Source organism: Globicephala melas, chromosome 3, assembly GCF_963455315.2.
Source record: "Globicephala melas chromosome 3, mGloMel1.2, whole genome shotgun sequence".
NCBI classification, from domain to species: Eukaryota; Metazoa; Chordata; class Mammalia; order Artiodactyla; family Delphinidae; genus Globicephala; species Globicephala melas.
Window position 1 is genome coordinate 143,320,934 of NC_083316.1, and position 1,153,433 is coordinate 144,474,366.

The 1,153,433-nt window shown below is 45.1% G+C and overlaps 5 protein-coding genes, 1 long non-coding RNA gene and 3 pseudogenes across 15 annotated transcripts; 5 read left to right on the forward strand and 4 right to left on the reverse strand.

Annotated features, from left to right (window-relative positions):
* Nucleotides 1-1,422: 1,422 nt before the first annotated feature.
* Nucleotides 1,423-153,676, forward strand: WWC1 (WW and C2 domain containing 1). Of its 2 annotated transcripts, none has more exons than XM_030829984.3 (23): nucleotides 1,423-2,100; nucleotides 79,377-79,486; nucleotides 89,337-89,540; nucleotides 100,215-100,291; nucleotides 101,796-101,875; nucleotides 107,516-107,645; nucleotides 109,023-109,169; nucleotides 110,384-110,457; nucleotides 114,072-114,314; nucleotides 120,035-120,124; nucleotides 120,935-121,470; nucleotides 125,190-125,298; nucleotides 125,698-125,778; nucleotides 126,446-126,532; nucleotides 127,744-127,936; nucleotides 133,445-133,597; nucleotides 134,239-134,330; nucleotides 140,905-141,028; nucleotides 142,323-142,487; nucleotides 146,480-146,572; nucleotides 149,078-149,311; nucleotides 151,487-151,608; nucleotides 152,886-153,676. In XM_030829984.3, the coding sequence occupies exons 1-23, from the start codon at nucleotides 1,982-1,984 to the stop codon at nucleotides 152,950-152,952; spliced, it is 3,330 nt and encodes a 1,109-aa protein (XP_030685844.2). In that variant the 5' UTR covers nucleotides 1,423-1,981; the 3' UTR covers nucleotides 152,953-153,676. The 2 variants fall into 2 exon arrangements, with proteins under 2 accessions (XP_030685844.2, XP_060152563.1); XM_060296580.2 differs by lacking the exon at nucleotides 1,423-2,100 and adding an exon at nucleotides 79,021-79,039.
* Nucleotides 11,637-12,431, reverse strand: LOC115838790 (ubiquitin-conjugating enzyme E2 variant 3 pseudogene; annotated as a pseudogene).
* Nucleotides 30,708-31,856, forward strand: LOC115838791 (mitochondrial import receptor subunit TOM7 homolog; annotated as a pseudogene).
* Nucleotides 153,677-171,272: 17,596 nt separating the features above from the next.
* RARS1 (arginyl-tRNA synthetase 1) lies at nucleotides 171,273-207,755 on the forward strand. Of its 5 annotated transcripts, none has more exons than XM_060296582.1 (18): nucleotides 171,273-171,380; nucleotides 172,703-172,837; nucleotides 176,184-176,372; nucleotides 177,285-177,393; nucleotides 178,083-178,183; nucleotides 178,616-178,737; nucleotides 179,688-179,808; nucleotides 181,470-181,599; nucleotides 182,817-182,921; nucleotides 185,928-186,106; nucleotides 186,471-186,580; nucleotides 189,064-189,169; nucleotides 193,068-193,240; nucleotides 193,382-193,629; nucleotides 194,469-195,918; nucleotides 200,090-200,241; nucleotides 205,280-205,390; nucleotides 206,835-207,755. In XM_060296582.1, the coding sequence occupies exons 1-15, from the start codon at nucleotides 171,336-171,338 to the stop codon at nucleotides 194,576-194,578; spliced, it is 1,983 nt and encodes a 660-aa protein (XP_060152565.1). In that variant the 5' UTR covers nucleotides 171,273-171,335; the 3' UTR covers nucleotides 194,579-195,918; nucleotides 200,090-200,241; nucleotides 205,280-205,390; nucleotides 206,835-207,755. The 5 variants fall into 5 exon arrangements, with proteins under 5 accessions (XP_060152565.1, XP_060152566.1, XP_060152564.1 ...); XM_060296583.1 differs by having other exon boundaries at nucleotides 205,280-205,379; nucleotides 206,804-207,755; XM_060296581.1 differs by having other exon boundaries at nucleotides 205,280-205,379.
* Nucleotides 207,756-217,153: 9,398 nt separating this feature from the next.
* On the forward strand, nucleotides 217,154-227,386 carry FBLL1 (fibrillarin like 1). 2 transcript variants are annotated; one of them, XM_060296588.1, is made up of 3 exons: nucleotides 217,154-220,446; nucleotides 221,658-221,721; nucleotides 226,291-227,386. In XM_060296588.1, exon 1 carries the CDS (start codon nucleotides 217,161-217,163, stop codon nucleotides 218,169-218,171), a length of 1,011 nt encoding a protein of 336 aa, XP_060152571.1. In that variant the 5' UTR covers nucleotides 217,154-217,160; the 3' UTR covers nucleotides 218,172-220,446; nucleotides 221,658-221,721; nucleotides 226,291-227,386. The 2 variants fall into 2 exon arrangements, with proteins under 2 accessions (XP_060152571.1, XP_060152570.1); XM_060296587.1 differs by having other exon boundaries at nucleotides 221,658-221,717.
* A 2,272-nt stretch (nucleotides 227,387-229,658) lies between these two features.
* Nucleotides 229,659-251,409, reverse strand: PANK3 (pantothenate kinase 3). 3 transcript variants are annotated; one of them, XM_030829979.2, is made up of 7 exons: nucleotides 251,112-251,409; nucleotides 245,354-245,706; nucleotides 242,472-242,725; nucleotides 240,798-240,974; nucleotides 239,447-239,570; nucleotides 237,178-237,303; nucleotides 229,659-235,738 (listed from the first exon to the last, which is right to left on the reverse strand). In XM_030829979.2, exons 1-7 carry the CDS (start codon nucleotides 251,137-251,139, stop codon nucleotides 235,688-235,690), a joined length of 1,113 nt encoding a protein of 370 aa, XP_030685839.1. In that variant the 5' UTR covers nucleotides 251,140-251,409; the 3' UTR covers nucleotides 229,659-235,687. The 3 variants fall into 3 exon arrangements, with proteins under 3 accessions (XP_030685839.1, XP_060152569.1, XP_060152568.1); XM_060296586.1 differs by lacking the exon at nucleotides 251,112-251,409 and adding an exon at nucleotides 248,580-248,885; XM_060296585.1 differs by lacking the exon at nucleotides 251,112-251,409 and adding an exon at nucleotides 246,867-248,473.
* A 2,003-nt stretch (nucleotides 251,410-253,412) lies between these two features.
* LOC115838784 (uncharacterized) lies at nucleotides 253,413-273,055 on the forward strand. 2 transcript variants are annotated; one of them, XR_004033772.2, is made up of 5 exons: nucleotides 253,413-253,571; nucleotides 254,510-254,719; nucleotides 261,140-261,236; nucleotides 265,492-265,674; nucleotides 271,754-273,055. It is a non-coding gene; the product is annotated as an uncharacterized lncRNA (long non-coding RNA). The 2 variants fall into 2 exon arrangements; XR_009563320.1 differs by lacking the exon at nucleotides 265,492-265,674.
* A 65,646-nt stretch (nucleotides 273,056-338,701) lies between these two features.
* On the reverse strand, nucleotides 338,702-949,477 carry SLIT3 (slit guidance ligand 3). The gene is made up of 36 exons (XM_030829978.3): nucleotides 949,046-949,477; nucleotides 904,761-904,832; nucleotides 898,582-898,653; nucleotides 846,803-846,874; nucleotides 554,355-554,426; nucleotides 514,535-514,606; nucleotides 489,962-490,033; nucleotides 483,812-483,975; nucleotides 474,225-474,366; nucleotides 463,738-463,809; nucleotides 458,737-458,808; nucleotides 454,724-454,795; nucleotides 441,112-441,255; nucleotides 439,472-439,635; nucleotides 429,402-429,552; nucleotides 428,137-428,211; nucleotides 421,713-421,856; nucleotides 420,806-420,949; nucleotides 417,963-418,126; nucleotides 416,748-416,880; nucleotides 407,960-408,028; nucleotides 405,594-405,665; nucleotides 404,914-404,985; nucleotides 396,595-396,666; nucleotides 394,769-394,932; nucleotides 392,435-392,559; nucleotides 388,519-388,616; nucleotides 384,535-384,674; nucleotides 382,788-382,881; nucleotides 378,156-378,293; nucleotides 370,991-371,231; nucleotides 368,902-369,032; nucleotides 345,382-345,536; nucleotides 344,447-344,732; nucleotides 343,096-343,304; nucleotides 338,702-340,794 (listed from the first exon to the last, which is right to left on the reverse strand). Exons 1-36 carry the CDS (start codon nucleotides 949,240-949,242, stop codon nucleotides 340,559-340,561), a joined length of 4,572 nt encoding a protein of 1,523 aa, XP_030685838.1. The 5' UTR covers nucleotides 949,243-949,477; the 3' UTR covers nucleotides 338,702-340,558.
* A 151,146-nt stretch (nucleotides 949,478-1,100,623) lies between these two features.
* Nucleotides 1,100,624-1,101,233, reverse strand: LOC115838738 (COMM domain-containing protein 2 pseudogene; annotated as a pseudogene).
* Nucleotides 1,101,234-1,153,433: the final 52,200 nt, after the last annotated feature.

Below are 1,153,433 nucleotides of genomic sequence, written 5' to 3' on the forward strand. Positions count from 1 at the left end.
ATAGCATCTTGGAGCCTCAGTTTTCTCATCAGTGAAATGGGTATAAGAAGTTGTATTCCTTATTCCAGAGTGGTGTTGTGACACTTACATGAGATCCTGCGTGTGAGGCACCTAGCACCACGTTGACTTTAATTTTGAGCTATTGCCCTCATCACTAATGTGAGGATTTTATACATAGTGAAGTTGAGGCCCAAGCAGAGGCAGTGCAGAGGGCTATGGGAATCTCCCCATAAAAGGAGTGGGAATTCCTACTTCTAGGTGTTGTGAGGCCAGTCTGAGGCCCACATTTCTGGACTTCTGTGCATGGCATCTATGGAATGAGGGAGGGAGGGTAAGGCCAAATACTGAGCCCATGAGTCTGGCCTTAAGAAGTAACTGGCTTTGCAGAAGGCATTTGGAGGTGAGGAGCTGCCATGGTGGGGCTTCTCTAACAAAAGAAGATGAGACCACAAACATGGGATTCTCCCCTTTGCTCAGCACACCCTGGCCCATACAACACAGAATACTGGCTCCTCTGGGAGACTGTGGGGCTCAGACAAAAGGTTACACCACACTGGGCTTCATTCCTCCAGTTCACCTCCCCGCTATATATCCAGGGCAAAAAATGGTTAAAGACACAGTCAGAAGACATAGACAGCCAGTTGATCCTTAACTTTAATTAAGTAATTACAAATTTTTAATTTCTCAAGCAATATTGATTTTTAAATTTTCTTCTCATTTTTTTCAACATGGAATTTTACTTTGCTTGCTTTCTTCTTTTTCGTAACCCCCTTCCCCCAAAGCTATAACATATCAAATAGTATCGCAGAGGAGAACACAGGGGAAGCTGCCTGGGACAGGTTAAGTATTCAATTTAATGAACAACAACAATGTCATTACTATTACTTTTACAGAGTGCTTCCCTGACACCGCCTGGAAGTCCTCCGGGGTCGAGGGGGGTGGGGTAGATTGATAGCATTCCTAATTTTACGGTCCCGGGGAAAAGCCAGCTACATTTGCAAATACGAGGGGTGGGGGGATGGGTGAAACAACGTGGGGAGAAGAATAGAATAAGAGGGAGACAGATGGTGTGTGTGTTGGGGGAAGGGATCAGAGATCCTGGAAAACTTATGTTCCCCGATTTGCAAGAACCATTTAACCACTTCTTGCCTGACTCCTGATTCTACATGAGAGAAGCGGGGAGTTGTAAGATTTGGTGCCACCTGTGCAAGAGCCTGGACCCTCGGAGTGGAGAGAGCCAGGAGCGTTGGGAAGCAGAGGGAGAGCGGGTCTTGCTCTAGCCTCCTGGGGCGCCAGTCTGGGTCAGGGACCCAGGTAAGGGGCGGGCTCCCATTCCTCCGGCAGGAGCAGCCGGCGGTTGGGACTATCCCACGAGGGGGCGCGTCTCGAGCCCTAGGACCCGCCCTCGCTGCGCTGGGCGCGGGGAGGGGACGCGGGAACCCTGGCGCCCGGTGCTCCGCCTCCCGTTTCCGGGGCAGCGCGGTTACCTGCACCGCCCGAGCCGCACCTGGCGGAGGCAGAAGTCGCAAGCCGAGCGTTCGCTGAACGGCGGAGCTGAGAGGAGGGATAGCACCCAGCTGGGGGGAGGAAGAGGCGGCGGCGGGCGGCGGGCGGCGGCGTGGAGGCTGAAGGGCGCCGCGCGCCGCGAAGGAGGGCAGGCGGCAGCTGCGCTCGACTCGCTCTGCCACGCCGGCGGGGCGCGCACCCGGGTCCGCACCGCGCCGCTGCGGACGCACATGGCAGCGTGAGAGGGCCGGCGGCGGGAGGAGCGGGCGGCGCCGGGCCGGGGCCGCAGGGCCGCATGGACAGCGCCGCCACCCCGGCCGGCCCTCACTAGGGCCCCCAGTCCGCGGGCGCCACTCCCCAGATCATGGTGCCTCGGCGGCCGCCCGAGCCGAAAAGAGCCGGCCGGAGCCGTTGAGCCGGGGGCCCCCGCGGCGGCCGGGAGCTGCATGGGGGAGCGCGGGCCGCGCTCGGGAAGATGCCCCGGCCGGAGCTGCCCCTGCCGGACGGCTGGGAGGAGGCGCACGACTTCGACGGCAAGGTCTACTACATAGACCACACGAGCCGCACTACCAGCTGGATCGACCCGCGGGACAGGTAGGACCCCGAGAGGCCCCCTCCTGCCCCACGGGCCACCAGCCGGTATTGTGCAGGGGATGCCGAGGAGCTCGGCGAGCGTCTTCGGTTTCCCGCACCCCACACGCTCCACCTTCATCCCCTTCTGGACCGCCCGGGTGGGCTGCCGGGAGGAGGGGACGGCCAAGTGAGTTGGCCCAGGCTGCCGCCACCGCCTTCCTCTGATGAGGACTCAGGCCCCAGGCGGCACCTGCCCGGAGTTTTGACCTTAAGCTCTAGCCCCGCCCCCCGCCCCCCGCTTCCCCTTAGTTGGGTCGGGCGGGGGCTGGGGGAGCAACCTAGCCGAGCGATGCTGGGGCTTCCCGGGAAGGCTTTCCCCAGCACGGGGTGGGGGAAGAGGGGGGGATGGGGAAGCATCTGGTTTGGAGCGGGTGGCAGGGACCCAGGACTCAGTGGGAGACCGCTGGAGGAAGGACACTGCGTGCGTGCAGGGGAAGGCAGCCTGGAGTGTGGTTTTTGACAGGTGTCTCCGCGGCTCTGAGAGGAGCAGGGGAGCAGTCTGGGGGCCTGGAGGCCGAGAGAGGGAAGGAAAGGAAGGAGCGGGGGAGGTCTGATCGGGGAGACCGGTTCTCCAGGAATCTCACGGCAACTTGGAAGCTGTTAGGATGTAGATGGAGGTGAGAGGCCTCCGCAAAGCCCTGCCCATCCCTCTTTCTCCTCCCTCCCTTTCTCTGGGGACCGCGGCTTCTCAGCCCTGCACCAGCGCGTCCTGACCTTGGTGGGCACCAGGCCCGCTGGAGCACCGGATTTGTTTTTGCTGAGGCAGGTGGAGTGTGTGGCTCTTAGCTTCCAGACTTTCTCCTGGTTTGGACCGCTTGGCATTTCTTTGCACACACGCACCCCCCTCCCCATGAATATCCTGTGGGGAGGGGAGGACCACCCTCTGGGACCGCAGTCACCTCTGTGGTCAAAGTGCCTCAGGAATGCGGAATTTTCACCTGGTCGCTGTGACCTTGGGTGTCAGGTGCCTGTAAAGCAATGGAGGTGAATTGTTTGGACCCTTCATCCTGTGGGGTTGGGATGGAGGTTCCAGAAGTCCAGGATGGGGTGTGTAGCGAGGTGAAGGTTGAGAAAAAGCAGAAAGAAAATGTGAGCTGAGATTCCTCGTGGTTTCTGTGAGCACTTTGGTTCATTCATTCAGCATTTACTGGGTACCTCCTCTGCGTTCAGTACGACGCTGAATGTCTCATCAATTTAATCCGGAAGAGAAATTTTTAACGCTGGAGAGCGTCCCGTGGGCAAGCTGCTTTTACCTCTGAGCCTCAGTTTCCCTATTTGTCAGGCAAATGATTTACTTGGAAGGGAAGGAGTAATAGTGGAACTCTTTTTTTAAAAAATTTATTTATTTTACTTTTGGCTGCGTTGGATATTTGTTGCTGTGTGCGGGCTTTCTCTAGTTGGCGCGAGCGGGGGCTACCCTTCGTTGTGGTGCGCGGGCTTCTCATCGCAGTGGCTTCTCTTGTTGCGGAGCACGGGCTCTAGGCACGCGGGCTTCAGTAGTTGTGGTGCGTGGGCTCAGTACTTGTGGCTCGTGGGCTCTAGAGCGCAGGCTCAGTAGTTGTGGCGCACAGGCTTCGTTGCTCCGTGGCATGTAGGATCTTCTCCGACCACGGCTGGAACCCGTGTCCCCTGTATTGGTAGGCGGATTCTTAACCACTGCGCCACCAGAGAAGCCCAACAGTGGAACTCTTCAAAGTTGGAAGGGACATAGAAGATCAAGGCCCAACTCCCACTTTCAAACGTGAGACAAACTTTGAGGCCCGGAGGTGCGATTTGCTTGTATTTTGATCTTTCCACCCCTCTGCCTTATTTATGCCGAGTTCTTTACCGGCTCTGAAGTTCTAACCTCCACACTTGTGGTCCTACTCACTTTCCTTCCCCATGCCCCCCTCAGGGTCAGTTGCCCCAGGGACTCTGTTGCTGTGTTGGTGAACTGGACAGTCTCTTGTCCTCTCCTAATACAGGCACAAGTTCAAGTTTCTGTGTCCTCCCATATTTTAGGTCCCAGCAGCTACTGAGTCCAGTGTGCTGTTAGCAGTTGAATGTCGAGGACACTGCTAACTCGGCCCAGGTCATGCATCTAGGAACTTCTCTGGGCTGCTGAGAGGATAACACAGCTGTAGAAGGCTTCTTAAACGACGGTCATTTTTTACCCTTGGAAGAGGGCAAGCAGTATAGCTTCTGTGGGATACTGACTTGACTAGAGCATAATTTCCCAAATTTTAGTATTATGTGGACCACGTTTTTTGCTATATCCACCTGTGTTATTGCTTACTTAATATTTGACTTTAAATCAACCCAATTTGAAGTTTTTTTAGCCACTTTCATAAAGGGGAAACTAGTAATATCTATTGCCCCCAGTACTAGGGAACCTTTAAAAATACAGTGTTGGGGGGGAACCACAGTGCCATTATATTTGAGTTCACTCCTGGGGCCTGTCCACGGCTCCAGCAACAGGGCTGTGTAGCCTGTGTTTTTAGGCAGATTGGCAGGCATTAAAAACACATTGGCACTTCCTGGAGCTGCTGACTCTCTCCGCGTTGTAGGCCACTGGTTTGAATGCTGCATCTTTGTATTGATATCTGCTGGTCATCCCACCTGCACCAGCCCGGGGTAGGGCCCCTGAGCTTGGGGCGCTGAGGGGTTCTGAGCTCACTGTTGTGGTGAGCCAACTTTGAAAGTTTGGGGAAAGAGCTGAGCAGAGGGTATCCACTTCTGACTCCCTGGAATTCCCTCCTGCACACCCCAGAAGGGAGTTTTGCCTTCTCGTCCTACCTGTGTGGCCTCAGGCAAATCGCTTGACCTCTCTGAGGTGCAAGTGCTCCTTCGGTGAGAGAAGAAGGTTGATGAGATGTCTCTAAGCCCCCTGCCAGTTCTCAGATAGGATTTCGCTGATTCGGGCTTGATCTCGCCTTCTCCCTCCTGACTCCATGGCAGAATTGGGAGGGGGGACGGCAGGCAGGAGGGTGAGGGGACTGAGAGGAGGAGAACGTTTAACAAGGCTGAAAAGCGCCAGGCTTCTTTGGGGTGGTGAGTTAGGGGAGAGAAATTCTGCCAAGGCAGTTACATCTCTGCAGCTGGTTAATGCTATGAAACAAAATATCACATAAAAAATTAAAAAAAAAAAAGATTCTGCTCCTTGAGTGTGTGTGTGTGTGTGTGTGTGCACGCGCGCCCATTTGTCTTGGTTTTTTTCCTTATCTGAATCAAGGAGATACACCTGTCCATTCCCCTGAATTTAAAAGCAGTAAGTCAAATGGTCCTTCAGTCAGAAAAGTGATTTCTTAGCCGCAGAGAACAGAATAGCGTTTCGGGTTACCAACCCTGAAGAATGTCCTGGCACGTTCCTCTCTCTGGGCCTGAGCTGTTTTGTGTGCTGTCCGGCTTGGAGGCTGCTGGGGGTAGGGAATCCAGTTTTCAGCTTCCCCTTTCACTGGGGGGTTGCCAGCTCTCTCCCCTTCTCACCCAGGGGAAGACAGGGAGGCCGAAATTCCTGAGGATGGTTGTCCCAACAACCGGAGAGGGGCCATTGGGCAGCTCGGGCCCTGCCTACTGGGCCAAAGGCTCCAACAGCACCACGGGCTCCTCCCGAGGCAAGGCTGGTCTGAGAAGGTGACAGGTCTGTGGGGAATCAGGTGCTGCATATCGGGCTGTGGAGCAGCGTGCCTTTAGCAGAGTAACCCTGGGTGCTTCTGGGAGCTTCCAGCAAAGAGCCAGCATTCCGGGTATATTTAACTTGGAGGTATGCAACAACAAACACACTGATTGTTCTCCGAGGAAGAATGGATTGTTGGAACTGGCCCTGCTGGGGAGGGTTCCTGAAGCCTAATTCCTGCTCATTGGGGGGTTTGTCTTCTGACCTTCTTCTAGGAACCACCTGGGAGCTCTGTGGGCACAGTTTCTGGGGCTGTGTGATCAGTGCTAGAGGCCCACGTGTCTGGGAGGCCATGTTGAGAGAACCCAGCAACTTCTCTCATGATTTGAGGAGGAATTTTTGCCAACGCTGTTATTTCAGGAATGATTCATAGTGTAAGACGTTGGGTCTCCAGCAGGCAAAAGATCTTAATCTCCTTCTGGTTACAGACCCTTATAAGAATCTGACAAAGGTTAAGGATGTTTCCTGAAGAAAAGCACGAACATGGCTTTTGGCACATAATTTCAGGGCGTTTGTAGACCCCGGGTTCATAACCCCTGCCAGAGATTAACTTAAAAACTGCTCGTCGCTCCCTGGATGCCCTCCTGTTTAGCTAGGTGGGACATAATGATTGAGCATGTACTATATTCAGGTAGTCTGCTGGGAGCTTTCCACGGATAACTTCTTTGAATTCCCCTAACAACCCTGGGAATAGGTTATCTGCCTGAGAAACCCGAGCCTCAGGGGGGCTAAGTTTGGGGAAAGCCACTCAGCTTCTGAGGAGCTGAGATGGGAATGCCAGGCATGCCGACTCCAGAACCCAAATTTCTAACCACTCAGCTGCCTGGACTCCGTTGCTGAATTAAGACCTCTGCTCCACCGCCTAAGGAATTTGGCCTTGGGGCATGGGGCCAGCACAGGCATGATTTCAGTTACCTGCTGCCATTCCGGTGTCGCCAGGCCATGGCTATCCAGCGAGTGGTGTAGAAAATGGAAAGAGGTTGAGTCTTTGAATCCTGGCATCTTGGATCGGCTGGTTGCTGCCTGAGTGACCTTGGCAGGTTACATATTCTCTCTGAGCCTTGATTTTGTCTTCTCTAGGATGGGGTGATGCGCATAAACTGTCAAGGGCCATTATGAGCATAAAATAAGTTCAATCACGTAGGGCAGCTAGCACAGAACCTACCATACAGGAGACACTTGGGAACGCCAAACCTTTTGGCTTTTACTAGGAAGTACTTAGGAAATACTTAAGTCAAATGGAGACTGAGTCTCCATCCAGCTCTGTAGCAGTTTGCAGCTGGGATGGACCTTTCTGGTCATGTAATCCAGCCCTCTCATTTCACTGATGAAACAGACTCAGAGACTGGTGACTTGCCCAAGGTCACACAGCAAATGTCAACCTTGAGTCTAGTAGAGGTCTCCTTTCTTCTTTCTTTTATGTAAACTTTTCCCTAAAAATCAGACCCAGTTTCTTCTCATCCACGGTAATAATTTGAGAATATGTTATGCGTGTGGTTTATTCTTTGTAATCCTTTTTGACTATGCAGACCAGCAAGTTTCTTTCATAGCATTGCAATCATTTCTGACTCGTGTCGTAGGAATGTGTTATATGTCGACCAGTTAAAGCACCAGCAATTGCAAGTGCATTACTGTTTTTATAATCAATTTAAATAGATTTAAGGTTATTGTCGGACTAATGTCACTTTCCACCAATTTACATTCTGACAAGCTTTCTTAAGTGGGAATTATAACCAGCCTGCCAGGGAATTTACCCAAAGCCTCTATTCTCCATGCTTCTGCCTTTTTTTTTTTTTTTTTTTTTTTTTTGCGGTACGCAGGCCTCTCACTGTTGTGGCCTCTCCCATTGCGGAGCACAGGCTCCGGACGCGCAGGCTCAGCGGCCACGGCTCACGGGTCCAACCGCTCCGCGGCATGTGGGATCTTCCCGGACCGGGGCACGAACCCGCGTCCCCTGCATCGGCAGGCGGACTCTCAACCACTGCGCCACCAGGGAAGCCCTGTGCTTCTGCTTTTAATGATCCACTAATACCTTTAGCTTGGGCCTTTACAATTATTAGAGGACTTCTCTTCTCCTTCCAAGGCTTGAATTTATGATCTACACATTTCAGGGGAGTCTGCAATGCACGGGAATATCTTACATCATTCATTAAGAAAGAAATAAGGTTAAAAAGCACTAGTCTAGCTAACAGGAAGAAATAAGAGGCATTGGAACCCACAGATGAATAAAATAATAATAAATGCTAAGTCTCCTAATATGTAGTCTGTGCTGCGCACCAAGTGTTTTATATTATGATCTCATTTAATCCTTTTGCCAACCATATAAGGTAAGTACTGTTATTTTCTCCATCCTCAGATAAGGAAACAGCGATTTAGAAAGGTTAAGCATTTATATTTGCTCAAGGTCACCACCAGTAGGTGATGTACCCAGGATTGGGGCCCAGCTGGTTGAACTCCTGAATCCACACTCGAATTAGCTATTGCCATTTCAGGGCTCCAGATGCCCTGTTGACAGGCTGGGCTGGAAAGTTACCATTTACTCCTAAATTGAGGCGAGCCTGCTGTGGATCTCCGGGAAAGGTGTTTTGCCAAGGAGGCTTAATCAGAGAAGCCAATGAGATCCACATGGCAGCTTAGGAGACGATCGGGCACAAAGTCTACCTTCTGGGAGCAGCCAGCTAACCAGAGCTCTGGGAGGGAGGGAGGGAAGGAACAGAGAAGGAGACAGAGAAACTCTGAAGGATGCGGTGTGTGGAGAGAGAGAGTTCAGAGTCGTTCCCGAGTCTCTCGGGTAAATGCTCCCAAAGGCCAGGGACTTAGTAGCCAAGGCAGCGCCTCCCTGTCACCACCCCTCCCGCTTTTGGCCTCGCCAAACTGACCTGATTCCCCACTCCCCTGGGATCCCTGGGAGCTGTGCAACACTGCCCTTTTGAAGAGAAGCGAATCAGGTTGCCTTGGTTACTGGGAAGGTCGGAACGCCCAGCTCAGGTGCACATAAGGAGAGACGAGGCTAGAATAAGTGGGAGTTGGCACGTGGCCGGCATGCTGCTGCAGAACTCTCTGGATGCAGGAAGCCTCAGTCGGGTTTTGGCTGCATTTGCAGGGGGTGCCAACTTCACTGCAGTCAGCTGTCTGTGCCGAGTGTCTCCAGCCACGTCTGCCTCCAGGCTATGGGGATCTGCCCCTGGCTCAGCGAGGGGCCCTGGATAAGAGAAACCCACTCCTCTTGGAGAAATGGCCTGGGTAGCATCTCCTAGTACTTCCACTTGGACAGGGCTGAGGGCTGGATGGGGGCTGAGTCTGGGTGAAAAATGCATGCCGTGCCTCTCCCAGCACGGAGGGGCCCGTGGGCCACACACCTTTAGGTGGAACAGGTAGAGGCTCTAGTTACTGCTACTGACAAGCTTCTCGGCTGCCCTGAATCCCTGTTTCAGAGTGAGATAAAAGAAGAGAACACTCAGAAACTGGATACAGTGGCGTTTTGTTATTTAACCTTCACCAGCGGGCCATTAAGCCTCCAGCTCCTGGGCAGACAAGCTCCTGCCAAAATAAAGGGGGGGCGTTCACTGTTGTTGTGTGGGGGGAACGCAGAACATTCTGTAAAGATGCTAGACAGGGGAGAGGGAGTGGAGAAGAGAGAGCAGGGAGGAGGGAAGAAAAGGACAAGTGCAGTGGGTTACCTCCACCCCCATTGCCTCTTCAATGCTTCTACCCATGACATCTCACCATTGGAGAGAAATGGGATCTTTCAGTTTCAAATGTCTGGCAAAGAAAAAGGACCCAGGCTTAGGTTCTCGTTCAATGGTCGGCCAGAAAAAAAAAAAAAAAAAATGAAGCCGCATCAAGATTAGGGACACCTTTGTTGGCTTTTTTCTTCCCCTGCTCCATTCATCACTCCCTGGCAGCCAGGACACCAGGCCAACGGCAGCTGCTGACTTTCCCCAGCCGGCTGCCTGCTGTTGCCGGGCCTGGTTTGGTGGCAGCCAGACTGTCCCCACGCTGGCTTCCTCCCCGCCCAGTGGCGGTTACTTGTTTGATTTGTCTCTGGGATGCCCTTAGGATCCACTGACTGATACCTGACTTGGAAGGATGAAGTATCAAGATCCAGGCATCAGGTGTCTGCTAGGATGAGATGAGCCTGGGACAGCCTTCCAATCCTGCATCTGTCGTGGCTTTTCTTGGATAGTTAGGGCTCTCTGAGCATGGCGTTGTGTAGTCCAGGAATTTCTAAAGTTTTAAAAGTTTTTATGTTAAGTGAAAAAAGAAGCAAACCCAAAAACTGTTCCATGAAAAATATAAATACATGTGGACGAATTAAGGGGTTTTAAAAAATGTTTCACTGGAATGGAAGGGCTATACATGAATCATTTTCTAAAACAAAACTGTGGCACATTATTAGTATATTCACAATATACAGAAAATTGCAGAGAAACGTCTGCTAAATGGAACACGGCATTTACAGACCTTGGAAAGATAAATAAAAAGGGCAAGGTAGGTATAAGAAAAGACAAAAGACACAAAGGAGTCTGGAATTTCATTATGAGTATTACTGCCATTATATATCACACACATAATCACGTTTTATCTTTCCTCTGAGTTTGGACCTATAAGAGCCATGAGAAAACAATGTTTGGAGAGAGGGAGAAAGCTTCACTGTGTTCAAATTTGCTTCTGACACAGTCATTAGGATTTTCAGTTAAATTTAGATGGACTGAATTGTTTCATTTTTTTGTTCATTTACTGCCCAACTCTCCACACTTCCTAAATGTATATTTATCCTAGTTTAAGAATCCCTTTCAAATCATGCATCTAATCAATCCTAATCTTTCTGGTTCTACTCCTTAAAAGCAGTAATCCCCTGACCCCAAAAATTTTAATAAAAAATGACCATGTGATCTCTCTTTTCCATTACATATAACACCTATCCTTTAGGTAAGATTGATGCCCAAAGCAGATGACCTAACACTCTGTTTTGAGGTCCAGCCCTTGGGTTTCTAAAACACCATTCGAAGGAGTTATCTGCGGTTTACATATGATTTCAATATCACAGCTAGAAATAGCAGCTCCAAAGCACATGTTCTACTGACTAATTTGGTGGGGCATAGTATGAATGACCTTTGGATACAACGAGGTGGTATCAGGATCATTCATTAATTTCAAAATATATTTACTGAGGCCTTTTAAGCTTAAGGAGTTTACAGTCTGTCGAGGTGAAGAGACAAGTAAATATGCAATTGTAACACAGTGTGATAGTGGTTATAATAGAGGCATGAACTTACTTAACCTGGAGAATTAGGGAAGGCTTCCTGGGAGAGGTGGCAGTCAAGCCCAGTCTTTTTTTTTTTTTTTTGATAAATTTATTTATTTATTTTTATTTGTTTATTTTTGGCTGCACTGGGTCTCCGTTGTTATGCGCGGGCTTTCTCTAGTTGCGGCGAGCAGGGGCTACTCTTTGTTGCAGTACACCGGCTTCTCACTGCGGTGTCTTTTCTTGTTGCGGAGCACGGGCTCTAGGCACACGGGCTTCAGTAGTTGGGGCACGCGGGCTCAGCAGCTGTGGCTCACGGGCTCTAGAGTGCAGGCTCAGTAGTTGTGGTGCACGGACTTAACTGCTCCGTGGCATGCGGGATCTTCCAGGACCAGGGCTCGAACCCGTGTCCCCTGCACTGGCAGGCAGATTCTTAACCACTGTGCCACCAGGGAAGCCCTCAAGCCCAGTCTTGAAGGGTAAGCAGGACTCCGCCAAATTAATGAATGTTCTGGGAAAGGAAGCATCAGGTGCAAAGGCAAGGCGGCATGAGAGTGCATGAACCCTTCGGGAAGCTGCAAGTTGATCATCTGACTAGCATAAAATGCTTGTCAGAATGGCAGAAGATGAGGCTTTGTCTTCTGCCTGCTCACCAATAACCCATACTTCTCTTGCTGAAGTCTGTGCCTTCAAAACATTGTAATAATATATTGTAATCTCTGTGAATCCAGATTGCAACCAATTCCAATCACTCGATTTGCAGGAAATGCACTCAGTTTCCACGTCACATAGGTCATGATTTCCGCTGGTTGAGATGCAACGAGCAGGATGCCATGTGGACGATAATGTCCCAGAGCTGCAACAAAGGCTCTGAACATATCCACATTTCTCTGTACCACGTCGAGGTAGGACTGAGAACTACCCAGAGAGTTGACTGTGAAGATCACCACCTTTGCTGAAATTGCTAATGTGCAGGCAATTTCCAGTTCTCCACTGCCAACCGCGGTAATTTTATTGACTGTTTTATTCTCATGATTTGCCCAGTTCTTTGAATTTATATCTGAGACACCTTCAGTGATTTGCAATATAGGCTAGCAAGTCTGCCTGCTGTGCCGCATCAGATGATGATAGAGAATACAGGGGAAGTTCTTCTTGAAACTTGGCAATCATTTCTTTAATTCATCCAACAATGACAGATTTAGGCCTGATACATCACAGGAATAGTGCCAGTGAAATTCAGCAGGTTTTTCTGGGAACTATCTTTGAAAACATAGGTATCCATGGAATATCTGCAATGTGGGAAAAACATATTTACAGTCTTCAGTTCTTCCATAGTTAGATCCCTGAACTTGTAAGCAGTCGCCTCACACCCTCACTGTTGAGCTCCATCTCCAGCCAGGACCACAAGTCGGGTTCTAGTCCAGGAATTTCTTACACGTGCATTTGTATCACTAACAGTGACAACCATAACTGGCCTCTGGTGATCACGATGCTAATAGTTATATTTAGTCATCTTTATCCAGTAGCTCGTGTGGGCCAAACACAGTTTGTTGCTCATGGTATTTTTGTGGCAATTTGCAGATGAGGAAACTGACGTTAAGAACAGCCAAGTGACAAACTCAAGGTCATAGAGGTAGAAAGGGGCCGAGTTGGAATCTGAATCTAGGTCCGTCTGATTTCAAAGCCTTACTCTTTGCACCACTGCAGTCTTTTTCAGTGAATTTGGAGAGAGGAAGGGAAGAGGGGAAGGGAGCAAAGGAAAAGGGACCTTTGTAACTACAGAGAAATAACACATCTATGAGCATATATACCTTGCTCACTGTGGAGGAAAATGTTTGTGTGGTTCCAGCCGAACTTTGGTTTGACATACCACACTGTTCCCTGCAGTAGATAAGGCCTTCCTGACGATCTCCAGAGGACACCAAGTCCCGTCTCTGTCATTTACATATAGTAAGTCACCTTGAACAAGTCCCTTCTCTACTGTGTAAAACACAGGTAAGCGTAGGACCTACCTACCCCAGAGGGTTGTGGGGAGATGAAAGGACCTCAGACATGGTGGGTCTTACCCAGTGCCTGGTACACACCAGGCTCTCAGATGGGAGCTGTGACTAGTTAGGCTAGTTTATCCTTCTTTGCCTTGGTAGAGAAACGAGAACCATTGTCCCTTCCTTGCCAACTCAAGTTTTTTCCTGCTGAAGCAGGGCTCACCTGAGCCGCCTTGACATCAGGGTTTGCAAACCACCTTGGGGCACTCATTGTGTAAATAAACCAATAAATTCTTTTCCCCCTAGTCTTATCAGAGGCAAGCCCTCGTTTGGAATTTCTGAAGTAAAGTGACTCTTGCCAGGGAGCTGGCACCAGGGCAGTGTGTGAAGCAGGGATAATGAGTTGCAGTGGTCATGGCTGAGTGAAAACGGCTGCTGTGGGAACTGGAGGTCTCTGGAATCCATTGGTGACTGCTCTGGTATCCTGGCCCTTCACTCGTGCTTCCCTGTGCCCTGTTGGAGAGCTGTTTGAGAACCTGCTGATTTTAGCATGGAGGTGGTGCAGAAGGGCATTGGTGTTTATCGTGTCCCACCCAGCCAGGGGTTGGCCATTCATTCAGCAGGTATTTATTGAGTGCCTACTGGGCTTCAGGCTCCGTTGAGAGCAAAGTCCCTGCTACAATGGGGTGTACCTTCGGGCCAGGGAGATGGGCAAACAGATAAATTACATTCTGACTGGGGGCTTGGTATTTGCTAGAATTCTTTGACCCATCTTAGGAAGCTGGAGGGATGGCCCTGTCTAGGACACCTGTTGGTAGTTGCTGTGTGAACTTGGGCTTTGGATCTGAGAGACCTTTGCGCCTTCCCTACGGTGTTACCCAGAGCCTGTTAGGATGAGCTGGGCACCGGGCTAAGTGCTGGGAATGCAAGGGTGACATAAGACAGTCTCCAACTCATATCATTTACTACAAATTAGTGAGAGACAGTCATCAAACTGTGCAAATAGAAATGCCAGGCTCTCTGAACCTTGGTTTATTTCCTCTCCTGTTTCATCTGGACTCAACTTAGAAATATTTATTGACTGCCTGTAAACGAATAGAGTGTCTGTAATATGCCAGACATTGTTCCAGCACTGGGGATTTGGCAGTGATTAAGCCGTCAAAAATCCTGTCCTCACGGAGCTTACATTCTAGAGCAGTGATTCTCAAGCTTGGGGAAGCATCAGAATCACCTGGAGGATTTGTGAAGCCGGGTCCCACTCCCTCACTCCCACCCACACACCCAGTCTGTGTCAGTAGGGCTGCCGTGGGGCTTGGAAGTTGGTGTTTCCAGCGTATGACGCTGCTGCTTTGTGCCCTGTTGCTTTGCAGACCGCTAACAGTTGATTTATTGAATCCTCGCAATAACCTGGGAGGATTGGGGGTTAGGGTGGGGTAGGGGAGTTGGGGGGAGCCCTCTCCTTGCTGTTTTACAGACAGGGAACTGAAGAAGGCAGGTGAGGCAACTTGGCCCTCCCTCTTACGCTAAGCAAGCTACAGGGAATGACTTTAGAAGCAAGCGCTGTTTAACTGCCTCGCCGTGATCGCTATGAGCAATTTTGTTCTGGTTCTTTTGCTGACCCAGAGCCTGACTGGTGGCAACATCCAGTTGGGTTTGCCCCCGCGTTGTAAAATAAAGGATGGGGAAGCAGGAGGTCTGAGCAGATCCCAGAAGCCAGAAGGAACTTCTCTTTACATTAGAATGTGTGGAGTTATGTATCCATGGTTGCCGAGAGGAGCAGAGGGCACGGGTCTTCCCTGTTTCTCCCTGATGCTGAGCCAGGAGACCTGTGCCGAGTCCGCTCTTCAGAGGAAGGGGTGCTGGGCTCCTTCCCCCCAACCCAGTCTTACTTCGAGTCTAGGAAGTGCAGATGAGGTGTGGCGAAGAGGCAAGGCTCTCCTCTCAGAATCCTCACAACAGCCCTCTAGGGAGGCCTTGTTCCCCTTGACCATGACTTGGATTGTACATCCTCAGCCTTGCCACTGGCTGGTTCTCTGACCTTGTTTAAGCTACTTAAAGCCTTCTGAGCCTCAGTTTCTTCACTGGCAAAATGGGAATAAATTAGAAGCTACCTTGTAAGCCACAATGAAATTCGAGGTCTCATTATATTTAAGTTCCACTGTCTGGACAGAGATTAAGGCCTCCTTGATAGCTTCATCTATAGTTCTGTAGTTTCTGCTCAGTTCATATATTTTGAGCACCACAATTTTTTTGGACATAAACCTCTTTCTTCTCATTTCTCTGGAAAAATGGATCATACTTAAGCAGATACACATCTTCCCAGACAACAAAGACCTTTGCTAGACGGGACTACTAAGCGGTATCTTAATAGCTCAAAAAATTTCAAACCAGCCTGAGTGGTTTATTTCCACTGCTGATATAAAACAAATATTTGCTGGCCGCAGGTGGAGGACCCTGGGTGTTTCTTCAGCCTCCTGACTGGTCACCAGGCCTGAGTGGTTCTCAAAATGTGGTCCCAAACCAGGACATCAGCTTCACCTGGGAAGTTGTCAGACCTGCAGACTCTCCTGTCCCACCTCAGACCTACTAATCAGACACTCTGGGGGGTGGAGCCTTGAGAGCTGTCTTTTAAGGAGCATCCCAGGTGACTCTGCTGCCCCCTCAAGTCTGGGAACTACTGGCCAAATGTTTGCAGCTAGAATGACGTGAGGGATTCTGTGAGTGGTCGCAGGCAAAAACTGGCCAGGTTTGAAGAGCCTTCCAAGCACAGGTCGATGCAGCTCGTTGAAATGGTCTTCACTGGCTTGAGAACATTTTATGATCAATCCCCAGACCCGTATTGTCCAAGCGGGACCTCCGCACTTCTTTCACCAGGCCTCACCATCACTTAACATCTTTGCATCAAGATTCAGCTCACAAATGAAGTATAAAAAGGCCTTCCCCTTCTCCCTCGCCTGGGCTCCATGACACCTTATGCTGTAGTAGGACAGCGTGACTACCCACATCCTCTCCGTTCTTGTTAATAGGCAGCTCAGTGGCTGGCACACAGTAGGACTGCACCAAGCCAGGAAATGGCTGCTCCCCAGTTGGGAGTTTTGGATTCTGTTTGTGGCCCTTCCTCATAGCAGCAAGTCCCTTGGCCTTCCTGAGCCCTAGTCTTCGTTGCTCTGTGACGGGGGGAATAATGACCCTTGGTCTCCTTTCCACAATGGAGTATAGGAGTCTGTGTCTGGATCTCCGGGACAATAGGATCAGTCAGTGATTCTCAAGTTCAGTTGCACATCGGACTCAGCAGAGGGGGAGTGCTAAAAACACCTATGCCCGCCCCACTCCCAGAGAATCTGGTTTCATTGGTCTGGGGTCTGGCCTGGGCATGGGATTTCTAGAATCTCCCCAGTTGACTCTGGAATACAGCCACATTGGAGAACACGACTGTAGGTAAATACATCCCTTCCTCAAAATGCTTGTAGAGTTTGAATGAGATTATGCTAAAGTACCTTGTAAAGCGCTTTAAAATTTAAGAGTTCCACAGTTCCACATGGAAAACTGAAGATGATTCAGGAAGTATTAAAAAATAGCTATGGGGGGGAGAAGGAGATATTTCAGGGATGTCAGGCACCTTGCAGTTTGGTAATTTCCCCTCTTCTAGATCTGTCTTGCTATTTCTTTCCTGATGTGTTAAGTATCAAATTGATTTGGGCTTGTCTTTGCCTTAATGTGAAAATCTTTCAACTCGCATTGCAGGAGTAAATGCCTTTAAATAAATCGGTCTAAGCTACTTCGGAGTTGTAGGTCTGGGGGGTGGGCAGCTGCTGCCTGTCCCCAGCAGATCTTGGTCTGGATTTCATGCACACGTCTGAGTCCTCGAGACTCCAAGGGAGTGGGGAATGCAGATGTTGTCACCATGTAGATCGTGGCCGGTGGATAAGAACTCATCATAGCCAACACTTGCTGAGACTCTAGATAGTGCAAAGATCTGAGCCGAGCGCTTTGAGTGCATTTTCCAATTTAATTCTCCTAGCAACCGTGCGAGGTGAGAACAGTTACCACCTCCATTCTGCTGCTGGGGAAACTGAGGCTCAGGCAGTTGAGAACTTGCCAGTGATGGCACAGCTAATAAGTGGCAGAACTGGGATGCCACTTTCTCTGCCGCCACATTGCACCCTGAAGGCCAGGCCAGGCTAGGCTGTCAAGAAGAGCAATACTGAATTTGTTCTGGTAATTCAGACCATAGCTCCTTTCACTACTGTGATTCCTTGAGTAGCAACTTCGCTCAGTTGCTCAGGGTCTGTCTGGATAGCTAGACCTTTCTGTTTGCTCTGCTCCTATTTTCGGAGATGTCCCTCTCTCAGCGAGCACGGTGAGCGAGCTCTTTTTCTGAGTACAGTCAGTTTTTCAAAATTCCTCCAAGGATCACTTTCCTAGACCACATTCCCCTGTCCTGGTGGTGATGAGCATCTTTGTTTCACCCTCCTTATAGACTCTTGTGCTCAAGGTAGCCCCATCTCTTGTTACTTTGGTATGAAAGACTCAGCAGGAATCAAATTCCCTTCGGACGCTTTGGTGTCTGAATGGCATGTGGGCTTGGACGGCAGCATTCTTGCTTGCCCGGTAGCACATCCTTCAGGACGTTTGTTTGGGTTCACTAGAAGTCAATTGGGTCATCTCAGATCTGAAGTGGCTCTAGCCGTGCACAAATTACCTTCCATTTCTGTTGCGTGTTGGGTAGAATCGAAAACAAAGAATGCCATTACCTTTGTGTGTTTGGTTCCTGGTGGGAACTGTGCTAAGAAGAGGGTTCAGCAGTGACCAAAGACAGACATCATTCCTCATAGAGCTTACGGACACATAATAAGAACATGAACAAAAGACTTACGGATTAGGAAGATAAAGAGGATGCTGTATTAGAAAATAATAGGTCTTGTAAATGACACCAAAGATCCAGCTATGGAATTTAAAAGTTCTGTAGTCAGAAACGCTGTTTGCTTTTACCTTTAAGTAGGATCCGTCTATAGTGATCACTGCTCTACCTCTTCAACCAGGTTTTCTTAATTCAAGTCAGGAGATCCTGGCACTCACTGTAGTGGCAACAAGTGTATTTTCTTTTTTTTCGCTTTTTTTTTTGAATGAAAGATTCTTTAACTTCTGTAGTGCTTCACAATTTTCAAAAGTTTCACACACGTGATTTCATATAATCTCATAATAACCCCCCCCTTTTTTTTATCCCCTACCCCTGTATTGTGCCTTTCCCCTTCCCTCTCCCCACTGGTAACCTGTAGTTTGTTCTCTATGTCTGTTGAGTCTGTTTCTTTCTGTTTTATTCCCTGGTTTGATGTATTTTTTTGATTCCACATATAAGTGATATCATACAGCATTTGTCTTTCTCTGACATACTTCACTTAGCCTAATGTCCTCCAAGTCCAGCCATGTTGCTGCAAATGGCAAAATGTCATTCTTTTTTTATGGCCAAGTAGTATTCCATTGTACATGTAGACCATATTCTCTTTATCCATTCCTCTGTTGATGGATACTTAGGTTGCCATACCTTGGCAATTGTAAATAGCGCTGCTGTGAACACTGGGAAGCAGTGCTTTTTCTTTCTTTTTTTAAAAAATAAATTTATTTATTTATTTTTGGCTGCATTGGGTCTTCGTTGCTGCGCACCCGGGCTTTCTCTAGTTGCGGCGAGCGGGGCCTACTCTTCGTTGTGGTGCGCGGGCTTCTCATTGCGGTGGCTTCTCTTGTTGCAGAGCACAGGCTGTAGGCGCGCAGGCTCAGTAGTTGTGGCACGCGAGCTTAGTTCCTCCGCAGCATGTGGGATCTTCCCGGACCAGGGCTCAAACCCGTGTTTCCTGCATTGGTAGGCGGATTCTTAACCGCTGTGCCAACAGGGAAGTCCCAGCAGTGTTTTTTTCTTAACTTTGGCCAAGGAGCTCTGTTCTTCCCCCAAGGCAGCATGATTGGTCAACCACATGCATCTGAATTTCCTAAGAGAGTTACTCAAATGCAGATTCCAAGGCCTGGCTCTGGTCAACATAATCAGAATTTCTGGATTATGTGAAACCCAGGCTCCTTTGTAAAAAGAACCACTGAGTGATTTTGCTACCGTCCTAGGTTTGAGAAGTACTGATCAAGGAATAGACTTGTTTCCAAGTGCAAATCATTCTAGAGACTCGACCAGGACTAGAATCCCTTCAGCCTCTTCCACAACCTGGCCTGCTTATTTATTGGTCCTCACCTCAGAAACATCTCTTCCTTTCTTCAGGCATCCATGGGTTTCTAGAGTGTGCTCAGGTGCTCTCTCCCCAAGAGTAAGCCTTCAGTCCTCCCCCATGCTTCTTTCTCTGAGGGACACAGAGGGGTTCCATACCCACCACCCCACCCCACCCCCATTCCCGCCATACCCTCCATTCTCCTCCTCCCACCCCCATTCTCTGAGCAAAGTTCCAGGAGTGTCACCAGGAGACCTGTGGCGGCATCTTCCTTGACCTCCCTGTAGTGTCTAACCGTATTGCCAGCTCTCCTCCTTTCCTGGCAGTCATTCTTATCCAGGAGAGTAAGGCGTTGTGCAGTCTCCTCCCTAGTGGCGGTCTGTGTCGCCAGGCCTTCGACCACCTGCTCTGCACTGAAACCTCAGGTGCTTATTTCCAGTTTCCGGCTGGACATCACTTCTCTGTCCAGGCGAGCACTGCAAACTACCACAAATCTAAAACTGAATCCAGTCCGGGTCTCAAACCAACATCTTTGCCCATCTGTGTACGTTGAAGCCCCGCCTCCCTCACTGGCCACGTTGGGTACCACTTGCTCCACGAGGCCTTCCCTCATCTGTCATCTCCTGTGCCACTCTGGCTAGAGGGTATCTACTTTAAGCCAGGCCTGTTCTGGTCAAAAGCAACAGAGGCCCACGTGACATGGCTCTAGGAAAGAGAGGCTGCTGTGAGGTCAGAGATTTCACAGGAATCTAAGGATGGGCATAGCGGCCCCCACTACCGGGATGGCAGGAGCTGCAGCTGGAGGCCGTGAAGAACAGCGGTCTCCACGTACGTCCCTCTGTTCCCTCCTGTCGGCCCGCTCATGTCATGGTTTCTGCTACCTCTGAAACCTACAGACAGACTACAACAAATCTGAAATTTGTTCATACGTTCGTAAACCACGTTATGAATTAGTTCTGCCTTGAACTTGCTGTGTGACCCTGGACAAGCTACTTAATCTCTGTGAGCCTCAGTTTCCTCACTCTATACAAATAAGACGAAGAAGAATAATAGCCAAGATTTTATTGGGTGCCAAGCCCTGCTCTGTGTTTTATATTAGCTCAATTAACTGTCACACTAACTTTCTGAGGGAGGTACTGTTACTATCCTCATTTATAGATGAGGAAGTGGAGGCACAGAGAGGCTAAGTAATTTGCCCAACGTCACACAGCTAGAAAGTGGCAAAGCCAAGATTCAAACTCAGGCTCTCTGGCTCCAGAGCTCACGCTGTTAGACCGCCATTCACTTTGAGGGGTTATTGTGAGAATTATAGCGTGGATTCTCTTATTTAGGACACGTAGCCGAGAGCAGTACTCAGAATAAATACCTAAGAATGCTAACAGCCATGACATCATCACAGCATTAGTTTGCAGGTGACCCATATGACCTTCACAACCCCAGCTGACCCGTAACTCTTCGCCTCAGCAGCCACAGCTAACCCGGTGTCCCCGGTTCAAATTCTTGTGAGAGATGCTGATTTGGAAAGATGACAGAGCTGGCCTTGAACTGGATTCACCTGGTGCAAGAAATCACAACAGGGCTCAGAGGTCATGTACCAACCACGGCAGCTCTCCTCTCAGGAGAGGCCGTGGGCAGCTGGCATCCCTAGGTCGTTCTTTCTCAGAACTTCCAGAGTCAACTGTTCTGAATGTCTGGCAGTTAGGAGACCTGGTGGTTACTCTCGCTGAGCACATGCTCGATTCTGAGCCCTGCTTTTGGCCTCATCCCCTGTGGCAAGCTCCCATTCATTTCCGTGACCCTGACTCTCACTGCTGGAAGTGGGGCCTGTGGACCAGCACATCAGCATCGCCGGGGAACTTGTTAGAAATGCAGAATCTCAGGCTCCACCTCAGACCCACTGAGTCAGAAATCGCATTTTAACAAGATCCCCAGTGGTCCTTGCAGGTTAATGTTTGAGTAGCCTTGGCCAGTCAACACTACTTATGTCTGCGTAGCACTGTTTTGTTTTTTTGTTCTGTAGCTGACTGTGCCTCTAACTAGCTCCGATATAGATATCAGATAATATCAGGAAGCAGTGGATTCTTACAACCAGGTATAAACACTGCCGAGGGGTAGAAGCTTCTCAGCCTGTTCCCACAGCCCCACATGGAATAAGGGATTGAAGCCAGATCGGGGATGGGAGTGGGGGAGGGCTCAGTTGAAAGGGGGGGGTCACACCTGCTGAGAAAAGACAGGGTCCTGAGCCTGCAGCATGCCCACCAGTGGGGTCAGATGCCAGAGGTCAGAGTGGAGGCAGGCTGTGTAGAAGTCCACCACGGTGGCAGGACGTGGTCTCCGGGGTGCACGGGGCAGTCAGAAGGTGGGAACCCTTGGTGGCAGGGGCAGTGTCTCTCAACTGCAACACAGAATGAGGAGGTGGCCCGCAGGCACCTGGCAGAGATCACAGAGGCAGAATTCCAGCCCTTAGAGAACAGTGGCAAGAGCAAGACAAGGAGGTCTGGGGGCCCCAGTAAGCTTCCCAGGCAGAGGCTTGAGCCAGCAAAATAAATGGCAGGCTCCCTGGAACTAGCTTAGAACAGGGCAGAAGTACCGCCATGAGGGGGCTAGCAGAAACAGTGCCCATGGCCAAGGCTGGGACCGGCTGAGCCAGGACCCCCATGCGCAACCCTGGACCCAGCCAGGGGCAGCCTGAGTGGGGCGGCACTGGGGCAGGAGAGGGCAGGCTCCTGGTGGGGGACCGGGGGCCGGAGGGGCAGGCAGCCAGCTGCAGGCCGGAGGGAAAGTCTGTATGAGGCCCTGTGGACCGCCTTGCCTTCCTGGCATGAGGGCGGTGGGGAGGTGTGGCTGGATGCCAGAGGGCTTTCCCATCAGTGCTCCCTGGCCCCGGTTCACCGTAACCGCATAAGCGTGGACCTTGCCAGGACACATTCCCGAGATAACACCCACCGTCATCCCGGGAACAGGGTGACAGCCCGACTGTGAGCAAGGCTCCCGACACCCTCCCTGCGTTCATTTCCAGTTTGCTGGATGTTGTATGTGTGTCTATGTAAAATGACAGAAGAACGAGTCATTAGTGAGCCGTCCAAAGTCCCTTTGGGAACATTCCAGGAAAATCAATATCCCATCAAAGCCACAAATGGCTTTTTTCTTTCCCCCACTCCTTCAAGGCAGGGTTTCTCAGAGTGTGATCGGCCAACCTCCCGCCTTACTCCCCCGTGGAGCTTGTAAAACACAGATTCCTGGGGCCCTACCTGAAAACGACTGAATCAGAATCTCAGCGGGGCTTCCCAGAATCTGCATTTTTAACCTGCCACCCAGCCGATTCTAATACCCCTTAATAAAACTGAAAAACCTCTCCTCCCCCTACCCACAAGGCACTGTCTTTCCTTTGCACAAACCGGATCCTTGCCCTGCCTGCTGGTGCTCCCCCCCTGTGCTGCTACACCCACTTAAAGGGCCACCTCTTCCCAGGAGCCTGCCTAGCTGTCTTCGTCCCAGCTCAGGTAGGGGGCCCTCTGTGCACCCTTCTAACACGGCTCTGCCACATCGTCATTTCTCTCTCCTGCCTGTGTTCTCCGCTGAATGGTAACGCATCCTGCCGAGCCTCCCCAGGCCCAGCATAAAGTTTTGTGCCTAATTAGAACTAATAAATGAATATGAGCGAAGGCAGCTGAGAGGTAACGGTGAAGCCGCAGAGTAGATGCTTCCCGGTAGGAAGCCGCCACCTTCCAGTCCTTCTCTCGGTCATCCTGAACTCCTAGGTCAAGTTTTGGAGCCAGAGGGCAAGTATCGGACCCAAGGAGAGCCCAGGGCTCTGGCTGGCCTGGGGCACAGCCCACCTGTTTGGGGCTGAGGCGTCCCCAGTGGAAACCTAGCTCTCTATCTACATTTTGGAAAAACTCCAGCAGAAAAAAAGGCTCAAGGATGGTTTGCCAGCCCCAAGCCTGACGCCAAACTCAGGGCCTCTAGAATGTTCAACACCCCCCTCCCCTTGTCAAGGCAGGAGGAGTCAAAGAATAGAGCTATCGGACCATGAAACTCCCAAGAGTCCTTTCCCCCAGCGTTTCTCAGAGACCGCTGCCATTGTTTTCTGTGGGAGGCTCCGAATTGCCATTTGCCAAACTGGTAAACGTTGACCCAGCAGAAATCAGGCAAAAATAGGAGAAGCCCCGGACAGGCTGCCTTAATCGTGTTGGTGAAGGGAGAGCCAGGTGCCTGTGAGCTGAAGAATGCTGCCCATCACCTTGCTCTGAAAAACAAAACGTATTTCCTTAATCTTAACAGCTTGAGCACCCCGAAACCTGCTTTACCAGTCCAGGGTGCCTCCTCTGATCTTGCTTGCTTATCTGTGTATACGTGGGGTCGTGGGACAAGGTGACTTTGGGAAGGCCTGGCCTGCTTGAAACTCTAGGGTCAGCCCAGACTGCTGTGACCACAGGGGACCTTAGCCCCGGAGACAGGCTGACCTCTTAACGCATGAAGTCAGAGTGAGGGCACCTGCTCTCAGTCTGAAGTAGGGTTGGAACCTTCCTGGGTTCTTGGAAGAGAAAGAGAATTGGCTGAATTATAGGTGGCAGGGCAGAGCCGCTGAGGGCTCCGTGCACAGTAGGCCCTCAGCAAATAAATGCTTCTCGCATTGAGCTGGTGAGAAGGGAGCAGCCAGTGTTAAATGTGGGATCTGTCAGAATCCTTCAGACGTTTGCTGAAATTCCATGAGGGCGTCAGGGATTATAAGGTTTTAAGGTCATTACTGAGTTTCTTTCGTGATTTTTTTCATAAGGATGTCATTTCTGAATCCACTCTCTTTCTCTTCCCATCTCCCCACATTACCCTTCCTCCTTCCCTTCCAGGAGGAAGACAGTACAGTGCTATCCTTTGGTCAAAATTTCACATTCAGAAAATGGTAACGTTCAAAAATCTTGTTCAGTGCTGCAGCACCCCCTCCCCCAAGCTGGAGGTTGTGACAGCTGTCACTTACTGAGGAATTTTATATGCATTTACCATTTCGCTTGTGCCTTCGAGAGGAGGCAGCTGAGGCCCAGAGAGGCTAGAGAATTTATCAAGGTCACACAGCAAGTTGGTGAGCGGCTTGGATTTTACTGCGGGCTCTGTGACTCCACGGCCCCGGGTGCTTGTCAGTCAGTGCTGCGTCGTTGTCTCCTAGAGGTCACTGGTGCTTGTTGATATAACATCGCTAACCATTTCTCCACCGTTTCTCAGAGCGTTTTGTCCACGTGTCCTGATTAGAGAATTAGTTAAGCTCTCGAGCTCTCCAGGGAGCCGTGGCTGGAATCCTGCCTCCTTCCTAGAGTCTGCAGGCAGCCAGATCCCACAGACCCTGCTCTGTCGGGCGGTGAGGACGAGAGATGTGGCCCCGTGGTTGGGGGGCCGGCAGGCAGGTTGTGATGACCCACGGAGCACGTGTTCCCTGTCAGTTCCCAGGCACTGAACCCAGGCACCCCCCCGCTCCCCGCCTGGGACCTCCTCTCCTATTTCCCTCTTTGCCTCCTGCCCTCCTAGGATCGACAGCTATTTGGAAAGGTGAGCACAGAGGCCTTTTCAGAAAGAGTCCTATTCTCCCGTCTTCCTGGTACCCTCGCTCACTGGAGAGAGAGAAGCAGGATTGTGTGGGGAGGGAGAGGCGAGTGTACGGGAACAGTTTAGATCTAATTGTTCATGATCCAGAATGTCCTCGTTTGCATTCAGGGATGCTGCCCGCCTTTGTGAGGGGCCACACCAAGTTGAATGATGTGTTATCAGTGCAATGCAATAGCCCGATGACGTCATGAAAATGCAGGCTTTGGGAGAACATGTTCACAGGCAAGAATGCAGCGATGAAAAGATGGAAGGGCCTGGTTACGCTGCATAATCCAGCTTTTACTGTATAACCCCTGGGCTTATTGGCCCCTTGTTCCTGTTCTCTTTGACAAAGAATGATTTTTTTCTTTTTAACTTTCTGATTAGCAATCAGTAGTTTAAGCCTGCTAATCACCTCTTTAGCTTGGCATGTGGACCAAGGAAAGGCCACAGCACTTAATGTGTTCTCTCAGATCCAGAAGTTCAGAAATGTAGTCAGCCCCAATTTTTTTTTTTTTTTTTTTTTTGCGGTACGCGGGGCTCTCACTGCTGTGGCCTCTCCCGTTGCGGAGCACAGGCTCAGGACGCGCAGGCTCAGCGGCCATGGCTCACGGGCCCAGCCGCTCCATGGCATGTGGGATCCTCCCGGACTGGGGCACGAACTCGTGTCCCCTGCATCAGCAGGCGGACTCTCAACCACTGTGCCACCAGGGAAGCCCTCATTTTAACCATTTTTAAGTGTACAGTTCAGAGGCATTAAGTACATTCCCATTGCTGTGCAGCCATCCCCACCATCCGTCTCCAGAACTCTTTTCATCTTGCAAAACGTAGACTCTATCCGGGTTAAACACTCACTGCCCATTTCCCCTCCCCCAGCTCCCGGCAACCACCACTCTACTTTCTTCCTGTACGAATTTCACTGTTCTAGGTACCTCACGTGAGTGGAGTCATACAGGATTTGTCCTTTTGTGACCGGCTTGTTTCACTCAGCATAATGTCCTCCAGGTCCATCTACTCTGCAGCATGTGTCAGGATTTCCTTCCTTTTTCAGGCTGAGTACTATTCTATTGTATGTTTACACCATGTTTTGTTTATCCATTCATTTATTCACGGACACACTTTCACCTTTTGGTTATCGTGAATAATGCCACTGTAAACATGGGTGTAAAACTATCTGTTCGTGCCCCTGCCTGTACATCCTTTGTGTACGCACCCAGAAGTGGAATTGCTGGATCATATGGTAGTTCTATTTTTAATTTTTTGAGGGACTGCTATGCTGTTTTCCACAATGGCTGCACCATTTGCCATTCCCACCAGCAGCGCACAAGGGTTCCAGTGTCTCTGCACCTTCACCAACACACTTAGTATTGTCTGTTTTTGGTTTTTTTTCATAGTAGCCATCCTAATGGGTGTGACATAGTATCTCGTGGTTTTTTATTTTCACTTCCCTGATGATTAGTGATGTTGAGCATCTACACAGATACTTTTAAAAAAACGAACTTCTCCTGTCATTTCGAAGCTAAAGGCAGTAAAATGTAAGGTTCAAGGTGCTGAATCTGAGAAGCCGTGCTGCCTGGGTTTAGTGCTGGCTCCACTCCTTGCTGACTGTAGCTGTGGGTCAGTTGCAAGATCTCTCTGTGCTTCGACTTCTCACCTGTAAAATGGGGTAATAAGTAAACTGCCTCATAGGGCTACTGGGAGGATTCAATGATCTAATACAGATAAATCTCATGGAAAGTGTGAGACTTGTTATATGTGTTTGATGAGTGCTGGACTTCATTACTCTCAGAGTAGAATCTGCTGCCTTCCATCCTCCAGGGATGGTTTTCCTCTCTGCCTAGTCTTTTTCAAGTGGGGTAACAGCCTGGGGAATTTGAGGTGAGATGGTGGCTTGAACCCAGTAGGTTTTCACACTCCCAGGTTGGGCACGTCAGGAGGAAAAAGAGCAGTGGCACAACTACTGAAGCTCGCGCGCCTAGAGCCCGTGCTCCGCAACAAGAGAAGCCACCACGATGAGAAGCCCGCGCACCGCAACGAAGAGTATCCCCCGCTCGCCGCAACTAGAGAAAACCCGCACGCAGCAATGAAGACCCAACACAGCCACAAATAAATAAATAAACAAATTTATTAGAAAAGAAAGAAAACATGAGCAGTGGCAGCCTCTGAAATCCATCCTGAAACTCGGCAGCATCTGGTTTCGAGAGTGAGTTTGTGTAGAGCTGGCAGCCAGGAAATGGGACTGGGAATCTAGTGCAGAGGTAGTTTCTCTGGTTCCTTCAACCAATAACTATTAGAGCAAATAACCATCTGGATGAGAAATGGCTCCTAATGGCCTTGGAGTAAGGCAGTTAGCTAAGGGTTTGTGTTGCTGCATGTGTCACTATGGGACCCTGCATCCTGACGGCCTGGAGAACTGTCCTCAGGCCTATAACCTCTGCATCTCAGCATTTGGGCCTCCCTATTGTGCCCCATCTGTAGGTATTAGCCTCCTGGGAGAGAGATTAGGGTTCCCCTGTCCCTAATTCCAGGGGAAATTCCAGGAGTGTCAGAAGGACCCTGGGTCCTTCCCAGTGCAAATCTCTGACTTGGTCACTCTGCCCAAGGGAAGGAGTCATGGGAAAGTTAATCCTCATCTCTGATCCTTCTCTAAAGCCTAACCCAGTTTCCTTAGCAAACATACTGAAGGAAGCGGTGGCGGGGCGGGGAAGGAGTCTTCCCCCTCACCTGCCTTTACCTGGTTAACTCCTTCTCAGGGCCCAGCTTTTTTTTTTTTTTTTTTTTTGCGGCACGCGGGCCTCTCACTGTTGTGGCCTCCCCCGTTGCGGAGCACAGGCTCCAGACGTGCAGGCTCAGCGGCCATGACTCACGGGCCCAGCCGCTCCGCGGCACGTGGGATCTTCCTGGACCGGGGCACGAACCCGGGTCCCCTGCATCGGCAGGCGGACTCTCAACCACTGCGCCACCAGGGAAGCCCCGAGGGCCCAGCTTTTAACATCAGTTCCTCAAGGGATCATCGCCCTGCTCCTGGAATGGGGCCAGGTGCAGTGTTTGTATTCCCTCACAGAGCAATATTCTTTCTCTTTAAATCAGTTGTTCAATGGTTATTAGTTAAGACCTCATGTTTTCTTCTGTTTAATGTCAGCCCAGGACTCTTCTAGACTAGCCATTCTCAAAGTGTGTTCCCTGGAGGCCCCTGAGATTCTCTCAGAAGGTCTGCAAGCTCAAACTTCATAATAATACTAAGAAATTATCTGCCTTTTTAACTTTCTACCTATCATGAGAGGACTGTGGAGTTTCCCAGAGGCTACGTGACATGCAGTTTTGCAACAGACTGATGCAAAAGCAGCTCTTAGGACTCAGCGGTCTTCTTTTAAGCCATTCATTAAAGAGATTTGCAAAAATGTAAAATACTGCCACTCTTCTCACTGATTTGTGGGGGAGGGCTTGGAAAATATAATTAATTATAAGGATGTGATTTATGTTAACATGTGATTGGTTTATTATTTTTATTTTCAAAGGAATTAATATTTTTAAATTTTCTGTTTTCATTTCTAATATGATAAATGTTGATCAACAAAACCCACATGTGGACTTTCCTGGTGGCGCAGTGGTTAAGAATCCGCCTGCCAATGCAGGGGACACGGGTTCGATCCCTGGTCTGGGAAGATCCCACATGCCGTGGAGCAACAAAGCCCGTAAGCCACAATTACTGAAGCATGCGCACTCTAGGGCCCACGTGCCACAACTAGAGAAAGCCCACGTGCATCAATGAAGACTCAGTGCAACCAAAAAAAAAAAACAAAAACCACCCACGTGAACAACAACTCTTGGGGTCCTCAGGTTTTAAGAGTGTGAAGGTGTCCCAAGACCAAAAATTTGAGTGAGGATTGCTGCCCTAAACAGGGATCAGGAACTTTTTTCTGTAAAGGACTAGTGGACCATACCCTCTCTGTCTTACCTATTTAACTCTATAGCACGAAAGCAGCCATAGATAATATGTATACCAATAGGCATGGCTTTGTCCCAATGAAACAAGCAGTGAGAGAGTTCAGCCTATGGACCATAATTCGCCATCTCCTGCTCGAGGTTCCAAGCTGTAAAATGCCAGGAACCACATCTAACCGATAAATTGCTTTATCCCCAACACCTAGCACAGGGCCTGCTACTTAGTAGATGCTCAGGAATTATAACAGAAATAGTGTTTAGCGGCTGGTTGTCCAAGTCAAAAATAACAGTGGCTTAACTTCAAGGTAAAACTTCTTTAGCACATTAAAAAAAAAAAAAAAAAAAAATCAAGAGTCAGGCCAGTTAGGGCCAGGGTGATGGCTCAAGGGACCCAGGTTCCTTGTGCTTTTCTGGTCCACCATTCTTAGCATGTGCCTTCCATCATTAAACTCACCTCATGGCTCAACCAACCTTAAAGAGCCTCGGGAGAATTAAGCTGATCTGCCAATAATGAACTGCCCATCAGGACAAAACTTAACATTCTTTAAAGAAGGAACATAAAATCCAGATTCTTGACAGCTTAGTGTTCAGAGTATCTAGCATACGATAGAAAAGGTACTCGACTTAGGAAGAAATACAGTAGAAGCAGACCCAAGGATGGCAGAGATGTTGGAATTAGCAGAAAATGAACTAATGTTTATTATAGATATGTTTAAGGAGTTTTAAGGACAAGAAATCAGTAGGGAAATGGAACCAAATAAAAGTTCTAGATGAAAACTACAGTATCTGAAACGAAAACTTCCCTAGATGGATCTAACAGTAGTTCAGATGCTGCAGGAAGAAAGATCATTGAACGTGAAGTCAGAGCAGTAGAAACTATCCAGACTGAAGCACAGAAAGAAAAAAAAAAAGTTGGAAAAAAATGGTCAGAAGCTCAGTGATCTGTGGGATGTTGTTAATCAATGTAACAAATGTATATTTGGATTCCCAAAAGGAAAGGAGAGAGAGAGAGAATGAGAAAATATATTAGAAGAGGTAATGGCTGAAAAGTTCCAAAGTTGGTGAAAAATATTGACCCACAGATCCAAGAAGCTCAACAAACCCTAAGCACGATAATCATGTGGAAAATCACACGTAAATACATCATAGTCACCTTGCTAAAAACCAAAGAGAAAGAGGAAAATCTTAAAATCTCCCAGAGGATAAAGACATGCTGCATGTAGAACAATAAGAACCATTGCTAACTTATCAGAAACGATGCAAGCCAAAAAATAATTGAATAATATCTCTAAGGTGCTGAAAGGCAGAAAAAACAGTCTGCAATTCTATATCAACAAAAGTATCCTTAAAAAAATGAGGGTAAAATCAAAAGCTTTATTTTCAGTTATAAAGGCCGAGAGAAATGCTCACCAGCAGACTTACACAATAAGAAATGTCAAAAGAAATTCTTTGGGGGGAAAGAAAATGCTATCAGATGGAAATGTGGATCTGCATGAGAAATTAAGAGCACCAGAAATATAAAAGACTTAAAATTTTTATCTTAATTTCTTTAAAAGATAATTGACTGTTTAAAGCAAACATGATGATAGTGTTATTTTTATTGAAATTTTTTGAAAGGAGGAAAAGAGAATCAAAAACAGATGAGACAAACAGAAAACAACTAGTAAATTAGTAGACTTCAATCTAGCTACATTAATAATTCATTAAAAGTAAACAGACTAGGGTTTCCCTGGTGGTGCAGTGGTTGAGAGCCCGCCTGCCGATGCAGGGGACACGGGTTTGTGCCCCAGTCTGGGAGGATCCCACGTGCCACGGAGCGACTAGGCCCGTGAGCCATGGCCGCTAAGTCTGCGCGTCCGGAGCCTGTGCTCCGCGACGGGAGAGGCCGCAACAGTGAGAGGCCCGCGAACCGCAAAAAAAAAAAAAACAAAAAAAAAAACAGACTAAACACGCCAATTAAAAGGCAGATATTGTCAGGTTGGGGGAAAAAACAAAACTCCAGTGTACAGGTTGCCTACAGTAGATTCACTTTGATGTAAATACGCAGGTAGGTTAAAGGTAAAAGGAGGGGGCTCTTAAGTGTGTCGCCTGGGCCATCACCATGGTAAAGCTGAGCAAAGAGGCCAAGCGGAGGCTGCAGCAGCTTTTCAAGGGAGGCCAGTTTGCCATCGCTGGGGCTTTATTCCTCTCGTGACTTACCTGGGATTGAAGAGTGTTGCAGATCCTGGAATGACTGACCCAACTGTTTTGACCTTACTTTGGGGATAAAGGACTATTTGCTCATCTGGTTTTGGAAGCAGTCAATGCAGAGGAACAACATGGAAGGTGTGCACTCTGGCTGGGATAAGAGATGGGACATCGTTTAGATGTTCACCAGTTGGATGACACAGGCTCTTCTCAGATGTGTCTGTGGCAGAGTGGAACCTCTACTGACTTATTTACGGTAGGCCGTACTAAAATAAATGTTTTTAACAGTATTAAAAAAAAAAAGTCAAAGGATGGGAAAGGTATAGCATACAGATACTAATCAAAAGAAAACTGGAATGGCTGTAATGACCACACATAGAGTATACCAGAAATAGGAGAATTAGCAGATACAGAGAGTGTTTATAATAATTGGCCAATTCATCAAAAAACCCATAATAACCCTAAACGTGTACACACGTAATAGTTGAGTTCAAAATACATGAATAAGTCAGTGACTGGATCCACTCTTCGCAAGGGGAAGGGCTGATGGAGACATCTCCTCATTCCTGGCCCGTCTCCCCTGAGTCAGTGAGGAGGACAGCAGTAGGGGCAGAAGCAAGCTGACTCCGTAGCCTCGTTCTGTGTTCCGCATTTGTGTCCTTCCTGTGCCTCTGAGAAGGCAGGCCCTGGGCTCTCCCACAGGGGCCCTTGCAGAGAGTTCCCACAGGCTGCTCCACCTCCTCTTGCCCTAAAGGGTTTTCTGGAACCTGCCAACCTCATGTGGGATGCCAGCCAGGACTAGGGCCCGTGCACCTGAGGTTGGAGAGGACTGGGGTCCTAGAGTGATGGATGGGGTCAGGGTTGATCCTGGGGAACTCCACGTGTCCCAGGACACAGGATAAGGTGGCAGCGTCAACTACCTTCAGGCTGGCTCCTGCCGTTCAGATACTGAAAGGGACTGAGTCAGCCCCAGGTGGGGCAGGGGAAGGGGTTAGGGGAATTTTTAAGCAGTAATGAAATGTTGCCTGGAAGGGGAAAAGGAGGTGGTTTCCAGATAAGGGTGTGCCTGGATGACAAAGAATTGCATTATTTTCAGTCCCATTTGCTGACAGTCCAGCAATGATTTCTTTCCCCTTCCCTTCCCTTCCCTTCCATCTCCTTTCCCTCTCCTTTCTTTTCCTTTCTTTCTCCCTTTCAAACTGTTAAAAAAATTGTGGCAAAATACACATAACATAAAATTTACAATCTTAAGCATTTTTCAGTGTCCAGTTCAGTGGCATTAAATACCTTCACGTTGTCATGCAACCATCATCACCTTACCATCCATCTCCAGAATTCTCTCCATCTTGCAAAACTGACTCTACTCATTGAAGAACTAGCTCCTTATTCTAGCCCCTGGCAACCACCGTTCGACTTTCTGTCTGTATGAATTTGACTACGCTGTGTATTCCATGTAAGTGGAATCATGTGTTATTTGTGTTTTGGGGACTGGCTGATTCACTCAGCATAATGTCCTCCAGGTCCATCCACGCTATAGCATGTGTCAGAATTTCCTTTTTTAAGGCTGAGTAATATTCCACTGTATGTACACACCACATGTTTCTTTCTTTCTTTTTTTTTTTGGTCTGTGTTCAGTCTTCGTTGCTGCGCATGGACTTTCTCTAGTTGCGGCAAGTGGGGGCTACTCTACGTTGCAGTGCGTGGGCTTCTCATTGTGGTGGCTTCTCTTGTTGCAGGGCACGGGCTCTAGGTGCACGGGCTTCAGTAGTTGTGGCACGCAGGCTCAGTAGTTGTGGCTTGTGGGCTCTAGAGCACACGCTCAGTAGTTGTGGCGCATGGGCTTAGTTGCTCCGCGGCATGTACGTGGGATCTTCCCGGACCAGAGCTCGAACCCGTGTCCCCTGCATTGGCAGGCGGATTCTTAACCACTGCGCCACCAGGGAAGCCCACCACATGTTTCTTATCCATTCATCTGTTGATGAACGCTGGGGTTGCTTCCACCTTTTGGCTCTTGTGAATAATGCTGCTCTGACCACGAGCGGACAGCAGTGATTTTTTTGTTATTTAATTTTGCTTTGTGTTAAGGTAATGAGGTAAAGGCAGGGATAGAAGTTAGTGGTTCAGGACACGGGCAGCCTTATTTCACACAGGAGACCTAGAAAATAAGCACCTGGGAGAGTTTATCCCTGCAGATCTGCGTATTTGATGGGACAGAGCTGTCGAAACCTTTCGGTAGTTGGGGGCTTTAAAGTCCATCCCAGTCCTTTGCCCTTCGTGGCCCCCGTCGTCACAGTTAAGATGTCATTTCTTGCTTCGGCTATTGTAACAGGGTGGCCAGACTCCAAGATCATTTTCCAGCAACTCATGTTGCAACTACTTCTGGAATTTTCTTCCACAGGGCCTTCCAGAGCAAATTGCTCCCCTTCTCAGAAACTTCTCATGGTTCTCCAAGGCCCATAGAAAACCCCGAAACTTCTTAGCATGACTCAGGGCCCCACTGGCCTTCTAGGCCCCTTCCCTTTCCTTCCCTCCATTTCCCTCCTTTATTGATTGGCCCATTTGTTCACCCTGGGGCCTGCATTTTTGTATTTGTTTCTGACGTGCATGTCTGCTACTGACTCATTGAAATAGTGTGTGAAAGGGCCCAGCACATAAGAAGTGCTGTAATGTTTATGATGAAAAGACTTTTACCTGGGGTCTCATTAGCTCTTCAGTGATAACCTCGTGAGGTCAATCATTTCATCCCCCGTTGACAAGCTGAGAAATTGAGCTTCAGAACTGCTGAGAAATGAGTTTGTAATTTTGGCCCTCGGATCAAATTCAGAACCAAGATTCAGAACCAGGCTGTTCCTCTGAACAAGACTGTGGCTTTATGAGACCCTGGAAAGCCGGAGGCAGCAAGAATAAATGCTCAGGGGCTCTGGATGTGCTCTCTCGCCAAGGGAAGATGAGGTTTTGTGGGGACTGAGTTTTTTGGGTTTTTTTTGGGTTTTTTTGCCGTACGCGGGCCTCTCACTGTTGTGGCCTCTCCCGTTGCGGAGCACAGGCTCCGGACGCGCAGGCTCAGCGGCCATGGCTCACGGGCCCAGCCGCTCCGCTGCATGTGGGATCTTCCCGGACCGGGGCACGAACCTGTGTCCCCTGCATCGGCAGGCGGACTCTCAACCACTGCGCCACCAGGGAAGCCCTGTGGGGACTGAGTTTGACTGAAGAACCATGGAAGGCCAGTGCTTGTAGATGTCCACTTAGTGAAAGGCTGAGTGTAAAGTAGCAGAGTGGAGCATTAAGTTGGCTGCTTTTCCAACTCTAGAAGGATACATACAGGGAATATAAGCTCACGATGGAAGGAACACGCTTCTCCCTTTATAGGGGACCCAGGAACGAGGAAAAAGCCCTACCAAAATCGGTTGCATTCATGCTGGTACAATTCTGAATGCTCAGCTGGATGGATGAGGAAGTTGGAGCAACTGGGTGGATGCAGACTCCTTCCTCCAATGTGCAGCTTGCTGAAGTGCGGCAGCCGAGGACAGAGGAGAAATCAGAAATGCCCATGGGGTGGTGAGGGACTTGCCCAAGGTCACCCAGCTGAAAAAAGCTGAGCTGGGCCTCCCACAATTTAAGAGTCCAGGTCCAGTGGTTCCGGCGTATCGTGCAGGCTGCTTTTAATACACGTCTTCCAGTTGGAGCCCCGTAGCACAGTGCAAAGAGCATGGGCTTTTGAGCATCATTTGCAGCCTTGGCCAGGTTGGCCGGCCTCAGCGCTTTCATCTCTCTGCAAGGCGTGGATAAGAACCCTTTCCTCACGGGGCAGTGTTGAGGACTCAGTGAGCAGTCAGGCAAAGCTGCCAGCAGGTGCCTAGGACAGAGTCGGGTTACTAATGCGGCCGTTTCCTGGTGAGTTCTTGCTTTATCAGCTCCTCCTTTGCTTGGCCGGTGTGTACCACCATCGCCTGGGACTTGCCCCACGTGGTCAAGATTCTTGGTTGACGGCACCTTAGGTGCTCTCACCAAAGGAATAGGAGGTTCTGACTGAATACAAAGGTCAAACAAGTACAGCCTCCTTACTCTTCTTGTCAGAGCGTTTCCACTGGCCTACACCAGCAATCGTGGGGTGGGTAACGGGGAATTTCCTCACTTCCTTTTCCCCCAGAGTATCTGCGTGACCTCAGTTTCTGGTGACTCTTTGCCGTGGCGTTTGGTACTTATCCCACCGGCTCAGCCAGCATCCACCCTGGGCTGGCTGTGCCCTCACCCCTCTCCCACCTCCAGTAAACTAGACGTGCCTCACTGGGAACCTCAGCTTTGTCTGGAGAGAGCATGTGGACCTCAGGCTCTTTCCCGCCTGCGAAGTTGGCCTTGCCTTTTGGCTCCCCCTTTGTGGGGTGCCCTTTTCTTCCTTCCCCCTTGGTAATATCTCAGGAAGAATGTTCTACCCTAGAGTTTCCAGGAAGCCACTTGATTGCATTACTGATTGATAACTCCATTTACCCTGGAGTGGACAGAGCCATAGTTCTGAGTTCTGCTTAGGACTTATCGTGTGCTGACGTCAAGGCCCAAGTGAAAAACTGAGAAGGCCTGGTTATGCTGAGTGCCTGTCGGACACCACCGGGGAGGCTTTGAGGTCTCTTATTTTATATGTTTCAAAAAAGGGCTCCTTCTTCTTTTGAGACAGAACTTCAAACGAAGCATTCCAGGCCACACTTCCTTTTGGTAAATCTTAACCAGTGTAAATGTTTGCTTTTGTGTTGTAAATCTTAGGAGGTTGGGCTGGGGGGGGAGGGGGAGGGGAGGGAGGGAGGAATTTCAGAAGCAGGTGTCCTGCCAGCAAAAGTTAAAACTTAATCTGCTGTTTGGGGTGTTTGGGGGAGACGGGTAGCTGGGAGGGGAGCATTTATAATTAACGAGCCATGCTAATGAACTGGAATTTGGAGACAGCTTTTTTGCCAGGTTGTGCGAATTCCTGGACCTCGTGCCCGCGGCCCCCTGGAAAGAAAGGGAGTTTAGGAAAATTCCGACTTGCGGGCAGAAACCCCTGTTGGGGAAGTCAGTGAATGAACATGGGAGGAACAGGGCAAAACAGTAATTAAAAGGGTAGAAAGGTAAAGGGGAAAGTGAAACGATACAAAGCAGTATTCATTAATAACTGTGGGTTTGTTTAAAATGTAAATTCTTCAAACAGTTATTAAAAGACGCGTCCATTTCCCTGCTTCCCGGGCTGGGTCCCCCTCACCACACCCAGGGGCATAATGCACTGAATCGGAGGGTCTGGGGAATTGGCCTGGGACCCACACTCTCCAGGAAAAAGACTTCAATTTGCTGCTTAAGGTACACCCCCTAGGAAGAGACCCTTGAAAAACTGGGACATCGCGTGGAGGGAGGCCACGTGTGCCTGGCGTAACTTGGGCAAAGGCGTTCACCTTCTCCTGGGCTCAGTTTTCCTGTCGGTGAAATGGAGAGCAGTCGGCACTTCCAGAATGGTGAGGATCTCTTGTGATTGTGGATGCTTGCCCCTGCATTCAGTCATCATTATCGTTAGCCCCACCCCTGCAGAGCCCCTGCTGCGTGTATGGAATGTTCTGGAGGGGGATGGCTTAGTGGGAGGGGATCCTGGGGTTAGTGAAGCTGAGACCTCCCTCCACCTCTACATGTACTCGCTCCCTGAGGCCCCTTTTGCCTTTCTCTTTCCTCTGTTCCTCTAGAAGGAGTTGGGGCTGGTAGTGGAGGGAAAGGGGGACAGAGCTCGGGGAGGAGGATGCAGTGAGGATTTGGCAGGCAGCGGCTGGGTTTGGGGACCACAGCGCTCTGCAGTTCAGTAAGAGGGAGATGGAGAAAGGGTTGGGCCCTCGTCCCGTCCTCTGCCCTAAAGCTACTGACTCTTTTTACTATAAGAAGCAGCGGTTGCCTCTAGAATCCTGTACCTCCAATCCCCCCCCCCGCCCCGCCTCCCCAGAGCCTCAAACTGACCTCAGGGCAGAACTGCCAAGAAGTGAGCTGGGTGACTCACAGCCATTCCCCAGTTTGGGGCCATCAGAACCCCCTACCCATACTGGCGGGTCATGCTTCAAACGGCAGCTCTGCCACTTCCTCACTTAGCCTTGAGTGTGAGAGCAACAAAACCGGGAAGCAGCCTAAACGTCTCACGCTGGGAGCTGCACACGTTAAGTTGGGGGGCATCCACACAAGGGAGTGCCATGCAAGTAACACAATGAGGTAGAGCTACACGTGCGGATATGGAAAGAATTCCAAGAAGTGTGATTAAGCAGACAGCAAGATTCAGAATAGTATGTTTTGTGTTTATAAAATGGGTTTAAAAATACACATCCATACATGATAGAGGCTTATAGAGGGGCTCCAAAGCATCAGGTATTCCACAGAAACACTGGGCCCACAAAGGACAAAAATAGCTGCTGGTCCAGCATCACCCTTTGAGCCTCACGACTTTGGAACTACATTGTGTTTCTACAGCCTCGCCTTTCTCACTTCACTGAATTACCTGCCTGACTCATGTTGTGATTTAAACTTGCAACTCCCAGTCAACGGAGAGTGAGTGGAGGGAGACTGTGTATGCACCATAGTGTAATTTTTTTAATATAAATTTATTTATCTTACTTATTTGTTTTTGGCTGCATTAGGTCTTCGTTGCTGCGCGTGGGCTTTAGTTGCGGCGAGCAGGGGCTGCTCTTCCTTGCGGTGCGTGGGCTTCTCATTGCTGTGGCTTCTCTTGTTGCGGAGCACAGGCTCTAGGCGCGTGGGCTTCAGTAGTTGTGGTGCACGGGCTTCAGTAGTTGTGGTATGCGGGCTCAGTAGTTGTGGCACACGGGCTCTAGAGTGCAGGCTCAGTAGTTGTGGCGCACGGGCTTAGTTGCTCCGCGCACGTGGGATCTTCCTGGACCAGGGATCGAACCCATGTCCCCTGCATTGGCAGGTGGATTCTTAACCACTGCACCACCAGGGAAGTCCCACCGTAGTGTAATTCATCAGTTTTGTTTTGTTTTTCAATTTTATTTACTTTTGGCTCTGTTGGGTCTTCATTGCTGCACGTGGGCTTTCTCTAGTTGTGGTGAGCGCGGGCTACTGTTCGTTGCCGTGCGCAGGCTTCTCATTGCAGTGGCTTCTCTCGTTGTGGAGCATGGGCTCTAGGTTCACGGGCTTCAGTAGTTGTGGCACACGGACCCAGTAGTTGCGGTGTGCGGGCTCTAGGGCACGCAGGCTCAGTAGTTGTGGCTCGTGGGCTCTAGAGCACAGGCTCAGTAGTTGTGGCGCACGGGCTTAGTTGCTCCGCGGCATGTGGGATCTTCCCGGACCAGGGCTCGAACCCGTGTCGCCTGCATTGGCAGATGGATTCTTAACCACTGCACTACCAGGGAAGTCCCTCATCAGTTTTGAGATGGACTTTTTTTGTTTGCTTTACAAAAACAAAATGTTAACACCTTCAAACGTTAACCTGCTGACACCTTCATACTAGGGATAAGTCGCAGAAATGCCGCTGGCATGGTAATTGCCGACACACGCACACACTCTGCTGCTTCTGCTAGTGTAGCTGGTACCATGGCTCCTCTGTGTTTCAGTCCCAAACAATTTAAGAACTACTGTGGACGGCGGACCTTTGTTCTTATCAAAAAACCCATCTTCGACATCTTCTGGTAAAATCAAGGAAGCATCAGAATCCAAACTCCAAGTGATTTTCAGCAGCTTGGAAGACAATCAGAGGCATTATCGGAGGTCTCTTTCAAGAAACGCCACCCCAGCACTCCGTGGCACAATGAATGGCACTGTGAGGAGCCCGCAGGTGCAGGTGACTCATAGCTGAGGAGGGTGCAATCTTATCGATACCTGAGCTCATGTCGTTTGCTTCTGTTTTTCCTTTTTGCATATATGGAAAAGAGAGCCACGTAATTAAGTCCATATCTGAATAAGCCTAAATAAGCTTTTTCAATACATATAAATATTCTGAGATAAAGAAAGCGTGGGACATAGTTTATTGGCCGTGTTGTTCTTTCTCTGTTGTATATATAATAAAACTTCTGTAAGTGACGCTCGTTCTCTTAGGTTTGATGAAGTCTAGTGGATGTGTGTGTGTGCTGGGCACGTCACATGCTGGTATGTCCATGAAAATATTTCTGGAAGGACACACGGGAAATCTTTTTTTTTTAATTGAGGGTAATTGACATATAACATTATATTGGTTTTAGGTGTATAACATAGTGGTTCAGTATTTGTATGTATCGTGAAATGATCACCGCAATAAGTCTAGTTAACATCTGTTCCCATACGTAGTTACAAGTTGTTTTTTTTTTTTGCTTGTGATGAGGGCTTTTAAATTCTACTCTCACAAGCTACTATATATAAAATAGATAAAAACAAGAACTTACTGTATAGTACAGGGAACTGTATTTAGTGTCTTGTAATAACCTATAATGGAAAAGAATATGAAAAACTATGTATTTATATGTGTACAACTGAATCACTTGCTGTACACCAGCAGGTAACACGTTGTAAATTGACTATACTTCAATACGAAAAATTAAGATCTGCTTTCTTAGCAACGGTTTTTTTTTTTTAATTAATTAATTTATTTTTGGCTGTGTTGGGTCTTCATGGGCTTTCTCTAGTTGCGGCGAGCGGGCGCCACTTTTCATCGCGGTGCGCGGGCCTCTCACTATCGCGGCCTCTCTTGTTGCGGAGCACAGGCTCCAGACGCGCAGGCTCAGTAGTTGTGGCTTACGGGCCCAGTTGCTCCGCGGCGTGTGAGATCTTCCCAGACCAGGGCTCGAACCCTGTCCCCTGCATTAGCTGGCAGATTCTCAACCCCTGTGCCACCAGGGAAGCCCTGAGCAACTTTTAAATATGCAATATAGTATGGTTAACTGTAGTCACCATGCTGAACATTATACCCCTATGACTGCCTTATTTTATAACTGGAAGCTTGTACCTTTTGGCTCCCTTTACCCGATCCACCAACCCCCCGACCCCATCCCAGGCAGCTACCAATCTGTTCTTTACATCTATAAGCTTTTTTTTTTTCCTTTGTAGATTTCACATATAACTGAGAAGGAAATCTTAACTTTCCTGTTATTTTAGGGGCTTGCATCCATGGGTGAAGAGGGGAAAGGTTCTTGTTGCCTGTATTTGCAGATAGTGTTTTTGTTCGTTTTGGGTTTTTTTAAAAATACTTTTCATTATATTTTCTCTGATTTTTTTGTTTTTTACTTTTGTTAAAAAAAAAATTATTGGCAGTACCTTTGGAGTCTCAAGCCACATCTCAGACCTCCTGACCTCCTAATCTCCGGGAGTGGGACCCCAGGGCCCAGGCAGCCAGGTTCGGTTATCTATCTAGCCAGACTGAAAGCCAGCCAGCATCTCCGCATTTGTGAGACCAAGAATTCCCTGAGGCTCATCAGGGTTTCAAAGAAATTACTAACTAACTAACTAATTCACTGTCTTGTTGCCTTCCCCTCTTTTCTCTCCCCATTCCTTCCTCAGATGTTTTTTGAGCACCTCTCCTGTGTATATAGCATCAAACTTCTGCAGACCCTCCCCTCCCTTCTGGAGTTGTCGGGGGTGTCCATTTTGCACTAGAGGGACCTGAGAAATGTGTATGTCATTACAATCCTTGATCATCTCTTTAGAGCCTTTAAGTCTGAGAATGTGCCCTCAATGCTATGAACCCACCCCCCACCCCCCAGGGGAAAAGGCTTCTCCTCCCTGGAGTGATCTTGATGCAAGGCCAGGTGTAGGTTTATCAGATTCCTAACGATGGGCAGCACCTCTGTGACCTTTGCAACCCAGAGAGGCTGCTCTGAAGTGATGTCAGTCTACAAAGGCCGAGCTCAGTGCTGGTGTGGCCGCCAGGGCCTTCCAGAAGGAGAGGGACATGTGGGAAGAGGACAGCTCCCCCCATCTCCCCATCAGCCCAGACCCATCATTTTGGGGACTTTGACATGGCTACTCAAGTTCCCTAACTGATATACCTGCTTTTTCTCTTCCCTTCTCACTCCACTCTTAAAGATCATCTGAATACAAGGTTCTTACAGAAATTCAGTCTGATCATGCCATCCCTTGCGTTAAAAACACTTTGGGGCTTCCCTGGTGGCGCAGTGGTTGAGAGTCCACCTGCCGATGCAGGCGACACGGGTTCGTGCCCCGGTCCGGGAGGATCCCACATGCCGCGGAGCAGCTGGGCCCGTGAGTCATGGCCACTGAACCTGCACGTCCGGAGCCTGTGCTCCGCAACGGGAGAGGCCACAACAGTGAGAGGCCTGCGTACCGCAAAGGAGAAAAACAAAACAAAACAAAACACTTTGATGCCCTAACATGGCACATAGGACATAAGTCTGACCCTGACTTTGCCTGTCCTGCCCCGTCCTGCCCCCGCCTCCTCCGTCCCCCACTGTACTCTGACCACAGGTCTGCAAAGGCCTGGCAACCCTGTGCATCACAGAGTCTTTGCAAACGCTAGTCCCTCTACCTGGAATCTTCTTCCCTCCTTGCTTCACCTTTTAACACCTACTTACCCTTCAGCCCTGTGCTTAATCATCACTTACTCAAGGGAGCCTCCTCTAACATTGCTGAGTAGTTCAGGCCCCCCACAGACAGTCTCATGCCACTGTGTGCAGCTGCTTCGTAGACCTGCTCACATTAGTTGTGTGACTCCCTCTCTCCTCCACCTCAAGCTCCCCGAGAGCAGGGGCTCGGGCTGTTTTTCTGTAAGACTCTATCCCCGGTGCCTGGCTGCAGGAAGCTCTGAACTTTTATGTTGGACAAATGAACGGCTGATCATCTGCTAAGCAGTGATGCTTCTCCCAAGAGGCAGTGGAAGGCCCCGCCCCCAGCAGGATGTGACCAAGGAGGCTGATTGGTGGGATGGAACGCAACAGGTCCCTCTGGTATCCTGGATACCAGAGAGGGTGGGAATGTAAACTGGGCCCAGAGGCTGCATTCTTGAAATTTCACTTCAGCCCAGGAGGAGTCTGCAGGGAAGTGAACCTGACCTTGAAGTTCTTGCCTTTATATTTTTCTCCCCGTCTCTCCTAAAAAAGCGAGATTAAAGGGGTAATCCCGCAACACATTCTTGCTGAGGGAGCTGCTAGGTAGGAGCTTCTGAGTCATGCTCCACTCATCACCCAGACCTGCTTCTCGCTGGTACAGGTGCGCCTTCCAAGACTCCTTGGCGTCGCATGGCCTGGAGGAGGTGAGGTTGCAGGGGGCGTGCTCCCTGGGCACTCGCAGAACATCTCAGCAGTGGTTTCCCAAATGAGGTACCACAGAAGGCAAAAGGTGGGCTGACGATAATAACAGGTGTTTACTGAGCATGTGTTATGGCCGCAGGAAATGTGCCAAGCACTTCACTTGCTTTATATGATCTGGTCCTCCCAGCACACCTGTAAGTGAGGAATTACTATGCCAGTTAGACAGATGAGGAATGAGGACTCAAAGAATTGAAAGATCTGCCTATATCCATCCATACAGCCGGGGGTGGAAGTGCCAGGATGTGAACACAGATCCATCTAGGAGCTCCCACACCTCTGTTCTAACCACGCTGCCCTCTACAACTTGCCCTGACTGCCAGCCCCTGACCACTTACAGTCTCCCTAGCACATCACATCTGTTCATTTAATTCTTTACAAATTGGACGAGGAAGATACGATTACTCTCATTTCTCCAATTACTAAACTGAGGCTTAGAGAACTTAATTAAGCGACAGAACCAGGATTCAAACACAGTTTTGTCCACCTGCAGAGTCCTTGATTTCCTCCCCACTAGGAGACCAGGGAAGTCTGTGTTGCTTATAGCGCATCACTTTTCCTCTCTGGTCCTCATCTATAAACCAAGGACGGTTTCCTCATCTCTAAACCAAGGACACTGGACTCTTATCAGGGGTTTTCAAACGTGTTTTAGCCATGGAGCCATTTCTTCAAGTGGAATCTTGCATTGAACCCTGGTGTATGCACCCCTACCTTTGCTGCCCCCTCCTGCTGTAGCCAGCCTGCCTGGATACGTGCATCCCTTATACCCCATATATTCTCAAACAGATCCCAGTTTGAGACCTCAGCAGTAGGCGACTTCCAAAGGCCTTTCCACTGTGGTCAGCCATCTCTGCTTCTGTAATTTGGGGTCCAGTAGAAGAGCCAGGGCACATTCTTATTCTTAAAAACAACACTTCGTGTTCTCCCACCCGCTCAGGACTCCAGTTCAAAAGGTGCTGAGCCTCTGCCCCAGAACACCCTTCCTGCATGTTTAGACACTGACTCAGCTGTAGGGAATGAAGATGAAACTCATCGTTGTGATTGTGCAGTTAGTGTTCTGACTTGCTGGGAAATTCATATAGATTAGTAGTTATTGCAAGACAGCTGGAGGTAAACCAAGTGGGTTCAAATCCCTGCACCTTCACTTCACACCTTGAGCCTGGAGGGCAAGATACCAAATCGATCTGCGCTTTCGTTTCTCCTGTGCGTTGAGAAGGCGATGGTGCCCACCACAGGTCCTAGTATTAAACAACATGGTGTACGTGCTCAGCAGATATTCGCCATTATTCATCATCATGTTTGACAGCACATGCTACTTCTCATGTACCATGACCACAGTTAGAAATTGTCACCCAGATAGGTAACCTTGAGTTATGCAGAGTTTGGGGTGGCATCCTAAGAAAAAGGAGCATCACCCTACAGTCCCCTTATCAGCATCCCAACCACCTACACCAGTGGATGGTGGTGAAATCGTTGGGGTCCTGCAAAGCCCCAGCCTTGTAACTTTCCTCTCCCCCTCCACTCTTACACGTGGCGGTGAACAGCCCTGCTGAGTATCCATACACCCCACTTTCAAACCATATGGCGCTTGAGATGAATTAGTTTTTCTTTACTTTTGAAAAAGTAACCATCTGTTGATGTTTCAGCAGATACGTCAGTGGTTCGTAACTGGGGAACATTTTGACAACTCCTTTCCCACCCGCCCCAGGGCACATTTGGCAACGTCTGGAGACTTTTTTGGTTGTCACACCTGGCAGGGTGCATCGATGGTTAGAAACCAGGGGTGCTGCTAAACATCCTACAATGCATAGCACAATTCTTCCCCTACAATGAAGAATTATCTGGCCCCAAATGTCAGCAACGGCTCATGGTGAAGGCCAAGGTCAAAAAACCGTGAAATCCATGTTAAGCACCTATGGTGCAGGTCTGGTCCTTGCTCACATGGATCTTGTAGTCTAGTGTGCATCATGGGGGGATTAGGGGGACAGAAATTAAATGACTAAACAAAGAAACAAACATATAATTGCCCATTGTCGTAAGTACCCTGAAGGAAATAAAATGGTGCCCTGGTGGAGAATAAACATCGCATTAAGATGGCTCAGTCAGATAAGACCTCTCTGGGAAGGGCACAGTTAAACTGGGATCTGGAAACCCAGGAAGCCAGCCATGCGGATAGAGGAGGAGCGAGTCCTGGCGTGAGTCAGAATGTGCAGGATGGCTGGAGGAGGGGAGCCTTGAAAAAAGTGCTAGGAGCTAGAGGAGGTAGGGGGGCCAGACGTGAGGGGTCTTCAGGCCTGGGCAAGAGTATGACTTTTGTTCTAAACACAATGAAAAGCCACTGAAAAGCCTGTGACAGGGACGTGGCAGGATCTTGTTTAATTTTTTTTTTTTTTAAGATTTAAAAAGTATGAATTGGAAGGGATTTTTCCTGTATTAAAAATGTTGAGAGGTGCTAAGAAACCAGTCCTGGCCGTCGTAGGGACGAAGGGATCCAGGGAAGCCTTGACTCTCTGCAGGTGTGAGGACACTTGGAGTTACATGAACGAAGACACTTTGAGAGGGGAGAAGCAGAGCATGTCAGCTGGTCTCCTGGTTAAAACCAGATTCCCCCCAGAATAGAGGGTTGGGGCTGGGGTGGAGTGTCCTGGGACCTGGGGAGGGAGGGAGCTACCCCATAGCTAGCTGCCTAGGGGGAGAGGATGCAAACGAATAGGGGGGTGCTCTCATTTGATGCAAGGGAGAATGTTTGTTTTTGCCAAGTGGTTCCCACTTCAAATCCAGGGAACCCCAGGGTTTGGGGCACGTTGTTCTGTCTGTATGGGATGGTTCAGCACACGGGTTTTGCCTGCTTCTGCCACTTACCAGCCATGTCACCTTAGGCGAGTTACTTAATCTCTGTGAGCCTCAGTTTCCTCATCTGTAAAGTGGGTGAGTACTTCCCTCCGTGGGCTATGAGGCTGAAATAGTGTACTATTTGTGAAGTGCTCAGTGTGCAGTCGAAGTTCAATGAGTATTAGTTATTACGTAGTTAGTTTAGATAACACTTTCACAAATAATACATTTAATTTAGTCCTTATAACAGTACTATGAGATAGGTGCTATGATTTTTCAAACAGCTTTATTGAGATGTAATCAAATGCCGTACAACCCACCTGTTTAAAATATGCAATGACACGACTTTTAGTGTATCCACAGAGTTTTGCCACCATCATCCCCACAGTCACTTTTAGAACATTTTTATCACCCCCAAAAGAAACCCAGCTCCCCTTAGCCATCACCCCCTCAATTTCTTCCCACCCTTATTCCCAGCCCTAGGAAGCCGCTAATTTACTTTCTGTCTCTATGGCTTTATCTGTTTTGGACATTTCATATAAATGGAACCACGTGTGGCTTTTTGTGTTTGGCTTCTTTCACTTAAAGTTTTCAAGGTTCATCCATGTTGTTAAGTACTATGTCAGCACTTAATTCCTTTTTATTGCCAAATAATATTCCACTGTATGGATTTACCACATTTTGTTTATCCATTCATCAGTTGATGGATAGTTGGCTTATTTCTACTTTTTTAAAAAAATATTTATTTATATTTTTATCTTTGGCTGTGTTGGGTCTTCGTTTCTGTGCGAGGGCTTTCTCCAGTTGCGGCAAGCGGGGCCACTCTTCATCGCGGTGCGCGGGCCTCTCACTGTCGCGGCCTCTCACTGTCGCGGCCTCTCGTTGCAGAGCACAGGCTCCAGACGCGCAGGCTCAGTAGTTGTGGCTCACGGGCGCAGTTGCTCCGCGGCATGTGGGATCCTCCCAGACCAGGGCTCGAACCCATGTCCCCTGCATTGGCAGGCAGACTCTCAACCACTGCGCCACCAGGGAAGCCCCTACTTTTTGTCTATTATGAATAATGCTGCTATGAACATTCATTTACAAGCTTTTGCGTATATATAAGTTTAAATTTCTCTTGGGTACCTAGTAGGTACTACTCGTACCCTCATTTTATAAGTAAGGAAACTCAGGCATGGAAAGGTTAAGTTACTTGCCTAGGTCCCACAGCTAGTGTGTGACAGCGCTGTAATCAGACCTCAGGCAGTCTAGCCCCAGAGTCTGTGCTCTCTTGAGAGCTTCCTCCATAACTGCTATGATGGAAGGAGCCAGAGAGACCAGGCGAGAAAAGCAGACACATCCCTGCCCTTACGAAGCTCACCGGGAGACCACAGTGCAATCATCAAAGACGCACAAAACAACTAATGTAGCAGCTGTAACAGTAGAGAGTTACAGGTTCTGGTGGGTGGGCTGGCGGGCCCTGGGATGTGTCCTCATCAGGGGTGCCTGGGCTAAGAGCTGCAGGATGCAGAGGTGCTGACCAGGCAGAGATGGAGGGAAGGGAAGTGGCAGCCTTGCACGGGTGCAAGCCCTCCGGGGTAGGGCCAGTAGAGCACGCATCCTTCAGAGGCCCGGCATTTACTTAGCTTTTATTTAGCCCTCTTAGTCGGCACAGGGCTCCACGATGATGGATCCTAGGACAGTGCTGACAGAGAAATCCCTCCAGCTCAGCGCCAGGCGTGAACACATCCTGCTGTCGGCTATTACTGATGTCTCAGTCAGGGAGACCCAGATTTCAATCCCCACCTCTCATCTTAACCATCAAAGGCTGGGATGCTTCAGATCTAAACCTGGGGTGGTGGTTTTCATCTCCTTCCCTCCAGGTAGCTGACCTTTCAATGGCGGAGAAGATCCATTCCTCTTCAAAGGGGTGCAGGTGTCTTGTGCTGATGAAAACTGGGTTGGGGAAAAAGGAAGGCGTCATCATCAGATACACCCCTGCCAGGGGTCTGGCCAGCCAGCTCCTCCCCTGACCCCTTCTTAAGGGAGCCATGAAGAGGACCCGGTGACTCACCCCACAGGCAGCAGAAGAAAGCCCTTGTCATCTCTTGCTGGCAGCAACAGAGCCCACCCCTTTTTTCCAGGTGGGCGCGGAGTAGGTGTTCTTAGTTAACTATGACCACCTCATAGTTCACGGCCATGCTGCTCCCTGCTGGGGCCAGACACCAACCTGTGTAATGTCCCGTTATACGGGAAGCAGCTCCCTGTCCCCAGGGCCCTGGGTCCAAGTGCTTCATGAGACCGTGGAATGGCCCCCTCCACATGAGTCGCGGTGAGTGACTTTCAGACGTGGGGGAGATCAGACACAGCTCCAGTCCAGCTGGCCTGGTTTTCTTCTGAATTGTATGGGACAGAAGGAGGGAGAGGGAAAACGTGCAGATCGGGGTAATAGGTCTGGGGCTGATGGAGCTCACCTAGGACAGGGACTATGGAGGGAAGAGTTCCTAAGCAAGAATCAGGGCATCCGCAGCTAGGCAGGCGCTTGGCCAGGCGCTTGGCCGGGTCCGCGTCACAACGTTAGGTGCTGTGGGTGAGTCACAGAGGCAGGTGGCGCATCCCCTTGCTTCCCAGACACTTACAGGTCAGCCAGTGATGCATGTAGTGAAATGAGACTTGCGGTTCCACTGGTGCTGACAGGTTCAAGCAGAGGGAGATTCCCGGGGACTTGGTGGAGGCACTGAAGCTTTTGTAGGTTCTAGAAAGGCCGAAACTGATGTGGTCGCCGGTGGCCCGAGGGGTCGTGGAAGGCTTTCAAAGGTCAAGGCACTGAGGCAGGAAGGGACACAGTGACTAGTTTCTGTTGCATGGAGAAGGGGACTCGTGGAAGGGGAGAGAACTCAAAGGGGCTTCCCTGGTGGCGCAGTGGTTGAGAGTCTGCCTGCCAATGCAGGGGACACGGGTTCGAGCCCTGGTCTGGGAACACCCCACATGCCGCAGAGCATCTGGGCCCGTGAGCCACAACTACTGAGCCTGCGCGTCTGGAGCCTGTGCTCCGCAACAAGAGAGGCCGCGATAGTGAGAGGCCCGTGCGCTGTGATGAAGAGTGGCCCCCGCTCGCCACAACTAGAGAAAGCCCTCGCACAGAAACGAAGACCGAACACAGCAAAAATAAATAAATTAATAAACTCCTACCCCCAACATCTTTAAAAAAAAAAAAAGGTAAATGAAGAAGAGCCTTGGAGACTCAGCTAAGGAAACCTGTAAGTGGTGGGAAGCCCTCGGAAATTCCTGAGCAGAGAACGAGAGGATGCAAACGTGGCCGAGAGCAGACTGTGTTGCATGTGGATTGAGGGCGCTATTGTGGAGCTCCTGAGCACTGTCATCCCCCAGGCAATGGAGCTTATTCAAGGGCCCACTGCCAAGTACCTGTGTCAGGGCCCAGGCAGGGAGCAAAGGGAGTTTTCAATTCCATTGCTAAGTGATTCCTTCTGTTTACGCCCTCCAAGGAATGACCGCCTCCCGGAAGCTTGGCATTCTTGTCCTATAACAACTTCCCCAGCCCTAAGCTCCCCACCCTGCCCCAGGGCTCTACACGAACTTCCCACTGTACAGATGAGGCTTCCAGCCCATACTTGACCAACTTTAATCCCCTCTTCTGTTTGGACAAACCCTTCATGGTATTGAAGGTATTGCTAGGGGACACAGAAGTACCTTCCTGATGGAGAGACCTAACATTTACTGAGTGCTATCATGTGCCCGGCACTTGACTCTGGGCATGACAGTCTCTGTTTTGAGTGTTTACTACGAAGCAGGCACTGTGCTTACTGTGTATCTCACATTATCTCACGTGCTTTTCACAACAGGTGTGAGTGTTGATCCCCATTTTATAGATGAGGAAAACTGAGCCTCAAAGGGGGAGGTAACTTGCCCAAGGTCACGGAGCCATGCTGCTTGTCGACAGCGGCACACAGCTGGTTGCAAAGATGTGGGTCACCAGGTGTGTTTCCTCCTTGTGCTCAGAGGTTCAGACCTCAGAGGTCCTCCCAGCACCCCAGTAGGAGACTCAGTCTTCCACTGATGGCATTTCTTAATAATTCATGTGCTTCTCCCTTGGCTCAGTTAGGAATTCGAGAACACTGCTACCTCTGCCTGTAACGGACAAGAAGCTATCATGCAGCGGGTCGCAGCAGTGGTTTGCAAGACCCCTGCATCCTAAGCTTTTGAATTAAGAGTTCCTCTGGTACTTATTCTCCAGCTAGAACAGTCATGATAAAGCAGTGGAAGTGTATTCATTATCACTGTTCTGCTTGAAGACTTTGGGCTATTTATGTGAAAGGCAAGGAGATACGTCTGGGTGTTTTAAATCAGATAGTTTCTCAAAAGACTTCATTGGCCTGAAAAACTGTTCACTAGCCAGCAGAATTTTCATTTGTTCTTCTAAGCTTGAGAGAGGCAGATATCCCATGGGAAAGAATAAGCGGTTTAAAGCTGGGTTCCAGTCCTAAAGCTGCCACCGGGGAGTTACGGGGCCTCTGGCATGTTCTTTAGATCTGAACCGCAGTTTCTCCTCTGTAATATGGGGGTGTTACTTTTGCCTGGCAGAATTTTCCTGTCAGTCAAGGTGAGATCATAGAAGTGATCAGAGTTTCATAAACTACAAAGTGGATATACATGTGTGGAGTAACAGTATACAGTTTCCTTCATTCCTGGAGTTCTTGAAGGCATCTGGTGAAACAGTAGACGGGAGCGTTCTTTGAAGAGTGAGCAGCTCCCTGCATCTCTGAGGCAACGGCATTATCGCTCAGCCCTTCGCAATGGGTCTCCTCCAGCAGGAAGCAGGGAGGGCTTGACAGAAAGCGTCGCAGGGGTTCCTATTCCAAGGAGAGATTGCACTTAGAAGAGAAACTACTTAAAATGGAGATCAAATTTGTAGTAGATATTGGGGAAAAAAGATTTTATTTTGAGAAACAGAACAGAGAGTTTGGATGATAAGCAGACTTTATGTTGTGTTTAACAAAATTTAAGTTGTAGTTGCAGCTATGCCCCAATTCTCAGTACAAATAAAGCGTTGATCTATTTTTTGTGTAATTATTTTAACACAATTCACATTAGCAATAGGGACCGCTTTCTCTTCTCACTTGACTTTCCCAGCAGATGCATAAGGAAGGTCATTTTTGCCAGATATTGGAGAGAGCTTTGCCAGGTTCCCAAGGGCCTCATCTGATCCCTCTTGTCACTGAAGTTCTCCTGTTGTGAAGAACCTGTTGTCTCTTCTTCAGCCTGCTGGATCTTCTCCTCACTTGTTAGCCGGGGGACTCCACCACTCCTCGGGTGTGACTTGAGTAGTAATCTTCAGCATCCCTTTCACCGACTTCCTGAAATCCTGCATCGTTTAGAATATTAGTTATTTCCCCTTTAGATGACGTGTGTCGTACTTGCATCGCTTTGTCAACTGCGAAGACATCCAACCAACCCAGGTGGTTGTCGACTTGAAATGTTATGGGCTGGGCCGGATGTTAAATGGAGAGCGGTATCTGAGTAGGCACTGATTTTATAAGTGCTCAGTTCATGGGTTAAATTTTCAGATCGTGATGACTCTTGCTTCCCAAAGTGGTCTTCTGTGTACAGGGATCAAGATAATAAATATCCAGTTACTGAGTTTCCCGTGATTAAGAGTGCAGGCTATGGAGTCAGAGCACTTGGGTTTTGTTTGTTTCTTGTGGTTTTTTTGGCCACACCACAAGGCATGTGGGATCTTAGTACCCCAACCAGGGATCGAACCCGTGTCCCCTGCAGTGGAAGCACGGAGTCTTAACCCCTGGACCGCCAGGGAAGTCCGCAGCACTTGGGTTTAAATCTCAGTACCTACTTGTACAATCTGTGTGACCCTTGACAAGATAATTAAATTATCAGAGTCTCAATTTTTCCTGCCTGTGTAAAAGGGACAGTGTTACAACCCCTAACTCATAGGGTTGTTAATGAAGATGAAATGAGATAGTTAAGGTAAAGAGCTTGGTTCATTTCCTGAAACTCACTGTAGGTGTTGTTATTATTACCAAATGTTGTTGTTCATGATTTTCACCAGAAGTTTTCCCTCATCTGTGGCCCAGATTTTCCGTGGAGCTGCAGTTCACAACATGAGTGACACTCTACATCCAGTCTAGGGTCTAGCATAAACAAGGCTTCAGCAGGAAGGAGAACCGCCTCAAGGTTGGGGACAGGAGGACTGCCAGCATTCGGGACTCTGTGTGGGGTGGGAGGCTCTACCCAACACCACCTTGGCAGGGAGAAATGACTGACCCGTCTCTTAATAGAACCTGATGGTCAAGGGAGGCACACACCTTCCAGAGTATTGGACCCGGATGCCACCGCCCCAGCTCTTCAGCTGCCTGGAGCTCGCTGCTCCCTGATATTAATCAGGTGCCTCGTGTCCTATGTAAGAAGCAGAGAGGAAAAGGGCACGGGAAAGGCAAGTTCTTGCAGACCGATACCAGCAGGGCTGGAGTTAGGCTAGGACTCTGTATTTCAGAGGTACAGAAACACTGTAAAGAGACAGCACACACCTTGCACGTAGTAGGCATGCCTGAAATCCTTGCTGAAAGAATAAATGCACGCAGAATACACTAGAGTTCCTCCTGTTTTCGTCAAAGGAATTCAGCTGAGCCATTGTTGAGAAACCTGTGTGACTAGTTAGAATTAGTTAAAAAGTAAAAGCTGGGGGACCTCCCAGGGCCTAAGTTTGCTGTGCTTTTTGAGTGATTGTTCCATAAATGGGCAGTGGTTTAGAAATGATTGCCAAGTGTGACGGTGGATGTGTGGGTCCCTGTGAAAGGATTTTCGTAAGAGCCATGTGGTTAAGTCAGGCACTGTGTCTCCCCCTGTCCCCAGATGCTTTCCCTCTGATGTGGGGACACTGGGCACACATTCTGAGGGTCTCTTGGGAATCTCAGGGTGGTTGAGGGGGGGCATATGGGAGGAGCTGTGCAGCGCAGGAACAGGCGTTGTTTTCCTAGTGTAGATTTCTGAATCTGTGACACTGGGCTCGTACTCAGGGTCCTCCTTCCATTCCTGATGGGGTCCTCAGAAATCACCCCCAGGCATTGGCAATAACCCCCAATCCACTGGACCAGCCTCCAAGCAACAAGGGTCCTCCCCAGGGGCCAAGGCCATGGTCTCCCCAGGTCAGGCAACAAGTTTGGAGCACTGGGGTGGGCGCTGTTTCCTGGGACCTGGGATGTGGGCAATTCTTGATTTAGCAGGTTTGGGCCACACGCCCTCCAGGGCAGACCCCAGGGGAGAAGCAGTTCGACGGGGACTGCTTATTCAGCCCACCATGTTGGGGGTCCCTTCCCAGCTGCCCATTTGCCTCCCCCAGTGCCCATCCTTGCCTTGCCTGGAGACGGTGCTTGGAACTGGGGGCCCCAGGTCCCAGCAGCCGCTCCAGCGTCTCCTTGCACCTTTTGTTGAGATGCTGCCGCTGAATAAAAGGTCCTGTGAAGTCCTTGCTCACTCTGTTGGGACCTGTCCGTGGGTCCCCTGCTAAAGTGGAACTAAAACCCCCACAGGCTGATCTGAACGTAGGCTTTATTTTCTCACGTACGCCCTCCACTCAAGCGTCAGGGCAAGGGAGCTGAAGGAAGGGCAGAGGAATCCACATGGGGATCCATTTTATTTATTAGCCTGGGTGAAATCTAATGGCGATTTTTAAGTAAAGTTGCCAAAGTCAGTCCAAAAAAACCAAATCCCTATATATTCAGAGTCATCATACACGCCAGCATCATTCTGTGCACTGTCCACTGGGATACTGCAGTGATGTGAACAGGCCTGGTGCCTGACCTTGGGAAGGTCACTGTCTCCAGGGGAAGATTGTAAGTCATTTGAAGCAAGGCTGGCATCTAACCTGGTCTGGAGGGTCAGAGGAGTGGTGTTCGGGCGATGGTGACTTAAGCATTCAACATACCTATCATGAGAAAGAGTATTGAACACCTGATGTATCCAAGCACCGTGCAGACACATGGCAAGCCTGAGCTCCTTTACTGCCATGAGCTAGGTCTTCCTGTCCGCCACATTTGAAAGGTGGTCGGTGCAGCAATGAAGTGACGTGTTCAGGGCACACAGCTGCCCAGTGGCAGGGCTGGTCCTGAGCAGAAGGGACGCGACAGCTCTTTCAGGGCAGGGGGTTGGGTGGGGGGAGGGTGCAGCTCAGGGAGACCGGAGCCATCACCTTCACCCTCTCTCCTGTCTTCCTGCCAAGGAGAGGCACGTCCCCAGGATGTTTGCAGGCTTTATTCCGCCTGGGCACTTACCCAGGCTCCTTTAATCCACAGCCGGATGGGAAGAGCTGCTGGCATTGCTGGCGGAGGGAAGGGCCACACAGCTTTGTCCCTCTCCTGGAGCACACCTCTCAGCAAGTTCCTGGGTGGGGTGGGAGCTTGGCCGGGAGCACAGGCCTGCCTTTATCCCACCTCGACGTCGGATGGCCAGAGAAGAGCCTTGCTGACTTGCCAGCTGGAGGTGATGGCCATCACAAACAAGGGCTTCTCCAAGGAGGAAACGCAAAGGCTGCCTCTGGAGAGCTGGGGACGGGGAGGATGGAGGAGTAGTTGTCTGGTTAGGGTCCACTTGGGAAACACAAAGGAAGATAGAAACGATCCACCTGGGAAAGAACCTTACGAGGGCCCTTCCTGAAGGTGGCCTATAAGGGATTTGGTCAGGGTGGGGCTAGGGGTGACCAGACCCTAAACTACACTTTGGGTTCTTCGCTTAGGGACGTGGGAAGAAAAGAGTTTCTCTTCTGGTGGACAGGTCATTGAGTAGTCCGAAAATTCTAATAGCTAACGTGCCTCAACTGCTTTCCATATGCCAAACACAGTGCCCAGTAGTGTACACACATTGTCCTTGGGGACTACTCTTATCCCTATTTTACAGAGAAGAAAACTGAGTCATGGCAAGGTTAATGGACATGCCCAAGGTTCTAGAACTGGTAAATGGAGGAGTGAGCTGTGTTCTCTTCCCAGTTCTACCATCGAGTGACCAAGGCCACGTCACTCTCACTCCCTCAGCCTCACTTTCCCCACCTCCACAGTGAGATGACTGGACATGATGATTTCTACAAGTCCGTTCGCTACCAGGGCCCCATAATTGTGTCACAGGGACCTGCAAGGTCATTCAGTCACAGAGGGGCAGGTCCTCTTGGGCACCTAGGTTTCTGACACCCCTGCCCAGTTCTCCCCATGCACACCTTTTTCTGAGCCAGCCTCCTGAAATCTCCTTCTGTCTACCGTATCTCCTACCTTACAAACTTAGGGAGGCTTTTATTTTTGTTATGTTTTCTTTCATGTTAAATGTTTTCCAGCGTGAAGCTCAAGGACCCCCTTTATTCCCTGTGAAAGCTTTCTGCTTCCTGTCCCGCTCTGCGGGGCCTGGTCGTGGCCATTCAGCCTTGCCTTCGGCACAGCCCTGCAGGCAGGCGTTACCAGCCCTCTAAGAGTTACTGAGCGCCTGGCACAGGACTTGCCCAAGGTCACATAGTCCGTGAGTGGCTGCTACCTCCTGGTCTGCTGTTAGGCACGGGATAGGTGCTCAAGGAGTGCAGCTTTCTTTCACCTCGTTACACTGGCTCTTCCTTCCTTTGCTTTTGTTTGCAGACGGAAGTCAGAGCAGGGCTGGGAGCGGGGTTGACAACCTCTGACCCACTGGGCCAGGGTCTCCCAAACCCTCCTGCTTTTGGAAGAGTTGGTCTGGACCAGCAGCTCCACCAGCCCCAAGTCAATAACCGACAGCAGCCTCCTTAGTGCCTTTGTTTCCTCAAAGCAGTACTCAACATTTCACCAGCAGAAAGGGTGGTAATCCATGTGGGTCCCGTCTTCCAGGGCTCCCCCCCAACATCAGCTCTCCACCTGTGCTGCTCGAAACACCTGCTTCACTGTCCATCTCTAGGAGGTCATTGCCCTCAGCCACATTGGGCATTAAATTCTATAGGGATAGACTGGGCACATACTGGGAAGATACAAGAGAAGTGACTGTCAGCTCCAGAGCTCTGATGATGGCCTCAGGACTTGGGTTCTCTCCATCTCCTGACTCCCCCTGCTGCCCTATCGAATTCATTCTCATTTTCCACATGAGTGGCTTCTAGGATTCAAGACAAGTGCAGAAAGGGGTCTCTTTCCTTCATGGATCAGACAGAAGTCCTGGGGTCGACTCTCACTGGTCCATACTGGGTCACTTGCCTGCCTCTGAACCAGAAGCAGGGTTCAGGGGTTTAGAATGGGGTTTGGTCAGGCCCACATCAAATGCCCATCTCTAGAGCTGGGCTGAATTCAACTTGCCACCAAAGCACACGGACTGAGAATCCTAGAGAGGTGATTTCCCCAGGAAATTTGCAATACGCTAACCACAAAGGGCAGAGATGGGTGCCTGGTGGCAAAACCCAAACAACTGTCCTCCGTACTGTCCCCTGCTGGTCCCCAGGGCCCAGTCCATGCGGGGGCTGCCCACGTGGGCCAGATGGGCACCCGAACAGAGGTTGAGAGCTCCTCCTCTGGACTGACTTTCCCACGTCTCCTTGGGTCCCTACTTTCCAGCAAATGCTCTATTCTCTCCACTCAAAGATGAAGGGTATCTGGCCAAGGGCAGGACAGGGGAGCAAGGGAGTGGAAGAGAGTCTGTCATTATCATGATCATTCACTCATCCATTCATTCATTCCTCTGCTCATTGGATTACTCAGCTATAGGCTCAACACATGTTTATTCATGTCTAACATTGCAGGCAACAGGTTAAATCAGAGTTTCTCAAACTTCAGTCATTGGTGTACCCTCTTCCCAATTTCCCACTTCCCAGTTTTTGGTAAGAGCCAATAGAATAGGTCTGAACCTGGAGTCTGATCTCTTTTTATTAAAAGGGGAGCTTGGGGCTTCCCTGGTGGCACAGTGGTTAAGAGTCCGCCTGCCGTTGCAGGGGACCCGGGCTTGTGTCCCGGTCCGGGAGGATCCCACATGCCACGGAGCGGCTGGGCCCGTGAGCCATGGCCGCTGAGCCTGTGCGTCCAGAGCCTGTGCTCCGCAATGGGAGAGGCCACAGCAGTGAGAGGCCTGCGTACCGCAAAAAAAAAAAAAAAAAAAGGGAGCTTGGCAGACGCTGGAGGTTGAAGACGCTGTATCACCAGCCTGCGACTCTGTTCTTGATCAACCCTGAAAAGCTGAAGGGGGATTGAAAAGGGAATCACTTTCTCACTGAAAGAGCCAACGCCTAGTCCTGCCTTGTATGTATGCCACATAACGCTGTCCTGTGTGCCACTGAAAAGCATCGTCTACACATGGGAAAAGTAAAATACTGGAGGGATTCAGAAAGGAATCCAGCGTAGACTTTGCCTTGAAGCAACTTCCACTCTAGTAGGAGAGAGAGCGGGACACAAATGATAGTGCTACGAGGCAGGACATGACGGAAGGAGGGGTCCAGAGGAAGTGCTGTGGGAGATGAGAAGAGGGTGCTCCCCTAGGGGGGATTCTGACCTCCAGAGAAGGGGGTAGGGCATCTCAGGCAGAGGGGAGGTATGGGAAAGGCAGGGAGGCTGGGGGTTTGGAGAGCAGCACAGAGGCCCGCCCATGGGTATGCTGTTCCTGTGCTGAGTGCCACCTGCCCACTCAGGTGCCCTGTTTACACTCGGATCCTAATGGTGGTGTTTAGTCAACTCTCCACTCAGAGCTGAGAGTGGGATGTCTTATCCCCCACACGCTCTCCACCCGGGACACCCTGGTTTGCTCCACGTTCTCTAGCCAGTCATCCTGGAGGGGCCGCTGGTGTAGTCGAAGGAGCCCATGTGGATTCAGAGCCCAGAGCTGCTCCTTTCTAGTGGTGGGCTCCTGTCTCCTGGGTATTGGCGGTCATCCAAGTACCTTCCTCAGAGGGTAGGTGGGAGTGTAAAGTGAGACAAGGCACACAGAGCGCTGAGCACACAACCTGGCACAGGCAAGAGCTCAATAAACATTAACGGACACGGTTTGAAAAATATTATTCCGGACGCGCTTACCGTGTGTTTTACAACAGAGACACAGTGGGTCTCCCATCCCCATTGCTTCCCGACTCTGGGACCCTAAGAAAGTTAACGTCCCTGAGCCTCGGGTGCTGAAATAACATTTACGAAGAAAGACACAGTATACCCTTGGCAGGTGTTTCTTTCGCCTGGGCAGCTTCAGTTGGGCTTTGGGTTTATCTGGTAATTATTCAGGTATCATTCATTGAGCTCCAGCTTGGTTCCAGAGCCTCCCAGACTTTTTTTTTTTTTTCCTTCTGATTGTCAAAATAACTCTGCAGGGTATTCTTATTTTTATTCCCTTATTTATTCATTGGCAGTTAAGAGCACAGGACCTGCTGGCCTGGGTTAAATTCCCAGCTCTGCGGCTTGGCTTTCCTGCTGTAGGGGCTTGGGCAACTGGCTCAACCTCTTCATGCCTCAGTTTCCATCTAAAATGCTACAAAATAGTATCTTGGGCTTCCCTGGTGGCGCAGTGGTTGAGAGTCCGCCTGCCGATGCAGGGGACACGGGTTTGTGCCCCAGTCTGGGAAGATCCCACGTGCCGCGGAGCGGCTGAGCCTGCGCGTCCGGAGCCTGTGCTCCGCAACGGGAGAGGCCACAACAGTGAGAGGCCCGCGTACAGCAAAAAAAAAAAAAAAAAAAAAAAAAAAAAATAGTATCTTCTCAGGGGATTGCTAGGAGAATTAAACTGAGTTCATACTTGTAACTCTTAGGTCAGTGCCTGCCAAATAGTAATGCTCTATATTGAGAGCTCTTGTTGTTATTAGTATTAATGAGATGAAGTTACTTACCAAGTGAGCAGTGCGTGAACCCAAACTTGAACCCAGACCTGTGTGCTCTAACACCCATGTCCCTTCCACTCCACCAGCAGCCTCGCTCCCACATGGAAACCTTTCTGTGTATTTTGGGCCCTTCTAGGGTGCCCGGGACAGCCCCTCCCAGCTGCCTGTCATCCCTGGGGCACCCCAGGCTTACCTCTGCAGATCTGCTCACTTCCCTCTCCTGCCTTCCCTAAGAAGAGGCCACCACTGACCTTCCCCGCTCCTTCCCGGGCTTCCCTGGAGCAGCCCCAAGACCAGCCTGCCTCTTCCTTCCAGAATTTTCTTCCAGACCCTGAGGTAGCTCTTGCCCTTTGCATGAGAAGTTCTTAAGCAAAGAGACAAGATGCTGTTGATGTGCAAACATGCGACAGCCTTGTTCCTGGCATCGGCCTGCTCTGACCTTGCTGAGTCTTTCCGCCCCAAAGAATTAGGGTCGCTGTTCCTCCCCTATCTAAGCCCCCAGGGATCCCAGCCCCCTTGGCCTGGACTGTGGTCTTGAGGGCTGTTCTTCCTCAGCTGTGTGCCATCACAGCCCCTCTCGAGACCTTCGTTTCCTCTGCTGCACACGCCTGGTTGTGGAGGTTGAAGGACATACCATGTTATTTACTTGTGCTGACTGCAGGCTACTTCCTGCTTCCTTTCGGGAGCCTCCTGGGAGCAGCCAGCCTGCAGGGCTCTCCTTTCTTTGAATCCTGTGGCCCGTTTCACGCAAGTTTCATTTTAAACAATGTCCTCATTGTTTTCATGCCTTCATATATGTTATCGTGCGTGAATGAATATGTTTGTGTGTTTATTTCCAGCTGGGTGTAAGCTCATGAAAGGTATTCAGTGCTGGGCACCTAATAACTCTGTAAAAGATATTTGTTCATTAGCTTAGGCTCCTTCAAAAATTGATGTTTTTTTATCTTTTGTTTTTCAATATTGATGCCTTCGAGCAGACATAAACCAGGGTTCATTATTGAATCTTCTTGCACTGGTTTGCTTGTTCTCTAAGGAAAAGCAGCATTTCAACTATTTGGATAAATTTCTTTTTTTTTAGTTGTTTTAAAATTCTGGGGTTTTTTTTTCTTTTTTTTTGTATTCTTTTTTTTTTTTTGGATAAATTTCTGAAACGTATTTTAGCTTACTTTAAAAAAAATCATTCTTTCCTCCATCCTATGGGAGCCTGGGATGTGGCCAGCACAAGCCCTGTCCTAGGTACAAAAATAACTTCTTATTCCTGAAGTTAACAGGACCCTTGGGTGTTCACTGTGGACCGAGTTCCAGGGTCTGGCTTCTGCCAGTCCACAGAGAGACGTTTCTGGAGGCCCATGTCATCCCCTCCATCAGCGAGTTTCTTCTTCATGGACCTGTTCTGGCCCTATCAGTTCAAAGCCTTCCCAAGGAGGGTTCTCAGGGCCTGTTCTTTGGTAGTTTCCAGTTTGCTGTGGACCGTGTGGAGGCCACTGAGGTTCAAGCGTGAGCCTGTAACAGACCCTGGAATGCTTCGTGCCCCTGGAACTCTGTAGGAGTCTGGTGCTGGCTTTGTAAGTGTTAGGCTCAGGGACTGTGCTTCAGGAGGGAGGGAAAGGAAAACAAAGACAAAAAAAGAAACTCAAAAACCTTTCCCCAGGGACTTCCCTGGCGGTCCAGTGGTTAGGATTTCGCCTTCCAGCACCGGGGGTATGGTGAGCGTTCGATCCCTGGTCAGGGAGCTAAGATCCCATATGCCTAGTGGCCAAAAAAACCAAAAACACATAAAACAGAAGCAATATTGTAACAAATTCAATAAAGTCTTTGAAATGGTCCATATCAAAACAATCTTAAAAAAAAAAAATTTCCCCTTGGAGAGGAAGGGATACTCACAAGTCCTCTGTTTCATTCATTCAGCAGAGAGTAGAGGCATCAGCTAAGGCTGTGGTCTGCCGTAGGGAGACAGTGGTGAGGTCGGCAGGCTGGCTCCGTTTGAGTGGGACCGACAGACAGACAGACAGACAACATGTCAACAAATACAGTGATAGAAAGTGATGGGAGGGCCCACTCAGGCAGGGCTGCCTGGGAAGGCCTCTTAGAGATGGCCTTGCGGCTGAGAGCTGACAGAAGGGATCAGCCATGCAAACTGTGGACAGACGTGTGGGTGGGGACAGGTAGCGGCATCCCGGGCAGAAGGCACTGTGTGAGCCAAGGTTGTGAGGTGGGCGTGAGGTTGTTGAGTTCTGAGAATTGAATAAGGCTGGAGAGGTAGGCAGGGGGCCGGGCCACAGCAAAAAGTTCGGATTTCCTCCTGGTTTGGGTGGCAAGGCTTTGAAGGGATTGAAGCAGGGGAGTGACAAGATTGGATTTATTTGGAGTTTTTTATGGGGTGGGGTGGGTGAGCAGGAAGGGAGAGGGTAGGAGAACCAAGAAAGCCAACAGCTGGAGGAGTGAGAAAAGGGGGCTGCAAAGTGGGGAGGGGGAGAGGCGGGGAGGGTGGCTGGGAGCCAGAGGAAAGAGAGAGAGAGAGCAAGATGGCAGTGGTTCCCTTGGGGACCCTGATGAGAGCAAATGGGAGAGAGCTGGGGGCTTTTGGAAATCTAGCTGGTGAAGGTCCAGGCCATGGACTGTGAAAGCGCGAGGCTCAAGGCTCAGTTTCCCCATCCACGTAGGACATGGGGAGCGAGCCAGAAGGGAAGGATCCTGGTTCGTCCACTGGCACTTGACCGAAATGTGTTCCTTTTCCACCATGAAATCTGGCCACGTGATTTCTACTGATCAAACTTGTGAAGGAGCTAAAAAAGCATATTTCTTGCAAGGCTTCACTCAGGAGAGGAAGTCGAGGGAAGCGAAGGAACCCACACTTCGTGAGCCCCGTTCCGTGCTGGGGGAGCCGGCTGCACATGGCCCACAGAGGTGAAGAGTCTGGCGCGAGCTGTCACAGCTGGGGACCCAGGTCTCCGTGGTCCCCAAACCCTTGCCCGCTCCCCTGACCTGGTTAAGGCTCTGGGCCCCTCTGTGTTGGTGTCTGTGGAAAAGTAGCCGAAGTACATGAGTGCCAAGCCGGCTTCTAAGTCAGCTGGCTGGGAGTGTTCCCGGCCCTGCCCCTGCTCTGATCTGGGGAGAGCGTGTGGTGATGGAGCCAGCAGGGGCTCCCGAGTAACTGACGCCTATAGACAATCCACAAGGGTCGTGTCCACCCTCGGGTGTCGCCTCCTTCTCCCAGGACTTCTGAGCAGAGCTCTCCAAGGCCTGTGAAATGCATGTGCCAGGGAAAATTTCGCTTCTGCGTGATGATGATTATACTAATGAAAGTGACACAGGAGTAGGAGACAGAGACCTCCCTTGGCTCCCCAGGGGGTAATCCATTCCCCGGGGAAGGAGAACTGGCCATTTCCACACTCTTCTCCAGTTACCAGCTGGGAATGACAGGGGAGAGCCATTGAGACAGTTCAGGAGGGGACCGAGCAGTGGGCCAGGGCTCCCGTGGCCCATGTCCAGTCCTGGCACAAACAGGGACCCGGGAGCCCTGTGGGTTTAGGAGAGTCTCTGAGTATTGGTTTGCTCATTTGTAAAATGGGGGGGATTCCCAAGATCTTGATTACTAGTCAAGATAATAACGATACCGCTGTTGTGATGGGTATTTGAGACTCAAATATGGTCAGGAATGCAAAGGCACTTTGAAGACCCGATCACAAATTTCTTTGTTTGGTCAAGCAACACTTGGAACGTAGAGGACCTAGCTCTGAACCCTGCTGGGAATTCCCATGAACCATTTCTTTCTTCGTTTGCTCTTTCGTGAGTACATTTATTCATTCAACCAACATTCAGTCGGTGTCTGCTCATATAAGATGTTGAGGTTACAGCGATGAATAAGATGCTGCTCAAGTCCTTGTGAAACTCATGGAAGTGACAGACATATAAACAAATAAAAATATATATATTGTTTTTAAAAAAGGGAAGGAAGGGAGGAATGTTCTGGGCAGAAGGAACAGTGAAGGCAAAGGTAGGGGCATGGGAAATAGCCTGCAGTGTGCATTGGGTGATCTAGGTGTTGTGTCCTTACCAGGAACATCAGGAAGCTGCTGCCATTTTTCCTCAGCCAGAACATTCTCAGGGCAGAGAGACTGGGGTGAGAGTCGTTTTAACAGCTCCTGCTGCTGAGTATTCTAACCATGGTCTTATAACGGTGTGTGTTCTGATCTCTATCAACTTTCTATTTGACACACAAAATATTTCAAGCTGCCCCTTATTTTTTACCCTCCACTAGCACTCCTCCAGCAATACCTAATTTGGGGTGATTGTTAATCGTTTGGTTTTTTTCCTATGTTCTTCATACCCTGATGTCGGTACGGAGATTATCTAGAACAGTAAGTCCCTTACATGAGAACGACTTCCATTCCAAGAGCGTGTTCGTAAGTCCAGTTTATTGATTGATTGATTGATTGGCTGCGTTGGGTCTTTGTTGGCTGCGCGCGGGCTTTCTCTAGTTGCGGCGAGTGGGGGCTACTCTTCGTTGTGGTGCGCGGGCTTCTCATTGCGGTGGCTTCTCTTGTTGCGGAGCACGGGCTCTAGGCGCTCGGGCTTCAGTAGTTGTGGTATGCGGGCTCAGTAGTTGTTGCTCACGGGCTCTAGAGCGCAGGCTCAGTAGTTGTGGCGCGTGGGCTTAGTTGCTCTGCGGCATGTGGGATCTTCCCAGACCAGGGTTTGAACCTGTGTCCCCTGCATTGGCAGGCGGATTCTTAACCACTGCGCCACCAGGGAAGCCCCTGTAAGTCCAGTTTGTTTGTAAGTCCAACAAAGTTAGGCTAGGTACCCAACTAACACAATCGGCTATATAATACTGTACTGTAATAGGTTTATAATAGTTTTCACACAAATAATACATAAAAAACAAAAAAACAAAAAAAAATTAAAGTTTTCATCTTACAGTACCTTGAAACGTACAGTAGTACAGTACAACAGCTGGCATGCCAGGGGCGGGCATCGAGTGAACAGGCAAGGAGAGTTACTGACTGGAGGAGGGAGAGGAGGTGGGAGATGGTGGAGCTGAAGGATCGTCCGCAACAGGAGACGGAGGGCAAGCTGCAATTTCACTCACGCCTGACGCGGATGGCACAGGTTCTGGGCTTGAAATAAAGATACTGTACCACTGTACTCTCTACAGTATTGTAAAGTACACAAAAGCACAACCACTCGTAGAGGATGCACGCACGTGACAACGTACGCCAGACACGTGACCTAACTTACGTGATTGGACATGTGAACACACATTTGCATCTTTGAAAGTTCACAACTTGAAGGTTCGTATGTAGGGCACTTACTGTAATGATTTTCACATCTCCTCAGGGCCTTTCACATCAATCTCTAGACAAACTCGCAAGCTTGTCTCTTCTGGGGTCTCAGACTTTAGGGAGGAGACCCAGGAGGGCTGCCTCTGTTCCTCTCCCGGCAGCTGGACCAGGGCCATGCTGGGGGTCTCATTGGCCTCCACACTGCTTCGTGGCCCCAATTCTATGCAGGAATCATGTAACTACTGTTTATGCTTGTTTTCTTTCAATATTTTAATGCTTTTCTAGACTCTGGCTTTTTCTATAAGAGGAAAATGAGGATTCATTTTCGAATGACTTTTTTATGAAGGGGGAGTAAGAGGTTCTGGATAGAAGGACTGAAAAATGTACTTGGTATTTTTAGGGGTTTTTGTCTTATTTCTGGTTATGAGAGCAGCAACAACGAACAAACAAACCTGAACCTCATCCCCAGCAGTGAAACAGCAAACACTGTCAACATTTTGGCATTTTTCCTTATGGTCATTTTCCCTTCTACTTGCAGGCAGGTAAGATTATGCTGCATGCACAGTTTTGTAACCTGCTTTTTAAATTTCTTTTCAATCCTGTAATAGAAACCTTCTCCCTTCTGTCATTCAAAATGCTTCCTGAACATCCATTTCAAACCGTTGCATCAAGTGATTATAACCATAATTTACCAACTATTCATTCCCTACAGATACTGAGGCTGTACCCATTTTTTTCTTCCCACAGTAAATAATGTTGCCTTGAACATCTTTGTGTATAAATCTTCCCACCTGCGTAGGGTCAGAACAGCAGCAACTCGCGGATGCGTTTGTCTTCAAGGAAGTGGATTAAGTTCTTGAGGCCCCTTCTCTTATAGGAACCAGGTGCTTCTCTGACTGCTCCTGTCCTTTGTCAGCTGTGACTTCTGCTCCTGGGTTGGGCGCCGAGAGCGAACATCTCTTTCAATTTGTCTAAAACACACCTTCTTCTTCTCTTTATCTTCCCCAGCTCTCACAGCCCCACCCACAGCGTTCCTAATAAACATTCCTAATGTTCATCCCTAATATTTGTAGCCAGAGCAAAAATAGCCCCCTAGTTTTCCCTTCTTACCAGACTTTATAGTTTAAAACCACAGGGGATGGTTTTCAATTCCACGGTATTTAAAAACGTACCTCTTCCGGCCTCCCAATTATGTAGATTCACCATCTCCGTTCACTTTCCAAGGAATAGTCAAGACCTGAATTCAGATCCTCAGTCTACCTCTTAATAGCCGAGCGACCTTGGTCAACTTAACATCTCTCTCTAAGGCTCCGTTTACTCTTGGGTACCATGGGATCGTAATGGGAACCACTTAACTGGATTGCTATGAGAATTTAATGACAGTTCACTTAAAGTGCTGTGTGTTAGTGTTGTTATTCACTGAAGGTTTTGACTCTGGGTCAAAACAGGAGCATGCACGTCACCTCCAAGATGCTAGATTTTCACGACAAAATGGTACCATGTAATGCCAGACCTGGAAGGATGGCGTTGAGATCGAGTCCATCCCCCTGGTTTCATTGATGGGGAAACTGAGGCCCACAGAGGGGAAGGGACTTGTCCAGGGTCACCTGGATGGGTATAAGATATGACATCACAATGCTGCTCCTATGATCAGGCAGCAGGAGGGGCTGGCTCATGGCTTCAGAGCACAGATAAGAGCCCTTCCATCAAGCCCGGGGAGGGGGTGGGGGGGTGGCTCATCCTTTATGTCTAGGCCTTGGGTGGGCTCAGTGTGGGATTCAGCTAATTGTCCAGATCCCACCCATTGCCTGTTAAGCCCCCCAGATCAATCCCAGAGCAGCTAGGAAGCTTGTGGAGTATTAGAAACACTATATATGTTCTCCCTTGCACCACACAGGTGATTTCCTGTGACCCACCCCCATACCGTCCGCGCTTGTGTGACCACACACACCACACGTACACACACACACATACCTCTTGGGCCCATTGGAAATTCATATATTCTCCCCTGGCACGGGAGCGGAAGGCGTCTGCCAACCTGTGGGTTTCTTTTCCGTGTGGCTCACCATCTGGAGTGGCCACCTGGCCTCCTTGTGGAGTGTGTGTGTGTGTGTTCGTGTGTTTGTGCACACTCGCTCAGGCACCCATGTCCCAGGGCCAGCGTATTGTGTCCCCTCTCTGTGCCTGAACGGCTGAATGAACAAGAGCAAGAGAACAGAGGCACAGAGGACAATGCCCAGAAGTCATGCTGGCAGCGTGAATGAATAATTCACATTGTATCTGCTGCTTTCCAGGGCTTCCCCAAATAGCTGTTTTAATTGCTTATTTGTTTCGCTGCTGACTTTAATTCAGCCGCCTTCAGCTCAGAACACTTTGGTGTTTAACGTTGACTCTGCAGGTAGGGCTTCCCTTTGGGGAACAACGGTCTGTTTTCTTCTTTAAAAAGAAATAATGGGAGGGAGAATAAACCCTTAAAGGTGTACTTTTCAGAGGTAAAAACCATTTTTCTTTTCACCTCCTGTGCAGAGCTCCTTTGTAATCAGTCACTGTAGGCCTCTGTGGTCTTGGAGAATAAAGAAATAGCGGTCACGTGGACAGGCAAGGCGAGCTTCTGGGCTAGATCAGTCGGCCCACCATGATGCAGTGGGCAAACCCTTGGGCATCTACAGATTTTGAGATTCTCAGACATGGCCAGGCCATGCTGCCTTGTGCTTTCCTACACATGCCAGCCAGAGCATCTAGGAAAGGTTATCAGGAAGGCCGTACCTGCCTGGGCAGGCAGCCTGGGGGCTGCCCTGCCAATGTAGCCTGTAGAATAGTAGGGGTCTAATGCCATGTCCCCCCGGAGCTCTGGCAGGATGCCTGTAGTGTGAAGTGCGTGGCTCAGCTTTGAAAGGGCTTCTGCTGGGGGTCCTGGTGGAGTGACCTGGAGAAGGGGGCTGGTTGGAAGCCAGGCGTTCGGAGCCCCTTATATATAAATATAAGGGCAGCCAGAGGTAGCAGGCTGTAGAGTGTGGAGGGCCTGGGCCAATAGAAGCCGTGTGGGTTACAGCAGGAGGTGACGGGTGTGAATCTGAAGACACAAAGGGCACCCAGGACACCCTTGGTGGTTGCAGAGATGGGACCAGTGGGCTTTGTGGTCTAGTCCCACACCTGCAGAACAGGGGCACCTGTAGAGCCGGTAGGCCAGGGTGCAGTTACTCCCCCTCCCCCCCCAAGCTCTGCTTGGCCTTCTGTCTGCAAATGGATGCAGAGGGTAGAGGGCTGGTTTAATGCAGGAGGACAGAAAGTGATGCTCAGAGGATCTACTAAGTGCAGAGGAGCAGAGGGGTTGAGAACCTACGTTCCGGAATCAGGTCCGTGTGCTCACTGGCTGTGTAACCTCAGGCAAGACATTGTGTGGGACAGGAACTCAGCAAACACTAGGAAAGGGCTGATACAGCTGCTTGCAGGACTGTGCTCAGAGAGAGGCTGGGCGGCCATGGCCAGGCCCTGAGAGTGGGATGGGAGGCAGAAAGCTTTGATAAAGAAGGAGAAGGAGAGGGATTTCTCGAACACAAGGTTCGATACCGCTTTTAAAGTTCCTGCAGTTATTAAATAGGGGATGTTATACACCAGTCGTCCTGAGTACGGTGCTGAGTACGGGACCAGAAGCATTGGCATCACCTGGGAGTTTGTGGGAAATGTAAATTCTCAGTGCAGCCCAGAATCAGAAACTCTGGGAGTGGGTCACAGCTCTCTGTGAGCTCACAAGCCCTCCAGGGGATTCTGATGCAGCTCAGGACTGAGGACCACTGCTGTATACAATAAGGGGAAGTCAGAAGGGGTGTTCACAGAACGAGTGCGTATGGACCAGGGAGACTAGGGAGTGTTAGGAAACCTGAGTGCCAGGAGGATCCATTCCTCTGTGGCTGTGTGATCTTGGACAATTCCTTAGGGCACAGTCTTAGAAACCCAGTACTGAAAGGTCCTTTAGCGATCACTGTGTCATCTTCTTATGGTGGGAACGGGGAAGCAGTGGTCCAGGGTGAGGAAGGGACTTGGCTATAGTTACTCAGCGGCAGAGCTGAAAATTGAAGCCAGTTGGATTTGCCTCCTGACAGACTAAGTGTCCCAGGATGTATCAGCTCGCCTCTCTATGTCTCAGTTTCCACATCCGTAAAATGGAACTAATAGTAGTACTTAGATTATTTTAAATAAGTTAATATCATATAGTATTGAATATGGGGTTTTCCTTTATTTTTTCCTTACAACTGTATTGAGGAATTACTGAAGCACACTAACTTGTATGTATTTACAGAGTGCAATTTGATGAATTTTGACATACACATATACATCTATGAACCTGTCTTCATAATCAATATAACAAACATTCCCATCACCCCTGAAACTTTCTTTGTGCCCTTTGATAATCCCCCTCTCCCTCTACTCATCCCCAGGCAACTACTCATCTGCTTTCTGTCCTTAAGGTTGGTTTGTATTTTCTAGAATTTTACATACATGGAATCGTACAGTACAGTCTCTTTCTATCCTGGTTTCTTTTACCCCAGTATGCTTCTGAGATTCATCTGTATCGTTGTGTGTGTTAATAGTTCGTTCCTTTTTATTACTGAGTAGTATTCCAGCGTGGATGTACATTTGTCTATCCATTCCCCTATTGTTGGACATTTGGATTGTTTCTAGCTTAAGGTTATTACAAATCAACATAGCATTAATTTTAAGAAGCACCATTATTTTATGTGCCACTAAGAAAAGTGCTACCAATTAAATTATGACCCAATGTTTTTAAATTAACTAGAATGTTTATTTCATACTCATCAAAATAAATCTTTCAAACTTAGGGGTTTTTTTGTTACACACATATCGTTTTTTTACATCCAAAAAAAAAAAAAAGGAATACCTAAACAAAAATAAAGCTCCGGTGTTCCTAATACATCTTCTCATTCCGAATCCAATTCTTTGGAGTCAATGTTTAGCTCAGAATTACTGATGTCTGTGCTTTTAATATCGTCGTCCTCGGTTCCCTCCAGAGTGTTGGTGATGCAGCCTTGTTATAGGGCCCACAGAGAAGCTCAAAGGCCCTGGTGCTGGGCTCTGCAGCCAGCATGGCAATTATGCAGTGGTAGCCTCCCTTGCACTCCTGCTTTGGGAATGTTGCTAAACGTGTCTGTTCATTGCCTTCTCCACCCTTCCCCACAATCATTTGGTTCCTAGGGGTTAAAAGTGCTCCACTATTGTCTCTGAGATTTTATCCCAAGCCCATGACACCTTTGATGTCTGTGCACACACGGGCGGTGACAGCTCCATCAGGACCGCAGCCTGGCTGACAGTGTCGTAAGATGTCAGCAGTGCTAACACACATCCCAGTTTCGGAGATGCTAAAATGTATTTTTAAAATGTGCAGCTCAGAATCATTGAAACAGAGTCTATGTGTACTCTGGAAATACTCAGTGAAATTCAGCTTTTATTATTATTATTGCATTCCTGTGAAGCATCAGTTTCCTGTTGGTCCAATGAGGGTGGCTGTATCTGCCTCACAGAAATGTTGTGAAGGTAAAGGACATGATGTATTTCACATAGAGCCTATGGTCCAGTGCCTAGTACTTAATTGACCTTCAGCAAAAGATGTATTGTTTCATTGCAGCCTCACGATGCCCTTGACTTTGGGGACCGGCAAGATAGAAGACTTGTGAATGCTGAAGCTGCAAAGGGGGCCTTAGAAATGTGACATCTCAGCTCCCTCATTTTACAGATGGGAAGCCCAGAGAGAGTGGGTGCCTTCCCCCAGGGCCTGGTTCATCTTGTGGCAACGTCAGGATTCAAACCCAGATCTCGTCACTCCCCTTCCAGTGCTCTGCCTAGACTGTGTTGTCATGGAAGGAGCCACAGGTCAGGATCCCAGAGAAGCCTTCATGGCCAGTTCCATTTCCAGAAGGATCAGCTCCTCAGGCTGCATGGCTGGGGTGAGGGTCAGAGCTCAAGGAACAGGAATGGCCAGATTCCAGGGAAGGGTGGCTTTGGCCTCTGTCCGTCAAGCTGGAAGCTCCTGGACAGCCCAGCACCTGGGAGGACCCCTCGGAAACCCAGCTCTTGGGACTGGAAAGGAGCAAAGCTGGGGGTTGAGTGCCCTCAGGGTCATAAATACAAAAAAGAGGAGCTCTGCATGTCTGCCCAGCACCACACGCCAAGGGCTCTATTGAGCTGTTCCCGTGTACTAATTTGTTCAATGCTACCAGAGCCCTGTGAGGCAGGTTTTCATGACTGCTTTATACCTATGGGGAAACTGAGGCTTAGAGCTGGGGAAGGGATGCCTAAGATTACACAGCTAAGAAAGATGGAACTGGGAGTCCCGTTTGGTTCTGTTGGCCCTTTCTATAGGGCACAGAACCTCCTTAGCCTAACTCCCAGTTCGGGAATGAGAATGGAGCTGGGTGACGGGCAAACATGTATACCCAGTGCTGTGTTCTGCTGTGGTACTGGGCTTTAAGAGAATTACCCTCCAACAAGGGAACAAGCAAAACAAAGGGCCCATCTCCCAACCTTGTCTATCCATGAATGGGAACTTCATAGTTTCATACGGGTTCTGGCACAGTGATAATTCTCCTTCCAGTATAACAGGGTTAGTTAGCCCAGAACAATACTATCAATAACTGTTTCTTGAAGGCTGTTCACATGATTGCTGTATCTCAGATGGAGCTGAACTCAGCACCAGTCTGACTTGATCTCTTGGTGTCATGAGTGTGATGCAGGCCTGGGGTTGGTCCCCAGGTTTTAGTCTCAGCCTTGCCACTGGGTCCTTGGGTGGCTCTGGGCAAGTCTTTCTCTCTGTGCTTCAGTTTTCTCACCAATAAAACAAGGAGTTGATTAGTCAGATCCCAGATATCACACTCAGTTTTAACATTCCTTAATACCCCTGCATCAGGTGCCTCATTTGGACAGCAATGAAAATAATAATGAGTCGCTCACATTTATTGAGCGCGCACTATATACCAAAGTGATATTTCATCCATTATCTCATCTAATCCTCAAAGAACACTGTAAGGTGGGTTTGAATGGTACTTACCTGAAAGCGTTGTTTCTGAAAGAGGTCCAAGTGAGTTAACATATGTAAAGTGCTTGGAACAGTTCCTGGCACAGAATCCATGCTCAGTCAATGTATTATTATTTCTCCTGTTCTGCAAGTATGAAAACTGAGCCTCATAGAGTTTAAGTATCTTGCCCAAGGTCACAGAGCTAGAAACTGGCAGAGCCGAGATTTAAACTCAAGGAGTCTGGCTCCAAAGCCCTGTGCTCCTAATTTCTACTCTGTGCTGCCTCTTCATAGGACAAGATGCAGGAGAAAGATGTTAGAGAGCAGTGGGGACTATGTGCAGCTAGAGAGTGCCTGCCTTCTAGGCACGCTAGCTCCATTCTTAAAATACAGCACTGTAGTAGACAAACTTATCTATAAGCTGAATTTGGCCACCCCGTAGTCAGTTGGCCATGCCTAGGCTAATCCATGATCTGGTTCTCAGAATCTTAATCTTTTTTTTTTTTTTTTAACATCTTTATTGGAGTATAATTGCTTTACAATGGTATGTTAGTTTCAGCTTCACAACAAAATGAATCAGTTATATATATACATATATTCCCATATCTCTTCCCGCTTGCGTCTCCCTCCCTCCCACCCTCCCTATTCCACCCCTCCAGGCGGTCACAAAGCACCGAGCTGATCTCCCTGTGCTATGCGGCTGCTTCCCACTAGCTATCTACCTTACGTTTGGTAGTGTATATATGTCCATGCCTCTTTATCGCTTTGTCACCATTTACCCTTCCCCCTCCCCATAGCCTCAAGTCCATTCTCTAGTAAGTCGGTGTCTTTATTCCTGTTTCACCCCTAGGTTTTTCATGACATTTTTTTTTCTTAAATTCCATATATATGTGTTAGCATACGATATTTGTCTCTCTCTTTCTGACTTACTTCACTCTGTATGACAGACTCTAGGTCTATCCACCTCATTACAAATAGCTCAATTTCGTCTCTTTTTATGGCTGAGTAATATTCCATTGTCCATCATCAAAAAATCTAGAAACAATAAATGCTGGAGAGGGTGTGGAGAAAAGGGAACCCTCTTACACTGTTGGTGGGAATGTAAATTGATACAGCCACTGTGGAGAACAGTATGGAGGTTCCTTAAAAAGCTACAAATAGAACTACCATATGACCCAGCAATCCCACTACTGGGCATATACCCTGAGAAAACCATAATTCAAAAAGAGTCATGTACCAAAATGTTCATTGCAGCTCTATTTACAATAGCCCAGAGATGGAAACAACCTAAGTGTCCATCATCAGATGAATGGATAAAGAAGATGTGGCACATATATACAGAATCTTAATCTTAAATCCCAGCAAGTGAGATGCAGAGAAATAGCAGAAACACCACTGTGTCAGTGAGCTGGAGGGCATCCAGGGATGAGTAGGCATAAAGACATGGGGATGGAGGCGAAGGAAGGGAACAGGCCCAAGGCTCGGGTGTGTGATCCCAAGAGCTCAGTTCGGGGGCGGGGGGGCCAGAGTGAAGGCAAGATTTAGCAGGAGGAGGTTAGCCACTGGTGTGTGGAAGCCTGGGTTAAAGACTAGAAGGGGGTAGGGGGAACAGTCTGGAACTTTCCCTCCCCATAGGAGAATGCCAGGAGTGAGAGGGAGTGACTAGTCTAAGCCTAGTAGACTAGTCTACTTTGGTAGACTAGTCTAGTCTACCAAAGTAGGGAAGCAAGGAAGTCTGGGGGTCGAGTAACCAGAATGTCTAGACAGGTGTTTTGAGAGGAGAGGGACGGAAGTGTGTGAGGGAAAGAAAACTTGGAAATTCCTGGTTGTAAATGCCTCCTTCAGAGAACAAATTTTGAGAGCCAAAGCCAATCCCGCTGTCACCTCTTAACTTTCTCTGGTTTAATTTCGCAAAAAAAAGCAGAGAGCTTAAGCAGTCCCAAGTCGTCCAGGAAAGGAGACGGTGGAATACGGCGCAAGGCGTATTGGCTATTAGCATGAACAAGTATTTTGCCTCATCATGGAAAGGGATATAAACCCTAACTGATAAGAACAGGTAATGTTGGTTGAGCCCTGTGTGCCGTGGGCTCGAGCATAGCTCATTTTAACAGGTAGTCACTCTGAGCATCCCCGCTTTACTGATGGAGAAGCAGGTTCAGGCAAGTTAGGGTTCACGCCCAAGTGGACAGAGTGAGTAAGTGATGGCGCCTGCATTGCAACCCCTCTAGAGCTTATGATTTTTCTTTTACCACCACTCGTATCTCTCGAGTTGAAAAATGGGGACAGTGATGATGATGATGATGATATGATAGTAGCTAACATATCCGACCAGCTTAAGATGAGAGATGGCACAATTCTCACAGTGCACAGAGCACAGAAGTCTCTCAGCTGTTAACAGCCCACATTTACTGAGGGCTTATTACATGGCAGGCCCTGCGCTAAGCACTTTACATGGATTATCTCATTTAATCCCTGCAACACCCTATGAGATTGGAATTTCTAAGTTTCACAGAGAAGGAAACTCCTAACAAGGTTAAGTAACACACCTGTGGTTGTAGACGAAGCAGAAAGTGGGTTTCAGCCCAGCATCAATTCCGCAGCCTTTGTGGGTAGCAACTACCCTGCCTCCCCATTAGCCGTGAAGCCCACCACCGTCTTCCCTGGATTACTTCCTTCTCCAGCCTCCCCGGCCTACACCCCGTCGTCTCAGTCTCTCCCTTCTCCCACCCCCTTGGTCTTTCACATCTGTACAGCTGACCTAGCATCTTATTAACTATCCCTGCATCCTCTCATTGCCTGGGGTTCACAGTCTAAGGTAGCAGAACCGCCATACATACTGTCACAGGGATGGGCCACTCCCTGCTGTCAGTGTAAGCCTCGTCTGCCTGGCCAGACCCTCTGCTCTCGAAGGCAGAAACAAGGCTTATTCAAGTGTCTTAGCCCTCGTCGTGTCTGGCGTGGGACCAGTCTGTTTACTGTCCATGCAGTAAATTCTTCCTTTTTTTTTAAAGCCTGATTGAGTTTATTTTTTAATTTTTATTTATAAATTTATTTATTTATTTATTTATTTTGGCTGCGTTGGGTCTTCATTGCGGTGCGCGGGCTTCTCATTGTCGTGGCTTCTCTTGTTACACAGAGCACGGGCTCTAGGCGCGCGGGCTTCAGTAGTTGTGACGCACGGGCTTAGTTGCTCCGCGGCAAGTGGGATCTTCCCAGACCAGGGCTTGAACCCGTGTCCCCTGCATTGGCAGGCAGATTCTTAACCATCGCGCCACCAGGGAAGCCCACGCAATAAATTCTGTTGCTTGGAGGACTGATTGAAAGGAGGGAGAAAGGAGTTGAGGAGAGGGTGAGTCAGAGAGCCTCTCTGGGTCACCTTCTGCAGCTCGGCACTGGGGTGGCGCTCAAAGTCTTAACGGGGACCCCAGAGCCCCAAAAGCCCAGCCTCTGCCCACTCTACCTCCAGTCCATCACTCATAACGTGAAGATATGCGGCTTTCTTTTCTGTTCCTCACACCATCATCCCTACCCAAAGCCTTTGTACTGGCTGTTCCTGTTGCTTCCCACCATCTGGTCTCCCCTCCAAGATCACCTCCTCCGAGAAGCTTCCCTTGCTTCCCTTGACTGCCCTGCCCCACCCCACCCTTACACGTAATCCCACTACCCTGTTGTACTTTTCTGAATACCATGAGTCTCTGAAACGATCCTGTGGATGCATTTTTCTGGTTGGGGTGTCTCCCTGACGGGAGCGTAGGGCAAGGTCCTGTCTGTCTCGTCCACTTCTGTAGCTGGGTGTTTGCTCCGATTCAGCTGTGGTTCATGTGCTCAGCCGTCCTCACCAACTATGAGATGGTGATTTTTTTTTCATCCCCAGATTCGTTTAAGGAATGAATGAAGGTGTTTGCACCAGACCGAATTAAAGGGAGGAAGGAGAATTGCAAAGATGGCACTTTCTTCCGGCCACCCCAGCCTTGCAGGTGTGGGCTGCTTAGCGCTGGGGCTCTGCCGAGGTCCGGTGGCGGCGTGTCCTCAGGAGTTGTGTAATCCTGAGCTATGGGAACTATGCGTGTGAAACACCCCGGGGCGGGAAGAACCGGCCTGGCCATTGTGCCTGGGCTGGGAGGAGAGGTTCGGCTGAAAGTTTGGACAGTTCTTGGCATGCAGTCTGCAGGGCCCTTTAGAAAGCCATCCCGCCCAGTTGGCCCTCGGAGAGAGCACGGTCTGGGGGGGCCAGCATCCCGCTGGACGGCGATAAAGAGGTTACTGTGGGAAGCGTTCAGATTGCTCGGGAAGCACTAGGAACATGAAAGATATGTTATGCGTTCTTCAGTCCCAAGAGAATCACCACCCAGTGTTAGACTTGGCAAAAGGCTTTCTGCTCCTTCTCTGAGCTGCCTCCTTAGAAAAGACGCGCTGTCTGAATACTGAATGCCAGCCGTGGCGATGTGGAGCTGGAAAGAGGACGAGGGGCCTGCGTTCCTGGACAGGTGATCCCACAGAACCCTACCTGTCTCCAAGGCAACACATCCGGGCCCCTTTTTTTCCAAGAGAGCCTGTTGTGAAACATTCAGGAATGTTTGTGTTCCTTCAGAGATTTGTAATTAAGAAGAGGCAGAGCTAGTTCTCTTTTGGCGCTCTTCCCTCCTTCCCTCTCACCCCTCCGGCATTTGGGTCATTTGATTTCGCGATCTGGGTTTTCAGCAGCCCAGGACTTGGAGGCTGGAGGAAGGGACTGTACCGGGCTGGACTGGGGTGAATCGCTTCAACAGGGGCTGGGGGCTGGGAGTTGCAGGCAGGCCCCCAAGTCCTGGCCACATCTGAAAGCAGACATCTCTTCCCAGCTCACATTCTTGGCACTTGCCCAAGGGGAAGCACTGCAGGCCAGAGAAGCACCCACAGTTTCCCAGGGGAGACTGGTTTAAACGGACAGTTCCTCTCTCTGGGAAGAGGAGTGTGTGCACATGTATATATATGTGTGTGTGTGTGTGTGTTTAAATCCTTGTGCAGCTAAAAACGCTTCTCTTCATCCTTATTCTCTGAATGACACGTCTCTGCACACTGAATAATTCATCTCCCTCTTGGCATTTGTTCCAGAGAGAATCTCGCTGTCCAGATTTCTTGTAAGTTGCATAGTCTTCCAATAGTAGCTTTTCTCTTTCCCATGGAAGAGCTCTGGGAGTCTGGATATCAGCCCTCTGGGTTTTTTTTCCATGATCGCTTTGAAGGGAAGCCTGAATATCAAACCCAAAGCCTTCCTTTCTCCTCTTGCCCCCCTCTGTCTCACATTGGGTCCTCTGGATTCCCTCTTCTTTATCCCTGTGGGGCACGATGTCTGTGTTCACTGCAGGCAGGAATCAGCATCACAGCCCCGGTAGGATATCCAGTGTCGGGTACATTACTGATACTTGTATCTAACATTTACTTCAGGTCTGGCTTCTTGATGTCCAAGGCTGGAACAATCAGTGGAGTTAATGGTTTTCTGGAAAAGTGATGCATTTTGGGTGTTTTAGACCTGCCGCTTCTCCCTCAGTCCCCATCCTCACACACAGAGCTCAGTGAATCCCTTGTCGTGGTAACTGTGAAACAGCTGTCTTTTCATGAAGCAGTCGTGCATTATCCCAGCGTATTGAGTAGCTTTGCACCAAGATATAGAAAGAATACTGAAGTTGCAAACAGGACGCAGCTTGGGTACCTTCTGCCTGCTTCAGATTTCCCCCCTGCCCAGCTTCATCATCTGTATCTTGGGTATAGCTTCCTTTGTGTTCCAGATTGTTCTGAGACTCCCTTGGTCTTGTCAGTTTTTATTAGCAAAGCTCAGGTTCTGTAGTCAGGCAATGGGGCTTCAGGTTATACCTCTGGTGTTTGCCAGCTCTGTGGCGTTGGGTGTGTTTTCTCACTGGTAAAATAGAGGAAGAGTGCCTGTGGCCCAGAGAAGGAACATGATATGTACGTAACTTGTTTTCTAGGCCTAGATTTAGCCATTATTAAATATTTTTAATTCCAGCTGATACAGGAATATTACAGAGAAACTAGTTAAAAAAATGATTAGAAAGGAAAAAGTTAAATTATGTTAAAATCCCTATACCAAGATAGCATTTTAATGCATATCTTTCCAGTTCCTCTTCTATAAACATATACATATTTTAGGCAAAATGTCATATACTGTAACAGTATCCTGTAGCTTTTTTTCCTTAATAGATCTTTATTGGAGTATAATTGCTTCACAATAACTGTGTTAGTTTCTGTTGCACAACAAAGTGAATCAGCCATACGCATACACATGTCCCCATATCCCCTCCCTCTTGAGCCTCCCTCCCACCCTCCCTATCCCACCCCTCTAGGTGGTCACAGAGCACCAAGCTGATCTCCCTGTGCTATGCGGCTGATTCCCACCAGCTATCTATTTTACATTCGGTAGTGTATGTATGTCGATGCTACTCTCACTTAGCCCTGGCTTCACCCTCCCACCACATGTCCTCAAGTCCATTCTCTATGTCTACCTCTTTATTCCTGCCCTGCAACTAGGTTCATCAGTACCTTTTTTTTTTCTTTTTTTAGATTCCATATATATGCGTTAGCATATGGTATTTGTTTTTCTTTTTCTGACTTAACTTCACTCTGTATGATAGACTCTAGGTCCATCCACCTCACTACAAATAACTCAATTTCATTTCTTTTTACAGCTGAGTGATATTCCATTGTATATATCTTGTTCAACAATGTTGCTTTTCCTCATAGTGTGTTAAGAGCATCCTTCCATGTTGGCAAAATATAGAACACACCATTATTTTTTGTTCTTAGGTATTCATTATTGTATTCACCCATTCCACAAATATTTATTGAGCACCGATCATGGGGCTTCTGTTGCTTAGATGCACCATTGATGAAATCATTTAATTCATCCCCAGGGAAGAATTTTGAAAGGTAATGATCCACACAGGGATTCAGGGAGCTGTGGAGAGGAGATGAATCTTTATCTTCTTGATTCTCTGGGTTGCAAAGTGTAACTAACAATATTCCCATCTCCCCAGCCAGGCTGGCAGGTGGGGCTTCTCAGGGCTGAGCCCAGGGAGAGGAATGAGTCAGTAACAAAGGTCTGACTGTGGTTGGCTCAGGCATTCCTGTTCCCTCCCAGATTTATCTGTCCTCAGTAATAGAGGCACTTGCCCTGGAGGAGTATGCCTCTGTATGGAGTTTTCCTTCAGAGGCATTTTCAAAGCTGTGTTAGATGAAATGATGTTGGATGAGATTTGGCCATTGGTCACTGGTCTTCATTTCTCCATAAGGAAGTGGGAACAAATCATTTACAGTAGTTTGAGGAAGAGGAGGAGTTACTGAGGGACATGGTCTTTTGTTTCTGAAGTCTGGGTGGGGCTTGGGGTGGAGCGGTGGAGTGGACTGAAGACAGCTTTGCAGAAACTTTATCCAGGTTGGCAAAGGTGCTCCTGAATGAAGTGCCTTCTGACCCGAGGAAACCACCTGTGTCTTCCCCACCTCTTCCTTCTTTTACTCCAAGACGGTGCCTCGTAATTTTGCGAGGGGCTCAGGAGATGCATTGAAGATGTCAACTTTCAAGAGAACCTTTCGGCTCACAGCAGGGGCTCTGAGGACAGAGTGCCTTGCTTGAAATCCCAGCTTTGTCATTGTTGTGGACATCGAGAATGTTATTTAATCTTTCTTAGTCTCAGTTTCCCCTTCTGGGAAGCAGAGAAGAATGTTCTTTGAGCGTTCATTTGCACCAGCCTCTGCACTAAATGTTTTTACAAACATGACTTTATTTGACTTGACAACCTGGAGAGTTATTATTATCCCCACATTTCAGATAAAAGTACTGAGGCTCAGAGAGCGACTGTGCGATACTCGCACAGCTGGTAAGTGATACTTCTTGAATCCTTACTGGATAGGGCTTAGTCTGTTGCATATCATATACGCCTCTGCCCTCATCCTTTGTCTCCCACAATACAGCAGTAAATTACTGACCAACAGAAGCTTTGGGGCTATCCATTCCTTCAGTCAATAGATACTTTTATTAGCCTACCAGACCCTGGATATATAGTGGTCCATGAACACACCAGGTCTACCCACCAGGGGCTCTTTCAGTGTTTCTTTTTCCCCCACATACTTTGCTTTAAGCTTGATTTGGAGTGGGTTTAAGAGGGAAGGGGATTGCACAAGATGGGAGAGTCATTTCGTACGGCTTGGAGGGAAGTTCTTGATCAGGAATCCTAGACCCCGTCTCACTCATCTTTCCTCCTGTCCCATTGTACGTCAGTTTGCCAATCTGTCTAAGGAGTGTTGAAGCAGAGCCTTCCGGGCTTCCAGAACTGGGAGGGGATTGGGAGCAGACAGGAGAGGGGGAGTATTAGAATATGTATTTTAGGCAGATACAGCTATGGGGAAAACCCAAAGGGGCCGTCTGGGGGCGCCGTTCAGGCGGACTTTTGTGTACCTAGATTCCCGCCTCCCTGCACGCTGGCTAAAGTGCTTGACCAAGGGTTTATGGTGTTTTCCAGCCTTGAAAAACCTGTGTGTGTTTAGCTGGGTGATTTGTCTGTCTGTCCATCTGACTTAGCCACCGAGACTGGGTGATTACCACCACCTCACTCCCCACAATATGGTGACTTAGAGGGTGGTTATCGCTAAAAGATCAGTTTGGCCTGGATTTTGCAGGGAAGGACAGCAGTGGGTACAGGCATTTGGGAATCGGCCCAGGAAGCAAAGAAATACGGCCAAACTCACAAGGAGGGAACATCTGCTATTCTAGATGCTGCAGTTAGCTAGCTTTCCAGAGGGGAAGTAGGTAGGACAGGCATGGGCTAGAGCCGGGGGGATGGCTGGGGCTGTGGTGGACAAGTGAACTGCAGGAGGAGCAGCCAGAGAGGGCTGGAGTTCGAGTCCGGAAGTAAGACTTGACCCTCGAGCCCTTTCCTGTGACCCCCCCTCACTTAGAGGTGCAGGAACAGAGGCCCAGAGAAAGCAGGTGACTTGCTCAAATCACTGCCCAGTTTGTGGCAAAGTTGGGAGCCGAGCACATTCCCCGCCTCCCTCCCAGGTGCTCCCATCCCGCTGCTCCAGTTATGCGTTCATCTTCCCAGGGGACAGCAGAGCTGGTGTCACAGTGCAAAGCTTCTAGATCTGGTGGGCCAGCGCAGAGGAGCAGGGAGGTTGAGAGCACCTACGTGTTGCGGGATCTTGGGGACCGTAGGCTGATGGAGTCTGTTTCTCCTCTCCCTTGCCAGGTACACCAAACCGCTCACCTTTGCTGACTGCATTAGTGATGAGTTGCCGCTGGGATGGGAAGAGGCGTACGACCCACAGGTTGGAGATTACTTCATAGACCACAACACCAGTAAGTTCCTGGCCGTCCTCCCTTCCCATCCCCTCTGCCCATCCCTCTGCCTCCTGCCCAGCCCCCCAAGTCTGGAAGAGCTACCAGCAGGGACTCATGAAGCCAGATTGTGTTTTGTTTCACGTAGAGTTAGACAGAGATGTCAATGTAGATATAGATAGATAATGTATGCTCATATATAAATAACAGTTCAGAAGGATTTTAAATAGAATCGAAAACTCCACCTCTCACAACCCATCTCCCCGCTTTTACAGAGGCAACCACTGCTATCAATTTCTCGTGTATCACTCCAGAAATTTCCCAGTCATGCGTGTTTATGTGTATATGTACATAGATTCTTTTTTTTCTTTTTTACCTATATTGATTTCCATGCATACAGATTTTTTTCATATAAGGTAGATGTGTCCTTGCCATTGCCAGACCATTTTGGAGCAGTCACTGCCCCCAAAGCAGGTCCCCAGCAGCCAGCATGCACACGTATGTGTCTGTCATGGAGTGGGCTGAGTGTATGTGCCTCTAGCCCATCACACCGTTCAGCCCACCCTCACATCGTATCTGTGCTCCAGGTATCCTGACCCAGAGTGAAGATTCTTAGTGTCTTTGTCTCTCTGACTATGAGGGAGGCATAGGTTGATACAGGCAGAAGCATGTTGTCTGACAGGTGGAAGAACCCAGGTCGAGGTACCCCAGCTGGGGAGAGTTGATGTGTATTGGGGCCTCATCCGTCACGCACCTTCTCGGCCAAGACTATTCCTGTCCTCGGAAGTTCGCTGCCCCATTTGTTCATGTGTACAGAGGAAAGAGGATGTTTCTGTCTCGCTCTCCACCTTCTGAACTGTGGGATTCCTTTTTGTCCTTTCAGGCAAGAGGAAAATGGGATGCAAAGGCATGTTTCTGAAGGTTGAGATTAGGGCACCAGATCCCAGTGGTCCCTGTTTCCTGAGCGTGTACTCTGCGCTGTGTGCTGGGAGAGGAACTGGAGAGACACCACTCATTCGATCATCCCAGCTTCCCTGTGGCATGCTAGGGTGATTATCCCCACCTTATAAATGGGACTCAGAGGTAGAAATCGACTGCTCAATGCTCAGAGTCAAAACATGGCAGAGCTGGGATTTGAACTGGTGCTGGGAGTGGAGTCGGGCTTCTCCATCCACCTCCTCCTCTGGGTTTCAGTAGCACCTGGTCATACCTCTGCTGTGCCCCTCATCGCTCTGTAGTATAACCATTCACCTACTGAGACTAGCTCTTCTAGAGCAGGACAGTGTCTAATTCATCTGTCTAGTCCCAGGCCTTTGCCTGGTAAGGCACTTAGTAGGTGTGCACTTGACCTTTGCTACATAGAAAAGGGCATACGTGCATGAACGCACGACCAAGTGGGTGAATGAGCAGACTGTTGTTGGCACCAAAGCATAGGAGAGTTTCTGAGAGACAGCTAATGGCATTAATTGCATTGTTGGTGGTAGCCGAGGTTTTTATTAGCATTCATGATTGCATACGGGATAATGAGAAGTAAATATGCCTAATTGAGTATGTATGGGGAATGAGGTTAATGCTTGGAGGGCTGCACGGTATGCTGGGTTAAACACTGATGTACAGGACCCCTAATCAGTCCTTTCCTGTTTGTAATTGCTGAGTGCATCCCCCTCATTAAAATCTGATGGTGGGAGTGAGATTTTCAGGTGCTTCTGGGAGTTGTTGGAGAGATAGAAGGACGGAGTATCACGCAGTGGCAGAGTTTATTCTGGAGGGGATGATGGCAGAAATGGGGGTATGTGTCGGGAGGTGAGTAAATGAGAATCACAGTAGGAAGAATTCTCTCTGCTAGTTTTACCAGCTATCGGGCTACTGGTTTTCTTTTGGCTGGAAGGTGCTCTCATTGGACGGAGGGTACCACCTCCGCAGACGGAGCCAGTGATACAGATGCGGTATGTGTGTGACCATCGAGGCCCAAGCCCTCAGAGCTGTGGGCTCAGACCCATCCTCTGTGTGTCCACTGACTGAAATTACTCTCTTAAGAGTTCTAGACACAATAGAATTGAGCAACAAATTAAATCCACCATCCAGCGTTCATTCATTCAGCAAATATTTATTGACCTCCTACAGTGTTCTAGGCACTGTTCTGGGAGCGTGGGGTACGTGAGAGTTCAAAATGGCAATGATCCTTATCCTTACAGAGCTTTCATCTTGGCAGGAGAAACAGAAAATAAACGGAATAAGTAAGCAGATTATGTAGTATATTAGACAATGATCAGTGTTACGGGAAAAGGGGAAGCAGAGCATGGGGCTGAGGTGTGCTGGGGTGCCTTTGTGGGTGGCGGGCAAGGAGAGTGGTAAAGGTCTTCAGGAAGAAGACCTTGTCGAGAAAATGAGATTTGAGCTAAGACTTGAAGGAGGTGGGGAGAGCGTTTCAAGTAGAGAGAGCTGATCGAACGAAAACTCCACCGCGTGATCACATTTAGCTTGCTTGAGGGATGGCAAGGACGCAGGTGTGCATATAGCAGAATTTGTGAGGAAGCGGAGAGAAGGGTATCAGGCCAGCAGGGTGTGGGCAGTGGTCCACCTGAAGGGTTCAGGCTTTTATTCAACACGATGGGAGCCATTGGAAAATTTTAAGCAGATGAGTGGTGTGACCTGTTTTATGTCTTAAAAGGGTCACTCTGGCTGCTTTGCTGAGAATAGACCTTAGTGGAACAGGGGCAGAAGCAGGGAGACTTGTAAGAGATGATTGCAATAGTCCAGGTGACAAAGGACCGTGCCCCAGACCAAGGCCGTAGTGGTAGAGGTGGTGAAAAGTGGCCTGAAGCTGGAGGTATTTTCAAGACAGAGCCAACAAGCCTTCCTGATAGATTGCACATGGGGTGTGAAAGAACGGGGTAAATGAGCCTCTCTGGGCCTGAGCAGCTGGCAGGATGGAGTTGCCATTTATTGGATGGAGAAAACTGCAGGAGGAGTGGGTTTAGGAAGGAGGACCAAGGGTTCATTGGGATGTGTCGCATCTTCCATACCTGTTATACACCTGAGAGAAGATGTCGCTGGTCAGTTTGATGTAGGAATATGGTGTTTGGAAAAGAGATCTGGGCTGAAGATGTGTATATGGGAGTTGTTGGCATATAGAGAGTATTAAAGACATGAAGCTGGATGGGATCACCAAAGGAATAAGTCAAGACAGAGAGAAGACAATCAAAGAATGAGCCATGGGGTCCTCAGACAGGAGAAGGTACAGAGAAGAGGAAAACCAGTCATGATTCTGGGGAGTGATCGGAAAGGTGGGAAGGAAAGCGAGAGTGTCTTGGCAGCCATGTGAAGGAGGCATACCGAGGAGAGAGGTGTCAACCCCGTCAAATGCTTCTGACAGATCAAGTACGAAGAGGACTGAGAATTGACCGATAGATTTAGCAAACCCCTGTGACGCTGGTGACCCTGACTTGGAGGGCAGCTTTGGACAAGGACTGGGGGCAAAAGCCTGACTAGAGTCAGTCTAAAAAACAACGGAGGGGAGGCATTGGAAACAGCAAATATGGACAACTCTTTCCAAGGTATAACCTTCTTTCATTATTTCATTTATCCGTATTCAGTTTTCCCACTGCCGTGTACATCCAGCATGATTAGATGGTTTTAATCAGTGATCAAGTTGTGTGTTCAGCTGTTTTCTCTTCATACTATGTCATGAATATTTGAGAGATGCTGCCTAGTCTTCATATTTGTCATTTTTAATGTATCAAATAGGTGTATTGATACATTTTAACACATAATGAGTGTACCATAATACCCCCCTATTGCTGACCTTGTGGGTCCTTTCCATTTGTTTGTTATAAATAAATAACACTAGGGAAGAATCTTTACGCATATTGCTTTTTTCTTCTATGATACTTTCCTGGAGTTGTATTTCCAAATGTAGGATCGCTAAGTGAAAGATTATGAACACTTGTGAGACTTGTGGTACCTCTTCCTAGTTTGATAAGTATTTCTAAAAGATCGTATCAATCTGTATTGCCACAGCAATAAGGGTACTATTTTTCTCATACCTTCATCAGTCAGTATGGGGCTAGTTACTTTTCGATAAATTCATCACAGGTTTAAACTGTTACTTCATTGTTTTTCGTTTGCATTCATTTCCATACTAACAAGGATGGACGTTCTCCCGATGTTCAGCTGTTTTTAAGACAATTGTTGTTCAAGCCGTTAGAGAATTCAATAGTGTTAGTCACGTGGGTGCGCGTGTGGTGCGCGTAGAAAGCAGGCGTGTGATGGGTAGAGGCGGGGAGGTGAGGGATGTGTGAAGTGCGGTGAACGTGTGAGCTGTATGGAGCGTGAGTGTGGAGTGTGTTTGTAGGTAGAGGTTTGGAGCCTGGGGGAGGCTGAAGAACTGGGTCTCAATGATGGCTGCGCCCAGTCGGCTAAATGTTTACTGGAAGTAGCTGCATTTTGGGGAGAGGGGGCATGAGGGGGAAGGGGATAGAGGGATGATGTTGTATGTAGCTGAGTTCGTGACATGCTGAATGATTAAACTCTGTCCATGTTTAGCTTTAATAAAAACAAGAACTCAAAAATAGTTGGCCAAGGACATCTCTAAGAACCTGCCCAGGTGTAAAGTTATCTATTCTGGTGAGGTGGACTTAAGGAAGTGGAGCATCAGCAGAAGCGGCTGGTCTTGGGAGGATCCCTCAGAGTGTGACCAGTTCAGGATGAACAGCAGTTAGCACAGCTCCTTACAGCCACCTAGGGAGCTGTCCCCAAAGGACAGTCTTTTCAAGAGTTGTTAGTACAACTGGTATCCATGTGGAAAAAAATACATTTCCACTTCTACCCCTGCCTCACACCATATGTAAAAATAAATTCAGAATGGACCACAGACCTCAACATAAAAGCTAAGACTATGGGCTTCCCTGGTGGCGTAGTGGTTGAGAGTCTGCCTGCCGATGCATGGGACACGGGTTCGTGCCCCGGTCCGGGAAGGTCCCACATGCAGCGGAGCGGCTGGGCCCGTGAGCCATGGCCGCTGAGCCTGCACGTCCGGAGCCTGTGCTCCACAACAGGAGAGGCCACAAGAGTGAGAGGCCCGCGTTCCGCAAAAAAAAAAAAAAAAAAAAGCTAAGACTAGAACACTTCGAGAAGGAGACTAAGGAGAAAATCTGCAAGATTTTAGGGTAGGCAAAGGTTTTTTAGACAAGGCACAGAAAGCACTAAGCATACAAGAAAAAAGTAATAATTGGACTTCATTGAATTAAAACTTCTGCTCTTCAAAAGACCATTAAGAAACTGAAAAAGCAAGCTACATATAAGGAGAAAATATTTGCAATACATATATCTGACAGCAGATCCGTATCAAGAATATAAAAAGAACCCTTACACCTTAATAGTAAGAAGCCCAACAACGCAATAAAAAGTATGAGCAAAAGATTTAAATAGACACTTCACTAAAGAAGACATACAAGTGGCCAAGAAACACATAAAAATATGCTTTACATAATCAGCCATTAGGGAAATAGGAATTAAATCTACAATGAGGTACGACTATACACCCACTGTAATGACTAAAATGAAAAGGATTGACAGTACCAGTGGTTGGTGAGGAGGTGGAGGAACTGGAACTCTAATTCACTACTAGTGAGGATGTAAATCAGAACAACCATTTTGGAAAACAGTTTTTCAGTTTCTTATAAAATTCAACATATAATTAACACACAAGCCAACAGTTCCACCCCTAGATAGTTTTACCTAAGCAAAATGCAGACATTGCAAAGACTTGTGCATGCATGTTCATTACAGCCTTATTCATAATAATCTCAAACAGCAACCCAAAAGTTTATCAAAAAGTGAATTATGCTGTGTTCATGCAATAGACTGTTATTCCACAATAACAAAAAATGGACGACTGATACAACCTAAATGAGTCTCAAAAGCCTTATGCCAAGTGAAGGAGGTGAGATCCAAAGAGCACATACTGCTTGATTCCATTGTCATGAAGTTCTAAGACAGAACCGGAGGGAGGAAGTGGGTGGGAGTGACTGGCACAGGACTGCAGGGTAAAGGAACCATTTACACATTGATAACAAGTGGTAGTTTGTGGTGTCTGCGTTTGTCAAAACATATCCAAGTCTACACTTTAGACGATTGCGCTTCATTGTATTTAAATTACGCCTTAATAAAGGTGATTTAAACAGTGTATTGATGCCCACTTAATACTGCAGACCAATTAAATGGAAATCTCTGGGGTAATTTCCAACAGGCAACCAGGTTGAAACCAGTGTTCTGGTGTGGGGTTGTGGGTTGTGTTTGTCTGCCTGTGCATCCATCTATCCGTGTTGGTTTGTGCTACAGAAGAAAGCCTGGGTCATCAAAAATGGTAGCCAAGCCAGCCTTCAATTAAGCCTCTCACGTGCTTTTATGCTCCAAGGAGCGCGGCCTCCAAAGGGAGGGCGCCACTCTCAGATTAAACCCAGAGCACCATGGGGAGGATCCATCCAGGGGTGCCCCAGGGCAGTTGTCAGGGACCCAGCATTTCACCTAGCCCTCTGGCAGGTGATTCTATCTGGAGCCCAGCATCGCACCTGCCAGCCTTGCCTGCCACCTTCAGTGACTGCTCAGCCCACCCGTGTTGTCACCTCTTAGCAGGTGATATGTTGAAATTGTTTGGGGAGCTTTGCGGGTCACCATTGCCTCCTTCCCACCCCCAGAGATCCTGATTTAATTGGTCCAGGGGTGGGGTCTGAGCATCGGGATCTAAAAAATTTCCCCCAGTGATTTTACTATGCAAACAGGCGTTCTTGGACATGGGCTGCACAGCAGTTACCTGGCGAAGCTTAAAACTGCCAATGCCTGGGCCCTACTCTTGGAAACTCTGAGGTTAAGTGTTCTGGGGGCAGAATTCAGGCTTTTGTTTTTATTTTTGTTTTTTGAAGCTCCATAGCTAATTATAATATGCTGAGTGGACCCAGTGTACTGGATGAAGTACCAACCTTTTTTTTTTTTTTTTTTAAAGCAATTTTGCTGAGAGTCTCGGGGAAAAGGCAGTCTCATAAGGCTGTCTGTGAGGATAAAAATTGGTACAACCTTTGGGATGATAATTTGGTAGTGTCTGTTAAAATTTAAGATGTGTATACCCACTGACCCAGTAGTTCCTCTTTTAAGGAATTCCTCTTTTTACACTACAGAATTAATAATAGCACACGTTCATAGAAGTATGTTTTTAAGAATCCTCACTACAGCATTGGTTGTGGTAGCAAAAGAACTGAAAACAATCCGGATGTTTCCTGGTAGTGGTCTGGGAGACCACTAAAGCCCTATCATAAATAAATCTTAGCACCATACCATGGAATACTATGCAACCATTTAAATGATTGAGGTAAGTAAAAAATAAAAATGAATAAGTAAAAACAGTGGTACAAATGAAAAAAAAGGATAAATTAAAAATTGAGGTAAATCTTTATGTACCTACAAGGGAAAATGAACACGATGTATCATTTGGAGATGAAAGCAAATTGCAGACCAATATACATGACATGGGCCACTTTACATTAAAAATAAATGTGTGTGTGTAGATATGTATGTATAAACAGGTTTGTATATAATCATAGGGCAATATCTGTTAGTGTGTGAGACTCCTAACGGCAGTTACCTCTAGGATGTAGGATTGGAGAGATTTAAACTCTCATTTCTTACTTTACGAATTTGCAATGGTGGAATTGTGAGATTTTTCTTTTTTTTTGTATTTTTCAATATTTTTCCCCAAAATGTAAATTTTTAAACATATGACAAACTTTAAAAAACATCTTCACCCTGGCCATGTTTCTTTTCTTTTCTGTGGCCCGTGTCAGCCAGAAGTGCGGGACCCCTGAGGGGAACCCAGGAGTCCCTAACCCTGAGGGAAGCCACATCTGCTGATGGGAAATGGGACCCCACAGTCTTTCAGCCCAGCTTTGTAAATTCTCTCCTCCCGCTTTTTTTCTTCTCTTGCAAGTGTTCCTCCATCTTACTTGGTTGAAGAGTTGCGAAGCTTTCTTTGTGGGAAGCAATTTTTGGCCCCTGCCGGCCATCTTCACACCTTGTTTTCTTTCCCAGAAAAAGGGAGGAGGAGAGCTTGAAGAATTGAATAGTTTTGGCTTTACTCTCACCATCATTTGTTTACTTTACCTGGGTGTAAGTACACTACAGCTTCCTGGGAAGCAGTGAGGCAGGGCCCATTATCCTCTTTTATAATTAGAAAAGTAGACTCAGAGAGGTCAAGCAGCCTGCCCATTGTAACACAGTGATTATTGGCAGGCATGAGAACGTGGCCCTGCTATCTCTTGGATTATTCTTCCCGTCTCTTCTTTCTTTCATTGGAAATACTCATGGGGGCCTATTCAGGAGGATTGAGAGCTAAAGGGACTGCAGAAGGAGGTACAAACTCAAAGCCCTCAGGAGCCACACACATGACATAAATGAATGAAGCAGATAAATTGTGGACCCACAGTGGCCAGATCTTCTGAATGATCAAGAAAAACCAGACATCGGGATTTTAATGTATAAATCTCCTTGTTTTTACATACCAGTAATCAGTTCAAAATTAATAAAGTTCTTTGGGCTAAGCAAAACCTATCTACAGGCTGGATTCACCATATGGCTGTGATTATACAATTTCCGGTGTGTTAGTTGCCCCTTACCCCACCCACCAACTGGGAAATGACTGAGGAGTTGACAGTCAATGGGCATTGATACTTGGACATGGTTTTGACCTCTTTGACATATGCTCAGCCGCCAGCTACCCTTTTTAAAAAATTTTTTTGTCTTCTGACTTTTTCCCAAGTTATCACTATACATATTTATTGTACACATAATTTTAAAAAATAAAAAAAGAATGAAGAAAAGGCATCCTACCATCAAGACATATCTGCTGTTGATAATTTGTTAAGTTTCCTCCTAATCTTTTTGAGAATGTATATATGTATTTTGATAAATACAAAATTATTTATGCAGTTTTGCACCCAGTACTTCTACTCACTTTTATATCATAAGCACCTTTCTGGTTTTTTTTAAATTTTTTTCGAAGACATTATTTTTAATGGCTGTTTTAGTGTATTATGTAAATATAGCATACTTATTTGAGCAGTTATTTCCTGTGTGACCTTGAGCAAGTCACTTAACCTCTTTATGTCTCAGTTTTCTCTTTTGTTTAATGGGGGTAATAAAAGAATCTTCCCTGTAGGGTTAATGTAATGATTGGAGGAGTAAATAGATATAAAGTAATTAGAATAGTGCTTGGCATAGAGTAAACATTAAATAAGTGCTTGATGATTATTATGGTTTTGTACAAATGCATTTTTGCCTGAATTTATTGCTTTTTATAATAAATTACTACAGGAGAAATTATTGGACAAAGGATGTTAACGTTTTAAGGCTCTTGATTTTCATGGTCAGATAACCTTCTAGTAAGGCTGTTCTAATTTACATTTCCAGCACAGTATTTCTTCATATCCTCTGAAATATCAGTTATTTTACTTTCCTTTACTCTTTGCCAAAGCGAATGACCTTAATAAGCGTCTATAATGTTGTTGAGCCTCTCTGTCTAGATTAGAACTCATATCTGGCCCTTCCTCTGGCTGTTCTCAGAGAGACTGACTTCAGGTTTGTAAACTGATCCTGGTTTGTGTGTGTGTGTGTGTGTGTGTGTGTGTGTGTGTGTGTGTGTGTTTGTTTGCTTAATCCAAAGGAAGAGTCTCTGTTGTTTAATAGGTAAGTTTAACCCATTCACATTTATTGTGATTTTCTACTTATTATGCTTTTTCTTTTCTGGTAGTAGATTCTACAGGCCACCAACTCAACAGACATTTGTGAGGTGCTAACCTAGGGTCTCTGGGGTCTGTTCTAGAAACCACTCAGATTGAGGATCCCCGGGTACAATGGCGGCGGGAGCAGGAGCACATGCTGAAGGATTACCTGGTGGTGGCCCAGGAGGCCCTGAGTGCACAAAAGGAGATCTACCAGGTGAAGCAGCAGCGCTTGGAGCTCGCGCAGCAGGAGTATCAACAGCTTCACGCCGTCTGGGAGCACAAGCTGGGCTCCCAGGTCAGCTGTGAGTACCTCCCCCGCCCCAGGACACCCACAAACACAACTACAGGGAAGAGGGAGTGGCCACACTGAGTCTTGCCTCTGTTGCCTCTCAGCGTTTCTCAGATCTACCTATTTTCGTTCATCTCCACTCCTTGTCCAAACCACCACCCTCTCTACTGTTTTCCGGCTCCTACTTGTGCTTTGCAATGATTCATCTACCATTTTCATTCCATTTCCGTTCATTCATTTGTCATCTCAAAATGCCAGACTTATTACCTGTCTTCTTATTGAAAGCCCTTCAGTGGCTGGGGGCAGTGGGGAGTTCTTGGTTAATGGATACTTTCAGTTTGGGAAGATGAAAAAGTTCTGGAGTTGGATGGTGGTGATGGCTGCACAACAGTACGAATGTCTTTAATGCCCCTGAGCTGTATATTTTAAAATGGTTAAAGTGGTAAGTTTTATGTTATGTGTATTTTGTCCCATTGCTCTTTCCATAGCCCACACAGTCACACGTGATCAGGCCCCTGCTGGCCACGCCCACCTCATTGCAGGCTCTCATTCACTAGGCTCCAGATGCGCTGAGTACGTACATCGTGCTCCTCTCGCCTGCCCTGCACCTTTCCACCTTGGGGCTTTTGAATTGCTGCTCCCCTGCCTAGGAAGCTTTTCTATTGGTCTGTTTGCACAGCTGGCTCCTTCTCACCCTTCCAGTCTCTTCCTTCAGGTCATGTCCTCTGAGAGGTTTGCTTCTGACATCCCCATCCACAGACTCCCTTCCCCAGCATTAGCCTCTGTAATGGCTCTCTGTTTATTTTGTTCATAACACGTATCACAGTACATCTGCTTATACGCTGCTGTCGGTATTTCTGAGTGGAGGAGATTTCCTGTCTCCCTGGTTTCTGCAGGAGGAGAAGAGGCGTGCCAGGGTCCCCAGTCCTCATTCCCAACATAGGGAGATGCCAGATCAGTAGCTTTCAAGGAGCCCGTTGACCTTTTCTGATGTGTTGAGGGTGTGTTTTTTTTTTTGGTAATTTACCACTTTTTTTTTTAACTTTTTAGAAATTTTAAATTTTTTTAATAATATTTATTTTCTCTTATTTTTTATTTTTTTGGCTGCGTCAGCACGTGGGATCTTTGTTGAGGCATGCGGAATCTTTCATCGTGGTGCACGGGCTTCTCTCTAGCAGTGGTGTGCGGGTTTTCTCTCTCTAGTTGTGGCGTGCGGGCTCCAGAACGCAAGGGCTCTGTAGTTTGCGGCACGCAGGCTCTCTAGTTGAGGCGTGTGAGCTCAGTAGTTGTGGTGCATGGGCTTAGTTGCCCTGCGGCATGTGGGATCTTTGTTCCCCAACGAGGGATTGAACCCACGTCCCCTGCATTGGAAGGCAGGTTCTTTACCACTGGACCACCAGGGAAGTCCCTACCACTGTTTTTTTTTTTTTTTTTTTTTTTTTTTTTGCGGTACGCGGGCCTCTCACTGTTGTGGCTTCTCCCATTGCGGAGCACAGGCTCCGGACGCGCAGGCTCCGCGGCCATGGCTCACGGGCCCAGCCGCTCCGCGGCATGTGGGATCTTCCCGGACCGGGGCACGAACCCGCGTCCCCTGCATCGACAGGCGGACTCTCAACCACTGCGCCACCAGGGAAGCCCCCTACCACTCTTTTTAATAACTAATACTTTCCTATGTTTAATGAGTGCTTACTACATGCTAGCCTGCAGTCTGAATATGTTATTTCAGTTAATTCTCATAACAGTTCTATGGGCAAGCACAGTTAATATCCTCCTGTAACAGATAAGGAATCTGCAGCCTAGAGAAGACCAATAACATGCCCAGGGTCTTACAGCTGGCAAGAGGTGATAAGTTGCAAACATATAAGTTCCGTCTGTCCCAACAACACCTGCACTGTGGGCCAAAGGGCCAGCATTAGGCCACAGTGTCAGGGTGTCCGTGGCTTGGCTGGGTCCTTAAACACTACCCCTGTCTTTGAGAAGTTTGGTCTGGGAGGAGGACTGTGAGTGGTTTATTCACTGTCCCAGCCCCGCCCCGTTCCTTGGCAATTCAAGAAAAAAAAAACAATCTCAGATTATAGAAAAGAACTGGATTACACTCATTAGCTATTTCTAGGTCAAATAATGTCCTAGAGATCATCATGAGGGTTTTAGCACTTAATCTATCTTAGTCAGCTGGGGGCTGCCATAACAAAATACCACAGAGTGGGTGGCTTCAACACAGACATTTATTTTCCCAAAGTTCTGGAGGCTGGAAGTCTGAGGTCAGGATGTCAGTATGGATGGGTTCTGGTGAGACCCCTCTTCCTGACTTCTCACTGTGTCTTCACGGGGCACAGAGAGAGAAAGAGAAACAGCAAGCTGCTGGTGTTTCTTCTTATAAGGTCACTAATCCCATCATGAGGGCCCCACCTTCATGACCTCATCTAACCCTAATTACCTCCCAAAGGCCCCTTCTCCAAATACCATCACATTAGGCATTAGGGCTTCAACATATGAATTTGGGTGGAACACAATTCAGTGTATAGCATTATTCTTACCAGAGCCCTGGAGGGAGATATTAATATTGCTCGTGAAACTCAGATTCAAAGAGGTAGAGGAGGGCTTCCCTGGTGGCGCAGTGGTTGAGAGTCCGCCTGCCGATGCAGGGGACACGGGTTCGTGCCCCGGTCCGGGAAGATCCCACATGCCGCGGAGCGGCTGGGCCCGTGAGCCATGGCCGCGGAGCCTGCGCGTCCGGAGCCTGTGCTCCGCAATGGGAGAGGCCACAACAGTGAGAGGCCCGCGTACCGCAAAAAAAAAAAAAAAAAAAAAAAGAGGGGAAACTGTTCTAGACTTAAAAAAAAAAAAGCCTATGGCAGCATAAACCCAGTGAAGTGTTTGTACCTTGACTAGACCCTGGGTGGAGGGGAAAGCTGCCATAAAAGATATTCTCAGGCAATTGGAGAATTTTCTTAGTTATCATAATGATGTTGTAGCTATGTAGGAGAATGTTCTGTTATTTATTTATTTATTTAATTTATTTTCTGTATTTTTTTCTTGGCCACGTCAGGTCTTCATTGCGGTGCGTGGGCTTCTCTCTAGTTGTGGCACACAGGTTTTTTCTCTCTCTAGTTGTGGTGCGTGGGCTTCAGGGTGTGTGGGCTCTGTAGTTTGTGGCACGCAGGCTCTCTAGTTGAGGCCCGTGAGCTCAGTAGTTGTGGCATGCAGGCTTAGTTGCCCTGCGGCATGTGGGATCTTAGTTCCCTGACCAGGGATCAAACCCGCATCCCCTGCATTGGAAGGCGGATCCTTTACCACTGGACCATCAGGGAAGTCCCGAGAGTGTCCTGTTTTTAAGACACATGTGTGGCATCATGTCTGCAGCTTAATTCCAAAAAAGTCCGGGGGGGGGAAAAATGAAAAAATTATGGTGTCAGTCTTAAATGAGCAGATCGATGATACATTGTTGGTTTTGAATATGGGATAGGTTTTCGTCTTTTGCCACCATTTTCCAGTAATCATTCTTTGAGGGCTTGCTATGAACCAGGCATCCTACTGAGAGAAAGAACTGGAGTGGAGGGAGGGATAGACAGAACATATGTGGGGAAATGTTCAACGTTGGTGGATCTAGGTGAAGGATCCATCAGTATTCATTACATTATGCTTTCAAATTTCCTGTAGACAGAAAGTTTCCAAAGTATAAAAGTAAGGTGGGGAAGAAAGAGTCAAGTGACAGGAATGAAGCATTCCTAGTGCGGGCTATCCTGAGTGTTGTGGGATGTTTAACAGCATTCCTGGTCTCTCTACCCGCTAGATGCCTGTAACATTCTCCACCCAGAGTTGTGATCACCAGAAACGTCTCCAGACACTGCCCTAGGGGGGCAAAATTGCCCCCGGCCGAAAACCACTGGTCTAGATAAACCACTTAGCGCAATTTCCTTAGAACATATTAATGGCTCAATAGATATTCTCTTGACAGGAAATACATTTTGAGAATGTCGACTCTGGAGCTGGACTGCTGGGGTTCAAATCCAGGATATGTAACTTCCTAGCTATCCATGTAACTTTGCACAAGTGATGCAGCTTCTCTCTGCCTCAAATTCTTCATCTGTAAAATTGACATAATAATAGTATCACATTGAGGTGTTATGGGGCTTAATTTAGTTAAATACAAAGTATTTGGAATAGTAGTTGTCACATTCTTAAGCTCGCAATAAATAATAACAATATTTATTTGATATTATTAATTCATTGGCATTTGAAACGACAAAGATTTTTAACTGATCCCTGGAACCAATAATAATAAATACATGATTCGTGGTAGGAATTGATACAGTCCTATCATATGACTTCGGACGCTACTAAATGCTCCATCAGGTTCAAAAACACCATCATTTTGGTTTTTCTTTTTCTTTTTTTTTTTTCTTTTTGGCCTCGCCACGCGGCATGTGGGATCTTAGTTCCCCGACCAGGGATCGAACCTGTGCCTCCTACATTGGAAGCTCGGGGTCTTAACCACTGGACCGCCAGGGAAGTCCCAAGACACCATCATTCTGAATGTTAAAGAAGGAGTCATCTCGGATCACTAGTCCTAAGATGCAAACCAGTGAGGGATGGCCCAGTCCAAGCATCCCAGGGAAATAGGCATGACCCAAGGCTCCTCATGACTTTCTTTGGATTTTATAAGCCAGGTTTGCCTTCCAAGTCAAGCTCTCCAGCATGTTGATAGACCGGTGAGGTAACATGCCTCCCTCTAACTCAGATGATCTGCTGGGGCTTGTGAGAGTTTTGCCACCTTGCCTTGGCTGCTGTAGGGCTGTGGCTGCAGGTGGGGCCCTGCCCTGGGGATGGAGGCTTTGTTGTCATCTCTGGCGCAATCTCTAGCTCCGTGGGGAAGGAAAAGAGAACTCACATTTAATGTACACCTATTAAATTTCTGGAGGGCAATATGCCGGCGCTCTACTTATGTTTAAAGTAACCTTGCTACACACACACACACACACACACATGCACACACGCACACACAATCTTGCGAGGTATTGTTGTTCCCATTTTACAAATAAAACTGAGGCCCAGAGAGGGAAAGTATCTTGCCCAAGGTCACACTGGTAAAAAGTGGCAGGAATAGCTTTTATACCCAGGAGTATCTGACCTCAAAACCAGTTCTCTTCATTTAATCCAAGTCAGCCAGTCAAATTCTAAGGTTTGGGGGCTCTACTGGGGTCCCTCCATCCTCTGAAAGAAGAGAACTTGGGAGAGCTGGGTTCTTTGGGACCTCACCATGCTCCTTCCTCCTCCGGGCCTTGGTTTCCCATTTGAAAAATCCATCACTGGGAGCCTTGCAGCTAAAAATGCCAGTTGAACCACCTACGTGCTTTCACTCATTCCTGAAACTAAGAAAATATCAGATAAGAGATTTTTATGGCATACATGTACAAGGACAGGGAGACTTGGAGAGAAGAGAACAGCGGTAAAATACGGAGGCTGGAAAGCAGAAGGTCAGGTGGCAGCCTGTCTGATAGAGTGGAGAAAAGAGAAAATGGGCTGATAGTGAGGGAAAAAACAGGCCTCTAGTCTACCTGGAGCACGCGCAAAAGCCTCAGGAATTGGAGGGAGTGGCTGTCTCAGCGTGGAAGTGACGTGAGGAGGGCCTGAAAGAAGATTGGAGGAAAGTTGTTCCTGAGACACAGACCACCAGATCTCCTTCCCAGATCAGTGGCACCAGGCCACTGCTCATCCCCAACGTGGGGAAAAATCGGAGGTTTCTTTTTTTGAGGTGCATCATACTGAAAACATGGTGATTAAGTGAACATGGACTTGAGGATTGAGACCCCAGCCCGCCTGTACCACTTGACTCCCAGAAGGGTGCCAGGCTATTACCCTGCGGGCTAGACAGTAGAAGAGTGTGGGGAATCGGAGTCTCTTCTCTTCAGAGAAAAGAGATGTGAAGAGAAAAGATGTAAAGACACTGACAGTGAGGATTCCTAGATGAAACAATCCAGCCAAATCACATCCCAAATAACCCACAGTCAATCATGTAACCCCTCATCAACAAGCTCCACTCCAGCCAGCTTTTTGGGCCCCCAGTCTTAAGGGTGAGCAGACAGCTGAGATTCCAGACATCCATGGAAAAGCCTCTAACATGAACAATAGAGCTTAAAACAAACACATGGTGATAGGGAGCCCTTGTAGGAAACAGGGAATATGCGTGGAGAAGAAAACATCGAGAGAAGCTACACAACCATGAAACTAAAACAGGATGCTACATTTTATTAAGAAAAAAAAAAAAGGAGTCTTCAGAGAACACAGAAGAGCCTTAGGAAATTAAACTATGAGAGTAGAAATGAAAAATCCACAGGAAGCCTGGAAGGTAAAACAAAGTTTTCTAAAAAGCAGAACAAAAATAAAATGAGACGGAAAAAAAGACCATCAGGCCAAGAACTCTATCTGAGCAATAAAAGCTCCAGATAGAGCAGAAGAAACAGAGGGGAAGAAGCATCAGTGACATAATGCAGAAAAATTTCCCAGAACTGATAGAGGAGAGTTTTTAGATTGAAAGAGCTCAGTGAGCACCCAACACAATGGATAAAAGTTAACTCACACCAAAGACATATCATTGTGCAACTTCAAACACTGGGAACGATTCAAGATCCTAAAAGCTTTCAGAGAGGAAAACCAGGTCACACAAAAATGATCAGGACTCAGAATAGCTCCAGGCTTCTCAACAGTAACACTAGAAACCTAAAAGACAATGGAGCGATGCATTCACACTTTTAAGGAAATTCATTTCCGACTGAGAAGTCTATATCCAGCAAGACTACCTTTAATCGAGGGCCGGCTAGAATAACGATCTTTTTAGACATGCAAGTTTTCCAAAAGTTTATTTCCTTCAGGGGTCCTTTCTCAGGAAGCTCCTGGAAGTGATATTCTGCCAAAATGAGGGGGTAGTCACAGAGGGGGAAACATGGTATTTAGGGAGGAGGAGAGAAGGAGGCAAGGAGGGGGGTCTCAGGATGCCAGCTGTGCAGAGAGAGTGCACTGGCACATGCCTTGCGAGACAGAGCCCAAGAGAGGAACTCTGTGAGAGGAGATTTAGATAACTGGCCAAGTGTGAAGCTGAATCAGTGTTAAATTTGTGGAAAGTAGGCACGCATAAAAATGATCATTATTAACTCTAGGAAAAACAACCCAAAAACTGTGCTGGAAAGAAAAAGTAGGCAAAGTTGGCTATATGCCTCGGCCCTGAATAGTGTTTGCAGTGTAAAAGTAATGCAAACACTGAAGGTTGCTCTCGCCAGAGTTATCTGATGAGAAGCTGGGAGGGGTGTCCTGTGTGGGGTTGGGGCCGAGAAAGGGAGTGAAGCTAACACTCCATCCTCCAGAGAGAGAAGTGAATAAATCATGCCTAAGACTGAAAAAAATCAAGAAACAGCAAAACATGCATATTAACAGACTCACACGGGTGGGCACCCAAGAAACTGGCTGAACCTGTTGAAACAGTTTCTTTTTCATGAGTGAGATAAGCGGATTGGGGAATGCTCTTTTTTTAATAGCAAATCTTGGGTGTATAAAATATATAGTATTTTATATATACTGTTAAACTGTTCATATATAACTTGAATAAAAACTAAAAATTAAACCTATAAAAAGGTGTCACCTTGAAGGCACACCTGTTTGAATTTAAAATTATTTTGTTGTGGGTTAGTGAGGGGACATGGACACAGAAAGGAAGCTGATGACCTGTTTCCTGATTGGGGTGCTGGTCACTTGAGTGTGTTTCTTTTGTGAAAATTTATCAAGCTGCACACATGATTTGTGTACTTTTCCATTCTCGCATGTATTTTTCACTTCAACAAAAAGTTTATTTAAAAAATAACAGGCCATGGGCTTCCCTGGTGGCGCAGTGGTTGAGAGTCCGCCTGCCAATGCAGGGGACACAGGTTCATGCCCCGGTCCGGGAAGATCCCACATGCCGCGGAGCGGCTGGGCCCGTGAGCCATGGCCGCTGAGCCTGCGCGTCCGGAGCCTGTGCTCCGCAACGGGAGAGGCCACAACAGTGAGAGGCCCGCGTACCGCAAAAAAAATAAAATAACAGGCCACATCCCACTTCAGCAGCTTTGGGTATAAACAGTGCATTTCACAGTGATTCTCCAGAGGGTAATAATTCTAGCCCCTGGTGGCCCAGTTGGCAGAGTCTGTTCTTTTTTGGGTTCCCTTCCCTGGAAGGTTTCTAAATGTGCCCATGGAACACATTCACTTTCCACAATCAGCCCTGGCAGCGCTGATCCCCACGGCGACCCTCTCCTTCTTGGGGTCAGGACTTGCCATGCTTCACAGGCTCTCCCAGTCTGCTAACAACTCCCCTCAGCACTTCCCCCTAGTGTAGACCCCCCATCCAGCAGCACCGATGAGCAGGGTGTTTAGCAGGACGGGGTGCTCACGGAACGGGCACCCCCCATTTTAGCTGTATCCCCATCTTATTTCCTCACTGATGACTCCTCTTGTCTTTTTACCATGTTTGCGCTGCCAATAGGTGGGTAACGATTGTTAATTACCTTAAAATTTTTCCAAAAGTGCCTATCTGGGGAATTTGCTTAAGTCAGTGCCTCCAGCTGTGGATCCAGCTAGGTCCCTCCCCTGAGATCCCCAAGTCCAGCAAAGACCAGAGTGCAGAAAATGAAAGCTTCAAATTGGAAACAAAACATGTGTCTGGAGTCCCTGTTCCATGCTCACGACGAGGTCTCCGAGGTCCTCCCTGTTCAGGTGTTCCGGCCACTCATCTCTTCTGGTAAAGCCTGGCTTCCATCCTCATCCTCATTCTCTTCATCACCACCATCATTGCAAACTCAGCAGAGACGTAATGCTACCCATGGTGCAGAATGACTTGTCAGTTACTCTGCAGGGCAGTTTTGTTTCCCAAACTTCCCAGTGTTCCATTTTAACTTTAACTTTCCTTATGCATAATCAAAAGGTCCACTCAGGTATTTTAACCAAATCCAAAGAGCAGAGCAGCGTCTCCTTCATGACTGTCCCTTCTACCTCCAGACACTGAAAATTGCTAGCAATCTCCAAATAAGCCTCTCTAGCCTCAGAAAAATACAGGTCGCAGCAGGTGATGTTAAGTGGAAAGGGGAGGTGATGAAATTGCTCAGACTATGGGATTAAGGACTTGGGAGAAACGCTTCTCTGGCCTGTCTCCCAAGAATGACTGTCCCTTTCCTGAACAGTGGGGCTGTGTTTACCTTAAAGACACAGTGACTCTTACATGGGGCCGATTTTCCTCTTCACATCAGCAGGTAGAAAGCTCAGAGCCAGGTCTGTGGCCGCGGGTCAGGAAGTGGGACCTCATGGTATGCAGTGAGCTCTAATCTCATGCCACTGGCTTCCTCACTTTCATTGTCCCTTGTCTCATTTTCCTTACTTTTTTTTTTTTTTTTTTTTTTTGCGGTACACGGGCCTCTCACTGCTGTGGCCTCTCCCGTTGCGGAGCACAGGCTCCGGACGCGCAGGCTCAGCGGCCATGGCTCACGGGCCCAGCCGCTCCGCGGCATGCGGGATCTTCCCGGACCGGGGCACAAACCCGTGTCCCCTGCATCGGCAGGCGGACTCTCAACCACTGCGCCACCAGGGAAGCCCTCATTTTCCTTACTTTAAATGGATCACTCTGTTGTGTCCATTTTTGTAAGCCTTAAAATCCTTTATCAAGACACAAAGAAATACTGCTTTTAAAACGCAGTAAGATTACAGCTAAAGGCATACCTCATTGACACTTCACAGATTGTGATTTTTACAAACTGAAGGTTTGTGGCAACCTGGCGTTGTCAGATGATGGTTAGCATTCTTTAGCAATAAAGTATTTTTTAATTAAGATATGTACTTTTTTTAGGCATAATGCTATTGCACACTTAATAGACTGCAGTATAGTGTAAACATAGATCTTTTAGGCACTGGAAAACAAAAAAATTCGTGTGACTCGCTTCATTGCAATAATCACTTTATTGCGATAACCGCTTTATTACGGTGGTCTGGAACCAAACCCATAGTATCTCTGAGGTATGACTGTACATGATAGAACTGTAGATAAACGTTGGATGGTAACTTGGAGAGAAGGTAATTGTATTAGGGTGATAGTGTTACAGGTAATTTATTTTCCTTTTCAAATGTACATTAATATTGTAGAGTGCAATAAATATTTTTAGTAATTCCTTCGGATTAAAAATTGTATGTTTGTGTTAGAAAATGTAGCAAAGACAAAAATACAAAGACGAAAATGAATGTTATTCATCATTCAAATCTCTCTAGATAGCAGTATTATGTTTTTGCTATATTTCTCTCTGGTCTTTTTCCAGATGTGTGTGTGTGTGTGTGTGTGTGTGTGTGTGTGTGTATTTGTTAACTGTGTATATTTTACAAATTTAACTTATTCCTTCTTTGTGGTTTTTTGTAAATTATTGTTTTTATGTAACAGTAAGTTTTGGACATTTCCCAAATGTTCAGTATCCTTCGGCACCATCGTTTTAAATCACTTAAGTTGTATAGTCCCCGTTTTATATGTGTACCGTATTTATTTGACAAATTCCCCTTTGTTGGACATTCAGGTTGCTCACTAATCGTCATTCCTTTCTGGGTTTACCTAGATGGCCAAATAAGCCAACTTGACCAAAATGTGTTTCTTCTATAGAAGATTTTTTTTCCTTTTTCCTTGCAGTGGTCTCCGGTTCGTCATCCAGCTCTAAGTATGACCCTGAGATCCTGAAGGCTGAAATTGCCACAGCAAAATCCCGGGTAGGTCCTCTTTGCTTATACTGTTGATGGGGGTCACTGAGCAGCCTTAGGCTACTAGCCCACCCACAAGAGCAGAGGAGATGCTTCAACCAGGCAGCGGCAGCCAGTGCTGACTAACAAGATTCTAAATAATGACAATAGTAGCAGTAGTAGCCGTCGTTTCTGTAATAGTAATGGTGATAGCAGCCACCCTTTCTCAAGCACTCACTCTATGCCAGGAGTAGCCCTAAATGCTTCACGAGTTCTACGTCATGCCCTTGAGACAGCCCCACGAAGTAGCCACTGTCAATATCTGCATTTTGAAGATGAGCCGACAGTGGCTTAGGGGGGGACTAAGTGACTTGCCCAAGGTCACAGGGACTCAAGGCTTACTTTGAAGTTTTTAGTGTAAGGAGCTATTTTGCTGGGACTTCCCTGGCAGCCCAGTGGTTACGACTTCGCCTTCCGATGCAGGTGGCCGGGGTTTGATCCCTAGGCGGGGAGCTAAGATCCCACATGCCTAGCGACTGAGAAACCGAAAACATAAAACAGAAGCAATAATGTAACACATTCAATGAAGACTTTAAAAAGGGTCCACATCAAAAAGATCTTAAAAAAAAAAAAAAAAGATGCTGTCTTGCTAATCACTGCTTATTCTGCAGTACTGTATTTGATTACTTCCTGATTACCTTAGGGGGAGAGATATTTTTATTCCCCCTTGACTGATGTGGAAACGGAGGATCAGCAGTCAGATGACTTGCTCAAGGTGAAGTCAGTGTTGTGAACACTGGTTTAGTGCACCTTCACATAGGTGCACTAAAATTCAGATGCCTGCAAGAACACATGAAAGGGGGGCGGGGGCTGGCAGTGAGGCAGTAGGGAGTAGTGGGGACTGTGTAGCCTAGGGGGTGGGCCCTGTCTAAAGGGGTAGTGGAATTTCAGCCCTACGCTCTTATGGCCATGCTGGAATGTAGGCTCCGCATTGGCAGATCTTCCAGTATTTTTAGAAAAGAACTGTATATCTAGGCCAAGTATATGAAACATCTCAATATTTAATCATTAGCAACTAATTTTTAAAAATTTAATAGCACTGCAAGCCAAACAAAGCAATCCTGCAGGCTGAAGCTGGCTCCCTGGCCGTGTCTTGCCTGTAAAGTTACCACGTTGCCTCTTACCTCCATGCACTAGCATATCCAGTGCCTGCTTTAAGTAATGCACGACCCAGGAAATTGCTATTCTCCTCATCTGTCAGAATAGGAAGGGGAGGCTCACAGAGGTGAGGTGGCATGAAAGAGGTTAGCCAGCTCCTGTCCGCTGCCTGTTTCTCTGGCGCAAGGGCAGCTAGGAATGACCTGCAGGACAGCTGGACTGGGACGCCAACCGAATGCACAGCTGCTGAGACCCAGGCGACATCAGTGAGGGGGGCCCGAGGGATGTTGACCTGATCATTATGCAGGGGCAGTGGGGGACTCTGGATTGATACCAACCTCTGACCCAGCCCCGTGTGTGGTCTTCTGCCATCCAGGTTAACAAGCTGAAGAGAGAGATGGCTCATCTCCAACAGGAGCTACAGTTCAAAGAGCGTGGCTTTCAGACACTGAAGAAGTAAGTCCACCCTGCAGTGTGGGGCATGGGGATTGCCCCCAAGCCGTGCTCCCCTCCTGTCCTCTCTGTCCCCCTCCCCTTCAGTCTCTCTCCATCCTCCTCGAAATGGGGCTCTCTAATCATTCGATTCCAGTTCTATTCCACTGGCATTTACTGTCACCCAACATTGAGGTTTGGAAAGAGAAAAGGGGAATCATTTCAGACCACCTGGTTCTCATCGTCCTCTGAATTCCCGAAGCCGTTAAAGTCTGTTCCATTCAGTTGAGTTTTGCCAGCCGGTCATAGAAACAAGCGTCGTTGGGCATTTCTGTGCAGCAGTCTCATCCCCTCCAGTAGATCCGGGAGAGTCTGATACGCACACAGACAAAACCGCCTCTTTCCATGGCCCCTAAAAGTGAGCAACGACTTCAGCTAGTGAGCTCCCCAGAAGGAACAAGGGTCTCTTCCACAACAAACGAATTATGAGGAGAGTGGGCACCATGCCGTGCATGCTGTGCTTATGGGTGACTGCAGGGGTTTCCAGAACTTGGACCAAATGTAATTTTCACTTTTAGAAGCTGACTTGCAGCCAAGCAAGATACAGCTCTGTTGTTTCCTTAGAGAAGATGTCTTCATTGTCACTCTCATGATCGTACTAGCTAAGACTTGTTGAGCAGATACTCTGTGCCAGGGAGGACTTTCAGTATTTCTGCACGGGTGACCTCATCACAACTCTGTAAGCAGTGCTCTTTTAGCTGACCCCGTTGTATAGATGGGCACATAGTCAGTGCCCCTAAGAGTTAGCTTATTGTCATTGTTAACCAGGGGGATCATCGAGACTTGTGCATTGAGTCATGTTCAGTACATCTGATGGGCTTACGGGATGGTCATTACAGAGGTGCCTGGTAGCCCTCGTGGGAGCTCCAAGGAGTACAGCCAGTTTTTTTTTTTTTTTTTTTTTGCTGTACGCGGGCCTCTCACTGTTGTGGCCTCTCCCGTTGCGGAGCACAGGCTCCGGACGCGCAGGCTCAGCGGCCATGGCTCACGGGCCCAGCCGCTCCGCGGCATGTGGAATCTTCCCAGACCGGGGCACGAACTCGTGTCCCCTGCATCGGCAGGCGGACTCTCAACCACTGCGCCACCAGGGAAGCCCTGACTGTACCTTTACCTCATTCCCTGGACCTCAGTCCACTCTTCACCACTCTGTGGCCACAGCCCCGAGCCTTTGGGTGTCCGTCTCCAAGTCCAATTAATCGAGCAAACTGTGACCACCAGTCGAGGGGCCGGTTGGTTCTTATTCACATCTCCCCACTCCCCAGACCCCGCCCCCCCCCCCCGCCCATTCCAGAACACAGGGTAGAAGGAAGTATGGCTTTGGATTATAGATTGTGTAGAGTACCTTTTTGTGTTCTGTATTATGGCTTTGTGTTTATATATTTGTGTTTCTATAGATATATGTTATTTCGGTAGGTATATATACATATGCCAATCCCGTCTCTCAAACCGGGTCCTAGTCTCATTAGGACAAGGGGCCGTGCTTTACGCTTCTTCGTAATCACCAGTGGTGCCAAGGACAGTTGAGGGCAGTACTGTGACTTCCGAAAATTCCTTAGTGGAGCAGCTTCTGAGCACATAGTTTAAGGGCTACTCACTCTCAGCGCAGGTGCCCTTCCCTTTCCTCTCCCGCCTCCCCACTCCCCACTCTGGGATCCTCTGGAGCTTCGGGTTAAAACACTTCCCATTATCCTCCGAGCCACCACAAACCTGTTTTACCACTTTGTCACCCTGCAGCAGCATTGAAAATTCTTGTTGCTTGGTAAGCTGACGCTGAAACCCCGAAGACAAACCTCCTTTCTTTCCCCTTCCCTCTCCCGCCCGTTTGATATGGGGCCCAGATAAGACTGCATCGCGGCTCTGGCTACCCACACTCCTGGCCGGAAGCCGGCCCCGTGTTCACTGTGGAAGAAGTGAAACCATTCTGCTTTAATGGGCACCTTGGCAGAGAGGGTTAGGGATGTTGCCGCAAGGGACAGATGGCCTAGGTTCAAATCTCAGTTCCCTGGGAACGTGGAAAAGTGGCTTAACCCCCTTGAGCTCCTGTTTCTTTATCTGAAAAATAAGTTATTGTAAACATTGAATTGGAAAATCCACGTGGAGCGCGTGACTCTGCCTGGCACATAGGGAGAGCCCAGTGAGCGGAAGAGGGTGGTGACCTCTAGCTACTTGCCTGCCTGCGCTTGGGAAGGAACTCAGATGAACTCTGTGTCCTCCCTGGGCTCGAGGCCGCGCTGGGTATGTGCTTGTGTACCCGTCTCCTCGTCTCTACTCCCTTTAAGAGCAGTTTTTATTCGGCCTCACTGATGGGGCTGAAAATAGACCTGCGAGACCCCCTAGCTTGTGAGCGTCAGAGCTTGGTTTGGAACCCGGGACTCTTGGATTTTGAAGCTCGTGTGTTAATACCTCCCTTCCTGGTATCATCCCAGATGACCCCCTCCCCAGACCCAGAAAACATCAGGCCCCTTACCCTCTCGCTTGGGACCCTTTTCAAAGTGTCTAGTGGGGGATGACCCAGTCACTTCGTGGCCTCCTCTCTTTTCAGAACCTGGGGGAAGCTGAAACTCATCCCTTTGTTCACTTCATGGTCAGCAAACCCAGTTTTAAAAAGCAAAAAGGTGGCTGAGGATTGAAGCATACCTCGTAGAGGAGCCCGAAAAGAAAAATCAAGCCCAAAGCTTGGGATTTGGCCCTGTCAGCTGCCCTGAGCCCTCATCAACGGGAAGTCTAGGCCCACCAGCCCCGTGGGAGGAGGAGGGCAGGACAGCATCTTTCTGCATGTCCCCAGGGCCACCCTGCCCAGGTGAGGGTTGTCTGGACAAGTCCAAGAGGAGTCGGCCGCCGTCAGAGCCTTTGCCTTGCGTCTCTGTGGCTGCCCTGTGGCTGCCGGGTGTGTGAGTCTCTCAAGTGCTGCGAGAAAGGACAGCTGTGTAATTTGGAAATCCTAAAACACACCCTCTCCTTCCCACCAACCACGCAACTTTTCTTTCCCTTAAAAAAAAAAGATTCATTCACTGGGTGCATAATGGTAACCCTTTGTTCGCCTCCCCCGCTCCCCAGTCCTAAGAGTGTTCCTTCTCCCGGCTACTCTCTGGAGCCGGATTCCAGAGGCTGGGTTGCTAAGGCCGCCGGGAGCCATCAGGTAGAAGGCGCCTGAGGAGGCCGAGGCCTGGCAGACAGACCATGTCTGTCCCTTCCTGAGGATTCAAAGCCACCCTCCCCCAGCTGGCAGAGGACAGCCGGGCACAGACCCTTCCCCAGAGCCCCCAGCCCTGTTCAAGCAAACCGCGTCTCCCCTGCACCCCTTTCCCATTTGGGGCAGGGCCACCTCCGGTCCCAGACACTCGGCTCTGCTGGGGAAAAGCTCCCATAGACTAATTTTTCAAACTAAATCTGAGACCAGTCTTAGCCGACCGGGCAAGCTTGCCCAGGCCCAAGTCCTCGAAAGGAACAGACAGGCTATTTTTAGTGGGAAGACATAACTGGGGCTTTGTCTTCCCCACACGGAGGAGGCTGAAATAACGGAAGGGGGAGGGCCGAGCTGAGACCGCATCTTCCCCCCACCCCCTACCAACCCACTCCCCTGCTCACAGGCCCCGACAATGAGGCCAGGATGGCAACCTGTGATTCCCCAGTCAGGTTATTTTTAGCCCAGGACACTTTGGCCTCTAGCAGGAAACCAGAAAGGAATGCCTACGAGTGGTTTCTCATCCTGAAATAATGGGATTGTGGTGTTCCCGTAGCCTGTAAAACTTCCTTTTCTTCCCCGGGAACTGAAACCTCGGCCCTAGCCTTTGATGAAAGTGTGAAGCAGTTAAATTTTCTCTCTGCCCTTCAGAACCTTTTCCACGCACAGCCTTCCTTCCCCAGAGGGCTGGGCTCCCCACCACCTCTGATTTGTCTGACCTTCAGAAAACGACACCGTTCCCCTTGGCTTTTTTACTCCCATCGTCCCCCATCAGAACGAACCTGTGTGTAGGGCCTGGATCAGCTAGGAAGCTCCCAAGGATGGAAGTATTCTAACTCCTCACATTTGCCTGGTACTCCCTAGTTCCCCACCTGATGTTCCATCCTTTTCCCATTTGACATTTCCTCACAGCTCTGTGAACATGGGCCGGGCAAGATGACATTATCCAGGTTTTCTCAGAGGAGGAAACTGAGGCTCCATGTGCGTGAGGGCCATGCCCAAGGTCACACTACTAAGTGGTAGGGCTGGGAGTTCTGCATCCTTCTAACCTTTCCTTCCCTGTGGCCATTAACGAGAGGAGCAAAGTCATCCCTGTGGTTCTCACCAGGGATGACTTTGCTCCTCTCCCCCAAGAGACATGAGGTAAAGGATGGAGACACTTTTGGTTGTCACAACTCAAGGTCAGGATGCTGCTAGCATCTAGTGGGCAGACACCGGGGGTGCTACCAAACAGCCTACAATGCACAGGACAGCCCGACAACAAAGAAGAGCCTAGCCCCAAGAATCCTGAGGTTGAGAGAGCCAGATTAAAGGACACGAAAAGATGTTCAACGTTGCAGATCATCGGGAAATGCAAATCAAAGACCACAATGAGCTATTACTTCACACCTGTCAGAATGGCTATCGTCAAAAAGAACACAAATAACAAATGTTGGTGAGGATGTGGAGAAAAGGGAACCCCTCCTACACTGTTGGTAGGAATGTAAATTGGTGCAGCCGCTGTAGAAAACAGTATGGAGATTTCTCAGAAAACTAAAAACAGAACTACCATATGACTCAGCAATTCCACTCCTGGGTATATATCCAAAAAACACTAATTCAAAAAGATACATGTACCCCAACGTTCATAGCAGCATTACTTACAATTGTTGAGGTGTGGAAGCAACCTAAGTGTCTGTCAACAGATGAATGGATAAAGAACATGTGGTATATATACTGTATACAGTGGAATACTACTCAGCCATGAAAAAGAATGGAATTTTGCCATTTGCAGCAACACCCTAAGTGAAATAAGTCAGACAGAGAAAGACAAATACTGTATGATAACACTTATATGTGGAATCTAAAAAATACAACAAACTAGTGAATAAAACAAAAAGAAGCAGACTCACAGGTATAGAGAACAAACTAGTGGTTACCAGTGGGGAGAGGGGAGGAGGAAGGGGCAGTATAGAGGTAGGGAGATAAAAGGGTTATTATGGGATTATATGAAATCATGTGGGTGAAACTTTGAAAATTGTCAGGTACTATAGAATTTAAAGAATCTTTCATTCAATAAATAAAGTAAAATAAAACAAAATAACGTTAAGGGGGAAGAAAAGGACTGTTCCATGCCAGATACTAAAACTACACAAACATATTCAAGCCTGGCTCAAGGATGTAATCAGGGAAGGCTTCCTGTAAGAGTTGACTTCAAGAATGGTGTTGCTTCTGCAGCCCCACACTATGGGACATTTGCAGTCTGACAGGGACCTTCTGTGCCTTATCCAATAGGCAGGACCTGGGGAAGAAGGGTATGCAGGGAAGAGAGGAGACTTCTTCCAGGACTGAAGCACTATGGTCTATGCTTTTCTTCTGGGGAAACCCCATCCCTCGGCCTGTCTCTCTCTGTCTGACCTTTCCTGTTGACTGTCTCCTAGAATCGATAAGAAAATGTCTGATGCTCAGGGCAGCTACAAACTGGACGAAGCGCAGGCTGTCCTGAGAGAAACAAAAGCCATCAAAAAGGCCATCACCTGTGGAGAAAAGGAAAAGCAAGATCTCATTAAGGTACGAGAGTTCCCAGTGATGTGGGCCCCATCCCAGTTTCTCCTGAGCACCTTCCTACGCCAGGACTCATGTGGGCTATTTCCACATGCTGCAAGATCTGTGAGTTCTCCTCACTAGTTCTCTTGGGCTTTTAGTCTCATTTTTATAGGGGAGGAAATGGAGGTTCAGAAGCATGAAGTGACTTGCCTAAGGTCACACAGCCAGTGTCAATGGCAGAGCTGGAACAGGAGCTCTCTGGTCTAGTCTAAAGGCCACCTCCTTGCCACTAGCTTTAGCCATCTGGCTTATTTTGCACAGAACCAAATGGAGGGAGGTGGTTTCAACATCACCTCGACATCAAAATGTAGCATCTTTGTAAGCATTTCATTTCATGTTCCAACTCTGTGCTGGGAAGTGACAAAGGATGACAGATACGACTTAATATCTCTCAGGCAGTAGTGCCAAGCACTTTGCAAGCACTGTTCCTCACGTATCCCTTACATCAGTGCTAGGTTATCTCCGTCATACAGCAAAAGACTGCACAGATCGGAGAGTAAGTGGTAGAGCCAAGATTCAAACCCATGGACAACTGACTCAGAAGCCCATTCTCTTAACCCCTGTACATCCCACCTACCCTCAAAGGAACTGCCTCCTTGACCTCTGAGATATTCTGTTTTCATTCCCATCGGCAGATGAGCAGTCAAGCTCAGAGACACTGTAAATGAGTTGGTGAAGGAAGCTTTGCACTCTGTGAGAAACAGAATAATTTCATAGCTCCTGCCCAGGACTGCAGCCCAGTGACAAGACATTAGCAGACAGTGAGGCATGTTCCGATCGTGTTTAGCAGTTAAGAGTACCAAGTCGGATAGACCAAAACCAAATCCTGGTTCTGTCAGTTGCCAGCTTCTCCCTGTAACAACTCCCTCGTGGATAAAATGGGGGATAATCATAGGTTACTCCTCGCAGGACCGTGATTAGGATTAAATCAGATCATGGTAGAGCTGACAGTTATTGAGTATTGACTGAACTAGTGCTTTACACCGGTCATCTCGTTTCATCAATATGATAGCCCTGTGAGATAGGACCCGTGATTATTCCCATTTTGCAGGAGAGGAAACTGAGGCACAGAGAGCTTCATCAACAAGCTCAGACCACACAGCTAGGAAGTAGCAGAGCAGGGGTTCCAGCTCAGTCCGTGTGTCTCCAGGGCCGGTGTCCACACTGGTTGACCCCATGTAAAGGGCCTGGCCCAGTGCTTGGCACCTGCTCACTAGTAGCTCTTTACAGGCTACGTGGGATGTCTAGGGGGAGCTTGGGTTCCTAGTAGATTCACAGAGAGTGACAGGCCCAGAGCTCCCTCCCAGGAGGGTGCGTCGCCAACCCTGCCCTCCGTTCCAGAGCCTCGCCATGCTGAAGGACGGCTTCCACACCGACAGAGGGTCTCACTCTGACCTGTGGTCCAGCAGCAGCTCTCTGGAGAGTTCAGGTTTCCCGCTGCCGAAACAGTACCTGGATGTGAGCTCCCAGACGGACATCTCAGGAAGTGTGAGTAGACAGCGTGTGCTGCTGCTGCGGGCCCCCAAGGGACAGAGTACCCTTCTTGTGACTCACCTGAGGAGCTGGCTGGTGAATGTCTATGGGCCTGGCTGCTAACTCAGCCTTCTGGAGCTCCGTTCTCTTGCAGACCTCCTGGCCCCCGGATGACATGAGATGATGATGTGGAGAAAAAGCCAGCACTGACTCCCTGGCCACGTGAATGCATCTCTAGATGCTGCACAGAAAGTATGTCTGAAGGACCAGGCGTCTTTCTCTGGTTTCCTTCGTGCTAATTTGCAGCGCCATTCTGTTGTTCTTTCACCAGCTGGGAAACAGGATATTTCCCTCCTGTTCATCCCAAAACAATGCATACAGCTTTCAGACAGCTGCTTGCCTCCCAGTTCAAAAGCTCAGCCCGGTCAGAGTAATGAATAGTGCAAGTGCTGTCCCAGACATCGCTCCTGAAACTCTTAGAGCAGGACTGACCCACGGCAATCCATAACTTTGAAGAGCTTTTGTTTTCCTAGAGCAGGTGACATTGAATGAACCAGCCTCCATGGCTAAATGCTATTCTGTCTGGTCTCTATAGTCGTGTTCCCACTTGTGAGGGGAAGCTGTGTTCACGTCTGATGGGGTGAGCCTTGTAGCTTCTTGCCACTCCCGACAGAGCGTGGCGTGGCAAACGGGGCCGCGCTCTCCTTCCCCACACCACCCATGTGTCCAGCTACAAGCCACCCGTGGGCCGAAGTATTTGTGAAGGAACTGTGTGCCTTCTTCCAAGTTCTGGGACCTTCCTCTCACTCACTCAGTGTTGCACTCCTGACTGCAGGCTCCCTGAGTGTCTGGTGGGCCCCCTCCGCAGCACGCCCAGAACGGCTGTCTTGTGTATTTGCTGTCCGTGTTTCCTCCTGACCAGCTGTCCGCCATGCTTCTGGTGCTTGAATGGCCTCCAAGCCATTTGGGGCTGCAAGACGATATTCTGGGCCCTCGGCTTCTCTTCTAGAAGTGTTAAATGTCTGAGTTTGGGGCTCTTCCCATGCCTTAAGGAAAGAAAGTGTTTTTCCCCTAACTAGCTTCCCTGCAATTCACACAGCCAGCTCAGTAATTGGGGACTATTTTTAGCTACTTCCCACACAAGCTGTCAAGTCTCTCATGAGCTCCTGAAACCCAGCTCAGCACTGGCCACAATAGCCATATAATTCCCGACTCGTTCTTTCCTCCAGTTCGGCACCAGCAGCAACAATCAGTTGGCGGAGAAGGTGAGATTGCGCCTTCGATATGAAGAGGCTAAGAGAAGGTAACTAGAGGCTGGGGTCTGGGGGTAGGATGGCCCCAACAATGATAACTGCCATTGTAGAGTGTCTGCTCTGTGCCTGCTTTTTACACATCTCATCATGTTTAATCCTCACAAAGATTGTGAAGGTATTATCATCTTCATACCTTAATCCTCTCTGAAACTCAGGAAATGACTCAACCAGGGACACTTAGCTAGATGAAGAATGGAACTATGTTTTGAACCATACTTTAAACCTCAAAGCCTCATAATCTTTCCACTTGCCTGCCTGAAACTCAACCTCTAAAATCAAGGTTTACCAACAATCGTACAAGTAGTTTGGTGTGAAGGAGCACAGCTGGGGTTTTAGCAACAGGCTAAAAAGACTACGAATACTACCCACTTCAGTGTCTCCTGCCCAACTGGGAACAAGCTGTGTTTTTAAACTGTGTAGACACCAGGGACTTCAGATGTTCTGTGGCTTCACAGAATCCTAAGCAGCTGGGTTCCACTGCCACAAATAAAATTAAAATAGTAATCAAAGCTGACATTTTTAGAGCATCTGTAACGGTCCACGCCATATGGACAGGAATCTGATAGAAACTATTCAATAGAAGATGCAAAAAAGGAAATTTTTTGGTTATTGAACTCCAAAGTGCTGCAGTAACCAGCTTCAGGCACAGCTGGATCCAGGGATTCAAATGATGTCACATAGACTCAAACACTCTCCTTTTCTTAGCCCTGCTTGCCTTTGTGTTGACAGACTTTCCTGTCAAAGCAGAAAGATGACCCCCAGCAGTTCTAGGCTTACATACTACCAGGTTAGAAACCCCAGAGGACCTACCTTTCACAACTGTTTTAACAAACTTTGGGTTTGAAACTCACTGGATTTTCTGGGAGAACCAATCACTATTGCAGGGTGGGAGGAATAAGAATTCTGTGAAGGTCCAAGCATGGGTCACATGCACGACTCTGGGAAGGGGACTGAGGTCAGCTTTGTGGGAACCAAGTGACTTGAAAGTACGGGAGGACTGATTTCCCAAAGGAAATTTGGAATATTGTTAACAAAAGAAGGAGAAATTGGATACAGTTCAGGTGGGAAGAAACACATCCTGTGCACTATTTCAGCTCCCCCTAGAGGTCCAGCAAAACAGCGCGATTTCTACGTTTGGACAACCACTTCTTGTCCCCTCTGAAGGCGACCACTCTGAACCCTGGATCTGTTCCAGTTTGCTGGAATGCCTATCTTAGATGATCTGTTATGGAGAAATGAAAGGACTGAAATCTTCCCTTTGGGGTTGAGCCATTAAACTTCTCATCACAGAGCTTCCTGGCTCGTCCTTTATCCAGCTTTGTGCCTCCCCCTTCACCCAAAGGTAGTTGAGCACATGATTGACCGTGGGATTTTTGCAGAAACTAATGCCTATGGCCGTAATACATCTCCGGTCAAAAATGTGTCAAGTGTAAAGAATAGAGCAGCCTGCTGAATGGGAAAGCAGAGGCTGCAGGTCTTGAAGCAGGGAGGGCAAGTGGCTATATAACGCAAGGTCTGATCATCGTATGCCAAGTTTTGTCACATGTGTGTTTCTTGGCAGAGAGTCTAGCACATTTCATCAGATTCTCCTAAGGATGTATGGCTAAAAGTTTAGGGATCACTGGCATAAGGAAAACGCCACCAGAAAGTACATCCAAGAAAGCATCAATTACCCCTTCAATGTCCCATGTGTAGTGGAGCCCCTGCCAGACCTGGCCATACCACTCTATCCTTGAAGCAGCTGGTTGGATAACAGCAGCTACAGAGTTATCCCAAAGCCAGTTTTGATGGATTGCTTTATATGTGAATATGGAATTTAAATTAATTAACTCTGAGAATCCCTGCTGAGACACTTGGCTGGGGAATGAGCACATGTAGATGTGTTTCTCTGTATGGAATTTTCACTACACAGCATGGAGATCTTGTCCCGAACAGTGTTTTGAGTTTGGTCACATTGTTTGCAGATAAGATTGAACTGTGACGTCCCTGGTGGTGCAGTGGTTGGGAGTCCGCCTGCCAGTGCAGGGGACACGGGTTCGATCCCTGGTCCAGGAGGATCCCACATGCCGCAGCACAGCTAAGCCCATGCGTCACAATTACTGAACCTGTGCTCTAGAGCCCGCGCGCCACAACTACTGAGCCCGCGTGCCTAGAGCCTGTGCTCCGCAACAAGAGAATCCACCGCAATGAGAAGCCTGCGCACCGCACCGAAGAGTAGCCCCCGCTGCCCGCAACTAGAGAGAGCCTGCGCACAGCAACAAAGACCCAACGCAGCAAATTATTTATTTAATTAATTATTTATTTAATTAAAAAAAAGATTTAACTGAGGGTCCAGAGGTCTGGGACCTCAGCAGATATTGACCACGTTTATGACCTGCAGTCTTAGGTGAGCCATATCCTCTCTGGCCATCTGTCCAACAGGGTTACCACCAGGTCCTATCCGCCCTTTAGGGATGGGGTGAGGCTAGGACAGTGATAGCTAAAAGCACTTTGCAAAGACTAAATCCTAAAGGATCACATGATTGCTTTTAAATATTTGAAGCAATACTCTTAGCAATACTGTGAATCTTAATTTGATTCAACAATAATCATACCTAATGTCTATGTAGCACTTGGCATTATATAAAGAGCTCTTAATGGTACGTTTTCACTTGGTCCTCATAACCCACCTTGCAGGTACCATCACTATTCCCATCTTACAGATGAGGATACTGTGTCTCAAAGCAGTGAAGGGCTCCCAACTCCTTCCTGTAACACTTACTAAGGGCCTGCAGTGTACCAGGCACTGTGCTAGAAGCTTGTGTTACCTAAATGATTCCTTAAGAAGGTCAGAGCCAAGACTCCAACCCAAAGCCTCTGCCCTCAAATCCTCAGCTGTTCGCAGGGTGTTGCCGCCACTTTCTAGTTGAGAACACAAGGTTAGCAATGGCAGTATTTGCTGTGGTCGTAGTGGGCCCATGACTGCCACTGGTTCAGCACTTATGTGCCAGACGCACTGAACACAGAAGTGCTCATTTTCACACCAATTCTGAAGGAGGAGTAACTGTTTTCTTATATACAAGGCTCAGGGAGTGTGCCCAACATTACACACCTAAGAAGCAGCGAAACAGGGAATAGGCAAGTGGCAGCAGAAACATTCACTGTGTGCTTGTTTAGCATGAAATGCTGTGCTCGGACATTTTACGAATTATGTCATAAAACCTTCAGCCGTTACCCTACAAGGAAGGAAGTTTTGTTATTCCCTTCAGAGAGACGAACAGACTTGCCCAAGGTTACCTAGCTAGTGGTAGGAGGCTATTGCCTGGTGACGAATCCACCTCTACTGGATCGGGCTTCATGTCCCTGCAGGCAAGGACACTGCCTCTACCCTATCCCTGCAGAGCCTACTCACGGTTGGCACATGGTAGGCACCGCATACGTTTGTTAGATGAAAATCTGTTCCGTGAGACCACACACTGATTCAAAGGAAGTCAGTCACTGTCAAAGAGGATGCTCTGAGAACAGCATGGCCTCCTTGGACCATGTAACCTTGGAAACACAGTCTGTCACGCTGCTCCCGCATTGCCCTGGGCGCACCAGTCACGCTCACCCTCTTGGCCCGCAGGATCGCCAACCTGAAGATCCAGCTGGCCAAGCTCGACAGCGAGGCCTGGCCGGGAGTGCTCGACTCCGAGAGGGACCGGCTGATCCTCATCAACGAGAAGGAGGAGCTGCTGAAGGAGATGCGCTTCATCAGCCCCCGGAAGTGGACCCAGGGGGAGGTGGAGCAGCTGGAGATGGCCCGGAAGCGGCTGGAGAAGGACCTGCAGGCGGCCCGGGACACCCAGAGCAAGGCGCTGACCGAGAGGTGGGGCTGGGCCGGGGGCCGGGGGGCCGGGGCCCTACCCTCGCTGCCGGTCCGTCCTCCGGCCCCCAGCGGGGTGGGGAGAGGTGACGGGGACAACCAGGGGTTCCTGGGCTCCAGCCCGAGGACACTCGGTTTAAAGATCTCACCGCTTTCCGAAGTAGCGAATCTGGGGAAGTGACTCAGCATCCAGCTACCCCAGAACTTTACACAGGGAATCGCATTACCAAAAAATCTGCTTACCTGCAGGTTTTCAAAAATTATCTCCTAAGATAAACTCTATGTAATTTAGAGCAGTCGTTCTGCAACTTTGTGACAGTGATTCACATTGTAGTATTATCTCATAGACAACAGTTTCACAAAGCAGTGCATACTCTTTCTCTGTGTGACAGCCCTGTGATATTTTCTTTTATGTTGCATTTCTTTTCATGCTGGTCATGACCCACTAAATTGATTTCGCCACATGCTAACAAATTGCAATTTGCAGTTTGAAATACACTGGTTGAGATGGGGGTCGCGAACTGAGATGTTTATAGGAGTCAAGCAGGTGATGTAAATGCCAGAGGCCCACCTGGCCGTGGGCCATGTGCGACCGGAAGGTACAGACCCCACTTGTCTAAAGCAGGCGCCGTCTGCAGCCAGTGGAGGTGCAGGCCCCAGGCTGCCAGAGGCCCCCATATTTCAAGAAAAAAGTTGTTTGGATTTTGTTTTTTAAATATTGGCAACTAATCCAAAAATTTTTTTAAATACCATGAGGGCTAAATCAGCTTCATCTGTGGGCTTGACTTAACCTGAAAGCCACTGGTTTCCATTCTCCAGTTGAAGCCTTATAACAGACTTCACTTCCTTCAGTGTCTCACCAGCCTCCACACCCACATTGCACAGAGCACAACTCCGTGTTCACAGTGGGTCCTACAATCCCCAGTTTCTCATTCATTCATTCAGTCAGTCAGTCCATCAGCCCGTTGTTTATTCATTCATTCGTGTAAGAAACGTCTTGTTGCACATATTTTGTGTGCAAGGCAATTTGGAGGATTCAGAAATGAACAAGTCACGATCCCTGCCCTGATACCCTTAAAATCTATCCAGTTATTTTCACTTGTTTTTTGGCAGCAGACTTTATTGAACAAGGCCCCTGCCCTTAAGGAGCTGGAGTTGAAGATGGTGATTTTCAAACTTTGTTGGGGGAGGGGGAGGTGGGGGAGAGGGATGAGCAAGGGAATTCCTCTTTCCAGTGAAATCAGAGGCAGAAGCCCAGTTTATAAAGCAGATAAACTTGTCTGGGCCCAGTGGCAGCAGGCCAGGCATCCTAGGTGCCTGGCTGGGCTCCTTGCATCACCCCATCATGGGTCCTAAGATGCCTTCAGGGAGCCTCCCGAGTGCTGAGGAACGCTGCTTGCAATCCCACCCTAGTAACTGAGTAAGCTCTATTTGCACATGGTGGGGTGCCAGACGGGGCACGTTGACCAGCCTCTTACTGGCCTCTTGTAACCACATCACACAGTCCATTGACTGGTCCATGGTGGGGAATCTCTCCCCACCAAGCCCCTTGTCAGAACTCCTACCAGGGATATGTCACTTTCCTCTCCTTTATCTTCCCCTGGGAAGATAAGCACTGACCTCCCACCAGGCAGGTGGGAGAGGGAGGAGGAGAGGGCTTCAGTATTTGGTGCTTTGTAACCCTAGGAAGCACCTTCTAGAATTCTCTCTCAGTGCCAACACTTTGTCCTGCTTTCCCCAAGGCTGTCTGTGCACCTTGGGGACAAGGCCTGTGTCTAGACACCTTTGTGCCTTTAGTGTTAGTTGAATGCATAAATGGTTCGCCAGCCCGGGCAGACCCTTACAGGCCTCTGTATGCATCTCCTGATCTGTCTACCAGTCCTCTGGGCCCCTGACCCTACAGCCATCACTGGAAAGCCCTTAGCTTTTCATGATGCTCACAGCCGGCAGCTGAAGAGAACAGATCCCTGGCAACCTTACTCCTTGTTGGGTCAATAGAGAGACCCTTCCCACCACCTACCTTGTGCAAGTCATTGACCAATATGGACTTCAATGGCCTAATAGGAAAAAAAAAAAAACAGGATAATTACATTGAATACTTATATATTCTGAAGGCAGGTGGTTGGACCAGATTGTGAATTGAGGCTCTTCTCTGCTATCAGAATTTTGGTTTCTCGAAACTAGGATTGGATATTCTCTTAGAGACCCCTATACTACATGCAAAATGTACCATTAAGTACCAGACTCTGTAAGCTATATCATCTCATTTAAACCTCCCAGCAACCCTGAGGTTAATCTCCATTTCATAGTTGTGGAAACTGAGGCTCACCCAACATCACCAAATGGCAGAGCTGGGATCACAGCCCAGGCTTGCTGGCTCTGGAGCTCATGCTTGCCTTAGTCTCCTGCCCACTTAGAAGGTCTTTTATTATTGCCTTCAGCCCCGTCTTTCAAAGGTCTGATTGCTCCCCTGGAACAGTGAGTTCGCACGGCCCGTCCAGGGAAGCCAGAACCTCCACGCCGTGGCAGCTGCTGAGCAGGTGTCTCGAGGTCCCCTGGGGGACATGCAGAGAGAAGCCAGGGGGCACGTGGGCAGGAAGAGGCGAGAACCTTGGGAAGGACAGGGACAGGGCTGACGGCTGTGAGCCTCCTGCACGAAAGAGAGGAGAAAGCCCACCCAGCCGTCTTCGTCCGTGTTCAGCTGTCTGCCTCTGGCCCCCTGTTTGTCTGTGTTCATCCCTCTGACTCTCTTGTTCTCTCTCTAGGTTTCTTTCTCTTTTTGCTTCTCATGCTCCTCTCTCTCTTCTCTCTCTCTGTCTCTCAGCATGGGAGTATTAGACTCGTCACCTCACACAACAGCCTCTCTGTTCAAGGTGCCTTTGAGAAGGCCAGGAAGAGCACACCACAGGGCCTACCAAACCCCAGTGTCGAATCAATCAGAAGCACAGACGTCCCCCCAGGACTCCCCGTCCTGCACGCTGCTTCCTCCTCCCTCCCCAGGGGCCCTCCCCAGCACTCCTGAGAGCTGCAGCGCCTGTTAGAGTGCGGACTCCCTGCCCCCAGCCCAGGGACCAATTCCTCAGGCCTGAGATGGAGCCCAGGCTCTTGCATCTTTAACCAGTACCCCAGGCGCTGAGCCGCAGCTTGTGGGGGTTCCAGCCCCACCTCCTGGGTCCTCTGCCTGCTTCCGCGCTTGATGTGTTCTTGGCCTCCCGGCACGTGCCAGGCATCACATGCAAACACCGTATGGCCAGCGAAGCCCAATACCTGTAGGAGGCCGCCTCGGCGTCTGTGTGTGGCTGCTGGTAGCTACACCCCTGTGCTCGGGAGGTCAAGGCCATCTGGCTCCCGGTCCCCTCAGCCTCCTGTTGGGGCTCTACTGGGGACCTGCACTTACTGCCAGAGCACACCTCTGTGATCTCCTCCCAGGGGAGAGGAAAACAAAGGTGGAAATGGTGGCCCAGGCTGCGCCTTGACCCCAGATCTCACACCCTTTCAAGGTCTTGCTCTCATGAAGGGTCAGATTCCATAGTCGTGTCCATTGCGCTGAAAACTGGGATTTTGTTCCATAGTCGTGTCCATTATGGGCTCCATCTGCCAGCCCCCCTAGTCCCGGGCAGGACTCTGGAAAAACAGGGCTGGGGACAGAGCTGGCCAAGAACCATGCCGAGGCCGCGGCTCCCGTGGTCTTTTCTGAAATTTCACAAGATCAGTTCCCCAGTGACTGGTCCTGCCCCTCCCTTATCACTTTGCAGTTGTGTCTCAAGCAAACTCTGGTCTTCACGGCAGGGCCTGTGTTGGAGGCCTTGGGCGTGTCAGTGGAGGGATGGCGTGTTTAGGTTTTTCCATGGAAATGAACTCTTCCTCCCAGGCCCCAGGCTGGGTTGGCTGTGCTCTGGGAGCAATGAGTCAGTCATTCCTCCTGCAGCAGGATGGCATAAGGGGATAAGATGCCAACGGTGGGACATATCTGTCCAGGGGAGATTTAACATCCAGGTCTCTCAGCAGAGCAAATGAGCTTTCCCTCCCATCAACTGGGGAAAAGTCTTCCATTCAGCAGTAACTTTCCAAGCACATCCATGTGGTGGGCGCCACGCTAGGGGCTGAGAGAGTGAGGCGCAGTTCCTGCCTTACAGTCCCCAGCCAGTGCAGCAGCTCGGAAATCTTACTGTGCCTAAAAGTCACCTGGAATAGGGAATAAAGATGCAGATTCCAGGGAATTCCCTGGTGGTCCAGTGGTTAGGACCTGGCACTTTCACTGCCGGGGCCGGGTTCAATCCCTGGTTGGGGAACTCAGATCCTGGAAGCTGCACTGCGTGGCCAAAAAAAAAGACGCGGATTCCTGAGCGCTGCCCCTAGCCTTTCTGATTCAGTAGATCTAAGTAGAATCCAGGGATGTGCATTTAATAAGCACACCTCCCCTTCTGCGGGGGGAGCTCTGTGGGCCACGGACAGAGAGCCACTAATCTAGTGGATGCAGGAGAGCAGCCCAAGTCATGAGTGGGTGATGGAGCTCCTTCCCTGTCAGATCCAAGGAGCAGCACCCTCTCTGGAGCCCACCCAAGCTGCCCCCGTGGGGAATTTCAGGAGAAACTGGGGGCTGAGCAGAGCCTATATCCAGCCATCCCTTCTAAACTCAAGGGTTTTGCCTTCAGGAAGGGAGCTGCTGAATTGGGCTCTGGTGTGGGCATGCCTGGGTGCAGGCCTTAGCTCCCGGGTTCTGACTCTGTCACGCTCACCTGGATCCTCCCCAGGCTCTCTGGAACTGCTCTTTTCAGCTCCTTGGCTGACTATTGCCCATCCATTCAGCCTTGGGATGACAGACTCAGAGCTCAGTCCTGGACCCTCCTTTTTTTTCCTTCTATATTTTACCCTAAGATGGTGCATTCGTTTGTTAGGGCTGCCAAACCAAAGTTCCACAAACTGGATGACTTAAACAATGGTAACTTATTTCCTCACAGTCCTGGAAGCCACAAGTCCAAGGACAAGGTGTTGGCAGGGTTGTTTCTCCTGAGATCTCTCTCCTTGGTCTGTGGATGGCCATCTACACATGGTCATCTACTGTGTCTTCACTTGGTCTTCTCTCTCTGCATGTCTGTACACAGCGTAGGGAGGGATGGTTGGGTGGATTCCTAATTCTGCCAGTAACTCTCTAGCTTTAAGTAAACTATTTAACTCTAAGAGCCTCAGTTTTCTCGTATATAAAGTGGTTAATGGTTAAAAAAAAAAATTCTTGGGCTTCCCTGGTGGCGCAGTGGTTGAGAGTCCGCCTGCCGATGCAGGAGACACGGGTTCGTGCTCCGGTCCGGGAAGGTCCCACATGCCACGGAGCGGCTGGGCCCGTGAGCCGTGGCCGCTGGGCCTGCACGTCCGGAGCCTGTGCTCTGCAATGAGAGAGGCCACGACAGTGAGAGGCCCGCGTACCGCAAAAAAAAAAAATTCTTACTATGCAGGGTTATTGTGCAAATGATTTAAGGCAATGTTATACGTTTCCTAGTCAGCCCCTGGTATATAGCAGGTGATGCATATAGCAGTTACTATAGGATTATACGTAGAGGCCATACCTCTCCAAACATCATAATATAATGCCTCCAGGAAGTTCTTGTGTGTGCGTCTGTGGGTCTGTGCGTACATCTCCGTGAGCCCATGCCTGTGATTCCTCTTATGGGCAGATGGAGGCGGGTTCCCTCCGAGCTCCCCACTCATGCCTTCTCTCCCTTCAGGTTGAAGTTAAACAGTAAGAGGAACCAGCTGGTGAGAGAGCTTGAGGAAGCCACCCGGCAGGTAGCAGCTCTGCACTGCCAGCTGAAAAGGTGAGTAGTAGGCAGTGGGGTGAGCGCTCCCCTGGGCACGGCCATATGCAGGCGTTTCGAGGCAGCCCAGCCCAGCTTCTGCCCTTCATGTGTCCTCCATGGCCTGAGCGTGCCCGTTTAGAAGCAGAGCAGGCAGACGGATGATCTGGGGGACTCGTTCTGGGCCTGGTGTGGCTGGGGGCAGGGCCCTTCACCTCCCCAGACCACAGCCTCCTTGGTCCTCTGACAACACAACAGAAGGCCCCAGTTGGGTGCTAGTGTGTCTTGTTCACGTCTCTCCAGCCCACTTGCACAACACAGAGAGGGTAGGCCTCAGGCTGGGGCCTCGGTAGGCAACGTGGCTGGAATTTTATCACAACATTCTGTTCTCATCAAATATTTTTAACAGTTGACAATGCTTTTCAAATTACACTTAGGATATAACGTTTCCTTTTTCAGAAAACTATATTAACGTGTAAAAAGTGAGTTGAGTTAAAGGAAAATATTAAGCGGCATTATTGGGGGTTGCATTCAGATATGGAGAAATATGCAAATGGAATGCCGCTGGTGGAGGTTTGAGAAACAGAGATATTGAGGAGAAAGTGGACTTTTAAGGCAGCTGGCTTGGGTTCGAATCCCAGCTCTGCCAGCTCGTAATTATGTGGCCTTCTCGGGATATCCTCTTTAGTGAAATGGGGATGCGTGGTCCACCCTGGAGACTGTCAAGAGGGTCTGATGAGATGTTGCATTCTCAGTGCACGTGGTGCTTTTCGGGGGAAGTTCGGGGCGGCCCACCCACTCTGTGTCCTCGCCTTCCCTCCCCTGCCCCAGCCTCTCTGGCAGCATGCAGAGCCTGTCCTCGGGCAGCAGCCCCGGATCCCTCACGTCCAGCCGGGGCTCCCTGGCCGCCTCTAGCCTGGACTCCTCCACCTCAGCCAGCTTCACCGACCTCTACTATGACCCCTTCGAACAGCTGGACTCGGAACTACAGAGCAAGGTGGAATTCCTGCTCCTGGAGGGGGCCACGGGCTTCCGGCCCTCGGGCTGCATCACCACCATCCACGAGGACGAGGTGGCCAAGACCCAGAAGGCAGAGGGGGGCGGCCGCCTGCAGGCCCTGCGCTCCTTGTCCGGCACTCCAAAGTCCATGAGCTCCCTGTCCCCCCGTTCCTCGCTCTCCTCCCCATCCCCGCCCTGCTCCCCTCTCATCGCTGACCCCCTCCTGGCTGGAGACGCCTTCCTGAGCAACCTGGAGTTTGAAGACCCCGAGCTGAGTGCCACTCTTTGCGAACTGAGCCTTGGCAACAGCACCCGGGAGAGGTACCGGCTGGAGGAACCCGGAACAGAGGGCAAGCCTCTGGGCCAAGGTACAGGGCACCACATCCGGAGGGCGGGAGCCTCCAGGAGGGAGGAGGGTGGGAATTGTGCTCGGGTCCGAGTTCCAGACCCCAGTGATAATTATGGGCAACGTGGTTTTGGGTTTTTTTAAATTAATTAATTTTATTTTTGGCTGCGTTGAGTCTACGTTGCTGCGCGCGGGCTTTCTCTAATTGCGGTGAGCGGGGGCTACTCTTTGTTGTGGTGCCCGGGCTTCTCATTGCAGTGGCTTCTCTTGTGGCGGAGCACGGGCTCTAGGTGTGTGGGCTTCAGTAGTTGTGGCATGCGGCCTCAGTAGTTGTGGCTCGCGGGCTCTAGAGCGCAGGCCCAGTAGTTGTGGCACACGGGCTTAGTTGCTCCGCGGCATGTGGGATATTCCCCGACCAGGGCTCAAACCCGCGTCCACTGCATTGGCAGGCGGATTCTTAACCACTGCGCCACCAGGGAAGCCCCATGGGCAACATTTACTGACTGCTTTCTATGTGCCAGATCTTTACATGGTATATTGATTGATTTATTCATTCAGTAGGTATTTATTATGTGTTTACTATGGTCTAGGTCTTGAGCGAAGGGTTTTCCATGGTGGGTTCATTCATGCAACAGATATTAAGTACCTCCTGAAACTAAATGCCAGGTCCTGTGCTAATGGGTGAACATGGATTCATTCATTCTTTCATTCAACTGATATGCCATGTGGGTTAGTCACAAGGATGCAGCGTGGAGGACAGACAAGGTCCTGGTTCCCGTGAAGCCTACATGCAAATGAAGGCACAGACAATAACTGTACAAGCAGACCAATAAAAGTGCTAGGAAGAAAATAAAACAGGGCAGGGCTTCCCTGGTGGCGCAGTGGTTGAGAGTCCGCCTGCCCATGCAGGGGATGCGGGTTCGTACCCCGGTCCAGGAAGATCCCACATGCCGCGGAGCGGCTGGGCCCGTGAGCCATGGCCGCTGAGCCTGCGCGTCCGGAGCCTGTGCTCCGCAACGGGAGAGGCCACAACAGTGAGAGGCCCGCGTACCGCAAAAAAAATAAATAAATAAAACAGGGCATGTGATGGAGGCTTTCAGGTTGGGTGAGGGCTGCCAGTTCAGATTGGGTGGTGAAGGAAGGCGACACTTGAACGGAGCCTTGAGCAGTGAGAGGGAGCCAGCCTTGGGAGAAGCAAGAGCAAAGTCTCTGAGGCTGGAGCAAGGGGCTGCAAGAGGGGCCAGAGGGAGGAGATCACCAACAAGGCAGAGAATTGGGCAGAGTACGGGTTGTGTAACGTAAGGAGTTTACGTTTTACCCTCATTGCAGCAAGGATCCGTGTGACTGTTTGAAGCCAGGGAATGATATGACTCCCATTCTGCACGGGGTCAGAAAAGAGCATTATGGTGTGGACTGAGATTCAGGTCGGAAGCTGATGATGACAGCTAAGATTTATTACAAGAAAAATCTTTATCTTTAGCAACAACCACATAATAAATTATAATAGTTAAAATTCATTGGGGTGCATTATGTGGTGAGCAATGTGCTTTATATGATGAAATAGGTTACTTCCATTATACCCATTTCACAGATGAGGAAACAGAGGTTCAGAGAGGTGCTTCCCCAGCAGGTGGGGAAGCAGGGATTGGAATCTGGGTGTTTCTGACCCCAGAGCCCAATCTCTTTATCATCGTGCTCCCCTTAGGACATGAGGCAGCTCTGTGTATTCATTCCTAAGACACTCCTGGTGCTTGCTGATGCCATCATGCCTATGGTATGAAGGTCAGGACTGAGCAGGGTGATTTATCAAGTTCAGGTGTGCAAGATAACAGGCACCGTTAGGCGTACTTACTCACATAAGCCTCACAACACCACTATGAGGTGGGGGCTATTATTATCTTCCTCTTACAGACTGAAAGGAATGAGACTCAGCAAGGTTAAGTGACTTGTCCAAGGTCATTGTCACTGCTGTGAAGCGGTAGAGTCAGGACTGGCTCTAGGACCACCTGCCCAGAACCCACAATGAGCCACGTGCCAGCTCTGTCGGCAAAGGGCTCCTGGTCCTGGCTCCCGTGAGGCCAGCTAGAAGCTCAACCCACTTCAGCCGTCACCTCCAGGAATGTGTGGGAGGGCTGCCGCTGCACCCGGAGCTATCAGTTCCTTCGTGTGCAAGGGCCAGTGGGAGCAAGGGGGAAACGATGAGGTTTCCCAGTTAATTAAAGGCTCTGCTGGGTGCATGCCAGCCGCTTCCTTAGAAGAGGAGCTGAGAGATCCCTGGGGCTCCCTCACCGGGAAGGGAGTCTTGCTGAGTGCCCTCAAACAAAAATAAAAACAGGCTTCCTACTGCAGCCGGTGGCAAGCTGCAGAAAATTGTTCCCTGGAGAGGAGGGGTGTGCAGGTTGTACCCCTAACAGGGCTCAAGAAGCGTTCCCGGCGCTCCCTGTCTAAAGGCTGCGATAAGCTGGCTCGGGGATGCTGGGACCCCAACCGAGTGCAGGGAGCGACCCCCATCCCCCTGCCTCCCGCCACGACGTTCGTGCAGCTTGGGGGCCAGAGCCCGCTCGCGTCTCAGGTCGGCGTTTCTTCATGCCACCTCCAGAAGCGTTCCCCGCTGCCAGATGATGCCGGGCTGAGCCCAGACACTAAGCAGGTTATGCGATTAGTGCCACTGTTCAGTCAGCAGACAAATTAATCTCCTTAAGTGGTTTAGTGGAGGGTGGAGAGGGGTGGATCCGAAGGCAGGAGGTCTCCAGGGCTGCAGCAGCAGACGTGGGACACAGGCTGGGAAAGCCACGCCCACATGGCCCCTTGGCTTCTCCCAGGCTCACTGTCACCATCCCCATCCCCATCCCCAGCCCCTTCTCCAGTCTGCCCACCCCCCGCCCATGTGCCTGGCACACAGGGAAGTGCTGGCCGTGAGGTTGAAGCCCCTGAATCTGTCCTTCCCCTGCTGCGCGGAGGTCAGGAGCTGTCCTATTCACCTTAGTAGCTCTGAACTTTGCAGTGGACCTGGCACACCGTCAGCGCCCATTACTTGGGGCAGGAAGGAATGTGCAGTGTGTGCTGAATGCTTGGGCCTGAGCCCCGGGTAGAGACTTCTGAGGGCCTCTGTCAAGGGCAGGGGAGATGGGCTGAGTTAGGAATGGAATGGGATAGGCGAGTAGGACAGCCAGTACTTACGTTCTTCCCTTCCTCCTCCTCTTGCCCCTCCCAAGGGGGTCCGGGGGCTGTTATTTTGCCCCAGGTGTGTAGGGATCGATCTAGAAGACATCGCTGTAGTGATGGGAGTGATAGTCGTAGTAGCTAAGGATGATGGTACTGACTTTTCTAGAGCACTTCCCCTGCACCAGTCTCTGTACTAAGGACTTCCCTTTATCATCACATCCAGTCTTCCCAACAGCCCTGCAAGGCAGGTATTATTATCCCCATTTTACAGATGAGGAATGCAGGGCTGAGAGGGAGTAAATCAGTGTCCCATTGTCATGAAGCAGTGTGTGGCAGAACTGTGATTTGAACCCAGGTGTTCTGGCTCTAGAGTCTGAGACGTTAAACACAGAATCACATGCTACCCTTTCCTTCACCGCAAAAAAAGGCAGAACCTTGCTGTCAGGTTCAGAGGTGGCTGGATTTTGGCGGGACCATGTTAGGACAGTGAGGGGATCAAAAGATGTATTGTGACGACAGTATCCTGATGTCTAAACCCCGCCTTGCCATCCTTCCTTTTTTCCTCTCTTCTCCCAGCTGCGAATAAGGCTCAGGGGTGCGACCTGAAAGTGGCCTGTGTCTCAGCTGCGGTGTCGGATGAATCCGTGGCCGGGGACAGTGGTGTGTATGAGGCTTCCGTGCAGAGGTGGGTCCCTGAGTCTTGGGAACTCTGAGTATGCAAGGCCCGGGCCTCCTCAGGTGTGTGGGAGGGACCCCCGGGAGGGTGGTGCTGAAGAAGCAGACTGCTTCTCCTCCCGGGGCTGGAGAGACTTCACGTTTGGGAGACTGCTAGTTCCGCAATTGCCATTAAGGGTGTATGGCTAGAGGAGCAAGTATTAGAGAAAGCGCAGCTGCTGCTTCAAGAGAGGGATCCGGAGTAGTTGTGGGCAGGCAGGGTCCACAGGGAGGCTGAGCAGACCCAAACCTTCCTCCTTGAGGACCCAGCTTCTCCCTCCCAGAGAGAACCCTGTCTCTGGAAAATGACTTTGGCCCCTGGTCACTACAGGGAAGCCTGACTCTCTTTCTTTCCTGTGTTGCTTTCCAGACTGGGTGCCTCAGAAGCCGCTGCTTTTGACAGTGACGAGTCAGAAGTAGTGGGTGCAACCCGGGTTCAGATCGCCCTGAAGTAAGTGGCAGGGAGGGCGGGGCAGAGGGGCGTGGTCTGTGCGGGGTCTCTTCCTGGCCTGCAGCGTCTGCAGCATTTACCCTCACAGCTGCCCAGCGAGGCAGGCAGAACCAGCGGGGCCTGCTGGCAGCTGTGGGCTCCTAACTAAAGGGGGTGGAGTGGGGGGGGTCTCTTTCCATGCCTCCCAGTTCCCCATTTCACAAAAGAGAAAAAACAAGGTTTGAAGACCTTGTAACTTGCCCGGATTCACTGAGCTGGCCGGTGGCAGAGCCAGGCAGGGACCGAGACCTCCTGCCTTTTGGTCTGTTTGGTCGTTGTTGCCACGGCTTTGGTCTTATCATCTCACCTGGACCGAAGTCAACCCCTGGGGGCTGCAGCCCAGCTCTATTGTTTTCTCTTGATGCAGGTTGGCCCCAATATTTTTTAAACTAGGAATTAACTGCCGGTGTTTAAATGTCAGGACGTTTTCTACAACCTCTGGCTTCTCTTTAAAAATTCAGACCAACAGCTCTGGACCTGCATCCCTGCATGGCAGCAAACACTGGGCCTGTGCTTCCCAGCTCACCGCAGTCCCCAGAGCAGCCAGCAGCCACGTCTGTGATTATTAAGGGAGAGGCAGAGAAATGCGTTGCTAACAGGTGCTCCGTGTGCCCCCTTTTCATTTCAGGTACGATGAGAAGAATAAGCAGTTTGCAATATTAATCATCCAGCTGAGCAACCTCTCTGCTCTGTCGCCGCAGCAAGACCGGAAAGTGTGAGTGTGTAGCTGACGGGCTGTATGTTATCCTCTCCCGCTCTGCGCCCATCCCAGGGGACGCTCTCCTGCTCTGTTCTGCTCCAACAACAGGCCCCGTAAACCTCTGTGGGTATTTAGTGCCCACGACCGTGATGCACGGTGTCAGTGCCGTGAACGTGGCTGCAGGCAGGGCAGCAAACACGCTCACTCCAAAGAGGAGCGCCCCAGACAGCTTCAGACCTTCCGCATACGCGTCCCGAGCCCCCACCAGGTGCCAGCACTAGGGAGGGGGTGGCGAGCAAACCTCCGCCCTTGTAAACTTGAAGCCTGATGAAGAGGCAAGTCGCGGCCTCTTTCATCTGCTCTAAGCTCGAGTATTCCACGCAGAAGGAGCCGGGCCCGCCTTTCTGAAGAGCCGGCTCCCATCACTGTGCTTCTCTTGGCAGGTAGTGATGGGTGTTACCTTACAGTTGATGATACAGCAAAGACCTGCGCTGTCTGCCTCCCAGCTCGGTCCTGTGCAGACCGGGTTTATGATTCATTGAGCCCGTCTGCCTACATGTTCCTCCTTTGCTAGACCATAGGCCTTGAGGGCAGCAGCAGGAGCTTATATTTCTGTGGCCTGCACCCAGCCAGCGTCTGGGGTGTGACACGTGGGAAGGAGGAAAGCGGGCCGGAAAACAGGCAAAACAGAAGGAAGACAAGATTGACTGGACGCTGGACTTGTGTGCAGTCTTCGCTGTTACAAACAGGGCCGGGATGAATAACCTTCTGTGTAACTCACTGGTACTTGTGCAGCAGTATCTGTGCCTAGAAGCCAGCTGTCTGGGTCAAAGGGTGAATGCATATGTACTTTTGTTAGGATGGTCACCTTCCCTGCCGCCCGAGTTGTGGCATTTTGCCCTCCTACCAGCGGTTGTGTGAGTATTCCTCAGTGTTAACAAGCAGCCGCTCAGATCCTTCTGTTCACAACAGTTTGCACACCGTTGGCCTCAGGCTCCACAAGCTTTGAGGGTCTCATGATTGGGGGATTCAGTAGAAGGAAAAGCAGCACATTGTCCTTGGGGCCCCTATGCATCCCTCATGAATAACTGCATAACTACTGGAGAAATTACACACTCTTGTCCGCTGTTGTTTCCATGGGGATTTGCAGCAGCCGTTTAGCCTAACACCTGAGCCCCAGAGCCGGGCTGACCTGACCCAGGCTCTCCTGTGTTCTGTCCCTCTAGGAACATTCGCGTGGCTATCCTTCCCTGCTCCGAGAGTACCACCTGCCTGTTCCGGACCCGGCCTCTGGACGCCTCGGACACCCTGGTGTTCAACGAGGTGTTCTGGGTGTCCATGTCCTACCCAGCCCTTCACCAGAAGACCTTAAGAGTCGATGTCTGCGCCACCGACAGGAGCCATCTGGAGGCGTGCCTGGTGAGGACTGTGTCTGTCTATCTGTGCAGCCTTCTGTCCTTCTGGGAATTGGTCCATCTTGCACTTCAGGAAGAAGGCTTGGAGAAACACAGCTTGTGCTATCAGCCCAACCTTTCTTGGGTTGTAGGCAGGGGCTCTTCCACAGATGAACGGCGTTGTTCCCAGACTTATTGAGAGCAGGGGAAGGGGGAGCGGGGAGCTCCTTTTTCTGCCGTGGGATTGCAGCGCCACATCCCTTGTGCCTGAGGCTGAGTCACCAGCCTTCCCCACTGTGTGGCCTAAGACTCTTTAATTCTGTCTGCTTCCTTATCTGTAAAACCAGCTCACACTGGCTACCTCACAGGTGGTTCTCTGAGGGTTAAATGAAGCACTAAAGCAGTGCCTCTCGAACTTTCATGTGCACGCAGGTTACCTGCGGCTCTGGTTAAAATGCAGATTCTGATTCAGCAAGTCTGGGTGGGCAGGCAGCAAGATTCTGCATTTCTGTCAAGCTCCCCGGTGATGCCAGTACTGCTGGTCCCCGGAGCAAGGATGTAAAGCAAAGTGTCTGCACACGCTAGGTCTCACGGGAAATCAGTTCCCATCCCTTTCCTGCTTGGCTAGGGTTCATAACAGCGTCATTGCCGTGTATGTTGTTGTTACTGCTCACAGTGATGCAATAGCTTGTGTCAACTGGATGCAATTTATATGCTGGGCTCTGAGCTAAGCTCCTTACGTGTATTATCTCTGTTGATCCTCACTACCATCTTGTAAAATAGGTAACTGTTACACCAGTGAGGAAACCGAGGCACAAAGAATTTTCCCAAGGTCACACAGTCAGGAAGTGGCAGGAACAGAGTTAGAACCCAGGCAGGTCCACCCATGTCAGACCCTGGATGTTTTCTGTGTGCCAGCACAGTGCTCCCTGGAGCCCCCAGGTGGGATGGTGACTGCAGGGTTTGGCAGGCAGGGTGGGTGCTGCTGAAGGATGAAGCGGAAAGCTTTTCCAGATCCAGGCTCCAGGGAGTTCCCTGGTGGCCAGTGGTTAGGATTCCAGACTTTCACTGCGTGGCCTGGGTTCAATCCCTGGTTGGGGAACTGAGAAAACCCACAAGCTGCACAGTGCAGCCAAAAAAAAAGCGCATATATATATATGTGTGTGTGTATATATATATATATATATATATACACCTAGATAGATAGATAGATACAGACACACATACATGTGTGTGTATATATATATATATCTACCTAGATAGATAGATACAGACACACACACACGTGTGTATATATATAAAAGGATAGGGCTTCCCTGGTGGCGCAGTGGTTGAGAGTCCGCCTGCCGATGCAGGGGACACGGGTTCGTGCCCCGGTCCGGGAAGATCCCACATGTCGCGGAGCGGCTGGGCCTGTGAGCCATGGCCGCTGAGCCTGCGTGTCTGGAGCCTGTGCTCTGCAACGGGAGAGGCCACAACAGTGAGAGGCCCGCGTACCGCAAAAAAAAAAGGATAGAATTTTTATTTATTTATTATTTATTTATTTATTTTTGGCTGAGTTGGGTCTTTGTTGCTGCACGCGGGCTTTCTCCAGTTGCAGTGAGCGGGGGCTACGCTTCGTTGTGTTGCACGGGCTTCTCATTGCGGTGGCTTCTCTTTTTGCAGAGCACGGGCTCTGGGCGCGCGGGCTTCAGTAGTTGTGGCGCGCAGGCTCAGTAGTTGTGGCTCGCGGGCTCTAGAGCGCAGGCTCAGTAGTGGTGCTGCACGGGCTTAGTTGCTCCGCAGCATGTGGGATCTTCCCGGACCAGGGCTCAAACCCATGCCCCCTGCACTGGCAGGCAGATTCTTAACCTCTGTGCCACTAGGGAAGCCCCAAGGATAGAATTTTTAAAATAAAAATGAATAAACAATCCAGGCTCCTCCAGTGAAGCGTTTCCTTAGCCCCGAGCATTCCTAAATGAGAAGAGACTCAATCCTTTTTCTTCTCCTAATTGGATGCCTTTTATTCCTCCTTCCTAATTGATGTCTGGCCATTGCTGGTTGCCATGGCAGCAGCCAAAGCGCTCATCCCGCCGTGGCTTGTCTCCGTCCACGGCCAACGGGAAGCCTCTGTTCCCGTGTCCCGTGGGGACGTGAGTGTTAGGCTGTTGTGTATTGGTGGCTGGAGGAGGACAGGAAGTGAGACAAGAGGAGGAAGGGCCATAGGCTCCCAAGCACAGTCTCCCCGCACTGCTGGGTTTGTGGAATCCCTGGTCTGTTTTGAGCCATTTAACCAGCCGGGCAAGGACAATAGTACCCATCCTGAGTAGTGTCTGCGTGTCTAGTACTGGGCTAAGAACTTTGTGTGCAGTATCTCATTTAATCCTCACGACAGCCCTGGGAAGCAATATTAGGATTATCTCCATCTGACAAATAAGGGATCAAGGCCCAGAAAGGCTAATTAACCGGCTCAGATCATCCAGCGAGTAGGTAGAGAAGTCTGGATTTGAACAAGGATTCCAGCATCTTGACGTGTCATCATCACACTATCCTACTGGATTATGGGTTTGGATGAATACTGCCTTCCCCAATATCGTGGGCAACAGTTCCACCAAATGCTTTAGGGTGGCATCGCAGGAGTCACAGGCTTTCCAGCCGGATCCTGGTTACTCAGGCCCTGACTGTGCACGTTCTGTAAAGACAGCCCTCTGCCCAGGCCCCACTCATATCCCATGTCTCATCACAACCGCCCCCTTGCCCCTTTCTCACTTTGCCATCCCCACTTGGCAAAAACCCAGCCCCATCAAAGTGAACCCTCCCCTCCTCTCCACCTGTGCAATTGGAGCAAAACGCACACACCACCGCCCTGCAGTACCATTTTAAAATCGTGGTCACGAACCTCCCGTGAGCCCTCTTGCTGCCCAGCGTTTATACTGTGTCTACCTGGACCACTTACTGTCTTGCTTGTCTCAGTGACAAATTCTTATCCTCTCCTCTCTCCTTGCCCTTACTCTCCCTCCACTGAGGCCCTCCCTTCACACCCAGTTCTGGAAGAGTAGAAGGAACCCCACAGCTGCCACGCCGCATCTACCTGTCCTCGTGGGCTCTGCTGTTCTTCCCGGAGCTGAGGATGCGCCCTCCCCACTCCCATCTAGGGCCATCCTCTCTCAAGGGCGTCACGCCAACCGTTACTCTTTTGCTCTCTCCTGTGTCTCCAGTTTTCCCTCCTCACTGGATCTGGCCTGTGAGTATGCCAACATACTGTTATTTCTCCCCTGCTTTAAAAAAAATTTTTTTAACCCCATTTCTTCCTCCCGTTACTACATTATTTTTTTCCTTTGCTCTCTAGCAACGCGTAAAAGAGGTGTATGTGTTCTCTCTGTATCTCAGTCCACGTGGGCTTTTGCCCTCATCGTTCCACCAGAAATGTGCTCATCAGGGACCTCCTTGTGGCTAAATCCGGTGGCCGGCTCTCCATCCTTGTCCCTCTTGGCCTGCCTACAGCCTTTGGCACAATTGCTCACTCCATCTTCCTCAGCATCCTTTGCCCTGACTTGGCTTCCCAGACCGCTCGCTCTCCTGGCCTTCTTCCCCCATCACTGGCCTTCTCTGTCTGTCTCCTTTGCAGATTCTTATTCATTTCCCTGACCTCTCTCTGTTTGAAGGCCGCAGAGCTCAGGCCTTGCTCCTCTCCCCTTTTCTACTTGGCGTGCACTGCTTCAGTGATCTTGTCCTATCCCCTGGCTTCGAACACCATCCCATGTGATGGCGCCCTCCTGGGCCTTTCCACTCTTCTCGGCGTTGTATGTCCGCTGCCGGAATCCACATCTCCTCTTGCATGTCCAGTAGCCATCACCAGTGCTGTGTCCACAAGCACGCCCCTGATCTTTCCTCCCGTGTCTTCACTGTCTCAGCTGAAGGCAACCCCATTCTTCCACTGCCCAAGCCAGACATCAGGGTCATCCTGGACCCCATTCTTCTTCTCATACCCCACCCTCAATCCTTCAGGACCTCCTGGAAGGTCTGCCTTCAGGAGATCCCCAGATTCCAACCACTTCTCTCCGTGCTCCTGACCTACTACCACCTCTCGCCCAATGGTTGCAGAATACCCCACTGGATCCCCCTGTTTCTATTCTTGCTGCCCTTCGTCTCCTTTCAACACGGTAGCCAGGGGCATCCTGTTAAATTGCAGATGACCGCATGCCACTCCTCTACTTGAAGCCTTAGGATGGTGTCTGTCTCCACCCAGAGTCAACACCTGGGCCTTTGCCTGGCCCCCCAGGCCCTCCAGGGTCTGCTCCTTGTCATCTCTTGGATTTTATCCCCAAGACTCTTCTTGCAGCCTCCTTTTACCCCTTGAATACACCCGCACGCCCCCTTCCCCAGAGCTTCGCACTGCTTTCCTCTAACCAGAATTCCCTTCTCCCGGGTATTGATGGGCAAATCTCACTCCCTCCCCTCATTCTGATCTTAACCCGAAGGTCACCTTCTATGTGACGACTTCCTTCCACCCTATTTAAAATCACATTGCCCCCTCCACTCTCTTACCCCCTCCTCTCCACTTTCCCTGTATTATTTTCTCTGCGGCACTTTACATCACCTCATATTCCTCTATATCGTAGGTATTAGGGTACATGTCATTTTCACATTTTATCACCTGTGAAATCAAGATGCAGTGTATACTAGATGGCAGGTCATAGTCTAATTGGCAACTGGTTTTCTCTCTTAGTGGTACATGAAATAATAATACACTTCATAATCGATGGCATCTTAGACTCTATGAGACACAATATAGAAGTTACTTATTGATTATCTGATTCCCCCAGACTGGAATAGAAGCTCATGAGGGCAGGGATTTTTCTCTGCCTTAAATCCTTCCATATCCACAACACCCAGAACAGTGCCTGGCACACAGAGGCTCCTTGGAAAATGGGTGTGTGTTGAATAAACGAATGAACAAATGCATAAATGCCATCAGAGTGCGTCCAGTTTACTGAGGTAGACCATTCATGCCTATGAGCCGGCCTAAAATTGACTGTTATCTTGTTGGAATTAATGTAGCCTGGAGAACTCTCTACATCACTACCTAGGGATCTTCCTTATTTTTTTGTACATAGCTGTGTAATATTCCACCCTCTAGATATATTACAGTTTATGCCTCCAGTCCCCTGTTTCTGGAGCTTTGAGTTGTTTTCCTTGACATCAGTCCTGGTCATGATGTCTTCTGACTCTGACACCAAAAGCAAAAATCAACAAGTGGAACTACCTCAAACAAAAGCTTCTGCACAGCAAAGGACATCATCAACAAAATGAAAAGGCAACCTACTGAATGGGAGAAAATATTTGCAAATCATGTATCTGATAAATATTTAAAGAACCCATACAACTCAATGAAAGAATAAGTTAGTGAACAAGTGAGTTATTGGAAAATGATCAGCACCTAGCCATTTCTTCCTCCCAGGAAGCTTCTGTCTCACCTGGAGTGGTGTTTTGCATACTGCCCCCAGAGTACCTTGTCACCCCCTGGTTGTGATTTTTTTCCCATTCTCCACAGGGAGGCGCCCAGATCAGCCTGGCTGAGGTCTGCCGGTCCGGGGAGAGGTCGACTCGCTGGTACAACCTCCTGAGCTACAAATACTTGAAGAAACAGAGCAGGGAGCCCAAACCAGTGGGAGCCATGGCCCCCATGCCAGGACCTGAAAGCACGGTGAGCTGGGCCACAGCTTTGCACCCTTCTCCTGCACATGTGGCACCTGGCTAGATGGAAGGAAAAGCCTCTCCCTGAATTGGAGATGGCTGGACATCAGAGGTGGAGTAATTATTAGAAGAAACTGAGTCTCAGAGACATTAAATAATTTCCTCAAGTCACACAGGCTTCCTCACCATAGACATACTTCATTCAGTATGAAGACTCTTCCTCTAGGAAGCCTTCCCTGAATACAGCCCCCAAGCTAGCTTTGCCACCATGCCTCTGTTCTCAAACATCCAGTACTTATCTCTCTCATAGTCCTTCCCAGATTGTTTTGTTATTGATGGTTTATGGGATGGTCTCCCTGACTACACCATGCTCTCCTTACAGCCGGAGACCTATAATTCCGTCTCATGCAAACACTAAACTTGGCTGTCTTCCAAACTGTCTGTACATGCAGAGGTTATTCTCCAGAGAACTGCCAGTTAGAAGAACTGAGGACTGTATTTCCAATTTGTGTGACTCTACAGCAAGACGCTTACCCACTCTGGTCTTCAGTTTTACCCTCCGTTCACTGGGAGGGTGACACACTCTGATTCCTGCCGGGTGGGGCTATGCCCATGGTGTACAGATGGACCCATCAGCCTTTGTCTCTGCAGGATGCCGTGTCTGCTTTGCTGGAACAGACAGCCGTGGAGCTGGAGAAGAGGCAGGAGGGAAGGAGCAGTGCACAGACCCTGGAAGACAGCTGGTAAGTGAGGGTGTCCCTGGGAACTGACCTGGCTTGGACCTGGGCCCAAGGATGAGATCCCCAAATACCAGGGCAACCAACAGAAGTGTTCCTCTGTGGAAACGGAGAACCTCTCTCCCCGTGGGTTCTCTATAGGCAAAAAGGCAGTATATAGTCTGATACAGTAGTTCCCAAAATCCCTTCCCAGTTTGTCATTTTGTGTTCCAGGAATTACTCATGCTAGTTCACATCTAATATTAGAGTTTGTCTTGATGAACTTACATTTATTTTTGTTAAAAAAAAAAATTCTTAGGAAGCTTTATATTACTAGAAGTGGAAATAAGTATAATTTGTCATAAATTGAAGATTCCTCAGTAAGGAATTGCAGTTGACTGCTAGAAACAGAGAGCAGAAATAATGGGCTTAAACAAGACAGAAGTTTACTTCTTTGTTACTTAAAAAGAAGACTGGGAAAAGGCATTCCAGGGTGCATCTGTCAGCCCCATGATGTTACTGGGAACCCAGGCTCTTTCTCTCATTCTGCTTTGCTGGCCTTATGTGTGACCTCCATCATCAAGGCTGCTAAGCACAGAATGGCTGCGGAGTCACCAGCCATCAGGCAGGCATCAGGAAAGAGGAAAGACAACAGAGTCTTCCTGCGTGCCTTGTAACCAAGGAGCATTCCTGAAAGTCCCACCCAGCAAGTTCTACGTGCTTCTCATTGGCCAAGCTTAGCTACTTGGCCTACCTAACTGCAAGGGAGACTGGGAAATGAGGTCTCTTAGTTGGCACAAAATTCAGGATTCTGTTACTAAGGAAGAAAGTAGGAACGGATATTGAGTAGGCCATGAGCCAAGTCTGCCTCAGAAGGTAACTGTGGAAGATTAAGCGTAATGAAAATACAACAAGAGTATTCAAGTCTAGCTGGGTATATTGCTTGCCAAGGTTCTAAGACTAAGGTCTCCTCTCCCGTTGTTAAAAAGGAAGGTCAGTCAGTGTTTCAGCAATGTAAAAGACATGCTACTGCCCAAGAGAGACTTTCTCCTTGATGTAAACGGGTCTGAAGGAGAAGTGAACAGGACACAGCTTTCTCACTGTGTGATCAGTGTTCTTTAGTCCCTTGTTTACCCACAGAAGGGTCTTATGACACACTTTAGGAAACAGTGATGTAGACTAGGGTTCAAATCCTAGCTTCATCATTTTTTGTGTAACCTTAGGCAAAGCATTGTTTTTGTTTGTTTGTTTGTTTTGTGGTACGCGGGCCTCTCACTGTTGTGGCCTCTCCTGTTGCGGAGCAACAGGCTCCGGACGCGCAGGCTCAGCGGCCATGGCTCACGGGCCCAGCCGCTCTGCGGCATGTGGGATCTTCCCAGACCGGGGCACGAACCCGTGTCCCCTGCATCGGCAGGCGGACTCTCAACCACTGCACCACCAGGGAAGCCCCGGCAAAGCGTTTTTAATCTTTGTATTGCAACATAATGTACATACAGAAAGGTTGACTTAAGTGTACAGCTCAGTGAATTCTCGGAAACAAAGCTACCCGTGAATCCAGTGCCCAAATCGAGAAGCAGAGGGTCACTGGCTCTCCGGAAGCCCACACATGCTTAGTCCCTGCCCTCCCCCTCAAGAGCACCCGCTCTTAGGCAAGCCCTTCTGACCTTGTCTGATCCTCAGCTGAAAAGTGGGAACATCACACCGACTGTGTGGAGTTATCAGAAGGGACTGAAGGAAAAGCCACTGATGAAGTGAAAGCGCAAAGCTCGTAGCAGACACGCAAGAAACAGCAGAGATTCTTAGCAGTAACTCGAGGAGCAACACGGATAACTACCAGCTGGAAATGAGCACAGCCTAGGAACCTTGCCATCTGGAGGAAGTGTGTGTAGTTGTACTTAAGTGCATGTGCTCTGAATGCAGACAGATGTGAATTTGGAGTCTCACTCAGCCAACTCCCTGTGGTAGATTCTAGGGCTGGGTGAGGCCTGAGCATCAGTAAGTTTAGAAACTTCCTGGGTAATTCTAAGGTGAAGCCTGGGCTGAGAACCAGGCTCTAACCCTGGTTTCCCTATCTGTGAAATATAGATTTAAGAAATAGCCACTACACATGGGGAATTTTGTAGCCTCAAAAAATTACGCATGCTGAGCACTTAACACAGACCCTTACTCACAGGAAGCACTCAGTGACTCTTCTGTTACAGCCCTAGATTATATGTTTGGTCTCACACGAAGCCTTTCCTTAGTATCTTTTACTCCAGGGGTGAGCAGGTGTTTTCTGGAAAGGGCCAGATAGAAAATGTCTGCTTCGTGGGCCATACGGACTCTGTTATATCCATTCAACTCTGCCGTCATAGTGTGAAAGCAGCCATAGATGGTACCTACACCAGCCACCGTGATTCTGTCACTGAAGCTTCATTTACAGACACTGAAATTTGAATTTCACATCATTTGCACACACCATGAAATTTCACTCTCTTTTCAATTTTTTTTTTTCAGCCATTTAAAAATATAAAAACCATTCACAGCTTGGACCTTGCACTGTCCAAAAACAGGCAGTGGGGGCTGGATTTGGCCCACAGGCTGGGCTTCTCTTCCTCCATGTGATAAAGAATAGGACAAGGTTCCTGAATTTTTGTACGTTCGTACGTTTTAGGATTCTCTCTAAATGGTCTCAGTTTCTCTCTTTCCTTCTTTGTCCCACTCCATCTGTGTCTCCCCGCTTCCTTTCCTTTCCCTCCCCCCCCCACCTCCTTCTCTCTCTCCTCTCTTCCTCCCACCACCCCACCCCACCCCACCCCACCCCCCGCTTTCTCTTTCTCCTGTCTTTTTCCCTCCCTCTTCCCTCTCTCTCCTTCTCTCTGGCACACTGCAAAGGTCTGATGCCGGAAATAGGCCCAGGACCTGTCTTCCAAAACCCTGGCACAAGATCAGTGGTTTCCGCCAAATTCCAAGCTTATGTTGAGACTTTTCACGCCATCTCCTAGCAACCACCTTCTGTTCTCTCTCCCTTTGTGGCCCCCTCTCTCCCCACCCCTTGCCATTCAAACTTCCCCAGACACTGACTTACAAAGAGGGCTGGGAATCCCAGAGCTGCTCTACTGGGGTAAATCCATCTGCAGCCCCCTCCCCCCAGACTGGAGGCTTCTTTTGGTCCTGGAATGTTAACTAGCTCTGCTGTGCCGGCTCAGCTCTGGAGTGGAGGGCTCCAGAGACTGGCCCTCAGTTCTCATCTCCTCTCCTTCCCCCTCGGCACCCAAGGCCCAAAGGAGGGGTGCCGTTGTTACTCCCTCCTTTTATTTGTTTAGGTTTCTTTAGTGCATATGATCAGAAGACTCGATCTTTTTTTAAGATCCACAAGCAAAACAAAACTCTTAGAGGATTAGAAAATATAGAAGAATATAATCACAAACAATGCTAGAGCGAAAACCCTTGTATTTACCTCCTCGGGGACTTGTGTGTGTTTGTCTAGGACAGAGGTTGAGAAGTGGCCTAGCTGAGTCCCAGGGCATGTGTGTTTTATATTTCACCAGGCACTGCAGAATCATTCTCAAGTAAGATTGTCCTAGCAAATGCTCCACCAGCAGTGACCGAGAGTACCCCTCAAGCTACATCCTCTCTGATACAATATGATTGACGAGTATTTAATCAAGAATATGTACGTTCTGTTTTAGCAGATGCTGCTAAATTGACTTCAGAGTATAAATTGGCTGCTCTAATGAACACTCCCCACAGGGATATGCCTTTTTCCCAAACCCTCACTTCATATTATCAGATACATATTTTTAAATTTTTATTGATTTTTGGCCACTTTTCCAAAGGGTGCAAAGATGTGACTAATTGTTTTTCTCTTTACAATTGAGGTGTTTTTTTTTTTCCCCTTCCTGGAAAATACTTAAATCAGCTTCTTAGTCACAAAGAAGAGACTTCCCTAGTGGTTGAGCGCTTCGTGGAACTGAACAAACTTGCATTGGAAACCTGGCTGCACCCCTGGACAAGGCCTACCCACTCTCTGATCCTCCGCTTTTGAATCTGTAAAACAGAGACAAGAGTGTCTTTCAGTGTGGTTGTGAGACCTCCGCGAAGCACCTGCAGTTCATTAAGCCCACAGTCAATGCTGGTTAATGATGTGGCATCTACGCGATCCTCACCAAGGTGCTCCCTGTGAGCACTCATGTTTAATGGCTCTTTTATGAGTAGATCCAGGTGGCTGGGGGGGACTTCCCTGGTGGCGCAGTGGATGAGACTCCGTGCTCCCAATGCATGGGGCCCGGGTTCGATCCCTGTTCAGGGAACTAGATCCCACTCGCGTGCCACAACTAAGGAGCCCGCATGCTGCAACGAAGGACCCGGCGAGCCACAACTCAGGAGCCCTGGAGCCGCAGTTAAGGAGCCCACGTGCTGCAACAAAGGAGCCTTGAGCTGCAACTAAGGAGCCCACCTGCCACAACAGCCGGTGCAACCAAATTAAAAAAAAAAAAAAAGGCCAGTGGGGAGAAGCCCCTCCATAGCGATAGTCCCCATCTAAGTGCCAGGGAGGTTTTCATCGCAGGGCTGGGGATGGAGAGCCAAGATCTGTTCTCCCTGTTGGGAAAATCCTAAGGGAGATTTTATGTTTATCCACAGTCTCACTGAGCCAGCTAACTAGGTGTCAGATTCTCTGCTTTTGGCTGGAATTCCTCCAGCTCAGTATGGTAATACTGTCTCATGCTGATCAGAAGCCTGGCGGTTATGTATGTCTTTGCAAAGTAAAGATGGGAATGGAGATAAATTACTAATTAACAAATTCCGTCCATTTGTCACACCAACTCCTTCCAACCCTGGAGCCCAAGGAGAAAGGATAATTATGAAGAGTATCACCAAAAATAAAGTCTCTTCAGCAAATGGTACAGCCACCCCATTGGCTATCCATATAGAAAAAAATAAATTTTGAGTACCATGGACAAAAATTAATCTGCAATGGATCATAGAGCTAAACATAAAAGCTGAAACTATAAAACTTTTAAAAGAAACTACCAGAGAAACTCTTTGCAAAGATTTCTTAGGTACAGCATAAAAAGCACAAACCATTAAAGAGAAAAACTGATAACCTGGACTTTATCACAATCAAAGGCTTCTGTTCTTTGGAAGACACCATTTAGAAGAAGAAAAGGCAAGCCAGAGACTTGGAGAAAATATTTGCAAAGGATTCCTATCTAGAATATATAATGAACTCTTACAACTCTGTAATAAAAAGACAGCCCAATTTTTAAATGGGCTGAAAATTCTAACAGACACCTCGCAAAAGAAAATATGTATGGTCAATAAATGCAGGAAAATATTCTCAACAGGAAAGTGAAAAGTTAAACCAGAACGAGATAGGAGTACTCACTCAGTTGAATGACTAAATTTAAAGATTAATAATACCAAGTATAGGTGAGGAGCCAGAATTCTCATAATATTACTGTGGGAACATAAAATGATATAACCACATGGGAAAAACATTTAATCACTTATACTTACTGTCTGATCCAGCAATTCTACTCCTAGGTATATATATATATATATATATATATATATATATATATATATCTGTAATAGTCTGAATTGTGTCTCCCCAAAATTCAGATATTCAAGCTCTGACCCCAGTACCAGAGAACGACTGTTTTTGAGGACAGGGTCTTTAAAGAGCTGATTCAGTTAACACAAGGCTGTTAAAGTTAGGGTGGGCCCTAATCCACTGTGACTGTTCTTATAAGAAGAGGAAATTTGGACACACAGAGAGATACCAGGGACACACATACAGAAGGAAGACCACATGAGGACACAGCATGAAGGTGGCCATCTACAAGTCACAGAAGGAGCCCTCAGAGGAAACTAAACCTGCCCACACCATGATCTTGGACTTTAAGCCTCCAGAACTGTGGGAAATAAATTTCTGTTGTTAAAGCCACCCAGTCTGTGGTATTGTGTTATGGCAGCCCTAGCAAACTAATACAACGTCCAAGAGGAGTGAAATCCTATTTCTACACAGACTTGTAGGTGAATGTCTATAGAAGCTTTATTCATAATTTCTAAGCAATGGAAACAATCCAAATGTTTATCACCTGATGAACAAAGTATAGTCTATCCATCCAATGGAAGATTACTCAACAATAAGAAGGAGTGAACTACTGATACTGTGCACCAATATGGATGAATCTCAGAAACATGATGCTGAGAGAATGAAGCCAGAGACAAAAGAGCATATGCTGTCTGATTCCATTTCTACGAAACACAAGAAAAATCAGATTGAATCTTTAGTGACAGAAAGCTGATCAGAGGTGGGCTGGGGCTGGGGAGAGTTTAACTGGGAAAGGGTACAAGGGAACCTTTCAAGGTAATGGAACATTCTTTATCTTGAGTGTGGTAGTGGTTACACAGGGGAATACATTGGTCAAAACTCATCAAACTATACACGAAATGCATTTTGTTATATGTAAAATATACCTCACTAAAATTGATTTTTTTAAAAAGTGTCCTCAATCCTGAAAATGCTTGGAAGCCCTGCCCTGGATGCACTTAAATGGCAGGTGAACAGATGAAAGTGGGTGCTGTGGGTAACCAAAGTGCCTTGTCATCACAGGAGGTGCGAGGAGGGAACCAGCGAGAACGAGGCAGCAGCTGAGGAGGAGGAAGAGGGGGAAGAGGAAGAGGATGTTTTCGCTGAGAAAGCCTCACACGATATGGTTGAGTGCCCAGCGCTAAAGGTAGGGAGGGCTGGGGACATGGGAAGGGCTGTCTTGGGGAAATAGCCCTCAGTCCTTGAACCTGGGCAATCAGAAGAGGCTCGGGGCTAAGTCTCATGCTCCAGCATCAGGGGACAGGCCTTCAGAGTGGGATGACCTGCAGAAGGTTGTGTAGGAGTGTCCCTGCCTGGAATTGGGGTCATTTCGGTGACAGTAAGCCAGGAGAGGTTGACTCATCCCCTCGTCTCTCCTGCCCTCTGCAGTTCCCAGTTTTCTGGGCAGACCTCAGTCTTTGCAGGCAGGTGGGTCTGGGTTCAAAGGCCAGCTCTGCTCCTTCCTAGCTGTGTAGCCTTAGGCAGATGACTTCATCCCTCTCCAGCCTTGGTTTTCTCATCTCTAAAATGGACACAGTAATACCAACCTGGCAGGTGGGTTCTAAGATTTTGAGTGAAAGGATTTCTCCATTTGGGTCTGCCCAAAGTGCAGTAGGAAAGAGGTTCTAGTCAAGTTCCCTTCGCCTCCTGCTTCCCTGCTGCACTAGGGTTACATGATATAACAGGCTTCACGCTCCAGAGAGATCTCCATGTTCTTTGACCTGCAGGACTCCTGGAAGTAGAGCGCCCCATTGTGTCTGAGCCGGGCACGTGGGGCTGGAGGGGCTGGAGGTTGTGCACTGCACAAAGGTGCCTGACCCCTGGGGGCGGTGTGCAGCGGGGGTGTGAGAGGAGAACTTGGGCCTGCCTTCTGACTGCCCCGCACCGAGGGGAAGTCTTTCCATAGTTTCTCCAGCCAAAGGGGGTGCCTTTTCCAAAATCACATGAAGGCCCTGTTTTGGTGAATCAAGGCCCTTCATTTGGGTGTTTTTCTTTACCTCTGCTGGTAACTACTGTGAAAGGACAATAGAAAACCTGATCTCCTAGTTTAAATAACGAGATCTGCTAGTTGCCTCCATAACTCCATGAAAACATCTTCGGTTCTTGGCCAGGGCCGTGGAGGCCTTGGCTATGGCTTTGATAAAATACGGTTGGTCTTGAGGGTGTGAAGTCCGGGACTTCGGTGGGTGAGGTACCTCTACTGCTTACGTGAGCTTGTTAGGGGACTGAACATCTCCCACTGGCCCCAGCCCACAGGTGTCAGGGAGGACTGGGGGCCGGTACTCGGGGCCTTGGGCGCTGTCCCGGCTGGGCTGGGGCCGCGGAAGCCTCTGGCTGTGACTGAGGACCAGAGGCAAGGTGACAGAGGTGGGGAGCAGCTGCGGAGGGTGCCCGAGACTCTGCGGATACCGGTGGCCTCACAGTTGTGACCTCTCCCTCAGGTGGACAAAGAGACCAACACGGAGACCCCAGCCCCATCTCCCACGGTGGTGCGGCCCAAGGACCGCCGGGTGGGTGCGCCATCTCCAGGGCCATTTCTTCGAGGGAGCACCATCATCCGCTCCAAGACCTTCTCCCCGGGCCCCCAGAGCCAGTACGTGTGCCGGGTAAGCAACCATGTGGCACTCTCCTCCCCGAGAGCACCTGCTTCTCTCCCAGTAGCCGAGAGCCCCGGTTCTCACACAGCTCTGGGTGCAAGTTCCCATCGCGCTCACCTTGCATCCTCATCGGAGCCTGTTTCCTCATAATGTGAACAGACCGACCCTATGGGGTTGCTTTAAGGATTTGAATTAGCTAAAGCCTGGGAAAGGCTCCATCACCAATACAGGGCCAGTGGTTTTATAATTCCAGCCAACTCCCCCCTCCTCCTTGTTTATACCCTGCCCTGCCACACCCCTTGCTGAGATCAGACTGACCCTCACCATCCCTGATGGGCGGGCAGTTCCTCCCCCTCCAGGGCAATTGCAGCCTGCAGCCTGAGGTTACAAAATAGCAACAGGCCTGTTATTACTTAGTCATGGGCTTAGGGGGTTTTTTAATTGAACTTTTTGCTAACAATGAAAACTTAGGAAATTCCATTTAAAATTTTAAAAAATGAAGAGGTTTCAAATAAAATTCCAGTTTCTCTTGGGAAAAAAAGGGACTGTCTGGCCCCGTGGGCTACACATTCTGTCACAGACACAACTGGCTGGAGCTGAGCAGTGAGGGCCACTGCCCTTGGAGGGGTGGAGGGGCAGGACTTTCAAGTTCACTGTGGCCTCCACCTGGCCCTGTTTAACCTATTTCGCTTGCTGACCTGCTCTTTCAGGCCCCGCTGGATTTAGAAGCCGTGCAGGAGGCTTGGCCCCTTGCTATCTAATTAGTCTACCCCGTCTGAGGGGTCATGCTGCTTGCTGGGGCTACAGAACCAAGACCCTGTTCCTGACGCCCAAATGACATATCGACATCCTTCCTTACCTCCTACCTTCCTTACCTCCTACCATGAAGAACCAACGAGCAATAACCAGAAGCATACACAGAACCTTCCTGCCCTAGTGTGCCAATAAGTTGTCACAGGAAAGGCCCATGGAACCTGCCCCACCTCGTCAACCTGCCACCCACCTGCCTATTGTTATTGGGGAGGGGGAGGGGATATGGGGGGTTCAATATCTGATATTCGGTATCCAAGGCCTCCAATTATAAGCTTGAGTAGGAAAGGTAATTTTTTCATAACATGACAACTTCACTAATTTACTGGCTACTTTTCAAATTAGTCCCCCCAAAACATTCCCTGTAATACCTCCCAGAAATAACGTAAACCTCTTCCATCTAGGTCAAGTGTCTAGCTAATATTTGAGCTTGTAAGCATCTGAAAAGACATGTGAGCACCTGCAATTTAGCTGCATATCTTGCAAAAGGTACAGGGTTTCCTGCAGTCACTGAATGTGACTACTGTGGCCTCTCCCGTTGCGGAGCACAGGCTCTGGACGCGCAGGCTCAGCGGCCATCGCTCACGGGCCCAGCCGCTCCGCGGCATGTGGGATCTTCCAGGACCGGGGCACGAACCCGTGTCCCCTGCATCGGCAGGCGGACTCTCAACCACTGCGCCACCAGGGAAGCCCTGAATGTGATTATAAGTTGAGGGAATTCGTGAATCACAAGTGAAGAATCCTGCAATTAAGCCAGCACACAGCTGAAGAAGAGGAAAATCCAATCCATGTTTCAAATGTGCATAACTTGAAGGACTTAGAAAAGCCCTTAGGATAATGGATAATCTGTTTCTGGCAAAATTACTGACTTTATGAACGTGCAGTGGAAATCAAACACAAAGTGAAGAATGTCACTTGTTGGAAACATCACACCAGAAGAAATGAGTGTTTGATTCATCCTTTGTCATCAGGATTTAGAATGCAGTTGTAATTTTGTCAAATGGAAGATATGAAATGTAACTTCTGAAAAGTGTTTCTGCTTTCCAGCTAAAAACTCAAACTTTTTTCCCCCAATATTTACAATAAAACTCTGGTCTCCTGTGTAAATGGATTCGCCTTAGGTGGCCTTTTTCAGGATTGGCATCCTTGAATAACAAAGAGCTCCGGTCCCATTTATTACGCATCTTCAGCGTGCCTAGCACTGTGCTGAGCCCTTCCCGTATTTTATTATCTGGACCAGTTTCCAACCCTGCAGGGCTGCAGATTTAAAAATTCCTAGTCTGCATGGATCACCTGCCACAGGCAGAAACAACCTTTCTGGGACTTCCCCGGCAGTCCAGTGGTTAAGACCCTGCCTTCCAATGCAGGAGGCGTGGGTTCAATCCCTGGTCAGGGAACTAAGATCCCACATGCCATGGGGTGTGGCCAAAAAAAGAAAAAAAAAAAACAAAGAAAAGAAAGGGTCTTTCTTAGCAAAGCCATACATTTTTGCTTCTTTGTTTTCTGACTACACTTGAGCCCAAGCTTATCGGTTTCTTGTAGATTCTTACTTAAGGCTACAAGAAGTAGCCAATGGTACAACATCCTGAATTTTTTCGCTATCATTTCCCTTAAAACTCTATAGGCGTGCAGTCTGTCTCTCGAGATACAACAGGTAACCAGTGTATCCCTCTGGTTTGCACCCACAGAATGAGCATTCTCAAATTCCCAACAGGGAATATTGGTGTCTGTCCTGTGCCCCATCCTACCTCCAGTACACAGCCAACTCCCTGTCTTCCAGTCTGTGGTTTATAGCACCCAAGTCCTGTACTGGTGAGTGTCACCTATGGATTGAAACAATGTAGGATAAATCCCCCTTCTGATATGATATCCAGCCCGTCGGTTTGTATGAATCCACCCCAGTCAAGATGGTCCACCCCTCTGTCTGTATATTTGTTTCATCTCCGAGTCCTACATGCATCCTGGGGGCCGGAAGAGGACATGACCTTGGAGTCAAACAGACAGGACCTTGAACGCTTGTTCGGATGCTTGCCAGAACATTTCACTGAACATGAATGAAATGCTCACTGCATGACTTATAAAAGTGTGTTAATGTCTCCAGGCCTCCGTTCCCTCAGGATTGTTTGAAGATTAAATGAAACTGTCAGTAAAGCCCATGGCACATAGTAGGGGCTCCGTCCATGTGGCTGTTATGGTTACTGTTGCCTATTTCTCATTCTGGTTGAGCCTCTGCCTAGTGTAGTAGCTATTTCATCAACGTAGCAGGACTATTAATATCATTATCACTGATAATTATTAATAACCGCAAAAATGCCGATGTGGACAGCTTCTCAGAAGAGACCTGCAGCAGTGAGCTGACAGCTGCCTGAATTAACGGACTGTAGCATCAGCCTGTGGCGATCCCAGTGACTTGAAAATACGACTCCGGAGAGGAGCCCCCGCCTCACACATCCTGGGATGTGCTGCCATCCTCACCTCCCTCTCCGGTCCTCCCACTGGGGACACACACTGTCAGTGGAAAAGCATCTGCCTTGAAAATACGACTCCGGAGAGAAGCCCCCGCCTCACACAACCTGGGATGTGCTGCCATCCTCACCTCCCTCTCGGGTCCTCCCACTGGGGACACACACTGTCAGTGGAAAAGCATCTGCCTCGACCATAGCCCTGATCTCTGGCTATGGGTGACGAACATTAGCCCCCTGGGGAGAGTCCATATCACTAAGTGACTGAAGGGTTCTGAGGAGGGGAGAGCTGTGTTCAGCACAGCCCTCACAGAGCGTGTCTGGCCCGTCTTCTCCGGGGATGTGGTCCCCGAGGCTTTGCCTGTGGGCTGCTTTTTTTATGTGTATGTCAGTCTTGACAGGGGCTCCATTTCAGCCATGAAAGCGGCTCTCGGGGCAACAGGGAAGAGTTGATACAAATAGGCCTGAGCGTAGGAGGTCAAGTGGTCAGTAGATCCTGGAGTCACACTGTCGGGTGTCAACCCCGCCATGCTGCTGCTACCAGCTCTCCAACCTTGAGCAAATTCGGTAACCCCTCACCCTCCGTCTCCTCCCCCATGGGTTGTTGGAAGGGTTACATGAGATATCGCATGGCTGACACGTAGGGGTGTGCATCACGGAGTACACACTCAGTGTGCTTTCCGCATGCACTTCGACCTTCATGAGCTTCCCACGCCTTTTCTCTGGCAGCTGAACCGAAGTGACAGTGACAGCTCCACCCTGTCCAAGAAGCCACCTTTTGTTCGAAATTCCCTGGAGCGGCGCAGCGTCAGGATGAAGCGGGTAAGATGATCACCTCGGAGCTGTGTGTCCACCTGCCCCTCCCTCGTTTCCCCGAGCCATGTGTCCGGCACACACATCCCCTGACGTCTGACCGTTTCTCCTCAGCCACTGGTTGGAAGAAAGTCGCTCTCGCAAGCATGGGGATACTTGCAAATGGAAGCTGATGAACTGTCAGGCCTGGGTAGGCACTGGGGAAAGTGCCAGAGGGTCACTGTAACATCGTTATTATGACCAATAGGGTTAGATCAGGAGTGTGCATACTGGGCTTTGTTTTCTTGGGTAGAAATCAGAGTCACTAAGAACTAATCAACCCAAGACATCACAGCCACCCATGGGAGCCTGCCTGAGGCAGGATTCTGTTCGGTGTGTGTCGTCTAGCTGACTGGGCAGTGGCAGGTCCTGACGGCCTCCCTGCTGGCGGAGAAGCCGGGCGCCCCCCCCCCCGCCCCCCGTGGGCTTCTCTCAGTCCAGCTGGAAACGTGCAGGGAAGAGGCCACAAGCTGTGCCCGCAGAGCAATCTGGCCTTTCCTTAACGGAGACTTGGCTGAGGGGTCAGGATGGGGCCGTCTTAGACAGTGGCCCAACTCCCAACAGGGACTTTCACCAACCAGTCAGGGCTGCAGGAGGTGCAGTGTGGCTCTCCCCACTTTGACCTTTCAACGCAGGCTCGACAGCAGTTCTGGCGAGCTTGCAGAACTAGAAGAAACCCAGGAGCCAGAATGTCAGAAAGAGAAGCAGAGGGAGCAAAGCGAAAGAGAAAGTGCAGAGAAAGGAGAGCGTGCTGACAGCCCCACGCAGGGGTGGCTGCTCCGCATATCCTGTGGGCCTGCTGCTGACAGCCCTCCGCCCCCCCCCCCCAGGTCTCCAGAAAGAACTAGAGAGAGCAGGAGAAAGAAGGCAGTGCAGAAGAGGCGCACCCGGAAAAGAGAGAGCGCTGGCTGCCGGAGAACGTGGACATGGCCTTAAGTGACAGGCGTGTCCCACCCCAGCCCCACCCCATCTGCTGTGGCTGGCTGGTGCTGCAGTCCCTGGAACACCACGTCTCCTTGGGAGCTGGTTGATGATGATGCAGATTCTGAGGCCACACTCCCAGACTGTCTCATCCAGGCAGCTGGGGTGGGGCCCTGGAAACCGTATTTTAATAAGCTCCTCGGAGGATTCTGGAGCAGGTGTTCCGGGATCCACTCCAGGAGAAATGATGCTGCAGCTGCAGAAGCTCCCGCCTGCTCCCCCTGCAGTTACCTAATCATAGGAGTGATAGCCCATCATATTCACAGGTCCCACCCACGCTGAAGAGGAGGGGATTACACAGGGCTTGTATGTCAGGAGGGAGGAATCTTGGGAGCCATCTTAGAACTCCATCTCCCACAGTCATTTATACTTTTTTAATGATTAGTGTTTTCTGATAGGAGGAGAGTTAATGATTATAGTTAATCAAGATCTTTTACATACAGATAACTGAAGAACTCAACACCAAATATAGCTTGAAAGTGAAAAAGGGAATGTATTGGCTCATTTAATGGAAAACTCTAGGATGTTGGACTGACTTCAGGCATGGATTGATCCAGGAGCTGAGCCAATGTCATCAAGCTTCAGTCCCCCTCTCATGGCACTGCTCTCTCCAGATGGCTTAATTCTTAAACAGGTCTACCCCATCTGCTGGTGAAGACGACCATGATCATTTCTAGGTTTATATCTTGCTGGCTCAGTGGCCTCTGTGTAAAGACATTGCCTTCTTTCCCAGTAGCTCAGCAAAAGTGCCAGAATTGAGTGGTACTGCCTGGGCTTGGATAATATGCTCCCCCCTGAGGCAATCACTGAGATTCTGATTGGCCAGGTTCAGGTCACGTTCCTATCCCTGAAGCACCCCCATGTGAAACAGATGGATTGACTACGGCAGATGTGGATTCCCAAGGGAAGATGAGAATGCTATTACTGTAAGACTAGAGAAGTGGAAGCTGGACAGGCAGAAACAGTAGATGTCCATTACAGGACCACAAAGTCGATGCATGGGGAACAGACCTGCATCGAGGAAACGGCTTTAGAGCAGGAGAGGGACAAGAATCCAGTGAAGGAGGGGGTAAATGTTGAGGGCACTGTGAGTAGGGAAAGCAGCACCGTGTAGGGAGCGAGCGGGTAGGTTCTGGAGCCAGCTCCTGGGGTGGAATCTCGGCTTTACTGCTTATAATCTGTGTGATCGAACCTCGGGGAGCCTCCTCATCTGTGCAGATGGTAACGGTCAAGACCTCACAGGGTTGTGAAAATGAACTGAGGTAACAGAAGTAAAGTGCCTAGCACCGTGCCTGGGACATAAAAATGCTCAATGTTACGAGCAGTAGACATGGAAAACATCAAGACGGGCTCCAGGGCGAGGGCGAGCCCCATTTTTTAAGCCCGCAGGTGAACGAAGGAGGGAGGGTGTCTGAGGTTCAGACCAGGGGGTCGTGTGGGCTCACTGGACCCGGCCCTGTAATAACGGCTCAAAAACCATCCCCACCCCCGTAGCCTTCGTCTGTCAAATCCCTGCGTGCCGAGCGCCTACCACGCACCTCGCTGGACCTCGAGTTGGACCTGCAGGCGACCAGGACCTGGCACAGCCAGCTGACTCAGGAGATCTCGGTGCTAAAGGAGCTCAAGGAGCAGCTGGAACAGGCCAAGAGCCACGGGGAGAAAGAGCTTCCACCGTGGTTGCGGGAGGACGAGCGCTTCCGCCTGCTGCTGAGGATGTTGGAGAAGCAGGTGAGTGGCGCTCCGCCCGTGCAGAGGGTGCGCTGCTGCAAGGGAGGCCGGCCGGACCTTCAAACGGGTCCTGCAGCCCTGTGGTGTACTTGGAGTGTTCCCAGGTCCCCTCATACCCATCAGCAAAGAGATCCAGGAATCCCTCTGCCCGGCAAGCGTTATTAGCTCTTTACCTGGCTGCCAGGTCCTTTTGCTGCATTCCCGTGTTTATGTGTGCAAGACCTTATTGTTTACACGTTTATTCCTCCAGGTGGTCCTTCATCAAACACGTTGGGTACCTAATCTACGCTGGGGCACACGCTTGAACAGAGTAAATACAGAACGCTGACCTGCCCCAGTGGCTGCCCATGCGGTCCCGCAGAGCGGGTGTTTCCAAATGGGAAAGGAGCGGCTCCTGGCAGGACTTTGTCCTGAGGGAGATGCCTGGGAATACAAGCCTGCTCGCGTCCCTGCCCTAGTGTAGTGCGTTTGAGGGATTTCAGCAGTTGCTCAAGGAAGAAGATATAACCACAGAATGGCCGGAGCACACAATGAGTTTAATTTGAGTGGTTGCTGCTTTCACAACTTTGCATCTGGGGGAAGTCCCTCACTGCATGACAGTGCCCACCGCCCCCTCCAAAGCGGTTCTGGGACCACTACCTAGAGAGGAGGAGGGCAGGGGAAAGGGGGTTGGAAAGGGGGCCTAGGCATCTAGATGATGTCATTCAGAGCACCATGAGAGTCTCTGGGTTGGAGAACACCAAAGCAGCAGCAGTTTGGGATCTCTTATAGCCCTGGGGTTTATCTTACCTATGACTAGCAGATGTTGGGTACAGCTTTAGGGGGTATGCAAAACAAGCAGGTTCTAAACAGCTAAAAAATCTTATTTGAGCTTCATTTTAAACAGTTGGATGGGTAAAAATTTGACTTTGGCACCAGTGGGCTCTTGAGATCCCGGAACTATGGTGAAGAAATAAATACCACAGGACCAACACACAGAGGCCACCTTCGACTCAATTTCTATAATACCTGCCAGGATTGCGGTCCATGGCAGACATGATAGACTTTTGCTAGTTTTCTCTGTACACAGCCAAGCAGTGCAAGAGCACCGTACAGAGGGTGCCTGCCTGGATTGTTGGGAGGGCCATTAGCTAAAATTCCAGCTCTCAATGCAGGTGATGATAACTTAGAGCAGGAAGGTGGTACTGGGCTTCTTAGGTCTGGACTAATGTGGGAGCTTCAAATTGACTCTGGTAATTCAGAAGTTCCAGAAATGTTTATCTCTTTCTTATTTATTACTTATACCCTAATGTACTTATAATAGAGTTATAATAATAGCATTAAGAGAAAATAGAAAATTAGAGCAAGTTTTAAGGAAGGGAAGGCAATAAATATATCCCTAATCTAATGGTAGTTGTCTATTACATTTATCTTGGAGCTTCCTAGTAGCCAAGGCAAAAAGAGGTAAGAAAACAAGTGCATATGTGCCGTACCTTAAGAAAGCACCAACTAAGAAAACCTGACCTTTTAAATAGGGGGAAAAAAAAAAAGTACATCTGTGACTGTCTGATGATGAGCTTCTACTAAAAAACCATTTAAATGGTAGCTTCATTGACCAAAATTCTGGCTTTATGCAATGTTTTCAAGTATATGGAGCATAGATATTTTAGGGCTCTCTGGTTTGTTCTCAAAAGTGCTTCCATAGGTTTGTATCAGGAGGGAAGAGTGTAACGTTCCTAAAGCCCTTTAGCACAACTGCATGACTTGGAATTGGGTTTCCACCGTTTCTCACTGGCTTGACGTTAAAGAAATTTCTTCACATGCCTGAGCCTTAGTTTCCTCATCTGTAATACAGAGGTAATTAAAAAATTTACCTTCTTAGGTGGCCCTGAGAATTAGAGAGGCAGCACACATTTTACCTGGTAGCCCCTGTCTCCTTACTTCTGACAGGTCCCCACAGGTATTCAGTTCCTGGCCCCAAAAACCTGTCCTGTCTGACAGATGATGGGATCACTTCCCCTCATTGTTCGGGATAAAGAGGTTCCTATGGTGGAACAGGAAGCGTCAGGGTGCCTATTCTGTGACCCTCAAACCTTTTAACTGCAGCAGACTCCTTCTTTGTGCTAGAAAGTTCCCCGTGGCTGACCCATTTCTAGAGACCCTAAGGACTCTCTACTACCTCACTTTGCCCTCCAGATGGACCGAGCAGAGCACAAGGGCGAGCTTCAGACAGACAAGATGATGAGGTCGGCCGCCAAGGACGTGCACAGGCTTCGAGGCCAGAGCTGTAAGGAGCCCCCAGAAGTGCAGTCTTTCAGGTCAGCAAGTGGGCGCCCGGCCAGCCGGCTTTCCCTTTCCCACCCTGCCCGCCCAGCCTCGGTCTTTGCTCTGCCTCGCTGCTCCCCATCCCACGCTCCCTTCCATAGCGGAGCCCCAGCTCTCTCTGTAGCAGATGTTCACCCTCTGCCGAGCCGTCCCCGTCAGTCTGTGAGCCCTGCGGTGCTTTCCCTCAGCTGTCTTGCTCCGTCCCCACACAACTCGAGCTAATGTGTTAGATCCTCTTGTTTAATGAATGAGCCACCTGCTCCACCCTTTCCTCTTAGCGTTTCCATCCCCAGTAATTGCAGAGGATTGGCTGAATGATAAATAAGCCTGGGAGTGATGGATGCTTGCCAGGCCTCCCTAGCTATGCCTGCTGCCTGCCGGGATCCCAGGGAGACGCCTTCTTGCCGCCCTGGACCCAGGCGTGTCACGGGAGGACGCCACCCACCATTCGGCCTGGGCCTCCCGTTCACAGAGGGCTTTGCATTTAGACTCGTGTTCTCCTCTCAGAAAAGATACTCATGTTTGTGTATGTGCTAAAACGCATTCCTTTGTGGAACATAAACGTGTAAAATATACTGTCATTTGTCTAACCGCATTTGGACATCCCTTAATTTCTAACCAATTGGAAATCTAAAACAAACCAACAGTGGAAGTGGCCCGAGGGCCCTTTTAGACTCTGGAGGCCTCTGATTGGAACGGAAGGTGGCTGGGCCTGCTAATGTCCCCTATAGCAGTGGTTCTCAATCAGGGATGATTTGGGCCCCTAGGGGACGTTTGGCAGTGTCTAGGGACTTTTTTTTTTTTTTTGGCTGTGTGGGGTCTTTGTTGCTGTGCGCGGGCTTTTCTCTAGTTGTGGCGAGCGGCGACTGCTCTTGGTTGCAGTGTGTGGGCTTCTCATTGCGGTGGCTTCTCTTGGAGCACGGGCCCTAGAGCGTGCGGGCTTCAGTAGTTGTGGCATGTGAGCTCAGTAGTTGTGGCACACGGGCTTAGTTGCTCCGCAGCACGTGGGATCTTCCCGGACCAGGGATCGAACCCATGTCCCCTGCATTGGCAGGCGGATTCTTAACCACTGCGCCACCAGGGAAGTCCCTAGGGACATTTTTGATTGTCAGAACTGGAAGGAGGGGTGGGAGAGCTTGCAGCTGGCATCTAGTGGGTGGAGGCCACTTACATGCACAGGACAGCCTCACCACAAAAAAATTATCCTGCCCATTATACCTATAAAGTGAGGTTGAAAAACCCTGCTTTAAAGGGATGGCCTCTTTTACAGGGAGAAGATGGCATTTTTCACCCGGCCTCGGTTGAATATCCCGACCCTCTCTGCGGATGACGTCTAATCGCCAGAAAAGTATTTCCTTTGTTCCACTGACCAGGCTGTGAACCTAGACTGTGGCTAAATTTATTTATGTGGTGTTATATGAAGGTACTGAGTCACGAGTCCTCTAGCACTCTTGTCGGTTTGAAGACAAACAGATTTTTTTAGTTTGGGTTCTATTATTAAAAAAACAAAAACAAAAAAAACCACAAAAAAACCAGCATTACAATGACAAGATTGTATAGTTTGTATATTTAGGAATGTATTTTTGAGAAAGAAAATTTAAATGAACTAAAGCAGTATTAAGTTGCTGCTCTTCTTAAAATAAAATTGTTTAGTTTTTTTTTTTTTTTTTTTTGTACAGCTCTACCTTCTAGAGGTTTCATTGCAATAAGAAGTAATGTTTGGGGGACGGTAATCCTCAAAGGACGTCCTGCAGATGTCACAGCACAGCTGACCTTTCCTACTTAACATATTTTGTACAATAGTAAAAAAAAAAAGTGCACGGGAACTGTTTGGGGGATTCTGAGGTGCACCCACGAATCTTCACGAGCTGTGATGTGTTTTTATGTGGCCGCCTGACGTGGAGCAGGCAGCGTGGGGCCGGCTGAGCTGCCCATCCTGTGCCAGTGACAGGCCTGCCCACGCTGGCCTCAGATGCCCAGTGAAGCCACTGAAACGAGTGAGGGAGGGCTGTGGAGAACTCCTTTCAGTTTTATCTCCATCAATAAAGTGGCCTTTCTGAACGAACGTCCTCGCTCTCTTTTTCTCCTCCACCCACTCACTTCATCTGTGTTTCCCTGATTTTGACTCTCTGCTTCCCAATCGTTCCCTCCCTACCCATCCCCAGCGCAGGGGATGATTTTTTTCTTTCCTCTGCTCATTTGCTCATTAAGTGAAAATCACTGCTCAGCTGGGGCTGTTGCAGACATCCGAAGTCAGCCGTTACCAAACAAGTAGCAGATTCTCTTCCTTCTTCCTTCCTCTGAAGTTAACCCGTGCAGTTGTCCTCCAAGTGTTGGGTTGGCCCAAAAGCTCGTTCGGGTTTCTCCGTAAGATGTTACAGAAAAACCTGAACGAACTTTTGGGCCAAGCGTCTAGAATATGTTGCGCTGCCAGCCACGTCGGAATCACTTGGGGCAGCTTGTTAAAAATACAGACTCCTGGACCCTTCCCCAGACCAGGATGGCTCAGAGACCAGCTTTTATCCGCAGTTCCCGCTGTAAGTCTTACGCATACTGCAGTTTGAGGGACCAGCTGGTTTCATATGAGTGAAGACCAGGCAGAGGCAAAGTGGTATCGCCCCACATCCTACCGGAGAGTCAGGCGGGGGACACTAATAGACATGACCCTCTCCAGGCCACTGGGGACCATTGGGGGAGGGGTAAGGAGGGAGTAGAGCCCCCTTCTAGGCTTCGGGGGCTTTCCCCAACTCCTCACTACATTCCTTACATGGCTGTTCCTCGTGTATTATTCCTTACGTAGAAGGAACCTGGAGTGGTGTAGAATCCACCGTTATTCCCCACGTGGCTTCCAGGTCTTTGGACAGCCAGGCCTCCCTCTAACTATCCAGTCCATTTCCTCACCAACCCGGGGCTTCACCTCTCTGAACACACGAGTGTCGGATGCACTCTCTCACCTTCCGTGGAAATCCATCGCACGTGCTGAGGGCTGGCTTGGACGTTTCTTTAAATGAGTATCAACGTTGTCCCTGACTCAATTGTAATGGGTCCAAGAGCACAAGGGTTGCGTCTTGTGCTGTTCCTGTGGCCCTTAATGCCTGCACAGCTTAGAGCATTGAGACAGCTGCTGACCCTGCCCTTCAGTTCAGGGCTCTGGCCGCAGCAATGGGGTAGATGACCTATCCCACTGGCCACCGCGATTAGACTAAGGCTAGGCCTGGGGCCCCAGCTGGGCCAATCAGAACTTTTCCCCTGCATTTTCCACCTGAAGGTTGGAGACTATAGATTTTCTCTTCCCAAAGCTATCGTGACCGTGGTTTCAGCTTCTGGGACCCAACCCTAAGGAGAAGAGCAGATAAAAGAAGTGGAGAAAGAAGGTGTGTTTTGGGGTCTGAATCCACCAGGACCAGAGGTCAGCTGCATCCTCGCTCTATTCGTAGTCTGTTGGTGAACCAAGTGAAGAGAACTCAGTAAGAACTTGAAGGTCCTGCAATGGGACATTTTTCGCTCAGTCACACCTTCATCCGTGTTCAGCTTTCCCGACAAGGGTCAGCCCCTCCCACCCCCAGAGCAGCAGGTGCTAAGAAGCAGAGCTCTAAATGCCCTCCTTGAGTGTGGGAAAGGCTGCAGCCGGAGAAGTGTGTCTCGGTGTTGCTTCAGCCGATGGAGCATTTGGGAGAAGAAGCAGGCCACCTCTGGGGAAGGCAGAAGGCCCTCTGTCAGCCGTGGCAGTGAATTCTCTCTAAAAGCAGTTCACTGGCCAAACACCAATACATCCTGTTGCTTTTGCCTGGCAAGAAATCGAGGAATACATAAGGGATCTTCCATTTGTAATTGTGCTTGTGTCTTCTCCAGAATCTTCAGGAAACAAAAGCTCAGAAATGTGAGATGACTCGCTCAACATCACTCGGATCATAAATGGCCAGAGCTAGGATGCAGACCCTATCTTTGGACTTCAAATTTTCTATTGTCTTTCAGCTCCACTCTCTGTTTCCTGGGGTTACCACGTCACATGAGGTCCTACTCGAAGGGACTTGGCACATTTGGTTTTGAAGAATGAAGTCATGGAATCCTGTGGTTTCTTTGTATGGGGGTATGGAGAACGGAGGGGTGATTAGGAGACTGGTCGGGGAAAAGACACTCAGTAAACCTCAGTGGGTCTGACTGTCCTGTTCATAAAGCCGGTAGTTGGCCTTTTGACTATAAATATTTTGCAGTATGCACACTGGCAGCCTTTGTGCCTCCTGCCTCCCAAGAAAGCTAACCAGCAAGATCTGTCCAGTGAACTGTCCCTCTGCTGATCAGATTCCAGCCACGCTGACCTTTCTTCTCTCCATCCCCACCACAGGACCTTTGCACCTCTGGTTCCTTCTGCCTGGTACACTCTTCCACCGTGTCTTCATCCCCCCACTATACGGCCCTCTCTTCATCCCTATTCAGATCTCAGTTCAATCCTCACCCCCTTGGAGAGCCTCTCCACCCTGACCCTGGGCCACCCCATCCACTTACCCTCCCACACGTCATTCTGTGACACAGTGACCTGCTTTGTTTGCTTCAGAGCACTGTTCCTCTCTGCAGTGATCTTGTTACATCCCCCCTGCCTGTCTCTTCCCTCTAGGACATAAGATCTTAAAAGCAGGGACCTTGCTTGCCTTGCTTTCTGTTGGATCTGATGCAGAGTGGGTCCTTAATAAATACCTGCGGAATGAATGAATGAGATGAAAAGTCTGCCCCAGAGCTGTGTTTAATCTCATCTCCTTTGTCATTCCAAGGAAGTAAGGTAGGTTCTGGGTGGGACAGGAGTACTGAAGACTGCTATGGGGGGTGTCAGGATGCAGGTGTCTTTCCAATCAGGCTCGGCACACCCCTAAACACACCCACACGTCACCCTACAACATAAAGAAGCAGAAGTGATGGGGATTCCTACTGCACATGTGCATGCACACAGAGATATAAACACACTCTAACACAGTTAGAGTCCTCTCTTCTAGCAATTGGTTTTATTATTTTAATGGCTAATACTTACCTACTGCACAAAGTCCAAAGGGCACTCAAGAGCCATGGTAGCAAATTCTTCCACTACTATAGGCCTCGGCACTGTTCTAAAGCTTTACTTATTGTTAACTCATTTATCCTCACAACAGCCCTATGAGGTAGATAGTATCATGATCATTCCTATTTTACAGTTGAGGAAAGTGACCCAGGGAAGAGTGGGATTAAACCCAGAGTGTGCTCTTAAGACATCTCACTACAGTGACAAGTCTTCTTCACACTTTTGTCCCTACCAGCAGCTACTTACCTTGCTAAAGACATCCTGTATTACCAGTTTCTCCCATGTCTTTCCAGAGATAGGCAATGCATAAACAATCTTATATGCGTATCCTTTTTTTTTTCCACCTGAAAGTGCATGCTAGACAGACTGTCCTGCACCTTCCCTTTTCTCAATAAGATATCTGTAAGCTATTTCATTCTTTATTTTTTAACAACCGTGTAGTATTCCACTGCGTGGATATACCACAAATTAATGGAGGGACATTTGTATTGTTGCCAGTTTCTTGCTTTTACAGCGTCTAATTGCTGTCTTTTCCATCCATCCTTTCACATGTATATGAGAGTATCTGTAGGTAAATTACTGCCTGCGTTTTAAAAATGCATTTTCAAAGCTCCCCGTGAAGCTGTAAAAGTGCCTCTCAGTCATTTCTTCTCAGCATGTTTGCTGGCTTCTTTAAGTGGCGTGAAGACTCCGGGAGATATACATTACAGGCACTGAAAAGAATTAAGTTGTTAATGAAAGGTAAGGAAGTTGCTATATTCTAGTAGAAAGTATATTCTTGTTATATTCTCGATGCTCCTGGGAATAACTAAACGTAGACGTTTGTCCTGCACCACTAATAAGGCTTCTCCCAGGGCATTTGGGACTGAGTACATTTATTTAGGAGAACATGGTAAGTCATATATTTACAACCAACCATAAATATACATGAAGCTAATCAGAAGTAACAAAATGACCTAAGCTTAATTTTATAGAAGTTTTTACCACTTGCATTTTCGTATTTGATATTTTGGTTTTGGATCTCTGATCATGAGGATATTGGACACACAGAGGCAGGCATCATGCATGTCTTGTGCACCATTTTGGCCCCAGGGCCAAAGCAGTCCCTGAGAGATAGCAGACCCTCAAACAATTGTTCAGTGAATGAATTAGTGTAAGTCCAAAGTTCTGATTCCAGTCCTGCTAAGTAAAAACACAAACCCGGGTAATTTCCAGTGGTTTTCCTTTTTTGTTTGCGGGGGTTTTGGGGAGGGGGTTTTCCAGTGGTTTTCCATCCTTTTGCCAGGCTTTCTTGATAACCAATGATTTCATGCAGTGTTTCCCAAAGTGAAATGTAGGAGAAGATGCTAGAGGGTACCTAGGTGAACTTTGTATAATTATAATCATATGTTTATTTTAACTTGGCCTTTAAACCCATGAATTCACAGCTACTACTTCTTAGGGTGAGGATTAGCAAATACTTAAGTTAAAAAAGTGAATCAATTTAAAGAAAAAGATCGGGAATTCCCTGGCTGTCCAGTGGTTAGGACTCTGTGCTTTCACTGCCGAGGGCCCGGGTTCCATCCCTGGTTGGGGAACTAAGATCCTACAAGCCCCATGGGGTGGGGGGGAAAAAAAATCACATAATCAACATAGTGGCACAAAGAAATGGCGAAAGTAGTGATGATAGAAGCACATTTAGAAATAATTGAGTTAATATATCTAGAATGGTTCTAGGTATCTGTAAGCTATTTCATTCTTTTTTTTTTCAGTTTTTTTTAAAACTTTATTTTGTGTTGGAGTATAGTTGATTAACAATGTTGTGATAGTTTCAGTTTACAGCAAAGTGATTCAATTATACATTTACATGTATCTATTCTTTTTCAAACTCTTTTCCCATTCAGGTTGTTACATAATAGTGCTATACAGTAGGTCCTTGTTGATTATCCATTTTAAATATAGCAGTGTGTACATGTCAATCACAAACTCCCTAACTATCCCTTCCCCTGACACGTCCCCCCTGGTAACCATAATTTCATTCTCTAAGTCTGTGAGTCTGTTTCTGTTTTGTAAATGAGTTCATTTGTATCATTTCTTTTAAAATTTATTTATTTATATATTTTTTTGGCTGTGTTGGGTCTTCGTTGCTGTGCGCGGGCTTTTCTCTAGTTGTGGCAAGCGGGGGCTACTCTTCGTTGCGGTGCGTGGGATTCTTACTGCGGTGGCTTCTCTTGCTGTGGAGCACGGGCTCTAGGCGCCCAGGCTTCAGCAGTTGTGGCACGTGGGCTCAGTAGTTGTGGCTCGCGTGCTCTAGAACGCAGGGTAAGTAGTTGTGGTGCACAGGCTTAGTTGCTCCGCAGCATGTGAGATCTTCCCAGGCCAGGGATGGAACCTGTGTCCCCTGCATTGACAGGCGGATTCTTAACCACTGCGCCACCAGGGAAGTCCCATATCATTTCTTTTTAGATTCCACATATAAGTGATATCATACGATATTTCTCTTTCTCTGTCTGACTTACTTCACTCAGTATGACAATCTCTAGGTCCATCCATGTCGCTGTAAATGGCATTATTTCATTCTTTTTAATGGCTGAGTAATATTCCATTGTATATATATATGTACCACATCTTCTTTATCCATTCCTGTGTCAATGGACACTTAGGTTGCTTCCATGTCTTGGCTATTGTAAACAGTGCTGCAGTGAACGTTGGGGTACATGTGTCCTTTTGAATTATGGTTTTCTCAGGGTATATGCCCAGTAGTGGGATTGCTGGGTCATATAGTAGTTCTATTTTTAGTTTTTAAAGGAACCTCCATACTGCTCTCCATAGTGGTATACCAATTTACATTACCACCAAAAGTGTGGGAGGGTACCCTTCTCTCCACAGCCTCACCAGCATTTATTGTTTTTGGATTTTTTTGATGATAGCCATTTTGATTAGTGTGAGGTGATATCTCATTGTAGTTTTGATTTGCGTTTCTCTAATAATTAGCAATGCTTAACATCTTTTCTTGTGCTTTTGGCCATTTGTATGTCTTCTTTAGAGAAATGTCTATTTAGATCTTCTACCCATTTTTTCATTGGATTGTTTGTTTTCATGATATTAAGCCACATATGCTGTTTGTAAATTTTGGAGACTAATCCCTTGTCAGTCACATCATTTGCAAATATTTTCTCCCAGTCTGTGGGTTGTCTTTCATTTTGCTTATGGTTTCCTTTGTTGTGCAAAAGCTTTTGAGTTTAATTAGGTCCCATTTGTTTATTTTTGTTTTTATTTCCATTACTCTGGGAGATAGATTGAAAAAGATATTGCTGCAATATATGTCAGTATTTTGCCTATGTTTTCCTCTAAGAGTTTTACATTGTCCAGTCTCACATTTAGGTCTTTAATCCATTTTGAGCTTATTTTTGTGTATGGTGTTAAAGAATGTTCTAATTTCATTTTTTTACATGTAGCCGTCCAGTTTTCCCAGCACCATTTATTGAAGGGGCTGTCTTTCCCTCATTTTATAGTCTTGCCTCCTTTGTTGTAGATTAATTTTTTTTAATTTCAATTTAATTTTATTTATTTTTATTTTTTGGCTGCATTGGGTCTTTGTAGCTGTGGGCAGGCTTTCTCTAGTTATGGCGAGCGGGGACCACTCTTCGTTGCAGTGCACAGGCTTCTCACTGCGGTGGCTTCTCTTTATTGTGGAGCACAGGCTTTAGTCACGCAGGCTTCAGTACTTGTGGCACTCGGGCTCCATAGCTGTGGCTTGCAGGCTCTAGAGCGCAGGCTCAGTAGTTGTGGCACACAGGCTTAGTTGCTCCGCAGCATGTGGGATCCTCCCGTACCAGGGCTCGAACCCATGTCCCCTGCATTGGCAGGCGGATTCTTAATGACTGTACCACCAGGGAAGTCCCTGTTGTAGATTAATTGACCATGGGTGCATGAGTTTATTTCTGGGCTTTCTATCCTGTTCCATTGATGTATATTTCTATTTTTGACCAGTACCATACTGTTCTGATGACTATAGCTTTGTAGTATAGTCTAAAGTCAGGGAGCCTGATTCCTCCAGCTCTGTTTTTCTTTCTCAAGATTGCTTTGGCTCTTTGGGGTCTTTCATGTCTCCATACAAAGTCTAAGATTTTTTTGTTCCAGTTCTGTGAAAAATGCCATTGGTAATTTGATAGGGATTGCATTGAATCTGTAGATCGCCTTGGGTAGTATAGTCATTTTGACAATATTAATTCTTCTAATCCAAGAACATGGTATGTCTTTCCATCTGTTTTGTTGTCTTAGATTTCTTTCATCAGCGTCTTATAGTTTTCAGAGTACAGGTCTTTTGTCTCCTTATGTAGGTTTATTCCTAGGTATTTTATTCTTTTGGATGCAGTGGTAAATGGGATTGTTTCTTGAATTTCTCTTTCTGATCTTTCATTGTTAGTGTATAGAAATGCAACAGATTTCTGTGTATTAATTTTGTAACCTGCAACTTTACCGAATTCATTGATGAGCTCTAGTAGTTTTCTGGTAGCATCTTTAGGATTTTCTATATATAGTATCATGTCATCTGCAAACAATGACAATTTAACTTCTTCTTTTCCATTTTGGGTTCCCTTTTTTTTTTTTTTTTTTTTTGGCGATACGTGGGCCTCTCACTGTTGTGGCCTCTCCCGTTGCAGAGCATAGGCTCTGGACACGCAGGCTCAGCAGCCATGGCTCACGGGCCTAGCCACTCCACGGCATGTGGGATCCTCCCGGACCGGGGCACGAACCCATGTCCCCTGCATCAGCACGCGGACTCTTAACCACTGTGCCACCAGGGAAGCCCTGGGTTCCTTTTATTTCTTTTTCTTCTCTGATTGCCATAGCTAGGACTTCCAAAACTATGTTGAATGAAAGTGGCAAGGGTGGACATCCTTGTCTTATTCCTGATCTTAGAGGAAATGCTTTCAGCTTTTCACCATTGAGTATGATGTTAGCTGTAGGTTTGTTGTATATGGCCTTTATTATGTTGAGGTATGTTCCCTCTATTCCCTCTTTCTGGAGAGTTTTTAACATAAATAGGTGCTGAATTTTGTCAAAGGCTTTTTCTGCATCTATTGAGATGATAATATGATTTTTAGTCTTCAATTTGTTGATGTGGTGTATCACACTGATTGATTTGCAGATATTGAAAAATCCTTGCATCCCTGGGATAAATCCCACTTGATCATGGTGTATGATCCTTTTAATGTATTGTTGGATTCAGATAGCTAGCATTTAGTTGAGGGTTTTTGCGTCTGTGTTCATCAGTGATATTGGCCTGTAATTTTCTTCTTTTGTGGTATCTTTGTCTGATTTTGGTATCAGAGAGATGGTGGCCTCACAGGATGAGTTTGGGAGCTTTCCTTCCTCTGCAATTTTTTGGAACAGTTTCAGAAGTATAGGTGTTAGCTCCTCTCTAAATGTTTGATAGAATTCGCCTGTGAAGCCATCTGGTTTTGGATTTCTGTTTGTTGGGAGTTTTTTAATCACAGTTTCAGTTTCAGTGCTTGTGATTGGTCTGTTCATGTTTTCTATTTCTTCCTGGTTCAGTCTTGGGAGATTGTACCTTTCTAAGAATTTGTCTGTTTCTTCCAAGTTGTCCATTTTACTGGCATACAGTCACTTGTAGTAGTGTCTTATGATCCTTTGTATTTCTGTGGTGTCAGTTGTAACCTCTTCTTTTTCATTTCTAATTTTATTGATTTGAGTGCTCTCCCTTTTTTTCTTGATGAGTCTGGCTAAAGGTTTATCAATTTCATTTGTCTTTGCAAAGAACCAGTTTTATTTTCATTGATCTTTGCTATCATTTTCTTAGTCTCTATTTCATTTATTTCTGCTCTGATCTTTATGATTTCTTTCCTTCTACTAACTTCAGGATATGTTTGTTCTTATTTCTCTAGTTGCCTTAGGTGTAAGGTTAGGTTGTTTGAGATTTTTCGTATTTCCTGAGGTAAGCTTGTATTGCTATTAACTTCCCTCTTAGAACTGCTTTTGCTGCATCCCATAGGTTTTGGATCATTGTGCTTTCATTTTCATTTGTCCCTTGGTATTTTTTAATTTCCTCTTTGATTTCTTCAGTGATCCATTGGTTGTTTAGTAGCGTAGTGTTTAGTCTCCACGTGTTTGTGTTTTTTGCAGTTTTTTTCTTGTAGTTGATTTCTAATCTCATAGTGTTGTGGTTGGAAAAGACGCTTGATATGATTTCAGTTTTCTTAAATTTACCAAGGCTTGCTTTGTGGCCCAGCATGTGGTCAGTCCTGGAGAATATTCCATGCACACTTGAGAAGAATGTGTATTCTGCTGCTTTTGGATGGAATGCTTTATAAATATCAGTTAAGTCCATCTGGTCTAATATGTCATCTAAGACCTGTGTTTCCTTATTGATTTTCTCTCTGGATGATCCGTCCATTGATGAAAGTGGGGTGTTAAAGTACCCCACTATTATTGTGTTACTGTCAATTTCTCCCTTTGTGGCTGTTAGTATTTGCCTTATATATTGAGATGCTCCTCTGTTGGGTAAATATATATTTGCAATTGTTATATCTTCTTCTTGGATTGATCCCTTGATCATTATGTAGTGTCCTTCTTTGTCTCTTATAACAGTCTTTATTTTAAAGTCTGTTTTGTCTGATATGAGTATTGCTACTCCAGCTTTCTTTTGATTTCCATTTGCATGGAATACCTTCTTCCATCCCCTGAATTTCAGTCTGTATGTGTCCCTAGATCCTAAGGGGGTCTCTTGTAGACAGCATATATATGGGTCTTGTTTTTGTATCCATTCAGCCAGTCTAGTCTTTTGGTTGGAGCATTTAATCCATTTACATTTAAGATAATTATTGATATGTATGTTCCTATTGCCATTTTCTTAATTGTTTTGGGTTGACTTTGTAAGTCTTTTTTCTTCCCTTCCTCTTTTGTTCTCTTCTTTTGTTTTTTGATCACTCTAGTATTGTGTTTGGGTTACTTTTTCTTTTTTGTTTGTGTATCTATTGTAGTTTTTGTGTTTGCTGTTCCCGTGAGGTCTTGATATAGCAGACTATATATGTACCAGGTCATTTTAAGTTGCTGGTCTCTTTCCTGCCTAGAGGAGTTCCTTTAGCATTTGTTGCAAAGCTGGTCTGGTGGTGCAGAATTCTCTTAGCTTTTGCTTATCTGTAAAGCTTTTGATTTCTTCATCAAATCTGAATGAGAGCCTTGCTGGGTAGAGTATTCTTGGTTATGCTCTTCCCTTTCATCACTTTAAATGTATCATGCCACTCCCTTCTGGTCTGCAGAGTTTCTGCTGAGAAATCAGCTGATAACCTTATGGGAGTTCCCTTGTATGTTATTTGTCATTTTTCCCATGTTGCTTTTAATATTTTTTCTTTGTCTTTCATTTTTGTCAATTTGATTACTATGTGTCTCGGCATGTTCCTCCTTGGGTTTATCCTGCCTGGGACTCTCTACATTTCCTGTTCTTGGATGACTGTTTCCTTTCCCATGTTAGGGACCTTTTCAGCTTTTCTCTCTCTCTTCTCCTTTTGGGATCCCTATAATGTGAACGTTGGTGCATTTAATGCTGTCCCAGAGGTCTCTTAGACTGTCTTTGTTTCTTTTCATTCTTTTTTCTTTATTCTGTTCTACAGAAGTGATTTGCACCATTCCACCTTCTAGCTCACTTATCCATTCTTCTGCCTCATTTATTCTGATATTGATTCCTTCTAGTGCATTTTTCATTTCAGTTATTGTATTGTTCATCTCTGTTTATTTGTTCTTTAGTTCTTCTAGGTCTTGGTTAAACATTTTTTGCATCTTATAGATCCTTGCCTCCATTCTTTTTCTGAGATCCTGGATCATCTTTACTATCATTATTCTGAATTCTTTTTCTGAAAGATTGCCTAGTTCCACTTCACTTAGTTGTTTTTCTGGGATTTTATCCTGTTCCTTCATCTGGAGGATGCAACATAATCCTCTACTCTTTCATTTCATCGAACTTGCTGTGATTGTGGTTTTCGGTCCGCAGGCTGTAGGATTATAGTTCTTCTTGCTTCTGCTGTCTGCCCTCTAGTGGATGAGGCTATCTAAGAGACTTTGCAAGCTTCCTGATGGTAGGGATTGGTGGTGGGTAGAGTCTTTTCCCTCTGATGGACAGGGCTGTGCTCAGTAAAACTTTAATCCACTTGTCTACTGATGGGTGGGGCTGTGTTCCCTCACTCTTGGTTGTTTGGTCTGAGGCAACCCAGCACTGGAGCCTAGAGGTTGTTTGGTGGGGCTAATAGCTTCTGGGAGGGCTCAGGCCAATGAGTACTTCCAAGAACTGCTGCTGCCGCCAGTGTCTTTGTCCCCACAGTGAGCCACAGCCACCCCCTGCCTCTGCAGGAGACCCTCCAATACTAGCAGTTATGCCTGGTCCAGCCTCTTATGGGGTCACTGCTTTTTTCCCCTGGGTCCTGGTGGACACAAGACTTTGTGTGTGCCCTCCAAGAGTGGAGTTTCTATTTCCCCAGGTCCTGTGGAATTCCTGCAATCAAATTCCACTGCTTTTCAAAGCCAGCTTCACTGAGGACTCCTCCTCCCATTGCCAGACCTCCAGGCTGGGAAGCCTGACATGGGGCTCAGAACTTTTTCTCCCGTGGGAGAGTTTCTGTGGTATAATTGTTTTCCAGTTTGTGGTTTGGCCACCCGGCGGGTATGGGATTTGATTTTATTGTAGTTGCACCCCTCCTACCATCTTGTTGTGGCTTCTCCTTTGTCTTTGGATGTAGGGTATCTTTTTTGGTGGTTCCAGCGTTTTTCTGTCAATGGTTGTTCAGCAGTTAGTTGTGATCCCAGTGTTCTCGTAAGAAGGGCTGAGCACACGTCTTCCTACTGCACCATCTTGAGCTATTCTATTTCATTCTTTTTAATAACCATATAGATTCCACTAAATGAAGGTACCATGAATTAACTGATGGATATTTATGTTGTTGCCAATCTCTTGCATTTACAAACAGTAAAATGCCTTCATATAAAGACTAAGGCTGGTGTGACACTGGAACCAGGTGCTGGACAAGTGGGAATGATGAGGGCCAGGGACCCTAGGACCCTGGGTGGCCTCCCCACCATCTCTCTGACAGCAGGGAGGGGACAAGGAGAGGTTTTCAGCTTGGGGAGGACCCTTCTCCTGTTAGGTCAGGACTTTGTGTTGGTCCCATCCCCCTCTGCCCAGAAGTCACTCTGTGCTTGAGGCAGTTCTCATTGTGAGCAGGAGGATAAGAAAGGGGGCCTGGGCTTCCCTGGTGGCGCAGTGGTTGAGAGTCCGCCTGTCGATGCAGGGGACACGGGTTCGTGCCCCGGTCCGGGAAGATCCCACATGCCGCGGAGCGGCTGGGCCCGTGAGCCATGGCCGCTGAGCCTGCGCGTCCGGCACCTGTGCTCCGCAGTGGGAGAGGCCACAACAGTGAGAGGCCCGCGTACCGCAAAAAAAAAGAAAGGGGGCCTGCCCTCACCTAGAGCCTCAGTATGGGAGCTTGGTGCGCAATTTTTTTCACTTTCGAATTTGTTTTCAGTTACTATGTAATTAATACACATGGTTAAAAAAAACGCCTCAAATGCTACAGAAAGACGTAAGATATAAAATAAGACACACCCCCATGCTCTGGAATCTACAGTTAATAATTGTTAATCTGGTGGTTTTCAGTTAAATAATTGACCTTTTTTCCTTGTTCATTGTCTGCAGGCAAGATCTGTCCCCTCCCTGCCATAAAGATGAGGAGATTGTGCCACATGCTTTCCCTTTCTCCTCAGCAACACCTCCTAATTTTTGTTAGTTACATCATTATTTTTTATGTAGTTTGAAACAGAGTATCACATTTACATTCTCCTCTGTAATGATCATCAAGCTTCCTGTTATGAGTTGATTTGAAAAATTAAGAACTATTAACAGCATTTACAATACGATGGTTGAAGTAAACATTATTTCCTATGGAAACAGGAAGTATGTTTGGTCCTGGGTCATTAAACTTTTGTTACTGGAAGCAAAATTCAAAGATCCAGTCATCTTTTCCTTCCCCATAACCTTCTTCACTTCTTTCTGGCCAGACTTAGCTCATTATTTCTCATACCCTGTATCTTCATTTTTGGATTCCTAGTCCAAGAGCAAGTTCTGTCAGTTCTACCTCCAAAATACGTCATGAATCTGTCCATTTTTTTTTTCCTGTTACCACTTTGGTTCATTATCCCTCACCTGGACCACTTCCAAAGCCTCCCGTATTAGTTTGCTAGTAATGCCGTAACAATCTGCCAAACCAGGGCCGGGTTGTGGGTGAGGCTTAGCCAACAGAAATTTATTTTCTCAGAGTCCTGGAGGCTAGAAGTCTGAAATCAAAGTGTTGGCAGGCAAGGTTGGTTATTTCTGCAGCCTTTCACCTTGGTTTGTAGACGGCAGTTTTCTCACCATGTCTTCACATGGTCTTCCGTGTGTGTGTGTGTGTGTGTGTGTGTGTGTCCTATCTCTTAAGGACACCAAACATATTGGATTAGGCCTCACTCTCATGACATCATTTTAAATTAATTCCATCTTTAAATACCCTACCTCCAAATACAGCCACATTCTGAGGTACTAGGGGTTAGAACTTTGACATATGCATTGAGGGAGAATACAATTTGGCCCGTAACACCTTCCTTTTGAAAAACAAGAATTAGACTTCTCTGCTACGCCATCCAATGGTTCGTACTGTGCTTAGAATAAAATTAAACCCCCCTGCCTTCACTTACAAATTCTTATATGCTTTGCTTTTGCCAATCTTTCCATCTCAGCTCACACCCGATTCCCCTCCTTTCTGCTTTCAAGTAAACTTAGCTCCTGTCTCAGACCACTTGCATTTGCTATCCTCTCTGCCTAGAACCCTGTTGACTGAAGAAAAAAAAAAAAGCACAACCTAAAACTAAAAGCTGAGAATTATGGGGTTTTTTGGCAGACAAAACTGAGGACTTTCAGAAGGAGAAAAACAAATTTTGTACATTAACGCATATATATGGAATCTAGAAAAATGGTACAGATTAACCAGTTTGCGAGGCAGAAATAGAGACACAGACGTAGAGAACAAACGTATGGACACCAAGGAGGGAAAGCAGGGAGGGGGCTGATGAATTGGGAGATTGGGATTGACATGTATACACTAATATGTATAAAATAGATAACTAATAACAACCTGCTTATAAAAAAATTAAAAAAATTTTTTAAATGCTTTGCTAATTGTAGCTTATTTAAAGCCTCTACTCCTATAATTCTTTGAATTATTTGAAACTGAAACAGGAGGAAAAAATTAAAAAGGAAAAAAAACCACCAAAAACCCTGAGGACTTACACCTGGGATACAGCCTCTCAGTTAGCTCTGAGGGACTGCTCCCAAGAGGTAAGGGGGGAGCCAGGGTATATAGGAGTTTTTGTAACAAAAACCAGGTAGTCAGAACATCAAAAGATCACTGTTACAGAAAACTAGGTATCTCAAGTTAATGAAGTTAGTACTTTTCTATATATGGGAAGATGCAAGAGTCTGGGCTCATTGAAATCATTCCTTTGATATGCACCTTAACGATCTAGGGCAAGTATCCTGCTTTTTTTCCATCCTGAATCCCCTCAGGGTGCACAGCTGGGGGTTGCTGCAGCGGTTTAGGGCTTGGCAGTGGGCAGCCCGTTTGTCTCCATCCTAAGTTCCCCTGGGGTTCACCGGCTGGGGGGCTGTAATGTGATGGCTTGATGGCTGCAACATGCTTTGTTTGCTGATACAGCAGGCAACATTTTTCACTCACAACCCTCCTATTCGTTACATTAAGAAACAGCTTTTTACCAATGTCCTGTAACAAACTGGGTGATATGCACCTCAGGGTGTAGGAAGACATTCTAAGGGGGCTTAGGGCCTGGATACAAGAGAAGAATCCATTTACAGATTGTGAATTTTTGTATACTCTTTCCTAAAATTTCTTTGCGCGCAAATTCAGTTATCCAGTTCTCTTTTTATATCTCGCTTTCCACAGAGAAAGGCATAACAGCCCTCCCACTGCCCTGGGTGTAAACTAACAGGAACTGAACAAGGCATACTTTGTCAGGGAGGAAGAGATTTTCCCCTACCCTCTAGGTTTTTCAGGCTGCCTGGTCTAAGAATTAAATTGACATGAGACAGGTTAGCATGAGAAATCACAGAAAATTTTAGTAATATGTATACATGGGAAAAACTCAGGAGAAATGAGGAACTCCCAAAATGGCCCAAGCCACCACCTTAAATACCATCTTCATCTAAAGACAAAAGAGGGCATTGGGGGTAGTGGTTTGGGACTTCCAAGGGGAGGAAGGCAATACACTTAGAGATGGAAAAGCAAGTGTTGGGTAAATAAACGGAGATAAGAGTGGACTCTGATCTCTAGACCCTGCCAAGTTTCCCCCCAGTACACCTAGCCCACATTCTTTGCAGATATCGCTGGTGATGGCTCTATTCCAGGAACAGGCCCTTTATCTAAATTCTTTAGGTCACTAAGGGCGAGGTAAAAAGAAAGACTTCCTGAGTCTTCTGTTTCATAAAAATAATCAGCCTAAAATAATCCTCACACCAAAGAGACACATTTTGAGGTGGCAGATTTTGCTTCTCTGCAACTTCAAGAATTTCCCGAGGGTAACCCCTTTAGCACCAAGCAAAGGAAACTTACTAAAAAGATGACCCATTTTCCTGCTTTGTTTCAAAGGCCCAAAGGTGGACATCTATCTGTCCATTGATTTGTCCATTCACCAACTCATCCTTCCCTCCATCCATCTTTCTCTCTTAGAGAAGTAAAAACGTGTCACAGGGACATATATTAACACTTGTGTTTGGCTTAAAAATAAAAGCAAACTTCAAAAATAAAAAAAATAGGTAAAAATGATATGAAGTATTTGACTTGACAAAGAGAACTGCTTTGCCAATTAATCAATATGGTAAACATTTTCCATAAATTAGATGAGCTAAATTCGCTGCTCCATGGTTTTGATGAAAATACATTAACAGCACTTACAAAAGAAACAAGATGCCAGAAAATAGTTCATTACCACTATTTCAATTTGTTGCAAGAGCTTTCAGATGTCAACTTTAAAAAGCCTGTAGACTATAGTAAGAATTTTAAAAATTCATTCATGGGCCACAGAGCAAAACAATTTAGAGACCACTGTTTGAAGCACTGGGGATCCAGGGAAGAGTGAACAAGACAGTTGACATCCCTGTGTTCTCAGAACTTACATCCCAGATTAGCTGTTTAAAATTTTAGTTCAAATGTTACCTGCTCAGAGAGACCTTCCCTGACCCAAGTGACTCTACCACATTACCTTCCTGGCAATTAAAACTCATTGAGGGGTTTCCCTGGTGGCGCAGTGGTTAAGAATCCACCTGCCAATGCAGAGGATATGGGTTCGAGCCCTGGGCTGGGAAGATCCCACATGCCCGGGGAGCAACTAAGCCCGTGAGCCACAACTACTGAGCCTGCGCTCTAGAGCCCACAAGCCACAACTACTGAGCCCATGTGCCTAGAGCCCGTGCTCCACAAGAGAAGCCAGGACGATGAGAAACCCGAGCACTGCAATGAAGACCCAACACAGCCAAAAATTCAAAAAAAAAAAACCCTCAAGATTGTTATTTACTTTCTTTTTAAAAAAAAATTATTTATTTATGGCTGAGTTGGGTCTTTGTTGCTGCACACGGGCTTTCTCTAGTTGCAGTGCGCAGGGGCCACTCTTCGTTGCAATGCCCAGGCTTCTCACTGCAGTGACTTCTCTTGTTGCAGAGCACAGGCTCTAGGTGCGCGGGCTCAGTAGTTGTGGCTCTTGGGCTCTAGAGTGCAGGCTCAGTAGTTGTGGCGTACGAGCTCAGTTACTCCGTGGCATGTGGGATCTTCCCAGCCCAGGGCTCGAACCTGTGTGCCCTCCATTGGTAGGAGAATTCTTTTTTTTTTTTCTTTTTTTTGCGTTACGCGGGCCTCTCACTGTTGTGGCCTCTCTCGTTGAGGAACACAGGCTCCAGACGTGCAGGCTCAGCGGCCATGGCTCACGGGCCAAGTCGTTCCACTGCATGTGGGATCTTCCCGGACCGGGGCACGAACCTGTGTCCCATGCATCGGCAGGCGGACTCTCAACCACTGCGCCGCCAGGGAAGCCCGGTAGGCGGATTCTTAACTGTTATTTACTTTCTTGTCTGGTATATCTATTCCCTCTAAAATGTAACTTCCATGAAAGTGAGGACCTTGTCGGACTTGCTTCCAGCTGTGTTCCAGCGCCTGGCAGTGTGCTGGCATATTAATGGACATAATAAATTCTGTTGAATAAATTAATGGCTTTTGTTAGTTCTGTACCCATTTCACGGAGGGGTTAAATGAAGCCCTTGAGAGACAAAGGCTTTAGGTAAGTGCCTCTGTCCAAGTCAGTCGAGCACAGAGCAGCTCTGGTCCGATTCCCCTCAAATCCTTTGCCCTCGTCCCAACATCAGAATCTAAAGGCTGCAGCCCCCGCCCCCAATCCTGGCAGAAAATTCCCGCGGGTTCTCCCCGCAGTGTCTCCTGGATTTCACCAGGGGGCAGCAGAGGCGACACCCACGAGACGGCTGGGCGGGGCCGGGAAGAGCAGAGGGAGAGGGGTTCCGCTTCCGGCGGGGCTTGCCGCTTCCGCTTCCGGCGGCTTGGTGGGTAAGCCGCTGACGAGAGGATGGACGGTTTGGTTGCTCATTGCTCCGCGCGGCTGCTGCAGCAGGTGGGACCGCGTGGGTCCGGTGGGAAGGTTTGGAAGGGAGGCGCCGGGGCCCGGCTCCTGCCCGGGCAGCGATAAGGCGACGGCAGCGAGGTGGGGACCGGCCTGCGCTGCCTCGGAAGCTAATGCCCTCCCAGAAACGCTCTCCCAGAGGTGGGAGAGGAAGAACCCGTGGTTTCCAGGCCCGGGTGACGGTGACGTTCAGCGAGGTGGAGGGTCCCCCTCTCTATGACTTCCCCAAGCCAGCGTGTCCGGGGGGTGGGGTGCTGGAGCCTGGCGTGTTGAGTACAGCCTCGAGCAGTGCTCGTCTTTTCCCGAGCACGCGCGCGCTCTCGGTGGAAGCGCGGGACCAGGCAGAGGGGCCCTGGGTCCTGTTTGCAGCTCAGCCACCGTTCTCGCCGTGCTGCTGAGCAAGAGGAATCCTGAAAAGCCCGTGCAGTCGTTCATTATCAAGCAGGAGTTTGCTCTCTTGCCCTCAGTATTCGTGGGGGGAAGAACTGTCATACTTTGTCAAAAAGTGACAGTTCCCTTACCCTCTAGGCCCAGGTAGGGAGAGGTGGGAGGGGTGATGGGAATGTAGGTTACGCAGTGTCATCTCATCACGGGAACTGCTTTATGCTAAATCCCTCACAACAGTACAAGTTGGTCAGGTAGATTGGCACGTTCTTTACCGCTCTCCTCGCATGGTCTTTGTCCGTGTGGGGCTGTAAGTACCCTCTCGCTGGGTTGTGATAAGAATAATAGAGATAATTTCTGAAAAGTGTTAGCTCAGTGCCTGTAACATAACGTATGCTCATTTATGGCAATGTTTTCGGCTGTAGTTATGTCCAGGTAGACAATCTGACAGTTAAAGTGAGGGCGTGTCTCCCTTAGTAATGCAGTTAGGTTGGAAGCTTGATTTTCTTTTGACTGGACATGTCTTTAGTTGGAGGAGAACATCTAGGCTAGGACCTACGACCCTGGAAACAAAGAGAGGAAAAAATGGGAAAATCCTTGTGTCTCAGAAAAGGTGGAAGGGGTGGCACTTGAGCCAAAAAAGAAACAAGCGATCTGAAGCTTATCCCCTTGCATGCTTAACACTCCTGTTTCTCCCCGCCAACACACGTGCTTCGTTTTTTCTTATCAAGGATAATATCCTAATGTCATCAAAAACCTCAAGGAAGAAAACTCACAGCTTATCCTAAGGAAACTCCTTCATTCCCATCACCTCTGCCACACCCAGGTGGAGAGGAGGGGAAAGGAGGAAGTAAGCCTGTGGTTCAATTTATCACGTCGTGGGAATCATCAGTTATGACGGACCGAATAAAGTGGCTTTTCTTTCCTAGGAGAAAGAGATTACGTTTCTGACTGCTGAAATTGATCGGTTGAAAAACTGCAGCTGTTCAGAAGCTTCTTCAAATTTGGAACAGTTGCGGGAAGAAAATTTAAAATTAAAGTATCGGCTGAATATCCTTCAAAAGGTGAGTACTCTAGGTTCTAGTTTCATTCTACAATTTAAATTATTGTGTCTTTTTTTAAAATCCTTGTTATCGAAGATTCTGAAAGCATGCCCTGAGGAATTTGGAAAAAGGAGTGAAGAAACCATGTCCTTTCTCCCTGCATGAGACAAGTTAGGACTCAGTTTTTGGTGCAGATAATGGAGCAATTGCTCTTGTCCTTCTAGGGCCCTTTGAAATGTTTCATCATACTAAGTGTTTGGCCAGCTTAATTTTACATAATTGCTTCTATCAAATGGAAATATTTTTAAATACACCCACAGCCCTTCTCTGCTTTAAGTTGGTTATTGTACAGTTTTACTTTCGTATTTTACAACGTCATATATATATTTTTTTCCACTTAAAATTTCAGAACATTTTTTTCCAGGAAGCTTGTGTTGTACTGGTTATTTAATGACTTCATGATCTAACGGTGTTTATAAGTTTTGTCAACATAGTGAGCTTGCTTCAGTTGGGGTTTTAATTTCTTGGCCTGCCTTTCAGGTCTGCTGATGACACATCCTAGAGGATGACCTCACTCCCATAATTGTTCTCCTGTGTGTGTACTACTTTCAGCCAGGCTGCACTGGCATTATACCTTTTTTCCAAAGCTTACCCCATTTATTCATCTTAGACTCTGCCTGCCCCACTCCCGTGAAGTCTTTTTTATTACCTACTGTGATCTCTTCCGCTTAAAATAGCTTTGAGTCTTCTAAAATCACAAAATTCCTTTTCCATGGAATTGCCCCCAAAATATCTCACCTTTCTGATTACCTCATTCATTCTGCACTTACTTCTACTCATTTCCCTATTATATTTATTTCAATTCAGAGGTATTGTTAAATGCCTAATATGTGCTAGAGTCTAGGAGGGAAGAGATACAAAAGGAAGTACAATGTATTCTAATACACATTTTCATAATGGGAACTAGCTCTAATTGTAAATAGGAGAATTCCGTCAGTGTAATGTGGAAGGCATATTGGTTCTTTCGTAGATACTTTGCCCTACTGAGTAACAGCACTGAATACAAAGTACCCAACAGAGAACAGCAAGCCACAGAAGAATAAATAGTGCGGGATGCCCATTCTCCCTACCCTCTTCCTCTGGCTCACTTTGGCCACATGCTCTGAGTTAGAAACACGTGTTGGATGGTTGTCTCAGAGACATTTTTGCCCTTGTTTTCATTAACTCAACAGCCTCAACTCTTCCGTATACCCCCTCCTACTGAGCTGTCTTCCCCCCACCCAAGATTAAGTCTTATATTTACTTAGTACTTATTAGAATTATGGGTACGTTTTTCACCAGTGACAATGTTAAGATTGCTATGTGATGGTACTCTTATTACAAAATCAGAGATTTTGAGTAATCTGCTTCTGATGCTAATTTTCTCATAAGCTCTGTGGTTTTAGGAGGTTTTGTTGGGTTTTTTTTTGCATAATGTGAGGTGTTTCAGAATGCTTATAGTGAGTTATAGCAAAGGTGTTTGTACCGTATGTAATATTTCTTAACCTCATGGAACTTACCATTTTGGGGGAGAAAAGACTTGCACATACGAAACAGGTTGGGGAAAAGTATTTAATTATAGTCAAATACTTAATTGCATGGTGCAGAAATCAAGTACAATGGATTCATATACATGTGTTTACATATATACACACAAAAACATACACACATCCATACATATATACTGATATTCCCAGCCTTTAAAAATAGATTGAGATTTATCTACAATTGGTTTTGGGTCTTAGGATCATATCTAAAAACTTTAGTATTGTGTTGGCCAAAAAGTTTGTTCGGGTTTTTCCATTAAGATGTTAGAAACCCGAATGAACTTTTTAGCCAACCCAGTATTTGTTATTGGAAACCTTTAGATTGTGATAAGCATATCTTCCCCTTTTTTGAGTGTGGCATCACAGGGGAGTCAATTATTGACTAACTAAAATTTTAAATCAGTATTTTAGTGAGTTTAAAGAATATAATTTCTTCCATATGGTAGAGAGGGTGATGAGGAAGCATAGAACCTGAAATGCTCCATTCCAGCAGTACTGACCATGAATCCTGACTTTGCCACTTGCCTTTGTTATCTTTGGCCAGTTACTTAATCTCTAGCCCACAAGGAAATGATGATAGTAGTCACAAACCGAATTTTTGTTATGTAGATGAAGTAAAATAATGCACATAAATAAATAAAGCACTTGACTCAGTTCTTGAGACTCAAGTTACTCAGTAGTACTCAGTTCAATACTACTCGAATAATAGTTTTCATTGTTGTTGTCATTCATATTGCACATCATTGGCATTTTGACTGATGTAAAGTTGTGATTACTTTGTAGCAGCATTTTCATTTGTATTCCATTATGAGCGTATGTGTTCAGTCACCAGTCATCTTGACCTGCTACATGGCAGGTACAATGCTAGGTGCCAGGGATAGAGCCATAAATAGGACACTTTCTTTGCAATCAGAAGTCTGGTGATACAGACAGATAATTTGGAGAAGGTATGAAAACTGCAATAATAGAGGTAATTAATTAATTCTACACCATCTTATGTGAATATATTCCACTTCAGGGAAAGTGAGAAATAGGAGGTAGTAGTAGTCCAACATGGGAATAGCAGTAAGACAAAACAACCTGTTATTCTGATATATTAATATTACCCAGCAGTATTTTTTATCTGTTTCATTTCATGCCTTGAAGGGGTCAGCATTTTAATGGAGAGAATATATTTTTTTATTTCTTTTGTTCATAGAGCTTTCAGTTCCAGCATTTGATAAGAAGTTATTTAGGATTTATTTTGTATTATTTTCTCTGTGCTTTAAGGAAGCTGAGAAAATCCAATCAGCCCCTTACTCTCTATTGCTAATTTCTGTTCTGATAAAATAACTGTAGAGGGCTTCCCTGGTGGCGCAGTGGTTGAGAGTCCGCCTGCCGATGCAGGGGGCGCGGGTTCATGCCCCGGTCCGGGAAGATCTCACGTGCCGCGTAGCGGCTGGGCCCGTGAGCCATGGCCGCTGAGCCTCTGCGTCCGGAGCCTGTGCTCCGCGACAGGAGAGGCCACAACAGTGAGAGGCCCGCGTACCGCAAAATAAATAAATAAATAAATAACTGTAGAAAGAAAGTACTCAGGACGTTTTTACATGTATGTCTTAGATGCTATGGGATAGACTTGTCCTATTAATGTTTCTCAGCATATCCTAGGTATGAGAGCATTACACTATCAGTGTATATTACCTTTCAGTTCTTCTGAAGACATTTCAAGGTTTCGCAAAATATTTGGGAAAATTTTGTATGATAATTTAGAATTTATTGACATTTTCATTCTTTTCTTACAGAGTCTTCAAGCAGAAAGGAGCAAACCAACTAAAAATATGCTTAACATCAATAGTTGCCTACAAGAGGTCTTTGGTTGTGCCATTAAGGCTGCCTATCCAGATTTGGAAAATCCTCCACTGATAGTGACACCAAGTCAACAGCCCAAGTTTGGGGACTATCAGTGTAATAGTGCTATGGGTATCTCTCAGGTGATTATATTATTATAAAGCATTCTTGATGACTTGATTTTCTTAAGCATTATAATTATTACCATTTGCATAAATAATATCAAATTGTATCCTCAGTGAAAACATTTTCCACGGTTCTGGAAAATCTTGAAGAAAGGGAATATGTATGTTTTTAATTTTTAAAAACCACTAATTTGAATATTTAAATTATATATCTATATTTTATATATATATATATATATATATTCTCAGTGTTTAAGGGTAATAGTTGGTATTGTTTTGGCACTTCCCTCCTTTTGTGTCCAGGATGGCTTTGTGTTATTGTTGAGGGATTAAAAGTTAGCTGTCTGGAACCAGCATTCCCATCAAATATTTGGTGGAGATGTGTCTTTGAGGTGGGCTTGTGTATTTCATATTCAGGCAGAGGAGTTCCCTGTTTTTAAGAGCTACATTGTCTAATGTGTTAGTAGTTTATTGCCCCTGGTTTGGGACTTTTTCTTTCTTTTCATTGCTGAATAGAAAGGCTTCATCTAAAGAGACCAGATTTTTTTCTAGATAATTTTTATGTGTCTACGCTGGGGTTAAGTTTATAAGGGTGCTGTTTATTACTCAACTCTGAATATTTGCAAATTAGGAATGTGAATATCCTGGAAACGGGCATTATAACTAAAGACTTTAGAAGTCTTCATTAAAAAGTTCTAGCTAGTTTTGGCAACTCATTTTCAAATGGAGGTCCTGTGGTTTTGGCACTTTTTTATTCCTTCTGGCACTTTGATGTATGATGCTTTAATCAATCCCTTTACAAGGTTATTGGTCTCTGCTTTTCTGCCTTTTGATGGGTCTTATGTCAAATGCATCTGATGCTTTGTCAGTTGTGCATTTCCTACTACCTTGCTGAAACCTGTTGTGTAATGAATCATTTATGTTTTATAGATGCTCAAAACCAAGGAGCAGAAAGTTAATCCAAGGGAAATTGCTGGAAACATTATCAAACACCTCCCAGACAATGAATATATTGAAAAAGTTGAAATTGCTGGTCCTGGTATGTCATAATGTTATCTTTCTTAAGTAGTTGTATTGATTGCTGAGTCCTTTAGAAATAAGAAAACTTTTTTTAGCCGTGCCACGCAGCTTGTAGGATTTTTACCAATAGTTTCCCGACCGAGGGATTGAACCCGGGCCCACAGAATTGAAAGTGCGGAGTCTCAACCACCGGCCCGCCAGGGAATTCCCAAGAAAACCATTTTAAATATAAACATAGGGTTATAACTTGTATACTGAACAAGATGATGAAAGCACCTTAGATTGAGAGTTAGGAAACTGTAGTTTTAAACTAGACTTAGCCACACTGGTCTTGGATGAGTTAACTTTTTCTCCCTCTGGCTTAGTTCTTCATCAGCAAAAAGGAGATAGACCATGGCAGGTATTCTGTACGAAAGAATCACCTCTTTTCCGTTAAGAGGTAAATAAATCATTTGCTGAGAGTGAAGGGGCCCTGAAGTAAGAAGCTTTCAGGAGAGTGGTGAAAGTTTGAAATAGATGCTGAAACAGGGAACTTACAGGAGTGCTCAAGCCAAGGCCCCAAGTGGTGTTGGAAGCCTGAAAAGTTTTGCCAGAACCAGACTAAGGCTCTGGAACCAGCATAAGTGAAATTGAGAAAGGCTTTGGGGGTGAGCAATCCTCAAGTTTGGAGGCTGTCTGATTTTTTTTCTCTTGTCTATTGTTCTTTAGGTTTTATTAATGTCCACTTAAGAAAGGGCTTTGTATCACAACAGTTGACCAACCTCTTGGTGAATGGTGTTAAACTACCTGCCATTGGAGAAAACAAAAAGGTATATGTACAATTTTTGATTGATGTAATAATACATTAGAATTGTGTTATAACTAGGAATGGCTTTTACTTCTACTGAGATTTAATCATTAATATTTTGAGATTATGAACACAGCTGTGAAGTAACTTTTCCCCTGGGTCTTGATTGCTATGTGATTTTTCCTTTCATTCCATAAAGCATTTGAGGTAGCCAACCGATATTTATGAGTTATCTCTGAAATAGAGAATAGATTAGAGAATAGAATTTGTTTAAACAAATTTGATTATTTTTCAGTTAATAATGGACAGGTTTCATCAGACAACCTAACACAATTGAATTACAATGCAAGCTACTGTTTAAGTCTTAAGTTTATTATTAAATGTTATTAATGAATGTGTTAGCAGAATAAAATGTTTATACCCCTTTAAAAAAAATCTTTATTATTTATCCTAGGTTGTAGTTGACTTTTCCTCTCCCAACATAGCTAAAGAGATGCATGTAGGCCATCTCAGGTCGACGATCATAGGAGAGAGCATGTGCCGCCTCTTTGAGTTTGCAGGATATAACGTGCTGCGGTATGTACTCTTGGCTTTCTTTGGAGATTTCTATAGACAAGGGAAAATGTCACTTGAGAAAGAATCTTTGACTAAATCAGTGATTCATCAGTGTGGTTCTGCTTCATAATCACCCATTAGGCTTTTAAATTATGTCCTTGGCCCCTCCTCTGGACTAACAGCTTTTAAGACTTGGGGTAGGGGGCGGAACCAAGGAAAAAGCTCCCCCATTTGTTCCACAAATATTTCTTGATTGCCTCGTGTATACTAGGGGTATATAGTCTAGTGGGAGAGGTAAGCAAGAAACAGATGGTGCTGGGCCTTGTAGGCCATGGTAGGAAATTGGGATTTTATTAAGTGCAGTGAGAAGTTATTGGAAAGTCTTAAGTTAGTAGGGCATGTAATCTAATTAGAGATTACTCTGGTTCCTGTGAAGAAGCTAGGCAACTAAGGGAGAACTATAGTAATGAATTAGAAGGCTGTTTTAATAATCCAGTTAAGAGATGATCTGGTGGTTTGAGATTAGATGAAAGCCGTGAGGAATGAGAAGTGGTTGGATTGACATATTTTGAAAAATTTTGTCCATTGACATTTGGGAACCACTAATTACACTAAGATAATTAGTTGAAAAGTTAAATTTTCATAAAATTGTGGTAATGACCAACATTGGCCCAGCTGCCATTGTCCCAGTTAACTACACAATAAACAGATCACAGTCCACTGATAGGAAATTCATTCAGCAAATCCTAGAGGCCTGCTGTTTGCAGCCTCCATTCCTGGGTATGCGATGCTAAACATAACAGACCTGGTCTTTGCCTCTCAGACCAGTTGAGGAAACACCTCCATAAAAATATATTACTAAATGTGATGTACTGGCACTTAATGTTAGTGGTTCCTAATGGAATATAATTCCTCTAATTTAACCATGTTTATCATTTTAAAGTGATTTTATGTTCTGTTTTTGGTATTAGATTAAACCATGTAGGAGATTGGGGAACCCAGTTTGGCATGCTCATTGCTCACCTGCAAGACAGATTTCCGGATTACCTAACAGTTTCACCTCCCATTGGGGATCTTCAGGCTTTTTATAAGGTTTGATTTCATTTATTGTTCTATTATTTGTGTGTTTATCATTTATCACAATTATTTGTTTTCCTTAGGGAGTTTAAAATGGTATTTGAAGCTACTATAACAGTTGCTAAACTCTGTTCCTTAACACATCATGCTTGCTTTTTTTATTGGTGTATGTTAAAAATTTAATTCTACTACATTACCCATTCTTAAGTGAATTTAGGAGTTTGTTAGTCAAAATACATTTTAATATTTAAAAATTTCTGATGCTGTAGTTTTCATCTTCATTTTATATATTTTGAAAGCGTTGTTAAGTATATATAAACAGTTTTTTAAAGACAATTTACCATAAACCATAATTTTAAATCAGTTAGTGTGACTCCTTTACTTATCCGTATACAAACATTCAAACATGTATTATATCATTTGTGGTTATAATATCATTTTTATATTCTGCCTGTTAAACATTTTATCAAACTCTTTCATGTTACTTTATAACAGCACATTATTTTGGATTTGTGGACCAAAGTTTATTTCACTCCCTATTGTTGGATTTTCTTCCCCCATTTGGGGGGAGCTCAAACTTCATACTGTAGGTCTTTTTCCTTTTAAAATTGTTTCCTTATGATAGACAGTATCACAAGAATAGGATTACTGCATTAAAAAGTAAACATTTGTGGGTCTTTTGGTTGGTTGTTATTGGGTTTTTTGAAGTTATTTTTGTATTTTGGTATGTATTTTCTAATGAAAAAATTGAAAATAAATTGTTTACTGGTGGGTGAAATAACTTACAGTCTCTTGGGATTCTGTGCACTGAATATAATGAGGCAAATCTATTAATGCAATAAAATTTTTTAATACATTGCTAAATTTTAAAACCAAGGTAAAAGAAAAGCCATATATTTCCAGTTTTTTTTAAACACATAGATCTGTAATTATAAAGAAATGTCTAGAATTTCCATCAAAATGTTATTGCTGGTGAGTTTGGGATGGGATTAACAATATATATATATATTTTTTTAGTAAGCATGTGTTGCTTTCAAAATAGATATAAAAACAATGAAAGAATTTTATTTTTAATTACAAAAAAAATTGCTCATCCAGAATGGAAAATAGAGCCCAGAAAATTCCTCCTCATCTGTTAGCTATTCATTATTACTCTCCTGGAACATAGCATTGGTGTGAATTGGAAAAGTAGAGGTAGCACTGTGGTGAGAATTTTATATTTTTATTTATTTATTTTGCGGTACGCAGGCCTCTCAGTGCTGTGGCCTCTCCCATTGCGGAGCACAGGCTCCGGACGCGCAGGCTCAGCAGCCATGGCTCACGGGCCCAGCCGCTCCGCGGCATGTGGGATCTTCCCGGACCGGGGCACGAACCCGTGTCCCCTGCATCGGCAGGCGGACTCTCAACCACTGCACCACCAGGGAAGCCCAAGAATTTTATATTTTTAAGAAAAATTATTTCAGAGGCAATAATAGGGTTTTATTGGCGCATTCATTTGTAACAATACTCTTTGTTGAGATAGAGCACTTGTTCTGGTGTTCTAAATTTTTACTTCCTCACTCTGGTCTATTTGTGGGGTTTGTCTAGGTCTTTTTGAGAAATGTACAAATTTTTTATCTAGAAATATGGGGGTCACTCTTTACAAACCTTACCTTTTTTTTTTTTTTTAAACACAGGAATCCAAGAAGAGATTTGATACCGAGGAGGAATTTAAGAAGAGAGCATACCAGTGTGTTGTTTTGCTCCAGAGTAAAAATCCAGACATCATAAAAGCTTGGAAGCTTATCTGTGATGTCTCCCGCCAAGGTGAGTTTCTGGGCTTTGTTCATTCATCTAACAGATACTATTGCATACAGTTTCTTGAGTATTCAAAATTGACCTTGAATGACATGTTAAATTTTCAAGGACTAGCAAATTATTTTTCTTAAGTATTTTCTGAAGTTGAAACTGCAAAGAAAGTTTATAAAGACAGGCAGGTGCAAAATTTAACTTCCTCAGAAGTCAGGAAAAATTAGTTAGGAAAGAAAGTAGAAGAGAAAAAGATGCTATTCACAGTAGCATCCAAAGCTATAAAAATAGTTAGGAATAAGTCTATCCAGGAATGCGTAGGGCTAAAATGAAGGGAAATACACAAAAGGATGGAATAGAATGTTTGGACAGAGTGTCATGCAGAATCCCCTAGTTCTCCACATTCATTTGTGGTTTTAAGACAATTTTAACATAATCTGAAAGGTCACTTTGAGGAATAAATGAACAAGAATAGCCAGTAGATCTTTGGAAAAGGCTGAGGGCTGTTTTGCCACACTAGGCAGTAAAATGTGTTGTGCTACTGTAGGTTATCTTGTGTCACTAATGCGTGGCTAGAGAAACAGATAAATGATACAAATTAGAAAAAAACTATATAAGAAAATTCAGTAAACAGTTGAACTCCAAATAGGAAAGGCTTTTCTTTTTTTCTTCTCATTTACATTTTCTAAGAGTAAATTTTTTATTTTTTTTATTTTTTTTTTATTTTTTTTTGCGTTACGTGGGCCTCTCACTGTTGTGGCCTCTCCCGTTGCGGAGCACAGGCTCCGGACGCACAGGCTCAGCAGCCATGGCTCACGGGCCCAGCCGCTCCGCGGCATGTGGGATCTTCCCGGACCGGGGCACGAACCCGTGTCCCCTGCATCGGCAGGCGGACTCTCAACCACTGCGCCACCAGGGAAGCCCCCTAAGAGTAAATTTTTTTTAAATTACAGTAGGTATTTGTTCCTTGCAGGAACAAAATAAATGTAGACAGGAAAAAAGGAAATACATTATCTGTATTCCTCCCCACTATTAATAATTTTGATATGTATCTTGCTATATATTCTTTCCAAATTTTCAAAGTGGCAGTATGTATGTAATGCTCTGTTTCATACATTTTCATGTAATTAATTTCCTTCCAAATGCTTCAATTAAATAATTTCTTTTAAGGTAAGATGCATGTTTCCTATTTGTTTAAATTATACATTTTCTTTATTTGGTAACTTTTTCCCTAGAGTTTAATAAAATCTATGAGGCGTTGGACATCTCTTTAATAGAGAGGGGAGAATCCTTCTATCAAGATATGATGAATGATATTGTGAAGGAGTTTGAAGATAGAGGTGAGTTGTTTTTTTTTTTTAACTTTATTATACAAATTTTCAAACATAGGCAAAAGCGGAGGGAATATTCTAGTAATCCCCAACTCCATGCACTTGTTACCCAACTTAATTATGAATGCAGGCCGATCTTACTATGTCAGTACCTTCCTATATACACTGCTTATATCATATAATTTCATGTATAACTGCTTTGGTTTGTCTCTGAAACAACAGGCCCTTCATCCCACCCCAAAACCACAATACCATTATTATTCCATGACAGTTAATAATTCCTTAATATTAAATAGTGAGTCAGGAGTTCAAATTTCCCAAGTTGATTCATAATCTTTTTTAATCATGAGTATTTTTTTTCAGTGTCTGCACATTTGTTTGCTATAAATTCTGTAGGTCATGGGTTTCTCTCCATTAGCCCCATCCTTTTTTCTCATTTATTTGAAGAAACTAGGCTGTTTGTCTTACAGAGATTCCCATATAATGTTATGTAACAATTCCTCTATCTGTATTTTCTAAAGAGGTTTGATTAAATTCTGGTTTGTGTTTTTATTTTCTTCCCTTTTTTGTTTTGTCTTGTTTAATTTGCAAGAATGCCAATTTTTGGTTGGCTCTCTTACTATGATGTTAAGATGAATTAGTGGGTTTAGGTGTTGTCAGCCTGATCTATCCTTTAATTTCCCCATTAGACTTTCCCCTAGAGGTTTTAGCAGCTGTTGATTGTCATGACTTTGTTCCATTATTTCATTAGAGATTGGAAAACGGTGGCATTCTGTCATTCCTTTGTTACCTGGAATTCCCATGTGCAGAACTTTGTCACATAATCATTTTGATTATCCTGAGGTACAATTCATAGAAGACAAACAGTATAAATTCTTGGTCCTTTATTTTTCTTTCTTTATCAATTTTCAGAATAATAAATTAATTTCTTAATATCTTCCAGATGTGACAACTGGATTGTTTTTAGCATTATTGTAAGGTTTAATATCTTTTATGTTTTTCGACCATTTGCCTTAGATCTGGATTCAACCAATCTGATATCTGCAAGGAAACTTGGTTCCTTGAATGACAAATGGTATTTGTTAGTCACGTTCTGGAGCCTAGGGACCATACTTTTAAGATAATGAATTTTAAAAAAATTTTTTAATTGAGATATAGTTGATTTACAATGTTGTGTTAATTTCTGCTGTACAGCAAAGTGATTCAGTTATATATATATATATATGTGTGTGTGTGTATGTATGTGTAAATACATATTTTTCGTATTCTTTTCCATTATGGTTTATCACAGGATGTTGACTGTAGTTCCCTGTGCTGTGCAGTAGGACCTTGTTTACCCATTCTATATGTAATAGTTTGTATCTGCTAACCCCACACTCCCACTCCCTCCCTCCCCCCACCTTGGCAACCACAAGTCTGTTCTCTGTGAGTCTGTTTCTGTCCTGTAGATAGGTTCATTTGTGTCATATTTTAGATTCCACATATAAGTGATATCATATGGTATTTGTCTTTCTCTGTCTGACTTACTTCACTTAGTATGATAATCTCTAGGTCCATCCATGTTGCTGCAAATGGCATTATTTCATTCTTTCTTATGGGTGAGTAATATTCCATTGTGTATATGTACCACATCTTCTCCATCCGTTCATCTGTTGATGGACATTTAGGTTGTTTCCATGTCTTGGCTATTACAAATAGTGCTGCTGTGAAGATAGGGGTGCGTGCATCTTTTCGAATTATAGTTTTGTCCAGATATATGCCCAGGAGTGAGATTGCTGGATCATATGGCAACTCTAGTTTTAGGTTATTGGGGAACCTCCATACTGTTTTCCATAGTGGCTGCACCAATTTACATTCCCACCAGCAGTGTAAGAAGGTTCCCTTTTCTCTACCCTCTCTAGCATATTTTATTTGTACACTTACGATAATGAAATTTTAATAATGAGAAAAGCACAGAGAAGTTAGTAACTTCCCAGAGTTACATAGCTAATAAGTAATAAGTCTGAGATTCAAACCTGGGCAGTCTGGCTTCAGAGTTTGTTTTTTGTTTTGTTTTGTTTTTTCCGGTATGCGGGCCTCTCACTGTTGTGGCCTCTCCCGTTGCGGAGCACAGGCTCCGGACGCGCAGGCTCAGCGGCCATGGCTCACGGGCCCAGCTGCTCCGCGGCATGTGGGATCCTCCCAGACTGGGGCACGAACCCGTGTCCCCTGTATCGGCAGGCGGACTCTCAACCACTGCGCCACCAGGGAAGCCCCAGAGTTTGTTTTTAACCAGCATTTTATAGTGCCTTCACCTTACCAAGCATCAGTTTCCTAAAGTGTAAAAAAAAAACAGTAATAACAATATTTACTGCAGAGAGTTATTGTGAAGGTTGAATTTAAGGCTTAATATAGTATTTAGCACATAGTAGCATGCACTCAAAGATTGCTGTTTTTACCGTCATGTACTCTCCTGTCCTTTCTTGCATCCAAGAATTTTGTCTTTTTCATTATGAGTGTATGAACATGATTTTATTTTTACTTTTCACTAACCATTCTAAATGCTAAATCCTGCCATGTTTGTTTCCTGAACTCTGTTGCAGTTTTAACTTTAAAACTGTAAATGAATGAATACATTTTAAGAGGTAACGATAAAAATTGCATCCTCCTCCCAAAGGAAGGCTATGACTCCAGCTTGAAAACAAAGCACAGATTTCCGTGTTCTGTGTCTGCTGAGCAGGTGGGCTCCAGTGGGATGCTCTATGAAGAGTTTGGGCTCCAGTGGGATGCTCTATGAAGAGTGTAGTGTTAGTCCAGAAAACTGCCAGGATATCTCACCTGTGCCCTGAACACACCCTGGGTGCCCAGACAACCTTGACAATAGCCATTTTCCAAGGCTCATACTAGGTCACATTGAGGGAAAAAATCCTGTGATTTTTTTTTTGAGCTCTCTAATAAATATCCTATAATGGCTAAGCATTTATAGTCCTTTAAGATTCTTTTAACATTATTAATAAAGTTTTTTTTTTTTTCTAGGATTTGTGCAAGTGGATGATGGCAGAAAGATTGTGTTTGTTCCAGGATGTTCCATACCATTAACCATAGTAAAATCAGATGGAGGTTATACCTATGATACATCTGACCTGGCTGCTATTAAACAAAGACTGTTTGAGGAAAAAGCAGATATGATCATCTATGTGGTAGACAGTGGACAAGTAAGTGAGTTTGAAGATTTGTATATGTTTAGATTGTCCAGTTGGTGAGGCATTTGGCTCTATAAGACCCTATAAATTTCCCTACAAAAATTCAGAAAAGTAATGTAATATAAGGAAAAGAACAGGGTTTGGATTTGGCCAAACTTGTACACTTCTCAGCTTTCCCGCTTGTCTCTGTAAACTGAAAGGGTGTTCCTTTTCTCATGTATAAGGAATAAAGAAGAGCTTTTACAACTTTACTTGCCTTACAAGATGTGTGAGTGATTTGAATTTTACAAATTTTTATTCCTAAGCAGAAGAGCTTTCAGTCATTTTTTTAATTAGAAAGTTTAGCAAGTAACTTTCTCTTTCTATTTCTTTGTAGTCTTTACACTTCCAGACAATATTTGGTGGTGCTCAAATGATTGGTTGGTATGACCCTGCAGTAACTCGAGTGTCTCATGCTGGATTTGGTGTGGTACTGGGGGAAGACAAGTAAGTCTGGAAAATCTGAAGGTGGAAATGACACACCTGACCCCCAGATTTCTTTGAAAGAGGCTATATTTCATTTGATACCATAGTCTACGTATGCTGTAGTGGTGTACGCAGCTGAGATGTTTTGTACCTATGTCTTATCACTGCCAGAGAATGTAACCTTTTAGGGAGAATTCAGAGAAATTTTTAACATCTTACATTTAATATTGTCTTAGGATCACTTAACTAATCACCATATCATTTTAGATTTGGTGACATGACCTAAATACTACCATCACGTAAAAGTGGGTGATGTTTCTAAAAACTGCATAAGCTAGCTCAAGATGCTTAACAAACCAGTGTACAAAAGCCCTAATTTAAGCATGTAAAAGGCAGGCTAGGGGTGTCAGGGTATTTATTTTAGATACAAGATTATATGGAGACCAAATACCTTAGATCAGACATTTAATTGTAACATATGACTCTTCTGTATAGCTGCGCTTTTTTGTTAATTAGAAGACACTGGGTCCTTACCGTGAGCCATGGCCGCTCCGTGGCATGTGGGATTTTCCCGGACCGGGGCACAAACCCACATCCCCTGCATCGGCAGGCGGACTCTCAACCACTGCGCCACGAGGGAAGCCCCTATTGGTTTTTTTGACTAACATTTAGATGATTATTCCTACAGTTAGGAGAAAATTAACACATTTACCTTTTATGTCTGATATTTATCACCAATATTTATATATTGGCATTTAATTTATCATGTAATGGCTAAGGAATTTTTTACTTCTTTTTTTGGTGGTTTTATATTTCTGCATTCGGTATCATGTAATTATGGTGTCCTACACCATAAAAAAGAAAAATAATATCAGTGATAGTTAGCCAGTAGCAGCCTACCGTATTTTAAATAGTGACATTAAAATGCTCAGATTCTGCCATCTATTTTTTAGTGAATTTTTCTGTTTTAAGGCTTTTTACAATAAATAAGTTATCATTTTATTTGATCATCTTCCTGTTTATTGAGCACCTCATTGGCTGGGTGCTCCACAGTGTGTACATGAAGATAACATAAAACATGGCCTCCTTCCTGAAGAAGAAGCCTGTCATCTAAAGCAGAGCAGTTCCCTGTGGAGCCTGTTAAAATATACATGCCAGGCCCTACCAGGAGAGTTACTGACTTATTAGGTCTACAGTGGGTATTAGGCATCTGTTTTTGAAAGCTCTTTTGGTAGTCAGGTATGCATCCCTCTTATTAGAACCACTGGTCAGAGGAGTAGACCAACACAAAAAGCAAAAATTCAAGGCAGGCGCAGGTAGGGAATGATGGGAAAGACCAGTTATTGCAAAGTGGAGACATTAAGGAAGGCTTTCTTACATTTTGGCTAGGCTTTATGATGGATATCATTTCATCACACAGAAGGTCTGGAAGTTGTTGGAACACTCAAGGAGGCGAGGGGATGGTAATTCTATAATGAAGGGCAAGATGATCCTTTTTAAGGCAGCTCTGAACATATAACTTTAACAGGAAATATCACAATTACTTTGGCAGACTTTGTGTTAGATAGAAAAACATGCTTCCTTTGTACCATTATTGGGATTGAAGGATTTTTTTAACTTAAAAAAAACAGGAAGAAAAAGACGGACATCATATACTTGGATGTCTTGCAAACTTCTTTTTAATAGGTAAAATCCAATTTTCATGAAATGCTTTTTTTTTTTTTTTTTTGCGGTATGCGGGCCTCTCACTGTTGTGGCCTCTCCCGTTGCGGAGCACAGGCTCCAGACGCGCAGGCTCAGCGGCCATGGCTCACGGGCCCAGCCGCTCTGCGGTATGTGGGATCCTCCCGGACCGGGGCACGAACCCGTGTCCTCTGCATCGGCAGGCGGACTCTCAACCACTGCACCACCAGGGAAGCCCCTCATGAAATGCTTTTTAATAGTGCAGTTACTCAGGGCAGTGCTTATCAGTACTTTTGCCCCATCCACAGAGATTCTGATTTCAGTGAGTATGAATGGGGCCCTGGCATCCAGTTCTAAAGTTCTCAGGCTGATTCCGATATGCTTCTAGGGTTGGTTACCACTGGACAGGTGGAATTACTATTCAGAGAAATGCAAGTAAGATTCCAGTTAAGAATTTGCTTATTTCCCAAGCAGTTCTAGAAGCAAAAGTGTAGTTAATTAATAATTTTCTAAGAAGGTAAAACAACTGAGCCAAACTTTGTGTTCAGAAAAATGAACAAATTAACGGATGTCTTCTTTTTTTCCGTTTTAACGAATGTATTAAAGGTGAACATGTAGAGAATGCTATTAGGGGTCTAAAGCATAGAATGCTTGGAGTTGAGGGTTAATAGATGAAAGACACTTGACTGTATCTACTTTCTTTTGGCATCCTCCCTGGTTGTCAGCTGAATAAGGCAGTGTCAAACCTTAATTTTCAAAGATTTCTAAGTTGGAAGGTCTGCTTCAAAATCTGTTTAACTGGGACATTTAAATTTTATTAGGAAGAAGTTTAAAACACGATCAGGTGAAACGGTGCGCCTCATAGACCTTCTGGAAGAAGGACTAAAACGCTCCATGGACAAATTGAAGGAAAAAGAAAGAGACAAGGTAATCCAAAGACTTATTTGTGTATTGTGTAGCATGCATGGTGTTGTGGTTTTTTATTTTTGTCTTTATTGAGAGAACTGGGAAGGATTATAAGGAGTCAGTCCACTTTTGACAGGCTTATAGTACTCAGATTTTATTGCACAGTTTGTTTCTTGAATTGTTGAGTATTTATTGTGAAAATACAGTTCTTGGCTATTACAAAAGGCCATGGCCTTTTTCGCCTTTGTTAATGTGGCGTAGAATATCTGCTTCTTATTGGCAGTTCACCTGTCACTGCTTTGAACCAGTGATGGGAGAATATTGAAGATTGAGACGGTCTGAGTGAAGAGCCTACATTAGAGTGTACGTCTGCTGAGCTCCTTTGTCTGGGAGCATTTGTAGAATGATCATAGCAGTAAACACCTACCACTCTTGGCCACTGACGAGCCATCAGAGTAGGAAACATGATGGGCTTTCATAGCACCCTTAGAAAGGACTGAGGTTGGATCTGTGTGGAATTTGGAGGAACTGCATCAAAATGGAAAAAAAGCATCAAAAAAAATTTAAGATGGGAATAACAGAGGTCAAGGATTGAGATTCAAAGAGTCTTAGGTCTTTTACTCTCCTGCAAGTCAAGTGGTATTTTGGAATGAACATAATTACTATAAACAGAAGAGTAAAATGACAGAAAGAGACACAGAATAGGAAGAAATGTAGACATCAAAGAGCCAAACAAAAAAAAGGTTCTTTGAGGACACACTGTCTTGTTTGGTTTGGGTAGATCACTGATAATCCAGAGAACATGAAGGCAGGCTGTAAGGCTACATTCTTCCCATCTGTTCCCTTTCCACTGTTAGCAAAATGAAATGTAAAATACTTTTTTTCTCTATTTCCAGTAGGTGGTTGTCAGGTATACCCAGTTGGTATCTCCAGAATGGTTTTGCCTTTTAGTTCTGGCCTAGGCACAAGTGGCACAATCAGATGAAAAATGGAAAATTTAGTCACCTAATCAATTTGTTTAGTCTGCATGATAACAAAAACTGCTTTGACTCTTTTATTTATTTGGCCATTTCAGCTAGTATCTTTTGATTTGCATACAGTAAAATGTAAAGCTTGACGAATTTTTACACACACATATGTATAGACATGATAACACCAACCAATCAAGTTATATTTCCATCACCCCAGAAAGTTTCTTGTCACCATAGATCAGTTTTGTTTGAGGACTTTAATGAAATCATAACGTGTGTTCTGTTTTCCAGGTGTATCAGTAGTTCATTTCTTTTTATTGCTAGATAATAGTATGTATGTATTTATGACTGCATTGGGTCTTCATTGCTGCTCTCGGGCTTCCTCTAGTTGTGGCGAGCGTGAGCTACTCTTTGTTGAGGTGTGCAGTGGCTTCTCTTGTTGTGGAGCATGGACTCTAGGCGCACAGGCTTCAGTAGTTGTGGCACACGGGCTCAGTAGTTGTGGCTCACAGGCCCTAGAGCACAGGCTCAGTGGTTGTGGTGCACGAGTTTAGTTGCTCCGCGGCATGTGGGATCTTCCCAGACCAGGGCTTGAACCCGTGTCCCCTGCATTTGTGGGTGGATTCTTAACCACTGTGCCACCAGGGAAGTCCCTAGCTAATAGTATTATGTTTCTTCTGTTGATGGACATTAGGGTTGTTTCTGTTTGTTGACTATTACAAATAAATTAATTTCAGCATTGCTGTTCAAGCCACTCTATGGGTACATGCACTTTTTCTCTTGGATGTATATCTAGGAATGGCATTGATGGGTTGTAGGGTGGGCTTATGCTTAACTTTATTAAAAATTGTGCCAAGGACAGAGTTGTAACCATTGTACACTCTCACCACTAGTATGTGATTGTTCCAGTTGCCCCATATCTTCCACTATAACTTTTTGTGAGTCTTTTATTTTAGCTTTTCTGGTGAATGTGTATTAGCATCTCACTATGGTTAAAATTTGCATTTCTCTGATGAGTAATTTATGTTGACTGTTGCTTATTGGCCATCTGGGTGTCTTTTGTGAAGGGTCTGTTCAAGTCTTTTGTACAGTGTTTGTTTTAGACCATCTATTCATTTATATTTATCCACATATTTACCCTTTCCTGTGAACTTTATTCCTCCCTGCAGTTTTTTTTATTGCCTAGGTTTGGTTTGGAGAGGGAGTTAGGGAGTTTCCTTCTTTCCTTTGTACTTACCTTGCTTGGGAGTTGCTGAGCTTCCTGTGGGTTGGGTTCCTCATCAGTTTAGGAAAATTCTCAGCCATATTTCTTCAAATATTGCATCTTTGCCCCATTCTATTCTGGAATTCTAAGTACATATATTATATTAGAACTTTTGACGGTCTCCCAAAGTGTCTTTCACTTTTTTTTTCACTTTTCTTCTCTCCGTGCTTTATTTTGAATATTTATCTACTTCAGATATTTTGCTGTTCTGTATTCCAAGTGTCTATTGAAATTTTGCTTTTCATACAGTTTTGTCTCATTATTTGAATACCTTAATCATAGTTTTCTTTTTAGCTTTTCATTTTGAAATTTTTCTTTTAGCTTTTCATTTTGAAATAATTTCAGACATAACAAAAATTGTAAAATAGTACAAAGAATTCCCATATTAGCTTCCCCAAACATTAACATCTTACAGCCGTAGTATGATTATCAAAATCAGGAAATTAACATTGCTGCAATACAATTCACTAATCTGCGGACCTTAGTCAAGTTTTGCCATTTGTCTTACAGACGTCCTTTTTCTAGTCCAAGATCACATGTTGCATTTAGTTTTCATGTCTCCTTATTCTTTTTTAATCTGGGCAGTTCCTTGCTCTTTCTTTGACTTTCATGATCTTGACACTTACGAAGGGTCAGGTTTTTTGTGGAATGTCCCTCAGCTGGATTTATCTGGTATTTCCTCATGATTAAATTCCAGTTATGCAGTCTTGGGAAGATAGGAGTTCTTCTCACTTTTTTATTTCAGGAGGCACATGATGTTGATATTTCTCATGATTGTTAATATTAATTTTGATCACTTTGTTAAGGTGATACTATCAGTTTCTCCACTGTAAAGTTACTATTTTTCTTCTTTGTAGCTAATAAGTATTCTTTAAACAATTCCAGACTTTAAAGTTGCTGTTGACTTGTTTTTGTTGTTTCTGTTGTCTTGTTTCTCCCTCCCCCTACCTCACCTCTTGGTTTTTAGTCATTTCATCTGACATTGTGGATGAAAAATTATAACGGTTCTAGATAATATCATTCATCCTAGTTAGGTTTTCTGGCCGACAGATAGCATGCCAGCTGGTTGTCTTAATGGTGTCCTTGTGTTGATGCTCTCTGGTGACTTCAAACGGTTGTTTCATATAACTTATTCAGCTTTTAAGTAGTTGATTTTGCTGGAAGGGTTAGTCTACTTCAAGCTACTGCATCATGTCCAGAACAGAAATCCTTACTTACTTACTTGTGACCTAATAATGCTTCAGAATGTATGACCAAATTTAGCAAAACAATATTAGATCTCCAGTTCTTGACACCCTATTTTAATTCCAGTTAATTACCTGACCCTAATTTTTGTTTTTATTTTACTGTACTTGTTTCCTGTAAGCTACCTCAGAATCTTTGATGGAATGAAGAGGATATAAACTAATAATTGGTGCTTTCCGTTTCTCACTTACTGAGTAACGTATTCAAGCGGACACTTCATAATTTACAAATCAAGTTTCTCATGGAAACATTCTTCGTTATGCAGAGCTGATGAATTGTATTTTCATTGTTCTCTTCTTTGTAGATTGGTCCATGTTTCCCTACCTCAGTGTTGATATTTATTAAAGTTTACTGATTAAAAAGCACCATTAGATGCTCCTTACGCCCATCTTTTGTCTGTGAGACAGGATTATGAAGTATTTTTTTCTTTTTCCAAAAGGTCTTAACCACAGAGGAATTGAAGGCTGCTCAGACATCTGTTGCTTATGGCTGTATCAAATATGCTGATCTTTCCCATAACCGGTTGAATGACTATATCTTCTCCTTTGACAAAATGCTGGATGACAGAGGAAATACAGCGGCTTACTTGTTGTATGCCTTCACTAGAATCAGGTAATTGTGGGTACAACATTGTTTTATTTTGAATCAAATGATGGTCATTTCTAGTTTATATCAGTCACTTCTTACTACATGTTTCAATGGAAAAGAATGTACTTAACAAAGGGGAATGATGGCTGTTACCTGATTTTTCAGGTCAATTGCGCGTCTGGCCAGTATTGATGAAGAAATGCTCCAGAAAGCTGCTCGAGAGACCAAGATCATTTTGGACCATGAGAAGGAATGGAAACTAGGCCGGTGCATTTTGAGGTTCCCTGAGGTTCTGCAGAAGATTTTAGATGACTTATTTCTCCACACTCTCTGTGATTATATCTATGAGCTGGCAACTACTTTCACAGAATTCTATGATAGCTGCTATTGTGTGGAGAAAGATCGACAAACTGGTGAGTGGTTCATCCAATAGTCATTTTGGGGATTGGGCACCAACAAGGCATTTATTTGAGTTGGATGTAGGTGGTTTTCAATTTATTTTATTTATGGAAACCACCTCCTTCCCCCCATTTTTCCCCCAGTTACACATTAATCCATATCATATACACAAGACAAAATTGAGCTAGCTCTAATAAAAGCATAAACGGAATTCTTCCCATTCCCAAACTGACTAGTTTCCCCACCCTCAGGCACATGGGATGGAACCATAAGACTCTAAAGAAAAACAATTAGAAGGCCACTAGGAATAGGATATTTCCAACAAAAGCAGTGTGACTGAGGGTCCCAGAATGAACCTTTGTGGTTCTTGATAACGAAAACTACCCTTGGGGGAAAAAAATGATACCTTTTGTAGGCTTTTTGCTCTACCCTGTTAAAGAGTTAATGAAGTAGACTGAATTAATGTGTTACATGGCAAGTAGGCATTTCTGAGAGTCATGCCTGAGAACTAAAACTTCATTAGGAAAAAAATCTCACCATTATGGTGTTAAAGTTTATAGTTAATTCAGACCATGAGGCCTAGGAAAGAACTCTAAAAAGAAAGATAAAATACAATCTAATCAATGCAGGCCTTCTATCTCTTTTATCATCAGTTGAAAACAGATTTCTTGAACAGAACACTTATATTTCTTAGATTGTTTCCCCTTATAGTTTAAGGTAAAGGTGATTCTAATTAAAGCCCCAAAACATCTATGGGTTGGGCTATTCACTTCTCAGTAAAATCCAGAAGTAACATAGATTCTTTAATAGTGATTTGTAAAAAAAAATTTACTGTCTTTTTCTATGTTCTCAGGAGAAGTATTGAAGGTGAACATGTGGCGTATGCTGCTATGTGAAGCAGTAGCTGCTGTCATGGCCAAGGGGTTTGATATCCTGGGAATAAAGCCTGTCCAAAGAATGTAATCCTCCTTAGGTTTGAACACTGTGTGTTTTTACCAAAGTGGCCATTAGCATTGTTTGCTTTTTCACAATCATCAATCATGTGGATACAAAAACAAGTAAAAGAAATTTGTCAGCTATCTACAGAACATGTGGTTCTTTATCTCTCACAACTAGGCTTCTGAAAAGAAAAATACTTTCACTAATTTTAATTAAATAAGGAATCCCATTTATTGAGCCCTACTGTAGTCCCCAAGAACACAACCTTCATTACCATTTATTCTGAAAAAACAAATGCTTAATAAACATGAATGGTATTGCACCATGCTGTTTCCAAGGGTCTCCAAGCTCAAAGGAGCCTTAGGTATGATCTTAATGAGTTATGACAATAACTACCATTTACGACTGGTATGCACAGAGCCCATGTCCACAGAATAAAGGATAAATTGAGAATAAATATCTAACTAAAGCGAATTGCAATGAGAAGACAAATTATTAAAAAGAAGCCAAGTAGAAGTTCTGGAGTTGAAAAGTATAACTGAAATGAAAGATTTGCTAGAGGGGCCCAACAGCAGATTTGAGCAGATAGATGAAAGAACTTAATAGATAGGCCAAATTGAAATTATACAGTCTGAGAAAGAATTATATTAATGCTTAGAATGAAATTTTTAAAAAATGAACAGAGCCTAAGAGATGACCTACAGGACACCATCAAAAGTACCAACATATGTATAATGGGAGTCCCAGATGAGAGGAGAGAAAGAAGCATAAAATATTTGAAGAAATAATAGCTAAAAATTTCTCAGATTTGATGAAAAACGTTAATCTAAAAAAAAAAAAACAAAAAAACGTTAATCTACATATAGAAAGAAGCTTAATAAACTCCAAATGGGATAAACTCAGAGATCCTTTTTGAAATATGTAAACTGTTGAAAGACAGACAAATTGGAAATCTTGAAAGCAAGAGAGAAGCTACTCAAATCACATGCAAGGGATCCTCAATAGCAGCAGTCCCCAATTTCAGCAACAATTTTTCCACAGACGGGGGGTGGAGGGTAATGGTTCAGGCGGTAATGCAAGCGATGGGGAGCAATAGGTGAAGCTTTGCTCGCTTGCCAGCTGCTCACCTCCTGCCGTGTGGCCCGGTTCCTAACGTTCAGTTATTTCGCCTTCATCAGTTGTCTTTGTCACTGAGAGAACCGCTAAGGAATGAAAGAGTTTAAACCCTTTACTTCGGACCACACTCAGCCTGTCTGCATCCCTCTGATTCAACCACCAAGGGAGGAGGGAGGCGTCCTGGGGCTGCTGCTCCCCACAGACACCCACCCTGTCTAGCATGCTTTTGGTCTCCAGGATTTTACCAGGTTTGTTCTTTTTAATTCTCAACATTTGGGGTAGAGGTGGACGGTATGAAGCCCCAATTTCCCATTGTGTTTGTAGACAGTTTCAACTGAAGCAATCAGAAACTAGGACTAAAACTTCCTATAAATGAGAAAATTCCCCCAAAGAAGCACTTTAAAGATACCTCTGAGAAAAGTTACGGAGCAGAAGTCACTGAGTAATATAAACACACACACACACAAACACACACTCAAATAAAAAGCAAAAGAAAATGCAATAATTAAGTGCCAGTCTTCTCCTTGGTCCACAGCCCAGGGGTTGGGGACACCTCTTAGTAGGATTGACAACTACAGAAAACATAGGAAGTGGGGGATGGAGCTATATAGGAACAAAGATTTTGTACACTGTTGATATGAAGTTGTTACAAACTAAAGTTGTCTAAACTAGGTTGTTACAAACTAAATTTAGATGTTACTTATTATCCCCAGGGCAATCACTAAGAAAATAACTTAAAAATATAAGGTAAAAGAAATTACAAGGGAAATGTTTAGAAATACCTATTCCTTTTTAAGTTGAATAATATCTATGGTATGTATATACCATATTTTCCTGGTCCGTTTGTCTGTTGATGGGCACTCGGGTTGCGTCCATGTTTTAGCTATTATGAATAATGCTGCTAATGATCATGAGTGTTCACGTTTTCTTCAGGACCCTGCTTTCAGTTCTTTTGCGTATATGCTCAGGGGCAGAATAGCTGGATCAAATGGTAATTATTTTTAATTGTTCAAGGAACTGCTGCGTTTCCCACAGAAGCTGTACCATTTTACATTCCCAGCAGCAGTGCACAAGGGTTACAATTTCTCCATCCTCGTCAACACTCTTTTTGATAGTAGCCATCCTGTTGGGTGTGAGGTGGTGTCTCAGTTGTGCTTTGCATTTCCCTAATTAGTTAACATTTTGAAGGCAGAAGGAAGAAAATAATAAAAGACTAGAGTGGAGATGTATGAAATAGAGAATAGGAAAACAATGGAGAAAATCAAACCAAAATTTGGCTCTTTGAAAAGATCAATAAATTTGACAAACGAAACGTCTATAGCTAGACTGATGAGAGCTCAAATTACTAAAATCAGGCATGAAAGTGGGGATATTACTACTAACCTTACAGAATAAAATGTAAGAGACGACTATGTACAGTTGCATGCCAAAAAATTTAGACAACTTAGATGAAATTTTAAAAATTCTTAGAAACACACAAACTACCAAAGCTGATTGAAGAAGAAATAGAAAATCTGAATAGGCCTCAAACAAGTAAAGAGATTGAATCAGTTATACCAAAAAAATTCCAATAAGGAAAACTCCAGGACCAGATGGCTTCTCTGGTGAATTCTACCAAACCTTTAAAGGAGAATTAATATCAATTCTTCTCAAAGTCTTCCAAAAAAGAAAGGAATCACTGCCTAACTCATTCTGTGAGGCCATTATTACCCTGATACCAAAACCAAAGACATCACAAGATAAGAAAAGCATAGATCAACATTCCATATGTATATAGATGAAAACATCAAAAGTACTAGCAAATCAAATTTAACAATATTAAAACAATTAATACATCACGAGCAAATGAGAGGCTCCAATCAAGATGGCGGAGCAGTAGGATGTGGAACTCCCCTCCTCCCAAAAATACATCTGCAAATGGAACAATTCTTATAGAACACCTACTGAACACCAGCAGAAGTCCTAAAACACCTGAAAGGATGAGAAATATCTCCACATAACTGGGTAGGATGAAAGGGAGGAAAAAAAGGGACAGGACCTGCACCGCTGGGAGGGAGCTGAAGAAAGATTCCCACACCCTGGGAAGCCCCTCACCTGCGGGGAGATCAGCTGGGACAGAAAAGGAGCTTCAGAGGCTCAGAGGAGGGCACGGCAACTGGTTTGTGGCAGGCAGAACAGAGAGACTACACAGACGGTCCGAGCCACCGCCCTGTACCCCCAGCCTAACGCACATCCGCTGGTACAGGTGGGGGCTGGGTGCTGAAACATGGGGTTTAGAGGACAAACCTGGGGAGAGGACTGGTGTTGGCTGCTCGGAGACAGACTGAAGGAGCTGGAGTGTGGTACGGCCACAACCAGGGCTAGAAGCCAGGCCCACCATAGAAACGAAGCACCGTTGTTAAGTGGTGCACGAACCGGGGAGGGGGTGCTGCCGTTACAGCCTCTTTCTCCATGTGCTAGCCCCTGCCCACGCAGGCTCCGGGAGAGCACGCCCCAGCCACCCCACCTCGGCCAGCTCCCACCTGGGCAGTCTTGCAGGCCCCAGATGCCACCTAGACAGGCTCCGAGGCCAACCGCAGCCTCGGGAGCAGACACCAGCAGTTTGCCCGCATTCAGAGGTAGGGCCAAAAGCACAGCTGAGCCCCAGGGGCCACACAACTTAGGAAGCAGGGCTGAAAATTCAGTGCCTGTGGGACATCCGAACAGACAGCGGGTGCTCCCACGGCTGGGACGGGTCTGGCCTTAATAGCTGTGGGCTTTGTGGGTGCATGCACGCAGGGACTGGGCCGTGCCAGGGTCTAAGCTACCTCTATAGCTCCCACAGCAGGTCCAGGTGTGGGACTTTTGCTGTCCTGGGACCTGACTTCAGTGGCTCTGTGCTGGTGTCCTTGAGACACCTGGGTGGATGGCCGGCATACCCATGGTTGACGCAGGGCCAAGGGCAGTGCCAAACCAGTGTACTTTGTGATCCCGGACAATGGGTGAAAGGTGACACATCAGAGCACACTCACCAGTGAACAGCTCCAGCAGAGGAATACTCAGTGGCTCCCCTCCCAGTGGGAGTGCTCCAGTCCCACCTACCTCACACCACAGCTCAGTAATGCAGCTCAGAAACAGATCTGGGGACGTCTACTCCAACATCTAGGTAGCAGACCCTGCCCCTGACAGGGCAGTGACAAAGAGCAAAGAGGAGGCCCCACTCAACATCCAGTGCAGGCTCTGGCCACCACACCACCAGTCACACCTTCTATCAAGGGGATAATGGCCAGCATACACTGAGGAAAGTGGTGGCAGCCATCCATACTAAAAACAGCCCCTGCGCCACAAATGTTAAACCCACGTAGGCTACAAAGGGACGCTCCCACATTAGTATAGCCCTCCAGGACCACAGTAGATAACTGTTTTTCCTAAACTCAGAGCAAGAGAAATATAAGTAAAATGAAGAAGCAGAGGAACCATTGCCAATAAAAAGATCAAGAGAATTCCCCTGAAACAACAAACAATGAAACAGACCTCTTCAGTCTAATAGACAAAAAGGAGATAATGAAAATACTGAAGGAATTAAGAAAGGCTATTGGCAGAAATGCAGATTACTGTAAAAAGGACCTAGAAACTAGGAGGAACCAAGAAAAAATAGTTCATCATGAGCAAATGAGACTTACCCAGGAATGTAAGGATGGTTCAACATTTGAAAATAAATCCAAGTAATACATCATATTAATCAATTAATTAAATAGCAGCACTATTTACAAGAGTCAAGACATGGAAACAGCCTAAGTGTCCATCAACAGATGAATAGATAGAGAAGATATGGCAAATATATATACAATGCAGTATTGCTCAGCCATAAAAAAAAGAGTGAAATAATGCCATTTGGAGCAACATGAATGGACCTAGAGATTATCATACTAAGTGAAGTAAGCCAGACAGAGAAAGACAAATATCATATGATATTACTTATATGTGGAATCTAAAAAAAGGATACAAATGAGCTTATTTACAAAACAGAAATAGACTCACAGGTACAGAAAACAAACTTATGGTTACCAAAGGGAAGGAGGGGCGAAGGAAAACTTAGGAGTTTGGGATTAAAATATACACACTACTGTATATAAAATAGATAACCAACAAGAACCTACAGTATAGCACAGAGAACGCTACTCAATATCTTGTAACAATCTATAATGGAAGAGAGTGTAAAAAAAAAGGATATATATATTTTTATATATGTATAACTGAATCACTTTACACCAGAAACTAACAATTGTAAATCAACTATATTTCAATAAATTTTTAAATCAAATTTAAAAATTTTATTTAATATGTATTGTTGATTGATTAACGTGAAAACTCACAGACGACAGCACTATAACTCATGCCTGAACAAAGCTTATGTAACACACTTATTTTCTTTCAAAGGCACATCATAGCCTTCTTGGACAATTTTAAACAGCAAGATCACCAACAAAAAGCACAAAAGTGTCACTAAATAGGCCGCGAAAAGGACCATTTTTTTACAGTATGTGAACTGAAACAAGATGGCAGAACAGCACCTTGTTCAACCTAAGCTGGTAACGTGTTCATTGGGTGACTCAAATTTTTCACTGCTCTGTGCATAGCCATGAATGATTGCAAACACTCTACGAGTATCAATTTGGGGGTTACAAATAAATGTTAGCAAGCTGATAAACTCACAAATATGGAATCCATGAATAGGGAGAACAAACTGTTATCTTGCTGGTGACTTGATTTTCTCTCATCCTGTAATGTCTTTTTTTTTTAGAGCTTTTATTTATTTATTTTTATAAATTTATTTATTTTATTTTATTTTTGGGTGTATTGGGTCTTCATTGCTGTGCGGGCTTTCTGTAGCTGCAGCAAGCGGGGGCTATTCTTCATTGTGGTGTGCGGGCTTCTCATTGCGGTGGCTTCTCTTGTTGTGGAGCACGGGCTCTAGTCTCACAGGCTTCAGTAGTTGTGGCGTGCAGGCTCAGTAGTTGTGACTCACGGGCTCTAGAGTGCAGGCTCAACAGTTGTGGCACATGGGCTTAATTTGTCCGCGGCATGTGGGATCTTCCCGGACCAGGGCTCGAACACATGTCCCGTGCGTTGGCAGGCGGATTCTCAACCACTGTGCCACCAGGGAAGCCTCTGTAATGTCTTTAAATACTGTATTATCTCCAATGAGCCCGTGCAGCCCTAAATTTCCCAAACACATACACTACTGTATTTTATTTATTTTATTTTTATTTATTTTTGTTTTTGTTTTTGGCTGCATTGGGTCTTTGTCACTGTGTGCGGGCTTTCTCTAGTTGCAGCGAGTGGGAACTACTCTTCGTTGTGGTGCGTGGGCTTCTCATTGTGGTGGCTTCTCTTTGTTGCGGAACATGGGCTCTAGGCACGCGGGCTTCAGTAGTTATGGCTCACGGGCTCTAGAGCACAGGCTCAGTAGTTGTGGTGCACGGGCTTAGTTGCTCCACGGCATGTGCTCCACGGCATGTGGGATCCCTTCCTGGACCAGGGATCGAACCCGTGTCCCCTGCAGTGGCAGGCAGATTCTTAACCATTGCACCACCAGGGAAGTTCCTACACGACTTTAAAAAAGGGAATTGGGGGGGTGGTGGTCCAGTGGCTGGGACTCGGCTTGAACAAAGATCCCACAAGCTGCACAGTGTGGCCAAAAATAAAAAAGGGGGTGGGGGAATGGAAATGCTGCTGGGTGACCAGCTCATAGTTTCTGCTCTGTGTGGCAATCATTCCTTTTATGTTGTTTAGTGTTAGTTTGCTACTGCTGTTATAACAAATTTCCACTAACTTGGTGGCTTGAAATAATAGAAATTTATTCTTTCACAATTCTGGAGGCCAGAAGTCCAAAATCAGTATCACTGGGACAAAATCAAGGTATTATTGCCTCTTCCAGCTTCCAATGGCTGACAACATTACTTGACTTGGCCACATCATTCCAATTTCTGCCCCTGTGATCACATCACTTTCTCTTCTGTGATATCCCCTTCTGCCTATAAAGTTACATATGATTGCCTTCAGGGTCCACCCAAATAATTCAGGATAATCTCCTCATATCAAGATCCTTAAGTGCATATGCAGAGACTCTTTTCCCATATAAGGTAACATTTACAGGTTTGAGGAATTAGGATCTGGTATTTTTTAGGAACATTTTTCACCTACCACACCTAGTCTTGTCTGTCCATGTGCTTTGTGGGCAGCAAGCTCTTACTCAGAGTCCTGTGAGACTTCCGGGCTTGCACCTGAGGGTTCACAATCCAGCTGAGCCTGGGTAGAGTGACACACCTCTAAAGAGGCCAGAGAAGTTACCAGGAGCCAAGAAACTGGTCTGTTTCCAGCTCTGCTGTGTACCTTGGACAAAGGGCCCATGCTTACCAAGCCTTGGGTTCCTTATTTCTGAATGCTCTTCTACACCAGGACAGCTCAGAGCTGCTGCAGATGAACTTGCAAATTGTAGCCCCCTCCTTAGTGAAAGACAGTTTAAGGGAAGTGATTTTGCCTCATTTCTCTGCTTTGGCTGAGTCCACTCAAGCATAGCCAACCAACATCAACAGATCACCTACTCCCTACCAGGCTTCCTTCTAGGCCCAGGATAACACAGTACCTCAGACATCAAGGAGCCCCCAGCTAAAATGGGGGTAAAAGGGGGGCATGGCATGGGTAAAGGTACCAGGAAGCCCCAGGGTGAGAAGCCTCAATTATATCTCACAGTATTCAGGCTCACTCATTATAGGAATGTTTTTAAGAAACAGATTAGATATGAATAAAGTTAGTGAGTTGCGTTACTTTAAAAGGTCTCAGGGGGCTTCCCTGGTGGTGCAGTGGTTGAGAGTCCGCCTGCCGATGCAGGGGGCACGGGTTCGTGCCCTGGTCCGGGAGGATCCCACGTGCCGCGGAGCGGCTGGGCCCATGGGCCATGGCTGCTGGGCCTGCGCGTCCGGAGCCTGTGCTCCACAGCGGGAGGGGCCACAATAGTGAGAGGCCTGCATACCACACACAAAAAAATGTCTCAGGCTCTAATCATGAAGTCTAGGGTGCAGTTGAAGTACTCCCCAACCTACTTTTCTTCAGAATAGGTCAGAATAAGAAGAATTTTTCACTTTAGAAAGGAGCAGGACTTCCCTGGTGGCGCACTGGTTAAGACTCCACCTACCAATGCAGGGGACACAAGTTCGATCCCTGGTCCTGGAAGATCCCACATGCTGCAGAGCAACTAAGCCCATGCACCACAACTACTGAGCCTGTGCTCTAGAGCCCGTGAGCCACAACTACTGAGCCTGCATGCCACAACTACTGAAGCCTATGTGCCTAGAGCCTGTGCTCTGCAACGAGAAGCCACTGCAATGAGAGCCTATGCATTGCAACAAAGAGTAGCCCCCACTCGCTGCAAATAAAGAAAGCCCACGCGCAGCAACGAAGACCCAACGCAGCTAAATAAATAAATAATAAAATAAAATAAAAACTATAAAAGAAAAAAAAACTATAAAAGAAAGGAGCTAAGAGCCTCCAGTGTGGTGGTATGAAATGGGACAGATGCATCCACGGAAACTAGAGGCTTGAAGGGGGATATATGGGACAAATTTCATACAGCTAACCTAGTTGGGAGCCAAAGGTTACCATAGACAAACATTTTTATAATTATCAGAAAATTTGAGTTGCTTCTAGTTTGTCAAGGGAGGGAGGTTTGGGGTATTAAAAAGGCCATCCAGCATTTCTCCCTGTATTCTGCAAGGGAAGGGGAAGGGCAGACCCCACCCCAGGGAATTCTTCACTGAACATAGAGGTTAGATGGGCAACAGGGACCTCAGTGGACTGAGAGGCTACCATGCTACAAGGAGTGTCAGGCCAAGTCTCTTGTGTTGGTGTCTGACTGAGACAGGAGTCCAGAAATTCTGTGTGAGTGCCCTTTGCCGACTGGGTACAGAGGGGCTTGTCCTAGACCACCCTCTAGGAGACCCTTGTTTGGTTAGGATTGCTACCCTTTGAAGGGAGGCACTGATCCACTGGTCCTTTCCTTCCCAACTGGCCCTTTCAACATTATTTCTACCTTTCCCAGTGAGCTCTAGCTGTAATTATGAAACTAACTTTAATAAATTTAGTCCCGTAATAGAAATAAATTGTGTTTGTCAAAACCCATAGAGGGTATAACACCAAGAGTGAGACCAGATAGAAACTATGGACTTTGGGTGATGATGACGTGTCAACGAAAGTTCATCATGGGAACAATGTAACACTGGTGTGGGACATCTATACTGGGGGAGCCTGTGGGTGGGGGGCTCAGGGTATATGGGAACTCTGTACTTCCTGCTCAAATTTGTTGTGAACCTAAAACTGCTCTAAAAAATAGTCTTTTTTTTTTGAGGAACTGTATGAGGGCTCTTTGCTCACCTTGACCTCCTTGAATCCCTAGACCAGCATAATCGCCTTCGTTTGTTTTGAATAGAGTATTTGCCAAATATTAAGGGCAAACTCAGTAGAGAGTTGGAGTCAACCATTCAAGAAATTTCCAACTTTCGAGAGTGTCTTTTTTTTTTTCCCAAATAAATAGTTAGTTGGCTTTTAATTGGAAAAACAGAGGCTCAGTATTGCATCCTATTTGAACCCTATTTGGTGTTTCCTGACTAGGCCTCTCCCCTAGACAGTGTATCAGAGAAAAAAAATGGAACCTATTTTTCTGAAGCTGGAATGTAAATTAATTTTCTGTTATTATCCTCCTCACACTCCCTTCATTCCTATGGATATCCAAATGGTTTTAATCAAAATTAGATTCAGAGGCAATATTACAGTTATTCTTTTTAAAAATAATGTTTTTCCCCCTTGCCACAGAACTGACTTTATTTTTATTTATTTACTTATTTGGCCACATGACATGGCTTGCAGGATCCTAGTTCTCTAACCAAGGACCGAACCTGTGCCTCCTGCAGTGAAAGCATAGAGTCTTAACCACTGGACTGCCAGGGAACTCCCACCACAGAACTAACTTCAGAAACTGAATTAAGAAGAAAAATAAAACAAAAGTTACAAGTAATCCAAATGCCCATTTATAAATACTGCAGTGTTTTGTTCCTTTTGTGTACAAACACACGCATGTGTGTACATACATAATGGGAAAGGGTCATATTTTAACTAGATTTGTTTTTCAGTTAATATGGACATTGGTCCATGGCTTTGCATATTCTTTCAAAACATCAGTTTTAGGACTCCCCTGGTGGCACAGTGGTTAAGACTCCGTGCTCCCAATTCAGGGGGCCTGGGTTCGATCCCTAGTCAGGGAACTAGATCCCACATGCATGCCGCAACTAAGAGTTCGCATGCCACAACTAAGGAGCCGGCGAGCCGCAACTAAGGAGCCCACGAGCTGTGACTAAGGAGCGCACCTGCTGCAACTAAGACCCATAGCAAACAAATAAATAGTAAAATAAATAAAATTTTAAAAAATAAAAGATAATTGGAGAATATTAGAAACAGTTAAAAAAAACATCAGGTTTAGTAGCAAATTATATTCCATTTTATGGATATACTACAATTTAAATCAATCTTGTATTGTTGAACACAGAGCTTATTTCTTAACTTATGCTTTTTCAGGTGATACTGCAGTGAAGACTCCTGGGTATAAATCTTGGCACAGATCCATGATCATTCTCCTTCTAGTAAACACCAAGAGGTGGAATTGTGGAGTCAGAAGGTACATGCCTGGTAAAGACTTCAGCACAATTAACAAATGGCTTGATAGGGAGGGAAGCACGTCACAGTCCCAGCAGCAATGCATGAAAACTCCATGTCCTAAATCCTCGTCAATATTGGATATTGAGTTTGACAGGTTTGGCGACACTAGCTTAGTACTGAGAAAATTAATCAGCCTGAAATCACTGCACCCTAACTCTGTGTTAAAACACAGAGAAGTATATGTCCTGGTTCTGAAGGAATTCACAGAATATGGGCCAGGTTTTTCCTGGCTGAACCACTTACTTCCCTGCTGTTTGGCTCTGGAAGAGTTATTGACCCTCTTTGCCTTAACCTTGCCTGCCAGCCGTGAGGATGAGTATCTGGACTGAATTTATCATATTCTCATTTACATTTGTATTATAAGTAATATATAAATGAGAATATATATATGTTCTTATTTAGCCTCCCCAACTAGACACAAATATATATATATATAAACTAATAACTATAATATATATACAGTTAATATATACAGGGTTCAAAAGCGGTTGTCACTGCCAGTGCTATTACTACTACTGATTATAATAATCATTGAGATGGCTCTGGGTAGACACTTAACAAATGTTAATTACCACTTACAAGCTGTTTAACTTGGCTTAGAAAAGTTACGCCCTCTCTCCAATCATTAGCTTCCCCATCTGTTCAACGGAACTAAAAATACCCATTTCCTAGGATTACTGTGAGGATTATAGGAAATGAAACCATCAGCTCAGTACCAGGAATATAGAAGGAAGTTTTCTTCCTTTAGGAATATTTTAGAAACCGACTTCAGAAAAATAATGCATAATGCCTGATAATAAACAACTCAGTTTCTTTTGTGAAGAACTCTAAGATCAGGGGCTGAATCAGCAAGAGCTGGTGAAACTACATCTTTACCCTTTATCCTCCTTTCTGGAAAAATTATTCTTTCCAAACATCAACTCTTTTGGCCTGATGTTCAGGTGCCTGTCACTGGGTTTGCCTGGCTGACGGCAAAAAATCATAGGAAGGCTGAGGTGCCAATCTAGGAGACCGAAATAAGAGTAGGGATTAGGTGGAGAAGAAGGAAATTCTTTCTCCCTATGTTCTTGCTTAGTTAATACCTAATGGCTTTTTAAGGGGTTGCAAGTATAGTTTAATAAAGATGTGCCAATATCTAGCAGCAAAGGCACTCTGCCAACATCATAAGCCCCTCTGCACCTGCTCTGGCATAATAACTTTGATAAGAACTACTCATTACTGAGCACATACTGTAAGACTCTATAATCCTTCCAACAACCTGATTATTCCAATGAAGACATAGCTATTCAGAAGAGATAACAATTCAGAGCCAGGACTGGGACTCATGTCTGTTTGCCTTGAAGTACATGTTTTTCCTTGTGTACTTTCTCTCTCTTCCTCTAGTACTTTTCAGATTCCTGCCTTTTCCTTCTAGCCCACCCGGATTTCAGGCCAGCCTTTGTACCCATACCAGGTGCATCACCGATCCCCATGGCTTTAAGATCTCCTGTTCCCATGGCCCTGCACCTGGCGGACTGAGAGGGATGACAGCTGCTCTTTCTTTGCAGGGCACAGAGCTCTGAGTAGCACACCAAGATGTGCAGGAAACTGCAAGCTGAGAACCCTTACATATTTCTGAGTCTCTGAGTCATTGAAGAAAAAGAGGTACTTCAGTGAAGAGGGCTCAGCCTTACTAGGAAGTATACAGGAAATATTAAAGGCACTGTGTTTTTAAATAGTATACTTAGCAAACTTGAATATTTTTGGCTAAAGCAATTTCATATTGTGACCAAGGGAACTGAGTGAGTTCAATTAAGGTACTATGAAGAGACAGGAGCATTGCATACAGACCAATGTTTTAACAGTTAAGATTATTTTTTATCTTTGACCTAAAGGAGACAAGTATACTCAATAGGGAAAAGATAGTGTCTCAATAAACAGTGCTGGGAAAGCTGGATATTCACATGCAAAAGAATGAAATTGGACCCCTATCTTACGTGACTTACAAAAATTAACTCAAAGTGGATTAAAGACTTAAATGTAAGATCAGAAACCATAAAACTCCTAGAAGAAAACATAGGGGAAAATCTGCTTGACACTGGGCTTGGCAATAATTATTTTTTTAGATATGACACCAAAAGCACAAGCAACAAAAGTGAAAATAAACAAGTGAGACTATATCAAACTGAAAATTTTGTGTATAGTCAAGAAGCAATCAATGATATGAAAAGGCAACCTATGTAATGGCAGAAAATATTTGTAAACTACATATCTGATAGGGGGTTGATATCCAAAATATATAGGGAACTCATACAACTCAACAGCCAAAAAAAAAAAAAAATTCCCACCCAAATAATCCAATTAAAAAATGGGCAGGAAAAAAACAAAAAAAGGGCAGGGACTTCCGTGGTGGTGCAGTGGTTAAGACTCTGCACTCCCAATGCAGGGGGCCTGGGTTCAATCCCTGGTCATGGAACTAGATCCCACATGCATGCTGCAACTAAGAGTTCGAATGCCACAACTAAGGAGCTCATGTGCCACAACCAAGGAGCCAGATAGCCACAACTAAGGAGCCTGGGAGCTGCAACTAAGGAGCATGCCTGCCACAACTAAGACCCAGTGCAACCAAATAAATAAATAAATTTTTTTTAAATGGGCAAAGGGTTGGAATAGATGAATAGACATTTTTCCAAAAGATATTCACATGGCCAACAGGTACCTGAAAAGGTGCACAGCATGACTAATCGTCAGGAAAATGCATTTCAAAACTAAAATGAGATATCACCTCACACTTGTTAGAATAGCTATTACCAGAAAAGACAAGAGCTAAGTGCTGGTGAATATGTGGAAAATAGGGGACTCTTGCTCACTGTTGATGGGAATGTAAATTGGTGAAGCCACTATGGAAAACAGTATGGCAATTCCTCAAAAAATTAAAAATAGAACAACTATATGATCCAACAGTTCTACTTTTGGATATATACCTGAAGAAAATGAAATCACTATCTTTGAAACTGAGCAGGACCCTACCGGGTCTTCCTGGGGAAAGACACCCAACCTGTGTCCTCCATCTCTTATTTTAAAAAAAACTTTAGCCTCCTAGGCCTTCCAAAGAGCAAATATAATCAGAAATACAGAAACAAAGGAAAGCAATCAAGCAAGACAAAATAATAATAGTTTAACCATAAAACAAAGTCAATGACCTTTAATTCCTCCTCAGAGGCTATAGATAATATCCTGATCCAAATCTTTGAGTTGTTTTTCAAATATTAAAACCCCCACAAGATGGAAGAAGTTGACTGCATGCTGACCACTAGCATGTAGCCCCCAGATGAGCTGGAGCGTGAAGATTGATAATGCTGACCTCTGTGACCTCATCTGGTTGCCTCACCACCCACCAATAAGAAAATTGTGTGTGAGCTGATCACATACTCCACAACACTTTCCCTCACTTTGTCTTTTAAAACCCTTCCCTAGGGACTTCCCTGGCAGTTCAGTGGTTAAGACTCCGTGCTTCCATTGCAGGGGGCACGAGTTTGATCCCTGGTCAGGGATCTAAGATCCCACATGCTGTGTGATACGGGAAAGAAAGGAAGAGAGAGAGAGAAAGAAAGAAAGGGAAAGAAAGAGAAAGGAAGAAAGGAAGGAAGAAAGAAAGAAAGAAAAAGCCATTTCCTAAAAGCCATCAGGGAGTTCAGGTTTTCCAAGCATTAGCTGCTTGTTCTCCTTGCTTGTTACCCTGCAATAAATGTTGTACTTTTCTTCACCAAAACCCCGTGTCAGTAGATTGGCTTTGCTGCAGGCAAATAGACCCAAGTTTGGTTTGGTAATGTCTTGAAGAGATATCTGCACATCCACATTCATTAGAGCATTATTTACATTAGCAAAGACATGGGAACTAAGTGTTCATCAATGGATGAATGGATAAAGAAGTTATACACACAAGTGCATGCGCACATGCATGCACACGCACACACACACACACGCACACACACAGAATGGAGTATTATTCAGCCATTAAAAAGGAACTCCTGGGCTTCCCTGGTGGCACAGTGGTTGAGAGTCCACCTGCCGAGGCAGGGGACGCAGGTTTGTACCCTGGTCCAGGAAGATCCCACATGCCGTAGAGTGGCTGGGCCCATGAGCCATGGCCACTAAGCCTGCACGTCCGGAGCCTGTGCTCCACAATGGGAGAGGCGACAACAGTGAGAGGCCCGCGTACCGCAAAAAAAAAAAAAAAAAGGAACTCCTGGTTGCCATATGATCCAGCAATCCCACTCCTAGGCCTCTATCTGGACAAAATTATAATTCGAAAAGATACATGTATCCCAATGTTCACTGGGACACTATTTACAATAACCAAGACATGGAAACAACCTAAATGTCCACCAGCAGATGAATGGATAAAGAAGATGTGGTACATATATACAATGGAATACTATTCAGCCATAAAGAAGAATGAAATACTGCCATTTACAGCAACATGGATGGACCCAGAGATTATCATACTAAGTGAAGGAAGTCAGAAAAAGGATGACAAATACCATATGATATCACTTATATGTGGAATCTAAAATATGACACAAATGAACCTAACTATGAAACAGAAACAGATTCACAGACATAGAGAACAAACTTGTGGTTGCCAAGGGGGAGCAGGGAGGGGAAAGAGAAGGATTGGGAGTTTGAGGTTAGCAGATGCAACTATTACATATAGAATGGATAAACAACAAGGTTCTACTATATAGCACAGGGAAATATATTCAATATCCTCTGATAAACCATAGTGGAAAAGAATATATATATGTGTATAACTGAATCACTTTGCTGTATAGCAGAAATTAACACAACATTGTAAATTAACTATGCTTCAATAAAATAAATTTTAAAAAAGAGAGAGAGAGATGCCAGAGACGTTACTTTCTCTCCCTACCAGGTGAGGTCACAGTGAGAAGGTGGCCATGTACAAGCCAGAAAGGGACAGCTATCACCAGAAACCGACCATCGATCATGGTAGCATCCTGATCTTGAACTTCCATCCTCCAGAACTGTAAGAAATAAATTTCTGTTTCTCTGGAAGACCCCTGCAGCCATCTAAGCTTTTTGAGGATTTACTAAGTGTCAGTCAGTAATTCTACAGGGTAAAATGGAGTGAGAGTCTGAGCCACCCCCAAGAAGAAGTACCACACCCAGTGAGGTAGTGGGCAAATGTCAATGGAATCCCAATTAAGGGACTTGAACTATTCTCCAAGGCCCAGATATTAGAAAAGGAGAGACAGTTCTCTTTTTTACTTAAGGTGCCATATTAGACATGTGATTGAGAACGGATTATTACTCTGGGCTTTAGTCATGTGTTAGTAAAAAGGTATTCTATTTTGTCTTGAGGAATAAATTGAAATATATGCACACTGAACAGTAAATTTTATCTGTGATGTTTATGTAGGTATACTGATCCAGGTGTGCCAGACAGACATTATGCAGTAGATACCTGTGACAAAAACATTTACGGTTCACCGATGATCCCACCCACATTTCCCAGCTGCCTTTCAGTTAGACAGGGCATGTGACTAGTCCCGGCCAATGGGTTGTGAGTAGAAATGACTGTGTCAAACCCTAGTCCACAACAGAGAAAAAGGAAAGTGAGTTCTCCATGCCCTTTCTTCCCGCATGGCAACAATGGGAGCCCTCTTGTTTCTCATGTTACAGCCACAAGATGTTGGTGTGTGAGCCGTGCAGTGTCTATGTGGAGCGAACCTCCCACAGATCTTCAATGGACATTAAATGTAAGCAAGTGGGAAACGTAGTTGTATTAATTCATTGAGATTTGAGGGTTGTAATATGTTACTGCATCATAGCCCAGTCCATCTTGACCAAATACAACTGTGGCTGTCACTAGGGGTAGAGAGGCAAATCCCTGGAGTCACCTTTGGAAGTAGACCACGGCTTATAGAAAACAGGTTGGGGAAGCCTCTTCAGGAGTGAACGTTTAAATGCTAATTAGACTGGGGATGAGGTTGCACAGCCTTCCAGCTGGTTTTACCTAAATCATGACTAGTCACTCCTTAGGCAATTTTCTGGAACGGTATATGAGAGTAACAGAGAAAAGTTTCATATATCTTGTGAAGTCTATGGGTAGGACTGATGTACTCCATGTCACTACTAAAGCCCAGTCACAGATATAATTATGAACATCATGGGAGGGCATACATTATGGAATAATAAGTCAATTGTAAGCAAAAGTTGAAGTGACCATAGTTGTTCTTATTGGCTGTCAGACAGAAGTGTCTGGATCACAATGCCAACTTATCCCTTTAAGAAACTTCTTGAGCAGATGAGACACACTGCTAAAGAATCTTTGAAAATGAGACAGATTTTAATGTTGTAAGTGACCCCAGATGAAAATTTGAGTGGCAGAGGTTTTTTTTGACACCTCAATCTCTTTATGATGCCAATATTTGGCATGAGTCCCTGCCTTGGTTGCATTCTGGGGTCATGCACAGGAGAGGGGGAACATGTTCCACTGGACTGAAAGTCTAGTTGGTGATGGGTGCTCCCAGGCTAGAGCATCCCAACAGAGAGCCGGTAGCAAATGGCTATGCAAGGTAGGAATCAAAGGCGGGAGACAGAAAAGGTCTCTGTGGGAGTCATCAAACGTCGTGCTGGGAAAGGTTGCCTCTGATCAGAAACAAGATGTGCAAACTTGGTTTGTACTGATTCCAAAGCTGTCAACAGCAATGAGGCCGTGGGAAAAAGCCTGAGAAAGCTGCCTTTGGCTTGCGGACCTGGACGGAGAGGGTTGTTGGAAGCCTTAGCAGATTATTGCAGAGGACATCAGTAATGTGAAGAAAGTGATGGGCCACTAGGGGCAGGGGTGGGAAGATATCTGGAGAAACTGTCACTGCTAGAGCGTGGTGGAGGCTGCTTCCAGCCCTGGTATGAAATCTAGTGCGTAGGGCGGGCCACCAAAACCTGGGGAAGTAGGCACCCCCCAGCAAGGTGGCACACTCCTACTGCTAGTTTACAGTAGTTACTCCTGCAGAACAATTCTAAATTCATGAAGGTATTGCTCATTATGTTTAGAATTTGTAATCACCAGCCATCCCTCCCAATGGATTCCATTTAATGGAATCACAGGGGAAGGCATGAATTGCTTGAGGGGATCAGTTCTGAAATGAGCAGCAAGTGCACTGGAAAGGCCACAGTTGTCCACTTAAAACAGAGGCTGTGAACAAGGGCCTCAGAGATACTGGTATCATGGTGAAGGAGAATTAACGACAACATAACAGAAAGTGATAAGAAAAAGGTCAAAATGTGTCAGTAGGTGTGCCCTCTAAGACTTATACGTAGAGTGGCAAACAGGATTATCTAAACTATTTAAGGTAAAGTCTGGCGGATCTCTTGCTGTTGGATTCTGATCTCCTTCAGTAGCCTGGTGGCATAGTGGAGAGTGTTCATTGTGGAGGACTGGGCTTTAGTAACCTGAATAAAATCAAAAAAGGAATAAGGTATTCAAATGTAACTTCAGACCTCCATGATACTGTGCACCAGAGGGAAAAATATTAATGCTTATTGATGAGAGTTTTGTACTGCGAAGTTAAATACAGTTAAATACTACCTGTAATACAGGTAGTATTAGTATATTTATAGTATGACTTTATTACCTGATGTAATAAGCCTTATGAGTCATGTACTTTTTCCAAGTTCTGTTTGCACAACAAAGTTCGGGCTGTATTTGAGATGTAGTGGCCAACTAAAGCAGGCACTATTGATGCCCTATCTAATATCCCCTAGACTCACCTCTGAGTTCACCTGCAGCTGTGGTAAAGAGCTTCCGGCGTGATTGCAGCTCCCCATTCCAAGTGCCTGCTTCTCTGCCTGAGAGCTGTCTGAAGCATCAGGGGAATTTGCTGAGCCACACACAGGAGCAACTCAAAGGATAAGACAGTTAATGTTCCAGAAACAGGGTTTCCCTGGTGGCGCAGTGGTTAAGAATCCACCTGCCAAAGCAGGGGACACGGGTTCAATCCCTGGTCCAGGAAAAGGAACTAAGCCCATGAGCCACAACTGCTGAGCCCACGTGCCACGGCTGAAGCCCGCGCACCTAGAGGCCATGCTCTGCAACAAGAGAAGCCAACGCAGTGAGAAGCCCGTGCACTGCAACGAAGAGTAGCCTCCGCTCGCTGCAACTAGAGAAAGCTCACATGCAGCAACAAAGACCCAACACAGCCAAAAATAAATAAATAAACATTTGAAGAAAAAAAAAGTTCCAGAAACAATTCCTGATGGTTGGGGAAGGGAGAATGCTGGATTACTGCTCCAGCCTCCCAGCCTGCAGTGGAACAATTCTGAGATGCCCTCTACACAGTTTCTCAGAGAGTAATCAGAACAATTAAGCCCTGGGACTTCCCTGGTGGCACAGTGGATAAGACTCCGTGCTCCCAGTGCAGGGGGCCCCAGGTTCGATCCCTGATCAGGGAACAAGATCCCACATGCATGCCGCAACTAAGAGTTTGCATGCCACAACTAAGGAGCCTGCACGCCACAACTAAGGAGCCCATGTGCCGCAACTAAGGAGCCCGCCTGCTGCAAGTAACACCCTGTGCAACCAAATAAATTATAAAAAGAACAATTGAGCCCTAATCATGCACTGTGCTAATCTGCTCATTAATGCACTGTTTCTTAGCCTTTCTACCTCCCCTGTCTCATTTTCCCCACACCCACATGTGCTTCCTGGGATCACCTGGACCCAAGTCCCTGTATCAGGGTCTGTATTAGTCAGGTTTCTCCTGAGAAATAGAACCAGTAGGATAGATAGATCAATCTATTTCTCTATATCCATATGTATAACTGCACGTCTATAGCTATATACCTATATCTGCATCCACATCTATATCTATGTATCTATACACAAAGATTATAAGGAAATGGCTCACATGATTATGGAGGCTAGCAAGTCTAAAATCTGCAGAGCAAATGTTGCAGTTCAAGGACAAAAGCAGGCAGGCTGCTACAGACCCAGGAAGAGTCAATACGCCAGTGCAATGGCTGTCGGGCAGGAGAATTCTCTATTACTCAGGGGAAAGTCAACGTTTTGTTATATTCAGGACTTCAGCTGAATGGATGAGGCCCACCCACATTATAGAGGGCAATCTGCTTTACTCAGTCTACTAGCTTATATGTTAATTTTACCCCAAAATACCCTCACAAAATACTCAGGATAACATTTAACCAAATATCTGGGCATCCCGTGGTCCAGTCTAGTTGACACACAAAATTAACCATTACAGGGTCCAATTTGGGGGCAATCCAAACCAAGGCACCAAGCATAGCTCATCAATCTGGAGAAGCACCCCTTGTAACGAGAGTAGAAACCTCTAAGGAGAGCGTGGAGCGTTTTATGTGGTTCCATACACCTCAGGAACCATACGCGCACTCTCTGACCCCTTGTCCACGTTCCAACACATAGGCTCTGGCACACATTAAGGAGGCATTTTGGCCAGAAGGGAAAACCAGACCTGGTGTTGCTGTCCATGAATTTGAGACAGAAAGACTCCTGGTCCAGGATGGAATGAAAGCTTTGCTGTGTGGACTCTGCCTGACATTTGCCCTGATATTCAGTTACATTTTGTCCCTCTTTGGACCAGGCACTTAGTCCCACTAATAGGGAGGTCCACCGATTGCTTACACCACCTACCTACACCATCTTGCGTTGCTCCTGGTTGAGCCCAAAGCAAGCGCCAGTAGCTTAACCGGCCCCCATTGGTGTTGCTGTCCGTGGTTGTGACAGAAGGAGCACGCCTCTGCGTTGACACCTGTTTTGCTGTCCATGGTGCTACCTAATAATTTTTTTTTAAAATAAATTTATTTTATTTTATTTATTTATTTTTGTCTGCGTTGGGTCTTCATTGCTGTGCATGGGTTTTCTCTAGTTGTGGTGAGTGGGGGCTACTCTTCACTGTGGTGCGCCTGCTTCTCATTGCAGTGGCTTCTCTTGCTGCAGAGCATGGGCTCTAGGTGTGTGGGCTTCAGTAGTTGTGGCACCCAGGCTCAGTAGTTGTGGCTCACGGGCTCTACAGCGCAGGCTCAGTAGTTGTGGCGCACAGGCTTTGTTGTTTCATGGCAATGTGGGATCTTCCCAGACCAGGGCTCGAACCCATGTCCCCTGCAGTGACAGGTGGATTCTTAACCACTGCACCACCAGGGAAGTCCAGTGATTCTTTTTTTATGCTCAGGAAGACGCTGCATATTGAAAGAGCAGGTTTTTGAAATGTAGACTAGAATTCAATGACAAACATGAGATTTTGGCTCTTGCTGATGTGTGTTATAGGATTTAGTGCTCTGGTGTATGTGTCCCCATTCAAACTGAAGATTCAATATTTTCTTGCTGCCCCATATTCCCAGAACAGGTTCTAGGATTTAGCACAGTTGATGGAAAAGAGCAAAGCTAAATAGAGAGCAACCAGGGCTGAAGGTTGCAGGCTATTAACCACATCAGGGGAATCACTATCCTTTGGAAACCCCTGGCTTGGAATTTTCCTCTTTTTGATTTCCTATGTCCAACCTCGCAGAAAGTCTTGTGGATTCTATCTTCTAAGTAGCTCTTAGATTAGGCTACTTCACCTCACCTCTGCCAACACTTCCGACAATGATGATCATCACCACTACTACCATCACTACCTTCATTCTTCTAATTACCATTATTTCTGGCTGGGATCATCCCTTTAGGATAAAAATTTCAAAGTGGAATAACTAAGTGGAAGTATAGGTACGTTGTTTAAGGGTTTGATAGAATATCTGTACCAAGGTGCATTTCCACCAACCTTGTAAAAGAGGGCCAGAGACACTTTCAGGTGGCAAAAGATCTATCAGCAATACATTTCAGTTAAAGATTGACCAAAAGAAATACATTAAAAAACTAAACAGGGAGTTCCCTGGTGGTCTAGCGGTTAGAATTCGGCACTTTCACTGGCGTGACCTGGGTTCAATCCCTGGCGGGGAAACTGAGATCCTGCAAGCCAAAATTAATCAATTCATCAATCAATTAAGTAAGTAAAAAACATAAAGAAAAAAGCTAATGCTTACAGAGCACTTAGCATGTACCATGGCTGGGCAAGTGTATGTGGTGCTTTAAAACAAACCTTTGTGGTATGTTCTGTTTTCAGATGGAATAATGAGACACAGGTAAAGAAACTTGTCCAAGTTCAGACAAGACCCTCGGAGAAGGTCAGGTAAGCTTTCTGAGACCACACAGCAAGCGAGTGGCGCAGCAAGTACTGAAAGCGATGTTTGTCTCTCCCTCTCCTGCCAAGAAGAACTGCCAGGGGTCCCTGAGAAAGCAGAACATGGGGAAGAGGGAAGGGAGAAGGCTGCGTCTGCGCGCCTGCTGGGAAGCGGGGGCTTCCGGAGCTGCAGGGTCGCTATAGCGGGTGTGATGCAATCACGCCCGTCGCTGCGTCAAAGGGCGGCTCCCGGGATGCGGGGACTGCAGTAGAGGTGGTCCCCACCGCCGCCCACCTCGCCTCTGCCGCCCACCGCGGCTAACCCGGCAGGCAACCGCTGCCGCTAACCTTCGTCCAGAGTCAGGACCACCGCCCCGGAGCCACCAGCGACCCCGACAACATCTCTCAGCCACCGGCGACTCTGACAACCGCCCCCAGGTACCGGTGGTCCCTGACAACCACTCCGAGCCACCGGTAACCCCTGACAACCGCCGCCAGCCCCCACCCCGCCCCCCCCCCCCAACCGGCGCCCGGGGCGCGCCATGAAGTCAGCGGTGAGCGCGCGCGGTGGGGTGTCTGGCGGCCGCGGAGGTGGCTGCTGGGGCGGGGGGCGAGGAGGCGGAGGAGGAGGCGGGGGCAAAGGAGGAGGCGGGGGCAAAGGACCGGGAGGCGATGGCGGCGGCCAGGGGGGCAAGGGCGGCTTCGGAGCGCGGACGCGCGGCTTCGGAGGCGGCAGGGGCAGGGGGCGCGGTGGTGGAGACGGCAGGGACCGCGGAGGCGGCGGGCAGCGGCGTGGCGTGGCCAAGAGCAAGAACCGCCGCAGGAAGGGCGTCACCACGGTATCCGTGGAACCGCACCGGCACGAGGGGGTCTTTATCTACCGCGGGGCGGAGGACGCTCTGGTCACACTGAATATGGTGCCCGGCCAGTCGGTGTACGGCGAGCGGCGGGTCACGGTGACCGAGGGCGGCGTGAAACAGGAGTACCGCACGTGGAACCCCTTCCGCTCCAAGCTGGCCGCGGCCATACTGGGCGGGGTCGACCAGATTCACATCAAGCCCAAGTCCAAAGTGCTCTACCTGGGTGCCGCCTCGGGGACCACCGTCTCCCACGTCTCCGACATCATCGGCCCTGATGGCCTAGTCTACGCGGTCGAGTTCTCCCACCGCGCCGGCCGCGATCTGGTCAACGTGGCCAAGAAGAGAACCAACATCATCCCAGTCCTCGAAGACGCCCGGCACCCCCTCAAGTACCGCATGCTCATCGGGATGGTGGACGTGATCTTTGCCGACGTGGCCCAGCCAGACCAGTCCCGCATCGTGGCTCTGAATGCCCACACCTTCCTGCGCAACGGGGGCCACTTCCTCATTTCCATCAAGGCCAATTGCATCGACTCCACCGCCTCTGCTGAGGCGGTGTTTGCTTCTGAGGTGAGGAAGTTGCAGCAGGAGAATTTGAAGCCTCAAGAGCAGCTGACCCTGGAGCCCTATGAGAGGGACCACGCTGTGGTCGTCGGGGTCTATCGGCCCCTTCCCAAGAGCGCCAACAAGTAGCAACCCAGCTCCGGCTGTCCCTGAGATAATGTTTAAGACTGTGCTATGTTCAGTGTTACTATATGTGTGTTTTCTTTGTGCACCGCTTTTCTATTAAATGGCATAAAGAAACAGTACCCAGGTGTACCAGTGAGGCCAGACCCAGTTATCCCCAAATCTCCAAATCCCCCAAACTCTAAAATAGCCAAGATAACAGGTGATAGGGGTCTATCAAGGATCAGCCTGGGGACTGTGCTTACTCCAATCACTCAGGGTCCTGACTCTTCAGGGCCCCTCTTCACTCGTCACAGGGGCAGGGGAAGAGAGCTGGGAAAATAATGAGCTTATAAAATCCCCTTTGGAACTGAGGGGACACTTCTTACACACTGACCATGTCATGTGACCAAGCCTGACTCCAGGGAGTAGCATTGGATATTGACGGACAGTAGTATAGTCTAACACACCCAATGTGTCTGACTCCAAGCCAGAGTCCTAACCATAATATATATTTAGTACTTTACTCTTCAAGGAAGCCCTTTTGCATTCCCTAGTATGTGTAATCAGCACACCAGCCCCAAGATGGCTTTGTTACCATTACCCTTTACAGGGGAAGCCGCAGAGCTTCTGAAGGTAAACTGGTTGCACAGCCAGTAGGGAGGTAGAACTTAACTGCCAGTCTTTGCGCCTCTAAATTCATTGCCATTTCCTGTACACTAATGGGATCTTACCTCTCCCCGACATGGCCCACGCTAAACAGACCACAAGTCCTAACACAAGGACACACACACAGAGCAGGGCCCTCTGGCTTCTCTGTGTCCTTTCTCTGCCTCCCTGTACCACCCTTTTCTTAGATTTCAAAATAACAAAACAAGGCAGGGAGGATGTGAGTCCACCTCAAAAAGTATTCCCAGGGCTTCCCTGGTGGCGCAGTGGTTGAGAGTCTGCCTGTCGATGCAGGGGACACGGGTTCATGCCCCGGTCCGGGAAGATCCCACATGCCGCGGAGCGGCTGGGCCCGTGAGCCATGGCCGCTGAGCCTGAGCGTCCAGAGCCTGTGCTCCGCAACGGGAGAGGAGGCAACAGTGAGAGGCCTGCGTACCGAAAAAAAAAAAAAAAAAGTATTCCCACCACAAGGCATAACACACCCAAAGTGGCATCACCAAGTGTCTCAGAAATAACCAGGAAAATGACTCCCAGAAAGTGTGTCTCTGAAGGGCATTTCCTGCAGGCCCTGAATCCCAGTCCATTCAATTCTGGCTCTCAAAAGCAGTCCAAAGGGAGCAGGAGAGAGAACAATCCCAGGAGGGCTGGCAATGTTCCAAAACCAAGACTCAAAAAGGCCTTTCATTTATTCATTCACTCATCCACTCAGGAAATCCCCATTGCCAATCGCCAACGTCATCGACATTGCATCCAGGAATGATTGCTCCCTAATCCGTCATTTGGAGAGTGGGTCTACCTTCCTGAAGATGTGCTTGGATAGAGGTTATGGTTAGTTTGTGTTTTCTGAGGGCATACTTCCTTCATACAGTAAGAAGATAAATCAGATTTCTAAAGGGCAGCCTCCCCTCCCCTTCCCACAATGCACACACAAAAGCTATTCCATACAATGCAGGGGGAGAACTACGGTTCAGATTTGCTGGCCAGACTGACTCAGGAAGAAGAGGGTGAATGGAGTAAATGTCTGCAAAATCCCGAACCAGGCATTTCCGCAAACAAAGTGAGATCTTCATTAAAACCCTGCAAAGCGAGGATCATTATTCCTATATAACAGAGGAGGAAACTGCAGTTCGGAGAGATGACATGACTTGCTTAAGATCCCCCAGCAAGTCTCACAGCCAGAAACCAAACCCACAGGAGCCTGACTCCAAAATCTATGGCCTTTCCACTGAGGTCTGTGCTGGCTCCCTTACTTTGAAAAGCCCTCTCTCCAGTCCTAGGCTAATTGATTCATTGCTGGGATGAAACCCTGAGGCTGGGAATGGACTCCTAGGAAACAGGATGATTCCTTCTGGAATCTTAAAGGGTCCAGTCCTTCCTCAGAGGCAGCTCAGTCTCAATAAGGAGCTCTTGGAGCCTCCTTACAAGGTGTCTGTCCCTCCAGATCTGGGACATGGCAGGGGAAACTTGGCATCTTTCCTTGCTGTGAGCATTCCCACATACACACAGAGAAAATTTATAGTCCACGTTTGAAGCTGCTTGAAGTGGGAACGTCAATGGAGACATGGCATGAAAAAAACCTCCTGAAGAATGTCTCTGAGCTGCAGACGGGTTCCTGGGCCAATGGAACAACATGGTAAGTCCCAGGAGAAGCATAGGAATAAGGACTAAGGGAATATAGGAGGGAAGCTGAAACCTGGTTTTGGAGGATGGGGGCGGGGGAAGTATGGGACTGTAATCCAGTGGGCAGTGAGGTTCAGGACATACGTAGCAGTGACACCGGGCACCTGACCTGCTTGGGTTCCCAGAGGCATCAAATTGGGGTCCCTAGGCATCTTAGACTGCGGCGGCTACCCTAACAAAATACCAGTCTGCATGCCTTAGGCAATAGACATTTACCTTCTCACAATCCTGGAGCCTGGAAGTCCAGGGTCAAGGTACCAGCAGGGCTGGTTTCTGGTGAAGCCTCTCTCCTTGGCTTGTCAATGGCTGCCTTCTCCCTGGGTCCACACATGGCCTTTTCTCTGCGTGCACAAGGAGAGAGAGACAGAGAGAGAGGGGAGGAGAGAGAGATGCTGGTCTCTTCCTCTTCTTAGAAGCACTCCAGCCCTCTCAAATTACAGCCCCACCCTTATGACCTCCCGGAACCTTAATTACCTCCTTAAAGGCCCTACCTCCAAATACAGTCATATTTGAGAGTTAGAGCTTCAACATTTTGATTTGGGGGAATACAATTCAGCCCAAAACACTAGGGCTGGATGGGAACTTTCAGCTAAAATGCCCATCTTGCTGGCTTTTGGAAAGTGACTGGGGAAAGCAACGTGCAACTGAAGTTCCTGCACAAAGCTCTGAGTGTTATCCCTTTCTCCCAACTTTCCTCTTATTGTCAGTGTAAAATACCCGAGAATTAACAGTTAACATAGACGCCTTGGGTTGGAGCGGGTGGTGGGTGGGGTGAGGAGTGATGGGGAGGGAACTTAGTTGAGCTTCTAAGAGGATTGGTTCAACCTGGGAATTGGTTCAGCTGGGTGGAATTTGCTGCTGAGTTTCAGAGAATCAGCAGCCTGACAAGAGCCACGGTTGAGCCCAGCCCAGCAGGTGCAGTGAGGCTGGAGGCTGATGCTCAAAGACAGGGTGAGATGGACCCTGACTCAAAGAGAGTCAGCAGGAACCAGTGGGAAGAACACACAGACCCCACCTACTGCCTACCCTCACCCTCACCGTGATGTCCCTCAGCCTCCTCCACCCCGATGCCCCTTGGGATAAGGGGAGGAAGAACGGGGAGGGAAAAGAAAACAAAAGGGACTGTTTTAAACTGGAAGAAACCAACTTCTTTTCAACTGGCAGTTTCCCTCCCGGCTGCAGTCCTGCTACCAAGCAAGATGCTTTAACCACATCGGAGCCGCAGTGAGTATGTTTGGACTCTGCAACACTCGTATTTGTCAAGCACTTATGATGTCCCAGGCACAGAGATAAGCATTTATTTGATTGCAAAAAGTGTTGTTTTTAAATTAATAACGGGAACAAACATAGCTGAAGATACTGAAACGTAAACGTTCAGGTTAACATTTGCTGTAAAATGCACACCGGCGTCAGAGCTGCCGGAAATGTCTGTGTGGCCTAGGAGCGAGAGCACACGTTAGACCCCTGGCCAGTGCCCTGCCCCTTTCTCTTCCCACCCCTGGTTCTGCCCCACCTCCTGAAGGGGCTCACACGCATGTCTGTAGACTCCCAGCCCTAAAATCCAAGATCCGACCCCCTGCTCTTCAAACAGCCTCCTTTAAGCCCCTTGGGACTGGAGTTGTAAACTGGGAGTGTGGTCCCTTCTTGGGAGGACTGGCCTGGGGAAGATTGATGGAAGCGGACTTGGGCTGTTCAGGCTGGGCGCTCGGTGCCCAGTGCAGGATCTAGTGGGGTGGGCTTGTGGGGGCGTGGCCCTCGGCCCATATGGACTCCTTGCCCCATGGGGCAAGGTGCAGGCAGAGGAAGGCCAGAGCGCAGCCCTGTAGGTGCGGGGCCCAGGGCAGGGGCCCTGGCTGAGAGTGGTCTGAGAGTGGCCCCTTGGCCCGTCCACTCAACCAAATCTCAGTGTTCCTCCTTAAGGAGGCCAGTCTAACTCTTCCAAGTAGTCTTCCTGGCTCTTGGGCTCACAGGAAATTCCTCTTGATTCACGTTCTGAGGGAGACAACATTTACCGTGCACGTAGTATGTTCCAGGTGCCTCCAGACACCTTGTTTCACTTAATTCCCATAACACCCCCTGGGAGGCAAGTGTTATCCTCCCTGATATCACAGATGAGGAAATTGAGGCTCAGGAAAGTGACAGGAATCACCCAAGGTGTGATGGAGCTGGAGAATGGAAGATCTGGGGTGTCCTGGAGCAGAACTCTACGTATTCATTCTCTAAATCGGTGAAATTAAAACCAGACGCTCTAGGGGGAAGGCCTGGCATTGGTGTGTTTGGTAAGTCCCCCAGGTGATTCTAATATGCATCCAGGGCTGACACCACTATTTAAAACCCCATACCACTCTTGCTGTTGATTGGGAAAGGCAGATTTAGGACAGTACTTTGAATAACTGGAAGATGACAGCTGAGCTTTTCTGCAGGGTCTCTGGGACAGCCCAGGATGCCCCCTGAGATTCCTAAGAGAAGGAGGGTTGAAGTCTGTGACTGGAGACAAAGTTACTGGTATTCCTGCCTCTTTGGTCCCTGATTGAGTGCTGCCCACGGATCTTGTTTGTAAGGAGCTCAGCTGAGCTGGGAGAGAGAGCTGAGCTGCCAGGTGTGGGAGGAGCTCAAGATTGAAGGAGCCGAAAAGGAGAGTTCAGTCTTTAATCATTTACTGTGATGGAATAAGCAAAAGGCTAAAACTGGAGAAAGCGCCAACTCCCCTGTTCCATATTCTCACATGGAAAGGCGCCCCAGCCGAGGGTCGGGGGATCAGAGCTCCTTGGGGATGTCTTACTGCTGAAGGCACCCTTGAAAAAAAGGCTCCAACATTTTACGGACCCTGAGGCTGCTGGCGAGGGGACGAACGGGGAAGGCTGGGGGTGGAAAAGTCTTCAAGGTTCTCCCCTCCCCCACAAGGAGGCAGAGGTCCTCAGATCAAAACCTATGGAGGACTTCCCTGGTGGTCCAGTGGTAAGACTCCGTGCTTCCCCTGCCGGGGGCACGGGTTTCCCTGGTTGGGGAACTAAGATCCTGCATGCTGCACACAGCCAAACACATACACACACACACACACACACAGACACACACACACACACAGACACACACACACAGACACACACACACACACACACACACACACACACACACACACACACACACACACACACACACACACACACACACACACACACACACACACACACACACACACACACACACCAAACCTGTGGAATGAAGGGTGATGGGTAGGAATGTAAATTTACCTGCCGAGGGCCCTGAGTCCTTGACCGCAAGCCCCTTCACAAACCAAAGGTCTGGTGCGGAGGGCAGCTTCTCCTAGTCCCACCAGCTGTGCCGTCTGAAGCCTTCCTAATCGCCTGTGGTCAGGCCTGAGAAATCAGTCACACATGATTGTTTTTATAGAGAGCTTTTTTCCTCTTTTTTAAAGTTTATTTATTGGCTGCGTTGGGTCTTCGTTGCTGCATGCGGGCTTTCTCTAGTTGGCGGCGAGCGGGGGCTACTCTTTGCTGTAGAGCACGGGCTCTAGGCACCCGGGCTTCAGTATTTGTGGCTCGTGGGCTCTAGAGCGCAGGCTCAGTAGTTGTGGTGCACGGGCTTAGTTGCTCCGCAGCATGTAGGATCTTCCCGGGCCAGGGCTGGAGCCTGTGTCCCCTGCATTGGCAGGCGGACATTCCCTGGGCCACCAGGGAAGCCCCCCATGTGTTTCGTATATAAATTGTCAAATGGAAACTGCCTCCAGTACATGCTGCTAACACCACTTTGCTACTTCTCCTAAGGCCACACATCCATTGGCACATGACCTACCTTCCAAGTTGTCAGGTGACTGAAGTTGCACTTCTCCATAACATGAATCCTTCCATCCTCTGATAGCAGTTTTTTTGCCACCTGCTGCCAGTCCCTAATCCAGGGCCTCATTATTTAGGTTTCTATTCTTCAGCGGCATCCATTGCTGGTACCAACGTCTATATCAGTTGGGATGGGTATATCAGACGGCTTAGGCGGTGGTAACAAACTCCCAAGGTCTGTGCCTAAATGAAATTTGTTTTCTTCCTCACACTATACTACCTTCATTATTTTGTGGGTGGTTGAAGGAGAGGGGCCTCTGTTAATTTTAGTCATTTAGGGATCCAGGCTAACAGAGTAGCCACCATCTTGAATGCTGCTGGCTGTCAAGAGGGAAAAGATGGCTCCGGGAAGTCTCAGGTGATGAAGTGCTCTAGCCATGACATGGTAGTTCCAACCACAACTCACTCACTAGTTGGCCAGAACCAGTCATATGAACCTTTTCAACCACGAGGGAGCCTGGAAGTACAATCCTACTGTGTTGGAAAGGTGGAATAAAGATCTCTGCTGAACAACATGAATGATGAACACAAGATCATCATCACATGTGGGGTGAGAAATTTTCCTCAGGGACTTCCCTTGCAGTCCAGTGATTAGGGATCTGTACTTACACTGCAGGGGGCACAGATTCGATCCCTGGTTGGGGAACTAAGATCCTACCTGCCAAGCGGGGAAGGAAGGGAGGGAGGAAGGGAGGGAGGAAGGAAGGAAGGAAACAAATTTGCCTGAGATCATATGCCTAGTGACTAAGAGCAGAATTTGAAACCATGCTCCAGAATACTCGCGTTTAATCACTACTCTACACTGCCTCCCGAGCCATTAGCAAAGAATTTTTTTTCCTTTTTTTGGCCACGCCACGCGGCTTGTGGGACCTTAGCTCCCTGATCAGGGGTCGAACCCGCACCCCCTGCATTGGCAGCGCTGAGTCTTAACCACTGGACCACCAGGGAAGCCCAGCAAATAGATTTTTACGTCATTGTCATGTAACTTAATTGTTATGCGTTGAGAATGTGGCCTTATTTTTTGAAATTTATTGACTTATTCTATGATCTTGTACATGATCAATTTTTGTACATACTCCATGTGTGCTTGAGAATAATGTGCACCCTCTCATTGCTGGATGCAGAATTCAATGTATGTCCATTGGGTCAAGCTTAACCATGGTGTTCAAACCTATTTTGCTGATTTTCTGTTTGCTTGAACTATCACTACTTGAGTGAGGTGTTGAAATCTCTCACTGTGATGACAATTTCATGCCTTAAAGTTTCATCACTTGTAGATTTATTTTCTATTTATTTAGCTATTTCATTACTTGCATATATATTTTAAACTGTGATGTCTTCTTGGTTCGCTTTATGATTACATAATGACCCCATTCCTAATGATGACTTTTGTTTTCAAGTTTATTTTGCTTGTCTTAATATAGCTACATAAGTTTTCTTTTGGTTAGTGTTTGCCTGACCTTTTTTAATCCTTCTGATTTCAAACTGTCCAGGTCCTTTTACTTTAACATCTATTACAAAAAGCATATAGGTGTTGTTTTCCTTTTAAACCAGACAATCTCCTTTAATTGGCAAACTTAGTCTACTTTCTTGGATTCTCGATGCCCAAACTTGGCTCTTGGTGTGTGAAAGATCCTAGGACATCTCTCATCTGAAGCTTGCTCTTAGACTAAGAGGTTTCTTTTTTTTTTAATTAAATTTTTTTTCCAGCTTTATTATGATATGTTTAAGATTCAAGATAGCCTTCCTTTATTCACAGCACTGGGAAAATGTCAGACAAAAGCAGTATTATGGAAAGGAACCCAGGAAAAAACAGAATGTTAGTAATTTAGTTTTCTTAAGTGTCTAGAATTGCTTGAACTATAAATTTCATAATCAGAGTCAGGAGAACGAATAGGATATGTTGACAGAAGTGTGAGTGGCTATTGTGTCCACCATTCTAGATGCCATTAGGAACATTTGTGATTCCTGGGAAGAGGTCAAAATATCAACATCAACAGGAGTTTGGAAGAAGTTGATTCCCATCTTTAGGGATGACTTTGAGGGGCTCAGGACTCCAGTGAAGGAAGTAACTGCAGATGTGATGGAAAATAGCAAGAGAACTAGAATTAGAAGTGGAGCCTGAAGATGTGACTGAATTGCTGCAATCTCATGATAAAATGTTAACGGATGGGGAGTTGCTTCTTATGGATGAGCAGAGAGTGGTTTCTTGAGATGGAATCTACACCTGGTGAAGATTATTGAAATAACAAAGCATTTAATATATTACTTAAACTTAGTTGATAAAACACTGGCATGGTTTGAGAGGACTGACTCCAATTTCAAAAGAAGTTCCACTGTGGGTAAAGTGCTACCGAACAGCACTGACGCTACAGAGAAATCACTGTGAAAGGATGACTCAACTAATGGAGTAAACTTCATTGTCGTCTCATTTTAAGAAATTTCCACAGCCACCCCAGCCTTCAGGAACCACCACGCTGATCAGTCAGCAGCCATCAACATGGAGGCAAGACCTTCCACCAGCAAGAGATTACGACTCCCTGAAAGCTCAGATCATGATGGTTAGCATTTTTCAGCAATATTTTAAAGTGAAGGTATGTACATTTTTTGACATAATGATATTGCACACTTAATAGACTACAGTATGGTATAAACCTAACTCTTACATGCACTGGGAAAACAAAAAAACTCACGTAACTCGCTTTATTGCAGTGGCCTGGAACAAGCCCGAAATATCTCTGAGGTATGCCTGTAGTAGCTCTAGAAAGCCTTAAAGCTGGGAGGGATGGAGGACTGGGAAGTGAAAAAAAGGGTATCTACTGTATGAGCCCACTTATACAATGAAAACTGTAGAAAAAATAAATTGAATGTAGTGACAGAAAGCATTGGTTGACACGGGATGGGGCTGGGAAGGGACAGCCTAGGGTGGAGGCCAAGGGAACTTTTTGGAATGATGGAAATATCTTGGAAGGGTGGTTACCTGGGTGTATAAACATATTTACTTAAATATACCATTAAATATTATTGTTCTTAAAATCATACCTCAATAAAGTTGATTACAAAAAATAAAGAGGTCCGAAACCAAAAGTAAACAAAAATCAGTAGTAGCAGTTACAAATTCACTGAAATCTTTTTTTTGAGGCATTAAACATATGTCCTGAAAACCGGAAGAGGTGTTCTAGGAAATCTGAAAACACAAGGTATCAGGATTCTTTATTCAAATTGTTAAAATATGATACCTAAAACTAAACAAAAACAAAAACAAAAACCTACATAACACATAACACATATTCACTTAACTTTTTCCTGAATGGCATGTTTAATATATGATAAAAGTTGGATTTTCCCCCACCAAAGAAATTGGGGGTAGCAGACTCCAAACTCTAGCTAGAGAAAAATGAGCGAAGTGGGCTCTTCAGTCCAAAAGAACATGCCTTCATGGTTTTGATAATTTTTGTTACTGTTTATAGAAACTGTAAAGGTCACTTTTATAGCTGACCTGGCTATAGCTCTCCTGGCTGGAGATGTGCACTTACTTACCTAAATGTAAGCAAGTGTACTGGTGTATTGCTCACCTCTGGGAAAAGCAACATTAAATACCAATTTTTTATGTAAAGAAGGAGATGCAATCCCAGAGATGAGGAGTCAGGTTTTCCAAGTTTATTTTAGAAAACAAAACAAAAACAAAACTTAAAAACTCTCAAAATCAGAAGCATAGGAATACCTTAAAATAGTTTATAAAGCTTTTTGCATAGGAGGAGATAAGACTTCAGGTGCAGAAACATTAACAATGTTTGTTCAATACACAATACACTCCACTGAGGAACATGTCAATAGAAAAGAGACGTCTTCCTTTCAAAATGTATACACCAGCTCTGTGTATAGAAGTCAAATAAGCCCTTTTCTTTCCCTCCTAGAATAAATTTATTTTTATTATTATTTTTTTAAATAGATATTTGTTGGAGTATAATTGCTTCACAACACTGTGTTAGTTTCTGTTGTACAACAAAGTGACTCAGCCATACGTATACACATATCCCCATATCCCCTCCCCGTTACGTCTCCCTCCCACCTCCCTCCCACCCCTCTAGGTGGTCACAAAGCCCCGAGCTGATCTCTCCCTGTGCTAAGCGGCTGCTTCCCACTAGCTAACTATACATTTATTTTGAATGAAGCACTTAAACTACGCATGTAGCCTTCAATTACGGTTGACCCTTGAACAACCTGGGGAGTTTGGGGGGCCTGACCCTTCGCACAGTTGAAAATCCACATATAACTTAAGAGTTGGCCCTCTGTATCCGGTTCGGTTCCTCTGCACCTGCGGATTCAACCAATCTCAGATCATGTAGTACTGCAGTACTTACTACAGAAAAAAATCTGCATGTATGTGGACCCGCACAGTTCAACCCGTGTAGCTCAAGGGTCAACTGTACTTTTGCTCTTCAGTAGCTTATTTCCAATCGCTTGCAATGCACTTGGAGAGCTAAAGTATAGCTCAAATCTAATATTTCCACACCAAACTCGTAATTTTTCCCTTAGTCACTGTCTCACACTTTTTTCATCCTACTGAAAAAATTTTTTTAAAACAAAGGGTATGTACCTTCACAAGTTACCTGGTCATCTTCATGTTTTCAACCATTCTTATATGCCTGGAGTCTAGACAATCAGTTTGAAAACTCAGAAGTCAATTTTCCAACTTAATTCCTCACATATTACGGAACACCATCGAAGCTTTTAGGACAACGCTAACAGACATTGTCTATTAAAAGCAAAGCAATGAAGTTTTGGTTTAGAGAAAAGCGTGTGTGACATAACCCTTAACAAACTGTGGTAAGAAAGTACCACACGTTCTGTCACCTCTGCTGGGAGCGCATCTAAGGGCCACTCTGCTGTCAACATCCATTTCTGGCATAGGACACCATGGCCTCGGTTCAAGGAAAAGCAAAGCTTTTCACATGTTAATAAACGTAAGGCTTAAATTTCAGGAAGATTTGCACTGCACCTCTGCTAAACTTACATTTGTGCTTTCTAAGGCTGGGGAGAGGAAAGTGGGGAAAAACTTCAATTACATCTTATAAAGGGAGACTAGATAGATAAAGACACTTCCTCTACAGTTGATTCACTCACTAAGTATTTTTTACTGAATGCCTTCTCTGTGCCAAGTACTGGGAATACAGAGGTGAGCAAGACTTTACGATGTCCTTTCTCTCAGTTTACACATTCTACTGTAGTTGATTTCATTAAAACCTTGTATTTATTTGAAATGGAAATGTGGGAATACAATATATAAACAATAAAAAGATAACACAGTAAACAACTTAACAGAATTTATTTGCAAAGTAGGAAATAAAAATCATGATTTTAACATTTATTTAGAATATGAACAAAACTAGAAAAAGTTAAAACTACAGAAAAGGTAGAGAGTACTGAAGTTGGCTCAGTGGCCATATAATACAAACAAGCAAAACCCAAGTTTCTTTCATGCCAATAAGCCTTAAGGAAAAGAGAACAGGAATGTTTATAGAACAGACCACAACAAGTATTTTAAAAATTTACATAAGAAACTGTACATAAATGAAAAATAAATTAGACAATTTACAAGAAATGTTTTATAGGTTATAATAGGCTATAACTTAGTTTATTATGAATAAAATTTGTAGCACGTCATACATTTTTACATCACAGATTCAGTGTTAGAATAATTCCAACATGACAGAGCTCAGACTTGGCAAGAACAATGCAATAGATAGAATAAGGCAACTTAAACGGAAATGGCTTGTATAAGTAAAATTAACACAAACATTTTCTAGGTATGATTTGATCTGTAACTGGGCAGAATTAAGACAAATGCCACTCAATTTCAGTTAAGAAGTCAAAGCTTCACTGCAGTTCAAATAAAAAGTCAAAGCACACAATGTATTAAAAAAATGATAAAACCACCTTAACCTGACTTACATCCATGTTCCATTAACCGTATTTAGGACAAGGAGACCAGAATATTAATGTTAGGTCTATAAAGTTATCTTTTGTTTCTAAATGTAAACTAAAAAGGGCACCTCAGAAAAAAAGTGGCAGATTTCAAAATGGCTTAATACTCGTGACAACTATCAACTGTGCCAGGTATGAGATCCGTATGATTCAGGGACACAACATAAAGCTAAAATAATCTCAAACTATCTGCATTATTTATGTATATTTTACAAATTATACAAAACTGAAATGTTCTCTTTGAAAGCTACTGGAACTGTAGGTACTGCAATGTATGAAAGATGTTGAGAAATAGAAAAAAAAATCAGCACTATCTTAGACTTGAAATTTAGTTGCACATTTATACAATTCAAAACCTTGGATTTTAACTTTATTCACTCCTTTGAAAAATACATTCCTCATTCGTTCTTTTAAACACAAAATTACTGGCCGCTACAGCAAAAAGACTGAAAATCTAAAAAGAGAAATAGTCTTTTGACTACACAAAGAGCCAGAATGTAAAGATTCTGGTTTTTTTCTTAAGGAAAAAGAAAACTGATTTCCTCTCAAACACATCATTCAGTACCAACTGTAGTACCTGAAGTCCCAACATCAACTCACTGCTACATTTATTAAGCTGGAAGTATCAGACACATGTACAATCTGATTATTCTCAGGCAATCCTAAGGATAAAGGTACTTTAGGTCTTTATCATACTTGATGTAAATGACTACAATTCATGATATTTCAACTCACTTAGAGATAATTAAAATTGTGTTTTATAAATCCCACTATGAATTGTGTTTGACAAAGGCAATAATTCTAGGAGGGGTTTATCCCACATCTATCCCAACTCACAATGATCAGAAATAAGCAACAGCTTAAAGAAAAGGGCTATTAAAAAAATCCCAAATATATCTAACATTCAAACATCCATAAATTTAGTGGTATGTTTCTTTTTGTACAATGGAAAAGTTATAATGCCCATATAATTTTGAAGTTATAGCACAATAAAAATTCCAGATAGCTTTACAGATTTAAAGCACGCGCACGCACGCACACACACACACCCCCTTGATATTACTTTAAGGTATATCTACTACTTGGCCATTACAGGTAATAACAAAACATTATGAGAGAATAACTAATACCATTCTATGGTGAGAATCCAAAAACTAGTACCTCTCAACATATATCAACACAAATAAAATGAACTCTAAAACATGATGCCACGTATCTGAACAAATTGTTTCTGTCACTTCAAATGATGCCATGAATGGAGCAACTAACTGTCTTTTGGGACAGTCTGCTTTTCATGGAACCCCTGTTTTCAATAGGCTATTAAAATACCTCAAAGGAAGAAAAATAATTACTCACTTTTTGGGGTCTTTGCTCATCAGTTACTAGGCTCAGTAGAAATATAAAGCTACGGTCTCAAATATTGACAACAGGCAGTAATATAGATAAAGAACATTACTTTCTGAGATTATCTGATGACAGAAACCAAGTTGGCTGAATTCCTTCTCTATTAGAATAAAACACCCTAAAATAAACAAGCTTATTGGGAAAATAGATCATTGATATTTCATGGCAAATCATGTTAAATAAAGTCAAGAGTATTGTTACAAAAATGCAGTATGTTTCTAATATTTTGTTTATACATACCACAAAACAGTAAGTTAAATGCAAAATAACACATACTCATTTTTCCGGTGATCATCCAGTTTTTACATGGCTTTAGAAGAGAAAAAGTTTCTAAACTACATTCTCAAATGCAACAGACTAAAAAGCATAAAGTGCTCGATAGAGAAAAAACAAAATATTAAAATATGAAACATTTTGCATATAACAAGCAGAGTGGTTATAAAGGACATTTGGAAACTACTGCCTTGCTAAGCTTTCCACCCAAAAATGCGACCTTAGAAATCAAGGCAAGATGCCTTGATTCAAGGCAAGATGGACTGCTCTTAGAAGGCAAGAGTACCGCTGGACATAGAGGAAAACCTTTTTCCCTTTGAGCTGCCTCATTTTTCTTACAGAAGTGGACTTTCAGGAACTGGTACTGAGAATACAACAATCACATCTGCACGCAAAGGTAAAAAACTCAGGAATCTTCACAGTCTAATATTTGGCGAACAATCTGAACCTCTAGAAGGACTGTCAAGACGCCACATATATTACTGGCAATAGCGCTAACTTTACCTAAACTAAGAGTCCACCTATTTCAACTAGAGTAGCTGAGCAAGGAACGCCCTTGTCAACAGGCAAGGAAGTCTACTAGTACTTTGTCTTTGGAGAAGTTGGGGTGTAGAACTGAAGGCCATTAGTTCTCAAAGTCTCTCTGGTTAAAAGGCAGTCTTCTGGGGGTACGGATGGTGGTAGTGGTGGTGGAACGTTCTAGACCTTGTGTTCTTTACCAACCGCCCAAGCAAACTGATAGTGATCCTTGCATTTGAAAATGTTATTTTTAAAAATGAAAATTAAATCCACCAAGTTATAAACAAGATTCTCCTTGTGTGTACAGAACTCAATGAAGAATTAAAAAGGTTTCTTTTTAGTCCTTTAGAATTGGCTTCTCAAAGTTCAATTAGACAAGGTGTGTGTGTGGGGTTAAGTCTTTGGAATCATCAAATTTACTGCAGCGAAGGAAATATACATTCTGAAGACTGATGAGGATGCTCAGGATGTGTCTTGGGCAACTTTATTAGTATCATTAGAAAAACGATACCTACTACAATGAGATGGCAGGATGCAATGTAAGATGTTTTTTGGAATGGTCAGAACTACAGTTTGTCTGAATAAAATAAACTAGGCCAAATGAGGTATTTCTTATCCCTCTTTACGTATTTAAAAAATAAGGTTCTCACGTGTTCCCTCTCTAACATTCTTTAAAAAGTCCAGATTCAAATTTAAGTTTTAATGAATACATGATAGTGTTCATTTTTAAGAGCTAGTTCTAGAAACTACACTAATACAGTAACCACTACCCAAACGTGGCTACTGAGAACCTGAAATGTGATTAGTCCAAATTGAGTTGTGCTGTAAGTGTAACATACATACTGATTTTGAAGACTAGGTAGCAACAATCCCCCAACCCCAAAAAAACCCTAAATAACTTTTTATAATGATTACATGTTGAAATGATCACACAGCTACACTGGGTTAAATAGAAATATATAATTTAAATGAATTTCACCTGTTTACTTTTTAAATATGTCTGCTAGAAAACGCAAAATTACATGTTGCTCACGTTTATTTCTATTAGACAGCACTGTTCAAGAACATAAGAGCTCTGAAGCTGATTGGGATTAGAACCAAACCTATTTACCACTCTATGCTTATTCAAGCATTTTCCTGGGATCATAATAAAAAACTAGAATCTTGGCAGCCTTCATCCCAATTCTGTGTTCTTATTAGAAATACTTATTAGAATTACTCCAGTAATTCTAGATTGTACAAGAGAAAAGCCAAGAGCTTTTCTCACAGTGGTGAAATGGTTGGTCACTTTATATGCATTTTAGCAGGTAACTTCAGTTTCAAAAGACAAAAAGTATGAATCATAGTCCCAAATTAACCAAAGTATTGATCAAATTAACTTGTATATACTTTTACCATTCCATTTCCTTCTTGACGACAGCCCCAAACCTGTAACTGCTAACGTACAGTTTGCCACAGGTATAAAATTTGAAGTTATCATTTAAAAGCAAAACCTTCTTGTACAGATGCCCAATCATGCAATTCTAAAATAAATTAAAAATATAGCTTTTGGCTGAAATATCTAGTCACGAAAATGGAAACATTTAGTAAGAAAATGTTTAAACACTGTAGGTTTTCAAAATGACCACTGACTGACATGAATTCAAAGTTCTAAATATTCTACATTCTAAAAATTACCTTCACATGCTTTTCCCTCTGAACATAACTACAGGGAGAAATATCTTTATCAAGCACCACCTCTTGAGATTCAATTGAAAATTGTTCTCTACGGAGCAAAACTGTCGTGTGAAAAGACAGCATAATACCTCTTCCTGTAATATAAAAGTTTTAAGCTCTTCAAAGTACATCCAGATTTACTGTAATTTAAGGACGTGAACAGTTTTTCCCAATTTTCCCCGTCTTTCAACTTCCTAAACCATAAGTGACAGTCTCAAAAAACTTTGCTGAACTATTGGACCTCCAAAATGTTACTACCAAAATGAAAGTCTGAAAAAATTTATAACATTATAAAAAATGACTTCAAAATACAGAATAAATTCCAAGGCAAAAGGATTTACAAATTTTGGAACTATAATGCTTTTATTACCAGAATGTACGAAACACTGATCCTTTTATAATTCTGCAATACTGCCTCAGATTCCCAGTTTCAAAACAACTCATCTTTTAAATTTCCATAACATCTGTTTAGAACAAATGATTTTGCTGCTGTTCACAGTAGAAGACAGTCTTTAGCTTTGATGGTTCAGACCTAATTAAACAGAAATGGCTAACTTTGGGCCTAAGATAAATGTGGTATAGAGAGAAGAGCACAGAACCCTACCAATACACATAAACCATACTCCATTCAAATAGTCCTGGGACCTCACTGAACGGACTTTCAAATAAGTAATTAAGCCTCCAATTAAACAATATTTTAAAATGTACTATCTGATAAACTCAAAATACAAAAAATGCAGTATCACCAATTATGTGCATTTTCTAGGATTCATTTTAAAGTTCAGGCTAATGTTTAACAACAGTATTTCAATTAAATTATGGCATTTGAAAAAGGTTATACTTCTGGGGAAAGAGCACATAAACATGATTTTTGGGAGAAGATATGTTTGGAAAACAACAGTAATGAATAATTAATATTGCTTTAACATTTCTAAAATCATATAAAAATGATCATCTTTGATTGCCATTTCAGTAAGTTTCGATACAGGATATGTTACTGTCCACTTACTAGTAACCAAAACACACACAGAACAGACTTGTAACAAATATTCAGAATCAATTCTTTTCATGAGATAAACATTTCTGAGACTTTAAGATTCATGTTTGAACATACAGTACTGCAATGTTGGCTACATAAAATAAAATAAATAGAAAATCTTTTTCAGAGGAAGCTCATTAATCAGAGGCTGTATTGCATTTAAGGATTTAACACTGGCTATATACAGAAGGGAAAGCATTTCACTTAGAAATACTTCACATTACTGGAGCTCTCTTTTTAATATGGCAACGTATAGCAGCTTACCATATTCTGATACTTAAAAATCAACAGGAATAGTGCTACTCTTTCATCCTTTGGTTCCCAGTGACAAATAATGCAGTAATAACACCTCCAGTTTTCAGTTCCTCTTGAGTGACATTAACAGAGAGAAACCCGATGCTTTAGCTGAAATTTGGCAGCCCAAGAAGTGCACCAACTGCTCCAAAATATCCCTGCATAATTTAAAAGCAATTATTAATGTAGTGCAGCTTCTAAATGAACATGTAATATTAACCACTATTAAGAACACATACTTGTGTATAATCTATTTAAGAACATTGATTCAGAAAGCTACCAATTTGTGTCATCAGTTATTGTAAAAAAAAATTCTTTTAAACTGTATTCTCAATATATACAACTTTTTTTTTGTAATTGAATTCCATGTTTAATTGCTCAATATTTCAATCAACAGTCTACTTGAAACAATCTAAGTTTTCTGGTAGTATATATTCTTCATATAGTACAAATTTGGGGTTGACCAATAAGTTTGTTCAGGTTTTTCCTTAAGATGTTGCAGAAAAACCTGAACAAACTTTCTGGCCAACCCAATACATATATATGTATATGTTTTTGTATTATAATTGAAGCTAAGCATTTTCTAGTTAATTATAATATATATACCTTTGAAATACATATTTTTTTATAAAGAGTGGCTGTTAGACTCTAAAGCTTCTAGGACTATTGTTGCAATTCTGGCTCCCCTCCCCTTTCCTGAAGAAAATTCCTTTGGCTCTGCCTGCCATTCCCACAGCAGAGGACACGCCAGGTGGAGCTGCACAAGAGTACACATTCTGACCTCTACAGCGAGAGCAGTGACAATGACACATGGAAGCTCATAAGAGCAGAACAAATACTCAGAATCTGTATTATTAAAATGCTTAATAAAATATTCACTTGACCACAAATAATTCAAGGTAAGTTTACTTAATCCAAAACATTTTGTGAACTGATACTTGCTCCAATCAGAATTTAACTGGATATTGTGATCGAATAGGAAAAAAAAATCTCAAAGAATAAACTCCGAAATGTTAACAGTGGTTACCACTGGAGGTGGGGGTGAGGCTGTGGTGGGAGGATTAAGGAGATTTTCATTGCTAAATCATATATATTTTTACTGTTCATATTTAACATTTGTCCTCTCAGGGGAGGACAAAAAAAGAAAGAGGGAATTCCCTGGCGGTCCAGTGGTTAGGACTCTGTGCTCTCACTGACAACGGCCCGGGTTCAACCCCTGGTTGGGGAGCTACTACTAATATCCCACGTGAGGCACGGCCAAAAAACAACAATAAAAAACAAAACAAACAAACAAAAGAAAACAATTTAACAAAACAAACCCACTAAGTACACAAGCAGCCCCAGTATTTAATGAGCTCACAGACCTGATACTGCTCTCTCTTTTTCAGAACTGTGAGATTCTCATCTTAATGGGATGTCTGCCAGGTTACAAAAATGCCCACCCCCTAACTCAAACTGAAGTGAGGGAATCAATGTACTATTTACGTAAATCGCAGTTTTATACTTCACTTATAAAGTACCCGGCAAGGAACAATATATGAAACTGCATTTAAAAGCATGCTATTAAAATTCACAAAACTTTATTTTCATATCATACCTCATGCTCTAGAAACAATGCTTTCAGTTGACCTTTTGACCAATAATCCAGTGCATATGCCAAAAGTTTCATCGAGAGAGTATTGACACGTAAAAAGTTTCCAACAAAGACAACTCTGTTTATTTTCTAAAAGAAAAGAACAAAGAAAATGACTTGAAAAAAGAATTATCAAGTAGATTTTACAATACAATACAGTTTATAAGATCTCTACTTACAAATATAAACAACTACTACCTTTTTTTAGTGCCTACTGCATTCCTGGTATATGCCTTCATAATCCTGAATATTTAAAAATTAGTTTAGGACATGTCACTACACTTGTCAAAACCCATAGAATGTACACTAAGAGTGACCCCAAATGTAAACTATGGACTCTGAGTGATGATGTGTCAATATAGGCTCATCGATTTTAACAAATGTACCAAACTGGTGCTGGATATTGACAGTAGGGGAGGCTGTGCGTCTAGGGGGTCAGTGAACTCTGTACCTTCCACTCAATTTTGCTGTGAACCTACAACTGCCCTAAAAAATAACGTCTAATTTAAAAAGAAAAGTTCTGGAAAGACCCTAGTTTAATGATTACAGATAGACTTATTTTTGAAAATGGCCAATAAGTAATACATTTAGCAAAGAAAGTAATTTGGAGAAATGTCACTGACGAGATAAAAGGAGACAAACCAAGGAAAAGTATTTTAAACGTGTTTAGGATTAAAAACAAGCTGTAAACTTGGTCAGCATTTTGCAGTTTATGCTCAGTAATGACACAGAAACCGTGGACTTTATCTATAGCACTGGAGAGCAAAACTGACTGGGATACTGGCATGCCCACCCAACCCCTAGGGCTTCCAGATGGAGGAACTAATATTTGTTTTGAATCTCCAAAAAACCTATTTCTACTCTCACAACAATGTAAGTACTTCTGAGTGTACATTTTTGCACACTGAGTTTGAATAGCGTAAATTATGGCCTTAATTACTGTTAAGTCAATTGGCCAGTGAAAATCTGGACCTACAGGGGTAACAAAAAAGATCCCAGATTACTGTCTGCCCCCTCAAAGTGATATATTTCCCAAACCTAGGTTAAAATGCCTGCTAGTGGCTCCCTCAACTAACTTACTACACTGTTATTAAGAAACTTAAAAGACAGTATTCTAATTTTGAATTTAGAGTAATTCAGAGGATTAATTCGAGTCTTTGCACAGTTGTTCTCTCTTCTGGAGCCTCCCTTTCCCCAAATATCTGCACCCATGATTCTCTCACCTCCATCAAATCTTTGCCTAAGAGTTACATTTTCAACAAAGCCTTCCTTTAACTACACCCAGTTACTCAGTAATTTGTCCTCTGCCACTCTCTGGTCTACTCTCAATTCTCTTTATCTTGTTTAATTTTCTCCTTTTTAAAAATAGCATTTATCACCTAATACGGAATAATTTACTTGTTTACTACAACACTAGAATGGCTGTAAGCTCCACAAAGTCAGGGATCTTCGTTTTCTTCACTAATTTATCTCAAGTGCTCAGAACAATACCTGGCACATGGTACTCTAAATATTTACTCAATGAATAAACGAATGAGTGAACAAATGAAGAATTCCTTTAAAAAGTAAAATTCCCAACACATTTATAAAGTATTTGATATTTATAAAAATTAAATGGGCAAATACCTCTATTACACAAAGGCAAAACTGTATATACAGTCTTCTTCAAATAAAAATAACCCAATTATGAGGTAAATCTAGCAGTACATGCTTTTTGTAAGTATACATCATTCAAATTTCATGTGAAGAACGGTCTCAGTGCCTTCATAGCCCTGTACAATGCTGCTTGATCCATATGCAACAAGGCAGCACTGTAAAGAAGCCGAGGGCAGTAAGAAAACTTCCAAGTACTTCACTAATCAAAGGTAACACTAGCAGGAAAAAAGTACCCACCCACTTTCAATAGTAAGTTACCTCAAAACGTCTTATTGTTTAGATAGAATTTTTGTTTCACAACTTAAAGATATTTAGGTTGTATATTTCTGAAAAGGTTTCTGGATAAATATGAAATGTAAATTATCTCTTTGTCCTATTTCCGGTTTGAATTATCTGTTACTTTCTTTAAAGGTAGTATCACAATTGGATAGGTAACATATATATTAATGAATCTTGGGATTTAATGGATTAAGAGATCTCGATCCTATGAGGCCTCCTTAAGGAATACGAAGAAGCCTGCTACACGTACATAAAACTCCAACTCACATTTTTCATATAATTAAACAATTTTTTTTACCTCATTAACAGCACACATTCGTGCCACAGAACCAATGTTATTGGTGATAGTAACTAATGTAGCTCTTGCTAGATCTTCTTTACTAACAGATTCTCGCTTCTCCTTATAAATCATATTCCCAAAACTGCAGAGAAATGAAAAACAAAATCAAATCTGCTGATAACAAACAACATTCCATACATTTTGAGAATACAGCCTACAGATAAATCTACACATGTATAAAATAAGGTATACATGTACAAGGTTACTTACTGACCCAATGAACTGCACGTAGGAAAATACTGGGAACACCCAAACATCTATCAAACTATGATACATTCATACAATGAAATACCATGAAGCTGTTAATAAAAAAAAAGGTGGGGGGAGAAAGGAAGGAGGGAGAGAGGGAGGAAAGGAAGGAAAAAGGAAGACAGAGGGTAGGGAGGGAAAGGATGAGGGAAGGAAGAGGGGAAAAAGGGGGGGGGCAGGCAAACAGACTAGGATATACTGCTGTTGTAGACTATACAGTCCTCCCTCTTATCCATGGGGGATTGGTTCCAGGACCTTCCTTGGACACCAAAATCTCTAGATGCTCAGGTCCCTTGTATAAAATGATGTAGTATTTGCATATAACCTAGGTATATACTTTAAAGCATCTCCAGATTACTTAATAACACTTAATACAATGTAAATACTATGTAAATAGTTGCCTGTGTGCAGCAAATTCAAGTTTTGCTTTTTGCAACTTTCTGGAATTATTTTTCCAAATATTTTCGATCCGAGGATGGTTGACTCTGTAGATGAGGAACCATGGATAAGGAGACCCGACTGTATACGGCATACTATATAATGGTATATAAATGTTACCTTCTAAAAGTTACCTTCTGTAAGGGGAGGATAAGGATATTTATTTGTATTTGTATAGAGAAACACTGGAAGGATACTCAAGAACTAATAAAAACAGTTTCCTATAGTGCATTCAGGGGAGACTTCTTGATGTATATTTAATTTTAAAACGACATCAATGTTCAAAACTTAGAACTAAACTGGGTAAGAGGAAGCCCCTTACAACTTCCTGATACACTGCTTTCTAAAAACTAAATACGCGGGCTTCCCTGGTGGCGCAGTGGTTGAGAGTCCGCCTGCTGATGCAGGGGACACGGGTTCGTGCCCCAGTCCGGGAACATCCCACATGCCGCAGAGCGGCTAGGCCCGTGAGCCATGGCCGCTGAGCCTGCGCGTCCGGAGCCTGTGCTCCACAACAGGAGAGGCCACAACAGTGAGAGGCCCACGTACCGCAAGGAAAAAAAACCAAAAAACCAAAAACCTAAATAAGCAACTTTAATTACAATGTAAATGTTAAACTTACCTAGATGCTACAGCCCAACCAGGCAGACCAAATCTTTCATAATCTCCTCCGTAAATATCACGGACCAGCTTGTCAGCTTGGGTGCTGTCACCTTTGGATGCCATTTCAAGAGCCTCTTCAAAACTTTCACAGCCAGTCAATAAACTACATAAACCAAGAAAGGTACCCCCTCCAAGGCTAAAGAAAATAAAGAAACTTGGTAAGTTGCATTTACACACTGTATTCTTTCTCCAAAGTAAAAGGATGGAGCACTCATTTATTCAATGAACACATGGATAGATATTGCTAAACCTAAGAAAAACACATAGCAAAACCAAATTTGTCAGATCAAAGAATAAACCAAAGGAAAAAAATGTCGTCGTGTAAACAACAGACACAGAAGACCTTTTATATCTTCTAGTATCTTCCCCTGATACCTTACACTTTGTAATTGCTAAAAATAAATGTTTTTGTGTGCATGAAAAAGGAGTGCTAAAAGTTAATACTGTACAAATTAAAAGGAGAAAAATTGTAATTCTAAATGGTTTCCAGGAAATAATTTTGTGAAAGGCCTATTTACTTAGCCTGATAAGGCTGAAATCAACCCAACGTGATACATTAACATTTACATGACTCCGATATGAATACAGTGAGGACATTTATGTCAGGCTGGTCATCATGTTAAAGACAGAAGTTAACTTGGTTCTATTATTCTTTTGGATATGCTCACAAAATGAAATTATGCCACTCTAGCCCCTAAAATCAAAACCTTTGCTCCCTAGTCTCACCTAAATTTCTAACAGGTTATATTCCTGAATCACTGTTGGAATTTAGTTAATAGACTGAATTTGTCTTTTTGAATTGATTGAAGTAGGCAGTACGTCTCTGTAATTCTTTGGCATAGAGAGTTTCAACGGAGGTAGACTTTTCAGCCACCACAGAAATAAAATACTAATTAAATTTAAGTATTATTAAAATAGGAGTATTACATTAAAATTAAAATGAGTTTTTTTCAGGACTTCCCTGGCAGTCCAATGGTTAAGAGTCTGTGCTCCCAACACAGGGAGCACAGGTTTGATCCCTGGTTTGGGAACTAAGATCCCATATGCTGCAGAGCATGGCCAGCGTTTTTTTCACAAATCAATCTAATTTAAAGCATCCTAAAATCTTTCTTCCTCAATTAAGTAAACAGGAGCCTCCAGCTTCCTTAAAAGGTGATAAAGGACATATTGGAATCATAAGGAAAAATTTTAAATCTCATTTCACATTCATATTCCAGGTATTAAAGAAAAGAGTTCATGTTAAATTCATCCTATATGAATTAATTACAATGTTGCCAAATACTCCACTTAAATGTGAATCAAATAAGAATGTTTCAAGCTTTAGGCTTAAATATATCTATATAAAAATGAGAAAAATGCTTTGGAAAATTAAAATGTTATTGGAATCATTCCAGCTAAAAATTCACTCTTTTCATTATGGAAATTTTGATGCCAAATGATGCTAACCAAATATAAACATTTAATGATTTTAGTTTGAGTCTACACACATGCCTTATAAAAAAGTATTATCTGCAACACTTTAACTTATACTTACACATCTACATTTTTACCTGTTGCACAATACACGTTAGATTTCACAATTTCTGTGTAGAAAACAATATGCATGCTGCCTTAAGAACAAAAAGGTTACTACCTTGTCCCAGTTACTCGTTTATAGTTGTCTTTGGAATGGACTGCTAAAATACTGACTCCCGAACCAATGTTTACTACCAGAAGTGGATAGGGATCATCCAGGTTGAAAGGCATCTTTTGGCATCTCTCAGGTTCTGAGGCATTAGCAAAATAATAGCACTCTGCTTGTCCATTGAAACTGACAGAATCTATATACAGCAAGCCCTTTACAAGGCAGTCAAGTTCATCCAGTTTGTGCAGGTGGAGGTTTCCAATCTGTAAAAAAAACACCAAAGCGAGTTTTATAAAGTGAACAAAGGAACGCATTCAAAATACTTGACTCGACTATACCATATAATTTCCATGTACTTTACAAAACTTCAAAATCATTTACAACCCACACGTTTTCACTTGTTTTCTTTTGTGTCAAAATCTCTTAGGGACTTCATTTAGTCCTGTGGTTCTCAGTGGTGGTGGTATTACTTCTAGAGGTGTTTTGGAAATCTGTGTGGACTTTTTAGTTTTCACAAAGATGGGGAGGAGGAGAGAATCAAACTAACATTTACTGGGCAGGGACTTGGGGTGCCAGACATCTGCAATGGGTGGGGCAGTTGTGAAAAAAAAAGAGTTAACCCTTCCCTGTATTACCTTTGAACATTACAACAGACATTTCTGTAGGCAGCAGTAGGAAAATTCATTTATAATTATCTGAGCCTATGTAAACAGGAAGTATTTTATCTATATGTGTATAGACACAAGGTATTCTTTTTTTTTTTTTTTTTTTTTGCGGTATGCGGGCCTCTCCCTGTTGTGGCCTCTCCCATTGCAGAGCACAGGCTTGGGACGTGCAGGCTCAGTGGCCATGGCTCACGGGCCCAGCCGCTCTGTGACATGTGGGATCTTCCCGGACCGGGGCACGAACCCGTGTCCCCTGCATCGGCAGGCGGACTCTCAACCACTGCGCCACCAGGGAAGCCCGACACAAGGTATTCTTTACGTGGTTTTAATACATACTAAATTTGCTAGGAACGCAACCACCACATAAAGTGAGGAAGTGTACTTTTTACTGTTTGGAACTTTACCTTGTGTTGTTTAGCATCTTCGAAAGTTATGTCACAACACCAATACCACTTATGGTATTTGATTCTCCAATAAAACCTACCTTATCAATCTTAGCATTTGTGGCTTTAGAAATTAAGTTCAATCTATGTACATACAAGCATCTAAATCTGACTACTTCATTATGCCCTCTTGTGTGATCATACCAGAGAATCTACCTACTGATATATAAATACCTTAACTTCCTGTCTTTATATTATAGTTTGGGTACTAATATGAAATTATTAAATTCATTTCAGGTTAGTAAAGAGTATATTATAAAATATTTACTATAAAAGATCTCAGCTTAGATAAGCTTTTCAATTCTCTAAGGACTTATTAGGTATCACTTCCCCTTGTGTTCCCATGGCATCTCTTTTCATAGCAATAGTATTAATTATAATGCATTGTACTTCTTAATTATAATGCACTGAACTTATAGTTCACTTAAATGTGTGGTCTAGGATACTGCACTCTTTGAGAGCTAAGTCTGTGTCTTATTCCTAGCTGACTTCTCAGTGCCTAGCACAATACCTAACACAAACTAAGTGTTCAAATATTAGCTTAATAAATGATTGAGCTCCAACAAAAACAAATATTATAAAACTTCGTCACTAGAAAATATCAATACTTCTTAAAAAAAACTTAGAACTCCGTAATTTGAATACCAGGGTCTCCAAACAATGGCCAGGTGAGAGCTGGCTTCAAGGACACTGCTTTTGGCAAACACTAAATATCACGCATCCAAAAAAACTGGATTCGAATTTATGGTCAGATTACTCAATAAACTGAATACAAATCAGTATTACTCATCATAAAAATTTTTAATAAAAACTACCCCAAATTACAAGGTATTCACTTCCGTGAGCCATATAAGTGATCGCTTATGTTCTAGATTTTCTTATGTGAATCTGAGAAACGAAATGGTCCACATGCATATTTTCAAGAAAAACAAATTTCAGTAAATCCAAGTATAAACTTTTTTTTTTTTTTTTTTGCGGTTTGCAGGCCTCTCACTGTTGTGGCCTCTCCTGTTGCGGAGCACAGGCTCCGGACGCGCAGGCTCAGCGGCCATGGCTCACGGGCCTAGCCGCTCTGCGGCATGTGGGATCGCCCCGGACCGGGGCACGAACCTGGGTCCCCTGCATCAGCAGGCGGACTCCCAACCACTGCGCCACCAGGGAAGCCCTAAACTTTTAAATCTTTATTCTAATGGGAAGGACTGGACACTTGGCAAACCCCTACTAGCACAGAAATCGACGCTTACATAATCCGCCTGCCATATCCAAATGACCCCCTTCAAGACAGAAACATGGTAGGGTCAATGGTATAAAATCCAAGAAAAAAGGGCTAATAGGGACTTTCATTCAGGTGTCTATTAATCAAAAGATACAGGTTTCAGTTAGGGTTTGGGAAGATGGTGGCCTTAGGAGAGATGACTGGATAATACTCAAAAAAACAAGCAAACACAGGATAATAATAGTGAAAATATTTCAAGCCCCATTTATATCTGGCTTTGCACACTGCCAAATTCACTGAAGTCTGCTTTTACTGTAGCTTTGTAGCAGTTCCTAAACTTAGCAGGTTTTACTCCATATTATGTACGACAGGCCCAACTCTGGCTAGTTTTTACTCATTGTATAAAGGTGTTTAAATGCTCCAATCAAAAGTAAGTCATGAATACATACTTCCCCTGTATCAGCAGGGGGAACTAGTCTAAGGAACGTATCAGACAGAAAACGAGCCTCATACTTTAAAAACTGAAGAGAATGGGTACCGATTTTTGCCTGTGAGCGAAATACCTACTGTGCGAAAATCTTTTTCAAACTTGTAAGCACCACCTCCTGTAGCACATAGCACCGTGTGTAATGTTGAGAAGTTTTTATCTCTTCCCATTTGGATAAAAGTAGGCAGGTCCTGGGTTGGAAATCTGATAAAGTGCAAGTTCCCTCTCCGGCCAAAAAGCGTTAAGTCTTTCAGTTCAAGGTGTACATCGCGAATACCAGTGGATCCATAGGCTACGTTAGAAGTCAGATATTTCCGGATACTTTTTAAGCTCTCAACTTCTTCTTGTTCTTCCTCTGCTGTGATATCGATAGGTTCAAAATATGAGAGCTTTACCAGAGTTCCCCCGATGTCCATGCCAAACCATGGGAAAGCTATGGATAAAAAATAAATAAAAATATATATCCTGATTTTAGAAATGCAAATTAGGACCTAGTTAATTAGCCACAAGCTTCATTTACCCTGAATCATGCATTCAGTCAATAATACTTTTGAGGTAAGACAAATCTATGTGAAACTCACCCTCTTCCCTTCAAAATGTTATTCTGTGTATTTTCTCAAAACCCATAACTCAGCATGCCTGCGGCTGGACCAGGGCCTTTTAATTCCTGGTCTGGTAGGCATTCCTTTTCATTTATTACACAGTTATCATGTGCCCCAGGAGATTAGGAAAAATTTGGACCAATTTGGTTTTAATAATAGGTCATCACCTACGGCTTGAAAATGTTTCTACGATTTTAATGTAATAAAATTGGCCTATAATCACTTCAAGTAACCCAAGGGAAAAGTATCTCCTTAAAAAGAACTTTTTTTCTTTGCTCATTAAACTTACTAGGCTTCTTTAGTGCATCTGGTTAATAAAATTAGCTGTTGATAACGCTGAAAGTAAATCTACTTGGAAACAGGCACATTTGGGGAGGTAGCATCATCTGGGTTTGGGACTTGGTGCTCTCTCACTAACTGGGCTATATGACATAGGAAAAGCCATTAACCTCTCAAATCTTAGTTTCCTTAAGGTCTGTTTCTATTCTCTGGGATCTTAATCATTATGATAGAGACTCAAAAATAATACTTAAGATACATAGATTACAAAATGCCTAACAACATGTATTTAACAGTTTATTATGTATAAGTTGTCAAGGAAATTTAGTTCCCTTTGTTTCTTATATATTGATATTTTACTTATTTGATATGTGTGTACCATTAGAAACCGGAAACATACGATTCAACGAGAAAAGATTCGGTACATTTCTCTATACAGGCACAATGCTTTTGTCACCTATAGATTTGTATAAACAACTAAGATGCTGAAGAAACTAAATTTTCTCAATTTTGTTGGGCAGCTAGCAATGGAGGACATCTTAAATAAGTAAAACACTTTTATTGATATATATATTTTTTGGCCACGCCCCATGGCTTGTGGGATCTTAGTTCCCTGAACTAGCGCCCTGCGCCCTGGGAGTGAAAGCGGGGGCTGCAAGGGAATTCCCAGTAACACACTTTTAAAATAAAGGAGAGGCCATTCAAGACTCACCTCACATCCAGCCTGTTAGATACGTCTATGTCTGTTCTCTTAGGGGTATCTGCTCTTAAAGGAAGAGTAACTGGAGATGCTATGTTGCAGACCATGAACGTCTTGGTTACCTTAATATCCAAACTAGAACATTATAGGTCCCTTCTTTTGCATAGAGATCCTTTCAACTCAGCAGAGTTCTGGAATTCATTTCCTTATGCCAGAGAAATAATCACCATTCAAAAAGTATGGGGGAGGCAACAAGAACACAGAAGACACGTATTCTTAATTACGATCCACTCCTTTGATGTAGCAAGTGATCTAATTTCCAGTGCATTAAAGCAAATACTTATGCTTGTTATTTTGTCACTAACTAAAATGAGAAGGGGAGGGGGCACAAAACTCAAACTTTATTGATTTGTGATGAAAGTACAAAGTTATTAAGGACAACCAGAGGTCCACTAATACTTCCATGAGATAAGAAAAATACCACTTTCCAAAGAAATCAGGCAAATATCTAAATCTATAGCTTTGCTGCTTCTGGCCAAGGGACAGGTTAAAAGTAGGTTACCAGTGCGTAAGCATCCTACTTCTTGCATACAGCCTAAACATTTCTCATTCTCTCGAGAATAAAACTCTCCACTGTCGAGGTGAAAAAAATGAACCAAAAATACATTTAAAGAACAAAACATACCTTCCATAAATATAAATAAGTACTTTGATGATGGCAGATAAACATTACCTTCTACAGACTTTTGAGCATTTCCTAGAATCTCTCATGATGTTTACGTGGCCTTCCAAAAAAATAGTAGCTCCTATTCTATTTCTCACCCGAGCCTAAGAGAACTGCCATTAGTTCCCCATAAGTAACAAAAATATCCAGAACCAGCATAAGCAGAGTGCTACCAAGAAATTATCTTTCCTACCAGGTAGATTAGGTATGCAAAAGGAGAAACCCACATGCCTGATCACCTCTTTAGCCACAAGGGCAGACTGCTAATTTCTAACAAACTGCATTATAAAAGTTTGGTGTCTTGTTAAGTGTTGGTAAGAGGCAGCGGAGAAGCTTTAAGGAGCTATTTAATTGCTATTGGCCCCATGCAGATTTTAGCCCAAAGGGATCCTATGCCAAACTAGAATTTAATTGTTCTGGAGCAGAAAGAGAAACCAAATGCTGAAAATGTTCAGAAGCATTGGTGGATTATTTTAAGGAACAGAATTCTAAAATGAGCACGTGCAATGGTCAATTCCAGATACTGTTCAAGTTCCCGAATAAAAGACAGTTCACTCTTCCCAATAATCATTCCGAATAAAAATGTTGTTTTAAAACAGACTAAGAAAATAAACCATACTCACACCTTCAGTATTATAATTCCTCAGAAGAGCTTCAGAAGACTTTTCCCCCCTTTGGTAAATTAGTTACATCTAAGAGAATATTAGAAACTATCACCTCCAACTGCACCTTACTATCCACTGGAAGTGATCATTCTTAAGTAATGACTCAATTTACAAACAGTTATATAGAAGCAAACGGCACACATATGCTACATACCTCTCTCTGGTCTTGACAAAAACTTCACATACCTTACTGCTTGGGTTAGCAAAGCAGACACCCAAACCTACACTGCACCAAATGAATAAATATATATATGTATATTAAAAAAATCTTTTATTACCACTCTATTAATCATGTTACATGCTCTACAGGTAAGCAAAACAGAGGCTGACCCTTACCTTAAAAAATCACGTCAGTTGAGGTACAGAGGAACACCACTGCTTAGATTTTTACTATTACTTGTGAAAAACACAAGTAAAGGTAATGCAAACATTGCCACTGTTTGGGTTCTAGAAAAAAATTTTTCATTAGATTGTTTGACTTCATTCTTCTCCTGGAGTTGAATTAACACATAATTTCAAATGCTCATCTTTTAGTTATACAATTTAGAGGGTGAAACCAATTCCTTTTCTTATTTTCTGGTTAAATACAGGCATTTGGTTTACAGGCTGGTATATACTAGTGATGTATCAAAAAGCAATGTTTTCTAACACTTGGGTGAGTAACTGTAAGAAAATGTGTGAAGCCAAAGTCACTTGTTTAACTAGTATGAGATACAGTTTTTAGTTACTAGTGCTGCTCTAAGGATTAAATGACGCAATGCATGTAAAAGATAGTGCTTACATACAAAGTGCTCACTAAATTTATGATTATAAAAAAAAGAAACCCTATGCAAGAACTCAAAAACAAGTGTGTCTTTAGCTAAACTGAGTGGTTTGAAACATCAGAAATAATACTTTCCAGATATATATATATATTTCCATGACAGTTCATAGTTGAAATTCTTTCCCACATGCAAAAGAACAAGATGTTCTTTATTTTTACTGTAAAGAGCTGAGTAGACAGTAAAGTCATCTTTTACATATAGGAAACTGGAAATGTTATTTCAGACTTCTAAATCATATTAACTGACTGGTTTTTCAGCATAACTCTTAACATTAATGGTCTCACAGTGTACCACAATATATTAATAAACAAATTACTTCTAAAAAATAGATGTTCTTTTACTTCTCAACCTAAAGTTTATTTTATAAACTCTTAATTATCATCTTTACTAGATATGAAACACCTTTGCCAGAGATGGTATTCACACCTGATTATAAGTTTGCCCAAATCTAGTAATCAAATCGCTGTCAAGGCAAAAATAAAATAATAACATAAGGGTCAGAATATGAGCTTGTCATAGTTAAACTCATTTTACTAAATGGAAATTCTAACACAAGCAGAGAAAACCTATGTGTTGAGGGAAGATGTCCAACTGTTCTACATTACTGCATCTGTTCAAGATTCATTTAATTCAGCAAATGTACAGTAAAATAGTAGTATTTCTATATTACTCTCTCATTTTAAGACTTCACATCAGTATTTCATAGACTCCTGAACGAGAACTCTTTAGCTATTGTGTTTTTTTTTTTAAATCATTGTTTAAAAAAATGTTTTAACTGGCAGATAAAACTACCAGATAAGAAAGGTTTGTGCTTCTCTAAGTATTTAGACTACGCCCTACAGGTGCAAAAGAAAGAACACAGGACTATGAGTCAGGTGACTTAGGGCCCTGAACCTCAGTTAGCAGAGTTGTAAAAGGTGTACAAGGTGTACAAGTTGTACAAGATGCAGCCTTGTAAAAGTTACTCTGGGGCTCAGTAAGTTCAGTTTTCCTCAGCAGTAAAATGAGAACCAAATTATCTCACATTTAAATAACAATTAACCGTTTCTGGAGTGCTTTGGTATGTTGCCTCTCCGCGGAGGTTTTCAAGACCGGACGGACGGGCGGGAAAAGACAGTATCAGTGCTCCCGTTCTATAGCAAGAGATTTCCTAGAACTGTTGGGAGGATCACACAACACTGCAAAATGGCAAAACACCAATACAATTCTAAGACAGAAGCATGCATCCCGCATTCCTAGTCGCTCTGGAAGAATGAACTTCAAGTATGACAATCACAACGGCTGAGTGATTAAATAAGCTATTCACAGGAGTAAAAGGTTTTAAAAAGGCTAAAAATAAAAGGAAGCAAATAAAAGTTGATCTACTCTCTTTCAGTATGGAAAGTTTTTTTTTTTAATAAGTATAGGTTATATATAGTCGTAGAAAAATCTCTACGGGTAGTCACCAAAAGATTAATAGTGGTTAGCTCTGAGTGGCGGGAATACGGATGACTTTGATCTTTTTATCTCTGTTTTTAAAAAAACAAACATGAACTAGTTGTTATTCTAAACAAGTCACGGCACTTACCCACCGGTAGGTTACACGCCGTGTTTAAAAGCTCTAATTATAACAACAGAGACAAATCCCAGGAACCCACCGGGATTTCAAGGACACAAGCAGAAAGCTCAGAATCAGTTTAAAAAAATTTAAAAAAAAAAGTGGTAAATGTCCCCGCGCAACTTGACATCTGTGACAACCCATTTTCAACTTGATTTCAGAGGAAGCTGGTAACTCTGGTCTTGCCTGCCAAACCCCAGAACAAAAATTCCCCCTTGCACCTCCCAGCTTTCGAGGAGGAAAGGCTAGGGGGCGGCAAGCGTTCGTCAACCGAGCGTAGGGGGATGGGAGGGAGCCTCGAACTGGGTGCTGCAAAGGTCCCTCCGCCCCCATCCCGTGCTGGGCGACGGCTGGGAGCGACCGGCTTCGAAGCAGGCCACCACAAGGGGCTTCCCGACGTGGCCCAACTTGCTCTCCCAACCCGACGAGCCCAAGCCCCCATCTTACAGGGTTTCTTGGCATCCTTGATCTTCATGGCGTCGGCCTGAGGGGCGAGAGGCAGCCTGGGGTACGGCGCGCAGAGGGTTGCGGCGGAGACTCCGGAGGTAGCTGGGCCGCGCGGGGAGGCCCGGCCGGTTCCTCCCCTCGGGCCGGGCGGGGCGGGCCAAGGGCGGGGCGGGGGCGCCTGAGATTAGGCCCCGGCCCAGGGGGCGGCCCCCCCAACCCCCGCGAGGGGCGGCCGGGACCGAGCGAGCAGGGGAAGGCCGCCGGCCTCGCCGCTCCGGGGCCCCCCGCCGCCGCTCCAAACAAAAGACCCCGGTCCCCCGAGCCGCCGCCGCCGCACTGAGAAGCAGCCCGCCCAGGCCCAGCGCCCACGTGACGCGAGGGCCCCCTCTCTTCGCTCTCCGCCCGGCTGCTGGGGATTGTAGTTCCCCGGGTCGCAAGGCCCAGCTCTCAGGCTGCAGCCTTACAGATGGACTACAAAACCCAGGATGCATCGCGGGCCCTCCTCCGAGGCCCCTCCGCTTTCGGAGGTGGCCTCAGAGTGGTCCCAGAGAGAAGGGGGCGGGGCCTTAATCACGCCAGCGACGGGGCTACCAATGGTGGCTGATGTGGGCGGGCTCCCGAACCCTAGAGCTGAAGCCTCGCGCCGCCGCCGAGGGAGAAGGGGAAGGGAAGTCTTTGCTGGTACTATCGTGGCAGTTCTGCAAGTGGCAGACTTCCTTTGGAGGCAGAAAACCTGGTCAGTGTGCCAGGGAAAGCGGTAAATACAGGGCTCTAGAGCCGCTCTTTAGACAGACCAGTGAATGCATTTGTAAATTAAAGTCATTCACGAAGGAATCCCCTTGCTTAATAGAGACACCGCGAATGCAGGAGTTGGAATGATGATGATAGTAATGGCAATAGCAATAATAGGTAATAATAGGCACTCTGCTGAGCTCTTTTGGGGAATTATTTGATTTAATTAAGTAACTTTGTGAAGTTCGTGCAATTATTATCTATCACTCCTTTTGAAGATGGGACAGGAACTGAGAAGTTAAGTCACTTGGGAACACATGCCCTTTGCCGCAGTTCCTTGGTCCCCTCAGGGGCCCTGTAGCCCAGCTCCCTCCTTCCAAAGGGGAAGTTGACCCCCAGAAAAGAAAATTAGGTGCTACAGTTCTCCCTCCTTTCCCTGTGCCTGCTAGATTCTGAGTTCTCTAGCTGGAATGGGAAGGGACAGCACAGGGAGCTCTTCTCCTGGCCTCCCCTCCCCCAATTAGCTGACCAGGAATTTAGTGACTTTGGCAATAGATGGTTTGAGAGTTGGCAATGGAGGATTGAGCCTTATTGCACCTTCTTTGTGGAGGATATGACAAGGATTGTGAATAAGAACCGGAAGGGACACAAACGATCATTTAGGGAACATGAACAAAGAGCTAGCTTGAAATATAATGATTGAAATATAATGATTAAGAGCTTAAACTTGAATTCACATCTGGGTTCTGCGATTTGGTTATAAATTTGGGCAAATTACTTCATCTCTCTGATTCTCATTGGGAATGATGATGCCTACATCTCCTGGGATTGAGATGAAGATTGAGTTGAAAGAAAGCATATAAAGTGCTTACCTCGTTGCCTGTCGTAGAGATAGCGATCAGTAAGTGATGACTATGTTTTTATTGCCATTGTTATCCTTACTGTAAAGATAAGGTAGAAAGATTAAGTATCTAGACTGTTTGTCCAAGGTATTATTTAGGATTGGACCTGAGGTCTGATTGGTGCTTTGTGGTTCCTTATCTTTTGTTATTTTGATCTCAGTTTCCACATTTGTTATTTAGAAATATATTTTTATTTATATTTTTTATAGAAACATTCTTCTGAGCTCCCAGATATGTGACCTGATAACTTAGAACCCTGAGTGGGTTCTAAGTTAACCTTCTTTTCCTCTTATTTTCCCCAAGTCATTCCATCCCACACAGAACACTCGATATTCTTGAATGGTCCTGTTTTCCCACATTTTTTTGGAGTGAGAGCCATGACTTCTGATTGACATGGCTTCAAAGAGTGTTCACTATCTCATATGATTCACCTGCTGCTTAAGTCTCGTGTGCAACCCTGTTGTCTACCAACAGATATTCCTGCCTCATTTGGTAGCACCTGCTTGGAAGTCAAAGGGGAAGTGATACCTGTGCCTTGTAATAGGCTGGCCATGAACCAAGAGGAAAGTGAGCTGGAAATGAGAGCCATAGAAATTTTTTTTTTTTTTTTTTTTTTTGCGGTATGCAGGCCCCTCACTGTTGTGGCCTCTCCCGTTGCAGAGCACAGGCTCCAGACGCGCAGGCTTAGCGGCCATGACTCACGGGCCCAGCCACTTCGCAGCATGTGGGATCTTCCCGGACTGGGGCACGAACCCTTGTCCCCTGCATCGGCAGGCAGACTCTCAACCACTGCGCCACCAGGGAAGCCCGAGCCATAGGAATTTGGGTAAGTATTTTGTTTTTGTTTTTTTGGCCGCGGGGCACGGCTTGTGGGATCTTAGTTCCCTGACCAGGGATTGAACCTGGGCCCATAGCAGTGAAAGCGTGGAGTCCTAACCACTGCACCGCCACACCAGGGAATTCCCTTGGGTAAGTTTTGGACACAGGCTTTTGCTAGTTTCTGTGGCCATACATGGATAACTTAGTTTAATTTAGCTTCAGTGTTAGGCTTGCACCTGTGTTGTCGTGTGTGAGAAAAACACTGACCTTCAAATAGTGAGAATCCTAGCCTTAGATCAGTTATGGAATTTCTGTATGACCCTGGGAAAGTCCTTTCTCCACTCTGGGTTCAAGTTACACATCTGTAAAATGAAACAATTGTTTGAGATTTCTTCCATCTCTGAATTGAGGTTCATTAACATATGCCTCTTTTTTAGGAGCAGTAGGAGATGAGTTCAAGTTTTCCCCAGTGTTACTGAAACTGACAGGTCATCATGCTTCAGTTTCTGGCCAGAATCTTTCTTCTGCAGCCCCTGTTGGCTATCAGCCCTAATCCCTCCCTCCAGCGCTGTCTGGTTAACTGCATTTTCTCTCTTCCCTAGCATGTCCTCAGAATCCTTCCGGCAGAGTGAGTGCAGGAGCTGCAAAGAACATCTAAAGGGTCCAAGAGAAGTTCTTGATCTGAGCACTTCCTGTCTCAATATTTATTGTCTACCAAACACAGTTAATCCGCCCCATCTTGCAGAGTGACAGAGGAGACCTGACACCTGCTCATTTTGCTTTTACTGAGTGGGTCTCCCTGGAGACAGGTGGTAGATTGTACCTAATGATGACTGTGAGGTCTCCTGGTATGAAGAAAACACACACACACAAACACAAACACACACACATTCTAGCTTCAAAGCCCAGACCAAGCTGGTAACAATGGGTTCTGTCTCTAATTAGATGGTCAAGAACATGCTCCAGTCAGTCCTTGAATCCACAGAATCAAACCAGCGTCTCATCGTGGGGAGCGTCATTAGTATGAGCGTCATCGACATCATCATTACCATCATCATCACCATCACGCTAGTGGAAACACAGTTCTGTCCAACAAATAATAATTGAGCCTTGACTCTGTTCTGGACACTGGAATACATGCCGGGGGAGAGAGAGGTAAGAAAGAGAGAAACAATAATCAAGTCAACAATTCAGTAAACGAGAACAGGCTGTGATAAGTGATGTGAAGGCAGTAACCAGGTGGACGTGCTGGAGGGTGCCTGGGATTGCAGGAGAGGAGGAGGGCTGCACTTCAGCTTGGATGGTCAGAGAAGGCTTCTCCGAGGAGGCGGTGTATGAGCGGAGATCCCTGCAGGTTGCTGGGGAGGACAGAGGTGTGGCTGGTACTGAAGGTCAGTTGGGTGGAGGGACAGAAGCAGAGCACGGGGAGTAGAGAGCAAGGGGTAAAGTGATCGGAGGTGGAGTTGCAGAGGTGGGCATGCTGGGCCTTGAGGACCACTGGAAGATTTTAAGCAGGGGAGTGAGATGATCTCTGATCTTAGAGGGCTACTCCGGCTGCTTCGTGAAAAATGGGTGGATTGGAGAGGTACCAGGACTTGTAAAGGCTCATCACCTCGGGCTCCTCCCCCTCCGTCCTGGCCCACAGGCCGTCAGTTGCCAAGTGTGTGCTGGAAGCACTCCGGGAACCGTGTGAGGGTTTGAATCCGTGTGGTGGCAGCAGAGAGAGCGAGAGAGAAGTGCTCAGATGCGGACCGTCATTTAAGAAGCGCTTATGGAGCTCCTACAGTGCGCCAGGCACTGTTGTAGGGATGAGGGATATGATGAAGAACAGGACAAAGCCCCCATCCTCTTGGAGCTTATATTCCAATGGGGACATAGTCAGCAAGCAAGTAGACCGACATAGAGTGTTATATTCAGTAGTATAAACTAGATAGTATATGTAGATAGCATAAATGCTTATGAAGACAACAACGCAGGATGAGGGATCACGAGTGACGGGGTGTTTGAGAGATAGAGTGGTGGTTGAAGATGAATTAGATGAAGTGGATGAGGGGAGGGAAAGGGAGGCTTGAAGGGTAAGTTGTAGGGTTTGGGCTTGAGCTCTAGGGTGTACGGTAGTGTCACTTACAAAGAAGGGGAGCATGGGGAATAAATAAGCGGGACATCAAGGGGTCTGCCTTGGTCTTACTGATCCTCTAGGGCAGCGCTCCCCAACCTTTTTGGCACCAGGGACCGGTTTCGTGGAAGACAGTTTTGCCATGGTTTGGGGCGGGGAGGGGGATGGTCCAGGCGGCAGATGAAGCTTTGCTCACTCAGCCGCCGCTCACCTCCGGTTCCTAACAGGCCTCGGACCTGTACTGGTCCTTGGCCCAGGGGTTGGGGACCCCTGCTCTAGGGCCATCCTCTCCTCAGATGCGGGACACAACGCATGCTTTGTTATAGCAGTCAGCTGGTTTCAGTAGTTGACGGTTTGCATCTTAGAGGCACCCACAGCTTGGGTGTCACATACTCCTGCCCTGCCCAGGAATGAGTCCTGTCAGGTATTTCCCTGTGGGAACAGAGAAGAGCCTCTCTCTGGAGCTCTGCCCTGCCCGCTGATCCCCACCCCCTGGCTCAGTAACCTCAGCTAGTCCAGATAGGAGCTCGTCGTCCTCCCACCCCCTCTTCTCTTGCCCGCTCACTTTCCTAAAGGCCCTGCCTCAGCTCATGGTACCAGCACCCACCCACTCGCCCAGCACAGAAAGTTGGGCGTCATCCTGGCCTCCTCTCGCCCCCTCACAGTCCACATCCAGCCAGTCACCCGGTCCTCTTGTTGTTATCCTCGCATCTACTCCTTCCTGTCTAACCTCACTGCTCTCGTCTGAGCACCAGCCTCTGCATCTGACATTTATACTCTTAAAGGTCCTTCCTGCCTCTTGGCTGACTTTATCCCATCTGGCCTCCTTACCGATGCCAGAGTGAGTTTTCTCAAAAGCAAACCAGACTGTATCATTTCCAGGGCTTAGAACCATGCCTCTCCCGCAGTATTGTCTTCAGGATAAAATCCCATCCTAGGACATAAGACCCATCGTGATTGGATGCTGGGAACCTCTTTAGCTGTATCTCTTGCCTCTCTGCACCCTTCATTATACGCTCTGATAAGACAAAACTGCTTATAGTAAACTGAGTACATGCTACTGCCCATTGCTGTTACCTCTTATGCATGTGTAAACCTCTCTCTTGAGTTCCCATTGAAAGCCTATTTATACTTTAAAACCCAACCCAGAAACCCCCTCCTCTGGAAAGACTTCCTTTCCTCTATGCTACTTCTGGTCCCTGTACATGCTTCTCTGTTTACCACTCATTGCATTATAACATAGCGGTCCATTTACTCACCTGTCTCCTTCAATACCAGATGAACTCTTTGAGGGCTAGGGTTGTGACTTATTCTGCTTGATATCCGCAAGTCTAGTATGGGGTCTGATCCAGGAAGTTGGCTCACAAATGATTAAATTGGATGAGTTTGGGTTCAAGTCCTTCAGATGCAACCTGGAAACTCATCCTTCTAGAAACTTCCAGAACCAATAATTACTGACAACAAAGGCAATTTAGTAGGAGTGAATCGTACTTTATGGGCATAACACTGAAGAGCGTAGCACCCGGGAACCATTGTGTATTTCCTAACACCATGTTTAATCAGGGACAGCTCTAATTATAGACGGACCTCTTCCTGGCCCTGGGACGCCTGCGCAAGTGTATTTATTTATAAAGGCTTTGACCATATTAGAGCAGAGTGCAATGGTTAAAAGCTAGACATCACAATCCAGCAGAACTAGGTCCTGATCTCTGATTGATTGTGAAGCTTTGGAGTGGTACTTTTTCCTCTCTGTGTCTTGGTTTCCTCATCTGTAAAATGAGGATAAAAATGGCTCCCATGCCTTCAGCCTTTGTGAAGACGAAATGACTTCCTGCATCTAAAGTGCTTGATACAGTCGCTGGCCATGACAGCTCTGGTGGTGACTCCTGCAGAGACAAAGCATTCACGCTGATATTCAAGCTGCCATTTAAATGTCTCTTCTGCTCTCACTACCGTATGCAAGCAGACTAGATTAGGGTGCCTGTTTGACATCTTAGAAAACTTTAGGACTTTTGTTCATAGCATTCATCGTGACACTGTTTGCGTCATATTTCGTCTGACTTCCTGACTCAGCTCAGAAAGATCCCAGAGGACAAGGACTGTGTTTTTTAATCCTTAACTCTTAGCACAGTTCCTGACACAGAGAAAGCTCTCATTGAATATTTGAATGACTGAGCAAGTCTTTCTTACTAGCATGCTATCTTGGCATGGGGTATTTGTGTGTGTGTGTGTGTGCGTGTGCGTGTATGTGTTTGGGGGGCTATTTGGTGAGGTTAGAAGTGAAAGCACTGATAGAAAGCCCATGGTGATGGAGAATGGGGGCAGATTCTGGTTAGGGAGCTCTGCATCAGTATAATTAGAGATTAAGAGCACATAAGGACAGGCCCCGGCATCACAGGATTTTTCAGGCTGTCACTGCCTTAGGCTGTGAGGCCAGTGTGTATAATAAAAATAGTTTGCACAGTTCTGCTTTGGAAATCAGGACTCTGACTGAGAGCTTAGCCAACTAGCCAGCAAGAATAGCTTTCTGGAGCTTGGAGCCTCATGAAAATTCCAAAACTGGGGAATAATAAAAAAAAATAGGTTTGTTTGCTGGCTTTGAAAAACTACATTAAAAAAAAAAGCAAAAAACCTTCTCAATATTCTCTTCATCTGCAATACAAATTATCAGACACTTCCTGTGCACCAGCCCACAGAAGAGAGGAAGAAGGAGCCAGGAATAAAGCAGGTGCTTCATAGGAAGTCATTGGCTAAGGCATGAAGAAGAGTAAGGAGTACGGTGTGGTCGCCAGACTAATGCTAATCTAAGCGTGGGGCACAGGTGAGTGCCGACACCAGCTGTTTGTGATTTGCTCCCCATTCGATAGGGAGCTTGCCACAGAATGTAATACATCAACGACATCACTAGGCACACTGTTTGCAGTTCAGCCGCTATTTTTTTCATAGCAAGATATGCTCCATGAAAGTAGCATTGTATTCTTCCCTGTTTTGGTGCAGTCCGTCACTGCCTTAGGCTTGGACCGGTAACAGATAGTTCTCTGACCAGCTGCTTTGAGCAGCACTGGTCTAGAGCATGGACTTCAAAATCAGTCAGACTCAGCTCTGCTGCTTAAGCGAGTCTCCTGAGCTGTCTGAGCTTTGGATTCCAAGTCTGCAAAATGGAGAGTCATTCATTCAAAACAAAGTTTGAGCACACACTGTATACTAGGCACTGTTCTGTGAGTTGAGGATATTGCAGTGACCCTGGCTGATAGGATTCCTGCTTTCATGGGGCCTACAGATAAAGAAGTGAGATAATTACAGCTTATGATAAGTGCTGTTAAGAAAGTCAACTGACTCTTTGATGTGTGTGTAACAGATTGGATGGTTAGGGAGGTTTAAGAAGGAATCAGCTGTGCGAAGAACTCAAGAAAGAGTACTCTAAGCAGAGGCGAGAGCAAGTGCAAAGGCTCTGAGGCATGCTGGGGGAAACAAGAAGATGGCCAGCGTGCCTGGAGTGGAATGAGGGAGGGGAGGTAGAGCATGGGGAGAGGTGAGGTCAGAGAGGATCCAGTTCATGCAAGGCTTAGTAGGGCACAGGGAAGAGTTTGGATTCCATTCTAGAAGCAATGTGATACCATTGGAGGGTTTTAAACCAGACAGAGTTTTTTTTCTGAACCATGTTAAAGAGTTTGGACTTTGTTCAAAGAACAACAGGGACCCACCAAAGATTTAAAAGCCTGAGAGTGTCAGGATTAGAAGCACATTTTATAAAGTTTACTTGGGTTGTGGTAAAGATAGCAGTTAGGTGGGACTAGAGGCAAAGAGACCAGGGCTTCCCCATTGGCGCAGCGGTTGGGAGTCCGCCTGCCGATGCAGGGGACGTGGGTTCGTGCCCTGGGCCAGGAAGATCCCACATGCTGTGGAGTGGCTGGGCCCGTGAGTCATGGCCGCTGAGCCTGCGCGTCTGGAGCCTGTGCTCTGCAATGGGAGAGGCCACAACAGTGAGAGGCCCGCGTGCCGCAAAAAAAAAAAAAAAAGAGACCAGCTAGGGGAAGACATTCTGGTAGTGGAATGAGTGAAGAAGTGTAAGAATGACCGAATTAACATCCTTAACTGGATCGCAAGCTTCCTTATGTCATGAGCCTCACCGCCTCTTGCTTTGGCTGTTCTGTGGCATGAACTTTAGGTCTTTGTGAAAGTCAGTTTTTAATTAACATTCAACTAGCTGAATTGACTAGCTAACATGAAATCAAACTAGATCCTCCATCCACTCTTCAGAAACTGACTGCTCGTGTACAGCGCTGGTCTTGTCCATGGTATAGAAGTCTATCTCCTTTACCTTGTTCTCCTCTCACCTCTCACTTCATACCCACTGATGCTCAAGTCTAGGTGAGCCTATTTCCAACAGCAACTGTACTAGAGGGATTTCCATCTGGAACCAAACAAATGCCTAAGCCCTATTTGGAATGCGTATTTCCACAGTCATCCAGCCAGTGTTGCACAAGGCAAACTGGCACTTGGTCAGCCTGCTTAAAAGAGCTCTTAGTGCTCTTACATGAGAGGCGGGCTGTTCATCACCAGAGATCTTGCTAGCCATCATGTTGGCAACAATGATGAGAGCTGTTTATTGAGCAACTACCAGGCACTGGGCTAAGGGATTTACGTTTATTCTCTGATTTTAAACCTCACAACAACCTTATATGATAGGTGTTCTTAACTAACTCTATTTTAATGAGAAAGGAACTGGGAATCAGAGAGGCTAGGTAGCTTATCTAATGTCATACAACTCATCGGATGCCTACCAGGATTTGAATGTAGTTCTTGCTGATTCCAAAGCCTTGTGTCATTTTAATAGTAAATTTTAATTTATTTTTTTATTTTAGTGACTCCTTATAATTTTTAAAGTTATTTATGCTCATTGTCACACATTCCAACAATTTGAGATTATATAAACTACTGAAAGTATTTGTTCTGGTTATCGATTGCTGTGTAACAAATCACTCCAAAGCTTAGTGGCTTCAAAACATTCATTTAATTATTACCTCACATGGTTCTGGGACCTGACTGGGCTCTCCTAGTTGTGTCTCTCTCACTGTCTGTCATCTGGTTGTGGTCGGATATCAGCCAGGGCTGGAGTCATCTTAAAGCGTTTCTTACCCTCAGGTCTGGCCCCTGAGGCTGACTGGGATCTCCCTGGGACTGTCTGCTGGAACACATACACTTGGCCTCTCGCTGTGGCCTGGACTCCCTCAAAGTGTGATAGGTGGGATCCAAAAGGAAACGGAAGGAAGTAGAAGCTGCTCATTTCTAAAGGCCTGGGCCAGAAATGGGCAAAGGGCCACTTCTGCTATTTTCTATGGATCAAGCCAAGATTGAGGGGAAGGAGACATTCCATGAACGTCAAAGAATTTGGAGGCCATATTTAAAAACTGCCACAGTCTGCTTCTGACCACAAATTATTTCTTTTCCTCTTTCAGCAAAATGAACTTGTTCCATCGCGAGACGCTCCCAAACTTCTCATGCCATCAGGTTCAGGCTTGAAGTCCAGGATCTCATCTTTGGTATCATTTCCAGGTATGACTGGAGGTGCCTTGAGTGTGGTTTCTTAGTTACAGCTCTTCAAGAATGAGTCTTTTTTTTTTTATGAATTAAAAAAAATTAATTAATTAATTAATTTATTTTTGGCTGCATTGGGTCTTCGCTGCTGCGCGCGGGCTTTCTCTAGTTGTGGCGAGCAGGTGCTACTCTTCGTTGCGGTGCACGGGCTTCTCATTGCAGTGGCTCCTCTTGTTGCGGAGCATGGGCTCTAGGTGCACAGGCTTCAGTAGTTGTGGCATGCAGGCTCAGTAGTTGTGGCTCACGGGCTTTGTTGCTCTGTGGCATGTGGGATCTTCCCAGACCAGGGCTCAAACCCGTGTCCCCTGCATTGGCAGGCGTATTCTTAACCACTGCACCACCGACCTGGGAAGCCCAAGAATGAGTCTTGATCTGAGTATCTGTGAAGTAAAAAGATAACTTATCTGCCTTCCATACCTAACATCCATCTGTGGGCTAGGCATCTGAATGCTGCAGTAAATGTATTGTGGGTTCCTTGATTAGGGTCCAGTTCTAGTCAATGTTTCTCTGCAGCTCTGCCTGTTACCCGCAAACTGGGTTTACCTCTTGGTGGATGTGGAAGCCAAATGACATAACCAAGTCAAAGAGTGGGAGAAGGAAGGATTTATTACTTGCAGTAAGCAAAGAGAACACCTGGGATCTTCCCCCAAACAAAACTGGGGAAGTTTTAAGCTAAGGGTATATACATATTCATGAAGGGGCTGGAGCAGAGAATTCAGCCTAGAATTGGGGCAAAGGTTGACAGAGCTTGAGTTGACTGAAGTCGTGAGGGTCAGGAAAGGTCAATATTATCATTCCTTAGGTTCTGAGCAGCCTGGGGTCTTAGCATGCAGTTAGCATCCTCCATCTGGGTGGGGGGCCTTAGTTCCTACCGAACTCAGAGCTCTGTATCAGAGTGTTATGTATCTCCTTCTCTTTTTGTTCAAACTGATTCTAAAAAAACTTTGAGGATTTTTATGATTTTTACTGGAGTTCCTTGCATGGGGAAAAAAACCATGACACAAATCTTTTTGGCTCCTGTAAGTCCTTTTCTACCTTGGATGCCTTTTCAAACCACTGTGGGACAGCGCCCTTAAGAATCTCAGAAATCCTGTTGTTTATGGAGATAGGAAGGCACACCCTTAAGCTCTTTAGAAGGATTTTGTCTGTTTGGAATGGTTGATGAAGTACCTTAAGCCTCTCTGAGCTCTTAACAAAAGATGCAATGCTCATCCTTTGCTGGAAAGCCATTTTAATTTGAGAATAGTTTGCCCTCTGGAGAAGCGGGGAGTGAGAAGTAGTTTTATTTTCAAACCCAGAAAACACTGGCTTTTACATAACCTCTGCGTTCTGCTTGAAAACCAAAAAAGTTCCTTTTTTTAGCTTCTCTCTCTTCTTTGTATTTTACTAGAGGCAGGTTGGTCAGATCATCATGTTTATGAGGTATGTTTCCTACTTTTTGGCATTACAGCAGACAACAGTGTCACCAAACTTTCTGAAACCGTGCACCTCAGATTGGGACCTGAACCCACACAGCCGAGACTTGAACCTGGCCAAAACCCACAGTCTTCCAACTGAGATCACACACCTGGTTTCAGGGCTTAATGAAGCTCAGGGTTTTTTTTGGGTTTTTTTTTTTTTTTTTTTTTGCGGTACGCAGGCCTCTCACTGTTGTGGCCTCTCCCGTTGTGGAGCACAGGCTCCGGACGCGCAGGCTCAGCGGCCATGGCTCACGGCCCCAGCCGCTCCGCGGCATGTGGGATCTTCCTGGACCGGGGCACGAACCTGTGTCCCCTGTATCGGCAGGCGGGCTCTCAACCGCTGCACCACCAGGGAAGCCCGAAGCTCAGGTTCTTGATGTCTCATTGTAGAAAGAATTTAGTGAGAGACAAAGTGATAGGTAAGAAATGGATTTATTTAGAGAGAAACATACTCCACAGACAGAGTATGGGCCACCTCAGAAGGCGAGAGCGGCCTTGGGAGAAACACACGCCACAGACAGAGTGTGGGCCACCTCAGAAGGTGAGAAAGGCAGCAGGGTATGGGGGTTGTCAGTTTTTATAGTGGTGGGTAATTTCATAGGCTAATGAGTGGGAGGAGCATTCCAGCTATTTCAGGAAGGGGCGGGGATTTCCAGGAATTGGGCCACCGCCCACTTTTTGATCCTTATGGTTGATCTTGGAACTGTCATGGCGCCTGTGGGTGTGTCATTTAGCTTGCTGATGTGAGCATATACTGAAGCTCAAGGTCTAGTGGAAGTCGACTTGTCCACCATCTTGCACCCATTTGGTTCTAATCAGTTTATATCATATCCTCGGGCTATGTCTTTCTTTCAAAGCTTGTGCCCTGCCTCCCTCCCTCCTGTTTCATTTCCCGCCCCCCCCCCACAAGGGTCCCCTTTTGCTCATGGTCCTCAGGCTTGACAAGGCTCATTTAGCCAGTTCTCTGTCAGAGTCTCTCACGAAGTTGCAGTCGTCTGGCTGCGGCCAGAGTCATCTTGAAGAATGGCCCAGGCTACACCCATCTAATCCCTCCTCTGGGAATTATCACTGGGGTATTGACAGAGGAAGCCAGTTAACTAAGGGCAGCCAAGCCGAGAGACATGGGGACTTTTAGAGTCAAAGTGGGGCTGAGCGTAGTATACTACTAGACTATATGCAAGACGGTTGAGAAGAAAGTCATGTTTTGGGAGAGAAAACAGAGGTAGAGATGACAGAGAGCACTGGGCACTCTGATTCCTGGTGGCTTTCTAAGCCCATATGTTCTGTCTGGGCTTTGTTTCCATAATACCTTTGCATTCTCACCATAAACTTCCATTTTGACTTGATTCTGAAACAGGAGGGAAGGAGGCAGTCCACAACCTTTGAAAGAATGACATAGCCCGAGGACAATGTTTCCACATGTTGCCAAAAGGGCCCCAGGCGGGTAGGGGTGGGCAAAATCGATCCCAGTTGCAAATCCTCACTTTAGATAAAAAGCAGACATTTTTGCATAAAACTACAGACCCCAACGTTGACCTCTGCATCTGACTTCCCAATCCATCTGACTCCTTTCCCCTGGGTTTTTGCCTCCAAAACTAAATGGCATCAGGAGGAAGTAGGTACCAATGCCAATTTTGTAATGTTGACACTGAAGAAAGGAAAATCTGCATAGCCCCCTCCTCCCTTCCTCCCAGTCCTGCCTGTTTAATTACCTCCAGTGATTTCAGCATTAACTAGGTCTGCTGATCCACCCTGCTGTGAAGAACAACAGTCTTGACCAGATCTGATAGTGGAGAGAAATGGGAACCTTTCCCTAGTACCTTTCATGTGGGTCCCAGCTTGGGTTGAGGGTCATGGCTTTGGTGGGTCATAGTTGGAACACATTTGGCATTGGCATTGGCATTGTCTGAGGGTGCGGAAGGGATTCCGTTTCCACCAGTTGCTCTACAGTATCACAGTGGGTCATGGGCATAGAAGTCTGATTAGTGTAGAAACTGAATTTGCATGGCAAGAATATGATTTATCCATAGAACTATAAAAGTACCTTAGTTTTCCAAAAAGTCCTTTGTTTATACTTTATATAAGTTTGAGAAAGAATGAGTTGTCCTTGTTAAATATTATGGTGATGATGATAATGATTTCATCTGGGGTAGTGGCTTTCTCCTGGCCCTCTGCTATCAGAGCCTGTGGGGCAGGACGGGCCTGGCTCTCTGATCCTCTGTCTTACTACTTTTTTGTTTTTGGCTGCATTGGATCTTCATTGCTGCACGCGAGCTTTCTCTACTTGTGGTGAGCAGGGGCTACTCTTCGTTGCGGTGTGTGAGATTCTCATTGCGGTGGCTTCTCCTGTCGCGGAGCATGGGCTCTAGGTGCGCGGACTTCAGTAGTTGCAGCATGTGGGCTCAGTAATTGCAGCATGCAGGCCCTAGAGCGCGCAAGCTTCAGTAGTTGCGGTGCGTGGGCTCAGTAGTTGTGGCTCTCAGGCTGTAGCGCACAGGCTCAGTAGCTGTGGTGCGTGGGCTTAGTTGCCCTGCGGCATGTGGGATCTTCCCAGACCAGGGATCGAACCTGTGTCCCCTGCATTGGCAGGCAGATTCTTAACCACTGTGCTACCAGGGAAGTCCTGTCTTACTACTTTCTCTCTTGCTCATTTACCCGCCTTCTGCTGTTCTTTGACTACCAAGCTCCTACAAGGCCTTTTTTTTGTTTTTAATTGAAATATAGAATATAGTTGATTTACAACGTTGTATTAGTTTCAGGTATACAGCAAAGTGAGAGATTGGTTCAAGATGGCGGAGTAGGACGTGTGCTCACTCCCTCTTGCGAGAGCACTGGAAACACAAGGAACTGCTGAACAATCATTGACAGGAAGACACTGGAACTCACCAAAAAAGATACCCCACATCCAAAGACAAAGGAGAAGCCACAGTGAGACGGTAGGAGGGGTGCAGTCACAATCAAATTAAATCCCATAACTGCTGGGTGGGTGACTCACAAACTGGAGAACATTTATACCACAGAAGTCCACCCACTGGAGTAAAGGTTCTGAGACTCATCAGGCTTCCCAACCTGGGGGTCCGGCAATGGGAGGAGGAATTCCTAGAGAATCAGACTTTGAAGATGAGAGGGATTTGATTGCAGGACTTCGACAGGACTGGAGCAAAAAGAGACTCCACTCTTGGAGGGCACACACAAAGTAGTGTGTATGTAGGGACCCTGGGTAAGGAGCAGCGACCCCGTAGGAGACTGTCCAGACCTACCTGCTAGTGTTGGAGGGTCTCCTGCAGAGGTGGGGTGTGGCTGTGGCTCATCGTGGGGACAAGGACACTGGCAGCAGAAGTTCTGGGAAGTACTCCTTGGCGTGAGCCCTCCCAGAGTCTGCCATTAGCCCCACCAAAGAGGGGTAGGCTCCAGTGCTGGGTCACCTCAGGCCAAACAACCAACAGGGAGGGAACCCAGCCCACCCATCAGCAGACAAGCAGATTAAAGTTTTACTGAGCTCTGCCCACCAGAGCAACACCCAGCTCTACCCACCACTAGTCCCTCCCATCAGGAAGCTTGCACAAGCCTTTTAGATAACCTCATCCACGAGAGAGCAGACAGCAGAAGCAAGAAGAACTACAATTCTGCAGCCTGTGGAGGGAAAACCACATTCACAGAAAGACAGACAAAATGAAAAGGCAGAGGACTTTGTACTAGATGAAGGAACAAGATAAAACCCCAGAGAAACAACTGAATGAAGTGGAGATAGGCAGCCTTCCAGAAAAAGAATTCAGAATAATGATAGTGAAGATGATCCAGGACCTCTGAAAAAGAATGGAGGCAAAGATCAAGAAGATGCAAGAAATGTTTAACAAAGGCCTAGAAGAATTAAAGAACAAACAGAGATAAACAATACAATAACTGAAATGAAAAATACACTAAAAGGAATCAATAGCAGAATAACTGAGGCAGAGAAACGGATAAGTGACCTGGAAGACAGAATGGTGGAATTCACTGCCATGGAACAGAATAAAGAAAAAAGAATGAAAAGAAATGAAGACAGGTTAAGAGACCTCTGGGACAATATTAAACACCACAACATTCGCATTATAGGGGTCCCAGAAGGAGAAGAGAGAGAGAAAGGACCAGAGAAAATATTTGAAGAGATTATAGTCGAAAACTTCCCTAACATGGGAAAGGCAAGAGCCACCCAAGTCCAGGAAGCGCAGAGAGTCCCAGGCAGGATAAACCCGAGGAGAAACATGCCTAGACACATAATAATCAAATTGACAAAAATTAAAGACAAAGAAAAATTATTGAAAGCAGCAAGGGAAAAACGACAAATAACATACAAGGGAACTCCCATAAGGTTAACAGCTGATTTCTCAGCAGAAACTCTACAAGCCAGAAGGGAGTGGCATGATATATTTAAAGTGATGAAAGGGAAGAACCTACAACCAAGATTACTCTACCTGGCAAGGATCTCATTCAGATTCGATGGAGAAATCAAAAGCTTTACAGACAAGCAAAAGCTAAGAGGATTCAGCACCACCAAACCAGCTCTACAACAAATGCTAAAGGAACTTCTCTAAATGGGAAACACAAGAGAAGAAAAGGACCTACAAAAACAAACCCATAACAATTAAGAAAATGGTAATAGAAACATACATATCAATAATTACCTTAAATGTGAATGGATTAAATGCTCCAACCAAAAGACACAGGCTCGCTGAATGAATACAAAAATAAGACCCATATATATACTGTCTACAAGAGACCCACTTCAGACCTAGGGACACATACAGACTGAAAGTGAGGGGATGGAAAAAGATATTCCATGCAAATGGAAATCAAAAGAAAGCTGGAGTAGCAATACTCATATAGATAAAATAGACTTTAAAATAAAGACTGTTACAAGAGAGAAGGAAGGACACTACATAATGATCAAGGGATCAATCCAAGAAGAAGATATAACAATTATAAATATATATGCACCCAACATAGGAGCACCTCAATACATAAGGCAACTGCTAACAGCTATAAGAGAGGAAATTGACAGTAACACAATAACAGTGGGGGACTTTAACACCTCACTTACACCAATGGACAGACCATCCAAAGAAAAAATTAATAAGGAAACACAAGCTTTAAACGACAGAATAGAACAGATAGATTTAATTGATATTTATAGGACATTCCATCCAAAAACAGCAGATTACACTTTCTTCTCAAGTGCACATGGAACATTCTCCAGGATAGATCACATCTTGGGTCGCAAATCAAGCCTCAGTAAATTTAAGAAAATTGAACTCATATTAGGCATCTTTTCTGACCACAACGCTATGAGATTAGAAATCAACTACAGGGAAAAAAACGTAAAAAACACAAACAAATGGAAGCTAAACAATACGTTATTAAATAACCAAGAGATCACTGAAGAACTCAAAGAGGAAATCAAAAAATACCTAGAGACAAATGACAATGAAAACACGATGATCCAAAACCTATGGGATGCAGCAAAAAGAGTTCTAAGAGGGAAGTTTATAGCAATACAAGCCTACCTCGAGAAACAAAAATCTCAAACAATCTAACCTTACACCTAAAGGAACTAGAGAAAGAAGAACAAACAAAACCCAAAGTTAGTAGAAGGAAAGAAATCATAAAGATCAGAGCAGAAATAAATGAAATAGAAACAAAGAAAACAGTAGCAAAGATCAATAAAACTAAAAGCTGGTTCTTTGAGAAGATCAACAAAATTGATAAACCATTAGCCAGACTCATCAAGAAAAAGAGGGAGAGGACTCAAATCAATAGAATTAGAAATGAAAAAGGAAAAGTTACAACAGACACTGCAGAAATACAAAGCATCCTAAGAGACTACTACAAGCAACTCTATGCCAATAAAATGGACAACCTGGAAGAAATGGACAAATTCTTAGAAAGGTATAAGCTTCCAAGACTGAACCAGGAAGAAAGAGAAAATATGAACAGACCAATCACAATTAATGAAATTGAAACTGTGTTTAAAAATCTTCCAACAGGGCTTCCCTGGTGGTGCAGTGGTTGAGAGTCCGCCTGCCGATGCAGGGGACACGGGTTCGTGCCTTGGTCCGGGAAGATCCCACATGCTGTGGAGCGGCTGGGCCCGTCAGCCATGGCCGCTGAGCCTGCGCGTCTGGAGCCTGTGCTCCGCAACGGGAAGAGGCCACAACAGTGAGAGGCCTGCATACCACAAAAAAAAAAAAAAAAAAAATCTTCCAACAAACAAAAGTCCAGGCCCAGATGGCTCCACAGGTGAATTCTATTAAACATTTAGAGCAGAGCTAACACTCATCCTTCTCAAACTCTTCCAAAAAACTGCAGAGGAAGGAACACTCCCAGACTCATTCAATGAGGCCGCCATCACCCTGATACCAAAACCAGACAAAGATACTACAAAAAAAGAAAATTACAGACCGATATCACTGATGAATATAGATACAAAAATCCTCAACCAAATACCAGCAAACAGAATCCAACAATACATTAAAAGGATCATACACCATGATCAAGTGGGATTTATCCCAGGGATGCAAGGATTCTTCAATATACGCAAATCAATCGATGTGATACACCATATTAACAAATTGAAGGAGAAAAACTATATGATCATCTCAATAGATGCAGAGAAAGCTTTTGACAAAATTCAACACCCATTTATGATAAAAACTCTCCAGAAAGTGGGCATAGAGGGAGCCTGCCTCAACATAATAAAGGCCATATACAGCAAAGCATATATATATAATAAATATGAATATATATATGATTCTTTTCCCATGTAGGTTATTACAAAATATTGAGTATAGGTTTCTGTGCTATACAGTAGGTCTTTGTTGTTTGTTTATTTTTAAATTTCTTTTTTTATTGAATACAGTGGATTTATAATGTATTAATTTCTGTTGTACAGCAGGCTAACTCAGTTATACACATATATACATTCTTTTTTAAAATATTTATTTATTTATTTGGCTGCGCCCAGTCTTAGTTGCGGCATGCAGGATCTTTAGTTGTGGCATGCAGGCTCTTCACTGAGGCATGTGGGATCTAGTTCCCTGACCGGGGATTGAACCCGAGCCCCACCCCCCACCGCTCACATTGGCAGCATGGAGTATTAGCCACTGGACCACCAGGGAAGTGCCTATATATTCTTTTTTATATTCTTTTCCATTATGGTTTATCTCAGGATATTGAATATAGTTCCCTGTGCTATACTGTAGGACCTTGTTGTTTTCCTTCAGGGCCTTTGCATTTGATGTTCCCTTTTCCTAGAACATGCTCTATTTTAGCTCGAGCCGTCATAAAATACCACAGTCTGGGTAGCTTAAACAGAAAGTTATGTCTCACAAGTCTGGAGACTGAGAAGTCCAAGTTAAGCTGCTGACAAGGTAGGTTTCATTCTGAGGCCTCTTCTCTGGGCTTGTAGGTGGCCTCCATCTCACTGTGTGCTCACGTGGGCTTTCCTCCAAGCGTGTGTACAGAGGGGCAGGGAGAGCAAGCTCTCTGGTGTTTCTTCTTACAAGGACACTAATCCTATTGGATCAGAGCCCCATCCTTATGATCTCATTTCACCTTCGTTGCTTCCCTAGTGGCCTTATTTCCAAATACAGCCACACTAGGGGTTAGGGCTTCAATCTGGATTTTGGGGGGATGCAAACATTTAGTCCATAACACTCCTCCATTGGCTTTGTCCCTACCTTGATTTAGCTCTTGGCTCTCTATGACATATCTTCCCCCCTTTTCCCTGTCACTTTCTGTCCTTCTCTTTGTTTTTCTTCCTAGAACGTAGCACTACCTAAATGATTTTACATTTAAAAGAATTGTGTTTCTTGTCTGTCCCTACTTCATAGATTTGTTCAGGATTAAGTGAGCTAGCTTTAATAAGGTATTCACTCAACAAATGTTTATTGAGTGTCTATAATGTGCAAGGTCTTGAACTAGGTTCTAGGGTTGCAGTGGTCAAGAAAAGCACACACACACTCCTGCCTTCAAGTTGCTTACAGTCTGGTAGGAACATTTATGGAATACTTACTATGTACCAGGTATGGTGCTAAGAGTTTTGCTTAGATGATTTTGTTTGATCATCATAAAAATCCCATGACATAGGTCCTATTGTTGCGTTGATTTTATGGAAGGGACAACTGAGGTCCTCAATGGATGAGCTACTTTTTCAGGGTCAATTCAGCTGGTTGGAGCCGGGTTTTGCAATCTGACACCATAGCTGATGCTCTTGACCACGTGTTAAACTGTACGTGGAAGGCTCAGTGGAGCACAGAGCATGTTCAAGGGGATGAACAAAGTCGTGTTTGGCTGTAACCTCAGTGTTGGAAAGAATTCAATACCGATTATTCCCAGTAACCATCAGAATAACCCACAGGTGCACTTCACTGTAAACAAATTTGGATATAAAAACTTGCATATATGAGATTGATATTCTGAGGCATTATCAAGAATGTTATAAAAAGCATTGCCATGGGATTCCTTTCCTTTAGAGTGTGTGATTGAAAACACAATGGGGACTTTGGAGGCAGACAGACCTGGGTTCAAACCCTTGCTCGGTCACTTATTGCCCTTGGAAGCTTGGGTAGGTTCTGAGACTCAGTTTTCTTATCTGTAAAATGGGGATAATATGTACTTCCTAGAGTTTTAAAATATTCCTGCAAATAGAGGATACTTAATAAATGGTAGCTAGTTTTTATTATAGTATCTTTTTCACAGTGCATTTAAACGCTAACTTGATTTTTTTTAAAGGTTACTAACCTGTACAGAAGCATCTGTATTATATAAAGTGAGTGGTGTAAACTGATTGGTTGGAAACTGATCCTTCTCCATCAGTTTCCCTGAGCACCTTGAAATAATTCTATTAGTCCCCAATTCCTTTTCCCCTGAAAGGAGGGTCTTTGGGACTAGCAGTTCTCCAAGGTTCTGGGAGGTCAACGGAATCAGGTCCCTTGGCATACCATGTGTCTCCTTTCTCTTTGCCTCTGGTTTCAACAGGATGGAGTCTCGGTCAGTGTCGATGGGTTGGGGAAGGAAGAAGTAAGAAGAGATAAAAAGGAAAAGTTTGAACTTGAACCCGAGTCATACCCATCTCTCATTGGAATCCCAGAAACCATCTTCCTCCTTTGGACAGGACAAAAAGACTTAGAATCTCACCGTCATTGGGCTTGTCAGACCACATGGGACTGCATAGTACCATGCTTTTGGCTGTGAGTGTTTGGAAGGCATGTGTGGGTTTTGCCTGCCCAACATCTATTCTCATTTCTTATAAAAATAACTTGACTTTTTTTCCTTTGAGAAACTAACCTTCTCCTGGCCTCAGTCCCTCTTCCAGGTCCAGGTAGGTGTGTAGGCAGGCCTGGCAATCAACATGTCTCATTCCTCTGACCACAATGGTTGGTTTAAGGATGACAATATGATCCAAATCTGGGCCAGCAGGTCTCAATTTTGATGCGTTTATTGGCCTTCTTTTCCCCCAGGGATGGTAAGCTCTGGGGATGTAAGCCTGCTCCTGCCTCAACCCTCTAGAGAGAGCTTACTGCAGAGTGGAGCCAATGTGATGGGAGACCCCCATGCTCATAATGTCGTTTGAGTTCCTCCCTGTCAGGCTTGGATTTTCAGGTACTTGAGCCAATAAATCCAGTGTCTCCTTTTTTTTTTTTTTTTAATTGGCTGTCTTGGGTCTTCGTTGCGGTGCGCGTGCTTCTCATTGCGGTGGCTTCTCTTGTTGCGGAGCATGGACTCTAGGCACGCGGGCTCAGTAGTTGTGGCTCGTGGGCTCTAGAGTACAGGCTCAGTAGTTGTGGTACATGGGCTTAGTTGCTCCGCGGCATGTGGGATCTTCCCGGACCAGGGCTCGAACCCGTGTCCGCTGCATTGGCAGGCGGATTCTTAACCACTGCGCCACCAAGGAAGCCCCATTTTTTTTTTTTTTCTTAAATCAGGTTGACTTGGGTTTTTGACACTTGGAATCAAGAGAGTCCTGAGTCATGGATCTGACTTTGTTGGGCTGGAGTGAGTGGAAGAGGCACCCAGGATGTGAGGGGGTCTGGAAGCCATGCCCTAGCAGAAGCTCTTAGGGAGACCAGCAGTGTTCGTCCCCATCTGGAGGGGCTGTCTCTGGGCTGCTTGTCTTATCTCATCTGGTTAGGTGTGTTCTCAGGGCAGAACTAGACCAAAGAGAGGTGGTTATGGAGGAACAGATGGTGAGGACATGATTTCCAATTTGCTGGAGAAATATAGTTGTAAATTCCTAGTATAGAAATGAGAGCCTTGGGGCTTCCCTGGTGGCGCAGTGGTTGAGAGTCCACCTGCCGATGCAGGGGACACGGGTTCGTGCCCCGGTCCGGGAAGATCCCTCATGCCGCGGAGTGACTGGGCCCGTGAGCCGTGGCCGCTGAGCCTGCGCGTCCGGAGCCTGTGCTCCACAACGGGAGAGGCCACAACAGTGAGAGGCCCGCGTACCGCAAAAAAAAAAAAAAAAAAAAAAAATGAGAGCCTTGTCACTAGAGCTGTGTGATTCCAGGAGGCTGGACTGACCCTGCCAGTAATGTTAAGCGGGTTTGGGGGGGTGGGGAACAGATTTGGACTGAATTTGAGTTCCATCTCTGTTTTGGGAGTTTCTGATTGAATGCAGAATGTTTGGAAATATCGTTCAGCCTGGAATACGTGTAAATAGGAACTTGCAGTGTTTGTATTCTGTCTTTATTTTAATAATAATCCTATGTTTTGTAAGCAGAAGAAGACAATAAAAGAAAATTTTAAGGAGAAAAAAAGGTGTGCCCTTGTAAGGACCATGTCTTTTGCACTCCTCTGGCTCCAGTGCTAGCACCGGGGCAGCAGAAGCTGGGTAGCCTGGTGATGAAAAGCAAAGGCCCTGGAGCCTAACCCTGGGTCTGTCACTTGCTGGATGAGTGACCTTGGGCTTCATCCCACGAGGCTATGTCCTGTCTGTAACATGGGGATCCTGTTACCTGCTGCTTGGGGTTGACCTGTGGATTGACCATAAGGCGTGGGAAGCACCTGTCTGACACATGGATCGTGCTCAGTAAACGGTAGCTGTTATTATCAGAGAACCTCAGCAATCACCCTGCTGACGCCATTTCAGAGAGGAGCTCAGGGTGAGATGCGAGGAGGAGAAGGTGTGACAGTTGCAGAGACTGGATTCTGCTCTGGCCACAGGACACAATGAACGCCTTGTCTCTTGCTGCTTCTGTGGGTTTTTTTTGGGAGGGTGGAGAATTCTAGTTTTTTCTTTCCTGGGTAAGTTGCATGTGTCTTATGTCAGGGTGCTAGAAGCCAAGTCTGGGACAGGAATAGGGGCATTGTTCAAGTGATTTACTGGAGTCAGTGCTCTCAGGAAAAGGAGAGTGAGCAGGGCCAGCTATGTAATTTGTGGGATCCAGAGCAAAATGAAAATGGGGGGCCCTTCGTTCAAAACAAAAAGGGAAAAGTGCTGATGAAGATACTGACTTATAAAACCTTTTCCTGGGACTTCCCTGGTGGCACAGTGGTTGAGAATCTGTCTGCCAGGGCAGGGGACACGGGTTCAATCCCTGGTCCGGGAAGATCCCACATGCCGCGGAGCAACTAAGCCCGTGTGCCACAACTACTGAGCCTGGGTGCCACAACTACTGAAGCCCACGTGCCTAGGGCCTGTGCTCCGCAACAAGAGAAGCCACCGCAGTGAGAAGCCCGCACACCACGATGAAGAGTAGCCCCCGCTCACCACAACTACAGAAAGCTCGTGTGCAGCAACGAAGACCCAACGCAACCAAAAACTAAATATAATAAATAAAATTGGTTCTTTAACAAACAAACAAAAACCTTTTCCTTTCTTCCACAATCTCTCTCTTAACCTGCCATGTTTTTTTTTTTTTTAATCTGGTATTTAATGTAGTTCTAAGTCAAGGAAAATGTAAAGTTTAAATTTAATAAATTTCACCATTCCTCTTTATCTTGTGCAATGCCAATTTAAATGCAAATATCAGAGTGTTTAACTTGGATGTGGAATCACCAGAATGACACAATTTGTTTTTTTATGGCTCATCCCCAGAAGGAGCCTCCAGTTAGTCAGAAGAGACGAACACAAGCCAGACTCAGGAAGGCTGGAAGGAGGGTGCATGAGGCATAGGGATGCGCTGAGCACCTGACGTGCCGTGTCCTGGCTGGGGAAGTTGTGCCGGGAATCTTCCCTTCTCACAGGCCACCTGCTCCAACGCTCAGGGGAAGGAAATCCTAAGGGTTCACCAACCTCCGTGCTGGGATGTCTAGGTACCTGCATCGGGAGTAGGTGAGAGGCTTGTTCTTGCCCAGTGCCAGCTGAGTGTGCCAAGGGCAGGGACGGCTGCCACCAAGCCCTGCCCCGGGAAGCCTGTGTGCCTGTCCCTACCTTTCCCTGTGCCTGCTCTCAGGCCGCTGCCAGGAGTGGAGGGCTGCAGCAGTCACTGGAGGGGTCAGGGAGGGAGAGGCTGCGCAGAATGTGGGGTGTCAGGGCGTAAAGGAGGTGAGGAGGCAGTGGGAGATGGCACTGCCTCTGAGCCAAGCCTCCAAGTCCCTGTGTATCTCTCTTGTCTTAACGTACATAGGACTTCCTTTACAAAGCAGATTCAAAGAAAAATGAAGAATTTCAAGCTGGCAAGTGCAATTAAGAATTTCAAGCTGGTGGGAATTCCCTGGTTGTCCAGTGGTTAGGACTCCGCGCTTTCACTGCTGAGGGCATGGGTTTTATCTCTTGTTGGGGAACTAAGATACTGCAAGCTGTATCTTGTGTGGCCAAAGAAAAAAAAAAAAGAATTTCAAGACGGCAAGCACAGAGCATTAAACCCCAAGCACAGGGCCCTTCTGAGCACTGGACCCAGTGTTGCTGCCTCGGTCCTATGCCCATGAATATCTCTGACCTCATTCTTTTGCTCATCCATTCTTGATGTCTTTTGATTGGGTATATTAAGCAAAACCTAGCTGGCGGTCCTAATTTGTCCCCATGATTTCTATGTTTGATGAGCCATCTGCCTGGGTCCCTGCAGGTCAAGTCCCCTGGCTGCTATTCTGACCTTGTTGCCCTTTATGGTAATTGCACCATCTTGTTTCTTAGGCTTGAGTGCTTCCATCGGTCTTTGCTACTCTGGAATTTTATTCTCCAAGTTCTGTGGAGCCCAGTTCTGTAACAGCCACTATTGAGCTGCTCGTGATACCATTGCTCCCCCACCAACACTTTTCTTATCTCCGTGCTAAATGGAGAGTTCTCCAGGCCTTCCCAAGGAACACGGGCAGCTTGTGGGTTTTCCTGTCATATACAGTAGGCACGTTCTAGTATGCCCACTCCTCTGAGCCTTTCTGTCCTTCCCTCCAGTTTGCAGTGGCAGTTCTGGCATCTCTACATTGTTCAGTTTGGATCATTGCTTTTTCGAATCTTTCAAGTACTGTCCCATCAGCATATTGGAACCATCCTCTGGGGCCCTTGCCAGAGTGTTAAATCCTATATCACTGGAGAGGATCCCTCCATATAAACGAACTCTACTTCCCCAGTTTATATCTCATCCCCCCCACCTTCATCTATCACCCTCGGAATCTTCCACAGGCCAGTTTGGGCTTGTGTATGTTGGCCAGGTCTGATATGTAATCCCTTTCTTTCCTCCCCTCTTTCCTCAGTTGGTCCATGCTAAGGTTATTCCCTGGTTATCAGTCTGGTGGCCAGGAAAGGAGGTGGGGCAAATCCCTAGGAGGGCACGTGTTGCTTTGTAAAGCACCTGCTTCATTTTCCAGCAAGGTAAGGCGGCAGTGGGGCTCTGTCTTCCAGCAAGGGAACAGGACTCGTCTGCAGGCCCAGAGGGTTCAGGAGTATCTGGGTTTATCCCTTCAGATAGCCCCTCCCAAGAATCAGGATCCTCTTTCTCCCTTCTGGGGCTTTGTCGTTGGTGTAAAGGGATGCACCTATCCGAGAACTGGGCTTCTCTGAAGTTCTGCCACTCTTACAGTTCATTCCTGCACCTGCTCTGTGTGCCTTCCAGCTGCAGGAGATGCGAGTCTCTTTAAATGCTGCCACGCAGGCCCCCTGAAATTGTTATCAGTGAGCCTGTCATTTTCTCTCTTTAACAAATCAACAGTGCTGAGCAAGAGCCACCTGATTCAGAGGTCTGTTTGGTGACCACTTCCCCCAGACCTCAGATGCTAGAGACACTGTATCATCTCACCCCCTCCAACTTTACTTCATCCTGTTCACCGAAGGTGAAAATCAGCAATCGCATGAAAGCGGCATGCAGTTTGTTTCCTAGGACCACTTCTGGTACCAACTGTTTTGGATTGGTTTCACTAGAAGCAGAAGCTGAGATGGCATGTTCATTGTTCAAGCAATTTTTTTTCTTTTAGTAAATTTATTTGTTTGTTTTTGGCTGTGCTGGGTCTTCGTTGCCGCGCACAGGCTTTCTCTAGTTGCGGCGAGCAGGGGCTACTGTTTGTTGCGGTCCATGGGCTTCTCATTGTAGTGGCTTCCCTTGTTGTGGAGCACAGGCTCTAGGAACGCGGGCTTCAGTAGTTGTGGCATGCAGGCTCAGTAGTTGTGGCGCACGGGCTTAGTTGCTCTGTGGCATGTGGGATCTTCCCGGGCCAGGGCTGGAACCCGTGTCCCCTGTATTGGCAGGCGGATTCTTAACCACTGCACCACCAGGGAAGTCCATTCAAGCAGTTTTTTGAGGGAGCGAAAATGAAAGGGAATGAGGAAGCCAGACAAGGCTGGTGAAAAGCCCAGCAAGAATGTGGTCCCAGTGGGCATCTACTTCAGCCGGATCTCCCTGGGGTGCTCTGCAGCACACATGGGATCACAGAGCTCTCCCCACCTTGAGGCAAGGCAACATGCCTGTTAAATCCCCGTACCAGTCAGTCATAGCCCTCCTCTCCTAGCAGGGAGCACAGACTGTGTTATTCCGCCTTCCTTCTCAGAAACGTGTCTCAGAGGGAAAGCAGATCCTAAGCTTAGGGGAGAGAAGCTCAAAGAAGAGGTCTGGCCTTTGGCCCAGTTTCTCTGGAAAATGATTTCAGGCTTGAAGACATTTTAATTCATTGTAATGTGTGTCATTGGCATGGGGACAATGAGGAGGCCTAGAAAATGCGGCTGTGCAGCCAGGTTTGCCTTCTGGGATCCTGTAGTTGGATAATGATGGACACCACAGGGATTGTGTTGCACAGGCCTTCGTCTTTGTCTCCCTTGATTACTGGAATGTTCACTACAGGTTCACTAATTATGGACTGAGTGAAAGAATCGATATGAAACCTGAAGAACTTGGGATATAGGAACAGATTTTCTTTTTTTTTTCTTTTTTTTTTTGTGGTACGCGGGCCTCTCACTGTTGTGGCCTCTCCCGTTGTGGAGCACAGGCTCCGGATGCGCAGGCTTAGCGGCCATGGCTCACGGGCCCAGCCGCTCCGTGGTATGTGGGATCTTCCCAGACCGGCGCACGAACTCGTGTCCACTGCATCGGCAGGCGGACTCTCAACCACTGCGCCACCAGGGAAGCCCCAGATTTTCTTTTTTTCAACCAGATGTTTCCAGTGGATGCGAGAGGCAGGGATGACAGGAAGGAGGAGGGTGAGGTTGAGTGCCTGCTCTTTGGAATAGGGGAGACCTGGGTTAGGATCCCAACTGAAACCATGTAACTCAGATAGGGACTTGAACCCATGCACTGGGACTCAAACCGAGCCAAAACCCAGAGTGGGACTTGAACCCATGGTCTTTTAACTGAGATCACACACCTGGTCTCGGGACTTAATGAAGCTCGGGTTCTTAATGTCTCATCACAGAAAGAATTCAGTGAGGGACAAAGTGATAGGTAAGAAGTGGATTTATTTAGAGAGAAACACACTCCACAGATGGAGTGTGGGCCACCTCAGAAGGCGAGAGGCACCGAAACATGGCATGGTTGGTTTTTATGGGCTGGGTCATTTCTTAGGCTAATGAGGGGGAAGGTTATTCCAGTTATTTTTGGGAAAGGACAGAGATTTCCAGGAATTGGGCCACCGCCCACTTTTTGATCTCTGATGGTCGGCCTCAAAACTGTCATGGCACTGGTGGTTGTGTCACTTAGCTTATGCTAATATGTTACAATAAGCATATAATGAGGCTCAAGGTCCCCTGGAAGTCAAATCTTCCTCCATCTTGGATCTAGTTAGTTTTCACCAGTTTTTGTCATGTCCTATGGCTGTGTCATTCTTTTAAAGTTGTGCCCTGCCCCCTTACCTCCTGTTTCACAACCATGACACTTCACAGCAGCGTGACCTTGAGCTTGGGGTTTGACTTCTCTGAGCCTCAGTTTCCTCTTCTGTTAAATGGGGATGGCACCTGTATCCACATCATAGGGTTGATATGAGGATTAAATGAGATAATACAGGGAACAGATTTAGCACCGGGCATCTAGTGACGGCTTAGTAAATACTATTATTGACAGTGGAGCATTATCTGAATTTTTCTGGGCAGTGGGTGTTCTGGGGGCAGCATGATAGAGTAGAAGAAGCCAGGGCTTTGAACTCTGAGAGAATTCACTTCCATTTCTGACTCTGTCACTTCCTGGCTGTGTGACTGTGGGCAACTCACTTCCCCTTCCTGAGCCAAGGTTTCCTCATCTGCCAGGAAGGAGAAATGTGCCTACAATGCAGAATTTCAGTGAAAAAAGCATGTAGCCCAGATTATGGCTCACAGTTGGTACTCAGCTAATACAGTTCTCTTTCTTCTTCTCATTTTACAACATAGTATTTAGCCCACACTGTTATTTTCTCACATGTAACTTGAGGCCAAAGTTGGCGATTAGATTTTTATTTATATTTTTATTTATTTATTTATTTATTTTTGGCTGTGTTGGGTCTTCGCTGCTGCGCATGGGCTCTCTCTAGTTGTGAGTGGGGCTACTCTTCGCTGCGGTGCGTGGGCTTCCCATTGGGTGGCTTCTCTTGTTGCAGAGCACGGGCTCTAGGTGTGCGGGCTTCAGTAGTTGTGGCACGCGGGCTCAGTAGTTGTGGCTTGCGGGCTCTAGAGTGCAGGCTCAGTAGTTGTGGCCCTCGGGCTTAGTTGCTCTGTGGCATGTGGGATCTTCCCGGACCTGGGATCGAACCCGTGTCCCCTGCATTGGCAGGCGGATTCTTAACCACTGCGCCACCAGGGAAGTCCTAGATTTTTTAAGTTTCTCAAGGATAAGAAGGTAGGACGCAGAATGTGTGAGAGCATTAATTAAATGCTCACTTTTGAAGGCAAAATGCTCCTGCATTTCAAGAAGCAGTTAAGGATTAATTGGAACAGAAATATGCAGGATCAAATAAGCCAAGACCACGAGCTCTGAGATGCCATTTTAACATCAGGAGATATAACCAGTCTTTAGGAGTGTCTGCTTCTCTTAATGCTTAATTACCTTGATGATGAAAGGGAGGATGATGGTGGAGGCTAGTATTCATGGAGTGCTTACTCTTCCCTAGGTGTGGTGCTAAGTGCTTGACACATATTTCTTTTAATCCTTTTTTTTAGTGTACAATTAGAAAAATTTTAATGTAAGTATTTGCACCTGAAACCATCACCATAAGATAGACAGCATGTCTATCAGCCCCCAAAGTTTCTTTATGCCCCTTGGTAATCCCGTTATCTTACCCCTCCCTGCCTCTACCCTCTCCAGGCAACCACTGATGGCTGTCACTTTAGAGTGGTTTGCATTTTCTAGTGTTTTGTATAAATGGGATTGCTTCTTGTTTTGTAGGGCTCTGGCTCTTTTTAACCCTCTTAATAACCCTATGAGGGAGGGAAAGAAAGTTGAATTTCAGAAAGGAAACTTCCTAAGTCGTGACTGGTAAGAGGCACCCTGGTATTAGAATCGAAGTCTGAGTACAGGGCCCCAGATGGTAAGCAGAACCCCTTACATCACATGACCTTCCCAAGGGTCAGCACTCCGAGGAAATGCCCTGAGAGGCCTTCTCTGAGAAATATTGAATCCCTTACACTTTTTTTCTTTAACTTTTTTATTATGGAAAATTTCAAACAAATACAAAGGTAGAAGGAGTAGTGTTAATAAATTCCCATGAATCCATCCTTTAGCTTCAGGAATTATCAACACATGGCCAATCTCATCTCATCTATATCATTCTCTTGTCCCCTGAATCCCTTACACTGGTATAAAAAGGTGTTTACCTAGCAGCTAAAATTAAATTCTCCTCTAAAGGGAGGAATTTTGAAGCAATCTTTCATATTGCTTATAAGATTTATTTTTAATGATTGGAGAAATGCTTGTTTCCTCTGGTTAATAACCTAGACACAAAATTATATCTATAATAGTAAGATCTCAAGGTTGAGGAAAAAAAAGTTAAAGTCACTTAGAAAAAAATGTTAATAGTGTTGTCTCTGGTAACCCACTGAGGCGTGACAGGGAGGGAGTGTGGGAAGAGTACAAGTTGACTTTCAAGTTACCTTCTTAGGTGACTGAATAGATGGTGATACCGTAAACCTGGTAGGGAGTTCACTAGAAGAAACAGAGTAGTGGGTAGGGCAAGACGATGACTTCAGTAAGATCGTGATGAATTTAAGCTCCAGTGGGAATTGGATGCATGGACATAGGCTTATCTGCAGGACATCACCCCTCAGTTCATGGCACACACAAAATGTGTATCTTAGAACTGACGAAGGATGGAAGTTCTGCCAGATTGCTCTCCAGTTTAGCCGTTCTGGCTTTCTCTCCCATCAGCAGTGCAAGAGGGTTGGTTGGTGTTTTCTCATAGCCTTGTCAACACTTGGTATTTTCTTCCTTTTTTTTTTTTTTTTTGCGGTACGCGGGCCTCTCACTGTTGTGGCCTCTCCCGTTGCGGAGCACAGGCTCCGGATGCGCAGGCTCAGCAGCCATGGCTCACGGGCCCAGCCGCTCCACGGCATGTGGGATCTTCCTGGACTGGGGCATGAACCCGTGTCCCCTGCATCAGCAGGTGGACTCTCAACCACTGTGCCACCAGGGAAGACTGGTATTTTCTTTTTTTAACATTTTTTTTTTTTTTGGGCTGTGTTGGGTCTTCATTGCTGCTTGTGGGCGTTCTCTAGTTGCAGCGAGCAGGGGCTACTCTTCATCGTGGTGCACGGGCTTCTCATTGCTGTGGCTTCTTTTGGCGCCCGGGCTCTAGGCGCGCGGGCTCAGTAGTTGTGACACATGGGCTTAGCTGCTCCACGACATGTGGGATCTTCCCGGACCAGGGTTCGAACCTGTGTCCCCTGCATTGGCAGGCAGATTCTTAACCACTGCGCCACCAAGGAAGCCCCTGTGAAGGCTTTTTCAAAAACATGAGACTAACATTTAAATCAGTCGGCTTTGAGTAAAGCAGATTACACCACGTAATGTGGGTGGACCTCATCCAGTCGGTTGAAGGCCTTCAGAGAAAAAAGACAGTGGTCCCTTGAAGAAGAGGGAATTCTGCCTCAAGAGGCCTTCAGACTTCAGCTGCAACTCAGCTCCTTCCTGAGTCTGCAGCCTGAGGGCCTGCCCTGCAGAGTTCCAACTTGCCAGCGCCCAGAATTGCATGAGCCAATTTCTAAAAAAACAAAAAACACTCTCTCTCTCTCTCTCTCTCTCCCCCTATATATATATATATATACATCTTATTGTTCTGTTTCTCTGAATACTTAATTTTTTCCCCCTCAACTATTGCAGAGAATGATGTAACCCTGATTCTAAATTTAAGATTTAGGATTCAGTCTCTTAAGTCTGACTAGCTGTGTGTGAATCCTGTCTCAGTCACTTGCTACATGATTTTTTGAAAACTTTAATTGAAGTATTATATGCATATAGAAACACAAACATATAATAAGGGTATAGCTTAATGGATTTTCAGAAAATACATACACTAGTGTAACTAGCACAATAAAAACCAGAACATAACTAACACTCAAGAAACTTCCCTTATTCCTATTTCCAGTCACTACCTATACCCTCACTAAGGGAAACCACAATTCTGACTGCTAAAAGAATGTATATGGGGCTTCCCTGGTGGCGCAGTGGTTGAGAGTCCGCCTGCCAATGCAGGGGACACGGGTTCGTGCCCCGGTCCGGGAAGATCCCACATGCCGCAGAGTGGCTGGGTCCGTGAGCCATGGCTGCTGAGCCTGTGCGTCCGGAGTCTGTGCTCCGCAACAGGAGAGGCCACAACAGTGAGAGGCCCGCATACCGCAAAAAAAAGAAAAAAAAAAAGAATATATACATCTTGACAATTTTTGTACTTTATATGCAGAGTCATGCAGTATGTGTTTTTGTTTCTGTTGTATCTATCTTCTTATGCTCAGCCTTTTTGTAGATTCATTTGTGTGGTTGTATGTCACTGTAGTTTTGGTCATTGTCATGTAGTATCTTGTATAGTATTTCATGATATGGCATACTGCATTTTATTTATTGATTTTAGTTTTGATGAGCATTTGGGTAAATTTACGGTTTCTTGTTTTGTTTGCGATTTTGAAGCGAGCTGTCGTAACCATTCTAGTGCATGGCTTTTGGTGAGCATAGGTAAGCATTCCTGTTTAGTATGTCAGCTTTGGTCAATAAGGCTAAACAGATCTCCAGAGTAGGCATGCTAGTTTACACCCCATCCCCAATGTAAGAGAGTTCTAATTGCACCACTTTATCACCCATACATGTTATTTTTCCATCCTTTTTATTTTAGCCATTCTGGTTCTGATGGGTTTGTATCACATGGTGGATTTCATTTGCATATTCTAATGACTAGAACAGCTGAGGGCCTTTCATATCTTTCTCAGACGTTTGGTTATCCTCTTTTGCAAAGAGATCTTTGATACATTTTTCTATTGTGTTTTTCATCTCTTTCTAGTATATTAAGATAGAAAGTTAGTCTAGAAAGTTAAGTAGAAAGTTGAGGTCTTTCTTCTTTTCTGATATAGGTATTTAAAGGTGTGCATTTCTGACTAAGCATTTTAGCTACATCCCAGGAATTTTGATCTGTTATGTCAGTTCAAGATGTTTTCTAATTCTCTTGTGATTTCTTCTTTGACCCATGGGTTATTTGGAGATATGTTGTTTAATTTCGAGATATCTGAGGAATTTTCTTTCTTTTTTTTTTGACTGCACTGCACGGCTTGAGGGATCTTTTTGTTCCCTGACCAGGGATCGAACCTGGGTCCCCGGCATTCCTAACCACTGGACTGCCAGGGAATTCCTTTTTTTTTTTGAGGAGTTTTCAGATTTCTTTGTTACTGATTTCTAATTTAATTCCATTGTGGTTGAAAAACACACTTTGTATGATTTCAATCCTGTCACCTTTATTCAGACTTGTTTTATGACCTAGCATATGCCTCAGATTTTATTTGACCTTCAAAAGCTTTTAGCCGAGCTCATTTATCCTCCTGCTGCACCCCTAGCCTTTGGAGTCAGCAAATACGTACTCAGGAAAAACAGATGTGTCTGAGGCTCCTTGTTCTGATTTTGTCATTCCAGCCCTAAGCAATAGCAGAATGCTTTGATGGTTGCCCTTTCCCCTCACAGTGGCTATTTGCCTGGGCCAAGTCCCTAGTCCTCAACCCATGGCTAGATTTGGCAAATGCTCCCAGGGGAATATACCAGCTGCCTATCTGACAGGTCTCTTCTAAACTAGTCTGCCCTCCCTGAGATTTTTAGCCCATCCTTTCCTCATTAGTGCCACAGGCCTTTGACACCTTTAGAATGTGATTTTTTGTAATTTGTCTGGTCTTAATAGTTGCTGTTAGTGACAGTGTTGGCCTGTTTCAACCTACATCCTACCCAGAAGTGGAAGTTGTTTGTCCTGTTTTAGATGACGGTATCTTTGCTGTGCTGTTTACTCACCTTTATTTCACATATGGTGTACAGCTTTCGTATGGATTTGTTTCTCATCTTGCTGGAATATTACCTATAAAATATTTTCAAAGGCGATCTTTGAGTGATAAAACTGAGACTTTTTATATAGATGAAAATTCTGGGTTTGATGTTCTTTTCCTTTAAAACTGTTGAAAATGTTGTTTCCCTTCGTAATATTATTATTCTTTGAGGCCCCAAATTGGAAACAACCTAAATGTCCTTCAACAGTAGAAGAGATAAATAAACTTTGATATGCTCATACAGAGTAGTGCTATACAGCACTATACAGCAGTGCTAAGAGAAGACGATGTTACCTCCCTGGAGATATTTGGCAATGTCTGGAAGTATTTTTTGGTTATCACAACTTGTTGGGGCAGGAAGAGAGGATTGCTACTGGTATCTAGGCGGTAGAGACCGGGGATGTTGCTAAACATCCTGCAGTGCATAAGACAGCCTCCCCATATCAAAGAATTACCTGGCCCACACAGGTCAATAGTGCTGAGACTGAGAAACTCTGCTTTGCATCAGTGAGAATAAATGAACAATTGCTACATGGGTACAACCACATGGTGAATCCTACAAACATAATGTCGAACAAAAGAAGCCAGTTACAAATGAGTATATACAGTGTGTGTCTATTTATATAAAATTCAAAAAAAGCAAAAACTAAGGATAGTTAGCCGTAAGGATAGGGGTGTCTTTAGGGGGCAAATGGTGACTGGTAAGGGCCAAGAAGACTTGTTGGGTGGTGGGTAACATTATCTTTTTTGATACGGGGGTTAGTTACACAGATATGTTCACATTGTGAAAATCAAGCCGTGTGTTTTAATTGGTGTGCTATACTATATACATATATATAATTTTAATAATTATCATTTTATGTATCATTTTACTAATATATATATTACTTGAATAAATGTTTTTCAAAGTTCCATTGTCTGATTTTAAGAGGTGATCTGTTCTTCCTCTTTGGAAGCATTTACATTTTCTCTTTGCTTTTGATGTTCTGAACTATCATTGTAATGTCACTATAAGTGGGTTTATTCATACCTATCTGTTACTCTGTTAAGATCTTTTAAAGTCTTTCATTTCTTTCTAATCTTAGGAAAAAAAAACTGGTTATTGTTTCTTCAGATATTTTCTTACCCATGTTTATTTTTTTCCTCTTCTGGGATTTGCTGACAATTCTACTTCTTTCCTGCATATCCCTTACTTCTTTTTTATTAAAAAAATTATTTTTTCATTTTATACTTCTTTAGTCTCTTCCCAGTTATCCTGTGGGTGATTGTCTAGACTAGAATTTCCAGTCTTGCTAATTCATTCTTCAGCTTTATTCATTCCGCTCTTCAATCAATCTATCGAAGTTCATTTTTTTCACCATTATATTTTTTCAAACTATTTTTCAACCCAGTGTTGCTTACTGTTCCTATGGTTTTTCAATAGACGTGTTTGTTCTTGAATTGTTTTATGAACTCTGATCCTCTTCTATGTGTTTGAAGATACTTGTTGTGCGTATTTGATATTGTTTATTGTGCTTTATCTGATATTCACTGAATGCCCTTTTGACTTTCTTTTATGGTGCTTCCCATCAGTTATTTTACCGTGAGAGCTCACATGCACTAACCTCCTGGGGGGCTCATCACCTCGTCCAGAGGGAGGGCTGGAAGGCCTGGCCATGGCTTGTGTTCTGCCAAGTGCTGAGAGTGTGAGTGTGTGTGGAGGTGTCCACTTCAGGGTGAGTGCTGTGGAATGACAACCTGGAACGAACTGTCATCAGATGCAAGTTTGCGCGCCTGACGCACAGTGAGGCCAAACAGTACAGAAACGTTGGAGTTCGGAGCAGAGAAAGTTTTATTGCGGGCCCAGTCGAGGAGACGGTGGCTCACGCCCAAAAAAACCCTGAACTCCCCGAAGGGTTTCAGCAAAGCATTTTTAAAAACCAGGTGGGGGAAGGGGGTCGCGGGGTATGTGATCAGCTCGTGCACAATTCTCTGATTGGTTGATGTTGGGGTAACGGGGTGGTGTCACGGGGGTTAAATGATCAATCCTTAGGCCCCGGAGGCCTGGGGGCCTCAGGCTGTGGGGCAAGGAGGAGTGCCCAGAGCCAGGCCATCTGTGTGCACCTGCTGTTCTCTGTTCCCCAGCCGAGCCAGTGCCCTACTGCTGCTGTTCTGCCCCAAAGCACTGACTGGCAGGCAATTCCACCCCCAGCCCCTTGGAAACACATGAAAGGAGTGGCTCTAGGATCCCCTTCGGAATCTGTCACCTGGTTGGCACTTGACTGTCATCTTATTTCCTAGGCTGCTGTCAGATTCATCAACCCCCCTTTCACCTTCATGTGTTCTTCAGGGTTGATTTGGAGAGAGGGAGCTAGCAGCCCTTGTCAGTTTCTCATCTTGCTGGAAACCAGAAGTGGTCATGAGTGGACCTGAAAAGCTGCCTCTTAATAACCGTGTGACCTCAGCCTCGTTACTTAAGTTTGCTTATCCATGAGCTACGACTGATGATGGTACCTGCTGCTTGTTATCTGTTAATAAATATTTATTACTGTTGTTGTTATGATGTGGTTTGGGTAGTCATCAGTGGGGAGCTGATACTGGTGGTTGGAATTGTGGATTTGAATGTCATCTCCCCGTGGGAGTGAAGAGCGCAAGGAATGAAGGAGACTTAGGAAGTAGCCCTGGCATTTAAGGGTTAATGGGGAAAAAAAGCAAAGGAGATGGAGAGGGAGGGTACACGTCAGGAAAAGGTAGGGCCACAGAGGACAGGGGAAAGGAGAGTCTCAGGGAACGTGGGAGGAAGTGTCATCCTCAGACCACGTGCTCGGGAGAAACTTTTTTTTTTTCAGTCTTGGATTTTGCACCTTGATGCTCCCTGGTGAATTTAAATCAGTTTTAGTGGAGAGGAAGGGACAGAAGCCACATTGCAGCTGGTTGAGAAATAAACAGGAGGTGAAGAAGTAGAGACATATACAGACCTTTCCCCCAAAATGTTTGGCTGTGAAGAAGAGGAAAGCAATAAGGCAATAGTGGGTGGAAGTGTCAAGTCGGAAGACTTGCAAGTGTGTTTGTTGCTCGCGGGCAAATAGGCAGTTCCATCTCTCCCATCTTTTTCTCCCCTTCCTTCCTTTTCTCTTCTCCTTCATCCATTTCCTCTTTCTAATCTTCTTCTATAAGCCTAACTTTCTACCATGCTAGAAATGAATCTTAGGTGACTAGGAAGGTCCAGAAGAGAGAAAGAGAGAGAGAGAGATTGAAGCTACTTGAGGAGGGAGGGAATAAATGGTAAATGGGACTTCCCCTGAGAAGCAGAAGGATGGGGTCCAGAGCCCAGGCGGGCCTTAGATGTTTTCCCAGTGTTGCAGGAGGGGAGGAGAGGTATCGGTGTAGTTAAGTTTGCAGTGGGGGAAAATGGGGAGGGGGAAGGAAAGTAAACAGGGTTTCTTCCACTGTATTCAGTTTGGTTCATTAAGAACTGAAACTACGGGCTTCCCTGGTGGCACAGGGGTTAAGAATCCGCCTGCCAATGCAGGGGACACGGGTTCGAGCCCTGGTCCAGGAAGATCCCACATGCCACGGAGCAGCTAAGCCCATGTGCCACAACTATTGAGCCTGCGCTCTAGAGCCCACGAGGCACAACTACTGAAACCCGTGTGCCACAACTACTGAAGCCCACGCGCCTAGAACGCGAGCTCTGCAACAAGAGAAGCCACTGCAATGAGAAGCCCGTGCACCACAACGAAGAGTAGCCCCTGCTCACCGCAACTAGAGGTAGCCCATGCACAGCAATGAAGACCCAACGCAGCCAAAAATAAATAATAAATAAATAAATACAAAAAAACAAACAAAGAAAAGAACTGAAACTGCACAACTTAGATTAGGACTTGAACCCATGGGCCGGGACTCGAACCCAGCCAAAGCCCAGATTGGCACTTGAACCCACTGTCTTTTTAAAACTTTTCTTATTTTTGGCTGTGTTAGGTCTTCGTTGCTCTGCGCGGGCTTTCTCTAGTTTCGGCGAGAGGGGGCTACTCTTTGTTGCGGTGTGTGGGATTCTCATTGGGTGGCTTGTCTTGTTGCGGAGCACAGGCTCTAGGCACGCGGGCTTCAGCAGTTGTGGCGCGCAGGCTCTAGAGCTCAGGCTCAGTAGTTGTGGCGCACGGGCTTAGCTGCCCCATGCATGTGGGATCTTCCCGGGCCAGGGCTCTAACCTGTGTCCCTTGCATTGGCAGGCGGATTCTTAACCACTGCGCCACCAGGGAAGCCCCCAAACCCACTGTCTGTTCATTGAAATTGCACACCTGCTCTCAGGACTTAATGAAGCTCAGGTTCTTTATATCTCCGTGTAGAAGGAATTCAGTGAGAGGCAAAGTGATAGGTAAAGAGTGGATTTATTTAGAGAGAGACACATTCCATAGACAGAATGCAGTCCAGAAACACACTCCACAGACAGAGTGTGGGTCATCTCAGAAGGCCAGAGGCCCTGAAATATATGATGGTTAGTTTTTATGGGCTGGGTAATTTCACAGGCAAGAGTGGGAGGATTATTTCAACTATTTTAGGGAAGGGGTGGGGATTTCCAGGAACAGAGCCACTGCCCACTTTTCGGCCTTATATGGTTGACCTGGGAACTGTCATGATGCCTGTGGGTGCGTCATTTAGCTTATGCTAATGTATTACAATGAGCATATAATGAGGCTCAAGGTCTACTGGAAGTCAAATCTTCCGCCATCTTGGACCAAGTTGGTTCTAACCAGTTATGTTGTATTCTCAACTCGTATGTCATTCTTTTAAAGGTTGTGCTCTGCCCCCTTCCCTCCTGTTTCAGAACTTCAATAGGCTTGAAATGAGCATCTTCATCTTTACCAGAGACAGATAATATTCTCTTCTCACAGAGCTCTGTGCAAGAGTGAGATAGAGTGAGGGGTATAGAGGGGCTTTGTGAACTGCGAGCAGTGCATTGCCGACAGGAAAGGCATTCGTCAGAAACATCTATTTTGGCCTGATGATTGGCTCAGATGATGCCAGGACTCAATGACACAAGCTCAGATCTACTGATGACCTTTGGGGAGACCCAGGCACAGGGGTCATTGACGTGTGGTATTTGGGGCCCAGATGATACTTGTGGAGATAACACCTCCACCACCTAGGTCTCTTAGACTCTGTTTTCAGCTACTTGTTGTATTTGTGTGTGTATGGGAAGGGTGTGTGTGTGTGTGTGTGTGTGTGTGCACGCGCGCGCACACCTATACATATAGGATTGGAATTTATCCACTATATGCAGATGCACAAAAAAGAGAGGAAGGAAGAAGGAGGGAAGGAGGAGGGTTATGGCATTTTTAAAAATTAATTTGTTTTTCTATGTATTTTTTCTTTTTATTGAGGTATGAAACTGAGCGGGGCCCTGTAGGCCTCCCGGGCAGGGAGGCCCTTTTGTCTCCCATTTCTTGTAGGCAAGACTCCAGCCTCCATGACCTTCCCTGAGTTCCAAAGGGCAGATTCAAACAGTTGCTAATCAAGGGAGGAGCAGCCAGAAAGCACCTGAGGCGAGATTAAAGGGACCGGAGAAGCTCATCAAGATTAGGAGATGTGACCACCCAGGCCCTGCACACACCCTAATCTTGTCAGAGACCCCACCTTTGAACCATCAATTCCTCATCAAATCCTCCCGGGCTGGGACACATAGTTTTTGAGGGCCGGAGCCCACTTTTGCCTGGCAAAGCAATAAAGCTATCCTTTTCTACTTCACCCAGAACTCTGCCTCCGAGATTTGATTCGGCACTGTTACTGAAAGCTCGGCCTCTTTGTATTCCTTTGGAACTCAGGGAAGGTCATGGAGGCTGGAGTCTTGCCCACAAGAAATGGGGGACAAAAGGAGGCCTCTGTGCCCAGGCCCCACTCCGTTTCAGTACCCGTGTACAGAGAAGCTAAGCTTTCAGCATCGTGTGTAGTTGATTTACAATAGTATATTGATTTCAGGTGTACAGCGTAGTGACTCAAAATTTTTATAGATTATACTCTATTTAAAGTTGTTATACAATATTGGTTGTATTCCCTGTGCTGTACAATATATCCTTGTAGTTTATTTCTTTTCTACACAGTAGTTAGTATCTCTTAATCTCTTGCCTCTATCTTGCCCCTCACCGCACACTCCCAGGCATCGTTGATTTTCTAACACTCAGGTTCTCTTGCTCGGAAGTGCCCCAAGAGCTGAGAACAAAATGTGTTAAGAGCCTGTATGGTCGGGCCACTCAGGATGGCTCCTCTCTTGCTCTCTGTACATCCCGTGCCTGACCAGTGCCTGCTTCACCTACACCCTACGCACATGACTGACCTTCCTATGTACTTGCCCCAGACCCCAGCTGGTGATTGTTCTTATCATAGGGGCAGGGAGGGGCGTGCCCCTCTGCTGGTTTCCCTGGTAACTGAGGAGCCAACCAGATGTCAATCCCCCTCTATCTGGTAAACTCTCCTCCCCCCACCTCCCCCAGAGAAGATTACCACCATGTCCTGCTCACCGTCCACTACACGGGTTGGGGTGTTGCTCCAGGACCTTGCTTCAGACGTGTAAGCTCCCTCATCCATTAAACCATTGATGATTCTGTTGCTGACTCCAGGGCTTTCTTCAGTCTTGAAGCTGGGCAAGTGCAGGCCTTGCAGGCCTGTGGGGTGCAGCCCAACAGCGCCCTTAATATCTAAGGGAGGTGATAGACCAGCTGTGCAGGACATGCTAAATGGGGATCAAAAAACCTGGTCCCTTTGCTACTTTTTTTTTTTTTTCCTTTGCTACTTTAAGAATATAAAAGAGGCAGGTAGATTGTGGAGGGAGAGTGACCAAGAGTAGGAATTTCTTTGAGAGGTGCTGTGTATCTTCTCCCCCTGCCCACACACACCTTGAATGAAGTGAGGGCGCTCCCTGAGAACCACTGAGAATGTGACAAGTGTCTCCCAGAGTTCAGGGGTCAATCTGGAACAGATGCCTCTTCCTTCCTAAAACTAGAGGCAAGGGGTTGGCTAGAGCCCGCCCCATGGGCACGCGCCAAGCCAGCTGGCAAGGAAGCCCAAAGGATAGGCCTCTCAGGGCACAGGACGGAGACAGCAGGGATTGGGTTGGCTGACACGTGTGAGTGTGTGTGTTCATGCGGGTACACGTGCTTGTGTGTGATCTGGAAGTTCCTCCTCAGTGGGCACCACGATGAGAGCTGCTGGGAGGTACTCATCAGCCTCAGTTTCTCCTTCTGAGAGTTCCAGCTGGGCATGGCCTCCAGACTTCCCACTAGAATCCTCTTCTGCCCCCAGAAGTCTCTGGCAGTGACTAAAAGGAAACACAGTGCCTCAGAGACAAGGCATTTCAGCAGCTTCTCCTCATCTTGTGACACTTGTGTAGAAATATAGGGTTGGTTGTTAGGCCAGGCTGGGCCTGGTATCCAGGGACATGGCCCTTCCTGACCTCTACTCTCCTGGAGCCTCCAGAACACCTGCCCTCCATCACCAGTTCCCTAGCCTGTTATCCCTGGCTAGAGAGATGAGGTCATGGACCAATTGCCAAAGTTGCCCAGTGCTGGGTCCTGGAGCTGTGAGGTCTGCGACAGTCAGAACCCCTGGCAGAGCTGAAACAAAGATTAAAGAAGTGAGAAAAAGGGACTTCCCTGGTGGCGCCCTGGTTAAGAATCTGCCTGCCAATGCAGGGGACACGGGTTCGATCCCTGGTCCGGGAAGATCCCACATGCCGCAGAGCAACTAATCCCGTGCACCACAACTACTGAGCCTGAAAGCCACAACTCCTGAACCCGTGTGCCACAACTACTGAAGCCTGTGCGCCTAGAGCCTGAGCTCCGGAACAAGAGAAGCTACTGCAATGAGAAGCCCATGCACCACAATAAAATGTAGCACCCGGATGCCGCAACTAGAGAAAGCCCACGCACAGCAACGAAGACCCAGCAACGAAGACCCAACGCAGCCCAAAATAAATAAATTAATAAGTTAACTAAAAAAAAAAGAAGTGAGAAAAGTCATAAGTTACCATAGTTCAAACAAAGAGCATGAAATCCCAGTGCACCCAGAGGGCAGACTGCTTAGTCAAGGTTTCTCCACCCTCCCTGGAAGATTTCACAGAGCCCATGGGCATTAGCACATGTCATGAATCAGGCCAGCATTTCAAATCAAGATGGGACGTGCTCACATTAGCCTAATAGTTTGGACCTTCTATCAGCAGATTTGGATTCTAAGCCTGGCTTTATCACATAACAGCTTCAGGGCCGTGGATGTGTAGTGTCACTTCCCCACTCCGAGCCTCACTTTTCTTCATCCTTGGAGATGATCATACCTGTTCTAAAGGGCTGTTGTAGGAATGAACTGAAGTAACACACATGAAGTGGCTTGTTTGATGTCTGGGAAAGGACAGGGACATACAAACTGCTTTCTTTCCTTGTCAGCTTTGACCTAGACCCCTGTCTCTAATCATATTATGGAGCAACCACTGCTTGTTGGGAAGAGAGGGAGGGAAGGCTTCAGCCCCATGTCCTTGTAACACTGCAACGATGGTGGAAAGGATGGGCATGCTTCCTCTCAGCCAGCCACTCCCAATAGGGAATGCCATCCACCTGTAGGATGGGTGCGATGGACTCCGTGTCAGGCACCAGGGGCCAGGTGTGATGCAGGGTCAGATCAATGCAGAGCATAGATAAAAACCCACAATCTGAAAGAAAGAGACCTGGCTCAAGACCCTCTTCTAGGGACCCTCCCCAAACCTAATGGCCTCCTCACCTGATCTCCCAGATCCAGTTTCATTGAATCCATCTTCCACGTTGCCACAGAGGGAGCTTTCTGAAACCCTAGCCTGTTCAGGTCACTCCTCTTAAAACCCTCAGTGGATCCCTATTGTCTAGCACTGAGATTTTCAAATAATGGATTACGACCTTTAGTGGGCCATGTAATCAGTGTAGTGAGTTATAGTCAGCCAACATTTAAAAAAAAAATTGAATAGACTAAATGTCAGCCTCATTCACATGGATTATTTTGTGAGACAATTGTTTATTTCAGTATGGTTTATTTCAGATTGTTATAAACGCAAGTGCATATTCTAAATGGGAATTTGAGCTCCACGTTTGACATGTATTTAGGATAGTGTGACATCATTTTTAACAACTTTGCATTGAGGTATAACATTTATTCAAGGTAAGTGCAGGGTCTTAAGTGTGCAGTTTGATGAATTTTCATATATTCATATTCTCATTTAGCCACTAACCCAGATCTAGATATAAAACATGTCTAGCACCTGAGAAAGCTCCTTCCTGCCCCTTCCCTGTCATAACTGGAGTAGTTATGACACCCCACACCCACCTCTGCTCCCCCTGCTTCAATTCGTTCTGCCTATTCTTGAACTAAATGACATCAAAGAATATATACTGTTTTGGGGTTTGGCTTCTTTAGCTCAATATTATGTCTGAGACACATTCATGAAGTCACATGTCGCTGTAGTGTGTCCATTTTCATCATCGTATTCCATTGTATGAATATACTGCAATTTAATCATACAATTCTCCTGTTGATGGACAGTTAGGCTGTTTCCAGTGTTTGGCTATTAGGAGCAGAGCTCCTGTGCATATTCCCGGGTATGTCTTTTTGTGGGCATATCCACTCATTCCTTTTGGCCATACTACCAGGAGTAAAATTTCTGGGTCACAGGGTGGATGTATGATGCCTGTTTAAACTGCCAAACGTTTTTCCAAGGTAGTTACATTTGAGATTCATATGTACATATGGCCACATCTATACATATGACGTCTATATGTATGTACGTATGGTCCAGGTTGCCATGTGAAATGATTTTATTATCGTGGCTCTTAGTAAGGAAAACACATTGAAAGCTACTCATTAGAGGAAAAAGTCATATTCCTTAGCATGACTTACAAAGCAGCGTATGATCTGCTTCTTTCTGTCTCTCCTGCCTCTTCTCCCACCCATTCTTCCAGTCTCTTCTCTTCACTTGCCTGAAAGATCTTTTCCTTCTTTTTTGTTTGGGGACTCCTACTTGTTCTTGAATATTCATTTCAAATTTTATTTTTTCTAGGAAATCTCCTCTGATCACCCCTTTCTCCTGTCACTTTTTGCCCCTTTATAACCTGCCCATCCCTCTATCATAATGCTTAGTGCCTTGTATTCTGTCTCCTACCAAACTATTTCCTTATACATGAGCTCCTTGAGGAAAAAACTGTGCTCCCCCTTTAGTTTGCATGGTGAACATTTGTTCTTTGCCTTCCCTCCTCCACTACCCCCACTTCTTTAGTAACAGCCTCTAGTTTTAATCCAGGGAGCTACCTTTCCTACACTCTCAGTTCAGGTAACTCAGATGTGGCTCCATCCACCTGGTCTCAAAGATGTGCTTGGAATCGCGCCTTTGATCCCTCAGCACATCCTGTATCCTTGCCATAGACCTTGGTTGCCTAGCTGGTTGGAAAGAGCTCTGGGGGACGTGGACCACATTGTCTGAGTCTTCTGCATCTCCCGCTCACCCTGTGGTCGCTAGCCCATTACTTACTAGGTACTGTGCTAAGTGCTTTACATTTACAACCTCATTTAGTTTTCCCAGCAGCCCTTCGAGGTGAAGGTACTATTATCATCCCCAGTTACAGATGAGAACTTGGGTTCAAAGAGATAAATAGCACTCAGCTAATGTATATTTGTAGAGCTGGGACTTAGACTAAAAGCTCAGGGCTACCTTTGTATCAATGGTAAAACATTGAACTTTTCCTCTGTTGAGAGCAGATGCTTGAAGAAAATAATATTCATGTATGGGTAGGTTTTTCACAGATGTTGCAGGAGCGGCCCCTTTACTTTTCTTGAAGCATTTTAAAGATGTCATGATGTTGTTTTCTGGCCTCCATTGTTTCCAATGAGTAGTAAGCTGTGATTATATTTGTTCCTCTGTATGAGTTGTGTCTTTTATTTTCTGGATATTTTAAAGATTTTCTCCTTATCTTTACTCATCAGTAATTTGATTATGATGTGCCCAGGCATGGTTTTCTTTGTATTGATATTTATCATGTTTGGGGTGTTCTGAGTTTCTTGAATTGTAGATTGAATTTTTTTCCTATCGAATTTGCAAAAATTTCAGCCATTATTTCTTCAGATATTTGCTTTCTGACCAATTTTCTCTGCCCTCTTCTTCGGAGACTCCAATAACACCAATGTCAGACTACTTAATTTTTCCCATCAATGCTCTGTTCATGTTAAAAAAATTTTTTTCTGCTGTGGTTCAGTTTGGATAATTTCTGTTGACCTGCCCTCACTTTCACTTATACTTTCAGAATATCCAGTATGCTGTTATCATATCTAGTGAACTTTTAATTTCAAATGTTGTATTTTTCAGTTTGGGGGTTTATGTTTGGCTTAATTTTTTGTTTTCTGGCTGCACCATGTGGCACGTGGGATCTTAGTTCCCTGACCAGGGATCAACCCATGCCCCCTGCAGTGGAAGCACAGAGTCTTAACCACTGGACCACCAGGGAAGTCCCCTGGCTTAATTTTTTTTCAAGTAATTTTAAATTTTATTTATTCATTTATTTATTCATTTTTGGCTGCATTGGGTCTTCATTGCTGTGCTTGGGCTTTCTCTAGCTGTGGCGAGCGGGGGCTACTCTTTGTTGCACTGTGTGGGCTTCTCATTGCGGTGGCTTCTCTTGTTGCGGAGCACGGGCTCTAGGCACGTGGGCTTCAGTAGTTGCAGCATGCGGGCTCAGTAGTTGTGGCTCGCGGGCTGTAGAGTGCAGGCTCAGTAGTTGTGCCGCACGGGCTTAGTTGCTTCGCAGCATGTGGGATCTTCCCGGACCAGGGCTCAAACCCGTGTCCCCTGCATTGGCAGGCGGATTCTTAACCACTGCGCCACCTGGGAAGTCCCTGAAATATTTTTTTTATATTGAGGTAAAATTCATATAATAGAAAATTCCCATTTTAAATTGTATAATTCAGTAACTTCTAGTACATTCATGATGTTGTACGACCATCATCACTGTCTAATTCCAGAACATTTTCATCACCCCCAAAGGAAACCCCATACCCATTAAATATTTAGTCACTCCCCATTCCCCCTTCCTCCCAGCCCCTGCCAACCATCAGTCTACTTTCTGGATTTGCCTGTTCTGGACATTTCGTATAAATGGAATCATACAATATGTGGCTTTTTGTGTTTGGTTTCTCTTCACTTAGGATATGTTTTCAAGGTTTGTCCATTGCCTGGAATTTTCAGATATTCATTTTTGTATGGACTCCTGTGGGTTTTTTTTTTGACTTTTCCAAGTTAATTTCTTCTCAGGGGTTTCCTATAGGGAACCCTGGAGAAGTGAGGGGTGGGAGTGCAGAGTGCGTGGGGCACACTGACACCCTTCTGCTCGTAGGTTTCTGTTTCTGCACCCCATTAACAATGCTCTTGAGGCTCTTCTGTAGGAATATCTCAGTTTTTCTACCTGAAAGTCTCCTCACCCGAACTGTGGTCAAAACACTGATGTCTTTCTAAGGTGCCCATTTAAATGCAACGAGGTAGTGTTGTTTAGGAAGAAGTACTTGTGTTTTCAAATCAGGTGTGGATTTGAATCCCACTTTAGAGACTGCATATAGGTTTGGCGAATCCCAGAGTAGAGGAGACCTGTGTCTACTTTGTCGGCAGAACCTGGGCACGTTCCCAGAGATAGCCTGTGCCGTAACATGGCATGAAAGGAGTAGAGTAGAAACAGTGGGAGCGCATGAGAATGACTTTTCCACGTGTCTAAGGGTAGCAAGCAAGTGGGTGAACAGCCTTAGCTCCCCCTCATTTCTGATGGTCCCAGCATGGCATCGGGGCCACCAAGGGTTCCCAGACATCCGTGGGGAGCAGAGAGGTGGCATAGAGAACCTGCAGACCTAGAGAAGACCTACTGGATAGATGAGGCAAAAGTAGACAAGACACGTCCAGAGGTCCAGATGAATATCGGGACATCTCAGCAGCTCACGGGAATACACGAGGACAGCAAGGGGCAGACACCTTCGCATAGAATTCACATTCATATAGAATTTAGGTGTGATCCTGGACAAAGTGGCAGAGGCTGAACTGAATGAGATTAAGTTTTTGCTTTGCAGCAGGATGGGGGCTCAAAACAGAGATTCAGTTCAACTTAGAAAAGGCGATGAACGTTTTTAGCACTTCTGAATAAGTAAGCGGAGAATCCTAAATTAAAATTTTTTTTTCCCCACTGCGCTTAATTCCACTTTATTTCATTTGAAGCCCCTGAAATAGGTAGGCCCTCTCTCTTTAAAAACATTATCAGAGAAAAGAACCCATGATTGAGCTGACCATTAGAGAGGAGAACTTTCTAGCTTTAGGGGACAACCAGGTGGTGCAGATGTGCAATTTCTCAGCTGAAGCTCCTTGGGAAAATGCCACAGCCGTGCAGCCTAAGGCTTCCCTCTGGAAAGGGAGGGGTAAACTTAGACTGAGTCCCTGCTGTCCTTGAGGCTGGCTTTTGTGAAAGCCCACTTCAGCGGCAGGGCTTCCTTCCTCATCCCCTTCCCCCTCTTTTTTCCTTCCCTTTTAGAATTTTTTAGAAATTGAGGTGAAATTCACACAACATAAAATTAACTACTTTGAAGTATACACTTCAGCTTCCTTTAGTGCATTCACACTGTTGTGCACCCATCATCAGCGTCAAAAGGAACTCGTTAACTATTAAGTAGCCGCCCCTCAACCCTCTTCCCCCAAGACCTTGGCAACCACCAAGCTGTTTTCTGTCTCTATGGATGTACCAGTTCTGCACACTTTATATAAATGGACTTATACAATATGTGACCTTTTGTGTCTGGCTTTTTTCCTCATCCCCTTTGCACCTTTCAGTCCTATCTCTTCTCCCGGAGGCTTTGGTGCCCACCCAAGCAGTCCTCCAGGCATTTCCAAGAAAGGAAGGAAGGTCAGAGGGCTTGTGGGTGGGAATTAGATCAGTTTAGGGAAAAAGAAACCCAGCAGTTTCTGATCAGGTCTCAGCAGCTGAATTTGGTTTGGAGGCCAATTATCTCAGGCCACTGGGTTTCAAGTACCACGGCTGGGGCTTCTGAGCCGTGTCATGTGGGGAGACAGCCTTGCCCTGCCTTCTGACTTGAAACAGATGCTCTGTGCCCATGAAGGAGGGTTGAGTTTTGAAAAGAATGCAGCCCGATGGAGACAGTGGTGTGGTTGGATTTTCACAAAGTCATATTGAAAATCAAGCAGAAAAGCATGGGGAAACAGCTCCTGGATCAAGTTGCCCCTTAATTCCAAGTGGCTACACCTGGCCAGGAGACCCAAGGACGCCGCGCAGACGCAGTAGAAACGTACGTCATAAACTTGTGGACTGGGTCTGGTACTTCTCTGATTAATATACCGCCAGGATTTTGAAACTGTAAGTGAAGGAAATTGTAGGGGGAGGACATCAGAGGTCTTGGCTTCTAACTCTCTGTGTGTTTGGTTAAAGAACTGGCAAGTGACGCACTGCTGGCTCTCTGGTTTCTCTCTCGGGCTTCAGTGATTTTTTTGTGGAGCAAAATGCCCACCTTCTTACGTTCCCTGGGAAGGAGAATATGGGTTGGAATTGCAGAACATGCTTTGGGCAGACTCTCTCTGGGTTGTCTTCATGCAGGATGGGCTTATTTGTCTTGATCCGTGAAGGTCTGTCCACCACTGTATGGTCTCTGAAAGTCACACAGTGCCCGCGTCTGTCCTCCTTCTAATATCGTTTATATGCAAAACTGTATGACCTTGGGCAAGGCATTTCCCTTTGTAAAGCCTCAGCTTCCTCAGCTGTACTTGAAGACATTAGATTATGTAGTGGGGTGAACAGTGCCTCCCCAAAGTTCGGATCCACCCAGAACCTCAGAACGTGACCTTATTTGGAATTGGGGTCTTTGCAGGTGTAATTAAGGTAAAGATTGTGCATTACCAAGAAAAATGCACAATGTAAGAGAGTTTCAGTTTTATTCGGACCTTACTGAGGACTGTAGCCCAGGAGATTAGCCTCTCAGATAGCTCTGAGGAACTGCTCCAAAGAGATAAGGGAAGAACCAAGATATATATGAATTATTTATTGGGAAAAACTTGTCGTAAAAAGATTAATGCTCATCACAAAGAACAGACATCTCAAATTAATGATTTTAGTGCTCTTCTGTGTTTGGGAAGATGCAAGAATCTGGGGTCATTGAAATATTTTCCTTACATATGCATCTTAACTATCTAGGGCCTGCATATCCAAAGCACAGAATGCTTCCTGTTTTCCTCCATCCTGAATTCCCCTCACAGCTCACTGTCGGTGGGCAACTGCGGTGGGTTGCAACTTAATCCTTGTAGAACTAGAAAGGGGGGGGCAACATTTTTTGTTTTACAATTGAGATGAAATCCTACTGGATAAAGGTGGACCCTAAATCCAAGGAGAGTGCCCTTAGACAGAAAAGGACACATAGACACACAGGGAAGAAGGTCATGTGAAGATGAGGTAGGCAGAGATTGGAGTGATACATCTACAAGCTACGGAGCACCAAGGATTGCCAGCAAACACCAGAAGCTAGGAGAGAGGCAGGGAGTTTCTTTCTTGGGCCTCCAGTAGGAATCAGTTTTCCTGACACGTTGATTTTGTGCTTCTGGCCTCCTGAATGGTGTGAGAATAGATTTCTGTTGTTTTAAACCAGTTTATGGTACTTTGTTATAACGACCCCAGGAACCTACTACAGATTAGATAGTGTCTCTGGGATTCATCCATATCTTCATGAAGTTTATAGTTTTAACAAAGTGTACTCATATAGTGTATTTTTCATGGTAAGTTCTTGCCAAGTGCGATGTTGTGATTTGTAATAAATATATATTTGGGGACTTCCCTGGTGGTGCGGTGGTTAAGAATCTGCCTGCCAATGCAGGGGACACAGGTTCGATCCCTGGTCCAGGAAGATCCCACATGCCACGGAGCAACTAAGCCCGTGCGCCACAGCTACTGAGCCTGTGCTCTAGAGCCCGTGCACCACAACGAAGAGTAGCCCCCGCTCCCTGCAACTAGAGAAAGCCCGCGGGCAGCAACGAAGACCCAACACAGCCAAAAATAAAAAGAAATTTGTTAAAAAAAAAAAAAAACTATATATATATTTGGTCTTCCTCCCTTTTTCTGGCACAGTGCTCCTAAAAACCTTGGAATTTCCTGTGATAAGTGCCATAACGATGTATTTTGTTGTGTAATGACGTGGCTTCTGGAAAGCACCTAAGGATGGGAGCTGGTTGCCCGTGGAGCCAAACACGTGATAGAGGGTTGGAGCTTTCAGTCCCACCCCCTGACCTGGGGAGGGATGGGCGGGATGGGCGGGAAATTGAGTTCAGTTGCCAATGGCTAATGACTTAACAGTCAAACTTCTGTAACGAAACCCAAGAAGACTAGGTTCAGAGAGATTTCTGGTTGTTGAGCTCGGAGAGCATGGAAGCTCCTCCCCCTTTCCCCGTAGCTTGTCCTAGGCATCTGTTCCTTCTGGCTGTTCCTGAGTTTTATCTTTTCGTAATAAACTGATACTCTAGCAAGTAAACTGTATCCTGAGTTCTGTGAGCCACTCTAGCAAATTACTTGAACCCAAGGTGGGGTTATAACCTCCAAATCAGAAGTACATGTAACAACCTGAACTTGCAGTTGGCTTCTGGAATTGACTGGGGAGCAGTCCTGAAGGACTGAGCCTTTATCCTGTGGAATCTGATCTTATCTCTGGGTAGATAGTGTCAGGACTGAGTGAAATTGTAGAACACCCAACTGGTGTCTGAGAACTGTTTGGTGGCATGTGGGGAAAGTACCTGCCCTCTCCCCCACTGCCCCCATTGGAAATTGGGTTAATGCAGGACATTTTAACTTTTTTTTTTTTTTTTTTGCGGTACACAGGCCTCTCACCACTGCGGCCCCTCCTGTTGCGGAGCACAGCCTCCGGATGCACAGGCTCAGCAGCCATGGCTTATGGGCCCAGCCTCTCGGCGGCATGTGGGATCCTCCCAGACCAGGCACGAACCCATATCCCCTGCATCGGCAGGCGGACTCCCAACCACTGCGCCATGAGGGAAGCCCCCTTTTAACCTTTTAAGGTAAGTTTTCTCTGTTGCAAGTGGATTTTATCAGCCCATTCCTTTTTGTTTTTTGGTGCAGATGCTCAGAGAGATGACATATTTACCCAATTGACCTAGCAAGTCAGTGACAGCCCTAGGGCCCCAGTTCATGTGCTTTTCTCTCTGGCGTGGGAGCAGATAGAGGATATTGGTGATAATATTTCAGTGGCCCCCGTCAACTGAAAAGTTCTGAGTCCATGGAGGATGTATATGATGGAAGATGATCATCACGGGCATGGGCTAAAGGCCCCTTGGGGAACGACCAGCCTTACAAGCTACACCTTCGTGATCCTGCCTGAGGTCTGCCCATGAGACTCAGGCATCAGCTTCCATGGACTCACCACCTTCTCCTATCTTTACAACACCTGTTGCAGTCCCTCCTTCTACCCTTGGAAAATGGAGATTGATTTTGAGGCCGCAGGTAGGGTAGTATAGTGGGGTGGAACAATGTATAATTTTAGATTTAGCAGACCTGGGTTTGAATCCTAGCTCTGCAGGTTACTAGCTGTGGAACCCCGAGTAATGACATCACTTCTCTAAGATTCAGGTGCTTCATCTATAATATGGAGATAATAATCCCTACTTGCAGAATTTTGGAGACGGTTGGGGATAAATGTGCAAAACCTCTGGCACACAGCAGCCACTCTGTAAAAAAAAAAACTGTTCCCATTATTTCCCTGAATAGTTGCATCAGCTTTATTCTAGTGCTTACAAAAGGTCTGGTTTCAGTCTTCCAATGAATTTGCTCATCAGCTTTCCTTAATCCCAGGAGCCCTGGTATCTTGCACAAGACAACCCTGTATGTGGGAAGGCGTCCAACAAGAGACTTGCCAAGGGCTTGTGCAAATCATGGTGCGATCATGGAAAGGACATGGGCCTGTTGTTCTTAGTTTAACCTGGTTCAAATTACCCCGCTGCCATTTCCTATCTGTGGGATTCAAGTCTTTCTCACTCATTGGTTAAATGGGGAGAAGAGAAGCTTCTGGCAGCATTGCTTTGGTTGTGTATAGATGTGTGTTAAAGAGTACGTGTCCAATGAAGTTCAGTTTTTTCACCTCGTTTTGTGAATTCACCTTCTCACCTGTGACTAGGAAATCTTCCACTTCTCCAAACACTTTTTTTTTTAAGTTTTGAGTTTTATTTTATTTATTTTGTATACAGTAGGTTCTTATTAGTCATCTATTTTATACACATCAGTGTATACATGTCAGTCCCGATCTCTCAATTCATCACTGCCCCCCACCGCTTTCCCCCCTTGGTGTCCATACGTTTTTTCTCTACTTCTGTGTCTCAATTTCTGCTCTGCAAAACCAGTTCATCTGTACCATTTTCTAGGTTCCACATATATGCGTTAATATACGATATTTGTTTTTCCCTTTCTGACTTACTTCACTCTGTATGACAGTCTCTAGATGTAACCACTTCTCTACAAATGACTCAATTTCGTTCCTTTTTATGGCTGAGTAATATTCCATTGTATATATGTGCCACATCTTCTTTATCCATTTGTCTGTCGACGGGCATTTAGGTTGCTTCCATGTCTTGGCTATTGTAAATAGTGCTGCAGTGAACACTGGGGTGCATGTATCTTTTTGAATGATGGTTTTCTCAGGGTATTTGCCCAGTAGTGGGATTGCTGGGTCATATGGTAGTTCTATTTATAGTTTTTTAAAGAACCTCCATACTGTTCTCCCTAGTGGCTGTATCAATTTACATTCCCACTAGCAGTGCAAGAGGGTTCCCTTTTCTCCATACCTTCTCCAGCATTTGTTGTTTGTACATTTTCTGATGATGCCCATTCTAACTGGTGTGAGGTGAGACCTCATTGTAGTTTTGATTTGCATTTGGCTGCACTGGCTGAAGACCCAGTACAGCCAAAAATAAAATAAATAAAATAAATAAATTAAAAAAAAACACCATTCGCTTTAAAAACAAAACCAAAGAAACACAAAAACTTGGTGTTATTTTTTTTAGCTGCCAAATATTGGCATCTGCATTTATCACCTATATTTACTTGGTGTGCTGGACTCCACAAAGTGGTTTCTTAGCCTTATCATATCCATATTGTGTCCTATTTTAAAACTGAGATATAATTGACATATAACAAGTTTCAGGCGTACAAGGTTATGGTTTAATATTTGTAGATATTGTGAAGTGATCACCACAATAAGTCAAGTTAACAGCCCGTCACCACACATAGTTACACATTTTTCTTGTGAGGACTACATTTTTTTTTTCTTTTTTTTTGCGGTTCGTGGGCCTCTCACTGCTCTGGCCTCTCCCGCCGCGGAGCACAGGCTCCGGACACGCAGGCTCAGCGGCCATGGCTCACGGGCCCAGCCGCTCCGCGGCATGTGGGATCTTCCCGGACCGGGGCACGAACCCATGTCCCCTGCATTGGCAGGTGGACTCTCAACCACTGTGCCACCAGGGAAGCCCCTAGGACTACATTTAAGATTTACTCTCTGACTAGCTTTCAAATACAGAAGACAGTATTATTAATTTCAATTTCAGGTATATAATACAGTCCTATAGTCACCATTCTGTATATTATATCCTTGGGACTTAATTATTTCATAACTGGGAGTTTGTGCCTTTTGACTCCCTTCACTCATTTTGGCCACACCACTCTGCCTCTGGCAACCACCAATTTGTTCTCTGGATCTATTAATTTAGTGTTTTTTTTTTTTTTTAAAGTTTCCACATATAAGAGGTCATACTGTTTTTGTCTCTCTCTTTCTGACTTAGCGTAATGCCCTCAAGTTCTATCTTTGTCATTGAAAATGGTAAGATTGCTTTTTTATAGCTAAGTAATATTTCATTGTATGTATACACCACATTTTCTTTATCCTTTCTTCCATCAGTGGATACTTAGGGAGAATTCCTTGGTGGTCCAGTGGTTAGGACTCCATGCTTTCATTGCCAGGGCCTGGTTCAGTCCCTGAACTAAGATCCCTCAAGCCTCGCTGAACGGCCGAAAAAAAAAAAAAAAAAGCTACTTAAGGTTGCATCCATGTCTTGGCTATTATACATAATGCTGCAGTGAACGTGGGGGTGCATATATCTTTTTGATGTAGTATTTCTGTTTCCTTCCAGTACCCAGAAGTAGAATTGTTGGATCATATAGTTGTTTTTTTGTTTGTTTGTTTTCTTTTTAATTTTAAAAGTACTACATGTTCACTGAAGACAACTAGAAATACATAAACGCAAAAGAGAAAAATAACAGTTACAATCCCTCAGAGATAACCACCGTTAGCATTTTGATGCATTTCTTCCCAGTGTTTCCATTAAAAAAAATTGAAGTATTGATTGTATAACTGACCTATGACACTATGTTAGTTCCCGGTGTATAACACAGTGATTCAATATTCCTGTACATTACAAAGTGACCATTGTGGGACTTCCCTGGTGGTGCGGTGGTTAAGAATCTGCCTGCCAATGCAGGGGACACGGGTTCGAGCCCTGGTCGGGGAAGATCCCACATATTGCAGAGCAACTAAACCTGTGTGCCACAACTACTGAGCCCAGCTGCCACAACTACTGAAGCCCATGCGCCACAACAAGAGAAGCCACCGCAATGAGAAGCCCGTGCACTGCAATGAAGAGTGGCCCCCCACTCGCTGCAACTAGAGAAAGCCCACGCGTAGCAACGAAGACCCAACGTGGCCAAAAAATAATTAATTAATTTTTAAAAAAAGTCTCCAAACCTCTAAAAAATCAAAAACAAAAAAACCCCCAAGATGACCATCATGATGTGTCTAGTTACTATATGTTACTATACAAAGCTATTATAATATAATTGACTGTATTCCCCATGCTATATGTTTCATCCCTGTGTAGTTTTATTTTTAATTAAAAAAATTCTTTATTGAAGTGTGGCTGATTTATAATGTTTCAGATGCATAGCAAAGTGATTCAGTTATACATATATGTATTCTTTTTCAGATTCTTTTTCAACTCTAGGTTGTTATAAGATATTGAATACAGTTCCCTGTGCTATGCAGTAGGTCCTTGTTGATCTATTTTATATATAGTAGTGTGTTTATGTTAATCCCAAACTCCTAATTTATCCCTCTGCCCCTTTTCACTTTGGTGACCGTAAGATTGTTTTCTATGTCCGTGAGTCTGTTTCTGTTTTTAAAATAAGTTCACTTGTATCGTTATTTATTTATTTATTTAAATTTTTAAATTTTTAAATTTATTTTATTTATTTATCTTTGGCTGTGTTGGGACTTCATTGCTGTGCGCAGGCTTTCTCTAGTTGCGGCAAGCAGGGGCTACTCTTGGTTGTGGTGCACAGGCTTCTCATTGCGGTGGCTTCTCTTGTTGTGGAGCACGGGCTCTAGGTGTGCAGGCTTCAGTAGTTGCAGCATGTGGACTCAGTAGTTGTGGCTCGCAGGCTCAGTAGCTGTAGCTTGTGGGCTCTAGAGTGCAGGCTCAGTAGCTGTGGTGCACGGGCTTAGTTGCTCTGTGGCATGTGGAATCTCCCTGGACCAGGGCTTGAACCCATGTCCCCTGCATTGGCAGGCGGGTTCTCAACCACTGTGCCACCAGGGAAGCCGAATAGTTATTTTAGTTTCCACATGTAAGTGATATATATTTGTCTTTCGCTGTCTGACTTACTTCACTTAGTATGATAATCTCTAGGTCCATCCATGTTGCTGTAATGGCATTATTTCATTCTTTTTTATGGCTGAGTATTCCATTGTGTTTATATACCACATCTTCTTTATTCATTTATCTGTCCACGGACACTTAGGTTGCTTCTGTGTCTTGGCTATTGTAAATAGTACTGCAATGAACATTGGAGTGTTTGTATCTTTTTGGATTAGAGTTTTCGTCTCTTCCAGATATGCCCAGGAGTGGGATTGCTGGATCATATGGTAGCTCTATTTTTAGTTTTTTAAGGAACCTCCATACTGTTCTCCATAGTAGCTGCACCAATTTACATTCCTACCAACAGTGTAGGAGGGCTCCCTTTTCTCCACACCTCTTCAGCATTTATTATTTGTAGACTATTTGATGATGGCCACACATTTTGACCATGTGAGGTGATACCTCACTGTGGTTTTGATTTGCATTTCTCTAATAATTAGCAATGTTGAGCATCTTTTCATGTGCCTATTGGCCATCTGTGTATCTTCTTTGGAGCAATGTCTGTTTAGGTCTTGTATCCATTTTTTGATTGGGTTGTTTGTTTTTTTGATATTGATTTTTATGAGCTGTTTGTGTATTTTGGAAATTAAGCACTTGTTGATTGCATCATTTGCAAATATTTTCTCCTAGTCTGTAGGTTGTCTTTTCGTTTTGAAACCTCACTTTTTACTGAGGCAACTAAGGGAGAGTTCAAAGAGGAACTGGCTTATGAATTGGGCCTTCAAATAAGGACGTGATTTAATTTAGACTTGGTAAGAGGAAAAGGGAAACAGTTCAAGTGAAAGGCAAGTGCACGAAAGCAGGAAAGCTTCACGGTGTGCAGTAAGGAGCCAGGTTTGGTTATGTAACTCCAAATCTTCCTCAATTTTTTTATTTTGAAGTATAGTTGGTTTATAATGTGTTAGTTTCTGGTGTAGAACAAAGTGATTCAGTTATATATATATGTATATATATATTTTTCAGATTCTTTCCCCTTATAGGTTATTACAAACTAATGAGTATAGTTCCCTGTGGTATACACTAGGTCCTCATCGTTTATATATGATGGTGTGTTTATGTTAATCCCAAACTCCTAATTTATCCCTCCCACCATTTGCCCTTTGGTAACCATAAGCTTGTTTTCTATGTCTGTGGATGTATTTCTGTTTTGTATGCAAGTTCATTTTTTTTAATAAATTTATTTTATTTTTGGCTTCATTGGGTCTTTGCTGCTTAATGTGGGCTTTCTCTAGTTGTGGCGAGCAACAACTCTTTGTTGTGTTGTGTGGGCTTTTCATTGTCGTGGCTTCTCTTATTGGGGAGCATAGGCTCTAGGTGCGCGGGCTTCAGTAGTTGTGGCATGCGGGCTCAGAAGTTGTGGCTCGCGGGCTAAGTAGTTGTGGCTCGCGGGCTCTAGAGCGCAGGCGTAGTAGTTGTGGCACATGGGCTTAGTTGCTCTGCGTCATGTGGGATCTTCCCGGATGAGAGCTCGAACCCGTATCCCCTGCATTGGCAGGCAGATTCTTAACCACTGTGCCACCAGAGAAGCCCTGTATGTTCATTTGTATCATTTGTTTTTCACTTATGTATATCACCACATATAAGTGATATCATAGGGTATTTGTCTTTCTCTGACTTACTTCACTTAATATGATAATCTCTAGGTCCATCCATGTTGCTGCAAATGGCATTATTTCATTCTTTTTATGACTGAGTATCATTCCATTGTATGTATGTGTATATATATATATATATATATATATATATACCACATCTTTTTTTTCTTTTTTTTTTTTGCGGTTCGTGGGCCTCTCACTGCTCTGGCCTCTCCCGCCGCGGAGCACAGCCTCCGGACACGCAGGCTCAGCGGCCATGGCTCATGGGCCCAGCCGCTCCGCGGCACGTGGGATCCTCCCGGACCGGGATGCGACCCCGCGTCCCCCGCATCGGCAGGCGGACCCCCAACCACTGCGCCACCAGGGAAGCCCATATACCACATCTTTATTCATTTGTCTGTTGATGGGCATTTAGGTTGCTTCTACGTCTTGGCTGTTGTATATAGTGCTGCTATGAACATTGGGGTGCACGTATCTTTTCGAATTAGAGTTTTCGTCTTTTCTCGATATATGCCCAGGATTGGGATTGCTGGATCATATGGTAACTCTGTTTTTAGTTTTTTAAGGAATCTCTATACAGTTCTCCATAGTGTTCTGCCCATTTTTAAATCAGTGTTTGTGTTTTTGCCATTGAATTGTACGAGTTATTTATATATTTTAGTTATTAATCCCTTGCGAGATAAATGATTTGCAGATATTTTTTTCACATTCAGTAGGTTGCCTTTTCATTTTGTTGATGGTTTCCTTTGCTGTGATGAGGCTTTTTATTTATTTATTTATAAAATTTTATTTATTTTTCACTGTGTTGGGTCTGTGGGGTGCATGTGGGCTTCCTGAAGTTGCGGCGAGCGGAGGCTACTCTTCATTGAAGTGCATGGACTTCCCATTGCGGTGGCTTCTCTTGTTGCAGAGTATGGGCTCTAGGGCGCGTGAGCTCAGTAGTTGTGGCACGTGGGCTTCAGTAGTTGTGGCTCATGGGCTCTAGAGCATAGGCTCTAGTAGTTGTGGCGCGTGGGCTTAGTTGCTTCGTGGCATGTGGGATCTTCCTGGACAGGGCTCGAAACCGTGTCCCCTGCATTGGCAGGAAGATTCTTGACCACTGCACCACCAGGGAAGTTCCTGTGATGAGGCTTTTTAATTTGATATAGTCCCAGTTGTTTATTTTTGCTTTTGTTGCCTTTGCTTTTCGTGCCATATCCCCAAAAAAAATCATCACCAAGATTGATGTCAAGGAGCTTACCCGGTATGTTTTCTTCTAGTTTTATGGTTTCAGGTCTTAATGTTCAAGTCTTTAATTCACTTTGAGTTAAGTTTTGTGTATGGTGTAAGATAATGATCCAGTTTCATTCTTTTGCATGTAGTTTGTCTAGTTTTTTCAACTCACTTGTCGAAGAGATTGTCCTTTCCCCATCGTGTATACCTGACTCCTTTGTTGTCAATTACTTGACCGTGTATGTGTGGGTTTCTCTCTGGGCTCTCAATTCTGTTTCACTGATCTATGTGTCTGTTTTTATGCCAATACCATAGTTTTGATTACTATAGATTTGTAATACAGTTTGAAATAAAATATGATACGTCCAGCTTTGTTCTTCTTTCTTAGGATTGCTTTAACTATTTGGGGTCTTTTGTGATTCCCTACAGATTTTGGGATTGTTTCTTCTTCTGGTTCCTTGAAAAATGCCATTAGCATTGTGATAGGGATTGCATTGAATCAGTACATTGCCTTGGGTATTATGGATATTTTAACAGTATTAACTCTTACAATCCATGAGGACTGAATATCTTTCCATTTATGTATATCTTCAATTTCTTTCATCCCTGTCTCATAGTTTTCAGTGTGTATGTCTTTCACTTCCTTGGTTAAATTTATTCCTAGGTATTTTATTTTATTTTTGATAAAATTATAAAAGAGATCATTTCCTTAGTTTCTCTTGCTGATAGTTCATTATTGTATAGAAACACAACTTTCTGTTGGGTTTCTGATTTTTGTATGTTAACTTTGTATCCTGTGATTTTACTAATTCATTGATTAGTTCTAACAGCTTTTTTTGTGTGGTAGAGTCTTTAGGGTTTTCTGTATATAAAATGCCATCTGAAATAGTGACAGTTCAGTTTTTAATTTTTCCTTCCCAGTTTGGATGGCTTTTACTTCAATTTCTTGTCTGTTGCTCTGGCTAAGACTTCCGATACTGTGTTGGGTAAAAATGCCGAGACAGGGCATCTTTGTCTTATTCCTGACCTTGGAGGAAAAGCTTTTATCTTTTCAAAATTGAGTGTGATGTTAACTGTGGGTTTGTTGTATATGGCCTTCATTAGGTTGTTATGTTCCCTCTATACCCACTTTATTGAGAGTTTTAATAAAAATGAAAGTTAAATTTTGTCAGGAATTCCCTGGCAGTCCGGTGGTTAGGACTTGGCACTATCACTGCCGTGGGCCGGGGTTCAGTCCCTGGTCAGGGAACTAAGATCCCGCAAGCCACATGGCGTGGCAAAAAAAAAAAGGTTAAGTTTTGTCACATGCCCTTTCTGCATCTATTGAGATGATCATATGATTTATTTGTTTGTTTGTTTGTTTATTTATTTATTTATGGCTCGTTGGGTCTTCGTTTCTGTGCGAGGGCTTTCTCTAGTTGCGGCAAGCGGGGGCCACTCTTCATCGCAGTGCGCGGGCCTCTCACTATCGCGGCCTCTCTTGTTGTGGAGCTCAGGCTTCAGACGCGCAGGCTCAGTAATTGTGGCTCACGGGCCTAGTTGCTCCGCGGCATGTGGGGTGTTCCCAGACCAGGGCTCGAACCCGTGTCCCCTGCGTTGGCAGGCAGACTCTCAACCACTGTGCCACCAGGGAAGCCCCGATCATATGATTTTTATCATTCATTGTGTTTCTGTGAAGTATCACATTGACTGATGTTTGGATGTTGAACCATCCTTGCATCCCTGAAATAATTATAACTTCATCATTATGTATGATGCCTTTTTTGAGATATAATTGACATATAGCATTGTATAAGTTAAGGTGTACAGCATAACGATTTGACTTACATGTCTTGTGTACGGATTATTACAGTAAGTTTAGTTAACATCTATCATCTCATATAGAAACAAAAAAACAAAAATTGAAAAAACTTTTTCCTTGTGATGAGAACCCTTAGGATTTACTCTCTTTACACTTTCACAAGTACCATACAACAGTGTTAACTATAGGCATCAAGTTGTACATTGCATTTCCAGTACTTATTTATCCTGTAACGGGACGCTTGTACCTTTTGACCGCATTACTCCATTTCTCCCTCCTCCCAAACCCCTGCCTCTAGTAACTACGAATCTAATATCTTTTCTATGAGATTTGAGTTGGGTTTTTAGTTTGTTTTTGTATTAAGATTCCATGTATGGTGAGCTCATACTGTATTTGACTTTGTCTGAATTACTTCACTTAGCATAATGCCCTCAAATTTCATCCATGTTGTTGCAAATGCCAGGATTTACCCCTTTTATTAATTAATTAATTAAAATTTTGGCTGAGTTCGGTCTTTGTTGCTGCGCGCTGGTTTCCTCTAGTTGCGGCGAGTGGGGGCTACTCTTCGTTGTGGTGCGCAGGCTTCTCATTGCAGTGGCTTCTCATTGCAGTGGCTTCTCTTTGTTGTGGAGCTTGGGCTCTAGGCGTGTGGGCCTCAGTAGTTGAGGCTCACGGACTCTAGAGCGCAGGCTCAGTAGTTGTGGTGCACGGGCTTAGTTGCTTCGCGGTATGTGGGATCTTCCCGGATGAGAGCTTGAACCTGTGTCTCTCGTATTTGTAGGCGGATTCTTAACCACTGCACTACCAGTGAAACCCCAGGATTTCCTTCTTTTTAGGGCTGAGTAATATGCCATTGTATACACATGTATGTATGCCATAGTGTCTTCATCCATTCTTCCGTCTGTGTACACTTTGGTTGTTTCCCTGTCTTGAGTATTATTAATAGTGCTGCAGTGAACATGGGCGTGCAGATGTGTCTTTGACATAGTGGTGTTTTTCCCTTTAGATATATTTCCAGAGGTGGAATTGCTGTATCATATTGTTGTTTTATTTTTGTTTTTGAGAAAGCTCCATAGTGTTTTCAGTAGTGGCTCTGTACCAATAGTGCACAATGAATCCCTTTTCTCCACATCCATGAGAGCATTTGCTATCTCTTGTCTTATAGATATTAGCCATCCTAATAGGTGGCTATTTTTTTTTTTTTTGCGGTCTACGGCCGTCTCACTGTTGTGGCCTCTCCCATTGTGGAGCACAGGCTCCGGATGCGCAGGCTCAGGCGCCCATGGCTCATGGGCCCAGCCACTCCGCGGCATGTGAGATCTTCCCGGACCAGGGCACGAACCTGTGTCCCCTGCATCGGCAGGTGGACTCTCAACCACTGCACCTCCAGGGAAGCCCTCATTCCAGTTTTGATTTGTATTTTCATAGTGATGTTGAACATATCCTTATATATCTGTTAACCAGTCATATATCTTATTTGGAAAAATGTCTTTTCAGTTTTGCCCATTTAAAAAAATTGGATTATTTGAGTTGGAGCTATTGAGTTGTGTGAATTATTTATATTTTTGTATTTTAACCCCTTATCAATATATCCAGTTTGCATGTATTTTTTCACATTCCATATGTTGTTTTTCAGTTTGTGAATCATTCCCTTTGCTGTGCAGAGACTTTAAAATTTGATGTAATCTCACTTGTTTGTTTTTGTTGCTTGTGCTTTAGCTGTCATATCCAAACAATTATCGCCCAGATCCACATCAAGGAATTTTTTTCCTATGTTTTCTTCTAGTCGTTTTGTTGTTTCAGAGCTTACATTTAAGTCTCTAATCCGTTTAGAGGTAATTTTTATAAGTGTTGTAGGATAGGTGTCTAGTTTCGTTTTTTTATATGTGAATATCCAGTTTTCCTAGCACCATGTTTTGAAGAGACTGTCTTTTCTCCATTGAGAATTTATGGTTTCCTTCTGAAATATTAGTTAACTGTATATGCATGGGTTTATTTCTGGGCTCTCAATTCTGTTCCATTGGTCTATGTGTGTGTTTTAAAGCCAGTACTGTACTGTTTTGATTACTATAGCTTTATAGTGTAGTTTAAAATCGGGAAATGTGATGCCTCATGCTTTGTTCTTCTTTCTCAGGTTTTCTTTGGCTATTTGGGGTCTTTTGTAATTTTAGGATTTTTTTTTCTATTTCTGTAAAAAAAAAAAAATTGCCGTTGGAATCTTGATAGAGATTGCATTGAGTCTTTGGATGGCTGTTAGTAGTATGAACATTTTAACAAAATTAATTCTTCCAGTCCTTGAACACAGGATACTTTTCCACTTACTTGTTTTGTCTTCAGTTTCTTTCATCATGTCTTATAGTTTTCAGAATAGATATTTTACCTCCTTTGTTAAGTTCGTACCATATTTTTTACTGTTGCTATTGTAAATGTGATCCTTTTTTAGTTCTTATTCAGGTAATTTTTTTTAGTTTATGGAAATCCTACTGATTTTGTGTGTTAATTTTCAACTTTGAATTTATCGATGAGATTTCAACTTTGAATTTATCGATTAGATTCAACAGTTTTTTGTTTGAGTCTTTAGGATTTTCTGTATATAAAATAATGTTATCTGCAGATAGAGACAATTTTACTTCTGCCTTTCCAATTCTGTTACGTTTCATTTATTTCTTACTTAATTGCTCTGGCTAGAATTTCCTGTACTATGCTGAAAAGAAGTGGTCAGGTTGGGCCCCCTTCTTTTGTTCCTGATCTTAGAGGAAAAGGTTTTAATTTTCCACCATGATATTAGCTGTGGGCTTGTCCTGTGTGGCCTTTATTCTGTTGTGGTACATTCCTTCAATTCTTAATTTGTTATAAACAGATACTGAATTTTGTCAAATGCTGTTTCTGTGTTAGTGAGATCATCGTATGATTCTTATGTTTCATTTTATTGTGATGTATCACAATGATTGCTTTGTATATGTTAAACCATTTTTTGTTGCCGAGGGATAAATTCCACCTGATCATTGTGAATAATTCTTTTATTTGTTTATTTATTTTTGGCCGTGCCACACAGCTTTTGGGACCTTAGTTCCCCAACCAGGGATTGAACCTGGGCCCTTGGTAGTGAAAGCATGGAGTCCTAACCACTAAACTGTCAGGGAATTCCCAAATAATTCTTTCAATGTGCTGCTGAATTTGGTTTACTAGTATTTTATTGAGAATATTTAATTAATTAATTAATTGATATTGACATATAGTTGAATTACAATATTAGTTTCAGGTGTACAGCATAGTGATTCAGTATTTTTATAGATTACATTCCATTAAAAGTTATTACAAGATAATTGCTATTATTCCCTGTGGAGAATTTTAATATCTATATTCATCAGGAATATTGGTCTGTTGTTTTCTATTCTGGTAGTGTCATTTTCTGGCCTTGGTATCAGGGTAATATTTGCCTCATAAAATAAGTTTGTGAGTGTGCCATCCTCTTCGATTGTATTTTTTAAAGACTTTGAACATAATTGGCCTTCATTCTTCTTGAAATGTTTAGTAAAATTCACCAGTGAATTTTTCTTCCTGGCCCTGGAAATTTTTGATTACTAATTAAGTATCCTTACTAGTAATTGGTCTGTTCAGATTTTTCTATTTCATGTTTTGCTTTTTTTTTTTTTTGTGGCTTGTGGGATCTTAGTTCCCCAACCAGGGATTGAACCTGAGCTCTCGGCAGTGGAAGCATGAAGTCCTAACCACTGGACCATCAGAGAATCCCCAGATTTTCTATTTCTTTATGATTCAGTCCTGGTAGATTGTGTGCTTTAAGAACTTTTCTATTTTTTTCTAGGTAGTTCAATTTATTGGCATTTAGTTGTTCAGAGGAGCCTCTTATGATCCTTTGTATTTCTGTGTTATCAGTTATAATGTCTCTTTTTTTATTTTAAATTTTAATGATGTGGATCGTTTTTCTTCTTGGTTAGTCTAGTTAAAGGATTTTCAGTTTTATCATTTCAAAGAACCACCTCTTAGTTTTGTTAATCTTTTTTATTTTCCTGTTGTCTATTTGATTTATTTCTGCTCTAATCTTATTATTTCCTTATTTATTATTTATGATTTCCTTCTGCTAACTTCATGTTCATTTCTTTTTCTAGTTTCTCAGTGCATAGAATTAAGTTATTTGAGATCTTTCTTGTTTCTAAGGTAGGCATTTACTACTATGAAATTCTCTCTTTAGAACTGCTTTTGCTGTATGTCATAAGTTTGGGTATATTTTGTTTTTATTTTTATTTATCTCAAGATAACTTTTTAGTTTCCCCTTTAATTTCTTCTTTGATACATTGGTTGTTCAGGAGAGCATTATTTAATTTTCATGTATTTGTGGAATTTCCAGTTTGCTTTCTCTTACTGATTTCTAGTTTCATACTGTTGTGGTCAGAGAAGATACTTGGTGTGATTCCGATCTTCTTCTTTTTTTAAAATTAATTTATTAATTAATTTATATTTCTGTATTGTTGGCTGCGTTGAGTCTTTATTGCTGTGCTCGGGCTTTCTCTAGTTGCGGTGAGTGGGGGCTACTCTTTGTTGTGGTGCGCAGGCTTCTCATTTGAGTGGCTTCTCTTGTTGAGGAGCACAGGCTCTAGGTGCACGAGCTTCAGTAGTTGTGGCACACAGGCTCAGTAGTTGTGGCTTGCGGGCTCTAGAGCGCAGGCTCAGTAGTTGTGGCACAAGGCTTAGCTGCTCCGCGGCATGTGGGATCTTCCCAGATCAGGGCTCGAACCCATGATCCCTGCATTGGCAGGGGGATTCTTAACCTCTGCGCCACCCAGTAAGTCCCTAGTTGTCTATTCTTGTAGTTTACTTCATGTCTAAACTTCTTTAAGAGGAGTATTCTGAATTCTTTGTCTGACAACTCATACATCACCCATTTCTTTAGGGTCATTTATTGGAGCTTTTTAAATTTCCTTTGGTGGTGTCATGTTTACCATGTGTTTCATGATTACATTGGTATCTGCATATTCGAGCAAACAGTTTCCTCTTCCAGACTTTACAGGTTCATTTGGCAGAGACAGTTCTTCACCAGTCACCTCACTTTGGGTTTCTGGACATGTCTACTGGTAACATCCTTGGGTAGGTGGGACTTTCTACCAGTGTTTGTTTTGAGGCAAGGCCACTGTCCGAGTTCTGAGGCTGGGGTGCAGGGTACTGCTGGCTGGGAGGAGTTGGATGAGTCTGCTGGCTTGATCCCCTGCCTAAGCAAGGGTTTAGGATGGACTCTGTGGTTGCCTGGGTTCTCTGGTCAGGCTTACCAGATGGTCAGGACTGGGTGATATGCTCGGAAGTAGGTGGGGCTATGAATTAGCTTCTCTGCTTTTGCGGGGAAGTAGGATGGGCCCCAGGCGCTGCATAGCTTGTCACCTGGGAACCCGAACCAGGCAAGACTGTGTACTGGATTCTCTGGTCAGGCAGTGCTACTACTTTTCCTCTATAGATGGGGAAATGCACAGGCTCTCTGTTCAAGCCACTTAAGCAGGGCTATTGGATAGGCTATGTAGCTTCTTGTCTGCTCTGGTTAGGTTCCCTGTTTGGGTGGGCTGACGCCTGTAGTAAGCAAGAGGTAGGGCTAAAATTAGTTTCCCTGCCCAGGTGCTGTGGGAGAATCAGCTCGAAGGCTGGAAAGGCTGTTTGTGGTCTTGGCTCATTTTGATCAGTGCCCCAAGTTCTCTGGACTAACAGGGCCATTGCCTTTGTTTTGAAGACTGTTAGCTCTGCCTCTTGGACTCTCTGAGTGTTGCAGGACTGCACAGCTTTCCAGGTGTTCTGACCAGGCTTTCTGGTCAGGTGGGGCTGGAAACTTCACTCAGCTGTGAACACTGCTGTGAGTTGACTCCCCTTCATGGGCAGGACTGGAGAGCCATCTCCCAGTAGCCTCCCGGGATTTCCAGATCAGGCTTTGTGGTCACGAGAGATCAGGAACTACACTGAGCAGTGGGTGGGGCTATGAATTAGCTCTCCTGCCTGAGTGGAGCAGGAAACCCTCCACCTTGGCCCTGGCTCTGCAGAAGATCAGCTCTGATGGCTGTACTCTATGCTCCCATGTTTACAGGCTATGTAGCTTACGGGCTTATGATTAGGCTTTGTGGTTGGGAGGGGCTGGGAGCTATACTCAGCACTGAGTGGGGCTATGAATTACCTTCCTACCTGGCCCAGACAGGGCAGTTGGCTCCAAGCCCAGCAAGACTTTTTTTTCTTGATTCATTCTGCTACGCACCCCAAGTTCCCTAGCCTGACAGTGCTACTGGCTTTGCTCTGCCAGTAGGGCAATCAGCTCTGCCTTGAGCATTGCTGGACTGCACAGATTCCAGGTGTTCTGGCAAAGCTTTTTGGTTGGGCAGGCTGGGAGCTATACTCAGCAGTGGCTGGGGCTGTGACTCAGCTCCCCTGCCTATGGGGGCTGAGGTGTCAGCAGACAAAGTGTCAGTGCAGGCAAAGTTCTTCGTTTGAGGTCCCAAGTAAGGCAGAACTGTGTGCCCTGATCAATCCCCCAGTCAGACTGCACCCCGGTCCTGGTTCTACAGATAGCACAGGTGCTGGTTAGGACTACTGTTGGGGCTTTGTAGGCAGGAACTGGGTCTGGCAAGATCTGGATGTTGGTTGTTGAAACTCTCTCCCCCTTCTCCATCATAAACAGATTCCCAGTGGTCAAGCCCTGCCAATTCCCCTGCAATTCCTGTGGTGTGAGACCAAAGTGGGGTTCCCAAGAAGTGGCTTACAATGCTGGGACAGCTGGATTTCCACCCTGAGTTCCCTTTTCCCACTGGAGGAACTGTAGGCTCAGGGGAGATCTCTCAGTGTGGTTCAGTGGTGGCCTGGGGGAAGGGCAAGCGTGGTCAGTGTGTAATTGCTTCTCTGACTCCTCTAAAGCAGTCTGTCTTGGTGTCTGTGGTGCAGGGGGATGCTTCTGCCTCACCTGCCACATTCTAGGATTTTCGCAGTGGAGTCTTGTCCGTGAAGAGCTGTTAGTTCTTCATGTGATGGGGAGCAAAGTCAAGAACAACTTAGGTCACCGTCTTGGTGATGACATTCTCCTGTATGATCCTTCTAATGTACTGATGAGTTTGTTTTGCTTATATTTTGTTGAGGATCTGTGCATCCATGTTCATCAGAGATATTGGCTTTTTATTTTCTTGTAGTGTTCTTGACTACAGTGACTACACTACAGCGTCAGGGTAATGCTGACCTGGTAAAATGAGTTTGTAAGTGTTCCATTCTCTTCTATTTTTTGAAAGAATTAGAGAAGGATTGGTATTAATTCTTTAACTGTTTGGTAGAATTCACTAGTGAGACCATCTGGTCCTGGACTTTTGTTTGTTGGGAGGTTTTTGATTACTGATTCAATCTCCTTACTATTACTTGGTCTGTTCAGATTTTCTGTTTCCTCATGATTCAGTCTTGATAGGTTGTATGTGTCTAGGAATTTATCCATTTCTTCTGAGTTGTCTGATTTGGCATATAATTGTTGATAGACTTTTCTTATTATCCTTTGCATTTCTGTGTTATCAGTTGTAATATATCCTTGTTCATTTCTGATTTTGAGTCCTCTTTTTTTCTTGGTGACTCTAACTAAAGGTTTGTCTATCTTGTTTATTTTTTTCAAAAAACCAGCTGTTAGTTTCATCCTTTATATTGTCTTTTTAGTCTCTATTTCATTTATTTCCACTCTGATCTTTATTTCCTTCCTTCCAATAACTTTGGGCTTAATTTATTCTTATTTTTCTTGTTCCTTGAGTTAAGTTAGGTTGTTTATTTGAGATATTTCTTGTTTCTTAATGTAGGCATTTATTGCTCTGAACTTCCCTCTTAGAACTGCTTTTGCTGCATCCCATAAGTTTCGGTATGTTGTATTTCCAATTTTATTTGTTTCAAGGTATTTTTTGATTTCTCTTTTGATTTCTTCTTTCACTCCTTGGTTGTTCAGTAGCATATTGTTTACTATCCATATATTTGTGAATTTTCCAGTTTTCTTCTTGTAATTGATTTCTAGTTTCATACCGTTGTGGTTGGACAAAATGCTTGATATGATTTTAGCCTTCTTAAATATATTAAAACTTGTTTTGTGGCCTAATCTATGATCTATCCTGGAGAATGTTTCATGTACACTTGAGTAGAATGTGATTTTGTTGCTTTTGGTTGGAATGTTCTGTATATGTCTGTTAAGTTCATCTGGTTAACATGTCATTTAAGGTCAGTGTTTTCTTTTTGATTTTCTCTTTGGATGATCTATCTATCGAAGAAGGCAGGTATTAAAGTCTCCTACTATTATTGTATTGCTGTCTATTTCTCCCTTTAGGTCTGTGAATATTGACTTTATGTATTTAGTTGCTCCTATGTTGGGTGCAGAAATATTTACAAATGTTATCTTTTTGTTGGGTATACCCCTTTATCATTATATAATGACCTTCTTTGTATCTTATTACAGTCATTGTCTTAAAGTCTAATTCGTGTGATATAAGTGTAGCTACCCCAGGTTTCTTTTTTCTTTTTTTCTTTTTGCGGTACATGGGCCTCTCACTGTTGTGGCCTCTTTCGTTGCGGAGCACAGGCTCTGGACGTGCAAGCTCAGCGGCCGTGGCACACGGGCCCAGCCGCTCCGCGGCATGTGGGATCTTCCCGGACCGGGGCATGAACCCGTGTCCCCTGCATCGGCAGGCGGACTCTCAACCACTGCGCCACCAGGGAAGCCCTCCAGGTTTCTTTTGATTTTCATTTGCTTGGAATATGTTTTTTCACCCCTGCATTTTTAGTTTTTGTGTGTCCTCACATCTGAAGTGAGTTTCCTGTAGGCAGGATATAGATTTGTCTTTAAAAAAAAAAAATCCATTCAGCCACTGTATTTGATCAGAGAATTGAGTCCATATACATTTAAAATAATTATTGATATATATGTTCTTATTACTATTTTGTTAATTGTTTTCTGGCTCTTTTGTAGTTCATTTGGTCCATTCTTGCTGTCTTCCTTTGTTAACTGATGATTTTCTGTAGTGTTATGCTTACAGTTCTTTATCTTTTGTGTGTCTACCATAGGTTTTTGCTTTGTGATTACCATGAGGCTTACATAAAACAACTTATATCTATAACAATCCATTTAAAGTTGATAACAACTTAAGCTCAAATATATTCTAAAGCTGTACATTTTAACTGTCCCCTCAGGTTTTGCTTTTAATGTCACAATCTGTATCTTTTTATCTTGTATATCCATTAACAAATTATTGTAGTTATGGCTATTTTTATTATTTTGTCTTTTAACCTTCATGTTAGCTTTAGAAGTGATTAACTCGCCACCTTTACAACATTAGGTTATTCTGACTTTTACTATATATTTACCAGTGAGATCTATGCTTTCATATGTTTTGCTGTTGCTAATGAGCACCTGTAAGTTTCCACTTAAGTCCCTTTAACATTTCTTGTAAAGCTGGTCTACTGGTGATGAACTCCTTCAGCTTTTGCTTGTCTGGAAAACTTTATCTCTTCTTCAACTCTGAAGGACAAGTTTGCTAGGTGGATGTTCTTTGTTGGCAGTTTCTTTCTTTCAGCATTTCGAATATATTGTGCCACTCCCTTCTGGCATGCAACATTTCTGGTGCAAAAAAACTGTTAACAACTTGTAAAAACAAGTTGTTACATACAATGTGTGCCCTTGTATGTAACAAGTTGTTTTTCTCCTTGTCTTTTTTTTGTTGTTTCTTTTTTTGGCTGCGTTGGGTCTTCATTGCTGTGCACGGGCTTTCTCTAGTTGGGATGAGTGGGGGCTACTCTTCTTTGTGGTGAGTGGGCTTCTCACTGCAGTGGCTTCTCTTGTTGTGGAGCATGGGCTCTAGGCACGTGGTCTTCAGTAGTTGCAGCATGAGGGCTCAGTAGTTGTGACACGCGGGCCCTAGAGCATGTGGGCTTGTGGTGTGTGGACTCAGTAGTTGTGGTGCACAGGCTCAGTAGTTGTGGTGCAGGGGCTTAGTTGCTCCATGGCCTGTGGGATCTTCCTGGACCAGGGATCGAACCTGTGTCCCCTGCATTGGCAGGTGGATTCTTAACCACTCTGCTACCAGGGCAGTCCCTCTCTTTGTCTTTAGCTTCTGGCGCTTTACTTACAATTGTCTTGGTGTGGATGTTTTTGTGTTCCTCTTTTTGGAACTCTGTGGGCTTCTCGGATCTGGATTTCTGTTGACATCCCCAGGTTAAGGAAGTTTTCAGCCATTATTTCTTCAAGTAAGTTTTCTGCGCCTTTCTCTTCTCTTTCTAGAACCCCTATAAAGTGAATGTTGGTTCAGTTGATGTTGTCCCATAATTCCTTTTACTGTCTTCAGTCTTTTTTTATTCTGGTTTCTTTTTGCTACCCTGATTGTGTGAGTTTCACTGCCCTGTGTTTGAGTTCACTGATCCTTTCTTCCACTTCATCTAGTGTGCTTTTGAATCCCTCTGTTGTATTTTTCAGTGCAGTTGTTGTATTCTTCAACTCTGTGATTTCTCTTTGGTACTTTCTTATATTTTCTATCTTTGTTGAAATGTTCACTTTGTTCATACATTTTTATTTTGAGCTGAATGAACATGTTATTTTTTTCTTCTTCACTGCACAGCATGCCGAATATTAGTTCCCCAACCAGGGATCAAACCCTTCCCTCCCCCCACCCCCCGCACCGGCCCTACAGTGGAAGCGCGGAGTCTTAGCCACTGGACCACCGGGGAAGTCCCTGAGTGAACATCTTTATAACCATTATTTTGAACTCTTTCATCAGGTAAATCACTTATCTACATTTCATTAAGGTCTTTTCTGAGATATTAGCTTGTTCTTTCATTTGGAACATATTCCTCTGTTTCTTCATTTTCCTTGACCTCTACGTTTGTTTCTAGCATTAGATAAAAAAGTCACCTCTCCCTGTCTTGAAGTAGTGACCTCATTTAGGAGATGAACCTTATTGTTCAATCTTGGCCTAGCTCTTGGTTGTCCCTCAAACCATTGTGATTGTCCAAGCAGCCTTACCACTTTAAAAAAAAATTTGAAGTATAGTTGATATACAATATTATATAATTTACAGGTATATAATATAGTGATTCACAGTTTTAAAGGTTATACTCCATTTATAGCTATTATAAATATGGACTATGTTCCCCATGTTGTACAGTATATCCTTGCAGAATATTTTATACATAATAGTTTGTACCTCTTAATCCCCTAACCCTGTGTTGCCCCTCCCCCCTTTCCTCTCCCCACTGGTAACCACTAGTTTGTTCTCTATAACTGTGAGTCTGCTTATTTTTTGTTATATTAAATAGTTTGTTTATTTTTAGATTCCACAAAGTGATATCATACCGTATTTGTCTTTCTCTGTCTGGCTTATTTCATTTAGTGTAATACCTTCCAAGTCCATCTGTGTTATTGCAAATAGCAACATTTCCTTCTTTTTTTGTGGCTGAGTAGTATGTAGTATTCCATTTTGTGTGTGTGTGTGTGTGTGTGTGTGTGTGTGTGTGTGTGTATACCACATCATCTTTATCCATTCATCTGTTGCTGGACAGTTAGTTGCTTCCATATCTTGGCAATTGTAAGCAATGCTGCTCTGAACATTGGGGTACGTGTATCTTTTTGAATTAGTGGGTTTTAAAAAATTTTTTTGTTTGGATATATACCAGGAATGGAATTGCTGGATCATATGGTCGTTTTATTTTTAGGTTTTTGAGAAACTTCCAGACTGTTTTCCATAATGGCTGCACCAATTTACATTGCCACCAGCAGTGTAGGAGGGTTCCCTTTTCTCCACATCCTCACCAATATTTGTTATTTGTGTTCTTTTTGATTATAGCCATTCTAACAGGTGTGAGGTGATATCCCATTGTGGTTTTTTTAAAAAATAAATTTATTTTATTTTTGGCTGCATTGGGTCTTCGTTGCTGTGCACAGGCTTTCTCTAGTTGCAGTGGGCGGGGGCTACTCTTCATTGCGGTGCATGGGCTTCTCATTGTGGTGGCTTCTCTTTTTGAGGAGCATGGGCTCTAGGTACACAGGCTTCAGTAGTTGTGGCTCGTGGGCTCTAGAGCACAGGCTCAGTAGTTGTGGCGCATGGGCTTAGTTGCTCCACGCATGTGGTATCTTCCCAGGCCAGGACTCGAACCGGTGTCCCCTGCATTGGCAGGCGGATTCTTAACCACTGCACCACCGGGGAAGCCCCCCATTGTGGTTTTGATTATCATTTCCCTGATGATAAGTGATGTTGTACATCTTTTCTTGTGCCTGTTGGCCACCTTTGTTTCCTCTTTGGAAAAATGTCCATTCAGTTCTTCTGCCTGTTTTTTAATCAGTTGTTTTTTTCAGTGTTTATTTTTTAAATTTTGAGTTGTATGAGCTGTTTACACATGTTGTATATTAACCCCTTATTAGTCATATTATTTGCAAATATTTTCTCCCATTCAGCAAGTTGTTTTTCATTTTGTTGATAGTCTCCTATTCTATGCAAAAGCTTTAAAGTTTTAATTAGGTCCCATTGATTTGTTTATGCTTTTATTTCCTTTGCTTTAGGAGACAGATCCAAAAAAATATTACTATGATTTATGTAAAGCAGTGTTCTGCCTTTGTTTTCCTTTAGGAGTTACATAGTATTAGGTCTTATATTTAGGTCTTTAATCCATTTTGAGGGTTTTTTTTTTTTTTGTATATGGTGTTACAGTATGTTCTACTTTCATTCTTACTTTTTTTTTTTTTTGCGGTACGTGGGCCTCTCACTGCTGTGGCCTCTCCCGCTGCAGAGCACAGGCTCCGGACGCACAGGCTCAGCGGCCATGGCTTATGGGGCCAGCCGCTCTGCGGCATGTGGGATCTTCCCGGACCAGGGCACGAACCTGTGTCCCCTGTATTGGCAGGCGGACTCTCAACCACTGAGCCACCAAGGAAGCCCTACTTTCATTCTCTTACATGTAGCTGTCCAGTTTTCCCAGCACTACTTACTGAAGAGACTGTCTTTTCTCTGTTATGTATTCTTGCCTCCTTTGTCATAGATTAATTGACCATAAGTACGTGGGTTTATTTCTGAGTTCTGTATTCTGTTGCATTGATCTATGTATCTGTTTTTGTGCCAGTACCATACTGTTTTGATGACTGTAGCTTTGGAGTATAATCTGAAGTTAGGGAGTGTGATTTCCCTAGCTCTGTTCTTTTTTCTCAAGATTGTTTTGGCCATTTGGGGTCCTTTGTGTTTCCATACAAATTTTAAAATTATTTGTTCTAGTTCTGTAAAAAATGCCACAGGTATTTTGATAGGGATTGCATTGAATCTGTAGATTGCCTTGGGTAGTATGGTAATTTTAACAGTATTTATTCTTTCAATCCAAGAACACAGTATATCTTTCTATCTGTGTTGTCTGCAGTTTCTTTCATTATTGTCCTACAGTTTTCTGAGTAGAGGTCTTTTACGTCCTTAGGTAGGTTTATTCCTAGGTAATTTTTTCTTTTTGTCATGATAGTAAATGGGATTGTATCCTTAATTTCTCTTTCTTCTAGTTCGTTGTTAGTGTATAGAAATGCAAGTGATTTCTGTATATTAATTTTGTGTCCTCTCACTTTACCAAATTCATTGATGAGCTCTAGTATTTTTCTGGTAGTGTCTTTAGGATTTTCTATGTATAGCATCATATTATCTACAAACAGTGACAGTTTTACTTCCTCCTTTCCAATTTGGATTCCTTTTATTTCTTTTTCTTGTCTGATTGCTGTGGCTAGACTTCCAATACTATGTTGAATAAAAGTGGCGATAGTGGACCTCCTTGCTTTGTTCCTGATCTTAGAGGAAATGCTTTCAGCTTTTCACCATAGAGTATTATGTTAGCTGTGGGTTTTTTGCATATGGCCTTTATTATGCTGAGGTATGTTACCTCTATACCCACCTTCTGGAGAGTTTTTTATCATAAATCGATGTTGAATTTTGTCAAAAGCTTTTTCTGCATCTATTGGGCTGATCATGTGGTTTTTATTCTTCAATTTGTTAATGTGGTATATCACATTGATTGATTTGTAGATACTGAAAAATCCTTGCAACCCTGAGATGAATCCCACTTGATCAAGCTGTATGATCCTTTTAATGTATTGTTGGATTCTGTTTGTTAGTATTTTGTTGAGGATTTTTGCATCTATGTTCATCAGTGAAACTGGCCTGTAATTTTCTTTTTTGGTGATATCTTTGTCTGCTTTTGGTATTAGAATGATGCTGGCCTCATAGAATGAGTTTGGAAGTGTTCCTGCCTCTGCAATATTTTGGAATAGTTTGAAAAGGTTAGGTGTTAATCTTTTTTAAGTGCTTGGTAGAATTCTCCTGTGAAGCTGTCTGGTCCTGGACTTCTATTTGTTTTGAACTTTGAAATTACTAATTCAATTTTATTATTGGTAATTGGTCTGTTCATATTTTCTGTTTCTTCCTGGTTCAGTCTTGGGAGATTGTACTTTTTTAAGAATTTCTGTATTTCTTCTAGGTTGTCCATTTTATTGTCATATAGTTGTTTGTAGTAGTCACTTATGATGCTTTGTATTTCTGTGGTGTTGGTTGTAACTTCTCCTTTTTCATTTCTGATTTTATTGATTTGGGCCCTCTCCCTTTTTTTCTTGATGAGTCTGGCTAAAGATTTAAAAACTTTGTTTATTTTTTCAAAAAACCAGCTTTTAGCTTCATTGATATTTTCTAATGTTTTTTAGCCTCTACTTAATCTACCTCTGGTCTGATATTTATTTCTTTTTTTCTACTAGCTTTGGGCTGTGTTTGTTCTTCTTTTTCTAGTTGCTTTAGGTGTAAGATTAGATTTTTTATTTGAGATTTTCCTTGTTTCCTGAGGTAAACTTGTATCGCTATAAACTTCCCTCTTTGAACTGCTTTTGTTGCATCCCCCAGGATGATTTTGGATCATCCTGTTTTTATTTTCACTTTTTCTAGGTATTTTTAAATTTCCTCGTTGATTTCTTCAGTGATTTATTGGTTGTTTGGTAGCATAGTGTTTAACCTCCACATGTTTGTGTTTCTTGCAGTTGTTTTTCTTATTGTTGATTTCTAGTCTCATAGTATTGTGGTTGGAAAAGATGCTTAATATGATTTCAGTTTTCTTAAATTTACTGAGGCTTCTTTTGTGGCCTTGCACGTTGTCTACCCTGAAGAATGTTCCATGTGCACTTGAAAAGACTGTATTCTGCTGCTTTTGGATGAAATGCTCTGTATATATTAATTAATTTCATCTGAGTCTAATGTGTCTTTCAAGTTAATTGTTTCCTTATTGGTTTTCTGTCCAGATGATGTGTCCATTGATGGTAAATGCGGTGTTAAAGTTCCCTACTATTATTGTGTTATTGTCAATTTCTCCTTTTATGTCTGTTAACATTTGCCTTATGTATTTAGGTGCTCCTATGTTGGTGCATGTTTACAATTGTTATATAGTCTTGGATTGATCCCTTGATCATTATGTAGTGTCCTTTTTTGTCTCTTGTAACAGTCTTTATTGTGAAGCGTATTTTGTGTGATATAAGTATTGCTACTCCAACTTTCTTCCTTTTTTTTTTTGATTTTGATTTTATTTTGGTTGCACCGTGTGGCATGTGGGATCTTAGTTCTCCAACCAGGGATCGAACCCATGCCCACTGCATTGGAAGCATTGAGTCTTAACCACTGGACCACCAGGGAGGTACCATCTTGTAACAGTCTTTATTGTGTTGTCTGATATAAGTATTGCTACTCTGGATTTCTTTTGATTTCCATTTGCATGGAATACCTTTTTCTGTCCCCCTCACTTTTAGTCTGTGTGTGTCTTTAGATCTTAAGTGAGTCTCTTATAGGCAGGATATATTTGGGTCTTATTTTGTATCCATTCAGCCACTCTGTCTTTTGATTGGAGCATTTAGTCTATTTATATTTAAGGTAATTATTGATATGTATGTTCTTATTGCCATTTTGTGAATTGTTTGGTGGTTGTTTTTGTAGTATTTTTTTCCCTTTTTTCTTTTTGTTCTCTTTTGTGGTTTGATAACTATCTTTAGTGTTATATTTGGATTTCTGTGTGTGTGTGTGTGTGTTTAGATATTATAGATTTTTGGTTTGTGGTTACCGTGAGGTTTTTATATAGCAATGTGTATATATATATATATATATGTAATTGTTTTAAGTTACTGATCTCTTAATTTCAAATGCACTTTAAAAATCCTGTATTTGTACTCTCCTCCCTTCATGATTACTGTTTTTATATTATATTTTGCATCTAATTGTTTTGTGTATCCCTTAACTGCTCATTGTGGATATAGATGATTTTACTACTTTTGTCTTTTAACCTTTCTACTAGCTTTGCGTGTGGATGTTTTCCAACCTTTACTGTATGTTTACCTTTACTGGTGAGCTTTTTTATTTCATAATTTTCTTGTTTCTAGTTACGGCCTATTATTTTTCACGTAGAGAAGTTTCTTTAACATTTGTTGTAAAGCTGGTTTGATGGCGCTGAACTCTTTTAGCTTTTGCTTGTGTGTAAAGCTTTTGAGCTCTCCATCAAATCTGAATGAGAGCCTTGCTGGGTAGAGTATTCTTGGTTGTGTTTCCCTTTCATCACTTTAAACATATCGTACCATTCCCTTTTGGTCTGCAGGGAAAAAAATCAGCTGATACCTTTATGGGAGTTCTCTTGTATGTTATTTCTCCGTTCCCTTGATGCTTTTAATATTTTCTCTTTACCTTTAATTTTTGTCATTCGAATTACAATGTATCTTTGTGTTAATCCTGTATGGGACTCTCTGTGCTTCCTGGACTTGGGTGATACTTTCCTTTCCCAGGTTAGGGAATTTTTCAGCTATTATGTCTTCAAATATTTTTTCTGCCCCTTTCTCTCTCTTCTTCTTCTGGGACCCCTATAATGCACATACTAGTTTGCTTGATGTTGTCCCAGAGGTCTTTTAAACTGTCCTCATTTGTTTTTGTTTTTTTCTGTTCACTGGTAATGATTTCCACTACTCTGTCTTCCAGCTCACTGATCGTTCCTTTGTATCATTTAGTCTACTGTTGCTTCCTTCTAGCATATCTTTCATTTCAGTTATTGTAGTCGTCATCTCTGTTTGGTTGTTCTTTATATTTTCTAAATCTTTGTTAAAAACTTCTGACTTCTTGCTATGTGCCTCCATTCTTCTCCTGATCTCTTTTATCATCTTTATGATCATTACCCTGAACTCTTTCTGGGGTAGATTACCTATCTCTATTTCACTTTATTCTTCTTCTGGGGTTTTATACTGTTCTATCATCTGGAACATGTTACTCTGCCACCTCATTTTTTCTAAGTTGCTATCTGTATTTTTATGTATCTTGTATCTTAGTTATGTTTTCTGACCTTGTAGAAGTGGTCTTTTGTAGGAGATATTCTATGCATCCCAGCAGTGCATTCCCCTCTCATCACCAAAGTTATCTGCTATAAGGGTTCCCCCATGAGGTCTTTGTGGGTCCTTCTGTTGTGGTGGGCTGACTATGTGTGTGGTCTTTTAGGCTTGGTTGGCCCCAGCCTGGTCGGATGCCAGGTCCTGCCTTGTGTAGAGGCTGCTGGCTGCTGGTTAGCAGTGTCTGATCACAAGGTGGCTGACTGCAGAACCCCAGGGGCCCAGGGGCTAGTGCTGGCTACCTGGTGGGTGGAGTCAAGGTCCAGAAGACTCCAGGGCTGTTTCCCACTCACTGGTGGGTGAAGCCCCATCCTGGGGTTAGTGCTGAACTATTGGCAGGCAGAGCTGTGTCCTGGAGTCTGACTTCAGGGCTCAGGGATCCCAGAACTTGTATCAGATCACTGTTGGGTGGGGGATGTCCTGACACAGTTGGGTCTGGGGTCTGGGGTGTCCCAAACCTTGTGTTGACCTGCCAGTGGGCAGGGCTGAGGACCAGCTGGTCCCAGGGCAGGGTCTGGCCTGATATGGACAGGCTGGATCTGCAGGCTGTGGAGTTGTGGTTTTCTTGTGTCTGGTGTCTGCCCCTGGTGAGTGAGGCTGGTCTAGAGGCTAGTGCAGACTTCTTGTAGGGCAGGTCTGGGGCCTGGCCACTGGTGGGTAGAGCTGGGTCTTGGTCCTCTAGTGGGTAGGGCCATGTCTAGAGGTGACTATGGATTCAGGAAGCCTTTAGGTAGCCTGTTGCTGTTGGTTGGGGATACAGTTAGTTGTTTGGCTTGAGTTGTCCCAGCACTGGCACCTACAGACTGTTGGGTGGGGCCAGGTTTGGTGTTAATGAGCTAAGGGGAGGACTCTATAATGTTGCCCACACACACCAGTGTCCATGAGGTAGAAGGAGCTCCCAAGTATGGCTGCCACCAGTGTCTATGTCCCCAGACTGAGCCACAGCCACTCCCTGCCTCTCTGGGAGATTCTCCAAGAGCGGCAGGTAGGTCTGGTCCAGGCTCCTATCAAATTATTGCTTTTGCCCTGGGTCCCATGCGTGTGAGATTTTGTGTGCGCCTTTTAAGAGTGAAGTCTCTGTTCCCCCCAGTCCTTTTGGGACTCCTGGAGCCCTGCTGTCTTTCAAAGCCAAATGCTCTCTTAGTTTGTCTTCCTAGCGCAGGACCCCCAAGCTGGGGAGCCCAACATGGGTCTTAAAACTCACTCCTGTAGGACAGGCTGTGCAATATAATTATTCTCCAGTTTATGGGTCACCCACCAGTGGGTATGGGACTTGATTATACTGTGAGTCTGCCCCTCCTACCTGTCTGATTGTGGTTCCTTCTTTATGTCTTTAGTTGTAGAAGTTCTTTTCTGTTAGGTTCTGCAAATAGTCGTGATTTCGGTGTGCTTGTGAGAGGAGGTGAGCTCAGGGTCTTTGTATTCTGCCATCTTGGCCAATCTCTGACTGCTTTTTTTTTTTTTTAATGTGGTTTCTCCAAATTTTAAATGTTGTCTCAAGTCAAACAAAGCACGTCTATAGACCAGTCTCAGTCTGTGGATTCCTGATTTTCTAGTTCTAAGGCTCATTGCCGTGAAGATCTAGTTGACCCAGTTGATTCACGGTGTATAAGCTGATAATCTACACGGCAATTCTTTTTCACACTGCGGATCAATTAAAGCATAAATAAAACTAAAGGTGGTATTAGCTATACACCTAACATACAGTAGACTACGATCATTTAATGCCCAGTTTGTGACAGGTGCTTTGCTTACATAATCTCATCTAATCCCTACAACAACCCTGCAAGAGAGAACTAGGTATTTTTTTGTGGCTTCCAGTTGTTCAGTGTCAGTGTCACAAAGGGGAGGATTGTAGTTAGCACCTGGATTCAGGCTGATTGGAAGCCAGACCCTCAGGCAGCAGCTTTTAAAGTATGCTAATATACCTCTTTCAGGGAAAGACAGGAAGATTGACATTTCTGTCTGCTCCCTGTGCACTGAGCCCTGGGGTGACAGCCAGTTAAGAACTGCATCTTAGTTTGCTACCATAATGTTGAACCCATGCACACAAGCCCGGCTTGCCAGTTGAGCTGGGCTATCAAGGGATGTTTTCTCTTGGTGGCAGCCACAAAAGCTGGGGTACCAGGAGTATGCTAACTCCTTTATTGGAGACACCAATGATCTGAGGTGGAGCATAGGGAGAGTGTGAAGATGGTACCTGCCAGGTCTCCTGGGTCTTTGGAGAGGGTTGTAGTCAGCCCCTTGATGCCTGTTGAAGTAGAAGACTGCCTCTCAGTTTATGGCTATGAAGATAAGCTAATAGGCCTCTTTCTCAGAAAGGCTGGAGGTGTGTTTCAGTCTGCTATCTCTGTGCTGTGTCCTGGGGTCAGGGTAACCAGAAAAGAACTTTTTCTTTTTGTGATATTCCTATAGGACCCATGAATGTAAGCCCCGCTGGCCACCAGAACCAGGTCAGAAAGAGAAAAACAAATACTGTATGCTAACACATATATGTGGAATCTTAGGAAAAAAAAAAAAGGTTCTGATGAACCTAGGGGCAGGACAGGAATAAAGATGCAGATGTAGAGAATGGACTTGAGGACATGGGGAGGGGGAAGGGTAAACTGGTATGAAGTGAGAGAGTAGCATTGACATACATACACTTCCAAATGTAAAATAGATAGCTAGTGGGAAGCAGCTGCATAGCACAGGGAGATCAGCTCTGTGCTTTGCGACCACCTAGAGGGGTGGGATAGGGAGGGTGGGAGGGAGACACAAGAGGGAGGGGATATGGTGATATATGTATACGTATAGCTGATTCACTTTGTTATACAGCAGAAACTAACACAACACTGTAAAGCAATTATACTCCAATACAAATGTTAAATCAAAAAAAAAAAAAAAGAAATTAAGGGATTTCCCCTGGGCAGCAGCCCCCACAACCAGAGCACCAGATGTAAACTGGTGCACCAGCTGTGTGTACAAGCTCCTTTCTGGGAGTTGCTGGGAGGACAGCAGAGGGAGAGCACAAAGATAGCACCTGTCCTCCAAGACTTCTGGAGAGGATTCCAGTTGGTCCTTAAATGTGTGTTCAATCAGAAGCCTGCCCCTCAGTCTACATCTATGAAGAGAAACTCATAGGAACTTTTCCCAGAACGACATGGGTACCTCAGTCTGTTGCCTTGTGCTTTGGCCTAGGTTATAGCTGGTTAAGAACTCTTTCTCTGTTCATTTCAGTCCTGTGGGACCCACAAACGAAAGCCCTGCTGGCCTCCAGAGCCAGGTGATAAAGGGGTGTTCCCTGGATGGCAGTGGCAAAAATCAGGGTGCCAGCTGAGCGCACAAGTTCCTTTCTAGGAGACGCCAGCAACTCCGAGTGAGGCAGAGGGAGAGTGCAAATATGGCTCTGTTTTTGGAGAGTATTCCAGTAGGCCCCTAGAGGTATGTTAATGTAGATGCCTGCCCCTCAGGCTGAAGCTGTTTTTTTAAAATAAGCAAATAGGCCTCTTTCACAGAAAGACTGGGTACTTTTCACTCTGCTGCCTCTGTACTGTGAACTTTCTCAGTTTACCATAGCCTTGTTGGTCTTGTGGACACAAAGATATTTTGGGGGCTTGTATGTCAGGTGCAGGTCTTAAAAGTTGGGATGCCAGATGTGGGGTTCAAACCCTTTGCTCTTCACGGAGAAGCTCAGGGTTGTAAGCTCCCTCCTGATCGTGGGTCACCACATGGGGGGGGTGGGATTTATGGCGAGATTGTCTTTTAACCTCTCTGATTCATTTCAGTGTGTTTTTTTAAAAATTATTTGTTTATGTATGTATGTATGTATTTATTTTTGGCTGCATTTGCTCTTCGTTGCTGCACTCGGGCTTTCTCTAGTTGTGGCGAGTGGGGGCTACTCTTCGTTGTGGTGTGTGGGCTTCTCATTGTGGTGGCTTCTTTTGTTGCAGAGCACGGGCTCTAGGCACGCGGGCTTCAGTAGTTGTGGTATCTGTGCTCAGTAGTTGTGGCTTGCAGGCTCAGTAGTTGTGGCTTGTGGGCTCTAGAGCACAGGCTCAGTAGTTGTGGCGCATGAGCTTAGTTGCTCTGCGACATGTACGATCTTCCAGGACCAGGGCTCGAACCTGTGTCCTGCATTGGCAGGCGGATTCTTAACAACTGTGCCACCAGGGAAGTCCCTTCAGTGTGTTTTTGTGTGTGTTCTTTTCTCTTAGTTACTTTTTGGGTTTCTTTCAGAGGAAATCATTCTGTATGTAGCTGTAGATTTGGTGTGTCTATGGGAGGAGGGTGAGTTCAGGATCCTCGTATGTTGCCATCTTGAATTGGAACTTGTCAACTTTTCTAAATAACTGTCTGTTGTATTTATCATCTGTCATTTTGCCCACCCAGCACCTATTCCCCTTTTTCTTTGGAGAAACCTCCTGTTCGCAGTCTCTCCTACCTGTTTCTGGCTCCAGAGGTGGTCATGTGGTACTGGCTTGGCCAATCAACCCATCTTATTCTCTTGACTATAATGTTTGGTTCAGTGATGGGCATTTGCCTCAAGTCAGGCCAGTAAGAGCCAGTGACTCTTCTGGGATGTCTCTTGGAATTATTGGAAAAGAGAAGCTCTTTTTTTCTCCTGGGCTTGAAATTAGTAGTATGTACTGCTTTCAGTCTGCTGTGGCTGGGAGTCACTTTGCCATCTCCTCATCTCTCTCTTCCTGAGAATGCAGCCGATGCAGAAGAAAGACAGGTGTGCACAGGAGACCCCAAGCCCTTCTGACACTGTATGATCTCTAGGGAGCAAACACCCCTGCCTCATGCAGTAAGAACTATCTCAGCTTTTCCAATGACTTGAGACAATATACTTTGTGGCTTTAGTTGAATTGCTTTTTGCCATTTGTAATCTCCAGAGCCTTGACTGTGTCAGGTATTGTCATCCTGTTCTCTAGATGGGGAAATTGAAGTTCCTGGTGAGGTTGCCAAAGTCAAGCAGCCATGCTGGAGGAGAGGATGTGGTGATCTCCAGGGCAGGTGGAGCTGGAGAGGGAGGCCTGCCCACTTCTATCCTCCCTGCTGTCAAGCCTCAAGGCTTGCCTCACCCCCTACCTCCTGCAGGAGCTGGCAAACAGGGACGTTTACAGAATCTATTTACAGAGTCCTGGTCTGGAGCGTTCCTGTCCCTGCAGCGCTTTCCAGGGTTATGCTGCCGACCAGGTTATCACGGCATCATTATGAGAGTTGTTCCAGCACGCTCCTCATATCGTGAAGCTGGGCTGCTTGTGACTTCGACTCATACTTTCTTCACTCACCTTTGACAGACCACAGACACATCCTCAGTGCTCATGTCTCGATTTGATAACCTTCCATGCTCCTTTTGCCGGGGCCTAGCTGAAGGGGAGAGTTCCAGGAGATAGAAGCATAACCTTTTTACTAATCCGTTCTTTATTTCTCTGCCAATAGAGATCCAAAGATGAATGTCCCCTGCCCCACTGTTTTGTGTGTGTGTCACCTAAGCATATTAAGTTCATAATGCATGGCTCTGAATCCTTTTGCAATGACTACATAGTAAGGACAGTGACAGTGGCACCCCATTGCTGCAAGTGTCTCAGTCCCAGTTTGCCATCAGTAATGGTGTTCTAAATACTGGTTGAGACCATCAGCCTGCCATGTGTTCCCACAAAGGGACCATCCTCCCTTGAGCGGGCCACTGTTTCTGCCCATTTAGTACCCCTACATCCGTCTTCCTTTGAACATGATTCCAGCCGACTGTTCAATGAAGGATCCGATTAATCCAAGCCAGGGTTTCCCAGTCTTAGGATGACTGTACGTTGGGCAGGATAATTCTCTGCGGTGGAGGCTGCTTTGTACACTGCAGGATGTTGAGCAGTAGCCCTGGCCTCCATCCACTAGATGCCAGTAGCACCCTCTGCCCTGGTCATACAAAAATGTCTCCAGGCGTCGCCAAACGTCTCCTGGGGTAGGGGTGGGGGCAGAGTCTCTCCCAGTTGAGAAGCTCGGCAGTGGACTGACACAAAAGGGAACTTGAGAGAGATCGATAGACCCAGAGGTCCCAAACCCGGGAGGAGGGGCTCCTTGGTCTAAGCATGGAAGATGGAGGCTGTGGGCTCCTGGCCAGGGACACCCAGGCTGTATGACATAGCACGGGCTGCCCAAAACCTAACCACCCCCCAGCCCCCTACTGCCCATTTCAGTTTTTTTTTTTTACACTGAAACGTAGGAAGCCAATGTCAAGGGCATCTTGATGGGGGCTCAGGGCACCCAGCCTGTGTGGCCCTGTCTTGCTCAGGAAATACCAGGGGAAGAAGTACAGGCCTGGGTCCTTTTCCAACACTTAATGCATCTGCTGCCTACCAGTGTCTTGCTTCCAGTGGGATTCTTCACAGGGGAGATAAACTGTCATCTGCCAGGGAAGTGAAGGTGACCTTCAGCTAGCCGGTAGTGGCCTTTGAACCCTTGGCATTGCTCATTCAGAATGGCCATGGGCTCCCAAGGATGCCCCAGGGCTGGGAAGCTGAGGGGTGAGCTCCGCCCGCCTCCCCTCACTCACTAGTCCTCTCGTAGTGCTGTCTTGCTCTTGGCATCACCTCTGGCCTCCTAAGAAGCTTGGGCTACCCACCTCCCTCGGATGCCACCCGGGTGAGAGCAGATAGCTACTGAGTGCCGCAGGGTCAGGCTTCCTGATTCTGTTTCTTCTTCACCCCACCCCGTGTCTAAATTCTTCAGAGAGGCCTTCCTCGACTTCACTGTGTAAAGTAGCCACCAGCTAATGTGTCAGGTCATCTCTACTTTTTTATATTATCTGATGTTTTCTTTGATTGTTTGCTGATTGACACTCAGTTAAAAATTAAGCTCCAGGAGAACAAAGACTTTGTCTGGGTCATCTTCGTAGCCCTCGGTGCCTAGACCAAAACCTGGCACGTAGTAGATCTTCAGTAAACGCTTGTGAAAGAAGTGACAAAAGGAGGGGGTTTAATTAGGCATTGGAGTTCCCAGGAGGAGTCTTCCTTCACATCTTAATAAGTGTGCTCTGTGTTGGAGTGGCTCCCCGCTCTGTGACCCTTGGCCCCCTGTCTGTGACCATACATAACACGTGCCCTGCAGACCTTAAGCCATGTGTTGGAGCTTCTCTCCCATGTCTCTGGGGAACTCTGGATCCATTTTTCCCACTTCATGGTGCAAGAAACCGATTTTTTTCACTTACTCCACACCAGACTTGCCCAAACCCCAGGAATGCAGTAACCTTTGCTCCAGGGAGTGTGAAGGTCAGGAGTAAAAATAAAGCACACACCACAGAGCAGCACCGAGGTTATGGTATTCACAAGAGCATCTGATAGCTCTCCTGTGACTCATCCATTTATTTTAATTGATATCAGCATATGACAGTCTGTTGGAAAGAAAAAAACCGAAACACATTATTTATCCCATACTGGGGAAGTGGCGCTATTACATTGTTTTAAAAAACATCTTAAAATCTTCCCTCTTAGAAATTTGTTGAGTTAGAGAAAGAAGCTTTGCCAAATGCCCCATTCTGGCTTTGCTGGCCTTGCTAGCTGGCATCTCTCATCAACTTTCCCCAAGTGTTTCCTTTGGCACTGTCTAACCCAGACTGGGAAACGTGGGTAAGTGTCCCCAAACCAGATAGTACCCCAGCTTCCCGGCCATCTGGGTGCACCGGGAGACGGCGGTGGGGGAAGGTGAAGGATACTTTCCTGGCCACCAAGAAGGGATTGGAGGGCCTGTCTCAGGCTTCACTCTGCCTGGATGCCCCCTGTGGAGTCGCAGGAAGGCACCTGGGTCTCTTCCTGCCCCTGGTGTTCATGTCCTGGATGACCTTGGTCTCTGGTCTGGACACGCCATTGCTCTGATTCTCGGTGTTCCCAGCCACCAGGGACCCCCTTGGGTCCCTCCCACTCTGATATCTGGGAGCCTGTGGGCCTTTGGGGGCAGGTCCTTTTACACTAGGGGCTTCTGCTCCCAGCAAAGGCACTGCGTGGCCTGAGGGGTCAGCCTGCTGATAGCTTTGTATCCGGTGAAGGGCAAGGTTAGCTCATTCCCCATCCTGGCCACTCCTGGGTTCCTGAGGGTCATCCTGGGGGATTTTCTCCTCTTTCCCTGGCCCTAGGAGACCTCCCTCCCTTTCCTTGCCTCCTTCCTCGTTGTTCTCCTCTCTGTCACCTTTCTGAAGTGTCAGACTCAGGTTCTTTTCTATGAAGTTGAAAAGGCAAAGCCATCTTGTACAGAGGGCCTTTTGGCATGTCAATAATAACAACAACAATAGTAATAATAACAATAACATCTTACATTGAAGGTTTTTAGTTTACACTTTACAAAGAGCTTTTAAATACATTATCTCACTAACCATTTTGGGGTCCCTTGGTTGAGTCAAGAGGGACACTCCCTTCCCCTTTCCCTGAACCCTGCTCAGGAGGGGAACGCAGCCTGAGCCCCTTCTTCTGCACACGTGCACATCCTCACGCACAGGCGTTGAACCATCATGTGTGCGAGTTAACCAGCGGAACTCTTTCTGTCCCGTGGGACTTTCTGTTTCTAGAATTTGGCTGCTCAAGAGAGTTTTCATCTCCAGTTGTTAGAGAAACTTCATTTTGGGGAGGATTTTCTTAATGGTTCTGAGTTTGGCATTTCATAAATTCAGGGCTACCAAAATTGAGGGGAAAGCTGAAAATCACCCCCAAGCCACACTGAGAGAAAGAACCCTGCCCTTTGGCTGTCTTGGCTGACTGTGGCTGGATTCGGGGTTGGGCCCAGGGGTGACTAGCAGAGAAAGGCCTCAGATTCCTTGGGGAGGCAGAGGGAAAGCTGTCAGCTTGGTGAGTCCTCCCAGAAAGTCAGGGACCCTGCGTGGGGCTCTCAAGATGGCAGGCTGAGCGGGCTTTGTGCTGGGTGGGGAGAGCTAGCTAGGAGTGCTGGTGGTAGAAGAAGGCTCAGGACCACCTGCCTATGTGAGGAGGGCTGGCAGGGCCTGGGGGATGGGAGGGGGATTGGGCAGATCCCAGGACACCCCTTCCAGGGGTGAGCTTCTGAGCTACCACAAATACTTTGTGACCCATCCGGAAATCAGCATTGTCTAGCCCCAACAAACTGAAGTCAGCAACCAGGGAAGCCCCAAGGCTATTTTGGGTGGCAAAGCCCTATCTGTTCTTCCAGGCCTTTCTCTGCTTTGCCACCCGTTCTCTTCAGAGCTTGTTCTGCTATTCCCCCGCTCAAAAACCCCTGCTGGGGCCCTGTGGTCCAGCCTGCCACACACGGCTCTCTGTGGTTGAACCCCTGCTTCATGTCTACCCCATTTATCCCTGCTCCCCAGTGTGCAGCCACACTCCTGCCACCCCAGACCTCTGACTGCTCCCCAAACATGCCAGGTCTTTTCGTATTCCCTTGCTTTTTAATAGGGCATTCATGGAAAGTTCAGCTCCCTTTCCTGTGCCCAGGCAAAGTCGTATTCATCTTTGAAGACCCAAGATAGGAAATTCCTTACTCTGGACAGCTACTTCCATATAATAAAACAATTGTCTATTTCCATGATTGTTTCTGCCTCAGACTGTAGGATCCTTAGAGGTGGGACCTTTTTCCTTCCCATGAGGAGCAAGTCCTGGAGTTAGACAGGGTGGGCCCAGATCCCGGCTCTGTAATTTATTAGGCATCTGCTCTTGTGCACGTTAACTTCTCCATGCCTCAATTTACTGAACTGTAAAATGGGTTAGCAATGTCTTTACTACAGGGTTGTTTTGAGAATTAAGTGAATATATATTATATATTAATATATAAAAATTAGAATGGTACCTAATGTATAATGTAAGTACTAAGTCAATCAGCCATTAATATTTGAAACAGTCATCATAAGGTACAGTAAGTACCTGGAACATGATGTATAGTACATATAATATATATATTTTACAGTAAATTCCTCTATCTTATCCCTCCCTCTCTTCATCCCTCTCTTTTTGTTGTTTCTTTCTCCTTCCCCCTTCCTTCCTTCCTCCCTCCCTTCCTTCTCTCTCTTCTCCCTCCATCCCTCCCTCCCTCCTTCCTTCCTTCCTCCCTCCCTTCTCTCTCTTCTCCCTCCATCCCTCCCTCCCTTCCTCCTTCCTTCCTTCCTTTCTTCCTTCCTTCCTCCCTCCCTTCCTTCCTCCCTCCCTTCTCTCTCTCCTCCCTCCATCCCTCCCTCCTTCCTTCCTCCCTCCCTTCCTTCTCTCTCTCTCTCCTCCCTTCCTTCTCTCTCCTCCCTCCTTCCTTCCTTCCTCCCTCCCTTCCTTCTCTCTCTCTCCTCCCTTCCTTCTCTCTCCTCCTTCCTTCCTTCCTCCCTCCCTCCCTTCTCTCTCTCTTCTCCCTCCTTCCTTCCTTCCCTCCCTCCCTCCTTGCCTTCCTATCTGCCACTTGCCTTTTGTTCCTCCGTCTTTTCTTTCTCCCTTCTTGATTCTTTGAGCCTTTGGCTCGCCATCAGTCCTCAGAGAACCACTGGGCTCCTCTGGGGATGCCCAGAGCTGGATGGTCCACTGGGCCCTACACTCTCCTCCCTGACTCTTCTGCAGGGGAGGCTCCTGGGGGAGGGAGCAATGGGTGCGAGACGGGGGTCGGTGTGAGCTGCTGAGCCCCTGGACCATCTGCCCTAGCCTGACTGGGGTGGAAAGGGGCAGACGAGGGTGGGGAAGAGGCAGGGGCAAGTCCCCTTCAGGAGGGCTGGCAGTTCCTGGAGTGGAGTCTGGGCTAGACAGGCTGCCCTGGCTCACACCCCCGATACGTAAGTCCCCCAGTCTAGAATCATTCTGGATACCAAGGAGGTAGAACAAGGCAGAATGAGAGCAGGAAAAATAGCAGGAAAAACCATTTCCTTTTCTGGTAGGGGTTCTCTGATGAACTTAGACTGCCCGCATCTCCTGGGTTTACGCTGTTCTGGAGAAGGAATCTAGGGTTTTGAGTCTAGGCTCCAGGCTTGGTTCGTTCACTTATCAGAGGTGTGGCGTAAGGAGAGGTACAGGGCTGGAGCGAGGCCTCAGTTTCCTTATCTATGAAATGGGGTTATAGTGCTTCCTTTTGCCGGGGGCAGGGGTCGCATGGAGAGAATAAGGTGCAGTGTGGATATGCACGGAAAAGTGGTACAGACGGGCAAGGGGTCTTCGTCATCATGACAGAGGCCTGGAGGTTCAGGTGTCAGAGGCCTAGGTACCCCATGGCAGGAGCCTCCCAGAACTTGCCAGTGAGCCGGGCTGCCTGCTCTCCTAGTGTCGCCTCCCAGTACGAGGTTGGCTGAGGGAGGAGAGTGGTTCAGAGCTTCCAGTGGAAGGGCCAGTGCTGGGGCTTGAGGAGATTGGTGACCCCTGCGTTCCTGGAGGAGCAGCAGGGGGACTGCCTTCCTGCGGAGGGGCAGGAGAAGGGCAGCTGTTTTCAGATTTGGCAAAACAGGCTCAGATGAAGCCTGTGGCGGAGTTCAGACAGTCCTGTAATGGAATCAAGGGCAGCCAGGATGGGGAGGGGGTCTGCAGTGGGCTCAGACCCTGCAGGGGCCTGGAGCACATGGGCGGCGGCCGATGCTTTGGGTCCCAGGGAGAGTCAGAGGCCAGTGCTCAGCGGCTTTTCCTGGAAGAACTGGGCATCCTGGGCCTCGGCAACCAGGACTGAAAAGCTGGGTGCTTGTAGGGAAGGAAAAGTCATTAAAAATCGGAAGAAACAAAGAAAAACCTTTTCCTTCGCTCTTTTCCTCTTCTCGTTCTGTTTCCTGAGCTCAGTAAGCAGGTTCTGATTTCTGCCGACCTAATGACGACAGTGTTTCCTAGACGTATAAACCTCCTCCTTCCTTCTCAGACAGGCTATCACTTCTTTATGCTCATCCTTTCGTTTTAAAACATTTTTATTAGCCTTTTTTCTTAAAACTTTTAACAGCTGTTTATAAAAACACGACAAATACACAACACAGAACAAAAAGGTCGGTAAAAATAACTCACTATATGGTACATATACTCAGATGGTGTGATATATTTATATAATAAGAGATGAAAATAGTCACTTTCCATAATAAAAATAAGTTCTATTTTTTGTTTATTTTACAATATACTTAATATTCTCTTCTTTTGCTTCCTTTCCAGCTTCTACTGCTTCACTGCGAATCTCGTGGGGGTGTCCCACGTGGCCGTCCCCACCCACCCGGCTGGAGTCCGGGAGGCGGAAGGGCTGCGGGGGGCCTTAGGAACATGGGCGGCAGCCGCACTCTAAGTGTCTCTCCACCTCTTCCACGAACGAGGAGCCGTCTGTGCACTGGAACACGTATTTCCGCCGCTTGCTGCGGGTGGGCTGGCAGCACTGGGGACCGCAGCCCCCATGACATTCCATTAAGGGCACCTTGGAGGCTGTGGCACACGAGGCATAACCTTTCTGGCGGCGGATCACCTCTCGGACTACCCCCCCCAGGCATGGAGTCTCTGCAGAGGGCGGAAGAGGTAAGGGCAGGGCATTGGGGCTGGAGATGGCTGTCCGGGGTAGGCTGCTCTGAGACACTCGTGGGCCGAAGCCCATGCATACTTACTCATTCACTCATCCATCCATCTCCCTGCCCACCCTCCCATAACCCATCTCACTCTTCCACAAATACTAAGTGCCTTTCCGTGCCAACCTCGATAATAGGTTTAAAACTAAGCCCCGAGGATAGCAGGGTGACAAGAGCAGGCTCGGTCCCTTCCTTCAAGGAACTTAAAGATCAAACTAGATGTGGCAGATTGGGGGACTGAGGGCTAAATCCCATCCCAGACCTATGTTGCTTGTGCCACAGACACTTAGAAACCAAATTAAATGCCAACATTAAAAAAAAGAAAAAAACCACAATGCCAGGAGATTGCATCTGAACATTGGGATATCTGGTTTCTTTGAAAACCAGGGGCTCTGGCAAAGCTGAGTCTGCATCCCTGCGTGGCAATGATGGGCTGAAGCCGTGGGCTTTACACGGGGCAGGAGATCTCCAGTCCCCACCACTCTCAGTAGCCTGTCTCTGCTGGTGTAGAGTCTAGACACTAATTACAGTGTCATTTAAATAAATACATTTGTAATGATAAACTGAGGTGCATGCTACGAAGAAACGGGATGTGTTTATACAAAAGACATGGCGAAGGAGCCTGACTAGCCCAGGGGCCAGGGATTGTCTCTGGGAAGTGATGCTGGAGTTGAGATCTGAAAGAGGAACAGTAGTCAGTGAGCCAAAGAGTCTGGGGGCGCCGTGTGTGTGTGCACACGCGTGCGAGCTTTTCCACAAGTTGTAGAAATGAGGGGAGGGGACCCCTGGATCTGCTTAATCCTCCGGTCCCTGACCCAGCTCTTCACCTTGACCCCATTACTGTCCTCAGCACATTGGGAAAGCATCTGGAGCAAGGCACTGAGAGACAGAGTAATGGATTCAGGACTAGGATCCTCGGCCACACAGCCTTGGATCCCTGAGCCTCAGTTTCCTTGTCCGGAAAATGGTGACACAGGTCCTGGTTCTTCCTGCTTTTTCAGGGGCTGTTATGAGCATCACAGGGATTGTGAATGCAAAAGGGCTTTACGCAGTTTAAAGTTTTAGGTGGTTAATGTGATGTGATGTGAATTCTGTTAAGCTTGATACAGGTTTTTAAAATTACGTGATTGTTAACAGGATCAAAAGAAGCCTAATGATAATAGGTGTGTGTGATGTGCGGGGCAGGGAGAACGCACACTCGGCAGCATGTTAACAGTTGGGCTGTCCAGCTGAAGGGAATGGGAACGCTGTTTATATTCTGGCAATTTTTCTGTTAGATCTGAAATTATTTCAGAATACATTATTTACCGAATTGGTTAAGAATGGTATTTCAACAAGGTATAAGATGTGAAAGAGTCCTCTAGTGACAGGAGGTGGCCTGCCCAGGATTCTGGTGGCAGGAAGGAAGACGAAGACTTCTCAGTTTCCATGCAGGAGAAAAACCTCCAAGGTGAGACAGAACCATTTCAGCTGGAATATAATTTAATTTCAGTTTTCCTTTTTTGCACTTACCTCCAAATTAATACACTAAAGGGGTCACTAAGAAAGGTAAGTGATTTGATGTTTTTGAAATGGGATCAGACCAAGGAACTGTCTTTTGTTGACCCAATAATGGCATGAGGTTTGGGAGGAGACTGCAGAGCAACGTCTGAAATGTTAATGTGATTAAGAACCATCCAGGGCTCTTGTTAAAGCAGGTTCTGATTCAGAAGGTCTGGACTGGGACTGAGCGTCTGTATTTCTAATAAGCTCTCAGGTGAGTCAGTGGTGCTGGTCAGAGGGCCACTCTGGCAGCTCTAGGGCCGGCAATTAGAAAAGGAGGGGAGGGGAGAGGAGAGAAAGAACAACCCAGACTGCTCACACAGTCCTGGCGGTTTGCAACCTCCAGAGACCCCAGCTGGAACTATCCAGCTAAGCCGTTTCTGAATGCTTGACCCACGGGAACCGTGTGGGATGGAGCATGTTTAGTGTGGTTTTGAACTGCTGTGTGTTGGGGCTAATTTGTTATACAGCAATGGATAACTGACACAGGAAGTTATGGTGTTGCCCCCCATATTCAACATGACGGAATTTGAGGCTCAGAAAGTAACTTAATGAAGGTCATGCAGCCTCTAAGTGGCTCAGCCAGAACTGGAACTTAGGTCATCTGAATGTGGAGTCCAAGTCTGACCCCCGCATCCTTCCCGGGCACCGTCGTTTCTCCCCCGCCTCCCACCGATGCGCACAGTGGACCCACCTTGTTCGCAGTGTTCCCCACTAAAGCCGGGCTGGCACAGGCAGTAGGGCTCCCCTTGATCTGAGACGTGGCATTGCCCGTGGTGACACTTGAAGGCTGAGCAGGCGTTGGCTGAGTCATTCTTGTGGTCACACAAGGCCCCTCTGTAGCCCTCGGCGCACTTGCACACATATGAGGTCCCAGTGGCCACGCATCTCCCCTGGCTGCAGCTGGGGGCAGAGGCGAGGAGGAGAGGGGAACCAGGCAGTCAGTGCAGCTGGAGGCTTCCTTTGTCCACCCCAGCCCGGAGCTGTGGGACTTAGGCCTTCTCCACCCCATGGTCCACCGTCCACCGGCCCAGTGGCTGAGCACCAGTCAGCTGGAGGCTGTGAGCATCGCCCAATGACACTGACAGCTGTGAGCCTGATGAGGCTGGCTGTTGTACCCACAGACGTCAGAACCCACGCAGTCTTCTGCCATCTTAATTGATAACATGATTACTACTGTCTCTACCACCAGCTACCACTTGCTCTGTGCCAGGCATTGGGGTAAGTGCTTTACGCCTAGCATCAGTCTTATTTTCTACAATCCCCTCTCCTCTGCTGTCCTGTGCAGTAGATAGTCTTATCCACATCCTCTGCTGTCCTGTGCAGTAGATAGTCTTATCCACATCTCATAGATGGAGAAACTGATGCCACAGCCTGGATTCTTAATTGTGCTGCAGCATTCTCTGTACTGGGATGACATTCAGAGGCAGGGTTCATTGTAGACATATTCGTTACAGAGTCCAACGCATACACACACACACACACACACTCATAGTCACACACACTCCAGAGCTACCCAGGAAACTCAACCCCTTTATAGCATCCTTCACGCCTGATCCACAATATCATGTCCCAGCTTGTTCGGCCGAGCGAATTACTAGACAGGGCTCTGGTGTCATCTCTGGCCGATTCAGACTTCTGAACACTGAGGATGCTGGGTCTCCTATTTTTAGCACAAGGCCTGACACATAGTAGGCCCTCAGTAAATATTTTGATGCATAATGAATGCCAGAGCCATGAAATGATTCGGCTGTGTGTGGTTATACACCCCTGGTGCCCTCGTAGGGTACCACTGAGTGGGGAGTCGAGTCGGGCTGAAATGCACCCACTTGCCAAGGTGCATGCACACGGGTGCCCCTTTCGACTTGACAAGTGTTTTTCAGCTAGGCTCTGGCACACTGATGTCTCCTCTGAACAAGACCTGCTGTTTGGTCATGTTAAGCCCCTGACCTTCTAAGCAGCCCCTGTCTACAGTCTGACTGCAGTCCCTCCAGCTTCCATCAGTGCCCACTTCCCGGGTGGGGCAGAGGGGGAGGGACACCGACCTGTGGCCGAGGCAGGGGTCGCGGGCCTCCTGGTCGCACAGCAGGCCGGTCCAGCCTGGGTGGCACTCGCACACCACGCTGTCCTTCTCCACGGCACGGCACAGGCCGTGCCTGCACACGCTGCAGGACTTGCAGCCCGGCGAGACGCCCAGGGCCTGCGGCGGGAGGGCCTTGAAGTCCTGCAGCTCGTTGTTGATGCGCACCTCGTGGATGCAGCCGTGGAAGCCGCCCAGCGGCCGGTCCACGCCCTGGCGCAAGGCCGAGAGGCCCGTGGAGGTGGGGATGCCTGCGGGAGGGACACCAGGACAGCGACCTGAAGATACTCCCCTGCCCACCCTGCTTGCCCGAATTCCAGCCCTCGGAGGTGGACTCCTTGGGAGAAGTCTTGGGAACCTCCATGTTGAATAAGCTGCTCTGATGCCTTTTTTTTTTCTTTGGCACATAACCCTTTGAGAACTACTGGCCCAAGGCTGGGTTTCAGGCCCATGCTCTGCCAGACTGGTGGCTCCTTCTCTCTTTGGCCTTTGAATGACCTTAATGGCAAACATACTCGTCTACACACATCAGCTGAGACTCACAGCATCTAAGGGGGTGGCAGAGCAGAGAGAAGCCCCTGTATCTGAAGGGGCTGGCCCCTGTATCCATCTCCTTCCTCCCCATTCCATCTTCACCTTCCCCCATCCTCCCTAAAAAACGTGTAGTTTCTCAGAAGGAACCCTGCTCTCTTTCCTGTCCTCTTCTCCTCCCCATGATCTGGCTAACTATTCACATTTTAGGGAGCAGCTTGTCACTTCCTCCAGGAAGCCTTCGTTGATTAGCTTTGGCAGTGGGTGCTGAGAGCAGCGAGCCTCACCAGTTGGCCTGGGGGTGGGTGCCTGAGCACAGGGGGCAGGTGGGAGGTGGAGGTGTTTGGGTTGGAGGGGATGGGGCTTTACCTCCAAGGTAGAGGGGGCTGTTGATGCCCACTGTTGGCTGCTTCTGGAGCTTCCCCAGGCTTTTGGGGGCTCCTTTGTCCACCACCAGGTTCAGGGTCTGGTTTAGCATCACCAGCTCCACACTGTGAAACTGCCCGTCATTCACGGTCTCCACGCTGGGCAGGAGAGAAATGGGAGAGACAGAGGATTTGCTGAGTGCCTTCCACAGCCTGCACTGGGCTGTGAACTTGACTAGTATTCCTCGCATTTTGTTTTGTTTTTTATTTGGAAATAATTTCAAACAACATAAGATACTGTGGGTTCAGTTCCAGACCACCTGATGAAGCGAGTCACATGAATTTTCTGGTTTCCCAGTGCACATAAAAGTTATGTTTATACTACTACAGTGTACTCTATTAAGGGTGCAATAGCATTTTGTCTAAAAAACAATTTACATACCTTAAATTAAAAATACATTATTGCTAGAAAAATGCTGACTGTCACCTGAGCCTTCAGGGAGGCATACTCTTTCTGCAATAACATCAAAGATCACTGATCACAGATCACCATAATAAATACTGTAAAAGGTTGAAATATTATGAGAATTATCAAAACATGACACACAGACATGAAGTGAGCAAATGCTGTTGGAAAAATGGCACCAACAGACTTGACACAGAGTTGCCACAAACCTTCAGTTTGTAAATAATACAGTATCTGTGAAGCACAATATAGCAAAGTGCAGTAAAACGAAGTATGCCTCTAAGGGTATGGAATCAGCTGTCAGAAACCTCCCAACAAACAGAAGTCTAGGACTGGATGGGTTCACTGGTGAATTCTACGAAACATTTAAAGAAGGCTTAATAACAATCCTTCTCAAACTCTTACAAAAAATAGGAAGGAACACTTCCAAACTCATTTTACAAGGTCAGCATCATCTTGATACTAAAACCAGACAAGAATGCCACAAGAAAATTACAGACCAATGTCTCTGATGAACATAGATGCAAAAATTCTTAATAAAATATTAGCAAACCTAATTCAATAATACATTAAAAAGGTTATATACCATGATTAAGTGGGGTGTATTCCAGGGATGCAAGAGTGGCTCAAAATCACAAATTCAATCAGTGTGATACACCAAATTAACAAAATAGGATCAAAATCATGTGATCATCTCAATAAATGCAGAAAAAGCATTTGACAAAATTCAACATCCATTTATGATGAAAACTCTTAACAATATAGGTATAGAACAAACTCAACCAAATAAAGGCCATATATAACAAGCCCACAGCTAGCATTATATTCAGTGGTGAAAACTGAAAGCTTTTCTTTCAAAATCAGAAACAAGACAAGGATGCCCACTCTTGCCATTTATATTCAACAAAGTATTGGAAGTCCCAGCCTGAGCAATTAGGAAAGAAAAAAAAAAAGGCATACACATTGGAAAGTAAGAAGTAGAACTGTCACTATTTGCAGATGACATGATGTTATATATAGAAAAACCTAAACTTTCCACTAAAAAACTGTTGGAACTAACAAATTCAGTAAAGTTGCTAGACACAAAATTAATATATAAAAATCAGTTGCATTACCCCTCTTACACCAATGGACAGATGATCCAGCCAGAAAATCAATAAGGAAACACAGGCAGCAGAATTAATAAGTGAGCTGGAGGACAGAATGGGGGAAATAAGTGACAAGGAGCAGAATAAAGAAAAAAGAATGAAAAGAATTGAAGACAATCTCAGAGACCTCTGGGACAACACTAAATGCACCAACATTCGAATTATAGGGGTCCCGGAAGAAGAAGAGAAAAAGAAAGGGACTGAGAAAATATTTGAAGAGATTATAGTGGAAAACTTCTCTAACATGGGAAAGGAAATAGTCACCTAAGTCCAAGAAGCACAGAGAGTCCCATACAGGATAAACCCTAGGAAAAACACACCAAGACACATTAATCAAACAAACAAAAATTAAATTCAAAGAAAAAATATTAAAAGCAGCAAGGGAAAAACAAGGAATAACATACAAAGGAATCTCCATAAGGTTATCAGCTGATTTTTCAGCAGAAACTCTGCAGGCCAGAAGGCAGTGGCAGGATATACTTAAAGTGATGAAAGAGAAAAACCTACAACCAAGATTACGCTACCCAGCCAGGATCGCATTCAGATTTGATGAAAAAATCAAAAGCTTTTCAGACAAGCAAAAGCTAAAAGAATTCACCACCAAACCAGCTTTACAACAAATGCTAAAGAAACTCCTCTAGGCAGGAAACACAAGAGAAGAAAAAGACCCACAAAAACAAACCCCAAACAATTAAGAAAATGGTAATAGCAACATACATATCAATAACCTTGAATGTGAATGGATTAAATGCCCTAACCTAAAGACACAGACTGGCTGAATGGATACAAAAACAAGACCCATGTATATGCTGTCTACAAGAGACCCACTTCAGACCTAGGGACACATACAGATTGAAAGTGAAGGGATGGAAAAAGATATTCCATGCAAATGGAAATCAAAAGAAACCTGGAGTAGCAATACTTGTATCAGATAAAATAGACTTTAAAATAAAGACTCTTATAAGAGATAATGAAGGATGCTACACAATGATCAAAGGATCAATCCAAGAAGAAATAACAAGTGTTTATGCACCCAACATAGGAGCACCTCAATATATAAGGCAAATGCTAAGAGCTATAAAAGGGGAAATCAACAGAAACACAATTATAGTGGGGGACATTAACACCTCACACCAATGGACAGATCATCCAGACAGAAAATTAATAAGGAAACACAAGTTTTAAGTGACACAACAGACCACATAGATTTAATTGATATTTATAGAACATTCCACCCAAAAGTGGCAGAATACACTTTCTTCTCAAGTGCACACAGAACATTCTCCAGGATAGATCACATCTTGGGTCACAAATCAAGCCTTGAAAAATTTAAGAAAATTGAAATTGTTTCAAGCATCTTTTCTGACCACAATGCTATGAGATTGGAAATCAATTACAGGAACAAAACTGTGGAAAACACAAATACATGGAGGCTAAACAGTGCCCTACTAAATAACCAAGAGATCACGGAAGAAATCAAAGAAGGAATAAAAAAATACATAGAAACAAATGACAATGAAAACATGACGACCCAAAACCTATGGCACTCAGCAAAAGCAGTTCTAAGAGGGAAGTTTATAGCAATTCAATCTCACCTCAAGAAACAAGAAACATCTCAAACAATCTAAGCCTACACTTAAAACAACTAGAGAAAGAAGAACAAAGAAAACCCAGAGTGAGTAGAAGGAAAGAAATCATAAGGACCACAGCAGAAATAAATGAAATAGAAACAAAGAAAACAATAGGAAAGATCAATAAAACTAAAAGCTGGTTGTATGAGAAGATAAAGAAAATTGATAAACCCTTAGCCAGACTCATCAAGAAAAAAAGGGAGAGGATGCAAATCAATAAAACTAGATATGAAAAAGGAGAAATCACAACTGACACTGCAGAAATACAAAGGATTATAAGAGACTACAAACAACTATATGCCAATATAATGGACAACCACAAAGAAATGGACAAATTCTTGGAAAGGTACAATTTTCCAAGACAGAACCAGGAAGAATTAGAAAATATAAACAGACCTATCACAAGTAATGAAATTGAAACCATAATTAAAAATCTTCCAACAAACAAATGTCTCGGGCCAGATGGCTTCACAGGCAAATTCTATCAAACATTTAGAGAAGAGCTAACACCGATCCTTCTCAAACTCTTCCAAAAAATTGCAGAAGGTGAAACACTCCCAAATTCATTCTATGAAGCCACCATCACCGTGATACCAAAGCCAGAAAAAGATATCACCAAAAGAGAAAATTGTAGACCAATATCACTAATGAACAGAGATGCAAAAATCCTTAACAAAATACTAGCAAACAGAATCCAACAACACATTAAAAGGATCATACACCACAATCAAGTGGGATTTATCCCAGGGATGCAAGGATTCTTCAATATACGCAAATCAATCAATGTGATACACAATATTAACAAATTGAAGAAGAAAAACCATATGATCATCTCGATAGATGCTGAAAAAGCTTTTGACAAGATTCAACACCCATTTATGATAAAAAAAAAAAAAACCCTCCAGAAAGTGGGCATAGAACCTACTCAACATAATAAAGGTCATATATGACAAACCCACAGCAAGCATCATACTCAATGGTGAAAAACTGAAAGCATTTTCCTCTAAGATCAGGAACCAGACAAGGATGTCCACTCTCACCACTCTTACTCAACATAGTTTTGGAAGTCCTAGCCATGGCAATCAGAGAAGAAAAAGAAATAAAAGGAATACAATTGGAAAAGAAGTAAAACTCTCACTGTTTGCAGATGACATGATACAATACATAGAGAATCCTAAAGATGCCACCAGAAAACTACTAGAACTAATCAATGAATTTGGTAAGGTTGCAGGATACAAAATTAATGCACAGAAATCTCTGGCATTCCTATACACCAACAACGAAAAATCAGAAAGAGAAATTAAGGAAACACTCCAATATACCATTGCAACAAAAAGGATAAAATACCTAAGAATAAACCTGCCTAAGGAGGTGAAAGACTTGTACTCAGAAAATTATAAAATACTGATGAAAGAAATCAAAGATGACATAAACAGATGGAGAAATATACCATGTTCTTGGATTGGAAGGAGTACTGTGAAAATGACTATACTACCCAAAGCAATCTACAGATTCAATGCAATCCCTATCAAACTACCAATGGCACTCTTCACAGAATTAGAACAAAAAATTTTACAATTCGTATGGAAACACAACAGACCCCAAATAGCCAAAGCAATCTTGAGAAAGAAAAACAGAGTTGGAGGAATCAGGCTCCCCGACTTCAAACTATACCACAAAGCTACAGTAATCAAGACAGTGTGGTACTGGCACAAAATCAGAAATATAGATCAATGGTACAGGATAGAATGCCCAGAGATAAACCCACATACATATGGTCACCTAATTTATGACAAAGGAGGCAAGAACATACAATGGAGAAAAGACAGCCTCTTCTGTAAGTGGTGCTGGGAAAACTGGACAGCTACATGTAAAAGAATGAAACTAGAACACTCCCTAACATCATACGCAAAAATAAACTCAAAATGGATTAAAGACCTAAATGTAAGACCAGACACTATAAAACTCTTTAGAGGAAAACATAGGAAGAATACACTTTGACATAAACCACAGCAAGATTTTTTTGACCCACCTTCTAGAGTAACGGAAATAAAAACAACAACAAAAAAAGTGACTTAATTAAACTTAAAAGCTTTTGCACAGCAAAGGAAACCATAAGCAAGACAAAAAGACAACCCTCAGAATGGGAGAAAATATTTGCAAATGAAACAACAGAAAAAGGATTAATCTCCAAAATATACAAAAAACTCATGGAGCTCAATTTCAAAAAACAAACAATCCAGTTAAAAAATGGGCAGACGACCTAAAGAGACATTTCACCAAGGAAGACATACAGATGGCCAAGAGGCACATGAATAGATGTTCAACATCACTAGTTATTAGAGAAATGCAAATCAAAACTACAGTGAAGTATCACCTCACGCTGGTCAGAATGGCCATTTTCAAAAAATCTACAAATTCTGTAAAGGGTGTGGTGAAAAGGGCACAGTCCTGCACTGTTGGTGGGAATATAAATTGATACGACCACTATGGAATACAATACAGAGGTTCCTTAAAAAACTAAAAATAGAACTACTAAATGACCCAGTAATCCCACTGCTGGGCATAACCCTGAGAAAACCATAATTCAAAAAGTCATGTACCACAATGTTCATTGCAGCACTGTTTACAATTGTCAGGACATGGAGCCAACCTAAATGTCCATTGACAGATGAATGGATAAAGAAGATGTGGCACATATATATGATGGAATATTACTGAGCCTTAAGAAGTTACGAAATTGAGTTATTTGTAGTGAGGTGGATGGACCCAGAGTCTGTCATACAGAGTGAAGTAAGTCAGAAAGAGAAAAATACTGTATGCTAATGCATATATATGGAATCTAAAAAAAAAAAAATACTGTATGCTAATGCATATATATGGAATTTAAAAAAAAAAAACAAGTACTGATGAACCTAGTTGCAGGGCAGGAATAAAGATGTAGACATAGAGAATGGACTTGAGGAAATGGGTGGGAGGAGGAAGTGAGAGAAGCATTGACATATATATAGTACCGAATGTAAAATAGTTAGTGGGAAGCAGCAGCACAGCACCGGGAGATCAGCTCAGTGCTTTGCGATGACCTAGAGGGGTGAGAGGGAGACTCAAGAGGGAGGGGATACGGGTACATATGTGTGCATATGGCTGTTTCACTTTGGTGTACAACAGAAACTAACACAGTATTGTGAAGCAATTATACTCCAATAAAGACCTATTAAAAAAAAAGAATGGATCACTGAAGAAATCAAAAAATACCTAGAGACAACAGAAAAGAAAAGCACTATGATCCCAAACCTATGGAATGCAACAAACCTATGGAATGCAGTTCTAAGAGGGAAGTTTATAGCGATACAGGTTTACCTCAGAAAACAAGAAATATCTCAAACAACCTAACCTTACACCTAAAGCAACTAGAGAAAGAACAAACAAAACCAAAGTTAGTAGAAGGAAAGAAATCATAAAGATTAGAGGAGAAATAAATGAAACAGACAATAAGAATAGAAAAGATCAATGAAACTAAAAGCTGTTTCTTTGAAAAGAAAAACAAAATTGATAAACCTTCAGCAAAACTCATCAAGTAAAAAAGGGAGAGGGCCCAAATCAATAAACTCAGAAATGGGGGCTTCCCAGGTGGCGCAGTGGTTAAGAATCCGCATGCCAGGCTTCCCTGGTGGCGCAGTGGTTAAGAATCCACCTGCCAATACAAGGGACATGGGTTCGAGTCCTGACCCAGGAAGAGCCCACATGCTGTGGAGCAACTAAGCCTGTGCACCACAACTACTGAGCCTGAGCTCTAGAGCCCGCAAGCCACAACTACTGAGCCCATGTGCCACAACTGCTGAGCCCACGTGCCACAACTACTGAAGCCCACGTACCTAGAGCCTGTGCTCTGCAACAAGAGAAGCTACTGCAATGAGAAGCCCGTGCACCGCAACGAAGAGTAGCCCCCCGCTTGCCACAATTAGAGAAAGCCCATACACAACAACAAAGACCCAATGCAGCCAAAAATAAATAAATTAAAAAAAAAAAAAGAATCCACCGGCCAATGAATGGGATATGGGTTCGAGCCCTGGTCCAGGAAGATCCCACATGCCACGGAGCAACTAAGCCCATGTGCCACAACTACTGAGCCTGCCTGCCACAACTATTGAAGCCTGTGCGCCTAGAGCCTGTGCTCTGCAACAGTAGAAGACACTGCAGTGAGAAGCCCACGTGCTGCAACGAAGAGTGGCTCCTGCTCACCACAACTAGAGAAAGCTCATGCGCAGCAACGAAGACCCAACGCAGCCAAAAATAAATAAATTTATATTTAAAAAAATCAAAAATGAAAAAGAAGTTACAACTGACATGACAAAAATACAAAGCACCGTAAGAGATTACTGCAGGCAACTATATGCCAATAAAATGGACAACCTGGAACAAATGTAGAAATTCTTAGAAAGGTACAATCTCCCAAGATTGAACCTGGAAGATATAGAAAATATGAACAGACCAATTACAAGTACTGAAATTGAATCTGTGATTAAAAAACCCCCAACAAACAAAAGCCCAAGTCGAGACGGTTTCACAGGCAAATCCTACAAAACATTTAGAGAAGAGTTAACACCTATCTTTCTGAAACTATTCCAAAATATTGCAGAGGAAAGAACACTTCCAACCTCATTCTATGAGGCCACCATCACCCTGATACCAAAACGAGACAAATATACCACAAAAAAAGAAAATTAAAAACCAATATCACTGATGAACACAGATGCAAAAATCCTCAAGAAAACACTAGCAAACTGAATCCAACAATACACTGAAAGTATCATACACCATGATACATGTGGGATAAATCCCACCATGATCAAGTGGCATTTATCCCAGGGGTGCGAGGAGTTTTCAGTGTCTGCAAATCGATCAGTGTGATACACCACATTAACAAACTGAAGAATAAAAACCATATGATCATCTCAGAAGATACAGAGAAAGCTTCTGAAAAAATTTAAAACCTATTTATGATAAAAGCTCTCTAGAAAGTGGGCATAGAGGGAACCTATAGGGGCCTCAACATAATAAACACCATACGTGACAAACCCACAGCTAACATCAGACTCAATGGTGAAAGGCTGAAAGCATTTCTTCTAAGATCAGAAACAAGACAAGGATGTCCACTCTCACCACTTTTTCTCTTCTATTTCTTTTTTTTTTTTTTGGCCACATAGCATGACATGCAGGATCTTAGTTCCCTGACCAGGGATTGAACCCACGTCCCCTGCAGTGGAAGTGTGGCGTGCTAACCACTGGACCTCCAGGGAAGTCCCTTTCACCAATTTTATTCAACATAGATAGCCACAGCAATCAGAGAAGAAAAAGAAAAGGGACCCAAATTGGAAAAGAAGTAAAACTGTCACTGTTTGCAGATGACATGATACTATACATAGAAAACCCTAAAGACGCTACCAGAAATCTACTAGAGCTCATCAGTGAATTCAGTAAAGTTGCAGGATACAAAATTAATACACAGAAGTCTGTGGCATTTCTATACACTAACAGCAAAAGATCATAGAAATTAAGGGAACAATCCCATTTACCATCACATTAAAAAGAATAAAATACCTAGGAATAGGGCTTCCCTGGTGGTGCAGTCGTTGAGAGTCCACCTGCCGATGCAGCGGACACGGGTTCGTGCCCCGGTCCAGGAAGATCCCACATGCTGCGGAGCGGCTGGGCCCGTGAGCCATGGCTGCTGAGCCTGCACATCCGGAGCCTGTGCTCCACAACGGGAGAGGCCACAACAGTGAGAGGCCCGCATATCGCAATTTCTGCCCACCAGAAAAACAAGATCCAGCCTCATCCACCAGAACACAGGCACTAGTCCCCTCCACCAGGAAGCCTACACAACTCACTGAACCAACCTTAGCCACTGGGGACAGACACCAAAAACAACGGGAACTACGAACCTGCAGCCTGCAAAAAGGAGACCCCAAACACAGTAAGATAAGCAAAATGAAAAGACAGAAAAACACACAGCAGATGAAGGAGCAAGATAAAAACCCACCAGACCTAACAAATGAAGAGGAAATGGGCAGTCCATCTGAAAAAGTGTTCAGAATAATGATAGTAAAGATGATCCAAAATCTTGGAAATAGAATGGACAAAATGCAAGAAACATTTAACAAGGACCTAGAAGAACTAAACATGAAACAAACAACGATGAACAACACAATAAATGAAATTAAAAATAGTCTAGATGGGATCAATAGCAGAATAACTGAGGCAGAAGAACGGATAAGTGACCTGGAAGATAAAATAGGGGAAATAACTACTGCAGAGCAGAATAAAGAAAAAAGAATGAAAAGAACTGAGGACAGTCTCAGAGACCTCTGGGACAACATTAAATGCACTAACATTCGAATTATACGGGTTCCAGAAGAAGAAGAGAAAAAGAAAGGGACTGAGAAAATATTTGAAGAGATTATAGCTGAAAACTTCCCCAATATGGGAAAGGAAATAGTTAATCAAGTCCAGGAAGTACAGAGAGTCCCATACAGGATAAATCCAAGGAGAAATACGCCAAGACACATATTAATCAAACTCTCAAAAATTAAATACAAAGAAAACATATTAAAAGCAGTAAGGTAAAAACAACAAATAACACACAAGGGTCCCCATAAGGTTAACGGCTGATCTTTCAGCAGAAACTCTGCAAACCAGAAGGGACTGGCAGGACATATTTAAAGTGATGAAGGAGAAAAACCTGCAACCAAGATTACTCTACCCAGCAAGGATCTCATGCAGATTTGATGGAGAAATTAAAACCTTTACAGACAAGCAAAAGATGAGAGAGTTCAGCACCACCAAACCAGCCTTACAACAACTGCTAAAGGAACTTCTCTAGGCAAGAAACACAAGAGAAGGAAAAGATCTACAATAACGAACCCAAAACAATTAAGAAAATGGGAATAGGAACATATATATCAATACTTACCTTAAATGTAAATGGACTAAATGCTCCCACCAAAAGACACAGATTGGCTGAATGGATACAAAAAGAAGACCTATATATCTGCTGTCTACAAGAGACCCCCTTCAGACCTAGGGACACATATATATTGAAAGTAAGGGGATGGAAAAAGATATTTCATGCAAATGGAAACCAAAAGAAAGCTGGAGTAGCAATTCTCATATCAGACAAAATAGACTTTAAAATAAAGACTATTAGAAGAGACAAAGAAGGACACTACATAATGATCAAGGGATCGATCCAAGAAGAAGATATAACAAGTGTAAATATTTATGCACCTAACATAGGAGCACCTCAATACATAAGGCAAATACTAACAGCCATAAAAGGGGAAATCGACAGTAACACATTCATAGTAGGGGACTTTAACACCCCACTTTCACCCATGGACAGATCATCCAAAATGAAAATAAATAAGGGAACACAAGCTTTAAATGATACATTACACAAGATGGACTTAATTGATATTTATAGGACATTTCATCCAAAAACAACAGAATACACATTTTTCTCAAGTGCTCATGGAACATTCTCCAGGATAGATCATATCTTGGGTCACAAATCAAGCCTTGGTAAATTTAAGAACATTGAAATTGTTTCAAGTATCTTTTCTGACCACAACGCTATAAGACTAGATATCAATTACAGGAAAAGAATCTGTAAAAAATACAAACACATGGAGGCTAAAAAATACACTATTTAATAACGAAGTGATCACTGAAGAAATCAAAGAGGAAATCAAAAAATACCTAGAAACAAATGATAGTGGAGACACGACGACCCAAAACCTATGGGATGCAGCAAAAGCAGTTCTAAGAGGGAAGTTTATAGCAATACAATCCTACCTTAAGAAACAGGAAACATCTCAAATAAACAACCTAACTTTGCACCTAAAGCAATTAGAGAAAGAAGAACAAAAAACCCCCCAAAGTTAGCAGAAGGAAAGAAATCATAAAGATCACATCAGAAAGAAATGAAAAAGAAATGAAGGAAACGATAGCAAAGATCAATAAAACTAAAAGCTGGTTCTTTGAGAAGATAAACAAAATTGATAAACCATTAGCCAGACTCATAAAGAAAAAAAGAGAGAAGACTCAAATCAATAGAATTAGAAATGAAAAAGAAGCAACAACTGACACTGCAGAAATACAAAAGATCATGAGAGATTACTACAAGCAACTCTATGCCAATAAAATGGACAACCTGGAAGAAATGGACAAATTCTTAGAAATGCACAACCTGCCAAGACTGAATCAGGAAGAAATAGAAAATATGAACAGACCAATCACAAGCACTGAAATTGAAACTGTGATTAAAAATCTTCCAACAAACAAAAGCCCAGGACCAGATGGCTTCACAGGAGAATTCTATCAAACATTTAGAGAAGAGCTAACACCTATCCTTCTCAAACTCTTCCAAAATATAGCAGAGGGAGGAACACTCCCAAACTCATTCTAGGAGGCCACCATCACCTTGATACCAAAACCAGACAAGGATGTCACAAAGAAAGAAAACTACAGGCCAATATCACTGATGAACACAGATGCAAAAATCCTCAACAAAATACTAGCAAACAGAATCCAACAGCACATTAAAAGGATCATACACCATGATCAAGTGGGGTTTATTCCAGGAATGCAAGGATTCTTCAATATACGCAAATCAATCGATGTGATACACCATATTAACAAATTGAAGGAGAAAAACTATATGATCATCTCAATAGATGCAGAGAAAGCTTTTGACAAAATTCAACACCCAGTTATGATAAAAACCCTGCAGAAAGTAGGCATAGAGGGAACTTTCCTCAACGTAATAAAGGCCATATATGACAAACCCACAGCCAACATCATCCTCAATGGTGAAAAACTGAAAGCATTTCCACTAAGATCAGGAAGAAGACAAGGTTGCCCACTCTCACCACTATTATTCAACATAGTTTTGGAAGTTTTAGCTACAGCAATCAGAGAAGAAAAGGAAATAAAAGGAACCCAAATCAGAAAAGAAGAAGTAAAGCTGTCACTGTTTGCAGATGACATGATACTATACATAAAGAATCCTAGGGCTTCCCTGGTGGCACAGTGGTTGAGAGTCCACCTGCTGATGCAGGGGACGTTGGTTCGTGCCCTGGTCTGGGAAGATCCCACATGCCGTGGAGCGGCTAGGCCCGTGAGCCATGGCCGCTGAGCCTGCGCGTCCAGAGCCTGTTCTGCGCAACGGGAGAGGCCACAACAGTGAGAGGCCCGCGTACTGGAAAAAAAAAAAAAACACAGAATCCTAAAGATGCTACCAGAAAACTACTAGAGCTAATCAATGAATTTGGTAAAGTAGCAGTATACAAAATTAATGCACAGAAATCTCTGGCATTCCTATACACTAATGATGAAAAATCTGAACGTGAAATCAAGAAAACACTCCCATTTACCACTGCAACAAAAAGAATAAAATATCTAGGAATAAACCTACCTAAGGAGACAAAAGACCTGTATGCAGAAAATTATAAGACATTGATGAAAGAAATTAAAGATGATACAAATACATGGAGAGATATACTATGTTCTTGGATTGGAAGAATCAACATTGTGAAAATGACTATACTACCCAAAGCAATCTACAGATTCAATGCAATTCCTATCAACCTACCACTGGCATTTTTCACAGAACTAGAACAAAAAATTTCACAATTTGTATGGAAACACAAAAGACCCTGAATAGCCAAAGCAATCTTGAGAACGAAAAACGGAGCTGGAGGAATCAGGCTCCCTGACTTCAGACTATACTACAAAGGTACAGTAATCAAGACAGTATGGTACTGGCACAAAAACAGAAAGACAGATCAATGGAACAGGATAGAAAGCCCAGAGATAAACCCACGCACATATGGAAACCTTATCTTTGATAAAGGTGGCAGGGATGTACAGTGGAGAAAGGACAGTCTCTTCAATAAGTGGTGCTGGGAAAACTGGACAGGTACATGTAAAAGTATGAGATTAGATCACTCCCTAACACCATACACAAAAATAAGCTCAAAATGGATTAAAGACCTAAATGTAAGGCCAGGAACTATCAAACTCTTAGAGGAAAACATAGGCAGAACACTCTATGATATAAACCACAGCAAGATCCTTTTTGACCCACCTCCTAGAGAAATGGAAATAAAAACAAAAATAAACAAATGGGACCTAATGAAATTTCAAAGCTTTTGCACAGCAAAGGAAACCATAAACAAGACCAAAAGACAACCCTCAGAATGGGAGAACATATTTGCAAATGAAGCAACTGACAAAGGATTTATTTCCAAAATTTACAAGCAGCTCATGCAGCTCAATAACAAAAAAACAAACAACCCAATCCAAAAATGGGCAGAAGACCTAAATAGACTTTTCTCCAAAGAAGATATACAGACTGCCAACAAACACATGAAAGAATGCTCAACATCATTAATCATTAGAGAAATGCAAATCAAAACTACAATGAGATATCATCTCACACCAGTCAGAATGGCCATTATCAAAAAATCTAGAAACTATAAATGCTGGAGAGGGTGTGGAGAAAAGGGAACACTCTTGCACTGCTGGTGGGAATGTGAATTGGTACAGCCATTATGAAGAACAGTATGTAGGTTCCTTGAAAAAGTACAAATAGAACTACCATATGACCCAGCAATCCCACTACTGGGCATATACCCTGAGAAAACCATAATTCAAAAAGAGTCATGTACCAAAATGTTCATTGCAGCTCTATCTACAATAGCCCGGAGACGGAAACAACCTAAGTGCCCATCATCGGATGAATGGATAAAGAAGATGTGGCGCATATATACAATGGAATATTACTCAGCCATAAAAAGAAACAAAATTGAGCTATTTGTAATGAGGTGGATAGACCTAGAGTCTGTCATACAGAGTGAAGTAAGTCAGAAAGAGAAAGACAAATACCGTATGCTAACACGTATATATGGAATTTATGAAAAAAAATGTCATGAAGAACCTAGGAGTAAGACAGGAATAAAGACACAGACCTACTAGAGAATGGACTTGAGGATATGGGGAGGGGGAAGGGTAAGCTGTGACAAAGCGAGAGTGGCATGGACATATATACACTACCAAACGTAAAATAGATAGCTAGTGGGAAGCAGCGGCATAGCACAGGGAGATCAGCTCGGTGCTTTGTGACCGCCTGGAGGGGTGGGATAGGGAGGGTGGGAGGGAGGGAGATGCAAGAGGGAAGAGATATGGGAACATATGTATATGTGTAACTGATTCACTTTGTTATAAAGCAGAAACTAACACACCATTGTAAAGCAATTATACTCCAATAAAGATGTAAATAAATAAATAAATAAATAAATTACACCAGCTGGATCAAGAAAAAAAAGAAAACCTAGGAATAAACCTACCTACGGAGACAGAAGACCTGTACTCCAAAAACTATAAGATGCTGATTGAAGAAATCAAAGATGACACAAACAGATGGAGAGATATACCATGTTCTTGGATTGGAAGAATCAAGTTTGTGAAAATGAATATGCTAACCAAAGCAATCTGCAGATTCAGTGCATTCTCTATCAAATTAAATGGTATTTTTCATAGAAGTAGAACAAAAAATTTAAAAATTTGTATGGAAACACAAAAGCTCCTGAATAGCAAAACAACCTTAAGAAAGAAAAATGGAACTGGAGCCATCAGGCTCCCTGACTTCAGACTATACTACAAAGCTACAGTCATCAAAACAGTATTCTACCAGCACAAAGACAGACTTATAGATCAGTGGAACATGATAGAAAGCTCAGAGATAAACCCACATACCTATGGTCAATTCATCTACAAGAAAGGAGACAAGAACACACAGTGGAGAAAAGACAGTCTCTTAAGTAAGTGGTGCTGGGAAAACTGGAGCCACTTGTAAAAAAATGAAATTAGAACATTCTCTAGCACTATACTGAAAAATAAACTCAAGATGCATTGAAGACTGAAGTGTAAGACTGGATACTATAAAACTCCTAGACGAAAACATAGGCAGAGCACTCTGACATAAATAGCAGCAATATCTTTTTGGAGCAGTCTCCTAGGGTAATGAAAATAAAACCAAAAATAAACAAATGAGACCTAATTAAACTTAAAAGCTTTTGCTCAGCAAAGGAAACCATAAACAAAATAAAAAGAAAACCCACAGAATGGGAGAAAATATTTGCATATGATGGAACTGACAAGGGATTAATCTCAAAAATACACAAACAGCTCATACAGTTCAATATCAAAAATACAAATAACCCAACCAAAAAATGGGCAGAAGATCTAAATAGACATTTCTCCAAAGAAGACATACAGATGGCCAAAAGGCACATGAAAAGATTCTCAATGTTGCTAATTATTAGAGAAGTGGAAATCAAAACTATGATGAAGTATCACCTCACACCAGTCAGAATGGCCATCATCGAAAAGTTCACAAATAATAAATGCTGGAGAGGGTGTGGAGAAAAGGGAACCCTTCTATACTGTTGGTGGGTATGTAACTTGGTACAGCCACTATGGAGAACAGTTTGGAGGTTCCTTGAAAAACTAAAAATAGGACTGCCGTATGATCCTGCAATCCCACTCCTGGGTATATATCCAGAGAAAACCATAACTCAAAAAGATACATGTTCACTGCAGCCCTAGTGTTCATTGCAGTGCTATTCACAATAGCCAAGACATGGAAGCAAGCTAAATGTCCATCAGTAGATGAATGGATAAAGATGTGGTACATATATACAATGGAATACTACTCAGCCATAAAAAAGAATGAAATAATCCCAATTGCAGCAACATGGATGGACCTAGAAATTATCACTGTAAGTGAAGTACGTCAGACGGGGAAAGAAAAATATCATATGCTATCATTTATATGTGGAATCTAAAAAAAATGACATAAATGAACTTATTTACAAAACAGAAACAGACTCACAGGCATACAAAACAAACTTATGGTTACCAAAGGGGAAAGGTGCAGGGGAGGGATAAGTTAGGAATTTGGGAGTAATATATACACACTACTATATATAAAATAGATAAACAACAAGGATCTATTGTATAGCACATGGAACGATACTTAATATTTTATAATAACTTATCTGGGAAAAGAATCTGAAAAAGAATATATATATATATACACAGACACACACATAACTGAATCACTTTGCTGTACACCGGAAACTAACACAACACTGTAAATCAACAATACTTCAATTAAAAAAAGCAAAAAAAAATCAGTTGCATTTCTATACACTAATAGTGAACTATCAGAAAGAGAAATTAAGAAAACAATCCCATTTACAATCACATCAAAAAGAATAAAATACCTATAAAAAATTAACTGAGGAGGTATAAAACCTGTACAATTAAAACGGTTAAGACATTGATGAAAGAAAGTGAAGGAGACAAAAATAAATGGAAAGATGTTCAGTGCTCATGGACTGGAAGAATCAGTAGTGTTAAAATGTTCATACTACCCAAAGCAGTCTACAAATTACGTGCAATCTCTATCGAAAGTGCAGTGGCATTTTTCACAGGAATAGAACAATCCTAAAATTTGTATGAAACCATAAAAGACTCTGAATAGCCAAAGCAATCTTGAGAAAGAAAAAGCTGGAGGAATCACTCTCCCTGATTTTAAACTATATATATTACAAAACTATAGTAATCAAAATAGTGTGATACTGGCATAAAAACCGACACATAGATCAATGGAACTGAATAGAGAGGCCAGAAATAAACTCATGCATATGTGGTCAATTAACTTACAACAAAGTACCCAAGAATATAAAAAGCAGAAAGGACAGTCTCTTCAACAAATGGTGCTGAGAAAAGTGGGCAGCCACATACAAAAGTACGAAACGGTACCACTATCTTACACCATCTACAAAAATTAACTGAAAATGGATTAAGGACTTGAACATAAGACCTGAAACCATAAAACTCCTAGAAGAAAACATAGGTGGTACGCTCCTTGACATTGTCTTGGTGATGATTTTTTGGATTTGACACCAAAAAGCACAAGAAAGAAAATAAGTGGGACTACACCCCACTGAAAACCTTCTGGGCAGCAAAGGAAATCATCAACAAAATGAAAAGGCAACCTAGTAAATGGGAGAAGGTATCTGCAAATCATATATCTGATAAGGGATTAATATCCAAAATATATAAAGAACTCATACATCTCAACAGCAAAAACTCAAACAAACTGATTAAAAAATGGGCAGAAGATTTGAATAAACATTTTCCCAAAGAATTCATAGAGATGTCCAACAGGTACACGAAAAGGTGCTCACTAAGTGTCAGGGAAGTGTACATCACAACCACAATGAGACGTCACCTCACACCTGTTAGAATGGCTACTATCAAAAGGAGAAGAGATAACAAGTGTTCATGAAGATGTGGAGAAAAGGGAACTCTTGTGCACTATTAGAGGGAATGTAAGTTGGTGCAGCCACTATGGAAAACAGTATAAAGGTTCCTCAGAAACTTAAAACTACCATATGATCCAGCAGTTCCACTTCTGGGTATTTATCTGAAGGAAACAAAAACGCTCACTAAATATCTGCACCTCCACGTCCATTGTAACATTACTTACAATAGCCAAGACATGGAAGCAATCTAAGTGTCCATCAGTGGAAGAATGGATAAAGAAAATGTGGTATATATGTATGTACAATGGAATACTACCCAGCCATAAAAAAGAAGCAAATCTTACCATTTGTGACAACATGAATGGACCTTGAGGGCATTATGCTAAGTAAATAAGTCAGAGAGAGAAAAGCAAATACGATATGACCTAACTTGTATGTGGAATCTATTGTAAAACAAAATGAAAAAACCTGAGCTTGTAGATTCAGAGGAGAGACTGGTTGTTGCCAGGGGTGGGGGGTAGGCGAAACGGGTGAAGTGGGTCAAAAGGTACAAACTTCCAGCTATAAGACAAATAAGTCTTGGGGGTGTTATATACAGCATGGTGACTACAGTTAATAATATTCTATATTTGAAAGTTGCTAAGATGGTAGATCTTATAAGTTCTCATCACAAGAAAAAAAATTATAACTATATATGCTGATGGATGTTAACTAGACTTACTGTGGTGATCATTTCACCATATACACAAATATCGAATTGTTGTACACCTGAAACCAATATGTTACGCATCAACTATATCTCAATTAAAAAAATTAAGGCTTGATTCCAAATGGAAACTTACCATAACCTTGTCTGTGCCAGTAGGTGCTTGTGGGTTAATAGGTCACCTTCTTCCTGGCGTATCCTAACCAGGGTCTCCTGGAAATAATGCCTAAAGCTGGTGGTTTTCAAATGGGGTCCCTGGAGGTTTGGTTTGGAACCATTGCAGATCACAATGGTTCCATTTCTACTTTTATTTATTTATTTATTTAAAATCTTGGCCTTTGAAGTATGGATGGGAAAAATGGCTTTGCTGCTACAAAAGAGAAAAAAATTGGGAAAAGGAGAACAAACTCAAAACCAACCTGCTCTGAACTCTAAAAGAGATGATTCTACTGTGGATCCAAGGCCCAGGAATTAGTCTCCTGGAAGGATACTCAGGGACTTCAGGGGAGAGAGGGGCTCTGACAGTCTTTGTTGTTATCCTCTAAGCTCGATGAACCAGCATCGAGTGGGAGGTGGGAAGCTTTGGCGGTGCCAGGGCCAGGCTGGGCGGCCCCTGTCTGGGACTGGCATGAGAACATACGTTGGCCAAGGGTGGCCCATAGAGTTCTCTTCTGCTTTTAATGACAATTGTTGGGGGCCGGGGGAGGAGACATGTGTTGAAAGCTGAACTAGGCTGGGTACTTGCATTCTCTCATTTAACCCTAACAACCCCCAGGTGGGATGTACCATTTTTGTCTCCATTTTAGAAATGAGACCTAAGCCTCAGAGACCGGGTCTAGTCTGAAGTCTTAAAGTGGGGCTGGTAGAAGCAGGACTCAAATCCAAGCTCCCAAGGCATAGGACCCCACACCACCCTGGGACGAATGGTCGGTCATTCCTCGATGCACTAGGCGTGCTCACCTGGATGCTGAGGTGTGACCACTAGGTGGCGACAGAGCCTCACAAAGAGTTCCCAGGATTCCGGTCAGGCAGCAGCCTGAGACGTCAGCCGGCACCGCAGCAACCCCGGACTCCTGGACCATCGGAGCAGGGCCATACTCCCTCTCTAGGCCCCGCCTTGCATGCCCCAGCATGTGGGAGAGCGGGTTCTGCTGGGAGCCTGGCCTGGATCTAAATCGCAGCTCTGCCACTTCCTGGCCTCTTGTGCCAAGGATGCATCTGAGCATCAAGTTTCTCATCTCTAAAACAGGAGTGATGACGCATGTCCGGGGCTTGCGGATGAGAAAAAGACCTGGCAATGGATGGGTTTGTGGTAATTAAGACAAAGGGAGCATGCACTGCTTGCCAAAGAGAGGTCTCCTGGGGTGTTTTACAATGGCCAACATTTAAACCCTGAAGCATTTTACATAGAAACCCTGAATTTCTAGCTTCTTTTGAGAAGAAGCTGCATCCCACACAGCTGCATCTGCTAGAGCCATACCCTCCAAGCTACCACAGTCCCCACCACTCTCTATTGGGCCTCATTTCCCCCAAGTCTGTCAGCTCACTCAGCCCCTTGGGCCTTGAAGGCAGGGGAGTTTGCTCCTCAGACAAATCTTGGAAGTTAGGAACAGTGCAGTCTGTCCCCATTCTGGGGCAGGTAGGGCTTGGGTGGGTTTTTGTGTATTTCCCTCGGGCCTGGAAGAGAACCTCACCACCTGTGACTCCCACTGGGCACCCCCAGGAAGGAGGGCACGGAACCCAGCTGCTCCAGGCCTGTACGTCCCTGCTGGGGGCCGCGGTGGGCAGACCGCAGACCAGCCTTGGTTTGCCTCCCTGGCTCTGAGGCTTTGGAGGCCAGAGCTCGCTACTGACTGAGGAGGAGATCTCATTTTGAGGCTGGGATGGCCTCCTGGTCCCATCAGCTGCTTGTCAGCTGGGCCTGTGCCCTCTGTTAACCCCAGCATGGCTTCCTTGTATACCGATGGAGTCTCCCCTTCCCCAGAGCCTGCGGAAATGCTCATGAGCCATAGCTCACATCTCAGCTCAAACATCACCTCTTCCCCCAGGGAGCCTTTCCTGGTCCTCTAAGCAGAACCAGCCATCTGCTGCTGCTTCACTGTGCCCACAGCATGCACTGGCGTCTCCTGTGAGACCTATTTTATCCTGCTCAGGCAACAGGTGCTTATTTACATGTCTGCCTTTCTCCCTGGACTGTGTTTTCCTGAACGCTGCGGCTCCTACACCCAGCCCAGGACCCACAGGAGGTGTTGTAAGCAGCTCCTGGCAGGAAAGAACTCTCGCAGGAGGCCCCCTTTGTCTTGTCGCTAACCTTAAACTTGCACCCCCATGCTCTACTCATCTCCAGCCCTAGCACACCTTTCAGATCTTTTGATCGCATAATACTCTGCCTAATCTGTTGGTTCTTTTCATAGATCACAGAAGTAGAAATGAGTAAGTAATTAACAGATGACCAGATCTCTTCCCTAGCTTCCCCCTCCAGTCATCTCACAAACTGTGTAAGCAAGATAGCATCTAAAGAAAAATCAAAAGAAGTCGACAAGTCTGCACATAGTCGGAGATGGTGATGACTGTGACACCCCCCCCCCCCCCGTCTCAATGATTAACTGAGACTGCTTCCGTCTTTCCCTTTGAAAACTTCACGGCCAAGTGAATCTTCAGATGTGGTTTTTGGGGGACACTGAGTCCACCATCTCCCCAGATTGCCAGCATTCTGATTAAAAGCAACTTTCCTTTCTACCAACATTTGCCTCTCTCTCGAGTATTGATTTTTGAGCAGTAAGCACCTGGCCCTGATCCAGTAACAATGCCTGAGAGACGTTTCTGAGGTGAGTGAAAGCGTGCAGTGTTGGGGCAAAAGCAGGGCTGCCCAGAGAAAAGTATTTGGATGCAAAACCATTTTTTTTTTTTGGCTGCGCTGCATGGCACGTGGTATCTTAGTTCCCCGATCAGGGATCAAACCCGCCCCCTGCATCAGAAGTTCGGAATCTTAACCACTGGCCCACCAGGGAAGTTCCCGCAAAACCATTTTTAATATGAGACTCTTAGAGACTTGGGCCCTTTAGGATTTGGGGCTGAAGAGCACTAAATATCTGTCCCCAGGCTTGGCATGAGGATCCTGGCAGGAACATCCTTTACTTGGTTCCTCCCATGGGTAAGAGAAGGGGCCGGGGGTCTCCCCAGGGCCACCTGCTAACTCTCACCTGACTCCCTGACAAGGGCTGGAGATGGCAATTCTCTGGGTTCCTGATTCATTCTTCCCATCCTGATTAAGACAACAGCAGAGCGTTCCAACATTCCTACCAACAACACACCTCTCTACCAGACCAACAGCTAACATCGGTGTGGGAAGGGCAGGGAAGGTCCCCAAGCTCTGGACAGAGCCCAGCTGCTCCAGAGTCTGGCTGTCACCTTCTGTCCTTCACCTGCCCACGTACAGGCTCAACTTGCCAAGTGCTTTCTCAACCCTCAGCCCCCAGGAACACCCCTGGAGGGACGTGGTGCTGTCATGCACAGCACACCGGGGAGAACACGGAGGCAAGAGGTGGAGTAACTTGGCCAAGCCCAGATGTGTCCGACGCCCCAGGCTTTATGGAGGGCTGCCCTGGCCCTGCCCCCGGCTCTCTCTCCTCTGCACTTCACCCATGACCAGCAGCCCCAGGAACAGAGATGTTAGGAGGCCCTGACTCCAGGGAACTCTGAGGCTCCCGGGACATCCATGGTACCTGCTGTCCTAACCTGGCTGGTCTTCCCTCCAGCCACCCTCTGTCGTGAAACCTTCTTCTCTGGTCGCTGCCTTTTCATCGTCCCTCAGGCTTGTCGCTGCTGTTCTCCCAGCCTGCCGGCCCACTGCTCTCCCTGATCACACAAATTCTTCAAGACCCCTTGCAAATGGCTCCTTCTCCAGGAAGCCTTCCTGGGTTAGCTAGCACTTCTCAGCCTCACCTAGAGGCCCCTTAAAACCGGTGGCTGGGCCCGACCTCAGAGCTTCAGAGCACATCTGAAGACGTGCATTTTTCTAACAAGTTCCTGGCTGCTGTTGCCGCCGCTGCTCTGGGGCTTCACCTCGAGAACCACTGGTTTGCACCAATGGTTTTCAACTGGGTTTGTTGGAGGTGTATTGGGGGCCTTCGTGAGAGTTTGTGTGAAGGAGGAAACTTTGCTCCCCCCCCCCCCCCCCGCCCAAGCCCAGCAGGGCAGCTTTGCTTCTGTGCGTTTAATATGATGGAGTTCCATGTAAAGTTCTGATTGAAGAAGGGATTTAGTTACTGGGAAAAAATGCTGCCCTTCACTCACCCTGATCAAATGTGCTCTCGCTTCCAGAGGGGAAGGGCTGGCCTCTGGGTGTGGGTCTCTCTCACACCCTATGTTTTCCCCAAGTAAAGGCTCTCCTTCCACGGGAGGTTCTATGTGATTTTCAGTGTAACACAGACAAACATTTCTCACTTGAGGAGCTGCTTTTATAAGTATTATAAAAATATTTATAACTAAAATAATTTTTAAATGTTAATAGTCTAGAATTCATTTTACTGAGAAGTAGGAGAAAATTCTAACATGTTGAACTAGCAGAGCTGTGATTTCACAGATGCTATTACTCAAGCTGAAGCTAAATTTAAAAAGTGAACAGATTTAAAGCCGACGTAAGGTAGCGTGTTAGGTAACAGCCCAGCTGACATACTGATAATGTAAAAATCAGGGTGATGGTTGGAAAGACTGCAGTTTAGGAAAAACTGTCCTTTAGAACAGTCTGAAAGTCACTTGAGGAGTCCTGCTCCCTCCGTGCTCTGGAATGTCTTCCCCTTGAGTTCCATGCTCATCTCCCCCTGTTTTCTTTCTTGAACTAATGCAAGATTAGGATGACGTTTTGAAAAGGGCATCTCGTAAAGCAGCCTCGTCCCCACTGGAGCACAGGCTCCGGCCCAGTAGCCAGCTGGCCATCTACCTTATGGTAATGAGGTGTCATCTCCCCATGGGGTCTGCCTTCCGCCCTTCCACTCCTGCCTCTTCCTCCGAGACCACCTCTCTCGCTCCCACCCGCCACTCTGTGCCAGCGGAAAGTGGGGGGGTGGGCAGGGAGAGGCGGCATCAAAGCCGTCCTGGCATCTTCTCCTAGTGCTGGAAGCAGGCGCGAAATGCGAGGGGGGCTTGTGCAATGGGGGCGGGACTTTGGTCCTCACCTGTACACCGTGGTCGGCGGGGAGCTCAGGCTGTCGTAGACGAGCCTCACGTGGCCCTGGTACAGCTCCAGTGCCAGGGGGTCATTGTCTCCCTTGTAGAGAAGGATGCCGTTGTCCTTGTCCGTGGCCACCTGGAGGGAGTCATGAGGGTCAGGGCTGCCCTGAGTCCCCACCTCTCCCGTCCCCGCCTCACAGAGCCCTCTTCCAGGCGGCCTCTTCTGAATGAGCCCTGGATCTGAATTCATGTCCGTACTTCCTCCTTCATCTAGTCTGTTCATTTCCATAAGGAAGTCCTATACTTAATGCTCCAGCAAATGCTGATTGAGCAATTCAACAAATATTTATGGAGTCCCCTTTATGTGCTGCTATGTTTTTATGTACGTGTATGTGTGTGTGTGTATATATATATATACATATATAAAAATGCCTGGAGCCCTGAGCTCTGATCTAGCCTCTTGGGGCCTTGGTCTCTCTGTATAAAGTATAATAACAATTATAAACAAAATACTACCAATTACTACTTAATTCTGTGTTTACTATGAACCAGGCAGTGTGTTAAGTGTCACCTAGGGAATTTTTTAAAAACACAGCGTCTGGGCTTCACCTCAAACCACTTGCATACAGATCTCCAGAGGCCCGACGCAGGCAAAGATACGAAGTGCCCCAGGAGGTTCTAAAGTGTTGCCAGGCTGAGAAGCACTGGTCTCAAAGCTGCTGCCCAGAGGGCGTCTGTTTGCCAGGCACAGGGCACCAGGGGTGGGGCTCTGTGACCAGCCTCTTGGCCCCCGCTGCCTAGCCCAGGAGCAGCTGATGTTGGCCTGGGGCCAGACCCTGGCGGAGCCCAGGTCCCCGCAGGAGCCCTTGCCCATGAAGCTGATGGGGAGCAGGGGGTCTGATAGGACACTGGGCTGTCCGGGGCACTCGGTGCTGCACTGGGTATTGGGATGTAACCCTTGCGTCCCTGGGTGTCTGGGACTGAGGGACGAAGGCAGGACGGTGACGAGGGGACCAGGGGCGAGGGCAGTGATGGCAACCAGAGCTTCTTTCTTGTGTGCACCTGGGGTCAACCCCCATCTCAGAGGCCTGCCCGCTGGACTGTAGGCCCCACGAGGTGAGGCCGTGTGAACGTTCACACATCTCTGCAGCCCCAGTGCCTCGAATGGTACCTGGCAGGGGTGGATGCCCAGTGGATCTTTGTTGAATATTTTCTCCATAAGCTTATACCTGGGCTAGTGTGGCCATAACCAGAAGGAAGAAAGGGCCTTAGCTAATGCTATGTGGCGGAGCCACTAACTGGCCTGCGCCCTCTAGCTGTGTCTCTGGGGTCCCCCCTGCCCACCGAGCCTACAGGCAGGGGCCTGCTCTTTATCATACCCCTTCCCTTCTCCCTCTGCCCCCCAACAGCATTGAGGTCACCCAGAAATGTAGCCTGGAAGAACTAGTCAGGTCCATAGGTAAGGAACTCGACAGAAGTTAGTTGGAAAAGAATTGGTTCATACTGAACGGTTTCCTGTTCCCTGAAAAATGCCCTGCTCCCTTGTGCCTCTGGGCCTTTGCACACGCTGATCTCTGAGGCTGGAATGCACCACCCCCCTTCATCCTGCACCATCAGCCCCTCACCCTTCCGCCCTTCTCCAGGCAAGCTCCTACTCATCCTTCAGATCTCAGCTTAGTTCTCATTGCCTCTGGGGAGCCTTCCCTGATTCTTCCCAGCAGGCTGGTATCACTGCCCCACCCACATGCTCCCACAACACCCAGGGTTGTCATCCCGCCCTGGGCAAGGGGCTTTGCCTGTCTTGTCCACCACTGAATCCCCAGTGCACAGTGTCTGGCATGTAATAGTTGAATGAATATTTCCTAGAGAAAAGAATGAATGAGGCTGGAGTGGGGGCTGCTCTTTGCAGTGAGCTGTCTATAGAACCCTCTGGACAGAGCTGGTCCCAGTCTCCCCAACCTGAGTGTTGTCCCTTACGATGTGTAGGGAAGGGGGCAGGACTGCTGCCATCTGGGGCATCTCAGCTGTTCTCGGGACAATCAGAGCTTGGGGGCATGTTAGGGGCCTTCCAAGGGCTGGGTGGGTGGGGCGCACCTGCAGGGAGATGTTGGCCTGGGGCCGGACCTTGGCGGAGGCCAGTTCCACGTAGGAGTCCTTGCCCACGAAGTTGACGGTGATGAGCTTCTCGCACCTTGGGCCGGCAAAGCCCGGGGGGCAGCGGCAGGTGGGCTCCTGCTGCACCACGATGCACTGGGCCCCATTCTGGCACTCGTACTGGTCGCAGGGGCTTGTCTGTAGCAGGACCATGGGCGGGGGGTGCTCGCAGTAGAGCCCGCTGTGGGGGAGGAGAGGAGGATGGGGGGAGGGAAGATGGGGAATGGTGAGAGGAGACATCAAGTTATTTAGGCCAAAGAGCCACTAGCAGAGACCGTGGCATGAGAGGGAACTGAGACTAGTTCCAGCCCTGCTAGTAACTGGGGCAAGGCCTGATCCTTCTCTAAGCCCCAGATTTCCCTTTTTCTTTTTTTCTTTTCCGTATGCGGTCCCCTCACCGTCGCGGCCCCTCCCGTCACGGAGCATAGGCTCCGGACGTGCAGGCCCAGTGGCCATGGTCCACGGGCCCAGCTGCTCCGCGGCAAGTGGGATCCTCCCAGACCGGGGCACGAACCCGCGTCCCCTGCATCGGCAGGTGGACCCCCAACTACTGCGCCACCAGGGAAGCCCTCCCATTTTTAAAATAATGGGGTCAGACTAGAGCACAGGTTCTCAATATCAGCATCATCAGAATTGCCTGCGATGAATTTGTTGAAAGTGCAGATTCTCATCCAGCCATGGATCAGTGGATAAGCAAAACGGGGTACATACACACAAGGGAATAACACTCAGTCTTGAAAAGGGCATTCAGACACATGCTACGGTACGGATGGACCTTGAGGAGATTATACTAAGTCAAAGAAGCAGAGAGCAAAAGACAAATGCTGTCTGATTCCACTCACATGAAGTACCCAGAGTGGTTAAACTCATGGAAACAGAAAGTAGAATAGTGGCTGCCGGGGGACTTAGCTGGTGGTCCAGGGGTTAAGACTCCATGCTTCCAATGCAGGGGGTGTGGGTTCAATCCCTGGCCAGGGAACTAAGATGCCACGTGGTGCGGCCAATAAATTAAAAAAGAATGGTGGCTGCTGAGGCCAGGGGAGGGGGAACAGGAAAATGTTTAATTGGATACAGAGTTTCAGTTTGCTAGATAAAAAGAGTTCCGGAGGACTTCCCTTGTGGCGCAGTGGATAATAATCTGCCTGCCAATGCAGGGGACATGGGTTCAATACCTGGTCCAGGAAGATCCCACACGCCGTGTAGCAACTAAGCCCGTGCACCACAACTACTGAGCCTGCGCTCTAGAGCCCGCAAGCCACAACTACTGAGCCCATGTGCCCTAGAGCCCACATGCTGCAACTACTCAGCCCGTGTGCTGCAACTACTGGAGTCTGCATGCCTAGAGCCCGTGCTCTGCAACAAGAGAAGCCACCACAATGAGAAGCCCATGCACCACAATGAAGAATAGCCCCCATTAAGAGAATTCAGCACCACCAAACCAGCTTTACAACAAATGCTAAAGGAACTTCTCTAGGCAGGAAACACAAGAGAAGGAAAAGACCTACAAAAACAAACACAAGACAATTAAGAAAATGGTAATAGGAATATACATATCGATAATTACCTTAAATGTAAATGGATTAAATGCTCCAACCAAAAGACACAGACTGGCTGAATGGATAGAAGAATAAGACCTGTATATATGCTATTTACAAGAGACCCACTTCAGATCTAGGAACACATACAGACTGAAAGTGAGGGGATGGAAAAAGATATTCCATGCAAATGGAAATCAAAAGAACGCTGGAGTAGCAATTCTCTCATTCAGACGAAAGAGACTTTAAAACAAAGACAAAGAGAGACAAAGAAGGACACTACATAATGATCAAGGGATCAATCCAAGAAGAAGATATAACCATTGTAAATACACACCCAACATAGGAGCACTTCAATACGTAAGGCAAATGCTAACACCCATAAAAGGGGAAATCGACAGTAACACAATCATAGTAGTGGACTTTAACACCCCACGTTCACCAATAGACAGATTATCCAACATGAAAATAAATAAGGAAACACAAGCTTTAAATGACACATTAGACAAGATGGACTTAATTGATATTTATAGGACATTCCATCCAAAAAAACAGAATACACTTTCTTCTCAAGTGCTCGTGGAACATTCTCCAGGATGATCATATCTTGGGTCACAAATCAAGCCTTAGTAAATTTAAGAAAATTGAAATCGTATCAGGTATCTTTTCCGACCACTACGCTATGAGACTAGATATCAATTACAGGAAAAAACCGTAAAAAAATGCAAACACATAGAGGCTAAACAATATGCTACTAACTAACTAAGAGATCACTGAAGAAATCAAAGAGGAAATCAAAAAATACCTAGAAACAAATGACAACGAAAACACGACAACCCAAAACCTATGGGATGCAGTAAAAGCAGTTCTAAGAAGGAAGTTTATAGCAATACAAGCCTACCTCAAGAAACAAGAAAAATCTCAAAACAACCTAAACTTAAACCTAAAGCAATTAGAGAAAGAAGAACAACCCCCCCCCCCCACCAGAGTTAGCAGAAGGAAAGAAATCATAAAGATCAGATCAGAAATAAATGAAAAAGGGCTTCCCTGGTGGTGCAGAGGTTGAAAATTCGCCTGCCAATACAGGGGACATGGGTTTGATCCCTGGTCCAGGAAGATCCCACATGCCGCAGAGCAACTAAGCCTGTGTGCCACAGCTACTGAGCCTGCACTCTAGAGCCCGTAAGCCACAACTACTGAGCCTGTGTGCCACAACTACTGAAGTATGCATGCCTAAAGCCTGTGCTCTGCAATAAGAGAAGCCACTGCAGTGAGAAGCCTGAGCACCATAACGACCCAATGCAGCCAAAAATAAATAAATAAAATAAATTTATTTAAAAAAAGAAATAAATGAAAAAGAAATGAAGGAAACAATAGTAAAGATCAATAAAACTAAAAGCTGGTTCTTTGAGAAGATAAACAAAATCAATAAACCATTAGCCAGGCTCATCTAGAAAAAAAGGGAGAAGACTCAAATCAATAGAATTAGGAATGAAAAAGGAGAAGTAACAACTGACAATGCAGAAATATGAGAGATTACTACCAGCAACTATGTGCCAATAAAGTGGACAACCTGGAAGAAATGGACAAATTCTTAGAAAAGCATAACCTTCCAAGACTGAACCAGGAAGAAATAGAAAATATAAACAGACCAATCACAAGCACTGAAATTGAAACTGTGATTAAAAATCTGCCAGCAAACAAAAGCCCAGGACCAGATGGCTTCACAGGAGAATTCTATCAAACATTTAGAGAAGAGCTAACACCTATCCTTCTCAAACTCTTCCAAAATATAGCAGAGGGAGGAACACTCCCAAACTCATTCTACAAGGCCACCATCACCCCAATACCAAAACCAGACAAAGATACTACAAAAAAAGATGTCACAAAGAAAGAAAACTATAGGCCAATATCACTGATGAACATAGATGCAAAAATCCTCAACAAAATACTAGCAAACAGAATCCAACAGCACATTAAAAGGATCATACATTATGATCAAGTGGTGTTTATCCCAGGAATGCAAGGATTCTTCAATATACACAGATCAATCAACGTGATACATCATATTAACAAATTGAAGGAGAAAAACCATATGATCATCTCAATAGATGCAGAGAAAGCTTTCGACAAAATTCAACACCCATTTATGATAAAAACCCTGCAGAAAGTAGGCATAGAGGAAACTTTCCTCAACATAATAAAGGCCATATATGACAAACCCACAGCCAACATTGTCCTCAGTGGTGAAAAACTGAAAGCATTTCCACTAAGATCAGGAAGAAGACAAGGTTGCCCACTCTCACCACTATTAGTCAACATAGTTTTGGGAGTTTTAGCCACAGCAATCAGAGAAGAAAAAGAAATAAAAGGAATCCAAATCAGAAAAGAAGTAAAATTGTCACTGTTTGCAGATGACATGATACTCTACATAGAGAATCCTAAAGATGCTACCAGAAAACTACTAGAGCTAATCGATGAATTTGGTAAAGTAACAGGATACAAAATTAATGCACAGAAATCTCTTGCATTTCTATAAACTAATGGTGAAAAATCTGAAAGAGAAATTAAGGAAACACTCTCATTTACCATTCCAACAAAAAGAATAAAATACCTAGGAATAAACCTATCTAAGGAGACAAAAGACCTGTATGCAAAAAACTATAAGATATTGATGAAAGAAATTAAAGATGACACAAACAGATGGAGAGATATACCATGTTCCTGGATTGGAAGAATCAACATTGTGAAAATGATTCTACTACCCAAAGCAATCTACAGATTCAATGCAATCCCTATCAAACTACCACTGGCATTTTTCACAGAACTAGAACAAAAAATTTCACAATTTGTATGGAAACACAAAAGACCCTGAATAGCCAAAGCAATCTTGAGAAAGAAAAACAGAGCTGGAGGACTCAGGTTCCCAGACTTCAGACTATACTACAAAGCTACGGTAATCAAGATAATATGGTACTGGCACAAAAAAAGAAATACAGATCAATGGAACGGGATAGAAAGCCCAGAGGTAAACCCACGCACATATGGTCACCTTGTCTTTGATAAAGGAGGCAAGAATATACAATGGAGAAAAGACAGTCTCTTCAATAAGTAGTGCTGGGAAAACTGGACAGCTACATCTAAAAGAATGAAATTAGAACACTCCCTAACACCGAATAAAAAATTAACTCAAAATGGATTAAAGACCTAAATGTAAGGGCAGACACTGTAATATAAACCCTCAGAGGAAAACATAGGCAGAACACTCTATGACATGAGTCATAGCAAGGTCCTTTTTGACCCACGTCCTAGAGAAATGGAAATAAAAACAAAAATAAGCAAATGGGACCTAATGAAACTTAAAACTTTTGCACAGCAAAGGAAGACATAAACAAGATGAAAAGACAACCCTCAGAATGGGAGAAAATATTTGCAAATGAAGCAACTGACAAAGGATTAATCTGCAAAATATACAAGCAGCTCATGCAGCTTAATATCAAAAAACAAACAGCCCAATCCAAAAATGGGCAAAAGACCTAAATAGACATTTCTCCAAAGAAGATATACAGATTGGCAACAACCACATGAAAGGATGCTCAACATCACTAATCATTAGAGAAATGCAAATCAAAACTACAATGAGGTATCACCTCACACCCGTCAGAATGGCCATCATCAAAAAATCTACAAACGATAAATGCTGGAGAGGGTGTGGAGAAAAGGGAACCCTCTTGCATTGTTGTTGGGAATGTAAATTGATACAGCCACTATGGAGAACAGTATGGAGGAGGTTCCTTAAAAAACTAAAAATAGAACTACCATATGACACAGCAATCCCACTACTGGGCATATACCCTGAGAAAACCGTAGTTCAAAACAAGTCATGTACCACAATGTTCATTGCAGCACTACTTACAATAGCCAGGATATGGAAGCAGTCTAAGTGTCCATCGACAGACGAATGGATGAAGAAGATGTGGCACATATATACAATGGAATATTACTCAGCCATAAAAAGAAATGAAATTGAGTTATTTGTAGTGAGGTGGATGGACCTAGAGTCTGTCATACGGAGTGAAGTAAAGTCAGAAAGAGAAAAACCAATACCATATGCTAACACACATATATGGAATCTAAAAAAAAAAAAAAGGTACTGATGAACCTAGAGGCAGGACAGGAATAAAGATGCAGACATAGAGAATGGACTTGAGGACGTGGGTGGGGAAGGGTAAGCTGGGACAAAGTGAGAGTGGCATGGACATATATACACTACCAAATGTAAAACAGATAGCTAGTGGGAAGCAGCTGCATAGCACAGGGAGATCAGCTCGGTGTTTTGTGACCACCTAGAGGGGTGGGATAGGGAGGGTGGGAGGAAGGGAGACGCAAGAGGGAGGAGATGTGGGGATATATGTATACGTAGAGCTGATTCACTTTGTTATACAGCAGAAACTAGCACACCATTGTAAAGCAATTATACTCCAATAGGATGTTAAAAAAAAAACAGAGTAGCCCCCACTTGCAGCAACTAGAGAAAGCCCGCGTGCAGCAACAAAGACCCAACACAGCCAAAAAAAAAAAAAGTGTTCTGGAGATGGATGGTGGTGATGTTTGCACGACGATAAGAACGTACTTACTGTACATTTAAAAATGCTTAAGACGGTAAATTTTGTGTTATGTGCATTTTACCACAATTAAAATTTTTTTTGTTTGAAAGTGTGGGTTTCCAACTCCTTCTCCCCACCCCAGATTCTAATTTCGGAACTCTGGGGTGGGGCTCTGGAACTTATATTTTCACAAGCCTGGCATGCAGATGGTCTCAATCAGGCTTTGGAACCAACTGCCTTGAGAACTCATGGTTCCTTCCAGGCTCACGTTCTGAGTCTACGACCAGGGCTCGGCTGCACAGTCAGATCTATACCGCCATGAGTACTGACATGTATACAGGACTGTCCCACAGTCTGACCCCCCCTTACGTGGTCCCTGCCTCCCCTCCAGGCTCCCCTGGGCCCTTCCCTTCCAATCAGTGTGGGAGCGAGAGCTGGCACCCTCATACCCCTTCCACGTACCCCACAGACATCTGACCCCCTGGCCAGGGCCTCCAGTCTCCCCTTTCTCTCCTGGCTTCACTGATTCCAATGACTGACCCCCAAACCCTCCCATTCACCTCCATTTTCCTGCCATTAGGGCACCATACTGTTTTTGTTCTCCAGCCTAGAAAGAAGACTCCTGCCAGTGTGGCCATGTGGCTACCCACACCCTGCAGGCTGGGCTCCAGAACGGTAGCATCTTTCATTAGATGGAATCACGCCGAAGTTTGACATAATATGAGCCGGACCCTAAGTCCGACTTCCACATGGTTGCCTAGGGTACCTCTTTTTTTCCATCTACAGAATGGGGTGAACAAGGTCTGCTCTGGCACTTGGAAGGGCTGAAGAAGGTTTGGGGGAATAAAGGCACCACAGAGACCTAGGGCTAGGGCTGTCTGGGTCTCCACCCTGGCTGCCTGGGCCCACCAGCCCCCAGCCCACTGCCCCCTGCCCCCCTGCCATCCGGCCCCTTGACCATACCTGAAGCCCTGGGGGCAGATGCACGTGTAGCCGTTGACCGCATCCACGCACTGGGCCCCATGGCGGCACCTGTGGGTTGCGCAGTCATCACTGTTCACCTCGCAGAGCTTCCCGCTGTAGCCAGGGAGACATTCGCACCTGGAACACAGTGGAGCGAGGCTGTTCTACAGCCAGTCTAGGCAGCCTCTCCTCTATCTACCCACGTAGCCAAGTCCCCGCAGCTCTTGCGGGCTCCCCAAAGCCTGGCCTGCCATGGGTCTCATGGGCTGTCCACAGCCTCTGGTCACTGCAGTGCGATGTCTGCCTGCTTCACGTGGGGCATCTTGTCAGGAGCCGGCTGAGGAGGGCAGGGCTGCGGTCACACAGGCTTTGGCTTGGCTCTACCACTGTCTACACAGAACCAGTATTCAGCTTAGCCTGCCTTTGTGCCAGGCACTGAGCTGAGCACCTTTCACAGAGCGCCTTGCTAAGGCCTCCCAGCACCCTGTGAAGGAGGGTCGGTCCCCCTCCAATACCAGAGGAAACCAGGGCTCCAGGAGAGCTGACCTGACTTCCCCGAGGCCCCCCGCCATGGAACACTCACGTGTGTCAGTGATACTTCGTTTACAGTTAACGTGTGTCAGACCCTGTTCTCGGTGTATCTGCCATGCACTGCCTCTCTGTGTTTCAGTTTCTTCACTTTTCAATGTGACTGATGATCAATAACTTCACCTCTTATGGTGGCTTTAAAAATTAAGTGATACACTCTGTGCAGGCCACTAGATCCACACTGAGTAAACTGTCAGTGTGATATGTAGAACGAGCTGATAAGGACACTCCCTTTGATTCTATTCTATTGTTTGTTCATTTTTTCCCAGGGATTCGGGCTGATATAAGAAGGTGAATCCCTTTGCCCTTGATAAATGCCTCCTGGTCTCCAGGGGAGAGGATGGGAGCTACTGACCCAACCCAGGCCCTGCAGGCTGACCCGCCCCTCCCTGAGGAGCATGGTGTCAGCAGCTCCATCACGTCCCTGCTAGCCCAGGTTTCAGCCCGGCCAGAGACGGCTGCGGCGGGTCTCCCTAAACATGGGCCTGAGACACACATCTCTGGGCTCCTCTGTCTGGGGTGACAGTGTGCCGAAGTCCCAGCAAGGAAGAGACCAAAGGTACCACCTTACTCACAGCGGCTTCAGCACACAGACACGTGTGAACACAAACGCTTCCTGGCTCCTCTACCTCCGGCAGGGCCTGGAGCCTGCACCCCTCTCTGGGCTCACTGGCTGAATTCTGCTGGGCGGAGTGTAAATAATAACCACAGCCTATCCCAGTCAGAGGAGGAAGGTGGTATGGGCAGGGGGTGGTGTGGTACGGGTGGCCAGGCGGGGAGGGAAGTGAGACCTCGGAATACTTATGTGACACGGGAGCCTGACGGGAAGCATCAGGACAAAGGGATAGTCGTCCCTCCGCCCTCTCCTCACTCCACCCCCTTTAGGATGGCTGGAAGTGGGCTGGAATCACAAGCAGATCCTGGCAGTGCTGGGGCTGCCAGAACATGGTGCATGCCGTGGACTCAGCATGGCAAGGTAAGACACTCAGGGGGTGGGGTGTCCCTGGAGGGGGCGAGTTCTAGAATCTGAGGATTTACTGGACCTGCGTCCAAAAGCTGTGAAATCTGCTAAGACCTGACCTATTTACCTTTACTTATTTGATGGGTAAATTTGATATATGTGACCTACTGCTGCACCAGAAAGTGCAAACTTTCACGTCTTAGCCCCCGTTCCTTCCTAGTCTTTTTTTTTTTTTTCCTTGCGGTACGCGGGCCTCTCACCGCCGTGGCCTCTCTCGCTGCGGAGCACAGGCTCCGGGCGCACAGGCTCAGCGGCCATGGCCCACAGCCCCAGCTGCTCCGCGGCATGTGGTATCGCCCCGGACTGGGGCACGAACCCGCGTCCCCCGCATCTGCAGGCGGACCCCCAACCACTGCGCCACCAGGGAAGCCGCCCTTCCTAGTCTTTTAAAGGAACAGCTCGGGGATGCCTTTTGGGGGCACATGCTCAATATATCACAAGCCAGGCCTCTGCTAGGGTTAAACCTGGCCCCAGCAGGCATCTGTGTTTGTGTCTCCTGAATTCTAAGAAGTACCTGCAGAGCAACTCAAGCTGTATGAGCTTCTCCAAGGCAATAATAGCTGCTCACTACTTACAGGGCAAAACCCAGCCTGATAAGCATGGAATTCGAGGCAACTGAGCAGGTCTTTATGAGGAATTAGGGAAGCCATGCTCCCTCGCAGATGAAGCAGTGGAAGTCTGGAGGAAGATGTGTTTACATCCTTCTTTTCTCCCAGTGCTACAGCCCTCTCCACACCTGCGCTTCCTAAATGAAACACCCAGGGGTCTTGTTAAAGTGCAGCTTCTGATTCAGGGAGTCCGGGTGGGGCCTGGGGATTAGTATTCCCAACAAGCTCCCATGGGATGCTGATACTGCTGGTTCATGGACCTCACCTCCAATAGCAAGGATCTCTACAACACTTCTTCATCGGCCAAAGACAAGCATCTCGTGGTATAACCTGCATTCCCTGTTGTCCTCAAATGTGTTGCCTTTACCTTTTTTCTAAAGCGTAAGGGTTATGCAATTTTGATATGCATTCGACCTACTGATTCTGGACGACGAGTTACCAAGTGACTTCAGTAGCCTCTGGATTTAGCCGAGGAATCAGTCAGGCCTGGATTGACTCGCATCCCTTTCTGTGCACGTGTGCCGGCTGCTGGCTCCACCTCACTGAGCCTCAGCCCCACACAGGAGGTGGGTAACAGTTTCTACATCCTAAGATTGCTGAGTGTTAAGCGAGATAATAATGCACAGTGCCTGACACAGAGGGAGCGTTCAGTGCATGCCAGCCACTGCCATCTTTGTTTCTGTTATTATTTTCAGTGTGTATGGGCAGTGTTCATTATTATTTTCAGGGCTTCAGTATATTATTACTTCAGTGTTCATGTCACAGATACTGATAGAGTACTATCTGTTCTGTTGAGTTGAGGCCTCATTAGAACAGCATACAAGGAAATCCCCAAGGATAAACATCTTCAAACTTGGGCAAAGGTTGCACTGACTGCACATCTCTTTTGTTAATGCCCCTGTTCCCTGCCTTGGGATGTGAGTTGTTATGGTGATGGCAGGGGAGGGCGATAACATTATAAAATGCTGCACTGGGAGAAGAGACTTTTCATTTAAATGCATCTCAAAAAGAAAAAAAAAATCAACATTATTGAGTTGGCCTGTAGACCTCTTCAAGATTCTAAGAGACACTGTGCATAAATATATCAATATTATCTCAAGATTCTGAAAGCGAGACTGGTTTCTATATCCTATATTGTCCTTGAACTCAAGGGGTCTTGGTTACAGTAGAGAGAGTTTCCAGGGACAAGTAGTAGAGAATCGTGATCTCTGGTCCTAAGTCTCTAGCACCCCATTCCCAGACCTGTACCCTGGACCACTTCTGACCAGTCTCCAAGCTCGCTATGCTCGTCCAAGCCAGCTTCCTCTGAGCTTGCCGTCCACTCAGCCTGGAATGCCACTGATCTCCTTTCCATCTACAGATATTCTCCCCACTCTTCACGGCTCAGATGCCCAGTCGCCATCACCGCCCCTTCTTAGGTACAGGCAAAGCACTTTTCCTGTCAGTCCAGCCGGCTCAGCTTTGGGTTCAAGTTTGTGTTTTAAGCATCTCTTCCTACCCCTTTGCTCTTCCTTCAGTTGAAGAGCAGCCCTGATCTGAATTCAAATCCTGGAGTGGGAAAAGCAGGGTGGGGGGCAGGCATCCCTCGCTCTTACTCAAGCTCAGGGAACTTGATTATGTGAAAGCCCACCTGGCACACCTCCGAGGGGATGGGAGCAGGTGAGGCAGACTTGAAGGAGGGTGCACGCACCAAAGGACCGCAGCCTCCTTTGCTCCCTCTGAAGCCAGAGGCCCTACACGCCTCTTGCGTTTCCCCTGGTGGTAAGTTCTAGGCTTGGGATATCCAGATAGAAAAGGAAAACACAAGAAGAGGTGCTTATGGCCTCCTCTCACCCTCACCTACTCTAGACTCTTCTCCCACCTGCGGGGCTCCCTCCTTCTTGCAGTGCATCCCAATTCCACCCATTCTTTGGTGGTCACTTCACATCCCACCTCCTAGGGTTGGGGGGGGCTTCCCTCTCTGCTCCAGAAAGTTCTCCCCCGCCCCCTCCTCAGACCCCCAGCAGCACTTAGAGCCAGGATCGAGGACCCTAGGAATTGCTTCTTTTCTTAACCTTTGTTTTGTGTCAACTTTTCCTCCCCCAGGTCCACGGCAAGGGCCTTGGAGGGAGGGAATTGAAAACCTCCTGCGCTACCCACTGCCTTCAGTACAGTGAGGATCTGGGGCCTGAGGGAGAGGGAGAGGGAACAGAGAGGACAGACACAGAGGCTCAGAAAGAGAGACAGAGAGAGACTAAGAGGATTAGACCATGACTGGTCAGAGATACAGACAAGCACACGGTAACAAACAAGTAACAGGCAGAAAGAGAGAGAGAGGAAAAAAAAATGTGGAGGGAGCCCCAGAGTCTCTGCCTCAAACCCAGACCGCTGGAGCCGGGTCCTTGGGACCCGGTGCTGGGCATGAACGAGCCTCACCTGAATCCTCTGTCCAGGGAGACGCACTTTGCCTCGTGCTGACAGAGGTTCATCCCGGGCACGCAGTGGTCGATCACCTCGTCGCACAGCTCACCTGGTGGGGCGGGTAGAGAGAACCCAGGCATCAGGGAGGGTGCCGGGGGGATGCCCTGGCTAGAAGTCAGGTTCATCCAGCCCCTGGCCAGGAGGTCACGGGTATCAGGGGCCCTGCATGTGCTCTTTTGGCGTCTCCTTTCTCCTGTGCCTCAGCCTCGGTTTCCCTGGCAGTGACCATGGGAAGACTGCAGGACCTCACCCGGGCACGGTCACTGCACCACCATAGGGGCGGCGGCAGCTGAAATCACCCCTGACCTTGGGCTATGCTTATTTATTTTTCCTTCCACACCCATGTGTGGAGCACCTCCTGTGTGGCAGCACTGTGCTGGGGACACAGCCGTGACCTGGCCCTGTCCCCTCTCCCCCGCCATGGCTAGTGCGGGGGGTGTATCTACAAATAAGCAGGCAATTAATTACAACACAGAGCTGTCAGCGCGATGACGGGAAAACTCAGTGGAAACCCAGAGGCTTCCTGGAGGAGGGGACAGCGCTTAGCTCAGTCCACCTGTTACAGATAAGTAATAAGCCCCTTGGATTTTCTCAGAGAAGAAAATATGGAAAGAATGTGAAGTTCTGGTCTCTGGATACATCCCCTTTGAAATTCACAGTGTCAGAAAATGCCGAACAGGCCATAAATACCCAAGGATGTAAGCCCTGAAATACTGACGCTACCTGAAAGTGTGTTTTGGGAATGTGGGAGGTAAGATAGGACAGCAGGGGAGAGGCCCCTGGCAGATGCATCTCTGAGTTTTGCGCTTCCTCACATTCCACCCCCGGCAAGCCAGGTGGAGAGGGATCTAGAAGAAACAAACTTCCAGCCAGGGAGGTTCATTCAGAGGACAGGCGTGGGCAGGAGAAGGCAGCCTGGGCCGCGGCTCCCAGGGGACAGGGCAGAGGACGGTCCTGAGGACGGCCGGGGAGAAAAAGCATGACAGGCATAGCCCCGGCGTCTGTTCTCTGTTGCGGTGAGGATAAGCTGACTCCCACCCCGTCCTCGTTTTGCCCCAGTCTCTCAAGACCACAGAGAGCACCGTGTGCCTTCTAAGCCTCCCCTCACCTGCTGGAGACACCCAGAGAGGTGCGGTCTCTGTGGGGGACACTTTTTGACGTTTTCTGGCACAGACAAAACCACTACGTCCCATTCTCAGGAACAAAGTACAACAAGCCAAAACTGCACCCCGGTCCATGGCAGACGCAGGCGGGAAACCGCCTTAATACGTGTTTCCTCAGCTCCCTCCACCCGTGCCCATCTGCCCACCGTCAGTTCAGACCCGAACGGAGCGTGACCACAATGTAAGTGCCTCTGTGCTGGCTTCAGACACCACCAGGGCTCCAGGGTTCCCGAAGGAGGGGATGAACATGAACCAAATGAACAGACAGCTGAAAGGGCCCTGGGGAACTGTTCAAAGTGGGGAGGAGCTAGTGATTTGCAGGGGGTGGGGTGGGGGGTGGCAGAGGGTAGACAAGCTAGAAGAGAGAGGGCCTCTGGGAAGCCCCTCATAACACAGTACCAGGTGGTGGGGGTTCAAGACTTTGTCCAGAGGGGGACAGGAGGTGGAGTCTTTGGAAGAAGCTAAGAAGGTGGTGCTCTTCGAACGCACGACAAGCCACAGCCTGCAACGGCAACCCGCGCTCGGGCGTCGGGGCTCACCTGTGTACTCTGGTGGGCACACACACACATAGGTGTTGATCCCGTCCACACAGGTGGCGTTGTTCTCACAGTCGCTGTCCTCGCAGTCGTCTGGGTTGATCTCACACCGCTGCCCCTCGAAGCCCAGGGGGCAGGAGCAGCTTTGGGGATGTGTGGGTGCGAAGAGGGGAGCCGCGGGTCAGGGAGAGGGGTGGGTTGCAGCGGCAGAGGGGAAGGTGGAAAATAGAATCAGTCAGGTTTCTCCTCTGGATGGAGGTCCGGGACAGCACGGTGGACCCAGGAGGTCTTGGGGTCCTGAGCAGGAAGACCCTTAGGAGCCTAAGAGGGCATTTCATCTAGTCCCCTGTCTCCGGGCAGTATTCCATCTCCCCGGCCCTGGATGGCTACCTCGCCAGGGGGCAATTCCCATTGGCTGTGCCTCCTTCACCGCTCCCCCAGCTGGATGTAGTTTCCTGGGTAGAGCTTAAATTCCTCCAGCTGTCTCCTAAGCAGCCTCTGGGTAGTCTCTTTTGTAGACAAGGAGAGAAAGAGCAAAACGAACCCTGCCCTTTTGGTGATTTTCTACTCAAGGGCAGCCTTTGTATCTGGAGCAGGAAACAGATCAGGCTCTGCGACCAGGTTTCTTGGAAGTTAAATTCTGCGTCTCAGTTTCCTTATCTGTTGACTGGTGCTATTATCTACCCCCTGCAGGGTGGCTGCAGGCATTAAATGAGATTATACAAGTAAAACGCTTAGAAGGGTACACAGCACAGCGAAAATGTTCAGGACATGTTAGCTAGATTTAGTTCTAGGCAAAACTACCCACCCCCTTAACCTTATTCTCAGGGATGCCATTTCTCCCTGTCAGGTATTCCTGCTACTTCTGAGCCCCCTCCAGCTTCTGGGGGCTGAGGGAAGGGTGGGAGGGCCCCTCTGCTGCCAACACTTTCTGGTGAGCCTGGCTTAAAGCACCATAGATGAGTATGATGCATTTCCTTAACCTGTCTCTGGAGTGTTAAACCTCTTGGATAAAAACCTCAACCCCCATCCTCTGCCCGACCTTGGCCACTTCCCCAGGATTAGACATGCAAAGTAAGTCAGCACTGATGAAGTCGGTTCTGGGCAGCTGACAAGGGGCGGTGCGGGGGGGGGGGGGGGGGGGGGGGGCGGCGGGCGCTGGGAGGATGCAGGTGGGAGCCGAGCGTTTGATTAAAGAAGCGCTGCAGGGAATCTCACTCTTTCTGTGGCCCATCCCCCCTCGTCAGGGACCAGGGACATACACCCCCATCCACGAACGTGTGTTCCAGCCTCAGACCTGGAATTCCAGGCCTCTCTCCGTTTCAGAGACTGCTCTGACTTGGGCGTTTAGCTAAACAGCGAAACTAAACTAATAGGAAGTGGATTTTTGTGGTCCTAGAGTCCTAAATAACCTCCTTCCCTCTGTGACCTGAAAACTGGGTCACATTTTCTACAAAAGGCTGGGGGAAGGGTCCTCGGGCCTGAGCTCTGGAGCTGGAGCAAAATGACTCTAAGTCCTTTTTGTTTCTCTTAGGGACCCTGGCCATTCATGAAAAAGGTCGTTTCTTCAGAGCCAGACAGTGGGTCGTTTTCCAAAGATCTTAAACCACAGTGTTGCCTATTTTCCTCAAATGAGTTACTCTGACTCTCCCCGGAGCTTTAGGACTGCATAAACGTGGGGTGAGAGTGACTGGTCAGGAGAGCTGGGGTTGCTCATGGACTGGACAGAGGAAAGAGGATAAAGTTTTTTTCTGTCCTCACTGGAAACCTTACGGGAGGTAGGGGTGGTGGAGGGGGTGGTGGTGGAGCTATCAAGGATATCTCAAGAGCAATGTGTGAGCTGTAGAGACAGCTCTCTTTTGAGACGAGGGACAATGTGTCAAGACTGGAGAAGCATCTGTATGAAGAGGTAGGTGATGCTTCCAGAATTCTGACCAGTAAGAGGTGTCATGGATTGAATTGTGTCCCCTCGAAAAGATATGTTGAAATCTTAACCCCCCCCCCCGCCACCCAGTACTTGAGAATGTGACCTAATTGGGAAACAGAGTCACTGCAGCTGTCATTAGTTAACTGAAGACCACATTCACCGGAGTGGGGTGGGCCCCTAATCCTATATGACTGGTGTCCTTATAAGAAGACGGCCATGTGGAGACAGACACAGGGAGAAGGCCATGTGCAGCTGCAGGCCAAGCAATGCCAGAAACTGCCAGCAGCCATCAGAAGCCAGGAAGGGGCGAGGAAGAATCCTCCCTTGCCGGTTTCAGAGGGAGCACGGCCCTGCTGACACCTTCAGTCTGGGCTTCTGACTTCCAGAGCTGTGAGAGAATCCATTCTTTGGTTCCAAGCCCCCCAGCCTGCAGTACTTTGTTATGGCAGCTCTAGGAAACAGAGGAGGGACAAGGGAGCAAAGCCTCCGTCCGAACAGGTGGCTCTCCCTTTGCCAGCCTGCCAGGTGCTGCCCTGGGGGGCAGTGCTTTCCTGCTGCTTGAGGATCCCACACAAGCTATACCATCCCAGGGGTATGGGCCACATTGCCTGCACCCTCCACCCCATTTTCCTAATCCTGTGGGTCTGGGCCATTTTCCTTGAAAATTAAGTCCTAAAAATATTTCCAGTTCCTTTGAAATCCTCAACAACAGAGGGTGGAGATGGGTCCTTCCGCTCACCTGCAGAGAGGGGAGCAACACAGTCGCCTGCAGGGGGCGCTCCTGTCCCTTGCCGAGGCGGGTCCCTGGGCTCGGGGGTGGCGGTGAGGGGGCACAGGGGGCGGGGGCAGAGCCAGGCTTTCAGTCCTGGAGGCGTGATTCCTGGCTGAGGCCAGGTGGCCACCACTGTGAGATTTCTGGGTAGTTTCTCCCCCCACCCCCCGGGGCTCTCAGTGGGTGAGAGTGTGTTGTTTGGCCTGCTCCAGGCAGGAAAACCAACTCTGCCTAGCATTTCACATTTTAAGAGTTGATTCTGATGGGGCTGGCTTGGCAGATGGACACGTGGGCGGCTGGGTTCCCTGGGGAGAACCCAGAGCCCAGAACCTGATGTCTTTCGCAGAACACGCAGCAACCCTGGTCAGAGGGCTTTTGTTTGCAACCTGAGCGCTAAGACCTCCGCACACAGCTTGCCACCAGATGCCCCCCCTTTACCGCCTGACCCGCTGGCTCACTGGGGGTGCCACACGGGCCAATTGCCCCTGGTCTGCTTTGCCAGGATAGGGCCCGGGAAACTGGACATGTGCACACAGCTGGGAGGGTGGGAAGCAGGGAGGGGCCTGAGGTTTGCCAGAGCGGCAGAAGGCCCGCCCCAAGGACAGGAGTGAGAAGAACCTTAAGTGCCTTCCACCCCTTTTCTTCCTGAGCTCTTAATGCCAGGGAGGAAAGAGGTGAGGCTTGGAGACTCAGGAATGAGTGTCAGGATACGGGACCTAGAGCCAATCAATTCTGTGCCTCAGTTTCCTCATCTGTTAAATGGGGATAGTACCTACTTGTACCGGATAGGGTCCTCATGAGGATTTAAATGAGGCTTAGAGTCACTGCCTGGCACATAATGAGCGTGTAATCGATGTCACCTATTATTATTGCTTTTTATAACACAGAAAAGAGTGGTGGAACTACCAGGCTGGCAGGTCTTTGAGCCATTATCCCATCCTACTCTGACTTTAGCCAGCAACTGTGGCTTCCCTTGGAGGGAAGCCAACTGTGGCTTCCCTTCTCCTGGCTCTGGAGACGGACTACCTGAATTCAGATTCCTGTACCAACACTTACTGTGTAACTGCGGACAAACGATTTATCCCTTTGATGCCTCGACTTCCTTATCTATACAAGAGGGATAGTAGTAGCTGCCTTATAGGGAGTGAAGAGCCTTGGAGTCATTCACATAAAGGGCTGGGCAGAGTGTGGGCACACACGGGAGGCGCATAGCTGTGCTCCCTCAGCCTTCCCCAAGAGCCTGACCATGAAGACTGAGAGGAGGGAGGGCCCAAGGGTGAGCTGTTACCTGAACCCATCACTGTGGCTCTCGCTCAGGTGGCAGGTGCCTCCGTGCAGACAGGGGTTCTGGAGGCAGGTGTTGATGGGCATCGTGCAGTCTTTTCCCTGAGGAGCAGGAGAGAGAGAAGCGTGTGGTTAGGGAGGCTTTCTGTGGCTGCCATGACGAAGAGACCCCTGTGGGTTCCCAGCGTCCTTTGGGATGAGGTCAGGGAGATGGAGCCCCTCCCTGGGACAAGCCTGCTGTGTGACCCAGAGAAAGCCCGAGGGAGCCCTTGCCTTTGGTCAGTCCACAGTGAGGAGGGGAGGAATGCTGAACTCAGGAGTCTGGGCCCCAGCTTCACTACTTCTCAGACTTCACCCGCTTTTCGCCATCCTTCCCTGTAGGCCGAGAGCAGGGGCTCTGGAGCCAGGAAGACCTGGTTTCATATTCCAGCTTCACCTCTTCCTGGTTGCCTGACCTTGATCTTGTATAATAAGCCTTTTAACTTCTACAAGCCTACCTCATAGAGCTCCTACCAGAATTAAACTAGACCTTTCAATAAGGAAGTGCTTAATATTACGTAACACATTTAGCACATAGTAGATGATATTATTACTAGCCTCACTGAGGCTTAACGGTAATCCACAACTTGTAGGCTGGACTACGGCTGAAGTGTGGCCCACAGACCTTGGCCCTGTAAACTGACAGCCCCCCAGAGTCATCTTTGATTGGTCTGTGGGCCCAGGTGTTGGCATTTACTCTCAAGTTCTGCAGGTGATGCTGATGTGAGGCCAGATTGAGATCTCCTGTGAGACAGAGTTTTGGGTGGAGTGGGATTCCTTTGGAGCAGGCCCCCCTGAAGGGGATGTCTGAGCGTGTGTAGGTGGGGAAGAGCGTGTCGGGCAGAAGGAATGGCGAGGGCAAAGGCACTGTGCAGGGAGGCTGAGACAGGGACTGTGGATGTCAAGACCCAGCGTCCCAGGGAGCACTGATCCTCTGCGTCCAGCTTCTCCCCTGGGACCCGTGGATCAGTGCTGCGCCCAAGCCTTGGCCGGCGGTCCTCGGGAGGACCTGGGGGGTCTGGTGGCGGCAGGGAGGCATCTGCTGCGTTTGTTTCTGGGCTGTGGGCTCGGCGTGGGCGCCGTGCCAGGCGGGGCTGATCGCGGGAGTCCTTCCACTGCCACACCACCTGCTCGCCATCTGCCTGAGAAAATCCTCTTCCCCGCTCTGCTGCCGCCACCAGTGCCTGCGAGGAGCGGACCGGGCTCTGCCGAGTAGTGCCGCCTTCTCACTCTCTCCACACCGAGCCTCAGGCCCTGTCTCCAGCCATCTGAAGGCAGGCCCGCGTCTGTCTGCTTCCTCTTCGAGCCCCGTCACCAGTAAAGGGCCCGTCAGAGGTTTCTCGGAGGGGACACGGAGAATGCAGTTCGGGTTGGGGTCTGGTTGTATCCTAAACCACAGCAACGTGGGATCCCTTTCAGAAAGACCACGTGTCGATGGAAACTGCGAGGCTCGTTCTCACTGTCGTTTATGGAGCACATTTTCTGTTCCAGGCCTCACGCTAAGTTTTATATCGCGTATAATGTGCGTAACACCCCTGCAAGGCTGGTATGGTTGTTATTACCCGCATTCTTACAGAGAGGGAAGGCAGACTTGGAAAGTGAGGTGCTGCACCCACGATCGCACAGCAGTAAGTGGAACAGGCACGGCTGAACCCGACATCCAGTCCAAAGCCAGCGCTGGGAACCGCGATGCTATGCTGGGCACTTATCCTGCCCCTCTCAAAACACGGGCTCTGCAGTTAGGCTGGTCTGAGTGCACATGCTAGTCCGGCTACTGCTACGTGCCTTGAGGAAATTACTAGTTCTGAGACTTTTCATCATCTGTAAAATGGGAATAACGATGCCTACCCCACGGAGTTAAGGAATGATTAGAAATCACACTCATATGAGGCACCTGGCAGGTAATGGTGGCTCCACAGTTAAGAGCTATTCAGAGCATGACCATGCGATCGTGGGGCTCTGGGATAGAGCTGAATGGGGGTAATTAAAAGACTTTTTCAGGTCTTTGGTTGTTGCTAAGTAGTTCACATGTGTGCACGTGCGTGCGTGTGTACGTGTGTGTGTGTGTGTGTGTGTGTGTGTGTGAGTGAGTGTGTTTGTAAAGGTTGTGGCCGGGGCTTCTAGCTTCCTTTACAGGAAACCAGCAACATGACACCTGTTCCTGATGACCCACTGCACACCCTGGTATTAGGGACCGGCATACACGGTACAGTTAAAAGGCATCCGTATGACAGCTGCTGAGGACTTACTGAATGTCAGGTACTGTCCTAGGTGCGCTGCATGCGTTTCTGTACACTTGATTCTCACAGCAAGGCTGTGTGGCAGGTCCCAGCGTGCAGAGGGGAGGCCTGAGGTGCAGCCACTGGCCATCACCACCCAGCTAGGGAATGACGAAGCCAGGATCCACACATGCTGCTCTGTGTAAATCCACAGCCTGAGTTTTCTCCACTGAATTAATACAAGGGAGTTTGAGGATCCAGGCGTTTGAGCATGTTTGCTTAATTTCTAGTCTTCCCCTACAATATGTATGTGTGTGTGTACATGTGTGTGTGTGTGTACGTACGTGTGTGTGCAGGGGCGTGGGTCTGGGACTCCTGTGGGTGTGAGGCCTGGGGTTGGCTGCCCGGGGCAGGGAGGCTGTCCGACTGGCCTCATAGGAAGCCTTTGGCTCTCTTAGGCTCAGGCCCATAGGTGGCACTCTGACACTGTCTACTGGAAGCACAGCTACAGCTGAGAAAGCCACCAGGGAGCCCCGTTCCCCAGAGGCAGTCTGCCCCTCAAGCTTGTCACTATACACATAAATCCCCCTGGGGACAGGACACCCGGGGATGCCAGCTCCCTCCTGCTCAGCTTTACCAGGTGGGTGCATCAGACAGGCTGGGGACTGTCTTGAAATTCTCGACGTGCCTAGTGCCTTCAGATGGGTGCCCTGGGATGGCTGGAATCTGGGAAGCCAGGAGGGTGCTGGGGAAGAGGACCCAGTCACAGCTTTGCTGACCCCAGTGAGGTGCAGTGAGGGGTTCAGCTACTCAGGAAACCTCCAGGCGAAAGTGGGGGGGGGGCTTTGGAATCATGTAGCCCTGGGTCTTAACCCAACCCTACTGCTTACAAGCTTGGGCCAGTAAGTCAAGCCCTTTCAACAGTCTGAGGCTCAGTTTCCACATCTGTAAAATGGGAATCAATAAGTCCTTCCTCACAGGGGAAAAGATGACTAAAATGCCAAGCAGAGTGCTTGGCACATCATCCACACTTTATAGACATTAATATGGAGGCAGGATAATGTTCTAGATGCTGCTGGGTGAGAAGAAAGGAGGGAAGGGTTATTCTGGAATTAGCCTGGATTTCTGGGGAGGACAGGAGAACTGGGATCTCCATCCCAGCCCTTGTTGGCTGATCTGAGCCTGTCAACCGTGAAGGCTGGCCTTTTAATCCTCCATCCCTGTACCCTCCTCAAGCTGGAACCAGTGCTTCCAGGGCTGGCTGTCCTGAGGACAGGGAAGGGAGGTGGGGGGAGGACCTGGGAATCACCCCGGAGGGAGGTCAGTGTGGTGGGTTCAAGGGATGCCTCTACTTGGAGGTACTTTAACTCTCGGAGACTTAATTTCCCCATGTTCAAGGAAGAAAATACAAATATTACATTTCCTCCTTATCTCACTGCATCACTGTCGAGACTACATGGGGTCCTCTATGACGGGTGTGAATGGGATACAACTGGGCAGCCCCCAGCAGTGCTGGGGAGAACGGGAGAGTTGCTGGCAAATGCTGTTTTGGAGTGACCTGTGAAGTGGACTTATCCACTGTCCTTGGGGAAGGGAGAGTCAGCAGTGAACAGTGCCCCTCCCTGGACCGTGGATGGTAGGGGGCGGAGCCTCCTGTCATACCTTGTAGCCGTAGGGGCAGGCGCAGCGGTACTGCTCCACGGGATCCTGGGTACATGTCCCGTTGTTCTTGCACGGGCTGGAAAGGCAGGCATTGCACTTGGCCACAATGTTGATGTCCACTGGCCCTGGACAGCAAAACCAGAGTGTTGGTGGCAGGTCCCCAGGTAGGCTCACTGTCATACCTCCCTCCTCCTCTGCTCTGGCCCCTCCCATCTCTGTCCAGAGGGCAGCTGGCCCTCCGCAGCCAGCACATCCAGTCCAGCTAGAGTCCCATTAATTCAGCCGTCATCCAGAGAGGAAAAAAATCACAGCGGGACATCATTCAGAAGCACTTCTCAGTCAAATCAATTACGGTAATTAGCCTGAGCTGATTCTGGTGCTAATCTGCAAACAATGCACCATAATTAGAAACCCCTTGTGTATCTCTTTACGTTCCGGGAGCTCTGGGCCCAGGCTCCATTTGGACCTCTCATTTTTCCTTCCCCAAACACCCCTCCTCATAGTCTGTGCAGGGCTAAGGAGGGCACAGTGCCCGGGCCAAAGGCACACATCACATAGGAAGTTCTCCTTGTAGAACCCTTGAGTCGGCAGGAAGAAGTAAGAAATGGGCCCGGAAGACACAGCAACGATGCTGATGAGGGATTACAGTTTCAACTGTGTCCTGCTCTCCTCGGCCATCAGGGCTGGAGGGAGGGAGGCCACGTCCCTACACAGAGCTTTGTAACAGGGGCTGTGCTACCGCTGCAGCCAGTGTTGACAAAGCCCTGGATAATCAGGCCCTATTTCATGTCAGGACTTTAAATGATCTCAGGATAACAGTCATCAGTTTGGAGATTGGCTTGAGACTGACCGCAGGGTGAGTCTGACCATTTGTGGGTGGGGTGAACAGAATGGGCTGATTGAGAACCAATGCCAGCTGGCTCAACTCTGGCTTCACCGAAGAACAGAGACATCGTCTGTTCCAGGGAGGCTATGTGTTCCAGGGACACAGTGAAGTTTTAGAGGTAAAGTGTATCTGTAAATCAGAATAAACACTGAGGCCTTAGGAGATGAGCAAAGGACATTAACAGGCCAATGTGTAGTACAAACGGAAAGTAAATTTTTGGGAAAAAAAATAGTTCCCCCAATAATCAAAAACAAAACATGAGGGGATATAATATTTTACCTATTGAATTAGCAATGATTACAAAATGAGATAAAATAATGCAAGGGTCTGATGAAAAATGCACTCAAACGATGCTACTGGGAGTGAAAATTGGTTACAACCCTTTCTGGAAATCAATTTGGCGTTAAGTGTGAAAACCTTAGTAATGACCATATACTTTGGCTCCGTAATTTCCGTTCTCTGAATCTTATTTAAGGGCATAATGTTAAACAGAGAAAGACATTTATGCAGCCGTGGTCAGAAAAAAAAAGGAAATACTCTGAAAGTTCAAAACCAGGAACTGGTTAAAGAAGTTACGATGGAGTGTTACAGCTTGGTGGTTGAGACCATGCACTCTGGAATCAGAAAGACCTGGAATTCTCTTAACTGTGTGATCCTGAGAAGTCATCTAACCTCAGTAAGCCTCGGTTTTCTCCTTTTTAAAAGGAACTCTACTACTAAAGTAGACCCCACAGAGGTGCTGGGGAATTCAATAAACGACTCCACGGAAAGTGAGAATTAAATAATACATGAAAAAGTGCTTAACATAATGCCTGCCACATAATAAGAACCCAGTAGTAGTTTGTTATCATAATCATGCAGTCAAATCAAAATCTCATGTGCCCAAAATGTGCTGTAGTAAAACGGGAAAATGCTTATGCTCTAAGATTGCTGGGTAGAAAATGCAGGTTAGGGCTTCCCTGGTGGCGCAGTGGTTGAGAGTCTGCCTGCCGATGCAGGGGACACGGGTTCGTGCCCCGGTCCGGGAAGATCCCACGTGCCACGGAGCGGCTGGGCCCGTGAGCCGTGGCCGCTGAGCCTGCTCGTCCGGAGCCTGTGCTCCTCAACGGGAGAGGCCACAACAGGGAGAGGCCCGCGTGCCGCCAAAAAAAAAAAAAAAATGCAGGTTAAAGATTTTCTCAACTATGCAAAAATATGTAGAGTAAGAGGTCAACGAGGAATATGTAGAAATGGCAGCAGAGGGACTTAGGGGAGCGAATGACAAGTGGACTCTTAGATGCGGGTCCACATCAGTTTCAGCATCTGAGTCTTTGTGTGGCCAATGCAAGAACAGGGCGACGGTTTTAGAAGTCACACCTGTGGAGATGCCTATAGCTCTGACAGGCTGCTGGGGACACAGCAGACACTGCAGGGGGCAGGGAGGGGCGGAGGGGTGAGTCAGCACCTACCTTTGCACTGGAAGCGGTGGGTGGGTGTGGTGAGTAGGAGTCGGTCAGCCATGGGCTCGGGGCTACTGCAGCGGGCGATGCCAGGCTCCTTGTACCCGGCCTTCACCCACTCCGACAGCCAACGCAGGCTGCAGTCGCAGTGGAGTGGGTTGGTTCCCAGTGCCCTACGAGGCAGAGCAGGAAGTCAGGCTCCCCCGCCCAGCTTGGCTCATAGGCCCCGTGGTCTTGGTCCTCTGGAAAAGCAGAATTTTCAGACTTTGGCTAGATTGGGGGTGTCTGACAGGAGGACCAGCAGAGACTTCACTGGGGTGAAGTCAGTAACTCCAGACTGTACCTCCAATCCCTGCAGATGTTTTAACCCCACCCAAGCCCCTCCCATCCCTCAGGCTTTGCCCTCACCTACCCTGGTAAGATTCCATCCTCAACTCACCCCCAATCTCAGCCCCTCCAGGAGGCTCCCTGGACCTCTGGCCATTGATTTTCTGGCTCTCTTGCCCCACTAAAGGTTGCACTGGAGGATGTACTCTGCAGAGAAGGTTTTGATACCCGGCAACCTAGGAAGCAGCTTCAGACCACTGAAGGAGCTCAGAACATGCCATCCCCAAATATGCCGCTCTGTCTATTGACTATTTTGAGGTGAAGGTACTTGAGAAACAGCAGATGCTGTTTCTAGCTAAAAGCAGGTCATATTTCCTATGAGAAAGGTACCCTCCCCGGGCCAGGAAGAGAAGGGAGTTGATACCAAAACGGATCTGTACAAACAAACCTACTAAAATAACGCTGATCTTCCATCAGTTTCTGCGTGATTTCCTAGTCCCGGTCCCATGATTTACCGCCCCCAGTCCAAGCTCCTCTGTCGTGTCAGAGCCCCACGCTTCATCATTCTTTGTGTAAAAATGGTATATAAGCTTTGGGGCCCAATGGCTTCTTTGGGTTTTCATTCTCCTTTTGAAGACTCCCACATACACATAAAAATATTAAATACATTTGTATGCTTTTCTCCTGTTAATCTGGCTTATGTCGGGCCGGCCACAGAGCCTAAGAGAGTAGAAGGAAAGTTCTCCTCCCATGTACCACTCAGCTTACAAGTGCAGGGGAGGGAAATGGTATCATCCAGTGCAGACACCTCCAAAGTGCTGTCTGAGGAAGAAAATACGAAAACTTCTGCTGACTTTTAACCATAGCCTTTAACATTTCTATTTTTTGAATGTTTTATGACATGCATACGTAATATATCAGTGTTATATATGTGCACAATACAAAAATAATTAAATATACAGACAGCAGGTATACACACTCAAGCATTTTCACCGGCAGAGGTATGTAATACCTAATATGTATGGGCCTCAGTCTCCCCTGTGTAAAATGGGAGGGGAGTACCTGATGCCGAGTGTAGAAAGAAGATGTGCTTTGGCATCAAGGCAAAGCTGGATTTGAACCAGGTCTCTGCCACCTACTAGCTGTGCAACCCTTGGACCAGTTCTTCAGCCTTTCTTAACTTCAGTTTCATGTCTAATAAGGAGATAAAAACGCCTTCCTGCTGTAAGAAATATGAGATAATTCATCTAAAGTGTTGAGCACACAGTAAGAGTTTTATGTTCGTTCTTATTAAATATTTACATTGTTTACATAATTGATTATGTCTTTGAAGGCATCCGAAGCAGAGAACACACAATGTGCACAATGTGGGTACATTTTTGTAAATAAAACACACACTATTCCTATGGAAAAAACCATACTGAGCTGGTGGCACTGATAGTATCTCTGGCATTATAATCTTTTCTGTTTTGAGGAGATGCACGTGGGGGAGAAACAGGGCTACTTACAGATGGGAAAGAGAGGTCAGGTCATTGAAGGAGCCTTCGGGAACGCTGGAGATGTCGTTGCCATGGAGGGTTCTGAAGCAGAAGCACAGGTCAAAAAGTTAACCCCCAGTAACAGCTCTGAACTCAGTACACTCTCTTGGCGTCCCAGGCTGGCCCAGCCATGCCTCTGAGCACGCAGAGCCCCACTGCCAGCAGCAGGAGGGGATGTCTCCTTCATGTCACGTGCACTGATGTTTCCGTGCCCAGGTCAGCAGCAGGGATGTTGGGAGTAGAGGGTTAGGGAAAGACAAAGATGAATCAGACGGACTTGGGATGGAATCAGAAATCAGTCCCTTTCAGCTGCGGAACGTTGGGTGAGTTACTTTCCTTTTCCTGGCCTCCATTTTTGCACCTGAAACATGGAGACAGAGAGCAATCTAGTGAAGGCACTGGGGTTTCAGAGATAATGTGAAGAACTATGGTTGAGACCAGAAGTTCTGGAGCTGGGCTGCTTGCATTCAAACCCTGACTCTGTCACCTACCAGCTGTGTGACTATGGGGAAAGTTACTTACCCTCTCTGTGCCTTGGTTTCTTATCATAAAATGGGAATGAAAGAAAGTAAAAAGATTTGCCACAGAAGGTACCTTCGGTTGTGGGTGCACTAGTCCACGTAGAGCCTGGCATTTTCTAAGTACTAAATGGTTAACCTTATTAGTATTTGCAAAAGGTCTTGAACAATGCCTGGTACAGATCGAGAAACTGGTTCCCTTCATATTCACCTAGAGAGATTTTAGGGAGATTGAGAAATGCTATCAATCCCAGAAGACAAAGAGAAGGGGGCACTCAGCTCCTGGGGAGACTCCCCGGAGCCAGACACTCATCTTTATGGGAAAGGGTGTGGCATTACCCACACACATACGTGGGTGTTGTTCTTGTGCGCACCTGAGTGCATTCTCCGACAGTGTGTCCGACGGGCCAGGCAACCTGCTTGGCTTTAATCATGCCTCTCTCCACCCTGCGGTGTAATAGCTGGGAGCTATGCTCACTTGCAGGGCGGTGGCACACACTGAGCTTTCAATAAGTGCCTGGAGAACAGGTTTTTGAAAAAAAATGGAAGGAACACGGCTCCGCTGCTCAAGTAACAACATGAGCAAATCCACAATTCGTGGGTTATACCCTCCATGGAAGGATTAGTCATCCACTGCATACAAAAAAATCCCCAAACTGCTGACTCACTTTGGGGCTGGCCCGTGAGATGCAAGGAGTGACATTCGTAGAAACTCAAGGGTTTCCTTAGTGGCTGCTGGGTACCGTCCCCTGGGCTGTGAAGGGAGCCCTAGTTAAACAAAGGGGGTGATTAACGTTGACTGTGAAAGTGTAAACAGGATAGTAACTTATGAATCTGCTCTTCTGTTTCCCTTTTAACTGATGTTAGCTTGCCCTGGGTCTTCGGCTGAAATATAGATGTGAGCTTAATTACACTTAGTAATGAGCAGGGCCTCTCAAGCTGACTGAGCATCAGGGCTAATACACATGCGGATTCTGAGGCCCATTCCCAGAGAGTCTGATTCAGTGGGTCTGGGGTGGGGCCTGAGGTTCTGCATTTCTAACACCCACGCGCCAGCGCCCCCCCACCCCAGATCCCTGGTCTCCCTGAATGGCAGTGTGAAAGCTTTCCTTGAAGCTTAGACAGCCAGGACAGCAGGATGAGGGTACCCAGTCCCCTAAAGAGTGTTCGTGGAAGCTTCTCACCTCCCTGAGTAAGAAGGGGCTAGAAGCTCTTCCTCACACTTTTATCAGTACCATTTAGTCTCTAATCCATGTGGTTATTTATGAATCACACCGGCTCCCGTCTGCTATTAACTTGGATGACTTCACGGCTGCTTGCTGTTTGGCGAACGCACCCAGCCCCGCTGTTAAGCATTTCCGAAGGCGGCTCGGGCCCCGGGAGAGGCACAAAGCCCTAATTTAAAAACACCAAATGACCCAAAGGCAGCTTTGGTACTGTGACCCCTGCAAGTCGCACTCCTATTTATTATGAGCTGATCCGCTGAGGTCTCTATAAACTGCAGAGTGATGGGGCTGTAATTTACTGGGACAACGCTAAAGAAATCTGCCTACACTGCACGTTTTGGCTCCTGGTTTGGCCCCCAAGGAAGGACTCTTGCATGTCCAACCACCTCCTAAAGGATGCCAGGGGAGTGGCACAAATGTGCCCTCCCAGGAAGCACTAAGCACTCCCCCTTGCCCTCTCGTTCTCCCTTACACCTCACAGGGAGCTGGTGCAGGCAAGCACCTCTGAACTGGGAATGACTCATCTTCAAGCATCCGGGACTCTTTTTTCCCTCCTGACTCTTAGGAGGCGTTAAGGCAGACTAGGGAATTTCAGGATGCAGATGAGGACATCATGAGAGCAACTGGAGGGCATAACCACTCCCTGTCCGTTCTGGGTTGCCTGAATCTGGGTCTCCGAATCTCTAGGTGCTCACAGTTTGTATGATAGATGACGGGAACTATCCTCATCCTAAATGTGGGATGGGGTGGGTGAATTCTCTTCTGAGCAACACAGGCCACTCCCAGGTGACCTGGGGTTTAAGGTCTGGAGTCAGACAGCCTGGGTTCGAATCCCTATTCTAATAATCACTGTCTGTGTGACCTGAAACAACTGACATTATTTCTGTGCCTCAGTTTTCTCATCTCTAAAATAGAGGAATTCTTAGTATCTACTTATAGTAGATACATTTTGGGGGGTATGGGTTGATCAACATCATTCTCCTCTTTTCTGTAACAGTTCCTCCCTCTTTCATTAGGGAATCACCCCTCCCCACTTCTGAGTCCAAGTGGTCTGGCCTCATGGGCAGAGCTATGGACCAGGTCTGCCCAATCGGAGTCACAGTGATTGGTTTGAGGTTGAGTATGTGACCTAAGTAGGCCACTGAGAGATATTTCTGGGGCTTGCCTTGGAACTACTAGGACAGAGACAGTTTCATTTTGAGAGGCAGAAAGAGATGCATTTCTGACAGGACCACTGGAGTACCTGCATCCAGCCATAGAATCTGATACCTACGACTGCATTTTTCAGTTACCTGCATCGATAAATTCTCTTTTTCTGCCTAAGGTGGTTTGAACTGATTTTCTTTTCCTTTAGTCAGGAAGGGATCTAATATACTGCTTCCTAAGCTAGGATTTAAAGATACAATGCAAGTGGTTCAGCTGGTGCAGGACGCAGTGCAGGGCCAGCACACGTAAGCCCTCACTCGGGTCAGCCACGATTATCGCAAGCATCGTTGTGACTCCTTCCCCTCTGTGTTCTTGGACATATTTGGGGCCATTCCTCTCAAGGCGTTACCTGCTTAGAGTAGAAGCGTGAAGGTATGCAGCCTATCATCCCAAAGGAGCCCCGTGGAGGATTCCAGGAGACACACTGAACTTTGCCAGAGCTGCCCTGTGTCCATCACCTTTCGGCCCATGTCTTTCATGCCACCCCACTCATTAATTCTCATCCCAGGCCTCTCTGGGCAAGGAAAAACACACTCCATTTTTTAAAAGGCCGTGTCCCCCCCACCCAGTCTTCAAGAAAAGTCTGAAATGAGAGGCAATAAAAATAGATGATAACCTACGACGGAGCAGGATGGAAGGTGGTAGAACACTGGGCTAGAAGCCAGGAGACGTGGGTTCCAGCCTTGGTTCCACTCCCACCTTATGACTAGTCGGCAGCATCTCCTCCTGTTCTCACACCCAGAAGCCACATTCCAGCCACACCTGGAGCTTCCTGTACATCCCACCCCCCCACCCCCATGCACATGCCCTTCCTGACTTCCAGGCTTCTGTCCAGTGCATTTATATTTTCCCTGCCTAGAATGTTCTTCACTCCCACCCGTATTTGGGTAACTCCCTCTGGCATCCCAGACTCAGCCTTGGGAGCAGAAGTTAAGTGCAGTGATTCTGAGAGGAAACAGTCTTGGGTTCAAATCCCAACTTCACTCTCTCCTCGTTGTGTCACTTTGGGAAAGCTACTCCATTTTGCCAAGCCTCTGTTTCCTCATCTGGGAAATGGGGATAATGGTGGTATAGTCTTCATAGAATTGATGGGAAGAGTGAATATGACAATGTAACTAAAGCAGTTAGCCCAGTGTGCAGTGCATAGTCAAGGTTTAACAAACGTCAGCAGTGATAACTGTCTCTCAAAGTCTTTTTGATGGCCAGTACTGGCCTCCATGCCTCTCACTCGTATTCCTATGGCCCTTTCACAGGCATCACCCTGTACTGTAGTTGTCTGTCTATTTCTCGTTCTAGACCGTGTGCTCTCTGAAAGCGGGAACTGTGCTACGTTCACTATTTGTGCCCCACCCGCCACGGTATTTAGCATAGCATTTAGCTCATGGTGGGCATTCAGGAAAGGATGAAGAAGTGAATGATGTTGAGCACGTCATTAAACCTTTCTGAATCTGCCTCCTTGTCTTATAAATGAATGGTTTGGACAGGGTTTCTGAGACTCACTCCCCACTTCTAAAATTCATAATTAAACTTTTTTTTTTTTTTTTTGGTGGCACAAAAGGGCCAAACCGGGACCACAAGGAGTCACGTTTTGGCTCACCAGAGTCGCCTGATGTTCAACAGCTGGTCAAAAATGGAATGGGGTTGTCTGGGAAGCGAGCGAGCTCTTAGTCTCTGAAGGTAATCCAGCAAAAGGGCAAATGGAGCCCTTTGCAGAGATGCTGTAGGGAGGGTCCATGCAACCTGCTGAGCAGTGGTGAATAGCCGCATGTGCATACACAGCAAGCACAGTCTTATTTCAGGGAACAGGAGCTAAAAAAATACGGATGATGAATGATAATCCCGCTCGCTCCCTCACAAGCACACACTGACACAGTCCTGGCGCTAACTGATTCCAGGTGGCCCTCCTGCAGCTGGGGCCGGGGGGTGACAGTTGGGACCACACGCACACCAGGCATGTGGCTCGGCGTGGGGCAAAGATCAGGGAACACACAGATCTCCGAAAAAGGACTAGAACGTCCAGGAGGATGTTCTCTTCTGGCTATTTTTAGATTAGGAGTGAGGTAGGAGAAGCACATTTTCACACAAAGTTTTGTTCTCGAAGCTCCTTGACCAATATCCTGTCTCTGAAATGTATTCATATCCACCAACACACACACACACACACACACACACACACACACACACACACACACACACTCACTCTCTCTCTCTCTCTTTCTCTCTCTCTCTCTCTCTCCCCCTCCTTCTCTCTCTCCTTCCTAAATGTCAGGTCTTTCTTGCTGCTTTCCAGAACACTTTTTGGCCTTCGTCTGTGGCTGAACCTTGCTCTTATCCTCCTTCCTCACCCCAAACTGCCAGCATCCCTGGGTCTCCGGTTATTTCTGAAATTCTAATCAAATTAGTGAAACCCGTTAGAAATGAGAAAAGAATATACGAATGACCACATGCCGTTACAGGTACTGCCATTTCTGATTTCCAAAATCCTGTTTTGCTTCCCAACCGCCCAAATTATAAATATGTTACTGCCTTCATTCATCTTTGACTCTGTCTTCATTTATGACAGAAATGATTTGATATTAGCCATTAGCTACCAATGTTTCTTTTCATTTATGTGCCCATGTTCCCTTACAGTCCTTCTTCATGGTTATCAATGTTATAATTGATATGGTTACAGTTACTAGATAGCAGTGTGGAAACCTGTTTACCACATAGTGTTATGTGGAAAAATAAACCTAATTTGTATATATGTTACAATTGTACATATATACAGTTATAATTGTAACAATATACAAATTAGGTTTATTTTTCCACATAATGCAATGTGGTAAACAGGTTCCCACTCTGCTATTAGTTTTCCTCTTTCAATAATTGCACTTCATCGACTGGTTGCATCACGCTTTACTTAAATATTTCCCCACTGTGGCCTTCTGGGTAGTATTTAAAATTTAGGTTAAAAATAACAGCGCAACCAAGCTCTTAATGCAGAGAACCTTTCTCTCGTTTTGGATACCCTTTCGTAAAAATTCCTACATGTGCAATTACTGGGAGAAAGGATACAAATACCATAAAAGAAACGCAGCCCATAAACATTTTAATTTTTCCTGCCTTGGCCCTTATGCAGAAAATGGTTGCTCCCCACTGAGGTAGATAGTTGGAATGAGGGCCTCTAAGATCCTCTTTTATCTACAAGAGCCCATGATTCTAAAATGATGGTGCGAAAAGCCTACTCACTCTGAATTCAAGAAGCAAGCACAGGTGTGTTGGATGTTTTATGTGGACTCCTGGTGAACTAATGACAGCACTGGTTCTGGAGTGACACCAACGAGGTGCTGAGGAAGGAGGAAATCCTGGACAGGGGGGTGATGTGCACCCCACCACCCTGGTAGACAGACAGATGGAAAGGAAAACGTTCTCTTTCTCCCTTCCACATGTTGAGCTGTCCCAACCAGAACTACTCTAATTATGAACATAGGCACACGGATCCCATTGAAATGGCAGGTCACACCCCCTGGCAGCCAAGCTATGCCCAGAACTGGAAGACTGGGATGGGGGACAATAGATTGGGATTGAGGGGGGATGGTGGGGGGGGGCAGCAGATCCAGCCTCAGCCAATGAGATGAGCCCATCTCCCGTGGTGTTCAACTCGAAACAGGGAAATGGGTTCTGCTGATGTTTCCATTCTCGAGCTCCCCAGAGAAGATAGATAATAAAATAAGTGACAGTAACAGATTGCACACTGTCAGCACGGGTACTTCTTTGCCCCCCACAGAATTGATTTTTAATAACAGCACAGATGACATGTGGCGGGAGCTGTCGCTGACACTGGTGTTTTGTGGGCCTCAATAAATCACATCAGCCTGGAGGCTCCGAAATGGACCTGCTCATTGGGTGCTGTTTGCCGACCGTAACTGGGTCCTGGGAAGGATCCCGGGGCTCTGAGTCAGGAGGCTGGATTCTGCGAGCTCCTGACTGCTGAATCTTGGGCCAGCGACTTCACCAATCTGGGTCTCAGTTTTCCCATCTTTAAAATGGACATAACCCTCTCAACCACACAGCATTATGAGGCAATGACCGTGAAAAGCCCCATAAAATATGGTTTTCACTATTATAGTCATAATGGGCCAGAAGGGAAAGAAGTTGATAGGTTTGGGGGCAGAGTGTCTGGCATCTCTGTTCTCATGGGAATATCATTCCAAGGATCCTCCCTTGCCAACAAAACAGGTGCAAGATGGGCAGGCAGAAATATCAGGTGACAGTGGGCCCAGGGTTGGGGTGGCAGTGAGGTACCATTCCTGCTCTTGCAAGTGCTCATGTGAGAACAGTCACAGCAAATGAATATAAAGTGTCTACCATGGGCCAGAGCTGTGCTAAGTGCTTTACGTGCAGTATCTCATTTAATCCTCATAAGACCCTGTGAGGCCACTACCATCGTTATCTGATTTCATGATGAGAAGACACACAGCTAGGGAGGGGCAGAGCCATGCCTGGAAAGCAGGGGACTCCGTGGCTATCTTGCCTTTGCTCAGAGCTCATCTGCCTCAGTTGGCTGTTCACTCCCCTTGTGTAGGCCAGGGCCAGGCAGGTATCATAAGGTGACAAGAGATGGGTGGGTGACGTGGAGGCTGCAGACTGCAGAACTCTGTTCAAAGGGGCAGGACAGCTCAGCCCTGCAGGAAGGCAGAGGGGAGCCCTGGGAGGCCAGGTCTCTCCATTTTCCAAGAGAGTGTAGAAATCGGGATTTATATGAGAAACCTCCTGATATTTAAATGTTGGCAACTTATTAAAACTTTAAGGATGTTTTATGAGTCGACTCGGTTGTGAACGGATGGTTATGTGTGTGCCCTGGCCCTGGCCGCTGGCTTCCAGCTTGGGCTCTCCGTCGCATGAGCCTGGTTTCCTTGCAGAGGTTCACAGTGTTAACATTGCCCTTCTGAAGCCAGAGGGACCACTTGTGATGTAATGATCATCAGAAGAGCGGCCAAGTGCTGCACGGTGTGCTCTGCTAGGGTGCAGAATAGAATTGCACAGAATTGCAGATCCTAATCCTTGCAAGGGATGTGCTATGGGTCCCATTTTGCACATAAAGAAGTGGGAACTCAGAGGAGTTAGTGATGTGTGCCAGGTTCCACAGAGGAAGTGAGCTAGAGCAGGGAGTGACTGACTCTTAAGTATGAGCTCTCTCCGCCCCATTGAGCAAGTTAAGAGTGTTGGGTTAGGGGAGGGACGCATGGCGGGTAGAATGGGCTTTGAGCAAGGAAGAGCAGGCAACAGGAGTGCTCAGTCCTGCCTGCTGTTACCCAGCGAAGCATAAGTAGAAATCAGCGCACTGGGGTACTCACAGCACTCGGAGGGACCGCAGCCCGTTGAAGGAGTGGATGGGGATGCATCGCAGCCGGTTGTAGCTCAGGATCCTGTGGAAGAGGACACACAGGCTCTGTTGGTTCTTCCTATTCTTAGCTGCTGATACATGCATTGTCTACACTGGACCAGTCAAAGCAAACGGTTTCTTTACCCTCCCAATTTTAATAGACTGACAAAAAGCATCCTAGGGATAAGGGAAAGAGAAACATTCCCCATCACTCCAGGAAGCTCACTGGCTTCATTTCCCAGTTTCCTCATATGTTCCTTAGCAGGCTGGCTCCCTAACCAGCTTTGCCATCACCTCCGTCCATTGTCAGATGGTGAGTGCCCACAGTATACAGAGCTAATGGGAAATAAAGGGGTCTGAGCAAAATATAATTGTGTAGGGAAACCCTCACTGGGAGAGAAAATTCACAAATCACAGAAGGTATTCCAAAGAGGAACTTTTTCAGAAGTAATTAGGTGCCAAGTCCTCTCTAACTGCCCAGACAGTGGAGTTCTGACCTACTGTTTTCCTTCTGATGATTAAGGTCTGCCCTGTGCTGGGTCAGCCACAGCCCTGAGGATCGCTAGAGTGGAGCATGGAAGCCGGAGGGGCCAGAGGAAGGATGCCCTTAGTATCAGGCCCATGTTAATCCCAGCAGCTCACTGTACTCACAGGGTGGAGAGGTGAGACATGTTACTGAAGGTGTAGTTGGTCAGCGTGCCAATGCTGTTGTTGCTCAGGTCACTAGGAAAAGTAAGCAGAAGGGTCACATTGTACTGTTAGTTGCATCCAGAGGGGGTCATTCCCAACTTTCACACATGCATGCATGCCTGCTATCCATCCATCCACCCATCCGTCTGCCCGTCTGCCCACCCATCCATGCATCCATTCATCCATCCATCCATCCACCTGTCCATATGTCCGTCCACCCATCTGCCCGTTCATCTATCCATCTGTCCGTCTGCCCATTCATCTGCCCATCTGTCCATCTGCCCATCTGTCCATCTACCCATCCATTTGTCCATCCACTTATCTTCCCATCCATCCATCCATCCATCCATCCATCCAACCATCCATCCATCCATCCATCTATCCATCCACCCATCTGTCCATCTGTCCATCCATGCATCTGTCCATCCACCCATCTGCCCATTCATTTGCCTACCCACTCATCCATCCATCCACTGGTCTGTCTGTCCATACACCTATCTGCCTATCTGCCCATCCATCCATTCATCCACCCCCCCCACCTTCCCATCCATCCATCCATCCATCCACCCCCTCCACCCACCTTCCCATCCATCCATCTGCCCATTCATCCACCCATCCGCCCATCTGTCTATTCACCCATCTACCCATTCATCTATATATACATCCATCTGTCCACCCATCCATCTGCCCATCCATCCACCCATCCACTCATCCTCCCCATATGTCCATCAGCCCATCCATCTATCTGTCCATCCACCCATCTATCATCCATCCATCCATCCGTCCATCTGCCACCCATCTGTCCATCTGTTGGCTCAGCTGTCCATCCATCCATCTATCCACCCATCCATCTATTCACCTATCCACCCATTAGTCCAAATGTTCATTTTTTTTTTTTAATTTATTTTTATTTTTGGCTGTGTTGGGTCTTCGTTTCTGTGCGAGGACTTTCTCTAGTTGTGGCAAGCGGGGGCCACTCTTCATCGCGGTGCGTGGGCCTCTCACTATCGCAGCTTCTCTTGTTGCGGAGCACAGGCTCCAGACGCACAGGCTCAGTAGTTGTGGCTCACGGGCCTAGTTGCTCCGTGGCATGTGGGATCTTCCCAGACCAGGGCTCGAACCCGTGTCCCCTGCATTGGCAGGCAGATTCTCAACCACTGCGCCACCAGGGAAGCCCCAAATGTTCATTTTTTAACTGAAGATTTATTCAATCAGTCATTCCACCAACTGTCGTTCATTCATTCATCTATTTATTCAGCTACTCAAACATTCAGTGGTGTCTATCCATCGATTTGATTCTACCAGCAAAACATAACACATAAGGTAACAATTTCTCCTTGTTGTAGTGCTTTTCCCCCCTGATCAATTCTTCTCCTCATAGCCCCTCCACCGTCCCTCTCTTCCAGCATTCATTTATTCCATCTTATCAGATTCTCTCTTGGGGGAATGAGGTTGGTGGGAGTGTGGTCCTTTGCCAACTGCAAGCTCCAGCTTCTCCCCGAGGATAAATATCCAGGGCAGTGGTTTTCAGCATCAGCTGTACATTAGCATCATCTGGGGAGCTTTAGTTCTCTGAGGCCTAGGTTTCATGCCCAGATATTCCGATTTAATTGGTGTAAGGCAGGCTTGAGCATCAGCATTTAAAAGAAACCCCAAACTACTGTGATATATAATCAGCTGAGGCTGAGGGCCATTGCTCCGGGGCTCCCTGCCCCCTACGCAGATGGGGCACCTTTCAACAGCACTTGCCCAAGGATCCTGGGTGCCCTCTTGGCAAGGCAGTGAGGGACAAAGCTCAAGGACTCCCCAGCTTCCTGGGCCCCGCCCATGCCCAGCAGCCCTGCTCCTCGTTCAGAGGTTTTCCTGGGTTTTGGCCGACTTGGAGCCGGGAGCGGCTCCCACCTGAAAGAACCTCATTTGGAACCAGCTGCTCAGAACATTTTCTGAGTAACTAAAGGAGGAGGAAGAAGAAATGCCAAATTTATGCTTCTGGCAAACCTAAGTACAGCCACAGCTTGCAAGAAACTGAGGGATCTCGGGAATTTAATTGGAGACCAGAAGGTCAGAGGCTCCAAGCCAAGGAGGAAGGTGCCACAGGTGACCAATGAGGCCAGGATGTGGGTACTTCTGCATGAAGTCCTCACTGGGTAAGACCTGGCACATCCAGCCAGCCCATCCTTCCCAGCTGCCTCTTGCCGCTCCACCCAGGGGGAAAAGTGCAGGAATGCCCCAAAGCCTGCAGCGCCGCCCTACCCACCCTCTGCATCAGTTTCCTGCGCTCCCTAACGACAGAAAATGAAATATCCCACCAACGCTGGGCTCCTTACATGAGTGTCAGGTGGCGGAGGGTGGGCAGCTCCTTGGGCACGGCTGTTAAGTGGTTTCCTTCCAGGTACCTGAAAGAGAGGTGCAGAGTCACGTCGGGCAAAGAGACAATGCGCACACTGCCATTACCTCAAGATGCATCTCCCGACTTCCCAGGCTGGACTGGGTCCCTGTTTTGCTCTCTCATGGCTCTTTTTTCCCCCACTTCAAAGCATATACTACATTTGTCATCTAATATTTATTTGTGTGATTGTTCAATTAATGACACTTTTCCCCACTGGGCTGCTAAGCTCCATGATGGCAGGGCTCTTGCCTAAAATTGCCCAGGGTTGGAGCCCCCTAAGACTGTGTACAGAGTGGCACACAGTAGGTGTTCAATAAATTATTTCTTGAATAAAGCACCCACTTTATATCTGGCCTGCACAATACCCTTATACGGCAGGGATTCACAGTTGAGAAAACAGAAGTTCAGAGATGTTAAAACGCTTGCCCAAGGTCACACAGCGAGTGGTTCAGTTAGGACTTGAACCCAGGTCTCTCTGACTGCAGTTTTATCACAGTTCCAAATGGCCTCTGTTTAGCTACCGGGGTGTGTGGAGAGCTGAGCCATTAAGAACCCTCATTCCGTGTTGAGTATCTCTGATATGCATCTGGAAACTGAGGAGACAGGGCATGTTCCTGGAGCCCTGTGCTACATTCCCCAGCAGGAAGACCACATGCAGAACGGGATGGGGTTCAGAATGAGGCCGCACCAGCAGAAGGAGACCCCTCCTGAATGGGCAAAGGCTGACCTAGACCTGCCTGGACTGCGGGCTTCTGTGCCAACCTGCTCATCAGACACCCGAGCGTGGTTGAAGATAGAGAAGGAAGTCGTGTTTTGATGATGAATTACAAACGTTATGACTACCCTAAAGAGGGGACACGGGCTGATTCATTTATTCCCACCCTTGCTGTAGACCCCTTTCCCTAGGCTGCCTGTTGCTCTCAGGACAAAATAGCAAAATCTTTAAGATGGCTTATAAGGTCTGCTCTCATCTCCTGGGTGACTCTCCCTTGATATAAAGCTCGCATAGCTTCCTCTCCCGTAACAGTCAACATCCAGCTACTGCTGTTCGTTGGTGCCGTGCCTGCCTCAGCCTCCACGAAGGCAGACCCTAGGTCTACCTTTTTCTAGCTCAGGGCTTCTTAAACTGTAATGTACATATGAATCACCTGGGATCTTGCTAAAAAGCAGATTGTGATCCAGTAGGTCTGCCATCAGGCTGGAGAGTCTGCATCCTTGATAGGCTCTTGGGAGATGGTGGAGCTCATTCATGGTCTACAGGCCACATTTTGAGTAATGAGGTGCTAGCACACTGCCTGGCATCCAGCAGACCCAGCACAAAATGACTGAATGGGATGAAATGGGTTAAAATACGATATGGGTAAGTGTGTCACAACGACCAAACCAGGGTTAGCTTTAGGCACAACTTGTCCTTACCTTACCTTAAAGGTAAGGCATTGGGCATTACCTTAAATTAAGGCCAAGTGACTTTATTCCCTTGGCTGGCCCTGAGGGATCCTCGTGGCACAGAACATTGGGCAGGACCCCACACGGCCTCTGGTTGCCGTGGCATGTTGGATTAATGTCCCTTTGGTCCTCAATCTTTGTTGTATACGTATTGCTCTAAGAACTATGCTAGATGCTGGGGGAGATACAAAGATGAACCAGACCCCATTTCTGCCTTCAGGGAGCTTGATCACCTGACTTAAAATTCAGCCGCGCACACGCGTTTAGATTATGCCCTCAGGCAGAGGAGCTAAGAGAAATCTATTCACTGATGTAGTCATTTATTCAGGCAGAAATATTTATTGGGCAACTGCAATGTGCCAGGTACCGTATATACTGGTGAATAAGATAGGGGTGGTGCCTATTTTCTGGCATTTAAAAATCTAATGTGTGTGTGGGAAGGAAGGAGGGAGAAGGGAAGGAGAGAGAGAGAGGGAGGGAGAGAGAGAGAGAGAGGGAGAGGGAGAGAGAGAGAGAGGGAGGGAGAGAGAAGGGACACACACATAAAGTAATATAACTTACAAATTGCAATGTGTGCTTTGAAGGAAAGGAACAAGGTGTAGTGACAGACAATGCCCAAAGCTTCCTGCAGAAAGATGCAGCCAAGGAGGAGATGCAGCATAGGAGACTGCAGCCTGGGGAGGGCCCTGAACTTGAAGGAAAGGCTGGGGAGGCCAAAGTCTGGTGGGTGAAGAAAGGACAGCGGGAGGTGGGGCAGATCACACTGTGGTCAGTTCATTCACCTGTCAGAATGGCTATTATCAGAAAGGCAAGAAACAACAAATGTCTGCAAGGATGTGGAGAAAAGGTAGCCCTCGTGCACTGCTGCAATGTAAAATGGTGCAGTCACTATGGAAAACAGTATGAAGTTTCCTCAAAAAACGAAAAATTGAACTACCATACATCCAGTAATTCCACTTCTGGGAATTTATCTAAAGAAAACGAACACACTAATTTGAAAAGATACATGTCCACCCCCAGCTTCCCTGGTAGCGCAGTGGTTAAGAATCTGCCTGCCAATGCAGGGGACACAGGTTCGAGCCCTGGTCCAGGAAGATCCCACATGCCGTGGAGCAACTAAGCCCGTGCGCCACAACTACTGAGCCTGCGCTCTAGGGCCCGCGAGCCACAGCTACTGAGCCCACATGCCACAACTACTGAAGCCCATGCGCCTAGAGCCCGTGCTCCGCAACAAGAGGAGCCACCGCAATGAGAAGCCCATGCACCACAACGAAGAGTAGCCCCGCTCGCCGCAACTAGAGAAAGCCTGCGCACAGCAACGAAGACCCAACACAGGCCAAAATAAATAAAATAAATTTATAAAAAAAAGATACATGTACCCCAATGTTCATAGAAGTCTTCTTTAAAACAGCCAAGCCACAGAAGCAACCTAAGTGTCCATCAGTAGATGAATGGATAAGGAAGATGTGGTATATATACAATGGAACTCAACCACAAAAAGAATGAAATTCTGCCATTTGCAGCAACATGGATGGACCTAGAAGGTATTACGTAAGTAAAATAAGTCAGACAGAGAAAGCCAAATACTGTATGATTTCACTTAAATGTGGAATCTAAAAACCAAAATAAAGCAGAAACAGACTCACAGATACAGAGAACTGGTGGTTGCCAGAGAGGAGGGGGCCAGGGGACGGATGAAATAGGTGAAGGGGATTAGGAGATACCCATTTCCAGCTATAAAATAAATAAGTCACGGGGAGGAGATGTACAGCATAAGGAATACAGTCTATTGACTATATGTATATGATGCATATGATGTATACACATATCATATATCATACCATATCATATATGATGTGTCACATCATGTATATGGTGTATATGATGATGGATGGTAATTGGTCTTATTGGGGTGATTTCATAATGTATAAAAACATTCAATCGCTATGTACCTGAAACAAACACAATATTATATGTTAATTATAACTCAATTTTAACCCCCCCCCAGACTCCCTAAAAAACAAAGTGCAAGGAGAGGCCATGACTGCAGACAGGTGCAGGGGCCGGCGTTGTGGAGAGCTTCCTGAACGCCTCTCGCCCAGCATCACCTGCAGGACATTTACATTTTGTGTGGACACTGGCCCTGCCCCTCATCAGGTGATGGCGGGTGGAGGGGAAGGCATCTGAGGGGAGACTTCCAGCTCTCTCCGCTGGGCAGGGAGGCTGCAGGCATGGTGGGATTCCGAGGTCTATGCAGGCTGAAGGAGGGGAGACAAGCCGTGCTGGGCCGCCACCTGGTCACCTGCAGGAAGTGCTTTGTGGATGAGTGGCATGGAGGGAAGCTGGGAGGCAGAAGCTGGATGAATGAGCAGGGCTGCTGGGGAGGCGCTGGTCCAGAGAGCATCTCTGCTAGAGGGAGACTAATTAACCCCAGAGGAGGGAGCAGCCTGAAGGAGTCTGGCCTCAGCCTGGCAGCGCTCTCTCACCCTCTTCCGCTTCTCATTGTCTGACTCTCTCTCGTTTGTTTGCTACAGTTACTTAGCAAACTTGAGGCATCTAAGCTGAAACCCAGAACAAAACAGCGAAACCCCAAGTCTCCTTGCTGGGGTCTTTTTAGAAAACCCTGTGGCAAGTACATCGGAGGGTGGGCCTATGGCTTGGGCTTGCTGTGTGGCTTGAGGTATGTTACTCAACCTCACAGACAGCACAATGACAAGGACAATAACAAAACCAAGACAAAATTCACCGGCATTAGCTGAGGTGTACATGCCAGTGCTTTGAGAGAAAGACTCTGGTCTGTTATCTCCTTTAATCCGCTGGCATTGGGGGGTGTATTTTGCTGGGTATATTTGTCCATTTTGTTGGCAAGAACACTGAGGCGCAGAGAGGTATAAACAGGGAGCTCAGGAGCTGGGATCTAAACGCACATCTGTTGGACTCCAGAGCCCGAGAAGTCAGCCCTCACTACAATGTAAGCTGCACGAAGCTGGCTGTTTTGCCAGTTTTGTTTCCTGCTGTATCCCGGAGCACAGTGTGCTCAGCTCATGGTAGGGCCTCAAATATTTGTTGAATGAATGAATGAATGTGGTGAAAGGCTGTTCACAGGACCTTGGATTAAAAAGACAAAAACCTGCAGTGGTGTCAAGGAGTGCCCTTGGCCTGGCCCAGCTCCATCTGCAGGGCAGGCCGTGCTCCACAAATGCATGCACTTGCAAAACAGTTGAATAAATGCACAAATGACCACTGGGATTCAGGGATGCTGACAGCATCCTCATCTGACACAGGGAGGTTCAGGACCCTGGAGGATGGGCAACATGACACAGATGATTCTGGAGCCTACCATGCCAGGCGCCCTGGGCTCTAGCCTGGCTCTGGTTAGGACTATGCTGATTATATCGGCCTCTCTCCCTGCTTAAAATCCTTCCCTGTCTTCCACTGCTTGTTGGAGAAGGGCTACCCAACTCATGCTCAAATCCTGCAAAGCCTTCTGTGGTCTATCCTGTACCAGTCAGGATTCTCCAGAGAAACAGACCAAGGGGAAATACGAATATATTACATATACACATATATTAATACATACACAGGGGGAGGGGGAGGGGAGGAGGAGGGGAAGAGGAGGGGAAGGGAAGGGGAGGGGAGGGGGAGGGGAGGGGGAGGGGGAGAGAGAATTTATTCTAAGGAAGGTCAGGCAGGCAGACTTGAAATTCAAGCAGGACTTTTATGTTACAGTCAGGAGGCAGAATTCCCTCTTTTCCAGGAAACCTCAGCTTTTTGTTCTTAAGGTCTTCAACGGATTTTATGAGGCCCACCTCCACATTAGAAAGGGCGATCTCCTTTCCTTCAAAAGCCAACTGACTGTAGATGTTGATGCATCTACAAAGTAACTTCACGGCAACATCTAGCTCATGTTTGCCCAAACCACTGGGCACCACAGCGTGGTGGAGTTGACACACGAAATTAACCCTTGCAGTCCCTGCCTGCCTCTCTGGTTCACCTTACAGCAAACTCTGCCTTGACCTCTGGTTCCACCTCCAGTGACCTTACCCCTCCTCGAACGCCCCATGTTCCGCTTGGTACGGGGGCAGGTCTTTGCCCCCGCTGGTTCCTCTTCTCCCTCCCTGTCTAGTTACCTCACATAGATGCTCAGGCCTCTGCTTGAGCATCGCTTCCCTGATACCATCCCCCGCACCCACTGGGGACATCCTTTATGTGAATTTGTGATGATGGGGCAGAACCATGTCTGTTTTGCTCACTAGAGCATCCTTGTACACTAGCGGGCAACAGTAGATGCTCAAGAAACATCGTCTGTGTGATGAAGACCCCAGAACTCTCCAGATGCTGTTGCATTTGGCACTGCGGAGCCAAGTGGGAGCTGCGAGGGAGCTGTTTTAAGTGCAGAATGTCCCTGGCGACCTGGCATCGAGGCTCAGAAGATGCGGGATCAAAAGGTTTCACTTCAGAAATGCAGACGCGGCTGAGTGAGAAAGCGCTCTTTGTAGGAAGCCCTTCATGAACACTCTGAACTCCAACGTTGCCTCTAGCCTGCAGCCCAGGCCCCGGAGGGACCCTTTCAGAAGACTGCACTCTTGCCCTGCCAGTCTTAGAACTACTAGAGCATTTCCAGCAGGTCAACCTTTGTGTTGATCTGCATTTAAATGCTCTGTTTCAGCCCCAGCGCAAGCACACGAGGACACAGCTGCCTCACGTGCAAATCCACACGGAGCGTTGAATGGATTGTTCCCCATTTCTGTTTCGAGCTTTGTGGTGCTGACGAGGGCCGCACAAAGAATTCTTCGACCTACTGAATGGTGAAGGAGGCGGAGAGCAGCCACCTTCCAGGAGCCCCAACTCCAAGCCAGGAGTCCGACTGGGGGCCTGGGGTGATGCACGGGCAACTCTGGAGTCAGGCAGCTGAGCCTCATATTCAGGTTCCACTAGCTAATAGCTGTGTGACCTTGGGCAAATTAATTACCCTCTCTGAGCTTCTGTTTCCTCATCTGTAAAATGAGGTTGCTAATAATCACCACCTTGAAGTGATTATGAAGATTAGATGGGACTTTCTGTGGAAAGCCTTGGAGTGGTGCCTGGCTCTAATACCTTTGAATTATTCAATACAGTTTGAATATATATATACATATGTATATACTTAACCTCTCTGAGCCTGCATTTCATCTGTTTACATGCACAGATACACTCATACATACACACACATGCACACACACATCTCCCCACCCCTTCTCAGCGAATTAAACTTAATTTTGTTTTGTAAGTTGGCAGCTCTGCCCGAGATAACTAATGAAGCCAAGGGAGCTGGAAAGCCAGTGCTGGAAACACTGAATCTGGACTCAGCCAGTGTCCCTGAACAAACGACCTCCAAGCCCCAGTTTTCTGGGCCTGCCAGCTTTCACTTTCTCTGGCGTCTCTTTTCTTGCCTCCCTCTGCCCTCCCCAGATACTCCCTCTCCCCTCCAGGAGGTGGTTTGGGAACAGGGGTGAGGGCTGCCCTCTTTGGCGAGCTCTGGAACCCACGTCTGGCACAGGGAAGCACCATCATTTCCAAAGCAGGAAATCAGGTCTCCTCCCAAAGCCCTGAAGTTTACCTTATAATTACGGCCAATTATCTTTGTCATTTCAATCTGTGTTTCGTGAGCTTTGGGGAAAAGCGTCCGAGGGCCTGTTTTCATGGCATTGTCTTCTCTTTGACACGTGACACTTGGCACTCAATTAGCCCAGGAAGGAGGCATGTACCTGGGTCATTTCCTGCAGTCCCCACCCCAAGCCCAGCCCAGCCGGGAAAGGGCGTGGACCTCATCACACTGCTGCTCGTGCACATCTCTGAGGGCACGGCCCCAGCCCAAACCCAGGGCTGACAGACTTTTTAGTGACTATCCCGACTTTTCCTTCTTTCACTTGGGTTGGCAGCCCTTGTTACAGCCTCGCTGAGTGTCAGGAGACGCCGGGAGCTGTAACACATACCCAGGAACCTCTCAGCCATTCTAGACCAGAGTGTGGTCAGCTTCCACCCCATGAAGCACTGGCAGAGCCAGAGGGCGTGTGCTAAGCTGGCCCAGAGGAGGGGGTGTGCCTGGGGTCCGGGCAGAGAGGGCCAGAGTGAGAGGTGGGCGGTGGCGTGCCCCGGCCGGGCCCTCTGGGTTTCCGCCAGCCCCCCTCCTGGCTCTGCCCCCTCCCAGCACAGGGCCTCAGCTCGGGCAGCCTCCCTCCCTTCCCATCATCCGCTCCTTGCCCTTTAGATTCCAGCTCCACCCCCGCCACCCTCCCCAGAGCAGCTTTCTCCAATCTTCACATCGAAGTCAAATCTCCCTACTTTCGGATGTCATAGCAACCTTGATTCCTCTTCTTTGTAGCGCTTTTCACGGCTGTCATGTCACATGTGCCTCTGAGATGACTGAGTGAATGTCAACCTCCCCCACGAAACCGTGAGCCCACGCGTGGAGGGGTCATGCCTGTTTTGTGTACCGCTGTCTCTCCAGTGTTAGCAGAGTGCCTGACGCAAGCGGCACCCAACAAATATGTGTTGAGTGAATGAACGGGAGACTGGACGTGGCTCGCATGCCTGTGCCAGTGCGTGGCGCTTACCCGGCCGCAGCTGCGCAGCTCCTGGGACGTTCTTGAGAGGCCGCCCTGCCTGTGGGACTCTTTGAGCTTCCCCGGGGGCAGAAATAACGTTTTATCCACAAGAGTAAGAGCCCTTCAGGAAGAGAAGGGCCTCTCTTTCATTTAACTGGGAGCTTCTGGGGCAGGAGGAACCCCTGAGGAGTTAGTGTCAGGAGCTTGGGCTATGGAGTAAGAAGGCTCCTGGGTGAAGAGTGAGCAGAACCCAGAACTAAGGTCTCATCTGTAAAATGGGTGTTTTTAAGGTAGAACAGGATCCTATTTGTAGAAGCGCTTGCTAAGCCATAGTGCCTGTGGGCCCATGTTTTGACGATTATCCTGTGCTGTTTCTGGTGTCAGACTGAGGGACTATGTGGGAATCTAGAAGGCACGGCGCAGAGCAGGGGACTGGGGGTGATAGAGAAAACGAGACAACGGCCCTCCCACTTGTACTCTAGATACTCGTCACCTGCCAGGCAGAGGCTTGGGGAGGGGAGCTTCCTGTCCCCGTGCAAGCTGCTGCCTGCCCCCTGCTGAGGCTCTGACACCACCTTGCTGGGACCCATTCAGGTAGGGCATCCCCAGGCTGTCTTGCTTGCAGGGGTGAAGTGTGACGGATGCCCGTAGTGGCGGGATTACGGGGTGTCGGTGGTGGTGGGGGGTACTTACAGCTCCGTCACGTCCTTGGGGATGCCTTTGGGGAGGGTGCGGAGCCCCTTGTTGCTGCATCGCACCACCGTCTCCATGCAGGTGCACTGCTCGGGGCAGCGCGGCCCCAGCTGACAGCTGCTCTCATCGTTGCCTGTGGAGAGCCGGGGAGTGAGTATGGCGCAGGGCTGCGAGGCCCATTCCCCAACCCAGCTGCCTGCAGGAAAGGGAAGCCCTCCGCTTCGAGCCAGAAGTGGGAATGAGGAGCTTGCTGGTCTTATCCGTGGTTGGAAGGGAAAGAAGATGCACCTGGGTTGGGGAATAGGGCTGCCCATCTTCTACCACATTTAACATAAAACAAAGACGCTAAAAACTTGATTAACCAGGTGTTAGATATGGAAGAGGTTACTGTTAACCAGATCTGGATAAGCCAAATTGACTGAAGGAGCGGTCAGGGTAGGGGCAGGGCCCTATCTACTCCCCTCCTTCTCCTCCCTCTCTCCACACCTCCCACTATACAATCCCTCTGGCGTGGTCAATGTGTCCCCAAGCCCCCATTATACCTTAACCTCAGTTAATCTACAAACCAGTTCATCCGTCTCTAGATAACCTAAAGTTGACCAAGTAAAAATTGTGCTGGCTTGAATTTATGCAAACAAATAATGTCCTCTGGAATCCTGACACTCAAAGCCTTGAATCTTCAGGTATTCGTACTGCCTAGCCAGTGACGGGAATTTCCCAGAAGCTCATCCTGAAGTCTGTTTCTCATGAGCACATACTCTCAGCCTCATGATGATGCAGGCAGGAAAACTTCGGCCCAGGGCTCCCATGTACAGTTGTGTAGGTAGCGTACTGCACAAGGGTGCCCCACCATCTAATGGGCGCCAACCTCACTGTGGATACGGCAGATTAAGATATTTGGTACAACAGTGTCTTCACAGATGGCTGTAAAGTACCTCGTTTTAACAAAAGCAGTATATTACGACAGATTTCTGACTGATGGAGGTCAAATGTCTGTAGAAAGAGGCACCTGTTCTTAATTTGCACGACAGAGTCATGTGGGCTAGAAGCAGGCCTGCAGAGCCCTCCAGAGCTCGGGCTGCATGCTGAGGGCAGAGGAGAATCAGATCTCGGGGGGTCCTGACCTGCAGTTACCGCCTGCCTGCACCTCTTTTCTCTTGTAGCGTCCTTGTCTTCCCAGGTGTTGCTCCCCTGCCCCGCCCCCAGCCTTCTTACCTTCACAGGTGAAGTCCTGGATGGCCACGTCCTGGATGGGAATCTCCTTGAGGAAGAAGGGCTTCTGGCACCGGGGGTTCCCACTTACGATTCGCCTCTTCCTCAACCACTTGCCGAGCCAGGCCAGGTGGCAGTTGCAGTTGAAGGGGTTGGACAGGAGGTTTCTGGGAGGAGAGAAGGGCCCTCTCTGAATGGTTAGCCTCTACCCTTGTCCCGTGGGAGCCGGTCCTGGGATCCAGGTCTGCAAGCCTAGGGCCTGGCTTTCCAGGCAGGTCTGCTTCCGGTTCAGGGGAAGGAGAAAGGACGAAGGAGGTAGAAGGTCTGGGAAAAGGAAGGCAGACTCTCTCCTAAAACGCGGAGGCAGTCTTTGCAAGGGTCTCATTCCAGACCTCCGCGGATGGATACAGTCGCCAGCCGTCTCGCCTTTGTTTGATGAGCTCCAGCTGTGTGAACTGCCTCAATTCCTCCCCAGAGATTTTCTTACACTTAGAGCCTTCACGTGTGCTGCTCCTCCCGCCGGGGATGAATTTCTCTACGGTGTGCCTGGGTGGCCCCTCCTCTTCCTTCAGCCCTCAGCTTAAATGACCCCTCCTCAAAGAAGCCCCTCATCTCAAGGGAAATGAAAAGTTCTGCCCTGTCACGTTCTCCCCCGTCATTCCCCTTCATTTCCTCCACAGTATCCATCCGAGCTGGGAACCCCTCCCTCCTTGGACTCTCAATTCCCGGAGGGGAGGGACCAGGTCTGTCTGTCCTGCTCTGTGTCTCCAGGAGCTAGCAGGACATCGGCATAGGCACTTTATACGAATCTGTCAGATGCAGTGATGGGACAGGTGGAGGGATGAGGGCAGCTATCACTTTCTGAGGGTTTTCTAGAGGACAGGAACTAGGCTGAGCGCTTTATAAATCCATTTTCTCATTCAGACTTGTCACAGCAACCCTAGGAAGGAGGGGACAGTATTCTCATCTCACAAATGAGGAATTTAAAACGTAGGGAGGTTACAGAAGAGGGCTGGAGAGCCCTTGGGGGGCTGCGGTTTGACATGGCAATTAAGGTCTCGGGAGTCAGTCCTTCCTGGGGTTGATTCTGGCTCTGACACTCAGTAGCTGTGAGAAGGTGGGCAAGTTCCTTCCCCTTTCGGAGCTGGTTCCCTTCATGCTTTGTGACACTAGCCCTCTTGGCATCGTTCGTGTCTTTGGATTCCCAGTGCAGAGGCATCCAGGAGGGGTGAGAAGTGGGCTGAGATCAACCAACCCACCCATGCTAGTTCTAACCCACTGTCCTCTATCTTCATGTCACTCATTCATTCAACTCATCCACTTATTCAACCATTATATAACGGGCTTAGTGCCAGGCTCAGGTGTAGGCACTGAGGATAGAGGTGTGAACAAAACCGTCATATATCCCCGTACTTCATCCTTCTGGAACGTATGCTCCAGCTGATGGGAGGCAGACAATATGTAATTAACAACAAAAAGTACAGTATGTTAGGAAATGGTCAGTGCTATGGAAAAAATTAGAAGAGCAAGGCTGGAAGAACTGGGGGTGATAGCAGAGGGGTGGAATGGGGCTGAGGCAACTGACATTTGAGCAAATAATAGGAGGGGAGGGAGCCAGGGGGAGGGCTTTCCAGGTAGTGGGAACAGCCAGTGCAAAGTTCTAAGGTGGAAGTGGGCCTGGGGCGTGCGCAGAACAGTGAGGTCAGTGGGGCTGGAATGCAAGGAGGTTCTGAGGGGCTAGACGTGGGGCCTTTAGGACGTTCTGTAACTTTGGCTTTTATCGCTAGTGGGGTGGCTGTATGGGAGCATGACCACGGGCAGCAACAGGAGATGCAGCAATGGCCTTTCTCTTCTGTCTTCCCAAGGGTCTTTGGAGAAGGGAAGGGAAGGAAAAATGAACCACCAACTAAGGGTAACAGAGCCCCATAGAAATACTGTGAGAAACCGTAAAAGCTAACATGTGCCGAGTACTTTTTATATCTCAGGCCCCTGCTGTGCATTTTACCAATATTAACAAATTCAGTCCTCATGACAATCCTACGAGGTGGATTATGAGAAGGGACAATTAAAGCACAGAGAGATGAAGTAACTCTTCCAAGGCACACAGCTAACAGGAGGTAAAGCCAGGATATGGACCCAGAAAATCTCGCTCTAGAGCCCAAAGCTTTCACCATTATTCTAAACCGCCTCCCTTACCAATACAGTGAATATTGTGGGCAGAGAGATTCGTCCAGAAAGCTAGATTCTAACTGGTTCCGATACACGTTTAGGCAGTCAGTGACATCAATTTAAAACCCCCGTCACGTTGTGTCACTGGCCTGCTTAAAACCTTCTGTGGCTTCCTGATGTGTTTTGGATAAAGACCAAAATGGCCCACAGCAGTACTGTAGCCTGGCCCTGGTCTCCACTCCAGCCTTGCCCACTCTGTACTATGACCACATTGGACTTTGCTCAGTCCTGCATATCTGCTCTGCTTCAACCTAGCACGGGGCCTTTGCACGTGCTCTTCCCGCCGAAAGAAATACACTTCCTGCTTTCGCAAACAAGCCAACTCCCACTCACCTTCCAGAGCATAGCTCCAGTGTTCCTCGACAAAGCCTATGTTAGGCTCTCACATCACTGTGGACCTCCCTTCTGTGGCAACTCGCTATGCTGTGAGCTCCAGGAAGGAGGGTCCACGTCTGTGACTCCTCAGTAGCAAATGGTGCCTGGCACATGGAGGGAGGCTGCCAAGTGTTTAAGTTGACAGATGGATAGATGACCTTGGGCCAAATATAGTAGGGTGTTGTGAGAGGAGAGGTCTGCAGGAGAGGAGCCCTGAATGAGTGCGGTCCAGGGGGACTTACATGGTGGACAGGGAGACGAGCGTGGTGAAGGCTCCGGGGGTGATGGTGGTGATCCGATTGTCGTAGAGGGACAGCAGCCTCACTGAACTCAGGCCAGCAAAGGTGTCATTGCTCACACAGCTGATCAGGTTACTCCTCAGCATCCTGCAGGGAGAGGGGTGGGGTGAGCAAGCACAGGTGTCATCCTTTCCCTCCTATGACTGTGCCACACTGGTGTGTGTGCGTGTGTGTGTGCGGTGGGATGCTTCTGCCTAATCCAAGCTCAGACCAGTCACACTGCTGAGGTTTGTCCTGTGATGGCTGGGCCTGGGTCCCCACTGGGGCCACCTGTAAACGTGTATGCACATTCTGGGCTGCAGACGCTGTATTTGCAGTAGAAGCAGGTGTCATGCGTGTGTACGTGTACATATGTATGTCGTATGGTGGTTAGTGTATGTATGTATATTTTGGGGAGGAGAGGGAAGAATCAAGATGTGGCTGTGGACATCAGCTTGTGTGTGTGTGCTTATACGCACATGCTTGTTTGTGTCTATCCACATGTTCCATGTGTGTCTATATGCCATTTTCATGGACACGTGTAATGCCTATGTTTGTGTACATGTGTGAGTGTGTGCCTGTTTCTGGTATGAATCTACACCTGTGTATACACTAGGGCTAGTGTCTTTTAGTGTCTGTGTGTGTGTGTGTGTGTGTGTGTGTGTGTGTGTGTGTTGGGGGGAGCTTAGCATGCTACGTTCTTTCCCATCCAGGGCTTGGAAATGTCTAATGTCTCTCCGGCTCCAGGATTCAGCAGGCCAGGACAGCGCCCGAGCCTAGTCCGCTGCCCGCCAGCCCTCACAGCCCCTCTGATGCCCCTGCTCTCCCATCTCCCCCCCCTCTGGCCTTGGCCCAGGCCCTGGGAACTCACAAGGTCTTGAGGCCGCTGAGGCCACGGAACACGCGCCCATGCACCGTTTCCAGCTGGTTCCCTGTCAGCATCAGCTCCTGCAGGCTGGCCGCTCCGTCGAAGGCACCCTCTCTCACCTCCTTGATCCTGTTGTTACTCAAGTTTCTGGAAGGAGGGGACAGAACAGGTCAGGACGCAGGGAGGGAGTGGCGGGCCCTGCAGCCAGCTGGGGACTCTAAAGTGCCCCCTGGCCCGAGGACTGGCTGGTGGAGGCTCTACCTTGGGCTTCCCGATGTTTGGTCTTCAGCACCTGTGCCTCAGGAAGCAGGGAGCCCAGCACCCCCACGGGGTGTGGATGGGTGGACTACCTGTGTGAAACAGACTGTGTAGCATTTGAAGTCTTTCAGTACAATTGTCTTTTCAATGCCCCGGGGACTGGCAGGTTTCGAATGGTTCTCAAACTTATTTTCTCTCTTCCACGGATACCCTCACTGAGTAGTGATTCTCAAGAGGAGAGCTGGAGGAAAATACAAAACATGCCTGCTCCCTACGGGGTGAGGCATTTGTAGAACCTTCGACGCTTTCACCATCTGAGATCCCTGATATAAATGGACCCTTTCTAGTTACTACAGTTTGTGCACTTATTATGTACTAGGCACCACGTGAGGGGTTTGACCAACAGAATCACATCAGATCCTCCAAACAATGCCCATCAGACGGGCATTATTTTTATCATTGTCCTGTTTTACGGATGAGATGACTGAGGTTCAGAGAGACTCAGTAACCTACCCACAGTCACACAGCCGATAGCACTGGGATTGGAGACCATGCTTTTGGGCACATAGAAAAGCCTCCAGTGAACCACTTTTCCCAAGTGAATGTTCCTTTGACGATGTGGATGCCCATCCCTTCTATTACTGCTCTGCAGAATTCAGGATTTGGAACGTGGTGTTTTCCTAAGTGGGCTCGGTCCTTTCAAGCCTCGGTGCTGCCATTTCCAATACTGCCCTCGAGCTCTGAGAGCGGGCTCTTCCCTCCGACCCCCAGCCACCACGCGGCCGGCTGGATGGGATAACTGAGCAGCAAGCACGTCCTGCAGAACTGTAGGTGCTGCTAGCGGCCGGGGGTCTCCACAGACCACCCAGATGTTCAGGCCTGAAAGGTAGCCCCAGCTGGCTGGCTGGAGCAGAAAGTGATGGAGTTACAGAAGCTGAGGGAAGAATGCAGCTTCCCCAGCAAACATCCTGGGGGGCCTTGTTCTGTGAACAGGAGACCCGTAGGTGGAGACACAGCTGCTAACTGGCTGAGCACCCTGAGCTTGTTAGAACTGAGGGCTCAGGAGAGATGGACCAGCTGGCCCATTGTACTGCTGGACATACTGAGGCCCAGGGAGGGGAGGCCACTGCTCCTGGTCACAGAGCACTGAAAGGGACATAGTGCTCCACGAGTCCCTGGTACTACTGCTTCTCTCAAGTGCCCTCCTTGTGCAGCTCTGGCCTGACTCACGCTCCCCTGGGGGTGAAGCCTCCTATAGGGATGGTTCAGAGCAAGTAAAGTTCAACTGGGCACCCAAGGGCTCGATACAGGTTGCCTGCCTGCCCTCTTCCCAAATAGGGACTGGGTGTGCGGGGGTGGCAATGCCCACACCTGTGGGCAGGTGTGGAGGAAACAGTTCCCAGCCTCGCATTGTCTGCTCTCTCTGTGCTCCTGGTCATGGCCTTCCTCACCTCCCTCCTCCATCCTGCTGAGAAAACAGGTGCAAATACCCCTCAGAATCCCTCCCCTGAGATCTGACAGAGCTGGGAGATTCTCAAACTGGATTTCTGCTCCCTGCCTGACTCTCTTGCAACTCAGCCGGTCATCTTATAAATCCTGGTAGCCCTGGTCCACGATAACTCGGAAATGAAGGCGATACACAGGGGAGACTGCAAATTACCCCCAAGTTCGACATGGGAGGAGAGAGACTTTCCCAGCAGCTATAACTCATCCAAATGCTGGAGCTTCTCCTCCAGCTCAAAAGAGTTAGGCTTCTTGGGGAACTGAAGTACATGGGGTGGGCAATGAAGATGAGTTACAGCAGCTATAAGAAGTGGGAGGTTCCCATTTCCTGACATCTTTTTCTTTAAACGAGCAGAATTAACATCACATTACTGTAAGGTTTGCGAACTGGATTTCCTCGGGCTGGGAGAATGGAAAACATAAGGAGAGTGAAAAAAGGGGATAGAATTTTCCAGAAAACCAGGCTGCTGATCTCTCTCCATCCATCAAAGCACCACACAAAACTGCAGGCAGCTTGGGTCGGAGGACAGAGAGACAGCAGCTTGGGGCCAGCGCTCCAGACACAAAACCAGTGCCTCAGGGTTTTGTAAGAGCTCCGTCTTATTCTCAGAGCAGTATCTTCCTGCAGATGCCCCCAGATCCCAGGAAACCTCCAAACGCAAAACTAAGGGCACTGAGCCTCTCTCCATTTTTGTCTCTGCAGACCCACCTGAAGGATTACTGCTTCATCACGGCTTTGATTCCAGTGAGGATGGGAATCTCACATCTGAAAGGACCCAGCCTCAGACACGCCCACCCTAGGCCAGGGCTGGCTCAGAGTGGTCCACGGCAGGACAAACCCAGAGCTTGGCCACGCCGCCTCGGCAAATTGCTGGGTGTATCTTTCAGAAACTGTTCTTATTGTTCCCAAGAAACACCAAGGCCCCAGGAGGCTGGGGGATTCATCTCTGGAAAGCCTGGGTCTGAAGAGGCGAGCCTGGACTTCTTCTAGGTCTCTGTCTCTTCAGGTTTGTAGGACAGCCCATACATAAACTCTGGCAACAGAGAAGCATCTGTAATCCTGTTTAAAAGTCCAGTCCTCAATGGAAATACAGTTGGGAGAGAGCTAAGCGGAGTTTTCTGGAAGCCGAGGATACTGGGTCATGATTGAGCAGCACACTGGCATTGTGCTGGACTTGAGGACACGGGCAGGGGGAAGGGTAAGCTGGGACGAAGTGAGAGAGTGGCATGGACTTATAGACACTACCAAATGTAAAGCAGATAGCTAGTGGGAAGCAGCCGCATAGCACAGGGAGATCAGCTGGGTGCTTTGTGACCACCTAGAGGGGTGGGATAGGGAGGGTGGGAGGAAGATGCAAGAAGGAGGGGATATGGGATATATGTATAGGTACAGCTGATTCACTTTGTTACACAGCAGAAACTAACACACCATTGTAAAGCAATTATACTCCAATAAAGATGGTAAAAAACAAAAGCAAAAAAACACAACCACAACCACCAAACCCACCCTTGGGATTTGATTTTGGCTAGAGGGGTGCTAGGTTTCAGCTTCTGCTTGAGATGCTCCTTCAGTGTAAGAAGTGATCTGAAAGCTGGCCCGAGAGAGGCCGTGACCCCACTCTGAGTGGGAGGTCACTTGAAAAGCTACCTTGAGTTACCACAGTCCTAATAACCTTTGTGGGGAACAGCTCACACCTCTTTTTGCATCCCTTAGTGATACTTATGAAATCTCATTATTCCCACATGACAGGAAGGGGCACAGAGGTTCAGAACAGTCTGGAAAGGCACCGCAGAGTCCAAACTCCTGGCCGTGTGTCCACTCCCCTCTGCCTCCGTGCCCTGTCGGGGTGCTGCCGTCCAGACTGTAACCTTAGGGCCCTGGCTCCACAGTCCCTGAGGAAGCTGAGCAGCCTCGGTCACAGGCACTGCTGGCCTTAACCACCCTGATGGGCAGAATTCCCGCTGACCCATCACCTCATGGGAGTGTAGGGGTGGTGACGGGTCCTGGCAAATAAGGACTGTTTACTTAAAAAGTCTGCCCTATTGGGACACGTGCTTGGTTGGCTGGCACCATGTGTACCTGGATTTAGGCACACACACGTGCACACACGTGCGCTTACTGCCTGCAGGTGGTGCGTGCGCTCCCCAGCTACTCTGCACTGTCACCACTCCTGGCTTGACTTTTAAACTTGCGCAGGTTACTTCCTGTGTTTCAGCTTCCTCATTTGTAAGATGAAGCAATCTCAAAGCTGTTTTGTTTTTCTTGGTGAGGGGTAGTTGCCTGAATATCAGCAGAGTCTGGCGCACAGAGTAAAGTGTTTAGTAACTGTTTGTCGCCATTATTATTATCGCTGCCTTGCACCCATTCCCTTTCCACAGTGGGTCCTGAAGGCATTTGAGTTTGTAACTCCTGTTTTCAATGTCTAGCCATCTGCTCTGGGTCACTTGACCCAGATGTCCTCTTTCTGTCTTCCAGCACCTTCTCACTGCAGTCCCATGGACAGAGGTCATGTCTTTCCCCTTATCTCTTATACTTACTTCTGGTCCTCATCACACCTTACAAGGAAGGTGGACTTGTTTCTATTATGAAAGGCCCAGAAAGGCTAAGGGCATTCCGAGGGTCACACAGCTGGCGTGGGGCAGAGCTGAACTCAGAACAAATGCCGGCCTGCCTGTTCTTCCGCCATACCTGGATTTCCAGCTGCTCCCGTGAAGGGAATATTTGGCAGCTCTGACCTTCCTTCCACCATGGCAGATGCTGGGAGGAACTTAGTGACATCTGCCCCTTTTCATGAGGACTCGGCCTACATTTTGCCACAGTCCGCACCACTCCCTTTTGTGGCTTGGATGCTGAGGCTGGGAGTTGGCCGCGACTCATCATTGCATTTGTGCTGTTGTTTTTGTTGGTGTACAGAAACAGTTCTTCATACTCAGGTCCCTGTCAAAACTAGGAAGATGAAAGACTCAGAGTGCTTGAGTTTCACCTAAAATGGGAGGGCGCATACTTCTTCATGGAAGCAAAGACTTCCATGATCCTGTTTACATGCCTTATCTCCATGTGCATGTAAATTTGTTTTGAGGTTAAAGAAAGTAAGCATTTTCGGGGGTTGAATTTAAAAGGCAGGTGATGGGTGATGTCTGTGCTGGGTTCCTGAAGCTAGAGGTGGGCTTGACCACTCGGACAGCCATGAACCTCACCAGGACCCACGTGTGTCCTCCCTCTGCTGCCCCCTCAGGTACAGTGCTCTCCACTGCTCTCAGTTACAGAGTTGTCCCTGAGGCCGTGGCCAAGGTGGCAACTGTGGGCAGGGAGGGAATGGCACTGATGCGATCCAGATGCTGCCCAGGGCAGGGGAAGGTCTCTCTCCTTCTTGCCTGCAAGGGACTGATGGGTGGAAGAGTGGAGAGCAAAATAAAATAAGGGTTACAATTAATTCTCATTATTCATCGTGGTTAAGCTCTACAAAGTCACTGGGCAAGATGAATTAGTGAATGCTGAACCACTGCTCCTAGGGGAGCCTCTGGTCACCATTTTCATCAACCGATCAATACCCAACCTTGTTTGATGCATGTTTCTGTTTAAAGACATCTTACTGAATATATATTGTTGATTTATTTACATTGCGCTCACAGCCAACAGCACCGTAACTCTTGCCTGAACAAAGCTCATGTAACACGTGTTTTCTCCGTAAGGCACATCACAGCCTTCCTGTGCTTAGGATCACTAGACAGCCCTCCAGTGCTATGCTATGGGGCCATTTTAAACAGTGAAATCACCCACAAAGCACAAACATGCAAAAAAAGAAATGTGGCACTAAATATATTGTGGATTGGACACTTGTTTACAGTCTGGCAGCTGAAACAAGAAATCAGAACGTGGCCTTGTTTGATTTCAGCTGGGGACATGCATGTAGGAGGACTCAAATTTTTGGCTGCCCTGTCTATGTATATGAATGACCATGAAAGCACTGTGTGTATTGATTCTGAGATTACACATAAATGTTAGTGAGTAAGCGAATCAGCAAATACAGGGTCTATGAATAATGAGGCTTGACCGTTTTCCTTTGTTCCAGAGGCAGACTCAAACTCTGGGGCTGGGACATGTGGAGGATGGGGTGGGAGTGGGGAGCAGGGTCAAGGAGAAGGGAATTAGATGGCAAAGAGCCCCCTGTCCATGCTGGTACCTCTGCTGGCACACCTGGGAAGGGAAGGGGAGGGGGAAGCAAGGCCAGCTGTGCACCAGCGTGCTTACAGATGAAGGAGGTGAGGCAGCTGTGGTGTCTCCGCTCCAGTGTGTCTCAACCATGTGGAGGCCTTTAGGGTCCATCTAAAAACAGACCTTCTGACTGTTACCTCATAAAAATTACTAAGTGATGTGATGTGCACCCTAGATCCCCATGTCCCATTGCTGGTCCTCACCTGAGTCCCTCCGACCACCCACTGGGTGTGGGGTGGAGGATGGGGGTGAGCAAGGATGGGGTGAGGGTCAGGGATGGTGCCAAATGCGTGCTCTGCCTCTGCATGGTCCCGCCTTAGTGTCTTGCTTCCCAGGACGTGCCCATAGCGGGCTCAGGAGGAGACTGGGAGGGGCTGCAGTGGAGGGAGAGGGAGCCGCCCGTGCCCTGGTGTTCTGCTCCGGTCTGCCAAATTCCTGAGACTGACTTACATTTTCCGCAGGTTGGGCAACTTCTTGAAGATACCAGTGGCCTCTAGAACAGATATCTCATTGTCGTTCAGTCGGCTACATGGGGAGCAAGCAGATGAGGCGGTGGGTGAGCTGTGGATGGGGCACCTCCTCCATTGGTCCCCCATCCCCCCGTGGCTTCAGCTGAATTGCCACCTGGACCTCACTCAGTCCAGGTCAATAGCACCACAGAAACCCTCTGTGTACCCCATCAGCATGGGGGGCCCAGCAGCAAGAGGAGGGGTGTGAGAAGGGGCCAGAAAGGAGAGGAAGACCCTCTGCCGAAGGCGAATTCAACTTTTTGAACGCTCAGCACTTAACAGTCAAGTGCCAATGATTTGCCTTCATTTTGTAGGGGTACCAATGACCACTTAAACCCCCAGGGAGGTTTCCCCAGGTTCTTCCAACTCTCCAAGCCACTCAGGTCTTTCCTGACCACATCCCTCTGCTAAGGGCAGCTCAGGGACTCCACGCCCAACATTCATGTAAGCTCAGGGAGAGCAGGAGAGAGTCAAAGATAATAATAATAATAATAATAATAAATAAAGACCACCGTCATTTATGCAGGGCTTAGTCCATGCCAGGATTCAAGATAAAGTCTGTGCTCGCATCCTCTTACCTAATCTTTGTAACCCCCGTAGGAGGTAGGTATTAACACCTCTATTCTATAGCTCAGAATCTGATGCTCAGATCTGAGAAGCAACTTGCCCAGCCTCAGGAAAACTGGAGACAACAGGAGTCAGGCCCAGATCCGTCACCCCGCCCCCCACCCCATGCTGTAACTCTGAGCTCTGCCACTTCTGGATAAACCAACATGCCTCTCTATTAGCATGGATAACCAGAGGCTCCGATATACCTGATCGTTCTAGCTGTTTTTTCACTTTAGGACAGTCATTTATGCGCTATCCATCTTTCCGGTTATGTTGTAAGCTTCCTAAGGGCTACAAGGGGTGGTCTGCTTAGTTCATCATGGAAAAGGGTGGGCCTGGCACAGTGCCTGGCTCGCAGCGGGTGTTCGGAAAATCTTTGTATCAATAGAATGAATGAGCTGTCTGTATTTGTGAGCAAGCTGTCCCCCGCGGATGCCTGGGGGAGTCTGCCCTCGTCCTGGGACGCACGGGACACCAAGGAACACCCAGGTGACTGAGCTGGGAGGGGGCCACCTCTAGGAGCCCACACCCACCCTGGCTGGCTGAGGGAGACTGGGCGTGGGGACGTGCAGGGGCTCCCGCCTGGGCAGCACTCACAGGTCGGTGACGTATTCGGGGAGGTGGCTTGGGACACGGGCCAGCTTCTGGTTGGAGCAGTCCACGATGGTGCCCTCGCAGCGGCACCTGTCCGGGCACACGAGGTCCATGAAGCACTCGCTGCTGAACCTGCTGCGGTAATCCTCCGAGCCTGGGGGGCGCCAAAGAGGGGGCGTCAGTGGCAGCCGGTCCGGCATGGGGCGAGGTTGTGGGCACTGGAGATGGGGAGACACGGGGCGGGGGGATGGCCCAGTGACAGAGGCAGCATTGCCCTCATTTTTTGGCCACCTTGCTCTGCCTTCCCCGCACCCCAGCCTCCAGTCTGCTTGCTCTCCCTTTGGTCTTTGTCATTCATCACTTTCCATCTAATGCCACAAGCTCCGTGGGCTCTTAAGTTTCTGTGGGTCATGGACCTTTTTGAGGTCCCTGTACAGAATTTGGTCTACGATTTACGGGGGGTACTTAGTCCATGATGTCCATGATCCATGGGCCCTCTGAATATTCATGAAAATCCAAATGAAGAGATTTTGATGGGGTTTTGATGGGAGCTATGCCAGGGGTGGGAATGAGGTCAGGGAAGAGGGTCATACACTGAGTTGTCTTCAGGGACAAAGCAGGTAATGAAACGATAAAGGGGGCCCAGCACATGGCCATCAATACCCTTGACACCCGGTTTCATGATTGGGAAGCAATCAGGAGGGTTGGGGTCCTGGGGAATTGAAGCCCACTGCCTTAACATTTGGGATTTTGGCTCAGGGTCGCCTGATACTTCTTTTAAAAAAATACGGGTGATGAATGCAAATGTAAAACACTGTAAAGACAAGTACAACTCTTGCGAGGGTTAGATGTACCTGCTGCCTTTGAGAGGAAGCTCTGTTTAACTACAGTGAAAAGCCAGTTCCAATGAGCTAAAGGGAGTTGGAGCTAAGATTAATGTTTGAAATCGAATTTTTCTGGAGGTTACGTACACAGTGATGGTAACAGGGCCAATGATGCGCCGTCCTGAGAGATGCCCCGAGGAGCTGCTTTAATGATCAGAAATGATCCCCTGGCACCTGGGCGAACCTCTGTGAGACCACAAACCTTGCCCGAAATAAAAGGGAAGCTCTGGTTCTCCTATCAGACACGAGGTAGTTGATGGGGGTCGGGTCTCTTTTATTTTCACCCTCAGCGGTTCCTCGGCACAATGCCGGGCACGAGAGCTTGGCTCACATCTGTCCAGTGCATAAATGGGGTGTCCTTAGCACATACATTGTTCCATACATGCGTATTTCTGCAGTGTTGCAGAGAACGTGAAGGTCATTTGTTTGCCTGGCTAGTTGAGGTGGACCTTGGCCATCTTATGTGTATTAGGAGCAGAACGGGGCATCTGCAGTACAGAGGTTTTAGCAATAGAAGGCGTGGATTTGCCCAGGCTTTGCCACTTACTAGCCTCAATCTCTCCACGTGTGAAACGGGAATCACATACATTGCCCCTATCTCACAGGGGCTGTGAAGATTTGAGGAAGATCAAGGTGGTGGAGAGCCTCTGGAAAAGGGTCAAGAGTTGTACAGATGTTTGTGATTCAATTTTTTGGGGCACCTGGTGGAACACTTGGCATGTCAGAAGCCGTTAAAACATCGGCGTAGTGAGTGACGATAGCTGATGTGTACTGAGCGTGGATCACAAGCAGGGCACTGTTCTTTGAACTTCAAATGGGTGAGCCCATTAAACCTTCACAACACTCTGAGGCTATTATGACTCCATGTTATCGATGAGGAAACTGAGGCCTGCAGGTCACTCAGGACGTGGTAGAGAAACGAACCCAGGCAGGCTGCTGCCAGGGCCCATGTGACTAATACTTTGCTTTACTGCAGATGTGCTTTTGGACAAAACCTTAATCCCAGACCTAGGAATGATCATAAAGTCAAGTTGGTGGAGGTGAACTGAATGGCATTTTCCCTCAGTGGGCTGCAGGGAGACAGGAAGCAGATGTCTCCACTGCCCTCTTGGTTTCTCATTCCTCACGTTTTCTCCCCGTGGTAATGCCTGATTGGGGATGGACTCGGTGGGTCTCTGATTCTGAAGTGACATCATCCACCTAAAACAGAAGGTCAAGGCCTGGACCTGTCTCTTTCCCCCTTTGCTCCTTCCCCATTCCCCTCCTCCATCTCACTTTCCACCCGCAGGCTTGTGTGAGCAAAATCCAAGCAGGTATCCCAGGTGTTCTGGGCGGCTCCCTGGTCCAGTGCGTTATGCAAATTCCTTGCCCTTGGCTTGTCAGCATCCGTCCCACTGAATGACTCTGACCTGGGCTGTTTCTGGCCCCCCACCGCCGACGCATCAGCGTGCTGAGTCCTGGATGAATTTCATCGCGCAAACCCTGCTAGATAACAACCCTCTCTCATTCCCCACGGCGGTTCCCCACGGTGACGGTGTGAAGGGGCTTTTCGTACATATGCACGTATTTTTCCTTTGAGGAGGCGTCTAGGATGGGATCCTTGCAAAGCGGAGGAACCCTGAGTGATCAAAGCCAGAAAGACATGAGGGAGCACAGTTTGCTCGCTAACACGATGAGCCTGAAGACGTGCACCGGCTGGGCTGCGGCTGGGGACAGCCGCCGATGAAATGCGTGTTCGTTTCAATCAAGGTGAGAGCGTCTGTAGTTAGCAGGAATCGCTCTCTGTAGTATACTTAGATTATAACTGGCCGACCTGTGCAATGGAGCCGCTGACCCATTTTAATGAAATGATTTTGCAATTAGATTCGATGGACTAATGTGTTCTTTCCAACATTTTTCCCCCTGCTGTTTTGGTTATTGCCCTGGTTTGTAATAACGAGGGGGTCGGAGTTTGGTATTTTATATGAGTGGGGCCAGAAATGTTAATACGGCGTACGTACAACACTGAAAGAGTGCGTTCCCCAGTCGGAGCCAGCCTGAGATGCCAGGCTCCATCACTTCATATTTCATTACCCAAACTACTCAGGGTTTCTCGGAGCCATTTGTTATGCCTAATGCTCATAACTACCCCAAAGTATTTTTAACTTTTCCAGAGCTTTAAAAGTCAATTTCAATCTCAATGCATATTTGTCACTGCCAGAAATACTTAGTAGGAGAGAAGTAACTGAAATAGGCCGTTGCTGCTTCTCTTTAGGGGAGTTCAGACAGGAGAGATCTCGGAGGATTTGAACAAGGGCCATAAAACTAGACGCCGGCTGAAATGGGTCTTGGGAGAGCTGATGTCACCTGGCATCTCCCCTGCTCCTGCCCCCGTAGCCCTCCTCCTCCTTGGTGGGCAGCTCAGAACGACGACACTTGGGACGTGAGCACAGAGAAACTTCAATAGACCAGGGGAGTGGAAGTCCACAGCAATGCGGTTTTATTATGAATCCCTGCCCTGCCGCCACTTCCCAGGAGAGGATGTATGTAATGTTTGGATGGTCAGGGGCTTGGGGCAGGTGGGGAGTCAAAGCTCCCATCCTTTGGATGGACTTGGCTGCAGAGGCCAGCGCTGGGCCCAGGATGGCTGCTGTCACTAGCAGTCTGCATTTTGCATCATCCTCTGGGCAACCAGTTTGTTTAATGGAAGTCACAGAGGCACGGTTATCAGAGCACCAAGGACCTGCCAACGCACGTGTCCAGAGTTCTCCTCTTCTACCTCCAATACCCCTAAGGTGGGCGGGATGAAAGAAGGAGGAAAGGAGCAGAAAGAGGAACTGCGGGGGGAGTAGGAGGCCTGCCGGGGCTCTTCAGCTTGAAAGGACAAGCAAAGGTTATAGGTCATGAATGGAATCAAGAGAACATTGCTAGGTTCACAGTTATCCACTCGTCGGCAAAGGCCAGGTGACCAGACACCAGTTGGCTGGAAAACACCAATTGTTTACCAGGAGTTTGGAGACTGGTTGGGCAGGCAGCTGTCCTAGTAAGTTCTCCCTGTCAGAGTCTAACATGAATGCAGCTATCTGCCTGGAAGCAGAGGGAAATGGCCATGGCCTGCAGCCGGTCACTGCCTGGTCACAGCCAGCTGCCGGAGGACCAGGGAGGCACCCGTGGAAGGGCACCCTGTGGACCCGCTCCCGAAGGCCTGGCCCTGGCACGGTGGCGGCAGTGCCGAGGAACTCAGAACGCCCTCTCTGTTCAGAGGGAAAGAAAATTTCTCTAGGCCCGAGGACTTTTCTGTACCAAATGGGTCTTGGTATATTCATGCTGGAGGGGAGGAGCCATGTAAACAGGGATGCTTTCTCAAGTCTTTTCCTATTAACAGAAGGAAGTTTGAAAGGGAGTGTTATTTTTTTCAACTCCCTATCGAGTCAAGTCAAGGTCTTTCTGATTTCATAACTCAAGGCCAGGGGCCTGTCCGCAGCTGGGAAAGCTGAGGAGTACAGTCGTAAAGGGCAGCCATGCTGGAGTCCAGTGACCCTGGGCAAGTTAGCTGGCCTCTCTGAGCCTCAATGTTCTCATCTGCAGAATGGGACTTATAGGGTTGTTGTGAAAATTAAACAAGGTAATGATGTAAACTAGCTCAGCACCCGGTCTATAGTAAGCACGTGAGAAAAGAATTCAGAGAGGTAAACAGGACTTTCCATTCCTCAGCAATGGCTGGGGCCCTGGCTCTGAGGGGTAACCCGAGAGAGAGGAGACAGTGAGAGTCACACATCGCCATGGAAGCCCAGAGCCCGGCTCCTGGCTCAAGCCAGGGCCCTCTCTCACATGGGACAGCACACACATTCCACGGCATGAACCAACAGCACAATCTTCCGGTGACACTGGGTCTAGGATTTATCAAGAAATAAGCAGCACGGGAGGTGCCGAGACACCCCTCTCTTTATTATCAGAGGCAGTGGGCTTCCGCACAGACCCCACATGGCACGGAGCTAGCACCGCTGAGGAGCCCAGCACTTTCGCCTCATGTTAGCTGTGCTTGGAAGGTCAAGGAGACAGCTTGGACTTTAGGCTGCACGGGGACCAAAGTACTTGTGAGGACAGGGGGTCAGTTCCAGAAGGAGCCTCAGGTTACATCCAGTGTCTCAGACTCATGGCACTTTCATCATTCTCATGCTCACATTAAGTCCTAATGCTTCCAATAAAGACGGTAGGTGGAGGGTGGGTACCAGCAGTGTGAGCTTTGCGTTAACTGCCACGTGGGAAAATGACCTTGGGCTGGGACTCTTCCATGAAACAAAGGGCATACGCCTTGGGCATACGTGCTCTCTTCAAGAAGAAAAACAGTGGTGTCTGAGCTAGACCTAGCTACTTTACCACTTGGCTGGCATCCAGACTAGATTTGGGGGATGGCAACTCCATCTGGGATAGAGACGTGGACGCAGATCTCAGCTTGTCCCCCGTATGCTGCCCCATCCCTATTTCAGCCCAGATCTGCTACCTGGAGTTGGAGGTGCTCTGTGAATCCTTCGAGACTCCCACCCCCCCACCCTTCATGAGGCTGGACCGAGAGAGGCGGGCCTGGCGGGTGGTGGGCTGCGGTGCTCCAGGGCAGAGAAGAGGTGTCCAGCGGTGGCGGGCCATGCTGCAGGAGAGCGCGGTGCTTTCCGCGGTGCTTGACAGAACCATGTTCCGTTTCCATCGTTCCACCACATGGTTAGATCAAGCACAAAGGAAAGCCCCGCGGCGACTGGTCAGAGTCAAGGTCAGGAAGCAGCGTCAGAGAGAGGACAGGAGCGCTCAGAGGAAGCAGCGTGGAGAAGCGGAAGCCGGAGCAGGCCCCCACTGAGCGTGATTAGTACCGAGAGCGGGGTTCCACAGGAACACGTCCGGAGACGGGAGCCCTACCGCCCTTCACACCCCGCCCCCGGGGAGACACAGGAGGAAGGGAGAAGAACGGCTGGGAGGCCACTGGACATCCCTACTCAGGAGTATCAGGGTAGAACAGATCCTTCCCAAGGGGAATTATGACCACAAATGTCTGGGATCGTTTCGCAGGCCTGAACTGAGCCTCTGAACCCCATTCAATCACACCGTTAGATGTGCCAAGACGTCCAACTTAGCAGAAGCATCTTCTGCATTCTCTGCTGCCTAGGGCCCATCCCATAGCAGAGTGGTTCCAGGACAGGCTGTTCCCCCGGCGCCTTCAGTAAAGAGACAGGTCATGGTTCCTAGGGGTCTAGCAAAGCTGCAATGCTCTTCTTTAGAAAAAGTCCCTCTGATGTCTCCTCAGTATCCTTCAAGGCCCCCAGAAACCCCTGGCTGACAGATGTTCCTCACAGATCAATCAAGGTATAGTAGAGAAGGGCTGTGACATTGAGAGAAAATCCATGTTCCTAGCAGGGAGAAAGCTGGGGAAGCCCCAGGGCCCTGGGTTTGGGACTGAGAAACCCACAGTCACAATGATCATGACAAGGAGGTTCTTTCAAACTAAGAAAAGCAAAGAAAGTGGAAGATACCGGATTCTAGGGTCCTTCCTGACTTCCGCCATGACTGTAAATCATGGAGCGGGCTGGGGAGACCAACAACCGGTTGTTCTTGATGCCATGGGTCCAGGGAGGGTGCCCAGCCTTTACACCCTTATCTGCAAAAGGTCAGCGGCCGTTTTTATGAATTTCCACCCAAGCCATGAAGAGATGTGTGCATCTTGAAGAGACCAGAGTCAGGGCATCTTGAAGAGACCAGACTGGGACCCTCACTGCCCTGCCCTCTGACAGGAGCGACGGGGTCACTGTTCCTCCACAGTGTGTTTTTGGGGCAAGGTGGTGATAGCATATCGACGTGTATAGGTTATCTGTGACGACTGACTGGTTAGTCCAAGTCACTCCACAGCTCCGGATCTGGCTCCACCTCTTGCTAAGCCCTCCCATCCGACCAGCTAGAGCTGGCCACTATAATTTAGACTCCACTCTGCTTTGAGCGCCTCCGGACAGGCAGGGCTCTGCGAACACTCTGGTTTGGGGATTTCGTATTCAAGTTGGATCAGGTCCTCAGCACCAGTGCAGGGAAAATCCAGCCCTTTCATGCCCCTGTCCCCAAGCTTTAAAATTCCCCTCCTTCTGTTTGGTTTCCTTCAACAGAAAGAAATGGAGGGGGCCAGGAGAAAGTTATCAAGAAACTTCTCAGTATATCAGAAGTCCTGGGTTACACATCTTGTCCTGAAAATACCACTCTATAATCTTAGATAAGACTTCCTGCTGTGTGAACCTCATTTTCTTCCTCTCTAGCATGGACTGGGTAATCTCTGGGGGCTCTAAAGTTTTGTGATTCCCTGAGAGGTGTCTTACTCTTTGCCATCTTTGTACAGATGAGGACAGGGGTTACACCGCTCTGTACTCTTCGCCACTCGTTTCTTCTTGCCAACTGGATCTCCACACACACAGTGGGGGAGGCATGACGGAAGGCAGACAGCATTTTGCAACCGCCGAGGGCTCCCCCGAGGACGGGCTTGGGGTCTCAGGCAGCCAGATGGTGCCTTCTGAGGAGGCCTTAATCTGATGGTCAGATTACCCCAGCCGGCAGCATTCACCTCTAACCCGATCTTGCTGCCCAGGGCAGCGGATACAGCTGATAGAGGCAGACACAGTGCAGCTGGGAAGCCAGATGCCCAGCCTAAGGAGGAGCTCTATGCGTTGCAAGAGCAGCCCTCAAATTGGCTCCTAATTACATCAGCTGTCTTTGCAATGGGAGTGCTTTTAGGGGAAAGTAAAAAGCAGACTTATTATCTGTCAAATCCAGTACGTGTCACCTGCCCCTCCTTCTTTCTTCTTGAGCTTCCTGGAAACACAGAGCTATAGAGATAGGGCTTCTGCAACCCTCAATGCTAAGCAGGTCTGGGCCCCAGTGCCTCTCAAAGCCAAGGCCTTTGGAGTGCACCAGTAGCTAGCTCTCTTGACCTCTCTTGTCTGTAGCTACATAAAATAAGAGCATATAGAATGTTATATGTTAGGATCATCACAGCTCTAACTTTCTCTACCTTTATAGGAATAATCTTTCTGTTTAGTATTGATGTATAAAAATTTTTTTAGAGAGGGTCAGTCAAGAAACCCTGTCCCTTTTCCTTATTTGTGTCTTTTTAAAATGTCAGGAAAATCATTCCTACCCCACATAGGAAAAGAAGCCAGGGTTCCTCCAGTGCAAAGATAGGTAGGTAGTGGCAGATCTAGAGCTAGAGCTAAGCTCTACTGTTTCTAGGTCTACTGGCTGTTTTCCTCTTTCTCCTACTTACTTCTGTCGGTACCCCATCCCCAAACCCAGCCTACCGTCATTCCGAGGCAATGGCTGATCCCTGGGCTGATTCCATCCCCACCCTATGCCCCAGGGCCTTGGCATCAGTCGGGATCTAGAGATCATGATGGGACCACCCCACCACCAGCCTCCAGACTGAGGGATCAGGGTTGGCAGACGGCACCCTGCCCTCCTCGGCCTCTTATCACCCCTCTTCTTGGGCACAACTGCTGTTAGAGGTAATTAACTCAGCCCCAGCCAGACATGGGTAGGAAGAGAGGAGGCAGAAGGAACAAGAGGTGTAAGTCATGAGGAAAGGGCCCCGGGGACAAGACGGTTGTGCCTCAGGGCACAGCTCTGGGCTGGGAGAGCATTTTCCTCCCTGAGATGCTGCGGCCCCAAGAGGGAACTTAAGGAAAGAGTTCAGGGCCTGAGGTTGGGGGCGGGGCCATGAGGCTGGGGAAGGAAGTCATCCAAGCAGCTGGACCTCCTTCCCCAATGGCCCTTCTCTCCTACATGCCGCGTGGTGTTGAGGAGTGAGCCAGACCTGGGGTCCGAGCCTGCCTTTACCGTTTGCTTGCTGTGACCATGGGGTGCCCCCTCACCTCTGAGCCCTCAGCTCCCTCTGCTGCAGCAAGGGGACCTCTCCTGCTCGTCTCACAGGACTATTGGAAAAACCAAGTCAAACTAGAAGCCCTGAGCACAGTGCTCATCGGCGGCAAGGAGCTGCTCTCGTAACTGACATTGTTATTCTGGGGAAGGCAAATTGAGATCAATGTCTCAGACTGCCGCAAAGTCCCCGGGGTCCCTCCAAGCCCTCTCAAGGTATTTGCTTCCGGTGAAAAAAATAAAACAGCTCAGGCTGATCATTCTGGAGGCATGGACTGAAGAATCTGACTTTGAGGTCAAGAACAACGTGAAAGAAGCGGAGGTCTGCCTGCCGGTCTTCTCCCGGCGACTAGGGCTGACACTAGCCTTCTCCCCAGGAAAACCCACCTACACAAGATGCTCCGGGCAGGGAGAGAAGAACAGTTCCTGCTGACACACAGATTGTGAGGGTTGGCTTCACCCCATCTCACTACATCATACTATCAACGTCTCACCATTGGGAGCACAAAGCAGCTTGGTGATTTTTTTCCAGTAGCAAACAACACAAACGATAGTCATTTTTAACTGCCTGTTCATCCAGTTCTTGCGTCATGGAGAGCAAGTTCTCTTTCCAAGATGAGCTGAGAATTCCCCCGCCATTCACCAAGCCCCCTCCCCATTTCATTTCTGGGTGCGGTAGGGAGGAAGGTTTCTGGAGAGAGCTTGGGAACTAGAGAGCAAGGCTTTGCTTTCTTTCTGAGCAACACTCTTTGCTGTTCTCTCCATGATCAGAAGGCACCCATCTGGGGTGGAGGAGAGAGCAAAAACGTCTGTGAAACCTAGAATACACTGTGGTCCAAGGGCTGTACCGAAGGTGGCCACAGAGGGGGAGAGGAGGCCCCCAAGGCTCCATGCTTCCTGCAGCCTGGCCTGGGGTATATTTATTTCTCTATCTGCCACTTGGGGAGCGTGATTTGGAAACTAACGATACAAAATAAATCAATCACGGCCTCTCAAGATAGCATGTGTCCAGGCTGCCTCATCCCCTCATTTCCACCTAGCTCGGGAGCTGTGCTGCTGCCTGGGTTCTGTCTCTCCCCAAATCACCCGCCTTCCTCCCCACAATGCTTTTATTGTGTGTGTGTGTTTTATTTTAAATCCATAAGCTAATTGGTTTTCTGCAGGGCTAACTGAATTTCCCCAATTTAATTTGCAAAGATGATCCCCAGGAGCCGTTACAGCGCGCGCTGTCCTCCAGATTGGATTACTGGCCTCTCCGGGGCTGCTGCACTCGGAGTCGGAAGGTGGGGCCCTGCCCCATAAGCTGATTACCTGAGCAGCGGAACTTCTTGCTCTTGATCTGGCCGATGCGCTTGTTGGCCAGCCGGCGCGGGCTGCTGCAGCGGGCCCCGCTGGTCTCGATGGGGTTGTCCTGGAGGTAGTCGGCCAGCCACTTCAAGTGGCAGTCGCACACAAATGGGTTTTGGGCTAAGTGGCTGCGAGAGGGACGGGAGTTAATCAGATGGGACCCCTGGTGCCACGTTCCGCCACCCCCCTGCCTGGTGCTAGGCTCTGGTGCCAGGCTCCCTCCTTCATCGCCCCAGGAGGCCTCGGGGGGAGGTGCTCTCAGACAAGACCTGCAGAGGGGGCCTGAGGTCTGCTGTCTGCAAAAGACAGTCACGGGGGCAGCCGGCATCCCGCCTGGGGAATCAGCCTTCCTTACTCTCCCCACCCGGGTCAGGACCCACCCTTGATCGTCTCCAGTCTCACCCACGCCAGTTTTGAAGGGCAATGAAAGTTGCAGGCTTAGGGTTTATGCTGAGAGCAGACTGAATTTTATTTCTCCAAGCTCAGGAACACCCGGTGCATAAAGCAGCTGGCATGGTGTCGGGCACAGGGTGGGTGTTCCATTTATAGTAGCGGGTTTTGTTCTTACCATCCTCAGCATCACAAGGGCAACAACACCATGGGCCTGGCTTCCCCCGGCTCAGTGAGAAAACTGGCCAAAGCACCACACTCAGCGCCCAGCACGTGGTCGGGGTTCAATGTGTAGCAGCTGCTCTTACCCTTTACTGGCTCCCGTCTCTGGCTACAGGGGCTGTAAGTGCCAGATGACCCAGGAGGGCTCCAGAAGCCCCCGGGCTCATGGTCAGGCCCGGGGCTGGAGCTAGGGTCTAAGCTGAGGGGTGGAGCCATCCAAAACACGGGCTGAGATCTGCACTCAGGTGTCATCTCTCTAACGGAACTACTTATGAACGTCCACTACTACTTATGAACTTAAGAACGTCTGCAGTGCTTGGGAGTGAGGAACTGTTCCCTAACGAGGGTGTTGAAATACTCCCGTGTTCTGGTACAGTGTGCCTGGACCAGAGGCTTGGTGTTGTGGGTGTTGCTGGGCAGGAACGGGATAGCAGCAGAGATGGAGCCTGCTCAGAATAAAAGAGCAGGTGAGCAGCCGCTCGGCCTGGCTTCAAATCCTGCTTCTTCCTAGCTGTGCAACCTTGAATAAGTTACTGAACTTCTCCGTGCCTCTGGTTTCCTCACATAGAAATGGGGGATCACAAAAGCACCCATCTCCTAGGGCTGTTGTGAGGCGTAACTGTTTGGATACAGGGAAATCACCCAGTGGGGCGCGGAGCACGGTGTGAGTGATTAGTACAGGTGAGCTAGCCCTATTATGATTTTAAAAAAAATTGTTTTTTCTTGGGCAAGCCATGCAGCATGTGGAAATGGTAGTTCCCAGACCAGGGATCAAACCCACGCCCCCTGCATTAAAAGCGCAGATCCTTAACCACTGGACCGCCAGGGAGGTCCCAAGCTAGTGCTATTATTAATATCCCGTTCTCGCTGCAGGTTCCAGGATTCCTCCTGGACGTGCTCACTCTGCCTTCATTTTGAATGTTCTCTGCGACTACGTGTTTGGGGTTGCCGGCCGCCTGGGCACGCGCTGGCACTCAAGGGGGCATACTCACAGCGTCTGGATGGCCTGCAGAGGGGCAAAGAGCCCCTTGCTGATGGTCTGAAGCTTGTTGTCGTACAGGGAGAGCAGGTTGAGGTTCTGCAGGTCCTGAAACGTGTTCACCCGCAGGCAGTTGATCTTGTTGGCATTGAGGAGCCTGCGGGCAGGAGAGAGGCTGGTGACTCACTAATCCTCGTGATGACCCGCAGTGCTCTCCTTACAGCAGGGGCTCCGGCCCTCAGCAGAGAAAGAGGGGGACTTGCATGCCTGTGACCACCGAACCTCCGGACACATCCGGGCACTCCTGCACCCGGTCACCACGGATGCTGTGTCGCACGCCGATCACTTGGAGACTTACCCTGCACCCGTGCTCTCGGAGGGAGACCCGAAATGCCACCCTGTGTGCTCCACTTTCTGCTTTAGCATGCAGAGCTTCCAGGACTCAAAAAAAAAAAAAATCATTTGGCACAATTATTTGGATGCTTTAGCTGATTGACTAAGGGTAATTTTGATTCAGAAAATTCCTTAGAGTTCTTTTGGATCACTGATCCCGTTGGAAAACTGATGAAAGTTATAGGTCATCGTCCCAGAAAAAATACAGCCGTGGGTAGGCATGTGTGCACACACATACACATTCTTTCTCTCTCTCTCACACATAAACACACACACACATACACATCCTTTCTCTCTCTCTCACACACACAGAAACACAAACACACACATGGATGGAGTCCCGCGTGATTCCGCAAATACACCACGCATGTTCTGAACACGCTCTTTATCCCTTTCATAACGTGATTCCTTCTCCTCCTCTGTATCTGAGCCCAAACGTCAGCTCCTCAGAGAGGCCTGCCCTGAGCCCCTCATCTCCAGTACGACCCCTACTATTGTCTCTCATAGCCCCCTATTTATTTCCTTCGTAGCATTTCTCTCAATTCATGGTTAGAGGATACTTGTTTGTTTTCTTGTTTATCATTTGCCTCCCAGCCAAGACGGTAAGTTCTATTATGGTACAAATGACATTATTTTATTCCTCCCTTTATTCCTAGTGCTTAGCACAAGCATTTATTAAGAAATACACTCAACTCCATGTGCAAATCCAGGGGGTCACTCTCCTCTAAGGTGACACCTATCCCCCAGGGTCAGCCTTCCTATCCACGAGGGACCCCGTTCTGCTATGGTTTTAGTTCTTCAGACCCGCCCCGGCCAACCAAAACCAAAAAAAGAAAAAAAAAGGCATAAAAGGAAGCTGAGTTTCTGGTGAAATGCTGGTCCATCCTAGGTGATGGAAGTGTTTTCCAGAATGGGGCTGGCAAGGCAAGCACTTTGGGTCCTACAAATGTCCTTTATGATCCTAGACTGACTAGCTGTGCCCTTGAACCTCATGTAAAATCATTGCTCACCCACTCTTGAAAGCAAGTGAGGGGGTTAATAAACTAACCCGCAAAAAGCTGGAATTTTTAAAATTTCTCTTTTCAACGCTGGCTCAGAGCTTCCCTCACGGGGAGGGACCCATGGGATGCATCATGGCTGGCTTGCCTCTGGAGGCTCTTGATGCCAGGGTCCAGGGGATTGGAGCTGGTAACGGAGGGGCTGCCATGGGAGCTCAATGACCCATGCCCCCACTCCCTTGCTGCAGGCCCATCCTGTGAGGCAGGCAGCTGTGGCAGTGACAAGAGGAAGAAGAACTGACGTTTAATCTGGCTAATAACGGTCAGGGTCCCAAGGGTTCACACAGATGTCCTCCTGCCTCCCAGTGGCAAAAAAAACTCACGTTGCTAGAATACATTTCCTGTTTTCCAGCGTGCTTTCCTGACAGCCTTTTATTCTCACAGTAACCTGGGCAGATGGGCAGAGCCAGCCTTGCACGTTACAGTTGAGGAAACTGAGGCTGAGAGATTGGTGGGCTTGTTCCAGGTTACACGTTTCCAAGGCACATGCTGGATGCAGTTATGGTACTCTAGGTCTCTGGAGGGTTTAGTTGCTTCTTTTTGAATGCCTCATCTACCCCACCCATCTGTCTATCCCCTCTGTAGCAATTTCCCCCAAGAATTTACTGTGCTTTGTATATTAAATTTTAGTCAAAATCACTCTCTTTGGGGGGTATTTCAAGGAGGTTGCTATGGAACAGAGAAACATGGAGAATAGCGAGAGGATCCAACAGGGCTAAGTCGCCACAGGTCAGGAATGAACCCTTCACACACACACATTTTTTGGTTCCCTTGTTTAAAAAGAAAGATAAAGTATGCGGTAGATGATTTGTTCCAAAGCTTGATGTTCAGGGCCTTTTGAGGGCATCATCTTGCTAGGAAATACCGAATTATCAGTAAAGAGACCAGGTCAGAAATGCCAATCTCATGACCTGAGGATAGAATCCTCCCTGCAGCATCTTGCAACATCCCACATGCAACTCTGTTCATTCAGCCCTCCCAGCGTGTTAAAAACTGGGAAAAAACTATAATGAGGTATCACCTCACATCAGTCAGAATGGCCATCATTAAAAAGTCTACAAATAACAAATGCTGGAGAGGGTGTGGAGAAAAGGGAGCCCTCCTACACTGTTGGTGGGAATGTAACATTGGTGCAGCCACTATGGAGAACAGTATGGAGGTTCCTTAAAAACCTAAAAAAAGAGTCACCATATGATCCACTCCTGGGCGTATATCTGGAGAAAACGCTAATCCGAAAAGATACATGCACCCCAATATTCATAGCAGCACTATTTACAACAGCTAAGACACGGAAGCAACCTAAGTGTCCATCGACAGATGAATGGATGAAGAAGATGTGGTATGTTCATATATATATATACACACACACACATACACATACACATATATATATATAAAATGTAATATTACTCAGCTATAAAAAGCTGAGTAATATATTATAAAATGTGTATATATATAAAGTATATATATTTATATAAAAATATATAAAATGTATATATATTTATATAAAAATATATAAAATGTATATATATATAAAATGTAATATTACTCAGCTATAAATATATATATATAAAATGTAATATTACTCAGTTATAAAAAGAATGAAATAATGCCATTTGCAGCAATATGGATGGACCTAGAGATGATCATACTAAGTGAAGTAAGTCAGACAGACAAAGATAACTATATGGTATCATTTACATGTGGAGTCTAAAATATGATACAAATGAACTTATTTACAAGGTAGAAACAGACTCACAGACATAGAAAACAAACTATGGTTACCAAAGGGGAAAGTGGGGTGGGGAGAGATAAATTAGGGGTTTGGGATTAGCAGATACAAACTACTATACATAATGGAAAAGAATTGAAAAAGAATATATATACATATATGTGTATAACTGAATCACTTTGCTGTACATCAGAAGCTAACAACATTGTAAATCAACTATACTTCAATAAAAAAAATTGGGACATTTCTCTCTCTCACTCACACACATCATATTTCTATTTTCTCTTGAAAAAAATCAGAAGCTCTAGTAACACTGGGCCCACTGGAGGCAGCCATGGGGTGGCTGCCCCCTTTAGATAAGACATATGCTCTGTTTGCCACAGTCCTCACTATTCCCTATTGGTGCCCTTCACAAGTTTATTCTACTGACCTTGCCTGAGGAGGCATTTAGATTTGAGACTCTAGTGTAGATTCATGAGCCCAATTGCTGTACGTGGTTCTGGGGAATGCCAGACACTAGATAAGGCGGACGGCTATGGGGAGAGAGGAGTGCAACTCTGATCTGCCTTGAAAGGGTATCGAAACTGCAGGCCACTCTGGCAACCCTCCTCACCCATCAGAACTATCGAGGCTTCTTTTTCTGCCCACTTTCTTGTTCCCTATTGCTCCTAGATCTCTCAGCATGAGATGTTATCGCAAAGATGTAAGGCATCAAAGCAACCCAGGCTGGCACAATTTTGAGGCAAAGATAGCACATATGCAGGAGCAAAAGGAAACACAAAAGGGCAGAGTCTCCCCATCACTTATTCTCTCCCAGGATGCTTGGCTCCCTAAGGCAAGATGCATCGGTGCAGGGAGAGATAAAATTAAGCTGCTTATCCAGATTTAGATGCCGAGGACAGCCTCACTGATCTCCAGCACAGGCGACATCTAACAGCCTGTCTTTCTGTCCTCTATCCTTTGGGAGGAAGGTTGGCAGCTACTCAACTGGGTCTGGCTTCCATGAAAGGATCTCTGAGCTCTCTGGTACATGGACAAGAGTTGCAGGGGAATTAAACAAACAAACAACATCCTAATCATTTGTAGAGACGTGGATGGACCTAGAGAGTGTCATACAGAGTGAAGTAAGTCAGAAAGAGAAAAGCAAATATTGTATAATAACGCATATATGTGGAATCTAGAAAAATGGTATAGACGATCTTATTTGCAAAGCAGAAATAGAGACACAGAGGTAGAGAACAAATATATGGATACCAAGGGGGAAAGGGGTGGAGTGGGAGGAATTGGGAGACTGGGACTGACACATATACATTATTGTTACTATGTATAAAATAGACAACCGATGGGAACATACTGTACAGCACAGGGAACTCTACCTAATGCACTGTGGTAACCTAAACGGGAGGGAAGTCCAAAAGGGAGGGGATATCTGTATGTGTCTGGCTGATTCATTTTGTTGTGCGGTGGAGGCTAACACAACATTGTAAAGCAACCATAGTCCAATAAAAATTAATTAAAAAAAACCACCCTAAAAAATAAAAATAAAGAAAAACCACCCTATGATGGAGCAAACAGAGAGTAAACAACTATCTGAAATGGGGTTCAGCAATTCTGTGAGAAGTTCTGAACATAGGCCTTCTCCCTCTTTCACTGGAGGGATTGATTCTGCCTCTTTCTACATCAAGCCTGCTTGATCTGTCCCAGTTCATTCCCCTTTGAGAAGCAGTGGTGTAACTGCTGTGTGAATTAATACTAATGCAGCGTCATCTCCAGAGACCACAGCTCTGTGTGCAGCCCCGTGCCAAAGGTTTTCCAAAGCACTTTCCATGTAGTGTTTTCTTTCACCCTCACAGCACCACTATGATTGTCCTCATTTTGCTGATGAGGAACCTGAGGGTCAGAGTGGTGATGGATTTAACCAAGGCTGCCCAGTGAACTTCCAGCCTGTCCGACTCCAAAGCTCCTCTCTCATCCACCATGGAAAATCCATCTTCTCCTTCCTGTGCCTGGTGGAAGGTGTTGCCTGTTTCTGGGGAGTGGCTGTTTTTGCTAGCTTCGGAATGCACCTGGGCACACTTCAGGTGGACGTTTGCCTCTTGGTTGTGTAGAGGCATCAGGCGTCCTGCTGACTCTTAGGGAGAACCCGGCACCAAGGTGCTGCGACGGGATTGCTCTTTGAAATGCTCACTAAGCTGCCACTGGCACAATGGCAGGCTCCTCGCTGAGTGGCCTGCACCTGTGCAAAGCAGGCTCTCAACCTTCACGCATCGTTGACTAACTGCTGATTTAGGAGCTGGTATGTTTGGCTCTGTGCTCCCCTCACCCTGAATTCTCACTCAAGGCAGACCAGGGGACAGCGACGAAGCAGAGACAACAGCATCCCTTATGCAAGATGGGCTGCTCCAGCTCGCCTCATTCAGGAGGCTGCCTGGTGCTCAAACTCCGAATTTTGATGCCCCCAACTAGATCTCGGCTTGAGCTGTTATTGGATCCAGCGAGGGGGGAGGGGTTGGGGATGTACCGTGTGCATCAATATTTCCCCAGAAGCAGATCCAACCGTCTTGCGGGGCCACCGGCTCCCAGACCCACCTCCCAAAGGAAACGTGGAGGTCATATAAACAAAAGAGAGATGGTAGTTGGGCAGGGGTGGGGCTGAGATGATCAGGCCAGGTTGAACAGCTGGGACCACATGACCTAACAGGTAATAAGCACTATGTGTGGCCAGGCACTCGCGCAGCTCCTTACAAATATTAACTTATGGAATCTCCATCTGACAGATGATGAGACCCCTGGGACTCAAAAAGCTTGAGTACTTTTGACCAAAGTTGCACAACTAGTAAGTGGTAGGTTGAGATTTGGATCCATGCTATCTTATTTTAAAAGCCTTTGCTCCAGGCTTCCCTGGTGACGCAGTGGTTGAGAGTCCGCCTGCCGATGCAGGGGACATGGGTTCGCGCCCCGGTCCGGGAAGATCCCACATGCCGTGGAGCGGCTGGGCCCGTGAGCCATGGCCGCTGAGCCTGCGCGTCCGGAGCCTGTGCTCCACAACGGGAGAGGCCACAACAGTGAGAGGACCGCGTACCGCCAAAAAAAAAAAAAAAGCCTTTGCTCCCACTCCCATGCCTGTGAAGGGACTGTGGGAAGCGCCTGAAGCTTGTGGAAGGAGGTAGAAGTATGTTTTTGTAGCCACTCCCATTAACTTAGTGATGATTCTACAATAAGACGAAAGCAAAGAGCCACGCTCCCGCCAGAGGAAATTACGGAGAGTGCGAGTACACATACATCACCTTCTAAACTTACGTCTAAGTGTTAGCTCTAGAGGCACTCTTTCCGCCCTCCCCTTCACCGGGCCCTTTCAGCTTCCACATATGTTCCATGTCAAGAGGTATTAGCACTCAGCCCATTGAGTAACCAACCTAACGATGCGGCGGAGAGATAATCCTCTCCAGGAGCTGTGGCCTTCAGAAAAAGCAAGGCAGGAAACAGAAGCCATTGGGAGCCTCAGAGCTGGAGCGGGAGGCGGGGGGAGGGAGAATGAATAGCACAAGTCCTCAGTCTGGGCTAAGGAGGGCTCTTCTGATTCCAGTCCTGCTGGGGGACCGGGCCTGGCCCGGCCAGGAAAGTCCCAGGTGCTCTCATCGCTCGTAGCAGCTTGTAGCCTCATTCACTCAGGGTCCAGGTAATAGGGGCAGATGGGCCACAGGAGGGAAGTGAGGTCCACCCTGACCTGTGAAAAGGACCCCCACACCCAGTCTCCCTAAAGAGGCCACATGGTTGGGGTTCACTTTGTAGCAGCTGTTCTTACTCTTTATTGGCTCCCGTCTCTGGCTACAGAGGCAGAGGACCACTGAGGCCCCATTTGTAGCTACTGACCTTGCCCACATCTCCTCCTCCAAGAAGATTCCCCTGAGCTCACAGCCTTTGCCGCAAGGTTTGGAAAACACAAACATCTGGAATCAGGCTTCATGATAAATTGCATCAAAATCACCTAGGTAACGCCAGTGGTTCACATATTGATTCAGTGGCCCCGAGCTCTCATTTGGGTGATATTTATATTCTCCACATCTGCCCACGTGTCTGCGGAAGACAGCGGTTTAAGGCTACTCCTCCTACTTATACGGTGTTTGTCTGCAAAAGCCAAAAGCATATTCCAAACCTGGAGTACAAGGTCTTCTCAGAAAACGTGTCAAGAAAGAGCGCAGCAGCCCCTTCCTGCAGAATACCTGAAGCCCTTCCGGGAAAGACCACGGGATAGGAAGATGGGCCCAGGCTCCCCGCCAGGCGGGGACTTCATGGAGCCTCCTTTTCTTAAAGTGACACTGGCGGGGGGTGGGGTGGGGGAGGGCGGGTCAGTTTCTGTTTCGTAAACACTCAGATGCATCCGTAGGAAGGGAAAGATGTACCAACAACCCCATGGCATAACCCTTTCTCTGGCTCCTCCTGCAGGGGAATCATTTTTCAGGAATGGGTTACAAAGGCTCTCTGTTATCAAAAAAAGTCCTCTGTGTATCCCTGCAAGTATTTCCCACTATTAAGCACTGGCATTAACTATTAGTGAGGATGCCAATTAGGGGAGCCATTCTGGACCTCTGATTAAGCTGCAGGATTTAGAGTGAACCCCTCTCATTATTGTGTCTTTCTCTTTTAAAAAAATTCTTTAGAATTAACCCTCTGCCACCCTGAAATTCTTTATCTACTAGTTGTAATAAGGACCACTCTCTTGCCTTAGAACAAACATGCTATTATCTTTCCCATATGAAATACGGGGGATTTATTTTGACCTTTGGCAACCTCCCGAGGCTGGACATGGGGAAGAACCTGGTGACATCTGGTGCCACGAGGTCAAGGACTTCTGACCCCGCCCAGAATCTTCTCTGAGCCTGTGAATGGGTGCTGTGGGCCACGCCATGCTAAACACTCACACAAAGAAACAAGAGGAGCCCTCCAAGTCCCTGGGGGCAATGATGACGCCTTCTTCTCTCCTGATAATGACTGCACTGCTGGTCATGGGCTGTGGGTTGTCATGGTGACTCAAACTGAAGTGCAGCAACAGGGTGGCCTGTCTGAAAAATAGGACCTCCTTTGAATCCACAGATATAGGAGGGCACGAGGAAGAGGGTGCAAGCAACGGGGACCTCCTAAGGTAATCAGAGGGAAGCTGAACTTCTGAGAGACCGGATGAAGGGGCCATCACCTGCTCTCAGGAGATCAAGGGCCTCACCTAGTGTCACCTGGCTTGCCCCTTCCCTCCCCAACAGCTACTAGGGTAGAACTTGCCTATCTGACTGCTACCTGGTTACTAATCAGTCCTTTAAGAGGGATAAACCATTCACTCAATGACCAAAGCATGGAATGATTCCAGAATTTAAGTCCCCTCAAGAGCTTTCCTTAGGAAGTTCCAGGTACACAAGAGAGGGAAGAATTCCTCCCTCAAAAATGCATCACAAAGGAAGTCTGCTTCTACTGCTGGGGAGAATTCTCATCATCTCACCTCAACCCAGTCTTTAAGAACAAGCAGCTTCTTTTTTTTTTTTTTTTTTTTTTTTTGCGGTACGCGGGCCTCTCACTGCTGTGGCCTCTCCCGTTGCGGAGCACAGGCTCCGGATGCGCAGGCTCAGTGGCCATGGCTCACGGGCCCAGCCGCTCCGCGGCATGTGGGATCTTCCCGGACCGGGGCACGAACCCGTGTCCCCTGCATCGGCAGGCGGACTCTCAACCACTGCGCCACCGGGGAAGCCAAGAACAAGCGGCTTTTTGATTGCCCTTTTACAGGGCTCAGCTCGAAATTTAGTGGGGTGAGGACAGTCAACCAGAGGAAGTTCCATGGGAGACAGGGGTCTGTGATTTAGACTGAAGCTTAACAAGAGGAGCTGATAAAGCAGCAGTTCCACAGTACTCCCTCCTTGGCTTGAGCCAGAGAGGAATTCTTGTTTCGTGTATCACAAAACCAGCTCTGCAGATTGGTCCATGACTGGGTCAGAAGCAGATATCTCTGGTGTGGACTCCAGATTCAGACTGCTTGGGTTCCATCACTTACATGCTGAGAGACAATGGCCAAGTGACTTAACCCGTCAGTTGCTCAGTTTCTACATCTATAAAATGGGCCTCTGAACAATACCTTTCTCTTAGTATGGTTGTAAAGGTTAGATGAGATGGTGTATATGAAATTGCTTAGCACAGGTTCTGGAACATATTAAGTATTCAATAAATGGTAGCTGTTGTCATCAGCAGCAGTAGTTGTACTTGCAAAACAGCCGATAAGGGAAAGTGAGCTATAGGGAGCGGAGTTTTGCTCACTGCCCTGTAACTGGCATGTTGCTTGGAAAACTCCAAGATGCTCCAGTGGTCTTGTCTGCCTTCCAAGAAAATCAAACAACAGGTGCTAGGCTGTCTTAACTTATTCCAGCCCTAAGACAGTCTGGTTTGGTTAAGACCTCCCGGAGCAGGTTTAACATCGACCGGAGCCAGCATTTACACGAAAGCTTCCACCTCAAATGACCGCCTGCCCCACTTGAATCCCTCTTCCGTGCATATGCCGTGCAATCAATGAGTACTAACTGCATGTGCCGATCCCCCGGGGGAGCTGTAACGACGCAGCTTACTGCTGCCCATCAGAGGGGAAAGTGATGGCTCCGGAGACACGCTGACTGCTTGCTTTCCTTGCCTTGGGGAGGACTGACCCCTGCGCTGCAAGGTGACATATCTGGGGGCACTCTGGCTGGCTGCACACTCAGGATCATCATCTCCACTCACATCCTAGAAACCCAGGAGCCAGGGTGGGCAGGGCAACGGCGAACAGCTAAGCTTTCACTCTTTCTCTGGTGAGGAAGGGTGTGGACGGAGCCTGGGAGAAGAGGATAGGTCACTTCTCAGGTGATCAGAGTTGGGCGCCCATGCCCAGTGGCATGTCTGGTCTTAACCTTGGATTCTGAGATGTCTCTGTGTGGGAAATTTCAGTTCTCTGCAGTTTAGGAGGGAGTCTCTAAACACACTTCTTGCCCTACTGGGCACCTGACTCGTGTTCCAGTAGCCTGTTTTAAGGAAGGAAACTGACAGGCTCCCTTGCAGCCCCCGAAGATCATAAGGGTTGTTACTGATAACAAATGTGTATTTATACAACGAAAGTCTGCAGGAACTGAACCTGTTTAGGATTAATTACAGGGAGACATACTAGCTATTTTCAAACACTTGAAGGATATGAGAATAGCCTTTTCGGAGTTTCCCAGAAGCCATGACTGAGGTTTAGTATAAGAAAGAGCTTCCTAACCTTCTAACTACACTGAGACAACTTATCACAGAAACTTATCAGCAAAAGAGCAGTAGGATTTGTCCCAGGGTGCGTGGGACAGGTTTCCATACCAGCTGGGTGACAGGCTGTCCTGGAAGCCCTGAAGATTTTGGAAGTCCAACTAAAGGAGGTGACTCTTGTGAGGCTGACACCAAGAGGATAGGGGTTTGGGGGTCCTTCCCAGGACTGCTGAAGCTTGTCCGTGGAGACCCATTTGCTGCAGCCTCTGAGAAACTCTGAAGGCTGAGACATTCTCCTATCAGCATTGGCCATCTGCCCGAATAAACAGGGCAAGAGAATGACCCAGGAGGGCTGGGTACAGAACAGGCTGGGCAAGTGTGGTGGAAGAGCTGAAAAGTTTAGAGAAACAGGGAAAGGGGAGATGGGCAGTCAGGACAACCAACTACAATGCACCTGCTTTACTCCTGGTAGCATCGTGACAAGGGCCAGAAAGGAAACATCCAAGATCATTCTGGGTGGCAGAGACAGCTTGGCTTTGTGATGCGCCCATAACTTGAGAGATGGAGAGAGAAGAAAAAAACACAAACCTCTTGCAAAAAGTCTTCGAGTCAAAGGACAGGAAATTTCCCAGACTAGCAGGGTATTCTAATCAGAGCCTTCTTATCGGAGTGTCTCCAGTCTAACAAGGAGAAATCCAATCTACCGCAGGCTGAACGTTAAATTAGATCTAATCAGGACCTGCTTTCTAACTGCTCAACAGCAGGTCAAAGCCCAATGACGGCTACAGTTGCTGGTTCTTTCTGGAAAGTGAGGTGGCCTGAGTTGTGTCAACTTCTCAGTCTCGGGAGAAGGGGGGATGCTTTGTCTTTACTCCCAGCTACTCAACTCCCTCTGCTCAAAATGGTGATACTCAACCAGAGTTGCCTTCCCCGTCCATGCAAAGTCCTGTTAACTCCAGTCATCTCACGACTGCTGTCAGCTTGGAGCTGGGATACATTTCCTTTTTTTATTTTTATTTTATTTATTTATGTATTTTTTGCAGTATGTGGGCCTCTCACTGTTGTAGCCTCTCCCGTTGTGGACCACAGGCTCCGGACGCGCAGGCTCAGCGGCCATGGCTCACGGACCCAGCCGCTTCGCGGCATGTGGGATCTTCCCGGACCGGGGCACGAACCCGCGTCCCCTGCATCGGCAGGCAGACTCTCAAAACATGCATTTATGGAATCTTTGCTACATGCCCTGCACTGTGCTAGGCACTTTGACGCATGCTACATTTCTCCTTAATGCATGCAAGGGCATAGAGCTTTCTGCGGTCAAAACACAGCCTGTAAAAGGATATTCACTCCAGCCCAGTGAAACGCACCACCTCCAAATCTAACTCTAGGCCATGCTATTGTTACTCTTCTTGGAAGGGATTAATAGCTACAGTTAACTGGCCTTATAGTGGCAGTTATAACTTACAGTTTCTTTGCTACAAGCAAAGAATACCATCTGTGAACCCCCCAGCTCCCTGCAGAGCCCTGGCATGTTATTCTAACAAAGGCCAAGGGCTGCAACCTTTGAACACTAGTAGGTAGGTACACAGAGACACAGAGAGTGAGACAGACACGGAGACAGAGGTGTGAAGGGCTGGATGGGTGGGATGCAGAGAAAAAGAACAGAATTTTCTTCCTCTTGCTTTCGGCTTCATTGAAACAAACCTGACTATCGCTGCGATGGATGTGCTGCCTGGAAACCAGCTGGGCGTCTCATCTGGACATGATTCACATTCTTATATTGTCTTAGGAGACTCTGTCCAGGGCTGAGTCTTAACAGGACATGGGAAGGGGAGGGAGTGAATGTGAGAAGAAAAGGCGAAAGGAAACGTCTCACTTCCTTTTTCTTTGGATGTCACCATGTGAGATGCGTTGCCAACCTTCTTCTATTCACCATTGCTCCTGGCCGCCCACCCATCAGAGCCACAACTTGACTACACGGTGCGCAAGCTCATAATGGAGCTTCACGTAACGGCCCACGGGAGCAGGGAGGCCCCAGGCCCCTTCCTTCCTGCCTGTGACTTAGAGGTGGTTTTACAATGGCACGCATACAAACGTGCACGCGTACGCACACACGTTCATCTGTACTCAGATGCACGCCGCTGGGAACATACATCTTGTGCTATTCAGAGGTCCGGGAGGCTTCTGAGCCACAGGACCACATAAGCTCTACTCCAGCTTCCACACCTATTTTGCTGTGTGACTGAGGACAAGTCCTCTCCCTCTCTGAAACTTGGTATCTTCCATTGCTCACAGGATACTCAAGATCAATTCCTAATACCAACAGGAATCGTGATGGTCCCTGAGCAGACATGGACGTGCACGCGCGCACACGTACACACACACACACACACACACACACACACACACACACACACACACACTCCCCACACCCATAGTACATGCGTGTAGATATTATGGCTACCTGATCACAAACCAGAGATAATTCTCCCCCAGTCATAAAATCTTAAAATACAGGATGAGCTGAATTCCTTTCCTGGCCTCTCCACATCAGAGTTCATTTATCTTCTTCAAACATTTAAGCTCAAATGACCGCAATGAAACAAATGCAAATAAATAATCCCAGAGCTTAAAATTTGAGGCAACAGATCTTCCTTTAAATTAAATAAACGCTTCCCATCTCAGCCACCTCTTACCCAGATAGAGTCACAGCGGTGATCGATCATGCTCCTTCTCTAATTATTTCACTGCCCCACCCCTACCCTTCTTCAAGGTCTCATCTCTACCGGCAGCTCTGTTTCAGCTTTCGTATTGGAATACGGTGTATGAATATTTTAGTTCCCTAAGTTCCCAGCACACCCCTGCCCCATGCTTCCCTTCGTAGGATTCACCTCTGGCTTAATTTCTAGCCCCCCAAGCCTGAGGTTAGTGACTCATACCTGGGCCAGGCTCCCGAGCTGTACCATCTATAGCTAGCTTACATGGACCTTAGGCTTCCTCTGCCAACTCCCTGGCTCTCCTTCCGCCAAGAAGAGGTGATGGAGGTACGGGGTGGACAGCTCAAAAAAAAATGTTTTTTTTTTCTTTTAATGGGCATAAAGTCAAAAGAAGAACTCTACGGAGCACGGCTCAAAGTTTGCAGGAAAGAGCCTGCAAATAGTTCCAGAGACACGATTAGTGACAAAGTTCCTACTCACAGCAGCTGTAGGGACACCAGCCCGTCAAACAATCCCTTGGCAATCTCGGTGATCTTGTTCCCATAGAGCACCCTGGAAAAGAGCAGAGAGGACAGCGGTCACTGCGGATGAGAGGCCACTGGAACTCCTTCAAGGAGGAGGCCACCAGCTTGGCCCGCTCTGGGGGGCATCTCAGAGCACTGGCTTCCCCAGCCTGCCTCACCTTCTCCTCCCCAGTGAGACAGTGGGCTAGTGCCACTGGGGGGGCTGCAGGGGCAGGCTGTCCGGGAGGCGAGGAGAAATGGGCTCCAGCCTGTTCTACCCCTGGGCAGCCCAGCTCAATAAATCACCCACAATAGGAAGACGCAATCACTTTGTGGTGTCTCCCAGAGCTGCTAATATGACTCACACCCCAGCAGTAAATAAGATGTGTGGGAAGCTGGCCGGCCCTGTGTTTTCTTGTCTTCAATGGGTATTGATCAGGCTGAGCCCAGCCTATATAGAACGTTTCCTTTTAATATCCTGTTGCATCCTAGGAATTCCTGAGCTGAGTTCTTTATCATCCATCTAGACAGGGCTTTGGGTATCTGGCGTCCTAACCAGATGGCTCAGGGACTGCTGAGTCAAGGACTGGCTCTTAGGAAAAACTAGGGAGCAAGGAATTGTTATCGCGGTACCAGCAGCTTCTACATTACAGCCTTTTTTCCTATCCTCTGAGCTCCAAGAGCTAAGGAACTCAGAATTCTTTTACCCTTCTCTCTTCCAGCCTACAGAGTCCCTCACACTGGGTGTCCTATTCAAGGGCTGGTCTCTGGTGATCTGTGAGGCTTAGGGAAGAAGTGTACTGGGTCTGCCTCCCCCGAAGACACTGCTGGCCTCTCTCTGCTCTCATCCATGGCACAGACTTTGCTGTCTCTTGGGTCCAGCCTCCTCCGAGATGGAGGGAACTTAGCTAAGAAGAATTAAAAAAAAAAAAATTCCCTCTCGAGCTCTGGAGTGCCTTGAATGAATGCAGGATTCGATCCCCACTCAGATTGCAAATTCAGGCTGTGATGTGTCATCGAGGAGGCCAAATATTAGGATGAGGAAACGGTCAATGGGAGCGATAAACCCAACTCCCCATCTTCCAGACGCCACCAGGAGTGAAGAGTGAGCCTCCCGCTCAGCCTGCGGGTGTGTTTCATGAATGTTTCAACAAACTAACGGCTAAATAAAAGTCAGCACAATGGCTCAGGCTTGCATTTGTAATTCATATTATTAATGTCCCACTGCTCACTGTGCCAAATGCAGTCGTGTCACTGTCTGTTCGCTGATGTTAGAACCTGCAGCGTAGCAGAAGCCGGAGGGACAACGGGGCTGGCGGGGGGGGAGGGGTTCCTCAAATCATGTGTCCGTATGGGGCGTCTCTAAGCTTCAGTGGGTCAAAACTACTCTCCGGCAGGCTGACGTGGGCTGTGGGTCCACCTTGGGGCACCTGGGTGTAGACCTGTCTGGCTTTATCCCCAGATCTCTCCTTGACTTTCCTTCCCACCTTTCAGATCTGGGCTCAAACACCTCGTCCTTGGGAAGCTTCTCTTGAATATCTTAGTCAACATTTTCTACCACCTGTCACTCTATTTTTATTTCTTCATCCCTTTTCATTACGTCATGTTATATTACTTATACATTTATTTATTTTAAACATTTTCTGTGCCGCCCGCACTGGCCCCCTTGAGTATAGGTTCTGTATGTGGTGACATCATGTGGCTTGCTCATGGTTGGGTCCCTAGAGTTGAAATCTGAATAGGATCTAACACAATAAATATCTGTTGAAAGAATGAACAGCTCTGGGCTCTCCTGGTGGTGCAGTGGTTAAGAATCCGCCTGCCACTGCAGGGGACACGGGTTCGAGCCCTGGTCCGGGAAGATCCCACATGCCGCGGAGCAACTAAGCCCGTGCGCCACAACTACTGAGCCTGTGCTCTAGAGCCCACGAGCCACAACTACTGAGCCTACGTGACACAACTACTGGAGCCCGTGTGCCTAGAGCCCATGCTCCGCAACAAGAGAAGCCACCGCAATGAGAAGCCCGCGCACCACAACAAAGAGTAGCCCCCGCTCACCGCAACTAGAGAAAGCCCGCGTGCAGCAGCGAAGACCCAGTGCAGCCAAAAATAAATAAATTTAAAAAAAAAGAATGAAGAGGTCTGGGGTAAAGGCTTTCCTGCCCTTTCCGTTGGCCATTCCTGACTTTGGATTGGGTGTGTTGGTATTCAAAGCTCCATGATGTCAAGGGTCTTGTCTGTCCAGTTCACTGCCACATTCTCAGTGCCTATAAGGCTACTCAGTACACAGGAGGCATCTACTGAATGGCTAAATGCATGCATTGGGGGTGAGAGGTGCTTCACTTAAACAATGCCCTGATATATTTCAGAATTGGCTAGTGGCATGCCAATGTCCTGTTTGGCAACCAGATTTTGAATTTCTTTTCCTGCAAGACAGGAAGCGTCTCACTGTCCTCAGACTGTTCCCAGATCCCAGCAGAGGGACAGCAGACAAGGGGAACAGGAGGGTGGGGATAGGACCGCGGTGGCAGATGGCCACTCTCCCTTCTCCTCTGTGATCTTCAGCGCAATAAGCAGACACTAATCTCACACACAATCCTGTCTTTGATATCCCAGCCAGATGTTCTACCTGATAAATGAAACTACTTGACTCCGCCAGCAGCAGGCAACAACTGAATCAAGAGACTTCCCTGTCTTCAGCCCCTTCCCAGTGGGATAGGGCCAGCTGGGGGAAGAATGTGTGTCTTGTTACCTGCCCACTTATCCATTAAACAAACCGGTTGCACAGAGAGACAAAGCATGGACAGCTTGCCTCTGAGCATCCTCACTCTTGCCCGGGTGGGCAGGTCACCAAATAATACAAAAAATATCAACTGATGATACCTTTGCTGTATCTTATACTTTTTATGTTATCTCAGGAGGGCAGCATAGCATGGGGACCAAGAGCACGGTTCTGGAGTCAGACTGCTTGGGTCTAAATCCTGCCTCTCTCGCTTGTTACCGCGGACTTTGGATAAGTTACGTTTATTTATTCAACACATTTTTTTGGGCACGATAACTACGTGCCAGGTACTGTTTGAGGTGCCAGAGATTCAGCCAGGATCAAAAGAAATAAAAACCTCTGTCTGTGTGGAGCTTAGATCACCCGATTTCTCCAACCATTAAAGACAGGAGAGGATAGAGCCGATATTTTAGGTCATGGTGAGGGTGAAACTTGCAAGCCTCCTAGAATAGTACCAGGTACAGAGTAGGTGCTCAGTAAGTACTGCCAATGATTGTTGGGACTGTAGTCATGAATGTGTGTCAGGCAGGAAAGGTGTCATCGTCCCCATTTTGCCTGTGAGGGAATGTGCACAGAAGACTCAAGTGACAGTCCCTGTGCCACAGGGCGAGTCACTGGCAGAAATCAGGACAAAGCTCTGTACTTCGCTGCCCCTGAGGGTCTCTGAGCCCCTGGTGGGCACAGCTTTGGTTCCATCCACTAGGCTGCTTTAGGGTTTGAAAGTCAAAGAAAAGAAAGGCTTATAGGATGGAGTTAATGCTTTCTCAGGACAATAGCCGTGAGGTTGGTCTGGAGAAAAAGGCTTCAAATCAGAGGAAGAAAATGAGCTCCTTCCTTGACAAGGTCACACGCACGGGTAAAATGGGCACATGGTAATAATCATACATTACGACTCTCTCCCTCCACCTCCCCGGACAGCACTGCCTAGGCATGTGGGATGGGAGTGCGGTTAGAGGAGAAGATGCATTTGAATTAGAAGCCAATAACCAGGAAGGCTGCTGGGCACTTAATCAATAAAAAGAATGCATTTGGGCTTGTAGAAATATTCCCCGAGATCAATTTCCCCTGAAGAAATATTTGTTTCTTTTACCAGATTGACACAAGTGTGTAAGGGAACATAAAACCTTGATAAACACCCCCTGAAAAATATGGACGCCCCCCTCGCCCATGCTCCCACCCACACCCTACGCGCTTTGCTCCCCACTTACAGAGATGTGAGTGATTTCAGACCCTGGAAGGCGTCTGGAGCGATGTCCGAGATCTGATTCTTGCTGATGTCTCTGAAAAATTAACCAGAGACTCTGAGAACATAGCTCAAGGTGTGCTATGGCCGTTCCTAAAGTGTGGACCAAGCATTTCAGGTATGCAAAGTGGTGAGGATGAATTCAGCACTTAATCAATTTATTTATTCAGAGTGTGCGAGCAGGGGCTTAAGGATCATTCAGTTCAACTGCCGCATGATAAAATGCTCTGTATTTGTACCACTCTCCTTGGCTTTCAAAGAACGCTCAGTCGTGGCACCTTGACTTTGACATAGGGCCATGCACACGCGAGCCTTCACTTTGCAGGTGGGAAATGGAAGCCAGTTAGGTTAGGGCCTCATCGTAGGTCTCACAACCGAGCAATTATAGCATAAACAAAGCAAAAGCTGGCCTTGGCCAAACACAGCCCAAGGTTCCCGTAAGCCTCACTTTCTTGCCTCACACCTTGGCAAATGCTTATTTTTGTCCCCAGAAGTCCTGAGTCATTTCACCTCCCCAGTGACTTTTCCTTCCTGACCTGAATGGAGGTTTTGAGCAGTGACTTAAGTCTCTGTCTGGTTCAGTGCATCTTCCAGGCCGGGTGATGTAAAGACATCATGAGATTCTCATGGGATGGCTTTGAGATGTGGGCTTGTCGCTGGCGGTCCTCGTGAGACGGGAACAAGCCCAGGGCGATGATGATCAGGGCTTTGGGATAATGTGAGCGAGAAGGATGCTGTGTGTTAGAAGGCCGCTAACCTGGCCTCGTTGGCGCAGAAGAATCTCCCTGACCCAGAGGCTGCTCACTCTGCAGCACCCCAGGGTCTTCTGAGCACCTGTCTCACTAACAACACTTTCCGGAAGAGGGAGACTTCTCTTTAGGAGTTATTAGCTCAGGGACAGCCTTGGGGCTCCTGTCCCCGGAAGGGGAGATGCTCCAATTTCCAGCTACAATGAACCTCTCTGGTTCCTTTTCTTTACCAAAATAAATCAATGGGTCTTTGCTTTTGTGGAGAAGAGGGAGAGCTGGGGTCTCGGAGGATCAACAAGGAGGAGGGAAGGGAATATCGAGAAGCAAGAACATCTAAGCAGATTCCTTAGCAATTACCTCCAGCGAGGCCAGACGCCCCAGCCCCACAGCCTCTTAAGCTCAGTCCTTCTGCCTGTTTCTCTCCTCCTTCTACTATCCTTCAAAAGGGCCGCCCAACAACCTTTGCCTAGTCCTCTGCTTCCTTCCCTCCTTGTTTCCAAGACCTGCGAGTTGAAAGATACTCCACAGGTTAAGGTTGCTTAGGCACGGCTGTCGAGCTTATCCCTTTAGCAGGCGAGATCGCCTCTAACAAATTCACAGATTGTGCTCGCAAACTAGTCAGCTTACACTGGCCTTTTCTTCAGAGCTCTGCTTTTGTGTAAGGGTCTTAACAAGCAAATGCTCCGGATTATCCTAATCTTGCTAGCCCCCAGCCTGGCTGCCTAGCAAGGCATTTCAGGCAAGCGTGCAGGGTCGGTGCTCGGATCAGACTAGTGAGAAAGCCTCATTGGTTTATTTCTTTGGTGTTTTTTTTTTTTTCCTGACATTTTTAATGTGATGTCCCTTCAAGGTCCTTGGCCCTCTGCCGTGTCAGAGGAGGTTTTGTGACCAGTGGGGAAGCCCTCTGCTTTAGCCTTGTCAGGGCAAATTCATGTCTAGCTCAGAGCTAGACTCCTGCATGCACCCGTCTCTAAGGACAAGGTGAGATGTCTCGTGATTTGGAGATGCTGGGGAATGGAGACTGGAGAAGTGATAGTTTAGCTGGGAACTGACCCTGGTGGTCACTTCATCTTAGTTCTTCATTCTGCAGGAAGGGAACAGCAGCCACAGGTAAAGGACCTGTAGCCACAAGTGACTGGACACAGCGATGTGGGTACAGAGCTGGAATCTCCGGTCTCCCTTCCATTTCACCGTGATGGGTGCAGAAGGTGGTGGCCCTGGACAGGAAGGTAGACCGGGGAAGGCTTCAGTGCCCACCCATCTCCACGCTCAGGTGGTCCCAGAGCTGACTTCTGGTGTTTGGGTCGCCCTCGATGAACAGTGGTTCTCAAACCTCACTAGGGTGTTTATTAAAATGCACCCACAGAGGGTCTGATTTGGCCCTCTGGAGAACTGGGGTTAGAAATCTGCATACGTAACAAGTTTCCAGATGATTCCCAAGCAGGTGGTTTCTGAGTCTTACTTTAGACCAGTATTTCAGAATCTGGTCTGTCTCAAGCCTACCCCAGTCCCCTGGGTCTTGATAAACTGGACGGCGGAGAAGAAGCGGCCTTTGCATACAGTTCAGAAGAAAGGTGGTAAATTCCAGTGCCGACGAGGGTCAAGCGGGGATTATAAGCGTGAGACACTGGGAACTGGTGGAACTCGTGGAATATTGCTCTACCTTAGAACGTGGGAGGGAAAGAACTCAACACCTTTGAAGGTTTGGCCTTCAAGTGTTTGGCCTTCAAGAGCTCTCGGTGAACCAACCCTGTAAGACTGGGGCGTCCTCTGTAACGTCTGCTACTCTCCCTGCAGGTGGCGCCTGTATCTTGGTACTAGTTTTCACCTGGAAGTACGTTTTTTACACTAAGCTGACCGCTAGAAATTCATCCTCTTCGGGGACAAAGCCATTCAACATTCAATCAAGCCATTCAATCAAGGAAAATTTTTTTTTTCTTTTTGTCATTGGAGATAAGAAGAGGATGAGGTTCACTCACAGCTGAGGGAAAACTTTTTTCTGTGAGATATTAGAGATAAACTGGTCACGTATACCTAGGAGGAGTTCACCCTTAGGGTTTTAAATTCCGTTTTCACCAGGGACCCTACTTCTCCAAAGCTCTTGCACTTCAGTCTGGGTTTCTGAAGTTCTGTTAGTCAGAAAAAAATTTAAGTGGTCTGTCTTCCCTACCGCCATCCCCTTGGTTGGGGGGTGGGGGCGGGGAAAGGGCATCATAGTAAATATCAATAGCATCAGAAGTGATCAAAAATGAAATTTACTTCCCAGGTCGTGACGGAGAAGATCTTATGAATTTTGAATGCACAGATCGTGGCAACTCCAATGGGATGGAGAAAGGACAGTAAAACAGAGTCACACTCTAAATTACCTGGACTTCACAAAAAATTAGAGCAGTCACTTAAATCATGTAAGAGATATAGGTTGGGGCAGTGACTGAACTTGTCATTTTTCACTGAAATTACTATCTGGCTGCATAATCAAGCTGGGCTTTAAAAATGAATTGGGGGGGTGCATGTGGAGAGTGAGCTGGAGAAGCAGGGAGGCCAGGAGATTAATGGCCCAAGGTTTAAATAGTAAGGCCTCTATTTATACAGCTCCTCCAGCAGGAAGGCTGCCAAAGGGAGGGAAGGAGTATGTGCTTAGAGCTGGCGCATCACGTTGGTTTCTACTTCTGGAACTGTACCAGGAGAAAATCTTGTTTGGTGTGGCTTTCCAGGGAGATGGGAAGTTGCCTTCCTAGGATCTGAGGGTAAAGCGTACCAATGCCACTGTTTCGCAGGGATGTTTATTTTTAACGTAAAAGGAGCAAGCAGACACTTAACCTCTTTCATGCAGGCCCTCCTACTCAAGGGAAACCGATGAATCAGCCTGCGGTGCAAGGGAACAAAACCCAAGTCCATGCATATTTCTATCTGCCCTCTCTCTTTTCTCTGTGTGGGGGGCCAGAGGGAGTAGGCAGGCGCAATGAAAGCAGCATCGTGATTACTGGGCTATAATACATGACTTCTTAGCCTGGAAAAGGGACAGGAGCCTCCCTCCTAGGCTCTTAATATCTGTGATGGCAATGGCTGGGTTGTTTCTGAATCCTACTAGCCTCCCTTCAGAGCACCCCGCTCTGAGTGACTCACAGATCCGTGCTCAGGGTGGTCACGCGATGGGGAGGGGTGGTGCTGATGACGTTACCACGATGGCAGGGACGAGGGCCGTGAGGCTCAGATGCTGTCAATGGAGTAGGGAAGGTACACTGCAGGGTTGGTGTCAGCAGGTACTGATAAGTGGCAGTGATGGCGTGGTATTGGATATGGTGGTAATGGCCATGCTGGGGATCATCATATGGGCAAGGGAGGTTCCAAGGCTTCTTATCTCACTTAGAAAGATTAGAAAGTCCTTACCATGGTCTAAAGAACCCACAGGAGCTGGCCCTTATCTACGTCTCCAGCACAATCCCCACCACTTTCTCTTCATTCACTCTGTTCCTCCTCTCTAGTCTGCAAACCATCCATGCATATGCTCCTGAGAACTCCTCTAGACTCACTCCCTTCCTTCACTCAGGTCGCTTGCACGCGGAGGCCTTCATGGGTCAACCCATCTAGAGACCATACCTCCATCAATCTCTAGCCCCTTCCCTTCTTTTGTTTTACTTTCTAGTACTGGTCAGTTTCTGACATTTACTGGGTTTTATTTCTGTGCCCTCCCACTCAAATACGCAAGCTCCACCAGAGGAGACTTCGTTTTAGTTCACCCTCTACCCACAGGTCCCAGCACAGTTCTTTGTTCCTGATGGACACTGGCTAAGAATTTGTTAGATGAATGCGTGCACGGTGGTAGGGATGCTGGTGACGGTGCTGTAGGATGATATAGGGAAACGGCCACATCTCTACTGAAGCTCCTGCTTGAGGTCCGCATCCCCCAAACCAGGGGATAATCAAATGGTGAGATGGGATTGTTTTAGGCTGACACAGCCCCACCTCCCACCCAGATAATTTTACTTCACTCTAGTTGGAGTCGTCCTTAGATCTGAGGTGCCTAAACCCATACACCGCCCCATCTGAATGCAGCACCCTGGTCTTACCTCCCCGTCTTGGGAGCCATTCCAGGTCTGACACTGCACTCTCCTGAGGGTTGTGATGCAGCCTCTCATCTGGGCAGCCTGCCCACTACACACAGTACCCCCCGAACTGAAAACATTTGGGCCCATTTCTCTCCAGGGGAGACTTACATTCGCTTCAGTTTCTTGTATTGGGTGAAGGCTCCAGCAGGGATGGATTTGATGGAGTTCTGTTCCAGGCGTCTGAGAAACAGAGCAGAAAAGAGTCGATTAACCATCCACCCATCAACAAATGGTTGCCGGGGGCCTTGAGGACAGGATGGTCTCTCCCATCATGTGGCATACATTCTTAGATGAGGGAGACTTGGTAAACACCGTCCGAAAGCCAGAGACTGGGGTTCTGGTGTGTGGGGCAGTCAGCTCAGGGTCTGATACCCCTGGGAGAAAGCTAGAAAAGATGTCTTCTCCTTGAGTATATTTGGTTCTCGTTTACGATACGTTGTCTTTGGGAGGCAGCTGTCATCTTCAGAAAATGCTATAGGAAGTAACCAGAAGGCTGAAAAAGTCAAAGGGATAAAGAGAAGGAAGAGTAAAGACAGATGGACAGATAGCAATGCCTACCTGTTCTGGAAGCATGTCACCATTCAGTGAAAACCTCCACCATCCTGCTGCTGGGGTGCAGTACAGGCAGAGACTGCACTTCTGGGCTTTTCTTTTTTTTAATGGAGGTATAATTGACATATAACTTTAGTTTCAGGTGTACAACCTAACGATTCAGTATTTGTTTCTGGGTTTTTCAATCGGCTGTTCTAATATGATGAAGAAATAGCCTTCAAGTCTCTAGGCTCCCAGCCTGACATTCATCACACTGGCTCCCTGATATCCTGAGGGCCCCAGGGGCCCCGAATGGATCACTCCCCTGGGTTGCTGCTACAGTGTGTAGCTTTATGGCCTTATGGACTTTGCTGAATTGCTCTCTCTCCTATTACTCCGGAAAGAACAAGAGATGCTGCAGGCCCAGGGCCCAGAGCTTCCTTGGAAGAGAAGGAGCATGGGGAGTGAGCAAGCCTTTTCATCCTTCATTCTTTCATCTATCAAATGACTTCCCGCCGCCAAGAACAGGTGTGGTGGGAAACAGGCATGAGCGGAAGGCGGGGCCCGCTATTAGAGGTGATGAATGGTGGCCTGGTCCACATCTCGCGTCTCTCCGAGGTGTGGATCTTTTCATCACCTCCTCATTTGGCATGAATGATCCCCAAACCCTCTGCTGGGAAGACATAAAAAAGTGTGTGTGTGTGTGTGTGTGTGTGTGTGTGTGTATGGTGTGTGTGTGTGTGTATGGTGTGTGTGTGTGTGTGTGCGCGCGCGCGCGCGCGCAAGGGGAGGGCTGGGGGAGCACAAGGCAGACATGGGAGGAACTGGCTCGCTTGGAGGCTCCATTTGGAGGATGCACACTTCTGGCTGGGATGAACCCATTCATCTTGAAGAGTAATCCCCGCTGCAGAAGAGGGGAGACAGTTGTATTAATTTGTGCCTCTGCAATCTCATCTTCATTGGGGGAAAGAGAGTATTTGTTACTGGAACCACTAATGGAGCAGTCTGCCAGCAATTTTCCCATTTCAAACAACATCTCAGCTGCTAACGTGGAATGGTTTGTCAGGCCTACCCATAACACAGACAAATCACTCTCCAGGCCAAAGGAAGGGGGTGAGGGGGGTGGAGAAAGAGGAAGGCTGGGTGCGAGGAGAGAGGGAGCATCAGGACAGATCATTCTTGGCTGCCGGATGAATCGAGTCTACAAATGAGGCTGCCACGGTCTATTAAGAGAGCCTCTTTGGGGCCGGAGGGGCCGGGGAGTGTGCTCTGTCGAGCACGTGGGCATAGGCTGGCTGGACAGCGGCCTGGTTGGCCTGTGGTGAGCCAAAAAAGCATGCCACGAGGTCGCAGAGGCTGCGGGCTCCTGGATATAGCCACCCACAGAGGCAGCAGACCCGGGCAGGCTGCCTTGACTGAGAAGTTCCAAGGACATTCTCATTTCCCAGCTGAGCAGAGTTCAGGGATTTCTCAGCCAAGGCAGCAGCTCTGTGAACCTCTGGGGCTGCCAGTCGGGTGGCAGATGCTCTCCAGGAATCCTGGGGTCCACCTGCCATCTTGGCAGGGGGACTGCGGCTGGAGGATGCCTCTGGAGAGAGCCACTGTCTGTAACGACGGCCATCCCCTCAGTTTCTGCACTGCTCCCGGCTGCAGGCCAAGAGCCCAGGCTAGTCAGGTCAGCTGGCTGACCGTGCAGTTCATAATGAATAACGTCCACTTTAGCAATGGGGGCAAGAGCTAAGGGAAGGACGAAACAGTGAGTAGGATGTGATACCCATCCCCAAGGAGTTTAATCATCTGGTGATAGAGACCAGCCCAAGACGGTCCATCACAGAACCAGATTTTATTGCTAACATAACAAGAAGAGTTGTCCTTTATGGAATCGAGTTGGTTTAGGTCTATTATCTCTGTCAATCCTTACACTTCTGAGGCAAGCTGTGTTGGCCCTACTTTGTGGACGAGGAAAATAAAACCTACATGGATCAAAGAGCCTATCCGAAGTGCCAGAGCTAATAGGTGGCGGAACTGGCATCTTTCTCTTTCCGTCCATTGGATGCACTGCCTTCTCTATTTTTTGAAAACAGAGAAAGTGAAGTCCATATACTAACATAGCTTTCCCAAAGTCCCAGAAAAGTTTAAGGGGTGAAGACCCCAGTACTCATTCTGAGACATCATGCAGTCTCTGCAGAAGTAGGTATGTTGTGAAAAGGCTGTGGGAGTTGAGGGAAGATGGAATATAGATGCACGTGTGTGTATATATATATACACACACACACACACACACACATATAACAATATATGTATAAAATATGCAAATAGACTGCAAAGGTGTGGCTTTGAACAAAGAACTCCCATCTCGGCCTGTTAACCCTGGCAGGGACGTTGCTGCGTATCCTGTACGCTCTATCCTTGCACACTCTGGGGATGGTCTTTATTTCTGCAGTCTCTCTGCCTCTTATGCTGCTGTGGGTACCCGCTGGACATGCAACACCCTTACAGGGTGCCAAGGCCAGGACATGATGTGGGTGAGCCTTGCCCCAGGGGGCATTAGAGCTTGTCGGTGTACTTCAGATGTAAAATTAAGGCAAGCGTGAGGACGATGACAGTAAGACCTACTAGGTATCAGCTTGGACTTGTAAGTCAGGCATCAGACTAAGAGCTCTGCACCGTACATCTAACTTAGTACTGACACCTTTCTGAGGCAGACCCTGTTTGTTATCACTACTCCCACTTTAAACATGAGAACACCGAGGCTCAGAGACGTTAAGTCACTTGTCCATATTCACAAAGCCAGGAAGAGCTACAGCCGGGACTCAAACTCAAGTTCATCCCATTGGAAAGCCTGCACTCTCGGTCACTGAGCTTTGCTGAACACCGTTCGCTGCTGAGGCACCTCTATTCCTTTAGTCATTGCCCACTTATCCTCAGGAAAACTGCCCCTCGGTCAAGGAAGGAAGTCTGGGGTGTGTGTGCACACGCACGTGTGTGGGCACACACACAGGCTCTACACAGCAGCAGCCTCTGGTGGGGTTTACATGGCTTGGAACAAGCATGCAAAGATCCGTACTCCCAGGGACAAAAATTCAGAGTGAAGGACAAAAAGCAGCTTTAGCGTCAGCAAAAACTGTCACATTTAGGGATGTGTATGAAGCCAGCGGCTGTCTTTGGTCTCTCTTAACCGGCACACGTGTCTTTCTTTGGCAAACATTCTTCCGGCTGCAAACTGATTTAATAGAACTAGCATAAAAACAAACATACAAACCAAACATCTGAGCGTCTTCCGGCGCTGGTAGAAGCAATGCGAACATCTGATGGGGGCTTCAGTCATTTGCGTTCTGTATTGATTTGCCCTAGTTCCTCAGTGCTTCCTTAATGATCTGTCATTCGCAAACACGCGACTGAACACAATATATTTCTAGCAATACATAAGTCAACGTGATGCCAGAGGGACTGGCAGGGGCATAGCTAGTGCAGGGCCATGGCAGCAAGTCACCTGATAAAGAGTTTCTGGAGCTGGATTCGAATATCGGTTGCAATAATGGTGGACATCTACCATTTATTGAGGGCTTTCTATATATCAGACACCGTGCTCTTCACACACTGGCTCATTTTATTCCTTCAGCAATACTACAAAGCAAGTAGTATCACTAATATAATAACAACAGAGATGAGGCATGTGGGCATATGTGACATGAGTCATTCCTAACCAGCTTTGCAGAGCACCTGGCATTGCCTACAGAAAACCGAGGTGCAGACACAGAGCCAGATTTGCTCTTCTTATTATATGCGTATTCTCAGATGCCTCCAGCAGACAAATCTTTGTCGTCAACTTAGAAAAAAATGAGAACTTGAGACTAAAGCATTCTATCATGTCACGTATGTAACATGTGCACAAGCTTTTTCCTTTTAGATTCCACTTAGGAGCTTTCAAACGTTGTGCTAACTTTCTATGCAATTAGGTTATATTATTTAATCTTCATGGAGAATCTTGAGTAGGGACGATGAGCCCCATTTTGCAAAGATGGGAACTAAGTGAAACATGAGATGTTAAGAAAGGTACCCAAAGAGGCAGAACCGGGATCCAAACCCAGGACTATCTACCACAAGGCTCTGTTCTTAATTATTCTGCTGCCTGATCAGCTTCACCTTTATCCCACCTGCCCCCAACCCACCCCATTCCCCCTCCTTCCACATGGCAGCCCCCCAGAAACCTCGTGTCCTCAGAAGAAGATGTGGTATGTATATACAATGGAATATTACTCAGCCATAAAAAAGAACAAAATAATGCCATTTGCAGCAATGTGGCTGCAGCTAGAGATGATCGCACTAAGTGAAATAAGTCAGAAAGAAAAAGACAAATACCATATGATATCACTTACATGTGGAATCTAAAATATGACACAAATGAACTTATCTACAGGACAGAAACAGACTCACAGACATACAGAACGGACTTGTGGTTGCCAAGGGAGAGGTGGGGGAGGGAGAGGGATGGACTGGGAATTTGGGGTCGGTAAATGCAAACTATTACATTTAGAATGGATAAACAACAAGGTCCTACTGTATAGCACAGGGAACTGTGTTCAATATCCTGGGATAAACCATAAAGGAAAAGAATATAAAAAAAAGAATGTATATATGTGTAAAACTGAGTCACTTTGCTGTACAGCAGAGACTGGCACAACCTAGTAAATAACTATACTTCAATTTTTTTAGAAAAGGAAAAGAATCCCGGATGTTGATGATTTCCAGAGCCCTCCAGCCCTTTTGCTCTGCTGGCTGCTTTGTTTTTAAACTTTTCTCTCTTTTTAAAAATGTCCCTGGTGACCAGTATCATGGGGGCATATTTGCTTTGTTCAGCAGATAAACCATTGTTTATCTCCCCACCCCAGATAAACAGTGGGGTTGAGGTGAGGCTAGGTGGAAAATGGGGCTACCTTTTCCCCTACATGCTTTTGATTTATGATTTGACGTGTAAGTCCATCCACAACCTTTCTCTGGCAACTAAATTTACCTGTTATAGCCAAGGGCATGAGACTCGGGATGATACTAAGTGGAGGTACAGAGCAAAAATGGAAGAAGATGGGACAGAGATGAAGATGAGGTTCTAGGTACAGATGGCCCCTCTCGAGCCCTGAGGCCAGGAGGGCGGAACGAAGACCACAGAACAGAAGAACGTGTGGGTCTCTGGCTCTTCCCAGAATCTATCCCTGCTGGAGGCTGGAGCGGGTTCAGAGAAACGACACGGAGCAGCAAGAACAGTGCTGTTGGTGGGAGCTCAGTTTTGAGGAAAATCTGCAGTGAACTGTCTCACTGTGGGTTCTCTGGAAGAAAGCTGTTTTTAGAGGAATTGGCTCTGCTATTCAGGGAGACCAGTGCACACTTCTCTGAGCTGCTTTGGCTTTGAAAAAAATCTAAAAGAGTCTGCCAGATTGCTTTGCATGAGAGATAGACCTTCCTTCCCCTGAATGTTGGGGAGTGCAGAACCCCTCCCAAGGTTCAAGAGCATCACTACCAGCTAAGGATTGCACATATAGGGAACAGAGAACCAGATATGGTGCCGAGCGACGCTAAAGAGAAGGAGAAATCTGGGTTATATAGGTGGCTATGGACATGAGGTGGAATTCTTGATGGTAAAAAGAGAAGTCATGTTCAGATGTCTTTGGGATGATAAATCAGACACTTCCTGTGAATCTTGGGGTGCATGCTACAGTTTCTACTCTCTGCTCCCTCTTTCTCATCTTTCAACCTCCCCCACCTGCTGGTCTTCTCTCATTGATAAGAGGATGAATTTTAACGGCTCAAAAGACTTTTAGGGGCTTCCCTGGTGGCGCAGTGGTTAAGGGTTCGCCAGCCGATGCAGGGGACACGGGTTCGTGCCCCGGTCCGGGAAGATCCCACATGCCGCGGAGCGGCTGGGCCCATGAGCCATGGCCACTGAGCCTGCGCGTCCGGAGCCTGTGCTCCGCAACGGGAGAGGCCACAACAGTGAGAGGCCCGCATACCGAAAAAAAAAAAAAAAGACTTTTAGGCCAACACACAGATCCCCAGGCACGAGCTTCGTTGCCTTAGGGAACAAACAGGTTTCCTCTGCAAAGGTCTCTCTTACATGTCACCTCTCCCAGTATCTAACCAGAGAATCTTGCCTCATCTGCTTTAATGCCTCAGCTTTATTTTATCACAGAGGAGAATGAGACAAACACAGCAAGAGAAGTTCTAGGCAATCTGTCTGGTGGGTCGTGTGTGCTGGGTCAACAGGGGCAGCCTTATTTGCACGTCTGCATACATTTGCATGAAGATGAGCTATTGCCACGCTCAATTCACAATGCAAGTGTCTAGCCTAATTCTTGAACCTGTTCTCTCAACCATAATCTTCAAAGAACTGACGGAGCTTTATGGAGGGATCTTCTGCAGGTAGCTTCAGCTCCCGTGATGTGGTTTCCAACCTTTCTCACCATGCCTAATATAAAAGTGGTGGTAGTAGTAGCTGCAGTTGTAGTAAAACAATACCAATCGCTGCTAACATAGTATATCCTATGGGCCAGACCCAATACTAAGCATCTGATAGCATATATTCATTTCACTTTCACACAAACCATTAAGACGGTACCACTAGCCTCTGAATTTTTCAGTTGAGTAAACCAAGACTCAGAAACGTTATTTGCCAATGGCGGAAAGGCAGGGCAGAGCTAAAATGTGGGTCTGCCTGGATTCACGGTCTACACTCTTAAGACCGTGCTTGCTGTTTGCGGCTGCTTATTTTTAGAAGTACTCTAGCTAGGTTGGCCATTCCCAGACTTCTAGATTTCATAGGCTAGGTGATTACAGACCTCTTATTTTGTCAATTAAGGCAATCTCTGTATGTCTATTATACATAACACTTATATATAGACTTATATTTATAATTATATAATAATAATGACACATGATTAAACACATATTTATATCACACACACATACTCATCCTTCAGTGGCCATCATTTTATAAAATGAAGAGTATTTTTAACAACAATGATAACAGAGTAAGGAAGTCTAGAAATTTAAAATAAAGGACACTTCTTGAAATGGAATATTTTTGCTCAATGCAAAAAGATCACATTGTTCTTGTTATTCTTTTTTTTTTTTTTTTTTGCGGTACACGGGCCTCTCACTGCTGTGGCCTCGCCTGTTGCCGAGCACAGGCTCCGGACGCGCAGGCTCAGTGGCCATGGCTCACGGGCCCAGCCGCTCCGCGGCATGTGGGATCCTCCCGGACCAGGGCACGAACCCGTGTCCCCTGCATCGGCAGGCGAACTCTCAACCCCTGCGCAACCAGGGAAGCCCTGTTCTTGTTATTCTTACTTGACCTCATTTAAGGAAAAACTCAGTAATAATCAGACAGCCTTTCAGAAATAACTAGTCTAGCTTGTCAACGTTCCTTTTAAAATTCAATGTCCAGGTGTGAGCTCAATGGCCCAGGTATGGTCTGGCCTCCATGGGTCGCATCTCCAGTGGGGACGTCTGTAATTTCTCTCCCCCAGACACCTGAGCTGTGTGCCCGTGAGGCCCAGGCTGGAGGTATAGGGATGTAGAGTGGGAGAGGCAGGTGGGCAGGCCCGAGCTCCTGAATCAGGGCAGGCGTGGGGACGGCTGTGGTCTGAGACCTGGTCAGCGGAAGGTCTGTGGTTGCCAAAGAGAAAAGATAAAAACTGGCAGATGGAAGGGGAAAGGAACAAGGCGGGGCAGAGAAACAAAGCAAGGTGCTATGGGAATCTGAAATGAGATGAATGTTGGCAGGAATTCTGTCTTGACACCCTTGTTGGGAGGCCCAGAGTCCTACCCTGGCATGGATAGAGGGAATGGCTCTTGTAGTGAGGAGCACAGGGTTAAATGGGTAGAGAAAGAGACTGGGCTGGGGAGGAAGGTGGGAAGACTGTGGGTGCAGAGAGGGAAAGAAGGGGGGGTGGATCAAGGGAGGGAGAAAAGAGATGGGGGAACGGTACAGAAAAGGCAGAGAGGAGGGACAGGTGTAGGGTGAAATGGGGGACAAAGGGCAGGGGGTGGGGATGGGCGGGACAGGTGTGAGGTCTAAGTGAAGTCCCAGGAAGGAAGGGCTCTCCAAGGCTAGAGCAAGGGACCACAAGGAGTGAAGGCGAGTCACAGTAAAGCACAAAGGGAATTCACTGTTGGTTTTTGCTAAAAGAAGACTGACGGCTGAGTGAAGGTGGAGGAAGGTACAGAAGGTGTGGATTTCAGGGCCAAAAGAACACACGTGGCTGACTAGCTGCTGCCTGCAGGAAGGGTGTGGAGGCATGGGTTGTGTCCACTGGGGCTGGGGAAGAACGTTTGAAAGGGAATCAGAGAAAAGCTGACAAAGCAACTGAAGAAAGAAGAAACAAAGGCTCCCCTGTTGTAAGTTGTATGTTTCTTCTCATCTCAATCAGGGTGAAACCAAAGTCATTAAAATGATCTGGCCCCTCATTACCCCTCTGACCTCATTCCCTGACACTCTTCCTTGTGTTTCCTCCACTCCAGCCACACTGGCCTTCTGGTATACCAGGCACAGTCCTACCTCAGGGCCTTTGTGCATGCTGTCCCCTCTATTTGCAATACTCTCCTCCAGATATCCACTTGCTTTTTCTCTCACTCACTTCTTTATTTTTCTCCACCCAACCTACCATCTTCTAACATAATATCTAATTCACTTTGTTCTGTTTATTGTTTGTTGCACTGTTCCCTCAACTAGAATGCAAGCACCATAAAGGCAGAAATTTGGTCTATTTTGTTCACTGCTGCTCCCTAAGCACGGAACAATGATTGGACCACAGTGGGCTCACAATAGATGTTTGTTGAATGAGTGCATGAATGAATGAAAGGGTCAATGGGTCATCTATTGGAATGCATTGGGAACAGAAGGGCTTGCATAAGAGGAGAAAGAGGAAGGGGGGAGGGGAAAAGGGAGGAGGAGGAAGGAGAGGAGGGGGAGGGGGAGGGAGAGTAGGGAGAGGAGATGATGCAGCAGAGAGGTGAGGGAAATGTATACAATATCTTTTATTTGGAGGGATTTTATCTAATGATGTTTCTAGTTAGGGGGGTTCCATCTAATCATGTGTTTAATAAAGCCATCTAAAGATGAAGGTAGAAATGAAAACAGTTATTGTCATGTAAAGAGTGACCTTCAGGTCAGTGTTCACTGACCCTCTACTCAATCCAGAATGAGACACTGGCCATTTTCTAACATATGAGAGAAGAGTGGACAAGATTAAGCTACGGGGACAAACAAATTTTACTGGAGTTTTGGATACCTGTGCACACACATAGACACACACAATCTTGTCTCATTACCTAAAGGTCTAACTTAGACGACAATAATCTGATTTGAAATGATTAAGAGCTCAGTCTCTTGCTCAGTAACAGTAGCTGTGAAATCAGTTCATTATTTGTATACTTTCCTCCTCCACCACCATTTTATAGAAGGCTTGCCCTTCTGTCAAGGGCTATATTAAGTGCTTTACATGTGGTATTTCATTTAGTTTTCACAATGACCCGTTCAGTAATACTATAATTATCACATTACTATAAATGAGAATACTAGAGACGAGGGAGAGCAATTGTTTTGCCCATAATCACAAACAGCTAGTACATGGTAGAGCCAGGATATAATCCCAGGGTGACTCTAGGGCAGGGACTGGCCAACCTTTACTGCAAAGGGCCAGACAGAAGATATATTAGGCTTGGTGGGCTGTAAGTTCCTTGGTCACAACTATTCAGTAATGCCCTACAAGAACAGCCATAGGCAATACATAAATGAATGGGTGTGGCTGTGTTCCAATAAAACTTTATTTACAAAAATAGGTGGTGGACATACTTGGCCCACGGGCTGTCATTTGCTGACTGTGCTCTAGAATCTACGCTCTTGACCCCTGAGCTATCATACCTGGGAAAGCCTGGAAAGAGAGCAAAGAGATTGCTGAGTGCTTTCAACAGTCAGCTCTAACAGCCCAGCATGCCGCCAGCCTGTGGGGGACTGGATGAGACCAAGAGGCGCACTCGCCAGGGACAGAGGGCGGCAGACAGGCACTTACATTTCAACGATGCCCTCTGGCAAGTTGGCGGGGATCTCCATCAAGCCCTTCCCTCGACAGTCCACGATGTTATTACTGCAAGTGCAGGCTGAAGGGCAGGAGATGGAGTTGGCATTGCAGGATGGAGGCTCTGAGTGCGGGCCTGTGGGACCAGAACACAAGGGTCAATTCATGTCAGTGTCAGCAGCCGCCTGGGCCTCTGTGTCTCTCAACCAGCTTCCTAAGGAGGCAGCGTTACCTGATCAGCTACCTGAAAAATCATCACCAGCGAACATCGGCCCTCAGCTGGGAGACACAGCTGCCGCTGGCTAAACATTCAGCCAAGAGGAGAGAGTCTACCCTTGACCTGACCATTTCTAGATTGTTCCACTCGCTCTGTCATCCCCTCATCCTTAGTCTTTCAGAGACAGAGTTGCTCTCAGAATCAATCACACATGAAAATATGCCACTGGTATGCAAAGAGCATACACTGGGACTACTTTTTCAGGGAGTCCAATGTCTGAATGACATTCCAGGGTTTGGGGCTTTTATCTGGGGCTTGGATACCACATGTAGACACACCTTCATTTCTCTCTCAAGTGGCTGGAAATCACTATCAAAACCAAGTGGGAAGAGAAAAGGTGACAGAATTTCCTCACTTGGGGCACTGATGTTGCCCAAGTGTCAACAGAGCCGTCAACAGCGACATCCAAGGCCTTTTCAAACAGCTTTTATGTCCAAAGAACATGCAAATAAAAGTTATCTCATTAGAAAAAAAGTGAATAAGTTACTACATATTTTGGAATCTTAGGTTTTTTTTGTTTGTTTGTTTGTTTTTGTTTTTTTGCGGTACGCAGGCCTCTCACTGCTGTGGCCTCTCCCGTTGCGGAGCCCAGGCTCCAGACGCGCAGGCTCGGCGGCCATGGCTCACGGGCCCAGCCGCTCCGTGGCACGTGGGATCTTCCCGGACCGGGGCACGAATCCGTGTCCCCTGCATCGGCAGGCGGACTCTCAACCACTGTGCCACCAGGGAAGCCCGGAGTCTTAGTTTTGTTTGAGGTGAGAACCCATATGAATTTATCACAAACTGGTAAAAAACCCAAGAAAATGGCAAGGAAGGAGCTTATTTAGAAAGCCGAATGAAGATAAACATATTAGCAAACTAACTCAAGATTCAAAGAGTCATAAGAATCTTAATCACTTTCTCTGGTGGTCACACCAAGTTGCTAACAGAAGTAAATTCAAACATTTTAAAGACACTGTATAACAGCTATGACTGTTTCTTCAAAGTAAGGTAAGAATCGCAAACCTGTGGTTAGTCTTTCAACTGTGGACACTGTGGTCCAAAAGGTAAACTCAACCCAATGGCCTTCTCAGGACCTTATCCCATTCCTGGGGATCCAGCTAGCAGGGATGATTTCAATGTCTTTCCAGATCCACCTCCCTGAGCAAAGGGCCATGGGCTGAGACCAAACTCAGACTAACTCTGCAAACATCCTCACTGCTCAGACATGGACCGTCTGGCTGGGGACTCTTGGAGAGAGATTAAATGTGAAGCATGGAAAATATCTGTAGGCAAAGATGATTTTGGTTTGGCCCCTGGAGAGGCTGAGGCTGGGAAGCCAGAGCGAGTCTAGCTACAGTGGTAGAATCAGAGGACTGACCGGGCCTGGGGCAAGTCCTCGTTTGGACAGTGAGTGAGCCTTACAGCAGAGGCTCCCCTCTCCACGTTCAACAGTCCCTATACTTGGGGGTGGTCCTTCTGCAAGACTCAAATCGATGCCTATGCCTTAATTTGGAACATTTACTTTGCCAGAAAGTGCAACCCAGTGGCCAAAGATTCTTACTTCCCTTGGCCTCGCTTTCACACACACACACACACACAATTTAAAAACATCCTCTTGAGTGGAACATTCGAGCAAATATTCTTGTCTAGGGTACAAGGACTTCAAACTCTCCAGTGTCACACTAGTGGATCTAACAGAGACCATGGAAAATGCCAGAGAGATGACAACTTACATTAAAATCCCCAAGTGGAACATTCTCTGAGAGAGAGGTGGTGCTGGCTTTGTTCCAAACTGGGCAAGTCTTTACATTTCTGAGAAAATGACAACCCCAGAGAGCCAGCCTGTAAGAACCTCAGATCAGGAATGAGACTGTTGTGGCCAAGAGTGTGGGCTCTGGAGTCCCACTGGCTCAATTTGAACCCTGGTTCTATCCTATCATCCTTATGTCCCCATGCCTCAGTTTTCCCTACCTGTAAAATGGGGAAAACGACAATACTTACTTCATAGCATGGCTTTATTGCTAAGGCAAAGGAAATTAATGCATGTAAAATAGCAATATTTAGAAGGGGCATTGGCAAAGAGTTAGCGCTTAGTCGTGTTATTTGTTATTGTTTTTGTTGTTATTATTATTATCATTATTTTTGGGCTGCACCATGCGGAACACAGAACTTCCCAGACCAGGGATCGAACCCTCGCCCCCTGTGGTGGAAGCATGGAGCCTTAACCACTGGACCACCAGGGAAGTCCTGTTGTTGTTATTATTAATAATGGGTCTGGCTCTGCCATGAATTGTCTACAAGACCTCAGGCAAGTCACAGTACCCCCGCCCCCGAGTTTTACTGCTGCCATCTTGGTGAAGTTTGGACTGCGTGACTTCTGAAGTCCTTTCTGGGTCTAGAGATCGACTGCTGTTCTTCAGAAAAGTGGAAACAGAAGGATCAGAAGACACCTAAAAGCTTTCCCTCCTCTGCTGCATCTCTTTGCAGGTGGCAAAGAGGATCTACAGTGGGCAGGGCTCGCGTCCCCTCACCTGCATCCTCCCAAGGAGGCTGGGAGCGCCAGGACTGCAGGCGTCAGGGCTTTTGAAGTGTAGATGGTGCTCCCCAAAGAAAACTGCCATGCCTGGCCCTGAATATCAAGGGGCTCCGGTGCCTGACCAGCCAGGGAGACACGCCACATCCCGCACCTTCCTGAATGGGAAGCATCAGGGGCTCCATGGAGCCCTGAGCCTGAGCACTTGTCTTTCCATCCACTGAGGCACAGGGCATCAGAAGGCCATCCCTCTTTTGATCTGTCAAAATATTACTTAATGGGGTGTGTCAGAAAAGAGCAGAAGAAAGGCATTATGTTTTAGGGCTCACATGGGCCACAGAAAGTTCTGAAGTGGAGTTTCTTCAAAGGTACCCCTTCTGACTTCTGTGCTGAAATGAATTCTGTTTCAACCAGACCCAGGCTGCAGCCTTGAGTCCCTCTGGGAACGAGCTGTGTCTTTCACAGGGTGGCTCTGATTTGGAAGAAAGGGTGTGCTACACTGCAAAGGATGTTGTCAAGGCCAAATAGGATTTGAAAAGCTTCCTTAACCAGGTCACTAACGACACCTTTTATCACGCAGAGAGAAACAACGGTAATTATAGTCTCTGTCAGCATCCCGGGCTGGCAGCTCCCCAGCTAGGTATTCACACGTGGCAAGGATGCTACTCTCTGGTTGAAACAAAACACTTCAGGTTTAAGCCGGGGTTGAAAGACGAGTTTGCTTTCCCTGGCAACATTCCCCCTTAATCAATGCTGGAGGAACCAAGCCTATTTCCCTCTGGGTCTCTGAGTCCTGTGTGGTGGGAGTCCTTCCCCTTTGCTTTCTGTCTCTGGACAGAGTGAGACTAGCATATAAGTTCTACAAGGTCAGTGACCTTTTCTGTCTTATTCACTATTATATCCTCAGTGCCTAAAAGAGGGCCTGGCACAAAACACTCAATAAACACACCTTGGGTGAGTGAGAGGATGAATACATGAATGAAATTGCCCCAGAAGCCTTAGAGACATGGGGACTGAATGCCACCAAGCTACGGAGGTGAACGATTCTTCTGGAAGGACCTTGAGGGGAGGCGCCCTGAGTTCTGAGTGCCCTGGGCACTAGTCCATAGCATCAGCCTCAGAGTGGGGAAACGGAGTGGAAATGGGTGGACAGGACTCTCGTGACTGAAGCTCAGGTCTTTCTATCACAGCAAAGGCCATCTGTCCAGTCCCCTGAGGCCCTCTCTGAGCCTAGCTCACCTGCACAGGTCAGGCGTCCTAGGTCCTCTGTCGACCTCTGTCAGCAAATCCATCCCTCCCAGCCTTTCCTGTCCACACACATTGAGGCTAAAGAGAGTGACGCAGGAGACAGCAGATTTCCAAGGGGGACAAAGCGAGGAAACACCTACCTTTCTACCCAGAAAATTCTATGACTACGAGCTAGGAAGAAGAGAGGAACGCGAGCAGGTTTTTATATGGGGGTAGAAGGAGTCTCTGCGTCTCCTTGATGGAAAGGGTCTCTCTAGGTGTGTGCCTACCTGCATGCACGTGTGTGTCCCTGTTGTATAATGCGTTCTCAGGGGGGCTAGGAATCCTCATGGTCCTCGAGGGAGCCTGCCGGCTGGTACCACTGCCTCTTCTCCCTGGCACAGCAAGGGCCTTAAATCAGAGCGCTTTGATGAACCAGCAAGCAGACCCCCTCTCATGTACTTTCTAAGACGTTCTCTTATAAACTTAGGAGTGCATGTGGGCTTGTTCTTCCTTTCTTCATTTTAAAATAAGTGCCCAGGGGCTTCCCTGGTGGTGCAGTGGTTGAGAGTCCGCCTGCTGATGCAGGGGACACGGGTTCGTGCCCCGGTCCGGGAAGATCCCACATGCCATGAAGCGGCTGGGCCCGTGAGCCATGGCCGCTGAGCCTGTGCGTCCGGAGCCTGTGCTCCGCAACGGGGAGAGGCCACAACAGTGAGAGGCCCACGTACCACAAAAAAATAAATAAATAAATAAGTGCCCAGGTTCTCTGCTCTCAGAACTCTTCCATTCCCAGTGCTAAAATGCTACTGCCCTGGGGTGGAGGGATGTCCTGATCAGAGCAGGAAGATGGGGATGTGGGCTGAGTACCTGTCTCTCTTCTGGGGGCCCATCTCACCTTTCCTTAATCACTGCAGCTCTGGAATTTCAATCTGGAGCCAAAGCCACCTCTGTGCCTAATAAGGAGGTAGCTGAGATGCCCGGCCTCCCTTCAGATGTCTCCTAAGATTCCCTGGACTGTGGCCTGATGTCTGGAGGGAGGGCAGAGCAGAGCTTGGGGGGAACGGAGGTGCTGGCCCTTCCCGCTCTTACTGGTCATCAAGGGAGCTGCTTCCCAGCCCAGGGGGCTGTCAACGAGCGAGAGGGCAGGAACGTGTTCCCAGCTAGACCTCTCACAGGGCAAGTGCCTGTGGTCACCGGCATGGACATTGTACCAATTATCCTCCCTCTGCTGACTGCACAATTCTCCCTCCGGGTCTGAGAAAGAAGAAAGATGGAGAGGTGACCGGGGATATGATGACTGCCCAGCTCTGACCCCATCTCTGTTCTTCTGCTCATTGGCAGATGGGAACGATCATCACCCTGAAAGCCAAAGGCTCTAACTTGTCTGCCCAGATGAGTGGGGCAGAGGTCACCGAGCTCCAGACCCAGAGAGGGCCATGGAGATGGTGGGGGAAGCAGAAGCCCTGAGAGAGGAGTGTACCTGCCCGTGGACACAGTCGTGGCCAATCTAATAATGACCATGATTCTCATAATAGTAGCTAACGTTTATAGGATGTTTCCTATGCACTGCATTGCGTGCTTTGTATATATCCCCTCACTTGATCCCATAAAACCCCTGTCGTAGATCCATTATTATTATTCCCATAATAGAAGGGCTCTTCTACCATCTCCTCTGCCAGAAAGACACCCACCATGCCTCTCTATTGCCATGAAGTGGAAAACCATCAAAGCCTTGGAAGCTCAGGAAGCAGGAAAGGAGGCTCAGGGGTGAGACACGTATTGTGTCAGCTACCCTGGAGATGGCTGGACACTCTTGCATTAGAGCCGTTGTTTCTTTCTGTCTTTAAAGAGGACTTCACCCAGTAGAGTGTGGAGAGTTGGAAAATCAACTGGCCTCGTGAGTGCGTGGAAATAAATTAATTCCAGTATTCAAATTAAGCATCCCTGTTGGCCTCTGGTCTTTCAAAAGCCAACAACAGACTGCAGTGACAATGGGACTTGAGCAATTATGATGAGAATATAAATGAACGTGATTTAAATACCAGAGGCATGATAATTTGGAGAATGCCTAAATAAACCTAATAATCTCATTCCTTCAATGTCCAATTATGGTGTTTTAATTAAAACCTCCTAAGGAAATGGGTGGCTAGTCATGGCTCACCTTAATTAACTTTATACCTAGTAACTAGTCTCAAATTAAAAAAAAAAAAAAGAAGTAGAAGGGGAAAGTTTCTTGTTTCCAAGGAGATACACCTATTTCATTTTTAATAATAATTGAGGAAGAGTTTGTTGAGAGGCTCTTAGGATCCAGCACTATTCTAGGTATTGGGGCACCGGAAAAAAATGTGAGACATGGCCCCTTATTACTAGAAGACAAGATTAATCTTCATGAAAATATATCTCACATTCAAAGGCAAAGGACAGATACATGTGAAATGGGTGGACCAACCAATGGGTTCAAAGATATTCAGAGGAAAGAGATAATTGACTCAAGAGGCCAAATATTTAGCTACTACCCTTGAGTTACAAATTGTAACTGGTAGAAACTTTCTCAGATTAAGGGATCAGAAAATTGACACATGGAAGACAAATCCTAGAGTTTAAACTCCAAAATAAGCCCTTTAGCTAAGGATGGAAAAAAAATTCAACTTGCAACTCACGTGAGCCTAATCATGGCCAAAGCAGAACCTTTTCTCCAATCTGCTGTATGAACTCATAAAGTCCACTGAGGGACCCTTCTAGTCCTAGGGCCCTAACTTCCCCTTAAAACAAGGAAAATGAACAGAGAAATCCTTTCAGCAAGAGCTAAAGGAAACCAAGCAGTCCTGTTGCATATCATAGAAAACTGTTAATAATAAATAAAATAAGAGTCTCCCACCCTTGTGAAAAATGCCCAGCTGTCTCCCCAGGAGAGGAAAACAAATGCCCTCGATTGAAGGGGACCGTCGACAGAGGGGATGAATTTTGCCAGAGTGCGCCGCCAGCAAACTTCTGGGTTAGCTGCGGTGATAAGGAACCAGTAGGCCGGACTTCTGGGGAGAAGAGGCTGGGCTCCAGACAGCCAGATTTGATTCAAAGGCAGATATCAGGGACTTGGGCAGGCAGGGCCCTCACAGGCTGAGAGAGATAAAGCTCTTTCCTGTCTCTGGAGTCATGCGTTGGGTGAATTTTTCGATACCGTGTAGGGGCGCAGGGAGGTTTTTCTAAGGCTGCCTCAACAGGGGCCACTGGTGATGGATACGCATAGGGATGGTTTAATTGCTGCCCCATGCCTTTCTTTCCCCTGAGCAGACGACTTCTATTTTCTAAGAGATGTCCATGCTCCTCCTTTCCTGACTGAAGTCCTCCTCCTGCGGGTTATGGGAGGAATAGCTTGGATGAGCAGGGAGCCTAGTGGTTTTGCACCTTTAAACAAGGGCCATCAGGTCTGTCCCAAACCGCCTCATTCAGATGCCTCGCTGGGCTCTGCCGTGGGGCAGGCCCTGCACCCTCAGAAGTGGGCTGCATCTCACGGTAGGGGAGTTGGTCGGTACATGAAAATAGCCCATCTCTTTGACCTCCTGTGCGTGCACAGGCTGTCTTGCTCCCCGCTGCTTCCTCTGGCATCCTTTTATCACAGCCTCACCACCTACCTTGAACAAATCATGAAAGATGTAGTACTTTTGGGAGAGGGTGCTCCTCCTGAACCCCACTAATGAGGGCGGTTGTTCATTCGTTACAGATGTTCAATTCACCAGTTCTCCCTGCCGTTGTATCTGACTGACTTTTCAGAACGTTGCCCTGCACAGCATCCTATTTTGAAGCCTTGAGAGCCTGGGAAAAGCATCTAAAAAATTCCCCCACGCATAGGGGCCCTAATACGTCACTCCCCTAAATTCATACTATTAGTGAGAGGGTGGAGATTAACAGCATATTCATGTCTGCAGTCTGTGGATTAAATTCTCGTGTCCTTAAAAGACACCTGGCCTCGTATGAAGAAGTTACAGCCCATCACTAGCAATGGGCTTTGATAGCTATAAACAGGGGATATGATAAAGGTCATAGTCACCTGTGTAACTATTAACCCACCTGTGAGATCCAGCTTTTTCAGAGGAGGGAGACCTGGGGCAGTAACATTTCCAGGACCCAGGAGGATCAGCCTCCCGGCCCTGGGTTTTGAGTCCTGACTGCTGCTGGGTAAGCAATGTCTCGGCACTCCCTTGATGGGAAGGTGCTTTCGTGACGAAGCACCTTCGTGTTGGCATTCGTGTCGGTGTGCAGCTTTAAACTTTGTACCCACCCATAATAATGTGTTTTAACCTCCTCCCTAATTAGTTTTTCTCAATAGCTTTTGGATGACTCCTGCACTCTATAATTATTTCTTTCACTGGCACTTATGCCGATATTGTACCCTTTTCCTAATAATTACTGTAATTACAGTCACTATATTTGAGTTGGGTGTCTGTGTGATAAACGGTTTTATTATGTGTTTGATGGAAAGTGATTTCTAAGTGGGCGTCTATAGCAAATTGTTGAGGTACTGCTCTGAGACATGTTAAAATGTTTTTGGGTATTAAATGACTTGATAAAGTTGGAACATGACAGGAGAAAGCAGCAGAGCAGCCTTTAGAAGCCACTGGTTCCCAATTCCAGGACTGAGTTCCTGGATCTCAGGAATGCATCTTTGGGGAACTCCTCAACTGAATACTCTTTTTTATTTTTTTTGAGGAAATCAAGAGATCAGCTTACTTCCTTGCCACCAGAAAAGGGAAGAATGGATGGGATTGGGCAATGTCAATGAAAAGTAAAAACAAACAAGCAAACAACATTTAGGACCCAAGGCAAAGGCGACATCCTCTGGGAAACTTTTCTGAGGTCACTCAGCCACCTCCCATCCTGGAGAGATGAGCTGCCTTCAGTCATGTGCAAGCACAGCTCTGTTTTCAGCACTACATGGGCACCTGTACTTCTATTACAGTTCGATTACCCACAGACCAAACTCTCGTGTTTGCTCAGCGTTTTGTGGGCCCACTAAACTATAATAATTAAGCTCCACTCATTAGCTCTTACCAAGTGCTGTGTATTATGCTAAGTGCTTTATATGCATTATTTCATTGAATCCTCCCACCCATCCCTGGAGTTATGGACTACGATTTTTTCTATTTTGCAGACATGCAGTAACTTACCAAAGTCACACACCATTAAGGGACAGAGCTAAGATTTCCAGCCAAGCAGGCTGACCTCACAGCCTCTATTAGCCTGACTCTCAATTTCTAGGAGCAAATGGGCGATAGGAACGGGTTTGGCCAATGCTAAAGTACCTAATGGACTCTGAGGCTTAACAGGAAGTGATTCATGAGCTCCTTGAGCATTTTCCTTTATCAGATGGCAAGAGCCTCTTTTCTGGAACACACGGAGGCACCTTAGAGTTCTTTAAGTGACTGGCGAATGCTGGGGCAACCTGCGAGGCTCCACACCGAGCTCTGGGGTGTGTGTTCAAGGCCCAGGTGATGTTAAGGAGAGCTCACAGGTGGGCGAGTCACAGGACAGGAGGGGAGGGGAGTGGTGGGGTCACCTTACCTGGGCACACGTACTCCTTCTTCTGCACGTCCGCCACGTTGAAGCCCCTCAGGTGCACAGGAGCCATGCAGAGAGTGAACTGGCCGATGGTCCGCCGCTGTCGCAGCCAATCTGAGAGCCAGGCCAGGTGACAGTCGCAGTACAGGTGGTTGGAGTGGAGGCGCCTGGGAGAGGGAGGGACAGAGGGAAGATGCCGTCACAGCAGGAAGTGGGGAGGGTGCCACTGTCTGAATAGAGTGGGCTGAACCTCCGTGCCCTTTGCCCAGTGTGACAGTCCTTGGGAGCCCAGGGGAGCACTGTCCTCTGCACCACGGAATCACCACAGGAGCCTCAACCCTGTGATTGCCCAGCCACAAATGACAGTCATCTTCTCGTGCCGGCCACATCCAAGGGAGGCCTCCAGGCTTCTGAGCAATTCCCATTTTTTAATAGTAATTCCACCCTTTTCTTTCCCACTCAGGAAAGGCTCAACACATAGCAGAGGGAGGGTGACATTATTACAGCGATGATCCTGATTCAGGTCAAACTTCCAAAAGCGTGACTCAGGTGTAGCTTTCCGTACTTTAGCTAGCCCTGGTTACAGATGCTTTACAACAGCTTCTTAATCTCCACGCTCCAGTCTGTGGTGAACTGTGGCAGAGATCTGCTGTTGTCTTTTCTCTCCTTCCTTCGTTTTCTCTCTAAGGGTCCCTTTAATGGACCCCCTGTGTGTCATGCTGGTGAGCCTAAAACCAATACCGCTGTGTGTACTAGCTAGCGTAAGCAGGGAACAGAGAGAAGGGTACTTTCTGAAGGATGCACCTTCTCTTCACCCTCCTATTTAAATAAGGTGTTTACAGACTCTTGTAATCCACAGCACTTTCTCCAGAGTGCCCTTCATAGCCTTCCCAAGTTCAAGTCCACCTGGTGTATTTGCTATTCTGACTGGTTCGGTGCCTCTGAAAAGGCTTTTGATCCATCTTCAGGACTCCTGGGCTTTCTCCCTCTAGTAGCTGTGGTTCCAGCTCAGCTTCTCACCCTGGAGTGAATAAGATTCCTGAGAGGAATCTTCAGGTTCCACGTCTGAGGGGAGCCTCATCTGCTTAAGTTGAATTTCCTTTCCACTGTCTGGAGGGCAACCTAAGGATACCCAGGGGATCCTAAAGGTTCTTCCCCAAGGTTTCTGCATCAAGGGTTTCCAACTTCCACAGTCCCTACAAACTTAGATCATTAGCAGTGGCAGTAGGTGAGTTTTAGTCACGACAGCTTATCATACACTTGGCTTTCTGATGCAAATTTCAACTGCCCCATCCTGCATCTGCTCATCAGCCAGCAATATCTTGGGACTTTCAAGTACTCTGTGTCATGCCAGTTAATACTGAGTAGCAGACCGAAGCAGTGGCTCAGCCTACATCCATGTCTGAAATGGAGACAGCTGAAGGGCTCTTGACCACACTCCACTTAGCGTAAGGTCAACATTGCTAAACATTGGCCAAGTGTAGCTCATCTGCGCTGCCTGCCAGCAGAGTCTCCCTGGTCCTGCACGGGTGCAAACCTCGGGCAGGCCAGGGCCACCAGGGACCTTGGCAGACTCAGGGTGGGGGTCCCAGATCCCATAACATCAGACTGACTAAACGAACCCATATCCCACCTAGAATGTCATTTTTTTCCGCTGAAAAATATTTGAAAAGATTTTTTACGATTTTGTTGAAACATGATTAATTTGGATGTTATAATTTTCTTTTTGTATTTCAGAGCCAATACTTAAAAGTCAAAAACAACTACATATACCCCCAGGACCAAGATACTGCGCCTATAATGGGCCCCAAGCAATGCTCGCCTCTGAACATCAAAGCTCAGGCCCCGATGCTGTGGAAACAAGCCTGGCTCCCTCTTAGTCTGGCACTCCAGGAAGAGGTACGACAGGTGGGCAGGGGCAGGGAAGGCAAAATCCTAACCTGGAGGGAAGGACCTCATTTCTAAGAAGGAAGGCAAGACCTCTGTGTATTCAACAAAGATGACCACTTTGTGCCAAGGATGGAGGGGGGCCTGGTGTTGGACTTGGAGCTGGTTACTCTTTCCCAAAGAGTATGAAGGGGAGGAGGGAATTCCTTTTCTGCATCGGGACATTTTGGGAAATTGCAGCATGAGGGAAAATGATCTGTCTCCTGACCCATCAATGAGCTGCTGAGAGAGAGAGAGAGAGAGAGGGAGAAAGAGGGAGAGAGAGATGATTGCGGGGCCAGGAATACACCACCAGGTATTAAGGCTGTCTAAGAAAAAAGTGACAGTGGGTCAGTTCTTAGTGACAAGGCAGAGCAGAGGTAGGCTGCAGTGGCATGCCCAGGTCGAGGTGCCAGAATTTTTTGTGTGCCTTTTAATGAGCTTGGCTTTTATTAGGAAAGGCAGTTGCCCTCTCTGGCACTGAGGCATGGAAGCTAAGGAAACAAGGCGGATCAATGCAAACAAATTCCCATCAGTTCCAATCAGAGGTAAGAGACCAATGGAACAACAAAAATGAGGTTTAGGTAAGTCAGATCCTTACTGAGCTGATTAATTTCTGGGATAATCAAAATGTCAGCGGTTTCCCTTTTGGAAGTTTATATTATGTTGGTTGTTCCTTAATCCCCACTGGCCAACCCCAAGCTACCTCCTTTTTTTTTTTTTCCTTTGCGGAGCACAGGCTCCGGACACGCAGGCTCAGCGGCCACGGCTCACGGGCCCAGTCGCTCCGCGGCATGTGGGATCCTCCCGGACCGGGGCACGAACCCGTGTCCCCTGCATTGGCAGGCGGACTCTCAACCACTGCGCCACCAGGGAAGCCCAAGCTACCTCCTTTTTTAACCTTGCTACAGATGGCCCTTATCCCTTTGTCCACTTCTGTAGGAATTTCTCCTCTTGTAAGTACGACCATCGAAAAGAGGTGACCCAAACTGCTTTTGAATCCATGTGAAGGCTCTTGTCAAAAGCCCAGGACAGTGGACAGGCTCAGATCTCCCCCTCTTGGAATTTTACGCAGCAGAAAGGCTGGAGAGTCGAGCTGGGCAGAGTCTTTCAAGCTGCCTTTTACATCATGTTCCGTAGATCAAATTGAGCAATGTCATCCCAAATATGAATGTCAAAAGAAAAAGGATCTTGATGATCTTGAAACTTGAGCCCAGACACTGCCAGGAGTATTTCTAGTATTCTTGAGTGAGAAGAGACATTATCTTAATTACTTTCAATAACTTTTGTGATGGCAATGACACAGGGAGGGTGGCCTCCAGTGGCCTTTCAGCCATGTGGAAGCTCCGGTCTCCCCTTCCTCAGCTCACCTGATGCTCTTCTGCTTTTGTTCCTACTGAATGGAACAAGCTCAAGTTCTGATGTCATAGTGCCAGAACCTGACATAGGCTCTGTGCTTTTCGACTTTGACCTTGGGCAGCAATCTAATCCTGGGCCTCAGTGTTACCATCTATCAAACAGGGATATTAATGGTGCCTCCTTGCTTGGGCCGTTGTGAGGATTGAAATGATTCACGGAAGATGCTAAGCACAAGGCCTAGGACCCCGTAAACTACCAAAGAAATGTTTGCTCTTATTATTCTGACTGTGAGGAGACTAGCTCCAGACCTCAGGCTCTTCCCAACCCAAGGCCCTGCCTGTACAAGGCTGTCATTTCTTAGCCACCAAAGCATCAAGGCGGCTGGGTGGTTCCTGTCCGTTGTTCTGTGGTCTTTGCAGACAGAAACACCATATTTCATGTTGGCGAAACCACTTTTACAGAAGATAAGGTGAATGAATACAAATGCCAATTTGTAAAAGGTGCCTTTTAGCCACAGATGCTAAATTAAATTTCCAGCAAATCCTTTTAGAGAGGGTCAGCGTTCATTTTCTATAAAATGTGGCTTTCTGAATTCAATATAAAAGCTTTCCTTTAGAAATCCCATTTACGACTTCCTTCCTCTCTCCTCTTCCCCCCTTTCTCCACCACCAGCGCTCCCCCCTCACCACCGCACTTTAATTACAGTGAAGGGGGATTAGTCAGCTCAAGTCTCTGGGGAGTTCTCTACAGAGCCATCTCTGAAATTAAACTAAAGAGAAGACGGCAGCAGGCAGGGAGCAAAGAGAACAGACGAGATTGATGGATTGATCTGAACTCGTCAGATGAGTGTTCAGGACCACAGGGAAGGATGACAGCAGAAACAAGGAGAAAAAACTCTCCTACCCTCTTCCCCCACCCTTACAACAACCCAACAAAGGTCCAGACCTCATCACCTTCCCTGCCTCCCGTGGACCCCTCCCTGCTCTCTTATTGATGCTTTTCAACTGAAAATAACAGGAGGGGAGGTAGAAATCACAAAGCAGCAGCCCACAGGAGCTGGACTACCGGTTGCGCAGGTGAGAGCCGTACTTCTTCTATTCAACCCACTCGCCTGGGGAGATGCGGGCCCAGCACCCTGAGGACCCAGTGATTTCTCCTGCATCATTCCCTTTCATCAATCCATCTATCTATCTGTCTACCTAGGCCGCACCATGCAGCATGTAGGATGTGGGATCTTAGTTCCCCGACCTGGGATCGAACCCGTGCCCCCTGCATTGGGAGTGTGGAGTTTTAACCCCTGGACTGCCTGGGAAGTCCCACCACCCTCTTTTAAAAGGAAAGGAAGAAGATAGATTTTCTCGGCTGAATTCTGCTACCCCAGGAGGAACCAGAGGAAGAAATGGGCACAATGATGGAAGCTGAGCTTGGGTCCTCCTTCTATATAATAACTAGTATTTGCTGTGTGGACACCATGACCGGCACTTTACCTGTTAGTACATGTCACTCCCACCATAACTTTGAGGCAAGCGCTTATGAATTCACTATCTATGAAGAACAGAGAGATGAAGCAACTTGCCCAGAGTACGTGGCGGAGCTCGTATTTAACCTCAGGTCTGTCTGACTTCCAGCTCTGTGTCCTTCTAAGGGTTCTCTGTATCATCTCCTCATCCATTGCTTCATTGACCTTTGCTTCATTCTCACCTGAGATAAGGTCACCTTCTCACTAATGCAGGGGTCTCAAACCTTATAAGTATTGAGATCTCCTGGAGGGCTTGTTAGAAACAGATGGCTGGGTCCACCCCAGAGATTCTGATTCCATGGGTCTGAGGTGGGACCTGCAATTTTGCTTTTCAACAAGTTCCAGGTGATGCTGACACTACTGGTCTAGGGACCCCCACTTTGGGAACCACTGCTCTAAGGATTTTCACATCTGCTTGGATGCAATGTTGCTCAGTTGCTTGGTATTTTTAATCCAGATTTCTGGATAAATAGTACGATGATGATAATAATAATATAACTCTAAATACCATTTATTGTCTACTATGTGCCAGGCACTTTACTCTTGGGGGCTGACTCTCCCCTACTGCTGTGATATAAACTCCATTGGGGCTCCACCAACACAAGAAAAACATCAAGTATGAACCTCTTTGGAAAGGCCAGCAGAGTACATTTGCAGAGGAACTGAAAAAGGATTTCTGGCTGAGAGAGGAGAACTTCCCAGGTAACAAAGGCACTAGACCTGCTCTCGGTATGGGGCGCCATGGGGAGATTTGCTTTCTGAGTACACATTCTGGAAGGCTTGAGCCCACCCAACACATTAAAGATAAAGAATGGAGTTACTGCATTCTGACACCAGAATATCATCCAGGGAGCAGCGAAGTGTGGTGTGTGGCGGGTGGGAGGCTGGGGTGAAGGGGTAGCTAAGACTCCCCCTCCTCTACCGTTCCCAGAGCGGGAAGCAACTGTAGCCTTTGGCAGTAGGATAGAACTGCCAGTGGTACAGGACATGAACTAAACAAATGATGAATCATCACATCCCTGTTCTAAAAGTTCTGTGACGATGTAACACTAATAAACTTTTCCATCCAGGTGGAAAACACAAAGAAGATTTCCCCAGTCCAGGAAGATTCCCGGGGTGAAGAAAATTGAGTTGGCCTGAAGCAGGATGGTGGTTCAGAACCATGGATGGCTCCGTGACCCTTCCCCAAGTCTGCCCTCGCTCACCAACACACCTCAGTCAGCAGCAGAGGGAGGAGGTGTGTGGATGTAGGAACCAAGGGTGAGGTTTTACAAGCAGCTGAGAGTGATGCTCTGAAGCTGCATAAGGTGGGGAGCAGGTGGGGGAGGAAGCAGGGGACCTTTACTCACAAGGTTCGAATCTTCGGCATGTGGTTGAAGCTGGTGACCAGGATGCGGCTAATGTTGTTGTTATTGAGAGTGCTGCAGAGAGAGAGGAGAAACAGGTCAACAGGGCAGCAGTGTGGCAGGTACCAGGATGCTTATGGAAGGTGGGGAAGGGATGGATGTGACTGCAAGAGGGACCATCAATCAACAGCCATGGGTCAGTTGGTGCAGCAGCCGGAGACAAGCCTCCAGATGATAAGAGAATCCCTGATTCCTTTTCCAAGTGGATTCCTCCTTTCCTCTGCTGCCCTCTCAGTACTCACTTACCTACCTGGAGCCATAAGCTTGCCTCCTGAAATCCTACTGTGTCCTGAGTGCTTTGTTACAACGTCGCTGATTCCCACAACTACAATGCCAGTTACATATTCTTGTCCTCATTTTAGAGAGAAGGAAACAGATACAAAACATCTTGCTTAGTTGCACACAACCCTACAGGGGAGGCTTTATCCTTGTGTTATAGATGAGGAAGCTGAGCTTCAGAGAAGTAAACCTACTTCTCCAAGGACTCACAGCTATTAAGCTGTGGACATGGGATTTGAACCCAGTACTCGCTTGCTCCAAACTCCTTGCTCTGCCCATTATACATACTGCCTCATGCAGGATGCTATGTGGATAGGTTATTTTATGAGTATTTTCCAGCCATCTTCTGGCTCTTTAAGCACATCTTGTCTGAAGTGAGGCTGTGAGCTCTGTGAGCACAGGGATTCAGTCTCTACTTGCTTGCGCCTCCCGATGACCACGGATGGGGACTCCTCCAGTGCGGCATTGACACTGACTGGTATCTTTGTACAGGGAAAAGGGAAGAGACGGATGTGAGCCCCATAAACGGACCAGAATGAAATCAGCCTGTAGGTAAGTACGGCCCTGGGCTTACCCTTCTAGAAGGACCTATCATGGGAGCCCAGGGAAAGCATGGCAGCCAAGGAAACCATGTGCAGAGGTGGAAATGTTATGTAGCCGAAGGGCCCGTCTGGGTCGGTTATTTCAGTGACTATGCAGACAGAGGCAACCGTTCGCGGCAAGACTGGACCTAGTTCTCCACTCTCTGACCCACACCTGCCTCACTTTGCATCCCAAAGAGCAGGAGTGGGATAGAGCCCATGGTACGCTCCTTCGTGACGGCCACTTGCTCCTGTGCTCCCCCAAGGCCACATCAGATACCCTCTTCTCACCCATCCCCTCCTCTTACCCTCCCACGGGGTCCCACTGGCCCAGGAAGGAGTCTTTCTTTGGAAGCCTTCACTGGTTAAAACAGACTTCTTTTGCCCCTGGCTCTCGGTAAACACGTTATCTTCCTCTTAAAACACCCTCTAACATTTTCTATCTTATGCCTTACTACAGTCCCAAGGCCTGGTCCATACATGGTTCAGATGGAGTCTTATATACCCTAGTTGTGTGGTCTCGGGCCAATGATCAACATCTCTTAACCACAGCTTCTTCATCGGCAGAAGGAGGCAGGCAATGGTACCTACCTCCCAGGCTGGTAAAAGGCTTAGCAGACAGTATGTGCTCAGTCATTGAGGCTACCGTTTAACTGATGTTGGTGGAGAGAATCTAGTCCTGTCCTGGTCATTCCTGTTCCCCTGACACAACCCCAACCCCCAAAGGAATATAAACAGAGGTGTGTCTGGCACACAGTGGCCCCCATACACACCCCACCCCACCCGAGGGGCCCTGCACAGATGCTTTCTCCCCTGGGGACACTAGTCGCAGCAGGATTCCAGGGACCACAAACTCCTCACCCCATGCTATTCTTCAAGGCCTTTGGCCAAAAAGGCCAGGAGGAAATCTATTTACGCAGGCACAGAACCTAATAATTTTTCCTCCCTCCCCCCCGTATTTCTTCTGCACCTACCTTGCGTCTGGCATTATTTGAGGCATAGAGTATGATAAAGAGGAATGAACCGAATTTACACTGCCTGCTTCTGCCCACTCTGGAACTTTACTATACACCGATTCAGACACTTGACATTTTATGAAGTTGAACCTACGTAGCTATTTTGTTTCACGTGGCTTATCTTTTCTATGAGTGTGTGTGTGTGTGTGTGTGTGCGCGTGTGTGTGTGTGAATCCATCCTATCTCCATCCACCCAGGAAGTGTTCAGAGCATGTCATCAGACAGGGCGGGAGAATCTGTCCTTCCCATCGGTCCGGGCTCTCCTGCCTTGGTAGGGAGTTTCCGAGGAGCGAGGGCTATGTTCGCCATCCCACCCCCTCTCCAGCGGATTAGGAATGCCTCCAGGGCAGAAACAATGCCTTCATTTCTGCTTCTATCCATCCCAGAGTTCTAGGCTCCACACCTGGGGGATACCTAGTTAGGGTCGTTGACTCACTACCAAACAAAAATCTGAGTGTCCCCCTTATCTCTCAAAAGCAAAGAGCAAGAAGCCTTTGCAGAAAAGAGGCTTCCTTCCAAACATACCCAGCAACTCAACATCAGGCTGAGTTCACAGCCAGCCCTAATTCAGCTGAATATACAGTGCAGTTATATGCCGGGCTTGGATTCTAACTGCATCCGGCAGTCGTCCGGCAGCGGTGACTTATTAATGTATGACTACACTGATATTTAAACGTAAGCCGTAATGAGGGCTATAAAACATTTACGATAATAGCAATTATTCCCGAACCAAAGTGACTAAACACAGTATTCAGACCTTCATGATTTGCCGTGTGGGGCTGCCCGGCCCAGGGACGTCAGAGGGTTGCTAACCTCTTAGATGCTGATCTCCATGGCAGCTACAGTTTCTTTTTCCCTAATAGACACAGATTTATTCGATTTCCAGTCTTGGTGGCTTTTGCCCATGCAGGGAGCACTCTGCTCTATCTGGTTCTTGTGTCCCAGCCTAAGCAGCCGGCATCTGATGGAGATGTCACTGTCATGACCCTGATGCAGAAGAGCAGAGTGGGTGAGCATGGCCTCAAAGGCAACGACCCGGTTTAGATCCTGCCTCTGCCACTTACGGCGCGTGCAACCATGAGTAAGTTTTCATAATCTTATTAAGCTTCCTCCTCTGTAACACGGGGCAGAGAGCAGCATTGATCTCACAGAGCTTTCCTGGTGATTAAACGAGATGGTACTAATAATTGCCAACATTAACCGCGAGCTTATTTTATGCCAGGCAGGCACTGGGCTGAGGGTCCTACTTGTCATCTCATTTCTCTAACCACCCGATGAGGCAGGCACCTTTCTATCACCTCCATGTCATGGATGAAGCAAGTGGTGGTCCCAGGACTTAAATCCACACAAGCCGGACTCCAGAAATGACACCTGCCTTAGTTGTCTAAGGCTGCTGTAACAGATTACCACACCTTCTGTGGTTTAAAGCAACGTAAACTTATTCTCATACAGTCTGGAGGTCAGAAGTCTAAAATGGGTTCACGGGACTGTGTTTCTTCTAGCGGCCTCAAGAGGAGAATTCATTTCCTTGTCTTTTGCGGCTTGTAGAGGCTACCATATTCCCTGGCTCATGGCCCCTTCCTTGTATCACTCCGACCTCTTGCTTCTGTTGTCACATCTCCTACTGTTCACTCTGATGTCCTGCCTCCCTCTTAAGAGGACCTGTGTGATGACACTTAGAGCCTGACTGGATAATCCAGGATAACCTCCCCATCTCAGGATTCTTAGTCATATATGTCAAGTTCCTTTTGCCACATAAGGTACGATTCATAAGTTCCTGGGATGAGGACATGAACATCTTTGGGGGGACATTATCCAGCTGACCATCACGCCCTTGAAACAGGGCATGGAAAGCACACTTGTTAGCACACTGCCTGGCTCATAGGCAGTGATCGGTAATTATTAGCTATTATTATCTTAGCTTGTGTTTGCTTGGTCTTTTATGATTTACAGTATACTTTCACATTCATCTTATTTGGTACTTGAAGCACTCTGAGGTTGAAATTATTATCCCCATCTTACAGATGAGAAATTTGAGGCTATAAGACATAAGAGACCTACCCAGGGTAGCAACGAGCTCCTAGAGTATTCAGGACTCACTACTCTTTCTTTTCACAGTTTCTCCCAACTTTATCACTACCTCCCGTTTTCAGGGCAAGTTTGTTACTCCAGCAAAGATATTCTCTGTCATTTCCACTCAGGGACCCAAAGCCGGAAATAACTGAGCAAGCCTCCCATTGCCTCTTGTTCTAGAAACTTCCTTGAAAATTAATCAACAGAAAAAATAAATGGTTTGGTCTGACAATGACCCACCTCCACCCCCATTAGATGACTGCCCAAGCCTAACCTATGGTGACCTCATCAACCTCACCTTACTTATTACTTCCATTTCCTGGAAGAGTTTTGCTAGTTCTAGAATCTAGCTTTAATCTCACTGCCCTGTTCCTATTGAGAAGATATGCTTTACCCCACGTCGCCCCAGTTGGAAGCTTTTCTTCAAGTAAGTGCTCTTAATTCAGCATTTTCCATCAGGTTTCAAGCTCAAGTTCAGGGTCACATTAATTCTATGAAACTTCAAGACTGTCCTGGCCTCCCCTCTTTGTACCATGACAAGCTACTGAACGGGCATTTCAGTATGAACTAGAAATAATGCAATTTCCCCCCATCAGATTTATTTATTTAGTTAGTTATTTTTTAAATTGGGGTATAGTTGTTTTACCATGTTGTGCTAGTTTCTACTGTACAGCAAAGTGAAGTGGAGTTCCCTGTGCTGTACAGCAGGTTCTTATTAGTTATCTATTTTATACATATTAGTGAATATATGTCAACCCTAATCTCCCAACTCATCCCACCCCCAACCCCCTGCTTTCCCCCCTTGGTGTCCATATATTCATTCTCTACATCTGTGTCACTATTTCTGCCTTGCAAACTGGTTCATCTGTACCATTTTCTAGATTCCACATATATGCGTTAATATACGATATTTGTTTTTCCCTTTCTGACTTACTTCACTCTGTATGACAGGCTCTAGGTCCGTCCCCGTCTCTGCAAATGACCCAATTTCACTCCTTTCTATGGCTGAGTAGTATTCCATTGTGTATATGTATCACATCTTCTTTATCCCTTTGTCTGTCGATGGACACTTAGGTTGCTTCCATGTCCTGGCTATTGTAAACAGTGCTGCAGTGAATATTGTGGTATATGACTCTTCTTGAATTATGGTTTTCTCTGGGTATATGCCCAGGAGTGGGATTGCTAGGTCATATGGTAATTCTATTTGTAGTTTTTTAAGGAACCTCCATACTGTTCTCCATAGTGGCTGTATCAACTTACATTCCCACCAACAGTGCAAGAGGGTTCCCTTTTCTCCACACCCTCTCCAGCATTTACTGTTTGTAGATTTTTTGATGATGGCCATTCTAACTGGTGTGATGCGGTACCTCATTGTAGTTTTGATTTGCATTTCTCTAATAATTAGTGGTGTTGAGCAGCTTTTCATGTGCGTCTTGCCCATCTGTATGTCTTCTTTGGAGAAATGTCTATTTAGGTCTTCTGCCCATTTTTGGATTGTGTTGTTTGTTTTTTTAATATTGAGCTGCATGAGCTGTTTATATACTTTGGAGATTAGTCCTTTGTCCATTGATTCGTTTGCAAATATTTTCTCCCATTCTGAGGGTTGTCTTTTCCCCTTGCTTATAGTTTCCTTTGCTGTGCAAAAGCTTTTAAGTTTCATTAGGTCCCATCTGTTTATTTTTATTTTCACTACTCTAGGAGGTCGGTCAAAAAAGATCGTGCTGTGATTTATGTCAAAGAGTGTTCTTCCTATGTTTTCCTCTAAGAGTTTTATAGTGTCCAGTCTTACATTTAGGTCTTTAATCCATTTTGAGTTTATTTTTGTATGGTGGTAGGAAGTGTTCTAATTTCATTCTTTAACATGCAGCTGTCCAGTTTTCCCAGCACCACTTATTGAAGAGACTGTCTTTCCTGCATTGTATACCCTTGCCTCCTTTGTCATAGATTAGTTGACCATAGGTGTGTGGGTTTATCTCTGAGCTTTCTATCCTGTTCCATTGATCTGTATTCCTGTTTTTGTGCCAGTACCATATTGTCTTGATTACTGTAGCTTTGTAGTGTAGTCTCAAGTCAGGGAGTCTGATTTCTCCAGCTCCTTTTTTCTTTCTCAAGATTGCTTTGGCTATTTGGGGTCTTTTGTGCCTCCATACAAATTTTAAGATTTTTTGTTCTAGTTCTATAAAAAATGCCATTGGTAATTTGATAGTGATTGTCCTGAATCTGTAGATTGCTTTGGGTAGTATAGTCATTTTCACAATATTGATTATCCCAATCCAAGAACACGGTATATCTCTCCATCTGTTTGTATCGTCTTTGATTTCTTTCATCAGTGTCTTATAGTTTTCTGCATACAGGTCTTTTGCCTCCTTAGGTAGGTTTATTCCTAGGTATTTTATTCTTTTTGTTGCAACAGTGAATGGGACTGTTTCCTTAATTGTTGTTAGTGTATAGGAATGCAAGAGATTTCTGTGCATTAGTTTTATATCCTGCAGCTTTACCAAATTCATTGATTAGCTCTAGTAGTTTTCTGGTGGCATCTTTGGGATTCTCTATGTATAGTATCATGTCATCTGCAAAAAGTGACAGTTTTACTTCTTCTTTTCCAATTTAGATTCCTTTAATTTCTTTTTCTTCTCTGATTGATGTGGCTAGGACTTCCAAAACTATGTTGAATAATAGTGGCGAGAGTGGACATCCTTGTCTTCTTCCTGATCTTAGAGGAAATGCTTTCAGTTTTTCACCATTGAGAATGATGTTTGTTGTGGGTTTTTCCTATATGGCCTTTATTATGTTGAGGTAGGTTCCCTCAATGCCCACCTCCTGGAGAGTTTTTTTTATCATAAATGGGTGTTGAATTTTGTCAAAAGCTTTTTCCACATCTATTGAGATGATCATATGTTTTTTTCTTCTTCAATTTGTTAATGTGCTATATCACATTGATTGATTTGCATATATTGAAGAATCTTTGCATCCCTGTGACAAATCCCACTTGATCATGGTGTATGATCCTTTTAATGTGTTGTTGGATTCTGTTTACTTGTATTTTGTTGAGGATTTTTGCATCTATATTCATCAGTGATACTGGTCTGTAATTTTCTTTTTTTGTAGTATCTTTATCTGCTTTTGGTATCAGGGTGATGGTGGCCTTGTAGAATGAGTTTGGGAGTGTTCCTTCCTCTGCATTTTTTTTTTTTTTTTTTTTTTTTATGGTACGCGGGCCTCTCCCTGTTGTGGCCTCTCCCGCTGTGGAGCACAGGCTCCGGACGCGCAGGCTCAGCGGCCATGGCTCACGGGCCCAGCCACTCCGCGGCATGTGGGATCTTCCCGGACCGGGGCACGAACCCGTGTCCCCTGCGTCAGCAGGCGGACTCTCAACCACTGCGCCACCAGGGAAGCCCCTATGCAATTTTTTGCAAGAGTTTGAGAAGGATACCCCATGGCATTTAAAAGACAGTCCATCTACCTCCCATTTCTCTCTTATAAAGCCCCTACTTACCCCATTATATATACTATATTTCTATTGAGACTAACCTGTATCCTGTCTAGTCTCTTTTCTGTTTTGTCATAATTGGAGCATTAATGTCTAATGAAAAGGGACTGTTTTCCATATTAAAATCATCTGTGTGGACAATCCTACTTCTACCAGTGGATCCCACTCTCTCTTCCTTGTGAGCACTAGAAAGGGGGCATTAAACTTTTTTTCCAGGGCACTAGGGGATCACTTACTCTTGCTCCTATAGTGCACGTAATTGAACACTGGTACCCGGACAAAGTTTGTGTTTCCCTGTGTTCCTTAGCTAAATACTGGGGCATCCAGGCAAGACAAGGGCTCCTAGTCGCAATGTATGTATGAAGCAGTGGTACACATACCCGTCTGTTCCAGGGGTTGGCAAACTACTGCCTAAAGGCTAAAGCCCATCCAATGCAGCCTGTTTTTGTAAATACAGTTTTACTAATTTGTTTATGTACTGTCTATGGCTGCTTTCACATTACAGCAGCTGAGTAGTTGCAACAGAGACCATATGGCCTGAAAGCCTAAAATATTTACTAACTGGCTTTTTATAAACCATGTTTGCTGCCCACTGGCTGCTCTAGAACTGGGCAGTTCCGGTCCTGTCTTTGCCAATGATTAGCTGTGATATGCTGGGCGAGTCACATAACTGCTTGGTAAGGAGAGGGGATTAGGTCAACGACTTTCAAAACTTAAAGACTGTAAAACATCGGCAGGAAAACCCCAATGGCAAGTGGTAGGGCTGTGATTTAAAACCAGGCAATCTCACCCTAGAATCCACACTTCTTATTCCCATTCCATGCTCCCACCTGGAAAGCTGGGTCCCACTGCTCCTGGAACCTGTAATGATGTGAGGGAATGAGAGCCTAGCAGAAGGCCCTGTTCAAGAGACAGGGCAGGAGAACCCAGCTTGGGATGGGCAGGGAATGAACTTGGACAGTGGTTCTCCAGTTGTGGTCCCTAGATATGCAACATCACCTGTGGACTCGTTAAAGATGCATATTTTCAGTATATGCATCAGGCCAACCTACTGAATCAGCAACTCTGGTGTAGGCCCAGCTTTGTGTGTTTCACTGAATGAGAGGATTCTTATGCAAGCTCAAGTTAGAGAACCACTGAACTAGGGAAAAGGCTAAGGACCGAGCCTTGACCTGAATGTGGAGGGCAGCATATGGCTGCCCTGGAGACCGAAGGCCTCTTGTGCGGAGAGCAGAAGGGAGTTGCGTCTCTTCCTGTTTAGGGAGAGGCCCAAGTTCGTAAGTAGTACGCAGTCCTCAATGGAGGCGGCTGTGATCACTCTTCGAGAGGTCCGACTTGATTTCTGCCCCTGGCTCCCCGATGATCTCTGCTGAGGGCTGAAGTGTGGCTCTCCCTTGCATCACTCAAGATAACCATCTTTGATCTGGAGGAGCTAAGTCCAGCCGCAGCCACGCCACACTGGCAACCTTAATAAGGCTGACATTTCCCTCCGTCTCCTCCGATTAGGCCATTGCTTTGTCAGGCTGTGCTTTCCTGGCTCTGGGTGTAATCTGCGTGTTGTGTGTCCATAACACTATGTAATTGGCTCTAATGCAGCAATATTATCTGTGAGCATGCATCACATAATTGCAAAACCAGGCATCCACAGTGAGTGCCACTGCAGTCTCCCAGAGTGCCAAGCTTCCCAGGGATGCTCTTGGAACCCCTCTTCTTCCCCTCTGCACAGGTGGGGATCCAGACTCCTTGGGTCAGAGAGACCGTCTTGGTAGCTTGGCCCATTCATCTCCTGTCTCAAGGCAGGTTGACTTCTTCTTAAGTCTAGATAAATAAGGTGGTTCCCTCTTTAAGGGTCACCAGGAAGGAGACTCTTGGTGGGTCATCTGCAGTCATGGCCATGGCAACAGGATGTCTTTTTAAAGTGAGTCTAGAGATCGATTCCCTGACTTGTACTTACACATGTGGGAGCCCAGTGGCCAGCACTCTAAACTCAGGAGATAGAACTACCTCCCACAAGGCCTACATTGAATTCACAGGGCCAGGCACAACCAAAGTAGGCAGAATCATTTCCTAAAGAGCAGATGAGTGCAAACACTGTGGCTGGACCCTGTGGGAAATACCTAAATGGCTGCCACGGGGGCATGAAAGTACAGAGGGGTTCTGGTAGCATGTAGACCTCAAAGGGAGGGTCTGGCAGGGCTCACTTCTGCCTCTCCCTCTTGCTGTGTCAAAACAGGACTGGCTTGTCCTGGTCTTGCTTGGTGGGTGCTGACTGACAGCTATCATGGTACCAGGAATCAACCGTGGTATCTACTGCTGATGACTGGGCCCTTCCACATTCTCCTGGATCCTGGGAATGTGAAAGCTGTTGGCTAGCTCGGCCCATTAGGCTGTGTGTAGGTGGCATCTCTGTGGACTTGGCCCTGGGAGAGCACACACTGAATGCCACTGGGCCTACCGAGGTCGAGAGAGGCATCCCCAAGCCTCTCTCCCAGCCCGGGGTCTCTCCCCAACTGCACTGACTCAGTCATTTTTGGATGAAGTTCCCTGACTGTTTCCTCCTATCAAAGCTGAACTTGACTTTCTCACCCAGCTATGCACTGTTCTGATTTGGCTGGAAGCTCTGGGAAATTCCAGAAATCAGGAAGAATAATGTACCATAATGTGTCCTTCGAGAAACCTAAACTGATGTTATAGGTTCTCCCATGAGCTCTCTGCTTTCCTCCAATGAGGTGGACTAGTAAAGGATACTACTTTGAGGTGAGCTTGCCAAGAACTTCCAATAAAGATGCCCATGATAATAACAACAACAATACTAATGCTATTGATCATGTTTTTGCTAATTGCATGCATTATCTCATTTAATTCTTCCAACAATCCTGAGATACTCTTGTCATTTCCACTTTGGACCCTGGAAAGATCAATGAACTCTGCCCCGATCACATAACAGTAGAGTTGTGGAGCCAATATTTGAATCCAGGAAAGTGTCACACCAGATCCTATATTTTTTATCATTACACAAAGCTGCCTCTTACAGGACTGCCTTCGGCAGACATCGGCCATCCAACTTCCCTGCCGTCCAGAGGTGGAGGTGAATCATACGTGTTAGTGGTAGACTCAGACCTGCCTGGCCTCGATGTGTCAGGGACACAGGTGTTTGCCTCGCTGTCAAGGCTGCTCAAAGCAACAGCATCACCCGACCCTCCTCTGGTCCCAGGAACAGAGAAAGCTCAGCACGGACAGGAGGACGGTAGTAGAGGCTACAGAGAAGAGAGGGCAATCGTGGCTCAACGCCTTCCAAGGTCCAGGCTTGGCCGATGAGTCTAAGTGTTGCCAAAAGCCGCCCTGACTGTTGGATTGGCCGACTGGGATTTTTCAGAACACCATGAAGAACCAAGAGTCCAGATCTGCTCCTTGAGAAAAGCTCATCTTTTGCCTGTTTGGAGCAGACAATGAGTCTCTGAGGGCAGATGTGGCAGGAGGAATGAAAGATGGAGGGAGAGAGAAGAGAGAGGAGGGTGGGAAGCCATCTCCCTTACGGTACCTCCTCTCCTGGACTATCATGGGTGCTGCCTAATACTGATTTCCCTCATCTCCCTGAGGACCGTTTAAATTAAAGCTCATAACCATTGTGTGGGCATATAATGAAAACAACTGATGCTGCACTGATTAGTCCATTACTCTCAACTGTTAGAAAACATAATGACCTCACAAGGGGCCTTATTCACTGACGTATAGCAGTCGGGCTCTCATTTGACACCTCAAATTAGCAGCCAAAGCAATAACAGCTGGGGTTTTTGTCTCAATATTTGTACCCGACTCTAAAGTGATCTGGCACTGGGTGAGCGTTATTTTTAAACACAGAGCTCTCACCGCCAAGTAACATTTTAAATGGTCTCCAGGTGTCATGTAAAACCTACAGAAATAAATAAAAACAATCAGCTGCCAGTTGGGGCCTCTGATGATATGGATTCCTTAACAACAGGGCTTGTCTTTGGTTCTGCCTTCATTATACATTCATATTATGACAGGCAGAAACTCGTCTCCATCCACCCAGCGGAGCCTCAGTGTTAAAAAAAAAAAAAAAAAAAGATGCCTGCAAAATAAATGTAAAAAGTGGAAGGGCAAAAGAGAAAGATGAATCTTCAAATCCCACCATTGCTCAGTTAGATGCCTGCGGTGTAAGTACTCGTGATGCTCCAGTGTTTTTGGTTCCTGGATTCTGAAGAACGCCTTACTCGTTTACTGAGATCATCACAGATACTGCCTAGCGGCGATGCAGTATGATTCAACTGCCTCCCAATGACCAACTGAATTGTAAAATGTACCTTAAACGACAACATGAATGAGATGGCCTCAGTCTTCTAATTCTATTTCATCATCTGTAAACTGGGAGCCTGGACAATCAATCTTGTCTACTATATTATTTAGAAACCAGGCACTTTCCAGTGTGCAAGATGTCTGCTGGGGGTGAAAGAATGACCTCCAACTTACATGACTGGATAGGTGAGTTTGTAATTGAGAGAGAGAGAAACAGACAATTCCACCTCAGCTGCCTTTGAGCCAGGAAGAGAGGAAGAAGGGGAAAGTTCTTAAATACCCATGAACGTGTACACTAAGAGGCGGAAGACAGCACGTCTGTTTTATCCCCCGCTGTGTAGGCAGGACCTAGCTCTGTGTTTGGCACAAAGGATGACTCAATAAATATTTACTGAAGGAATGGGTGAGTTTCCAAATGCAAAGGGTCATGCTTTTGGCATCTTTCGATAAAAAATAAATTTCCACTCTAAACAGCCTTCTGGGCTGATCTGGGAGTACAAAGTCAATTGCCTACAGGAGCGAGGCTTGATAGCTGAGGAACGGAACTGTGTGTAAACACAACTCTACTACTCGGGACCATCGCTTCTCATTTCAAAGGTTTGCTGCTACGCTGGAATATCGGTGCAGTGCCACCAGTTTTCTCCTCTTGTTAAAGAGAAAGCCAGACATCTAGAATTTTTATGTGAAATCTCCTTGTTCCTCCATATTGGTGATTAAATCGCCTGAAGGAGCTAAAGTCACAAAGGAAACATACCCAGGGGCTGGATTTGGCTTGCAGAAGCCAGTTTTCAGTCTCTCAACCAAACGGATTACTTTAACAATCTGAATCAAATACAGATATTTAACATCTATATAGCACACATGGGCTATATAAATAAATAAATCATCAAAGTATTTTAATGGCATTGTGGTGCTGTGTGGTTAAAGCCTTCTTCCCATACTGCATCTCCTGAAGGGCAGGCTCTGGCTAAGGCACGCTCCAGGAACCTACTATTCAAACCGACTACCTTTAAACGGTTGAAAATTGATATTCAATGCTTCCCCCCCAACCATCATTACTCGGGGACAAAGAGCCCTGAAGAAGTGTCTGTTTATAGGGTAAAACTGTGTTCCACCAGGCCTGTGCACTCTTGTCTGGTTTCTGTTTGCTACTCATCAGCTCTGTGACTAAACACATAAGTTATTTCTCGTGGACGGTTTGGAACTTAGCCACTTCAGAGCTGTTAGCAGAAAAAACTGTACAGCGTGCTGGAAGGAGGCTCTGCTCTTGGGCTGAGATGTCAGAAGGAACTTGTTTTTACCTGCTGATGTTTGTAAGGGAAGGACTCTCTCAGGGAACTGGGTATAGTTTACACTTCGGGCTATTTAAGGCTCAAAGATGGGGTCCCTGGTGCTTACTCATAGGGCCTTGGGTCACCCCTACTAGCTGGGATCAATGATGCAGAATTTGATCTCTTCCCAGACTGCCCTCTGACTGGGGTACCGGTATCCCCCAAGCAGTGGCTGCAGGACTGGAAGGCTCTAGAAAGGGAGGGTGTGTTCCCCGTGTTGAAGGTAAAATGTTCCCTCTGGTAAAACGCTGGAGATTAAGGGATGGTGAGATGGATAGGACATAAAGGCTGGCCCCACTAATTTTTGTTTCCTGCCTGCTGATATAGGGAAAGCTTAGATGGCAATATACAGCATTAGGTAACAGTCAACAGACCCATTTTCTGGCCTAGTTCTTCCGTGAAATTTTCCTATAGCTGTGGGCAAGTCACTTAACCTTTCTGGGGAGTTTCTTTCTCTTCAAATGAAGTGGTGGGACCAGTTGACCTCCAGGGTCTTCCCCCGGAGCCTGCAGTTCCACTCTCCAATTTCACTTGGGCTGATGTTGGCTCTAAAATGGCATTTCTGGAAATGGGAATAGTTTTCCAGAAGGTGGTGGAAGGGATTGTGGATGCCCAGATCTATCCAGGTCTGCATAAAGACAGGACATCTGACCAAACTCTGAAAGCTGCAACCAGCCCCCGCTGTGAAGCATCTGAAAATAGTTGCACGGGGTCGGCTCTTTCTTTCTCTCTTTATGCAGACACCAGGCTCAGCTTCTGCGGGGTTAACGGGCTTGTATCCCTAACTGCCTGCCGCATCTTCCGTTTATGTATGCAGAAGCGATGGGTCTAGACAATGGGAGTGATTTTCCTACCTGGTTGACTTTGTGGAAGTCATTTGCAGAGCTGAGAGAAGTGAATAATTGGGATCCAGAAACTAATTCACTCAGAGAGGGTTTTGCTTTGACGGGAGACGGTTTTAATAAGCCTGCTCCTGGGCTTCAGTGAAAATAGGTCTTTTGGGGGTATAAGATCCAGATGTTTAAATTAAGAGAGAGAAAGGGCAGAGTGGGGGGGGGTGAGGGGAGTGGCAGGTATTTCAAAGTACCTAGCTTCAGAAAATATACCGTTTAAACATTGTGCTTATTAATGGATGTGAAATGGCTCCAGGGGTTTGGAGCGGGGCAGGCAGGAGAGCTGGCCTGGTGGCAGCTATGGAAATTTGCAGAGGGCATGCCCTGTCCAAATGCGGTCCTTGCCCCTCAGCTCTAAACCTGCACTATCCGATAAGGCAGCCACAAGCTACGTGTGGCAATTTAAATTCATATCAAGTAAAATTAAACAAAGCTAAACATTTAGTTTCTTAGTTGCACTAGCCACCTTTCACGTGCTCTAGAGTCACACGTGGCTAGTGGCTATCATACTGGACAGCTCAGATATGAAACGTTTCCTTCATCACAGAGTGCCCTTTAGTGCAGGGGTTCCCAACCCCCGGGCCGCGGAACAGTACCCGGCCTCAGCCCGTTAGAAACCGGGCCGCACAGCAGGAGGTGAGTGGCGACAGACAAGCGAGGGAAGCCTCATCTACTGCTCCCCATTGCTCCCCATTGCTCGCATTACGGCCTGAACCATCCCCTGCCCACCCCCTACTCCCTTGCGTGGAAAAATTGTCTTCCACGAAACCAGTCCCTGGTGCCAAAAAGGTTGGGGACCGCTGCTTTAGTGGACAATGCTGCTCCGGGGCGTCAAAGCCACATGTCAACCCAGGGTTTCCACAGCTTCTAAATATTCAAGGGAAGTTGAAATCACATACTTTCCTATAAAATTACCCAGGAGTTAAGTGTTGGGAATGAATTCTAATTTTTTTAAACACTGGAAAGACCAAAACATTAAAAAACAGAAAGAAACCTCACATTGGCAGGTTTCATTCAATCAATGGATAAAATAGAGCTGGTAGCCGGGGTCCTCAAAAGAGAATGGGCTCTCTACAGCTTTTCTACAGTGAGTCCAAATATGGCCTTGGAGAAATAGAACCATTATTCCCTTCATCCCTCCTCCTCAACATCCCTTACTCGTGTGCACCTTCAAAGATAGGAAGTGAACGCTCAGGGAAAGGTAAAAACGATGCTCTGATTCTCCCCAGCTCTGTGTCTCTATGTCTTCTCCATGCTCTCCTCCCCTCCATAAAGCCAAGTGACAGGAGGGATCAATTTCCTAGGATCTTGGCTTTCAGGACCCAGTTCTGTAGAGTAATGGACTCTTGGCCATAGGTAAGCCACACCAGCCAGTATTCCAAACCCTGGGTGGAAGTGGCAGCATCAGTCATAGGCAGGTTTGAAGGGCATTCAAGAGCTGATAAGGGGCAGGATACAAAAGGTGCTCAAACACTGGTCACCAAAGCCACTGTTGGCAGCTGGGGCATGGAGAAAGGGTAGTGTCTGACCATCGGCACAGGAGCGCCTTTTCAAATCAGCACAGAAGCTCTGTTTTGGGAGTGAACTGACCCCTGAATGCGTTTGGCAGCTCTGAGGCATTTCCTCACCAGCCACATGCTCCTGAGAGAAAACCCTCTAGGATATTTTTTTCAAAGATGCAAAGGTATTTTTCCATTTTGTTTTAGGTGGGACAAAGCAAACCAAAAGGCTGCCCCCAAACCTAGTCTGTCAGGCCAGAATTTCAGCCCGGAGACCTAGTGGCTGTAGTCTACAGCCCTTGGGGACAGCAAGACTGTTACCTGATTCCACCTAAGTACTGCTCATAGGAGATGCCGACAGCGGGAGTCTTACTGATTCAAGACCCTCTGTTGGTGAAGAACGATTCAATGATCTTCACCATATCCTCTCAATTCAGGAATGAAGAGCAATACATTTTCAATTCAGAAAGTAAACTAGCCTTTAGTGAACAGGAAAATGAAATAAAATGGAAACCACTAGAACCCCCCAGATTCTAGTTTCTTGGACTATTAAAGGGCTGCTTTTTTTTTTCTGCAGTACGCGGGCCTCTCACTGTTGTGGCCTCTCCTGCTGCGGAGTACAGGCTCCGGACGCTCAGCGGCCATGGCTCACGGGCCCAGCCACTCCGCGGCACGTGGGATCTTCCCGGACCGGGGCACGAACCTGCGTCCCCTGCATCGGCAGGCGGACTCTCAACCACTGCGCCACCAGGGAAGCCCGAGGGCTGCTTATTTAAATGGAAAAGATTATTTTACATTTCAAAGAAATGTTCACTTTTTCCTTAAGCTGATGTTCTCAAAACCAAGTTTGTCATTTTAAGAGCTTGACTATGATCCAGCTCCCAGTCTGGGTGACTATGAAGGAGGGGTGTGCATTTATGGGAAACCCAGTTCCCTTCCTAGTACTTTGAGGGTTGAATGGAAGTTAACTATGTTTTCCACAAAGTACAAATTTAATCCTAATTGCCTCAACAAATCACAATTTGCAGCACAGTACCCAAAAAATTATATTCTGGAGATATTTTAAGACTTTCATTAAGCAATGACAGTTCTATATTCAAAGCTATGTCAGGATTAAACACCCTGATTCGGAAGGCTGTTGAAACAAATAAAATGTTTGCATCTCCCAGAGAAACCCAGGTGAAACATTTTGTAAATAAATGAAAATGAATCTTGTCTCTGTTAGAAAACACCAAATTTCATTGTGGCTATAATTTTGTTCATTATTAAAAAGAAAAAGAAAAAAAATCACCACTTAGCTAAAGGGATAAAAAACCAAAGGTCATGTGAGAAATGTTTCAGTAAAATACTACATTGTCCAACATCTAAAATAATTCTGGGACAACCACAACCTTAGTTCTGTTCAGGGTCACGTCAAAACAGAGAATCTAGAGACTGGGGTGGGGTAAGCTTCAAATTCAGTTAATTACAACGGACCCTCTGCATCCACGGGTGCTGCATCCCGGATTTAACCAACAGCGGACTGATCCGCGGGGATCTGGGATCCGCTGGATACGGCACCAGAGGATGCAGAGAGCCGACTGGTAATTTCAACTCAATTTGGTTCCATGAACTTTAACTGACCACCTACTATGTGCCAGGTTTCTGCAAGGCAGTGAACAGTACAGGAGTATTCTCTGACTTTGATTTTTATGAGCGTCCTGATGCGGCATCTGTTAGACATACGACTGAGGTATCTCCTTTAATCCCCAAAACTGGCCTAGGAATTGGTAAGAATGTTTCTCTTTTTCAAGGAAATGAACCCCAAACAATTCAGTTTGGTGGAGCTGGTTTGGCAACCAGTGCTAAGGGAGGACTGTAACTCCAGCAGCTCAGCCTTTGCCTCCTGCCATGTCTGGGGCAGTCTCATGGAACGGGATGTGATGCTGATTAAGCTGACGTCATAGGTTTAGATCTGAGCACCCTAGGGGGCAACTTTTCAAAAAGAAAGTCTGTGGTTCCTGAATTATTCTGGGCATTTACTACAGTGAATAATCTCACTAATGCATATAATTGTTTCTCTAGGATGTACTTTTTTTTTTCTTGTGGTTCGCAGGCCTCTCACTGTTGTGGCCTCTCCCGTTGCGGAGCACAGGCTCCAGACGCGCAGGCTGAGCGGCCATGGCTCACGGGCCCAGCCGCTCCGCGGCATGTGGGATCTTCCCGGACCAGGGCACGAACCCAAGTCCCCTGCATCGGCAGGCAGACTCTCAACCACTGCGCCACCAGGGAAGCCTCTAGGATGTACTTTTTAATTTTAATTTATTTTGGTAGCAGAGCAGTTACGTGCAGGGGATTTGATACTGGAAGAGCAATCCCATTCTTGTCCTTATCCGTGTAACCCTGGGCAAGTTATTCAACTTCTCTAAGCTTCAGTTTCCTCACTGGTAAAATGAGGAAATTACCAGGATCTACCTTGCAAGGGTGTAGAACGGGGTTATGTAAAATGCTGCATTCTGATATCTTATCACAGGGCCTGCAAGATAGAAGATGCTAAAACTTGGAGGCTATGACAATAATTATAATATTTATAATAACTATACTACTAATTGGTATGATACCATTGCATTATATATCAACACATTATTATTATCTGTTAATCAGAGCATCTGGTTCCATACCCAGAGGAAGGTCATTTGAAGTGGAGGACACGCCACTACTTGCATTAAGCGCTGGGTTTTCTGAACTGGACCAACCAGGTCTATAAATGTCCCAACACCCAGTATCCAGCACCCTGCAGCTGGGACAACCACCCTGTGCTAGGAGAGTGAGCACACCCTGATCTGGGTATCAGGACTGGTGTCAATTTCTTTTCACTGCCTTCTTATATCAAAAAAGGACTTTCTTTTACATTCACTTTCTGTATCTACAAGTAGGGCTCAGGGTCAGGCCATGTCATACTTGCCCAGCGGTGGTTCAAGTAGAACTATGCTACAAGTCTGGTTAATTCACATCACCGTTTTGACTCAACTCTCTTTTCTCTAAACGTGGACTGAAAGGGAGCTCATTACCCAGGCTGATGCTGGGGTCTAGGGAGCAAGAAACAGGGGGGGAGGTATTTGTCTCTTGCTTCTCATCATGTGAATAAACCCAATTATAATTTTTTTGGAATCAAAGGGAATTTGGAGGCAAGCTCAACTCCTGAGAAGAACTTCCCAGAAGATGAGACATGAGACATCATGTCTCATGGGCACCTGATGGCTTCTGAGGTACCCCTGTCCAGTCTGGGAGTCTTTGACTCCCCATTACTTAGCTCCGTCTGTGTTGTCTATTCAACAATTCTGGTAAGCTCTCGCCTTTAGAGTTTGATCTGCCAGAGGACCTGCTCATTTAAAGCTTTACTGTCCCTGGTATCTGGCACTAGGGTGGCACACAGTGCAGCCTTGCTTCTTGGCTGGATTAAAGCAGGGGCTGCGTGGGTTGGCAGGTAACTGAAATGGGGGAAGGTCAGTGGGAAAGTGGAGTCTACATACCCCATCTACGGAGGGTATGTGCTTTTCAGTCACAGCTGACCGTTGCAATGAAGAAATGCAGCTCAGGGTTGCCAGTGTTTCCGGTTCACCAAAATCCAAAGCTGGAATTCTGGACTTTTACAAAAAAATAGCATCAATTTGCAATATGAAATGCTAATTTAAAATGGTAGGGCTTCCCTGGTGGCGCAGTGGGTGACAGTCCGCCTGCCGATGCAAGGGACATGGGTTCGTGCCCCGGTCCGGGAAGATCCCACATGCTGCGGAGCGGCTGGGCCCGTGAGCCATGGCCGCTGAGCCTGCGCGTCTGGAGCCTGTGCTCCGCAACGGGAGAGGCCACAACAGTGAGAGGCCCGCGTACTGCAAAAAAATATAATAATGGTAAAAAACACTCCACGGGATTAAAAATCCCTCATCTGTGGCCACAATGTAGTCTGTGATCTAGTTTGCAACCTCTGGTTTCGAGGGAGCTGAAAGCAGAATCTTTCTTTGATTCTGTCATGGACTAAAGTTTGCCCTCCCCCAACCTGCTAAATAATATAAAACATTTAATGATGAGGTTTGAAAGGACAACTGTGCTTAGGAGCCCCAGTCTTACCAGGGGATTTCTTCTAAACAGCCTAACTGCCTGCAGGTGCCCACTGTGGGCAAAGAACATGGGATCAGGGGTCCGGAGACCCAGGTTCTAGTCCTTTGCTACCGCTAACTTGCTGTTGCCATTGTCTTTTCTCCTAGACAGGGCTAGGACTTGGGTGAGGGAAGTGGGGTGCCCTGGGTACACAATGTTAGGAGGCGGGCCCCACTCTAGTCCCGACCCTGCTCTCAACCTCTCTGTGTCTTATCTCAACAATAAGAGGTCATCCTGGAGACAGCTAAGGTCCTTCCAGAACCAGCCTATGATGATATCACTGAACTTCCAAAATTGGTTAAGTGACATAAATGGGAGTGAGGCTTTCAAAACAGCATTCGTGTGTTATCTGCAGACCTGTCACATCTATGTGAAATTTGGCCAGTACTAGTGATTTATCAAGGGCAGACCACTCACAGAAAGTGCTTTCAGGATGTGTTCCTGACATCTTTAGCCTGGCATTTTTGGCCGCATACCTACTGAACTTCTGATTTGCTACAAGTAGTCAGGAGACAATGTCTGAGAATCTCTTCCCTTCTCCTGCAATACTGTTGAAACAAAATTAAATAATTTATTAACTAGGTTGTCTCATTTTTGTTTCATTTGTCCATACTCTTAATTTTTTTCCCATTAAACATTTTTCCGACCCAAGATGGCATGTCGGGGAGAGAGGAGCCTGGTAAAACTGGTGACACGTCTGGCTGTCCTCTACCTAGCTGACGGGGGCTAGAAACCCAGGGCTCAGAGTCCCTCCACAAATGATTCCTGATCAGCCAGGGAAACGCAGTCTTGGCATATTCGACCGTGGTTTAAACACGCCTTGCTCAGAGAAAACCTAGTACGCGAACCGCCAAGTGTACAGATCAAGCAGAAATGAATGGTCCATGATTTGTGTAACAGAAGGGCGTCTGACTCACAGAAAGCAAGGTCCCTCAGTTAAGAACCTTAAGCTCCACACAGAAAGTTGGAGCTGTATTATAGGGAGGTCTAGAGAACGGAGCGCCGTGGAGTACCAAAATCAATTGGTGACGTCCAGAAGTGAGAATAAGTCATCGTTGGGACTAGAATGTAAGTCAGTGAAAAAGCAGGATGATTTTCTTTCCCCTGTGAGTCTGATTTACCTTCAACTTTGTGGGGAGCCATCCCTGGGTAAAGGGAATGACAATTTTACAAGCTGCGGGAGGCTCTGGCATTCTCCTCGGCAGGACCACGAGTCACTGATAGCTTGCCTAGACCAGCTCTTGGGGCCAGTTCACACCACCCTGCGGCACACGTTGGCCATGCTTCAGGGCAGCCAACACCACGAGAGCCTTAGCAACACAGATCAGAAAGGCAGCTTGGTAGAAGGGTTAATTACACAGGTTCTGCGGCTGGCTAGTTAAGCAGTTACTTGGCTTCTCTGAAATGGGTATCTCTCTGTAAAAGGAGGGTGACACTAACAGTTTCACGGAGGGGTTGTCAGGATGCAAAGAGATAACGATGTGAAAGTACTGCTTTTGGTGTTGGGTACTAGTAACTGCACAACAAACGCCACTATTATCACTTGCTTCGCCCGTACTCTGCTTTCCTTCTCACTCCCTTTTCTGGCTACCTGAAAAGGGGAGGGTGGTGGCTCTCTTCCTTTGTCTACCATACTCTGTGCTGGACATCTGCCATTGGGCATGAGTCAAAAATGAGGTTGAGGTGGGCAGATTTCACAGTCTTTCCTAATGTTGCACAGTTCCTACTGCTAGGGGTTCCCGCCCAGACCCACCCCCTAGGTTCAGTGCAACCAACCTCAGACTGGATAGAAAGAGGTTTTATAGCATTTCCATCCACAGAAAGGATGGAATAACAGGGTGATCCCATGTGAAATATTTTCACTAGTAGTTTTTGTCCCTAAACTTAAGTTAATTTTGAGAGAGCTTTCCGTGAGGTAATCAGGAGTCTTTCCTTATTTTGCACTTCATGCTGCCTAGTGACAGAGAGAAAACACACCCGAAATACTATATTTTGTCTTCTTGACTTGCAGACTTTAAAAGCTTGAGATACTTAGAGATGACCTTTGTGCGGACAGAGTTTTTGAATTCCCTCCTGCCCCCTGTCTCTGTCTCTCTCTCTCTGAAGAATTTATTAAGTTAATGTATGATGCCCTCACTTAGTTTCTATTTATTATTTCATTGTCAAGTTTCTTTATGGTGTCTAAGTTGTGATTACAGAGAAGTATTATACAATGTCAATGTGTAGATGAGATTTGGAAGGTCTGGGGTTAGGGCGGGGAGGTTCTTTAAATGGAGATGTCAGCTCCAGCCGATTTCAGAATGGCTCACCATGAAGACGGATGGTTCCAAAGCTGTGTGCCTCTGCTAGAAATTAAAAACCCATGGAATACTTGATTATGATTAATCTTAAGTGCTTAGCCATGTGAAGCCAAATGAGAGTATCTTTAAAACAAAGCTATTGGGCTTCCCTGGTGGCGCAGTGGTTGAGAGTCCGCCTGCCGATGCAGGGGACACGGGTTCGTGCCCCGGTCCAGGAAGATCCCATGTGCTGCGGAGCGGCTGGGCCCGTGAGCCATGGCCGCTGAGCCTGCGCGTCCGGAGCCTGTGCTCCGCAACGGGAGAGGCCACAGCAGTGAGAGACCCGTGTACCGCTAAAAAAAAACCAAAAAAACAAAAAAAGCTATTGATCTAGCTTTGTTTGGAATTGAGAAGATAAACTAATCAGATCCTGGGGGGTCTTTATAACGATGGGGAAAGAGAACTTTTTTTTTCCATCCTGGGTTTTTAAGCTTCAAGTTTGAGAGACCTGGTGTATCTGCATAAAATATAAATATATATTTTGATAGCAACTATCAGAGTAGAGAGGGGCAATCCAATTCTGTCCTGGACAGGAGTATGATGGAGATGAGGGCATGGTGGGGAGAAAGTTAGGGAGGTGGAGAGGACATCATTTAGAGATCCCCTCCTATGCAGTATATAGGGCATCTCCTCTTAAAGTTAAAGAAACAGAGAGGTGGAGTAGCTTGGCCAAAGTGCCACCACATTCGGGATTCCACACCCAGGCGTGTCTGACTGTACAGCCCTTCTCTCTCCCCGAAGACAGCCTTCCTGGTGAGGCAAGATGACACCACTCTGAGTTGAGAGAACTAACATGTGGGCTGTCAGGTGGTCACAGCTGTTTTGTGGCAGCTGGTGACTTCCATTTCCTGGTCTCTTCCCAGGGAATTTTCTCATCCTTCTCGAGAAGAAGGTGATATGCTCCTAGCAGCCCTCTCTACAGAGGCTTTTTTTGCAGGCAGGGAAAATCGAGCCTACCCTTCTCAGCTCCAGCCTCTTGCTAAGAGGAGTCCTGGGTTACTAAATTTGGGCTGGCATCCTCTCCCTAGCAGACACACATTTGGTGCCGGTTCCGGGGTCAGAGTTTGGGTGAGGAGAGACCATCAATCTTAGGAATGACAACCCGACCTCTCTGGCTGTGGGTCCTGCCTTTTCTGTACCGGGAATTCTCGGTTTTCATCCAATTTCCAGCAGCTTGCAGCATCAGCATCCTCTCTGATTTCCCGTGATTCCTCTTGGAATTACCTTCCCCTCACACAACGTGAAGAGGATGTCTCCAACCCATGGCTACTGTCTGCGGGGCCAGGTGAAAAGGATGGTGGAAGGAGGACCTTCCTTCCCTTATGGACGAAGGGACATGTTAACGTACTTGTTCTTTCATTTGTTTGACATTTATTCATTCTTCTGGAAGTCAGAGATATGTAACCTGGTGACTACGTAATTTATTTATTTACTTATTTATTTAATTTTCAGGGGGATGCTCAACACATCCTATGCTTATCATTCTGGCTAGAACTGTAGCATCAGAGTTATTTTTAGAAGCAAGCAGTTACAGAACTTGGAAAGGGGAAGTCACCCCCAAGATAAAGCAACCGTCCCCTTCATTTTTCAAATGAGAAGCTGAGGGTCCAAGCACAGAAGGGACTTGCCCAAGGTCACTCAGCTAACCGAGGGGCTGAGTCAGGACCGAACCGCACGTCTCCCGAAGCAAGTTCTGCTAGGCTGTATTGCCTTCCTCTCCAGGTTTCCCCAAATCAGGGACAGCTGGAAGTGTAGTTGGGGCATGCGGGAGGACAATCAAAATGTTTTCTCACACAATTCAATTTGAGTTTGACCCCAGGATGCCTCCTAGCCGACTTTGCCCCTTGGAAATCAGGTGTCCTTAGCTGGACCCATCTGAAAATCCAGAACACAGGAGGGCGGCTACACATTTTTCCTAGACAAGGTATGCAGGGTGGTCTTCTGGGGAGGGGTGCACCTCCTCTCATCTCCCCCCCCCCCCAGCCCTTGTCACTTTAAGGTTACTGCTTAAAGTTTGGATTTAATCCTGAGATGTGATCTCAAGTGCAACAGCAATGACTGGACTTTACCAGGCTGTTTGGCATTCCCCCTGGTCCCGCGTTAAAGTCGCTTTCTGATTCTGGGTAATTCCAGCCGACCCCCTGGTGCTACCCCTTTCTCATTTCCCAGACCTGTAACCTGCCTCTCCATAAGTAAGCCCACACTCAGACGCTCCCTGATTGCTCTGGCAGGCGCTGGGGGTCTACTCCAGCCCATCTGTTTCACCCAGCAACAAATACCGCGGGAGCATCGGGGGAGAAAGGACTCAACTGAGACTTAATTAGCAGTAACCCCAGTTTGTGGGAGGAGAGAAATCCCACTTTGCTGCCTGCAAACACTTTGGCCAAGGTGAGCCAGAGGGATCTCCCGGTTCGCAATTTTAATAGCACTGCAGCAGAAGACACAGAAATGCATCCACACGGACCCCCCAGGCACACACACTCCCCCTTCTCTCCTCCTCACTCGGACACACACACACGCACGCACACGCACACAAGGCAGCGATCGCAAAATCAACTCACAGGATCTCTAAATCACGCAGCGCTCGGAAGGCTCCATCTTCAATGCAGCTGATGCGGTTGTTGTCTAGTTGCCTGTGGAAAAGCAAGGGAAGAGCATGAAGGCTGAGTGGGGGCCGTGCTGAGGAGCTGGGCAGTCTGGGCCGGGTGTCCCTGGTCCCCCGAGCGCCTGTCCCTCCACCCTCGCCGGCTCTGCTCGTCCCCGCCAGGAGCTCGTGCAGAGCCAGCCTGTCTGCCACGCTGCTGTCTCTCCTCTCTGACTGTCTGAGGGAACTACACAGACGAGCGCACCAAAGGCTGTCAGGTCTCAGTAAATATTAATTGCGCATTTTTTTTTTTTAGGCAGAAGGGAGTAATTTCATTACATTAGGGCATCCAATCCATTACGAGCTCTTACCGTCATGTCACTGAAACAATTTCATTAAGCTAAAGGCCTGTAAATCATTGGAGGTCACTGCTCTGCCCTCCGTGACCTCCCAGAATGCTTTTTTTTCCCTCGCTCCCTCTCCCTGTCTCCCTTTTACTGGAAGTTGCGGTCTTCTGCTCTGACACAGTGCTAAATCTCAAGGCTTTATCTGCCCAAGAGCAGCGAGGGTGCATGGGGAATATACCAATTCCAAATTAGACTCAACTAATCTAATTTTATAGTCTTTTTATTATTCTAAGCACCAAATGTCTGTGGTGGTTTGATGTCTCTGTGCTTTGTTATGGGGCCCATCTGGTAGGTCATTCTATTGAAGTCTTTTCTGACTAAATACAGATTCCCTCAAACTGCACCAAGCATCATCGACATTAAAGAAATTCATTGATGGAAGCGTTCTGGATGCGGGAAAAAAGGACTATCCTTATTGCCTTAAAGATATACCACTTAAATTTAAATTGGGGAGAATTAAATGCACCTATTTCAGGACTTTTTTTTCTTATGTCCCTTTCCATCTTCTGAGCACGGAAATCATGTCTTTTAAGGAGATGCCTTGACTCATATATATTCCAGCTGGGGACTGAGGTTATTCTAGTTGAAGGATAACAAATAGATTCCACTATCTCAAATGCCTGACGTGTAAGTCAGAAGATTTACCATGACCACACCCCAACTTAAATATCATCTATTATATATATATATATAAAATTTAATTTTAAAAAAAGATGTTATATAGAAAATGGTTATTATCACCAGGCTGTCTTATATTTTGTGTGCAGAACACACACAAAATATAATTTATGCTGGGGGCCAGGAGAAAAGTGTGACTGGAAAAAAATATTGTAAAGCGATTATACTCCGATTAAAAAAAAGAAAAAAAAACAAAAAAGAAAGAAGTGTGACTGTGTTGAAAAACTCCCTCCTAGGCTCCTTTTTCTTTCTTTTGTCTCAGATAAAATCAGCCCCTCTCAAGTGCACGGTTCTCCTGATGCTGGAATTTTCACTTGAAACTTGTGCTAATCTATTCCAAGACAACTCTCTGCAGAAGATATATCAAAGCTGCCTCTGGTAGCCCTCTTGGAGCATTTTATATTCTGCCGAAGGAAGGTGGAATTACAATTAAAATCCTATTATCACTGAAAAAATATATAGATGCAGGATTGCATAAATACGCAGGAATGAAACACGTAGAATCAGAGTGATGGAGAACATCACAGCAGACGGGCTCTGCCGCGGTCTCATGTGGAACGGAACCATCTCAAAAGACGCTCCCGATACAACACACTAGGTGTTTAGGATTATAGAATTAACAGGAAATGGGTATCTCAAGAAGCAGAAGCACTCCGTAGGTTGACAAATTCTACATCTAGCGTTCAAAGTCCTTGCTGACGCCAAATCACACGGCATCTCAGAGTAGTTCCTGCTACCCTGAATTCTTCCCTTAACGAGAGTTTACTGAGTGGCCTTTCTGTAGAGCTCCTGTAAGCGTTGGGGCCACTGATTCCCCGCAAAGGTTCTGTTAAGGCAGCCTGCTACCACTGCCCAACTTCTAGATTTATCAGCGTTTAAGTGCCAATGAATTAACAACACTTGCTCCACGCCAAGGCCACCAAACCTTACCAAGCAGAAATGCAGTGGAGCTGGCTTTTGGGTCCAAGAAACTGTTCATTGAACATGCTGAATTCGGCAAAAATGGTACCATCCGCCTAAGTAGAAAAGTACCTAAATCATCCAGTCGGGAAGTCTGGGGTAGTGCGTAGAGATGGTAGTTTGTGGTGCACCTGCTTTTGTGCAGACATTTTAGAGAGGTCCTGGCTATTAGAATATTATATATTTGCCGGATTTGGGAAGCGTTTTCTATTCCTTTTCTTTATGAGTGCACCAGAAACCAAACAGGATACTCTAAATGTACACTTTGACATGAAAAGTATGTAACTTGCAGGGGAGAAGAAGCTCACAGAAAGAAGAGAAAACATGAAGTGGTAGAAAGAAATTAAAAAGGGTGGGGGGGAAGGAGATGTGCAAAAGATTTAAAAAAATCCACTAGTCTGGGCTTCCCTGGTGGCGCAGTGCTTGAGAGTCCGCCTGCCGATGCAGGGGGACACGGGTTCGTGCCCCGGTCCAGGGGGATCCCACATGCCGTGGAGCGCCTGGGCCTGTGAGCCATGGCCGCTGGGCCTGCGCATCCGGAGCCTGTGGTCCGCAATGGGGGAGGCCACAATAGTGAGAGGCCCGCGTACCGCAAAAAAAAAAAAAAAAAAAAAAAAAAATCCACTAGTCAGTCTCCCATCAGGGTCCTGCCACTCAGGATACAGAGCAGTGGAGACAGAGTCTCTGAGAGGACGCTGCTCATTCTAAGGCTAAAAGCAGAGATCTCCAGTACGTTATCAATTATGTGATGTTTAAATAGTTTCACGGGGTGGCACAAGTCGACACCTAGTTCTTCATGAATAATGGGGAAAACCAAGCTTTAATATAAGCATCTCTGTGGGTGTATTTTATAGAGTATTTTGGAACACATGAAATGTATCAAATTTTAAAATATTTATGCTGAAGTGTGCTTTTCTAGAAGACATTTATTATAACCAAGATTGTCTCCTTTCATTCGAGCCACAGATAAACAGTATCCCTGCCTTGGTGGTCAGAGTCCTTCCCAAGATGCATCTTACAGAAATCTACAGGGTAGATTTACAGAAATCTTACAGAAATCTACAGGGTAAAGGCCTGCGAGGGTCCTGTCAGGAAACGAAAACCCGAGTTACTTCACTTCCCAGCTATTACATCTCCATGGCACTGAGCATCAGAGTGTTCATGAAATGCTCATTAATTGTCTGCAATCAATTCTGATATGTCCTGCAAATAATCTAGGTCCCTAAAACAAAGTAAATACACACTTGGATCCGACAAGTTTTCGTTTTCTTTCATAATTACATCTCAGACACAACACAAGTTAGTCCTGAAGCACGGGAGAGGGGAGGCGAAATAAAAGCAAACCCAGCATCTTTTTGTGGGTGTTGGGAGAGAAGTGAAATAGGCACATGGAGAACCTTCCAGAGCTAAGGCCAAAGCATTTGACTTAGCAGTTTGCTTCTGGGGGTGGATGGAGGCTGCCGACTCTGCTCTAAGCTCTCAAGTCAAAGGTCGATATTGTGCCTTTGAAGAGACTCATGCAAAGAACCTCTTAAAAACAAATCAAAAAAGCCCATTGCCTCCTCCATACACTGTTACTCAGGAGGCAGGTGCAAAAGGAACTTCGGAAACGGGAGCACTAAGAACTCAGCCATCTGAAAGTGCCTGGGAGCTCTCTTTCTATTTTTCCTTGGCAATAAGAAGTGTGTTTTGTACTGCTACTGAATCTTTTCTTCTTCTTCTTTTTTTTTTTTTTTGCTTTAATCTTTTCTTCTTGCCACACGAAATAACCTACCCCCATGCCTTGCCTAGTGCCAGGGACTCCACAGCTGGTCACGTATGGCTGCAGAATGAGTCCTTCTAGTGCAAGTGTGACAGGGCTGGGCTCAAAATATATGGAAGAAAGCTCTAAGCCACGAGCAACACTGTTCTGGCTGTGGCCCTATGGCCCCAGCACTAACAATAATGATGGAGCATTCCCTTCACGAGCACATGGCGGGGGGCCGCCTTTCTGCCACACAGATCTCTGCCAGCCAGCATTTGGGAAGGTCGCTTGGAAGAAAGGGAGATTTCCATGGGCGCAGAGTAAAGGTGGAGAGCAGGAAGGCAGTGGATGGAGGAAAGGTTGGCTGTTTATGTTTTGGAGGCGACTTGCATTGTCCTCTTACTTTATACAGAATACTCAATGTGATTTACACTCTCCTGCCTGTGAATAAGGCGAGAAGCCCCCAAACGTTCATGATATTAAATTAACTGCTCTAATTTCCCTGGGCAGCTCAGATTTCGGCAAACAATGCGAGTGCTAAAAGGATACCAGAGTCCATTTAGAAAGGAATCCTCCAACAAGAACTAAATGCAGACTCCCCGAGAGGAGCTTTCTGACTACTGTATTTTTATACTCTGAGAATATAAACAAGTCAGAAAGCAAAGTCAGCGTGAGTGAGGACTTAAAATAATCTCCACAAACAGCAGACAGGGAGATAGTGCCTTTGTAAGAATTCCCATTTGTAAGCATAATGTTATCACAATTCATCTCTTTCCATCACAATTTCAAATTTCATCATTGAAGCAGGATAGAAATATTTCTGCAGTTCAAAGATGAAAAGAAGCACATCTAAATCCTTAAAAAGGGGTTTAAAAAAAGCCTGATTACAGTATCAAGAGGCATCTATCTATCTCCCAACGACCACTGCACAACAACAAGAGAAGAAGGAAAATTTCATGATTTCAGTGATGCATTTGAGACTCCGTGAGGAATACCTCGAAAATAGAAAGCTCCAGAAATAGGCTTTGGAGAGCTGGAAGAAAAGAAGAATTTCCAACTAGCTATCTAGATGCAAGGTCTACATACCAGGGTACACCTACCCAGATGTTCACTTCTCATCCTGATGTTCTGTGGGTCCCAAGAATCTCAGCCCATGAATCGGTAAACCTAGCCTCAGGGCACTGTCACCCTGGGCCCAAAATTCAGCTGCAGTGTTTTGCTATAGGACTGCAGCGACTCTAGCTGCAGTCCTCCTGATGCTAAATGGGAGAAGTAGCTAAAGTTCAGCACCCTTTGGAGTTAAGCAGTTTGCTAATTTCCCAGCAAAAGGATCTACATGAAATGCGCAAAACAAGTGGAAGGGCTGCTGCATGAAATTCACAAGGGAAGCCTTACTAGAAATTCAAAGCAAGTCTATGGTCTTGGAATACAACAGTTAATGAACCTATAAGAGCAACTGAGTATTATTAGATGTTCACACTGATTAGGTACCAGGGTATAGAATGAAGTGTGAGAAATCCTTTGAAAATATTTGGAAGGTTACCACCTGTGGTTTTATATCTCAGTTATCTTAAAAGGTATAAGAGAATTCTAAAAACTAAACTAATTTGAATTTGTTTTTAATGAAATAGATATGTTCCAACATAAACATATTCGAAGTGTATTTCTTTTTCTACACCGAGGAGAAATAGAATGTTGCAACTATGAAAAAAACAAAACAAAACAAAACAAAACCAACCTGGGAAAAAAAGAACCTGCTTTCTTAAAACAAGCCAGAAGACAAAACATGAAGTAGCCTTGGCCTGCTATTCCGTTTCTTCCTGTTAGCCAACTGTCCTTTAAGGAGAAAACAAGAAATCCAGTAGTGTTTCTGAAGGTTGCTTTATATGACAGTTTAACATTCTAAAAAAATCATTATTGAAGAACAAATTATAGAAGCAGTTGTCTTCTGCTGGCTGGGCTCTTCAGAAGAAACAAAATAAAGCTCAAGGTTATTTTAACTGGCAAAAGGAAAAAAATCGTGTTCAAAAGAAATGCATACACTTCATATAATTGAGTACTGGTCACACTTTGTACACAAATCAAACACTTGATCCAAGCCACAGTCTGCTAATGAATTGTCACTATCTCTCATCATTAAGGAGCTACTGTAATTCCACATTAAAACAACATCTCAAATGAGCAAAAAGAGCTGAATCTATTATTTTGCACATTTTGTACACTTGCCCACCAGACCGAAGAATAACTGCATATAGATATGTTTACTGATCCATGAATTATTTATGTATCCACAAAGATTCTTGTCTATAGAACTGAGAACTTTATGCCTATTTTTTCTACATAATAATTACACGTACTATCTACCTATTGTATGCATGTAAATGAAAACGCGTATTACAAGATAGGTAAAGAAAGTGATATTGACCTCTGAAATTTAACATGCCTCCATCAGTTATACTTACAGAGATATTTAGATAATTAAGTGATGGTTAGCATTCCCAAACTTCAACCAACCAAATCTACTTTGCAGAGGACAGAGTCCTAGGTTAACTAAGGTCTCTGATCAGAACACCTGCCTAGAACTTAGTGAAAAATTGAAGCATGGATCTGTTTTACTAAGCATCGTTATGCATACTTCGCCACATGGCCAGCATAATACCTTTTATTTAGTATATATCATACTGCTGTTTGACATATGCAACTTCTCAGCGGGAGAATAACTGCACCCACTCCAGTAGATGCTCCTGAAAGCCAGCTCTGCAATAATGCAGACACAGATGATGGATTAGCACCAAAGCGGCACGCCAGACCTTGGAGAATAAAGGCGTGTTTTACACATCACTGGGAAATATCAATAACTCCACTTCTGTGTTTACATAGTTTCCGGTTTGTCAGGGATTTGGCAAATGAATTTGTGCAGAAAAATGTGTGTGTGTAGAGGGGTGTTAGAAATCCCTGCAAATTAATTCAGCAGGAAGGACAGTTGTTGGGAAGAAGCTGAGCTCTCATTTATTCTGGACAAGTTTCAGAAACAAATTTCTGGCTTTTCTAGATAAAACAACAACAACAAAAACCAAGCAAACAAAAAGCAAATCAAACGAAGATATCCCATATTCACAAGGAGAGAATTTCTTTTCTCAGCAACTTTTAGACCAAGGGGGACCGAGGAAGTTTGGTTATTGTTTGCAAAATGTGCTCTCATGTTTTGAGACATGCCTCAGATCCAGCCTTTCTTGTGTCAACCTGATATGAGGACCAAAGGACTTTATAGCTAGGATGGCCAACTTGCCAAGGTTGGCCCAGAACTTCCCCCATTTTAGCACTGAAACTTCTGAGACCAATCCTGGGAAACTCTTCCGTCCCAGGTAAACCTGAAGGTTTTGCACCTTAGTGTATAACTCTGTTGTAAACATGTATTCTCAGCACATCATCCCTTCACCTATGTCCCTACGCCTTAAAATGTCTGTTGATTCACAAACGTGGCTTTCAGTTATATCATCTCCAAAAAGCTCCTCACCGCAGCTACTGTAAAATGGGCTGTCGCTTTACAGACACACCTGCAACTGGACTGGTGGGGGCCTTCAAAGTGGCTGAAATGTTCCAATGTGATTCTTAACCTTCCTCATTGGCAATTAAAATTTCTTTGTAAGAGGCATCCTTGCTGATGTCATGAATACTCAGAGGCTAAACAAATAAAAGGCTGTCTCCATAGCGATGGGGGGGTCGGTTTGTGGTTTCCCTAGTTACACTCCTGAGTGATAACCATCTGGGGCTCCTCCCTGGCAGAGGGGAGAGGGAGTGAGAAGCTGGAAGGATGAAATGTGCTTTTGTTAACAAGCCTGAAAGTTATCTCCCATAGCTCTGTGTTTTACTTCTTTTTAAATCAACCAGCACAAACTGTAGTGAGTTTTAACATTTTTTCACCCTCATGGGCATTTTGGAAATTTTTCCTTTGGACTCTAGGGGTAAATTATTCCAGCTGTGAGAATATGACCCATAAGCACAGCAGAAGAGTATTTCTTCCGATACTGAAGTGGCTGCAGGCATCGGAGCCCAGGTGGGACACTGGTTTTCATTCAAATATGGGATGGTAAGCAGTACTACTCTGGTCTGAAGTCCAGGGTGTCCCCCACACAGTGAGCCTGCATCACAGGAGGGCAGGGACGGCCTCCTAAGACCTTGAAAGTTCTTTGTTTCCCTTTAAAAAAAATCCCATGGATCTCTCATGTAGAACTTTAAGACTTCCTTGAATTTAGTCACATGTGCTACCCATTTTTTTTTTTTTTTGCGGTACGCGGGCCTCTCACTGTTGTGGCCTCTCCCGTTGTGGAGCACAGGCTCCGGATGCGCAGGCTCAGCGGCCATGGCTCACGGGCCCAGGCACTCCGCGGCATGTGGGATTTTCCCGGACCGGGGCGCGAACCCGCATCCCCTGCATCGGCAGGCGGACTCTCAACCACCGCGCCACCAGGGAAGCCCTGCTACCCATTTTTTATAAAATGGAAGACGAGGGCTCCTGTAAATTTCTGGCCATGTGATTGATATGATTCACATCTGCCCCAGTGGGCCTGGAGGGCAGAACATGGGGTCAAAGAAGATTATTCTGGAGTCTTACGGTTCTGGGCTTGCTTGGGACTTGCTACTCCTTTCTTCTGTCCTATTTCTTTCTTTTGGAATGGGACCATCTATGTGGCCTATACCTGTCCCACCACTGTGTTTTGGAAGCACATATATATTTGATTTCATAGGTTCACAGCTTTTGTTTCAGAATGAATCATAGCTCGAGTCCCACCCATATCTGATTTAGGTGATATTTAGATGAGACTTTGGACTTGAGACTTTTAAGTTGAGGCTGGACCGAGTGTGGGTCTATTGGTATGTAATGAATGTATTTAGCACGTGAGAAGGACATGAATTTGGAGGGGATCAGGGGCAGAATACTATAGACTGAATGTCTGTATCTTCCCCAAATTCAGATGTTGAAGCCTATCCCCCAAAGTGAGTAGGTCATGAAGGCAAAGCCCTCATGAATGGGATTAATGGCCTTATAAAAGAGGCCCTAAAAAATGGGCTCCCGGGCTTCCCTGGTGGCACAGTGGTTGAGAGTCTGCCTGCCGATGCAGGGGACGTGGGTTTGTGCCCCGGTCCGGGAAGATCCCACATGCCGCGGAGCGGCTGGGCCCGTGAGCCATGGCCGCTGAGCCTGCGTGTCTGGAGCCTGTGCTCCGCAACGGGAGAGGAGGTCACAACAGTGAGAGGCCCGTGTACCGCAAAAAAAAAAAAAAAAAAGGGCTCCCTTGCCCCTTCCATCATAGCAAAAAGACAGCTGTTTAGGAAGCAGGCCCTCAGCACACACAGAATCTGCCGGCACCTTGATCTTGGATGTCCTAGCCTCCAGAACTGTGAGAAACACACTTCTGCTGTTTGTAAGCCACCCAGTTTATGGTATTTTGCTACTGCAGCCTGAACAGACTATGCACCATCCATGCCCCCAAGTCTCAGTTTCTTTGTCTGTACAATGGAGATAAGAACATTTAGCCTGAAAAGAAGTTTTGGGTATGAAAGTTATGAAATGTATGCGCTCTGAAAATGTATTTGTGGCCTTGCTTAATTTTCTTTGCTTTGAAATAAAGAATATTAAATATAAGAATTCGTCTTCCTAATCTCAAAGGGCTCTTTCAGCTCTCAAGTTATGGGGCCTGAGGTCAATTTCTTATGAGATTTTTAAGAGAAAGTTCTTGCTCATCTTACTCAGATCCTGCTGTGATTTGAGCTTATCCTTTTATCCCTTCTTCCTGCATCCCAGACCAAAGAATCTATTATTGAGATATTCAATATATTCTTTCTGGACCGAGGGCAGCAGTTCAGACTCACGTGCTTTTTGCACTTCTCCAGCTGATATGAGATTGAAAGACAAGAAGCCATCAAAACCCTGTACGGAAGACAATACAAATTTTTCTCTTACCAGGACAATGATATCCATACAGGCCCATATTTATAACTCCCGTAGGCGTGAACCACTAAGAAGGGTAATTACAAAATTTAACCCCATTTCTTCGTGGCCATTTGCAGTTAATAACCAATCAAGTAATGTACTGAGCACCTAAACTGATCAAATGCCACACCGTCATCTATGGTGTACGATTTCTTCATGTTAACATGGCTTAATCTGTACACAAACCTTGCGGCCTTACGCTGTAACTGTTACAACAACACAACCACAATAATCACCGCACGCAGTACCTACTCACGTTTTGTAGGCATTAAGTATTGAGCTGAGCATCTTCAATATCTTTTCTCAGTTGGGTCTCACAATAACACCACCCCTATTTTACAGAAAAGGCAAGTGAGGCATCAAGAGTTCATCTCTAAGCTCGGCTTTGGACCCAGATCTGTCTACACCCATAATGACTGCAGGTGATGCCGTTTCTCTGTAAATGGCCCAGACTCCTTAGCATGGCATTGTTCACCCTCGCTATGCACCAGGGGAGAGTACCACGTACTCACTTTTGCTGGTCCTTTCCCCCTCCTCCGTTTGGGGAATCCCTTCCCCTCCATCAAGGCCCTCCTCAGAGGCCACATCCTCTATGAAACCTTCCTCTGCAAACTCAGGCAAAATGAACCACTCTCTCCAAAACCTCCTGACCCTTTGGTCATCCTTCCATTAAAGCACTTATTTCACAGCAGTAGGACTAGCTGTAAACACAGGAGGAAACCACGTTCAGAGAGGTTATGTAGTATTTTCAAGGCAACTCAGCTAATAGATCGGAGAGTCAGGTTCACACCTGTCTTCCTGATCCGGGAAACTTAGGTCTCACCCTCCATGCTATCCCACTTCTCCCCGACTTTCAAAGTGCAAGGATGGGGAGCCTATAAAGTGACTGTGTGGACTTAACTCATTCATATTCGGATAGAAAGAGGCTGGTGAGAAAAGTCAAGGTTTGGTCTTGGCATATGTCACGGGGACCCAGTTGCTGTCATTGGCCTGCAAGCATCCTGACCCAGAAGATGGGAGGTGAGGGCACTGCAGTCAATAGGGTCCCTTCACCTCCCCTGTGTGTCTCTGAATTAGATTCCCTGGGAGCCCTAGGCCACTTGACTTTTAGGATCATTGGAGAAACCAGGCTGATTTTAGCTCCAGTTTCTGGGGATAATGGGAAGGGATCTATACCCTAAAGAGATGCTACAATTCCAGGTCACCTTTTGGGACCGATGGGCTGTCTCCTGACCAGGCTGGGACAGCTTAGTGCTTCTTGAGCAGGGGTGAGGCACATCCAGGGAAATGGCTCTCTCTGCTCCAGGCAAGTGGCAAATTGCACAGATTTTAATCAGTCTTTCCTGGGCCTGGCCTTCCCTAGTGTCATATAGGCTTTTCTTCTAAAGGTGTACAAGCCGTGGGTCCTGAACAACTGGGTAGCCCTCACCAGGTCATGTACTCAGATGTACGGGGTCAGTGGCCATTAGCGAGGTGTCACTCAAAGGTATCTTTGTGGCAGCAGAAGCCAATTAAAATGTGTCTTGTAAGCTCAGTGTAAGGGGATATCAAGGTCTTCCTGTAATTAACTGCTGAAAAAAGGGGCATCAAAACTCAGCAACATGGGCAGTGCTGATAACTATATTCAATTCAGCTAATGCACAGAACTGAAATACTCTAGGAAAAGGCCAGCTTCTTTTCCTTTGCTGTGACTTGCAATGAATAATGGATGTCTGCACTCATTGGCAACAGGAGAGCAGGGGCAGGATCTGTCTTGCTCATGACTGCTCCTGCCTCACAGCACCTGGCGCATAGGAAGTGCTTGGTGCAAAACCCTAGGGGGTCACAGTGAGGTACTGCTTTCCACCCACTAGGATGGCTATGCTCAAAAAGATGGAGAGCAAGTGCTGGCAAGGACGCGGAGAAATTGGGACCCTCCTACATGGCTGGAGGGAATGTAAAATGGTGCAGCCACTCTGAATGACAGTTTGATGGTTTCTCAAAAAGTTAAACACAGAATTACCCGATGACCCAGCAATTCCACTCCCTAAGGATATACTTAAAAGAACTGAAAACAGGCGTTCAAACAAAAACTTGTACACACATGTTCACAGCACTATTCACAATAGCCAAAGGCAGAAACAACCCAAACGTCAGCCAGTGAATGAACGGATAAACAAAATGTGGTATATCCATACAACGGAGTATTATTCAGTCATAAAAAAGGAACAAAATCCTGATACATGCTACAACATGGATGAACCTTGAAAACATCATGCTAAGTAAAAGGGCCAGACAAGAAAGGGCACATATTGTATGATTCCATTTAGGTGACATATCCAGAACAGGTAACCTATAGAAACAGAAAACACATTAACAGTTGTTGGGGACTGGGGTGAGGGGGAGAATGGGAAGTGGCTGCTTAATGGGTATAGGGTTTCCTTTTGGGGGGATGAAAATGTTTTAGATCAGAATGATGGTTGAACAACACTGTGAATGTACTAAATGCCGCTGAATTGCATACTTAAAAACGGTGAGTTCTACGTTATGTGAATTTTACCTTAAAAAAATTTAAAAAGAGGAGCTTTATGAGAGCATCACATCGTGAGAGTAATTTTCCTGTGACAACATCACAGAGAAAGGCAGGGAAACCTAGGGCAGATCTCATACTAGGCACAATCAGACAATAAACCCAGTTCGGTCTGGTGTGGAAAAAAATGTCTCGGTATTTGAAGAGCAATGAGAATGATGGAGAGAAACAAGGGGGACGGGGGAATTATTTACAGCAAATTTTAAAACTCTTTCTCCTAGCTGGCTTTGGGGACACTACCAGTCACTTTACACTTTGGAAAAAATAAAATTGGTTGAAGCAAAAGAATGAGGATGGTAAACTTGATGGAAGGGGACAAAATCATCTGCTCGATTCCTAAGGCAAATATAAAACGTTGGGGGATTAGCCACTATTTTGTATTTTCTACACCACTGCTCTCTCCTCTTCATTGGTACCCAACACAGATAACTCAGTAGATTGTGTTTGCTTTTCAGCAGCTGAGTTCCTCATTTTCTTTTTGCCTGTCTTCAGATTGCTTCTTTGGCTTCCCTCTCTGAGAAGGCTGGAAAGGAGGCCTTGGCTTACCCTCATGGCAGCAAGAGAAGCATCTCTGACCAGAAATCCTTCCCTGCCCGGGCCTCTGGTATGGGTGGGCTATGGGAGCCCCCAGGCAAGGTTTCAGGGGAGGAGATGAGGATGGAGGCCAGGTGAAAATGGCGAGTCATTTCCCTGACCACTTGGCTCCAAATTCCCACAGGACTCTGGGGCAGCCACAATGGTCTCACTGAGCTGAATAAATCCAAAAAAGTTGGATCAGAAAGAAGAGGCCAGAAAAAGAAAGGAGAGAAAGGGCTGGAAGCCAGAGAGGCCCCTCTGAGATGGTTCCCACCTGGGTACTTAGGTGAGGGCCAGTTTAACCAATAAGCTTCCACGTCTGGAGCTATTGTTTCTGGCTTTCTGTTGTGGCTACTGCTACTAAAGCTGGCCATATCCAGCCTGAAGGAGGTTTCTAATTTCCCTCCTGATTCCAGAAAAAGAAATAAGAACTGAGGATAAGAAACACTACACTAGGGGAAAAAGAAAAACAGAGATTCTCTTTTTCTCATTTGCCAGTAGTAGAGTTTTATCTAAGATTCTGTGGTTTAGTGGGGAAAATAAAAACAGTTTGCTCAGGAAGCAGATGACAAGGATCTTTGACCTTGCTGGGTCATGGTCTAACTTCCATGGGCTAAAATTTCCCTATCGGTCAGACAAAGGGGTGAAATAGATGATTTCTACGCATCTCTCCTGAGCAGACTTTCAGGGCTGCAAAATATTAATCCAGCCCCTGAATCCTCATATGAAGATTTCCTCATTTTGTTGTTACAAGGTACTATCCAAGGAGGGAGATTTTATTTTAGTGCAGTACGTTGAGAATGTAAATATGAGTTTCCTCTTGTCTGGAACAGTTAAGACAGGAAACATCCATGCACTGGAGGTCTGAACAGTAGGTTGGAGAAAAACACAAGTATGAATGAAATGTGGCATTACCCCTCTGCCAAACTGCTCCATGGGAACCCACCAAGCTCAGGTGTCCTCACCAGTGCCTGTGGGGTGGAGATTCATGGAGCATGTGGTCGATAGGACAAGTCCAGCTCTCTCAAGTTTCTGGATGCTTCTGGGGTTAGAAATAAGGGGTTAGGCTGTTGCAGCTCCTTCTACCTCATCTCCTTGAAATGTCCTCTTTTCCTGGTCAGAAACAGCATGTCTCAGAAACAGTCTTCCCTCCCATTAGTCACAGAGTTGACATTTTTTTTTGTTAACATCTTTATTGGAGTATAATTGCTTTACGATGGTGTGTTAGTTTCTGCGTTACAACAAAGTGAATCAGCTCTACATATCAGAGGTGACTTTTGAAAAGCACTGAATACTTTTTACAGCGGTATCCGAAAGCAATACCACTGTAAAAAATGGATATTCCACATCTAATGGGGGTCTGAAAAAATGGGGAACACAGCCTCTGAAGGCAGAGGGGAGAAAGCCATCCCGGGTGATACCCTCAAGTTGAGTGATTTACCAAGAAGCTGCTGGGGGGTGCCAGGGCAGAGAATCAGTCTTCCAGGATTTTCCCAAGATTTGCCACTAAAGTATGTAAAAAATGGGAATCCTCAGCCCCAGAAATGATCTTGGGACTGGCACTGCTTTTTCTGGCAAGTTCACCCTATTTTTACATCCCAGTTCCCTCACAACCGCTGGAAGTTGGACCTGAGGCGGGAAATGCATATTTCCACATCAAAGTCCTATTTTTCTCAGCCATTCAAACTTCAGCTATGGAGTGTGCTGGCCTCTGTGCACAAAGTCCCCAAAGCAGCCTCCCTCACTCATTGGGCACCCAGAGCTCTCTTAGCCTCCTCAGCTGTTGCTGGTCTTCGGAGGCCTGAGCCCGACAGGTACAAATGCATGAGCTTGTGTCTTCTTATGTCCTTGTGTCCTCAAGTTCTCTAATTCGTTTTTTTCCTTAGGAAATTCCTTTTTGAATTCACCACCCAAGGTTTCAATTTCCCATCCTAGGTTCTTCACATCCTTTCCTGGACACCCACATCCTCAGCAGAGGACACAGCACATTTGCATCCCAGTACACTTTGGTTCCTTTGCCCCCGGCCAGACTGGACGCAGGGGGTTCAGGATTCACGTGGGAATTGTGGAATGGGGTGACCGCTGCCATGAACCAGCCTTCTGTAAACAGACGGCAAATGAAGCTTGGGGTGGGATAAACCCAGTGATCCTGCCACAATGAGCGAAGCCATCTCTCAGGATTTGAAAACGGAAAAGTTGAACCCATCCGATCAGAGGAAAGGGTTGGATAGTCAGAGCTAACATTTCCTTTGTCTGTGATGGATAGCCACTTTGGAACTATTTCCTGTCCTGATTTTTCCTTCGGTCAGCACCGCAGGGGAAACGGGGTGGAGGGACGGTGTCTGTTTCGGTCGTGATGTTCTATACGAACCCCTCCAAGAAGAGTGCAGTACTAGAACTGTGTCTGTACAAAAGGTTTGCATTAACTGTAATGAAGCAAATGACAAAATCAATAAAGCGAGAATTGTGTGGCTGTCATAAAGATGATGTAAATCCAGGGTTCACGATGGTTATGAAGCTATTTAGAATCGTAATTAAAACCAGTACCATTTTTTTCAAGATAAAAGCCCCTTTGACAACCATAAATGCAAGCTACAGGACATTTTCCACAAATATATTCAAAATTAATGTATAGCACAAAGATGGCATAAATTAACGGAGGATAATCCGTAAGCCCAGGCTTCAGAATGTAAGAGCACTGAGTAAGGAGATTTTGATTTCGTGTTTGGTGTTCAAGTGATGTGGTTTTCAATTTTAATCAAGTTAAAGCTTGGCAGAGCACTTAGAGACTCTGAATGAATGGCATATTTCTGACAACTGCTCTTCAATGAGACTGAAAATGCTGTCTCTGTGTTTGCACAACTTGAGATCTGACGGCATTTGCTATTTTATGCATCCCACGTATTTTAGAAAAGAATCTAGCGGTGTGTGTGTGTGTGTGTGTGTGTGTGTGTGTGTGTGTGTGTGAGAAGATGACCTTTTTGTTTCATTCAGGAGTGGGGACGGGATGAGGTGGGGGAGAAAGGGGGTGGGATGTCCAGTCTTCCAGTCCTAATGAGCTATCATCCTTGGACTTTCTTTCTGAGCCCTGATTGTAAACGGTAACACTGAGGTATCTTGGGAAACATTATGTACCTACCTACCTATCCATCCACCTAACTTTAGAGCATCACTGTTTACTTTCAGATCATGAGCAATATCCCCTATTGTGGCCTTCAGTGCTGCTGAAGGAGATTCCAGCCGTCTGGGTGATTATAACTGTAGAGTCATAGAATCTCAGTATTGGGAGCAATCTCAGATATCATCAGGTCCAAGTCCATCATTTTTAACAGAAGAGAAAAGTGAGGATTAGAGAGAGGAAGAGTTACTTAAAATCTTAAGATAGCATTTGGCAGTATACTCAGGACTTGATCAAGAACACCTCAGGTCACAGTATTTGCAGCAGGAACAGTGACGTACGATATGCCAGTGAAAAAAATAAGACAGTAAGTGATGATTATATTGTATTGCCAACTCTGAAATGCCACTAGAATTCAGAGATGCTTGATTCTTTCAATCCGTTTGGGGCTTCAAGTATGGTGAGGAGATGGTTGGGGAAGGTAGTAAGTAGGAATTGAGGAATCCCAGCGATTTAGGGGTATATTCACTTTTTTTATTTTCCTCATTTCTTGATGGCTTGACATCTTAGGGGATCTTGCTGACTAGGGAGAGACTGCCACTCCTAGAGCTAGTTAATTCCTTAAGATAGTAAGCAATTTATCAGTGAGCCCATCTTTCTTATACAAACAAACCAATCCTGAGTCCCTACCCCCAAGCACTTCCTTTACCTAACTCTCACACACGGAGCAAATATTTTCCCTCCCTACATCACCCCAGGGCCAGGTACCAGACCACTACAAACAGCCTCTGTCCCCCAAGGCCCATTGGAATTATCCAGACTGGCCAGTCCCAAGCTGTTTCCCGAGCCCTGCCTTCCCAAGGAAACCGCAATACAGGCTGTGGTCTACGCCTTCCTTCCCTCTTGCTTCTGTCTCCTGACCCTGGTGCTTCCCTTGGTGGCCCCGCATGGCATGGTGTGCCTCACATTTCTAGGAGAACTCTGAGGAATGATGAACTTTTCTTTTAATGGCATTCACCTCCCTGTGTTATCGCTCAGTCACCTTTATAAATTAAGCCCTGGACGTAGGACAAAGGGACCCAGGTTTAGGTCACAACTCCTGCCCACTGTCTGAACGATCCTGGACAAGTTCAATCACCACATTTTTAAAAAGAGAAGTGTGGACTGTATTTTCTCCAAGTCCTCTCTAGCTTGATTAAGTCTATGACTCTAAGTAGAGTGACCTGAATTCTAAGTCCTCTGCTCAACAGGCAGCGAGGCAGGCTGCAGTATAGGAACGGCAATGCTGGCCAAACCACTTAGTATAAAAGCACAGCTCTCACTTGTCTCAGTAGTAAAATGGGCAAAGAAAGGAATTCATTTCAGGAAATCTAATTGCATTAAGGAGCTGATTCCAGAAAACGGTCTTGGATTGATAGTCTACCAAGATGCCTCGTCTCCTGCGATGAACAATCCAGCAGAGAAGATGTGCACATCCACGACTCGATTATGCTGGTTGACAGCAGGTTCCCCAAACTGCACAAGGACCATCTTAATTGCCAGACAGGTGCGGATCCGGGAAGCAGTTTCATAATGGACCCCAAAGAAAGCTGAATGCCAGATCTCACTTTAAAATGGCCCAAGACATGTAAAGAGGCTCCGGGAAGGTTTGATTCAAACCATTCAACCTCTGGGACACACAATAAGAAAGCCCCTCAAAATTCAAAGCAGGAAGCCGTAGCTTGGGATCCTTGGGGTTTTTGTGTACAGGGCAAAGATGGGCCTTTTTTTTTTTTAAACAGTAGCAGCTGGAGCTGCAGAGAGAGCATCACTTCACGGGCTACAGGAGATGTAACTAGGAGAGATGGACCTTCTCTTTTGAGGGAAAACAACACAGGACCATTGCTAAAGCAGAGTTCAAGTTTAGAATCTTGGCTCTGTGGTCTACGTGTTTTCCCTGTAGCTGAGTAAGGCTGACACAGGACGAAAGGAATCCCTTGGGATATTTAAAATAAGGCATGGGCAGTAAAGCCAGGTTAAAGGGAATGGGGGCAAGGAGATTCTGCTTAAGGGAATCTTTGGAAAACCCCTTTTGTTTGAACCCCTGTGAAATGTCTTCAGTTTTGAGTGCAGAAAACTCCAGAAACTGATTACAGTTAATTGGGGTTTTACTGCCTGGTGGGGTCCTCTTACTCTATTATTCTGGGCTGAATCACCAGCACCCAGCCACACCCTCCTCTGCATTCATTTCTGCCTTGTCTATAACTCCTAAAGTTCATTGAAGAGAAAGCTGGGTTTTATCTCCTTCATTGTCTGGCTTGGTTAACAATGTGCGCTGGGAATGAAGGAAAAGAATGCCACGCACGAAACACCCATGGTATGAGACCCAAGTATTCCTAAACCCAAATTAAATGCAGTCTGTTCACAGCACCACAAAGTCTGATTTGCTTGACAACTGAAAAATGACTCAATATTTGTATCTTCCCAATGAATCGATGCATTGGTTGCTTTCAGTGACCACACAGAGCACACTGTGAATTGGGGTGTGGAGTCTTATTTTAGAAAGACTCAAGCAAACATTTGCAGGTTTGTGAGCTTAATGTGCTTAAGGAGACAAAAGCGATATTCAGCCGGTGATCTAATTGACATTTTACTCGGGCAAGAGAACTGAGGCCAGCCCAACGGCAGACAAATTCATTTTCCAAAGGTCATGGGGTTGGCTGCTGGTGATTCGTTGTTGAAAGATATCTCAGAGTTGGTCAAGGCCACAATCAGAGATGCCCGTGGAATACAAATAATTCCCCTTATTCAAATCTGGCAGCCAGGACCACAGGTCAATGTGGTTGCACTTATGCAAATGGTAATCATCACAGTTTCCAGTTGAGGAGGGTCAGGGGTGACAGAGACAGGCAGCCTGGGGCTTGGCCGGCTCTAGAGTCTTGTGAGTTCTTGCTTGGAAAAGCACTCTCTGGTATCTCGTCCCAGAGAATCAAGTGAAACGGGAGTGCTCCCCTTCTTTGGGCTGAGATCAGGTGGATTTCTTTAACTCACAGAGAAATTTCAAATATGTAACATGTGCACAGGGCAAAGGAAAGTTCAGAGAGCCTCAGAGTCCCAAGTGAAAAACAACACCCTCTCCTGCCCCGTCCCTCCAGTTCTGCACTTTGCTTCTCCAGCAGCAACTACTTTTAGAATTTTCTATAAATTTGTCCACAGATATTTCACATATCTAAAAGCCTATGAGAACAAATACAAGCATACTGTCTTAAAAGCACAAATGGTGAAGAACTGCACTGACCTTCCTGCCTTTTGGGTTCTCATTTATCAGCTCTGGATCCTGTTCTGTATCATCTATAAAGATCAGTCTCCAAGAGCTGAATGGATAAAGATGTGGTATATGTATATATCTATAGCTATATCTATCTATCTATCCACAGTGGAATATTACTGAGCCATAAAAAAGAAGGAAAGAATGCCATTTGCAGCAACACAGGTGGACCTAGAGATTATCATACTAAGTGAAGTAAGTCAGACAAAGACAAATACCATATGATATCACTTATACGTAGAATCTTAAAAAAATGACATAAATGAACTTATTTACAAAACAGAAACAGACTCACAGACATAGAAAAACAAACCTATGGTCACCAAAGGGGAGGGATAAATTAGGAATTTGAGATTAACAGATACACACTACTATATATAAAACAGATAAACAACCAGGACTTACTTATAGCATAGGGAACTATATTCAGTATCTTTTTTTTTTCTGTTACTATACTGGACTTTATTAGTAACACAGATGAACTAGAGTGAACTAATGTCTAAGTGTGCAGTCTCTGTTAGGATTTTGCAATTCCATATCTTGTAATAACCAATAATGGAAAAGAATCTGAAAAAGAATATATATGTGTGTGTGTGTGTGTATTTTGTGTGTGTGTGTATATACACACACACGTATATACACACACATAAAACTGAATCACTTTGCTGTATACCTGAAACATTGTAAATAAACTATACTTCGATAAAAAGATTAAAAATTCATTTCCTAAATTACAGCAGCACTTTTTAAGTACTCGATAGCCATATGTGGCTAGTGGCTCCCATTATTTTGTGCTAATACAGAACATTTCTATTATTGCAGAAAGCCCCACTGAAGAGTGTTGGTCTAGAGAATCACAAAGAAAGAGCACTGGAAACATTAGGTTAAATCAACCCTGAAGCTTGCCCTACCTCTGGACTTCCAGATGTGTGAACCAATAAATGCCGTTGTTGTTTAAGCCAATTTGAACTCGGCTTTCAATTCCCTTCAGCTGGAAGTATCCCAGCTGATTAGACAATTAAGCTGTTTAAATATTAAAAATTAAGATATTTTGTGCAACAAATACAAACTGTGATTCTCTCACGTGACAGCTCCCATCATTTGGTCTGGCCCTTCAGTAAGCACTAAAAGTTTTGGCCAATTAATAAAGGAATAATTAAGTAAATTAAAAAAAAATCAGTCTCATTGCTCTTAACTGTAATAGTCCAGTGAATGACATACTATGATTCACTTAACTAGTGTCCTACTGATGGGCTTTTAGGTGGCTCCCAAGACATTTTTTCTACAAATGATGCTGACATATACAGTTTTGGAGACTTGTAGAAGTTTACCTTTTAAAATAAATTCATAAAAGTTAAATGGATGGATTGAGGAGTATGTGTGTTTTTTATTTTAATAGCTGCTGCCAGACTGCTAGTTAAGAGGGTTATACCAAGTGACACTCTCACCGTTAGTGTAAAATACTGCCCCACACCTTTGCCAATTCAGTGTCTTATGAACTCCCAGCAAGCACTCAAGAAAAGAAATCTCTCTAATCACACCTAAATTTCATGGGAAGAAGTTGGATGCATGGTCCTGGCATCAAGACGGCTGTGGCGAAAATATATTGATTAAGGCTTTCTTTCCTACCTTACGTGAGCTTTCTAAAACAATGGGACATAGCAGGTTTTTTCCTACTCTGGTATTTGTTGTTGATGTTTTTAAGTAATGTATGTTCATTGTAGAAATATTAAAAAACAGGCAAAGTTAAGAAAATAAAACCACTCAGGTATTTACTCAAGATAAATGAAAACATAAGTGAAGGTTCATGCAGCTTTATTCACAATAACCAAAACCTGGAAACAATTCAAGTGCCCATCAACAGCAGAATGGATAAACGTACTATCATATATCCATACAGTGGAGTATTACACAGCAATCAAAACTGATAGACAATACATAAGATGAATTTCAAAATATGTCGAGTGAAAGAAGCTGGATACACAACATACTGTATGAGTCCATTTATATGAACTAGTTGTAGAGAGAAAACTATACAGAGTGACAGAAAGCTGATTGGTGGTTGCTGAGGGTTGAGGTTGGGGAGAGGGGATTGACTCTACAGAGATATAAAGCACATTCTGAGTGGTGATGACATTATGATATACTTGTAAAACTGCACTGAATTGTAGAGTCAAAATGGGTGCATTTTTTGTTAGTACTTTTTTAAATTGAAGCATAGTCGATCTACATATTAAAATTTTTTATACACATTTTAAAGGTTACTTTCCATTTACAGTTATTACAAAAGATTGGCTATATTCCTCGTGTTGCATAATACATCCTTGAGCCTATTTTACATCCAATACTTTGTACTTTCCGCTCTTCCACCTCTGTATTGCCCCCTCCCCCTGATCTCCCCACTGGTAACCACTAGCTTGTTCCCTATCTGTGAGTCTGCTTCTTTTTTGTTATATTTACTAGTTTGTTGTATTTTTTAGATTTCACATATAAGTGATATCATACAGTATTTGTCTTTCTTTGAGTTATTTCACTTAGCATAATGCCCTCCAAGTCTATCCATGTTGCTGCAAACGGCACATTTTCATTTTTTATGGCTAAGTAGTATTCCGTTGTATATATATACCACATCTTCTTTATCCATTCATCTGTTGACGGAAACTTAGGTTGTTCATACCTTGGCAACTGTAAATAATGCTGCTATGAACACTGGGGTGCATATATCTTTTCTAATTAGTGGTTTTTTTTTTTTTTTTGATATATACCCAGGAGTGGCATTGCTGGGTCATATGGTAGTTCTATTTTTAGCTTTTTGGGAAACCTCCATACTGTTTTCCACAATGGCTGCACCAATTTACAATTTCCTCCACCAGCGTACAAGGGTTCTCTTTTCTCCACATCCTCGCCAACATTTGCTATTTGTGTTCTTTTTGATGGTCGCCTAAAACGGGTGCATTTTATGGTAGGTAGGTTATACCTTGATAAAATAGCATCTTGGTTTATGTGCTTTGGACTTTATTTCCCGTGCAAATATATACGTATATAAAACTATAATCACACTTTTAAATGTACCTCCCATTTTATTTTTTTCATTAAATGGGGACATATATGGCTCGGTAATTTGATTTTAAAAAGTCTTGATGACATATTGGCTAGATTCTTTAATTTCTCATCTGAAACAGAAACAGTGGTCAGCTTCACCATCCCGCCCACCGCAGCCTTAGGTAGAAAATCATCCTGGTAGAGTAACCAAGTTTGAGGAAGCACTATGAATTTCGACGTCTCTTGTTTTAGGTGCCTTTCTCTTTCTCCCTACACTGCGCGTGGACTAAACTGGCCTCAGGCAGATGGCAACCCTCTCACTGCCCTGCCGCGGTCGTGTTTCACAGTACAGTGTAGTCAGCAGAAACGGAGAGCTGGGCCAGACTCATCCACAGCTGGTAGGGCACTCACAGGGAGAGACCCAAAAATGCTCCAAAGAAAACCAGAGATCCTCCACCCTCCACTATTTGGGGAAACAAAAGCCTCAAAGGAACTGAAAGGGAGGCTTTGTTCTCTGGCTTTGCTCCAGAGGAGGCCCTCCCACGTTCTGCAACTCACCCTCCAATGCACCCTTAGGACAGGGGACCTCCTCCACTGACAGCCTTCCAAGGGGTTGACAAATTAAGAGCGACAAAGGCTGGGGCGTTAGGCATAAAGGGAGTCAATGCTAGTCACAACCGCCGCCTCTCTCATCCCCAAAGGCACAAAGGGAAAGTCCAACATCACAACAGACACCTGCCTAGCATCGTGTGTGGGTAGGTTCCCCCCACCCAACCTTTAATCCTCCAGGCTTTTAACCCTCATTTTAATTCTGGATGGATTTCCCACTATTGTTTTAAGAATAGTTAACAGTTTGAGTCAGATTAACATAGGTTCAGATTTCAGCTCTGCTGTGTGATCTCGGCAAACTACCTAACCTTGCTGGGTGTACATTTCTTCATCTTGAAAAGAGGGATAATCTCACCAACCCCGTTGGGTTGTTATAACAATTAAATGAAATAATAATAATCAACATTTAAAGTGCTTGCTCTGTGTCAGTGCTAACTGCTTTATAAACACTGTCTGATTTAGGTACTACCTTTAGTCTCCATGGAAAACAAAACAAAACAAAAAACAAGCTTGAGAAGTCGGCCACTTACTCAAGACCAGCAGGGAGGGCTGGGACCCAAACCCAGATTTCTCTCACTTTGGTGCTAAATCCTTATTCAGCATGTCAGTGGCTCTCAAACATTATAGAATCAGCTGAAGAGTGGATTAAAGATTTAGATTCCTGGGTCTTGACCCAAAATTATGATTCATTCAGTCATTAACAGGGCTCAGGAATCTGCATTCTTAATAAGGTCCAGGAGATTTAGAAGCAGGTGGTTTTCAAACCACATCTGGAAACATGGAACATGGCTATAATGAAACCGTGTAATTATTATTTTACAATTATTACTTAAAAAAAACAAAAGGAGAGACATTCTAGGGTGGGTCAGGGATAAAGGAAGGAAGGGGACTATAGGATTTGTGAGCTCTGGTCACGTCTCCAAGAACTGGCGATCAATGACAGGGTTGAGATAGTGCGGGCGACGTCGGGGGCACAGAGATAGATGTGCGTGAATTGAGTAAACCGTCTATCTAAATAAATAACCGCGATTCAAGCTAAAGAATGTGCCAGTCCGAGGGGATGTGGAGCCTATGGGATGCTTCAGTGAAGATGACCGCTGGGATGTGACTTTGAAAGAAGCAGAGCAAAGGCATCCACTTCAGGAATGGGTCAGGGCCATACCCTGATGCAGCAAACCCACGTCCTGGCAGAGTATTTGGCCTCAAAACACTATGGGATGTGGTTGAAGGGGAAGTTCAAGTTAGAGTCAGCAGTCTGCTTAGCGCAGTTAGCCACGATCCACATGATACGGTTTTAGGACTTTATGCCCCCCAATTTGTCCCTCTCCAGCCGTCTTAATTGTCACCACTAGAGTCACTCTTTCAGGGCTCTTGGAGACAGATGGATTTTAACTGGTTTAAGAAATTACGGCACTACGACCTGCCGACCCATTAGCAACGATCAGGTTATTGAAACGTGGGGCTTCGGGACGAACTACCGGAACCTTTTGCTCACTTCCTATCCTGTGGCAGGCTCACCCAGGGAGGGGGAGGCACCTTCAGCTTGTGGTTGAATCTGACCCACAGATGGTGTGATCTGCCCTGAACAGTGGGGACGCCCAGCGTGTAAAAAGATTTTGCGTTAGATTCCAACATTTCAAAATCAGATGATTTCCCATAGAAATCTAAATTTCTTGCTTCTTTCAGAAAAATGAAAAACAATTGTTAAACCTGGGCCCGTATGCATCCGCTGGAGCCAACCAGCAGCGATGCTTAGATGGAGCCCACGGTCTCCAGTCAGTGAGTTCCCACCACCTCCTGCTACCCTTTACGCAGCACTCAGGCTGAGTCCCACTGTCATTTGTCAACTCATGGGATACAAGTTTATAATCCCTTATTGAAGGGTTTATCTTCAACATACTGGATCAGAGAAAATCTCCAAGACCACCAAATCAACCCCCCAAACCCTCCCTTCTCTTCCAACCCTGCAGGCCAATAGCACAACTGTGAGATAATCTCTTTTGGTGTCCGTGAAGGTGGAAAGATGTGTGGGGTTAGGGTACAGACTATTAATATTTATTGAGCATCTGCTTTGTGCCGAGCTCTAGGTCTCTTCCACTTATCAGCTCATTTAACTTTTACATGAAAATGTATGGCTTGGTTAAGGGTTAATCATCTTCATTTGATCGAGAAGGAGATGGGGGCCCAGGGAGCCACAGCAGGGCCCAACCAGCAAAGCAGAGAGAAGAAACCCCAGCTCTTGTACTGGAGACTGGGGACCTTTCCAGGGTAAGTGGTGGGTTGCTAATGTTTTCTTTAAGATGGCTCTGCACAGCAATGGGATCCTCTGGAAGCTTGTACGACTAGTGAAGCAGGCCTGCTGGGGACAGGAGAGCACACGCCCTATCTAAGAGGGAAGCTGCAATTCAGCTCCAGTCTGTCGTTGCCAGGCAGGACTGAGCATTGTAGGATTTTTCCAGAGAAGCTGGAAATCCAGATTTTTCAAGCAAAATGTACAAAGAGGAAATAAAACCTATCTGGAAGTGGGATTTGGTCCACGGTTTTTGATTTTCATGAAATGCTTTTCTAAGCATAGGCAGTATTGTATAGGGGTTACAGGTTCTAGATTTAAACTCTCTGGGTTCAAATCCCAGCTCGGCCACTTATTATTAGCATGTGACTGTGGGGAAAGCACGTCTCTGTACCTCAGGTTTATCATCTGTAAACGGGTCACAGTAATCATAAGGTTGTGATGAGGATGAAATGACATAATAGGTAGAAATGAATGACAGTGACTGATACATGGTCAGGGCTCTACAAGAACTTATTACCTGCCAAGAAGAATGAGTGTGTGAGGCTACTACTCCTTTCTCTAGAGAATCTCAGTTTATTCTGGGGGTGGAGGTTGGGGGGTAGATAGTGTTTCGGGTAATATTGGCTCTAGAGGGATCTCAGAACAAATACTCCATCCCTGTGCCCAAGAAATGGTATTGCCTCTAAGAGCAAAAAAAGAAGTGTACACTTCCATAATCAAATGCTAATTAGCTATAAAATTTCAGAACAGCTCCTGGACTATGCACCATGTAAACCAAGCCTTATTCACTGGGTACTTATTTGTTTGGCTAGGTAGTTTTCCTGGCAGACCCAGTACCTGAGAACTGATCATCGGCATTTAGAAGTAATTTAGGTTTGTACATTGTGCCTGGGGACTGGTTATAGAAAGAGCTTTAAAGGAGGGTGTTAACAATGGCAAATAATAGCTGTCGTTTTAAATGGACACATTGTAACACACTGTCCATTTACAGAGCTGAACGCTTGTGGCAGACAACCAAGTGCTTTACTCAGGCATGGCAGGTGCCGTGCATATGGATTTGTCAGTTTCAGGACAACAGGGTGCTCTGAAACACCAGCTCCTACAAAGGACCACACCCACCACCAGCAGTGTCCAGGCTATTTCAGGCTCTGAACACCCCCATCCTGCACCCTGCACAAATGGGCTTCTCTATTTACCCAGCAAATAATTTTTTTAAAACATCTTTATTGGAGTATAATTGCTTTACAACGGTGTGTTAGTTTCTGCTGTATAACAAAGTGAATCAGCTATACGTATACATATATCTCCATATCCCCTCCCTCTTGCATCTCCCTCCCACCCTCCCTCTAGGTGGTCACAAAGCACTGAGCTGATCTCCCCGTGCGATGCAGCTGCTTCCCACTAGCTATCTATTTTACATTTGGTAGTGTATGTATGTCAATGCTACTTTCTCACTCCGTCCCAGCCTACACTTCCCCCTTCCCGTGTCCTCAAGTCCATTCTCCATGTCTGCGTCTTTATTCCTGTCCTGCCCCTAGGTTTTTTCTTTTTAGATTCCATATATATGTGTTAGCGTACGGTATTTGTTTTTCTCTTTATGACTTACTTCACTCTGTATGACAGACTCTAGGTCCATTCACCTCACTACAAATAACTCAATTTCATTTCTTTTTATGGCTGAGTAATATTCCATTGCATATATATGCCACATCTTCGTTATCCATTCATCTGTCGATGGACACTTAGGTTGCTTCCATGTCCTGGCTATTGTAAATAGTGCTGCGATGAACATTGTGGTACATGACTCTTCGTGAATTATGGTTTTCTCTGGTTATATGCTCTGGGATTGCTGGGTCATATGGTAGTTCTATTTTTAGTTTAGTTTTTTTTTTTTTTTTTGGCTGTGTTGGGTCACCATTACTGCGCACGGGCTTTCTCCAGTTGCGGTGAGCGGGGGCTACTCTTCGTTGAGGTGCGCAGGCTTCTCATTATGGTGGCATCTCTTGTTGCGGAGCATGGGCTCTAGGCGCGTGAGCTTCAGTAGTTGTGGCACACGGGCTCAGTAGTTGTGGCTTGCGGGCTCTAGAGTGCAGGTGCACGGGCTTAGTTGCTCCGTGGCATGTGGGATCTTCCCAGACCAGGGCTGGAACCTGTGTCTCCTGCATTGGAAGGTGGATTCTTAACCACTGCGCCACCGGAGAAGCCCTATTTTTAGTTTTTTAAGGAACCTCCATACTGTTCTCCCTAGTGGTGTACCAGTTTACATTCCCATCGACAGTATAGGAGGGTTTCCTTTTCTCCACACCCTCTCCAGAATTTATTGTTTGTAGATTTTTTGATGATGGCCATTATGACCGCTGTGAGGTGACACCTCATTGTAGTTTTGATGTGCATTTCTCTAATAATTAGTGATGTTGAGCAGCTTTTCATGTCCTTCTTGGCCATTTGTATGTCTTCTTTGGAGAAAGGTCTATTTAGATCGTCTGCCCATTTTTGGATTGGGTTGTTTGTTTTTTTGATATTAAGCTGCATGAGCTGCTTGTATATTTTGGAGATTAATCCTTTGTCAGTTTCTTCATTTGCAAATATTTCCTCCCATTCTGAGGGTTGTCTTTTTGTGTTGTTTATGGTTTCATTTGCTGTGCAAAAAGTTTGAAGTTTCATTAGGTCTATTTCTTTATTTTTGTTTTTATTTCCATTTCTCTAGGAGGTGGGTCAAAAAGGATCTTGCTGTGATTTATGTCATAGAGTGTCCTGCCTATGTTTTCCTCTAAGAGTTTGATAGTGCCCGGCCTTACATTTAGGTCTCTAATCCATTTTGAGTTTATTCTGTGTGTGGTGTTAGGGAGTGTCCTAATCTCACTCTTTTCCATGTGGCTGTCCAGTTCTCCCAGCATCACGTCTTGCCCAGCAAATAATTTTTGAGCACTGTGGCTGACCAAGTCCACCCCCCTGAGTCTGTAAGAACTCCCTTTCCCAAACCAGCCATTTCCTTGAGATGCAGAGCAGTAGATCTGGTGCAGGAAGCAGAAAGCCAAGATGCTATAGGAAAGCTGGTTGAACTCAGGCCTGCTGCAGAGATCCCTAACCAGTCCCAAGGATGTCGGAAAGATCCCAGAGGCCCTCAGCCTCATTCCAGAAAATCTCTCTCAGTCAACATCCAACTCCCTCTTTTCCTTTCTCTGAAGGTGAGCCTAGCCCAGACCTCAACCTGATATCCAAATTCCAGGCACCAAGATCTGGTGTCATTCTGATCCCTCTTTTCTGTGGTCCCTCACCAGGCCCTGGCTTCTTGATTCTGCTGCTGAGTTTTGTCTCAGTGACAAAGCTTCGCTCCTCTCTGGTGTAAGGGGGTCTCAAAGAATCATCCCATTAAAGAATATGAATCAACCTGAACGATTGTCTATCTAGTTCCAGTGATTTTTTTAAGCCTTTTTTTCTTTGAACATAATACTCTTTATTACACAAAATCTCATGTTGAACCTTAACGTCTAAAAGAGACAATTTAAAACATTATCATTATTGAAAGGCTACTTTTTATTTGTGGGCTCTTGAAGTACTAGAGTTTCTCAGTATGCACATTGAAACCCACTGATCATAATGTGTCAATGACTTATTTTAACAGACTGGGAAACTGAGATCAAGAGGTTAAGTGACAGCCTGAGGGCAGTGTTAGTATGGGTTTCCTATTGCTGCCAGAACAAATTACCCCCAATTTAGTGGTCTACAACAAACAACACGAATGTATTTTCTTAGCATTCTGGAGGTCAGAAGTTCTAGATCAGTTTCACGGGGCTAATGTTGAGGCATAAGCAGGGCTGCGTTGCTTCCGGGGGCTCTGGGGGAGAATCTGTTTCCTTGCATCCTCCAGGATAGGTGGGTCCTCATTCCCTGCATCACCTGGTCTTTTCTCCCTCTGCTGCCAGCGCACGTCTTCTTTCTTGTAAAGACCCTTCTGATTACACTGGGTGAACTGGAATAATCCAGGATAATCTATCCATCTCAAGATCCTTAATTTAATCACATCTGCAAAGTCCTTTTTGCCATGTAGTATGCATGGTCACATATTCCGGAGAATAGGATGTGCACGTCTTTGGGGGGTCAATCAGCCTATCTCAAATAGGCAGCAGTTAATAGTAGAGCTGTGACCAAACGCAGAATTCCTGGGCTCTTCGGTACTTTCTGAGTCTCGATGCGGACTGGGGGAGGGAACAGGGTGAGGAAGGTACACCTTCCTTTCATCTGAACTGTTTTGTCCCTGGCCTATTACAAGCCATAAACCAGAACAGGGCAGCCCCACTGGATGAAAGAAGAGAAGGTGTGATGAAGTTACAATGTTCAGAGTCGGGGTTACTTTGGAGCAGAACATCATAAATATAAGTTGTGTTTTGGGGTATGTACTTGTCCAGGAAGGGAAGATTTAGTCCGTTAGATACGATAATCTGAGGCAAATTAACTCTCAGAGATGGAATAAAGGCAGCAATAATAAGTTACTTGTAATCTTCATAACAACACCATGATGGGAGTAATATTATTTCCACTTAACGTATGGGGAAACTGAGGCTAAGAAAGAGTTATGTAATTGCTTAAGATCACATAGGTGGTAAAAGTCAGGGTTTGTGGACTCCAGGAAGCCTGACTGAGGAACCTGAATACTTAACCATCATCTAAACATCCTCAGAGTTAATTCAGTTTATACATAACCCCAGGCCTTGGGTAGGTTCTTTGACTCATAGCTCTTCTCTGAAGGAGAAGAAATTGCTATACTTTTTCCTCAGGCTATGAGACTTTCCTGGTCCTGGCTTTCTTGCTGATTCGCTCTATAGCACTTAAACTTGCAGGGTGTCCCTTACCCTCTCTCAAAGAAGAAAAAGAAGACTCACACTGTTGAGTAGGCTATTGTGAAGGGCTGGGAAAGATGAAGCGGTTTACCTGTACATTTGAAAGCTCATACTTCAGGGCTTAACAGAAGAGAGGGAGGGATGAAGGGGTGGAACACAGGAGTTTTTAGGGCAGTGAACTCTTCTGTATGTTACTACCATGGAGGATACCAGTCATTATACATTTGTCCAGACCCACAGAGTGAGCCCTCAGGTAAACTACGGATCTTAGTTAAAATGCATCGATATTGGTTCAGCAATTGCAACTAAGGTACCGTACCAAGGCAAGGTGTTAATGATAGGAGAAACTGTGTGTGGGGGCGTGTGGACAGGAGGTACACGGCAGCTCTGCACTTTCCACTCAATTCTTGCATAAACCTAATAAAACTGCTCTTCAAAATGAAAGTCTATTAATTAAAAAAAGAAAAAAGAACTCACACTTTCAGACAACTTCGATGGTCTTCGCAGAAATACTGTCCCAATGATGACCATCGCAGCGTGCTTCTGCCTGGGAACTTGGCTGGTGCTGGAAACCACAAACCCTCTTCCAGTGCTCTCCACTGATCCGTACCTGCCGTTTCCTACGAGCCAGCACTCTGTGCTTGTCAAACCTCAGAGCTTTTCCTAGCTAACCACGCAGAAAAGCACTAACCGAGACTCCAGACTTGTCCTAGCCTTGCCACTGACTAGCTCTGTTGCCTTGAGAGAGGTCCTGAATTTCTCTGAGCCTCAACTTCCCCATCTATACCTAGAGGCTAATAAACTCTTCCCTAATGATCTGGCGGGCTGTTGCATGAGTTAAACAAGATAATACCAATGAAGGCTTTGGGCAAACCGTAAAGTAGTACTATGCACATATGCAGGACACACAGTCTCCCTATTTTACTTCTCACTAGTACTTTTTCCATTATATAGATTGGGAGACTGAGGCTCAGACAGGTAAGTCACTTCTGAAAGTCACATGAGTCATAGCAGCAAATCTGGAATTAAAAGCAAATATCAAGTCTGACTCCAAAACTCATACTTTTAATCACTCTATTACATTGACTCCGATGACACAAAGAATCAGAACAGCAATAGCTACTAGAGTCTCAAAGTATGATCTCTACTGTAACAATCATCTCCCCTCTTCTTAAGACCCTTTCATTTCTCTTTGGATCTACAAATCTCCAGGCAAAAGCTCAGGTCAACAGTGTATGTCTCGGGACTTCCCTGGTGGCGCAGTGGTTAAGAATCCGCCTGCCAATGCAGGGGACGTGGGTTCGAGCCCTGGTCCGGGAAGATCCCACATGCCATGGAGCCACTAAGCCCATGCACCACAACTACTGAGCCTGCTCTCTAGAGCCCGTGAGCCACAACTACTGAGCCTGCGTGCTGCAACTACTGAAGCCTGCACGTCTAGAGCCTGTGCTCCGCAACAAGAGAAGCCACCGCAATGAGAAGCCTGTGCACCGCAATGAAGAGTAGCCTCTGCTCGCCACAACTAGAGAGAGCCTGTGTGCAGCAATGAAGACCCAACACGGCCAAAAATAAATAAATAAATTTATAAAACAAAACCAAAAACAGTGTATGTCTCATAGGACCGCTAAACTTAACTCAGAGGGGCCCAGAATCACTGTGCCTTCTTGCCAGGACACAGGAAAGATGTGATTCTAGTTTACATGCTTGTTGTAAACCCCTTGTTTGCTGTGCATTTAGTGCTCAGAGGGGTTAAATATCTGTGATGAGTTAAAAAAAGAATTTTGCCGACAAATAAAAATGTCCCAGATAACAAATTTTAGTGCTGGAGCCAGAATAATGGTCTCCATTATCCTGAAAAAACAGGAAGGCTTCTCTGGGCTGGTTTTTGCAGCTTTGCTTTTATTCTTCTTTGCTCTGAGATGTCATCATGCTCTTTAACTCAGGGTTTTAGCCGTCCTCTAAATGCTGGAGCCTCTTTGTTCTGAAAGTCACCCACTTACTCATTGTTTATTGAGCACCTACTATGAACCAGGCATAAAACTAACTCTTCCGAATAAAACAGTGAGGAAGGCAGACTCACCTTCTCCCTCTGCATAGCTCGCAGGCTGTTGGAGGGGAAAGATGACTCAGAAAGAAGGCAGTTAGAACTTAGGGTGGGGTGTTATGAGAAATATCCAAAGCCCAACAGAGGACCTCTAACACAATCTATAAAACAGTGTAATCCTGGCCTGGAAGGAATTCTACGTGTTGCCTATACAGCTTCCAATTCTAGTCGCAACTTCTGGGAAAGGGCAATTACCACCACCATCATCCTGCCTTTGGACAACACTGTATCATATCTTTTTTCAGACTGATGGAGTCTAATTTACCCATTTCTTTTATTATTGTTCTCATTTCAGAGGATTTACTTTAATAAATCAACTGGTATTTATTGAGCTCTTACATTGGTGGCCAGGGGGCCAGAGAGAGAAGAGTGCTCTAGGGGAGTATTTATCATATTATATACACTCTTTGTGTATCTGTTGGCCTCCCTCTGTGACGAGAAGCAGGGACTGTGCTTATTCATCTTTTTTTTTTTGCAGGACTTTCTCTGGGCCTGGCGAGGGTAAGGGCTCAATGATGGTTTGTGGAAGGAAGAATGGAAAAATGGGAGAGTGGAAAGAAAGAAGGAAGGAGGGGAGGAAGGGAGGGGCGGGGAAGGGAGGGAGGAGGGAGGAAGTGGGGAAGAAGGGAGGGGGGGAAGGGGCAGGCAGTCAGGCAGGCTGCTGTGATCCCTTTCTTTACACAGCTTATTTGGGTAGCACTTAGCAAACTGGGGTGACGTCCAACTGCCTCCAGTAGCACCTCAGAACCCGACACACGCAGTCAGGAATGCAAAGAAGGAGAGGGTAGAAAACCTTCTGCACCTCGGAAAGGTGACGCGTTGGCATCCGCTGGCCTCCTGAGAGCAGATTTTCCCAAATCCCCCTTCCAAGACGCAACATCGGTTCCATCAGGAGAGGCAGGCACAACTCCGGTCCTCTGGCTCCGCCCCGCTAAGCCCTGGTGAATAAGCACTCAGTTCACCCATCCGGTCTGCTGCCAGGACCTGCTGGCTTTCTCCCGTGGGTTTCTGTAGTTTGCCGCTGCCTCTTTAGGTCCGCTTTGCCTGCTTGATTCAGGACTATAAGCTTTCACCAACTGCACAAGTCTCCTTGCTGGCCACCCTGACTCCAGTCTCTGCTTCTCAGCGATTCACCCTCCCCACTGATGCTGGAGCTGTCTTTCTGCAATGAAAATCTGATCACACTGCTCCCCTACTAAAACCTTTTCGTTGGATCCCCCTTGCCATTGCCATATGGATCAGGTATTCAAGGTCCTCCCTGACCGTCATTCCCACATCTTCCACCTCCTGTCTCACTAACCTCAACTCTCTTCACTGTTCCTCTTGCGCGCTGTGCTCCAGCCACGAATCTCTGACAAGCCTCAACTCTTTCACATACCTCTGTCCCTTTGCATAGGTTGGTGATTTTTCATATGCTGTTCCTTCTGCCTGGAATGCCCTTCCCCTGGGTGAACTCCTACTCATCCTTCAAGGTCCAACTCATGTCACTTCCTGAGTGAAGCCAGAATCAGGCCTGTCTCTCTGGGCTTTCCCACATCTTTGTCCTTACCTCCAATGGAATCCTGGCCCCTGTCCTGCCACCACTGATTTACTAGTCTGCCCCCTCACCACACTGTGAGTTCTCCAAGTACAAGGATGGTGTCGTATTCTTTTTATAATATCATTTTCATATTAAGCATTTTAACAATAATGCATGATTTTCTCATATGTAATAGGCCAAGCACAAATGCTTGAGGAATGAAAGAACAAATACATTCACTGGATTTGTTCTTAGTCTACCTTATTTTCTGCCATGAGCCATTTGGGCACTGGGGATTCCACAGTGATTGAGAAAGACAGGGTCCCTGTGTACACATGTTCATTCTGTGTGACATCCAGAGACAGGGTGACAAACAGATGAACGAGATCATTTCATAGGGTGATAAGCGCTCTGAATAAATATAACTGGATAGTGGGATAGAGAGGAAGGGCAGTGGGGGCTGAGGAACTGCTTTAGATGGGTCAAGGAAGGCCACTCTGAGGAGGTGATGTTTGAGATGAGACCTGAACGATCTGAAGGAGTCAACTGTGTGGAGGTCCGAGGGCTTAGCATCCCACGCAAAGGGAGGAGCAAGTGCAAAGGCTCGGAGGCAGGAAGGAGCTTGGGGTGTTCAAGGATGGACTGGAGCAGGGGAAGCACAAGGTGAGTGAGAGGAGACCCAGATCGTGTAGAGTCTTGCAGGGCACGACCAGGAGCGTGAACTCTGTTGCAGGTGCAGTGATGGAGTGAACGGCTGCTGAGATTAGCAGACAGAGATGCCACCAACCAGTGGGCACTTCCTGTCCCTCCCCCCTCCCCGCCCAAACACACACAAGGTTACCGCCTGCTCCTGGGGGCCGGCGGGAGGGCAGTGCAGCAACTCAGACTAACTAGGAAACACAAAGGCCGCCTGCCCAGCTTTGTTTTGAAACCGTCAGTTCCAAATTTTGCTAGCTGGCAGAGACAGGGGTTATTGATTTTCCCTTCTGGAATGCATGTCCTACAGAGTCCTCGCAAATAGAAACTGAAAAACAGAGGAAAACATAACTGCTGAGAAAGATAGAGCAAGGGGGCATTTTTTTAAAAAACAATCTATACTGGTTCTGTCTTTTTCTTATTATGCTTTGTGGGATTGTGGCTTGTCATCTCTCTTTTTGTCCAATTCATTTCCCCCCTATCTCTATGTCTTACAATTGTCTCTCTCTCCCTCTCTCTTTTCTCTCTCTCCCCTTCTTTTTCTCACTGTGTCTTCCCCAATCCCTAGCACGGCATTTGCATACGGTAGGCAGGGAATACTGGCATGTCAAGTGTTGGTCTACTGGTCAGTCTACCTGAGTGCCTCTTTCTCCAGCTCAATCTATCCATCTCATCTCCCTTTAAATATAGCACCTTTCCCCCTCCTAGACAGGCAGCAGAGTGGGATCAGCCCATAAAACCAGCTTTTAGTAATTGCAGAGAGTGGTATCCCCAGCTAATTACTTTCTCTTTTCTCTGGAGAAGCAGGAAGCAATTAGGGGCTTCCTTCCGCTGCCTGGGTAGGGGCAGGGCGCCAAATCCCTCCAGCACCAGTATTACAAGGTTCAAACACCCCCCTGGGTCCTTTCTCTTGCCTGTGACAACAGCTGTATGCTTGCCTACTTGCCTCTGTGAATCAGGCCTCCAACTGCCAGCAGCCTCCTTGGTTACTCTTTCCTTTTTCCTGTTGCTAGCACGGCTGAGTAGGGAGTGCTCTGGGTAGACAGCAATGTCTATGGATTGAGTCCAGAAGACGGTTGGGTGGGTTACAAAGGGCAGGCTAAGTGCGGAGGCCTAGGCCCAATGGTGTCTGCTGACTTTTACTAAATTATACACACTGATCAAAACTCAATTTTGGGGCTTCCCTGGTGGCGCAGTGGTTGAGAGTCCGCCTGCCGATGCAGGGGACACGGGTTCGTGCCCCGGTCCGGGAAGATCCCACATGCCGTGAAGCGGCTGGGCCCGTGAGCCATGGCCGCTGAGCCTGCGCATCCAGAGCCTGTGCTCCGCAACGGGAGAGGCCACAACAGTGAGAGGCCGGTGTACCGCCAAAAAAAAAAAAAAAAAAAAAAAGTAAAAAACCAACCAAACAAAAAAACCCCCAATTTTGTCATCTGGAAAATGGGGGTAACACAGTCTCTTCCTTCTTGAGGGGGACTGTCGGGACAAGCAAAGAAAATCCATATCAAAACTACAAAATTATAAACAAGAAATAGCCAATCCTTGCTTTTCTCCTCTTAGTGAAGCATATGGTATCACGAATAGGCCCAGTTGGTATTTCAAGCCTGACATTCCAATAATTTATCATCTTCTCCTATTTTATTTTACTTAAGTAACAAGTAGAAGAGTGTTATATTCCCTGAGCTCACACAAGGTGATGGAGAAGGTTCGAGGGCTGGCAGTTCGTTTATAAACAGATCGATGACAGGGATGTACATTCCTGAGGTTTAAAATTCACTACTCATCACTCACAAAAGAGACAATCTCTACAAGTGGGTAATTGAGGTCTGGTCGGAGGAGGGTGTTTCCTTAACAGGTTTTATACAAATTTAATTTCTGCAAAGCGTCTCGTATTTTACAGGTACTGACGTATATTTCAATGCACAACTTCAGTCATCACCCTTTACCCAGATGCCTCCCTTCTCGAACTTGCTCCTCAGCTTGGGTCCTATACGTCCAATTACCCACACTTCATTTTCTCTTAAGGCCACAGGATTATTTAATTTCACTCCCTCTTAGTCAAACCAGAGATGTAGCTGTGGTCACAGACCAAAGTCCCATAACCAGTAGAAACAGGACAGGATGTCAAGTTCACCAACACATAGAAGACGCTCCGTCCACACTGCCTGTGGAAGACGGGACACTGCTTTACACTCAACTCATCATCTTCCAGCCTGGTTCTTCCCCTGATCTTTCAACCTCCGTGGAGTGGGAGCTCCAAGAAGGCAGAGCTCACAGATACGTATCTTACTTCCCGCATTTACCCCCAGAACTGGCACGTAGTAGGAGCTCGAAAAACATTTTGAGGGCTGCGTGGATGAATGACTATGGGAATGTGCAATCATTCTCGGTGTCCTCCAAATATGGAGCTCATCATTTTCCCCTTCCTTTCCCTGGCCTCTAGTAACTCGTGGATTGCCACTTCCCTTGCCTCGGTCTCCACTGGCGTCTTACTGGGGGCTCCTCCTTTCATTCCTGACTGCGAGCCCTGATCCCTCACGTTGGACCACAGCCTCATCTCCCACCGGCCCCCTCCTTCTTCCACCTTCTCCTGTCCTAGGCTCCTCTTCCAGAATCAATGGTTTCATCATGACCTTTCCCAGATCGGAAGCTAGCCATCTCCTCAGTACCTACATCTAAAGCCCATACTCCTTGCAGGCGAGGCTCGCCACCACCTGGTCCCCACTTCTCTTTCTGACCTGATCACCTATTACTCTGCGTCATAATCCCTCCACTCCCATGAGACGGCTCGGCGTAGGTCCCTTAAAACACACCTTGTGTAGGTTTGCCTCCGCACTCTGCACACGCTATTTGCCTGTTCATTCGGCAAATTCCAATCATCATTCCGGGCTCCGTGAAAGTCTTTACAATTATAACAACAACAAAGGAAGACAGCAGTAATAGTAGCTAGAACTTTCTAAGCACTTTCCACATGCCAAGCATAGTACTGAGTTATTCACACACATCATTTCATTCACCTTCACAAGACGGCTAAGAGGTTAGGTACAATTCTTATCCTCCTCTCCCTCTGGAAGAAATCTAGGCTCAGAAGTGTCAAGTACTGTACCCGAGGTCACAGACTCAGTACGCAGAACAGCTGGGAACCAGACACAGATTAATCAGATGGCCACCCTTTGGGCGACACTGCCTAAAGCTACTGTTCTTCTCTGAGCTCTGACAGTCCTTCATAATGCCTGGCCACTCATTGGACCATTTTGCTGTGGACCGTTAAATTATTAAACTTCCTCTCGTATGCACGTTTCTTGTCCCCAGTTATACCGTAAGTCACCTGAGAATTACACATCTGGGTCTTAGAAGTTCTGGCCCCCCAGAGTATGGAGACTGAACTGATTAGAAGTAGGAAGTAACCAACCCCTTTCGTTTTGTTGGTTAATTCATCCTTTAAGCAGTGAGTTTACTCTCCTCCCCTGTCCCACTAGATCCTTGCTGTTTAGGACACACATCCAGGTGGAGAAGGAGGGCCTGTCCGTAGTTCTTGAATTTGCGGACTCTTAACACTTTTAGCTCCTGAGGCCTTTGTGAAGTTAGAGACAGTACAGGAAAACAACAACAATGACCCCCCCAAACCCCAGCAACTATTGAGGACCACTGTGACACTGAATCACTTTCTTGAGAATCAAAAATGTAGCTGGTAATTACACAGCCCTGCTTATCTATCACCACAGTATGTTTTCTTATTAACTGGCCCATTTGAAATTAGAGCCATGAGATAGGCTAGATATACCACTTTATGTATGTAAACCATCAAGAAGCTGGGTGACTTTAAGTTAGTCACTGCCCTTCTCTGGTCCTCAGTTTTCTCACTGCTGATCTGTGGGGTTTTATTGGATCTGTAAGTTCCCCTCTCGTCTTGCTTTTCTGGGATGCTAATCAACACAACCTCTTAGTTTTGCTTTATGGGCACCATCTCGAGTCACACTTTCTGCAGCTTTGTCTGCTCCTCCCGGCCCGCTCCTGCTTGTGGGCAAATGCTTCCAGATGAAGCAATGGGTAGCCTGCTGTCTGGAGCCCCTTGCAAAGTGCTCTCTGTTCCCTGCTCCCTGCACCCCAGATGCCTCTGCCCTCTGGTGTGCTTTGCATGTCAAACGCCTAAAGCTTTCTGCTCAGTTCTCAGCAAAGGTGAGGCACATAGCTTGTATCAGGAAGCCAACATCAGCTTCCCGGCACGCCAAGATCCCTGCAGTACTTACAGGGAGAACTAAGAGCTAAAGCAGTTTTAAAAAAAATCTCCTTCAAGACTTCTCAAGTTGGATGCAAGCCTGTGGAGGAGGTCAGTGGGCAGAAATGCCTTCCCTGTACCCCTCTCCAAACACATGGGCACAGTGTTGTGGACAGAAAATTCAGGAGGCACACTCCTCGTGAAGGGAAGGGCCCGGGAGTCCTGATAAGCAGCAGACAGCAGGGGGCCAGGTAGGAAACAACAAAGGTTATTTGGCAAGTTCAAAAGCGAGGTGATGGAACAGTTCTGCATCAGTTGCAGTAATGGGCAACGGAATCTGCACGTGATAAAATGACACAGAATTGCACATGCGCACATGTGTGCACACAGACACAAATGAGCGTGTGTAAAACTGGGACATCTGAAGAATAAGGTCTGTGGATTGCACTCATGTCAATTTTCTGGCTTAATATTATATGAGAGTTATACAGGGTGTTACCACTGGGAGAAAACTGGGTTAAAAGTGAACACAGACTAGTCTACTATTTTTGAAACTTCCTGTGAATCAATAATTATTTCCAAATAAAAATTAAGAAAAACCCCAAGCACCTAGTGCAGTAGATCTGGCTATGTCTCCCCATGATCCTGGGACACAAGTCCTGACTCTCCCTCATAAGATCCTAGCAGCGAGATCTTTACCATCTTTGTCTCCCATTTACAGAACACTTACTATGTACGAGGCACTAAGCGTAAAAAACATTTTCTCGTTGGCATCGATACCCCACCAGGCTATCATCCCTATTTTATAGAAGGTGATGACCTTGGGAGAAGCTGAGTTGAGCCCCAGGCCCACAGAGTGCGGCCAGGCTGTGACTCAGGTCTGGGACTCTGTGTTCATAGCTGGGGACAAATCTCCAGAGAAGGATAAGACTCCCTGGAGCTGCCGTGGTGTTCGACGTGTGCTCCCTGGAAACCACTTAAGCACACCCCTCAATCTGTCTCAAAGGCGCCTGGACGGAGGGCACAAGTCACGGGGATACCCCCTCCCTGTCCCGTGCCCCTCTCCCCTGCTCTGGCCGGAGAACCACTTCTGCAGCGAAGCAACAAAAACATCACTTACAGGTTCTTCACGTCTGCGATGCCTCGGAACGCCTTCCTCGGGATCCCCAGGATCTGGTTTTCGCTCAGATCTCTAAACAAGAAGAGAAGAGGCACAGGCATGAAGGACCCAGGCCCGGCTTTATCTGCATCTCATTATGATAACAAAACCCCTCTGGAGGCTGCCTCTGCGGTCAGGAGTGTTTGGGGGACTGTTTAGTCTCAGGCCCCAGGCTGCTTACAAGCCTTCACATTGTTCTTCTAGCGATGGCCTTGCTGAAATGGTTACCAGGCCAGCGGCTCGTCTCCAGGGCGGGCTCTGTGGGTGGTCTCACACCTCCAGGCCACGAGCCAAGTGCTGGGTTATTTGTTGCACACACACTACACCCCATTCTCTTGTTCTGCCACCTCCCAGAGATGACCCCTTCCTCCGCCTCCGCACAGCATCCCTCCCCCACCGCAGGGTCAACACCACTCAATCTCCCATCTTCTCAGGGACTCTCTCTGCCTTTCTCATCTGAGATTGGAATGGAGCCTGGCCATCCTGACTTTCCGATGGGGGATGACCCTCTCTGCTTTTCGAGAGCCCCAGAGAGACCCCTGGGGGCCACCTGGATCGTGCTAGTGACAGGCATGATGAATTCAAATTGCATTTCCACAAACCCACCCAAAATGGGGGTCCCACTGCACCTCATGTAGCATTTAGCAATGCTAACATGTTGCTCTGAGTAGGGAGGGGAAGGGACAAAGTGTCAGGTCCTGAAGCTGGCTCAAACCCAAGTCTTGTACCAGGGTCCCCTTTAAGAATCCCCAAAGCCTCAATATCGTTTCCTAAGACCCATGCATTTTTTTTTTTCATTTTGTTTTCCAGTTTTATTTTTTGCTGGACCAAACACATGCACTTGTTTTCATTCATACCCCAAGCTTGCTTGGGGTCTTAGTAAGTAATCAAGCATATATATGTGTATCAATCATATATATATCTATATATCTATATATCTCCATTATTTTGAAAAGAACACAAAAACCTTCAGATATTAAGGTAAAAAATTACCTACCCAGACACAACCACTGTTACCAATTAGGAGTAATATATATATAAATGTTACCAATCTGATCTCATAGTATGTAGTCTGTTTTAACCTCTTTTTTCGCATACTATATTGAGAACATCTGTTCCTGTCATTAACAGTACATGTATGCCAACATTTTTTTTTTTTTTTTTTTTGCGGTACACGGGCCTCTCTCATTGTTGTGGCCTCTCCCGTTGCGGAGCACAGGCTCCGGACGCGCAGGCTCAGCGGCCGTGGCTCACGGGCCCAGCTGCTCCGCGGCATGTGGGATCTTCCCGGACCGGGGCACGAACCCGTGTCCCCTGCGTCGGCAGGCGGACTCTCAACCACTGCGCCACCAGGGAAGCCCCTATGCCAACATTTTTAATGGCTGTGTTTCATCCAATTCTATAGATGGCTATATGATCCCACGGCGCTAGGTATTTATTTACTTGCCATTTAAGGAAACACCAGGATGAATTTTCCTGCCCACACATTTTGAGGACACTTGTACAGCTACTACCTTGGTATAAAAGTCCTATAAGGAGAATGTGCTGGGTCACAGGGTAAACGCGTCTTAAATTGCCGTGTTGTCCTAGAGACGGATGGACACTCCCACACTGATTTTCCAGGGGCACCTAATCGAAAGCTATAGATGACTCCAAATATATTTGGAAAGAGGGGTCAGACGACCATCCTCCACTAAAACCTGGGCCCTCTAAATCATCATTTTGCCGGGAAGCAGGAGGAAACACAGGAAGCAGAAGAGAGGAGCCCACTTTTCTGCTCTCATCGGCTGAGCTGAGCGGGCAACTCTGAGTGGCGGGCTAAAACTCAAGACACGTGGGGATTGTCTGGGGCCGCTGTTAGATACCCAGGCAAGGCTCAGAGTTGGGGTAGGGTGCAGAGATAAATACAGAGAGAAATCCTGGGGCTGAATAACAGGGTGTTCCCCATCTCAAATCCAGTTTCCTCTGCCTGTGACTGATATAAGTAAATTCAAATGCACAGGGAGCCCCACTGCAGGCTCCCCCGGCTGGGCCTGATTCAATGAGCAGGGCTCCAGCCTGGAGTCGGGGCGCTGAACAAAGCCCACGATGACAGTAGAGGTCAGGCAGTGTCACCAAGGCCACTCCTCTGCTCTCCATCAGCCTCCAAGAGAAAGGGGCCCAGGTCCTGTCATCTGACTAATGCAATTTCCACCAGGCATCTGGGCTATACCCAAGGCTCCGGCAGCCACAATGGGCCCGGTCTTTTCTGCCAAGTGAAGGCTGGTCTCCAGGACAGCAAGCCCCTGCCCGCTAGCCTCCGAGGCTCGTATGCTAGTTGTGGCCGCTCTGGGAAACAGCTCAGGCCACACTTCTGGCAAACGGCTAATGATCAAAATCAGGGGCAGGTGGAGGATACAGGAGAGACGTTTAGAACGATCAGCTCTAAAAACGCTTGGAAGCCAGATGAAGGGGTACATATCCCAATTATGCATTAACCCTTTGAGGTTAAGTCACCCCGGTATACTGAAAGAATAGCAATTGTATGAGGGTTCTGGTTTGCAAGTACAGTGGGATGAAGAAAGGACAGCTGTATTTAAGCAAAAAAATCTGATGGAGTTGCCGAGCAATTTCCCACGGAAGCGGCCACACAGACAAAATCCTGCCCTTGGATGGGACGGCCACTCGGGTTTCCGTTCACTATTTTCTCGCTGTAACTATACCCAGGGTTGCTCCTACTTTCAGGAGCCTTGTTGAAAGTACAGCTCTTTCCGTCTCCCTGCCATGGCTTTCCTCCTGCCGCAATTGAGCGAAACAGTAGATTGTAGGGAATTTATCTGCTACCCAGGACAATCTGCTTGTAAATTTTATTAATTTTATTTTCCATTGAGCCTCTCTTCTCTGGCTAACAATACCGTGGCCATCCATCCGCAGGACTATACATTGATTTCATAAATACCTCCAGTGGGCTGACAAACTGACAGCTTTAATGGTGTTACTGATGGGGCGTGGAGGAGGGTTCAGGGCTGGGCACTTCATTTTCGGTAACTGTCCCTTCACAATTATCTCGGGGCCTTTGTGGGGGTTCCTAATAGTGTGTTTATCTCAGCGTGATGCCAGAGCATGGAGCTATTGTTAAGTACTATCCTTGAGAGAGACAAGAGCCACCATTTTCGGCTGACACTTAAATAAAAATAACAAAATCTATCCATAGTGCCCACGAGCTTAGTTCCGGCCAATTGCTTGTTGGGGGTTTAGTGCCTCCCTGTTCCTGCGGGAAAAGGCTCAAAAGTGACCAGGTTTGAAAGGGAACTTGCTTTTTCTTTTTTTTAACCTTAGATGAACGGGATGAGGTTGGAGTAGGGTGAGAGAAAGAATGGTGAGCTGAGATTTTCTGGGGAAATAAAGGAAGATGGCTGGTGGGAAAGGCTTTCTTGGTTGAGAAGTGGGGTTCCCGACTGGGATGCCTTTTTAAATAATTAGGATTCTGAAAGAAAGGCGAACTGCATTAGCTAAAGTGCATTTTCCTGCTTCTGGAAAATGATTAACTGGCTGATCATTCCATCCCAAAACACCAGACCAGAGAGGACTTATTAAGGAGACAGTAAGTCAAATAGGAGTTGGCAAGAACCAATATATCCCCCTTCCAGCCAACATCCCCCCCCTTTTTAATTTACTAAAATGCTTTGGACACAGATTAACTTTCTTCGCAAATTTATTATTGCTTCATCTACCTTGAAACAGGGACTGCAGACGCTTTGATAAATGAATTGAAAGGTTGTCTAGTTCCAGTGGAGCTTTTGAAATGCTTCCCGGGGCTCTCCCTGCAATGTCAGACATGCTTTGTTCTCAGAGCAACAGTGAATGACAGTCCCCACCTTCACCCCACCCCTACCTCCCCATGTTTACCAGGCAAGGCAAGAAACAGGTAAACGCTCTCCTTTTTGCTCTGGTGGGGACAATGCATTTGTCTCGGTCACTTTCATGCTACCAGAAAGTCCTGTCTGTGTTAAATGGAAGTTTATGGCTCCTAGAGGTCCATGTCGAATTATTCCGAAGGTACAGAATGGGACTTGGAAGCTCCTCAAGAATTGGGGAATTCTTGTGTGAGAAGTGGATAGAGCCACTTATTAGCTGTACGATCACACAAACTACTGAAAGGCTCTATGACTCAGGTTCCCCATCTTTACAGTGAGGCTATTCATTTTACTGATCTCTTGCAGATTAATACTGAGGATGAAATGAATTGGTATGTGTATCCTTTGCACAGAACCTGGAACCCTGGAGGCATTCAGTGAAAGGCTGCATGTATTTCTTGGACTTACCCTCCATTTAGCCCTGGATTTGCGTCGCTGAAAATGTCCCTTTTCACTATCCTCAGGACATATGCCTACAACTCTGCAAAGCATAGAACACATAAACATTGCTAATATTCTTTCCATAAAGTCTGAGGGAGGTTAAACTTCCCCTCATCTGTCATCTAGATACGAGTATCCATATCTGACTCTAGATTCTTTTGGATAAAACAGGAGAGGTTGATTCAGGAGTAAAGTTCTGTCTTAGGTTGGGCTCGCTCAGATGCAGACGCTTGGCCAAGTGATGGATTCACAAAGTACTCCTGGGAGAGGCAAGAAAGGGATGGAGGAAATAGGATGGAGAAGGAAATAAAGGACAATGAGGTAAAGTGCTGGTCTCAGCCCCAAACCCTGGGAGCTCCTGTCTCTAACCAAGGGATCTGGGTCTTTGTAGCCCAGCATCAGACAGTCCTTGGTTAGACCACCCAGGAGAAATGCAAATTCCCTGGCTCTGCCTGTTCTCCATAAGGCTGGATGAAGTGACACTAGCAACTCAAGGACAGGTTGCCGAAGAAGTTCCCAGCCACGACTTTCAGCAGCAAAGTCCAAAGAATCAGGAGATGGGGGCCAATGTCAGCAAAGGGAACCCAAGGGATCCAAACCAAAGCATTTCATAAGAAGGCTTCAAGGTCAGTTTTCCTAAATCAGGAAAGATTTTTTAAAAAAAATCTTTCATCTCAGAAGATTAAAAGAAATCACCCCTGAAAGATGACATATCCAGGATCAAGGATCAAGAGGCCATGCATGGTAGGGGGTGGGAAGCAACTGAGCAAAGGAAACTGGAGCAACCCAATCTGGTACCTTCTTTATCTACCTCCCCAAACCCTTTGCACTAAGACGAATCAAATGCCTTTTTAGTAACATTAAAAAGAAAAAATCCATCAACTCTTGATTAGCCAAACTAAAAGAGGGGATGACCTAAAAGCATTTATATTTAGAATCCTTTATTGGATTTGGGATCAGGTCAGTGAATTGCGATTCTGATTCTCTTTGGCCTGAGTATGTATTAAAATTACTTTCCTAGTAATGGAAAGCCTAGTAGGAAGAAACCGCCCATTGGTGCAGTAGGTATCAATCCAAACTCATTTCATTTCTGATGGATAAACTATGAATCTAAAATTTCTTGGACTCTCAATGCTACCATCCTATACAAAGCTGAACCTTGATCCCCTACCCCCAACTCCTCAAATATGGTAACCACGACACATCACTCTGCTCTAGGATCCAAAGAGAAAGATATTGTTTTGCTTACCTTATTTGATACAGCAGGAGGGACAGATATGCAGGAAAAATTATTCCCTGGGGGTTTTATAATGTGGGCTTCGGGGAGGATTTATCTTAAAAGGTGAATCTCTTGTGCAGGCGAAAGCAAGATTATATGTTTGCAGTTGGGTCACTGTCAAAACCAAATGAGCCCCAAACATATGTCCCAGCTAGGAAGCCCTGGTACCTCCAGCTGAGTGTCCAGTTAATAGCATCCTCTGTCTGAGGGAGGTTACAGTGGACTACCTGAATCATTTCCTGCAAGAAATGCCACCTATCTCAGAGACCCAGAGACTCAAAGTATCAATGCGGGATGAAAACAATGATTTCCCACTGCTCCGGCTGGGTTTCTAATATTTCACGGCGGCAAGAGTTGACACTGCCTGCTCCCTTGATGTGAAAAGTTACTGAATGAAACATTTCAATAAGAGCTCCTTCCACTGTGCCTTCTTTGATAAGCTCATTAGAAAAGTCCTAGTCAGAGCGTTCAGGTGTCTAATATTGGTGGATTAAATGCCAGTTCAGATTCTTACTTCACTCAACAAAAAAATGAATTGAGCACCTACTACGTGCTACACTACTGAGACACAGAAATGAACAGAACCAAGTTTCTGTACTCCTGGAACTTGCATCTCATTGACCCCAGATACAAATAAACAGACTCCTTTATATGAACATAAACATCTAGACACCTCAAAAAATAAGAGCTGCAGTTTCACTCTTTTTTCCTTTTCAACAAGAAGGAAGCCTATATTTAATTCACACTGCAAGACTGTTCCTAACCACCAAGGAAAATAATTCACACTTTTGTTTTACTCGAGGTCCAAAATCTTTTTTGGTTTTTAGGAGCAGGGAAAGGGAAAGATGCCAATCCGAATCACTGGGACTTGCAGAGATGCAGATTTGTTTCATCAAGTATTTTGGATTTTATCTATCCATCTATCTACCTATCTATCTATCTATCTATCTATGGCCGCATTGGGTCTTCGTTGCTGCGTGTGGGTTTTCTCTAGTTGTAGTGAGCGGGACTCACTCTTCGTTGCGGTGCGCGGGCTTCTCACTGCGGTGGCTTCTCTTGTTGCGGAGCACGGGCTCTAGGCGTGCAGCCTTCAGTAGTTATGGCGCACAGGCTTCAGTAGTTGTGGCACACGGGCTTAGTTGCTCCGTGGCATGTGGGATCTTCCTGGGCCAGGGCTCGAACCCGTGTCCCCTGCATTGGCAGGTGGATTCTTACCCACTGTGCCACCAGGGAAATCCATGGATTTGTCTTTTAAAGTGGACAGTTTGATAAAAATCGGGACAGTTTGAAAATGTTATTAAGAGTTGGCATGGCACGGGGCAGCTGTTCTCACAGTGGGGCACACCATCTACCTGATCAGAATTTACTGATGATGCTTTGAAAAAAATACAGATCCCTGGTTTTTAAAATACTTTAGATATGATCATGGTATTGTGTTTTGATATATTTGCTACGTTATTATTGTTCTTTTCATTTATGTCTTTATCTTTGAGAGATACATACTGAAATAATTAAGGATGAAATGATGATGTCTGGGTTTTGCTTCAAAATAATATAGAAGAGGGAGAACTGGGTAGAAGTATAGATGAAACAAGATTGGCCATGAGTTGATACTTATTAGAGCTGAGTGATGGGTATAAAGGGGGTACATTTATAATCTGTGCTTGACTTTTACACAAGAGTGAAATTTTCCATAATAAAATTTTTTTTTTGTGTGTGTGTGGTATGTGGGCCTCTCACTGTTGTGGCCTCTCCCGTTGTGGAGCACAGGCTCCGGACGCACAGGCTCAGCGGCCATGGCTCACGGGCCCAGCTGCTCCGCGGCATGTGGGATCTTCCCGGACCGGGGCACGAACCCGTGTCCCCTGCGTCGGCAGGCGGACTCTCAACCACTGTGCCACCAAGGAAGCCCATTCCATAATAAGAAAATTTTAATGCCAATTCCTAGGACCCATCCCAGACTTACTGAATCAGAAACCTTGGGAATGAGTTCTGGACACTTTGGGCAAGTGTGAGAACACGGGTAGAATGATTAGTGTATGTGATTAGGTGTTAAGTTCATGTTCTAGCCGCGTGTCTTTACGAGCATTAATACAATTCTCTAAGCCTCAACTTGTACTTCTGTGATATTAGGATAAGCATTATAGATAATGGACAAGCAAGTGCTTTCTATATTTGAACGCAGGATATAAATGCACATCACTATCTTCATTTCATTAGCATGAGGTTAACAAACATAGCATCTTACTTCTTTACGTATCTAGTCTGCTTGGGTCCAAGATGCAAAGGCCTCCTGTGTCTCAGGTGTGACCCTGCTGGTGTCAGGCGAAATGCCCATGGGATACATAGGTACGTAGGTAGGTAGATAGAGAGATAGATAGATAAATAGATGGTTGGATAGGTAGGTGGATGGATGGATGGATGGATGGATGGATAGGTAGGTAGGTAGGCAGATAGATAGATAGACAGATAGATAGGTAGATAGATAGATAGATAGATGATATATGGATAGGGTCTCCTTACAGGGGGAGGCCGAGACGGGCAGAGTGACAACATCTAATCTATATTTTAGAAAGCCACTCAGGGGCCCAGTTTGGAGGCTGACCTAGGAAGAACTAAGAGTTCACGGGTGGTTACACCCCTCCCTGGGATCTCAGAGATACGACAGAGGCAAACCAAGCACTCTGTCCCTCCCAAACGCGCAGGTGAGACTATGCCTGACTGAGATGAGGACATTCCTGGTGGGGCCTCACAGACAAGCGATTTCCTACAGTTTTCTAGGAGGGCTGCGATCTAGGGGAGAAATCACGGGAGGGAGGGCAGGTAGTGAGCCGAACAATGCAGCCAGGCTGAGCGGCAGATCTAGAGCCGTGACTGCAGATGAAGACCTGGTGTCCAAGCACAGTGGAACTTAACGATCCTCTGAGGGGCTGAGGGCTATGAGCTGCTCCAAAAGGCTGAAAATGGAGTGAGGGTTATTGGTTTACTCTCTGAGTAGTTACGAGTGTGGGCACCCTTTCTGGGCAGTCGTTCCAGAGACCACAGACTCAAATGAATTAGGGTTTCGCAGGTTAAAGCAAATGAGTAAAGCAGGCTGAATGTGGACAATAATAATAGTGAGGAGGTGAGCTAGGGGAATGCAGGGCCCATTTAAATTAATTTCCCCTAAGTCAAAACCAAATAACCCTCTGTGCTGGCCAACAAAGCACTTCAAGGGCTGAAGGGTGTGGAGGCCAGCACCCCTCCAGGGAAGACCCACTAATTCTAGAACAGTGCTGTCCCATGGAAGTATCATATGAGCTACCGATGCAATTAAAATGTTTCTCTCAGCAGCATTAAAAACAATAAAGGGCTTCCCTGGTGGCGCAGTGGTTGAGAGTCTGCCTGCCGATGCAGGGGACGCGGGTTCGTACCCCAGTCTGGGAAGATCCCACGTGCCGCGGAGTGGCTGGGCCCGTGAGCCATGGCCGCTGAGCCTGAACATCCGGAGCCTGTGCTCCGCAACGGGAGAGGCCACAGCAGTGAGAGGCCCGCGTCCGGCAAAACAAAACAAAACAAAAAAAACAATAAAAGGAAGCAGTTGAGATGAATATTATAATAAAGTATTTAACTTAACCTGACATACCCAAGATATAATCATTTCAATATGAAATCAATATGAAAATATATTAGTGAGATACTTCACAATTCTTTTTTCATACCAAGTCTTCGGAATCTGGTGTGTGTTTTATGTACATCTCAACTCGAGCCAGCCATCCTCTAAGTGCTCCATGACCACATGCGGCTGATGCCTATTGTATTAGACAGTGCAGCTCTAGGGTAAGGCTAGGAGCTGGAGGCTGTAGCTATGTGTCCACTCATTGCCGAGAGAGAGAAAGAGTTTTAGATGTTGGAGCCAATCTAAAGGAGCCCAGTGGAGTTCTGCTTGGTGGTGGGGGCACAGCGGGCGGGTTTGGGTTACCAATAGGAAATGTGGAAGGGATCCAGTCAAGATAGAAACTTCTAGATTCGGGGAAGCAAGTCACGAATTGAAATATTCCAGTCATTCAGCCATCCCTCTTGGGAGGAAAGAATCTCCTTCTAGCCATAGGAATTAATCTGAGCCTTTCCAAACCATCACCCTTCTAGGGCTGACAGGATATAACCAATACTTCCAGTCCAAATAGAAGCTTTTTGCATTTGATTATCATATGCAGCTCCAACTAAGGCTCTTTGTGTTCATGAAATAGCATTATATATAATTGACTGATCATCTCCAGCCAGTGGTACAGAGGCTTAGCCTCTCAACGGTATACTAATCTCTGGGATTATCACAATTTAGTGACAAATGAGTTACATTAGACGGGATTGGGGAGTTCTAATTATCAGCCCAATTGTGCCTTCTATTCTGGTCCTGACTTCCCTGTGCCACTAAATGGTCCAGAAAACATCACCAGGATTCCAACTACTGGCATCTGACTTGAGTCTGTGCGTTCATCACCAACGTACCCTTCAGGGAGTAAAACTGTGATTCAGGTATCCTTACGTCATGTGCAGAAATCTGGTGCTGAAAATCATCTGATCTTAAGGATCTAATCAAGTACCTGAGACAGACCCCTGCCAACTCCCCCCCCTCCCCGCACAATGAGATGTTTTGTTCTGATTTGTCAATATTGGTTGGGATGGGAGGAGTGGTCCACTCGGTTCAAAAAGATGGAGATTGGTGTTTTATTTTCCTTTGTTTGAAGCTGTGTGTCTGGCCAATGGAGTTTGGGAAAGGGAGCCCATTTCTGTGCAATCCATCCTCCTCCCTGGCTGACATACTGTTCCCACCCCCTCCTTCCCCTCCGTCCCTCACTCTTGGCAACCCTCTGAGGCTTTCATCCCTAATTTGATTGTCGTAGCTGACACTGTCAATCTGAAATCCAGTAGCATGTCTAATGCTGGCTGGACAAGGGGCATGCAGAAGGAGTCGAGGGAGAGGCAAATTCATCTTGAGAAGTAGCTTTATGTAAATCGATCCTTTGGCCGAACGCTGGAGCCAAGCATTTGCTGATTAATTGGAGAAGCGTTCTTGTCTTCTTTAGAGAGATGGCCCAAATTGAGTCCGCTCTTATTCACAAAGACATTCCCATGCCCCAAAGCCTTTTGCAATTAGGAGATGAAACCTTGCGAGTGAAGGGGTGGGGGGAGCATTTATGGAATTGTTCTGAAACGAAGCGTGTGCACTTGACCTGCTTTGTGATTAATTGCTGACCTGAGTACCCTCATTTGCCTCCCAGACGTTGTCCTGACAGCGAAAGTTCTGAGGCACAGTATCCCATAGGTGAAGATCTGCTTGTGCAATAATCAGCAAAAATGAAGAGGGTAGCTAGCGTGCTTTCTACACGTGTTTCTCTTGTGGATTCCAAATGTATATTTTCGGTTACCGCTTGGGCCCATTTCTGTTGGCATCAGAAAGGAGGGAGTGCATCTGTAATGGACGCAATCCCCTTTCCACGTCTTCTAAACTTTGCCAGAAAAAGAAAGCTCCAGTGAGACGGCACATCAGCCTCCAGGGTGGTCTTTTTAACTCCGTCCCAGGGCACTGTTTAACTTGCCTTTACCAAGGCAAATGAGGGGCCTGCACACAGGTAAAGTGAGTTTGGATCTGGAAAGACTGCTTGTTGCTGCTGACCTACACGCTGACCAGAGGTGGAGCTGGTCAGGTCACATGGTCTTCCCCACTGTCCCCTCCCTCCCCCACTAAATTATCAGCTTCATGTGGTCAGGGACTTTTGCTAAGCACAGGCCTGACGCATAGCTTAAAAAATACTTGTTGAATGGATAAAAGAAATAGTTGAAATGATTTCCTGCCGTTGCCTGGTTCAAGGATGACAGAGAATAAATCTCAAGCTATGAGGATTTTTTTTCCAAGTCCAGTTTGTCCATTTAGATTAGAAAGGGCTCTGGCCTCTTGTCGTACCTTTCCATCTCCACCTGCCTGATGGGAGTATCATGCGTGTGAAGTAACGCCACTAGAATAGGCTTGCATTCTAAGGAGCCACAGATAAATTCTCCAACTGAGAAGCATTTAGTGAGCTGAGCTAAAGCATGGGAATGAGCAATTATACTGGGAAGGCAGGCTAAGCCGATGAATAATTAGGTTTCGGGGGACAGAGGTTAAACCTGGCCTGAGAGGTTGCAACAGATTTGGAAAGTGGATCCGACCCAGAAAGGGGCTGTGTGCCTGACAATGTTTCATCTCCCCGCTTCTGATTTCTGGCACTCGTGGAGACTAGGATAATATAAGATAATGAAACTCTGGCTGCCGAAGGAGACACTTTGAGCCTCAAGTTGCAGGAGATGTCAAAAGGGGATGGAGAGATATACCATGTTCTTGGATGGGAAGAATCAACATTGTGAAAATGACTCTACTACCCAAAGCAATCTACAGATTCAAAGCAATCCCTATCAAACTACCACTGGCATTTTTCACAGAACTAGAACAAAACATTTCACAATTTGTATGGAAACACAAAAGACCCCGAATAGCCAAAGCAATCTTGAGAACGAAAAATGGAGCTGGAGGATCAGGCTCCCTGACTTCAGACTATACTACAAAGCTACAGTAATCAAGACAGTATGGTACTGGCACAAAAACAGAAAGACAGATCAATGGAACAGGATAGAAAGCCCAGCGATAAACCCACGCTCATATGGTCACCGCATCTTTGATAAAGGAGGCAGGAATGTACAGTGGAGAAAGGACAGCCTCTTCAATAAGTGGTGCTGGGAAAACTGGACAGGTACATGTAAAAGTATGAGATTAGATCACTCCCTAACACCATACACAAAAATAAGCTCAAAATGGATTAAAGACCTAAATGTAAGGCCAGAAACTATCAAACTCTTAGTGGAAAACATAGGCAGGACACTCTATGACATAAATCACAGCAAGATCCTTTGTGACCCACCTCCTAGAGAAATGGAAATAAAAAGAAAAAGAAACACATGGGACCTAATGAAACGTCAAAGCTTTTGCACAGCAAAGGAAACCATAAACAAGACCAAAAGACAACCCTCAGAATGGGAGAACATATTTGCAAATGAAGCAACTGACAAAGGATTAATCTCCAAAATTTATAAGCAGCTCATGCAGCTCAATAACAAAAAAACAAACAACCCAATCCAAAAATGGGCAGAAGACCTAAATAGACGTTTCTCCAAAGAAGATATACAGACTGCCAACAAACACATGAAAGAATGCTCAACATCATTAATCATTAGAGAAATGCAAATCAAAACTACAATGAGATATCATCTCACACCAGTCAGAATGGCCATCATCAAAAAATCTAGAAACAATAAATGCTGGAGAGGGTGTGGAGAAAAGGGAACACTCCTGCACTGCTGGTGGGAATGTGAATTGGTACAGACACTATGGAGAACAGTATGGAGGTTCCTTTAAAAAACTACAAATAGAACTACCATATGACCCAGCAATCCCACTACTGGGCATATACCCTGAGAAAACCAAAATTCAAGAAGAGTCATGTACCAAAACGTTCATTGCAGTTCTATTTACAATAGTCCGGAGACGGAAACAACCTAAGTGTCCATCATCGGATGAATGGATAAAGAAGATGTGGCACGTATATACAATGGAATATTACTCAGCCATAAAAAGAAACGAAATTGAGCTATTTGTAATGAGGTGGATAGACCTAGAGTCTGTCATACAGAGTGAAGTAAGTCAGAAAGAGAAAGACAAATACCGTATGCTAACGCATATATATGGAATTTAAGGGAAAAAAATGTCATGGAGAACCTAGAGGTAAGACAGGAATAAAGACACAGACCTACTAGAGAATGGACTTGAGGATGTGGGGAGGGGGAAGGGTAAGCTGTGACAAAGCGAGAGTGGCATGGACATATATACACTACCAAACGTAAAATAGATAGCTAGTGGGAAGCAGCCGCATAGCACAGGGAGATCAGCTCGGTGCTTTGTGACCGCCTGGAGGGGTGGGATAGGGAGGGTGGGAGGGAGGGAGACGCAAGAGGGAAGAGGTATGGGAACATATGTATATGTATAACTGATTCACTTTGTTATAAAGCAGAAACTAACACACCATTGTAAAGCAATTATACTCCAATAAAGATGTAAAAAAAGGGGGATGACTGGCTGTGAGGAAGTTTTGATGATCTTTGCGATAATCTGCTCTGTGATCAGTCTCCTCACCCGCCGAGGATTAGCAGAAGTCAAGTCGGGGGTGGGGTGGGAGAGGAGGAAGCGGAGGTGGGAAGGAGAGAAGCAGCCCAGAACAAGCCGTGACTGTAGTTAGGGAGCAGTTGAAGCCACTTTCCAATGTCCACCCCTTGTAACCTTAAATGTTCAACTTGATGATGAGGAAAGAGTTCTTTGCACATTCCTCTGGATGCCGTGTGCGTGCCTGACACTAAGACTAATGTTTTGTGGACTGAACAACTCCTCCCTCCCACACTTAAGGGGATACAGCACTGGGGTTACTCTTCTGCGATCTATCCTGTTTTCTTGAAGACCTGGGAGGCGGCAGGGGCAGAGGAGCAGGCTCTGCCTTGGGCTGCAGCCGTCCAGAGGCTGGAATTTGGAATGCAGGGCAGCAGCTCAAGGAAATGTGGCTTGTATATGCCTGTTCTTTCTTGTAACTTTTCAGAACCCCATCAAACAAGTGAAATCTCTACGGTGAAGGTGAGATGCTATCCCAGGGGCCATCTGCCAATAAAATCAATGTGGTTTCAGAAAGGCTCGAGATTATCTTCTACCAAAGCAGGAAAGCAATTCAGCAAGAGCTCAGTGCTGTGAGTTGCAAAGCCAGCTTCTGGAATCCCAGTGTTGGATGAAGTATATAGCAGCTTAAGGCATTAGTCTATGTTAATACTATAGAAGGACATTTCTCATCATGACCCTTGGGCTATTTACTATTCCACTCAAAGCAATTACAGTTATTGCTAATAACTCACACCTGTGGCTGTCCTGGTATTGACGAAAGGAGAATAGATGCTGTTCTCTGGCTTATTTATGTAAAAATAGATGCAGTTCAATAGATTTACACCAAGTTTGAAGTTAACACTAACATTTAATCCCAGACCTGCTTCTGGCCATTTAGCTTGAAAGGCACCAGACAAGGGATGTGAGCGCTGGGAGAACTCAGCAAACCGCAAAGATGACATTAATTAGTGACGAACGTGAGACTGCCGCCACTAGTCTCATGCCAGATACAATAAACTCCCCCGTCCCAGGCAAAGAGGACAGGACCTCCACGGTAAGAGGTGGGGGAGGGAGAGGGAAAAAAGGGGAAACAGCTCCCTGGCCGCTCTGAGACTGCGCATTGATTGCAGCCTGAGCCACACTCTTCCTGGCAACTCAACTCCTCTCCTTTCATACCTGAGCCCAGAAGTCCTGCATATGGTCAAGGTCCCAGGAGGCAGTGAGGCACAGTATCAAAAACATGGCTCAGGAGCCTGGAAGACCTTGGTGTAAACTCCAGCTTTGCCTCTTGCTAGCTGTGTGACTCTGCATGAGTAATTACCCTGTCTGAGCCTCAGTCTCCTCATCTGTAAACTGGGGACAGTGAAGTGTCAGGGGATTATTATAAAATGCCTAATGAGTTCAGAGCTCTTTGCTGGTTGCCACGGCTCATCGTAAGCACTTAATAAATACTAATTATTATGAGTACTGCTTGCATCTGTTCGAGTCTGCAAACACTCTGAGTTGAAGACAAGAAAATCCCTGCCTCCTTTGTCCCATAAAATATTACACAGGAACTGTAAGACAGCAACTCAAGGTCAAGCTTAATATCAAAGGAAGCAATAATTGTGTTCCACTCAAAGCCGTGTTTCAAAGGTCCTGCAGGGAGACTCAATCTCTTGGAATCTCCCAGGCTCTCCCGAGGATGGAGAGGGTGGGGCGGCAGAGAGAGGAACATAGGTGAAAGCCTCACAGCTCTCTGTAACCCCCCTAGGAAGCTGGCTGGACATGGTTGGCTGTGCAGTCACTGCTGTGCAGAGGGGAAGTGGGCAGGAGATTTCCATCAAGAGGAAGAAGAAGGAGAGCCAGAAGGTATCTGGTGGTACAGCAGGGAGGAGAGGCTAAGATCACAGCCTGAGCCCAGGCTCAGACTGGGAAGTGGCCTCAACGCAACACAGTTCTGGGCTGTGAGCAGACTGTTGATCCAGCTGCCTCTGCACAGACTCAGAACAAGCCAAAGTAGTCCTCCACCTTCCAAAGGAAGCTGGGGACTTGCGTGAGCTTCCAAGGGGTCCAGAGCCATGCAGGAAACAGCCTTCAGAGCAAAGGCTGAGATCAGTCAAGGTGGGAAGGCCAGTTGACTTTGCTACTAAAGCAGATACCCGGCTGTGGTTAGTCTCCTGAGAAGAGACTCTTCACCACCCTGTGAAAACTGTCCTGGGGCTTACATTTCAACGAAGGGTCACCATTAATCGGTGATCACGAGGTACCCAGGGAGTTAGGTGCTGCAGGTCAAAGCTAAGTAAGTGAGAAGACACAGTCCCTGGGAGAGGACGACTTGAGACAGCAAGTATGACGTCACCTCTTAGGAAATGAAGGTCACCTGTGCAGATGGAGCCGGCTGCTCGAGGCAAGACCGTTTTCCTATCTCAGAGTGAAGGCGGTTGCTCAAGGACCAAGGGGGTGGAACAAGAGAGTCAGCCTCTGTTATGCTGGTGTGGAGGCTAGCATGGGTTCTACCTCCACGAATGAGAGATCTCCTTTGAAGTCAATGGTTGGTGGGCAGGAGAACGCAAGCAGAGAGGGATAGAGATGGATAGATAGATGGATGGATGGATGGATAGATAGATAAGATACGAGAGAGAGACACAGGGAAGAGAGAGGGACATGGAGAGAGAGAGAGAAAGACTGGCAGGCAGAGAGACAAAAACCAAGAGGGAGGCAGGGAGAAAGAGACTGACACCGTGAGATAGAATAAAACTAGAGAACAAAAGAAAAAAGAAAGCCAGAGAGAAACCCACATGCACAGAGATAGTCACTGCACAGAAGAGACTGTGAAAGGCAGAGACACACAGAGAAAGAGAGCTGCATGGGTATGAGATAAAGAGAAACAGGATGGAGGCATGTTCGCACACACATAAAGGAGACGGGCTTCGAGAACAAGAGACGAGAAAAGCAAGAGGAAAAGGATCCGGCGGAGGCCAGCAGGGGTTTGTGAGGCCGGAAGACAGCCTCCTCTCCGAAAGACCCCAGGGTTTGGGCTTTCCCACAACCAGGAGACCAAGAACAGGAGGGGGTCCGAGGCCTCTCTCGCATCCAATGTGGGAGGCTGCTCCAGGGCAAGGAGGTGTCATCCTCCCTGTCTGGACCCTTCCCTGAGTTCACGGCTCCATCTCCCATCCCAGCCTTGTCCTCTGGGACAAACCCCCCTCCCCCAAGGAGGGGAGCTACCCAGACCAGGGGAGGGGTTGCCAGGGCTTCTCCTAAGCTCCCATCTCTAGCGGGTCCAGTGCTTCCTGTCTCCCTCAGCTCTGGAAGCCAGACACAGGGCTTTGGCAGAGAAAACTTGTAGAGGTTTCAAACTTTTTACATTACAAAGCGAGTTTTTAAAAGCTCCATAAAATTTCAAGGCACATACTTAATGTTCAAATGGCAGAATATATCGATCCCTGCCCATCCTCTAGTATCTTAAGTTTACCCAGAGGACCATTTTATTTAATTAACTTGGTGCTTTATTAATATAAATATTCTCCTATTGATCATAAGAGGGCCTGACAGGCATTCGAGCTGGGTATACATCACCTTCCCTCCGAGCAGCGCCACTTAGAGGAGGAGCTGGCTCTGAATCAAGGAAAGTGGCAGGAAGTGGTCCCCTGGGATGTCAGGCACGGATGAATCTACAGCATTTTTATGGAGGGAGTCTTTTCATTTTTTTTAAGATCCAGCTCCTTACTTCTCTTAAAGCAGAAAGCATATGGAAATGAGATATGAAAATGGTCTTGGCCTACATGTATCAATTAGGCATGTCAATACCTTAATTAAATCGCTGAACGAGATTTATACCAGTGAGTATGTTTTATAGTTATAATAGCTTTTTTGGCTACTGTTCAAAATGTCAAATACATTGTAAAAAGGGGATTTAAAAAAGACATAATTGACATTCTGAACCGAAGCCAGTTTTTTCCTTCCCTCCTTTCTTTCCTCTTTATTCATGTAATTTTGGAGAATATATATAAAGTAATGGACCTTAGAATGGATTGGGTTTTGGGAAGTCTTTTTTATCCTTCAATTCTAATCCATTTTATCAACTTTTCTAAGCCTCAGATCACTGAACCTGCGAACGCCCCTCACTTTCTTCCGGGCCTTTGGAGACTGCTTTTTAATAATCTATAACCTATAATCTATAATCTATAACCTATAACCTATAACCCTAATAATCTATAATCTATAATCCCTGGCTGCACCCACAGAACAGAAAACACACTCTCTGCCCTGACGAACAAAACCCCAAACAGGGAATAAGGTTAAAAGGCCTTATGACGTGAGAAGGCTATTACTATAACATCAAAACACTCAGGTAAAAGTATTCTCAATCTCTTATGTAAAAGCCTGTTCTCTTTAACTTATGTGGCAAAGAATGTAAAGATTCTCCCTCCTTTCTCCTTACACTCTTTTTCTCTCTGAGCTTTTCTAAGTCATTTCTTCATTTATTTCTAACCATGACCTATTTCCCTAAGGATAGAAAACCGAGAGAAGACCTTCTAGATACGTACAAACAAACGCAAAAAAGGAAGAAGAAATGGTTGGGCCAGTTTGCACTCCTGTCACGGATTCCTCCCAATAACAGACAGAATGAGCGAAGCTGCAAGGATTGCCATGTCGGTTCAAGGTTATTATCTAACACTGCGAATGCAAAAAAGAAAATGAAAGAAAAAGAATGTACATGATTTGGGGGCACTCGTCTGAAATGCACAAGAGCACTTCAAGTCTTGGTTAAATACTCCGGTCCTGAGATCTCAGCCAGGCCATGGGTTGAACGCTGCCCTAAAGCAGGGTGACCAGAGGCAGGAGGTGGGCTCCCCTTGGGCTTTGTGCTCGATGATCCCCCTGAGGCTCTGGCCTTTGAGGACTGTGTCTGTGGCCTCCCAGCCAAGCCCCTCCAAATTTCTGGGGAAGAATGACACCAAAGAGAGGCTCCAGAGGGAAGCAAGAACCAGGTCGGTCCTCCCATTCTGATTCGCTTCGCTGACATGATCTGGCTGAGATTAGGGGAAAGAGCCAAATACCGGGCCGTTATTGGATTCTATTCCGAATAAAGCATCTTTGCTCAGAACCTAAGATTCTTAACAAATTTTGGAGCCCAAAGATCCAATCTTCTTGGTTTACAGACGGCAAAACTGGGGCCCCCAACGAGAAAGGATTTGCCCAAAGTCACACAGTTTGGGGCAAGAACACAGGACCCTGACTCTGTGGACAAGGCCCCTGTCCTCCTTGTGGGTTGTTTCTGTTTAATATCAATAGGGCAGGACAGGAGGGAGGTCTGGGTGCAGTAGCTGTCATTTGCCTGGTTACCAGGGAGCACCCTGGCTGATCCAGCTACCTGCGCAGGTGCCCTCCTCCTCTGCTCTCTCTGTGACATGTGAACTGCTTTCCTGATGCTCTGCTTGCATTTAAAATGGATAGTCTTTCTGGATCCATCCGCCCATCCAATAAACATTTATTGAGCACTTACTATATGCTGGACACGGTGCTAGGCACAGGGGAAGAGGGGGGTGAACTAGCTCTCTTCATGCAGCTTATAGACTTATAGGGAAGAAAAATATAAGCAAATAATTGTTCAGATGAGCATTTATAATTTAGACACTATGAAGAAATACAAGATGCTTGTATGATAGGAACATGTATAATAAGAGAGCTCAACCCATACGAGACAGCCGGAGGAATGAAGCTCAAATGGAGACACGAAGGATGAGGAGGAATAATGCAGGGGAAGAGTGTTTGTGGTTGGAGTTCGGTGTAATGGTTCCCAAAGTACAGTCTCTGGGCCAGTATCATCTGGGAACTTGTTAGAAATGCAGATTCTTGGATGCAATCCCAGACGTTCGAAGTTAGAACCTCAGTGGGTGGGGAACAGCCACCCGTGGAGTTTTCTCTCCAGGGAAATAATTGTTTTGTTTTGTTTTTTAATTTTAGTGGAAATTTAAAAACACACATGAAAGTAGAGAGAATAGTATAATAAACATCAACTTAAACAATGATCAATATTTCGCTAATCTTGTTTCATCTATCCCTGCCCCTCTCCTTCCCCCACACGTTGTTTTGTTTTTTTTTTTTTCCTGGAGTATTTTAAAAGCAAATCTCAGACATCATGTCATTTTATTTATATACATATAAATATATTTCAGTATGCAATTCTAACCAATAAGAACTTTTAATTTAACCATCTAGCAATTATTACACCTAACAAAATTAACAGTCCTTATTGTTTGTAGTCAAGATTTAAACAAAGCCAAGGCATTGCATTTCAGCTACCTGTGTTTTAAAGCCCTTCTGGGACTTCCCCGGTGGTCCAGTGGTTAAGACTCCATGCTCTCAATGCAGGGGGTCCGGGTTCAATCCCTAGTCGGGGAACTAGATCCCGCATACTGCAACTAAGAGCCCGCATGCCACAACTATTAATAAAAGATCCCGCATGCCGCAAGGAAGATCCCGTGTGCCACAACTAAGACCTGATGCAGCCAAGTTAAAAAAAAAAAAAGAAAAACAAAACCCCAGCCCTCCAGATGATGCTAATACCCATGGGAGTTTGAGACCCACTGGTGTAGAGCATGCTGGGAAAGAGAACGTGTGGGGAGGATGCTGAGATGGTAAGCACAGGGCGTGCGTAATTTGAGGAGCAGACCAAGGCGAGCATGGCTCCCATGGGGCAGGGAGAGGGTAGTGGCTGAGGTGGGGCTGGTTGGGAAACAGGAGGGGAGGGCAGATGGGATCTGGTTTGGACATGATCCAAGGACAAGGAGAGCCACTGAAGGCTTTTAATCAGGGGAGAGGACAGTTCATTGAATGTTGATGAGAACCTCACAACGAAACAAGCAGACCAACAGGAATAGGCCTTCCTTATGCTGATAAATTTTCATTTGAAAAGCCACAGGCTGTCACTCTCTCACCATACGCTTCTTCCCCATTCCATTCTCCACAGTGAGGACTAAGCCCTGAGTCTCCATGCACACGAAGTGGGGCAGGAGAAGAATGTACAAAGAACTCAGAAGCAGCCGGGCTCCCTGCGGGTGTGAAACGGGCACCCCTGGAAACCCCGAGCTCTTGCTTCAGTATGTTTCCCCGGTCAGAGCTTTACTTGTTTTGGTATTTTGGGGATGAGTTATAAACCTATCCACACCTCAGTGTTTCATTACCAGCGGGAGCTAGGTCCCATTCTCCAGGTCAGAGGACCATAATCCCAATGTCACAGAAAGCCAGGGCAGAACCCCTGAATCCCTCGCTCTTTGTTCTAGCTGCCCAGGCAAAAAGAGTGCACTTGGGGGCATGGAATGAATGACTCAAGAGTTAAAGTGCATTCAGGCCTGGCCGCACTGCTGTGCATGCATGGCTGGAGCACACTGCCCTCCTACTGGCCCTTCTCAAGGTCCCCACCCACCTCTCCTCACCTCTCTGTCCTCACCCCTGACCCCAACTCTACACTAGCTATCCTTTCCTATTCTCCATACACATCAGTCATGGTGCTTCCTCCCAGCATCTAGTTCAGTGGGTTTTAAATTATTATTTAAATGCAGAATTGTTTTGTTGAAGGGGTGTCTCCATAGTACCTACAAATTGGCACTTGCCATCTACCTCTACAAGGATTAAATCATGAGCTGCTGCAGCTGCTGACTTTCAACACTCCCTGAAAGGAATTCAGGGTGGAGAGCAGAGATGAGGCGCTCTGGGAAAAACTGGCAGAACAGGTCTTCAGATAGTTAGATATTTTCAGGAGCCGACTTTATGAGCCCAATTCTTGTATCTCCTCATATCTAGAAAAGCACTAAGATCCTTCACGGTGACGTCTGCTCCTCGTGACTAGCAGTAACCTTCAGGAGACTAGCAGAAACCTTCTGCAAAATATATGCACTTGGGACTTCCCTGATGGTCCAGCGGTTAAGACTCTGTGTTCCCAATGCAGGGGGCCCGGGTTCGATCCCTGGTCAGGAAACTAGATCCCACATGCCGCAACTAAGAGCCTACATGGCCCAACTAAAGACCCCGCGTGCCGCAACGGAGACTCGGTGCAGCCAAATAAACAAACATTTAAAAAAATGCGCTTGATTGGATGTACTCCCCCTTCACCAGAATCACATGTATACTGACCTTCTCCCCCCACCTCTTCAGGGCAGTTTCTCAGAGCTATCCGAAATGCTGTCTCCCAGGCTACAGTCCTCATTTTGCCCCAAATAAAACTTAACTTGCAACTCTCACATTGTGCATTTTTTTTCAGTCGACAGTACCCCGATGTACAAAATAGATCTCACTGGAGCTTCTCTGACTGAAGTGGTGGGTTGACATGGGAGTCCAGTGTGGCTGTACCCCCAATAACCCAGGGCACTTTGACACATTTTGAATACAACCAACCCCCTCAATTTACTCAGGAGGAAACAGTGTCCCAAGGGTCAATGCCTTGTCGGAGGCACTCAGCAGAGAGGACCCCGAAACACCTACCTTTAATGTTCTACTGCCTCTCGCTCCATTTCCAGAAGCTTAGAAATGTTCAGATCGGGGGAACTATCCTCAGTGAAGACTCCGTTTTACTTCTTCCGAACGTGCCTCCTAGTAACTAACTTGGGGACCACACATTCTATAGAAGAAAAACCACACTTCATTTCCCTCATGGCCTTTCCTGCTCAGTTTGCACGGGGTAGAAGACTAGGGAGAAGGTGACCAGTGAGAAAAAAACCCCAAAGAGCTGAATTCTCCATTCCTGATCATCAGTCTCTGTGTATTTACAGCTGTGAATCAGAGCTCCCCTCAGAGAGAAAGTTACAGAATTTTAAGTTCTGACTTCTACCTCCTCTGCGGGGGCTAGACCAGAAAACTTTACTTTAGAAATAATAATTATAATAACAACGATAATAATACCTTGCACGTACTTAACTAGTACTTAACACGGTGCTAGTACTCTTCTAAGCATTTTTGCAAAGGTTTCAATTTCTCTTTCCTATCAGAACACAGAAAATAACTCCCAGACATCACTGCACAAAATGCTAATTCCAGTTTTGGGGGCAGGCATAATGGCAGGAGGGTGAATTACAATGGAGATAATACATTCTGACAGACACGTGTGCATAATTAGAGGAACCCATAACAAAAGGGACCATGCCACTGGTCCCTGGGGAAGGGCAGTTCCTCTGTGTCATAGTTTTGGCAGCACAAGCGTGCCCTGGGCAGGCACAGAAGTTCTAGATAATTCTGGGGTTCCTTAGGGTTATAATCTGACAACCTCCTTTAAAAAAATAGGGACTTCTAGAGCCTGCTCATTGACAGGAATGCATCTATTGGGCACCATGTAATACTAGGAGTCAGGGCTTAAGTTTGCACTCATACTTAGAGAAATAAACAATTGATGAACACCTACTATGCGCTCACTCCAACTTTGAAAACGATGATGAGGCAGGTACGGTTGTTCTGATTTTACATATAAGATCATCACAGTTCAAACACTAGGCAACTTGCCCAAAGGCACACAGCAAAGAGGAACTGAGATTGCATGTGTCTGTCCTGACTCCAGAACCTTCTCCTGCCCTTGCCAAACCACAACCTTTCCTCGGAGGAGCCTGGTTCGTCACACCCATCCTGCCCATCTTCCCCCCACCCCTCTCCGATATCACCCAGTTAGAAAGAAGGACACACTCAGGTAGGTACCCGTGCGCACAGAGATCATGTCTAGACTTTTTGACCTTGGAAAGAAGATATAGCTTCCTGGTTTAATATTGTCAATCATTGTGTATTGTATTATTCTGTCAATTATTGAAATAGTATTTTATTTCACTGTATTTCATTTATTGGGGTAACGCTAAAGCTTTGGCATTAATGAGGTGCTGGGGGTACAAAAGAAGTTGAAGAGGTAGTCTCTTTCTACAACATTCTGCCTGATGTCCCATGTCATGTAGCATAAATGTGGGCATGGAGATTGGTTTCTGGGTAAGTCCTTGGTTGAGGCACTGAGCAAAGCATTAAGAGGGGGAGAGAGCTAAAGAAATACAAATGTCCTGGGGTCCCTGGCGGTCCATTGGTTAGGACTCAGCGCTTTCACTGCCGTGGTCCAGGTTCAATCCCTGGCTGGGGAACTAAGATCCTGCAAGCCGAGCAGCTGGGCCAAAAAAAAAAAAAAAGAAGAAGAAAAAGAAATAAAAGAGTCCTATAAGGACTTAGCTAGAGTGCTAGAAACAGCAAGCACAGAACTCAAATTATCAGTAAGTCCTAATTTCTGCTCCACATCCCTCAGAAAGCAGAAATAGTGTGTTTTCTCATAAGGAAAAGATCACATTCCTCTCCCCACCTTACCCCTATATTTAATTTATTTTAAAAATAAATTTATTTATTTTTGGCTGCGTTGGGTCTTCGCTGCTGCACACAGGCTCCCTCTAGTTGTGGCGAGCAGGGGTTACTCTTCATTGTGGTGTATGGGTTTCACGTTGCGGTGGCTTCTCTTGTTGCAGAGCACGGGCTCTAGGTGCGCAGGCTCAGTAGTTGTGGCTCGCAGGCTCTAGAGCACAGGCTCAGTAGTTGTGGCACAATGGGCTTAACTGCTCCGCAGCACGTGGGACCTTCCCAGACCAGGGCTCGAACCCGTGTCCCCTGCATTGGCAGGTGGACTCTCAACCACTGTGCCACCAGTGAAGCCCCACCCCTATATTTTAAAGTTCAATAAAGGAAAGAATGGGAAAAAAATCTTAACACACCATACCATTCCGTTACACTTAAAAATACAGAAAGGATTAAAACGGCCAGACCACATTAAAACTAATGACCGGTTGGTACAACCCTTCGTTGCCTTGGTGTTGCCCATTGTCTCCAGCAATAAAGAAACATCACAGGCAATTTATTGGGAGTTATTCTCAAATGAATTGCATTTGCTGAGAAGAGCACATTTAGCATTTGGTGATTCATATGTGGGGAACATTATTGCTCTGGTAAAGAGCTTAGAATAAGTGAGATTTAGAGCCCAGGGGATAAAAAAACCTGATGGTTTAAGTTTAATTGAAATTTTAAAAAGCACGCATTCATTATGTGTTTGTACGTGGTTATGAATCTGGATAAAAGTGCATCAGGAAAGTTTTGTCTAGATCCCAAATCATTAACAGAGGTTATCTCTACAGTGAGGAGTGGGATTGGGAAGAGGGTAAAGGGGGAATTGTCCACATTCTTTTTTTCAATAAAAATACAGGAGGGGCCTCCCTGGTGGCGCAGTGGTTGAGAGTCCGCCTGCCGATGCAGGGGACACGGGTTCGTGCCCCGGTCCGGGAAGATCCCACATGCTGCGGAGCGGCTGGGCCCGTGAGCCATGGCCGCTGAGCCTGCGCGTCCGGAGCCTGTGCTCCGCAACGGGAGAGGCCACAACAGTGAGAGGGCCGCGTACCACAAAAAAAAAAAAAAGAGGAATAGAAGAATATATGGCCCAACATATATACTTTATAACTCTTGATATTTCTGTATTTTAAATGATTTTTATAACAACGTATTCATAGGTTATATGTGTCTACTTGAAAGTTAAAATTGAAGGGAGCGATTACACTTTCAAGAGTTCCTTTTTACTGCCCTTCCTCACCAGGTAGTTTAGTCTCTGTCCTCCAAGTGGCTGATGCCAGGCCCTTTGCTCCACCAAGCTTCTGTGTCCGTGCAGAAGCACAGCTGCAGGTCAGCTAGGCAGGGTGGCCTTGGCCCTAGTACCTCACACTAAAAGGCAGATCATGGGAGCATAACTGCCTGCTGTCCTTTCTCCTCACCTGTGTGGCTGGTTTATCAGCATGTAAATTTATCTCCAGCCTCCCAGTTGGAAGACCTTTCTTTCTTATTTTCTTCAACACCTGTATGCACACAGATGCAACATTCCTCTTTTGAAAGTTACTTTTCAAACTTTTCCTTTCCTTTTTTTATTATATAGGGAATAGAAAAGACATCTTGAATACTTTGTTAATCAAAAGGCAAGTTATTCAACTGTATTAAAGAATGATCACGTAAATGCAAAGGCCAGGAAGGTAGCATGCCAGCAGATGAAGTATCATCAACCCTGAGTTGGGGGCTGTGAGAAAATGAGTGACTTTTCTTCTCTTTGATGATTGGTCATGGCCACTTTTGCTCCAGTGACTTTAATGATGGTATTATACTTTAAAAAAAATAAGGAAATTTATGTATTATTTTCTAAGAGCAATATACATAGAATAAAGACTTTTTAGAAAATATAGGAAGGTAGAAGCAATTACCTCTAATCCTTGTACTTGAAATAACCACTGTAAACATTCTGCTTATTTCTTTCAGTGTGTCTTCTCTGGATCCATCTGTGTGTGTGTCTGTGTCTATGTTTATATACATATATATGTAAATGAATGTATAAATAAATATACATATCGAGAGAGAGATGGAGGAGAGGCTTAGCTTTATACTCTTCTTTTTTCACTTAACATCACATCACAACCTGGGGGGCTATGCACGCGCCGAGTGGGAGACAGAGGGAGACTTGTCATCATCTGTATCATTTGAATTTTGAGCCATGTAACTATACTGCCTATCTTCAAATAGATTAAAATGTAATTCCACATGATATTTAGCATTTTCCCGTGCTACTGCCTTTTGTATACTCATCTTTTTAAGTGGCCACATTATACTCCTTGCCAAGATTCTGGAAGGGACAGCGACCATGTCAATCATCCCATCAGTGGTGGACCAGTCCCCTCGGTCCTCCTGACCTTCTCACACCCTTGCCCGATCTCTCCTCAAATCTGCCCGAAGAACATGCGGTCCACGGCTTGGTCTGCAGAGACGGAGGGCAGGTTTCCAGCAGAGCTGATGTCACTCCGTGGGAACGAAGCCTGATGTCAAGAAGCATAAGTGGTGCAGGAGGACAAGAGATGCCGAAGAGCCTGAATGAACAGTGCCACCAGTTCCCAGACCTCCCACGACCGCACTGCTGAAGTGAGAGGGGGCAGAGCGCTGTGGATGGATCGTTCCTAAGGCGGCTCTAGGGACGTCTTCCTCGTATGACAAGGGATTTTAGGACACCTGTAATCAGGGTAACAAACTGTGCAAGGAAACGCAGCAAGGACATGCACTAAAATCATGCAATTCTGAAGACCAACAAACATGGCTCATTACAGATCCTTCTCCTGAAATAGTATAAAAAAGCAGACCAGATAATAAAGTTCACTGCAGTTTTTCTAACCATGATTACCCTAGAGCATGTATTAAGAATGATAAATGTTCTCAACCTCTATTTCAAAATAAAAAGGCTTCCCATGTAAGACCTATGGAGGAATGGCAGTCATTTCTGTGTAAGAGGCTCCCCAGCAATGCTAGTAACACCTACCTAACCCCTACCTTGACTTTCAACCTCCCTTACAGATACGAAGGTGACATGGAAACCACATCAGGGTACCCACCCTGTCTTCTTGCCTTTTCTCGCAATACACTCAAGGGCTTTTCTACGCAAACTCGTGTCATACACACAGACTTCTGTCCTCTGGTCACACATCCATCATGCCTGTGGGCTTATGTGAATAGAGAGCACCTAAGATAGCAAGGGTCACTCCTGGAGGCTGTCCTCCCACAGAAGACCAATGTTTAGGGCACAGTTTTACTTCTTGTGGATTCTCCCTCTGCCTACAGCAGCTGTTGCAAACTAGTGTATAATTTGGCTTGCATGTCCTCTAAAAAAAAAAATCTCAGCCACCATTTTAAAATTGGGAGATTTATATAAACATCTGGATTTGGGGCTACTCTTGAAAACTCCGAATAGCCACCCATTTAGGCCCTCTCTCCCACTGCACAAAGCCCAGCGGCAGCTGTCCTCTGTGGAAGGGGCAGGCAATTTTTATTTCGAGTTCAGCAATCGTCCACGGAAGTCCCCGTTGCCTCCTAACCTTGAGGTCCCTGTGTCCACTGCCATTTGTCATCGGGCTTGCGTTGTTGTTCTTCTGATCGTAGAGAACTAATTTTATTACACCTGCCCGTTTCACTCAATTACTTTACTTGAAGGCATTTGTGCTGTAATCCCTGGCCTAGAGTTTTGAGAATACGGCCTGAAGATTTATTTAGGCGCTCTAAACAGTTAAGAGACACAAAGAACAAAACCATGCCTTCTGCTTTTTCCTCCACTGTGGCGATTGCCCTAACTCAGCTCCTGCTGGCATTAAAACCGCGTTTCTGGTCTGGGTTTGAGCACATTCTAAGGGACTGATGCTCGTGGTCCCCTGGGTCGAGACTCTGGATCTTTCCACCTAGACTCGGTTGTACTTTCCAGCCTTTCCCCAAAGAAGCCCTGCCTTCCCCCTTTGCACGATCTGCCTTAAACCCATTAACTTAATCTGTCACAAATGTGCAGCGTTCCCTTTGTTGCTAAACATGGACAGATAGGTACATGATTTCAAAGCTGAGAGAAGCACATAATCAAATGATTTTGTGCAGAACCAAACCATCTGGGCTGAAAACAAGCTTCTTAAAATAATTTTTTCTCCCCTTATGCAGAGGAAGTCTATTTACTTACACGGTAATGATACTAAAGGTTCACTGTAACTTACCCCCTGCCATCATAGAAAAATCAGCCTCTAGACTAAAAGAGCGAAATGAGCAGAAGTTCCATTACATTAGCTTACTCCAGTTGTTTAAAGAAATATTTTACCCATAGATACACATACACACGTTTATATAATCACCTATGCACATTCATACGGTGACACATTTACACACATACATGCATGTCTGGCCATGCATAATGGATGGATTAAACCATCACACGACGCTTGCAAAGTTAGATGGTGATAACAAGTGCATCTTTATACTTGATCAAAATGACCTCTGAGAATAGAACCTCTTTCAAAACAGTTTATGCTTTGTATGCTTCAGAAGGGCACCTGGGGCCCTACCTATGAGACCAGGAGAAGTCATAGACCTCACCCCTATTTTGTAAAGAAAACACCAATGAAACTCCTAGACTCTGGGAAATGGAGCGTGCAGCCTGATATTCTGCACCGGGTAAAAGAGCAAAGGCAGAAAAAGTGTCTTTAAAACCAAGCAACTTCTCCACTGGTTTGACGAAAGCCTGCCTCTTCTCTCTGGCCCTGTCTCTCAAATCAGCCTGACTTCCCAAGACAAATAATGCACGTTAATTAAAGACCAAATGATTATTAAAAACACTTGTGAAGAATAATTATTATGTCTGCAACAGATATATGTATGTTAGACTGCAGTGCATACTTTTGAATAATTTATGGAGTATCTGAGCTGTAGCTATATCCTATTAGTTTCACCCTTTTCTTTACAATCTCCAAATGCTGGTATAACTAGTGCACGGGGGAGAACAGCCGCATTGTGGATTTAAACTTATTTTCTCTCACTTATCATTAGCTCCCAATGAGTATGCTTTTAATGAAGAGTCTCTGATTAAAAATGGGGTTTTGCAAAATCTACATTAAATGCATGGCTTAGGAATTGTTTTGTAAAACAGTCTCACCACACGTAACTCTTGTTAGCATAATGAAAACATATACATGCATTCTATCAACAGCAATAAGAAGTGGCCATCATTTAACCATTGTCAGGCTACCTTTCTAACTAATTCCAGCCCCTGATTTCAGAATAAAGGAGGTTTACATTAGGTGGTGTATTTGATGTCAGGATTATAGTGGGGAAGGTCGGCCGTTTAGAGTATATAGCAAATTGAGGTTCAAGTTTGAGATGCATCACTTTTTAGAAAAACCTTTTTCTTACTGTGTCTTAATTCTCGTCTCACTTAGAGAGTCTTTGAGAGGATTCGATATAACAACGTTTTAAAACTGCCAGACTGCACGATGCTGGCTGGGCTGGACCAGCTCTTTGAGTTGACTTTCATGGGCTGGACCAGCTCTTTGAGTTGACTTTCATTCACACAACAATCATTACCATTTATCAAGCCCTTAGTATGCACCAGTTTTTTCACCTTCTCCCTATTTAACAGACAAGATAACCAAGGATCCAAGAGGTCAGGGAAGTCTTGTGTCACACAGCTAGGAAGCAGGAGAGTGAAGTATTGGAGCCAGACCATCTGACTTTGAAGTCAGCTCTCTTTACCATGTTCTGCCTCTACCCTTCCTCTCTTGTGATTTCTCTCTCTCTTCCCATACATACCCCAGAGCCAGGAAAGGCTGGGTGTGTATTATGAACAGACTCACCACTGAATGTACATTATACCCTTTAATCCTCACGACGTCTCTACAATAGATTTTACACATTTCACAAATGTGCATCTATGCATCTATTACACTTGATTTGGCTTAGAGATTGCACCCCTGCCTGTCTTCGGATAGGAGATTCTCTTCTGTATTCTGAAGCACCCAGAGCCTGGAAGCCAAGATCAGCATTTAATTCCAGACTGGCTGCTACTATTGGAGTCATGTGAGGTCTACTGGCCTTTTCTCACTAGAGGGAGCAAGCTCCTTACCACTTGCGTGTCCCCACCCCACTGTACCCTGCTCAATGCCCAGCAAGCACCTCCAGAGCTTGGGACATACACACAGGGATGCAGTTGGTTGTCGTTGATCTGAGAAGCACTACTGCCCATTTGTTCAGTGACCAAAAGACCAGATTTTTAAACCTGCACCATTAGCTTTCCCCTAACCCAACTGCTTTATTTGAACACTCAAATTTGCTTATAAACTTAGTATTTAACAAATTAATGCATGTCCATGATTTAAAAAAATAAAGATAAAATAAGTAAAACCAGTATCTTTCCCCCCTCGCTCTGACCTCTAGTCTCTTCCTCTAAAAAATATTTTCTTGTGTATCCTTCTTGAAAAATTTTATATACATAGTGGCATTTATCCATATTATTTAAAACAGGTACAATTGAGAAAATAACATACACACTGTTCTACGTTTTTCTTTTTTTAACTTAACGGTACCTTTTAAACTTAAGTGTACCTTTCCCATATTTGCACACGCAGCCTTAGCTAACTTTTAAATGACCATATACTAATTCCTTTATAGATGGATGTGCTATGAACTATTAACCGGTCCCCTGTTGACTATTGGTTCCAGTGTTCTGTGGGGAGAGTGAACTTCAAGACATATATATTTTGAAATATTTTGTGAATATATCTGTTAGAAAAATTCCTTGCAGTGCAATTGCTGGGTCTAAAAGGATCGAAACACTTAAAATTTTGATAAATATTGCCCAAGGGGGCCTCCAAAGAGGCCGCACTAATCCTATTTATTTTGAGTAGTTCACATTGACTCTGTAGGTCATAGTCCCCAAGGAGAGCCCTGAACTAGAGCTATTGCCATGGGCAGCATCATAATCCGCCCAGGGTTTGGGAAAAATTTAATCATGGTCAGAGATCCAATGGCAGCAGTATTAAGCTGTCATCTGCACGTAGAGAATGCAGAGCACGTACTGAATGTGCACCTTCCACTAGCTGCTGTCCTGTTACTTAGTCTTTCTGGGAAGAGCCTCTTGGCAGCCGAGGATGAGCATGACGATCCTCCTGGGAGGCAGGAAACGTGGCTTCAGGCCCCAACTCTCCCCCTCACTTTGCTTTTTCACCCTCAGCCGGTCCCTTCTCCTCTCTGTACTTTAATGTCCTTACTTATGATATAAGGTAGGCTTGGGGTCACAACCTCAAAAAACGGGGATGAGGCAGAGAACTTAACTCGGTGGCTGGTGTAGATGGTCACCAGACAGGGAGCACATGCCCGTCTAAAGACTGAACCAAACTCCACACCAGAGGACTCGGGGGATGAACGTGTGACCCACTGTCGCTATAGCCCCCAGTGTCCCACGGGAATCCAAAAATAACAGATTTTGTGCAACATTTCTAGATTTCTTTTTCTAGATTTCTTAATGCTAGAAACTGATTTAAAAACTTAAAAATTATATTTGATATTTAATATTAAAAATCCATGAGTTCACAAATATACTCAAAAAGAGAAAGTTAAAAAAAAAAAGGAAAGTTCACTTGTCACCACTATACAACTCTATTCTGAAAACTGGTAGTTAAAGAGAAAGAATCAAACATTTGTCTCTAGGAACTGTAGGAACTTGTCTGTAGGAACTGTATCTCAGGGTGACCAAATGGTCCAGGTTGTCTGTAGGAACTGTAGGAACATGACTGTAGGTACAAGTATCTCTGTAGGAGATATCTCAGGGTAGGAACTGTATCTCAGGGTAACCAAATGGTCCAGGTTTCTGAGCTTTTCTTTACATATGAATTCTAACTAATAGATATAAATAGAATGGTAGATAAAAGTCATTTTGCAACCTCCAATTAAGTAACTGATCCAGGCAACAGTCGTCAATGAATGCTAAAATCATTAAGTTATAAGTAGACTCAGGGTGCCAATTAGTCACAGATGATTGCTGGTGATAAGGGTAGAAAAACAACTTTACAAAAGACGGATCAGACTGTAACCATCTAAACCCATGGATCAGTCTCAGCCTGAGAATAGTTAAACAATGTTAAGTGTATCCTGAGACACAATGTCACTCATATTCTTGTCAAAAAATTTAAACCTGAATCTAAGCAAGCCCAATTAACCAGTGGCTAGAAATATGGGGGACAGAGGAATATGTTAAACTACAGCCTTCGGGAGTCATCAGAAAAATCCAGAAAGTGGGGCATGCTTCAGGATCTGGTTTCTTCCACAAGTCACTGGCATAAGGAAAAAAAAAAAGGGGAAGCTTCCAGATTAAAAGCAGAGAGTAATGTTTTAGACCAGCACCATCCAGTGGAAATATATGAGCCCCAAATGCGAGCCACAAATGTAATTTTAAATTTTCTAGTAGCTGCATTAAAAAGTAAAAAGAAACATTAAACATATTTAATTATAAATTTTATTATGCCCAATCATATCCAAAATACTACATTTTCTACATATAATCAACATAAAATTGTTAATGAGATATTTTACATTCTTTTTCTGGTACTGTCTTCGAAATCCGGTGTGTATTTCACACTGACAGTGCATCTGCATTCGGACCAGCCACATTTCAAATGCTCGTTGGCCACATGTGGCCGGGGGCTACGGCAGAGAACAGCACAGTTCTATCTAGACTGAAAGAGGCATAACAACTAAATGTGATGCATGAACTGTGCTTGGTCTGTAGTTTGAACAAACCAATTGTTGAAAAATATTTTGGGGGTAATTGGGAGATGTAATTTGGACTAGATATCGAATGATATTAAGGAATTATTCACTTTCTTAGGTGTGATAACGGTGCTGTAACTTTATAAGAACATATTTTTACTTTTTAGCGAGGTATACTGAAATATTTCGGTGTAAAGTCTCATGATGTCTACAATTTACTTTAAAATACATGGGCAAGACCATAATGGCCACTCACAGATAGCAAAATATCTGTTAAAGCTAGGTGGTGGGTATACAGGCGAGTCTCAATTTAAGTGACCTTTACGGTCTCTTCCAGATGAGAAATTTTAGGAGGCCAGTTGCATCTCTGCCTTTGAATTCCACTGTTTTGGGAAAGAAGAAGCATATACAGCAAGCAAGGAACTCTCACTTGAACAGGGCTTTTCTCCTCTCCTCTGCAGGGAAAACCTAGGAGAACCTACAGCCAGGGGAGGCTGTCTGCCGAGCCCTGCTCCACAGAGCTGTGGCTCAGGCAGCAGGACCCAGGGAAGTCAGGACCCAGCGGAGCTGGAGCCAGAGGAGAGGGGCCCTCCAGGCACCCAGCATGTCACTTACCGGACTCCAGGCAGGACGCATCTAGCCCCGTCCTTCATTAGCACTAATGGAATCTCAAGGTCAATGACCAGTCATAAATACCAGCCCTAAATTAAGTGTATCTGAGGCTCCTTGCCCAGAGGATTTTTTTCTTTTTTCTTAAAAGCCAAGTTGCTTGGGAGATAGGCGAGTGTGAAAAATACAGTTAACCTTTCAAGATGAAAACATTACCAATTCTATTGATTTAGATCATACCTCGCTTCCACTTAACTCATCACAAAGGATTGCCAGTTTTAGAAATAATGTATTTCTCAGTCTTATGGAGTTTTTTTTTCCTTTCCGTCCCCCCCCACCCCACTGCCCCTCTCTTTCTCCAGGCAACTTTTCTCTCAGCTCCACTGGGGAAGCCTCATACAGGAGACTCACTGGGGTCTGGCTAGATTGCTGACAACGCCAAAATGCCGCCCATCTCACCCGTGGTGCTTTATATTATTGATAGCGGCTTCTCTGCCTGTCATTTCTCCCCTTCTTCTGAAAGGCTGGGAATACTCTTGCAATCCTCGTCATACAACATGACTAATATGTTCGGCTTCAGAGGTACAAAGGAGATGGAAATAAATGAAGGGATCGCTAAACAGGAGTTTTTCTATCCCTCCGGTGGGATGATGAGTAACGAGGAACAGACAACCACGTGCATCACTGCCTAATAATCATTAAGTAGAGGGCCTGAGAGACTCTAGGAGAATCTGACATCAACACCTTATCTAAGTGTTATCTAATAGTATAGTGAGCTTAGGTTCCAGGGCCAGAGTCAACAGTAATCCCTAGCTAAGTCCTAGTGTTATCACACCACGAGGCTTACGAGCCAGGTTTTAGCAGCTCCCAATCCCTCCTGCTCAGCTCTGTGGGATGTTGTGCCTTGGCTGTATACATCAGCTTGTTTCCTCGCCTACTTCTGAATCTGCATGTGGCACTACAGGAGAGGAAAGAACTGGTCCCCTGACTTAAATCGCAGTCAAAGCCCTATATTTGTTTTGTATTGATACTTCATGCTGAAGAATCCCAGCCCGAACTCTAAACAAGGCACATCTTGCTACAGACAGGAATGACAGTTTTTTATAAGATTCTGTCGGAATTGAAGAAAGATGGCCATAGCCCTTCTACCATGCCCTTGTGGCTCCCTGCCAGCCCTCTCTGTAAATCCTGAAGTCTGTTGTAATGTCTCCTGTTTCCCAGCAAAAAAGAAAAGTTCGGCATTGCTTTTATGTCCATCTTATCTCTGGAAGCATACCCTCCACTATGGAAGGTTTTGGTGTATTCAAATCTAACTCCTCTTTGGAGAAGCCAAGGAAACCTTTGCAGGACTATTGTGTAATTCTTTTATTCCCCAGGCTGAAAGAGTTAGCTTTATCAAGCTAATACAATCTCTCCCAAGACAGACTAACCCTGACTTTAAACAATCTGTGAATAAATAGCTGAGGCTTCCCCCAAGTCTCTTTCCATTCATCTGTGCTGAGGAATGAGGGAATATGGACTATCATTTTGGTTACAAATATATTTCTATCTGGAGGACGATCTACGAAGGGCTAAAGTCACCTCTATTATTTTAAACAGTCTCCAGTTAGTCCTGAAGAGTTAAATCCTCTCTCTCTTTTTTTAAATATCCTGGTGCTTCAAAGATGTTATATTAGACAGATGTCACATTGATATAATAAACAGCAATGCCAAATCTAATGAATTAAGGGAAAAGAGAACCACATGGTGAGATTTTCGATGAAATCAGGTAATGACAGGGAAGAAAAACGAAGCCGCATTTAAGAACGGATTGAGAGTCCCAAATTCAAGGTGTGGAAAGACTCATAGCAGGGGAAACCTCACCTGTGCACTACATTCATCTTACATATATATGCATTTCTGCCTGATGTCCTGACTTGGGCAAAAGAAAAAGAAAGTGAAATTTAAAGGCTCCCTAGGGCTAGTAATACTTTGGTAAAGGAAGTTCGTATATCAGTTGTCACTGAAGGCCTCAGCCATGTTGTCAACGGCTGCACTAAGGTGAGAGTTTTTAGAAGATATTTTATAAAAGGTCTGTGAACCCGATTTATGTTTCCAACCACTTCCTTGCACTTGCCATTAATTATGATCGGGTGGAAGAATGCAGCTCTCAGCGGTTTGGATCCGGGGATGAACATGTGGCTACAGCCTCCCTAAGCATCAATGTGCAGTGCACATCTGGGCCTGGACCAGGGATGGTTCTTCCTAAAGCTCTTTAGAAAAGGAGACGTCACAACCTCAGTGCTGCATTCAAGGTTACACACGGATGACAAAGCTCGACTTTTTGTCCAGCTCAAAGACATCTGGCTTTAATGTGTGCCAATTCACTTTTTCTTAAAAATGTTCTGCAGACATATCAACACCTTTCTCAAAACAGAAATCAAAACACCCTCCCTAGGACCACTTAGCCGTACCTACCCAAATAGAAAATGCTTATACCCTTTGCCCAGCCATTCTACTCCTAGAGGTTTATCCTATAGATAACTTAGAGTAATGTGCAAAGATATATGCACAAGGATGTTTACTGCAGCATTACCTTATCAATACCAGAAACAATTTAAATCTCTATCAGTGCTTACCTCGCTAGTGTTAAACTAAATTATAGTGCATCCAGACAATAGAACACCATGCAGTTTGTCAAAAAAGAGTCATGTCCTGACATGGAAACATAGCCATGACATATTGTTAGATGAGATAGCAAACTTCAAAACCATATGCAGACTGATTCCATTTGATCATGCATGGAAACATTCTGGAAAGACACCCAAGCTTTTAATAATGGTTATCTCTGTAAAGAGGAAGTCAGGAGAGGATAGGGACTTTTATATTGTAAGATTAGGTAATATGTGATTTTGACTTTCCTGGCGGTCCAGTGGTTGGGAATCTGCACTTCCACTGCACGGGGCACGGGTTCCATCCCTGGTCAGGGAACTAACATCCCACATGCCGTGAGGTGTGGCCAAAAAAATAAATAAATAAAATAAAATAAAACAACAATTAAAAAAAAAGACCCTCTGCTTTAAAAAAAATGTGATTTTTTTTAAAAAACAAAGAACATTGTTATTTTTATAATTAAAAACAAAAAAGCCCCTTATCTAATAAAGATAAATTGAGTCACACTTTAGACTTTTCCAGATTAAATACCACCAGGTGCTTTAATTTGTCAACCCTAATAATAGTAATAATAATAATAATAGATTATATTTTGGATTCTGCATATTTATTATTTAAGGTTACTTCCTCACTGATAAACAATGGGAACATACAAGCGAAAACCTTCTTCCGTGCCGCATTTTGGTGACTTACACTCAATTTGATATGATTCAATATGCTTTCTTTTATTGAAAGACCTTGCTTTGAGGACAGTCAATGTCAATGATCAGCACAGAGTAAGTAATTCTGAGGGGTTAAAATCAAATGGGGTTTTGGCTTCTACTACATGGAAGTGACTGTCATTTTTTTCCAGCAGGGATCTCTAGTACCTCGAGTGTCCCAAACAGCAAACTCTCTGTAACACTGACCTTGCTTCTGGACGATAAAGGACTTTTGGCGATCTGGTTCCTTTTGGGCAGAATTCTAGAAGAGGACAATAAAAACCTACAAAATAAGGAGGTCAGCCCTGCCTTTGGGAGAAAATACGCACACTTATTTGATTAATTTGGTTTATATTTGGAAGTCAAAGATTTCAGCCAGTTGGAGCCCCTGGCCCCTTCATGCCAGCCCTCCATCCCGCCTTCCCCCAGGGTCTGTCGAGACCCTGAATCTATGAACTTCACTGGGGTGCTAACTTCCCCTCTTCCGGATGCCTCAGTCTTACAGGTTCACAACAGCTTCATGCACGGGGCCAAATCTTCGTAGAACAAGAGCAACAACTTAACCAGACGCAGGGAGGATAATCTCAGAATGAATTATTCACCAGTGAGACCATCAGGGCTGCACGGAGAGAATACAGATGCCCGCCGTGGGGCCACATCTCACCAACTGCCTTATTCAGTTTTCATGCCTCTTTCCAACCCTTGTGAATCCAGTGAACGTATTGGCATTCAGGGAGCTTCCGCAATGATTCCAAAACTGCTGCCTTCCCGCTCCATCTTCTAGTTCAAGTTTACTTCTCTGAGGGTCGGTGAAGTCCCTTCTCTTTAAATCCTGTTTTGTCTAAGTCAGTTTCTCTGTCTGTTTCTGTCCCTATCTCTCTCCTTTTTCGGCTTATTTAAACTGACTCTCTCCCTATCACTGAAAGAACAAGAACAAAACAAGAATCACCAACACCACCCACTAAGTCTTTCATGTTGTGCTCACTGATACATTAGATATAAGCCATTGCATAAATACCCACACACATCTCTCATTCATTCATTTATAGACTTTGGAATAACTGCAATCTCACCATCATGACGCATTGTTACGCTCCTTCAGTGGCGGGGGTGGGGGGTTACTTAGCATAATGGCTGAATGCAGAAGCTCTAGAGTCAGATTGCTTGAGTTTGAAACCCAGGTCTCTGATTTAAAATGCTACATTTTTATTTCTCATAATCTGTGTATCTGGACATCATCTGTCACCTGACTTGTGAAAGGAAAAACGATAGGGAACCTCTATCTAAGAGGGTATTTTTCTCTGCACTTGATCTTGCACAGAAAAACAGCTTTTCTTTTTCTTGTTCTTCTCTGTAATCTTCTGGAAAACTCTTACAGTCCCAACTCTTCATGTTCCAAACTGCCCTTAATGCCTTCACTCAGAGTCACACACACTGGGGCTCATCCATTCACCTCACGTGCAAGACGAAGAGGGCCATTTGATGGAGTAAAGACAGATGGGACAAGCCAACCTCAAGTTCACATCCGTTAAAGCATCTCTCTGTTGGCAACATTTTTACAAGCCTCTCACGGCTATATGCCTAATTAAAATAAAAGGGTGATACACACCACTGCGCCAAGTCCTTGCTGATGTAGAGGAAGGGAGGGAAGAGAATGAGTGCATTAGTTCCCCTTTATTAAAAGAGTTATTTCAGCATGACATCTCACATAAAGACTAACCATTAGCAAAATTAAAAATCCAGTGAAGTTGATTTTGGGAAATGCACACATGAGTGCTTTCCTCCTGCCTCTGGCTGTATCTCCTCCAGTCCTGTCCCAGCTTCAAGCTGCCTACCTGCCCCACCCACGTGGCCTTCTTGATCTTCTGTTCCCAAATCTGATTATCCTAATAATGAAATGACAAGCAGAAGGAGAACTGTTTGTTTATAATTTCTGCCTAATACTTCCTCAAATTAAATAAGAAAAATATAGCCAACTTTTACCGAGCACCTACTATGTGCCAGACACTATTTGAAGCTTTATTCATAAATGCTTGCTAAATTATTTAAACCACTCTTGGGGAGTGTGGGGGATGGGAGGCAATATTAACTGAACACTTGCCACTTTCTAAATGCATGATGTGAGTTTTCTCTTTTAATACTCATACTAACCCTGCAAGGTTAATGAAATGAACCCCATTTCACAGATGAGCAAACTGAGACTTTGAGAAGTTAAGTAACTGGCCCCACTCTGCAGTGTTACTAAGTCAAGTGCAAGGTTTCAAACTGAGGTCTTCCTATTTGCAAACAAGATCAATCCAATATAGAACACAGTAGGAGGAGGGTGGGAACCGACATGAATAAAAATCTGCAGAGAAGACCTAAATACACATTTCTCCAAAGAAGACAGACAGATGGCCAATAGGTACATGAAAAGATGCTCATCATTGCTAATTATTAGAGAAATGCAAATCAAAACTACAATGAGGTATCACCTCATACCGGTCAGAATGGTCATGATTAAAAGTCTACAAATAACAAATGCTGGAGAGGGGTGGAGAAAAGGGAGCCCTCCTACACTGTTGGTGGGAATGTAAACTGGTGTGGCCACTATCAAGAACAGTATGGAGGTTCCTCAAAAAGCTTAAAATAGAGTTGCCATTTGATCCAGGGATCCCACTCCTGGGCATATACCCAGACAAAACTACAATTTGAAAAGATACATGCACTTCTATGTTCATAGCAGCACTATTTACAATGGCCAAGACATGGAAACAACCTAAATGTCCATCGACAGATGAATGGATAAAGATGTGGTACATATATACAATGGAATATTACTCAACCGTAGAAAAGAATGAAATAATGCCATTTGCAGCAACATGAATGGGCCTAGAGATTAACATACGAAGTGAAGTAAGTCAGACAGAGAAAGACAAATATCATATGAAATCACTTATATGTGGAATCTAAAATACGACATAAACAGAAAAGACTCAAAGACATAGAGAACAGACTTGTGGTTGCCAAGGGGGAGGAGGGGTGAGGGAGGGAAGGACTGGGAGTTTGGGGTTAGCTGATGCAAACTATTCTATACAGGATGGATAAACAACAAGGTCCTACTGTATAGCATGGTGAACTATATTCAATATTCTGTGATAAACCATAATGGAAAAGAATATTAAAAACAATACATATGTATAACTGAATCACTCTGCTGTACTGCAGAAACTAACACAACATTGTAAATCAACTGTACGTCAATAAAACTGGAAAAAAAGTGTGCAGAGGTGGGAGTGTGCACGGTGCATTTGAGGAGGACGAAGGGATTAACCAAGACCAAGGGGTCCTGAAGGGGAAGACAGAGAGACCACGGTCACAGAGAGGGGCTGGGCTGTAACTGCAGATGTTGGAAGGCCAGGTTAAGGCCATGAGCTTTAGTGTGGAGGCAGTGGGCACCCATCAGAGGTTTTTAGGCAGCCTCACTAAAGAAGTGCTTCATGAAGGTTGATCAGGCAGTGATACATAAACTGATTACAGGGGATGCTGGTAAGGCGTCTGGGCCTGAGACTGGGCTGGACTGGAGGGGCCACTGAGAATGAATAAGAAACGGAGGATGCTGTTTGATAAGGGAACTATTGCTATCCTAACTCAGGAACTGAATTGATTCAGATAAACATTTTAAGATACCCTTACCACTTGAACATGTATCAAAAGTCTCTCTATTTGAACTAGGAATGAAGCAGATGTGGAAAGCGAGGATATTTGTATTTAAAAGGCATTGAGTAGCTGAGTTGACAGATCAGGTACTTAATGAGATGAGAGCAGGACTCATAGGAAAAAAAAAATCAAGGATGATTCCAGCCTGGAGTCTTCACGACTGGGACAGTGAGAGTGAATCCATGAACGGAAGAGAGATGCCTATACTGAGAATGTTTTGAAGAAATGGTTTGCTTTAACACCTCATTAGATGGAAGAGAAAAAGAAGGGTGAGCAAAATGACCCCCAGAACATTCTGTAAGCCAGAGACCTGGGTATCAGTCTTTTTTTTTTTTATTCTTTTATTTTTTATTATTCTTTTTTTTTAAATTGGGGTATAGTTGTTTTACAATGTTGTGTTAGTTTCTACTGTACAGTGGAGTTCCCTGTGCTATACAGCAGGTTCTTATTAGTCATCCATTTTATACATATTAGTGTATATATGTCGATCCCAATCTCCCAGTTCATCCCACCCCCGAACCCCCGCTCTTCCCCCTTGGGTGTCTACACATTTGTTCTCTACATCTGTGTCTCTATATCTGCCTTGCAAACTGGTTCAGCTGTACCATTTTTCTAGATACCACATATATGCATTAATATACGATATTTGTTTTTCTCTTTCTGACTTACTTCACTCTGTATGACAGTCTCTAGGTCCATCCACGTCTCTACAAATGACCCAATTTTTTTCCTTTTTATGACTGAGTAATATTCCATTGTATATATGTACTAGATCTTCTTTATCCATTCTTCTATCGATGGACATTTAGGTTGCTTCCATGACCTGGCTATTGTAAATAGTGCTGCAATGAACACTGGGGTGCATGTGTCTCTTTGAATTATGGTTTTCTTTGGGTATATGCCCAGGAGTGGGATTGCTGGGTCATATGGTAGCTGGGTTTCAGTCTTGATGTTTCCCTCTCCTTAATTATTTTTTTAAAATTGAAGTGTAGTTGATTACAATGCTATGTTAGTTTCAGGTATACAGCAAAGTGATTCAGTTATACATATATATTATATCTATTCTTTTTCAGATTCTTTCCTATTATAGGTTATTACAGGACATTGAATATAGTTCCCTGTGCTGTACAGTAGGTCCTTGTGGTTTATACATTCTATATACAGTAGTGTGTATCTGATAGTCCCAAACTCCTAGTTTATCCCTCCCCTTCCCCACTGTGTCCTTTGGTAACCATAAGTCTGTTTTCTACGTCTGTTTATGTTTTGTGAGTAAGTTCATTTGTATATCCATCTAATCACTAAGTTCTTTTTTTTTTTTTTTTTTTTTTTTTGCGGTACGCGGGCCTCTCACTGTTGTGGCCTCTCCCGTTGCAGAGCACAGGCTCTGTACGCGCAGGCTCAGCGGCCATGGCTCACGGGCCCAGCCGCTCCGCGGCACGTGGGATCTTCCCGGACCGGGGCACGAACCCGCGTCCCCCGCATCGGCAGGCGGACTCTCAACCACTGCGCCACCAGGGAAGCCCCAAGTTCTATTATTTTTACTTCCCAACATCTGCGCAATCCACTTCTCTGTCTCCACTGGCCTAAGCCACCATCCCCTCTTACTGGGCTGCTCAGATCCCTCTGCTCTCTCCAATCAACTCTCCACCCGGAAGTCAAAAGGCTCTTTTATAAACACGAATATAATTAGGTAACCCCCTTCCTAAATATCTTTTAAGGCTTCTCAGCATACTCAGACTAGGCCCAGCATCAGCAAGCTATGGCCCGTGGGCCGAATCCATCCTGCTGCCTAAATAAAGTTTACTGGCGTACAGCCATGCTCGTTCATTTATGCATTGTCCTTGGCTGCTTTTATGCCACAGTATCAGAGTGGAGTAGCTATAACAGAGACACTCCGGCCCTTTACAGAAAAAGTCTGCCAACCACTGGATTAGACTAGAGTCCTTAACGTGGTCCATGAGGCCCTGCACAATCTAACGCCCACCTACTTCTCCAGTCCCTCTTTGTACCACTGATCCCTTTGCTCTTGGTACTTCAGTCATTCTGGCCAACTTCCAGCTGCTCACAGGGCCACAGGATGGAGCTCCGTGGTAACGTACTGGCATGGCCCGTGGAGCATCCTGATTCCACGTGTTTCTGGGAGACAGGCCTTTTACATTGAGGGCACTTCCAGCTCCGGTCTTCGTCTGGCTTCCTTTTCCTGTGTCCTGCTTCTCTCCCTCCTGTGGACTGGAGTCCCGTACCTTCCACCTCTATCAATCCTTCCTCTTTAAACCCTCCTTTTAGGAGAGGAGCCCAAATCAACCACTGCACCTCATTTCAACTCAAGCCAGTATGATGAATGCAGGAACATTTAATTTTGAGCCTAACTTCTAAGTGAGAAAGTCTTTTCCCTTTTTCAAAACCTTCCAGAGATCAATGAGCAGGTGGGAGGACTCAGCAGAGTAGAGGGAAAAAGGTAGAAAATCCCTTCCTTGCATCCCTGAGATTCTATCATAGAGGAAAGCAGTGGCCTCCTCCACCAAGGTGAAGATCAGCCTGAATTTCAGATTCAGGGTCAACCAGTTTTTACTGAGCATCTTCTAGGAGCCAGGAATGGCGCTAGGAACATTTGCTTGTTATTTTGTGTTGTCCTCCTAAACCTGTAAACTAGTCTGGGACTGGCTGCAGGTGATAGGAGGCACTTCTAGAGAGTTTAAGCAGGAAGACCAACACTTTTGTAAGCAACTATCAATTTTGTGGCAAATGGGATTAGATGCTTACAAACTTGTTGGGTGTGCTGGAGGAGACGTATCCAGGGTGTGCCTTGGGAGTCGATTGCAGCAATAATACTGCAGAACTGACCAGCCAAGGGAGCTACTTCTATGCACAAGCTGTGGAACCAGGACACAACTGCCCCTATTGCTGCTTCCAGAATCAGACCCTCTTAGCTGCCATGTGGGGATCTGGAAACTACATCCAGAGGTGCTGGCTCCACAGCCATGCCCTACCTGCCAGAGCCACACCAGCAAGGCAGATCCCTGGCAGGCCTCCTCTCTTCCCACCTAACTCCATTCTGGGTTCCAGTCATGTACAAGCACATCAGATGGAAGATATTACATCACGCCTAGAGCCCCAGCTGCGGGAGAGTCTGGGAATGGTCATTTTTAGCTTTCTCATCTCTGCAGGATAGGGACGTACACAGGGAAGGTGCTGGGGTGGATGTTGAGTAAGGCGGACTGTAGTCTCTGTCTACAGTCAGAGAAAAAAAGGTGGGGCTGCTTCCCTGATTCTATAGAAGCAGAAACCAAGGGTCCAAGGGTGATGTGTTCAGTCCCAAAGTCAAGTCCAGGTTTGCCAACTCTAAGCTCCATTACTTTTTCTAATAGAGGGAAAGAAAATGTCATTTGTTATATTCAAAGGCAGTAACCAAGTGAGGTCTTGGTCCCCTTACTGCCAAAATGACACATTTTAGAGCTCAGCTAGCTGCTGGGAAATGGATTCAAAGTCAGCTGACAAGGGTTAGTCCGTGAACCAGAATGGGTAGAATCTGGAAGCTCTACCAGCTTTTCCAGCAACTCACCATTCAGAAAGTGATTTGCACAGGATATGTTTCATCCCCTAATGCGCTCAATGGCAACAGTGTTTTTCTCCAGGAGCAGTGACTCAGAATCCAGGATCATCATAAAACTACAAGCTATAGTTCCCAAAGAGCCAGAAGTCTAACTCCATCTGCCCAAGTGGAAGAGAAGGGTGGATATGAGGTCCTCAGAAGAAGCTCATTTCTCTAGGAGGGAACATAGGTTTCTGGTTTGGGGGACTGCAGTTTTCTAGGAGTGAGTAGATGTAATTAGCTATGCAGTTAGTCATCACCACTGCCTTGGTTTCAGCTCGTGCCATATCTCAACTGGATCATCACAAAGCCAGCTCCCTGGGAACCCAGCTTCAAGTTTCTACCCTTTGATTCGTCTTTCTTGCTACCAGACCTGTATTTCTATTATCTAGATCTAACTCATATAATACCCTGCTGAATAACCTTTTAGCTTGTCATTGCTTAAAAGATAAAGTCCATTCAGCAACAACAACAAAACAACCCAATTAAAAAATAAGCAATGGGGACTTCCCTGGTGGCGCAGTGGTTAAGAATCTGCCTACCATTGTAGGGGACACGGGTTCGATCTCTGGTCTGGGAAGATCCCACATGCCGCGGAACAACTAAACCTGTGTGCCACAGCTACCGAGCCCACGCGCCACAACTACTGGCGCCCGTGCGCCCCAGAGCCCATGCACCGCTACTACTGAGCCTGTGTGCTGCAACTACTGAAGCCTGCACACCTAGAGCCCGTGCTCTGCAACAAAAGAAGCCACCGCAATGAGAAGTCCGTGCACCGCAACAAAGAATAGCCCCCGCTCACCACAACTAGAGAAAGCCCATGCGCAGCAACAAAGACCAAATGCAGCCAAAAAAAACCACAAAAAACTGAGCAATGGACATGAATAGACTTTACTGCAGAAAAGATATATAGATGGCTAATAGGCACATGAAAAGATGCTCAACATCACTAATCATTAGGGAAATGAAACTCAAAACCACAATGAGAGATCCCATTATACACTCTAGGATGGCTACTACTAAAAAATTGATTATTTCCTAATAATAAGTGTTGGTGAGGATATGGAGAAATTGAAACCCTTGTGCACTGTTGGTGGGAATATAAAATGGTGTAGCTGCCGTGGAAAACAAGATGGTGGTGCCTTCAAAAGTTAAAAAGGGAATTACCTACCATACGACCCAGCAATCCCACTCCCGGGCATAGACCCTGAGAAAACCATCATTCAACAAGAGTCATGGACCACAACGTTCACTGCAGCTCTATTTACAATAGCCAGGGCATGGAAGCAGCCTAAGTGTCCATCAACAGATGAATGGATAAAGAAGATGCAGCACATATATGCAATGGAATATTACTCAGCCATAAAAAGGAACAAAACTGAGTTATTTGTAGCGAGGTGGATGGACCTAGAGTCTGTCATACAGAGTGAAGGAAGTCTGAAAGAGAAAAACAAATACTGTATGCTAACACATATATATGGAATTTTAAAAAAAAGGTTATGAAGAACCTAGAGGCAAGACAGGAATAAAGACGCAGACGTAGAGAATGGACTTGAGGACACAGGGAGGGGGAAGGGTAAACTGGGACGAAGTGAGAGAGTGGCATGGACATATATACACTACCAAATGTAAAACAGATAGCTAGTGGGAAGCAGCCGCATAGCACAGGGAGATCAGCTCGGTGCTTTGTGACCACCTAGAAGGGTGGGATAGGGAGGGTGGGAGGGAGACGCAAGAGGGAGGAGATATGGGGATATATGTATACGTATAGCTGATTCACTTTGTTATAAAGCAGAAACTAATACACCATTGTAAAGCAATTATACTCCAAAGCAAAAAGGGGGGGAGAATTACCATAAGAGCCAAAAGAATTGAATTGGGTATATCCCCAAAAGAATTGAAATCAGGATCGTGAAGAGGTATTGGTACACCCATGTTCATAGCAGTATTATTCCCGATAGCCCAGGGGTAAAGGGAACCCGAGCCTGTCAGCAGATAGATGGATAAACAAAATGTGATATGTACATACAATGGACTATTATTCATCTTTAAGAAGGAAGGACGGGCTTCCCAGGTGGTGCAGTGGTTAAGAATCTGCCTGCCAATGCAGGGCACATGGGTTCGATCCCTGGTCCGGGAAGATCCCACATGCCGTGGAGCAACTAAGCCCGTGTGCCACAACTACCAGGCCTGCACTCTAGAGCCCGTGAGCCACAACTACTGAGCCCGCACGCTGCAACTACCGAAGCCTGTGCACCTGGAGCCCTTGCTCCATAACAAGAGAAGCCACTGTGGTGAGAAGCCCGCACACCACAATGAAGAGTAGCCCCAGGGGCTTCCCTGGTGGTGCAGTGGTTGAGAATCTGCCTGCCAATGCAGGGGATACGGGTTCGAGCCCTGGTCTGGGAAGATCTCACATGCCGTGGAGCAACTAGGCCCGTGAGCCACAACTACTGAGCCTGCGCGTCTGGAGCCTGTGCCCCGCAACAAGAGAGGCTGCGACAGTGAAAGGCTCGCACACCGCGATGAAGAGTGGCCCCCGTTTGCCGCAACTAGAGAAAGCCCTCACACAGAAACAAAGACCCAACACAGCCAAAAATAACTAACTAACTAAATAAATAAGTAAATAAATAAAAAGCAGTTTCTTTAAAAAAAAAAAAAGTAGCCCCCGCGAACCGAAGCTAGAGAAAAGCCCGCGCACAGCAACAAAGACCAAACGCAGCCCAAAATGAGATAAATAAAATAAATAAATGTATTAAAAAAAAAAAAAAGGAAGGACGTTCTGACACATGCTACAACATGGATGAACCTTGAGGACATTATATTGGGTTGGCCAAAAAGTTCGTTCGGGTTTTCCCGTAACACCTTACCAAAAGCCCGAACGAACTTCTTGGCCAGCCCAATACTAAGTGAAATAAGCCAGATACAAAAGGACAAACACTGTACGATTACACTGACGTGAGGCATTAGGGTAGTCAAACTCACAGAGACAGAAAGCAGAGTGGTGGTTGCTAGGGTTTGGGCGTGGTGGAGGCATAGGGAGAGCTATTATCTAATGGACATAGAGTTTCAGTTTGTAAGATGAAGAGTTCTGAAGATATATTAAACACTATTGAACTGTACACTTAAAAATGGTTAAGATGGTCAATTTTATCTTATGTGTCTTGTACCACAATTAACAAAAAAAGATACGAAGTCCAAGGCACCTGGTACGGCATTCAATGCCTCAGACCAATGGGTTCCAACCTGCTGTTCTAGCTTCACCCCCTGCATCTTGCTGCGATGAACTATATTGGCCATTCCAGAAGCTCATCACACCCTTCCATATCTCTGGGCCTTTGCTCAAAGTGTTCCCTGGACCTGGAGTGTCCAAATGTTTGCCAGACAACCCCTTACTTACTCTCGTGGCTTCTCCCTGAGTTTACACTCAAAGTCAACTCTTAATTCTGAGTTTAGAATCAAGGCCCTTTGCTATTTTGCCCGTGGACCACTTGCCCGCTTGCACCCTGTTCTACAGTCACATAGGCCTTCTTTCAGTTCCTAGAACACCCAGTTCTTTCCTGCCTCAGAGCCTTAGTGCACACCCTTCCCTCTGCTTGGAACGCTCTTGTGCCACCACTCTCATGGCTGGTGGCTTCCTACCAGTATGTTTCAGCTTCACTCTTCAGAGAGACCTTCTCTGATTGCTCCACACAGAAGGGCCCCCATCCTCATTCTGTAGCTTCGTCCCTTCAGGGTGCTTGTCAGAACTTGCAATGGCATCACGTACCTCCTTGACCATTAGGAGTCTGCCTCTCTTGCCTACAATAATGACAGCTCAGTGACATTAGGGACATTGTTCACTGCAGTGTTGAGTGCCTACTACTAACTGGGTGCTGGAGGCATCACCATCAGTCCCTGGTCAAGCGTCATTCCTCTCCGATGCCTGTCCTAGTCATCCCAGCAGAATGGATCCCCCCTTTATCTGGTTTGCTCTGAACTTTCTTCAACTGCTAACTCATCACCTATCACATCGTGTTACCATTAGCGTGGATGGGCTATTTCTCATACCTGATGGAGAGCTTCAAGCCAGGGAATCACACATTATTAATCACGACATTCCCAGCACCCAGCAGAATGCTTGGCAAGTAGCAGGTGCTCCGTAAAGGTTTGTTTAATGTGGCATTTTCCAAACTTTTGTCATTTTTTTCACCTTGAAGATTTCTGTCATATTTACTTACACTTCCCTTTAAGCTGGCTCACATTTAAAAAATTATTTAAAGAGGAAAAACAGTCACACCAGTAAAATCAAGAGTTTACTGTGCTATGTATTTTCTCTATTACACATTAAATTAAATGCGTAATAATAAATTAAGACTTTTTTTTCATGTACCCTTCAATAATGCTGACTATCATTCTTTGGAAAACACTGGTTTAAAGAATGAGCACCTTGATTCCATGCCACTCTGCTGTCCCTCCAGGATCTCTGGAAAAGACTAGATTTGGGCCAAGCCCGGGCAAGCAGGCACCAGAGGCTGCTGTGTCTATCACCTCTGTCCACCTTTCTTTCCCCTGAGTAGAAACCTGGCCCACGGGGACATTTATTGCGCCTTGTACATGCTCAAGTCTTTCTAGAGGAGGAAATGCCAAACATAATTTAAAGATCTCTTCTGTCTGACATTCTACATTCTCCTTTGGAGGATTTCTTCGTCTTCTTTATTTTTTTTTTAACATTTAAACAGTCAGGAGTGAATCTAAGTAATATTTTAGGTGCTACTTCACTTACAATAGAACTTTTAGAGCCAAAGCATTTTCACACCTATTTTCCCATTTTCTCTTCATAATATCTCTCGATGGAAGCTGGGAAATGGGTAATATTTTACGGGCGGAGAGAGGAACCCAGGCTGAGTTCATCTGAGTACCTCTGCCCAAAGTCTCTGGGCTGGTCAATGGCACACATCTGTGACTCTTAGGATAAGACTTTTTCCAGTAGGTTATATGTCATTGGCCTGGACCCAATAATAAATAATAATAAATTATTCATTAAAAGTACTGGATAGTAATAATGATAATATAATAGCTAATACCTGGTGAGTGTTTACTATTTCCAGGCACTGTTCTAAGAACTTATTCAAAGCTAACAAAGATCCTGTGAGTTAGGTGCTCTTATTGTGCCCATTTCATAGATGTGGAACCCAAGGCTAATAGAGATTAGGTCACTCACTCAAGGTTATACCAGCATGTGCTTCCCCACCCCACCCAATGTCCTGTAATAATAATATTAAGCACGGTTACTATTGTCGTGGTTGTTATCAGGGGAAGAGCTAACATTTATGGAGGGCTTACCTTGTGCCAAATGCTGTGTTAAACATGTTATGTGACTGAAATCATTTAATCACCATGACAGTCCTATGAGTAGGTGCTATCATGACCTTCATTGTACAGGTGAGGAAACTGAGGCCTAGAGGGGTTAACCAACCTATCCAAAGCTCTGTTGGCAACTGAACAGTGGCAGAAGAAGGGTCAAAGCCAGGCACGCTCTGGAACCAGGAAGAATGAGGGTCAGAGAAGAGCTGAGAGAGGGGAGATTCTGTACTACTGGAAGTGAGGCTTCCCGGGATGAAAACTTTCCCCAGTTACCCTGGAGGGATAGCTATCTCTATTGAGTGGCAGGTTATTTATCTGAAGTCTATCTGATAAGTCCATTTGTGCATGAAGAGACAAAGCCTGGCTCCTATGGGGAGGGGAAGTAGCTGCGGAGACTGTCCAGTAGTTCACTCTGCCTCTTGGGCATGGAAAGAAGCTGCTGTAGAATATGGACCACTGGGAAGTGGCCGAGGCTGGCCTCCATGGCAGGGGAGAAGGCTGCCTCCTCCCAGCCAGGCTTTATGCCGTGGGTTTATTCCTCCCTGGGGACCACACCTGCCTTTGCTCAGTGTCTACACTTAGGAAGGCAGGTGTGGAGGAGACATGGTAAGGCCAGGGACCTGCAGCACCAGTCAGTCTCATAAGACAGAAATGAGGTCCTAGTCAGTGTTACACAGGTGGGGCAAGTGGCCCACCTGCATCGCTGGGGAGAAGTGATGTACAGATTCCTGGGCATCCCCCAGATGAACCAGCACCTGCAGGGGCAGGGACTGGGAATTTAAGAGCCCCCTCTCAGCTTTGAGAACCCATGGCTGCATCTTTGCCTAAAGAAAAGGTGGCTGAGACGTGGGGAGAGCCATCCACTGCATGAAGGGCCATCAGTGTGGAAGAGACGAAACCCTTTTTAATTTTCCCTACACAGCCCTGCCAGGGAAATAGGTGTACATTTCACCAAACAATAAAATGGGCAGACACTTGTGGAGGCTGAACGCGTTATTGTTTGGGGCTCCGGGGCCAGGCAAGCTGGTTTCCAATAGGCGCCCTGTCACTTCTCAATACGTACAACCTTCAGCCCTGTAACTGCTGTTGCTGTGATTAACAAGGAAGTTTGGGGGCACCGCCCTCTTCCCCCTCAGGTCTAGAAGCAGACCCCTGGGGAGCATCATCAGCTGACACCTGCAGCTCAGTTCACATGAGAAGCTGAGTTCCAGCTCGGGAAACTCTCAAACCAGGAGTCCCCTGGAGGCCTGATCTGCCTAGCGCTGTCCCTTGTCCTGTTTCACCGTGCCACACACCATGAGCAATGTGCCTCCTGGGCAATAACTTGTGGGCTTTTGGGTCCATGGAAGATATAACATCTTATTTCAGAGGATAAATGCTGCAAATCCACAAGGAGCCTGCAAAGCCTCCTGGAATCTCATGGGCCAACAATGCTGCTGCTCGCCCCTGCAAATACCGTCTCCTGCCCTGACGGCTGACAGCCACCCTGGGCCCAAAGACCTCCATGCCCCTGGCAGGGAAAGCCTGGGAGGCCCTCACTAATTGTCTCATTGGCGGTGCCCATGATTTGGCAGGAAAGAAACACAAACATAGATCACACTCCCCAGGGCAAGTCACAGCAGCAGTCGAAAAGCTTCCCCCAAAAGAGAAAGACCACATTTAATTTTATTTTGCCTTTTCTTATGTTATGTATGGAGTTTAGACTGCCTCTTACCCGATACTTTCCTTTTCAGAGAAAAAAAAATCAGATGGGGGATTTGAAATAACACATGATTAATTGATTGACTGACTGACTCATTTATCCATGCATCCATCCATCCATCCTGCAAATATTATTGTACATCTATTATGTGCCAGGCACTGTGTTAGGATCTGAGGATGCAGAGGTGAGGAAAATAAAGACATGGTCCCTGGCATCCCTGAGCCTAAGATTGAAATGGAAGAGAGACCTTTCCCCCATCTGCCCCTCCACAGAAATGTCAAGTCATGAGTTCAGAGTTCCGATAAAAGTTCTCTCTGAGAAGGAAAGGCATGGTGTGTCTGAGAGCATATAATAAGGGATGTGTCCTAGGCTGGGTATGGTGGGTGGCACTGGATGGTCAGGGATCTCACAGCCACAGGCCCAGCCTCCTGGCTTCAGTAGTTCTGCCCTGACATTGTGCTGAGTGAGTGCAGGCGACTAAAGCAGAATGAAGATTTGTGGTCGGCAAGTTTGTGTCACAGGTGTCTGTTAGCACACACTTCTGCACAGGGAGAACTGCCCAGGACACGCTGGTCTGAGATGACTCCTGAAGGTTCCCCTCCCATCACCTGCTTTAATAGCTTCCTGGAGATGTTTTCACCATGTACCCAAGCACTGGAGCCAGACTTTAAAATGTTCCTTGACACTTCTACTCTGAGCCACCGACCTGCAGGGGAGTGAACCCTGCCCATCTGCCAGGCCTGTAGCCAGTGCAATGATCCTGGTGGGATGGTGGTGATTTCAAATATGATGGAATCAAGACCACATGTTATCGCTGAGGATCACAGGCTGGTGAAGAGAGGGGAGGCTGCCTGCTGCAGAGGAGCCTGGCTGCCATATGCCAGGAGTTCCCCGGCGGGGAGGTGGCCAGGACCCTTTGGAACAATTTCTCCCAATCGAACCTCCAATCCCAACTCCCTACCCCATTCTTGATACTCTTCTTTTTGGTAGAAGACATTATAAATTTGCAAGTTATTCTTCTGGACCAGATAAGAAGGAGAGAAAGGGGACGAGGAGAAAAAGACACATATGCATGAGTTTCTTCTCTGTAGGTGTCTCTCCTCCTGGGCCCCGACCTATAAGGAGACAGAAACAGCAGTAGTTCCTGCTGCTTTTTTTTTTTCTTTTTTTGGTTGGCAAAATTCCTTGCAGATAGCAAAGCCCTAGTGTATACTCATCTGTTAATCAACCAACATGCATGACGTGGGCAAGGACCTGCCCAGGGACACCCCATGAGGCAGCATGCTGAGTCACCAACAAACTTGGCGGGAAAGAGCACTGCGGTCAGATCCCAGCTCCTCCATATCTAGCTGTGTGACTTGGGCCAATTTGTACCCTCTGGGTCTGTTTCTATATCTATAAAATGGGGCAGCCTGCCTCCTAGGGCCACTGTGAGAATTCAGCGAGGTCACGCACGGCTACACCAGCCCTACCTGTGTAAAGACTTCATTCAGCAGCATAGACTACGATCTGGGTAGCGCCCCCTAGAGTTGAACACTGTGCAACATGCATAGCCTTATGTGGGAGTCTGGTCCACAGCAAGAGCTCAATCACTAGCAGCTGTTATTATAAGTTGTTATCCTTGTCTTCGGAAGCTGACACTACAACAGAGCCTTCCACATGAATAACGCCACCAAGCATACCAGGCAAAGTGGGAGAACTGCCAGCTTATAGAGGTGACAACATTTACTGTCAGTGGATAAAGAGAACCTCACAGATAGGAGAGACAGCAGCTTCAGCAAAGACTCAAGGCAAAGATGGGCAGGTGTGTCAAATAGAGCAACTGGGCTGAAGTGGAAGGTATCTGATCATCACTAGCACATTACAAAGGACTTTCCAGTCTGCTAAGTGTTTCTGAGCAGCATCTCTGCTAATCCTTGCAATTACCCGAGGAGGCAAGAAGCACGATTGCCTTTTTAGGGATGAGGATATTGAGGCTTTGAAGAGCTGTGCCCCTGCCCCTAGAGAGCATCATTAGTGAGTTCTGGAGCTAGGACTTGGGTCCAGGGCCTCTGGCTCCAAAGCACCCGTGTGGGTAAAGTGTCAGAGAGAAAATGACAAGGATAATCTGCGGCCAGGCCCTGGAGGTCAGAAAAGGACCAATGGGAGAGCTGGGATTATACTGAGTAAGCAATGGGAGGGAAGCAACAGCTGTCAACAGAAGAGTGACATGATAGAGATGTTTCTAGAGGATGCACTGGGCCAGGATGGGCTGAATGGCATGTGCAGGGGGGAGAGAGGCAAGGAGGAATTCGTCCTTCATTTATTATTCAACCAATGTTTATTGAGCACAGTGCTGCGCTGTGTGGCTTGCCTCATCCCCTCCCTTTCTGACGGGCAGTTTGCATTCTGCTCTCTCAGGCAGCAGTGGCTTTAGAGTTCTGACAGAGCTGGGAACCGCAGGACTCCTGGGTGGGGAGGGGCTCGATGTGCCTCCCAGAAGCTCACCGGGACTTCAGCTCTGTCATCCTCTAAAGAGATCCACTTTCAACGTGGGCAAGGCCACCTGGCAGATGGCACAGTGCTCATCACCTGCGAGAGCTCCCCGGAGAAATAATTAACCTATTGGAAGCTCCTGCTTGAAGGGAGAGACAGGAGAGAGAGCAGACTGACGATTCTGAGCCACTCAAGCCTGCTTCCCCTTCCTGCTGGCTGGGATTCTGCTTCAACAGCCCGCCTTTACATGATCTACTCCCGATTCACATTTTCTCTGCACGGAGTAAAACTACAGGGGAGAAATAGCTCATTCATGCACTCATTCATTCAACTAATAATTATTGAACCTATTATGGGGGGAAACAGAGGTCAGTGTGACAATGTGCGCCTTCAGGAGATGTCAGGCTGGTGGGAGAGATGGGCTGATCCCACGTCACAGTCATGGGGAAGCAGGAGGCTGCGGGAGCACCCAGGACAAGGGGGAGGCTTCCCGCTAGCACTGACGTTCAAGTTCAGTCCTGAGAGAAGAGCAAAGTCAGCCTTTGAGATGAGGCCAGTGTGGTTTAGGAGGGCAGAGAGCCTGCGCAAAGATCTGGAGGCAAGAGGGCCTATTTTGGGAACGAAAACAACAGCAATAAATAATGGCTAATTATCCTAAAGCCCTTATTGTGGGCCATGAGCTATGCCAAATACATTACATTATCTCATATATCTTTAAAAGCCAAACAACAGAAGAGAAAAATGACTTTGTGAAGATCAATCTTGCCCCCATTTTGCAGATGAGAAGTTGAGACTCAGAGAGGATAGCTAACTTGTCCGAGGTGACCTGTTAAAATACGGTGAAGTCGGCATTCAGATGCAGGCCATCTCCTGCCGGGTCCAGAAATGGAAGAAGCCACGCTGTGCCTGCAGGGCCTCTCTGGCCAACCCCGCTCCAGGAAGCCTGCAGGGGTGATCTGCTCTTATCCTGGTTAGCTCTGGATTCCCTCTTATCTCCACCACAAGACAGCCTCTTCCTCAAAGTCAGCGGTGCAGCCTCTACTCTGTTGTTTTGGTGTGCCTGTTCACTCCTTTGTTTTAATTCTCCCACAGCAGCTGAAGAAGTATTTGTTGATCAGCCATTCTTTTTGTCCCAGTGCCGTACTGATGAAATGATCTTTCTAAATGACAAAGCCTGGTGGGTCCACCCATGAAGCTAACTCCGGTTGAAAGGGAAGTCTGAGTGTGTTTCGGCTTTCATGGTGTTTTCATAAACACACAGGGATGTAGGATTATGCTGAGGAGTAGGGAAAGAGCTTCAGCACAAATCATGACATTTTGTTCTGAGCTCCTAGGGCCCTGGAGAGATTCAGAGAAATCCCATCACAGTGCTCACAGACCCTGTGGTGTGGTTTCTTTGAGAAGCATCCTTTGTATTTATGTCTGATTTTTGTTTAAAGAATATTCTTTCCAAGATGGCAAACATTAAAGAAGCAAATCTGTTTGTATTTGTCTGGCAACTAATAAAACACATCAGACTGAAAGCAAATTTCAAACAATGAAACGAACCTGGCCTAGCAAATAAAGGCTCTGGAATCCCATAGTTACAATTAGTTTCCCCTACACAATTAGGCATGCTTAGCCTAGGGAGGACTACATGGATGGGAAATTAGTCAACTGGAAAAAGGAGATTCTAAAGAAAGCTGCCCGCTGGCACCAAGGTACTTGGATCCCGTTACTTGTAGATGGGAAATCAACAACCATCAGACCAAGACCAAAGATGGGGCCAGCTCATTCACACGCTCCTCCTGGACCACAGCCTTCCCACTCAAAGCAAGTGGTCTTTGCAAAGAACTCCCAAGCCATAGCGTCCACCCAGGAAGAATGAATGTTCACCAGAAGGGAAGAAGTTAACCCTTTGAGCAGCTTAGATCATACTGGAATAACAAACACACAGCTTTCCTTGTCCCAGGACTACCTATAATGCCCTGCTCCCAGGCTAGGATCCTCAATGGGTGCAGCGTGGTGTTCAGTAAAGGGAGTGGGCTTTGAAATCATTCTGCCATTTAGTCAATCAACACATATTTATTGAGCACCTACATGCTAGGAACTGGGGCTACAGTGGTGAAGATTTCAATGTAATCCTGCTCTCCTGGAGCTTCCAGTTTGGTGGAGGTACCTGGAGGTGAAAAAACTACACAAGTAGCTCTGTAATTATAACTGGATTTAGTGCTGTGGAAGTGAGCTTATTGCACACAGAGGTGTATATGGGAGCAAGGGCACAGTCAGAGAAGGCTTCCTGGAGGAAGGGACATCTGAGTTGGGATCTAAAGAATGAGTAGGACTCAACCAGGTGGAGTCAGGGGAGAAACTCCCATGGGGCTATGGGGTAGGAAGGAGTCCACATATTGGTGGGACAGGGAGAAGGCTAGTGAGCCTGGAGCACAGGGGCTGTGGGGATGAGTGTGTTGATGACGCTGGGGTGAAATCAAGCAGGCCACATGGAAGGACTTTCACTTCTGCCCTAAGAGAACGGGGGAAACCATTACAGTGTTTTAAGCAGGAGAGCGAGGGGATCAGAGGTGCATTTCGGAATAAAGACACCAATTCCGTGGAGGATGAGTTAGACAGGGACAAGAGTGCAGCAGGAGATATTTAGGAGGCAGCAGTCCAGGCAAAAGGAGGTGGCAGCCTGGCCTTGGATGGTGGCAGTATGAAAAGATGAAGTGGATCGATCATATGTTGTAGAGATACTCAACTAGACTGATGAGATATGGGGTAGGGGTAAGGGGGATGTGGTATCCAAGATCATCAACCTTGTGTGGCTGGATGGGAGGTCCTGGCTTTCTCTGAGCCTGGGACACTGGAGGCAACTGGGATTGGGGAGGAAGATACAGACACGGATGAGGATCCCAGGCTACTGCTCTAGGATGACTCACTAGCTGTACGACCGTGGGTGAGTGGATACCTCGTGTTTTCTTTTTCGAATAATAGGAATATTAACAGCTACTTTTTTTAAAATTAAAGTATTAGAATAAACTTTGGTGTCCACTGCGAATATTTCTGGGCAAAACTATAATTCAAAAAGATACATGCACCCCTATGTTCATAGCCATATATATATATATATATATATATATATATATATAAAATGGAGTACTACTCAGCCATAAAAAAGAATGAAATAATGCCATTTGCAGCAACACGGATGGATCTAGAGATTACCATACTAAGTGAAATAAGTCAGTCAGAAAGATTACCATACTACGTGAAATAAGTCAATCAGAAAAAGACAAATACCATATGATATCGCTTACATGTGGAATCTAAAATATGATAGAAATGAAGTTATCTACGAAACAAAAGCAGACTCACAGACATAGAGAACAGACCTGTGGTTGCCAAGGGGGAGGCAGAGAGGGAGAGGGAAGGACTGGGAGTTTGGGATTAGCAGATGGAAACTATTACATATGGAATGGATATACAACAAGTTCCTACTGTATAGCACAGGGAACTATATTCAGTACCCTGTAATAAACCATAATGGAAAAGAATATGAAAAAGAATATATATATGTACAACTGAGTCACTGCTGTACAGCAGAAATTAACACAACATTGTAAATCAACTCTACTTCAGTAAAATAAATTTTAAGAAAAGAATAAACTTTGATGTCCAACCCAGTGGCAGGTATATAAGACTCTAATAAATGATAGCAGTTATAATCATCAGTGTTTTTTCCTGAAGCGAACCATCAGATTCACACTAAGTCTCCTGATGAGAAACACCTTAGGTGGTCATTCTGACTTCCAGAACGTAAGTATACCACAAGGACATAATCCTAGGGGGTTCCAGCCACGTCAGAGACACTGTAGGTCTGTTTAGTTACCACATTTTCCTCCTCAGAGTATGGCAACAAAGTCCTTGTTCTGGCATGTTGGAGCAAACTACTTGCAGGAAGGGTGAACTTCTGAATTCATACAATTTGCTGCGGTTCTATCCATGATGAGAGTACATGAGGTGTATCCTGCCTAATGCTAGGCAAAAAAGCATCTACATTTTTCTGTCGGCATTTAACTGTCAGCAAGAATGGATTTTAGCACCTAACTGTTATAGAGAATGTTGGATTGTAATACATTAGTGTATGAGAGAAAGGGGCATTTAACAGGAAATGGTGAGAGATGCATATAAAGTGCTCAGCAGGTCGGCTGGTACCTCGTAAGTGACACATGCATGGCGGCATGATTGTACTGCTGCGAATACTGATATTGTCGTGTTCTGCAATAAACCTCGATATATGAATATTGTAATTTATAAGAACCCCTTTTCAGGGCATTTAGACACTAAGATTTGATTTTTAATCTCCTCTCTTTATTCTGCTTTATCCCTGGGGATATCGGGCACCTGGGGGGAGGGAGGCAAAGGACAGGAAATAAAGGAGAACCCAAGGCAGACAAATCAGCAGCAGGGCAGGTAGAGGCACCTGGGCAACAAGCCGGCTGCAGGCTTCAGGTGACACACTGTGCTTGGGCACATTTCACCATGGGAAGTCAGCATCATCTGTCCCCCAAATTGCTATATTAAAATAGATAACAGGGGGGCTTCCCTGGTGGCGCGGTGGTTGAGAGTCCGCCTGCCGATGCAGGGGACACGGGTTCGTGCCTCAGTCCGGGAAGATCCCACATGCCGCGGAGCGGCTGGGCCCGTGAGCCATGGCCGCTGAGCCTGCGCATCCGGAGCCTGTGCTCCGCAATGGGAGAGGCCACAACAGTGAGAGGCCCGCGTACCGCAAAAAAAAAAAAAAAAAAAAACCTTATTACTGAAAAATGCTAACCACCACCTGGGCCCTCAGGGCATCATAATCTTTTTTTTGGTGGAGGGTTTGACACATCTCGAGAATTACCAAAATGTGACACAGAGACACAGAGTGAGCAAACGTTGTTGGAAAAATGGCGCCCACAGACTTGCTCAATGCAGGGTTACCACAAATCTTCAATTTGTAAAAAATGCAGTATCTTCAAAGTGCAATAAAATGGCATATGCCAGTATCTACACTTATGCAAGGCACTCTGGTATACAAAACCAAAAGTAACATTTAAGACCACGTTTTATGCTGTCATTATTACTGTCCCTATATTAATCATAATAATAACACTTGCCATTTATTAAGCACTTTCCTTGTACCCGGCACTCTGTTAGCGGTGTTTTCATGCGTTACTTAACTGTATTATCCTATGTTTATCCCTGTTTTGCAAATGAGCACACTCAAGATTTGGGGTTAAGTTAAATAGCCGTGGTTACCCAAGGAGTCGGTGGCAGAGAGGGGATTTAAACTGGATTGGACTAACTCTGGGGCCGCATTCTCAGCAGATGGTAATGCAGTGGGGGAAGGATAGGATAAAAGCTGAGTTAGACTGTCAGGCAATAAAGCACGACTGTCAAATGAGATGCGGGCTAACGGAGGCTAATAACCCTTGGTGAGTGCCACTGGCTGGTTTGGTAATAACAGGCTTGTTCTGTTCAAGTCTTTGTCTTGAAAAAGTATGATGGCTGCCCAGGGCTTAAGAACAAGAAGACTTAAATGATAGAATGCTTCTGGATGGTGCTTCCATAGGTTTGTCATCTTGAATGTCAGATGTCACCAGTCCTTCGTGCAGAGTGGTGATTCCAGAGAACATAGGTGATTTCCCAATGCTGCAAATCAACCGTTAAGAAGAACCACATCCTTGAATGTATTTACCGCTATTTATATTCAAACGACATCACTGATAGCAAAGAAGGAGAAAAAAAAAAGAAAAAGAACCCAGACTCTCCTAGACACATAAAGTTATAAAGTACTTTTTATCACCTGTGTTTAAAAAAAAAAAATGGAAGCAACTAGAGGCTTCAGATTCTTTTACAGCCTGGCCTATTTTGCAAACACCAACCATCCTACTAAGGGTATCAACAGTACGAGGGTGATTTAGTCCCAACCTGGAGATGGGAAATAAACTACTAGTCAGGTTGCATTAAATCAGTCCTGAAATGAATCTTCCAGCTATCAAATCTGGGCTTTTCAGGACAGTTTTATTTGCTAATAAGCCTAATAAATTGAAAGCTGCCAAGTGTTGCTGTGAGACATGTTCCTTGAAAAGTATAAACGATGTGAAAATGTGGGTTTGCAGCAAGCAGACGTGGCAAAAGATGGGGCTGGGAAAAGGAACGTGGGCCCCGTGTTTCAGTGAAGCTCTGGCTGGTCTGCCCCGTCTCCAGATGGAACCACTCAGGATCCCCCAAGGACTGTTGTCATTCCTGAGTGAGTTACGGGAACAAGTGAAACCCAAGACTCTCCTATGACAGCAAACTAGCCCACAGGGCTTGGACAGTTAAAACCTAGTCAATCTTAACTTTTGCAAATCTTTGAAAGATGATATTCTTGTTTTAGCCTGTAGTTTGCCTGCTTATTTGTTTCTCATTATTTTGGTTTGAAGCCTTTTGAATCACCAGGAATTTGTCTACAATCTAATTTCCTTCCACTTTTGCTGGCCTCTCACAAAGTTGGGGATAGATGCTTTTCTCATCTCCCATCTCTACCCTGTTTTCTAATGATTTCAGTCAGTGACTGAAATTGAAGACATCAGGCCCATTCATCTCTAGGTAGGAAGAATAGCAGAGTCGCATGAGAGCTGGGTTCAAACTCTGGCTCCACGTACTACCTATGTTAGGTCATTTCATCCTTCTGAGACTTGCTTTTCTCAGCTGCCTAACAGGAATGAGAAGTGCTATTCCACATGGCTGTTTCTAGTATTAAATGGGATAGTCTTTGTAAAGTGCTTACATGGTGCCCGGCACGTAGTAAGTGCTCAATAAACTACAGCAGGTATTGTTTCTAACATTGTACCTTAGTACTGATGCCCAGTTGGGGATACAGCTCTCCTTATCATAACTTTGGGGTTCAAGGTTTGTCCCAAAGTGGAGAAATGGAAATCCAGTTTCTGACTTGCCTCTTTCAGGTAAATGAGTGAAGAATTCCAATTTTTCATGGTAATATTTTCACCTATCCAGACTCAGGGATCATAGGGCACAGAATTTGCGGTTGGGTAAATTGAAGGTCAAGGGCCAGGTCTACCCAAGTATGTTACAGAACTCCTCTGAACATAACTGTCCTCATCTGTACAATGGTAAGACTAAAAATATTTACCTTGTGATGTTTGTCAGGGTCTAACAGGTTTATTTATATAGAAAGAATCTGCAAATTGTTAAGTTTTAAACCTATCTGTAATGTCTTCTTTTAGTATCTAGCACTGGGTCTGGTATATAGCAAGCAGTTGTTTGAGAGGTGATCAACTTCCCCTCCAATCCACCATATCTGCATCCTTTTCAATGTAAGTAGTTGATGTGTGGAAGGGGGAGTGGGGCAGGGCTAGTCTCCAGGGAGACCACATGACTCAGGGTGGCCAATGTGAATAGTGCATCCCCCAGAAGCAGTGATTGGTTCAAGGATGGGCACATGACCATGCCAGAGTAAGTTTCAGAACTTTTACAGGATCTATTGGAGGGAAAAAGAAGCTCTTTTTTTTTTCTGCCAAACTCCATGCTGAAGTGATAAGTATAGAAATACTGGGAGCCACCATGTAGAGAAAGTCCCAATGACATTATTGAACTGCTAGGTCCAGCCTTGCCTGAAGCCCTTGAATTTTTAGTGTTTTGTGCCAAAAAGTTTCCTTTTCTTTCTTTCTTTCTTTTTCTTTTTTTAATGTCATTTTTAATTTGGGTTCTACTACTTGCAAATGAGAATCCTGACTATACTTCAACAGTTTATATTGGTTTTGTTTATCTGCTTGTTTTTAACCTTGGTCTGTAAGCTAGATGTGCTTTAGGGAATAAACATTTGTATAGCATGTTGTGTCTGTATTTCTTTCTTGGGGGAAGTGGGGGTATATAGAATCATTGGTCTGCAGCAATCTAGATTTCTGCTTATGCACAGACCTTTCTTTTTTGGAAAGTTGGGTCCTTCCCTAATCTTTACTGTAACTATGCTATGAATATAGTCCCTTCCTAAATCTAAAGCTTTTTTGATCATTCCACATTCTCCTTGACCTTCCGTGGGTGTCTTGAATTGCTGATCACCAAATGAGGCCATAAGATGTTATCAGACATAAAGGGACCGACTGGTTGGTCTGGCTGTGCCTCTCAAAGCCTCTGGAGTTTTGCGGGGTCACCAGAGTCTAGGATCAGAAGGATAAAGAGATGCCATCTTGCTAGCCAATGCTTGACTCTCGGTGGTGGCTGCTTGGAGGTCAGTTTTGAGATGTGTTGGAAGTCCAAGCCCAGGCTAAGTAGAGAAGTGTGTGATGGTCCATTAGCAATGTCTGCAATGGGCTTAGGAGGAGAAAGTGGAAGCACTGCGGACCCTAACAGACATCAGGAACTCAGATTTACCTACTTAGAGTTTTAATTCTTACCAGTTCACCCAGAGGAGTCTGAGGCCCAAAAAACCGTCATTACGTCAAATTATAAGAGGTCGATTGGTAATTTACATATTTCCACTGATGTTAATATCCATGTCTCTAATTCCAGGAACTTCAGAAGGGACTCGGGTGCTTATTCTAGTCTGTCCTAAAAGAGGCGAGACTCTAGTGAATACACCAGAAGAAGGGTTTGGGGTAACCCCCAAAGAAGAGTTCCATGATGTGTTCTGTGTGCAAAATTTTCCTGAGCTCAGGAAGAAGAAGAAAGTACTCAGTAACTAAATTAGTTGTTCAAAACTGACATCTAATTCTCATGGCCAATAGAGGAAGAAAAGTGCTCTCAACCAACTTGGTTAATCCAAATATTCAACGGCCATGAGCTGAACACATACTTTGTGCTTAAAATACATATATAAACTGAGTTCACATGTGTTTGTAGAATGTTAGGCTAGGAATAGCAACTGTGAGTGGTAACCTCAGTTCTGGGACCATCTAGCTGGGTGACACAGATTAACCTCTTTGAGTCTCAGTTTCATTATCTGTAAAGTCATTATAATAATGCCAATTTATCCCAAAGCGCTGCTGTGTGGGCCAAATGACAAATGTGGAAGTGCTCTGCAGAGCTATGAAACATTATGCAAATGCAAGGTATTATATGGGCACACACTCTCTCTATATGTGTACATATACACAGAGTTTATGAATAATATATGAGCTCTGTGAGTCTCAGCTCCACTCTGATCAATAATCTCACCTCCATGCTCACACAGAACATTAGCGACAAACATCTTGGATTAGTGTTTTGACAATGACTACAATGGCACTAAAGAACAGTGCTGAAAAAAGGAAAACAAACAGGAAACCGCTGACAGTGGCTTTAAGCCACAAACTCTATCTGAACAAAACTCCTTGGCGAATCCCTAAGCAGTAATTCAATAAACAAAGCCATTCACTCAGTTTTACCCCCAAAGTCCTTGGTGGCCCAGCAGTGCACATTCTGAAGGTTCACTTTGTTATGCACAGTCCCCATCCTCGGACTAATCTTTTTATAATGAACTTAATCCAGTTAGAACTCCCTAGAATGGCCACGTGTCAACGTAATTGGATAACGGCCTGAGATTTTGTAATTATTCCTACTCTTCAAGCAGAGCTGGTTTGAGTGTGCCCAGCCCCTCCTCCTAGCACTGACAACCATTTTCCCAGTGATAAAAGCTAATGCTGAGGGGGAGAGCATCAGATGAGCTCTGTCCTGGGGGTTCGCAGGAGGAAACTGGGATGGAGGGAAAGGGAAGAGTGGTGGAGAGTCAGCTGCTCTGGGTAGACAATCTGTCTCTCTTAATAGGCTACTCCTTGCAATAAAGAAACGCAGACTTTGAAAGGCGTAGGTGTCTCTGCGCCACGGGGAAGAACAATTAACCCAGTTGAGAAAATGGTTTTGAACAATTTTGCATCTGCTCGGGCACTGCGTCCCGCCTCATTTTCCTCTTTACCTTTCCCCCCATCGATGCACACCAGCCTCGCCTCTGTTCTCCCCAGTGCCCTTAGACATAAAGACACAGAGCCTCTTTGGGGGCACTCGTCCCAAAACACTCTGAAAGAGGAAGTGCGGGTTGAGTCGGCGATTATGGAATTAAGATGCCAAAGTGTTCCCTGAAAACAGAAAATTCAAATGCACAATCACACTAAAAGGGTGCCTTTCCAGTTTCTTCCTTGAACGTCTGTGGGTCAAAGTCATTAGCAAGTCTAGGCTTGGCCTCCCCAAGCTATTTAGTGTGGGGACTTGATGACTCTTTAATATCAAATGGGCCTCTCCTGTGTATCCCAAAGTTCCCCTGAGCTGAGAGTGTCGGTCCCACTTCAATAAGCCTATTTCAATACTTAGAAGGGTCTGTACCTCCCATCATCTAAAGGATGCTGATGAAACAGAGATGAGTGTCACATCCCTAACTGGGAAGGACCTGTGATGCGAGAGGAAAGGAGGAGGAAGGAGGGAAGAAGAGGCCCCCAAGGTGGTACCTCTCTCCAGCTCAGCGGATCTGCAACACTGATGCTTAACTTGTGCAAAGTGAACGGAAATCTGGTAAAACCGGCACTCACGTAAAGGGAACGAGACTGTGGTGAAACTAGCTCACACGGCTCAGGAGCCACACCACACTGACTCATATCAGGGAGTCGTCTTAATAATCCACAATTGTGAAATCTCATTCCAGGGAGGGAGACCAAAAGGAGATCAAAGGCTTCCTGATCGGTATTCACTATTAGGGCAAGGGAGAGGCTGACAAATTCTGGCCTCCGTCCGAGGGTCTGTGCCTCTCCTCTCCCTGCTTGGAGCCCAGTCCACACGCTTTCCTTTTAACATGTTCTAGGTCTGCTTTCAGTTATTCCAAATCTATCAACACTGAGATAGGAAACAACAAAAAAAATCCCCTGATTGCTTTAGGGCTAAACTCGGGTGCTTCCTCTCAACACAGGGATCGAAACACATACACATGTGGCTCGGTAAAGCGGGCAGCCAGGGACTTAGGAAGCTCAAACCAAGTGAAGAAAACAGAGGGCATTGGTTCTGTTAGGTCTGGGCCAAATCACTCTTGATTCATTCTAATCTCTGCACTAGTATTTATTTTCATGATCAGATTAGAGACATGCTTTTCCTCCCGGGCTACGGCCTTGGAAGGTCCTTTGCACACTCTTTCTAAATTTCTTGCTGTAATAATAGCTGCACTAGATATATTAAGTTTTATGTACACTCTGTTCATTTAATTAGTACAGAGCTGTAAGGAGTCCCATGTAAGGTAGGTGATGAAACAGAGGCTCTGAGATGTGAGACAACTTCCCCAAATTCACCCGGCTGTTGAGAGGGAGGCTGGAGTTTGGGTTTCACCACCACACACGCTGGCCTGGAACCCTGTCCCACCACTTCTGACTTGCAAGCTCTGCCTGATGGCCTGAAAGCCAGGAGGAAGGGGGGGCTCTGCTGAGCCCAGTTCTCTTAGCTACTCCAGCCTCTTTGCACTAGAGAATCAGTCCTGCCCCAGGGCTGGCGGGACAGGAGGGCCTTGGTGTCACCACAGCCGATATCGTGGGGCAGCACTGCTGGCTTGGGGACACTAACATCCCCCCAGTACCTGCACATAGGTCTGGTCCTGCCTTTTCCTACCAGGCCTCCCCCAAGAGGCAGCCACTTCCAGGGAGGGTTTTTCACGGTCCCATAAGTGCTCCCCAGCATTGTTCACACAGCACAACAGTGACATCCAGGGGAGACGCTGGGTGATGGCAGGGACTACCTGGCCCCAGCTTCTTCCACAGGTTTTGGGCTGACTTACAAGCACACGGACCCTGACTCATCAGGGGCTGGGCATCTTGGGGCCTGTGGGTCAGCAACCCCCCCTGCAGATTGCCTGGGGTCCTTCTACAACGACTACATGCCCTCCCCTCAGCCTGGCTCTCACCCTCTCATTCCCACCTCATCCCCAGCCTTTGCTCAATGACTGCAGCGTTTAGAGAAGGCGTCTTTAACTTGACCTAGTCGGATACATATCAGCTCCCCCCACCCCTCAAACACATCTCCATTCAGGAAGTCTTTTTATCAGCATCACCTGAGGACAGAGAAGTGTCTGGAACTAAAAATGAGCTCAGTTCTTCCGTCAAAGAAAAGTTTTCACAAGCTAATGGCAAATGTGCTGGATGTCTTATTATTACTATGATGCCTCTATCATTTTATCATTCATATTCATTGTGCTGTTCCCTTTGGCTTGATCTGCACTAAGAAGAGTAAAGGTTGTCTATGGAAGCAAGGAACAGTCACTACACATAGAGAATGAGACCCAACACACACACACACACACACACACACACACACACACACACACACACAGAGAGAGAGAGAGAGAAATATGCAAGCATTTATACATCTAAACAGACAGCAGGGGCGATACAAATGGAAAGGTTAAAAGAGAAATGCAACAACAGAGAAAACAGATCCTTGCCTCTGCCAGGGCCACTTTCGTGGGGAGTGTTTGGGCTGGTGTCTGCCCATAATGGTCCACGGTCTGTGGGTGTTGTCTCTGCAGAGTGCACTCAGGATGCACCCTGGATCCCTCAGGAGCTGCAGGAAGAGCTGCCACCTGCAGCTTGGGTGCTGGGTCTTTACTCACAGTCACCTGCTTTGGCCAGGAGGTGGCAGGGCAGAGATGCTGTGCAAGACTGAGGCCCAAAGAGGCAGCAGAAAAGGGAACCCAGACGGGGATGATGAGCCCTGGTCCTTTGTGCCCTGCATCCCTGCCACACCTGTCCAGGCTGAGTGAAGCTTCAGTGCTACTGGTGTTACCACTGGGGTCAGTTCCTCTGTATACTTTGTCGGGTTTGGTGAAATCCTTCTCCAAGTATGTGCCCCACATCCAGGGCCAGGGACAGGGTGAAGCCCCCAGGCCTGGGCAGTGGGGAAGGAGCCTGAGAGGCAGCTTGCATCATCCTGGGAGAAAGGCAGGAGGGAAAGCACAAGGGCCCAGTTGCCTGCTTCCTCTCGCCTGACTGGACGGTCCACCTGAGCATCACGTCTGCCTTGTCTAGGGCCTTACACAGTGCTGGGCACAGGTGCTCAAGCACTATTTGACTTGTAGTCATGACTACATAAGGCGTTGGAGCAGCTGAGGTGAGCTGTCGTTTTCTGGGTGCAGTGGGGAGAATCAGAGAGGGAAGGAGCTCAGTTTGGAGCAGGCAGGATTTAGGTGCAGATAGAGTTCAGAGCCAGAGCCCGTGGGAGCTGCAGAAGGACACACGGCTGCAGGTAACAGCTTTCTCTCAGCTCCTGAGAGAAATGATCGTGAAGACTGGGTGACACTTCGCAGGTTTAGGTGGCGGAGTCCCCCTCTCTGGAGATTTTTAAGAAAAGGAGAATCTGGCAGGAAAGTTTCAGTGGCTTGATTTGCTGCAAGGTCCAGGGATAAGAGCTTCCTTTTTCCATCAGCAGGTATTTTTTCTTGCCTGTTCTTGATCTAGAAACAAAATCTAGCCTGAGCCTAACACATACAACAAACAAAAGGGACGAGTGTGATTGAACACGGACAAGGCCAGAGCTCAGCTGTTTGGACCACCCCCTGGTTGTCGTTCTCTCCTCAAAGGCATTGTGTGAAAATCCCAGGGCTCTGCTAACATAGGTTTGGAAACTGTTGGTGAGGACAGATCATCAAGGGCCACAGAATTCCTAGCTGGTCATCCACTGGGTCAGTTTCAAATCCATCTTCCTGAGCTCTCAAGGGAGGGGTGTGGAGTAGATCAGCAGTTCCCACATCTGGTTGTTCTTCAGACGCCTACACCCCACCCCACATCTCCAGGATCAGAACTTCCTGGGGCAGCACCTGAGCATCTGTATTTTTCATAAGCGTGTGGTGATCAGTATTGGGAGCCCCTGGATGGGCTAACCTGTGAGATTCTCCTCACCTGCAGGACTTCTGAGGCTCTGCAGCTCTGCTTTTAACCTGGAACAAACCTGACTGGGTTTGGGTAAGCTATGCTTCCCTCCCAATAATGTATCCACAGAGCAGAGGCCGCAGAAAGTCCAGGCAGTCATGGGGACCATTCAGCATCTCAACAGACATTCCAAGAGGAACCACACCATGGAAAATATAAAGCAATGGGGTCACCGATGAAGGCTCATATCTGTAGTATGTCACCCACATGTGGCTCCGTGAAACTCCAGCCCCTGGAACAACATCACAGGGATGTTCTTGTATAGCCAGCACATCCTCCGGAGAAGTCTTCCTTTGAGAATCCTCCAAAAGCATGTGCTATGACTATATACACATGAGGCCAAAAACAGCTGACCAGACTGGGTAAAAGAAAAAAAAAAAGCAAAAGCAAAGTGCCAAAGTGGAGGGGAATCTTTGCTAGACTTAGGTACAGAAGTCAGCGTGTAAAGCAAATTTACAGCTAGTTAAAACTGCCCTTGAAAATTCCTTAAATCACCCATAAAACACTGCATTGGATGGCTTTGAGTATACAGTTCTGTATAGTAATATATACATGTTAATATATAAAGCAGGACAGGAAAACTTTTTCTTAAAGGCCCAGATGGTCAATATTTTAGGTTTAGTGGGTCATACAAATGCTGTCACAACTACCTGATTCTGCTGTTGTAGCAAGAAAGCAGCCACAGACATACAAATAAATGAGCATGGCTGTGTCTTAATAAAACTTTATTAACAACAACAGGCAGTAGGACAGACTTGGTCCTTGGGCCAATTCCCCAGACCAGAGTTTGTCACCCTCCATTATACAATATAATAGAGGGAAGGACCTATTTTACAAAAAATATCTGTCTCAAAACTACCGTATAGGGCTTCCCTGGAGGCGCAGCGGTTGGGAGTCCGCCTGCCGATGCAGGGGACACGGGTTCGTGCTCTGGTCCGGGAAGATCCCACATGCCGCGGAGTGGCTGGGCCCGTGAGCCATGGCTGCTGAGCCTGCGCGTCCGGAGCCTGTGCTCCGCAGTGGGAGAGGCCACAACAGTGAGAGGCACACGTACCGCGCAAAAAAAACAAAAAAACCCTACCATATATGGATGTGGAGTGGGAGACAGGAGCTGATTCGTGTTTTCTGTCTCAGGTTCACCGGGGCATGCATTGACCAGAATGGTAGGTGAAATCACCCAATATTAAATGATGCATTTGACTCTCACTGCTCAGCCCACAGAGCTGAATTCGGACGTTGACTCTTACCCTTCATGACTCAATATATAAATATAAAAACACCAAGCCTGTTTATTTTATTTTTTTCTAATTTCAATTAGTTACACCACATCCCAGAGGTTTAGACTAGGGCACATCTAAATTATGGGTGGCAGCAAGGGGAAATATGACAAAAGTCAGGTTCTATCCCTTCATCTAGGAAGATGGCAGACACCAGGAGAAAAATTAGCCCCAGGGTAGGGCAGCTGTTGGTGTGGGAAAGGGGAGTGAGGGTTTTCTTACTGCCAACATTCAGCGAGAGAATAGCACCACTCTGTTTGCAATGGTCAAAGTGCAAAAGTTCTTGTGAAAGACTTACACATACTTGGCATAGTATTTAAGGCAGAGTGACTTACTGTCAACACTGGTTAAAGGAAGCAGTGATTCCTAGATGTGAACAATGCTTATTAAGAAAAATATCATTTCAGGCAATGGGAAGGAGCTGTACCATTCGATGGGAAAGTCCAAGAAATGAGCTCTCGGCTTACTCCTTAGAGAAGCGAGCCCTCTTTATGATAAGGGGGTCCTGCTGACCAGTGGGCTGACCCCTGGTTTGGCCTGATCTGTCACTCTGTCTACCCCTACAAAACCATCTCATGAAGTGAGACTTCCACCAAAGCGAGACGCAGAGCCAAGAGTAAAGAGACCCACGACTTAAGTTCATAGACGCACAAGGCTGTTCCAGACGTGGGGAATACACGGCAAGCCCGACAAACCTGGCTGGAAGGTCTCTCTTCACTGCCCTCCTCGACCCTGTCTTCCAGACTCAACACCGCGAGCTCCGCCTCGCCCCACTGCTCAAACCTATCTTGAATTTCCTGTTGTTTCCTGGGGAAGTAGGAGGCAGCTCCAAAGACTTGGGAAATAGATTTAATGAGAAATATTCCCCCCAAATTCCCAAGTTCTGTGGGTTATAAATGAGGCCATGAATCCCGGGGCTTCCCGTAATATTTTACTTATAAAATAAATATAAATACAAGAAAAGAATATAAAATATAAATAAATAAAGTATTTTGTAATATTTTTATTTGAAAAAGCAAGACAGGATGTTGGAGGCATAAATAGATGCAAAGACCAGATTCTGACCCAAGTCTGGTTAAGAGGCAAGGCCTCAGTCCCCCTCCTCCTGGCATTCCCAGCCCTCCAGCTGTAAGAGCTTTATTACTGGAGTTCAGCACGCGTTTACATTCCAGGCTGATTGTTGGCACCAACGTCACATTTGGTATTACTTCCCCCGCGTTGCTGCATTCCTCCCCCCACCCCCTCGGCCCCGCTCCAGCTCCGGCTCCGTCACCCCCGAGAAGGCGAAGTTCCCGCAAACAATCTTTCTGAAGGCCCGAGGGCCCACTCTGTGGGCAGCAAGAGGAAGATGAGAAAGAGAAGGAAGGGGAGAAAGAGGAGGGAGAGAGGGAGGAAGAAAACACGGCTAAAAGGGTAGAAAAAAAATGATACCAAAGGGATGAAGGAAATACTACAGAGAAGGAAGAAGAGACAAGAAAAAGGATAATAAGAAGAAGAAAAAAAGTGAGAGCCAGCAAAGTGAATGGGGAGGCAAATCCCACAGAAAACACGATTTCCTTCCTAAGAAGCCCATCCATTTGGAAGATTTCTTTGCTCTGACATCTTCTGCGTAGAGATTTAGGTCTAACCCAAATGGATGTTTCTCTTCCCACTGCCATGGCTGTGAGCAGATTCGTACAGCTTTCATTCATTTGTTCATAAAGCTTGCATTTCTGAGGAATTATTTATACCCAGGTCATGAGGGTCATTGTGAGGATTCAAAGAACTAGCAGAGGGGCTGCCCCCTAGGAAGGGCCCAGCAGCATCTCAGCGATTATTATCACCCCAGCTACTCCTCGAGGAGCCTACAGTTTAGTGGGGAAGAGGGGGAAAACGAAGTGAGAATATTCTCTGTTTTCTTGGCCCATGTCTACACACGCCCGGTCAGAAACAAACTCGGCCTGATCTCCTCTGCAACGTGAAGAGCTGCGGTAGTTAAATGAGATAGTTAGTGCAAAGCACTAAGCAGGTCTCCGGGTACATGCAAGCACAGCCTGTTGTCAGCGACGCAGGGCCCAGCGCCTGCACATAGCAGAGGCTTGATATAACCCCACGGAAGGGACGAAGGTGCTGTGCGCACACTCACTCCCACATTCTCTTCTGGGTCCCCTAATTGACGCTCAGCCCGGGGAATTGGGGCAACAGAATCAAACATTCACTGTGCACAAAGAGCCCTCCTACATAAATATTTATTTGTCCTTCAAAATGTTTTCTCTGCTGCCGCCGGCTGAGAACCAAAGAAACGCTATATTTAAGCATCCGAGTTGACGGCTTCTAAAATGCGGCCATAATGGGCCCCCACATAGGCTCTGCCTGTGGAGCTGGGAGCTGAGAAAATTTTACTTCAAAGGTGTCATTTCTGCTCCAGGGAAACAGGTGTCACTCCAGAGCCCAACAATTTGCTGAAAATGGTCTTATTCTAGATGATCGAGCATAGCAAGGAAGGAAGGAGGCAGGAGGGTGGTAGAAAGCTCTGCCGATTGCTTCTCCAAAGGAGTTAAGCTCGAGCAGGGTATTCAACCCTCTGGGCCCTAACTGCTCACCCGCCGTGTGCCTAGAGCCCGTGTTCCGCAACAAGAGAAGCCTCCGCAATGAGAAGCCCGTGCACTGCAACGAAGAGTAGCCCTTGCTCGCTGCAACTAGAGAAAGCCCGCGCGCAGCAATGAAGACCCAACGCAGCCAAAAATAAATAAATTTATATAAAAAAGAAACAGTGGCTTAGTTTTGTTTGGGGTTTGGGGAGCAAAACTGGTAGGAACCTCCTTGAGACGAAAGGAAGGATATTCCGTTCTAATGCCTTCAAGATGTCTGTCTCACAGTTTAAGTTGGTTATTAACACTCTGCAAAGTAGGTTCCCAGAGATAATGATTCTATCAGTTAATTGACATACTACTATCAGGGTATGTCACCTTCAACTTACAGATGACAAAAGCAGGGTTTGCAGGCAGGACACGACCTTTCCAAGGTCATTTGAAGCCAAGGTTCCATGTCTCCAAAGCCTAAGAACTCAGGGAGTTCAAACCCACGTACCAGCGGGGGCCAGGCAGGTCAGGAAGAAGAGTGACGTGGCCATGTGCAAAGCCATTGTTTGGTAAGATGGAGAGTTAGGGCCTGCTTACAGGGGGCAGCTCTTCTAGCTGATCGTTGCCAGGAAAGAATATGGGCCAGGGTGGCCAGATCTTCTGATTTTCAAGCAAAACAAAGACTCTGGATTTCTAATGGCAACAACTTAAAAAAAAAGCACATGCAAACAGATGAGAAATGAATATTAAAGATTATGCTTAAAACATCGGAAAAAAAAAAAAGCACATGCACCTATGTGTCAGATCTGACCTGAAGTCCTCCCGGTTTCTGCTCCCACCCTCCTTCTCTGCCTCCAAAGACTTCAGAATATCTCTGGGTGTTCTGGGGGAAGGCCTGTTCCCGGGCCACGCTTCTCCGGCCACCTAGTGACACTCCTGTCCTTCCCCACGGTGGGGGGGGGGTGCCCAGCTCACCAGGTGTTTCCTATTTAATTTTGATGTGCAGGTTTTAACAAGAGCAATTTATAAGTTTGACATTGTCAGTGGTGGTCTGAATGGCTTCTCAGACTAATACAAAGGCTGCCAGAACCCATTAGCAAATCAATTGGGTAGTGTGGTGTTTTTGAAAAGAAAATTATTTTTCTATTTTTGCAGGTTAGACAGCACTGCTCCCTGGAGGCTCCCGCAGGAGGGACCCCGGGTGGCTGCTTTCTCTAAGTCGTGAATACTAATGGTTAGGACTAAACTGCTTCCTGCTCTCCTGCCTTTCCCCTCCCCTCCCTGCCCACAGCCTCAAGCCTGTTTACTAGTTCAGGTTGAAGCAGTTTATTCAGCCCCTTCTGGGGGGTCAGGCTGTTGTAGGCCCAGAGAGATAGGAGATGCATTTGAACATGAGCTCAAAACCCGTGGACTGTACCCTGGCAGACACACTCCAGTACCATCCACGTGGCCAGGTGAGCGTGCAAGGGACAAGCTTGGGAAACATCACCATTGGACCAAGTTCCCAAACTGTGTTGGGCCACTGCTGAAGGATTCAGCGTAAGAGTGGGGATTATAGAGGCTGTGTGTCGAGATGAGGGAGGGAGATGAGACCAAACAGAGCGCCAGCAAGGAAGAACTCGCTAATGATGAGTCTGTTTAAATTTTGTTTTGTAACATGTGATGAAAGCTTCTTTCCTGCCCCTTTACTCCTTCCAATAAATCCTGTGGGAATGTCTCCGTTCGTGGCTAAGATTTCAGGCTTAGGTATGTGACTCCTGCTGAGTCTGATCTTAAGTTGCTCAAGAAGCAAGAGGGACCAGCCAACGAACATGTGGGTTATTTCCATGCCAGCGAAATACCAGGGGCAGCGATCTGCTGCTCTGGGGTAACACACGCTCTGCAGGCGGCCACACCATGTGCACGGGCATGAAGCCTTCCTGGCCCGACGGCAAAGTAGAAATAGTACCTGTCTGAGAATCTGGAGGACTAAGTTCTAATCCTGGCTCTCGCACTAGCTTGCTTTTGACCTCACGCAGGTTATATCTGACCCTGGACCTCAGTTTCACCATCCGTAAATGAAGGCATCGGCCTACATCCTGGAGAAGCTAAAGTCTCTCTTAAGAATAACATCCCAGCTTCTGACAGGCGTTCAAAGCCAGGTGGAGCTCCTCAGGGGAAAGAGGCTCTGTGTTAGTATGACTGCAGGCCAAAGCCATGTAAGCAAGTGCCCCCACACGTGAAAACCACCCTGGAGAGGCCACTATTCTACATCATCTGTGACTCTGTGGGATAAAGTGTCTGTAAGTGGAAGAAAAAACAAACAATTACGTTTGTTTCAATTATGACCGAGGCCCCAGGAGAGGCCCCGTCCTGGCCGTCTGGAGCAGGTGATCTCCCCGGCACGAATCCTGAGGTGTAGGGACCAGGAAGCCGTCCTAGTGATGTGGGCAGAGGGATTCAGAGCCTTGAGGACATGGCTGCTTAGTTCTTCTGCAGCTCCCAGGTCTCAGCTCTGTCTGCCCTGTGCCTGGGACTCAGCCTGGAGCTGCTTCTCCTGTGTTCAGCTCAGACATGAGGGACCCCGGCTGTGGTCCCCAGCAAAATGAAGACATCTGGCCTTAGTGGGAAGCATGTCACTCCAGATGATAACAACAAAGAACGTTTACTGAGCGCTCTGCCTGTGCCTTGCGCTGTGATATACGCTTGAACCCTTGCAACAGTCCTATGAGACAGGAACTATTCTTATCCTCATTTTAGAGATGAGGGAACTAAGCCACAGAGAGGTTAAATAACTTGCCTACAGTGACACATGGGTAGAAGGCAGAGCCAGGACTCAATCCCAGGCAATCAGATTCCCAAGCTCTTCATTTTAGCCACGTATTATACTGTTCCCCTAACATGGCCGGTGGCTCTAGACAGAGTCAGGAACTCTGTTGCGTATTTTCTATGCTCTTGTTTAAATGTGTACCTTCCTAGAGCAAGACAAATATCATCGTATGATATTGCTTATATGTGGAATCTTGAGAAAAAGATAAAATGAACTTCTTTACAAAACAGAAATAGACCTACAGACATAGAAAACAAACTTTACCAAGGGGGGAAGGGGGGGTGAGGGATAAATTAGGAGTTTGGGATTAGCAGATACACACCACTATATATAAAATAGGTAAACAAGGACCTACTGTATAGCACAGGGAACTCTATTCAATATTTTGTAATAACCAATAAGGGAAAAGAATCTGAAAAAGAATACATACATATGTATTTTCATATATATGTTTAACTGAATCACTGTGCTGTACACTGGAAACTAACAAGGCATTGTAAATCAACTATACTTCAAAAAAAAAAAAAAATGAGTGTCTTCCCTGCTGGATTAGAAACTCTAGGAGAGCAGGAGTCGTGTCTTACTTATTCACCACTGCACGTGTCGTGCCCAGCAAGTACATGGCATGTAGTAATGCTCAGTGAACCTCTGCTTTATAATGCAGACACAAATAGATGTGTGAATAAAATCCAGCAGGTGAGAGTGAAAAAGCAACACCTCCTCCCTAGAATTCTGAAAAGAAAAAGGTTCAATGCATTTGTTAAATGCCCACTTATTTGCCAGATATTGTGCGAAATGTTTTACATGATTGGTTTCTTTAATTGTCGTAACAAAAAGGGAGGTACAACGTCATCCTTCCTCGGGGAAAACTGAGGCTCAGGGAGCTTAAGTAAATTGTCCCAGATCATGCAGATTTAAATGGCAGAGCTGGGATTCAAATTCAGGACTATCTGACTACAGAACAATCTGTGACTGTGTGTCACGTGAGTCCAAACTTAAGCCAGTTCTGGTCAGAGATACCTTCTTAGGCTTGGATGGTTTGGTTTGGGAGAAAATAATCACCACACAGTACAAGGTAAATAAAATAAAACGGAGTGAGTATCAGAAGTTGTGGATTTTAAGCTTGGCACGTTTACTAAATTAGTAAGTTTCTCCCCTGTCTTGGACCATCTGTAAAATGAGGAGGCCTGAGCAAAGGATCAGCAAAGTACCTCTCAATTTTAATGGTCTATGATTCAATGGAAGAAACAGAGTCCAGAAGAGAGCCAGGAGATGCAGCAGTGGTCTTGGGGATCTGGGAGTAGGTGATCTCTCTACAGCCCGTTGGAGGTGGTGATAAAGAGGACAGCAATGAGAAGGTAGGTATGATACCCTTAGATTTTTTTTTTTTTTTCTAATTTCCCATCCTGCGTGAATTTTGTGAGGCTTCAAAGCCCTTGAGTCATTCAGACACTCACTAGCTCAATGTCAGGAAGTGGTGGCTGTTTCTTCAGCGTCCCAGATAATGCTAAGATTTTAAGAGAAAGCCAACAATACAAAGCCAGGTTATGACTACTGGAAGGAAAATACCTGAGCGTTTAGCAAGGATTTGTAGTCATGGAACCAGAGAATACTAATAAAGTCAGACCCCTAGAGCACTGGGAGACAGCAACTGGGAGCTCAAAGAGATGTTTTGTTTGGTCCAAATGGTACTTTAATAATAAAATGTAAGCTAAACCCCCAAATGTCCAGATTTTCTTAGGGATAAAAAGGAAAATCTGAAAAGTGTGGGCCTGCATTCCCACATGGTAAATACTGGATAGAGCTGAATTGCGTAAGAATCTTGTTATAATAGAAGAAAAGGAAAACCCAAGCCAAGTACCTGAAAAGCCAGAGGGAGATTAGAGAGTAAGGTTGGTTAAACTTAGAGCCTAACAAGGTCATCAAGGACCCTGTTTCTTTCTGCTTCTCCTTTCTTCCTTCTAAGATATTAGCTTCCTCATGAGGCTAGCTTCCCTCATGGGGGCAAAATGGTAGTGACGGCTCTAGACTTTGCAACTGCATTCCGTAGAACAGAAAGAGAGGGAAGCAGGCTTCGTGTGTCTCACATTCTCCAGCAAAGACCCCTGAGCTTTGGGCTGATTGGGCCACCTGGGCTTTGGGAATACCGTTCCGTGGGTTGGCTTAAACCTGGATGACCTGAAACATTATGATAGCAAGGTGTACAGGATTCTTCTGATTAGTTTATACCAGTCAGGGGCATAGCATGTGTCTTGGGGTGGGTCCCATCCTAAGCACATGGCTGCTACCCAGGGCGGGGAGAGCAGGATGGATGTCAGAGAGACAGTCTCATTGCTCACTAGATCCTGCTGTCCCCCTTGTTGGGTACCTGCTCTCCAATTCACCGTGCTCCCTAACACCCCCGACTGTCTGACACCTGGCTCATTTTAGCCGTGCTTCCCAGGTCCTGGACAGTGAGTTGAATTAGAGGGCATGAATTAATGCCCTCCTCTCCTCAATTAAATGAAAGAACATGTAGGTGCTCAGAAGCACACAAAAGGCAAAAGCGTTGAGTCAGAATCATTTTACAAAGGGGGAAGTCAAGGCCCAGGAACCTGGGACATATTCCACGGTCGCAGGTCAGGTAGGAAGAGTTAGCTCCAAATGGCATGGCTGAGCCAGGGAGAGAGCCCAGGGAATTTCACGCTGTCCACATGGTGGCAAGTCTGAAGTGCAATGAAGCTGAATGACTTACTGTCCACTTGGACAGGATCAATTCCCTGCTCAGGAGTTAACTTTCAGTCCATGTATAGATGGAAAGTGACGGAGAAATCAAGTTAATTCAGTTTTGATGAGCAGAGGCAGCCTTTCACATATGCATGGCTGGGAGAAATCCCTGTGTTAAAGGTGAAATCTAGTGGGGGTTTTTTCCTGCTGAGGACAGGGCTGAACTAACACAAGTTGGTAGAAAGCTCCCACATCGGTTTGTAACAGCATCCCAGGTTCCCACCGCTGAGCAGTTCCGGGAGCTCCGGGTTTTAATATCGGTGTTTACTGAGCTGAACTGCAGAAAAAGGCATGAACACAACTCGATGGTTTGACAGTGGAGTCAGAGAAATTACCAATCAATGTATCGTGAATATAGGACAGGTAAGTTTCTACAATGATATTAGGTCAGGAAAGGTGGGCAAAGGAAAATCCTCTAGAGGATGCTGGGTACCCCTGGAGTGGAAAGGGGCACTGGACCTGGTTGGGGGTGAACAATGACACTGGAGAGGAGGAATCCAAGCGGGAAGGGGAAAAGGTGCTGGAGCCTTATTAGTTTCCGGAAGTTAACCTTGCTTTAAGAAAAAAAAGGGCACTGTACTCAGGAAAGATGCTGGACTGAGACGGAGGGCAGGCAGTGTGGCTTATGGTAAAAATCTGTACTAAGAACTCACAATTTGGGCTGTAAAGATGGATGGTAATCTAATGAGCCTTTGACCTTGAAAACCTTTAGTTTCTCACCTGTATAAGGGGGAGTCAATGGCTAATCTATTACAGCTTTTCCTCAGAAAATCTTCACCCCAGAAAGAATTGTCATCACCTTCCCCCACCCCACCCCCTTCCCCTTTCACTGTTAAAATACCCCGTCAGGGACCAATGTATCTTTGATTGCATAAAAGACCTGGCAGAGGGGAAAGATTACTCAGGTGTCCACTGCAAGAGGAAATAGCCCCCAGAGTCACTCATTCACTTAAAAAAGTACTATATTTAGTTTCAACCACGTACTAGATACTGTTTCAGTACAAAGATGAACAAACAGAACAAAACAAAAATAGAATCAGTACAAAAGCTATATACAGACCCGGCCCTGTTTCCTGCCCCAGGACAGATGAGGCAGCAGGGGTGGAGTGAGGACCAAGATTAATCAAAGATTAATCAACAGTAATCAAATAATACAAGGCAATATAAAACTATAGGAGTAATAAGTGCTTTGAAAGAGAAACAAAGGGTGTTGTAGGGATTTAGAGAAGAGAAAATGGGTTTAACTAGGAAGCCAGGTGTTTGAGCTGAAGACAGAGTGAAGAGGTATGTGGAAATAGAGCTCTCCATGCACAGGGAACAGCACGGACAAAGGACAAAGGTTCTGTAGCAGAAGGAAGCAGGATGGGATGGTAGCATTGATAACTAGTTCAGTGATGCTGGAGAAAAATGCAAGATGATTCTTGGAGAAAAGTCAAAGGCCTAACCATAGGGATATTTTGTACTGTGTTGGCCCTTTATCTTAAGAGCCATAGGGTACCATTTAAGGTATACGTATGTGGGTATGTATGTATGAGTGTGTGTGTGTGTGTGTGTGTGTGTGTGCACGCGCGCATATGAGAGAGAGAAAGATGGAGAGAGAGATAGAGAGATGGAGAGAGAAGATGGCTCTGGGTATTGCATGGAGCAGGGATGGGGTGAGTGGGTGGGGTCAGGAAGGTATGATGAGGCCACAACAGCCTGTGATTTTGCTGCAACCTCCAGTGCCCAGGACTGTGGAGACTAGCATTCTTCCTGGGCAGAGCTATGGATTCTGATGCTCTAGAATCCCTAGTTGTCCACCTGCTCAACTTCTGCCCCGACCAGGGATTTCTGGCCAGTTTCAGTACCTGCGGGGAATTTCAATACCCTTCGGGGTTAGGGGCATCTCTCTAGTGGCTGGCCATGCTGGAGACATGGCTTCCAGATGTAGAAAGCACATGCGTTCTGCTCTTCGGATAGGACCAGATGATGAAATTCTGCCTTGGAAATCAAACAACACACACACACACACACACACACACACACACACACACACACGTCCCTTGCATATCTGTCAGAAACCTTTTCCCTGGACAAATGATGATTTATGGGAGGCTGCTCTATTTCCCGCCTTTCTCTTGCTCTATTTTAGGAGAATATATCCAGACCATGTGTTTTTGCTTAGCCTGACACATTCCAAGCAAGCTTTCTGTTTTCCATGTACTGGTGAAAGGTCCTCCCTTAAGAAGTAGAAGGGAAAGAAAGAAAAAGAAAACGTGAGCCCCTCTGCCCCCATCTTCCCTGGGTGCTTAGAGGAGGGGCCATTATCCACACACTGGGAGACCCAGGGAGGCCCCCAGGGCAGCCTGAGCCGCTGCTTTCATGGCCAGATTCTGGGGTGCACCAACAGATGCCCCATGTTTCACAGGATACCCTACTTCAGGCACGAAGACAGCTGGGAGGGATGAAAGGTGCCCCGATGGCCTTTCACTCTTCAGACCCACCAAGCACTTTCCCTCCTCTGAACTGCAGTTCTCACTGCCTCAAATCCTCTACCTCACATTGCTGATCTCTCACCTCTCTCAGGACCCAGCTTAAATGACACCTCTACCAAGCCACCTTCCCCCCCAGACTGCCCCGTCCAAAGGAAGCCCCCATCACTTCTATCTCAGCACCCTGCTTCTTCTACGGCAATGATCACATAGGGTAATTATTATATTTAGTTCTTGCTTGTTTTCACTTCTTTCTTTCATCCGGCTAGGGGTAGGCAAACTATGGCCTGTGGGCCCAATCCGATCCACTGCCTGTTTTTGTAAAGAAAATTATACTGGGGGACTTCCCTGGTGGCGCAGTGGATAAGATTCCATGCTCCCAATGCACAGGGCCCGGGTTTGATGCCTGGTCAGGGAACTAGATCCCACATGCCGCAACTTAAGAGTTCGCATGCCGCAACTAAGGAGCCCTGGAGCTGCAACTAAGGAGCCCGCCTGCCACAACTAGACCCAGAGCAACCAAATAAATAAACAAACAAACAAACAAACAAATATTTTAAAAAAATTATATTGGGATACGGTCACTCACGCTCACTTCATAGACTGCCCAAGGCAGCTTCTGCCACACATGGCAGAGGGCAGAGTTGAGTTGCTGTGCCAAAGACCATGTGACACAGCAAATGGACTTATTTACAAAACAGAAACAGACTCACCGGCTTAGGAAACAAACTTATGGTCACCAAAGGGGAAGGGGGGGGAGGGATAAATTAGGAGGCTGGGATTAACAGATACACACTGCTATATATAAAATAGATAATCAACAAGGACCTGTTGATAGCACAGGGAACTCTAGTCAATAATCTGTAATAATCTATATGGGAAAAGAATCTGAAAAAGAATAGATATATGTATAACTGAATCACTGTGCTGTACACCTGAAACTAGCACAACATTGTAAATCAACTTGACCTCAAAAGAAAAGAAGAAAAAGACCATACGGCTTTCCAAGCCTAAAATGTTTACTCTCTGGCCCATTACAGGAAAAGTTTAGTGACCTCTGTATTAGACAGCAAACTCCATGAGGGCAGAGACTAAAAAAACCTTGTCTTTTTCAACAGTGCATCCCCTGTTGCTACCCCAGAGTTTGGCCCGTATTTGGCACTGGATAAGTATTTGTTGAAAGACCCTTGCAAACGTTAGGCTGAGATTTGCTGAGTCAGTGACAAGAGATGACCTGCATCTTTAAACCTCAGAATCTTGTTTCTGCTTTGTTTAAGGCTTGCCTCGTACTTAGTTTGGAGTTGAAAACCAGGAGAAGATAACTTTCATTCCATAACATAGTGTCCTTAAAAAAGAAAAGGTAAAGTTTTAAGAGAGAGAGAGGGAAAAAACCCTTCAAACTGGATTTTTAAAGACCAACAAAGCCATAAATATTAACAATTCTGATTTATGAGGCCACTGAGCGTTGTCCCTCGTTACAGTAGCAAGCTGGAGGTGGGCAACCCGAATGGAGAGAAATGCAAGGGGCTGGAGAAAAGGGAAAAAAAATTCATTAGCTTGGTTTTTCTCCAAGTGCGCAAAGACTTTCTGCTGATAAAAAGTGAGCATTTGTGTAAATCTTAACTTAATAAAGCATTTGGGAAAACACTTTTGTAAGCACAACCAAGAGTTTTAAAGTCATCCAGTCATGGGAAAATATTAGGAACAATTTCACTGGGCTCAGGGATGGAATACTTCGAGTACTGTAATTTGATCAGAGATATCCAATGCGGGTTTATGTAAGGGAGAGTTTAATACCTAGACTGCTGGAAATAAGTTTCCTTGATAAATTACTACCATGAAAGATAAAAGAGAGGCAGACGTTTACATGCACTTCCCGAAAGCCTGGAGCACAGTTTTGTGTAGCTATGACGGGATGTTAGGAGACTGCTGAATGCATCGTGCCCAAAATGAACTCATTTCATTTTTCAAGCCGAACAAAAAGTAAAAAGCCAGGTGAATTGAGTGAACTCCACTGTTTATAAATAAAGCAAAAGCTGAAAAAATGTAAAATCATTCAGTTCAACACAGTCAAACTTTGAGAGTTCTGGTCACCTAGTAGTATTCGTTTCATATCTTTTGGCCCAAATATAATGGAGGCAAAGATGTAACATCAACTAGGATGGACACTGAAGAAATAGCAGTCAATCTGTGTTGTTAGGAGCTGAGCCACCTGGGGATCAGCAAAGAGGGACCTCTGTACCGTAAGACACGTCTGCTCTTCATCACCCACACACCACAAAGTACACGTCTCTTAATAAGTTCCTAGTGGAGAAGCCTCTAAAAGCTAGGTATCATTGATGGGTCCAAAAAAAGCCTGAAGATCATAACTGGGCCCACAGCCAGGACTAGGGTGAGGCTGGTGAAGGGACCAGAACCCTATTCAATGAGACTGCTCACTCCCAGGGGCCGACCCTACACGTACACGTCCCCCAGAATGGTCGCCTCCTTAAATGGCGTGCCCTGGGCATCCTGCTTATCCCACCCCAGTCCAGGTGCCTCACCTTTTGTTTTCAGCACAACTGATCCTGAATGGATCGCTCTCAAAGAAGAGAAATGGTGATTTCCTTCATTTAGAGTTTTGTGAAAGGGAAAGGTCTTAAGATGCTAGATATCTATTAGAGATAAAGCGGTAAGAACAAAATTAAGACATAAGCTCATTCTCCTAACAGTTAGGAGATAAGTAACACAGTAATTAGGTGTGAAAATAGGCTCCACTTTAACAAGGAAGATATGATACCACTTTAAGTAAAGCTGAGGCAGGAAGATGAAGTCTGAGACCGTAATAGCTAAGAAGCAAAGACAGATGGGGCGTTTCTCTTTTGACTCCTGCACAGGAACTTGAGATATAAAACACTAAGTTTTATATCTAGACAGTCCCAAAATATATAATTGTGACTTGCACTGCATTTTGACCGATACCAAGTTAGTTCAGGAAAATAGGATGCGTTCTGCCTATTCAAGCGTGGTCCCTACGGATCCCTTGTTGGTGACCCCAAATGAGCTTCACGCCAAGAACACTTTGACGCACCAGTGTTGCAAATGGATATGACACGGCTACTCTGAGCACAGACGGGATTCTCCTCTGTCACTTATCAGCCGTGCCACCTAACAGTTCACTGTCTTTCCGAGGACAAATCTTCCACTTGATTCCGAGGTAGCACTTCTCATTTCTAGGTAAATAGCTCAAATCATCCCAACTGGAGGGTCCTGTAATGTGTCTACCTTCCCGACGGTGAGCTCGCCCCGGCTCTCTCACTCTGTCTGCCCTTACCCAGTTTAGCTGGGGAAACAAGATCTGCCTTCTAAGTCACCCAGTGGCGAGGTCTCAGAACCTAGGATCTCAACTCGGACAAATAAGCAAGAGCATGTGGTTCCCTTATCAGAAGCAGGCCTGAGCCTAGGTGCTCGTAATGTGCAGAAATGCCTGAAGAGATGTTATATTGATTATGAGATACAACTGTGAATTTTATTACCTTCTGGGAGCAAATAGGAAACATAAAAGCAAGAGTTTTGTGCCAGATGTAAGAACTAAACGCTACGGTTATCTGATTAGCATTAGAGACACGTGCTTTGAATGCGAAACACTTGTAAGTCTCCCCAGGTGAGCTCTCCATCTTCTCTGCACCATTGCTGTCAGACTTTTATATGCCTGCTCTTCTCAAATGGGACCCAGATGAAGTTCATTTTTTTGCCTGGAAGAGACTGAGGTGTTCGGTGGATTTCTTTATTTTAAAGCCAGGGTGATTTTTAGAAGAGAAAGCCAACACTCGGGGACCTTGCTTGGCATCATTAGGAAGTAGGAGGCAGGAAGGGGGCAGAGAGAAGTCGGCATGATGCTTCCTCTGCCTGTATCGCCATGAGCCTGTTACCCGTGTGCACTCTTCTTTAAAGTGTCAGTTCCGATCACAGAAGCTAGCTCTTGATATTAAGACTGACAAGGAGAGAACCTCCCAGTCACTGCCACTGCCCAGACATTCAATGCATTTGTTTACATGTCCTTTGATTTCCCCAAATCCACCTCCGGGGGCTCCAAATGTCCCCAGTGACTAAACCTGTTCTGCCTGAAGAGTGCCATGGGGGGTTCCAGGAGGAGTTAGGTCATGGTGTTCTTTCAAGACTCAAATTTTAACAGCGTCATCTTCTTTTCTTAATGATGATACTCTGTGAACATGAGGATGGGGAGAGACAGATGCTCACATTCACTTCTGGAAGGCATATAAACGGGTAATGCCTTTCACTTGGGCAATTTGGCAATATATCTCCACAGCTCTTAATGTATGCATAACCTTTTATTTAGCAAGTCTGCTTGTAAGGAAATCATCGGACAAAGGTACAAAAAATTACATGTACAGGGCTGTTCACTGGAGCACTTTTGATGATGGGAAAAGCTGGAAAACACCTAAACTCCCCAACTGTAGGAGCTGGATGTCCGGGCCCATCACTACAGTGGAAGACCAACGGCCACTTAAAAGGAGGGTGTTATTCATAAATGTAGGCAAATGCTTTGCACACATTTTTAAGTGAAAAGGGGGGTTTCCAAAGAGTATGCAGAGTGTAATTTAATGCTATAAATATAAATGTGGTATGTGTGTGTGAGGGAGAAGAAGGTCTGGGGGGAAATTGCACCCAAATGTTCATAGTGATTATGTGTAAATTATTTTTATTTTTTGGCTCTCTGCAATTTTTCTACGGTGAATATATAACACTTGTGTAATAACTACAAAAAATCCTCGCATTCCTCTGGCATTCCCAATCTCAAATCTTTGAGGGGTTTTTCACGACCTTACTTGCACCCGTCTTTCTCAGAGCTCTACTGCTGTGCTATTTGATGTGGTCAGTCTTCCTCGGCAGGAAGGCTAACGCACTGGTTTCCCACTTTGCTCCCTCCCATGGCCAAGCTGGTGGAAAATATGAGGGCTGCGCTCTCCTCACTCTCGCACCTCCTGCTAGCATCTCCGTGCTGGCGCTGGATTCTCTTCCCAAGCCTTGCTCACCTGCTCTGGCAGGTGTTCAAATTCCTTCCTCACGGCACTCCCTGAGCCTTGGAAAGAGAGTGGGTTTTGAAGATTCCTCCCCACCCTCCTCTCTGAACGTAAAGATAAAGAATTATTTATCTCTCCCCGCCTGTTAAATATGGCATTCCTTCTCTCACAGCCTATCTCCTCCTCTGCTTGCCCAGGTCAGCAGAGCTGAGGCGAAGGTTCGTCACCATCGTTATCAGCAAGCTTTCCCACTCTGTTTCACCCCTATGCCCTTGCCCCGCCGTTACTCTTCTTGTGTCTCCCTACACAACCTGTAAATCTTCTTCTTTGCCTCTCCCTGTTATCCTGGAATTTCAAACTTGTCTCTTTCCAAATATGGCTGGGCTGGGAGCTCCAGTCTCCACGCTTGGACAGCAGCAGGCTCCCATCCCTGTCATCACCCTGGCAGACACCAGCCTTCACTGCCAGCATTGTCAACAGCATCCTTGGAAACTCTGGAAGATATCTTTGTGCTTGGCTCTGCTGGGTGCACTACAAAGGAAAATTTTCTGCAGACCTAACTGTGTACTCTTTTGAAGAACTTGTCTTCAAGGAGCATAAAATCTCATTGGGGACATAGGACATAAACCTCGACATCTATAGCCATGCAGCTCCCACCTCACTTGTCAACCCAAACTACTCTCCTGAAGTTAGAGTAACTTCTGTGTTTACCACGTCGATCTCCTACTTCATAGTATCTTGGCTACATACCTCTGTAGGCTTTTGCCCTACTGACCATGATCTCCTACATGAAACTCAGGAAATTTAGAGGCTATGACTCAGTCGGCCTTAGATTTGTCTCAGCTCTGACTTTCTAGCTGTGTGACCTTGGACGAGTCACTCTACCTCTCTGATCTTCATCTATAAAATGATGACAACAATGCCTACTGTGCTCTGATGTTTTTAGAAGCCAAAGATAACCCAGCTGGAATCTGTAATTGGGGTTTTGCTTTCCTGGTCTAGAGAACTTTGATTCGGAAAAAAATCCAGAGCACATTTTCTTTTCAAGAGACATTAAACCTGAAATTATCATCATCATCATCATCACATTCATCACAATCATCATTAATCATTGGGATGCAGAGCCATTTTCTTCTCAACCAGTTGAGAAAACAAAGACATTTGCAGAATAAAGTGAAAGAACTGTTGTTGCAGTTTTCTGTTTTCGTTTATCTTACTCCCCTGAGCTGATTCTTCTGTTTTCTCTTTAAACAGACGCAGTGGAAGCAGTTAAATGAGCTCAACCTGAATACAGACAAGCAGGAAGTCAGCTTTAGGTTGTGATGAATAAATTATACAGAGGGTTTTGGCTTTAAATTTCTCCTCGGTTGATGTGTTATACCTTGAGCCACTGACTGCCCAGGCGCCAGCGTTTAACTGGACAAAAATAGACACAGCTAACCCGTGCAATCCATGGCCGGCCGTAGGCTGGTGAGTTGGCTTCTCCATCACCCCCAGCAGAGGGCTTTGTCGGTTTGTTTTGTTTTCCTCCCGTTCAGGGAAACAGCAGCCGGGAGAGAAGCCTCTCCTTCTCTCAGGTCGTCCCGAGTACAGCCATCCAGCTATCCTCAAGAAAAGCAGCCGATGGGGCTGCCCTGCTCCATCTGGCTGATAGACTCAAACACATCTAGAAGGTTTTCTGACACGTTAGCAGTTGACAGCTTGATAAACGGGAAGGAGTCTCCCTGAATGTGTCTGTGACAGGTGCAGTTTCCACGAGCTTGCTTTCCTTCCCCGTAGCAGCCCCAGCTCCTGGGGATGAGGAAAGGAGTGCTTAGCTCAGGTTCTCTTTGGGGTCCTCGAAACAACATTTCTCACCACGACGGAAGATTAGTTAACACCCTATTTCTTCCTCACCATCCTTCCGCTGAAAAATAAGACCAAAAAAAAAAAAAATACCCCAAACAAAACCAAACTCTTCTGAACGGAACTGTGTAAGAAAACCCAGAAGCAGAATCTTTGCAGAGTACAGTGCTAAGCTGACTTCCATCTACAAATTACACTGCTTACAGCAAGTAAGTTATAGCAACTTAAAGCATTTTTTGTGGGTTATCTCAAACTCTCGCACCCTCACCTGTTATTTTCTATGCAGTTTTTTACTCCCACCCCTAAACCAGCAGTACCCTTTTTTCTTCTGAATAATCATTAAAGCCGATTGTCATCCCTTCCTGGCTATGTGACCCTGGGAAGGTTACATCACCTCTCCAGGACTCAGTTTCCTCATCTGCAAAATGGGGAGCCGTTTATTCAGCAAATATCTCTTGGGCACTTATTTTGTGCCAGGCATTTTCCGGGCATCCATCTGTGCTGGTGAATCACGCCAAGCAAGCCCCTTACATTAAATGGGCTTGTAGGCGGGTGGATCATTACAGGACCCACCTCCTTTATTCATTCACCCAAGAGTTACTAAACATCTTCTACAGGCCAGACACTACTCTAAATGCTGAGTGAGTCAATGATTAGAAAGGCAAGTTTCCTGTTCTCGTGCAGATTATGTTTGTACGGAAATCCTGTGGGGACTGACTGAGATAAAGCAAGGAAAGGCGCTCGATCAGAACTGGCCTATTCACTCTATGGTGACCCTTGCTCTGATCATCGGCATCGTCATTACTGCCATGTGTGAATCACCTGCGATCACAGAGCAGTTGCCTTGGACACAGGGTCCTCACGCTCTACGTCTGCCTTAGACGCCAGTAAGATTGGGCGTGTCTAGCCCGTGAGGACAAGCTGGCCAGGTGGTTGCATTGCACTGCAGGGACCAGAGAGTCATTTCCTCCATTCCCCTGCCTACCTGGCTGTAGCTAATGGAAACTAAAATAGATGGGAGTTTTTTCTTTTCTTTGACAATCCTGCCCCTTCCCACCCCTAACCTAGGACCATAGACTTTAAAATTGCATCTCACGGTCAAATTTCAACTTCAGCATCCACATTTCCCGCTACCCGGGATATCTGTTTGCAATCACTGAGAAGTGGATTTTATTTTTAATAAAAAGTGTTCAGTAAATATCTGTAGAAATGAAGGCATGGGAAAGGTGTTCAGATGCTCACAGCAAGTGAGCAGAAAACCAGGGCATCCCAGAGCCCTCCGCTCCCTAGAAATGTCGTTCTGAAGCTCTTCTTTGCCCTGTGGGGTACCCCCAGACAGCCCCCTTCCACCTTCCCTTCCATGGTCCCTCTCCTGAACATCTTCCAAGGGCAAGACACTGTCCTGGGTTCCAGGACTATCTCAGGGAATGAGAGAATTGAATCGCTGCCCTCCTGGACTTATAGTTAGGGACAGAGCAAACAAATATGACTACATATAAATAAACTGCAGATTAAGACAAGTGTTACATAGGAAATAATCATGGTGATGGGGAAGAAAGTATTTGGAGAAGGCCATATTAGACGGGCTGCCAGGAAGTCTCTCTGAAGAGGTGGTGACTCCTGAGCTGAGACCTGAAGTACGAGAAGGATCCCAAAGTACGAGAAGGTGAGAAGACCTAAAAGGGCATTCCTGGCAGAGGAAAGCACAGTTGTTCTCCCAGTGGATTGGGAGAAGGGGCAGAGAATGGTCTAGGATGAACTGGGCAGGGAAGGAGCCAGGGCATGCATGACCTTGAGGGTCCAGGTGAGGACCTTGACCCAACCTGCCTTGCTGGATGGACCGGTTGAGGGGAAAGTGGGGGGAGAAATCAGAGCGTGAAGAATGACTCCTAGGTTTTTGACTGGAGCAACTGGGTGGATTATGGCGGGCCCTTTTCCCAGGACTGCTTTAGGGCAATGTTGGTGAAGGTCTTACTCTTGGATCTCAGTTTCCCTACTTGTTAATTAAGTGCCTTCTGGAAAGGAACATCACCTCTCTGAGCTGCAGTTTCCTTATTTGTAAAAGTGGTATAATAACACCTACATTTAGAAATGTCATAGAGACTAAGCGAGAGGACCTTTGTGAAGCACCCAGTGTGGTATGTACTCACGATGAAGGTTTCCTGACTGCTGGTTCCCTTTCTCTCACTTCCCTTCGCTGTCTGGTCTAGACTCATACCTGTGTCTGCCTACTTTTGCTTGTGCGCTGGGTGTGAGCGGCATGCAACATCTCACCCACACTTCAGGGCAGCTGTTGTCACTCTGCTCTCTCCTCCCATCCACGGGGTCAAATGCATTCTTTCTCAAGTCCTTCCTTCCCCCCAAGCCGTACCACAAATATTCCCCACATGGGTTTTTAAGTTCTCTTCTCCTCTCTAGGTGTAATTTCCTGGTAAAAGCAGAGATTAAGAAGTGTCTAACTGAGCCGAAATGCTGGCAGTGACTGGGGCGTATTTTCCTTAGATGACCTTTGAAATTCTTTCCAACTTAAGGATGCTAAGCTTCAGCAGAACATACATTCTGGATATTGTCCCTGCAGAGCCCGAAGGAATGAAGGGACACAGACAGGTTCCTTCTGTCCTGTTTCTGTGCCTGTCATGAATATAACTACAGTTTTCTAATGCTGTTAAATGGCATTATTGGTACATAATTCAAATACCTTACAATTCATCCATTTAAAACATACAATTCAATAGTTTTTAATATATTTACGAATATGTGCAACCGTCAGTATAGTCAATTTATACAGTTTTTATCACCTCAAAAATAAACCCCATATGCTTTAGCTATCACCCCATGCCCCCATCTCTGTCCTCCCCCCCACCCTAAACAGCCACTAGTCTACTTTTTTTTTCTCTATAGATTTCCCCATTCTGGATTTTCATATGAATTGAATTTTGTAACACATAATATTTAATGACTGGCTTCCCTCACTTAGCATAATGTTTTCAAGATTCATCCATGTGGTAGCGTGTATCAGTACTTCATTACATTTTATGGATGAATAATATTTCATTATATGGATATACCATACTTTGTTTATCCATTTGTCCTTTACGAGCATTTGGAGTGTTTCCACTTTTGGGCTATTACGGATAATGCTGCTATAAATATTTGTGTACAAGGCTTTGTGTGGACATGTGTTTTCATTTCTCTTTAGAAATATCTTTTGAAAACTTCTCTTTGATTAACTTTTCTCACTGTTAGGATGTTAATAACCATTATCATAACAAAAATATATATTGTGTTGTTAGTTGGTGTTAGGAACTACGCTAAGTTTATCTCATTGAATCCTCATAGGACTGGCTTGAGATAGGTATGTTTTTATCCCTACTTTATAGATGAGGAACTCGAGGCTTATAGAATCTAAATAACATAAGAGGAAAGAGAAACTCCTAGATATCAACCAGGTTTGTTTCTCTTCTTAGGAGAACCAAACATGAAAGACATAGACGGATCCTGAAACATTTTTCTTCCAAAGGGTTACACGCCCTGTGACACTAAGACACCACTCCCCTGCCCACAATTTTATATTCATTCTTCCAGAAATATTTGCCTTTGTACTTTGCATCCAAAGCCACCTACCTGCTCTCTAATGACTCCAGTATAGAAAAATATTGCTACAAAGACTACAAAAATAAATGTATGCATCAATAGATACAGACTCTAGGTTTGTCCCATAACCCTGATAAAACTATGGTCCCAGTGGCCCAGTTTCTACATAGAGTTATATGTAAAGAAGTAGTTGGGCAACCGCACATGGTTAAATGGGAATTCTAACATCTATTTGAATCTCTAAAATTATACTTATCTGGAGGAAGACCTTTCATACACCCTTTCTCCTGATCTCCATGTGTTATATACATCCCTTGGGGATGCTCTGCATACTCTTACTTGCGACACACCCCATCCCTCAGTCAATCCTGCCATGTTACTGCCTCTCAGGTCCTGTCTCTCTACTCATTCTCCAGATTTCACATCACAAGAAAAATAGGAACTAGGTTGGTAAAAACAGGACTTTCCTTTGGAGAGTAGGATTCAGGGGAGGCAGCAGGGAATGGTGGAGCAGAGAAACGTAAGCGGGCAGAGGAGGAGGGAACTGTTACGTATAATTACATTTTCTTCTTACAACGCATTCATCTTCCACTTTAGTTTTTCATTAGTAAAAATGGGAAAATTCTAACTTGTTCAAAGGGGTCCCACCCAGATCACATGACTAATAGATTACCACGAAAGGCAAATGGATACATAAAATGTCCTGTGCACATGAACAACAGAATACTAAAATGAATAATTTACCTAGTTTTGACTAGAATGCAAATGGCTGACATCACATGGATAGCTGATCTTCATTATTTGCAGATTCCATCTTTGCAAATTCTCCTACTTGTGAAAATTTCTTTGCAACCACAAAATCAATCCTGCCATGCTTTCAAGGTCATTTATGGACATGTGCAGACAGGCAAAAATTCTGAGTTGCCCAATGTACACACGCCCAGGTAAGGTCAAACAAGGCCATTCTCTGCCTTCTTGTCTCAGGTCTCACAATGTGGCCGGAGGTGGAGAGTCTGGGGGCAGAGCTGTGCAGTGCAAGAGGATCTGCTCTCAGGCTAGTACGGGGTTTTTCCCAACCTTGGCATCTGTTTAGTGGGCTGGCCTCAGGCAATCCACTTAATACTTCTGAACCTTGTTTTTCCTTTCATAAAATAGAGAAAACAGAATCTACCAGGATGAATTGTTTCTAGGAATTAAGATGATGATTTGTGTGAGGGGTGTGTGTGTGTGTGTGTGTGTGTGTGTATGTGTGTGTGTGTGTGTGTGTGTGTGTGTACATACTTCCCCTAGGGGCAAACGATTCAGTATTCACTAAATCAGTGTTCGAGGTGACTTTGTAGTCTATAACTATCGTGAGGAATGAGAATCAACTATATATTGGTTTCTTGGCCCTTAGGTGAGTTGGATGATGGAAAGGAACCTACACTCCTTCTTGGAAACTAGCAGAGGGCTGGGTGTTCTGCTTAGGACTCATCTGCCCAGGACTCATAAACTCAGATTTTTGTCTGTTTCTCTATAAACATCACAAAACCTTAGACATGGCAGACCTCAGACTTTAAAGATCATCTGTCTCTTTTCTTTCTTTTTTTTCTTACCATGGACCCTTTATTTAAATGAAATCTGACATGAAACCCTTAATATAAAAATCAGATAAAAGTAGAGCTATATTCTTGCAAGCAGGGGCCCAGGGGAACCTGGAGTCTTGCCAGCTAGGAATTTCCTCACCTCCTTTCTCCCTTCCCCACTCCGAAAGGGCCTCTGGGGCATGTGCAGAGAACCTCATCAACATGTGTGAAGACCACAAATTTAGTCCAACAGCCTCACGGTCTATTTGAGTAAATTCAGCCTCTGAGAAGTAAATTCCCTAAAAGTGTAAATTTTAAAAGTCCTAAATAGTAAGGCCTCCGAGTTCTGTAAGATGGTACCATGCCGCCAAAGTTGTCTCCCTAGGGTACCAAATAGTCAACCAAGACTTGCCTCTGCTTTACCTTCTGTATCTCCAACATACATGGCATCTAGAACAAGAAGGATTTTTCTTGGTTCACAAGGAGGACATCACAAATATTAGCTGATTTCAATTCTAAAATGGGATATATTCAACACTTTGTATATGAATTCTGGCTGTTTGTAATCCAATTCAATAATATCAAAGAGGAAAGGTGAGATTTCTAGTTCACAGGGCTTTCATGAAAAGTACAGATAATGGTGAAACCGTAATTATACAAGTATCTCATTCTCCTCTAGTTTGGAACACTTGAAATACACATTTTTGTAAAAGCTGGAATCTATTCACCTACTTACCTATCTAAATATTTTCACTGAGTTTGTTCTAAAGTTTGGAAAATTACTATCCAGAGAGGTCAAGTGGTCAAGAGGTCAAGTTCAAGGTCATACAACTAGTTTGTAGTGGAGCTAGACCCAATCTGAGGTCTTTTGCTCCTTAGTTCACTGCTTTCTCCATTCTTGATATTATTTACTAAAGTCACATCAGTAAGCACATCTGCCTTATGAAACAGAACTATATGGCTTGACGAAAAGAGAAAAATCCTTTGCTGACCCCATCGTCTTTCCAGTTCAGACTAGATCTTGGCCTCAACCACCCCAGGGAAGGCTGGATCCCAAAAGAAAACAGACTTTTAAAAAGTAAGTTCCCTTTTTGGCTTTTGAGTTTTGAAGGGACCACGTTCTGGAGATTTATGAGTGATTTAAGGGATTTTTACGGGTACATGTGATTGTACTGCTGACTTTAGAACCAAATGCTTGCATTCCATGTACTGTATTGTATTTCTCTCCAAAATAGTTCCACTTAAAGAGGCTGTTGGGCTCTGGAATCAAGTGGAGAGAAGAGGAGAGGCGGCTCTTTAAAAATAGGTGTTCTGAATTTGAAGCATTTCTGTTCTTAAAAAATTCAGCCACCCTTCTGCAAGGCTCCATTTGTGCGTTCTTCCCTGGATCCTCTCTTTTGTTTCCCTCTCTCGAAAGAGTCCTCTAGAAACCTGTTCTTCCCCGCCTGCTCCCATTTCATTATTCAGGATGATTTAACTCAGCTGGATCCCCACCTCCAAGGGGAGGTCCTACTTTTGCCATGTGTCCAGACCTATGGGTGGACACATTCATTCCCATTCCCACAAGAAGAAGGCAACAGGACAGAGATGAACTTCTACAATTGATCCTACTTCTGCAAGAGCCAAAACATCTACGGTTGATTTTTATTTTAATAGCAATAAATCTCTCTCTGTGAACCACCAACTTCAGCCTTACCCTGGCTTCGTAACCCCATGACCACCACCGAGAACAATGTCAAACGTTGTGGGTACCAGGTGCCAGCTATGGTTCTAAGCACCCTTCATTCACATCTCATTCGGTCCTCAGTGCGTCACGAGGCAGGTGCTATCATTGTCTCCTTTTATAGGGAGGGAAACTGAGGCTCAGAGAGAATATGTAACTTGCTCAGACTTCTTGACTCTTCTGTAGCTGCAGGTCACTGATTCTATTGTCCCCCATGTGGCTGCAGAACCAGACTTCCTGGGAAATTAAGGACCCAGAATTCCCAGGTGGGTGCAGAGGAGGTAATGAATGGGGTCCCATATGCTGGGCCTATCACTGCCTAGACATGAGCCTTTTCAGCCTCAGAAAATGTGGCATTCCACGCTAACCCATCATTTGAAATTCCTGCAATAAATAGAAAAAATAAAATGCCTGCAATAAATAGAAAAAATAAACACGCAGCTGAGGATATAGTTCAGCTAACGTCGCTCCCAAATGAGGCTGATTCCAGATAGAAAGCAGATTTTCTTATTTACTGTATGTGACAGCTGGAGGAATTAAATGAATCATCTGTCTATCTCCATCGCCTCATTCCTCCTGTGCTGTATGTATCATCCCTGGGGTTGTCTGTCTTCCCATTCCGGGAAGACAGATCAGTGTAGTTTCAATTATTAATTCCATGTTTGGATCACAGTTAACACCAGTTCCAGCTCAGTGACCTGCAGTTCCTATTGATTTAAGTGATGAATTATCTACAGCGCATTGTATTATTCACTTTATTTTGTCTCTTATTCCTTCCGCATTCATGCATCAAAATAATAAAGCACTATTCACAGGCTAAAAGGACCTGTTTCCCTTCTCACATTTCCCAGGAGGGCAAAGCCAACGCGCACCAGGGAGGTGATTACGCAGATCTGGGGATGGGGCTGAGTGTTTATTTTGCCTATGAATTATTTATCTCAGCTGTGAATTTGGGGGAGGGTGTGGGACAGGGATCTTGAGTGGTGGCAGGGATCTGAATGGGGCACAAAGAGGCCCAGGAGGGAAGTTAATGAAGACAAGAGTGGAACCTTGGAAATGCCAAGGAAGTAAAGTAACTTCGACTCCAAAGGTCGAGTTTTAGGAGTCTGTCTGTTCTGATACTGACAGGAGGATGGGTGTGGGTGGGTGTGGGTGTGGTGATGGTGGTACCGTGAAGGGAAGGAGGCAATCACCAGTCTGTTGCAAAAGCCTGTGCGCTGTCATAGCAAGACCCACCTAGCAAGGTCAGGCCCTAGAGAGGCAGAGAACTGTGACTGTTAGGCTGAAATCTGTTGGCTTTGGGCTGCCTACCATCACCTTCCTCTTTGGATAAAAGCACACCGACCTATTACCTGCGGAGGAATCGCCTTTCCCTGCATACAATCTGGTAGGACAGTTAATCGAGACGCCCTACTGTTTCACGGCCAAATGAACGTCCCAAGCTGAGCCAGTGAGATTCTCCTTCCATGGCATTTGAATTATATGTAGGCAAAGGGACCAAAACACTGAATGTAGTTGACCTCCTTTCATTAGCAGTGGTGCCTGGGTACAACTGCTGAGCGATCGCTGCTCTCAGGACCCTCTGAAGATGACCAGTGCCTGTCTTTGTAAGCCCTGTTTTTCAACCTTCTCTCTGATTCGAGACGTCCCACCCCATGTGCTTTCCAAAATCCCCTTTGAATTAACTAGAGTTGCTTATATGTTGTTGCTTTCAACCAGAGAACTCTGGCTAAGCGGCCAAAGGACTTGGCTTTACCTGGAGGGTCACTGAGCCCTGAGAGATGGGAACAGGAAGACGCTGCAGATCTTGTCTATGCCTCTCGCACAATTAAGCAACAATCTCACAGACAGGGAAGGATGGGCAGATGGGAGATGAAAGCATTCCTCTGTTCACTCTCTCGTTCAAACTGAACCCAACTTTCCAGCCTTCAGGATTCCTGTTGGGGCGACTCCCAAAGTTAGGGGGGGCTGGAGAGACACTCTCACCCCACCCGGCAACCCCACCTGAAGGGAAGACCTCAGTGCGGGTTGCCTGGGGTCAAGCACCACCTATGAGTCAAACCCAGAGAGGAAGGAGAGACACCCCAAGACCTCCCAGCTTGGAAGGGAAAGGGAGCATGCTGAATGCAGAGAAGTTTCCATTGGCAGACAATCGGAGGATTACCTGGGTCTCTTTCCTAACTTGATTACACCCAGCACCTAAGGCTGCTCCCAGTTTGTGACTCACAGCTCTCGAGGTGGCCTTGGTATGAAACAGATGTCACGACTGTTTTATTGTAGTTCCCAACTGTCCCAATTGCCAACCTTCATTCATCTGATTCAGACACGAGAGCCTTTGGCCTTCCTTCCCTTGTCTTTTCTTCTTCCTCCCTCCCTCCCCCATTTGAAGAGCACAGGACCTGCAGCGGGCAGGGTCTGATTTTGCCGGTCAGCCCAGCCGCTCACGAGAACCAGAGCATGGCCAGCCATGCTAGAGAAATGAGTTCTTTCTCTTTCCCGAACTTCACCAAATAAGGAGAAGAGGATCAGAAAACCACCATGATTAGATTATATGGAAGAGGGTCAAAGATTAAAAATCCACTGCCTCTCATTATTAGAGGAGGGATGACAGATTCAGACCAGAGCACAAAAGAAAATACATTATTTCAAAACAGGATATGAAACCCAGTCCCAGGTGATTAGTCTCTGTTAAGTAAATTTACTATCTAATCTTTTAACTGTCTCCCGAAATTGCTGGTCCAAGACTCCCTCCCTCCTCGGTTGGAAGCTCAACCTTGGGCGGGTGCTGTCATCTGCCCCGAGCTCCATCAGCACATTAATGGAACTGGGACTCATCTCCAGGGGGTGGGGTGGGGTGGGGGTGGTGCTGGGCGGAAGGGGCAGGTAGCAAAATGCACCTCCTAATAAAAACAGGATGTGTGCACCACAGACCAGCCCAACTGGAGGAAGGACAGGGATGGAGGATGGGGGAAATTGTCCTGGCTTTGGTTTCCGAGCCAGGCCCATCAACCAGGAGACTATTCTTCAACATCGCGTTGGGCTCATCCGGGGAAACCAGGCTCACCTCTCTCCACGCAGCCCCGAGGGGCCCACATGCCAAGGAATCCCATGCTCCCGGATTGTTCTCAAACCAGACCAACCTTCAAAGCTTTGATTTTAAATGAATGCTGCTTGCAGGCCAAATACCGCAGGCCTGTTTTGGGGCCCGGAGAGCACAAGATGTGCACTTGGAGGCCAGACAGGCTCACAGCACCCTCCAAGCGATGAGAAAACAAAGAGCAAACAGGACACAGTGAAAACGAGGGTCTGTTTCTCACTATCTTTCTTGGCTTGGGAGCCACTGTGGACCTGGAGAAGATGAATCAGAGAGGTGCAGGATCTCAAACCCAAAGCAACGTCTTCCCGCCTCTCTGTACCAAAAGGAACTCTTTTTTTTTTTTCTAGGCTTCCCTATTTTCTCATCGTCTGTTTAGTCTAAAAGGCTGAACTACTGCACAAAGAAAGTTCTCTCCAAGAATGAGTTTTCCAGAGAAAGCTCTTCAGACAAGGCTGGTGTGTGCAGTGCCCTCCACAGCCCGGAGAATGGGGCATGTGTTTCACACGAGTGGGGCGGGGGCAGAGCTGGACTCCCTGAAGGATTCCCGAGGTGCTCTGTTTGTGTGATTTACCCCTTCTGGAAAATCCAAACATACAAAGGAGCCTGCTGCAAAGCAAGGGCAGATGGGGGACTTAGGTTCCCAAACAAAGCCAACCGCATACCGCTCACCTCCCCCGGGGAGCCTGGCCAATTTTAACCTTTGTAGGTTTCAACCGAACAGATTGAAACCTGTTGGGGAGGCGCATGTCCTTTTGCTGGGAGCATGCTTCACACAGAACCCTGGAAGAGAGGGAACTGGGCAGAAAGGAACTTCCCTCGGCTCCTGGGTGTCAGAGCTTGACATTGTCATCTTGTTCATCAAGGAAGCAAAAACACACAACTCTTGAGTCCCCGAACTTCTAGAGGATGGGACGCAACGCTCAGAAGAACCCAAACTCTATCTAGTAACCATTTTGTTCACAGGGGATTCTATTCGCATTGCAGAAGAGCTAAGACCAGCGCTGTGTGCCTTTGAAATTCCAGCCCCGACACATTGTCTCCACAGCATAAATTGTACTATGGAGCCATGCCCGGGTTTGCGACTTGTGTGACAGCTGATGGAGGTGGCAGACAGAGTTAAAAACACGTGCTCGCTCAGACGTCATCTGTCCAAGGGGACGGCTGCTTCCTAGGAACTGTGCTCAGGGCTTGAAACCCATGATTTTAGCTGAGCTTCAAGACAGTCCTGTGAAGTCAACGCTTTTGCTTTCCTCCCTCTGCCATATGGAGGCGAATGAAGCTCAGAGAGTCTTAACAAAGGTCAAGACTCAGTCTTAACAAAGGTCACCCAGCAGAGTGCAAGTGAGGACCAAGGCCTATCTTTCTCCACAGTCCAAGGTCTTGTCTCTTCATATTGACTTGGCCAATATGACAAGGCTTCAGGAAGGCCCCAGAATTTTCCATGCCCCTTGATCCAGAGCTTACCAAGCTATGGACTTCACCTAAGAAAATAATCATGAAGGCAGACAAGATATATTTACAAGGATGTTCAGCAACACTATTGATAAGAGCAGAAATTGGGGAGAAAAACAGGGTATTGGTTAAATAAAGTATTATATCCATGCAAGAGAACACGATGTCGTCATTGAATCACTAGGCTAGAAGACTATTTAATGACATGGTAATGTTTATAATGTCAAGTGAAAAAAATGAACGTATGATCCCATGTCCATTAATAAAGTAACGGATATATCCATTTTCGTATAGCCACACAATGCAATACTTCGACGCTATGGAAAAGAACGATTGAGTTCCAGACAAGCACTGACTTAGAAGGATTTCTTCTTTTTGCTAATTTGCACTTTACTCCCAAACGTATTGTTTTTTAAATAAGAAAAAAAGCATTAAAAACCATTTTCAACAATCGTGTGCAGGGCACTATTTTTAGAAGCCGTCTCAGTATACGATTTTGTTCGGTGTGTGATGATGATATTATACATGAGCAAGGTTGCTTTTGTTTATCGATATGTATGTAGTTTGAATCACATTGGTTGATTCCTCAATGTGTACTGGGCACATTGTGGGAGATGTGACTATGCAACAGGTCAGATCTTGGTAAGTGGGGAGATCCGAGGGAGGTGGGGTTCAGATCTGAACAGAGACAGGGTGGAAAAGACAAAGAACTGTGATGAGGCTTGGGGGCATCAGGAAAGGAGGTGGGAGGATTATTCCCTCCTCAAGAACAGCAGTGCCAGTGGCCGTTCCATACGCTCCCTCATGCCCATCAAACAAAACAAAAAACGAAACGAAACTAAAGTAAAGCCGCAGGTGGCAGGGCCAGCAGCCGAGAGCAGGCCTAATCATCTGGTCCAGTTCCCAGCCAACGCTCCCTGACTTTAATTATTACAGATCAAGATGAACGGGTTACCCGGCACCCCAGGCACTGCTGCCCCTCCCCCTCCCGCCCTTTACTATAATGACCATAAGTCTTAATTTCTTCTTTGATCCATAACTCCATGCCTGAATTCTAAAGATACATCATCATCTGCTCTCGCTTTCCTCTGATAAATGGTTTGAATCACTGTCGGCCGCATTATTCCTAGAGCCCTGGATTGCTGTATCAAAGGCATCTGGTTTCTCAAGGAGCTTCTAGGACCCTGGATATTGAAGGGCACTGAAGGTTGGAGCCAAGACTGGAGTCCCATAAACTTTCAGGGGATCACTGCCAGTCCATGAACTTTTGATTACTGGTCTCTGAAGACAAAAACACAGAAGCTAAGAGTCAGTTACCTAGAAACTCTTAGAACGATTTGGCATTACCACATTCTAGTACGTGATGCTAATCACCTATACACACCCTTTCCATGACCAACGTGCACAGTGTTGTAATTATTTTTCCTTTTTCTTATTATGTGTATTCTGATTATACTCTTTTCAAACGTCATTCTATGCCTGTTGCATAATGACACGTTTGGGCCTCTATTTTCTATGTCTTTTTCATTTCATTTTTCTAGTAAGTCATTTTTATTATATTTTACAAATACATCAGTCTATAGATTGGAGATTTTCTTTTTAAAAGAAAACAGTCCAGCTCCACAGATAGTTTGAGAAGCACCAGGGAGGCATGGGCTCAGTCCTCTTAGCTCTTTTTATTAATAGACATAATCAGGAGTTGAATAGAGCTGGCATTTGGGGTAGAGCTTCATCTTCAAGTAGAACTCCAGCTGGGTGGCACTTGGAAGGATCATCAGGGCCTTCTAAGAATCTCTTTGGACGAAGCCGATGGGAAGGTCAATGGGCTGAAAGAATTCTGGAGCGTGATCTCCTTATTTTGTGCTGAGGGACTCAGGGTTACTCATATCCTTTTCTCAAACACAGTCATTACCCCCGCTGCACCCTGCCTTTTTGCAATTTCACTCAAACTTTCTGGTTTGCATAATTGTGCTCAGCAATATTAAATTTTTATTTGAAACAACCTCTGCTACAAGAAAATTTATATAAACATGGGGGAGGGGAGGATAAGATATTGCCTGTAGCTTTGACTTCCTTGCTCAGCTTCCTCCGAGAAAGAATCGTCATGCATTTTTAGCCATGCTATCAAAGCCACAGGATAATCCAAACTGCAAGGCGAGAACTGGTCATCCTGCTGTCCTGGAGACCTGGGTGAATTGATGACCCCGTCTCATGCGACATTTCCATCCGCATTTGAGATGGATTTCAACGTCAAAAGGCTAAGTCAGACTTCCTGATATCTACCGGCCCCAGAAAACTCAGCGATCAAAACATCACTCCCTGGCCTATAAAATGCCCCTTGCTTTGTAGGGATCTTACAAGCCTTATCCCCCCGGTAAACGCCTCAAGATTACCTAAAGCCAGGGATTTCCCTGTCTGGTGCCAATTTATCTTTTCACATAAATCAACAGTAGGCTAGTGCTAAGGTTTTCTCTGCCTAAGCCCTGCAATCCCTTCCCCTAGGATGGGAGCAAATATCTTCTTCATCAGAAATATTGCAGATCCTGAGCGGGGCTTTGATGTTGCCTTATTTCTCTGAGGCTAACTTTCTTTTGAGGAGGTGGCACAGGACGGTGGGGAAAGGCAGAGGCCTGAAGGCTATTCCCTGCTCCACCACCTCTCAGCTGTGGGCCCTGAGGGAAATCCCGTAGCTTCTCTATGCCTCAGTTTCCTCATCTGTGAAATGGGGGACATGACTCCTAGAGTTACTGTAAAAAATTAAATTACAAAGTACTTAGAACAGTGCTTGGCACACAGTAAATATTAGCTGCGATAACCATTTAATTGTTTAAGAGGGTCTAAGCTATTTCCAAAAGGTGTTTTGAAGTGCATCATATGGACGGAGAAAGAAAATTTTTCCTTTCTCAAAAGAACCAAAATACCCAAATTTGAGTCTTGGATCAAAACTATTTTAGGAGCTTACTGCCATATTAAAAGGAGACCAAGGAAGAAAGGAAAAGGAAAAGAAAAAAAGAGAAATTGATAGGAAAAATAATGGATAAAAGGAGGGCAAAACATTAGAAAATGCACTTGGGACAAATCAGTATTTCACTTGACTTTGAACCTGAGTACCAAAAAATTAAAAATAATAATAGCAATCCCAAGGTAGGAGAGAAACAGACAAATACCAAGTGACTCTAAAATGCTGGTGAACACAAGTGGGGCAAGAACCCAGCGCCGGGACTGGCTCGGTTGTCAGGGTCTGATGCAGAACTCTTCAAATTTCATCGCCGTCTTTAACAACGGAACTGGTTATTCAATCTAAATTTCCTAAATGAGAGCCAGCTACCCCATCTGAATTGCCCAAATTCAATCAAGTCACCTGGTGTGCTTCCTGTCAATTCCCTCTCTCAGCTGGCTTTTTCTTTTAACCACGATGGCCTCTGATCATCATGAAGTTAGGCCGGCCCCGCTGTTTGTAAAAGGCCAGCAACGGGAGAACACTCTTTGCAGTCCCTGGGAAACAGCCAGGTGTGACTGCACGGGGCCACATGACCTCTTGCTGGGAAAATGTCAGGGTAACTCTGCAAACCTCCTGCTTGCCCTGCTTTTCCAAGAGGAGGGGCCCCATTTATAATGTTTTCTATTCCTTCATGGACCACTTCTAGAATTCCAAGGAAAGCAACTGGAAGATGATGCTGATTTTCAGTTAAGTGTTGATAAGATGTGAGTTACAGGGGAAATGTGTATGGAACAGAAGAACATCTCAAACCGCTGTAGACTTAGCCACCCAGGGAGGGGGCTTGTCAAACAGGAAGTTTGCTGTTCCCCTGACCCCCACCCCCATTCTGAACCACGAGGTCTCCAATAGGACCAGTTCTGCACTTTCAAGCACCTAGATGATTTTAACAATAAACTTTAAGAAATAATGAACCAGGGACTTCCCTGGTGGCACAGTGGTTAAGAATCCGCCTGCCAATGCAGGGGACAAGGGTTCAAGCCCTGGTCTGGGAAGATCCCACATGCCGTGGAGCAACTAAGCCCGTGTGCCACAACTCCTGAGCCTGAGCTCTAGAGCCCACGAGCCACAACTACTTAGCCCACGTGCCACAACTACTGAAGCCCGTGTGCCTAGAGCCCGTGCTCCGCAACAAGAGAAGCCACTGCAGTGAGAAGCCAGCGCACAGCAACGAAGAGTAGCCCCCGCTTGCCGCAACTAGAGAAAGCCCACGTGCAGCAACGAAGACCCAACGCAGCCAAAAATAAACAAATAATAAAAAAAAGAAATAATGATCCAGAAACATCGCACACAGAAGAGATATGCTAAGACGAAAGCAGCAAGAAACCATAAAGGACTCACCTAAAACTTTCAGGTTTAGGTTTCATAGAATGACAGTGACTTGACCCTCAAGTGCCTTCCCTTCTAGATGAGATGTCCTTAAGACCAGGGATTTCCAGTATTGCACCTGCAGCCCCCGGGGCCCCGTACCCTGCAGGAGGAGTTCAATTCCTGGGCCAGGAGCTCAACTGCAGCCTGAATTCACTTGCACTCTCTCGACAACCGGCTTCGGAGTCACAGCTCCGGAGAGCTGCCATCTGAGCTGGGCCAGGAATAGGCCATTCTGGGCTCCAAGGTTATACTGCCCATTTTTCCCCGTGGATTCTGCAAGGTCTTAGGAAGTAGAAAGAGATTAGGCTTAAGCAATCTCCGCTTTGCTGTCCTTAGAAGAACAAAGTAGCAGTTTGGGTTCTGTAGGGGGAGTCTGTATCCCAAACTGAAGGGCAAGACAGTGGTGGCGGGGTATCTGTTGATGGATGGTTTATCTCCCCGGCATTTCTTTTCCTGTTTTCATTTCAACGGTCCTCCTTCTTGTTGGCAGAGCCAGTCTTCCTCACATTTTAGTTCCTGTGCTTGGGTGGGCAGAGCGTGGCCATGGGCTGAGCCAATCAGAGCTGCTCATTTCTCCATCCCCTGACCCAGCTGGAACCAATGGGAGGGGGTGTGTTGGCAGGAATGCTGGAACAAAGGCAAAGGCAGGTATTATTCTCTGCTCAAGTTGAACCTGAGGGATGTGAGGTCCTGAGCTGTGGTGGCCATCTTGCCACAGCGATGGGAGTGCCTGTGTGCAATGCAGAGAAAATTAGGGCAAAGGGAAAGTGACCAAGAGAGAGAAAGACAGAAAAAGAGAGAGAGAGAGAGAAACAGTGTGGTAGCTTATCTGAACCCCCAATCAAACCATCTTGTAGGGTGTCCTACTCCTGGGCTTTTCAGATCCATGAGGCAATCATCTTTTTTTTTTTTTTTTTTTTATAAACTTGGATGGGCTTTTCCTAAAACTTTGTAACTGAAAGACACCTAACCAATTCAGTAAAGTTTTTAAAAATGAGCTGTCCAACCTCAGGAAGAAATCACTCCTTTCATGCTCTTTGTACAAGATGCTGACACCGAGTTTTCCCCATGAAGCATCTACGTTCAGTTTAGGAAATCAGAATACATCATAGAGCTCAGGTCGTTGACATCTCTTCTTACATTTTATTCCCACCACTTCCCCTCCTACAGTGCGAGATGCTATTTAGGTAAATCCCATGAGGTACAGCAGCAGTGGTGATGCTCACACAATAGAGGAGGCGGCTGAGATCAGGAGAGGTGAATGAACTTGCCCAAGGTCAATAGATCCATGAAGGAGTCATCTTGCTGCATTTCCTGGGGGGTGTGGATAAGGGGTCATCAATACTTGGATGGTGGGGTCCTTTTCTCTCCAGCTACGTGGTCCTCCTCTCCCCCTGTAGTACAAAGGCAGCTCTTGGCCCACATTGGTAGCTGGAGGGAGAGGGCTTTCAACATATTCACCATCCAGAGCTTTGGCATTCAGCCCTCTGTCTCAGGTCCCAGCACCCTCACCCATCTCTCCCCTGCACAAACCCTCCTTTATCGCTTGTGTGACCTTGACTCTTCCAGACATGCGTGAGCATTGCCCTCCACGTCCACGCCAGTTCTGTTTGCTTCCACCAGCAAACGTGTCGTGATTTAGCACAAGCTTTGAGTCAGAAGAACCTGACTCTCACTTATTATCCACACGACTCTGGCTAAGTAACAACCTCTCTAAGGCTCAGTTTCCTCACCTATAAAGTGAGGGTCATAATAATACAGATCTCATGGGGCTTTTGCAAATTAGTGAGATATATAAGACCCTTAGCTTAGGTCTAACTAACAATAGTAAACATTGTTAATAGAAGCTACTGAATAATGTTTATTGAGCATGGACTCTGTCAGCACATCATTTCACGGTCACTAAGCTGTAGCTTGTTCTGTTTACCTGAAACCTTTCTTTTTTTTAAATTTATTTATTTATTTGATTGCGCTGGATCTTAGCTGCAGCAGGCAGGCTCCTTAGTTGAGGCATGTGAACTCTTAGCTGTGGCATGCTTGTGGGCTCTAGTTCCCTGACCAGGGATCGAACCCAGACCCCCCTGAATTGGGAGCGCAGAGTCTTTCCCACTGCGCCACCAGGGAAGTCCTTGATTCCTACCTTTTCACAGAGTGCTTCATATCATGTCTTTCTCCTTAATCTTTATTCCTGAAAACTCTAGTTCTGTCTTCCCCTCTACCCTGGATTCCACTGTATTTGACATCAGAGCCATCCTGTGACTTGTATTCATTCTTTATGTCCATCAAGTGAGTTTCTCCCATATATTCAGGATGACCCATTTTATGTTCATCTTACCTCCAGTACAGACAAGTGGTCAAGGCCATGAGCTTTAGGGCCAAGCTATCCTGGTTTCAAACTCTAGCTTTCTGTTTTGTCACCTTAAAAAAGTGACAACCTCTCAGTCTCAGTGTCCTCATCTGTAAATGATAACAGTACCAACCTGTCAGGGTTGCTGGGAACAGTTTAGGAGATACTGCCTGCAAAGTGCTAAGCATCTTCGTCTATCACGTGGAATCAGCAAGTTCTCCCCATGTTAACCTAATTATAGTCTTAGCTGCACAGCGTTTAGTTTGCTACCTTTTAACGGGTAGGAGCTGAACTGATCTGAACCCAGAGGCATTTCCTTCTCTGTGGTTACCTGCAGTCTCCCACATTCCCTCTTTTGGCCACAAGGTGGCAGCCTATCCATTATAGAGGAAGCTTCTATTCTCAGAATACTGGGAGAGGACGAAATGATTTCTTACGGAATAGAGACGACTTTTCTTTTTCCTTTTTGGTGATGGAGGGGTCAAGAGTGGACTGAAAATCCTCACAAGCTCCTGCTTAAATTTTCTGTGAGTTTAATATCGGTGCACAGCAGTCCGAAGTGGCACAGCAAACAAACATATCAACCAAGCTTGAGGGTGTTACCTTTTAGGGAACGAGGTTGGCACCTACCCCCTCGTTCCCTCCGCAGACTCCATCAGAAAGCCCGCTGGTCTTAGAAATACCCTCTAGGCTGGGCTTCCCCTATCCCACGTCTATTTTACGGTGTCAGGGAGGTTGATGTAGGGCACCGTAAGTGCACCTACGGTCACTGTTTTGTCCAGAACTTTCCTGGTTTTAAAACAGAAAATCCCGTGTCCTGGGAGGTGTTTCAGTCCCAGGCAAAGTGGGACGGTTGGTCACTCCAGGGCATCTCTCTGCCACATAGCTCCTCTAACTCCACGACCCGGTTTTCCTTTTTCTCTTAATGACATGGGTATACAATTTGCCAAAGCCCTAGAATTCTGTAATTGTGTATTTGGAAGGGATCACAGACAACATTTGGTTTCCTAAGGAAGGGGGAGGATGGAGAGGATGGAATGGGCTTGCCCAGGTCCCATGATTTGCCTGGCACGGAATGATCGATCCAGAACCTTGGGTCTCATCCACAGCTCTTTCCATGGGCTTCCCGTCTACTCGGAGCCACAGGATACATAAGGAGGGGGTGTCCGGCTTCCTGGCCACTCAGAATAACTTCTGGAAAAGAGTAACCTAGGGCAGGACGCACCCAGGGAGACTAGAAGCTCTAACTCAAAGCAAACTTCACCCCAGATGCTTAAGGGTGTAATTAATGTGTTCCTCAACACACATATGTTCTATATGATGGGAAGGGGAGGGTTTTAAACTTAACCTGGATGGCAGCCCTCACAGACCTCGCTTTGGTAGGCTGGAGGAGGATTAACTAGGAGATTCCCACCCGGGGGCCAGCAGGGCAAGAATTGAGTCGCGAATGCCTTTCTGGATTTCGCCTCCAGAGAAAAGAACGCACCAACTTTCTCCTGGAGTCTATTTGGCATGGCCCATCTCAGCCGTGCCAGCCGTTTGCCCTCCTTGTTCACTTCAGAAAGCCAAATTTTCTGGATTTTCATTAACAAATCCTGCTGAGGCAAACTCCCACTCTCCACGTTATCACACGTTTACATCTCTACCGCCTCGGCCCCAGCACTAAATTGATTTGCCTCAGAGACACACCAGCGAACTCAAGTTTTTTTATTAGAAAGCTAAGCTGAACGCAGGAAATCTTTGCAAAACAGGATAGAAAGAATGCCTCTTTTACAAAGCCGAGAGAAGGCAAAGCCATTCATGATTGAATACGGTAAGTACACTTATATCTTCAAGAAATGATTCTCACAAAATAAAATTCTTATTAGTAACAAAACTTTTCAGACATTGGTTTTCCAAAACAAAGTTTGCAGGAAATGAAAGCCTCTACGTGAGGAAGGAACAAACCCAAGCAATTCTCCTACAAAATAGAAGATGAACTGCAAACTCAGATTTAGCCACTTGAAAGGAATCTGCTAACAACACAGTAGAGAGTCTTCCGGCAAATCTCCTGTGGGATTTGCCACACTTGTCTCCCTCCCCAGGGTCAATAAAAAGGAGAGCCCAACCAGGGGAAGGCTGGGAGGACAAGTCACAGCTAACCTCTCTGCATCGAATATAATATAATTCCGAAAGTTCTACGGTGAGCTAGCTGAACCCTAAAAGAGCTAGGGAAGTCTGAGCTGTAACCAACCCCCGCAGGAATGGAAGAGACAGATACAACCTAATGCAAAGCCATCGGGTAAAAGACCTGGAAAAGGAAGGGGTCCTCACTACCTCCACTGCTCCACTAAAACAGGAGGACTGGAGAGAACAGGTGAAGGAACAGATCACCAGCTGGGTGATCGGAGCTTCATCCCAGGGACGCCAGACACCAGCAGAGGGACCCTGAACAAGTTATTCGCCTGCCTGGGATACGATTTCCTTTTCCCGGAAGCGATGGGGTCAGGGTCAAGGCCCTCTGAGGTCCCTTTTATCTCTGACAGTTCTGTGAATACATATGTAGCTGGCACACAACTGAGGAGACAAGGAGGTCCAGACCCGTTCCCTCAAAATCCCAAGGCCGCTTCTCCCCCTCTGTATGCGGCTTCAGAATACTGTCCTGAGCTCCCCTAAGCAGACCTAGCCATGGGTGTCCCTAAGCACCTTCCCCTGAAGATGTGGAGGAGATGGGCTGGACCAGGGAACTGACCACAGTCCCAGCGAGCAGAGATGGGCCGGCAGGATGTCTGTCTTCTGCCCTGGCAGCTGTGGCCTTGTGGGCATCTTGGTCCTGAGCACATCTTCTTCCACAATCTCCTCTCTTGTCCGCCCCACCACCAGTCAACAAAGGAAAGAGAAAGAGGGGACCAGGGAGGGTGGGACAGGGCGAGAAACTCCAGTCCCAGCTCCAAAACGGTCAAGGAAAGCCTTTGTTTTCACGTCAGACATTTTTGTTTCATTTTGTCTTAAATGATACAGATCCTGTGAAATCCTGTCTCTTCCCTTTCCCTTTTCTATCTAGTCTTCTATCTCCCCGTACCTTCCACCATCACCTGGCAGCCTTAAGGACGTTATCTTTATTACATTTGATGAGACTCAACAAGTTGAAAACAATGATGTCCTTGTCCCAGCCAAAAGCCTGACAAGCATGGCTCCGAAAGGGGAGTCTAGGGGACCCGGGGACAGGGTCCCTCTCGGGTGGATCACTGCTTTTGTCTGTCAGCTGACCACTGGTTCAGTCTGGAGAACACACTCTGAAGAGGCTTCAGGAAAACAAACCCTTAAGTTCTCCTTGGAGAATGCTAGATGTGACAGTTGGCACTAATAAGTGCCTCATTTATTGACTATTTGCTAATAAATGCCAAGCCCTGTGCTAAGCACTTATGTGCGTTATCATCTTTCATTTGCCACCGTTGCCTTGTGAGATGGGCATTATCATCTTTATTCTGCAAATGGGGACAGTGAAGCTCAGAGAGGTCAAGGAATCTATCAAAAATCACACAGCCAGCAACTGGCACAGCTGAGACTGGAACCCGTATCTTTTTTACTGCAAACCATGTGCCTTTACTAAACACTAGATTAACGTGCTCGCTTCCCAAATGAGTGAACTAATGATGGTGGATATTTATGTGAGTGGCTACTATGTGCCAAGGACTGAGCTGAGTCTCCTCTCATCCTTCCGAAAGACTTATAAAGCAGGTGCTATTCGGATCCCCATTTTAGAGCTGAAGAAACTGAGGCTCAGAGGGTACAAAAGGAAAAAGCGGTAGGGCTAGGACCTGAAGAATCCTGGAATCCTGCTCTCAGCAGCACATGCATGGCCGGGCCCCCCCTACCTGCCTGGCAGTGAAGGGAACAGAGGGCCTGCAGCCCCAGGCTCAGGACGGACACGGCAGCCCCAGGCGCCGAGGCTGGGTCATGGCTGCCATAAACCACGGCCGTCCACCTTGGCTTTTTGGTCCAGCAGCAAACCTGCAGCCAGGTCGCGGGATACACTGTGCCACGGTGGTCTGTCCAGCAAACCAGGAAAAGGCTTGCCCTCCTCTCCTGATTTTGCCTGGGACTCTACGAAGATGCTCTTTAGTCTCTGAAGCAGGCAGATGTCTACAAGAGCCTGTCCTGGAAACCTGAGAGGAGAAAGCCCCTTTCTCAGAGAGGCCGGCCCTGCCTGTCCCTCCCTGTACAAACCCAGCCCAGACTCCTGCTGCCTCTACCCCTATCCTTCCCTCTTGACTCCGCCTTTGCAATTCCCAGCTACTTTTGACCCAGGAGCCTGGGAGCAGGGGTGGGGACCACGCTGTTGTGCGTCCCTTTCAGGGCCTGAGAGGCCCCCGGCTGGCAGACACTCCTTTTTTATTTAAAAGCAAAGCAAACAGCAATATAAAAGGGCCCATATAAGAATTCAGTGTGCAAGTAGGACCTGCCTCGGGCAAATTTCTCTAATTTTCCTGGAAACATGCATTTTACGTTTTGGCCCAAAGCCATGGCTTTTGTCTCTGGACTTGCCCCCTTCCTGCCTCCCTCTGCTGGGCCACCGTTCAGTGGTTGAGAAATTGCCCCTTGCAGAAAAGTGAATGACCCCCTGCGTTTTCTTCAGGCGCTTTAGGAGGGTCTAGCAAAGATTTTTTGAGTTTGCTCCCTTTCCAGCCAGACTCCACGGGAGTTAGTCCCACACAGTGCGAGGTGACCTTATGAGTTAGGAGCAGGGGGGGGCTCGACGACAGATGCGAGGACCCTCAACTACATCCAAAAGGGAAAAAAGAATTCTGCTGGCTCAGAATCCTGTAGAATTCTGCTGAAGGTTTGCTTTCACTTTTTGCAAGGGCTAATTAAGCTGGATTTGTAAATGGGTTTTTATTTATTTTTTCCTGTGGATATAATTATAGCTTGAATCCTGTGGATAGAACCTCTAAAGCAGTCAGTGGTCTTCAAGCTCTTTTTTAAAAAGCAGTGGAACCTTCTGTCAATGAAGCAGTACGCAGAACCACAGCATAAAGAACAGATGGAAACAGAAGTTCCGGAATGGAGGCAGAAGGCCTGGAGCCTTGGCCACTGGGCTTCCCGTTCCCCTGCCCTTTTCCTCCGGACCCCTGACCCCTGCCTCAGTCCCTGACGTAGTCCATGGAACCTCAGGGTTCCGAGGGTTGCAGTTTGAGAAACACTGCCCTCTATGACTGAATACTCCTTGGAGCCTCTTTTCTAGTGGCTGCCTGCCTCCCGGGATTACTGAACATAGAAGAACTGCAGTTTCAGAGCCCAGTGTCATTCGCATTTCCATTTCTTGGGGTTTGATACAGTGCCCTCCTTGTACTAGAAAATGCCAGTGGGTATTAGCTAAGGCTCTCGACAGGCAGAACAATGACCACCAGAGCTCGGCGTGAGCTTCAAAGAGTTCTCTTGACTGGAGAGGGTGACAAGGTGCAGGATCTCCCCCTCAGCCTCTCATGGAGGGTCAGCCGCTGGGGCTTCAGTAGACGGTTGTTTGGGGGCCGGGAAACCCACGCGGGTCTGTTGGGCCCCTGATGAAAACAGTCCTTCTGTGCTCACTCTGAGCCTCAGGTCTGACATTTAGAGATTCATCTTCCTTCTCTGAGTGAAAATACACATTTCCTCTCCATCTCCTCCGGGAGTGAGGAAACCCGAGACGTCTGCCCAGTGCAGAACAGCCTCAGGGAGCTGCCGACAGGCAGATGGGACCGAGCAGGACTCGGGGCTCCGTGCTCTGGTCTGGGCTCCTGGGGTGGGGGAAGGGCTGGATGCGTTAGTCTGCATTTACGCATGGCGCCCACGGGTGAGGATCCTACCCTTGCAAAAGCCGAAAAATCAGAGACGCCTCCCGCAACCCTTCTGAAGCAGGCAGTGCCGACAGGAAGCCACCATAGAGATGCGGAGAACGGCGCAGCACGAGGTGAAAGGTCAGGGAACAGAATCCCCCAGGCGGGCGATCTCCTCTCCATCCTCTTGAGATGCCCTCATAACCCGCTCCGTATGTGCTTTCATCATAGAAGTACTTTCCATTTTCGGTGACTACGTACTTTTCCACCTCCTCACTATGACTGATGACAAAAGGTTTTTGTTTTCTCACATACTTTCTAAGTAACCAGGAAAAAAAAAAAATCCTGACTAAATGAGGATAGTCAGAAAATAAAAACAAGAAAAAGTGATGCCTGGCACGGAAAGCCACCACCTCGCTCCTGGGCAGTGCCTGTCTTCCATGCTGCACCAACTCCAAAGCCACGTTAAGAACATGATCAAATTGTCCTCCCTCTTCCCATTCTGGCAAAGCCCTCGGATTCCTCTTGACGTCGTGTTATAATAGATATAAAAAAAACGAAAGCAAAATGAAATTTATAGAATGTAAGTTTCTAGCAGCAGCTGATGGAGGGTTTTTAGAATCAGCTAGGATTGAAGGGCACCTGCGGGGTGTGGAGGAGAAATCAGAGGCTGGGGTTCTCCTTCTGACTCTGCCCCTCACGGGCTACTATGTGGCTTTGGGAAGAGGTGAAGGAGCAGAAAAGCACTTTACCAGACTGACTGCAGACACCCTTGTCCCAGAGGCGCTGCAGTGTGAAGGCTCCAGCACCCCACGACCTGTAAGATTCATGACGCTGAGGAACAAATGGGGCACATGGAACCCTGGGTGCTGGGAGAGACGTGATGCTGGTTAAAACCCTCTTCAGGACTTTCTGGGGCATACAACAAATCAAAAGGCATCTTCCAGATCCCTACAGAAAAAGAGCTCTAACTTTTACATCGTCTCCCACCTTTACTTTCCACACTTTCATATGTGGAACTTGCTTGTACCCTATAAGGTGGAAAGGCACCATCCCAGGATTCAGTTATCTGTCTGTCTCAGTCTCCTCCCATTCCCAACCAGATTATTTATGTATACATCCGTACAAATCCCACCTCGCCTCCAAAATTAATAGCCCCTCCATCCCCTGGTCAAAATAGTGACAAACACAATAATAATATTTAATGCCATTAAGCTTCTTCATGTGTCAGGCTTCCTACTTCGCACATCTTATTTAATGCTTATAACAAATCTAGGAACTTAGGAGCTATTATTTGCCCCATTTTTACACAAGGGAACTGAGGCACAGAGGAACTGGTGTCCTGCCCAAGATCATATAATTGGTAGGGGAGAGAGGCACGACTCGAATGAATGTTACCTAAGAGCTCCATCTTTTTTTTTTTTTTTTGCAGTACGTGGGCCTCTCACTGTTGTGGCCTCTCCCGTTGCGGAGCACAGCCTCCGGACGCGCAGGCTCAGCGGCCATGGCTCACAGGCCCAGCCGCTCCGCGGCACGTGGGATCCTCCCAGACCAGGGCACAAACCCGTGTCCCCTGCATCGGCAGGCGGACTCTCAACCGCTGCGCCACCAGGGAAGCCCTAGAGCCCCATCTTTTATGCACGCCCCTCAACTGCAGCAGGCACGCTACACCTTGGGATATTCACAGTGCAACCAAGCAAACTGACATGGTAAGAGCACTCAGAGCTTTCCAGCACACACAGCAGAAAAGGGTTCCCAAAGGAGCTCTTTAGGGCTGGGCTAAAAAGGGGGGCGGTGCAGACAGGACAGGGAAAATTAGCCACTTGGATAACCCAACAGAACAAAGACTCCAAAAGTCACTTATTCTCCTATCAATTAATTACATCTCCCATTCCTAATTGTGATACCTTAGTCATGGTTTGTACAAACTAACACGAAACTCAGTCTGTCTTCTCTGGGTACACAATGATTAAGTGACGAAAGGCAATGATTTGAATAGTACTAGGGGATAAGGAAGGAAAAAAAACCCCTGGTTAATCTACTGTCAGAAAATTGAGAATTATCAGTGTCAAGAAGGCTCTGCCCCCAAGAGGACACACTTGACACATTTGCAAAATAAATGATTCTCATTAGTTGGATGGAAACAGTTCCAATGGACTGGGAACCTGTGGTCTTCAGTGGTGGCTTCTCTTGTTCCTCACCACCTCCTGTCCCTCTTTGTGGCATAATTGCTTACCTGGCAAACCAGCATCAAGCTGGCACCTGCCAACTCTGCACACAGACCAGCTTCCAGATGGCAAGACCAAAACACATTGGCTATCTGGGCCTCTGTTCTCATGCAGAGCTGGAGAACTACGGTTCATTTCACAGAGAAAGAATTCTATTGAATCCAATTCCTCCAACAAGGATATCCTTTCTGGCTCCTCTTGACCAACCAAAAGCGCCCTCACTACCCTGCCTGCCCCATACACTCGATTGGTGACTGCCAAGATCATTACTGTACATAAAGGCACTCAGTACAGCACGAGGCACAGAGCAGGACCACACAGAGCTCGCAGCAGCTCAGTGTGGCTGGGCAGCTGGGAAAGGAGAAGGAGGGAATAGACTTCTGTTCTGGGGCAGCTCTTCCGTTCCAGGGAGACCTTTGCTTTTCCGGTGGAGAAATAAACACAGAGACATCGGGTCTGCAAGCAGAATGCCCCTCCCACACCCCTCCTCCCCAGACACACACGATTTACCCTGGGCTGAAGTCAACACGGGTCATCTGAGCTACAAATATCCCTTCCCATTTCAGACCGGGGTGACATCAAATGGTTCCATTTTAAGTGGATGGGGGATGGGAAGAGGTTGGATTGGAGTTTTCATTTTTAATGAACACCAATGAAATCTTCTTCCCTAGGTACTTAAAACTTATGCAAGAGAAATCATCAGTGCCTTCCAATGGCCCTGGGCTTGCTTAGACATACTGGTATTTGGGGGCTTTGGTAACAAGGTCAAACCCCTTCACGGTGCCACTGTTTGACTTCTTAAAAATGGTGAATGCAGAAACTCATGAGGAACTCTGTCCACTTTGACCCTCAGCTCTTGGCTTGTAGGAGGGGGTTAACCTGACGCAGGTTAGAGTAGCCCATTTTTCAATGGTCCTTCTTACGTGGTCATGTCACTCTGGGCTGGGCAGTGATTTGGCATCCAGCCAGTCCATCCAGTCCTCAGGCAGAGGTGACAGGAAGTAGCGCTCCCGATAGAGAGGGGCCCCAGCCACCCGTGTTTTTATGGCATCCACCGGGATGCGGAAGGCAGTGAGACTTGGACCTGCCTCATGAGGGGGGCGGGCTGAGCTGGGGATGAGCCAAGGTACAGCAGGATCTGGCCCATGGTCTGGTCAAGGTTAGGATCCTTTTAGCCATTCCAGGACCAGCAGGTGACTGCTACATACAGTTCTGCTGGATGAGCAGGTCATCTTCACAGCTGTGGGGCAAGGTTAGAGCCCCCTCAAGAAATCCCAGTGGGAGGGAGGGATTAACTGTCTCACCGACCGAAGATCCCTCAGTCTCCTGGCATTCCCTCTTTCTATCCCAGTGGAACTCAGCTTTCTGCCCCATACACTAGGGATTTGACACCTGCCAGCGTCTTCCCTAAGAGTGACACCTGCACTCTCTAGGACACAGGGCCTGGGAGCTGGTCCCCTGAGAGTTCACATCGAGATCTGGGAAAAGCTGTGCTCGGCGCCTCTGGAGGGCTCGGAGGGTTGGGGAAGGGAACACCGTTCAAGAGGGGAAGCTATGCCTGGGGCCCAAAGATTTGGGAGGGGCCTTGCTCCCTACTGTGCCTCAGGGAGGGGAAAGACCCCAGGAGTCACAGCTGTGTGGCCTGTCTAGAGGCCTTGCCAAAAATTCCCCTTCCCAGCAAAGCTCAGGAAAGCTGAGCTGCTGCATTCCAAGGGACCTCAGTGGGCCAGGGCAACAGGGTGGGGGTGGGGGGGCAGTGCTGCCACCGTGTGTTTTTGGGCCCCTTTCAAACTCCTAACTCTGCTGGGAGGGATGCTGAGGGAAAGGAAGAAGATCCAGGGAGTGAGTGACGTGGAGTTTCCAACCAGCATGTTAAGATGGGGACTTAAGGGTCAAAATCAGGTTCATGGGAATGGTATTTTGGCACACCTGAATTTGTTCATGGCATTCCCACCCACCTATAGCCCCTGTTTGGCCTTATTTTTGGTGTCTATAAAGACCAGGGGCGCTATCCTTCATCTAATCACCCTTTCCTGAATTTGGAACCAATTTCTTCATGTCCATTCATTCTCTGTCTTCTCTCCCTCTCTCTCTGTCTCGTTCATATTCAAAACCAGGTGGAAGCTGTCAGTAATAAATTCTACGAATCACTTGGGACAAGGGATGGTTCCAGTTTCACAGAGTTCCAAGAAGCAAAGTCATCCAAATTGTCTCTAGAATAAAATGTCACCAGAAAATGTATTTTAAGAATAAAACGCTCTGTCATGCTTTAAAGTGACACATCCCTTCATCCTTTCCTTGATTCATTTTAGCTTTAGAAAGTACAACAACCTCCAAAAGGCCTTCAAAATGATCTGTCTTCTATGCAAGATCACAGATACCTTAGTTAATAATTCAAATCAGCTTACTTTCCTAGTTCTAATGTTTTGCACCAAAATTTTATACCACTTCACGTACTAGTGAACTCTGAAGCTCGGAACTAAGAAATGCCAGTGGACGGTTAAGAGACTGAGCACAGAGCACAGCGAGGTCCCTGGACCTGGGAACTTGTTAGAAATGCAAATTTTTGGACCCCACCTGAGATCCACTGAATCAGAAACTCTGGGAGGCGGTGTGTTTCAGTGAGTCACCTGGGGGGTGCTGGGTGAACTTCCAAGTCTGAGAACCTCTGGTGAGGGGCTCAAGACCGTAAGCTCTGGAGTCCGACAAACCTGGGTTTGAATCCCAGGTCTTCGTTCAGCAGGCTGTTCATCTCATGTTGCTGGTTTCATCTCTCTTAGCCTGGTTCTCTGACCTGATATACAGGAATAATAATCCCTATCTCATAGGGTCATCAGATCAAGGGAAACAACACACCTATGCAGAGCCTGGTGTGGGCAGTTTAGGGGTGCTTCCTGGAAACTAATCACAACCGCATCCCTCCCACGTTCCAGACCAATGTAATCAAGCGGATGGAGCTCAGAATGTTGGCCTTATGGCTGCTAAAGCTCCTTTAATAAAGGACGTGACTCAGGGGTGTGGCTGCCCCCAACCCTTGGACTTCCTAAGTGTCGTCTCCCAGAACTCTGGAGGATGCCTCCGGCAGGGGGTGGCAGGAGGGTGGGGTACATGGAGGAGGCATGTTTAATCTGAATCACTGCCTCATGCTGTCAAACCCAGGGGTGTGAACAGAGGGTACACAAGGGACAGTCCCCACGAACCCCAGGGGCAGGCACGGAGCTGATGCCCACTTGTGAGCTGGGAGATTTATATAAAAGGGGACCTGCAGGGCTCACTGCTGCTCTTGAGCTCAGAGACCTTGTAGCCTGAGGCCCGGAGTAGGGAGAAGTGAGTGAAGGGGTGTGCAGACAGCCTGAAGTCCTTCATGATGTTTCTTCTCGGGACCTGTATGCTCCCGCCCCTCTATGGAAATAGGAGTGTGAGGGGGGGGCTAAAGCATTCCCCATCATTTGCAAAAATTGGTGCTCAATAAATGCTGTGATCATTATTAAGAAGTGATACGATATTTCCAGACTGCTACATGGGAAAATAATGGTAACGCTGAATGCTTCCTAGCAGGTAGGAACAGCAACAGTCAAACATACAGGGAGAGAGTGAAGAATGGGCCAGGCATGTATTAACCCACTGACTGTTACTAATACAATGAATTATTGCATTATCAATGCATTAACCCATCAACTCCTACAGCACCGCTATAGTGTACATGTAATATTATTCACATCAGTTCTACGTATGAGGAAACTGAGGCACAAGATGCTCAGGCAGAAGCCAAAGGTGACATAGCCAGTAAGTGGAGGACCCCAAAGTCAAGTCCAGGTGCTCTGCATGCAGGGCCCCGGCCTCTTGCCACGGTGCTACACCACCACTCCATGGGCCGGCTGGGGCAAGGCTGGAAATTCTGAAACGTGCTTGCGACTTGCTTTAAAAAAATTATTTAAGAACACAAAAAATTGTAAGTTACTAACATGACCTTTTCCAGAGCCGGAAAGTTCTTTCAACTGCATTAATGCTTAAGTCTACAATTCAGAATTGTACCAAGAGAAAAACAATAAAGGGATCACAGACAATATTCAACAACTTAAAAACAAGAACCATAACAAAAAACCTTTAGGTAAGAACTAATAACAGAAATGTGATGGTATTAGAAGTCGCAGCATGAGATGATTCATATAATATAGAGTCGAACCGCAGTAAAGAATGGCCAAAAATTATCTTAATACAAAGAGAGCCACAGAAAGAAAGATACACGCCTGCCGGTTATAACAACCTCCTGCATACTGTAAGCCTCTGATGAATATTCATTGACTGACTGTTCAATAATAACAATCCTGAGCAACTACTTTTTTTTTTTTTCTTTTTTTCCTGAGCAACTACTTTTAAGTTTTAGTACTACAGCTTTTCTTAAATAACTTTTCCCGCTAATCTGTCATTTGTTTCAGGAAGCTTTTTTTTAGTGAATTCTGTACTGACTGAGCAAGGTCCCTCTAAGAAATCTGTTCCTTTGTCATCTTACTTATTAGCAAAGCTGTGACATGTCAGAGGCATAAAAATAATCCCATTCTTCTGAAAAAAATGCTTTTCTGCAAGTACGTCATACTTCTCACATCTCAAACTACTCACCTTTTTCTAAATGCTTTGCTATTTTTTTTATTGAAGTGTAGTTGATTTACAATATTGTGTTATTTTCAGGTGTACAGCATAGTGACTCAGGTGTGTTTTTTTTGCAGATTATATTCCATCATAGGTTATTACAAGATATTGAATATAATTCCTCATGGTACACAGTAAATCCTTGCTTATCTATTTTATGTACAGTAGTTTGTATCTGTTAATCTCATACTTTTAATTTGCAGGCCCCCTCTCCCCTTGGTAACCACAAGTTTCTTTTCTGTCTGTGAGTCTGTTTGTATATAGATTCATTTGTATAATTTTTTAGAGTCTAGATATAAGTGCTATCACGTAGTATTTGTGTTTCTCCAACTCATTTCACTTTAAATGCTTTGCTATGTTTTAATGAATGAATGATGGGAATGAAATGAAAACATCTCAGTCAAAACTTCACAGTTCCTCACATCTAGTGCCTCTCCGTCATTAATTTTTCAACCCTGCATCTTCTCTGCCTAATCCTGAGAAAATAAGAAGCTCTCAAACTAGCCCTCTTTATTAATTTTCAGTCACCCTCCCCTACTAAGTCATTAAAAATTCACCTTCTGCTTGAAATAAAGGGAGCGTGTCCCCCACCACCTCTTTCAAATTTGGCCTTAACAATAAAATGTTAAGATAAAAACGCGAAATAACTACAAGAGGCAGTGCAATTTGCTGCTTATATCTCCATTTTTTTTTTTTTTTTTCTCCTCAAGTGTTTACAGTGGAGCATTTCAACTTGCTATGAGAGTGGGAATGAGAAAGTGAAATAGACTAGAAGCAGACCAATTTCATTTCTCTGTCAGCATCTCCTGACAGGCCAAAGATAAACCTCATAAACTGTGAAAAATGAACAATTCTTGGTTTTGATAACCCAAGCTGGGAGGAGGACCAAGGAGTTACTATCTCTGGAAACCACGAGTTTATCTCGCTTGTTTTTCAATGATTAATCCCAAACTTATCCTCTTTCGTCAACAACTTCAACAAGCCAGAGGGAAGGTTTAGACCCCCGGTTCCAGGTCCTCTCTGTGTCCAGGCTTACTGGTGCCAAATGAAGTGGTAATTAACCCGAAGTCCCCTTTTTTTCCGACAGGCAGACTTGCAAGGCAGCAATAGTCCAGAGAAGGGAGACACCGGTGGGAACTGCCAACAACAGACTTGTAGGGCTAGGGGCTCCAGAGAGGAATAAGCAGCACAGGATGTGGAAGTAATTATACCAGCAAAAGCAACGAGGCAGAAATGAACATGGAATGTGGGAGCTGGGGGGGCACGGTGAAAAGCATGGTCTGGCAGGAGAAGAGTTTCCAAAGTAGGAAATAGTGAGGGTAACATCAGCTAGATGGCTGGGCTTGAAAACCCAGTTAGAGGAGTTTGGAGAAAACGTGGTGGCCATAGGGAGCCATCATGTGTTCTAGAGAAGGAGAGTCTCATGATGCGAGTGGGTATTAGAAAGACAATGGTGTGCAGGTGACTGGTGGAAGAGACCAGAATCAGGGGATCTAATTTAGAAACAGCTCAATTGTTGGGACAAGAGGTAAGGAGGGCTGGATTCTCCCACGTTTTTCTTCCTTGATACAAATAGTTCCCTATTCACATCCGTGAATTCTGCCACAGAAGCAGAGAACTTGTACTACTATTTATTTACTTCTTTTATCCTTATCCACTTGACCCTTATGTTTACTTACATAATCTCTTTTAGCCTCACCTTGAGCTGTAATATCTGTGAATCATAAACTTGATATATTAGTTTATATATATATATATATTTTTTTTTTTAACCCACATGAAAACCAGTACATGGTTAGTAAAATAAAAAGTTTGTGTGAGCTGTACTTAAAATCACCTCAAACCACCAGTGGGGCATGGGTTCTTAAGCTTACTGAGGTCACAGGCCCCTTTGCTTAGCTACGAAAACCTACAGACCCGCTTCCCAGAAAACTGAGTGTACGTTTGCACACACACGATTCTGTATATCATTTCAAGTTGTCACTGTCCCCTTGGGTTAAAACCCTCTCAACTTATCTGGGGCTGGTAGAATGTGAACCTTAGCTTCCCAGCAGGCCAGGTTACCTGGCAAATCTTCCCAAAGCTCACTGCGGCTTTGGAGAAGTCCTTCCAAGAGCCTGCAACACCTTCTGGGGGTGTCCGACCCTTCAGCTTCTAGAACGTTTTGTGGCGAAAGCCATTGCTAACAGCTCGCCAGACCCCCTTGCTCTCGTCTGAGGCTCCCAGCAGACAACTGCCACAAGGAAACTCTTTCTGGGGCGCCCGTCTGCATGGGTCAGAGCGGGCGAGGGCCTGCACACACCCCCTCGGGTTAACACGGACACAGCTGGACCAGCTCCAGGGCGGTGGGATGTGCAGTCCCGCTGGGTCCCCCAGCCTGTTGCTGAGAGAAGCGCTTGGTCTCACCCATGGCCTGTGACTGCTCTGTCAAATCAATTCGAGAGACTATAAAGATATAAGAGCCCAACAGCACCAGCAGGGGACTCCTGTTTTTCTGGAAGGCTCCTTGCCAGATAAAACAAGACTAAATATGAAATGGCTTCATATTCCAAGCATGAACTAATGTTGAGGTTGCGGCCGATAAGTAAGGAACAGCTAAACAGGCTTTGACACCGTGACTCTGGAGAGGGTAACGCTCGCCCTGGAAGTGGGGCTGCCGGGATTTATCGGGACTGCTGGGGAGCGAGCTGTCTGGAAGAGGTTCCTCCCTCATAAAAAACCCAGGCCCCTGCTGACTGATTCTCACGTTAGGAAAACATTGGTAAATCAACAGCATAATCTAAGAATCATTCCCTTCCTCTGCTCTGAGCACGAGGGCCCTGCTCTTCTTATCTGGTTCTAATTTGCTTCATGGGTGCTTCTCCCTAGTCCATTAATTGAAAGGATTTTTGGCTAGAAGCCCATGACCCGCCTGGAACAAAAACACAGAATCGGAGGGGCTGATCTTCTGTTCATCCAGGAGAAGTAAAAGTTGATGGGGCTGTGGCTTTGGGGTCCCTACTGGGTTCGGTTTGGAGCCCTGAGGCACAGGTCTGGGGAACTGGCTGCCTGGAGATCTTCCCTAGCCGGGGAGCCATGGTAAATCACTGGCTTTCGGAATGTCCTCTGGAGAACATACAAGGTCACACAAGGCTTTTAAGATCAACCATAATAGACTCTACAATTTGTTTTTCTCTGGCTGCTTTTACTGACCCCTCTGGGCCTCCCTCCAACGCTGGGTCTGATACTGCTCAGCATGACATGAAGGTAAGAGAAGGGGCTTTGGAGTCTGACAACGGGCCTGAATTAAAATACGACTCCATGCCTTCCTAACTGTGTGGCTTTGGATATGTGGGTTAACCCCTCTGGGCTTCAGTTTCTGTGAAAGCCAGAGAAATCGAGTAACCTCATTATATAATGGCTATGAGGCTTCAATGAGATGATGCATGTAAAATGGATAGGAGAGTTTCCGGTACACAGTAGCTCTCAACTTACGGTAAGCATCATCATCATCACCGACATCACCAATATCTTCCCTGATGACCTGGGCCAGGGTTGAAAGAGAACAAAGACATTAAGTTCAACTCAACCCAACGTCATTTAGAATGGCTTTGCAAATGGCACTTGTGATAGTACCGGCAAGTACATTCCCAGTTTCATTCTTCAGCTGGACAATCAGGATATGGGAAAACACACAGCTGTAACATTCTTTCATTCGTTTACTCATTCAACAAATATTGTACCTACCATGTTCCAGATATTTTCCTAGCGTGGTAGATGCAGGATAGCAGGATAGACACAGTCCTCGTCCTGGAAAGTATAGTCCCCCCCCCCCCCCATCCACTTGGCTGTAACACAGCCTCAGCAAACACAGTGCAGAATGCCACAAAGGCAGCCTGAGTTATCACTAAAGGCTAGTTTTGCGACCAAATGTCAGGACACAGGAGCGTCCAGGGCCATAGCAACTTTCCCCAAAATGCCCATAGGAAATTCAACAGGTATTTGCTGACATCTACTCAATACCAGGTACTGTGCTAGGCCCCGGGAATGTCATGGTGAACAAAGCAGGCCCAGATCATGAGATTAGGGCCATCCTCTAAGTGGAGGGAGAAGACAGGCGAGAAAACAATCGTCCTTCCCAATGGCAACGTCTGATTCCCCAGGCATCTGCCGTGTCACTGTACGTCAGGGCCTTACAGCATAACCGTCCATTCTGCATGCTCCAATCATCTATTTCATTTACAGGATAATCATAAAAATAAGGAAAGCAAAAGACTCATAGATATAGAGAAGAAACTAGTGGTCACCAGTGTGTGTGGCGGGGGGCAACATAGGGGTGGGGGAGTGGGAGGTACAAACTACTGGGTGTAAGACAGGCTCAAGGATGTACTGTACAACACGGGGAACACAGCCAATATTTTGTAGTAACTGTAAATGGAAAGTAACGTTTAAAAGTTGTATAAAAATGAGCAATCTGTAGAAATCTGATTAAAAAATAAGGAGAGCAAAGATTACCTTCCCCACCTAAGAGGTGGGCCAACAGCTAGAGAGTTTATTAGATCTGCATTGTATTCGACCGTCCATGGGGCTGGTTCCCCTACCCCTTACAGCACGCTTCACCACAGGATCCATTAGGAATCTGCCTCACGACCCTCTCTTCACTAGCCCCCAGCCTCCCACGCTAGCACATAAGTCGTGGTCTGGAACTAAGAGGGTTTTGTTTTTTAAACAGTTAACTCTTTCATTGCAGACCAGTTAAAATTTAAAGACTCCCTGTCCTCCGCCAACCTCTCTCTCCCTCCCTGTTTCTCACACACACGCACACGCACGCACGCACACACACACGCACGCATGCACTTCCACCTCTCTGAGCACAAAGAGCTGATGATAGCCTGGGGTTTACTATTAGACATAGGATTTGAAAACCCAATGAGAGCAATCCTAGCTCTTCAACTCCACTTGTATTTTTCCTGACCAAACTTCCCCGAATGAGAGATTGCTCTACCAGGGACTCCAAGTGCCTCCCACCCAAGCACCCTTTGAGAAGAAGATAAAGCCCACGTCCTTGGCCTTCTCAGCTGTCACTCCCTGGCAGAGGGTGAGGAGGCAAACTCACTGGCAATTTCGGGGGATCCCCCCCCAACGATCATAAGGATGAAGGGGAAGGGCATTAAGTTACCCCTGTGGCCCCAACCTCATTCTACATGTTCTTTGATCCCAAAACAATAGGCTTTAAAAATGAGATTAGGTAGAGAGGCTCTCGGAGTTTCTGGATAGGCGGGTAAATGTATTTATTTACATTTTACCTGTGCATGTGTGTGTGCACTTAAAAGTGTGTATTTTGGGGTACACAGTCTGTGTGGCTGCCTACATACACTGCAGCCTGTCTGCCCCACTGAATATGTACCGACTTGCTCTGCTACAATTTCATCCTGACTTTCTCAAAGCAGAAACCTCCTTTCAATAGTTTTTCTTTCCAAGATTTATCGGAGCTGAAGATGGCCTCTTCCCAACGCAGTTAAGTTGTACACAAGTGTGTGTGTATGTGTGCATGCGCGTGCACACATACACACACACACATTTTGCTTTTAGAGCTCTTGGGTTCCCCACGGATTCTCTTGCTGGAACACTCAGAGCCAAGGAAGTCATCCTTGGGTGTTAGTTTGGACATTAATCTTCCCTCCTCACCTTCCTTTTCTCCCTGTTGCCTTAATGGGACCCAAACAGGGTGACTTCCTTGCAGTACAGCTAGCCTGAGGTTCTCGTGCTGGGCTTTATGGGGCCCCATTCCGGGAGAACTGACCACTTTCCCTCGGGATTAGAGGGTAGAGAGCAGTCATCCCACTACGATGTTGGGCGTACACTCCCAGCTCTAGATGGCTCTTGGTGAAGTGATGATAACTTTATCCTTCTCCTGGGTAAAGCCGATATAAGGAAAGATAGAGATTAAAAAGCGAAAACAACATCAATTCCTTGTGATGGAAAGAAATCACCCCTGGCAGGATGTGAGTTAGAAAAAACTCTGGGTCCTGTGGAGAACGGGATCTCTAGACTCCTATAAAACAAGGCAAATGGGGTGACTCATCGTAGGGTCAGCACATAATCTGTGCTGTGGCGCTGTGAGGCTGGAAGGAACCCAGAGAAGGAAGAGCACATAGGGAACGGGGCCTGGTTTCTCTGGCCAGAGGAACACGGAGGCTTGGGAAGAGGCTGTCATAACAGCCAGAGCTGGCATTTGGAAGGAGCCAGAGAAATCCACTGAGCTAGTGGTCCCGGCCAGGTCCACCCCTTCACTGAGGAAGGGCTCCCAGCTCAGCTACTGACTTCCCTTGTAAGTCTGGACCAGCCACTTGGTCTCTTTAGGTCTCATCATCCCCTTTTAAATTGGGAAATCTTCCTGCCCTTCCTTTGCCTCACAGATGGATGACTCCAAACACAATAACAGCAAACTTTCACCACACCCTTACCATACACCAGGTGCTGCAGCTAGCACGTCCATGCGTTTTATCCCGTGACCCTTGCACCACGTCGCGGTGAACTTACATACGTGCTGTTATCATTTGCTTTTCACTAACGAGGAAGCTGAAGTTCCGAGATGAGCTAACCTGTTTGCGTTCACAATACTGGTTGAGCCAGGATTTGAGCAAAGGCAGCTCGACCTTTCTGCACCCCAGGTAACATTTCAATACAAACTTTACTGCTCTTTTTCGAAGAAACCAGGAAAGGTAAATGAGGAGAGAGAGGGATTGCCTTGGAACACAAAGCAAGTGCGAAAGATCCTCCAAAGGTGTCAAAACAGAACACTATCTTCCTCCCCCTGAAACTTGCATTCCACGGCATGTACTCCCCATTAGCTCCGGAGCCCCTCAGCCTGCTAATTCACTTTCCAGACCCCATGTAGCTGTGTCTCTGGGTGATCATAACTTGGTTAAGTCAGCTGACAAACTCTGCAAGCTCTCGAAAAGATATCATTAGTTGGAAATGATGCCAAGTGTCACACAGGGAGTCTGTTTGCAAACACCTCTCTCCTTGCCAAAGAGGTGCATTCTGGGTACCCATCAGCTCCTTTCCATGTCACTTTTCTGCGCCTGGCTCCTCCAGCCCACTCAGCCCATGCCAATGAAGAACAAGCCAACAGTAACCCACAGGGCAGCCAACTTTCCAGAAAGGTGCCTAGGATCCAGATGGGGATAGCCCTGCAGCTGATGCGACACACCAGATCACACTAAGCAGCTATAAGCCACCAAAACAAGTTCAACAAACATTCACTGAGCACTTACTTCAGGTCAGATAGCAGACATGAAAAAGCATGGTGCCTATCCTTCCCCAAACGCTAAATGTAGGGCAGGAAAAGACCAGCAAAGAAATGCCATGCTATAGGGTGTCATTAAATACGTGTTAAATGCACATCATTTTAATTATGGCTGCAACATATTCTGAATGATTAATTTGTATTTAATTTTTCATCAGTTATCTCCTTTCCTCTCTTCTCCCCTCAAGCAAGTAGCCAATCAGCCTTCTCTTCATTCCCTTAGAAACGGTACCTTCCAGAGAGAAAGGAGAGGTTGACTGCAAGACTCCCTGACTTCGATATTCCAAAAGCTGAGGCTCAGGGTTGATCCAGTAGGGTTTACAGAGGAGAAGGCAAAAGAGGATTTGGAGGAAGAAGCAATGCGAACTGAACAGAAAGAAATATCCCCGGGCTGGGGGCAATGTAGGGTGAGGGTGAGAGTGAGAGTGAGAGTGAAAGAGAGGAGAGAAAGAGGAGAGAGACACTGACACTGAGGTTAGGATTGTTGGTTGCCCAGGCAACGAGGACTTAGACTCAGGATTCCTGCCTAGGAAGACCCCAACAAGCAATGGCTGTGTGGTATGTCTAGGTTAACACAGGACCAAAGGTGATCTTGTAAAAAAAAAAAAAAAAAAAAAAAAAAAAAATCTCATGCTGCCCATGTGACCACAGAGAGCTGCTAGCCCTAAGGAGGGAGTAAGACGCATCCCAAAGGTAACTTGCTTGGTTTCTGCCTTACTTTGATGCTGCACAAGTCCCTAGAAGAGAGGGTGGATCCCAAACAATTCCTACCATGGTTTCCTGGTGGCCTGGAGGGATAGTGGTAAGCTTGCCAGACACCGTATGGGATGCCCTGTACTGGGGGGTCCTATATTTTTATTTGCTAATCCTGGCAACCCTAGCTTGGGTTTGACGTTGCAACTAAGGTGACAAAAACGATGTGGATGAAAATTCATACCAGGGTTTGCAGAACTGAGTTTGCGGACTGAGAATCACTCCTGTTTGAATACAATACCTTTTACTTTTGGAGTGCTCTACAGTTTATGAAGCTCCTTCATATTTACTGTGTCGTTTGATTCTCCCAGTAACCTGGAGAGATGAGAAATGCGGGTCTTAGGGAAGCTGAGCCTGCTGAAGGTGCTAAGTCCGTGTGGACTAAAGCTGTAAGTAAATCCTGCCCCAGCTCCCAGGCTTCTCTGCTCCAGAGCCAGCACAGATTCCCAGCCTGGCCCCAGCTCTGGCACTGCAGAGATGACACCACTGAGTTCAGTTCCCAGATGCCTCTCACAAGCTTTCGCGAAGCCTGGAGTTTCAGGGGTGCCTGGTTCCAGATGACCCCTCTCTGGCTGGCAAAAGAACCAGAACTAGGAAGTGACTTTACTAGGTAAGGTGACCACGGTCAAGTCTCCACTGTCTATGGGTTCCAGGATGATGAGACTCATGATAGGTCCATCTGTTAACCCTTTGGTTCTTATCTCCCAGACCAGGGGACACCCACCTACCAAAAAGATAGCCTGACTCCACTGCCGCTCAGCGAGGATGGTGATATAGGGGAGAAGAGAGCTATGCAAAGAACGGGACCAGACTTTGGGGGATGCCTTGGAGACCCCAGAGGAGATGAGGCTGAGGTATATGCACTGTCCAGCACACTCAAGACAGCCACTGCCGGGGGGAGGGACCCCTCTGTCAGAGCTCAGGTTTTTACACATCCTAAAATCTTCACTTATGGACAGCAGGCCAAAGGGAAGGGAAAAAATACAACCAGACTTGAAAAGTTACCTGGTGCTGTTATCAGCAAATGGACTGCAGCTGTTTTTGCCGTTTCACAAGCTGGTGCTTTTTTTTTAAGTTAGTGTGTTGTAGGAAATAAAGAATAGGATTCTGGGGAAGCCTTCACCACCCACTTTGATAAACATTTCATTTTTCACTCTACAGAGGGGACTTCAAGGACAGGGGAAAGTTTTTCTTTCTTTCTTTTTATTTTTTTAAAGTGTTGGAAGATAGGAACCAGTTTTATTGTCATCTTTTATTCTTTGTACTTTGATATGTTATAAATATTATTTATCATCCCCACTAAATAGTTAATGCAAACAACAGTAACTCTTCATTATGCATGGAAGCCATTTTTGCTGTGTGAGAAAGGGCATCTTCTAGACTGGGAAATGAGAAAAGGATTTTGATGATCGCCAAAACACTCCTTACAAACGTCTGTTTTGTAATGTTTCCAAAGCAAAATGATGCAAAGCTCAGCAGACCTGTGATAACTGCATCTGAGTATTTCTTTCAAGGGTCTCATTGACTGGCAGCCCCTGACCCGGGGTTATGTCGTCTAAGGAGCTGGGGCCAGTGATGTGTCCATGTCAGGACTCTGTTGCTATATCTGGGCAGGTGTGTCCCACACAGAGCTCCTTCTCACCAGCCTGGCTCAGGACTGAACTCAGCGCCAGGGTCTCAAGTTCCCTTCCTCCACTTCGGGCCAGTGACTTGTAAACGTGGAGGCTCTGCTAAGCACTGAGATTTCATTAGGGGCCTTGTTAAAATTTACTAGAGTCAAATAAAGAAAAGACTCAGTCTTGGAAATCATTCTCCACCCATGTCTCTCCCTCTCCCCGCTTCCCACCTCCACCCCCGATCCCACTTATTCATCCATTAAACGGCTAGCGATTGAGCTAATTCTGGAAAGTTGCCCATATCAAACATCTTTAGAAATCACTTCAGAAAATGCCTTTAGGAACACAGGTCACCTCTTCCCATTTTCCTACTCCGGCAGGTCTGGCGCCTGTACAAAGAGGCCGTGAAGCTACATTGTGAAGAGTACGGACGCAAGTCAGACCCGGGATACATCCTGGCCATTGCCTACTCTCTGGATGACCTTGGGCATGGTCCTTAACCTCTTTGAGTCTCACTCTCTGCATCCAGAAAATGGGAATAGTACTATGACTTGCTGTATAACATGTTAAGAGGGTTAGACCCAATGATGCACGTCAACTGCACAACCCAGTGTCTAGCACACAGCAAGTGACAAAAATGGGAGCTCGGAACAGGGGTATTTCGTGGGCACCGTCTTATCTTCCCGTCACATTGCTTTGACTTGTGTTGAACAGAAGTTTTGCCAGGTGCATGGGAACTAAGCAGAGGGAAAAAGATATTCATGCTTCTGGACTCCAAAGTGGTCTCATCCTTCTGTGATGTCATAATCTGAGCTGCAGCCCACAAATCTGAACTCTCACAGTCCCGGCAACGGGTCCTCACCACTCGCATGATTTTCATCACCCGCTCACACACAACATCTAGGGCCTCTGTTTCCATCCTGCCATTTCATAAGCCCATCCAACTCAGCTTCCTCATTCAGCATCATCGGGGCAGCCGGTATCTGCAAGACGTAAGCACACCGAGGCCCCCAGGAGCTGAGATAGGAAACCCTCTTCCTGGAGAGGCTGAAATTTAGCAAGACGGGATACAGGCAGGGGCATCTCTTTGGTTTCGTGATTAAAACTGAAACTTGATCTCCTGGCTCTGGGAGACCTGGCCACAGGTTTCATCTTTCAAAGGACTACCTGGACGCTTATTAAGGGCTGACTCGTCCCCAAGATTGGGTTACTCCACTTTCAGCAGCTGCTTGACCTCTCACCTCCACCCGTTCTGAGGTGAAGACTCACTTGGAATTAAGCCCGGGCTAAATAGGCAGCCCAGGGCAGCCGGGGCCAGAGGCAGCTCCTTGGTGGACAAATATTTTTTGAAGAAGGCTGGCTCCTGCTTATTCAGGTCTCTGCCTGAATTGCCTTCCAAACCTCCAAATACAGTCACACACCTCTCATCTCTCCTGCACGTTTTCCTTTCCTATTTTCTCATGCCTCTTGATGAAATGAGAAAAGCATCTCATTTCTCTATTTGCTTATTTGCTTTTGCTTGCTGCCCCTAGACTGTCAGCTCCACCAGAAGAGAAACTCAGTCTGTCTTGTTCATGCTGTAAGCCCAGCATGTGCTGGTTTTTGCATTGAGTAAATGAAGGAAAAGAGTAAAAGATTTATCAAACGCCACACAAAAACGCCTGCCTGCCAATGGGGCTTGGGGTATATATAGAGAATGCTCTGTGAAGGAAGGAAGGACAGTTACGTTCTTTTCCCCTTGATGTCCCAAAGCTTTATGACACACTCTTAGACTGACCACACTCTTTATGACATCATACACAAGGACTGAGCAATTCAAGATCATCTTATCTGAAGTGTCACCCGCCACTATACGTTATACGTATTTTCTCTCTCTCGCTATATCTAGTGAATTTTCTGAAACAAAATTGACAGTGGTGCGGATACCTAAGAACATGGAGTGGAAAGTCAGTATAAATCTGATGCAAGCCAAGAAACCTCTCCCCTGAGACGGGGAGAGAGGATGGTGAGAGGGGGGAGAGGAGAGAGAAAAGGAAAAGTGAGGGCTGTCCTCCAGCTGAAGCGTAAGACAGATAAAAAAGGACAGGCCTAGACTTAAGTCCAGCTAGCTTCCCTCCCATGGACACAACTGCTGGCCTTTGCTCCTCTGGGCTGGGAAACAGTGATCTCCATACACAGGGCTACAGGGGAGGAAGATAAGTTGGACAGAGAAGGGGTAGCTGTGTTTGCTGGAGGATTAACAAGCAACCCCAGAGGCTGCAACGGCAGAACAAAACTTACAGGAGGGCCAAAAGCAAAACCTGGCCGTTGATGAGGGCTACACATCCGTCCAAAAATAAACTGCAAGCCAGTAAGAATGAAAACAAAGCAACACCCTCGACAAGTTGCTTTATTTGGCCCAGCGTGGATTTTCTCTATGTTATGAAAGAGCAAAACACGAGCAGCTCTACCCACCCCCAGCCCCATACCCTTGTCATGGTAACTGTTGCTGCCCACCCGCTCCAAGGTAGCTGTGCTTATGTTCAGGACAGAATGCTCCTGCAAGGGCAGCTTCAGGGCATGTTTCTGGTGACCCTGAATCAGCAGGAGAGCTCCTACAGGTGTGTGTATGGACCTCTGTGAAGGGACTCTGGATTTCTGAGTTCTAGGAGCCAGTTAGCAATGGGGTTCCAAAAGCCAGAGTTTGGTAATATGCATACTGCCCCACTCATAGACAGGCAGAAGCAAAGTTATTGCTGTGATTGTCCAAAAATGATACATAATCCCTAGCTGTGTAACTCTGTTACAAAAACGTCTCTGGAACTTTCCAAGGTTATTGATGAAATTAAGATACTGGATAGATACTCTCTAAGAATCTTCCAGTTTAAAAATTCTACACTTCTAGGGACTTCCTTGGCGGTCCAGTGGTTAAGACTCCGTGCTCCCTAACGCAGGAGGCGTGGGTTCGATCCCTGGGTGGGGAACTAAGATCCCGCATGCCGTGTGGCACAGCCAAAAAAAATCATTAAAAAAATAAAAATTCTAGACTTCTAGATAACCAACAAGGACCTATTGTATAGCACTGGGAACTCCGCTCAATATTCAATAATAACCTAAATGGGAAAAGAACTTGAAAAAGAATAGATACATGTATATGTATAACTGAATCACTTCGCTGTACACCTGAAACTAACATAACATTGTCAATCAACTATGCTCCAATATAAAATAAAAATTAAAAAAAATTCCACACTTCGATGACACACATTACTCTTTCTACACTTTTTTCTTTCTCTTTCCTTTGCCTTTCCCATCTCGTCTTCCGCTTTCCTTCTTTCTTCTGTCTTGGCCGAGTCCCTTTCATCTGCCTCACAAGGGCCAGCGGCCCCCAGACAGCCAACCACGGAAGCCAGCACATCGGCAATTGTATTGACAAGGTTTGGAGTAGCTGATATCCCAAGACTGTGATTCAACTATTGAGTTCTGAGGCTCTAAAACAAATCCCCAAGTCTCCCACTGAGCAATGAATAAGAAAAACCAGCTAGTCAGCAAGGAAGGGCCTCCTGATTGAGTCCTGGGGGTGCAGCGCAATACATACAGTCACTGCGCCAAGAAGTTTGATCTAATACAGAAACAAGTGCACACAGAGATGCAACATGTCTGCTGCAGAAATCAAGACGGAGCTAATGGGTGAAATGCCAGCAACTAAGGTGTCATACTGATTATAGGAGGAGTGAATGTCATGGATCCAGAAAGTTTTCCTAGTAGTGGGCACGGTAATGTGGGAGTTTAGCCAAACGTAATTAATATTATTCTTCATTAAGCACATCTATTTCTATAAATTGAGAAATTACCTCATTTGGGACGAATCCATTTATTGAAACATATATAATGCATGTGATTATCATTTACTGAGTACTGTCTGCTACGAATTGTGCTAATAAGCTCCTCAAACACATCTTATTCAGTCCTCATAAAACGGGAGATGGATGTTAGCACAGCGTTAAGAGCATGTTAATAGTCACTCAGATTCTATCCTTCTCTGTACCTCAAGTTTTTCATCTGTGAAATGGTACAAATAACAGTATACACCTCACAGAATTGGTGTGATTTTTCCATTAAAAGTTACATAAAGCACTTAATGCAATGTTAGGAACTTAGTAAATGCTCCGTAAACGTTATTTATTGATATTAGCATCCTTTTCCCAAATACGCCTTGACAGCATAAGTGACCTGTCCGAGGTCGAACCAGCTCCGTCTGTCACCATACTCTTGCTGTCCCTTGCGATGTAAACGATCACTGCTAAACTCAGTTTTGCTCAATGGCAACTGCGTTATATGTTCCAGTGAACATGGCACCTTCTGTGTGGCTTGTCCTGCAATCTACCTTTAAACATCCCCGTGGATCTGCACTTCAAATCTGCCCTGGAAAGGCTGTGCATATTTGTGGCGTATACAGTCAGGTCTTAATTAGAGTTAGAGATGCCTACGGTCTTTACTTTGTGGTGGATCAGGCCGCTTCCTGCATCGTCTGTGATTCCTCCTTGCCCAGCCCCCATTCCGAACTCTTCTGGTACATTCCTTTCTGCTCTTTCCTAATGATTCAGCTCACATCAGGCACAGGGGGTCCCCAACACAGAAAAGGTGGAAAAGCCAAGAAGTTCAATGGCATGGAGTAAGGCTCGAAAGGCACAGACCTGGGAACGCTGGAGGCTCTCACCAAAGGAAGCTTTTAAGGAAAGGAAAGCAACCACCTTGGCAGCTTGGGGAATATACATAACACTCATGGTAGAGTTTGCAGCAGGGCTGGAAAGGACAGGCCACATTGCACACCTTCTGCAGTCAGCTGAGTGCTTCCCAAGAGCCTCTGTACATCCACGGGGCCAAATTCCTGTAGAAGTGGTTGACCTCAAAGGTGTGCGCTGCAGCAGGAACTCTAGGAAGGGTGGCATATTGGCATGGATAATCGAGCCTATGAGGAAGTCCTAAAGGAACTCTGTCTATAAGAAAAAGAAAAGAAGAGAAGAACCTAAGGAATGGCTTAGTACCTTTAAGCAGCTCCAAAGTTTTATTTCTGTTTACTTGCTTCTGTGAGGAGAAGTCAGAGGAGTAATCTGGAGCCATTGAGGATCAAAGGAAAAGGAAAATGGGGTGTACTAAAATAAAAACAAAGCTGCCTTCTCCAGGGAAGTGAGTTGCTCTTCTGCTAGAGCACCACCCTGAGCCCCGGGCACTGCCAAGCTGCTGAGCTGAGGCACAGGGTTCGGCTTCGGCCACTCTTGTCTGCTGACAGACAGCTGAGAGGGGGCTGCCAGGCCTTATCTAGGAGAGATCGGGAGAAATTTCAGGGCAAATCCCGATGCCCAGATAGCAGATCTGAGTATAGGACTGCCATCCTCTCCTAGAGAAAGAAATCTTAGAGTAATTTATCTTTTTCCCCCTCTTATCTCTGAGTTGGGTGGTGAACTGCAGAAACACATGTATTGACTTGCTCTTCACTCTTCAATCCTTTGCAGTCCTCTCACTAAGGGAATAGGAAACATCCTCACCCATTCGGACGGTAGGCAATAGGCTAATTCTGGGGGAAAGCAGGGGGCTGGAAGCCAGGTTTCTTTTTCCTTCTACTTCTACTTTGGAACATGAACATGCGGGCTGGCATATGGGACTCCCTGCCCTGGGCACTTGCAAGGTGACTCTCTCAAGGTGCATCTTTACCTCTCCCTCTTGGGGTGCCCAGTAGCACCCAGCCTTGACACCTAGCCGTGCCTGACTCTCCCAAGTCAATTTGCCTCTGCACACTCTGGGCTGCTGGGTGACAGGAGGGGAAGCTGTGACAGGGATAACGGATGCACAGAATTTTGAGCTACCTCGTGGGGAGGGCAAGAGAAATGACAGGGCATTAGGAACCAGCATTGTCCAGCTGTGTCACTTCATTCCCCACAACTGCGAATCTCTCTCCCCAGCACAAACACCATCCCCTCCCAGATCCGGGGGCTACCATTTTTCAGAGGAGGGAAGCAAGTGATGGGATGCCCAGAGGAAGCCATATGGCCTGCCAGTCAGTCATGGTCTGGTTGGAAGGCTTGACTCTCTGCTCCTTGCTTCTTACCCAATTGTGCCCAACACAATTCATTACTAAAAAGAGTCCCAAGTTAACACACTTAAAAAAATGTAGAAAGACCTATCAGATCACTCCCATTGTCTTTCATTCTGATAACTTCCTTGAAGGAAAAAGAAAACTTGGGCTTACCTAGATCAGTGGATTCGTGTATACCTTGCATCTTATTTTCTACGTACTCTGAAGGCTCATAGCTGGTTATATGCATGAGAGTCAGAAAAACAAATGGCTTAGCGGTATTTAGCAAATTGTGATCACCAACCACTTGCTTAAAACCAGCTGGGGAAGCATGTTGACAATGCAGATTCCTTGGACCCACCCCAAAGATACTGAGGGTGGAATCCTGAAATCTACATTTTTAAGAAACTTCCTCTTCATAGCTATCACTCCTTTCCTTCAAAGCACAGCTGAAAACATTTCTCTTATAAAAAGATTAAATAAGTCATCCCATTCCTTTTATATCGCCTTAATCCATTTTCTTTTGCTGTCTCCAGCACTCAGAGAAAACACACATGCTTTTTTCCAGTTCTTTGAAAATAGTTTAAGAGGTTCCTGTTCTGTGTTTTACTTGGGAACAAGTGTTTTCCCTGGTCTAGAACAGAGGTTGGCTGGCCCACTGCCTGGTTTTATAATAAAGTTTTATTGGAACACAGTCATGCCATTTTGTTTACATATTGTTTACGGCTACTTGTATATTGCAATGGCAGAGGTGAATATTTCCAACAGAGACAGTATGGCCTGTAAAGCCTGAAATATTTACTTTTGTAGAAAAAGTTTGCCAAATGCTGGTTGAGAAAAGTGGCAGCTGTTCAACACCTTTCCTTGTCTTCCTGGACACATATCTTGACTACATTTCCCGGCCTCCCTTGCAGCTAGGCATGGTCATGGGACTGAGTTCTGGTAAGGAGATGTGAGAGGAAACTCTGAGCCAGGCCTGGCCTCTAATGTCTCCTGAAACTGATCCTCCATGCTGCAGACAAACCTAGACTTGAACCTGGGATGCCTCCTGCTAAATGTGGCAAAGCCTCAGGAGGGAGTTTGGGTCTCTTAGTCATCACCTGGAGGCAAGCCACTCGCTCAACAGAAAAAGCCATTTTGAGCTGTATATGACAGAGAAATAAACCTCAATCAGTTTGAGTCATTATGCATTATATTAAATTCATCTGTGGCAGCAGTCCAGTCTAACTTAAACTCAGAGCCTCCTTCCCTAGGCTAAAAGTTGGGGAGAGTTAGGGAGTGAGGTGCTTTCCTTATTCAGAATGCCCTCAGCTTCTCCAAAAGCATGGGTGGGAAGTGTAGGACTGCTCCTTGTGTACAAGAGAAAGAGAAGGATGGAGGAGAGGCAGAGAGGGGAGTGGCTATGGGAACCAGTTTTGTCCAAGGTGTCTACTCCCATCCTACGACGCCAGCATGATGAGCTAGCTGGTCCTCCCCATGGATGACTGGTAGATGCCCTACCATAGACAGTGCCAGAGGAGATGTGCCCCTCTCTCCAGGAAATCGTTATTTCCAGGGGAGATGGAACAGTCTGGCCTCAAGGTCAGCATCCTACAGAAAGATATGAAGTGTAGGAAAAAGAGTTTTGAATAAGGTGCGGCAGACCCAGCTCTCAGACCTTTCCTGTAACAGGAGAGGTGTAGCTGTGTAGCTTCAGGCAAGTCACCACCCCTTCCAAGCCATGACTCCCTCATGTATATGTCTACATCTTAGAATGTCAGACCAGACTGGATTTTCGATATAACTAGCTCAGTGGTTTCCGAAGCAAGTTGCAAGAACCCCTGTTACCCTTCAGAGGACCCTTACTGTCTTCTGCAATGTTTAAGGGATGGGCAATGGGCAGATTCTAGACTGCCCACTGATTCAATTAGTATAACACAACTTTTTATTTGTTGATGGTGGGATAGTGTTCTGAAGTGATAACTGATGTATTCCACGCTGCACCCTCCAAGACGTGAATAACTTCTTGTACAGAAGTAGACAGGACTTATTCCACCCTTGCCTTAGGGATGAAAGATCCCGGCACAACACAGAGAACAAAGACATGAATTCTTTCATAAGTTTGAAGAATCTAGACCTGTGCTGTCCAGCACGGTGACCACTAGTCATTGGTGGCTACTTGAATTTAAGTCAATTAAATTCAATATTCATTTCATTGGTCACATCCGTCACATGTAGCTGTGGCTTCCAAAATGAACGTTTGTACCATCACAGAAAGTTCTTTTGGACAGTGCCGATCTAAACCCTATGTGTACTCAGGGTATACTTGGTTACTCAGAATTAGTAACCTCCATTTTCCAAACATTTCTGCAGCTGGGGAAAATAGTAAAAGGATGCTGAAGGGAGTCGAGACACAGACAAGCACCTGGTGAGAGACCCCTTTCCTGTCCTCTCTATGCCAAGTACCAGGACTGGAAATGGGTGGGTTGAAGGGGATGACAGAAGCTGAGGTCTGAGCAGACACCCACCCCTCTACCAGCTGGAGCCATGGGGGGTGGCAAGGCCTCTCAGAATTCCCTTGGGTCTGTCCTATGCAGGAGCCCTAGATGAGTAATAGATTCATGGTGGCATAAGCAGCCTCACTTGAAAGACATCCTTCAAGAGTTTCCCAGAGCCTCTGAGTAGCAGGGAAGTAGAATAAATCCCTGTGTCCTGGAGAATTACAGGGAAGAAGGAAGTGGAGTGGGAAGGGGTTGTCTCATTGGATGCAAGGTGGAGAGACTTCAGTTCCACGAACTAGACGCCCATCACCTCCTCTCTTGTGCTGGGCACCAATTAAACACCCTGGAACTTGGACACAGCCCTGGGCAAGGGGGCAGAGGGACCCAGAGTACCTGAGATTTAGTTTCTGTGGAAAATGGGACATGAACATGAGAGAGAAACTGGTATATATACTGATGTTTGCAGACTGAGTTTATACCTACTATGCATTTACATTTGCCTTTTGTGCCCCGGGAAACAATGCAAGGTTGAGAAATTAGTGAGTCAGTGATCTCTGTTTCCTGTACCTGAAAGCATTCTATTGGATATAATGGGATTTGGAGTAACAGGCAGATGCAGGAAGTGGTTTCAGGCCCCTCACTGTTTTAGATGAAATGCTGGGTGTAGAGATGACAGAATTCTCCAGCGTGTGTCCAGACACCGCTCCTGAAGGAAGCGAGAGCCACGATACCAAGTAAACAACAGAGTGTGTGCTCTAAGCTTAAACACAGAAACACACCAAGAGAGGACACACCCCATCCAAGCTTAAAGCCCTGCTGTGTTCCGCAAGGAAATGAGCAAATGGTGAACACGTAGTAAGCAAAAGCGTGTCATCTTCTCGGTAAAAGCGCTGTTTTGTCTGCACTTGTAGTGACACCCACTCTAAAATGACGTTCTCTGCATGTACGAAGGCGCCTAAGGAAATTGAAGTTCTAACTTCCGCTATCCATGCACGCTCTCCCTCTGCATGTTCCTGAATAATTTCTTAATCAAGTTATTGATTGCCACATTTTTACCACTCTGGATGCCCCTCTTTTGGTGAGGACTTGCACAAACGTCCAGATGCAGAGAGCTGTGTATCATGCAAACACGCTGAAGGAGGCCCTGAGAGCCAGGACCGGGTGTGAGCGCTTCTGTGGGGCCCTTGTGCTGGTGTCCAGACAGTGAGCACCTCCCCATGGATGTGCCTGGGGTTCCGTTTCCTCCGTTACTGTGAAAGATGGTTTGTTCTTTGTTTAAAAAAAAAATGGGTTGTGTTCTTTTAGGACCCTATTTTAAAAATGGGGGGCATGGAATTTTCATTTAAAGAAGAATGTTTATAAGACTAAAGATTTCCAAAGGTCCTTATCATCTGCTTTAGGGACAACTCTAGACCTCTGAGTTCCAGGGGGTTGGCATTGAGAAGAGGCTACAATAAACTTTCCCCCAAAACTTAGAGCCTAGTCTAAGCTCACTGGGAGATCTCTCTCTCTCTCTCTCTCTCTCTCTCTCTCTCTCTATCTATCTCTCCCCCCGGCCCCGTCCTCCGACCCTTCTCATTTCTCTCCTATTTCTACCGTCTGTCCTCTGTTCTCCCCACCTCCACCTACCAGCTCTCACTACTGTCTTCAGTAATCCTCACCTTCCCTCCTCCTTTACCCTGAACCCTTGGGCTCCCCCCATCACACTGAAGGCCTTGCCTGAAAGGCGCCCACAGCGCTTATAATGTTTGGCTGGGTGTGTATGAGAATAGACGGGGCCAGAAGTTGGGTTTTCTACCTGTGCTTTACCCATCTCTTCAGACAAGATGGGAGCAGGTATCATACGGGCAGGTGCATCTTCAGAAAGGGGTGAAAGGCTGAATCCAGGGAAAGGGAAAAAACTGTTTTCTCTCCCCGTGGAAACATTTATATCCTGAAGTTGGGGGATTTGATTCTGCCAGCAGGTCACGTTGGGTATGTCTTGAGCTGTGGACCTCAGGCATGCTATTTTATTTATCCTCAAAACCCAGCTTTGAGGTAGGCATAAGAACTCTCCTTTTAAGAATACCCAACAGGAGGGCCAGAAAGATGGTAACATTAACAGTCACCCAGCTGGTAAGCTCTGAGCAAGACACTGGGTGTGAAAGCAGAACCGGGAGACGCCGGGATGGCCAGTCCACCCCGAGGAAGTGGAGGGGCATTCAAGGGGGATGTGATAACAGCCTGTATTTATAGACTGCTGTCTGTGTGCCTTGTCTAGTAAGCATCAGGGCTGGGATTCGGTTGAGATTCCAGAATTTGAGCACTCTTCCAATTAACTACACTGCCCCCAGTGTGAGATGTGGACAGACACGCATGCTCTAATTTCAAGAGGCAAACTTTTCCACTGGGGAGAGAAAGCTATCAGTCCAAAACCCCTCACTGGGCAGGGGGAGCAGATGCACTTTTCCTGCCGGAAGTTGCCAGAACGGCTGTGAGACTTTTCAGGCTGAGTAGGCCATGATCCTACTCTAGATCATGTTGCTGCTTCAGTTTCCAGAGCAACAGCACACACTTGGGCGAACATACGTGTCATCAGATTTGGACGGGGAGGCGAGCAGCAGTGTCTGTCGGTGGGATCGGAGTGTGACACAAACAGCCTGGGCTCCGTGCCTTGCCCAAGCTGTCACATGCACCACATCCTCCGGAAGCAAACTGGTAACAGCCCAGAATAAACCACCCCCTGCTTGTCTTTAAAGAGTGGCAGAGTAATGGGGGAAAAGAGACAAAACAGAGACAAAGAAAAGACCTAAACCCAAAGCACAGGTTTCAGCCTCAAGCAGCTCCTACCTAAGTGTATGGCATCTTCACCTGGCCACAGGATTAGAGGACCACACGGGGATTCCTGACGTCTCCAAACACTGCCAAATCTCACCAAATCAGAAGACAATTTGTGAAATTTAATTACTTCTCATCAGGACACTGTTCTGTTCTTCATTACTGATGCTGGTACTCTTTTAAAGAACAGATGTGAAGGGAAGTGTGAGTCAGGGCAAAGCGTTGGAAGTTTCAGAATGCAATCCAGTCTCTTCTGCTGAGCTACAATCGGAGGAGGGGATTTAGAAGGGACTTCTCTGAATACGGTTCTGGAATCAGGTGGAGAGTTAACAGAGGGAATTCTTAAAAAATTAACTTGAATCCATCTGGAATCTTAAATGATCACTCAAGGAAGGAAAGGGGTGAATTAAGAATTGGCTCCAGGGGCTTCCCTGGTGGCGCAGTGGTTGAGAGTCCGCCTGCCAATGCAGGGGACACGGGTTCGTGCCCCGGTCTGGCTCCAGCCCAGTTATGGAAGCAGCGACTTGGACTCCTGAGTCCCCGGCTCATTCCAGAAGGTCACACTTACTGCATGTCTCCTCCAACATCTCTGCCCTGGGGTGGATTCTGTAGATGTGATGGGCAAGAGACCAAACCAGGTGGGTCTAGACAGGAAGCAGATAGACTCAAAACCATATCCTTGGAACAGATGGTACATTCTTCACTCTTCTTTCTTCTTTCTTGGTCTTGTTTTCTTATGAGTTCCTTTTGCGGGAGGGATTGTGGGGAATCCAGGAGCCTAGTTCCATACTGGGTAGAGACCAGGGATACAGGAAACCTGGACCTACCTCTCTACGGTAAAAGAATCCAAGAGACGGTGAGATCAACTCTCTTCTTCATAGAGAGGGAAGCGCACAGCTCTCGGGGCCTCGCAGAGTCATGGTACGCAAATAATTCAACAAATGGTTTAACAGCAATGTTGTCAGAAAAAGAATTTCCAATTCCATCACCATGGTGACAGCTCATCAAAAAAAAATCTAAATCTAAAAATTGCCTTCATTTGACTGATGAAAAATAATAAATAGGGCTCCTGGGGCCTGCACTTTGTATTAATTCACTACCGCCCCTAACTTTCCCCCAGTTCCACCTTTACACCCTACTGGTCCCAGCATAGCTACAGCCACCTGTGATTCCCCAGGATACACTCGAGCCCATGAACTTTAAAGGGGAGTGGCTCATGCCCCCAACTTCCAAATCCCCAGCCTGCCTCCTCTCCCCGTGCTCTTGTTGGCATTCATTAACCTTTGACCCCAGGTTTATTGGCTGTCCACAGCAATTTCATAGATGGAACATTTACAGAAATGGCTCCAAGAACCATGTTGTGGTGATTGCAGGGAGAGAGTGCCCACAGGGGAGGAGTCTAGAATATCCTGATGGACAGATCCAGGAATGGGCACTTGTGACTTCCTTCTATTCTAAGAGCCATGTGCAGCCTAATTTTTATATTAAAAACTGAATCCTGTAAGTCTCGGAGGCATCCTGAAACAGACATTATACGCTTTGCCATTTCTAGAACTGTAATCCAAGCAAGTGTGAAGTTTTCAAGAAGCAGGGCCAAGAAGGGGACTGAAAGAAGCACCAAGTTGTAAGTGCAGGAATGTTTGCTGCATCTCTGTAGACAAGCAAGTATCAGGGGCCACCAGAGTCCATCCGCTGTGGATGAGTGAATTCAACATTAGATGACGGTGGATCATATTCACTCGGGAGACAGACATAGTTTGGTGGTTAGAAGGTCCCAATCCGAGTGGATGTGACATGGGTCAAGTTGCTGATCTGCCTTGAGGTCCAATGATCCCACCCAAAAGTGGGGTTAATAATAGTAGAGGCTCCACTTCAGAGGGCAGCTGTGAGGTTTAGACGAAGTAAAGACATAAGACCGTACCTGCAGGAGGGCCATTCAGGGAAGGCCGATTATCATTATGACTTCATTATCATTTGTACCAAGAGCTCCATGGGAAAGCTACTGTGGGAACAGCTTTGGGTAGAAGAAACACTGCCCTTTGCTATAACATCTTTCAGATGGGCCCAGTCATCTGCCTTCTGAAAAACATCCTTCTTTTAGCTTTTAGCGTTTAAACAAGTGTTTCAATTAAACGGCACACATTTTCCCAGGAACGTGGCAAGTCTGGCCCACACTTCCTGGCACGGTGCAGTTTTTCTTATAGCGCTGAATCTGTTGATGAAACCAATCAATGGCGTCCTTCCCTCTTAAGCAAATGATTTGTGCTACTCCAATCAAAAGGTACCTTGAATCTGATTCCTTTTCACTCAACTCTCCCCCGTGACCCATATGTCATTTCATTCCTCCTTTCCCCTCCGAAAGTAATCAGCCTGGTCCAATTTGCTTGTATAAACAAGAGGCCGAGGTGGGGGGGATGTCAGTGGCCATGTCGGTTCTGCTTTTTATACAGCCCTCCGCCTTGTTTCCTGAGACCTTTCAATAGAGCCAGACTTGGAGGAGAGTTATATTAAACAGTTTGACTCCAAACCTAAACAGCCCCTGAAGCATTAGCGGTTCAAAGATCTCCTGGTGCATTTATGAAAAGCCATTGATCTGGGAAGAGGTGTTAGCGGACTTGAAATGCACTAAGAAAACTCCTTTGCTGGCGGGAGGCAGAGTGGTTTTCATTAAGAAACTGCCCTTTATCTCGTCACATTACTGACCTGCCCAAGCTGAGATGGGCTACTTCCCCTTGCCTTGAAAGTAGGCCGCCTCTTGCTAGAAACGATAAGAAAGCCTTCATTTTTCCGACAGACACAAAGGACAGAAGTGGCTTGCTCTCCTGAGTCTGGACACCACATCTCCTTTAAATTCTAAGTTTGGGGACCACCTCTGATGCATAAAAGCCTAGAAGACACCATGGGCCTTTTCCCCAACGTTTGGTTCTTGGGACTTAGAAAAAAATATTGTAGAATCCTGGGACCTCAGAGCTCAAGGAACTTGAAATATCACCTAGAAGAGGATCCATTCTTAACTCGGGGTCATACATGCCAGGGGCTCTTCCCTAAAGAGGAAGAGCCACTCATCTCACTAGACTAACCCCCTCCTTTAACTGATGAATAAAATCCTACCGAGGGGGTTTAAAGTGATTTCTCCATGGTCACGTGCTAATCCAGACGCAAGGCCAGGGCTAAAATTCCATATCTGAGGACTCACTGTGCAGTGCTTTGCAAAATTCTGGAAACATGAGCAGAAGTAGCCCAGGTCTTATCCAGCCTTGCACAAAAGGAGTGATCTGTACATAAACGTGGAATAGGATTGGGATACATACTGGTGGCCTCAAGGCAGAGGGAGCCGTCAGGGGTCTGGTGGTGTGATGTCTGTGGAGTTGCCAAAAGACGACTTGACTAGTTATCACCAGAAGAGGAAGATGTGCAAAGCAGACAGAAGAAGGAGTGGGTCAGGGCCACCAGAAGGAGCCTGCCCCAGTGCCTAACTCTTTTTCATTTCCTGTGCGAAGCACGTTCATCCATCATCCACCCATAAGCTTTATAAAATCCAAGAGAATATATGCATATTTGGTGTAGGAAATAAATAATTTTTCACTTCTGAGTGATTACACCTCCTCTTCCAAGGAGACTCAGCCCTAGCACTTTGACATTTGCATTGTTCTCTTTTCTTTGACCAGATTCTTTAAAATACTTTAATATTTCCCTAGTTCTGTGGTTCTCAAAGTGTGTCTCAGAAGCCCCACCACCATCAGTGTTACTGGAAGCTTGTCAGAAATGCAAGCTTGGGGAACTGTCCTTAGACCTAGTGAATCAGAGACGCAGGGTGGGACCCAGGGATGTGTTTGCACAGGGTCTCCAGCGATTCTGAAGCACATTCAACTTTGAGAACCACTAGTTTCAGTCGTCAGATAGACAAACCGAGCAAGGAAAACGGGCTTGCAAAAGCCTTCCAGAAATCTGAGTCCCTGGAATACTTTATTTTTTTTCTTTGTATGAGATAAATTGGAACTAGCTTAGTAACCTAGTTTCTCTTGTGTTTTGCAAACAAGAGATTTTGGAGGAGAGTGGAAAATCAATTTCAAGGCCTTTCATCTCAGTTACAATGACACGTTCATTTAACATTGTATGGGAGGGAGGGAGGGAGGCAGGGAAGGAGGGGCAGTTGTTAGGCTTTTGGAGGAAAATACACAATTCCAATGGAATCCACTGTAATTTAGGGGCAATTAGCATCTGCACATTCTCCAGCCATGAGCCTCCATTAATCCAGTTAATCCTTATCTTCTAATCAAAAACAAACACCCTTGAGTGTACTTGGGATCCTTTTAACACATTCTGCCCACCTGGACAGTGTCCTAAGCCTTGTAATCCAGAGCTTTTTGAAGCCACTTCAGCTCCTGGAAAGGGGGGAACAACCCACCGTGGTGGATGGGTCCTGCCAGCCCCTTGGAAGTAAGCCCTCTCCTGGACCTGCCCTGTCCCCTCCATTACTCAAGTCAGCCTTGATAGCTCCTTGCTATTTTGGGCAGCCCTCCCTGACAACTCCTTGACTGCCCCTTGGCTAAATCAGGCAAGTGCCTGGATAATATTAATGCCTTTGCTAAGGCACTTGGCAGTTTCCAAAGGCCTTTCTTAGTGGCTGTTTCATTGGATCCTCCAAACTACCATAATGTCACTATCATTCTCCACTTCCCCACCCACGCCCACTCCCTGCAATTTACAGATGGGGGGGGCACTGAGGTTTCCAAGGGTTACGTGACCTATCGAACTCCCACAGCTAGTAACTGGATGACAAGGTAGGTTCAAACGCGGGTCTCCTGATCTGTAGACGAAGATCTTCCTGCTATAGAACACTGTCTCTTTCTGACCACCCACCTAAATCCATAAAGCTAATGAATAATGCATTTGTTCTTTCACTCTGTTTGTCTTTGGAATGTCTTTCTATCTATGAAAATCAGGGCATCTTCCTTCATTTAAAAGCTCTTAAGGAGAAGATATCATATCTGTGTAACTTGGGCTCAAATAATAACATAGAGTGCTTCTACCTATTCAAAATGCTGCCATTTTATCTTATTCTGTCTACAAAACTGTCCAATGAATTAAGTAGGATGAGGACTATTACACCTATTTTAATGGAAAGGAAAATGAAGTTCGGCCAGTAAAAGCAACTTACTGGCTCAGAAGTAGAAAGTGGCATCCTTGGGAATAGAATACTGACTCCCAATTTCTGGTGCTGTATTTATCTACTAGATTTGTAGTTTTAAAATTGTGTTCCTGAGAGCCCTAGCATTCCTATACGCTGCCTCAGGAACTTCTGGGGGAACTATGGAGAGGTGGGACCAGCAGGGCTTTGGGTACTGTACTCGCAGTTTAACTTACAATGTTTGCTCCCTTAAACAGTAGCGTGGAAGCCACTGGCAGTTTCTCATTTCCTGCCTAGAGTATCCAGTATAGTAGTTGTCAGGTGTAGACAGTAGCTTCAGGAGCATACAGTGGCAGGTGGTCCTGATCAGCCTTGAAGCTCTTGCAAGCACTTCATACTCCTGTCTTGCTCTCAGTGTAGGCAGTAAAAACTCACCCTGTCCTCAGGGAGGGTAAGCTACCCCTGTGTCTTTTCATATTCTGCCTGTTAATTCAACAATATTTATCGAGCAGCTACTATGCAATAACTTCTATGCTGAGACTAGAATAGTAGAAGAATATGGGATGATTCCACCTCTGCCCTCATGTAGCTTCACACCAATAAATAATTCCAAGTCATAATAAGAGCTGTGAAGGAAAGATCTGTCTGCTGCAGGAGAGAGGGACGAGGGGATCTCATCCCATTAGGAGATAAGAAATTCCACTCCTTGAGATAACGCTGAAGCTAGGTTTTCGGCAGAGTAGAGAGGGAGAGGGAGGACGTTGCTGTGGTGTGGAACACGGTCGTCTAGACATGAAGGGACAGCATGTGGTCTGTTTGAGGAATCACGAGGAGACGAGGCTGGCTGGCACCCCGTGAGCAGGACCAGAGCGGAAGGAGAAGGGAGACGGGGGCCGGGGGAGTGGGGTTTGGAATTGATGCAAAACAAAGTATCAGCCATTGCAGGGATTTAAGTACGGAGTGTCATGATGGGTCAACATGTTTTCACGGATGATTTTGGCTACTGCCCGGAGAAGAAAAAAAATTGGGGTTGGTCAAGAGTAGAAGTGAAGAGACCTGGGAGGAGATTATTATATAAAGTGCTTTTCCTTTATATGTGACCAAACTGGCCTGATTTCTGGTCCTGGAAGTAACACGGAATGCTCTTGAGTGCAGAGCAAGTTATCAGAAAGGAAATCCACCGTCACACAGTCAGAGGTACCCTTGAGGGACTTTATCATTTAATGTGGAAGAGAGAGCAGGCAGCATGGACTGACTAGACTTAGAAGAGTAACAGTACTTTAAAAAGTAAAAGTTCTACCCTGGGTGGAGATGATGAGATTCCAATCCTGCAGCACCACGACTTAGCTGTGGAACGTGGGACAGGCCATTTAACCACTCCCTCGGGGCCTCATTTTCCCCATCTGTGACAAGGGGATTATAATCCAACCTCAGCAAGTTATTAAGAAATCCAATTAAGTAATGTAAGTGCAAGTGCTTTGTAAACGGCAAAGTGTTAAAACGCAGGATGTCGTTGTCATTAACCATGTCAATATATACGACGTCATTATAATTATAGTTCTTAGTAAATACGGAATAGCATTTTTATCTTGGACTGTGTCCTGAAAGTAAATTACTAGAAATTAAGGATTTTCTGTTCTTAGATTAGTTAGAAGTTTCACCGTATGTCATAAATCTATTTTTTCAAATGCTGAAAACTGTACAATTACTGAGTAAAATAATTCTATTCTTTCAAAGTATCACATTGACTCAGAATTATAATCACATTTGTTTCATACATTTCCCATACTTCAGTCATTTACATAGCAAAGTCACATTTTTACCATCAATGTGTAAATATTAACTTGATATTTAATTTGAATTGATATACATTCCTCTCTACTTTGTGTTTAAAAGAAATGTTAACCTAAAGAATATTACCTGTGAAGTCACAGGGTTGATAATGCTAGTTATACTTTTTCCTACTATGCACTAAAAGAGTTGTAGGGTTGTTAACATATAACTAACCTAAACTGTCTAACAGGATCTCATGGAATACCTCCAGTAAATGCTGTACTTAGGAAACAACAGTTTATACCATTCATATTTCAGAAAGCTTTTTCAATATCAAAATTAACGAGGTCTTCCACTAGCCTAGTGGTTCTTAACATTAAAATCACATGGAGAACTTTAAAAAATTTTGATGCCCAGCCGGACTACAGATTAATTAAGTCAACATCTCCAGGTATGGGATTCAAGCCCCAGAGTTCCCCAGGATGACTGTTACATGAACCCAGGTTGAGAAACATTGACCTAGATTCTTGGATGCTTTCCAGGACTGCCTAGGCCTCCTAGGATTGGATAGACATTGAGGAGAGACCATACGGGGAGAACTTGGCAGTAGTGGAGTCAGTCTTATTCAGAAGGGGATAGCCATCTGGATAAATAATAATAGCAGTGGTGTTATTACTAATAATACAAAGGCAACATTAATTGAGGGCTAAATTTATGTCAGGTACTCTTCTAAGTGCTTTATAAGAATTATTTCTTTTAACCTTCATAGCAACACCGTAAAGGGAGCGCTGTAATGATCTATTTCTGAGATGAGGCATCCGAGGTCCAGAGAGGTGTAGTAACTTGCCCAAGGTCACACGTAGTAAGTGGTAGAGCTGGAATGGGAGGCTCCTTGAAAGCAACCCCCAGTTTCCATCCTTTCTTGGCTTCCTACTTAAAGCACATACTTTAGTGCTTATATAAACTCCAGGATCTCTTTTCTCTGTGCCTTTTTATTAGACTTCTTTCCCCAACCCTAACTTTACAGATGAGCACATTTTTTCGATGTGAAAATGAAGATCTGTAGAGACTGCATTATTTCTCGGGTCATATAACCAGCTACATGTGTGGTCTTGTGAAAGTCCCCTAACTTCTCTTGGACATGGCTTTTCTCGTCTGAGTTGCAAAAATAAATGCTTCTGCCTTGTAGCCATTAATGTTGGAAGAAAAAGAGACATCCAAAGTATTGGGTCCCCACCGCTCCTTGCCCGGGAGAAAGCTCCGGAGGGGGTGGGGGAGGATGGCTTCCAGCAGCCCCAGAAGTCACTTTGCTCTTTTGTAGGATCCGGTTACACCCAACAGCCTTCAGTCCGAATAAACGAGACTAGATTAGCACACCTACAGGGTCTTTGAGTCCAGCCTCGGTTTTTAGCATACAACCACAGGGAGGTGAGAAGAACCTGTTGTTTTCCAAAAGAGAGATGAAGAAAGCTCCCTTCCATGATGTAGCAGAGTCTGCTTCACCGTTGAATAAGGGGCATGAAATCGGATGTTCCTCAGGCTCAAAATAAAGCAATGGAAAAGCTACTTCCCCTTTCCCTCTATAATGAACATCTAAAGGCACAGCGTTTAACTCCCGAATAGGGCAATGTTCTTTTTAAGGGAAATGTTAAGCGGGGATTAGAGACACGATGGGCTGTGTAACTCTATCCTCACAGCGCTTTCATTGTTAATAGTATTTTTTTTTTTTGGCGGCGTCTGTGCAGAGATGTGGGAAAAACCGAAGTCTTATGTAAATGAGAATTGACACGCACTGATAAACCAAGCGCCAGACCTGAGGTCTTAATTACACAGGGGTCTAGATGTCAAAATGAATGTGGCTTACTGACGTGCAGAGATTTCACTCAGTAGTAAGTCGGGCGACCTTCTTCTGGGAGCAGAGAGCAAAGTGCGGGTTTCTCATTAGTCAGGGCCGTGTTCACAAATGGTGAAGGGCTAGGTCGTGTCTAGGTGCTTTTCTGGTTGGAATATATCCCTGCACCCTGACAGTTACACTACTTGTGGTGGCACAAGCAAAGCAAGGCGTTTTGAGGTGTTTCCAGCTGTGCGGTAAGTTGCTGCTAATTGGCCAACGGTTCCTAATAGCCAAGGTCTCTAATAGCATCTCCTCCCCCTCCCCTCTAGCCCGCCTACCCCTTCAGCATCATTCGCAGCATCTAAGCAGTGCCACAGGCGTGATCTCATTTCAACAACTAATACTCCTACGAGATGCATAAAAGCATCAGTAGTCACGTTTTAAGACTAAGAAAACTGCAAAGTCAATAACTGATGAGCATTTATGTCGCTGAAGATGAGGCCACCCGGGGGGTGCAGCTCCCTCACACACGTTGTTCCCGGTGAACAAGAATCTAGTGAGGTTTATACCTCCCAGCTACGGCTCTTTTCATGAACTGACATTATGGCTGTCATCCTGGGGGTACCGGCTGTGTTTGTGAAAGGAGAGAAGGCCGCATGCAGGCTTGGGCATAACCAAACAGTTCTCAGTGGGTGTTAGGGTCTTTGCCTTGAAACAGAAAAATAATACACCCTTTCCCTCTGCCCGTACTAATTAAAGTGTCAGGACGGAGCCCTAACACTGATTTGACACGTGACATGACGTCCCGTGTAATCTGACGTGTTTTACGCTCACATCAAAGCCCCGTCAAGGATAATGGAGCAGGATATTTAGTGCGTGCGCGCTGCAGCCTGACACATAACTCCGTCCGGCTTCATTGGCAGGCCCTTGCTCACTGGGAGGTTAACCCGTCAGGCCGCCGAGTGAGAAGGGACAGAGCAGACCCTGACGGGAGGCCCGGGATGCAGAGGAAGTCACAACAAATCCACCTGCTCAGGGAAGAGTTTTCCCACCGCTGCCGTACCGTGACCTCGTCCTCTTGCGGACTTCGGTGGCACGAGTTATCCCAGCCACTAATATGGCACTGGGTCATTTATGACTGCCTTATGACATTATTTTTCACTATTGTGTTTGCACTCTTGTTTAACAACTTTGTGTAATCGTCTCTTCTTACTTCAAATAAACCTTAGCACCCGGAAGGCAAAAAGTAGCTCAGTATGTGTCTGTTCTAGCAAGCTTCTTCAATGATTCTGTGAAGGGCTAGTTTTTTGTTTATTTGGTTTTGTTTTGTTTTGTTTTGTTTTTTTGCGGTACGCGGGCCTCTCACTGTTGTGGCCTCTCCCGTTGCGGAGCACAGGCTCCGGATGCGCAGGCTCAGCGGCCATGGCTCACGGGCCCAGCCGCTCCGCGGCATGTGGGATGTTCCCGGAACGGGGCACGAACCCGTGTCCCCTGCATCGGCAGGCGGACTCTCAACCACTGCACCACCAGGGAAGCCCCTGTTTTTTGTTTTTGCAATCTATCACACACCAAAACTTTTGCAGAATACAATAAAAACGAAGTATTAGAAAAATAAGCACGGGCATGGAGTTCTCAGCAGTGTCAAATTACCGTAAATGTGTCAATGCTTATGCTTCACTTCTGTACTCATCCTGTCCCAGACCAGCAACCCAGTTTGCCAATTGGTACCCATCTGTGGACCAAACTTTGAGTAGCACTAAACCAGAACACTGGAATGCCTGGAACAAGGTGGAACCTAGGATATATCTCCTCAATATGTAACTGTTGATTAAATATAGATGTATATGTATATATAACATATATACATATATTATCTACATACATATATATGGTACGATCATGCCAAATATAGCCATATGCAAATACATTCAATTAAATTATCCTTTATACCATACATGTCCTAGAAGATAGAATTACAAAATGGAGACCTATACCTAGGAAAAGGAAAGCATAAGTGGAAGACCCCCTTGACGAAAAGGCACGCACGGAAAGAGAATTATGACTGAGCAATGCCTACCCTGTGTCTGTGCTCCATGCTTTCATTCTCCTAAGGTCTCTGTGGATGCTGCATACTTATATTTCACCCAAGGGGCAGGAAAGCTCACCGAGGGTAAGTGATCCAAGGTCACACAGCTCTTTTGGGACGAAGATGGGATTCAAAGGCAGGACTGTCTGACTCCACAGTCTGTGTTCTTTCTACTGCACCATGTGAATGCAGTGATGTCATGGGTATCTATGTCTTGGTCATATCACAGAGGGTACCAAGAGGATGGATGTGTTCCTACCACCACCTCCGAGCAAAGAGGACTTTAAAATTAGCATCTATGGGCTGGTATAGGCAGGTTTCAAGTGAGAGAGAGTCTACTGTTGAGCTTCTAGGAAATTTACTTCTTCCCAAGAGAAAGGCCTAGATCCTTCTTCTGCTGGAGACTGAAGCACCAAGATATGAAGGCTGAGACATCCGACAGCCACCTATGAGCCAATTAGAGGGTGGTGTCAACCCTCCGAGGAAGGCAGAGCGCCAGGAGAACCACAGAGAAGCAGGGTACTAGCCCCAACATCCTGCATCTGGGGTATCCCCACCTAAAGACTTATCACGTGAGCCACCACATTCCCTTATAAAACTAATTCCAGTGGGGATTGTTCTGTTACTTGCAGGCAAAGACACCCTGTCTAATGCAGCCTCCTCACATGATAAAGACACAACTTCACACTGTCCCTTTTTTTTTTTTTTTTTTTTTTTTTTGCGGTACATGGGCCTCTGTTGTGGTCTCTCCCGTTGCAGAGCACAGGCTCCAGACGCACAGGCTCAGCGGCCATGGCTCACGGGCCCAGCCACTTCGCGGCATATGGGATCTTCCCAGACCGGGACACAAACCCGTGTCCCCTGCATCGGCAGGCGGACTCTCAACCACTGTGCCACCAGGGAAGTCCCACACTGTCCCTTTTTAAAAAAGCCAATGTTTGATTCACACTGTTGGGCCAGAAATTGAAAGGAAACTATCATCTAATTTATGGCAGCAACATACATTTTTCAAACCACCCTTTGAAATGAAATTTAGATGCCTTGAAGGCACCATAAAAAGTTTAACCTGGAAATTTAAAAAGAAAAAAGAAAGAAAACCCACAACATGTCACGTAATGCTTACTGACTATATCCAGGGTATAGTTCAATTTTCAGGACACAGCACATCAAGGCGTATACAATCACAGGCCATCAGCTGTGTTTAGGAATTCCCCTGCTCCTTCCTGCATGTTTACACAACTTTCATACTTTTCTATATTGGCTCAATAAAGCATTTTTCTATTGAGATGGCATGGCTCATCTGTATTTATCCCACAGTGAGGAGACTGAGCTATCTTAACTGTCCACTTTGGTAACTGTAGAGCTGATAAATTGTGTATAAACAGCTCAGATCTTTCTCAGGAAATAAAACTGGAAAGCAGATGCTTTTGCTTCACCCACCTAAGAGACAGCCTTGCATATTTAGAGATTAAGGCTGAGGTGTGGGTTTCTTCTTTCAGCTAAACCTCATCCCCGCTGCCCTTGACAACTTAATTTCCTGTCCTCTTTGGGAGACAGACGGATGAATATTTAGTGTAGAACATGATTGTGATTAAGCTTCCAAATGTATCTTCATCTGGGTTCCAGCTGGTGAGGCATCTCAATTACTCCTTCATCTCCCATGGAACTGTCTTATTGATGTAGTAAGCTTTGCATGATGGCACTGGGTTAAAAATCTCCCAGGACTCTTTGAAACTTCTGACCTCAATCAATTATCCCTTAATAAAGAGAAAAAAGAAGTCTTGTGCATACATTGTGACCTGAAGAATCCCCACCAACAGGCATCAGACCCTTGTTGACTAGCTACCCTCAAAGTACAAAAGATGATCGATGCCTTAATGTGAGGCTGATAAACTGATGGACGTGGTGATTAATAGGTGTACCGTCGATACAACGCAAAGAAGGTTACAAAACATTCAGCTGCCCAGAATTTCTTTACTGGACCAGTATTTCATATTTGTCACGCTTCCCATGATTCCTGGTTGCATTATGCCCAAATTGAATTACACAAGTACAGCATCATTCTCTAAATCAATTCTGAATATCTTGGATATGCACATATTATTTCTCAGTATCATTTCTTTTGAGAAGAAGCCCCAACTCATTTACATAGCTCTTTCACTCAATCATTCATTCGACATTCGCTGAGCTGTGTATAGGTTGTGCGCAAAGCACTGGGCATAGATCTGTAAACAAGATACAGAACAAGTTCCTTGTTCTCAGGGAACACCGTAGAGGGGGGGTGATAGACATGCACACAAGTGGACACAACTGAGTGTGAACAGTGCTGGACGGAGCCAAGTACCAGATTCCGTGGGAACATACAGGCGTGGCATCTATCAGACTAAGGAGGACAAGTAGAGAAGACTTTTCAGAGCTTTTCTTCTTATCCATTCCATCTGCAGTGGCCTCAGCACTTAGACAACGTCTTCTAAACTACAGAACAATACCGGCCCTTCCTCCCTCCCTCCCTCCCTCCCTCCCTATAAGAGTAAATGTCAGACACTCTTCAACTCTTGCACTTACAATCTGGTGAAATATAACATATTCAAAAAATGTTGGGAAAGAAAGGCAGGTTACGACTTCCCTGGTGGTCCAGTGGTTAAGACTCTGTGCTTCCACTGCAGGGGGCACACGTTCAATCCCTGGTCGAGGAAACTAAGATATCACGTGCTGCCTGGTGCGGGCTAAAACAACAAACAAACGAAAAGGCACGCTAAGAGGTACCTTGTGTTTTTTTTTGCTGTGAATATATGTTACTCGACGAATGGCTAGGGGTGATTAAACGCTATACCCAATGTCGCAGACTGTAGAGCTGCCCTAGGAGTTCAGAGGATGAGGGCAATCTGTGGATTAGAGTTATTTGGGAGATGCTTCAGAAAACGAGGAGGCTGAGTTTGCTTTCTAAGACAGGCTAACAGTGAAGTCAGTACTTTCTACTTCTATCAGACAAGACCCTCACTTCCAGCAAGCAGACTTATGAAGGTAGATCCCCTTAGGAACGCAAGTAGGCCAGTCGAGAGCCCCAAGACCCCTGCCCGAAATGAAGAGGAAAAAAATAAGCTATGGATCTCATTCCTCATTCAAAGCTTGCAGAGCTAAAGAAGGCACTTCTCTCCAAGAGGGAAGCTTGCTTCTCCTACCTGCCTTCTTGGTTCAGTGACTATGTGTATATTGTTGGTACATAGGGCATAGCAAGGAAAATGGAAGCTAAAGGAAGAATACTCAGTAGCAAAGTGGGACAGGCCAGCTCAAAGGGCCTACTGAATACTTTGCAAACTCTCCGGAATCACTCTTCCAGACAATGACCAAGGAGAAAATACAGCTCCTCAAATACCTTCATATGGAGACGCTTAAAACAAATCACCCTACGCATTAAAAAACCCTCAGAAACTAGGAGAGGCTGGAATGGTAGCCTGAAGCACTATGAACTCATGAAAAACTAATTCAGTCCTCAAAGTCAGCACCAGTACGGACTTTTCTACATAACAAAAAGTTCTCGGTTGCATTATTAAAAACACTGGAGTGACCGATTAATTTCAAAGGCCCCACTCTCTGCATTAGAAGTTATCAAAGACAGATGTGCTAAAAAGGTTCCCTCTATCAAATCCAGTGCCCATCTGCTCTCCCAGGGTTATAATTGAGATCCTTGTTATGGTTGGAGCACTTTTGTTTTCATTTTAAAGTAAAGGTTTTTGTGAGATTTCCCTTGAAAGCACTGATGGAAAACAAGATTAGTGAAATCTTTTTTTCACTAATCTTTTTCTCCCAGGAACCAGTACCTGCTTCAGTCCAGGGACCCCAGGCTTGCACACACAGTCCAGTCACATCAAGGGAAGGTGTTGTTTGTTTGCCACACCAGCGTTTGCCAACCTGAGAAACTGTAACATTTTTCAAGCAGAGGCAGGAGATGGGGACTTAAGATTGTGGACAGGTAGATTGTGGATTGTGTCCCATTTGCAGAAATCCTACTATCCAAAAATAAAATGTATATAAACCAGATAAAACTAGAAGTGATTCATCCATTTACAAAAGAGGACTCACCATGGGGTTCCTTAAGAATCGGTTCCCTAATCTAGTTAGTATTTTTCATTGTCCACAAAACAACAAAAAAATGGTGTTTACTTGCACCATTTCTGGACATGCCTATTATGTAAAGAAAGATATGTCTATTGTACTACTACTGCTAATGGCTTCCCTTTACTGAATGCCTGCTATTTCTGTGACTGTCCCTGTGCTGACATTTTACGTAAGTAATCTCATTTACTTCTCAAAACAGCCCTGTAACCTACATATCAGAACCTCATTTTATACTAGAGAAAAATGACTTGCCAGAGTTCCTATAGCCAGAGCAGAGGTGGAGTTCAAACCAAAGTCTGTTTTGCTTTGCACTCCACTGTTCCAGTCTTCTTCAGAGCCAGACTCAATGGTCAGACTCTAAAGCCTCATTAATTTGGTCTGGTTGAGACACGTGACAGTTTAAATTTGCTGGAAAAGTCCGAACTACAAAATATGCACAGATTACCCACAAGTACACCCCATGAGTTGGTAATTTCAATCTTTGCTGGAGACCCTTCAGGACTTACTTTAACAAGAAGAACTATTGGGCTTCCCTGGTGGCGCAGTGGTAGAGAGTCCGCCTGCCAATGCAGGGGACACAGGTTCATGCCCCGGTCCGGGAAGATCCCACATGCCGCGGAGCAGCTGGGCCCGTGAGCCATGGCCGCTGAGCCTGCGCGTCCGGAGCCTGTGCTCCGCAACGGGAAAGGCCACAACAGTGAGAGGCCCGCGTGCCGCAAAAAAAGAAAAAAAAAAGAAGAACTATTTATAGGTCGTAATTCCAATACACCACTAAAATAGATGAAAATATTTTGTTCCCTTAAGTTGGTTTAATATAGTTTGATAACATGCATGTCGAATCTCTTTCGAAGATACTTTACGTCAGCTATTTTCAAGGGACCACAAGTTCTTGAATAGTAAGCCTGGAAGTGACTATGCCTTGTTTTTAATTTCTTCCAAACCAAAGTTCATTGTATATTTCATTAGCCTCTTGGTTTAGAAATAAAGAGAAGCAAGAGACTGCGTATGAAAGCCAGGAGCTCCTTCCCTCTTCCCTCCAGCCGCCTGGGCTGGAAGGGCGGCTGGTTTTTAAGAGGGAGTAGCTATCTCTGGCTTAGTGAAATTCAGGCCTTATAACTAGCAAAGAACAGGAGTAAGAGGGATCTTGATCTTTGGAAGGCACATGAATTGGGAGTTCAAGATTGGGATAGGCAGATTCAGGCCAGGTTAACAGTAAGAATGCTATAACTGTGAGACACACAAGATACTAAAAACTGCCCATCATCTTTCTTTCAGAGTTTTAGGAAGAATTCTCAATCCTACCTAGGAGGAAACTATGCTGATAGGAGCAATGGGCAGAGAGAAGTGGAAAAAGCCTAGCGTGATCAAATTAATACACATAAGAAATGGTACCATTTCACACCCAGTAGACACTAGAGTGGAGATATATATATCTCCATATAAATATATATCTCCATAACAAGCGTTCGCAAGGATGTGGAGAAACTGGAACCGTCACACCTTATTGGTATGGGTATAAATGGCACGGCTACTGTGGAAAACACTTTGGCAGTTCCTCAGAAAGTTAAACACAGAATTACCATATGACCTAGTACTCCCACTCCTAGGTATATACCCATGACAACTGAAAACATACATCCACACAATATCTTATACACGAATGTTCACAGCAGCCTTATTCACAGTAGCCAAAAGGTAGAAACGACCAAACGCCCATCAACTGATGAATGGATAAACAAAATGTGGTAGGATCCATACAGTGGAATATTATTCAGCCATAGAAAAGGAATGTGGTACTGTTAAATGCTACAGCATGAATGAACCTTGAAACATGTTAGGTGACAGAAGTCAGATGTAAAAGGTCAACGACTGCATGATTCCATTTATATAAAATGCCCAGAAAAGGCAAATCCATAGGGACAAAAAATAAATCAGTGGTTACCAGGGCTGTGGGGAGGGGAATAGCGGAAGAGATGGCTAATGGGTGGTGGACTTCTTTTGGGGATGATGGACATGCCCTGGAATTAGATCCTTGTGATGGCTGACAACATAGTGAATATACCTACAACTGAATTGTATACTTTAAGATGATGAATATTACATTATTTGAATCGAAAGAAAGAGAGAGAAAGAAAGGAAGAAAGAGAGAGAGAGAGAAAGAAAGAAAGAGAAAGAAAGAAAAGAAAGAAAGAAAGGAAGGAAGGAAGGAAGGAAGGGAGAGAGAGAGAAATGAAGGAAGGAAGAAAGAAAAAGAGAGAGAGAAAGAAAGAAAGAAAGAAAGAAAGAAAGAAAGAAAGACAAAAAGAAAGAAAGAAAGAAAGAAGGAAAGAAAGGGAAAGAAAGAAAGAGGGAGACAAAGAAAGGAGGAAAGAAGGAAAGAAAGAAAGGGAAAGGCATCTGTTGGAAAGAGAATGGCTCAAAACAGTGGTGCTGTACAGCTTTTCATTTCAGTGGGGCTGAAGAGTCTAGCTGTGTTCTGGAAGGAGGCTACTTACTGCTGCATTTCGGGAGCATCAACCACAACAGCAAGCATAACTTCCTTAGCTCCCTACAGTGCAAGCTTATCTTCTCCGGAGAAGCAGCCCCTGTCCATCACGGCATGGGGAGGACTCCACCACAATGCAGAGTTGCTTTGAGGCAAGGTGGCCCCAGAGACGCTGGGTCATGCTAACGTTTAGCTGGGTCAGCGGTTTACAGTATCCTCTTCACTCTGTGTGAAACAGCTGCGGCTGGACAAGTGAATGAGATGGCCAGGTTCTCCCTGAGGAAAAGCTCCTGGGAGCAGTGCATTTTACTTCTAAGGATTTCAAGTATTCAGCAGCAGTGGACGCCTGTAAAAATTTAAGGCACCCAATTTGGTTTTTAGACTATTTCTGACAGCAACAGAGGATAACAGTGAGTTCCTATGTGCCTCATCCGTGCTGTGTGGACCTAAGTTTGAGACGGGGGTGGGGAGGGAACTGGTGGTGGGAGAGGGTGACTCCTGTCGAGCTGGGCCAATGGGAGGCAGCCTGGAGTGGCTGGTGAGATGATCACCTGCAAAGCCCAAGTGGGGCACAGCTACAGCGCTACTTTCTCACTGCCCGGGCTTTCCCTCGCCAGTGGGAAATCCACTTGGTTGCTGTTCCAACAGGCAGCAAAAGAGAACTATTAATACGACTTCTAAGACTCTCCCCAAATGTAGTCCGTGCAGAAGAAAAAGGGCTGAGATGAAGTCATTTACTTCCTAGAATTGCTGAGGTCCTAAGACCCGAGCATACCTCCACACCCCTCCGAGAACACTGCCTGTCACACGGTGGTAATTGATAGGTGTTTACTGAATGAAGGAGTGAATGAATGAATCTGTGCTCTTTGAGCATTTATTCCATGCTAGCTACTTGACTAGATTCTTAATTCAGTATCACGTTTTAAAGTCACAGAGGTGTTAAGTGACTTGCCCAAAGTAATACAGTTTTTAAATAGTTGATTCAGGATCTAAACCATAGCAAACTCACTCTTACTTCCTATAAGAAGCACACTGCCTCACCAGAGTGAGTTAGGGGCCCATATTCTGTGTTACCATGGCACCTAGCGCGTATCCCCATCTTGGCATCTACCATAGCAGACCGTAAGTTCATGCTCACTTTTCTGCCATCTCCCCGATTATATCGTGAGGTCCTAGAGGCAGAGACTGACTGCGTTTTTTATGAATTTTATTTATTTTTTATACAGCAGGTTCTTATTAGTTATCTATTTTATACATATTAGTGTGTATATGTCAATGCCAATCTCCCAATTCAGCACACCACCACCACCACCTGCCACCCGCCACTTTTCCCCCTTGTCCATATGTTTGTTCTCTACATCTGTGTCTCTATTTCTGCCTTGCAAACCGGTTCATCTGTACTATTTTTCTAGATTCCACATATATGCGTTAATATATGATACTTGTTTTTCTCTTTCTGACTTATTTCACTCTGTATGACAGTCTCTGGATCCATCCACGTCTCTACAAATGACCCAATTTCGTTCCTTTTTATGGCTGAGTAATATTCCATTGTATATATGTACCACATCTTTATCCATTCCTCTGTCGATGGACACTTAGGTTGCTTCCATGACCTGGCTATTGTAAACAGTGCTGCAATGAACATTGGGATAGGGGTGCATGTGTCTTTTTGAATTACGGTTTTCTGTGGGTATATGCCCAGTAGTGGGATTGCTGGGTCATATGGTAACTCTATTTTTAGTTTTTTAAGGAACCTCCATACTGTTCTCCATAGTGGCTGCATCAATTTACATTCCCACCAACAGTGCAAGAGGGTTCCCTTTTCTCCACACCCTCTCCAGCATTTGCTGTTTGTAGATTTTCTGATGATGCCCATTCTAACTGGTGTGAGGTGATACCTCACTGTAGTTTTGATTTGCATTTCTCTAATAATTAGTAATGTTGAGCAGCTTTTCATGTGCCTCTTGGCCATCTGTATGTCTAGTGACTGTACTTTGCTCACTGCTGTATTCCTGGTGATACAAGTACAGTCTTCAGTGTATTCAGTCAATATAGACATACTGAATCAACCAATGGAAATGAATTGATGAGTGGGAGTTATACAGACTGAACAGAGAAGGCAGAGTATGAGAAGGGTTTGATGGGCAAAGAAGTAGAAGGCAGTGTGTGGAAGGAGACCCTGCCTTGTATCTTGCTTGTGTTGCTTAGCTGCAGGTAAAGGTATCTGGTTTGTGTTGCTTAGCTGCAGGTAAAGGGGTGGTATTGCCGAGAGGGACTGTAACTTGCCGGGGATCTCAAAGCAAATTAGGGGGTACCAGGGTCTGGCAGGGGAACATCTGTACAGCACATTGTGAGCGCCAGATGAAAGGCATGCATAGAAAAGCAAAGATCACAGCACCACTTTTGCAGAAATGAAACATTCCTAAATTAATACAAGAAGGGAGGTGAGGCTCCCAGAATCAGATATGCTGCAGAGGGTACGGGTTCGCTTTGACATTGCTTTCAAAGTAAGTAGGTAAGTAAGTAAAAAATAAGGCACAAGAGAGAGCAACAATATTCTGCATATTTGACACTCCTCCAGCTCTACAATCTCATGGGTATTCTCAGGCAGATCAGAGTTTAAAGGTGGACTGCAAGCACGTTTAGGAAAGCACGAAGAAAGCCATGGAAGGTTTGGGAATCACTTTCTCCTTGCCCTTCACCCAAAGTACATTCTTTTGAGCACCGGAATCTGTTCGGCAGAAAGCAACAGTGCCCCCCAGCCTCTCGTGAAGGGAGGCTCATGCTTATCTCTCCATCTTTCTCCATTGCTAAGCCCTGTTCTTGCAAGTATTATGAGCCCCATGTGTGTAAAATTAAAAACAAAAGTGATTGCTTCTCAGAGATAATTCTCCTGCCCCCTTTTTCTCCATCCTCCCCCAGCACTCCTCTGCTCCCGGCCCCATCTCCAGGCTAAACCCCCTACTTAGCAGCTGGGTGCCTGTCCCAGCCTGCCAAAAACACCATTTGCTTTCTATATTCTGGGCTTTGCCACAGGGGGTTTACTCCGGCCACAGTCAAGACACACTAATTCCGACATTATTTTTACTGGCAACTTCACTTCTTTAAGGAGGATTCAAGTTATATCTGTAGACTGGGAGCAGGGGGTGGGGAACCACAACAACGCATAGCTGAAAAAAATCTCTCTCTCCACTTGGATGTGTCCTGTAGGCATCTCAAAACTCAACACGTCCCAAACTGACTCACAACTACCTCCTCCAGCCACCTCTTTATCCTCATTCTGGTAAACAACACCCCCATTCCCACTCTCTCCCTTTTCAAATCTGTCCCCGAGCCCTGTGGATCTTACATCTGAAATGTCTTTTAAATCCAACCCGTCCCCCATCTCTGCTAACTTCTATCTTAACATAGGCCCTTCTGCCCATCTTTATGGGAGTCTTTGCCCTCAACAGCCCCAAAGGTCTTCTGGGCATGGATCTCATCACCTTTCCATTTAGCCTCGTGACCACCATTTTCCACGATGATTCCTTCAATCCATTCGGTCTGACCAAACTCCCCTGATTACTTTGTCACCCTCTGAATATGCCATGTGCTTTCAGGTTTCTGGGCCCTCACACAAAAGGCTGTCTCTTTTTGCGTTAGGATACTCGCTGCACTCACTTCCCGGGCTGCTCTTGTCCCTGTGCCATGGCAAACCAGGACATAGCTCTACAACGGTCCTCAGCCCACTGTGCCACAAGGATGCACTGCGTTCTCATACCCTCTTCCAGGTGATGAGTGACTTGAGAGCGGGATCAGGTTACAGTCTACTTAGCACAGTGTCTAGTAAATGTTTGTGGAAGAAGAAAGGACGAGGCAGGAAGAAAGGAAAGAAGGAAACGAAAGGGAAGAAAAGGTCAAATTCTGCTCCATCGCTTCTTTCAAGATCCACATACTGTCCCCCAAACTCATTCAGCTTCTTTGAACGCCCCTCAACACACAGACTTTGCAGCAGACAAATGTGTGAATATTCACACTCTGTCCATGGCGGTCTCGGACTTAACCTCTCAAAGCCTCAGTTTCCTCCTTTTTTAAAAAAAATTTTTTTAATGGGGTATAGTTGTTTTACAATGTGCTGTGTTCACTGTACAGTGAAGTTCCCTGTGCTATACAGCAGGTTCTCATTAGTTATCTATTTTATACATATTAGTGTATAAATGTCCATCCCAATCTCCCCGTTTCCTCCTTCTTAAGCAGGGAATCATCAGCTCTTCGACAAAGACTTGCCTAAATGTTTGACCAGTAGGATAAGGTATAAAACATTCTGATAACAGAACCAGGGATTTGGTACGCATTGAATGATTGATTTTTAATGATTATTTCTTATGGTCCTTAGTGATTTTTACTGAATACAGCTCCTCAAACTATAAGACAATCTCTGCCCTGGTGAAGCTGGTGGTCTGGTTGGGGTGAGAGGCGAGGTGTGACAATTAAAAAAGGAGACAGATTTTCTTAAACCATACTTATCAGAATTAAAGCATCGCCTCAGATATGGTCATTCACAGCAAGAGTTATTTAGTTTGCCTACAGGCTTCTTCCAGTGTTGCTGCCAAGGATTCAACATTGTTTGTACTTTTCAGCTTTGAGTATAAAAAGCAAGGTAAGATCCGAGTTCCAGTATAGTAATACACATTAAATTCCACGATATTTTTTAAAATTTATTTTTATTTTATTTATTTTTGGCTGCGTTGGGTCTTCGTTGCTGCGCGTGGGCTTTCTCTAGTTGGAGCTAGCGGGGTCCACTCTTTGTTGCGGTGCGCAGGCTTCTCATTGCGGTGGCTTCTCTTGTTGCGGAGCACGGGCTCTAGGCGTGTGGGCTTCAGTAGTTGTGGCTCGCAGGCTCTAGAATGAAGGCTCAGTAGTTGTGGCACACGGCTTAGTTGCTCCACAGCATGTGGGATCCTCTTGGACCAGGGCTCGAACCCGTGTCCCCTGCATTGGCAGGTGGATTCTTAACCACTGTGCCACCAGGGAAGCTCCCCCCGCAATATTTTTGCTTCAGATAATAATAATTAAGTGGTTATAGTTATCACTTCTATCTCACCTCTGCAGGTGGCATGAGATTCTTCTGCAAGGAATCACAGTCTGGAAAAGGGAACCCAGGTCCCTTGTCCCAGTGGCTCAGCTGCTTAGAAAAATGCCCCGCTTAGTTAAGATACTGCTCTTGAAATGTGGAATGTCAGATTCGACTGAGCAAAGAAGAGGCCAGAGCCTGGGGCCCTTGGAAACCGAGTGACACCCTGACAAGCAGAGTGCCTGACCTTTAGTGGCTGACTGAAAATCCAGCTGTTTTAAAATTGAAGTACAGTTGCTGTACAATATTATCTAAGTTACAGGTGTACAATACAGTGATTCAAAATGTTTAAAGGTTACACTTCATTTATAATCATTATAAAATATTGGCTCTATTCCCTGTGTTGTACAATGTTATCCTTGTAGCTTATTTTATACCTAATAGTTCATACCTCTTACTCCCCTACCCCTATACTACCCAGCACCCCCTTCCCTCTCCCCACTGCTAACCACTTAGTTGTTCTCTGTATCTGTGAGTCTGCTTCTTTTTTGTTGTATTCACTAGTTTGTTATATTTTTTAGATTCCACATATAAGTGATATCATACAGCGTTTGTCTTCCTCTGTCTGACTTATTTCACTTAGCGTAATGCCCTCCAAGTCCATCCATGCTGCCGCAGATGGCAAAATTTCATTCTTTTTTATGGCTGAATAGTATTCCATTGAATATATATACCTAAGTGTCCATAAACAGATGAATGGATAATGAAAATCCAGCTTGACCGAACAGAGAGGATAGTCAGGCAACGTTCCTGTGAAAGCCAACGGACAGCAAGGGGGCCACTGGAATTGCTATGGCAAGAGGAGCCATTTCCTATGTTAGTCAAAACCTATATATATTCAGGGTATATGAACACCCTGCTTTCTCAGAGTATACAGAAATGTTTGGAGTTGGAAAATGTACTAGCCCCCATATGTAAAAAAGTATAAAACCAAAATGATAAGAAGCAAAATTATAAAAAGTACTTCAATCGTTCTGCAAATTTATGCTATTTAATGTGTGATATATGTATAATTTACTATGTTTGCTATGGTGGGAGTGTAGGACTCCTCCAAAAATAAGAGCTCTTAGGGATTCTCAGGCCCTAAGATGACCAGAGCAGGTCAGCAGGGATCAATATACTTATTTATTGCATTACTGTATTTACAAAGGTATTGCTTTGTTCGACTTTTGGTCTCCTATGCTATTAACGCCTCCTCTACCCCTCAAAAAAGCTATGTAAGCAAGAAAAACCAACTAGCAACAGAAGTGGAGAAGCAAAGAGGATAATCCGAAGTGTAGAGAGATTGTGATCTTTCAAATGGTCATGAAAGGAAGTATCAGAAGTACTCATTTCCCCCCAGGAAGTCCAGTCTAGGGCTCCAGACTCCCTGCAGGGAAGCTGGAAAGTCCTTCATTGTCCAGAGATTTATTGTAGTGGTAAGAAGAAGTGACATTAAGAAATAGAAACTGGCATTTGGGGTTGACAAATGATAGGCAACACACTTCAATCTGTTAGATGAAAACCTACATTCAGAAGTGGGTGAAAGAGAAACAAAGTAAAAGTGTTTCAGTAGGTCCCAGGGTAGGTTTGTGGTACTGTTTTTATTTGTTGTCTTTGGCTCCATTTTGGTCAAGAAATGCTGCCATGAGCATTTGATCTTGACCAGGGAGGTGGCAGCCTTGCAACGTCAGGAGTGGACACTGGTTTCTTGGCATAGCTGAGCCCTTTATTCCTTCTTGGCTGTCTCCTTTTCTCCCCATTCCTCCTTTCTGTAAATGACATGGCTCCAGAAGAGATAAAAGAAGAGGTGTGTGAGTGGAAGAGCATTTTCTCCAGGCAGCCCTTTGCTGTCTTTAGTGGAATAAACACATCAGCAGACCCTGGATTTGCTAGACCATACTGCCTGATGTCAAGGGCTCCTTCACCATTCTTCTCACTTATTGTCCAAACCTAACTAAAGGAGAATTATTCAACACTTAGTTATATCTCCTTACATACAAATACCCAAAGCTCTTTCCTGAAAGTGAACATTGTGCCTTATTTGCTCATTATCAGTTATTCTATGTTGGTCCAAAACAAAATCTCATCTCATTTCCTCTTATCTCCCTTTATCCAGTGCATCTATCCATCCATCTATCCATCCATCCATCCACCCATCTTTCCAATAATTACTGTCTGTGACCAGCTTTCCAAGCACAAAGCTGGCCCATGTTTCTTTGAAATCATTGGGTCTGTGCCCAGATAGTTCATTCATTCAACAGATATCCATTCAGTATCTGTGACATGCCAAGGTCTGTGCTAGGCTATCAGAATGTGATCAGCCAGACCAATACTGTCTCTGCCCTAATGAAATTTATAGTCAAATAAAATGCCAATTAATGTTAGGATCTGCCTAACCACTGCCCCCTTTGAACTGGATACTGAGCAGCCTATAATAGCACTTTTTTTTCAACTACATAACGGTGTTCATATTGAGCTTGCTGTCAACTGTAATACTTAGATTTCCTTTCTCAGCGGGAGGAATACGCATGGAGAGAAGGGGGTGCCGCAGGTATCACAGACAGATCACATCCACCCCTTCTAGCAGTTTCCATGTATCTGACACATAACAGACAGAAGTATGTGTTGAATGAATTTGTTGGTTTTATTTCTTTTATGTTTCATTTTTAGGGTCAGCATCATTCCAGCCCTCTGCTATCTTTATGGAGCCTGGTTTTCTATCTGACATAACATCTCTCTTACTGACTTTTTAAAAAAAAATCTGAAAATACCACAAGAAAGCCATCAAAATCTGCATCCAACTCATTGGGGAAAAAATATGGAAAATTCAAAGTTGGCTGTACCAGAAAGTTCATGTCAACTTTTGAACTTGTCAGAACTAATCAAGAAGAGACTTTGTGGGTCCTTTAGAACAGGAAAGGAAAAGGAAATCAAACATTCAAGGGATCAATTTAGATTCATGAAAAATAGAAAGGAAGAAAACTGCAAGCCAACAGAATTACCTTTAGTTTGATTTAAAAATAAATTACCATTAAAATGTTTTTTTCTAGCCTTTCTCCCCCTCTACAAGACACTGTGGGGCTGTATATAAAAGTGTAAATCAGAACCGTGGGTGCTGAATCTCAGTTCTCTATTTAAGTTTCCTCCTGCCCAGGAGTGACTCCAAGAAGGAAATGAATTCTCAGTGTGGGATCCTGTAGCTGATTAGCTTCTACCTTCCAGAGGAGATGTCAGTCAGGTTAACTGGAATCAAGAGACAGCTGTTCAGGAGCCCAGGATAATTAAGCAGTCATAAAGGGTAGAATTGGAGTCCCCTTTAAAAGTGAAAAGGGATCCCACTTTTTTGCTAACATTTTAAGCTACTCTGGCTACCTAAGACCTATTCTGATTTAAACTCACCGTACAAAGAGAGGCCCACTTTTGTGTAGTGGGAGGAAAGGCATAGGCTCATCCTGTGGGAAAGAGGAAAATCCACCCACCGTTCGGCAGTGAACTTGTACAGCACTCCAAGGAGCGGTCTCTTAGTTTTGAGCTTATGAGCCAGGCTGTTCTAGAGAAGTGGGGTGGAGGTATGGGGAGGGAGAAGGGGAGAGAAGGAGAGAGAGAGTGAGCATACACAGCAGTCCCCTGGGCTCTTGTCCTTGTCAAGCTTGCACACCCTGGTGTCCCCTAAGCAACCTACAGAATCCATAATCTGTGAGCCAGGTCTTCCCAGAGGGCAGCACAGAGAAAACTTCACAGAAGCAGAAGGAAAGAAGACATACTGACAGCACGTTACAGTAACCGGACATCCCCAGCCCCCTTCAAAAAGATGCCCCCCGACCAGAGAACTTCTTCACAGAAATGCACGTGCATTTTTATGCCTCCTTTAAAACTTGAAAGGGAGTTCACATACCACCACTAGCACCCGCTCGCTCCCCCTAAACACACACACACACACACACACACGCACGCACGCACGCGCACACACTTGCTTGACAGAGAGGGGCTCCTTCACCCACATGGCAACATGAAAAGAAAATGAAATTCTGTCCTAGGGCTTGTGAGTTTTTTTTCTTCCTTTTCCTGAGTCAATGAATGCCAGATGTTCTCACAAAAACGTGTTCATTTCTTCAGGACAGCCTGCGAACATACTATTTATTATTGCTCAGAGGTCAAGAGGCCATAACGGATTTATGTGAAGACTGTGGTCACTCTTTGTGTCTCCTATACTTCAGAGATATATGTGGCAAGGGTCATAGATGGCTCTTCTCTCTACATAATTTACTTCCTCAGGGTCAATTAGCCGGGTCAGGTTAGGAGTAGAGGTGGTTTCCCAGCCTTAGGCGAGAGTCTGTCAAGGCCAGCAAAGCCATACAAGACTTGCCAACTGTCAGAAGAACTAAGGGAGGGAACACATCCAAAAGAACACGGAGGGTGAGGGCCATGTAAGCCCATCTGTCAACGATCTGCAAAATGTGGTAGGTTACATTCTCTTTGGCCTTGACCTGGCAATGTCTCAGCCCCAATAAGCTATCACATGGTTGAGGTCTTCCAAGGTTGAAGTGGGTTCTGAGAAGAAGGAAGGTAGATTTCATTCTGCATAACCCAAGCTTCCTCCCAGACCACTGCTGAAATAGTGTATCATCACCTCTGTCTGGTGCTTACAAATTCAATCGGCCTTTTCACGGGGATCCTCCACCCACCTCCGCCCCACTCTGTTTCAAAGCATAAGCGGATGTTGCAGACAGCCATGGCCTCCAGGTAAACATGCTGAAAGGCACCGATGCCCATGGGAAAGTGGGTCGTGTTTGGTCTGCACATCAAAGACGCTTGGCCACAGGCGCCGGATGGACCATGTCAGAACAAGGTCCTGGATTCTTGGGGCCGACGCAGAGGGTGCTCTACCTGTAGAGTCTGCTGTTTCCTGTGCATGTGAATGATCTTCTAAAATAAGCTCTGTGGCTAGAATTGGCCTCCCTTTTCTAAGTTTTTTCCAACCAAACAAGACACTATTGATTTCAACCTGGCTCCCGAATGAATGAAGGGTCAACAGATTTGGCTGGGAAAACAGGTTTCCTTCCTCTTCCTCCACAAGGAAAACTCAGGTTGTGTCTGTGGCTCTAGTTTTCAAGAAGTCAACTGAATTTAGTAACTTGATTTCCATTTTGGCTTCTGGTCTGAATTTTGAGCAAGGTAATATTCCCTCTTGCTTTACTCACACAGTTGCCTTCCTGGTCATTTCTTTCTCTCTAGGGGAGTTCCTTAGGCTACTGAGATGGCTTTGGATGATAGGCTACATATTTGAAGATGAAGAAAAGGAATTGTGTATAATATATGCTATATTTTAATGAATGGCTCCACCCTCCACTGATTGCATAAACCCAAAACATGGGACGCTCTCTAGATTACCCCCTCTCCTTCCAATTTGCACATCTGGTTAACTTCTAAGACTTACTGAATCCACTTTCATTTAACTCTGGAATTTTCCCCCTTGTTTCTATTCACTCTCTATTATGGGTTGAATTACGTGCTCCCCAAAGATATATTGAAATCAAAACCCCTGTGCTATGGATTGAATATCTGTGTCCCCCTAAAATTCATATGTTGGAACCTAATGCCAAATGTGATGGTATTAGGAGTTGAGGCCTTTGGGAGGTACATAGGCCAAGAGGGTAGAGCCCTCATGAATGGATTAGTGCTCTTAGAAAGGGACCCCACAGAGCTCTGCAGCCCTCTTTCTGCCATGTGAGGATACAAGGAGAAGTCAGCAGTCTGCAAACTGGAAGAGGGTTCTCACCAGATGCTGAATCTGCTAGCACTTTCATCGTGGACTTCCCAGCCTCCAGAACTGTGAGGAATAAATTTCTGTTGTTCATAAGCCACCCGGTTTATGGTATTTTGTTATAGCAGCCTGAAAGCAGTAAGATAACCCAGGGCCTGTAAATGTGTCCATATTTCAAAGTGGGGTCTTTGCAGGTATAATCAAGATGAAGTATTAGTGTGGGCCTTAGTCCAACATGACCGATGTTCTCATAAGAGAAGGAAACCAGCATAAGAGGACAGGAACACACAAGGAGAAGATGCCGATGTAAAGACAGAGGCAGAGATTGAAGTGGTGCTGCCACAAGCCGGGAACACCGGGGCCACCAGAACTGGGAAGACGCAAGGAAGGCTCCTCGACCTTCCCACACCTTGATTTTGGATTTCTGTCCTCCAGACCTGTAAGAGGGTCAATTTCTGTTTTAAGCCACCCAGTCTGTGGTAATTGGTTACAGCAGCCTCAGGAAACGATGACACTCCCTTAGTCCAGGCCCATAGGGTCTTTTAAGACCAGTATTTTCTTCCTCTGACACATCCTCTTCACTGGGGCCAATGTGATCTTCTTAAAAGTTTATAGTTGTTTAAAGTCCGAACTCCTTAATATTATAAAGGTCCTTCGTAATCTAGCCCTTATCGTCACTCTAGTTCCTTCTTCTCCTTTGTGGGAATCCTTTATTCCATATGGAGGGATGTCTGCGAGGCTCCCCTGGGCCTCTTGATATTTGCTTTTTCTCTGTTTAGAATACTGCAACCCCTTGTTTGCCTAACTCCTATACATCCTTCAAGTTACAGCTCAAGGTTTATCTCCTTTTGAAATCCCTTCTTTGAAGCCCCTAACCTAGGGGTCCATTTTCTGAGTACGTGACACACACCTTTGTTATATTTCTTATCATGGTGAACAAGTATCATGGGGTTTTCTAGCTCCTGAGTTCTTTGAGGTCAGAGCCCGCCTTGTGGCCCCAATGCCTGGCATATAGGCTGGCAAACAGTTGGGAGTTACTGCATGTCTGTTGAACAAATGAATTTTAAAAAATGAATGAATCTCTGGTAAATTTCAACATGGTCGTTTCTCAACTGGTAAAGGAAACCATCAGGTTGGTGGGGGGAGGAGGAATCGGTCCTGTCAGTCAAGTTTCATGGGAGACCAACCATAGGACAAGTAACACTAAGTACTAGGGATGCTCAAGAGAGATGAAGTCCTTGCTTTCTGGAACCTTTCACTGTAGGGAGATGGATAATAATTGAATAAATAAGTACACTTCAGATAGGGATATATGCTAAAAGAAATAAAACAGGGTAATACCATCTGTTTCGGACGAGGTGACATTTGAGATTAGACTTGAATGATGTGCTAAGTCAAAAGCTGGACATTCACGCAGAGGTTGAGCAAAGGCCCAGAGGCAGGGAGAGCATGACCTGTTCTAGTAAGAGCAAGAAGGCCAGAAGAGGCTGCAGCTTAGAAACAACACTGGGCCAAAGTATGGGAAGGAAAAGTCAGAGAAGTAGGTAGTGGTCAAAACTGTAGGGCTTTGTGGACAATGGTATGAGATGGGGATTTTACTGGAGATACAATGGGCCACGAGTGGAGGTGGGCTTGAGCAGAGGCAGGACATGATCTGACCTCGGTTCTCAGAAGACCGCTTTGGCTTCTCCTTGCATATGGATGTAGAGGGCAGTGTGGAGTCCAGGAGGCTGGTTAGGCAGCTTTCACAGAAGTCCAGGTGGGAGCTGAAGGGGGCCTGCAGGAGGCAATGGAGTGGTAGTGTCCCATCTTTTCTCCTAGGGTAAGAGTATTGCACAGAAAGGGGCCTGAGTAGGTCCTGGAGCCTTTGCTATGAAAGCAGGGGCCTTGCTTTCTCCTAAGCCCGGTGTTTGAAGAGGGGGAGCCTCCTGGATTCAGGGGCCTGTGGATTCTGGGCTGGGCAGGTTTCCCAGCAAGGAGAAGGGTAGAGGCCAAAAGATTCCTCGATTATTAAGCCAGTTTTTGTTTCTTCTGCACTCCATTAAATACATATGTTTATACACAGTTACATATCCATGTGCTGCCTTCCCGAAACACCTTTGGAGAGGCCCAGGGGTGACTGATTTGTCTTTTCAATGTGGGCTGTTGAGTGAGTTCGACACCACATTGCCATCAATAGAGAGGTCTGACTCACAAATTATTTAGTGCTTACAACGGATCGTTGGCCACCTCCCAGATATTCATAGCAGGCAATCTTAAAAAAAAAAAAAAAGATTAAATGAAGCTCACAGTGACTTCAGCATTAACGGCCAGCTTCCAGGATTTGTGTCTATTTGAGGCAGAATTCCTGCCGTTCTTGCAGCTGTTGATTTCATGGTTTCCACTTTATAATCACTCTAAGGGACAGGGGAGCAGATTGGCAGAGCTGAGGGTACCCTGTGGCTGACTTCACGGGCCCGACGAGGGGAAGGGTACCCTAGCAGGTGAGGCAGGACGCCGCCGCAGAAGGAGCGCTCAACCCAGAGTCAAAACACCCACAAGCTGTGTGACCTTGAGGGGTTTCTCCACCTCTCTGAGCCTCAGTTTTCTTAGCTGTAAAACAGAAAAATGCTATCTACCTTACCTGTCCCCATAATAAGAGCAAGAATGTTGTAAGTGAAATGGTATTAATATTATTAATAATGTTAATATTTAAAAATATCTCCTGATACATTTCCCTCTTTTTGGTAAGATCCTCTCACTACATCCTATATACCATTAAGGCCATATTGAGGTTTGGTATTCCAGGAATAAAAAGGGAAGCTACCACTTGTGACCTGGGGAAGGTGACAAGGAAGATATGGCATAGTGGTGAGTTCCCTTCAATCAGGAAAGGAAAAGAATGCTCTCTTGGACAATATGGGAGAAACTCAGAGGGGATAAGACTTGGGGATGTGGTGGGAAAAGATGTCAGTACCCCATAACCCTGAGCTGAGGTCTGGAAGGATAGGTCAAGGAGTGTAACCCCAGATAGACTGTGAAGAGGGTGAGTACAGGGGGCCCTTTTCTCTCTCTTCCCTTTCCTGGGAGGAGATCGCCTTGCCAAGTGCCCTGGCATGAGGATGGGGCAGCTCAGGAAGCCTGAAAATGGTGGTATGGTGGGCTTAGGCAGAGAGAACTGAGAAATAGAACCCTGAGGGTGGACAACCAGAGTGTGAAAAGTGCCCATGAGCCCCTGGTGGGGGATGTGGAAGGTGGTGAAGAGTAGGAGTCTGGTGGGTCCATCATGAGGTTATCATGTGGAGGTGATAGAATCCCTTAGCAGAAGCAGAGGGAGGAGTAAGCCAGGGGCTGGAAGGAAAACATGTTGGAGACACAAAGAAACTGCAGAAGGTAGGTGAAGCCCAGGTTCAGAGGGTGGGGTGTGGTCACCAGGACGCCCCGCCGTGCTGACAGAAGACACCACATGTTTCATCAGCCCTAGACATCAGTGGTGGCTGTCAGATGACCAGGAGGGATGGCGCCAGCACACGGACTTAAGGATCCTCCCTCCACCCCTGCCATGAGAGGTATGTAAGTTTCTCTCTGTGCCCAAAAGAGACTACGTTAGCAAAAAGAGGTGGTTTTCCTTTTCATGGGAAAGGTTGGGGAACTGTCCCCTCCTCTTTCAGCAGAATGGGGGCTTGAGATCAAGACGAGATTGACTACAGAAAATAATGTTACCCTGGTTGTTGCCCTACTGTGTAGTGAATGAAAAGATCAGCCCTATTCCGTAAGGTACAAAGAATGGAATTTCCTTCAGGGTCAAATGAGATGAGCGCTACAGCGGATGTCGTCGTGACTGCCCTGTTCTCACATGCCAGGTCTACTCCTCAGCCTGCTTCTCAAATAATCTGCCTGTCAAAAGGGCTCCAGAGCCTGTGACACCCTCTAGATTAAAGTGATGGAGCAAAATACAGATGCCTATGTATTCACAGCCTTTCTCTCCACTGGCATTCCAACGTAGAGTCTTTGTTGCCTGCTTGCTTTTGCTGCCTGGAGTTCTGGGGAGAGGCACAGACCAGGGGCAGCGGGGAAGGTGAGCCTGATTTGCATGGGAAAGACAAAGAGGAAGAAAACTAAACCTGAGAGGTAAGAGAGCAGGTCAAAGAGGCAGGAGCAGCTCAAGCTACATTTGGAAGAATAATTGGGGCAAGGTGGGGTGCGGGGAGCAGCTGCCTGACACCTGAGGTTTGGAGAGAGTTCAGGGAACTTCTGTTGTGTGTTATGAGTGGATTCCTGTGCTGTCAGTTTTGAGAAATTGTTTTAAGATCATGGGGCCTTCCTTCTGGGTGCTGGTGTGTGCTTCTGTCTGAACCCTTCACTGTGCTGGGATAGACTGTGGGGCAATTCGGTTTTCTCTGGATTGCATTCATTTCTAATTCTGTTCCGCTTCCTACTCTGGCTAGACCTCCCCTTGACGAGGGTGCCGTCCACTCTCTCTCACTCCTGTTCTGAGATTCAGACAGTAGGCTGACACCAGAGCGAAGCTAAGACGGCCTCAGGTTTGGAAAGTGCATCTCCCCACGGAAAGGATTCTCTGCTGCTCCAGAGGGTGGACAAGAAGAGCTTCCAGAATATTCCACACCAGGAAGCCACCACTGCACAGGACCAAACATAGTGAGGATGTTGCAAAGTGAGGAACACAGGTGCTGAAGAGTTTGCCAAGAGAACTGAGGATAAACCTGAACAAGAGGGTTTATTTTAAAGCACGGGCTCCAAGAACACTTGCTTTTGTCCTGGAGCGGGTGCTGAAGGAATAGATCTCAAGCTCATGGCATCCTTTGACCTTCTTGGTAAGGAAGTCACTGTCAGAATTCTCCTGGCAGACAGAAAGCTGCAATTTCTTCAGCTCTAGACTACAGAGAGAATAATCGCAACATTTTTAAAGCATTTATTGCCTGCCAGGCCCCTTACCAGGCATTTCAAAAGCATTACTTATTTACCACTGTAGCAAATCTGCAAGGTGGCATTAGGCTCTCCATTATATCAGGATGTCAAGTCATTTAGTAAACTGCACCGTCAGGAAGCAGAAGAGCAGGGATTTGAACCCAGTGCTGGCTGTCCCAAAGCCCTTGCTCTGATCCATTACTGTACTGTGGAAGTCTCAAACTAGTGGCCCCTGGGCTTCCTTCAGCTCACAGACGTACTTAGTACGCCCAGCACAACATTAAAAACACTTCTTAAAAATTAGGTGCCAACATTTTAAAGATGGGAGATTCTACCTTTAAAAATCTAAATTTCTGCCTTGACTTAAAAAAATGAAAAGACCTGAGTATCTGAGCCCCCCATTACCACAGGGCCCAACAAGTGGAAGCTGAGGAACAGCTGCCCCGTTGACGGAAGACAGACTCGCATTTGGCTGGCTTCTGTCCCTCGGAGGACGTGCCCAGCCCCACAGGGACGTGGCTTCTCTAGTTCTGTGTGTTGCCTTATGTCACCACCACCTTGGGTGCAACTGTAGCGTGAGCATCACAAGCTAGGAGTCTGGATCAGGACTCTGCAGTCTTATGCTCTGGTCTCCTGCTCTCTACTGCACCAAACGATGCAGCTTCCTCTCCAGCTCACCTGCAAGATTCCAGCCTGAGGTTGTCCAGATGCACAGCTGCAGGCAGAGAAGAACCTTGGACAACAGGATGAGACAGTGCTCATCAGGTTTTGTGAGGCACCGACCACAACCTGGGACCTGGATTAGAAAATCCAGGGCTGTCCGAGTGCCGCTGGGAAAATCACAGACCCTCCCCCTGACTGTTTATGAGGAACCGCCCGTTAGCCCTAAGCGGGAACCGCAGTGGTGCCCCAAGGACTGCGGGGTTTGGGATTGTGGTCCCAAGTCCCCTTCGCCACTGTGTCCTGTGCAACCTCACCACCTCTCTACACCCCAGTCTCCTCACTTGCAAACTGGGGATGGTAACAGAAGCCACCTCATTGGGAGGCTGTGAGTATCCCGTGAAGTCATTCACTGGCGTGGCGTTTTGGATAAACATTCAATAAACAGAAGCCACTCTTGCTATTTTCCCATTCGTGTTTCCTTCCTGGACGACTCAGAGGGATCTTCAACTCAGCCCAGGGAGGAGAATGCCCCTTTACAAGGGTGCAGAGGTGTGTGTGCCCTCGGTGGCGTTTGGGGGAGTTCTCTCAGCAGTCTGGTCCAATTTGGGGGTTGGGAGAGAAAAGCGCTGAAGTGATGGTTCCCATATGCTGTGCACGCGACTGGAGGTTGATGGATGACACGCACTGGACTGAACCTGAGTCTGCTTGACCCTCAGTTGTATATTTCTTCTGCATAATTCTCCCCTCCCTCACTGAAAACTATAAATGCCATTCCTCTTAGAAGCCCACCTCCCTCCACTTGGCTCCCTACTGCCCACCCGTCGTCCTGACTGCAGACAGCATCCTGTTAAGCACGCAAGGTGAGGTCTGATGGACAAGACGCTCCTATACAGCATTCGATGCCCCGTCCTGTTTCCATTTCACCATATTACAGAGCTCACCTGAGCCCCAGCCCCGAGCTGAGAAGGACAAGGCTGGCTGTGTTTCTGTCATATTTAACGATGTAGCACAAGGAGCCATGAGCGCTTGGATTAGAAAGACTTTAAAGCAAGCATCAACAAGATGCTACCAGCTCTTCCTGGGAAAATGCTGGAACATCATTCATCTAAGGTCATGACTTCTGTTCTGAGAAACAATTCCCCTCCCCTCCAGCTGAAGACCAGTGTCATGATGACAGAATCATTCCCCACCCACATCCTCCACTCTCTGGGGGTCAGAAAGGTGTCTGGAGAGACTGAGCCTACCCCTGTACTATGGGGAAGCTCGAATCTAGGTCACCCCAGACAGTTCATTTGATAGATGTTCACCAGTCATCCTTCTAGGTAGAACCTTTATTGCTGAAAGAGAAACCCACCCATTTACTCAGTGCTCAGTAATACTTTTGGAACCCTATTATTGCCCACTGACTCTATACAGATGTCTAGGAATAGACTTTGGTATCTGTTTAATCCTTTCCCTTCCTTCACGGTACAGACAAAATTTACCATCTTCGAGTCCCCATCTTGGCCATAAACTATCTGGCCTCTGCCTCTGTCTCTGGTTTTATCTGCTTCCACCCCGCTCTTCCACTCACTGTGCTCTGGCCACACTCGCCTCCTTTCTGTCCCTTGAACTTGCCAAGCACCTTCTTCTTGCCCCTGTTACCAGTCACTAGTGTATCATCCTATTGTTTTTTTAAAATATTATTTTACATGTTTTGAAATTATTTCACTTACTCTTGTGTTTGGCTCTTACGGTCTGTCTTTCCCCAAGACAAAGTAAATCCCATGAGAGCAGAGACCCTGTCAGTGAGGTTTTGTTACCTGTGAATCCCCTGGCACATGGTTAAGCATAATAAGGTTCTTGTTATCTTCATCTTCCCATTAATGTTCCCTCCCTGCCTTACCCATGTGGAGAAGTTCTCAACATAGCCAGGGAGGAGAAAGATTTTTAACTATGAGTGAGAGAGAGACAGAGAGAGAGAGAGAGAGAGAGACAGAGAGAGAGAGAGAGAGAGAGAACCTCTTCAAAATCAAGCCTTTGCTAAGATGTTGCTTACATTTTGAAATGGAAACTTTACTTGTCTGAACTGTTTTAAAATGCACCTGTTGGACTGTCTGCCAAGCTTAAATATGACACTTGGGCAAATTAGCACATTGGCAGCTGCACAGACCCGGAGGGGGGAAGTTTGGAATCCTAAATGCCAACCAAGCCCCAGCTCCAGCTGTACACGAAGGGCCACGACTTGCCATGGAGCCAGATGTGGGACCTCGACGGTCAGTTCTGTAATCTCCAAGGTCACTTTATTCAATCTCCTCTTAGGGGACTGTTCCTCTGCATCCCATTAGCTCCATCTCTGGAAAGAGGGGGTTGCAGATTTCCCTTCTACCGGAACAGATGATACCCCTCAGCTTTTCTTCTCCTAAATGTCTCTGCTCCTTCAATCCTCCCACGTTCTCTTAATTCTTTTGTGGCTGACGAAAGGAGTAGGGACAGACTTGTCAGAACAGAGGCTCCCAAACACTGCCACATTCCCATTGGTTTCTGGATGCTCTCTCTTGGTCTTTACACCCTGCTGGTGACGACTAGTTCCCCAATCTACTCCACCTGCAGCCACAATTGACTTCCTCCCCTGCATGAAAAAGAGGGCAATCCGAGTGAACGTTTTATGTGTGTGATGCGGACACCGTAAATCAGGGCCCTGGCAGTATTTAAATCTGTGAAATGCAAAGGGAATTTAAATAACAAGTCAGCCACGCAGGCAGGTGGCCCCTGAAGCTCGGAATGTTCATCTCACGCTAACAGCTTGCACATTTATATTATGGTACTAGAAGCAGCAAGCAGAAGGAGAGAAAGGTGTTAACAACTGCTGCAAAATATTTCTTTAAGGATACATTTCTTCCATTTCTTCTCAACATACATTCTGACAACACAAATGCAGTATTTATCCATGAAATCATGTATCGGGGAGGACTGCTTTTAATTTATGAAATGATTTGAAAAAATCGTCCTTTAATCTGTACTGGGAGCAGTTGGTTACTGTGGTGTAATTAGCAGGGTAAATTATTTTCATAAGGGAAAGGTTTAAGGCACGAAACCGGCCCATTACAAATGAACACCTTTCCATTCTGCCTGGTGCCGGAAAAATGGATTCCGTCGTTCTTCTTTAAACAGATACCTAGATGCACAATCTTGGATTATGAAAAGGCAAACTTAACTCTTATGATTCACCTGTGACTTCCCGGAAGGACCCTAACTGAGGTGGGAAGGGGAGACAGGGGACAGAACAAACAACCTTTGCCTTTGCTCCAATGCTTCTTGGCTCAGCGTGCCTCGATGCCTTGCGTGGCTGAAACAGGAATTTGCCTTCTCTGTCTTAGTCCAATAATAGCAATGGTGGTCACATCAGTGAATGCCTGCTGTGTGTGAGGCCCTATAACATGCAAGTATTTTTAGGCACATGATCTTATTTGCCACTCACAAGAGCCAGAGGATGTATTATCCTTTTTTTTTTTTTTTTAAAACAGATGGGGGCTTCCCTGGTGGCGCAGTGGTTGAGAGTCCGCCTGCCGATGCAGGGGACACGGGTTCGTGCCCCGGTCCGGGGAGATCCCACATGCCGCGGAGCGGCTGGGCCCATGAGCCATGGCCGCTGAGCCTGCGCGTCCGGAGTCTGTGCTCCGCAACGGGAGAGGCCACAACCGTGAGAAGCCGCATACCACACACAAAAAAACAAAAAAACAAAAAACAGACGGAACCTGAGGCTAGAGAGGTGAAATAGGCCATTTTCAATTACAGAGCTAGAAAATGACAAAACAAGATTTGAACCCAGGTCTTTTGCTGCCAAATTTAATGTACTCTTATGCAACGCCGCCTGTATGCTGAGTGTTAACTGCTGCCTGTGCCCGACTGCAGCTACGAGAAAGGGCAATCTCTCCCCTCTCTGCACATCTTCTGTCCTGTGAAGCTGGATTTCCTTCAACAGTGACTCAGTCCTAAATACCCTGTTTATATTCTAGGGATGTGCTGGTGATGAATCCTTTTGGACATTTGATATAGACTCCCAGAATGTTACAGCTGTAAGAGACCCAGTTCAACCTCTTCATTTTAAAGACGGAGAATAAAGGCTCCAGAGGGCTTTTCTCTGGTAGTTTTGAAACTAAAACCCAGCCTAAATTGCTCACCTAGACCGTATGAGCTTTGAGCTTTCACTTCTACTATTTAATTTTATGCTCGAAAGTTTCCCTTTGAGGAAGGCGTGAAAATTATTGCTATTGTTCTTGAAGAAATGGAAGCCCAGAGGAGTCAAATTCACATGGTTAGAGAGTCGTATGTAATACTGATGGAAATGTTCAAAGCTGGACCTGTAGATCCTACCCAAAGTGCTCCAAGAGGATCCTTAAGAGAGTCTCATGTGTTCATAAGAAGTAAGATTAATGTCTCTCTCAAACTAGCTTCAAAGGCAGTCACATCATCTCTCCGATTACCAGACAACATTCAGCACCCACCTTTATAGCAGTTACTCTTTATGGTGTGTCATACAGGATACTGGAATCAAAAACGACAGAAGAAATTTTCCCTACTCTGTCCCAAATGGATAATGCAAAAGCCATCAAACAGAGCGGGATCCAAGGTTCATGCTGGGGTCTTCGGTTTTTCCCTCCACTTGGGTGGCCCCTCTGAAGTGCCTGTAGAGTTGAGCTGATGACTGGTGTCCCCAGAAGTTCTAAGCCTGTGTCCCTTGGGAATGAAGCAGAGAAGCCTGACCACCAAAGCGATCCTCTTTTTGACTTGACCTTTGTCTTGACCTTTGACCTGACCACATCAGGCATCTCACTCATTGCTGGGGCACGTGGAGGCCAAGTCATCCTCCCCAAGGTGTCCCTGGGTCCTGGGAGCACTTCTATTCCCACGGCACTGTGGGCCAGGATGGATGTGGGATATCTGCAAATCCCCAAGAGTGCTCAGCCCATGGGAGCTGGAAGACTTTCTAACATAGCATGCACCCCTCCTCGCTCATCCCCTCAGCAAAGAGTGATGGAGAGAGGTTGAGGGAGGTCCCAAGGATTACATCAGGGCTACTCAAAAGTGACATGTTGCAGCAGAAAATTGGACACTGCACAGTCTCTTAAGTGATAATAATGGCATCTCTCATTGGCACCATCTTTGTGCCAAGCACTGTGTTTTATAACCTTTATCGCATTTTCTCCTAGAGAAAGCCCTGTGAGATGAGGGTCATTATCCCATTTGACAGATGAGGAGACTAAGGTTCAGAGAGGTGAGGCAACCTTGCCTAAGTTCACAAAACTAGTAAATGGCAGAGCCAGGACTAAAACACGGTCTAACTAGAATGACGCAGATAACACCAGAACTGGCAATACATTTTTAAATATCTTTGGGTAGTCTGGAATTTGTTACGTGTACTTTGCTAGACTTGGATGCAGGGGTACCATTATACTTTCCCCAATTCCAAACCCAGAGTTGATGCTATCTTCCCCTTTAGCATGCAGCAAGACAGCCAGTCAGTGACTTTTTCTGGTAATGTAGGACACTCTGAGCCGCTCAAAAGATAATCACACCAATATTAACATCACAACACAAAATGCACAAAGGACAAGAAGAGGTAATTCACAAAATAAACTCAAATGACCAACACATGCATGAAAAAACATTCAACCTGACTTGCACAGAAAAAAAAAGCTCAAATTAAATCAACTACCTTTCCCTGTGCCTTGAAACCTAGAAAAGAATACTAATCCTAAAAATGATAATTCCCGGGACTGATAATTCCCACCAGGGGGTGGTCCAGTGGTAAAGAATCCACCTTCCGATGCAGGGGATGTGGGTTAGATCCCTGGTCGAGGAACTCGGATTCCCCATGCCGCGGGGCAACGAAGCCCTCGTGCTGCAAACTACAGAGCTCACACGCTCTGGAGCCCGCACACCACAACCAGAGAGGAGAAAATCCGCACGCCACAACTGGAAAGAAGCCTACGCGCCTCAACGAAGCGCTCACGTGCCACACCTAAGACCCGATGCAGCCAAATAAATTAATTAATAATGAAGATTTTTAGAAAATATTTTTTAAAAATGATAATTCCCAGTGTTGGAGAACGTTAGCAAAAGCATTAAAATTCTCCACTCCCTTTGACCAGCATCTAAAACTTTTGCCCAAGGAAGTAATAAAATATATTTCTAAAAGTGGGATATTAATTGCAGTGTTGCTTTTAATAATATAAGCCTTGAAAAGAATTCAAACGTCCAACAATTGGCATAGATTAATAAATTACGGCACATCTATGTAATGACATACTTTGTGGACCTTAAAAAATGATTTGGTAGAAGATGGTTTAATGACATGGGAAAATGTTCATGATATATTGCTAAGGCAACAACATGATGCCATTTTTGAAAAAAAGAAAGTAGAGATAAATATATGTCTAGAAAAAGACAAGAAGAACAAACACGCAATATTAATAGTAAAACAAATGATGGCTGTTATTCTGTTCCTCTGAGGCATTTTCAAAAATGTCCACAGTTACCACATCTTTGTTTATAAAATACATATTTTTTTAAAAGGGTGAAGAGTGAAGACTAATTACTCCACATAGGCAATGGGGCTCCCTACATCCTACACAGGGACAATTCATTCTCTTCTGCACCTCTAAGGAGAGAGAGCTGGCGCAGAGAGGGAGGATGCTGGACATTTTAATCCTCCGCCCAGCGGCCCATCTGGATGAGTCTTTGAGTCCGCCATTTGCAAGCTCACACACCTCCAGCTAGTTGGGCTTCCCAACCTACATCCCAGCTAGAGATTGAAACATACCCAGGGAAACATTCCAATTGGGTGAATTGGGTTAGCTGCCAGAAGCCTCTCTCATCAGGGGAATGCTGTGGAGGGCGCTGCGAGCAGCTCTCCATGCAGCCCAAAGGCAGGAGCTCTGAGAGACAGCGCCCTCTGTCCTCAGAGCTTTCCTATGTCTGCAGGCTTCCCGGCCTCCAACACAAAACAGCAGTTCTGGTGCGCACTGCAGAGAAAAAGAGAGAGGCTGAGGCCAGCTACAGTACCGCTAACACGCAGGGCATCGAACTGCGCTGGAACACTTGAGGAAAATTATTTAGTTATGATTATTATTAGCTGCTTTTCATCACAATAATGAACTAATACAGCAGTACTTATGCCTGGGAAAGTAAAAGAGGATCCATTAAAAATCTAATTAAAAGCCAGTCCTTAAGAAGAATCATGGCTTATTTATCTCTCTGTTAGGTAATATAAACTAGTGAACTGTGCAGCTTGGAAATTTTCCACCAGCAGAGCTGGTAAGGACTATTCCCTGTCCAGCTATAAAAGTACAATAAATTCTGCTCTAAAGGAACTCTCGCTATGTTTTAAGAAGAGAGAGAATAAAGGAGGAGAAAGGAGAGTCTGTTGGTAATAGAGTTTGGGAATAAGACTGGGGTTAAAAATTCTTTACTATGGGTCAGGCATTGAGTTGGTGCCGAGGTAAAGAGACTAAAGTAAAAGAAAAATAAGGTAGGCCACTAAGATGAAACCTGGGGTAAAGTCAGAAGATGATACTGATCGCCAGAGGGACTTGTTTAAGGTGAGCTAAATGGAAGTTATACTCTGAGCTTCCTAGTGGCCAAAGCAAAGAGAGATACTAAAGTTTAAGACATAGCAAACATTCTACAGAAATAGAGTCCTTCCTGGCAACCAAAGGCTGAAAGGCATTTCTTCGGTGAATGTCCAAAACACAACGTCCCCAACAATAACCTTAGAGAGGCAGTATCCTGGCAAGTTTCACAGGTCTTGCCCACATGATGCTCCTGGGTGTCTAATGCATCTTATGACGCCCCTTGTTCAGCGGCAGCCACTCTTCAAAGGCCTAAAGCAACGAGGTCCAAATACTTACATGTTGGATGAGACAGGCAAGTGAGGAGACTTTTGATGGCAGAGCACACCTGGGCGTGTGCACGTGTGCAGAATGCACACACGGCCCACCCAGCTGGAGAAGCTTCGCCATAGTGCTTTTACTCTATTTATTATTACGGGGAAACTCCTATTAAACATCTAAATTAGAAAAGCCTCAAAAGAAGAGTGCAGAATCCTTTTCGTATGATCTCATAGGAAAAGACTACCTTCTGAAATAGCAGCAGCTCAGGGGCAGTTCAATTTCGATTAGTAAGTTTGCTGGGTTTGTTTTTAGGCTCTACGACATGCAGGAGAAATAAGTGGATAGGCAGAAACTCTGCTGCCATGGAGTAGAAGGCACGGTGGGAAATAACAGGAGTGGCAGCTACCCTTGGCTGACGGGTGAGATATGGGCTACCTGCCTTATGCAAATTGTCTCCATAATCCTCACCACAACTACCATACCCGATGGACAGAAGAGGCACATATCGAGAGGCATGGACAACAAGGACCTACTGTATATAGCACAGGGAACTACTCAATACTCTGTAATAATCTCTATGAGAAAAGCATCTGAAAAAGAGTGGAGATATGTATAACTGAATCACTCTGCCGTACACCTGAAACTGACACAACACTGTAAATCAACTATACTCCAATATAAAATAAAATTAAAAAACAAGAGGCATGGAAATCCTCAGAGTCAGAGACTGGCCATCACGGCCAGGACTATCTTCCAGATGCCCCCATGTAAGGAGGGGCAGAGGAGGGACACGTGGCTGGCAGGGGAGGGGTGTGAAGAGGAACTGCCATGGAAGGCCCCAGTGGGCACAGGCAGGAGATTTGCAATGAGTCGCTTTAGGACCAGAGTCAGAAGGATTGAGCAGTGGCATCAAAGGCCCATTCAGTCTACATTTGTTCCACTGACGGCTTTCAGCTTTTACCACGTACCAAGTCCTCTGCAATTCACCAGAGAAACAGGGCTCGGGCTCGTGGCCCCTGAGGAACGCAGACTTGTAGGAATGGTCCCAGAAGGCTTGAAAGCCTGGGAGAAAGACGTCTAACTTCCCCTGCGGGCTTAGCATACTCTACGTGTAGCGAGATTATTACAGGTAGAGGCAATATAACATGCAAATGTGTACAAGAACATGGCCCATTTGGGGTTTGGTCAGAGGAAAAAGAGGGGGCAGCGGAGGTGTGGGGAGCCATACAGACAGAGTGAAATGAAAAAAAAAAAAAAAAAGGACTGTGGAGGATGTGTGACACATGAGGATAGAGAAACTGGCAGGGACCAGTCCAGTCCACGGAAGAGCATGGGCTGTATTCTGAGAGCATAGGAATTCTGAAAGATTTTGAGCGAGATTCAGTCAAGGTCACGTGGGCATTCTAGAAAGGTCATTCCACCCAGGTATGGAGGAGGCACAGGAAAGTGGGATGCAGACAGGCCAGGCCAAAGGTTATGGGATGTACATGAGGGCAGCGGCAGTGGGAAAGGGAAAGGAAGGGAAAAGAGAAGAGATCGTACAGAGGCAGACAATCCTATCAGCTGCTGAGTGAGAGGAAAGGTTGGTTCAGGTTCCCAGGGTTCTGGCTGAAGGTGATCCAGACGGGAGAGGGGGCTTTAGGGAGCTTCAACAAGGTAATATTTGGGGGCTTGTGGTATGTTCAGATGGTGTGTCTGGGAGGTAAGTGGATGTTCCTGGGGCTCAGGGAGCATCGCAGGGGAGTGATCCATGTAATGGGTCGAAGAGATTGCCCTTGAAGAGCCTGCTGCCTGCCGCTATGCCCCCTCAGCCCCCGTATGAATGCCTAACCCCGCTGCTGGCCCAGAGGAAGAGAAATTTTTGATCGCCGCACATTCTGTATCGAGTCTAATCTCAGGTTGCCTCCTGTCACTGACCATATGTTGCAAAGAGGATGAAAATTTGAGGTTTCGGCTAAAACTCTCACCAGGGAAAAGCAAAAGGCAAGCCTGAACTAATTGCTCCACCGATTGAGATGACCTTTAGAAACAAGCCTGAACTTTTGTCAGTGTGTTATCAGTACTTCCATCAGGAAGTATTTCAACCAGCTAATGTTTGCCAACTGGGAGGACCAAGTGTTCGGTTCAGCCTCAGGGTTTCTGTGCTAATCTGACCTTCTAAGGTATTTAAAGATGCAAAGGCCAGATTCATCACTTGAGTTCCCAAACCCATCACCTGAATGCCATCGTGCTATGTCTACCAGCATGTGCCCAGACTTTCTCTCTACCTTTTTCTGCAAAAAAAGCCTGATGCCCTAACTTTCTCACTGACCTTACAAACCTTCTAGAATCCCACACTGCTGAGCCACCTTCATCATCATCAACTCTCTTCTGTAAAAAGAAGCATGTGTAGCAGTTGGGTACTTGGGCTCAGAAGCCAGCCTGCTGGGTTTGAATCCTGTCTTCAGGATTCCTTGCACAAGCTCCTTCATCTCCTTAAGGCTCAGTTTCCCCATCTGTAAAATGCAACTTGGAAGGGAAATCACCTTACAGGGAAGGTAATTATGAGGCTAATACAAAAAGGGCCTTGAGAGTGTGCTCATCACCGGTGGTGGCTCATGGGGAGTTCTTGATGTGTTGCCACCACGATCCAATAGTCTTTGTTACGCTGAATCACACAGAAGGTGCTGGGTTAGTTTTAGTCCCTGATGGGGGCCCATGTAGTTGACACAAAACCAGGGAATGTGCTTGTCTTCCTTCTTCTTTATAAGCAGAAGCAACAGATGAAATCATTTCTGCACAATCTAAGTAGCAGCAGGAGAAACCCAGAGTTTAATTCAACTCTTATTTTGTGTAAAATAAGGAAGGAGAAAGAGGCTTCAAGGGAAAGGGAGTCCATAAAACACTGACTGCTGCAGTGGGGGACACACAGAGTGACAAGGACCATACCAGGAAAGGGCATTTGAAGAGGACTTTTCCCACTCTGGAAGTTTTCTCTAGCTTGAAGGCCCCCTCATGAAGCTGCATCCCTTTAGAACATTCTGTGTTCTCCACTTTCCCCCAACAATACAAGCCTGCACATTGGGGGAGCTTCTGTGGTAGCCCTTTGATGGGGAGTCATTGCTGGGGGTAGGATCCAGGATTGTGACTGGAATTGAAACTCTGCCCACCCTGTCTCTTGCCAACACGAAGGCCTTGTGTTCTTGAGTTACCACCATGACTGACTTGGCCTCTTGTTCAGGAAACAGCCAGCCTTGCCTTCTCAATTCCTTGTGTGAGCGGTTGGGAGGGTGGGACAGGGCAGGCGGAGGAGAGGGAAGGGGTCGTGATGGTTAGGGGCGGAAGGGGGGGGGGTGACAGGTGCAAGGCTCTCGGAATGTCATGGGGAAACACTAGAAGGTAACAGAAGCTCCCTTTGATGTTTCTTGGGCCTGAGTTGGCTTGAGTTGGGACTAGAACAATAGCTCAGTTTTGATCCCCAAAGAGTTCTTTATTAACAGGTATGAGAACTGCTACCCCCAGATTCCAGAAACCAGTGAGGGGGAGAGGAAGATGGCCCCCACATGAAAGTACTGTATCAAGACAGAGGGGACTTTTGGCAGTGCTGGAGGTGTGGTGATGGGTCCAGATATGCGCCAGAGAATAATGATAAACAAGAAAAATAAGAATATGACTGAGAGCTGTCATTTGACTAACCCTGTGCTACGTGTTTTACGTGCATCATCCCCCTTAACCCTTACAGCAACCTAGGCAGGCTAAGTCCAGCCCCAGGGCTGTCAAGCACTGCACCCTCCCTCCTCCTACACTGACGTTTCTCCAGACAAGGAGAGAGACAATTGCACTGGTCCTGCACCGGGAGACAGGAGACCTGAGATCAGCCCTCTTCTTGCTGCTGTGTGACCTTGGAGAAGTCACAGAAGCTTCCTGAGCCCCACATGCCTCCCTCATCTATCAAACGAGGTTGGTAAATATCTGCTGGCCCTTGAGAAGAGCAAATGACTTAAGGCAAGTATGTCTCTGTACAATATCATCTCTTCCATTATTCATATCAGGTCTCTCCAGCTCCAAACGGACTGTGATGAAAGGTGAGTACAAATGAAGATGTGACTTATTATTCAAGGCTAAGGAGTCTCAGACGGATCAAATGGAGCCACTATGCTGGGTCTAGCCTGTCTGAAGAGGCTTTATCATCCTGACATAGCCACCCACGGAGAGAGTTAAGGATGTTTCTAGATTCCAGCTGGGCAGAGGTCAGTCCAGAGCAGCGGGGGCCTACCCAGGGAAGAGAGAACTCACACCAGATCATCTACACAGCTGGGTCACTGGCCAGACTAGTCCCCTGGGCAACCTTATGCCCAGCCCTGGTCTAAACATCTGGACATTCTTTCTGCAGCCTCTGGCCCTGCTCAGCCTCCAACTCCCTTCCCCTTGCTGAGCAGCCCTGCACTCGCTGCACTCACAGCAGCCTTGACGTTAGTTCCAGTAAAGGGCACCCATCACTTGCTAAAACGTTGCCAGCTTCCACAGCAGACCCCAGCCTACCTCGAGCACGCCTGTGACTTCAGGTGGCCAGAGGACTCATCTGGTAGTCACAGTGCATTCATTTAATATTTACTGGTAAATGCTCATGCAGTGTAGGGAGCATGGAAAGCACTGGGAAGTTATCCTTCAGATCTGACATTTCATATCCCATTGTTAGGCTTTTATTTTAATACTCCTTTCCTTGCGCTGTTCCCTCCCGTCCGTCACTTTGTTTCTCCTTGCGGGTGGGAAGAACTCAATCCCCTGATTCTCCTGTACTTCCAGAAGCACCAGCCCACTAAAAGGGGGGTGGGGATTGTACACATGACAGTCACCACCATGCACAAGCCCAACCCTACACATACCCCATCCTTCTTCCAATATGTGGGGAATTCTCTGAATTTTGAGCCTTGGTGGGAGGCCAAGCCTGTTGCTACAGTAAAACCAGACAATGCCAGACGCTTGCTTCCTAGATGCCCTTGCAGGAATGACAGCTACAGGCCACTGGGACTCTACCAATCAGAGCAGATCCACAGGTGAATGAGGAGTGGGTTCCTCAAAGAAGTGGGGATTTGGAGGAATCCTTTGCAGAGGCTGAGCAAGACGGGGTTGTGGGGCAGTGGTGGCTGGAGCGGGCGGTGGTGTGCACAATGCCATTTCCGGAGCTCGGTGGGGGCAGCAGTGTCGCCCTCAAGGGCAAGTCTCCAGGGGGATTTGGGGTGTTATTCCTGGGTAGGTGGTCTCCAAGTCTCATTTTCCATCTCTCTGAGCAAGTCTGTAGAGCACCCAATATTATTATTATTATTATTATTTTTTTTTTTTTTTTTGCGGTACGCGGGCCTCTCACTGTTGTGGCCTCTCCCGTTGCGGAGCACAGGCTCCGGACGCGCAGGCTCAGCGGCCATGGCTCACGGGCCCAGCCGCTCCGCGGCATGTGGGATCTCCCCGGACCGGGGCACGAACCCGTGTCCCCTGCATCAGCAGGCGGACTCTCAACCACTGTGCCACCAGGGAAGCCCCCTAATATCATTTTTAACGCACTCCTCTTCTGCTCAAATCAGCTAAGTCTGATTTTGTAGCTTGAAACCAAGAATGATACAAACAGTCATAATATTTCCATAATATTTGTATTTCCACATTCCAGACACTGTCCCGAAGTTTTTCATATCATAGCTCATTTACTTCTAAAACACAGCCTGTGAAGTAAGTATACGATCAGCAGTCCAATTTTAGAGTGGAAGAAGCAGAAGGTCAGAGAGGTAAGTCACAAAGGTCTTGAGAATCACCCTTTCCTTTGACCACCTCCCAAGGAGCAGGCTTCAGTATGGAATCCAGAATTCAAGTCCTCATGCTTGGGGCTCCTAACTCTGGCTCCTTTGTGTTTGGACCTGGGGTGAGTCTTCTTAAAGGGGGAGAATCTATACCATGACGTGTTCTCTGCAGTGAGGCTGAAACTTCTACTACAGGGACCAAACTGTGGTCGTTTGCCTTGGTCAGCCTTGCTATGAACAACGGGGCAAAGCTCCAAAGTAGGTCAGGCTCCCAGAGCTGCCTGAATCCAGAGCCACCTGTGGGGTTTGGAGCCCTGGGACAAGCTCGTTCCTGGAGGACAGAGGGTGCTCTCTGGACTTGTCACTGTTGACCTCTTAATCACCATCCCGTGATTGGATTAATTAGGCTGTGAGCTCTGCAGATTGAGCTGTTCTCACACGTGGAGTAGGTTTATAACGCAGGAAACTCACCGCCGAAGGCCACCTGTCGAGCCCGAGAGTCAGATATAAACACGATACATCACAGAGAGGCTCCGCTTATGGCCGGGTCAGGATTCGTCACCTGGGAGTGATGGATGGTCTCCTCTCTGTTCTAATTTTGGACCATTCAACTTTGGGATGATGGTTGGGTCTGACATTTTAGTCGTCTTTTCTCCTCCCAAGAAAAAGTCTAAAGTAATTGCGAGTCCGGCAGGAAAGGGAGGAAGGAGGGAATCTGTTGATGCCAGAGTTTTATATTTATTTTTCTTGAACCAACTACAATAAGTGCATACTTGGGAAGTAAAGTCTTCTGCATCGGGGGTGAGGGAGGGCCTGGCACTTTCTCTGTTGGTCTGCTTTTGGTGCTGCTGGTATATGTGTCTAAATCCTGGGAAATCATAAAAGCCGAGTCCTCAAATTTTGGGGGTTGAAGGCATTTTGTTAAGAATTTCTCCCTTCTACAACTCCAGAGTGAGGAAAGTGTTTGCCTAAATTCTAGCTATGCTAGGGTGGGCTCTATGAAAGCTTTCTTCACAGACTCCCCCAACAATTTGTGATAGGTTGACTGAGCTTGGTTCATGCCCAGAAACATTCTAGACAGAAGCACAGGAAAGATTTGGTTTCCTGTGTACAGACAGAACAATCAAGGGAAAAACTATTAATGACAGTATTCTTTTCAGTTCCCACTGCCTTTCATGCAAAGCCCTACATGATCTGCTCTCTCCTGCCTCTCTCTTGGATCTCATCTAGTACTTTCTAGTACTTTCTCCAGCCATGCCCGTCTGCTTTTGATGCTCCTAACAGGCCAAGCCAGGTGCTTGCCTGCTTTTCCACTGGCTATTTCCCTGCCTGGAGTGCTCTCATTCTACAAGAAGGTCTAAAGCACCCTCCTAGGTGGGGCAGGTTCTTCCCTCATTGGCATTTAGAACCAGGCTACTCAAAGTGTGGTCCAGCTCACATGAAAGCATGATGTCAGTATCCCCTGGGGGGCTGTCAGAAATGCAGAGTCTCAGCCCCACTCAGCCCTTCTGAATTGGAATCTGCATTTTTAAGAAGATTCCCCAGGGGATCCTGTCCGGGTGAAAATGTGAGAAGCACCAAATTAGAACTTAGTTTGAATGTCACCACCTTCCTTTCACCTTAACCACCTCCTCCAAGTTTATTCTCCGCATACTACTTATTAGAACTTGACGTTTCCGTTTTACTTTCAGTCTGTCTGTATGGTTGTAGTCTCCGAAGCCTCAGTGGGACCAAGGAATTGTCTGTTTGGTTTACCTGAGTGTTCTCAGGGCCAACACGCATAACTGGAGTAGGTATTCCATAACTATATTTTTTCTAAATGAATTACTTTATTTTGTCAACTTTATCGAGGTATAGACAAAGCTGTCAGATATTTAAGGTGTAATTGTCGTGATTTGATGCACATATACATTGTAAAAAGATTCCCCCCATCTAGTTAATTAATGCTTCCATCACTCACAGATTTATCTTGTCTTTTCAATAAACATTTCTTGAATGAATGGATGAGTCAATCAGTCTGCTACTACAAGATGCATCCTTCCCTCCCTTCCTCTCTATAGATAGATCAATTGATCTATCTATCTAATCTGTCTCTGGGGGCTTTAATTCAACAAATACCACCAGAGGAGTAAGGGGAAAGGTATCAGGATCTTGGGGTGGGGTGATAGCTCCACCTGCTCTTTGTGCACCTGCCGTGTGGTAAGAGGTACCCCAGGAAGGCTCCTTAAAAAAGCTGAGTCCCAGTTTGCCCTGGGAGAGAGTTCCCTGCAAGAGGCCCACCAACAAGGGCAGGACCCTCAGGGGAGGTCTCGTTCAGGAGAGGACAGGCCCGGTGCTGGCCTTGGTGCTAGGTTGGTCTGACCCTGGCTGTAGGGAGTTGCAAGGGGATTACGGGATGGAAGATAAATTGAGTTTCTCCATTAGTAAATGAAGAGTGCTATTCAAAGGCCAAGAGGATTGAGGGTCCTTTTCAGACTTAAGAGAGATCAAAAAGACCATAAATTATGGCCAGGGTTTGCTCAGGGGGCTGTGATTATTACCCAGGGCTGGCCTTTGGTGGGCATTCAATGAATATTAGCAAATGAACAATACTGCAGGTCCCACACAGCAGAAGAGCACTGCCATGAGCCCCCCTCATTTCTCTGCCCTCCTGCTTCCACTGTCTTTACCATCTCTCTCTCTCTTTCCTACCTCCTTTTCTTCCTCATTTACCCTCTCTCCCCACTTCTCTCTCCAGCTTGCTAAAACCTCTTTTCATAGAACACATCCCGGAAAGAAACAGTCAAAAATCAGGTTTTTCCTGCTTTCATACTACTCTAAGAGGGGAGAGAGGGCAGAAGAAATTTGTCTTGTGAGCCTAGGAGAAGGGACATAGTAGAACTCAACCCTTGGAAATTCCAGTCTTTGGATATTCAAGAATAGATTGTAGAATATAGCATTAACACTTCCCAAGAATATTCTTTTTCATTTCAGGGACTTGAGAAAAGCTAATCAGAAATAGAATCTAGTTCACTTCACTGAGTACAGGATCTGATATACAGTCAATGAAATAAATTGAACTGATGGGTCTTGGGAAAACTATCTAAGTACTTAGAAAATAATAAAAAAAATACTCCAATTTTACACCACCCTCACCAAAAAGAAAGGCATGTGCAGGTATATATCAAAAAGTCAAGGGTGGATCATCTCCTGCTGGGCTTAACGGTATTCTCTTCTACGTTTTCCCAAATTTTCAGAATGAATGCCCACAACTTCCTTAATTACTAGAAATGAAAATGGCATTCTAAAAATATTAAATATTATTTTTTAAAATAGCAACACTTCCCAGGAATGCTTTTTTCACACTGTGTCTCTGGACACACGGCCAACGTGCTGCCTGGATGGCTAGGCCAACTGACAACGGCAGCCTCCAACCCGCACAGGATCAAGACAGCTGCCTGTAAGTTGCAGTATCTGGGAAACATCATTTTACTTTCTAGGGACATGGTCTGGGGTCCCACGTTCACTGTGCTTCGCCCCCAGGGAATGCATCCCATGCATACATCACTCTCTCTGGATCCCAACCACGCACTGCTTCACTTGAGTCATATCAGGTTACGAAAGAGAAGGTTTAGCATTAAGGTGATGTCCAAGTGCAATGACTTCTCAGGCCCAAGTCCAACCCTTACTGGCCAGACACAGCAGGAAAGGACTGGATTTTGAGACAGAAACTCCAAACTCCTCCTTTTCTCTCCTTTTGCTTCCCCTGCTTTATGTTCTGCTTCTTTCTAGTTTCTTTACTCCTCTTTTCCTCTCCACCTTCAGATTTCATGCCATTTTGTACCCAAGGCACTCCAGGAACTCTGGGAGCTGCCTGCCTTCGTGAATGTATGTCTCCTTGGAGACATACCACCAGTAAATGAATGTTTTCATTCCCATCTTACAGACAAGGAACCTAGACTCAGAGCATACGGCCAAGTGGAAATCTCAGACCTAGGGTGTAAGACAAGGCCGGCCTCCTGCAAATCCAGAGCTCTTCCTATCCACCATCTCTCCCTTTCTTTCTATAGTTATTCTCCAGCATCCCCTTCCCATCACTTTCCTTTCTTTATCCTTCCTCTTTCTCTAAGGAGCACGTCTAAAATGAGAAAAGAAAAAATAAACATACAATGGACATAACTGAGCTAATGGCTTTCACACACCGTATCTCAATAAACAATTACAACAACTCAGTAGGCAAGTGGTTTGCATTCATTCAAATACTTACTGAACACTAACAGGTGGCAAATATCACACTAGACACTCAGAGTGAAATAAGTTTAAAAAAGGACACAGTCCCTGACCTCAAGTCACTTACGGTCTAGTAGATACTCCCATTATCATTGTTTTCAAAAGATAAAGAAACTGAGGATTGGAAAAAATTAATCAGCCTCCTCAGTGTCACAGTTCAAACCCAGAGTCCTTCTTTTTGACCCCAGATTTCAAGTTTTCTAATGCACAGAATTCTGGGGGATATGAGAAAAATCACAGCTTCCCAGAATCAGCCTTCACCTCTAACTCCTTAAATAGGAAAGAAAAAAAAAAAGATAGAGCAAGAGAGCAAGAGAGACAGAGGTGGGGAGAGAGACAGGAAAGCAGATGCTTGGCCCTCATCCCACTGTATCCCAAGGCAATGACTCACTGATGAATTCCTTCTTTTTCCATCTGGGAGCCAACATACTTCAAGGGGCCCAAGGCTTTCAGGCCAGGGTTTGCCCAGGTGGTTGTGTAAATGAGAGAATGAAAGGGTGAGGCGTGTCATTATGCACCTGCCTCCTTTCAGCTGTTTTGTTTTCAGATTTCACAGCCTCTTGCTAAACAAAGAAGCTTTACTTCTCATCCCGGGTCTCTGGCAGAGAGAATTTCAATTCTTTCAACAGAAAGGAAGACTCCCACTGACCGGGTGGAGACAACAGGGTCAGAGACGGGATGCCCAGCTTCCGGGCCCGTGAGAAAATGTTGATGATATTGAGGATGAGGGAGATGAGAGAACCGAATATTTGTTGAGCATTTATATGCCAAACACTGTGCTAAGTGCTTTTGCATATAGTATCTCATTTAACCCACAATGAAATAATTCTGTGAGGTAGGTACTATCATCATGCCCATGGTAAAGGCAAGGAGCCTGGCGCTGGGAGACAGGACACAACTTGCCCAAGATCCCATTGGTAGGTGATGGAGCTAGGATTTGACCCCAGGCTGTCTGGTTCCCGGACCTGTACAGGCACATCTGTTATCACTCCCCGGCGAAAGCTCTAAAGCCCATGGTAGGCACTCAGTAAATGTTAGTTTCCTCTTTATTTTGGTAAAACACCTCTGGGGAGGCTGTTTTTCATAAACCTCCCCCTTCCCCAACCCATGGGCCACTCTACCATTCTACCATACAGCCAACTCCGCAGTTAGGCAAGGAGACCTTTGTAGTGTCTAACCACCATCCATCATGCTGCAGACGAGCCCTCAGAGTCCCCAGCTGGCTGTCCCCAAATATCACCGTGGTGCTTTCAGCTTTCCCTGCTACGCCCAGGTTGCTGGGTGATGCGCAAGCCCATGAACGTTTAAGAAACACTGCTCTAGAGAGCATTTGCGCTTGTCTTCTCTGAACAACGATTTATCATATTTCGTGGCTTTAAAGAAAAAAAGAAAACAAAAACATAAAAAGCCAGGCACCCTGGAGGAGCTGACAGGATAACCTCTGACCTGTGGCTTAGGATAGGAACGAATGCACAGCTAGCTCTGTGGCTGTGCTGCCCTGCCCCGCCCTGCTCCCCTCCCTCCTGGCTGTGTGGACTTGGAAATGGCCTGGAGAAGTGGTGGAGGACGGGAGAGGGGTCCGCACAAGTCACCGAGGGCCCGGGCCAGGCCTGGTCAGCCAGGTGCCTGCCACTTATAAGAAAATAATTTTCTCAGGTTGAACTCTGCCTCTAGCTCTGGGGACTCCCTGGAGGGGTCGATGCCTTTCTCTTTCATTAAACAAGGGCAGGGGGTACACGGGCAGGGTGGGAAGGAGTCTGGGAGGGGAGGAGAGGAAAAGGGTTTTATGCTGTGCAGGTAGGGGGCCTGCTGGGCCTCCGCCTCCCAGCCTGGGCCAAATTGAGCCAGAGAGACCCACGGATTCATAATTCATCTTAATGAAGGGCCTCAGTAAACCTGCCATGCCCTTGGGTTTCGGCAGGAAGCTCCCGGCCATTTTGCTGACACGGGTCCCCAAACGTGCAGGTGCTAATGGGCTCTTTCCTCCTGGGGCTTTTATGGCATGTTTTGGAGCGACTGGAGGCTTCAGAACTCTCTCCTATCAGGGCCTCTGAGGAGAGGGGGATGCAGAACTGAGAGGTCTGCTCTGGGAAGGTCCCAGAAACCACTAGAAGCTCTTCCACTCAGTACACAGCTAGTGGAGGGGCAGCAGTGGTGGACATGGGAAGGAATTATATTCAAAGCAGCTAAGAACACTCCAAATTTACCAAAAATTCATTCTAGGCCGGACCTTGCACTGGGCTCTTTTATGGACACTGTCTCACTCCTCACAATAACACATGTACTCAGCACAGATTTTCAGCTGAGAAAACAGAAGCTCAGAGGGGCCAAGTGATTTGCCCAAGGCCACACAGCTGAAGAGTTGTAGAGCCAACATTAGAGCCCAGGTCACTCTGACTCCAGAGCTCCCCACACCGTGACACATTTAGTGAGTATTATACAAGGTAACGTATATTCGATTTCTCTTTTAATGCAAGCAACCCTCTGTAAGGTCCTTATTCTTAACCCATTTTGCAGTTGAGGAAGGTATTGCTCAGAGAGGCATCAGGATTTGCACAAAGTAACACAGTAAGTGTCCTTTGCCGGAACTCTACAGCCTGTGGTCTTTCCAGCGAACCGGTCCGTGAGTTGAAATCCACACTAAACCAACCACTGCTTTCTATGGTTTAGTTGAAAACTCTCAATCTTTTCTAGCTTTTTTTCTATTTTCCCCTATCCTCTCAAGGAAGCGCACAGACACTGAAGATACAGGACTTGTGTATTATGCTCCAGAACTTGTAGTTTGAATTTTTGGCTAAAGATCGTGTTAGGATAATGATGATATTTTAAAAATACTGTATGCCTCACCTATTTCCAAAAGAGAACAAGACAACTTATAAAAAAAACAACAACATGCAAGCCTCCTCTATCACACTGTGTACTCAAGGTTGGATATGTCTGTTGATGGTCTGTATCCTGCTTTTCTGACCCCAGTGCCCAGGGTTTTAGAAAAGTGTGTGTGTGACAAAATCATGTGAAGAATGGAGAAATGACTGCACCAGGGCTAAGAGTCTGCACTACAATTTGCCATTTCATCGATTCAGAATATCCTGGAACCCTGGAAAAAAGTGAAGAAATGATAGAACTGATGTTCCTTAACACTCTTTTTCTGTAAGACCCACTGGTTCTCATTTGCCTCAGTCTGGTAACTTCATCAGCACCTGTATGCAGGTTCCGACTCCTTCTGGCTACGTTTATCCCTGCTCCTTCCTTGCTTCAGTAACACCATTCACAGGTCGTTGATAAATGTGCTCCCAGCAGTTCAATGCAGGGCAAATCCACAGTTTGAACTCATCCATTTCTCTTACAGCTCCAAAGAACATGAAGTGATTGCATAATCAGATAATCTGATCTTTACTGAATGACTACCATATGTGACATAACTTATCCAAAATTGGAATTTGATTCCCTTGCATGCACTGTCTTTCGATGCTATTTGGGAACCAATTAGTCACCTCAGAGGGGGAACGGAACACACAAATGCCCCAAACCAAACTAACTTCGTTGTAGATTCTACCTCCATTTATATTACGTGTACTTACATTTACCTATCACATGCGTATGGTAATCTGGACACACGTGTGAATATCCATTTATGGGCAGAAGGACACATATCTGTTCCTTTAAGAGAACAGATTCATATGAAAAGAGTCTCTGGGTTTACTGGGCCCTGAAAGCTTGACGGATCTAACACCACCACCCCCTCCAAGGCACACACACCTGAAGATGAAATGCAGGGGCGAAAAGAGATCACCACCAATCCATGATTAGACCTTTCAGCAAAAGTGTTAAATGCCATCAACATGCCTTAGTTAAACTCAACACAATCCCAAACTGATGAGATCTGGGGTTGCAAACTGGCAAACAGGAAATTGTCCCTGTGATCTGCTCCTCAAAGGGGAGCCTCTCCAGCCTGTTTGTCAGTTCAGAGTTTAATTAGCCATCCCTATGTACTCAATCTGGGCTCAGCGGGGAGGACCAAACACTGTCAGGGCTGGAGTCTGCCCTCGCAGGCCTCTGGGAAGCACACAGTATTGCTCAGAGCTCTGTCCACCGGGGAGCTGGTGTGCCAGCCACCCGCCAGGAATTCCTCCTTCCCCTTCCCAATTTTTAAGGGCCCAGGGGGAGACCTGGGATCCTTCTAGTCTGCCTGGCAATTAAAGAGGGGAAACTCATTATAGGCTACAGAAAATACCCACCTGGAGCAGAACCGTCCCTCTTGTTAACTCTGCTTGACTCAATGAATGAACCCCATCTCTTCCGGGCCCTGCATCTCCTTGGGATTTTACTCTCTTCTCTTGGAGAACAGTCTCTCCATTACCAGTCTCAACGTGCTCAGGCCTGGCATTTGTTCTTTTCAAAAGTGTGCCCATTTTGGTATAAGAATCAAAAGAAAAGAATTCGAGAGCCTCAAGTGTTTTGTTTCGTGTGTGTGTGTGTGTGTGTGTGTGTGTGCGTGTGTGTGTGTAGGAGCAGAGGTGGTATATGAGTAACTCATCTACAATATAATATCAGAGTCCGCAAACTTGGAGCCCAATCCATCCCTCACCTGTGCCTTGTTGCTTCACTCTAACACTATGTAGGAGAAGCAAAAAATGTGGCTTACATTTTTATTTTTTTAAGATTTTTTTTTTTGATATGGACCATTTTTAAAGTCTTTATTGAATCTGTTACAGTGTAGCTTCTGCTTTATGTTTTGATGTTTTGGTGTTTTGGCCAGGAGGCATGTGGGATCTTACCTCCCCGACCAGGGATCAAACCCACATCCCCTGCATCAAACCCACATCCCCTGCATCGGAGGGCAAAGTCTTAACCACTAGACCTCCAGGGAAGTCCCTGGCTTACATTTTTAAATCAGGGTATTTCACACACAAAAATTCGATTTCCAGTTTCCTTTAAAAACAAAAATCAGAAGGTGTTAGCAAGCTGGGTCCACACTCTTGCATGACAAACGTTGCCTTGAGCGAGCCCCTTTCAGGTGGGCGGGTCACTGCATTTGGATGGGTGGGCTGCGTGTCTGGAATCAAAGCCGGCCCAGTTGGCTTCCGTGGGGAGGAAGGGGCCCCTTTTCCTAATTCACACAGAGGCTCCCTATGGGCCAGAGTGGCCCAGTTCCCTCCACTGGCCACCTGACCAAATTCACCCATTCCTGTTACCTGCTTTTCCCAGCAGGAGCATCTAATCCCCTCTATAGACAACAAGGACTTACAGCTATAAACTTTTTACAAGTTCAACAGCACTGATACATAGATTAGAGTTCTACCCAGGCTTCAGAGAAAATTCTTACTGGGTTGCCATCCAAGTCCAAACTTATCTAGACCCCAGGTTGCTTGCTTTCTTAAATTCAGCACCCCTCCTTCTTCTCAGGCTTACTTGCTTCCCTGGGTCCTGGAAAAACACAAAACCTTACTCTTGGAGCCAGAGCAGGTCAGCTGGAAACATATGCGGCTTATTACACCACCGAGTTATAAAGAATGAGAACGGCCGGTCCAATTTCCTTGTGGAGCAGCCTGCTGTCTCTGAGGTTGTCAACAACCTTGGGCTTCTGCTTTTATGACATCTTCTGACCCAATGAGCAGATCTGGGCAATAAAATGCAAATCATTCCGACAGTCAATTAATCCCACTGAAATCGCTTCAACTAACACAGCAGTAAAAGAGTGGGGGTCGGAGGGGGAAAGAGTTTTTCTCTCCTGTCTTTCTCAGAGATAACCTGCAAAACTTAAAGGACTTTTAATTTTCCAGATACACCGAAATTCCCCAAATCCAGGTCACATGCATGGCTGTTTAAGCCTTAATGAAAATTAATGAAACGGAAACGAGGAGGAGGTTACTGCTGTGAATCACCACTGTCTGGTGTCAACACCCAAACCAAACACTGGCTGCCCAGCTCAGCGAGACTGATCACAGTGTTAAAGAGACCAGCCAGTGGGATGCAATGCTTACCCCAGCCTTAATGATGATCCATCCTCTCCCTGGTTTCTGGAATAATGAAAGGTCTGTGAGTTCATAAAAATTTCTTCTGTGATTTTCTCGGCTGGATAGAGAGCACGTTTAAGCCACAGGCAGAAATGACAAGGGTACTGCCAAGCAGCACCATCTTGCCCCTCTTCTTTCAAAGCTGGTCCAGTGTTGGCATCTTTGATCTCCAGCTGACCCAGCCACAGAGCACCAGCCCGAAGCCTGGGGATTCAGCAGCGCCAACCTGAATTCCATGGGTGCCCCCGAAATCACTTCTCAGAGGCCTTGATTTGAGGTATAGTCAGTTACCTCAGCAAAAACTCCAACCCTCCTCTAAAGCCCACCATATTTCCACTCTTAGCCAGGAGATGTCCTTCAGAAGCACAAGAATCCTATATAATTGATTTTTATTCTCCTGAGAGAATGACCAAGGCCAAGGAGCACAAACACTTTTTATTTTAAAGAGCTTAGAGGTTACACAGGTCAGCTACCCCATTTTACACATAAACAAAGCAGAAATGTTGCAGGAGGGCAAAGAGCTAGGATCGGAATTCAAGAATCCAGAATCACGATTCAAGTTCTAAAAGTGTGTTTGCATCTCCCCAGTTCCTCCCGCGTTCTTTTTATTCTCCTACCATCCATCCTGGCTTTCCAGGCCACATACAAGGAGGGGTGGGGGGCATCCCTGGCTTCCAAGAAGGTGGGACAACAAAAGCAAGAGGGCAGGAGTGTCCCTAGATGCCAACATCCATGCCTCTCTACATCTGCAGATGGTGTCCACTGCTGTTCTCAAGGCAGATACTCCCCAGATTCTCTAACAAAGGACAATAGCTTTAGATAAGGTGGGAACTAAGCGACCAAATCTCCTATAGTGTGTGTGTGTGTGTGTGCGCGCGCGCGCGTGTGTGTGTGTGTGCGCGTGTGTGTGCGTGGGGGGTGGCTTTCTGGTACTGATGAGTGAGAGAAGCCTGTCCTTCCTCCTGAGTTGTTTTCATCTTAGCCAGGAGCTACAAAGCGCTTCAGAAGTTTCCAAAGACACAACGTGTGTTACACAGGGTCCAGCAGGGAGTTTGCAAAATGCTGAGATCAACGTTTCCCCCTATTTCCCTGTCAATGTTTTTCCTTAAAACAGCTGTCCTTTGCTGTCACCACAGCAACAATAACAACACCAAGAGCAATGGGCACTGGAACAGCCAACCCCAAGAGAATCACAGCGTCAAGCCAGCATTTCTGAAGCAGGAATCTGCAAGCAGCCCGGGAGTGAGGAGTGTGGAGGGAGAGAGAATTGCACCACACACAAGGGGTCCCTGTAAGGATCAGAGTGTGAGCACTGGCTGCTAAACCTGGCTGTGCATAAAAATCTCCAGGGAGCTTTGAATACTGTAGACGCCAGGCCCTTCCTCAGAAATCCTGAAACTAAATCCCCAGAGGTAGGGCCAAGGAAACTGTGTTTTAAGGAAACGTGCCTAGGATTCTCAGGCGGCCAGCCCCGGACTCCTGGCCCGTGTGCAAGTGCTAAGGAACCTTAGGATTCCTTCCTAGGCACAGCCAGAATCCTCTCCATCCTTCACTCTGGCTGTCCATCACTGAGTTCAAGGGCTTCTGGGGAGCTGACAGGCCCCTCTGTAGCTGGAAAGTTCTAAAGACTTCTTCCCGGCGTCTGAATCCTGAGGTTGTTTCCCATGGCCTCTGTCTCCAGATGTGCTACCTCGTTACTTGGGAAGAAATATGGCTGCTCAAACCCCACAGCTGGATTCGGGGAGTGGGGTGGCATGTGTCCCTGACCTCCGGCTCAGCTAAGACCTACCTCAGGTAGCTGCCAGCCCAGACTATATTCCCTTCTGCCCCAAGGACACAAGACCATGAACTCCTTTTCCTGAACCCAAATCCCACAAGGCCCTGTACGATCCACCTTCTGTCTTTCCTTTCTGCCCTCCTGGTGAAGACTTTTACTTGGGCTGCTGGTGCTCTAGTCACACCGATCTTCTTTCAGACCCCTGAGAGCTCCCTGCTGCATCAGGACTTGTGCATATGCCTCTCCCGCTCTCTGGAATGTCTCAGCTGGGTCACCTCCTAACTCCAGATCTCAGCTCAAACGTCACTCCGCAGGGAGCCCTCATAACCCTCCAGCCTGGACTGCATGTCCCATCACTGTATTTTTCTAAAGCTCTCTTACTTCCACTTCATACATTGACTGTTGTTCGTATTCATGATTTGGATGGTGAGTTGATTAGTGTCTATCTTTTCCATTCAACTGAGGGTTTCAAAGAGGCAGTATCTGGCCAGCTGGCTCACCACTGTAGCTCTTGGCACAAAGGTCCTCATCCTAGAGTAGTCATCCTTCAAATCTCAGCTTGGACTTGGCATCGGTCAGGGGCCTACCAAGAAAACTGAAAACACTTTAAGTACTTCCTACAGAGGGAATATAATGCAGGGCACTTGGTTGTGCAGGTGATAGAGGAGCTGAGAGCCCAACAGTGGATGCTGAGCTATCCCATAGCAACAGTGGAAGCTGTTCTCAAGCCTAGGCTGGAGGTACAAAGGGAGCAGGTGATGTTACCAGAGCTCATGGACCCAACTGGTAGGAGATGCAACCACCAAGGATACACAGACACTACCAGAGAGGCTGTTACACAAAAAAGAAGGCAAAGAAGAAGAAATTACCCTGATTCTCCCTCCCAGTCTGCTCCTCGCACATCTCCCATGAATGACTCTCCTTGGTAGGATTCAGCTGGAGGCCAGTTGACACAGGAGTATGGGAACCACAGCCTTCAGGGCTTGGTCCCCCTGAGACACAGAGCAGAGCAGGGAGGGAAATGGGTCCAAAAGCAAACAGGCCTAAGACCAGTGGTCCTTAATTCCTCTAGGAACTCTTTCTTGCCCCCATCCTAGGCTGGATTAGGGGGGCTTGGTCAGCTGAAAAAATGCCCCCCCAATATATTCATTTCCGAATCCCCAGAACCTCTGAATATTACCTTATATGACAACCTTACCTTATGTTTCAAAAGATGTGATTAAGTTAAGGATCTTAAGAGGAGGAGCTTATCCTGGATGTTCTAGACGGACCCTAAAAGCCATCATAGGTATCCCTGTAAGAGTGGTAGAAGAAGACAGACACACAGAAGACAAGGTGATGTGAAGACAAGATGGGGGCAGAGATGGAAATGAATCAGCCGCAAGCCAAGGAATGCAGGTAGCCACGAGAAGCTAGAGAGACATGGAACAAATTCTCTCCTGGAGCCTCCAGAGGGAGTGCAGTCCTACCAACACCTTGATTTCAGACTTCAGGCCTCCAGGACTATGAGAGAATACAGTTCTACTGTTTTAAGCTACATTTTATTTCTTATAGCAGCTACAGGAAACTAACACAGTGCCCCTCGATTGTGTTCCCAAAACGGCATCCCCTGCTTACCCCCATGGCCCACTGTCCCTTTGCACTGAAGTGGCCTATTCCACTGTCTTATCTGTCCTCCTAGACTGACCTCCTTTAGGACAGGACTATGTCTTGAGTGGTTATTTCTCCAGTTCTCCGCATAGTGACAGGAATATGATGGATGCCAAGTACATATTATTGAATTAAGTTCAGGTTTAAGCCACATCAGATCTTTGATCTCTTAGGTAGGACACTACTGCCCAAACCAAGAGGTCTGGCTCATTCTAATATTGCTAGCAACTTCGCCAGACTCTGCACTGCAGGTCTCTCTACCCTGTAATCCAGCCCCCACCTCCCAAGGCCCTGCAAGGAATACTCTCTGCTTCAGGTGGCAGGAAACAGACTCCCAATGGCAGCTGTGGTCCCACTCTTCCTACCTATCCAACCCATGGTCCCTGAGCGTGATGGTGAGCCATGGGGGAAGAACGTTCCTCTTCCACGCAGCTTTTCTCTGAGTCATCCAGCTCACAGCCCTGGGCCAGGGCAAAGTTTCCCCAGAGTCCCCTGTGTTGACAAGCTGGAAGCCAAACAGCACAGTGTCGTACAGCATTTTTCTGAGTAGTTAATTAATGAGGGGATAAGCTACCTTGACAATCACTGGAGCAAGCTGCCTCGCTGTGCGGTCATCAAGAGGGACGGGATTAGTATCCAGGGAGACAAACAGGGAAAGGACAAGGGGGGCAGGCTTGATGGGACCTGTGGCTTCATTGGCACTGCTCCCTGCCCAACTCGCCTTCTGCCCACAGTGCAGTGCAGACATGTGCAAAGCCTTGCGGTGAGGCTGGACTGGCCTGATAATTAGTCGTCACTCAGTGCTGTGGGTGGCTTTAGAGTGTGCTCACAGGTAGCCTGAGACAGATGAAGGACTTTCTGCCCAGGGAGGTTATGTGTCCCAGGGAAATCACCGAGTGGGCCAGGGAAGTGCCTCAGAGGTAGGCAGAGTTGCTTAGGTCATGGGTTCTGGTTGACCCACAAAGGACAGGAGGTAAGCTGTGGCAGTTGCTAAGGGCCAAGGATGATGAGCAGGTGCCCATGCAGGGTGGCTGCATTTCTAGGAAAGGGAAGATGGACCGTAGTGGACATGTGCCATTTTGTTTCATTTACTTCTACTCTACTCCATTTCACTCTACTCCATTCCATTCCATTGTTTTCTGCTGCCCAAAGTCTCAGGGGGAGGTGCAGTCCGCCTTCCACCCAAGAAGTCAAAATGGCCAGATCACTTTCCCAGCCTCCTTTGCAGCTGGATACAGGCATGTGACGTAGGCTGAGCCAATCAGATGCACCTGCCTGGGATTTTTGACTCCAAACTTTTTTTTTTTTTTTTTGTGGTACGCGGGCCCTTCACTGCCGTGGCCTCTCCCACTGCGGAGCACAGGCTCCGGACGCGCAGGCTCAGCGGCCACGGCTCACGGGCCCAGCCGCTCCGCGGCATGTGGGATCTTCCCAGACCGGGGCACGAACCCGTGTTCCCTGCATCGGCAGGTGGACTCTCAACTACCGCGCCACCAGGGAAGTCCTGACTCCGAACTTTTAATGAAGAAGCAGTGTCAGTCAGCACATAGAATTCTTGCAGGGGAGGTAGCACACTCCATTTTTGGGGCAGCAATGCCAGGACAAGGCTGTCTGCATCCAGGACAGCATCCAGTGTTGCAGTGGCAGTAGCTTTTTCTCCATCCGGCCCTTTGTGGTGCTGGTGTACCAGTTTCTCTTGCTCCCAGCCCCGTCCTGAGCCCCAGTTCTTCAGACCTCTTGCAATGCTGAGATTCACCTGATTTATTTTCTCTAAATCAATCTGCTGTTTACTTTAGCCAGTGTGGACTTCTGTTCCTTAGTACTATTAACCTGGCCTGATTCAGAGTGTCTACTGGCTTCTTTTTTTTTTTAATTAATTAATTAAATAAATTTATTTTACTTTTGGCTGCGTTGGGTCTTCATTGCTGCGTGCGGGCTTTCTCTAGTTGTGGTGAGCGGGGGCTACTCTTTGTTGTGGTATGTGGGCTTCTCATTGTGGTGGCTCCTCTTTGTGTGGAGCAGGGGCTCTAGGCGCACAGGTTCAGTAGTTGTGGCACACGGGCTCAGTAGTTGTGGCACACAGGCTCAGTTGTTGTGGCTCACGGGCTCTAGAGCGCAGGCTCAGTAGTTGTGGCACACAGGGTTTAGTTGCTCTGCGGCATGTGGGATCTTCCTGGATCAGGGCTCAAACCTCTGTCCCCTGCATTGGCAGGCGGATCCTTAACCATTGAGCCACCAGGGAAGTCCTAGTGGTTTATTTCTAAGTGGTTGGAGGAAGTGAGAAAAGTGTGCCCTGTTTTATCCAGAACAGAGTCCTAGAAAATGATTTTCAAATTTTTTTTTTTTCTGTCACGGCATAATAGGTTAGATATATTTGTCAGGCCTCTTTGAGGTACAAGTAACAGAAACTGGTTTAAGAACAATGGGGATTTATTTATAACTGTGAAGTATGGGGGTGAAGAGGACCCAGGTACAGCTGGATCTGGTGAGGTAAGTAATGTCAAGAATGTCTCTCTTGCTTTCCTCTTTCCTGGCCTCATTCTTGGGCAGGCTCTGCTCATGTAATGGTCTCTGGCTCTTCCAGGCTTGTATCCTACCAGCTTTGCAAGGCCAGTAGATTAAAAAAAAAAAAAAAAAGACTTATTTTCCCAGAAGGTCCAGCAAAATCCTGGGTAAACTCGAGTCACCTGTCCACTTGAACCTACGGCTCAGGCTGGATGGGGTGAGGGGCAGAGGCTGACTGGCCCAGGGCTAGATTGTGCTGTGTGGGTTCAGTGGCTCATTCAGTTAAACATTCTCAGATTTCACTGGAGACACTCGCCTCCCACCCTCCCTACTTCCCCAGTTTATGAGAATTAAAGCCTTACAATAGAGTAACTCATGTTTTTAAAATTTTTATTCTTTTACAATTAACATATTATTAGTAGAATTTAGTTGCTTCCCCATGGGCTGTGCCAGATATAAGACAAGCAGCTGATTAAAAGCTGATGCTTCATTTGTTTCTCATCCTCTCAAAAAAAAAAATAAAAGAAAACTGCAGTGCAAGTGAATAAGGGGGACCTTATCCTGAGGATAGCCTTAAATTAGGTTTCATTTATTAACTTTTTTACTTTTATTTATTTATTTTGCGGTACGCGGGCCTCTCACTGTTGTGGCCTCTCCCGTTGCGGAGCACAGGCTCCGGACGCGCAGGCTCAGCGGCCATGGCTCACGGGCCCAGCCGCTCTGCGGCATGTGGGATCTTCCCGGACCGAGGCACAAACCTGTGTCCCCTGCATCGGCAGGCGGACTCTCAACCACTGCGCCACCAGGGAAGCCCCATTTATTAATTTTTAAGGTAGGTGAAAATCTATTACTATTTAAAACAAAGTGCTTATAATAGAAGCAATAACTAGCACTTACTACCAGTAGTACTATTTTCCCAGAACTACGCTAAGCTCCTCCTATGTGTCAACTCACATCACAGTCCTAACATACTATGAAGTGGGTATCCTTATGAATCCCATTTTACAGATGATGAAACTGAAGAATAGAAATAAATATAAAGCACCTGGCCCAAGATTACACAGCTAGTAAATGCTGGAGCCATGACTGGAGTCCAGGAAATCTGCATTCTATCTTCTTAACTACGATGCTAACCTTCCTCCATTCATTAATCTAACAATATTCAAAAGAGCCCAATGAGGTGGGCATTATTCCTATTTTTACAGATGAGGACACTAAGCCTCAAGAGGTAACGCCATTTTTCCAGTCACAGAGCTAATAAAGGCTTTGGGCCAGAATTCAAAGCTGCTGTCCGCAACCAGCTCCCAGCATACTGCAAATCTGGGGGAAGAACAGTGTCGACACCCCAAGGTGTAGAATCTTTGCTTTAGAACAGAGGTTGGCAAACTGTGGCTCATGGGCCAAATCTAGCTTGATGCTGTCTTTATAAATAAAGCTTTATTAGAATACAACCATCCTCATTCATCTATGTACCATCTGTGACTGCTTTGTGGTCACAACGGCAGAACTGTGACATAGACCACACATCCTAAAATCCTAAAATATTGACGATCTGATTCTTTACAAAAGCAGCTTGCTCACTGACCCTTGTCTGGGGAACACCCACTGGTTCCATCTAACACCACAGGGACCACCACAGGGACCACCACAGGGTGGAGGCAGCCAGAAAGGAATGACTGCTTCCCTAATCCCAGAGATGAAGTCTAAGAATCATCTCTGTGGTTTTGAAACTTTATTTCCCTGCCCTACTTCCTGTTTCCGCCCAGCACTCCTAGCCAGGGCACACCCTTGTCTTAAACAAGAGCCACAAATCTGGCCACCTACTCAGTTTCTTCTTGTCTATTGTGTAACTACTGCTCATCCTAGGAAGTTCATTTAAGTTCTTCTCCAGCTGCGTGGATTTCCTAATGTTAACACTATGAATGCAGAGTCATCTGGCCCCAAACCACATCTGACTGGCACGTGCACATTTTTGCAACTGTTTCAGAACAGGCATTTTTTTTAAATCCTAATGTTAACAACCAAAGCCAATTGCCCACTCAGTTTTATGAAGCCCTGGGAAATAGAACACATTCTCTGGTCCCCTCCTGCTAGAACATAGTCTGAAGAAATTAAAACATTAAAAGGGGGGAGGAGGAATTGAGAAGAGCAAATGCCACCTCCTAGTCTGACAGGCCAGATGGATCCCAGGGCTCTGTCCAGCCTCCTTGTAAGTAGGCATGACCTTCCCACCTGCTCCCTCTTTCGGGAGGGGCCCACTGTGGCATCAGGTGTAACACTGTAATTCCCCTTTATGACCTCCACTGTGATAAATGGCATTCCCCCCACCCTGTGCTAATTGTCTGTTTCCCTTCCGCTACCCTCACCTTCTCCTGACTTTCATGAGGCCACATCAGTCACTGTTGCCACTGCCCAGTGACAGCGGTGCCTTTCCAGCCCCCACTGTTTTGCTCTTGTGGTCCCTCTGCCTGGCATCATGTTCTTCCCCCATCATTCCACCTACTGGAATCACACCCATCCCTCAATGTTCTGCCCATGTGTCTTACAGTTTATATACAATGCACTTTCAATCAATCTTAATTAAACAAGAAACACATGAATGAATTCTCCTGGCCATAATGTGGAAGCATTACAGATAGGCCTGAAGTCTCTATTGACAAAAACCTGCAAGCTCTATTCCTCCTCAAAAGCAAGTACTATTATCTGCATGTTGCATATTTTTCCAGAGTCATTTCCATGCATTTGTATATTTATATATGAACTGGTAGAACACATACAAATACATTTTGCATGTTTTACACAAATGGTAACATCTTTGCTTTTTTTCACTCAACAATCCCTACTGGAGATTTTTCCACATTACTCAATACAGACAGAACGCATTCTTTTTATCTGCCATAGTGTGAGTACAGCATTCCTCTTCTGATTGACATTTGGATTGTTTCCAGCTATTTGAGAGTGAAATGATGATGTTATAAACATCTTTGTCTATGCCTCCTTGAGCACTTGTGTGTTTCTCCAGGGTAGATTATATATTATTTATTGTTTTCTAATTGTTTAGAGCAGTGGGTGGCAACTGCTTTTTTGTAAAGGGCCAGGAAGTACATATTTTAGCCTTTGCAAGCCATACGGTCCTTGTCACAATACTCAACTCTGCACTTGTGGTTTGAAAGAGGTCACAGACAATACATAAATGAATAGCTGTGGCCATGTCCTAATAAAACTTTATTTACAAAAACAGCCAAAAACAGTCCTTTGGTTTAGAGCACATAACATTGGTGGTATTTTAGGGGTATTTCTAGGCTATCACACCAACGCGCCAACAGTTACTAACATTAATTGAGCCTCTTAGATGTGCTATGCCCATTGCTGCATGCTTTGCCTGGATTATCTCATTTAATCCAAGCTCAGTAATATTAACTACTAACTCTTTAAGGTCACAAAGCTGGTAATGGTTAGAGCTGGCCTTCCTATTCAAATGGCATGACTCCAGAGCTCATGTTTTTACTACTAAACCACTATATCTTCCTACTCTTAAAGGGAGAAGATGTAGAGGGAGGACAATTCAAAACAGCTAATTGGTAATTTAAGTCCCAGGTGGTTCTGACAACTAAGAATCTGATGGTTTTGGTAGACCATTTTCCTAGGAATGTGTACATTCTTTTGGCCTCCAACTTCAGGTCATTTCAGAGAGCTCCTGAGTGCCCATCCATGAGCCTCAGGCTAAGATTCCTTATGTTAGGACCCAGTGTGGCTGAGCATCTATCCAATGCCTTCCCAGCAGTGTGCATCACACCCTGCCTACAGGGCTGATACTCTGCAACTCTTTAACTTTTTTCTTTGAATGGAGATCCTCACTTACCTTCCCTACTTGGTCCAGTAAGTTTGAGGAGTGGCAATAAAGCTGGCTTGTGCTTCACCCACTAAGATGAAAGGAGGATGGCTGGATAAATAGATGGGTGGGTAGGAGGATGGAAGGGAGGGAGCGAGGGGAGGGGAGAAGGGAGAAAAAGGAAGGGAGGGAAGGGAGGAGGCAGAAAACGAGGAAGGGAGGGAGGGAGGGAGGGAGGGAGGGAGGAAGGAAGGAAGGAAGGAAGGAAGGAAGGAAGGAAGGAAGGAAGGAAGGAAGGAAGGAAGGAAGGAAGGGTGAGAGAAGGGAAAATAGAATTGCCTTGTTAAATGCATGTGCCCTTTTAACACTATTTACCCAATATGCTTTCATCGCTTAGGGACAGTTTGGGGACCTATTAAGACTATCAGGGGCAGACGACCAGGGAGATGTTGATTCTACAAGAAGACTGGTTTTGGGAGGATGTGATCTTAGCAGTCCTGGGCAGGCTGGCCATCAGGGGTTCTCAGGGGAAGTGGTCAGGGGAGGTGGCATTAACAGGCATGCTGCCAGTTGACCCTAGGGTTTTACAGCTTGCTCTGGAGCCCCCCAAGGTCCCCCAACGCTGCTCCTCCTTATTTCATCTGCCCTTTGTTAGCTCTAAACCCAGATCCCCAGGCACAACTCGGAGGATCAAGTGCATTTTCCACTCTGTTTCATGCCAACTGGAAAGCCAGCCCTGCCAAGGACTGAGCTGTTAAAAACATAAGTGGGAAACTCCCAAGGGGCCTGAACCGGGAGCCATGCAAAATGTTTTCTTCCTTTTAAAAAAAAATTTAATATACTTGACAAATGCTTACTCTCAGTTTGGGGAAAACCTGTCAGAGGGATGCCCAGAGCAAAGGAAAACTCAGTCTGGGCCGGCTGCCCATACCTTCGTGATGGTTATCACTGGGCCCAGCTTGGTTTTATTTCTTTTGGAGAGCTGTTTTCTTCTCACCCTTGGTGTTTCACGACTTGGGGTTCATTATTGAGTCACAATTTACTCCAGAAGAACTTCCCTTCCCAAGGAGCCAAGTGACCAAGTATCTTTCCTTCTACAAAAAGAACTTCATCTTCTTTCACAGGGGCACCCCCTGCCCAAACCATGTCCATGTGCCCATGGGCACGCACACACACCCTACAAGGCAATCAATGAGCAAGCACAATCTTCGGCACATTTTTGGCCTGAGTGTGAATCCATTCGTAGCAGATGCAGGAGTTTTCTTTCCCCTAAACCCAGAGACTCAGCAGAGACTATTTTTATGACAGTAAACGAGATCTGAATAAATGCTGGTAGGCAGGGAGGATTCCGTCTCTCAGTGGATTCACCAACTATTTTCCCACACATCACATGGCTCTAGTTCTAGAGAGTTACAGCTCTGATCACTGCAGAAGGGGAGACATGGCATACAACCTGGTAGACACGGATCAGCTCAGAAAACGAGCACAGCAGCGAAAGTGGATGAAGTTGACATACCCACCTACAAATGCACCACACGATATGAGAGTTATGTGTGGATGGCTCCTGACAAAGATGTCATTGGAAATCCTAGACTTTTACTTTGCTGCATGGGGTCACTACAGTGGGGCAATTGTTCAGGCCCAAGAAGCAGGAGTCGCATTTTCCTAACCTGTTTGTATTTCTCCCTCCCAGAGGGGCATTTCTTGAGAAGTCAGAGGAATTCTGCTGATTACATCTCCAGCACAGCCACATTCCAGGGGGTGGGAGGGTCTCACACCTGGGCAGGCAGGAGAAGGCCAGAGCACAGGGCTCTGAGGTCAGATCTCGGATGTCTGCTCCTCCTAGCAGCACGAAAGCTCGGGGCCTGCTCCCCACAGCCCGGTGAAGGTGTCACAGATCTGCTGCCTCTGCTTGATATGATTCCACTTCACAGGGTTGCTGTGGGCACAAAGAGTGGGAAGGAAGTGCTTTGTACAGGAGAGCAGGTAAGGTGCTCCACAGTGTAGAAGAGTCAGGAAGGTGAGGCCATGATCTCTCGTGGGCAGGGGAGAATAATGGTAGCTCAACAAATGATGTGTGAGGTCCCTTTAGATGCTGGGTCATTCCTTCAGACACTGAGGGTGGGGAGAACAGGGAAACAAAGACATCAAAATCGCGATCTATAACCTGCATTGTGACCATCTGATTCAGAGCTTCCATTCCTGAGCCCGTGGTGGAGGGAAAGGCTGGAGCGGACACTGCTCCTGTGGCTAATTCCAGGCGCCTCCGTTCTCACCAATGGGCCAGGGATGCCTCCAGGTTTAGAATTAGGCTGACTCATCAGCGTTCTCCATGGTCACTGACAGACAACAAGCTGATACAAGGAAATTCCATTTATCAACAAAGCCGGCAGGCAAGAAAATGCTAGTTGCTGCCTCTCCAAATGTCCTCCTGTTTTCAAAACAAATAGCCCAGCATGGGAGCCAGAGTGAAAGTTGACAATGAAAGCCCTTCTCTTAGCGTCTCATCCTGGCTAACTGGTTCTGATTTCTGTTTGTTTTGACAAAGGAAAAGTTAGTATCCAGCATTCAGTCTCATCCCAAGTCCCATGGATGTCTGAAATTACTGTTTTCATTTTAACAGTCTTAGGGAGCAAAGGAAAACTAGTTTTCACCTTCCAAGAAGAAAGCTACGAACATGAGCATCAGGGGGCAACGAGACCTTGGGTTCGCTGTATGATGTTTAGTCCAGAAAAAGAGCCAATAAATGTTCCACCCAAGATCAGTAAATGTTACTGAGCTCTTCAATGGTCCCTCTTCACAGGATAGGACCTGGGCAAAATCGTGAGGCAGGTGGACCTTGTTCTCAGTGTCCTAGTGTCACAGAAACTTGCTCTTGGGGAAGGTCCCTGAACTCATTCACACTGAAGTGTGATAAGAGATTGAATTCTTATCCCATACCTACACAGTATGGTAGGAATCCAAGCTTTAACTACTAGAATGGAAATCTTAGACTTCCAGACCTCGGCCACAGAGACTCCCTGGTCACCTTGCCTACACCTTTCATTCTCCACAATACAGCTGAGTGATCCTCCTAAAATGGAAATACTTCTGTCATTTCTTTGCTAAAAAACCCCTCGAGGGTCTTGAATCATTTTCAAGAAAATTGATCCTGATGATCCTGCCTCTCCTTACCTCTCTGGCCTCCACCTGAGTGTCATCATATGCTCCAGCTATGGCAAAGTGTTCTCTAAATCCATTCTGCTTCCCTTACCTCAGGGCCTTTGCACATGCTACTCCCCATGAATCCTGTATTCTGAAGGGCAGCCAACTCTCCCCGTATCCCTCAAAAATTTTCTCCATGGACTATGTGGAGCTGGATATAAAAGGGACTATGTGTGTCGGGGTGGGAGGTGAGAACGAGGGATCACGTGCCCTGTCTGTCTGACGGGGACAGTTTAAATCACCTCCAGCCGATTTTAAACTACTGCTTATTTTTCAAAGAACCTGGATATTTGGGTTATTTTTAACATGGAAACACGTAGACAATCATACATACATACACACATGCCTTCACAGATGAACACACACTGCTGAGAGCCAAATTTGGCCCGTAGGTCATACATTGGGTTCTCCAGAGAAATAGAACCAATTGTGTGTGTGTGTGTGTGTGTGTGTGTGTGTGTGTGAATTAAACATATATAACATACATACATATATATAAAGAGAGATTTATTATATGGAGGCTGGCAAGTCTAAAATTTGCAGAGCTGATGTCCCACTTAAAGGCCAGTAGACCACTACAGACTCAGGAAGAGCCAATGTCCCAGTTAGAAGGGCATCAGGAAAGAAAATTCTCTCTTACTCGGGGTAGCGTCAGCCTTTTTGTCCTATTCAAGCCTTCAATTGATTGGATGAGGCTCATCACATGAGTCACTCAGTCTACTGATTTAAATGTTATTCTCATCCTAAATTACACCCTCACAGAAACACCCAGAGTAACGTCTGACCAAACATCTGAGCACCTCATAGCCCAGTCAAGTTGATAAATAAAATTAACCATAACAGGCCACTTCTGTTCCAAATCAGTGACTATCAAACATACTTTATCCCTCAGAAAAACCCCCTTTTTCTTCAAACTGCATCTCCTCCACCACTCTAACATGATAATGACCGTGGTAAATAAATAGTAGCGGTAACATTTCTGTGTGATTATTATGTCCAGGTCCTATTCACAGTGCTTTTGTATACATTAACTCATTGTCTCCGTAGCAATCCTGTAAATCTAATTTATTAGAAATAAATACTATTATTCTTCTTGCCCTTTCACAGAGGTGGAAACTGGGGGGCAAATAGAAGGTTGGATAATATATTTAAAGTCACACAGCTCCTAAACAGAGAAGGCTGCATTTGAACTCAAGGAGTAGAATTTTTTCCCCGCACGTTATGTAAAACAAACTAAACCTGTTCTATTGGAGGTGGAGGTGTGGCCCCTTCCTCCCAGCAATGGCCCTGGAATTGTAGCCCCGACTCAGGTGATCTGCAGAGACTATGAGGAAAACCAACCTGAGGACATGCAACCCTGTGATCCCCAGCACAAGGGAAGGTCAACTCTGCTTGGCAAGTTCTGAAAGCAAGTGGCTGCCAGTATCCTGAGGTGTCCCCTGGGCCAGGGCCAGGAGCATATGTGGAGAGTGAGACCCCCTATCCCATTCTGGGCCAGTCCTCTTCCATTTGAAAAAATGCAGGGATTAAATTACACACCTCAAAGCCCCTTCCCCGGAGCCCCCGTGCTGTGACTGGGAGACGAGAGGGTCGGCCCCTTTTCTAGGCTTGGATGGAATCACTTCCAGCCTGCACTACGGGAGCTCTCTGCAAGCATGACCTGGCAGCCCACTCCCACCCATGTCCGCCCCTCCTGGCAGGGGCAGGCCTGCACAGGCATGGGGCGGGCCACACCACCCAGAAGCCTCTGCTCCCAGCCTCTGTCTCTCACGGCAGGAAGGGCAGCGGGACATAGGACACAGTAAGCCGGCCGTGCGTCCCGCCCCTCCCACCAGAGTGGACCTGCCACTTGGTGCTCTGTGTTGGGCTTCCTCAAGATTGGTCTGTGAACTGCCAGTCACTCGTTAGCAGGGCTGGCTACAACTTGTCATGGATCCTGTTACTCCCGAATCCAGTTCCAAAAACAATACGGGGCCTGATATATTAGCCCTGATTAAATTGGCCCACAACATGCTTTTCACTTAATTTACCTATTTTTCTTCTTGCCTCTCCTTCCCTGGGCTCCACCCCTCGAAGCTCCCTTTGGAAATAACCCCACATTTGATCCCAAAGCGGGTCCCCTGGCCGAGAAACGTACCCAGGAAGCGGTACCAGCAAGGAGCCAAGAGCCGTGAAATCACCTGCCTTTCGTGCATTTTGCAGTTAAGCCCCAATGAGGGGGAAATGCCCCAAGAGCAGATGCACGAGGAGTAAATAAGCCTGTGCAGAAACGCCCGGGAAGAGGCAGCACACGCTCGGCTCCATCACATGGTCCAATTTCCTCTGTATATTTTTCCTGACATCTCGCCTAGGGTAATTCTGATGAGGTTTTCACCTGTCAAAATGAAAAGGCTTTAAAACTAACCACCCAATGTCACAAGGGCCCTATTTAACCTTAAATCGAAGGCCCACTGAACGCAACTTCACACGGATGCACGGACCCGTGGGCCGCTTTCGCAGCAGTCGCTGAATGCGCACATTCATTCCGCCCCGGGCCACGGCTCGGATAAGTATCACCTCCTCCTGGTCAGGAGCCCCGGTGAGTTTTTCTCGTATTTTGGCAGGGGCACTTCAGGGAACCATCCGCTTCCCCCTTTGCCTGGTCTCCTGGCAACCAGGAGCCATCTGGGAGCCCGACAAGGACAGCCCACCTCCGTGCGGTGGTCAAAAATCAGCAGCGCCAAGGAAAACTCCCAGGGGAGAAAGGGAAGAAAATCACAGAGGTCAGCCCAGTACTCTGCGTCTGCGCTTCCGACGTGTGCCCTTCTTGACCGGGTGCAACATTTTGAAAGCAACGTGCACAAGACTTTAATGTCAAGAGAAGAATTAGTGTCTCAGAAAAGCCTCAAGTATGATCACATGTAATTGTTTTATAGGTGCTGGCACAGTTTCAGGGAAGAATGGATTTTTAATACCGAATCTTTCCATTTCTCTTTGTTTCCCTGTGATCTGTGGGCTCTTTGAGTGGCAGGTTTCTGGCAGATCCACAATTTCGATTTCCCCTTTGTTTTCTCACGCTCGTGGAGTTCAAGGTTTCTTTTCTTTCCTTTTCTTTTTCCATGCATTACAAATACTATTTAATGGGGGTGGGGGGTGGTTTTCTCCCCTCTGGAGACACATCGTTTGGTTAAACTGCACATAAATTTAACCTCTCTCCAAAGAAACATTAACGATTCTAATGCACGTATATGTACATGATCACACAGATTGAGAAGGTTTTTCTTTTTCCTTTTAAACCAAGGAAATACCCAAGGAGCAACTTCTTGCCCCATCTTGGTCCTCATGGAAAAGCCATTTTCAGGCAAAGTAATGCAAGAGGACCGTACTCAACTGTGTTCTCCTGACCTCCCACAAAGGCACGCTGTTACTGAGGTTTGGGGACACCTCCTAGAGGTAGAAGGCAGCCTCCGGGGGCTCAAGCTGTGAAGATAAAACCCATCCACCAGAAAATGCCCTCAAAGGCTATTCTTGGATCTCCCAGCATGCTCCAGAGCAGAGGGAAGTAGAAAGAACAGGATTCCAAAATGAGGGTCAGCGGCCTTGGGTTTGTAACAGGATGCAGAAGCCAAGGATGCTCTTTTATTTATTTTTATTTATGTATGTACTTTAAACATCTTTATTGGAGTATAATTGCTCCACACACGACGGTGTGTTAGTTAGTTTCTGCTTTATAACAAAGTGAATCAGCTATACGTATACATATATCCCCTCCCTCTTGCGTCTCCCTCCCTCACACCCTCCCTATCCCACCCCTCTAGGTGGTCACAAAGCACCGAGCTGATCTCCCTGTGCTATGCGGCTGCTTCCCACTAGCTATCTATTTTACATTTGGTAGTGTATATATGTCCATGCCACTCTCTCACTTGGTCCCAGCTTACCCTTCCCCAAGGATCCTCTTTTAAACAGATGTGTTTCAGAAAAAAATCCCTCCAGCTACAACATGAAGGGCAGACCACAGAATGACCAGTGCTGGGACTGCTGCAATATCACGAGTGATGGGATGCTGAGGGTCAAGGCCAAGGGTGTGAAAGGGGAGGAGGGGTGGGGGAACTCCATGAAGAGTTCTGTCAAATGGACCCTTCCTCAGCATCACCAATGCAAAGTGGGTCTTTCTGACATGACCATCTTGGCAGTCACTGCAATGTCACAATTGTTGTATTAACATGCAAAACACTGTTTTACATATTGCCAGGATTGAGTGCAACCAGCATCTTATCCCTGATTCTTTACTATCTCTGACCTCATTCTTCATCTCAGTCCTGAGCTTCCCCCAACCCCGATGCTCCTGCACGTGTCCTGTCACCCCCTCCCTACCTTTCTGCAGCAGCTAAGGCATCATGACATGTGCTGACAATCTGATGGCCTGATTTCTAGGTCATGTCAAAATGACCTGGTGTCAAAACACCTATAGGTCAAAATATACCCTCCCCTGTGCAGAACTTCAAAAGAAGCAGAAGTCCTTCACCTTTTGCAGATAAAACCCTCCAAAGAGAGAGCTGGGGAGACGGTAGTGCCCTGCACAAAGCAGTCTCCAGAACCTTTAGCCAAACCCAGCTTCTCTGGGCCTTCCAAGGTCACGAGCATCTCGAGGTGAGCTGTAGGAGTGGGTGTGGTGCTGCCAAGAGTATCAGAGAAGGCAGCACCTGAGGGCCTCCTCATCCAGGGCTGCCCACCCTGTGCAGGAAGTAGTCCCCGCTGGGCATCCTTGCAGCCACCTCAGCCGGGCCTTAGTTTGCTCTTAAGGAGTGCTAAGCAGGGCACACAGCCCTTGCCTCCTGACGACGGCCCAAATGCTCCTCGCGGCTAGTGGAGAAGGTGAGGGAGACTGTCTCCCGTTCTCTTCTTTCAGAGATCAACCCTGCAGTCACAGCCCACCACCCCCAGCCCAAGATTTTACTTCCAAACCCAAAGACGTTGGGGCGGGAGCGGGGGGCACACAGGGTAGAAAATCAAGCTTCCCTCTCCCCCTTTACAAACCCACATACACTTGTTGACTTTAATTTCCTAAGAGCTGTGGCCTGCATACTTCCAGGGTGCTCAGAGCTGAGACGCTGGTCTCTCATTCCAAGTAGATGGGGGTTTGACACTTCTGAAGGCTTGGAAAAAATGTTATTTTTCTAAGCTGTGTGCCTCGAATGTGGTAAGAGGATTGGCTGGGTCTCTGCATGGAGATAACCTCTCCCAAGGGGTGAGAGCCCCAGGGAACAGGCATGGCGGGGCTCTCCGGAATGATGAATGCGAGGCCTGGCGTGTGGGGATCACAGAGAGCCTGGGAATGAGGAGGGCTCGGGGCCTTTGCACGCTCTCTGTTTGGGTCCGGCTGTCTGACTTCAGACTGAGCACAAACAACCACCTGGCTCTCTGCTCTCCAACCCAGCTCGCCTCGTGAGTTCCTCCAAACTTTCTCCCGCGTCAGGGCCTTTGCCCACTGTTACACCCTCTGCCTGGATTACTGCTCTAACTGCTGCTTCTCATGCCTTGGCTTCACTAACTTCTTCGTCCTCCTAATTTCAGCTCAAGAAACCTCGAAGCAGGGGTGCCTTCCCTGACCTCGCCCACCAGCTCAGATGCTGCCCCCATGGGCTCTCCCATCACCGCATTCTGCTCACTTTTAGCATTTATTACAGACGGAATCGCATGCCATCTCCGCTTATGTGTGTTCAGTCCACACCTGTCTCCCCCACTAGACTGTAAGCTCAAGGGTGTTTTCATCCCAGGGCATCCCGTACAAGGTCCGGCACCGAGCAGGCACTCAGTGAACACCTGTGGAATAAGTGAAAGGTCAAAAGTTCTCCAGATGGAAGGCAAGGACAGGGGCTTTTCATCCGGACAGGAAAGTGCTCTGGAAGAGAAGGGTGGCCTCCAGGTCAGGCGACCTGGATCCAAGACCCCACCCTGACATTCAGGCATTCAGTGACACAAGACTCCATCTCAGTGGACTGGAGAGAGGTTCTCCTCGTTGGTGTGATGAAGCCACGCACGTTGAGGAGGGCCCCACGGGAGAAACCGCCAGAGGCCTCTAGGACACGGGGGTGGCCTCTAGCCAACAGCCAGCAAAAAGCAGGACCTTCAGTCACACAGTCACAAAAAAAATGAATTTTGCCAACAATCGGCAAGAGCTTGGAAGTGGACTCTTGCCCAGTCAGGCCTCCAGATGAAAATGCAGTCCAACCAACAGCTTGACTGCAGCCCTGTGAGATGCTGAGCAGAGGCCCCAGCCGAGCTCTGCCCAGACTGCTGACCCCATAAACTGTGAGACAGCAAGGGCTGTTTTGAATCAGTAAGTGTGTAGTAATTTGCTACACAAGAATAGAAAAGTAATACAGCTACCAGGACTTAATTACGCTGATTCTCTATCTGGAAAGGTGGGACTAAGGGACTCTCAACTGAGTAAGTTTCTGCACCACTTCCTCCAGGAAGCCTTCCCGATTCTCACTCTGCTCTCACCTTAGGAGTCTCTCATCTGTGCTGCTACAAAGCAAGGATGTTTGCTCCATAATAACACGCTTGGCACTATATTGTTTTTTTATATTTGCACATTCATTTCACTCACTGAGCTCCTCAAGGGGAGAGGCCCTGTCTGTCTTTCCATTTTCTTTCCTCGCTTCTCCTTACCTCTGGCAGAGCTCACAGGGGGCCAGGCAGTGAGCTAGCTGCCAGGATACAGAGGCAAACAACAGCAGCAGCAAAGGGATCATGTTCTTATCTCACGGAGTATCTGATCTAATGACAGAGAGACATCAATCCCAGAATCACACACTCTCCCAGAGCAGTAAGGTTTTGGATAAGCACCAGGATGGTGCTGTAAAGCCAATAATGGGTGATGTGACCTAGTGAATGAGGTCAGGGAAGGATTCCTGAGAAAGGTATGCTTAGGAGGCTCTATGAAGGACAAGTAAGAGTCAAACACAGGCAGAGGTGAGATGAAGAACGGCTTAGGCAGAGGGACAGTTTAGATAAAGGTCCTGTAGAGGAAGGATGCTCAGCAAGTTTGAACAACTGAAGGAAGACCAGAGAGGCTGCAGCAGAGACAGGGCGAAGGCACACGGGGTACGAGGAAGCAGTAAGGTCCCCGGGGCAGACCCCGCAGCACACTGCACACTGTTAGAATTCAAGCTTGACCCACTGGGTGTGCATCGGAGGGTTTCAAACACAACAGTGACATAATCTCATGTAAACTGAAACGATTCATCTGAGATGTGGACAGTCGGTGTAGGATAGGGGTTTGAGGATGGGGTGGGGTACCGCGCAAAAATGGCTGTGAGGAAACCATGTAGGAAGCTATTGTATAGTCCAGGTGAGAAATCATGTTGCTTGGTGTTATGGGCTGAACTGTGTGCCCCACCATCCAAATCCTAACCCAGTACCTGCAGATGGGACCTTACTTGGAAACAGGATCTTTGCAGACCATCAAGTTAAGATGAGGTATGAGGATGGGCCCAAATCCAGTATGACTGCCCAAAAGAGAAGATGTGAACGTAAAGGCACACGCAGAGGGAAGACGACGTGAAGACACAGGGAGAACACCGTCTACAAGCCAAGGAATGCGTGAGGCTACCAGAAGCTAGGGGCGAGGCCGGGAAGAGCTCTCCCTCCCAACCCTCAGAAGGAACCAGCCCTGAGACCCTGTCATCTTGGATTTCTGGCCTCCAGCTGTGAAACAATAGATTTCTGTTATTTTAAGCCACCCAATTTGTGGGAGTTTGTTTAGGGCAGCCCCAGCAAACTAAGACCCTTGCTTTAGGTCAGGAGTCGGCATGCTTTTTCTGCAAAGGGCCAGGTAGTAAACATTTTGGTCTTTAGGGCCCGACTGTTCCTATAGAAACTACTCAACCTAGCTGTTATAATGTGAAAGCAGCCCGCAGGCAGCAGGTAAGCAAATGGGCCTGACTGTGTAACACTTGATTTCCTAAAACAGGCAGCAGGCCCGGTCATGTTTTGGACGCTGGGTCTAGGTGATGGTGGTGCAGACGAAAAGAAGGGGATGGCATGTGACATACCAAGTCTGCGTCTTGGGTCTCTCCCGTGTCTAGTTCAGACTGGACACCAGCGAGGTGCTCCGCGAATGCTGAACCGTTGAGCTGAATTCACACTGGACTAGTGGGTCCTTCTGGCCCAGGCAAAATGCGGGGGTCGACAGCTGGTTCCGAACGTCCCTTTCAGCTCTAGCACCCTGGGCTCTGCTGCCGGGGGGCGGGGGGCGTTTTGTATCCGCGCTTAGTGTGGTTTGTTATAAAGTTGGTGCCTTGGCCTGAAGGCTCAGTGCGGGTGGGAGAGGCACGGGGTCTGTGCACAGTAGCTCCCTTTGTCCAGACACAAGGCACAATGCAGCCCTTGCTCAGTGACCGCGTCCTGATGCCGGCGATAATGGTGGTGACAGTGAGTGACTGCCTAGCTGAAGGTCCCTGCCGTTGGTGGAGAGAGCTCGGCTTTGGAGTCTGAAATCCTGGATTTGCTCCTTATTAGCTGCCTGACCTTGGGCTAGTTACTGAATTAAGTTCTCTGAGTCTCTGTTTCCTCACTCATTTGAGGAAGAGAAAGCACAGGGCCGGGCACATCGTTGACCTTCATCACATTTTAGTTTCTGTCCTCTCTCTCAGGAGACTCTGGGGTTCAAAGCCTGCTTTGCATTCACTACTTGTGGGAGCTACTTTACCTCAGTGTTCTCATCTGTAGAATGGGAAAAATGGTAGCTGTGACGAATCTTTTCTGGTCGCCCCACCCACCCCTCTGCCTTTCTCTGAGCCCTGGGGAGGCTAACTCAATGGAGGACATCATCAGCTTCCCTTGCCCTCCGATTCCAGCTGGTGTGGCCGAAGGAATCATGGGCAGCAGGACAGAGGTCAGGGTACTTAGCCCCTGGCTCCCATCTGCTGGGCTGTGGTTTGGCAGTGCTGAGTTCCCATACCTAAAGCCACAGCTCCTGTTGGGTGGCCCTTTCCCCATGGCTACTGCTCTCACCTTGTACTGGTCACCGCTGCTTCCACTCACCCCTCAGGCCTGTGGGTGGCTTAGCTTCCTGTGGTTGCTACTTCTTCTGTGCTGAACCTCATCGCTCATTGGCATTTATAACCCATCTAAATCTTTGTAAATATCCCTTTCCTTAAACCCTCTTTTAAAATTATTTTTAATTGTGGTCAAATACACATAACATAAAATTTACCATTTAAACCTTTTTTTTTTTTTTTTTTTTTTTTGCGGTACGCGGGCCTCTCACTGTTGCGGCCTCTCCTGTTGCAGAGCACAGGCTCCGGACGCGCAGGCCCAGCGGCCACGGCTCACGGGCCCAGCCACTCCGCGGCACGTGGGATCTTCCCGGACCGGGGCACGAACCCGTGTCCCCTGCATCGGCAGGCGGACTCTCAACCACTGCGCCACCAGGGAAGCCCCCCATTTTAACCATTTTTAAGTGTACAGATTAGTGGCCTTAAATATGGTCGCACTGTTGTGCAACTATCACCACCACCCATCTCTAGAACTCTTTCATCTTGTAAAACTGAAACTCTACACCCATTAAACAAGTATTCCCCCTGTCCTCCAGTCCCTGGCAACCACCCCTCTACTTTCTGTCTCTGAATTTTCTACTCAAGGTACCTCATGTAAGTGGAATCATACAGTATTTGTCTTTTTGTGACTGGTTTATTTAGAGTAATTATCCTTAAGGTTAATCTATGTTGTAGCATGTGTCACAATTTCCTTCCTTTTAAAGGATGAGTAATACTCTATTGTATGTATATACCACATTTTGGTATACATGCATCTGTTGATAGACATTTGGGTGGCTTTCTACCTTTTGGCTATTGTGGAAAATGCTACAATGAATATGAGTATGCAGATAGCCTTCAACTCTCTTTAACTGTCCCTTTGAGGGTTCCACTGGGTTCCTCCCAAGACTCTCACTGATACATAATATACACTTAGCATCATCATGTCATTTTGAGTCATTAAGTTAATACATGCAAAGCACTTAGATCAGCACCTGACACCTGGCAAGTACTCAATAAATACCTGCTGTTACTAAGAAGGTTTCTCTGCGTGGCAGAGGCTGGGTGGCAGTGCATCATCATCTTAAGCTCTTAAGCACCAGCTAACTACCTACCCCAGCCTGCTTAGGGACCACAGGACTGCATTCTAGAGCATGGAATGTGACATCCCCCTTCTAAGCCTGGCCCATCAAAACCTCCCCCACCCAACCCTTCACGCATCTATCTCCCTTTCTGCGGGGCAGACATCCACCTTGCAGGAAGATCCTGGATGCCACGTGTGAAAGATGGCAGAGCCACCACCAGCCTGGGTCCCTCCATGGGTGGAGCAGAGGCAGGTGCTGGTATTATCATCCATGTTTTACAGATGAAAAATCCGGAGATTTGGTAACATGCCCAGCAAGTGGCAGAGCCTAGATTTGAACCTAAGCAAGGAGTCTGGCCCCAGGGTCCACACTCCAAAACACTGCTCTGCACTGTCTCTCTTTCAAACTTAGGAATAAGGCTTGGCAATTACATTTTCCTTTTCCCAGACAACCCCCAGACCCAGTCTAAACTCATGCTTGTCATGGTGGAAATCCATGGAGCTAACCACTGTGCCGCAAGGCCAAGGTGCCCAGGTGGATGTTCTAATTCATTGCAGGTCATTCCCAATGGGGCATGCGGGAAAGAAGGGAAACACATCAGTGCTTGCAGCAGTGTCCTTGGCCACCTCCGTCCTGCTCTCTGATGTTCTTTTCTCTGAAAGCCAGTGGTCTGTTCCAGCCAGCCGGTAAGTAGGCTGAAGAAAGAAGGGTGCTCCCTGGATCCACGGCGGCAAAGCTGGGATTATCCACTGACATGACAGCTAGCAGCCTCCAGCTGCTGGCACCCTTTAAAAGAGAACGTGATGGGAATTTTCCAGCTAAATTCTCCCAATTAGGCAGTTAGAGAAACATTATCCACCCTAGGATCAAGCTGATGAAATGGAGGGGGCAGGGCTGTGGAGGAGGGGTGCTAATCTGTGTGTGTTGGATTGCACAGCCCAGGGTGTGTATTTCTAGGGATGCTCGTGGGGAGGCATTTGCTGGGTCTGAGGAGCTGCCTGGGGCCAAACAGGCGATGCATCCACCTCAGCCACTTGACGGGCCCCAATTTCCTAAGTTAGAAACACAAAACTGTCTCCAAATCCCAAAGCTTTCCCAGCCCTGGTCTGGACTGAATGGACAAAGGGTAGGGGTGGGGCAGAAGAACAGACTTACGTAAAGTCCGAGTCCAAAGGAAGCTTCTCTCTCCCACCCCAACTAGACTCAAGGTGGGGACCGGGGAAACTGAGGCCCAACAAGGCAAGCCTGAGGCATGACAAGGGCCAGAATTCCTGACCTTTTCCCCACGCTGATCCTCTGAATCCCAGGGGTTTCTCATTTACCGAGCCTTTCTGAAGGGCAGGCATTTTACACCCACCATCATATTTAATTCTTACAACCCTGGGAGGTGAATACTCCTGATCTCCCCTATTTACACAGGAGGAGACTGAGACTTACTCAGGTTTACAGAAGCAGACCAGGGGTTCCACACACAGACTGAACCAAATGTTCACTCCCACAGAAAGGCCCTGGATTTCACCCAGAACTCTGTTCATCAATACATGCTGATTTAATGATTATGAGAAGAAGAAGAAGAATAGCGCATGCAGCACCATGCCAAGTGCCTAACCCAGAATATCGAAGTTAATCATTACAGCTATTTCTGTCAAATAAGTTGTCACTTCCCACTTTGCAAATGAGGAAACTGGACCAGAGAGAAAAAGGAACTTGCCCAGGGTTGCACACTATGGTGGGACTCAAGCCTTAACCCTCCTGACTCGGTCCAGTGCCCACCTCCACTTTGGACAAGGTCCACCCGGCACAGCAGGCACAGTGGGCTCTGCAGAGAGCAGTCTCCACACTTAGGGCAGGTGTCCTATAAAGTGGTGAGAAATAAGCTCCCAGCCTGCAAGTGCTACAGGAGTAGAGAGACAGACAGACAGACAGACAAACCTGGGGTTGGGGCTATCAGGGATGCTCTGTGACGGATGAGGATTTGAACGGAGCATCATTGCAGGGCAGTACAGTCAAGGGATGTCATTCTGAGCAGGGATATGCCTCAGGGGCCAAGAGCTCTCCGGTCTGGTTTCCACAGAATTAGCGTGGGACATGCAGCCATAAGATGGGTTGAGACTTGAGACCAGGCTGTGTAGGGATCTGGATGTCAGATACAAAGTTAGGACTTTACTCTGGGGAAATAGGGAGCGATTGAATGTGTAGGGGCCAGGTGCCAAGATATCGCTTCAGGATGAACAACGCCGTTGTGTCGTTCAGGATGGATGTGAGGAGGGAAAGGCTAGAAGTCTGAGACATGATAACGGAATTCAGGGGGAATTATAAAGGCCACGCTGACAGAACATGATGGCTGACTGGAAAAATACAGGTAACTGGGCCTATTATCATCACTGATGAGAGGACAGTTCATGTACGTACTCTCTGTGTTAATTACATTTCTTTTGGCCACAAATATTTCTTCCCCTCAACAAAAGGTTGAAGTTGGAGGGAGAGCCAGGCTAATCAAGCCTAGATTATGAGAAGAGGCTCCAACTGCTTGGCACCAGCGCTGGAGAAAAGTCCTCAAGCATGAAATGGCCTCCTGTTCTCCCATTCCCATGGCAATCATGGCCTAGCCGTTTATAGGGAATCTAATAAAAAAGCAAGGGGTCGCTGATTGGTTGAGGTTTCCCTGGGCTGGCCTCAAAGTCCTCGCAGCCTTTTAGATGAACATAACCCTTCAGGGAGGGATGCACCCTCAAGGCTTCCTTCATGCCCACAACATCCGGGATGGGTTGGGGGACCCTCAGCCAGAGACACTCAGCCAATCAGAAGCTGCCCTGGGTCCCGGAGGGGCGTGGCTTCCGTGAAAGGCTGGGAGGGACCGTCGTGCTGGATGAAGCAGGGACAGCGCGGAAGGGGAAGGCACCGCCAAACGTGTGTGTGCCTGCATGGTCCTGGGTCACCAATAAAGATAAACACCACAGACTGCCTGGATACAGAACTTCACAATGGACTTACAGTCTATAAAAATGCGGCTCGGTGCCCAGTGCTGGGAGAGCCAAACCGGAAGCGGGAGAGCAGAGATCTCGTGAAATTACTTCCTGGATATAGATCCCCATCACTGGGCTATTCACAGCAATTACTCTCGCTTTTCTCCCCCACACCCCTCCCTCCTCTACCCCCACATGTCTTGCCAGCCCTATTTTGCCCATCATTTTGAAAGCCATGGATATGTTTCCCTGGGACTTGGCTCAAGTCTGCCAGGAAAAGCAAATTCGGGCCAGAAGTAGTAAAATTTAGACATGATGGCAGAGCCAAGCTGCTGCCAACCCGAACTTCACCTCGAATTTGATGTGGGAAGGAGGAACGGAGGCCTTCTAGGCACTGATGGGCGGTGTGAGCCAGAATTCTGTTTGTTTAAAAACTTTTACCCAACTCACAGCCAAGGTAAGGGTTCCCATTCCCTGGAGATGTCTGATGAATGCTATTCCATGGCACCCAAAGATCTCTATTCTCAAGAGAATTCTCTCATTCTCCTATGCAAGGTGAGCTCTGAATATTGCCAGTGAATTCAGAAATAGATCTAACACAGATTTGAAAACTCTGGCCTCTCTTTCTTGGCCCTTGAAAACATTCCAGCGTGTTTTCTAAGTATGAGTTGGCATAACAAGGAAAAGATGCTCTGATATGGGCCCAGAATGATGATGTAGGTCTTTGATTCTACAGTGTATGCTTTCCACTTTAATATTTTTGAAATGTGTACCTTTCCAATGTATATGTATAACAGAGAGTTCATTTCCCAAATAATTTGTACTAGTTTGTGTGATACATTCAGTAAAGTCTTAAAGGAAGACATTTGTGGGCTGGGGGATGAGCGTTTGACAGATGGCACTCAGTCCACGCATGGGTTTTTGAGTTTGCCTCTCCTGTGACAGTGTCTCGAGTGGCCTCTGGCTTGAATGCTCCCCTTCAGTCTTTGAGGGTTCCTTGAACCTTTGAAATAGCCTTTGAGAGACCGGGTGAGATCAAGAAGCAGAAAGAACATTTGCAATTAGCGGTTTTGTCCTGCACTTCTTGAAATCCTAACCAGGCCAAATCAGGCTGTCAACCCAGCAGAAAAGGGTCAAGGAGCAGGGTTCCATCTATGCTTTAAGTTAAAGGTATAAGATGTGGTCTCCCACGTGGTCTGCTCTGGATCTCTAGAGAAGAGATGACCCAGGAATCTGAATGATATATAGGTCTGGGGGCCTTAGGACCTCGGTCATCACTAGGATATGAAACTTAACAGTTGCTAAAAGGGGTAGGTGTGTCATTTGGCACCTGAAGAAACCTGTTTATGTGCAAACCTGCTATTCTGATAGTGACTCACTCTGAGAGTAGGGAACACTAGCCACCTTTTCACCTGACAGCATTTATGACATTTTTTGGTTTGTTTCTGCCTCTCAGAATATACTCCACGGTGCTAAAGTCCCAGAAAACAGACTGGGGATTTATGAATTTTTAAAAGCAATTTCAGTGGCCTCAGGTTTTAAACTATCATTTATGATCGTTTACTAGGTACCAGGCACCATGTTAAACTATTCTACATAGATTATTGTATTTACTCCTCTGTTAAAATTTCCCAAGCTCCCATGACCCGTTAGTACTGAAGCTCATATATGAACCCAAGTCTGTCCAGATCCAAAACCATGGTACTTGGAACGCCTGTGTAGTTATTAAAAGCGTCAAAGCCAATATATATGGATGTCAAAGACACTGGCGGACTCAGAGCAAAGGTCTTGAATTCCACCACCTCAGCCTTGTTCACCCTTGTCTTGCCTTGCAGATGACCCTTGGAAACTATCCAGACTGAATCTCACACAGGAACATTTTCCCTGTGAGCACATGTGGCTCTCTTAGGAAACAGCATCCACCATAGAATGTTTTTCCAGTCTTCATGATGGTTTGATAAAGGGACCTGCAATTGGCATCAAATCTGGTTATGTTGTTAATGACTAGAAACTGTTATCATGCTGATTAATGCTGCCATTGTTTAGAATAATTATTAACCCGGCTGGGAGGACCCATGGGAATGAAATAGTGACTAATCAATCTCGAAGGAGTTGCCAGGTGATGTTTATTTCATGAGAACTGGAGGGAACCAAAGACACAATCATTTTTCCTTGACATTGATGTTCCCTCCAACAGGTGGGCAGCAGCAGCAGTCAGAGCCCATTCACATCCCACTTCAGGTGTACAGTCGGCAATACTCATGCAGGGGCAGCAGGAAAGGGATGGGGGGATTTGTCTTTGGCTGACACCCGGGGTGTGCTGCCTGTGCGGGTCTCCTGTCTTCCTTCCGATCTTAACATCCACTTTCTCAAGAGTGGGCACTCACCTGAGTTGCTAATTAAGTAATTTTCTTGTTCATCTGATGGATGGTTTTCTTGCAGCATTGCCAAGTAAAAATGGCTCTTAATTATGTAAATTCATGAAACCACACCAAAGACAACCTTATCAGAACATTTGTTTGTCATACTATTTAAAGAAAGAAAAAAAATCAGCTAACTGATGGGAGGCCAATAAAATCCATTTTCATCATAAAACTCTTCATATTTGCACCACTTCTCAGCTTCCAAATCCAGCCCTGGATGTGGCTATTTAAAACCCTACTCTATGTGCAGGAACAGAACAGAACCAAGAAGGATATCTTCTTAAGTAGGAAGGTAAAGAGCGTCTTACCTTTCTTCCCATTTAAAATTAGACTTAATTTGATCTTTCAAGAAACATAACTGATCACAGATATAAAGTCAAGAGTGCTCAGCTTGGGGATAATGGCGTTAAGACATAAGATGGAGAAACAACAGGGACCTAATTTTCTAGCCTTGTCCATCTTCTTCATATAGTTGCTCTGGGAACACGTGCTTTGGAGAAATCCTGTGGGAGGGAAGTGATTTCTATCTAGTGCCACTCACCAGGGTTCCACCCCTGACCCTGGAGGAGAGAGAAGGCAATGTGACGATAGAAACAGAGAGTGAGATTTAAGTACTATGCTGCTGCTTTGAAGATGGAGGAAGGGGCTATGAGCCTAGGGTTGCAGGCAGCCTCTAGAACATGGAAAAGGCAAGGAAATGGGTTCTCCCCTAGAGCCTCCAGAAGGAGCATGGCCCTACAATGTCTTCATTTTGGCCCAGTGAAATCCATTTCAGACTACTGTCCTCCAGAACCGTCAGAGGATAAATCTGTGTTGCTTTATGCCACCACAGTTATAATAATTTGCTACAGCAGCAGTAAGAAACTCATACACGTGATCCAAGACTTTTCCTACCTTGCACACATACCTGCTCTGTGCCCACCCCCATAGCTGCATCTATCTGTGCTTAGCTTCCCACTGGTGTTTTTCTACCACGGTCTTGGTTGACCTGCCTCTGACCTACCACTCATAACCCAGCATCAGTCCCCTTCTCCCTGTTTTAGTGCTGCTGGGTTTGATCCTAGTGTTTTGGTCTCAGGATTGATACAGGATCTTCTCTCATAATTCTATGTTCCATTTCTTGGGAATTTACCATGAGATCTCTTACCTCTCATAACTCTTCGCTACATGCAACATACTGTTATCTCCCCCCCATATTGCAACAAGGAAGCTGAAGTTAGAGAGGTATTAACTTGCCCAAATTTACAGCTACTAAATGGTAGAGCCAGGACTGCAATCCAGATCTGTCAAACTCTAAAGGCGTGTTCTCAAAGACTCTTCACCAGAGCCACATCTCTTAACCACAATGGCTCAGAATTAACTTCAGGCACTCCAAAACCTACACCTTTCTGAGGACAGCTGAAACTGACTTAATCTCTACTTGATTTTGTTCGAGAGACCCAGATTAAGTCCAAGTTCTAGAGTGGCATACTCTATATAACTTTAGACTCATCGACAGCAGTAATGCAAAAAAATACCCCCCCAACCCCCCACCCTTGCAGACATGTGTCTGTTGTGTCTGTGCCTCGAACCTGACTCTCCCACGACCCCCGATGGCCTGGCTACCCCAACTGCTGACTGACACTAAGGCTGTCCCATCCTGTCCGTGTCCAACCTTCAGAACTGAAAGAGCTTGGCGTTCATAGTTCGCCAGTGTTCGTGGGATCACTCATCTCAATGTTCCTTGCTGCTCTGTATTTACCTTTGGAGATTATTCTCATCATTATTATTATTAACCTCATCATTAACATTTAAAAAAACCCCACTGTCTGTAAATATTAGAGACATTTATTCTGCAAAGAGAGACAGAGAGGGAAAAACAATCAACACTTCTTTCTGGTCGGAAGGCTTTTCCTCGTGAGTGATTTTTCTCTCAGGCATCCTTAGCTGGTGGTTCTGTTCACAAACCCTGGGGTTTTACAGCAGGAAGGGCCCCTAGTGACGGGCTGGTAATATCAAGGCCAATGAGGTACCCGTGGTTATCGAGGAGCTGCACAGATTCCTAGTTCAGTGCTTTTCCCTCTCCCCTAAGTCACCACCTGATACTCCAATTCTACTGACTTCCCAGAGCCGCCCTGGGACATAAGCCGTCCTGGGACACTCCCTTTGCTTCCCAAGTGTTAACTCCTTTTACCATCCCCCAACATGCTGAGGCGACTTCTTGCTGCTTTTCACAGAGCTGAGAGTGGGGAGCTGACCAGCTTGGCCCCAGACTGCCCTGCAGATAATGCTGCTTCTCAATTCCGCCTCACTAGGGCCTATGTTTAGGTGTTTCCAGATAGGAGGGTGTTCTGAACTAGAACCCAAAGTAAAGGCGGTCAGAGCACCCGTGGGAGCGCAATCAGATGTCATTACACACTTAGACTACACAAGGCAAGGTCTCAGACCACGCTCTCGGGAGGGGAACTTGGAAGGACTGTTTGGTGGTTCATAAAACTGTCATTATTCCAATCCTGAAATTAAAACAAGGCTGCCCCAGTCTCCGGGGCCAGGGAAGCTATTTTGGGAACATGCCTGCCTTTCTGCATGTGCATTATCAAAGCCTTGGGCTCTGGTACCCAGCGTCCTCCTGGCTCATTCCAGCTTTCCTCTGACTCGAGGAAAGAACTCTGGGAGCTATTTGGTTCCAATATTTCATGCCTATTGGATATATCACGCTACTGTATGTAACAAAGGTGAGACCATACCATACAAAGAGATGTAGACTGAAAGGAGGATGAAAGAATTTGACCATCTTCCACCCTAGAGCATAGCCACATGGTCATGGTGTCCCTTTATCTTAGGTCACTGGTGACACCATCACCACCTCCTAGAACAACGAGGGCTACCTGCAACCTATGGGCATCCGAGGGTTACTTGGGTCTTTCAGTGGTCAGTGTCTATTACTGACATTTCAAAGTCAAATATTCTTGCTCCCCTCCCACCCAACCCATTCTCATCCCAGGAAATATGAATTTAAGCACATAGGAGGATAGTAGCAAGGCCCAAAGAAACTGGTCCTTCTGAATAACCCTTGAACACCTACTCTTACAGAAAGCCATTTTTAAAATCTGAACCTGAGTATGAAGAATCCTGCTACAATTAGACTGGGAAAGAATTCCCTTTTATCATACAATATGGTAGTTATATGAGATGGCTAAAATGATTAACAATGCACACAAGCATACACACACACACACACACAGAGAGAGAGAGAGAGAGAAGCAGAGCTGCTACAAGAAAATCCGTCACTGTACGAACTCAAAAAGGACACCTCTTCTGGGCAGATAAATTATAGAAAAAGGCTCCCTTTCCTTTGGGAAAGCACAGCCCAGGGATGGTTTTGCAAGTTGTTCAAGAGACGGATTTCAGACACCACTCACCCCTTCTAAACCAGCGCTGGTGCAATGCACAATCTATCCCATTGTACAGAGCAACCCTAGAGAAAAGTATAGTTGTAGATGTGGAATATGAACATAGGTAGAAACTGCTAGAACTAGAGTGATTGTGAATCATCAGAGGAAAGAAAAAAGTTTGGAAAACCTCAAAAGAAAAATAATTACCAGTAGCAATACCCTGAGAAATGACGACTATTTAAATCTCTGGTGTATTCCTTTCCACTCTCCTTTTTCAAATGCATATATCTAAAGAATACCAACATGGAAATGCACTCTGCATACTGTTTATGGCCTTTTGGGTTTTGCCTGTTATATTCTGCCCATCTTTGCAAGTGAGATAAGATATATTCCCGGTATCACTTACAACAGCAATGCGGCATTCTCTTGAACTGTAATGCATTTGGCCGGTCCTGTGGTCAGAACTTCAGATTAACTAGTTCTCTTAATTCCTGTCTTAGCCACCTGCTTGCCCTGAAAAGCCTTCTGGCTAGAAACAGAAGCAAAGGGAACACCAAGCATCACAATTAGGATGGAGCTGTGTCTGACTAACAGCGTGGGCTGGGAAATGCCCTTCTTCGGGAGAATATATCCAGGGCAAGCTTGCTGCTGACTTGTAGTGAAGGTTTCCCTTGCCTCCCACTGGTCGCTTTGCCTCCACCATTTTCCTGGCTTCTGTGCTCACCGAGTCAGATGCCATTGTTGGAATCCATTGACAAGCAGCAGCTTGTAGAAACTGAGATAGCTTGTTCTGCACCCCTCTCTCTGCAGAGTGGCCCCCTCCACCATGGTTTTTTCCCCCAAAGCAGAGAGAGGACGGGTAAGAACGTGACTTCCATTTGTTCCCCGGGCACCATCGAATTCCTGCCAACAAATGCATTCCTTCCATACCTGTCCATCAGCTTGAGAGGAACAAGGCCTGGGAAGAGAGGCTCACATTTCCTGAGCAAAGTTCTTTATCTTTCCTCAGGTAGAGATGAAACCAGTTTGCTAAGAGATGAAATAGGCTTCTAGCCTGGCTGTTGGAAGAGCACATCAGCTGCGGGCCCAGAGTCCCCAGACTCCTCGGGGACTTCATTTCGGTGAGCTTGCCTTTGAGCTCATCTCATGACCACATGTTTGCATGGGGACCCACAGAGAGAAATTACACCGGGAGACACTACATTCACCAGGGGGAGACTGGTACCAGAGGCCATGCTAGATTCCAGCGCTCCAATGCACACCGTTTGACCTCAAAACACCTTATAGGAATATCTTCTCATGGAAGATCCTGTGATACATTTTTATTTTAAAAATCATTCACCTTGGACATCCTATTTAGGTTCTGAAGTGACAGGTACTCTGAAAAATTAAAAGGCAAATGTATATAGATAAAAGAGAGAGAGTCAGGCAGGAGAGTGGGGGAAGGAGACAGGAAGAGGAAGGTGGAGAGGGAGGGAGGGAGAGAGATGCAAGACCTCATCCAGGGAACACCATGATATTGCTAAAGGTAAAGTATTCAATAATCTTCAGGGCCTCTTTCCTCTCTTATTACCAATTAACAACAACAAAAAGTTAACGTAAGAGAAACAACTGAGACTCAGAGCCAAGGGATTTGAACGGTGATATCATGAGGAACAGAGCCTGAGCCGGGCTGACCCTCACAAATGACATCATGGTTTATGTGGAGCACAAGCTCTCCACGGCAGCTCTGCTCACAGACACAGGCTCTGCTCTCTTGACACAGCAATATCAACCACTCAAGGCACCAGGGGACAAGGGGCAAAGCTGGAGATGCAGGAACCTGCCAGTGTGTCTGCAGCTTTCCTCTAACGAGGCTGGGGAGGCAGGCCCTGATGAGACAGAGTCTTCAGGTGACAGAAGGACACAGCATTTGCTGGAGGTCGGCCACAGATGGCGACTGCCTCAAGCCTTGCCCTTCCTTGCCCAGATTTTTCTCCTCAACTTAACCACACGACCCCGTGATCCATCAGTCACTTTACTGAGATCCACTGAGAGGCACAGGACTTCATGATCCACATAATTACAATGAAAAGTCTGTACTGGCTTCAATGATTCAAGTGATTTAGACAAAACGTTCCCCAGACAACTGACTGTGCCTTCATCATCCGAGCTAGCTGTGAGTTATTCCTGTTGGCCTCAGTCACAGGCTGCTAAGAGACGGACATTTGTTCCTCCAATCCTACTGGGAGGCCATTTTAAGTTGGTACCTCTTACACCCAGTCATCATCCAAAAAAAAAAAAAAACGGAAAAAGCCAAACGAAAACCCTGTGTATGAGGTTAAGATGACCAATGAAGAGGATCAGAAGGGTAGAGGCATAAAATCAGGGGCTCTACCTTCCAATGCAGAGAACAGTAAAACAGGCACCGCCCTTAAAATCATTGGAGAAACCCTCCAGAATGCACTTTCCATTGTTGTCACAAGTCTTAAAAGTGCATTTCAGTTATTAAAAAGAAGCCAGTAGCAGCAAGGCCTATGAACATCAGCCTTCTAACCAAGATGGTTTGCCCATGCACAGAGAAAATGCTATAGTTTTGTCTCCTGGGCTCAAATCAAATGTCTCTCAAATCGGATGTGGAGAGGCCATCTTTCTCTAGAATCAGACGAGCTTAGTTAGAAAAACAAAACCGGTAGTAAAGAATCAGCATTAAACCATCAAGCCTCTACTGAAAGAGATGCTTTCAAAAAGGGTCTACCTAACTTTTTTCTCAGCCAAATCAGGGTCTTCTTGAGCCAGATGCTGTTCTGGACATGAGAACAGGAGCTCTAGTTTTGTTTAGCATCTTATCCTCAGCACCTGGTAGAATGCCTGACATCTAGACTCATATCAGTGAGCGAATGAATCAATGAATGATGAATGAATGAATGAATGCGTCAGGACTTGAGTTGTCCTGGCTAAGTCGAAGTTTAAGTCCAGAGAGCAAGCAGTGACACAGGACAAAGTTAGGACATATAGCATTATTACTTGGTTTCTATAGAGCTCTAATAAGATAGGGTCCCTCCTACCCCAAAATGTATCAAAAACTTAAAAAATGTTTATAATAACTGAATAACTCCACTTTCAGGATTCTATTTTATAGAAATAATCTAATATATAAGGGGAGGAAAGCCCTACTTTAAAAAATACTTCTCTCAGCGTGAAAATTAACCAAACGTATCATAGAATGGTTACGTGAAATAAAGATTACTTAGATAAGAAATTATTAGGTATTTATTTGCTAGTTACATAAAAGAAACAGGTGGAATGCTTATGATGGCATTGTATAAAAATATTAAAAAGTATATAACATGTTCTGAGGCAAAAAGCATAAATATGTAGGAGACAGTTAAAATATCAACAATAATTGTCTTTGGGAAGTGGAGGATGAATAAATGATTTTTAGGTGCTATTTTCTGAAAAATTTCTACAATTTTTACAGTGAACATTTATCATTTATTTTATAATGGGGGATGAAAGTAAACATAATTTTATGTATATATACTTTAAATATATTTTAAAATAAATTTTAAATAAATATATAAAACAAGATTTAATTTTAAAACACAAAGTATCCCAAACATTGACCTTCTAAGAAAGCATCTGGCTCTAAGAATTGACCCTGTCTGGGCTCTTCCATCCTGCAGCCTAATAACTTTAAACCAATAATTTGGATATTGCTTCAAAGAGTTCCCTGATACCTCCATGTTGCTAGCCAACACGGACAGTAGGTGTGGCAAATGTAATTATTAAATTCTCTCTTGTGACTGCATCACAGAACCCAGGCACAGGAAGCTCACTCTCATCCCTTTGTCACTGAAGAAGGGCTTTCATTTGGAGTCATCAGCAGTAAGGACTGACAACTGAGAGACACAGATATTCACAGGAAAAGGCAGCACTGAGGGAAGTGGAACAGCATCACATTGTGGTCACAAGACACTTGGAATTGGAATTGGAATTGGACATTGCGGGGTAGGAGGTTATAATTCCTCAGCAAGCTGCTTGGTCACCAAAATCTATCAGCTGCCACACTCAGCAAGCATCTGGCCCTTCCAGCCTCAAGACGGTGTGTCACTCCACTGTTTCCTGGTGTCCCTGCACCGGGACAGCACCCAGGCAGTAGTGTCAAAAAGATGTCCCTTTCTGATGTGCTGAAATGGCAACTTTCCTCCACGGCCGGGATGCCCCAAACCCTCTCAGGTGAGTTGGTTACGGCTCTCTAAATTCTCGATACTGCCTCATTTGGACATTTGTGATAAACTACGCTAAATCAAGGCCTCAGTACACTGATGGTCGAGGTCATGAAAAACAAGGAAAGACTGAGAAGCTGTTGTATCAGAGGAAACTGAGATGATGACTTAATGCAATGTGGTGCCCTGGATAGGATCTTAGAACAGGCAGGACATTAATGGGAAAACTGGTGACGTCCAAATAAAGTCTGGAGTTTGATTAACAGTAACAGACAAATGTCAGTTTCTTAGTTTTGACAAGCATTCCATAGTAATATGTTAATAATGAGGGAAACTGGATTAGGGGTGTATAGATATTCTCTGTACTATCTTTGAAACTTTTCTGTAAATCTAAAATTATTCAAAAATTTAAAACTTTATTTTTAAAAGAATCAGGGCCTCCAAAGAAGATTAAGATGAGGAATGGTAACTGTTATTAGTCTCACTGATATTAGACTCACCAGAAATTCCAGCGAAATGAGCGTTTTGGAACTGGAATGAGATGATTTGATTCAAAACTCCCTGCTCTTTTCAATGGGAACCAGGATGAGTCACTTAAATTCAGAGAATTTCAGTTTCCTCATCTGTAAAATGTGAATAACAGCACCTGTCTGAGACACTTGTATCAAGTGTCACTGGAAGTAAGCATCATGAGGGAGGGAGCGAGTTGATTCCCTGCTAAACCCCTGGTGCCTAAACAGTGCCTAGCACAAAGTAGCTACCTGACAGATATGTGTTACATGAGTGAATGTATGAAAAGAATTCAAAATGGCATCCCACCTCAATATACTATCGGTATTTATAGCAAGATCAAAGCCTATTCATCCTATGGAAAATAACTTGAAACACAGGGGAAAGACAAACGCATTATGTTATATGAAAACAGAACACCATGAAGCAGTTAAAATAAACTAGATTGAGATGTATCACCAGGACTAGAGTTCAACATATCGTTGAACAAAAAAATGTAAGTTACAGAACAATATATATGGTATGATACTACTTCCGTAAAACGTTTGAAAATATACAAAAGGTTGCCGTGTTCAGTTCATAGATACTACTGATTTACATGGTGAAAAAAATGGAGAAACACAGACCAGAAAGGTTCACTAAGTGTGTGGCAGTGGTCCTCTCAGGGAAAGGGCAGAATGACTGAGGACGAGCCCCTGTTCATCCTTTTTGAGGCACGGCCAAGTCATAGGAGCAAAGAGACTGCCTCTCCAAAAACGTGACCCCTGACAATTCCAAGATTGAGGTTAGCTGGCCCGTTAGTCACATTCATTGTCCGCGACTACGCTATTTGGTTGCTAAAGAACGCACAAGGAAGCACAGATTAAAATAGCATAATTTAGGAAAGTCTGTCATGGGACTACTGGTTGCAAATTGCATGCGTGCAATTGGTCGGCAGAGTGCTTCTCAAAGTGGGGTTCCTGGACCAGCAGCGTCCACATCACCTGGAAACGTGGTAAAAATGCAAATTCTCAGACCCTCCCTCAGACCTACTGAATCCTGACCTCTGGGGATGGGGCCCAGCAATTGGCATTCTAACAAGCCCTGCTAGTGATTCTGATGCTTACTCCAAAGGTGAACCACTGGACTAGTAGGGTCTGCTGAGAAGGGTTTTTTTCTGGCTCAGCCTTGAAGAATCCCCTTCATCTCAGACTTAAGTTTCTTCATCTGTTAAAATATGGACCAGGCCCAAATGATCTCTAAATTCTTTTTCAATTCTACAAGTTTAGTAATACATCAACTTACATAAAATGATACGGTTCCCTTTTAATACCTACTTTCTCACCTCGGAGAACACGACGACAGAGATCACTGTCTACACTTCTTACCGTCCTCCCCCTTGGCTAGTTCTGGCTTAGCTACCCCCGAACCATCCATATTCCAGTCCTCCCTTGCCTTCCTCTGCTGTTGAGGCCACAAAGGTAAAACATGCTGTCTCTCCACTCCCCTCACAGCCAGGTACACCCACGGGAAACAGTTCTGGCCAATGTGATGTGAGTCAAAGGGTTTCACTTCCTAAATACAGAACACAGTCTAGAGGGAAGGAGGGCATCACTTCTGTGTAGATGGAAGGATAGAGGCCCAGGACGAGAGAAGGAGCCTGGGACTTTGGCATCATCCAGAACAGCGGCATCAGCTCTATTCTGCCTCCTTCAGAACTCAAAAGCCCCCATTTCTTTAAGCCACTGCAGGACTTTTCTGTCACCACAGCTGAACACGTTCCTGATTGATGTTCCCCACGTGCCCAGGAATGCCTGTGGGAGATAACGGAGAAGGAAGAGGAAGCAGGGGAGGACCAGAAATAAAGAAGTAGGACAAAGAGGGTTAAAGACAGGATGGGGTTCCTGAGGATGGGGTTCCTAAAAGGAGAAAGTTTTAAGCACATACGTAAAGTGAGTAAAAAAGCCTGGGAGAGAGGAAAAAAGAAGGCATGCCAAACCTGTATGTATACAAGAAACTTTATTATATCCATTAAAACATTGGTTTGATGTGCTGCTTCTACATATTCTAATGCACACTAAAATGAATACATAGCTATTAAAGTAAAAAAATATATATTGGTCCATGTGCCACCAATAATCATCTTGTGAGCTAACAGAAGCTCGCCTAGCACTCCCAGGGAGTGCTGACTTATGCAAATTCCTGGCCAGAGGGTTTGCAGCTCTGGGTCCGAAATAGCAAAAGGTAAGCTGGAAGGATCCAAACCAAAGACTGCTTGCACTGAGCAGCGACCAGTTCTCCTGAGAGAGTACATTCTGTACCAAGCCAAGGGTCTTTAGGTCTAACCTTTATTTCCCTAAGGTGCACCAAATTTCTTGACTGATCCCAGGTATACAAGGAAATATAATGCACACCGAGGGAGGAATGGTTCCTGCTCTAGCCTTGGGAGGGCCCCCGTGATCTCTTATCCCCCGGGGCATTAACTTTATACCCGTAGCAGGTAGCAGGGTTGTTGTGTGTGTTTCCATGTGCCTTTGCTATATGCTGAGATACAGAGTCTTGTCAAAAGGCACATTTTTTTAAAATCCCTTTTGGTGTTCTGCTTGCTTTCATTTTCAAGCCATTCCTTTCTTTCTTGTCCTGCCCTCACAACTTTTCTCTTTTCAACTATGTCCCTCCGGCAGAGCGACACAGACAGCCCTCTCCTGTTCATGGAGAGGCCATTACAGACACACCAGCCAAGATGACAGACCAGCAGGAGGTGCTCATGTGCCTCTCGTCTTCCTTTTCCTCCCCTTACCCCAGCAGAGATTTTGCATTTCTGCCCTTCCCCAGCCCCCAGCCCTCAGGCCCATCTCTGCAGCCTTGGCCAGACACTCGGCCTGACCCGGCTCTGATGACCTTGTCAATGGCACCCTCCAAAGAACACACCGCAGCCTTGGTCCACAGCCTTGCAATCTTGAGTGGTGAGCCCACTTTTGCCACCTTCCCGTGAAGGTAAAGTTGGAGCCTGTTTGTCTACCACCCACAGCTGCTGAGCTGCGTCATCTATACACGGGACCAAGGGAGTCAGCTTGCCAGCCGTCTCCAAGGAGAAGGACAGAGGTCACCAGAGAAGCCACCAAGAGACGTGCCAACATATCAAAGGATGCTCAAGGTTGACAGGGATCACTTTCCTTTCTCAAAGTGAGAGGAAAAAAACCCCGTACAATCTCTATAGTAGGACCTAGATCGAGGGGGAGGGAGAGGCAGAACGGGAGTGTGAGAATGACATCTGTGTCAACTGTTTATTTTGGTGATTGTCTGCAAGTTGCTGGCAACATGGCTGAGCTAAGCTGTCATGGAAACACGATTTCGTCGCAGATGACAAGTTGGCATAAAGACAATGTAGGTGGAAAAGAGGTACGGGAAACAAAACTACCTGTCAGGCAGGCAGAGGGAGGAAGAAAATCTACCCTCACACACTTTCCCGTAATTAAATGTCAGATGTACACAATGCAGTAAAATAATTACCGTGGCATAATTACCGTTCAGATGGAGTCCCGTGTATATGCCAAACACATTGCTGTACTAGAGCACAAGCTGTTAAAACAAATTGAGTTACTTAATTTTTACATGTAGCAGCCTGTTTTATCATTTCCTAAGATGCAAATGTTTCATTAATGATGCAGTCTTTCTAAGTGTGCAAAGCTCTGGGCTACTGCAAAAGCAGAGCCTTTGGCTCCCCTGTGGAGACTCTGTAGACAAAAACCCACTCATCTGTCTCTTCCACACTTGCCCCTTCCAATCTCTTCTCCACATAGTAGCCGAGGGGATATTTGAAAGCCATACATCTGATCACGTCACATACCTGCTTTAAGGTCTTTCAATGGCTCCCACTTAGAATAAAGTCCGCCTTTACGAGTGAGCTCCTGTGTCTCTTTGTGAACATCTCGGGCGTCTCTCTCCCCGGCACTGTGTTCCAGCTACACTGGCTTTCTTTCGGTTCAAGTCCAATTCTTCTTTGACCCAAGGTCTCATACTTGCCTCTCCCTTCGCTCAAAACACACCTCCTCCACTCTGCCATCTCCCGCCCTTCCCCTCTCCCATCCCTCCAGAATTGCCTAATTCTCTTAAATTTTGCATCTTCAGGGAGACCTCTTCTGTCCACCCTGTAAAAAGTAGACCCTGGCCCTCCCCGCCCCTCCAGCTGGTCTCCCCTAGAGCTCTCGGCTTGCTTCCCCCCAGCACTGATCCCATTTTGTACTATAATTTTATACGCTAGCCTGTGTTTTTGCTTCATGTCTACCTCCCCCATGAGGCTCTAAGAATCTGGAGGGCAGAGATCACATCAGTTTTGCTCTCCACAATACCACGAGTGCCTCGGGCAGTTCACCGCAGGTAGCAGCTGTTAAATAAATCTATCCGGATGATGTGTGATCCTGGGTAAGTCATGTCCCTTCCACTGTGCCTGTCTTCTCCTCTGCAAAATGAGGGTGTGGGCTACATCAGTGTTCTTTCAACCTGTGCGTGGTTATCTATTCCTGGCAGCATGAGACCAACTGTCAACTACTGTTAGCACGGATACTTTCAAAACGAGAAATAGCTTAGGAACCACCAGCAACATAGAAACAATACTTGCCCTCACCACCAGTGATTCCAGAAGGGTAAGTTTGGTTTCACGGCACACTTCTTTCCATATTTATGTGTTTACATGCATTTGTTTACTGGGTCATGGTACAGGGTATACACAGCTCTTCCTGTGGGGCACAGACAAGAAATACCAGCGTCTTCAAAACACTGGAGGCTGGGAAAGGGTTGGACTAAAGGAGCTCTGAGATCCCTACGCTGGCTCCCAGCCTTGGCCTCCTAGGATCCTCCCTCCCACTCCCCCTTCACCACCTCAGGTGGGCTGGGAGGGTCTTTCTAAATGGGATAGAAGCTCTCTTTGCTGCCAGTGACTGTGAAGAGACTTGAGGCAACGGCCTTGGTCCGTGGGAAAGCATGGCCCGGTCAGTCCTGCCTTTGACTACCTCACCAGTGCAGTCTTCCGTGTCCCCAGCAGGAAAAAACAAACTCCTTTCTCACCCCTGCTCCTCTCAGGAAAGTCTCCTGAACAGAAGGAAATTGTCCAGAAGGCCAGACAAGGAGAACTAGAAATAAAGTTGATTCTCCATTTTCCTACCACTTGGGGAGGAGCTGAGCCGGACATCACAGTCAGAACCCAGTCCTGGGGAGGGGAATCCTTTCCCCAGAGCATTTCCCCAATGTGGCAGACTGCTCAGGAGTTTACCCTGATAGGAAACGTTAGAGAAAACAGCATGAAATAGGAGATGGAAAGAGCAGTGGTGAACTGAAACACTTCTAAACAAAAGGGGTCAGTGGGCATCACCTCTTGCAGGGGACTTGCTGCTTTTCCCAGCATCCCCTCCAGAACCCATACCACCGAGCCGCGTCTACCCTCTGCTCCTCTGCTCTGGCCAGACTGGAGGAGTGGTGGCCAGAACTTTGCTCTAACTGTCCTATGGCCCTGGACGATCACATGACCACCTTTACTCCTGAGGTGGCAGAAAGCGGCAGTCCAACCATGGGTGCGACTGGACCATGTGTCAACAATGCTGTGGGTGGGGGCGGGTTGCTAATTTGACCATTTTGGAGGTTAAACTTGGCGACGCTTGGCCTCTCATTTCAACTCCTAAAAATAAGCCTTACCCCCGAGTCTGGGCTTCGGCTGCAGTTCCCCATCTGGAGAATGGGCCAGGGTATTTTTCTGGTTAGAAGGAGGTGTGTGGGTGTGAGCATGTGTATACGCCCATGCATGCACGTATATGTTTATATACACATGCATATATGTGTGCCTATATACGTACCTACATATGTGTTTATATACCTATATTACAGGGATTACATACATACATATGAGAGTTGAGACATTACAGCCTGACACTCAATCCTGGGGACCCAGGACTCGCTTTTGCTTTTAGGCTGTTGCACCTCAGATCCCAACCACCCATTTGCCCGTTACCCAGAAAGCTTCATCAAAGGCCATGATTATTCATGAGTTTCGTGGCTCCTGGCTTCCCGAGGAGAGCTTCTCGTGTCAAGTCTGCAGATAACTCAGACTCAGACGATTGGGCCTTTCAAAAGTACAAGAGCCTACTTCACCTCACCCGGCCCCACGGACGGATAGGAACTTAACAGGACGACACTTACTCATTGGATTAATTCAAATGTGCATCCTCCTTTCCTCTTTCTCCCTTGCACTCGCTTGCCCTCTCTCTCTCACGCACACACTCTCTCTCTCTCACACACACACACACACACACACACACACACACACACACACACACACACCACAAAACAGCCTGCTTCAAAGCAGGAGACAGGAGAGGGGTATCTATTTCTGGCAAGCTCCCCAAGGAGGCCTCAGGGGACTGGTAACTTACTCCCGTCCCCTTCTCCGATCCAGCCAAGTCTCTCCTCTCATTAGCCCACCCTGGATCTCAGACCACCCTCTCTGCTCAGCTCCTGGCCGGGATACCCTCCTTTGCCTGGCTTGCTCCCCCTCACCCCCTCACCCCCGTGCCCTAATCAGCCCCTAGCTGAAGCTGTGACATCAGGAGCCCTGGGGAATGACAGCTCTGATTGACTTTAAACTGCCTCACTGGCACCCCACGGCACCATAAATAAAGTCCCTCACATCCTTACCTTGTTCCCATCCAGGAGGCTACGCTGACCAGCTGTCCCGATTTGCCTGGGACTGAGGGGTTTCCCAGGATGTGGGACTTTCAGTGCCCAAACTGGGAGAGTCTTAGGCAAAGCAGGATGAGTTGGTCACACTACAGGGGCCTAAAGTCTGGTGTTGCCCCTTGGGCTCCTCTCATGACCTCTAACCTTCTTTGCAGGCCTCCTGAGCCCGTGTCTCACCTCTGTCCGGTTTACTGGTTCCTACCTGGCCCTTGATTGGGACACATGAGTTATCAGGGTAGACAGTTTAAGTCATGCAAGACCACAGACTCTGGAGATAGACGCCTGGGTTTAACTCCTGCCTCCACACAGCTGGGGGCCAATTACATAAATACTCTAGGCCTCAGTTTCCTCATCTGGAAAATGGGCCTATTAATTATACCTACAGTAGCAAATGCTGTTGGGGCCCCACCCAGTTTCCCTTTCCTGTCCCCCAGTGGCTGTAAGGCTTGGCTGCTATCAGCTCAAAGCTGTCCTTGGAATATGGGAGTGGCTCTCCTAGAAATGCAGGGGAAGTTATGTCCCACCCTCTCTGGGAGGAGTGAGCTACAGCTCATGACTGACATGAGAAGAAAGCCGCCTTGCCCCAAGCGAGAGGAGGCCTCAGGTGCCATTCACATGCCAGCACTGCCCGTGGGATCAGGCTGAGGCAGGAGGCTTCCTACAGCCACAGCTTTGCTTGGCTTGCTCCCCGTCCCATCCTGCTTCCCTCACTTAAAGTTCTCTCTTTGAGCACATCCTCATCAAATCACTTGCAGAAGAATCCCTAGCTCAGGATTTGCTCCTCTGGGCGTGACCCAAGACACCTGCCTTACCAAATTGCTGCAAAGATTAAATGAGATCACGCACATAAAATGCTTAGGCCAGAGCCTGGCACATAATAAGTTCCCATATTGTGGCTGTGCTGTCCTGACCCCTGACCCCGTGACTCAGTCTTGTCCCGTGAACTGCAGGACTGGCCTCTTCCCCTCGCTGCGGCACCACATTTCCTATCTAATGCCCTTGTGCACGACACACTCGCACAGACACACCCAGGGGTATGCCAAATGCCGGGTATCCCAGCTATTACACAGTCCCTAAAGTGCTTCAAAATGGAAATGGCCTAAAGTAACATAGTTATGGGGGAAATTGTTCTAATTTTTTTTTAAATATATTTATTTATTTTTGGCTGCGTTAGGTCTTCATTGCTGCGTGCGGGCTTTCTCTAGTTGTGGTGAGCAGGGGCTACTCTTCGTTGTGGTGTGCAGGCTCTAGGCATGTGGGCTTCAGTTGCTGTGAGGTGCAGGCTCAGTAGTTGTGGCTCGCGGGCTCTAGAGCGCAGGCTCCGTTGTGGCGCACGGGCTTAGTTGCTCCGCGGCATGTGGGATCTTCCCGGACCACGGATCAAACCTGTGTCCCCTGCATCGGCAGGCGGATTCTTAACCACTGCGCCACCAGGGAAGTCCCGGTTCTAATTTTCAAAGTAACCGTTTGGAAGCGTCAGTCGCATGATAAGCAGCAAAATTCTCGTCGTTCCACTGATACAGTTGAGAACTGCTGCCTACATCTCGCCCCCACTGTCCTAGCCCTTCCTGGAGGGAATACGTGCCCCAGACATCAGGCCTGAGTCTTCTTTAAATCCGCCTCCCAGAGAGATCACAGACAGAAGGGTTCCCCTCTCGTTTTTCACTGGATAGCCCTGTCCAGGCACAAGTTTTCTGCCTGGTGTTTGTGGTTACTCCCTGGATGCCCCTGCCTTTGACGTAGAGCACTTCGATTACAACCCCAAAGTTGTAGGACCTTTACTGTGTACCCAGCATGGCACTGTTAGAAGAGAGACAGAAGAACCACAGAAGAAACAGAAGGTTCAATCCCTGTCCTCAAGAAGCTGAGGGCAGGCAGAAGGATCCAGGAATCACCAGATATTGGCTGAAAAACAATGATTAACAAGGCCCCACTTTTTTGAACACTCACTATGCACAAGGTGTTTTGCTAACTGCTTTGCTAACCCTTACAGCTCGTCCATCCTCCTTCTCTTCACTTCCCAGAGGGATATCTGAGACCGTGAGAGGTGCGGAACTCGCCCAGGTGTGTGTCTCACCAGCAAGCGCAGGATTCAGCCCAGGCGGCCTGATTCCGGGCCTACACTCTCAGCTTCTAAGCTCTACTCCTCTGAGCGCAGCCTGAGCCCCAGGGGCTTCCAGTCCAGTGGTGGAAAGAAATGTGGGTATAAGGACCAGAATTCTAGCAGAGGGGGAGGTGAGTGAGATATGTCGGGAAACAGGGAGTGACGGGAACAATGTGAGGCACTGACAACGTCATACGGGGCCAAGTTGTGAGACTGAAGCGCTCATGGGAAAAGCGGGGCTCCTTCTCTCTGCCTCTTGTCAGCGGCCAGGCCCGCCCACCCACCATCCCTGCCCAAACAAGGAAGAATGCTGCGAGAGAGGCCGTCTATCTGCCGGCGTCCTGCTCGGTGCCAGGGGACCTGCTCTGTGCCAAATACCCTCCCGAGCAAATATTGATCTATTAACCACAGCTCAAACACTGTGAGTGCAGCGAGCATGCCTCAGCAGGGAGGAGGCAGCTGGCCCACTGCCACCTCCCCACAGGGCCCTTGAGCCAGGGCCGGCTGGGGGTAAGAGACCAGGAGATGCTGAGAGCAGTCCCCCACGTTGATGGGAAGGTGGCACGGGCAGGCTGGAGATGGAGCTACAGTCTGTTCAGAAGGGGCTCCCTCTGGGGACTGCCATCACCTCCTCCTGCAGGCTTCAGGGATGTGCAGATTAGGCCAGGAGCAGGGATCAGGAAACGAGGAGCTTGAGAGATGTGACAGTGAAGGTCTACGTGGAGACCCCGCATGGAGTTCTGCCTGGTTACGGATCACAGAGCTCCTACTTATATTGATACACATACAGTAACAAAATCCAGAAACCTGTTTTACCTCCATCCCTTGTTATTTCCTCCACCATTAAAGGTCAGACTGCAACTTCGTTTCTTAGATTTAAAAGGGAAATATTTCACGAGTTGGATCCCAAAATGCCAGAGCCAGAAGGGATACGACTTCACCCAAACTCTTGTTTCAATGATGAGAAGACCAAGACCCAGGCAGGTAGGTCTGCCCGAGGTCCCAGCCAGCAAATGACAAGCCTGGAATAGGACCCAGCCTTCCAACTCCTGCAGCATGTAACTCATGTAACCCCTGCTGCCCCACCACCGCCGAACACCACTGCCAGTTTCCAGTGGTGGCCAGTGTGTCTTCTCACCTTTGAGTGAGCATAGGAGGGGCTGGACGGGTGGAGAGATGAGGGGAGGGGGAAGCAGATGGGGTGGAGTGTGCAGGCGCCTCTGGGCATGCCAGACAATCACATGTGAAGAAAGTTGGGCATGCCCAGCTGGTATTTACTAAGGACGTCAGACATGCAGGAACAATCCTAGGAGCCCACTCTTTTTTTTACCATCTTTATTGGAGCATAATTGCTTTGCAATGGTGTGTTAGTTCCTGCTGTATAACAAAGTGAATCAGCTGTATGGATACATATATCCCCATGTCTCCTCCCTCTTGAGCCTCCCTCCCACCCTCCCTATCCCACCCCTCTAGGTGGTCACAGAACACCGAGCTGACCTAGGAGCCCACTCTTACTCACTGGAAGTTGCTGCCTGAAGCACTGTGTCAAGAATGATTCTGAAGCATCTTCCAGGCTCTATGAGACAGTGTTTTGTGACCTGTTTGTGTCGTTGGCCATGGGCAGAGGGGGAGTCTCAACAAACATGCCCATCATTGCCATACCTTTCTATATGTATAAGGATAGTGACGATGCTTCAGGCTGTGATCTTTTTTTTTTCCCCAAGAAACCCTTCTGGATCTCTCCAAGAAGAAAATGGGCCACTCCATGCAAAATGCCAAGTACATAATAGGAGCTTAATAAATACATTCATTGGAAGAAAGGAAGAAAGGGAGGGAGGGAGGGAGGGAGGGAGGGATGGAGGGAGGCAGGGAAGAAGGCTGCAGGCAGGATATCCCTGGCATCTCCTGGAGTTTTACTGCCTTGAAAAACTCTGCTTTCACTCCTGGACTTCTCTTCCCCTTCGCAAGGCTGCTATAGGAAGACCCCGAAGAACTGTTCCATCCACTAGGCATCAAAGTTTACTTAGAAATGCCTGAAGCACTAGAAGGTCTTTGGTAAGAAATTCAGAGCCCATTCATTCCACAGAGGCCCTGAAGTTCCCCCTTCCTTCCTTCCAAGAGCAAGCCTTCACACAGAGACCACCTCCACCTGGAACTGCAGCAACCACAAAGACCAGAAGAAAGGGAAGAAGGGTGAGGGTCAGGGAAATCAGGAGAGAGATGGGGGCTGTTCTTCCAGGGTTCAGGGAAGATGCTGGTTAAAAGAGGAGAGATCATTTCTGAGGGGTGGGACTAGCTGGAAGAATCATATAAAAGGTAAGGTGAACCATGCTCCTCCCTGAGTCAAAAACTCAGTGGTTCCCCACTGCCTTCTAAGTCAAGTATAAAACCCTTTGCACCAGGCCACCATCCTCCAGAGGCATCCAGTCCTTGAATCTATCTAATCTCCCTTGTGTCATTTTCATGCCTTCTGCAAACTGATCCTCTTGCAACCCCAATTTTTCCCCTTCGTCATGAATTTGACTCATGTTTTTTCCTTCCGGTTTGCTCTTGAATTGCTCAGAATCTGACCCATCCTTAAAGACTCAGCTCAGTGCCACCTCCTCCAAGAAGCCTTCACTATTCCCTTGAGTTGCACATTGTCTGTCTGTCTTTGTCTCTTTCTGTCTCTCTCTGTCTCTCCCTCTTTCTCTCTCCGTCTCTCTCTCTGTCTCTGTCTCTGTCTCTCTCTCTCTCTCTCTCTCACACACACACACACACACACACACACACACACACTCTCAAACAGAAATAGACTTAGGTCTACCCCAATTCCATCGCCTCAATCATAGAACTGTACCCAAAGACATTATGCCTGCTATAATGTCAAATAAACAAATAAAAACAAAAAGAAACTAGAGAAAAAAAACAATCCACCACCACAAAACTGATTTAAAAATCTTAAACTCCTCCACCCCAACCCTCTTTCCCTTGGAAAAGGTTTTGTCCAGACCACAGAGACCTTTAGCCATGTTTTTAATAAAGTCAGGTCATGAGTGCGCATAATTCTGTGGTGTGTGCCCATCCATTGCATATTCACTGTGAATGTAAACTAAAACTTAACCAGTTAACTTTATTTATACTCTGGATGGAGACTTCTCTTTTAATAAAACAGAATCTGTTAAGGATTATAAACAAACAGTGTTTTATGAACTAAAACTGCAGTGTACTAGTCACTCAAGGGCAAAAACTAGGCTCTGGGAGGCTCAGCCAGCTATAAATAAAGATGAGGCCCTGCCAGGCATGGGCAGAGTAATTGCTGATCCATAATCAGTCTCTCCTCTCCTCCTTCAGGCGCACAAATCACTTGGGCGTTGGGTCACTGCCCACTGGATTCAGCCCAGAGACAGAGAGAAATGGCAAAGCAGTTCATTAGCTCCAAGACTGAGTGTAAACCGGGACTCGTGAAATGTCTAGGTCCTGAGTCAAATGACAGAGCGCTAATCCTCGAAGCCACTGGTAAGTCTGATGAAGAGCACCCCGGACTTGAGCCTGTGCTCTGGGCATGGGCCCTAATAAGGGGGTGTCTCTGCTAAACTACCCCACCCTCTCTGGGAGAACCTGCTCCGACATCCCGACTCCCGGCCCTCGACCATAGAGTGGGGGGCTGCCAATCACCCCAGGTCAGATTCTGGGCTGCTGTCGTTAGTCCCTATGATGGGCATGTGTGCAAGCAGAGCCAATGAGAGTCCACTTTGGGAGCCGTGCAAATTGGAGCTGGGAGAGGACATCCCTTTCCAGGTTGATCATCCCTTTCCAGGTCTTTGGAGCTTCTCGAGACCATCTTTCTGCTATATGAAGAAAGCCCACCTACAGTGAAAATACCCTGTATGATACTACAATGATAGACGCATGTCATTGTATGTTTGTCCAAACCCATAGAATATGCACCACCCAGAGTGGTGTAATCTAAACTAGGGGCTTTGAGTGATTGTGATGTGTCAATGTAGTTTCATCGCTTTTAACAAATGCCCGACTCCGGTGGGGAATGCTGATCCTGGGGGGAGCTATGCGTGTGTAGGGGAAGGGGTATATGGGAAATCTTTGCGGCTTCCTTTCAATTTTGCTGTAAACCTAAAACTGCTCTAAAATAATAAAGTCTTGGGAAAAGAAGAAAAAGATAAGAAGATAGCCCATTTGTCACAGAGAGAATGAAGCTGAGATGCAGAAAGATACAGAGAGGAAAAGGGGATGCGTCCTAAAAGCCAGTAAATCCTCATTTTTGCGTAAGTTGTGTCTGTGCCTCTTTACCCTAAAGCATCCTTATCAATACTACTCTTAGTAATGCCTCTTTACCCTAAAGCATCCTTATCAATACTACTCTTAGTAACGACATCATTTACAGAGCACCTACTAGCTGTCAGACATTGTACTGAGCCATTCAGTACTAATAATGTTGTTATTGTTACTATTTACTGAGAGTTTACAGCTTGCTAAGGGCTTTTGTTGTGTTTCGGGGGTTTTTTGTATGGGAAAACTGAGGTCCATCCTGGGCAGCCTCTGTCTGTTACGTGTGACATGCACCTCTGTGTTCTAGTCCACTGACTGTATTTTCTTTTTTTTTGGGGGGGGGCTGCATTGCACGGCTGTTAGGGTCTTAGTTCCCCAACCAGGGATTGAACCCGGGCCCTCGGCAGTGAAAGCACAGAGTCCTAACCACTGGACAGCCAGGGAATTCTCTATTTTCTGTTCTTTGAAGGTGTCTCCTTTGCCCTTGGCTCAGAGCCCTTGTACCTGCTCCTCCTGGGACCAAGATACTCCCTCCCTCCCACATGGGCTGCTAACCTGGGTTCCTCTCCTTCTCATCTCAGGTCAAAGTCCTTTTCTTGGGGTCCTCTTCCCTGACCACTTTCATACCCCCAGTTTATGGTCCCATAGCCCCCTTTTCTTGCATGGCATGTTTCAGTGCTTCTCAAGATGTATTTGGGTTTTTGTTTCACTATCATCCAGCTGGCCCATCTGACTATAAACTCCCAAAGGCATGGGACGTACCTGTGCTCACCATTGCATCCCAAGAGTCTAGTGCAGTGTCTAGAATGCTCTCACAAACGTTTGATGGAAGATAAGTGAATGAATGAACGTGTGTCCAGGATGACACTGGAATTAAAAGTGTCCTAACATGTAAAATCCTAAGGGGTGGGGTCTGGTCTCTTGGGGAAGCCACGCCCATCACCCAAGGGCCCCTGCCAACTGAGCTCGGCCCGGGCCTTCTGGCTGACTTCAATGGCAGAAGGTCCACTGGCCAAGACCTCAAAAGCGAAGACCCTTGAGATGCCAAGTCTTGTAACCTGGGCAGAAAAAGACAGGCTCATCACACACCCGACCCCGTAAGAGCAGAGGCAGTTGTGAACTGGGAAAAGAGAAAACCAAGAAAGAAAATGTCGCCTGCCTGGAACACAAGCTCCTTCCCTCTCTCCTCCTGAATCTGCCAGGGAGCACCTTTCACATCCAGCTGATTATGTTTAACCACGGCTTTTGTCCTCGACTTATAATTACCGCCTTTTAAAACCCAGTCACCAAATTAATTGCCCCTTAATGAAGCAGGGTAGCAATTAAGGGCAGCGAACCTTATGAAGAAGGAGAAACACACACTTTGTTCGAGGTGTATGGTCAGGAGCCCGACTTCGGAGGCAACATCATTACGGTCGTAATTATTTTCCAAGGCTGTGTGACACCTCCCTAGACCCGACTGGAACTGCCAGGCTCTGGAGAAACCCATTGTTCCTTCAGAGTTAATTAGAGTCCAATTTGGAGCTTCCTGTCTCCTGCGCGTGGGAGGAAATAAATTTTATCATTGCTCAATGCCCACTAAGGTCCGCTGAGGATAAGTGGCCTTCCCAGGAACGCCACGGCACTGCATGCCGGCCTCTCCCCTGCCATACTGCTCCTAAGGTAGGAATGTGCAGTTGCTGGAGAAGCCCACAGCTGCAGGCAGAGCCTGAGGACCTCCGCTCGGGGCGTCTCTCCATGTAAAAGGAAGCACATGTGCGTTATTAGCACTTTTATTAGCCAAAGTGCTTCATAGCCAAGCGGCCAGGTCACATTGGTTGGGCTTCCCGTCACCCTTTAGCAGAATTAATGCCCTTGATTAGACAGCTGAGAAGCAAAGAGACAGGGATAAACCTGCATACTCTTAGATGGCCTGCCCCTGGCGTCCTCTGGGCTGTGGAATAATGCTCGGGTCTCAAAGCTGAAGGTGAGAATGATAAAAACAGAAACAGTAACAGCTAACACTTAACTGAGGACCTCCTGCATGCCAGGCACTTTGATTCTTACAACAGCTGCACCAGAATGTACCGTGCCTCCATTCTACGGCACAGAAAAGACTTAGGCACAGAGAGACTGAGTCGCTCTTCCAAAGGCACACAGCTAAATGCCGCAACCAGAACACAAACCCAGGCGTTTGCTCCCAACCGCAAAACACATTCCCTCTCCAGCACAGGCTGGTGGCACTGTAAAATAACAGTGACACAGTGGTTGGCCCATAAGCCTGCTAACTAATGGCAGCTTCCATCTTTAGGACAAGGGGATCTATGGCCCTGAGGGAGCCCGGCGCCCATCAGGATTCCACCCACCGCAGCGCTTTAATCACTTCATTTCCCCTCGTGCTGGTTTGGTGACAGTGGCTTGACGTTCAAGGCCCTCCACGAGCCAGTTGGCCCCAGCCATACTCCTGCCCTTCACACACCCTCCTCTGCCACCCATCTCGGATCACCCCAGCTCCTCCTGTCTCCCCAGACACCTGCACAACTTCCTCCGAGAGGGATGCCTTTCTGCTCGTCTCCACATTCGTAAGTTCTTCCAAACCCAAGTAGTGCACCCCCCGTCTTACGACACATTTGCCAAAGACCCAGCTCATGGAAACTTCTTCCTCCTCGAAACAGCTACAGTCCTGAGTTTTTTCAAATTTCACATATATTTGCCAAGCTGGAACGGAGATATAAATATATGTATTGATACACATAAATATATATACGTATTTTATTTACTTATTTTTTTTAATGCATGATACTAGAACATTATCTTTTTGGGCAGCAGAACCCCTGAGCTGCCACTTACTAGCTGTGGGAACTCGGGCAAGCTGCTTAGCTTCTTTGTGCCTTAGTTTCCTTGTCTGGAAAATGGGGATAATGACTGTGCCTACCTCAGAGAGCTGTTTGCAGTTAACACAGGGGAACCACTGAACCTAGTGCCTGGCTCAGAGTCAGTGCTCAGTCCATGGCCACTGGCATTATCTGTCACACTGGATGATAGCTCCCTAGGGATGGAACCATGTCTGATGCTCGTGTCCAAGCATGACTTGCAAGCATGTATCTATGTGTGGACAGACAAGTTTGAGAGAACCTGCCCTCTGCAACTTTCTTTCTAACCTTTGCACTCTCTAGCCTGGTGCCTTTGGGGGTGCCAGGGTGGGAGTATGGAGAGACGTGGAGCCTGCTTCTTCACGGATGGTGTCTAGTCCAGCCTGCGCCATGTGTAGTGTCCCTGGGCCTTGGGTGTCTATGCACTGAAGTCTTCCTGACACTGACTCACCACCCGCTGCAGCCCGGGCAAGCAGAGCTGTGCGCCTTTCCCTCTGCCTCCCTCCATGTCCTCCCTGCCCCCCACAGGGCTGGCACCCTGCATTCCTGAAGCCAAAAGGAAGCCCCTGTACTTCTGGAGAAAGATCCTAAGCTGATACATCCCCGTCTATTTCTGCAGGTCACAGTGAAACAAGAAGAGATGTGGGTCCGCAGCTTTGGAAGCCAACCATCAGATCTCCCTGCACCCACTGTCTGGTCTCCATTGCTCCTTCCACGCAGCTCCAAGGTCCAGGGACTTCTAGAGCCTTCCAGGCTCTGGTCCACTACTGCTGCTCACGTTCAGGGTCAGGGTCATTCAGGTACGTTTTGATGTTGCTGGAAAACCCCAGTGGGTTTTGAAAAATGGAGGCGGCCCCAGCAGCCAGCGCCGGGCCCGTATTTAACCAATTTAACTCTGCAAAACGTTCCAGCTACACACATGCTTGGGCTGTTGCTCGGCTCCTCTTTTTAAAAGGCCGGAGAGGAAATAAAAATGAACGATGACAAAACGTCCACATGGGTAGAAAAAGAGAATAGCTTGAAAGCTCCAGGGCAGGAACGGACACAATTTAATTAACTATTTGGAATAAACATGTTTGCTGCCTGCCGCTGGCAGAGCTGTTTGTTTGCCTTCACAAAATAATGGTCTTAATAAGTCTGAGTTTAAACCTTCTAGAGAGTAATTAAATGCAACACCTTGACTTGAATTGTTAGGAATGGCCGAGAAGGCATAATATTTTCCTTGCATGTTGTTGGGTGGCTGCTGTCATCTTGCATAAACAGTTCCCGACCTCTGTTATGCACTGTATACAAATCGTCACTAATTGTGACTTGGCACAGGCATCCTATATAAAATACTTATTTCTTAAATAGTCTAATAAACGCTTAACAAGGAAACAGGATGGATCAAGTTTAAATCGCGATGGAGTGGAACTGACACGTTTCATTACATCCTGGAAGTCCTCAGTTGCTCTCCAAGGCAGATCAATGACGTTTGTGACTAACAGTGGCATTGAAAAAAGTCAAAATAATCATAATATCTGCCATTTATTGAAAAGCTACTATAATCCCAGACACTGTACTCACTGCATATCTGCTATTCACAGAAGTCCTTTAAAGGAATATCAGCATTCCCATTTTACAGAGGAGAAAACTGAGGGTCAGAGAGGTTACATGATCTGCCAAGAGCTAAAACAGCTGGTAGGTGGAGGAAGCTGGGATTTGAAGCCAGATCTCTCTGACTCTGAAGTTCACAACCACCAGCCACCTAGCCCCCTAAAACAGAAGAAACATAGCCTGGGAAATCCCAATCACACGCTAATTGCATGACAAATTAAGAGGAAATGATACTAACAGATTTTATTTGATTGCGTAGAGAAGGGCGTTTTGTATTCAATGATTGTTTGGGGGTAAAATCATTGTAAACTTCTCGTTAGAAAAAGATAGCCTAACCTCACAAAGGAACACAACACGGGATTTTTTTTTTCATCATGTGGTAAGACTCCTTTATTAATTCCAGCTCCAAAATTCTGTTCCCGTCATCTGCACTGCAGTCTGGCTTTTCCCTAATGAGGGTTCTACAACGATTGACTTTTGGCTTTTCAGTTGATCAGTAGAAGACCCAAACTCCAGAGACCTCTGGTGCACCCTCTAGTGGCTATCAGCACAAGCCCAGGGAATCCAAGAAACTGGGACCTGAAAGGGGCTACAATTTAACTATTTTTGTTTGTGCCCATGAAAGTGAAGTGGGGCAAATTGTCTGATATTGCACAACTTGAAAGACCAGGGGCACAAATAACGTAAGATGATCTTAAAAATCTGGTTATGCAATGGTGTACCAAACTAGGAAGGTCTTGGGGTACTCCTTTAACAATTAAATTCCAACAGATTCTTTCCTCCTGAGTCAGGAATGATCAAGGTCAGATGACCCCACTTCAATAGGAATCTGAGCTGTAGGCACAGATTACCACCAGGCACTGGACGGCCACGGCATGCTGGACAGGACCGCCTACTTTAGTTGACTTCTCTGTATGCCAGGGACAGTGCCAAGTACTTTAACTGAGTTATCTCATTTCATCCTTGTTTTACATTCCTGTTTTACAGATGACAAAATTGAGGCTCTGAGAGAGAAAGAAACTTACCCAGAATCACGCAGCCAGTGAGTGGAATTCCAAACCTAGCACTTAGACACCAAAACCAGGCTCTTCTCCATTACATTTTGATTTGCAGTTAGGTATTGCAAATATTCCTTATACAAGCAACAAATAAACAAATAATTGGTTTCTGTTTTTCAAAGTCTTCTGCAAATTAGTATGGGCTCTTCTGATTTTTCCCCTCATATCCTGTTATATTCAAGCTCTCGAAGTTACTCACTACACCAGACACTCCAGAGCTGAGATAAACATCAAGGCCCCTTGCCTTGTGTGCCTGCCCTTACGATCTGGCCCAGGCAAGCCTGCAAATGGCTAATGAGGTTAAATATAAAGTAAGATAAAGCTGTGAGGCTGTGCAGGGTCTCAGGGACTAGCAGATGACACTTGGGTCTAAACAGTGGTCTAAATAAGGAAAGAAAAATGGTCTCTGTTCCAGGCTGGGATCAAGGAACAATTTCCCATCCACTCGATGAACACACATACATGTACACACACACACACACACACACACACACACACACACACACACACACACACCCTCATTCTCTCTCATACACACACTTACTTTTTCTCACCTACACACACCTATGTCACATCACATAGGGATGTAAGGATTTTGGGTGGAGTACACTGTCACCTCTTTGTCTTAAGGAGGTACCAGGATATAGAAGGTGAGAGGTCTGGCCTGGGAATCAGATAACCTGGCTTCTGTTCTTGGGCATTACTAAAGAAATGTGACCCTGAACAAGACCTTGAACAAGAGCTCCCATCTGAATAAGAGTGGTCCTATCTACCCATCTCCAAAGGACATAGGGATGTAGAGCAGCTTCCAGATATCACTCTGTAAATTATGTCATTCTTGAAGAACTCCCTTTGCACGTGGCTTTGGGAATCAGCAATTTGAACTCATGCCAGAGATGCTGGAAACATCTACTGAAATTGAGTCCCCAGCAGTTTGGAGAAAGCAAAACTCAAACCTTTATTTCCCCCAAGAGAGAGGAACCGTAAGCATTTTGCAGCTGGACTTCGGGATGTGAGGGGTCCAGCAGTAGAAGAAACCCCAGCAACAGAACGTGGGACATGGGAGGCAGGTGGCAGGCCAGGAATAAGGCAGGGCATGAGGGAGAAAAGCTAAGTGTAAGAGACACTGGGATCAATGCTTTCAACGGAATCAGCAATCCGCGCCCCCTGCTGCTTCCCATTGAGTCAGAGGCTCCTGGCCTGCCCATGGCCATCTCTCTCGGCACAGTAGGTGGCCATTTCATTAAATGCACAATTTGCAGCCTTCCCTGCCTGGGAGTGTGTTCCCTCCGCTGCGCATGGCTCTGCTTCGGCCTTTATTGGGATCAAACCTCCTGCCCTCATTTCTGAGACTTCCCTGAGCTCCCTCCACTGCACTATGGGGCCCGGATCTAACGGCCCAATTCCACTGAAGGTGCAGCACTCACTCCAAAGAGCTACCTCGCTTGAAAAGTCAGTCTGGAATAACAGCTTTGGTGGGAGGAAAATGAATGCTGGGACAACCCTCCTGTCAGGACGCAAATGAGCTTCCTCTACAGAGTATAGAGCGTGCTGTATCTGAGGAATGTTGTTAGCACGGGCAGAAGGGGGGCTGGCCAGGATTTCACTTGGCATCAGTGTCATACTTCTTGGGAACTTTATTTAGTCAGATGACAAGGTCATTTGCTACTAACTTCTTGCAGGTCCCAATTAAGAGCAAAGCAGAGAGCCCAGGGTAAGGTACTCACATCTGATCCTTCTACCTCTGAAGGGCTTGTGGGCACGTGGCTCTGTAGTCAGGGAAAAGATGAGAAAGAGGCCGCAGAGCAAGGTGGTTAAGGGTATGGACTTGGGAGCTGCCCAGGTCTGGGTTCAAAACCCACCCCTGGTGCTTTCAAGCTTAGTGACCCTGTTCAATCTTTCTGTGCCTCAGTTCTCCTTTCTATAAAATGGGGATAATCAGAGCCTCTCTCAGGGTGTTGCTGGAAGAGCAAAGAAGATAAAAACATATACAACACTTGGCGCAAGGTGAGATCTCAATACTTGTCGTTGCCATTGTCATCATCACCATCATCATTACTGAAAGGTCAGCACACAACAGTAACATCGGACTGTGGGAGGCCCTGGGATGGAGGTATAAAAAGGCCCAGGTTTGAAGTCAGGGGCCTTGGCTGGAATGCCTGCTCTGTAACTTATAGCACATTTCCAGCGCATGTTCATGTCAATTTGGCAAATTCAAGTACGTGCATTTGTTACAAAGAAGAAGAGAGGGGAAGTCAACAGCTGAAACAGCTGCCCGTCCCACCGCTCAGAAGGCAATGCCCCCGGAGGCGGGAGCGTGGAAGGGGAGACTCAAACCTGCCGCTCCCTCAGGTGTCTCAGCTCCTCCACGCTCCTGTGTGGGCATCTCAGCAGGCTGAGAACTAAGAAACTCTCCTTTTTCATAAAACATGTCCTCAAAACACAAGTCAACTACTTCAGCTGGCACTCCACTCAAGAAACTGATCTCTTCCAACCTTGGAGGGTAAACTGGGTGGACACAGCTCTTGGGGTTGGGGGTGATTTGTGTTCTTTTTCAGGGTCATTTTGACTAGACATCATTTTTTGGCCTCATGTGCTGAGTGTAGGGGCTGAGGGTCTCCTGCCGAGCTGTGAGGACATAGGACATGAACCTCGAGATCCTCATCAGAAGACTAGGGGGGCAATAGGCTTGACCAGTGGATCCAGTGCTGCCAGTGACATCAACTCTGTCCACGTGTTTTGTAAACCACATTCGCAAACACAGGGAATAATGATCTCCTACCCTGACACTGTCGGTGTCCCAGTCCCAGGCTAAATGGACGGGGGGTTGCTGTGTTTAGAGCCATCCTCTGCATGTCATATTCCCAGAGCTTAACAACAGGGACTCCTCCCTCCAACCCCAGGGAGCAGCTAGGGTGCTTCCCCCAATGAGGTATTAGCCTGCTTTAGCTATGAGCCACTCGCAGCTCATGGTCTCCATAAAGGTAGCACTTTCCCTTTTTCAGGTTAAAAGCATTCTAAAAATACCTTCAGAAGGCTCTGAGGTCCCACAGCCTTCCCTGCTCTGATTTTAATCCAGTTCACATCTCCTATGGCGTGTGTGTGGATAACACATCATTTTTCCTCATGTGGGCCGGGTTCCTGAACTCACAGCGGAAGACTGACAAGTTGCTTCAATTCAAGTCCATGGCCCACCCCTTGCTCCACTTGGGCCCAGAAGAGAGCAGAAGGACTCCCTGACCCCACTGTGACTCACAGCAAGTTTCCAGTCTTTGGCAAATGGACAAACAAGGATTTTTCTCTCCCTGAACCACCCCTGAAGTCCAAAAGCCTTACATCCAGCTTCCAGACTTCACAAAGCAATGGAAGTTATATTGGGCAATTTACAGGTCCCTTTGTAGAAGGCCCATTCTCTCAACAGATACTGTATCCTGTAAACTGTGGCAGTGACAGTGTTTCATTTGAGTGAGTGGCTAGGTGGTATTGCAACACCCCTGCTGTTTTCCTATCTCCACTAACAGACTGTCAGACAACATTCAGATACTTGGCGGTTTTTTTTATTTTTTGGAAACGCCCAAGCCTGGGTTTTCTCTTTGGCTCCAGGACAGGCTGTGTGTCGGGCACAGCCTGCTTGCACTCTGCCTGGGGGCTGGTCCTGAATCAATACTAGGAGTTAATTATCACGTGGGCAGAGAGGATCTTGGGATCTCTGCCTCACAGTTTGGGACGCCCCATCATCAACACAGCGTTGACTCTGGCTCTAAACCTGGCCTTTTAGCTCAACTTTTGCCTTTGGTCTCCACCTTGGACGCTGCTTCTGGTCATTGGTTCCAGATGTTTTCCTTTGGCCTGAGCGTATCAAGGTGAACTATGTGGTACCAGAGTCTCTTCACTTGTGGGTGTTACCTCTAAACTCTACCCACACAGCTGAAACCTTGACAAGGGCCCCTGATGCTGCCAGCCTTTCCAGATCTCTGGGGAACACTGACTCCTGATTCTCCATCACTGAGTTCTGCTCCCATCACTCCTAATTACCTCCCCATGCTGACAGCTCTTTGGCATTACCTACGTTACATACACGGCCATACTCTCCACTTCCTAGGGTCTGCCTCCTGCCATCACCTCCAGCTCAGCTGAGCCCAACTCTGCCCCTTCTGCAGAGTCCTAGGGTGCTAGGTCCAGCCGCTGCCTGCCTGTCTCATCTCACTGCTGGGAATGAGGTCATGTCCAGGTGAGAGAGAATGCACAGGCTCCAGGGTTAGACTGCTGGCTTCAGATCCCAGCCCCAGAGCATCGCTGGCTGGGCAACCTTGAACATGTTCCTCAGTCACCCTGTGCCTTACTTCCCTCATTGTAAAGTCAAGATAGCCTTATAGAGTTGTCGAGGGAGTTAAATCTGATAGTGATTATAAAGGATAGCATGGTGCTTGGTAACTTTTAAGTGCAAAATAAACAGTGGCAGACTTCCCTGGTGGCACAGTGGTTAAGAATCCACCTGCCAATGCAGGAGACACAGGTTCGAGCCCTGGTCTGGGAAGATCCCACATGCTGCGGAGCAACTAAGCCCGTGTGCCACAACTACTAGGCCTGCGCGCTAGAGCCCGCGAGCCACAACTACTGAGCCCACGTGCCACAACTACTGAAGCCCACACGCCTAGAGCCTGTGCTCCACAACAAGAAAAGCCACCAAAATGAGAAGCCCGCGCACTGCAACGAAGAGTAGCCCCTGCTTGCCGCAACTAGAGAAAGCCCGCGTGCAGCAACGAAGACCCAACAGAGCCAAAAATAAATAAAATAAATAAATTTATTTAAAAAAAACGGTAGCTATTGTGTTAATTATGTGGTGTTGACATTCAGGAATTCTAAAATTTATCTTGAAATCTGGAGCAAACTGAGAATGAGGATTAGAGAAAATGAGCGTGATTTGTGGGAACGTTCCTTTTGAACATGTAAGCTCATCAAGGCTTTTCCAAATTAACCTTCAAAGCAATCCCACACCAAGCCATCTTTGGGCCATATCTCATGGCAAAAAGAATGCTTTACTTAGGAACCTTAACAGAGGATCAGCTCTAAGAATCAAACAGGTTGAGAAACTAAAAACATTTGACCTACCAGCTTCACCAAGACCTGGTTAAAGTAACTAAAACAAGCAGCTGCAGTTTTTAGTAGCCTAGTGTCAGCGGCTGGTGTTTGAGCTGATCAGCCCTGCGTCTGTGAGTCAGATAAGGACCAGTTTACAAAGCACATCCACATATTTGCCTCGACAAAAGGACAATGTGCTCGAGTCTTCCCTATCAACACGGTCAGCTTTCGGAGGTTGCATTCCTACTCAGACAAAGCGAGACTGTTCCAAGCACTGTCAACACCTCGGCGTCTGCAACTGATAGCATCAGAGCCGTACTCCTGGCTCAAGTCACGTTTACATGATGCCACATCACGAACAATTTGGATCTGAAATAATTTATTGAAAACCCCAATTCCCCACAAGCTGCTAAAAGTATAAACCTTTTGTCCTAGGTAAAATCGAATCACAGGAGCAAATGGTCCCTAAATGAGCAGAGATCTGAATTCTAATGTGGATACAAGGCTACAACTGAAAGAAGGTAAGAAGAGGATATAAACCTTGGTCTGCACAGCAGAGGAATGAGCCTGCACGGCTGTGTAACCTGGGGGACTTGACTCTTTGGAAGAAACCTAAGGCAGAGTCTTGGGACTTTTCCTTTCCTTTAAATAAGGTTTTACAGGGGACATGGATCTGACTAAGATATCACTCCTCAATTCCTCAAGTGACAGATGCAAGTTGGGGCTGCCTTTTTTGAAGGCACAGAGGTGGGCACAGATAGGGAGAGAGTTTGCTTGTGCACCTTGGTTAGAAGGACTATTTTCTCTTCAAAGTTGTGAAATGCTGAACCTTGTCTAAAGCAGCACTTCCTATAAGATGTCTCTCCAGGACACTAGTCTCCAGCAATGCTCCATCATAAAATGGATTCATGACCGGGTAAATGTGGGAAACACTGCAGATTTTACAATGCACGTCAGCACATTAAACGTTCTTAGAAGTCCCACAAGAAAGAAATGTATTTCACTTATTTTAACCTAGAATTTCTCAAATGTTTTCGGCCACAGCATTTTTTAATTTACTAGCCTATAGAAACTTCAGGAAACACTCTGGGAAATGGCAGGCTTATTATTATAAGCTGCCCAGTTCATTCTTCTGACTGCTAAAGAGAGAAACAATGACTCTCATCCCAGCTCATTCTCTCCTCGCAAAGAGTGAGTAATCAACATGACGGTAAAGGGAACACTTTGAAAACATGGTTTCCTCTAAGACAGCTGTCCTGCAGACAGCCATAAAGCACACATGTAGTTATGCACACACACACAGACCAGGCGACATCTCATTTAATGGCCCTTAAGACCTGAACTGAGGACACCCTGATTGATTCCCACCCCCAAAGGCTTCTCTGACAAGTGTCCTGCTCAGCCTGTCAACAGTCTTCCTGCCCCAGCAGCCTGGTCCTGGGATCAGCAGGAAGAGGGGCATCCCCAGGCTGTGGAGGTGGGAAGGCCCAACCGTACCCCTTCTCTGTTCTGCCCTGGGCTGTTTCCTCTCCTTGAGGGCAGCTTTCCATTATGAGTTCAGTGGAAAGCATCTTCCATCACTTTTCTAATGGGCACCAGGCAAAATCTTTAAGAATGATCACTAGGGGATTCAGGGGTGGATTTATAAATGAACAAACCATGGCTCAGGTCAACTGGCTCAGATCTGTGTTGTCAGAACCATTGAGGTCCCTGATGAGACGCTTAAAAAGCCATCTTAGTGGACTTCCACTTCTGGGAAGGTGGAGTAGATAGTTTTCCTTATTTCTCCCACTGAGTTCAATTTAAAGCCCTCAACATAAGACGAAACAAATCTCAGAAGCCAGGCAGTCTGGCTAGGAATCTGGAACCCAAGGAATGACATGACGGTGAGTTCCTTGGGTTTTCTTTTTGCCTCCCCTATCCCAGACCTGGTACTGGTAAAGCCAGCAACCCCAAGATATCAATGGGCACAGACCAAAAAAGCCTGCAACCCTAGTCAAAGGAGTAGAAAAGAGGCAGCCTAGCAAGCAGAAAACTTCTAGACAATAAGTGCTCTACTCTAGCCACTTCTGTGGCTTCATCTCCACCAGCACTGGCTGAGTGCGGAACCTAGACTTCTGCCCACATCAGCCTGACAAGGCACCCCAACCCCTTGCTGAGGTAGTTTCAGAGAAGGCCAAGTTATCTCTGCTGAATGGTAATGAAATCCCTCCCCACGATGTCAGTGGAGATCACGTGGGAGGCCTGGTCTTCTAGACTCACCTGATGACAGGTAACAAGATGGCTCTTCCTAATGCTAACCACTGGCGTGGTGTCAGGGAAGTCCTAGGGAAGGTCTGTACTTTCACCACTGCCCAGAGATAATGAGGCCAACTTTACCCCCCCGCTATGGTGTTGGGGAAGCCATGTGGGGAGCAGTAACAAATTACTCTTGCTCTCCCAGCCAGGTGGTATCAACAGAGGGCTGGGGGAGTGGAATTCCCACTTTCACCCAGCCATACAAGGAACCCTCTCCCCCAGGTATCAATAACGAATCAGGACTTCCACCCCCTCTGGCAGTAACAAGGCAATGTTACCCCCTTCCACTGTCACAGCAGGGTCAGGAGCCAGATAAAACAGAAGACTTAAATAAGATCCAGAGTTCCATTATATAATACCCCAAATGTTCAGTTTCAATAGAAAAACTACCCATTGTACCATGAACAAGGAAAGCCACAACTTAAATTTGAAATGACAATCAAAAGGTGCCAACACTGATGTTTCACTGATTTTTCAAGCAGCCATCATAAAAATGCCTCCATGAGCAATAAAGAATATGCTTGGTACAAATGCAAACCTAGAAAGTCTCAGCAAAGAGACTGAAGATGAAAGAGGAACCTAGTGGAAATTTCAGAACTGAAAAACACAATAATCAAAATTTAAAAACTCAATGGGTGGGCTCCACAGCAGAATGGAATGAATAGAGGAAAGACTAAGTAAGCTTCAGGATAAGCCAGTAGAAATTACTTAATCTGAACAACAGAGAGAAAATACACTGAAAAGAAATGGACAGTGCCTCAGAGATCTAACATTTATGTCATTGGGAGACCCCAAAGAAGAAAAGACAACAGGCTGTACTTGAGGAAATAACAGCTGAAAACATCCTGAATTCGGAAAAAGACATAAACCCACAGATTCAAGAAGGTGAGCAGACTCAAACAGGATAAACCCAAAGAAACCTGCACATCACAAACTTCTGAAAACTAAAAACAAAACAAAATGAACAAACAAAAAAAAAAACCTTGAAAGCAGTGAGCAAGAAACACCACCTTACCTATAGGGAAAAACAATTCAAATGACAGCAGATTTCTCATGAGAAACCATGAAGTTCAAAAGGAAATGGAATAAATTTTTTCAAGGGCTGAAAGAAAAAGCACTTTTGACCCCAAATTCTCTACAGCAAAAGCATCCTTCGGAATGAAGGGAAAATCAAAACATTCTCAGATGAGAGACAACAAAGAGAATTTGTCACCAGTAGCCTAAAAAACAGCTAAAAGAAATTCTCTAAATAGAAATCAACATCAGAAAAGAGAAAGAATAATGGGGAAGGTAAAAATATGAGTAAATTTATTTCCTTCTCCTCTTAAGTTTTCTAAATTATGTTTGTGGTTGAAGCAAAAATTATAATACTGCCTGGTGTGGTTCTTAATGTACAGAGAGGAAATATTTAAGACAATTATATTTTAAATTGTGGAGAGTAAAGGGACATAAATGGAGGTAAGGTTTCTATACTTCACTCGAACTGGTAAATTGTCAAAACCAGTGATAAGAATGTGGGAAGTACATATAACATAATACCTAGAGTAACTACCAAAAATGCCATTGGAGAGACATTTGAAAAACACTTATAAATGAATCAAAATGGAATTCTTTTAAAATGACTGTGTAACCCACAGGAAGACTCAGGGAAAAAGAAAACAGAAACAAAACCCAGAACAAACAGAAAACAGAACATAAAATGGCAGACTTAACATACCAATAATTACACTAAATGTAAATGGTCTAAATATACCAATTAAAAGACAGAGATTTATGGATTTTTTTTTTAAGAAGCATGATCCAACTATATGCTAATGTGATGTGTGAAAAATTGTTATGTGGCTACTTTCCTTAAAAGGCAGCTGGCACATGTCCCTTTGCCTTCTTGGGTTTTCCTCCATTCTGCTTCTTGGAAAATGTATGCTATGGCTGCCACACCAACTTAAGACTATTAGGGAAAGCCCACAACACAGGGATAATGGAAGAAAAAGCTACAGCAACTGGCTCTCTGAATACTTGTTAGAGCAGAGCTGCTGCTCCAACTCTGGACTTCCCCTCCATGGATTCTTAGTTCAGAGAAAAAGAAATCTCTACTCTGTTTAAACCCTGTTACTGCATGTTTTTTTATTCCTTGCAGTTGAACAAAATCCTCACCAATACCGAAGAGTTATACTTACTGAGAGCTACTATGGGTCTAACACTGTGCCAAGCCCTTCACAAAGATTATTCTAATGAACTGAGGAGGAAGGTACTACTTACTCTTTTCCTTATTTTATAATGCTGAGGAAACTACTGCTTAGAGAAGTTAAGCGACTTGCCCAAGGTCACACATCTCATCTGCCCAGTGCAAACTTGTTTAGTCTAACTCTAGGGCTTGGGCTGTTAACCTCAAGAGTGTACTGTGAAACCTCCTCCCCCCAAAAGAGGATTCGCTGAAAGGCTTCCTTCCATAATCACACAAAACGATGATGAGCTCAGAGAAAGCTTGTATTCATCAGGCATTTCTGAAATGTTGACTGAGATTCTTTTTGAATCCATTATCCTCTTGGACATAATCAATCTATTAATCAATCAGCCCTCATTCATTCAACAAACATTTTTAAGGGCTTAATGGTGCCAGGCCTTGAGATAAGTCAGGGGAATGAATCAAGTGACACAAACCTATTCCTCCAGGGGTCCCCAATATGGCACTGAGTTCATTTACTCTGAAAGTTGATTTTTCCATATCTCATTGCTCAGCTCCAAGCCTGAGATGTCAAACAAGCAGACTACAGGGGTTCACTGGTGGTCAGTTCTCCCAGAAGCCCCACTGTTCCATCCCATCTACACTTTGAGGATTCTGCTCAGTTTTTCCCTTTTATGTCTCTAACATGGCAATGGAGACTTTGATGTCTCACCTTGCAGAGGGGAGAAGAAAGGGCAGAAATGCTTCAGAGATGGTGGCCAAAAAAGCTTTGAGATCATGCCAGGCCCCAGCAGCACGGCTTGGTCTTTCCTCTATGTTCCCTGGAATGAAAAGTGGATTTTTCTAGCTTCCCTCTCACTCCCACGTCCCCACCCAGCTCTCGGCTCCTGGTAGTGCCAGCACTCACATCCAGGGATAACAGTCAAAATCGCCTCCTTCTTCTTTGACAATAAAATACAGCAACCATTTGGCATCCCAGCAGTGCCCCAGTCTCCTGACCCCTGGCTGGGTCCCAGGGGATTTGTGGTCGGCTGCTAATCAGAGCCCTGGCCATAGCCATTTCCCATGACATAGCTGGAATTCTCCCACTCCTTGCCCTCTCGGCTTCAGTTACCCAGCCAGGCTGAAACTATTTGCTCCCCTCCCACCCTGTCCATCACTGCCCCTTCCTTAGGCCGCGCCTCTGCACCCACCCACTGGCCAGACTCCTGAGGCCCTCAGCGGGGGGAGCTGCAAACCTCTCTCCGCTTTTATTACTGACCCGAAACCCACCTCCTACACTCCTTCAGCCCACAAGCCTTCTTTCAAGCACCCCCTGCCCCCCGCCCTTGAGCAATGATAAACCTCGGTACCAGGGAAGTTTAAAGAGAAACAGCCACTCCCGAGTGACCAAACTGATATCAAGAAGGGAGGTCAAGTGTGTGATTTTCAAGCTGTGGTCACGAAACAGTTGTCTTTTCTTTGTCATTTCTGGTTAATATGCCTACAAACTAGAAAACCAGTCTCTCTGCCCTTTTGGAGGGCTCAGTCTTAGCCTACCTGGGAACGGGAAGGAATGTCTGCCAACCACAGGGCAGGTACCGTACACTGCATAGCACTGAGTGCATGGATTCTGCAGCCAGGCTGGCGGGGTTGTAGCTCAGCTCCTCAGACTTAGTAGCTAGGGGACCTTGGGCAAGTCTTTGGGCCTCAGTCACCTCTCTGGACAATGAAGAAAATGAGGGCCACCTCCTAGGCTTGTCATGGGTATCAAATGAATTCACATTTGTAAAGGATAGGAAGAGTCATATCTGCTTTTAGTAAAGAAATACTATGCGTATATGTGATATTCATTTTCATAACAGCTTGATGAGGTTATTATCCTCTCTTTAGAGAAAACTCCATTGGATGTCACAGAGTTGTAGAAACTTGCCTGTGGTCAGACAGTAAGTGGCAGAGCTGAGACTTGAACTTGCGTTGTACTTCTTGTTATGACAGTGGTCCTAAGAAGCAAGGTCCCAGACCACCTAGGAGTTTGGTAGAAAAGCAAATTATCGGGTCCCACCCAGATCTCCTCCTGACTCAGGATCTCTAAGGGTGGGTCCAAATATATTCCAACCAGTCCTCCGGGAGGGCATGATACCAAAAGGTTAAGATGCACTATCACCACATTCCCCTCACAGCAGGAGCAGGGTCTCCCTTGTTTTCCGTCACCTGGTAATTGGTACAAAGTGAACACAAGCTGTACACACCTCTTAAACAACACACGAAAACACAGGTCTTCTCTGTGCAAAGTGTTGTGCTAGATGCCATGAGGACAAAACGAAATGTGAGCTTCTTGCCTGTAGATAGTTCCCTAATTATCAAGCTCAGATAAACACGTGCATGAAGTTAGCCAATAGCATGGACCACACTAGGAGTCAAAAGCATCAGCATGCAGAGGTTGCGGGCAGTCAGACAGAGCTGGGTGCAAACCCTGGCCTCCATTCTCACGAGCTGGGACTTCAATGAAGTCACGTGACTGCTGTGTCCGGCTTCCCTCCCCTCCTCATGGGGCTGCTCTAAGGATGAAATGAAATTAAGGCAACCGTCTTGTATGGTGCCTGGCACATAGTACAGGGCTCAGTTACTAAATGGCTGGAGTCGTTAAGATCTGTCACCAGATGATACGGGCGTCATTGCCAAATCATGACAGAAAGGTAAGGTTGGTGGGGGGGGGGATGGCCCTGAGGGAGGAAGACTTACAGAGAATGGGGAGTTGAGCTTGATTTCAAGCAGGGTGAAAATCTCACAGATGAACACAAGGGAAAAGAAAGAAATGGTGTCATTGATTATTAAAAAGGGAAATTAAAAGGCACACCAGGCCGAGAGTCCGTAGGTCAAATCACTCTTACTTGCATGACTTTCACCTTGAGTGTGCAGACTCAAACACAGGAAATCCAAATTGTACTCAAGATCCCAGAGTATCACGGCCCCAGACACAGGCTTTCCGAGCCAGGCCTTGTTTAATCACCAGGGGTTTAGGAAGAGGTCTGCGGATATCCCTATGGCTGCTCCTTTTAATCTGAACATTCTCCAGAGGAACATCTAAAACATAACTTACATGCTGAGAAAAGTCACTGAAACAAATTGAAATTCCCATTCTTCTCCATTTCCTCGCTCTTCTGGAGGCCTAAACCTTCATAAAAGTGATTAGACAGGCAGCGTGGGCTATTAGCTCAAAGCAACGGCAAAAAGTCTGGAAGCTTCATTTTACCTCTGCCTGGGGCATACATGGAAATACTAAAGGTGTCCAGGAACAATCTCCTGGACCACAGAAGGATGGGTGGCACGTTCACTCCCATCCCCTCCCAATCTTGTGACTTGCAGGCTAGTTTCCCTATCAAACTCACCGAGGCAAACTCCTCAGACTTGTGCCCTGTTAGTTCCTTTGGGGCCTGGGCTTGTGGGCCCAGTGAGAGCAGTTCGGGGGCGGAGAGCAGAGCGTAACCGGAAGACCATGGGAGATGGGCACTGGGCCCATCTCAGGATGAGCTCGGACAGCACCCAACGCCCTCCAACCCTCAGCCCAGTGATTTATGTTCCGGGAGGATTTTAGCAAATCAAGATGTTTTAGCTGCTCCTTTTCAAAGCCAGGGTAAGGCAACCCAAGACATCTCAACATGACCACTTTTTTGAAAGTTTAGTGTATTGTTTTAGAATTTCCCTTGAAGGCCCTCTAAGTACCACCCTCAGACTCCCCACCAAGACCAGTAAACACAAGTCAATGGGAGGGAAAATGGATCGGAAATATTTCCCGCTCATTGACTACCCTTGGAGAAAGCTTTGCTTCCAAAGGTCCCACTCTAGAAGCTGGGGGTGGGGGCTCAGCACCGCAGAATCTTTTCCCAAAGAAGCAGCAGAGTCTGTGGTTCCCTTCTGCTTGATTGTTTTAGTACAAACAACCTCTGTGGCTTCAGGGTGTGCTTCCACTCTGGGTGGGATGGTGAAGGGACTGATTGTCTGTTACATTACTCACCCCAAAGTATATGCCACTGGGGGCAAACTTGGCTTCTGCATTTTCCCTTTTTCTCTGGGCTGTGCTCTCATCTCTTGTGAGTCAGCCTTTTCCTGGGCTGTACCCAGCCAGACCCTCCAGGCCCTGGCTCTGCTGGATCAAGAACAGTTGTTTGGGTTGGGGGCAGTGACCGTGCCCTTTCCTGCTGGTATGTGGAGCTATTGTTCTCTGAGCCCAGGGCCGCTTTTATCCCTGGCATTCCTACGATCAGGATTAGCAGATCTGTGCCTGTCTCACTGGGTTGCTTTCTACTTCGCTTAACTGCAAGCCGACCACAGACCCTGTCCCCTGGTTTCTCATGCACGGTTGGCCACCCAAGCCCTCACACGCGGACCAAGGTGGGGGCCAGGCAAGCCGCAACGATGTTGCACCACAGGACACCTAGGGGTCAGCCCCACAGGGCACTCGCCGTTGTGCCTCTCAGGGCCAGTCACAGACCCAGCTGCACCGTGGTTTTCCCACCTCTAACAGTAGTGACAACTAACGTCCTCCTGGGCCTGAGGGACGATGGAGGGAGGCGACATGCAAATGCAAAGCAATTGCAGAACACCTGGCACATAGTAACTGCTCAAGAAACGCTAGATCCCTTTGCCCTTTCTAAGCTAGACGGGCAGCTGGGAGCACCTGCCTTACCTACCCAAAGGGCTGTTGGAAGGAATAAGTAATGCAAAATATGTAAAAGCATGAAAAACCTCCAAAGGGCTACACGTATAAGGGAACATTATTATGATTCACGTATGTGTGATGAGTCTTAGTTTGAGTCCAGAGAGGTCCTATTGCACAGGGTCTGCCAACAGATCAGAGGAAGTTCTGTGGCCTTCCTTTCTGCACATCTTGAAAACGACGTTTCTGAAAGCCACAAATAGGGGGTGTGGCAGCAGCTTCATTGCTTCATCTGCTAAATATAAAAATAGCTAACATTTATTGAGCACATACTACGCGTGAGGCACTACTCTAAGTGCTTTACGCATGTTAAGATTACATTTCATCCACACAATGCCATCCATTCACTCATTCATTCACTCAATCACCGGGGCTCTTCCCCCAGACATCCACATGGCTCTCTCTCACCTTCTTCCAGTCACTACTCGAATGTCACCTTCCCAGCAAGGGCTCCTCTGGCCACCTTATCTAACATTCACCTTGCCACCCGCAAGCGTCTTTGCTGTGTAATTGTTCTCCTTAGCATGTATCATTATCCAATGGACCAGTCGCTTTATTTGTTAAACTTGTTTACCTCGTGCATCCCTCACTAGAATACGAGCCCACTGAGGGCTCACATTTTGCTCTGTTTCATTCCCAGCTACCTGGAACAGAATAGAGTCTGAGTGTCTAGCTCAGAGTGGGTGTTCAATGGACATTTGTCAACCTAATGAAATATATATATATTTATATAGAATATATATAAATATATATATATTATTTTTCAGATTCTTTTCTATTATAGATTATTACAAGGTATTGAATACAGTGCTATACAGTAGGACCTTGTTGTTTATCTATTTTACATATAGTAGTATGTATTTGTTAATCCCGTACCCCTAATTTATCTCTTCCCCTCTCCCCTTTGGTAGCCATAAGTTTGTTTTCTTGAGGTAGATAGTATTAGCATCATCATGCCTGTCTCACAGATAAAGAGACTGAGGCACAGGGAGGTTAAGTAATTTGCCCAAGGTCACACAGTAAAGATCAAAGCCAGGTTTGGACTCCAGAAACCACGCTCTATATTCTTTCACCTTTTGATCTAAGCTTTGCGTCTGCACTAACACTACCATTTTTTATCCTCTTCCTCCTCCTTCTCCTCCTCTTCTGGGGTCACTGCTTTTGTGTCTAGCTTGCTTTTCCATGGAGACCAATGACTCCCCCAAAAGACTTGTTCATGCTGAGATACAGACTCATTTGCTGACACATGTTCTTAATGAGAAAACTGCTGCCTGGTAAATGATTCGCTCGGCGTATTCATGCTCCGATGCTTCATTTAGCAGTGGACACATCAAGGTACACGATAGCAGTATTATTGCTGGCAGGACCGTGGAGATCTTCTTGAGCAACAGGGCAGGGATATAAGGTGGCAGAACTAGCCTGGGTCCTAGAGCCACACACAGCTCAGTCTGAACCCTAGTGAGACCTTATTACAACGTAGCTGTGGGATCTTGGTCAAGTCAGTTCACCCCTCCTGGTGGGAAACACTTAACCAAGGGCTGGAAACACGGTCGGTGCTCCATAAATGTTATTTCCATGCCACCCTCTGACCCCCAGCCCAGTATCGCCTTCTCTAATGCTACAGGTCTCATCTTTTCCGGTTTTTGCTTTATTTCACAACCAGCACTGAGAGTTCAGGTGAGAGAAACTCAGGAATGGTAGAAATGAGAAAAATGACACTTCCTATCCAGAAGAGTCTGTGTATGTCTCCAAATCTCTTAGAGAATCTGCAGTATTCTCCAAAGGGACTTTCCTACCTCCCTCTCCCCCCACCCCCTGGTGTTAAGAACAATGATACAGGCCAACACGCAGGGAACGCTTACTTGGTTCCAGGTTCTGTTCTACACACTTACGTGCATTAACTCATTTCATGCCCACAGCAATCCTGTGAACTAGGTACTGTCAGCACGCCCATTTCACAGGTGACAGAGTGGAGACCCTAAGAGGTTAAATAATCTGCCTGAGGTCAGTAGCAGAGGATTCAAATCCAGGCAGGCCAGCTTCTGGCACTGGTCCTTCTCATCCCACCTGCGGCCTAGCATCTGGGACCTCACCAACCCTTGGGCAGCACTAAGGAGAGATGAGTGATGGGGGGAGGGGCAGAGGTTGGTTGGACTCTGGAAAGTGCTCTGGCCTGGGTTGGGGGGGAGAGCACACAGCCCTCTTGGAACACTACCTGAGAACTTCCTAACCTCTCCACAGTGAGGATCTGAACTTTAATGTTCTGTTGAGGTTTCTGGCAACGAAGACGGGCAGTAATGAGGGAATATCCCGTGGGAGCCCCTCGTCATCTTTTCAAGCACTTCTATCCCGTAGGTCAACAGAACCCAAATCCCTCACATCCTCCTGGGCCACTCATTCTGAGCACGGGTCAGCCCCCTTCTACAACCTCACAGTAATGAAAACAGTATCCAGAGAGGAGACTACGTGTCTTACGAAACTGCGACTTAGTACTTATTTCCAAAATTGTTCACCCAAATCATTTTTAATTAGGTGAAAAATAACTTTTTAGAAAAGTATAAATATGCGACCATCTTGTTTTCTATTGTTCTAAGACTGCAGAGTCTCAGAGCCCCGGGACTGCTCGATAATCTGGTAAATTCTCTGCCTTGGAGACTTTTGACAGGGGAAAATGTGCTCCACGGAGGCAGATGGTAAAAATAGCAAACATTTGCTGAGACAGTGTTAATTAAATGCTGTGCACTGTGCTGGAAGCTTTACAGGCATCATCTCATTTAATTTTTACCACAGCTCTACGAAGTAGGTGTTAGTATCATTACTTCCAAACGAAAGAAAACAAAAGTGAAATCTCTGTCAAAGAAAGGAACTTGGGCAAGGAGCCCAACGTGGCAAAGTCAGGATTCAAACCCAGGTCTGTCTGGCTTTGAGTCTCAAACCACTCAGTTATACGGACTCCCCTTCCAGCCTATAAGGATGGAAGCACCTATACGGATGCTCCTAACAGCCGATGGCCAGTGTCTGACCTGTCTTCATCCTCAGGAGGAATAATGGGAAATAGAAACGGGAGGCAAATTGCATAGAAGCTCCCTGGACCCTGGGATGCGGCCACTGGCCAGAGACCTCGCTGGGACAGAGGGTCAGGGGGCCGTGCGGCTCTACGCCGCCCCTGCTCCACCATGGCATTGGGGGACCCTCTTACAAGTCATTCGCTTAAGATTCATCCCAAATCCCGTGACTCTGGAACACTGTCAGCTCAGAGGGGGGCTCCTTTTCCAACTCAGGACTGTTGTAAGGGCTAGCAGAACCCTAGCTGCCTCTGGTTTCTGGGCACAGTTTCCTCGTCTGTAAAGTGGGGAGCGTGAACTTCATCGGGGGTGGCTGTATCTAGGAAATGTCCTGCCGGTCGCTGTCCTGGGTCCATGCCAACGGAGCATAATATCTCCCAGGGCGCCTTCCTGGGCTTGGATGGGCCTCAGAATCCTTTTCAACATATTACCCTGGGCACCATTTATCTAATCACGGTTGGCATTCAAGATGTAATCAATTTGCCATGGCTAAACTAGGAGATCTCCAAGGGCCCTTCCAGATTAATATATCATTTTATGGTATGTCTACACATGAAGCATATGAAAACACGCATTTTTCTGGAAGAAATAACGGAGTCAGTTTTCAATGACATAACTCGGGAAAATAAATTAGCTGGCTTCTCCCAAACCTTTCCATGAGAAGGTCCTGAGCGCGGGGAACCTAGAGATGTCAAATGAGAGAGAATGGAAGAAGGTTTCACGATGCAGAAAATTAGAGAGGGCATCCCTGGCAATGGAAGTCTCCCTATACCACAAATTGCTCCCTGTCAGAGAACTGCTGGCCGGTTCAGGCGGTCATTAGCACTCCCCAAATACTTGCTAGCAACAGCAGCACTAAGATGCGGAGACAGAGGCGCCTAAAACTTGAGAGAGAAGCCGTGTCACCACAAAAGCAGGGCCCTGACCAAGGGATGCTGGGATGAAGTGAAGTAACTGTTTCGATTAAAAACAGACCTACCCGTTTCTCTAAACCCCCTATTTGCAAAGCCCCACCAGGCAGAGGAGCTTCAAGGCCTATCCTGACCGTGTGACGCTGGAGGCCTCATGGAGACTGAGTCCAGCCCTCCTCCTGGGTGGAAGGAAGCCTATGATGTGGGGCAGGCAGCTCAGGCGTGCCCTTCCTCAGAGAGGGAACGTACACGCAGGCCAAGGGCTTCCTGGAGGGGTGCCGAGCTGGAATTCTCTCTGTGCTCCCTGACTGCACCCACATGACAGGATTTGGCCTTGTGGACCGGAGGTGGCAGACGTGCTGTGAAAGTCCACAGACTACAAGGACACCTGCGTTTGAAAGGCTCAAGATGTCTCCCCACCCCCAAGAAGAGCATCTGAGGACCTCCACTTCGCTGGGCATCCTATTCTATGGAAGGAGATCATCTGCCCACTTCTCAGGGGCGAAAGGGACGTGGAAACCATCAAAGAAAGGTCCAGTAGAGTCTTCAACAATTTCCAAACCCAACAAAGGAAAAAGGAGCCCTGCTGGGGGCCCACTCTCCATCCAGGGCCGTGAAGAAGCAGCCTGATGGCCAGCCCCCCTCGATGGTCTCCACCATCACTGACCAATCGGTGGCCCTGGCCTTGTAGGCCTCAGTCACCTCTTCTGTGACTGCTGCTGGGCAATGAAGAAGGTCTGGTCCCCAAATATAAGACTGCAAAGGTTATGAAAATAAATGAGCAGGGCCAACATGGGGCAGTGAGAATGATGGGAAATTTCACACATTGGAGAAAGCGTGCTCCTTGAAAAGGGTACCCAAACTCGGCTCTGAAGACTTACTATATGGGAATCGGGGCCCAGTGCAGCTGCCAGAGCTCCCACTCTGGGGGCAGGAATAAGTCATCTGGATACTTAATATGAAATCTCCCAATTTTTAAATATAGGCAACTCATTTTTTTTTCAAATTATGCAGGCCAAACACAATACATCTGTGGGCAGGAGTCTACCTGTGGGAGCGCCATTTTGCAGTCCCTTTAAATGAAAGAGTGGTTGCAAGGGAAGAATGTGGGTGATTTTTCCAAATCCTTGAGTTTTTTTCTTTTTAGCCAATCAGGTGGCTCGATTAAACAAACGAGTAAATCAACCAGCTACTCTGTGCCACATACCCCAGGAGACATGATCACCAACCATGCGGTTGAGAGAAAGAGGCAGAAACAGAGAAAGTGTCCTGTTTAATAACACCAGAGATGCAGAGCAGTCCACAGCACAATGCCAAAAATATCACTAAACGTCTCCTCCATGTGGTTCTGATGCTCGTGCTGAGGAACTGGGGGGACTGATGTGGGGTGAGGCTGCCACAAAGTCTTCACTGAATGGGGAGGATTTGAGGCTTGAGGACTAGATACAAGCAACTGACGTTTACTGGACATCAGGCCGTGTGCTAAATGCTTTATAGAAGATTGCTTCTTTTAACGTTCGCAATCATCTTCTAACTTAGAACTCACTCTTAAGCCACTGTCTCTAGATTTGGAAAAGCTTTGGAAGAGAAGGCAGGGCATCCCAGGCAGGGGAAATGGGCGTGAGCAAAAGCGGGGAGGTAGGAAGGGGTCAGACAAGCGTGTGGGTGTAAGGGCAGGGGAAAGCATGAGTGTGCCCAACACCAAGATGCCAGGGGTGGCAGCAGCCCTGAGGCTGGTGTAGCGCTCCCTTGATCTGAAGCCTCAGAAAAGAGATTTTCTAAGAGGGTCCTCAGATGATGATGGGGTCCTGATCCTGTACCCCCTCCTGTGATGGGGTCCTCACAGGAGGTACAAGGGTAGGACAACAGTCCCGAGGAACAGAGAGGCAGAATGGAGAAAGGTCCCTGTCCCCAGGCTGGAATGCAGCCCACCAAGCGAAGGCATGAATATTCATTGCTCTGGAGAAGCTGCTGAATATCTGTAGGCATCCATCTCATCAGACTCAGCTGGGAAGAATCCACCCACCCCTGGAGGGAAAGGGGCGGGGTTGGGTGGGGATGTCGGGTTCAGGCAGGGATCTGGATCCCAACAACCCACCCAGAATGCCTAAGTGGCCTGCAGCTATTCTCTGCTCTTGGGGCCAAAGGAATCACCCCCACATAGAGTCAAAGGAGAAGCGCTGAGGGTGGTGGGTGAGGAGAGAGGGGGAGAGGACCAGCGAGTGCAGACAGGGTAGGCATGGAGGGAAAATGCCACCTTTCCTTTAGCAGATCAGGGAAAGCTTTGAGAAAGAGGTGGGATGTTCGGAAAGCCTCTGAAATGCTTCTTGACCTCAGCGGGAGGAAGTGCCCAGGGAGGGACCCTGCCACTGTATCAGGACCAATGATAAGAAGGCTCTCGAGGGCCAAGTTGAGATTACAATCAAATGGGGCTTCAGAATCATGAACCTGGACTGACCAATCTTTGATCCATTTTGATTAAAAGGTTCCCAGGGGAAACACTGAATTACTCTCAGATAGTTCTTTCAGAGTCCTTTTATAGCCCTTTCACCTATGAATTAACCTAATTTTTACAAAGTTCTAACCTCACATTTTCTCAACACCAGTCCTATAAAACCCAAGTCCCACCAACCGTGCCATGAACACAGATCCCACAGTCAAAAAACATTTTGGGAGCTACCTGTGTACTAATTTTCACCTCTTGGAAATTTCCAATGCATATTAACATTGTAAAGGTTCTGAGCGGTCCTACGATCAAAAATCTTTCCATATTTCCTTTAGCACCATGTTTCCCAGACATATATGATGAGGATACTTTTTTCTGAACATATATTAAGATGGCACACATTTGGGAAGTGTACGTCTACATTTGAAGCTGATGTTCAGATCCTCTACCTCAAATACCTCTGAGGTATGAGTTCCATAAAATCAATAGCTGCTCTCTGGCCCTACTTCCCATTTGTTATGGACTTAATGTCTGTGTCCCCCTCAAAATTCATATGTTGAAGTCCTAATCTCCAATGTAATGGTATCTGGTTGGAGGTGGGGCCTTTGGGAGGTAATTAGGTTTAGATGAGGTCATGGCGGGTGGTCCCCGAGTTGGGATTAGTGCGATTAGTGCCCTCCTAAGAAGAGAACAGAAAGCACTCTCTCTCTCTCTCCATCTCTCCCTCTCTCCTGTTCTCCCTCGATTTCTCTCTCGATCTCTCTTCCCATGTAAGGACACCTCATGAAGATGGCCTTCTGCAAGCCAGGAAGAGTTCTCACCAGAACCCAACCATGCTGACACCTTGATCTCATGCTTCCCAGCTTCCAGAACTGTGAGGAATAAATGTCTATCATTTAAGCCACTGATCTATTGGATTTTGTTACAGCAGCCTGAGTTAAGACACCATTTATTCAGTTTTTCCATTAACAAAATAGTTTAGCACTGTACTAAACCCTGCTAATAAAAAAATAGAAATATAATTCCCCACTCACAAGTAGCTCATAGTCTGGTGGGAAAGGCAGACAAAATATCAGCCTCAGAGTTGGCATGGTTGATGCTCAAGTGGCAGGACCCAGAGGCAGTCTTTCTAATAAATAAGACTAGCATCATCAGGGAGGGCTCCCTGGAGGAGGAGAGATGAGAGCTGAGTTTTAAAAAGTGAAATTTAGTTAGACAATAGGATGTGAGAAATGCCTTCCAGGTATGAATAAGAAGGCATAAAGATGCAGAGAAAACAAATCATGGTGAATTTCTGAACTGCTAAAGGCTAGCTACAGCAGGATTGAAAGGAGTGAACAAAGACATGGCAGGAGTAAGAGCCAGAGAGGGAGGCAGAGGTGAAATCCAGAATTCCATAAAGTCTCCTTTGTTCTCCTGAAGTCCTGCCAAGCTTCAAGGATGCTGCCTCTTAGATCTGGAAACAAAGGCATGGCTGTCCTGACTTTGCATCCCTTTTCCACATTATTTTCTCAGCCTATGAATTCACATGCTCACTCATCCTACAGTAGCCTTGATGTCTCCTCAATCTTTTTTTTTTTTTTTTTTTTTTTTTTTAGCTCCCTTGGATCTTTCTGGGAATAGCTGCAGAGGCGTTTTCCCTATGTTAGGGAGGACCCGGGAATGAAACTGCAAGGCATTCTAGGCATGACTGTTGTCTTGAAGCAGCCTACCATTCTGGACAGAAGGCTGGCTGCGATCTTCGGCCTGCCTCATAATCAGAGCTCCTCCTGGCTGAGGCATCTTGGCTCTAGTCTCTGGATGCCTAGAACCCACCCAGCTCTTTTCCAGTATGTGGCCCAGACTGAGCAAATCATAGGCCCTAGCCTCTGGCCACAATGACTGGTCCAGGGAAGGGCACACATCTCTAGCTAGGCCTAATGGGAGTCCTGCCCTGAGAATCTTCTGGGATGAACACCAGGGAAGACTCTTTGCTCTCTGGTCACAAAGCTGTAAGGATATGGTGCCAGTCTGCCAGGGCATCACAAGGGGACATGAGGGACGAAGCTACCAGGCAGAGAGATGTGAGATGACATTTGGAGAGTGGCAGACACCAAGTGGGCTTCGGGTCAGGGTCCTGGTGACCTTTAACACCAGCCCTACATCGTGGCTTTGCGTTCTCATCATTGACACCTGTTTGTTTTTCCTTATTCTACTTTGCTTCAGATTTCTGTCAGTGGTAATCTTGAGAGTCCTAAAAAGCCAGGTTCCTCTAGGGTGGAAGTGGTCAGACCCCAAGAAGCCACACACAGTCCCTGGAATCATTTCTAGAAGTCTTTGGAGACAGTTGGGATGTCATTAGGAAGAAGGAAAGAGAGTATCTCCTCCTCACAGTATGACGACAGATCATTTGATGTGTAGTGTATAATGAGCTCCAGAATTGGAAAGAAGTGGGTTCTGATCTTGATTCCATCTCCTCTTAACTCTGAGACCATAAGTTCTTAAAACCCTTTCCCTCAATGCAAATGGAGATGACTAATACCCACCTCACAGGGTTGGGAGGAAAAAAATAAAGATGCTGGAGAAAGAACTTGCCCAGAACATAGTACAACACCAAACAACATTAATTTTCTGTGTTTCAAATTCTTCTACAGAAGGCCAACTCATCAGTACATCACAGTCCATGCCAACTCCAGGAGAGGAGGAGACTGAACCAAGAACTTTTACAGCTTGATCAAAAGAGAAGTGACAGCTGGCCCTCACCTGTTCCACCTGCATATTTCCAAATCTCTCTCTGCTTTCTATCCTCCAGAGTAGAAGCTCAGCAAAGATGAATGAATTGCAAAAAAGTTTTCCTCTAAAATGCAACTTCCCTTGGCATGCATGTGATGCAAATGCCTTTTGCTCCATTCCCATTTGGTGGGATGTCCTCTCTCCCCGGCTGCATGGTCCATTACTGTACATCCACTGATGCATGGATAAATATAATATATACCCATCTTAGACAGAAAATGCCTCAAAGGGAGAGGTTGGGTCTGTGTATCCCACTCCCTGCAGAGCCCAGCAGGACATCATAGACAATGATGGTAGTGATAGAAAAGCTTGGGTTTGTGTCTTATTGCCATGGAAAGAGAGGAGAAAATGGGGAGGGGCCCACTGAGCTCTTACTATGAGTCAGACGATAGCTTTACGCTAAAAATACACCATCACCCGTGATTGTCTTCACAACCCTGGCTGTCACATCCATTCAAACTTTGGACACTGAGGCTCAGAAAAGAAAAATTCTGTGCCCACCTGGTAGAGCTGGTCTATGATCATTTGACCACGCCTGTGGTTCCCCGACCTCCCACCCCTAGTACACGGTCAGGCAGATTGGGTTCTCAGCTCCACCACTGACACATTAGCTTGAGCAAATTATTTATCATCGCTGAGCTCCATTTCCTCTTCAATAAAAGGGACTAGTTAGACCCACCTCACCAGATGATTATGAAGATTAAATGAGATCATGAAGATGATAGGGTTTAGAACAATGCCTGATGCTTTGTAAACACTTAATAAATGGTAGCTGCTGTGACATGGCTGTGTTATTTACTATTATTTCCACTATACCCTCTTGCTGTTTTAGGTTCAGAGGCCAAACGCTATTTTGCAAGAGGTACTTTTGCTCCTGTTTTCAACCTGAGATTTCTACAGCTGCACCAGGCACACTGGTAATGTCTGCAGGCCTGTGGACAAAATCACTTTTCCCACACCCACTGCAGAAGCTCAGGGCATCTGGGTCTGGCTCCAGGCTGCCCCAAAGCCGAAAGAACTTCTCCCAGAGGGTACAAGAGCCAAGGCTCTCCTTCTACCCTGGCTGCAGCAGAGCTGGTGGCGTCCACCTCCCCCATGAGGAGGACATATGGACCGTGCTCTCTCTCTGGCAGTCAGCATTGATTGCACAGGCAACGCAGGCCATGAAATAAGCTTTTTCTCACCCAGGTCGTCTTCTCTTTGGTTTTCCCTTGCTGCCTGACAAACAATTGTTATGTTTCATGATAAAGCACTCTTGGTTCTGCTCCACCAGCCACCCCACAGTGAGTGTGGATGGAAGAAAACAAGACCCCCTCACTTCTCCTTGAGCTTTGGTGTGTCTTGTGACTGGGCTGCTCACATGTTCCCTTTCAACAGCCCTTCTGCAGAGAGAGGCAAGGCTGAGATAAATCCTCCCCCACTGCCAGTACCTTCATCCTTCTTTTTTGTTGAGAGGCAGTGAGGCTTAGCTGAAAGAAGACAGAATTTGGAGCTAGACAGGCAAGGTCTGAATCCCAGTTCTGCAAATTCCTTACTGAATGACCTTGGGCAAAACACTTCACTTTTCAGAGTCTCAGTTTTCTCTTCTGTCAAATGGGTTCATAATCCCTACCTAAGCCACACAATTGTTGAGAGAAACCACATGAATAGAGGCAGAAGCACTGCAGAGCGAGTGATGGCTATCCTAGTTGCCATCCAATTTCCTTGAAATGGGATTGAATTGTCTGAAAAAAGAAAGCTAAGGGGAGTGATCCAAATTAATCTCTCCATCTCCATATAAAATATTTGCCTGAAGGTTCTTCTGGCAAAGCAAGGATTGGCAAACTTTTTCTGTAAAGGCCACACTATAAATATTTTTGGCTTTGGGGGGCCAGTCTCTGCCAAGAACTAGGCCCACATAGGGCCTAGAACTGTAGCACACATAGGGCCACAGACAGTATGAAAATGAGTGGCTGTGGCTATGTTTCAATAAAACTTTATTTACAATAGCAGGTGGCAGTGGGCTGGATGGGCCTGCAGGCTGTGGTTTGCCCACCCTGGCCTTAGCTGTTTAGAGTTTGGGGCTGGAGAACAGCATCTTCCTCGCCAAGCAAACCAGCATGCCGACATCCTCCTTCTGCCAGCACCCTCTCAGAAACCCACCTGTCAGAGAGTCAGAGCCCATGCCAGCTGCCCGAATTCCCTCTCTGCCTTTGAGACACTGGAGGTTTAGATTTATGGGCATGGCAATTTGTCTCACATAATCCTGTCCGTAATTACACCAGCAGCCATTAGGTAAATGATTTGGCCCTTTCCCCTGAGTGATATTTCCCCCCTTGAAATAAACAGGGGGGGACTTCTCTCCCATAAGTTAAGCATATTATTTGCCTCATCACACAAGGCAAATGCGGTAGCTCCGAGCTATTAGTCTATCACTGCAGAGATCAGACTGCCAGGAACCAGAAGTAATTTACAACAGGGAAGTAAACAGGACCCCAGATAGATAAATAAGAGGCCCGGGCTGGTCTGGGGCCTGAAAAGATTAAGTAATGAGAGTATCTAGCAAGAGATTAAGTGCTAAGTGAGCTAGGACCAGAGCAGCCTCCTACGAAGGAATCAAATTATATCACTGGAAAGAGAGATTATTGAAGCCCCTCATGCGGAGCTGGGAAATCAGCGCTTCTTGGGAGGCGAGGGCTGCCATCATTAGCATAGCAACTGGGGACTCTGTGCTGAAGTCTGGCTAATTAGCTGCAGGTAAATGGTTATATATGACAGGTAAGCAGGGTGCGGTGCCCCTGCCCACTAGGAAAACCTGGTCAGCTCCTCAGTGGCTGCTGGGTTATAAGTAACAGGCTGGGGTCTTTTTTCTCAAATGAACAGGCTCTTTATAAAGATGTGTCCTCAGAGAGGTAACTAACTACCTGGAACGGGAAAAAAAAATGTTGCTGAAGTTGATACCAAGTTGACTCTGGCCTTTTAACTTCTGAAATTCCTAGTAGGTGGAAATTCAGATGCACCAGGCTGGCTGTCCCTGGGAGGGCTGCCAGCTCTGGGAAGCAGTCCCCATCACCACACTCCAAGAAGACTTCCTCTTCGCTTCCCTTTGATGGTACCGCCATTCCTTCAACAGCAGGATGGAAACCGTAGGGGTCGGCCTCTACGCCTTCCTTTCGGTTGCCTGTTTTGTTGATTCTTTTCGAGGAAAGGCTCTCAGGTGAGGTTGGTCCCTTCAATCCCCTTCCTCAAGTATGTCGTGACAATAACCACATGGAACTCGCAACAACACTTTCACAGGTAAGAACTGCTCATCCTTACTTGGATGAGCAAATCCATCACCAATATCACCTCTTTCAAAAGAATATCCTTTTTCTTTTTCTTTCTTTTTTTTTTTTTTTTTTTGTGGTACGCGGGCCTCTCACTGTTGTGGCCTCTCCCGTTGCGGAGCACAGGCTCCGGACGCGCAGGCTCAGGGCCCATGGCTCACAGGCCCAGCTGCTCCGCGGCATGTGGGATCCTCCCGGACCGGGGCACGAACCCGTGTCCCCTGCATCGCCAGGCGGACTCTCAACCACTGCGCCACCAGGGAAGCCCAGAATATCCTTTTTCTTAAAAGAGAAACTGCTACCCCAGGCAGCCTGACCCCTGGAAACACCAATCCTTAATCCCTTGTAAGCCAGTGATCCTTCTTCCATGGTTTTTCTTCTTTGCCACTTCCTGAGAAATCATGGCAAAGGTAAGAACGTAGCTTTGGGCTGGGCCCCCAGCACCAGACGAGGAATCCTAGGGCTGGGGTTTGTGAGTTCCCTGCAGCTCTGTGCCTCTATTTCTCCAACTGTGAAAGAAAGGCATAGTTCTAGAAATTCTGAAAGTGCCGTCCAGCTCTGGGATTCTATGAAGACGATGTTCTTGCCTCCTGAGGGGTTGCTGTAGAGACGAGAGTTGACACAGAGCTTGGTACAGAATGGAGAGGCACATGGGTGATCAGAAATTCTTCCAGCTGCCTTAGGAGGAACCAGGAAAAGATGAAAATAAACCTGAGATACATTTTCCCCCAAAGATTCTTATTTTCTTTCTTTCCTTCGCTGTATCTTTACCATCTCTGTTCCATGGTTACTTTTTGGTGATTGTTATTCTTTTTTCTCCCTCCCTCTCTTCCTTATTCTAGGGTTTCTTCCTTTCTCTCCATCCTATCTTCCCTTTCTCCCACTCATCTAATGAAAAGACCCCTCCGCGTTCCTCATGACATGGAATTAAAGGTGGTGAGTGGATCAAGTCACTCTGAACAGTAGCATCTCTCCTGATCACAGCAGCAGTAAAGCGAGTCTCGAAGGTCTGCATTCCCAGGGCAGCAGCAGCGATCACACATTGCTGATTGATGCCAGGTTTGCAGAAAGGAGAAGTGACAGGTAGGGGCAGAGGGCTGGGAGGGGGAGGAGAGGAACAAACAGTAGGTTGGTGCTATAGCTACGCCAGCCAGAGACCCAGAGACAGTCGGTTTGGAAACGTTAATATTTTGATGTTCCAGTGTGGCTCTGGTTCAATTATTTTAGAAGACATGGTTGACTTCAGGTTTGGACTAATTCACCAGATGTCTTTCAAACAACCTCTGGTTTAGATCTCAGATCAAGAAAAAAAAATAATTTGGAGGTTTAGGTCAATAAATTAGTGTAATCTATTCTTTTTTTTTCCAGACTAAGATTTGGTTTTGTTTGAGTCCCCACAGGTCTCTTTTTTGGAAAGCCTTCACTGAGCTGAGCCTTCCGATAGCTAGACAACTCCTTTCAATGCCCATTAGAATTAAAACAATCAATGAGGCCTGGAGATGAAGCAAACGCAGTTTATCTTTTCATTTCATTGTATCACAGAATATTATTCCCGGGTCTTTGAAAAAAGTGTCAAAAAATAACACTGCCTCCCTAACTCAGTCTCGGACACTGGCTCACATCTGCTAGTGGAGGACCCCGGCATGGGCTGTTTCTCTCTCTTTGGTGGAAGTTTGAACTCCCACCCCGGTAGCCCTTGAAGTCAGCTCACCTCCATGCTGCGTGGCCCACCTGTGTGTGGATGGGCTCATCCCACGAAGGCCCTCTCAGGACCCCAGGGCAGGGTCCTTCTACTTTTTAAACCCAAGTAATTTGTCTTGCAAAGAGTGAAATAACTAGAGGCTAGAAACTGCGGGAAGAAGTCCAATGTGTTAGTTTTATCTTCACTCTTGTGTGTGTGCTTGTGGAGTGTGCGTGCATGTGTGTATGACTGTGTGTGCCTATATGAGCACACATCCTATTAAATATCATTTGGGGCTTTTTCAGGGCAATGAGGAGAGAGTGCTGGTTTAAAGCAGAAGCTGCCTTTGACCATATATTGAGAGTACAAAGCGGATTGTGGAGAGACCAAGTTCCTTCTCTCATTTACTCTTTTATAGAGTACTTACCAAGTACCCACTGTGTGCTAGATACAGCAGTAGACAATTATAGAGTCAACAAGACAGAAAAAATCCCCGCTCTCAGGAAGCTTAAAATCTCCTGGGGGATGCGTGAGCAGAGAGTAAACAAATAAATGAGCAAAAGAATTTCGGGTAGTGATAAGTGCTATGAAGAAAATAAAGCTGGGTCACGTTATAGACAGTGACTGAGAAAGGAAGGGATGCTACTGTAGGTAAGGTGATCAGGAAAGGCTCTCTAAGGGAGTGATGTTCGAGCCAGGACCTGAATTTCAGGAAGGACCTGGCCATGCCAACAGCTGGGGTCAGCGTGTACCGGGCAGAAGGACCAGCAAGGCCAAAGCCATGAGTCGAGAAGGGGACGGGAGTGTTGGAGCAACAGGAAGAAGGCCCAGGAGGCTGCGGCGTGGTGAATGTGGGAAGCGTGGCCTAGGATGGCACTGGGAAGAATGGTGGGGCCAGACTGTATAACGTGGGCGCTTGGGTTTATTCTTAGGACCGTGGGAAGTCACTGGGAGGTTTAACTGGGAGAATGAGGAGATCTGATTTGTCTTAAAACAATCATGGCGGCTGCTGGATGGATGACGGATAATGAACGAACATGAGCAGAAGCAGGAAGATTTAGTGGGGAGGTCCTTGAAGTCATCTCATGGAGAAAGGATGGTGGCGTGTACCAGGGTGATGGCAGCAGGTGGTAGACAACTGATAATGCCCGGTGACAAACTCTGTACAGTCGCCTCACCACTCCTATCAGTGACTCTCCACGTGGGGAAAAACTGGCAGTAGGGTACTCCCTGGGCAACTGGTCTTTCCCTGCTACTGCTTTTCCGGCCTCATTAGGCCTAATGACCTCCCATCCTTCACTCTCACTTAAGCAAAGGAAGTGCCTTGCACAGGGCAAGAGGATCTGCAGAGAGCGCCATTAGCAGTGGAAACCATAACAATTATTTCCTAAGATAATTTTGTTCAGTGGCTGAGCCCTTGGGAGCTGGTAGCCGACCAAGCTCTGCTTTGTGTTGTAAAATGGAATGAAAGTCTCTTCAGGTCTTGGGTAGAAGCCTGACCCATGCACATCTCTTCCAGGGAAAAGAGGAGCTCTCTCTTGAGACCAGAAAACATTTACACTAATAATTTCCTGTCACTGACACAGAACTGCCACTACCATCTCTGTGCACCAAAAACACCAATTATATGAGCCAAGGAGACAAAGTGTCTCCTGTTCCACCACCGCTGCCACTTTTCTGACCTCTGATATCTCCTCACAGTGTTGCTCAATAATTTGAGCTAATTTAAAAGTCAGTATCTTGCACTAAAGTGAAATTATATCTGTGCTTTCATTCCACAGCCTGGAAGGGATCTTCATTTATCTGTCTGGGATTCTCATATAGAGAGAAGGCTTTATGTGTTTGTGTGCGGTATGTTACGTGTATGTGCATGTGCTTTTGAAATAAAAGGGGGAATAGAGGAAGAGACGTGGAGACACAGGAAGGAGATGACTGGGGCCGTGATATTAATAACATTGATGATTCAGGCTTTCTTTCTATATTGCTACCGCTGATTTTCATTTTTTAAAAATCATTAAAGTTAGGTCTCTCTGAGCATCTTGATCTATGGCTTAGAGTTTCCTAAATCCCAAATTCAATGAAATTGACATGGAGGGGATCAGTCCTCGGCTACCCTTTCACCCTCTTAGAAATGCAGTTTTCTCCCCTAGACAGAGCATTCTGACCTCCCAAAGTCAAGATGCTTTTCACTGGGAGAAAAGTTGGCATGACTCTGTGTATATTTCAATCAAAAGCTGACTCATTGATGAGAAATTTGAGTCCAGAGCCCTAGACATGCCAATGAGAGGCCAAACTATCAGTTCCATAGCTGAATACTCCACTTAGCCAACCACGGGGAGGATTTTTGGCTACAAAACAGGCAGCACCAATCAAGACAAGTCCAGACTTCCAAGCAGGCTACATCACCATAAGCAGGGTGAGGAGAATTAGAGGAGGAATGATGGGAAGAAAGGAACATCATGAATAAAACATTAAAATATTCTTCTAAACCATGAATCAAAAGCTCAGGCCCAGCACACCACATTCAGGCAAGGAGCGTGAAATTTACTTAAACGTCTCCATTTCTATTTGGTTTGGACAGTACTGTGTTATCATAGTTTTGCTGTTGTTAATACTGTGTCAACACGTTCATTACAAGCTTCAGTCTCCAGGACTTTGTAAATGGACTGCAAACCTTACAAATGGAAATTAATGCTCAAAATCCAGGATACTGACACAGGGCAGCCAGAAGAGAGCCAAAGTTACAGACTTTTGTGTACGTGTGTGATTTGAAATTATGCTAGAATTTAGGACATCAAATTAAAATGCTCTGTCCCCTGGAGAGATTCCCAAATGTTAGCTGAAAATGAGAGATGATTAGGCCCTTTAGAAAGGTTTCTGTTGATGCTGAATGTGATTCAAGAACAAATATTTCAAGATTATGAGATGCGGGTACAGTAGCATCATTCAGGCAATTGAAGAATGTGTGTTTGGGGTCTGCCCACCTCAAAAGGCTGATAGTTTTCTATATGCAATGTGGCATTTCCCTGACATTTTCAATTCCCCTGACAGTTTCTAACTCCAGATAAGGAGAATGAGGATCCCCAGGGTGTGGGTGAAGGCTGGTCTCTGGTTCTCATCTTCAGCAAAGGGCTTTGTTGCCAACGGACAGCACGGTCTCTCTTCGAGCACCCTTGGTGATGTCCGCACAGCCCGGCCGAGGCTGGCCAACTCCACCGCATGCCACAGGCTGCTGAGAGCAGCACATGCTCTTCTGCAGAAAGGTTCCAACTCTGCAGGTGGGTCCCGGACAAGGAAGTGTGAGAAGGAGCCAGGTGGCGAGAAGCCCACACCCACACCCTCTGGGCTGAGATTAGACACGTCTGTGTTCTGGACTCAGCATCCCAATAACCAGCATATGGCAGTGACACACTCACGCAGTAGGTGTTCAACGGATGCTTGAATTGCCCCTGGTCACACAGTTCTCCACCTGGGAATTGGGCAAGAATGTCCCCGGTAGGGAATTGACCACATGCCAGGTAACAGCCTGGGTGTTTGTTTTATTTTTCTATTTTCCCAACTCACGGTTTTCATATCCAGGACAGAGAATGCACAGATGTACCAAGGCTTTTGGCTTTGCAAGAACTTGAGTTCTTCTTGCCGTCAGCTGTTTCATGAACCAGCTGAGCTCAGATTCAGGAGGTCTCCTGAAGCCCCTACACAGATAACCCTTTCTCCCTACATTTTTCCTTTTTCTGTAGCAATTCAGTTGGCACCCGGGCTTCACCATCATTACTAGTGTCCAGTGTTTTTCGCCAAACGTTGGTCTGACTTCCTGCAAAGCGTGGCTTTTTCCACCCTGATCCATGGCCTGACTCTCAAACGTTAACCCTTTCCATACATCCTCAGAAAACCATCCTGGAATCCCCACCAAGTAGACCAGCAAAAACCCTTACCTTCAAACCAAAGAAAATACTAAATCCATGAAATCACTTAAGCCACCCGTCCAAAGAGAGGGAGACTCAAAATGTTTTATACAGCAACCTATAAGAAACTCATTTTGTGGGATGTTTCACATTCCAGCCCATGGTTTATTCCCCCATATATCCCTGCCAGTAATATCAACCAGATGTGGCAAAGAAGTCTGTGCAGAATTGTAAAAATTACAAGCATATTCTGTAATTCCAAAGCATTGTAAAGTCACAGCTTGGTTTTTTCTTTCTTAAAAAAATAAAAAAGAAAAACTTTCCAAGCTGGCAGAATGTTCTCAAGTACAAGTATTGCCTGATCACTTTAGAAAATTCTGCTGCTGGCCCGAAGGGCTAAAGAATTTGAAGACGTAAAACCTCACTCTACCTTTGCTAAATTGTAGGGAACTTAGAAAAGTCTACTTGCAAACATGCATTTAAGTCTATAAATTTTTCTCTTTTAACGTTTCAAGTCTTGATATCCTAGATCTCAGATATGAGCATATGTTCATATACACTCATATGAGCATAAAAGTACAAATACTGAACCTTGAAAGCTATAGAGGTCCATGATTTTTTCTCTTATTCTCCCGTCTGCCCAACCTTCTTTTTCAAGATGTATTTCAGCACAAGCAGCACATTAAAAAGCAGAAAAAATATACAGAATTGGGGGTCAGAAAGACCTGGGTTTATTCCTGGTGAGTTAGTTAAAACTCCTCAACCCTCAGTTCCATCTTCTGTGTAGTGGGCATAAACATACCTACCTTGAAGGAGGACCAAAGAAGATGGCAAATGCATAAGGTGTGCAGCACACAGTAGGTGCTCATGAAATGTTTGGTTCCTCCTCTGATCCCAAATCTATAAAATAACAGGGGTTGTACTAGATCAGTGTTTCCCACAATATGCCTCATGGGTGACATACACCCAAATCACTTAGGGTGCCTACTTACAGAGTCAAATCCCTACATCCATTCCAGATCTAATGAAACTAGAGTCCTTCGGGACATAGTCTGGGAATCAGCATTTTAATTAGAACCTCGAGGGATTAGTTTCTCTATATGCTAAGTCTGAGAACCACTGTAGTCTGGATCCTCGCTCTGCGAAGTGTGGTCCTGTAGAAATGCAGACTCTTAGGTCCCACCCCAGACCTGCAGAACCAGAGTCCACATTTTAACCAGATTCCCAGGTGTTCAGATGCACAGTAAAGGTTGAAAAACACTGGCCCAGATAACCTTTATTCCTAGTTCTGAAATTCTATAGTATGAGTCCATAAGGCAATTCAAAGTATTAGCCTTATAATCAACTCAGTGAATAAGGCAACAGGATAAAGGCTCAGTGGAGGAGAGAAGAACAGAAACCTTCCCTGCCTGCCTTCTTTCTTCGCTCCAGCTTCAGGTACTACAGAGTGCAACTCACACAAAACAGAAATCCCAAGAGTGACAGGGCACCCACTGTAATCCATTATCTGTCCACACACAGATTAAAGCTAAACCCGTCTTCAAGCACATGACGAAGCATGCAGGTGACGAAGCCTGCCATAAAGCAAACGGAAGGCTGGCCTAACCACAGTGCTCGGTGATTGGGGAAGTGTTGGAGAAGGAAATGGAGCTCCAGTTTGCAGGGACTTTTTCCATGAGCTTTAGGCAGCCACGCCCCCGGAAAAAGCGGCCCCACGCCTGCGATAGTGAGGCTGGTCTCACCATCCGTCCCCTGGCCTCTGAAGGCTGTGCCAGCCCACACCAGAGGCGGCGACAGGTCTCTGAGATCCAGCTCCAGGTAGGCAAGCAGGCAGGCAGTCTCTGAAGCCCCTATCGTCCCGCTGGATTGGTTTTCCCATCGCCCTATGATCATTTCACCACACCGGATAACTCTGCTGGAAAACTGAATAGTATGGTTTTTGTTTTCTTCACTGACTTTTCACTTGTAGAGCATCGTTTCACATCAGTACAGAGTTTTATGGAGACACATATTGCAGGTGGTTATGTGTTAAAGGTTAGTGCAGAATTGGAAGACGGAGCTGGCTACAAAAGGAACTCCGAGTAGCAGAAGGTACGACCTAGAGGTACAGGGTTCCAGTCATTCAACAGATCTGGTCTCATTTAGGGCTTCAAAGAGATAAAGGAACTAGAGCACTAACTGAGCTTCTACGAGGGGGTGCTGGCCCTTTAGTTACTGACTTCTCATAAGTATGGAAATTGTGGTAAGGATGTGGGCTCTGTAGTCAGGCAAGCCTGGGTTTAAAGTTTAGCTCTGTCGGTGACTGGCTCTATGACCTTGGGCAAGCTGTCTAAATCTCCAGGACTCGGTGTGTTTATCTGTAAAATGGGGCTCATGTAGTATCTAACCTCCCAAGCCTGAGATTGAGGAAGAGAATCTATCTAAAAGCAGTTCGCAGAGCACTTGACCCACGGTAAATATGCAATGCACACTTGGGAACTATCATATGCTAACGTGTTCATTCGTACACATTACGAAGCCCTTGCCCCCATCCTTCAGAATGTCACTGTATTTGGAGATTGGGTCTTTAAAGAGGTGACTAAGTTAAATGTGGCCATTAGGGTGGGGCCTAAGCCAACATGACTGGTGTCCTTATGAGAAGAGGACGGGACACTAGAGGTGAGCGTGAACAGAGGGACAACCACGTTCAGGAGCAGCAAGAAGACCATCAATCTGCAAGACAAGGAGACAGCCCTCAGGAAATCAAACCTGCCAGAACCTTGATCTGAAACTTCTGGGCCGCAGACTGTGAGGAAACAAATTTCTGTTGTTTAAGCCATCCGGTCTGAGGTACTTTTTTTTTTTTGCGGTACGCGGGCCTCTCACTGTTGTGGCCTCTGAGGTACTTCTTTATCACAGCCCTAGCAAACTACGACAGGAACTATGATGATTATCCCTATTGCACTGCTAACCAACCAGAGACTGAGAAAGCTGAGTCACTTGCCCAGCGTCAGTCACCAGACGGTAGGATCCAAACCCAGGTCTGGACAGTTCCAAAGCCCCTGCTCTTTGCTCTAATATTGGGTTACTTCAAAGAAACATTAGATCACCTTGCTGAATGCAGCTTCTGGCTTGTTTGGGGACACAGGGCATGGAGGCACATGGCTGGTGATAAGGGCAGAAAATGCTAAATACGAAGGAGAGGTCCAAGGTAGCAGAAATGAGAGTTCTGGGGATGGCCCACTCATTGCAAGTAAGTTCCTTGGAAACTGAGGTCTCACAACTCTTTGGGAGGGAAGCGGCCCCACCAGGACAGCAGCCCCAGTGACTTGGGGCTAAGTTGGCTGGTCACATTTCATGTTGTTTTCAGCTGCCTGGGGATTAACTTCCCAAGTCTCTTGCAACTCCACTGACCCAAGTGAGCGACAGCGGTTTAACCCCAGTGGCATGTTTTAAATCTGCCACATACCTCGAGGGACTGTGTGAAGAATAATTGGGGGCCTCCGTCCTGCTGCTAGCACAACTGCTTCTTCAGCAACAGGCTTTAAACCACTACCAAATATGTAACGGACTCTTTGGACATGAATCCAGGAGATGTGGAGCAGAAGGACCCCAGTGGTCTGCTCATCCTCACACGGCAAAGTCAAATTTTTAAAAACAACAGTTGTGAACCACTGTGTGCCTCTCATCCCCTTCAAAGCTCCCTAATCTGGTGCAAGGCAGACAGCTTTTAATTACTGTTTTCATCTTGTCTTTTGCTTCTTCTAAGGAATTTCTGACAACATTAACCACTTAACTTCCAAATCACCAGAAATCCTTCCCTCCTTCCCCCACGTGTGGGTAAAAGAGAAAGCTTGAAGGAGAGGCCAAAAAGGAGAAATTAATAACTTACAGACCACGTAACAGACCACGCTTCATCTCAGCCTCTCTAGATGAGGCCCAGAGAGATGAAGTAACATGCCTAAGGTCACATAGCTTGTGGGTGGCAGAGCCAGTAGGAGGATCAGGGTCTTCCCACTCCCGGTGCAGTCCTCCCTCAACCCTCATTTATTTGGGAGACTGAACTCTTTGAGAGGTGCTGAAATGTTTACACCAGAGATGCCAGAGCCCCAGCATATGCCCCATTCCTATCAGTCAGCCAGCAAAAGTTAACCATAGCCATCTTTCACTGAGCACTTTACTATGGGCTATAGTCAATGCTAAAGGTTGTCCCTGGGCTATTTCCATTTACCTCACAACAACCTGGAGAAGTAGGTTCTATTATTGTCTACTTTACTGAGGAAGAGCCTGAGACCCAGAGAGGTTAAGTAATTTGCCCATGGTCTCACAGCAAGTAACTGGCAGCCCCTCACCCTTTTCACTTTACTGCCATCTACTGTGCTCAGTCACGAGTGATAGGAAACCTGGAAAGAGCAGAAGTCCGGGCCTGATCCTTGAAAATCTTATAATATACATCAGGACAGGAGTGAGCTAATATTTACTGAGTGCCCAAAGCAGGATAGAGACCTTGCTGGGTGTTTTACAGACCACAGTGGTATTACCTAAGCCTCAGGGCACTTCTGAGCTCTAGGATTCTACAGCTCGTGCTCTGTGCGCTAAAGGACAGAGTAAGAGGATAGATACATCACTACTATACACATGCACCAATGAATCAGATGGTGCTGCGTCTAAGGGGGGGTGGGGCAGGGTAACCAGCCAAGGCCTGACAGAGCACTTGGATGTATGACAGGTCCATCACCAATCCTTTTTAGCATGACTTCAGCTCTCCACAATAGTTAGCACAGCAGCGTGGCATGGTAGAAAACAGAGGTACTTTGCAGCAACACACATGCATTTCTTTCCCCATTCCGTTGTATTCTGGTTATACAGCCATGGGCAAGTCAGATAACACTTCTAAGCTTTAGAAGTAGATTTTTTTTAAAAAAATAAATTTACTTATTTTATTTATTTATTTTTGGCTGCGTTGGGTCTTCGCTGCTGCGCAAGGGCTTTCTCTAGTGGCGGCGAGTGGAGGTAGAAGTAGATTTAATAATGATTCTCTTTGCAGGGTTGGTGTGAAGGCTAAATCTGAGTATTGAGGCAGAGTGCCCCGTGCTGCTGCTTAGAAATACGGGTACGGACAAGTAATTTAAACTCTGGGCCTTAGTTTCTTCATCTGTAAAATGGGAGTATTGAGGCAGGGAGTTAATTGTAGTAGAACAAAAGCACAGGCTTCGGAGTCAGATTACCCACATTCGATTCCTGGTTCTGTCACTGAGTAACTGTATGATGCTGGGCAAGTTCTTTGACCTCTTTGAGCCTCAGTTTCACATCCACAGAATGGTACTCATAGTTCCTACCGCATAGCATCATTAGGAGTATCCAACAAGTTCTATGTTAAGTGCTCAGAAGAGCACCCAACACTCAACGTGTTTGCTATTGTTATTATCTTGAAGTGTTATTGTAAGGATCCAAACCACTCAATGAAAGCACAGGGAACTGAACAGACTAGATGCTCAATAAACTTGTAGATGTCTGCCGTGTTCAAGCCTAGTATGTCTTCCCCTGTCCTCTGATAACAGAATTACTCTTCCTTTTGGGAAACCCATTCCCAGGCCCCGCACACCCTCATCTGCAAACAACTGTGATGGACGCATGGCCCAAACTTGGTCAATCAGAGGACACCACCTCACCAGCAACAGCATCTGCTCAGAGCTGGACGTGCGACCAAGGTAAGCAACTGACCCTCAGTTCTTTCCTGCAGGACTGTTGTCGAGGACACCCTCTCCACCCTGGTTGCTAGGTTACTGCCCTCAGAGTCTTCTGCTTTTGCCTGCCATCCTGTGCTCTCTTCCTAGGGCTGCGGGGAGTGAGATGAAGTCCCGATGACACCGCCATGCTCCTGGATCCAGCTGTTCCTAAAGCCAACCATAACTACCACTGGCCTTCCCATGCACATTAACTAACATATTTTCCCTCTGAGTTAAACTAATTTGTCACATTTCTGCCACTTACTAGTTAGTGATAATATTATAATCATATATATATATAATAGGTTCTCAATAAATACTGTTTCCCTTTCCCATCACTACATGTCTTATTATACGACCATAGCGTTTCCAAAAGGTATTTTTCAGATAATCATTGAATATTAAGCAGTCTTTGTCTATAGATCTAATAAGAAAAGGTGCGTCAGAATTGCTGTTTAAACCACACGGCCGACTATGGAGGAGACGGCCACCCAGCAGCCCCATTTAGCATTCCCTGGAAAACGGCTCACTGCATCTATTGAGATGCAGTGCTCTTTTAAAACGGAGCCAGTGGCATATGTATACACACTCATGATTGCACATTTATTGATTTCTAATTTGCACCCTGCTTACTTCCAAAAAGGCCCTGGAGTGGCTGACAAAATGAGACAAAGACACAATAGGGTCATTAAGAAAAATCAAAGATCAAGCCCAGGGAGAAAAAGGGATTGCTGATTATAGCCCAAACCTGGGTTAATAGAGCTGCTTCAATGAACAGAAATATGTATTTAGCTCTCAGCTCTTTGGCGGCCGTTCAGAATGTGTCGTGACGGGGCACACAGAGAACTGGGCAAACTTCATATCTGCAGTTTAACACCCAGCACAGAGGCCAGGCTGGAACAAGCACCTGGGAAAAGTTTATTGAATGAACGAATGAACAAACAAACGAATGAGTGAATGAAGGAATGGTGGATGAAAGATTCAAAGTTCCCTCAGAACATGGTTCATACCCTGAGGCCTGTATCATTCACTTATTCATCCACCCATTCCCGAGTGCCTATGTGTCACACTGGGCCTGGACGGGGACCTGGAGAGGGACAGAAACCAAAATGAGCCAAACGTCCTCCCTGCCTTCCCAGCTGCAGCTCTCTGGCCTGAGGACAAAGCTCCGTGTAACAGATCTCAGGGCCCACGGCAGCTCCTGGTTTCTTCATGTCTCCCAGGGAAAGGAGATTCGAAACAAGTGGTGAAGATGGGAATTGTAGGAGTAACAATAGCTATCTTGGTAATTGCACTCACACAGCACTTTAAACCCTAGAAAACGCATGCCCACCATAATCTCATCGGATACACGTACAGCTCCTTGGTGAGGTGGGTAGAAGGGAAGATGAGGCATCTCCCATTTACTGATGAAGACATTTAGGCACAGAAGGGAAAGTGGCTCTCCTGACCTCCTTCAGTTAGAAAGTGGCCTTTAGGACACTGGACTTTCCCATGCCCCTGTGCTACCTGCCTGGGCCTGGTCCCCAGCATGGCAGAGGCCTGTTAACACGGCCTGAAACTCCTCCTCTGCCTGGATCGAGACCAGCCCCGCCTGAAATGGGCCTCACCTGATGGCCATGGGGAGCAAGAATCAGCCCCCCTGACCTCCTGCAGCAACTGGAACTCTCAGACCTACCCGCTCAAAGCTGCCCAGCAGCCCCAGTCCCACAAGCACCTTTTACTTGCCTCGAAAGTGACGCTGAGATTCCAGAAGAACAGCATACAGTCTGCGTTATTTAGTTAAAAGCAGGTTGAAAAGCACAAGGTAGTGCTGGGTGGAGAGATGGCTATTAGATGAGCACTTAAGGAAAGAACTGTAAAGGGAAGAGGAAGTTAAAAACCAGAGTGGTTTCCCCGTCTGCCCAGTTGCTGTTGCTCATTCGGGCCAGCAACAGCACCTCATGCACCCTCACGTCCATCAAGGTGGATTCAGAGCCGAAGAGTGGAAAGGGAGGCATGCTCTTTCCCTCATTTAGCACAGTCAGCCGGGTGGACTGGGCAAGAGAAAGGGAAGGCCAGCAAGAGGAGACCGTGACGAAGTACAGGTGTCCCCCAGAGAAGGCAAGCAAGGCCGCGGTACCCTTGACACCCCAGCCAACCCCAGCCCGTTCTTGTTGCAGCCAAGTGTCCTTGAAAGCACATTTATGTATATAGTCTCTGTGTGTGTGTACAGAGAGAGATACAGATTCCTAATTCAGAACTCATTCTTAAGTGCACATGCAAACATGCGTTTCGTATTTCCCAATTTATCTCCATGCATCGGCGGACTGCATACGGAGGTATTAAACACGGCCGTTGGAAACGAGAAGGGTGGCTACCACTTTGCAGCCTCCCCAGTAAGGTCAGAGTCCTCCCAGCCAGGCCGTACATCTCACTGCCTGACTGCTAAGCAGTCGGACACTTGTTGCTCCAGCCAGAAAGTCAAGCCTTGGGCAACCAATTCACCCCATAACATACACTAGTTACTGCCGGTAGGACTTTCAGGTTCGAAGTCATGGAGTTGTTCACTGTCAGTAATTAGCACTTGCCTAATAACCCCAATCTACGAATCACAATCTCCATCGCGACGTGCATCTCCAGCTCTTCAGTATCCAAACTCTCACGCTGAATAAATACACAGAGAATCTGCAAGTCTCCCCCCACCCCCCATCATACCCTGGACCATTCTGAAGATAAAGCAAAATTCAAAGTATTTCTTTCTTTTCCCACAAAATCACAGATCTCCAGACCCAGGGTTCCCGGACTGGCAGCAGTTGGAAGCAGGCAAAGGGTAGGTATCCTTCTAGCCAGCAAGGAGGTGAGGTTGAAATGCTTAACCCAAACCACTGCCCTCCTCCAAGACCACTGGCAGTCTTGTGTGAACCAATTCACCTCCAAGCCTACCCTCAGGGCATTTCCCTGAGGTTAATTCAGACCCAAGTTAAAAGGAAGAGTTTCTCCTTGCAAAGGAGAGATGCACTACCACAGGTCCACAGCCCTCACCGGCCACTTAAGCGGATGATCTGGGAAGGACGGACGCAAGAAAGGCGGGCTGGAGGGGAGTGTGAGGACCCAGCACGCTGAAGCCTGGCTCCAAGCGCCCACGTGCGCGGACTCACTGCCAAGGTCCACACGGCTCAGGGCTCCCCACGCTAAGGCAACCGCATCCTCAGCGTCAGCAAAGCCGGGCAAGACACCAGGTGGGGAACACAACTCCATTCTACTCACAGTCTGGTGAGCTTCGGGTTGCTCTGGAAAAGCAGTTCCGGGAGGACCTGGAGTTTATTCTTGTTCAGGCGCCTGAAAGGGGAAAAAAGAATGAAAAGATGTCAAGGGGACATGAAACGGGATCAAGAGTATTTACAGACACCCCTTCGGCCAATCGATCAACAGGTATTAAGAGGCTTCTAGATCTTTCAACGTGGGATGCTCAGCACGTGTAAGGCACACTCTTAACGCGCGGAGCTGGGAGTCAAGTTGGCGATAAAAAGGCAAAGGTCAGTCGGAAGCAGGAACACAACACGCTTGCTGCCACAGCCCCCTTCACGAGCCTCGGAGAGGCATCACTAACTGATCAGGACATTCTTTCCCACGAACCTCAGACGGGCTTTTGAACTTTTCTCAACATGTGCCTGCGGTAGCTAGCTATTGCCAGGTGATGGAATGGGCATGTGAAATGGGTCTCTAAAAATAAACAAAATATCAGAGAGAATATTCCAGATCCTAAGTGGTGAGGACAGGTGGGACAGATAGCAGTCGTTATAGGAACAGAGAAGAGGGTGGGGCAGATCACCAGGGGTTACAGGGCCAGATGTAGTCCCTGCCAGCCTGGCTTTTCAGACCAGAGCTGGGCTGCGTTATGACTGCCATGGACCCTGGGCATTTTTGCCTTTGTGGGCCCCTTCCCCTATTTAAAAAAATTAAATATTGTATTTTATAACTGTGTTGGTATAAAAACAAATATATTAATATCATATAACATTTACTTTGACCTGAACACTCATTCCTTTCCTCTAATTTTAAAAGAAATTAAACCATTTTCATAGGTCCCTAAAAAGTACTGTCAGCCCTGGGTACTGTCCCCGCTGTGCTTAGATGGCAAAGTCGGCCCTGGGTCAGGGATCACGGTCTAGGTGTGTAGACCCGGAGGCAAACTCAGTCCAGGAGGGGTGTCCCACGTTGGGTGGTGGCAGCAGAGCCAGACTCTCTCCTGAGAACGGTCCATGCTGATGCCCACAGAAAAGAAGGCCATCTGAGTTTCCGAGGGACCGTAAGTCACTGTGGTCTCCACGAAGCCTGCTCTCCCGGGAGTGTGAGGCCAAGAGGGAAAGCCTGCCCCGTGCTCATTCCCAGGCCTCTCTGTCCAAGCATCTTTACGCAGCCTAATCAGGGAAGCCCAAACCAGTGTCCCCGAATCTCCTGTCCCCAGAATCCTCAGAATCTCACTCTTCAGAATCTCCCTGTGCAGAAGAGCAGTTTACAGCCCGGCTGAACTTCTCCGCTTAAACTGTGCACATGTGGCTACGTGGAAAAAACGTATTATCCCATCTTAGAGCTAAGCGAACTGAAGAGAAGAAAAGGTGAGCTGCTTCCCAGCTTCTGTCCCCAAAGCCCACACTTCGTCCACCACATCATGCAGACATGATCCGCTGGGGGTCGGGGGGATTGCTATTTTCCCCTTTTCGTTCCAGGTTGAAGGACAAAAACTTCAGAGGGATAGGGGACTAGAAGGAAGTTTGAAAGGGCAGAGCATGTGAGAGGAGCATTCACCACCTCAAGTCAGAAGTGTGCAGCTCAGCCCTGACGGGGTCCACGTGGTGCGGGGCAGGGGTGGACCAGCGGAGCTGTTGGTGACACTCCTGACTGGAAGGACGCCTGAGAAAAGGCTGGCAAGTTGGACAAGATAAGCTCAAATGCCCTGCCCCACCGAAACGGCGACCTGACTCCCTGTGCTCTTTTTTGTTTTGTTTTGTTTTCGTTTGTTTAATTGTGGTTAGAACGAAAGCCCTAACATAAAATTGACCATCTTCACCATTTTTAAGCGTCCAGTTCTGTAGTGTTAAGTATATTCTCACTGCTGTGCAGCAGATGTCCAGAGCTTTTTCATCCTGCAAATCTGAAACGCTGTACCCATTAAACAACACCACCCCAGGGCCCCTCCCCTCGTCCCTGGCAGCCACCATTCTATTTTCTGTCTCTATGGATTTGACCAGTGCTCTTTTGATCACTCCCAGTATCTGCTCTTTGTGTGTTCCTGTCACCAAAGTGGGAAGAAAGGGGGGAGCCCAGAGGAGAGGAGGGGGAGTCTAGCTCCTTGTCTAGAGCAGTTCTCATAGAGCCAGTGATAAGCCCCTTTCTAACACGGGGAAGCACTGGTCCCAGAGAAGGCGTGGTGCTATGACTTTGGGGTTGGTCACGCTGGGTTCAGGTCTGGCTCTATCATGCTCTCGCCATGGGACCTCGGGGAAGTTACCCAGCTCCTTGAGCCTCTGTTTTCCATCTGCCTAATAACCCTACTCAGTGAGTTACAGTAAGTTTTAATGACACACTGTATGCATAAGTGTCTAGCACTGCAACGAGAGCATGGCAATAATAACTGAAACGAGTTGCGGCACAAATGCATGTCAGGCACTACGCCACGTGCTAGAGGGGTAGGATCTCAGGCAGCGCAGCTCAGAGGCTGGTGTCATAATTACCCGCACCTCACAGATAAAGACAGCAAAGCCTGGAGCGGTTGAGCCCGTTCTGCAAGGCCACTGTGACAGGATGTGGCCGAGGCAGGATGTAGACCCAGGGGAGCTGCCTCCAGAGCCTGGTTCTGAACCACTGTGTTCCTCGAAGGCTTTCAGTCTGTGACAGCTGCCTTCCCCTTCTTTTCTCCCCTCCCTAGTCTTCTTTTTGCCTCTGCTTCCTTTCATCCAGGGTTGCCACCTCCGCTGCCCCAGCCCAGGCAACCATCCACCCTGAGTACATTACCCTCCCTGAAAAGGATGCTCTTGGAGTCCCCAAGAGTAGAAGTGGGTCTCCAGGTGGGTCTGTCCGGAACCACCCTCTATTACCACAGCTGCACAAAGCCTGGCGAGAGTTACACTCAGACAACCAACGCTCCAGTTTAGGCAAAGTCCTGAAATCGGCCCACTGCTGCCCGCAGTGGGGAGGGTATTGAGTGTCCTAAAAGCTCAAAACCAGAGTTGAAGCTAAAAATAAAACCAGCTTGGCTCCGAGGCTCCAGGAAGGGAAGGAATCGTTTTCAGTTCTTTGTCGGTATTTGTGGCTGGACAAAAATAAAAACACAACCATATTTAGTCAGTTGTGTGCTGCCTGCTGCTTCATAAACCCTGAATGAGGATTCCAGGGTGGCTGAGCTGGGCTCTTCTCCCAAAAGCCTCAGGTCTTTCCACTTCGGCTTGGGCGGGCCGCATGCTGGGTCTCTGTATCAAGAGGAGCTCGACACGACATTTCATTTCTAGTTCATTCCATTCCAGGATTCATTTAGTGAACCAAGTTGGCCTGAAAGGTCTTCCTCGAAGAGCTAAGAAAGGCTCCAAGCTGCGTAAGGTGAACTTCTCCCGTGGCTGCTCTAAGAGCAGCTCCTGAACAGGAAAACGAACAGAGTGAAACGTGCTGTTCTCCTGAGAGGAACAGGTAAGCGCTGGGCCGCACACAGCGGCTATTGGTCAAGGCATCCTCCGTACTCGTGCCATCTGCTGCTCTGTCACCCTGCAATCAGAGGCGGAAATCTGCCATAGTTCAAGCTGGGAATAAATCCATGATGCCTGGATGAAGAAAAGGACTGAATGGGACCCGTATGAGGGCAGACCTGAGGAGGTCGGCAGAAAGGCTATAGGTTGGGTCCGTGATGGGATAAAGCCCACCTGGGTGTCCTCTCTCCCTCTAGGATCAACACTCCTTCTCAGCCTTCCTGCTGGAACAATGGGGAGAATCCAGGTCAAAAAAAACCCCACTGGCTGCTAGTTGCAAGGTCATTCTGCTTTTCGGCCTGAACTGTGAAGCTACAAGAAAGAGAGCCTTGTCTCTGCAGTACCACTGATGGCCGCGAGACCTAACTAGAGGTTTTCGCCACTTTACTGAATTCCTTCATTTATCTATCCATTATCCATTCATAAATCCACCCTCTACCCATCTGTCTGTCCATCCGTCCGTCTGTCCGTCCACCCATCCATCCATCCACTATTCTATCCAACCATTCACCTATCCATCCATCTACCCATCTGTCCATTTATCCATCCATCCATCCATCTTCCTAGTCATTTTTCAATATGAACATCCAAAGATGAATAAGATACAGTCCCTTCCTGCACCTGCATGAATAAGATGTAGACGAAGAAGGTCAGATGCTAGCAAAGGAGACAGACACGAAAACAAAAATCTGCAGCGTGATCTTGTAAGCAAAGCTACTGTGGGAGCACAGAGGAGGGGCAGCTAACCCAGACCTGGGAAAGGAAGGCTTCCCAAAGAAAGTGGTTTGGAGGGTTTTTGTTTTTGTTTTTTTAAGCATAATTTTGACTCTTCGGGAGATAGGGACAAAGGGTTCTAGACTTCGAGAGGTGTATGTGCATGGTCATGGAGGACCAGGAGACGGAGGAGAATTTGGGGTACAGGGCTGCATTGCTGGGACTTGGAGGTGACTTGAGAATCACAAGCGATGAAGCTCTAGAGGTAGGCAGGGGTCATATCAATGAGGGCCCTTGCGGGTCATGATCAAGGATTTGGGCTTGGCTGTTTATTGAGAGTCAGAGGGAGCCGCAGAAAGAGTCTGAGAAGGAAATGATCATCTGTTTTGGATTTTAACAAGTTCTCTTGAGTAGCAGTAAGGCTTGTTCGGAAGAGGGTGAAATCAAAAGCAAGGCTAGTAGTTAAGAGGGCTCCTGAGTAATCAGTGTGGCTGTGTGAGGACCCAGTTAAGGGTAAGAGTCATATTGGAGTGGAGGACACAGAGGTGAGGTCTAATCAACAGGGTTTTGTGGTTAAATGCCTATGAAGGCCCCAGGGGCTCCAGCTTGGGTAACTGATCAGTCAAAAGGACCAATCAGTGCTGAAAGAAATAAAGACGAGAGGACCATTATGCAGAAGGGGGTGTGTTTAGATTCAGGATTTCTACAGTACTGGGGTCCCTCAAATATATTTTGACAACTAGTAGCAGTAGCTGGTAATAACCCTAAGACCATGAGTCAGGCACTGTACAAGGCGCTTCACACGTGCCAGCTCATGTAATTCCCCACAGAAGTGCTTGAGGCTAGTACCCTTGGTCAACCTATAATAAGGAAACAGAGGCCTAAGAAGGTTAAGGCACTTGCCCAAAGTCAAACTCAACCAAAATGATGGTGGTGGGATTTGAACCCAGACACCTAATGCCAAACCTGGGCTCTTAACTACCATGGATAATGCTGGTATTTAATTTAGCCCTCATTACAGACTGTTGTGATTTATTACCTCACAAGTGGGTCTCGTCTTTCTGTTAAGTTCTGAAGGTCCTTGAGAGTGGGAAATAGGTCTAATATCTACTCAGTGACCCATTGTGAGCTGACACAGCCCCAGGCATGCAAGAGGGCCTTCAGTAAGGGCCTGTTGAATTTCACGAGTAAATCATAAAGTGGGAATGGCCAATGAGGGGAGCCTGAAAAAGCAATAGCCTTCCTCCCCTGGGTGAGGGGAGCCATCCTGTTTGCAGATGAACAGAACTCCCAGAGGGCCCAGTTGCTTGAATCTGTCTACATCCTCCAGAATCTTCTTGAAGACTCGGCTTCCAGACCCACCTGCCTCACTACTGACCTACTGGGAAGCAAGGCAAGAAAGGACGGGGCCAGTTCGTCCCCTCAGTCGGTGCAGGACGGGTGAGAGGCCTCCAGGCCGGAAGGAGGCATGCTTAGTCAGCAACAGGCCCCAGCACCCACTCAAAGTGCTTCCCCTTTCTCAGGGAGGTGTGGAATGTTCAGCTGCCCAGCGAAGGCCTGAGGGAGGGAGGAAGTCAAAATATGCTAATTCCCAAAGGTCACCAGGACTGTTTGCTTTAGTAATGAAATCAAGTGAATCCCCTTCTCCAGGCACTTTCCTAGGCAGCCTGGACACCTTCCAGGTCTACTGGTATTTTCAGAAACACCAACAAGGACCAAAGCGGCTTTGCTATTCAGAGCGGAAGCTCCAGGCCTTCCCCAAGTGGAGGGATGGACAGGCCCAAGACGTCCTGGCAGACCCCAGGAGAAGGACAGAACCGAACTCAGAGGCCTCGAATCCCAGCTCAGAGGTGGCACCCTCATTCATGAGGATGTGCAGATGTCACTATACATCAGGGGAACTCTGAGTTGAGCAGAGTCAAAAAAGCAGAGAACCTTGAATAGGGGTTGTTTCCGTAGTTGCTCACTGTAGCCACTGATGGCCTCATATTTTCTTGCTTTCCTCATCTGCCGGACAAATCAGATTCAGGCTTTTTCCTGCTATGCAAATTTTCGTAATGCAAATTGGATGTAACCTGATCAGTTCAGCAAGGAACTCAATTCGTGCTCCTTGTTGGTCTACACCACTGTCATTATCAGAAAGGATCCCTGCGTGGATCAGAGGAAAGCCTATTGGCCTCCAGCTTCAACACCCATGGGCCACTTTAATGGGTGACTGTCTGTTCTTTGCCATTGGGATTTCCTTTTTCTTTTTTTATAATGTATTTTTAGGGTTTTTTTTTTTGTTTTTTTTTGTTTTTTTACAGGGGTCGGGGAGGGTAGCAGCTTTATTGAGATCTAATGGGGCTTCCTTTTTACTAGCACTTCTGGACGAAGCCACAATTTATTTTGATGGTCTGGAAGCAAGCTGACCTGAATCTTGTCTTCCATGGAATTCAGCATTTGCTCAATGACCTTTAGGTTGGCTTATGTCAGTTTTGAAAATCTGTTATTTGTAGTTTGTAACTTCAGAATGTCCTAATAGCAATTAAAACCCTTTACTTTTGACATTGCTGTAAGAGAAATAACTTTGTTGTCATAGTCTAAAACTCTTGCCCTAAGCAGTATTTTTTCCTCATTGAAATTTTTAAGAGAACCCTTTAAAAAAATAAAGTTTACTTTAGGAACACAATTATTATGTAATAGCAAAACATGAACCTCGTGAGATACCTGAATAGTTTAACATCTGCGATGGGCTTTGCAGTATTTCTCAAAGGCTTGATAAATGGTAGCTGTTACAGCCACTGTTATTATCATTATCATCATCCCTAGATGCCCCAGGAGGTCAGGAACAGGGGAGATGTATTTCTCCTTCATAGATGACTGTATCGGTCAGCAAGGCTATTAGCAGTAACAAAGGAACTCCGAAATCTCACTGGGTTAACACAGTGGACACAGACTCCACACTCACATAAAGGCTTGGCTCTCTCTCTAAGATGCCATAGAGCAGGGGTCCCCAACCCCCGGGCCGTGGACCAGTACCGGTCCACAGCCTGTTAGGAACCGGGCTGCAGAGCAGGAGGTGAGCAGCAGGTGAGCCAGCGAAGCTTCATCTGCTGCTCCCTTTTGCTCCCCATCGTTCGCATTAGCGCCCGAACCATCCTCCCCCTCCCCAACGTCCGTGGAAAAACTGTCTTCCACGAAACCGGTCCCTGGTGCCAACAAGGTTGGGGAGCGCTGCCGTAGAGGACATGTGGCCCCCAAGGTCAGTGTGTTGGGGATGAGAGGGAGGGAGGAGCCACACCGGCTCTTAATTTCCTTGACCTCACAATGACTCATATCATATCTACTCTCAGTCTACTGGCCAGAACTAGTCACATGGCCAAACCTAACTGCAAAGGAAGCTGGGAAATCTACAGGGACACCTGAATATTTGGCGAGAACTATCATAATAACCAACTCGCTTTAGAATCAAAGCAATAATAATGATCTCTTTGATCTTGTTGTTCTTCCTTCCTTCCTTTTTTTCTATCAAAGCAAGGCACTTACAGTGGGCTAACTGCTGTGGGAGGTGCTTTATATCCATTATCTCATCTCATCCTTAAAGCAACATTGCTAATGTCATTATATTACACAAGGAAACTGAGGCTCAGAGAGGTTATGAAACCTGTCTAAAGTCATGCAGCTGATAAATAAGGTTTGGACAGAAGTCTCTTTGACACTGAAACCTGAACTTTGAACCGCTTCACCATTCTGCTTCCTTAACCCTTTGGTGCTTGGTTGACCAGGAGGCCTCCCAACAATCCTAGGAGGGAGGCCAGTAATAAAGTATTTATTCATTTTATAGTTGGAGAAACTGAGTCAAAGCAGACTAGGAAACTGACCCTGTGCTTCCTTGGCCTTACTGTTCAAAGCCTGTTTAATGATCCTGCCCCTCTGGTTTCTGAAGAAGGCTCTGAGGGTCCCAGGAAATCACTGCCCCCAGGCCAGGGGGCAGGAATCCTGAGCCATCTCTTAAGAGCATTTATCCTTCTCCTCTCAGACCTAAAAGGTCTGTTTATTCAGATGTTCCCCAAGGGCATCCTCAGCCCCTGCCTACTCACCTACTCACCGGTAGGTGACTCTGTCCCGAGATAACTGTCCAGTTCTAGAGAGCTCTGGGGCTTGTCCAGCATCTTGCTGGGCTCCAACTCAACACTCCAGCATGAAAAGAAAACAGGCACAAAGACCCTGAAACAACCCTTTTTGAACTTTCCAGCACCTCACATTGGGCCAATTTTCCTCCAATTACACGGTTGTTAGGGATAAAGCAGAGCACGTCGGTGGCCTGAGCCTGCCTTGCCTTTGACCCCTGTCCCAGCTGCTGCCATGTGCCCAAAAATACCCCTGTCTCCAGAAGACCCTGATTTCAGGAGGAGAAAAGAGGGTGGGGGGAAGAAGGGCAGGAGTCCTGGCTCTGCAGAGAAGGAGCCAAGGGCTCGGAGGGTCATCTTGTTCCATGGTGACCAACCCATAAAGCCCATGTTTGCCTAGAACAACGCAAAGAACCCCAAAGGTCTGTGAACAAAAAGACTGCTTCATCTAGGCCTAAAGTCATGAGCAGGGGTTTCTGGGGATCCCCCAGCAGATTGGACATGGAACGACATTAGTACACTGATGGCTCAGAGTCCAGGAAAAGATGTCTGGAGTGGGAAAAAATGCATACTTAACGCACGCATATGAACACACACACAACATACATTGCAGACGTAACGCAGATGCAATTAACAGAATCACGTATATCCCTTAGAGCTGGCCAGATCCATTCCAGACAGCCAGACGGTCTGGCAGTGGCCAAAATTCAGATCCCCATAGCGATCGCTTCAACCCTATTTCATAACGGGGCCAATAGGGCAGGCGACTCCCCAGACTCAAGAATCATGCCTTTATCCCTTCAGAGATACTCCAGTGCTGCATCTTCCCCTGCCTCAGGGTTTCTGCACATGTTCCTTCCTTCTCTGGGAACTCTCTTTACCCTGCTACCAAGGTGGTAGCTGCAGAGGTGTGAAGATGAAAATATTTTGAAGGTGGAGTAGACAGGATTTGCTGATGGATTGGAGGTAAAGCTTGAGAGAGGAGAATGAAGGATGATGCTGAGGTTTTGGCGTGTGCATCTGAAAGTGTGGATCTGTTGTTACCTGAGCTGGAGGAAGACTACTGTGGGCAGAGCACGTTTGGCGAGGGGCCAGGTTGGTCATGTTAAATTTGATATGCCCATAAATATCCATGTGGAGATACCCAATAGACAACTGGATATGCAAATCTGGGCTTCAGGGATAAGACCAAAATGGAGATGTAGATGGTATTTAAATACAGGAACCACAGCCACCATGAGAAACGAAGAAAAGAAGGGAAGAGGATTTAGGACTGAGTCCTGGGCTGCACCATCCATTAGAGACCAGAGGGAGGAGGAAATGGTGGAGTGTGGTAGGAGGAGAAGCAAGAGAAGGTGGAATTGTGGAAGCCAAGTGAAAATGGGGTTCCAAGGAGGGAGAAGGGGAGGGAGGGACTGGTTGGTCAAATGCAGCCACGAGGCAGAGAAAGATGAGGACAACACTGAACTGAGCAACATGGTGACTTAGAAAGAACAGCTTGGTAGAGAGTTAGGCATCAACTATTAACTGGAGTGGTCCAAGAAAGAGTGGGTGGACAAAAGTCAAGGGAAAATAATAATTTGGAGGGATTTCGCTATAAAGGGGAACAGAAAATGGGTTGAGAGTTAGCAGGGGAAATGGGGTGAAGAAAGGTTTTGTTTTTGTTTTTTAGGATGGGGCAAATTGCAACATGCTCCTATGCTGATGAGACTGATCTGGTAAATCAATGATGCAGGGGATGAGGGGAAAATTTTTAGAGTGAGGCTCCTGAATAGGTGACGGAGGAGATTCCAGTGCACAAGTGATGGCAGTGGCCTTTGACAGGGCCAAAGACAGGTCATCTGTGGCAAGAACAGGGAAGGTGGAGGTTAGGGGACAGTGTATGGCAGGTCTGGTACTAAAAGTCTGTGAAAGGCAAGACTGGGTAAGGCAGTTGAGGGAATGTGCTTATAGTATTTAGGAAAATGAGTCAGGAGATCTGTTGGTTAAGGAAGTAAGGGAGGTCACTATGGTCTCAATGTTGGTGTCCTCCTCTCACCCAAATTCATATGCTGAGATCCTAACCCCCAAGATGATGGCATTAGGAGGTGGGGCCTTGGAGAGCTGATTAGGATATGAGGGCAGAGGCTTCATGAATGGGATTAGTGCATTTATAAAAGAGGCTCCAGAGAGATCCCTTGCCCCTTCTACCATGTGAGGACACAGCAAGACGTTGGCCATCTGCAACCCGGAAGAACCAGAGCATGACCACGATCTCAGGCTTCCAGCCTCCAGAACCGTAAGAAACAAATCTCTCTTGCTAATAAGCTACCCGGTCTGTGGTGCTTTGTTATAGCAGCCTGAATGGACTAAGACAGAGTGACAGTGACAAGATGGCAGATCCAGTGAATCTTAGGCCACTGTAGGGTCCATGCACTCATGGACAGGGCCCCGGGGCTGGGACTTGGGAAGCTGGGCTATGGTCCTAGCTCTGCCCCCCAAAGCTGTGTGACTGTGTGAACCACAGCCCCTCTCTGTGGCTTGGTTTTCTGTATCAACAGAATCAGTTGGTTGGATGAGATGAGTCCTAAGATCCTTATTCTATTCTTATTCTGGAAGCTGGTTAGGATACTTAGATTCTAAATCCAGCTCTAAATAAGCTGTGTGTCCTTTAGGGTTTAACCTCTCTCTTTTTCTTGGTTTCTTCATGTGAAAATGGGATAATGATCTCGATTAGAATATCCATTCTAAGATGAAGTATCCTGAGAAGAGGGTCTTTGTCTCTTTTTTTCACTGCAACTCAGAGCTTAGAATAGTTTCTAGCAACTAAGAGGTGCTCAATAAATATTTGCTAGTTGTTTAGTTGGTTGGTTGAATGGATGAACGAATGAGTGAGTGATACCTACTTCATGGAATTAGAGGAGCAAAGGAGACGAAGATGGTCAAACTGGTGGAAAACTTAAAGGACTATAAAGTTGCTACGCAACTGCCGCAAACCCCCGTACGGGCTACTTCACTTCTGGTTATTAAAACCTGAGTAGCCTGTTAGAGACCTTCCAGAGTGTTGCAACCAGGTAACAGGAGGGTTGCAATCACAATAGCATAAATTAAACACTTTTGCCACAGTGCTTGAAAGAGGGTCCTGAGAATACGGAGCCGGAGGCCTACGCCATCTGAACTGTACAGTGGGGTGAGGGGCAAGCAGGGGTAGTTTCAGAACCAAGTGAAGCCAGAGTAAGGGTAAGGGGCCCTACGCCAGGTGGGGCATCAGAGTGAGGTTTCTATATTAGTAAAACAAAGGTGTTGAAACAAAAGGCAGAAGGCCCCCAAAGGCTAACTCTCTCTTGTCTGTGCTGCCTGGGAATAAATATGGGAGAGCTGTGTTGGGTAGGGAAGGGGGATTGAGAATTCCTTAGAAGTTAGTGTTGTTCTCTAAAAACATGCTCCTCCAAGACATTAAGCATGCCTTGAGCAGCCTTGAGTTAACGTTGAGTCATTTCTACTAGGAATTAAGAGAAAAATACTTTAGGTAGCTATGGGATTTCCCCTAAAAATCCTCAAACCAATGCAGCAAAGCTGGTTCTAAATAGGATGGCATGAGCACAACTCGCCACAGATTCTCCATGTTCTCTCTGGGTTATTCTAGGCCCTTCATCTGGGTCTCCAACCTCTTCAACCCACTGGTAGGAAAATGACAGATGCAAACTGAAGGAGAAATACTCTGGTCGGTAGATGTCACCAAGGGCAGGTGCAACTCAGCACAAATTTTCTGGAAGGGTACTGTTTAAAATGATCCTGTTTGAACCCACTGAACTTTGGTTTTGAGAAAGTTCGAAGTAAAAAAAAAAGAAAAAAGGAAAGAAAAACAGAAAAAAGAGGCCTGACAGTGAACGAGTCAAACATTCCTGGCTTGTGAATGACAAATTTCCCTTTCATTTCTGTTCTAAACACTTGCGCTCTGCAAGATCTGTTAATGACGGTGAGCTTCTCTCTGTGTTTATCTAGTTATCTAGATACATGTCTACATATCTAGCAACAAAAAAAAGATCTTTTAAGCCCTCCCAGGCATGAGCCAAGGAATGTCGAGTAATTATCTGTGACCAATTCTCATCTATAACTAATTAGAATTTTACTTTCTCATAGCATTTCCTTTCTGGTCAAGGTCCAATTTTTTTTTCTTCTTTTTTTTTTTTTTCCTAGTAAAGGAAGATACCTGGACATTTTTAGCACTATGGGGTGGAGAGGGAACAGGGTAAAAGGAGAAAGGGGACACTTTTCAGATTGCATTATTGCTTTGATCTGACTGAATCTCCTTTGGTTATCCTCCCCCCACCCCATCCCCGCTTTTTTTTTAATGCTTTTCCAGCCTGGGAAGGGTTTCTCAACCCTCTGGCTATTGCATTTGAACTGAAGTCTGCAGAATAGTTTAAGAGCCCCTGCTCACCTCTCTCACTCCCACCTCGGGCGAGCAGTCCCTCATCCCAACCGCGGCTTTGAGATCCCATCCAAACTTGATGGTGTCTCAAACTGAATCCCAGATGTTCACTTAGTGAGAAATAAATGAATGGTCCAAGCTGTGGACTGAACCAGTGATCCTCACAAATAGATTCCAGGTGTGTTGGCATGTGGACTGCTATCTCTCTTCTTCTCTGTTTTACACACACACACACACACGCACACATGCGCACACACACACACGCGCACACACACACAATACCAGTTCCATCCTGAAAAGAATTTAACACCATCTCCAGATGCAGAGCTGATATAGAATAGACAGGACTAGGTACCTAACATGAATTGCATCTTTCCTTTCAATCATGAGCAAAGGCAAAGGGCTCCAACACGGCCCCATTTGCCTTCAGTTATCAAAATCATGATGCATTTGGTGTTCAAAATCAGCTTAGGCCTAAAAGAGCTTAGAATTGCTAAGCTATCTTAATTGGCACCAATTTTCATTGTCAACCATAGCCACCTCCTGTGTTTCCTACAAAACTCATCTTGCTGCAGACTTAATAAGCACCTACTGTTTGCCTACCTGGGGCAAGAAACATGGGGGAGGAAAAAGAGAGAAGACAAGATCTCTGCCTTCAAAGAATGCCTAGTCCCGTTGAAACAGCAAAGTTCAAGTCACTTTAATTCAAATTTAAATTGATTGTGAAATTCAACGTTTACTAAGTGCCTATTCTATGTCATGCTCTGGGACACAGATCCACTCCTTAGGGAGCTTACAGTCAGTCTAGTGGGGAAGGGAGATAAGTACACTGGTGACCACGGGCACATGTGACATACGCTGAGAGAGAAGGACATACAGTGAGTTGTGGGAGGAGACTTTGTGGCTTCACAGAGGAGGCAATATTTGATTAGCATCTCAAAAGAGAAGGAGGAATGAACCAGGGGATGAAAGACAGAGAAAGAGCCGAGAGGAAACAGTCAAAGACTGCGATGGGGCACCAGGGAAACAGCACCTGTTTCAATATGCAGAGTGAAGGATGAAGAATCCCTGAGGGCTGGATGGAAAGAGACTGGGCAGGCACAAGCCATGCGAGGCTTGGGGCACTTGTGAGCCAAGCTGGTGAGATCGGTACACGTGAAACGATGAGAAAAGCCTGAGCTGAGACTCTGGGTGATGGGCCTAGACTGTAAGCAAAGCAGGAAGTGAGAGCCAGCTAACTAGGGGGGAAGGGGGTTCATAGAAGAGGCACGAATCTTGAAGGATAGACAGGCAGAGAGAAAGAGGTAGGGTCTTCCAGGCTCCGAGGGCAGTCTGACCAAGGCTAAGGGTTAACACTCTTCGGTGACAGGTGCACAGACAAGGAAGAGACCATGATGACCCCAGCAACAGAAATATGCAAAGATGAGAGTGAAGGTTAGACAGGTGGGATGAAGTTGTGTAGGAGGCAAGTGGGTCCCTGAAAGCAATCATCATACTTCTAGTGACTTCAGAGGGTAAATGCACAAGCAGGTTTATTTTAATCACAATGTATTTTTATATTTTTAGAAAAATGTAGTTTTCTCGTGGTCACTATGATTTAACACGAGGCTAAGAAAAAAAAAACGTAAGTTGACTTAAAGTTAAATGAAAGAAAATATTAAATAATAATAATACAGGTGGAGACGTCCCTGGTGGTCTGGTGGTTAAGACTTCACCTTCCAATGCAGGGGGTGCAGGTTTGATCCCTGGCTGGGGTGCTAACATCCCAAATGCCTTGCCGCCAAAAAACCAAACCATACAACAGAAGCAAGATTGTAACACATTCAATAAAGACTTTTAAAATGGTCCACATTAAAAAAAAACATCTTAAAAAAAAAATACAGGTGTTCCACAGATTGACCAACACCATGAAGAGGGTACAGACATTACTGGCACTTGAGGAACCCTGTGTTGCTAAACGGCTGGCCACTGAAGTTTCTCAAGCAGGATCAGTGTGAAGAAAGAAACATTGTAGGAGGAAAACTCAGGCGGAGGCACGCAGGATGCGTTGTCGGGGAGAAACAAGAGTTGATCAGGGGAGATTCTATGAAGGAGACCATTGTGTGAGGCAGTATGTGAGTCAAAGGGGACCAGAGTTAGGAATGGATGAAAGAAATAGAAAGATGACGGGCAACATTTGGCGACACTGGATGAGGGTAGTTGCAATAGAGAGGATGTGGTAACTGGGTTTACCGTTTCTAATTTCTTCTCTCCTGCTGCACTACAGAATCATCCATCCCAGGCTCTGGCCATGTGTCTTCGCAGGATCTCCCATTCAAGTGGGCAGCGTATACTTCCTTGCCCCCGCTGATGTCGGGCTTGGCCGTGTACATTGATTTGGCCAACAGAAGGTTGGTGGGTGTGATGTGAGCAGAGGCTTTAAATGTGCTTCTGTGACCTGGCTGGACCTCATCTCTTCTTCCATCTGCCATGAGAAAAATGTGCCTCTGGGAGCCACCAAGCCAAGGAGAAGGAGAAGTCACAGGAAAGACCCTGAACCCCATCTACAGCCCGCATCCAAGCCCTGCTGAGCTCAGCTCAGCTCAGCTGCAATCAGCCAAAGCCGGCCAAACCATGACCCATCAGTGAGGAAAATAAATGTTTATTTTTGGCAAGCCACTGAGATGCTAGGGTTGTTAGGACAGAAGGGAAAACTGACAAATACAGAGGAGGAAGTGCATTCAGATTTGCAGTAGTCTCCCAACCGGTCTCCTGGTTCTACCCCTGCTCCCTGACACTCTCTTCTCCACTAGCAGCTAGAGCGATCCTTCCAAAACCCTCATTAATCAAGGCATTCCTTTGCTCAAACCCTCCAACGGCTCCCATATCACTCAGAGCAAAAGTGAATGTCCTTGTAATGGGCCACCATCCACACATGCTCTGTCCACCTCCCCCCACTTGACCCCTCAGTCTCGACCTCCTTCCACTCTCCCACGTGCTCACTCTGCTCCAGCCACGTGGCCTCCCTGCTACGCCTGGGCCACGTTAGGGTACACCCTCCCTTGAGCCTTTTCTTGCTTTCCTCTTCCTAGAAAACACTTCCTTCAGATATCCAGTGGCTAACATCTTCGGCTCTTCCCTTAAAGCAGTGGAATGAATGGCATGGGCTGCTCTGAAAAGACTCAACACACACACACACACACACACACACACACACATATACATGCTCAGTTAACCATAATACAGTGTTAGTACAAAAAATAGATGTAAAATACCATGGAACTGAAAAATGGAAGGCAATTACTTCTTAGGCTGGGTGTGAGTTGCTGGTAAGGGAAAACTGCACTGAGAAGTTAATACTTGAGTGGGGTCTGGAAGGGGTTTCTTAAATGGACCAAACGGGGGATATCATCCAAGCAAGGCACGACACAGGCAGCTGCTGTGTGCTCTACCAAACTGCCAATAATTCTAGCCCTGACGGCGTGCCCAGCCACTGTTCTCTGTGCTTTATATGCATTATGTCATCTAATCCTCACAGTGGCTCTGTAGAGTAGGCACTGCTATGCCATTCACAGACGTGGTAACTAAGGCACAGGGTGGTGAAATAACCCGCCCAAGGTCACACTGGTATTGACACTGGCTAGCAGAGCCAGGCTTCTGGCTCCAAAGCCCATGCTCTTCACCCCGGCGTATGCCCATCCCAGTGCTCTGGGAAGGCTGGGTCCCAGTATACACAGGGAAGAGGAGGAATCACAGCCAAGTCTGCTGGGAGTGCTGCTCTGGCTTGGTCAAGGGCTCCGCAAGGGCCATTTAGGGAGCTTGAAGCTTGCTTTTTGGTCATGAGAAAAGCCATTGTGGGTTTTTAAGCTGGAAAGGGCTGTGATGAGAACTGTGTCCTGACGGTGACTCTGGAATTGATGTGTAGGCTAGAATGGAGGTGAAACGGGTTGAAGGTTTCCATGGTGAGAAGGAGGCGGAAGAGAGAGGGCGAGACCCAGGGCCTGAGGGCCTCTGGCTCATCTCAATGCCTGGTATACAAAAGGCGTCCAATAACGTTTGGTTAAATAAACGTCTCCTAGTTGTCTTAGTTGGCTTCCCCCGGAAGCAGACCTTGAAATAAGGGTTCCACTATGAGAGGTTTATTTAGGAGGCCACATTCGGGGGCATCTGGAGCTCAGTCCTGTGGGGCAGCTGTGGGGGACAGTGCAAAACACACCCTCAGAATCATCCCGGGAGGAAAGCGAGGGAGTTGGGTGTTCACAGACCGATTCGGTTAGTAGTTGAGGGTTGCTGCTGGCGAGTGTTAATTTCCTGGCACCGGGGCAGTAGAAGTGTGTCACCTGGGGAAGGAGAGGGAGGCACAGGGGTGTGGCCGTGTGTGGCACCCCTGGGGTGTGCTGACCATCAGGTGCGTACAGATGGGGACGAATAGGGTCTGCTATAAAATCAATCTTGGGCCGAAAAAGGGAACAGTAGAAACGGAATTGTGAAACTTATCCCCCCATGGGCATCCCACAGGCATGTCCAACATGGACACTGTCATCTCCCTCCACCCCAAACCTGCTCTTGCCCATGTGGTCCCCTTCTCAGGGAGTGACTCTCCTCCATGCTTTCCTCCTTTTCACTTGACACTCGCCATGTGCAATCAATTGCTATTGTGCTGCTAGCACTGCCTCTTCAATACGTCTGCAAACTGTTCTCTTCTCCTAACTCCACTGCTACCCCACAGTTCAGGCTACCATGCTCACCCCTGCATTACTGAAATGGGCTCCCCACTGGCCTTTTTTTTTTTTTTTTTTTTCAGTACACGGGCCTCTCACTGTTGTGGCCTCTCCCGTTGCGGAGCACAGGCTCCGGACGCGCAGGCTCAGCAGCCATGGCTCACGGGCCCAGCCGCTCCGCGGCATGTGGGATCTTCCCGGACTGGGGCACGAACCCGTGTCCCCTGCATCAGCAGGCAGACTCTCAAGCACTGTGCCACCAGGGAAGCCCCCCACTGGCCTTTCTTGACCCCAGTCTTGATCCTCACCCTCCACTCAGCTCTTTAATCCAGCCTCCATATTCCAGGTGGACTGATCTCCCTATATAATACAAGTCTAATTATGTTCTTTCCCTGAAGAAAATTCTTTAATAGCTCTCTACTGCCTTCAGAAAATCATCAAAACTTCCTCCTACCTGTGAAGCTCTATGTCACCTGTCCTTTGTCCCTCCAGTCATGATGAATTTCGTTCGGCTCCTGGACATACCCTGCTCTCTCTTCCCTCTGAGCCTTTGCTAATGTCGTTCCCTCTATCTGGAACAATTTTCCCTTCTCCTCTACTTCATTAACTCCTATTCAGCCTTCAGGTCTCAGCTGAGAGGGCATGTCTTCTAAGAAGCCTGTCTGATCCTCTTTTCTACATACATGATCCCCTGAAATTATTTTATTATATTGAAATTGACTTGCTTCTTTCAACAGAGTTGAGGACCCGCTGAAAGGTCTCCCTAGATCAGGCTCAGCAAATGTTTTCTATAAAGAGCCAGATGATAATTACTTTGGGCTTTGCAGACTCTATGCTGCCTGTCACAGCTACTCAATTCTACCGCTATAGCATGAAAGCAGCCATAAACAATACACAAATGAATGGGCATGGCTGTGTTCCAATAAAACTTTATTTACAAAAACAGGCATTGAGCCAGATTTGGCCCATGGGGCCACAGTTTGCCAACCCCTACTCTACGTTGTCACTGTATCCCTGGGCCTAGAACGGTGCCTTACACATCAGAGGGGCTCAAATATTTCATGACTGAAGAAGGAACGATTGAATGAAAGTGAGCTCGGTGGTTTGTGACCACCTAGAGGGGTGGGATAGGGAGGGTGGGAGGGAGGGAGACGCAAGCGGGAAGAGATATGGGAACATATGTATACGTATAACTGATTCACTTTGTTATAAAGCAGAAACTAACACACCATTGTAAAGCAATTATACTCCAATAAAGATGTTAAAATTTTTTTTTAAATAACTAAGAAAAAAAAAAGAAAGTGAATGAATAAATAGTACATTTCAAAGGACAAGCTAACCTAGTTTGAAAAACTTCTTTCCTGCAATATACTCATGTTTATACTCACGTTTTAGGACTGTCTTTTCTGGTTCCCTCATGTCTAAACACTTGCCTGGAAATAATAACCAAATGTATTGAGTGCCAGTCATTTAAATACTTTATAATGATTAATCTATTTTATCCTCAAAATAACCCTATAAGCTATGAACTATTACCTTCAATTTACATAGGAGGAAACCTCAGAGAGGTTCCTCAAAGATGGGGCCCTGTCTTGCCTTTGGCAGAACCCTCTCTCCCTAGAGACCCTCGCTCTGTGCCTGTAATCTAGCCCCTTGGTTGGCCTGAGTGTTTGTGGTTCACCTGAATCCATGTATCTCTTTGGCTGGCTCTGCCCATGTGCCATGCACCCAGCCTGGGGTTGGACATCCGTAATTCTGATCACCTGCCTGCCTGACCCTCTAATTCCCTTGCCCACAGTCTACAGTCTGATGCTGCTTCCCTATTTCCTAAGGGTTTATCTCTGCTCTGGGCCCCACTGACCCTTTGAGCTCCATTCTACCACTTTTTCCCTTTCTCACCTTTTTTCTGCCCTCCAAGGAGGTTCTAATACCAGCATGACATGTTTCAAAGGCCAATGCACAACTGATTGTATCTAGAACTTGAAAAGTGTGAGAAACATCCAAGTGATGAGCAGTGCTCTGATAGAAGCAGTAGCCAGCTCGGTGGTCTTCCTACGGAGATTCAGCCAATTACCGAAAACACTTTCTTCGGCTGAAAAGCTCACCATTGAATCAGACTTGGGGAAGAACACGATGTAAAGTTAAACCCCAAAGGGCCGCTCTTTGCTCCGTGGCTGGCCCTGGTTTCATCTGTAATTCCTCGATGGTTATCTGAAGTATGTTCCCCGTGACGATTTAAGGGCTCCCAACAAAAGCAGATCCCTCGTGGAGAAGCTGGAGGAAGGAGCACTTTGAGTCTGAATTTGTCTTTTCTTCCCTTTTCCAGACATGGGTCTCTCTGCCTTTCACCCTGAACTCAGTAGCCCCCCGGCAGCTCACAGCTCTGGTTTGAATCTGACTTATGAGGCGATGGGCATCTCCGTGGCGGGATGCGCAGCTCGGATGTTAATTGCTCGTTAGCCATCTGTGCGTGCTGCACCTCGGCTGAGACAAGAGAAAGAATGTGAGCTGCTGATACCTGGGAGTCCAGCTACCAACACACGTGGAAACCATCCAGGGAGACCTCAGGTTCAATCTGCAGCTTGGCCACATATTTATTTCTCACTAAAAAAACATCTGGCTTTCATTTTTTGGTGACAACTCGTTTGGACAAGACCTCAAGTAGGTTAAAAAAAAATTAGACTTTCCACCCTTCCCCCAGCCTTGGGGAACTAAACTTTGTTTAAGCTCTTTCATGAGCCAAGAGCGTGAATAAGGACCGAAAGCTGGGGTGTAAACAAGGAGTTATTTGTTTCTTCTTCTTAAAAGATGATGCCCGAGGATTTCACACACTCCCCACTTGGATGCAGGGCAGAGTTCCTGGGGACAATATATAACAAATTACATGAAATTCCCAGTAGTCCACAGCCAAAGTGCTTGGCAATCTTAGGGCTCAATCCCATGGCGGAGGCATTTGGGACCGCAGTGTAGGATGACTGGGTTTGGGGATTGTGTTTGAGTTGTGCAGTGACCCAGGAGAACGTGACACATTGCCTCAAACACTGCAGGTTCCATGAAGAGCTGGTGGCCCTGGCTGCTACAGCCTGGGTTACCTGGGGGTCCCCACCACAATATAAGCTCTGTGAGGTCAGGGGCATTATCTCTTTTGTTCTTTACTGCATCCTCGACACCTAGCAGAGTATCTGCTTTCAGTAGGTACTCACAAGTGTTTGTTGAATGAAAGAACAAATGACATGATACACAGATTCTACTGGGATTCCAGTCCCTATACCTACAGCCACATCTCTTCCAAATTACAACAAGAGTATTTCCTACAATACTGAGAAATGGGAGGTTACCAGCCATATATATGGTAAAGAAGGTTCCTTGGGACAAAAAGACAAGGGCCCTTACTGACTGGAACCTCCAGAGCAGAGATGGAATGGGAGCCCTGTTTCCTGGCTCTCCAGCTGGAGCATTTCTTTTTTTTTTTTTTAATTTGCATTTTTTAAAATTTATTTATTCATTCATTCATTCATTTATGGCTGCATTGGGCCTTCGTTGCTGCGCACGGGCTTTCTCTAGTTGTGGCGAGCGGGGGCTACTCGGGGGCTACTCTTCATTGTGGTGCGCGGGCTTCTCATTGCGGTGGCTTCTCTTTGTTGCGGAGCATGGGTTCTAGGCACACGGCCTTCAGTAGTTGTGGCATGCGGGCTCTGGAGCGCAGGCTCAGTGGTTATAGCACAAGGGCCCAGCTGCTCCATGGCATATGGGGTCTTCCCGGACCAGGGATCGAACCCGCGCCCCCTGCATTGGCAGGCGGACTCTTAACCACTGTGCCACCAGGGAAGTCCCAGCTGGCGCATCTCTGAGGAAGAAATGGGTGAGGTTGCATAGGAACTGAGGCCTTGGCATCACACATCCAAACCCGAAGTTTAATTCAGTGCAGAACGTAGTGCTAAGTGCTTTGGAGATTTCAAGGAAGAGGGAAGAATGGTGTTTGCTCTTGGACTCTCAGAGATCTTCCCGTAGGCCATGCTCTTTTCTACCACAGACCATTTGCACATGCAGCTTGCTCATCTTAACGCTGCCTACACTCTTCTGAGTAGCTTCAGAGTTTGCTCAATCATGACTATGTCAGGAAAGCCTTCGCTGACCACGAGCACCTCCAGGTTAGGTCAGATCCCCCCACTACGCCTTTATGCAACTGTGTACTCCTAGCCAGCACTTATTACAGCTGCAGCTGTCCATTGATTTTTTGGTGATTTTGATTAACAGCTCTCTTCTACTACCTGCACTGTCTAATGCAGTGTCCAGCAGACACGTGGGTATTTACATTAGAATTAATTAAAATTAAGCAAAATTTAAAATTCAGGAATTTTTTAAAAAGATACAAGTGAACTTATTTATAAAACAGAAACAGACCCACAGACACAGAAAACAAACTTATGGTTACCAAGGGGTAAAGGAGGGGAGGGATAAATTAGGTTACCTTAGGAGTTTGAGATTAACAGATACACACTACTATGTATAAAATAGAGGACCAACAAGGACCTACTGTACAGCATAGGGACTATACTCAGTATTGTATAATAACCCATAAGGGAAAAGAATCTGAAAAAGTATATAATTATTCTGAAAAAGAATATTTACATATATAGTCATATATATATGCACACACACATATATATAAAACTGAATCACTGTGCTGCACACCTGAAACTAACACAACACTGTAAACCAACTATACTTCAATTAAAAAAAAAATTCAGTCGCTCAGCTACATTAGTGACATTTTAAGGGCTCAGTAGCATTAACATACGGTAACAGTGGCTAATGGCTACCATGCTGGACACTGCAGAGACGGAAAATCGCCGTGACTGCAGAACGTTCTGTTGGACAGTGCTGTGCTAGACGGAATGCTCTGTGAAAGCAGGCCCCACGACAGCTATTACCTCCCTTGCACATCGCATGGGGAGCACAGTGCCTATCGGAGAGTGAGCACTCATGAAGTGTTTGCTGAACGAGTGAGGAACCTTATGACTGAGCAAAGGAGACAGGCTTCTAAACTAGAACACAAGGCAGCATGATTCAGTGCTACGTGGGAGTGCAGAGGACAAGGGTACTGTGGAACAGAAAGCTCTTCGTACAGGTGAGACTGGTGAAGGCTTAGTGGAAGGGGCAACTTTTGTGTTGGGCTTTGAAGAGTGGGTAGGAGTTTGACAGTGGAGAAGAGGTAGGGTGTTATAAACAGCAAAAGAAAACAGCATTCAAATAGGGTCATGGAATCAGCAAAAGCGTGTCATGCCTGAGGAAGAGCAATGATTCATGGGTGTCTGGAATGAAGGTCTTGGAATGGCATGCTGAGGAACCTGGATTTAATTCACATGCAATTTCAGGTAAGATTATTTTCCATCTACTATCTGCCAGGGCTAAGTGTTGCATACATGACCCCATCTGATATTTGCAGCATCCCTTTGGGGTAGGTACAATAATGATCCCTATTTATAGCTGTGAAAACTGAGGTTCAAATGAGCCATATGGGTTAAATAACCTGATAAAAGTCACGCAGCTAACAAGGAGCAATTGTGTGATTACTGACATGACCCTCCATACAAGTAGGGAATGTGGCTATCTCACTCTCCACTGTATCACCAGCACTTCACATAGTGCTGGAACACACTAGAGGCCTAACAGGTAGCTGTCGAATGAATAAATGATCAAACGTGTTTGACAGTGATGCCTCTTGCTGTAGCGGAGATGGAGAAAAAGGAGAGCGTCGCAGTACTGCAGTATTGCAAAGGGGTTAGGAGTGACAGTGTTAAGTTAGACTCTCTGAGTTCAGTCCTAGGGCCAAACTTACTTTCTGGGTGACCTGGAGTGAGTCTTTTAATGCTTGTACACATCATCACACTAACAGCAATAATAATAGCACCTTCACTGGATAGTGTTAAGAGCTTAATGAAGTAGATAATTCACTTATCGGCTATCAGGGATGCCCTGGCGGTCCAGTGGTTAGGACTCTGCACTTTCACTGCTGAGGGCGTGGGATCAATCCCTGGTCAGGGAACTAAGATCACACAAGCCACAGGGCACGGTCCAAAAAATAATTTACTTCCACACATAAGCTATCAAATAAATAATGGCTTATGTTATGAAGAGGTGACCAGGGCCTTGTCCCTTTCCCTCAGTTTTGGAGGGCACAGATGTCAGCAGTATTACGCAGGTTGAATCAATTTGGGACATGACAACCAGAGGAAAGCTGGGGCTAAGGAAGGAATCAAAGACTCCTGAAAGGATTTATCCTGGGGAGAATGAAAGGCTAAATGAGACCATGATCAGAGATGGGGAGCACAGGAAGAGAAAGAGGTTTGGGTTCAAAATAAAGGTCAGGTGACTTCCCTTGGACCCCAGACCCAGGAACCCAGCAGAGACTAGGAAAACAGACACATCCAGGGGTGCAGAGGGGCCCTCTCTCTCAGTCAAGTAGGATGGATTTAAGACAGAAGGGAGAGGAGCTATCCTGCTTAACTTCTAAGAGCGGGACAACCGCCTCATCAAGTACATCCCGCAAAGCCTCACAGGGCTTAGCCCTCACTGGCTGAGAGCCCCACATGACACCGCCTTTGCCATGAGTGGTGAGCTAATGGCTGCCAGGCAACGGTGCATGAGGTCAACCCTTAGGCCCAGCAAAACAAACAAGACAACACATCAAGCTGTGTGGATTCCTGGTTTGATGCCATGTCACTCAAAGCAGCATCAGCATCACCTGGGAGCTTGTGAGAAATGCAGCATCTCAGGCCAGGCCCCAGATCTGTGGAACCCGCCTCTGCCTGTCAGCCACATCTCCAGTGACTCGTGAGAACATTAATGTCTGCACGCTTAGAGCTCTGCAGGCAGACGGCCTTAGTTCTGGTTCTGCACTTACTAGATCTGTGACCTTAAGGAAAGTGATTTAACATCCCCAAGCCTCCATGTCCTCATCTAGGCAAAGGGAAAACAATCAAGTTGACTCATCGAGTGGTTCTGAGGCTGACCCAAGAATATGCATATGGAAGTGGTTAGCACAGAGCTTATAACTGGTAAGTGCCCAATTAATGACAGCAGCAGTCATTAAAAACTCAGTGCCCTAGGGATTTCCCTGGTGGCGCAGTGGTTAAGACTCCACGCTCCCGATGCAGGGGGCCTGGGTTCAAGCCCTGATCCAGGAACTAGATCCCACATGCATGCCGCTACTAAGAGTTCGCATACCGCAACTAAGGAGCCAGTGAGTCACAACTAAGGAGCCCGCCTGCCACAACTAAGGAGCCCACGTGCCGCAACTAAGGAGACAGCAAGGCACAACTAAGGAGCTCACCTGCCACAACTAAGGAGCCCATGTGCCACAACTATTAAGTCAGAGAGCTGCAAATAAGGAGCCTGCCTGCCACAACTAAGACCCGACACAACCAAATAAATACATAAATAAATAAATATGAAAAAAAAAAAACCTCAGTGCCCTAGACAGAAGGCAGAATGATGGTGCAGTTGGCCACTCTTTAGACAACAAGATGTTCTCCAAGGACTGAATTGGTAAAGCTAACAGGAACCTACCAGTAACCCAGCCACCCTCCCCAGATGCATTTATTTATCACTTCAAGTGCTGGGGAGGCTCCACCCTGCAGAGCACTCGAACCAGATCAGGCCCATCTTCTTGAATGTCAAGATAGACAAGACTAGGCCCAGAGCCAACATAAACATAGGAATGGGCCCTGAATTCCTCTCCTGATTAGATCAGCAAACACACTAGGGCCACTGTAGGACACATTCCCCGCCCCCCCCAGGACACAGGCAGATAGGAATCAGGTCAACCTCAGGCCCTGCCCAACAGGGGTTTAGGGCCAGAAGGAACAGAAAGACCTTATAGGTTGGACTGACCCAGTCCGGCCCAGACCGCAAGCTGACAACAGAGACAGAATATAAGGTTCCAGAAGAACAGAGCAACACTACCTAACCTTTCTGGAGTGTTTACCAGCAGCGTGCTAAAAGCTTTATAGGTTTCACTAATTAAAACCTGGATAACCCTATAAGGTACAGACCATTATTAATCTCATTTTACAGGTGATAAAACTGAGGCTCAGGTTGATAGATGCAAACTATTCCATGTGGAATGGATAAACAACAAGGTCCTTCTGTATAACACAGGGAACTATATCCTATCTCCTGGGATAAACCATAATGGAATAAAATATTTAAAAAAATAATGTATATATGTGTATAAATGAGTCACTTTGCTGTACAGCAGAGATTGACACAACATTGTAAATCAACTATACTTCAGAAAAAAATTTAAAAACCAAAAAACTGAGGCTTGGAGAACTTCAGTTACTTGTTATATAACTTAACACACCATTAGTAAGTGGCAGAACTAGGATTCCAGCTGGGGTGCAGAACGGGCCTCTCACCTCATCTGTGCCTTAACTGAGCAGCCTTTGCTCTCCTGCTGTCTGTCCATCCTGCATGGCCGGGAGCTATCTGTACTGCCCGGAGGAGGCAAGGGTAGGCTGCCTCAGGCATGCATCAAGGGGCTGCCCCACCTTGGGAGGGATGGAGTCCAGACCCCTCCTGGGGGAGGGCTTTTCACCTTACTCAGCCTCAGCTACAAGCAAGTGGTGACACTTTCTGGGACACTTCTACTGCAACAAGGAGATTCAAATGTGGAATCACAGAAGCAGCTGATCACAGAAGCAGCACAAAGACAGGCATTTGTCACAAAGGTACACAACTATAGGTGAGTGTTCACTGAGTGGCTCTTCCTCTGTTGCTCTCTAGCCTCTTAAGACCTCAAGTTGTCAAGAAGTCTCTAGTTGCAGAGACCCGCTATCTCTGTTAGCACTGAGACAGACGCAGAGGCAAACACGGAGGCTGTGATCTCTGCTCTGTGCCTGCCCCTTGGACCACCGTCTGCTCGCTCGCATACCAGGCAGCCAATCAGAATGAGCCCAGGCTCCTGTCCTGGACCCTAGGGCTCCCGTAGTCTTCTGGCTCCCCTCCTCAGACTTGGCATCACTCTAGCCCTTGGTTCCAGTTGCCTCATGGCTTTCTCTTTCAGCCCCGGCCCTGTCCTTGGGAGCCCACACGGCTCTATAGGGATGTTGATAATGGGGGAGGCTACACATACACGGGGGCAGAGAGCATATGGGAAAAGCTCTATACCTTCCCCTCAATTTTGCTTTGAACCTAGAACTGCACTAAAAATAATCTTAATAATTTTTTTTTAATCTAAAGAATAACTTTCAAATGGTTAAAAAATGATCTTGGATCTATGGCAGGCTTGGGGATGATGTTTTGGCTTCCTTCAACCATACCAAATAAAGAATTATCTCCTCCATCTATGGATAAAGCCCTGACTGGTGTATGAGATCTCTCTCTTTCTCTCTCTTTCACACACACACACACACACACACACACACTTTTATAAATTTGTATAAGGATAATGTCTGGAAGCGTATAAAAGAAACAAGACAATGGCTACATTTGGGAAGGGGAACCAGGAATCAGGTAAAGCAGCGACACACGTTTTACTGACTTTTAATCCTTGATAACTTTGTACCATGACTATGTAGTCCCTGCCACTTTCAATTTCAACAATAGTCAATTATAACAATAAAACATGGGTTTGGTGAGAGAAATATGGTCATGGCACATGCTCACTCTCTAAACTGGTTCTTCAGACCAAGCTTTTCCCCCAAAGCACAAAGCAGTGTCAACAATGAGGAAGAGCGCTCACCCTGTACATCCAACTCAATCCCGTCACCCACAACTGCTTCCTTCTATACCAGCCCCTCTGGCATCTGACCCTGCACCAGGCCTCTACTTCCTGCTCCCAGTCTTTCTATTAATCAACAGATCTGGTTTCCTGGGACAAAGGACTTTGCCCAAGAAATGCCCTCAGGCTTTTCCTTAGAGTGCGATGTCTTGTGCCAACTCCTGATATCCCAAACCCAGGCAGCTCCACCCCAGTCACTGCAAGGGATCAGGACACGAGAACTCACTTTCTCTATCAGGCAAAGATGCTTCTGTGATTTCCTTGTGCAATCAAACGGGAGCTCTTTGGAACTGCAAGTGTAAAGTGAACCTACGTACTATCAGGGTTCATGATCCCGGCTCTCTACGACTGAAGAAAATCGCATGACTGACTCTGAGCACACGTGGCTCAGAACACAAGTGCTTCCCCTCCGGCTCGGCTGCTTTGTTTACGCACTACTTCTTCCCATTCAATAGGCTGTCATTAACGTGGAGGAATCGTGGACACAGTGTATCACTGTTCGGTGCTGCCAGAACTGCAACATAAAGACCACTTAGTTCAGAACAAAATCAGGGAGCCGGGCTTCCCTGGTGGCGCAGTGGTTGACAGTCCCCCTGCCGATGCAGGGGACACGGGTTTCGTGCCCCGGTTCGGGAGGATCCACATGCCGCGGAGTGGCTGGGCCAGTGAGCCATGGCCGCTGAGCCTGCGCGTCCGGAGACTGCGCTCCACAATGGGAGAGGCCACAGCAGTGAGAGGCCCGCGTACCGCAAAAAAAAAGAAAAAAAAAAAAAAAAAAAAAAACCAGGGAGCCCACACATTAGTCACTGCAGAGATGCCAAGACGATGTTAGTCTATTCCCTGCATTCAAGTCTTACACATCTGAACGGGTTTTTTTTTAGAGCTCCTCAGAGGGCACGTGGGTTGGGTTTCTTTGCTGCTTCTATGGCAGGGGATGGGCTGTCAGTAGCCCATCAGAACAACAGCCCCCATGCCTCAAGACATCCTTTTCCCTCTGTCCCTCCCTCCTCTGACAACTAGCCATCAGCTCTCGGTGCTGTGTCTGCCTTTTGCCAGGCCCCCAGCATCCATCCCCGTCTCAACGCCAATGCAGAGTGGGATGTGCAAAGTCTAACAGGGAGCTTATTTTTTCCCACCCAAACTCCTCCACATCCAGATTTGTCAAGGTTGCAGGGAGTGGTCTCCATCTCAATGTTACCGTTGTATGGACAGTGGGAAGTGCACAAGGACGTGTGTGAGAGCTGTTTCATTAAAAGTCCATCATGGGGCTTCCCTGGTGGCGCAGTGGTGAGAGTCCGCCTGCCGATGCAGGGGACACGGGTTCGTGCCCCAGTCCGGGAAGATCCCACGTGCCGCGGAGCGGCTGGGCCCGTGAGCCATGGCCGCTGAGCCTGTGCGTCGGGAGCCTGTGCTCCGCAGCGGGAGAGGCCACAACAGGGAGAGGCCTGCGTACCGCAAAAAAAAAAAAAAAGTCCATCATGGCTCAGCTGTGCAGTGAGCCGCGCAAGCTAATGACCAGGTATTGTCAAACACTCAAAGGCCCTTGGCTTACCTCCCTGAACAATAAACTGACTTGCCTCCTTAGGGATGTGTGTTTAAGTCCATCTAGGATACTGGCTTTTGAGATTCTAATCATCCACATACCACCTTGTTATCATTTCTAGGTATGATCTCTATCATAACTTAATTAATATATTTCTGTAAGTTAACTCACCTTTTTAATTTTACTTAACTGCCTGCTTCGTTCTCATTCTAAGCAAAAATACCCATAAGGCCATGCATTCGAAGAGCTATTTATCTAATATACATCACAAAAAATCCATGAAAATTAAAATGTTATGACTGTCACACCTTGGCACTCTTGGAAGGAAAATAATCACTCAGAAATCAAGAGACTCCACTGTGTCTTGAACTCTTATTTCCCACCATTCCTAGCAAGGACTCCTGCACACAATAAGCCTCAATATCAATTTGCTGATTTGAATTGATCTCAGGTGCCACTTAACCAAACTTATCAGGATTGTGTTGAAAAAGAAAATATTCCAGAATCAAATTATTTCCCTGAGTCCTAGGCCCTGAGACCTGGAAGCTACTGAAGAAAACATCTCAGCCCTGAACTTCTTGGTTCAATGAGAAGGGTCTAAGGAAACTGACAAAGTTATGCCATAAGTTATTCTTAGCAAAACGAGAAAGCACTCAGGAAAGTGGAGCTTGTAAACAATGAGGCAGAGCTTTGCTTCAAGTGTCTTTAGGAGGAAGAATGTCTGCAGATTCAGGCCCCTCATGTAGAGCTGGTATATGCATGGCAATCCACATGGGTGGATGTCAGTGCTTCAGCCATCTATAAGCATCAAGGGCCATGGTGAAATCCCCCAGCCTACTCTTAATCAAAACTGGTTCTTAACCAAAACGGCCAAGGCGTGGGTGTTCACTCTGCAAAGACACCAACAAACCTGCATGGGAAGGTCTCCTTCTCACCGGAGAAACAGGACTTCGCATGGAAAATTCCATACCACAGTTCAAAGGGGCATGGTGACCTAATAAATTTAGTTGCATGGGTTATTAAAGGCAACTGTAAATTCAGCCTGAGGTTTTTTTTTTTCCGCCTGTGCTTTTCCCACAGCTGAAACACATGTTAAAGTGGAGAAAGTTCCCAGGGAAGCCTGGTGCCTGTTTTGACTGCATCTAACATGCCATGTGCCAGGATGAGGGATGCTTCTGGTAAATGCACTTGCTGCCGACACGGTGACCCCAGGAATCCTGGCCTGGAGTCTCTGCTGAAGGCCTCGGAGTGGGGCCTCTTGGACCTCCAGGTAAAGAACCCAACAGTAATTGAATCTGCAGCCAGCCACAGCTGGGAACGTTTCCTTTCACTGGCTGGTTGTGACACCTAATCGCAGCAGAGAAGCCCCATTGGAGAGTGAATAATTCCCGTGCTCTTCCTCTGCGGGGTTTAGCAACGTAGGTGTCCTGCCAAGTCAAACAGCCTGATGAAGACGTGTCTTTAGGGATTAGTGCAAATCGTACTCCTACCTGATGGGATTTAGCTCTGCTCAACCTCTATTCTGCAACTTGTGTGATCTCAGGGTCAGAAACTAAAGTAAAAAGGCAGAGTTCAGGGTTTAGAAAGCATTGCACGGGGAGTAGCATACATAGCCTCTCTTTTATTTCTTCTTCAGCTTTTTGAGAGAGACCTTTGGAGATAAAAAAAGATTCTGAAATTCCAAAATGATGTACAGAACGGGTCCTTGTCAAATAAATCAACCAAGAAAAATAAAACCAACAAAGAGATTTCTTTTTTTCCAGGGCTGACTCAGAGATTCGTTTCTGTAGCAATGCCTGCGTATGTGTCTCCCAGGCCATCTGCAGGGATATTTAGGAGGGAAGGGGGAGGCTGCGGAGAACAGGGAAGGCTAAGAGATGGGTCCTCCACCTTTGGCGCTACCTCCAGAGCCTGTTTATCAGGTACACAGAACAAGTGGGCATCTTGCTGTTACTAAGGATTCAAGAAGATGCACAGGAGCAGACAGTGGCAAGATATCCACTTTGGAGCCAATGAGAGCTGCTTTCTAATCTTGCCTCTATTGCTCATAGCACTGAGACTTTGGTTAAATCACTTAATCTCTCTGGACCCCCGTTTTCTCCCTGGTAAGATGGGAGGATAATAATAATTACCCCGTAGGGTTACAGTAAACATTACATAGGGAAATGTACGGGGATTCCCTGGCTGTCCAGTGGTTAGGACTCTGCGCTTCCACTGTAGGGGGCACGGGTTCAATCCCTGGCCCGGGAACTAAGATCCTGCGTGCTGCACGGCACGGCCAAAAAAAAAAAAAAAAAAAAAATTAAGGAAATGTATGAATGCAAGACGCATAATGGGATATCACTACAGAAATTAGATAGTATATAAAAAATTACTACGATAGGAAATTGTCCAGCTTACCGACATACTATAGTTACTTCACATGGCTCTATTTTTTAAAATGAAATGCACAATTAACTCTAACAATATCACACTCAGAATGCATATATTTTATTTCACATAAATCGAATCTCAATTTTAAAAATTGCTGCTAAGAAGAATGAATGTTCAAAGTAACATGCTGCTGAGCACTCAGCAAATGTTCCCAGAATACCTACTACGTGCTGGGGTTTCCATCACTGCCAGGGGAGAGGTGACGGCAGCTCTACAAGAGGTGCTTCACAAGTGGGCTCCTCACTGGGATAAGTGTACGCACTCACATGGGAAAGACTGTAACAGGTAAATAAAGCAAGTTCTAGATGTCTGTCATTCCCATTGGTGGGGGGGGGGGGTTGGAGGAGAGCCCAGCAGAACTTCTCCAGCTGGAGGTGGAAGGGAAACGGCTGGGGTAACCACAGGAGCCTCAGTCTGGCCACACCTCTATCAACATCCTACCCGGGTTTCCAAAGCACAGAAGTCACACCGCTCACTCACACGACCAATGTTACCCAGCACAGTCTCTGCCCAGGCACGATGTCAGGTGCCAGCGATGCTGAGCTGAGTGCGAACACGCACTTTCCATCTCGGGGATGAATAGTCTAATGAGGGAGACAACACCAACCCAGCATCACTAACAAAATCATAAATACGGACAGACATGAGCAAAGGGTCAGAACCCTGTAAGAATGTGTAGGAGAGGAATTTAACAACCTGGAGGGGCACAGAAGGTTTCCCCGAGTAAGTGACCTTGTTGCTGGGAGCTGAAAGGTGATTACTAGGTGAGGAGGGGAGTGGGGGAGGGGGGCCAGACCCCACAGCCCTGAGGGTCGCGATGGGGAACCGAAGTTGATTTTAAGAGTCAAAGGAAGCCAAGGAAGGATTTTAAGCATGGTCTGTATTTGAGAAGCTCACTTGAGCTTGATCCACTGTGAACACTTTCCTTGGGGCCTGAGTGGAGATAGACAGGTAAGACCAGAGGTCTGTGGTCCTTCAAGCAAGAGATGCTGATGGCATGGGTGAGTTCAGTGGCAGTGGGGATGGAGACAAGGGGAGAAGAGAGAAACCACAGTTAGAGGCAGCCCCCGTCCATGTCCCTCATTGCTCTGCATCCCCCCTTCCAGTCCCTGCCACCCCCGGTACAGCGATGTGCATGTGGAAGCCCCACCCGCACCTGCTAACCACTTTTAGCTGGGCCACGGGAGCTCCAGAGGTACAGAGCTAGGCAAACCCCAGAGCTCTTGGGGGATGGGGGGAGGACTAGAGAGAGAAGCTGAATGGTGGGCTGTGGGCGAGGGGGAACAATCAGCCACCTAGATATGCACCAGTCCCTGCTCTGTGGGACGGAAGGCAAGTGATTGACCTTCTTTGAGATTCTGTGTCCTCACCTGTAAAATGCTGATAATAACCCCTGCCCTGCAGGCTAGCTCAGAAGATGCAGACAGTATCTGTAAAGCCCCAAGCGCTGTGCCTGCCTGAGTAGGTGTTTAATAAACATCAGTACTATTCATTATTCTGCAGGCGAGGTTAAGGCCCGGCATTCTCCTCAGTCCCTTTTCTCACCTTGTCACAACCTATAGAAGAGGTGGTAATGGGGGGTCTTGGGATACTCAAAGCTTCGAGCAAGATTCATCTTCATGTTTTGCTAAGATCCAAGCCTAAATTCTCTCTGGTATCATACAAAGTGGAGGCCGGAAGGGGCATTTTAACATGAGCTGGATACTAAGACTGGAGGAGTGGCAGGGACTTTATCTGAACTCCTCACATCCCTGGGCTCTGCATCCTTAGTCCTGTCACTACAGTCTCCACCCTGTAGGAAGCGAGGACCAGCTTAGGAAAGGGTGGGACCCGGGCAATAGCAGGTCTACAAGATCACAGGTAAATGGGAGGCATGGAGACCCCCGGGGAGTTGGAGTGTCGGGCATAGGGGATGGGCGTGGCTGTCTCTGATGGGCATCAGCACACATGGGACGCATGTACATACATGAGCACTCGCGAATGAGGGAAGAGCTGAAACCATCCATCCTCGTGTTTACACTTGCTTCCATTCTTAAAAGGATTCTATAACTAAATTATGTCACTTCAGTCTGATCATAATGATGATGATGTAATTAACAGTTCATATGTATTAAGCACTTACTTTGTTTTGTGTCAGATGCTTTGCTAGACACAAGACATGCATTATTTCGTTTAATCCTCTCAATAACGCAGGTAGGTAACTCTGTTACCCTCTTTTACAGATGAGAGATTCGGGCACTTGCATAAGGCTGCACAGCTGGCCAGTGGAGCACCCCGCGATTCCCAGCGAGGTAGCCTGAGGACACAGCCTGTGCTCCTAATCACTAATCTCCAACAAAAATCGAAAATTGTCATTTTAGCAATACAACTTGGGTAGCACTCTACAATCTTCTACAAAGGGCTGCATTCCCAACAGTTGTCTCATTTGATCCCATAGAAACAATGTCATAGTACATGCCCAGGTTCCCAATGAAGAATCTGATGGTATACTTTCCCAGAAACGACCACAATTGCCCTACTTAATCAAGTATAAATGGTATATTTGTACACTGTACAGTAGAAAGTTCTCTGGTGTGTACATAGATCAAATAAATACAGCAGTACAAGAACCAATCCCATACATTTAATCACATTTTATTTATTTAGGTGCTCCTGGGAGAAGAGCCTAGCCGTGCTGAGAGGAGGCGGTGGGGCTTTGAGGAAACAGCTGGAAGAATCTCGGGGAGAGGGTCTGAGGCTGAGAGGCAGGGAGAGCCCCCAAGAGAGGGGAGTGGCCATTTAAGAGAGATTTCCTAAATGACAGGACCAGGAGAACATGCTCTGAAAACAAAAAAGCTGTCAGGGAGTGAAACTACTGGGTGACAGGGAGTAAGGACTGCCAAACAGAAACTCTCTAAGTAATGACGTGGGTGCAGCCGACAGGGACCTCTAACCATTTGAAGCACACTGTAAAGCAAAGGTGTTCTGGGACAATTTTTTTTTTTAAATATATTTGTTTACGGTATCAATCTCCCTACAGCACTCACATCTCATAGATAGATTCTTTAACAACCTATATTTAATGTGTGCCTGTTGTGTGCTGTTTGGTCTTTGGGCCACTCAAAGTAAACTAGCACACTCAAAACATAAATTTAAAAAGAAAAGAAAAGGAAAGCATCCTGGAATGTCATTCTTCATGTTACCACTCGAAAGCTCTTAGGATCTTCCTGGTTAGAACCTTAATTATGGAAGTTCTCACTTGTGTTACATGATTTATTTAAAACCCTGTCTTTCCAAGAGAATAAAATCCAGGTTTTGAAGTACCTCTCAAAACACTTTATTCTTCTCCACTGACTAACTGCTTGGCCAGCAATTGTAAATTTATAGTACACTATGCCAAAGCAAAAACATTCTAATAACTTAATCAAACATTTAAAATCCAGCTCACAGCCATATAATATACAGAAGCCATTCTCTCAGCTCTCTCGTTAAAGGTCAATTACCATTTTTATTCAAAACCTCCACATCTTGGAAAAGCCACACACACACACACACACACACACACACACACACAAAGAGAGGAAGACAGAGGGAGACATTAGCATTTTGAGATTCAAAACTTGGCTAACATATTCCCAGGCTTAGAGCAATTCTCCTTGTTACATTTCAAAATGAGAAAATTGATCCTTCAGATTTTTAAAAAAATTCTAGCCAAACAATATGGATGTAAAGAAAGAGAATACAACAAATGAAACTAAAGTACTGGTTCTTTTGATTTTCAAGGCATTCAGGGGAAGAACTGGGCACAATTCTAGACTGGTGATGTGGCCGTACCCCCACAAGGACAGTATTATAGAAAAAAAGATGATAATTTGCATTGTTTTGACCGTTTGCCTTTTTAGAGTGCTTTAGCAGATACATACTTTCTGACAAGCCCTCACTCCTATCAGACAGAAAATACTATTAAGCTCGTTTTTCAGATGAAAAAACACGCTTCAACAACTTTTGATGACAGAACAAGGACAGGAAGGAGATTTGGCGTGTTTTTGGCTTGGGGCGTATGATCTCAGGATGGAAAAGAGCCAATGAGTGAAAATGCAGTCATTTCGTTCACTTGGTCAAAGAAATTGCTCTCTTTCCTAATTGGTCACTCTTGGCTTATGATGATGACAAAGAGAAGGAGGAGAAGGACGGACCAGGAGATGGCTGAAGATACTGTGATAACTGTGCCAATCGCTGTGTGAAACACTTCACATAGATAATCTGATGACACTCTGGTGAAGTGGGTTAATTGAGTCACGCCATGTATGCATTTAACCTGTGAGTGAACCAAAGTGCAGGCACTCAGCAAAAGTTAAAGAAGAATAAGGTGAAAAATATACGAGGCAGAGGGTCCTACCAGCCATTCTTCTCAATGAACCTGTGTCTCCAGATGACCTTGGATGAGAGATGTGAACCTGCTCTCCCCACAACTTCTCAGTCCTCATGGGCTACTCATGTCCAGCATTTTCGTTGGTGGGGATTCCAGAGGTCAATGGTACTTCTCGGTACAAAATGGTCCCTACGTGTCTTGTTTATGAGAGAGATAACTGTCAATAATTTTGAGTATTTTCCATTTTTATCTTTCACGCCAACTTCAGAAACAAGCCTTTGTTTAAAAGGCAACTCTACTCAACAATGATTCTCTCTATTTAACAGATGGTACTCGGAGCTATTAAGAAACTTTCCCAAGGACTCATAGCTGGTAAGTGAAATGAGAAGATGGTTACAGATTCAAATCCAGGTCTATCCTAACTCTAGGGTCCATGCTCTTCATCTTGTAATCATTAGGTTAAGCGTCCACCACAGATTCACTCTAACTAAATTAGCAGATCAAAAGGCCTGTGGAAAATGCTGAGAGCAGATAACCCATCCTGAATGACCCCAGATGCATCATTCTTTGCTAAACTGGTGGTCATGATTTATACTCTTATTTGATCTTCAAGACTCGGTTCAAATGATGCCTCCTTGGTAAAGCTTTCCCTGAGCTCCCCAGCAGAGGCAGTCACTTCCTCTGTACTCTTGAAACTTCAGTATTCGCCATGTTGAAAAGATACAAGTTTACACACTTGCCTTGCTAGTGGACTGTAAGCTCCTTGAGGGCAGGCCCCCTCTAGAGGTGGGTGGGCTGCAGTGGGGTGGGTGGGGGAAGAAATTGCTGAAAGGAAGTACGAAAATCTCTGTCTTAGAGATTCCCCAGGACCACATAAACGGTCGTTTTTTTCCAGTCCTGCTTAAGAGACTGAAGTGAAATGCTTATGAGCACTTATGACAAACCCGATACTATCCTAAATTCTTTGCGTGCGTGCTACTTAGTTTTCTTCAACAGCCCTATGAGGCAAATACACAGATGTCTTATAAATGAGGCATCTGAGGCTCAAAGAGGTTCATTAATTTGTCCAGTGTCAAACAGTGTATAAATGTGAGCCAGCAGGCCAGAGTTCAGCTTCCTTACTGCTCTGCTATACTTTCTTCCTATGTAGCTCCTTACATTTCCGCCACCACCAACCCTATATTCCTGAGTTTTGTTCTCCACGGAGTTAGCCCCATCTTCCACTATATGGCAGTTTGAAGTGTTTAGGCCTAAGCCTTCCAACAACCTCTTCTGCCTTAGACCTTTTAATGCAACCAGAGAAAAGTGAGCTTGGTGGAGGGAATCAAGCAGAACTGGCTGACAACTGCAGGCTGACAGTCCTGCCTGGGCCTTCTGATGGCCGTGAAAATCTTCTCCAGCCTTTTTTCCCCCGAATACTTCCTTAATTTAGGGTTTTTTTTTAAGTAATTTTAAAAAATTAATCAATTAATTAATTTTAGTTTTGGCTGCGTGTGGGCTTTCTCTAGTTGCTGCAAGCTGGGGCTACTCTTCGTTGTTATGTGGGCTTCTCATTGCAGTGGCTTCTCTTGTTGCAGAGCATGGGCTCTAGAGCTCAGGCTTAGTAGCTGTGGTGCACCGGCTTAGTTGCTCCGCGGCATGTGGGATCTTCCCGGACCAGGGCTCGAACCCGTGTCCCCTGTATTGGCAGACGGATTCTTAACCGCTGCGCCACCAGGGAAGTCCCCCATAAAACTTCCTTAGTTTTATAGCTTCCCTTCAGTCTTCCTTGTAATTCTTAAGGAACCAATGGAGACAATATTCCAAGACAGAAGAGTTTTTTGTTTTGTTTTGTTTTGAATAAGGAATAGTAACGTATACCAATCAAAAATCTGTCAACAGTGGTCTTTCTGGTGTTGGCAGCTTATACCCTTACAGACACTGGGGTGTTTTTTTTCAAGGACTTAGAGTAAATTAAGTGTTGACACCGTAGGCGATAAATCTCACAAAGAAAACCCTGTCCATAATTCTGAGTTAATAACAATGCTCAGGCTTTGATGTTGATATAAATGAGGCCAAATGAAGAAAAAGCCACATTCATGGGCTGTTGGAGGGTATATGGCCTGTAAATGATAAGCTTAAGGGACATAACACATGTTAGTGATGGTGGGACAAGCAAGGCTCTATCTACCAGGAACAAAATAACTCTTGCAGTAATTTAAATACACACACACACACACACATATTTGCTATACATATGCATTTAAATATATCCATATAATCTAATTATTTACTTCATATCTAATTAAATAGTAAATGTGAACTCTAGGTTAGAGCTAAGGACACCATTGTGTTCTGCTCTTTGGAAAAACCAAGCTAATGACAAGGCAGCTCAACACTTCAAACACTGCATGCTGCATTAACATTTCATGGAAGTCAAATTGTTCTCTAGCCTGTTTTCTTGTCTGCAAAATGAGGAAATTGAATAATACAATATCTCAATCTCCTTCCAGTTTGTGACGGTCATAGTTTCTTTTCCTAACTCCTAAATTCAGAATAGTCCTGGATTCAAATCTCAGCATGGCAAGTTACTTTAACTTTCTGAGCTTCAGTTTTTTTTCCTCTGTGAAAAGGTTATGATCATTTTTTAAAATGCATTAAAAATTTTCTTTATCAATAAAACGTTCAAAAATACAGAAAAGGAAAAATGTATTTTGAACGTTCACATGAGCACCATTTAAGTTCAACAATTGTTTTCATTTTGCTCTATTTGGTTTTGTTTGTTTGCTTTCTTTACTGAACCATTTTAAAGTAAATTATCAACATCAGGACACTGGATTCCTAAATACTTCAGCATGCATCCCTCCCCAAAATTAAGGAGATTCTCTTCTTTAACTAGAGTACCATTATCATACTTAGCAAAATTAATAATTCCCTAACAACATCTGATGCCCAGTCCACTTTCAGATTTCTCCATTTCTCCCCAGAATTTATTTTATACATTCATTTCTTCAAACCAGGCTTCAATTAAGAGCCATGTAGTGAAGTTGGTTCTCACACATCTGTCTCTAAAATCTCTTTTTAAAATAAGTATTTTTTTTAGTGTAACGCATATACAAAAAAATGTACAAATCAAAATTGTATGGCTTGAAGCATTTTCACCCAATGAACAGATCCACAAAACCTCTACCCAGATCTAGAAACAGAGGATGATACACCTCAGAAACCTAAGTCCCCTTCCGTTTACAATCCTCCAAAGATAAATACTATCCTGACGTTTAATACCATAGATTGCTTTTGCCTGTCTTGAAGATTATATAAATGGAATCAAGTAATTTCTACTCTTTTATGTCCTGCTTTTGTTGCTCATTCTGCTTCTGAGACTTCTCACGGTGTCACACGTAGCAGTAGTTTTTATGTGTTGTTTCCATTCTCCATGGTGTGAATATACCACAGTTGATTTTTTTCTCATGTTGGTGAGCATTTGGTTCGTTTCCAGTTTGGGGCTATTACAAATAGTGCTTCTATGGACATTGTTGTTTATGTCTTTTGTGGGATGTAAATCCAGGAGTGGGATTGCTGGGTCATGGGGTATGTGTATGCTCTGCTCTAGTTGACACTGCTGAAGAGTTTTCTGGAGTAACTGTATCAATGAGTCCCACAGCAGTATATGATGAATGTAGTTTGTTTCACATCATCATAAACACGTGTAAGTTTTCTTATGCTTTTCAGATGAGTGTGTGATGTATGTCATTGTGGTTTTATTTTATGTTTCTCTGAAGACTGATGACACACTGAGCATCTTTTCATATGACCACTGGCCATTTGGACATCCTCTTTTTTTTGAAGTACCTGTTGGAAACTCTTAACCATTTTTCTACTGGGTGCCTTTTTCTTATTGATTTGCAGAAGTTCTTTACATATTCTCAATATAAGTTCTTTGTCAGTTACATGCACTGCCAATATCTTTGACCACTCTGGCATGCTTTTTCACTCAGTGATGTATTTTGATGAACAAAAGTTATTTATTTTAATGTAGTCCAAGTTACCTATTTTTTTTCCTGTAAAGTTAATGCCTTCTGTATCCTGATTAAGAAATACCAACTACTGCAAAGCCATGAAGATATCCTGTTATATTCTAGAAGTGTTATTACTTCATCTTTCATGTGTAAATCTACAATTCATCTGTAACTGATTTTGTGAATGGTATGAGCCGGGGGCAAGATAATTCATTTTCCATATCCAGTTATTCTATCACAATTTATTAGACAGATCACCCATTTCAAGCTGCTTTACAGTGCCATCTTTGTTACAAATGAAGTGTCCTTCTGTTACCTGGGTCTTCAATCTGTCTTGGCTCTTCTTGGCCAACTGCATTTCCATACAAACTTCAGAATCATTTTCACAATTTCCACAACAACCTGGTAGCATTAGGACTGCCCTGAATCTGCATATCAATTGGGAGAGAACTGACATCCCTGAGATATTGAGTTTTCCAATCCATGAACATAATGTATTGCTCTATATATTTGAGTCAACTTTCATTTTTCCAGTAATGTTTGTTGTTTTCTGTGTTAAAGCCTCGCACATCTTTCATTAGATTTATTCCTGGGCAGTCGATGTTTTTCGATGCTGTTAACACACATCATTTTTTTAAATTTCCTAATCATTTGTTGTTAGTATACAGAAGTTACACTGATTTTTTTGGTTGTGTCCAGTAACCTGAGGAATTCACTTAGGAATCCTAAGAGTTCATCTGTAGATTATTTTGCATTTTCCATGTATTTAATCATGTCATCTGCAAGTAATGACATTGATATTTCTTCTATTCTAATCCTTATACCTGTTCTTTCTATTTTCTTCCATCCTTCTTTCTTCTTCTTCTTTTTTTTTTTTTTTAAATCATGGCCAGGACCAGGATTTCCAATACAATGTTGAATGGGAGTCATGATGACAGGTGTCTCTCAAGAGGAATGTTTTAAATATTTCACCATTAACAATGTTATTTGATTTAGGTTTTTTTGTAAAAAAGTTCCATTTTGGGCTTCCCTGGTGGCACAGTGGTTGAGAGTCCACCTGCTGATGCAGGGGAAACGGGTTCGTGCCCCGGTCCGGGAAGATCCCACATGCCACGGAGCAGCTGGGCCCGTGAGCCATGGCCGCTGAGCCTGCGCGTCCGGAGCCTGTGCTCCGCAACGGGAGAGGCCACAGCAGTGAGAGGCCCGCGTACCACAAAAAACAAAAAGTTCCGTTTTATTCTTAGCATTTTAAATACTTTAAAATCATGAATTAGTGTTGAATTTCATTAGATATTTTTTTCTACATCTATGGAGATGAAATGACTTTTCGCATCTATTCTGTTAATGGGATGAAATACATTGTTATTTTTGAAATAATAGAAATTTATTTCTTGTTCATGTCAGAGCCACATGCATGTCAGCAGGGGCTTAGAATCCTTTCACTTTGTGTCTCTACATCCTTTAAGTTCTTAGAGTCCTGTCCATTTAGCCACCATAGGAGAAGAGAGCAAGGATGGAGGACCATGGAGAACACAGCACTCCCAGTCTCATTCCATGGAAGTCCAAGATTCAGTCACAAGACTCCACCTAACTTCCAGGTGTTTGGGAAGTGCAGATCATATCTGTCCTTAATGCCAATACCTCTCCAGTTGTATGAAATGTGTTCTCTGGGAGATTCCTTAAGAAGGGATCCATGAAAACCATGATGTCTGAGTTTCTGAATGCTCATAATAGGTTTTCTGTAGTCATTACTTTTGAATATATGTAGGGCTCTGGTTCACATTTTATAAAATCTCTGCTTCACAGTTTATTTCCTTAAAAAATTATTCAATTGTATTCTAGCTTTGGTGTCAAAAATATGCTAGCAATCTGATTTTCTTTTCCATTGTAAGTGTCTAATCCATTGAATGCTTAAGGATGTTTTTTCTCTTTCAAATACAAAATGCTTTTATTAGAATATTTAGTTTTGAACCTGGTCTATTTTTCCAGACGTTCAGTTACCCTTTCAGTATGTACCTTCAAATCATCTTTTATTTCAAAAGATTTTCATTACTATTTGTTTTGTTCCACTGCTTTAGTTTTCTTCCTCAGAGATTCATATTATAAGTGTATTAGAACTTCTTTGACTGACTTCCATATCTACCACTTTCTCTTAAATCCTTTTTATCTCGCTATTAGTTTCTTACTGATTTTAAAAAATACTAAAAATACTCCTTTCCATTTTCCATTTCTCTCTTTTTCTTTAATTGGGGTACAGTTGTTTTACAACATTGTGTTAGTTTCTACTGTACAGCGAAGTGGAGTTCCCTGTGCTATACAACCGGTTCTCATTAGTTATCTATCTTATACATATTAGCGTATATATGTATATATGCCAATCCCAGTATCCCAGTTCATCCCACCCCCAACCCCCCGCTTTCCCCCCTTGGTGTCCATACATTTGTCCTCTACATCTGTGTCTCTATTTCTGCCTTGCAAACCAGTTCCTCTGTACCAGTTTTCTAGATTCCACAAATATGCATTAATATATGATATTTGTTTTTCTCTTTCTGACTTAGTTCACGCTGTATGACAGTCTCTAGGACCATCCACATCTCTATAATCCATTTCTCTTAAAGCATTATCCATTACATTTATCTGCTCTTGAGTTCCATCTAGGTGAGTATGCATGAATGCGTTTTTGGTGTAAACCAATAGCATTTATTTTGCTCATGAATCTGTAATTCAAGCAGAGTTTGGCACAGTCCACTTTTTAAAAACTAATGTTTTCTATTATTTAGATTTACATAAAAGTTGGGAAGATAGTACAGAGTGATCTCATATACCTCACGCCCAATTTCCCCTATTCTTGACATCTTACATTAATATAGTACATTTGCCATAATGAACTAATACTGATACACTGTTATTAATGAAAGTTAATACTTTATTAAGAGTCCCTTAATTTTTACCTGTGACTTTTTTTCTGTTTTAGGATTCCATCCAGGATGCCTCATTACATTTAGTCGTCACGTCTCCTTATGCTCTTTTTGGCCGTGACCGTTTCTGACTTGTCTTGCTTTTGATGACCTTGATAGTATTGAGGACTAGTCACATGTTTTTTAGAAACAGCCCTTGCTTGAGATTTGTCTGATGTTTTTCCCATTAGACTGGGGTGATGGGTTTTTGAGATGAAGATCACAGATGGGAACTGCTATGTTCATTACATCATATCCAAGATACATACTTTTGACATGACTTACCACTTTCGATATAGACCTTGATCACCTGGCTGAGGGAGTGTGTGTCATATTTCTCCACGATAAAGTTACTATTCCCCACCCTCCCTTTCTCATACTCTTTTGAAGGCAGTCACTATGCAAAGCCCATACATAAGGAGTGAAGAGTTACGCTCTACCTTCCTGAGGGCAGAAAATCTACATATATTCCTTAGAATTCTTCTGGATGGGTGATTTCTCCTCTCCCCATTTATTTATTTATTTATTCAATCATTTATTTATATTAGTATGAACTCATGGATATTTATTTTATACTTTGGTTGTAATCTGATACTCATTTATTTTGTTGCTCAAATTCTTTCAGCTTTGGCCATTAGGAGCTCTTTCAGTTGGCTCCCATGTCCTTTTGACATTTCCCCATAATTGTCGTGTTGTTGTTGTTTTGAGCACTTCCTTTCTGGCGCAATTTATCTCATGCCCTCATCCTAGAATCAACCCATTTTTCCAAGACACCTTAGTTACTTTTTATTGGAGAACTGATTGGAAGCCAAAATCTGGGTTGCTTCTAGGCCCTCTCGCTAACAGAGCAAAGAAATATTTGCTTGTATAAAAACCTATGTATATTCACATATCAATAAATATTTCTATGTATATGTCCACCTGTATTAAGTGAAAGTATCTATATTAGGTTAAACATTTGTTCATACTGGTGTCTCTAACTCTAATCCATTACCACATGGGTCATGATAGCTTTCCCCATTGCTAGTCTGTAACGATATCGCTTGTCTTTCCACTGTTGAATTCCAATATACATGTGTAGTGATTTCAGAATTGTTAACCCATACCTCTGTGGGAAACAACTCTGTCAACCAGAGTCCAGTTCTTGTGTGCTATTCCTTTCGACTTTAGTCTCACAGACTCCAGTCATTTCAAGTCCACTTTGGTCAGCACCTTTTTCCCCATCACCTTCAGTAAGGTTGATTCACACATTCATCACAGTGTGCATTCCATTGTGGGATCCTCCAATTTCCTAAATGATATTTTTAATTTGCATGCATTAAGGTTCACTCATTGCACTGTCAAATTTTATGGGTTTGATCAAGGCATATGTTGTGCATCACCATTTCAATATCACACAGTATAGTTTCACCATTCTCAGCGACCCCCTCTCCCATGCTTCACCTATTTGACCCTACATCCCCTTCTCTTCGCTAAACCCCTAGCAACCACTGATCTGGATTATAAGATACAATTATGTTTAGCTTTGTAAGAAACTGCTAAACTGTCCTCCAAAGTGGCTGTACCATTTTGCATTACCATCAGTAATAAATGAGAGTTCCAGTTACTCTACCTCCTGAGCAGCAATTAGTATTGTCAGTTTTTAGTACTGTAGCCATTCTAGTAGATGTGCAGTGGTACCTTATTGTTGTCTAATTTGCATTACCCTAATGAAAAATGATGTTCAGGATGTCCTTATATGCTTATTTGCCAACTGTATATCATCTTTGGTGTTGTGCCTCTTCAAATCTTTTGCTCATTTCTTTCTTTTTTTGTGGGTAGGAATGTTTGTTTTCTGAATGCTGTGTTTTGAAAGTTCTTTGTATATTCTGTATACAAGTGCTTTACCAGATATATGCTTTGCAAAAATTTTCTCCCAGTCTGTGACTTGTCTCTTCATTTTCCTAACAGTGCCCTTTGCAGAGCAGAAGTTTTTAATTTTAAAACAGTTCAAAAAAAAAAAAAAGTTCAACTGATCAACTTTTTTTTTTAACATGGATCATGCTTTTTGTATCAAAAAAACTCATCCTCAAACCCAAGATTTTTTCTCTTATGTCTTCTTCTAGACGTTTCACAGTTTTACATTTTACATTTAGGTCTATGATCCATTTTGATTTAAATGTTGCATAAGATGTAAGTCTTGTGTGGGTTCAGTGTTCTGTATATAAACATCCAATTGTCCCAGAACCATTTGTTGAAAACACTATTCTTTCTCCATTGAGTTGTCTTTGCTCCGTTGTCAAAAATCAGCTGACTATTTTCGAATGGGTCTATTTCTAGGCTATGTATTCTGTTTCATAAGTTTGTATGTCTAATATTTCACAAGTACCATGCTATCTTGATTACTGTAGCTTTATAGTAAGTCTTGAAATTGGATAGTGTAATTCTTCCAAGTTTGCTCTTCTTCAATCTTGGCAGTACTTACCTTGAAATGAATTCTTTTATTTCTAAATTGTTTCTTGAGTTCTCTGCCCTTCCTTTCAAATCCTACTCTTCTCTAATCATCTAATTTCTGAGTTTTTAAAATTCAGATTTATGTTGTTCTTTTAGAGTTTATAAAGTCTTAAATTTGTGTAGCTAGTTTTGAACCATCATTATAGTTTTCATCGGTTTTGTGGGTACCTCTTTCTTACATGTTTTCGTTGTTTCTATGGAGATTATTATGTTTCTTATTCTTCATTTTTCTTATAAAAATTTTTTGTATGAGCTTCAATCATAATCCTCTTGGTTGCTTATTTCTTTTCTTTTTTTTTGTAAATTTATTTATTGTATTTATTTTTGGCTGTATTGTGTCCTCGTGACTGCGCATGGGCTTTCTCTAGTTGCAGCGAGCAGGGGCTACTCTGCGGTGCGCACGTTTCTCATTGCGTTGGCTTCTCTTGTTGCGGAGCACGGGCTCTAGGTGCGCGGGCTTCAGTAGTTGTGGCGCAGGGGCTTTGCTGCTCCGCGGCATGTGGGATCTTCCTGGACCAGGGCTCGAACCAGCGTCCCCTGCATTGGCAGGCGGTTTCTTAACCACTGCGCCACCAGGGAAGTCCCGGTTGTTTATTTCTTAAATGAAAGAAATTTCCTTTAGTCTTATGAGGTAGGGGTGGGAAGTGATAGCTTTTTTAGCTTTAAGCGTCTAGAGAGCTCATTCTTGGGGTTGTTTGTTGTTGTGGTTAAACTAATGAAAAACATGGCCTTGTATTTTCTAAGATCTGCCTCTTCTGGTGATTTCTAGCACTTTCATTGAGAAGGTTTCTTTTCATTTCTACTACTGTACCTGTTCTGATTGACTAGTCCCCAAATTTTCTTATCAACGTTAGGCCTTTCTTTGGAAAACAGCCTTGTTTGTGGTAGTTTGAAGAATTTATAGGACCCAGAATACTCCAAGTACTATCAGTCATTATCACATCATGATTCCTTTGTTCTCACCATGAACTGGATCTAATCAAACTCCCTTCTGATTTGGCAGCTTTTCTCAGTTTGACCAGTGTTTTCCAGTGAGTACGTGTTGGTAATTTTATCAATCTCCTGTTCTGAAGGACTTCCCTCTGCTTTCTTCCACATAGATGAGACAATGCAACAGTCTTATAACCATCAGCTGTGCCCCTTTCACCCCCATCCACGTACACTCGGGAGGCAGGAGTTTACTGGGATACTCTGTCAACTAGCTTTATTGTAGATGCTGTGTGTCTTTGGTTTTGCTATCCTAGTTGTTCAGCATGTTTTTATTTGAGAGGGGGGATTTTCAAATATTTAACCAACCCTGCCTTCCTGGAATAAGCCAAACTTGGTTGTAATATATCCTTTTCAGGTACTGCCAAATTCATTTTGCTAATATTTTATTAGGAAATTCATATAAATATTCATGAAATATGTTGGTTGATATTTTCTCTTGAAATGCCTTATTGGGTTTTGCTTTAAAGGTTATGCTATCCAAATGACAAAAGTCATATTTTTAATAGCATGAGTTTATGATAAATTGATACTATTTATTTCTTAAAACTTCGGTGCAATTTACTGGCGAAGCCATCTGAGCTTAGAAAGTTCTTAGTGAAATATTTTAATTAAAGGTTTAATTAGATTTAGGACTCTACTACTTTCTACTCCTTCTTGTTTCAGTTTTTAATTTCACTTAATCTCTAAAATCATTAAAATAAAGTTCTTCAAAATCTGCTCTTACTATCATTTTAATCTTTGTAAAATCCATAGTTATGTCCCCCATTTTATCCTTTATGTCAGTAATTTAGTCTTCTTTCTTTTTTGTTTACTAATAAGTCCTGCTGGCTTTTATAATTTTTTCAAGAATGAAAGTTTGGTTTTTTAGAGTTTTTCTATTTCACATACTTCTGGTATTATTGATTTTCTCTCTTCTACTTTGTTATTCTTTCTCTAGCTTCTTATGATGGGTATTTTAATAAAGATTTTAGCCTTACTTCATTTTAAATATATACTCTACACAAATCAAATAACATGCTTAAAGGCTATACATTTTCCTGTGGGCATGGCTTTGGCTGCAATCCACACTTTGTGATATATTGTGTGTTTATTAACATTCTGAAAAATATATCTTCCAATTTCAACGGTGAAATGTTCTTTGATTCAAAGGTTATTTAGAAGAATATCATTCAATTTCCAAATATTTTGAAAATTTCCACTTACTGCTTTTTGTTGATTTCTGTATTTTTACTGTGGTCAGAGAAAATACTCCTTATGACTGTAATCCTTTGATATTTGTTGAGACCTGATTTCTAGATCAGTATTTGATAAAAGTTCTGTATGCACTTGAAAAGAATGTTTGTTCTACACTTGTTGGTTGCATTGCTCTCCTTGTTTCACTTAGGTCAGGTTTGCAAACATTGTCATTAAAATATTCTATATTGTTACTAAAAATTTTGTCTGCTTGTTCATCAACTACAAGAACCATATCTTAAACGAGTATGAATTTGTCCATTAGTTCTGTTCAATATTTGTTTTCTGTATTTTCAGAATATGTTTTTAATATATACCATACATAACACATACACGCACACTATACATAATACATACATACATACTGTACATAATAGTACATACAAACATAGATTTGCTGTACCTTCCTGGTATATTTACTCCTTTATCATTATGAAATATCCCTCTTTATCTCCATTAATGTTTCTTGTTTTGAAGTCTTTTATCTGTGTTAATACAGCCACACCAACCTTCTATTGGTTAGTGAGTTCATGGTATCATTTTCTATCCTTTTACTTTCAGCTTTTCTCTCTCCTTATGCTTAATGTTCAGCTTTTGAAAGAATCATATAATTATTCTTTATTTTTTAATCCACCCTGGAAATCTGTCTTTTAATTAAAGTATTAATCATTTGCATACAAAATAATTATGATATATTTTTATTTAAATACATCATCTTACTATTTGTTTTCTTTGTCTCATTTTGTTCTATGTTCCCTTATTTGAATTAATCACATTTTTGGGTATCATTCTATGTCATTTCTCCCTCTAGTAGGTTATATATTTTTTAACTATTCTTTTCAAAAGCTATCTTACAGATTACAAAATGAATCTTTGATTTAATAAGGCAATAAACATTAGCACTATTATCACTTTCTGCATAATTCAAAGATCTTCAAACACAAACTCCATTGACCTTTCCAAGTTTTGTGCTACTGTTTCTATCCTAAGCTTCTTTCAATATAGAACAGTCAAGTCCCACCTCCTTCGTAACACTGACTTTTTAAAGAGACCAGGGCAGTTATCTTGCAGAATGTCTCAGCTACAGGATTCACTTGTTTCCTGCTGGTTTTATTTATCTTGTTCCTCTATCCTGTTCACTTCCTGGAAATCAGAAGCGAGCTCGAGCTAAATTGGCATATTTAGGCAATGCTTTGAAATTTATATTTTGTCACATCAGGGACATGATAATTCTAACCTCATAATGTTATATGGATTAAATGAGATGGCCTGTGTCATGACTAAGATGGCATCTGACACATAACAGGGAAAGAGCAGAGTTTCTCAACCTCAGCACTACTGACATTTTGGACTGGGTAATTCTTTGTTGTGGGAGCTATTCTGTACATTGCAGGATGTTTAGCCACATTCCTGACTTCTACTCAATACATGCTATTAACATCCTACAGTTTTGACAACCGAAAATGTCTCCAGACATTGCCAAGGGTCCTCTGGCGGGGAAAACTGGTCCCAGTTCAGAACCACTGGTATAGAACAAAAACCTAAGTATTTGATAAATATTCTACAAGTACTTACTATCACGCTTTGTGCAAGGCTTAGAGATTAACAGTTAAATGGAACATAATTCCTCATCTCCAAATACTCATAGTTCTGCGGAGAGACAATGAGGCAAACAGGGAATTAAAATATGGTATAAGTGCTATGATATGGCCCATAATGTGTTGTCATGAGGAAAGAGGCACCTAACTCAGCCTGGAGCAGAGGTCCTTTCACGGAGGAATAGAGAATTCCTGAGTAGAGACCTGAAGGACAGGATTCTCTGCCTTTTCCCTGTAAACCTCAAGAGATTACACCCGTAATGACCATTCCAAATGAAAATAAACATTACAGAAATGATACAATTTCCAGCCTCTTTCAGAGTATGATCAGTAAAGATTAATTTACTACCAAATATAGAGACACAGGTAAAGTAAGCCAGTAGTGAGAGCCAGGGGTGATGGCACAATGAGCCCTCTACCTCTTCCGTTGTTAATAGCAAATACATTGTAATTTCCCACTCTATAGTCCTTGGTCTGCGGGCAGACTGGATAACCAAAACCAGATAAACACTAGTCAGGATCACATCACACACACCGACACTGAAAGGCCTTAAATGAGAGAGCCTGTCCAGCTGTACATACTAGTCCAGCTACCTATACTTCCATTCTTCTTCCTGACCAAGTGCTTCTCAGCTCACTCGCAATATAAGTCAGAAACTGGCTAGCTGTTCACTAAGCCTGTTTCCTCTACTTCCAGGGCATATAGCTCGACTAGTTTCCTAGCCTCCCCTGCAGTTTACTGTGGCCACATGACTCAGTTCCAGCCCAAGGTATGTAACAGTAGAAGTAACATGTAGTCCTTCCAGGTCTTTTCCCATGAAAACCTCCCATGTACAATCCTTCCTGCTGTTTTTCCTTCCACTAGCTTGATGCCGACAAACACTGGTACCTTGGAAGCCACGATTTAAAGATGGCGGAGCCAGGGAACGGGAGGAGCCCATGTCCCGAAGTCTCCCCTTGGAGCAGAGAGGCCCAGAAACCAGGAATGCTCTTATTGGGTTTTATATGAATAAGAAGTAAACTTCCACCCTGTTAAGCTATGAGATTTGAGGGTTTATCTAGTACAGCAGCTAGCATTACCCTCTTAATACACCAAAGCAGAGAAACAGCCAGGTTTACTCTACGACTGTAATCCTCTCAGTCCCTCAGATGTGCAAGGTATTTCAGCCATGTTGACCAACCCAAAGAAAAGCCCCTTTTGCTAGACTATTCCACGGATATTCCCTGGAGTTCAATGGGTATGTGAGAGGCTATTTGCAGGGCCATTGCTAAAGATCACACTTCATCGAATGCTTGCAGCAGAGAAATATGAAAGGACGTGGGCTTTGATGTCAGACAGATGTGGCTTTGAATCTTGGCTCCCCCCACTGACAATTCTTTGGCTTCATCTCCCTCAGCCTCTGTTTCTTCATCTGCAAAATGAGGGTAATCACACCTCACAGGAATTTTGCGGGGATAAAATAACAGATAGCATATAATATACTGGCATAGTTCCCAGCATGTCCAAGGTACTCAATTAGCTCTTTCCCAACAACCATGAAATTAATGAATTGGAAATTTATTTATACTTCTAATCAGAAGACTAAAGCAAGAAGTGGCCTTCTCACAAAGGATTTTGTATTTATTCTTCCACGTAAATGTTGAGTATTTCATACAAAGGAAGCAGGTTCAACAAGTACTTTTATTTTTTTTCCCCCTGGGTCTAAATAAGGAGAAGAGTTAACATTTTAAGAAACTTAAAAGTATAGATAGAGGCAACATTCATTATTTTTATCTCTATTTTCCCTTATAAGAAACTAAAATCATATTTTCAAACCAACAAAAGAACATATGCTGACCTTTGACCCAGAAGGAGAGCAATGAATGAGACAGTTCACAACACAGAGCGGGGAGTAAAGGCTTTTGCTGGGTAATATTCCCTCAGGTTGCCCCAGATGGAATGACTCCAAGGGAAAAGATGGCACATTACAAAGCTCATAAGTTGGTGGAAAGTCCTATACTTTACCCAAGCCTATCTCTGTAGATGAGATTTGGAAACAGGACAGGTAAAGATGGGAAGATCCTTAAGCTGGAGGAGCAGAGAGCTGTTGCAGGCCCGTCGCCCGAATGCAGGAGAAGGAGGCTGAAATATCAGGTCAACCAGGATACAGAAAGAAGCCTGGAAAGAGCCGCCCACCAGCATGACTAAGTGCTCTTGGGGACAATCCCCTCTCAAAGGGCAGAAAGCAAATATCCAGATGTTATGAGCTGCCAGATGTGATTAACCGAGGAAAGGGGAAGCTGCCCACTTAACTATCTGAGCAGCCTCCCTCATCACAGTGACCCGAGAGTTTTCTGCAAAAGCATTAATCAACAAAACGAATGGAGGCTCCATCCATCTCCCATCCCCACCCCTTTTGCTCTCTCCCTCTGTCAGAGTCAGAACAGTGGCCTATTTTCAAACCACTGGCAATGCACTCTCTCATGAAAATATGTGGGCTTCCTGACACAGGCTGATGCTCACTCAGAGAAGATGCAGGCACACCGAAGGCCTCGCCTACCCGCCTGTCCTTCCTCTCCCACGAGAATGGGGCAGAGGGGGCCCCGAGGAGAAGGCCTGAGGAGGGAGCCTGCTACCCATGTATAGGAGTAGGGAGTTTCTGATGCTAGTTTCCATGACAGGGATAGCTAACTGAGGTCCTTCTTCCCCCACAGAAGGGAAGGCTGAGGCTTGGGCAGGAACAAGCCCCACGTACAGCTACCAAGACAGAGCTCAAGGCTGGGAAGCAGAAAAACAAGCCCCAGATGCCAATTCTAGCATCTTTTAAAGAAAAAAAGTTTAAATGGGTTTCAGTGTCTCTTTAGCAGGCATCTAATGTGCTTTAAATATAATAGCAAACATTTTATTAAACACTGGAGCCCTTTTTTTTCTTAGCAAGGCCACAACGAAGCCAATTTACAAACAAACAAGGCTTTTCAAGAAAGGAGGTTGTGCTGTACTTACAATCGCTCCAGCTGCTTCAGATCCTGGAAGGCGCCTCTCTCGATGACGCTGACCTGGTTGTCTTCCAGATGCCTGGAACCACAAAGGCAGCAATGGTCAAGGACAAGCGGGCCTCAAGGATCCTCGTACTAGGCTGCAGGCCATGCAGGCATGGTCACTCAGCCCCTCCCTCGACCCTCGGATGGGCCCCCTCAGCCAGGATCAGTCTGGGGGGACAAGATAATTCACATCCCAGCTTGGTGTCACGGTAACCAGGGTTTCACCGCCTGCATACTTCTACCTGACAGATTGGTTTCCAAGCCTCTATTTTAAGAATGTTCTCAGCAAATACCCTCCCAAGCACTGCAGGATGTTGCACAGAAAAAGAAGAGGTAAAAGCTGCTTCTTATAAAAACCACACATATATTCAGCATCTCTTCCCTCGGAGCTCCCTCCTCCAAGGATTCAAAAATACTTCATTGAAAAGGGCCTTCTCTGCTCACTCTGTCTCTGGGTCACCTCGTAGAAAGGTGAAGCTATTGTTGGGTGCCTGCCTGTGCCGGAAACGTCACAAGCCCAGAGCCTGGCTGCTCCCAACATGAAGGTGATGGTCACAAAAGCTAAGTCCTCCCAGCCACAGGCTCTGCTGACCTCCAAAGTCCTCCAAGCAGATGATTAAAAGTTTGATTCATGCATGTGGCATATCCTAAGAATTGAGCAGACAATGAAACATTTGTTTCCCTAAGTTTGAAAAAAAAAATGGCAGCTTCAAATGGATTAGCTGAACAGTAGGAAAGAGAAGAAGTGAGGCTGCATAGTTTCCATCCAGGGCTGACCCTGGTGGCTGAATGGGACTTAGCCGGGATGCAGTTGTGATTGAAGGACGTTTCTTTGGTAGGTGGAGTTTAGAAGGGCTGTGTGGGTTCCTCTGGATCAGGCAGGAGGACGGGCGCCCTGAGGCACCTGACGGAAAAGCAGAAGGAAGAGTAGCCTTGAGGAAGCTTGGACTTCACTTCAGAATAACTCCTTGCACGCCAGCCCTCCACCTCTGAGATAGTTCATAACCCACTGCACTTCTTGGGCTTAACACTCAGGCCCTTGTGTTTATTTTCAAGTCCATCTTCCTCGCTGTGCCTAAGGACCAAGAGGGTAAGGTCTTCTGTTCATCATCACAGTCCCAGCCCTAACACAGGTGCCCAGCACAGCAGCCACTTCATAGACTTAGTGAATGAAGAAAACACTAAAGAGGACGTTGGACCACAGCACATACTGATTTTACATCAAGGGAAAGGCTAGTCCAGACACATGAAGTTTCCGACTATCAGAGCGATGGGGATATTTTGTATGGGCTCAACGATATATTTTATAATTTTGTGAATTTGTTGCAAACATTTAAAAAAATCGGGATATTACACACACATACACACCCCACAGAAGAAACTCCAAAATCAGCTCTCATATTTCCAAACATCAACAACTTTGGATGAGGCCAGAGTCCTCATCCACTCTGATTCACACATTTATGTTCCTTCTGCCCCCTGTAGGCTGGTCTCATATAGGCTGCTCACTTAACATACATGGGCTCCCAGGAACAGAGGTTAAGAGACTTGCCCAAGGAGAAATTATTTGTATGAAGTCACACAGCTAGTGAGGGTGGACCTAACTCCCGATCTGGTGTGCTTATCAAATTTGGTTGAGAATCCCTTTTCTGATTTCTTACTAGCTGATGGCGTGCTTTTGAACTATCTAGCCAACCTCTCAGAGACTCAGTTTCCTCATCTGTAAAATAGCACAAATAAAACATTTCATAAGTCCTTGTAAGAATAAAAGTGGAATAAAGTATATAAATTATCTAGCCCAGGATCTGGAGTACAATCAGACGCTTAATAAACGTTCTTTTCCTTCCCTTTTCTTCCTTTTCCATCCCGCCATATGGCAAGGAGGGCCTTGGAATGCTAGTAGACTCACACTAGCACATCTTGCTAAACAGGGAACCAGTTCAGTATTTGTGACTGGGGGTTTGTTCAGCTGGGTTTTTACTATCAATCAATCCATCATAGAGCTTGCTGTCATTACTTCCCAATTGTTACAAGGGGCCACACTATAGGGTGGCTTAGTGTCACATTCCCTCAGGGTTTCTGAGGGAGTCTAACTCCAAACTCCCATGAGGAATCTCTTAGTTCTGTCCTAATTAATCTAACACTACCAGCTTCTTTCAGAAAGGGGAATAGAAGGGATGGTTGATACCTGCCCCTCCTCCTCTTTGCTCAAGCCCTGGGAGGCTAACTTTTACCGGCTTCGTCAGGAAGCTTCCTTGATGCTGGTTTCCTATTGGGTTCAACCAACCAGCAGGAGATGAGAGGGTGGGAGAAGAGGGAGTGAGGTGGGGGTTTATTCCCAGCTCCCTCCTTCCCTACCAAGTCACTGCAGGTGGACTGCATTCCTCTACCTAAGACCCCAGGTGCTAACAGGCAGTCCTTCCTTTGCTGGGCTCAGGTAACCACTCCCTCCCGCTGGTCCTTGAGGCTCAGAGGGGACTAGCGACCAACGGTTGTTGCTAGCCTCAGGGAACTGTGCCAACTAACTCTTCCTGGTTTCTCTTAATCTCACCCACACCTTTGCAAATAAATCTTTATTTAGCTCTCCTCATTTGTCCTGCTGGGATCCTGACTGGTAAGGTAGCTAGGGTCTCTTCTTGATGTACTTCCTAGACCGATCAGAATCCAGCCTAGTACCCGGTCTTTAAAGGCTCAAGAAATAACCAACACTTGATGAATAAATGGATCACTGAATGAATGAGCTGTGAACTTCCCATCCAGACTTCTAGGCTGCGATGCAATTCAGGAGTTTGTGCTAAAACCATTGCTATCACTCTCATTTTACTGAGCAGATGCAGGAGACCCGGGGATCCAGGAGGGGCTGGACACCCAGAAGGGCTGACTATGGCTTGAATCTGTTCTGAGTTAGAGGGATACAGACCGTGCTCATTTTCAGTTCTTTCGGCATTGTTATTTTTTTACTTTTAACACTGGATCAGAATCGGAAATCACCCCCATGTGATGATGGCTGGGGTGGAGTTTAACTCTTTAATTAACCCCATTTGGGATAAAGCTGGTTCCCACATTGTGGGCATACTTGCAAGAGTTCTCGCAACAGACTACTAAGAAAGGGAATATAATTGATACCACCAGAAGAGACCTTTTCCTATTCCTGCCCCTTGGAAGAAAGAATTGTTATAAGCAATTCTTATATCTTCCCCCTGAATGTACTTTATTTGGGGAAAACCTCTGGATGAAGCCAAAGTTCCTCAATCTCCATTTTATTTGCTTTCGCCCATTCACCTGCACCGTATTAACAGTTCTGCATGGAAATGGGTGGCAGGCTCCAATTATTCAAGACGACCGAGTCTTTTCTGGTTTCACTATAAATTGTAAATAAGAAACAGATACAGGGAATACGCCGAGGTGTGATGAAAGCTTTTCAAAAAGATAGTTGTCTAGGTTACTCAGCTAAAAAGAATAGACCGAGGGAAAATATGGTTTAAACGTCTGGATACTTTATTGGTGTCAGTTAGAAAGCATTTCAGCTACCCCACGTAGCAGATTCTTTCACACTAATAAAGGGCCACTTGAATGGGATTGTCTTTGAGTTGCTAAGGAAGATAATGAAACACAGTATATTAATAGAGTCTATGAAGTGAGGGGAGGGGGAGGGTTTCAGCACTGCTTATCAAAATAAGAAGAATGTACCAATTAACTGAAAAGATAAACTGTAGTCAAAGGAATGTTGTAGACCATCCAGAGGATATTAATATGATCTTTTGTGATTATTTTAAACTTTCTATTTGCAGACAGCAGATATGGAAATTGGAATTTTTACTAGTCTTTCTGATGTAATGGTAAGAAAATCAAAGGGTTGTTTTTGACTTTGTTAGAAAAATGAAGCATTAGGTGAAATTTCTGACTTGTATGAAAGGACATTTCTCACAGATTCTGGGGGAAAAAAATGGAAAAAAAAATAGAGAAGTTAAGTGTTTGTTCTTTAAGTTGGTAAGTGACCTGGAATCAGGAGTTTACTGCCTATATCTCTTTAATGAAAATCCCCCGCCTGTATCCCAAGCTCCATTCTGATCCCCACACACTTGTCGGAGCTGCCAGTCATCTGACAGACACATGACTGCTTGGGGCAAAAGAAAGACTTGGCAGAGGGTAGGGTCTTCCCTCCAGGGATGGGGGGAGGGGGGGTGCACTGGCCAAAGACCAGAGACCACATCGAGGGGAGAGCATCTGCTAGCTGGAGGCCCAGCCCTGAGATCCTAGCAGTGCCACACCCTGTTGCTCAGGGAAACTCCGCTCAGCCACTTGCACATCACGCTGCACTTACCAAATTCCTAGACTATCACCTTCCTGGTTTTCTAAACTTCCTATAACACAAATGAACAGAGGCACTGCATGGAGGTTAGAAAGCACACATTCTGGCTTCTGAGTCCTCCTCCTTCAGTTCCCTGCTATGTGGAGTTGGGACCACTTAACCCATCTGTGCCTGTTTCCTCTGGGCAGATAAGGGTTAATAACTATGTAACAGAGCTTGGTCTGTGGAAGGTACCATATATACATCAGTTATCATCATCATGACCATCTACTTCTCAATCAGGAAAACAATGAGACACAAGTAATGTTCCACAGGTTTCAGTGAGAATAAACACATTGTGCGTGAAAGTGTCAAAATCATAAAGCATTATATATGTAACTATTAGGGTTAGAAGGACTTCTAAATACTTGTTATGGGTCAAACTGCATGCCCCCCAAAATTCATATATTGAAGCCCTAACTCCAAATATAACAAAAAGTGACTTTATTTGGAGACAGGGTCTTTACTAAGTAATCAAGTTTAAATGAGGCCATTAGAATGGATCCTAATCTAATAGGACTGGTGTCCTTATAAAAAGGGAAAATTTGGACACAGAGACAGACATGTGTAGAAGGAAGACAATGCAGAGAGACCCAGAGACAGCTATCGTAAAGCCAAGAAATCCCTGAGGCCACCAGAAGCTAGAAGAGAGGCCTGGACCACATCCTCCCCTCAGAGTCCTCAAAAGGAACCAACCCTGCCAACACCTTGATTTTGGACTTTGGAAACTGAGACGATAAATTTCTGTTGTGTAAGCCCCCCAGTCTGTGGTACAAAGTTACAGTAGCCCTAGAAAACTAATATACTACTCATTCCCTATTTTACAGATGAGAAAAGTAAGGCCCAAAGGAGTACAATAGGGTACGAGGTCACATGGGCAGTTAATTCTGAGTCAGGACCAGAACCTAATATTTCCAGTCCCCAAAATACAACTCACTGTATTATAACGGGCTATGAGTAAAAAGAAGGAGGTGGCTTTAGATACCAAGACTTTAGCTGCTACTTCTAGCAAAAAGCTGCCAGCCAAGATTCCAGGACACGACAAACACCAAGGCAGGGGCCCGATTGCCCAGGCTGCACTCCAGGTCTGGAGTCACATGTATGGGTCAAAATCACCTTCTGAGTAAAGAAGGAAAGAGGGTCCAATTCCTCCTCTCTTGTACCTCTGAATGTCTGAGACTCGTCAGTGCACAAGAATTTGGGCAGCTTCTTATCACTCAGATTTAGGGATGGATGAAAGTGTTCAATATTTAGCAATGAAACCTGATATTTCTTGCTCCCCTGCTGCACCAATGCCCCTCTCAAATTTTGCTACCTGTCTGCACAGCTGCAAGCGTTCAGCAAGAGCTCTGACCCTGTCTGACTCTCTCCCTCCTTCCTCCCCTCCTCTCCATTAAGCAACAAGATAAATAACTTTTGTCTTGATTGCTCTTTTAATTCACAGGCTGAGGGAGAAATTATCATCTCTATGGAAGGGAAGCATGGTTAGCCAACCTGACCCTGCTGTCATCCTAGAAGCTGGGCATGTTGATTTATTTGTGTATAACCTTCTGTGTTCCCTGTCACTGGAACTGACTTCTTCCATTGGTCTAGCCCAGCCTACAGCATGGAGACACAGAATGAGACAGCTGGGGAAGGAAACCTGGATGTACTAATGAAGGGCTTTCTGCTGCAGAAGGGCGAATTCTTGTTGTCCAGTGCTTGGGGGTGTGATGTCAGGGCAGTGGGACATTTTCACAAGGCTGAAGAGCTGAGAGTGAAAATGCATTGGAGAGCCACGCGTTACTTACAAGACTCGGAGGTTCTTGAGTCCAGCGAAATCGGTCTTGGTGATCCTGGTGATGTTATTTCTGTCCAGGTCACTGCAACGGAGAACAAATGTGGGTCAGATTTTTGCAGGTTACACTTATGGTCTATTTAACCCAGACTGGCTTAAGCTGGATGGACGTTGCTTGTTAAGGACAAGGCAATTCCCATGATTAATGATATTCCCTAGAGCATGTCCAACCAACCCCAAGGACATTGTATGGAATAAGCTAGCCATTATGTACACAGTAGAGCCCTGGTATGTTTAGCTGCCTGGCTTCTCTTGCCCCTTCTTCAGATAACAAATTTTTCTTTGGAAGCCCCCCTCCCCCAGCTCTTGGATCATATCATACAAGTGGGGCTGACTCCTCTCCCCAACTCTGGAGATGGGCACCTGATCTAGGCCAGGCTTATAAGAATCTTCACTCCCTGTGACCACAGTAATTGTTTCAGGAGTACATACATGACTCAAATTCCCAACAGCTTTCGCTCCACTGGAGTTGCCAGAAACTATCTAGCTACCATGAAGAGAGAATTTCCAGAGTCAGGAGATGAAAAGAGACTGGTTCTGGTGCTATGCTATGAGTAGCTGGATCCACCCATGCCTGATGCCAGAAACCTCTGTATTTTGAGATTATGTGAGCCAATCTATCCCATCTCCCTTATATTTTGTCCGAAATCAGTTTGAGTTGAATTTTCTATCACCTGAAACCAAAGGAATCTTGACCGACTTTGGTACCCACCTAGGTACTTGTCTATTTTCCAGCTAATCTGCAAACTCTCTGAGGGCAAAGACCATGTCTCATTTAACTCCATAGCCCAACATAGTAGAACATTGCCTGACAAGAGTAATCTCATAAAACAGGTAAAAGACAGCTTCATGGATTAATCCTGCCCCAATTTGTAGGCTGAAGCTCCCGAAAATGGCCCTAAAGAGAAGAATTTGCCATGGAAGAGCTCAAAGCATTATGGTGGCGTTGGTGTCCAGGAGAAGGAGGCACCTTGGATGGTACAAAACCAGAATTAGAGAAAACCAAAGTCAAGAAAGAACTTGTGAACAATCGTATAAATACTGTGTTCACTAAAGCTATCTATGAAGACGGGATACAAAAAAAAATCTTTTTAAAAAAGGACCATGAATAACATGTTACAGTTTTTAATAACGGAGGCTGAACAATTAATTCCTATTTACCATGTCTCCTTGATCAGAAACTTTTCAAGGTTTTGGCCAAGTTGGAGTTTAGCTTTGCTTCCTGCCAGAACATTTAGGTACTAGAAGGCCATTTTCCCAATGATGGATCCCATCCATACGTTCACTACTTCTTTGGTTCTCCTACTCAGGTCCTCAAGTTGCCATCCTGTTATTATGCCTCAGAAAGACCTGTGAGTTCTCAAGTTGCATAAAATGAAAAGGGAAACAATTTTCAGATTCTAGCACTCTGTATAAAGAAAAATCAAATTGGAGGAGGGATTACTCTCCTGATTTCAAAAAGTCATACTGAAATAAAAATCAAGTGAGTCCTGGAGCCCCCTCCCTGGGGAACCACCTCCCTTCGTCATCCAGTTTTCCTGTATCTAAAGTAACAATCATTTAGATTATTACAGAATATTGAGCAGAGTTCCTTGTGCTACACAGTAGGTCCTTGTTGGTTATCTATTTTAAATACAGTAGAGGATATATGTATATGTATAGCTGATTCACTTTGTTATGAAGCAGAAACTAACACACCATTGTAAAGCAATTATACTCCAAAAAAGATGTTAAAAAAATAAATAAATAAATCCAGTAGTGTGAATATGTAAATCCCAAACTCCCAAAAAATGTTAAAAAAATACAGTAACAATCAAAGTTGTTTCTTTTTTTTTTTTTAACATCTTTATTGGAGTATAATTGCTTTACAATGGTGTGTTAGTTTCTGCTTTATAACAAAGTGAATCAGTTATATATATAAATATGTTCCCATTTCTCTTCCCTCCTGCGTCTCCCTCCCCCCCACCCTCCCTATCCCACCCCTCTAGGTGGTCACAAAGCACCGAGCTGATCTCCCTGTGCTATGCGGCGGCTTCCCACTAGCTATCTACCTTACCAAAGTTGTTTCTTAACCAGCTTGTGCTGGAGAGAGGCAGCATTTAGACTTCTCAGACTAAGCTGAGGGCTGGTAAAGGAGAGCAAGAGTCACACGGGGAAATAATGAAAGCTGTTCACACAAGGAGTGGACACCAGCACACAGACAGGAATCTGTGTGTGCTCATCATCACCCCGAGTTCCTTCTTAACCCCCATCTCAACTGGGATGGATGTCTGGGGACCGTGACAACTGAGAATATGACAGTGCAACCAAGGGTTTAATCACCAGGGCACAGCGTGGTAACTCGGCAGCTTGCGTCAGCGGCTGCGGCACTGATATTTTCAATTAATATTTATTTATGAAGGGGCACAAAGTGTGCCGCTGAAATGCCGAGGACTTGGAGGCATGGGTTCGGGTGGGGACTGTGGGGTTGTCTCAGGCTCAGAGTCAGTGTTTGGGAGGCTGAGCTTCAGAGGGAAGCAGCCATGAGTTTGAATGCCTGCCCTGCCACTTCCTGAGTGACTGATGGGCAGTTCGCTTCATCTCCAAGGCTCAGTTTCTCCAACACCCTCTAACTGACGGCGACAATCCTGACCTCAAGAGTTTTTACGAGGGTTAAATGAGATGACGACGCATACACAGTGCTTATCAGGCACTCGTTAAATAATCGTGGCAGCTACCGTTACTATAATTAGTTGAGTGACAGCACCAAGAGTGGTCCCCTTCTGCTGCCTCTCCCGTGCAGTGTGTCTAGGACACCTACTTCCCTGGTATCTGGCTACAGAGAGAGGGTAGGGAGAGAGCTCTGTTGTCTGTCTGCCCCAAACCCCACCACCACCCCTGCCCAACGCGCACACTGCCAGGGAGGCCAGGGAGCATGTGGGTTTTGGGTGACACAGGTCAGGGTTCAAATCTGTCCCGCTCCCCACTCCTAGCTGTGTGAATCTGAGTCACTGACTTAAGTTCTCTGAGCTTCCATGCTTTACATAACCCTCTCCTGCTTGCAGACCTTGGTTTGGTGAGGACAGAGCCTGGATTGCCAACCCGCTTGGCTGAAAATGGGAACTAAGGAAACTGACACTGAGAAGAGGTTGCACCACCTCATGTGCCGTCCCTTCCCCAGCCCGGTCATCCCAGGCCAGGCTCCTTAGCCAGATTTCTCAGCCTTCAGCTCTGTCCTTTGAAGAAATCAGTCTACTTTAGCTCAGTATGAGCTCTGAACCATCTGCAGGCACGAATGATCCCATCTGGGGTGATGTTAGACGGGGAAGCCATTACAGCATCTAGATCGGGGGTAGGGTGGGGAAGTGGGGCCGTTTCATCAATAAAACATGTCTACAAACAGTTCCTTTGACACACCTGTCCTCAAGAGGTGGAGTCTCTGCCCCTTTCCGCTGAGCCTGAGCAGGCCTTTGTGACTGCTTGGACAAAGAGGATTCTGGCAGAAGCGATGCTGCAGAACTTCTGAGGCTAGATTAGAAGAGGCAAAAAGTGACCGCCTGGCTGCTTCTCAGAGCACTTGCATTGGAGCCCTGAGCTGCCACGTGAGGTCAGAAGACCTGAAATCCCCAATGGTAAGATCATGTGAGGGGACCAGAGAGAGAGAGAGAGAGAGGCACCTGAGGAGCCCCATCTGGTCCAGCCCTGGCTGTTTGAGTCTTCACAGCCTAGAGGTCAGGCGTATGAGTGCAGACGCCTTTGAGATTCCAGCCCCAGCTACCATCTGACTGTGACTTACGAGAAATTCTGAGCCAGATCGCCCAGCTGAACCACTCTTGAATTCCTGCCCACAGAAACCATGAGAGGCAATACTAAAGCGAGTGCATATCTTTAAGCCATTAAGTTTTGGAGTGATTCGTTTTGCAACAATAGAGAGATGGAAGAGAATGGAAGAGAAATATTTAATGTCTGAAGAGTTAATTTACCATGAACAATAGAACTCCATTCATATGACTCTCAATGGCATGTCCTTTCTGAGGCTTGCCTGCCACTCTGGAGACCCTCAGTCCTGTCATTATGGCCAACGATGGCTCAGAGGGGCACATGTCACTGTAGGGATGAGATGAGAACCGGCCCTTCTCTCAGGCTCTGAGAAGAAGAGACTGCATAATTAGGGTTGCCCATCCCTCTAAGTGGGGCTTAGGATGCCATGGGAATCACCATGGTATTATATTAGTGTTCACAAATGTGGTTGCCATGCATTGAACACTGGGGCAGAGACTGGCAAGTTGTCCACCGCACCATTTTCCTTCTGTCCAGTGCACAGAGATAGACCACATTTCCCAGCTTCCCTTGCAGGGAGGTGCAACCATGTGACTGAGTTTCATCATTATTACATGAGCACAAGTAATATATGCCACCTTCAGGCCTGTTCCATAAAACTTCCTGCCCAATCCTACATGGCAGATAGAAAGAGCCTGACTCCTTGAATGACTGCATGCAACTGAGATCTTCTTCCCCTGTCCCCCCATTTACCCATATTAGACTCAGACATGCTCTAGAAATAACCCTTAAGTCACTGAAATTTGGGGACTATCTGTTATAGCACTCTACAGTGATGAATGCAGTATCTTTGAGTCAGGAGCTTTCTAACCTTTTTCTTTTCCTTCTCTTTGCAATAGTTCTGAAAGGTAAGTATTACTACCTTCCTTCAACAGATAAAAAAATACTGAATATCAGCCTTAAAAAGATATTTGCTGGGCCCAAACTATGCACCAGGCACTGTACCAAAAACTTTATTCTCTCTAATCCAGTCAGCAATCGTATGTAGTAGGTACCTTAATTATCCCATTTTTCACATGAGGAAGCACCCTAGCTTAGAAGATTTTATCGGTAAGTCAAATTGCCACGAGGTCATACAAGCAGTAAGTGGCAAGGTTGGGATTTGAACCCAAGCTCTTTGAATGCAGAGGCCATCTTTTTAACCATCACATCATGCTGCCCATCTCCAGCTAGGGTCTAAGCATATTCTACTATATCAGGGTAACCAATGACTGCCAGAAAAGTGAATGAATAAATAAATAGAACAGAACAGAATAGAATTTACCATCATATGTCTTAAAGAAAGTGAAGGGATACTCCTAGTGGCTTTGCTGCTCCCCACTCCAGCCAAGTTGGTGCATTTTTTTATCCCATCTCCCCTGTGAGATCTGGACCCGTACAAGCGCTGAGCCCCTCTGCAAACTCCAGGGGAAAGTGCTTTCTTGCTGTTTTTGCCCATGTCTGGTTTCTACCATGTTCCTCATCATCTACCACCTCGCTTTCATAAACAGGCATCACCATGGTAAACTCCTGCATTATTTTTCCCCATCACAATCAGTGAATCATACACCAGTGCTGTGACTTGGAGCTCTGCGGTATTTCCACATCTGTTTGACACCTTTGGTGGGGTGGGGAGGAAGTGCAATTCAGAACAACATTGGAAAAAATGAAACAAAAATGTTCCAGGGCGGACCACTGTCCTTATCTTGGCATGTGTATATTCATCCTTCTTTTGATTCATTATCTGGCATCCTTGCAAAAATTTTTTTTGCCATGGCACATTCAGGAAGGGCAAGGAGCAAAAAACAACCCGCAGTGAGGCAGCATGGGCTTGGAGAAAAGAGCTTCAACTATAAACTCAGAAGATGTGGATCTGAGTCTCCACTTTCTCACTTCTTAGCTATGGGACTAACTTTATAGAGCCCCAGTTGTTGGTATTGTTGATGAAACTTTTATAAAGTATGACCCAAAATACCAGATCCACGGGATTGCTATGAGGCTCAAGAGGTAAAGTATGTGAGGAAGTGCTTTCTAAACAGCACTGGGAGTGGTTAATTTTCACCCACAGCCAACAACTGGTAGGGAGAGGATGCAGAGGATAGATTAGCACTGGCTTCACAAAAGATGTTTATCTGTGATGGTGAAACATAGAGTTAGAGAATACACCATCAGTTCAGATCAGACTTTAAGACCACCTGCCCTCTGTATGACCAGTGTATACAGAGCGCCGCCTTCTGGGTTTCAGGAAAGAAGATAAGGTCTCAACATACGGTGAACTTGTAAGGGCTGCCCTACAACACAGTAGTCCCTAAAGCAGGGGTATGCAAGTGGAGATTAGTCGTTGACTCATGTTGAGCATGATGCCTAGGGGGCCCTTGCGACAGGCAGGAGGCTGGATTCACGACCCGTAAAGTCCTGACCATTTTGAGATCTCCAGTTCTCATATCTGGGGTCCCAGGCCAAGTGGGCTGAAAAATTATGGCTTGTTTCTTGCTGTCAGAGAGCTTGCAGTCTAGCTGAGGAGACGGACTAAGATTTACGAGATACTTAGAGAACGATGTAAGAACATGCAAAATCAAATGTTGAGAGATGTGGTCTACAGTCGGTGGGGAGTGGGCAGTCAGAGATCTGAGAGAGACGTCACAGCAGGAACTCAGGGAGAAGACCCCCTGGAGCGGATGGGAAGGAAGTGAGGGGGAGGGGTGACAGCAGGGGCCGCGCAGGGGTCACAGAGAAGTGGCGGGTCTGAGGAGGGGCCGGGCGGCAAGCCCCTGAACAAGCCTTCAGAGGGTGTGAAGCGCTCACATGAAGATCGCGTCGCCCGATTTGGGGAATCCCGCTCGGGAAAGGGCAGGAGGGGCCCGAATTAAGATGTCTCTTGCCTAGCCTAACCCCTTGTCTATCACCAGCAAAGAAGAGGTTCCAACCAAACCAGAAGAAGCTGGCAAGGGGGCTGTGGCCTCAGTTGCAGTTATTCACCTCTCTCCACGCTGGGAGGCTGACCTGAATGGACCACATTGCAAGGCTGGCTCCTGGGCCCTGTTGTCTTTGAGCTGGGCAGGAGCTGGGAGGAAGGGAGAAGAGGGAGGAAAGGCACTCACTCTCCCGGTTGCCACCCTGAGAGGTCACCCAGGTTAGCCAGTGTCGCCACCCAAGGTCACAGCTCCTCCTCATGACTGACGGCTTCCTGCCCCAGAACACTTGGCCTCCTCTCCTCTCTTCTGGTTTAGGCGACGGTAGCTCCATCGCCTCTAGTCCTGACGCGATTGAGCCCTGGTTCCCTGAGCCACACCCACACCTCTGAAATAGCCCCTTGTAAATCGACCCTCCTCAAATAACCCTAATTTGAGTTTTTCTACCTGTTCTCTATTTCTGACAGATTTACCATTCACTCATTCATTCATTCAACAAACATATCTTGACCATTAAGTTTCAGGTCCTGGACTAAATGCTGGGAACCAAGGGTAAACTGGCATCGTCTGTGTCCTTAAGGAACTCAAGAGTTTAGTGGGGAAGAAATAAACAAAGGGTCAAATACCACAGACTGTGGTAAGCATCCTACACTAGGGGCTCACAAACATTTTCTTTAAAGGGCCAGATAATAAATAAGTTAGATTCTGCTGGCCATATTTTCTATTGCAACATTTGACTTTGCTTCCTAGCATGAAAGCGGCCACAGACAATACACAATCTAATGGGTGTGGCCATGCTCCAATAAAACTTTATTTATAAAACAGGATGAAGGTTGGATTTAGCCTGGAGGCTACAGTGTGCAGACTCCTGCTCTAGACTGTGCCAGACAAACACAGGGCGGATTGGGGAGGGTGGGATGCATTGGGAGATTAGGTTTGGCATAAATACACTACCCATGTGTAAAGCAGAGAGCTAGTGGGAACCTGTGGTATAGCACAGGGAGCTCAGCTCGGGTGCTCTGTGATGACCTAGATGGGTGGGATTGGGGGGGATGATGGGAAGGAGGCCCAAGAGGGAGGGGATATATGTATACGTACAGCTGATTCACTTCGTTGTACAGTAGAGACTAACACAACATTGTAAAGCAATTATACTCCGATTAAACAAAGAAAAAGCTTATGGGAGAGTATAGAGGAAGGAGTACTGAGTTATCCGGTTTTCAGGGTCAGGAGAGGCTTCTCTGAAAAAGTAACATTTTAATTGAGACCTCAAGAATGACTTGGCCATAGCCAGGTTGGTTGGCATGGGAATATGTGGGAGGGAGAAAAGAGGATTTCAATAAAAGAAACAGCATGTATAAAAACCCAGAGGCATTGCCTCAGGATAACCACGAGCAGATTTGTTTAGCTGTTACTTTTGGCATGTTGCAGGGGAAAGTGGGACATTCCTTCTTTCCCTCCTTCCTTCGTTACTTCCTTCCTCCCCCTCTCTCTCTCCTTCCCTTGCATCCTTCCTCTCTTCCTACAGCATGCCTTTATTAAACACCTACTCTGAGCCTGGCACTGTGCTCGTGGCTAGGGTATTGCACAACCCCCGAAAGATTCCTTTCAGGAACTCTGTGATTCCCGCCATGGGCCCCGCTGTCACTTTTATTCTCTTGGAGAGTGTGGCAGACAACTTCTAGGGCAGCCTCCGGATCCCTGCTCCCTGGTGTCAGCACCTTTGTGTAATCCCCTCTCCTCGAGCGTGGGCAGGGCCTGATGGCTTGCTTCCTGCTGACGTAATACCGCAAAGGGGACAGGAGGTCACTGCTGTGGTTACATTACGTATGACTGGAGTGCCTGCCTTGCTAGGGGACCCTTTCCCTTGACACCTGTGATGAAGTGAGCAGCATGTGAGGGAGGCCAGGCAGGCAAGGGACTGAGGGCAGCCTCCACAACAGCCTAGGAGAACCTAACGACAACCCGCCAGAGCCTGAAGCCCACAGTTCCGACGGGCTGCCAGGGGCTGACTTCTGCCAACAACCTCAAGAGTCTGGAAGTGGGTCCATCCCCAGCTGAGCCTTCAGATGAGACGACAGCCCCAAGCAACAGCTGAATTGCAGCTTTGTGAGACCCTGAAGCAGAGGCCCCCGGCTAACTGTGGGGTAATAAATGGGAGTTGTTTAAAGCTGCCAAGTTTGTGGTAAGACTGTTGAACAGTCAGCGAAAACTAATACAGTGGGACACAGGCAACCACAAATAGACGGCGGAACTACAGGCTACAAGGAAATAACCAGGAAATCATGCCAGGGTGAGGTGACGAGAAGAAAGATGGGGGTGGGAAGAAGCAGGAGCGCTAGCAAAGGTGGCCAGGAGGGGCCTCTGTTAGGGGGAGAGATTTGGTCCAAGACTCAAACAAAAAGGAGGAGCCAGATGAGGGGACGGGCTGAAGGCAGAAATTTCCAAGTGGAGGAACAGAAACACAAAGACTTTCTGAATAGAGAAAGCACTTCAAGGGCCTAAGCAACAGAAAGGAGGTCCAGGTGACTGGATTGGAATGGCCCCAAATGGGACATAGAGGCAGGTGGCACCCAGACTGGGCAGCAGTCACGGGGCAGGCTTCAGGTCTTCAGCAATCAGAACCGTGGGGGGGGGGGGGCGTCAAGCAGCGAAATGACTTAACAACCCTCAGGCCCCTTTCCCTAACATCAAACCTGCTCCCTACAACCAGATTAATCTCCCCAAAATGCCAGCTTCTCTCCCAGTGCAAGAGCACAGCAGCTGGTGGGTCTCATTGCTGTTTTCAGCCTGCCTCGTTTAATTCTTTCCCATTGTTTTTATTTTTGTTTTTTAACTTTTATTGGAGTACAGTTGATTTACAATGTTGTGTTAGTTTCTGCTGTACGGCAAAATGAATCAGTTATACATATACATATATCCACTCTTTTTTAGATTCTTTCACCATATAGGCCATTACAGAGTATTGAGTTCCCTGTGCTATATAGTAGGTCCTTATTAGTTATCTATCCTATATATAGTGGTATGTATAGGTCAATTTCAATTTCCCAATTTATCCCTCCCCCTCCCACATCCCCCCCCGCCCCGCCCCGCTTTCACCCCTGGCAACCATAAGTTTGTTAATTCTTACTTCTTTCACTCCATAGACATTTACTGAGCACTCATCAGATCAGGAACGGTACTAGGCACTCCATCAACACCTACGTCCCTGCTATTTGCTGGCCTTGAAAGCGCTCAACATTCTCCCCTCATCCAAATCCAACTGTTCTGTTATGGGTTGAACTGTGTTCCCCCAAAAGATAACGTTGAAGTCCTAACTCCCGGTACTTGTGAATGATTTTATTTGGAAATAGGGTCTTTGCTGACGTGATCAGGTTATAAGAGGCCATTAGGGTGGGCCCTAGTCCAATATGACTGGAGTCCTTAGAAGATGAAGAGACAGAGACACACAAAGAAGACATGTGATGACAGAGGCAGAGACTGGAGTGATGCAGCTACAAGCCAAGGACCACCAAGGATTGCCAGCCACCACCCAGAGCTGGGAAAAGGCAAGGAAGGACTCTGCCTACAGACTTCAGAGCGAGCACAGCCCTACCAATTCCTCAATCTCAGACTTTCGCCTGCACGACTGTGACAGAATATATTTCTGTCGTTTGAAGCCACCCAGTCTGTGGCATTTTGTTACAGCAGCTCCAGGAAACCGATACACCCTCATTCCAGGCTTGGTGAAGCCTGCCACTCCTGCTCTCTGCAGGGCTCCCAGCCTCTCCATCCTACGCTGATCTGTCCCTGCCCTGAACTTCTGCATCATTTAGTCTCTGCACAATTCATTCTGGTCTTTCGTCACATTTCCTTCCACCTCGTATGTTGCTGCCTCTTTCCTGTGTGTTTGCCTCCTCTCCCAAAGGAACACAAAGCTCCATGGGAGCCGAGACCACAGACTCTACTCCGCCCCCCTTCCGCCCCAGACACCTCGAGTGAAATGAGGCCCCTTGGAGACGCTCAGAGAAATGTACACTAGTTTTCTTTGGATCCTGGGGTGAAGAGTTTTCACATTTTGCTCATTAGTATTGTCAATGTTTTCCACAGTAAATCTGTATTACTAATATACCCCCTCTTCCCTCTGGAAAAAAAGAAACACTGAAAAAAGTGGTCCAGTTGAAATAAGACTCTCCCCATAGCTAAAGTGACCAGCAGAACTAAAGCCATTCAAGACCCTGGAAATCTGGCCAAAAGAAAACATTCCTTGATGAGTCCAAGGACAGTTCTTAGGAGCTGCTCAGACTGCCCTGTCCTAATGGGTGTCTTTCTTTCTTTGCTCCCTCTCCCAGCCCCAAGGGACCTAATGTCATCCATGCATCTTCCCCGATGGAAGAGAGAAAACAGCATGTGTTCAAGAACTGTCAAATTACCATCCCACCAGGTCACAGACAGCAGTGTGTCCCCGCGGATCAGCCATCACAGAGCCCTTACCTCCTGCCTTACCTCTCCCGACTAGCACAACAGGAGGTATCATTCAATTATTCTGCGACTTTTATACTTCATTCTCATCATAACCACATACAAGTTTAAAAACACAGACAGGCAGTCGGGAGAGAAAGGACTGAATTCGATTTAAAAAACTAGCTTCACACTACCTCAGTTGTTTGGGAACTAAGCCTCCCTGGGCTAAATGTCTGGCTTGGCAACACTCTTGCATATATAATTTTACACCTGCAAAAGTTTGCAGCCAGCGCCGTGCAGACAGCTACCTGCAGGGAGGAGAACGGCCCAGACAGAGGGGCAGCCTGGATGCTCGTATGCAGTGGAGGATGTGGTGGAAGTGAGGGTCTGTGGGAAGGAGGCTCCAGCCTTCCTCTCCTTGAAGCAGGAGACCCCTGTCTTGCTCTGTTCAGCTTCATCCTCCAGCAGGAAGAGGCACACCTGGGGCATATCCAGCTTTTTGCTGGAGACAGTAGAGTAGAAGTTGCAAATGGATAGCCCACGGGCCAATTCTGGCCCACAGAGTTGTTTAGTCTGGTCCTCAGCATGACTTTAACATTTGTAACTCAACTGCCAATTTGGGAGCACTTCACATACAAATCTGCAATTCTGGTTTATCTCCCCCAAATCAGGTGATGTGACAACCCTGGGCCTTCATGGCCACTGGAAACTGGAGCTAAGAGGCAACAGCCCATTTTGCTCTGGTATTCATCAGTCCCATTCATCTCCTTCCCTCACCTACATCACCTGCCTGTTCCCTACCGGCATGTGAGTTTGAGATCCCTGCTCCACAGCCTAATGCTTAAGAAAGCAGGCCCTGGAATCAGTCTCAGCTCAAATCTTACCAGAGAGCAGTGCGATTTCAGGCAAGCCACTTAACCCACCCCTAAGCTTCTGTTGCCTCATCTGTAAAATGGATATAATACCAGTAGTACCCCGCTCCTAGGATGTTGTGGGGATTCAATGAGATGATAAAGCGATTCTACCACAGGGCTGGTGACACAGTAAGTACTCAATAAGTAGCCATTACCACCAATTTGATGATTATTATTCACGCAAAACGTGAGCACAAGTAAGATGTAGAAAGGGCGGGTGGGACCTTGGTGCTTAACTAACCTAGAAGAGGCACCTGGTCTTCCCCTGATTTTCCTAGTCTACCCAGACACATCATCCTTCCCTAAAGCATCTTGAGATCCAAAGCGGATGTCCATATTTCATGTATAGCGGTGAATGTGGACACCAGTTAGAGGCAGAGTGACCATATCATTTATCATACAAACTTGAATGCTTTTGTGAATCAAAGGGGATGCCATTAACAATAATATCAAGAAAACAGGAAAAAGCTGGGACTATCCTGAGCAAATCAACATAAGGTTCATACTCGCTAGAGCCACAAAATACCCATGACAGAGGCGGGAGACAAAGGAAGTGCTCACGAGGGGGCCTGGTTGCCCACCATGTTGTTGTTCTGAAGGAGCCCCCCCCTTCTAGTCCACTTGGGCCACTGACCAAAGTCTATGTTATTTGCACGACGCGTCGTGGTTAAGTGTCATTCTCTGAACGATGCACGTCTCCAAGCCTGACCAGCTACAGAATACACACACGATTCACTTTTAACATAGGTTCAGTAATCGCTTTAAGAAAACAGGAAGGAGCAGCCCAAGGAATGCAATGATTGCTCCACGAATATAAACACGGATTGCATTGGAACAGACTACATACTTTGTATAAACATTAATAAAGTGAGTTCAGGCCGAGCTGTGACTTTAAAGGAAACTCTTCCCCATAAACATGTCCTGCCATGCCCTAATAACTCTTTAATTTGATGCACATTTGGGGAGGATGACGCGAAGTAATCATAGAATAATGTTAAGTTCTGTTGTGAAGCTGGAGTGGTGGCGGGGGTGAGGGGGATTGTGATGCAACCTGGACCTAACGTGATAAACCAGAGAGTTGGCTCCGTTGCTCATTTCACACATGGAGGGAATTTGCTGAGTGACACGTAGGAAATCAGAGACAGGTCTTTGCAGGTTCAGCACAAGAACATTCTGGGTGTCATCTGATGGCGCTGTATAAGACTCCTGGCTAGTGGATTTCTGGCCTAACCTCTCTTGCTGAAGACAGCAAAAGTGGCTTCCACTTGTATGTGGACTCTCTACTTCCTAGACGGGGCTCTTCAAATTTCAACTAGACTCTCAGCTCCTTAAGAGCAGAGAACACTTGTTGCATACCTGGGCAGCACCCACAGGGCTGACACGGCCCCAGACCCCTGCGAGAAGGCAGAATAACACATAGTCATTGATGACAACCAGACCAGAAGCTGCAGCACTGGGGCTCCCAACCTGGTTCCATAATGTAGTTCCAAATTGGGTAGTTTGGGTAAGCCACTCTTCTCATCTGCAAAATGGGTTAATAGCACTCGCTGAGCCTCAGAGGGCTTTTGAGACAATTAAATGAGGTACTGTAAGAGAGAGGACTTTATAAATTAAAAAAGAGCTGTACAAATGTAGGAAATTATTCTTGCTAGGAAATAATAACAACAACAACAATAACACAGTTTTACCATGCACTGAGATCTTACCATGTATCAGGCACTACTCATCTCCTTTGAGTCCTCACAGCAATCCTATGAGGCAGATACTATCATTAACCCCATTTCACAGGCAACAGGTCCTGAGAGGCTAAGTAACTTGCCCTCAGTTAATGTCTTCTAAGTATTATCTACAGGCTAACAAGACTGGAGGACAGAGCTGGATTGCTGGGGCTCCGTGCTCCTTGTTCCTGTATCTCTCAGGGAATTGAAGGAACGGAATCTGTCTATTTTATTACAAGCAACTAGAGAGCAAGGGCTGGGTGGGAGTCCTGTCCACGACTCCAGAACCCAGCAAAGAACTGAGAAGTTAAGGCTTTCAGATCAAATGGATGCAGTTTCCCCCCTCTCCCAGCCAATCTTAGATGTATACCAACTCTCGGCATCCATTCCCAGCAGCATTTGGCCAAACACAAAGCTGATTTGACTTTCATCCAGATACGTGGCACGTGGTCCCTCAATCCATCAAGGTTCTCCACCTCCACCAAGATGAGAGGCCTCAGCCCTGTAGCTGGCTGCCTGGAAGTGTAGCCCAAATAGCCAATCCATCCAGGCAGGTCCCCCTCACCCACCAGGCTCGTTCCAAGCACCGTGCCTTTGCTCAGGGAAGTCTCCCATCCATCATGCCCTCTCCCATGAGCCAGAATGAACTGCAGCCGTTGAAAGCTTGACTGTGGAGAGAGGACCTACTTTAGTAGCATGCTGAAGAGGAGCTGGAAAGGAAGGGAATGTCTTTACAGTGAGACACTGGGCCCCGGATGGGCCCACCAACGCCCATGCGGGCAGGAGCCACTCACCCCCATCTGGTGCTGATAAAATGCCAAGGGGCAGGAATTAGGCAGGGATTGAGAAGGGCTGATCTGATCCTCCAACCAGTCCTGCACATCCAGGCCCAAGGAAGGCAAACCTCCCTTTCATCATTCGTGAAACCATATCTTGCTTATTATTATGACAATTTAAAAAACTTCTCTGATTATTCCTTTGAGAATCCAATTTGTTTCCTTTGTAAAGAGGAAACAATCCTCTTCTCAGTTTGGGAGGTGGGGACATTCCATTTATCTTCGGGGAAAATCTGTTTCCTATTACAAATCATGCTCTTTAGGTCTCTTTGCGAAGAATAAATCCCTCCACTTTATGTAGAAAAAAAATTCTCTCTTCACTCTCCTACAAACATCCGTGAAGGGAGGCTCCTGCCCTCTTCTTGGACATTGTGACAATGACTGCATTTCCACCCCTTGCTTTCAGAAACTTTTTACTCATGCTCTGAAAATCAGCGGTATCCCTGAGTCATCGAGCGTACCTGGGAGAGCTTACCATGGAGTCATTCATTCAGTCATTATTTGCAGATGGAGACAGAGTCAGGACTGAGTGAGATCCTGGGGAGGCACAGGCTATAATCAATCTGTAACCCTCCACGTCCCTGCCCTCTAGGACAGATGTCCCACAGGCCAAATGGAGCCTTCAACCTGTTTTTGTTATGGCCCATGAGCTAAGAATGGCTTTTATATTTTTAAATAGTTGAAAAAAATCAAAAGAAGAATAATATTTCATGACATAAAAATTATATGAAATTCAAATTTCAGAACCCATAAATATAGTTTTCCTGGAACACAGCCTGCTCATCTGTTTATAGATGGTCTATGGCTGTTCTCGCACTATACGGACAGTTGAGTATAGTTGCAGCTGGGACCGTATGGTCCCCAGAGCCTAAATATTTACTATGTGGTCTTTTACAGAAAATGTTTGCTGACCTCTGATCTAGGAACTTGTATAGTCCAGTAGGGTCGAAAACAAGGAAATGGCAGTGTTATGACTGAATGTTTGTGCCCCTCAAAAAAAATTTCATACATTGAAGCCCTAGCCCCCAGTGTGATGGTATTTGCAGGTGGGGCATTTGGGAGGTAAATAGGTTTAGATGAGGTCACACAGGTGGAGCCCCATGATGGGATTAGTGCCCTTCGAAGAAGAGGAAGAGGGACTTACCTGGTGGCACAGTGGTTAAGAAACCGCCTGCCAATGCAGGGGATGTGGGTTCGATCCCTTGGCTGGGAAGATCCCACGTGCCACGGGACAACTAAGCCCGTGAGCCACAACTACTGAAGCCCGTGCACCTAGAGTCTGTGCTCCGCAACAAGAGAAGCCACTGCAATGAAAACCCGCGCACCGCTATGAAGAGTAGTCCCCCCTCGCCACAACTAGAGAAAGCCCGGGCACAGCAACGAAGACCCTACACAGCCAAAAAAAAAAAAAAAAAGAAGAAAAGGAAGAGACACCAGAGCACCCTCTCCACTATGGGAGGACATAGAGAGAAGGTGTCCATCTGCAAGCCAGGAAGAGAGCCCTCACCACAGTGGCTTTGATCTCTTTGGCTTTGGATCTCTTTGGCTTTGGATTTCTAGCCTCCACAACTACGAGAAATCAATGCTGTTTAAGGCACCCAGTCTGTGGTATTTTGTTATAGCAGCCCGAACTCAGATAGACAGTAATCACAATAACAAGAATAAAAACCACAAAATATTAGCATGGAAGGTGATGCATAATCGTTCAGTGTGGGCACTGGGATCATACTGACACTTACTCTGCACTTGGTACACTGACCTAGCAACACGGCTCTGGAGAAGTAACTTAAACTGTCTGTGCCTCCACTTCCTTGTCTGTAGAGTGGAGCTAATCACAGTGTCCTCCTCCTTGGGTTGGGTCGAGAATTAAGCAAGTTTATTCATGTCAAGAGGCTAGAACAATGTCTAGCCCAGAGGTGCTCAATATCTCTTTGCTCTTATTATTACCAGTTCCGTGTCTTACACAACGCCAGGGGGAGTTGTTCAAGACCATACAGTTAGAATGGCACCCCTGGAACATATAATGTGCACAGCGACCCAAGAGTTCAGCAACATGGTTGCCCTGATTATAGCTAATATGATAACGATGGCCGCACAGAGTTGTGAGAAAGAGGGGGAGCAAATACTCCATTCCAGACGGAGGAGGCAGGTCCCATGTATTTTTACTGCCACATCATTCACTCTTCCATTACGAAAGACACCCAAGACGACAATGTCAAATGAGCTGCAGGGGCCTCCAGCCCAGACTCTCAACCTCTATGCCTGTCTTTCTCCCAGCCCACAGCCCCTGCTCGGTCATCCTGGGGCGGGTCCCCAACACCCATTCCTGCTATAACACCTTGCTTCTGATCCCTCAAACTCTCGGGCTATGGGCTATTTTAAGCCCAAATTAAAGACTCCTCTCTCCTGAATGGCTGCAATTTCAGTCTGTGGTTTGTTCACTGTGACGTGGCTTGGGGCCATGGTGTCGGTACGTGAGGTGCTTCAAGGGGGTAAACTATTCTAAGAAGGAGGCAAGGGACTTTGCTGGAACCGTCTGACTGCAACCCACTCTCCGTGGAAAACACAAGCACATGGATGGACAAGTAAGAAGAAAACAATGGGAGAGTCCCATATATCTGGATAAGGAAGCTAAAAACAGCACTACATAAGAAGCGAGAAAGGCTTGGAAGCTATGGAAGGCTTCAGACCCCGGAGAAAAGGATTTGTCACTCTAATTCCATGAGCTCAAGTCTGTGTTTCTTCGTCAGTCTCTTGTAAGAAAGATCTCTGAGCCTGATATAGGCCTTTCGATCTACAGCAACCTTTCCATAGATTTTATGGCACATGGGGTAGAGGTCGGGAAGCTGAGACCACAGGCAAAGCTTCCAGGGCCACCCCCTGGGGGATCTGGGTCTGAGCCTGGTGGTGGGCAAATGAGCACAGTGCTGGTGAAAGCAGGCAGGTGAGCACAGAGGGAAACCAGAAGGAAACTGGGTGGGAGCAGGGCAGAAGCCCACCAAGCTCCCCAAGTCAACATTCTCTGTCTAAGCTGGAGGACGCACAGACAAGAGCAATCAGGGCCCCACTCTGTGCCTGCCTCCTCCTGTTCCTAAAGGGACAGATGAGCCTTCCAGTCATACTTGGAGGGCAGAGTCACCGCAGTTTCTTCCCTGGTCCCATTTGCAGCCTCTTCAGAAGCCTCCACACTAACCCACTGGCCCAGGTCAGTTCCCGACTTGGCCAGTTGCATTCTGCAGGCTTCCCCAGATGCTCAGTCAGCATGGGCTCCTTAAGCAGCCTCTGCAGATGAAGCCAGCTCCAGAAGAGAACATCTCCAGACTCCTGAGTCCATCCTGGGCTTTGGGTTTCCAGACCCTCACACAGACATGAGGGAGCCTGTGGCCCTTTAGCTGAGTGCTCACACCTTAAGTGGCTAGAAGAAGGTGTGACACTGGCTGCCCACCACTAAGTCCCACTGTACAGACCCTGTTCTGCTTGCTTGGCAGTGAGAGTTTTTTAAAAACGCCCTTTTGGGGCTTCCCTGGTGGCGCAGTGGTTGAGAGTCCGCCTGCCGATGCAGGGGACGCGGGTTCGTGCCCCGGTCTGGGAAGATCCCACATGCCGCGGAGTAGAGCGGCAGGGCCCGTGAGCCATGGCCGCTGAGCCTGCGCATCCGGAGCCTGTGCTCCACAGCGGGAGAGGCCACAACAGTGAGAGGGCCGCGTACCGCAAAAAAAAACAAAAACGACCTTTTGATGCAGACGTAGAGAATGGACTTGAGGACATGGGGAGGGGGAAGGGTAAGCTGGGATGAAGTGAGAGAGTGGCATTGACATACATACACTACCAAATGTAAAATAGATAGCTAGTGGGAAGCAGCCACATAGCACAGGGAGATCAGCTTGGTGCTTTCTGACCACCTAGAGGGGTGGGATAGGGAGGGTGGGAGGGAGGGAGACACAAGAGGGAAGAGATATGGGGATATATGTATAGCTGATTCACTTTGTTATAAAGCAGAAACTAACACACCACTGTAAAGCAATTATAGTCCAATAAAGATGTTAAAAAATAAAAATAAAAATTTAAAATGCCTTTTGGCTGGGCATGAGTTCCCCAGTTCACTTACGGCCCCTATTGGCCCCCATCACTCCCTGTGGCTTCACAGGCAGCCCAACTTACCCATTTATATAATCTCCCTGGCCCAAGGAGGTCACTGGATTTGCTTCCAGACTCCGCAATGACTAAACGCTTTCCTACCTAGTGTGAAAGCCCCGGCGCCCAGCGCACTGCGTGACTCAAGACTACCTCTCAAACAACAGCGGGTGATTTGAACGTAGTGATGTGACGGCGTCTCCTACACACAGCTTCTGAGACCACGTGAGGAGGGAGAAAGGAAGCGGAGGGAATGAGAATTACTCACCCAACCATCATTCCAGGAGACTTGATCCTGCCGGGCTACCGAAGCGTACCCCAGCGGCTCAGGGACAAACTGATGGAGATGGCTGTAGGTGAGCCAAACCCTGGCTCCAATAAGATTGAGAACAGCTGGTCCTCTGAATCCCCTGGTCCCTGGGGACCCGGGCTGAGTGCACGCCAACAAGCACCAGCCCTTTCCCCTTTTCCTTCTTGTCATGCCTAATTACACCAGGATTGTGCTGAGTCAAGCAACCTGCTGGGGTGGGGGCCCAGGCGTGACCTTTCCCATTGCTCTCAGCCAGCGCGTGGGGCTCAAGTAGCCATGTGCATTTCCACCGAGAAACCCAAGAATAAACTCAGCACCGAAGCGCACGATGCCAAACGCTAAGCCCCCCACCTCAGCCCCTGGGAGGACGGCCCCTTCTGAACCGAGGGAACAAAAGGGCCTTCCAATAGCCACACCACCTGCATTCAGCCCACCACCTCCTGCCCTCAGCCTTGAAACAGAGCCCCCTTGGCCAAGGAACATGGCGACCAGCAGTCAGCCAAAGGCGGCCCCAGGAAAGGGAAGCAGGCATGCTCGATGCCCTCAAGGACGCTCCTGGCCTGGCCAAGCTTTTACCCAAGGCTTGATTTCCAATCCCTGCACCCTCATCCTAGAGTCAGAGATGCCCACGGTGCACCACTCAATAAGGAATGTCCGGCCTCACCCTTCTCTACATGTGCACCCACAAGCAGGTACATGCATAGCCCTCTGTAATGACCCAGAGAAAACCATGCAGCCGAGTGCTCTAGGTCAGGGTTCCCAACGTTGGCTGCATATTAGAATCACCTGGGGGAGCGTTACAAGTCTTGCTTCCCAGGCCACGCTTCAGAGCAATGAAATCAGAATCTCTAGGGGTAGGTATCAGGCATACATGTTATTTTAAAGCACCCCAGATTCCAGCGTGCAGCTAGGGTTAAGAATCATTGCTGTAGGTGAACTGAAAGCCCTGGAAAATTCCATCCACCAACCTATGCTTTGAGGCTGAGCTCCCAAGCTGGAACTGAGCTCAAGGTAGCAGGCAGACCCTCAGGCTATTGGCCACAAAGCCACAGAGACTGGTGATATTCATTCAACAAACATTACTAAGCACCAACAATATACTAGGCCCTCTTCTAGGGACCTAGAGATTGTTTCAAGTGGTATACTCCCAGAGTTCAATTGGCTTGCTATCTGGGTCTTAATGAGGTTGGTCTCTGAATTACCAACCAACCAGCCAACATTTATTTACCAAACACCCGGTGTGTGCAAGGTTCTGCGAAAGGTGCTAAAAAGTATAAGGTGAAATTCCTGATCCCTGGGCGTTTAAATCCTAAATGGCAAAGCCTAAGAATTTGCACATTTAGAAATAAAAACACAACATGGTATAAAAGGAAAAATGAAAGTGCGATTGAACAATTCAAAATAACAAATACATACCAAGCAGCAACTCTGTGCCAGGCACTGTGTAATGCTAGAGGAAAAACAAAGACAGGATCCCTGTCCTGAAAGAATCTGGACTAGAGCAGTGGTTCCCAAAGTGGGGTCCCCCAGCTAGGGGCATCGGCATTACCTGGGGACTTGTTAGAAAGGCACATTCTTGGGCTTCATCCCAACCTACTGAATCAGAAGCTCTGGGGACGAGGCCCGTCAATCTGTGTTTTAACAAGCCCTCCAGGTGATTCTGATGCCTGTTCAACTGGAAGACTAATTAATGCTATAGGAGTAGGAAAAGGAAAGACATCTTTTTGGGTCTAGAGTTGATGAGGGCCTTGAAGGATTTGAATCCTGGCTCTGACATAATCCTTAAGCAACCGCTTTAACCTCCTTAGGGCCTTTGTTTCATCAACTGTGAAGCACTAATAGGCAGCAAGTGGTAACAAGGTCTACCATATAGAGTTGTATGAAGATGACATTGGACAATGTGTGAAAGTCACCAGGACGGTGCCTGGGGCCTAGTAAGTACTCAGTAAAGGATCTCCAGCACTAGCAGTCATGATACAAAGGAGCTGGTCAGCAAAAGGAATGCTGACGGAATAAATGAAAGAATGAACTAATTAATGCATGATTGATGGGGACTGAGTTTGGCAAGCTTGGAAAAGCAACAAAGAACAGGGACTCCATCCAATGGGCAAATGGGGAGATGTTCAAGATAGGACAAGGGCTTCTGAGACTGAGTGGTCAGAACACATGGCAGACCTTGAGACCAGCATCTCCCTGGCTCACCCTCCAAAGTGACCCCAAGGAAGGCTTTTGTGTCCCAGCAGCTTGTGTGTTGCTTATGCACTTGGGCTCTGGAGTCAGATGTCTGGGTTCAAGTACTTACCGGTTGAGTGGTCTTGGGTGAGTCATTTAACCTCAGTAAACCTCAGTTTTCTCTTCTAAAAATGGGTATAATAATAGTACCAACATTACAGAGTTGGGGTGAGAATGGAACATGATAAAGCATATAAAGCAGCTTGGTGCTTTAAATACAGCGAGTGACCTCTAAACGTTAGCTCTTTGTATCATGGCACACAGCTGGGTGCTGTCGTGACCTCTGCTACACTATGGCTGCCTGGGATTTGTCAAGCAGAGCGGCAGCTGTACGCTCTAGTGCAAGATCCAAATGACACAACATGGCTGTAGGTCTCCTCATAAGAGCAACAACTGCCAAGGAGTGGGCAGCTGCCTACTTGCAGGTGGTGTGCAGGTGCTTCTCGTGTACAGGTGCTGTACATATGAGCCCTGGGTCGTAAGTATCACTGTGCCCATTTTGCAGATGAGGAAACTGAAGTTTAGTGACTTATCAAAGTTATACGACCATCAAGTATCAAAGCCTGGATTCAATTTAGCCCTCCCTAATTCCAAACCCCACGGACTTTGTATTACCACGAAATCATCCCCAGATTTCCCCCAGAGGCTGCCTAAAGACCTTGCCAAATGGGATTCGCCCAGTGGCAGTGCCAGAGGGCTAGGCTCTTTCATGGTGCCACTGTGTCACACACACATCAGAAGGGGATAGGGTTCAGAACTCTGAGTCTGGAAGAGGGAAGTAGGTAGGCTGAGGACAGGATATGGTGGACCCTGCAGGACATCAGGCTCTTGGATTCTAAGACTGCTCCCTGTTGGCTAATAACGATTGTATACTGTATGTCTGTGTATCTGTGTGTGTTGGTGGGGGGGAGGGGTGTTAGAGGGGAGGGGAGGCAAAGACTTTCCTTCCCAATCCAAAAATGGTTACCTAAGCCTGAACACAAGGGAGAACAACTGACCACAACACACAATTCACATCAGCTTTTAGAAACCATTTCCTTCTAAAAGCAGCATTCCAGCCTATGAAACAACACAGGAAGACGAATCCCTTTTATCTCCTCCCAGGTTTATTTCCTTAAATGTCAAATTATGGCCTTCTTTCTTCTTCCCCCAGATACCAGCTGTGACTCCGCTAACGGTCAAGGGGATCCTTAGACCCACAAAGGCTCTTCCTGAGGATTCAAACTGTGCCATGAACGAATGGAGAGAAGTATGGTTGGCCTCCTGTCGTCCCTTGAGAGCTTCTAGCAAAGATTCCTGGAGTCCAATACCAACTTCATCCTCTTATCCCCTTTGGTCCAAAGAGCTGCCTGGATGCTCTCAACCAGAACAAAGAGGACACAGCCTGGTTGGGATTCTGAATTTTTATAACAATTACTAACAATTCACGCTCCCTCAAACCTTACATTTACCTGCAACGGGCCATGTTACCTTCAGCTGACCCCACCCGCCAAAAATACCACTGAATTTTCATATGTATCATCTTGGTGCTCCACAGTTGCCATGGCAGTAAAATTTACACTCAACAGCCTCACTGCCATTTCCGACTACAAATGGAATTAGTCTGTTCCCAGTTTGGTTCAGCAAAAAAAGAAATATGCATCTACTATATGCCAGGCCCTATGCGAGGCATAATGCCCCGGGTGCTGAGGGGAATAAGAAAGGGATTTCTACAAGATGTTACTCCTTTACAAAGCAGACTTTTTCTTTCTCTTGTGATGAGATTATGTTCATTAAATTGCAGTAAAATATATATAAAATTTACCATTTTAACCACTGTTAAGTACACAGTTCAGTGGCATTAAGTACATTTACAACGTTGCACAACCATCATCACCATTATTTCCAATCTTTTTCGTCCACCCAAACAGACACTCTGTACCCATTAAGCACTAACTCCCTATTCTCCACTCCCACTAGCTTCTACTAACCTGTAATCTACTTTCTGTCTCTATAAATTTGCCTATTCCGGACATTTCACATAAGTGGAATCACATGATATTTGTCCTTTCGTGTCTGACTTATTTTGCTTAACACAATGTTTTCAAGGCTCATCCTGGTCGTAGCATGTATCAGAACTCCATTCCTTTTTAAGGCTGAATAACATTCCATTGTACGTACTTATCTCATCTGTTGATGGACACTTGGGTTATTTCCACCTTTTGGCTATTGTGAATAATGCTGCAATACTGACATACAAGTACCTGTTTGAGTCCCTGCTTTCACTTCTTTTTGAGTATAAACTTCCTCCAAAGTAAGTGGAATTGCTAGATCATATGGCAGCTCTGTGCTTAACTTTCTGAGGACTCGCCATACTGCTTTACACAGAGGGTGCACCATTTTACATTGCATTCTCATTTCTCCACATCCTTGCCAATACTTAATTTCTGAGTTCTTGGTTTTTGTTTTATTGTTTTGATTATAACCATCATAGTAGGTTGTTTTTTGCAAGAGAAAACTGGCGAGATAAGAAATGGTTTGTTCACCGGAACAGCACAGGTGCACATGGGTGCACTCAGCACAGCTTTGTTGAATGAATGAGTGAATGAATGAATGGGCTCTCCTGGTAATAGTACTGTGTTACTCCCTTGAACCTGTACAACTCTTCCTTTGATGGAATTTGGAACTGGCACAAGGAAGTCCAGCTCCACAAAGGAGACCCAGGCAGCAATTGAGACCATAAGTATCTCAGAGCTTTAATTCAGGGACCATCGGGACCATCTTTCTGCAATTGTTTTCCACGTCTAGGAATCAGTAAAACCTGCTGCTTTAGAATCAGGGGAGCCCACTTGGTGGAAACTCAAAAGTAAGAAGACTCTAAGCTATAGAGCGGGGTGGTTAAGAAATCAAAGCTATGGGTCAGACTGGCCTGAATTAGGGCTCTACCACTGGCACATGTGTCAACATGGCAAACTATCCTCTGTGCCTCAATTCAGACCTAATCCTATTCTTGTAAGGATTAAATGAAACAATAAGAAACACTTTGCACAGTGCCTGTGACGCAACGTGAGGTCTCAATCAAAGTCAGCTTTTATTATTACTATGAAGCTCCAGTACCAGTGTACAGACCCAAACACCCCCACCCCCTCAGGTACTTCCTCTGATCCCCAAGACCCCTGGGGAAACAGAAGGGGCTCGCTCCAGGATGAGGGCAGACTTAGTCTCCTAATGATTTTCCAGACTGACTGGAAGGACTGCTGATACCCATCCAGAGGCACTGCCAGGATTAAAGATGAGGAATTCAGCCTTGTTTCTTCTCTGCTTGGGCCACCAGTCCCTCCAAGCTCATTTTGGCAAGGGGTTTCGGGAGAGAGCAGGGCCATCACCACAGCTCCCCTGCAAAGACCTAGAACCTTAGGAGGTCAGAAGGAACTTTCACTGTATTGGACTGGAGTTGGGTAGAGTTTCCAAAGAGAAGGTTGACTGACAAGCCGAAAATTCAGGAAGAACAGCAAGGGGGGCTGTCCCATGAGGACCTGAGAGCCAACACGGAAGGAATGAGCTATGAGGCCAGGCAGGGTGGTATTTCATGCTGGCAGCCCCTTAATTCTTATGTGCGTGGAAGGCAACAGCGTTCGGCCTGGCCTGACGGGAAGCTTTGTATTTGACTGAAGCATGCTGAAAATATCAAAGTCCTGTGGAATAAAAATACAGCTCCTGGGCCCAATACTTCACCTATAACCTGAAAGTTTTATTGCATATGAAGACCCTCAAGCTGAAAGCCAAGCCACTGGGGGTGGGAGGAGTACTAAAGAGCAGGACCCTACAGGTGTGCGGGGAGCCACGGCTGTAATCAGGTAATAACCATGGATCTTACTTATTGAGCACTATGCTAGATGCTTTCCACACACACTGTCTGACTGACACGGTATAGCAGCACCACTTGTGAGGGAGGTTAGCCCCATTTTGTGGAGGAGGAGACTGAGGTTCAGAGTTAGGAACCTGCTGAGGAAGGTGAGAGAAGGAGAAATTTCTGTGACTGGTTTGGCACATATTAGGATGAACTCTGTGAGACGACTACTTTCAACCTTTCCTACCAACAAAAATGACAATTCCATAGGGTTCAACCTAACAGAATGCATTTTATGTATTAATTATTTATACAGTAATTACTTTAGCACATAATTTAATTAATTTATTATATATGTTATATCACACATAAATGTCCTATATTATTTACTGGTTATATAATGGTATCTATACATCACATCATATGCATAAGAGGCAGAGTGCTTAATGGTTGAGAACGTGGATTCCTGACTCGGACTACACCGGAAACTTGGCTCTGCCACTTACTAGCTTTGGGACATCAAATAAATAATGTAACCTCTCAGTGTCTTTGTTCTTCATCTACACCATGAGCTAATAATAGTACCAACTCCAAAGGACTCTTGTAAAAAAGTAAGAGAACACAGGCCACGCGCTAGAACGGTGCCTGGCACACAGTACTGATTAGCAGTCATCGTGCCTGCTTTTGTTCACCGGTGCCTTGCTACAGCCCTTGGCAATAGTCAATGCTACCTTGATTTCACAGAGACTTGTGCGGGTTTACACATCCTGCAAGAACGCATCAGCAATTCAAACGCAGGTCTTTCTGAGTCCCAAGCCCTGCTGTTCTTTCTAAGCTGTCGGCTTCTCCTGGTAGTCTCTCTGAGCCTTCATTTGCCATTGGTGAAAGGAGAGGTTGGGTCAGCTGATGTTATGGTTCTTCCCAGCATCCTTGTGTATCAAAGCAACGGCAGCAAAGACAAACAAACAAACAAACCACGATCAAATGTTTTCAGTTCCACTGAATGCAGTCTCCTTAGCCACGTGGCTAGAAGCTTTCTGTATTTAGGGTTCCAATTTTTTTTCCTTTTCTGCTATTTCTTTCCAGAGTCCTCAGTACATTTCCTAATTAATCACTCCCACTTAATTTCCTAAAGCAATCACATCCTCCCCACAGGCAAGCAGCCTCGTCTCAGGCAGAAGCACACACACCAGCTGGTCCCACAGCTACGTGGGAGTGTGTGAGCCGCTTTTGGACACAGACCAAAGAGTGGCACAGACGCAGGAAAAACGCAGCTTGAGAGCTACACTCAGAGGACACTCTTCCCGTCCCAGTGACATGTGGGTTTCCTGGTGATCAAAAGGACACTGCGATTTGGTTCTCCAAGGAAACCCCAAGATGCAGAAGATCCGGCTGGAGCATCCCAGGATGCAGGGAGATTCTACCGGCGGCTACTTTGTGATTCCAGGCAGGGCAATGCTGGCGAGATAGGAAGGCTTAGATTCCGCTCTCAGCTTTTCCGCTTATTTGTTGTATGAATTTGGGCAAGAGCTTTCCTTTGGTTGAGCCTCAGTTTTCCCACCTTTAAAATGAGAACGGTAATATATGCCACACAGTGTGGTGTAGTGTAAGGAAAGAGCCACAAATGCGACAGCCTAGAGGAGCCTGGAAGCTGATATCAATGAGGGAAGTTGGGCTGAGCCAAAGAAAAATAACACGATGCCAAATGGCAGCTGACACACAGTCTCAGGGTTGGAGTCACAACAGGGAGTGGTGGGGACTGCGGTGCAATGGAGACATGCCTCATCTAAACACTAGTCAACCACTGCCACAGAGCCAAGCTGAACCCCTGTTGCCAAAATTTCCAATTTTTTAAAAAAGAAGCCAGAAACGGATTTTTATATGAATTCACGAATCTTAAAATGTTGGCAAGAAACTGACACTAAAAAAAGCAAAAAACAGAAAAACACCAATATGTGAGTCAATACCATGTGAGCCAAGCACAACACTTTGGAGGGTAGTTTTGGCCCCCTGGCCACTGGTTTGCAAATTATCTCCATGTAAGTATTAATTGAGACAATGTAATAATGTATCAAGCACTTAGCTATGCACATAATACATAATAAACACTCGATAAATGGTAGCCGTGGTTATTATTATTATTATTGCAGTTAACTTCTCTGTAACTCAGAACCCCCATCTGTGACAATGGACATAAGGCTCATGGACGTCTGAGAAAATCCCTGAGGGTACTACAGAGGTTAACCATTGTGCATACATATTGATGCTGCTGTATTAATTGAAACGCACATCGTTGAGATTAGATAGGACAGTGGTTCTCAACCAGAGGTGATTCTGTCCCCCAGGGGACATCTGGCGATGTCTGGAGACGTTTTTTTGGTTGTCAGACTAGGGAAGGGTGCTACTGGAATCTAGTGAGTAGGGGTCAGGGATGCTGCTAAATATTGTAAAATGAGTAGGACAGCCCACAACGACAATAAAACATCCCGCTGAAAATGTCAATAGTACTGAGGTAGAAAAACCCTGCGTAGACGGAAGTTTCCCTTTGCATCTCCTTTGTAGAGAAGACTTTATTAAGACAGAGGTGTGGACAGGTTCCTGCATGGCAAGATACAGGAAAGGCTACAGGGTACAGGGAAAGAGGGACGGCAGTTGGGAGAACAAGCAGATATACAGATAATGATCTCCTCTAAGAGTCCGAAAGCCCTGCTTTCACTCTGCTTCCTATAGAACTTTTTCATCATTGTCTTAACAACTGTCACGTCAACATATTTCCTTAAAAGATACTGCTGAAGCTGCACCAATTGGAAAGTAGGATCTGGGGAAACAGAGAACTTGAGAGAGAAGCTGCTTGAGGCAAGGTCACTCAGCAGGTTGCAGGGCAGACCTGGAAGAGAATCCTCTTGGGTCCTGGTCCAGGTCCCTCGGGAAGACATCACTCCATTTTGCTGTTGTCATAGTAATTATAAATCAATTCTGTCTACCCATTAAAGCAGTTATTCCATAGAATGCTCTCACAAAGCATTGTTGAACTCGCCCTAGCTATTTTATGAATGTAAAAGTAATCAGATTTTTGTATATTCTATAATTCCAGCTACATTTACCATCGGCCTTCACCTCAAATGGTAAAAATAATCTGGGTTATATTACACCGTGGTTGTCATGCATTGCTATGACTGCTCCAAACAAAGAAAACTGCTAGAAGCAAAAGCAAGCAATTCTAGTTCACCTTAGGAGGGGAAGGGAAAGGAGTGTGACTTTTATCAATTCCTACATAATGTTAAGTGTTTTATATAACTTATTTAATAGTCTCTATAATTGGGAACTTTTCTTTAGATCAGTTTTCTCACACACTGCTGCACATCAGAAATACCTGGGAGCTTTACAAAATCACAACATCTGGGAAGCACCTCAAAATCATTAAATCAGAATCACTGGGGATGGGACCCAAGCATCAGTAATTTTTAAATCTCCCCAGGTGATTCCAACATGCAACCAAGTTTGAGAATCAGGATTTCAGGACTCATTATCATTATTTTACAATGATGCTGACATCCTAAGAGCAAAGTGAACCTGCCTAAGGGCACCCAGCTGGTGAATGGTAAAACTGTGATTCAGACCGGGGTCTGCCTTTCTCCAAATGCCAGGCATAATCTTTCTCATTATGCCACTTTCTCCCAGAAGTTTGCTATCTGTGGCTTTCTCAGTTAGAGTTATTTGGTTGTAAGTTTGTGAACTTGAGCAAACGGGAATTCACTAGAAGGCGATCAGGGTCTTCTGGATTCAATGGGAATCTTAAAAGCAGGTCTGGGAAAAAGGAAAGCAGGCACGTCTCGTCCCTGCACAAGTGCTTAGATGATCTGGCAAGCCATCATGTCCAGTCTCTTTGTCCCTCTGGTTCAGATTCCGGTTCCAGGGAGGAAGCACCAGACAGACCTGACTTGGGTCATGAGCTCATCCCTTGACTAGGAGAAGGCAAGGTCCCTGATTACAAATCCACCAGACTGTATCCTGTGAGTGCAAAAGACAATATTCCTCTAGGAAGCAAGACTGAATCCTGGGCAGCCACAACACAACACGTCTACTATGATGGAGGGAATGGAGGGACTTATGCAAGTAAGCAAGAAGACATAAGACAGTCTCACAGGTACACTATGAACTTCAAGTAGAACTCAGCAAAAACCCGGAAGCCTCTGTAATCAAAATCAATGAAACAGATAGGGTCATTCAGAAGAAAGTTGCCATCGGAAAAGTGGCCATGAATGGCCTCAAAATCATTTGCAAAATATTGTGAGTTTGTGCATTTTTCTAAGAACACGGTCAATTTATTTTATCGGATTATCTAGACTTTTTTTTTTAAAGGATTTTAGGAGATCTTAGGGAAGAAAAGGAGAAGTTCTTAACAGAGCTCAGGTCCCAGAAACTACCTGGAAAAATGAGACCTGGTGTCCTGGCCTGGCACCACACAGACAAGGCTGGTAGAGCTTTGCCAACTTTGACCCAGGAAAACAACACTTTTCAAAAAAAGCAAAAACAAAAACAGACACAGGTAAGAGTTAGCATGTTTGCCTGTAGTTACACAGCAGTAAGGAAGAGGATACTCCCAAAGGAAAAAAGAAATCAAGGAAGCCGAGGGCGCTCTGGGGTCAAAAGCGAACAGGGGCCATTACAGTTCAATTGCAGATGTGTTCAAACAGAGCACTCTCCCAAGCTGGCTCCTTGACAAAGGGCCAGTTCTCTATCCTGTGAGGCTTTCTTCCCAGATCTAGGTATCTACAGACCCTAGTATGCAGGGACTTGAAAAATGAGGCTACTGTGTAATTAAATATATAATTACAATTAAATATTTAATTGTTCAATGCATAAATTCATGGATGAATCAATATACAAACAAGAGAACTATAATTGTTAACTGTGGTTACTCAGTATACAGGTACTATGTATTAAGTCCCTACTAAGAATCAGGGACTGAGCTATAGTAGTTTTAGATGACACATTACTTAACCTCACAATAACCCTAAAAGGTACTTACTATTATACTACACCCATTTTATAGACGAGGCTCCTAGGACTCCAAACAATGAAAGGACTTGTCTGTTGACACATGACAGTAAGCGATGGGATCTGAAACCAGATCTGTCAGCTTGAGCATCTGTGTGCTTGCCGCGGCTCCAGGATGCCTCACAATGTTCATGAGCATCAACTATGTGTTGGGCATTTTGCTAATTCTTACAACAATCCTTGAAATAGGTATTACTGTCTCCGTTTTTTTTTTAGATGAGGAAATGGACTCTAGAAAGACAAGTAACTTGCCAAAGGGCACATTGTGAATACAGATTTTTTTAAATCCAAATCTCTCTGGCTTTAAAGCTCAGGGACTTTCCAGCAAACCTCCTGCCTATCTAATTCAATTTGATTTTTTTAAATGTGTTGACTTAGTTTGATTTTCACAAGCATTGTACAAAGCCCATAGAGAAACATAGCTCCTGCCCTCAAGAAGCTTTTGATCTAGTTAGGAGATTAGTTACACAGTATAAAAAATAACGATGATAATTACACGGCTGTAGAGTTTTTTAAACATGGCCACAAATTCTTTAGGACTTCTTCCTTGGAGAAGTGGTTCCTACACGTTAACCTGGACTAGCTTGTGTTGCTTAGAGCAATAGAATACAGCAGAAGGAATACTATGTTCCTTCTAAGACCAGTTCATAAAAAGCCAGGTGACTTCTGCGTTGTATACTGACACAACCATTCTTAGAGCTCTGAGCCTCCATGTAAGATGTTAGGTCACTCTAAGGCTGCCATGCTTCAAGGAAGCTCAAGCCACATAGAGACGTCACATGTGGGCACTCTGGTCAACACCCCCAATGGAGCCCAGCCTTCGAGTCAAACCACCTGGGTGCCAGACATATGAGTGAACAGCCTACAGATGATTCTAGGAGTCACCCATTCAAGTCTTCCCCAGTCATTCCCATTCTCTAGATGATGCCTCATACATCACGGAGCAGACACAAGCCACCCTACTGAACCGTGTCTTAAACCCTGACCCAAAGCATCATGGAGCATAATAAAATGGCCATTGCCCTACAACACTAAGTTCTGGGGTGGTTTGTTAATCAGTAATAGGTAATCAGAATAATGGCTTTTTGAGTGGATATTTAATGCCAGGCACTGTCCTCTAAGCTTGACATGTATCACCTCATTTGATCCTCCAGCAGCCCAAGGAAGCAGGTGATTGTTAAAGAACATGCCCAGGATTGCTTTAACTAGTGATGGCATTCAAGCCCAGATCACACTAATTCCAGCATCAATACTGTAAACTGCTCTGCTATAGAGGAAGGGAAATTCTGTCTTTGCAGAAAGTCTACAAAGCCCAAATCCAATCAGTCTTAAGAAACATGCTATTTTTGAAACTAAACATCTTTTTCTTTCTTAATTTCAGAAGGCTTACTGTGGAACTGAGCTAATTATTTGAGCCTTAATCAAGGACCAGCCACTCCCTGAAGCAGCTGTCCTGGCCGCTCTACTGCCTCCAGAAAGTCCCTTGGGTTGGTTGGATATTGGCTCCAGTCTAAACCCCAAATCCCAGCCCCTAGAAGTAAAGATGCATAGGGCTAACATGATCCTTGGAGATCGTCCAGTCTACTCCCTTCATCCCCTTATAAGACGAGGAAACTGAGGCCCAGAGAGATCAAGTGACTTGTCCAAGGTCACACGGTATGTCAGAGGTACAGCCAGGTCTCCAAATTCCCAGGCAAACATTCTTTCTACTACACCATGCTGCAGTTGCTAAAAATTCCCCAGAGCTGCCTCCCTCGGCCCTCCTCTTGACAAAGCCGTTTTCCCCGCCACACGCCCACACAACTACACACAGTCACATTTGGCAAAAGGTGCCCTCAGCCCCACTCTGCTCATGAAATGCTGTTTTGCAATGGGGCCTCTTTGTTCGTTAGCAACACAAAGAAAACTGTATGCAGTCTTCTCAGAAGGAGATGTTTCTTGTTTTAAAGACGGAAAGAGAGCTTCCTGGCTGAATATGGCTCGAATCAGCATGCAGCTCCAGTCGGGAAAGAACCCAGAGGAGATTTAGGTCTTTGCAAAATTTCTAGAACACACGAAGAGGGCACATGGCAGGAAGAAGCTTATGGGAAATGTTTCAGAAAGTATTAAAAGGTACGCCTAAACAGAGTAAACAGAGCAGATTGGTTACCATCTTGTGGTATGAAGTAATTAGAAGCGGGGGGCGGCACTAGAGTTGTTAAAAACTCTCATGAAGCGACTGGCCTTCCCATTTTGGATTTCTGCTCTAGTCCTGTTTCTCAGCTGTCTTTTTGATCAGGGATTTTCCCTTTCTAGACCGTAATCAAGCTACCTTGGTGCCTGGAGCCCTCAGGATAGGCTCTGAAATCCCAAGTCACCCATTTGGTGCCTTTCCTCTGGTTCCACATTATTCCTCATTGTTTGTACTAGATTTGGTCTCTCTTCCATCTCCCTAGTTTCCCTGATTGGCAGAGGCCTCCTTCAGCTCTGAGTGATTGTTATCGAGGCCCAAATGCTGTGATCAAGGATGAAATGAAAGCAGGACAAACTTCTCATGAGGGCAGCTCACGCCACAAAGCTGAGGTCCCCACCAATCACAGCTCTAAGACATGTCTCTGTCCAGGTGGGTTGAGAGCAGTGGGGAGTGGGTAGACCAGATGATCTCCAGAGATACTTCAAAAGCCTGAAACCCTTTCGGCTAGGGGAGGAAATGAGAGAGGGAGGGACAGAACCGAGTTCCATGGCAGAAATTCAGGACTTGTAAGCTGGCAGCAGATGGAAAGAAAAGTGCCAACTTCTAGCAGGAGGAGATGTAGTGCATGCATTTCTTAGGGCTACCGCAAGCCCCAGGTCCTCCCTTCCGGAGGATCAGGTGAAGGCCACCCAGGAGCCACCCTCCTACACCCATGCACAGCACACATCTCCAGGCACAAGACGAGATCTCCAAAAAGAAACTGGGCCAAATGAAAGTTCTCAGACCCCTCCCCTCAAAGTGATAGGTCTTCCCTATCACCTTCCCCACGCCTAGGCAAACCTGCCCAAACAGCCAATTTCCGTCCAAAGCCCCCCCACCTCATTTTCCCCTGGGAAATCTCCTACCTGCTTTGTTAAACCTAAGAGAGAAGAATGAGTGAGTGAGCACCACAGGGAAACAATGGCCAGTGGTCTGGTTACAGCTGGACTGGCCCAGGAGGGGCAGTTGGCCTCCCAAAGGAGGCCCTGTATCTCTTCATGGCCTCAAATACTGCTGCGCTGTGCGTCAGTGTTTATGAAATGCTTCTCAAATAAGGTCAGTGCTCTACGCAGAGTTAGGACTCTAATAAAATGCAGAACTTGTGCTGTTTGCCAGCCAGCTGCGGAGGCATACTGGAATTCTTTCTCGGATACAATTGTTCTCAGATTAATATTTTCCCCATGAGTTTTTTTTTTATTCTACTTGTACTATTTTTTTTTATGATGTGTGAGGTTTTCTACATATTTATACCCACTAAAAGGGATGAGTAGGGCTTGCTTTCATCAGTGGTTCCTGAGGGCTTGGTGTCCCATCCTTCATCTCCCGCAACACCCCATAAATGTCCTCTCTGAACCTAGCGTGGTGGCCTTCGCCTTGTCAGTCACTTGGTGGGAAAGGATAGCCCAGATTGATTTCCACATCATTTTGAGCTGTTCCAGTGATGAGGACGTTTCACTTGCCTTAGTCATCATTGAAGGCACTCAACAAATAGCTCCTTTAAATGACTGCATCCTTCACAGAGCCCCTCATTTGGTTCTACTTTCTTTTTTTCTTTTTTTAATAAATTTATTTTACTTTTGGCTGCGTTGGGTCTTCGTCGCTGCATGCGGGCTTTCTCTAGTTGCAGCTAGCGGGGGCTACTCTTCGTTGTGGTGTGTGGGCTTCTCACTGCGGTGGCTTCTCTTGTTGCGGAGCATGGGCTCTAGGCGCGCGGGCTTCAGTAGTGTGGCACGCGGGCTCAGTAGTTGTGGCTCGCGGGCTTAGTTGCTCCGCGGCACATGGGATCTTCCCGGACCAGGGCTCGAACCCGTGTCCCCTGCACTGGCAGGCAGATTCTTAACCACTGCGCCACCAGGGAAGCCCCTGGTTCTACATTCTTGGAAACTGCCACTTATTAATTACTAAGGCAAAAAGTCCTCTCAACTCCACCCACTTGGATTGCCGACATTAGTGTGAGGCTACGTGTGCATTTGTAAAAGATGCATCTTGATAAATGAAAAGGAAAACCTCAATGAAAGTTCAAAAACATGGGTGACCCTGAGCAAGGCCTTTGAGTCTGCTGAGTTTCCTCACCTGTAAATATAAGACTCTAAGATGAACCCTGATCATCTTTCAGATGCAGGATTTAGATATTGTGGGTGGAATCAGTAAGGTATTCCCACGGCACTAGATTTAGGAGACATTTGCAGACATCTGATCTCAGTTAAACCTTGCATCAGATCTGTGAGAGAAGTGTTATTCCCACCATTCTAAAGGTTACAGATGAGATGATTAAGACTCAGAAAGATACTCCTATAAATTTCTGCAGTTAAAAAAAATGGATGGAACCCAGGATTCCACCTAGGTCTTTTTCCTCATTAAAGGTTATATCACACCATACTCTCCACTGGTTTCCCATTCAGACCCCTTCGAAACCCAACGTATAAAACACTTTCTACCTATGTTCTAGAGCTTGGCAGAGATGCAGAGGAGAAAAAGAATATCAGGAAAGTGCTAGATGGTCCAGAAACTTTTGTAACACATTTCTGAGCAGGACAGCTCTCCAATGAAATCATCATTGCTGAGCTTTTCAATCACAGAAGAATCTGCTCTATTCTCTGCTTGGGCTGCAGGGAGTTTAAGAGCATGTTGTATGTAATTCATCATTCACAGAGTCCAGCCCCAGAGGACCTCTACACACCACCCTGGGCATCATAAAAGGCTTCAGATGGCCATGAAGATGAACTCTGAAGTTGTTTTCCGGACACAGCCGTGGATTGGGAGTCTCCAGTCTCCAATGAAGATCCTACGAAAATCCAATCTCAGGAATTGAAGCTTAGATGGTCAAAGTCCAAGTTCAGTACTAGGCAATGGAGAGCTACACAGAGGGCAGGATCGGGCAAGAAGCCAATCTGGAAGGGTCAAGGCAGGGGCCAGGAGCCGCTCAGGCTCCAGGAGAGATACACAAGATGCACAAGTCCATGGTCAAGCCCATAAGCCTCAGATTAGAAGAGGACCATGGACACACTATGCAGACAGACCCGAGCCAGGGTATACACTAATGGAGGGCAGGGGAGCAAAGAGTGGGTATGCTAGATAGCAGACAGTAACCAGGGAGGCTGAAAAACTCAAGAGGGAGTCAAGCTGGGTGGTTAAATGTGCTGGCAGACTTTCAGGAATGACAACGCACACCGCTGCCAAAGTGCAGAGTGAATCAGGGGTCAGGAACTCAGACTGGCATTTCGGACAAGAGAAGAGAAGTATGAGCCCACACAAGTAGTGATAAGACCGTGAAAAGTGAGGTCACATTTAGTCCAGCCAGGATGCATCTTATACGCATCCTGCACCAGCAGGACCCGACCTCAGGGTGGCAGGAGTCCAGAGATCATGGCGGAAAGAAGGCAAGTAGTACAACTAACTGAAAAGGAAGGCGATCCCTGGCAAAAGCTAGGCAGGTACTCGTGGGGGAATATATCGGTCAAGAAGCCTCATCAGAACTGTTCCTGGAGAGTTTATCCCCTCAAATCCAAAATAAAAATTCATAATAATTAGCCACATAACTATGGTGATATTCTTCCTAAGACTGGATTCAGCCCTAAACTCCCCTGTTAGATAAAACTGCCTTAAGCGCAGCTCCTGTCATTTTAAATGGGGCTCAGGCCCTCTTAGGTTCCATGCAACCGTGAACTTCTGCGAATCTAAACCACGTTCCCACTTCTACCCATGGGAACGTTATTCACCCTCAAGCTCCAATTCGAATGTCACCTACTTCCCCAAGCTGGACAGGATGGCTCCTTTGCCAGGTGTCCAGAACATAGCCTTGGCACCCCTCTCAGGATGCCTTACATCAAACAGGTTCTCCCTGATTCGACTGGATATCATTGTTGTTTTCTTTTTCTTCTGGTTGTTCTTTGAGAATTGGGTTTAGAAGACAGGTAAGGGCGGCTGACAACCTGGAGGAGGAATGACATGACCAGTGGTTGGAGCGCAGACCAGAGACCAGCCTGCCTGGATAAACTCTGGCTCCACTTCTCCCACCTGAGGAAGTTACTTCACCTCTCTGACTTTGTTTTCTTATCTGTAAAATGGGGACACAATGAGTTCCTGTCTCACATGATCGTCCGAAGATTGAGGCCATGCATATAAAGGGTGAGAAAAGCGCCAGGCGCAAAGAAGGGCTCCATAAATGGGAGCTGTCATGGTGGTGGTGACTGTTGTTGTTATTATCTACAAAGATGTCGGGAGTGCCTCAGCCCTCTCTGCTTCATCCTCCATCACATTCATTCCAAGCACTACTCAAGCAAATGAGCCCTGTGCCAGTGGGCGCCCCGGATGGTAAAGGAAATCACTTTGAGAAACTCAGGCTTCTCAGCTGAGCCATGCTGCTGAAAGAAGGGCCCAATTTCTCAGGCTCAAATATTTTACAGGAGAGAATAACACACATATACACATCAACACACACACACACACACACACACACCCCCCCCACATCCCATGCTGATGGGGCTTCTGGCACCAGCCTGACAGAACAAGGATGAAGCAAACGTCATGAAGGAAAAGGCTACCAGAAACCAAGAGTTTCGAGAAAATGCAACAAACAGGGGAATTAAACATTAATAGGAAATCATTCCAGAGAAAATACGAACAGAACCCCAGGGAAAGAAGATGCTACAGGCTAATAAGACCTCAACATTTTTATCCACCCCAGCAGGAAAGAACAGGACAATGTATTTTTGCAATCCACACCCCAGACCACAGAAAGACTTGGAAAAAAGCAGAGAGAACTCTTGTTGATTACACTGACAATCTGGATAAAGATCTGTAGGGCAAGCTCACTAAAACTGCAGAGGAAATGAGGAGAGGAGTGCTTATTATGCTAGAACGGAAAATCAAAATAAAAATGTTCCTGAAAAGCTGATGAAATGAAACTATTTGCCAAAATTTAATTAGGATAAATGCAAAGTGTTGCACTTAGACGCCAAAGGGTCAAGTGCACAAATCTGGGATGGGGGGAAAATAGGATCAACGGCAGGGAGGGTTGGGGAGACACTGGGGATGCAGTGAACAGCTGGGTCAAAATGAGCCAACGCAGGGGCGGTGGCTGTCCAAAGCGAAGAGGTCCCTTTAGCATGCACTGATAGAAGGTAAGATAACAAGAGAGTGCAAGGTCTCATCCCAACTAATAAAAGGCAAAGAGAATTGGAATCTATTTAGAGGAACATAACTAGGAATGGGGAGAGTGCCTGTCTCAAAGTCTAACACGCACAGAATAGTTGAGGTGATTATAAAAGTTTATGGAGAAAAGGGAAGACTTGGGTAAGTGGGTGGTGAGAAATGCAAGAGCAATAAGACGTTTGAAATCCTATCATTTGGGAAAAGGATTCTGCTTGCTCTATGTAATAAGAAGTAATGGGAGATAAGTTCAACCCCCAAACAAAGAAAAATTTCTTCTTAGAACTGCTTTTAAAAATAGAATAAATTGCCCTAGAAAGAACTGAGTGCCTCACCACTAAATGTAATCAAACCAAGGAGAATGACCACTTTCTCCAAAGTCGTGCTGGTGGAAGATCAACCTGTACGTGGTTGGAACTTGGACAAGAGGACCCCCTTCAACCTTGAAAATCCATATTTTTCCAAATCAGGTTTTATGTTGAGCATGCTATGGAAGGAAGACTACAGTCAGCAAGAATTATGGTAATCAAAATGATAGGAATATTTATGGAGGATGCACTGTGATTCAGGTAGTCTATATATTCAATACTCACAGCATCCTATGAAGGGGTATTATGATTATTCCCATTTTATAAATGAGGAAACTGAGGTCACCCAGCTAGTTAAATGGTAAATTGAGGATTTTTAATCACACACACTCGTGACAATGTTTCCCAGGGAACGGCTATATCAAACGTGGTGCTAGCAACAGACCCACGGAGACCACAGAGAGTGGGAAGGAGAGCATAGCCTTTGGCAGACCAGCACTAGCAAGATACCAATCTAGGTCTCCAAGCAGAGGATTCTTATTATGAGCTCTTCCCACCTGAGTAAGATGGGTTTAAATTTAAGGCTGGAGAATCACGAACAATGGAGAGCCTTGAAAACGCAACACCAGAAACCACAGCCGGGCACCCTCTGATCTACTGTATCCAGAATGAGTGGTGGTTCAGAAAACCTCTCAGGAAAAACCATACCTTGTTCTTTTTTTGTCTTTGTTGTTTTGTTTTTCCAGCAGTTCTAAAAAGGGTTAAGACCACCTTACATAATGAGGGTGGAGCATGCTAGTAAATACAGCTGTTTCAAGTAAAAGCAGTAACAGAGGCAGACACGGGAAGTCAGTAAAAGGAGGTATTTAGGGAAAGACGGAAGGAATGAGCATTGAAAAAAAAAAAGTCAGGGCCAAAAATTCCCCATGAAAATCTGACCCCCCAAAATAAATAAATAAAATGCATTCCTTATTTAAATATACCACAAAGCAGCATGCCCATGGAAAAGATATAAACCACTTCAACCGTAATCCCCGTTTTATGGAACAGAGGCCAACCTGGGCTTAGCCCGGGGAGGAGAGGGAGGGAACCGGGCACAGGGAGACTGGGCAGAGCCTACGTGCAGGCGAGGAACTTGCCTCGACAGGCACACTTCAAGTGGCCATCTCCAAACTTCCAGCTGGATGGGGCCCGAGGTGAAGAAATGGAAGTAACAGCTGTGGTCACTATCATTAAGAGTTCGTGGAGGCCTATGTGCCAGGTACCGTGTTGAGCACTTCCTGTGCCTTATTTCATGTAATCGCCCCCCAGAGGACCATCTACTCTTCACCCTTTAGAAGTAAGGAAGGGTAGGTGGAAAAGCAACGTACTGGGCCTTGTGCTGAGTGCATCACGTGGACTGCCTCGGGCCACATTCACAGCATGTCCGCAGGGCCAGAGGGATTACCATCCCCCTATTATAGGCATGGAAATATGGTACAAAGGGATTCAACAGACAGCAGCCCAGAGGAGCGGAGTGACCCGCCCCAGGTGCAACAGCAAAGATGTAACAAAGCCAGAATTTAAACCAGAGCTGTCTTATCTCCAGAGCCCAGGCCTGAACCAGAAGGCATGGGGCTCTGCAACCTTCTTGCACGTCCCACTCAGTGCAAAAGATCCCACCGCTCTCGGACCCACTGTTCTCACTTTCCAGGGGAGAAAGCACTCAGCGACAACAAACAGAACTGGGGAGAAACAAAATAACAATCAAAGTGGCAAAAATGCCCAAATAAACATGGCTCAGCTCATGGCAAAAGCAAAACTTAATAGTGAACCTACAAATACTTCGATTAATACAAGCAGAGCAGCAATCAAAGACCACAGAGAGTGCAGGATAATGCTGATGAGCTCCTGATTAGAAAGTCGCATGGTTTAGGTGTTCAGGATTTCCAGCTCTTTTCACGGGCATGTGCACAGTAGGAGTTTTGCAAGGTTGCTAAGCAACGTCTGGCAACCAGACTCCAGAGTGGATCGCTCATTATGAGTCCTTGGTAACTCTAGTAAGGCAGTCATTTTAGTTCATGAAAGACAAATTTTAGAAACCCTTAATAACTCATATAATAGGTTACTAATAAGTGGCCCTTAGCCATACATAAAAAATGCAGATCTATAACTGCCCAGCTTTCACTTGTAAGAACTAAAGACTCGTACTTTTGAGATTCATCATTCATTTATTCAACACATACTTGTTGAAAACGTACTATGTGCCAGGCGCTGTTCTATGCTATGGGGAAGAGGCCCCTGACAGTTCACCAGTGAACTACAGACTATACACCAAAAAACCACAGACTATACTAGAATTCTACTTTTAGGAAAATGAGGCCCAGAGAGGTAGAGCAATCTGTTCAGTGTTGCACAGCACACTGGAGGCGGATATGTTCAGCTGCTCACGTCCAGGCCAGTAGGCTCGGCGGGAGAACACTGCTTCCCGGAAAGGCCACGTCCCCATGGTTGGTCAAGAGAGGCCCCATGATCCACCAGCTTGCCCCCGGTCCGCTGAGCTAGCCCCGAGGGCTGGCAGTACCAGGATGCAGGGCTTGGCTGTTGAGCATCTTGGAAAGTCTCCCACTTGACCTCAGGACCTCTGTGGTCAAGTAAGGGAAAGCCTATGACACGGTGTTGGTTTTTATTGGACCCAACCACCGGCGAAGCTTGCCGTCATCTGGAGTGATGGAGAAAATTAAGTTACCACATTCTCACGTTTCAGCCTTTAGCCCGTATTCCTTCGCAAACAGGAAATGTTTATTTAAATACAGCAGTCTCCAGCATGTTCCAGAGCCAAGTGAAAAACCAAAGATGTCCACTCTTGCCCCGCTCCACTGTTCAGGCCACCACCTCGCTGCGGGTGAGAAGTAGGCCTCTGCCTGTCTTTAGGCAGGACGAGGCAAAGGGGCCCTGCGTGACAGTTCATTTTCATCTGTCTCCTCTTTTTCCAGGCCGAGATTGTGGTTGGAGAAGAATTACATCTGTGGGCTCCTTTTGTACTCCGAAGGGTAAACGCAACATCTGTTTACTCTGTGCTCCATGGTAAATGTTTTGTTTCAGGCACCACCATTCACTTCCTCTCCCCTTGTCCTCTCTCTTTGCTCCACGGATAATAAATTACACTGAATTCTCCTCTGCGTTTATTTAGCTTTCTTGTGGGTGTCACCTCCCCATTGAGGGGGAAAAAAAAAATGTCGGTAGTTTATAAACAACAGAGAGTTTCTCTGTGTGATGTGCTGACATTATGGAGAATATGCTAGAACACAGACCCCTAGCTCTGATACCAGCTTAATTATGAACAATTTAACAGGCCCCATTCCAGGCCTGAAGCAAAGTCCAAATGGTGACCACATTATCCCATTATCCTCATGGACGTTTGCTTTAATGGCGTGCCATGGGTGGACAAGGCCTCACAAGTCAACACTACCAGAGCAACAAACCCTCCCTCCCCACACACACACACCTCTTCATAAAAGCCTCTTCGGGAGACAGAACAGCAGGAACAGAGAAGGGAGAAAATGTTTCCTCTTTGTTATAAAACACAACATAAACATCTGAGATCAGAAAATGGATCTTAGGAAGGTCCCGAGCATCTGACAGCAGCGCTGACAAAACTTAGCCACATGAAAAAAATGAGCCCTGAGAAGTTTAAGGGCTCACTGAAGGAAAGTTCCTTCTTCCGTCGTTTGCTTACATTCTTTAAGTTGGATTGCTGGTTTTCTTCTGTATATGCCATGATTTTATACACAGTTACTGGAATGCAGTGGACGCTCAAGTCATGTTTGTTGAATGAATGAAGGGAGGAATGAATGAAAAATTCCTCACTAAAGAAATCCTTAGCATAGCTCAGAAATGCCACCGCCCCACAAGAGTTTGCAAAATTGTAATGTTACAGGTGAGTTGACTGAGACAGGGTGTGGGGTGATGAAGGAGTATTGGGACTCTTGGGAGGCCGCACCTAATCCCTGCAGTAACTCTGACCCAGCCTGCTTGTACAGGCTGCCCCCTCTCCTGGGGAGGGAAGAGACTAGAATGAGAAGCCAGCCGCATCACCCCAACGCACCCCAACCAAAAAGACATCAGTGACCAGAACAAAGGCAGAGGAGACTCAGATATTCCAAAGCACCTCCTACTTCGCCAATGCCTGCCGGTGGCCATGGCAGCAGGGGGCCCATGGGAACGCCCAGGACTCTACCCGGTCTCTTCAATTATAGAGCAGATGGGCAGCCCCCAGCTGCCTGGGTCTCCTGGGAGAGGTAGCACGGTGGCATGCTGGCTGCAATGCTGTGCCTGCAGCTTTTGAAGACCTCCTACATGCTAGAAGGAGAGGGGCCCACTCTCCTTGGTGTCTCAAACATGCAACACGATTCTGAATATCAAAGAGAAGTAGACTCAAGACCCCAAAAGGAGAGCTAATGTCAAGGCAAGTCAAATGTTTGCAGGGTGTATCTGAAGCAGCAGCAACTGCTGCCTATTTTAAGACCCCAGCCCACAGAGAACCCTCCCAGGACCGTCTACTTATAGATCTTGGCCCAAGCTGAACCTTGTTCCAAGGATGTCCAGCAGCGTGGTAGGGGGTATGGACTTAGGAGCCAGACGTGCTCGAGTTCAGACACTTAACTAGCTACTACATGACCTTGAACAAATGACAAAAAGGCTTAACTGTAAAGTGGAATAATAAGCATTACCTTTGTAACTAATGATCATTGTAGAGATTCAGTAAGATAACACATGTAAACAAACTGAGGCACAGAAAGCATTCATTAAACATTAGCTACAGTTATTATTTCACTAACTCATGTGGCTGGCCCTGGTGTTGAGGAGGGAGAGGAATTTAGCTTATAAGTTACAGGTTTCCCAAAATACCACTAAAACAAGATTTTCGCTGGCATGGTAGACTATGATGTCTGAGTTAAGCTGTAGAAACCTGGATTCTGCCCTTTTATTGCCATCCCCTTGCTGTGTGACCTTAGGCAAGTCATTTCACATCTCCGAGCCTCGTTTTCTACACATATTCATGAAGGTTCAGCTCTAACCCTCAAGGATTGTTTGGTTCAACCCCACAGAATAATCACTGCACTTGAAAAAAATGTCTTGAGCCAAAGGAAAGCTCCAGGAAAAAGGCAGTTCTACTGAGTCTCCGCTCAGGGACACATAAAAAGTAAGCGGAAGAGAAGAGGAGTGACAGGAGGTGATTAACAGGAATAACACACTCTAGGACAATACATCTTAGTCTCTGGCCCACTCTCCTCCAGACGAAAGTCAAGAAGGCAGAATCTTGAAAACCCATGCACCTACTCTAAGACATGTGCAGAAGGGGGCAGCGGGAGAGCAAGGCATGCAGAAATCTACCAGCTAGAGCAAACCCTCACCCACTTCTGGGCTGTGTTCCCAGTCCAGTTCCAACCCCCTCTACCATTTCTCCCTCCTTCCCCACTCCCCAACTGCAGGCTAGGAAGAGCCCACCCCAGAGTCCAAGTTTTGAAATTGGTCCGAGGATCAAAATGATAAACGTTTCCAAAACGTTGACATATGAAAAGTAAATATTTGGTTGCACAATTGGGGTTAAAACGAGGGTCAATCCACCCCACTCTCCAAGCGCCTCTCCTCTTGCTGCCAAGCCCAGGATCCGAGGCTGAGTGCGGTTTGTAAGATTATAGCGCTGGGTCTCATTTAAAGGGCTGTCAGCATTTCCATTCTCCGGCCCGTTTGGGGAGGCATTTATAACCGAGCCATAAAAAATTCACCGGGGCTGCAACTTGGCATCTCCGAGGCCGCGCTCCAGGCAGGGAGGGTTTTGCAAGCACCCACTCTGAATTGGTTCGGTTCCTCAGAAGTTAGACCTTCAGACACACTCTCAACTTTCCTCGCAAGGGCAGCCAGAGAGCGGCTGGCCCATTCTGATCTCCAAGCCGGTCACAGTTTCTCAGGCTCTCTCTCCTGTCTCCGTGCCCTGACGCCCCATCACCCTTCAGCTTTCTCCTTCGCCCTCTCTTTAATGAGCGCGGACCCCTTACCCTCACCCTACGACCTCCCTGTCTGCAGTGTCATCTCTCCTCGCCTCCTGCCAGCATTCTCCTTGGAAGCTGTCAGCTGGCCCTGCGTCTGGCACTCTCACCCCTGGAGAGACACTGCTCTTTGCTCATCACTGGGGTCCTCGAGACCTCTCTCCCCAGACCTGCCCAAAGCCACAGACCCCCAACTCAGAGAGTGAAGGACCCGATGCAGAAGAGGGTGAAGGCAGAGAATGCAACTAGCGCGGCCAAGGAGAAGGAAGGATCTGGCGCCGGGGGGGGCCCCTCTGTGGGACCCAGGTGGGTGGCCCGGGTGAGGCAGGGCGGGGCGGGGGTACTCACAGGCGCTCGGCGTTGCGGGGGATGCCCCGGGGAACCGCCCGGAGGCCCAGCCCGTGGCAGTCCACGCTGGCGGCGGAGCAGGTACACTTGGTGGGGCAGGCGGCAGCGGGGGGGCCGCTCAGAACACTCGCCAGCGCGAAGGCCAGCACCAGGCGGGCGCGCACCGCGGCGCCTTCCTCCGTCCGCCCGGGGGCCATAGTGTGCAGGGGCCCGCGCCCGGAGGAGGTTGCCTCGGCGGGGCAAGACGCGTGGAGCCCACGGAGGTGCGCTGGGAGCACGGGCGGCCTGGGGAGCGAGCGGCTGAGTTGGCGCGGAGGAGGAGCGAGCTCGGCGCTCAGGCGCACGGGGCGCGGGCGGAGCGGGGCGCGCCGGGCGGCGGCGGCGGCAGCAGCAGCTCCATCGGCGGGGCCGGCGCTGCCCCGCTGCGCATCGCTCGGAGTGCCCAGGTGCCGAGCGCCCCCTGGCCCCGCTGGCCCGCGGCCCGGGGCGCGGGCCGGGTTGGGGACCTGGGGCGAGCGCAGTGAGGCACGGGCGCCCCGGGAGGTTCGGCTTGGGGCTGGGCTCGGGAGCGCGGCGGCGGCGGCGGCGGCTGAGGCACGGGGCGACCGGGTGAGCTGGCCGGCGCTCGCTCTCTCCATTCACTGAGCCGGGCAGACACCGGAGACGTGGGGCCCACCCCTCCCGCCCCCCAAAAACGCCAGCTCCGCCTCCCATTGGCTGCGCCGCGCGTCATGTCGACTAAGTTGGGAACTTTGCTGGAGCAACCGAGAGCTCGAAGGGAGGAGGCAACGGAGGAGGGAGCTCGGCCAGCAGGGCCCCAGAATTGAGGCTTACTCACTCTGAGGAGCCAAGGACTGATCAGTCTGGTGTCCCTGAGCTGCGCATGCTACTCAATATTCTTTCCTTCTGTCCCAACACCGTCCCGCAAGGGGGCATTTGAGTACCCCAACCTTATAGATAAAAACTCAAAGCCCATCGAAGCCCATCAAGCTACCTCATCTACAAAGATCCTACCTCATCTTGGCCAAGATCCACTTCTTCCCGAAGGACCTACTCTATTGACATTACTGCACTCCGCGGTCACAAATGTCACAGAAAGTGGTCATCTGAGTGGTTCAGGTCGCTGCTGGTAAACCCTACCCGTAGGTCTGTCCTTCCTTGCCCAACCCCAATGCCTGCTGTGCTGTAAAAGTAGGGATGGCAGGGCCTTGGACCCCTGGATTGACAATGCTGTGTTCCTAGTCCGTGAGCTTCTGCCTCCTGACCAGGTGACTCTGGGTCAATCGTGTCACCACTGGGCTTTGATTTCCTCAAAACAAGGAGGCCACAGCCCTGTCTGGGCCCACCTCACTGGGCTGTTCGGAGCATCAAAGAAGAGAAAGTGTTTTTTTCAAAAGAGTCATTTGCATGCAAGGCATCCCTTCTGCCCCCCCCCCACCACCACCATGCCTTCCTCTTCCAGTGGCCGCTCAAAATTGGCCAGGTCTGAGCTTTTCCAGATGCTGTGGGGAGGGGCGTGTGTTAGAGGCTCCATAAATACTTGTAGGAATGATTCTGTTTGTTTGTTTGGAGGGAGAGGGCAGGAACTGGAGGAAGTATTGCCCAGACTTCCTTGAGGTCTGCTCACACTGGAAAAATCTGAATGAGCCCTGTACACACACACACACACCATCACATATACCCACTTGTACACAAACATGCTTACACACTCACTCTTAGACACATTCACACTCGATCACATATAACACATGTGCACATGCACGCTCACACACACACTCACATACCCCGTGTCGTTGACAACAACTCCGCTCCTGAGAGTTCTTCCCTTTTCTTTCACATAAATGCTATTCTGATTCCTTCTACTTCATTTTCCTTCAAAGGAACTTTGAACTGCTTGGACCACATTCTGTGAATATATAGTAGAGGTGCAGATTTTATTTTATTGTACTTAGCAGATTTTCAAAGTTTCAGCTGCAGGCTCCCAACTGTACGTGTACACACACACACGCACACACTTCAGCCCCTCCATTATTCATAAACACATTAGGTGCAATTTACTGCTGTTATTCTTGGGAGCAGCTTTCAGTACAGATGCTGTTGTCATCGCCCTCTGGTGGTCATAGAGGGTCTAGGGGTGACTTCAGCATTTAAGAACTCTAAACAACCTTGCCTCTGAAGCTTTCCTCCAAACCTTGAACCAATTTAGTACCAGGACTGAGGCAGATGAGAGAACTGGGCAAAGGCCCAAGGGCACACAAGCGTCTCAGACTGTCTGGGGCAGAAAAGCGTAGGGTTTTCTTTGTTTTCCCAAATGCACACTAGAGCATGTTTTGCAATCCCTTCAGGCTGGGCCTGGGTCTGGGCTGTAAGCACAGTGTATGTGTGTGTATGTGTGTGTGTGTTGGGGTGATGTGGGTTATTTTCCATTTAAGCTGCTGGGAGGGGGATTCATGAACCTGACTAGATCTTTAAGTGACTTCACAGGCATTCAAGTTTGCTTTTCCCTGGGAGAGCCACCTTAGAACAGAACCCAGAGTCAATTAACCCAAGGAAGGAGCAAATGGAAGAAACAGGAGGTGCACAGGACACTGGAAGCCCAGAATCATGGAGTATTTGGGCTGGAACAACCTTAGACATCACCTAATCCAGCATCTCTACAAGTGTCTTCTGATGATGACTAGTTCCACATGTTTCTTCATGGGGGGGAAAAGCTTCCTTGTGCAAAAATAGAGTAAGAAATGCTGTTCGCGTTCACCTCTCCTGGTGACTGCATCACAGATAAGTGTATTTAAGAGTCCTAAAATAAAGAAAGTGGCTTAAAGTTTGTTTAATTCAGTTTCCTAGTATCACGGGCCCTTTTACGTGTAAACTTAATACTCTTTTGGAATTTTTGGAGAACCCCCAATAAAATTCAACGCTTGTATTTAATAACATGGAAACTAAGTCTCGGAGAGGGGAGGGCACTGGTGCAAAGTCACCCAGCTGACCAATGAGAGAGCCAGAGCCAGAACCCAGGGCTCCCCATGCCTAGAATGGAGCTCCATCCACTGCCCGCCCTTCACTGATTCCAAGGAATCTGCAGAATGTGTCAGCCTCCCCATGGAAGAATTACTCTCCCTAGAGAAGTCTAAGTCCTTATGAGGTCAGGCTATTGGGTAGGACTTTTTATGTCTAAGTTCCAGAGATGGCTTTTATACTCTGTGGTATGAGTTTCAGAGTTCTACACAAGTCTCCTGGGATTTTTGGATTTTTTTCCAAATAAAAGAAAAATGTTCCCTTTACTTTTCCATAGACGTCTCAGAAGCAAACTACCCACCCATTCCCCCAGGAAAAGCCACCTCAGACTTTACCTGTTTTTTGTCTCTCGGTGTAAGGCACCACCATTCACATGGCCGCTGTAATCGCTTGAGGTTTTCTGGTTGCAGCAATAACTAACTAATTGAAGTAAAAAATATATATATGACTTTTTAAGCAGGCTTTTGGGTGGCATAAAAATTTAAGGGAAAAAATGAAGAGGGAGGTTTCAAGAAAGACAAGAACCAAGGCAGGAACCAGGTGCCAAGCCTAAGACTTCCAGGTACCTAGGAGGAAAAGACTGCTTGGCCTGCTTACATCACGTGATCACCCTCTTGGCCAGAAAAGACAAGAACCCATGGGTGATGGTTCTTTGCAAACTACACTCAGCAGGGCAGGCAGGAGTGGTGCTCTCAGAGGAAAATCGGGGAGCTATTAGCTAAGAAAAGTAAGGGGAGGCAAAACAGCACCGAAGCATCTTCCCTCTGCCTCATACCACAGCCATTCAGTTCCTGAGTCCTGTTAATTCTTCCCCATGATTATCTTCTGAATATGTCCCCTCTTCATCTTTGGTCCTCCTGCCACTGTTCAGATCCTGTTTTCATACCTGGCCGTTGTTCACATTGGTCCTCACATTAATTCTCTAACTTTGTTTTGCTCTAACAATCCATCTTTTGCTCTGACGATCAAGGGACCTTTCTAAAATGCAGATCTGACAGTGCAATCTTGAACCTTGAAATAGATTTCTGTCATTGCCACCTCATCTCCCACCACTCTCCCCACACCCACTCAACATCCCTCCTGTAACATCCTTTCCTGTTCTTTCCTATCTGGCTCCCCCAGAGTCAGTTTAGCTGTCAATTTCTCTAGGAAACCTTGCTGGGCCACACTATTAGATTCTCTAGGGCAGTCACCATATATAATCCATTTGTTACAACATTTTATTATAAAATTTTTCAAACATTCAGAGACATCTAATCCATTTTTGCATGCTTGATGCCTAGAGGTACAAATAAATCTTTGACATTTGATGAATGAATAAATGAACAAATCCATGAATGAATGATCTTCCCAATCAGCTAGCATATGTGATAGTCTTTTGTTGTAGTTTTACTTACTTTGATCAACATTGCTTGATCTTTGGGGGAGAAAGAGGTTACATTCTTTCAGAATTTCTGGGAGGGTTTTTTGCTAACTATATACACTCTCTCTTTATGATATCTTTTCTCCTACCCTACTGAAACTTAGCATTTATGCTGGTCATTCTCTAATGGATTGCCCAGATCACTCTCTGCCCACTGTCACCCGGTTCTATTCCCAAGGAGGCTGACCTTAATGGACTGTATCACCTGCACTTCCTTGGGTCTGGTCATGTGGGGAACTAGCAGGATATCTGAGAGCTGGAGGAGGGAGGCCAGGGCTTCCTCCACAAGGGCTTCAGTCTGGCAGTGGCTGCCTTCCTTGACTGAAGGTCATAATTCATGTCCTCTAGACCTCCTAGTCCCATCCCCTTGCCTCTTTGGGGGTAGGAGTAAGAACAGCTTCCTGTTATGGTAAACCTGGCAGTCCCCATCCCTTGTTGATTCCTTAACCTTTGCCTCATCTTTCTAAGTAGTCCCCTTATTAAACTTTCTGCAGTTACTCCTTCGAGTTGTGTCATCCATTTCCAACCAGGGACCCTGAAACTAACACACTACTCACTGAGCCAGTAAAGCAGATCTCTGAGGAGTAGTTGAAAAGGGAGGGGAGGGAGAGACGATGAAAACTCCAATTTGAGATTAAGGCTGTGATCCCTATTAAATGCTCCTGGGAGAGAGAACAATGCATGTATGTGAATTTTAGGTCCTTTCTGGAGAACAGGTTTAAGGGAAAGGTACCATCAATCAGACCATGTTTTTCAATGCAAAGCCTTCTTTCTCTCTCCTCTGAGAAAGAAAGAACAATAAAGGTTTACTGACAGTTAATCTATTGAGCCTCCCCAAGGAGCAGGATCCACTCTGACTAGATAAAGATTTGATGAATGAAGATCTAATTTAAAAATAATCTATTTTGGGGGCTTCCCTGGTGGCGCAGTGGTTGAGAGTCCGCCTGCCGATGCAGGGGACACGGGTTCGTGTCCCGGTCCGGGAAGATCCCACATGCCGCAGAGCAGCTAGGCCCGTGAGCCATGGCCGCTGAGCCTGCACGTCCGGAGCCGGTGCTCCGCAACGGGAGAGGCCACGGCAGTGAGAGGCCTGCATACCGCAAAAAAAAAAAATCTATCTTGGAGAAGATGAAGAAACAGAATCTTCCAAAATCCAGGTACACCTGTAGTGGACAACTGTCACTCTTTACTCCAACCATTGTGATTGTGGTTCAGAACTTTCTTGTTCTCATATAATCTTATTCCCCTCAAGACTGATTTTTTTAGGGGTTCAGCACATGACTTAAATGAGCAAATCAGAGTCTTCCCTAGGATTTTTCTAACTGGAACTGGAGAAAGAGATCCAGTCCCTCTGTGATTATAAAGCTGGAACATGTGAGGAACATGAGTGAGTGGTCATATTTTCAGCTGTGTGGCTCCAGCCGCTACAATGGAATAGATTTGAACCATTTTCCCGAAGTGTAAGAGTGGCATCTAGCTTAACTGAAGCAATCAAACAACCACTTATTGGGACTTTCATATATGCCCAGGAGAAAACAGCCCACAGCTGCCAACAATCCAATTAGGAAGACAAAATTAGGATACATGAAAGAAGAGAAAAGACATGGCATATAATTAAATGCTAATTGACGTGGGTCATATAGTAATTGCTATGAAAATTCTACAGTGAAAGAAATCACTTCAAGCTGAATTAGAAGGGCTGAGGAATACCATTTGGCTTTTGAAGGATGCATAGATTTGATGAAATCAATGGGAGGGAAAAGGGTCTTTGCATTGAGGGAAGCAAAGGCAAGGAGGCAGGAATAGAATGAATGGTGTATGGGTTTAGCGAGAGGGCTTTGCAAATGTGGTATATGAGAGTTTGGGGGCAGATTTCTACTGATCTGAGAGCGAATTTGAGAGAAAGAGCTTTGATGCCTGATTTGCCCTTGGAGGTGGCTTGATCACCTTGCCATGGAAGTTGGAGGGCTCTGTGTAGAGACAATGACTCTGACCTTGAGAGATGATACAGTTTGAAATCCCCAGAAGGGAACCATGAATGTACCACCAGATCAACTTTGCCCTGGTCTGAGAGGAGGCCAGATGATCTGGGGCGCTTTTGTTTCCCTAAACTGGTCCATCTAGATGGCGACGTAGCCAGATGTGGGGTCAGCCAGAGTGATGACCTGAGAAGCCTGGCAGACAGGTGAATGCAATCACGTGCCTCTCCAAACTACACAATGAAGATTTGTCTCATATTTGAGCAAAACAAGAACTGTCACTGGGGAAATGGCTCTCTAATTTGAGGAGTATTCATCACCTAATTAACCAGAACACCTGCTTATAAAACTTCTCCCACCCAGGGAACCAAATTAAGCAAAGCACAAGGATGTGCCACACAGACTTGGTGGTGGTATCTGCATCTTTGGCTGGCCTTCTCGGGCACTGGGGCTCACAAAACTCTCCAGCCAACTGTTGGTTTTGACAGAAACTTTTAGAATATCAGCCTCGTTTAGCAAGCAGTAATTAGTGCAAACTCAGAGAAACCCCTCTCACAATTTCCCTGGAATTACGGGTGTCCCTGATGTGCTGGGTACTATTCTGAGTATTTTGCATACATTAACTCTATAATCCTCATGGTAACCAGTTGAAGTCCCCTGTTGTAGTAGAGGCTGGCTCCATGCTCACAGATCCAGTTTCTTTTCCTGGGCACACAGGAAAACTTCATTTCCCAGCTTCCTTTGCAGTTACATGGGGGCCATGTGCCTCATTCTGACCAACAGAGTGTGTGCAGAAGTGACGCATACCACTTCCAGACTTGGTCTTTGAAATCTCTTACATAACCAGGCAAGACTTCCCTCTTTGAATGTTGGCTGGATAGAGGGGATCCAGTGAAGGATCCCGAAGTGTCATTGAGAGAGTAGTAGAGCCACAAAAAGACACTGGAATGCCTGAATTATCACCTAGAAGGCAGTGGTCAAACAGTCTAGTCTGTAACATGAGAAAAACCTAAGCCCCCCCTGAGATTTTGGGGTTGTTTATTATATCCATTAGCATTAATTACCCAGGCTGATACATCAGTGCAATCTTGGCAATTATGTTTGTGCAATCACACAGGACCAATCTTAGGGAAAGCTACTACCTGTGTGTTATGATTTCAGAGACAACAGGGAATTCCTCCCATCCTAAAATAATACTTTCTCCTATTGGTTCATTGATGAAATGCTTTTTAATAGTAACCTTCATTATCTGCTCTTTATTTCTTATTCACTTAACATATCTTTACGGAGTTCTTTCTAGGTACAGGTAATATTATACATGTTAGAGTGAAGACAAAGTAAACATGATCGCCACTCTCATAAAGTCTTGTATGGGCAACAGATGCAAAACAATCCATTAAACAAGGAAATAGATAATTACAAATTACAAGGTGTTGGGAAGGGAATTAATAGGGTGATATGATAAAGACCAATTGAGGCTAACAAAGTTTCCAAAAAGTGGTTAGGGAAGGAGACTCAAAAGAAAAGAAGAATCAAGCTATGATATAATAAAGTATGGAGTGGGGTAGATCATATTCCAAGAGACAAAACAGCACGTGTAAAGGCCCTACAATATGGCTTGACCAGTTAAAGGAACGTAAAGAAGGGCACTATGGCTAGATCTTAGAGCATGAGGGAGACCTGTTCTGGGAAGGTCAGAATTATTTCTCCCTCACCATTGCATTGACCCCCGTCTGTGCAAAGCACAGCAATGAGTGGTATTACCCCTATCATTTGTAAATGATATGAAGAGAAGCCGAAACTTTTGCCTTGACATAGAATCTATTGCAGTTTCAGAGGTATTTGTATATAGGGGGCTGATAAAAGGCAAACTAGTTAAGGGAATTGTATTAAAGCTATCTTGTATAGGCAGCATGATATTTTCCTACAGCTTTCAAGTTTTTCGATGCAGCTGATAGGTGGGAGGAGACTTGATAAGGACCATCAGAGTAGGAGATTAAAGCCCTTCTAACCTACCCTTGGTACCACCACCTCACAGAGTGAATATTCAGTCCCGGGGAGGGCATGTAAAATATTTTATTGTACAAATTTCTATTTTCCCAAGTTTAGCTAATGGCATCACCATCTCCTCAGATGGCCAGGCCAAAAAGCTAAATGCCATCTGTAACTCCTCCCTTTTCTACCTCTTAACCCACTCCATCCATCAGCTCACCAAGACCTCTTGATTTCTCAACTTAAAACCTTGTGAGATCCTACCCACCAATGCTCCATCTCCTTGGCTTTGTTCAGCCTCGATAGCTTCTTACCCAGGCCCTTTAATCGGCTTTCCTGTTCAACTCCTCCAGCCACATTCCAGAGCTTAGAAGCATTTCCCTTATTTACAGAATAAAGTCTAAAATGTATACATGGTAAAGAAGGGTCTTTATCAGCTAACGTTTTGCTTCATTTCTTCATGAAACTCTTGCTTCATTTCTTCACAAATCCCCATTTCCACCTTAGGCTGAGCCATGGAGAATTAATGTTTCCTGAATGTGTTGAGGTGTTTGCCATCTGTCACAGTATCCCATGCTCTTCCCTCTTTCTGCAATGCCCTTGCCCACCTCCTCCCTCTGGGGAAATTTTCCTAGTCCTTCACCATGCAGCTCAAGTATCACCACCTCTGTGAAACATTTCATACTTCCTTTTTAAACACCTCACTATATTAGAGATTTCTTCATTTGACCTGTGGCTGTAGAAATCTATTATTGCACACCTTACACCAATGTAAGTATCTCTTTATACTTCTCCATTCTTCCCCAACTAGATTGGGAGTCCCTTGAGAGATGGCATGTGATTGTCTAAACTCCTTGAGAGAGCTTTCTATCTTCATTGTGTCGGAATCCTCTTTTGCCATTCTTTCTTCAATCAACCCCTTTCAGAATTTCTTCCCAACGTTCTACTGAAACTGACCTCCCCATTCTTCTGGTTACTTAAGCCAAAATTCATCCTTCACTTCTGTCTTCCTTTTATATTCAACATCCAAACAATCAGCAAATCCTGTTTATTTTTCCTTCAAGTCCAGACAGCCTAAAGATAATTTCCAGGCTGAAGCACAGCATTCTAAGTTGAAGAGACAGAGATTGGAGAGGCCAATGAGTCTAGAGTTGTGAGACTGCATACCTGAGAAGTGGGAGCTGAACAAAAGAGAGTTCCAGATTCTAAAACCTACAGAGAGGTTCCTCTGAGTCTCTGACTGAGTGTTTGTGAAAGAAAACTACATGAGGCTGGGGAAAGAACCACCAGAGAGCAGTAGAATGACCCTAATTTCCAGAGTTCACACAGGACTGGAAATTAAGGGTTTCCACCAGCCACAGTGAAAGTCCCTCATAGTACATAGGCCATTGGGAAGAAACCTCAGAAGAGTATTGCCTTTGTAGTAGAGCCAAAGACACTACAAAGTGGGTGTACCTAAGAAAAGCTTAAAAACAAATCTCAAAAGGATTCAACTGATGCCATATAACTTAATTGTGAGATAGAACAAAGTTCCATACTCTTAAAGAAACATATACAACATGAGCACCCAACAATGTAAATTTCATAAAGACCGCCATCAAATAAAAAGTCACCAGGAACACAAAGAAGCCTGAAAATATGATTTATAAAAGAGAAAAAAATAAAATCAATAGAAACAGACCCGGAAATGGTAGAGATGATATAATTAACAGACAATGATGTTAAAATAGCCCTTATAAACATACTTGGTGTATTTAGGAGGTAGGGAAAAATAGAAGATATAGAAAGAATCAAATAGAACTTGTAGAGCTGTAAAATACAATATCTAAAATGAAAATGCACTGGAAGGGATTAACAGCAGGTAAGATCCAGCAAAAGGTCTTGCATCTAGGGTTGTTTTAAGTCTTACAACTTTATAATTAAAAGACAAACAGCCAAATTAAAACTAAGCAAAAGACCTTAAGACACATTTCATCAAAATGTAGAAAGAGATACAAATAACAAGTAGACACATCGAAAGATGCTAAACATCATTAGTCATAAAGAAATGCAAATTAAAATCACAAGCTACCACTATACAGCCGCTAGAATGGCCAATATCAAAAGGAGTGAAATTACTAAGCATTGATGAGGATATGGAGGAACTGGGATCCCAATTCATTGATAGTAGGAGTAAAAATGCTACAACTGCTTTGGAAAACAGTTTGGCAGTTTCTTAAACATTAAACATATACTTATCATATGACCGAGTAATTTTACTCCTAAATGCCTACCAAAGAAAAAGGAAAACATGTGTCTACAGAAAAACCTGTATAGCAGCATTATCCATAACCACCCAAAATTGAAACCATCTATATGTCTATCAACTGATGATTGGATAAAAAACTAAAAATAATATATCCATACAATGGAATCCTACTCATCAATTAAAATAAATTCAAACAATCTCCTGATATATGCAATGATGTATACAAAACTCAAAAACATGTTAAGTGTAGGCAGCAAGACACAAAGACAAGACTACACATTGTATGATTCCATTTACATTAAATATAAGGAAAACAAAAACCATAGATACAGAAAGCAGACCAGTGGTTTCCTGAGGCTGGGGGTGGGGTGGGATGGGCAGTGGGAATTGATGGCTAACAGGGAATTTTTGAGGTGATGGAAGTGTTCTAAGGCTGGATTGTGGTAATAGGTACACGACTGTAAATTTATTGAAACTCTTCAAACTGGATTTAAAATGGGTGATTTTTATTGTATGTAAATTATGCCTCAATAAAGCAGCTAAAAATGAAAATTGCTTAAAGTAAAATAATAACAATGTACCAAGGGGTTTATAACATATGTAGAAATAAAGTATATGAAAATAATAGCACAAAGGACAGGAGGAAGATAATAAAAGTATACTGTTCAAAGTATACAAAGAGGTTAAACCTACAAAGAGGTTAAAATTAAAAGAATTGAAAAGAATACAGCATGAATATACTGGTCAAAGAAAGTTAGAGTGACTATATTAATAGCAGATAAAGTAGATTTTAATCTAATCATTATTTCCCTGGATACAGAGGCAAAGTTTTATCTTGAAAAATGGGTCAGTTCATCAAAGGACATAACAATCCTAAATGTGGATGCACCTAACAACAGAGTTTCAAAATACATAAAAATGGAAACTAGTTGAACTAAAAGAAGAAATAGACCAATCCATAACTATAGTTGTAAGTATTAACACTCCTATCACAGTTGTGCTAAAACAAGCAGACTCCTATCTAAGAAATCACTTAAGGATATGTGTATTAGAGTCATGAAAAACACTAGCAACCAAATAAGCTTAATTGACGTTTAGAGAATTCTCCACACAACAATAGCAGAATATTATTTTCAACTTGGAACATTCACCAAGATAAATCACAGTCTGGAACATAAAGCAAGGTTCAATAATTTTAAAAGGATTCAAATGATATAAAAATATTCTTGATCACAATAGAATTAAACTAAATATCAAAGACAGAAGGATATGTGAAAAATCAAAAAATTTGAGGACTAAACATCACTCTTCTAAGTAAATCATGTCAAAGAAGAAATCACAAGAGAAATTAGAAAATATTTTAACTGAATGAAAATGAAAACAAAACATATAAACAGGGCTTCCCTGGTGGCGCAGTGGTTGAGAGTCCGCCTGCCGAGGCAGAGGACACGGGTTCGTGCCCCGGTCCGGGAAGATCCCACATGCCGCAGAGCGGCTGGGCCTGTGAGCCATGGCCGCTGGGCCTGCGCGTCCGGAGCCTGTGCTCCTCCTCTCACAACAGTGAGAGGCCCGCGTACCGCAAAAAAAAAAAAAAAAAAAAAATATATATATATATATATATATAAACATTTATGAAATGAAGCTAAAGCAGTGCTCAGAGGGGATATTTTGGCATTAAACACACATATTAGAAGAGAAGGAGGGTTGAAAACAATAACCTAAGCTTCCACCTTAATAAATTAGATAAAAAAGAGCATTTCAAATCCAAAGTAAACAGAAGGAAGGAAATACTGAAGAATAGAAATCACTAAAACTGAAACAAGAATGCAATAGAGACAAGCAATGAAATCAATATTGCTTCTTTGAAAAGATAAATAAATTTTAAAAAATTCTAGCCAGAATAATAATGAAAGAAAGAGAGAAGACATAAATGATCAATATTCGGAAGTAAATAGGGAACACCCTGTTTAATTTACCCCTATAAAGCCAGCTATCATGAAAAGTATAATAAAAGAATATTATGGGAAACTTTATGCCAAACTTTTGATAACTTAGATGGAATGGACAAATTCCTTGGAAGACAAAAACTACAAAAGCTCACTCAAGAAGAAATAAATAACCTAACTAACCCTACATCTATTAAAAAATTAAATTCATAGTTTAAAAACTCTCCCACAAAAAGAATCCAGTTTAGATGATTTCACTGGCAAGTATGACCAATTCTACACAAACTCTTCCAGAAAACAGAAAAGGCGAGAACACTTTCCAACCATTAATGAGATCAGAATTACCCCGGTACCAAAGCCAAAGACATTATAAAAAAAATAAAAATTATATACCAATTTCCCTCATAAAAATTAACTCAAAAAGCTTTAACAAAATATTAGAAAATGAAATTCCATAATAAACAGAAAGGATAATACATCATGACCAAGAGGAGTCTATCCCAAATATGGAAAGTTAGTTCAACACTTGAAGATTAAGCGATGTCATTTACTAAGGTAACAGTAAAAAAGAAAAAGCAAATGATCATCTGACAGATGCAGAAAAAGCATTGGACAAAATTTCACGTCTATTCATGATAAAAATTCTCAAAAAACTAGGGGACAAAGGAAACATCCTCAACTTGATAAAGGACATCTACAAAAATCTTTACAGCTAATATATTTATATATAGAAAGAATGATAAAAGAATAAATGCTTTCTCTTAAAATTATGAACTAGGCAATGATATTTGATCTCACTGCTCATTCCAACACCACACTGGAGGTCCTAGCCAATTAATTATATGAGAAAAAGTAAAAAAGGCATGGAGACTTGAAAGGAAAAAATAAACCTCTATTCATAGACAACATGACTGTCTAGATAGGCAATCCCAAAGAATCTACCAATAAGTATGTTTAATATGGTTGCAGGATATATGGTCAATATATGAAAATCAATTGTTTTCTTAGATACTGGAAAAGAATAACTGGAAATCGAAATAACGAAAATGGTACCATTTACAATATCATTAGAAACATGAAATGCTTAGAGGCAAAAGATGTAAATTCTCACAATGACAAAATGTTGATGAAAGAAACCAAGAGGGCCTTATAAATGAATAGATATAACTGGGCCCATAGGTTGGAAAATTAACTACTAAGATGTCAATTCACCTCCAATTGATTTATACATTCAGTGCAATCCCAATCAAAATCCCAGCATGATTTTTTGGGGTAGAAATTGACAGGGAAGTTCTAAAATTTATATAGAAAAGCAAAGGAACTAAAATCACCAAAATAGGTAATTTTGAATAAGAATAGCAAAGTTGGAGGATTCGCATTACCCGTTTGAAGACTTACTATAAAGATACAGTAATCAAGTCTGTGTGGTATTGACTAAAAGAGAGACATAGTAGATCAAGGGAATAGAATCAAGAGTTCAGAAACAGACCCACATATATACGGTTATTGATTTTCAACCAAAGTGCCAGGGTAAGTCAATGGATAAAAGATAATCTTTTCAGCAATGGTGCTGGAACAATTGGCCATTTATATGCTAAAATAAGTAAATAACCTTGACCTTTTTTCTGCACCATATACAAAATTAACTTGAAATGGTCTGTATCTAAATGTCAGTGTTACATGTGTAAAAACTTCTAGAAGATGTAGGAGAAAATCTTTTTCATCTTGAGTTAGGCAAAGATTTCTCAGATAAGTCACAGAAAGCACAGACCATAAGAGAACAAATTGATAAGTTGAACTAAATCAAAATTCAAAGCATCTGTTCTTTGAAAGATATTGTTAAGAAAATTAAAGACAAGTGACATATATCTGATCATGGCTTTGTGTCCAGAATAAAAAAAAAAAAACTCTCAAAATTCACTAAGACAAGGAAACTAATAAAAAAAACAGGTAAAAGCTTGAATAGACACTTTACCAAAGAAGACATATAGATGGCAATAAACACGTGAAAAGAAACTAAACATCATTAGTCATCAGGGAAACTGCAAATTAAAATCATAGTGAGAAACCACTACACACTCATTAGAATGACTAAAATTAAAAAGTGCCATTGAGAATGTGGGGCACCTGGAGGCCTCGTACACATTAGTGATGGGAATGTTCAATGGTCAGGTCTTTGGCAGTTTCTAGTAATGCTACACATTCACTTACTACGTGACCCATAAACCCCACTCTTGGTATTTTAACCAAGAAAAGTAAAAACCTATGTCCACAAAAACCTGTTTACAGATGTTTATGGAAGCTTTATTTATAACAATCAAAAAACAGAAGCAACTCAGATGTTTATCAACTGCTTGAATGGATAACCAATTTGTGGTATGTTAATGGAATGGAATACAACTTAGTAATAAAATAAAGCATCGATACAGGCAACAAAATGGATGAAATTTAGAAGCATTCTATTAGTGAAAGAAGTTACCAAACCTGCATACTCTACATATAATTACACTTATGTGACATTTTATATGAAAAGGCAGAGAGCAGATCCAAAACCAGATCGATCATTGGTTTCTAGGGACTGGCTGTGGGGGAAGATAACTGACTACAAAAGGACACAAGGAAACTTTTTGCAGTGCTGGAAATGTTCTACATCTTAATTATGGTTTTGGTTACAAAACTATATACATTTGTCAAAACTCATCATACTACACTCTTAGAAAGGTAAAATTTTATCATCTATAAATATCTCAATAAATCTGACACCCTCCCCCAAATTTCGCTTAAGCCTCAGTTCCTTCATCTATAAAATTATGGCCACTGTTATTTTTTTCCTTAAAAATGATCCTTTTCCATGGAAATATTATTCTGGCCCTGATTTCTAAGCCATTCCTTTGATTATCATTTGCCATTTTATATCACTGGTAAACAAAGGCGAAATACATTCATGACGAGCATCTATTATCATGCTCCATATGTACTGATAACTTGTGCAATACTTAAAGTATATGACATTTAATAAAAGAGGAAGAAAGAGTCCATTTTTTTCAGGTTCCAAGCATACACTACAGACTCCAGACCTTGATGAGAAAAATTTGCTTTTCGAATTCACACCCTGTCCTCTTTTCTCAGTTTGCAATGGGAAGAATTCTCAAAAATGGTGCTAGTTATTTCTCAGAGCCTAGGGGGTATCAGGGTTCTGACATAGAGCAGTGGGACTTGTAAATGTATTTTCATAGCTGACATGATTACATTCAGAGTAACTGGATCCATTTTGGGTTTCTTCCCCTTTGTTTCTTGTGGAAGTGGGGTAACCCCTTCACTTGGCCTCAGAACTCAGCCTGTGTTTACCTCCTATTACAACTCTAACAGTAATTCTCGTTGCTCACCCTTAGTGTCTACTGCCTTCACAAACTTTCTCCTCCACTGTCCTGATGTAGACAACCCTATGGAAACCAATTTCTAGTCTTGTATTTCAATTGGGGACATATTCTCTAAACCTACCTAGAGCTGAATTTTCTAAACCAGACCTGTCTGCAGACTGCACCACCATTATCATTATTTTGCTTTTTAATAATAATCATAACAACAATAATAATAATGCTAATAATGTAGCAACATTACCATTAATTAGCAATTGGGCCCAGGTCAGTGCTAGATACTTATAACTAATCCTCACATCTCTCAGTGACACAGGTATGGTCCCCATTTTACAATGAGGAATTGAGGCACAGAGCATCTCAATGGCTCTGCGCTGGCCATATTGCCTATGAATGGCACATCTGGGCTCCAGCACAGGTCTGACTCCAAACCCCACATTCTTTCCCTGGCTGACAAGGCTCAAGAGCTCACCTGGCCTATCAGCCAGGACATACTGGCACAGGGATTAATTTAGGTCAAATTTTTGAAAAGAGTGAAAGAAGTGAGACCTCAAAAGGAAATACTTGGCAAAATGCTCCTCTTCATCAAGCCACTGACAACCTTCAGATCTTCCCTTTAATTACAACAGGGTTACTCACCAGACAGCTGCTTTTCCTGGAAGACTGCTGATAGGCAAATCCTGGTGCCAGGTTGGTAATTAGGCACCTCACCTGTTTGACCACTTACTTACAGCCAACCCATGGCAGACATCACTAATCGGTCATAGCAGTCTCACCACAGTGGCCTTGGGTGGCTTTACAATCATTCTCATTGTTCTGCTGAGGCAGCTTTCAGCAACTGATTACCACTGACAGGTAAGTTAAGAATCATTTGCCTTCCCAGTCCTAGCTGAGCTTGTTTGTCTTGTGTTTTGATTCTTCCCTTCCACAGGTAAAAGCATAGACAGAAGTGGCAGATGAATTGCAAAGGTGTCATCTAGTGACCAGTCTGCCTTGAGATCTCTCTTCTGAGAGACCATATCCATAGATATCCACAGCCGCTCTTGAGATCTCTCAGCCCTAGAACACCGAGGCAGCACCCTCAGTAATCAGGATTTTACGCATCTAGTTCAACATTTATAAAGTGAAGAGGCGGGTGATAATTTAACTGTACGTGAAAAGGATAAAATCTAGAGCAGCAGTTCTCAGCCCCAGCTACACACCAAAAGCCCTGGGGAGCCTTTAAACGATACGGATTCCCAAACACCATTCTAGACTAATTAATTTCACATCTAGATACACATGCTAAAGAACACAGCAATTCTAAATCTAAGGGCATACATGGGAAAAGACGCTAATTAGAGCATTGCTTGGAAGTGCAAATTATTGGGAAACCCTAAGTGTCTACCAAAATAGTGGATAATAAATTGTGATTATATATACAGTGGAAAATATGCAGCTATTTAAATCAATGAAATCATTACATATCAACATAAATATACTTTTAAAACACACGTGGAAAATGAAGCTCAAAAATATATGAAGTATTATGTCATTTACATAAAACTTGAAACAAGCAAAGTCAATACTGCAACTCAAATGTCATATGTTCCTCATGGACAAATTCATGTGAACAAATTAATCAGAAAATCAATAGCTATGTAAACACTAACTTCTGGATATTACTCACCTTTGGGGAAGAAGGGAAGGCAATGGGATAAGGAGCTTCAACTCATCTGTGATATTTTATTTCTTTAGAAAATTCTGAAACAAATATGGCTATATATTAAGATCTAGCAAGGATGATGAGTCAGCTCAAGAGTGTTGTTTTTATATCATTTTAAAACTTTTATATATGCTAAAGTATATAAATATAAAAATTACTTTTTCTGCCGTTAAGATCAAATGAGATGTATGAAAAATCATTAGCACAGAGCTCCATAACTGGTAGTCAGTAATCAGTCATTAAATGGTAGATAGCTTTATTATGAATGCATCAATTATGCTCAAATACACCCAAAGACATTCATAACAGTAAATTTTAATAACATATTTAAAGCAATTTAAACATCCAATTAAAATTATTGTGTAAAATGTAATACATTCATTTACATGAATGGACACATGAAAAAATATGCACCCATTGAAATGATGGCTTTGAAGATTAACATTATGGAAAATGCTTAATACATAATGTTAAATGAAAAAAACAATATGTAATATTGGCTGTATATGTGATATCTAATTCTGCGATTGGAATAAAAGTCAGCATGAAAAAGTAAAACACCAAGGAGAACTGGTAGAATGATGAATGATTTATTTCCTTTCTCTATTTGTAATTTTTTGTTCTAATTTCTTATGATTAAAAAAATTAAGATATCAAATTGAGTTCATACTTTTCTAGGCAGCATACAAAGAAAAAAGTACCACATGATGCTTATTGTTAGATAATTGAGGGCCTGAGAGAGAAGCAGATACGCACGCTGATGCTCATATCTGACTGATCAATGAGTCCTGCACTGACCATGTTACTTAATACAGCAATCTCTACCTCCGCCTCCAACATCTTCTCCTGACTCATCCTTACCCTGCTCTATTTTTCCTTTTTTGCTGAGCACTTACGTATTTTTGTACCATATAAGTCATTTGTTTTTCATGTTTATAATTTATTGACTATCTCCTGTGCTAGAATGTGAGCTTCCTGAAGAGAGGGCCCTTTATTTTGATTAGTTATGTAACCCAGGGCTAAGAACAGAGCCTGACATGTAGGAGGTGTTCAAAACAGTGTCATTGAATGAGTGAACTGATAAGCAAATTGCCTAAGTTCACAAGGTAGGTTATAGAAGTGGGTCTGTCTGATTCCAAAACCCAAGCTTTTCCACTAAGCCTGTGCTAATATAAGTTACTCATATGCTTGAAGGAAATCATTTATTGAAATAAATCTATAAAAAGAATAATAGACATGTTGTATTTCAAAGGACTCTTAGAAACCTCTGTTCTCTTCCCAAATGTGCCTTGGGGAAGTATCTTCACATTTTTAACTCTGGATTTAGGCTTTGTGATTCTTGAAGGTAGATCCTTGAAGCTATATCATGTACACAGGAAAGAGCTTATTCCACCAATATTGTCCATTAATCTCTGAACATAGGTATGTGAGAAGGTTGTCCATGGAGTGGGTGTAAGCAATAAAATATCTTATGGTGACTAGAATGAGAGACTGAAAACATTTTAAACCCATGAGACTGTGCTTAACCTTAGTGAGAAGAGCCTTGAACTCAGGGAAGCAAGCAGGGTAGCCCCTCATAGCGTGGCCTCAGAATCAATCAGACTTGGATCAGAGGCCCAGCCTTTCCATTTGCTAGCTGTGTGACCCAGAGAAAGTTACTTAATGAAAGGGAGTTTCATTTTCCTTATCCATAAAAAAAGGATACTGGTAGTATCTGTTACATAAGGCTGTGGTAAAAAAATTAAATTCTGTGATGCAGGCAAAGGGCTTAGTGCAGTGCCATTTACATAGTACACCCAATAGATGCTGAGATGCTGGTTTATACTGCTAATATTTGTCTTTTGCCAAAAAATATGATGTTAGTTGTAGTTTTTAAAATGTATTATTACTAAAAGAATGAACACTTTCTCAAGAACAAGTGAGGCTATTCATTCTCATGACTCCCATTTAACATCCTATTAGAGGTCCTAGCCAGTGAAATAAAGCAAGAAAAAAAGCTTTCATATTAAAAGAAGAAATAAAACTGTCTATATTCACAGATAACATGATTTTTGTATACAAAATCTCAAAGAATCTCCAAAAATCTACTAGCAGTAACATGTTGCAGGATAAAGGATCTAAAAATCTATTATCTTTCTATATACCAGCAATGAAAAAATGGAATTTTAAACAATAGTGTAATTTACAATATCACCAAAAAGCATGAAATAAATAGTATACATCTAACAAAATCTGTGCAATATATGTATGCTAAAACAACAAAATATTGCAAAAACAATTTTAAAAGACTTAAAATAAATGGATACATTAGAGTTATACATTGATAGACGCAATATTCAAAGACAGCAATCCTTCCCAAAACTGACATATAGACTTAACATAATTTCAACCACATTCTCATAGAAATTGACAAGTTGCATCTAAAATTTAAATGTAAAGGCAAAGAAACTAAAATAGTCAAAAATTTTTGAAAAAATAACAACAAAGTTGGAGAACTTACACTACCTGATTTCAAAACTTAGTAATAAGCTATAATAATTATTACTATAGTAATAGTAAGCTATAGTACTTAAGACAATGTGGTGAAAAAATGGACACACAGATCAATGGTATAGAATAGAGTGTCCAGAAATAGATCCATACACATTTAGTCAATTGGTTTCAACAAAGGTGTGAAGGCAATGCAATACAGAAAGATGGTCTTTTCAACGCCCTGCAGCAGAATAATTTTGGATAACCTATAAAAAAAATCAAAACCCAAAACCCTGAGCCCATAACTTGTACCAGAGACAACAATGAATTCAAAATGCATATGGACCTAAATGCAAACCTTTAGGATATGCACTCCTAGAAGAAAACATAAGAAAAAAGTTTTTGATCTCAGATTAGGCAAATATTTCTTAGGTATGACACCAAGCACATTATGTATAAAAGAAGAAAATCATGAATTAGTTTCACCTAAATAAAAATTTCTGTTCTTCAAAATACAGTTAAAACAATTAAAATAGAAAACCAAAAACCCAACTAAAAGGACAAAGATTTAAACATTTAACCAAAGAATTATATCAATGGAAAATAAGCACATGAAAGGATACAAATTAAAATGGCAACAAAATATCATTACACACAGATTAGAAGGGAAAAAAAGGGATATTACAAAGTGCTGGTGAGGGTGTGGAGCAACTAGAACTCTCACACGTTGCTAGTATTGATGCAAAATGGTACAGCCACTTTAGAAAACCATTAATTTCCTCATACAGTTAAATATACACTTGCCATATATGATCCAGCAGTCCCATTCCTAGGTATTTACCTCAAAGAAATGAAAGGATCTGTTTACACAAAACTTTGTATGCAGATGTTTATAGCAACTTTATTCATAAATGCCAAACACTGAAAACAACCCAAATGCCCTTCTACTGGTGGTTAGGAAAATTAATTGTATTGCATTTATTCAATGGAATACTACTTAGCAATAATAAATGAACTATAGATACATACAACAGCTTAGATGAATCTCAAATACATTATACTGAGCGAAGTTAGTCTGTTTGAAAAGGCTACATTCTCTATGATTCCATTTATATGATATTCTGGAAAATAAAAATTATAGGGACAGAAAGCAGATCAGTGGTTGCCATGGACTGGGGTGGGAGCAGGCTTGACCACAATGGGGCATGAGGGAATTTTTTGTGTGATGGAACCATTCTATATCTTGACCATAGTAGAGATTGCATGACTGTATACATTTGTCAAATCTCATAAAACCATAGAGTAAAAAGAGAATTTTGCCTGATGTAAACCATACTTCATACACCTAAGTAAAAAAGAAAAATCTAGGCTGACTGCTGTTTCTTCTTCAGCACTTTGAAATTATTATTCCACTGCCTTTTATCCTTTATTGTTGTTATGATAATAGTATTTCTTAGCTTAACTACACTATATTAAGAGATGTATTTATTTTCATTTTTATTTATCCTGCTTTCTAAATCTGACGAGTCATATCTTTTATTAGGTCTGGAAATTTTTCAGCATTATCTCTTTGAATGTTTCATCTCCTATTCTCTATATTCTCTCTTTATGTAGCATCTATTATAGATAAATTTGACCCTTCTCATTCTCACATTCTTTTTTATGTTTTTCATCTTATTATCTTCTAGTGGCATTCTGGAGAATTTCTTCAGGTTTTCTTCCCAATTTTCAATTCTCACCTCAGTTGTGTCTGATCTGGTTTTTAACCAATCCACTGCCTTCTAAAGTTAAATGATTTATTGTAATATAGCATACACATACAAATATGCATAAATCATAAATGTCAACTCAAATAATTTTCACAAACCAAACACACTGTGAAAACACCACCCAGATCAAGAAATTAAGTATTGCCAGCACCCCGCAGACCCCCTTTGCATCGCTTCTCAGTCACCAGATTCCCTGCCAAGGCAACCACAATTCTGATTCTAACACCATAGTAGATTAGTTTTACTCATCTTGAACTTACTATAGATGGAATTTTCAATCTGAAATCTTTTGGCTTCTTTTACTCAACATTATGTTTCTGAGACTCATCATGTTGTTGTGTGCAGCATTCATTTATCATTGTGGTTTAGGACTTCCCTGGTGGTCCAGTGGTTAAGACTCTGTGCTGTCACTGCAGGGGACATGGTTTCCATCCCTGGTCAGGGAACTAAGATCCCACATGCCGTGTGGTGTGGCAAAAAAACCACAACAACTGTGGTTTAGTATCCCATTGTGTTAAGACATTACACGTGATCTATTTATGTACATGTGGGTAGTTTCCTGCTTGAGACAATATGAAAAAGACAGTATGAACATTCTTGTGCATATCTCTGCCTTTCTGTTGGGTATATATCTAGGAGTAGAATTGCTGAGTCATAGGATAGATTAGTTTTCTCTTGATGTTGCGACAAACTGCCACAAACTTAGTGGCTTAAGACAATAGAAATTTAATAACTTACAGTTCTGTATATCAGAAATCCAACATGAATCTCATTGACAGATTGGCAGGGCTGCCTTTCTTTCTGGAGGTTCTGGGAGATAATCCATTTCCTTGCCTTTTCTAGCTTCTAGAGGCCACCTGCTTCCTTTGGCTCAAGTGCCTTCCTCCAGTAACTTTGATCCAAATCCTTCTCACTCTTTCATCTGGTTCTCTCTTATGATTTCCTCTTCCAATCTTAAGGACCCTTGTGATTACATTGGGTGCACCCAGATAATCTCCCTATTTTAAGGTGAGGTGATTTGTAACCTTAATTCCATCTAAAAATTTAATTCCTCTTTGCTCCGTAACATAACATATTTACAAGTTCTTGAGATTAGGACATGGACGTCTTTGGGGAGCCGTACTTTGCCTACCACTTAGGGTATGCATATGTCCAGTTTTATTTTACTATATAAGTTTTCCAAAGTGGCTATTAATTTACACTCCCACAGCAGTGGAGGAAAGTTCTAGTTGCTTGATATCATTGCCACCACATTGTTTTTTCATTTTATTCATTTTGGTGGTATTGTGTTGGTATTTCACTTAAGTTTCAATTTGTATTTCCCTAATGGCTAATAATGTTGAGCATCGTTTTCCAGTTCTAACTGGCTTTTGGATAGCTTCTTTTCTGAAGTGCTTACTTGTGTCTTTTGCCTATCTTTCTATTGGGTTCATGTCTTTATTGCTAATCTGTAAGAGTTCTTCAGATATTATGGATAGCAATCCTTTGTCAGATATATATACTGTAAATATGTTTTCCCACTCTATGGCTTGCCTTTTTCATTTTCATAGTGGTGTCTTTTGACAAACATAAGTTCTTAATTCTAACATAGTCCAACTGTCTTCTATTGCTAGTATTTTATGGTTATTCCATTTAAGAAATCTGTGCCTAAAAATATTTTTCAATGTTTTCATTTAGAAACTATATTTTCATATTTATATTTATAATACATCTGGAATTCTTCTATAATGTGAGGTATAAATCAAAATTCAGTTTTCTCATATGGACATCCAATTGATAAAAGTTAATTTGTTGAAAAAAACACTTCACTTCCCACTGCATTTCAGTTTCACCTTTGTCATTAAATGAGTAAATATGTGTGAGGTGTGTTTGTCTTTTATTGATTTTTCAATTTGAAAAGTAATGCTTCTCATTTTTAAAAGACCTGCTCATTTCTTTTTAAATAGTTTAAAAAAGTTTCCCAAATGGTACCCTATATTTCTGTAAATGGCTCTTCAAATATTCAAAATGTACTTTTTAATATTGGCTCTATCATATAGTTCCATTATTTCAAACTTTTGGGCCAATAATTCCTGGGTTATGTCTGCCATTCCCCTCATAGTGGATTGCTTCCCTGTGTAGTTTTAATTTTTGTATGAGATCTTCTTTTCAATGAGCTGTGTGTGTCTATTTGTGTATAAAAGTCACACACAACATGAGTTTTGGCTTAACATATAAAGCTTTTTTCTCTCATGCAAAGTCTGCAGCTGCCTTCCAAGCAGTGATCTAGCAATCCAGCTGTTTTCATCTAGTGGCTAAACTATCTCAAGATGTGGCTGCCACTGTCACCGAGGAACGAAAAGAAAGAGCAGGACATCTCATGCCTTTTCTTGCATGCTTCAGGCCAGGTGTGACCCGTGTCACTTCCACTTAGAGTCCATTGCCTAGACATAGTCCATTGGTCCTGCCTAAATGCAAGTGGCCTGGAAATTGTAAGGGAGCATATGAATATTTGGTAAGCATTAATGTTTCTGCTTTTTAATCACCATATATTATTTTTCTCCCTTATTCCCAGTTGTAGAACATATTCAAGCCCTCCCCTTCCCCAAGGGAAGCAACTCAAAGGCCCACTCGGTCATTTCATCCAGTTCAAACCCCATCAGATCCAGACATGGTTCCTCTTTGTCTTGAGGCCTGTGAACCAAAAGGATAAATATCTTCCCCTTTTCCAACACAGTGGTAGAATACCAGCAGGATAATTTCAGTGAACACATCCATTCAGAAAGGGGGGAAAGGGAGATGGCCATCAGTCATTGGTCTGAAATGGCACTGTGTAGATGTTGTGAGGGCCCACTTCAATGGGAATGGGAGCTTCTTATTATTTAGCTTCCTTAGGAATGTTCTATAATATCCAGTCTTTGGAAGCCTCATTCTCCAGTTAGTGGTGTCTGCTGACTCTCCTTCATGATGGACTACTTTCTTGTGTATTTTGTAATTGTTGTTTGTGAGCTGATCAGCAGTAGGGATTTATGAATGTGGCAGTCAGTCATGTGTGCCCCAAGTCATGAAAGCATTTCTGCCAAGTGCTGCAGGGGATTCATCAGTCCAAGACTGCTTGTTTTAAACATCAGTTTCTCAGTTGGAGATTTTTACATCATGAAAGTAGTGTAAATTTAGACTCACACTCACCCAAGCAAAGGCTTGGGGATTTTACCTCTCAAGGGAAATTTCTGACTGCTCTGAGCCACAGAACATTCGGTTAAAGCCTTTCTCGTTCCCTTCCCAATCTCATTTCCCAACTCTCTTCCCCAGAGGTAACTGGTATTCTGAAGATGGCTTGTATCCTTCCCTTTTACTGTGTGTCTAAAAATAGTCTATAGTATTGACCTGTGGTTTAAAATTTATAGTAATGGCATCATATCGTGGTTATTCACTGCAACTTGTTTTTTCTCAGTAAACGTAAAGGTCAAGTTCATTCATTTTAATTGTTGTGCAGTATTCCACTTTAAACAAAACCTCAAAAACTCAAACAGTTTTCCATTTTTCTATTATGAAAAAAATTCAGGTTGTTTCCAATTCTTCCCTATTTATAAATTATTGCTGCATGAATATTCTTTGTACATTTTCATGGAAGTGTATTTGGGCTATATATCTGTTATGGAATTATTGGGCCATAGGATTTGGATATCTTTAACTCTATTAAGTATTGATAAATTACTCTCCTAAATGGTTATGCCAATTTATAGTCATAAGCATTTTGATAGAAAACATGATGTTGGCTTTTCAATATCTAAGTCAAAACTTGGTTTTGCTAGATCTTTTAATTTTTTTCCATATGATAGATGTAAAATGTTATCTCATTGCAGTTTTAATTTGCAGTTACAAGATTATCATGAGGTTGACCTTTTTTTCACAATTATTGGCTTTTCAGGTACTCATTTTTCTACTGTACTCATTTTTCAATGAGTACTCATTTTTCTACTGTGATTTCGTCTTTCCTCTATTGATTTATGAGGAAGTTTTATATTTTCTGGATATAATCCTTTGTCAGCTCTGTGAATTGTAAGTGTTTTCTTCCAGTCTGTGGCTTGGAAACCTTCCTTAGAGTCCTAAGAAAACCTTACTTGGTTGAGATTTCTGGAGTCTGTATGCTAACATGTCTTGTTCATACTTTTCCGCCTTCCTGCAGTGTGTCGTGGACACCATATGAGTAGGTGACATTTCCATGTTCCCTGGGACCCATGTAGACACTGCTCCTGAAGCTGAATTGATTTTTCTCACCGACTGTGTCTGTGGGACTCCTGGCTGCCAGTAGGACGCAGGGTACACTGGTCACCCTAGACTCCTGGAGCCATTTCACCTGATGCCACCAGAGTGAGAGCTTAAAAGGCTGGAGACCTAACGAAAATCATAATTTGGGCAACAACTCACTAGCAGCCAGGGAAAGACTTCCTACAAGCCTTCCACAGGCTAGAAATGGTGCTAAGAGTCAGGATCACTGGATAGGAAGCTTTTTATCTGACATGAAAAACGTATAAGCTATCAGAACCGTTGCACAAGGTTTCTACCACAAGGTGTAACATTTAATTTTGAGAGAGCATCACACAAGCAGGGGAACAATTTGTATTAGAGCCACCCCACATATGAGCTGTCTCTTGGTTGTTATTTAAAGAGCGCTGGAGAGCCTTAGCTGTGCATCCCCAGGCAAGGGCTGCCTTCTCTTGAAAACTCATTCTCTCTATAGACAAAATTAGAAAAAGGGATTTGGTATCTAACATTTTACCATTTTCTTTGCTTCTGACCTTCTTGGTCCCATGCAATTTCTATCACCAGGAACACTTCTCTAGTTTAATTGTGAATCTCAAACTTTGGCCACCAAATGCTCTAACGGAAGGTTTTCCATAATGTCTGCATCACAGCTCTAAGCAGCCTACTAAAACGCAATTCTCATTCCTTATCACAAGTTTTGGTGTGAATTTTTCAGTCTACTCCACATTTTATCTGGATTTATTTTAATGAACAAATGATGCATTTGAAATTTAGTTTTCAAGTATGTTGAAGCTCTAGGAGGAGATATGTTTATCCTGTGACTTTGAATAGACCCTAGTTCATGTGTAAAAACACCCATGGGGCTATGGCTCCTGGAGCAAAGGTTTCTTCTAGCCATATGTTCCATTACTCTCCAAACACATACAGGATGCTTCAGTCATATAGTCTGTTTGTTGTCCTTTGCACTTGCTATTCTATTTCTTACCTGAAGATCTTTACTGATGTCAAGTCATTTTCCAAGTCAGCATACTTATCCTCTTCCTGCTAACTTTTCTGAGAGCTTGAAGGCCCTGATTCTCAGAAAAGATTTCCCAAGCCCATGGAGCTTGACCATACTTGAGCTTACTGTCTTTTATTGTTGGTTCCTCAATTGGACACATTTATCATTAACTGGACTGCGTGTTCCTCAAGGTTAGGTCCACGTCTCAGACCTCTCTGTCTCTCTTAAACCTCATCAGGACTATCCTTTCTAGTAGAAAGCATCTACATTTTTTACATTCTATGAGTATTTGTAAACCAAGGTGAGGTCACCCTCATAAAAAGAAGAAAAAGGAGGAAGGGGGGAGAAGGAAGAAAAGGTCTAAGTCCATTCTGCTGCTGTAACAAAGTACCACAGACTGGGTAGCATATAAACAGAAGTTTTCTCTCTCAGTTCTAGAGGCTTGGACATCCAAGTTCAAGGCACCAGCATGGTTACGTCCTGGTCAGGGCCCTCTTCCTGGTTCATAGCTGTCACTTTCTCGCTGTGTCCTCACATGGTGAATAGGGCAAGGGAACTCTGTGAAACCTCTTTTACAGTAGCATTAATCCCATCCATGATAAGGTCCTCATAAAGGCCCCACCTCCTAATACCACACATTGGGCATTAGGATTTCAACATACGAATTTTGAGGGGACACAAACATTCAAATGTTACAAGAAGCTAACATTGATTGAGTGCTGACTATATGCAGGCACTGTGCAAACACGAATGCACTTACACACATCATGCTCAGTCTTTACCACATCCCTGCGAAGTAGGTGTCATTGATACACATGTTCTGCAGATAGGAAAACTGAGGCTCCGAGGGGTTAAATAACTCCCCAAAGATCACAGCACTGTGAGAGAGCCAGAACGCTGGCCCCTAATTCCCTGATGGTGGACCTTAAGTTCTTAACTATTAAGGGGAAAGAGAGATGGGGGCAAACGTCAGAACAATTTAACACGGGTTGGGGACTGGTGAAAGTAGTAACACATGACATTACCTGTGGTCGGGTGGGCGGTGGTGTTCTTTCTAGTTGAAGAAACTACTACTTTCTAGCAGGAAGTAGATGCTTTCTACTAGAAAGAATTGTCCTAATGAGGTCCAGGAGAGACAAAAGAGGTCTGAGGCACAGACTTGATCTTGAGAAGCATGCAGTCTAGTTAGGGATACATGTGAACAACAAAGGAACCTAAAATGGTGTTCCAGGCTCAAGTGAGCATCACTGAGCAGCAACAAGGCCCCAGGCATTGGAAACAGGGCCAGAGGAAAGGGCACGGAGAACACGAATTCCCCTAGAACCTACTTCCTTTCTTGCAGCTGACCCCTAACAGAAACCAAACTCTTGCCCAGCCTGCCAGTCTAATACCATGCCTGGCCACAGCAATCATGCCTGCTCAGCATTCCCACAGATGGATATCGTTTTCCAGAATAGAGTGTGGAAAACGATATTTTTCTACTGCCATGATAACATCCCACAATTAGAGGGGAAAAAAAGCCAGAAACTGGTATTTTACAAGGTCACGCTTCATTCTCCCTGGCAGCCCAGGGAGGAGGGCTTTGTTTCTAAGAAGCCAGTGGGAACTCTGGGGGCTGTGTATCTGGTGGGGTCTGTGCTCGGAGTCTGGTGAGGCTTTTGCAGCATCTCCTTAAGTGGAAGAATATAACATTGTGCGGAGAAATGCTTTAACATGCAGGCAGCCAGTGAAGATTTGTCAGATCAACGAAGGCCAATTCTGAGTGTTCCCTGCTGGCTTTCCTAACACCATGGGACACTCAGCTGAACTATCTATTAGGAATATTTTCCCGAGTCATTTGTGTTAGATTGTAGGCGATAAACTGCTTATTGTTGCCTGTCTGCCATAAATATAAAGCAATCACTTTTAATGCAAACAGCTGTTGGGCTAGCCGCTCCAAGATGCGTTGCCCAGGGACTCACGTTCAGCTGCTTTCTCCTTCATCAAGTGCATTTCTGATTGTTTTCCTGCTCTGTGGCATACCACACATGTGGTGGTGTTGGGGGTGGGTATAAATTTTCCTTGTTTGGGCACAGGGTTTCTAAAAATACCCAAAAGGAATTGAAGGTGCAGAGGGGCAATTTAAGTTGTATGAAATCTGGTGACTCAAACCCTTATTACAGCCTCTAATTTCTTAAAATGACCTTGGAAATACCAACCCATTTTTCCTAACCTCCAGCAATAAGATTTGGGATTTTGGATTATATGCATTGATTCAAAAATGCTTTATGGAGGATCTGCAATGTACTAGGGCACCACGCTAGATACTGAGTATATACAGGTGAACCAAAATTGACATGGTGCCTGCTCCCCTGCCTCTTTCCCCCTCCCCTAGCTTTACTGAGGTATAATGAACAAATAAAATTGTAAGATATTTAAAATCTACAATGTGATGATTTGATATACATATACCTTGAGAAAGGATTCCCACCATGGGGGGGATTTAATTAATTAATTAAATTAACACATCCATCACCTCACATATTTATCCCCCATCTTTTTGGAGGGGGGGGTGAGAACATTCAGTTCTACTCTCTTAGCAAATTTCAAATGATACAATATGGTGTTATCAACTATTGTCACATTATACATTAGCTCTGCAGGTCTTATTTATCTTATAGCTAAAAGTTTGTACCCTTTTACCAACTCTATTTCCTCCACCAAGCCCTGGCAACCACTTTTCTACTTTCTGTGTCTATGAGTTCGATCCCCTGCCTCTTATAGTCTAGTAGGAGAGACAGGCTGATCAAATTATTGCATAAATTGTGATCCCAGGTATGAAGGAAATTTAAAGAACTAACAAAATGCCTAATCTAATGATTCATGGCAATTTTCCTAAGAAAGCAGCATTTGAGCTGAAGGTAAAGTGGAGTTAACTCTGCAAGGGAAGAGGGGGAATGAGGACGAGGTTTCCAAGAAGACATAAAGGCACATTCCAAGGCTACAGGTGGGATGAGCATTGTAAGAACCAAGTTAAAGCCTGGGCACTGGATGCAGAGAGGGAGACAAACAGCACAGTGGGGCTGAGAGGCGAACGGGGTTCAAATCTAGCACGGCTTTGAGGGCCATGTGAAGAGGAGCTTGGGCTCTATCCTGAGACTCATAGGAAGCCATTGGAAGCTACAGCCATTGGGGCCTCAGGAGGAAACTGCTGGTTTTCTTGAGCCACACTTAAGTGAAATGTTGGGGATAACTTACAGAAGGAATTATTTAAATGGGTTTGGGTGGAGTTAAAGGAACCATGGAAGGATGCTGAGGCAGCCAAGCAAAGCAACATGGAGAAGCCATGATCACTTCTAGGCCTGAAGAGGCAAGGGGAGGAAACAGTGAGAGCTGGAGCAGGGAAGGAGAGCTGCCCTGCAGGAGCTGTGGTCATGGAAAGTCACAGACAACAAGAGAACCGTAGCACTCCAGTGGGAAGACATACTTCAAATGGTCCTGCCTCTTGCCCTCCAGTCTCCTGCTGGATCCTTCACTGGCTGCACGCCCACAGAAGACAGAAAGCCAAAGAAATCCATTGAGATCAGCCTCCCCTCACAACCAGGTATAAAAAAGCAAGAGAGGGAAAAATGGAGAATAACCAGTCCTGCAGGCTTTTAGCCTGTGAGTGACATGATCATATTTGTGTTACAAAACAGATTATTCTGATTGCTCTGTAGAGGACCAGTGGGCAAAAGTTAAGAGTGGGAGGACCTGCAAAGAGGCATCCATAAATAATAACAGTAGCCCAAGCCAGAGTGGTAACCGAGTTGATGGGGAGGAGTGGACACACTTAGAGATTCCTAACATGGAAGGGCTTGGCCAAGACTAGAAGGAACTCTGCGGTCTTCAGATCACACCCATCCATTGCTGTGAGGTAACTGAGGCTCAGAAAATAGAAGGAACCTGAGCCAGAGGCAGAGTTTTCCCCCAGCCCCTCCACCGCACTGCCTCTGTCAACACACTCTGCCTGGATCGGACCCTCACCCTTCACTTTTATTCTCCAGGACAAATTCCTGTCTTCTCTAAGGCCCCTAAGGGTCACTGTGGCAATACCCACTCCCACTCCCACCTTTACCTTTACCTCCCACCTTTACTCCCACCTTTACCTTACCTACCTTTACCTTCCACTCCCACCTTTACACTCCCACCTTTACCTACCTTCCTGACTGTAGTTTCTCGACTCCATGGCCTTCTTGCTGGGGAGACCTGAACATCAGCGGCACTGTAGAGCTGTAGAGCTCAGCCCACTTCGATGGCTGGGTCAGAATAAACAAGTGGTGCTGGAGAAGCAAAGCATGGCTTCTTTTCACCTTTATTTCTAAGACTGAACAATGATTGAATTCTTAATCTATGCTGGGCAACACTGAAGTCCCACAGCCACACATGGATGTGTGTGTGTGTGTGTGTGTGTGTGTGTGTGTGTGTGTATAAAATCATTTTTTATAAATGAGCCAACCGAGCCTCACACAGATTAAACCGCTTGCCCAAGATCCACAGCTGGTAAATGGAAGAGCCCAGATTCAAACGCAGGTCTCCCCACTCCTAAGCATCTAGGGTCCTAACCACTACCCCTACTGCCTCTCACCTACTTGGCATAGCATTCTGCCAGGCTCTCTTGTGTGGAGTATTGGGGTTGGGAGATAAGAGTTCAAGGCATCAAAGAGTAGGGAGTGGTAAACAGTCAAAGACAGCAACCTTCAGTCCTGTTCTCTCTGTGTGTAGAGAGAGACACACCTCTCTTCACATCAAGAGGAGTCACGCAATGTCCCTCACCTTGAATCTGGGCTGGCCTCAGTGCATTTGCTTTAACCAACTGAAATCTGGAGTTTCTGCAGCTGTATCACAATAGGCTTTGCAGCTTTCTCTTCAGATGCTCCCTCTAAGGAGCTCACTGCCATGCTTTAAGAAGTCCAAGCCACGTGGAGAGGCCAGGCGTACACGCTCCAGGTGCAGCCACAGGTGAGCTATAAGCAGAGAGCCAGAAATAAATCAACCCAGGTGAGTGAGCTGTCTTGGACATCAAGGCCAGTCAAGGCTTCAGATGACTGTAGCCCCAGCCACCATCTGACTATAACCACGTGAGAAAAGTCCAAGTGAGAGCCACCCAGATGAGCCCAGGCAACTGAAGAACTACGAGAGATACTAATAAATTGCTTGAGGCCACTTAATTTAGGGGTGGTTTGTTAGGCATTGATGGATAGTCAGCACAAAGGGTAAGGTCTCTGGCCTCATGGAAACACTATTTCGACAAATGGAACATAGGCATACCATAAGAATTCCCTCTCCCATGCAGCTGTTAATGAGGAGCCCCTTTCCTGGATGCTTTCCCTCCTCTGCCAAAATCTGGTCCCACCAGTTCTTGAACCCAGCCTACCTCTTAGTCTGTAGGGGTTTCCCTACCTGTGAATGCCTCAGTGTACAAGTGAGACACCCAGCCAGGGAAGATGGGGAGTGTCTGGGATCACAGCTCTCTGCCTTCCATTCCCTCCCAGATTATGGCCATGCAGGTCCTCCACCAACATGGAGTGAGGGTGTGGAACAGACTCCGGGAGCTGCTGGACTCAGATGAGAAGGATGCAAACCGAGGGTGAAGGAGAACATAATGGGGACCTTGCCGGAAAGACTTCATCCTAGAAAGGAAAAAAAAAAAACCAACCCATACGTTATCCTAGCCCAAGACTAGATTTAAGCCTGGCTCTAACGAGGTTTCTCAACTTCAGCACTATTGACATTTTGGACTAGATAATTCTCCACTGTGGGGTCTGTTCTGTGCATTATAGGATGTTTAGCAGCAGCTCCGGCCTCCACCCACCAGATGCCAGTAGCATGCACCCACACCCCCTCCCAGGCTGTGACAACCGAAAATGTCTCTAGACATTGCCAGCTGTTCTGGGGGTGGGGCTGGGGGAATGGCAAAGCTGCCCCTGGTTGAAAACCATTACCCCTCCCTTCCTTCTCTGCTCTGAAGATTTTCCTCTCAGATGGGAGAAAACATGGTGCCTTCCCGCCACAGCTGTCCTTCACCGTCTTGCGCGTGACCAGCACAGCATCGCTCATCTACCTCCCCAACACTCCCCTCTCCCTGGTCTTCCCCTGGCCAGACGGCCCTCAAGCTCTCTGGAGGGCATTTCATAGACATAATGTGGTACTGCAGGCTGAGTCCATTCCATACCCCAGGCTGAGGATGACACAGGCCAGATTAATGGGTGAGCCACTAGGCAGCTGTCCAGAGCACCAATCAATAGGGGACACTGAAATGTCACTGCAATAAAACTACAGTAGGGAGCTAGTTAACTCAGGTCTCCACACATAATGGCTGACAAAGCTGGTGAGACATAAATTAGTTTGGTTGCAATTAAACACTGGGTACTGCTGCCAGCCTATCTGTTGATATTTTTGTGGCCAGTGTGTGCAATTTACATGGTATATACGAGGCCTCACCACTAACTTTGAGACTGGCCCCCTGACAGTTCCCTGTAAAAACCCAGCCTGTTGAAATTCTGAAACTGAAAAATTCACGATGTTGCATGTGCTCTTTCCCAGAGGTGATTTATTAGGATGTCTTCATTTAAAGGGTTTAATATGCCTCTCAAGAAACTGTCTAGTTCAGAACACATGCAATATGTACATGGAATATAAATCTTTATTTTCAACATTAAAAAAGCATTTAATTTTTATTATTTTTCCATTCCTACTAAATATCGAACAGACATGTAAAGATTAGTAGTGTTAAAAGGCCCCAAATTACTCACCTGACATGTCCATGTCTCAGTCTGACCAGGGTGTTGATGGGAGGTGAAGGGGCAGAAACTCAGAGAAATTGCGCTGGAAAACTTTTCTTTCTACTCCCATTTATTTCCATGTAAGATCAGATCAATATAAATCCTCGAAGTTACTTTAATGTAAAAATAAAGCAAAAACAAAACAAGAAACTGCCTGAAATATAAGTCAGGAAATGGGGAGGAGCAGGTCATCTTCTATTTGACCTTGGGGTTTTGAGAAAGACGAGGTGCTCCTTGTGTAGATCTTTCTCAGCTCCATTAGGTAGATCCAAGCCCTCCTGCTCCAATGGATATTTCTTTGATTCACTGGTCAACTCTTCTGCACCTGAAGCAAGAAAGTGCTCACCAATTGTTGGGGTTGGAGAAGACTCCCTGCTGCATGTGGCCTGTGCGCAGTCTCAAGGTCACAAGTGTGTTACTCCTGGTCCTGAAAGCAGCAGACGCCAAGATGGGATTAGACGTGCAAAAGACCTGTTGGGAAAACGTCTACAGGAGGAACAATAATTTCAATTTCAATGATTCTGTTACAAATCACCTTCCATTGTACTTCCCAGTCCTTTGCTCATATGGCTGCTGTCCCATGAATCACATTGTATTCCAATTAGTTACTTACGGATTTATTTCCCCCTGATAGTTTGCAAAATCCCCAAGAACTAGGAACACGTGTGTTAATTCACTAAATAAATAAATAACCTATCACTCATATATTTATTCAGCAAAGGCTTTTGAGTGCTTTGTCTGTGCCTGCTATTGGTATCTGGGGAGGCCAAGATAAGTAAGACACAATACCTGTCCCACAGGAGCTCAAAAAAAATTAGGGCGAAAGATGAGGAGACATCAGTATAGCCCTGAATTGTGTATGGCATAGTCAAGGTATTTACTGAGAAGAGCAGAAGCGTCAGGAGGGATACCTAACTCTGCTGAGGGGGTGGCAGTGAAGGAATTCATCGTAGGATTGATGACTCCCGGGCTGCATCATAAAGGACAACTTGAAGTTGTCCAGGATTTTATCCCTAGTTTCTAGCTCACAAGTCCTCAATATGACTCTGCAAAATGAATGAATGAATAAATGAAGATGAATAAACAGAACGTAACTGAGAGTATTTTGTCCTGATCAGCATCTATTGCCCTTCATTCTGGTAATAGCATCTTATTCCTTGCTCCAGAAACGTACCCATGAACCAGGCTTTGGGAATTAGTTAATGAACAGGTTCTGGCCAGTGAATGGTTCAGGAGTGTGGACATGGTTGAACTTGGGCCAGTGAGACTCATCTTAGGACTTGGTTGAGCAGTGGGAAGATAGAATCTCTCTGCTGACCTGGAGCTGTGAGGATGTCAGTCTGGGGAATCTGGGGGCATCTTGGTTGAGAGAAATCTGCCAGAGGGTGAAGCTGCGTAGAAGAAGGACTTAGAGGTGGAGAGAGAGAAATTGTGTCCTGATGATATTGTTTTAGCTCCTGGATCCAGCAATAATAATAAATGGGTCTATTCCTTATCTGTTCTTTGGGTGATCATTAAATTACCTTTTCTGGGGGGTGATGAGGTGGGGTTTAAGCCAGTTTGAGTCGGTTTTTCTATTAGTTGCAACCAAACATGGCTTGACTAATAGAGATAAACAGCTATCTATAGTAAGAGTTGCTCCAAAAAGTACTGAGTTCCCCATTTCCAACATGGTTCATGTAAAAATCAAGATAAGTCTATCAGAAAAGGAAATGCTATATTACTGGGGACCCTTAAGCCCTTTTCAGCCTTGCTGATTGCTGATTGCAATTTGTGTCTGTTACCTGAAGCAGAGAATGTGTGTGAAAGAAAGAAAGGCAGGAGTGGACACAGAGAACCCACACCCATAATGTCAACCAGATTGCCCAGCAGGCTTTCCATAAAGGCTTGGTATGTGTAGCCTAAGGTGTCACTTCAGAATTACTATTTTCTTTCTGCATTTTGGATGAGCGACAAGAATGACCTAAACCAGAGAGAATGGACACATCAAAAATTTTGTTAGAAAGAATGAACAAGTATGCAGGTTGGTTGAGAGAAAGTGATGTGGCCACTGAGACATAGCAGCTGAGAAAGGTATTTTTCTTTTTCCTCTTGCCCCTACATGCACCATCGAAAGGAGGAATTATTATCAAAGTCCAAAGTCCTTCTAACTCCTCAACAAACATAAACATCCTCGCCACAGTGCCAACCTTGGCAGGGACCAGAGGGGAAAGTGCCCACTGTCCCCACTCCCAGGGGTTTGAATCAAGAGGCCGAGGAATCTGTGCAACATGTGTGGGGCAGCCGTCTAATGGGGCAAAGCCTAGAACCAGAGAAGATGCATTTTATGAAACGGAAATACAAATAAATAGCTGACACCAGAAGACAGACTGTCTCCTGACTGTTTAGAAACCACTGGACTCTGGTTCTATTTATAAAGAAGACATGTCCCACAGAACCAGTTTTTCCTCGAGGCCAAAGAGCCAACATATTCCAGGCACATGTGGAAAGGGACTGAGATGTGGGTTCAGGGTTTCAAGCTCTTTAATGAATTCATTCTGTCTCTGGGTCAAGACACATGCAGAGTGTTTTTGTATTTTCTACTCTCAATAACTGGGGGAGACATAGATGCATAGCCCTCCTCTGCATTTCTAGCCCTTCTCACCTTCCTGTCAGTTTCATCTTTCTACTTTCTTGCTTACCTGCCTCCATTACCCACCTTTCATTCCCTCTTAGCAGAAAGAACACTCCCAACTATTCAGGAGGCATGGATTCTGGGTTCAGACTTGCTAATAGCTGGCTATTCAACATTAGGCATCTTATTTAATCTCTCTGGACCCCAGTTTCTTCATCTGCAAAATGCACTTAGATAAGTGTTTACCCAATTCATGGTCCTCAAAATATGAAGAACTGGGGTGCATGTTTGGATATTAACAACTCTGAGATATAATGCAGGGAAGAATCATGTTTAACTTTGTTTTGCCAACGTGATTCAAATTCATTTGAGAACAAAATCTCTTAAAACAAACCCAAAATCTAGCTACATCTTGCTATTCTATGGTATAAAAATTGGGAAATTCTTGTTGTGGTCAATACTTTGGTTCTCTAAACCTCCTTTTAATATCCTTCTATTTAGAAAGGTTGGGAACAAAAACTACACTTCTCAGACTTCTTTGCAGCTAGGGTTCTACTTTTGGATTATATCCTACCAATTAGATATACTCATGTGAGATGGGAAAGATATTTTCATTTCCTGCCCAATGTCTTTCTAAAAGCCTAGCTCAACTCTGTGGGGCTTTTATGTTTTGTCTCATGGCCATACCTTCTCCTAGGCAAAGGGCTTATTTAGATATAGCAGGTCTAGTCCATTTCTTCTCTTCTGAGTTGTAATAAATCCCAAGAAATAGACCCATGACAAGTCAGGAAAGGGTAAATGCTAGCTGGGATCATCTTTCTCTGAAGTTTCCATCATCTTTTACAGTTTATTTCTGATTCAGTAGAACACAGTTCATTTTCCTACGGTCATGCAGCAATTCCAGGATGAGAGATACTTGCTTAAAAAGTTGGAACGGTAACCATGATGCCCTATGGATCTGCTGGCAGCCATTATGAGGCTAGATTGAGGTGGGCACACAGACTGTCCCCCTTCAACGTCCCCTGTTGTTAATTTTATATAGGGATGACTATATTTCTCATAACATTCCAGAAGCATCTTAAATGCTGCTCCAGTTAAAGAAGACAGCTCTGGCAGGACAGAAACCTAGCTCTGGCTCCCCAATGACCTAGTAAGCCACCTTGGTAAGGACAAATAACCACCCTATCTTTTAGATTCCCTGGGTCTAAAATCAACAAAGCACCATTTTCCCTGGTTGCCAGTACTTCAGACAAATAGCAGACCCTGTGGTGCAGTGAGTTTTAAAACTGAGCTTTTAAGGTGGGTGTCAGCAGAAATCTCTTGCATTCCTATACACTAACAACAAAAGATCAGAAAGAGAAATTAAGGAAACAACCCCATTTACCATCACACCAAAAAGAATAAAATACCTAGGAATAAACCTACCTAAGGAGGCAAAAGACCTGTACTCAGAAAACTATAAGATACTGATGAAAGAAATCATAAATGATGCCAACAGGTGGAGAGATATACCATGTTCTTGGATTGGAAGAATCAATATTGTGAAAATGACTATACTACCCAAAGTAATCTACAGACTCAATGCAATCCCTATCAAATTACCAGTAGCGTTTTTCACAGAATTAGAACACAAATTTTTACAATTTGTATAGAAACACAAAAGAACCCGAATAGCCAAGGCAATCTTGAGAAAGAAAAACGGACCTGGAGGAATGAGGCTCCCTGACTTCAGACTATACTACAAAGCTACAGTCATCAAAACAGTATGGCACAGGCACAAAAACAGAAATATAAATCAATTGAACAGGATAGAAAGTCCAGAGATAAACCCATGCACCTATGGCCACCTAATCTATGACAAAGGGGACAAGAATATACAATGGAGAAAAGACAGTCTCTTCAATAACTGGTGCTGGGAAAACTGGACAGCTACATGTAAAAGAATGAAATCAGAACATTCTCTAACACCATACACAAAAATAAACTCAAAATGGATGAAAGACCTAAATGTAAGACCAGATACTATAAAATGCTTGGAGGAAAACATAGGCAGAACATCTCTGACATAAAGCGCAGCAAGATCTTTTTTGACCAACCTCCTAGAGTAATGGAAATAAAAACAAAAGTAAACAAATGGGACCTAATTAAACTTAAAAGCTTTTGCACAGCAAAGGAAACCATCAACAAAACGAAAAGAAAACCCATAGAATGGGAGAGAATATTTGCAAACGAAACGACCAACAACGGATTAATCTCCAAAATATACAAACAGCTCATGCAGCTCAATATTAAAAAAAACAAATAACCCAATCAAAAAATGGGCTGAAGATCTTAATAGACATTTCTCAAAGAAGACATACAGATGGCCAAGAAGCACATGAAAACATGTTCAACATCACTAATTATTAGATAAATGTAAATCAAAACTACAATGAGGTATCACCTCACACCAGTTAGAATGGCCATCATCAAAAAATCTACAAACAATAAATGCTGGAGAGGGTGTGGAGAAAAGGGAGCCCTCCTATACTGTTGGTGGGAATGTAAATAGAGCCACTATGGAGAACAGTATGGAGAGTCCTTAAAAAACTAAAAATAGATCTACCATATGAGCCAGCAATCCCACTCCTGGGCATGTATCTGGAGAAAATCATGTTTGAAAGGATACATGCACCCCAATGCTCATTGCAGCACTACTTACAATAGCCAGGACATGGAAGCAACCTAAATGTCCATCAATGGAGGAATGGATAAAGAAGTGGTGATACATATATATACTGGAATATTACTCAGCCATAAAAAAGAATGAAATAATTCCATTTGCAGTAACATGGATGGACTTAGAGGTTGTCATACTGGGTGAAGTAAGTCAGACAAAGACAAATATCAAATGGTATCACTTATACGTGAATCTAAAAAAATGGTACAAGTGAACCTATTTACAAAACAGAAATTGAGTCACAGATGTAGAAAACAAACTTATGGTTACAAAGGGGAATGGGGGGATGAACTGAGAGATTGGGATTGACATACAAACACTACTATATATAAAAGATAACTAATAAGAACCTACTGTATAGCACAGGGAACTCTATTTGGTGCTCTGTAATGACCTATATGGGAATGGAGTCTAGAAGAGAGTGGGTATATGTATGTGTATGGCTGATGTACTTGGCGGTACAGTAGAAACTAACACAACATTATAAATCAACTATACTCCAACTAAAAAAATTAATTAAAAAAATCAAAAACAATAATAAAGTGGGTGTCAGATACTACCAATGTCAATCCTGACCTTGACTCCATGAAGGTTAGACACTGGAAGTTAGATTCACCAAAACATGGGATAAAGGGAATCTCTGGGTCCTTTGGCAAAACTGTGAAGTAGCTAAAACTTGTCTTTTCCTCCTTCCAAATGAGAAAAATTCAGTTTTCCAAACTTCAGCACCAGAAATCTTTTCCCACCTCCTCTGCCCTCTAGAATTGGGCAGGGTTTTATCCATATCTCTGTCCTCCTTCTCAGGGCAAGGAAAAATATTTAGCTCATATATCCTGGGGCGGTGGTTTCAACCCTGGCTGCTCATCAGACCTGGATAGCTTCAGGGAGCATAGATGCCAGGGCCCCACAGCTAGAAACCCAACTCAGTTGGTCTTGGATAGCACCCAAGTAGACTAACTATTCCACAGCTCCCACGGGTTGAGAACCACAAGGGTATTGTTACCTAAAAGCACCTCTTCAAAGAGAATCATGGATGAGGTTCCAGGGATGAACTAATCTTGCCTCACTCCTACCCAGAATTTCCATAAAGCAGTTTATTGCCATTCACTTTTACTTGCAAGCTTCAAGGTAGCCAAATGGGAAGTGGGCTCTTGCCATAAATAAGCTCATAAAACCTTGCATTAATGCCAAGGTGAATTTAACACAGAGCTTCTGTCTAGTAGGTGGTGCCCTGTTCTGGAAATTCTGTGCCCATTCTGCCTCCTGGCTTCATTGTGCTCAATTATCCCACCCTTGAATACCCCCAGAACCTGGTTTTCATCCTCCATCTGGTGTCCTATTCCTCATCTACCATTCCAGTACTAACCTGATAGTATCAAATAATGACAAGCACATGGGCTTTGAGTCAGATCTTGTTCAAGTCTTGACCACACTACTCTATAACTCAGGATACCTTGAGAAAGATATTCTGTGTCTTGGTTTCTTCATCTGTAGAGTAGGGAGGATATAACCTACTCTCTCCGTTTAGGATTTGACACACACTACATGCTAAACAATTGAGAGGTCCCTTGCCCCCTATTTCATTGTTTACCTGTGCTTATTTCCACCTCTATTGTTGATGTGACCAGTAATCCAAAGGATTTTTAAAGGTAGAATTTGGGGTATTAGTAGGAAGATGTTTTAGGGACAGCAAGACCTTTGTGTTGCAAATGAAATTACAGCCTAGTAGTCCCCGCTAACTCTGTCTTAGTTCCCACCATAAGGGGTCCTACCAAGGCATTCAGGACAGTGATGTGATGGGGAAAACTAAGGAATGCGGTGCACATAGAGATCTGAAGAAGCTCTCTGACAGTGACTCGCAGAAGGCTGAAAAATAAACCCAGAGAAGAAAGACCTGGAAAGGGCAGACCACCAGATGTCCAACTAGGAAGCAGAAATCCTGGCTGCAGTCTGTTTCAAACCACAGAATCTGAATTTTGGGAAGAAAGCATTAAAAACAATAAATTATTCCAAATGGCAAATTTAGGATTCAACTGCCTCAAACTGTAACAATTTAGGCACTTGTAAAAGAGAAATATTCCAGATGGCAAAGTGGAAGGATGAATTACAGAGAAGGAAGTGGCTAATATCCTGTGCAAGACTTTGAAGCAATGCAAAGAGAGAGCCTTCCTTAAAGAAGCAGGCTAGGGGAGCCTGGTGTTTCTAAGAGACAGAAATGGACTGCCATTCTCTCAGGGTCAGCTTGCCCCACTGGCCAGCCCTGGGTGCTCAGGGCTCGGGTTTGACATCAAATTGCCTTCTGTCTTCCAAGAGATTCTGGAACAAACAGCTCTGGTGGCCTCAGGGGGGTGTCTGGAGTGACCACTTAACATATATAGAACTTTGATTGACATGGTCCATCTGCTTAATTCAGGGTTCCATGAGCCTCGGTAGGGTGTCACATTGTTCCTGGTCCCCTTTTATCTTCTATTTCTCTTTATATGAGGTCCCTCCAGCTCTGGAATCAAGGGGATTGAATCTGAACAGGTGAGCTGAAGGCAGCTGAGGGATCTTGGCTGCATCCTGCTCAAAGGGGCCTTAGTTCTGGCTTCTCAAAACGTAGCCTTTAGGCTACATGACTTGACTACATGATGCTTCCATGTTACCTTGGAGATTATTGGAAATGCAGCAACCCAAATCTACCAAATCAGAACCTGCATTTTAACATGATCTACAGGTGTTCTGCATGCATGTTAAGATTTGAGAAGCAATGTTCTACTAGATTGTACAGGCAAAAGAGGTATGTAGTCCCACAACAATTCCTTTATTCATCAGGAAGGACATTTCTCATTGAGTTTGTTTAATATTTTCAACAATACTGCACCTCATTGAGTCTATGAGATCCTAATAGTACTACCAAGGCCTTGACCTCAATACTACTAATAAAAGGTCTTTCCATCTGAAGTTGGGTCCTTAAATGAAGGGCCAACTAGTGCTCAATCTCAGCCTCAGTTACTCCATTCTATAATTTCTCCCCCTTTTCTATGGGACAATCCATCTCAGCTGGAGGAAAGTCACAGCATGAAAGTTGGATAAGTTCCTCTATCGGTTTCCCATCACATTAAAAACAAAAATCAGATTCCTTATAGTGGTCTTACAAGGCCCTTAATGGTCTGGCACCTGACTACATCTTACATTTTATTTCTTGCTCTTTCTTCTCCAGCCACTCTGGACTTCTTTCTTTCTGGAACACACCAAGTTCTTTGCTGGCTCTGAGCATTTCCAGTCATTGTTTCCTCCATGGGAGTGCTGTTTCCTTCCTCATATCTTATTGTTGTTGACTCCTCATCATTTAGATCTCAGCGTGAATACTCTTTTCCTAGAAGGACCAATCCTGCCACTCTATCTGAAATCCCACCCACCTCATCCATCTCTATTACATCATCCTGTGTGATTTTCTTCACTGTACTTCACATTATCTGGTATTCTCTTGTTTATATTTACTAATTTATTTCTCCTCCCCTACCACATACAATATAAGCTTTAGAATAGCAGGGAACAAGTTCCTCTTACTGATTGTTATATCCCAAGTGCCTAGAACAGTGCCTGGCAGAGTATTTACTCAGTGAACGTTTACTGAATTTGAGGGAATGATAGTGCTAGCATGAAATCATTGACTTTTCGATTATCTGTGTGTTCCTGCTTTTCCTGCCCTAACCACTCCACTCATGCCCACAGATAACTCAGAAGGGCTCAGGTGGCAGAGCCTGGGTTAATGATGCTTTAGGTCTGGTCTGTAGGATTGAGGTAGGTCATGTTGTGGTCACTTCAGAAATGTGTGATATTTCAATTCAATACAGTTCTGTAAACCCTTACTGACTGCCTGTCCATGTACAAGGCACTGTGAAATATAACAAGGAATATTATAAATTCCTGACTTCAAGGGCCTCTCCTTAATCAGGCAGACAGGTAGATAAGCCAATAATTTTCGTACAGTACGAAAAGTGCCCCAGCCCCAGTAAGTTCAAGTTATAGACGCACAAAGAAAAAGCAAGAGGTTAACTCCAGAGGAGGAGGATTAGTGGTAATTTCCCCAAATAAATGATGTCTGATTTGGGTTTTAAGGCACAACTAGGAGTGTGCCAGAGGCACATAAAGGTAAAAGGCATTCCAGGGAAACAAAGGCACAGAAGCAAGAAAGGGGGTTGAAGGCACTGCAGAGAGTTTGGCGATGCCAGAGTGCAAAGTGCACAGTTTGAGGAGCAGAAGAAAACAGGCTGGGGAAGGAGTCCAGAGCCTGTAATAACACATCTCTTTAAGGTGCCAGGCCTACTTTGTTTGAGGTCAGATGCACACATCTCAAATTGATTTTAGTCCAAAAGAGCCAGCAGTGAATTTAGCTGAGCGCGTGTTGCAACCTCTAGCCCTCCTCTGTGCTCCCCTTGGGCACCATGAGCGCCATACCCAGCAATCTCAAAAGCCCTCACATGCTGGACCCATTAGGCACTGCATGCTCCACTGTCTGAGTCATTTCCCCCTCTGCCAATCGTGGCAGAACTCAGAGGAACTCTCCACTAATTGAATTTGAGATGACTCACTCCAAACCAGGGACTTGAAACTTGAAAACCTCAGCAGCAATACCTTGGCAGTGAGACTCTTGGTTCAAATTGTCCAGTTTGTTGTCTGGGAGCCAGTGGAAGTGAAGGGATAGAGCAGGGGTATGTGGGGGGCAGGGGTTTGAAGCAGGAACTTTGGGTGTTTTCAGAGAGCTGGAAAGACAATGGCACTCACTGTTTGTCATTGCTTGAGATCCAGCTGGTTGCCAAGAGCCAAAAATGACACTCAAACATGTTTTGTTTGGCATACCTAGTTTTGTTTACAATATTTGATGAAATATTAAAAAAATAAGGAGATTTCACAGTAAATTCTGGATTTCTGGATTCTCTCAGTGATTTGAAAGATCTGCAATAACCCACTACAAGTGGAGAGTGGGTGCCCTTTATATGGGTTGTGTGCTCCTCAGGTTTCCATGGTCCTCACCCTAACATTTACATTCTGGTGCCTCTGCACTCACGCTCAGAACGCTTCGTTGGTTTACTATACCTTTTTGGCCCCTCTGGAAATTTGAGTTTGCAACCCCTATTCTGAAGCTATCACTGAGAGGACAAGCTCTGATGACATTTTCAGCAACAGAGGAATGGACCTGAAAATATTATCTCTGGAAAATTTCACCTGCTCAAGGCTCAGGAATTTTTTAGAAAATAATAAAATAAAAGGGCACAAAGATGACCAATCTCCACCTCCCACTTCTCTCCTGGCAGATTCATGGTATTCACATTTGAGGCTCGGGTTATATATTTTTATTGTCTTATTGTTTCTCATCATAATTACATCATGGTTTGTATTTAACTGATGCCCAATAAATGGGTAAGGAATGGAATAGCATTGCTGGTCTAGGTCTTGTGCACCTGGTATCTTCCTTCAGGAAATCTGACACCCAGGATATGGTATGTTTGGCTCTTTCTTCCATCTATTTATGTTTTAATGCTTTCCTTCCCTCCATCTGTATTCATCTGCCTGCTCTTACAAGAAGCATTCCGTGATGTCCCCAGGCTGGAAATATTAGCCTTCTCTTCTCTATTCAAAATTAGTACTTATTTGTTTTTGTTATGTAACTTCCTGAGTTTTTGTTTCCTTCATGGGAAAAATAATATCTACCTCAGTATGTACTGAGTAGATCAGTATGTACATTATGTCTGGACATGGTGGAAATGACCATTGCACACACTTATATATCACTTGCCATATGCCAGGAACCCTTCCAAGTACTCTGTACATGTTGACTTATTTAATTTTTACTACAGTGCTATAAAGTAGGAACTTATGTTATAAACCCCATTTTACAGATGAAGAAGCTAAGGCACAAATAGGTTAAGTAACTTGCTCAAGGTCACCCAACTAATAAGTGCTGGATATAAGCTTCAGAAGCTAGACCCAGCATCTATGGCCCTAACTACTAGGTAACACTGCCTCTCTTCTGAAGTGAGGTCTACAATACACAGTAGTGTGCTTTGTGTTTGAGATTGAAAATTGTCCTCCATTATCCATTCTTAAAAGTGCTATTTTGTATTTTCAGTCACATACAGCCAGACTGAATCCTACTTGCTTTTAAAGCATGATTTGACTAGCTGAAGAGAAATGTGGAGGGAAGAGTCTCAAATAACATAAATAATGCTTGAGAGGTGGGACCCTCTGTCCTTCCTTCTCCTCTCTACTTTAGGCAGGAGAATCTTCAGGCAGAAAACTCTTTTGAAAAATAGCTTATCAGCAGATCCTTCCAAAAGGTCTTTTCCTTCTAAAAGTACCAAACATCCAGCATAGACGCAAAACACCCCTGAGACCAAGAAAAGACTTGGAACTATGAGAATGCAAATGACATTGGTTTTCCTTTCATTGTTTTTAGACATGGATCTATTCCCAATTCTACCACTAACCTACCTGTACAATTTGATACAGACTTCTATTTGTCCTTGGTTTTTCTATCTGTAAAATGAAGAATTGGAAAATGGCAAACAGATTTGTTTTCGTAGGGCATATCCAATTGATTCATTGGTTTTGCCTGGAGTACTGCAAGCCATTAGCAGTATTTGACCAGCACTGTCTGCCATTGGAGAGAAGGTGTGTCAACATATAGGCCAAGAATTTGCCTCCCTGGATTAGATGATTCTCTAGGCTCCTATACAATTTTATGTGCATGTGAAAACAGCTACAAGGAGAAAAGAGAATAACAAAGCAAGAGATATGGATAAGATTTTTTTTTTTTTTTTTTTTTTTTTTTGCGGTACGCGGGCCTCTCACTGTTGCGGCCTCTCTCATTGCAGAGCATAGGCTCCGGACGCGCAGGCTCAGCAGCCATGGCTCACGGGCCCAGCCGCTTCGCGGCATGTGGGATCTTCCCAGACCGGGGCACGAACCCGTGTCCCCTGCATCGGCAGGCAGACTCTCAACCACTGTGCCACCAGGGAAGCCCTGATAAGATTTTTTAAAATGGATTTTGAGGAAACAAAGTATGACTGTTGAATTACCATTTATACTGGAGGCAGTACAGGACAGGATTAATATTACAGAAAATCAAATCAGTAATGTGGTAGACAAATGTAAAATTAATGCAGAGAAAAAGAACAAAGAAAGAAGTGGGGCAGGAAGGGCAACATGAGGGATCTTTGTTGTGATGGACCTATTTTGTGTTTTGACTGTGATGGTGGAAAATAAACCAACACATGTAATAAATCACCATAAAATTAAGTGCACACACACACACACACACACACACACACACACACACACACAAATGAGTACAAGTAAATCTGGGGAAATCTGAATAAGACTGGTGATGTATAAATGTCAATATCCTGTTTATGACACTATACGATATTTTTGCAAGATATTACCGTGGGAGAAAACTGAATAAAAAATACATGGGGGGCTTCCCTGGTGGCGCAGTGGTTGAGAGTCCGCCTGCCGATGCAGGGGACACGGGTTCGTGCCCCGGTCTGGGAAGATCCCACATGCCGCGAAGCGGCTGGGCCCGCGAGCCACGGCCGCTGAGCCTGTGCGTCCGGAGCCTGTGCTCCGCAACGGGAGAGGTCACAGCAGTGAGAGGCCCGCGTACCGCAAAAAATAAAAGTACATGGGATATCTCTGTATTATTTCTTACAAGGAGGCTACAATGTATCTGGACCTACGATGAGCTCAAAATAAAAAGTTAATTAAAAAAAAAAGATCAAAGCTATAAACACATAATAGGAGAATTAGAAATAACAGACTAGATACCCAATAAACAAATAGTGTTATAGAAGGGAACTAGAAGCAATGATCAAAGGTAAAAATAGATTAAAATGTTTTATGCTGAAAAAAATACTGATTTTCACAGATTTAAAAGACTCACCAAAATCTAGACATAATGAAAGAAAAGAGATTGATTCTTAAACACGTGTCAAACTTTCTATATTATGATAATTGTAACCGAAAATGAAAGCCAGATGAAGTAGCTAGGAACCAAGAATTTGTAAACAGCTCTGGGGACAACAGAGGAAACTCGCAAGCCAGTGGCATTGATGAGCCCCTCTCTCCATGACTTGTTTTAGGGATTCCATTCCCCCTTAAAGCCATGGACTGGTGACAAACCTGCAAATGCTGCTGAATCACAGATGCTGCATGAGGGAAGGTTTGCTGCATGAGGGAAGGGATGCTGCACAGATGCTGCATTTGCTCTGAGAGGAAGATTAACGTTCCCTAACATTCTGAGTAATTCCCTACCGTTCATAGACAATTTCTTGAAAAACGTGAAGGCAACTTTTACAGTTATCATTTAGATGTGGATCTGGGTACCAAGCAAACTCAATCATACCTGTACTTGCCCTCAGAAACATTTCTTTAACTTTAATGAGTGCATCCAGTCAATGGACATTTATGGACACATGGCAAGTAGAAGGCATTGAGAATGTACAAAAATACTGAATCAGGCATGACCCTTACCCCAAACAGCCCACTAGAGATAAGCATAAATACCAACAATAATGGCTACGATTTATTGTTATCTACAATTCCAGACACTGAACAAGTGCTTTATATATTATTTAATTTAATGATCTCAATAATTCCATTGAAGGTAGAACTGGGAGTTTATGTTTGTGTGACCCAACGACTGTGCTATTCTCTAAGCTTACTGCCCGCCAGTTTTCAAGATGAAGGTCAAGTCATACAGTCACCATTAAATACATCTTCTATAAACACGTACAGATTCATCATTCATTCATTCATCCATCAACAAATATTTATTAGCATCATCTTTGTATCAGGATCTATGCTAGGTCCTGGGATACAATCATGAGAAAAACAGACAAGAATCCATCTTTGAGGAGCTTCAAGTTTAGTGGGGAAAACTGGTATTACTCAAATGATGAAACGAATGTATAAATTTCTGTGTCTATGGCATGGGCTACAGGGAAATATACTTGTTGCTTTGAGGGCATATAAGGAACCAATTTGACCTGATAAGGAAATTAGGGAAGGTTTCTCCAAAGAAGTGACCCTTTAAGGAAATCAGAGGAGGGAGTAAGAGTTACCTGGTTGAAGAATGGAAGGAAGGCACTCCAGGAAGAGGAAACAGCATGGGGACAATTCCAGTGCTGGGAAAGGGCTTGGCAATATGATGGAATAAAAGGACCACTGGGGAGAGAGTGAAGCAGTGTGGTGAAAGGTGAGGATGGAAACTTAGGACATGCTAAGCCTTGGGGCCCGTGAAAGGAATTTTGCCTTTATCCTAAAAGCTAGAGAAAGCCATTGGAAGGGTTTAGAAAAGGAGTGGTAGGGAAATGGTGAGTTTTGAATTTTCAGTCAATTCAATTTTTTTTCTATAGCCAAGGCTGTTAGTGTGAACTTCTCAATTATATTCTGTCTCGTACTGCTTACTGTAACATCAAGTAATAAAATATCATCTCCCCAGCTAGAGCAGAGACACCTGGAAGGATGGGGCCATTTCTTAAACCATATTTTATTGAATTTAAGACACCCAAATAAGATGTATGTTCACCACTGCATTCCACTAAAAAAGAGAAAACATGCCAGTAATTAAAAACAGCATCTCTATTCTGAAGATTTAAAATGTGAAATAATGTACATCTTTTACTTTATGAAATACTATACTTCCTTTGACTCTCTTATAATGCCTAATACAATACTGAGTTGGTCATAAGTAGTGTGGGGAGAGTGCCAGACTTCAAATGAGAAACTAAGTCTGCAACTGGTTCTGCCATGACTTCTTGGGTCCCAGTACGCTCCTCTGTAAAATGATTATGTGATCCCCGAGGTTCCTCCCAGATCCACATCTTCTTTCTGCCAGGGACTTTGAGGCTTTCCTCTGCTGGAAAGAGGGCCTGGCAGTGAGCTATAGGACCCCCTACACTTCCCCAGGTGAAAGGCAGCAGGGAAAGTGCCTAGAAGCCACACAGCCCTGATTAGAGACAGAAAACTGAAGGCTCGAGATGCCTAGTGACCAAGGAAACTTTCTGTAGGTCCCATGTTAACCAGAGATGGGAGCAAAGCATGGACTGTCTTTGGGATTGGAATGTGGTCCCCTGCAAAGATAAAGTCCTAACCTCCAATATCTGTGGATGTGACCTTATTTGGAAATAGGCTCTTTCAGAGGATCAAGTTAAGATGAGGTCATTACGGTGGGCCCTAATCCAATATGGCTGAGTCTTTATGAAAACAGAATATTTGGACATGGAGACAGACATGTGCAGAAGGAAGTGATGGAAAGACACAGGGGGAACGTCTTCTCCAAGCCAAGGAATGCCTGAGGCTGCCAGAAGCTAGGAAAGACACGGAACCAATTCTCCCTCAGCCCTTGGAAGGTACCAACCCTGCTAACACCTTGATTTTGGATTTCTGGCTTCCAAATTTTGTTTCTGCAGCCCCAGAAAACTACTACAGAATTGTATTACTCCCGTGATGTAATGTCTTTCACTTCCCATCCTCCTCTGCTTCTGAGAGAGTAGCAGATGATCACAGACCAGGGGGTAGCAATACATGAAATTAAGAGAGTAAAATCTGTTCTCAACACTCTCCCACATCTGCTTTCCACACCTGACAATTCCTTCTCCTGCCTCTGGCCTCAGGTACCAGCACCCCATTCTGCCTTCTCGTAGCCAAGAATACTCCAGGCTCCCTGCAGCCCTGCAAGTATTACTTTCTCAACCTTAATTCCATTCTGCATCCTCCTCTCTACTTTGCCTTCATCTCATGTGTGTTTTAAAAATTAGTATTTGGCACAGGAAAGGGATGAGGAATTTTGTAGCAGAGGTGAAGAATTTTGTCGGTACCTGACATATAAATTTCCAGTGGGTGAAACACTTGACAGTGCGCAAGACACGTTACTTTCAGGAGCCATCCTGGTGAGCTGAGAGGACATCTAACATTTGGTTGTGATGGCTGAGAAGTCAGACTTCCTCCATCCAAAATCTGCCCTCCTACACTGGCATTTCTTTCCCCTCTGAATCAACAGAGACAGTCTGTCTGAAAGTTGAAGCCCTCTGGGGGGCCCAACCCCAGTCCCAACCATTCACAGGACCCCATCCATTAATGTTTAATAAATTGCTGCCCCAAGGCCAAGACTCTGCCCCAACCTGGCCCCTTTCCCCACCTCCACAGGGATGGAGGGTTGACCTAGAAGTCAAGGTCCCTGTCTCTACCAGCTTTAAGAGGTAGTGATGCTAGGACTTCATTCTTGTTATGTGATCTTCACTCACAGCCCCTTGTCCTCTATAGCCATTTTCTCTCCTACTTTCCCAAGCTTTCTCTTTTCACACCTGCCCTTGAGGTGTGCCTGGAAATGGGGGCAATATTGAAATTCAAATTTCACGCAATATCCAGTGTAGAATACTACTACTAATTATTATTAGAGCTTTCATTTCTTGAGAGCTTACTGTATGCCTGAGTTGATGTTCTGTTTTATAAGCATGTTTTTTAAACATCCCTATAAGCCAATCAAGTAGGTATGAATATAAGTCCAATTTTATAATGAAGACTGAGGCCCGCATAGATTAAAAATACTTTTCTAAGATCAGATAGGAAGAGATAGAAGTGGGAATCAAACTTATTTTTTAAATTTTTTTTAACATCTTTATTGGAATATAATTGCTTCACAATGTTGTGTTAGTTTCTGCTGTATAACAAAGTGAATCATCTATATGTATACGTATATCCCCATAAACCCTCCCTCTTGCACCTCACTCCCACCCTCCCTATCTCACCCCTCTAGGTAGACACAAAGCACTGAGCTGATCTCCCTTTGGTATGCAGCTGCTTCCCACTAGCTATCTATTTTAAATTTGGTAGTGTATATACCTCAATGCTACTCCCTCACTTCATCCCAGCTCACCCTTCTCCCCTCCCCCGTGTCCTCAAGTCCATTCTCTACATCTGCATCTCTATTCCTGTCCTGTGCCTAGGTTCATCAGACCATTTTTTTTTTAGATTCCATATATATGTGTTAGCATATGGTATCTGTTTTTCTCTTTCTGCCTTACTTCACTCTGTATGACAGACTCTAGGTCCATCCACCTCACGACAAATAACTCAATTTCGTTTCTTTTTATGGCTGAGTAATATTCCATTATATATATGTGCAACATCTTTTTTATCCATTCATCTGTCGAAGGACACTGAGGTTGCTTCCATGTCCTGGCTATTGTAAATAGTGCTGCAATGAACATTGTGGTACATGTCTCTTTTTAAATTATGGTTTTCTCGAGAGACCTTCAAGATAGTGGAGGAGTAAGATGTGGAGATCACCTTCCTCCCCATAGATACATCAGAAATACATCTACATGTGGAACAACTCCTACAGAACACCTACTGAACACTGGCAGAAGACCTCAGACTTCCCCAAAGGCAAGAAACTCCCCACGTGCCTGGGTAGGGCAAAAGAAAAAAGAAAAAAACAGAGACAAAAGAATAGGGACAGGACCAGCACCTGTGGGAGGGAGCTGTGAAGGAGGAAAAGTTTCCACACACTAGGAAGCCCCTTCACTGGTGGAGACGGGGAGTGGCAGGGGGGAAACTTCAGAGCCACAGAGGAGAGTGCAGCAACAGGGGTGCGGAGGGCAAAGCGGAGAGATTCCCACACAGAGGATCGGTGCCGACTGGCAATCACCAGCCCGAGAGGCTTGTCTGCTCACCTGCTGGGGCAGGTGGGGGCTGGGAGCTGAGGCTTGGGCTTCTTCAGAGCTTAGATCCCAGGGAGAGGACTGGGGTTGGCAGTGTGAACACAGCCTAAAGGGGCTAGTGCGCCACAGCTAGCTGGGAGGGAGTCCGGGAAAAAGTCTGGAACTGCCTAAGAGGCAAGAGACCATTGTTTTGGGGTGCGCAAGGAGAGGGGATTCAGAGCACTGCCCAAATGACCTCGAGATGGGTGCAAGCCACAGCTATCAGCGAGGACACCAGAGACAGGCGTGAAATGCTAAAGCTGCTGCTGCAGCCACCAAGAAGCCTGTGCACAAGCACAGGCCACTATCCACACCTCCCCTCCCAGGACCCTGTGCAGCCCACCTCTGACAGGGTCCTGTGATCCAGGGACAACTTCCCTGGGAGAACAAACAGCGCGCCTCCAGCTGTTGCAACTTCACGTCGGCCTCTGCCACTGCAGGCTCGCCCCACATACCATATCGCTCCCTCCCCCAAGCCTGAGTGAGCCAGAGCCCCCTAATCAGCTGCTATTTTAATCCTGTCCTGTCTGAGCGAAGAACAGATGCCCTCAGGCGACCTACACGCAGAAGCAGGGCCAAATCCAAAGCTGAACCCCGGGAGCTGTGCCAACAAAGAAGAGAAAGGGAAATCTCTCCCAGCAGCCTCAGGAGCAGCAGATTAAATCTCCACAATCAACTTGATGTACCTGAATCTCTGGAATACCTGAATAGACAACGAATCATACCAAAATTGAGGCGGTGGACTTTGAGAGCAACTGGAGACTTGGGGTTTGCTTCCTGCATCTAATTTGTTTCTGGTTTTATGTTTATCTTAGTTTAGTAATTAGAGTTTTTTTTTATCATTGGTAGATTTGTTTATTGATTTGGTTGCTCTCCTCCTTTTGTTTTATATATATATATATATTTTTTTTTCCTTTTTCGCTTTTTGTGAGTGTGTATGTGTATGCTTCTTTGTGTGATTTTGTCTGTAGAGCTTTGCTTTTTTCATTTGTCCTAGGGTTCCGTCTGTCCATTTTTGTTTTGTCTCGTTTTGTTTTTCAGTATAGTTTTTAGCGCTTGTTATCATTGGTGGATTGGTTTTTTGGTTTGGGTGTGCTCTTCTTTCTTTCTTTCTTTTTATACTTTTAAATTTTTAATAACTTTAATTTTTTTTAGTTTTTATTTATTTATATTTTTTACGGTATGCGGGCCTCTCACTGCTGTGGCCTCTCCCATTGCGGAGCACAGGCTCCGGACGCGCAGGCTCAGAAGTCATGGCTCACGGGCCCAGCCGCTCTGCGGCACGTGGGATCCTCCCGGACTGGGGCACGAACCCACGTCCCCTGCATCGGCAGGCGGACTCTCAACCACTGCGCCACCAGGGAAGCCCCAAAATTTTTTATTTTAATAACTTTCTTTTCTTTTCTTTCCTTTTTTTCTGTTTTATTTCATTTTTTCTCCGTCTTTCTTTCATTTTTTCTCCCTTTCCTTCTGAGCCGTGTGGCTGACAGGGTCTTCGTGCTCTGGCTGGGTGTCAGGCCTGTGCCTCTGAGGTGGGAGAGCTGAGTTCAGGACATTGATCCACCAGAGACCTCCTGGCTCCATGGAATATCAAATGGCGAAAGGTGTCCCAGAGATCTCCATCTCAACGCTAAGACCCAGCTCCACTCAACGACCAGCAAACTACAGTGCTGGACACCATGTGCCAAACAACTAGCAAGGCAGGAACACAACCCAACCCATTAGCACATTAGCAGAGAGGCTTCCTAAAATCATAATAAGGTCACAGACACCCCAAAACACACCACCGGACGTGGTCCCACCCACCAGAAAGACAAAATCCAGCCTCATTCACCAAAATACAGGCAACAGTTCCTGCCACCAGGAGCCTACACAACCCACTGAATCAACCTTAGCCACTGGGGGCAGACACCAAAAACAATGGGAACTACGAGCTTGCAGCCTGAGAAAAGGAGACCCCAAACACAGTAAGTTAAGCAAAATGAGAAGACAGAGAAACATACAGCAGATGAAGGAGCAAGGTAAAAACCCACCAGACCAAACAAATGAAGAGGAAACAGGCAGTCTACCTGAAAAAGAATTCAGAGTAATGATAGTAAAGATATCCAAAATCTTAGAAATACAATGGAGAAAATACAAGAACGTTTAAAAAGGACCTAGAAGAACTAAAGAGCAAGCCAACAATGATGAACACAATAAATGAAATGAAATATTCTCTAGAAGGGATCAATAGCAGAATAACTGAGGCAGAAGAACAGATAAGTGACCTGGAAGATAAAAGAGTGGAAATAACTACCGCAGAGCAGAATAAAGAAAAAAGAATGAAAAGAATTGAGGACAGTCTCAGAGACCTCTGGGACAACATTAAATGCACCAACATTCGAATTACAGGGGTCCCAGAAGAAGAAGAGAAACAGAAAGGGACTGAGAAAATATTTGAAGAGATTATAGTTGAAAACGTCCCTAATATGGGAAAGGAAATAGTTAATCAACTCCAGGAAACATAGAGAGTCCCACACAGCATAAATCCAAGGAGAAACATGCCAAGACACATATTAATCAAACTATCAAAAATTAAACACAAAGAAAAAATATTAAAAGCAGCAAGGGAGGGCTTCCCTGGTGGGGCAGTGGTTGAGAGTCCACCTGCCGATGCAGGGGACACGGGTTTGTGCCCTGGTCCAGGAAGATCCAACATGCCATGGAACGGCTAGGCCCATGAGCCATGGCCACTGAACCTGTACATCCGGAGCCTGTGCTCCACAACGGGAGAGGCTACAACAGTGAGAGGCCTACGTACCACAAAAAAAAACAAAAAACAAAACAAAACAAAAAAGCAGCAAGGGAAAAACAACAAATAACATACAAGGGAATCCGCATAAGGTTAACAGCTGATTTTTCAGCGGAAACTCTGCAAGCCAGAAGGGAGTGGCAGGACATATTTAAAGTGATGAAAGGGAAAAACATACAACCAAGATGCCTCTACTCAGCAAGGATCTCATTCAGATTCGATGGAGAAATTAAAACCTTTGCAGACAAGCAAAAGCTAAGAGAATTCAGCATCACCAAACCAGCTGTACAACAAATGCTAAGGGAACTTCTATAGGCAGGAAACACAAGAGAAGGAAAAGACCTACAATAACAAACCCAAAACAATTAAGAAAATGATAATAGGAACATACATATTGATAACTAACTTAAATGTAAATGGATTATATGCTCCAACGAAAAGACATAGACTGGCTGAATGGATACAAAAACAAGACCTGTATATATGCTGTCTACAAAGGCCTACTTCAGACCTAGGGACACATACAGACTGAAAGTGAGGGGATGGAAAAAGATATTCCATGAAAATGGAAATCAAAAAAAGCTGGAGTAGCAATTCTCATATCAGATAAATTAGACTTTAAAATAAAGACTATTACAAGAGAAAAAGAAGGCCACTACATAATGATCAAGGGATCAATCCCAGAAGAAGATATAACAATTGTAAATATTTATGCATCCAACATAGGAGCACCTCAATACATACGGCAAATGCTAACAGCCATAAAAGGGGAAATTGACAGTAACACAATCCTAGTAGGGAACTTTAACACCCCACTTTACCAAAGGACAGATCATCCAAAATGAAAATAAGGAAACATAAGCTTTAAATAATACATTAAACAAGATGGACTTAATTGATATTTAGAGGATATTCCATCCAAAAACAACAGAACACACTTTCTTCTCAAGTGCTCATGGAACATTTTCCAGGATAGATCACATCTTGGGTCACAAATCAAGCCTTGGTAAATTTAAGAAAATTGAAATCATATCAAGTATCTTTTCCGACCACAACGCTGTAAGACTAGATACCAATTACAGGAAAAAATCTGTAAAAAATACAAACACAAGGAGGCTAAACAATACACTACTAAATAACCAAGAGATCACTGAAAAAATCAAAGAGGAAATCAAAAAGTACCTAGAAACAAATGACAATGAAAACACGACAGCCCAAAACCTATGGGATGCAGCAAAAGCAGTTCTAAGAGGGAAGTTTATAGCAATACAATCCTACTTGAAGAAATAAGAAACATCTCAAAAAAAAAAAAAAAAAGAAACAAGAAACATCTCAAATAAACAACCTAACCTTACACCTAAAGCAATTAGAGAAAGAAAAACAAACAAACAAAAAAAAACCAGAGTTAGCAGAAGGAAAGAAATCATAAAGATCAGATCAGAATTAAATGAAAAAGAAATGAAGGAAACAGTAGCAAAGATCAATAAAACTAAAAGCTAATTCTTTGAGAAGATAAACAAAATTGATAAACCATTAGCCAGACTCATCAAGAAAAAAAGGGAGAAGACTCAAATCAATAGAATTAGAAATGAAAAAGGAGAAGTAGCAACCGACACTGTAGAAATACAAAGGATCATTAGAGATTACTACAAGCCACTATATGCCAAGAAAATGCACAAGCTGGAAGAAATGGACAAATTCTTAGAAATGCACAACCTGCCAAGACTGAAACAGGAAGAAATAGAAAATATAAACAGACCAATCACAAGCACTGAAATTGAGACTGTGATTAAAAATCTTCCAACAAAAAAAGGCCAGGACCAGATGGGTTCACAGGCGAATTCTATCAAACATTTAGAGAAGAGCTAACACCTATCCTCCTCAAACTCTTCCAAAATATAGCAGAGGGAGGAACACTCCCAAACTCATTCTACCAGGCCACCATCACCCTGATACCAAAACCAGATGAACATATCACAAAGAAAGAAAACTACAGGCCAATATCAAGGATGAAATAGAGACAAAAATCCTCAACAAAATACTAGTAAACAGAATCTAGCAGCACATTAAAAGGATCATACACCATGACCTAGTGGTGTTTATCCTAAGAATGCAAGGATTGTTCAATATATGCAAATCAATCAATGTGATACACCATATTAACAAATTGAAGGAGAAAATCCATATGATCATCTCAATAGATGCAGAAAAAGCTTTCAACAAAATTCAACACCCATTTATGATAAAAACCCTGCAGAAAGTAGGTATAGAGGGAACTTACCTCGACATAATAAAGGCCACATATGACAAACCCATAGCCAACATCGTTCTCAATGTGAAAAGCTGAAACCATTTCCCCTAAGATCACGAACAAGACAAGGTTGTCCACTCTCACCACTATTATTCAACATAGCTTTGGAAATTTTAGCCCCAGCAGTCAGAGATGAAATAGAAATAAAAGGAATCCAAATCGGAAAAGAAGAAGTAAAACTGTCACTCTTAGCAGATGACATGATACTATACATAGAGAATCCTAAAGATGCTACCAGAAAACTAATCAATGAATTTGGTAAAGTAGCAGGATACAAATCAATGAATTTGGTAAAGTAGCAGGATACAAAATTAATGCACAGAAATCTCTTGCATTCCTATACACTGAAGACAAAAACTCTGAAAGAGAAATTAAGGAAACACTCCCATTTACCACAGCAACAAAAAGAATAAAATACCTAGGAATAAACCTACCTAAGGAGACAAAAGACCTGTACTCAGAAAACTACAAGACACTGATGAAAGAAATTAAAGATGATACTAACAGATGGAGAGACATACCATATTCTTGGATTGGAAGACTCAACATTGTGAAAATGACTATACTACCCAAAGCAATCTACAGATTAAATGCAACCCCTATCAAACTACCAATGGCAGTTTTCACAGAACTAGAACAAAAAATTTCACAATTTGTATGGAAACACAAAAGACCCCGAGGAGCCAAAGCAATCTTGAGAAAGAAAAACAGAGCTGGAGGAATCAGGCTCCCTGACTTCAGACTATACTACAAAGCTACAGTAATCAAGACAGTATGGTATTGGCACAAAAACAGAAATCAGATCAATGGAACAGGATAGCAAGTCCAGAGATAAACCCACACACCTATGGTCACCTTATTTTTGATAAAGGAGGCAAGAACATACAATGGAGAAAAGACAGCCTCTTCAATAAGAGGCTGGGAAAACTGGACAGTTACATGGAAAAGAATGAACTTAGAACACTCCCTAACACCATACAGCAAAATAAACTCAAAATGGATTAAAGACCTAAATGTAAGGCCAGACACTATAAATCTCTTAGAGGAAAACATAGGCAGAACACTCTATGACATAAATCACAGCAAGATCCTTTTTGATCCACCTCCTAGAGAAATGGAAATAAAAACAAACATAAACAAATGGAAACTAATGAAACTTAAAAGCTTTTGCACAGCAAAGGAAAACATAAACAAGACGAAAAGACAACCCTCAGAATGGGAGAAAATATTTGAAAATGAAGGAACTGACAAAGGATTAATCTCCAAAATATACAAGCAGTTCATGCAGCTCAAAATCAAAAAAAACACACACCTCAATCCAAAAATGAGCCAAAGATCTAAATAGACATTTCTCCAAAGGAGATATACAGAGTGCCAACAAACACATGAAAAGATGCTCAACATCACTAATCATTAGAGAAATGCAAATCAAAACTACAATGAGGTATCACCTCACACCAGTCACAATGGCCATCATCAAAAAACCTACAAACAATAAATGCTGGAGAGGTTGTGGAGAAAAAGGAACCCTCATGCACTGCTGGTGGGAATGTAGATTGATACAGTCATTATGGAGAACAGTATGGAGGTTCTTTAAAACACTAAAAACATTCCTGGTGGGGGATGATGGCGGAAGAGTAAGATGCGGAGATCACCTTCCTCCCCACACATACACCAGAAATACATCTACACGTGGAACAACTCCTACAGAACACCTACTGAACGCTGGCAGAAGACCTCAGACCTCTCAAAAGGCAGGAAACTCCCCACGTACCTGGGTAGGGCAAAAGAAAAAGAATAAACAGAGACAAAAGGATAGGGACGGGACCTGCACCAGTGGGAGGGAGCTGTGAAGGAGGAAAGGCTTCCACACACTAGGAAGCCCCTTCGCGGGCAGAGACTGCAGGTGGAGGAGGGGGAAAGCTTCGGAGCTGCGGAGGAGAGCACAGCAACGGGTGCGGAGGGCAAAGCGGAGAGATTCCTGCACAGAGGATCGGTGCTGACCGGCACTCACCAACCGGAGAGGCTAGTCTGCTCACCTGCCGGGGCGGGCGGGCTGGGAGCTGAGGTTCGGGCTTGGGTCGGAGCGCAGGGAGAGGACTAGGGTTGGCGGTGTGAACACAGCCTGCAGGGGGTTAGTGCACCACGGCTAGACGGGAGGGAGTCCGGGGAAAAGTCTGGACCTGCTGAAAAGGCAAGAGACTTTTTCTTCCCTCTTTGTTTCCTGGTGCGCGAGGAGAGGGGATTAAGAGCACTGCTTAAAGGAGCTCCAGAGACTGTTGCGAGCCGCGGCTAAAAGCACGGACCCCAGAGACGGGCATGAGACGCTAAGGATGCTGTTGCCGCCACCAAGAAGCCTGTGTGCAAGCACCGGTCACTCTCCACAACCCCCTTCCGGGGAGTCTGTGCAGCCCGCCACTGCCAGGGTCCCGTGATCCAGGGACAACTTACCCGAGAGAACGCACGGCGCGCCTCAGGCTGGTGCAACGTCACGCTGGCCTCTGCTGTCACAGGCTCGCACCGCACTCCGTGCCCCTCCCTCCCCCTGGCCTGAGTGAGCCAGAGTCCCTGAAGCAGCTGCTCCTTTAACCCCGTCCTGTCTGAGCGAAGAACAGACGCCCTTCGGTGACCTACACGCAGAGGCAGGGCCAAATCCAAAGCTGAGCCCCTGTGAGCTGTGAGAACAAAGAAGAGAAAGGGAAATCTCTCCCAGCAGCCTCAGAAGCAGCGGATTAAAGCTCCACAATCAACTTGATGTACCCTGCATCTGTGGAATACATGCATAGACAACGAATCATCCCAAATTGAGGAGGTGGACTTTGAGAGCAAGATTTATGATTTTTTTCCCTTTTCCTCTTTTTGTGAGTCTGTATGTGTATGCTTCTGTGTGAGATTTTCTCTGTATAGCTTTGCTACCACCATTTGTCCTAGGGTTCAATCTGTCCGTTTTTTTTGTTTGTTTGTTTGTTTTAATTTTTTTCTTAATAATTATTTTTTATTTTAATAACTTTATTATATTTTATCTTCTTTTATTTTATCTTCTTTCTTTTTTCCTTCCTTCCCTCCTCCCTCCCTCCCTCCTTTCTTTCTTTCTTTCTTTCTTTCTTTCTTTCTTTCTTTCTTTCTTTCTTTCTTTCTTTCTTTCTTTCTTTCTTTCTTTCCTTTCTTTCTTTCTTTCTTTTACTAATTCTTTCTTTCTACTTTTTCTCCCTTTTATTCTGAGCCGTGTGGATGAAAGGCTCTTGGTGCTGCAGCCAGGAGTCAGTGCTGTGCCTCTGAGGTGGGAGAGCCAACTTCAGGACACTGGTCAACAAGAGACCTCCCAGCTCCCCATAATATCAAATGGCAAAAATCTCCCAGAGATCTCCATCTCAAAACCAGCACCCAGCTTCACTCAATGACCAGCGAGCTACAGTGCTGGACACCCTATGCCAAACAACTAGCAAAACAGGAAAACAACCCCACCCATTAGCAGAGAGGCTGCCTAAAATCATAATAAGTCAACAGACACCCCAAAACACACCACCAGACGTGGACCTGCCCACCAGAAAGACAAGATCCAGCCTCATCCACCAGAACACAGGCACTAGTCCCCTCCACCAGGAAGCCTACACAACCCACTGAACCACTGGGGACAGACACCAAAAACAACAGGAACTACGAACCTGCAGCCTGCAAAAAGGAGACCCCAAACACAGTAAGATAAGTAAAATGAGAAGACAGAAAACACACAGCAGATGAAGGAGCAAGATAAAAACCCACCAGATCTAACAAATGAAGAGGAAATAGGCAGTCTACCTGAAAAAGAATTCAGAATAATGATAGTAAAGATGATCCAAAATCTTGGAAATAGAATAGACAAAATGCAAGAAACATTTAACAAGGACCTAGAAGAACTAAAGATGAAACAAACAACAATGAACAACACAATAAATGAAATTAAAAATACTCTAGATGGGATCAATAGCAGAATAACTGAGGCAGAAGATGGAAGATAAAATAGTGCAAATAACTACTGCAGAGCAAAATAAAGAAAAAAAGAATGAAAAGAACTGAGGACAGTCTCAGAGACCTCTGGGACAACATTAAACGCACCAACATTCAAATTATAGGGGTTCCAGAAGGAGAAGAGAAAAAGAAAGGGACTGAGAAAATATTTGAAGAGATTATAGTTGAAAACTTCCCTAATATGGGAAAGGAAATAGTTAATCAAGTACAGGAAGCACAGAGAGTCCCATACAGCATAAATCCAAGGAGAAATACACCAAGACACATATTAATCAAATTATCAATATTTAAATACAAAGAATATGTATTTTAATATGCTTTTAATATGTTATTAAAAGCAGCAAGGGAAAAACAACAAATAACACACAAGGGAATCCCCATATGTTTAACAGCTGATCTTTCAGCAGAAACTCTGCAAGCCAAAAGGGATTGGCAGGACATATTTATAGTGATGAAGGAGAAAAACATACAACCAAGATTACTCTACCCAGCAAGGATCTCATTCAGACTTGATGGAGAAATTAAAACCTTTATAGACAAGCAAAACCTGAGAGAGTTCAGCACCACCAAACCAGCTTTACAACAAATGCTAAAGGAACTTCTCTGGCAAGAAAAACAAGAAAAGGAAAAGACCTACAATAACGAACCCAAAACAATTAAGAAAATGGGAATAGGAACATACATATCAATAATTACCTTAAATGTAAATGGACTAAATGCTCCCACAAAAAGACACAGATTGGCTGAATGGATACAAAAATAAGACCCATACATATGCTGTCTACAAGAGACCCACTTCAGACCTAGAGACACATACAGACTGAAAGTAAGGGGATGGAAAAAGATATTCCATGCAAATGGAAACCAAAAGAAAGCTGGAGTAGCAATTCTCATATCAGACAAAATAGACTTTAAAATAAAGACTATTAGAAGACACAAAGGACACGACATAATGATCAACGGATTGATCCAAGAAGAAGATATAACAATTGTAAATATTTATGCACCCAACATAGGAGCACCTCAATACATAAGGCAAATACTAACAGCTATAAAAGGGGAAATCGACAGTAACACATTCATAATAGTGGACTTTAACACGCCACTTTCACCAATGGACAGATCATCCAAAATGAAAATAAATAAGGAAACACAAGCTTTAAATGATACATTAAACAAGATGCACTTAATTGATATTTATAGGACATTCCATCCAAAAACAACAGAATACACATTTTTCTCAAGTGCTCATGGAACATTCTCCAGGATAGATCATATCTTGGATCACAAATCAAGCCTTGGTAAATTTAAGAAAATTGAAATTTTATCAAGTATCTTTTCCAACCACAACACTATGAGACTAGATATCAATTACAGGAAAAGATCTATAAAAAATACAAGCACAAGGAGGCTAAACAATACACTACTTAATAACGAAGTCATCACTGAAGAAATCAAAGAGGAAATTAAAAAAATACCTAGAAACAAATGACAATGGAGACATGACGACCCAAAACCTATGGGATGCAGCAAAAGCAGTTCTAAGAGGGAAGTTTATAGCAATACAATCCTACCTTAAGAAACAGGAAACATCTCAAATAAACAACCTAACCTTGCACCTAAAGCAACTAGAGAAAGAAGAACAAAAAAACCCCAAAGTTAGCAGAAGGAAAGAAATCATAAAAATCAGATCAGAAATAAATGAAAAAGTAATGAAGGAAACGATAGCAAAGATCAATAAAACTAAAAGCTAATTCTTTGAGAAGATAAACAAAATTGATAAACCATTAGCCAGACTCATCAAGAAAAAAAGGGAGAAGATTCAAATCAATAGAATTAGAAATGAAAAAAGAGAAGTAACAACTGACACTGCAGAAATACAAAAGATCATGAGACATTACTACAAGCAACTCTATGCCAATAAAATGGACAACCTGGAAGAAATGGACAAATTCTTAGAAATGCACAACCTGCCAAGACTGAATCAGGAAGAAACAGAAAATATGAACAGACCAATCACAAGCACTGAAATTGAAACTGTGATTAGAAATCTTCCAACAAACAAAAGCCCAGGACCAGATGGGTTCACAGGCGAATTCTATCAAACATTTAGAGAAGAGCTAACACCTATCCTTCTCAAACTCTTCCAAAATATAGCAGAGGGAGGAACACTCCCAAACTCATTCTACAAGGCCACCATCACCTTGATACCAAAATCAGACAAGGATGTCACAAAGAAAACTATAGGCCAATATCACTGTTGAACATAGATGCAAAAATCCGCAACAAAATACTAGCAAACAGAATCCAACAGCACATGAAAATGATCATACACCATGATCAAGTGGGGTTTATTCCAGGAATGAAAGGATTCTTCAATATACGCAAATCTATCAATGTGATAAACCATATTAACAAATTGAAGGAGAAAAACCATATGATCATCTCAGTAGATGCAGAGAAAGCTTTCAACAAAATTCCAAACCCATTTATGATAAAAACCCTGCAGAAAGTAGGCATAGAGGGAACTTTCCTCAACATAATAAAGGCCACTTATGACAAACCCACAGCCAACATCGTCCTCAATGGTGAAAAACTGAAAGCATTTCCACTAAGATCTGGAACAAGACAAGGTTGCCCACTCTCACCAATCTTATTCAACATAGTTTTGGAAGTTTTAGCCACAGCAATCAGAAAAGAAAAGGAAATAAAAGGAATCCAAATCGGAAAAGAAGAAGTAAAACTGTCACTGTTTGCAGATGACATGATACTATACATAGAGAATCCTAAAGATGCTACCAGAAAACTACTAGAGCTAATCAATGAATTTGGTAAAGTAGCAGGATACAAAAGTAATGCACAGAAATCTCTGGCATTCCTATACACTAATGATGAAAAATCTGAAAGTGAAATAAAGAAAACACTCCCATTTACCATTGCAACAAAAAGAATAAAATATCTAGGAATAAACCTACCTAAGGACACAAAAGACCTGTATGCAGAAAATTATAAGACACTGATGAAAGAAATTAAAGATGGTACAAATAAATGGAGAGATATACCATGTTCTTGGATTGGAAGACTCAACATTGTGTAAATGACTATACTACCCAAAGCAATCTACAGATTCAATGCAATCCCTATCAAACTACCACTGGCATTTTTCACAGAACTAGAACAAAAAATTTCACAATTTGTATGGAAACACAAAAGACCCTGAATAGCCAAAGCCATCTTGAGAACCAAAAACGGAGCTGGAGGAATCAGGCTCCCTCACTTCAGACTATACTACAAAACTACAGTAATCAAGACAGCATGGTACCTGCACAAAAACAGAAAGATAGATCAATGAAACAGGGTAGAAAGCCCAAAGAAAAACCCATGCACATATGGTCACCTTATCTTTGATAAAGGAGGCAGGAATGTACAGTGGAGAAAGGACAGCCTCTTCAATAAGTGGTGCTGGGAAAACTGGACAGGTACATTCAAAAGTATGAGATTAGATCACTCCCTAACACCATACACAAAAATAAGCTCAAAATGGATTAAAAACCTAAATGTAAGGCCAGAAACTATCAAACTCTTAGAGGAAAACACAGGCAGAACACTCTATGACATAAATCACAGCAAGATCCTTTTTGACCCACCTCCTAGAGAAATGGAAATAAAAACAAAAGGGACCTAATGAAACTTGAAAGCTTTTGCACAGCAAAGGAAACCATAAACAAGACCAAAAGACAACCCTCAGAATGGGAAAAATATTTGCAAATGAAGCAACTGACAAAGGATTAATCTCCAAAATTTATAAGCAGCTCATGCGGCTCAATAACAAAAAAACAAACAACCCAATCCAAAAATGGGCAGAAGACCTAAATAGACATTTCTCCAAAGAAGATATACAGACTGCCAACAAACACATGAAAGAATGCTCAACATCATTAATCATTAGAGAAATGCAAATCAAAACTACAATGAGATATCATCTCACACCAGTCAGAATGGCCATCATCAAAAAATTTAGAAACGATAAGTGCTGGAGAGGGTGTGGAGAAAAGGGTACACTCTTGCACTGCTGGTGGGAATGTGAATTTGTACAGACACTATGGAGAACAGTATGTAGGTTCCTTAAAAAACTACAAATAGGACTACCATATGACTCAGCAATCCCTCTACTGAGCATACACCCTGATAAAACCATAATTCAAAAAGAGTCATGTACCAAAATGTTCATTGCAGCTCTATTTACAATAGCCTGGAGATGGCAACAACCTAAGTGTCCATCATCGGATGAATGGATAAAGAAGATGTGGCACATATATACAATGGAATATTACTCAGCCATAAAAAGAAACGAAATTGAGCTATTTGTAATGAGGTGGATAGACTTAGAGTCTGTCATATAGAGTGAAGTAAGTCAGAAGGAAAAAGACAAATACCGTATGCTAACACATATATATGGAATTTAAGAAAAAAAAATGTCATGAAGAACCTAGGGGTAAGATAGGAATAAAGACACAGACCTACTAGAGAATGGACTTGTGGATATGGGGAGGGGGAAGGGTAAGATGTGACAAAGTGAGAGAGTGGCATGGACATATATACACTACCAAACGTAAGGTAGATAGCTAGTGGGAAGCAGCCACATAGCACAGGGAGATCAGCTCGGTGCTTTGTGACCACCTGGAGGGGTGGGATAGGGAGGCTGGGAGGGAGGGAGACACAAGAGGGAAGAGATATGGGAACATATATATATGTATAACTGATTCACTCTGTTATAAAGCAGAAACTAACACACCATTGTAAAGCAATTATACTCCAATAAAGATGTAAAATGCATAAATAAAAAATAAAACACTAAAAACAGAACTACCGTATGATCCAGCAATCCCACTACTGGTCATATACCCTGAGGAAACCATAATTCAAAGAGTCATGTACCACAATGTTCTTTGGAGCACTATTTACAATAGCCTGGACATGGAAGCAACCTAAGTGTCTATCGACAGATGAATGGAGAAAGAAGATGTGGCACATATATACAATGGAATATTACTCAGCCATTAAAAGAAACAAAATTGAGTTATTTGTCGTGAGGTGGATGGACCTAGAGTCTGTCATATAGAGTGAAGTAAGTCAGAAAGAGAAAAACAAATACCGTATGCTAACACATGTATATGGAATCCAGAAAAAAAAAAGTTATGAAGAACCTAGCGGCAGGACAGGAATAAAGACGCAGATGTAGAGAATGGACTTGAGGACATGGTGAGGGGGAAGCGTAAGCTGGGATGAAGTGAGAAAGTGTCATGGACATATATATACTACCAAATATAAAATAGATAGCTAGTAGGAAGGAGCTGCCTAGCACAGGGAAATCAGCTCAGTGCTTTGTGACCACCTAGAAGGGTGGGATAGGGAGGGTGGGAGGGAGATGCTAGAGGGACGAGATATGTATATGTATATATATATATATATATATGTATAGCTGATTCACTTTGTTATAAAGCAGAAACTAACACATAATTTTAAAGTAATTATACTCCAATAAAGATGTTTTTAAAAAATATGCTTTTCTCAGGGTATATGCCCAGTAGTGGGATTGCTGGGTCATATGGTTGTTCCGTTTTTAATTTTTTAAGGGTCATCCATACTGTTCTCCAGAGCGGCTCTATCAATTTATGGGAATCAAACATAGATACAACCAGGAGTCCATGCTTTTAATCACTTTGCTTTATTGACTTCTCATATGTGGAAATTAGAATGTCTTTGTTTATGGTTTAGGAAAATCTCCTTCCATCACGGAACTTGAATCAGTTCTGAAAATTAGGAAAGGATTATGAAAATGCAGAGATTTAACACTAGAAGACACCTTAGAGATTTTCTTGTCTTTCCCCTCACTTAACAAATGAAGAATCTGAAGATTTCATGGGCACAAATACTTGCCAGTGGATAAACATTTACAAAGCTTTGCACTAAATCCAGACCTCCAGACTCCTAAGCCATGGTACAAGGGAAGAAGAGAAACATGTCCTAATCTTTGTATTAGTGTTCTCAAACTCATGCAGGCATCAGAATTATCTTGTAGAGTGGTTAAAACACAGATGGCTGGGTCCCATCCAAGAGTTTCTGTCTGATCCAAGGTCTGGACCCGGGCCTGAGAATTTTCACTTTTAAGTTCTCATGTGATGCTTCTGGAGACTTCCTTCTGAAAATCACTGTCTTTAAACTCAGAAGATGCTGTATGATTAGGTGAGCAGGCCTCTTACCATGGTCATTGAGTAAAAACTGCACCCTAATACAATGGTTCTTATCCTTGTCTGAACATTGGAATCACCCGGGGAAATTTAAAAACCCACTGTAGAGTCTGACTTAATTGGTCTGAGGTATGGGCTGAGCACTGAATGTTTTACAAGCCCTTGAGATGATTCTTAAGTGCAATCAGCATTAAGAACCTCTGTCTTAACACTTCTAACTCTCTGATTTTAGGTTTATATAAACTCATGGTACTTCAGTTTTCTCATCTGTATAATGAGAATAATAATGATACTTATGATTTTTGTGTATGTTGCGTACTAAATGAATTAATAAATTTTAAAACATTTAGAAATATGCCCAGCATTTAGTAAATATTATATAAATGTTGGCTATTGCCATCATTATTGTAGTTGTAATTAGTGTCTTCTTTCCTCTTTCTCTTATTACTGTGTGTTCTAATTTTCATGGACTGTTTTACATGTGGGCAAGACTTTAAGTCTTTTCTAGAATGGGCTATATTAAAGCTGTGAAAATTAAGTGGGTCCAGCTGGCCCCCTTCAGCTTCATCTTACCCACACATTCCCCACCACCCTCCCTGTCCAAAGAAACAAAAACAGAAGCCGCTCCATTCTTTCAGTCAGTTTTGTATAGTGGAATCAGGAGGTAAAGATTTTTCTTTATCATCTAAATTCCAAAGCCCTCGCTGAAAATCAATTGACCATAAATGTGAGACTTTATCTTGTGACTCTCAATTGTATTCCACTGAGTTATATCTCTGTCCTTATTCTGGTACCTCAATATCTTGATTAATGTACCTTTTTTTTTGTTGTTGTTGGTATGCGGGCCTCTCACTGTTGTGGCCTCTCCCATTGCGGATCACAGGCTCCGGAAGCGCAGGCTCAGTGGCCATGGTTCACGGGCCCAGCTGCTCCGCGGCATGTGGGATCTTCCCGGACCAGGGCACGAACCCGTGTCCCCTGCATCGGCAGGCGGACTCTCAACCTCTGCGCCACCAGGGAAGCCTGATTAACGTAGCTTTGTACTAAGTTTTTAAATGGGAAAGTGTGAGTCCACTAACATTGTTCTTTTTCAAGATTGCTCTGGTTATTCTTATTCTCTTGCACTTCCACGTGAGTTTTAGAATCAGCTTGTCAATTTCTGAAAAGATGAAAACTGGGATTTTAATAGTGATTGCATTGAATGTGTCATTCAATTTGGGGCATATCGCTGTCAACAATTATTAACTAAACCTTTTGACTCATGAACGTGGTATCTCTTTCCATTTATCTGAGTCTTTAATTTCTTTCATCAATGTTGTATAGTTTTCAGACTGTAAGTTTTATATTTTTGGTTAAATTCTTAAGTATTTTATTCTTTTTGATGCTAATATAAATGGAATTGTTTTCTTGATTTCATTTTCAGATTGTTCATTGCTCGTGTGCAGAAATACAATTGATTTTTATATATTGATCATGCGTCCTACACCCTTACTGAACTTGTTTATTATTCTAATAGGTTTTTAGGGAATCCTGTAGGATATTCTATACAGAAGATCATATCATCTGCAAATAGTTTTATTTCTTCCTTTACAGTTTAAATGTCTTTTATTTAATTTTCTTGCCTAATCATGCTAGCTAGAACTTCTAGTACAATTTGAATAGAAGTGACAAAAGCAGACATTCTGCTCTTGTTCTTAGTCTTATAGGGAAAGCATTGATCCTTTCACAACTAAGTATCATATTAACTGTGGGTTTTTCACAGATGGCCTCGACTTGACATTTCTACAGCCAAACAATTTACAGAGCTACTGTGCAAGGATGTTTCAATGTCAGATTTCTTGGCTGATATCTTCTGATTAGTCCAGTTTGGGCCAATTAGCTATGACCATTAGGACAGTATGGCAGATTCACACGGTACAAACATGTTCACCTGTGGGTCAGGTGAAGGAGGGTTCTTAGAGAAGTGTATGGGTGTATATTCCAAAATATTGGCTATTGGTATCTCCTCCTCCCATGTCTACCCATGACCTCAAACCACCATTTTTATACACTGATGAATCTCCCTCTCCTCCCTTCCATCAAATGAACTTCAGACTCATATAAATCTACCAACTAAAATATCCCCTTAGAAATCCCAAATCTTAACATGTCAAAGACTGAATTCATCATCTTACCCCCCAAACTTGCCCTACCTCCATGAAAGGAACCATAATGAACGCAGTGAACCATATAAAAAATGTGTGAATTTCCCTAGACTCTTCCCTGTACTAAATCCCTTTCTTTCCATCTCATTCATCTAGTCACCAAGGACTCTAATTCAGCCTCCTTTAATATGATTTGCATTTGTCCCCACTAATGGGCACTGCTTTAGTCACTGTCCATCGCTTCTCACCTTGATTACTGCCTTAGCCTCCTAACTGGGCTCTCTGGGTTTCAGATGGTTTTTTCCCCATTTATCTTCCACACCTCTCATAAGAGCCATCTTTCTAAAACACAGTTATAATCATTTCCCTTTGCTGATTAAATTCCTTCAGTAGGCCACTGTAGCTTTCGGGGTAAAGAGTTCAAACTCCCTATCTCAGCAACGAAGTCTGTCACCATCTGGCTCCTGGCCACTTCTCCAGCTTTGTCCCCATCATTCCCTCACAGTCAATGTATTGTCTAGTCATCCAGCAGCATTTGCAGTTTCCCAAATTTGACAAGTTATTTCATGCGTCTCTGCTTGCTTTCCCTCAGCTGTTTCCACTATCTGGTGTCCTTTCACCTTTTTCATCCACCTAATAGCTAGTGGCTCCTCAAGACTGAACTAAGAAGTTGACTTTTCACCTTCTGTGAGAAACATCCCAGGGTACATGTTTAGCTTGACTTTTCATCTCCGGCACAGAGGAAGTGTTCAGTATACATTCGTAATATAAATAAATTGAAAACCTGTAATTAAGTCTTTAGGCAAAAGTGCCTTGGCTTGTCGCAGCTCCATTCTTCAGACATTCTGGGCAATGACTACGCCCCTGAACCTCAGTCACCATAGGAGTCCCCACAGGCTCCTTGGATAGATTCTCTTAGCTCAGTGCATTGCAGTTCATGGACCAAAGCCCAGCAGGCATGAACCAGACAGCTCTGAGAGTCCACACTGCTGCTGGGTACCAGTGCAGACAGAAGAAGACCAGGCAGGCAAAGGAGAGTGAGAACAGACTCTTGGAATCTCCAAGGAGCACAGTGAATGTCCCCTTGCTTGATTATGGAAAATTCCAAAGTCAAGGACCAGTCTTTTGGAGTTTAGGGTTACATCCTTACCAGGGGGCTTTTGCTGATTACCCGCAGCCCACACTAATCACTTCTTGACCACTTAGGACATTTCTCTTTGTCTGTCATTCATTTTAATATCTGACTACATTTTGTGTAATATGTTACCTATTGTCTAGTTTCTTTCAGTTTCATGTAGCATTCTGTAGGCAAAAAAGCCTCACAAAAAACATGACATGTTTCTCAATGGGAGAAGTGCCAGAAACCTGGAGAAGGATAAATGTTTTGCGTTTTTTAAGAAAGAAGGGATGATTCTAGAATTTATGAACCTACTGTCCCTAAAATTTAAGAAACTAGCAAAAAGAAAAGTTCAAGGGTGATTTGTGAGTACTGTATACATAAAAAGGTGAATTTATAATCACCTAGAAGCCATTTGAGTTCCCTGAGGACAAATTATGCCAAATGAACCTATTTTTTTTCCAGTAGAATTTCTAACTGGTAAACTAAATCATAATAACAATTCATATCAACCCAGGGTTTTATAATACAAAGCACTTTTCATATGTTATCTCGATGAAGTACCATGGCATTGTGGAAAGATGATGGATTTTCTAGCAAGGCAGATACGAGTTTGAATCTTGGTGCTACTTCTCTGAGCCTTTCTTCTTCATCTCTATAGTATCTTTAAATATGTATAAGAATAAAAGGCAATCTGTGTCCCAGTCCAGTTAGTGAAATACAACAATATCTGCATTTTATAGAGAATTTATTCCAATTATCACCATTCTTAATTCTCTCAGTAAACACTGAGGAACACAGTGTTGTCTTTTTTGCATGTGAGAGAATCGAAAGTAGGTTTAAGTGATTTTCTACGAGACACCCAACAAGTGTGTTAAAGACAAAGGTTTGATCCCTCTTCTTTGCTATACTCTTTCTCCTATATGGCATGGGGAGTGAGATAACCTTCTAATTTCCTCATTTTTAAGGCACAGACTATGTGAAATGGCGAAAAAACTATGAGCTAGATGGCATTAGTGTGGAGTGTTTACAGCCATTTGATTGACAGACCTCCATAATGTTGATCAAAATCTACCTGGATGGGGGTCGGCTGTTTTTTACCTCACAGAGCTCTGGTTTGACCTATTCTCTTCAACAATTTAATTAACTTAAATAAAGGGCATTCTGATTAAATCTGTAATTTCTGTAACAAGCAGTTAATATGCTGGATATATAAATTGAAATTTACTGAAATAGATAAAAGGAAATAGATAAAAGGAATGGGTCAAAATAATAAGACGAATTTTACCAGAGATCAAGAAAAGAATCCTATATTTATAATCAAAAAATTAAATTTCATCAGTATGGAATTGGAGAAACATGGCTTAACAGCAGCAAATGTGAAAACAACTTCATGATTTAAGTTGATTACAAGCTTGGTATGAATCAACAATATGGCCAGTCTACCACTTAATCTTTTGCTGCATTCAAAGGAACTTATCACACACAATGAGGATGATGGTCTCAAAGTGTTTTGGGATGGTCAACTTGCACGTGGAGTTGCACTTTTAAATTTGAACATCATATTTTGAAAAGAAACTTGACAAATGGAAGGCAAGTTGGAAAACATTCCAAGGATGTTGAAAGGTGTTCAAAACCTTATTCAAGAAATGCTTTGGAGATACTGGGAAAGTCTGTTTACACTAGGGGAAAGAAAACCTATGGGAGACATTATAATGAAGAATATAAATGGAAGAAAGATTTGACTTTGTGTAGATCCAGAAAGTGAGCCAAAGACCTTGAAAGGCAGACACCTCTGAAGGCAAATGAATGGAAGTGAATGATAATGAAGTGTACCATTTACCTAGCACAGAGCTAATATGTATCTTATATACTTTATTTCTCACAAAAGCCCTTTAAGTAGCAAGCACTACTACCTCTATTTTACAGATTAAAAAAATTCAAGTTTAGAAAAATGCAAATAACTTGCCCAAGGTCCTAAAACTAGTAAGTTCTTAAGCAGGGATGCATCCTCACAACTCTACGTTGTAGGTATTACTTCAGTTACAAGAGAACCCGAAGATACCGAATTTACTAAAGACCAAAGGTGATTACATGGTGGAACTGGCTTAATAAGCACTTATTTTGTGCTGGGACCTGGGCAATACACTTTACAAGCACAATTTATTTTCATAAAATAATGGTTTGCAATGGTTATTGTTACTGCCTTGTTACAGATAAGGAAACTGAGGCATAGATAGATTAAAGTAACGTGCTCAAGATCATAAGTGACAGAGATGGGATTAGAACCTAACCCTAACCCTAACCACTGTGCTATGCCGCCTCTCTCAGAGAAGTCCAAAGAATTTTCTACCAACGAAAGCTCTCCGCAAATGCTTCAAGAGGCAGTCAGCTCTTCATTAATGAAGTGGTCCAAGGAGAGGCTGGGGGTCCCTGTGTGAGGGCAGACCCGTAGACTGAGATGCCTGGATAATCCAAGCCTTTACGAGTCTACCAAATTTGCTTTTCAGGTTAATTCTTCATGGGGTGTGCTAAACACTAAATAGGTGCTGGTGAGTAGCTGTTGATTTGAATGGAGTAGAAGTCTGCTCTCAGGAAGGGGACCCTCAGTGCATTGCTGTGGGAGTTGTGGCTTTGCAAGTGAACTTTCTAGCTATTTGTGTCAAGGCTGAATTAGAGACAGGAGGGCTTCCAAGCATAGCTAGCAATTAGAGTCCAACCCACAAATTCATGCACTGGACTGGCTGCTTGCGTGGGAAGGAGAGGGAAGGAGGCACCTTCAAGGGGGCAGCGGAATAAAGTAGGGGCAGCCGTGGGCAGCAGCCCTGGGAGCTGTGGCCACAAGAACAGCCTGGACAGCTGACCTTAGTCTTGATTTGGATTAAGATGTTTATTCTGCTCTGCCTCCCAGGCCTCTCCCTTCCTGCCTCAAGGGCTGTCCACTCGAGTGTCTGAAGAGGTGATTAATTGAATACAGACTCTCAGATCCAGCCAAGAAGTGTTCTCGGACTAAGATTCACTTTGGGGGTGAAAGATGCCCTCCCAGTGGTACTTTGTAGAAATTCCCTTCCCTTGCCAACTCCTATAGTTTAAAGGTCATGATCCACGAAAAAATCTGAATTGAATGCATGCCACACTGAGCTTATGTCTGAGCACAGTTTTAACTGGTGCTGTGAAATGGTATTATAGGGAGAGTATGTAACCCAAGTCTTGACTGGGGGTTCCCTGGGACGAAATGTTCTCAGAAGAACATGCATAGATTATCCACTCGGTTTTTGGAGGGAAGATAGAAAGTCCTCTTCCTCAATTTCTACCCCACTAGTTTATCAGAAACACCCCTGAGTTAAAGCAGAGGTTCTCAAACATTTTGGTCTCAAGTCCCATTTACACTCTTAAAAATAATTTAGGGTCCCAAAGAACTTTTGCTTATGTGATTTACACCTTTCAAAATTTATCATATTGGAATTAACTGAGAAATTTTAAAATAATTAATTAATTCATGAACTTAATTCATTAAAAAAAACACAATAAACTATTATGTGTCAACGCAATTTTTTTCTTTAAAAAATATTTTCCAAAACAAAAATATTTTGTGAGAAGAATGTCACTGCTTTACATTTTTGAAAATCTCTTTAATGTCTGGCTTAATAGAAGGCAGCTGTATTCTAAGATCTGGTTCTGCTTTCAATCTGTTGTGATATGTTGTTTGGGTTGAAGGTTATGAAGAAAATCCCACCTCACACAGTATGTAATTGGGAAAGAGAGGAGTATTTCAACAGCCCTTTTAGATAACTGTAGTGATTCCTTTTTTACCACACCAAAACAGGTTAGTTGCAGTGTAGAACCTGACTCCATATCAATGAACCTTTCATACTCTATTACATTAAAATCCACTGATCTGTCCTGCACTTTGACTACATCTTTTACCCATGCATGGTTTTGTAATATCATACATTAATCACTTAGAAAACACGGATTCACTGAGTTATACAGATCTTCCAAACGTTGATACATTTCATTAGACAATATAAAAGAATTCCCACATCTATTAATATCTCCACTGATCTTATCAGAAAAATCTTGAAGTATTGGGAACCTGTCAAGCCCATGGTGGTAAATCAAAATTTTTCAGAATTCTAATTTTCACATGAAAGCTCAAATTTTATCATTGACGTCGGGCAGTGTCAGTCGTTTTCCTTGAAGTGACAGACTCACTTTGCTCAGTTTTGAGAAAATGTCTGCCAAATACTCAAGTCTGAATAACCAGTTTGCCTCTCAGTCATTTTTTCAAGAAAAAATGGTGTTCCATGGAAAAAGTGGCTAGTTCAGTTCACAGCTCAAACAATCACAGGAGTGCCTTTACTTGAGAATTTGGTACGCAGCAAAAGTGTTTTATGGGTGCTTCCCATTTCGTCACAGGAAATACTAAAAATACGTGTACTCAACAGCTGAGATTTTAATAAAAGTAATAATACTGCTTCATCAAAATATTCTTTTTATTTTTTCTTTTTTCTAAAATTTATTTATTTATTTTTGGCTGCATTGGGTCTTCGTTGCTGTGCAGGGGCTTTCTCTAGTTGCAGCGAGCAGGGGCTACTCTTCATTGTGGTGGGCAGGCTTCTCATTGCAGTGGCTTCTCTTGTTGCAGAGCATGGGCTCTAGGTGCACAGTCTTCAGTAGTTGTGGTGCGCGGGCTCAGTAGTTGTGGCATGTGGGCTCAGCAGTTGTGGTGCATGGGCTTAGTTGCTCCGTGGCATGTGGGATCTTCCTGGACCAGGGCTCAAACCTGTGTCCCCTTCATTGTCAGGCGGATTCTTAACCACTATGCTACCAGGGAAGTCCCCATCATAAATATTCTTAAAAAAACTGCCTTTTTGTTTTTCCTGTGAGTGTGTGGTGTTGAAGAAGGCAATGACAGTTGGGCATCACTGCCTCAATTTGTTCTAAAGGGCCAGCAGTTACGTCCACAGTTGCTTTTGCACCATCAATGCAAATATTAACTCCGTGACAATGGCAGATAACATCTTAGTATTATTATGAACATAGTTTGACTTTGCAGACCTGCTGAAAGGCTCTTAGGGACCCCAGAGGCCCATGGACTTCACTTTGAGAACTGTTGGGCTGAAGCATTGAAAGACCTTATTAAGATGCAGTGTCACTTGGGAGGGTTGGGTAGAAAAACAAACTCTTGGCAGTCATTGCCAGCACTGCATGGAGGCAGGAGAGTTCAGCAAGTATGACCTTCAACTTTAGAAGTCAGATAAATCTGGGACAGAATACCAGATCCCACGTTTTCTAGTTCTGTAAATTATGTCATTTTTAAGGTCTTGTTTTTTTCATATGTAAATGGAGATAATAATCCTAAACCCTTAATTTTGCTATAAGTATTTAATATGATAATTAAGTACCTAATGCACAGTACATACTTAATAAATGTTAACTGGTTTTATAAGTTATGGTCTTAATAACCTAGAAATAATGGGATAAAAGACGGCTAAGTTTTTATGGACTTGGGGAACAGGAAACTGCCTGGGGGCTTCAGGATAGGAAATTCCTTAGTATCAACCAAGATTAGCCATCTAGAGGGTACACAGAAAAGAGATGCAGAAAGGACTAAAGACAGCCTTCACTTTTTCATTCATCCATTCAACAAATATATGATGATCACCTACTGCAGGCCAGACTCCAATTTTGTACTAAGGAAAGCCACCAAGTAATGACAATGACTGGTACTGTGGGCAGGATGTGGGATTCAAGTCAGGAACCTTGGCTTTTGGTCCTACTTTTGTAGTAGCTGTGTTACCTAGGGCATGCCCTTTAAATCCTCTGAAATTTGGTTTCCCTATTTGCAAAATGGGAAAGATAATAAATGCTTCACTGTGATGTTTCAAAGAATAAAGGTAAAAATGTGGTTAAAGCAGTCTTTAATCATTTTGGTGCCTGTGGTTCTTGGAGTGACTCACCTTTTAATGTCTTGAAAAGCAGCATCACATGGAGGAAGGAATCCCTCCATCCTTAATGTCTTTGACTCTAAACTGTAATAGTAACACCTGTCTACTTTTGAGGGGTCTTAGTATACACAGTGTCAATATAGATAGTGTCCGGCACATGGTATAGTTAGTGCTCCACAAATAGCAGTGATTACTTACAATTTTGTAGTGAGACAAATATACTGCCATGGAAGCTGGCACATAATAAGCCAAGAAAATAAATGACAGAGAAGGACTTTTAGCACCATACCAAATAATAAAATACAGCAGTTAAGGATTTAATATTGATAGAACGAAAGGTCTGATTAGCATTAAGAGACTCAATCTGTGGCCAAACCACAATGAGGGCACCTTCTTGCCATCCTACCACCATTCTCAAGATCTAACCTCCTACCTTTAAGCAGTGTTGGAAGGAAGAGAGGTGGATAAATGATAAATTGTGCTGGTCTGAGCAAATGATTAGGTAGTGCCTTGGTGGGGGGTAAGGAGTGGAGTATGGTGAAAACAAAGGATCTGAAAGGATTAAGAAAGTGTGAGAGCAAAGAGATGAAGCATCCAAGAAGGGACGTGAGGTGTCTCTGCTGACACTGGGGGTTGCTACATGGAGAGCCCCATGACCCTATAGCTAGTACCCCAGGCCTCGATGAGCTGAAAGATGGAAAGAATACCACAGAGAAGTCTTCTCTACTCTCTACCTCATAATAGGATGTGTATAAGATGGGAAATACCACCAAACTCAAAGACTGAACATTCTCCTGTTCTCTTCATGGGAGTTCGACAAGCTGGCAGTTAATCTCCTTGGTTTTGGGCTGTATTTTATATTTTAAAACAGATATACAATATTTATTAAGTGTTGGGAACTAATGTAATTCACACATATTCTTTTTTTTTGCGATACACGGGCCTCTCACTGTTGTGGCCTCTCCCGTTGCGGAGCACAGGCTCCGGACGTGCAGGCTCAGCGGCCATGGCTCACGAGCCCAGCCGCTCTGCGGCATGTAGGATCTTCCTGGACCAGGGCATAAACCCGCGTCCCCTGCATCGGCAGGCGGACTCTCAACCACTGCGCCACCAGGGAAGCCCCTCACACATATTATTATTTAAATCCCAATAAATTAGAGTGAGATGCAATATCAAAAAACAAACAAACAAACAAACAACCCAATCAACAATGGGAAGAAGACCTAAATAGACATTTCTCCAAAGGAGATATACAGATTGCCAACAAACACATGAAAGAATGCTCAGCATCATTAATCATTAGGGAAATGCAAATCAAAACTACAATGAGATATCATCTCACACCAGTCAGGATGGCCATCATCAAAAAATCTACAAACGATAAATGCTGAAGAGGGTGTGGAAAAAAGGGAAACCTTTTGCACTGTTGGTGGGAATGTAAATTGATACAGCCATTATGGAGAACAGTGTGGAGGTTCCTTAAAAGACTAAATATAGAGCTACCATACAACCCAGCAATCCCACTATTGTGCATATACTCTGGGAAAACCATAATTCAAAAAGAGTCATGTACCACAATGTTCATTGCAGCTCTATTTACAATAGCCTGGACTTGGAAGCAACCTAAGTGTCCATGGACAGATGAATGGATAAAGAAGATGTGGCACATATATACAATGGAATACTACTCAGCCATTAAAAGAAGCAAAATTGAGTTATTTGTAGTGAGGTGGATGGACCTAGAGTCTGTCATACAGAGTGAAGTAAGTCAGAAAGAGAAAAACAAATACCATGTGCTAACACGTATATATGGAATCAAAAAAAAAATGGTTATTATGAACCTAGAGGCAGGAGAGGAATAAAGACGGAGATGTAGAGAATGGACTTGAGGACACGGGGAAGGGGAAGGGGAAGCTGGGATGAAGTGAGAGAGTGGCATGGACATATATACACTACCAAATGTAAAATACATAGCTAGTGGGAAGCAGCTGCATCCCACGGGGAGATCAGCTCGGTGCTTTGTGTCCACCTAGAGGGGTGGGATAGGGAGGGTGGGAGGGAGATGCAAGAGGGAGGGGATATGGGGATATATGTATACGTATAGCTGACTCACTTTGTTATACAGCAGCAACTAACACACCATTGTAAAGCAATTATACTCCAATAAAGATGTTAAAAAAAATTAGAGTGAGGTGAATTAAGGTGCCCATTTCATAAATAAAGAAATTGAGGCAAAGTAACTTGCCTGAAGTATTCCATCAATAAGGGGCAGACTCTCAGGAGCCAGAGAATCAAGCTCCAGAGTTCAGGCTCCTAATCATATAAATCTACCATTATGAAGACAGTAAACTGGGAGTACAATTATTTTGATGCTGGTAACAGTACTCAGTGATGATGTGATGATGCTAAGGAGGAGGAAGGTACCCGTTGTCAAGGTAACCTTTACACTACAGACTAAGACTAGCAGACTGTAAACAATGACTACTATTCTTATTTTTTTAATGAAAAGTAGTATGTTTTTTTTTGCGGTACACGGGCCTCTCACTGTTGTGGCCTCTCCCGTTGCGGAGCACAGGCTCCGGACGCGCAGGCTCAGCGGCCATGGCTCACGGGCCCAGTCACTCCGTGGCATGTGAGATCTTCCCAGATTGAGGCACGAACCTGTGTCCCCTGCATCGGCAGGCCGACTCTCAACCACTGCGCCACCAGGGAAGCCCAACTATAAGTAGTATGTTTTAACTGCCAGTTTAACCTTCTGAAGGATCATCTGAAATTTGCACAAGGGGCAGCTCAGTTGAGGAAAGGAAAGGTTTCCTTTTCTCATAGAGGAAAGCCAGAGAACTTATTAATATGTCCTTCCCCCAGGCAACCCCTATCTTTAACACCTCATCCTATCCCCAAACGCCCTGAAGAACTTAAGCAGGCTTGCAAAGTTGCTGCCACTGAAGCCCCTAGAGATGGATGGATACTCGACCTTCAGGAACCATTCATCTCCTACTCGAAAAGAAATTGCCTCAGGATTTCAGGAAGAGAGATGTGGATTACATTTCCTTAGAGGCTGCTCAGCATGAAATGAATTTTTGGAGGGGATCTGAAACTGTCATTCACATGATCCTGTGTAACCAAACAGCCTCTAGAAACCCTCTTTATCATGTTCACCTCTCAAAGTACTCTCTTGTCCAAGAACACCATCCAGGGAGCAACATGGCCTCCCCATCAGACTCCAGTCAACCAGGTGCTGAGGTTACCTGGCCTGGCCAGTGGACTTATGAAGGGAGAAACAGTCCAAGAGAATCATCTCAGCTTGAACAAGGTAGCCTCCTTCCAACCAAACTATGACAGTTTCTCAATCCTGACTGCAAGTTAGAATCGCTTGAGGTACCTTTTAAAACTTCTTGGAGCCCAGGTTGCATCTAGATCTCTTCATCCGTAAAATGGGTATATTAATGTCTCTCTTGCAGGAGAGTATGTTTGGGAGAGTATGTTTGGGATTATAAATTCTCTAAGTAAACCATTTAGTACAGGGCTGGGCACTTGGTAGCTATTATTATAAGGAGTTCAGAATTGCTTGCATATTCTACCCCACTGCAACCTAATATCAAGCCAAACCAGACCTGTAGGAGATGAGATTTCTAGGAAGAGGTTGGGGGAAGGCAGTGACTACAACTGAGAAGCTTGGTAGAACATTGTAATTATTGTGACCATTATGCTAATTTATGCTGAATATGGACAGTCCCGTTTATACTTTAACAAGACCACTCTGGCTGCTGTGTGAAGAATAGGTTGGGGGTAGATAAGGATGGAAGCAAGGGGATTAGTTAGGAGGCTACTGTAGTAGTTTCTGTGAAAGATGATGGATGTTCAGAGTAAGGAAGTGGAAGAAGAGTGTAGAGACATCGTCTGAGATGAGTTTTGAAAGTAGCAGGGAGCTGGCTTATGGATTCATTGGACATGGGAGGTAAGAGGAATGGGGAGCTCTCTGTGACTCCCAGGTTTCTGATATGGGCTTCTGGGTGGAATATGGGTCTACTTACTACCAAGATGGGAGAGGCTGGAGGAGGATTTTGGAGGATAGTTGAAAGTTAGGTTATGGTCATATGAATTTTGAGACTCATGTTTCATTTAAGTTGAGAAAACGCACAGATAGTTAGGTATAACGGTGTGAAACTCCAAAAAGAGAACTGGTCAGGTGATGTATGTTTGAGAATCACCTTCATAGAAATGGTGTGAATTTATGAGAATGGCCAAGCTCACCTAGGTGAGACTATACAGTGGAAACAAAAGGAAAGAAAAGGGACCCAGAATGGATCCCTGTAGAACACTAAAAGAAGCTTGCTGTGTTTCCTACTAGAGTGTAGATTCCTTGAGGCCAGGAATATGCCTTGTTCACTCCCATGTTCCTAGTGCCTGATACACAGTAGGCACTTCATAAATGTTGGATGAATCCATCAATCAATCAAGTGAATCAATGAAGTAGGTGACCTAAGAAGTGTCTCTGATTCTGATATTCTAGACTCTGTGTGTGTCTGTTTTCTGTGAAGTAGGAGTAGAAATTTCTGGAAGGCAAGCTCAGCCTTTGAGGAAATATGAAGACTCTTAATCGTCCAGAGAATTCTTACTACTCTAACTCCATGGCTCCCACTGTCTTTTGCCTGAGGAAGCTATATGATGTTCAGGCTTCCACATAAACAGGTATTTAAGGCATTAAGAAGAACAAAAATGGTTTAGTTTAATTACATGCTTTCAACCCATTGGTTCTATTTAATGAGGTTCATCTCCTGAGACACTTTAATTCAGATGCAAAATAATCCTCTCTGAAAGGGACTGACATTTCTACAGAGACCATGATTGCGCCAGTTCATCTCTGATAGCTGTCACCCCCTGCATCTCCCTGGTAACCTCTTCATGCCCCATCTGAGCCATTGCCTCTCTCCTCTTTAAAATTTAGTGAACTCTCCCATTACTTCTTGTGCAGCTCTGGCTCCCACAAAGGAAAAGGAAGCAATTTCTCTAGGATCCCTTTTAAAAAAATTGACCATCCACCTAGTTTAGATTTGCCAATAATGGTATGTTAGACAATGAAAAGGAGGCTATTGAGGCACCCTGTAAAAAAAAAAAAAAAATTAAAAAGAAGAATATTCCAGCTGGTCTCTTTTCTCCAGCTTCTCTGTGTAGGAGAGGTGGGAGGATAGTGTAGTGGTTATAGACACTGGCTTTCCAGCCAAACTGAGTTGGCAACTCACTCTCCTGCTCCTTAGCTGTGCCTCCTTGAGCGCACTGCTTTGTCTCTCTATACCTTAGTTTCCTCATCAATAAAATGGGGAGAATAAAGTTACCTATAGTCTAGGGTTTTAGGGAGGAGGAAATGAGATAATAGATACAATGCATTTAGCATAGTACCTGGCCCAAAGTAAGTACTTAGGAAATAGACACTATTATAACTGAAAGAATCCCAGGTTCCTCTGCCCTTCAAGACATCAATTATGAATGCAACTTCAACTTAGCATTCTAGGGAACTTCTAAACTGTTTACAGAAATAATGACTGGTGGACCAAAATCGGGGCTTTCCCAAGTTGTTATTATCACTCTGGATCACTCTGATTGCTTTCTTATGCTTTAAAAAGTCCAAGTCACATCCTGACCTCCATAAGCAATCAAATGTAGATTAAAAAGTACGCATGCAACATTAATAGAACTATCCCCAGGTACATGCAGATTAAAAAAAACACGTTCATCATTCAGAATAGGAGTCATGTGCCAGGGTGTCTGCATCCCATCCCTGGTGCAGAACATTTGCTGGAGTAACGGCTAAGGATTCTACTGGTGCAAACATAAGTAAATTAAATCTTTAGCTGGTTGAAACACCTTGAGGGAGAAGAAATAACAGACACCATGTTATTCACGTCTGGCATTTATATTACATGCAGGCCCTACTAGACACCATTCTGAAATTCTATCAGATACAGTTTTTACATTACTAAAGCTATTTTCTCAGACCTCATCATGTTCCATCGGGGAGCTCTATTCCAGGAGAGATATTAACAAGTAAAACTCGTTTAATGAGGATATCTAGGAGACAGAAGAAGAGTTGAAATTGTGTCATAAGTATGTAGCAGGGACGCTTTTGGGAAGATAATTTTGTTGTTTAGAAACATTTTTTGTTAAATTTTTTGGTGTGGCAGATAAGACCCTATGGGCATAACTTGGAAGGAGAGAGCTCTGTATAAGTAATGTGCAGGAATCTGAATATTGTTAGAAAAAAAGAGTCAGAAGTGGGGAAAGTAATGAAGAGAGGGGAGCAACGGCAATATACTAGAAGACACAGTTCAAGGAAAAGGGGGGCAAATAATAAATTCCTGGTGGCATAATGGATAAGAGATTTGAAAAATATATTGTCAAATATTTATTTGCAAATTGATTATGTTTGGCAGGGGAAACTGCCTCTATTATCACCATCAATAAACTCTGTCATGCACCCAAATGCTACATGTATGTAGTTTAGGGGTTCAAGAGGATGAATTCATGTCAAGATCATGGTCGGGTACAGAATTGAGGAAATCCAAGGCAAAGAAACATAAATGAGACAGAGTGCTGTGGAATTAAGAACTCAAAGCCAGAGGTCACCTTAAGAACATAAATCCCCAGGAATTCACAGAAACCTTGGGTTGGGCCTCAGATTTCCCACAGGATGTGGGATGGGAGGCTCTAGCCAATTTTATTTAAATCTCAAAGGCCAGACTGTCCTGAATTGACATCTGGTTTATATGAGGAATGATGGAAGTTACTAGGCCTATCTGGCTTGAAATGGAAGGTACCAAGTGGATCTCTGAGCTGTAGTGCAATATCTGAAGGAGGACTCAAGCAAAATAAAACAAAAACAAAAACAAAGGTATTCCGTGCACTTCCAGGGGGCAGAATCAGAGTTAATACCCTAAATTTATAGATCATTTGCCTTAATATAAAGGAAAAGATTCCTAAGAATAAGACCTTTTCAACAATAGAGAGGATGGCCTGGTTAAAATGGTGAATTAGTTGCCTTCCTTCTTTGGAGGTTCCCTAAAAAAGGATTCCTTTAATGAGTCAGGTTGAATTAGGTGACTTCTAAAGTCCTTTTTTAACTCTAAGATTTGCATACTTACATTTTAACAATACTTATTGGGCGCCAATACTGTACCTGGCACTGTGTTAGGTACTGAGATACAATAATGATCAAGATAACCCATCCAAGGAAAAAACAATTCAGTGGATTCTACAGTTCTAGGAAATGTGTCTGCCTATATAAGCAACTAACAATATTGAGTGCCTACCATATGCCAGGCATGTTACATTAATTGCCTTACCCAATCAAACCACCAAGGCTAATTACACGTGAAAAATACAAAGTCAGAAAGGTTAGTGAGAACTTATTCAATATATGACTATGGATGATTCATTAAACTCTCCTTGCATCCATTCTTCATGAGTGTAGTAATAATATTTAATGCTTAGAGTTCTTGTGATGATCACAGTGAGTTAAAACGTGCAAAGTGCTTAGCAATTCATGTCAGTGGTTATAATAACAATTTTATTACAGTCATTGCACAGCTTTCATTAGTGGATCTGAAAGTGGAACACAGGTCTGCTACTTTCAGAATGCCTTGGCCTCACATAGAGTGGGGCAAGATGAGCAGTGAAGGGAGCTTGGTGCCCTTTATTTCTCTTGAACAGGAAAACAAAAGCCATTAGAGCCATGGGATATGAGAGGACAGGAAACTGAATCTTCAAATTGATATCAGTTCATTTCAAGTATCAGTAAACTTTACAGTCACTTCTGCCAATAGTGAACTCTCAGCAAAAAGATATCAGAGGAAGAAATTAAATTACCCCACAGGCTTCATGAATTTTTTTTTTTTTTTTTTGTGGTACGCGGGCCTCTCACTGTTGTGGCCTCTCCCGTTGCACAGCACAGGCTCCGGACGCACAGGCTCAGCGGCCATGGCTCACGGGCCTAGCCGCTCCGCGGCATGTGGGATCTTCCCGGACCGGGGCACGAACCCATGTCCCCTGCATCGGCAGGTGGACTCTCAACCACTGCGCCACCAGGGAAGCCCACTTCATGAACTTTTGTTCATTCCATCTTTTAAGAAATTAATGCACTGTGTTGCCTCTCCTACAGATCACATAATCTTAAAGAGTATTAAGTGGATAAAGACTAGAAAAGCCAATGGGGCTCATTTTCCAGCAAGATACGGAAGATAAACCACAAACAAGATAAAAAATACTAACCGATATCCTTTCCATAATCAATGGATAATTGCTTGAACCATTTAAGAAGCAGGAATGGGTTCTAATCATTCTTTTAACGATTTCTGCCCACCCTCTTCTGATTATCTTAGCCACAGAGGTAAGCCTTGACTGGAAAAATATTTTCTTTTCCTTTACATACCTTGAAGTTCTCAATGGCATGCGAATTATATGATTATTTCCCCTCCTGCCAGAGAGATTCAATAGTTGCTATACAGGTGTAACAATTAGTAAGACATAGTCCTTACCAATAACATAATAAAAATAATAGCTATTTTAATTGAGAGTTTATATATTTTGCTAAATAATTTATTCATATATCATTTGGGTCTCACAACAATACCATATGATCAGTGTTTATGGACGCTATAGGTGAAAAAATAAAGTCTTGGGTAATGGTGGATTAGGTAGTTCAGACTGATCTTCCTGATGAGGACAAATTTTAAAATTCTAGAAGAAATATGTAAAGCATCTTCCCCTAAAAGCATCACACAACAATCAAGTTAGAGTGGAATTACTAGGCAAAAATCTGAGAGAAAACAGATATTCAGAAAAGTGAGACTGCGTTTGGTTCCCCTTTAGCCCAGAGGACATTTACTAATGCAGCTGAAGTGGATGAAAAGCTAAGCAGCACTTTTTACAGCATTATACAGGTTTAGGCAGACAAAAATTGAAATTCAATTTGGCTTGCCAAACTTAGGGGTCCTAAGAAAACATGCTACACTAAGGACTGGAACCTGGAAGGACTAGACCCCAGAAATAATGATGAAATCACATTCACATGGAATAGTTTTAATTCATCTGGGTGGCCCAGAAAAATTTCAACCCCTAAAATTAGATTCAGATGATCCTATGTTGCTAGTAACCCCAGACACCTGCAAAAAGGAAATGAGAATCTTCTCTGGAGAAAGATAATAGCATGATAGTCATCATATTATTTTTGCAAATTTATTTTCACATACAGTAGCCAGCACACAGTCAACAGTAACCAGGACAAGAGAAGACAAGACAACATAAAAGAAAATCATTATAAACAACTTAGACTACAAGTGCTCCAAATAGTGGAAATTCTAAGCATAGATTGAGAAAACAATTAGCTTACTATTTTCATAAATAGAAAAGTTGAACTTAATATTTTCAGCAAAGAACTGGAAAGTATTAAAGCTAACTTTGCAGATTTAGAAAATAAGTAGAAATTCTAGAATTTATAAAGGTACTAGCTGGTTGGATTCAATAGCTTATTAACAGAGTTGAAGAGAGGATAGGTAAACTGAAAGAGAGGTCAGAAGAAACTATTCAGAAAATATCATGGGGAGAAAAATATATACAACACAGAGTAGAGTAAGTAGGATCCCAGAGGACATAACAAGGAAGTCTAACATACCTGTAACTGGAGAGCCAGAGGAATTGGAAGGAGAAAAGAAAAAATAGAAAAGAAGGGATAATGGCTGAGAATGGTCCAAAATTGATGAAAATACTGATCCACAGATTTGGGATAACCTAAAAAATTCCAAGCATAATATAAAAATAAATCCACACCTAAACACATCATATTGAAAATTTTAAAAAGGAAGCATTCTATAAAGTAGCCAAAGGAAAACACAAATAACCTTCAAAGGAGTAATAATAAGAGTGACAGATGACGTTCAGTAGCAACAGTGGAAGCCAGCAGAGAGTGGAATGGCAGCCTTTTATTTGCTTTAAGAAAGCAATTGTCATCATAGAAATTATATCCAACAAAAATATTCTTCAAGAATATAACTGAGACAGGAATTCTGGGAAGATAGCTGTTGTGGTGGAAATGGTTGTTTTACAGTCTTGACTCACCCCATAAAAAATACACAGAGTAACTAAGTTTGAAAAACTAAGAGACCAAAAACAATATCTGCAACAAAAATAGAGATTAAAGTATCCCCACCTACCCAAACATAAATGATTCAGATGAAGAGCTACTAGGCAAGTGTGACGTCAGCAAGTATGTGAGAAAGAGCAGAGGGAAACAACAGGGCATTTGATTGTCCTAAAATGAGAACCACAAAATCCTCGACGGTTATTCTCTAAAACAATGTGAGACTGGGGAGCTGAAATTGAGAGGAATTTTTCATATTACAATTTATAATTGAGGGCAAAGGATCTGTGGTAACATTTGAATGACTAGAGCAGCCAGGACCCTACAAATTCTCAAAACTAACCAGCTCAAGTTTCCTTCCTGCATGAAAACCCACAAATGGAGTATAATGGTTGGAAACAGAATTTAAATTGAGTAGGACATAATCAGTAGGGGGAAAAAGAAAGCCAGATAAATGTGGAGAAGGGGAAAGAGTCAGGAGGTCTCATAAAATACAAGTCCCTATTTTTTTTTTAACACTTTACCAAAACAAGGAAGGAGGAGCAAAGCTAGAAAAACTATTCACCTTCCTTCCTAAAAGTTCAAAAACACTAATTTCACATGTAAATAAAAGAAACCAAAAAGAACCTTGATCATTACCCATTTGAAGTTATGATGAGAAAAAAAGAAAATGAAGAGCAGAATAACATCCCTCTAGGAGCTGAAATTACACCAGAAAGACATGTGCACAGATAAAGATTGTAACCTAATACATCAAATGAAGCTAGAAGATTTTAAGAAAATCAACAAAGATATAAAAGAACAGCATACAACAGAAATTTTAAAACTCAGAAATGAAGTGATGGAATTTAGGAAAGAATGAGAAAGAAAAGGAAGGCAAATTAATTTCAGAAATGAAGATTAAACTAAAAGGAACACAAAAGTAAATAAAACAAATAATGCCTTAAGAAAACTAGAAGGTGAAAAGGAGAAAAAATAAAAATAAAACTGAAATGAAAAGACTAACATTATTTGAGAGAAAATAGACAAAATTCCATGAATGTATAGTCAGAATTTCTTTAAAAAAAAGTAAATCAAAGCAATAGGAAGAAAATGTTTAACTATAATTCAAGAAAACTTTGTGGAAACTGAAAAAAAATAAGACATCAAAGTATATATTGAAAGGACATACTGCTTAGCTTAATAAATCAAACCAGAACAACCAATACCAAATATATTCTAGAAAAACAATAGAACTTTATAGAAATAGAAAAATTCCTTTGGATATCCAAACAAAATTACCAGTTACTTACAAAGAAAAAAATTATTATCATCATCTGACTTAGCAATAGCTATACTTTATGCCAGAAGACAATGCTGTAACATATTTAAAATTCCCATGGAGGGGACTGTAAGTTGATTATTTATTCAGTCAAACTATCTTTCAAGGATAAAAACACAAACAAACCATGAACATGTAAGAATATTATTTTCATTAGTACTTTTCAAAGAAAGTACTAGATGAGAGGCTTCAGACAACCGAGATAAGTTATCTGAGGTAATATGTGTTATTGACTTAATATGATTAGAGTTGATCAATAACTTTTGTCATCAGAAAAAAAGAAGCAAACAGATATTATGTGTCTCCTGATGAAAGGACTCAATACCATGTCTGAATAATCTTGCCAAATAATTGAACCTGCAATTTAATGACTAATAAGTCCCTTAACTACCAATTTGTGAAAATACAGGGAGAGAGGAACATGTTAAGTGACACTCCAGAGATGCTATCAGCAAAACTAAGTTTATGGACAAATGATGGTAGCTTCAAAAAATAAGTTGTAAGAAAAAAGAAGAGATGGAGAGAAAACTACAGGTTACAATAATTTAAAATCTTATTAAGTAATTACCATGTATAGACTTTATTAGGGTCCTGATTCAAACAAACTGGAAAAAAATGAATATTAAATGCAGTCATTTTCAGACCAAGAAAAACTGATAGAATTTGCTGCCAGTGAATCTGCACTAAGAAAAATACTAAAGAATGCTCCTCAGACAGAAAAAAAATGAGGTACAGGAAGAAACAAGGAACAATTAAAATGGTAAACGTAGGAATAATCTAAATGAAATGATTAAGCAAAGTAAAATGAACAAGGTTGATATATAAAAATAAATTGCATTTCTAAATTCAAGTGACAGTTGGAAAATAAATTTTATCTATTTTATAATAGGGTCAAAAAATCAAATTCCTAGGAATGAATCCCACAAAATCTGCAAAACCTCCTCAAAGAATACTACAAAATATAATTTTTAAAAAATTTTAAGTACAAAATAGATGGAGATATATTGATCGTGAATTAGAACACTCATTATCACAGAAGTGTTCAATTCTCTCCAGATTGATTTTTGCCTTAAAAAATTCCCAAAATCTCTTCTGTGGAATTTTTCAATATGATTTAAAAATATAAATAGAAATACAAATGTACAAGAATAGAAAAGACAAATTAAAAAAGGAAAGTCAGGTGGAAAGACTTGCTCGACTGGATATTAAGATTTATTATAAAGTTACAGTAATTAAGGCAATGTTTAATAGTACCAAGTTAGACAAATAGGCTGATGACTCAGAAGCAGATCTACACAATAAATGGACATTTGATTCATGATAAAAATGTCATTGCAGAGAATTAGGGAAAGGATGGCTTTTCAATAAATATTGCTGGGATAATTAGGTATGCATATAGGGAAAAATGAATTTGACTCAACACCATCAACAAAAAAATCAATTCTATGTGGATTATAGACCTAAATATAAAAAGCAAACAATAATATTTTAGATTATAATAGAGGAGATTATCTTTATAACTGGTTTGAGATAAAAATTCTTAAATGTGACATAAAAAGTACTAGGTTGATAAATTTGACCACATTAATACTAAGAACTTCATTTCCTCAAAATGTACCATTAAGCAAATGAAAAGGTATTTCCACACAGAGTGTGAATAGATATTAGCAAAACATATAACTCACAAGGGGCTCATATCCAGGACATACAAAAAATTCTCATAAATGGATAAAAATAAGACAGGCAACCCAGCAGAAAAACAGGCAAGGAAAGAAAAGTTAAAAAGAAAAGGAAAATAAAGGAGACTCTAACAGGTCCTTTGCAAAAGAGACAATCCAAATAGTCCATAAACATATGGAAAGGTATACAACCTATCAATAAGCAAGAAAAGGCAAATTAAAACCAAGATAAAATATTATCACACACCTAGCCAAATGGCTAAAACTAAAAAGATGGACAATATCAAGTGTTGGTGAAGATGGAAAGTGATGGAAAATATAAATTGGAACACTTTGGAAACACTTTGTATTATCCACTAAATTTGAAGATAATGCATGCCTGTGGTCCAGCAGTTCTGTGATGCATGCATATATGCTCCACAAGACATGGATAAGAAGATTCACAGCAGCAATGCAGTCATGGCCCCAAACTGGGCATCCAAATGTCCATCACAAGTAGACTGGCTATATAAGCTGTAGTATAGTCACACCATGGAATATTAGACAATAACAAACATGAGTGAATTACAGCTAAGTATAACAAATATTGAGGAAAAGAGGTCATGCAGAAAAGAATACATACTACACGTTTCCATTTTAACAACATTCAAACCAGGATATTTACATGGTAAATCTAAAGAAATGCAAAGAAGTTATCATCATATAATTCATCATATGATTAATCGCTACATCACCATATAATTGTAGCTATATTTAGGCGAGAGGAATAAACTCTTATGAGAAAAGGGCACAGAGAAGACTTCTAAGGTCCTGATAAAGTTCTATATTGTGCCCTGATTGGTATGACCTGGGGGCATCTACTTTATAAAAATTCATTAAACTGTATATTTATGGTTTATACATTTTCTCTGGCTGCTTCACAAATACTCAGTTTTAAACGAGGTTTTAAATGAAGACAGGAAATCAAGGTGCAGAGATTTTGAGCTTTCCAAGGTGGGATGCCTATCAACTCAAGACATCCCTGGTGTCCTTGACCCCAAAACTTGGGCTGTCAAGCACTATCTACAAGTTAGTCATCATATAGTAAAGGACACCAGTTATATCTGTAATACAAATAAAATAAAATAAAAACAGTGGCATAAGGAGGTAGAAAGAGAATCAAACCAAGGAAGAGATAATGTCCAGCCCAACTACTGGAACAAGCTTCATGGAAGTGACATAACCTGTACTAACTCCAAAAGACCATGGCTTTGGGGATTCTGAAAGCCTCCAGGCCTAGATGGATGTGGTCATCCTAACCTAGAAGGACAGATATGGTGCCAGTGCTGCCTCTGGTAATCGGGAGACACAGCCTCTCTGGCCCTCTCTGGAATGAAGGTAGGTCACAGTTTTGGAACAAGAGGCTTGAAGAACAACCATCTCAGACCTGAGTGCCCAAGTTCACAAACAGGAAATCATAGCTGTCAGGAGTAAATTTTGAAGGATTCCCAGTTATAAAATTGTTCTCATTAAAAAACAGCTTAATGAGTTTAATGAATGAGCCCGTAGGAATTAAGTTTCTCCTACAAACGTGCAGATGGGCTCAAAGAGCAAGAGGGAAAACACATGAGAGCAACTATCTCTAGAGAACTGATCAAACCTTGTGGGACTAGAGGGAAGAGACTGGGAGCTTAATGCAATGAAAACAAATCTGCATGTCCCCAGCCCAGCTTCCTTCCCCCTCCCCGCTCTCAGCCTGATCTCCCACCCTAAACCACGTTTCTTCACAGGAGCCAGAAGCTTCTGCAGCTTCCATCTGGTGCACAGAGAAGTGACTCATAGCAATAAATACCAAGAAGAAAGGAGCCCTTCATGAATAAAAGGGGAGAAGCAGGACTGGCATGAAGCACTCAACTCTCCTTCCTATAAAGTAAATAAATAAAGCAATGCCAACAACTTAAAAGTGACATGCCTCCTTTCCACACTGCCTGTCACGTGCCGCAGTGTCTTCACTGCATCTGACAGCACGACAAGCCAGAATCACTCACTAGTTCCTGTCTTTCTGGGCAGACAAAGACATGGTGTAATTTTCAGAAGCTTCCTCAATGTGCCCCGAACTGAGCACAGTTGGCCTAGCTCCTGCGAAAAGAAACACTGTCTAGAAGTTGCACAGTGCAGGTGGGTTGGAGGGTTACATCTTGAATTACTTTTAGTCATCAGACCCCTGGGCATGTCTGGGTCTGCTCATCTCTTAAAACAGCCTCTGCAGTTCTTTTCAAATTATTTAAGAAGGGCCAGCTCTGTCAGGTTCTGCAGACCTGACAGTTGGTGCAGATGGGACCCAGAATCAGTGCCCACTCTCAGGAAGCAGTCTAGCAGGAGAGATAGCCACATTAATACACGAATGCCATTTAGAGGGATCTGTATTACAATGGAGAAAGATTAAAAGATGCTAGGAGGATGGATAAATTCGACTTGGGAGACCAGGGGAGGTATCCTAGAAGAGATGGTATTTGAACTGGATTTTGAAGAATGATTTAGTAGCTACAAAGAAGACAGGGGAAGGGCCAATCAGACAGAGGCATGGAATATGCAAAGACATGGAGTACTACTAATAATATTTATCCTAATTCTAATCCCAATTCCAGCTGTTAAGCCTAATACTCATATTCCATTTACTGAGATTTACTATGAGTTAGGTGCTGCACCAAGCTCTTTACTGTAATTGCTTCATTTAAATCCTATAAAAATCTTACAAAGTAGAAATTATTATTATCATTCCCATTTACAGATAAGGGCCTGTGGTTGGAGAATTCATACTGCCGGTGTTTGAGAAAACCTGGATAGTGAAGCACACATTTGGCCAAGAGGTTACACTGTCCTTCAGGATGTCGGCATTCTAGCTGAAAATAGAGGTAACCCAACCTGAAGAGTCTTTCTGCTTCTCATAGGACACCAAAGATATTAGAAGAGAGATGTGCGAATGGCTCTTCAAATGGGGATCTGTACTTGTGAAGCAATTCTTCCTTGTAGAAATGAACCAAAGACAGGTGTGCAAAGTCACGCTGGGCGTGAATAGAGTGAACAGAGATAGGATTATGCAATCCTAGAAAACTAGACCTCAAGTGGTCAGATCAGTGGCAGATGAACTGCTTTACAAAGCAGACAGGAATCTTCTTTAGCCTTTGAAAATAACTAGAAATAGCCCCGAAAATGACTTACTAAATTCCCGAATAAAAAAATATATATATATTGGGGGGATATAGAGCTGACACCACAAACACCCATTTCTACCTGGGCCCCCAGTAGCCTGGTAACATACATGCTTGTCTTACAGCCACGAAGGAATGAGAGTGGGGAAGGCAGACTTCAGTGAATTCCATAAAATAAAGCTGTCTCTTCAATTTAGGATATTTATACACACTTTCTTGTTAATAACCATAACAAGAAGAGTGATAATAGTAGCTATTGCTTAATGGGAGCCAACAATATGGGGAAACTGAGGAAAGCCTGCCTTAGCTCATGGACTGACGCTGCCACCAATCCTATGGGTTGTTTTACAAGGTCCCACAGTCAATATGAGTAGAGACAAGATGGCTCAAGTCCTGCGCTCCCAGACTTTGAATCTTACTCTTTTCACCTCAGTGTTAAGGGAAAGTGTGAGAACAGAAGTGTGTCCTGGAGATAATCAACAGACTTGGCCTGCAGGGATTCCAGGAAGCTGAGCTGGGAGCCAACAGAGATCCTACAAAGATGCTAACCACATCTGTCACTTTGTGGGTGTCAGCACTGAGAGCATTTACTCTGCCGTCCATGGGGTAATTTGAATGAAATTCCTCATAGGATTCCCAGCCCATTTCCAAAGCATCTTGGAATAACGGGAGACCCTTCAGAGTGCTCTGCATGCCTGAGATCTTACACGTGTATGAGCTGACCGAATCAGACAAAGCCCACACTTGACTGCAGCAGGGAGATGGCCACAAGTTTGTCATTAGGCAGGAAGCGGCTAGAATCACTTACGAAATCATTCTTTGTGACAAAGGCTGACAAAAAAAGAGGATCCCTTTATGGATTCCTAACAGAGGGACATTGACTTAGCCTCTGGGGATGTTTTGAAGGTAGAGGAGCTTGGTTCCTCTGGCTCTGTCCCTGGGCCCATCTCCAGAAGGGAAGGGAGTGAAGACAAGGCCAAGTGGGTCTCAGAGAAGACTCCAACTTCCCAGGACCTTGCACTGAGATGAATGGAAAGTTCTGCTCTCCATGGCAACCTTCTCCTGCTGACTCCAAAGACCGTAGAAACAGGTTATGACCCCTGAGCTCCCCTGAAAGAATCTCATGAACCTCCATGGCCTTGGTTGGGAACGCTCCCTCTGCATACCAGGGTTACCCTTGCTTACCTCTATTATAGTATGTTTGTATCAATCAGCAGCTCAGGCCATTAGTCAAACTGCTTGAGTTCAAATCCCAGCTCTGCTATTTACCGTGTTACCTTGGACAAGCTGCTTAATAACCCTGTGCCTCAATAAAGTTTGTTGAATTAAGGAGGACTTCATTCATTCACTCATTCTTAGTGAGAGATAATAATACTAAATTTATTCAAGAAATGTCCAAGGAATAGGAATGTGACAGCAACCCAGGGCAGGATATGTCCTCCTTCTCTCCCCCACCATACGGGGACTGGACTGGGGAGAAAGCTTTCATTTTAAAACACCAGAAAAGTCACACAATTGCCAATCTTGCCAATCTACAGTCAACCCGGATGAAGGTTTTGATCCTAGAAGATTGTTTCTGTGTAGAAGAAATCTTCTTTGTAAATCTTCCCCTTTTCCATAAAATGGAAACTTCTCCCTTTTCCAAAATATTTGAAAGACAACAGCTTCCCTTCCTTTTAGGTCCCTCTCTACACGTTGCCAAGGAGGAAGTAATGGATTGACTTGTGTGATGAACAGAACAGAACTGTTCTGTTCAAACCAGAACGGAACTTGTAGGGCTAGGCCTCTGCTGGGTTGACTCTCTGGGACCTGCCCACAGAGCATGAGCATTCACTGCTCCTCCCGAAGTCCTGGGAAGGTAAACTCACCTGCACGGGGCTTGGCCTCCTTGCATGTGAGTGGACACATAAATCTAATTTTAGGTAGAAAGGGGGAAGCCCATTCTCAATAGGCAATACAGTTGAAATCTTGATTCCTCTATGCCCGCTGTATCTATTTCCAAAGTTAAGTGGGGAGACTGAAGAACAGCTTTTCTAGAATACCAACATTCCCACTCAAGGAACTAATGTGTCCATCATTCAATAATCCAAGGAGATGACTGGGAGAAATGTGAGGAATTCTGGAGCTTCTAATGCAAGAAAAGTCAAATTTCAAGGCAGATCTCCTTTGAAAAGTAATCAGTAATATAATGTACAAAAATCAGTCTTCTTCTAACACTGACTTTTATACAAGGGTTATTCCATCAGTTAGGGCCCCAGGGGCATACTCACTGAGGATGATTTATTTACAAAGGAGCTAACTGCAAAGCTGTGGGTGGAGTGTAGGGAAGTACTCCCAAGCCACCTCCTTCTCATTTTCCATTCCCTTTCTCTCCTTTGATTTGGGACAAATCTGGTAAATGATGCCGGAAAATGTGGCTTAGTCTACTTCATCCTTTAACAGATATGGCTAGGTCAGCAGAGCAGACCCTGAATGTATCAATCCCACAATATGTGTAGCCAGGGATGACCAGCCTGCCTAAAAAGAGCAAAACCCTCTGAGAGTAGCATAAGGAGGCAGAAACAGAAGGAAGACCATGCCTGGGACCCGATACAGTAACTCACCCACTAGTAGCTGGCCCAGTGAATGTTCTTTGTTCAACCAATTGAGTTAGCAGCACTGCCTTGGGAAGGATATAGTATGTATGTGGAGACTGGGAGAGAGATAGTTTCTTCCCCTCTGGACTTAAGCAGAATCGTGAAAGGAGAGGAGTGAAATTCCCTTCCCCATTCAAGGGCCTTTCCTCAGTTTTGGATGCCCCAAACAAGCCTACTCCATTTAAGAATAAGCTATTCTAGAAAGGATCATTCACCAAAGTTAAAAGTGACCCTGGGTTGTGTACAGGCGAGGAAGGATATATCTACACATAAGTGTTCCTACTCTGTCTGTGAACACAGCTTGAGAGAGAGAATCCTGGTGAGAGAGACAAGTCCTCATTCCTTGTACTCACAGAAACACATAATGGGGACCAGGGAAGAAGACAGAAAAAGGAACTCTGAGCCTGCCATTACAATAGGATACAGCTTGGAGATACTCCCCTGCCCCTTCAGGGGAGAACTTGTCTACCTATCCCAGACATGTGTCACTTCATCTGTACCCAAAAGATCTCTGGGGAAATGACATCACAATCGCACTTGAAAACTCCTCCTCCAAGTTCCTGACAGGAAGTTCTTCCAGTTGTCCCCCCAAGGCAATGGGAATCCATTTCCTCTCTACAGATCCTAGGACAGACTTTATTAAGTCATTCCTCAGCTTTTATTTCTGTCACTAAGTAACCATAATCCAGTGGGATTTCCTCATATCATAACTATCAATAATTAATCAACTTCTCTTGAGAGCTCTGAAGAGCTTTGATAAGGTTAAGTGACGATATCCAGAGTCAATCTTGCCTAATTATCAGGTCTAATGCTTGCCTCCTTCACATTATGAGAAGCTATTCCTGCTTCTGAAATGTGTATGTCTGAACTAGTTTCTCACATAAAAATATCTAGAAATCCATGTTTTAAACTAATGATTCACTGTGCTATCTTACGTATGACCTGCTAATTTGTTGAACCACTTAAGACTATGACAAAGCTGGGCCTTCCAAACTCATGACCAATAGGGAGAGATGCTCCAATCACTTAGCTGGACCTTGTAGCATTTGGGTTTTTGCAGACAGATACTGAATCACTGCCATGCTTTCAGGCATCAGCACCACAATTTGAAAATGACACTGTGTTTGATATAGGAGACGGGCCTCTGAAAAGCCAGGAATGTGAGAATTTTTGTAAACCAGAATTAACTTTCCATATATATTGTCAACCACATTTTAAAGATTTTCAATTTCTGATTCACTGTGGTCAGTCTTGGGTTTATCTCCAAATTCCCACCCCATCCCTAGATGAATAGTAAATTTTATGGACAACAACAATAACAATAAAACCCCCAATTTTATAGAACTAGTGGTGGCCTCTATATAAGAGATTATTTTCATAAAGGAAACCCTTTAGGCACAAGGGATGAAAATAGGCATCTCCTATTACAGTGATTCCCATACTTTTGGAATGGCCTAGAATATTTAGGTATTGACAGGATTGTCAACATTTTAGTGTGCCAAGTTAGGATATGATTTAAAACTTTAAAATAAACACAATTTAGAATCATCATTACTTCATAATAGGAGGTACATTTGAACACCAAAATGTAAGAAAGCTACAATCTCACAATGAATTAAGAAACAGTTGGCAGTAGTGTACTGATTTTTAAATAGACATTTTAAACTCTTTTAAATGTTGAAAAATTGTATGATACATTTTAATTTATGGTGTTATTCTGCATGTAATTTATTTTGGTACAAGTGTGGTCAAGTTAGGAATATACATTCACCAGCGGGACACAAATTAGAGCTCAAACATTCAATTTTTGCTTCTGTCATGGATGTTGTCTAAAATCCAGGTTGATGTAAGTATATAAATGCAAATGGAAACAATATACCTAATAATACCATTTCTTTCAATAAAGACAGTGGTAGGTTGAATTGTGTCCCCCAAAGAGATATGCTGAAGTCTCAACTCCCAGTACCTGTGAATGTAACCTTAACTGGAAATAGTTTTGCAGATGTAATCAAGTTAAGATGAGGTCATACTGGATTAGGGTGGTCCCTAGTCCAGTGATTGGTATCTTTATAGGAGAAAGGAGAGACACAGAGAAAAACACAGAGGGAAGATGGCCATGTGAAGATGGAGGCAAGCCAAGGAATGCCAAGGATTGCCAGGAACCACCAGAAGCTAGGAAGAGGAAAGGAAGGGTTTTTCCCCAAAGGCTTCAGAGGGAGTATGGTCCTGTCAACAGCTTAATTTTGGACTTTTGGCCTCAAGAACTGTGAGACAATAATTTTCTATTAAGCCACCCACTCTGTGGTACTTTGTTACAGCAGCCCTAGGAAACTAACAGAGACTATTCTGGGTGAACTGAAAGAAGCCAAGGAAAGCGGCTTCTCTCATCCTAGGTCCTGGCTCTGCTTTCTTTCTACATGGGTAAGGAAAGATCAGGGGAGGGGGCCAAAGATCTGGACATCACAGGCTATCGGAAAGTGTGCCCCATTCATCTGTGGCTTGTGTGGGGCAGCACACATGTCACAGATGAGCACTGGTCATCAGAGTTTTCACAACTGATAAAAAAAATTAAAAAGCAACCAGGACAAAATAGCAAGAATGTTGCTCATCTGTATGTTCTCATTTTCGTGTAATAGGTTGTCTTGAAGCAAGGTTACCCTTGAACTGAAGCATCCCATTGACCAGAAAGGCTCTCTGGAAGCCAAAACCCAAATGGCTAAGACTGAGGAGAAAACTCCGAGGCCTTTCACCTCCTGAGTAAAGAATGAGATTCCTCTGCCTTCCAGGCTCTTCAGTTAAGTCCATTAACCCAGAGTTTCCTGCAAGACCCAGCTGTCCCCACTGTCAATGGGGCAAAGGTCTCTAGGAGAACAACTGTCCAGGCCACTCAAAGCAGTTACACAAACCTACGAGAGCAGTTCTTAAACCAAACGCAAGAGCCCCCGTCTGTGTTTGCCCTCCTCCACTCTTGTTTGCAAGCCTAGGGAGGGCAATGCCTTCCCTATGGCTCCTGGGTTATGGAATGTATTTAAATGCCTGGTTCAAAACCCTCATTCACCCCTCTCAAATTTGACAATTGTTTAAGCATTATTGCTTGAATGGATACAGATGTTCAGCTCATCTCTTGTTGGGGGGAGTGTTTCTTTAGAAGAAGGGGGAAAATTGGCTTTTTTCTTCTTTCTTTTTTTTCAGACACATATTTTATCTTTATGTTTGTATCAAGAACTGCCAAGAGATGCATCTGGTCCCCAAATCAAGAATCTCACACTCCTCCTCCCAACTCACAGCTTTCTAAGCGCCTTTCTTTGTGATCTCTGCCCAAACAAGCTGTAGGCAGAGCTCACTGGACAGATGACCCACACCTTGTGGATAAAGAAGAATCACTTTCTCATCAGTGCCAGAAAGAATGGCACCGATGGCATTTTTCATGATGTCGCCCTCCCCCAGCCTTTACTTTTTTGTGTGTAATTCATTTTCTGATTAATATTTTCAGCAGCTAGAGCAAATGCCAGTTTAATTAAATTCCCACACCACCCTCCGTTTATCCAGTTAGTGGGTTCACTGGCTCCTCAACAACCTTCAGCATCTGCATTTTCATGAATGCTCAGTTGCTTCTGGCCTCACCCAAAAAATCTGTTACATATTAAGTTATAATAAGATATAGGCAATTATAGTAGCAGCAGGACAAATAGATTTGTATGGTTCATTACAAGGGATTTCTGGAACATACGTAGCGGAAATAGCCTGTTTCTGGGGCAGAGCATAGTCTGGAGGAAAAATACATTTTAAAAAGGTGGGAGGGGGTGGGTAGCAGAAGTTTCCATAAGAAAGTTCTAGATATAAGGAAACCCTATCAGCTCAGTAGCTCTCTGTTACTTAGATGAGTGATGTTTCAACATGAGAACCACAAACAAGTGAAAGATACAAGGATTTCCCCTGGAAAATGGGTGGGGCCTGTTCCTCATTTTTAGAAACAAAATGTAATACCATTGTCATGGCACTGAAATAGACAAAATAAGCAAGAGGAATGAACTAACACTGGAGGAGCATCTGACATGCGACCAGCCATGTGCTGCACACTTTGCACACACTATCTCATTTAAAACTCATGACAACCCTGAGAGATATTAGGTAGAGATACTAAAATAACAATTTCACAGCGGTCACTCTAATAGCTATTGTTTTGTGAAGGAGAAAACCGAGGCTCAAGAAGCAATAACTGTCAAGGTCACCCAGGGTCTGTCTGGTTCCAAAGACTGTGCTATCTCCACAATACTATTCTAAGCAAAGAGGTCCAGGGTCAATGTATAAATAAAGTGGAAGAGAAGACCTTCTACCTGTAATAATAATTTTGGAAATACCAGAGAAGTCCCTCTCTTAGGTTAATTACTATATTAGACAATGAACATCACTCAACATACATTAGGTTATGCTTGACATTTAGCAGGTTTTGATAACAGAGTAAAGGGATGGTATTCCACTTGAAGAGCAAGAAAAGAGTTTCCTTAATGGGTGTGAAAATGTGCCTAAAGCAACGATGGAGTAGATTAGTTGAATTCACAGCTTTGTCTAAGCAGACCCAGAAGCAGACTCACTTTAATGTCACAGCTCTACCTCAAGGACCTAAAAAAAAATCCCAGGTTAGGAAATATAGTATCTTCCTTTTCTTTACTATGTTAAAAAAAATACTACTTCCTAAGAGCTGCACCTGGAAAGAACCCTGAGAAATCTTGCTCCTCCCATCATCCAATTTGTCTCTAAACTGTAAGAACTGTTGTTTTTACCTTAAAAACTTTCAAGGATGGTGGTTCTCCAGCACTTTTCTACTTTCCATATAGAGAACTGTTTTTTAACCAATACCACTCTGCAGAATCCATTTCATTTTTCTCAGGATAAATTCAAGGCATTTTGCCTAATTTGTCAGCCCAGATTGGAGAGTGGGGTTGAAAAATCCCATATAAGTAAATACTCCATGAGTTTATATGGGCTGAAGTCACTGAGCCCAGAATGTTATCAAGCTCCCCAGGGACCCCACAGAACCATATGAAAATGGCTTTAAAGAGATGTGCCAAGATGCTGACCCTTTCCCTTTGAGAAGCAAGGGTGGGAATGGGAGATTCTGAGCCAGTGCTGGTCACTTGGATGGGTAGAGATTCATGCTGAGCAGAACCAGCATATCAGTTTAGAGTGAAAGTCAGCTGAACCTGAAAATGCCAGCAGCTAACCAAGGAGTAGAAACCTAGTTGCTAAGTGTGAGAAAGTGAGCAGTGTTTTCTGTCTGAATGGCACTGACACCTTGGTGGTGTCAAAATGGCCCCTCCTGTTATCTTTTGTGTTCTGTGTGTTCACTTTTGCTGGCCTCTGAGTTGCCTTTTCCTCCCAGGGAAGCATCATGGCACAGTGGGGAGTGCTGAATTTGGGGTCTTGGGAAGTGAGTTTCGTCTGTCTCTGCCTTTATGTACTTGTTTTTAATCAACAAAACACTTTGAAGTCTCCATTTCCTCATCTCTAAAATGAGAGGTTCTGAATTCATGACCACACGCTTTTTTTTTAAATTGAAGTATGATTGACATACGACATTCCATTGGTTTCAGGTGTACAACATAATCATTCAACATTTGTACACGTTGCAAAATGATCATCACAATGAGTCTAGTTACCATCTGTCACCATACAAAGTTACAGAATTTTCTTCTTGTGATGAGAGCAACTTGTAAATTTGTACTACAATTTATTGACTGTAGTCACCATGTTGCACATTACCTCCCAATGAGTTATTAATTTTATAACATAAGTTTGTACCTCTTGATTCCCTTCACCCATCTTGCCCACCTCCCAAACCATCTCCCCTCTGGCAACCACCAATCTGTTCTCTGTATCTATGAGCTTTGTTTTGTTTATCCATTTTAGTTTCTTAGATTCCACATATAAGTGAAATCATATGGTATCTGTCTTTCTCTGACTTGTCTCACTTAGCATAATACACTGGAAATCCATCCATGTTGTCACAAATGGCAAGAATTCTTTTTTATGGCTGAGTAGTAGTATTCCACTGTATATACATACACATCTTCTTTATCCATTCATCCATTGGTGGACACTTAGGTTGTTTCCATGTCTTGGTTGTTATAAATAATCCTGCAATGAACATAGGGGTTCATATTTCTTTTCCAATTAGAGTTTTCATTTTCTTCCAATAAATTCTTAGAATTTCTTCAAATAGATTCAGAAGTGAAATTACTGAATCATACAGTAGTTCCTTTTAAAAAATTATTTTTGAGGAATCTCCATACTGTTTTCCATAGTGGTTGCACCAATTCACAGTCCCACCAACAGTGTACGAGGGTTCCCTTTTCTCCACATCCTTGCCAACACTTGTTATTTCTTGTCCTTTTGATAACAGCCACTTTGACAGGTGGGAGGTGACATCTCATTGTGGTTTTGATTTGCATTTCCCTATGATTAGTGAAGTTGAACATCTTTTCATGTGCCTGGTGGCCATCTGTACGTTTCCTCTGGAAAAATGTTTATTCAGGTCCCTGTCCGTTTCTTAAATGTGTTATTTGTTTTTTTGTTATTGAGCTATGTGTGCTCTTTATATTTTTTGTATATTAATCCCTTATCAGATATATGATTTGGAAGTATCTTCTCTCATTCTGTAGGATACTTTTAAATTTTGTTGATTGTTTCCTTTGCTGTTCTGAAACTTTTTAGTTTGAGGTAGTCCCATTTACTTTATCTTTGGTTGCCATTGCCTTTGGAGTCACATCCAAAAAATACAGCCAAGTGAGACACCAAGGAGCTTACTGATTATGGTTTCTTCTAGAAGTTTTATAGTTTCTGGTCTTACATTCAAGCCTTTAATTCATTCTGAGTTAATTTTTGTGTATGGTGTAACATAGTGGTACAGTTTCATTTTTTGCACATAGCTGACCAGTTTTCCCAATACCATTTATTGAAGAGACTGTCCTTTTCCCATTGTATATTCTTACCTCCTTTGTTAAAAATTAGTTGGCCATATATGTGTGGGTTTATTTCTGGGCTCTCTGTTCCATTGACCTATGTGTCTGTTTTTATGCCAATACAATACTGTTTTGATTATTCTAGCTTTGTAACATAGTTTGAAATCTGGGCACATGATGCCTCCAGCTTTGTTCTTCTTTCCCAGGACTACTTTGCTATGCAGGATCTTTTGTTGTTCCATACAAACTTTAGAATTGTTTGTTCTATTTCTGTGAAAATTGCCATTGGAATTCTGATAGAGATTGCACTGAATTTGTAGATTGCTTTGGGTACAGACACTTTTACAATACTAATTCTTCCAATCCATGAGCATTGCAGGTCTTTCCATTTATTTGTGTCTTCAATTTCTTTCATCAATGCCTTTTCATTTTCAGTGTATAGGTTTTTCATCTCCTTCATTAAATTTATACCTAGGCATTTTGTTCTTTTTTATGAAATTGTAAATGATACTGTCTTTTTAATTTCTCTTTCTGATAGTTCATTGTTAGTGTTTAAAAAATACAACAGGTTTTTATATGTTGATTTTTACCCTGCAACTTCACTGAATTATTTTTTATCAGTTCTGTCAGTTTTTTTGTGGAGTGTTTAGGGTTTTCTATATATAAAGTCATGTCAACTGCAAATTGTGACAGTTTTACTCCTTTTCCAATTTGGATGTCTTTTATTTCCTTTTCCTGCCTAATTGTTCTGACTAGGACTTCCAGTACCATGTTGAATAAAAGTGGTGAGAGTGGCATCCTTTTTTTATTCCTGATCTTAAGGGAAATGCTTTAAGCTTTTCGTCATTGAGAGTGACATTAGCTGTAGGCTTGTCATATAATGGCCTTTATTATGTTGAGGTACATTCCATCTATTCCCACTTTATTAAGAATTTTTATCATAAATGGGTGTTAAATTTTGTCAAATAATTTTTCTGCATCTATTAAAATGATCATATAATTTATAGCCTTCATTTTGTTAACATGGTGTATCATGTTGATTGATTTGCAGATATTGAACCATCCTTCCATCACTGGAGTAAATCCCACTTGATCATAGTGTATGATCCATTTAATGCATTGTTGAATTCAGTTTGCTAATATTTTGTTGAGGATTTTTCCATCTATGTTCATTAGGGATATTGACCTATAATTTTCTTTTTGTGTGGTGACCTTGTCTGGTTTTGGTATGAGGGTAATGCTGGGCTCACAAAAATGAGTTTGGGAATGTTCTCTCCTCTTCAATTATTTGGAAGGGTTTGAGAAGGACAGGTATTAAATCTTCGAATGTTTAGTAGAATTCACCAGTGAAGCCATCTGGTCCTGGACTTTTCTTTGTTGGGAGTTTTTTAAATTACTGATTCAATCTCCTTACTAGTGATCAATTTATTCAGTTTCTATTTCTTCACTGATTTAGTCTTATAAGATTGTACGTTTCTAGAAATGTATCCATTTCTTCTAGGCTGTCCAATTTGTTGGTATATAATTGTTCATAGTAATCTCTTATTATCCTGTTTATTAATTGGTATCAGTTGTAATTTCTCCTCATTCATTTTTTATTTGAGCCCTCTCTTTTTCTCTTAGTGAGTCTAGCTAAAGGTTTATCAATTTTGTTTCTCTTTTCAAAGAACCAGCTATTAGTTTCATTGATCTATTGTCTTTTAGTCCTATTTCATTTATTTCCACTGTGATCTTTATAATTTCCTTCCTTCAACTACCTTTGGATCTCATTTGTTCTCCTTTTTCTAGTTCCTTTAGGTGTAAAGTTAGATTGTTTATTTGAGTTTTCTGGTTTCTTGAAGTAGGCCGGTATGTCTATAAACTTCCCTCTTAAAACTGCTTCTGCTGCATCTTATAAATTTTGGTATGTTGTATTTCCATTTTCATTTGTCTCAAGGTATTTTAAAATTTCTCTTGATTTCTTTGTTGACCCATTGGTTGTCCAGTAGCATGTTGTTTAATCTCCACATATTTGTTATTTTTCCAGTTTTCTTTCTAGCTTCATATCATTGTGGCTGGAAAAGTTGCTTGATATGATTTCAACCTTCTTAATTTTTTGAGACTTGTTTTGTGACTTAGCATATAATCTATCCTGGAGAATGTTCTATGTGCACTTGAGAAGAATGTGTATTCTGCTGCTTTTGGATGGAATGTTATATATATCTATTAAGTCCATTGGAGTAATGTGTCATTTAAGGCCAATCTTTCTTTATTGATTTTTTCATCTAATGACCTAACCATTGAATTAGTGAGGGCCACATGTTCTTTTCAAGTGCTAAGACACAGGTGTATTCTCTGAGTCACAGACAACAAAGGCCAAGGTTAAATGCCTTGGATTCATATAGGCTGTCCTAATAGAATTATGTGGCAGAATTTAAGAGCTCCAAACTGGATGTCAGACATAAGACAAAGGCTCTGGAACTGACCTCTCCAGATTATTGGTCCCTTTATAGTGGTACTACTTAATTATTAAATTCCATGGGAAAAGGCAAGGCAAAAACAATTTGTACAAGTCATGCCTTCTAGAGTGACTGTCACACACATAACCCTAATGAGAAGGCAAGCCTGGGTTGCTATGTTTAGTGCCACTGGCATCCACCCAAATCTGGCCTTAACTGATAGTACAGGAGCTGAACAAGCAATCCGTAGGCTGTCCAGTAAAACTATAGGCCAGACAGAGTGCTCCACCAAGAATTCGAAATTTGTGAACTGGATGATTAAGCCAGTAGGACTGGGGACAGGAACTAAAATAGTTGTCTTGGAAAAAACTCTAGAGAGGCTAGAAGCAGCAGTCAGGATGGATCATAAGCAAACTAAAGTTATGAGGAAGCATAAACTCTGGGTAAGCAAATGAATGATCCTATGGTACCTGGTCTCCAAATATGGCCCTCTCAGGCAACCAGTCACCTTGGTATTCATGCTCTTTTGTACTCTTCTTCCCTTGAATCTAGCCTGACCCTGCAACCAAATATGGTAGACGTGACAGAGTGTGGTTTCTAAGGATAGGCCATTTAAAGCCTTGAAGCTTCCACCTGGGTCTCTTGGAATGCCGGCTCTTGAGATGTTGTTAGAAAACCCAGATGCCATGAAAAAAGAAATTCCAGGCACATGGGGAGGCCACATATAGTTACTCTAGTCCACAGCCTCAGCTGAACTGCTAGTGTCAGCAGCCAGCATCAAGCACCACCCACGTGAGTGAGGCATTTTGGAAGTCCAGCCCAGTTGAGCATTTAGGTCATTCTAGCTCCAGTTGTCATATGACTGAAACTACATGAAATATCTCAGGTGAGAATTGAGAGTATGGTCAACTCACAGAACTATGACATATAATGATAATTGTCATTTTGAGCCACTAAGTTTTGGAGTGGTTTGCTCTACAGCAATAGATAACCAGAAGGTCCATAGGGAAAAGACAGATGGACGACTGTAAGTACAGTCTCCAATAGAGGTAGTGGCTCCCAGGGCTGCCTCGGTGTCGAAGATTTCTTGTCCTCAGCAGAGCCACATTTACTTCCAAAATAACATTTTTTTTTTTTTTTTTATCTGAAGCAGCTTGAGATCTGTTTTCCTTATAATCTAATCAAACAAACAAACTACAATCCAACTGGAAAGAGACTAAAATAGATGCCTAGTGAGAGTTTAGTACAGAGACTTCCAGAAGCTAGTCCATGGATAAATACTTGTGCTAACAAGGTTTTCACAACTCTTCAATATAATGAGAAATATAAAGACAATGTAGCAATTTTTGTTTGTTAACCTAAATTTATTCAAGTTAATAAACGCAAATAGATCTACTCACAGAATCTGAAATGTGAAGTAGGATAGAATTGAATCCCCACCACCCAAACATTAATCATCAAATTCTTGATCATCAAGAGATGGCAACATGCATGTCTTGCCTTTGCTCTCCTCCTTCAGTCTCTGTTTCTCCCCACACGCCCCAGGACTGAAAAGGTTGGGAATTACTTTTACCTTCCCTTCTTGATCAAACTGCCCTTCCCTTAGGGAAAGATGGTTCCAGACCTCCCACCTCCTCTATGTCATGTCCTTCTTCCCTATCTCAGACTCATGGCTAAGCATCAACGGCAGATAGTATGAGAGGGGCCATCAGAAATAAAAACATTTAGGGAATGGGGGAGGGTGCATAGCTTTTATCAGATTCAATAAAAGAAGCCACCAATATAAGACAGGTGGGACAATCTATTATTTCTCAATGCCCTTGGTCTTGCTTTAACTCAGCTACTAACCCTATATTTGAGTAAAAATAAGTAAATAGATAAAATCTTCTCAACAAGGTGCCCTTTCCTCCCTAGCCCCTTTAATGCTCTGTCTAGTGTAAATTATTGTAATTCAGATAGTTTAATGATTATCACTACGAGTCATGTTACTTTTCTACACACTGAAAACAGAAGCCCTTCCACAGACTCCACCTTGCCCAAGGTTACAGAGAAGCAGCAGGTGAGCAGGGACCAGGGTGATGGCATTCCCTACCAGCCTCCTCCTTAGGTAGGAGGTCAAAGCCTGGACAGAGAGCCAGGTGGTCTTGATTTGCATCGCAAAAGTCTCCTGTCCAGCTTTGTGCCCGAGGCAGAGAGATCAAAGCTGGAAGGGTAGCTGGGAGCAGGGAGGAAATAAAATGCTGATATAATGATATGCATGACAATTCGCCTCCATCCACCTTTTCAGGAATGAAAGTGGGGCCAAGAAGTGACCATTATTCATGCTCCTTCTGTGAGCTCACATTACGGCTCCTGTTCGCCCTGCCAGATGGGTCTTATACAGCTTTGCCCAGGAGAGGAAGAACAGGGGGGAAATGAAGATGCAGAAATGTGGTACAATCAGACAGTTTCCCAAGCACTGCTACCACCTCTGTGGAGATGTTCTGTAAGGAGGTCGGTTTTGAACTCTTTCAGTCCCAGTTTGAAAATACTTAACATGCAGAAGCTCAAAATCTAACACATATAAAAGAGCATCTGCTATCCCTAAAAAGAGGTGGGTAGAGGGGGTTTACTCTGGAGCCCCCATCTCTCTTCCTCAATTACTGAAGAAGCCAAAGAGGACAAATGGAAAATGACTGTCCCAACTTTGGGCATTTCTATTGCTGAAATGATCTGAAATTCACCATACTTGAGCTGGGCTTTGATGAAATGGGGTGAGAGGTAGGGGGTAGATGAGAGTAAGAAGGGATGTCAAGCTTGGTGGCAAGCTGAACTATTAGAGCAGCACATAAAATTCGGGGAATGGATATATTTCCTGGCTGGGAAGGAGACTGGGGCAAGAGACACATTGATGGTGAGGTCCTCGGGGAATTCTCCATCTGAAACGCCTGCCGAAGATGACGTCACTAACCCTCATCAGAGGCCAGGCTCCAGGGAGCTGTGGCTCACCACAGAAGTGGCTCCAGTTTCTGGGTAAGAGAAGCCAAGGCCTCTTTGGTCCTGGCTGCAGAGTGTGAGCGAGCAAGGGAAGATTGAAAGATTAAGTGGTGAAAATGTTAAGTGAACACAAGCTCCTTATTCATTGTCTAGATCTGAAAATCTTTCTGCTTCTTTACTGCAATACCCAAGAACAGCTTATATATTTGTTCCTCACATTTCTAAAAATATAATAAAAGTTGTCTAAAAATAAAAAGCTGGCCCCTCTCCCCATGACAGGTATCCCTGGTGCCATTTGCAATCTGGTCTCCAGCTGAATCTCCACACTTGCCTCAATGTTCTATCCTTTCACACCTTTGTCCTGAGCATTGTCCTGAGCACACTGCTTCTCTTCCCAGAGGACGTTTCCACCTTCTCTATAGCAAATACTGTCACCAAGAGCAGGGAATTTTGGAGTTCTGGGTTCAAATTCTGACTCCTCTACTTAGAGTTTCTATGTCTTTAGGCAAGTCATTGAAACTCTCTGAGCCTCAGCTTCTCTATAAAACAGGGTCAGGATGAAAAGAGAAAACAGATATGCAGCATGTGCCTGTGGAGAGCTGTTATTCTCCTGGCAAACTCTGACTCCATTCATCAGTATGCAGCTCTGAGAACCTCCAGTGACTGGGGGCTCACTTCCTCCCAAGCAAGGCTATGGATTATTGACAGAAAGTTTCCATTATATTACAGCAAAACTTACTTCCACCAGCAGTTGCTGAGGAATGAGCACCCCTACTTCTGGTCAAGGAAAATGTTTTGTGCAAGTCACACTGAGGATCCACTCAGTGGATCCATTGCTCCAATGTGTCTGACTCCCCCTCCCCATGGTGGAGTCACAGCAGAGCCAGGAGGATGACATTCACCTCTTCTAGGCTCCACATGGATCCAAGTAGAGGAGGAGAAAGTCTCCAAGATCTCCTCCGTCCCTTTCTCTGGATCCAACAAATCCTATCTCCACTAATGCAGCAGCCCAATAATTTCCAAGCCCAGTTATTCCTAACACCTTTCATCTACGCCCAAATGCCCTTTCTTTGCCAAGAACCCACCCAAAACATCTGGAGCGCTGAATGTAAAGCAGGTATCTTGGATCGTAGAATATCACTAAGGAAAGAGAGAAGAAAGAGCTCTTAAGAGACACCGAAAATTGTCTCTGATCCAGACACCTTATGGGCTTATTTATACTCACAGGTGTCTCAGGGTAATGGGGTAGAATGTTCCAGTGGGTAGGAAATGGAAGGTAAGAGAAGTGGAGTCTGCAACATTTAGGGCATCTATCCCTAAGCCCAAGTTCAGCAAGGGGGAGAGCTGGAACCTGCGTAGTGTGAAACTAGACAAGGAAAAAGATTCAGTATGAGATGATTCTGCATATATTTCTCAATCGGAGGCATTTTCTTGGCTATTGTTGCTACTGAGAGCCCCCTACTGGATTGCAGATCCACCCAACATTTTCAGCAAGCCACCAGCAAGCCACACCTGAGCCACACAAAGACATCATTCATTCATTCACAAATATTTATTGCAAGTCTAGAAATCTCTAGACATTGTTCTAAGTCCTAGAGAAACATTTAAGAAAAAAGACAACAGTCCCTGCCTTTGAGGAGCTTACACTCTAGTGAGGCATTCTTTGTCTGGCTAAGGCATAATACCACATTGAGATTACAGATCAGGGTGCACAAACCCAACTCCTCTAGAAGCTGGATGGGTAACAGACATGAGAAGAGTGATCTAGTGGCAAGACACTAGGGGGTGGGGACTGTGGAGACCAGAGGTCTCATACACTATCTAAAGGAAGAAGCTGATATTTGATTTCAGACAATTATTTCTACACAACAATGCAATTTCATTGCTTCCAGATCTGGTTTGTCAGTAGAAGCCAGGAGTCTAGATTTCTGTGAAATTCTCCAGTTTTTCAAACCTGGAAAAATCAAACTAAAGTCATCTGTCAGGTTCCGTCTGAAAGACATCTGCGTGTGACTCCTGCCCTTGACATCCAATGGGATTAGTGAGAATTGAGGAATGAAGTAGATCAACTACAAAACTTGGAGTCAGAATGACATGGTCTCAAACCAGCTTCACCATTTACTGCCAGTGTTGTAGGGTTACTTTTTAAAGTCAGGTTACTTAACCTCCTCTAGTCTCAATTTCACCATATGTAGAACAGGAATAAAACCATGGAAAGGGTACACTAAGCAATAAATGATAAGGTGTGTAGCACCCATGTCTGGTACATAGTGAGAGCACAATAAATGTCAATTATTATAACTGTCAGGGTCACGGCAGGAAACAGATACACATTCAAATGTTTTAACTGAAGAAGTTTAATTATTCTATTTATGGAGGCATAGACATGGTTTAGGGAAAAATGCATAAGGGCTGACAAAGCACCCAGAGTAGAAATATCAATATCGGGGAGCCATTACCACCCCTGGCCTGCAGGAGCAAAGAAATAAAAAGAGTTACCAGATCCCACTGAAAGCCTGTGGAAGAAGGACACTTGGTAGGAGCTATGGTCCTAAAGGAATACCAGCCTTGCCAGAACTTCAGCGAGGAAGGGAGGAAGGACAGAAGAATACCCATACCTCATAGCCTCTCTTCAATTTCCTTGCCTCCCATTGGCCAAACCAATCTGGAAGCCAGAAGGCAAGAGGGCCTGTGTGGTGCGGTGCACAGAGGTCAGTCTCCCAGGCCCAAGCAAGGGTAGAAAAGAGCAGAGCACGGGTCAGTATATCTGAAGGAAGACACGGTTGTCCTCTACTTCTTCCCATTGAGTATGTATCAGCCCACTTTCTCAATCTCTGCATTTTAGTGGCAAATATTCCAGTGGAGCTCTCTGTATTCTACTCGAAAATGCTCACTACTCTGGACTTGTCAGGTAAACCAAGAACAAGTACCCAAAGAGCAATTTTCTGGAACAGGCTAGGGCATCTACACTGGCTTCCCCAGGGAAGGGCTGGGCTGTGTGCAGAGCTAAATTCACAGTGAGTCTAAACTATTACTTAAGATTCCTCTTCTATACAGGTCACTGGAATAGGAGGTTTGCCAAAAGAGGATGGAGCAAGTGAGAAGAGGAAGGCAGGGGAGAGGCAGGAAGCAGGCTGCCCTGATCTTATTGCCACCTTGGATGGAAGAGGGTGGGTAAGTAGGAAAAGGGGTGACTGGGAGAAGCCACACCTAAAGCGATGTTTTTAAAAATATCACTTAGCACATGTTAAGCTGCAAGTAACTGAAAGCTCACTAGTGTAACCAAACAAGTCCAAAGGTATGGCAGTGATCAAGTGAGGCCTGGGCAGATCTGTGGCTCTGGGTCCCGCCTTCCTCCACATGCTGGCCTATCATGCGAAGGCTGCAGCAGTCTTGGGACTTACAGCCAGACATGACAGTATTTCGAAGAAAGAAGAGTTAGCTTCTGGTATCTCAGTCAGAAAAGAATGCTCTTTTCCAGATGCACCCAGCAAACTTAGCACATTTCACGAGCCCAAACTGAGTCATTTGCCCATTCTTGAATCAATTCCTATGTACAAGATAACACCACACGATGACTGGCTTAGAGCTAGGTTGCCAGAAACAATTTCTATAGCAACAAGGGTAGGTGGGATTGCTCTGACAGAGTGACAGTTTTCTCAATTCTCTTGGATGGTACTTAACTAGTACCGTTTAGATGTATAGGAGACAAGATGATTCATTACATACAACAGATGTCTTAGGACATTAAGGCTTATTTCTTCTGATGAACCCTATAAAAACAATCATCTTTAAAAACAAAGGTTTATTTCTCATTCATGGGCTATATCCAGTGAGGGCTGCCTGGGAGCTTTGCTCCGCATCTCGTCTCTCAGAGACCCAGGCAGATATTTGTACCTCCACCATCAGAATGTTGCAGTGGCAGGGGGAAAAACCAGTGATTTCACACTCACTGCCTTGTAAGCATCCATCTGGAAGTGACACACGTCAATTCTATTTGCATGTCAGTGATCAGAGCAAGTCACACGGCCGCTTCTAACTTTAAGGCAGTAGGGAAGTGCAATTTGACGTTATGCCTGGAAGGAGGAGAATGGACCTATTTGTTAGGAGCCCTAGTAACTACCACGCAACACTGGCAAGAATTAGGTGAGATGGACACTTGCAGGCATCCTGGTAGCAGTGTAAATCAGCACAGATTCTCTAGAAAGCAAGTTGTGAAAATGTGCGTTAAGGCTCTAAAAGGAAGTTCATTCTCTTCTTCATGTAACCTTCTCTTAGGAAGTAGAAACTTAGACAAAGATTATGAACAAAAGTGTATGTTGACGCACTCACTGTATATATAAACAAAAAACCAAATAACCAGATTATCCAACAGCAGGGTAATGGTTAAATGAATCAAAGTATCATATGATGGCTAATTCTCTAATGCTTTAAAATGTTGCTTTTTGAAGAGTGTTTAATGACATGGGAACAGGCACATATCAAGGAAAAGTTAAGTGAAGGATAAAAAATTGTACTGTACAACTTAATATAAAATTAAGGTACAAAGAAGAAAGACAAAGGAAGCACAGTGAAGTATTAATGATGGCTATCTCTAGGTGAATGTTATTGTATTCTTTGTTTTTCTCTATTTCTTTAGTTCTCTATACAGATAAGCAAATATTTCTTAGTAATCAGGAAAAAAGATTATTAACATATAGAATCCATGGCAATTTCTGTAATAGTAGAAATTGAAAACATCTAAACTCCACAAATAGGGAGTTGGTTAAAGGAATTATAGTTCAGTCAAATAATAGATTATGATGAAACACTTAAAAATTAAGATATATTTGATCTGTCATGGAACATTTGCTAATATAAATTAAGAAAAAAAGCAAGGTGCAGAAAATCAGATATAGTACACTGCCATTTGTATAAACATGCACACACACACATACACATTTCTGAAAAGAATGCACAAAAAACTAGTAAGAGTGGTTACCTTTTGGTGGTGGAAGCTAGGAGACTGGAGTGCTGATTTATAGCCATGGAAGGGAGACTTTCAACTCTAAGTCCTTTACATTATTTGATTTTTTAAAACCATGTGAGTATATTATTTACCTTGAGTTATATTTTACAAACAAATAATAAACAAATAAATCAGATCCTGGCTCTGGCAGACACATCATAACTACTGGTTACCTTCCCTGCCCTTTTTCTGTCCTTAGACCATTTCACTCAGTGACTCAGTCCTAGGTTGAGCCACAGCTATAGCTTAACAAGGCTTAGGGATTGAGAATGGATTTCATTGATCTGTCTGCCATTCTGAGCATGAATAACAGAGGGTCCCCCGAGGAGGCTTGACTCAGGCACAGGAAACACAAGTCATCCTTTCACCTGGGCTACAGGCATCTTGCACCCTTCCCAGGGACCCATCTGCTAAAAATACAAAGGCCTTTATTTAGCCGATAGTGAACATTTCCTGCAAAGAGCTGACATCTTGAGCCCAGGCCTTTGTGTCTGCCCAGGTCTATTTAATTCTTGGGAGTTACTTATAACCATGGATATTGAGCTGGATCAATCACTGTGGACAATCTCAGGGTCAAACATTCTGAAGAGAGGCCCCAATGCTGATAGAGAAAATTTAGCTCTCAGCTTCCCAAAGCAAGGCATTGGAGAATGGCTTCTTCTAATTCTATGTCCCAGGACAAGCGTGGTGAGATGTAGAAGAGTTTGCTCTTACCTTCTTCTGAGCTTGGACACTATGGCTCTGTAGGCTTCTGCCACACAGGCCTTCTTCTCCCAGTACCTCCAGCAGCATATGTTCCCTCCACCCCATCTCTGCTGGGGATGGTCTGTGACAAATGCTACGTATGCAGCAAATCTCCAATCCTGGGAAACAGAACTGAAAAACGATCTCTGCTCGTGTGGAGTTGATGTTCAAGTAGACAAGCACCAGTAATAATCAAAATTCAAAAAATAAGATATCCAGTATGACACAAGTGCTATGCAGTTAAATAAAGCAGAGATATGGATAGGGAGTGCCAGAGAGAGGCCTCACTCCAAAGGTGAAACCTGAGTGAAGATCTGAAGGCAACAGGGAGGGAGCCATGTGGATACTGGGGAGAGCATGCTTTGTAGAAGTGGCTGAATTTTACACCTACTTCAGCAGAAGATAGAAGTAGACAGCCAGCTGAGGTGCAGGAATAATGTTTTAAAATTTCTGCATTTCAAAATCTTAAAATTTATATTCAAGATCTGCACAGTTATAAGAAATAATCTAAATGTCCAACAGCAGTCATATCATGGTATGAACATGAAATCGATTATGATCTTGTCTCTAAAAACCACGGATTTCGAAGAATATTTTAAATGGTGGGAAAATACACTCAAAATAAAACGTCAGACGGGAAAAGTAGAATGCAAAATTATATTCTAGTTTGTCTTGTTCACTGTGATAAACTAGTGTAGCACCCAAAACAATGCTTGGTACATCACAGATATGTAATAAACAGTAACGAATACCTGTTGATTAAGTTAACTGTTGAATTTAAGCATGATGCAGGAAAAAAAAAAAGCTAGAAGGAACATTATCATTAATGGCTGTTGGCCTTCAATGATGGAATTCTTTTTTTTTTTTTTTTTTTTTGGTACGCGGGTCTCTCACTGCTGTGGCCCCTCCCGTTGCGGAGCACAGGTTCCGGACGCGCAGGCTCAGTGGCCATGGCTCACGGGCCCAGCCGCTCCGCGGCACATGGGATCCTCCCGGACCGGGGCACGAACCCACATCCTCTGCATCGGCAGGCGGACCCCCAACCACTGCGCCACCAGGGAAGCCCCAATGACGGAATTCTTGATAATTTTCTGTGGTTTCCAAATTTTCCACATTGAAAAAAAGTGTTGCTTATTTTTTAAAGGATTTGAAAAGATAAGATTACATCTGAGCCCCTCTACCATGGACAAATTTGGCTATATTTGCCCTGAAAAAAAAATAGTTGCTACAAAAAACCAAAGATCTCTTCACCTAGCCTGAAGTTTCCACCATGAGGAACCTTCTTGGGAAGGCATTATTTAAGAACTTCCACTTATCGAATGCATATTTGGGGGCCAGAAAAAGTGCTATCCCTTTTATATTAGGTGTTCTCAGTTTTGGCTGCACATTAGAATAACCTGGAAACAACACGGCAGACCAGTTAACTTATAGTTTTGGAGGTGGGACCAAGGCATTCAGTGTTTCTTAAAGCTCCCCAGATGATACCAATACGTAACCAATGTTGAAAATGACTGTTTTATGTATGTGTTATTTTATTCTCTGAAGTATTTCAATCCCCAATGTATAGATGAGGAACTGAGTTTCAAAGAGGCAAAGGTCAGTCTGCCCAAGGCCATATGCTAGGAAGTGGGATAGCAGGTGATTTAACTTCAGACCTGATAGAAATCACTTGGCCTGATATTTTTACTTGAAGCAGCTGATACCCAGAGAGGGCGCTGGAAGAACTTACCCCAAGGTTGCTTGTAAGTCAGCACCCAATCTGTGGTTTCTATACCCTGCTTGGAACTCTTCCAACTACTCCTTGTAACTGAGACAGGAAAGATAACAGAAGGGACACACACACACCTGACTGTGAGTTTCTTTTCTGTCCCAAATTCAATAAGAATTCCAAATTTGGAATAGAGATTTCTCCAAAGAAGATATACAAATGGCCAATGGGTATATGAAAAGATGCTCAACATCACTAGTCATTAGGGAAATGCAAATTAAAACTACAGTTAGATATCATGCCTGTTAGAATGGCCATCATAAAAAAGATAAGAGATAACACATGCTGGCATGGATGTGGAGAAAAGAGAACATTTTTGCACTGTTGGTGGGATTGTAAATTGGTGCAGCTACTGTGGAAAACAGTATGGAAGTTCCACAAAAAATTAAAAATAGAGCTACCATAATATCCAACAGTTCTACTTTGGGGAATATATCCAAAGGAAACAAAAACACGAACTTAGAAAGATATATGCACCTCCATGTTCACAGCAGCATTATTTATAATAGCCAAGACATGGAAACAACCTAGGTATACATCAATGGGTGAATGGATACAGAAGTTGTGGTATATACATATACAATGGAATATTATTCAGCCATAAAAAGTGAGGAAATCCTAACATCTGTGACAACATGGATGGACCCTGAAGATATCATACTAAGTGAAATAAGTCAGACAGAGAAAGACAAATACTGTATAATCTCACTTACATGTTGAATGAAAAAAAACCCACCAAAGTTATAGAAAAAGAGATCAGACTTGTAAGTGGTGGAATGGGGGCTGGGGGAAGGAGGAAGGTGGTCAAAAGGGAGAAACTTCCAGTTATAAGATAAATAAGTACTAGGGATGTAATGTACAACGTGGTGACTATAGTTAACATTACTACATGACATATATAGGAAAGCTGTAGAAAGAAAGTAGATCCTAAGAGTTCTCATCACAAGGAGAAATTTTTTCTTTTCTATTGTATCTACATGAGCTGATGGATGTTAACTAAACCTATTGTTGTAATGATTTCATAATATATGTAACCAAACCATCATGCTGTATACCTTAAACTTATACAGTGATGTATATCCATTATTTCTAAATAAAACTGGAAAAAAAAGAATTCTAGGTTTGGTTATATCTAGTTCCACCTTGGTGAAATGCAGGAGCTTCCCTCTCATGCCAATCCATGGCCTTTGGGAATGCAGAGGCCACTCAAGGATGCATGAGAACTTAAATGAGGGCTGTCTGCATGGGGTGGTTGGTTGGGGGCTGAGCACAGTCTTAAGCCCACACAATCATGACTTGATTATTAGGGACCATCTGGCTGATGGTTGGTAATCCCCACGGGTTGTCAGTGACGAAGGTAAGTGGGTACTCTTAGCTGTCATTTGGATCTGCTGGTGAATGGAGTCTGCTGTATTCATCAGTCTCACACGGTTGGGTCTCCCTCCTTTTTCCTCAACCTGACTGCCTTTTTTCTAGTCATAAGTGGGAAGATAGATCCATAAGTATTCACTAGAATCATCCGTTTGTTTCCCCTTTTGAAAATTGTTAGAATGGGTTTGTGGCCTCTGTTTTTTGGTACTACAGTGGATGACTCATGCCTTCTGTCAGGAACAGGGTGGAGGGTTCTATAGTGGATGACTCATGCCTTCTGTCAGGAACAGGACAAGGCTTCTGGGTCATACTCATCTTGTCCTACTGACTCAAGGTGCAGAGCAAACATGGAGAGGAAACCAAGATGATTGATAAAGCAATGTGTCCCTGTGACAAAGACAAAAGGCCAAGCACCTCAATGTAGGCTTTAAAATGCTTCTTTTTGGCCCCTGGGTGAATACATGTGAAAGTGAACTGGGTGTTATTAATATTACTGCAGCTATTAGCTCGTCTTTAGTCTACCTATATAAAAGCTTGAAAGAAATCTCCTGGCCGGAAGCCTGGGCCTCTAACAATTGATTTCCTTTTCAGGCAGGCCAAAGAATTCCCTTGGAAGGCTGCATAAACCACCAAGCACTTTGGGCCGGATGGAACACACTGGCACAAACGCAAAAGGTCACCTTGGACTGGGCCAACCTGGTGAATACCAATGAGCTGGAGCTCCCTGAAACCTCAGCTTATGCATGTCAGACAGCTAACTTCACCATCAGGCCCACGCCTCTGCCTCTGCGGCCCACGCTGACCCAAGTTGAAAGGGTTTGGCTCACTGAGGGACCCCTTCAGAACTGTTCACACAGGAACCTGTCCATCCAGGGTTCTCAACCTGCTAAAAGCTCTGGCCAAGCCCTTTTGCAAGCTAACTTTTTTCTGCATATAACCATTTACAGATTTTGTTTTACCCTCCTGACATGAGTTAAAACAATAAAGGGGGTTCCTGAAATTGCAGAATCATGGAACACAGCTCTCTTTGCCCTTTCTACAGGCACACCCCCTCCTCTCCACGCAGGAGCCCCCTTAATTCTTCACTGTTCCCAGGGCTTTTTGCCCAGAGTAAACTTCAAAGAAACAGGAACATAAGATCCACATGTCAACAGGTCTATAGAAGATCCTGAGAATCTCACTGGAATGGGAGGCCCAACACCCCCTAAACATTAACTTCTCCACCCCAGTCCCATTGCATTGTCCTAAGCCAGCTGAGAATGTGGTCTTCTGCTAAAATGCACATCTTTCTGGGAAAGGTTCTGCTCCTGGTTCTGTATCAGCTTTTCTTTGGGAGTCTGTCGTGTGTACAGAGACTGCTTGCACTCAAATCCAGGTTGCAGCACTTACTAATGATGTGAACTTGGCCTGTTCTTGAACCTCCCTTGAAGGGCCTCAGTGTTCCCATCAGTAAATGAAAGTTACAGTAATATCTACCTCACAGAGTGTTGTGGGGTTTAATCAGGTCAATCCCTGTAAAACGGGAAAAACAGTGCCTGGCACGTAGCGCTCAATAAATGTACGTATTTTATTCCCTAGGAGTAGGCTTTGATCAGGAGGGGCACTTAGGCAGAATGGGACCCTGCTGCGGAAAAGGGACAGGGAAGAGGGTGAGAAAGGACACAGAAGAAGAAAACTTGAAGCATTGAAACTGAAATGCCATCATGTAACTTGCACTCCTGGTTCTCTTGTAGACAGGTGCACTGACTCTGGTAGAGACAGACACAGAAATGCAGGCGCCAGCACAAGGAGGATATAGCACTGACAGGGTGCTAAAGGATGTGTGAGTGGCAAAAACAACACTTTGCCATTTTGAGGGGTTAAATTGGCACCAAAATTATAAACATAATGAATGCTTCTATAGAAATTTGGAAGAATACAAACAAAAAGAAAAAAATTTTAATCAATATTTCTACTATCCAGTGACCATTCTGATGTATTTCATTCCAATCTTTTTCTTCATGCAGAACTTATATACCTAATATGCATTTTGTACTATTCTATATCCAATTCTAACAATATTGGGATCATATTTTAAACTACTTTTTCCCCACTTAATACAGTTTGAGCGCGTTCCCCTCATTAAATATGGCTTTTAATGGCTACATTATATCATCCTATGGATTCATTTATCCAATTCACTATAAACATTTAGGTTATTTCTAATTCTTTTATTATTATAAATCATGCAGCAATGAACATCTGTGCACATATATCTTTATGTGCATGTCTGGTAACTTCCTTAGGATAAATTCTTAGAAGTGGAATTATTGGATCAAGAGTTATATTCATTTTGAAGAACCTTGATACATATTGCCCTCTTTCTTGTTATGAATGTACATGCACAGGAATGGCACAGCTACAATTCAAGCACCCTTTCTTCCTTCCTCTACTTTCTTTCCTGGACTGAATATTTCTCATCATTGCATACTCATCCCCAGGAAGCCTCCCACTCTCCCACCATTTAGATGTCTCCTTTTTTTTTTTACTCTTATAGCCCTTGCCCTTCGCTTTAATATAGCATTTGGCATACTGGATGCACTTGCTGATTTACATGTATGTCTACCTGGCTGGAACAGAAACACCTTAAAGGTAATCGCTATAGTCTGGCATCCGGCACATAATAGATGGAGTCAATGCAGAGCAAGCACTTGAGGGGGCTGGTGCTCTGTAGGGGCACATATGGTGCACTTCTCTGCTCAAACAGGCCTGCTCCATCACAAGCTCTTTGGGTAATGTGATCCAGAGGAATATTCCCAGCCCTTCTACTGACCTCTAAACCAATGAAAATGCTGACTCAGGGACTATTATTATACCTCTCACAGAAGGCTTATCTACACACAGGATTAAGGGAAATAACCTGCAAGTTTGATTAATAGAAGCCAAGACTCTTGACAGTAATGACCTCTGGTCTGAGGTGTCAGAAGACAAGGGCCTTGAACAGCCCACAGCAGGCCATTAATAGGATCACAGACTCTTCAAGTTGAAAGGAAACTAAGAGACTATCTTGGATTACAGATCAACATACCAGGGTCTAGAGAAGTAGAGATAATAATACTTATACCACAGAATTGTTCTAAGGATTAAAAGAACAACACACAAAGAAGATATACAGATTGCCAACAAACACATGAAAGGATGCTCAAGATCACTAGTCATGAGAGAAATGCAAATCACAACTACAGTGAGGCATCCCCTCACACTGGTCCGAATGGCCATCATCAAAAAATCTACAAACAATAAATACTAGAGAGGGTGTGCAGAAAAGGGAACCCTTTTGCACTGTTGGTGGGAATGTAAATTGATACAGCCACTATGGAGAACAGTATGCAGGGTCCTTAAAAAACTAAAAACAGAACTACCATACGACCCAGCAATCCCACTACTGGGCATATACCCTGAGAAAACTATAATTCAAAAAGAGTCATGTATCACAATGTTCGTTGCAGCACTATTTACAATAGCCAGGACATGGAAGCAACCTACGTGTCCAATGACAGATGAATGGATAAAGAAGATGTGGCACATATATACAATGGAATATTAACAGCCATAAAAAGAAATGAAATTGAGTTATTTGTAGTGAGGTGGATGGACTTAGAGACTGTCATACAGAGTGAAGTAAGTCAGAAAGAGAAAAACAAATACCATCTGCTAACACATAAATATGGAATTTAAAAAAAAAGGTTCTGAAGAACCTAGGGGCAGGACAGGAATAAAGATGCAGATGTAGAGAATGTACTTGAGGACATGGGGAGGGGGAAGGGTAAGCTGGGACAAAGTGAGAGAGTGGCATGGACATATACACACTACCAAATGTAAAATAGATAGCTAGTGGGAAGCAGCTGCATAGCACAGGGAGATCAGGTCAGTGCTTTGTGACCATCTGGGGGGGGGGATAGGGAGGGTGGGAGGTAGACGCAAGAGGGAGGAGATATGGGGATATAGGTATATGTATAGCTGATTCACTTTGTTATACAGCAGAAACTAACACACCATTGTAAAGCAATTATACTCCAATAAAGATGTTAAAAATAAATAAATAATAAACGTGGGCAATAATTAAAAAAAAGAACAACACATGTTGAAGTTCTAGTAAAAATCTGGTATATAATATTTATTCAACAAAAGGGATTCATTCATAAATTAATTCAATCATTCATTTAGCTAATATTTACTGAGCACCTCTTATGTGCTATTATGGACTGAATTGTGTCATTCCCCCCAAATTTATATGTTGAAGCCCTAACCCCAGTGTGACTGTATTTGAAAATAGGGCTATTAAAGAGGTAATAAGGTTAAATGAGGTCATAAGGATGGAACCCTAATCCGATAGGACTGGTGTCCTTATAAGAAGAGGAAGAGACACTAGAGCATGCTCTCCCTCTCCACACACAGAGGAAAGGCCACTTGAGGACATAGCAAGAAGGAAGCCACCTACAAGCCATGAAGAGAGGCCTCGCCAGAAACCAGTCCTGGCAACACCTTGATCTTAGACATCAAGCCTCCAGAAATACGAGAAAGTAAGTCTGATGTTTATGCCACCCAGTCTGTGGCATCTTGTTATGGCAGCCCAAGTAGACTAATACATGTGCCCTAACCCACCATCTAATGTGTGGTAGTGATTATACCCAGTGTAACTTGTGCTGGGAAAATATAAAAATACACCTGGGATAAAATGCAACAGTACCCTTTTGATCATTAAGGGGTCTCTATTTTCTCATAATTCAAGGATGTTTCCCAGCTCCAAGTTAGAAAGGCATCCATTCATTACATTCTACAAATTGCCACCTATCCAACGCTGCTGCCCAGTTTTATGACCTGCACAAAAATGTTTGAGAAGGCAGCTTGCTGTCCCAGAAAGAATGAGCACTTCTGAGTCAAAGAGACCCAAGTCTAAATCCTAGACCTGTCACTTACTAGATGTGGGACTTGGGAAGGTCACTTCACTTCTCTGAGTCTTAGTTTCCTCGTCTGTAGAATGGGGTTACTTGTGTATACTGTAGTGAGCATTTTAATGACCCCCAAATATGTCCAACGCTTCAGTCCCCAGAACCTGTGAATATGTTACCTTACGTGACAAAAGGGACTTGGCAGATGTGATTAAGTTAAAGACCTTGAGAGGAAGAGATTATCCTGCATTATCAGTGGGGGTGGGGGGGTGTTGGAGGGGGAGGGTCAATCTAATCATATGAATCCCTAAAAGCAGAGAAATTTTCTTGGCTGTTGTCTGAGACAGTGTGGCAATGGAAGCATGCCAGAGATAGCAGCATGAGGACTTGAACCACTATGGCTGGCTTTGAAGGTGCAGTAGGGTCTTTATAAACCAAGGAATGTAGGCTGTCACTAGAAAGCAGAAAAGACAATGCAGCAGATTCTCTCCTAGAGCCTCCAGAAAGGAGTGCATCCCTGTCGACCTCTTGACTTCAGTCCCGTGAGACCCTGTTGGACTTCTGACCTACGGACGTAAAGATAAACTTGTGGTTTTTTAAACCACTACATTTGTGGTACTTTGTTACAGCAGCTATAGGAAACTCATACAACTTTATATGACTGTTGTAAGTTTCAAAAGAGAACATGTGCTTGTCACCTAGGAGGACCACCACACAGGCTCATTCATGGTCCTTTGAAGGAGGTCAGGAGATCATTACTGAAAAGAAATGCTGTTCATAATCAAACGTCTTATAAGGAAGCAAAGGAATCTATAAACAAGAGTCCCTTAACTACAGATGACGAATGTGTGCTTGTATCCGTTCTCCACTCTCCTCTTCTCACTATTTATTTCAATCAGCAGCAGTTAGCTGGCACAGACTCCTCTCCCTATGGCCAACCAAGGGCCTGGCTGACAATCCCAACTGGTCTCTACCTTCCTGTCTGGCGACACGTCCTCTCCATTCACCCCACTGAAAGCAGACTCCCTAATGGATTTTTTTATGCCTTGGCATACACATGGGCCTATGTCATACACACAGCCTTGGGTTCAAATTTTGTTGCTGCCATTTCCTGGTGGTATGTCCTTGGGCAACCATTACACCTCCTTGAGTCCTAGATTTCTCATTTGAGAATTAAAGGTAACTCCTACTTTATATGGTTGGTCAGAGCAGGAAAAGAGATACGTTTGCAAATTGCTTAATACAGTACCTGTCACATAGAAGTTGTCAGTAAATGGATTAATTTATCCAAAATAAATAAAAGAACAATAACTAAATAAATATGTATGAATATACACACATAAGAAATATATTTCTCAATATAATATTATATATAAAATCATATATAAAACATATACATATGTAAACATGTAAACATATATATACAAATACACATATATAAATGTATGTACCACACACCAAATAAGATCTAGAGCTTGTCTTCAAATTTTTCCCAGTCCAGTGGGGACAAGACAGGTAAGTGTAGTAAGTGCTAAAACAGGAGGAAGTACCCAGTACTGTGGGTTCATGGGGGGAGATGCGACTAACCCAGTTTGTGTGCTCAAGGAAGGCTTCTGGATAAAGTCACTTCTCAACTGAATCTTTCAGGATTAACAAAAATTGGGTAGGTAAAAGATAGAGGGAATAAATATTATATGAAGATAGACAATCAAGCATAAAGACCTAACATAAGAGAGAACACACACAGAAATCAAGAAATCAACACAATTTAATATTGCAGAGTTGGAAAGAAGAAGTGTAGAGAAATTACTTACTGATGCAATTGTTATGTATAGGTTTGTACCCATATTATTGTTAATACCTTTGCATTAGTACATAGCCTATTCCCCTCCCCCACTGCTAAGGAAAATTTTGGTTGCCACTCAACCCTGTCCTGAGACTCAATGGGAAGATCGAAGTAATCAGTGGAGTAGAGAAATGCTGAAGAAGGTAGAGAATAATTTACCAGAAGAGATGAGAACTTAAGAGGAGGGGAAAATTAGTGATGACGGGCAGAAGTCCTCCAGCTTTTGTGTTTTCTTAAGAAGCTGTAGTAAAGATTTAAATTAGTTTCAATTTTTCCAACTATTAGTTCTTCGAATTTGATTCCATGCCAAGAGTAGACTTTGCAGGGCCCGGTTTTATACAGTTTTCACATATACATTTAAATCCGAACGAACCTTCTCCAGCCAGACTATTTTATTTATTGTTCCTTCAAAATACCTATCTCTAACCCTTTACTTATGCCATTTGCCCTGCCTGGAATGCTTTCCCTACTTATCTAAATCTCTCCCATTCTTCAAGGCCTAGCTTATGCTCCACGTGTGCCATAAAAGCTGTCCCAGCACAGAGGAAAGCCCCTTTGATGAATTTAATGCATTTGTTGTCTGAATTGTAGACTTTAGTGCTTATCTTCCAGAAAATCTTCACAAAAACATCAAAGGACAATATAGAAGAAAATGCATCACCCCTTAAGACCACTGCCCTAAAGGAGCAATTATTTACACACAATCCCTTCCAATCCTTAATTATGGGTATAGATCATCAACAATATTGCAACCATGGTAGGAATTTTGATTTCATCTCTTAATTTTCTGCCTTTCAATGTCAGTGACATTTCTATGTTTAGAGTGCACATCCCCTCTACTTTTCTGGCTTTCATATAGCATAGGGTCTTATAAAGTTGTAATTTTAAATCTGTAGAAGACAGCAGTGTCTCAAATAGAGAAGATGCTCAATAAATGTTCATACTCCTTTTGAGCAGCTTACAGCTCCCTAGAGAAGGGCTGCATCATTTTTTTCCTTTCAAATCTCCCCCAAAAACTTGACAAAGGTCACAAACTCAAACACTTCTAGGAGTCAAGCAGATTTTGTAAATAAATAAAATAAGCTGGGTGTAGGATGATACTGACAGTTTCAATAATGTGCTGGAAGTGGTGTTACCAGCTTGCAAGAGCCAGTTGTTATACTGTCAGGAGTTTTACGAGCCAGGTTAAACAAAGCTTTTATCAACTTACCACTACATAAATTACATTAAAAACAGAGGTAATACACACTCAAAAGTCATCACTTCCTAATTATTTTACTAAATGGTGCTCTTATTTATGCTTTTAAGGTTGTTTGTGACTATTGTTTCTGTATCATGGAAATGCTACACTGTGTGTTCCTGTATATCTCTTCCCAATTTTTCATTCAGTGATGTCAAGTTGGCAGGTTGAAATTGGCTATGGTGGGAGTTTAGACAATACACAAATTAGCAAATGCTACAAATCAGGGCTCGGTTTATTGTTTTGTTGATTTTCTAGACTGAAGAAAATGATGGCAGAAATGTCATTCATGATGATAAAACGAAATTGTGATATGTTTACAACTGTTACATAGCGAACAGCACAAAAAATTGAGGAAACAGTCTTCTAGTATTCAAAACCTAGTATGTGATTCAGCAAAGAAATCACTCATGTCACTGAAGAACAAGTGAAGTTTTTCAATGCTAGACAAAATACAGGATGTCCAGTTAAATTTGAATTTCAAATCAACAAGAATATTTTTAGCATAAGTATATCTGAAATATTGTTCAGAACATACTTATACTAAAATTGTATTTGTTTATCTAAAATTCAAATTTAACTGAGCCTTCCATATTTTTATTTGTTAAATCTGGCAACCCTAGACATGTATCTTCATTGTTTCACTTTCATCTTTCATGTTAAAATAAACAAAAATATCAACAAATATTCATTTGGAGCTAAACTTGTTTGTCAGTTGTAACCATAGGTTGGCTACGGGTAAGACAGTTTGATAAAAATCAATGAAACAATCCTGTGAGAATCAACTGGTATATGAAGTTGATAATAAAGAATATTGTATAACATTATCATTTATAAGTTTTACGTTACACATCCTTTATATCAGTAAAACGTATAACAAATTTTTGTGTGTATATACACATACATATGCACACCTTAATAATTTTTGGAGAGATGGTCATTAAATGTTCATCAGCAAACCACTGGAGACACTGAGATGGTGATAAACCTTTCTTTGAGAATGCATACAAATTCCTTTTAAACACTGTCCTTCCAAACAAAACTTCTTCAACCCACCCTCCTCCAATTGCCACTTTGCTGTGTCAGACCTAGGACTGGTCAAGGTCAGGGCCCATTTGAACAATAACAGCAAAATTCACACTATTGAGAAATCAATCCCCTCTGAAGCAGCTAAACACAGCAACTGAAATAAATTATCTCCCTGCTCAAAGACTAAGTTAAAAAAGAACCAAGAAGGAGGATCATTCCTCCCTAACCCCACACCCTCTTTTTGAGTCTCATCCAACCATCTGGACTATTGTATACCACACCCATCTCCACCCAACTACCCATTCAAGCTGAGGAGGCATCTCTGGGTGCCGTCAGGCCCCAACAAACAGAATCATAACCATAAGCAGATAGCACTCCCATTCTTGCCAGAGTGCTGTTCGTCTTGGGAAGACTGATGCGGTTGGTGAGCCTGCCTAGTTATGCTTCTGCTGCTATTCTCTCTGACTGGAGGCCACCTGGACCTTGTTTTGGACAGTCGTGGGGCCCAAGATGGCCCTGGAATGAAGAGTCCCTCTGAATCAACCTGGTTAAACACACAAGAGCAGGAAGCATGTCAGTGAGGCAACATCTTTTGACTGTCTCATCCCCAGAAAGGCAGATTAGTCAGGGCAGAAAAGAAGACAAGCTGGGCCTCCAATCCAGATGCCTGCAAAGAGCCAGGGGCTCCAGGCAGACCGGGTTTCCACCTTCCAGGGATTGCTCAGCTCCCACTTGGTTCTCTTGCCACACACTTGCTTTGTGTTAGTAACAAGACAGAATCAACAAACTTCAGTGCAAGGAATACTCAGTTGCTTATTTTATGGGTAGTATCTGTCTATTTCTCTCGCTCTCTCTCTCTCAAATAAACAAAGACACAATAGAAAAAAAACAAAGAAAGGAAATAAAAAGAAAAAAACAGAATCTATTATTTGGGTGTAACTTCAGTATTAAACACCCCCATTGATACAGTCTCAACTCTAAATCTATGTCCTAGGCCAGCATTTTCCAAAGTGTGTTCAGACAGATGTTTATAGAAAAATGGGGGAAGAATTCCATGGTCAAATAAGTTTGGCTATTGCATGTTTAAAGTTTTAATTAAATTTCTTTGCAGCAGAACTTCTCAGAGCCTTTAATATACAGATATGCTTTGGGAATCTATTCACCAGAGTAAAGTTCACCACATTTTCCAAATTTATTTGAGTAAAGAACCCCCTCTTGAAACCATGTAACTCGGACTGGGACTTGAACCCACGCACCGGGACTCAAACCGAGCCAAAACCTAGATGGGGACTTGAACCCATGGTCTTTTAACTGAGATCACACACCTGGTCTCAGGACTTAATGAAGCTCGGGTTCTTAATGTCTCATCACAGAAAGAATTCACTGAGAGACAAAATGAAAGGTAAGAAGTGGATTTATTTAGAGAGAAACATTCCACAGACAAGAGTGTGGGCCATCTCAGAAGGCAACAGTGGCACCGGGGTATAGGGTTGTCAGTTTTTATAGGAGTGGGTAATTTCATAGGCTGAGTGGGAGGAGTATTCCAGCTATTTTGGGGAAGGGGAGGGGATTTCCAGAAATTGGGCCACTGTCCACTTTTTGACCTTTATGGTTGGCCTTGGAACTGTCTTGGCACCTGTGGGTATGTCATTTAGCTTTCTGATGTGTTACAATGAGTGTATACTGAGGCTCAAGGTCTAGTGGAAGTTGACTCGTCCACCATCTTGGACCTATTGCGTTCTAATTAGTTCATGTCAGGTCCTATGGCTATGTCATTCTTTTAAAGGTTGTGCCCTACCCCCCTCCCTCCTGTTTCACTTTCCATGGAGTATCTTACAGAACCATGTCCCATGGAAGAGACTTTACAAAACCCTTAGGCTCTAGGTATTTTCAATAGCTTCTCATTAATCAACAATAGACTGATACTCATATTTCCATGACTTTATTCACCTACTCTCTTCTCTCATCCTCAACTATTAAAGAATTTCTCTTTCTTCAAGGCCCTTTGGGTGCTCTCAGAACCCCTACATAATTCCCTTCTGTCCTTTTTTTGTTCAAACAAGACTGTCTTGGTACCAATGCCATTATCATTATTACCAGCTCCTAGAAGGCAGTTGGTCTTGGTGGGGAGGACCTGGATTAAAAGCCATATGGTCTGAAGTCAAGGTCTTGCCCCAAATGACCTTAGTCAGTCTACTTTACCTTTTAGAGGCTCAGTTTCCTTTTATGTAAAGTGGGAATAATAATATTTTTGTCACACACTCATGATGAGGATCTCATGAAAGGGTTTCATGAAAGTGCTTTATTATCATAACGTGAAACTGAAAAATTATCATTAGCCCCATTTTTCCTAAATTTCTCTGACCACAGGAATCACCTAGGGCAGAACTGGACCCTACCCGGCTCCTTGGTGGAGCTAAAGGTGGACTCCAGGAGGGCTCATGGCGAGGAGTACTTCCCAGAACTTCTGCTGCCAGTGTCCTTGTCCCTGTGGTGAGTCACAACCACCCCCTGCCTCTGCAGGAGACCCTCAAACACTAGCAGACCCTTATTGATTAAAGAAGTTTCCTGCAATGACTCCAAACAGCAGTACTTGTACTGAGGAACAACACTGCCTACATGCATAACATATTAAGAATATACTGAGAGGGCAGACACCAGAAGCAAGAAGAACTACAATCTTGCAGCCTGTGGAACAAAAACCACATTCACAGAAAGATAGACAAGATGAAAATGCAGAGGGCTATGTACTAGATGAAGGAATTTGATAAAACCCCAGAAAAACAACTAAATGAAGTGGAGATAGGCAACCTTCCAGAAAAAGAATTCAGAATAATGATAGTGAAGATGATCCAGGACCTCAGAAAAAGAATGGAGGCAAAGATCGAAAAGATGCAAGAAATGTTTAACAAAGACCTAGAAGAATTAAAGAACAAACACCTAGAAGAATTAAAGAACAAACAAACAGAGATGAACAATACAATAACTGAAATGAAAAATACACTAGAAGGAATAAGTAGCAGAATAACTGAGGCAGAAGAATGGATAAGTGACCAGGAAGACAAAATGGTGGAATTCACTACTGCGGAACGGAATAAAGAAAAAAGAATGAAAAGAAATGAAGACAGCCTAAGAGACCTCTGGGACAACATTAAATGCAACAACATTTGCATTGTAGGGGTCCCAGAAGAAGATGAGAGAGAGAAAGGACCCGAGAAAATATTTGAAGAGATTATAGTAGAAAACTTGCCTATCATGGGAAAGGAAATAGCCATCCAAGTCTAGGAAGCGCAGAGAGTCCCAGGCAGGATATACCCAAGAAGAAACACGCTGAGACACATAGTAATCAAATTGGCAAAAATTAAAGACAAAGAAAAATTATTGAAAGCAACAAGGGAAAAATGACAAATAACATACAAGGGAACTCCCATAAGGTTAACAGCTAATTTCTCAGCAGAAACTCTACAAGCCAGAAGGGAGTGGCATGACATATTTAAAGTGATGAAAGGGAAGAACCTACAACCAAGATTACTCTACCCAGCAAGGATATCATTCAGATTTGACAGAGAAATCAAAAGCTTTACAGACAAGCAAAAGCTAAGAGAATTCAGCAGCACCAAACCACTCTACAACAAATGCTAAAGGAACTTCTCTAAGTGGGAGACACAAGGGAAGAAAAGGACCTACAAAAACAAACCCATAACAATTAAGAAAATGGTAATAGGAATATACATATTGATAATTACCTTAAATGTGAATGGATTAAATGCTTCAACCAAAAGACACAGACTCGCTGAATGGATACAAAAACAAGACCCATATATGCAATGTCTAGAAGAGACACACTTCAGAGCTAGGGACACATATAGATTGAAAGGGAGGGGATGGAAAAAGATATTCCATGCAAATGGAAATCAAAAGAAAGCTGGAGCAGCAATACTCATATCAGATAAAATAGACTTTAAAATAAAGAATGTTACAAGAGACAAGGAAGGACACTACATAATGATTAAGGGATCAATCCACGAAGAAGATATAACAGTTATAAATATATATGCACCCAACATAGGAGCACCTCAATACATAAGGCAACTGCTAGCAACTATAAAAGAGGAAATCGACAGTAACACAATAATAGTGGGGACTTGCAACACCTCATTTACACCAATGGATAGATCATCCAAGCAGAAAATTAATAAGAAAACACAAGCTTTAAGTGACACAATAGACCAGATAGATTTAACTGACATTTATAGGACATTTCATCCAAAACCAGCAGATTACACTTTCTTCTCAAGTGTGCAAGGAACATTCTCCAGGATAGATCACATCTTGGGTCACAAATCAAGCCTCAGTAAATTTAAGAAAATTGAAATCATATCAGGCATCTTTTCTGACCACAACGCCATGAGATTAGAAATCAATTACAGGGAAAAAATGTAAAAAACAAAAAGACATGGAGGCTAAAAAATATGTTACTAAATAATCAAGAGATCACTGAAGAAATCAAAGAGGAAATCAAAAAATTAGAGACAAATGACAACAAAATCACAATGATCCAAAACCTATGGGATGCAGCAAAGGCAGTTCTAAGAGTGAAGTTTATAGCTATACAAGCCTACCTCAAGAAACAAGAAGAATCTCAAATAAACAATCTAACCTTACACCTAAAGGAACTACAGAAAGAAGAACAAACAAACCCAAAGTTAGTAGAAGGAAAGAAATCATAAAGATCAGATCAGAAATAAATGAAATAGAAACAAAGAAAACAACAGCAAATATCAGTAAACCTAAAAGCTGGTTCTTTGAGAAGATAAACAAAATCAAGAAACCATTAGCCAGATTCATCAAGAAAAAGAAGGAGAGGACTCAAACCAATAAAATTAGAAATGAAAAAGGAAGTTACAACAGACAGCACAGAAATACAAAGCATCCTAAGAGACTACTACAAGCAACTCTATGCCAATAAAATGGACAACCTGGAAGAAATGGACAAATTCTTAGAAAGGGATAACCCTCCAAGACTGAACCAGGAAGAAATAGAAAATACTAACAGACAAATCACAAGTAATGAAATTGAAACTGGGATTAAAAATCTTCCACCAGAAAAAGCCCAGGACCAGATGGCTTCACAGGTGAATTCTATCAAACATTTAGAGAAGAGCTAACACCTAACCTTCTCAAACTCTTCCAATAAATTGCAGAGGAAGGAACACTCTCAAACTCATTCTGTGAGGTCACCATCACCCTGATACCAAAACCAGACAAAGATACTACAAAAAAAGAAAATTACAGACCTATATCACTGATGAATATAGATGCAAAAACCCTCAACAAAATACGAGCAAACAGAATCCAACAACACATTAAAAGGATCATACACCATGATCAATTTTAGTATATGTGCTGCTGAAGTGAGCACTACACCATGATCAAGTGAGATTTATGCCAGGGATGCAAGGATTCTTCAATATACACAAATCACTCAATATGATACATTATATTAGCAACTGAAGAAAGAAAAACCATATGATCATCTCAATAGATGCAGAAAAAGATTTTGAGAAATTCAATGCCCATTTATGAAAAAACTCTCCAGAAAGAGGGCATAGAGGGAACCTACCTCAACATAATAAATGCTATATATGACAAACCCAGAGCAAACATCATTCTCAATGGTGAAAAATTGAAAGCATTTCCTCTAAGATAAGGAACAAGACAAGGATGTCCACTCTCGCCACTGTTATTCAACATAATTTTGGAAGTTCTAGCCATGACAATCAGAGAAGAAAAAGAAATAAAAGGAACACAAATTGGAAAAAAAGAAGTAAAACTATCGCTGTTTGCAGATGACATGATACTATACATAGAGAATCCTAAAGATGCCACCAGAAAACTACTAGAGCTAATCAATGAATTTGGTAAAGTAGCAGGATACAAAATAAAGGCACAGAAATCTGTTGCATTCCTATACACTAATGATAAAAAATCTGAAAGAGAAATTAAGGAAGCACTCCCATTTATCATTGCAACAAAAAGAATAAAATACCTAGGAATAAACCTACCTAAGGAGACAAAAGACCTGTATGCAGAAAACTATAAGACACTGATGAAAGAAATTAAAGATGATACAAACAGATGGAGAGATATACCATGTTCTTGGAAAGGAAGAATCAATATTGTGAAAATGATTATACCACCTAAAACAATCTACAGATTCAATGCAATCCCTATCAAATTACCAATGGCATTTTTTACAGAACTAGAACAAAAAATCTGAAAATTTGTATGCAGACACCAAAGACCCCGAATAGCCAAAGCAGTCTTGAGGGAAAAAAACGCAGCTGGAGGAATCAGACTGCCTGACTTCAGACTATACTAGAAAGCTACAGTAATCAAGACAGTATGGTACTGGCACTAAAACAGAAATATAGATCAATGGAACAGGATAGAAAGCCCAAAGACAAACCCATGCACCTATGGTCAACTAATCTATGACAAAGGAGGCAAGGATATAAAATGGAGAAAAGACAGTCTCTTCAATAAGTGGTGCTGGGAAAACTGGACAGCTACATGTAAAACAATGAAATTAGAACACTCCCTAACACCGTACACGAAAATAAACTCAAAATGGATTAGAGACCTAAATGTAAGACTGGACACTATAAAACTCTTAGAGGAAAACATAGGAAGAACACTCTTTGACATAAATCACAGCAAGATCTTTTTTGATCCACCTCCTAGAGTAAAGGAAAGAAAAACAAAAATAAACAAATGGGACCTAATGAAACTTAAAAGCTTTTGCAAAGCAAAGGGAACTACAAACAAGACGAAAAGACAACCCTCAGAATGGGAGAAAATACTTGCAAACAAATCAATGGACAAACGATTAATCTCCAAAATATATAAACAGCTCATGAAGCTCAATATTAAAAAAACAACCCAATCCAAAAATGGGCAGAAGACCTAAATAGACATTTCTCCAAAAAAGACATACAGATGGCCAAGAAGCACATGAAAAGCTGCTCAACATCACTAATTATTAGAGGAATACAAATCAAAACTACAATGAGGTATCACCTCACACCGGTTAGAATGGGCATGATTAGAAAATCTACAAACAACAAATGCTGGAGAGGGTGTGGAGAAAAGGGAACCCTCTTGCAGTGTTGGTGGGAATGTAAATTGATACAGCCACTATGGAGAACAGTATGGGGGTTCCTTAGAACGTAAGAATAGAATTACCATATGACCCAGCAATCCCACTACTGGGCATATACCCTGAGAAAACCATAATTTAAAAAGACACATGTACCCCAGTGTTCATTGCAGCCCTATTTACAATAGCCAGGTCATGGAAGCAACCTAAATGTCCATTGACAGATGACTGGATAAAGAAGATGTGGCACATATATACGATGGAATATTACTCAGTCATAAAAGGAATGAAATTGGGTCATTTGTAGAGAGGTGGATGGATCTAGAGACTGTCATACAGAGTGAAGTAAGTCTGAAAGAGAAAAACAAATATCGTACAGTAATGCATATAGGTGGAACCTAGAAAAATGGTATAGATGAACCAGTTTGTAGGGCAGAAATTGAGACACCGATATAGAGAACAAACGTGTGGACATCAAGGGGGGAAAGTGGCGGGGGGTGGTGGTGTGATGAATTGGGAGATTGGGATTGACATATATACACTAATATGTATAAAATGGATAACTAATAAGATCCTGCTGTATAAAAAAATAAATAAAATTCAAAAATTCAAAAAAAAATAGAATCACCTAGGGCATTTATTAAAAAGAGAGATTCGTCTTAAGAGTCTGTTTCCTTTGGTGGGACCTAGAATCTGTGATTTTAACAAGCATCCCAGGTGATTTTTACCATCAGAAGAACTTAGAAGGTATTGAATTATCTAGAGAAATAAGGAATGAATGGTGAATTTAACAGCAAAAGTTAAACAAGTGGGAGATATTTGGTTGGGGGACAGGCAGGTGAAGTGAAACACTGCAAGGCTCCTCTATTTATCACACTAGATAGGTGTGTGTATGTCCCTTTGCTGGGCAAAGTTGGGCTGGACATTGACCTTTGTATAGTAATTCTTGGAGTACATACTCCAAACAATATATTATTAAATATCCTACTGGTGAGAATTTATCCAAAGTAGCCCTGGTTAGTTCGTTGTTTGAAACTTGGATCTTTTTAAAAAAATCAATTATAATCTTGTGGATCATCATAGATAGAGACATTCATTCAATAAATTAATCTCACTGCATTTCTAATCAAGCATTTGCTAGGCATGAGAGAGGAAGCAAATAAATACACACACACACACATCTCTCTGTACTAGCTGATGCCACATTTTGCATTAGCCAACCCTTATGTAATTTTTGAAATGCTCATGAATGACAAAAAAAAAGGCCCCATCTCTGAAATAATCTGTTTGTGTGTATTCTTTATGCCGTCGGAATCCAGAAGCTGGGATTACTTACAGATTTTATTTCTTCAGTGGAGAAGTAAGGGAATAAAAACAATATTTGCTTTATTAAAAATAAAACAAACACTGCAAACAGAAACTCATTATTTCTAGAAAATCCCCTCTCACGTCCAACCACCAAGGGAGCCTCTACTGCCACTGGTTTCTTGAAAAAGTCCAAATCAAAGCCAGGAAAATCTTGTAGCCATTAGACTGTAATCTCTCTGAATCACTAATTTGTTTTTTCATGACTTTTCCTGCATTCCTTCTATCTTCTGTAGTTTATTTTGTTCAGTGTTTTCAGCAACAGCTTTGCCAAGTCCCAGAGTACAGAAGCCATCCAAGCGGGGACGTGTGTTTCCCACTCCACAAGCTGCTTGCCCAAGTGACAAGGCATGAGTCTGACTTCTCTCCCATCCCATTCTTTCCCTGTGTGGTTCAGGCACAGACAGGAAACAACCAGACCTAAACACTCATGGAATAAGGCCCTAAACAGTCAAGGATGCCATGAGCAAATTCTGAGCATGAGGACTTTCATTCCTATTACTCAGAGCGTATCTTGCAGAGACTGAGGCCTTTAAGAAAATAAAAAGGAACAGCAGTTGTGACCAGTTGGCAGTGGCCATGCTGTGGCTTAGTTAGCGCAATAAATAGTTTACTTTAACTTAGCTCCAGCTTACCAAGTCTCTCCCTTCTCCACTCCTATACATAAACAATCCACTTCTCATTTACAAATATTACACATCTGCATGTGTAACCACACTCTCTCTTGCTAAATAGGTATTTGTTTCTCTTTCTTCCCAACATGGGGAACTGGTATTGAAGTTAACCAGATCAACTTCTTTCACTGTGTTAAGTAGACTAGTATTTCTGAATGAATTTTGATGATGACAGCAGGGTAGGTATCTAATTTATTCACTCAACCATCCATTCATCAATCCATTCTTTCACTGAGTAAATATTATTGTGTCTGTTCTGTGGCACACAGGCATTGAGGTAGATACTGAGGGTACAAGGGTGAATAAAATACATGAAGTACACGCTTTGGTGAAATGTACAGTCTAATGGAGAGACAGACATTAAACAAATGATTACACACATTAATTTTTTTAATTCTAATAAGGGCTGCAAGAAGTAGAGGGAGTTACGAAAGTTAACTAAAGGAGAACTAAGGACCACATGCTGTGTGATTCCATTGATACGAAATGTCCAGAATAGGCAAATATGGACAGAGAGAAAAAGTATACTAGTGGCTGCCTAGGCCTGTGGGGGAAGCACCTGAAGGGGTTCCGGATGCTGGCTAAGGGGAGTGGGATGTCTTTTTTAGGTAATAAAAATGTTCTAAAATTGACTGTGGTGATGGATGCACAACTCTGTGAACAAACTCTGAACAAGCTCTGAATCCCTCTTTCTCCATTCACCACTAGTACTTTCTTGGGGGCTAGATTAATTCTCAGGGAGTATGTCCACCTACAGCTATTGGTGTTTATTCTACTAGCCTAGAAACTCAACGACAGTGAGCGTCTTTACCTTCTTGCTCCTGTCAAAGTCCTAAGTAGGGCTTAATTGGTCTGACTTGGTAACATGTACCTGCATCTGCATCAATCACTAGTTGGGGGAACGTGGTGCCAGCACGGATACATGCCTACCGCAGGAGGTGGAGTCAGCTCTACCAGAACCTCATGCTCTGAGATGGAGGAAGAGATGCTTCTATTACCAGATGTAGAGAGGCTGGGCAGGCAAAAGCAGCAGCAGCCCACTGAGGCGATCCATTGTCTCATACATCCTTGGAATAAAGGTTTAATCTTGAGGGACCACAGCCCTTCAGGATACAGACTCACTACATACAGTCTGCAATTGCTGAATCATTCAAAGTGCCACACAGAGAGCCTCAAAATTTGTAACTCTGAATCGATTATATTACTTAGTTAAATATAACAACAACAAAACCCAGTCATTAGCTACAAGTAAGATTTTTAAAACAGTTAATGTATTTGTAAATTGACTTATGTAGACATTTAATTCATATTAAAAACTCTAATTTGCATTATAGTCTTGGGTTTCCTTAGCGGGGTGGGTGAGATTGGAATTTTCACTTGGTTGGTTTTGCTCTTACGTGCATATATCAGCTGCTTGGAATCCTGAAGTTCCAAGTGGTATGTAATGAAAAATAGTCATTCTGGGATGTGTCCACTAAAAAGTGTAGAGGAATTACAGGCAACACATTTATCTGCTAATTACTGCCATGAAATTTGCTTTGCTAGCAGGTAAATGTAATCCCACGATGATGGCAAATGCATGGCTGGTGAGTTTCACTGTCCTATCACACACAAACATCATGAACTGGTCATGGCACTTGTTCCTACTGCTATCCAATGTGGCCTCAGAATCCTCCTCAACCCAGTGCTTCGAGGAAACACAATCAACAAATGTAGTTAGAAACCAGGATGATATGTGTGAGCTTGGAAGAGTTATTTAATCTTACTAAGTCTTAATTAACTTGCTTATACTTATGAAATGTACTTGTGCTTGACAAAATGTAGTTAAATGATAATGATGATGATTGCCTTTAGATAATATCTAAATATAATTGCCTCCAAAATTTTTCTCCAGAGATTAGGGGTGAGGAGGGCAGCATAAGTGATTCCTTTTTTGGTTTATTTCAGACTCTCTCAGTGTATCGGAAAGGGGGTTCCTAGTTACTATGCAACGTTTACTTCATAAATGTTCAAGATTAGAACATTCAGATGAAAAACTATACATTCTGTAAGAACCCATGGAGGGATGTACTGTCCATTCTGTCCCACAGTGTCCTTTATACAATGATTCATGTGATAAATGCCTAAGTTTGGTTCCAGGAAAAAGTTTGCACAGAAAAAATGTGTATGCTTTCCATTGTCACAAAACCAAAAGTAAATAACCCAACATGTTTCCACTTTGCCTTCACTGCCAGGAAGCTCGTGCCAAAAATGTATTACCCAAGTGTTATAATTAGCCCCGATCAGGTGCCTGAAGACATCAACTCCTTTCGAGTCAGATGTGTCAGTTTTCTTTTTTCCTCAAATGGTTTATTTTATACTGATTGAATCTGCAAGCTTCTTTAATCCCACTGGAAGAGTTGGGTCACCTGACCATTTAAAGTCTCTTTCAACTATTAAACTCTATGAACTCTTCAATAAAATTCAATCATCAAAGCAAAGATGATTAGTTCTAAACAAGATATATGGGCTCTGGCACCCAAATAAATGGGAAAGAGATGAAGGGATTTAAAACGTATTCGAAACTTATTGTAGGTTAAGCAGTCTACATCCATAACTGGTATTCTAGATGTTCTTGCTATGTTGTGGGTATAAATGTGGCCACGTTGCCATTTCTAGTCACATCTGTAGCTCAGTGCCCCCATGCTATCACTCCATATTACAGATGAAGAATCTAGGCTCAGACAGGTTAATTTTATTTGACCAAGATCACAAAGCCAGTGAGTGTCAGAGTTGAAACTCAAAGCCAAGTCGGCTATGATCTTTCCATGACACACCTGTGTGAAATGGATTGTAGAACACGCCTTTCCTGTTCCTCTAATGTTGTCAGTATCTATTTCCTGAACCTACCATTTCTATTATAATGCTTCCAAAATCAACTTCTCACTCTGACAAATGCCAAGGACAGCAACCAATAGCTTAAAAATCAGATTCCCAGTCTCTTATCTAGGCAAGAGTGGCAAGGAGAGAAGGACTCATAGGGCAGATTTGAAACCAAGATAGAATTTGGAGGTTTTTATTTTTAGTGTTATTTTCTATGAATATACTAATATAAATACGGTTCATAAAAATCATAAAGCATACAGAGGCTTCCCTGGTGGCGCAGTGGTTAAGAATCCGCCTGCCAATGCAGGGGACACGGGTTGGAGCCCTGGTCCAGGAAGATCCCGCACGCCGCGGAGCAACTAAACTCGTGCGCCACAACTACTGAGCCTGGGCTCTAGAGCCCGAGTGCCACAACTGAAGCCTGCGCGCCTAGAGCCCATGCTCCACAATAAGAGAAGCCACCGCAATGAGAAGCCCGTGACCGTAACAAAGAGTAGCCCCCGCTCGCTGCAACTAGAGAAAGCCCGCATGCAGCAACAAAGACCCAACGCAGCCAAAAATAAATAAATAAATAAATATATTTTTTAAAAATTATAAAGCATACACACACACACACACACACACACACACACACACACACATATGATTACTGGCTTTATGGGAGGATGAGAAGATAATGACCTTTGGGGATTTTTTATTTCTTGTGTAGCTATAAGCCAACACTAATACATAAAGTAAGATGGAGAAACTCTATAATAATACTTTCTTTTCATTGAGAGAAAGGTCTCCTCCATCTATATCATCTGTATGACTGAATTTTCCTGAGATGGGGTTGGGTGAAGAGGCTAGAAATATTCTGAGAGCTATGGGATAAAATGATTTTCTCTGAGGGGAAAGCATGTTATCTGAATATTGTGCTATAGGTTCTAGTCTTCTGGCACTTCAGTCCCCTTGATTCCTTAGAAAAGGGCCAACGGTATCTCCAAGCTCCTGGGAATGTGCCTGGAGCAGACCTGGCTAGGCTGGGTGTCCCAATATGTACTCTCCCCTGATCTATCACTAGAAGACATGGACTAAGGCATCTCACACTGCCAAGAAACTTTATTTCCCCAGAATCACAGAATTTAAGAGGCTGAAAACACCCTGAAGACCTGGCCAGTATTTTTAACACTTATTTTTAAGCTATGGAACCCTTTGTGTGTAAATATAAACATAACAAGTTGAAAAAATATTGTCTTGACATTTGACACCCTAATCTCTATTAGGGAAGAAACTATTATTGTTTGGAAAACACCTTGGTAAACGTACTTGGGATATAACATCAGCAGGAGCCAGGACCTCAGAGGAGGAAGAAGACAAACTATTCTGGTTGAGGATAGAGGAGGGTCATATGCAAGCTTTTGTTTCTGTTCCTGAATGGGAGGAGGAGCAGTAAGTGAGGAGCAAAAAGAATGGAGAAGGGAGTGAGAGGACCCAGAAATTAAAATAATAATACCTTAATTTTCTTTCCCTTTCTTCCTTCCTTCCCTTCCCTTCCCTTCTCCTTCCTTCCTTCCTCCCTCCCTCCCTTCCTTTCTTCCTTTTCTCTCCCTCTAACTATGTATCTATGTATCTATGTATCTATCTATCGATCGTACCTGGCCCTGTTGTAATCACTGTAGTTATATTAACTCATTTCATCCTCAAACTAATCTTGTGAGTAGATATTACTATAGTCCTCATTTTACATATGAGAAACTGAACACAGAAAGGCTAGGTAATTTACCCAGGTCCTACAACTAGCAAACATGAGCAGGCAGGGAATAGGTGAAATGGCATCTTAAAAATAATAATGTCTGCTCTTCCACATGAAGTTAATTTGCCTTTTTGCAAAATAAAACTTTTTCTGTTTCCTGAACCCCACCCACACCCCTAACCAAAAATGTCTTCTGTAAAGTCTATAAATACTTTGGGCGATTGAGTTAGCTTCTGATGGAATTCAAAGAAAGAGTCAAGTTCCATGACTGGGCACAGTACAATTTCAAGGGGGTGATGCAGCAGCCTGGGAGATAGAGGAGGCCCCCGCTTCCAAGAACTCACCGAAGCTTGGGCAGGGTTTGTACCTTGGAATTGGTGGATTTTAGGCAATTTAACCTGGATCTAAGGGGACAAGGAAAACTCAAATGACATCTGGGAATGCCAGTAGAAACAGCACTCCACTGGCTGGAATTGGTTGGGGACCAGCGCCCTGCCAGGACAGCCTCCCTCCTGCTCCAACAGCAGCCTGTAAGTCACCACATAGACCATCAGATTCCACAGATTTAGGACTTCTCTCTTACTGATGAACAAACTGAGAAGGACACTCCCTAAGAGGCTGCAAACTGGATTTTGTTTATTTTTGCCCTGACCAGTGTTTTATAACACCAAGTCACTAGTATTTAAAATGGGGGGATTTTGCATCTTAAAGGTCAGGATTTCCTGCTTCTCTTGAAAATCTGAGAAACTGTGCTGTCTTCCAGCAGAACAACACTTCACCAGAGCTGGGGCTCACCATCCATTGTGCGTGGGGCATGAAATTTCCAGAGTGACATGGTCCTGGCTCTGCCTGATTCATCCATTTACTGCCTGATCAAGCGGTGGATTGGAAACTCCTGAGACAGCACACAACAGAGTGTCAATGTAGACCTGAACTCAAACCTCCGACTTCCCTTTTCAGAGCTTTACTGTAACATAGAGATCAGAGACCAGCACCAAAGTTTGTCTTACCAATGTATTCCGGTGTCTGGTACAGTTCTTGGCATGTCAGAAGAACTCAATGCATATTTCTTAACTCGTGGATAGGTGGATGGATGGATGGATGGATGGATGAAAGCTCATAGTGGCCAATGAGCAGAAGGAGGTATACCCCACTTCTCCTCCTACCATTATCACCATCACCAAAACAGCCTCACACACAGGCAAGTGTCTCTGTTGACTTTGCCCCTGCAAGACACAGCTGCTTTATCAAGGCCTGAAGCTCCCTACTAGGGAAGAAATGCACCACCCCTTCTTCTTAAGTATCAACTGTTCCAGTCAGTTCCCAGGGTCATGCGTCTCAGACTGGGGACCTGAAGAGGACAAGCCAACCCAAACCAAAAGCAGGGGTGTGGACAACTCAGAGTCTTCAAAAGATGGATGGGGCCCAAGGAATCAGACGCTGAGTCATCATGATAAACCCCAGATCCCAAGGCATAGCCCTGTGCAGCTTAGCTGTTGGCTGGATGGCATTTTAAGCCTTAATTATTATTCTGTTTTATACTTGCAGCCTCAGAGCCTTGCTAGTAAAGTGCTTTCAAATGTTTGGGAAGTCAGTTGCATTCAAGTTTATCCTCTTACTGTTTGGTTGACGGGAACTATTTGTAAACGGAGCACCCTGCCAGTTACCAGCGTTTATTTGGAGTTATATCACAAATGTTTTTCAAACTTGTGTTTATCTATAATTTGACACATGAAGAGGACTTTTGCTCTTGGCCCGAGCTCCTGCGAAGGCAAATGGTGATGTGTTAATGTTACTTTCATCAGACATTCACACACCTAATGGCTGACTCTCATATCTCCCTGGCATCAGGGTTACCCAAACTGATGTTAAGAGAGCAACTGAACACATATGTGACAAATAGGAGAGCCCAAGTAAGAGAAAAGGGGGTGGCGTGGGGGGCAAGCTCTGCTTGGAGTAATGTTTTAAATAAAGGGCTGTTTTCAGAGAAGCTGGCTCTGACATCCACAAAGGCAATTTGGCAAAAGACCTAGTTACTGTCTCATCCACCTCCTTACTGATTATGATGATTGCTCTTTGCTTTGTTGTTAAACTCAGAGGACGATATGTCGGCACCTGAAAGGCATCTGTTTCACTCGGCTTGCTTACCCACCATTTCAGTTAAGCCCTGGGAAATCCTATCTTGGCCGATTTGTGGAGAAAAGCTCTCCGTTGGAAACATAAATGCTTTTTGTGATGGATCCTGAAAATCATAGTACTTCACAGCTGGAAGGAGACCCTCAGAGATGATCTAGTCCAAAACCCAGCTTATCTAATTCATGTATTCATTCAACAAATATTTGCCAAGCTCCTTCCACATGCCAGGCCTGGGAATGGTGATGAGGCAAGAAGAGTAAAGGGACTGACTGAGTGTCTGTCATATAGTACAGGTCTCTCCCCCCGACTCAGAATTTTTTACCTAACACATGTAGTCCCTAAAACAAAAGCCACCATCCTTTCTCTCATTATATTTTCCCACCAGATATGTGCCCTAGGAGACATAGGATATGGGAAAATATGTCTTGGCACAAGACAGAGTAATATTAATTAATATGTCACTCACATAATGAAATTCACTTGATTAAAACGATCTCTCAGCCTGAGATGTTTTATGTGCTTGTTTCTCCATATGTCTTTTTTTTTTTTAGGAGAAGAAAATCTCTATTTCCAGCATTTCCCAAAATTCACCAATTTGTGAGTCATCTTTGGAGCTCATGCCATATCCGTGTCCCATCTTTACTATTTTCTACTTAATATTTTTGTTTAAGCTGACTTACTGTTTTATACTTTTTCCTCCTGCCCCAATCGATGACGTTCATAAAATTACCAGTTTGATGTGCTATTTTTTTATTTTATTACATATAAAATAATTATATTTTTAAAGTTTAAGAGTTCTGACATTTGTACCACCTAAAATCATACCCTATGGGTAAAATTTTTAGGGGAAAAAAATCACTCCTGTGTCCAACAGGGGCATGGTGTCTCAGAAGGTTACGGATATAAGCATTCTCTCTCTGTTTCTACCTTTTATTTTTGTTCCTGACATAAACATTTATGCCAACTTTCAATTGCTGCTCTTATCCCAATGATAGAATATACAAAATCTCCAGAATGCCTTATTTCTCAAAAACATAGGATTCCTAAATGAGAATAAGTAACACAACCACCAACTCTCTTGGAAAGTGCCACCCATAGGTGGTGGCTGTAGAAGAAGACAGCCATCCTGTCTGTCTGGGAGAAGACAGGCATCCCTTCTGGAAAGCCCTATCAAGTGGCAGAGGCACATGCATGGACCCAGCAGAGCACAACGTATCCACAGGCAATATTTGCCAAAACCAAGCTCATCTTAAAAATCATTACTTAAATCTTTATTTAAAAAAAAATATTTAGATAAGTAAAGAGAATAGTATAGTGACCACTCATGCACCCATCACCCACTTTCAAGAATTATCAACTCACGGCCAACCTTGTTTCCTCTATGCTCACACCCATTGCTTCCTCCCCAGTGGATTACTGTAAGGCAAGTCACAGACATTGTTTTATTTTATCTGTAAATATTTCAGTATGTGCCTTTAAAAGAAGTCTGGTTTCGACCATAATCACAATAGTCTGATTTTGACTACAACCACAATACTATAATCACAATACTAGTATCATACTTACCAAAATTAATAATTCTTTAAATATCATAAAATGGCTAGTGTTCAAAACATATTTTTTTTACAGTTGTTTTGTTCAAATCAGGATCCAAACAAGATCCACATACTCCATCTGATTGGTATATTTCATAAGTCATTTTAAATCAATAACACGTCCCCCCACCCAACTTCCCCTTGCCTTTTTCTTGCAACTTTTTTTAGTGAAAGAAACCAGAACATTGTCCTAAAGAATTTCCCGTATTCTGGACCTTTTGTGGTTGCATCCTTGGACTGTGCGTAACATAGTCCTCTGTTCTCCAGTTGTCCTACAAATTGGTGTTTAACTCTACAGCTGCTGTGTCCAAAACAGCAGCCACTCACCACGTGCCTGTTGAGCACCTGAAATGTGGTTAGTCTGAATGGAGATGTTCTGTAAGTGTAAAATACACACCAGATTCCAAAAACAGTACAAAAGAGTAAAATATTTCATTAATAATCTTTATATTGATTATATGTTGAAATAACAGCACCTGGTTTATATTGGGGCTGAATAAAATATATTATTATTATTATTATTATTTTGCGTTACGCGGGCCTCTCACTGGTGTGGCCTCTCCCGTTGCGTAGCACAGGCTCCGGACGCGCAGGCTCAGCGGCCATGGCTCATGGGCCCAGCCGCTCCGCAGCATGTGGGATCCTCCCAGACCGGGGCACGAACCCATGTCCCCTGCATCGGCAGGCGGACTCTCAACCACTGCGCCACCAGGGAAGTCCCTAAAATATATTATTAAATTAATTTCTACCTGTTCCTTTTTATTTATTAATGTGGCAACTAGAAAAATTTGAATTACATATGTCGCTTACATAGTTCACATAGCCAGTGCTGCTCTAGAGGCTTGGTCAGGTTCAGACTTGATCTTTCAGTGAGAATATTTCATATACTACAAGGGGGTACATAGAAAGACTGGTTACCTCTCTCTTTCTGTGGTAAGAATGATCAGTGTAGTCAGCCTGATCCATCCATTCTAAAATTACCTATCAGCCTCTCACCTAACAGTTTTAGCAGCCATTGATAACTATCGTCATGATGAGGGTTTCTTGCCCTCAGCACTACTGTCATTTTGGGCAAGATAATTCTTTGTTGGTGCTGCCCTGTGCACTGTAGGATGTATAGCAGCATCCCTAGTCTCTGCCTGCTAGATGCCAATAGTATCTCTCCCTGCCTCCAGCTGTGACAATAAAAACGTCTCTAGATATTGCCAAATATGACCTGTGGGGCAAAATCACCTTCCCTACCATCCCACCTCCATCCCCAATTTGAAAATCACTAGTCTAGAGCCCTTATCTCAGTGGAGCCAAACACAAATTCAACCTTTTCAGTGAAGTCTTCCCCTAACACTATCTTCCTACAACCCAAAATCAACCCCTTCAACTCTGTATTTCCCTAGCACTCTGTGACATTCTAGTAGCATTTATTGCATTATTTTACAATTGTTTGGGTCTGTTCCTTTCCCTAGAACCTGAGCTCCTCAAGGGCAGCCTCCACACCTTTGTATTCGTACCGTCTGAAAGAGTATCTGAATGTAGGGCTCAATGGATGAAATGCCTAATCAAGGCAAGAGGCCAGAACCTCTGAGTTCCCTGATCCCACTAAGAAGAAAAGCATGACTGCCCATCTGATTGCTCAGGAACCATTTCTGAAGTTTGCCTATTAGAGAGCCCTTGTGTCGAATGGACTGTTTGTGAGAAGAAGTTTGGAGTCAGACCTGTCATTATAGTTGAGAATTTATTCATTCGTTCAAGAAACATACTGAGCACCAACTACTGGACAAACATTTTTTCCCTCCAAATTAGAGATGTGTGAAGAACAAGCCAGAAAAGGTACTCCCTGAAAAAGCTATATCCTAATGCTAGGGGGATGTGCCTGAGGTGTCAATAAACAAATACACAAATAAATACATAGATAAACAAGATAATCTCAACTTGGGATTGTAAGTGTATAAAGAAAATAAACAACATTATATGATAAAGAGTAGAGAATGGGAAACAATTACTTTTAGATAGAGAAAGAATGAGGTGGAGAAAGCCATGAGCAAAACAGGGAAGGGCATTCCAGGCAGAAGAAAGAGCAAATGCCAGGACTCTGCAACAGAAAAGAGCTAGATGTGTTCAAATAACAGATTGCAGGTCAAGGTGACTGGAGCACACTGAGAGGGACATGTGGAACAAGACAGCTCAGAAGCATGGGCAGGACAGTGTAGACCATGGGCAAGTTTTGGACTTTAAGAATGAGAAGAAGGTGTTGAATAGCTTAGGTAATAGATTTGGGGACTTCCCTGGTAGCACAGTGGTTAAGAATCTGCCTGCCAGTGCAGGGTTCGAGCCCTGGTCCGGGAAGATCCCACATGCCGTGGAGCAACTGAGCCCGTGTGCCGCAACTACTGAGCCTGGGCTCCACAGCCCACGAGCCAGAACTACTGAAGCCCGCACGCCCACAGCCCATGCTACGCAACAAAAGAAGCCACCGCAATGAGAAGCCCGTGCACAGAGACGAAGAGTAGCCTCCGCTCGCTGCAACTAGAGAAAGCCCGCGCACAGCAGCAAAGACCCAATGCAGCCAAAAATAAAATTAATAAATAAATTTATTTTAAAAAAAAAAGAAAATAGATTTGAATTACACAATTTACATTTAAAAAATAATAGCTTTATTGAGATATAATCCATGTACTATAAAATTCATCCTTTTTAAAGTGTACTGTTTAGTAGTTTTCAGTGTGTTCACGGAGTTGTGCAGCCATCACCACTATCTAATTTTAGAATATTTTCATTACCTCAGAAAGAAACCTCACTCCCCATTCTCTCTTACCCCCAGACACTGGCAACTACTGATCTACCTTCTCTGTGGATTTGTCTATTCTATATATTTCACATAAATGAAAACATATAATATGTGGCCTTTTGTGTCTGGCTTCTTTCACTTAGCATAAAGTTTTCAGTGTTCATGTATGTTGTAGCATGTATCAGTACCTTGTTTCTTTTTATGGCTGAATAATACTGCATTCTATGGATATACTACTTTTATTTATCCATTCATCTGTTGATGGACACTTGGGTTGTTTTCACTTTTTGTCTATTATGAAAAGTGCTACTATAAACGCTTCATATAAAAGTTTTTGTGTGGACATTATTGTCATTTCTCTTGGGCATATGACTAAGAATGGAATTATTGAGTCCTGTGGTAACTCTATGCTTAACTTTTCAAGAAATTGCTGGACCATTTTTCCAAAATGAATAAACAATTTTACAATCCCACCAGCAATATATGGTTCACCTCCATGTCCTTGCCAACACCTGTCATTGTTTGTCTTTTTTTAGCCATCTGAGTGGAATAGAGGAGTATCTCGTGATTTTGATTTGCATTTTCATAATGACTAATGATTTGAGCATCTTTCCAAGTACTTCTTGGACATTTTTACATCTCCTTTGAAAAAATGCCCATTCAAACTTTTTGTCCATTTTTAATTGGGTTATCTGTCTTTTTATTTTTGAGTTGGAAGAGTTCTTTATATTTTCTAGATACAAATCTTTTATTGGATATATAATTTGCAAATATTTCTCCTCATTCTGGAAGTTGTCTTTTCACTTTCTTGATGGTATCCTTTGAAGCACAAAAGATTTTAATTTTGATGAAGTCCTATTTTTTCTTTTGTCCCTTGTGCTTTTGGTGTTATATCTAGTAAGGCTTTGTCTAACCTAAGGTCACAAAGATTTACTCCTGTATTTTCTTGTAAGAGTTTTATTGTTTTAGCTCTTACATTTAGGCCTATGATCCACTTGAATTAATTTCTGTATGTTGTGTGAGAAAAAGGTCCCACTTCATCTTTTGCATAAAGTTATCTAGTTGCCCCAACACCATTTGTTGAAAAGATTATTCTTTTCCCACTGAATGGTCTTGGCACCCTTATCAAAAATCAGTTGACAATAAATGTGAGAGTTTATTTATGGATTCTCAATTCAGTTCCATTACCTATATGTCAATCTTATGCCAGTACCACATGGTCTAGATTACTATAGATTTGTAGTAAGTTTTGAAATTGAGAAGTGTGTGTCTCCCAGTTTCGTTCTTCTTTTCAAGATAGTTTTGGTTATCCTGGTTCTCTTATACTTCCACAAGAATTTTAGGCTCAGCTTTTCAATTTCTGAAAGGAGGCCAACCGAAATTTTGATAGAAATAGTGTTGAATCTGAAGATTAATTTGGGGAGTACTGCCATCGTTAAGTCTTTCAAACCAAGAAAATAGGATGATTTCCCTTTTATTTATGTCTTCTTCCATTTCTTTCGACAATGTTTTGTGCTTTTCAGTATGCATGTTTTGCACGTCTTTTGTTAAGATTATTCTTAACTATTTTACTCCTTTTGATGCTATTGGAAATGGAATTTTAAACATTTAATTTTGGATTGTTCATTTGTGTATAGAAATACAATTGATTTTCATATACTGATCTCATACCTACAACCTTGCTGAACTCATTTACTAGTTCTATAGTGTGTGTGTTTTTTTTGTTTTGTTTTGTTTTTTTTTGCCTAATTGCCTTGGCTAGAATTCCTATAACAGTGTTGAATAGAAGTGGAAAGAGTGGCATATTTCTCTTGTGTATTACCTTAGGGGTAAAGTTTTAAGTCTCTCACTATTAGGTATGATTTAGAAGTGTGTATTTTACAGAGGTCCTTTATCAAGTTGAAGGAATTACCTTTGATTGCTACTTTGTTAGATATTTTTATCATAAAAGGGTATATAGTATTTTGTCAATGGCTTTTTGGAATCAATAGTATTACCATATGTTTTTTGTTATTTATCCCCTTAATATGATGCATTACATTGACTTTACTGTGTTGATTCAATTTTGTATTTGCATTCTTGGGACAAGTCTCACTTGGTCATGGTTGTATAATCCTTTAAATATGTTGCTAGATTCAGCTTGCTAGTATTTTGTTAAGGATTTTTGCATTTATATTCATAAGGAATATTGGTCTGTGGTTTTCTTGTGATGCCTTTGTCTGGTTTTGGTATCAGAGTAATACTGGTTTCATAGAATATATTAGGCAGTGTTCCCTCTTGTTCTATTTTTTTCTAAGAGTTTGCAAAGGATTAGTATTCTTTTTTAGACATCTGGTAGATTTCAATAGTGAAGCCATCTGGGCCTGGGTTTCTCTTTGTGAGAGCTTTTTTTTTTTTATTACTAATTCATTCTATTTACTTATTATAGGTCTGTTCCGATTGTCTATTTCTTCTTGAGTCAGTTTTGGTAGTTTGTGTCTTTCTAGGAATTTGTCCATTTTTTCTGTGTTATCTATTTTGTTAGCATACAATAGTTCATACTATTCCCTTATAATACTTTTTATTTCTGTAAGTTCAGTAGTGATGTCCTCTCTTTCTCTCCTGAGTTGAGTAATTTGAGTTCTTCTTTTTTTTTTTCTTGTTCAGTCTGGCTAAAAGTTTGTCAATTTTATTGATTTTTCAAAGAATCAATTTTTGGTTTCATGGAGGTTTTTTCTATTGTTTTCTAATATTTTTTTCACTACCTTCCACACTCATCTGAATTATTTTCTTCCTTCTGCTAGCTTTGGGTTTAGTTTTTTGTATTTTTGTAGTTTCTCAAAGTGGCAGTTTAGGCTATTGATTTAAGATCTTTTTTTTTTTTTTTTTTTTTTTTTGCGGTATGCGGGCCTCTCACTGTTGTGGCCTCTGCCGTTGCGGAGCACAGGCTCCGGACGCGCAGGCTCAGCGGCCATGGCTCACGGGTCCAGCCGCTCCGCGGCATGTGGGATCTTCACGGACCGCGGCACGTACTCGTGTTCCCTGCATCGGCAGGCGGACTCTCAACCACTGCGCCACCAAGGAAGCTCTAAGATCTTTTTTAATAGAAGAAGTTACACGTAAAATTTCTATCTAAGCACTACTTTTGCTTTATCCCATAAGTTTTAGAATGCTCTGTTTTCATTTTCATTAATCTCAAAGTCTTTTCTTATTTCTCTTGTGATTTCTTCTCTGACCCATTGTCTATTTTAAGAGCATGTTGTATAATTTCCACATATTTGTGAATTCTCCAAATTTCCTTCTGTTATTAATTTTTAATTTCAATCTATCATGGTTTGAGAACATACTTTGTATGTTTTAAATCCTTCTAACATTTTTTTTTGGCTTGTTTTGTGGCTTAAAGTATGGTTTATCCTAGAGGATGCTTCATGTGTGCTTGAGAAGAATGTCTGTTCTACAGCTATTGAGTGTTCTATAAATATGTTAAGTGTCTAGTTGGCTTATAGTGTTATTCAAATCTTCTATTTCCTTTGATTTTCTATATGGTTGTTCTAGCTATTGTTGAATGTAGGGTATTGAAGTCTCCAATTATTATTGTCTATTTCTCCTTGCACTTCTGTCAGTTTTTGCTTCATGTATTTTCAGCTCTGTTGTTAGGTGATATGTTTGTAAGTTTTGTGTCTTTTTCCTCATGGATTGACACCTTTGTCATTACAAAATCTCCTCTGTTTCTATGACACTTCTTGTCTTAAAGTCTATTTTAGGATAGTCGTCCCCCCATCCCCATCCCCAGTTATCTTTGGTTATTCTTTGCATGATATTTCTTTTTATAACATTTTTTCAATCTATTTATGTATTTGAAGCTAAATATGTCTCTTTTAGACAGAATACAGTTGGACAATGTTTTATAAAATCCATTTGCCAATCTCTGCCTCTTGATTAGAGTGTTTAGTTCATTTTGCTATTTGTTTTCTATATGTTTTATATCTTTTTTGTTCCTCTAGTCCTCTGTTATTTCCTTCTTTTGTGTAAAATAGATATTTGCTAGTATACCATTTTAATCCCCTTGAGATACACACACACACACACACACACACACATGCATACACACACACACAAGACTTTGAGATTAATGAAAATGAAAACACAGCATCCCAAAATTTACAGGATGAAGTGAAAGCAGTACTCAGATAGAAATTTTACCTGTTAACTCCTTATATTAAAAAAGATCTTAAATCAATAGCCCAAACTGCCATTTGAGAAACTACAATATATATTTGTATATATATATATTTTTTCAACTTTATAAGGAAGAAGGGATATTCATTTGGAATGGTCTCTCTTTGCCCTCTTTGTACTTTATTCAAACAAAATTATTAAAATAATAATTTATAACCAGATAATTAAGAATTTATTACATTATGTCTGCATCCATTGTTTATAAATGTAAATAACAGTGTGTCACTTTTTTTTTTTTTAGCTGTGTCATGCAGCTTGTGGGATCATAGTTCCCCAACCAGGGATTGAACCTGGGCCCTGGCAGTGAAAGTGCCACGTCCTAACCACTGGACCGCCAGGGAATTTCTACTGTGTATCTCTCAGATGCTTTGGTTAACAGGAAAAAAAGCAGTCCTTGATAAAATGCAATATTTTCACACAAATTTGTGTACTATTTAAGTTTATTAGCCATGGCAACTTAAACTTAAGCAACATAGTAAGTACTTACTATATTCACATGCAAGGAAAAATGCATGAACTGCCTAAACGATATAGCATTAAAAAAATTAACATTCACTTCCAACTATTCTGTGGCTATTAACATCATGTGGTGCCTTTAAAGGTCAAAAACAATAAGCTGTCTAGACATATTCTGAATAGTAATAGTATTACATTGTGAATTTTATTTTCAAATTTAGGTCAATAAGAAGGAAAATAATAAAGTTAAGTAGTCAAAAGAAGTATCTAAAAAAGGACATTTATATATACAGAGGATTTGAATAGTACATATTCACTTCCAGTTGATTCAATCCTATTTACACATTTAAAATAGAAAATACATCTTTTTTTTTTTGGCCAGGCTGCGAGGCTTGCAGGATCTCGGTTCCCCAACCAGGGACTGAACCCCAGCCATCGCAGTGAAAGTGCTGAGTCCTAACCACTGGGTCACCAGGGGATCCCCAAAATACATCTTAATTGTCAAGAAGCTGAAGACATTTAGCACCAGGAAAGGAACTTTACTTAGCCTTTGATCATGACCTCAATTTCTTGACATAGGAAAAGAAATTTTATGAAATCTCTATGTATTTATCACTATCAAAAGAATTTTGAAAAGTAACTGCTATATATCATCAATTCACAAGCGATTCAAAGGGAAGAAAACCTTAAAACTGGGACTCCTTGATATTGCGCACAGCTCTCCTACGGTGGTCTGTTTTCATCTCCTTCAAGGCTTGCTCCAATTGCTGAACCAAATGGAGCAGTGTGGCTGGGTGTGTCTGCAGAACTTGGGTGTTATGACCTCCATTCTATTAAGGTGTAGCTTTATAGTCACTGTTGGTTTAATCTGTTGCCTGAGGCTTCTGCTTGCAAGCTGTACATCTAGTCGCCATTCAAGGGCTGTGGTAACTGGGGAGGTCTGGTGCTGATTCACTCAGGATAGTTCTGATCTCCTTTCTGTTGTCCAGAAAAAGCTGAAGTAACAGTTTGTTCAATTCTTCAGAGAATCACAGAACAAAAACAGTCTTGGAAATCCAGTTCAGAAATCATAAGCTTTGAACTTTCAGTGAGGAGGTATATTAATACTTCCACACCATGTTGGACAGTGTCACTACTCACACAGAGCTTTCTCGCAGCGCCTTTGTAGATCTTGGGGTTCGAGCCTCACCTCGGGAACTCCACCACAATTCGCCCAAACTCAGAGACCACCGTGCTGTCCACTTGAGGCAGGAAGGCCAGGTGCTCCTTTTGCTCCTCTGACAGGACCAGTGGCATCTTCACCGGGCGGCCGATTTCATCCTTATTTTTTTTAAGTTAGTCTTAGTGGTTGCCCTGGCATCTTATTTTTTTAATTAATTAATTAATTAACTGATTGATTAATTAATTTATTTTTGGCTGTGTTGGGTCTTCGTTTCTGTGCAAGGGCTTTCTCTAGTTGTGGTGAGCAGGGGCCACTCTTCGTTGCGGTGCGTGGGCCTCTCACTGTCGCGGCCTCTCTCGTTGCGGAGCACAGGCTCCAGACGTGCTGCCTCAGTAGTGGCTCATGGGCCTAGTTGCTCCGCGGCATGTGGGATCTTCCCAGACCAGGGCACGAACCCGTGTCCCCTGCATTGGCAGGCAGATTCTCAACCACTGCGCCACCAGGGAAGCCCTGCCCTGGCATCTTAACTTAAAACAATTTAGTTCAGATTAATACCAACTAATTTTCAATAGTATGTGAAAAAACGCTCAAATAAATGAAATTCCTTCCCCCTTCTTCATGCTATTATTGCCATACAAGTTACATGTTTACACATTATAAGTGCATCAATAGTTTTATAATTATTGCTTTATGCAGTTTTTAAAATCAGATAATAGAAAAAGAGAGTTACAAACAAAAATACATTTATACTTTCTTTTATATAATATTTATCTATGTAAATGGTAACTATGTAGTTACCATTACTGGTGCTCTCTAAATCTTGTGAATTCAGTTTACTGTCTAGTGTCCTTTTATTTCAGCCTGAAGGACTTCTTTTAGTATTTCTTGTAGGGCAGGTCTGCTAGTAATACATTCTCTGTTTTTATTTTTCTGAGAATTACTTAATTTCTCCTTTGTTACTGAAGGATAATTTTCTGGTTATAGAATTCCTAGTAGATGGTCTTTGTTTTGGCACTTTGAATATGTCATCTCACTGCTTTCTGGCCTCCAAAATTCTGAAGAGAAATCAGTTTTAATTATTACTGAAGATCCCTAGAACATGATTGGTTGTTTTTCTCTTGCTACTTTCAAAATTTTCTCTTTGTCTTTCAACAGTTTCACTACGATATATTTAGGTGTATATCTCTTTGAGGTTTTCCTGCTTGGATTCGTTGAGCATCTTGAATATGTAGATTAATGGTTTTCACCAAATTTGAGATTTTGGCTATTGTTTATTCAAATATTCTTCCTTCCCCTTTCTCTTTCTCCTCTCCTTCTAGGATTCCCATTTTGGTAGGTTTGATGTTTCCTACAAGATTCTGAGGCTCTGTTCATTTTTCTTCATTCTTTTTCCTTTCTGTTCCTCAAAATAGTTAATCTCAATTGATGTATCTTCAGGTTTGCTGATTATTTCTTTTGCTGGCTGAAATATGCTCTTGAGCTCCTCTAGTGAATTATTCATTTATTTTATTTTTCAACTCCAGAATTTTTATTTTTTAAATTAATTTCTACCTCTATATGGATATTCTTTATTTTGGAAATATCACTTTTATACTTTACTTTTTACACAGCTTCTTTTATTTCTTTGAACTTTTTATAGTAGCTGCTTTAAGGTATTTATCCAGTAAGACCCACGTCTGAGATTCCTCAGGGACAGTCTGTATTAACTTCTTTTTTTCTTGTATATGAGCTGTACTTTCCTGTTTCTTTGCATATATTATAATTTTCTGGAAAACTGAACATTTAAAATAAGATGTGTAACAACTCTGGAAATCAGATACTACTCTCCTCCCAGAGTTTCTCATTGTTGCTGTTCACTTAGTGACATTTCAGAATTAATTCTGTGAAGTCTGTATTCTTTGTTGTGTGGGGCCGCTGAAGTCTCTATTTGGTTAGCTTAGTGTTCAACTAATGACTGGACAGAGATTTCCTTAAATGCCTTGAAATAAGATGTCTCTCAGCCTTCACCAGAGGTTCTGTGTGTTTGTTGGGGCATTCTGTCAACACTCCAACAGGCAGTTGACAACTCTGCCTTAGCCTTCACTTACTGATTGTGCAGATCATCAGGGTCAGACAGATGTGTGATTGGGGTCTTCTCATGTCTTTCCTGGGCATGTGTACTGCCCTTCACATATGCATGGCCTTCTAGATTCCCAGGAATATGTCATAGCTTTTTTTTTTTTTTAAAATAAATTTATTATTTATTTATTGGCTGCATTGGGATTTCATTGCTGTGCGCACACTTTCTCTAGTTGTGGTGAGCAGGGGCTACTCTTAGTTATGGTGCACAGGCTTCTCATTGCGGTGGCTTCTCTTGTTGCAGAGCACAGGCTCTAGGCATGCGGCCTTTAGCAGTGTGGCACACGGGCTCAGTATTGTGGCTCGCGGGCTCTAGAGCACAGGCTCAGTAGCTGTGGTGGCACACGGGCTTAGTTGCTCCATGGCATGTGGGATCTTCCTGGACCAGAGATTGAACCCGTGTCCCCTGCATTGGCAGGCGGATTCTTAACCACTGTGCCACGAGGGAAGTCCCCGTCATAGCTTTTAAAATTCCCCTATGGACAGCTCATTCCACAATTTTTCCTTTAAAGATTTTTGGCTGTCAGTCCCTTGTTAGCTTCAACTGATATCGCCACCACAGGCAACTGTGATGTTAAACAATTGCCATTGACTGTTTTTAACAAATTCCCTAGCGATACAGCTGTTCACAAAGACCAGAGGTCTGCATCAGCCAAATACAGACAATCACTAAGGTTGGAGCATTTTTTACATTTTTTTGGACATATTTTAAAAATTCAGATTTATTGTGGCATATTCACACACAATAAAATCTACTCTTTATTTTTTATTGAAGTATAGTTGATGTACAAAGTTGTGTTAGCTTCAGGTGTACAGCAAAGTGATTCATTTATATATGTATATATGTATATATATATATACACACACATATATATATTATATATATATGTATATATATATATTTTTTTAATTACAGTTTTCTCCAGCTAGATGTCCAGGAGTGTGATGAAGAAAGGAAAAGGGGATGAAGAAAAGTAATAGGGGAATGAGGAACATGGAAAACCCAAAAAATGACTCCTAGTTCTCTGTGTAGTTGTGGCCTTTACTGAGCTGGGGATACTGGCGGAGGGAAATATCAAGAATTCTAACTTAATCACGTTGGAAACATTTTAGGGTAAGAAAAAAATTATCCTTCCTATATAGCAAGCTATCAGAACTTACTTTAAAATGTAAAGCTATTCATCCTTTCTCATGGGTGCTCAGAGCTCCCCACACAGATATTCATTTCTACATGTTCAAGAAAATGCCACTGTCAGGCAGGTCTACCATGGACTGTATATCTGTGGGCAGCGTCCTAAGTAGAGCTTTCATCTTCTGCCCTTGAACTGACAAGTTGAACAGGAGATACACTGCTTTGCCAGCCTTCCACTTAAGACAGAACCTAGTTGTCTCCTGGCTTTGATCAGAGAGGGTCTTCAGAAAGTTTAACAGGTCAGAATGAACTTGATGGCCAGACAGAAACCAGCGTGCCAAATAAAGCACTAACCAAAGCCAAGAAAACAGTGTTGGCCGAGGCGTGGCGTGGCTTAGTATGGGGCTCTAGGTATTTCAAACAGCCAGGTTTGATGGAAGCAATTAGGAACAGCGCTAATTGCCTGTCAGGCAACATTGCCATTTGCTGAGGACAGAGCTGATACATTTAGACACAAAGTCTGCCCAGCCTCCATTGTAGCCTTTCACTTTTGGAGATTGTCTTCTGGTTTCCATTACAATGAAGCTCAAGCTGCCGACCCCATTAAAATGTCAAGGTGGGAGGGAAACGAGGTCTTGAAATAAGTCTTTCAAGGCTATCGCCATGGTTGGTTTTATGTATGGAGTAAGGTTCCTGTACACACTTATTTCACCTTTTCTTTCCCTTAAGTGGTGAAAGCACCAAGTCCCTCAGCCCCATCACCAGGGAGCTGAGGAGCTGAATTTTTTCTTTCCATGGCAGGGCTATAGTCAGGTCCACTCTACCCTCTTCTGTTTTTCCCTATATATGGAGGAATGAGTTCAGGTGCTCCGGAGCAACTTTTCTGCACAAGTCCCTTAACCAGTGACTCTCAACCCTTCACAGCATTTTAAAAACTCAATTCCTCAACTAGAAATGTTGTGGCAATCTGGAATTCCCCTTTCCCTCCTCTCTTCAGAAATACTCTATCGTAAGCAGCTATTCTTGCATCAGATTATTTTATTCCAAATTCAGGGCCAAGGAAAAAAAGAAGAGTATGCATCCTCAGGGCTAGAGGGGATTACAATAGTACATGTAATGTGTCTTTAGGAAGTATAATGTAAGTTTGCTAGTAAAGAGGTAAGCTCCTGTGCTCCCTAGAGAATAGGAAAAAAATCCAAGCACATTCACCAGCAGTACAAGCACTGCCAGTATTAGAGTCACTCTTTACTTGGGAGGATGTAATTGAAATAAACCAAAACAGAAATGCTGATCTGGAAACCTGGAAAACTGGGTCTCATCACAGTATTTGTCTTTAACAAGCTATGCACCCTAGAGCATAATTTTAACTTTGTTTTGTTTAGAGCTATACAACCAGGATCTAAAAGACTACCTGGTGCTTAGTAGGCACTTGGCAAATATATGCTGTTTAGATTTTTTTTGAATCTCAGCATACTGGTCAGAAATATGGGGCTGGTATTAGTTTCCTAAGGCTTCCATAAGAAAGTATCACAAACTAGGTGGCTCAAAACGACAGAAATGTATTCTCTCTCAACTCTGGAGGATAGAAGTCCAATATCAGGACGATAGCAGGTCCATGTTCCATCTGAAGTCTGAGGGGAAAATTCTTCCTTGCCTCTTCCTAGCTTCTGGTGGTGGCTGTCAGCCCTTGGTACTCCTTGGCCTGTAGCTGTATCACTCCAGTCTCTGACTGTGTTGGCACAAGGCATTCTCCCTGTGTGCTTCTTTTTCCTCTTCTTATAAGGACAACAGTCACGTTGGATTAAGTATCCACCCACTACAGTATGAGTTCACCTTAACTAATTACATCTGCAACAACCCTATTTCCAAAGAAGCTCACACTCTGAGGTGCTGTGGGCTAGGACTTCAACATATCTTTTGGAGGGACACAATTCAACCCATAACGGGGATAATTCCAGTTGTCTAAACCATCTCAACATTCGTTATGATGACTCAGTAGGATAATGTGTGGGAAAAGTCTCTAAAATTACAGATTATTATTCGCATGCCTGGAAGAGTTTCTTCCTCTTACCATTTACTGTGAGGATGCAGTAATACTTCATGAAACCTAAATTGTCAGCTTTAATACTTAATAGGTCAATACCACTAATATATATATTCCACTTTAGCCTGTGAGGTGGCCAGGGAAAGAACTACTATCCCCATTCTAAAGGTGAAAAAAACTGAGACTGAGATATTAAATTAAATGATATAATCAAAGGCACATGGCCTGACAGTGAAAGTACTACCAGTAGATCTCAGGGTGTCAGCCTCCCGGTTGTGATGCTTTCTAGCTCAATATGATGCTGGGATGACAATTCCTCCTTGGAGCTTTCATTTCTCAGCATTTTCTCTGTCTGCTGCAGAGAACCAGAGTTCATTTCCTGATCAACTGAAACTTGCTAGTACTATGAAACTTCTGTTCAGCTGGATCTACCTCTCTGTATTGTGGTGTTGGAAATGCAAAGTGGGATAAGAGAGAAGGGGGTGGTAGAAAAGGATGAGGATAAGCAGTAATTACAACGAGTAGGTGAACTCACAACTCAGCCAACAAGGCATGAATTAAGTGTGGTGTATAGGATAATTAGCAGTCATTTAGTGCGGGAAAATTGCTACCAGCTGTTCAAAACCTAAGACTGAGGGGCTGATCTGTAAATGGTTATCTGAACAAGCAGGCAGACAGCTACAAAATGAAGCTGTGCCCCAGGTCCCAAAGGCTATGTTTTGTTGTCCAGAGAAAGCCTTGTCCTGAGATGAATCCATTATGCTCATTAGTTACTGTTACATGAATTTAATGGCCTGGCCAAAGGCTCCTAGAGAATGCTGGGTCATAGATCTGTGGGGAATCAGACCAACAAAGGGGTAAACAGGAATGTCAGAGTCCTGAAATCCCAAAACTACTCTCAATATGGACCTCCCACTTTCTTTGTTGGAGCCTAGTCAACAAACACAATCTTATCCATCAAATGCCCATTTCCTCATTCAATCCCTCTGCCCTCCTCTTAATAGATAAGCATAAGCACTATTCCAAACAGTTTGATGCCTATCTTCAATTTAGCACCCAAATGCAGCTGAGTAACTTGGGGACCTACAGAATAACAACAGTCTTATCACACCTGGAAGCAAGGACACTGTCAGAGCAAATCAGAAGGTCAAGAATCAGCTCAAAGAGGCTTCTATTGGCTAAAATGGGGGCAATATGAGGCTTGAGGTGAATAATACTATACCAAGGAATTAAATGCTTCAAATTTATTAAATTCCATGAGTTTGTAAGACACTAAAGACAATACTCAATGTCATCTTTGGAGCTTGCTGGGAAAACACAATATACTCTGAAAACTGGTAAATAAAGGAAAGAATCAAGCAATTAGCCTGATTTCCTGTAGGACCTGTACCTCAGATGACAAACAGTTGATGAAGGCAAGTTTTTCTTTATAGAAGGATTCCCAGTAATAAATGAAGAAAGAAAGAAAGAAATCCTTTGGCAAATCCCTACCTAAATAATGAATCCAGGCAATGATCAATGGTGGCCACTAACAACACAAAAAGAGAGACAGAGGGATGTTTGTTCGTCCTGATAAAAGTACGCATCACTACCTATAAAGGATCCTTGTAAAAAGTCACATCAGATCAAGCCTCTAGATCTAACTACCAATTTAAGGAAATGCAAAGAACAGAGAAGTATGTCAAATGCTACTATGTGTATGCAATCAGAAAAATCCAGAATGTGGGAAATTCCACAGGACAAATTATTTGGTTTCTTCAACAAATGAACTATACGGAGGGGAAAAAAAAAAAAAGGGAAGGGGAACTGTGATTGACTGAATTGTTGGCCTCTGTTATTCACCCCTTTCTACATTCACACCCATGCCATGCCTCCCTGCGGGAAAAGTATACCTCCCTGCCCTTGAATCTGGACTTGGAAATGAGAATTGCTTGAATAAAAGAATTCCGTGAAAGGGAGAGTGCAAATCTCTGATCTAAGACCTTAAGAGACCTCTTGGGTTTCCACTCAACCTTATACTCCTGCTCTTGTCTTGGGAAGAGCTTCCCTTGAGTAATTGTTGGTCCTTCAGCCTGGACAGCGAGCATATCAATGGCAATAACAATGGACTGAAGACAGGAAGCCACAACCCAATACTCTAGACAAGATGTACAACCCTGAGAAGAGGAAAGTATCCTCTTCATCCCAACTCGCCCCCATGACCTGCCACCACCACCACAGTCATGACTACATTAAAATTTCCTGGGCTTCCCTGGTGGCGCAGTGGTTGGGAGTCCGCCTGCCAATGCAGGGGACACGGGTTCGAGCCCTGGTCTGGGAGGATCCCGCATGCCGCGGAGTGGCTGGGCCCGTGAGCCACAACTGCTGAGCCTGCGCGTCTGGAGCCTGTGCTCCGCAACAAGAGAGGCCGCGACGGTGAGAGGCCCGCGCACCGCGATGAAGAGTGGCCCCCGCTCGCCGCAACTGGAGAGAGCCCTCGCACAGAAGCGAGGACCCAGCACAGCCAAAAATAAATAAATAAAAATTAAAAAAAAAAAAATTTCCTGACTTCTCTGCAGATGGAGTGAAACTAGAGGAAGCTGATCTAAGAACAGGAAAGAAAGAGTGAAATATCTCATTCAAATCTACTACAAAATAATTTTAGTTCCCAATCTTTAGTAGTTTGAGTACCAAAGACAGTAAAATACATCAACTGACCCCTATGACAGAATCTTTTACTCTTGTGGCAGAGAAAAATAGAACATGTCATCACCATCACCAGGTTAAAATATTTATGTGGAATGTCTCTGGGTAGAGACCTGAGCACATAAATGGGTAGAGATGAATGTTCCTTACAAGCGACTCTCCTGCACGAAGGTCAGCTGCTTTTCTTACTTGGGATATTAATTCAGGTCCCCAGTCTGATCTGCTTTCCTGTAAGAAGTCCTAAGGAAACATGTTGCTCCATGTCATCAACTTGGCAGGACCTTGGGATCCAAAAGTTGGGAGTGGGGGGGATCAATACACTTTAATCAAAAAGGCAGAAGATGTGCTTAGTTGAATCTTTTAATTTTTAAGGGCAGAATTTATTGTGGAAGGTTTGTAGCCTGAAGCAAGACAGGGAACATGTGAAAGGATTCTCTGCTGTAGGTCTTAACTTTCTTGCCAGAGAAAAACAATTGGGAGAAACCTTAAAAGGACAGGGCCACACTCAGAGTATCAACTCAGGAGGCCCCAGAGCCACTTCAATTAGCAGTTAATCTAGAAGTTGCAAGTATGTGATGGTCTCTCCCATCCCGGGAACTTAAGAGCTTATAAACCATAGACGGTCATGACTTGAAAAAAATGGCTACAGCAATATCTCAGGTCCCACATGCTCTTCCAGAACTTTGTCACTCCCTATTAAGAAGTGGAATCTATTTTCCCTCCCCTTGAAATTGGGCAAGACTTTATGGCTAGTTTGATGAATACAATGCAGTGGAAGTGACACCATGTGATAGCTGGGACGGTAGTCTTCTCCTGTCCTTGGACTGGGATTTACACCATCAGCTCTCCTGGTTCTTAGGGCTTCAGACACAGACTGGAATTACACCACTGGTTTTCTGGGTCTCCAGCTTGCAGATGGCAGATCATGGGACTTCTCAGCCTCCATAATATCTCTCTCTCACCACACACACACACACACACACATCCTTTTTGTTTTATTTCCCTGGAGAACCTTGACTAATACAAATATTTATTGAGCAATTACTACATGTTAATACAATGCTCTAAGCACGCTAATGAATGATCTCATTTAACCTTCACACCAGCCTGGACATAGGAACTATTTCCTCTTTCACATTTTTCACATGAGAAAACTGAGGAGTAGGGATTAAGTTATTTGCCAAGTTCACACAGCTAGTAAGTGGTAGAGCAGGGATTCAAACAGACTGGTCCAGGTGCCACACTCCCTGGAATTTCTTTAGGTGGCCTTTTAAATCTCAAATCAGATACTCTCGTCTTGGGAAAAACAACAACAACAAACAGCTTGTTTTACAAAAATAGTTTAAATTCAACTTTTTTCATGTAAAAGTGCTTGAATTTTTTCCAGGAATGTTCTTTATTGCATCCTGGTCTGGACACCAGACCTAATTAATCATCTCTTTGGGTCCCCCATTATTCTTTGTGGCAGCTACAAATCCCTTTCTAGAAAGAAAACCTTCAAGTCTTGCGCTAAGAGGAAGGCTGGGGGAGAAAAGGAGGGGTCTTGTTCCTGTTTGAATCAATTGTTTACTTAACCCTGTGGCTGAATTATAAACAGGTTTTTTTTTTTTTTTTAAAGGCTAAAGAGAGAATTAAATTGGTTTAATATAATGACTGAGAAGGGAGAGGGCCAAAATCTGACCAGGATTCCAAATGTGCAGGAATGCATTCATCTTTTTTCCATATGCTTTGGTTTTTCTTTCATATTGTGTTAAAAGTAGCTATGAAGAAGGGGAGGAGGGAGAGAGGTAGAGGAGGAGATGGAGATGAATAGGGAGGGGAGAGGGAGAAAAGTGAAGGAGGAGGAAAAGGAGGAAGCAGCTCCAGACACATTACCCAACTCTTTAGAGATTCTAAATATAAGGTTCATGCTTGTTATACCTGGGGAAGAAGCTTATAGTCTCAGCTAAGGCAGCACTGAAATAGCTATATTACACTGAAAATACTGAAAGACTTGCAAACTGCTTGGTTAATATCCATTGCTCCCAGTCTCCTGCGTGCTCCACCATCACACTTCCTGTGACCAAGACCTCCACACCACCCAGCAACCAAAGGGTATCACCTGATACTGCAGGGGGCTCTTGGGACCTGCTCCGTTACCAAGGTGGCATGGCTCGATTTTCCTGCCTACAGGTTGTTAAATATTTTGACTATCATTTCTGGACAGAAATCCCTATCTCACAGTCTTGGAATCAGGCGGCCATTATCCCAAGCTTTCCTTGCTTTGTTCACCTCTGACTGTCCCTGGCTGAGCATCTAATAGTCTGAGACCACCAGTCACCAGGTCAGTCTGAATGTCACCAGTCAACTTGCCTTTGGCCATTCACTCAAGACAAACAAAGCTAGAGGAATGGTGTGCTATCTCGAAGCTGGGGATGGAAGTGATGGAGAAACTAAGAGACCAGGGAATGGGGCAGGGTCTGTAAAGTTCTCAGGGTAAGAAGGAAAACCAGAGGCTTTCTAGTTCATATAAATGCATAGGATGACTCCTTGTTCTGGGTACTGGACAGTAGTTTACATGACATCACACAGTTGGTAAGACTCTTTCACATCCATGATTTCACCTGATTTTCATGACAAATTTTTAGGTAGGGAGGGCAGGGGTAATTGTTCCAGTTTCACAGAGAAGGAAATGTAAGTCCAGAAAAGAGATATGACTTGCCAAGGTCCTAGAGCTAAGTTTTGAACAGTGGCATGTAGATGCCAAGTTCAGCCCTCCATTGTGCCTTGCTAGTAAGAAGCAGGGAAGTACCCAAGAAGAGCGACCAAGTTGGGTCTGACATCAGTAAAAATCCCTGGTTTTTTTTTTTTTTTTTTTTGTGGTACGCGGGCCTCTCACTGTTGTGGCCTCTCCCATTGCGGAGCACAGGCTCCGGACGTGCAGGCTCAGCGGCCATGGCTCACAGGCCCAGCCGCTCGGCGGCATGTGGGATCCTCCCGGACTGGGGCATGAACCCACGTTCCCTGCATCGACAGGCGGACTCTCAACCACTGTGCCACCAGGGAAGCCCTCCCTGGGTTTTTATAAGCATGTTATTCATCTTGATTTTATTTTTTCCTTCATCTTTCATGTGTCCTTAACAATAATCATGTGAGGATATCAAATGACACATCATTGCCTACATTTTAAAATGAGGAAATGGGATCCCAATAACATTCAGCGATTGACAAGGTCACATACAGTGGGTGACAGCACAGCCGGGCTGGGGTGCCAATGTTCTGAATCCCTGTCCAATGCTTGTCACTGACCCATACCATCTACTGCTGCACACACATCTCATGTCCTTCCAAACAAGGAAAGAGACAGTTTGGGTAAAAACAAAGTTGAATCATCGGCTGCTGATTCTCCAACATCATGAAGAGATGGGAAGGCAGACGATCTACAACATGAAATAAACCAAAAAGAATTTATCATTTGAGAACATGTTCTTAGGTAGGAAATCTACCTTTTCCATCCTGTTGTGTTCTGCTTCCAATTAAAAGAAAGAAATGAATATTTACTACTTCCACTATATTATCTCATTTAACCATCATAATAGCTGTTATGCAAGTATAGTATTGTTCACTTCACACAGATGAGGAAACAGCTTCTGAGGCATTACATAATTTGCTGTCTTACAGGCAGGAATTTGCCTTACCAAATACTCATGAACTTCGTAAGGAGGTGTCCCTTTAACATGATGTAGCTTTGCCATTTGAAGGGAAGAGTATGAGTTCTGGCTCCATTTCTCAGAATATCTGTGATCCAGAGCCAGTTATTATTTTGTTCCCTGAAACTGTTTCCTCATTTCTAAAATGCAGATAATATACCGTTCTCAAGAAGGTTATGAGGATTAGTATCAATAGCTAACATTTGTTGAGTGTTTGCTGCATGTTAGGTGCCATTTTACACCCTTTCCATTTATTATCTACACCGACTGCTCTGAAAATCTCTATGGTATTGGGTACCACTTTTTAGCTCCATTCTCCAGGTGAGAAATCTGAAGCCCAAAGCATTTAAGAGACACCTCCAAGTTAGCAGCTGGAAGGACCAGTATTTGAAGTCAAGGTGTCTGACTCCACAGTCTACACACCTAATAGGAGCTCAGAAGCAGTGTCTGTTTCATCACTAGGACTGGTAGCTGAAATAAACCCGAAATGAGCAAGTCACTGGGACCTACCTACAAAACAGCTTAAACTACCCACCTAAGGTGCATAAATGAGAAAGAGGCAAGCACTACTTCATGGACACAGAGGTACTGTAAGCATTGACACGTTTTAAATGGCATGATGGAGGCCTCAGAGAGAGAGAAGCCACCCATCATCTGTGGAAGGTTTGGGGCTCCCAGGCCTTTAGTCTCTTCTCTAGGCTTGTATAGGAGGATGATCTCAAGGAAGAGAGCATGGGCTCTAGAAACATTCAGAAGACAGAAGAGTCTGGTTGTTAAAGAACAAAGCATTTTAAATAAATAAACTGGGGCTTCCCTGGTGGCGCAGTAGTTAAGAATCCGCCTGCCAATGCAGGGGACACGCGTTCAAGCCGTGGTCCGGGAAGATCCTACATGTCGTGGAGCAACTAAGCCCATGTGTTACAACTACTGAGCCTGCGCTCTACAGCCCGCGAGCCACAACTACTGAGTTAACGTGCCACAACTACTGAAGCCCACGTGCCTAGAGCCAGTGCTCCGCAGCAAGAGAAGCCACCATAATGAGAAGCTTGCGCACCACAACGAAGAGTAGCCCCCACTCGCCACAACTAGAGAGAGCCCGCGTGTGGCAACGAAGACCCAATGCAGCCAAAAATAAATAAATTAATTAAATTAAATAAATAAATAAACTGAATGTTATACGGACACACTCAGTTACACAAACACACATACACACACACTTTTCACGATTTTTCTTTTATCTTTCATATACTTTGCAAACACTCTCTTGAGCAGCTGTTCCTCATCTTCCCACTCAGCTGAATGCCAGTTGTCCCACCCTCCCTACCCAGCCTCTCATAACAGCTTCAGCTTCCAAGAGACAGCTTGACTCAAAATGCCATCCAGTCTTATGCCAGGCGGAGGACTAGGACTCGTCCAGCAGGAAGGGACAGAAAAGACAACAGCCAGAACCATCGTCCCAGGAGAACTCTAGGAACATGAGCATCTGCAAGGCATTTATGCCCAGAGGTGGGCCTGCAACCTCTAAAAATTACCAGCCTATCAGGGAGCATGCCATGGGGCAAGAAGAGTCTTCAGTCTTAGCCTCTGGCCTCAACCTATATTAAAAGTTAAATGTCTGAGACAAATCATGCATCTCATGTTACTTGTCTGTATCTCGTTTTTCCTCACTTAATGGTACATCATAAGGACCTCACTTTGTCCTAAATTTCACTGGTATTTTAGTAAGAAACCTCAGAAACCCAACAGGGGAAGACTGAAAATCCAAGAGCTCTCTGATTTACTTTTCTTGGATTCAGTCTCCTCTATCAACTGTCAACTTTGTCTATAATGCACTCATGATAATCCTGTGGAAATGTCTGTGCTGTGGCCATGGAGGTGGATCAGTGACCAGGCTGGGCCAATCGTAGCTTCTCATCACCTGTGCACAGAGATTAGTCCAAGGGGTGAGCACATGACCCAAGCCAGCCAATCAGAATTCTTGCCCTAGATTTTCCAAACCAAAGTTGCGACTGAGAAGTGCTCCTTCTTATTTGCTTGCAATACTTTGAGGACATGAGCTGAGCACTGCCTGCAGTCACAGTTCCAGTCCACTGAAGAGAGCTGCTCAGAGAAAATGGAAAGATAATTAAGCTGAGAGGGCAGCTTCTGTGGTGTTTCCTGGTTCTCTACCTCCTGGTTTCATGAGCTTATAAACCCTTTTTATTTGTTTTGTTTTGTTTTGTTTTGTTTTTGGTATGTGCCAGGCTGTTTCACTGGGTTTCTGTCTTTTGACTAAAATAGTAGGCAGGGTTTAAAAGGTGGTAGGGTAAGGGAAGGAGCTGATAAGCCAACTAGCCTCCCAAACCTTGTAATAGTAGCTAAAGAGGAACAGACTTTTTAGAGTTTATATCTCAGTTAGGACAATGTGTTGCTATGTTACCAAAAAAAAAATTCTCTTCAAAATGGCTTAAATATAAAGGGAACGTATTGACCCATGAAGCTGAGAAGTCCAGAAGTGGCTCTCAAGTACAGACAGCAATGCTTGATGCAAGGGCTCAAACACTCTCTCCAGTAGCTTGGACTCTCTGCATCTCTCCTTTCTACTTTCTACGATGTCAGCTTTATCCATAGGCTCCATTCAGACAACCAAGAAAATCCTAGTAAGGCAGTCTGACTCCGGTCCCAACTTTATCACCTGTAGCCATATTTAATTGTAAAAACAATCTGAAAAGTTTAAGTGTGATGCAAATAGGAATTGTGCTTCCATTTTTATAAAATAATTTCAAAATCATCTGTGTGAGTGTGTGTGTGTGTGTGTGTGTGTGTGTGTGTGACTGTATAAGCATGAAAGTGCATGAAAAGGTACTGGGCCAAAAAGTGCTTTCGGTTTTTAAGTAAAAATAAAAGACGCATTTTTCATTTTCACAAAGAACTTTATTGAACAACGTATTCACCTTTTTGTTCCACTACCTTCTGCTATTTTTTCAGGCAACTTCATAATTCCATCTTCCCAAAACTTTTTGAGCAAAGAACTGTTCCAGGTGCCTTTTAAAGTCTTCCAGGGAATTGAAATTTTTTCCATTAAGAGAATTTTGTAAAGACCTAAATAAATGAAAATCTGAAGGTGCAGTGTCTGGTGAATATGGTGGATGAATCAGAACTTCCCAAACAAGCTGTAACAGTTTTTGCCTGGTCATCAAAGAAACATACAGTCTTGCATTATCCTGATGGAAGATTATGCATTTTCTGTTGACTAATTCTGGACGCTTTTCGTCGAGTGCTGCTTTCAGTTGGTCTAATTGGGAGTATTTGTTGGAATTAATCGTTTGGTTTTCCAGAGGAGCTCATAATAGAGGACTCCCTTCCAATCCCACCATATACACATCACTTTCTTTGGATGAAGACCTTTATTTGGTGTGATTGGTGGTGGTTCATTTCACTTGCCCCATGAACTCTTCCATTCCATATTATTGTACAGTATCCACTTTTCATCGCCCGTCAAAATTTGTTTTAAAAACGGAACGTTTTCATTACGTTTATGTAGAGAATTGCATGCGGAAATATGGTCAAGAAGATTTTATTTACTTAACTTATGTGGAACCCAAACATCAAAGTGATGAACATAACCAAGCTGGTGCAAATGATTTTCAACGCTTGACTTGGATATTTTGAGTATGTCGGCTATCTCCCGCGTGGTATAATGTTGATTATTCTCAATTAGTGTCTCAATTTGATCTCTATCACCTTCAACTGGTCTACGCAACCATGGAGCATCGTCCAGCGAGAGATCTCCAGCATGAAACTTCGCTAACCACTTTTGACACGTTCAATCAGTCACAGCACCTTCTCCATACACTGCACAAATCTTTTTTTTGCATTTCAGTTGCATTTTAACTTTTCGTGAAATAATAAAGCATAATATGCGAAAATCTTGCTTTTTTCTTCAATTTTCAATATTAAAATGGCTATACAAAAATTCACCAATTTTGATGTCTTTTTTTAAAAAGCACACTGACATGACAGCTGTCATATACAATCTAACAAAATTGTTTCAAATGAATTAAAGACAACTAAGAGCTACTAGAGCCATCTTACAGAAAAAAACCAATGAACATTTTGGCCAATCTAATACTGTCATTAAAACTGTTTTGTGTGATGGGGATGTAGAGACAAGGAAAGGAGGGTTGAGAAACTTGGGGGAAGTATCTTTCATAATAACAGTATTTACAGCATGTATTAGTTTTACATGCTTTTCCAGTCTTTAGGGGCCATGGCTGGTGGCCCCTTTCTCCATCTCCAAAGCCAGCAATGACTTGGTGGAGTCTTTCTCACAACACATCGCGTTGACACTGACTCTTCTGCCCCCACTGTCCATGTTGAAGGACCCTTGTGACTATGTTGGGCCCACTTAAATAATCCAAGATAATCTTCCTATTTTAAGGTCAGCTGATCAACCACCTTAGTTCTATCTGCTATTTTCATTTCCATTTGCCATGTAATGTAACATCTTCACAGGTTCTGGGGATTAGGATGTGGATATCTTTGAGGGCACTGCCTACAAAAAATTATGATCCCATTTATGCAATTGTGGATGCATATGTGTATATATATATATATATAAAATGACAAACTGTAGGTGGTTATCAAATTGACAGTGGTTATCACAGGCAGTAAACGTCAGTTCTCTTTACTTTTTTCTTCAAATTTTTATGTAGTGTCTTATCTTTTGAAGTATTTGTAAATTTATGTACAGAAAAAAGCAACAAAGCTAGCTTTGCTAGTGAAAATGATCGCAATGACCTGAACTCCCTCAAATATCATAAAACTGGGCCCTGAACGGGGAGGTCCAGCCTCGAAGGAACTTTGTACCTACGGAAACTCCCCCATCAAACCTCCTTCTCTGTACACAATAGGAGATACTAAGCCAAGGCAATAGAAAGACTCCCAACTGCTAATAATCCAATTAGAGATATCCAAAGCCAAGCAGAATACGCAGACTGATGGCTGTGCAGAAATCTACTTTGCAGTGGCTCCACAAGGAGCTGGGGAAGGTAGGGAGAGTATGCAGGCAACTCTGAGGGTCTTAGAATATACATTCCAAAGGAAGTCACTTGCCCCTCCTTCCTCTTTAGCCCACTCCAAAATGACTACTCATTTTTTTTTTTTGCGGTATGCGGGCCTTTCACTGTTGTGGTCTCTCCCATTGTGGAGCACAGGCTCCGGACGCACAGGCTCAGTGGCCATGGCTCACGGGCCCAGCCACTCCGCGGCATGTGGGATCTTCCCGGACTGGGGCACGAATCCGTGTCCCGTGCATCGGCAGGCAGACTCTCAACCACTGCGCCACCAGGGAAGCCCTAGACTACTCATTTTCATCACCCTCCAGCTGCTCCTTTCCATATCCTTGGTCACTCTCATGCACTTCCAACTTCTCCATTTCCGGGTCTCAGAGGGTTAGTACAGCACTTCTCTAAGAGCATCCTCTCCCCATTAATTCTTGCTCTTTAGAAGACAATCTGTGACATCAACACTCCCCAAATCATGAGCTATTTATCAGGTGTTCAGTCAAACATATCATTCTGTGGTCAAAACATAGGAAAACAGAGCAAAAACAAAATTAAATTCATGTTTTTCTCTGCAGGACACCCCAGAGCCCTTGCTAATGTACACTGCAATGCTCCAGGAGGTGGCTATAGCAAGCAGTTAAACCACCTAAATGTTGAACCATGTTATAGAAAGATAACTGATGAAATTAGTCCTCCACATGTTGGAAACAGTATCAAGAAATCTCTGTATGATGGTAGGGCATGTTAAAAACCTAATCTTGGAGCTAGATAGAGCCCTCTAGAACTTTATTTTAAAACTGAATAAATGAACAGAGAGGGAAAGTGATTTGTCTGAAGTCACACAGCTACTTAATGGCAAAGCTGGGAACCTTTTTAAACATTTTAACTGGAGTATAATTGTTTACAATGGTGTGTTAGTTTCTGCTTTATAATAAAGTGAATCAGCTATACATATACATGTATCACCATATCTCCCCACTCTTGCATCTCCCTCCCACCCCCGCATCCCACCCCTCTAGGTGGTCACAAAGCATCAAACTGATCTCCCTGTGCTATGCAGCTGCTTCCCACTAGCTATCTATTTTACATTTGGTAGTGTATATATGTCCATGCTACTCTCTCACTTTGTCCCAGCTTACCCTTCCCCCTCCCCATGTCCTCAAGTCCATTCTCTACGTCTGCATCTTTATTCCTGTCCTGCCCCTAAGTTCTTCAGAACCTTTTCTTTTTTTTAGATTCTGTATATGTGTTAGCAGACAGTATTTGTTTTTCTCTTTCTGACTTACTTCACTCTGTATAACAGACTCTAGGTCCATCCACCTCATTGCAAATAACTCAATTTCATTTCTTTTTATGGCTGAGTAATATTCCATTGTATATCTGTGCCACATCTTCTTTATCCACTCATCTGTCGATGGACACTTAGGTTGCTTCCATGTCCTGGCTATAGTAAATAGTGCTGCAATGAACATTGTGGTACATGACTCTTTTTGAATTATAGTTTTCTCAGGGTATATGCCCAGGAGTGGGATTGCTGCGTCATATGGTAGTTCTGTTTTTAGTGTTTTAAGGACCCTGCATACTGTTCTCCATAGTGGCTGTATCAATTTACATTCCCACCAACAGTGCAAGAGGGTTCCCTTTTCTCCACACCCTCTCCAGCATTTATTGTTTGTAGATTTTTTGATGATGGCCATTCTGACTGATGTGAGGTAATACCTCATTGTAGTTTTGATTTGCATTTCTCTAATGATTAGTGATGGTGAACATCCTTTCATGTGTTTGTTGGCAACATGTATATCTTCCTTGGAGAAATGTCTATTTAGGTCTTCTGCCCATTTTTGGATTGGGCTGCTTCTTTTTTTGATATTGAGCTGCATGAGCTGCTTGTAAATTTTGGAGATTAATCTTTTGTCAGTTGCTTCATTTGCAAATATTTTCTCCCATTCTGAGGGTTGTCTTTTCGTCTTGTTTATGGTGTCCTTTGCTGTGCAAGAGCTTCTAAATTTCATTAGGTCCCATTTATTTAGTTTTGTTTTTATTTCCATTTATCTAGGAGGTGGGTCAAAAAGGATCTTGCTGTGATTTATGTCATAGAGTGTTCTGCCTATGTTTTCCTCTAAGAGTTTGCTAGTATCTGGCCTTACATTTAGGTCTTTAATCCATTTTGAGTTTATTTTTGTGTATGGTGTTAGGGAGTGATCTAATCTCATACCTTTACATGTACCTGTCCAGTTTTCCCAGCACCACTTATTGAAGAGGCTGTCTTTTCTCCATTGTATATTCTTGTCTCCTTTATCAAAGATAAGGTGACCATATGTACGTGGGTTTACCTCTGGGCTTTCTATCCTGTTCCATTGATCTATATTTCTGTTTCTGTGCCAGTACCACACTGTCTTGATTACTGTAGCTCTATAGTACAGTCTGAAGTCAGGGAGTCTGATTCCTCCAGCTGCGTTTTTTTCCCTCAAGACTGCTTTGGCTATTTGGGGTCTTTGGTATCTCCATACTAATTTTAAGATTGTTTGTTCTAGTTCTGTAAAAAATGCCATTGGTAGTTTGATAGGGATTGCACTGAATCTGTAGATTGCTTTGTGTAGTATAGTCATTTTCACAATATTGATTCTTCCAATCCAAGAACATGGTATATTTCTCCATCTGTTTGTAGCATTCTTTAATTTCTTTCATCAGTGTCTTATAGTTTTCTGAGTACAGGTCTTTTGTCTCCTTAGGTAGGTTTATTCCTAGGTATTCTATTCTTTTTGTTGGAGTTGTAAATGGGAGTGTTTCCTTAATTTCTCTTTCAGAGTTTTCATCATTAGTGTATAGGAATGCAAGAGATTTCTGTTCATTTATTTTGTATCCTGCAACTTTACCAAATTCCTTGATTAGCTCTAGTAGTTTTCTGGTAGCATCTTTAGGATTCTCTATGTATAGTATCGTGCCATCTGCTAACAGTGACAGCTTTACTTCTTCTTTTCCGATTTGGATTCCTTTTATTTCTTCTTCTTCTGTGATTGCTGTGGTTAAACTTCCAAAATTATGTTGAATAATAGTGGTGAGAGTAGACAACCTTGTCTTTTTCCGGATCTTAGAGGAAATGGTTTCAGTTTTTCACCACTGAGAACAATGTTGGCTGTGGGTTTGTCATATATGGCCTTTATTATGTTGAGGTAAGTTCCCTCTATGTCTACTTTCTGGAGGGTTTTTATCATAAATTGGTGTTGAATTTTGTCGAAAGCTTTTTCTGCAGCTATTGAGATAATGATATGGTTTTTCTCCTTCTCCTTGTTAATATGGTGTATCACATTGATTGACTTGCGTATACTGAAGAATCCTTGCATTCCTGGGATAAACCCAACTTGATCATGGTGCATGATCCCTTTAATGTGCTGTTGGATTCTGTCTGCTAGTATTCTGTTGAGGAGTTTTGCATCTATGTTCATCAGTGATATTGGCCTGTAGTTTTCTTTCTTTGTGACATCTTTGTCTGGTTTTGGTATCAGGGTGATGGTGGCCTCCTAGAATGAGTTTGGGAGTGTTCCTCCTGCTATATTTTGGAGGAGTTTGAGAAGGATAGGCGTTAGCTCTTCTTTAAATGTTTCATAGAAGTCACATGTGAAGCCATCTGGTCCTGAGCTTTTGTTTGTTGGAAGACTTTTAATCAGTCTCTATTTCAGTGCTTGTGATTAGTCTGTTTATATTTTCTATTTTTTCCTGGTTCAGTCTCGGAAGGTTGTGCTTTTCTAAGAATTTGTCCATTTCGTCCAGCTTGTCCATTTTAGTGGCATATAGTTGCTTGTAGTAATCTCTCAGGATCCTTTGTATTTCTGCAGTGTCAGTTGTTACTTCTTTTTCATTTCTAATTCTACTGATTCGAATCTTCTCCCTTTTTTTCTTGATGAGTCTGGCTAATGGTTTATTAATTTTGTTTATCTTCTCAAAAAACCATCTTTTAGTTTTACTGTGTTTGCTACTGTTTCCTTCATTTCTTTTTCATTTAATTCTGATCTGATCTTTATGATTTCTTTCCACCTGTTAACTTTGGGGGTTTTTTGTTCTTCTTTCCCTAATTGCTTTAAGTGTAAGGTTAGGCTGTTTATTTGAGATTTTTCTTGTTTGTTGAGGTAGGATTGTATTGTTATAAACTTCCCTCTTGGAACTGCTTTTGCTGCATCCCATAGATTTTTGGTTGTTGTGTTTTCATTGTCATTTGTTTCTAGGTATTTTTGATTTCTTCAGAGATCTCTTGGTTATTTAGTAGTGTATTGTTTAACATCCTTGTGTTTGTATTTTTTACAGATATTTTCCTGTAATTGATATCTAGTCTTAGAGTGTTGTGGTTGGAAAAGATACTTGATATGATTTCAATTTTCTTAAATTTATCAAGGCTTGATTTGTGACCCAAGATATGATCTACCCTGGAAAATGTTCCATGAGCACATGAGAAGAAAGTGTATTCTGTTGTCTTGGGATGGAATGTCCTATAAGTATCAATGAAGTCCATCTTGTTTAATGTATCATTTAAAGCTTGTGTTTCCTTATTTATTTTCATTTTGGATGATCTGTCCACTGGTGAAAGTCAGGTGTTAAAGTCCCCTACTATCATTGTCTTACTGTCAATTTCCCCTTTTATGGCTGTTAGCATTTGCCTTATGTATTGAGGTGCTCCTATGTTGGGTGCATAAATATTTACAATTGTTATATCTTCTTCTTGGATTCATCTCTTGATCATTATGTAGTGTCCTTCTTTGTCCCTTGTAATAGTCTTTATTTTAAAGTCTATTTTGTCTGATATGAGAATTGCTACTCCAGCTTTCTTTTGATTTCCATTTTCATGGAATATCTTTTTCCATCCCCTCACTTTCAGTCTGTATGTGTCCCTAGGTCTGAAGTGGGTCTCTTGTAGACAGCATATATATGGGTCTTGTTTTTGTATTCATTCAGCCAGTCTATGTCTTTTGGTGGGAGCATTTAATCCATTTACATTTAAGATAGTTATCGATATGTATTTTCCTATTACTATTTTCTTAATTGTTTTGGGTTTGTTATTGTAGGTCTTTTCCTTCTCTTGTGTTTCCTGCCTAGAGAAGTTCCTTTAGTGTTTGTTGTAAAACTGGTTTGGTGGTGCTGAATTCTCTTAGCTTTTGCTTGTCTGTAAAGGTTTTGATTTCTCCGTCAAATGTGAATGAGGTCCTTGCTGGGTAGAGTAATCTTGGTTTAGGTTTTTCCCTTTCATCACTTTAAATATGTCCTGCCACTCCCTTCTGGCTTGCAGAGTTTCTGCTGAAAGATCAGCTGTTAACCTTATGGGGATTACCTTATATGTTATTTGTTGCTTTTCCCTTGCTGCTTTTAATGTATTTTTCTTTGTATTTAAATTTTGATAGTTTATTAATATGTGCCTTGGCATGTGTCTCCTTGGATTTATCCTTTCTGGGACTCTCTAAGCTTCCTGGACTTGATTGACTATTTCCTTTCCCATATTAGGGAAGTTTTCAACTATAATCTCTTCAAATATTTTCTCAGTCCCTTTCTGTTTCTCTTCTTCTTCTGGGACCCCTATAATTCGAATGTTGGTGCATTTAATGTTGTCCCAGAGGTCTCTGAGGCTGTCCTCAATTCTTTTCATTCTTTTTTGTTTATTCTGCTCTGCAGTAGTTATTTCCACCATTCTGTCTTCCAGGTCACTTATCAGTTTTTCTGCCTCAGTTATTCTGCTCTTGACTCCTTCTAGAGAATTTTTCATTTCATTTATTGTGGTGTTCACAATAGATGGTGTTAACATGGTTCGTTTGCTCTTTCGTTTTTCTAGGTCCTTGTTAAACGTTTCTTGTATTGTCTCCAGTCTAGTTCCAAGATTTTGGATCATCTTTACTATCATTACTCTGAATTCTTTTGCAGGTAGACTGCCTGTTTCCTCTTCTTTTTTTTGGTCTGGTGGCTTTCTACCTTGCTCCTTCATGTGCTGTATATTTCTCTGTCTTCTCATTTCGCTTAATTTACTGTGTTTGGGATCTCCTTTCCGCAGGCTGCAGGTTTATAATTCTTTGTTTTTTGTGTCTGCCCCCAGTAGCTAAGGTTGCTTCAGTGGGTTGTAAGCACCCTTTCTTTCAGTTAGCTCGAAGCTTTGTAATGCTCTGGTTGCTGGCTGTCAGTGCAGCGGCAGTGCCTCATCCCCTTGTCCTCCTTGGCTGCTACATCGTTCGGAGCGTCATGTTCCACGTCTCACTGGGCACACACCTGGCAACTACTATGGGCAGGGTAGGGGCAAGGGGCGTGGGGGTCAGCGGGAGGGGGTGGGAGTCTAAGTCAAAGCTTTCAATTCTCCACACAAATCTCCCCCAGCTACTGAGCATGTCCAGCTGCCTGGCTTTGCCCTAGGAGGACTTTCCAGGAGCACACGCAGCTGTTCCGGGTTTTTGTGGCAGCCGGCTGGAGGCAGGCTGGGAATCCGTGCCCCACCTTGCTCACTATTTTATATTCAAGCTACCTCCACCACACACAGAAAAGAGGCACACCCCACGTAGCAGATCTGATGGGGAATCACAAATTATCCCTGGATACTGTATGCCTTATCTAGGTTGGTGTACTGGCATTCTTACCCCTTGAAGATATTTCAGACATTACAGTAAAGATGACTTGGGTATTTTGGTTTGTGGCAGTGGTGAGACAACAAGCACGTAGAATTGTAATGCCCCTTAATGGTTTCTTCATTCAATATTACAGCTGGGACATGAATTTCATCTATGGCAATAAAGAAAATGATTACAGGATTTTTAAAAAACTGCTTTATTGAGGTTTAATTGATGTACAACAAACTAAACATAATTAATAAAGTATACACTTACAATCTGATGTTTTCACCCATGAAACTCTCACCTCAATCAAAAGAGTAAGTATATCTATCACCCCCAAATATTTCTTCATGTTCCACTGCAATCCTGCCTTCTTGCCCTCCTGATCCCACCCCCACCCCCTGCAACCACTGATCTGCTTTCCATTATTACAGATTAGTTTGCATTTTCAGGAATATTATATAAATGGAAACATACAAACTACTTTAGATTTGGTTTTGCTTCTTTTACTCAGAATAATTATTCTGAAATATATCCACATTGTTGCTGGCATCAACAGTTTATTCCCATTTATTTCTAAGTAGTATTCCATTGCATGTATATATCACAATTTGTTTATCCATTCACCTGTTGATTAACTTTTGGTTTATTTCCAGTTTGGGGCTATTACAAATAACTCTGCTATGAACATTCATGTACAAAACTTTAAATGGACATATACTTCCTTGTCTCTTTGGTAAAAACCTAAGAATTGAGTGACTGGATAATATGCTAGGTTCATGTTTAATGTTTTAACAACATACCCCACGTTTTTCTGAAGTGACTGTAACATTTTACACACCTAACAAGAGTGTGTGAGAGTTCCAGTTCCTCCACATCCTCACCAGCACTTAGTAAAGTCACCCTTATTAATTTCCGTCTTTCTAATAAGTATTTAATGGTATATAATTATGGGTTTAATTTGCATTTCTTTAATTACTAATAATATTGAGCATATTTTCATGTGCTTACTTGCAAATTGAGTACCTTCCTTGATGATGTCATTTCAAATCTTTACCCATTTTGTGATTGGGTTGATTGTTTTCTTATAATTGAGTTATGAGAGCTCTTTATAAATTCTGAATACATGTAGTTCATCAAATATATGCTTTGAAAATATTTTCTACGAATTTGTGCCTTGTCTTTTCATTCTCCTAGCAGCATCTTTCAAAAAGCAGACGTTTTTTAATGTTGATGAAGTCAAATTTATCAAGTAGTAGCTTTCTTTTCTTATAATGTCTTACTTTGGGATCGGGGTAATGCTGGCACCGAAGAATAAGTAGGAAAGTATTTCCTCCTCTTCATTTTTCTTGAAGAGTTTATGTAGAATTGGTATTATTTCCTCCTCAAATGTTAGGTGGAATTCACCAGTGAAACCATCTGGGTCTGATGGTTTCTTTGTGGAAAGATTTTTTAATTATAAATTCAATTTCTTAAAGAGACTTAAGGTATTCAGCTTATCTATTTCTTCTTGAATGAGCTTTGGTAGCTTGTAGCTTTCAAGAAAATTCATGCAATATATCTAAGTTGTTCAATTTATAGGCATAAAGTTGTTCATAACATCTCCCTTATTATTCTTTTAATATCTGTAGAATCTGTAGTGATATTACCCCAGTGGTTCCTTATTTTGGTAATGTGTGTGTTCTCTCTTTTTCCCTCAGCAGTCTGGATACACTTGATCAATTTTAATGATCTCAAAGAAACAGTGTTATTTCATTGATTTTCTCTTTGTTTGTTTGTTTTATATCTCATTGATTTCTGCTTTAGTCTTTATTATTTCCTTTCTATACTGAGTTTGGTTTTAATTTGCTCTTCTTTTTCAAGTTTCTTATGGAAGAAGATGAATGCATTGATTTGAGACCTTTTTTCTTTTCTACAACAGTCATCTCTTGCTATAGTATTTCTCCTAAGTATCTCTCTAGCAACATTCCACAAATGCTGATATGGTGTGTTTTCATTTTCATACAGTTCAAAATACTTTCTAATTTCTCTTTTTATTTCTTCTTTGTCTCAGAGGTTTTTTTAGAAGAGTACTATTTAGTTTCTAAATATTTGGGGATTTTCTATACATCTTTCCATGATTGATTTCTAATTTAATTTCACTGTGGTCAGAGAACATACTCTGTATGACTTTAATCCTTTTAAGTTTACTGAAACTTGTTTTATGGCTTAGAAAATGGTCTATCTTGATAAATATTCTGTGTACACTTGAAAAGCATGTGCATTTTACTGTTGTTGGGAGGAGTGTTTTACAAATGTCAGGACAAGTTTGTTAATAGGATTGTCCAAGTCTACTACATACTCTTTGGCTTTCTCTCTGCTTGTTCTACCAATCACTGAGATGGAGTTATTTCTCTCGGCATAATTTTTTTTTTCTATTTCTCTTTGTAGTTCTATCAGTTTTTCTTCATGTATTTTAAAGTTCTGTTATTAGGGGCTTTATTTATTTAGGATTTTTATGTCCTCTCAGTAAATTGGGCCCTTTATCACCATAAAATAACCTTTTTATCTCTGGTGAAACTGTTTTCTCTGAATGCTACTTTGTCTGAGATGAATATACTCACTCAAGTAGCTTTTGATTAGAGTTAGCATATCTTTCCCAACCTTTAACCTTTAATCTATTTTTGTCTTTATATTTAAACTGTGTTTTTTGTAGACAACATCTAGTTGTTTTTTATTGAACCTGAAAATCTCTGACTTTTAAATGGGGTGTTTAGACTATTTACATTTAATGTGATTTTTGATCTGGTTAGGCTTAAGTCTATCAGCTTGCTACTTGTTTTATGTCTGTCTCCTTTTCTCATCATTCTCCTTCACCTCTTTTTCTGTGTTGTTTTGCATTAATTATTTTTATGATTTCATTTTATCTTCTTTATTGGCTTATTAGCTATAACTCTTTTTTATTTTATTGGTTGCTTGAGGTTTATAATATACAGTGTAACTTATTAAACTCTAGCTTCAAGTGATGTTATAACACTTTTTGTGTAAGACCTTATAATACTATACTTCATTTCTGTCCTTTCAGGCTTCTTGCTATTTCTGTCATACATTTTACCTATACCTATGAAATAAAGCCCAGACTACATTAATATTATCATTGTTTAAGCAATCAACTTTCTTTTAGAAACATTTACTTAATAAGAAAAATTGTATACATGCACCCATATAGTTACTATGTCTGGTGCTCTTCATGCCTTTGTGTAGAAATTTCCATCTAGAATCATTTTCATTCTGTGTAAAGGATTTCCTTTGACATTAATTTAACTTTTTTTGTGGTGCAAGTGTTCTGGTGATGAGTTCACTCAGTTTTTGTATATATGAAAATGCCTTTATTTCATCTTTAGTTTGAAAGATATTTTCACTGGGTATACAATTCTGTCTTTATAGTTTTTTTTTTTGGTGTTCTCTCAGTACTTAGAGATGTTGTTCCACTGCCTTCATTTTTAAATTGTTTCTAATGAGAAATCTGCTGCCATCCATATCTTTGTTTCTTTGTATGTATGTGCTTTTGTTTCTCTATCTACTTTTGGTATTTTATCATTAGTTTTGAGCAATTTAATTACGAAGTGCCATAATGCAGTTTTCTGAATCTTTTTTGTGCTTGGTGTTAATTAAGGTTTGTGATCTGTGGGTTTGTAGTTTTTATCAAAATTGGAAAATTTTTATCAAAATTGGAAAAATTTTTAATTCTTTTAAAAAATGTTGGGGCTTCCCTGGTGGTTCAGTGGTTAAGAATCTGCCTGCCAATGCAGAGGACATGGGTTCAAGCCCTGGTCCAGGAAGATCCCACATGCCGTGGAGCAACTAAGCCTGTGTGCCACAACTACTGAGCCTGCACTCTAGAGCCCTCAAGCCATAACTGCTGAAGCCCGTGTGCCTAGAGCCTGTGCTCCACAACAAGAGAAGCCACCACAATGAGAAGCCCGCTCACTGCAATGAAGAGTAGCCCCCCACTCACCGCAACTAGAGAAATCCTGAGCACAGCAACAAAGACCCAATGCAGCCAAAAAATAAAAATAAAATAAATTAATTAAAAAAATATATAAAATGTTCTCTCCACCTCTCTTAGGGACTTAAAGTACATGTATGTTAGGCTGATTGTATTTTTCCTATAACTCACTGATATATACATATATATTTTTAATTCTTTGCTGTGTTTCATTTTGGATCATTTCTATGTAGTCAAGTTCACCAGTATTTTCTTTTGCAATATCTAATCTGGTATTAATCCCATTCAGTGTATTTTCATCTCAAACACTGTAGTTTTTATCTCTAAAAGTTTGAGTTGGCTCTGTTTTTACATCTTTCATGACTAATTCATATTTTCAATCTTCCCTCTAGATTTGTGAGTATATGGAATAGAGTTATAACAGTGTTTTAATATCTTTGTCTCCTATTGTTATCATCTGTTTTATTTCTGAAACAGTTTCAACTGATTAGCTGGTAATTTTGGTTGAATATAAGATGTTGTGTATCTTACATTGTTGGCCATTGAATATTTTTGTATTCCTATAAATATTCTTGAGCTTTGTTCTGTGACATGTTAAGTTACTTGAAGAGAGTTTGATCCTTTTGGTCTTGGCTTTAAGTTTTGTTAGGTGAATTTACTCTAGGGTTAATTTTACCATGCTACTAAAGTAGAACCCTTTCAAGTATTCTTCCTGATACCCAATTAAGATATTAAGATTTTTCCACTCTAGCTGGCAAGAAGAAGCATTAATCCTTGCCCCGTATATATGTCTTAGGGAGTGTTCCTTTATTAATTTCAGGTGATTCTTTCCTTGGTTTTTGGATAGTCTTCTCACATGCATGCACTAATCAGTACTCACCTGAATACTTGAGGAGCACCATCTGCAGATTTCTGAAGTTCTCCTTCTGTGCAGTTCTCTCATTCCAGTGTTCTTTCCTGTGAAGCCTGGCTACCTTGGTCTCCCAAGACTCTCTACTTCATCTCTTCACCTCACAGAGTCCCAGGCACTGGCAGTGTTGCCTCTGTGCTGCAACCTAGAAATTCTCTCAGAACAGTAGCTGGAGCAATTTTAGGGCTTACCTCATTTATTCCTATCCCATGTGCATCACTGTTTTTTTTTCTGCTTTATGTCCAGTATCTTGAAAACTGTTGTTTTACAATATTTTTCTGTTTTGTTGTTGGTGATGGGTTTTTTTCAGGTGGAAGGGTGAATCTGGTCACTTTTACTCTACATTAAGTAAACATGGAAGTCCTTGATTATAACATTTTGATAAGGTTGTGCTTCCTCGGTTTTTCACTAGCTTTGCTGCTATTCTCTCTTTAAAACTGGATATTTTCCATACAATTGTTCTTCACCCTCATCCTTCTCTCTCTGGGGGATCTCATCCCAAAGTTTCAAGTAAACCACATGTTGCTGAATCCCAAGTTTACCGTCATCATCTCAGTCCATTCTCTTAATTTCTAGATCTATCTACCCAATGGCTTACTGGTTATCTTTTTCTAGATGTCCCATAAGTTGCATGAACTCAACATATACAAAATGAATAGCCCCTCCTACATGCTCCTATCAACTAGTATTTAAATCTCCCTGTAGCATTCATCATATATAGCTCCTTGACACTAAAGAGCTTCTCAATAAAGAGGCTGAATTAAATTGAATCCCACAGATAAGGGGATCTGTCAGAGGCAGGGAAGATAAATAGTCTAAGCTAAAAGCTATCATGCTGAACAGGACCTGGTCCTTCTCTCTGAAGCAACGGATTGGGAAGCAGAGCCAGTCTGGGGTACTGGCTGACTTTCCATCTCTTGTCACTGTGAAGTAGATACCTGGGATAAGCAAGCATGGAAAATTAAGTGGACAGAATGGAAGGAAGCCAACTTTCTAGGCTCCAAAATGCTAAAGATTGCCTCTTAAAACTGTGTCCAAATTAACTACTTATATTGCTCCCTTCTGTGCTAAAGTACTTATACCAAATTCATTATACATTGCTTTTTTAAGTGTTCTTGAGTCACTTTATGTGAAGATGTTTCATCTTGTCAATCATATTATAAATTTCAACTAGACATAACAACACCTATTTTCTCAGGAGCTTTGGGAGATTTTAAGAACAAGGAGCATGCCTCTTTATCACAATAGGTGCATCTCAGTAATAGGGACCATGACTCTTTTTCCCCCTAAATTTCCCCCAAAATATTGGTTATCTATACAAAAAGTAAAGATCCAGGACTAGTTTGGGGTCTGCAGCCCACATCTGATCATAGCCTCATTTTCACCACACATTTTCTACCCATGCTACAGCCATGGTCCAATCATACTGAGAAGCCAAGCTATTTCACATCGGTAAACCAACTTCAGCTTTGCCTAAAGCTTGTTTGCCAGGGAAATCTTGGCACAGCTTCTCTGGATGCAGACTCCCCGGCATGTTTTTCTGCCTTTGGGGAAGTTCTCAGCTCACTCTGCCGCTGTTCAAACTGGCTGGGTGGAGTTAAACTTAACAGGGGATTTGGAGAGTAGGCCAGGCAGGTGTGAAGCCCTGTTCCAGCAACCCAAATAATAGGAAGCTTTTTCAATCATCTTGTCTGGTGCCCAGGTCTGGTTCCTCTCAGACAGGAAGCTGGGATGGCTCAGCCCTCCAAGTTCCAAGACCCAGCGTTACAGACAGTGTGAAGTAATTCGACCTGCCTTAGAAGACTATTGTTATAAAGAACAGTCCAACTTCTCAGCAATCACACTTTACTCACATTCTGTTCTAATAAAATTTAATAAAAATCTCCAAACTGGGGAAGGATGGCCAAAAGAGGCTTAAAATAAAGATTAAAACATGATGTTTAATAAATTAATACAAACATGGGATATCATTAATTGCCTAAATTAACAATTTTTTTAAAACTGATAATAGCCAGTGTTGACAAAAGTATGAAAAAACAGTAATTCTCATGTACTCTTGGTAAAAATTTTTAAAGGGCATTTTGGAAGTATCTATCAAAATTTACTGTAACTATGCTTTTCAACCCAGCAATTCCAGTTCTAGTTATCTGTTCTTGAGAATTACATTCACATGTGCACAAAGATACACACTCAAGGATGCTCAATTCAGCATTATTTTTTAATGTCAAAAAGTTACAGATAATCTTAATCCTTATTAGTAAGGGTAAGGGAAAATTATTCCATATACCCACATCATGAAATACTATACCATGGGCTTCTCTGGTGGCTCAGTGGTTAAGAATCTGCCTGTCAATGCAGGGGACACGGGTTTGAGCCCTGGTCCGGGAAGATCCCACATGCCGCAGAGCAACTAAGCCCGTGCGCCACAACTACCGAGCCTGTGCTCTAGAGCCCGCGAGCCACAACTACTGAAGCCCACGAGCCACAACTACTGAAGCCCGTGTACCTAGAGCCCGTGCTCTGCAACAAGAGAAGCCACTGCAATGAGAAGCTTGCGCACTGTGATGAAGAGTAGCTCTCGCTCACCGCAACTAAAGAAAGCCCATGCACAGCAACAAAGACCCAACGCAGTCAAAAATAAAAAAATAAAAATTAAAAAGAAAGAAATACTATACCACAACTCAAAAGAATAAAGAATCTCTTTGTATTATGACAATCTCTGAGAGATACTGTTAAATGACAAAAACGATTACAATATGGATAGATGATCATGTTCATGCAAAAACTAAAAGAACCTTGGAACTCTATGTCTATATATGAAATACACTTCTACAAGGCAGCACATCAAACTGTTTACATTATTAGTGCTGGGACTCTGAGGAAGTGAGTGGATAGGGAATAGTGAGAAAAAGGGATGGCAAAGAGAGAGTTTTAAATTTTATTCTACACTTGTTTTGAAATTTAATAAAAAGGAACATTAAGAAAAACTATATTCCTTTGTACATAATCTCTTAAAGAGACGAGAGTTCAGGTCTTTCTCAGAGGAAGTGTTTTTCAGTTCTGGCTATGTGGTAGAATTACTTGGAGAATTAAAAAACAAATTTGTCTCAACTCAGGCTCTGTAGGAAGCAGAGTCTGAGGCAAGGATTAAAATGCTGACACTTTATTTGGGTGATGCAAGCACAGGACAGTGAAGGTGAAGAGATAAGAAAAGTGGGCAAAGAGATGCAAAGTAATGTTATGCAGTATTCCTGTGATGCCCACACTTCACAAAAAGTACTGACCAGAAAGAGCAGTTACTCAACAGGACTTCTCGAGATATGTAAGGAGCAGCCACACCTCAGAGCAGTCCACAGAAGAGAGAAAGAGGGGGACCCAGATCCCTCCTGTTTCTGATTTCTCATTAGCCAAGATTTGCCTCATGGTGAGCTGCCTCTCCTGCATCATCCCCTGCATCATCCAGCCCATGGCTACTCTCAAGAAATCATATCCTATGCCCTGAGGTGTGGCATTTTAACCACATCTACATAAAAAGAGAGAAGACTTGGAATAGCTGGAGCTCAGCATGTGGGTCATGAGATTCTTGCCCGTTGGGGTTTTACCTTGAGCTCCATCCAGGGCAGGGAAGGTGGGAGTTGAAGAGATGGAGGTGGTGGGGGTAGAGGGGTGTTCAGCAAGGGTCTAGCAAAGATAAAGTAGTGGAACATGGTCAGAGAGGCAAGAGCCTTCAGAAAGTTGGAGGAGATTAAGAGAAGCTAAGACGGGCACAAGACGTGCACTGTAATTCTAACCCTACTCATGACTAAATAAATCAGAATGCCTGTAAACTTCTATTATTTTTAAGGCTCCCCACATTATTCGAATACTCAGCCAGCACTGAGAATCACTGCTCTAAAGCATCTATCAAAACAAACAGCCTGGAGCAAACTTCATATCATGGTGGCCTATATTTTTTTCCTTGCAATTAAAAAATAACAAAACTACCTGTAAGGACATCTTAGAGAGCCACTGTGCTTCAGAAGCTTAAGTTATTTTAGAGAAGGTTCTGAAAGATGCAAATGCTTCATGACCTTGACTTCCTGTTTGCAAAAAGGCCACAGAAGTTCTTCATACAAGACAATAAAATTTCCCATTAGGTTACATTTAAACAGCAATTTTAGAAAGGGTAGGGAGACATAGCGGTTTCCTCAGTTGGACTAAATAGGTTTTGTTTGAAAAAGAAATAATCAGTTCACTGCCTTGGATTTGGAGGGCACATCCTTCCTCAAAATGAACAATGTCACATTTTATTTTCTCCACATAAATTGTGCTCTAACCATGTGTATCCAGATGAAACCAAAACATGAATAAAGTGATTTCTTGGGCTTTTCCTAGATACATATTTCCTGGTACAAACCTCCAGTTTTCACATTTGTACTCAATCTACTGCATGCTGGTTTACATGTGGTTACAAGAAAGAAACTACTCTGAAAAGAAGTTAAATATTGCAGTCAAATGTAAGTTTCTTAGCTAGCCTAATATTATTCGAATGCCTTTGCCCCTCATTCCATTTCCCAACTCCCAGCTGCCCCTTTGTCGGTTTAGCAATTAGAGTAAAAATTATCACAAGTGATGATGAACCTACCATGAATAAGATATATAAGAAGTGTCTTCAGAGATATACCACTTAAGTATATCACTTCTGCTGTCTGGTCACAGTTTCCCCATCTACAAATAGGGAAACGAGTAGGCCTCGATAATGTCTTCAGTCCTTCCAACTCTGATATTTTACAGTTCTGAATTCTTGGACACTTTCCATATGCATCTGTCAATATACACACTTGGCTGTGAATTCTGCCCACAAAATTTCCAAAGATGTAGTGGCCAAGAAAAATTATCTCAAAATAAAATAATCAAAATGTCTATTTAAAACAGGCTTGCATACTGGGTGCATTAGATGTTGCAAAACAATGCAGAAAGACGTAGAACCCTCCTCTGGGAACTTACAGTTCACTCTCTGTTATCAGCAGAGATAGAGGGAAAAGTGATAATGACAACAGAACCCAGATGCTGAGAAAATGTACGCCAAGTAAATTCTTTTAGAGTATATATTATGGCTTTGGGATTTTGAAGATTATATTTGTTGATGATAATCATGAGCTAAACATGGATGGATTTTTTTAAATGACAAATAATAATAAAGACCCAATTCTTCATGTCTAAAGCATCTCCTTCAGTCTATCTATACAGATCAGCCAAAAAGCCTGTGATATCTGCAACTCAGATTCATGAAGTGTTAAGAAGCTTTTTCACAGAATATGCATGTGAGGACCATGTATTCCTGCACTTTCCATTTCATGTTCTCATAGGACCATTTGTTCTCCATTTTAGTAATTAAAAAAAAATCACAGGGCTTCCCTGGTGGCGCAGTGGTTGAGAGTCCGCCTGCCGATGCAGGGGACACGGGTTCGTGCCCCGGTCCGGGAAGATCCCACATGCCGCGGAGGGGCTGGGCCCGTGAGCCATGGCTGCTGAGCCTGCGCGTCTGGAGCCTGTGCTCCACAACGGAAGAGGCCACAACAGTGAGAGGCCCGCGTACGAAAAAAAAAAAAAAATCAGCGGTAAAATTATTTAATATCTATCATTCCCAATGGGTTATGAGAATCATGGGAACAGAGGCAAAGGGACTTATCTGCCTCTGATTTCTCTGCAAATAGCACAGTGCCTAGTATGTAATGAACACCCATAAATATCTGTTGCATTGTTGTGTGACTAATCAATGAACAGATGATATTTACTTCCAGAAGAAGATTTGAACCTACCATACTATAAAGTATATGCTGACTATTTTAAGAAAGACACTGGATCAAGAACCTTATAATGGTGGAGAAGGGGAATATAATTTGACCAGAACCCTTGCCCAAAGCTACTTACTGCTATTAAACACAAAATTTGACTCTGGGATTTCTGGCAATTAAGTCATAAAAAGTAAACATCATTATGAGCATATAAAAGAAGCATGCTGTTCTCTGCCTAAAGAGAACATGAAATCAGGACTCTTTTTATAAGTATCTTGAGGAATAATGACCAACATCATGAAAACATCTTCACTCACTTCATCTGAATGCAGAACACACCAGTTACTTGGGTATCCGACAGAGAGCCTGCCTTGACACACATTTTTCCCAGATGAGTTGTGTTTGGCAAGCATTCCTTTAGCCGTTTAGGGCTCTATTCAATGCAAATTGTTCTGATCCATAGCATTTGGGTTGGGAACATTCTCAAGGACACTGAAATCAAGTAAGTGCTTTTCTGGTAAAGTGAAATGAGAGAGAACATTTTAAGGTTTTTGTGTCAAGTCACAGGAAATTTTCATCATTTCTCTCAGCACATTATTGAAAATCAAATGTCCATTTTCAAATGTGTCACAAATGGCAAAACCTATGAAGATGCTCATCTATAACTAGTATCACTCCAATGCTCAAGAGCCCTAGTGTCAAGATCTTCATTCAGTGTAGTTTAAATATCTGTGAGCAAAATGACACTCTGCTTTGATGAATTGTTTAATACAGTTTTACATAGATTCCTGAATGGGAGAAAACATGTCTATGTTTTAACACAGTGCATGGTGGCACAGAGGAAAACTTCAGTATTATTACTGCATGTGTAATTTTATCCACTACTCTCTGTAACCATGACATGAAGATTATTTATTTCCACCCTACAGATAAAAAAAACTCAAACACATACATATTAAGCAAATCGCCCAGAGTCACAGAACCAGTAAGTGGCACATTAGTTACTTTCAAGCTCAAGTATTTGAAACTACACATTCTAAGCCCTTTTTGTTACAATATTACTGCCTCCAAAGAATACAAGGTCTATTGTTTTTGAAATCCCTGAGTACCTGACATGAATAACTTGGAAGATGAAAAGTATTGCCTTTGATTATGAAGCATAGTTAACCCTTTAACAAATGACTAATTTCCCAAGCACATTTAGTAGCAATGGAAACAACAGAAGCTTCTGGTGATGTGTGCCATGCCTTCACTCAGAAGAGTGTATTGATCTGTATTCAGTAAGGATGATTTTTGTTGTAAGTAATCTAAGTCCCAACCAGAAGTATCCTCAATAAGGAGTGTATGGACTATCTCACTAAGTAAGACGCCCAGTGGTAGGTAGCAGAGTTAGGGTTAGAGTAGTTCAGCATCTCAGCAATATCATCATAGTAGGGACTCTGCTATCTTCAGCATGGCTGATAATATGCTCCTCACATTTATAATACTTGTTGAATGCCTATCATGTTCTAGACAGTTCTAAATGTTTTACAAGCATTTCAACTCGGTTGATTATCTCAACACTTCTATAAGATAAGATACCAGTGTATTGAGATAGATAAAGACCCTTCATGGACATAAGATAGCTGCAACAATGCCAAATATCAAAGTGGACAAAATGACAACCAGTAATAAAGAAGGGTGCTGTCTCCCATATACTCTTCTTCCCAGAAGCCACTGAGCAGACTTTCTCCAAGGTTCCATGCTCAAACTAATCACCGGCAAGAGGAATAGAAATTATCACAATTATCTTATACAAATCATGACTCACAAAAGCTCCTCTGGAGTGGAGGCACCCTCATTTCTTCAAACACATGGCCACCAAGGGAGGTGACACCCGAATGAAAGCTGGACTCTGACCCTATAGCTAACTTCTTCATCCCCAGCTGGATAGGGAACATCCTTAGACACATTCAAAGCTGATGGGTTTCTCAGAAAAGGTGGGCACACTGGAGATATTTAGAGCTCCTGTTCCTTGGTAAATACTAGAAGAAGTGTTCTGCTTGAGCAATTGTAGAAGTGCTAAAGAAAGCCAGGATCTGAGTTTTCACAAACTAAAAAGCATTGGCTTTCAGGAGACAAAGTCAAGGTCTGAGTTTCACAAGTACATCATGACTTAAAGTAAAACCATTTGGAGTTTACAGACATGGGGAAAGAAGCCCCAGTGTGATTGTAAAGAGTGTTGCAGAGCAGGAAACATTCCTGGTGGGCAACATAATTCTGTATTAGGTAGAATTTACTGCATATCCCTACCACCATGCTTCCAGCCATGGCAGAACTCCCTCAAATTTCACTAAGATGCATGTGTGTTTTTGTGTAGCTGCTAAAAACGTGCATCTTCAGAGATAGGGGGTATGTGGGTAAATGTGTTTACATGTGTGTAGAAATTTCCACAAACTGCAGGGGCCTTACTGTTGGCTGAACTGTATGCCCTCAAAATTCATATGTTCAAGCCCTAACCCCCAGTACCTCAGAATGTGACTGTATCTAGAGATAGGCCCTTAAAGAGGTAATTAAGATAAAATGAGGCCATATGAGTGGGCTCTAATCCAACAGGGCTGGTCTCCTTATAAGAAGAGGAGGTTGGAACACAGAAGCACTGATTGAGAAAAGACTCTGTGAAGAAGAGGGAGAAGGCATCCATCTACAAGCCAAGGAGAGAAACCTCAGAGTGAAATCACCCTTGCCGACACCTTGATATCGGACTAGCCTACAGAACTGTGAGAAAATAAATTTCTATTGTTTAAGCCATTCAGTCTATGGTATTTGTCATGGCAGCCCTAGCAAACTAACACACCTACCAATCTGTAGAAGATAAAAGCTTATAAGGAACGTACCATATGTGGTTGGCTTCTTACAAATGGCTGGCTCTTCCTTAATTCTTTCCTCCTAAATATATTGCTGAATGAAAGATAATGTAGTTGAGTAATAGCCTTTTGCCTGGGTTAGCTATCTTAACTGAATCAGATCAACTCTTCAGCCAATTGGGAGTGTTGTGTAAAAATTAATAATCTAAATAGCCCTAAAATGTGACCCAGACAATATCTTTCCTCCTAAGCTCTGACTCTTGAATCCATGAAAACATTTTGGTCACCAATGTGGACATACAACTTACCTCCTCTTCCCCGAAAGAAATTAGAAGATTTCATGGGAGAGATGAGGGGTGAGGTGGGAAGTAGTTTACCTTAATTATTCTGTAGAGAATATCTTAAAACTTGTCTTTAGCCCTTTTTATTCTCCCTCACATTTTTTACTAGAATTGATGACTTTGGAAGTCAGCTCTCTTTTGCTTCCCTAACAGCATTCACGATAAAGGTTCACCCACTCTGGATGCCCCCAGGAAAGCCAAATCCCAAATTCCCTCTCCCCTATTTAGCAGCAAAACCTTTCTCTCCTCCTCGAAGAACCTGGATGCTAGATGATAATACCAAGGCCCTGAGACTCTGAAGTAAATTTATCTGTGCATTTTCTCAACAACAGCCAGTGTTTCATCATAAAAAGTTCTGATACTAGCTGTTGAGAGAATAAAATTATTATCCTATGTTTATAAGAAAAAGAAAATAAAAAGAAAGCAAATAAAAGAAAATGTTGAATACAAGAATCTTAGATTCTCCAATTTCCTTGTGTCAGAGAAGAAAGGCTGGTGTTTTGTGTCCTACATAATAGGACAAGCTTACCAGCCCAGAAAACTAAAATGTGTAAAGTCACATAGCTCTGCCTAAGTAATGGTCAGCTAATCCCATTCCCAGAGACAGAAAAAAACACTGATGTTTTCCTTTTGAATTAACATTAACTTTCATCACACACACACACACACACACACACACACACACACACACACACACACACATTATATTTAGAAATGTTTTAGCCCTGACTTCTCACTAGGGTAAGTGCCTCAATTTCCTGCAAATCATTGTCAAGTGTCTAGACAGGAGAAGTGGAAGCAAAGATAAGAGATCCTGAATTTCAACAGAGGGGCCATCATGCTAAACCTAACTCAGCTGTGCTTTTTCACTTGGCAACAAGTGATAACCCCAATAGCCACATATCTTTCCTGCCGCCTTTGACTTCTGATAAGGAAGAGGAAAGTGGGAAACAATGATGAGTGTTGATGATAAACACCTCAGGCTGTGCATTTTCTTCGGTCTTTTTCAGTTAACTGAACCCCAGAGGAATCCCAAACTCTGCAGGTCTATCTGATATCTGGAGAGGTTTATGAGCATTTGAAGCTACAGATTAAGATGAACTATACTTAAAAGGGTTTGTGACTTGTTTAGCACCTTTATTTTAAATATTCCTCTAAGTAAATCAAACATGCTTTGTAGAAATTCCTAAAGTCTTAATACACTTTGTGAAAGAGGGTTTTTTAATTAATTAATTAATTTATTTATTTATTTACTTTTGGCTGCATTGGTCGTTGCAGTGTGCAGGCTTCTCATTGTGATGGCTTCTCTTATTGTGGAGCATGGGCTCTAGGCACGCGGGCTTCAGTAGTTGTGGCACGTGGGCTCAGTAGTTGTGGCTTGCGGGCTCTAGAGCACAGGCTCAGTAGTTGTGGTGCATGGGCTTAGTTGCTCTGCGGCATGTGGGATCTTCCCAGACCAGGGCTCAAACCCGTGTCCCCTGCATTGGCAGGCGGATTCTTAACCACTGTGCCACCAGGGAAGCCCTAGAAAGAGGGTTTTACAGTCTCTTAATGTTTAAGAGTTGGGCAGAACCTCAGAGGTCAGTAACATCCTATACACACATTAAATTCACTGTGGGAATACCTGAGATCAGTAGCAAAGTTTCTTCCCTTGGAAATATTCAGAGAATACCTTCCGTAAGGACCTAATCTCTGACTGTATTACGAGACCTGAGTATATCATTTGCCCAATCCACTCTTCATTCACTCATACATTGACCAACCCCTTCTTTGGGTTCCTTACTGAATATGGTACGGATTAAGTGGGTGGGTGGTAGAGTCAGGTTGCCTAGTTTAGAACTCTGTGACTCTCCTGCTCAGTAGCTGTGCAAATCTGAGCAAGTTATTTAACCTCTTGTGCCTCAATTTCCCTATCTGTAAAATGGGGATATTGACAAGACTTACCTCTCAGGATTGCTGTGAGGGTTAGAGAGTTATAAATGCAAAACACTTAGAATAGCGTTTGGCATATAGTAATGAATTTTAATTATCACTATTATAGTGCTAAACACTGGTCTTTAATCAGAAGAGGAAAAGGTAGATGAAAATAACATTGTAGGGATGATGGCGAAGAAGAGAAATCCACCAACTACTTAAGAATCAGGAAATCAGATAACAGTGGTACACAGTTGGTTCCTAGCACTTGTGTAGATATAATTATTATAAGCTTCAACAGTAACTTGTAAGATAGTGCTAACTTAGGCTAAACTTAGGACAAATAATGAAATAGTTTGGTGTGAAAGATGGTAGTAGTTCAAAGAAATGAGAGGTCACTGTGGACTGAAGGGGCCAGACAAGATTTCACTGAGGAGGCATGACTTACCCTGGGCCATGCTGAACAGCAGGATGTGGACGAGCAGATGGAGAAGGAGGTTACTAACGGAACAGCATCAAAATCAGAGAGGTGGGAACTACTGTGACAAAAGCTGCACTGAACATCTGCATTATTTTTCAGTGATCAGTCCAGGAAGTGGGATTGCCATCATCCTTATTCTCTGCCTTATAGCTTAAAGGTAGAACTCTGCACAAGCCTCAGGCTGCCTCTGAGTTTTTCCTTTCTAGCAGATCTTACACAATCTACACGAGCTCAACTTGCTTTCAACACTACCGCCTTCTTGTCTCTACCCTTTTCCTGAGCCTCAGTGTCCACCTCAACCTCAACTCCAACCCATTGTTTTCAGGGTAAAACCAAGCTTCTTAGCCCGATACTCAACGCTCTTCACAATCTGACTCTAAATTGCGTTTGGTTGTGTCTTCCAGCCTAGTCATCTCCCAGTATAGTCTGAACTGTGTGGGTCCACTCAATATTTGGATTTTTTCAACAGTACTACACAATCCAGGGTTGGTTGAATCCAAGAATGCAGAACTGTGGGTACAGAGGAACTGCATATACAGAAGGCCAACTATAAGTTATATGCAGATTTCTGACTGCACAGAGAGGGCCACTGCCTCTAAGCCCAGAGTTGTTCAAGGGTCAACTGTATACTTTTCCCCTTCTTTTTCTCATAATTCTTCCAGCTAGGCCTTTCTTTCATGCTTCTATCAATCTAAACTCCAATATAAATTTACCTCCATTCTCTCCTTAACCATCTAATAATTACTGTATTTGTGTATAATTTATCTGTGAACTTTCTGGTTCTTTGTCAATTTTCTAATTCTGTTAAATTTTTTGCTAACTTTCCAGTGTCTTCACTAACTTCCTTAACCACCACATTTTCTCTCTTGTGCTCACAGAACACATGTGTTCCATTCACCAAGCAAGTAAATCTGCAGTATTCCTTCAGCTAGAATTTTATATTGTTATTTCAACTGGAGGGAGGTTAGCTAACTTTTTAATTGAGATCTTAGTTTTCAACCTGGACAGTAAGTTCCTCCACATCAGGATTTATATCTGACTCTTCTTGCAAGCACAGTAGTTGATTAACTACTAGGGATGACAGGAATCAGAAAGGTCAATTTACAAGACTAATTTATTAAACTACCCAAATGAAGACAAGTAAAGCATAAGAAAAAAGGTAGATTTCAAGGTCGGTAGGTTATAGATAAGGTTCCCTGGAAAATAAACCATGAGATGCTGAGGTTTTTTTTTTGTTTTTTTTTTTTTTTTTGCGGTACTCAGGCCTCTCACTGTCGTGGCCTCTCCCGTTGCGGAGCACAGGCTCTGGACGCGCAGGCTCAGAGGCCATGGCTCACGGGTCCAGCCGCTCCACGGAATGTGGGATCCTCCCGAACCGGGGCACGAACCCGCGTCCCCTGCAGCGGCAGGCGGACTCTCAACCACTGCGCCACCAGGGAAGCCCCATGCTGAGGTTTTTATTGTTGTTGTTTTGCTTTTGTTTTGAGACCCTGAGATTTGTACTCAGGAAGTTACTACTCTTGGGATTAACACCTCTGGGGTATGAGGAGCAAGAGGCGAAGGATGAGGATTGCGCAGAGGAAGAAGTAAGAGTTTGAACTGTGCTGTACCTGTAAGAGAATCTTCAGTCAATTTCATGGAGAGCTCTGGAACTGGGATGGCTTAAATTATCCCAGTTGAAGCAAAGGGGCCAGGTCTTTGTACATTCACTTAGACCATTGTTTGAATGTGTACTGGACCTGGGGAAGGGTAATAACTTTGAGCAAGGGAACTGTTTTTGGCAATTCCTGGGGAGGGCTGCAGCTGTGAGCTGTCAGGAGCCAACACTCCTTGGCTTGGTCCTAAAGGCAGACTCTGGTGGTATACCACAGTATTCACCACTGTGTTAGGTAACAGGACAGCATAAACTGTTGACCTCATTTCAGCCTCTGTGCTTCACACTCAGCTCCGCCTGGGATTATTCTGTTCTCTGGCTATTATGCCCTACATGCCTGACCTGACTTTAAGCATGTTCATTTGTAGATCAAAAATCTAGTCCTTTATAAGTCCTCTCTTCCTTGCAGTTTCTTGCTCCACTTATCAGAAAGAAACAATCCAAAACTGTTTATTTACTGGACCAGAACTAATCAGTGTCCAAATCATCAGCACTTGCTCTGGAATTAAGTAAGTAACTGTTCCACAAGACATTTTCTAGAATCTCAAGTGAAGGGCCTCTCTGGAGATTCAGCTTTCATTGGAGCCATTCTAGCCAAAACTGACAGGACAGCCTTGAAGTTTCAGCCTTTCCCGGAAATACCAGGTGACCAAACACTTGGAAATGTCACAAAGCCAACAACAAGGTAGAGCTTGTCCTAGCTGAGGAAAACTGACTTAGCAAAGGGTAGCAAGGAGACAGTCTGAACTAATCTGCTGATTCACGACCACCTTGAAGAGCTGAGGGTTTTCACTTGGGTGGCCCTTCCCCCAGTCCATCACCCCTGACACTGCCACTTCTCATATCTACAACTTTTGTTTTTGATGATAATGATGGTGATGATATGAGAAATTTAACAAATACAGAAAAGAACCAAGAATAATGAAACAAACATTTAGGTGTCCCCTTCCCAGAATTCACTATTGTTAACTTTTTCCTATATTTTCTTCTGTTTTTTTTAATTAAAAAAAATTATAGGTATAATTCAAATTGTGTCTTTTGCTACTTTCCATAGTCAAAGTCATGATATTTAATGTGCATCTTTCTAGTTCATTTCTAATTATTTTATTTTTTATACATCTTTATTGGCGTATAACTGCTTCACAATGCTGTGTTAGTTTCTGTGGTGCAACAAACTGAATCAGTCATATGCATACATATATCCCCATATCCCCTCCTTCTTGAGCTTCCCTCCCACCCTCCCTATCCCACCCCTCTAGGTCGTCGCAAAGCACCGAGCTGATCTCCCTGTGCTATGCTGCTGCTTCCCACTAGCTATCTATTCTACATTCGGTAGTGTATATATGTCAATGTTACTCTCACTTTGCTCCAGCATCCCCTCCCCACCCCCTTGTCCTCAAGTCCATTCTCTATGTTTTCGTATTTATTCCTGCCCTGGCACTAGGTTCATCAGTACCATTTTCTTTAGATTCCATATATGTGTGTTAGCGTACGGTATTTGTTTTTCTCTTTCTGACTTACTTCACTCTGTATGACAGACTCTAGGTCCATCCACCTCACTACAAATAACTCAATTTCGTTTCTCTTTGTGGCTGAGTAACATTGCATTGTATATAGGTGCCACATCTTCTTTATCCATTCATCTGTCAGTGGACGTTTAGGTTGCTTCCATGTTCTGGCTATTGTAACTAGGGCTGCAATGAACATTGTGGTACATGCTTCTTTTTGAATTACGGTTTTCTCAGGGTATATGCCCAATAGTGGGATTGCTGGGTCATATGGAAGTTCTCTTTTTAGTTTTTTAAGGAATCTCCATACTCTTCTCCATAGTGGCTGTACCAATATACATTCCCACCAACAATGCAAGAGGATTTCCTTTTCTCCACACTCTCTCCAGCATTTATTGTTTATAGATTTTTTGACGATGGCCATTCTGACTGGTGTGAGGTGATACCTCATTGTAGTTTTGATTTGCATTTCTCTAATAATTAGTGATGTTGAGCATCGTTTCATGTGCCTCTTGGCCAACTGTATGTCCTCTTCAGTGAAATGTTTATTTAGGTCTTCCACCTGTTTTTAATTGGGTTGTGTTTTTTTTTTTTTTTATATTGAGCTCCATGAGCTGTCTGTATATTTTGGAGATTAATCCTTTGTCCGTTGTTTCATTTGCAAATATTTTCTCCCATTCTGAGAGTTGTCTTTTCATCTTATATATGGTTTCCTTTGCTTTGCAAGAGCTTTTAAGTTTAATTAGGTCCCATTTGTTTACTTTTGTTTTTATTTTCATTACTCTAGGAGGTGGGTCAAAAAAGATCTTGCTGTGGTTTATGTCACAGAGTGTTTTTCCTATGTTTTCCTCTAAGAGTTTTATAGTGTCTAGTCTTACATTTAGGTCTTTAATCCATGTGGAGTTTATTTTTTTGTATGGTGTTAGGGAGTGTCCTAATTTCATTCTTTTACATGTAGCTGTCCAGTTTTCCCAGCACCACTTAATGAAGAGGCTGTCTTTTCTCCACTGTATATCCTTGCCTCCTTTGTTGTAAATTAGATGACCCTATGTGCATGGGTTTATCTCTGGGCTTTCTATCCTGTACCACTGATATATATTTCTGTTTTTGTGCCAGTACCATACTGTCTTGATTACTGTAGCTCTGTAGTATAGTTTGAATTCCAGGAGCCTGATTCCTCCAGCTCCATTTTTCTTTCTCAAGATTGCTTTGGCTATTCGGGGTCTTTTGTGTTTCCATATAAATTGTGAAATTATTTGTTCTAATTCTGTGAAGAATGCCATTGGTAGTTTGATAGGGATTGCACTGAATCTGTAGATTGCTTTGGGCGGTACAGTCATTTTCACAATACTGATTATTCCAATCCAAGAACATGGTCTATTTCTCCATCTGTTTATGTCATCTTTGATTTCTTTCATCAGTGTTTTACAGTTTTCTGACTACAAGTTTTTCCCCTCCTTAGGTAGGTTCATTCCTAGGTATTTTATTCTTTTTGTTGCAATGGTAAATGGGATTGTTTCCTTAATTTCTCTTTCTGATTTTTCATTGTTAGTGTATAGGAATACCAGAGATTTCCAGCTTTTTAAATTTCCACTTGCATGGAATATCTTTTTCCATCCCTTCACTTTCAGTCTGTATGTGTCCCTAGGTCTGAAGTGGGTCTCTTTTAGACAGCATATATATGGGTCTTGTTTTTGTATCCATTCAGCCAGTCTGTGTCTTTTGGTTGGGGCATTTAATCCATTTACATTCAAGTTTATTATCGATATGTATGTTCCTATTACCATTTTCTTAATTGTTTTGGGTTTGTTTTTGTGGGTCTTTCTCTTCTCTTGTGTTTCCCGCCTAGAGTTCCTTTAGCATTTGTTGTAAAGCTGTTTTTGTGGCGCTGAATTCTCTTAGCGTTTGCTTGTCTGAAAAGCTTTTGATTTCTCCATCGAATCTGAATGAGATCCTTGCTGGCCTGCAGAGTTTCTGCTGAAAACTCAGCTGATAACCTTATGGGGATTCCTATGTATGTTATTTTTTGCTTTTCCCTTGCTGCTTTCAATATTTTTTCTTTGAATTTAATTTTTGTTAGTTTGATTAATATGTGTCTTGGTGTGTTTCTCCCAGGGTTTATCTCCTATGGGACTCTCTGTGCTTCCTGGACTTGGGTGACTATTTCCTTTCCCATGTTAAGGAAGTTTTCAACTATAATCTCTTCAAATATTTTCTCAGACTCTTTCTTTTTCTCTCTGTCTTCTGGTACCCCTATAATTCAAATGTTGGTGCATTTAGTGTTGTCCCAGAGGTCTCTGAGATTGTCCTCAATTCTTTTCATTCTTTTTTCTTTATTCTGCTTGTTGGCAGTTATTTCCACCATTCTGTCTTCCAGGTCACTTATCAGTTTTTCTGCCTCAGTTATTCTGTTATTGATTCCTTCTAGTGTATTTTTCATTTCAGTTATTGTGTTGTTCATCTCTGTTTGTTTGTTCTTTAGCTCTTCTAGAACTTTGTTAAACATTTCTTGTATTTCCTCAGTCTGTGCCTCCATTCTACTTCCAAGATTCTGGATCATCTTTACTATCATTACTCTGAATTCTTTTTCAGGTAGACTGCCTCTTTACTCTTCATTTATTTGGTCTTGTAGGTTTTTACCTTGCTTCTTCATCTGTGACATATTTTTTGGCTTTTTTTTTTTTTTTTTTTTTTGATGGGTGGGATTGTTTTTGTCTTACTGGTTGTTTGGCCAGAGGCTTCCAACACTGGACTTTGTAGGCTTTTGGGCAGAGCTTGGTCTTGGTGCTGAGATGAGGGCCTCCGGGAGACCTCACTCCACTGAATATTCCCTGGCGTCTGAGGTTCTCTATTAATACAGTGGTTTGGACTCGGAGCTCCTACTATAGGAGCTTTGGCCTGACCCCTGGCTCTTGAACCAAGATCCTGCAAGCCACATGGGGTGGCATAAAAGAAAAAAAAGGAAAAAAAAAAGAAAAAAAGGAGCAGAACAATAACAAAGAGTAAAAAATAAAATTAGACTAGGAAACTAACAGGTACGTTAGAAAGAATATAAAAATAACAATATAGATGAAACAACAGCTGGAAGGTAAAACAGAACCACAGTAGTAAAAAAAAAAAAAAAAAAGGCGGAAAAGGCCTTGGCTATGGGGGGTGGGGCTTAAGCAGGGGTGGGGGTTAGGCAGTGGGCAGGGCCTATGCTTAGGACCCACAGGGCTGGAAAAGGTCCTGGGGAGTTGAGGGGTGGGGCTTAGGCTCAACTCAACAGAAGGGGCCCAGGCATGCCTCTGGTCTCAGAGGGCAGGGGACCAGGCCTGGGAGCCCAGCAGGCTTTGTGGGCCCGAGTGGGCGGGGAAAATGCCCTCTGCTCCTCCGGTCCTGGAGAGCCCCTCCTGCCTGCCTCTCCTATTTTCCCCTGGCCTCCCTCCTACACCCCCAGGACCTATGCAGGCTGGAGGGGGCCTCTGAGGGCGTAGGACCCGGCAGGAGAGCCAGGCAGGCTTCCCCGGCTGACTGGGTGAGGGAAACGGTAGGCATGATCTCCCTTGATCCAAGCCCCCAAGGGTCCCTCCAGGCATGGGAACCCCTCCCCGCTCCCAGTCTCCCCTCAGTGGCGCTGGTCCTGTCCGGCCTCCACTTCTCCCCACCCCTCAATCCCCCAACGTCCTACCCGGTTGCTTGGGGGTTCCTCCCACTTCTCGGGTGTCGAGGTCCCCCACCAGCATTGGGCAGGCGTCCTAGTTGTGGGGAGACGTGAACTCCGCATCTTCCCACACTGCCATCCTGACTCTGCTCCCCCACCCGTTTTTAATAATTTTAAATGCATATGTTAGTATCCATAAAAATGCAAAGCACTGTCACGCATGATTTTAAAGTTGACATAAATGGTATACTATTCAGTACTATACTTTGCTTTTCTTCATTAACTCTTTTTTGAGAATTTTTCATACAGCTATACACAGATTTAGTTCATTTTTAACTGCTGATGATAGTTCATCAAAGAACCATGTTACATTTTACTTATTCGTCCTCCTATTGTCCTATTGATGGACATTGAAGTGGCTTCCAAGGTTCTCCATTGTGTGCATTTTTTTTTCTGACTTCCTTGACAGCTCAAAATGAATTTTTTTTTTTTTTTCATTTCTTGCTGAGATTGACCAGGCCTCCAGAGAAAAATTCCTGCTGTATCATTGTTCTTTGCCCCTCTTCCTCAGCCCTGACAAATACCAGGTGCTGGTTTCTAGAATTCTCATTGTTTTCTGAGTTGGTTCTGCCAACACATTTCAATCCTAGCCACACCTAAGGAACAGATCATAGAAGTGACAAATATGGGCAAAATTTATACAGTTCATTGGGCCTCAAAATAAAACTGGAGCTACCTCTGTAAATTTATCCCAAGAAAATAAGTCTAAAAAGGAAAATAATCTATATACATGAAGATTTTTATTATAAAACTTTTTAATAGGAAAAAATAAGAAAAAACAAAAATGGTCAACAATGGGGAGTCCTTATATAAATCATGGCATATCAACTCAATAGAATATCATTCATTCTATTACAATGATGATTCTGAAAACTCCGTATTACATGGGATACATGAAATTGCTCTATCTAGCTCAAAATAGTTGAATATCAGCACTTTCATGTGATCCAAACTAAGAGTAACAGAGAAAGACAGATGTTGATATAATGGTAGCTAAAAAATGTATAAAGCAAAAGTACATCTACAGTATGTGAACGTATACCTGAATTTGGACAAGAACTTGAAAGAAGCACAACAAATTAAAAATGGTTATACTGAGGAAGGAGAGTGGGAGAGAATTAAAACTTATTAAACTTACATATGTGGGACCTTATATACATTATTCTTTTAATACAAACACACACACACACACACACACACACACACACACGGGAAGCTTTCATTAGTTCCACTTATAGATGGGGAAACTGTGGTTAAGAGTTATTAAGTCAGTTGTTTAGTGTCAAGTCGATAGAGTGGCAGAGCTAGAATTTGTACACAGGCCTCTTTCACTCCAAAGCCTGCGCTCCATCCATGTTCCTCTCTGGATGAAAGAACCATCTTCTCCTTATAGTTCCCATATTATTATTTGTGTAATAAGTAGAAATTCAAATTAAAATTCCCAAAGGGGGTGAGGATAAGGAAGATGGTTTATGAAACATCTCTCCCTGGTCCCATCTGATCTAGAGTGACAGGGCACCTACTAGAATGACTGATTTTCTGAGCTTGCCCTCAAGGTTCCTGGTGTAGAACAGACGCTGCTGGCAAGAGGGTGACAGTCAACAGATAAAGCCGATTGAATCTGGAATGGGATAAGCCATGTACTGCCTAAGGACACTTGATCAAAGCTCTTGAACAAAGAGACCTCAACTATTATATGACACTATTGAGAGCGAGCTGAAAACCGTTTGCGGGTTTGTGGATATTCTCAGGGAGAAGCCTTGAAATTTCAGCCTGAATCAATGAACAATGAACAGACGGGCACTGGGCTGGGAGTCAGGACTTCTGGGTTCCCTAAATAGAGGTCCTGAGCAGATGTGTACCCTTGGGCAAGTCACCGAGGTTCTCAGTTTTCTCATCTACAACATGAAAGAGTTTGCCTCTTCCAGCACTAAGTGTTTCTCTGGCTCTTTTTTCTACCCAGAAAGAAGAATTCTGTAGTCTACTACCTGGAGAAATCATGTATCACATGTCTGAAAGAAGTGCTTATTCCTCTTACCTTCATTCTTTCAGAAAAGGGGGGACTCCCACCAACAATTCTGCTCTTCTCTCCACCCACTAATGTGGTCACCACCTCTCTGTCCAGTGAAATCCCGGGAAGGTCATGTACTGGATCTAGTGCATGGAGATACTCTGCTACAAAGGTGGAAAACAAGCTCCACCCACTCTCACTGCAGCCCACTTGCCAGCAAGTGGGCTGAGCTGCACTTCGTGCTCCCTCTCAGGCAGAAAGCATGTCTGGTCAGGCTGTGGCTCTGCCTCCAAGGGAAAACCTAGAGACGCAGCTCCCTCCTCAGTGCTCTATCTCGCCAGTTACCACCTACAGCCCTCCAGGTAACTGGCTGGCTAAATGTCAGCTGTGCAGACCCTAGAGTTTAAACGTGGGGTATGGGGAAGAGGAAGGAGTGTGATGCTCCATTATAACATCAAGATCAACCTGTATATTCCAGTACAGAGTTCCAGCAGCCCCAAATTGGGAGTTCATAAGCTGATCCTGGAATTTGATCTTCCTCAAGTTCCTTCTATCTGTTTGCCACTGGTTGGAAAAAAAAAAAGTATAATTGGCATCCCCAAACCTCAAATACAGAACCAAAATCTGGAAGAAATACCAGCCCCCAGGATCAGGTATAACCTCCAAATCAAATGTTTGTTACTATGAGAATGAAGGAATGAAGGGGTCAGAAGAGAGATGGAAGCAAAATGGATTGCAGAACTGAAGTAACATTCTGCAATTAAGCTTTGGGAGAAACAGAGCTCAGTTACAAATAAGAATGCCGAACTGAACTCCAGGGCCTAAGGGGAGAGTGAGATATGGGTGAGTAAGCCAAAGCCCAGCCAGGGACGTGTTCTGGTTCCCAGGGCGCCAATGCACAAGTAAACAGGCTGGAGGTAAGATCTATAACTTTGTTTATGGGGCTGCATTTGGAAGTGAGGGAGCAGGACGGATAGGTGGACTGTCTTCCACCCGAGTGCCTGAAATCAAATGCCACCATCACCACCTCTAAGACACATGACCGTAGACAAAGCTAAACCGTTTACACCCTCAGGTTTCCGACGAGCAGAACAGATATCATAATAGCAACAAGAGGGTTGGGGAGTATTTAATGAGATAATCCATGTAAAGTACTAGCATATCTAGTGCTCTGAAAACATGAGGCTCCCCTCCTGTCCCACTAGATGGTAGGTTCCAAGAGGGCAGGGGCCATGGCTGCATCTGCTAATTGGTAGATCCCCAAAGCCTAACACAGTCTCAGAAAATATTTATTGTTGTTGTTGACATTGTGGTATTGGAGAAGTGACTGGAAGAAACGTTAGTACCCTCTTCATCCTCCCCAGAGCACCTTCCCTCTCATTTGAAGCCAGCTAACATTGCTGAGGATAAGCAATGTATTTCCCATCTAAAGATTCAGTTTTCCCCTGCTGCTTCAAGAACCATCACTGTATAGGAAGGTGGAAGCTAACCTAAACCAGCCCAGCTGAAGTCTTGGTCTGAGTCTTGTTCCCCAAGACAGGGCCAACAAGGCAGCATGCTACACACTGCCTTTATTTGATTGATATGATTTGATTGATTAATTTCATTTCATTGGATTGATCTTCAAATTCCCTTCTTATTTTCACTCCAAGTTCTCCGAAATTCAAGGGAGAGAGAATGACGACATACTAAGAGAGAAGCTTCAATGTCAGAATAAGTGCCCTTACTTGGTTGGGAGTGGCTGGAGAAGGGGCCTCTACTGGGAGTTAAGACTAAAAGAAGATGCTTTTTCCAATTTAGATAACTTACGTTTTGAGAAGAAAATTTAACCACTTTCTTTTTTTCTTTTTTTTTTTGTGGTACGCAGGCCTCTCACTGTTGTGGCCTCTCCCGTTGCAGAGCACAGGCTCCGGACGCGCAGGCTCAGCAGCCATGGCTCAGGGCCCAGCCACTCCGTGGCATGTGGGATCTTCCCGGACCGGGGCACGAACCCGTGTCCCCTGCATCGGCAGGCGGACTCTCAACCACTGCGCCACCAGGGAAGCCCTAACCACTTTCTTATAGCCAGACTAAACAGTTGGTGATGAGGGTTTTTGGATCTGGAATCCTGCCAGTTAGAAGGAAAATTGAGTTTTATTCATGGTAGAACAGAGCTAGTACCCTAATCAAATTCCCAGTATCATTTAGGATCTAGATTCTAGGTAGACTATAGATAGATTCTTTACCATTCACTAATTCACAGTCTTATAGTCCCTCAGTTGCCACGATCACAGTGTCTTTGGTGGTCAGGCCCCAGGTGACCACCTGCAGCCTGGCGTAGCATCAGGAGCATCTTAGATGATTAACAGATGTTCAGTCAAGTTTAAACATTGAGGTTGTCTGTCTAGACAGCTAGTCAAACTGCTTCACATGTCCCATGAGCCCTGCCCTGACTCTTCCTTTCTCCAGCTGTGGAGATGACTGACATTTTGGAACTCTTAGAGATGTATAATTTCTAAACATGTAGTCTTGAAGTGAGAAAATGGAAAAACTGAATGAGGACCATAGGATCCCACTAGTGAAGGAACTTGTTCAAAGTCCCTCAGTCTGTGGCAGAATAAGAACTTGAGTCTAGGTCTTTGGACTCTAAGACCAGTACTATTTCCACTAGATGACTTGAATATTGATAAATATCTTGCCTTTTCCTCACACTTAACAAAGTCTGTGAAAATAGAATTTATTAATCCATCTTCTGCATCTGCCAGTGGGCATTACAGGCACTTAAAGGCTCCCACCCTTTAGAAGCCTATATTTCTAAGATGTCAACAATTATCCAGGAGGAAATTAGTTTCAAGCATATGAAAATAAACTGTGTTACTTTGCAAGGGCTACTGTAACAAAGTACCATAAACTGGATGCCCTAAACAATAGAAATTTATTATCTCATAGATCTGGAGGCTAGAGAAGTTCAAAATCAAGGTGTTATCTGGGTAGTGCTGGTTCTTTCTGAGGGCTGTGCGGGAAGGATCTGTTTTAGGCCTCTCTCCTTGTTAGTAGATAGCTGTCTTCTATGTCTCTTCACATGGTCTTCCCTCCATGTATGTCTGTCTCTGTGTCCAAATGTTTCCATTTTGTAAAAACATCAGTCATACTGGATTAGGACCCACACTTAGTAAAAGACCCTATCTCCAAATAGGGTTACATTCTGAGGTATGAGGTGTTAAGACTTCAACATATGAATTTGAGGGGAACACAACTGAACCTATGACAAACTCTAAATCGGTGTTTCCCAAATTTCACCTACTTGTGTATGTAACATCATAAGACCTTTGCTATATTCACATACCATCTATACAATTACCCCCTTAATATTTAAAAATCAACTTGGCTTACCAAAATAGATTTATTGTAAGAGGTAATTTGATCTCTTATATAAATAATAAGCCAATGTTTTTCTAATACACATTAAAACTATTATTAAGATTAAAAAGTCCTTGCACCACCTAATATTTTCTCACATCCTACCATTGGTAGGCATATCACACTCTGGGAAACACAAATTCAAATGGCTTGTTGAGTGTGTGGGTTTGCATGTATTCCATGTGAGTTGAGGTTTTATGGGTATTTATTGAATGAGGCAAATCCCATTTAAGATATAGTAGCTCCTACAATTCCAAATCAATTCTCTGTATCTCTCCAGCCTCACAGAAACAGTCCATCTAACTTTCTGTATGGGAGGGTCACAAGAAAATTCTAAAATGGGAAAACAGGATGGTGGGGGGTCCACTCCTCGTCTTTCTTCTCTCTAGGAGTTTGTTCAACTGCTGCAAGTGACATATGGGAGAGCTACAGAATAATTTTGAAAAGATAAATTAAGGTGGGGTCAGATAACTTCAAACCTGCAGCTCATTGGCTACATGGTTTCTGAATG

What these genes read in the sequence shown, in the direction of transcription:
- WWC1 (XM_030829984.3), top strand. Translation starts at nt 1,982, where the DNA reads ATGCCCCGGCCGGAGCTGCCCCTGCCGGACGGCTGGGAGGAGGCGCAC. An exon ending in CTTCATAGACCACAACACCA is followed by an intron (nt 79,487 to 89,336) that starts GTAAGTTCCTGG and finishes GGTCTGTTCTAG; the next exon opens with AAACCACTCAGATTGAGGAT. An exon ending in GCCATCTGGAGGCGTGCCTG is followed by an intron (nt 127,937 to 133,444) that starts GTGAGGACTGTG and finishes CATTCTCCACAG; the next exon opens with GGAGGCGCCCAGATCAGCCT.
- RARS1 (XM_030829980.2), top strand. Translation starts at nt 171,336, where the DNA reads ATGGACGGTTTGGTTGCTCATTGCTCCGCGCGGCTGCTGCAGCAG. An exon ending in CCGCGCGGCTGCTGCAGCAG is followed by an intron (nt 171,381 to 172,702) that starts GTGGGACCGCGT and finishes TTTCTTTCCTAG; the next exon opens with GAGAAAGAGATTACGTTTCT. An exon ending in GGCTGAATATCCTTCAAAAG is followed by an intron (nt 172,838 to 176,183) that starts GTGAGTACTCTA and finishes CTTTTCTTACAG; the next exon opens with AGTCTTCAAGCAGAAAGGAG.
- FBLL1 (XM_060296588.1), top strand. Translation starts at nt 217,161, where the DNA reads ATGAAGTCAGCGGTGAGCGCGCGCGGTGGGGTGTCTGGCGGCCGCGGA.
- PANK3 (XM_030829979.2), bottom strand. Translation starts at nt 251,139, where the DNA reads ATGAAGATCAAGGATGCCAAGAAACCCT. An exon ending in TTGAAAAAGATTTTCGCACA is followed by an intron (nt 242,726 to 245,353) that starts GTAGGTATTTCG and finishes TTTTTTTTACAG; the next exon opens with ATTGGAAACCTCCACCTGCA. An exon ending in GAATGTGTGCTGTTAATGAG is followed by an intron (nt 237,304 to 239,446) that starts GTAAAAAAAATT and finishes CTTTTCTTTTAG; the next exon opens with AAAATAAACAGAGTTGTCTT.
- SLIT3 (XM_030829978.3), bottom strand. Translation starts at nt 949,242, where the DNA reads ATGGCCCCCGGGCGGACGGAGGAAGGCGCCGCGGTGCGCGCCCGCCTG. An exon ending in AACCCGAAGCTCACCAGACT is followed by an intron (nt 554,427 to 846,802) that starts GTGAGTAGAATG and finishes CTTCTTGTTTAG; the next exon opens with AGATCTGAGCGAAAACCAGA. An exon ending in CTGCGGTCCCTCCGAGTGCT is followed by an intron (nt 396,667 to 404,913) that starts GTGAGTACCCCA and finishes CTTCTGCTTCAG; the next exon opens with AACCCTCCATGGCAACGACA.